Here is a 1153433-nt window from a genome sequence, read left to right as displayed (position 1 = left end):
AAAGAGAAAGAGAGAGAGAGAGAGAGAGAGAGGGAGGGAGGGAGGAAGGAAGAAAAGAAAAGAAAAAGTGTGGAGAACTCTCTAAGGCTGAAAAGAAATTGGAGGGAAATATTTCTAACTCCACATGATGAACGACTGTTCTCTTTATCACATCAAAAGACTTCACCAGTCAGTGTTGCTACTTTGTTTCCAACCTAGTTCCCCGGTAAAAGGAAGCTCAACTCAATCAGTTAACAAAACAAACTAAAACCCTAGATTGGGCACATCTCCCACTACACTACTCTATTCCATCTATATTATCCCATATAATAACTTGCAGTTTCTCCAGGCCGCGAGCTTCTCTCTCCCTGCGCTTCTCTGTTTCTCCCTGTAGCTCCCCCCTCCTGTTAATTTCTGTCGCTCCTCCCCTGGACTCTCAGCTCCTCCCACTTCCTCCTGCCCAATCATTGGCTCAAGCCTTTATTTGAAAAGTTATGGTGAGGAGAAGGTTCACAGGGCAACTCCTCATCTGCAGCCCCTCTGAGGAGTGGAATTAGCATCAAAATACAAGCCCAGGGCTATCCACAACAAATCAATAAAATGATCAACATCTCGTAACAAATTCCACACACAATAGAGAAACATGGTATGTCATTAACACAGAAGTGCAAGCAGAACATTTGCCTACAATATGGGCATAGGTTAAAACTTTCAAGAATATATACTACGATGAAGATCTAAAGACTCCAACCGCCTGGCAGTGGTGGCGCACACCTTTAATCTCAGCACTTGAGAGGCAGAGGCAGGTAGATTTCTGAGTTTGAGGCCAGCCTGGTCTACAGAGTGAGTTCCAGGACAGCCAAGGCTACACAGAGAAACTGTGTCTCAAAAAACCAAAACCAAAAAAAAAAACAAAAAAAAAAACCAAAAAACAAAAAACAAAACAAAACAAAACAAAAAAAAAAAAAAAAAAACCAAAAACCAAAAAACAAAACAAAAAAATCCAACCAACCAACCAACCAAACAAACAAACAAAAAAACCAAACCAAACCAAACCAGACCAAAAAGACTCCAACCATTTCCTACATGGTTGGTATGCTAAGGCTATCCTAAGACTCTTGTTAGACCCAGGCTTCCTTACTTTTGGAAATGAGCTTCTATATGATATAAAATATACATCCATTCACTTTGAGTATAATTTTTGCTGATATTGAAATATTGAAAGTTTTTTTCACTTTCGCTTTTAGAAATGGCTATCAGTAATTCTCATGATAGGCTATTTAATTTATTATAAGCTATTTAATTTATAATAGTCTACTTGATTTATGATGGGCTACTGCTGGGCAGTCATATATACTTGTGAATTCTTACACAATGAACAAAATATAACCTACAGATTGTTTCTTAATATAATAAATTTTCTATGACTAATAACATTAAAGTAACACAGTGTAGAGATACTTAATTAAACATTTATTGATCTCAAATGCTCGGCTTCTGTTTGAGTGGAAAGCTAATACTGTTCAGTGACTGAGCATGCTCACAGACTCGTGATAACAAACTGCCCCTGAAGAGTTAGTTACTGGTGAAAACTGGCCATGCATTAGCACGTCTTGGAGGACAACTGGCCAATGCCCATCAAAGTTGTAACTGTTAATGTTTCTCACCAGGAAATTCCACTGAAATGAATTTATCCTATGCATGTATTCACACAGGTGCTCAAGCATACCTTTATAAGAGAGTTCATCATCCCACTGTGAATTGCAAAAATAAGACAAACATTGATAACCCCTTAATAGGAAATGGGGTAAAGGGGACTGGAGAGATGGCTCAGCAGTTAAAAGCATTGACTGCTTTCCCGGAGTTCCTGAGTTCAGATCCTTTCTAGCTTTCAAGGGCAAGTCCTTCCTATAAAAATAAATAAAAATAAAAACAAAATTTAAAAATATGGTAGGCAAATAAGTATCATAAAACCGTAGTGCCCATATTAGAGACAGTGCGGAGATCAAAAGTGTGACTTAATGATTATAAAGGAGGAATTAACTAGTTAGGCGGTTCAGTAGTCAATATGTATGTGCTTTGTGTCATGGCTTTAAAAATTATGGAGCAAAACTACGAGTGAAGAGAAAGAAAGTATCAACAGTTTTAAGGACACAGTCCAAGATTTCAGCACCACATTTATTTATTTATTTATTTATTTATTTATTTAATCAAAGTGCATGTTAGGAAAGAGTTCCTGATGATATATGGTCCTGGCAGAGCAAGAGCAGGGGGTGTTGGTGATCTGGGTCAGAACCAGGAAGCTTATAAAATGCTTGGGACAAAAATGACATCATCAAGTCTGGAATTTAACTTCTGAGGGAAAAAAAATACCCCAAGCTCTCATCCACACTATTAGCAATGTTACTCTGGCGATAGCTATAGAACAACCTGCAGAATACATGGTTTTTTCCTTTTTAATTTTTTTACATTTATTTATTTATGGTGGTGTGTGCAATGCGCATGTGCACGTGTGTGCTCTGGGGATTGGATTTAGGTCATAGGCTTAGCAGAAGCCGTCTTTACCCACGGAGCAATGTCACCGGTCCAGTGCACGCTTTTTCAAGTCTACAGAGTATGTTCACCCAGACAGAATATACAATGAGCCGTACAGTAAATTTAAATATGTCAAAATCACACAGATGAACCTACTGGCATTTAATTCTACTTCCAAAGAGCGGAACATACACTCTTCCCAAACGGACATGGAAAATGAAAGAGGCTGCAACCCAGAGTCCTGAGACTAATCCGATTTTGTTTAAAAGAAGTCACAGGATACAAAGTCAAATCACGACGACGAGAGAGAGAGAGAGAGAGAGAGAGAGAGAGAGAGAGAGAGAGAGAGAGAGAGAGAGGAGAGAGAGAGAGAGAGAGAGAGAGAGAGAGAGAATTAAACCAGAAACCATGAACTGAAGAATGCCTGAGGCATGTACTATTTGGAAATTATGCAACAAACCTCTTAATAACTCACAAATTAAAGAGACAGTCTCTTAAAAAATTAAAATGCTATGATAAGAAAAATAACATAGTGGGTGGAGAGATAGCTCAGTGGTTAAGACACCAGGGCAACTCAACTGCAAGCCAAAAATAAAAATAAATAGAATACTACAAATTAGTGGGCATGGAAACAACAACAACAACAAAAAATGTAAATCAATTAAAAGCTAGCTTTTTCTTTTTTCGAAAAATAAAATTGTTTAAATTATGGTCAAACTAATCAAGAAAAATTCGCTCTTGTTAACAAAAGAATAAATGTTAATTAAGGAGACCAATAAGCTTTATAAGGATGATAACAGAAAACGTTTTATCCCACTGTTAGGTTCTGAACATGAAATGTGTGTGTGTGTGTGTGTGTGTGTTTCCTGCAAGAACGACCCGATAAGGCACCCACAACAGACACACGAAATGCTTCTTGGGGTTCACAGGACGACAGCGAGGGACTCTTTACAGGACGCGAGGCCAACAGCAGCTGCCTCACAGAAAGGTCCGCCCAGCACGGTTGATGGTCTGCCTCCCTCTTGAACATCCGAACCCAGCTTCCGTCTGCAGCAATTGTAACATATGCAACTGGTGAAGCTTGTAACTTCCGTTAGCGTCTGAGGCTTGTAAGTTTTGTTATCTGGTTGGACCTCCTGAGTCTCCCTCTGGGAGAGAAAGGTTCATTTGGGGAAAACAGTTACGCAACACCCCTACAGACTCAAATGTTGAAAGCGTGAACTCCATTTGTAGAGCTATTAAGGAAGGTGCTGGAATTTGGGGGAGGTGGAGCCTCGCTGGTGGAAACAGCTTTGGAGGCACCGCCTTGGGGGCCATATCATGCTCTGGGCCAGTTTGTCTGTCTGTGTTTAGCTGCTTTGAGGCTCTGCTCCACCATAGCCTTCTACCCAACTGAAAAGATCCCATAATCCCCGCGGACCAAAAACAGTGGAGACAGAGGGCTGAAAGCTTTGAAACTGTGAACCAAAATAAATCTTCCCTCCTTGCAAGTGTTCCTCACAGGTGATCGTCGCTGTGGTAAGTTAACACACGACACTATGCACAGATTTATGAACAGCTTTGTGCATTTGATAATGCAGAAGACATGGGAAAATGCCTTGAAAGATACCAGTGTGCACTGCTCCGTCAGTGGGAAGCAGACATCCCGAGAAACTGGAAAAAAAATTTAAATTCTGACTTAAAAATATCTCCATAAAAAGTTTCCAGTCCCAGATGGTTGTACTTGTGTTTCCTACTAAGCCTTTATGGAGAAAATAACGCCTGGTCTACATAGACTCCTCCAGAAAATAGAAGAGGAAGGCAGGCCTCCCAATTCACTCTGAAAGCCGGAGACGCAGTAAGAAAAGAAAAACAGACTGTTGTGAACACAGATGCAAATATCCCTTTGAAAATTAGCAGATTAGGGGCTGGAGGGATGGCTCAGCAGTTGCGAGCACCTGTTGATCTTGTAGAGGACGCGGGGGTTTTGTTCCCAGCACCCACACAAGGACGAGGACGGAGGACAGAGGACGCAATCATCTGAAACCCCAGCTCCAGGGCGTCTGACACTCTCTTCTAGCCTCTGAGGGCACCAGGCTCTCGTGGCGCACACAGACATACATGCAGGCAAAGCATTCATGGATTTAAAATGAAAATACTATTTTTAATTAGTAAACTTAATTTTAAAGGGTATTTTTAAAAAATAGTAATACAATAAGACCAAGTAAGATTTATGCCAAAGACCTGGTTGTAGTGGCTCATGCCTTTAATGTCAGTACCTGGGAGGCAGAGGCAGGTGAATGGCTAAGTTAGAAGCCAGCTAGGCCTACATAGGGAGACACTGTCTCAGGAAAAAACAAACAAACAAAAGATTTATGCCAGAAATGCAAATTGAGTCAACGTCAAGATTCAGAAATCAACCCATGTAATTCAGAATGCCAACAAACTAAAAAAATAACTCTTGATTATAAGGAAAAACATTTAATAAAATTTATTTCCCACTTATGATTTTTAAAAACCTCTCAAAAAAACAAGTAAACAAAACAGTAAAAGTAAAAAAAGCAAAATTTCCCACTTGATAAATGACAGCTTCTAAGATATTCTAAATCCACTCACAACATTGATGAGAGACTGAAGGATCCCTCCAGAGTTCAGTCTTAGCATACCCATTCAGTACTAGAGATACTCAAAGTGCAATCAGACCATGTGTGTATACCTGCGCGCGCGTGCATGTGTGTGTGTGTATGCACCCGTGTGTGTGTGTGTGTATGTGTGTATATATATGTGTGTGTTTGTATTTATGTGTTTGTGTGAATGTGTATGTTTATGTATGTATATTTGTATGTGCATATATTTATGTATGTATACATAAATACATATATGTGTGTATGTATGTGTGTATATGCATATGTGCATATATGTTTGTGAATATGTGTGTACATATGTATATGCTTATGTGTATGTATATATGTATATGTGTATGTGTGTGTATGTGCATGTTTGTATCTATGTGTATGTGTATGTATATGTGTGTATGTCTATGTATTTGTGTGTATATGTATGTGCATGTATATGTTTGTGTGTATGTGTGTATATATTTGTGTATATATGTATATATATGCATGTATGTATGTATGCATGTATGTATATATGTATATGTTTGTGTGTATGTGTGTATATATTTGTGTATATGTGTATATATATATGCATGTATGCATATATGTATATGTTTGTGTGCATGTATATGCATGTATGTGTGTATGTGTATATATTTGTGTATATGTGTGTATATATATGCATATATGTATGTATGTATGTATGTATGTATGTATATGTTTGTGTGCATGTATATGTGTATATGTGTGTGCCTCTGTCTCCAGGGTTCCAGTCATTCCTCTCTCACCTCTTCGCCTTCATTTCCTCCTCTTCACTGTGGCCCATTTTTCTCTTCTTGGGGCCATCACAGTTGGCCTACTGCTCTCTGGCCAGAGCTGTCCCACACTTCCCTTCTCCACCAAGGAGCTTCCCGAGCCACCTCAGCATTTACATCGGGAATACCAGTCCTTGCCCCTATGGAAGCCTCTCACTTCCGGCTTCAGCTCACCTTGACTGACAGAATGAGTGGAAGGCCCACTTTCCAGGGAAGAAGACGGAAGCCCATGCCTGCCACACTGGGTCACACAGTCCATCCAGGAACAAGCAACGTCAGCACTGGCACCCCACCGTGCTGCAGGTCTCTCAGGAGACTGGTACCTGCTGAGGTGAGCAGGGCTCTGGAGCCAGACAAGCCTGGGCCTGAGCTAGCACCTGCCACCTGTCACCTGTGTGATTGTGGGCAATGCTCTGGCTTTCTCTGAGTTCCTGTTTCCTGTGCTTTGCTGTAGATGAAGCTGTCTGCCTCACGGAGCTGGCGATGACAATCAAATGTACGAAGTCTGCAGCAATCTTGTACAAAGCGCTCATTTGATTTCTTTCTTGGTGAAGGCAAATTTGCTTGATGATTTTTGTGTCTTTCTTCGCTCATTTGGATTTGAAACAGTAAAGCCTGAGTGCTCATCAAAATCCCACACATGCGTGTAAACACACATGGAGATCTACGCTTGCAGTAGTTAAAACCATCCTGTCCCCTCTGCTGTCTCCTTCCTCCCCTCCTCATCCTCCTTGTCCTGTCCATAACCGCACGCCCCATTCCACACGTTCTCCTGTACAGAGAAACTAATTCTGTCACTGCAAGAGTCAAGGAACTTCCTTAATGAATACCCCTAATCACAATGGATAACTGATACCCAGCAGGGAACACACAGACAAACTAGAAAGAGACAGAATGAACTGTCTATGAAGCATGGACGGACACACACACACACACACACACACACACACACACACACACGACTCTGTCAGGTCAGTCTCCACACAGTCGGAACCACCCTGTGAGCAAACATTGCCAAGGCCTGAGCTCACAGCAAGGGCAGACACGTCCAGGCCGCCGCGGCAAGCCCTGTCCTTCTCTCTCCCACATCCCTTTCCACGCGTGCCCATCTGGGCTTGGTTCTGAGTGAGAGAGGCCACGGCCTGTACAAAGCCCAAGCATCCTGGACATTGTTTTGCAGGAGGCCGTGCACAGCCCCCAGGCTGGCAGGGGGGGAGTGGGCTAAGCCCATGTGGCAGCTGGCCTCGGCTTGTTGGACAGATGGTGAACAAAACCTACACACACAAAGGAAGTAAGCCACATAGCTCAATTCCCACAGGGAGCCCTGCCTCGATGCCCTCAGAGGCACATGGTATCCTGGAAGCAATGGTACTCGGAAGGGAGGGGGAAATTGCCATTTGTGGAAAAATCCAATTTCTTCATTTAAATGCCATAGCCAAATCTTCTCTCACCCCCACCTGTTTACAGATGTGGAAACTGGCTTACAGAAATGCTTAACACACTCAGGCTTTAAACCAGGTCTGTTTCCCAAACCCTACATGCTTGATCTAATTCATCAGACTATTTCTAGATGGTGAATGTTAACCTGGTGCCTTCCCGTATACACTGTAGAGTCAAAGAAAGGCAGAATGCAAAGAGTTTCCTACCCTGTGGCATCAAAAGCAGGGATGAGTGAAGCCAGATGCCAGACTTGACTAAAGTCAGTCACATCATAATAGAAAATGTTTTTAAAGATTTGTTTATGTTATGTATGTGAATACACTGTCACTGTCTTCAGACACACCAGAGGAGGGCATCAGATCCCATAACAGATGGTTGTGAGCCACCATGTGGTTGCTGGGAATTGAATTCGGGACCTCTGGGAGAGAAGTCGGTGCTCTTAACCACTGAGCCATCTCTCCAGCATCAAAATATTTTTTTATATGTTTAAAAAAATTTTTTTAAAAAGAGTTTTGACTGGGCACACTTGGGTTGAAGCACAGGTAACTTGCCAGGCCCACTGGATGAATTCGATAAACACCTTATGGTGGCCTACTCAATTTCCACGTGGCAGGATACATCAGCCTCCTTGTTTTATTTTTACAATTATTATTGCCAGTTCTAGGGCTACCTGTCACCAGGGTGGGGAGAAGATGGTGACTGATGTACCATGACTGTTCTAATGCGCACATATGCAGGCTTTAGGGGACTCTGAAGTCTGAGGCCCGTGTCTACAACAAAGAAGGGATGTAACTCACCAGAGAGAATGGAGGGACAGTTTCCTTCATCCCAGGTTTGAGTGACAGGAACTTGACAGACTCACTGAGACCTCAGGTAGGCCACGGCATCTTCATTTACAGACGAGGAAGTAGATCACAGGTCGTGGTGAAGTGATCGAGGGCCATCACGTGTCCTCTTTGTCCAGGACCAAGTCCCTCCTCTTTGGTAGCAATACTGAGCTGTTTTCTGGGCCACTCAGCCTGCTGTGGTTTAGGGGAAGCTGTGGAGCCCCGGGGTGGAAGACTGACCAAGCTGCCTCTCCCAGCTTTCGATTCCTGGATCACAGAGCTAGATAGGCTCAGAAGTATGTACGGTTTGACACAAGTCGGCCAAGGAAAAGGGGATTCTGGGACCAATCATATTGGGAAAAGGGAGAGACCCTCTTGCCCTTTTGCCTGAAATGGCAAAAAAGACAGAGGGGTAGTGGACTTCCAGAGGTCAGGCTTCTGGATGAATAACCTCAGGTACTAGGGCTGAGAGATCAATGTATCAGTTGCGTGTGGCACTTTTCAGCAATCCTGGTAAACTCATCAGCTCTCTTTTTCTACCATTTTTCCCTTATTTTCCTGAGGCTCCTTCTGTTCTTGGTATGGTGCTTGATCGTTAGGCCCAGGAAGGCCTTGCAGGGGCTGAGCACAGGTGTATACATAGGTAGCTTCCCACCGCCCTAACTTCCGGACGCTCTTCCATCCTTCCTCTCACAGGTTGTTTCTGCTGGAGCATTTTAAAATGAACCTAGACACATCACATCATTGATATATTGTTGATATATCGATGATTGTTAGTCATCTCTAACAAAGACTTTTTTAAAAAAGATATACTTATTTCATGTATGTGAGTACACTGTTGCTCACATCAGAAGAGGGCATCAGATCCCATTACAGATTGGTTGTGAGCCACCATGTGGTTGGTTGTTGGGAATTGAACTCTGGACCTCTGGGAGAGCAGTCAGTGCTCTTAACCTCTGAGCCATCTCTCCAGCTCCCTCCAGCTAAGACTTAAAAAAATAAATAAAATAAAATCAGTGAGATTGGCTTAACAACATCAGGAGACCTGCCAGTGTGGACAGGGGAGCTGCTGCTACATGGTCGCATCGAGGGGAATTGCTACAGAGGGTCTGTGCCTGGCGAGAGAGCAAGAAGCAGTCCCCTCCTGGGCTGTCTCACACACAGGGGTGGTCCGACCCCGAGGTGCCAGCCCTGGACACGAGGATATGAGCAGCGCTAAATGTATGCAGTAGGTTGTATATTCATATAATCGTAATAAAGAAGATAACACTTGGAGTTTGAAGGGAGAGGCAAAGGATTTCAGGGTGGGGGTGGCATAGATGCATCCCTCGTGTGAAGGTCTCAATAAAATAGAACGTAGATAATTAAAAATTAAGAACATTAGAAAATATCATATTGTACTCCCAGTTGTGGTGATCCAAGCCTTCTACTGTCTTTTCCATGTTCGTGATTCCCCATTTTTCTTACTAAAGTGTCTTTCTGCTGTTGGCTTTTCTTTCTTTTTTTTTTTTTAAAGATTTATTTATTTATTATGTCTAAGTACACCGTGGCTGTCTTCAGACACACCAGAAGAGGGGGAGTCAGATCTCATTATGGATGGTTGTGAGCCACCATGTGGTTGCTGGGATTTGAACTCAGGACCTTCAAAAGAGCAGTCAGTGCTCTTAACCACTGAGCCATCTCACCAGCTCACTGTTGGCTTTTTCTAAATCAGAATCCTTGGTCTTCTTGCACATGGCTTAGCTGTCTTTGGAGTCTCCCACAATCATCTGAATCTGCATCCACACCAGTTCTACATCGCACCCACCCATCCATAGACTGAAGGAACAGCCTCATTTCACCTGCAGATGCTCCAGCCCCTGGGACCTGAAGGGCGGTGTCCCCACACTGGTTCCTAATGCGCTCTCTCACACTTGTAAGATGGAGGGATGCCGGGGAGGCTCGGTTTCCATGAGGTTAAAGTACTTTTTTAGAGGACTGTTTCCCCAGGCTGCTGGTAATTTCTGTGGCCTCTCACCAAGAAGCGTGTGATGCCAGGGCAGTGTGCTTTCCCGGTGCTAAGACTGACCAAAGCTCAAGGCTTCGATCATGAGGATTTATCCATCACTGGATGACCTCACCTCTCACATCCTTGCTTCAGACCATGAATGACTGTGGTTCAGATCACGATAGTCGTAGGGCTTGGAAAAGTGGGGATCCAGGGAGCTCTGATTCATCCATTCATTAGCTATGATTATCTTATAAAGGTAAAAAAAAACATCAATTATTTGATTACTTTGGATTATAGTCTACGCAGTGAAGTCAGAATAAATATTTCTACTCTATTCTTTCATTTAGCTTTTCTTAGGACAATGACCTTTCAACATTAAATGAGAAAAGCAGAGTAAGTGTTCACTGTCATTTACAGCCTGTTAACACAGTGAGTAAAATGCTTCCTGGACAACCATGAGGTCCTAAGTTCAAGTCTTCAGCACTCATGTAAAATGTCATATTCATCGGTGCGCACCTGTAATCTCTGTGTAGGGGAGGCAGGCAGGGGGTCCCTGACCTTTTGACCAGACAATCCTGTTGAATCAGTGAACTCCCGGGTGTTTAGTGAAAGACCCTACCTCAAAAAATAAGGTGGAGTTCTTTATAAATTTTGGATAGTCCTCTGTCAGATGCAGGGTTGGTGAAGATCCTTTCCCAATCTTGAGGCTCTCAGAGACCGAACCACTATCTAGAGAACATACACGGGCTGGACCTAGGCCTCCCCGCACATATGTAGCAGATGTGTAGCTTGCTCTGCATGTGAGTCCCGAACAACTGGAGTGGGGGCTACCCCAAAAGCTGTTGTCTCTATGTGGGATGTGTTCTTCTAGCTGGGCTGCCTTGTCAGGCCTCGGTGGGAGAGGAAGGGCCTAGCCTCACAGAGACTTGATGAATCAGTGTAGGGGAATGCCCAGCTCTGAGAAGGGGAAAGGGGTGTGTGGGGGAAGGAGTGACTGGGAGGTGGGCAGTGAGAGGGGATGTAAAGTGAATAAGTAAAAGAGAAATAATAATAAAGAAAAAAGAGAAATAATAAGATAGAAACAGAGGAAGACACCTGTCACTGGCTTCTGGTCTCCATATACACACATATGCATCCATATACACACATATGCATCCATATACACACATATGCATCTATATACACACATATGCATCCATATACACACATGACTTATATACACTACACACAAAGCAAGCCAAAAATAAAGTGTTTGAAAACCATATGTTCCCAGATATTTTGATCATTATTGTTTTTGATGCAGAAGCCACTTTGTCTTTGGCTATCAGAAGTGTTGGTCTTCTAGCTGGGCTTCCAGTATGCCCCGTCTATTGACTCTGGTTTTCTGTGCTCTCTGGATGTGAGCTATCCCAGACTTATCTTGTACATAGAAGGTCCTGCCCTGGCCAGGGAATCAGCCATGCTTCGCAGGAGCCCTGGTTTCTGTGGCTGTAAATGGTGCTTGAGGGAGAGAAGTCCCTTAAAAAGCATGTGGTGCGGGCAGGAAAGGGATGAGAGGCTCCCCGGATTCCCCACTAAGAACTTGACTTGTGTAGGGGAGGCAGATGCTGCAAGACTAGACTATGCTCAAGAGTTTGGCCGCTGGCTGCCCCTGCCGGAAAGGATCGCAGAGAAGAGCCCAGAAAAACCAAACCCAGCTGTCTCCGCATCCTTCCTGCAGAGTTGGGGGCCAAGAGCTGACAGGTGTGAGGCGGGTGTTTTCCTCTGGTCACTGAACTGGGTGTGCGACAGTGCGCCGGGCTTCCTGACGGAGGGCCCAGCATTGATAATTGTTGTGTGTAACAGGGCAGGAGGAGGTGAATCCACTCAGCGCTTTGGCAGGGCTTTTCTTTAAAGTTCATGGTGACTCCAGAGGGAAGGTTCTATTTCTGTCTTTCGTGTACAGATAAGGAAAGTGTAGCTCAGACGCTGTCACTTGGCTCGGGTCAGCACACAGTCGGTGGAGTGGCCACAATTAGATGGGATGTCTCTTGAATGGCACAGGCTTTGTTCTTTGAAAGGTCATCAGCTCTCCGTCCAGGGAGGAAGGTATTTCTCCATTGTCTACACTCAGAGCAGGTCACCGAGATCACTAAATGCCACGCCAATGTCCTTTCTTCCTTTTTTTTTTTTTAATCACTACTGATTTCATCCCATAGAACAATACACTTCAGCTGCGATATGGCTTTTCCCAGCCTCCCTTAACAGTAGGCGGGGCTAAGGGTTGAACAGCAGCTGTTGGCTTCTGGGTAAGCTCCTTAGCAAGGGACAGACAGCTGCAAGGTACCCCATTGCCCTCTTGCCATTCCTAGCTTCCTGCCCAGCCTGTGATGCTGATGACCTGCCGGCCAGTGTCATCTTGGACCCAGCCTTGAAAAATGAAAGCTTGACACTAAAGATAAGGGAACAGAGGCATAGAAGGAGCCTGGGTCCCCGGGCGACTGCCGGAACTGCCGTGCCAGCTGCAATCACTTTTCCTTGGATTTCACTTATGAGAAAGAGAAACAGATCTGTCTTGTTTAAAGCACTTATTTGGGTACTTGGCTGCAGAAGCGAAGATAAGCATCAGAAGCAGAAGCAGAAGCAGGGCTGGAGACACTTCTCGGCAGACAGGTTGCTCCCTAGCTTGCAAGAAACTCTGGCTTGATCCCCAGCACCACATAAAGCAGGCATGGCGGGTGTTGCAGGCCTGGAATCCAAGAGCTTCGGAGGTGGATGGAGGAAGTTCAGAAATTCAAGGTCATCCTGGGCTACATAGAGAGTTTGAGGCTAGCCTGGGAAGTCTGTCTGGGGTGAGGGTGGGGGGAGAAAAGGAAAAACAAATCAGGAGCAGTAGAGAATCTAGAACTTCCAAGGTTTTTAGCCTTCCTGATAAAGCCTCCCCTTTCATGAAAAAATATTTTGTGGGGTCCTCTTTTGTCATCTTGGAATAAAATTACACACAGTATACCCGAATCCACACGCAGATGCCCCTTAACTTAAAATGGGGTTATATCCTGATAAACCCACCATACACAGAAAATTCCATAACTGGAAAATTCATTTAACGCATTCAGCGTTGATGACATCAGCACCGCCCTCCCCTCCCCCCAGCACAAGGCAGAGCAGTTTACTCTCAGGATGGGTGGCTGGCTGTGGGCTCGACTCCCTGCTGGTTCCAGCACTGCTGCAACACAACTATCACACCGCTTCCTGCCTAGCCTAGGAAAGAACCCAAAATGCAAAATCTGCAGTGCTGTTTCTAGTGAAAAGGTGTGGCTTTTACATCATTGTCAACAATTCCAAGTCTTATCAGGAGTGGTGGCACTACTAGGAGACTTGGGCTAGCACCTAGGAGACTGAGCCAAGAGGACCCCAGTTTGCAGATGTCATGGGCTACATAGTGACTTCGAGGTCAGCTAAACTACATACTAAATTCTAGACCAAACTGTGTTACACAGTAAGACCTTGTCTCAAAACTAACAACAAAATCATAGGCCATGATATTTTTAAGTCAAGGTACATTTGTAATACTATAATTGTACCTTATGGGAGAAATAGAAAAGAGTCATTTGTAGTAATGTAATTCCCAAAATTAACCTGTTAATAAGCCCCATCTGCCAAGGACCAGGTAGCTTCCTGGAATGCTGGGAGTTGTAGTTATTGGAAAGTAGCGAAGTAGGGTGTCTTAAAGGTTTGTCTTTATAAACTCTTGTAGCACATCTCAGGCCATTCAGCTGGGAAATTCCAGAGACTGGTCCTGATCAGAGTCCATCTCTTAGTCAGTACTTAATATTTAATAAGGCTTGCTTTGAATTTGGCCCAAAATGGTGGAATTGGTTTTTCTCCGAAGAATATCAGGATTAACAGTAATATGTACTACGGTATGTGAATGTTTGGGTACAGCTGGACCAGCCCGCAGAGCATAGCAGTCAGATGCCAAGACTTGGGAAAACTCACCCCATGCAGAGCTCATCAATTTCAGGAGTGAGTTGTTTTCCATTCAGATACAGAACTGGTATTGTTATAGGTTTTGTGACTTTCTGAAATGGTACATGTACTTCAGTAAACTTTCTGTCTAATAAGATGAACTGCAGTGATTTATGCTATAGATACATCTTTAGAAAACACATCTCGGATTAGAGATGAAATATCTGAAATATCTTCCGTTTATATAGAGAACAGAGAGTTTGTCCATCGAGGTGTATCCTGATGGGATACTGAGAACTCACGTTGGGTAAGAGGCAGGTCAGCACTGCCCTGTCCTTGATGGATGTCCCCGATGGATGGCAGCCCTCTGAAGTCACACATCTCTGAAGGCTGCAGAACAGGCTCATAAGAGGTGTGTCTCCTCCTCCTCGAAGCCTTGTGACCTGGATCCCTGCAGTGGCTCTAGGACCCATCATCTCTGCATTCCTATTTGTCAGGGGACGCTGCGAACTCGCTGCTGCTTGAACAGTGGTGTTTTGATCTGCTTAGCAATTTAAACCCCAGGTCTTGAAAAGATCTAGCACAGAATAAATACCATAATCATTAGCACGGTGTCTGTTTTATCCTGAGAAACAGACACTGCTAGCCACGTCCGCCAGTGCTAACCAATACACATTTTCCTCATAAGATCCATCCTTTAGATAATGTCAAATCAGAGTCCAGTGAGGATTTGCTGAGGGAAAATGCCTGGCTTTTGGCATATGTACACCAGCAACTGCTCAGCCTGAGACATGGTTTGGAACTGCAGGCTCATTGTGTAGTAACAGAGGCGGTTCTTAGTTCAGGGCCCCAGGATCACTGGCTTGAGTGGAAGCAGTATGCAAGGCAATGGTGCTGTTCCTGTTAGAGCTGACTGACCACCCTCTTCTTTTCCTTCCTTCCTTCCTTCCTTCCTTCCTTCCTTCCTTCCTTCCTTCCTTCCTTCTTTTTCAAGAAAGAGTTTTTCTGTGTAGCCGTGGCTATCCTGGAACTCACTTTGCAGACTAGGCTGGCCTTGAAACTCAGAGATCCACCTGCCTCTGCCTCCCGGGTGCTGGAGAATTCAAGGTGTGCCCAGCTCATCCTTACCTTTCAACATGGCCTGGGCTATGCAGAACTTTTGACAGGTGAACTTATTATACATTGTGGTTTTGTTCCCCTTGTCCATAGATGTCAAATAAATACATAATTAACTGACTTAAATGGTTTCTCATTGTTTTCATATATATATATATATAATTTTCCAATTAAGAAAAATGCTTTATTTACCCATTATTCCCTTTTCCAAAGTTGGTTGTATTTTGTTTCTCAAGACAAGACCAGCTGAGGTCAGAAGAAGTTCCTCTGAGCACAGCAAACTGTTTGGGTTTGAAGGCAGCTACATCGCGTGCTCTCCTCCACTTGGGCCATGAAGGATGCTCTAGTCTGACTCTCCCTCTGTGCATCAAGCCTTTGCATAGTGCTTACCAGGTTACATGCTCTGAGCAGTCCCTGCTCTCATCATCTAGCTTTACAGTCGGGAAAACAGAAAACAACCTCCTCAAGTTTCCAGAGTAGGTGGCAGACACTGGGTTTGAAGAAGACATGTTGGAACTGGGAGAACATGTGATCCAAGGCATCAATGGGTCACGGGTTGTTTGAATGACTTTGTCCCCTTCCATATTTCATGTGGGGGCACAGAGTGCACTGCCTCGTTGAGTATAGCAGTGTGTAGGCACCAGGGACCAGACTTCCTGTCCTTGGTATCTGTCCCATTTTCCAAGTATAGAACTTGAGCATATTGCAAATCTAGACTCTTCCTCAAGACCTGTCCAAAATGGCACGCTGGCTAGAGCTGGCTCTCTCCTGGGTATAGTGTGAGTGGAGTTCATGATCTTCCACCATATGCATCTCAAAGCTCTGGAGCAAAGTTCCAAATGCAGGTCAGCTCTGCGTGTAGACAGCCCCAATCAGCAGACATTTGCTGATCATAAAAAAAGGGATAAAATAATGGCGCCTTCTATGCTTCCCCGGGCTGTGACCACAGTCTCAGGGAGTGATGGATAAGGGAGAGACTGGGATGGCTACCGAAGGCCTGGGCTCTTCTCTTATGCCCTGCTTGCTTTCAACTGAAACCCCCAGGGAACAAACAGGAAATTGCACCAATAAACACAATATTAATTTAAGTCCTTGGTTTCCAGAGTGACTCCGTGTGGAATCCCATCCCAGAAAAAAAGGGAGATGCAGCAGGGACTTGTCTGAGTTGAATTAGATAAGACCTAAATTGCTTTTAAAGACACAGTGTCAATGTTTTGTAGACCCCTTTTCTGAGAGATGGGAAATCTGGGAATGCTTGGCTACTATTGCCAACACTACAGTCTCATTTTGGCTAAATTAGAGCATTCATTCATAAACTAATGAATATGTGACACAAGTCTGGATATATTCAACAGTGCTAATAGTGTAGGGTCTTGCTCATTGGTTCGCTGTGTGACTCAGGGTCTCACACTGCAGCGAAGGCCAACCTGAAACTCAGGATGCATCCCCTGGCCACCCTCAGACTTGTGGCAAACTTTTGTAAGTGTTGGGGTTCCAGGCATGAGCTGCCACACCAGCCTAATAGAATGATACTACTGGGTAAATGCCTCATGGTAAAAACTTTTATTCAAACTATATTTAATTGGCCTTTATTACAGAGGACTATAGGATAATCCTTTTTTTTCCTTTGTGTTTCAGTGACTATAACTTATCAGACTTCTGAGATTGATGCACGATGCTGTCCCCAGGTTCCACAGCCTCCTGGTACCTGATCCTGAGGGCAGGAAGAACCTACTAGAAGTCCAGATAGCAGCTCCAAACCCCACAGCAGGTGCTGCCACCCCCTAGAGGCCTTGAGAGTGAACGGTGCCTTTCTCTGGCCAGGTCCTGAAGCCTTTTCAGCTAGGAACAGGTGAGGCATTGGGATGAATGGCTTTCTCTGAATCATTTTTCATCAAATTAAAAAACCAAGATGGCCTGGTAACTATTTTCTTATTGCTTCAGGAATTACCAACTCCTAGAGAGGTCTAGAGGACAAAGCCCTTCCCACAAAAGCCTGACAACCTTACTTTGATTCTTGGAGCTCACAGTAGAGAGAGAGAGAACTGAAAGTCATCATCTGACTTCCACACGTGCGTGCGGTGACACACATGCTCTACACACATCATATGCATGTAGAGACACACATATAAAAAATAAATAGCTGGGGGCTGGAGAGATGGCTCAGCGGGTTAAGAGCACTGACTGCTCTTCCAAAGGGCATGAGTTCGAATCCCAGCATCCACATGGTGGCTCATAACCATCCATAAAGAGATCTGACACCTACAGTGTACTTACATATAATAAATAAATAAATATTTAAAAAAATTTTAAAAAATAAATAAATAAATAAATAGCTGGGCGGTGGTGATGCACGCCTGTAATCCCAGCACTCTGGGAGGCAGAGGCAGGCAGATTTCTGAGTTCGAGGCCAGCCTGGTCTACAGAGTGAGTTCCAGGACAGCCAGGGCTACACAGAGAAACCCTGTCTGGAAAAAACCAAATCCAACAAACAAACAAACAAATAAATAAATAAATAAATAAAATTAGAAATTAAAAATACCCTGTAATAACATGATACTTTTCCTATGGTATCTCTTCTCTCTAGAACATCAATGTAAGAATATGGACAAAATAAGATATAAGTGTGGGTTATTCTACACAAGAGCTAGCCTGTGCTCTAAAAATATCAATGTCTCAAAATTAAAGACTGAAAGCAATCTCAAAGAAGAGTAAAAAGATGTGATAGCTAGCTATATGGGATTGTGAACTGGTCCTTTCACAACAGGCACAGTTGAGAATGTGTTGAACATGATAGCTGTACTGCCTGATTCAGGTTTTCCTTAACTTGATCATTATTACATTGTGATTGTATAAAAGAATGTGCTGACCCCTCATTATCTTATTAAATCCACACAGTATTAGTAGCAATGCGATTTCTCTCATTGCTGGTTTTGTTAATTTGCCCCCCTCCTCAAGGTTGCTGCTGTCTTCTCCTCTTTCTCCCCCTATTTTCCCCCTGCCGCCCCCCCCCACCTGGCTTGCTGCTTACTATAAAGTTTTGACCCAGTAGACATTCAGGGCTTCTAATCACCAAACTGTGTGACAGGTGTGCTAAGGGGCCCAAGCTAGCTTGAATAAAAAGGCCCTACTGTGATTGCATTGGATCAGCTCCTGTCTGGTTTTTTTTGGGGGGGGGGGGTGTGGGGAAATCGCTAACTGGCACTACACGGATACAGAATTTAGCATTACAGTACATAGTAACAGACCAAACCTCAACAGCACGCTGTGTAGTTACTTTGACAAATGCTGTCATTTGGACCTTGAGTGACTCCTTGTGTTAAGGGTTTGTTTCCCAGCTTTAGTGCTATTGAGAGGTGCTGGAGCCTTTAAGAGATGAGGTGTCTGGGAAGAAAGGTCACTGAATATGTCTTTTTGTTGTTGTTGTTGTTGCTGAAATAAATCACTCTGACCTGGGTCAACTTGAAGCAGAAAGGGCTTATTTAGCCTACAGCACATGGGCCATCATGGAGGGAAGTCAGAGCAGGCACTGAAGCAGAGAGCACAGAGGGACGCTGTTTACCGGCTCACTTCCCCTTGCTTGTTCATCTAGCTCCTTATATTAGTTCAGGACTACTTGCTGGGGGGTGATCTGCCCAGAGAGGCCCGAGACTCCCCTCCATCCATTAGCAACCAAGAGAATGCCCGCAGACATGTCCACTGGCTAATCTAATGGAACCAGTTCCTCAACAGAGATTTCCTTCTTCTGGGTATGTCAAGTTGACAACCAAGATTAGCTATCGTTGGGTGTGTCCTTGTAGGGGGATGCTGGGATCCTGCCCTGTCCCCCACCTCCACTCATGATTGCAGCTGCTCTGAGGGGAGTGGCTTTCTTCTGTCTTGCCATTGGCCCAAAAGCCATGGAACCAATGAGTGCTCACTGAAGCCTCTAAAACCGTGAACCAAAAATGCATCTTGCTTGATATAAAGTGATTTTTCTCAGGTTACTGCAACACAAAGCTGAGTAATACAACAAACTGCCACCAACCTAGTGGCTTTAAGGAACCCAGACTTACGTTCCCATCGTCATGAAGGCCAGGGTCTGAGACGGGTCCCACTAGGCATTTCTTTGTGGAAACTCCAGCCTTCCCGCCCCTCCCGCCCCCCTTTTCCGCTCCCAGAATTTGCCTGAATTCTTTGGCTCACAACTTCCTTCATCTCAAAAGAACATGAGAGCTGGCTGAATCTTTCTCACAATATCTCTCTGGTCCTGGCTTTTCTCTTCCTAGTTTCAAAGACATTTGCGATTGAATTGGGCTTGAATAGCCCAGGATAGTCTCTTAGCTTAAGGTCTGCTGATTAGGACCCTTAATCCCTCCTTGCCATACGCACATGTCTGACGTTAGGATGTGGAACATCTTCAGAGACTCAGCTAACACAGACGTGTGTGCTGTGTGCATGCACACATACAGAGGAAATGTATCAAGATGGTAACAAATGAGTTAATAAATGAGTATAATTAAAACCTCCTGTAGGTTTGATTTTTTTTTTTTTTTTCAAGATGAAAAGTCTCATTTGGAAAAAGAAAACATCTCCCAATGACGGATATTTCAAGCAAGCACAAATATACAATTCATTACTTGAAATTCAAAAGTACTTAAAAGTGACCACCCCTCCCCCATCTTTACAACCCCACACTACTGGGAACTTTATAACCCTTTATTCCGTTGTCATGGCGACACATTTCACCGCAGAATACCCCCAGCTTTTCTCCTGGGCCACACTGCTTCCCCTGCTCATATGCTGGGTGGGTCCTGGGTCAGGCACCCAGATGTAAACAGGGAGAAAGCCCTCTTCTCCAGGAGACTGGTCAGTCAACCTGCCCAAGAAACATAGGGTGTGGTCATCGGATTGGGGAAGATGAAGAGTGGGAAAGAATGGCCTCCCAAAGTGCTACACACCAAGCTGTTTCTATGGGCAGTGTGGTAAATCGTTTAGGAGTTTAGAGCTTCGCCGAGCACAAACAAGTCAAGGACAAACTACTGGGGACCCAGAACCCTCAGCCCAGTAATAAGGGGAAAGCGTGGAAGCAGATCCTTCCTCAGTTGCCTCCGTCGCCTCCTGGCAGATGCAGTGCCACTGTGGAGAGTCCTGGAGATGGAGGACCAGGCGTCCAGTCCCTAGAAACTAAGTGGTGAGTGAATATCCTATTATTTAATATCTGAGTGAAGTCTGGGAGTAATTTGTTATACGGTGACAGAACAGAAAAATATTTTCCCCTGCCCCAGATGACTATCATCAGAATTTGTTTCCCATTCTCTTGGCTTTCATTTATCACGTTGACGGGCACCTGCCACCTGCTTGACTAGATGCTTGGTTGCGTTCTTCAGGTTTGATCTTTCAGCCCTGGCTTACTTTTCTGTTTACCGCTATGATTTACTTTTCTTATTCAAAATCAGGCTCCTGGACCGAGTCTGGCTGCTCTTGGAGTTCATTCATTTTCCCTCATGTGAATTTCTCCACTCTCCTGTTCTTGGACAGAGAGAGTGTTTTCAGTGCTTTGCTATGGCAACCAGGCTGCTCTGCGCATTCTTGTGTGACTCCTGGAACATCTGAGCTATGTTTTCTCTAGGGTCTGTGTCTAGGAGCAAAGCAGCCAGCTCATCCGCTATCAGCATCAACTGCGGAATGCATATTTCCCCGTGTTGTACAGCCTCACTTTAGACAACTGCAGCACCTAAGAATTTCTTTGTCCCTTATCCATTTGATATTGTCTGACTTACTAAAGTTTGCATTTTTGAAAGATTTAAAAATCACCTTTCATTGCAATTTAACTTGCTGTTTCCTAATTGCTAATGTGAACCCCCCATACACATTTATTATGGTATATTAGGTTTTATTCTCCTGTAAAATGCACACTTGTGACCCTTGTCCAGATTTTTTTATTGGGTCGCCTTTAACAGACTGATTCATAGGAGTTTTTATGTATTCTGATTCTGTCCCTTGACAGTTGTATACATTGCAAATATTTCCAGGCTTTGGATTAGATTTTCCTTTTTGGGAAGTATTTTGAGGAAAAGACGTTCTAAAATTTAATGTAGACTAATTTACCAGTCATTTCCTGTCTGGAGTGCACTTTAATATTGAGCACAGAAAAACCTTTTCCTCCACTAGTTTACAGAGACTTTTCTCCTATGGTTTCTTACAGTTGTAAAAGGTTAGCCTGTTACATTTAAGTCTAACACACCTGAAGGGGGATTCTAGGACATGAGGTGTGTATCAACTGGCGATGATTATTTAATTTGCTATCATTTCATGTGGATAACCACAGAGCCAGTACCATTTTGTTGGATGGTCCATCCAGTTTTATGCTATTTCTGACCCAATGAAGTTTCTTTTGTTTTCTTCTTCTTTTCTTTGTCAAGTGTTTTGTTATGGAGTCCAGGCTGGCTTCAATCTCTGAATCTCTTGCCCAGGCCTTCCAAGCGCTGGGACTGCAGGCGTTCACCACCACACCCATCTTCCAGTCAAGCCTGCTTTAAGCCTGTGAGTCTGTTCTTGGCTCTGCCTTCAGCACCATTGTTTTTTCTGTATCCCTGCATTCAAGCCATATGGTCTTTAATTATCCCAAACTTTGTTAACTACAGTGTCACCCTCTCCTCACCTCTGGACAAGCATCCAAGCTGTTTGGACCTTTTGTTCTACTGTGTAGTTTGGACTTTTCTGTGTGCCTGAGTGTGTGTGAAGGTCAGGTCAACCTCAGGGGTTCTTCCTCAAGAGACTTACACCCTGTTGAGACAGGGTCTCTCACTAGGGCTTAGTGATTACGCTAGGCCATCTCCCTAGTGCTGGGGAAATATTTTAAAACCAAGGAAAATTTCCCCTTTCTCTCTCTAATTTGCTAAGTGATTGTAAACAAACACCAGGTTTTGCTGAATGCTTTTCCATGAGGATCATGGTTTTCCTTCATTAAACTACTGGTATAGTAAATTTATACTAATAACTTATTTAACAATAAATGAACCTGGGATTCTTCCGATAATCCAATTTTTGTCATACTATTTTTTTTTTTTTTTTTTTTACAAAATACCATGACTAGGGCTGGTGAGATGGCTTACTGCTCAACTCTGCTGCACCTCGTTCCCAGGTCAAATTTTGGTTCCCAGCACCCATGCCAGACAGTACACAGCTGCCTCTAACTCCAGGTCCAGGGGATCCGATTCTCTCCTCTGACTTCTGCAAGTAGTTGCATATATGGGCACACGTGTATAACAAATCCTTTTTTTTTTAATGTCATGAGTTTGAGGCATGGTAGATTAGATTTGTAATCCTAGCATTCAGGAGACAGAAGCAGGTGGCTGTAAGTTTGAGTCTAGCCTGGCCTACACAAATAGTTCCAGGCCAGACTATAGAGGCCCTGTCTCAAAAGAAACCAAAAAGTCCTTTAAAAAGCCAGGAGTAGCCTTAGTTTGCTACGAGTCTATGAGTAAGATTGGCCTGCAGCTTTTGTCACTTTCATATCAAGGGATAACCAACCAGCAAGAAGAGAGTGCAGAGAAGGGCCTGTTTGCCACCCTCTGGGAAAGCGTGTAAATCTGGAGGGATCTGATCCTTGTGTGACTACACAACAGATGGCTAAAACCTTCAGGGGTACTTGTATTCGCAGACAGGTATTGATAGTCTTGGTGATCCTTATAATTTGCAATTTTATTAACATTTCTATGATTATACAATTAAGATGAGCTGCATTTTTGCTCAGTTTTTTCTTTATAACAGAAATCCAAAACCTAGTGACTGAAACAGGTTTTCTTTTTCTTTCTTTCTTTTTTTTTTTTTTTTTTTTGGTTTTTTTGGATTTGGTTTTTTCGAGACAGGGTTTCTCTGCATAGCCCTGGCGGCTGTCCTGGAACTCACTCTGTAGACCAGGCTGGCCTCGAACTCAGAAATCCGCCTGCCTCTGCCTCCTGGGATTACAGGCGTGCGCTACCACTGCCCAGCTAGGTTTTATTTTTCTTGTACAGCAGAGGTGGGTTGTCCAGAGGGTTGGTGGCTTCGCTATGCTCCTGGTACCCAGATTCCTTTCTTTTCCCTCAGTCCCATAGCATTGGCTTCCGGCTGCCTTGTCACTGGGGCTTAGCCTCACGCATGATGGTCTCATTCCGGGCAAGATGAAGGAAAGGGAGCAAGATGCAGACAGAGTTGAGACAGGCACATTGGTCTTTATCTGTTGTTAAAACTGTGGAGACGAGCACACTGTGTGTGTGTGTGTGTGTGTATGATATATATCATTCATTTGAAAAGTGCAAATGCATGAACTTGGACAGCTACTATCAAGTTCTCCAACTGCTCTAGCCAAGCAAGACTCAGTGATTAGCAGCTGAAAAGCAAGGATGAAACCCAGAGAGATAAACAGCAGCATGAAAAGAATCAGCTTCAAAGACTAACTACCTAAGATATGTCTGTCTGGTATGTCCGGGCCAGAGCGGTTGGGAAGGAACAGGATCCTAGATAGGGTCATTTAGGTGTGATGCCTCTGGAAAACTTCAATTCCTACTCTAGTGCTCAAAATCGGTACTGGAGCAAAGTAATCTACATCACAGAGATGGAGGCATCCCAGGGTCCAACAGCATGGAACTGTCAGGTTTGATCTAACTATTGCTGCCACCTAGTGGCTGTCTTCCTTTACTTCGGAGGCTGAAATCTACGTGCTAAGCATGGTACCTGCCATTCCTTGAGGCCAGGAAACCATCAAGAAGCTGGATATATATGTGTGTGTGTGTGTATGTATACTTACATTTATATATAATATATTACGTACATATGCAAATATGTTATATATTATATATAATATATACTAATATATATTACATTTGAGAAGGTTGAGGAATGTGTTCTAAAGGAACTAGACTTGAATTTCATGTATGCCTGATTCTTTCTGCTTGCCTCCCAAGCACCACTTGTGAACTAAGAATGTGGTCTGTATGTCAAACTGGGGCCACTTCAAAGGGGAAAAAAAGTGTGAGAATTGTACCTATGACCACAGGCCTCTCGTATCATGCAATGTACCAACCTAAGCTTCTGGCCTTAAAGGCCTTTGCAGTGGTCTAGGCTTCTGGCCTTAAAGGCCTTTGCAGTGGTCTAATGAAGGTACATCTGAAGACTCAGCACACAAGGAACACTCAAAAGCATAGACATACTTAAGATGAAAGATTATGTGGTTCTTCTGCACGTCTGGTGACAGTAACATACGGTTTAAGGGGTTGAGTCACTCAGGGATTTGCAACTTTTGGGCTCTGCAAATTTAGAGGCCTAGGTCTCCAAAGACAGCAGCATTTCTGCAAACATAAGTGCCTATTTGAACTATAAGATATATTTGCCACAATGGCTCTTTATGTCTCGAGGCGAGAAGAGACACCGGTTTAGTCAATGGAATTGACTGTCATCATTCGGTCAAAGATTGGAACATGTTTCCTAAAAACAGATTGGGATATGATGGTATCTCAAAGACTCACTTGTGGCTCTGGCCCACTTTCAATGGTAACTAGACAGGTATAGCAGACTCATGTTCTAAAGAGGGTACAATAACCAGATACCAGTCCTTTCAAAGATGGAGGTTTGGGTTTCACTCAGAGTGTTCTACAAATGCCAACTAGAACAAGTTGGTTGAATGTTGCTTATAACAAGTATATATTTAGTGATTTTTTTGTGTGTGTGTCAATATGGTGTTGATACATTCAAGCTTTTAGATTTCTCATAGATGTTTTTACTCTTTTTAGGTTCGTTTTGATGTGTATGCATGTTTGCTTATATGTATGTGTATACGCTACATGTATGTTGGTTGCCTATGAAGACCAGAACAAGGTGTTGAAATCCCTGCAATTGGAGTCACAGACTATTGTTGTTGTTGTTTTGAGACAGGGTTTCTCTGTGTAGTCCTGGCTGTCCTGGAACTCACTCTGTAGAGCAGGCTGACCTCGAATTCACAGAGATCCTCTGTCTCCCAGAGCTGGGACTAAAGGCATAGTCCTCTATAAGAGCAGTCAGGCGCTCCTAACTGCTGAGTCATCTCTCCAGGCTGACATTTTCATTTCTATTATGAGCTTATTTATAGAGGTATCTTGACATCCACAGGATGAGGCTCCACATCAATCCACATGACCTACCTGTGTTCTATGCCCCTACAGGACAACACACACCTGGTCACAAGGGGAGTTCGGTATCCACGGGATAAAGCTCTACCTTGGCCTACAAATCAGCACGGCCCACCTGCATCGCAGAAGTTTACATGGGTGCCAGTCTGGAAAACTCACATTAACTCATAAAAGCAAACCAACCAGTGCAGACAGGAACGGAGCTATTGTACCATGATTGTTATTTATCCCCTCCTCTTCTCCTTGGTTGTTGTGCACACCAAAAGAAATGTAATAATGTTTTAAGGAGAGAGAGAGAAACTGTAGGACATGTACAAACTCATGGCTACTACGACCCAAACTGGATGAAGAACGAATAACTAAAACCAGGAAGGAAACTTTAAAAAATTCCTAGAGAAAAATGAAAACACAACATTTCAAATCCATGGAAAAATTATGAAGGTGGTCTTAAGAGGACAGTTTACAGTTATTGGTGCCTTCAGTACCAATACTGAGGTAAAAGACATCACAAATGAATTTAATTAATGATACAACTTATAGCCTTGGGAAAATAAAAACAAACCAAATCCCAATTACTCTGTGGGAAAAAATAGTGCCATCAGGGAAGACATCAATGAAATAGAAACAATAACAGAAAGTACTAGGAATCAATGAAACAAAAATTTGGTTATTTAAACAGCTAAATGCAGATGTTAAACCCTCAGCCAGATTAACAGAAGAAAAAGGAATTAATTAGTTAAAAAAAAATTAACAGAGAAAAATGAAGCCTGCTGGTAGTGGCCCACTTGAGGCAGAGGTAGGTGAGTGAACCTCTGTGAGTTTAAGGCCAGCCTGGTCTACAAAGCGAGTTCCAGAACAGGTATGGCTCTACACAGGTATGGCTCTACACAGGTTTGGCTTCTGTCTCAAAAAAGCAAAATAAATAAGTAAATATAATAAACAGATGAAAAGGGACCCATTCCAAGAGATACAGATGAAATTTATAACATCATTAGGTCTGGGGCTGGAGAGATGGTACAGTGGTTAAGAGCACTGACTGCTCCTCTGAAGGCCCTGAGTTCAAATCCCAGCAACCACATGGTGGCTCACAACCATCCATAATGAGATTTGATGGCCTATTCTGGTACATCTGGGGACAACTATAGTGTACTTACATATAATAAATACATTTTAAAAAATCATAAAAACAAAACAAACAAACAAACAAAAGAACAAGGCACATGCAGGGCAGTGGTGGCGCACACCTTTAATCCTAGCACTTGGAAGGCAGAGGCAGCCGGATTTCTGAGTTCGAGGCCAGCCTGGTCTACAGAGTGAGTTCCTGGACATCCAGGACTGCACAGAGAAACCCTGTCTCGGGGGTGGTGGGCGGTGGGAAACATCATTAGGTCTTACCTTAAAAACTAATATCCCACTAAACTGGAAATTCTGTAAGAAATGGGTGGACTTATAGATATATATGGCCTATAAAAATAACATGAAGGTGAGCAATTATGGGTACATTAGTAATTTAAATGTCCAAACTAAAAAAAAGGCCCAGGTCTAGATGAATCCCTGGTGAATTTTATCAGACTTTCCAAGAACTAAAACCAGTGTTCCTCCAAAAATATTCCATAGGATAGAAAAGGAAGATACATCACCAAACTCCTTCATGATGCTCCTATTAGCTTGATACCCAACTCAGAAGTTTTGTTTCTGAAAAGAAAACTTCAGATCAAGTTCCCTGATGAACGCAGACACAAAGATTCTCAACAAACTACCTGCAAAGAGAATCAAGACTACATTTAAAAAGGTCATTCCCAACATCAAGCTGGTCTTAGTTCTTAAATAATATCAATAAATGTTATCAATAAATAATTATCAATAAATATTATACCTTTCACGTTAAAAGTCTCAAATATACTCAGAATATAAGGAACAGCCGGGCAGTGGTGGCGCATGCCTTGAATCCCAGCACTTTGGGAGGTAGAGGCAGGCAGACCTCTGAGGCCAGGCAAAAACAAAACAAAACAAAAAAATCAGTATAAAAAAAGCTGCAGTCAAACCTGTATTTTGTTAATATAATACAAAGGTGTCCATTTTCTGTACTCTTATTCAATCATAGATTCAAGGCATTCTAGAAGCCTTAAATTAAAGCTACAACCTAAGCAGACAAATAAAAGAAAAACAGGAAGGAAGTCCAAACACCTCTATTTGTAGATGGTATGATTCTATACACAAAAAGACTATAAAGAAACTACCAGAAAACTCTTAGAACTGTTGAGCACAGCAAAATGGCTGGATACAAAATTAACATAAAACCCAACAGCCTTCCCACACACCAGTAAGAAAGAAACTTGAGGCAATAAAAGGAAACAATTCTATTCAAAATAGTTTAAAAAGTACCTTGGGAAAAAAAATCTAACAAAGGTCAAGAAAAATCTGTATAATGGAAGTGCCTTAAGTTTTACGATTTGTACAAATGTGACAGTAAGGTATGGTAAATATTTGAGGGTTTCTACCCCACCTTAGATCATTTAGTTTCCAAATAAAGTTCATAAAACCTTTATATTTATAGTAAGACTAGAGCTGGTCAGATATCAACCCTCTCTGCCCTTTCGTCTACTTCTGTCAGGAATCCCGAGCTATGGCTTGCCCTGTTCCTTCTGGGCTGCTCAGATTCCAACTGGCCATGTGCTCATGGTCTACCTACTCCATGGTGACTTCTTCCTTCTCTCTTGGCTTCTCCTCAGACCCCCAAAAGCCTGAGGAACCAAAGCCCCACCTACCTCTATTCTGCCTAGCTACAGGCTGTGGCATCTTTATTCAACCAATAGTTTTAAATTAAGGAGCACGTTTTGCACAACAAAAGCTGGCGTGTGTGAGAATTCACTCACCTCGAGGCAACTAGACCTTGGGATATAGAATTACGCATTCAACATAGCAACAGACCAAACCTCACACTAAGGCTGAGAAAACATAAATCCAAATTCCTTGACATTTAGTAACACACACACACACACACACACACACACCCCTACCCCTTAACATGAGATATGAACTAAATCATACTGATCTCCAGGCCATCCAACAGGCTTTTTTTTTGGATTTCGTTTTTTCAAGACAGGGTTTCTCTGTGTAACCCTAGCTGTCCTGGAACTTACTCTGTAGACCAGGCTGGCCTCGAACTCAGAACTCCACCTACCTCTGCCTCCCAGAGTGCTGGGATTACAGGCGTGAACCACCACCACCCGGCTTCCAACAGGCTTCTTTCTGTGCCTCCAAGAATATGTAATTTTGGAAACTTAAAACATGACAACTGTAAGGTAGAACCAGGAGTACAATTCAGTTAAACAACTACTATTTAATATGTATGTGTGTAGAGGTCGAGTGTCATTGTCTGCACAGGAAACTCAAAGGATAACTGGAGGGAGTTGGTTTTCCTCCCACGGTGTGAATCCCACTCAGGCAGTCAGACTTGGTAGCAAGCACCTCCACCTGCTTAGCCACTTTGCCTGCCCACTAACATCCCCTACTATGTATGGATTCACCTGGTTATTTTACAAGCTTTTTGGTTTAAAAAATATTAACTTTCCTGAAATTTATTAGAACAAAAAAGTTATTGTAAAAATGTCACTACCTAGTTAAGGGTACATACATCAATTTAATAATCTAAACAGACTTTTAATTGAATATTTACATTTCAAATGCTAAAACCTTTCCCCGTTTCCCCTCTTCCCCCAAAACTACCCACCCCTCCCTCCACGTGACCCACTCCCACCTCCCCCTCCTTGATCTCCCTTTGTTGGGGCATCTATTGAACCTTCACAGGACCAAGGACCTCTCCTCCCACTGATGTCCGACAAGGCCTTCCTCTGCCACTTTTGGCTGGAACCATGTGTACCCCTTGGCTGATGGCTTAGTCCCTGAGAGTCCTGAGGTGTCTGGGTGGCCAACATTGCTGTTCGTCTCATGGGGCTGTAAACCCCTTCAACTCCTCCACTGGGGACCCCACACCCAGACCAATGGTTGGCTGCTAGCATCTACCTCTGTATGTGTAAGGCTCTAGCAGGGCCCTTCTGGAGACAGCCATATCAGGCTCCTTTCAGTATGCAGTTCTTGTTGTCCAAAATAGTGTTCGGATTTGGTGACTGTTTATAGGATGAATCCCCAGGTAGGGCAATCCCTGGGTGACTTTTCCTTCAGTCTCTGCTCCACACTTTGTACTTTGTCTCCATTATTGCTCCTGTGAGTATTTTGTTCCCTTTCTCAGAGGAACCAAAGCACCTCCACTTCAGTCCTCTTTCTTCTTGAATTTCCTGGTCTGTGAATTGTAACTTATTTTGAACTTTTGGGTTAACATCCACTTATCAGTGATGGCATACCATGTGTGTTCTTTCGTGATTGGGTTACCTCACTCAGGATGACACTTTCTAGTTCCATCCATTTGCCTAAGAATTCATGAATTTGTTGTTTTTAATAGCTGAGTAGTACTCCATTATGTAACTGTACCACGTTTTCTGTATCCATTCCTCTGTTGAGGGACATCTGGGTTCTTTCCAGCTTCTGGCTATTATAAATAAGGCTGGTATGAACATAGTGTGGAGTATGTGTCCTTATTGCATGCTGGAGAATCTTCTGGGTTATATGCCTAGGACTAAACAGACTCTTATTGTTCAATGCTGTACAAATTGAATTTGTTTTGACAGATTTAAGCACTGGGCTCAAAGATCAATAGATGTGTAAGATCACACACCAACAGATACAAGGTATGAAGGAACTACACTATCTGACCTTTTTATACCCTCAGATATTATCAGGTTTAAGAGGCAGAAAGTTTTTTGCATGAATGAGCAAATATGTAACCCAGAAGACAATGTAGCCTGTCCCCCACACAGCATACCACCAGTATGATTGTATCTTCACCATTACAAAATATTAAGATATATATTTTAAAAAACACATTTTCAAAAGCATATTTTAATTTTTTTGAATTTTAATTCAAGTACAAGTCAGCTAGTTAACATAAACAGAACATAAATGCACATAATTTGCAGCCATGTACAGAAATGCAACAATAGCAGCACTGCATGAATGGGCAAAACTCATCAGCTCTTTCAAAGCTGACTACACTGTGAGTGATGGGTCTAGTGTAATTCACATCCACTGGGGTACATTCAGAAAGTTTAGCATAACTGATCACAACTATCCTTTAGTTTCTAAAATGGATAGCATAAAAATTGAGGTGCAATTAAGGAGAAACAAAGTTATAGGGGAGAAGGTCCGTGAGGGGGCAGAGAGCACTCTTTATTTTATATAGTGAAATTCTGCCTTATTTACCCAGATGCATCGGTCTTCTTAGGAATGTTGAAAGTCTCGGTAAAGGAGGGTGACAGCTGTGCACCAGCCCCACAGGGGTCCCTGTCAGACTGGCAGTTTGGACAGAAGAGCACATGAACTGAGAAGTATGAAGGAAAGTCCTCAGAGAAAGGGGAGATTGATTTCTACCACTTAAGTTCTTCAAACTGAAATCATTATTTCACGGTGATTTTTAGAAGCCAAACATGTTTAAACTTTAGAAAACGAACATTTATTCTTCTAAACATCCCAAACTGTGCTCATCCTAACAAGGCTACTGCAAGCGGACATCCAGGTTTATGAGACAAAGGCTGTGTCACCTAACAATGCTGTCATGGTTTCAGAATTACAAGCTAGCTCAAGCCCCTCTGAAGAGTCAGCTGATTCTACACAGCTGTACCATGAGAACTGAGCAGAGTTCATGAGCGTGGAGGGCAGGTCTGTACTGCTGGCACTTAGTAGCAAAGGCAGGAGAATCAGGAGTCAAGGTCATCTTGGGCAACAAGAGCCCCTATCACCACAAAAACAAGCAAATAAAAGTTGAAGAAGAAACCCAAACTAACCCAACCCAATGCCAGGAGTTTGGTGGTAGCTTGTTCCCTGGAAACTTAAAGCACTGTATGGCAACCCACTGCAGGTGGCACTTCACCAACTGGGTTATCCAAATGTCAAGCATTTGAGGCACAGCAGTTGCGGCTGTGTGGAGCTATTGCTCCAGCCCGACCCTAAGTTCAATTTTCTGAGAAGACTGCAACAAAAGTATATAACAAAGTTCACCCTAGCTCTTTAAGACATTAAAAAAGATTATCTGATTAAAAACGAGTTTTTAAAACATCCAATGCTCTGAGTATGCACTTTTAAAAAACATTACAATTAAAATCTTCAAAGAAACACTTCATAGGCAAACTATATAGAACACATATATGGTTTTCTCTTTTTGGATTATCTCAGTCATAAAGTAAACTATGGTAGACAACACTCAGGGAAAAAAACGAAACAGACCTCCTCACTCTGTTCCAGCAGCTGCTTTACAAGTAAACACTAAGACTCCAAAGCCCCATCCCTGCAGATCACATGCTGACTTTAAAAGCTGAGTACAATGCACTAGAGGGTAATCCAAGTTTTACTTGTAAAATACAGACTACTACATGTTCATCCCGAAAGGACACTTATCGTGGATTTGCTACGACAACACAAGCTGTTCCTTGGCTGCTGGTTTTCATGATCTGAGATCTGTGTGACACAGGAGAACATGCCCTACATTCAACATAATTACGTGTTACGGACCTTCACAGAGCAAATGGCGCTGTATTAGGCAGTATCAATGGCACCTGAAGAGGCAAACACTATAGCCTGAGACCTTCTCTACAGATTTAACTTAAACCCCCAGGTAGGGATTTATTTTTTGGTATCTTCCATGTAATAGATGTCAAAGCTGCAATAATTCCAAAGGTAACAATCTAAACTTGCCTTTGGTCTCCAAATAAATCGGAATATTTTAAATTCCAATTAAGCACCTAAGAACATCCAGTTACTGATTACAAGGAAGTCAAGGTGAGAGAGAAACTTAAGAGGGAATTAACCTTCACTGGTGACAGCAGAGAAAGCTTTCAATGTCATGCAGCTTTTCCATAGTAGTGTGGCATTCCACAGCACTTCAAATACTGTAAGATCTCCAAAATATACCTAAAGTCCAGAAAAATACTATGAACACTGCTTCTGCCTAATACATAACAATATTAAGAAATTAACATGAATTCTCTCCTAATTCTTACCCCCTCAAAAGGCCACAAAGTGCATTCACAAAGTCACTCTGAAGAGAAAGCCATTGCACAAAATGTAAAGTTAAGGTACACTGACTGATGAGTACCACAGTAGAATTTAATTGTACAAGTTTTATATGCCAGTATAGCAACATCATAGGAAAATCTATAGTATTGCAGCAAACACCTTTCTAATGGCCATATATATTAAAGTATTTGAAGATGCTGCTGACTCAGAAGCAAAATTTAAAAACTGTATCTTTTTAAAACAATGAACTAAAACTAGCCTGACTCTATGAGAGCATGTAGGGAAATAAAGAATGTTTGTCCAATGTAGCGCACTTGTTTACAGGCTCTCTGCCAACTAAGATTCGCTGTATCTGATAGCTGAGGCTGTCTTTCTGTAATATTTATATTGTCCTAAAATATTAGTATCACTTCAAGGAGCCTATAAAGGTCAAAACAGAAAATTACCATTTCCTCTACCAACAAATAACTTATATAGATGTGGAAATAATTCAAAGGTTAAAATTCTTAATGTGAAAGCAAGTAGAAAAATTCAAGTTGTTAGTTTTCTACTTTAAAGTAAATAATATGTAGGTACAAGACTGTGATAATCACATTATGAATCAAAATTACATCCATTCCTGCACTGCATAATTGGAGAAGGTATGAGAATGCTCTCTCCATCACTGAGTCAGTATCCACTAGCTTATTTTATAGTCCCAACCATTAACTATGTGTGTTTGATATGTTAAAGTCCATATTATGATGAATATCTTTTAGCTGTGACCAAAACATTTTAATGTTGAAAATATGAAGTATTTAGATAACTATTTCACTAGTTGTCAAAATACAGTGATTACGGGTGTCAAATAACTTAAAACACTGTAACAGGCAGGCCCTCCTGGGAAACTGGTACCGAGGATCTACTTGTTATTTTACAGTATTGCAGGAGAAATTCAAGTTAGTCATCTGTAATTGTCACTACTATCTTTGGAAAATTACAGTACAGTATATACTTAGGAATGATTTTGTTTAAACAACCAAAAATGCTCATGGAATTAACACTATATTCCGAATGTCATAAACCAGTAACAAAACTGGAACTGGTGAACAAGAGTAGAGAAAATGGCAATTTCGAGAAAGGAATGCTTTTCAAAGCATTCTATAAGAGGCAGCCCAGGGTTTCTTCACTGAGAGTTAATGTGGTGTGGTACCTTACTTCCTAAAACCAAGCTTCCAGTCAGCCATAGCAGTTACATGTTTCCCCACTACTGTCTTCTGTCCACCATGCTGGCTTCAAGATTCCATGGTCCACTGTCATCTTTTGGTCTTCCTGCTCTGTAGCATGGCAGCCCCTGCTGCTATCCGTTGAGTAGGTAGACCACCAGTTCATAGGTGGCCATCATAATGGCTGTGTTTGGAATCTGTCTCACTAGATGAGTTGTTAGACCGCGGTAAAGAGACCCATAGCCTTCTTCTTGAACAATCAAAGACAATGTCTGAAAAAAAGATCTGTATTTTGTCCCTTCTTCACGTAGTCTTGTTCTTACAACTTCTGTTTAGGAAAAAAAAAAAAATCATTTTATTGCAACATCACTGCTTCCTTTTTACCCTCCTCCAACCAAGCACAGAACTGATCTGTCACTATAAACTCACGACAGTGATGCAATATAGACCTTACTGAAACCAGTCAAACTGTATAAACACCAAACTAATACAGTCATATACACTATGATATAAGGGTATAAATATAGCCCGATGAACAAATTATATTCATAAATATAGTAAAGATGAATACAGGATACATTAGAAGCAATTTTTTGGTGGGCATGATTAATGTGCCAATATAAAATAATATAAAATTGTTTGGTTCCTTGTAATTTAAAGACTTTAAATCTGGGATCCATTTCTGACATACCCTTGGGCAAATTAAAAATTTTAACATTTCTTCTTGTTTTCCATTTAAAAATGATGGCATAACTAGACTTAGAACTCTAAGAGCAGCATCTTCCTAAATGGCGCTGAGTCTTGTATGCCCCAAAGGGCAGGCATTCCTCTGGCCCAGGCGCTCTCACCGTGTGGATACGCTATGGTTGTGGCACAGGTTTTTGAGGTGGCAGCGGCGAGCATCATTCTCACAAAATCCGATGCTTCTTTCACAGACTCCTCATCAGGCTCCATCATAGAAGCAGCCTTACATTCCAGCAGTTTTTGCTTTATACTTTCATAAATAACAAAATGGATAACTGTCTCTGATATGCCGGCATAGGAGGCAGACATGCCCCTGTAAAATCCTCTCAGGCCGTCTGTCTGATACACTTTACGAACACATTCAAAAGCACCCATTTGCTTTTCCCCACGATTCCTGCAAGAAATAAAGGGAAAATATTACTGACATTAAGCACTGGAAGATTTGTGTCGGAGCTAAGAAGGTCCGTATTTTTAAATACGGCGCTCTTTTCTTCCCCCACCTTTAGGGAATTCCATGCCATGCTCAAGTGTTGACCCAAGGAAGACTCAGAAAGCATCAAACCCCAAACGCTTACACTGTGATGATTCCAGTTCTAAGGAGGCTAAATTTCCTTTGCACTTAGTGACATGAAACAACGAGGGTCAACATTGTCAGCACTGTGGTGTGTGTATCACAATCTCAACACTCTGGGAAGAAGAGACCAGTGGATCTTTTATGAGTTTGAGGCCAGCTTAGTCCACAAAGTGAGTTCCAGGCCAGCTAGAGCTACATACATAATAATTAAGACTGTCTCAAACTAACCTCGCCCCCAAAAGCCAAGGGAGGTGTTAAATTATGATACTGCACCTTAAAGGATCATAACTAGATTTCTTTCAATTTCACAGAAGTTCATCTGAAAAGTTACCAGATAAATATAAGACTACCTTGTAGCAGCCTGGTAAATAATGACTCAATTCTTACATTTACAAAGTGATTACTCAGTACCTTTCCAATTATAATCTCTTTTAGTGCCACTTAAGGGTACAGTAGAGCCAGGCAGTGGTGGCGCACGCCTTTAATCCCAGCACTTGGGAGGCAGAGGCAGGTGGATTTCTGAGTTCGAGGCCAGCCTGGTTTACTTTGGTAAAGGAGGTTTCAAGACAGCCTATAATGGACTGTGTCATGTGGTTATAAGTGATCATTTTATGCAGAAAGGGGGCAAGCAGGACAAAGAAAAATATAGATTATACAGTTGAAGAAAGAGCACCAGGAAATGTAATATCATTTGTTTTATTGTTTATTTTATTTATTTACATTTCAAATGTTATCCCCTTCCCCAGTTTTCCTCTGCAACCCTCCACCCCACCCCAATCCCCCCTGCTTCTATGAGGGTGCTCCCCACCCCCTTAACCACTACTGCCTCACTGTCCTAGCATTCCCCTACGCTGGGGCATCCAGCCTCCACAGGACCAAGGTCCTCTTCTCCCTTTGATGTCCAACAAGGCCATTCTCTGCTACATATGCAGCTGGAGCCATGGGTCCCTACATGTGTACTCTTTGGTTGGCGGTTTAGTCCCTGGGAGCTCTGGGAGTTCTGCTTGGTTCCTATTGGGTTGCAAACCCTTTCACCTCCTTCGGTCCTTCCCCTAACTTCTCCATTGGGGTCCCTATGCTCAGTCCAATGGTTGACTGCGAGCATCTGCATCTGTATTGGCTAGGCTCTGGCAGAGCCTCTCAAAGGACAATTAAACCAGGTGGAAGCAAGTTCTTTGTTCAAAGAGATTAAAAAGTTTAGTTGGGTGGTGGTGGTGGTGGTGGAGCACAAATGCCTTTAATTCTAGCACTCAGGAAGCAGAGGCAGGAAGACAGATCTCTGTGTCCAAGGCTAGCATGGCCCACAGAGTGAGCTCCAGCCAGGACTACACAGAGAAACCCTATCTCCAAAAAAAGGGTGGTGGTAGGGAAGGCTCAGTGGTTGTTCTTTCCAGCACATATGGTGGCTCATAACCATCTGTAACTGTAGCCCTGTGGGATCTGGTACCCTTTTCTGGTGTGCATATAGACAAAACACCCTTATAGATAAAATACATAAATAAATCTCTAAATTAAAAAAAGGTTGAGGAAAGGCCTGATTCAAAGTGGAATAAAAGGAGTGTTACCCTCGGGGTATGATCCTACCTAGCTAATCCAGACCTAGACCTAGAAACTATCAACAAGTCTTTTACCTGTGGTCTTGAATTCCATTGACAATGTGTATAATCAATCAATCAATCAATCAATCAATCAATCAATCAATCAATCAATCAATCATCAATCAAGTTCTTCTAGAGAACCCTGACTAATACAACCAGATAGGATCTCCAATTAAGAGGTATAATCTCCATTTTTTACGCTGAGGCCAACAGGAGCTGAGACGGAAGACCTCAACTGCACTGCTTCCTCTAGTCTGCTCTCAGTTGACAGAACATACTTGAAGTCTTGTACTTTAGATTCCCCGAGATTTACTCTTATTGGATCTTGATTAAAACAGGCTTTAAAAAAGAATCATCCATTGATCTATCCATTTAAGTTAAACCTCACTGACTCCTGGTGAATATTATAACACGAAGCAGCATATGCTCAACATAGCTTTGTTGAATGAATCAAGCTCCTCCCCCCCCCCCGCCCCCAGTAAAACTGAGGTCAGTGGTAACTAAAGAAGTCTACCATCACAGGAATGCTACCTCCCAGCTCAGGGCTTGTTGTATATAGGTCACTGGACTGAGCAATTGCCCTTTCTCTAGACCAGCTATGAGGTAATGTATTTAGCTGCTGGGAGGCTCTTACAAGTAGCCATACAGGTAATAATCACTACTTTGGCTTGGTTAACCTAGCATCCCCCAATAAAAAGCACATAAAACTCCAACATACATGCAGTTTTCTTATTTAGACTGTCTCATTATCAACCATTATATAGCTTTTGCTTTTGGTGGGAGATCCACATTTCAAATGAAACAGAAGCACCAACAAATACTCAACAGCTGGCCCTCAGTACTAGAAAGTGCTATGCAGAAGGCTGGGGAAGAAATTTCAACCACAGATTAACTCGCTGTGTACTCAATATGCAACAATACTGATTAGCTAGGCAAGATGAACCTACTGGTGTAATACTGGCAGATCTATTCAGGGGATGCCCATCTGCTTTCTGACTGGATCAGACAGAGGCTTGCTCCAGAGGAAAGGCTTCACATTTGGTTCTGAAAATTGGTCAAAGCCCATGACTAAGTGGGGAAGTGGTTGCTAGGTGGACATGACAGGCCTGTCAGATGGCCTTCTAAGTAGCAGTGCTCATGCATGGAAGGATGCTACTGCCAGCTTCTTTTTACAAAGGGGAGCTGTGACTATAGACTGTCAAAGGACAAAGAGTTAATAACTGTTGCACATTTAGCTATAAATGGGATGTCTGCATAACCCCTTCCAAGACTCAGCAAACACTGTTGGAAGATGGGGTGGGAAGAATGTGAGAGACAGAGAGATGACACAGAATACCAATTTCTAGTCATGACATGAGGATGGCACTTAACTTGTGGCAGTCGTGATAACCCACATGGAATCTCTGTAAGACTGCCAGTCAACACTGCTGAGGGAGGGGAAGGGGTTCACAGAATGCCATTCTCTCCTGAGGATTTAGGTGCAGTTAAAGGTTGATGGGGGACAGGATATCTTTAGCAGTGTAACTATTTTAAGGGGCCTACCCTCTCGTAAACAAACTCTTACCCATGGCTCCTGGAAATAACCCTAAAGAAACTCATAGTAGCATACATACAAAAGACAAAAGGAAAAATGGAGCTAGTATCACTGAGATGGAACAGGAGAATGTGTGTGTGTGTGTTAGAAATCCTGTCCATGTGTGGAAATGTAATGCCATCTCATTTTTGTATATAAAATCAGCAGCCAGAAAAGGATAAATGAGAAAAGACAACTTGGCCTTGAAGAATTACAAATACACATTTATACATAAAAAAAAATTAGCTAAATCCATGTTAGCTTATTTTTTTTAAGAATAAAATATTCTTAATTTTTTTTTTTTTTTTTTTTTAAATTTAAGGCTGGTGAGATGGCTCAGCAGTTAAGGACACTAGATGCTCCTGAGTTTGATTCCCAGAAACCACCACATGATAGCTCACAACCATTTATAAAGGGGTATGATGCCCTCTCCTGGCACACAGGTGTACATGCAGACAGAGTATACACCCATTTACAAAAAAAAAAAAAAAAAAAAAAAAAAGACTATCTTAGGCTAGGTGTGGCGACTCACCTGTAAGTGAGTAACACTTGGAAGGCTGAGGCAGTCAGATCAACATGCACATGAGGGCAGCCTGTGCTCCTCCTGGGCTACAGTAAGACCCTGCCTCAGAACCAAACCAAACCAACCAAGTAAGAACATACCTTGCATCAAGCTGTAAGCGAGTCTTTATAAGCCAAATGGGGTTGGTTGCAGTGATTGCAGTAAAACCTAAACAAATATATTTAAAATGATGTCAGTAGACAAGAAACATTCACATTAAGGATCTTTACATTATGTCAATCTATAGTAAAGAAAACGTCTATAAATGTTTAAACTATTAACTGATATAAGCGTTACACTTTTCATTTTATGTCCAGGTAACCATGAAAACCTGTTCACAATTCTGGCCTTCCTAGATGATTCCCTCAGGAGCAGACTCTGACCTCACCTCAAGTGTTCTCTTAACCTACATGCAAACAGGGTGTTCTTGACTCTATAATCCAAGTTCACAAACATGCATTCTAGAACAGTTGCCTGGGAGTGACTCTATCACCTGCTACACTACATTTAAAGGGAATCTTATATAAATGGCATTATACTAATATTTTGGTCTGTGGACCAGAAGTTTGGCCCAGCATTTTTTTTTTTAATAAATATTAACTCAGAGGTAAGATTTCTGTTAGGGTTAACACAGTGGGGCTACTTATTACCCAAATAAACGAAAACTCTTAAAAAGTTTGTCCAAAAAGTTACAAACCAGAATTTTTCTCCCTTCTACAGTGAAGAAAATCAGTAGGGAAGAAGTACCTCTCTGTCACTAACATTTACCTGCAGAGCAGCAGTGGCCACGGTGGGGTGGCTCAGTTTTAGGGTAGATTAGGATCTCTGGAGCAGTGTGCTTCTGGGACTAAGCAATATCTTTTAATTTTAGGAAAACAGCATAGAAAATGCTATCTTAATGACAAGAATTTATAAAGATGTTTCATCTATATAAAAGTATTTGTTTTGCTTTCCCAAATAATATCAGTAACACAAACTTCACAGAATTACATTTATTCAACTGGCCTTTAAATTCACTGAAAACTCACACAGAGAAATAAGGAATAATTATCAAATACTATCATGTCAATTAGGTCGCTTTAGAAAGAAATACTATACCCAGCACATTTAATATGAGAAAAATGCTGTGACATATTTAATCCTACTATAAAAGTTATGAGAGCCAATCATAAACTTTCTTTGGCTTTAAAGCTGCTACTCCATGAAGTGAAATGATCTAACTCAACTGTTCTTCCCTTCTGCAGTATTAGGTAATTTACTCAAACTTTACTTCTTCTATGCCCTGTTTTAACCCTGTAGAAGTAGCCACACCTCACACAAAGGGGTGTCCCAATCAAGTCTATTTAGCAAGATAAAGTTTGGCTTATTAACTTTTTAATATTTTGACTAGTATATAGTTTCTGCTTTTCTTTTTTTCCTTTTTCTTTTTTTTTTTTTTTTTGAGACAGGGATTCTCTGTGTAGTCCTGGCTGTCCTGGAACTCACTCTGTAGACCTGGCTGACCTTGAACTCAGAGATCAGCCAGCTTCTGCTTTTTCCAAGTGCTGGGATTAAAGGTGTGAGCCACCACTGCCCGGCAGTTTCTGCTTTTCTTATGTGCTTTTAATACTACATAAAGAGGAATGATACCATTAACTTTGGCATTAGCAGGTAACAACATAATGAATTTGAAATATGGACCAGACTGTCAAAAAATATCCTTTTTAGTAAGAAGTTCTTCTCATGAATTTATTAGTGGTGAAAGAAAAACATGACTGTCAGACTAGTTTAAATATTTGTCTTACATGCTTAGTCTGAGAATGAATGTGCACTGTTATTTTCTTCTTTTGAATCTCATTTTTTTCTAAATGAGAACGTTAAACTCAACAAATTAAAATTACACATTTTCAGGCATCAATACATGTCAAAACACCAACTAAATGACTCCTCGTTGTTGGGGACTCCTTGTTGTTGGGGACTAAAACCAGGGCTTTACAGCTGCTAACCAAGTAGTCTAATTACAAAGCCACACACTAACCCCAATTCTTATTTACTAAACAAGAACTGTATCACCAAAATATTTATATTAGCTAGGTGTCTATACAGTAAGAGTTTCTAATTGGAAAGGAGCAGCATAAATATACAACACTATTCATTATTCGTAATGATTTTAATTATCCCTAGGAAAAATAACCTGCCTTCTTATAAAACTTTAGTTTAAAAGGCATAAAATAAAATTTATTCTCGAGCTAAAAATAAAGCTATCAAATTAAAAACTTTCATTCAACTTACTTTTTGAAAAGATTTTCACCAATTTTACATTTAAAGTAAAACTTTTAGTTCAAATTTATGCCCTTAATCACTTTCCAAGTCGCAAAATCCCTCACTTTAAGACAGGAGCACTGCATATAAAAATATTTTAAATTATTCTCAGAGTACAAAATTTTTAATACTCAAATAGTAACTTCACTATTTCTCTATAAGTAAACATTGTCAGAAGGCAAACAACAGGTATTTCTTACTTAACTACAATTCACTTCCAGATACACTATGTCATAGGCCAACATTGAAATTTGGGCAGGGAGAATATTGACTTGTTGTCTTACTGTGAGCGCTGCTTACTCTGACTGCTCTGGTACTACCTGAGTATAGACAACTAGCTAATCAGCAAATTACTTCCTGGCTTGGATTAAGAATCTAGGCATTTTCTATAGGTTTTAGCTATTGGTCCTTAAAAATGAAAAAATAAAAAAGTAAAAAGCTAACTGGTTCACTATAACTTTCTTTTAAACAAACAAAGAAAAAAAGTTAAATAGCAAAACAGACATTATTAGGCTTATTAGACCTGGAAAAATATAACCTACTAACCCAAGAAATAAAACAAATGGAATGAAACATAATTATGTGGTAAGGAAGTTTGTGGCTAGCCACAACTAAACATGTTTTCTTGCTACATTTACGTCAAACACAAAGAGATGTTGGGCATGGTGATTCTGAGGTTTAGAAATTGCCTATCAGTTTTTTTAACTCTGCATTTTAGTTTTGTTACATTTTAATAAGAGACTAATGTCTTCAGAACACCCAATAAAACATTAAACAAACTGGAAAGTATAGTGAGTAATCTACTTATAGATTAAAAATGTGTATTGTTCCAGAATCAGTTAAAGCAAAGTGCCACTAGAGGCATTTAGTTAGTAGCATCAGTGTTTTACTGAGAAACTTTAGAAAACTTTAAGTGTAAATTTAAGTTGTACATCAAATAAAATTCTACTTGATAATGTGTTAATTAAAAACATAAACAAATCCCACCTATAGAAACTCACTGAGCATACTTAAATGAGTGTTATCTGCAGTACTGCATTTCAGTACTTATTTCAATTAAGCTCTGAAAGTACAAAGCATATACAACCTCCTAAAACTAAAAGCATTCAAACAATTTTAAAAATTAAAACTACACTAAAACAGCTAAGACCTTATTCACTATAGCCTGCTTTTCTTAGAAAGTATAGACACCAGTCTTAAAAAAAAAAGCAGTAACCAAGCATCGATGACGAGAGTGGAAGGCACTGTATTAGATGTCTAAAGGTTAGCTAAGCAAAGGTAAGACAACTACTATTATTTAATAGCTGTAGGACAGCATATTAAAACTACAAACTCTCCAACATATTAATTAAAATATTCTCTTGTCATTCTGTGGAGGTCACGGCTATTAAGGCCAAGCTGAAGACCTCAAGTTTACATGTTAACTGATAAGTAGACCATTCTTCCATTTAGAAGGATAACAAAGGGACCAGAGTTAAATCTTTATGAAACACTCAACAATGCACACATTGCAATCCATGTCCCACCTTCCACAACTACTATAAAATCCCAGAGTGTGTTTCTTATACTAGAGGCTGCAAGAGATGCTCAGTTCAGTACTCACGAGGTGTAAGTTAGTCCATATTTCTACAGGAAGTGACCTGCGGATGGGGAGCATGAGATGACACGATCTCACTCTTTTCTCGGGAGAAATGTACAGTAAATGCCTAAAATAGACACAGGCTTTTCTGTATCATAACAACAAGCAGCGACCTCATAGACACATGTGTACAAACTGAATCTCACTGAAGGATTTAATATTTACTGTGAGATTTTTTTTTTAATTTTTAAGTTAAGAGAATATCAGAATGTGTCTTGTGTTTATAATAAAAGTGCACAGAGTACTGACAATCCCGCCATCTTCAGCAGATTCAGAGTCCAAATACTTACCTAAAAGGCGATCAATTTTGTCTTAAAGAAAAAATGCTAACCTTGTCAAGGGAGAATCTAAAGAAAAAAAAAAACAAAAAAAAAAAACCCAAGAAGGGATTCTATGTCCCATTTCCTATCACTATTATCTACCATGAAAAGAGTTGCAAACACTTTTGTTTTTTAATAATCAGATTATCTAGTGATTAAAATAAGTAAACAAACAGAAACACACAGAGCCCCAACAGAATATTAAAGTCTGGAACTTTGCGTAACTAATAAAGTACACATTGCTAACAGTAGTACCTGTCACCTGTGACTCTAGCAGTAATACTGCACATCCATACTTATGGAATATTTTGGATTATTTTGTATTAATTCTTGTGTTCTACAAAACAGAAAACAGGAAAAATGTTCACAAGTAAGCATACAAAGCAGCTGTCCCACCATGCATCTGGCTGAATCCTGTAAGGGAGACTTTATATTTAAGGAGTAAAGAACACCTAACCTTGCATTTAAATCATGAAGTTTAAAAATCACAGAAAAAAATACCTTGAAAAAAATGCATTCTTAAAAACAAACCAACAAAAATAATATATTCTATAAGCAAATACTATTCACTAGATATACTGGCAACACTAAATGATTGTGGTTATTGATATACTAGAAATTTCACACTAACTATATGGATAAACAATAATAAACATAGAAACTCATCTCCTTTATACTTATGTTAATATAAAAACTACGTGTTTGTCAGGTAAACTTTTAAAAATTGGGAATTACTGTAAAGAAAGAAGAAATTAAATACAATTTTTTGGCATACCAATAGGTGCTATAATGTACTCGGAGGGGTTACTCAAGATTATTTCAACAAAACAAGACTCAAAACAGAAACCCTCAAGAGCTATAGTAAACAGTGTCAACAGTTGTATGTAAGGGGAAAGGTGGGTTAAGACATGGAAACAATCAGCACTGCTTGGATGAAATATCTTTATAATTGGAAAATGTGTCAGCAAAAAAACCCATATAGTCCATTTTAGTGTGGCTACTTATAATACTGCAAAAAAAAAAAAGAGAGAAGACTTTTTAACAACACTTTTAACTAAGTTTTAATATTTAAATTACATAAAATGAAACTGAAGAGAGAGACTGTGTGTGCTGACTGGTGTGGGAAAATTGCCAAGGCAATATGGCTGAGTCTTTTAATACATTTTTGCTACTAAGGTGACAAGGTTAGCATTTTTTTTTAAACAGTTAAAATCTTATTCATATGACTTATCTTTAAGTACTTTATACCTCTAAATCATTCTTCAATGTACAAAACAGGACCCTGAAGAAAACCCAGAACAATCTGGTGCATATTATTTTAAGAATAAATGGGGGAAAGCTACCTTAGTCAATCTGTACGGGACCATTCTGTTTCACCAGCCATGCAGCTACACATAAAAAACTGTAAAGCTAAATGTTAATACTAACAATCAGTGCAAAGAAATGCAGAGGGCATAGTTTTAAGGACAATGTAACTGTAAACAAATGAAAAAATATTTTCAAACGGCATAGTAAGTACACAGTGTAATACTGTCTGTATACGCCTGCTTATCAATTTACCAAAATTCAATTTGGAAAATAGTATTAATGAAGATGTTATTCATTTGAGGAAAGTATTAAAAAGTTTTACTAAATTTCTTTGCAATAAAAAAAACTGGTAATAAATTTTGTTGATATATACTAATAAAATAAGATGTTCTGGTAAGATACTTTGATCCTCTAACATTGCAATATTAAATCTATAATAAACACTGTCAAAATGTTAAAATGACTGTTTATCTGTTTATTTTTTACAATAACATCAACATTTCTTTTTAATTTTTTGGAGTTAGATATAAATAACCCCACTGCCCCCAAACCACAAATGCTGAAATCTAGAAATATATTATTGACCTAATGTAATGGTTTCGGGGTTTATAACAAATTGGCCCAACTTTTACCAATATCCAGTCAAATATGTAAGAGGAAAATGTCCATAATCAACATCTATAAATAGTATAATTAAAAAATTATAGTTTGTAACTGGGTAAATATTATTACACTAAGAACTAATTCTCAAAACTCAACCTATCCAGTCATTCCAAGGATAAGGTCATAAAAACTCCCAGGAATTACCTATCTTATTCAAGCTCTCTAAGCTGGCAAATCAAAGGATAGTATCTTGACTTTAAACACTGTCCCTTCCAGCTTCAAAATGTCAATCGGCCAACAATTGTAAAATATAGAGCCTTGAAAACAATTTGTAAAGTATATACTAGATTTATTATATGGCGAAAGTTATCAATATTTCACAAGTCAGTATTTCAAACATATACTTACTTGGTTAAATATATGGTTCAAATTAAACTACTCTAAATAGAAAATGGTCAGCAGTTTAAGGCATTCCTTAAGCACACAATGGGAAGTCAATTTATTGATCAACAGCTGATAAAAGCAGCTATTGTCTTATGAAATTACTGGACAATTTGGAAATATGAGGTAGATAAATAATTCTCAGAAAACTGGGAGACATTTCTATTAAGAACTAAAATTCAAGGCTTTGTCTAACAAGCAGGGCAGCAAATGACTCCAGAATCAGAATGCCAAATCAATCTTTACCACTCATCCTTAGAAGGGTGGCAGAGACCTGGGGATGTTCTGATTCAGAATCACATCATCATGACATTAAGTTCCTGGAAACATTTCTACACGAGCATGTACACATAAGGCAGATTGTAAGGAAGGATAAATGTATTCTAAATGGTACACCAACTACAATAACTGGGTCATAATAAACTTCACAAAACTGTAGCATCTGAGCATAGGACACAATGATTACGGTACCAAGTATTGGCGGCAGGTTCCAGACAGGGGCGGGAAGTCACTAAGGGAAACTGAGGAGAGCAGGTGGCAGCTCTAACTCCAGTGGAGGTATGGCTAGACTCTTAAAGCACGAATGCATCAAATATTAACCAATACACAGCAAAAATGAATGTATTATCTTCAGTTTGTCACTTAAACCCTTAAACACAAAGATTTAACTGATAACATTTTATGTATAGCAAATGTTTTATTCAAATGAACAAAAACCACTTTGCACACTTTAATTAAGAAGCATGCCTACCATCTTAATTTGATATGAAGTCATCATTAACTTTTTTTTTCCAGATTTAGAGGAGTTTTTACTATTAGATATTCATACCTGCCATTGCAGCTGAGATCATGTGTACTTGGGTAGAATCGGGATCAAAAACACCATTCAACTTTTCCTTGCAGTTTGAATAAGCAGCAAAGTATATTGCTCTAAAAATTTAAAGATTAGTTTATTAGTAAGATATAAATCTTCCTAATTTTAAAATAGAGAAGTAGTCTCAGTCGTAGTCAACATAACATCAGGTTTACCCATTTTTCACACAAAGCATGTTTAGTTCTTTAAAAAAAAGCAAAACTCAAAGGCACAGTTCCTTGCAACCATTCTCAGATCACCTAAGCTGTGCTTACTACTGACAGCCACTTAGCAACTACAAGAGGCAAAAAGAATTTGTGTACCACCCTGACAATGGGGGATTCTCTGCAGTGGAGCTATGTGGTTGTACTCCAGAATGCGAACTCAGAGTCAGCGTACTTAACCCAAGTTCGGTGAAGATAAGTTTAGAGGTGGAGCTGATCTAGTCAGTCTAATCTGGTAAATTTGAGATTATATATATTCTACTTTTTTTGAACTGGAGCCCCCACCCAAGCCCTTTATACTTCAGTAATCTTAAGACAAAACAATGTTAACAAATGTGATCAGGCCCATCAGGTCATGTTATGTTTGCAATGTTTGTAAGTACTTCATTAAATTTAGAGTTCTTTTAGCCTTTAAAGTACTAAATTATTGCTTGCTGAATCAAATATTACATTATCTCTCAACAATCCTGATTTATAAATCAGGAACAAAGTAGACCAATAACTGATAATGGAGCAATTTATTACTGCATCTGCCTGATGTATGATTATTTTACCTATATGTAAGTAAGTGCAGCAGGTGCACACAGTCATGGAAACCAAAAGAGAATATTACATGCTCTGGAGTTACTGATGGTTATGAAACTCCAAGAGGGTACTGGGAACAGAACCAGATTCTCTGCAAGAACATCAAATGCTCTTAACCATTATTAAACCATCATCTCTCTAGCTTCCATTACTATATATATATATATTTAAAAAATATGTGAAAGAAAAAAGGGGCCAGATTGCTTAAATCTGCAATCCCAGAAATCAGCAGGTGTGGTGGTTTGCATAGGTTTGGCCCCCAAAGACTCATGTGTTTGACTGCTTAGTGCACAGGGAATGACACTATTAGGTGTGCCCTTGTTGGGACTGGTGTTGTCTTGTTGAAGGAAGTGTGTCACTATGGGCTTTGAAATTTGATGCTCAGGCTCTGCCCAATGAAGAGAGCCTCTTTCTGGCTGCCTTTAGCTCAAGATATAAAACTTTCAGGTCCTTCTCCAGTATCATGTCTGCCAGGACACTGCCACGCTTCCCGCCATAATGATAATGGACTGAACCTCTGAAGCTGTAAGCCAGCCCCAGTTAAATGTTGGCTTTTATAAGAGTTGCCGTAGTCATGGTGTCTCTTCACAGCAATGGAAGCCCTAACTAAGACAACAGGCTACGGCATGAGCATCGTAGTTCAAGGGCAACCCAATCTACTAAGTGAAAACCTGTTTCAAAGCTTGCTTTCTTTCCATAGGTCCTGCATTTGGCTCTCAGCACCCACATCAGGAGGAGCACAACTCCAGCTCCAGGGAATTGAATGCCCTCTTCTGGCCTCCACAGGCACCTGTGCGCGTGTGCGCCCACACACACACACACACACACACACACACACACACACACACACACACACACAGATATATACAAGATATATTAAAACTTTCACAGATTACAGAGCTTCAAGACAAGTTATAGTATTTCCTATGATTCATTTATGCAAATAATGAATATGCACAATATTCATACTCAGGAAAGTTACTAGAACGAAGTACATTTAACTGTTTATAAATAGTGGCTATCTAGGAGGAAAAGAATGAATGTGTAGAAAATACAACTAGTGGGCTACAGAGACGGCTCAGCGGTTAAGAGCACCGACTGCTCGTCCAGAGGTCCTGAGTTCAAATCCCAGCAACCACATGGTGGCTCACAACCATCTGTAATGAGATCTGACACCCTCTTCTGGGATGTCTGAAGACAGCTACAGTGTACTTACATATAATAATAAATAAATCTTTAAAAAAAAATACAACTAGTAAGGCAATATATTTAAAGTGGAAAGTGAAACTTTATGCTACCTTTTCCACTCTTCATTTTTATGATATAAAATATGGATTTTCTTTTCTTTTTAAATGTTTAAGAGGATGCTCTTGCAGAAGATCTCAGTTGGGTTCCCAGTACTCATGCTGGGTGGCACACAACTACCTGTAACTTCAGTTCCACAGGATCTGATACCCTTCTGGACTCCATGGGAACCTGTATGCATGTACGCATACCAATTTGGGAGCATGTGCATATGCACACAGGCATGCGAGTATACACACAAAGACAGGATTTTTAAAACACAAAATCTTTAAATTTTCATTTATTATCACTATGTATGTGTGCTCCTGTGTGTATGTGGAGATCAGAGAACTTTAGGAGTGCATTCTTTACTTCCATTGTTGGTTCCAGTGTTGATGACTCAAGTCATCAAGCTTGCAGGTACGTAAGTCCCTTCCATAACATACTGACTGAGCCATCTCACTACCACCACCCATTCACCCAGCATTCCCCCCATATGTAGCTACCACTCACCCAGCATTCCCCCCATATGTAGCTACGCCCTGGTTTTGAATGCAAGACAATGGTGTCCAGCCTCTCAATTATAGGTGTAGGCAATCGAGCTCAACTCTGAATACTTTCTTAAAATGAAAGTGAAGCACAATAAGTAACAGTATATGAATGAAGTATGTAGTTTGAAGTACAGCACTAGGTATCCATGATCATCTGGAATATGAACTTTTTAAAAATGGTTATTTGTAGTCAGGTAAAATCTCTGTAATTCTAGTACTCAGGTATACTAGTCAGGAGGATGGTAAATTTGAGGTTGGAGACACTACCCAGTAAGATTGTCTCAAAACAAAAACAAAGACACCCCTCCACACACATACACCAAACCCTTTATTTTCTTTAAAGATATTTTGTTTTTTGAAATTTAAGAGTTACTAAAGTTAGAACTATTTTATTCCACACTTCATTTTCCAAGTATGAGCACCCACAGTTGAAAGCAAACACTACACTGTCTCTTTACAACATGAAACATGTCCTTTGTGTTCATAGTACAATGAACTTCTGTTAGCTCCAGAACCAAGGTTTTCTTTGGAGATTCCTTCTGATTAGCAACAGAAACTTAACTATCTATCTACCCATGAATACTGAAATGTATGTATGATTATATCCAAATACCTTGAAATAAAAACAGCCAGAATCTTACTTATTAGCCTTTCTATTTTTTTTTACCTGGAGGGAGCCACCCCCACTAAATTGGGGCCTAATCCTCTAAACAACGAGCGAGGGCCCTCTTTTTCCAAGATAACCCTGAAAAGAGAAAAGCACATTGTTAGAAAGAAATGTTCTTCTATCATCCTTTACTAATATCCTACAGCAAAGCTAATGTCTCATTTATAATGTATCTTTTGGGCCCATTTCATTACGTATAAAACCACCTTTGCAGGAGACGGGGACAGGACAAAGTTCTGAAGCATCAAGTGATGTGCTAATGACAAAGCTGTCATCATCTCTAGAATGGCCAGCAAGAAGGCTCAGGGGGTTGAGGGCACTTGCCATGCAGCCTAAGGAACTGAGTTGGATTCCTGAAACTCACCTAAAGGTGGAAGGAAAATGGATTCCACAGTTAGCCTGTTTTTCTACATGTACACTGTGACATCTATGTACCCATATAGTTATGCACAAAATTTTTAAAAATTATGGTTTTAACCAAGCATGCAGATTTCTGTCTGTAACTGTAACACCTGGAAGGCTGAGATCAGAGGACCATCCTAAGTCTGAGGCTAACCTGGACTTCAGAGTGAGTTTCAAATCAAGCTGGGCTTCAGTGAAACCCTATATCATAATAACAGAAAAAGTAAGTATATGGTGACACTAACTTGCTCTTTTTCTCTTCCCTCCCTCCTTTTGCTTTTACTTCATAAGAACTTCCAATATTGCCAGGCAGTGGTGGCACATGTCTTTAATCCCAGCACTTGGGAGGTAGATTTCTGAGTTCAAGGCCAGCCTGGTCTACAGAGTGAGTTCCAGCCAGAGCTATAAAGAGAAACCCTGTCTCAAAAAAAATCTCTAGATTTGTTTGTTTTTAAATACAGATTCTCGGTTTTGTTGTTGTCTTGAGACAAGGCTTCATTATGTCACACCGGCTGAGCTGAGTGCTGCAGATCAGATTCAGACTCATCTGTAGAAGGTAAAGCCTCCACCCCTGAACCACAGCCCAGTCCTTGAAGTCTTCCATCTTGGAAAAGACCTCAAGTTCTGCAGTATCATGTCAATCAACCGTTTCAGGGAGATGTTACTGAAAAATCTATCATCCTAATGCCCTAAGGATTACAAGAATGCTTGGTAAGTTTCAGTCAATATTGACTATATTGAGAACTTAATGTATAAACAGCTTATGACTACATAAAAAGATGGAAAACATACAACCCTTCACACTGAAAATTTTGCCGAATAGTTGTAAAAAAAACATGTTAAGACAAATAATTTAATAGATGACAATAGGCAAATATTGTAACAAGACATCTATCGCTAGAATGAAAAAGGGAGAGTCTAAAACATAAAAGGCTTTCTGAGATTAAGTAGTTAATGAAGTTACAGAGGTGAGAAGGGACAGAAATATTCTAATGTAGAAGCCAGATATGAGCATATGTCTACAATTCCACATGTGGGAGGCGGGGATAGTTCAGGGCGGTCTAATTAGACTGACTTTGAGCAATAAGCAAACAAACAAACAAAGCAAAGGCACAGGGGCAGACAGCTGCTTCCCCGAGTATCTATATACTCAAGAAAGGGCTCGTAAAAGCCGACCAATGAAATAGTTAATTAAAGGTATGAGCTGAGGGGCAAGACTTTTCTTTATGAAGTCCAAGGTGCTGAGGAAAAAAAAAAAAAACTTTTCACTGATCCCAATTTTACCGTTAGAAAACTAAATAGTACAGTGATATTGGGTTCCTTGGTGGTTAATTTATAAAGAGATTAAAGGAGAGAATGAAAAACTTAAGAAAATGGTGGTGCATGCCTTTAATCCCATTACTGGGTAGGCAGCAGGTGAATCTTTTGTGAGTTTGAAGCCATTCTGGTCTACATGGAATAGTACCAGGTCAGCCAGTGTTACATAATGAAACCTTGTCTCAAGACAACAATAAAAAAACCCACAGAAATTTATATTTAATAAAACAAATCCAGAGAGATAGTGAAAGTTCTTATGATGATGTAAGATTATTGAAAACTAGATGCCGGCCAGTGGTGGCGCACGCCTGTAATCCTAGCACTCTGGGAGGCAGAGGCAGGCGGATTTCTGAGTTCGAGGCCAGCCTGGTCTACAGAGTGAGTTCCAGGACAGCCAGGGCTACACAGAGAAACCCTGTCTCGAAAAAACCAAATCCCCCCCCCCAAAAACCCCCAAAAAACAAAAAAGAAAACCAGAACAAAATATATCTCAGGGGTCTAAGGGAGAATTTTAAGAAGACCTAATCAAGAGCAATATCAGGATTGTGATGCAAAGATATATTTTCTGGGATTGGAAGGATGGCTTAGTGGTTAAAAGCCACTGGCTGCTCTTCCTGAGTTCAATTCCCAACACCCACATGGTGGCTCACAATCATCAATAACTGTAGTTCCCGTGGACTCTGATGCCCTCTTCTGGTATGCACATATGTAGACAAAACATCCATACACATAAAATACAAAAATAAGAAAAAAAAAGTTAAATCGCCCACAGCAATCAGTACTCTGTAACTGTGACATTTTAATTGAATTTAGAATTGCTGAGTTTTATTCTGCCCCTCATGTTCTTGGGTAACCAAGTTGGACAAGTGTGATGCAATTGAGTAGCCAATGTAAACACCCTGGATGAGTTCATCTGCTCCTACAAAACAAACACTACTGAGCTAAATTCAAACAGATTTAAGCCATGTGAGCTGATAAGGCACACACAGGCACTGGGTTCTAATACAAAACTAAAGACATAGAAAATGATCTAAGTTTATTATTTTGTTTTTTGAGATAGTATTTCTGTGTAGCCCTGGCTGTCCTGGAACATGTTCTGTAGACCAGGGTAGCCTCACACTCAGAGATCTACCTACCTCCATCTTCCAAGTGCTGAGATTAAAGGCACGTGTCACCACAGCCCGTCTTGAAAGTGAATTATGTTTAGTAATATAAACATGCTAATTTTTTTCAAATCATCAGAAAATGACAACACACAGATATTTAAAAACTGGGATAACTGTTTCAAGCTGCAGCTGCTTAGGTTATATGTTCTATATTCTGTAAATGAAAATGGACTGCCAGCAATTAGATGCAGGTACTTGTGCACATATGCGAACATGAGGCACACACTAGTCCAACACTACCTTCATTTCACAAATAAACAAACAGCTATTTGGGCATGGTGGCACAGAGGCAGGCCTGTCTGAGATACTGAATTCTAGACCCGTGAGAACTACATAGTGAGACCTTGCCTGAAAACAAATCAAACAAAAATATTAATCAATTCAAAACAAAATGCCTATGATACCTTTAGAAAAGAAACTCACAGCCGGGTGGTGGCGGTGCACTCCTGTAATCCCAGCACTCTGGGAGGCAGAGGCAGGCAGATTTCTGGGTTCGAGGCCAGCCTGGTCTACAGAGTGAGTTCAGGACAGCCAGGGCTACATTTTGGAAATATCCCACTTTACACAATCTTTATAACTGTTCTACTCCTTTATGGCCTATCACCACTAATAAGTATGATTCATACTAACTTCTGACTTTTGAGTTTTCTAAAGAACCTTTTAAAATATGCAAGATAAAAACTAAGCATGTGAGAATCACTAAAATCACAGCATCAAAAACAAAATTTGTGAATTTTTGCTCTTACTTTAGACAGTGAAGGGGTCCAGGGGACACTACTCGGTTGACACTGGCTCCAGCCATGGTGTTCAGCTGAACTTCAGAAATATAAAGTGTCACAGAAGATGACTGCAGCCGTGTTTTGACAACTTCCAGTGGACATGTCAAAATAGCTCCCACTGTACCACCACATCTACAAAAACATAACAAAACCAAACCAAACCCAGTAAGTCCCGAATGCAGGCATTTAACCAGCCAGTGAGAATATACACACCTACCGAGTGCTCCAACCCAACCTTACTAAAATTTAAAATTTTGAAGACTAATTTTTTTGAAAGTTTCACTTACCTCACTGCAAATGAACACTTTCAGATACTAAAAAGAACTGAGGGAACTATGGGAAACACTCTGTCATGTTGTAACTGGTGGCCCATATATCAGAATAAAATATGGAAAAAAAATGAGCTTAGTCATTTACAGAGAAAGTATAATTAGGTAAAGAAAGATTTCCAAAGATGCTTTTACTAAGAATGACTGACAAAGTGAATTAAGGCTGTAAGAGGTGACTGGTGCTCCTTGCCCATGGTGACTCATTGCTCTGTTGGAATTTACAGTGTGTGAATTATATCCCATCCTTCAAATTTCTAATCCTTTAAAAATCTCTGAACTAAGTCTGAGCAACAGGACAGAGATAAATTACTTATGAATAACCATACTTATTTCTAATTTTAAGTACTCTAACACTCAAAGGACTGTACTTACAAAATATACAGTTTCATAGTTACTATCTGTTATGTGCATGTGTGTACTGCACAACAGGCAGAATTAGTGAAAAGCAACATAATTCATTTTATATAAAGGCTGGTCATCAAAATAACAAAATACTTTTGCAAAACATATTATTTAAACCAGTTAAGGAAAACAAAAAGAATTTAAGTAATAATCTGAGCAATTATTCTCTAAATACAAGTATAGGACCTTCACATATGTGCTCTCAGTTCTCACAAGGCTGAGGGAAAGCTGGGGAGATAACTCAGTGGTAAGAGCACTTGGTGCACAAGCACGAGGACAGAGTGAATCCCCAGCACCATGGGAAGGCAGACACAACCATATGCACGCCTATAACCGCCTATAACCCTAGAACGGACCAGCCTTGGCACAGAATAAGGCACTGTCTCAAAAACTGTAACGAACTGAAAACTCCAGTCAAACAGAAAAATAGAAACAATTTTTCCTTACAGCACTAAAAGCTACCCAGTGAGGTCCTGAGAGTAACAACTCATCAGAGATGTACTTATTGCAGTGAAACAGGAGCTAATAGACTCCAAGGTTAATACAGACAAAGGGCATTAGAAGAAGGAAGAAAGCAGCCCAGCACAGCAATATATTCTGTATCACTCAAATAAAATTTCAAGTAACAAAGCATTAAAAAGAAATTATTTCAGGATACGGAATGTCACCTACATGGAGTAGCTCTGGAATTGAGGCCTACCAATATGTGCCATTAAGAAAATTAAAACTGAAAAGTTGTATCATATTAAAATTTAAAACTTGCACTCTTTGAGAGAAACTGTTAAGAAAATGGACAGGCAGGCAGGGCTAGTTTGCAAATTGTATGCCTGACTAAGTGCTGCTGCTCAGAACTGACAGCCCTTTAATGAGATATGTGGCAGATGTTACAAATGATAGGGGTATTTACACAAGCACAGAAAGCTTTTAGTCACCTGCCATCTGGGATGTAATGGGATACACAGCTATTTATGGCTAAAATTAAAAGAACTGACACTCGGAACAACCATATTAGAAATCAGAATGACACAGGTAAACTGTAACCTCACTCCTAGGTTCTGACTGGACAGACAGACAGACATGCTGAAATGCCTGTTTATGAATGTTTATAGCAGCTTAACCTGTAGTGGCTAAAAACTGAAAAACCACAAAAATGTCTGACTTTATCAAGGACTGCTGAACTGTAGCACATATATAACTGAATACTATTCTGCAATAAAAAACAACCTAGGATGAATCTCAAACATTATGCTCCTTGAAAATGCCTGTCACACATGGATTTAATTATGAGACTTTTACTTTTATGATATTCTGGAAATGGCAAAACTAGAAGGGCAGAAATGAGATTTGTGGTCATCAAGGGAAAGTAATTTGGAAAGATTGCCTGCAAGAGCTCTGAGAGAATTCTTGGGATAAAACCTAATGAACTCTGAACTTAAGTGAGACAGGACAGCTGAGAACTGTATAGAGCAAAGGGATTAAAGGGAGTGGAGCAGGGTAAGCTGGGGTTAGCCGGCCAAAACCTGACCTAAATGGGGTTGATGATCTCCAGAGCCCATTCTTACTCAAGAGCTATGGCAGTCGACAGCTGCTAGAGGAAGCAGAATCAGAGTGATGTGGCTGTGGCCAACTGCCACACTCCAAGGGATGGCCCAATACCCATGCACACAAAGGCAGCCCTAACTAGAGTGTGTGTGTGTATGTGTGCATGAAATTAGGAGACTGTACTGAGAGGAATATGGGGGTATTGGAGGGAGGTTTATAAAAGTAGACATATTTCACTGCACATGTATGAAACTCTCAAGAACACAGATCTTTTAAAGGCTGTGCTGGTTAGTCTTTTGTCAATCTGATACTAGAGTTATGTAGTAAGACAGAACCTTTATGGGAAAAGGCCTTCAACAGCTTGGCCTCTGGGCATGTCTATAGAGGCATTTTCTTGATAATGACTGATTTGGGAGGGTCTAGCCCACTGTAGGTGGTGCCACCCCTGAGCAGATGGTTTTGGGTTGTTTAAGAAAGCAAAGTCAGCAGCCTCTAGAGAGTCAGCAATGTGAACAGTGTTCCACACCTCTGCTTGAGTTCACCCCTTTCCTCAGGTCTTGCCCTACCTGAGCTCCTCTCTGGCTTCCCTCAGTGATCTACTGTCATTAGGACATGTTGAGCCAAACAAACCCCTTCCCTTCCCAAGCTGCTTTTGGTCCTGTATCTACCATACATCAGAAAGCAAACTAGCACAAAATCCGAATATAAGCATTAGTAATATATCAAGTATTTCCACTATGCAAAAACATTTAATATGTTTATGTCCACAAGTAAAATACCCAGCAAGAATCTTAACAGAAGTAGCAGGTACCTGTGACAGAAATCTTACCTTCTAAAGGGATACAGCTGGGATAAGGTTTCCTGATAGTGCTATTTGTCAAGCACAAACTGAGCCCTAACTTCCCAGCACCCACGCATGCACCCACACACCCACGCTCCTGGGTAGGAGTTGAATCCCCTGATGAGTTCAAGTTTAAGAAAATGCACTGGATGCAGATGCACTATCACAATCTTTTCAAATGTAGAGAAGAAAGACTTTAACAGTCAGAGAGAACACAAAAAAGAAAACATCAGATTGTCAGACTGTCTCCTGAGTACCTAGCACTACCGGGTAAAAAGGTATTTTATTTTATTTTATTTTTTAGATTTATTTATTTTATTCATATACATACACTGTAGCTCTCTTCAGACATACCGGAAGAGGGCATCAGATCCCCATTACAGATAGTTGTGAGCCACCATGTGGTTGCTGGGATTTGAACTCAGGAACTCTGAAGAACAGTCAGAGCTCTTAACCACTGAGCCATCTCACCAGCCCCCACAGTATTTTGTTTTTATGGTATCATTACTGCACAAGAATAAAGCACTGTGCTACAATGCACTTCACTTTATATCTAAATGAACATAAACACAACTAAAGTATATTAAATCTGCAGTATTAGCTCATTTACAAATTTATGTGGATAGCATAATTATTCTAAGCTAAGCAAATAATTAATGGAAAGGCCTGGGAGCCATGGGGTACAGGCTTAACAGTTCTCTTGGGAGGCAGAAGCAGAATCAAAAGATCAAGGTTATCCTCAACTACACAGTTAAGTTCAAGCAAGTCTAAGCTAGCCCTATCTCAAAACAAAAACAAAACCCCAAATACTATGCAATACTATTTTAGCCTCACTCCACTTTTCCAATTTCATATCAACAAATATTTAAAAGGCAGTCTTTCAAACTTTTTAGAACACTAAAAAATAGCATAACCATGTTATTAAAAAATGATTGAGAAGAAGCAGGATCAGAATTCTACTCAAGGCCTGCCTAGGCCAGGGTGTGCCAAGACAAGCTAAGTCAACTTAGTGAGATCCTGTCTCAAGACAGAAAGAAGGCGGGAGCGTGAAGCTCTTGGTTTACTTTGGAGAATCAAGATGAGGAAATTTCTGAAATCAAAACTAGCTGAAAAGTCTCTAATTACCCATGCAGGAAGTTCCAGGTTAAAAATCACCAGGAAGGCGAAAAGGGTTCAAGGGTTTCTGACAAATATCAGAAAAACAAGTAAAAGACGAACCAGCCAGACAGGACCTTAGCTCTGGGGCAGCAGAAGCCAGCAGACCCCTGAGCCCAGTGGATCTAGTCTACAAAGCAAAGTCCAGGCTAGCCATGGGTACATAGCAGATTTTGTCTCAAGAGCAAAAGACACAAAGAACATGGCAAACCAGAAAGCAGAATGAGCTACCGTAAGTCACACTGGCTGTGGACAGGCCTCTCAGCAGTGCACTCAAGCACATTAGTGTAGGCCCTCAGGGTCTCCTGCCTCCTCAGAGTGCTTTTCTCCTCTGACCCAGTGGTGTGGCTCTGAGTCAGAGTGATTGTAGTGTGGCAGCCAATTAGTCTGCTAATGTGAATATTTTACTATTTAAAACTCATAATTCAAAGTTATTTCTGTAAATCACTCATTTGCTCCATGTTTTCTTCACTGGCAATTCCATGGTGAGAACAGCCAAGTTGAGACCAAAGAACATTAAAAAATCATTATAGCATCAAAAATCTCTAGATTATGAATCTTACTAAACTATAAAGGGCATAATACCTTTGGCATATCCAAAGTAACCTCAATTATTTCTTCTTAGTCAAAGTACCTGGATCAAAGTTTACAGGGAAGGGCTGGAACAACAGCTTCATGGTTATGAGCATGGGTTGCTCTTCCAGAGAATAAATACAGAAGTTCAAGTCCCAGTGTTCACATGGAGCCTTCCAATAGTATGCAACAGCAGCTCCAGAAGATCCAATGCTTTCCAACGGTACCCAAAGTGCATACAGAACACAGATATATGGGCAGGTAAAACATCACACACTCACTCTCTCTCTCTCTCTCTCTCTCTCTCTCTCTCTCTCTCTCTCTCTCTCTCTCACACACACACACACACACACACACACACCTACACACACACATAGGCACTTGTTGGATAGAGTGATACACATCTGTAAGTTAGCACTCTTGAGGTTAAGGCAAGGGGATCAAGAACTGCAGACCTGCATGATGAAACACTGCCACCCAGAAAGGGGAAGGAATGAAGAAAGGGAAGGGAAGAGAGGGAAAGAAAAAGAAAGGAAGGACCAGGAAGGAAAAGGAACCAGAAGAGTAAAACAGCCAAGATCACTTAGAGAAATTAAACAATCATACATTCTATGCATCAATCTACAGGCTATTTAAACCTTGATTGCTCAACACCTTTATAAGACAATTAGAACTCTGCTACTTTTCTGTTTGTCTAGTAAGTTTATCCACCTTTGAAGAGTTGTTCTATTTGCTTATGTACATAAAAGTTCTGGCATGCCAGTGGTCAGCTACTTTAGTACTTTTTACCAACCTCTTGAGTAAGAGGCACAGTTGAGCACACCAAGCTCAGTGTAACCAGGAGACTGTTTAAAAGCACAGAATATGAAAAACCTCTGCAAACAGACCTCATAAGAAAGCAGTGCCCACTGAGGGCTTCAAAGTGCTTTGCCACACAAGCTTACCGTGGTTCATAAGGACTAAGCAGGGCGTGAGGGGATGGGAAGGCAAAGGACGACTTCTCAATGACTAGCAAGCAGTACCAAGCAGATCAATCTCAATCATCCTGCTAAGAACTGCGAACCTGCCAGGGGCACAGACACCAGAACAGTCCCAGAGCCTCAAACTGCAGAGCCACTAAAACCAATTCCCGTGTCTATAAAAAACCTTTACTAAACAAACTGGGGTAGGGGCACAGGAACCTAAGAATATTCAAGATTTTGTTGAAGAAGGAAAGGGACCAACGTGCAAAAACTGATTCCAAGACTAACTGTCAGATGCTGCCTTCTGTCTGAGGCTCTGCGTGTGCCTGGGCCAGGACACTTGTTAGACAGGCAAAGAAATTCCTACATAGCTGGGCAGTGGTGGCGCACGCCTTTAATCCCAGCACTTGGGAGGCAGAGGCAGGCGGATTTCTGAGTTCGAGGTCAGCCTGGTCTAAAGAGCGAGTTCCAGGTCAGCCAGGACTACACAGAGAGACCTTGTCTTGAAACACCAAAACAAACAAACAAACAAACAAACAAAAAATAAATTTCTACAAGTTCCTGAGTAGGTCTACAATACTGAGCTGTGTGCATATTTTTAAAGGTGCTTAGGAAGCCATCATCCTTATCTTTACACAAACCTATTTTCTCAAACAAATGCAATTTATTTTGTAAAAGCAGAACGAACAGGCTGACCCGTTTTCTGTCTCCAAGTAATATACCATCTCATAAAATAAAATAAAATAAAATAAAATAAAATAAAATAAAATAAAATAAAATAAAATACCAATTCACAAAAAGGTTAACCAATCTTGGGGGAGTCATTTCTTAAAGCATATGGTTCATCTCAAAATTCTGTAAACCTCATTAAGGAATTCTTACCTCCAAATTTTTCTTCTGTAGCTATTTGTTAACCAATGTTAGACTGAGCATTATCTCCAAGACTTTTGTATTAAGTCAACAAATATTTTTTTCGAAATGGATAGGAGCATTTCCTAGGCAGTAATAAATTACCATAAAAAACTAGGTTTTTAAAAAGGGGGTAATTAAGGTATGTGTAGTTTCTGGTATGGTAAAAATTAATAGGGTATTCTTACTTTGAATGCTAGAACAAAATAAAGACTAATAACATCCAAAAATGTTGGTCAACTAATAAACATAGATATGTGAAAGGAAACAATCACATAGATCAAGATACAACTGTAGTGTATCAGACTGAGGACTAAAAAAATCCTCTGTGGAAACAAAATATGCAGAAGGAATATGATACATATTGAAAAAGTAAATTTCCTCCATAAAGTGTAACTCAATCTATTTGCTTCCCTTTGTATCAAATTTGAAAGCTGTCTTTTAGTTTTCTATTTCTTTCCCATTCCAATCACATTTCTAACTCCTTGTCCTATAAATCACTAAATCAGATCAGGTCCAATGGCTAAGGGCTCTAAACATAACTTACAGGACAGTAACACTAGAAAGCCCAGCATGTCTTCCTTTCTACAGTATACTTGCCTCATTGGATTTCAGAACACACTTTCTGATCCTTCTACCTTTTTTCCCCTTCTCTTTTTTGAAAGAGGATCTCATTATGTAGACCAGGCTGACCTGGAAATCTGCCTACCTCTGCCTCCTACCTGAGCGCTGGGATCAAAGGCAGACACTACTTGGCCCGAGCTGGCTCTTCTGCTCTGATAATTCTTCCTGTTCTAATCTTTTTAAATTTTGCTTAATTGTATTTTTAACTTATTCTCCTTATATTCCACTCACTGACCCCCTCCCAGGTGGCCCCCTCCCCTTCTCCTCTGAGCAGGTGGGGCCCCTGGGTATCATCCATCTGGCCCTTCCTCTCCTACTGAGGTCAGACAAGGCAGCCCAGCTAGATAACATATCCCACTTACAGGCAACAGCTTTTGGGATAGGCCCCGTTCTCTGTTCTAGGCTTTAATTGGAGATCTGAACTTAAAAGTCTTCACGTTTAGGCTGCAGCAAGTCCCTGAATGAACTATCTACCAGATCCTTTCATGAACATTTTTAAGTGAAACTGGCAGAAACCCAAAAAACTCTGCTTCTAGATAAGAATGAGACTACCAAGAGCTGTCTTTACACAGCCTACCTTTAGACCACCAGTACAAATGTCAGCAGTACAAATGTCTTCACACAGCCTACCTTTAGACCACCAGTACAAATGTCAGCAGTACAAATGTCTTCATACAGCCTACCTTTAGACCACCAGTACAAATGTCAACAGTTTGTGAAAGGCAAACAATGTCATACTATTTTTATAAACATGGTCCTAGAATTTAAAACTACCCCAAGGGTTCTTGGGAATTCTAGAGTCCTAGCCCCACCCCACTCCTACACTAATCCACTACAGGGAAATAGTTAAGAATACTGTTTTAATAGTTTAAGAATTCTCTTGGTTTTCCAATCCATTAGAATGAATTCCACAGGGGGTATGTCTCAAGGTAAGATCTCTCCCCCCGCCATTTATAGGTTCAAATCCTATTACCTAAGGTAACAGTAGCTGGGGAAGTGACTAGACATTGAGGGCGGAGCCTTATGTTTGGGATTAGTGTCAGAACAGAGTGTTGCTAGCTGGCCCTTCCTACCATCTGAGGACAGAGTGGAGATGCAGTCTGAGGAAGCAGACCCTCACCAGGCAGGCATGCAATCTGCCATTACCACCACCTGGACTCTAGAGCTAGAATAAATAAATGTTAACTTTTTAGATGCCACCTGATTTATGGTGTTTTGCTATAGCAGCCCAGAAGGTCTTATGGTTAATTATGATGCAGGATGGAACTGGAGACAAGGCTCAATGGTTAAGAATACTTACTGGGCAGATGGAGGTGGCCAAACTCCTTTAATCCCAGCACTGAGTGGGCAGAGGCAGGAGGATGTCTGAGCTCTAGGCTAGTTTTGTCTACATACTGAGTTCCAGGACAGCCACAGCTACATAGAAAGACCCTATCTTGAAGAAAAGAAGGAAGAAAGGGAAGAGGAAGAGGGAAAGGAAGGAGGAGGAAGAGGAGGAGGAGGAAAAGACAACAACAAGCGAAGAAAGCAGTACTTACTGGCCTTGCAGAGGTTCAGGGACCAGTTCCAGGATTGGCCTGCTTAGGCAACAAGCAGATTCTTGCAAACACGTGGTACACAAATCTATATACCCAAATACACACATATACAAATATATATATTTTTAATTCTAAGGTTTATTTTACTTGATGTACACAAAACTTTTGTATCATGTGTGCCTGTTGGATCTACTAGAACTGGGTTTTTGGATAGTTGAGAACATAACATTTGAAGTACAGTGAAAACTAAACCTTATTTATGTATTTTTTTGCAAGCTACTATGACTTGTCTCTGTAACTTAATTAACCCAACCAATGACCTTATAAATTCTGAATATTAACTCTGGCAAAAGCATAATGACATCAAAGGGTGCCTTAAAGAAAACATGAGTTTAGCACATTCAGACCCAAGGTCCACTGCTAGTCTATTTCAAATATTCCTATTTAACAGGACAGACTCAAATCTTTCTGGAATCCTAATGAGCCCACCTGAGTACACACTATTTTAGTTATCAAGAAAGGAACTCAAAGGCTCCCCCCCCCCCCCCCATTAAGAAAAACCCTTGCCTGCTGGGCAGTGATGGCACACACCTTTAATCCCAGCACTTGGGAGGCAAAGGCAGGCGGATTTCTGAGTTCCAGGCCAGCCTGGTCTACAAAGTAAGTTCCAGGACAGCCAGGACTATACAGAGAAACCCTGTCTAGAAAAAGAAAAAAAAAAAAAGGAAAGAAAACCCTTGCCTAAGAATAAATGCCACTATGAAAGGTTACTCTTGTTGAGCATAATCCAAAGAATACCTGTATGTGAGGAAGCCCAGGTATAGAGCCTACAAAGACACGCCTCTCCTGTAGTAAAGACAGGCCTACAAGGACACGCCTCTCCGGTAGTAAAGGGAATTTTACAACTCCTAGTGCATATAATCCTATCATAATAAACAAACCTAGCAATTATGAAGAGCACACTAAATTATCAAATAAGCAATTTTGATATGTAACTTAGACATGTTCAATTAACCTACCTTCCATCTCTGTATGTTCAGTACACACGACACCGCCAGAGTATTACATAGAACAGAATTTGTGTACTGTGTAAGACTTCAAGACTTCTACAATAACTTTTTCCTCATTTTATATAAATGAAAATGTTTGACCTTAGGGAATATATTTTGGCATCTGCATTTTTTTTCTATATTTTGATTAAATGACCTTTGCTATCACCTACAGCGGCTTCTATAGAGTGTATGTATCCATGCAACCACTATGTATGAATATGAGACTGAGAAGCACTGGGAAGGAGGGGGAATTCACAACACATGTATCTTGCCCATTTAACATTCTACTACTGTGCGCGTACTAGAACTAGACTTCTTGGGAAGTAGAAGAAATGAACTGATATTTTTGGATCCCATAATAATTCTCCATTCCAAGCTGGGAGGCGGTGGTGGTGTTCGCCTTTAATCCCAGCACTTGGGAAGCAGAGGCAGGGGGATTTCTGACTTTGAGACCAGCCTGGTCTACAGAGTGAGTTCCAGGACAGCCAAGGGCTACAGAGAGGAACCTTGTCTCGAAAAAAACCTCCATTCCAGCTCTCAACAGAAACAAAAAGCCTACATAGAATGGTCTAAATTCACAAGTATTTATAAACACAAAGTGATGTTCCTAGTATACATTCAGACTAACATTTATATCATACACAAGCATTTGCTTTAACAAGACTTGCAGATATATGAAGCCTGAACAAAAAATAACGGAGCCAAGGAAGGTCTCTAGAAGAGGCCAGGCCAACTCTGCTTTACGGGTGAAGTGATTATTGTTTTGTCTATTTCTTAACTCAAAATAAAATACTGACCTGCACTACCTATGATTTTCTAACTTTCAGATGTTTCCAGTCCTAATCACAAGCAGAAATCCAACTTCTACAAGGCAACAGCCTTACTTTCTCTTACTCCCCCGACACAGAGGGGGGGTGGGGGTGGGGAGGGAAGGAGGGAGGTGGGAAAAGGAGACAGATTAATAAAATGTTCTAAGGGCCTGAGGATGGAGTTCTGGGAAGGAGGACTTGAATAGCATGTGTAAAGGACATGTACAGCAAAAATTAAGTCAGCCCTTTACTGGCAGTAAACATTTCAGAAACACAAAAAGCAAACTGGTTCTCATAAAAATTAGTAGTTGTTTTAATGCCAGAATAATGGACGGTCAAAACTGAAACCTATGCCAACTATGTAAAGTACTGTCATTATTGGCAATAGAATCCCCACACCTCAACTCAAAGCAAACAACCATGCAAAGAATGTGTATGTATGTATTCCTTAAAGTGGTTGATCCAAAAATCAAACTACGGAACTTGAAAATACTACTTTATTCTGTTACATAAGTTAATTCACCATAGCTATTTTTTTTTTTGTGTGACAACTTTATAGACTTGCAGGTATCAGTCTTAACGCTGTTCAATTTCTCTAATTGGGCAGGAACATATCGAATGGAGGAACAAACTTGGCTCAGCAAAATGGCTGTAGCATTCAAGCTGGGAGATCAGCAAAACAGACTTCAGGCTCCATACTAATCCTGTACACATATATAACAAAATATTCACCTAATACACGACATCTTTCAACCCATCCCTACCCCTTCTCCAAAGCAGGTAGAGTTGGAGTGGGGAGCTGCCTTCCCCCCTCTTAAAAAAGAAAAAAAGAGAGATTTCAAAGTCACTGTCGCTTTTGCATCATCTCCCGCAAACCCGGGCAGGCCAGGGAAAGAAAAAATTTCCGAAGCTGGAAATAACCTCCGGGGACCACGGGCGAGCACTGCAACGCTTTCCCCGCCAGCTACGACGCTGGCTAGGAGCAAACGCGCGGCGGCGGTCGGGCCGGAAACAAGGTCGTCCGCGAACGTGGGCAACGTGAGGCCCAGTCGTGCGGGGCGGGGAGGCCGAGCCTGGTCCCATTTTGTCTCCAGGCCGAGCCTCCACCGCGAGGCCGAGGTCCGTGTGCCTCCGATGTCGCGCAGTTCACACAAGCTAGGCCGCGACTCACGGCCTGCCCCCGCCCAGGCCCGGCGTGGCCTTCGTAGGCCCGCAGCCTCCACCCCGCGCGCCCCACCGACCTACCCCCCGGCAAACAGATGCACCAGCGTGTCCCTCTGGCTCATTCTCTCTTCTGCATGTCCTTCGGGAGCAGAGGCGGGACGCGGACCCAGCGGGCCGCCACGGCCAGCGGCGAGGGCCAAGAAGGGGGACGCCGGGGAGTGGGCGGAGCCGCCGCTGCGGAAGGCCACCCGCGAACCCACTGCGTAGGATTCCTGCTCCAGCGAGCTCCGCCGGACTGCGCAGCGCGAGTCGTGAGGAGTCGGAGGTCCCTACATAAACAGAAGTTCCTATTGGGTTAGGACGCGTGACGTCAGGAGATTCGCACGCCTCTTTCACGTGATCGCCGAGGGGGCTCCTCAATGAAGGGCCGCGGGGCAGGACGGGAGTGCTTGCCCGAGTGCGGAGAGTCGGCTCGCACTCTCACCTGACCGGCTAATCAGAAGGCTGCCCGGCCCTTGCCTCTTACCTGTGCTGGCCGGCTGGGACAGTCTAGGATAAAACCCCAGCGGCCCAGGGCCACAGCAAATTTGTGGGTTTAGAACTGAGCCTTTCTGCTTCCCGGTGTTTGCCTTGGAAATCATTGAGATGCTTGGAAAACCTTGTGCGAAGATACTCGCGTGCACTCTTACAAACAGCACGGCATTAAACATGATCATTAAATATCAGTGTTAAAATGGGATCTGTGGGGTAAGCGGCGAGATAAATCGTTATTTTATTTTATTTTATTTTTGGTCAGGAAAGAGATGCAGAGTCTCACTGTGAGACCAACCCTGGATGCTCTGGAGTTTGCTCTCCCACTCACAGAGACCTGCATGCCTTACACTCCCAAGGGATGGAATTAAAGGCGGTCCATACTCTGGAACATTCCTGAGATGGAATGCTGACAGAGAATTCCTGACAGGAATAAGGTAGAGTCACATGAGGGAAAAATGTTCAGTAAAGGTCAAGTAGATTAAAACGTGAAGGTTTTACTACAGGAATAAACTAGCTACTTATTTTACTGATCACGTTTCTCATATGTATATGAGTGTATGTATATGATATATATGTATATGACTAGGGAAAGTGTTTTCTTTCTCTAGAAAATGGCCATTATTTCAAATTTTTGTTAACTGGTTATTTTTTTGCAAGATACAGATAAACTGTCAAAATAATATAATAGATACTAATATGCTAATCACGCAGAAGGAACAGGAATACGTTTCATTATTTCTTTCTCTCCACTCCCCCTCCCCCCATACAACTGCCCTTTCATTTGCAGAGCCCTCACCACCCTTTCCAGCCCAAATGAGATTTTCCAGAGCCACTTTCTTATGGGCACAACTTGACCAAAGTCTAACTGCTTTAGCTCACTCCGTGTTTGACCAGCACCTAAATTCCTACAAAATGTACAGATTGCAAATGTGCACGCCACAGTAGAGGACTGAATGTGTAAATTAGTTAAAACATTTCAGCAGTGCCGAGGAAGTGTCAGCGATAGTGTGTTCCTTATTGATTATTATTGTTGGGGGAGGGGCACGTGCAGTCAAAGTACTTGGCCCAGCCAGGGCTTACCCAACTCATTCTAGAGCTTTGACTCCAGCAGAGCCTGACTTCAGAGCTTTATTGTTGACATAAGAACCGTCTATTAGTGCAGAAAGGATAAAAAGGGGGGCAAAACTGCAAGAGCGGACCCAGAGTGACAACCCTAGCTAAAAGACAAAGATTCCAGCAAGACATCTAGCGGGTATTTTGCTTATAGGGCGGTTCTGTTGGGACACAGTTCCCAGGACATACTGTCCTTTAAAATGTGTGGTTTGGTGGGTTTTAGAATATTTTTCTGGTTGTGCAGCCCTCACCTACCTATTTCCGGAATGCTTCCTACCCACAATGCAACCACGAGTTTATTACGAGTTACTCCCATTCTCCCCTCCTCCCTGCAAACCACTGATCTATTTTCTATCCCTCTGGTTTTGCCAATGCCACGCAGTACTTATAAATAAATACATATTTTTAAAACTTATGTGTGGCCTTTGGTGTGAGGAATTTTTCACTAAAAGTGTCTTCGAAATCCACTGGAATTTTGCTGCAGGATTTTTGCTTGGCTGAATATGGTCGGTATTCAGAGAACGAATGAACGACTGCTCGTTTCTACCCCGAGGCTGTCACCAACGCAGCTGCTGTGAACAAGTTCTATGGGCATGTTTTTGTATAATAACAGTTATTCCTGGACCAGTGACAAGTCAGTGTTGCTGGTTTCCTTTTCTGTCCCCACTTGGGACGTAGACCCCGCACACGCTTCTAATTCAGGCGCGGTGCGCTGTGTCCGCTGCTGAAGTCTATGAGGACTCAGGCTTGAGCAAACCGTCAAGCCTGCTGGGTCCACGCACCGTCGTAACCTCCCTTAGCTCTCTGGATTGGACACCGCTTCAATGAAGTCTTTCCACGGACCCCTTTGCCCTTTCCACAAGCTTTCACAAGCTCTCCTGAAGGTTGGTATCAGGGCCAGGAGAATGCGACCAAGGGAAGCTTCCCACCAAATAGTTCATCCCTTCTCTTCCCAATTTCTACCAAGAGGGCTTCTGGGAGATACAATCTCTTAGTGACTAAAGGACCAAAGTGATCTTCCCTGTCAGGATGGTTGGTCACAATCAGATGAGTACCTCAAAAACAGAGGCCTCACCTTCCTGACTAACAATGGTTTCTAATTTCAATTGCTAAAGAGATGAAGAAAGTTCTTGGGGGTAGGGAGCCATAGAGCATAGCTAGACAGAGGCCATTGAAATGTTTTGGTCTCTGTTAATCTCTTATTTTTTCTTCTCTGTTTTTCTGTTTTTTTTTTTTTTTGTTTTTTGTTTTTTGTTGTAGGTTTAGAAATTCTTTTTTGGGGTGGTGGTGGTGGTGGTTTCCAGAGAGGGTTTCTCTGTGTAGCCTTGACTGTCCTGGAACTCACTCTGTAGACCAGGCTGACCTCAAACTCAGAAATCTGCCTGCCTCTGCCATCCAAGTGCTGGGATCAAAGGCGTGAGCCTCCACTGCCCCGAGGTTTAGAAATTCTTCAAAGCTTCAGCCCTTGGGTTGGCAACAACAGTTTTAAATGTTTGGTGGGGTTTTGTTGTATAAGGTTGTGCTGTTGTGGTAAAACACCATGACCAAAAGCAACTTAAGGAAGAAGGGGTTTATTTCAGCTCAGGGTTCCAGAGGAACAAGCGTGCATCACGTGCATCATGGTGAGAGGCCTAGTTGTTGCCTGAGGCGGAGCCTGGGGACCCAGATCCTCAGTGGGAGCCTTGGAAGCAAGCAGGCAGCCAGCTGGAGCTGGCCCAGGTCTCCTTATGTCAAGGCCTGGCCCAGTGTCCTTTCTCCAGTAAGGCTTTACCACCAGACACTCTCCTCACAGTGCCACCAACTGAGGACCAAAGTGGCAAAATGTCTGAAATTATGGGGGACATCCTCATTCAAACAACCACAGAGGTTAAGCAGGTGGTGTTTTATGTGCCTTTGCTTCACTTTTCTGTCCTCCTCTTCCCCCTCCTTCTCTTCTTCTTCTTCCTCTTCCTCCACTTCCCCCTCCCCCTCCTTCTCTTCCTCCTCTTCCTCCTCCTCTTCTCCCTCCTCCTCTTCCTCCTCCTCTTCTTCCTCCTCCTGCTCTTCTTCCTCCTCTTCCCCCTCCCCTTCTTCTTCCTCTTCCCCCTCCCCCTCCTCCTCTTCCTCCTTCTCTTCTTTCTCCTCCTCTTCCTCCTCCCCTCCCCCTCCTCCTTTTCCTCCTCCTCTCCCCCCTCCCCTCTCCCCCTCCTCCTCCTCCTCTTCCTCCTCCTCTTCTTCCTCTTCCTCTTCCCCCTCCCCTCTCCCCTCCTCCTCCTCTTCCTCCTCCTCTTCTTCCTCTTCCTCTTCCCCCTCCCCTATCCCCCTCCTCCCCCTCCTCCTCTTCCTCCTTCTCCTTTTCTTTCTCCTCTTCTTCCTCCTCCCCCTTCCCCTCTTTCTCCTCCTCCTCTTCTTCTTCTCTCCCCTCATGGGGTCTCATGCATCCTGTCTGGTCTTCAACTTACTACAGATCTGAGGGTGACCTTGAACTTCTGATCCTCCTGATTCCACCTCCCAAGTGCTGGGATCACAGGCCTCTGCCTCCATGTCTGCTTTCTATGTAGTCCTGTGGCTTGAGGTAGGGATGCCGATGGACCCCAGGGCTCCATGCATGCTGGGCGAGCACTCTACCAACTGAGGCACATCTCAGGCCCTCGCTTTGCTTTTAGCAGTAAGTTCAGATGCAGAAGGAAGGGTTGAAAGGAGAGAATTAGAATCTTCTTGTTAGTGTCTTTACTTTTCAGTGGAAACCCCTGTCAATAGCTTGGTGACTGTCCCATTGGATACAGTCCACGCTGTGCACGGTGACAATAATCTCAAAGTACTTCATATTTATACAGCACTTTGTATGGCCAGACCGTGATTGCGCTTTTAAGTTACAATTGACATGTAATAAACCATATGCACTAAGCAATATAGTTTGGTGATCTGTATATGCATACACCAGAAGCACCGCTGTAACAAAGATAATTGATATATCCACCAACTCCCACCCACCCCAAATCTCCTGCCTATTATAGGCTTTCCAGTTTTGTTTAACCCCTTTAAGCAACCACTATAGATTCATTTATATTTATCTAGAATTTGATCTAAATAAAGCCACAAAACCCATACCTAAATACATACATACCACAGATGCATCTATGTGTTGTCTTTTTTATGATGAGCATAATTACTCTTAGACTAATTTATATAGTAGCAGGAATCAATAGCTCATCTTTTGTCTTGTGGCAGCCATTTAAATTGCATGCAATATTCAGTTATTATGACTAGAATATTCTATTTGATTCTAATATAATATTAGAATAGAATATTATAGAGTCATTGTGAACCTTCATCTGCGCACATGTGTATAGACATATGCTTTTGTTCCTCTTATGTACTAGGCAGTCTTGCAAAGACTTAGGAAATATTTAAATTAATCCTCTTTACCAGCATTGTAAGGAAGTCCCCTTTCACAGACAGGAAGTTGAGATACGAAGAGTTTAATGGGACTTATCAAGCTGACCCAACTTCCAAGTGACGAGATGGACTGGAAATGGAAGAACTCTGGTTCCAAAGTCTGTTCCGCTCATCCTCTAGTCCACACTGATAGGTTCCTGACCCTGCTCTCTCCCAACACACTGAGAATATAGGCCCCATTGAGAATATAAGCTGGAGATTCTACAAAAACTTGAACAATTTTGGAAAGAGTCACCAGAAAAAAAGGTTCTGGAGAAGACAAAGTATGCACTTATATCTGAGCCCCAGATGGAAAATCCCAGGCCAGTAACTTCCTCGTGCATTTTAATCTCCCTGTGGGTGCCTTCCCATCAGCCACTCTGTGACACTTAAACTCAGTGATGTTTACTGACCTAGCTATGTACACTGGAGATAAGCATTCTGAGGGAGTACCGGAGGTAGATAAGATACTTGTTGCAAAGATGAATTTTTTTTCCTATAGTGAAACAACTGTTTCCTCAAGGGAAGTACTGTGTCTCAGAGTCCAAAAGCAGGTTCTCTGAAAAATCTCAACTTTTGCTAGGCAGTGGTGGTGCATGCCTTTAATCCCAGCACTTGGGAGGCAGAGGCAGGTGGATTTCTGAGTTCAAGGCCAGCCTGGTCTACAAAGTGAGTTCCAGGACAGCCAGGGTTACAGAGAAACCCTGTCTCAACCACCCCTCCCCCCAAAAAACAAACCAAAAAACAAAAACAAAAAAACAAAAAAACCCCAAAAAACCAAAAGCCTCAATTTTTTTTTTTTTTTTTGTAAATACATCTATTTTGGACATATTGTCTTCTCTCCACCAACTCTTCCCAGATCCTCTCTACCTCCCTATCTATCTTATTTACTGCTCTGAACAGACACCATGACCAAGGCAACTCTTATAAAGACAACATTTAATTGGGACTGGCTTACAGGTTTAGAGGTTTAGTCCATTATCATCAAGACAGGAACATGGCAGCGTCCAGGCAGGCACGGTGTAGGCAGAGCTGAGAATTTTACAACTTCACTTGAAGGCTGCTAGCAGAATGCTGACTTCTAGGCAGCTTTGGTGAGGGTCTTAAAGTCTACATCGACAGTGACACACCTACTCCAACAGGGCCACACCTTCTAATAGAGCCACTCCCTGGGCTGAGCATAGACAAACCATCACATTCCACTCCCTGGCCCCAGCAGGCTTGTTCAAACACATGAGTCCATCGGGCCATAGCTACCCATAGCATAATTCTCTGCTGGGCATATGTATTCCCAAATCCAAAGTGGTTTCTGCTTTATACTCACAATGTCGTGAGTATGGTGGACCAATGTGACATTTTGTGGAACAGACAGATGACACAGAACTGGAGACTTAATATATCCTTGAGATAAAACTGTAAAAGTATACTGTTGGCCCTGCCAACTAGAAGCAAATTACTTCTGGTGGTCCTGTGGACAGCTACAGAGAAAAAGGCATTTGTTAGATCTATACCTGCATATCATATACCAGAAGATGGGTTAATCTGCTCAAGTAAGGGTACGCATCTGGTACGGCAGCTGCAATCAGAGTCACTACTTGATTGCAATCTTTAGAGTTAATTGTCATTCTCCATCATGTCTTTTCTTGACTGGCCAGGTAGGAGAGTTAAAGGGAGATGCATTGGGAACCAAAGTCTCCGCATCTTTTAAGTCTTGACAGTGGCACTAATTTCAGCAGTTTATCCAGGGATGTAACATTTGTTTCTAATTCACTATTTTATCTAGTAGAGGTAACTTGAATGGCTTCCATTTGGCATTTCCAGCCCTCCTTCTACAGGTCAGGGAACTAGTGTGGAAACTGCCAAACTCTAATTATTTGCATTCTGATTATACATTCTGAACTGGACAATGAACCACAGGATGAGTTTAGGGATCAACACTGGACTCACTGTGAGTCAGATTTTAACCCAAAATCCATTAATCACCTGATCTCCATAAGCCCCTACTTGAAGTGAAGTCAATAGTGATCCTTAAGTCTCCAATAGATGCCAGGAAGTCTGAGTGTTGCCTTCCTCTCAGCGCATAGTTTCCCTTGTAAAGGCTTAAAGGCTTTAGTTCCCCCCCCCTTTTTTTTTAAAGAAGGTTTGGGAAAAGAGTAACAGTACAACTTTTAGGTATTTTTCAAGGTTCTTCTTCAGGGGGACCTGAATATATCTTCATTCAAAGGGTTCTGGGTCTGAAAACGGGCTCAAGTCTAGGAACTGGCCCACGGGCTGAGATTCCCTCATGCTATGAGCCAAATGTAGCCTTTCTTTCATTTGAGCATCTTTCTGCTTAAACAGATTGAACAAAAGCTTAGCATTCCTGGAATCACCATGACTGATTAGCCAGTACCAGAGGTTCCCATGAGTCATGCCACTGTAAAATTTACTTTGCCTGTGCTGACTACTATGTATTCGGCCATTAAGGACATTGTCTATGCTTCCGATTATGATAATCATGCTGACCTTGCCTTTGATGATTCTATGCTGCCATCTGGCCCCTGCTGCTCTGGGACCCAACTGAACCCATCTCACTTAATCCATCCAACTGAACAGCAGCGTCTCCAACCCTACAGAATTCTTCTAGTGTGCTCTCACCACTTTGAGTCTTAAAAATTTAGTGAGGAGCATGTCTTTTGGGCCTTTCCAATGTAGAAGATTAGGTTTTACACCGTGTAGCTATTCTAGCATTGGAATTTCCCTGAGCCTTAAAAGCCCCTCGTCAACACTAAGCCAAGGGATGTCAGGCATCTCCTGCTCCTTTCAGTAGGCCACTTTTTGGCAAAGGCTTCAGCCAAACCAATCAATCTTTTGACACCTTTTCTTAACTGTGCAAGCTTCCATATTAAACCTAGAATCTCCACTCAGAGGGCCCATGTCAACAAACTCAGCCTGATCCAGTTTTATGTTCCTTCCACTGTGATCCCCACACCCTTAAACCATGAATATCCCGGACTCTTCTGCTTGAATGAATCGCAGGACTCATTAAGCTCTTTTGTGTACAGACCTCCCCATAGACTAGACTTTCTATCTTCTAAGAACCTGAAGCTTGGTCATACATTTAGAGGCAACTTTTGAAGGGCCTGGAGGGACATCAGGATTGTCATGCCTGGCATCTCCTTCTGGGAAAGTCATTGGCTATTCGGCCAACAAGGAAGGATGAATTTCCTCAGGCAAAGGCAGAGAGGGCAATACTGTAGAGGGTTGGGGTACATCTTCTGCTACGGGAGGGGAGACTACTTTCTCAGGTGAGATAAACCCTTGAGAATTCTAAGGCAGTGGTACTCAACCTGTGGGTCTTGTCTCCCAAAGGAATCATAGATCAGATATCCTGCATATCAGATGTTTACACTAGGATTCCTAACAGTAGCAACTGTAATTTTATGGTTTCAGTCACTACAACCTGAGGGACTGTATTAATGGGCTGAAGCATTAGGCAGGCTGAGAACCGCTGGTCTAAGGCTTCAAAGTTCCAAGTTCCCACTTCCCCGACATCTCATCTCCAGATACAAGATTCCTTCCCTAGTCGGGCAGTGGTGGCGCACACCTGTAATCCCAGCACTTGGGAGGCAGAGGCAGGCGGATTTCTGAGTTTGACGCCAGCCTGGTCTACAGAGTGAGCTCCAGGACAGCCAGAGCTATTCAGAGAAACCCTGTCTTGTGTGTGTGTGTGGGGGGGGAGATTCCTTTCCTTATCATCAATGCCCTTACTTCAACCACTAACACACCACCCTGGGGCTGGAATTTTCATTATAATTCAGCCAATTTGCCAATGAGGATTTCTGTTTGATTTTCCACAATTTGAACTTTATGGCTACTGTAGAGAAGGTTCTCTTCCAAGGCATGCTTAGAAACATTTAGAGTGTTCATACTCATCTGGAGCCAGTCAATTGTATCACCGGGTTAATTTTCTTTTCTTGTTACTCTATCCTGAGATGCTAGAAGTTGGTTAATTTTATCAGGAATCTCATTCTTTTGTCAGTTTGTCCAGAGATGTGGAAGGCAACTAGAGAGCATCATTTTCTTTTCCACAAATTGTCTAAAATCATGCATAGTCGGGTGCAGTGGCACACACCTTCAATCCCAGCACTCTGGAGGCATAGGCAGGTGGATCTCAAGAGGCAGAGTTTGAGGCCAGACAGGCTACACAGAGATTTTAAAAAGTTGGGGCTCAATGGTTAAGGGCACTGACTGCTCTTCCGGAGGTTCTGAGTTCAATTCCCAGCAACCACATGCTGGCTCACAACCATCTGTAATGGAATCTGACTCCCTCTTCTGGTGTGTCTGAGGATAGCTACAGTGTACTCCTATACATAAAATAAATACATAAATAAATAAATCTTAAAGAAATTAGAAAAGTTTTATGTACAGAGTCACTAAATTTCTTGCCCCTCACAATAGGTAAGTCAGCTAAATTTATCTCAGTAATTTATCTTCGAATAGTTCATGCCATGGATTGTTGGTGTAGTCTGTGCTTCTGGGAGAGGCTTCAGGAACTGTAGATGTTGGCAACTTGGAAAGCCTGTTCCAAATACTTAGAACAATTCATGTGCTTCTCTAGAACCACTCCTGGCACAACAATTTGTATTAGCTAGGCCTCTCTAGAAGAACAGAATTGATCTATACATATTAAAAGTAGATTTATCTGAGCAGTATACAGGCTGTGGTCAGTCCGGCGGTGGCTGTTTCCTGAAGGAAAGGCTAAGTAAGAATCAGGTGGTTAGTCTGATCATGAGGAAGGGTGTCTCAGCTGGTCTTCAGTCTATGCTGAAATTCCAAAGAAGTAGGTTCTAATACCAGTGAAGGAATTCCTCAGCAGCAGGATAGATAAACTTGCCACCACCAGAGAGGGGAAAACAGGAAAAAGCCAAAAGCTTCCTTCTTTCATACTGTTTATATGGGCTACAACTAGAAGATACGGTTCAAATTTAGGGTGGGGCTTCTGACCTCAAATGACCCAGATTTAGGGTGGACCTTCTAGACTGAAGTGACCCAGATGTAGAGTGGGTTTTCCCACATCAAATGATCTGAACAAACAAACAAACAAACAAGAGCAAACCACCTCCCCACCCTCCGTGAGCGAGCGAGCTCAGCTGCTTTTGTTTTAGCTGATTCCACGTGTAACAAAGTGACATCTAGGATTAACCATTCCCTGTCCTCACCTTCTGAGTAATTTCAGTGTCCCTAAACAAACAAAATCAATGTAGTCAAACAGTCCGGAACAAACAGAGTGAGGAATGAGTTTGAATGGCATTTATAGAAAAAAAAAACTTAAAAAAAAATGACCACATGTGGGGCAAGTGGACCGTGCCACCAGACAGAAGAACTGGTAAGGTTGAGTGAGCCCAAACCCCAGAAAACTCAGAATGAGTACAGTAGGCATGGGGCCTGCTCCCTGCCAAAAACTTTTCTGGAACACGTAACCACGGGACTCCACTAAGAGGATTGTGACAGTCAGTCACATAGGGGGAAACACCTGAAGTCCTTCCCCATGCTGATAGAACATCACTACTGCCTCAAACGGAGCTAATGGGAAGCTTCTACCCAGCCGGGCAGCAGTGGTGGCACATGTTTTTAATCCCAGCGCTTGGGAGTTCGAGGCCAGTCTGATCTACAGAGTGAGTTCCAGGACAGCCAGGGATACACAGAGAAACCCTGTCTCAGAAAAACAAAAACAAAAACAAAAACAAACCCCATGGCCTAAGCTCTTGAATTTTTCAGACAGAGTCTTACTACATATATTAGGCTCATCTTGAACTTGCTATGTGCATCCTAGGCTGGCCCAAAACGAAAATCCTCCTTCCTTACCTTTCAGAGAGCTGGATTTGCAGACATGTACTAAGCTCATGAATGTGCTCAGCACCAATAAATTTTATGTTCCATAGTGGTTGATATATAAAGTTTTATGTTGTAGATTTTTCACCACAATAAAAGTATGTAGGCAGTTCACATGGTCATAAAGTAAATATATATTACTAGGAAAGTTACAAGGAAAAAACTTAGAGCCTCCTAACCTTCCTGGCTCTTTGTTTTCATCTCTGTGAGATGAAAGATTTTACCTTTATCTTTTAGTTGCATATCTCCTCTTCCTTTTCTTAAAAAAAAAAAAAGAAAAGAAAAGAAAAGAAAGGCAAATTCACAGAGACAGAGACATAATAGGAGCTCTTAGGAGAGAAAGGCTGCCGGAAGTTTAATCTTTAATGAGGACAAACCTGAGTTTGGGATAATGGGAAACTCTGAACATGGTGGTGGTTAGCAGTGCTGAGTTACACTGGGAAGGCCCCAGGTGGAAGCCAGGCTTGGTGGTGGGGGCCTGGGATCCCAGCTGCTCAACGCTCTAAATAATAAAGACTCAGGTTCAGTCGATAGATGCGCTTAGACAGACCTCAGAGCATCTGGTCCTTCCTGAGGCCAGCCATTCAGCAGCAGGGGAAGCTGGAATAGGAGATGCCTGGAACGGCAGAACAAAGGCAATTTCTCACATTCAGAGATTTTATGTAGCAGTTCTCAACCTATGGGTCGTGACCCCCTTGGGGTCACGCATCAGATATCCTGTATATCAGATATTTACATTACAATTCATAACAATAAGAAAATTTCAGTTATGAAATAGCAATAAAATAATTTTATGATCAGGGTCTCCGCAACATGAGGAACTATAATAAGGGGTCACAGCATCAGGAACATTGAGAGCCACTGCCTTAAAGGGTAGGAGTCTCTGAGCTTTGAGAGAGGAGTTACTAAGTTTAGAGAGGAAAGTCTCTGAGCTTAACAGATTAGCGAGGGTCATAGACATATACAGGTATCAGGATGTAATTTAGGAAGAAACTCCCTGTGGGGCTCTTACATGCTAGGCGCTCTGCAATCCATGGAAAGTACTGTATGGTGTGGCAAATGTCCTGTATCAGGAATAGCCTCAGTAATCTAATCAACATATATGTGTGCATGGTGGTGTGGTGTCCAGGTATGGTGACACTCACCTTTAATCTCAGCACTGGGGGGACAGAGGCAGAAAGATTTCTTTGAGTTTGAGACTAGCCTGGTCTACGTGGTGAGTTCCAGGCCAACTAGAGTTTGTCTCAATACATACATACACGCATGCATGCATACACACATACATATATATACATACATACGGACTGGAGAGATAGCTAAGTGTCTAAGAGCACTTGCTCATTCTTCCAGAGGACGTGAGTTTGGTTCTCACCACCTATATGAGTGAGAGCTCATATAGGTTATTCCAGATCCCAAGATCTGTCACCCTCTTCTGGTCTCCTCAGGCATTGCATGCTTGTAGTGCATGTAGTGTCCATGTAGTTGTCTGTCACTAAATCTGATGACCTAAGTTTGATCCCTGAATCTCAAATAGTGGAAGGAGAGAACTAAATCCTACAAGTCATCCTCTGACTTCCATACATACCTTGTGGAATGTGTGTGTGTGTGTGTGTGTGTGCATCCCTGTCTTAGTTAGGGTTTATATTGCTGTGATGAAACACCATAAACAAAAGCAAGTTGTTGGGTCGGGGAGGGTTTTTTCCTTGTACTTTCACATCATAGCCCATCATTGAAGGAAGTCAGGACAGGAACTCAAACAGGACAGGAACTTGGAGGCAGGAGCTGATGCAAAGGCCATGGCGGGATGTTGCTTGCTTGTTTGCTCCTTATAGCTTGGTCTGCCTGCTTTCTTATTGAAGCCAGGATCACCAGCCCTGGGGATAGCGCCACCCACAGTGGACTGGGTGCTCCCCTATCCAGCCCCACAGCAGGATCTATGTGGGCATTATCTCAGTTGACTTTCCTTCCATATGGCTCTAGCTTGTCTCATGTTGGCATAAAATTAACCAGGCCATCCCCCAATAATAAAGTAAAAGACAATAAAAGAGGGAGGTTAGGGAGATGCCTCCGTAGTTTAAGAGTGTTTACTATTCTATCAGAGAACTTAGTTTGGATTACAGAACCTACATTAGGAAGTTCACCAACACCTGCAAGTCTAGTGCCAAGGGCTCTGATGTCCACTTCTGACATTGACATTCTCAGGCCCCCATCCCCCCAATACACAAAGTAATAAAATAAATCTTTTTTAAAAATAAATGATTTTATAGGTTAGGGAACAGAGGGAGGTAAAGCCTGTCTTAGTTAGGGTTTCCATTGCTGTGAACAGACACCATGACCTTGGCAACTCTTTTTTTTTTTTTCCGAGACAGCATTTCTTTGTGTAGCCCTGGCTATCCTGGAACTCACTCTGTAGACCAGGCTGGCCTCAAACTCAGAAATCCGCCTGCCTCTGCCTCCCAGAGTGCTGGGATTACAGGCTTGTGTCACCCCCACCTGGCTGACCATGGCTACTCTTATAAAGGCAAACATTTAATTGGGATTGGCTTACAAGTTCAGAGTTCAGTCAATTATCATCAAGGCAGGAAGCATGGCAGCACCCAGGCAGGCATGGTACTGGAAGAGTTAAGAGTTGTACATCTTGATCAGAAGGCAGATAGAAGTTTGTCTTCCAGGCAGCTAGGAGGAGGGTCTCAAAGCCAACGCACACAGTAACACACTTCCTCCAACAAGGCCACACCTACTCCAAGAGGACCACACATCCTAATAATGCCACTCCCTGAGCTAAGCACATTCAAACCACTACAAAGCCAAGAGGCTGATGAGCATCTGTTTCTATTCTAGCTACCTCTTGATGAAGTTGGGCAGTTAATGCCAAACCCTCTCCTTTATCCTATGCCAGCTGGTCAGATGGACATCCTTGAGCCAGAGATTGGTATCTGTATTCATGCACCAGGAGGTTGTTAGCCACTTGTGTCCAAGCGGCATGCTGGCTAGAGGGATTAGAAAGGGGGCAGCGGGTTTTGAATAGGAGTTTGAGGTTTCCCAGAAGGCCACAGCAGCAAGTGGAGTCAGCCGAAGAGCGACTTTCTTAAGTGCCAGGGTTTTGCACCACATGCGTGTGGGCTTGGCGGAGATGGCACAGAGTGGAATTAATGTGCACATGTAATCCAGGCCATTTAGAAGGATAATTGAGCCAAGGAGTAGAAGGCTGGCCAAGGCAACAGGACAAAAGCCCTTTCACTTAACGTTTTTTTCGTTTCAATTTAGGTTCCGGTGCGACATTTTACATTTCAAATTTGTTTTAAAATTATGTTGGTTTTTTTTTTTTTTTACTCTCCCTTCAGTCACATCATATGGTTTTATCTATCTGTCAGTCTATCTATCTATCTATCTATCTATCTATCATCTATCTATCTATCATCTATCTATCTATTCACTTTTCATCCCTCCTCTCCTCCCAGCCCTACCCTCACACCTCCTCTCCCATCCCCCCTCTCTTTTCTCACCAGAGAAGGGGAGACACCCTTCATGGGTACCAATAGGCCCTAGCACTATTAATGATTCTCTGCTATGCTTACAGACAGGAGGAGAGCATAAGTGTCTCTTTTAGCCAATGAGAAACACAAACCAGATTCTTGTCTAAGGGCTTCCTTTTCTCCCTGTTGTTTCCCCATTCCCAGTCCCCTCTCAGCAGCATACTACCTCACCCCCTCCATTTCCGGTTATCGTTGATGTTGAGTGAACTCTCATCCAATCCCTTACATGCCTGTTTCTCCCACTTGTACTTTCAAAAACCTTTAGGAACTCTATCTTCATTTCTCATTTTGTGAATTTCTGTGACATAGTACCATGAGGCTTGTAGTAAGTTCTCTCTGCTCTCTGTGGCCGGGTCCCCTGTGGACCTTCCCACGGAAGAAGTGGAACGGCTGGGAACACCCATGGACTATCTTTAACAGTTTCTCATTGCTGGATTGTCTTTCAGTACCCAGAGCCAAAATTATGTTTAATATTTTCTTTCCCCTACAATACCTAGCCCAACACCAGCCTTGAGTCAGCAGCCATAGTCAAGGGTCATTGCGTAGAAGCCTGGCTTCTGGTTTGGCAGCAGTGAGAAACATGAACAGAGCCTTGGAAAACAAATCCTGGTGAGGAGTGTGAATGCAGCTGCATGTCACAGGAGGCTGCTTCCCTCTAGGGCTGGGTTTTATGAAATGGGTCCTCATCTTCTTTAGCTTTTAACTCAGGCTACCACCTCTTAGTAGGCTTAATAGTTGGGCAAATAGGTAGGTGGTGGAGAATTGTCTTGTACTTGGGGTTAATCTGAAAGACTGATGTCTTTTTACCTCAGCTAAAATGGAAAATCTCATACACGAGGCAAAGCTGGGTAGAGTCTTCAGCAAGCTCTTTCACCATTAAAAACCTCATGGTACAGTTCATACTACACTGACTTCAAATCTCCTCTCTCATCACCATTAATCCAAAACTCCTCAATTCAGCCTTGGGCAGGTTTTTGGACAAGGGTAGAAAACAGTCACTTTCTTCACTAAAATAGCACAAGAATGATCTGTAGGCTATTTATTAATACTCTTCTCCTTTGAAAGCTTTTGAGCTGGGTTGTCAGTCGTAATCTACATTCTTCTCAGCATCACTGTCTTCCCTCTTCCCAGTAGTCTGGTGCATTAAGCCCCACTTAAAGTCTTCAACTGTTTTTCCTTCTCCCAAGTCTGAAAGTTCACATTCCACCAAGAAGTGTGGTCAGGTCTGTCATAGCAATACCCCACTCCTTATACCAGCTTCTGTCTTAGTCAATGTCCTGTTGCTATAAAGAGACCATGGCAACTCTCATGAAGACATTTAATTGGGGCTGTGTCTTAGTCAGGGTTTTATTGCTACACTATGAGCCAAAAGCAAGTTGGAGAGGAAAGAATTTATTTGGCTTAGATTTCCATATCACAATCAGTCATTGGAGGAAGTCAGGACAGGAACTCAAGCAGGGCTGGAACCTGGAGGCAGGGCCATGGAAGTTGCCGCTTACTGACTTGCTTCCCCCTGGCTTGCTCAGCCTGCCTTCTTCTTCTTCTTTTTTTTTAATTATTGGATATTTTGTTTATTTAGATTTCAGATGTTATACCTTTTCCAGGTTTCCTCTCCTGAATCCCCCATCCCATCCTCCCTCCCCCTGCTTCTATGAGGGTGCTCCCCCACCCACCCACCCAACCATCCACTTCTGCCTCTCTGCCCTGGCATTATCCTACACTGGGGCATCGAGCCTTCACAGGACCAAGGGTCTCTCCTCCCACTGATGTCCGACAAGGCCATCCTCTGTTACATATGCGGCTGGAGCCATGGGTCCCTCCATGTATACTCTTTGGCTGGTGGTTTAGTCCTTGGGTGTCCTGGGGGTGGGGGTCTAGTTGGTTGATATTGTTGTTCTTCCTGTGGGATTGCAAACCCCTTCAACTCTTTCAGTCCTTTCTCTAACTCTTCTATTTCAGCCTGCCTTCTTATAGAACCCAGGATACCAGCCCAGGAATGGCACCCCCCACAATGGACTGGGCTCTCCCCCATTGATCACTAACTGAGAAAATGCCTTATAGCTGGATCTCATGAAGGCATTTCCTCAACTAAGGTTTCTCTGTGATGACTCTAGCTTGTGTCAGGTTGACATACAAAACTAGCCAGTACAGCCCTGCTTATAGTTCAGAATTATTATTGTCCATTATTTTCATGGTCTACTTCTAGATCAGCAGGAACAGAGACACTGGATCTGTCTTTAGCATCTGAAACCTCAAAGCCCACTCTCCAGTGACATACTTCTTCTAACAAGGTAGTGCCTACCATTAGTGCTAATCCCCATGAGCCTATGGGGGCCAGCTTTATTCAAACCACCACATATGCCATACTAACAGTAGTTAGAGATGTTTTGGCTAGGTTAAAATGAAATGAAATAGACTTCGTAGCAAAGAATATCACCAGGCTATTTCTGAAAGAAAATAATTTCGTTGTGGTTCAATCTCATTAGCAAAAGCTAGTAGGGCTATACAGAAGAAATAGACAAATTTAGAATTAGAGTCAAACACCAAGTAGACAGAAATAGGTGAGCATCTAATAGGTGAGCTTTGAACAACACTGTCAAGGAATGTAGCACCACTGCCAGGATCAATTGAGTCGATTAATTGGGTTCTGCTACAATCAATCACTTATCCCAAGATTTATAGACTACCTCTCAACAGCATGTTTTTTATTTGTTGTGTTGTTGTTCTTTTTAAATTTCCCTTTCATTTACTTTGCATGTAGGGCAGGGGGAGTACACGGCAGGCATATCGAGGTCAGCAGAATACTTGTAAGGCTCAGTTCTTTCTTTCCGTAATGTGAGTTCTGGGAATTGAACCGACAGTTGCCAGCTCTGTTGTCGATTTGAAGGCAGGCTCTCCTGTTACCCAGGATGCTTTTGAACTTTGTAGCTGAGGTTGGCCTTGAGCTGCTTCTCCCTCTATCCACCAAGTACTGAGACTACAGGTGTGTTCCAGCATACCCAGAAAACGTCACAGTCTTTACACATAGAACGTTTACCACGTGGAAAACATGGACCATACAGATTGTGTCAGAGCTACAGACCACATCTCAAGAAAAAAAAAAAGTAAGGGAACAGATTGTATTCCCTAGGCACAAAGAAATTAAAATGGGAAAATAGTCCTTTTAGCTGAACTGTACAATCGTTTGATTGTTTCAGGCTCTAGAGAGTCTATAGCCGACACAATTTGTTTCCTATAAATCGCCTGCATGACTCGACTTTGATGTGGACAGACTATATCAATGCATGAACTTCCCAGTACGGGCACGTAAGGGGTGGGTCTCTGAAGAAATCAGAAGGTATGAGTGTGAGAAAACCTGCAGAATCCACTCGGTTCAACGGCCGAAACAAAACTGTTGTACAAATATATGCAACTGAATTCATTTAGTTAATTTTTTATCATTAAACCTTTGAGTTGTACTTTCCCCCCTACTTATAAGGCAGAAGAATGAGTGGGAAGGAGAGAAGAAAGTTCAAGTTCCTGGCTCTGGCACTAGGCCTCTCACGTGGAGTGCGCGCTTGCCCCTCCTCCCTACCCTCCCACCCTCCCTGTAAACACAGGTTACTCCCGGTCACTGGCACCTCCCGTTCTGCTTGCTGTTACAGTTGTTTCACTCTTCAGCCTGCAGACTCTCCTCTGTAACAGCCCCAACCCCTCTGTGCCTTCACAGTTCTCCTCTGACCTCCAGACCCTGTTCCACTTAGAGCCTCTGTTCCTGGCATGCTCTGAGTGCCTGGATTCCTGCACATAGCAGGCAGCACGCTTCTCCAGGCCTGCAGCGTCTCGTATCTGTAGCCTCTTAGGTATTCGTCAACGTGGACGGTCAATGCATGTTTTCCATTTGCCCTTCTTGTGCTAGCCTCTACCTTAGCCCAGGTGGCACATTCAGGCAGCCATCTCTTGGATTCTAGTGGAAAACCAATGATGTGCTGGCCACCAGACAAGACACATTTCTGTGAAGAAAACAAGCAAAAGAATGCGTGGGTCGGGATGGGATGGCCTCTTGCAGATGTACCAGTTGTCCTGGGAACTGGGAATGAAATGGAAGCAATCATGTGAAGATACGGCTGGGGGTTGTAGCAGTTTAGTAGGACTGCCAAGACCAATTGCCAGACTAGGGGCTTCCACACAGAACTCCAATCCAAATGTTAAGTTTTTCTCTGAGGTCTCTCCCTGGCTTGCAGATGGCTGCCTTCTGACTCCGATGTCACGTAGTCGTTCCTAAGTGTGTCTGTGTCATGATCTCCTCTGATAAAGAAATAAATCAATTTGCATTAGATCCCACAAGAATAGCCTGATTTTTTACCCACACAACCTCTGTAAAGGCCCTTTCTGCAAAGAAAGTCACATTCCTGTAGGGATTGGAAGTTGGTACTTCAATATGTGAATTTTCTTCCTTCCTTCCTTCCTTCCTTCCTTCCTTCCTTCCTTCCTTCCTTCCTTCCTTCCTTCCTTCCTTTCTTTCTTTCTTTCTTTCTTCTCTTTCTTTTTTTCTCTCCTTCTTGTTAGGATGGAAGGTATAATTCATATTCAGAGGTCAAGTGCATTTTCTGAGCATGGAAAGCATAAAGGCCCTGAGAAAGTTTAAGAACAGAGGTGGATAGTGGGAGAAGAGGAATCAGGCTGCCAAGATGGACCAGCTCATGTAGGCATCTATCTGTAGGTCACTGCAAGGATTTTAAGTGATGTGGAAAACTGCCGGAGGCTTTACGTTGGGTGGTATGAGGACCTCACTTTCACTTTCCAAAAAATCATTCTGGTACCGTGGGAGTTGGATAGAAGGACAAGAAAGGGAATAGGAGATCCATCAGGAGATGTAGCCAGGGGCAGCTTGGACAGTGATCTCTGTTGGATGATGGGAGAGTCAGGAAGGAGAGGAGAGCGGATGGAAGAAGGAAAAAAATACATGGCATGTCTTATGCAAATATTGTTTAGCTCAAATTAACTCATCACCATAGAGATGCTAGGTTCATGACTCGGACAAGGACACTTTAGTAGGTATTGGATGGTTTGAGTAGACTAAACTTCCACTAATCAAGTCTATACAACCATAGGAATGTACTTACTGTACTGTGATGCGATACTTTGTATCGTTATGACTATCTCAGAAGGGAGCAGAGGGATGCCACCATCACTATAAAGATGAGAAGCTGTAGGGATCTAACCTGTGACAGTTCAGAGTTCTGTGCCATCTCCTGCCCCAGGCCTTACCACTTCAGGCTACAGGCCGTATTAAGATGGAATTGCTAAAAGGGACCATTTTTTGTATTAATGATACAATGTATTATTCATAATAGAATGTATTAGAGGCTTAAGAGGTGGCTCAGCAGTTAAAAGCACTGTCTGCTCTTCCAGAGGTCCTGAGTTCAGTTCCCAGCAACCGCATGGTCGCTCATGTATATTAAATCCCTACAGAGAGATTTGATGCCCTCTTCTGGCATGCAGATATACAAGCAGATATAGAGCACTCGTTACATTAAAAAACAAAAAACAAAAACAAAACAGAAAACCTCAGTGTATTAATTTGTTCTTGATGATAGATTAATCATTAATTCTTGCAGACTTCAAGTCTGGTCAGCACTAAGCAACCTTAATTTATGTCATTTTTCTGACTCCATTGATAGATGCGTCATCCATTGTACCATTGGCCTGCTTGGTTTATTTCGTTATTGAAAGTCCCTAACTTCTGTTTTCCATGTTGGATTCTATGTCACGATCCCTTTTCTATTCCACCTGAAGATCCCAACATCTCCAGGACTCTGCTTAGTCCTGTTCTTTGCCCTTCTGGTGAAAGCTGCAAATGTTATTATTATGTATATATTTTTATGATAAGGAGAGCAAAGTAATAAAAAAAAAAAAGAAAGAAAATGGAGGCCAGCCAAAGTGGGAGGAGCTAGGCAGCCCAGAAAACGATGAGAAACACAGGCAGAGTCAAGGTTTCCCCTCGAGACTCAGCAGTAGACAGCTCAGGAGGCCCACCTAACCTCTGGAGGTGGTTGGTTGTCGGGTGAGACTGTTTTTTTCTATCCCCAACTGGTTTTCTGCTGGCCAGCAGAAATGTAAGCACTGGACCAAACACAGGGAGTCTTTATTTCTCTTGACCCATGGCACAGGGAACCACAGTGCCAGAAACAGTTTTAAGAGGGAGTGAAGAGGACCGATGTGGGGAAGGAGTGGCCAATACTTCAGGCAGGTAGCCAGTGATTCAGGAAAGTGGTGCAGTCATCCCTAGAGGATCACTAACGCCACAGGATCTCCTTTGATGGATGAGAAAGAATATCTTTGTCTGAGAGACATGATACGTTTCCTGCCCTTAGCAAACGGGCAGCTTGAGAAGGAAGAGAAGTGTCCCACGCTCCCAGCTTAATGGTCTCTCTTCTCAGGGGTGCCTCAGTTACCCTTGAGAAAAGTGCTGGCCCAGTGTGGTTTTGCAACAGTTTAATATACACTCCAGGATATGGTGAGCTTGTCCACGTAAATAACTTGGGTATCTTGCCATGTTGAAAGATTTTTAGGCACCCTTTATTTCAAGAGACTACAAGGTAATGGCTTTGGTTCAAATGCACATGAGAATTTAGGTTTTAAAAGCACTTTAGCTGGGCAGTGGTGGCACACGCCTTAAATCCCAGCACTTGGGAGGCAGAGGCAGGTGGATTTCTGAGTTCGAGGCCGGTCTGGTCTACAGAGTAAGTTCCAGGACAGCTGGGGCTCTACAGAGAAACCCTGTCTCAAAAAACCAAAACCAACCAACCAACCAAACAAATAAATAAAAACAATTTATTTAATTTTATGTGTACAAGTGTTTGCCTGAGTGTATGGACGTGTACCTTGTACATGCTAATGGATGGTTGTAAACCACCAGATGGGTTCTGGGACTTGAATCCAAGTCATCTGCAAGAACAGCACATTTTCTTAACTGCTGCGTGTACCTTGTGCATGCTAATGGATGGTTGTAAACCACCAGATGGGTTCTGGGACTTGAATCCAAGTCATCTGCAAGAACAGCACATTTTCTTAACTGCTGAGCTATCTTTCTAGACCAAGCCGAATTTAGATATCTCACCTTCAAACTTATGGTATACACATATCACTTATTGGCTGCAGATATATTTTGAGGAAATTGTCTTTGGGTAATTTGATAGTTGTACATGTTATGTAGAATACACATAAACATAATAAGATGGCTATTGTGTCACTGGTGTATGCAATAAATGTTAGGGGCTCATCATCATCATCATCATATCATCATCATCATCATCATCATCATCATCATCATCATATCATCATCATCATCACCATCACCATGACCACCAGCATTTGCACAGTCCATTATTGGGAAGTTGTGTTTTTGTTTTGTTTTGTTTTGTTTTTGGTTTTTCAAGACAGGGTTTCTCTGTATAGCCCTGGCTGTCCTGGAACTCACTCTGTAGACCAGGCTGGCCTCAAACTCAGAAATCTGCCTGCCTCTGCCAAAGGTATGCGCCATCACTGCCTGGCTGCACAGTCCATTATTGGCTGAAATGCTTTTATGTGATGAATAACTGTACTTGGTTTCCCTACCTAACTCTTTTGAATCTAAATGGATGGATCAAAACTTCAAATATGGAAGTCAAATCAAGACAATTGGAGAGCAAGTCAAAGAATGCAAGAAAATATTTGCCAACTATTGCCATATAAAAACTATGTTGTGGTTTAGCTCTAGAATGACACACCCCCTTCCCTTCCCCTCCCCTCCCCCCTACACCATAAGCTCTTGTGTTTGAATTCTTGGTCACAGATATTCTGGTTTGAGGAGGTTGTTTGAGGAGGTTGTGGAGTCTTGCCGGAGGAAGTGTGTCCCTGTAGGCAGACCTTGAAGTTTTACAGCCCAGCTGGACTTCCTATGTGCTTCCTGACTATAGAGGAAACGGGACCAACTGCCCTCTGCTCCACTGCCTTCCCTTTCCACAAGGTTGGACTTTGAGCAGTAATTCATTAACCAAGTTAATGCCTCTTCCCTTAAGTTGTTTCCTGTCAGGAATTTGGCCCCAGCAACAAGACTGTTTATTAGACAAGATGTTTAAGTTTAGATACGAAGATTACCTTTAAAAGGCCCATATTGAAGGCTTGGGTCCTACTGATAGATTTTTTTTTTCAATTGTTGTTTTTTCTAAGACAGGGTTTTACTATGAATCCTTGGCTGGTTTGGAACTCACTTTGTGACCTAGACTGGTCTCGAACTCAGGATCCTCTTGCTTCAGAGTCTCCAGAGTTGGGACTACAGGCATGAGCCATCATACATGGCTTGGATCCATTTGAGAGTTTGACTTGTGATATCTCTAACCTAATCCATGTTGAGTCCACTGATGGGTTCGTGACTTGATAGCATTAGCAGAAGATCGTGTAACTAGTAAGTCGGGAAGTCGGAGGAAGTAGGTTATGGGGATGTGCCTTTGGGAGCTGAATCCTGTCCTGGCTCCATCTTTCTCCTCCCTTCCCATTTCCCCCTCTCTCACCCTCTTTCCTCTTTCTTCTCTCTTCCTCCCTCCCCACCCTTCCTCTTTCTTGTCTCCTTCTCTGTTTCCTGACTACCTTATAGTCAGTACCTTTCTCATCACATGCTCCTAACCTTATAACAATCTGCCAACTTCATGCCTAAAGTCATAGATCCAGGTGACTGTAGACCAAAACCTCTGAAATGGAGATCTATAATCAATTCTTCATCCTTTACACTGATTCTTACCAGCCATGAAACACTAATACAAAAGTATATGAAGAACTCTTTTGTTTTGTTTTTTTTGTTTTTTTGTTTTTTTGGTTTTTTTGGATTTTGGTTTTTTCGAGACAGGGTTTCTCTGTATAGCCCTGGCTGTCCTGGAACTCACTCTGTAGACCAGGCTGGCCTCAAACTCAGAAATCTGCCTGCCTCTGCCTCCCAGAGTGCTGGGATTACAGGCGTGCACCACCACCACCAGGCTGAAGAACTCTTAAAATCCAACTCAACAATAATAAAAATAATCTGTTCAACACATTCTAAAAACTGAGGGTAAGATGACACCAGAGAAGACAGACGAAAGTTAGGCACACAAACAGATATTCTAGAAAAGACTAAACTTGGCAGGCAGTATGAAGAACAGTATGAAGGCAGTTGCCAGTGGTCATGAATTAGAAAAGGGTAAACAGGCAGAACACAGGATTTGTGCCCACTCTATATGACAGAATAATGAGGGATATGTGACAGTATACACCATCAAAATCCCTAGACTGTAAAACCTCTCCAGTGAATGTCAATGTCAATTTTGAACATTTGGTCCATGACAATGTGTTGGCTTGTTTTAACAAATGTGCAGCTGTGATATAGGAAGTTGATACTGGGGTAGACTGAAGTATGTAGGTGATATGTGTGACCTTTGTGATTTTTATTGTCCTGTCTTAAAAACATCTATTAAAAATTAACCCACAAGAAAATAAAACTATAAAGCCAAGAATAATTATTTAAAATAAAATAAAATAAAAAAGCCAGGCGGTGGTGGCACACACCTTTAATCCCAGCACTTGGGAGGCAGAGGCAGGTGGATTTCTTAGTTTGAGGCCAGCCTGGCCTACAGAGTGAGTTCCAGGACAGCCAGGGCTACACAGAGACACCTTGTCTCGGAAAAAAACCAAATCCTCCCCCCCCAAAAAAAACTTAGTTAATTCTAGCAGGTGGGTAGATGAATAAATCCTGACTTATCCAGAAAGTGAAATTGTACTCAACAATAAAAGTAGAATGAAGAAAACCTAGGCACATTGGCGCAGGCCTATAATCCTCGCTCTTCAGGAAACTGAGGCAGAAACATTGACACTTCAAGGCTGGTCTGGGCCACCGTGAGTTCAAGGCCCGCTGGAGGAACTTAGGGAGACCCTATCTCAAAACACAAAGTGGGGAAAACTGGTGATGGTTGTAGCTCAGGGAGAGCAATTTCATTCAGTCCATACAATTTGGTATCCCAAAATTCACTGAAGGGCACCCTTGAAATGACTGTATTTTATTGCATATGATTTATATAAAATTTGGTTAAAATTATAAAATAAAAGTTTACAATAAAACTTGAGAGACTTTAAAAACAAATACATAATAGTGTGACATGGAGCCTCACTTACACATAGCCTAAAGCTATAAAAGAAAAAAAATGATATATTCAATTATAAAAATAAAGGTTTTTCTCTTGGTGGGGGGGGGGGTAACGTTTGCAATGTAGAAAAAGAACAAGCTAGGAAAAAAAGATCTGCAGCTTGGCTTCTTTGTTTCCTAAATAATCTGCTGGGGAGAAGGCACCAGAACAAAGCTATCTTGTGTTATGATCTAAGCCACTGATGTCAGTCACACCACGTGTCCGACCTCACTTGGGAAGTTTGCTGGGGTGTGGGGTATGCGGAAGCTGCTGCTGACTGAGGGTGGAGGGGAAACTGAGGACGGGGAGAAGAGGTGCTGGCTTTTTATAAGGGGATATAGCCCAAGTGCATGAGGAGGATTTGGGACTCGTGGCAACTGTGGAAACATGTCGCTTCTTGGCAGCTAGTGATGATGTATGTCCTAGGATGATGCTGTCCTTAGGTCCCCAGGTCCTTAGGTCCCTAGGTCCCTGACATCAGGCTGGTTGAGATTCCTGGTCGCTCATTTGGCTCAACTGGAGCCTGGGAGGGCAATAGGGCCCTTCAGTGCTGATGACGGAGAACAGGAATGGGAGCTGGGCTGGGCTAATCATGGACAATGTGGCTTCCTGGAGAAAGTGGTTGGCAGTCACAGAGTCTGTTTTATTTGCATAATCCCACACCAGGGACAGAAAGATGCAACCATATTCAACTTTGGCTTCTTTCTTCCATTTTGATGGGGTCTTATCTTGTAGCATAGGCTGGCCCCTAACTCATAATCCTTTTGCCTTAGCCTTTTCAATGGCTGGGATTGTGGGTATGTGCTAATCATGTCTGACTCTCACCTTTCCTTGCAGACTACTGTTGTATCTCCAGTGTAGCCACTGCCGCTGCTGTAGCCTGTGACGGCTGAGCACACAGGCCTGGGTTTAGGGTGTGTGCACGCATCAAGACCGAATAAGGAGACTCTGGAATGGGAGATCATTTTCAGTTCTTTTTTTTTCTCCTTCTGGGTCTTGATCAAGATGAAGAAAAACATCCTTTTCTTTTGAGTTGGATTCCCCAAATCAAATCGCAGAGAGGAAAGTCATGGAAAACTCCACTGTGCTGGGTGTCCTCTTCCCCTGCCTCAGCCTCACGTTTTCTAGAAACCTAGTTTCTGATTAACCAGAGCCTAGTCCCAGATTAGACTCGATGACTCGACAGATCACACATGTAGCCTGGGCTCCTTCCCTCGTGGCAACTCTTTCTGCTTTCTAAATAAAGATAGCTTAGCTTCTAGATCAAGGTCGATTGGTTAGAATAACATGCGGCCTGGTTGGATGCTGGGCCCTGTCCAGCGCTGATGTCCTAGTGTCCGGGCAACCTGTGGTCCTCAGCTCACTTGGCATTATGTTTCATCTCTGAGGGCAGACAGCCTGGTGGCCTTGATTCTGGTTTCTCTTAGGCGGAGTCCCTTATCTCTAAACCCAAAGATTCTCCTCTGGTTCTTGGGGCTGGGTTACTTTGCAGCTGCTTCCCTTTGTTGTGGGATATCCACCAGAAAAGACTACTCCAATGTGGATTTAAGCCAATGGAAAGACTTTATAAGCCAGTCAGTGATTACACTGGATGTTCAGGATTCCAAGTGTAGCCCTGAGCCTTTCTTTCTCAGGGTGAGATTTTAAGCACAAAAACTCCTGAGTTGACATACTTCAGCTAACAAGAATAGTTAGCTAGATGCAGAGCTGCAGAAACCAGTCGGCAAAGTTAGTACGTTCAGAGACTTTCCCAGGACTATGGACTTTGATGGATTAAGTCTTCACTTTAGTTCTGGCAGCTGGTGCTTTCTACATCCTGAGTTTTATAGCCTGAATGGTACTTCTTGATAGATTATTTCTCTGTGGGTGAAATGAGCCAACTCAAGACAGATTTTTATCTGAGGCAGGTTTATTGGGAAGCTGCTCTCAGGTGAGTTCACGGGACCCAAGGATAGAGGCCAGAGGAGTTGCCCTGGGAAGAGAGGGGTGGGGAGAGGGGAAAGAGAAAGAGAGAAAGAGCAAGAGCACAGAGAGAGAAGAAAAAGAAAAGAGAGAGACCAAAATGTCTGGATTATAAAGGGAGGAGTCTCTGGGGGGAAGGGCAGCCCAGGCCCTGGGCTGGAAAATTCAAGGTTGGAGGCAGGGTGTGCGATGTAGGGACTAAGGAATGCTGGGAGAACCTGGAGGCCAGGTTTGCTTTGATATGTAAAATGTGCACCTAGGACCCTTGTCCCAGAAAGCAAACACTTCAATCATGGAGTCAGTTGTGCTAAGATCTGGGGACCTACTTAGTCTGGGGCTCTGTTACACCTTCCTTGGAGCTAGCAATGGCTCTGCTCTACTGGAGCCATTGAAACTTGGAAGTCTTTCTTAACTTTCTTGGTAGTGCATTGTGACTAGCACCTGGTTAGGTGTTGGGGTGAGGCCTGCTCTGTTCTGTGCAGCAGACAGACTAGTAAGCAGGGTCTAAGGCGTCCTGCTGTGAAAAAGGAGATGAGTTGGGTGTGGAGGTAGGGGAGGAGTCACGGGATTGTTATTGGCATTTTAGGACAAAGCCTAGGACTAGCAATTTCAATATGCCGATTAAAGAAACAAGTTATAGCAGAGAAAGAAGAGCAAACAAAGGAGTCAGTGACTCCAAGTTCATATTCAGGGTTGTAACAAGAGGTTGAGGTTCAAAGAAAGAGCAAGAGGAATGCATACCTACATTGTCCTGGTCAAGGTGTGGCCCCATCCATCATTGATCCACCATGGTTGGGGCTCTAGTCTCTACACCGAGGTGGTGGCAACTTGTCAGAAGTGTGTGATATTTCTTCCTGGGAAGTAGGTACCAAGTCATGTGGTCTATTGTTTCAAGGGAGAGGCCTGTCTGTCATTAGAATAATCTTGGATCTTGCCAAGGTGGTTTTAGAAGGCAGAGGAAGTACCTCCTGAAGGAGATGAGAGAGATTCCTGAAGGAGGTGACGTTTCCGTTTCAGAGGCAGGCAGTCCCATAAAGCTGGTATCTCCGGTGAAGGAGTAGCTTATGTGGAAGCAGGGAGCAGAGTGAGGTGTGGACCCTCAGGCAGGAGAATCCCAGGGCAACACCTTCCTCTGGAGCAGCTCCCCGGGCTGATTGGTGAGCTCCGCTGCCCCCAGTACCCTGTATGGCCTCTCTGAGGCCAGTGTCTCACAGCAGCTTAGCTGGGTGCTTCGGTTTTCTCCGTGAAGTCACAGGCAAGGTGTACCTTGAGCCAGTCTTCTTGAAGGTTGACTCAGGCCAGAGAATCTGCTTCCAGACTGTTTTTCTCCACAGTTGTGGCAAGAGAGTAGGTAGGGTGTGTGTGCATGTGTGTGCGTGCGTGTGTGTGTGTGTGTGTGTGTGTGTGTGTGTGTGTGTGTATGTGTGTGTGTGTGAGAGAGAGAGAGAGAGAGAGAGAGAGAGAGAGGAGAGGGAAGGAGGAAAAAGAGAAAGAAAGAAAGAAAGAAAGAAAGAAAGAAAGAAAGAAAGAAAGAAAGAAAGAAAGAGTAACATGAAAGGAACCAATTTGACAGAAGGATAGGAAATTGTTTCTCACTGACTACATAAAACAACATAGAACATGCTGGAGACGAGCCTGAGAGATCTGGAGAAGCTATGTTGCCTGTAATGACCCTTAAAGGACCAGAACTCAAGGTATTAGGACTTTTAAACTTCTGTGTTTCCCAGCTCAGTAGTGCATTTCTATCCGTTTGAGTACTTTCTTTCTTTGTTTCTTTCTTTTCTTTCTCTCTCTCTTTCTTTCTCTTTCTTTCTTTCTTTCTTTCTTTCTTTCTTTCTTTCTTTCTTTCTTTCTTTCTTTCTTTCTTTCTTTCTTTCTTTCTTTCTTTCTTTCTTTCTCTCTCTCTCTCTTTTTCTTTTTTTTGTTTTTTTTGAGACAGGGTTTCTCTGTGTAGCCCTGGCTGTCCTGGAACTTACTCTGTAGACCAGGCTGGCCTCGAACTCAGAAATCCACCTGCCTCTGCCTCCCAAGGGCTGGGATTAAAGGTGTGCGCCACCACTGCCCGGCTTAAGTGCTTTCTTTCTTAACAAGATGCCTCTGTTTCTATCACTGTCCACATATCCTTGGCCTAATTTGTTATCTTGGCACATAGCTTATAAATCTCAGGGGTGCCCCTCTGGCCTCTGATTTGTACCTATAAAAATAGGACTGTCATAGTATGGTATCCATCTGTTGGAGTGAGTGAGACATACACAGACATAAGCACACAGGAGACCCACTATTAGTGCAGTACGGCATGAGACTACACATGTCTAGGAGACTGGGTCCCTCACAGCCTATGGCTAGGTTGGGTTCCATCACCTGTGGTGCTAGGTGTAACGGGACACATACATGGTTCCCAGGCACCCACGCCTCTTCTCTTACTGGAGTCCATTGGACTGGTCTCTTGGAAAGCTGCTCATTTTGGTGCTAGAGAGCTGGCTCAGCAGGTAAAACACTTGCTGGCAAGCCTGAAGAACTGAGTTCATTCCCTGGAACCCATATGGAGGAAGAGGAGACAGATTCTCACAAGTTATGCTCTGAGCTCTACACATGAGCAGTAGCACATGCATGCACACACACACACACACACTAAATAAGTGTATGAAATGAAAAAGAAATTTTAAAGTTAGTCATTCCCTCCTCTCCTTCCCAGTGAGTGAGGTCTCTGTCTTGGTCTCACACCCTTTGTTTTTTTGTTTATAGAAGTTCTTACATCCCATTTTTTCCCCTTGGGGGATTTGGAACCATTTCAGAACAAATGAATGACCAGCTAGCTGACAACTCAGTTAACAAGCTGTGACCACCTTTCCTTTTTAAGCCTAGGTTGAGCTAGGGGCTCTTGGATCATACAACCTCAAAACACTGAGATGGTTTTTATCAAGGGACAACAAACATTGCTCCCTTCTTCCGCTTGGAGAGGGAGCATCTGAGGTGTTGGGAAGGATGCCTGCTTAGACTGCTGACGAGCCCGGCTCCATCACTGGCCAAGGTCCTTTGCCTCTCTCGCTTTGGTTTCCTTATCTATAAGCTGGGTTATTCTGAAGATTAAACAAGGCAATCCATGCAGTGTCTGTTGTTTTTCTTACTGATTGCATTGGCTTTAACACTATCAGTATCATTTGGTTTCAAGGTCTAACTTAATATTTCTATTTCAAATCTCTTTCTTTGTGTTTATGTGTGTGTGGGGGTTGCTGTATGTGCACATGTGTGCGCATGCCTGTACATATGTGTGTATGTGTGTATGTATGTATGTATGTATGTATGTGTGTATGTATGTGTTTGTGTGGGGTATGATGCTGCATACTCTTCTTTAGCTCTCTCTGCTTTTTGAAGCAGGGTCTTTTATTGAATAGACCCTGTAGCTCATTTGGTTCAGCTAGATGGTTGACATCCACCTGCTTCCTTTCTCCTGACACAGCACTGGGGTGACAGACACTCACTGTAGTGCCTGGCTTTTTAAGTAGGTGCTGGGGATCTGAGCTCAGGTCCTCACACCATCTCCCTACCTCCTCTCTATTTGAAACCCATTCTGTTTGATAAAGAAATAGCCTGTTGCAGGGCTGTGGTGGCGCACGCCTGAAATCCCAGTACTCTGGGAGGCAGAGGCAGGCAGATTTCTGAGTTCGAGGCCAGCCTGGTCTACAGAGTGAGTTTCAGGACAGACAGGGCTATACAGAGAAGCCCTGTCTCGAAAAAACCCAAGTCAAAAACAAAAAACAAAACCAACCAACCAAACAAACAAAAACAGCAAAGAAATAGGCTGTTGAGCCAACACATCCCAACTTAGTATTTCTTAGCTATTACCTTGTGTTCCTGCCCTGCCTCTCTTCACAGTTAGATTTTCAATTCATTTGTCTTTTTAAACTAAAATGTCTCTAACAAAGTCCACTATGAACCAGGGCATACAGGAGTCAATAGTTATTTTTTTCATGGTGGTAGGTGTTAGAATTCTAAGCTCCACCCTGCAATTACCTGGCAACAGCCAAGTATTCCCCTCCTCACCGTTATCTGGCAAGAGCCAGGTAGGCCTGGCCTACTATAAAAGAGGGTGCTCGGCCCCTCCTCTCTGTTCCTCCTCTTATCTCTCTCCTACCTCTTTTACTCTTGGCTTCTCTCTTGCCCTTCTTGGGTTCTCTTCCCCTCCCCCCTCTCTCCACTGCTGGCCTCTGTTTCTCTACTCTCTCCCTCTCCCTGCCTTTCTCTCCCTCCACTACCCCCCTTAACTCCCATCCCATGCCCTGAATAAACTCTATTCTATACTGTGCCAGTGTGGTGTGTGTCAGGTCCCTCGGGGGAAGGGATGCCTTGGCATGGGCCCCGCTGAGGCACCCCCTCCCCTCGCCTGCCATATACCATATTCTCTAACCTCTTTCTTTTTCTATGATCACATCAGTAGACATTCCTGGGAAACTGGCCGGGAGTAGATTTCTTGTTCTGAGTTCAAAAAGTTCTTGGGGAAGCCAAAAAAGGGATGAGAAAAGCAAAATTGTCCATTAGAGTCAACCATACACTTCTCTGCATACAGTTTTGCATGTTATCTTACGTGCTTTGATTTTGCTGGGATTTCTAACTAACGGCTACAATTCTCATTGCAGCTAGCAAACAGCAGAAACCGATTACTAAACCGGATTGGATTTTTTTCCTCTAAGACAGTAGGAATGAATCTTATTTCTGTGAAAGAAAATAAGCTCCCGCCTTTTGAAATTCTGCTTAAAATATACCAGTCTAATAGTAATCTGAACGTATATTCAGTTCTTCCTACAAGACGGCAATGTTATTATTAAAAAAAAAAAAAACAACCCAACTAACCAACACCAAAATGGTAAAGTGTTCATTGCTTTGCCACAGTTGACAGTATGTTTATCACTGTGGAGACATTTTCTAATATGGGAAGAATGGTTTTGTTAAAGCACCAGCAATGTGGAATCCAGTGGCTGGGTTACAAGTGCTATTTTTAGGGACGTTGTGACCTGAATAAACGTGTTGACAGCTCCAGTGTCTAGTTACCAAATGTGAATAAAGCTAGTCCTCATTTAAAAACTGAATCACTATAAAGCTGACCTCCAAGGCTGGGCTGTCTGAGTCCTCGTTCCTTATATAGTATCTGGCAGTGCAAGCCCGGAAGGTGTCCATTCCATTCCACACTCCCTGTACTGTCAGAAGCCCTTGGAAGGATACTGTGGAAACATTCTGGTGTGGACCTTAGCTCTGGGTCACTTTGTGGCTAATTGATGAGACTTAGGAAGGGGTTATCCTCATGAACAATTCCTAGCCCTGAATTAAATTGTGCAAGGGTTCTGTTGATCACTTCCAAGAGTCAGTAGGTCCTAGGGTAAGAAACTTCACCTGGACTCAAGTTGACCCAAGGAACTTGGCGTCTTGGGAAGAGACTGGGGTTGGCCACTCATTGGGCAAAGAGCTGAGCAACCAATCAGTGATGGTGAGAAAGCTTTGATCCCTGAAGCCAGCTTGGAGCTAAGGGACCAGAAGGAATGATAAAGAAAGACGTAGTTAGAACAGATGTCTCTCCAGGAATGTGGCAGAGTCAGATAGATGGTGGCTTTTGAGGAGCGATATTGCAACTATAAGTGATAACCTTATCTATGATCTCTTTAGTTCTTCCTCTTGCTGCCCGAGGCTTAGTACAGTAGGTCCTAGGGTAAGAAACTTCACCTGGGCTCAAGTTGACCCAAGGATCTTAGGAATGCACAAAAGGACAGGAGCACATGCCAGTACCCAACTTATACCTCTTTTTTGAAACAAGAATCCAAAAAGTCAGAAGGCAATCTTACTGTCCCTTTCTTGGCCTGTAAGACCCTACTGTGAAGCCTCGGGCTCTCCCAGAGGGCTCTAAGGGTCTGTCTGGCATGCCCTGGAGACCACTCCATTTTGCAAGGGATGTGACTTGTGCAGTTTCCTTTCTTTTCAGGAAGTGCCTGGGGGTAAATTGAGGGTCTGTCGGTCTTGGACAATTGCAAAGATTTGTGCATGAATAATTTCAGTCAATGCCAGGTCCTGTTCGCTCTTCCCCATAGGAGGTCCAGCACAGGGCCTTGTCCTGAGAGAAGCCCCTTGCTGACTTGCCTAGGAAGTGGGAGAGATGTTACAGCTAGCTTTCCCACCTCCTTGTCAGGTGTATGCATCTGAGGTCAGAGCCTCAGTATGAGGCACAGACGTGGGCTTCAGTGTCAGCCACAGCGAGGTGTTCACACAGAACTTCTCTGAGGGCCACTAGATAATCTCACTGAGGAAGACGGAAAGGCTTACGTCACGGTCAGGTAGAACATGCGATGATGAAAGCTGTGGTTGTCAAAATCCAGAAAGATGCTAATGGACAGGAGGGGCTGTCCAGAATGCCACCTTTATCCAAGGCAAGGCTGCGGGAGCTACTGGACTTGGAGAAGTGGCATATAGTCTGCAGATAACTTAAAAAGTAATACAAGCTGGTTGTGGTGGCACACGCCTGTAATCCCAGCACTCTGGGAGGCAGAGGCAGGCGGATTTCTGAGTTCGAGGCCAGCCTGGTCTACAGAGTGAGTTCCAGGACAGCCAGGGCTATACAGAGAAACCTGGATTCTGAGGGTTCCCCCTAAAGGGGGAGCAGTCCATTCCCCTCTGTGTGTAAACTAGTTTGATCTGTTTTTTTTTGTTGTTGTTGTTTTGTATTTTTTTTGGAACTGGCAACAGAAAGTTTCAGCTTTATAAATACTCTTTTTGGGCCCCAGTACAGCAAACTCTTGGAGCATTTGACTGCCTATGAGGTGTGTGCTGATTTTCACCTAGGGACAGGGTTGGAGGCTGTGATTTCTAAGTTTTTTTTTTTTTTTTTTTTTTTTTTTTTTTTTGACTTTGGTGAGCCCTGTCATCACTAAGCAAATATGCACTGGCAGGTCACACAGACACCTTCTGTGGGCAACAGGACTCAGTCGAAAGTTGCTTGGCCCCCATCCAAGGCAAGTGTTTACAGAAGTTACGTAAAACACATAATTAGACATCCTTGGGCAAGCACCTGAACTAGAAGGGCAGGATTTTTTGTTTATTTGTTTATTTTTTCTTTCCTTTTGCTTTTGGTTTTTTGAGACAGGGAGTTTTTGTGGAGCCCTGACTGTCCTGGAACTCACTTTGTAGACCAGGCTGGCCTCAAACTAATGGAGTTTCACCTGCCTCTGCTTCTCTGAGTGCTGGAATAAAAGGTGAATGTTACTGTTGCCTGGCTGGAGGACAGCTTTTGAGTCAGATTCTAGACCATGAGAGAGGGAAATCTCTGAACCAGTGTCAAGTGTGTTTATCCTCTGCATTTGCTTAGTGGGTCTCACTAGGGTCTCACCCCTCCTAACACTGTGACCCTGTGCTATAGTTCCTCATGTTGTGGTGACTTCCAACCATTAACATTATTTTCACTGCTACTTCATAACTGTCATTCTGCTACTGTTATGAATCACACATATGTAAATATCTGTGTTTTCTGGTGGTCTTAGATGACCTTTGTGAAAGGGTCTTTTGGCCCCCAAAGAGGTCAAGACCGGGAGGGGACCTGGGTAAACAGTACTTCATAAGGCAACAGTTTGGAAATAAAGCTTTAAAAACCAGAAGACTGCTTGGCCAACAGAAAGTCTTTTTTCTTTTCTTTCATTTTTTCTTTTAAATCTTTAAGATTTATTTATTTATTATATGTAAGTACACTGTAGTGGTCTTCAGACACCAGAAGAGGGCATCAGATCTCATTATGGATGGTTGTGAGCCACCATGTGGTTGCTGGGATTTAAACTCAGGACCTCTGGAAGAGCAACCAGTGCTCTTAACTGCTGAGCCATCTCTCCAGCCCCAGAAAATCGTTATTAACCAGTCACTGACAAGTCTAGGTGTTTGGGATCCCAGTGTAGCCCTGAGCCTTTCTCATGATGAGCTTTTAAGCACAGAAACCATGTCCTGGGTTGGCATACTTTAGTTAGCAAGAACAGTTAGACAGGAGCTGAACTACAGATGCCAAAAAAACCAACCCAACCCAACCCAACCCAACCCAACCCAACCCAAACCAAACCAAACTAAACCAAACCAAACCAAACCAAACCAAACCAAAACAAAACAAAAAAACAAGGTTAGTACACTTAGAGTCCTCCCAGAACTATGGACTCTGATGGATTTGGTCTTTGTTTTAGTTCTGGCAGGTGGTGCTATTCTATGTTCTGAGTTTTACATCCTCAGTTTTACATCTCAGTTGTGCTGAGATCTGGAGGCTTACTAAGGTCTTGGGCTCTGTTACAGTTCAATTTTTTGATTTGTCCTATGTTTTAGTTAGGGCTTTACTGCTTTGAACAGACACCATGACCAGAGTTACTCTTATAAAGACAACATTTAATTGGGCCTGGCTTACAGGTTCAGAGGTTCAGTCCATTATCATCAAGGCAGGAACATGGCAGTGTCCAGGCAGGCATGGTACAGGAGGAACTGAGAGTTTTACATCTTTATCTGAAGGCTGCTAGCAGAATACTGATTTCCAGGCAGCTAGGGTGAGGGTCTTAAAAGCCCACACCCACAGTGACACACCTACTCCAACAAGGTCACACCTTTTAATAGTGCCACTCCCTGGGCAGAGCATATACAAACCATAACATCCTAAGTCAACTCTAGTCAGTAGTTGACAGGTTGGGTAAAAAGCTGGCACTCCACTCCCAGCAGGATGGTGGATTCTTAAGACTTAGGATCTTGGAGGCAGAGGCAGGAGGATTTCTGAGTTCGAGGCCAGCCTGGTCTGCAGAGTGAGTTCCAGGACAGCCAGGGCTACACAGAGAAACCCTGTCTCAAAAAAAAAAAAAAAAAAAAAAAAAAAAAAGACTTACGATCTTCGATCTTTTGTTTTGTCTTCTTTTGTTTTCCAGACAAGGTTTCTCTGTGTAGCCGTAGTTGTTCTAGAATTCCATCTGGAATTCCATCTAGAATTCCAACAGTCTGGCCTTGAACTCAGAGATCTGCCTGTCTCTGCCTCATGAGTGTGTGATTAAAGATGCAGGCCACCACAGCCCTGTTTAATTGCATTATTTCTTATTTAACTTTTATTTATTTATTTATCTATCTATCTATCTATCTATCTATCTATCTATCTATCTATGCTGTCTGTCATCTGTTTCTTGGAATGTACAAGTGTGTGTGTGCATGTGCATGAGTCTTGAGCACATCTGAGGGCAGCTTATGGGAGTGGGCTTCTTCCTTGATCACGTGGGTCCAGGAGGTTGAACTTGGCATTAGGCTTGATGAGGAAGGCCTTTGCCCACCGAGCCATCTCTGGTTCTTAATGTGAACCAGCCATGGCTGGTTCTTAATGTGAAGGATCACTTTGCTCCTCAGAGTCATGGAGGTCTATTGGGATCACACACTAATCCCCGAATCAGTCGATGGTCTAGAAGACAGAGATTGGTTTGTTTGGGCCACTGGTCTAACCTCGATGAGTTTCAAAACTTCCCTTTCTGTCACACAGACAGCTACTCAGAGTGTTTAAACACGGTTCTTATTTCTCTCTCTTCTCTTCCATGGCAAACCTTACACAGGTTAAGACATGTGGTATTATTCACAGTCTCTTAGGCCATGGGTTGTGAGCCTGCTGGAATCTTGTAAATAAATGCAGAGGTCATGAAAAATTTACCAGCAGAATGAGGTTTCTGAATGTTCAATGACCCAGGAATTTAAACTCAAATGTGAAACGCATCTGAGTGGTGTGTGGTCATCTGAGTGGTGTGTGGTCATCTGAGTGGTGTGTGGTCGTGCTTGTCTGGGCTGCATCCCACAGCTTCACTGATGCTTTGGTTTTGAACACATAAAATGTGCACTCTGTACTTGGAGTGCCATACTTCGCTGGCTAGTGTGTGCGCGAACACTCCCTGACACCCCTCTGCTCAGATCTCAGACAGTTGTATGAGCTGCACAGTTTTTACTGTATGTACAAATTTTTCTTTCCTTTGTAGAAACATAATGGTCTAATTTCCAAAAAGAAGGACTTTCAATATTTTCCCACTACTGTTCCTCAGCATGTATCAAATTGCTTCATCTTTGGATTGTGTTAGGTAAGAATGCTTGATTTTAAAAATTGCTGTTTGCATTGCTCCCTTGAGTTTAGATTTAGGACAGAATTTCCAGCAATTTCTGAAATGGAGTTTATCACACGTCCATCTCTTTTTACTATGCACATATGCAAAGAACATCTCAGCCTTTGTGATTGTAGAATCAAAATACAGATAACTGGATAAGTGGTAAGATCTTTATTTCTGGGAAGTTTGGGTGTGGTTTTTAAGGGTTCATTGGGCAAGCCTGAAACCTGCAGGGCATGCTTCCGGAAGGATGGAATGGGGATGGAAAGGAACGCCGTCCATAGGTGGGATTTCTTCTTTTCAGGGGAAGCTTCAGTTCTGGAATGAAGTCTTGGAATGGACTGAATCAGGCCCACCCAAGAGTACACAGGAAAATCCTCCTTACTTAAGGTTGTGAGCCTCAGTCACATCTAGAAGATATGTTCACAGCAATATCTAGATTAACGAGGGACTCTAAACAGGCCAGATGACCTTTGGAAATCCTGCATTGACCTCCCCAACTCCAGCCTCCCTACTGGGCCTCAGATCTGAATATCCAGCTGTCTGTCTAGCATAGTCGTTAGTCCCTCTGCCTGGCCATTCTCTCAACTTATGGTACCTCCTGTTCCTGTCCTACCTCTCTGACTTCTCAGTCACGTGGGTCATATGAAACACCCTCAGTCACGTCTGGTTCTCTGTCTTTCACTTGTGCACCTGCAAGCAAGTACTATCTTGATGACCCTGTGTCACCATCTCCACTGTCCCCTCTCGGCTCAGGCACCCCTGTCTAGTCTGGACACTTACCCAGCTCATGCAACCAGTCTCACACTCCTGTCTTACTCTCTTCCTAATTCCACACTCTCACCAAAGCGATCCTTTAAAAAGGGAAACCAGATCTACCTGATTCCTATTTACTTAAGCTCATCTGTAACTTCCCATGGCTCTGTGGGAACTATCTCTGGAGGCAGAGAGTGTAAGAGAAACAATCCTGTTTCATTATTCACTTGGAAAAAACTACCATCACTGCCACCACCACCACCACCACCACCACCACCACCACCATCATCACCACCACCACCATCATCACCACCACCACCATCATCACCACCATCACCACCACCATCATTACTACCATCCTACCACCACCATCACCACCACCACCATCACCACCACCACCACCATCACCACTATCACCGCCACCACCACCATCATCACCACCACCATCACCATTACCACCACCATCACCATTACCACCATCACCACCATTATCACTATCACCACCATCACCACCACCACCACCATCACCATTATCATCACCACCATTACCACCACCATCACCACCACCACCACCATCACCCCACCACCACCACCACCACCATCACCACACCACCACCACCACCACCATTACCACCACCCCACCACCATCACCATCACCCCACCACCACCATCACTACCACCACACCACCACCACTATCATCATCACCACCACCACCACCAATCTGATGTATAGTAATATGCTCTAAGCTAAACTGCCACTATTTTCAGAAGTTCTTCTGAGTTTGCTCACACAAGATCCACACAACTGGACCTGTTGATTATTTGCCTTCTATTGTGGAAGGAGGCAGCAGGGTAAGTCCTGTGCCCCTCACTTGAGTATCCAGCTACACCTCCTAACCAGGCATATGCAGTTCTGTCCTAACTGTATGTGCTCTTGGGGGAGAGGCTAGAGGATACTGGTAGAGAAGAATGAGGGGAGGAGGTTCTATCTCTGCAGCCACAGGGAAGCCCTCATCCCTGCTGGCCTTTCAGTGTGGCTACTTTAAGGTCACTCACGTACCTGTCCACACATCCATTGCTCTGTGTCTAGGCCTAATGAGCTCATTGGCTCTTCCAGGTGAACTGTGGTGGAACTGGGCCTTGGTCTGACACTGGGACTTGAGGAGGAGGAAGGGAAGACATTGTTTATACCTTCCCCAGGGAAGGAATTTAGCTACAGTGACAAAACCCTTAAATTGTAAGGACTAACTGGCATGCACTAACCAGGAGAGGCTTCCTAGAAATATCTAGAAGAGGCAGGAAGCAGAAGAGGCAAAGAATGGGAAGGCTTTTCTCATATGTGAGTCTCAGCACATATGGCTGAGAAATGGAGCTGTCAGGGCATGCGGCGTGGCTGCCCATTTCCTAAAGACAATGGAGAGAGCTGTAGTCTCACCTAAGCCTCCGAGCAAGGGGTTCTGCATTCTGGCATTCAAGATTCAACTCAGAGAAGTTTCCCTCCTCATCCAGAGGGTGGAAAATGACAGGCAGGGGAAGGGTTGGGAGGCTTTCTGGCTATTTCCGTCTTCACATCTGACATCCATTCTCTTTCCTGTTTGTTTCTGGGACCAGACCTAATGGGCTCCTCCTCCCCAGGTCCCTAGGCCTTGACGGTCAGGTTAGGTCCAGCCAATTGGAAAAAAAATAAGTTGTGAGGAGAGAAGAAAAGAGAGTATGTTTTCTAGGGCTCTCCTCTGCCACTGTGCTTTTTAAAGTGCGGTCTATTTGCATTACCCATGTGCTTGCTAAACATGGACATTCTGGGCTGGAAAGATGGTTTGGTGATGAAGAGTACACACCGCGCTTCCAGAGGACCTCGGGTGGCTTACAACCGCCTATAACTCCAGCTTAGCTCTGGGTGCATCTTATGCTTTGGGCCTCTGCCAGCATGGGTACTCAGGGGCACAAATACCCCCACCCTGTCTGTACACACAAATGCAATTTAAAATAATAGAAATTCCTGGCTGATCCTTGGTCTGCTGAGAGCAAATGACACACCCCTGCACATGCTCACCCAGGTTCACCCACAGGGTCACCCTTTAGCCCAGGCTGGCCTCCAGCTTGTGACACTCCCCCTGCCTCAGCCTCCTGAGTGCTGAAATGACAAGCACGCTACACTGCTTTTATGTCAATGTGACACAAACTAAAGTCATCTGAGGGGAAGGAGCCTCAGAAGACGTGTCTGTAAGACTGGGCTGTGGGCAAGCCTATAGGGCACTTTCTTGATCAGTGATTGATGTGGGAGGGCCCAGCCCATTGTGGGTGGTGCCATCCTTGGGCTGGAGGTCCTGGGTTCTATAAGAAAGCAGGCTGAGCAAGCAGAGGTAGGCCAGTAAGCAGCATCCTTCCATGGCCCCCAGGTCCCTGCCGTGTTTGAGCTCCTACCCTGACCTCTTTTGATGGTGAACAGTGAGTGATGGGAGTGTAACTTTCCTCCCCATGTTGCTTTGGTCGTGATATTTCATAGCAGCAATAGTGACCCTAACTACAAATCACGCGCCGTCTGTCCAGCGTCCGTGCACATTTTTAAAATGCTCTACATTGTGAAACCCATTCCCGGCAGAAAAGCCTTTCCCTATAGGAAAAGCTTTCCCTGGCATCTGCTAACCATTTCCGCTTTCCCTCTTTCTTGTCCAGAGGCAGAAAGGTCTTCTGAGCCTGCTGGCAAGTGGGCGTGCAGCTTGTAACTGCTTGCTAGTTGCTATGTCCCTGCTCTATGAGGGCTGTCTCCTGCTAGAAGCCCGTCTGCTGTACAGAGGGCTAAGCTGTCCGCCTTCTTGGAAACCAAAACATCCATGGCAACAGTGGTATGGTTGGAAGGACAGAGGGGCAGAGAATACACAGACAGCGGGATCCTACTGTGAACCAGCGGCTCACTCATCGGTGCTTGCAAGCCTTCGGTGGTTTACCGACAAGTGGCTCATGGAGACTCAGGCTACAGGTCTGACTTTGTCATAGGTAGACTGACTCTTCCACTTGGTCAAGGAGACCTTGTAAAGCCTGCTCCTGATGCCTCCTCACAGATTGCCTTTGCCCGTCAAGCCATGGGTGAGGTGATAGCTCAGAAGAAGTTCCGGATATAGGGGAACCAGTGTGTCACTTCCCAGCTGTGTGATATGGAAAAGTGGCACAGCCTTCCCAAGCCTTAGGATTCTCCTCTGTACATGTTGACACTGTTGCTTCCTGGGTTGTATTTTTGGGAGGATGGTACAGGAGTAGACATGTAGTGGTACCTAGAAGGACTTGCTCCAGAGTAGTAGTCTCATCCATCCGGGATGCTGTGCCTTTAAAAAGAGCCATTGTTGTATGGGGTTAGGGACATAGTTCAGCTGGCAGAATGCTCATCTTGTATTCAGGAACTCTGGGTTCAATAGCTCTGCATAAATTAAGTATGATGGCAGGTGCCTGTAATTTAGCACTTGGAAGCCAGAGGATGGAGGATATACAGTTAAAGGTCATTGTTAGCTACTTAGTATGTTCAAAGCTAGCCTGGAACACATGAGACCCTGCTTTAGTAAAATAGCAAATAGTTGTTGGAGGAGCATCATATCCCCAAGGCTCAGAGATCAAACTTGTCTGCCATGCATATGTCTTGCTTGTCTTTCAGTGTATGTTATGAGGGCTGGGGATGTAGTTTGGTGGTGGAGTGCTTGCAGAGCATTGAAAATAATAAAACTAAATATATTCCATGACATGAAACTAAAAACACCCACTTTGTCTACGAGTGCTCTTCTGCCTTCTCGTGTCCTGGTGACCAGAAGAAAGCAAGGCCTGAGACTCACTGGGGGAGAAGTGAACTGACCCATGCTAATGCCTGGACCCTTCTGCTTGGAACAGACTCCATCTTGACCCAGACTGACTCCTCTCAGACACTGAAGCGTCTGTTCCTTGCTCTTCTGAGCCACCAGTACTCTCTGAATTCCTCTAGGTAACATAGTTGTCACACGTGCTCCCTTTTCATGTGCACATGGTAATGGCTTGGGACTCCAGAGGAAGGAGTGATTCCAGGAGGAGCTCTCCTGGAGGGCTTGCCTGGTGTGATGGTGGGCAGCTGTGCCTCCTGGACTCCAGGTTGGTGGAGAGACAAGACAGAGTCAGATGATGTTCTCCTGGGGCTGAAGTGATTGGGAGAAGCTGCCAGCAAAGTCAGGTCAAGGTCAGAGATGCCGAGTATCCCACAAGTCTCAGGACAGTCTGACTCAATGAGGAATTGTCTCCCATGCCCTGCCTGACATTCAAGTAGGAGAAAAACTTGTTTGTAACTACCTACGTCTAAAACCTAATTCTATTTAATATGTAAACACAGAAGTATTTTTGCCAGATTTTAGTAAACATGGACTTTTCTAGCAGTGCAATCATTGTGTTAGTCAAAGAGGAATGTGCTTTGTTGGCTTTGGAATTCTGCCAGGTCACTGGCGGAACTCTGTTCCAGGTCTGGATACCCAGTTCACCTTTCCTTCATCTGTCTCCACATACAGCAGCTGCATTCATGCTTCTGTAATTCTCATTTCACAATATCAGAAGCAAAGACAAAGAGTTTGTGGTCATTATGATTTACAGTAAACACAGCAGAGGAAAACAAGGGGAGAGCGAAGGGATGCTGAGGACTCTGAGGACACGGGACCTTTGGAAGAGGCATCCAGGAGGGCTTTCTGGGAGGTGAAGGAAGGGAGGAAGGTGAGAGCTGAAAGCTGACAAAGAGCCCAGTCAAGGCTGGAGCCTGCGATACCCAGGGTGTTCCAGGAAATATCAGAATACGGTTATAACTGGAGTTTGTGTGGGTGAGTGCGGTGGGGACTGGGTATTGAGGTTTGGGACCTAACAAAAGCCTTGGGGCTACAGGAAGAATTTTTATTTCCTTCCTGCTTGGGATGTTTGGGAAATCACTGAAGAGCAGTACTTGTCATCATAGGAACATTTGTTCATTGATTGGGTGAGATAGTCTTTTTTAGAGAGTGACGTTATGTAGCTCCATGGTAAAGGCTTTTGCTACCAAGCCTGACAACTTGATTTCCTGGGACCTACATGGTAGAAGGAGAGAACCAATTTCTGAAGATCGACCTCTGACTTCTACACATATGTCCTGCAGAACATGTATCCTGCCACCTAATCAACAAATAAATGTAACAAAAATATATAAAGCTATAGAACTCAACTGGAAGGCATCCAGGATCAGTCTGAGACGCATTATGGTGCTAGAAGGGCCTGTTGAAAGGAGACGGTGTCTAACCTGAAAGAACCCTCAGTGATGAGATATGGATGTGGAGCAATCTGAGCAACCTTACCACAGCAAACACAGGAGAGAGAAGGAGGAGGATGTTGTAGAAAATTTTAATTCCAACCCAGGGTTTCTACCCCATCTTTCACCATTTAGTTCCTGGATAAAATTTTGACACACACAACCTTTATATTTACAATAAGCCTTAAACAGCAGATACCTACCCTCTATGCTATTAGCCTCTGCCTTCCTATTGATAACCCTAAATTATTACTTACCATGTTTCATCTGGCTGCTCTTAACTCCATTTGGCTAGCATTCTGGGCTACGTTTTCACGGCTCACCTAACCCATGGTGACTTCTTTCTCCTCCTTCACCTTCTTCTCTTCCTTGTGCTTCTCTTCTGACTCCAGGCCCTGGAAATCTAAACCCCATCTATGTCTCTTCTGCCCAGCTATTACCTGTTGGCATCTTTTACTTACAATCAGAAATAACTGGGGGCAAGGTCACTTAGGGCTACCTGAAAACTCCAGGTCTTGGGGGCCCAATATTAACATTAGAATACAAGCAACATCAGGCCAACCCACTATATTTCTCTCTTTTTTGCAATTAAAAAGGCTCTTTTTCTCACAGTAACAATGTACAGTAGGAACTATTTTGAAACAATTATGAAAATGATTAAGTATGAATTATATTTAAAACTCTAGTCCGTATTTTGTAACTTAAATGAGGTTCTTTACCATCTATCCTATCTCAACAAGTTTACAACCTGTACCTAAATCATCTTCTATTTTAACTTGAATATCATCCTAAAAACATCTTTTAGACCTAGACCATCTTTTAGACCTAGAACATCTTAAATCCTAAACAACTTAAGTTTCATTGTGAACCTATAACTATCTAGTCTTCAATCCTGTCAGAGATTTTAGAAGGAATAAATATTTGAGTATGTAGGAAGTATAGGAACACAGCTTCTAAAATTTAAATAGTTGATAGAGACAGCTGACTGTCCAGACAGCCCCCAACATTCTTTATAACACTGGAGCATTCAACTCCAGCCTTCTGGCCCAGAACATCTGACAGACCTTCACTTCAGATGACAGACTTCATCTGAAGTGAAGCAGGAATTATGAAGGATTAGCTTACCCTGTCTTGACAGAGCTTAGCAGTGGACCATCCTGTGTCTGTTTGTCCTTTTTGGACAGTGTTTTGTCTGCAGATAAAATTAGAACATTTCTTGCCCAGTGGCTAGCTTGTCACCATCAGAGCAACTCCACATGGAGGTGTCGATTCACACGGAGGTATTGATCCACATGGAGGTATTGATGATGATCATCTTCTTTGAAGTGGAATGGGGATACTGTCAGGAGCAGACATGGCTCTTAGTCAAAGATCTTTTAATAATGAACTAACCTTAAATGCCATAGTCTGTGGATCTCTGACTCTTTTGAAGACACCTATCTATGTATAGCATAACTGAATTGTTAAACATCAATTATTTTTAGCTATTTACTATTTGAATAACCTTGAAAACATTTTATTATAATTAACTAAATTAAAATCTAATATGACCATGAGTTTGACTATCTTACTACTAACTTGTATTACTTAATTATCCTAAACAGTTTGTAATAGCAGCTATTAAAAGAACTGGGATTAAACCTTGTATTCTTAAATCAATATATAAAGATTTATACCAATGAAAACCTTAAACCTTTATCAATATACAGAATTTTTTATCAATGTAACAAAATATTAACTTCAATATTACATCAAAATATAAAGATTTATGCAATGTAAGATTGTGGCTATAAAATAATTTTGTTTAAGAGTAGGTTTAATAATCTATATACATTTAATCTAATTTCTTATAGTATTACTATATCCTTTTTTCTTTTAAACCCACTTCTCTTTACCTAAGAAAGAAGATTAGAGAAGAGGAAATGAAAGATAGAAATCTCTGAGTCTAAGCTATTTAGTTTCTTCCCTGTCCAAAACCATAATTATTTGTAAATTATCCCTCAAAATGACAAGATATCTATAACTCATAAAAAGACCAAAAGCATCCACCCCAACTTTAAAGGACTGGGGAGATGAACTTCTTATATATACTTCCTGCTGAATTAGGACAAAGAATTATTGTTTGGGGCCCAACAGAAAATTGGAAATATGATTAACTAAAAATAAAGCTAGCTGGCATATTTTGTTGTCCTGCCTTTATGTGTTGAGAAAGTCAAGGAGGAACAGAAGGAGGAAAAGGAAGAAAGGGGAAGGGGAAGGAGGAGAAAGAAGAAAAACTGCATGGAGGCCATGTCTGGAAGTTTCCTGATGAGCACTCATTCTTCTCTGGACTCTTAAAGGCCTTCCCTCTACATAACAACTTTAAAATAGTCCAATAATTTCCTGAGTGATGGGACCATTAAAGACAACATGTACTGGCTGGTTTTGTGTGTCAACTTGACACAGGCTGGAGTTATCACAGAGGAAGGAGCTTCAGTTGGGGAAGTACCTCCAAGAGATCCAGCTGTGGGGCATTTTCTCAATTAGTGATCAAGGGGGAGGGCCCCTTGTGGGTGGTGCCATCTCTGGGCTGGTGTTCTTGGATTCTATAAGAGAGCAGGCTGAGCAAGTCAGGGGAAGCAAGCCAGTAAGTAACATCCTTCCATGGCCTCTGCATCAGCTCCTGCTTCCTGACCTGCTTGAGTTCCAGTCCTGACTTCCTGGGGTAATAAACAGCTGTGTGGAAGTATAAGCCTAATAAATCCTTTCCTCCCCAACTTGCTTCTTGGTCATGATGTTTGTACAGGAATAGAAACCCTGCATAAGAAAGCAGCATGCACGCGCATGCGCACGCACAAAGTGGAGGGCGGACACTCATCTGGGAGGCAGTCAAGTCGAGGACCTATGATAGTCCATGGGAGCGGAGGCTGGTTGGTCCAATTCAGAGGCTTTGTGCGAATGAAAGGTTGGGATGAAAAGAGTGCAATTGACCAGGGAAGAACTGTGACATCAAAGATGGGAGAAGTGGAGAGTAAAACCCACAGAGACACACATTAAAAAACAGATCTGCACCCCTCAAGCCCGCCATTTTGAAATGTACAATTTAGTAGATTTTTTTTTTGGGTCAAGTTTCACATCATCACCACCGATTTCAGAACATTCTCATCACCTTAAAAAGAGACCACACCCATTGCAACCCACTCCCTCTCCTCTCCTATCTGCTGACAACCAAATTTGCTTTCCATTTCTATGGCTTGCCTATTTGGGGTTTCTGGGTCCTACTTTATGTAGCCTTTTGTGCCAGAGTTTTATTTTTACCGAATTAGTGTTTTCCACTTCATTCTCTTTATAATATTTCACTGTATGGATATATAACATTTTGTTTGCTGTCCTCAATCCAAGGGTGTTTACGTTACTTCTGCTTTTTGACTATTATGAATAATGATGTTATGTCATATAACATTCATGCCCAATTTCTTGAATAAACAAATTATCAAATTCCTCAAGGGTGTATCTCTAAAAGAATAATGGTTGGGCCACATGGGTAGTCTTCATATAACCTTTAAAATTACTTATTTTTTAATTGAAAATAGACTTTTTCCATATACTATATTCAGACCATAGTTCCCCTCCCCCATCTCCTCCCAGTTCCTTCTCACCTTCCCACATATCCAACTCCGTGTTTTCCTTTTCTCTCTGTTTAGAAAACAGACAGGCTTACAGAACAACAAATAGACCTGAATGCACAGAACAAAGAAAGAATATTAAAAGCTGTGAGGGATAAAGACCAAATTACATAACGGCAGGCCCACTGGAATAACACCTGACCGCTCAGAGGAGGAGGCTCTAAAAGCCAGAAGGGCCTGGAGGGATGCTGAGTGATGTCTCTTTGGGGGTCTCAAGTTGGTTAATGCAGGAATATTCACATTACAGAAACTGAAGCACAGTTACACAGAGCTCCGCTTCTTGGAGTTCTAGTTGCTGACCTTAGCACACGGCCCACTGTTCGGCCGCCCACTGTTCATGAGACATTCCACTTTGTCCTCTATGCTCTGTACTCAATTTGTTGCCGAAAGAGATCACATCTGGACAGGTTCTTTTGAAGAGACCCATTCAGAGAAAGGTGACTGTGACGATCACGTGGAGCACCTTACGTTTATTCGTAAGCCCTCCTGAAGTGAGCAAGCACCTGGTTGTCCTGAGCTGTGCTGTTGAGCGATGCCAAGCTATGACTATTGGGTTTTTGGAGTAAAATCCTCAGAGGTCCCATTTCAAACACCCCCATTCTCATTGTACATTGTCGAAGGCTTACATTCAGATATGCACAAAGAAAAATCACTTTCACAGTTAACCCCTGGAAGCCTTTCACTGACACTACCAGCAAGTTAAAGTAAAAAAGACAAACCTATGAGTTTTGAATTTTATTTTACATGTCTGCCCTCTGGTGGTGTATTTGGAGAAATACAAGTAGATCCCTACTTGTCACATTCTGGAAAAAACAAAATAAAATAAAACAAAACAACAGCAACAAAACATTCACACACTCAGCCATCGACTGGGTCCAGGCTGGAAATGTAGAAAAAGGAAGATGGTGGTATGTAAGAAGGTATGTAAGAAGAATGGAGAATTGTGGGGATTTTCTGAAAATCTCATGTTCCAGATAACAGGAAGCTATGCACCGTAGAGCCAAAGACCACCTCTTGACTGTGCATCTAGAGCAGAGGTCACTGTCAGGTGCCCTGGACTGATATCTTCTATTTGACCATCACAGCATCCACCTGGTATTTCAAAAATAGTTATTAGCTATGGATACATGGAGGTGGTAGAATGTTGGCCCAGCAAGAACAAAGTTCTGGGTTCAGTCCTTAGTAAATAATAATAATAATAATAATAATAATAATAATAATAGAGGTTGATTGCATGTATGGAAACTATTCCAGCGTTTCTTGTAAACTTTGGAATATTTGGCAGCCTCAGGTTCTCACTCCTGTTTGGCAGAATCTGGTGATACTAACAAAAGCTATCTTTAGTTCTAAAAATGGCAAGTGACATTTAAGAACAAATTATCTTGATTTTCCCGGGAAAAGCAAGAATTATCTCCACGGAGACCCTAACAGACTTAGCTGGGCTTTATTACGCTTTAGTGACAACTTCTCCCCGTGTGAGCTCAAGCCCCAATGTCTCAAAACAAACCCAGATAACTCAGCGGTGAAGGCCAATTCGAGGCATGACTGTGTGCTCCTCGATTCGCACTCGGGAGGCTCAGGCAGGAAGACTGCGTGAGTCGTGAATTCAAGACCAGATCACACACCTTATTGATAAGAAAAACAATTCAGTAAGAAACTTGACACTGTTTTCTCCTTCTGGGACATCCTGGGACATCCTGGGACATCAAGTAGGTCTTCTGTGTGCAATCATCAGATATCTTGTAACAGCCTTTAAGCTGTCAGGCATGGAGGGAGGGAGTAACGTCCGGAGATGGGACTTAGAGAAAAGTCGTCCCTGATTTCATCTGTCTCTATCTCACCAGCCCCAGGCTGAATGTGATTGCCCTCCCCGAAGCCGTTACCATCCTCATCCTCATCTTCATCATCCTCTGAACAGTTCCCACGCTCTGTTCAGGATGTGTGTTATGGGATAGCTGGTGTGGCATCGCTAGCAGAAGTGGCCATTGTCAGCAAGTGTGATGAGTTTGGGGAGGATGATTGTCCCCCAGCACAATCCTGAACAGCAACAGCATAGTCCATGCTGGCTCCTGGTGCCCAGCACAGGTCTGTAGCCGAAGTGCTGTGCCGAGTTCTGAGGGCCCCACATGGGCCCCACATGCCCCTCATTCACCCAGAGCCTGAGCTCAGTGGCGGCTCCAGGCGCACCTCTTGAATCTAGGCAGCCCTAGGGCACAAGTCCTTCAGACTCTGCACCCCCTGTGGAGGTGGCTTCCTGCAGGGCAGGCTGGACCTGGGCAGGTGGGTGGTCGGACCTGCAGCTCAACTCACCTCATCCAGTCTTATTTGCTTCAAGCTTTTTATTTGTGTGCATGTGAAGGGTGTGTGTACATGTGTGTATATCATGTGTGCTTGCTTGCTTTTTTTTTTTTTTTTTGAGATAGGGTTTCTCTGTGTAGCCCTGGCTGTCCTGGAACTCACTCTATAGACCAGGCTGGCCTCGAACTCAGAAATCCCCCTGCCTGATGTGTGCTTGTTTATGCACATTCATCATGTAGAGGCCAGAAGTCCAACATGGGTATCTTCATCTATTTATGCTTTTTGTCCCGTCTATCTCTCTCCCTCTCCCTCTCTCTCCTTCTCTCTCTCTCTCTCTCTCTCTCTCTCTCTCTCTCTCTCTCTCTCTCTCTCTCTCTCTCTCTCTCTCTCTCTCTCTCTCTCTCTCTCTCTCCTTTTTCCTTTGTGTTTTTCCAAGCAGGATCTTACCACATACTTGGACAGACCCAGACTTGCAGGAATCTGCCTGCCTCTACCTTAAAGGTGGACATGACTGCATTCTAGCACTCTGTTCTCTCTGAAATTGATCTCTTCCTGAGTGTAATACCTCCATTCTGACCAGACCGGCTGCCTATTGAGCTCCAGGAATCTGTGTGTCTATCTGTCCACCCCTCCCTCCAGGAATCCGTGAGTCTGTCCACTCCTCCCAGAACTGGGATCTCATGTTACAGACACGCCTGACTCTTCGGTGTATACTGGAGATCTGACCTCAGCTGTTCACTCTTGTGTAGTGTTGCAAGCACTTGACCCACTGAGCCCCCATTATGTATTGTGTATTTCTTAAAAACACACACACTCCACACTCTATGGAATAATAAGCGGTCTTTCCTCCATTACTTGGTATTCTACCCCACCTGAGTCCCCCAGCCCTGTACCTTGGAAAGCAAACTACAATCTGATTTTACTTTTATGATTCTCTGGCTAACTAATTGATTCTTGTTATTTGTTTAGATGGGTTTTCTATGTTGTCAATTACATTATCTGAGAAAATTATCTTCTTTTCCTCTCCAGTCCTCATGCGTATTTCCTTTTCTTGGCTTGTGGCACCGAGGTCCCTGAATTAACAGTCCCAAGAAGTGGTAAGAGGAGAGCATTTTGTTTTAATCCTGATCAGAAAAAAAAATGCTTCAGTTTCATTATAAACCATAACGTTTGCTCTAGACCTCGATAGGCATATCTTATCAGGTTAAATAAATTCCCTTCCATTTCTAGTTTGCTGAGCACAGCAATTACGACTAAATTATGAATGAGTATTGAGTCAAATGATTCTTCTGTGTCTATTAAAATGATTATGTTTATCTTTCATTGCTTTATTACAGTGAGTTTTAAATATACACAAAAGCAGAGGCCCATTCATTTCCTGCTATTTTATTATCATCTCCCCTTTTCTGTTTTTTAATTTTTGTTGTTGGAAAATTTTAAAGAAATCCACACATCCTATCACTTCTCTTTTGTTCTGGTTTTGTTTTTTGAGACAGGCTTTCTCTGTGTAGCCCTGGCTATCCTAGATCTTGTTATTTAGAACAGGCTGGCCTAGAACTCAGAGACCCAATTGCCTCTGCCTCCTAGTGCTGGGATTAAAGGTGTGTGCCACCACTGCCTGACTAAACTCCCCTCTTAAAATTACAGAGTGAGTTCCAGGACAGCCAAGGCTACACAGAGAAACCCTGTCTCAAAAAATCCAAAAAAGGTGGGGAGAGTTTATCACTCTGCTTTTTATTCAGTATTCAGTCCAGGACCCCATCCCATGTAACAGAGCCACCCACAGTTAAGTTGTGACTTCCCATCTCAACCTAATCTAGTTAGCCCTTCGCAGGCATGCCCAGAGACTTGTCTCCTAGGTGATTCCAGATCTTGTAATTTTGATAAAATTGGCCCATCACAGGACTGGAGTAAAATGAATATACCTTTTACATTCTTAAAAGCTCCTCCTCTTTTCACAAATGCTACTTATTTGATGAAGAAATTGCTGTAGAATGTGTTACATATATATTTCTTCAACTTAGTCTGCCTCATTTTTTTTTAACTTGATCCAACCTTTGGACAATTATAATATACACTGTTCTATCCTCCAAAATTTCTGGCATCTAATAACCAGAACCAAAGCTTTAGCTTTTCCTTTTAGTAAATGTAAAGTATCTATGTGGAAGAACTCCTGCACAGGCTGCGCATTGTCCTTCCTGTCCCACCCTATGGGAGGCTGCACTGACCCTGCTCTGACCACTGTGTAGGCTGGAGCCTTATCCGGTTATGATCAGGCTACTGTGCAACTTTTGCGAGAGTTTTTGGCAGCTACGGATGATTACCATCAATGACTGTGGTTTTTATTAGAGGCTGAAGAATAGTGAGTTTCTAAGTCATTAGGTCTTCCTGAGTTTACTAGTCGTTTTACCATTATACAAAGAAGAAATTTTATCAGTCATTTGGCTAAACTGAAATCCAATCTGAAGAGAAGAGGCAGAATAAAGTCTTGCCTTCTTTCCTTTGGTGGGTCATTATAGAATGGGCTAGCATCCCACCAGCCTCCGATATACATCCAATTGTGACATTATAAGCCAATGGATTTTCCATATTTGTTGATTAAAAATATCATCCACCCATCCATCTATCCACCCATCCACCCATCCACCCACCCACCCACCCTACCACTTCATCCACCTACCCATTTACCCATCCACCCATCCATCCACCCACCCACCCATCTACCTATCCATCCACCCATCCACCCATCCACCCACCCACCCATCCATCCATCTATCCATTCATCCATCCATCCATCCATCCATCCATCCATCCATCTATCCATCCATCTATCCATCCACCCATCCACCCATCCACCCACCCACCCGCCCATCCATCCACCTGCCCACCCACCCACCCGCCCATCCACCCAACCAACCCACCCACCCATCCACCCACCCACCCACCTGCCCACCCACCCATCCACCCATCCACACATCCACCCGTCCATCCATCCATCCATCCACCCATCCACCCACCCACCCACCCATCTGTCCATATATCCATCCATCCATCCACCCACCCACCCATCCAGCCATCCATCCACCCACCCACCCATCATCCACCCATCATCCACCCATCCATCCATCCATCCATCCATCCATCCATCCATTCATCCATCCATCCATCCTTCTCTCCCTCACTTCTCTCATTTCATCTTTCATCTTCTCTTTTTCTTTTGGGGACAATGTCTCATGTAGCCCAGACTAGCTTCCTACCTCCATAGTTCCATTTCTCATTTGTCATGATTTTATATCTGACTTATACCTGCCTCATAATGTGTGCACTTATGTATGTACATGTGTGCCTGTTTAGTGTGCTTCTATCTATTTGAAAGCAGTATCATTTCTGATGCTTACATCATCTCCTTCTTTGGCCAGGAAAGCAGAGACCATTTTTAGCTCACACCAACACACAATGACTCACCGTTACAAGTCTCTCCTCTCCTCTCTTCTCTTCTCCTCTCCTCTCCTCTCCTCTCCTCTGCTCTCACTCTTTCCTCTGTTAGCTGTTGTAGAGAAGTCCTCACGAGTCCATAGGTGCAAGCTAATGGGAAAGAGGGAGCTAGAGCTAAAACCAGAGCTAGAGATAGAAGTGTAGATCTCTCTTTATATGTATATGTATATATGTGTATATGTGTATATGTATATGAATATATATGAATATGTATATGAATATGTATATGCTGTATATGTATGTGTATATGATGCATATGTATATGCATATATGTTCCATATATATATTCCACATATATTCCATTTATATCATATATAATATATGCATATTATATATGTATATGTATACATATATATAAAACACATTACTTTTTTGTACATCTCTTTCTTCTGTATTCACTTGAGCCTTATCTGACACTTTGTGAGTGTGACTGTCTTAACTTAGACTTTTATTGGTCTGAGAAGTGTCTCAGTGTATGCTGTGATGTGGTCAGACACTTGGTTTCTCCCAGGGTATTGTAGCAGTTTGAACTGCTAACAATCTGTATTGCAGACAGCAGGTTCCTGTTACAGAACCTTAGGGGTTTGGGGCTGCAATTCTCCTGTAAATGCTTGGCAGGGACCCTTTACAGAGTCTCCTTAATGACCACAGATGTCTCTAATATCTTTGGTTCTGCCAACCCATATGGCCAAGCAATGGGGCTTGGATCCTATAGTGCCATAGAGCTCTAATGTGTTTAGAGTCTCTCAAAGTTGTCAGTCATCTGAAAATGGGGAGTGGCAACGTTCCTCCCACATAGTACAGGCCACCACCAATGCCCAAAGCAAGTTGATCTCCATGAATTAAAGTGACCCTGTCAGTATGAGCATCAGGATGTCCAAGCCCTTCAGGTGACATTGTGACAGAAGAGTTAACAAACCCAAGTGTAAGGCTGCAAATGTGCTGCTGCTCAACCCATGTAATGGGCAGCATCTGGTCATCTCCAATGGGTCCAGACTGGTGACGGTGCCACAGGCTGCACTTGTCTCTTCTAGTGCAGGCACTGAGGCTGGCATCATAGCTGCAGTGGCTGCACCACCGGCACTGCCTCCATCTAGTTTGGATTGGTTCTGCTCATTGATTAAAGGGGGCTTATGTGTCTTTGGTGTTTGCTATCTCCGGTGGCCTGAGTGTCCCTTTGCCTGTGCATGCAGTTATTCTGGAAAATGACCCATAGCCCGCCCTACTTTAGTGAGGGTTGGGAGGAAGGCTGCATTCAGTGTTTGTGGTGTTCTTCATTGGGGGGAGGACGCTTTCTAGTGCAGACGGGCCCTGGTTGCAGAGCTAGAGGATTGTCTTTTTCACGGTAGTGGTAGGCTCCAGCACATTGCATATACTGGCCCATGATCATTTTTGATTATTTCTGTCAAGCGTAGGTTCCTGCTATTGCTGCTGGGGCTTCTCTTAACTCCTTGCTTAGCATAAACAGTGCAAGTCAGAGAATGTCTCATCCTTCCTGCCTTAGTCTGCTCAAACGCTAGCCACTCTCATCCAGCTTACATCTGCTTTTGTCCAGGATTCCAAATGAATTTTGTGCTCTTCTGTTAATCTCAGAAATTGGATGCTGTTTTTAATCTTTCATGCAGTCAATGCTGGTTTGGGTTTATCCACAGAGTTTCCAGTTTCTTTCCTCACCGTTTCTTCACTGTACAATCCTTTCCTTCTGGTATCTCTTTGTTTCTTCCTGAAGTGCAAACTCTGCTTTGGTGAGGAATTAGTCCCAGGGCCTTTATTTGGCTGACATCTTCACCAACATCCTTTCCACAACCTCTCCTTTTTGACGAGAACACACATACACTAAAGTGCACACCGTCAAGTGTTCTGCAGTGCGTGCTCCCAGCTGGCAGCTCCTCCACAACTCTGTCCTGCCGCCAGCCACCCTCGGGGACCACCTCCCACTTGTACCACCAAGAGTGGCCTTATGTGTTCTTCATTTTATATTTAAACTTATTGTCATTCCTTTTGAAGTCCTGGGGATCAAACCCATGGCACGTTAGACCAGCACCGTTCCACAGAACTAACCCCCAACCCTTGTTGTTAAGATTTTACAAATAAAATGGAGCCGTGCCTTATTCAGTGTTCTCCTTCTGGCTTTCTCCAGCTGCCGTGGAGCCTGTGAGATTCACTCACACGGTGTCTCGCAGTGGTTCAGTCTTTCCTTTATTCTTTGTCTCCCAAACATTCCATTGTTTCTTGGGTCACTTTTTTACTTACATCCTCTGGTGTGGGAGTTCTGCCTGTGGCCTGACTAGCCCAGACAGCACAGGAACTATGCTTTGTTGGGGACCAGCCTGGGTATCTGCTTCCATATACATCTGTCTTCATTACTCTGTGCTTCATATAAACTTTATATATATATGTATATATATATATACACATATATACACATACATATATTTCTATAAATATATGATAGCCACCTATTATATATTTACATATATACATATATGTATATATTTCTATAAATATATGATAGCCTACCTATTATACATTTACATATACATATATACACATACATTTATATATGCATATATATTCCTATAAATATGATAGCCTACCTATCATACATATATACATGCTGTATATGTACACAAATATACAAACACATATATACATATATACACATATACATACATATATGCATACATACATATGTATTTATATACATATATGATAGCCTATCTATCATATATATGTACATATGTATACATATATACTCATATATATATATTTCTATAAATCAACTGATCCTCTTGTCTTTGAAGGCTTCATGCTAGGTCTTTACTCTTATCTATGTTAATCCACTGTTTTTTTGGATTTCCTTTGTGGGGCCTTGATTGGAGTTTCAGCATGGAAGTAAGAAGACCCAGGAGGCCATTGAGCCAAGCAGCCTGTCTTGCCGTTCCAGAAATGTGATAGAGAATTACTTACCTTTAAGAAACCTTAGTTCCTTCACTGTAGAGCGTCTACTCTGTGAGGTCGGCCTTTTAAATCAGATATTACTATTTGGCAGCACATCTGACACACAGTAGGTGCTCCATATGTGTTTGTTTATCACACGAACAAATGAAGGTAGCAGTGCTTCTCTGTGGGGTTGTTGTGAGCTTTAAATAAAACATACGCTGGGTGCTCAGTACAGAGAAGATGCTGGGGGTTGTGAAAACCAAGGCAGATATCAAGCACTAAGGCCTGAATCAGAGCGCTCTGAAGCTTTCTATAGTTTCTAGGCTGAGCACGAAGGATCAACCAGCAATCCTGGGTCTGGGTGTCACACTAGGATTCATTCACATGAACTTTCTCTTGGCCCCCATTCCTTCCAGGGCTCCAGCCTGCCCAAGCTGCATTTGGACCTTCTATACCACACTCTCCAAGATGGTGGCTACCCGCTGTGCATGTTTCCTTCCACCAATTAAATTAGTTAAATGAGCGCCACTCAAAATCCAGCTGCGTAGTGGCAGTTGCCAGCCCCGAGGTGCCCAGTAGCCACACGCAGCTATCATATTCCACTGAACAGATCTAGGACGTTTCCAAGATGGCAGAAAGCTCTGCTGCAAAGGGTTGGCCCTCAGGGAAGCAGCAGAAAGCATCTGATAGGAAGTGGGGTCGCTAATGGGAAGGGCCAGTTGTAACTGTGAGCTAGCAGGTTCCTCAGTTTCACAAGCAGAGAGGAAGGACCAACAGTCAGATTGAGAGAATTTGGGGGCAGAGTGAGGAGCAGCAGTTGGGTTCTAGAACTCCACAGCTTACCAAGCAGGGGGGACAGCTACGTGACTTCCTCAACCCATTTCCCATCTGTAAAATGGGAGGAAAAGAATTTTCCCCACAAGGTGGCCATCAGAGGGAGGGTGGTTAAGTAGAATGTGTTTAGCAGAGGAACAGCTGCAATGAGGTGCACCAAGGGTGAGCTGTGCTGTTATTAAGGTTCTAACTTGAGGACTGCGGTGGTTGGAATAGGTATGGCTCCTATAGACTCGTGTATTTGAATGCTCGTCCATATGGAGTGGCACTATTAGTAGGCGTGGCCTTGTTGGAGGAAGTGTCTCACTGTGGGGGTGGACTTAAAGTCCCCTATGCTTGAATTACACCCAGCGTGGCACACAGTCCCCTTCAGTTGCCTGTGGATGAAGATGTAGAACTCCTTCTCCGGCACCATGTCTGCCTGGATGCTGCCATGCTTCCCGTGGTGATGATAACGGACTAAATCCCTGAAACTGTAAGCCAGCCCCAATGAAATGGTTTCCTTTGCCAGAGTTCCCATAGTCATGGGGGCTCTTCACAGCAATAAAATCATAACTAAGACAGGGGCTGATGGAATGATGATAGCATCTCTTTCTACAGTTTCTTAAGGAAGCCCCGCCCTCCCACCCCCATCCCCACTGTCTTCAGGCCACAGATCTCTATAGAGCTCTCTGACCAAACTCCCAAGACTGGACTCATTCCCTGTCAGTCCAAAGCTTACTTGCCTTGTATTCTATTCATAAGCTTGCATGATGACTTGAGACATGGAGTCACATGTTAGGTAGGAAGCAAACATGACCATGAGCCTCCCTTCTTCCTGAGTCTATGTCTGAAGCAGTTCCACAGGGAGGTTATTTACCATTACTGTGCTTTAAAAATATTTTTTAAAAAATATTATTTATTTAATATATATATGAGTGCTATGTCTTGACACACACAAGAAGAGGGCATTGTATTCCATTACAGATGGTTGTGAGCCACCATGTGGTTGCTGGGAATTGAACTCAGAACCTCTAGAAGAACAGTCAGTGCTCTGAATTGTTAAGTCATCTCTTCAGCCCCTTAAAAAGATTTATTTGTATTATTTTTAATTGAATGCATGTGTGTTCGTGTGTGTGTGGGGGGGTGGGGTGGGTGGGGGGATGGGTATAGCACACGTGTGTGGGTGTCCATGGAAGTCAGACTGGAGCTGTGTGCCCCTAGAGCTGGAATGACGGGTGAAGGCTCTCTAACAGGCCCAAACACTGAAAACAGGGTGCTCTGGGTCCTTCCCCCAAGGGGGAAGGATTGCAACTACCCAGGTTCCAACTATCAAAACACTAAGGTACTGACTGTCATCATGTCTAGTCAGGACTTACCAACTCATCCTGACATAGACTTCCCCTTTTCTTTTCCTTAAAAAGTCACTCCTATGAAAACACCTGTCTTTGATCCAGAGGCAGAGGCCCCCTCCCCCATCCCTTGTCCGTCATAAATCTCCTTTGTGATGGGAACCTGGTGTCTGGGTGTGTTCTGTACTGACTCTGAGGGCCCCCTCACAACAGGCATTTGTGAGTCACCTGACTTGGGTGTTGGGAGTCAAATTCTGATTATCTGAAGAGAAGTATATACTCCTAACTGCTGAACGATCTCCCCAGGTGTCCACCTCCTCTCACCCCACACCCCTCCTCCCCTCCCACTTCACTCCCCACTTTTTGATATAGTCTCACTATGTAGCCCTGGAACTCACTATCTGGCTTAGAACACTCTCTATAAACCAGACTGACCTTGAACTAACAGAGATCCTCCTGTCTCTGCCCCCTGAGTGCCTGGATTAAAGGCATGCTCATTTTTTTAAAAACACTTATCATAATTCTTATAGCTTCCACATTAAAAGACTAATGTGTATTAGGACTAAATTAGCCACTTTACAGAAATTGTCACGAGTCATGTATCTGTGGAAGAGGAAGTTAGGGTTTAGTCAGTAAGATGCAGAGTCTCCTCCCATCTTTGCAGAGGGCAAATGATGAAGACCTCTTCAGGATGGTCAGTCACTCCCATCTGTCTTTTTTGTCACCCTCTCTTCCCTTGAGGTAACCAGCTGGTCAGGTGTTAACATGCCCACTGGAATTGTGGGAAGGAGAACAGAGGCAGTCGTGATGAGGCTAGGCGCCACAGGAAGAGGGTGCTTAGTGCCTGGAGAGAGTAATAAACTGGAAAGCGAGCGGGGAGCAGGGCAGGCTTGGTGTGGGATTGACCGCGAAGGGTGCATCCTCTGAAGACTAGGTCCTAAAGGAGAGAGAAAAGCTTTATAGCCCAGGCAACCCAGAGTGGGAAACACTGGGGATGGACGATACAGGTCGTACTCAAGGCTGGCTTCTGCCACCCGCGTCAGCTCTTGGTGGGTTTCTGTCACGTAGAGATCTTGGTTTGCAGGAGTCAGAGGACAACTTGCCAGTTCCCTTCTACCGTGTTGGTCTCGGGGATCCAACTTAGGTTGCCAAACTTGGGCCCACCGGACTGTTGGGTCAAGCAGAGCTAGGGTCTCTGCACGTGATATGTATTTGCCTAAAAACAGCGAGTTGTATGTATGGGGGCCGCCATCCCACTTTTTGGATGTTAAAACCAACCAAAGGGTGGAGAAGTCAATTTCCACACAATAAACCACAGAGCTGGCATTTGAACCTAGGGCCTGCACAGGCTTTCCTGGAGCTTTTTTTTTTTTTTGAGGGAAACCATAATAATATCCTTTCTGTAACACACGGGACTTTCATCCAGTCTTTTGTAACTTCAAGAAGTTCCTGGAGGTTATTACTAGGTTAGGCATTTCTAGAGTGTTTCCGAACAGTGGGGATGAACTGGATACATTTACAAAGCTCTACCAGCAGGTGGCGAAACAAAACCAATAACTCGGGACACAGAGCCTGTCGCTTTCATGGAGGAAATGTTATTCACACCAGTGTGCTGGGCAGGTTGGGTATCTGGCTTTATTTTGTGTCTTCTGGGTTACTGAGTCCTCCAGCATCTTCCACGTGGGTGCTGTTTTAGGCTCGATATGGTCCTCAGGATGAAGTCCTTGCAGCCTGTCTTCCTATTGGCTGGCTTCTCAGGTACCCCAAAGCCCTTCTCTACCACATCTGTCTCTGTTGGCCCCTCTGCCTGGAGGACCCCTGCCAACCCCGGCCTGGTTAATTCCATCGTATCTTTGGGATCTCCGGGGTTACCCGCAGGGGGCCTACTTCTGGTCTAGGGTGGGAGAGATCCGTTTCTTGTGTGTCTTCCTCTCAGGGCACAGGTGACTCTGGGGGTCCCATTCTTCTTTGCTTGGCTGCCTTTCTTCTAGACAGTCATTTCCCTGAAATTGTATCTTGGCCATCTCAGTGTCACCCACCCCCCACACCCCCGTGACAGTTCAAAGCTAGAAGGCATGGGAGCACAAACAAACGGACAGGTAGTGTTTACAGTGAGACAGCCTGGGCTATGGGACTTGGGTCCAGAGGTTTTTGAAGATTTAGAGTCCAGAGTCTTTTGTAGACATAGGCAGGGGACCTCGTCCAGGAGAGTGGCTGTCTCTGCTCTCTAGGGTAGGGAGTTTGTGTTTTCTCTCCAATTGTTCCTTGCTTCCTCACAGCAGACTCATTGAAGCTCCTTAAATACCCCCAAGGAAGAATGCATGTTTCTTAAGACATTAAAAAGGAGAGAGAGTAATTTAAATAAGTGGAAAGAAAAAATGCATTTTAATTGCATTATTATACTAATTTATGTCTCATGTCTGCCTTGAAAAAAAATGCTTTCTCACAGTGTGGAAGCACATTAGGGTTGGAAGTTGAGATTGATTGATTCAGAAGGCCGCTGAGAGACAAGTGGGCTTTGTTTCCACGACTCTCTATGCGGGTGGCTAAACAGGCTGCATTCTCAAGGCCAAGGGTTTTCATGAGCTCCCAGACCACAGCTGCACTGTCTGTGCTGGTGAGCTGCTAGCAGAGAGTAGGTGCTCACTCAGGCAGGGCTGTCACACAGTAGGTGCTCAGGTGGGGTTGGCACACAGTAGGTGCTCAGGTAGGGCTGGCACATAGTAGGTGCTCAGGTCGAGCTTTCTCAGTTGACAGAAATGGACAATCAAAGGCAGGCTGGATGCGAGTCTGGGGAGAACTGAAGGTGGGTGGCTCTCTTCCTCATATAGGCCTGTGACAACTATTGATGGGGAGGAGGGGACAGAAAATGAAACCCTGGTAGGCTTCTTCTTGAAGCCTGGGCAGGGCATTCCCAGACACGTGGGTGGGGTTTTGCTTAGTCTTTGGAATCATCCTGTGAGGTAAGCTGGGTGTATAGATCTGTGAGTGGAGGGGCAGAGGCTTTAAGCAATCCTCTCAAGGCTTCAGTGTCTGAGAAGGGCCACTTCAGTGTGAAATCCATGCCTATCTGAATCCAGGCCACTAAATGGCAGCCCCCAACAATGACTATGAGAGTGAACGTCTGCTGTCTTATCGGGTGTGTTCTGGCCTAACAGTATGCTCTAGGCTGCATGGCTTATAAACAATAAATACTTAGGCTTAGGTAGTCCGGAGGCTGGAGGTGTCTCAAGTCTTCTCTGAGACGTAATCAAGAGCCTGGCTATTTTGGTGTCTGGTGAGAGCTTGCCTTCTGGTTAAGTAGATAGTACCATCTCACTGCATCCTCCCTCACATGCTAGAGCAAGAGGCTCGGTTGGGTCTGGACAGTAGGGTACTGATGGCACTCCTGAGAGACCTATCGTCACGACATCACCACCCCACTTTGCAAAGCCCCACTTGCTAACACTGTTACAGTGGTGGCTGGGTTACTCATCTAGGAGTCAAGGTAGCGGGCACAGACATTTAGCCCACAGCACCTACTTCATGCAGGTGCTAACCTAGGGCCTGTTCCACATGACTCCAGTATCTAGAGCTCGGCCGGCTATCACGCAAAGGGCAAGAGCACTGTTCACAGAATCCTCGAGACTCAACCAGTTCCCAGCAGCTCAGTTCTCATTACCTTTGTTTTAGTTTTAAGGACTAGCATATGGCTTTAGAAGGGCACAGCCTTGTAAATCACCGCAGCAGCTGCTGGTGTCCACTCCACACCCACTAGAATGACCACTGTGATGGGAAGGTCAGGTGGCAGCAAGCACTGGAAATGGTGGGAACCCTCACTCACTGTTAGTGGGGATGCCTCTTTAGAAGGCAGATAGCAGTTTGTCCAAAAGTGAAACATAGAGTTTTCAATGACTTTAGAAAGTCCAGTCCTAGGTGCTATACTAATAAAGATAAAAGCATGTGGCCCTTCCTCCAGAAGTCCAAATACAAATATTTAAAGCAGCATTCTTATTTAGTAGCCTCAAAGTAGAAACAACCCAAATGTCATCATAGGAACATCACGGCATCATCATGGTGATCTGGAAAATGTGTTTGTTAAGTGGGGACTATTGGAAACAGAAAAGAACGAAGCGCATTGATGCTACAATATAGGTGAATATTAGCTCAAGACACTATGCTAAGTGAAAGAAACCAGTCTTGGGATATCAAGATGGGGCGGTGAATAAAGCCACTTGGCCCCAAGCTTGATGGCTTGAATTTGATCTCTGCCACTCATATATTGTAAGGAGAGAACTGACTTCTGTAGTGGGTAAAGGTTATATGAAGTGCTACCCCACCAGGCTTCTTCACCAAGTCCCTCCTGTCCTGCTCAGGGTGACTCTCTCAGCTAGTTCTCACAGCATCCCCTGTGTTTCCTCTCCACCATAGACTCTGTAAACAGTGGGAATCCCACACTTCTGCCCAGCACCCACTAACCTCTCCAAAACACCAGAAGTATGTCTGAAGCCATCTGGATATCCGAGTCTCCCTCTCTGCTCTGCTCCTGTGACTCGCCCTCTCTCTCTCTGCCCCTTTCTTCCCTTCGTGCCTCCTCCTCTCTCCCCTCCAATCACTGGCCTCTAACTGCTTCTATGTGAATGGATAGGAAATATCCTGCAACAGACTTCTTAAGTGGTCTTCGAACCCCTATGTGCACCCTGTGGCATGCTCCTTAATAGATAAAAACATGTATAAAAATTAAAGATACCAGTCTCAAAAGCCCACAAAGTATTCACACTTACTGATATGCAGTGTCAAGAATAGGAAAATCTATAGAACTTTTAAACTGATCCTTGTTTTCCTAGGGTTGACAGAATTGGGGCAGAAGTTATGTCATAGGCCCAAGGTAATAAAAATAGCATAGTACCGTCCAAAACAAACCCATGGACCAGTGCGATAGAACAGAGGACCTGGAAGTAGACACACACAGCCACAACCATTAGATTTTCAACAAAGGTGTCAAGAACATCCATTGGAGAAAAGACAGCTTTTCCAGGTGCCAGGAAAACTGGATATCCACATGCAAAAGAATGAAATAAAAACCTGTTCAAAACGGGTCAAAGACTTTAATATAAGACACCAGGACCTTGGGGTCTAGAGAGATAGACCAGTGGTTGAGAGCATTTGGTGCTTTTGTAGAAGGCGCAAACTCAGTGTGCAGTACTCACATCGGGCAGCTCTCAACACCTGTAACTCTGGCTCCCGTGCAGTCAGCTCTCTTCCGGTCTCCATGGGCACTGCACTCTGCATGCACACACCCTCCTTCCACACATATGTATAATTAAAAAAAAATCCAAACTTTGAACCTCTGAAAGAAAACATTGGCGAATGTTTCAAATTATAGCCATAAGCAGAGACTTTCTGAAGAGGAACTAAATAGCTCAGGAAATAACCTCAACTATGCTAAAGAGGATTACAAAAATTAAAAGGCTTTTACATAGCAGAGGAAGCACTTGGCAGGGTGAGGAGACAGTCTGTAGAATGGGAGAAAATCTTTGCCAACTACACATCTGACAAAAGATCGATATCTAGAATCTATGTTTGTCCACATAGGCTCCTGGTCATCTCATGATACAAAATGCATTCATTTCAATTTCAAAACTCCCCATAGTCTTTAATGATTCCAATACTTACAAAAAAATGAAAAGTCCCCTTGAGATTCAGACAATTTCTTAACTGCAAGACCTTATACAACAAAATCCAAGGCATACATTTCCAACATATAACACATGACACAGGCTAATAATTTCCACTTTAAAAGTGAGGATCACGGGTATTTGGTAGTCCTGATGATCCAGCTCTGTTGTCTGTGGCCATAGATAGCCTCTCTCTTGGACTGGCTTCACTACCTCTCTGAAGCTTTACCGTGCAAGATGGGCCATGGTCCCAGCATTTTCATCATCCATGGGTCCCCCCACTTAGACTTTATCTTCCCAGATTTAGCAATAGCTTCTGAGGCACTGCTTGTAGGGAGTCTATCATTACCACACATTTCTGGGCCCCAGTTGCCTTCTGGAACCTTGAAATAAGCCTCTTCGACACCCTCACTGATGTATCTATCATGCTTTAAAAAATAAGCACCACATAGATGTATTGTGTAGCAGTTTTGTTAAGACTTAGAATTTTTTTCCAGATAGAGTTTCTCTGTGTAGCCCTGGCTGTCCTAGAACTCACCCTGTAGGCCAGGCTGGCCTTGAACTCAGAAATCCACCTGTCTCTGCCTCCCAAGTTCTGGTATTAAAAGTGTGTGCTACCACTGCCTGGCAAGACTTAGGATTTTCTAAAGGGAGGTGAAGCAGTCTATCCTGAGGGGAAACTCATTAAATTTAGGAGGTAAACAAGCCAAAAACTTAAGGAAGTTCCTAAAACTTACAAGATTCACCAAACCTCTCCTGTCTCGAGCTTATATAAATAGCAAGGGATGCTGAGAGATACTCTCTGACTAGCTGAAGTGCCTGGTCCGCTGTGTGTATCTGTTAGGCTGTAAATGGTAGACCAGCTGGAAGAGACTCTTTCCATCCTGTTGAGCTGCCTGTTCACACCTGACCACACAGTAAGCTTCTGAGTTCCAGGTTTTGTGAGCCACCACCCATGCTGGGGTAGGCTTTTGATGATGCAGGTATTTTTGAATAATTTCTGCTTTTGTCAGAAACCTATCACCAATATTCCTATAAGTAGCCTCATTTGTTCACCAAGTTAGACTTGGTGGTATCTGCTGGGGAGACTCCTGCCCCTGGCCTTAGGGGAACAGTTCTGGGTGGGACACAGTGTTGGACAAAGATCAAAGACTGATGGTTCCTGGCCTTACAATCTTACTATTTATGCTCTAATAAGTGCTGCTTTCCTTTCTTGTCACTATTTGTGCCTTAATAAGTGCTGGTTTTTGCTCTGTAGTTCTCTCTACTTTGTGCTAATAAGCAATGGTTTCCTTTCCCTCTGGCTCAAGGACCTCTGACTGGCTAGGCAGGAGGCTTAGAACTCACTCTTTGTGAACCAGAGAGAAAAGAAAGGAAAAGAATTAAAATCTTTCATATAGGCGATTTACACACATACACACACACACACACACACACACACACACACACACACACTGGTCAGGCCAGACCACCTGTCTCATCAACTCCACAAGTGTTCATGCATATTTACATACATATACATATACGTATACATATACGTATACACATACACATACACATACATATACATATACACATACATATACACATACATACATATATACATATACATACACACACACACACACTGGTCAGGCTGAACCACCTGTCTCATCAACTCCACAATTGTTCATGCATATTTACATACATATACATATACACATACACATACACATACACATATACATACACATACATATACATATACACATACATACATATATACATATACATACACACACACACACACACACACACACACACTGGTCAGGCCGGACCACCGGTCTCATCAACTCCACAAGTGTTCATGCATATTTGCATACACATACACATACACATACATACACACACACACACACACACACACACACACACACACACACACACATACACACTGGTCAGGCCAGACCACCTGTCTCATCAACTCCACAAGTGTTCATGCATATTTACATACATATACATACACATACACATACATACACACATACATACACATATACATACACACACACACACACACACATATATTTAGTTGGACAGAGCCCCGCAAGCCACACCCATACATTTGGTGAGTTTGTGAGGCAGAGTCCCAGATGCCACACTTTATTCCTTGTCTCTGGCCTTCTTATATCTTCTTAGGCAAAAGTTCTTTAGAAGTTACCTCATAGATAAAATGTTACACAAAGGGGGAGTTACAGAAAGATGTTAATATTAAGTTCAAGGCAGTGTTTCATACTCTAAGCTCATTATAAGTTCAGAGCACCAGTTTCACGTGTCCTTGCTTTATCACAGTGCACACCTGTGGCCTCATCCTTGGACCTGACCTAGAATGCATGCTTTTCCTTGATCACAAATTTGTCCCAAGCCTATTTCTCTTTTTAGTGTAATTGTGAAAGCTCACTGCATTCCTTATTATGCATCATTTTATTCACTATTCTATGAGGAGTGGGCAAATTTATTCTTGATTCTAACTTTATTATATCTTTCTGGCAAAACAACTAAAATCATCTTTTAAAACTTCTTAAAATTATTTTAATCAAATCAGGAATTCTATAAAATCACTTTAAGGAATTATGAAATCATTGACTTGTTTATACAGCATTACTACATGATGGTACATCTTCACTGATCTGAAGAAAATCTGCCCAACCCGGGAATCATTAGACTATGTAATAATTACAGAAGATGGCATATCAGCTGCAAGAAGCAATCCTGAGATGAAGTCTCTCAGAACCTTGCCTCTCAGAGCTTACCTGCTAGCCTTAGACTCTCTTAGATGGCTCCTTATAGATATCCTTACCTTAGTCTGTCATCAGGGGAGGAAAGGACTTATTTGGTTTACACTCCCACATCACTATTCATCGTCAAAGGAAGTCAGGACAGGAACTCTAACAGGGTAGGAACCTGAAGGCAGGAACTGATGCAGAGGCCATTGAAGGGTGGTGCTTATTGGCTTGCTCTCCGGGGCTCACACAGCCTGCTTTCTTATACAACCCAGGACCATCAGTCCAGCCCTACAGTGGGCTGGGTCCTTCAATCAATCACCACTTAAGAAAATGCCCGGGGCTGAAGAAACAGCTCAGCAGTTAAGAGCACTGACTGCTCTTCCAGAGGTCCTGAGTTCAAATCCCAGCAAGTACATGGTGGCTCACAACCATCCGTAATAAGATCTGATGCCCTCTTCTGGTGTGTCTGAAGATAGCTACAGTGTACTCACATATAATAAATAAATAAATAAATAAATAAATAAATAAATAAATAAACAAACAAATATATTTTAATCTTGTTTTTTTTAATTGGATTTTTTTTATTTACATTTCAAATGTTATCTCCTTTCCTGGTTCCCCTCTCCTCCTGTCCCCCTCCCCCTGCTTCTATAAGTGTGTTCTTCTACCCATCCACCCACTCCTGCTTCTCCACCCTTGATTCCCCTACACTGGGGCATCAAGCCTTCATAGGACCAAGGACCTCTCCTCCCATTGATGCCTGACAAGGTCATCCTCTACTACATGTACAGCTGGAGCCAACTCCTTGGTTAGTGACTTAGTCCCTGGGTGTTCTGGGGGGGGGGTCTGGTTGGTTGATATTGTTGTTCTTCCTATGGGGTTGCAACCCCCTTCAGCTCCTTCAGTCTTTTCTCTAGCTCCTCCATTGGGGACCCTGTGCTCACTCCAATAGTTGGCTGTGAGCATCCATCTCTGTATTTGTCAGGCTTTGGTGGAGCCTCTCAGGAGACGGCTATAACAGGCTCCTGTCAGCAAGCACTTCTTGGCATCCACAATAGTGTCTGGGTTTGGTGACTGTATATGTGATTAATCCCCAGGTGCGGCAGTCTCTGGATGGCCTTTCCTTCAGTCTCTGCTCTTCACGTTGTCTCCATATTTGCTCCTGTGAGTATTTTGAGCCCCCTTCTAAGAAGGAAGGATCTAAGATCCCCCTTCTTCATGAGCTTCATATGGTCTGTGAATTGTATCTTGGGTATTTGGAGCTTTTGGGCTAATATCCACTTATCAGTGAGTGCATACCATGTGTGTTCTTTTGTGATTGGGTTACCTCACTTAGGATGATATTTTCTAGTTCCATCAATTTTCTTAAGAATTTCATAAATTCATCATTTTAATAGCTGAGTAGTACTCCATTGTGTAAATGTACACATTCCTCTGTTGAAGGACATATGGCTTCTTTCCAGCTTCTGGCTATTATAAATAAGGCTGCTATGAACATAGTGGAACATGTGTCCTTGTTATGTGTTGGGGAATCTTTTGGGTATATGCACAGGAGAGGTATAGCTCGGTCCTCAGGTAATACTATGTACACTTTTCTGAGGAGCTGCCAGATAGATTTCCAGAGTGGTTATACCAGCTTGCAATCCCACCAACAATGGAGGAGTGTTCCTCTTTCTCCACATCCTCACCATCATCTGCTGTCACCTGAGTTTTTTTTTTTATCTTAGCCATTCTGACTGGTGTGAGGTGGAATCTCAGGGGCATTTTGATTTTCATTTCCCTGATGACTAAGGATGTTGAACAGTTCTTTAGATGCTTCTCTGCCATTTGATATTCCTCAGTTGAAAATTCTTTGTTTAGCTCTGTGCCCCATTTTTAATAGGGTTATTTGATTCTCTCTACATATAATAAATAAATCTTTAAAAATGCCTTACAGCTAGATCTTATGGAGGCATTTTCTCAATTAAAGTTCCCACCTCTCAGATAACTTTCACTTGTGTCAAGTTGACATAAAACGTCGATCACACAAGGTAAAGTGTGAAAAACATACTATTGAATTAAAGGAGCCAAAGGACAGACACTCAGTGCCCCCATTCCACTTCTACTGTGTCTAAAATAGGCAAAAATGACCCTTGGTGAGGAGTCAGGAATGTGAACACACTAGAGGAGTGATAGTGTCTAGAAGTGGGACTTGAGGTAGTCCCCTGCCATTTTGGAAATATTCTATAGAACTTCAGAGGAGGTTGTTACACAGTTGCACATAGTCCATCCAGGTCTACATAAATTAAATAAGCTCAGATCTTAAGAATTATATGCTGTTTATTTGTTGATTATAACTGGATACAAATGTAGACAACAACTAAGACCTGCTCTCCCTCCAGGAAGGCCATAAAGTGGCTAACTTTTGCTTCTGTTGCTTTCAGTTCCTTTGTATCTTTGCGGCTCTGGTGACACTCTCTTCTTATGTGAGTTCAGCTAAAGATGTGAAGGAATATTTTCAGCACTTTCCATCACTTATTGCCTTTCTCTTGTGGATGTGACAGGAATCTGCCACACCGTTGGAGTCTCTTCTGACATAAATCACATTTGCAGGCATGCCACAGGTATTTTGTCGGGTAGAACATGCATATTTTAGTTTCTTCCTATTTATTTTATGAAAATCACACATATTTATAGGGAATAGTGTGACAGTTTGATACATGGATACAATGTGTAATGGCCAAATGTCATTTCTATAACCCCTAACAATGATCATTAGGGTGTATTGGGAAACTTCAAACTCTTATAGTTCTTTATAAAACACATGATGGCTCACTGTAAGATAAGTCACCTCACTGATGTGTAGAACACAGAACTTATCCCTCCAGCCTAAACGTATTTTAATACTTGTCATCTGAGTTTCATCCACCCCTCCTCTGCCCCTCCTAGCCTCTAGTGATTACCACTCTGCTCTCTACTTCTGTGAAATCACCTTTAACTTCTCTACTTGAAGGGGAACATGTAATATTAGTCCTCCTGTGTCTGGCTTATTTTACACAATGCCTTCCAGGTCCATTTACGTTGTCATAAGTGGCAGTATTTTTCTGTTTTTTTTTTTTTTTTTTTTTTAAACTGAGAACACAGGAATTTCCCTGTCACTTTGACACACGTTTGTGCTCAAGGAGAGCTCCACAGTACATCCTTTGGTTAGAATAGTTTCCAAGTGATCTGAGGAAAGGAGCCTTATTGCCTCCGTGGAAATGGCCCTTGCAATGCTTATCATATTGGGTCGGCTGGAGGGGACATGTGCACAGTTCCCATAGGGCAAGGAGGTCCTGCGAGGAAGGATCTGACAGTCCTGTATTTACATGGGGGTGTTTCAGGTTTAAAAGTTGAGGTGTTTCAGACTTTTTCTATGGGCTGACACCATCTATTATGAGACCTTTCAGTGATAATGGGACACTTCTGGGGCATTTGGTATGGAGCCCCAGGCTTAAAAATGGGGTCAGAGGGACCAGGAATGAACAACTTCTGATGCAGGGTGTGGTTGGAATAAGAAGACCTTTATGGTGGTCTTCATTCCAAAACCATTGTACTTGGGGATAATGGCTGGGCATTCTTGTGTAACCCAAACAACCTTGGATGGAGAATCAAGCATGGCAGACACATGGCTTGTGTAGGGAGCTAGAACAAGGACAGCATTCCCTCTGCAGTAGACAAGAGCTCCTTGTGTGGGACCAATTGTGGAAAACAAGTCTACAGGAGGCAGTCTGTTCAGTGACAACTCAACGAGGTCTGCATTACGGGCAAGGCAGACTTTCCTATTCTTTCTCCCCTTGGATTTCTGATGTGGGACAGAACTCTTCAGTGTGAATAAGCTGCAGGGGTGAAACAGTGCAGAGTCTTGCTTGACTAAAAACAAACCCCGCTCTCACTGCTCTTTTCAATGATAAAAGATGAAAACTTGTTTAACCTTTTTAGTTCTTGCCAATAGGATTAGGCTGAATTTTTATTTCCAATTAAAAAGGAACCTGTGAGGTATCCCTGCAGGTAAAGATTCTCTCCACCAAGGCTGACAACCTGAATTCAGCCTCCAGAACCTACACCGGAACAGGAGAGAGCAGACTCCCACGACTGTGTCATGGCACATGTCAGTCCCTAGTCCCCTGCAGAATAATAATGTAAGAAGAAAAATTCAAATTAAAGGCAAACCTGTTTGCCCTTGGATCCTCCATTTTCCTCACTGGAGGCATGGTAGCCTTTCTATGACCATGTATAACAGACCAAGGGTCAAAACTTAAGACCCAGGCTCTATGAGGGCACCAGCCAATAGCATTCCTGCCTTGTCCTGCCTAATTTGATGTCTGGCTTTGGAAGGCAAATGCACTCTTATCTGGATAATCCTCTGTTAGTTGCATTTTCTGTTGTTTACAGTGGAGACTGTCCTTTAATGCTCCAGGGATGAGGCCTCAAGGTGGCAGGTACTGTACTGCTCAATACCAAGGGCTTGCAGCTACTGAAGTGATTAATTGGAAAAAAAAACTGAAAGGAATGTACTCATGTGGTAACCTCAGCTGGTGATGCGGATCATGTAGATTTAGGCATTATCTCATCCGTTCCCAGAGTAGCGTCATGACAGCCAGAAGCAAGCGCCATCAACCTTGATACCCTTGGAGGCAGAAGCCCGGAGATACTCAATGAGGAATTTTCTAATTATGTAAGTAATACATGAACTGGAACGGTCATCATCATGGCAAAGATAATCTCCTGGTGGTGGCGGCCCATAATCCTTTGTGTCACAAGCACTTGGGTGACAGCTGCTGAGATAGCTGTGTTTGTTAGACTATCCATCACCAACGGGGAACAAGTAAATATCTGTCCAAGAAGGGAGTTCACATGATGATGGGCATTCATACAGTCCTAAGTCTCTTCTATGGGATACGAGGGATTTCCCACTGGTTTTGAAGGTGCCTGCCTTTTAGGAGGATTCCTGATGCTGCAAAAGTAAATAAACAAAAGTTCAGAAATGAAACAAATAGAAAGGACTGTAAGTCCTAACCTCTGACCAGCTCCCAGTCTGCGTGTCCCCTCCCTCAGAATCTACAGAGGCCGCTCCTCGTCATGATCTCCATCCGCTATTCTCTCTCCAACTCTTTTCTTCTCTTCTGGATGCTGTGTCTACACATGCTAAAAGCTGTTCTTGCCAAACGCCCTTTGTCTTCTGTGTGGACAAATACAGTATCACCCTTCTGTTCTTATTCTTTAAAAAAAAATTGTTGGGGTCTGGGAGTCCCCCCACAAACCACACAAACACTGATCTCAGTCAGACAGGGATGGTTTATTGAATGTGACACACTAAGACTGATCAGTCAAGGGCCATTGCTCAGGTTTTGGGGCTGAGGCTATGATCCCAAACATCTTTGTCAGCTTATAAGGTTAAAACTGCAAAAATCACAGTGAGCTCATAGGCAGGTGCTGGAAGTGCTGCCCGGTGGTCAGCTCTGCCTCAAACCACTTTTCGACATAACAGTTCACATTGACCTTTAATTTAGTGGGTCCCATGTAAAGCTTTGTGGAATTTCTTAAGATTAACAAACCTCATACAGAACATAACAGGATATGTGGTCAGCCTGACCTTACTCTGAGTTAAGTTATTTTTTCTGAGTCAATGACTGACAGGCATATTATAGCAACAATATGAAATAGCTGGCAGGCATGAAACAAAATGGCTACAGCTATGCTGGGCAGGGGTGCAGACATCAACAAAAATACTTTTAAAGTACTTTATTATTGTTGTTGTTGTTGTGTATGCGCTTGCACACACATGCGCATGTGCCACGGAGAATATGTGGAGGTCAGAGGTCAATGCTGACTCTCCTTTCATCAAATGGAGCTGGGATCAAACAAACACAGGTTGTCAGGCTTGGCAGCAAGTGCCTGTCCTGCACAGCCATCTCCAGAGCCCTGATCTCATTATTTTTGCTTTCTCTGTGGTTACCACTTGGCAATGTCTTCCTGGCGCTGTTCCTGGCTCTCTGGATTGTTCTCTCCCAGCCCCTCTCCTCCATCACCTTCGGTCCCTTTGGTTGGCTTCCCAATGTGAATGTTGGGATTCTCCTACAGCCTTAAATCTTATTCCCACATCTCTTCATGCTCCCTGTACATAGTTTCATGGATGCTCTCTGTTTTAAATGCTGTCTTTTTGTGTTATTCTCTCTTTATGTATTTATGTTTTGTTTTTGCAGAACAGAGGCTAGAACCCAAGGCCTTGACCATGCTAGGCCAGTGCTCTGGCTCTGAGCTACATCTTCAGCTCTCTTAACTCTTGCATTTTGACAAAGAGTCTCACTAGGTTACCCAGGTTGGCTTTGAACAGTTCAGGCAGGCCTTGAATTTGCAATCTTTCGGCCTCACTCTCCTGAGTAGCTGGGACTGTAGGCCTACACCACCAGGCCTGGTTGTATTCGATATCTTTTAAATTTCTACTCCCAACTTAGATTTCTGAAGAACCCCAGAGTCGACTCTCCGTGCTTCTCAGTTAGTTGTCCACAGTGGCTATCTGCAGCCCCACCATGTTCAAACTGTTTTATCCCAATCTTCCCCCTCCTGTAAGCAGCCTCACTGTCTGCTACCTGCCTAGTTCAGGGAGCTCTTTCTAATACTTGTTCCTCCCTCTAACCACAAATCCCATACGCTCCCCACAACGACAAATCATACACCTTCCACACAAACCACAAATTGCACGAGCCTTGTCTTCTTGTTTCTCCCTAACCACTTCTCTTCCTTGTGCTGTGGTTTCAGCCCCTTCAAAGTTGACTGGACTGCTGCTTGACTGGACTGCTGTAATTACAGTGTATATATATATATATATATATATATATATATATATATATATATATATGCAAAGCTCTGGCTGTCCTGGAACTTGCTCTATAGACCATGCTGGCCTCGAACTCACAGATCTCTGCCTGCCTCTGCCTCCCGAGTGCTGGGATTAAAGGCATGCGCTGCCACCGTCCAGCTGATCACGGCATCTTAATTCAGTGTTTCTTTCTACTCCAGATTCTTTCATGTTGTTCCTCATATATAAACCTTCACAAATCCATACTGTTTCACAGGACTCTGAGGCTTTAAGCCCTATGAGTGGCTTTGTAATGCTTTAGAACAGATTGCCAACTTCCTTCTGGGTCGGTCCTGCCTCCAGGCTTAGACCCTTTGGTTTTTCTTTTTCTCCTGTGTCACTGTAGTGAGTCACTTTGGATTGCTCTCCTTCCATTCCAGGCCCACAGAAAGCTTAGCCCTGTCCCTGAGACTGGAACAGTTCTGCCTTGTTCTCCCTGGCTCCTTTCCCTGTGAGTGTTCTCGAAAATAATCACACCTGTAAAGCTGCCAATAGTCTTTGTCACTTTGCCCTGTTGGTCTCCATCGAGACACTTCTTTATCCTGTGTGTTGTCTTCCTGTCTCACTCTAGTGTGTGTGTTTGTTCACTGCTGGGCGTCTACTACAGTGAGACTGTTGAATCAATGATAATGGGTGAGGGCCAAACTTTGGTCTCAGTTGGCGGTGTCCTTCCTAACTGTGACTCTGGAGACTGCTATTTTTGGTTGCTCAGCACCTGCTCCTGTTATGTTGTCCAGAAACACAAATGGCACGTGGCAGGGGATGAATCCTGTCAGCCAGGCTGAGTTCTTTGTGGTCATGGCTGGAGCTGCTGTTCACTTGGTTGACTTGAGAGCGTCTCCAAGCCCCATGGGATGGACTCGGTAAAAGACCTTCTTTCCTCACTAGATATCAGGCTAAAAGGATAAGATCTCGTGGCCAGTGAGGCTCATAGTCTGAGAGAACAAAGAGAGGCAGAGATGCTGAGATGGCTTATATATGCTTGGCCCAGGGAGTGGCACTATTTGGAGGTGTGGCCTTGTTGGAGGAAGTGTGTCATTGTGGGTGTGGGCTTTAATACCCTAGTCCTAGCTGCCTGGAAGTCAGTATTTTGCTAGCAGTCTTCAGATGAAGATGTAGGACTCTCAGCTCCTCCTGTATGGTGACTGCCTGGTTGCTGCCATGTTCTCGCCTTGATGATAATGGACTGAACCTCTGAACCTGTAAACCAGTACCAATGAAATGTTGTCTTTTATAAGCATTGCCTTGGTCATGGTGTCTGTTCACAGCAGTAAAACCCTAACTAAGACAGATGCCAGGCGGAGAGAGTTGTAGATGGTGCCAATGCCCTTGGGTTCAGGTTCTTTGCCTTTCCTCGTTATGTCTGGCTATATTCCTTCCTTCGGGACTGGCTTTCTTGACTTATAGACAGACTAAGTAGTATACTGGAGCAAATCTCAGATTCACTCAGGGTCTCAGTTTTTTCCTTCTGTTAAATCAAGTTGATGTTTAACCAGATTGGCTTAAGGAGCTCCTGTAAGGTTTCTTAGTTAGGGTTTCTGTTGCTGCAGAGAGACTCCACGACCACAGCAACCTCCTACAAGGAAACCGTTTAACTGGGGCTGACTTGACATTCCACTGAAATGATAAGGGTGGGGGAGGAGGGAGCATGGTGGTAGCAGGAAGAGTACCTTCTGGGCCTGGCTTGAGTCTTGGACTCTCAAAGCCCACTCCACTTCCTTCAACAAGGCCACACCCACTCCAGCAAGGCCACACCTAATAGTGCCACTCCCTGTGAGCCTATGGAGGTCATTTCCACTTAAACTACCACATAAAGGGTTACAAGATATAGCTCATGGTAGCCCTCCCCCCTTTTTTTCTTTTTGATATCATCTTGGTATATAACCTATATTGGTCCCAAACTTGCAGTCTTCCTGCCTCTGCCTCCTATGTGCTGGGATTACATGTGTGCCACCACACCCATCTTGGGCTTTCCTTGAAATACCTATTGTGATTCCAAGAACTTGGCTCTCAGTATCCTTAATCCCCAGGAACCCACAGTTTCCCTCTAGGAAGAACTGGAACTCTGCATGAGCAGCCAAGCTGTGTAATTTAGGAGACCATTATTCTGGGTCTGAAGGCCACAGTCCCTATCATGGCCAGCTCACAGAGCATGCTCAAATGCTGGACTGGCCGCTCTCCAGTCACTCATTACCCCTGACATTTCTTGTCCTTGACACACGGGCCCACAGAAAATGTGACTACGGAAGAGCGAGCCTTTCTTGGATGAGTGTCAAAATCTTTCATTTTCATTATATTTTCTTTGAGCTGTTGGGAGACTTTCTTCTTCATTAGCAGTGTCACACAGGGAGCTTGTATGCCACAGGCTTTGATCTCAACCGGTTTAAAGGGAAACCTGCTGCTTTTGCTGAGCGGCCTTATTCCCAGATCCCCCGAGAATGGAACTGAATCACGAAATGCAAACAGTGTAACCAGGACTCTGTTGGTAGACGACTCTGTTGGTAACACCCTGTTCACTTCCATAAACATGGGGCTGCTGAAAGTCTGGGCTTCTCATGTCTTCTCCAAACTGTGTTCTTCATCTCTGACTGCCCTTCCCATCCATTTGAAACATCCGAAACCTGAAAAGAGCGTCAGAATGTAACACCCCCCCCCCCCCCCCCGCCCCGCTGTTCCGTGCACGAAGACCATTACTACCGTCTCATCCCTTTACTTTGTCCACTCCAGGCTCCGTGGGTTAAAACGCCTCCCGCCTCCCAGAAGTGGTGTTCGCTGAGCAACTTGTAGTCTCTGAGCTCCAGTTCCACATTCTCCCTGACCGGCTGCTTAGGTCCTAGCACCCCCTGGGACCTTAATTGCTGGCAACGGGACGGTCATCACAGCTCCGCACCGGATCCTCATGCAGTCTCAGTATTTTTGTTTCAGCCTCTGATCTTTTTGTTCTTTCTGGGCTCTGACCTTCAAGGTCATCTTGACTCCTTTCTTTAACTTGCTTTACAGAGCCAGGCAGTGCTCTGTCCGTGGTGATTTCATGCAATTTTATTACCAAGGTCCCGTGTAGACACCAGAGAGGCAGAAAATAAAGGTGCTCTCTGGGCCACGTGGACGGAGCAGCTCTGCCCCTACCCCAAGTCTGGGTAAGTGCTTCTCAAATGGCTCTTTTGTGTTTTCACTTCTCTGAAAAACAAAAAGCAACAAACAACAAACAAACTAACAAAAAAACCCAAACCACCTAGGTGTCTATTTCTATTGGATAAAATTCAACCATAGTGAAGAGTTTTCTGATACCATGTTTGGCTGAGAAAACCTGACATATGGTCAGCACGAATTGGGTAAGCTGTTAACTTACAGAATTTAAAAGATGGAATGTTAAAGGAAATCGGATATGAACTATCTCAGAGGGGTTTTAATCAATTACTTGTTAAAATTATTGACTATATGGAAAGTATGCTATAAATCTGTATGAAAAAATAAAGTAGTTTGGCTATATTGGGTTGATTCAGACTTTTACAGTGAGTGACTTTTGCTTGGTTGCCTAGGGTCCTTTGGAGGAGAGAGTCAACAGGTTAGAGATGAGGTGGGGCTTACTTTGCAATGGTTCACATGGTGATGGAGCATGAGAAGACTCCACTGGTCTTTCTGCACCCTGGAGAATCAGAGAAGCTGATTGGAGGCCAAAGGCCTGGGAATCTGCATAGTCACAGGTGGGGAAGCCTGGGTCTCGTATAGGAGAGGACAGGGAATTCTCCCTTCCTCCCTCTCCTTTGATCCGTGCAGCCTCTAGTGGGTTGGAGGATGTCCACCACATTGGTGAGGAGGGCCTTCTTCTGTTAGTCTGCTGATCCAGATGTTGCTCTGTTTTGGAAACATCCTCACAGACACAACTAGAAAACTATTATCTGGGGACCCTTTAACCTGGTCAAGCCGTGCTTGTGCGCATGTACACACACGCACACACACACACACACACACACACACACACACACACACACACACAGCTGTGAGCTGTTAGGAAACCAGGGATTACAGTTGAGGTTGTGTTATATTTCTGTTGTCGGCAGAGATTTATAGACCATGGGCTTTCCTATGGCCTTACTCGTAAGGACTTAATATATACTAGCTTGTGTCATCCTCATAGAGGTGGCGCTCCCAACTGCTGAGCCAGCTCCATAGGTAATAAGTAAAAATGATCTGTTTCTATGAGTGGATCATTGTCATTGTCATTGTCCTCTCCCTCCTCCTCCTTTCCTTCCCCCCCCCTCCCTTCTTCCTTCCCTCCTCTTTTTTCCCCAACTTCTTCTTCCTTGATAGGGATTCACTATGTCACCAGGATGGCCTTGAACTTGTAGTAATCTTTTTGCTTCAGTGGCCTGGGTGTTAGGATAAGGAGGGCGTCCCACCACAGCCAGCAGGTCTTCTCTTCTACCTCTGAAAACCTCCTCAGTTTCCTGTCTTCATTCATTCTCTAATGTCCTGTTGTTTCTCCTTTGACAAGTGAAGCTTTCATTTTTTCCTAATCTCCATTAATTATATCTTTTTTACTTCACTTTTAATTGTGTCTTCATTTAATGGCGCTTGGTTGTTTTCTTTCCTCTGTTCTTTCTGTTCCCCTGTCCCTTCTGCCGCATGCAGTCTGCATTCCATACCATCCGACACGGCCTTCATTTCTTTCTGTTTTGCATTTTGTCAATTTTGTCCATTTCTTCTCTTTTATTTTTTGCTGCAAACTCCTTGTGGTTTCAGGCATTTCTATATTTTATGGATTGTGGTTGAAGACACTGTTGTTTATTATTTATTGATGAAAAAATGTTATTTTCAGGCTGGAGAGATGGCACAGCAGTTAAGAGCACTGACTGCTTTTCGGGAGGTCCTGAGTTCAATTCCCAGCAACCACATGGTGGCTCACAACCATCTGTAATGAGGTCAGATGCCCTCTTCTGGTGTGTCTGAAGAGAGAGCATCCGTGTACTCACATATATAAAATAAATAAATCTTTAAATGCAAAACAACTTTATTTTCATGTGTCTGGGTGTTTTGCCTTCATATTCTCTGTGCATTACATGTCTGCCATGCCTGAGGAAACCAGAAGTGACTGAGTGCTGGATATCCTGGTCATGAAATTATAGAAGGTTGGGGGTCTCTGTAGGAGCTGGCGACTGGGCCCAGTGCTCTAGAAGAATCCAGTGCTCTTGATTGCAGAGTCATTTCTCCAGTTCTCTTATTTTTGATGCAAAAGTTTCTGGTGATGTGTTTATGTATAAATTTTTTTCTCACAAAAATAGTTTTTTGATAATTATGCTTCATTTATTGGCAAATTTCTTTAGATGTTTCCACTTTTTAACCATATACATATATGTATGTATGTATATGCATACATATATATGCTAGTGTACCTTTGTTTTGTTTTGTTTTTCAAGACAGGGTTTCTCTGTGCAGACCTGGCTGACCTGGAACTCACTCTGTAGACCAGGCTGGCCTCGAACTCAGAAATCTGCCTGCCTTTGCCTCCCAAGTGCTGGGATTAAAGGCATGTGCCACCACTGCCCGGTTCGCTAGTATACCTTTTAAAAGCCCACTTTCATTAACTTACTGACTTTTTCAGTTCTGTTTGTATCTTTTTGGTTGACTGTTTCACAATCCATATTGTTCTTGTTCACACACACACACCACACACACACACACACACACACACACACACACACACACACACGGCGGGTGGGGTTGTGGTGGAGAGAGACAGAGGGGGAGAATAAAGTCCACCCATGGCATTCTTTAAGAGAAGCCTTCTTCCCTTTCGTCCCTTGTTTCTTGGGAATCCACGGAGCTCCACCCTTGAGTTCTGGTCCCTGCTTCTTGTTGTAAAAAGGGTGGACTCTCCTGAGTGAGCTCTGACATTCAGGAGACTTTCACAATGTGTTCAGATCTGACAACACCCTCCTCTCACGGCTCTGTCTCCCCAGTCTTTTCTTCACAGGAAGTTTCTGTCTGATTTCTGCCATTTCTCCATTTCTAAGCACTTTTTGGAGGGTGGGGGTGGGGGTGGGGGTGGGGAAGAGGGCTGTAAATTGTATTTCATTCCTCGTTTCACTGAAAATGGAACGTGTGTATCTTTCCTTTCAGTTTTTTCTTTTCCTGTAATTTTTTTGAAGAAACTGGAGATATAAAGTGATATGTGTTGGCATATTTGTACCAGAAGCTCCTGAGTTAGCCCTAATGTTATTTAACTGTGTCTTTTCCTGAAAAACTAAAGAATGGAGACTCGAGTCCTCAGAAGACTCTTTCTTCCTTAACAGTGAAGGTTTACATTTCAAGGTCTGTGAGTCAGACAATCCCAGGGCTGCTGCATCCAACCTTGGCCATTCAGAGCATCGTAAGTGAGTTACTCTGGTCAGCACGGTGCCAAACTGCATGCTAAAGCTTTCCATTTTGACCAGTGCAATGGAAACCCCCTAACACCCTTAAAGACCCAACTGTGTGTAAAGACTAGTGACTACTCTGACTATATCATACTGTACTGTGCTTATTTCATTGAAATAGTGGAGGATGTTTGAGTTACACATACCGTTTCTCTCTTCTTGTAAGTAGATTTTTGTTAGGTGCTCTTCTTGTAGAGGGTTCTATGTTTGCCTATTAAGGCTCTTTTAATTTTGAGGAAGCTTAGAACTCAGCTAACAAAGATGGCTAGACTATAAAGAGTAAACAAGGGGTAGTGATGCACAGACCTTGAAATGTAAGCCTGCTCTGGTAGAGAATCTTGTTTCTTGGCTCCCAACAACACCCAGGTCAAGAAAGAATGTTGAATTTTTAATTGGCCAGAAGTTCATTTTGTATATTATATTACTGTAATTGTGGTGTTGTGACTGTGATTTCATATACACTATCATAAAAATCTCATAGTCTAGAAATATTGTGTAAAGTCTAAAGAGTTGCTTCGCCAACGCCTTCTGTTGCCTTGCAGAAAAAGGCGTCTGTCATCATCGCCCAGTTCAGGTGTCTGGGGGAGACACAGGTGCTTGCTATGCAGGTGGAGTATGTCGGAAAGGTTCTAAAGTTGTTAAGTGTAAGCTGCAAGATTCTAAGATTAATTGTGCTTCACTCTCCAGTGAGATTAGTGTATTATAAATCATAGAGGCATATCCCATCAATCTGGCGCCTGGATGCAGCGAACATGATAACCCCTAGATCAGCAGAAAACATCTTCCATCCATTACTGCATCTCCCCTGGAACAAACCATGTGCTCCTCAGAAAGAGCCAGGGCAAGGGACAGCATTTTAAAGAAATCTTTGAGACAACATGGCTTCTGTTCCAAGAGGGAAACCATTTCTATGGCTTCTTGTGAGCTTGAAACAAGAAGGTTCAGTGATGTGTTTTCTGGGTATTTGGTATCTACTTTTTTCCAAGATGAGTTCTTTTGGGGGGTATAAACAAAGAAAAAATTTACATGATCCTCACTTTCAATGAACCTACTGGTAAGAAAAGTATTAATTTTATTTTATAACAATAACAATTAATATTGTTAAAACATATTAATTTTAACAATAGCTATGGTTTATAGCATTTACTATAATCCCAGTAGAATATATTTATAGACTATTCATAGAACATACTTCACATAAGGAAGAGATGACTATTGACAGGGATGCTCTGGATGGTCCCTCAGAAGGCAAGCTGGTGCTGGGTCTCCTCTCGAGAGGGAGCATTACGGAGGTGAGAGGGGGTGTGGTCTGCAAGAGAGATGTGGGATGAAACAGGAAATGAATAAAGACAGAGGCTTGGGACAGCCACAAAGTGGGAGGGTATAGTGGGAGGGTGTCTCACGCAGATCACTCTGGTGATCAGAGTCAGGGTTGTCCGCCTTCTGTTAGAGTCATCTCACTGGGATGAGGGGTGGCTAGGTAGTGTGCACTGTTGGGGTCATCTCACTGGGATGAGGGGTGACTAGGTAGTGTGCACTGTTGGGGTCATCTCACTGGGATGAGGGGTGGCTAGGTAGGGTGCACTGTTGGGGTCATCTCACTGGGATGAGGGGTGGCTAGGTAGGGTGCACTGTTGGGGTCATCTCACTGGGATGAGGGGTGGCTAGGTAGGGTGCACTGTTGGGGTCATCTCACTGGGATGAGGGGTGGCTAGGTAGGGTGCACTGAGAAGCTCGATTGGTTAGATTGTGCCAGCTAGGTTGTGAGTGTACATACTGCTAGGGTCAGTATCTTTTGGTAAGGAAATGAAACAAACTTTCCTTCTCCTGCTCCTTTAAAAATTATACTTTGGGAGGGGGAATGGGATAGGGGATTTCTGAAGGGGAGACCTGGAAAGGGGAAAACATTTGAAATGTAAATAAAAAAAATCCCAGAATAAAAATTTACTTATTTATCTGGAGTGAGTATACGTGCTACGGCATGCATGGGGACCTGAGGGCAATGCTCAGGGATTGTTGACATCCAGATGTGTCCAGGTAGCAGGGATTTCTTTGTGTCTGTTTTATGTCCATATGTGAGCTCTACCTCCAATAGGTGGCCTTTGGTCATAGCTCTGTAAACAATGAATAGACTCAAGGAGACTCCTGTGGATATGTGGACCCCAGATGATGGTTACGTGTGGTCACCACTGACTGGACCTCATGTGACCCTCTCTTATCCCTCAACTAACTGCTGAAGCATGTTAGATGTTTATAGCAAAAATGCACCCACATGGATTGGGAGGATTTTACATATCAACAATAAGGACTTGGGGAAGAGGTGTGTCAGCTGACCTATCAGAACCTCTCATCCCATAGCAGGTAGCCAAGCAAGGATGAAGGGGTGGACTGGGAAGGGCAGTGGCTCAGTGGTCCTGAGTGGACCAGGTTGAGATGTTTGCACTGGTGTGCTGGCTGGATAGCTTTTGACAACTTGACACAAACTACAGACACTGGGAAAGAGAGAACTTTAATTGAGGATTTGCTTCCACTAGATTGTCTTTGGAGCACTTTCTTGATTACTAACTGTTGGAGGAGAACCTAGCCCACTGTGGGTGGTGCCAAGCCTAGGCAGGTGGTCCTGGGTTATAAATAAAGGTAGCTGAAGAAGCCAGGAGGCAAGAAAGCTAGTAAGCCACATCCCTCCCTCCCTGGTCTCTGCTTTAGTTCAGTTTCCATCTCTAGGTTCCTATCTTGCCTTCTCTGGATGATGGATTGTAACCTGAAGCCAAATTAACCCTTTATTAACCCTTTCTTCCTCCCAAGTTGCCTTTATTTGCTGCCTTTTTTTTTTTTAAGAGAAGCAAAATACAAAATACAGTCAGCCATTTTTCCTGTAGCTGTGACAACCACGCAAACAAGCCAACCTGAGGACGTAAGGGTAGATTCTGGCTCACACTTTGAAGATACAGTCCACTGTGGAGGGTAAGGGAAGGCAGCAGGAAGGTAAGGAGAGTGGTGACCTGTGTCCACAGTCTGGGAACAGAGACAGATGGATGCTGCTGGTTCACTACCTTTATTGCTCAGTCTGGGACCCTAACCCTTGGAACGGTGCCACCCACATTTATGGTGAATCTTCTCATCTCGGTTAACCCAATCTAGAAACCTGTCCTGACCTGCAGGACCTAGTAATTCGGGGTGTTGAGGAGAACCCAAGCCTGAAAGAGAAAACGGGCGGGAAACGGGGTGTCTTTGTCAAAGCCTCTTTAATGAACGGCAAAACACCTGGTTATGAACCCTCAGTGAGAGGAAGTAGGGAGGGGCTGAGGGGGATACTGGAAGCACAGAAAGAGAAAAGGTCATCAGGGTGGAAGTTGACTCTGGCTAGAGGCATCTGCAGCTTTCCTGGAATGCTGGTTCCGCCCAGACCATCCCAGGTGTTTGGCCTGGTTGAGAACCGGTTGATCAGTCTTGTGTGAAGAAGGTGGGGGGGAGGGTCCAGCTGTAAACCTCAAGGTCTGTGAACTTTCAAGGTGAGGGCTGTTGAAACTCCGGTTTTCTAGGGTTTGGTCTCCGACAGAAACCCCCTTACAAACATGCCCAGTTTGTCTCTTAGGTCATTCTAGATCCCGTGAAGCTGACACTATTAGCCAGCACAAAGCTGTTTTGCAGAGCTGTCCTCACTGTCCCTCTCCTGCTCCATTAGCCATTATGCCTTTAATCCTGTTGGCTGTCACTCCTGGAATGCCTCACCTCCTTCAAAGGCCCCAGTGACACTGTTCTGGGCAGTGCCTGTCATTGTATTTTGTGCTCCCATTTTGAGTAGGCTCAGCTTCTATCTTACCTGTGACAGCCCCCTTTTCTGCTCTAAGCCACATTTACCACCCTCTCCTGAATTCCTCTAATATCTAATGGGCGAAGTTGTCACAATTATCTACTATAAATTCACTAAGCCTAGTTAAATAGAACATGCTAAACAATTATTCATTGTTTATCTAAGATTCACATGTAATTAGCACCTTGCATTTTTATCTGGAAACTCTATAATTGGGCATTTAGGGGAATGGACCGTGCTGTCTGCAAGCAGCTCAGACCCATCTTTAGGGCTCCAGCCAGGCAGGAATAAGGAAAGAACATTACCAGAGTTTCGCTGTGGTTAGACTCTAGTGCTTTGCAATTATGACACCCAGCCAAGAGCTCTTTTAATTCAGCACACATGAAAAATTTGTGGTGCATTTCCATTGAATACTATAATCTTCAACTTCAGTGATGTGTGGGGATGGAGCTCATTATAGTCCCAAAGCTTAGGATGTCTGAAAGTCTTTATTAAGGCTCATCTGCCTATGAGGAGTTTGCCACCTGCTATTAATACTGTCATCATTATCCTTGTCTATAGCCCTGACTGGAACTGGCAGCTGAGGGCAGAGGGAAGAGGGCACAATAGTAGGAGTATGCCTGCTGGCTGTGCCATTTACTAGTTGTGTGGTCTTGGGAAGCCATGTACTCTGTCTGTGCTGCAGTTTTCTATCTGTGGATAACAATATCTACTTCAGAGAGGTTAGTAAGAAGGCTAATGAGTTATAATGCAACTTTTTTTTTTTTTTGGTTAGAAAAGTTGGCACAGGGCAAACCTTAGATAACATGATCAGAATTGAGACATGGTTTCTCTGTGTAGCCCTGGCTATCTGGGAACTCACTCTGTAGACCTGGCTGTCCTTGAACTCAGAGATCTGCCTCCCTGCTGCCTCCCTGCTGAGAGCTAAGATTAGCCTGTACCACCAGGCTAGTTTAATATTTTATTTTTTTATTAATTCTTTGAGAATTTTATACAGTATATTTTAATCATATTTACAGCCCCACTACTCCACAGCAACCCATCCATCTTCACCCTCCCCCTTCTCAACCTCATGTTTTCTTTCTCTTTTATCACCCAATGTGTCCATTCTGCGCTGCCCAAATATGCATAATTAATGCTTTCGATCTCACCATGGGAGTTCGGAGGAGGGAGTGGCCAAGTGGCCCTGGTGAATATTCTCCAGTGCTTCTGTCTGCATTCTGCATCTATCCCTCAGCTTCCCTGCACTGGCAAAGCAGAGGCTCCTTGAATACTTGTTGATGCAAGTATGGTTGACATTATCACCAGCCCAGAAAAAATATTACTGACCTTTTTAAGTTTCCCCAAGGCCATTGAGTTTCAAAATACTCCACTTCTAGATCATTTCACTATTAACAATATAATTGTCAAGTTTTAGGCAAATGCATTTCATTAAGTGGTTTGGAGTGCACACGATAGTTGTCCTCCAAAGACCTCACTTACCAATCCCATCTTAGTGGATGTCAGTACTTGAGCAAAAATCAATTACAGTTGGTGATGCATTCAAGGAGTGATCAACATTGCTTTAATCGCTTAGTACACATGATCTCTGAATCCCTCAGACCTCATCTAGTGAGGAAGAGATCTTTGATGGCTCATTGACTTAGTCAATTGTGGAGAAACAGAGGAGAAAAACACAGGTCCCATCCTTAGGAGGGACACAGTCATGCAGGAGGTGGTGATTAGAGGATGAACCCAAATTAGAGGGGCTTAGGAAGCCCTTAGGGAACAGACAAGGGCAGACCAGTAGTGTCACGGAAAGGGACACTGCACCAGAGAGGATATAACATTGTGTAGTCAGAGAGCTCAGTGTAAGGTTTTCAGTCAATTACTTTGATGTCATTACAAAGGTACAAAGGAAACTCTGAGATTTTACCAGATGGAGTCCTGTACTATCTATAGAAATGGTTGGCTCCTCGGCAGCCTTGTGTTCTCCTTGATAATAGGAGAAAATGCAGGTTCTGAGTGGTTGAGACTTGCCAGAAGGAGAAAGGTGCCTTTGCTCATCAAGTTTACTCTTCTGTTTTATGAACCTGGGAATTCAAGCACCGTGTCAGGCAATGCCCTTGGTGCTAAATGACCAAGTGATCACCTTGGTCCACAATAGAGACTTGAAGAGGAATGGAGTTGAGCTTTATAAGGATTGATACGAGAGGAAAGCTGACTTCTGGAAAGGGGAAGTAGGTCGCCATGTTGATTCAGACCATGGTGTCCCAGAGGTGTGCAGAAGGCTCCCTTGTGGAAAAGGTGGCTGTGGGTGGGCTGGTGCAGTCTATGTGAACACAAGGGAAGCCTTGGATATTAGGAGAGCTGTCTGGAGCCTCAGGGTCATCTACTGAGATGCCTCCACCTTTTAGACTTCTCAGTTGGTCATCCCCACATCTCTTGTTCCTAGAGGTGTATCCTGCCACTCTTTCAGTATGTCTGTTTTATTCATAATTTTCTAATTATAATTTAGAATTTTCAATCCATATTTTTTTTTCAGTATAAGTCTTCTGATCAAAAACAGATCTTGTCCAACATAATCAATTTGTAGAGGACTCTCATTGAAATATAAGCATCAAGGCTTTAATTTTCTCCCCTCTGCCCTGTCTCAAACTTTAATGTTCATAAGCTCACCAGGAGACCTTGCATATTCCGAAGCATGGAGAGCCAGCAGGGGATAGAGGGTCTGCCATTCTCACAAGCTAAAGCTGCAGGTGTACAGAGCATGCTCAGAGTAGTGAGGAATCTGCTTGGGAGTCCTGTGTAAACATGGCCCTTGTTCTATTCTGTAACTTACTTACAAAAGAGAGTTCTACTGTTTGGGATGTCACAGCTCATTTCTGTTCATTACTGAAAAATACTCAGTCTCAGATTTGTTTCTGTGTGGATTAGGCTGTTGCCCAGCCTCTTACATTGAGAAGTGGGTGCATGGTGTGGTTCTGAGATACACCCATACCTTCTTTCCCATGTGTGTCTCATAAGGGTTCTTGGGACAGGATGTGGGAGAGTTCAGGCTTCCTGCCTATCCTTCTGTACACACCCATGGGGAGTGTCACAGGCACCAATCTACTTCAGGCTGACTTCTTTGCTGACTGTTTCCACCAGATATGGTGTAGATCTGTGTGGCCATATTCATGGAGACTCCTTCACCTTTTTAGGGGCTTTTCAAATAGTAGCCCCTATGTCCCTTTGGTTCCTGGAGGTCATTTGTGTCTTCCTTTACAAGGCTAGCTAACCTTTCCCATGGCCCTGAGATTATCTGACCTGTTTTCAATGTACCAGTGTCTGGGAGCTGGATCATGGCTATGGAGAAGGCTTAGGGGATGGCCATTCTTAATTTCTTCATCCAGGAAGAAACTCTTCCATGAAGACGTGCAATTCTTGGAACCTTGCTCCAGAGTAATGAACATCTACTACAGCCTTCCAGAGGTGGGTGGGAAAGTGGCCGAGGCACCTCATGATGCTTTCTTCATCTGTCCTATGTCATTTTTGGATTCCAGTCTCTAGAATTCACCCTGCAGTTCAGCAGCTGGGGGGAGGGGTGGATCTAAAGAAGGAAAGAGTTTTTGACATCCTAGTGATTTCTAGATTGCCAATTGTTCCTTCTAGGCTCTGAGTGGTTGAGATTTGGTATTGTGCTTGTCACCTTGGTCTCCTGACTGGAAACCTTCAAATCTTTCTTTGCAGAGGCTACAAACCTCAGCATTAAAAATCAGAGAGAGCTACTTACATATTTGTGAAATGACACAATTAATATTTCACGGGGAAAGGATTAATAAAACATCAGGCAATTAGCTGATTCCCTTCAGCAATCTCATCTCATTAAAGGTGGTAGGAGGCAGCCAACTAACCTCCGGAGCAAGCTGCTGGTCGCACTCTGACTCACGAGAGACTGGTTTAGGAGATGTAACAGCCCCCATCTTGCCTCCTGTGAATGGTGAGATAAATGGGGCCAGCTCTCAGTGGGATTCATTTTTGCTATACCTTTATCTGCATCTCTAGCATTTCGTCTTCATTTACTTGCTTGCTATTCTGTTCATCTCACTGTCTTCTGAATGCTAGGTCCTGTGCTAGGTGGTTGGAACAGAGGTCTCAGTCTCCAAACCCCTGCTGGCTCCCATCAAGGAGAGCCTGTTCCCTGTTCACATCTGCTCAGGCGTCTACAGCCAGAAAACATGGATGGGTGCATTTTGCTCTCCGTAACTCCCTTCCAGCTGCCCTTCCCTGTGCCCTAAAGCAGCACTCATGGACCTTTTAGCTTCTCCACTCCTCAGGAGGAACAGCATGGAAAAAGGCAGGGAGGAGCCACTGAAACCATCTCAATGAGCCAAGAGCAATCATTTCAACTTAGTCTTTCTCATGCAGGCCTTTCTGTTTCTTCTTCTGCCATGTCTTCTCTATAGTATACTGGTTAGAGGAGGAAAACGGATCTTCCCTGGAGTCTCAGGTCTTATGGAAGTTAGCAGGTGGTCTTGGGCATGGAGGCTCCTCATCTCTCCAAGCCTTACCTTCTTGTCTTATGAATGAGAATAATAGAACTTATGGCGAGGGTGGCATTGGAAGAAGGACTTACAAAATGCTTTATGAGAGGGAAGTTGTGATTATGACAATTTGGGCCATGCTGTGTGTCTTAGTGAGGGTTTCTATTCCTGCATAAAACTTCATGATCAAGAAGCAAGTTTTTTTGGGGGGGGGAAGGGTTTATTCAGCTTACACTTCCACGTTGCTGTTCATCACCAAAGGAAGTCAGGACTGGCCCTAAATAGGTCAGGAAGCAGGAGCTGATACAGAGGCCATGGAAGGATGTTATTTACTGGCTTGCTTCCTCTGGCTTGCTCAGGTTTTTTCTTATAGAACTACCAGCCCAGGATGGTATAGAACACGACTACCAGCCCAGGATGGTATCACCCATGATGGGCTCTCCCCCCTTGATCACTAACTGAGAAAATGCCTTACAGCTGGATCTCATGGAGGCATTTCCTCACCTGAAGCTCCTTTCTCTGTGATAACTCCAGCCTGTGTCAAGTTGACACACAAAGCCAGCCAGTACACCGTGTGACACCAGAAGTGCTGGCCCACAGATGGCTTCTAGGGGACAGGTCTTTCCTGTCCATGCAGGCCACTAGCAGTTTTATTGTTACATTCTGTCATCTCTGAATGGTGGCTGTTCTTGTCTGGTGCCTCCAGTCTGATGGAAGGCTTTGGCTTGGTCTGGGATCAGCATGTTGACATGACCCTAAGAACCCCCCCCAAAATAAATCTCACAGCAAGTTGTGATTTCTATCAGACCACATTAGCTCCCATCCCTCTGAGAAGCCCACTTAGACATATGAGATGAAAGGACACTGGGCTGTGATGTCATTCCTGGCAGCTTGACAGTCTGCCTAGTGCCAGGTCACCTTTTCTGAGCCCCTCAGGAATAGAAGAAGAAAAGGGGGCCTCAGTGCCAACATCTTCAGAGTAACAGGTCAGGGGATGCATAGTCAGTTTTTGTTTGGTCAATCCAAACAGATAATCTGGACTATGTTCTCTGATACTCTAAAGGAAGTAGATTAGGAAAGAGTACGAACCTGGTTGATACTCACCAGTCTACCTCATGTCTGTGGATCACAGGAAGAGGGAGAACTGGAAGATTTTAAGAAGGTGGATTTGACTGGAATTGAATTGTGGTGGTCAAGCATGAAGATGGGATTTGGAAACCAATGAGTTGATATCACCTGACAGGTTTAATGGGAAATGGGATTCAGATAGATATTTCTTGTTACGGGGAAGAGAATCATAATGGATGCCCTTGGTGCCTTGTCAAATCTCCTTTGCATTCTGATGCCTCACTCCCAGCTACTGAATTTGCTGTGATCAGCCCCCACTTTTCTTACATACTATGGCATAGTCTTTGGCCAAATTGTCCTCAATCTGCCCTACTGAAAAGCAATGTCCTCTCCTACCCAAAGTCAATGTAACAATCACAGTCAGGACAATGTCCTGGGAAGATTAGTGCTCCTTGGAAATCACATTTAGTCCAGATCCTCGTTCTGTTTCCTCCTCTGCTTCATCCTGCTTCCCTCCCTTCCTTTAGAGCAGTGGGTCTCAACTTGTGGGTCATGACTCCCTTGACAGACCTCCATCTCTAAAACTATTTATATTATGATTCACAACAGTGGCAAAATCACAGTTATGAAATAGCAATGAAAATCGTTTTAGGGTTGGGCATCACCACGGCATGAGGAACTGTATTAAAGGGTCCCAGCATTAGGAAGTTTGAGGACCACTGCTTTAGGTACTTTTCTATACAAACATATGAAAAAGATCCTCTTGTTGGGCTGTGTTTTTAGGAAAACCCAACTGAGACAGTACAGAGTGTACAAAAGTATAGACATCTAGTGTAAGGAGGTAGGTGGGAAGCATATGTTAATATGGTTGCTGACCTTGGGAGGAGGCAGAGAGGGGGGAGGGGAGATGCCAGGGACACAAAGCTCCAGAGCTTAAGTCAGAGTGAGTTAGAGAACAGGTGACGATGGTGCCTCTGGTTGTTGGAAGGAATCTCAGTTTTTCCTCCTCTGGCTCTTTTTTATCCCCTTTTGTTCCCCCCTTTTATTGAAAATGGATTCTTTTCAAACACAATATATCCTGATTCTAGTTTCCCCTCCCTCTACTCCTCCAAGCTCCTCCCCACTTCTCCTCTCCTCTGGATCCACTCCCTTTCTGTCTCTCATTAGAAAGGAAGAGGCTTCTAAGTGATAACAACTAAATAGGACAAAATAAAATATAATTAGATGAAGCAAAAACTATTATATTGAAGTTGGACATGGCAACCCAATAGGAGGAAAAGAGTCCCAAGAACAGGCACAAAGTCACTCACTCTCACTCATTCTCACAGTCAGGAATTCCATAACACACACACACACACACACACACACACACACACACACACATACACACACACACACACACACACACAGGATCTGGTGCAGACCCATATAGACCCTGTGCTTGCAGTTTCAGTCTCTGTGAGCTCATATGTGCCTTGCTTACTTGATTCAGAGGGCCTTGTTATCCTGGTATCCTTTACCACCCCTGGCTTTTACAATCTCTCTGCCCCCTTTTCCACATGATTCCCTGAACTCTGAGAGGAAGGATTGGATGGAGACCTCCCATTTAGATTCACTGTCCACATAATGTCTGACTATGGGTCTCTGCATCTGTTCCTATCTGCTGCTGTAGGAAGCCTCTCTGATGAGGACTGGATAAGGCTATGAGTATAGCAGAATATCATTAGTAGTCATTTTATTGATACTGCTTTTTTTTTTTTTGACCAGTAGGATTTGATTTTACCCTAGGTCTCTGGGATATCTAGTCTCTGGCTCCTGGTTACTAAAGCAATGTTGGGTATGGGTTTCTTCTCATGGAGTGAGCTCAAGGTCAAATCAGACACTGACTGGCTATTCCAAAAAGTTCTGTGCCATCATTGCCCTGGCATATTTTGTAGGTAGGATGACTTGTAGATTGAGAGTGTTGTGGCTGGGTTGGTGTCCACATTTCCCTTTCAGTAGCCTGAAGAGTACCTTTCTGCACCAAAGACACAAGAATGTAGGGGTGAAGGCTCCATGAAGGCACCTGCTTAACTTCCCCATGCTCAGTGAGGTGTGTGGGTGTTGTCCTTGACAATGGAGCCTAAGTCAGTTTGCAAAGAGCAACCCTTTGTCTTAGCAACAGCTTAAGCTGTTTGGGAATTTCCATGGGACCCTCTTGGCCAACAACTCAAATGCATGCAACCCAGTTCTACTACTTGAAGCCTCACCTGGCGACAAGAGATGGATGGTTGAGATTCTATATCCTCCCTTAGTATCATCTTTATAGATATCAGGAAGTTTCCACTGCATTAGGTTTACACACCACCATCCAAATGTTCCCAAATTCTAGCCATCTTTCCCTACACTACTTCCTTCTACTCCATCCCCCAACCTGATCCCTCTCTGCTCCCACCCCACCTGTCCCCAGACTACCCATAAAATATAGTCTATTCCCCTTCCCAGGAAGATCCATGTATTCTTGCTTAGACCCTTCCTTTTTACCTAATCTCTCTGGGTCTACAGATTGTAGCTCATTTACTTAAGGAGTAATATCCACTTATAAGTGACTACATATTTGTCTTTCTGGGTCTGAGTTACCTCACTCAAGATAACTTTTCTAGCTTCATCCATTTGCCTGCAAATGTTATGATGCCATTGTTTTTTTTTAACAGCTGAGTAATACTCCATTGTGTAAATGTACTACATTTTCTTTATACATTCTTCTGTTGAGGAATGTCTAGATTGATTATAGTTTCTGGTTATTATGAATAAAGCCACAATGACCATGGTTGAGCATCTTATCTTGTGATAGGATGGAGCATCCTTTGGGTATATGCACAAAAGTGGTATATCTGCACCTTGAGGAAGATCAATTCCCATTTTTCTGAGGAACCACTACATTGATTTCCATAATGGCCATACAAGTGTGCACTTACACCAGCCGTGGAGGAGTGTTCCTTTGGCTCCACATCCTCACCAGCATGGGCTGCCAGATGCTTGTTTATGTGGTGGGTTATTTTACTGATTTTCATACATTGAACTATCACTGTATCTCTGGGATGAGGCCAACTTGATTGTGGTGGATAATCTTTTGGAGTGATCTTACAAGTATTTTATTGGCTATTTTTTGCATCTATTTTTATAAGAGAAATTGGTTTGTAATTTTTTGTTGTTGTTGTTGAGTCTTTATGTGGTTTGAATATCAGGGTAAGAGTGGCCTCATGAAATGAATTGGACAATGTTACTTCTCTTTCTCTTTTGTGGAATAATTTGAGGAACATTGGCATTAAAAGCCTGGTAGAATTCCACACTAAAACTGCCTGGCTCTGGTTTTGTTGTTGTTGTTGTTGGGAGAATTTTAACAATGCTTCTATTTCACTAGTCAGTATAGGTCTATTTAAATAGTTTATCTGATCCTGATTTCACTTTGGCAAGTGGTAGCTATTGAGAAAATTATCCACTTCTTTTAGATTTTCCACTTTGGTGGAGTACAGGCTTTTGAAGTATGTCCTTATGACTCCCTGAATATTTCTGGTATTTGTTATGTTCCTCTTTTTCTTCTAATTTTATTAACTTGAATATTCTCTGATTTCTCATTAGTTTGTATGCTAGTTTGTCAAACACAGTTTGTCTAACTAGTTGATTTTCTTAAAGGACCATTTCTTTGTTTCATTGATTCTTTATGTTATCTTTGCTTTTATTTTATTGATTTCAGCCCTCAGTTGATTTCTTGCTGTCTATTCCTTTTGGATGTGATTGTTTATTTATACATTTTGTTTTTTTTTGTTTTTTACTTTTATTTTGTTATTCTTTATATTCCTTGTGTGGCTTTGGCATGGTTCCCGAGGTCCCCAGGCATACTCTGGATTCTGCTGTCATATCTAAATTAGACATCTGCCGAGTCAACGCATATCACTGCTGAGCCTTTCCCGAATTTCTTTAAGGGATTTATTAATTTTATCTTTAAAAACCACTGTCATCTTCATATAGTTGGGTTTAAGGTATTTTTTCTTGTGCTTCATCTATGTTGAAATATTCGGGGCCTGCTGTGGTAGGAGAGCTGGGCTCCATTGGCGATATACTGCTTTGGCTGTTGTTGTGTTTTTATGCTGTTGTTGGTTATGTCTTTATGTTGTTGTCTGGGTTTGGAATGATTATAAGTCTAGGTGCTGGTTTCTGGGTTTGTCTTTGTTGAGTGGATGTTTTGTTCCTGGTGTTCCATTTCCTCCCTGGATTTTTTGGCAGGTGTGATGACTGTGTGTTGCCTGTTTTCCTGGCCTGCTCAGCTGCTGTGATCACACGGAATGCCTGCTGGTACTGGAGACTGGAATACTGGGGGAAGAAATGTTGGAGGTTTTTGTGGTCAACTGGAGATGGGGTCAGAGGGGGAAATGAGACCATAGCAGATTTCCTGCTACAAAGCTAGAGATGGAAACGGGAGGATTGGATCTCAGGAGCAGTAGGAGGACGGGTGTGGTTCCATCTTCAGCCTAATTGTTGCCCTGAGAGAAGTGGCTCTTGGGTTAGCACAGGGTGCTTGCTGGAGCTGGGGTTTGGGATACAGCAAGGAACGGGGGGAGGAATGCTAGAAAGGGAAATCTCTCATGAGAGATGAGAGATGTGTGTGTGTGTGTGTGTGTGTGTGTGTGTGTGTGTGTGTGTGCCAAGGTTGTTCTGCTGTAGAGCTGGGGATGAGACTGGGGATTGAACTGGGGGAACGGAGAAGCTGTTCAGGCAGTCTACTTGGTTTTCTGTCTTTCGTGGCCTGTGGCTTAGCTTGGGTGTGTCTTCTGGAGTTGGGGCCTAGTTTCTTGTTCTTCTATACTAGTGTGTTCCCAGTGAATGCCTGGCAGTGTTAGAGGCTGGGGATGAGCTGGGGGAAGGAGGGTTGGGAAAAAAGATCTTTGTGCAAGGTTGTGGGTGGAGTCAGTGGGGGAGAGGAGACAGTAGCAGGCTTCCTGCTCTGGAGTTAGGGATGAGACCTAGCTTGTGACAGCTGGATCTCAGGTCAGCAGGGCAAGTGTGGGGTCGCCTTCAGCCTATTGGTTATTTTGGGGGAGAGGCCTTGGGTTAGCAGGGGGTGCCTGTTGGGGTTGGGATCTGGAACAAAGCAATGGATGTGGAGAGAGAGATTAGGATGGTAAGATATGTGGGATTCTGTTGGCTTAGATTTTTCAAAACCTGCTTTAGTAAATCTAAGCCACCTCCCACAGGAGGTAGTGGAAAAGAAAGGTTAATAGGACAAAGGCGGACATGAACCCTTTTAGAAATAGTTCTTTGGAGTGATTCCAATATTCCTTGTCAGCAGTGCAGTCCTCAAGCAAAACATGAATCTGCAGTCCAGTCCACTCAGTGATCACCACTCACAAATCAGCATCAGGCAGTTTGATCCAGAAGAAAGCTCGAGGTTCTGTCTGAGTCTGTGGAAGCATCAAGAAGCCACTGGAATATCTTGAGGAGTTCTTTGGTTAGTTTTTCTATGAGGTCATGACAAGATCAGCGATGTGGGTCAAGGCGAATCAATGCCAGAGTTTCTTGCCACTGTCTGTGGGGCCACATTTATATTCTTTCTAAACATCATGTGCCCTCTCAAGTGTCTGCTTTAGCAAAATACCCTCTCATCTGTGTCTGCTTCAGCAAAACCTTTCATGTTTTTGCTTCTGCAAAATATTGTTTCATGTGTCTGCTTCAGCAAAACATTCTATAACCTGTCTGCCCCAGCAAAACATCATATGACATAACTGAGTTTCCAAAGAAACCAGAAATTTCCACTTCAGGATTCAAAGGAGCTGGGAGCAAGGTGGTGTGCGTGTGCGTGTGCGTGTGCGTGTGTGTGTGTGTGTGTGTGTGTGTTTGTTGTTAGGGAAGGCTGCCATGGGTTTTCTCCTGCAGAGCCCTTGTCTGTCTCTTGGGGGCAGTCACCTCTCATCCGTGCATCCTTCCAGGCTTGTGTCTGACATCTTGCTCCTGTATCTCAGTCCTTGAGTTTTATTCAAGAACTAAGTTGTGTTGTCGTCTGTGGAATACTCTATGTGCAGATTTAGTGTGTAAAAGGAATTGAGTGATGTTTGTTGATTAATTAATAGACTGATACTTAAAGTTTCTACAAAACACTGGCTATCAATCACAAGTCTTGGATGATCAGGGCCGTAGGCTTCAGTTAATAGCTCCGTGTTAACTATTTGGTTTCTGGGCAAATCACTTCTTTTTGTTTCCTTATTAACTCTATTGAGAGGTAATTTATATAAGGTTAGACACATATTTGAAGTATGAGTCAATGAGTTTTTTTTTTAATTATTGAAATCTGTAAAGCCATTGCCACAGTCAAGACAAAATCATTTTCACAACCTTCTTGATTGTTTGTATTTTAGCCTTTACACCCCTGGGCCATTTATCTATTTTTTTCAAATGTATTCTTTTTTTTTCAGTAAAACTCAAGTTAGAAGTTGCAGCTTTCATATTGGTTGTATTTTATATACAGTAGTACAGTATTTATTTTTTAATGTTTAGTTTCCACCCTGCATAGCAATTTTGAGATTCATTCACATTCTAAATATGTTAGCAGTCCATTCCTTTTTTTAATTTAAAATTTGACATATGTGTATATATTCATGTATAGCTGTAAGAAATAATACAATGAGAAAACTGTGCGTATAACATTTTGCAAAACAAGCACATTATTAAAGCCAAGATAATGACAATGATCGAGGGAACCTCAAAGAAGGAAACTGTCCATGGCCCTTTGATAGACAGATCCATTTTCCTCATACCTACCACCTCCTTAAAAACTAGACTACTTTAAGAAGGTTGCTGTATTCATTGGTATATGCTTACATCTGTGTCTGTGGGAGTACATTGGCGTGCATGTATGTGAAGGTTTGCACACCTATGCATGCATGCAGAGGCCAGAAGATTGACAGGTGTCCTTTTCTGCCACTCCCTGCTTCTCTCTTTGAGGCAAGGTGAACCTGAGTTAGCATGGATGCCAACAAATCTCAGCAGTCCCAGGTTACAGGTCACAGGCACTGGAAGGGACGTCTGATATGTTTGTTATGTGGGTGCTGGGATCTAAACTCTGGCCCCCATCTTTATGCAATAAGCTTCCCTAGTGCCTGAGCCATCTTTCTAAACCTAGCACATGCACCTTGAAGAGTTTTCCATAGGTAGCCTGCCTACTCACATGCATTACCAACATCTTCCACTAGAGGGGATGTTTGTTGTAATTAATGAATCCACATTGAAATCTCAAGTTTTATCACTAATCTCCCTCACATCAGAATCGCCTAGTGTTTTATGCTCTGTGAGTCTGGACAAATATGTAATGATATGCACCATGATTACAGTACCAGGCAGAGTAGTTTCACAGCCCCTCCCCCATCCTTAGTGCTCCTCCAGTTTCTCTTCATCTTCCTGCCCCTGACTTCCACAGGTCTTTTTTATTATCTCTCTGCTTTGTCTTTTCCAGAATGGTATCCCATGCGAGCAGTTGGGATGTCTGTCACATTTATTCATCTTCTCTGTTTTCTGCTTTGTTCATTACTTTTTGTGCCTTCCAGTTTTCATTAATTGGCAGCCTTGTGTGTGTGTGTTAAAGATCTGACTTTAAAAAAACAGCAACCTTGTTTTCCTGTGTAATGTGTTACTCGTCTGAAGTCTCTGTCATGTGAACACAGTGCGCGTATTCACAGAACCAGCTTGAGTCCTCTGAGTCCTGTGTCTAAAGCATGTAGTGTCTTCAGCAATAGAACTTACCTTCAGCTCTTGAGTAGAAAAACAACAGCAGCAGACTGTCCTGTTTTAGGAGGAATCTCTTGAACTACCCTGACCAACAGCTCTAAGGGATGCCTCTTATTTCTCTCTTCTTCCTCCCTCTTATTTATTGACCTCCCTTCTCCTCTCCAATTAAGGTCCTCATCTCCATTTCTCAGTTTCCCTTCATTTATTTGTGCCCCGTTCTGCTCTCTAGATTCCCCTTGTTATGCCCTCATTTCTTTCCCATGCCCACCATTACTTTCCTGCTTTTTGAGGTTACTCTAAGTTACATTTTCACATCTAAAGATTTGGAGCTAGGCTACACAGATAAGAGAGACCATGTAGTAGTTCTTGTCTTTCTGATTCTCTGTTACGCCACACAGTATACTATTGTCTAGTTCCTATTTACCTGCAAATTTCATGAATGTATTTCTTTTTTTTATATCTAAACAGTATTCCATTGAGTATATGTATCACATGACCCATTCTTCTGCTGAAGGACAGTATGGTTGTTTCAATTTTTGGTTGACTGTGAATAGAGTAGCAGGTATAGTGGAGTAGGTGTTTGAATCCTGTGGGCATATGCCAAGGAGTGGTATGGACGGGTTGTAGGACCGATTCAATTTTAGCTTTCTGAATTTTTTCCATACTGAGTTCTCCACATTCCACAGAGTGGCTGTACTGTTTTGCAGTCGCACCAACAATGATTGAGACTGTCTTCACCACCATCTTGCCAGCATCTGTTTGCAGTTGCTTGTCAATCTCTGCCGCTCTGACGGGGTAAGATGAAATTTCAGTTGTTTTAACTTGCATTTCTCTAATTGCTAAATCTGATAAATGCTTTTTGAAATATTTCTTAGCCAGTTTGTTCTCTCTATTGAGAACTCTCTGTTCAAACACAATTGCTTCCTTAGCTGTACAGAAGCGTTTTCATTTTATGAGGTCATACTTGTCAATTGTTGGCCTAAATTCCTTGGCAAGTGGAGTCTTATTCAGGAAGTTGGCTCCCACATCTATACTGCATAGGCTATTGCCTAGGGTTTCTTCTAGAAGTTTAGGTTTCACATCCAGGTCTTTGATCCACTCGGAGTGATTCCTATACAGGGTGGTAGACATGGGTCTAGTTTCATTCTTCTGTATTTTGACAATCAGCTCTCCCAGCACCATTTGTTGAAGATGCTGTCTTTTCTCTCTAGTGTATATTTTTGGCTTCTTTGTCAAATATCAGATGGCTGTAGTTACATGCATAATACTTTGCCTCTGTCTTAAATAAGATTAAAAAAGCGTTTTAGAGGCTACCGTAGGAGCTGTAGCACACATTCATCACTAATGTAACTCTCAAATGACTTTGTGCTGCTTCCTGAGTGGTATGTATAGTTTATAATGGTGGCAGACCCTGGTTCTCAGTCCTTCCATTTCTGCCACTTGTCTCACTTATACATAAACGTATGTATTCTATAGCTATATGGTTAGTCACTCCTCTACTGCTGTGACCAAGGCAACTTGTAGAAGGAATGTACATGTCCTTGTGGTTCCAGAGCGCTAAAGTCCATGATGGTGGAACAGAAGCAAGACACAGTAGCCCAGAGCTCACACAATGAACCACAAATCCCACCTTCAGAGACACACTTCCTTCAACCAGGACACACCTCATAAATCTTCATAAACAGCTCCTCTCTGGGTCTAAGTATTCAAATGCTCAAGACTTATGAGGGGTATCTCATTCAATTCTACACACACATACACCCACCCCCACCCCACCCCATATATATATGTACATGTATATGATGCATATATATGATGCATCTAGAAATATATAACAAAACATGTTGCTTTTCTCATTTTTTTTGCTAGTGTTATCCTTTATATCAATTAAGAATAACAAAATGAAGGGTTCTGCACTTACCTTTTCCTTCTGCAATACTTCATACAGACCAAAGATCCTAATCTACATAATTTCCTTTTTTTTCTGAAAAACTCCTAAAGTTTTTTTCAAGGAATACATCTTTCAGTTTTTCCTTATCTAAGTCAGTCTTTAGTTCTCCATTTCTTTTGAAAGATAATTTTGCAGGGCGTTTTATAAAATATCCCTCATGTTGCTTGCATAGTTTCTGGGCAAAAGTCAGCAATTTGTCTTAGTCGGGGTTTCTATTCCTGCACAAACATCATGACCAAGAAGCAAGTTGGGGAGGAAAGGGTTTATTGAGCTTACACTTCCATGTTGCAGTTCATCACTAAAGGAAGTCAGGACTGGAACTCAAGCAGGTCAGGAAGCAGGAGCTGATGCAGAGGCCATGGAGGGATGTTTCTTACTGACTTGCTTCCCCTGGCTTCCTCAGCCTGCTCTCTTATAGAACCCAGGGGCCCTCCACACTTGATCACTAATTGAGAAAATTCCCCACAACTGGATCTCATGGAGGCACTTCCCCAACTGAAGCTCCTTTCTCTGTGATAACTCCAGCCTGTATCAAGTTGACACACAAAACTAGCCCAAAGTTCCAAAGTCCTTCCAGAGTCCTCCCCAAAACATGGTCAGGTTGTCATAGGAATACCTCACTACACTGGCATTTCTAATCAGTGCCCACCAATAGGTCATGTTTTTTTCTATTTATTTATTCTTCTCTCACACAATACATCCGGGCTGCATCTTCCCCTCCCTCCACTCCTCCTAGTAGCCCTACTCCCACCTCCCTGCTCCCAACCACTCCTCTTCTGTTTCCCTTCAGAAAAGGGCATCCCGGGGATGTCAACTGGACACAGCATCACAAGATACAATAGAACGAGGCTCGCACCCTCATATTAAGGCTGGGCATGGCAATCCAGTAGGAAGAAAAGGGTCTAAAGATCAGGAAAAAAAAACAGAGACACCCCCACTCCCACTGTTAGGAGACCCACAAAATCCCTAAGCTAAGCAACCATAGCCTGTATGCCAAGGACCTAGTAGACACCCCTGCAGGCTCCGTGATTCCAACTTTAGCCTCTGTGAACTCCTCTGATCTCTGCGTAGTTGATCTGCAGTCCACGATCTTCTGGTGGCATGTGACAGTAGGATTTGCTGAAGGAGGTGGAGCAGGGGGATCACGAGGTCACATGTCCTTCTCTAGAGGTAAGTCGTCGATCCCTGCAGGGTCAATGACAGAGCTAAGCACAGCGTTCGTTCCTGGCTTTTCTGGTCCTTGGCATTCTCTCTGCTTCCTGGGTCGATGCCCTGACATCGCTTTTGGGGAAAAATTCAGTCATTATTATTTCAACTGCTTATTTTCTTCCTTTCTTCTCTCCCTGTTTTGAATGTTTCACCTTTTGTAGCTCTCAAATATTTTGTTCTTTTTTCTTCAGCCCCTCCCCGCTTTTCTGTTTTGGAGGTTTCTATAGAGATAGCCTCAAGTTCAGAGGGTCCTTCGGCAACTTTGTCCTACCCACTAATGAAGCCCACTAAGGCCGTTCTTCATTTGTGCCTGTGGTTCTGATCCCTAACCCCCTTCTCATGTTCTTCCTTAGAGCTTCCGGGTTTCTCTAACATTATCCGCAGCCCCTTTTGTCCGGGAGAGCCCTTAGCATATTGCAGGTTTTAGTTCCTGGAGTGCTAATTTCAATAGCCCAGCAGTAGTTACATCTGAGCCTGGATTTGATGTTTTCTCTGTCTCTTCTAGCTGCACTCGTAGCCCTTTTGCGTGCTTTTCTTGCTAGGCAGATATGGCGTTGTGGGGGAAAGGAACTCGGTCAGCAGACCTTTAGGAACACGCTAAGGTTAGCGGGTTAGAAGCATGCTGGACTGACTCTTCCGGTCAGGTGTTAGCATTTGAGTGAATCTGTTCTCTGGATCCTGACTTTCAGACGTGCTCCTCAGTGTCCCTCCGTCTTCAGTGGGATAGGATGACTAGAGTCACTTCTGGTTGAAAATTCTTCCTGGCCAGTTAGGCTTCAGTGAACACTAGCAAATTAGTCTCTGAAATAATTTCCCTCAAGGGCAAACCTTATCAAGAAAGATAGAACACTCTCACATTTAAAAGAGTTCGGCTTTCTTGTTCTCCAGATGGAAATAGGCTCGGGGTGAGGGGTGGGGAGGCAGGGGTGGAGGTTGGGAAGGTGGGGGTGGGGTGGGGTGGGGTGGGGGAGATTCCCTCTCTTCCCACACCTCACTGTGAGACCCTCGGACATCTCCGGAAGGGAAAACTGAGTCAAATGCAGCGCCATAAACTCTCTGGAGTTTATGGTCTCTTCACAGTCACCAACACTGAGCCTCCAGGAATTCATCACCCTTCCCCCACCCTCCCCCTCCTTCCCCTATGCTCCCCCCCCAAATTCCTTCCCCATGAGGCTTCTGCTCATGGCCGTCTGCTCCCTCAGCTATGGTCACCTCTATTTTGTGGCTATCAATTTTTCTCTTACCTGTAGGTCGTTAGGATGGGGTGGTAACTTACAAACCTCTGACATGCTGGCCCAGCCAATTGAATTCTCTCATCCACTCTTTAGCTTTAGGCAACCATCAGTCTGTTTTCTACCTCTGTAATTTTATTATTTCACACATGCTGTATTAATGCAGCCATTTGTGTAAAATTGAATAACCTTTTGGAAATGTCTCTTTTCTCTCAGCCTCTGTGCTTTTTGAAAGCCCTCTGGCTTGTTCCCCTGTGTCAGCAGTCCGTGCCTTTTTGCTGCTGGTCATCGTCCATCTTGTGGTTCGACCAAGCTAGCTCAGTCAGTCAACAGGGTCTAGAGGGAGGGAGTGAGGATTAAAGAAAAACAAAAAAGACAATTACACAACATTATAGTGTGACTCCAGCAAATGCTGGAGCAGGTTTAATTCCTCCCAGTCTGTTTTTATATCATTCTAGGTACATAAAAAGAATGTAGTCAGTCCTAAGGCATAAACAAAGTAGTCAAGGACCAAACAAGGCATAAACAAAGGTCCTGAGGTCACTGTTTGCAGGGACTTATCAAGATGATCAAGATACAATGAATATGTTCCTTGGTTGTAATTCCTTGAGCTTACTTCCTTGTTCTAGTCCAGTGTCATATATTCTCCCTAAATTCCTAGAAGCAGCCTCAACACAGGGGCTGTATCAGTTAAACTGTTTACCAGTGCTTGAATGGTACAAACGGAGGTGCTACACACAGGCTTTTGTGACCGGAGACTTCATTTCTCTGGGACAAGTGTCCAGGACTGCAGTTGCAGTTTTGGTTGGCAGCTGCGTCTTTTTCATTGTTCCTTAGTTTGGTGCTATCAGTTTACTTTCCACCAAGAAACATTTGATTGATCCTCTCCCGCTGTCTGCTTCACACTCTTGCAGCGTCACCGTTTTTACTAATTTAACCCCCCCCCCCCACACCCGGGCCTGGGGTGGCATCTATTATGGTTTTACTTTGTATTTCTGTAGTTACTAATGATTATGAACACCTTTTCAAATGCATATTTTATCTTTTTAAATAGCCACTTAGGTACTTTTATTTATTTTGCCCAATTCCTTTTTGGATAATTTTTACTGTTGCATTTGACTGTTCCTTATAAATTATATTTTCCTTAGCTGAATTTATGGTTTTCTGGTATTTTTTTTTCAGACTGCTGCATATCTTCTCAGTCATAGAAAATTGTAATTTTGATGAAGCCTAATTCATCAATAGTATCTGTCTGGATTATAATCTGTGCTGTTAAGTCTAGGAATGCTTTAAAAAGATCTTACAGTTTTATGATTTATATTTACTATCAAAATAATATTTTAAATTAACTTTTAAATAAAGTATGAGTTTGGGGTTTCAAGCCTTTGATTTGTTTTTGTCTGGGGATATCCACATTTACAGATACCATTTGTTTAAAAAAGTGTACATTATTTTCAAGAGAATTAAATCATTTATTGAGTACACACGATAACGGATGATTCACAGCTTCATTCCCATCTGCTCTTTTATCTGATACCATTATTCAGTTTTGATATTGTATAGGATGTGCCAACAATCATTTTATAACCAAATTGTGACCTTGCTTGGATGACCCTTTCAATGGTGAACAGAAACTGGCAGTTTAACAGCACCAAAGTTTTTGAAAACAATGGCTTTTCTACCCAAGCAACCATAAATAAATTCCAAATGGACCTTGGCACCACCCTGAAGGAATTCTCACTTCACACTATTAAGGAAGTTTACCAAGATGGCTTCAGAGTAGACTAACTTTATGCAGCACATTAAAAAAAAAGGACATATTTATTCAGCGTCATGATCAGATTATATTACATTTAGCAATCAACAGCATGGGTGAAAAAGGTCTACAGTGGAACCTTTTGTTGGAATGCTTTACCCTTTCCATAGAACAGAAACTAAAATCACAATTAGTCACAAATACAGTCCTGGAGTTTTTGCCCACACACATGAGTACTGTCTAAACCATGTTTTCTTGTAGCAGCTGGTCCCTGCCGCCACTGTGCTTGGCTGAGTTCACAAATCTGTTGTAACCTGTAGCTTCTCTGTCACTTTTCTGCCTCTCCTCTCCTGCTAAGCTTTGTTCTCTGGCTGTATGTAATTAGAACCTGCCACAGCTGCTGCTGCTGCTGCTGCTGCTGCTGGAGCCTCCACAGCCACCTTGGTTTTATAGTTTAGCAAAGTCTTGGCCTCCACCACCATAAGGGCCAGAGCTCCTGACTCCAAAGTTTCCTTTTCTCATCGGTCCAAAATTTGAAGGCCGATTGTTGTAGTTGCCAAAATCATTGTAGCTTCCATCGCCTCCAAAACTGCTTCCGTCATTGCTGAATCCATTATAGCCATCCCCACTGCCACCATATCCACCACCACCACGGCTGCCACCAAAGCCACCACGACCACTGAAGTTCCCTCCTCGACCAGAACTGTCATTGCCACCAAAACCACCTCCTCGACCACCAGCAATGTTTCTGGAACCACTGCGACTTCTCTGGCTGGGTGAAGCACTACCATCTCTTGCTTCAGCAGGGCCTTTCTTACCTCACAGTTGTGGCCATTCACAGTACAGTATTTCTGAATTGCAATCTTATCCACAGAGTCAGGGTCATCAGAGGTGACAAAAGCAAAGCCCCCCTTTTCCCACTGCCTCTGTCAGCGATAATTTCTATAACTTTCCATACTGCTCAAAATAATCTTGAAAGTGATTAAAGTCTTCTTTAATACCACTAACAAAAATCTTTTTCACAGTTAAGTGGGCACCTGGTCTCTGAGAATCTTCTCTTGACACAGCTCTCTTAGGTTCCACAGCTCTTCCATCCACCTTGTGTGGTCTTGCATTCACAGCAGCATCCACTTCCTCCACAGTGGCGCATGTGACAAAGCCAAAACCTCTGGATCTCTTGGTGTTTGGATCTCTCATTACCACTCAGTCGGTTAGTGCTCCTCATTGTGCTCCTTGGGAGACTCTGATGTAGACATGACGTCAGGGTGATGAGAGCCTTCATTGATGCTTCCTCGGCAGCGTCAAAGAGCAGAAAGGAATAAGATACTGAGCATGCCCAGTATGTTTCTGGTACATTGATTTGCTTTTGCATTTTCATAAAAATGACATATTTTCAGATACTTATTTTCCAAACTGTTCATTAGTGTACAGAGACACAGGGTTCATTATATGTCATGTCTAGTTTATGCTCTGTTCTTACTCATGCATCTGTCTCCTATCCCTTATCTCTCCCAAAGTATTTCTCTTCTGTTTTCATCACACACACACACACACACACACACACACACACACAACATGCATACACACATACATGCACATATGCATACACATGCGCACACCACACTCATGCATGTGTATACACACATAAATGTATGTGTACACACATATATATACAAACACACATGTACACACCACACATATGTGTGCATACACATATAAGCATATGTTCACACACATACATACACATGCATATACATACACATATGTACACAAATCTTCTATTGCTCCTTTCCCCTTTAGAATGCCCCCTTTTTAGCCCCACTTCTATTTTTATTATCTGTCTGTCTGTCTGTTATCTATCTAAATTGAAGTTAGATTCTGATTATGGAAGAAAGCATGATATTTATGTTTCTGATCTGGCTTATCTTGCTAACATGATAATCTCAAGTCTCATCCATTTGTGTGAATGTCACAATTGTATTCCTTTTGTGGGTGAACAAAATTCCATTGTGTGTCTGTGTTATCTTTTTCTTTGTCCACTCATCTTTAGATGGCCGTCTAGGCAGACTCCAGGTCTCAGTTATGTGACTAGTGAGGCATGAAGCATGGGTATGGAAGTTCTCTGTGGTCTGCGGACCCAGTGGGATAACTGGGTCTTATGGGAGTTCTGCATTTAGTTTTCAGTTTTTTGAGAACATCTTTTTCTTTGATGGCTACATGTTGATTTTACCAGCCACATTTGATGGTCCCTCTTTCTTCACATTCTCACCAGTAACTTTATCATTTATTTTCTTGATAACAGCCATTCTGACTGATTCTAACCAGAGTAAGATGGCTCAACAAGTAGTTCTCATTTCCGTTTCCATGATAGAGCTGAACACCTTCCCCAAATATTTTTGGTATTCTTTTTATTTTTTCAAGAACTTTCTATTCAACTCAGTAGCCTATTTATTGGATAGATAGCTTGCTTCTTTGGGGTTTATTTTTTGGAATTCTGTATTGATTCTAAATATCAATTCCCCATTAGATGAATAGCTGGCAATATTTTCTCCAGTTCTGTACGCTGTCTCTCCACTTTGCTGATTGTTTTGTTGGTTCCTGCAATCCCACTTGTCGGTTGTGGGATGCTGTGCTGGGCTATTGGAGTTCTTTTTTTGGAAAGCAACCCTCTCTCCTCAATACCTACATCCTGAGAAAATTTCCTCTAGCTATCTCAGGCCTTCTATTAGATCATCATGTTACATCAATTTGGGATTGATTTCTGTGTGGGGTGGGTGAGAGATATATAAACTAGTTTCATTCTTTTTCATGTGGGTATCCAGCTTTTCCAGCACTGTTGATGGAAGAGACTAGTTTTTCTCTGATGCCTCTTTTCTTTTTCAGTTAAAAAAAAAAGACTAGGTGTCTTAGCTGTATGGCTTTATTGGTGGGTCTTCTGTCTTGTTCCATTGGCCTATGTGTCTGTATCTCTGACAGTCCCACACATATTTTGTTAGTGTGGGTTGTATAATTTGTGATATTATGGTATCTCTAGCATAGTTTAGGACTGCTTTGGTTGTTTAGGGATTTTGGTGTCCCTTTTAATTTTAGAAGGTTTTTTTTTTTTTTTTTTTTTTGTCTTGTAAAGGATGCTGTTGAAATTTTGATGGTGATTGTATTCAATCTGTAGATAATTTCAGCATTTGGTAGTTTTTTATAATATTCTGTCAATGAATGAATCTGGGAGCTCTTTCTGTCTTCTGCTGTCTTCTTTCATTTGTTTCTTTGAACTCTTACGTAGCTGAGGATGATCTTGAACTCCTGATCTTCCTGCCTTTACCTCCCAAGTGTTGTGTTATAGGCATGTATCATCAGGTCCAAACCCAATATTACATCACAGCAAATATATGTACAAATAGTGTGTACATATGTGTGTACATATACATATGTATGCATGTGTGTGTACATATACATATGTATGCATGTGTATGTGTGTATATATTCATATGTATGCATGTGTATGTAGACTTGAGGTTGATGTTGTGTGTCTCTCTTGAGCACTTTCCACTTTTATTTGTATTACATCCCATGATTCATATATGTTGAACCATCCTTGTACCTACCCATGGTCTGGGGCAAACTAGATCTTTCCTTAAGATCTCAATGTGTTGTTGAATGTAATTTGAATACACTAAACCTTCTCTCACTGTCTACCAGACAGAAAATACAAAGCTCTAGCAAATATTGAAAAATAGTTCCTGCATCCTGGTCACTGATCCACTCATAATCATCTGTTATTCTTAAAATTAAATTGTAAAACCAACCATCTCCATTCACACTTGTAAAAGTGATAAAGGGAAGGAGCACAGAACACACACATATACTGGCTCTCATACATCCTGTGTAATATTTAGTAAGGCAGGAGGAAGCGTGTACAGCTCTTTCAGTCCCTGTGTCTATGATGGACAGATGTGACAGATATACTTGAGTCCTTCTCCTGCCTTATGTGTCTCACTTGCCCTTAGGAAACCTTGGCTGACATATTTTTTGGTAGGTTGACTGAACCTTCATTTCTGAAGGTCTTGATTCTTTAGTGTTTCTGCCTTGTGTGTGTTGGGGTGTGTGTGTGTGTGTTGGAAATGGGGATATGGGCATCTACTACAGCAGTACATTAATTAAAATGTTTCTTTTAAAATTACATTTATTTATTGGCTGTGTATGTATATGTATGCATGTGTCATAGTGCATGCGTGGAGGTCAGAGGATAAATTGTGGAACTCTATTCTCTCTTTCTACCATGTGGAGTTTGGGGTACAAAGTCAGGTCATCAGGATTGGTGCCTTGACCTGCTCAGCTGTTTTCCTGGGATTTTTGTTTCAAGGCCAGTTTATGGACCATGTTTATGAAGTCCAGTCTGACTCCATGTTTATGAAGTTCAAGTCACAGGCCTGAACCAGTCTTCCAAGTGCTGTCACTCCTGGAATCTGATACCATGCCTGCCTTCTATAATTTTTTTAATATTGAACATGGAAATACTAAGGGATGATCCAAGGAAATCATCTATGTTTTTGACATAATCCCACTCACTTCAACTGAGTGTCAGAAACCTGGCTTTCCTTGGTGAGTTGGGACTAATTATTCTGGGTCGTACAGTTTCATCTCCTTTGCTTGTTCATTTGAGGAAGCCAGCTGACCACTGCTATTTGTCTCAACCTTCAGCTCAGCAGAACCACATTAATCAATAATGAAGTATTTGTGTGTTCTCAGCAACCGAAATCTCCAGGCCCATAGAATTCAAAGTCCTAGAGACAGGATTTAAAAGTATATTCATTTATTTCAGATACAACAGTGAAAAGAGCCATTCTCACTTTCAATTTTGGATTCCCAAATCGATGCATTCCGGCACCATCGATTGATCAACATCACAAACGTTGTTTTGCACCTAGTGGCAGAAATGACCTTCCTTGGTATTGTCTCCCATCTGTTTCTGGAACAGAGTCCCCAGCAGTTCACCTCATGGTTCTTTTGTAGAGGGATAGGTCATGACATATCATGGGTATATACTTATTGCTGCTCTTGAAGTGAATAGCTTCTTGGTCAGAAATGATGTGTATTGGATATTATGATGATTGCAAGACATTTGCAATTCTGTTGAATTCTGTTGACAGCAGTTCAAGAAGAACTCAGAGAAGACAAACTCTCATCCAGGATATATTCCTGGTCTAGTGAGGACATGTTCTCTCTTCTTTTGTGATGAAGTGGATGCACTATAATGCATTTGCAGTGAGCAGTTAGCTAGGGAGACCCAGGGAATTGTGCTGGTCCAGGACTCATGGCTGTGTCCTACTGTGGGCAAGCCAGGCGCTTGGTGAAGGGGAGGCCATGTTTTTGAGGCTGTGTTTAACTGTGTCCTTGCCATGATACCCATCTTCTGCATGTCCTAAGATGGCTTGTATCCTGTGTATATCGTGAAGAACTTCTCAACAGAGGCCCTCCATTAGTGAGCATTATAGCTCACTGGGACATAGACATCTATCATCTTTTAGTGAGTGCCACCTGGAACATTGCCATCTGTCACTTCTGTGTCACTCGTAGAGGCGTAGTCTCACACCCTTCACAGAATTTAAATTTTTAAAAACTATTATTTCTAAAATTCTTTTTTTATGACATGGTCTCCTTTGCTGTGACTCTGGCCCTCAGTGTTACAGATGTTGAATGTTTCACTTTGTGCTGAAAACAAGTTTTCCTAGTTGTTTCCATTGTTAACGTCCCCACTTTCCTTGCTTGTTTGCATCACTTAGTTCCTGCCAACCTGTGTTCATGTTTCTTTATTTTCTCTCCTGTCATTCCCCGCCATCGGGCTCATTCAGTGAATTTTTAATGCTATACATTCACATGGTTTTTTCTGGTTCTAAAATTTCTCCATTTTAAGATTTTTTTAAATTTATTTATTTATTTATTTATTTATTTATTTATTTATTTATTTTACTATATCAGCTGGGAATGTCTGCACCTTTTTATTCTAAGAGGTCTGTGCCTCATGGGGAGTGTTTGTAAAAGCTCTTTATGCCCTTAACCCCTCCTCAGTCTGGATCATCTCAGAGTTTCCCTCTGTGGAATGTGTTTCCTCTGAGAATTGATCGCACTGTCCTGATCCTTTGAATATCAAGTACTTTTAAATTGAATTTTAGGCATTTCGAGCTTTCCATTATAAATCTTTTGGTCTCCTTATCTTCCATGGGGAACATTTATTTATTTTATTAGCAGGTAATCAGCCTCATTAGGTTCAAAGTTTTCTCTTGACATTTGCAAGAGGTGGTTGCAATGAAAACCTACCTTCTGAAGCCTTTGCTTTGGCCCTGTGTGCCAGCTTCTTGTGGGTAGCACTCCAGGATAGGACAATGGACAACATTTTAACCCAGGTCTCTCAGACTTTACGAAGCTGTTCTGCGCATGCTCCGCTGAAGCACACCCCTGGAAGGACGAGCACAGCCCATTCTCCGGCTCTCTCCTTGCTACGATCTCCACACTTTTTAGTGTCCAGGAATCATTCCCACAGGTTCTTCACTCAATTTTCCAGAAGTATTTTTAAGATCCTGGTATGGGCCACAGGATTGCTGTTGGATCTAAATCAAAGGACAAAAGAGTAAAAATCTAGGAAGCTCCTCTCTTGGGATGCATCGCTCCGTGTCTCTTCTCTCTGATCTACCTACCACTGCTTACCTTTTGAGTCTATGAGTAGTTTCTGTTTGTGTCTGAGTTCTCCACTGCAAGCGGGGGTGGGGGTAGGGTGGGGGTGGAGTGGGAAGTTGAGGTGGGTTATTCCATTTCCTCTGGCACTGGACTCTGCAGACAATGAGGTTTTCAGCGGTGTTTCTAGGTGTGCTGCCTGGGAAGCGGACAGCTTGCTCGTGTTTTTGTACCAGTGAGTAAGTCACACTGGTGATGGAGAAGCCTCACTAGGTGTAGGATGGGATAAGAGAGCGTCTACCTCAGTGAAGTGTGGCTGGGAGTTTATTCCTTTATCACTGATGAACAAACATCCATTTATTTTTTGAACATACTGTTGCTTTCTGTTTGCTGCCAAACACATTGGAAACAGATTTTTTTTTTTTTTTTTTTTTTGCCTAAAACATGATGTCTGCTGCTGGTATTTAAATGGCAGTTGGTGCTTGGAATTGCCAAGAGCTGTTGTAGGATTAGAGGAGTTTCTGTTGTAGTTGTTGTTGGGTTCCTGAATGAAAACTGGAACTCCTTAGGCAGCCAAATAATGGCCTTTCTTCCTTATGGGAACAAATAGAACCTATAATTTGAGTCAGACCTCTCTGTTTTCAGATCAGATAGGAGACCACTGTACCCAATTTTGGAACATTTGTTAGATCATTCTGTGGTAGGTGGGTAGGTGGGGAGACACACCCTTTCCTTTCTCTATTTAGAGAGACTTTATTAAGAAACCTTGTTTCATCTTTTTTTTTTAAAGATTTATTTATTTATTATATGTAAGTACACTGTAGCTGTCTTCAGACATACCAGAAGAGGGCATCAGGTCTCTTACGGATGGTTGTGAACACCATGTGGTTGCTGGGATTTGAACTCAGGACCTTTAGAAGAGCAGTCAGTGCTCTTAACCACTGAGACATCGCTCCATCCTCTTATTTCATCTTTTGATATGTGTAGTTTATATAGAAAGGATTTTTTTTAAAATTGCAGACTCAAATTTTGCTCTACAGCAATAATGAATTACAGAGACCCTTGTACCTTAGAGTCCCAGAGAAGGCAACAGGGTTGTAGCTGGAGCTTGTCTTGAACTCACAAGTTTTGCTCAGTAGACGTTATACAAAAGGTCACGGTATTCAGGCCCCTCTTTCTCCTGGCCCAGTTTCTGGGGACTCTGGGGACTGAGTTGTAGTTTGCAGGCAACTCCTTGGCTCCTGGCTTTGGTTCCTGGAGGAGAAATGTCATAGCTGAGGTCAAGGCTTCTTCGATCAGGGAATATTTTTGCAATTTAGGGAAATGGCTGGAGAGAATAAATGTTGTAGCAGGCTATTTCTTGCATCTTGTGTTTGACAGAATTAAAAGACATGTAAAGCCCTTTGGCCAGTCTTTGTTACTAAGGGTTTTAAAAATGTTCATTTTATTCTAATTAAAAATAACCAGAGTCGCATTTAGCCCAGGAAGAGAGGTGGCCTCCAGGCTGCTGGGTCCTGAAGTATTGGGCATATTCAACCTTTGCAAATATTGCATGCCCTTCTAGGGGGTTCCTCCTGGGCAACAATTTCTAGCAGTAATCACTATGGTGATCTCAGTTTAAAGAAGAATCATAATGAGTATTCAGAGGAGGAAGTTTAAGAAAAATTTGCATTTTGCCCACAAAGTAGCTTGCTACTTACAGACCTGTGACAGCACGGGTGGAGTCCGTCTGCACAATTTCATTTATAGATTACATTTCCACCTTCTCTTAAGGCCAGAGTGCCAGCCAACTGGGCCATGACCGGAAGGGTTTCTACAGTTGTCTAGATCAGAAGGAACCAGGGACTAGTATCTGAGTTAAAGTCAGATCAGCATGGGCCATGTGTGATTGTGTGAAAGGCAGCCTCAACAGGCAACGACGGAAGGAAGGTGTTCCAGGAATAAATGGCTTGGTTCTGGGTGGTCCTCAACTGGGGAACTCAAAGTTTACACTCATTAGTTTGGGTAGAGTGTGTTAGGGTGAGCATAGGGGACTGATATAGACAGAATGTCAGGTTGCAGTAAAGGTTTAGGACATAGTCACTGGAAGGGTCTCTTCAACACTTATTTCCGACATTTGTACACATTTTTATCGTTCTTTCTTTTTGCCATAGAAGTGACTATAGAATTCATCATAAAGAAACAGTCCTCAGTTTTTAAAATTCCACTTAACTGCTTTATTTTAAAATATTTTTTATTATACTATTAAATGTGTTAAAGGATACACAAAGCAGAAAACACAACTTCAAATGACATGGAAAAGAATTGGGGAAAAATGAAAATGTTCCAGGCCTTGGAGCCCCCAGGGCAGCTGCTTCCGGCATTTTAGTGAGTTGTCCCGAAATTTTGGTGAATGTCCTTGCAGTCTTTTCACACAAAGCAACAATTCCCCTTCCTGCCAGATTCTGTTTAGAGTCACTGGTTTTCAAATGTACCAGGAGGGCCTACCTGAAACTGTTGTCCTTGCATTGTTAATGTATCAGAGCAGCATGGGGCTCTGTCCTTGATTGCTGATGGGCTGGTGAAGGCCTGAGAGGCAAGCCTGAGGAAGATCAGAAAAGAACACATGACACCAGGTGAAAGGGAAGGCCCAGGGCACCAAAGAGACAAAGACCCCTGGCCATCTCAGGAGTTGCAGTTTGAGAAGTCATCAGGGAAGGTCGTACCTGGAAGGGAGTGTTTGAATGGATACTTGGGGTAGTGAGAGAACATATAGGCAACTGGAGGAATAGAAAATATCAAATGCAAACGTCCTGAGGAGAGAGAGTCAAAGAGGTCAGTGCATCTGGAGCAGGGCTTCAGAAGATGAGGTCAGCTGAGGTGGCTTTGACTTGTACTGTGGGCAGGAGGAGACAGCCAGAGGAGGCAAGTGATAGAGGCAGAATTTCTCTTCAAGTCTGGTTTGCTCATGGAACCACGTTGCTTGTCAGAGGGTTGAACAGTTGAATTAGAAAATGGTGCATTCTGACCAGTGTTTCACGAGGTGCTGGCAGCAGTATGGGGGGGGCATGGGGCTGGAGCAGGCACAGTCTTTGAAATCATGTTAAACTGGTAATCATTTACACTGCCTATATATGCTTTGAAGTTGACCTTGTGAGCTGTCTAGGTGAGCCACGATAGCTGGTTGAATGCTCCAGGTAAGCTGGCCACACCTTCTGTAGCAAGAAGCATATTCTGGAGGATTCGGAGGAGTCTCCAGTTATGTCTAAAGGTTATTGGATGTGCTCTGCAGTGGTCCAACATTATTTTGTCAATGTCTGTGGCGGGTTTCATCCTGGGCAGCATCTGATACCATTTAGACAAAAGACCTGGGAGAGCAAAGCCCAGAACGATCTAATTAAAGTGTGAAGCTCTGCTGCCCATGCTGGCGTAAGGAGACTGAGTTTTAAATCAATGTCATCACAGTCGCTCGGTGGGGGAAGCATGACTCTCCGAGCATCTTCTGCACTAAGAACTTATTATGATGATGGGTCTAAAAAATACACATGAGTTGTGCACATCCGAGGATAACAAGAACCCCAAACCATGACAAGTCCAATGAACTGTTTAATTGGAAAGGATTTTACCGGAGATGACTGCTGCTGCCCTGCTGCCTCTCTGGCTGTGATGGGAGGCCACAGAGTGTCGGTCATCACCAACATGCCCACAACCCAATGGCAGAATAGAAATGTAAATTGTGCTAGAATTAAAGAGGAAAGACTCAAGAAACAAAAACACTTAGATGAGTATGGCCTCCAGAGTCTTCCACGGCTAGCAGGCGCTGAGTGTCTGCTTTGACATCCGCCCTGTCCACTGGCAATCCGTGAAGGAGGCTGCTATGGTGGAGTCACAGGGATGGGTGTGAGGGTCCTGCCAATGCAGTGATGGACAGTGTCAGAGCAATGGGAGGCTAATCCCTCACTGGGGGCAAGGTCCTGCTAACCACGCCTTCTCCCTGTTGCTCCACTGACCATTGTCCTGTCAGGGACCTGGTAGAGGGGATACTCTGGAGGAGGGAGGGAGGGAGGAAGGGATAGATAGAGAGATAGATAGAGAGATAGATAGAGAGATAGATAGAGATAGATGTTCAGACAGAGAGGCAATACTAACATGGCTTCACTGGGTATAATGATGTCTGTTTTTAGTTTAATTTTTTCTGCCCCTAGTCTTTGCCCTTTCTTCCCTAACCCTCCTGTCCCAGCTACAAGAACCAAATTAAGGTCCCTTCCTCAATAAAATTAATGCTTTGGAAAGACTAATGTGGAAAACGGACTTGACAAGACAAAAGACACACAAGTACCAGCACTAGAAATGGCTAGAATTAGACTAGGGCATGGCTTTGGGATAGGCAAGATTAATTACTTAATATCAGTTAGTTAATTTTATTATCATAGAAGAATTAGAATAATTTTGCAGCAGCAAAGTCATCTACATATATCAAATATTGATATATACTCTGTTTTTTCCTATGATAGTGTAGAAGGTAAGATATGTTTATACTGTGCCTTCTCTTTGCCCTGTCTACAACAGTGTATCTTTTTTCAGCTGTTTAGTGCTCAGCGGGTGACTCACGCTTTGCTGATCCTTTCTTCACAGACATTTAATTTATTTCTACTATTTTGTTATTACAAACAAGTGCCATTGGTTGACATTTCTTCTTGATGAATTCTGAACTCCAAAAGGCGATGCTCATTCTGTTATTTATAACACAAAATATAGCCCTGGATGTGTGTGTGTGTGTGTGTGTGTGTGTGTGTGTGTGTGTGTAGTCAGCCATGATGAACATGGAAGGTGAGGTGACAAGGCATGGTAAGACCATCATCTGTTCCGCCACCCAACTCTGAAACCTACATCCTCAACTTCCGACTTCTGTCTTCATTAAGTAAATGTTCCATCTTCTGTTTGTACCATCTACCCCTCAGGAAAGACTGTTGGGCCTCCCGTTTCTGGCCACATCTCACATTCTGACCATGCCACCTGCTAAGAGACATGAATCTTAAAATCCTGGAAGACAGACAGTAGCTGTCTGCAGTGCCAAGTCATATAAGGGGCGTACATACTCAAAGGCTTCCAGTTAGTCACCTAGCCTGGGAATCAAGGCCTAAGAGTTGAGACTCAAACTCAGACAGCCTGAACTCAGCCTGTAGATGTCACGTGCCAGATGTCATGTACTATGTGATCCTGGGCAAGTGAATCTGTCTTTCCTTCTCTTAAATAGAGGTATTGATATTATTTCTTCTGTTTTAGTCCTTTTGAGCATCTATAACAAGAGTCAAGGTAGCTTAACAATAGAAATCTACTTTCACTGTTCTGGAGGTTGGGAAGCCTCCAGATTTAAGCAGATTTGCTAACTGGTGAAGGCCTGTCCTCTAGTGTGACACAGTATGGCAGGCCAGTTCTCCAGAGCCTTCTTTGGTGTTCTTCCTTCAGAGTCTCTGTCTCCTAATATTGTCCTCTTGGTGGGTGCTGGGGAGACAGCACAAAATTTAGACCATTACACTTCAGTGTTATTAAAAGCACCAATGAGTACACACACACACACACACACACACACACACACACGGGCGTTTAGAGAAGCTGTCACCTGTAGGCTGGGACACTGACTTTCCTCTCCCATGTTGCATTTGCTTTGTTTCCTGGGAGTGAACTCATAGTCCTGGTAAGTTTTTAATACAGACAGTAAAAAGCCATGGGCAGTAAATGCCTTCAGTCTCCAAGTTGAAGAAGGGACCCGTGCCAGGTGACAGCGCACACCATCCCTTTCTGTGTTCTCAGAATGACTCATGCTTAGCTCTGTCGGTGGAATTAAAACAGCTTCCAGAAATAGCTATGGGCATTCCTGGCTGGTTCTCCACGGTCTCTCATGTGGTACCCATCGTTTCAATGGAGAGGAGAGGGCTGCCTTAGAGAAATGGTGCGGGTAGATATGAGTGGCGTTTATGTGATGCCTTGTAGACTTTACTGAGATGAGCCATCTTAAGCTCTTGCTTAATTAAGACTCCTAGGCTTGCCCAGAGAAATTGAGCACTAGACTTAGGGTTGGATCTGTGTATCACTAGTAGTCCCATATTTCTCTCCCAGGCAAGCAATAAGAGCCTAGCTAGCTCTGCCCGCTTAAAGATGGCTGCCTGGGTGTGCTAATGAAGCCTCTCACTAGACGGCAGGGATGAACTCTACGGCCGACCCTGGGTATCCCAGTGACAATGACAGCAAAACCTTCACAGCCTACAGGACTTTCCTAAGTGTGGAAACTCATTGTACTTTCTTTTTTTTTTTTTTCTTATTTTTTTTAATGACGTTTATTTTGTATGTTTTTTAAAAAAAGATTTATTTACTATATGTAAGAATACTGTAGTTGTCTTCAGACACCCCAGAAGAGGGCATCAGATCTCATTATGGATGGTTGTGAGCCACCATGTGGTTTCTGGGATTTGAACTCAGGACCTTTGGAAGAACTGTCAGTGCTCTTACCCATTGAGTCATCTCTTCAGTCCTCATGGTCTTTTCAATACCGCTGAGGCAAATGCAATGCTCTCAGTTTTGTGCCACCAGGAAACTGTCACACTGGCAAAGCTGTGGGGCATTTGCAGAATGGTTAAAATCGTAAGCTCAGGGTTAGATCTGGCTTTGGATTATGACATTGACTTATTGGCTATATATCATTGGAGCAGCTACTCCACCTCCCCAAAGCTGATCCGTCTCATCAGCTAGATGGGTGATAATGGAACACACTTTGAAAGGTTTTTCTAAGTTTAAATGAGAAGATGAATGGAAAGCAATTAGTATAGCCCTGGTACCTGGGACATACCGCCCACTAAAAAAGCGCTTTGGCATTCAGGGTGACCCTAGGAGTGGCCATTACTGGTTCTATTTTTATTTTGAACATGAGAAAACTGAAACACTGAGAAACCAGGCAAGGTCATGTGGATGGTAAGTGGGAGAGGTGAATGGGCCTGGGGTCCAACAGATTTGGGAGGGACTGGAACATGGCACTGGGATATATGCCTTGTGTGAGTTGAGCCTTTTTCTATAATGAATTGGGAGTCAGATCCAAATAATGTATGATATAAAATTGTAGGATTAGAAGAGTACATTAAAAACAATGGAAATGAAATGATAACCTAAGACCTGACAGAGCAGCTCTTCATAGCACTGAGGCAGACTGTAGTGTGGAGCGCCCCTTCTGAATTTCCAGGCTCTGTGTTCTGGAACAAACAGTTGGATCAGCATATAGATAGTGGTAGAAATAAAGATAGCTTATTGAGGGAGTAACTTCTAAGGGCTGAAGGAGCACAGAGAGCTGGGACAGGCAGAAGATCAGGGGCCTTGGGTCAGATCATGGTCTCCCCTTTCCTGGCTCATTTGCATAGCACCCACATTCCCCCACATGTAGACATGGTGGACCTTTCTTCTGTATGCTCTGGCCCTTCCATGTAGCCTTTTGGTGTTGGTGTTGGTGTTGGTGTTGGGGTGGGTGTATCTATGAGATTAAACATTTTTCTCTTACTGGTTTCTTTCACTTGTTAATCTTGATACCTCTCTCTCCCTACGCTTTGTCCTCATAACTTCCCTCTGAAAGCTCTAGTCTCAGAAATATTTTGGAGAGCTTAAGAATGATGCTCAGACTCTTACACTTTGTCATGCTGGTGAAGGGCACAGTAATCCACCTGAAAGGGACCATAAAACTCCCTCACTATCTGATCCAATGGTTGGAGAGGAGGTGTTAGATCCTTTGTGGTAGGAGTTGGCTGGAATGTATGTGCTACAAGGATTTTACTTTTTTAAATGCCTCGTACTAGAAGGCATATGTTTTTAGAAGCGTAGATATAAAAGCTAAGAAAGAGTTAGAAAGATTATGCCAATCAATGGTCTCCCAGGGACAAGATTGCCCCAGGAGACTGATCCCTGTATAACTTGCTCCTGGATTGTTAAAAAACAACAACATCATCATCAACAAAACCACCACCACCACCAACACAACAACTACAGCAACATACTGCTAATGGCTCTGTATTGAGAATGTAGCAAACCATAAAAGAACAATTTTATGAAGGGAACAGTGGCAGGATAGATTACAAGGTGGGCAAGGTAAAGCTGTAGTAATGGAACAGATACTATAGCAACAGGGTCAAGAGAAAAGTAGTGAATGAAACCAAAACAATTGTAGTTATTGAAATGGGGCTTATCACTGTCTTTCAGGGGGTGTCCTTTGATGGGTTTCTGACTGAGGAGTTTTTAGAGCTTTTAGCAGCTCTGTCTTTAAGGTGTTCCCGAGGCTAGGCAGGCTGAGATAGGCAACGCTTTAGCTTTACCTTTACTCTCATCACGTTCTTTAAGTCTAAGTGTGGTAAGCTGTTATCCTCGCAAGCTGTCAGTCACGTCAAAAGCTCCTTGACAGGGCTCATCTGTCAGCGTTTATTTTGCTTTTACAGTTTAAATAAGTGTTCTAGAAAGCCACATGCTACAGATTTTATCTGGATGATGGAGTTACGGATGCGGAAGTGCTCCTAACCTTCAGGTGAGGACTGTCAATGTTATGTTTTGTTACTGGGCTATGCAGGGGGGCAGTTCCCAAGGCTGGAGGGGTAACAATAAGTTTGATGGCTTTGGGGAATTCTCATTAATAATTGATTGCTTCACAAGATAATTTAGTAAGGAGTCCTGGGCTATTGATGAAGGCACAGGATGAAACCCTGTTTTGGCTATTTGTCATCACTGTGGTGGGACTTTTATCAGGTAACCTTGGATAGCATCAGTCTTTGGAGCTGAAGGGCAGCTCCTTGTTCTTCGGGACCACAAAGAAAAGGATTTTGTTCCAGTGCTCTGGTTCCCATAGTTGTGACAAGCATGGCTCCTTTAGAATCTTCTTCTGCCTGGCATTTCTCTGGTGGGTGGGTTGCTAATCTCTCTGGAAAACGTACCCTCCCAGAGTTAAGGTTATTGGTTCAGCCCAGTCTCATCTCTGTAATTATTTTCCCCAGGACCTCTTGGCATTTTCTACTTAATTTGTGCTGTGTAGAGAGAATATCTGGTGTGTTGCATAGATGCATCACCTGTCAATTAAAAAAAGCCTATGGCCTATAGGAAAGGGTAGAATAGGAGGTGGGACATCCGGGAGGCAGACAGAATTCTGGGATAGAGCTGGGCATAGGGAAGATGTGACAAGACAGATGCATGGTTCTTGAGTATAGGCAATCAACCCACATGGCACAATGTAGGTTAAAATAAATGTGTTATTTTAAGTTATGATCTTGTCAGAGAAGAGCTTAGCTATATGGCCAAGATATTTGTAAAGACATTTTGAGTCTGAGTCTTACATCTGGAAGCACAGGACTAGGAAGAAGAACCAGACCAAAGTTCTATGATGCTGTTAGGAACCCCCAACACTAAATGTAAAAGTTACCTTGGTGTGTCTGCAGACCCACAGCCTCTTTCTCTAGTGTCCTCCCACTGTATGGAGAGGACTGACTGAGGAAATAAGTGCTCAGACATAATGTGACCTTAAGAAAAATGTTAACAACCATCAATCATGGTAAACTTCAGCTTGCGTGCACCATTATTAACTTTTACTTCTTGTGTCTCTTCATGACCTATGTGGACTTTTGTAAAATGCTGAACTTTTTAATATAGAAATAAGCTTTAAATATAAGAAAGGGAAATTTTGTTCTCATATTTTAATATTTCCATTTTGGAATAACCTTTGACTTTAGTGCAAAACTACCATCTTAAATCCTTTCTCATCTGAAAGTATTTTTAAATTTAATTATTATCAGATATGTATGCTATATAACTTTTATATGCTTTATTATCTTGATTAAAATATTTTAAATTATATATACGCATATATATATATTTTTTTTCATTGATGATGGAGGATGTATACATTACTGTGGCCTTCCATGGAGGCCATAAGAGAGCGTTGGATCCCCTACACCTCGACTTAGAGGGGATTCATAGTTTCCCAGCATGGGTGCTAAAAACTGAACCCCAGTTCTCTTCCAGAGCAGTACATGCCCTTAACTGCTGAGCCATCTCTCTAAAGCCTGTTTTGATTTTCTTGTCTTATTTTTTCTTTTCTTTTCTTTTTTCTTCTCCTCCCCCCCCCCCCAGACAGGGTTTCTCTGTGTAGCTCTAGCTGTCCTGGAACTCACTCTGTAGACCAGGCTGGCCTTGAACTCAGAAATCCACCTGCCTCTGCCTCCCAAGTGCTAGGATTAAAGGCATGTACCACCACCACCCAGTGTCTTATTTTTTTCTTAAAACCATTTAACAAAGATATATATTTCAAAGAAAACCATCAAAGATATGACTGAATGAAAGAATACATGGATATTGCATTTTAAATATCTATCAGTTATAAACATATGCAAAAACTTGTAAATAGTCTGGAGATATCCCTGTTTTTCTCTGACTAAGAAATTTAAATCCAATTTGGAAGAGATTTATGTTTTGTTATCACAGGTATTATAAACTGTCTTTGTTAAAGGACTGACCTCTCACTTAGACCTGCCAAGGGAAGAGAAAGCACAAGGCAATATACTGGTCTTTCATGGCCTTTACTTGGGGGTTACATTGTTAATGTGCAGACAAGGAGAAGGTAGACTGTTAGCTTACATCTGTGATCACTTTGACTCCATAAATAGCAAAATTCTCAGGACATATCATTCCTCATCTGAAGATCACTATTCATGAGGGCAGTGCCTTATCCTGTAGAGGGGCAACCCTGTCCTGGGAGCCAGTTGAGGGTTCCCCCTTCCATTCCTTGGGGCATTGACTATTCATTCACCTTTCACCAGGCCTCTGAGTCTTTACATACTACACTGGCCATGTCGGGTGTTTGGTGAGGCCAAGAGTCTAGTGTTTGCATTTGATACAGGTCGGAATCTCTGAGGCTTATTAGAGGGGGCCTTTGATGTATGGGCCCTGGTCGTGGTACCTATAAGAACAGATAAAACCATCTGGAATCTTTCTCTCCTTTTCTTTACCTCTTTCTGTCATCCTTCAGATCTGGGTTGTTGAGTATCACGTGCTCAGCAGCTGAGTCTGGGGAGTCTGATACCCCATCTGTTGCTTCTAAGCTCTTCTATGGACACCAGGGGATGACCGGCTAATGGGATTCTGGCTCTGAACAGTCAGATGAGAGATCAAGGTTGGCGAATTTCCTCAAAGCCTCAATTATTCTATTGAGACACTGGCCAAGGTTTTCCCTCTTTTCTGAGTAATCTTCCTGATCTTATTATAATTAGGAGGCTCCTTAGTGTAGTGTACCTTTTCAGTACTGCAACAAGACTCTCCACTACTCTGTTGCTGTGAAGAGATACCATGATCACAGCAGTTCTTATAAAAGAAAGCATTTATTGGAGCTCACTTATAGTTTTGGGGGTTTAGTCCATTATTAGCATGGCAGGAAGCATTGTAGCACAGTCAGGCATGGTGCTGGAGAAGGAGCTGAGAGTCCTACATCCACATACATCCACATGCCAAGGACCAGCCTTGGCAAGGAGCAGGGTTCTGAGAGAAGCCAAATCGTGGATCTAAGCTGATGACCTGTGTTCTGCTTGATCTACCTTTTCCAGTCTCCTTATCTCTATGCTCTGCATTCTCTCTGGAGATCTCTGTCTATGCTCTGCTTGCTTACTATTATGAGATCTCTCTGTTCATGTCCTGCTTGCTTGTGTCAGTTCTCCAAGCAGTTCTCTTTTTTTATCCTAAAAAAAATTCTCTGGATAGCTCATCTCCTGAGGACACAGGTCCAGGCTTTGATTTTCCATATCAATCCAGGCATTTTCTCCAGGTTTCCTTTTGATTATCTTATGAGTCAGCATCCTGAGACCCCAGCCCTTTGATTCTTTGGAAACAGCAAGCATGCATTTTTTCTTTAACATTGCAAAAGACTTCAGAGATCGGTTTGCCTTTGTTAAGCACAGATGATAAGCTAGTTGGCTGGGACCCAGTCCTGAAATTACCATTTTTACCACATCTGGGCCTAACCTTGCTGTGTCCCAGGCTAACCTTGAACTCAGGATCTGTCCTAGGCTGACCTTGAATTACAGATTCTGTCTGCCTTTGTATTTTTCTGACAAGCTGGCTCACAGTGATCTTTGCTCCCTTAGATTCAAGAAGCCCCTCATAATCCCTATTGCATCCTTATATTTGCATAGTTGGGAAACTACACATATTTTGAACTCATATATTTAGAGTTCTTTCCCACAGCCTTAAGGGCTGTCCTGAAGTTCATAGCATCTACTATTTTCCTGAGACATTAGCCGCATCTTCAGCTCCTGGACTCTGCTGTCTCTAATCCTCATGGAGTCATTAACATGTACAGGAAAGACATTGCTCTGAGGAATGTGAAATATGTACATTATTATACAAATAAGCCTTATACCCACAGCAGCCATTGATACTCTTGGAAGCTCACACCAGAGCCCTGTCCTTATGGGCAGGAGCCATGTCACTCTGTCCCTACCAGGGCTACACTGGGCTCAGCATCCAGATCCACAGGCAGCAGGGAAAGAGAAAGCCCCCGGGCCTGGTTCCACTTTTGAAACCTCGAAGTCCATGCCCAGCGATACACTTCAACAAAGCTATGGCACCTAATCCTTCTCAAGTTGTGCCACTCCCTGACAACTAAGCAGTCAAATATATGAGCCTACGAGGCCATTTCTACTGAAACCACCACAGAAAGCATCTTGGAATCCTTTCAGGTATGGTTTTAAACTACCTGTGGGCTGGGGAGATGGCTCAGTCAGTAAAGTGTTCATCTTACAAGCATGAGAACCTTAATCCAATACCCAGACCCACATTCAAAAAGCTGGATATGCAATCATACAAGAACACACATGGTATGCACTCACTGATAAGTCGATATTAGCCCAGAAGCTCGGAATACCCAAGATACAACTCACAGACCACATGAAGCTCAAGAAGAAGGAAGACCAAAGTATGGATACTCTGGTCTTTCTTAGAAGGGGGAGCAAAATACCCACAGGAGGTGATACAGAGACAAAGTGTGAATCAGAGACTGAAGGAAAGACCATCCAGACACTACCCCACCTGGGGATCTATCCCATATACAGTTACCAAACCCTGACACTATTGTAGATGCCAACAAGTGCTTGCTGACAGGAGCCTGATATAGCTGTCTCCTGAGAGGCTCTGACAGTGCATACAGAGGGGGACACTCTTAGCCAACCATTGAACTGAGCACAGGGACCCCAATGGAGGAGCTTGAGAAAGGACCCAAGGACCCAAGGAGCTGAAGGAACTCGCAGCCCCATAGGGGGAACAACAATATCAACTACCCAGGACCCTTAGAGCACCCAGGGACTAAACCACCAACTAAAGAGTACACATGGAGGGACCCATGGCTCCAACTACATATGCAGCAGAGGATGGCCTTGTCGAACATCAAAGGGAGGAGAGTCCCTTAGTTTTGAGAAGGCTAGATGTCACAGTATAGGGGAATGCCAGGACAGGGAAGCAGGAGTGGGTGGATTGGTGAACAGGGGGTAGGGGGATGGGTTAGGGTTTTTTTTTTTTTTTTTTTTTTTTTTTGGTCAGGGAAACCAGGAAAGGGGACAACATTTGAAATGTAAGTAAAGAATATATCTAATAAAAAAAAGAGCTGGGTATGATGACTTGTAATCCCAGAGCCAGGAAGGGTAACAGGCAGATCCCTGTCTTTCATGCCAGGCAAAGGCCAGCTCCAGGCCAGTGAGCAACCTTGTCTCAAAAAAACCAACTAACCAAACCAAAAAAGACACCTGAAGAACGACACCTAAGGTTGGCCCTCTGGTATTTACACACATGTGCTTCTGCACCTACATGCACCTATGCACATGCAAACACAGGAATATGCATAAATAGATACAAGGCAAAACTTCCATCATAGACTAACTAGATACCCATATGTTGAAGAATGAACTAGATCCCTGTATCTGATCCTACACAGAAAAATTGTGAAGGACTGGGAACACTGTTAGGGAGGAAAGATTTCAAGATATAGTCATAGGTGGGGACTTTCTGAATAGAATTCTAGATGTTCAGAAAACAATGTTAACAATAAGCAAATAGTACTCATTAATAGGATTCATTAAATTACAAGGCTTTGGTATAGCAGAGAAAACAATTAAGTAAAGAGACAGCTCACAGAATGGAAGACAAATATTTGCTTAGTTATGCATATAATAGGATTAATATCTAGAATATACAACGAACCAAAAGAAATTAAGCAAGAAGTCCAGAAATCCTATTAATAAATGGGTTCACAAATGATGATTTACACATGGCCAATAAACATGAAAAATGTTCAACTTCACTAGCCGTCAGTGAAATGCAATAAAATCTTACCCAAGTCAGAATGGTAGATATTTATTTATTTATCTATCTATTGAGACAGGGTTTCTCTGGCTTGGCTGTCCTGGAATTCACTCTGCACACCAGGCTGGCCTCTGCCTCTGCCTCCTGAGGGGTGGGGTTAAAGGCACATGTCAGAATGATAGTCTTTAAGGAAACACAGCAAGAAACACTGATGATCTGGACGAAAGGGCCTTCTGCACTACTGGTGAGGAATGTAAACCAACGCTACAGAAGTCAGTTTGGTTTCCCAAAAAGCCCACATAAGTCTCCCATATGCCAACTGCGGGTATTGCTGGAAGCCTCCTGGCCTGGGATGGGCTAAAGTGGGACTCAATGTCAAATGAAGGTCAAAAGACTGATGATCGCCTCCCCTTTAACTCTTTCAGACTATTTTGTGCTAATGGGACTTTCGGGGAGTGGGGGGCTAGAAAAGGGGAAATCATTTGAAATGTAAATAAAATATTATATCGAATAAAAAAAGAAAAAAACTTAACTCTTTATTACTTATGCTTAAATAAACACTAATATATGACGATTATTAGCACATGCTGTTTAGCAGTGGGAAAGCACTGGATTTTATGCTAGTATGCCTTTTTCTGGCCAGGCAGCCCATCACTGGCCAGGCTGATTAACTCTTAGTGAACCAGAGAGGAAGAAAGGAAAAGAATTAAGATGCTGTATACAGACAGATATGCACAGACATATATACATTCATACACCCACACTCTGGCTGCATCCGACTGTCTGTTTCAACCAATTCCACAAGTATTCACACATGCTTACATATGTTCACATATACCTACATACGAACATATAAACAAACAGACATGTAAGTATATATACATTTGGATGGATGGATGGATGGATGGATGGTTGGGGCAGAGCCCTCTAAAGTCACCAAAGCACACCATTTTTATTTCTTTTCTCTGGCTTTTTATATAGCTTCTTAGACAAAAGTTCTTTAGAAAATTACCCCATAGATACAATGTTACACAAAATGGGAGTTAGAGAAGAACATCAGTAACAAGTTCAAATCAGTGTTTCATTAACTATGCTCATTATAAGTTCAAAGCAGCAGTTTCACATGGCCTTGATTTATCATAGTGCACACCTGTGGCTTTATCCTTGGACCTAACTGTTTTTCCTTAAACACAAATTTGTCCCAAGTGTCTCTTTTTAGTGTGATTATGAAAGCTCATTGTATTTATTATGCAGTCTTTACTTACTATTATGAGGAGTGGGCACATTCTATTATTGATTCTAACTTTATTACGTCTTTCTAGAAAAACAAGTAAGCCCATCTCTTAAAACTTTCTTCCTAAAATTATTTGAATCAAATTAGAAATTCTACAAAATGATTAATTCATCTAAATAGCATGAACTCATGAAAGTTTGTCTTTTTGTTGATCTGTAGAAAATCTGCTCAATAATGGGCTAATACCTATTATATTAATTTAATAAAGACAGGAAAGGTATATCAGCTTCAAGAAGCCATCCTGAGAGGAAGTTTCTTTGGGACCACGCCTCAGAGCTCACCCATCTTAGTGCATGAAAAGGTGGGCCACCTCCAGGAAGGTGACCTGCTCTCCTTAGCCTTATCCAGGAATGCTCCTGACATTGAAGTTTCTTTTGTATTTAAATACAAAATAAAAAAAACAAATGTTGTACTTGGCCATTGACTGGCCAAAATCCTCTGACTTCAGAAGAGTTATCTGGATCAGCCCATCTGTACACTATCTACATCTTATGGTGAGCTCACCTGGAATTGTAGCCACATCTGCAAAATTTCCTCCACAGAAAATTTCCTGGTTTAGTGTGTGATCGAATAACCAGGAGATAAGAATCCAGGTGAAGGGTGTCTATAAAATTCTGCTTACCACAGCAAATAAATAGATGCGTTTGCTGTGGTTTGTTGTTTTCATTTTCTGCTTCCTTAAGAGGAGTGGATCGTGTGCTCAGGTGAGGCTGGGTGGAATCTTCATTGGTCCGATAAGGTTAGAGCCTAAGACTGGGCAATGGAAGGAAAAGGCAGAACTGGAAGTTTTAGAGAAAGAAGAAAGATAGATGAGATGGAGGATGGAAGAAGATGAAGAAGAAGATGAACCAGAACCCCTTGGCCTGAAGAAGCTGCACGTAGCTAGGGATTCCACAGCTGGACAATAGAGTAGTGAGGTGATACATTTGTCTAATCTAAGTGTACAGCTTGTAATTACATTATTGAGTTGTGTGTTCTTTGCACGGGCATTTTGGGGTTGGAGATTTACCACTATAATTTTGGCTGGTAGAAGTCTCTAGTGTTATCATTCATGGGGCTAAGGGGATCTGAGGGAGCCAGTAGCTGACTTTCTGCCGGCCAGCCACAGTAGGTGGATGGCCTGGGAAGTTTGAACAACAGCTGCAGACATTTCAGGAGAGACTGGTTCGGTCAGCTTAGCAAATGGAGACCAAGAGACCTAGCTTGGGAGTGGGGTTTTGACCAGAGTGGCTTGGCAGCAGACTGGCCCCGGGAACCAGGGCAAGATGGCCTCTTGGGGCTGGCCATGGGGTGGGCGAGGCCATCAATGCTGGCGATTAGCCAGATTTAGTGTGGTTCATTGTTTTTTAAAACTACATGCTACGTGTGTTTATGCAAAATATTGACATTTTACTTGAAATGATCCAATAAATAGACTGGAAAAGTAAGAATATATAACTCCTAAGAAAACAAATAAAATGTATAACACATAGGGATGTGGTTTAGAAAAAAAACAAAGGAAAATTAAAAACTAATTAACTCAAAAGAAAGCAAGAAAGGAGAAGTAGAGGAACATTAGTCAGAGAAGACAACAGAGGACACATAGAAGTGATGCAATGGTATATTGAAATAAAATGAATACATAATGAATATAACAACGGACGAATTCCCAACATCATCCATTCAAGCCTTAAAAGAGTACACAGTCCATTATTCCATGTAAATGAATTAGTAAGGTAATCTGTGGTAGAAGAAACAATAGTTATCACCCCTGCGGTAGGTGGGCGGGGCTTACTAAGCAAGGACATATAAACATTGCCTAGGGTGAGGGTCACAGTGTGCAACCTTCTTACTTGGGCTTGGGTATGTGTATGCAGATGTCAGGTGACACCAAATGGCATACTTATGGTTCATGCATTTAGTTGTATACATTTTATCTTGAAAGAAATGGTTTTCAGATTTGTAACTTTTTAGTTCATAACATTACATCCATCACAGTTTCTTTTAAATTAAAATCATCTATATATGGATTTCAATTATTTACTGATGATTAGAGGAAAAAACTAGATGGTTGAGGAATACACAGTTAAAGTGAACTCTTATTTTTTTTCTTGGATGTTTTATTTATTTACATTTCAAATTTTATCCCCCTTTCTAGTTTCTCCCCTTCCCAGAAACCCCCTCCCCCTGCTTCTATGAGGGTGTTCCTCCACCCACCCCACTCCCACCTCTCCACCTTCAATTCCCCTACACTGGAGCATCTATTGAATCTTCATAGGACCAAGCACTTCTCCTCCCATTGATGCCTGACAAGGCCATCCTCTGCTACATATGCAGCTGGAGCCATGTGTACTCCTTGGTTGATGGCTTAGTCCCTGGGAGCTCTGGGGCATCTCAAAGCTTCACAAAGCCACTTCTCTGTAAATAGGCAATTTACATTTTGTTTCAGTAACAAATATGTTTTGTTTCAGAAGATGAATGGTTAAAAATATTAACTGTAGTTACGATATACAATCTAAAATATTTATGGTGAAGTATATTGATGTCTACACTTATACCTAGAGGAGGCAAATTAGATGGTTCAGGAATACGCAGTTAAAGAGAAAATGTTATCACATGGAAATCTAGGTATTAAAAAAAGCAAAGAAAACCAATGATATGAAGTTGAAAATGCTGCTTTATATTCTTTAAAGCTAGTTAGCTTGTTAAAGTAAAGTGGGTAATAACATATTGGGATTTAAATATATTTTAATATTTTACATATATATATATATATAAAATAAAGAGCAATAGTATGTTGCAGTATGAAGCTAATTTAAAGCAGGATATGATAAATCTATATATTTTGGTTATCAGAGTAACTATAAACCAGAAACAGAGCTATAGCTAAAAGGACAGTAAAATACATAGAATTTAGAACCAACCAGATGAAGAGAAAAAAAAAGAATAAATAACAGAGAAGAAAAGTAGGAAATAAGAATTATATTAAATACAAATAGACTAAACATGCTATTTAAAAGACAGAGACTGTTATACTAAATAAGAAAGCAGTGCTAAGGGCTGGAGAGATGGCTCAGTGTTTAAGAGCACTGACTGCTCTTCCAGGGGTCCTGAGTTCAATTCCCAGCAACCACATGGTGGCTCACAACCATCTGCAATGGGATCTGATGCCCTCTACTGGTGTGTCTGAAGACAGCGACAGTGTACTCGTATATATTAAATGAATAAATAAATCTTTTAAAAAAAAGAAAGCAATGCTAAATCTTACGTTGTTTAAAAGATACACACCTGAAATACAGATAAAATCTAACAAAATGGTTGAGGAAGAGCAATATATATGAGAAAACACTTAACATTAGAAAACTGGCTTTGGCCATATTGAAAACCACCCGAGAAGCATCATTAGAGATAAGAGAGTGATATTTAGTGAGAGGCTGAGTTTTGGTTTAGTTATCTCTTTAAAGGATTCTGAGTTTCAAACAGGTTGGTGAACTATTTGTTTTGTTTTTGAGATCTGCTTTCTTTCTCTCTCCTTCTCTCTCTCTCTCTCTCTCTCTCTCTCTCTCTCTCTCTCACACACACACACACCTTCATATAGTTCATTCCTTTCATACCATTAATTTACTCCAAAGTACTTTTGCAAGGTTATTGCCTGTTAAAACTTCACAAAAATGATGAAAAATTACTTCATAAGAAATATCTATAATTTCACCCTTTTAAGAATACACCTAAAAAAAAAAAAGAATACACCTGCCTCCTTTTGTCCTGTCCCTCCACAGTCCTTAGTCCAGGACTGTGCATATGTAGCTTTTGTAGCTCAGACCGAAGGATGAACGCAGCTCTGTTTTCCGGCTGCCTCTCTATTAGTGAAACACAGGGCTTATGTTGCATTTAACTATGGCAAGTTTTCCCGACATTAGGACTTTGGTTGTCTTGTTTGCTCTTGACAGCTATCTGTCATAAGTAGATGCTCTGGACATTGAAGATTATCAGTACCTACCAGGTTACAGTTCAAATCTTTGACAGTCAAAGATGTCATTGCCAAGGAGTCCCTGAGAGTTAAAATGGTCCCCAGTTTAGATCCTTATTCATTAATGTTACATATTAATTGATGGCTCATATACTGCCAAAGTATTTCTTCTTACTGAATATCTGTGTTGTTTCCAAACTTTTGCTATCCTAAATTTTACTAAAGGAGACATTTTTTTTTTTTGTTGTTGTTGTTGCCTGTCACTTTAAGATTTTAGGCCCTTTATTTCCTTTAGGCTAAATGCCTGAAAGTGGGGTATGTTACCATGTCCAGTGCAGCTAGGACTTGCCCGATCTAAGGGGAGGGAAGAAGAGAGTGATGCTGAGGAGACAACACACACATACGCAGAGAAGCTGAGATCAGGTGGGCTGTGTGTACTCTGATAGAGTCACAACTACCCCAAAGAAACTGGAGCCCTCGGCACATTTATTATGTGCAGCATGAGGGTGGGGGTAGGGGTGGAGGGTAGGAGAGTTAGATAGTCTCCGTAGGAGGTCTGTATATGCAAGCACTCTCAGGTTATCCTGAAGAAGGAAGCCACACTTGCCGGTTAATCCATTGCTATATTCACACTCAGACCAGAGGAAGGCTTTGCCAAGTTTCCATGGGTCTGAGGCCTTAGTCCCTGACATGGTTGTGTCCATATCAGCAATAACATTTTCTCAGAACTTTAACTGCTCCTTACACATTCTAGAGTTTCCTCACTCCCCATAGTATGTGGATAAAGGGAGATTCTTTTTGAGCCTTTAAGGTGAACAGTGATTTACAGACTTGAAACTTGGGTTTCCTGTGTTCTCTTGGTTAAATTCATTCCCTGTTAGTTTAAATCATCTGAATCATGTAGGGAGTACCTGTGTCACTGAGAGAAGTGTTTGGCGACTTCTATAGTTTGGTTCTGGGTCAACAAATTAGTTATCTGAGCTATGTATTATGGTAATAACCCATAAATCATATCTATATTGTATAAATCAAACAACACTGACATATGATGGGAATGCAAGAATACTAATTTATGAAATACATTATGATAGACTGAGATACATAATAAAAAAAAAACAGTGGCACATCCATCAATGCTGCCACACTCAAGGAGATATTAGATGCCTAGGCTGGCAGAGATGACACCAGGAAGTAATTTGATGCCTACAGATTCTACATGGAAGGGAACTGGGAAAATGCTACTGATGGCTGTTAAGAGAATGCTAACGTAGGATTCACCTTTCAAGAAACTTTTCCAGTGTTCTCCAGTGTTGGCTTTCATTCTGTGACTTTTCTTCCTGACCACTAAAGTGTCCCGTAACGCAGGCTGTGGGGATTGTGTGTGGATCTGGAAGGGAGATCATTGCTCCCTGATTGCCTTCCCCTGTTCTTTCCTCCCCACCATTCCATAGCCATCCTCCAGTTCTCAACTTGCGTGTCCCTTCATCAGGGATGATGGCAGTCCTGGGACCCCGTTGGGTCAGGTCATCTCATCATGGGCTAGCCTTCATGGCTTACAGCACCACTCTCATTCATGGCTCATGTGGTTCACAGGGGAAAGCAGAGTGTCTCTTCTCTGCGTCTCCAGTATCCATTGCGTTCACCTGGTGCAGAATATTCATGCAGGAGTGTTTCTAAAATGAGGAGGACAAAGAATTCCACAGGTTGGGAGCCGAGGCTGAGAGTCTGCCCCTGGCAAGACTTGTTATATAACACGCCACAGTATTTACATACAGCCTGTGCAGGTCCCTACACACTTCCCTGACTCATCCTTAGATTGCTACAGGACCAGTGAAGCACAGCTTGCAGTTTCTAAACATACTCTGTTTTATAAGAACTCACTAAAGGTCACAACAGAAGGAGCATTTGGTAATTAGTTATAGGAGAATAAGTTGCATCTCCCTTGCCCCATCTCCAGGATGCTTGAGTTGCTTTGAAGGGCCTTTGAGTTAAAAATATATTTAGCTGAGGCAAAGAATTCCAGATGAGAGAAAGCTGTCTGGGCTGTGAGTTTTGCTCATTCAGGCTGCTATCCACACATGAATTTGGATTTATTCACCATATTATTCTGGGCTTCCCATGTTTGCCCAGGGGATGCTAGAAATACAGTCTGTAATCCTTTCCTAGGAAGAGATCCTGGGTTGCTAGGGTTCTGTCTGTCTACAACCAACTGTCTATAACCAGCTGGGATGTTAGCATTCTCTGCATTACAAAACAGCACTCACCTCTCACTAGCTACAGCCTTCAGACAGCCTCTGCTAGATCTTTTCTTTACCCCTTACCTACAGCTCAAGCAGTCAGTATCACTTTGTGGTTCCTATAACTATAACTGGGCTCATGTAGACAGTCAAGATGCACATTTAAGCAGCAAGGAGTCAGCTACTGCAGCTTCTAAACTTGACCCATCCAGCCCCTCATACCTCTCGGCCCAAGCTTAGCCTGGGGTTCATCTCTCCTTTCCTTCTCTTTCCATTCCCAGAATCTTGTTGATGGGCAGGCTGGAGAATTAGAAGAAAATGGGGGAAGCTCTTAGTGGGCTCCTCTAAACTGGTGAAATGGTCCCAACGACCTCTCATGACCTCTACTCCCAGCTCCTGCCTTCCACAGTCTCTTCCACAAGGTCCCTTGGCCGATGATAGGTAGCCCCTGTTCCTTTAAACTATGGCTGTCTCATTGGCTCTCATGGCTGCTCTGCTCAGCATACTGTCTTTAGAACTGGTACAACCCAGGAAACTACGGTCCCTCTACTGCAAAGTCCAGGCAACCCAAAAGAGGCCTACGGTCTTTCCTGGAGCAGCCTTGGGATGGACTGCTAACCTCCTGCAGCTCAGCAAACATCCAGCTGGAGAGGCCTGCACCCCTGCTTTCTGCCATGCCCCAGGGTGCCCCAAGGAGACCTTATTGACCCATGCTTGCAGCCACGCTCTCTGCTAAGTTCCTCTCTGAGGATGCCTCAGTAGCCTTCCTCACCTGGCTCAGGTTGCCCGTAAACACTCACCTCCCTTCACCCTGTCAGTATCCTCCTTTGATTTTCCCTGTATAAAGGAGTGTGGGATGGGGTTGATTCTGAGCCACTCAAGACATTCTCACTGTTTCCTTATGTCCAGCTCACCTATGGCATCAGAGAACACCCAGCGACAGAATGGGCTTGGGCTTCTCCTCTCTGCTCAGAGAAGAGAAAACACAAACAAACAAACAAACAAACAAAAAACAAAACAATAACAAAAAACAAACAGCAGTGCCAGGCGCCTGAAAATTCCAGCAGTTGGGGCCTGAGCGGGGGCCTTGAAGGTTTTTTTTTGTTTTGTTTTTTTTTGTTTTTTTGTAAAATATTGGATTATAAAAGTAATACACACTCTTAATAAAAAAGGAAGCACAAGTGGAATAAAGCTCTCTTCCCTCCAGCCTTCCGTCTTCCCGAGGGTGACCTCTCATGACCGTGTGCCCTGCATCCTTCCAGATCTTTTTTACGGACACATAAACACATTTTCAAACCACAAAAAGGCACATCCCCCACCTCCAATAGCATGCCATCTGTGTTGGCCTGAAGGTTTTTAAACGGTCATTTATCCAGTACTTGCTCTCTCCTATGGTTTGCTGTCACTCTGCTGCTTGTCACCGAGGGCAGGGTGATAGAGGAGGTTGTCCCTAGGTGGAGATGTGCAAGAGTGCCATTGGGAGGGCTCTAGTGGGCTGAGAACCGGCTGTGTCTTGCTGCCCAGCCAGAGTCCCTGACTCTGTGCATGTGGGGAAGGGTAGCAGATAAGGGGAGGCCGATTCTGAGTTACAATGAAGGTCTCTTCTAGAAAGTTCCAGGCCAGTAGTAGAACAGAGAAAGGAACAGACCTACTGAGTGGTGAAACCTCTCTGATGCGTGCAAAGAAACCTAAGTTCCTGCATGGCTGGAAAGCACGCTCTGGGAGGCTTCCCGGGGAACTCAGGAGGGATACTCCACCCGCTAGGAGCTGGTGGTCCAGCTGGGAAGAAAGTGAATGCTTATCTGGGAGTGGGATGTGTGTAGTGTCACACGGTTCCATCCGCCTGCTCCTTCTTCTAGGCTCGAGAGCTGGTGTTACTCTCAGGTTAAAAAGCTTCCTGCTCAGAGAAGAGAAAAAACAAACAAGCAAACAAAAAACAAGACAACAACAAAAAACAAACAGCGGCGCTGTCAACTTCAGGAGAAAGAAAGCTTTCAACTTCGCTCCCTCTCCCTCTCCTTCCCCCTTCCCCTACCCTCTTCCCCCCTCTCCTTCCTCCCTCCCCCTCTTCCCGCTTTCTCCTCCCCTCTCCCCTCCCCCATTTTTTTTTTTTAGAGAAAACCTAAGGAGAGAACATAGAGATCTGACTCTACCCACTTCTTCTATTTCTACAGTTCTATCTTCATCTCTGATGTCTTCAGAGATTTATGAATAGTCCCCACATATGGAACGACTAATGTGTGTCTCGGCTTAGCTGCGCCCTGGTCTCTGTCCGGATATAGTATCTTCTGTTCACCTGATCCCTGTTGTCCTCCTCTGGCTGTCTTTTCTGTCTTTTCTCTTTCTCTTATCCTAGCTGTCTTTTCTCTAGCTCTTATTGAAGATGTCCCCCTCTACCGTGCCTGTCTGGTGTTTACCTGGTTCTGACCCGAAGCGGTGCTTGGGTGGTTGGGGATTTCCTTCCAGAGTCCACCCTTATTCTTCCTTTTAGCTGATGAGGAGCTGAGCAGGCGAGCAGCAAGCACCTCATCTGGTGATACGGCGTCTCATCTCATCTTCTGCTGCAATGGTCATGCCTGACCCTTCTTCACAGGAAGGCACGAGAGGAGAGGAGACTCAGGTATCCTGGCTTGGCTCTCAGAGATGGAAGCAGAAAAATGTAGTGTCTTCCTACAAATTAAACTTTACATGTAATGACAAACCATTACATGCTCTGCTGAGGTAGAAAATGACATTTTTTTTTCTCTCGAAGCTCTGTTATGTTTGAAAGTTCTTTGAATAATAGTATATGTGTACATCCTAATCAGTTCCATGTATGGAGGAAATCTACTCAGAGACACAGTCTTTCCGGGCACGTATTTAATCTTGATGGCCTGTCATTCTGTGTGCAAACGTCACCCAGCTCAGTGTTCAGTTGCTACAAATGAGCTCCTAATTGTGTTCTGTGAATAAAAAACTATTAAAGAAATAAAGATTTGCCTCAGAAAGGGACTATATTTCTTATATATGGTGCCCTGGAGAGCCTGGGACTGTTTCCCGAAGCCATGCAACTTAGGCCTTGGGCTCACTGGGTGACTGACTGATGGGTGCGTTTGCCTTCCTCAGGAAGGCGCAGAAAAGTGACCCGCTGCCTGGACAGGACCCTCCCATCTGCTCCGCTGGCCCCACCACAAATTTGTGAAATTCGTCCTTTATGCATTGTCCTGATGGTCATGCCAACCAAAACAGTGAGAACGTATCAAGCAAATCACGGGGAGAGAGACCTGCATCCAGCCGTCTTAAGTTCCCAGAACCAGCTTCTATCTGCCTGCTACCTGCGTCCTTTGATGGATGATGTAAGAAAGGGGTGGATAAACCCCTCCATGGTATTTATTGTTGCTTGTTGGTAAGGATATTGTCCACTAAATCAGCAGACCCTATTAGAAGAGCCACATGAAAAACTGGAGCCTCGAATAGAAGAAGGGCATTGTTTCATGCCCAAAGCGCCGATGCGTGATGGTTGTGGACAGATTCAATTTTGTAATCGATGGTCTTCCTTGGGCTGCTAGGAAACTTGGAGGTATATTTGTAGCCCAGGTTTCTTTCTTGTACTGGTAACGACTTTGTGAATTCCAAATGTGTGTGTGCTGTGCCTAGGTCCACCTTTCCCATTCGTGTATGCTTCCTTCTGATTTTTGTTGAATCTCTGTTTATACTGAATCTTCTAGCTCTGTCCAGCAAATTCATAGAATTACTGGAATCCTGCAATAGACAAATTTGTTTGTTTGTTTAAATAGGTCTCATGCTGAAAAAAGGACTGGCCTTGAACTTGTAACAGTTCTGCATCTGTCATCCAAGCGCTGTGATTACACTATGCCTTGTCCAATGTACTTATTCTTTTCTACTTCTGTCCCATCAAACCTGTCCTATGTGCCTTTCTTCCTCCTGCCCTGACTGTAACCACTGTGGAGTTCCATTGCTTTTTTTTGTCATTATTTGGCAAAACCATCAATCTCCATTTACTTCTGCAGAGATCATCTTTGTGTGTGCGGTGTGTACGTGTTTTCTGTTTTCAATTGGTACATACTATTTATCTTACCATGTGATTATCCTTCACTTACTGCAACAAAAAGGGGGACAACTAAAAGACCAAAGGGCTTGCCTGATCGTACAGTAAATAGGGGAGCAGTATTTCAACCTAGCACCGACATCTGGAAGCCCCTTTATAATTATGCCACCTGACTAGATGGACCTGCTCTGTCATATTGTGTTGACTATCGGGTTATCTCAAGCAAATGCACATAAAAATAACCATAAGACTAGGGAATAGGGTCAGCTGACAAAGTGTGAGCATGAAGACCTGATCTCAAATATTGGCACCTTTGTGTAGCATGGCATGATGCCAAGCAGCTATACGCTCAGGAGGAGGATGCAGACCGGAGTCTCTCTGCGTCTTGGGATATATCCTGGTACCTTTATACCATAGCTGTAGCAAGCTATTATACACCTTGATTGCTGAACCTGGGAAAACATTTTCCTAGTTGTTTTTGAACAGCATTCTGGCTTTTTTTCCAGCTTAACACTAGATAGGGTTATTTTGGAAAAGGGAACCTCAGTTTAGAAAATATCTCTGTCACTTTGATCTGCAGGCAAGTCTGTGGAACTTTTCTTGATTAAAGATTGATGTAGAAGGGCCCAGTCCACTGTGGGTGGTTCTGGTAGTATAAAAAAGCAGGCCGAGCAAGCCATGTGAAGCAAACCAATAAGTGATGTTTCTCTAGGACATTTGACTCAGTTCCTGCTTTGAGTTCTGCCCTTTCCTTTGTGGTTGTCTTAGTCAGGGTTTCTATTCCTGAAGCAAGTTTGGGGAGGGGATGGTTTATTCAGTTTATACTTCACACTGCTATTCATCCCCAAAGGAGGTCAGGACAGGAACTCACAAGGCAGGAACGTGGAGGCAGGAGCTGATGCAGAGGCCATGGAGGGTGCTGCTTACTGGCTTGCTTCCCCGGGTTGCTCAGCTTTTCCTCCCCAATTTGCTTTGGTCCTGGTCTTTACCACAGCAATAGAAACTAAAGTAGGATAGAAATTAACACCAGGAATAAGATATTGCTGTGGCAGACTTGCTCATTATGGTAGTTTGAATAGGAATGGCTCCCCTAGACTCACATGTTTGAATGGTTGGTCCATAGGAAGTGGCGCTATTAGGAATGGCCTTCATGGAGTAGGTGTGGCCTTGTTGGAGAAAATGACTCACTGTGGAGGTAGAGTTTGAGGTCTTATTTATGCTCCAATTACACCCAGTGTGGTATACACTCTCTCCCTGCTGCTTGTGGATCAAGATGTAGAGCTCTTGGCCCCTCCAGCACCATGTCTGGATGCTGTGATGCTTCCCACCATGATGATAATGGGCTAAGACTCTGAAACTGTAAGCCACCCCCAGTTAAATGTTTTCCTTGATAAGAGTTGCCATGGTCATGGTGTCTCTTCACAGCAATAAAACCCAAAGTAAGACAACCATGTTACATATGGGAGGGGATTGTAGATGGAGCTTGGAACTCATAACACCCATGATGCAACTCACACATTGTAGGAAGCTTAACAAGAAGGAAGACCCAAGTGTGGATACTTCAAACCCACATAGATGGGTAACAAAATAATCATGGGAGACAGAAGGAAGACAGGACCTGGGTGCCAGAGGAGAGAGGGAGGGGAAAAGGGAAGCAGGATCAGGTATGAGAGACAGGAGAGAAGCCCAGAGGGCCAGGAGAATGAATGGAAATACACAGCAGCAGTGTGGACTGGGGAGCAGAGGGAACCTCTAGAAAGTCCTAGACACCAGGGGTGTGAGGGTCTCCCAGGACCCAATGGGGATGACCTTAGCAGAAATGCCCAATAGTGGGGAGATGGAACCTGAAGAGACAACCTTTAGTAAATACACATGGCCCCCAGTTGAGGCATGAGGCCAACCACCCATCTTCAAAATTTTTGACTCAGAATTGTTCCTGTCTAAAGGAAATTCAGGGATGAGAATGGAGCAGAGAATGAAGGAAAGACCATCCAGTGACCAGTCCAACTTGGCATCCATCCCATGGACAGACACCAAACCCTGACACTATCACTGAGGTCATATTGTCCTTATAGACAGGAGCCTAGCATGGCTGTCCTCTGAGAGGCTCTACCAGCAGATGACTCAGACAGATGCAGATACAGGGAACCACTGGACTGTGGTCAGGACCCCTATGGAAGAGTTAGGGGAAGGACTGAAGGAGCTGAAGGGGATTGCAACTCCATAGGAAGAACAACAATATCAACTATCCCAGACTCCCCAGAGCTCCCAGAGGCTAAGTGACCAACCAAAGACCTTACATGGGCTAGTCTGTGGCCCTGCATATATGTAGCAGAGGACTGCCTTGCTTGGACTCAGTAGGAGAGGATGTGTTTAATCCTGTAGAAACTTGATACCCTAGGAAAGGGGGAGGCTGGTAGAGTTAAGGTAGGAGTGCATGGGTGGGTGGGGAATCACCCTCTCAGAAGCAAAGGGAAAGGGGGATGGATGAAGAACTCAGGGAGGGAGGAATAGGAAGGGGGCAACATTTGGAATGTAAATAAATAAAATAATTTAATGTTGCTATTTTGTTTCCAACCCAATTCCCTGGTAAAAGAAATCTCAACTCAATCAGTTAACAAAACAAGTTACAAGCCTAGATTGGGTGGATCTCCCACTACACTACTCTATTTCCATCTATGTTATCCCATATAACTTGCGGTTTCTCCAGGCCACGAGCTTCTCTCTCTCTGCTGCCTCTCCGTTTTTCCCCCTTAGGTTCTCTCTCCTGTTTTTCCTGGTCGCTCCTCCCCTAGACTCTCAGCTCTTTCCCATTCCTCCTGCCCAATCATTGGTTCAAGCCTTTATTTGAAAAGTTAAGGTGGGGAGAAGGTTCACAAGGCAACTCCTCATCTGCAGCCCGGCTGAGGAGTGGAATTAGCATCAAAATACAAGCCTAGGGCTATCCACAACAATTTAATAAAAATATTACCTATAGAATAGGTGAAAAACAAAACAAAAATACCAAAACAAACAAACATATAAACAAACAACAACCCCCAAACACCAAGAAAAATCCATTGAGTGCTCAAAGCTTAATGAAGTGCTGTGGGATTCTGAGAGATAACACTACTGAAAGAGGTGCAGATGATGGGGGCGTGGCTTGTGCAGTTTCAGAGGGAGGCAAAGATCCACACAGAGTCCTTTGTGTAGTAGTTTGAATTAAGAATATGGGATTATGGTCATCTGGGGATGAAGAAGCAGTTGTGATGACCAGGAGACCAAACCCACTAAAATAAAACCTGCTTCAATTGAGATAGTTGAGCTGGGACTGAAAAATCAGCTGTGATGAAGAAGAGATCAGCATCATTGAGGGAAAATCTTCCTTAATATTTCCTCTGGGACAGTCCAAAGAAACTAGCCCTTTGTGTCCAGGGCTACATCTTATGCTGACTGCCAAATCTGGTCACCTAGGTGATACTGGTTTTGAAGGCATGAATGGATTACAGAGAACAGCTGAGGCTTGGGCAGGGCTGAAATTTCTGTGTGCTATGGATGGCCCAGCTGAAGAAGTGGAGCTGTCAAGGTCCTTTGGAGTCCACGGTATTGTGGGCAGGTCACAGAGGTCAAACAATGAGCATTTTATTCTGTTATATTTTGGTTTTGCTTTTATTTGATTATGACTATGCCTTGGTTTTTCCCTCTGGTGACTGAAACATATAACTCATTTTAATTTTACAGGAGCTCATAGTTGAGAGACTTTTGATATTTTAAAGAGACTAGACTTTTAGAGTGTTCAAATTATTTAGAGAGTGTGAGACTTTTAAAGTTATTTATGTTTTATATTATGATACTGATAATATGATCTCTCATGGATGAACAAGAAAGGAAGGATTAGGATTTAACAGTTGGCAATTGACCCTGACTACCTTGGAGAAATTGGATTACTTGTCCACAGTGGAGGTGTATGACTATGTCTAGAGTGTAGGAGGTCCTTTAGGATGTCTCTCGATATTACCATGTTCTGTGATTAAAGTCAATAGGAAACTACAATAATCCAGCCCAGGCATGATGATAAGGGACCCAGACCCTTCGGGGATGAAGGTGTGGCTCACTCCTCTAGGGAAAGAACCAAGACTTGCTGAGAGTCCAACAGAATGGATAATAGATAAAACTAGCAGCTAAGGTCACATGACCAGTGCAGAAAGAAGATTGTAATTGACAGTGTTTTGGTTCTGTTTTTAGATAGCATGTTTGTGCATATGTGAACACATATTAAGCTGGGATTTTCATTTTCTTTCCTTTATTGTCTTATTATGTAATATAAGCAATGAAAACACTATCAATGTTTAAGCATTGTAAATAGATATTAGTGTATTTAAGTTAAGGGACAGTAAAAGACTTAAGCATTTCTTAAGGGAGTTTACCATCTATTATAAAATACATAATGCATTTGTGGTTGTGCATGGGATAGTTATCATGTTAAGTAGAGTTATGACCTGGTTATTGATTTCATTTGGAAATTGGGCACAAGGAACTGTTACTGTGTATCAAGTTGACAGGGGTTGGACTTGAAACGGCTGATCTTAGTTGTCAACTTGACTACATCTGGAATCAACTAAAACTCAAGCTGCTAGACATTCCTGTGAGGGATTTTCTAAGACTGTGTGAAGCATGAAGACCAACCCTGAATCTGGGTCTCATCTTCTGGGGGCAGCTCACATGAAAGAATATGAAACAAGCAAACTTGTCTTTATCTCATTGCCTTCACTCTTGCTGGCAAGTTTGTCTCTCCATTGTTGTGGGCTGTATTAAACTCAGATTCTTCAAGATCCCAATATAGCCTAAAGATGAGCATCTCTCCAGGAGTCTTCCAGGAATCCTAGCAGACGGAGACTGCAGAGACATCCAGCCTTGTGGACTGAACAACTACTGAACTTCTCAGCCTTTCTGTTGTGAGATAACTACTGCTAAACTACCTGGATCACATCTTGTGTGTATATGTATATGTATGTGTATGTGTATATATCTATCTGTGTATATGTATATAAGTATATATGATAAATATGTAACAATATATATTCATTGATATATATAACCCAAATTATATATAGATTATTGATGTATGCCTAATATATGCATTGGATTATGTATGTGTGTGTGTATATATACATTTAAATATGTAACAATATATATTCGTTGATATATATAATCCAATTTATATACAGTATTATTGACATATATCTAACATATATATTGGAATATATATATATATGTGTGTGTGTGTGTGTAATGATATATATTCATTGAGTTCTATTCATTTAGAGAACCCCAATGAATACAAGCAGGCCTTCTTTCTGTGGTAATTGTCAGCTCAGACTCTTTCTTGTCAGATGAATTTACAGACTTTCAAGCTGGAGTCTTTGGTGAGTGGAGTCTTGTTTTCAGGTTGCAGAGTGGAGGTTGGGTCTCTTCAGTCACGGAATCAGTCTCTCACAACTGCGGCTGCTTCCTCTTCTTCCGCCTCGCCTTCATCGTCACCTAAGCTCATACAACACACTTCTGCATCCTGCTGCTCACCTTTGATCTCAGGCACTGTGAATCTGGGTCAATTCAGTGAGTAGTCACCGTTCCACACCTGGATGCTTTGTTGTCGTGAAGTTTCTTCCATCAAAACAACTTGCCCATTATTTCTTAAATTCAGTTTACTCGTGTTGTCAGGACAGAGGTGGAACGCAGTCAGATTTGCCAGTGTAACATAAATGGCCTGTAGCAAGATAGCAACAGAGTCTTGCTCCCTCGGAGATCTCATGAGCCTTTCTTTTTTTGTATACATTTTTATCTGCATTCTAGACTTCCAAGCATGTACCAGGATGGCCTAGTCAGCTCTTTCTACACCACTGTAGAGCAGCTTCCCTGCCTAAGGGCCCCAACATTCCTCCTCCAACCAGCTCTAGAGGCTGACCAACCACGTGATCAGGTAGTCATGGCGATCCTCCTCCAACCAGCTAGAGAGGTAGCAATCACGTGGTCAGGTAGTCTGCATGATGGCTTCACGTCTCATTATCAAACTTCAATCTTATTTACCAGAAAGGTAAACAAGAAATGTTGTGACTTAATATCATATAAGAAGCAACTTAACAGAGAAAGGAATTATTTGGCTCATACTTTGAGAGTCCATTCCATCAAGGCCATGAAGAGATGATGGAAAAAGTCACTCACGGTCATAGCACAGAGAAAACTTCTTTACATCTGAGTAGCTCAGAAGATGGGAGAGGAGGCAGGGGCAGGCTGTAAAGACTGTCAGGTCTTTCCCCTAGTGACTCCCATCCTCCAGTGATGTTCCACCTCCTAGAGGTTTTCTAACCTCCTCAAACATTATTACCGAGCCTAGGCCTTTGAATGTACGAACTCCACGGGGACACTTCATTGAAACCTTGATCTCTCTTTCGAGTTCCTCCCTCTTCTTTGTCCCAAAGCCCGTGTTTTATGATTCTGTGACCTCGATTCATGAGTCTGGCGGAGGTACCGTCCGTTATACTCATGCGTCAGGTTAACTCTGCTCTGGATTCCCATCTCTTGTGGCTTCAGAATCTCAGCAGCTGGGGAGAAACAGAATCTTCTGAATTGTCATTAATGTTGACCTTTCTAAATAATCCCATAGAGAAGCAAAGAGGATTTGTCTCTCAATTTCCAACCTGTAAACTTCAGTTGGAGAATTGCACTCAGAGAGCTTGTTCTTTATAAGCCTATTACAAAAATAATACAGCTACATAATTGCAGGGGGAAAATGAAATTTATTCTCTATCTGTGATGGCCTCGAGGGAAAATAGGAACACATAGAAAATTTGCTACTTAGGAAAAATAACCAGAACCTTCTTCAAATGCTATGTGATTTAGTCATCAGGGGCTTTGGGGGAAAATAAATCTATTTATCTTAAGCCCCTAAAGAAATCTCTTCACAGAGAGATTATTCTGGTGCAATTATTTCAAGGAATTATTTAAAGAACATCAGCTTTAACAACCATTAATCAGATTTCATTTGCTGCTACTTTGGTTTCTCTTTAGTTATGGGTAATTGTTTTAAGAGAGGGGATTGCCTGTTATAAAATATAGGGTTTTTATGTTATTAAAATATTTCAAAATTTCTATTGGCCTGAAGGCTGCTGGGGAGGACTGCGCTAGCTCCGGGAGGCAAGCCATTTTCAAATTGATTGGGCTTCACTGGGGCTGACAGAGCAGGATGCCAGCAGTCTGCACAGGCGACCTGGCACAAAGCAGAGAGAGTATCCATGTGTGACCCAGGTAGGAACCACAGAGCACTGCACTGGGTTTCTGGAGATAATGTGAGGTGACACGTTGGAGCAGCCTAAGGCTAGAGCCTTCTGGAGAGGGACAGTGCGCCTCTCACAACACCAATTCCAAGAATATTTCTATAATTTCCTGTCCAGGGCTCCGGGAGAAGCAAAATGAAAGAAAAAAAATCCTTATATCCTGAACAATTTTTTTTTTTGCAGCAGAAATTATGCTCTTATTTTTCCCCAAAGTCAGACATCAAGGCCAGCTACAGTGTAAGCAGAGGAATGAGCTGTGGCCTAGGAAGAGAGAAGACGCATGGTGTAGACAGAGATAGCCCATGGCCAGTGCGCTCTGCCAGGGTTGGGGCCTTGAACAAGTCACTCAAATGCTCCAAGTCTCTGCTCACTTGTACACAGGGGCGGGGGGGGGGGGGAGCATTTGCACCTGGTAGGTCAGAGATGACGGAGCAGCAAGAGAAGGCACAAGAAGGGGTCCAGCCCAGGGCGTGATCCCTCATCGGTCCTGAGTCCACGCCATTGCTGTTAATTTCTGTTCAATGGGCCCATAATCTCCATATCAGATTAACTGCCATCATGATGATTAAATGACTGAATTTAGGCCAAGGGTGCCAGGTACACAGAATGCTTCAAGTAGGTGTTATGGTTAGGAGCATAAATGTCCCAGCAACCATGTGCATTGAAGCTATGGCACCGTTGGAGGGTGAGGGGTAGGGGAAGGAAGTTACATCATTTAAGAAGCTCTGAAAGGGTATATTGAGACCTCAGCCCCCTTTTTTGTATACATGAGAGCCTTTTTTATTAGATATATTCTTTATTTACATTTCAAATGTCCCCTTTCCTTATTCCCCCCCCCCCCCCCGAAAATCCCCTAACCCATCTCCCCTTCCCCTGCTCACCAATCCACCATTCCCCGCTTCCCTGTCCTGGCATTCCCCTATCCTGGGGCATTGAGCCTTCTCAGGACCAAGGGCCACTCCTCCTTTTGATGTCCAACAAGGCCATCCTCTGCTGCATATGCATCTGGAGCCATGGGTCTCTCCATGTGTACTCTTTGGTTGGTGGTTTAGTTCCTGGGAGCTCCAGGGTACTGGGTGGTTCATATTGTTGTTCCTCCTATTGTGCTGCAGACCCCTTCAGCAGGAGCCTCTTCTTACACCAGGTTTTTCCACCACGATGCTGTGACTTGCCACAGGTTCAAAGTGGCAGGACAGGCAACTATGGGTAGAAAGCTCTCAAACCACGAGCCAGAATAAAATGCCATTCTTTTAAGTTGTTCATTTCAGATTTTCCTCCCTTTCCCCCCATAACTGACTAACACACTCTAGTAATCATTTGTGTTGATTTTTCACAACTTTGGAAAGATCTCAGACACCCCCCCCACCCCGCCCTTCTGTCTTCTGTCTGCTTTCCTCACTTCTGCCCTCCAGCCATGCTGGCCCCTTTCAGTTTCTCTAGCTCCAGGTCCAGCTTCCCTCATCCGTTCTTTGTATTTCTTCTTGATGACTCTTTCTCATCAACTTAGGTTTCAAATATAAAGCCATCTGTAGACAAGCTACTGAGGTAAAAGGACGCCTCAGGAGTGCTCCTTCCTGGCCACTGTCTAGACCAGAGGTTCTCAACTTGTGGGTTTTGATCACTTTGGGGTCAAACTCTTTCACTGGGGCTACCGAAGAGCATCAGCAAACACAGATATTACATATGGTTCATAACAGTAACAAAATTACAGTTATGAAGTAGTAATGAAAATAATTTTATGGTTGGGGATCACCCCAACATGAGCAATGTATTAAAGGATCCCAGCATTAGGAAGGTTGAGAACCACTGGTCTAGACTGTAATAGCACCCATACCATTAACTCATAATCTCTGACCTTCCATTTTATAGAAAGTTCTACAATAGCAGGAATCTCCCTTGTCCACCATGGAACACAGGGCAATGTCCAATACAAAAAAGTTGCTTACAAAGGACCTTCTCTACCTTTAACCAACATGTTGAGTCACTGTTGGGAGATTTCCCCAAGTGGATTTATTTTGAACTCAACATCTTGAACCCTTGAGAATGCTCAGTGTTGACTGAAAAAGGCCACCTAGCAAGTAGCATGGACATTACTAATAGCAGGGAGGCCATAGGACTGAGTGAAGGGGAATCTGATTGAGTTAGAAGGACTTGGAGAGGGGGGGATAAGTAGAAGAGGGAGCGATGTTTTCTTGGGGGTTGGGTGGGTAGTTCACTGGCAACAGAATCCTCCCAAGGCACTTGGCTACCCAGGAAGGGAGGCAGAAGACACCTGCTCGCTTCCTGGGGGAGGGAGAGAAGTTCAGTGTGCACTGTTATTCACAGCAGTGTGGAGAACGCTCAGTCTAGGCAGTCCCAGGACATCCCTGGGTTTCCAGGGTTTTGTTCTGCACATGGTGGGGGAGGGAATAAAAAAGACAGCTAGAGGACCAGGTGCAGCTGTGGAAAGGCAGTGTGTGAGATCCAGCAGAGACAGCCTGGAGGTGATTTGGGGCTAACACTGTGTGACTGAGGGGACACATGGAAGGTGAGCAGACATGGTCAAAACAGGGAACAGGGAGGTCAACGGGAGCTCTGTAGCTCATCAGCATGGGAAACTGGAAATGTGTCACTTCATACATGCATCCATCTGTCTGTCTGTAGAAATGTTGCTACTTCCTTTTACCTTTCTTTCTCCTTTACATCTTCCCCCCTTTCCTTTCTTCTACACATCACTAGGCTAAGAGCCTATCACCTATTGGTTGCTAGGTTACAGAAAGTACTGACTTCTTACTGACTTTAGTAGCATTGCAGAGGTAGGAGATGCAACTTGAGATGGAACATGAGACACCCTTCTGAAGATGCCTTTTCTTAGGTTAAAAACAAACCAGGACATTTATTCCTTAGTCATTTTAATTAGTAGGCAATGTAAGGAGTCTCACTGTGACTCATTCCCACATACACGTCCTATTGCCTTACTCTTTGTGCTTTAGCTCACATGTGTCCTATCACGTCTCTACTATAATTCTTTTGTGGGAAAACATTGCTCCCCTCTCTTCCTCTCTCTTCATGTGTGTGTGTGTGTGTTTAAAACTAGATTCTATATACAAAGTCATATGAGCTGTTCCATCAGACCTCTGTCTTTTTGAGTCTGGCTTATTTCACTTAACTTACAGTATTTGGCTTCATCTATTTTCTTGCAGACATCAAACTCACTCTTTTCACAGCTGAACAAGTATATCACTGTGTATATGTGCCACTGCTCATTTTAAATTTGTTTATTGAGACAGGGTCTCATGTAACCCCAAATTGTCTTTGAACTCACCATTTGGCCAAGGCTGACCCTGAACTCTTGATTGTCTCCTGTTCTAACATTACAGGTGAGTAGCATCAGAACCAGCCTGCCAGTCATCTGTTGATAGACATCTCGTCTGATTCCATTACCTTGGCTACTGCAAACAGTTCAACAAACACGTAGTGTGCACACTTAGTATCCTTCGTGATATGTGTACCTCCTAATATCTGGATCATATGAGGGTTCTAATTTTAGAGTTTGCCCCATACTGATTTCTATAGGAAACAAATCAGTTCACATTCCACCCGCCCCCCAACAGTGTATAAGGACTCTCTCCTCCAGTCTTTGACAGTGGCTGCTTCCTTGCCAATATCCACTTTGACTGGGGTGAGAGGGAGTCTCAATGCAGTTTTAATTTGCCTTTCCTGGAGCTGAACACTTGGCCAGACATTCCTTGCCTCTCCATGTTTCTTATTTGGAAGCCTCTTTATTCAATTCATTAACCCATTTATTGATTGTATGCTTTGTTTTAAGAATGTAGAAAGTTTGGGTTTCGTAATAGATTCTAAGCACTAACTAACCTCATGGCAGAGGAGGAAACCTTTCTCGTCCTGCTCTGCAGCTGTTTCTCTGAACCTCGGTTCCTTTGCTGTGCAGAAGCCCTCTCATTCCATATGATCCCATCAGTACTTCTTGGGGTTATTTCATGCACTATTGGAGTCTTCAGAAAGCTCATCCTTATGACAAACTCTGAGAGCCTTGCCTGTCTCGCTCGCTAAGAAACACAGGTCTTAACAGTGATATTTGCTTTTCCAGTCTTACATGGAAGTCTGACTTAATATGCATTTTTGTGGGGAGAAGATTGCATTCCCTCCCTCTATCCATCTCCCTCCCTCCCTCGGTCCCTCCCTCCCTCCTTCCCTCTATCACTCCATCCCTCCATCCCTCTCTCTGTCCCTCAATCCCTCTGTCTCTCTCCCTTCCTTTCTCCCTTCCTTCCCTCCCTCCTTCCCCCTCATCTCTCTTATGTTTTCCTCTCTTTATTTTCTATTCCCTCACCCCCTGCCTTATTTCGCCAGTTTCTTGTCACTACATTTTGATGATGTCTCCCTTCATTCCCATATTGTATGTTTCTCCAACTTAGTCTAAGGTTAGGTGGTTTGGGCCCTGTGAGTTTATTTCCAGGTCCTCTTTTTATTCCATTGGTTTGTGTATCTGTCTTGTGCATCTTTGTCACCGTGTTTCTGTGGTCTATTCGAGATCACTGCTGTGGTATCTCCAGCATTACCCTTTCTGCTTAGGATTATATTTGGCTCTTAGGGATCTTTGATGCTTCTGTGTGAATTTAGAGTTGTTTTTCTGCTTCTGTGAGGAGTGTCATTGGGATTTTGAAGATACTAAATCTATAGACTGGTTTTAGTAATATATTTTCACAATATTAATTTTGTTAATCCATGAGCATGAGAGGACCCTTCCAGAGTTTTGTTTAGTTTCTTCCTTTAGTGTTTTTAAGTTTTCACTGTACAGTTTGTGTGTGTGTGTGTGTGTGTGTGTTGCTTCGTTGGTCTGGTTTTTCTCTAGTTACTTAAAGTTTCTTTTTTAAAAGCCATTGTTAATACAATGTTTTCACTGACCTCTTTCTCAGCAAATTTATTATTAACATGTTGAAAAGCCACTGACTTTCATATATTGACTTTTGTATCATATATTTCTCTGGAGGTGCTTATCAGTCCTGAGACTTTTCTGGTGCACTCTTTAGGTTGTCTTAGTGTAGGACCATACTACCTGAAACAGGATAAAGGTCCTACTCTGTCTTCATCCCTTTATTTCCTTCTCTTGTTCCTGTACTAGTTAAGGCTTTGAATACTACATTGAAGAGAAGAGAAGACAAGAGAAGAGAAGAGAAGAGAAGAGAAGAGAAGAGAAGAGAAGAGAAGAGAAGAGAAGAGAAGAGAAAAGAGAGGAGACTAGGCACATTTTCTCATTTCAGAGTGTGGAGCAATGCTTTGGTTTCCTGTAGTCAGTATTATGTTGACTGTAGGTTTCTCATAGCTAGCCTTTGCAATGTTGATATATTCCAATGATTCTATTCCTGTGGATTGTGTCGAAGAATTGTTGAACTTTGTCAATGGCCTTTTCTTCACCCATTGAGATGAATATATGATTTCTGTCTTTACGTTTATTTATGTGCAAGTACAGCTGGAAATGTAATAGAAAAAATGGGAGACACAACAAATAGAAAAGAGGCAACGTCTTAGAGTGGCTCCTTCCTAAACTCTTCAAAAGTCTTTTAGATTAATTAATTTTATCGTGTTATGTATAAAAGTATTCTGTCTTCGTGTATGTAGAGATCAGAAGAGGGAGTTGGATCCCTTGGGTCTTGAGTTATAGATAGTTGTGAGCCACTATGTGGGCACCGACAAACAAATCCTCTGTGAAAGCAACAAGTGCCTTTCCATGGAGTCATCTTCTCAGCCTGTGTTTTTGTGTTCTTGGAAAGTGACTGCTGGCAGGTTGGAGGGGTTGGGAGTTGACAATTGCACCCTTGCCTTTCCTGTGGTTTATGCTGGTGTTGAACCTGTGCTGGCTATGTGTCCCATGTCTGGGAGAGCTGCCTTCACTTTCTTAAATTCCCTTCTTTGCACATAGGTGCTTCTGTTGGCCACATCTATCTTTGCAGTATGTGGGTGGCTGGTTTGTGTTATAATGCTCTCCTAAGACTCTCTCCAGCTCCGACTTGCTCAGGTGACTAATGCTCTGATTGGAGTACAGTGAGGTGGTTTCTCTAAAGTCTTATGGGAGGTGGGAGGCAACCACAACGGTGAAACCTATGCAGATGTGTCTGTCTGGATACTTTCAAAGTCTACCAGACATTGGTCAACCAGCCAGCAGCATGGGGTTGTGGATATTAAGTTTCAGAGTTTGGGGATTCAGCTGTGACCTTAGAGACATATGGTTACTTGGAGAGGTTGACTCACCCTCTGACCTCAGGCTGAGGGCCATCAGACTCCACAGTTATTCTAGTTGATAAGATCTACTACCTAGGGTGCTCTTTCCCTGTGCTCTTCACTGTGTAGAGCAAACCTCTTGCCGAGCACACTTTCATAGTATCCAGCTATGTAGCTCTCTATAACTGTGTCCCAGGGTGGTCTCCTACCCTGGTGCTGTGGCTTGAATCATGTCATGATTTGTGACAGTTCTCTGTTCTCAGCTCCCCTGGGCAGTTTGATTTTAAATAATAGATGGCTTTTTAATTCCATTGTATTTGTTAATTGTATACAGTACTGTATTACCATAAGGACATTTAATAGATGATTTTTTTTAAAGTGTTAGCACTCAAAGCTAAAAACTTCCCTTTTAGAACTGCCTTAGCAATATCCCAAAGGTTCAGATAAGCTAGGTTTTCATTGTCTTCTTGGAATTTTAAGGTTTCCTCCCTGCTTCTTCAGTGATACATAGTTCACTCAAGTGTATCTGTGCAGTCCCCAAGCATTTAGGCAGGTTCTGTGATTACTCTTGCTATTGATTTCTACTTTTATTCTAGTACAATCTGATAAGATAGAAGAATTTATTTTGATTCTTCTCTGTTTGCTAAGTCGTGTTTTCTGAATGCCTTAGTTTTGTTTCCTATAGCACTAACAAAACATTTTGACAAAAGGAGGCTAAGAAACAGATTATTTGACTCACAGTTCTAGGCTGTAGTTCCATCGGGGCAGGGATGTCAAGGTGTCAAGAACTTGAAGCAGCTGGTCACATCACATCCACACTAAGAGCAGGGAGCAAGAGTCAACCTGGTCATACCATTGTTCAGCTAGATTTCTGTATTTTGTACAATCCAGGATGCCGTGACAAGGGAATGGTATACTCACGGTGGGCAGGTCTTCCCACGAATCAAGCTAATCCCTCACAGACATGCCACAGGGCACCTCAGTCCAGACAATCCTTTACTGAGACTCCCCGAGTATCTGAAAATTGTATCACTTTGTTAATTCAAAACAACTGTCCCAATGGCCTTGAATTCAATGTAAAAATTGTTAAGTTTGACCACTGTTCCATGTGAACAATGATGCCTTTCCCAGGGTGACCTTCGCTGAGCCCTAAAAGTTATTACTGGACCTGTCATCATGTACATGACACCCTTGGAGGTAGAGGTTCATTCTCTGAGGCCCCTGTCTTTGCCACAGTGCCATGCTTAGGCAATGGAGTCCAGCCCAGAGCCAGGCAGCTGGGAAAAGCTTGTGGTCTGGACACATCTCCAAGAACAGTGGTTTGGCAAGAGAAATACAACCGGAGGAGGGTGTGGCTGCACAGAGGGTATGTCAGATACCTTGTATGGACATTTTCTGCTGAGTGTCCACACAGCTGACTGGGTCCTTGGAAGGCTTGTGGCTGCTGTCACGGCACACATACAGCTTGGAGGTCAATGCACTCCCAGGTAAGCAACTATGTGGCTAAAAGCTCTGACATTCATTAGGGGAGGTGCCCTTGCACAGCAGACAATGTGAACATCTATCAAGAGCAGCCCTGCAGACAAGGAATGATAAATGAATATAACCCACGTGACACGGTAGATAAGACAAAGGTGAGGGAGCCTGGAAGGGAGCACAGAGAGGGAGGAGCTTTTTCAGCACCTCAAATGCTCTTGTGTGATATTTACTCTTTTGTTGCTGTGACAGATACTGGAGAAAAAGAAAAAAAAACAGATTAAAGGAAGAAATTTATTTTGCCTTTCAGAGATTTCAGTTTATGGTCGGCTGTGTCCATTGCCCGTAAGTCTGTTGCAAGGCAGAAACATCACAGAAGGCAGGACAGACAAAAAACCACACGAATCCCAGTACCCAGGAAACAAAGATGAGTAAAAGGAAGGGGACAGGGCAAGATACACTCTTCGGTGACAGCTTGCAAGTGATTTACTTCATCCAGCTATGCCCCACTTTCCCACAGTTCAATCCCCTGTTTAAGGTGGTTCATATTTGGCGTCTATCAGTAGATTAAACCATTGATTCAATCTGAGCTTTTATGTGCCAGGCACCACTGGAAATATCCTCATGGATAAACTCAGAGGTACATTGTACTAATCTGCCAAGAATGAATCCAATCTGGTGACAGTCAGGACCATCGCTTCTTGAAGTCCACAAGCTGCTTCTGGAGTCTGAGTCTGCCAGGCTCTGTGCATGGCCCTTTCTGTTTTGTATCTTTGCACTGCCTTGCCTGATGTTGCTTGAGTGACAGAGTTTGAGTATAGCCAGTCCCCTAGGTCCTCAGGCCACATGCACAGATGGGATACACCATACATCCCATCAGAGATGTGGTATCCCATCCTGTTAAGTCCCTAACACCTCCATTCCTAACTTGTCAGAGATGGGCAGGTTGACAGCTACTCAAGCCTTGCAGGAAGAGGGTAGCAAGTGGTCTATTTCTAGAAGGAAAAAATCTATCTTTCTAGTGTGCTGCCTGGGAGGCCATTATGGTCTTCCAGAAGGGCTGAGGGTCTCCGAGTCCAAGGTGGGACAAGCTGGAACAGAAAGTGTGAGGGAAACCTGGTGATTAAACGATCCCCACATGGTGGATGGTGCTAGTATTTGCATCAACAGTGACATCAGAGATCAAACTCTCCAGGGATTGCATTCCTGATTTATAGTTTGCCACAAGGATTTCGCTGAGGCTGGTGGTAGATTATGTTTCTGGATCAACTTAATCACCTTCCTGGGGGAAACACTGTGCAGCTTATCCTTGCTAATGAGCATCATTTATTTACTAATCTATCTGCTCAAGTATGAAAAGGGAACAACTACCAAGGAGCGTTCATCATGCCAGAGGGGTCTTGAGATACACCGGTGTTGTGCTGCTGATTCACCACGGGCTCTCCTTGGCTCCGGTTACTGAGGCATTTCCGGTACTCCATAGATCTTAAGCTGGGAAGGTTCTTGGTTGCAGAACTGCTTGTGGAGGTCTCAGAGGGCTCCACAGCCGAGGACACAATCTCACAAGTCCTCTTTCCACACATGCCAGGGCATGCTTTGTCCTAACATTTTCAAACAAAGTACTTCAATCAACACAAAGCACATACATTAGAAGGCAAATTGGTATAGTTAGTAAAAGCAAAGGAAAATCAACAAAAAACAAACCAAAAAAAAAAAAAAAAAAAAACAGCATATGGGTTCTGAGGTCAGGACCTGGGTTTGAATCCTGGAAATAGGTGGCCCATTAGGTGGGTGATATTGGACATCATGGTACATGGGACAATGGTCCTTAAAAGATTTCCATGTCCCAGTCTCTGGAAACTTTGATATGCTATCTCACATGGTAGAAGGGACTCTGTAAACAGCATTAATTTAAGAACTTTGGAATGAGATTACATTGGATTATCTGTAACTGCCCACAGTTACATTGAACGGGTTACCTGAAAGGGAAGCTGGGAATGTATGGGAAGGCTGCAAAAAGAGATGGAGACCAAGACAACACCTGCTGATCAAGGTTTCAAAGTTTCCAGCCCCAAAGGCTGGAAGCTTCTCAGCAGAACCGGTTCAGTTGCTCCGCAGGTGGCTAGTGTTTCTCAGGAAACTGCAGATCCTTGAAGAACAATGGGCTTCACCTTGGTCTGAGCACTCCACCCTAGGTGGAGGGGATTATGGCTGACACAGGAGTTCCCACTCAGGCTGGGAGAGGAACTTCACTTTGGTCTATGTCAATTTCCTGCCAGGTGGCCTGGCACCTCAATAAGGCTCTCTACAATTATCTAGTAAAGGAAAGTAATCACAAAGGTCCACATAAGAGGAGGGAGATGCCACAGGATTCAAAGCTGGAGGAAAAGGCTGTGAGCCAATAGATAAGGACAGTATCTAGAAGCTGGAAAGGCAAGGCATTCTCCTCCAGAGGATTGGAGTACACAGGGCTCTGGTAAGACACTGATTGCAGCAAATGCATTAGTTTAGGCTTTTTGACAGTGGACACTATAAGTTCCAGGATTTGTGGTTTTAAGCCACTGGGTCACACTTAGTTTTTGTTAGAGCAACAGTAAGAATACAGTGCAGGAACTCATTTGTGTCTCAGCTCGAAGGAGTTCATTTACAGTGAAAGCAGAGAAGAGAGGGTAGGAGTTGCTTTCCTGGTGGTGAAGCTGTGGTGAATGTGAAACACAGCAGTAAGTTTGCAGTGACTCAGGGAGAGAAAAGAGGGAGGAAGAAGCAGAGAGAGGCTGTCAGTGCAGGCCCTGGACAGTACTTCTCATCTCTTATCTGGCAAAGCATCTGTGCTGATTAGCTATTTGTCAAGTTGACATAGTTAGTGTCATCTGGAAAGGGGGAAACTCAACTGAGAAGATGTCTCTATCAGAGAAGCTCACAAATAAGTCTTTAGGACACTTTCTCCATTAATGATTGATTTGAGAGGACCCAGCCCACTGTGGGTGGTGCTATCCTTAGGTTTTGTGATCAGAGGTTGTACCAGAAAGCAAGCCGCAGAGAGCAAGTATTCCTTTACATCAGAGGTTCTCAATTTGTGGGTTGTGATCCCTTTGGATGTCATCTATCAGAGAGCCTGCATATCAGATATTTACATTACGATTCATAATGTTAGTAAAATTACAGTTATGAAGTAGCAACGGAATATGGCTGGGGGTCACTACAACATGAGAAACTATTTTTTTTTTTTAATTAATTTTTTTTTATTATTCGATATAATTTATTTACATTTCAAATGATTTCCCCTTTTCTAGCCCCCCCACTCCCCGAAAGTCCCGCAAGCCCCCTTCTCTTCCCCTGTCCTCCCACCCACCCCTTCCCACTTCCCCGTTCTGGTTTTGCTGAATACTGTTTCACTGAGTCTTTCCAGAACCAGGGGCCACTCCTCCTTTCTTCTTGTACCTCATTTGATGTGTGGATTATGTTTTGGGTATTCCAGTTTTCTAGGTTAATATCCACTTATTAGTGAGTGCATACCATGATTCACCTTTTGAGTCTGGGTTACCTCACTTAGTATGATATTCTCTAGCTCCATCCATTTGCCTAAGAATTTCATGAATTCATTGTTTCTAATGGCTGAATAGTACTCCATTGTGTAGATATACCACATTTTTTGCATCCACTCTTCTGTTGAGGGATACCTGGGTTCTTTCCAGCATCTGGCAATTACAAATAGGGCTGCTATGAACATAGTAGAACATGTATCCTTATTACATGGTGGGGAGTCTTCTGGGTATATGCCCAGGAGTGGTATAGCAGGATCTTCTGGAAGTAAGGTGCCCAGTTTTCGGAGGAACCGCCAGACTGATTTCCAGAGTGGTTGTACCAATTTGCAACCCCACCAGCAGTGGAGGAGTGTTCCTCTTTCTCCACACCCTCTCCAACACCTGCTGTCTCCTGAATTTTTAATCTTAGCCATTCTGACTGGTGTAAGATGAAATCTTAGGGTTGTTTTGATTTGCATTTCCCTAATGACTAATGAAGTTGAGCATTTTTTAAGATGCTTCTCCGCCATCCGAAGTTCTTCAGGTGAGAATTCTTTGTTTAACTCTGTACCCCATTTTTTAATAGGGTTGTTTGGTTTTCTGGAGTCTAACTTCTTGAGTTCTTTATATATATTGGATATTAGCCCTCTATCTGATGTAGGATTGGTGAAGATCTTTTCCCAATTTGTTGGTTGCCGATTTGTCCTCTTGATGGTGTCCTTTGCCTTACAGAAACTTTGTAATTTTATGAGGTCCCATTTGTCAATTCTTGCTCTTAGAGCATACGCTATTGGTGTTCTGTTCAGAAACTTTCTCCCTGTACCGATGTCCTCAAGGGTCTTCCCCAGTTTTTTTTCTATTAGCTTCAGAGTGTCTGGCTTTATGTGGAGGTCCTTGATCCATTTGGATTTGAGCTTAGTACAAGGAGACAAGGATGGATCAATTCGCATTCTTCTGCATGCTGACCTCCAGTTGAACCAGCACCATTTGTTGAAAAGGCTATCTTTTTTCCATTGGATGTTTTCAGCCTCTTTGTCGAGGATCAAGTGGCCATAGGTGTGTGGGTTCATTTCTGGATCTTCAATCCTGTTCCATTGATCCTCCTGCCTGTCACTGTACCAATACCATGCAGTTTTTAACACTATTGCTCTGTAGTATTGCTTGAGGTCAGGGATACTGATTCCCCCCGATTTCCTTTTGTTGCTGAGAATAGTTTTAGCTATCCTGGGTTTTTTGTTGTTCCAGATGAATTTGATAATTGCTCTTTCTAGCTCTGTGAAGAATTGAGTTGGGATTTTGATGGGTATTGCATTGAATCTGTATAGTGCTTTAGGCAAAATGGCCATTTTAACTATATTGATTCTGCCGATCCATGAGCATGGGAGGTTTTCCCATTTTTTGAGGTCTTCTTCCATTTCCTTCTTCAGAGTCTTGAAGTTCTTGTCATACAGATCTTTCACATGTTTGGTAAGAGTCACCCCAAGATACTTTATACTGTTTGTGGCTATTGTGAAGGGGGTCATTTCCCTAATTTCTTTCTCAGCCTGCTTATCCTTTGAGTATAGGAAGGCCACTGATTTGCTTGAGTTGACTTTATAACCTGCCACTTTGCTGAAGTTGTTTATCAGCTGTAGGAGCTCTCTAGTGGAGTTCTTTGGGTCACTTAGGTAGACGATCATGTCGTCTGCAAATAATGATAGTTTGACTTCTTCCTTTCCAATTTGTATCCCTTTGACCTCCTTATGTTGTCGAATTGCCCGAGCTAGTACCTCAAGTACAATATTGAAAAGATAAGGAGAAAGGGGGCAGCCTTGTCTGGTCCCTGATTTCAGTGGGATTGCTTCAAGTTTCTCTCCATTTAGTTTGATGCTGGCTACCGGTTTGCTGTATATTGCTTTTACTATGTTTAGGTATGGGCCTTGAATTCCTGTTCTCTCCAAGACTTTAAGCATGAAGGGATGCTGAATTTTGTCAAATGCTTTTTCAGCATCCAATGAAATGACCATGTGGTTTTGTTCTTTGAGTTTGTTTATGTAGTGGATTGTATTGATGGATTTCCGTATATTGAACCAACCCTGCATTCCTGGGATAAAGCCTACTTGATCATGGTGGATGATCGTTTTGATGTGTTCTTGGATTCGGTTGGCAAGAATTTTATTGAGTATTTTTGCATCGATGTTCATAAGGGAAATTGGTCTGAAGTTCTCTTTCTTTGTTGGATCTTTGTGTGGCTTTGGTATCAGCGTAATTGTGGCTTCGTAGAAGGAATTGGGTAGTGTTCCTTCTGTTTCTATTTTGTGGAATAGTTTGAAGAGTATTGGTGTTAACTCTTCTTTGAAGGTCTGGTAGAATTCTGCACTGAAGCCATCTGGTCCTGTGCTTTTTTTGGTTGGAAGACTTTCTATGACTCCTTCTATTTCTTTAGGCATTATGGGACTGTTTAGATGGTCTAGTTGGTCCTGATTTAATTTTGGTATTTGGTATCTGTCAAGGAAATTGTCCATTTCCTCCAGATTCTCCAGTTGTGTTGAGTATAGGCTCTTGTAGTAGGATCTGATGATTTTTTGGATTTCCTCAGTTTCCGTTGTTATATCTCCCTTTTCATTTCTAAGTTTGTTAATTTGGATACTTTCTCTGTGCCCTTTGGTCATTCTGGCTAAGGGTTTATCTATCTTGTTGATTTTCTCAAAGAACCAGCTCCTGGTATTGTTGATTTTTTGTATGGTTCTCTTTGTTTCTACTTGATTGATTTCGGCCCTGAGTTTGATGATTTCCTGCCTTCTACTCCTCCTGGGCGAAATAGCTTCTTTTTGTTCCAGGGCTTTCAGGTGTGTCATTAAGCTGGTAATGTATGCTCTCTCCATTTTCTTTTTGGAGGCACTCAGGGCTATGAGTTTTCCTCTTAGCACTGCTTTCATTGTGTCCCATAGATTTGGGTATGTTGTGTTTTCATTTTCATTGTGTTCTAAAAAGTCTTTAATTTCTTTCTTTATTTCTTCCTTGACCAAGGTATCATTGAGTAGAGTATTGTTCAGTTTCCACGTGTATGTGGGCTTTCTGTTGTTTCTGTTGCTATTGAAGACCACTTTTACTCCATAGTGATCAGATAGGAGGCATGGGATTAGTTCGATCTTCTTATATTTGTTGAGGTCTGTCTTGTGACCAATTATATGGTCGATTTTGGAGAAGGTACCATGAGGTGCTGAGAAAAAGGTATATTCTTTTGTTTTAGGATAGAATGTTCTATATATATCTGTTAAATCTAATTGGTCCAAAGCTTCAATTAGTTTCATTGTGTCCCTGTTTAGTTTCTGTTTTCCTGATCGGTCCATTGAGGAAAGTGCAGTGTTGAAGTCACCCACAATTATTGTGTTAGGTGCAATGTGTGCTTTTAGTTTTAATAAAGTTTCTTTTACAAAAGAGGGTGCCCTTACATTTGGGGCATAGATGTTCAGGATTGTCAGTTCTTCTTTTTGTATTTTTCCTTTGACCAGCAAGAAGTGTCCCTCAGGGTCTCTTTTGATGACTTTGGGTTGAAAGTCAATTTTATCTGATATTAAAATGGCTACTCCAGCTTGTTTCCTGAGACCATTTGCTTGTAAAATTGTCTTCCAGCCTTTTACTCTAAGGTAGTGTTTGTCTTTGACCCTGAGGTGTGTTTCCTGTAAGCAGCAAAATGTAGGGTCCTGTTTACGTATCCATTCAGTTAGTCTGTGTCTTTTTATTGGGGCATTAAGTCCATTGATGTTAAGAGATATTAAGGAATAGTGATTGTTACTTCCTATCATTTTTGACGTTATTTTTTAAATTTGAATGCTTAACTTCTTTTGGGTTTGATGAAAGGTTACTATCTTGCTTTTTCCAGGGTGAAGTTTCCCTCCTTGTATTGGTGTTGTCCTCCTATTATCCTTTTTAGGGCCGGGTTTGTGGATAGATATTGGGTAAACTTGGTTTTGTCATGAAATATCTTAGTTTCTCCATCTATGGTGATTGAGAGTTTTGCTGGATATAGTAGTTTTGGTTGGCATTTGTGTTCTCTTAGAGTCTGCATGAGATCTGCCCAGGACCTTCTAGCCTTCATAGTCTCAGGTGAAAAGTCTGCTGTGATTCTGATAGGTCTTCCTTTATATGTTACTTGGCCTTTTTCTCTTACTGCCTTTAGTATTCTTTCTTTGTTTAGAACATTTGGTGTTTTGATTATTATGTGACGGGAAGTATTTCTGTTCTGGTCCAGTCTGTTTGGAGTTCTGTAGGCTTCTTGTATATTCATGGGCATCTCTCTCTTTAGGTTAGGGAAGTTTTCTTCCATAATTTTATTGAAGATATTTGCTGGCCCTTTAAGTTGTAAATCTTCACTCTCCTCTATGCCTATAATCCTTAGGTTTGGTCTTCTCATTGTGTCCTGGATTTCCTGGATATTTTGGGTTACAAGCTTTTTGCATTTTGCATTTTCTTTAACTGTTGAGTCCATGGTTTCTATGGGATCTTCAGCATCTGAGATTCTTTCTTCTATCTCTTGTATTCTGTTGTTGATATTTGTATCTCTGTCCCCTGATTTCTTCCCAAGGCTTTCTATCTCCAAAGTTGTCTCCCTTTGAGTTTTCTTAGTTGTTTCTACTTCTGATTTTAGATCCTGGATGGTTTTGCTTAGCTCCTTCACTTGCATGTTTGTGTTTTCCTGTAATTCTTTAAGAGATTTTTGTGTTTTCTCTTTCATGAGCTCAGCCTGTTGACCAAAGTTCTCCTGTATTTCTTTAAGAGATTTTTGTGTTTCGTCTTTCATGACCTCAGCCTGTTGAGCAAAGTTCTCCTGTATTTCTTTAAGTGTTTTTTGCATTTCCTCCTTGTTGGCTTTTGTATTCTCCTGGATTTCTTTCAATGATTTTTGTGTTTCCCTTGCAAGGGCTTCTAACTTTTGATCCATTGTCTCCTGAATTTCTTTATGTATGACCTTCATGTGTTCCTGTACCAGCATCATGACCAGTGATTTTAAATCCAAATCTTGTTTTACTGGTGTGATGGGGTATCCAGGACATGTTGGTAGAGGAGAATTGGGTTCAGATGTTGCCATATTGCCTTGATTTCTGTTAGTGACGTTCCTGCGTTTGCCTTTTGCCATCTAGATCTCACTGGTGTTAGTTTATCTTGTCAGTGCTGGACTCACCAGTGCAAGCTGCCCCTTCCCAGTTGGCCTCTGGTGCACAGCTTACCTCCTGCACTGCTTGTAGACAGTGTGCTGCTGCCCAGGCTGTTCAGATCCCAAAGCAGGCACCCGAAGGCTCCCGCTGGGGCCCGCTGGATTCACTGGAGCACACTGACTTCTCCCAGCTGGCCGCCCGGAAGCCCAGCTAGCCACTTGCAGGACTTGGAGATGTAATGCTGCCGCCCAGACTGATCTGGATCCGGAAGCGGAGAGAGTAGAGCTAAGGGCTTCTGCCTGAGGCCTTGCCCCAGATTGTGTCTGTGGAGCAGATGGAGCCCGTGTGCACTCCCAGGGAGTGCCGACGGTGTATGCTACTGTGACCTCCCCTGAGTTCCGCTCACTCCGCTGGGCAGCCGATCTGCCAACCGGGCTGTCGCACACAAGGTTAGCCTGGCCGCCCAGGCCCTGAGTCCAGGCAAAAGCCTGGGAGGCCAAGGTCCGAGCAAAGTTCCCCTACGGCTTTGACTGTTAATTGGGTTTGCCTGGTGACTAGGATGACGGGCGTGTGCGCCCGCGCTCCCTGAAAGCGCCGGGAGAGTCTGCTTTGCTAACAATCACCTGGGCGGGTTGACTCACAGATGGCCCACCAAGCCGCCCAGTTCTTGGGGTCAGTCCTGTGCCTTTTGGGGCCTGGACCCCCGCTTTGTTAGCCTTAGGCTATGCCTGTTACAGGTCTGCCCGCCTGAGCTCTCTGTCGTCCTGCAGGCAAAATGGCGGCGGCGCGCTCGCAGGCCTGGGCAAAAAACCTCCTGGTTGGGTTGGCACCCCGATGGCCCCCCCGACCCGCCCAGGGCCTGGGTGCAGGCCAACGCCCGTCGGGCTCAGACCACCGCGGTGTTGGCCTCGGATTATGTTTGTGTACCTCAGTCCGATTCCTGGAGTACGGAACCAAGATGGATCCTCCTCTCCTGACTGGTGGGAGGCCGAGTTCTGAAGTGGCCTCCGTGCAGGAAAGGCGCCGCACAACTGCAGCTGCTTGCAGCCCGGCTGGTCAGCGAAGGTCAGTGGTCGTGGGCGCAGGACCTAACTGGTCCCTGTGACGCCTTGGTTCCACTGCTGATGGCCCTTCAGCTGGAGCAGCCACTGCTGCCGCTGCTGCCGCCGCCGCCGCCGCCGCCGCCGATCTCTCATGAGAAACTATTAAAGGGTCACAGCATGAGGAAGGTTGAGAATTACAGATATATGGCCTCTGTTTCAGTTCTGCCTCCAGGTGCCTGCCTTCACTTCCTTCAATGATCAACTGTGACTGGGAAGTGTAAGCCAATGAAGTGATTTCCTCCCCAAGGTGATTTTGGTTATGGTGTTTATCACAGCAATAGAAAGCAAGATAGGACAGTTCCTACTCACTTTTAATAAATTTCCATCCAGTCTGGCTCGCTGCTTTTGTAAAAGACAGTAGAAATGGATCATTAGAAACAGGAAATAAAAACACTCCAAGTTTGCATTTCACAGTTTTGTGAGATGCAGTAGCCATGGCTGATCTGTGCAATCATGCTCCAACACACTCTCCTGAATTACCTCACCTTCACTAGGTAGATGATAGCTTGGTCACTGTTCCTGCTCCGGGCCCACACTATGAGCCTGTCAGTACCTGGAGGTAGGCTTGGGGAAGTCAGGGCATTGCAGAAGAAATAGGCAGAGCACAGCCTGACGTATGAATAGAGGTTGACCAAGAAGGAAAAAAGAGCAAAACCACATTTAAAGCATCAAGGCCAGGAATGTGTTGTGCCTCAAACGTGAATTTCCATGAAGGTCCGTGTGATGTTCTTGATAGCTCTAGATCCTGGATAAGGTAGAGAGTGAAATGATCTGAGGTGGTAATGATAAGGATGGTTTCCTTCAGCTCACAGCCAACTAGAAGAGTCTCCTACCCTTAGGATCTAGTGATACCTTCAAGCAGAACCTGCCAGAGCTGGCAGAGTCCAGGTCCCTTTTCTGGTTCCTTGGCCTGTGGGGGTTCCTTCCCATTCTCCCCAGTCATTCTTCCCTAAGGCCTCTATTGAGTTCTTCCTTGGATTTGAATGGTTTTGCTAGGGAGCTCCCAGGAGCACTTCCATAGGGGCTTCTCCTCACAGCTTTGCCCTGTTACATGGCCCTATGCACACACTTGGCAAAGAGCTTTTCATACTTGGTACTCAGGAACTCTCTGGTGGATGATGAAGGACACCCAAGCATGTCCTTTTGTGTATCCATCTGGTTAATGTTAATATTCCTGTAAAAGCTAAAGGCTAAATGAAGCTAATAACTTTTTTCCCTCTATGGTGCCTGGCACATAGTAAATTTTATATATATATATATATATATATATATATATATATATATGAAATGAACATACAAGCTATTGATTGAGATGACTGATGGGTGTTGGGTGAGATTGGTGGGGCCAGACTTAGAGGAAGAGTGTGTATTCCTTGGAAAGCCCTAAGAATGACAGACGACCCTCAGAGACACCTCCATCCTCAGTGCCTCCTGTCATGGTTGGTGGTGAAACTCAGTAATCACAGAAAATAAATGCCAGCAATGACAAGAAGCATCACTGAGGAGATATTTACATGACCCCCCCAGCCAAGAAACACACAGGTACCTTTCCTAAGATAACCAACTTAAACCTACCCATTGGCTTTATTTTAGGGATTTCCCCCCAACATTTTCTTTAAGCAACCACAGGAAGACACATTTGATAAAGCTGTGTTCCATGATGGGAAACCAACAGCAAAGGAAAAAGGAGACCTGTAATTACAAAAAGCTGGTAACTGTACCGGGGAGCCGCAGTGTGACCCATTTGCATCCAGCATCCAGAAGACCTCTTTTAGTATCGACTTGCTTGTGCGACACATGCAGAATGCAGAAGGGCGGGATCTTGCCTGTGTTAAGGATTTTGCTCTAAATTTATGAGCAGATGTGGTTCTTGTCCTCTCTGAGGCAGGTCACATCTGTGGTCCTGGCTTGGCAGGACCTGCGACTTCTTAGGGCCGAGTGGACAACTGTGGGCCTTGGGAGCAGATGCTAAGTTGGGGTCATGGTTGGCTGCTGTGCCTCTGTAAATGTAGGATGGAGGGCCACCTGGCCACCTTCTAACTAGTTTCTAAACCATTAATGGATTAAAACAGTGATTCCACCTGAGCCCTCATGATTTAATCATCTCTGGAAACACCCCGGCAGACACACCCAGGGGAAAGCTTTATTAAACCCTTAAGCTTTCCCCAAAGCAATCAAGTTGACAATTGAAATTAACTAGCACTCAAGCAGCACGCCCAGGAGCAAGCTACGTGCCCATGAGCAAGCTACCTGTTCTCTTGGGTTCCAGTCAACACGGCTGAAACTAGAAAGGGGCAGGGTCTGAGAAACTTCCCAAATTGTTTGCAGAGTGTGAAGAGTACTATGGGGTGACAGAATAAAGCAAAAGCTTTACTTCAGATAAAGATGAGATGTAGGCAGAATTTATTTGGTATTTATAATTATGACATAGTGCATATAAGAAAATGTCTTTTTTTGCAATTTTTATTAAAATACAATTACATATTTTCTTTGTTTTATTTCCTCCTGTGACTCCCCAACCTTCCACTTTTATTGAATTATTAACTTAGCTCTTTTTATTGAATTATTGTGACATATACAAGTATATTATATACATATGTATGAAAATATAAATACATCCTTCTGAATCTGTTTCTAATTCAAACATTTCGAAGCCTGCTGTTTAATGATGCTAAAGGCACACAACCTTTGTGTGTGACACATTCCCAGCCTTCCTTTACTCTGGCATCATGGGGGAGACTTTGTACTCAACCAAACAAGGTACCTTCCATGTCTCCTTTCCCCAGCCCCTGGCAATTGCATTTCTACTTTCTGGTACCTTGTCTGAGAGGAATCATCAATATTTGTGTTTCTGATTTGTGTTTGTGATTCAAGATTTATTTTTATTTAGTGTGTACAACGATTTTCCTGCATCTATATTTGGGTAAACTGAGTTACAGACAGTTGTGAGCCACCATGTGGGTGCTGGGAGTGGAACCTGGGTCCTCTGTAAGAGTGGTAAGTGCTTTAACAGCCCAGTCTCCTTTCTAGCCTCAGAGTTTGTCTTTTTGTCACTGGCTTGCATAATTTAGCATGAGGCCCTCAAGGTTCATTCAGATTGTAGTCTCTGTTAATGTTTCCTTCTGGCTTAAGGATGGACAGTGTTTTATACTCTGCATAAGCATAACTTGTTTACTCATTCATCTGTTTATGGACATGCAGAGCATTTCCATGGGCTGGTGTCTAGTTTGGGTTTTGATTGCTGTGAAGAGACACCATGACCACAGCAACTCTTCTAAAGGAAAGCCTTTATTGGGGCTGGCCTACAGTTCAGAGGTTTAGTCCATCATCATCATGGCAGGAAGTATGGCGGCACACAGACAGATGTGGTGCTGGAGAAGGAGTCAAGAGTTCTATGCCTGGATTATTAGGCAGCAGGAAGAGAGACACTGGGCCTGAGCATCTGAAACTTCAATGCCCACCCCCCAGTGACACACTCCCTGGCAACAAAGCCACACCTACTCCAACAAGGCCACACCTCCTAATAGTGCCACTCCTTCGTGACTAAGCATTCAAGTTATGAGCCTGTGGGGGCCATTTTTATTCAAACCCCTACAGATGGCTATTGTGAATAAGGATGCTGTGAGCATGGTGTGCATATCTCTCATGAAGACGCTGCTTCCAGCATTATTCTTAGAAACATGTGGAGAATTCCACTTCTGGGTCACATGGTGATTCTGTTTTTAAGGTTTTTTTGTTTGTTTGCCTGTTTGTTTTTTGAGATAGGGTTTCTCTTCATAGCCCTGGCTGTTCTGGAACATACTCTGTAGATCAGGCTGGCTTCAAATTCACAGAAATCCATCTGCCTTTCTCTCCCAAGTGATGGGATTAAAGATGTGCACTACCATGGCTGGCTGACTTTGATTTCTTTACATCTTTGTTTGTTTGCTTTTGAGATAGGCTCCCACTATGAAGCCCAGACTGGCTTTTAACTTCTGATTTTCCTGCCTTAGCCACTGAATGTTGGGATTACTGGCATATGCCACCATGCTCTGCTTATTTTTAAAAATATTCTTGCCAATGCTTATTGTTCTGTTTTACTTTTTATTTATTTTAATAGTTGTCAACCTAAAGGATGTAAAGCAGAAAGGGCTTTGTTTTCCTTTTCTTGATAAGTGGTGATTTTGGACATTTTTCTGTGCCTTTTGACCATTTGTATCAAGAATGTCTATTAAAATTCTTTGCCCATTTATTTTATTTATGCTAATGAAGAATGTTAACTGCCAATAGTTTTTTTTGGGGGGGTGATTTTTAAAAAGTACTTACTATTGTGAGCATGTATGTTGTGTCTGCTCATGTGTGTACTATGGTGTGCATGCAGAGGTCAGAGGAAAACTTTCTGAAGTTATTTCTCCACATTTAGGTGGGTTCTGGACTTGAACTCAAGTCCTTAGGCTTGCAGGCAAGCACTTTGTCAGCTGAGACATCTTGCTGGACCTCTTCAACCAGTTTGACAAGGTTTTCTCATTTAATTGTAGGAATTATTAGTATAGGACCCAAGCCCAAATTAATATGGTTTAGGAAACAAAGGCTATTTCTCCAAGAGTTCTAGAACAAATACATACATCCTGCTCATAGAGTCTCTCATTCAATCTTCATAGAAGTCTGTAAAGTTATTGTGATTACCTCCACTATCTTCCCTTTAGGGGCAAGAGACTGAGGCCACCAAAGTCTTTGACCAGAATCACAGGTTGGAACTGGCAGGGCAGGGACTTCATGACTGGGGGGTCAAAGTGGCTTGAGTCCAGAGTTACACTCTGAAATTCTCATGTCTGCTTTTGGTCTGCTCAGATCCAGGTCTCTCACTGTATAACACCATCCACGCCCTTTGCCACCGTCCTTGCCTTACCGTCTCCTGCCTCAAGATACATGGATGTCAGCCATGTTTATAAACCTTTCTTAGATGGGAGTCTGGATTCAGAGATGTCACTTTCAACAAATGCTTGCTAGGCACCTACCATGTCCCAAGAATTAAATGGGATTCTCAGGATTCCAGGACAAATAAGACCCTCATTGCTCATACCCAGTGGAGGGGGCAGATACAAAGCCCATCTGTTGTTAATTTAGTTTAGGCTTTCTGAGACTGGGTCTTGTATGTAGCTAGGTTTGGCCTGGTATCCTCTTGATAGTCCAAGTTGGTCTCAAAATCACAGTAATTCTGCTTGCCTCAGCTTTCTGAGTGCTGGGTGATAGGAATGAGCTACCGTGTCTAGTTCTTTTTAATTTTTATATGTCTACTTGACTGGGCCGTGGCACCCATTTGTTCAAGAATTATTCTACGTGGGCATAAAATGTGTTTGGATCAGAGAACTGAGTGGCTCAGATTACCCTCTACTCAGCAGAAGACCTGAAGGTAACAGGAAGATTCCATTGAGGGAGAGGCACTCCTCCTTCCTGGCTCCTCATAGCATGCACACTGGGTCTTCTTGTTTCTGGGGAGAAGCAGCTGCTCTATGTGGGTGTTCATTCTATCACCAGTGGGACTCCAACGCGTCTCAGTGCACTGGGCTTGTGATTATCAGCTGCAGACTTAGATGCTCTGTAATCACATCAACAAGCCCCAATAATGAATCTCTCTCTGCACAGGTATACTAAGGCTTCCTCTGCTGGCTCCTCTACACAGACTGTCTTTGTGACCCTAGCTTCCAGTCAATACAATTGTCCTTTACTTGACTACACAAGGTGGGGATTTTTCACTGAGGACAGGGACTCCAGCTCATTGGTTTTTCCAGCCCCAAGTACAGGTGTGCACTGTCATTGGGAAGAAGCATTCAAAACGAATCCACAGTTGGTCCCAGGGCTGGGGAGATAACTTGACTTCTGAAAGCCCAACTTCGTGTTCCTGTCCTTGATTAGGAAGCCCTTGTTTGGAGCTGAGACAGTAAATGAAACACAGTGACCGTTCTTCTAATAAAAAGGGAAATTTGCTTGACTCAGAGATAAGCATTTTCTTTTACAACATGGTTGGCATTATGTTTGAAGATGAATACATTAGACCTTTTACAATACAGGCTTGGTGTTGGGCTGATATCCGACTCTGCTAGCATTAATGGGATGAGTCTGGAGGCTTTAATCACAGCTTGTGGTTCAGTCTGATTGACAGTGTTTCCTTTTTTAAGGTCCCCATTTTTTTTTAACATGTGAAATGAATGAGTCCCTATTCATTTTGTTCCTATAATAGATGTCCTCATTGTGGAAGGAAGTGTCTACAAGCAGCCCATTAAACACAAAGCCCTGTTGCCGAGTCTGGCAGATGCTGGCATGCAGGGAAGCCTTGCCTGGAGGTGTGCAATGCCAGGGTATGTTGCCCAGATTGTGGGGCTGGGAAGCAGTTTGTTCATCATCTGGGGAGTCAGGCTTTGGCGTTGTTGTCTGTCTTCGACGGACTTTCTGGACTGTATGTTAGTTGGGCATCCTAGAGTCCTCATCTTCAAGTGAAAGAGGACTTGGAAGGAATAAGCTCAGGGTGTATCGCTCAGGCTGGCCTTGCTGGTAAAGCCAAGCAAGAGGGCCAGAGGTGGCTTGGACCACTGCCCTCATCCAGAGACTTCACTTTGTGCCACTTATTCCTTTTCTCCTTTCTTCTGTTTTGCCATGGACAGTTCTGATGGTTTGAATGGTTGGCCACAGGGAATGGCGAAATTAGGAGGTGTGGCCTTGTTGGAGGAAGTGCGTCACTGTGTAGGCGGGCTGTGAGGCCTTCTTTGCTCAGGATCCACCCAGTGTGGAAGACAGTCATCTCCTGGCTGCTGTTGGATCAAGATATAGAACTCTTGGCTCCTCTAGCACCATGTCTACTTGCACGTTATCATGCTTCCTGCCATGATGATAATGGGACCTCTGAAACTGTAAGCCATCACCTGAAATTTCTGGTTCCTTTGGAAACATAGTTATGTCATAGGATGTTTTACAGGGGCAGATACAGGTGAAAGGATGTTTTGTTTGAAGCAGATAAAAAGGTGTTAAAGCAGACACGAGGAAGAATGTTTTGCTGAAGCAGATACATGAAAGCATGTTCTGCTGAAGCACAGATGTGAGAGGACATGTGATGTTTAGAAAGAATATAAATATGACCCCACAGACAGTGGGAGGAGGCTCTGCCATTGGTTCGCCTTGCTCTGCGCCTCGCTAGTCTCTGCTGATGCTGCTCTTATACTGATTTAGCTTACATTACATTACTGAGTTTTGCTTGTCGTGACTTTGTAGAGTAACTCACCAAAGAAGTTCTTGTGATATGCCAGTGGTTTCTTGTTGCTTCTGTGTTCTTACTGATCAGCGGAGCCTTGCTGTTTCTTCTGGATCAAAGGGCTGCTGCTGATTTGTGTTTGGCTAGAGGACTGCGAAGATTGGAATAGCCTCAAAGAACTATTTTTAAACAGGTCCATAATCCCCCTTTCCTACTAACCTTTCTTTTCCACTACTTCTGGTGGGTGGTGTGTTAGAAGAGAGGGTGAAGCATCTAAGAATCCTTATTAAAGTAGGTTTTGAAAAATCTAAGACTACAAGCTCCAATTAAATGTTTGTTTTTATAAGAAGTACCTTGTTCATGGTGTCTCTTCCCAGCAGTCTAGAGTTCTGTTACCCCAGTTCTCATGGTGAATATGGGCCATTGTCAACAGTACTGATGTTTGCATATCACAGACCAAGCTTCTTGGAGAGTCTGGCCTTTTTCTCCAGTGTGTTGTCTTGGCTGTACAGGTCCAAGTATGAAGGGTGGCTGCATAACCACTCAGAGCTTCTGCTGAAAGCTGGTGGGTAGGTGGAGAGGGTGCTGCATGGCTGGCTGGTGATCCAGGAGATGTCTGATCCAGGTGATCCAGGAGCACTGAACAGAAGCTCAGATTCACAGCACAAATGCCAGTGCTCAGACTGCAGCACTGGAAGTCGCATCCACACAATGACAGCAGCCAAAAGGACTGTAGAGTGTTCAGGTGGGGAACTGTGACAAAAACAGCCATAAAGTCTTCAGGTGATTAAAGTAAAGTTTCATGTGCTTAGAGCTGGCACCACTTAGTTGGTCTGGCTCTATGCATCTTCTCAGACCTGCTTCTTTCTGAATAATCTGTCACAGAGAGGAAGCTATTGACACTCAAAAACATAATTTCTGCACAGATCTTTACAGAGAAAAGCAGAGCAATTTGTTGATCTCATGCAGAGGGGAAGGTGGGAAACTTGGAGCAACATTCACACATTCTTGTTTCAGAAGTCTTTACTTCATAATACCACATTGCTATTTGCAGACTGAACTGTTTTCATGGCGAAAACAGGAATAATGATCAAGAAAATGCACCCATAATGAATAAAGATGCTGAGATAGACAGTAGGCTGGAATCACTTGCTGCAGGGACCTCAGACTTAGAGCCCACCCTGCAGAGGTTCACAGCCCTCCACTGGATGTGGTGACTTACCAGGGGACTTGTGTACCCATCATCTCCTCATCAACAATATTCTGGGCCTGTGGGTAATTTCTCCTTCTGGTGTTCCGTCCACCCAGACACAGGAACACATTGATTTTGCTAGCTAGTTCCTGATACTGAGTAAAAGCTGTTTATACAAAAGTATCATTCACCATGCACAGCAGCCTCTCTATACCCAGAGATACACTGTGCCTATCCACCAGCCATGTAGACAGTCTAAGTTTGAGGTTATTTCTGTCATGCCACATCTTGTATCAACACATTCAGGGACATGCCCTCTCACTCTACAATCCTATTGTTTCGCATCTTATACCTTCCCTTCCCTTCCCTTCCCTTCCCTTCCCTTCCCTTCCCTTCCCTTCCCTTCCCTTCCCTTCCCTTCCCTTCCCCTCCCCTCCCTTCCCCTCCCCTCCCCTCCCCTCCTCCCCTCCCCCCTCCCCTCCTCCCCTCCCCCCTCCCCTCCCCTCCTCCCCTCTCCTCCTCCCCTCCCCTCCCCTCCCCCTCCCCTCCCCCCTCCCCTCCTCCCCTCCCCCTCCCCTCCCCTCCCCTCCCCTCCCCCCTCCCCTCCCCTTCCCTCTTGCCTGGAGTTTCAGGAGATCTCAGTCCATTGTGTGATGCTACAGCACAACAACATCACAGACCGAGCAGTTGATAAAGCAACTAAACGAGACTGGTGAGTTAAAGATTTGGGGCAGAGAGGCCAGCACCTGGAATTCGTGCCTTGTCATTCCACAGTAGAGGGAGCAAGGGTAAAGGACGGTAAGAGGCTAAGCTTTGGCTAACATTGACCTTAAGATGGCGCCCTCAAGCTCTCATCCCTTCTTCCAGGCCCCAGCAGTTAGAGGGGCCTAACTCAGTTGCAGTTATATCTCCACGTGGTTTGGAGGGGACAAATATCCAAACCACAGCTCAGGTGGAACTCAGCCTTTTTGAGCATCTTGCCTGTGCAGTTCTGTTTCTGGCCTCTAGGTGGAGGAAGAGCTTCTGCTCATGAGCAGCTCTCTTCTCGCTCTGATGGCTGTTTCCCTAGGTCCAGCTTTATTTGTTGATCTGTAGCTGTTGCCACAATCTGCAGCAGCTGACACCGTTATTTGCTGTTAGGAGTCATTTTCCTCTCACAGAAGCAGCATGGTCCACTGTTGTGTGACACTGTTCCTGGGCAGACATGGACGAATGTCCACTCACCCCAGGTAGGGAATGAGTGACAAACCAAAGTTAAAGATGGATACCATCAAAGTCCAACTTGGTGAATCAATGCCTTTTACTTAAAGTATGGGTGAGGGGGTTACTAACAGGAGCAGAAATGACCCGAAGACATCTGCATCACCAAAGCCCGCCCTGCCCCCGGCATAGCCATGAAAGCTGGAACCCTGGAACGGAGTGGACTGCACAGCCTGCAGGCAGCTCTACACGCTGGAGAGTCTCTTCAAGGCACTTCAGCTGGGTTGAGAGTATCTCTCAAGAGACTTTATTCCTTATCTGTGCTTGGGGAGAGAGAAGGTCAGTGTATCCTGTTGGTTTCAGGGACTTCCTCTGGAGGCTTAGTTGTTTCCTTCCTGAGCTTAAGTAGCTTCCCAGCAGGATGGAATGTGTCACTTCTGGTGTCTTAATTAGCTTTCTTCCAAGGTATCGCAGAGGGAGGAAGTTACTACATAACACCCACCTGGCAGAGGGTCTATGAAGGGCTCTGGTAGGTCTGAGCATGGCAAACATGGCACTAACAGATTTTGCTCTTTATCCTCCTCTCCTTGGCTAAAAACTGTTAGACTGCATTCCTAAAGTTAGGCCCCAAGGTCCACTGCCTTGTTTGACCACTGACTAATTTCTGAGACCAAACATGAAGGTCCAACAATCAAAATTCATTATTTGGCAGACTTGTCCAATCTGGTTTTACCAGCTCACCCTAGTACAGACTCCCCCCACCTTTTCCTCTTAAAAGCCCTGCAGGAGTAACTACTGTTGCTCCCTTGCTTGCTGCTGTTGCTGCTGCCTTTGCAACTCCTTCCCTCCCTCTGCCCGACTTGAGCAGGACTCTGCTATCCTTAGAGGGCTACACGGTCTATGCGGGGATACATTGCCTTATCTTGTGGCTGGCTGTGCAAAGTAGGGCCCCTAAACATTTCTAATCTTTGGCTGAAGTGTGTGCATCTTGTGTGCAGAGTCCAGTGGCAAGTCAGTATTGACCAAATGAGCAAGGCCAGGACTGGGCTTTGTTGACCATGAGAGAGACACTTAAAAATATTTTATTTATTCTTTGGGAATTCAGTCAGATTCACCACCACTGCTGGCCAAGTTCCTCCCAGTTCCTTTTCTACCTCCTTACCTCCAGACTTCCTGTCATAAAAACAAAACAAAACAACAACAATTAACCATCAGCTCCAATTTGTGCTGTGTCGATACTTCTGGGTGTGGAGGACGGTGGAACTACAAGGAGCCTTCCTTCTCCCCCAGAACTTATCCACTGTCCATCAATCCTCAGTAGGGGTGGGTTTGTGAGCCCCTTCCCGTGCCATATTATAGTGTTGATTGGCTTGATCTTGTGAAGACAGTGATAGGTGTTGACTTGAAGCATTAGATGTGGGTCTCAATTGCCACAGTAGTCTCTGCAGACTCGTTCTGCAGACCTTCCCCCTGAGTCCAGCACTGGGTTCAGAAAGGGCAACCCCTTCCCTCCCCAAGTGTGTGTGTGTGTGTGTGTGTGTGTGTGTGTGTAAGCTAGATGAATCCAGACACCAGGGTTTATGATCCTCCCAGTCAGCAAGTCAATAGCCATGAGATGGCGCCATAGTTCCAGCAAAATCCACAGAGCCCTTTGAGTGGACAGAATTGCCAGGAACTGGTAATTGAGCGCAGACTCCTCCCCCTGTCTGTGAGGCTGGTTCTCAGCTCAGAATGGGGGATTAACACCAGGCTGCAGCTAATGAGAATGAGGAAAATGTTTCAGAAAGCAAACTTGCAAGACCATGCCTTCCCTCTGCGGACTGAGAAGGGTCTCCCATGCTAGCCGGGACAGCTTCTTCCAGAAGGGGAGGAAGCTCGCAGGCGGAACTTCCCTTATAGATCTTGGGAGCCCATTTTTAGACCTAGAGTCCAGGGTGCTTTCTAGCCCCAGTGTAGCATCTTGGTGACTGCCACAAAGGCAGCTGGGGACAAAAGGAGGAAGGCTCCCCACCCATGGTCCCAGTTTTTCTTCCCCAGGATCCTGCCTTGTTAACCTCTGTACCACCCCCAACATGTCCTTGTCCTACCAATCTTTCAAGAACCAGTTCCCATCATGCCTTGCCCCCCCTCCCCCCCACTGTCTCTACATTCTGGAGAGCTGGAGGTTTCATTATGTAGCCTAGCCTAGACGTGTGACTCCCCTTTCCCCAACCTCACCTCTGGATTTCTGGGTCCACAGTAGGTACCACCAGGCCTAGCCTGGCCACCTCTGCTTGCCTGTTGCTTCTTGATTCCTCTCTGAGAAGTGATTCCCCTGGGGTTCAGTGCCACTTCTTAAGCTTATGTTGTTTCCTGCACATAGCGAGCACTCCAGGGATATTTATGGACGTTGGAAAGCACGGTGAAACATGTTTGCTCCATATTCAAAGGGCTGGGAGATGTTTAATAGTAAAGCATAAAAGAAGAGAGTATGTGAGCCATTACTCTTGCTCTCCCAAAGCTATAGATTATGACTTTAGATCATAATCTATAAACTAGCAGTGCGACTGTATTATTATTATTAGAAGTAGCATTAATAACAGCACATTTATCGAGTCCCTGATATGTAGTGTTCACTGGGTTATGCATTTTATATATGTTCTTCATTTAGTTTTTCCAACTAAACCCTTGGAAGTGCCTTTTGAATTTTCCATATGGGGGAAAATGAGGCTGAATAACTTGATTAAGTTTCTAACTTAGTCCTGGTCAAAGTCTGGGATTAGGTGAGAACTGGTTAAGATGTGGGATTAGGTTAGTACTGGTCAAGCTTTGAGGGGCTGGACAAGCCTACACAGCGTTCCTAGACCTCTTTCTGAAGGGATCAGGGTCCACAATGGCCCTTTGGGTCAGTCATACAGAGTTGAACCTACTCAGAATTAATTGTGGAAGGGCTCCAGAGCCCTGCTCTGTGATTGAAGGAACAGCTGCCTGGGGAAAGGCGAGAGGCCAGTATCCTGGGAAACTTGCCTGAAGTGATCTCTGCTATCTTTAGTAAGCAGCAGACAAGGCCTGGAACACAGTGCACTTGGCCAGCAGAGCTGGATCAAGGACAGTGGCTATACCTGTTTTGTATGAATTGTGGGGTGTGTGGTCACTTGGGTGATTTTCTTCCTATCACAGATCTCCCTCTCTGGTCTATTATGGTATTCCACATATCACTAGTAGTTTTGATTTTCCCAGAGTTTAAAGTGCTTTTGTGTCACAGCACATTCCGAGAGCTGTTAAGTCTGGTAAGAGAAAAGGACACAGGGGTAGGGGTGGGTGGGGGTGGGGATGTGGAAGAAGGGAGGGAGGGAGGGACGGAGGGAGAGAGAGAGAGAGAGAGAGAGAGAGAGAGAGAGAGAGAGAGAGAGAGAGAGAGAGAGAGAGAGAGAGCTCTGTATTTGGACAGTAAAGCAGTACTTCAGGACCCGGATAAACACCCTTCCTTCCTGGGCATCCTAGCTCCTGGAAGTTGATACTCTTGCAGAGTCCAAAATGCCACAGTCTGTTTAGCAAACACAGCAGGTGTTGCTGGCAATGATTGGAGAAAGGAAGTCAGTCTACAGTAACATGGTTAGTCAGCCAAAGATGCTGATAATGGAAATGTATTTTCTAGAGAAGCCAGACTCTAGTTTGACACCGAATGTTTCTTTGGTGAGAAAAGCAGTCTTAAAAAGTGCAGGTAGGACACTCCCAGGCAACTCTGATGGTCAAAATCTCTTCTGCAGAGAACGAGACCTTCTGTCCTATCATTAAAAATTAAGCTGAGGTTGCAAGGTCCTGGAAGAGTAAAGTGCTGATATCCCTCTTTGTTGGGAATAGCTTGATGTGGAAAAAAGGAAGGGCAAGGGAAATTGTGTGGACCCTGCATGCCTGAGAGCAAGCAGGTGTGAAGAGGCAGGCCAAGCATCAGTGGTGCCTTTGCCTTTGGATGATGGACGTCACAAGTGTACAAGTATATTATTATAAACTGGCCTCTTCACTCAGGCCTATAGTGTGTGCTGGTGACCCTGTAAGTATTTAGTAACTTCTTGAGTTGCTCTTTTAGGGTGGCTCAGATTTTGTCTTTGTGTGGCTTCAGAAAGGTTGCAGGGTTTCTTTCTTTCTTTCTTTCTTTCTTTCTTTCTTTCTTTCTTTCTTTCTTTCTTTCTTTCTTTCTTTCTTTCTTTCTTTCTTTCCTATATTCTTTGTTTACATTCCAAATGATTTCCCCTTTCCTGGTTCCCCCCTCCCCATAAGTCCCATAAGCCCTCTTCCCACCGCCCATTCCCCAATCACCCCCTCCCATTTCTCTGTCCTGGTAATCCCCTACAATGTTGGATCAAGCCTTTCCAGGACCAGGGCCCCCTCCTTCCTTCTTCTTGGGAATCATTTGATATGTTAATTGTGTCTTGAGTGTTCAGAGCTTCTGGGCTAATTAATATCCACTTATCAATGGGTTGTAGAGTTTCTTGAATTGAGCTACGATGGGCTGAACTATAGTCCTAGAAGATGACCAGGCTCTAATTACTTGAGGCCAAGATAACTTATACAGAAAAAGGACCTGTGTAGACATGCTTAAATTAGGATCTTGATATGGGAAGATTATCTTTTTTTTTTTTTTTTTTTTTTTTTTTTAATTCGCTAACTTGTTTAGCTAATATTTCTTTTTTTTTTTTTTATTTGATATAATTTATTTACATTTCAAATGATTTCCCCTTTTCTAGCCCCCCCCCACTCCCCGAAAGTCCCGTAAGCCCCCTTCTCTTCCCCTGTCCTCCCTCCCACCCCTTCCCAGTTCCCCGTTCTGGTTTTGCCAAATACTGTTTCACTGAGTCTTTCCAGAACCAGGGACCACTCCTGCTTTCTTCTTGTATCTCATTTGATGTGTGGATTATGTTTTGGGTATTCCAGTTTTCTAGGTTAATAACCACTTATTAGTGAGTGCATACCATGATTCACCTTTTGAGTCTGGGTTACCTCACTTAGTATGATGTTCTCTAGCTCCATCCATTTGCCTAAGAATTTCATGAATTCATTGTTTCTAATGGCTGAATAGTACTCCATTGTGTAGATATACCACATTTTTTGTATCCACTCTTCTGTTGAGGGATACCTGGGTTCTTTCCAGCATCTGGCAATTATAAATAGGGCTGCTATGAACATAGTAGAGCATGTATCCTTATTACATGGTGGGGAATCCTCTGGGTATATGCCCAGGAGTGGTATAGCAGGATCTTCTGGAAGTGAGGTGCCCAGTTTTCGGAGGAACCGCCAGACTGCTTTCCAGAGTGGTTGTACCAATTTGCAACCCCACCAGCAGTGGAGGAGTGTTCCTCTTTCTCCGCACCCTCTCCAACACCTGCTGTCTCCTGAATTTTTAATCTTAGCCATTCTGACTGGTGTAAGATGAAATCTTAGGGTTGTTTTGATTTGCATTTCCCTAATGACTAATGAAGTGGAGCATTTTTTAAGATGCTTCTCCGCCATCCGAAGTTGGGAAGATTATCTTGATTTATCCAAGGAATATAGCTGTTAAGTTTACAAAAGCAAAGAAATGATTGTCCCCCTAGAACCTCCAAAGAGAGTATGGCACCTCCAACATCTTGGTTTTAGCCAATGAAACTAGTTGTGACTTGTGACTTCTAGAATTTTAAGGAAATAAATATATGTTGTTATAAGTCAGTCTGCAACAATCTGTTATATCAGGAATAAGGAGCTAACACAGGGGTGAAAGTGAGACCTTGCATGCATGGGTTCTTGGCCCACAGAAGCTTGCAATTTAGAATATATTTTAGTCAAATTCTCTAGAAAGACAGACTGCACAGAAGCTAGATATATAGAGGAACAAGAAGAGCTTTGTTTATCAGGGGATTCAGACCATGAGGTTATGGTGGCAGGGGAGTTCCAGGACAGGCTGTCTGAGAGTTGGAGAACCTGGGAAGCAGGCCCAAGTCCAAAGCTGATGAGGTAATGTTTGGTCCTGGAGGTGAGGTGCAAAGTCCAGGAATGGATTCACCGAGTCTAAAGGCTAGAGAACCTTCTAGAGGGGTGTGGGCAATGAGAAGAAGAGAGGGAGGGTGAATCCTTCCTCTGTCTTTTTGCTCTGCCTGGGATCCTAGCAGAGCCTGTGGCACTGATCACAGTGAAGGCAGATCTTCTCAACTCAGCCCATAAACTCACATGTCAGTCTGCTGTGGGAATACTGAGAGTCACCTGAGAAAGCAAAGCCATGTGACATTTCCTTTTAATAGAGAAGGATGGGTTTCCTAGAATGACAAACATTTCATGCACTTTCTCATCTGAGGTGCCTAGCTCCAAGTTTTCAAATGTGAATCCATAACCAGAAGTAACTGCAGAATCCAGGAGAGAAAAAAGGGAGAAGTCTGTGTGTGTGTGTGTGTGTGTGTGTGTGTGTGTGTGTGTAACAGAGAGGGGAATAGCAGGGCGCGAGTGATTTGAAGGGAAGTAGGGAAAATGGGTGGCTCTAATTAGGAAGGGGATAGAGAGGTAAATACAGAAGGAGAAGGATAAAACAACAGCAAGGATATCATCAAAATCATTATTAACATAATATAAGGAATCACATTATTAACAATCTATCTGAGTTGGTGCATAAATATACATGTATAGTGTAAATAAAAAGTTATCATCTGGGATGACAGTACTTCCTTCCCCCAAGAACTATAGATCATCTAAAAAAAAAAAAAACCCCAAGTCAAGGCATGAGAAACCCTCTTTTGAGTTAATAGTCAGGTGTAGAAAAATTTTAATCCAACAACATGACTGCTTTGGCGAGGGATCATTCAAAGACCTGGGTCTGTGAGACTCTGCAGGAATGCAGATACACAGGAATGCAGATACACCATACACCTTTAATCTTTCTGGATGGAATACAGACACAACCTTAGTACAGACCTTTAAGCTAAAGTTAGTTAGTGATGTCTAATTGGGGAGCAGATGAAGTAATGGATCAGAGAAAGATTTGACAGAGTAAGTCAGAGATAGGATATGCCCAACTCTCACAAGAACAGCACAGAAATGAGAAGTTGTGTAAGAGAAGTGCAGGGAGAGGGGGTTGGGGACAAAGTCCGAGGGGCGTTGAGTCAGTTCAATTCAGTCAGTGATAGGAGTAGTGCGATAAGGTTGAGTTCAGTACCATTCAGTTTGTGCAGTAGAGGTATTTGAAGTCAGAGAATAAGGAGCCAGAAGATTAGAAAAAAAATTGCCAGAGTTACTTTGAGGCCAAGTAGAGCAATTCAGTGAGAAGCCAAGAGAAGCAAGATCGAATCAGTCAGCTTGGAGAGGCATTTGAGCCAGAACAGCTGAGTTGAACCAGCCAACCAGAGTTCAAAAAGAGCTAGAAAGAGTAAGTTTATTGAAGCATTAAGCCTCCAAGATGACAATTATATCTGGTGTATAAAAGTCACATTTATAGTTAGGGATGTCCAAGAAACTCCCCAAACATTATATTCTATTTCTATTGGCCTTGGTTGTCTCCCAGAGCTGCTGTGCACATTAGCATGTCTATTGGCACTGCCCTTGTTTGGGTCATGTTTGGTAGCCATGTGATAATTTATGGATGTGGTGTCAGACATTGGCAGGCAACACAATCTCATAGCTAATGATACCACACACTTTGAACACAGGATTCATAGGCCCTGAGCTGATTCTGACCTGAGAGCATCCTCCCTGAGAACTAGTTTCCATGGTACCAGAAGGGGACATACAAGTTTGCAAAGGGAAGAAAGCAAAATCACTAGTAAGATGACACCTATGAGCCACAACACAGACCAGCACAGCATGATAACTCTCACAGTACAGCAGTCGCATACATACTTTGATGGAAACCAACAGCTCTTTAATTGGACTCAACACTGGCCCAATAAGAAAAAAAATCATTCCTGGGACTGGAAACTGAGCCAACTACCCAGGGCTCCTGAAGTTATGAGTCTTGGAGGAGAACCTACAACTACAATTTTACTATACAAGCACAGTTTTTAATAATATTCTAAATATTTGTCCTCAGACCCACAGAGAAGATACCTGTCACTAGGGAAACTTCTCTTTGCAACAGATGGATACCATTATAGAATACCACAACTAATCAAAAGGCTAGATCCATCAAAATGATGGATCCCAGGCTTAAAAAATACTTTTATAACACAACTCCTCTACCAGAGGATCAGGATCACAGCAGAGAATGGGGCAGAAGGATTCAAAGAGTCAGAGGGACAGGGGTTTGCTATGAGATTGTGTTGCCTACCAATGTCTGAAGCCATATCCATAAATTCTTGCCAACATGGACACCTAAACATGACCCAGACAAGGGCAATGCCAATAGACATGTTAATGCACACAGCAGAAAGACTACAAAGCCTCAACCAGAAGTACAGAACCTACAGAAAATAGGAGAGCAGGGGAAAAAAATCTTCCCGATTTTTGGGGTGAGCACACCAATTGGTTATCTAATACTAAATAGCCCTAAAAAGATATACAAATAACATTATACAAAGTCCTAACAATTGCATTTTACAGATGGAGTTGAAGGGTCAGGGGATTATCTACATAGAAACTCTTTGTCTAGGGTATAGTATAAGTCAGAGGTTGGCTGTGGTCCACCTAGCTTCTTGCCATTAGGAGGATGTTTAGTGATGTGATCTAAGCCTCTGTTTTCATAATATCAATGGCTACACTTTGTCACTCCATTGCTGTTTTTAGCTCTCCTCCTCCCATAGGTAAGAGGACACAGAGCTGGGGATTAGGCACAGGAAGAGAAATGGAAAAGGGATTGCTCTTAAACAAGCTTGGCATGGGTTTTATTGACATTGGGCAAGCAGACTCTGGATTCTCAGTGATGTCATCTGCTATGTCATAAAGGATAATGGCATTTTCCAAGGACACCAATGATGTAGAAAGAACAAGTGTCTCATCTTCCCTGTGTATAGTTGGGCTCCCATGTGCAGAAGAAGAAAAGAACTCCAAATGCCTAGAGTCTGTAGGAGTGTGTTTTGAGCATGCATACACATATGATGGAGGGGGAATAGGATAGGCAGGGTAGTGTCTGTGCCCAAGTGAGCTGCCATATGTACCACGTCCTCTGCTATACTGGGCTAAGATTCCTGGGAACAGCAGAGGGGGACTGAGCAAAGGGGAATTAGAAGAAAAAGCAGGTCAAAGGTTGTGCTGTCTAAGATGTCACTACTGTGCTGAACTCCCCTGGAAACCTTTGGAATGATTCGGTTCAGGGATGGGATAGGGACCTCTACCTGGGGTATTGATAGCCTCTGCATCTACACATGCTCACACTTCAGAGGGGTTGCTATGGCTTGGATGTTGACTGTTGCTTTGTCTCCACAGCAACACTATCAGGAGGTTGTGGAAGCCTTAGGAGGGAGTATCTAGTGGGAGTTGGAGGTCACTGAGGGCATGCCCTTGAGGGAGTGAACAAGCCTGGTCCCTTCCTTTTCCCTTTCATTTGCTCTCTCTTGGCCTGAGCTTGCATTTTGGCACATGCTTCCAGAGGCTCAAGCAATGGACTCCCCACCCCCACCCCAAGGACTGGAAGCTCAAAAAATTGTGAGCCAAACAACCCCTTTTTATATTTCAAAGTTAATCTCAGTGACTTCACAATAGTAATCCAAAGACGACTAGTAGGGTGGCTGGCCATACTACCATGGGCATTTCAGATGCAGGGGTGAAGAGCCTGTTGGGGGTGCTGGGAGTTTGAGGGAAAGCAGCAGAGAGGCAAGGACTTCCTTGTGTTTTCTTATGGTTGGGTAGCTTAAGGAGAAAGTAGCTGTGAGATAAAAGCGTAAGACCCATCCTTTGACCAGGACATTTGTTTTCATTGCTGAAACCTCATTCATGATGTGTCCTCCACACATTGGTATGTTCTGAGTAGAGAAGCCTGGAACTGTTTAGACCTGTTCCAAGCTAATTGTAATATCAAAAGAGTGACATTGGCCCAGATCTCTTACATGTTGGAGGCCATACTAGAAGAAGCAGGGAGTCATGAATATAACATGAGTGTTTGTCCTTAAGAAGTATCATAGCTCAGTGAGGGAGCTGGCGTGTGCCAGCCAGGAGGTGGTAGAGTTTATTTCAGTTCAAGTTCTGAGCTATATGGTCTCGCATTACCATATCACCTCTACAAACCTACTCTATTAGCATCAAGACAGGAATAAGAGTAACTTCCCTACAGGAATGTCATCAGAATCAAAGAAGACAATGAATGTGAACAGACTCTTAGCCCTGGCATTTGTTTAAAATGAACAAGATGTTAGTGCTCCATGGTATCTGTGCACTTGCTGTAAGAGTGCTCCATGGTGTCTATGCGAATTTTCATGTGAGTGCTCCACGATGTCTGTGCACTTGCCATGTGAGTGCTCCACGATGTCTGTGCACTTGCTGTAAGAGTGCTCCATGGTGTCTATGCGAATTTTCATGTGAGTGCTCCACGGTATCTGTGCACTTGCCTTGTGAGTGCTCCACGATGTCTGTGTACTTGCCATGTGAGTGCTCCCTGGTGTCTGTGCACTTGCCATGAGTGCTCCACGGTATCTGTGCAATCACCACGTGAGTGCTCCATGGTGCCTGTATTTGCCGTGCTCCATACCAAAGGGAGGAGGCGTCCTAGAAAACCTCACTTCAGGAAGGCCTGGGGCTGCTATAAGGGGACAAGAAAAGATGAGAGAAAAGCAGTGTTCTGAGCAAGCATTACGGATGAGAAACAGTTCAGGTCCCTGGATCTTAGCATTGGTTCTTAGAAAGGGGTCCTACTCGAGTATGTGAGAGAAGGCACGATGCAGGTCGACAGATACATCCTGCATCTGGGCAACATTTGAAAGATGGCAGCACCCCTCAGTTTATTTTATAAATTTAGTTATTGATACTCGCTCTTAGCGTGAGATTCATTGTTGCCTCATTTTTGGAAATAATTTTTTCAGCACAGGCCATGTGATAGTGGCAATTCCCTCTTAGGTATTTGCCCTTCAGCGATAGTTATGTGAACACAGGTATGCCCAAAGGCTCGTTGCTGTAGTCTGAAGGAGTGGGAATCTGGAAACTATGTCACTGTTACCCTTCTCCGCCACACGCATGCCATGCTGTGGATTGTAATGACGGAAACGCAGCTCTATGGGTTTAGCTTTGGTAATAAGATATTTAGAGACACTAAGCCACAGGTTACTATCTGGCAAGCGCAGCTGACCTTTTGACCTGTGACATATGATGTCATCTACAAAGTTCACACTTGAGAACCATTTGAGTTGTAAAAACAAAGTCGTATATTAAAAATAAAAACTAGAATGTTTATTTATTGTGGGTATGAATGAATATGTGATATCTGTGTGTGTAGACTGGAGATGTGGTAGCCTGCTGTGTAACTGTCTTCCTTATTTCTTTGAGACAAGGTCTGTCACTGAATGTGGAGTTGGGCTGGCAGCCTGCTAGCCCCAGTCAGCTTCCTTTCTCTCCCTCTTACCCCCAGCACAGCAAGTGCTCTATGGTTTTGCCTGGGTCTGCACTCGTAGATCACCTTGGTCAAATACCCATGGGCTTCAGGCTGGATAAACCTGCTAGAGAATGATTTCAGTGGTGTACATGACGTCATAGGTATTTGTGTGTGTGAGCAGAGAGATGGCCCAAAGGCACCGCTGGGAACTGGATAGTGTTAAGCTGAGATATGACACAATGCACTTGCATGAAATGTTAATGTGAAGGTGAGAAGGAGTATCGTGTATTTTCTTCACAGGAAAAGGTCTCACTACAGTTTTAATATGTATTGATTCTAAATTCCAATTTTTGAAGTGAGAGTACTAATTTTATGAGAAGAGCGTGGTCACTGCATAAAAGCCTACATGGAATTATTCATATCTATTTTTCCTCGACTTATAGCTATTGATTTAAAATATAGCTTTTAGTCATGATTATTGAATATTGATTTTTCCATTTTCTTATGCTTTTAGATCAATCTCCCTATCCATACCAAAATCGATGTCTGGGTGACTAATATTAAAGTTTTTGTTTCTAGTCTTTGATCCCCCATAACTTTTTCTTTTTCCATAAATAATAATCAAATATGCTACTGCTTTTCACATTTTACTTTCCAGGTTGCTCTGCTGTTTAAATTTGGGATAACATCTCTGTTATGCTCATATCTCTGTATCTCAGCTGATGAGAGTCCATACTCAGACTATAGAGTGTCAATATACACTTCTCCCTTCTGCCTGCAGAGCCATGCACTAGGTGCCTCAGGGCCATGGGGGACTGGGTTCAGAAGCTGCATCTACTGTAATCTTCTTTCTTTCCATCTCCTCTGGTATCATCCTGAAGAAGCCTGCCTCCTAGGCGGCCAGGAAGCTAGAGTGGCCAGGCTCCCATGGACTCTCCAGGGAAGCAAGGCTTTAGAAGGGAAACAGGCCGAGAAAAAAAAATGTGGCAGGTTATGGGAATGTCGGCTTGAGGACAGGTAGGAGTTTGCCAGATCCCGGTAGAGGGGTGACCTGGGCAGGTTAGAGAGGGCACAGGTAGGGAGGGTGGATCTACAGGACTTCAAGCTGGAGAACACTCTTGGTTCCCTTGACAATGGTGACCGACTTGGATTTCAGAGTTTCTGTTCCTTTTTGCCTCAGTTTCCCCATGTATAAAATGCCAGTGTATATCCCATGGGATTATTGGGAGGATTTAGAGTGTTTATAACAGAAATTAGGTGAGGATGAGAGAGAGAGAGCAGAGAACAGAGGACAGAGGGAGGGAGAGAGGAAGAGAGAGAGTAATAGAAAAGAGAGAGGGAGATCTGTGGTTTTTGATTTGTGGGAGTCATTTTGTTACTTTATATGTTTTTAATTTTTTAGAATTCTTTTTCAGTTCACAGGGAGAAGAGCCCTTCACAGGCGCTACATGTAAACACAATTGTTTCACTTTAGAAACACTCTCTATAATCTTGTCTGGGTGAAAAGCTTTTTAGTAGTTGTTTTCTCCACTGGGTTTATCTGATGCAACAGAAGGCCACTTCCTCTTAGCCCAGGTTGGGAAACTGATGGTGGATGTCAGTGGGCTCTTGGCCTCGTGGGTCTTGTGGAAAAACCCCTGCTTACTGTGGAAGAAAGCTGGGCTTTATGATCAAAATTCTCCACAAAGTTTAATGTCCTGCTCCCGTGTTCTCTGAAGGCCTGGGAGGTGAGGGGTGAGGGAGCAATGGTGGGGTTAAGGCAGAGTGAGTGGGGCAAGGGGTGGTGAACTTTTGTCTATTAGCAGAGGAAATCTGGAAACTGGGGTCTGGGCAGGAGCTCAGATTTGGGGAACCTGCTGATTGTTAGGTGCCTCACAAGTTGGTTCAGCTGGCTCTGGAAGAACATGAGTGGCACAGGAAGCTGCCCAGGTCTGTGGTGAAGTGCTAAAGAAAAGGCTGGGAGCATCCCTAGGGGGATTTTTGGCAGAGCAGGGGATGTTGAAGGAACCAGAGGAGAATTAACAAGAGTTGGGTTTGCCTTTTGTTGGGAGCTAGGTGATTCGCAGACATTATCTCATTTGTTCTCAGTAATGACATTGTGAGTGAGCTAACCTCATCCCCGTTTGCATGAGGAGGCAGGGCCTCCGAGCAGTGAGGGAACAAAGAACATGTCCAAGGTGACACAGGTGCATGAGTGCACAGTGGCTCTGGGGACAGAGGCCGTGGAGAATAATGCTAATAAAAATGTTTTAGGTAATTCTCTGTGGGCGAATCTATTGTAACTTGGCCACCCTCCCTCCAACTCTGACATAAAAACCAAGGATTTAAAACCTGAGAGGGGCTTTTTATTTAGCTCAGACCCTCATCAAACAATGAGCCGGATTGGTTTAATTGTAGCAGAGGCGTAGATAATACGAGGACAGGGGCTTGCTGGGGTCTCGAGGGAGTCACTCCATGATTGAGGAGGAGAGAGGCCTCCTTGAGGTGACTTTGCTCCTGCAGGCTAATGCTCTTCAGGGCAGGATGCGAGCTTGCTGGTTCCCAAACTCTGGGGAAAACAGGACATCAGATGAGATGGGGATTCTTTCTTCTCCAACAGGGCAATGCTCACCGGCCCCACAACATGAACTCTAACCCCGGAAAGAAACAGTGCTTCGCCATGCTGATGTCTTCGCCAACAGGGAGACCCTCCAGCTGGGGACCCAAGCTCCCTGGTCTGTGTCTGTGAGAGCCATTTCTATGAGCACAGTCCTCAGTTTATTTATTATTTATTTATTTATTTATTGCATTGCTAGTGTGTGAGATACTTTTGTGCAGAGGGCCTTAGGAACAGCTTCTGCTTAGATAAGGAGAAGCAACACAACACAATGTTATTTCAGCCCTTGTCTGTGAGGCAGGAACCGGGTGGGACATTTTAAACAGGCTATCCCATCTGCCTGGATTTCCCGATAAGGGGTTAACAAGTTTGACGAGGGAGTGTTCGTTAGTCTTAGGGTCTGGAACCCTGTGTCCCCGTCCAAGGGAAATGGGTTCCCTCACTGCCTGTGGCCCATATGCAAAGCTCTGGCCATGTGGGCAAGGCTACTTCCTCAGCATTTGGCCATCACAGTCTTTTTTCTTCAATCTGTATGATTAGGTGAATTTAGGACCACTTATCAGGACCTGACTGTGCTAACGGCAAGAGACATAAACTAGGTAGACATAAAAAGATTGTATGTGCGTGCACGTTAAACCACATCGCCTTCTGGGGGGTGTTGCATATTCGCCTGTAAAACATGCTTCTGTGTTATACATAGCTCATACACATATTCCTTCTGTTTATGCATTTGTTGACAAGCGTTTTGTTGTTGTTGTTGTTCTAAGACCCTCAGTAAAGAGGCCCTTACTTTCCCCCTGCATCCTGAATAGGCCCTCCTTGTGGCTGGAGATTTATAGCTTGTCCTGGCTTTCAGCTCCAAGGGCCCTTTAAAGTTAATCCAGGCCTGCCACAGTCCTCCGATGCCCAGTTATAGGCTTTAAACCTTCAAGAACAGACCATGTGTATCCCACCCAACTCCCTGCTCGATGCCCGAGTTAGATTGGACGATGAATCTCTGGGATTTCAAGAGATTCAGGCTTAATGACCCAGCTCTGGCTCATGTCTATAAAAGTCAAGGAACCTTAGCTAAGCTAGTCAGCACAGCTGGCCCGGAGATCCACAGAGAAACGGGCTCAGCTTCAGGGAGAGAGCATGGGTGGAGGAGAGGTATGTCTCCTGTGGACAGCCCTAGAGAGCTAAGCCAGCTCCATAGTGAGGACCCAGCAGGCAGGCTCTGCACTGATACAGCTCTCCTTTTCCAAGGACAGAGCAGAGAGCTGCGGACTTTACCGAATAAAGTCAGACGTCATTTCCCTTTCCAGTGAAGGGACACCTCATCCCAGTGGGAAGAAGGGAACTAAACTTGTGTGAATACCTCAGTTTCCTGGGGAAGAATAGCCAGAGGTGGCACATGGGGAGCCACCACAAGTCAGGCTGATTTGAGGGGCACGTGTGAAGTCTTGACCCAGCCACTTGATTTTTCCTGACCGTCAAGTCAGAGAGTCCTTCCTCTTTGAGCTTCAGCTGCTGTTTCTTTCAGGTAAGGAGCAGGACCGCCTTCTTTATGGACTGTGATGAGGACTTAAGGGGCGTGGTTTTGGAGGGGATAGCAGGGGATGGGGACAGGGCCTAGTCTCTACCCATATACTAGGCGAGTGAGTAGAGGTGCAGAGATGTGGACATGTGACATCATCGTCATCAAGGCTGCAGAGCGGGAAGAGGGATCAGGCTCTCTTCACTTCTGCCTGTTGTTGAGTCTCAGTCTCATGAGCTGAGGTTTTCTCAGGGTTGGAGCTGTATTTTTCCCCTGTCCTGGGGATTGCCTTTGGCACATGGGGGGTGAAGGTGGAGTCACTTCTCCTAAAACACCAGAGGTAAGGTTTGCTGTTCATCCCCACACAGGCTCCTGGCTCCAAAGCAAGTTCAACAGTCTCCCAACTTGTGCAGAATTTGTTTCAATAGAAACCCTGCATTTCCCCTCAGGTAAACGGACTCGCATTTATTTAGCAGGTTGGTTAGGGCAGGGGTCAGGTGCTTCTCCCTGACTGTCCCCAGGCCCTGCTCATCTTCTACAGCTCTTCACCAACAGGACAAATGGCCTTGAAGGAGTTGAAAATGGGAACGTCTGAGTACTTCCTCTCCTAAGATAGGAAAGACCGTCTTTAGGAAGCTAAGAAGGGCTGTTTTGTTTATTTGATTGTTTGTTTAGCAAAAATAGCATTTCCCCTGTAACCCATTGTCAGATGTCTCTGGGTCATGCCCTGCCAACTTGCCTGGCTTTCCACAGTTCCTGAATTCAGGAAGAACTCCATGTCTGATATTAGACTTGGTCTGCCCTAGGTCAAGTTCAGGATGCTGGAGGAGGAAAGCCCTGCATCTGCACAGGCAGAGCGAGCTACCCCTGTCATGGCCCTTAGGTGGTGAAGAAGATCAGAGAGCGCAATGGAATGTCTCATGTGGGGCACGATTGGCACCAGCACTTTGTAAATATCACTTCCTTAATTCTCAAGATGACTGTGTAGGTATCATTAATTCATATTTACTGACTAGGAAACTTAAGGTCAGAGATGTGACCTTCATTTTTTTTTCACTTATAAGGCTTTCATTCATAAGACCCTCCTAAGATTTTTTCATTCATTCATTCATTCATTCATTCATTCATTCAACAAGTACTTACCGTCTCAGTGTGGGTCCCACTGAATGTGATATATGGAGGAGTTGTTCTATGAGGTACCTGGGAAGAGGTGAGAGAAACAGGAGGGGCAGAGGAAAGAGCTAAGCAAGGACAGGGTTCCAGGCCTTCATTGGGATCCCAGGACTTTTTATAGCAAAAATAACACTGTAGAGTTGCTGTATCTAGATGCAGAAGATGAGGCTCTTGTGTCCCTGTACTTACCAGTCCCTGGGTCCTGGTGGTGTAGTCTCCCAATGTATCTGAGTGAGGCGCTTTCTGTCAGCCAGATGATCCTCTAGAGAGGGCCATAGGTATGGGCAGACACCATCAATAGGGAGCTGGAGGTAAGTTAATAGATACCTCAGTTGGTCTATATTGAGGGACTTCTGTACTGTGGGAATTTCTAGGTCCCTCCAGTGTTTTAAATAATTACACAGAGACTTCTAATATAGTTTAAATCTTAGGCCTTTTGTCAGGCTGTCTCCCAGTTCCTGTTTAAATCTAACGTGACTTTTCTAGCTTACGACCCACCAATGGTTAGTTCCTTACCTCCTTGCTCTGCTCCAGGCCACGTCTGTTCCCTTCCATATCTGCTTTCAGTTCTGCTGCTTCTGCTTCTTCCCCTGCATCACTCTCTCTGCCTGGAAGTTCCGCCCTTGTACTTCCTGCCTCAGCTATTGGCTGTTAAATCTTTATTACAACCAATCAGCAGCCAGACAACACCTGATTCGTCTCTTAGATTGCCTTTAGGCAGGTGAACTTTTGCAAAATAGAAAACCTGGTGCTGGGGCTGGAGAGATAGCTCAGCCGTTAAGAGCACTGACTGCTTTTCCAGAGGTCTTGAGTTCAAATCCTAGCAATCACATGGTGGCTCACAACCATCCATCCGTAATGGGATCTTATGCCCTCTTCTGGTGCTGTCTGAAGACAGCTACAGTGTAGTCATAATAAATAAATAAATCTTTAAAACGAAAAGAAAACCTTGTGCTGAGCCATAGAATTGAAAACACCGGAATCCTGTCTGCACTTAGTTCATGTCCGGGACAGAATTAACGATTGAAAATACAGAGATACACCTTAGTGAAGTGAGGAAAGGCTGCTCCGACACTCCCAGGATTCAGGACATTCTACTGTGAAACTGGGAGAGTCCTGGGAAAACCGAAAAACTGGAAAACCGAAAGAGTTGTTTATTACTCCCTGACAATAATGGTTCGAATGGGCCGCCAACACAGCTTACCATACTGGTTAAGGTCTTTGTATTACTTTTCTCCTTGGTGTCATCAAATACCTGGACCTAAGGGAAGAAAGGTTTATTTTGGCTCATAGTGCAGGAAGTAGAGCCCACCATAGCTGAGAGGTACCTGGAGGCTGTGGTTCCACTACCTTGCTCATATCCGGGTGAACCAGGAGACAGAAAACACTGAATGTGGGCCCTCCCTTGTTCTCTTCTTATCTAGCTCAGAATCCCAGCCCATGGGATGATGTAGCCTACATTTAGTAGGCTTTCCCACCTTAGTTAGACCTCTCCGGGAAAGCCCTTAAAGACACGCCCAGAAGCATGTCTCCCAGGACACTGAAGACTAAACCCTGCAGTGCTGATGCATGGAATCTTGCCCGCAATGTGATGCAGTGGTCAGAGAGTCTGGTCCTGAGGTCCAGATCAGAGCTGGAAACGCCTATGAAAGGGACCATGGTTACCCCAGTCCTAAGGAGCCTCTGGGTGCCTGGAGATTCAGAGAAGGAATGCTCAAACCAGAATTCAGGGGGTGATGTGGCAGCTGGTGAGGATTCCAGTCAGCATTCAAATTAGGGAAATCACAGGTGTGAACGACAGAAGCGCCGTGAAGGAGAAGCGTGAGGTGTCCAAGTGTGGCCCTGGAGTCGTCTTCTGTGTTATGTCATTCACGCCAACAAACTGCCGAAACAGTTTTTGACTCAAAAGAGCTTTTCATCTCATAACTGCTGGGGTCACTACTGGGGAGCATTACAGCAGGGTGATTCCCACCCAGAGTCTCTACCATGGCTGCAGACAGCCTTAAGGCAGCAGGTGCTGTGACAAGGGCTGGAGGCCCCCACTTCTGCTTTGGCGCATGGAATGGCGGTGGGGCAAGTGTCTTCAGCTTCTGACTGTTGGAAGGTGGTCTGAATTATACCATGTGGCCCTTCCTACAGGTCTGTCCCCTACTGTGGCAACTGGCTTCGTGTAGTGTAAGTCACCCAAGAGAAGGCAAGGTAGATGCAGCAAAGCCTTCAAGACAGACCCTGGCACGTCACACTCTGATTTCCACTAGTCTTCATTAGAAGCAAGGCACTGATTCAGCCCCACACATTAGGGGAGGAGATCTGGGCTCACCTCTGATGGAAGGAATGCCAAATAATCCTTAGGTTCAGCAGGCTCCAAGGAGAGACTAGAGTCTGCTATCCTTTCTCTTGTACCTGGGGCTCTGCCTCTCACATTGTGGAAAATGATGTTTTCCCACACTGGTCCCTCAGGAATCACATAATAATGCTGACAGGGAGTCCACCGAGACCATGATGTCTATTATATGTGAGGAAGACAGCAAACAACTCTTAGAACAATGACAGGTGAAGAGTGGGATGCTTTCTGGCTGGCTCTAATTGTGGGACGATTGGGATGCTGGCTTGCAGGAGAGAGCTAGAGTCATCCGTGAAGGATACAGCTAGAAAGAGCCTGAGGATATGATATTAGAGGTTTCCCATCCCACATAGTTGAGCCAGCATCAGACCAATGGCCTGGCACGGTCATGTCTGTTTGTAGAAGGATTACCCTGGCATCATCAATAGAGACCTGGACTCAAGCAGGCTGACTGGAGGCAAGAATGCTGGCCCACAAACTGTATCATTGATAGAAAAGAAGTTAGTAAGAATTTTAAATGTCATCAGTGTGGTAGAATTTTACGTACTCCTGCTTGGGTGCTGGGAGGAGATTCCAGATAGGAAATATTTCCCAGGCTGCTCATCAGCTACTTGTTATAACACTGCGGCTGTTCCTGTAAAGCCCCAGTGGCCCTCATTTAGTCTGTGAATGTTTATGAACCACTTACATATGTCAGCAGTTAAGCCAAAGGAGTGAGTTCGTTACGGTAAAGTGTCGGGCAGCTTGGCAGGTTAGTAGGGAAGATATTTTTGGATAGGGAAAGATAACTACTTTCCTGCCCTATGCACAAAACTGTCTTCTTCCACGGCAATGAAATGGTCTTCTGGTTTTGTATCTTTTTATATTTCATCCTCTCAGCCCCTTACTGTGATGTTGTCTCTTGTGAACATGGAGAGCCTGGCCTTCTGAGGACAACTGCCAATCTATATATGGCCTCAACACAGTCCCTGGCTTATAACACCGGATAAAGCAGGGAGCTGCCAGCCTCAGGAAGAGCTCGTCTAGGTATTTCCTAAGTGGGATCCCTTTGAGTCCTACAATAGCTGCTCAAGTGAGCATGGCCCGACACTCACTCCACTGCTGGGAACACCAAGGCTTGACAGAGTCACAGGCTAGGCAGGGGCTGTCCATGCTGTGTTGCCGTACTTGATACTGCCAGAGAGTCTCTGGGAAGGAGTCTTGGACACAGAGTTGTGTCTGTGGGCTGTGTCACTGCGCTCTGTGGCAGGCAGTGAGGTCTGCTCGTGAACTAGCCACCTGGGAACATTTTGTTCTCTTTGAGTCTCCAGGCAGAGTCAGGATTTCCACCATTGTCACCTCCCCTTGGGAAATATCTGATAAGAAATAGGAAGGGAAAGATGGGACTTAACTAAACCAAAACCAAGGCAACACATTCCCCAGAAAACATAACAACAATGAAATCAGTGATACAGTATGTTAGACAGGAGGTTGTAGTAACCTGTCACATTTCTTTCCCCTCTGCATTGAGAAGAGGCTCGGAGGACATTCTTTTCTTTAATTAAAAAAAAAAAAACCAAAAATCTTTTTATTGATTCTTTGTGAGTTTCACATCATGCACCCCAGTCCCACTCATCTCCCTGTCCCTCATATCCACCCTTCACCTTTGTGACTTCTCCAGAAAATAGAACACACAGACACACAGACACACACACACACAGACACACACACACACAGACACACACACCACCACCACCATCACCACCACCACCAATAACAACAACAACAAAACAAAGCTAGGAAACATCTCATCGTGGAAGCTGTAGCATGTTACAGTGTATCCCACAGTCTATCCCTCTGTCCACACATCTTCACTTGCAAATGTTCATTGCAGTGAGACAGACACATCTAGTTCAAGGTCTCTGACTTCTGTGACACCATCGATATTGGATCCTCATAGGGACTCCTCCTGGTTATCCCGTTACTGAGCTGTGTCATGGTGATCCTCCAGGACTGTTGCTGCCCTGTGTCATGGTGATCCTACAGGACTGTTGTTGCCCTGTGTCATGCTGCCCTGTGTCATGCTGCCCTGTGTCATGGAGATCCTGCAGGACTGTTGCTGCCCTGTGTCATGGTGATCCTACAGGACTGTTGCTGCCCTGTGTCATGGTGATCCTACAGGACTGTTGCTGCCCTGTGTCATGCTGCCCTGTGTCATGGAGATCCTGCAGGACTGTTGCTTCCCTGTGTCATGGTGATCCTACAGGACTGTTGCTGCCCTGTGTCATGCTGCCCTGTGTCATGCTGCCCTGTGTCATGGAGATCCTGCAGGACTGTTGCTTCCCCGTGTCATGTCCTGTTGCTGTGCTGTGTCGTGGAGATCCTGCAGGACTGGCCTACTCACCCATGACAACCATTCACTGATGACATAGATTTTGGGGTGCACCAACTCAGAGCCCTGGATCTGGGCTGGGGGGCAGCTGAGCTGGTCAGAACACCATCTCTTCTTTACATCTACCACCAGGGTGAGCTCTCCAGCACTGCTCCAGCTAGGCCACCCACAGCAGCCATCAGAAGGAAACAGGGTCAATGCTTCTGGCTCTCATGCCCTTGGAACCAGCTCTCCCATCTACCTAAGGGTGTAGGGGATGGGAGAGGGCATCATTTCTCACCTACACCACCTCCCAGTAGATGAGTGGTAGAACCACCTCTTCCACACTCTCATCCTCAGGCTGACTCACCTGCATCCCTTCCACCAGAGCCAGCACCCCTGTGCTTCCCAGGTGAGGTACAGGGCCTGCTTTCCTGGGTGCTGCAGCTAGTGAGGAGGCAGAATCAGCTCACCCGCTGTCTTGACCCCAGGGTCAGCTCTCTCAACTGCCTCGGGTAGAGAAGAGTGAGGGGCTGGAGGACACCCCCACCCCTGCAGGTTCCCTCTTGGCAGAGAGGTCATCTCTCCCTTACTTTGGGGCAGGTTTATCTGAGTCCCAGCTCTGCTATGCTGTCTAGGTGCAGGGCTGGTTCTCCTAAGTGCTGCAGCTGGTAGGAGGCAGGGCTAGCTCTTCCAAGCTCATGGTCCTGTAGGCAGCTTTCCTGCTGCTGGAGGTGGTGACAGACATGGGGAGCCAGGTATCACCTCTACACTCATGTCACTCCACAGCAGACGAGGGGTGGGGTCATTTCTCCCACATTTACACCCTAGGGGCTGGTTCACCCATACCTCCTCCACTACAGCCACAGCTAGTGTCACTCTGCTGCCTGGACGAGGCTCAGGGCCCACTCACAGTGCTGTTGCCAGGGAAAGATGGGGCCAGCTCTCCAGAGTGCTGTAGCCAATGAAGGGCGAGGCCAGTTCTACACAGCCCCTGGATATCCACATGGTCTAGGTGGCTGCCATGACCAGGACATCTTCATGTTCTCCAATGGTAATATGAGCCATGGGCATCAACACTGACTCCTGATACTACACAGCCACAGACTCAGACATAGCCCTCAATGGCAGCTCAGGACCTCACCATGGCTCCAGATGGTGGGGCTGGCCACTCACAACAGGCTATTCCTCTCCACCCTTGAGTCTCCAGATCCATCTCTCTCCATACTGTTCAATCTGCCCCACTTCTCTTTCTCTCCTATCTGACCACTACATACTCACACATGGTGTAGGACCCAGCTACAGGCTGGCCACCCAGCCTCTGGGTGACCAGCCTCTGGGTGACAAAAGGTGTGCCATGAGCTGGAGGGCAGGTCTCTGGGTGACATGGTAGTCTGCAGGTCTCTGTCTTCTTCCTCCTGAGCTGTACTGCTTGGATTTGATTTGATCATTGAGTCCTAGCCATCAAACAGTGTTGGCTACCAAGCCAGACATCAACCTATGGTGAACAAAGGATTACCATGTGATCTGCTCCTGGCATGCAAGAACAACACCAACAAGATGTCTCTTTGCTCATTGATGGGGGTTGGAGGGAGAACATTCTTCAGTAGAATCTTGAGAAACTCTAGTCCCAATGATGTCATTAATTAAGAATGTGGCTTTCTGCCTATCTGCCTTTCTGACTGTTCTCCTGGGCATGGCAGGGTCACACACAATCTATTCCTTTGATAGTGGGTGTGCTGTGCAGCTGGTGTTGGGGCTGTGGAATTGTCTCATTTCTTTCCAGGAGATTCTAAGAGTCAGTGTGCGATGGATGGCCAGTGCTTTTTCCTTTGCTGTGTGGTTCCTTGCCAAGTCAAAGAACGTATGTTAGCCCGTCTTAGGATAGAGCAGAGATGGACATTCATCAAGAGAGATGTAGTGACACAGTTCTTATCATATAGTGTTGATTTTAGGTTGTTAATTCTCAGACCATAATCTACCAGGCCATGACTAATGGGTAAAGCCTCTTCTGCTGAAACAGCCCTGAGTTGGAACTGCCATGAGTCTCAATTGCAGGTGAACTAGAGGATAGAAATTGTAGCTCGGCTGCAACTAGACTCATGGCTCACCTCAAAGTCTCACAAGCTGAAGTAGATTGAAAACGGAAAATCAAAGAGGATCATAATGGCACTCAAAAGAAGCAAGAAGATTCACATTTTCAGAGCTTCTCCATCTGTCACAGTTTTCCTGCAGAATAGCGACAAAAACAATATGTGACAGATTTTCTTTTCCAGGGTAACCTTGACAATATCTGCCACCCCATATGCTCTTCTGCCATGTGACCTTGGCAAGCCTCCAGTAAGAGCTGGGACTCATTTCCACATCCTAGAATCTGGGTGGTCTGTGGCTTCTCTGACCAGTAGGGCAAGAAGGAATGCTGCCCAGTTCTTGAAGGGGTTGCTAGCTCTTGAAAAGCTTCACCATCCTGTCTACTGTTTTCTGGCCTTTATGTAGGGAATTCTGACTATTAGGAGTTTTCAGAGTTGACAGAAGGTCCAAGAGGAATGTTTAGGCTTTAGGATGAGACGCCATCACAGAACCGAATCCTCTATGGTGAAGGCAGGTGAAGATGAAGTAACAAGATGACTTCCTTTTAGTTCTAAAGATAGATAATCATGAGTGAAATGAATGGCTGTCTGAACTACTGTGGACAAACAAAATACAAGCAACCAGACAGCAGTTTATATCTATAACTGTGTGTATATCTCTATTTCCATGTATATATCTATATGTCACCTATACCCATCTGTCTGTCTGTCTGTCTATCTATCTATCTATCTATCTATCTATCTATCTATCTATCTATCTATCATCTATCAATCACCTATCTCTTTGCCTTTCTATCATCCACTATCCATATATCTACTATCTATCTATCTATCTATCTATCTATCTATCTATCTATCTATCTATCTATCATCTATCTATGATAACAACAACAAAACCCTGGGTGGTGGAGGATATGTTAATTTTCTCACAGCTGTTATAAACTACAAGAAACAACTCAAAGAGGAGGAGGTTAATCTTGGCTTATAGTTCCAGTTCATGATCACTTACCTCCACTGTTCTCTGGCTAGGATGAAGCGGATGATGATGGAGAACATGTGGAAGAGGTGCTCATCTCATGGAGTTTGGAAAGAAAAGAGAGGGAGAGAGGAACTGAGTAGGTAGTGCCATTCCCCACCCAGGTATGCCTTTTATAGCCTACTACTGTCGGTAGCCTCCACAGGCTAAGTTCTCTACCACTTCCTGGGAGAGCACCAGGAACTGAGGACCAGGCCTTCAACATCCAAGCCTGTGTAGGACCTTCTATACTTACTCACTCCAGCATGGGGTTAACAACACACAACAGTGTGGAGTCTTTCACAATCACTCCACAGAATCAACACAGAGCCCATGCAGGACCTCACACACTCTAACACTGAATAAACACCTTGAGCCTGTGAGGACCTAACTCACCCAGTGCAGCACAGAAAACTTGGCTTACCTTGTTATTTAAGGATGTGGAGATGGGTGTTCTGACAGGGAATGTTTTTCTTGGGGTCTTAGCAACAGGGAAGACTAGCATGCAGAGGTTCAGCCTAGCTTGGGGCTTTTCCACAACAAACTGTGGCCCGACACATTGGATGCTTTAGGTGAACCACGCAGGTGGCCTTAATGAGAAATAAAATATAGCTCAGGAGGCAGAAGGCCTTGTTCATGTTACCCCAAGCATCTGAGACACCTATCTTCCGACCAGTTCTGTCCTTTGCAGGGTCTGCTTTGATCCGTATTCATCAACAAGAAGAAGGAGAGCCACAAGTGCTGGAACAATAAAAGCATGTTTTGTTGTCTTCATTTCTTGGTAATGCTCTGTAAAAGCAAATGATAATTCTCAAAGGAATATTAAATAAAAAGCTATAAAGTAATCTCTGCCGCAGGCTGAGCATTTGCAGGGAGATTTGCTGTGTGATAGCTGTATTGTTAGAACCAAGTGAACTAAGGAGAGGAAGAGGCACAGGATTCATCTCTACTGCAGGAGTTCCCCAATCCATCCCACACATCCATTTCCTCCACTTTGAAGCCTTATGGGCACACTCACTATGTACTATGACAACAGTCTCACAGCATAGGATGGTTCATCTAACTTACTGGTTTTCAGCTGTAAGCTGGGATGCAAGCCGAGTAAACTTGGTAGAAACCATGCAGCACATTTTGAATATCTTTTACCAGGCTAGTTGTATCGGACACAATCCTCTCTGGAGATGCTGGGCAGTGGGAGGGGTTGCAGTTCCCTGTCAGCCATGCAGTCACGCAGTCACCAGGGCAAACAATGGCTCCCGTGTACTGTGTCGCCAGGAAGTCTGTTTGCATTTTGTATCTCATGTTTCCAATAAATTACATGCAACGTCTAGTTCTTTGTTAAACAATAGGCTTTGTGTTAGGCAATTTTTAATCCAAATGCAGGCTGTTTTGATGTAAGTGTTTTGAACCTGTTTAAAGGAAGCTCAGCAAGTTAGGATGTTTAGGGGATTCTGAGTCTTAAATGTATCCTTGGCTTATAGGTTCTTTAACTCGGGATGGATTTATTTGGATTATATACCACTGTACGTTGAGAAGAACCTGTCCAACCATTACACACTTAATATGCATATATGCATACATGTAACTTATATAATGACATACTCATTTTACTGAACGGGTTAAGTTCCCATCATTACTTTCAAACGCAACCTGTCAGATCTCTTCATCCCCCTCCTGATGTTACCCTCAAAGGATTCCCATAACTTTCAGTCTCTTGTCAGTTACAATGATCTCATTTTCAGGTGTCAAAACGAATCATCAAATTGAAATACAAAATGTAATAGTATATCACATCTCCCTTTGCTTTCCCATTAGGATGGCCCAGATATCTAGGGACCTCTAGTGAGACAGGAGGACATGGCGACTTCTTTCTCTTCCCTGCTGTCGCCCTGCCTTCCTGTACTAGTGGCTCCTGAGTGAACCTTACCGCCTTTTACTGATGGCTTCCTCACCTGTAATGGACACTATTTGGAGCAAGATTCAGTCTGAAAGACCGGAGCTCTCTAAGTCCTGTGACATCCACATGACACCAGAAGTGCACATCCTTACATCTCTTAAAGCAGCAGTGCCCAACTTTACCTCATCACTCCTTGGGCCAGCCGAGGGGGCACAATTTCCCAGGTGAGAATCAATCATGAGTCTCTAGACTATGAACCAGTCTCCCAGATGAAGTTGTCAATGTCGGAAAGGTTCTCCCCTTTGTAGAGGAATCAACAATTGGCGCAATCAATGCTATCACAAACCACACCCCAAACTCATAGCCGCGTGTGACTGTGTGGCGTCTTCTCATCATCACGGCTGCAGTCTAACCAGCACAACGCAGCCTTGCCAAAGCAGCTCGACTGTCACTGTGGGCCTTGCTGGTCTTGATTCCTTTATGGCTGGGCTCAGCTGCGATCTCTGCAGCTCCATCTGCTCCACTGCTTCTCAACCTTCCTAATGCTGTGACCCTTTAACACAGTTCCTCATGTCATGGCGGACCCCCCCCCCCCAACCATAGCATTATTTTCATGGCTACTTCATAACTGTAATTTTGCTACTGCTTTGACTTGTAGTGTAAATATCTGTTTTCTGACGGTCTTAGGTGACCCCTGTGAATCGCTATCCACAGGCTGAGAACCACGGATCTAGACCAAAGGTCAGAAATGACAGCTACCGCCAAGGAAGCAGTGCCTAAGAAATGATGGAAGTGTAAAGGAACAACCCTTACACTTCATACCAACCTTAGCCTCTGCTCGTACCACACAGAGTCTTGGCAAGTCCTATGATTGTGTCCAGGCTCAGGGATGCAGTGGTAGGTGAGTTCTGTTTGCCACCAGGCGACAGTAAGATACCAAGGGAAAGACGAGCCCTATGGAAATGGCTGAGGGCGTGAACATCAGAGAACTAGCTGACTACGATCCCGCCATCTTGGGGTAGGAGAGCTTTCCAAGCATCCCTTCTCTTTGGTCATTTTTTTTCCCCTCCCTGTCTTAACAAGGTACTCCTGCTCCTCATTGCAAAGGGAAGGAGGAGGCAGGATCAAGGTCGTGTTCAATGAACTGCTCCTGGGACTCTTCCTGAGTGTAACTGGCTGCTGGATTTCAACAGGTGCTATGTGCCAAGTCCAGAGATTTCTTTGAAAATGAGTGTCTACAAAGCATCTTCTTTCTGGGTTTTATTCAACCAGATGAAGAGCCCCAAACCAAAGGAAAAGTTCTGTAGGATTATATTAGAATTCCCATATTGTCTCTCTAACCTTTATATACAGTGCTGGATATTTTTCCATGCCAAGACATATGCCCTTCTCTCATTGTGATTTATGACCTCAGAGCATTTAAAGTTTAGGCTATGTCACTGTTTAACTAAGACCTTGGACGACATGCAGAGAAGTGTGTGCATGCATGTGTGTATATATGGTTTGTTCATTTAAACAACACCTGACACATGTCTTTATATACATATTCCTAAAAACAAGATTTCTGAAACAACAACACTCTTATGAAGATTGTAGTAATATTTTTTCATGGAAGGAAGCCCAACATAATGCTTTTATAGAACACTTCTTTACAGCTGCTGTTCCAAGAGGCATTGCTCTTTGTCACCTTTGCAAACTGGCAGCTCTGATGTAAAAATTGGAAGCCCCAGTGATAAATCTGATTTAGACTTGAGAGGATAAAACAAGGAAAAAAAAAGACAGCAGTTGCCCACTCCTTTCCTATCCTGTCTCTAAATTTTGCTGCGCGCACACTGATGGACAGTGAAAGATTGAAAGGCTGTTTCAAGGCCGCGGGAGAGCATGAGAGACTGAAGTGCATGCCCCGCATCCACAGCAGGTGGAGCCTCTCCCCTGAGCCCACCTAACACACAGAGTGTGGCTGTCGTGAGGACAGCCTTTCAATCAGCAGCCACTTAACGGAATGGGCAGACTTCAGGCTGTGATTATATCAAGGGCCCCTGAAAATGTCAGACACACCACGGAACAGAGCACCCATGTATGCACTGGTGGTAAATAGGCAAAGCGAAGCATCCACCTTTTTTCTATTTTTGCTGTTTGCTTTCCTATCATAAGTACTTAAAAAAATTCCAACACATATCTTTTCTGATTATTGAATAAATGTATTCTCTTTTGAGAATAGAAGGAAAGCAAAAAGATAGAGGAAGAGATTTGCTCTTAATCTCTCTCCCCGCAGGAGCTGAAGGAACAGATGCTTGTGTTTGGCTCTGACATTACACACATACAGCTGGCCCTCTGCACCCACAGGCTCTGCATCCAAAGACTCCACCAACTGTGGTTCCTGATTTAAATATTTCTGATCTAAAATATTAGATCAGAATGCACTGGTACTAAACCGGCATAATTTTTTTTTTTATTGTCCCGATTCCTTAAACAATACCTATCTATGTAGCATTAATAGAGTGTTAGGTATTGTATGTAATCTAGAGACGATTTAGAATAAACAAGAGGATGTAAGCAGGTCACGCACAGACACACACACAATTTATGTAAAGAACCTGAACACCTGCACATCCTGGTGTCAAGGAGGGTGGCCTGGGCCAGGGAGATGCATGGACCCAGAAACCAATCTCCTCATATATTCAGGGAGAACTGCATTGCTGTTGGGTCTGTGGTAACTGTGTACCACCCCCTGGCGGAAAAGTTTTGAATTGCAGTTAATCGGGTGATTAATCATTTGCATCCTCGAGGAATGAAAGGAGAAAAAAAGAGCTGCAATTTCTTCAGTTCTGCTGTTTCTTTTCATTTCAAGGAAGAAGTTTCTGGAAGCTTCACTGGGGAGCAGAGAGTATAGAAAAAACACAGACTTGGTACAGGAGGAGGACTGTCCAGAGGAGGACTCTCCAGAGGTACAGGGGAGGTTTAGGAAGAGGTTATTCAACAGAGCTTACTGTTTTTGTTGTGGGTTTTAGCAATTCCTCTAGGCCCTGCTCAACCTTGCATCTCCACCTGCCAGGAATGAGCCAGGATAAGGACTGCTTGGCTTCTCTCTCTCTCTCTCTCTCTCTCTCCTCTTCTACCTCCTCTCCCCCATGTGTTCTTGGCTGGTCTGTTCCTCTCTTCCTTCCTCTCCTCTCTCTTTCTGTCCTTCTCTGTCCCCCTCCTTTCTGCCTCTACCCCTTTGCCAGGTTCCCTTCCCTTCCTGCATTGGCCTTCTTCATTCTAGTTCTGTTGCATGGCTTCGTAGTTCAGGGGGATATCTTGGCTAGGCTCGCTAAAGTACTCCCTCCTGCCCGCATTATACCACGCTGTCTTATGAAACACAACAGTAGGTGTTCTTCATGTTTTCATTAACTGAAGCTGAGCTTGTGTGTGTGCTTGGAGAGAACAAGATAAAAGGAAAAAGAAACTCAAATAAGGAAACCAAGAAACCCTCTTTGTGCTTGAATTAGGGAGTGTTGTGTTTTATAAAACCATGGTGGTGTAATGCAGTGGGAGGGAGCACCTTAGTTGGGTGGTCAAGGTGTCACCCTGAACAATGAAGCCATGTAACAGATCTAATATAAAGAAGGTTTATTAGCCAGAAGGGAAGGGGACCTGGACGGGGGTATAGGCAGAGAAAGGAGGGAGACATGGAAGGACAGAAAGAGAAAGGGGAGAGAGAGAGAGAGAGAGAGAGAGAGAGAGAGAGAGAGAGAGAGAGAGAGAGAAGGCTGGCTAGGAACAAGGTGAGTGGTGGAGAATGGAGAGGAAAGGGGAGAGAGGGAGGGAGAGAGGGAAGGAGTAGTCTTATATGCCTGGCTCTTAACTGGTGGGCGGAGATGCAAGCTGTTGCTAAGTAACTGTTGGGTAGAGCCTAGAGGAAATGCTAACATTCCTTCATTTTGGTTTAATTAAAAATGAAGAACTAGAAAGGGGTGATGATGGGACAGGAGTGAGGTTGTCATGTTCTTTAATTACTCCCTGATGGCTTTGGGGTGATGGTTGTCTTCTGGGAACCTAAGAAAATTGGATGAGAATCCTGGCCAAGTCTCAGGAGAGCTGACTGTTTCATTGCTGTCTAGGGTTTGTGGAACCATCTATAGCTAGGTAAGTGCAGGCCCAGTAGAAGCATCTGTGAGGGTAGATTGGAGCATCTGTGGGTTGCTTCTCTGGAGCTATCCTGGATGTAGATTCTGTGTAAATGCCTGGGCTTGGCAAGATGGTGAAACACATACAAATATTAGAGGCAGCAAAAGTTATGTGGTGTCTTATTTTACTGCTGTGAACAGATACCATGACCAAAGCAACTCTTATAAGGAAAACATTTAATGGGGGTGGCTTACAAGTTCAAAGGTTCATTCAGTCCATAATCTTCAAGGCAGGAGCATGGCAGCATCCAGGCAGGCATAATGCAGGAGGAGCTGGGAGTTCTACATCTTCATCTGAAGGCTGCTAGCAGAATACTGGCTTCCAGGTAGCTAGGATGAGGGTCTTAAAGCTCACACCCACAGTGACACACCCGCTCCAACAACATCACACCTACTCCAACAGGGTCACATCTTCTAATAGTGCTACTCCCCGGGCTGAGTATATACAAACTATAACATGTGGGTTTGGAAGAAAACTTTTCCTTAAGTGTGCACGTGAAACTCTTAGGCCAATGGTCTTAGTGGTTATGCAAAGGGCAGTCCCCAAAGCAAGGAACTAGAGAGAAATCCTATCCTCTGGAATAGGCATCTGGTGGGCAACTTAGGCTATTGATCCACAGGGGTACTTATCTAGATGGAGGTTTATTTGACCCGTGAGAGGTAGATCCTAGTGTATTTCCTGGAGCTCTCAAGAATCAAGTTTATGAAAGAGATAAATTTGTTAACAGCATGAACAGTCTTTATAAAGAGCTCAGAGGAGACAAAAACCTTTCATGGGGTCAGAGGGGCTATTTGCCTGTATCCAGAAGGCTGAATGTATATATGCACTTAGCATAACAAGAAACATTTTTAAGTTTATATTTAAAAGACAATTAAAGAAAATTTAAAATCTTGAACTTCTGGACCATATAGATTTAGTATGAACAACACCTTAAGCCTATAGTTAAAAGACAACCAAAGGAAACTTCAGATCTTGAACTTGTGATTATGAAAGTGGATCATATGGTAGAATGTTTTGTTAGAGTTAGGCTAGTTTATCAGAATTCCATTGATTAATGTTAGAACTCTGAAATTTTGAAGTCTTAATATAACAGTGACATAGTGAAGGGAAGAAATTTGAAGAATTTTGTCTCAAATTATTTTTCAATCACCATCCAAGTTTTTTTTAATATGTCTTCCAACCTTTATATCTTACAATTACTGGCCTCAAACCTCCTTCCTAGACCCTCAAACATTTTCTTAGATCCTCACAATGTAAACTTTCATATTCTCAGATCTTGCAGAAAGTTTACATCTTTCCATACAATTATTTACCACGAGAGACAGGTGGTTGATAACTGGGAAGCAGTTCCTGAAAACCTGGATTTTATTTTTTAAGATAAGGGAATAGCAAAAGGTTACTTCTGAAACTTGTGCATCTTTTATCTTGAAGCCCGTGAGCAAGATAAACCTGTTTGCCTTTTTGATAAGAGATCTGGTGTCTTAACTTATTAATTAATTGACTAATGAGCTAATACAGCCATGCATTGCCTTGGGGTAGGGCACTTCTTGTCTGCTCTCTAGCTGTCAAGCTGCAGTTAACTTAGCAGTCGATGTAATCATAGACCTGAGAAGGATAAATCATAATCTAGATGTCATATATTAATTAAAATGGCAGAGGCCAGTCCATAGTCCACTACCTAAATAGTTCTTTCAGGTCCCTGTGGTCTCCATTGCAACTGTGGCAGAGGTGGTCTGGCCATTAAGCCTAGAAGATGAGAGGCTACCCCCTCCCCCAGAGGATAAACCTGGGAGAGATGATCTCATCTTTTCTTAGGCAATATAAACACTAAGTCTCCGGGCATCTTCTGTCCAAAGTTTAGACTGATCCCTAGTAGTGGGCAAGGAATCAGGGCAGTGTTGTCCAGTGATTGGCACACCACAATCCAGGTAGAGTTCTTTGTCACTGTGCCCTTATCTCCTTGGAGACCTTGGGGTGGTGGGTCATAGTAAATTTAAACATTTAATGTCAAATTGACCAGATCTGATAGGACTGAGAACTAACATCTATTAAATATATCTGAGTTAGAGAATATGTGTCTGTTTCTAGTTATCTGCTCTAGCTGTAACTAGCAAACATAAAACGGGAAGCTAAAGCTTAATATTGTAATTAACTGCATTGAATCTTAGCAGGACTTTAAACTATATCTCTAAACATATTAGAGGATGTGACTATGTATAGGGTTACTGATTATCAACTTGTATTTTTTAATTATAGCAGATTTATGAGACTGGAACTGTTATAGTGGCTTTTGAGACTGTTAGGTTTGAGCCTTAAAAATTATAATTTTTCAGTTGAAGCTCTTTTAGTATCAAAATACAAAACTTTTCACTATAAGCACAGTCCATAAACTTTTGAGAACCTTTGATATTTACATAGTGTATCTATAGCTTATAAAAACACAAGGCTACTTTATAACTTAATAACATTAATGAAAACATGGCTAACATTTCTTTAAAGCAGTGATCTTTAACCGTTTAAACATTATAAACTTCTAAAGTGATGGTTTTAAAATAAACAATCGATGGCGCCTTTCACCATACAGAAGCCACACCAGAACTCTGCCTCCCGCCAGTCAGATACGAGGCCTCCATATTGGTTCTCAGTCGCCAGAGAAATCAGACTGAGGTATGCAAATATAACCTGAGACCAACATCGCGGGGGGTCTAAGCCCGACGGGCGTTGGCCTGCACCCAGGCCCTGGGCGGGGGGGGGGGGGGGGGGGGGGCACCGGGGTGCAAACCCGGCCAGGTGGTCCCTCCCTCCCCCCCCCCCCCTGCCGGCGCACGCACACCACCGCCATTTTGCCTAAGGGAAGCCAGAGAGACCTAGCAGGCAAAGCCAAACCAGCTAACAGGCATAGCCCGAGGCGGACATAGCAGGGTCTCAGACGGTCAGGCCCTGGACTGCCCCCAGGCCCTGGGCTGCTCGGTGGGCCATCTGTGTGCTGACCCGGCCGGCCAGGAGGTTGTTAGCCCAGCACACTCTCCCAGCACTCTCAGGGAGTGCACACGCCACCATCCTAGCCACCTGACAGACCCAATTAACACTCACAGCTGAGGGGAACTTTGTTCCAACATTGGCCTGCCAGGCTTTTGCCTAGACTCAGGGCCTGAGCAGCTAGGCTAGCCTTGTGTGCACCAACCCGGTTGGGAGTTCTGCTGCCCAGCAGAGAGATCAGCACGCAGAAAAGGTCCCTGCAGCATACAGCCTCAGCACTCCCTGAAGGAGCAAACGGGCACCTTCTGGCTCACAGACACAATCTGGGGCAAAGAACACTAGGGCTGCAAGGGCACCCAAGAGGAGGAAAGCACATTAGCAATCTGCAACAGGGGAAACCCTGCCCTCCAGAGGTGCAGAAATAGCCCTAGAGCCTCTCAGGAGGCTGAAACACCAGCCAGAGACAAGACCAATTAGCTCCAGAGAACAAGATGGCAAAGGGCAAACGCAGGAATGCTACTAACAGAAATCTAGGCAATATGGCAGCATATGAACCAAACTCTCCAACATCAGCAAGTCCTGGTTATGCCAACACACCAGAGAAACAAGATTTGGATTTAAAATCACTGTTCATGATGCTGCTAGAAGAACACAAAAAGGACATGAATGAATCTCTTAAAGAAATACAGGGGAACATGAATAAGCTAGAAACCCGTATAATGGAAACACAAAAAACACTTAAAGAAATGCAGGAGAATAAGGCCCAAGAGATAGAAGCCAATAAAGAAGAAAGGCAAAAAAAAAAAAAAAAAAAAAAAAAAACTTAAAGAAATGCAGGAGAACTTGAGTCAACAGGCAGAAGTCATGAAAGAGGAAACACAAAAATCTCTTAAAGAATTACAGGAAAACACAGACAAAAAAAAATGATGGAACTGAGCAAAACCATCCTGGACCTAAAAACAGAAGTAGAAACAACTAAGAAATCACAAAGGAAGACAACTTTGGAGATAGAAAACCTTGAGAAGAAATCAGGGGCCATAGATGCAAATATAAACAACAGAATACAAGAGATAGAAGAAAGAATCTCAGATGCCGAAGATACCATAGAAACCATTGACTCAACTGTCAAAGAAAATGCAAAATGCAAAAAGCTTGTATCCCAGAACATCCAGGAAATCCAGGATACAATGAGAAGACCAAACCTAAGTATTATAGGTATAGATGAGAGTGAAGATTTACAACAGAAAGGGCCAGCAAATATCTTCAACAAAATTATGGAAGAAAACTTTCCTAACTTAAAGAGAGAGATGCCTATGAATATACAAGAAGCCTACAGAACTCCAAACAGACTGGACCTGAGCAGAAATACCTCCTGTCACATAATAATCAAAACCCCAAATGCACTAAACAAAGAAAGAATATTAAAGGCAGTAAGAGAGAAAGGCCAAGTAACATATAAAGGAAGACCTATCAGAATCACACCAGACTTCTCACCAGAGACCATGAAAGCTAGAAGATCCTGGGCAGATCTCATGCAGACTCTAAGAGAACACAAATGTCAGCCAAGACTACTATACCCAGCAAAACTCTCATTCACCATAGATGGAGAAACCAAGATATTCCATGACAAAACCAAATTTACACAATATCTTTCCACAAATCCAGCTCTGCAAAGAATAATAGGGGGAAAATTCCAATACAAGGAGGGAAACTACACCCTGGAAAAAGCAAGATAGTTACCTTCCTTCATCAAACCCAAAAGAAGATAACCACTCAAATATAAAAAGAACATCAAAAATGACAGGAAGTAATAATCACTATTCCCTAATATCTCTTAACATCAATGGTCTCAATTCCCCAATAAAAAGACATAGACTAACAGACTGGATAAGGAAACAGGACCCTACAATTTGCTGTATACAGGAGACACACCTCAGTGTCAAAGATAAAAACTACCTTAGAGTAAAAGGCTGGAAGACAATCTTACAAGCCAATGGTCACAGGAAACGAGCAGGAGTAGCCATTCTAATATCAGATAAAATTGACTTTCAACCTAAAGTCATCAAAAGAGACACAGAAGGACACTTCTTGCTGGTCAAAGGAAAAATTCACCAAGAAGAACTTTCAATTCTGAACATCTATGCGCCAAATGCAAAGGCACCCTCATTCATAAAAGAAACTTTACTAAAGCTCAAAGCACACATTGCACCTAACACAATAATTGTGGGGGACTTCAACACTCCACTTTCCTCAATAGACCGATCGGGAAAACAGAAACTAAGCAGAGACACAGTAAAACTAATTGAAGCTTTGGACCAATTGGATTTGACTGATATTTATAGAACATTTCACCCTAAAGCAAAAGAATATACCTTTTTCTCAGCACCTCATGGTACCTTCTCCAAAATCGACCATATAATTGGACACAAGGCAGACCTCAACAAATATAAGATGATCGAACTAATCCCATGCCTCCTATCAGATCACTATGGTGTAAGAGTGATTTTCAATAGCAACAAAAACAACAGAAAGCCCACATACACATGGAGGCTGAATAATACTCTACTCAATGACACCTTGACCAAAGAAGAAATAAAGAAAGAAATCAGAGACTTTTTAGAATTTAATGAAAATCAAGGCACAACATACCCAAATCTTTGGGACACAATGAAAGCAGTGCTAAGAGGTAAACTCATAGCCCTGAGTGCCTCCAAAAAGAAAATGGAGAGAGCATACACTAGCAGCTTAACGACACACCTGAAAGTCCTGGAACAAAAAGAAGCCAATTCACCCAGGAGGAGTAGAAGGCAGGAAATCATCAAACTCGGGGCTGAAATCAATCAATTGGAAACAAAGCGAACCGTACAAAGAATTAACGAATCCAGGAGCTGGTTCTTTGAGAAAATCAACAATATAGATAAACCCTTAGCCAGACTGACCAAAGGGCACAGAGAAAGTATCCAAATTAACAAACTTAGAAATGAAAAGGGAGATATAACAACGGAAACTGAGAAAATCCAAAAAATCATCAGATCCTACTACAAGAGCCTGTACTCAACACAACTGGAGAATCTGGAGGAAATGGACAATTTCCTTGACAGATACCAAATACCAAAATTAAATCAGGACCAAATAGATCATCTAAACAGTCCCATAATGCCTAAAGAAATAGAAGGAGTCATAGAAAGTCTTCCAACCAAAAAAAGCACAGGACCAGATGGTTTCAGTGCAGAATTCTATCAGACCTTCAAAGAAGAGTTAACACCAATACTCTTCAAACTATTCCACAAAATAGAAACAGAAGGAACACTACCCAATTCCTTCTATGAAGCCACAATTACGCTGATACCAAAGCCACACAAAGATCCAACAAAGAAAGAGAACTTCAGACCAATTTCCCTTATGAACATCGATGCAAAAATACTCAATAAAATTCTTGCCAACCGAATCCAAGAACACATCAAAATGATCATCCACCATGATCAAGTAGGCTTTATCCCGGGAATGCAGGGTTGGTTTAATATACGGAAATCCATCAATGCAATCCACTACATAAACAAACTCAAAGAACAAAACCACATGGTCATTTCATTGGATGCTGAAAAAGCATTTGACAAAATTCAGCATCCTTTCATGCTTAAAGTCTTGGAAAGAACAGGAATTCAAGGCCCATACCTAAACATAGTAAAAGCAATATACAGCAAACTGGTAGCCAGCATCAAACTAAATGGAGAGAAACTTGAAGCAATCCCACTAAAATCAGGGACTAGACAGGGCTGCCCCCTCTCTTCTTATCTTTTCAATATTGTACTTGAGGTACTAGCTCGGGCAATTCGACAACATAAGGAGGTCAAAGGGATACAAATTGGAAAGGAAGAAGTCAAACTATCATTATTTGCAGATGACATGATAGTCTACCTAAGTGACCCAAAAAACTCCACTAGAGAACTCCTACAGCGGATAAACAACTTCAGCAAAGTGGCAGGTTATAAAATCAACACAAGCAAATCAGTGGCCTTCCTATACTCAAAGGATAAGCAGGCTGAGAAAGAAATTAGGGAAATGACCCCCTTCACAATAGCCACAAACAGTATAAAGTATCTGGGGGTGACTCTTACCAAACATGTGAAAGATCTTTATGACAAGAACTTCAAGACTCTGAAGAAGGAAATGGAAGAAGACCTCAAAAAATGGGAAAACCTCCCATGCTCATGGATCGGCAGAATCAATATAGTTAAAATGGCCATTTTGCCAAAAGCACTATACAGATTCAATGCAATACCCATCAAAATCCCAACTCAATTCTTCACAGAGTTAGAAAAAGCAATTAACAAATTCATCTGGAATAACAAAAAAACCAGGATAGCTAAAACTATTCTCAGCAACAAAAGAAAATCTGGGGGAATCAGTATCCCTGACCTCAAGCAATACTACAGAGCAATAGTGTTAAAAACTGCATGGTATTGGTACAGTGACAGGCAGGCAGATCAATGGAACAGGATTGAAGATCCAGAAATGAACCCACACACCTATGGCCACTTGATCCTTGACAAAGGGGCTGAAAACATCCAATGGAAAAAAGATAGCCTTTTCAACAAATGGTGCTGGTTCAACTGGAGGTCAGCATGCAGAATGCAAATTGATCCATCTTTGTCTCCTTGTACTAAGTTCAAATCCAAATGGATCAAGGACCTCCACATAAAGCCAGACACTCTGAAGCTAATAGAAAAGAAACTGGGGAAGACCCTTGAGGACATTGGTACAGGGAGAAAATTTCTGAACAGAACACCAATAGCGTATGCTCTAAGATCAAGAATTGACAAATGGGACCTCATAAAATTACAAAGTTTCTGTACGACAAAGGACACCATCAAAAGGACAAATCAGCAACCAACAAATTGGGAAAAGATCTTCACCAATCCTACATCAGATAGAGGGCTAATATCCAATATATATAAAGAACTCAAGAAGTTAGACTCCAGAAAACCAAACAACCCTATTAAAAATGGGGTACAGAGTTAAACAGGGAATTCTCACCTGAAGAACTTCGGATGGCTGAGAAGCATCTTAAAAAATGCTCAACTTCATTAGTCATTAGGGAAATGCAAATCAAAACAACCCTGAGATTTCACCTTACACCAGTCAGAATGGCTAAGATTAAAAATTCAGGAGACAGCAGGTGTTGGAGAGGATGTGGAGAAAGAGGAACACTCCTCCACTGCTGGTGGGGTTGTAAATTGGTACAACCACTCTGGAAATCAGTCTGGCGGTTCCTCCGAAAACTGGGCACCTCACTTCCAGAAGATCCTGCTATACCACTCCTGGGCATATACCCAGAGGATTCCCCTCCATGTAATAAGGATACATGCTCTACTATGTTCATAGCAGCCCTATTTATAATTGCCAGATGCTGGAAAGAACCCAGGTATCCCTCAACAGAAGAGTGGATGCAAAAAATGTGGTATATCTACACAATGGAGTACTATTCAGCCATTAGAAACAATGAATTCATGAAATTCTTAGGCAAATGGATGGAGCTAGATAACATCATACTAAGTGAGGTAACCCAGACTCAAAAGGTGACTTATGGTATGCACTCACTAATAAGTGGATATTAACCTAGAAAACTGGAATACCCCAAACATAATCCATACATCAAATGAGGTACAAGAAGAAAGGAGGAGTGGCCCCTTGTTCTGGAAAGACTCAGTGAAGAAGTATAGGGCAAAACCAGAACGGGGAAGTGGGAAGGGGTGGGTGGGAGGACAGGGGGAGAGAAGGGGGCTTATGGGACTTTCGGGGAGTGGGGGGCTAGAAAAGGGGAAATCATTTGAAATGTAAATAAAAAATATATCGAATAAAAAAAAACAATAGCAACAACATACATACCAAAAAAAAAAAAAAAACAAAACAAACTACAGCCTTTGAAGGGTGAAAAAAAAGAATAATATTTCCCCCTGATTATTTTCAGTCTGTCTGTCATTCATATATAAGACTACTGCCACTTTGCTGAAAGTGTTTACTAACTCTAAAAGGTTTTGGCAGAGTCTTTTAGATCTCTAATATAGACATATCATTTGAAAATAGGAATATTTGGACTTCAAATTTGTATTCCTTTTATTTCCTCCTCCTGTCTTATTGCTTTATCTAAAACTTAAACAACTATATTAACTAGGAATAGAGAGAGTAAACAGTTTTAATTTCTTCAGGAGTTTAGTGACACTATCTTGAGCTTTTCTCCATTCATGATGTTGGCTATAGGTTTGTTATATATAACCTTTAAAATGTTAAGATAGATTCTCTTGCTTTAAAGGTAAGAAAAGTGTATATGTAAACTCACAGCAGTTGTGATAGCATCCCCAAGACCTATGCACACTCAGGCCAGACAAAATCTCAGCACAGATGAGGGAGGTGGTCATGAACTCCTATCATTAGCTGTTCAACTGTTGGTAACTGATAGCTGCTGTGAGAGGAGCTAGTTTTATTTTTTCATTTTATTTACATTTGATAAATTGAACATATTCCTGTGGAATATCACAAACACAAGAGTATAAAAGCAGCCAAAATTGAACTTGTTTTGGGGGTTTGTTTATTTGTTTGTTTACTGAGGTCACAATGTTGGGGGGTATGGAATAAGGGGTGGGTCTAGGAGGAGTTGGGAGAGGGTATAGATTTGATCAAAATATAATGCATGACATTATCAAAGAGACAATAAATATATTATTTAAAAGATAAAAAAATAAACAATCTTTTAAAGAGTCAAAACATAGAGCAATATCATAACAATTTACTGAGACAGGATAGAGATCATGTAAGAATCATTTTTTGAAATATGAAATAGAAACATTTTATGACAGCAACATTTCTGATAAAATTGTAGAAAGATATAGAGAAACATGTTAGAATTGAAGATTATCATGGAAAATTTTATATAGCTATAATAATGGTAGGCATAAAAGTATTCCTAAGTTAATTGAAAGTGGAATTATAAACATTTCCTGATAAACTTGAAGATTCACATGGAAAATATTTCTGATAAAATTGAAGAAATATATAGAAAAACATGTTAAAATTAAAGATTATCATGGAAGTTATACAGACAAAATGGTAGGCATAAAGATAATTCTAAGTTGATTGAAGGTGGAATTATAAACATTTTCAGATAAAATTGAAGATTTACATGGAAAATATTTCTGGTAATATTCAAGAAATATATAGACAAACATGTTAAAATTAACTATCTCATGGAAAATTTTACATATAAAATGGTAGATATAAAACTCTTTCTAAATTAATTGAAGGTGGAATTAAAAACATTTGTGATAAACACAAAGATTTACATTGAAAACATTTCTGATGAAATAGATGAAATATATATAAAGACATATTAAAATTGAAGGTTATCATGAAAAATAATGCAGATAAAATGGTAGACATAAAAAGACATTACTAAATTAATTATAAAGGGAATTATAAACATTTTCTGATAAAATTGAAGATTTACATGAGAAATATTTCTGCTAGTCTATGTCTTCTCATTGGGGAGTTGAGTCCATTGTTGTTAAGAGATATTAAGGAATAGTGATTGTTTCTTCCTGTTATTTTTGATGTTATTTTTATGTTTGTGTGGCTATCTTCTTTTGGGTTTGTTGGACGAAGATTACTTTCTTGCTTTTTCTAGGGTGTAGTTTCCTAGGGTGTAGGTTGGCATTTTCCATCTCTTATCCTTTGTAGGGCTGGATTATACAGATATTGTGTAAATTTGTTTTTATCATGGAATACCTTGATTTCTCCATCTATGATGATTGAGAGTTTTGCTGGGTATAGTAGCCTGGCATTTGTGTTCTCTTAGGGTCTGTATGAGGTCTGCCCAGGATCTTCTAGCTTTCATCATCTCTGGTGAGATGTCTGATTCTGACAGGTCTGCCTTTATAAGTTACTTGTCCTTTTTTCCTTACTGCTTTTAATATTCTTTCTTTATTTAGTAAATTTGGTGTTTTGATTATTATGTGCCGGGAGGACTTTCTGTTCTGGTCCAGTCTGTTTGGAGTTCTGAAGGCTTCTTGTATGTTCATGGGCATCTCTTTCTCTAGGTTAGGGAAGTTTTCTTCTATAATGTTGTTGAAGATATTTACTGGGCCTTTAAGATGTAAGTCTTCGCTCTTGTCTATACCTATAATCCTTAGGTTTGGTCTTCTCATTGTGTTCTGGAGTTCCTGGATGTTTTGAGTTATCAGCTTTATGCACTTGCATTTTCTTTGACTGTTGAGTTAATGTTTTCTATGGTATCTTCAGCCCCTGAGGTTCTTTCTTCTATCTCTTGTATTCTGTTGTTGATGCTTGCATCTATGGCTCCTGAATTCTTTCCAAGGCTTTCCATCTCCAGAGATGACTCACTTTGTGATTTCTTTATTGTTTCTATTCCACTTTTAGATCCTGGATAGTTTTGTTCAGTTCCTTCACTTGTTTGTCTTTTCCTGTAACTCTTCAAGGGATTTTTGTGTTTCTTCTTTGAGGGCTTCTGCCTGTTGACCCATGATCTCCTGTATTTCTTTAAGGGATTTTTGTGTTTCCTCTTTAAGGGTTTTTACTTGTTGACTGAAGTTCTCCTGTATTTTTTTTAAGGGAGTTATTTAAGTCTTTCTTGAAGCCCTCTATCAGCATCATGAGATACGATTTTAAATCTGACTCTTGCTTTTCTGGTGTGTTGGGGTATCTGGGACTTGCTGTAATGGGAGAACTGGGTTCTGATGTTGTCACATGGCCTTGGTTTCTGTTGGTATGGTTCTTGTGCTTGTCTTTTGCCATCTGGTTATCTCTGGTGCTAGTTGGAATTGTTGTCTCTGGCTGGAGTTTGTTCCTCCTGTGGGTCTGTAAACCTGTGTCCTTGCTCCTCTGAGCTCAGGAGTGAAAGCACTGTTGGGAGATCACTCTCTCTAGTCAGGCACACACAGAAGGCTGTGGAGTCTCCTGGCTCCCTGGTGCAAATGGCGGCAGGAAGACTTCTGTCCCAGCTGCTCCACTGATCATATGCCCTGTGTGCTCCTAGCTGGTCCCCTCCAGAGAGAAGGTGGAGATCTCACCTCTGTGCTCAGAAGTGTCTTTTAAAACTCTTATCTCAATTCAAAAGTATCTTTGGCAACTTGACTTCCTAGTCTGCTCAGGTCAGTCATTACTGCTCTTACACAAGATGGCGGTGAAGTCAGGACTTCCCACAACGGAGATGGCTGGCAGTCATGTGACTGCCCTTTACCACAGTGGTGAAGCTATGGCTTAGCCTTTTTCAGCCCTTCACAAAGACGGCGAGAAGCCATGTGTTGGTTATATCCCCAGAATTACATAAATCAAGTGAATAAAAATATAAAATATAAAATACAAAAATCCATACCAGGCATGTTGGGCTGCCTCCGGGAAAGGGTATAGATCATACCAACAAGATGGGCACCTGTGTGCCTGCATGCTCTGGGCAGAGATCCTCCTGGTGCCCTGCCTCAACCCAGCAGACACCCGGCAGCCAACCTAGAACTGGTATGGATCAGGGAATCTGACTGTTTAATTAAAACATTTGTTTGTCTATTTTTGTTTGTTTAAGAGCAGAATGGAAAGAAATCAGAGATAAAAGGTTTTTTTAAAATTTATTTTATTTTATTATTTTAGGAAGTAGAAGTGTAAGAGTAGGCAGAGCCAATTAAGTATAGAAGGTGTTTAAATCATTTACAGTGAGAATCTGGAAATGAGAAAATTTGGAGTGTGAGCAAGTATCTGCAGGCAGATGTCTCGCTAGAGGCAGGGAAGCCAGGAGGAGGGATTGGGGAGGGGTGTACACGGGCCCACATTGGCTAGCTGAGAGCAGGTTCCTTGTGGAGGAAATGGACCTCAGTAGAATCTGGAATCACAGAGAAATGACCCTTAATTCTCAGCGGTAGTTTGACTGAGACCAGGCAGGAAGAAGCGAGGCTTGGAGAAAGGAGAAATAGACAATCATTTTCCATTTCTCCCGATCGCTGATAGTATTCACAGAAATTTGATCGGAAAGGCAAATAAGTTTAGGACTGAGGGTTTTTGAGAGATATCCCAGGGCGGGGAATGAGAGGTTCATCCCTGTGGGTGAGAACTGGGGAAGTGGGAGTGTCACTGCAACCTGTAAGTGGAGTGTCACTGCAACCTGTAGCCGCGGGTCGTCCTCAGACCCAGGGAGGACAAACATGTGGATACAAACAGTTCATTAGGGTCACACACTCAATGGGGGCCAGAACTTCGCTAAGTGGGGGGTGGGGTGGGAGGGGGGCGCTCAGGGCCTGGTACCAGGACTTTTGGAAAAGCCAGAAGGCAGAGAACCGAGCTATGGAAAGGGGTTCTGTCCACAGGAAAAATTTGAGGTAAAGGAGAGCGGGAAGGGGCACAATAGCTCAGCAGGGCCGATGACACAGCAGGGCTGCAGCTTCAAGGGTGATGGAATCAGGCCAGGAGAAGCAGGCGGGATACATGGAAGCAGTAAGGGCTGTGGCTGAAATGCCCGTGTCAGAGTATCAGAGGAGTGCCAGACTTTGAAAGGACAGCTTCTCCGGAGATGTTAAAAAGACCAAAAGGGAACTTTAATTAATTGTTGGTGGTGGATGGGGTGATGAGCCATCTGTGAGCCGGAAAGCAGAGTTGTCTAGGATCCCGGCGCACAAGCACGAGGCACACGGAAGAGCCTGTGGAGTCTTTTGGTACCAAAGTGTTTTATAAAATGGTGGCAGTGTAATGCGGTGGGAGAGACTACCTCTGCGGGTCCATCAAGGTGTCCCACGGGACAATCAGGCCATGCGAAGACCTAACATAAAGAAGATTTATTGGCGGGAAGGCAAGAGGACCTGGAGAAGGAGGTAGAGGCAGAGAAAGGAGGGACAGAGAGAGAGAGAGAGAGAGAGAGAGAGAGAGAGAGAGAGAGAGAGAGAGAAGAATCTGGCTGGGAATTTGTGGGGAAAGGTGTGTGTGTGTGTGTGTGTGTGTATGGGGCAGGGGTGGTGGAGCTGGTGGTAATGGTCTTATTTCCTGGCTCCTGGCTTGTTCCTGGTGGGCGGAGATGTAAGCTGTTGCTAGGTAACTGTTGGGTGGAGCCTAGAGGAAATGCTAATGGGGAAGCACCGGGACCTGGCTTAGAGCCTGAGAGCAGAGCAACCCAGGAACTTGGAGATGGGGTTTATTTGCAGAAGTTAGGAACAAGGGCCTTGATATGGCATGATCCACTTCTCTTTGAAGCATACTCTAAAGGTTTCCATTTTAATTGCATCAGTTGTGAGCGGAGGCGCACTGCTCCGGCATTGCCTAGGCAACCTGCCCTTATGGAGGCCCACCCTGGGCAGAGGCCACAGAGAGGCCCGCTGAACCACAACAGGGATCTCTGACCCTGCCACGTTTGAGGGGCTCTCTAAATGTCAACATATTCCGTTATCCCCGCAGGCAGAGGTTTGTACTTTTAGCGGTTCTTTGTGTTTCGTATTTGTTGACACAGCCGTGGTACCTACCCTTGACTCCAGAGCTCAGGTATAGGTTCCTAGTTTGCCTGTATTCCTGAAGTGCTTGGGTTGCTCTGGGGCCCAAATGTTGGCTCTTTTAGGTCAAGAGGCTTCTGGGAGCTGTTCATGGTGGAGAGAGTGATGAGCCTCCCAAGATGTACTGGGAGAAACTACATAAGCCTTAACACATGATTAACAAGCAGAGTCAAGCTTGTGACAGGTAAGGTCCGACCTGGTCTCTGAGCCTGGAACCTGAATTTTTCTTTTGTTATTTTTTCTCCTTTTGTTTGTTTGTTTGTTTGTTTGTTTTGAGACACGGTTTTGCTATAAAGCCCTAGTTGGCCTAGAGCTCATTACGTGGCTCAGGCTGGTCTTGAACTCTTGGGATCCTCCTGCCTCAGACTCCTGAGTGCTGGGGTCACAGGTGTGAGCCACCGCGCCCAGTTCTAGAGCTTCTTCCCAGCCTTCCTGTGCAGAATCAGCATGCATCCACGTGCTTCCCTGGGGGCTGCCATTTTCCCAGAGTCCTGGAGGAAACTCAGGAATCTTCAGTGCTTCTTGACAGAGGCAGCTGCATGGTGACATGGTGACATGGTGACATTGCTACCCTCACGGGGCTTGTTCTCATGCCGTGTCCATGTGATCTTTGAGAATCTACTTCCTAGTGGGGTTTCCTGTCCTCTTTACAGAGTCATACCCAAGACCAAGCCAGTATAAGAACCGTGTCAAGGTCCTATAGGGAGTAGGAGAGAAAGGGACATGGCCAGGCAAACTTGACCTCGCTCCTTTTCCTAGGTGACAATCAAATGAGGTGCCCTTCTGGGGACCCCTCAAATGTACCAGACACTCTGCTTGCCACCCAGGCTGCTCCTCTAGATTTGGGAAAGAGGCACTTGCTTCTGTAGGTGAGGGCAACCCACTGGGCACTGAGGTGAGGTCTCCCACCACAGGGTGGTCTTACCTTTAAGCCCCCTTCAGCACTCTGGTTCCCAGAGAAGTTGACGCTTGCCTCTCTGTGAATCATAGTGTTTGTGTCTGCCCTCAGCTGACCTGGGGCTTGTCTTAATCTGGGAAATAAAAACTCTAGTCAATGGCATGAATATCTGACTCAGGACACTTCTTCACCTTCCTTGTTAAGAATGGACACAAAAATCTGTGATTGGAGAAACAACAACGTGGGAGAAGAAAGAGAGGAGAAGCCAGTCTGCAAAAATCAAAAACAGCACGCAGAAAGGGCCAGGACATGCAGGAAGGAAGGACCCCAGCATGCATGCAGGGTAGGGCTGGGCTAGAGAGGCTAATCTGGCCTCATTCACTAGTAAAAGTATACTTCCACATGGGGATCCTGACATTTGCACAGTACTTTAAATCTAGCACACTGCTCTGAGAAATTCAGTGTTCTAGCTGATATGCCTGACCTGTTGTGATAACAAGGAGGAACAGACAGCATTTTGCAGTTATCAGAACCTCTGCTGTAACTCCTAAGCCACAAATGAGCACTTGATTGTGGGGTTGGTGCGGACGCAGGACCAGGCACAGAGTACCCCACCTTCTGCCTGTCACCTTTCATTCTGGACCATCTATAAGCTTCCTGGTCTCAGCCTTGGGACAGGGCAGAGGCAAGTGGCAAGCTATACCTATCACAGGCTCAGGGTCAAGACTGGGCTGTCATTCACTATCTCTGTACCACTTCTGTAACCTCTCTGTGCTTCAGTTTCTTTACTGGTGAAACAGAGACAGTAGCGCCCACCTCGTAGGGCTGTGACCCCGAAAGGAGCCAACATCTGTAAGTTGCGTGGTACAGCGCCTAGAACACAGTTAATACCAGTCGCTACTTTTTTCTTCTGTGACTCATTTCCAGCTGTGCACTCACTGACTGGTCCTCATCAATCACAGGATCAACTCAACATCCTTTCCAGGGAGCCTTGCAGTGTGGCCATCAGAACCCTGGTGTCTCATTTACGTGTCTGACACGAGTCCTCCAACCCCTCTCCGGTGCACTCCACTCCCTCATAATCCCACTTTCCTTTCTCTGCTCCTCTAATTCTCTTATTTTTGTGACCCTAAGAATCTTCCTCTCTCATGAAGCTTGAACCAGCCCCCCCTCCCTTGCTCCCCAAAGCCCCACAAAGCATGAGCCTTGGTTTTTCCCCCACTATTTCCTGAACATCAGCCTATTGAGGGCTGGTGCTATTCTGGGTTAGTTTTTATTGAGTGAATTTGTTGTCTACTTTAGTGCTTAGAGAGAACCTTCCCATGTCTGACTTTATTAAGATAAAAGACTCCCTTTATTATGTTTCTTGGAAGGAAAAAAAAAATCAAAGGAATAAGCCTCCAAACAGCCACCGTTTTATCAAGAAAGCGTTATTTCTAAGCTAAATGATTTTTTTTTTTCATGAAGGAGAATTTAGAAGTTGTAGCTCCTGGTGAAGCCATGCAGATCCACAGCAGTTCAGCTCTGCTTTGAGCCCATTTTGACAATTTCTTCAACTCAGCATAAACAACTCCAGTGTCTGGGGTAGGGTTGGGCTTGGCATTAACACGTGCCCCTAGCACATCTCTCCAAATTGTATCTTCCCTTAGAGTTAATTATTTTCCCAGAACATCTACACAGCCCAGCTTCTGGGTGGTCACTAGCAAAGAAGCCAAACAGAGCACTTGGAAGCAAGGACTGGCAAGTCCTACTGCTCTGCCTTGACCACGCCAGCCTTCAGCTTTGAGGGCGAGCCACACCTCCCTTCTCCCTCAGTGGGTGCTAGGAGGATTCAGGAGCAGCGACTGCAGGTGTGGAGGCTGGCACATGTGTACAAGATCACGCCTGTGTATCTGTATGAGTACAGTTGCTCACATGATTCCCAGAATGTATTTCCTGTGGGGAAAAGGGGCCGGTGCTGGTAACTGCATTTCCAGGAATCAATGTGTCTCACAGAACAGGGATTTTCAGGGGCCACAGGGTTCTCACCAGTTGGAGGTTATGGCGCCTTTTGGCCTTGTGTTCCCCTGATGGGTCACTGGTGTCTCTCTTTTCTCCCAGATCAACCTTAGGTCCTTCTCATATTATTAGTTAGACTCACGCTGAGTGGAATCTGAGATTCATGCATTAGTTCATCTGGGAGAGGAACAGCTGTGTAAAATGATGGCTGCAGTCTAAATGATACCAACATTCTTCTATAAATCTCACTTCTCACCATCTCTTAAGACCCAGAGATACAGCGCGCAATCAACGAAGGCCAAACAACTCAGATCAAAGAGTCCTGCTGACGCCTGGCTTCCCCTCTAGTCTGCCTTCTGTCTTGCTTGTACAAGCTGCCCTCTCCTGAAGGCACCTTCCCTCACGTCCGGTTGCTACCCTGTCTTCAAAACCTACTCCTGGTCTTGAGGCTGCCAGAAGCCATATCCCATCACCTCAGTGCCCTGCCGCAGGCAGAATCTGACCAGAGCCTGAGCTACTGCACAAAGACTCTCTAGGTGACTGCAGAACTCATCTGGTGTTGAGACCGAGGTGAAGCCAGATCCGAGCATTGCTTTGTAGTTTGGCTGTTGTCTTGTGGGTTAGAAGCAACAAGGCTAGCTTTGCAGTGTTTCTGGGCCACCCCACAGAGCCAAGCTACATTCAGAACACTTTTTGTCACTGGTCTTCTAGAACACAGCAATATCTCCCAAGCTAGTATTCACAGCCCCCAGTTTCCGCTCTATCTACTCTTGCCTAATAGAAGTTTTTGAGCTGTTGGTTCTTGGCCCAAAACTACCTTTGTATGCCATCGGGTGACACCTATACGGGTGGCATTTTTTTCTTTTGCCAGGCAACATTTCTAAGGTCTTCTATAGGGGCAAAAACATTTAAAAAAGAGGGAAAGACCCTCTCTGTTTGTTCACTTTTGTGTGTGGCTCCAGGGTGGGAGACAATGGTGGGTGAGGATGTGGTTGCTCCTGTCTGTCCCTAGTCCTCTCCACACCCATGGAAGCCCCTAAGACGTCTGTACCGGCTTAAGCTGGGCAGTAAGTTGTCTCAGAAAGCTGGGTCCCAGTTCACAGCCAGAGTTGGGGGTCTGTTTCTGATAATCTCATTTACCCCCTGACCCTTGGGGTTGCCTGTGGAGTTGTCACTGTTTTCCTTATGTCGTCTGTCCACTACTGCCCATTTAACCAATTCTTCATGTTCAGTCCTTTGTTAGAATTAATTAACTGGGGTGGTGGTGGTGTGTATGTTGGGAGTGTGTATGTGTAGATACTGCTATCCTGACTCAGTTGATAGATGAATACTCACCTACTTCTGTTGGATTCTTTTTGGTTGTCCCCAAGCATTTGAATCACGCTTTAACTGCCTAAAGCACAACGTTCTGGAATTTTCCTTTTTCCATCTGGAAGTGTCAATCAATCAGTGCTCACCTCACTCCTGCCCACTCATGTCCACCCCGCTGCTGGTAAGGAAGACTGCTCTTCCTCCTTGAATCCCTGTCCAGATCAGGCAACTACAAACAGCCCTCCTGCCTTCCTCAGCCCCACAATACATTCTCCACAAAAGCAGAAGCAACACTTTAAAAACAAACAAACAACAAACAAACCGTGACTGTGGCGGAATGGTGCCTTACTTTACGTCTGTTCTCGTGGCTTCAGAGGGACTCATGTCCTGCATGTTCTTAGTCCCTACAGATGTTCTTTGCCTTGCTTTCAGACACCAGCCTCCCTGCTATGCCATTTTTCCAACATGCTAAGGTCCTTGCTGCTTCAAGGCCTTGACACCTGCTGCCCTTCTGTGAAGAATGCATTTCTCCTCTGCTCAGACCTGCCTGGCTCCTTCCTATTCTTGAGGAAGTAGCTTCAGGCTAAGGAGACATCCTGTCCAGAGCTCACACTTCCCAGGCCCTGTCTCTTTCTTTCTAGGGCTTCTAGTCATTTCCAATCAGCTGTGTGTCTGCAGGGTGGGTGTCGAACCTGTTTAATTCAGTGCCTTGTTGTGGAAGCCCAACCCACCACCAACACCCCTGGTCTCAGTATAGACATGCTAAGACAGAGGATGAAATTAGAATTTTTATTTTTGAACAAGCAAGAAAACCTAACTAGCAGCTGTTCTGCCACAGGGAGAGATGTTGTCAGGTGTGCTTGGCTACTGATCCCTTCCGGAGCCAGAGCCCTTCTTCTAAAGAAAGGTTGCCTGGATGGAAAGTGTACATACATGGAGAGGACCTCTCAACATGACGGTATGTGTTTTGTAAGTGTGTATTTAAAAACCTCTTGGTTATATTTAGGACCCTTACACTGTTCTAAAATAGGTACAATGTTTGTACCTCAGTCATGGCCCTCAGATGGGAATTTCTGTGGATCATAGCTGTAAGGACCAAAGAATGGGAGAGAGCGTTCCGCCTGTTCAGAAACTCAGCTTGGCTTTGGAAGACTCAGCTCTTGGTTTGGTAGCTTCTCAGAGATCTCAGATTCTTTAGTCCCTGCGGGCAAGTTCACAGGGCCTCTAGAAAGGTGGCGTTGGGATGTATGGATTCTTTAATTTCACTGTGGTCCTTGTCAGTGCCGTGAGTGGGCGTGATCACGATAATGTGATATTCACACTGTTAATTTCTTAAAGTTTAATTTCACTTTAGTTTTATCAGTGGTGGAATCCCTGCTGGCATGTCATTTAATTTGCTTGCCGTGCTAATGATGATTCTGAATCTTTTCAAAGAAACGATTATATGATAATACCAAATGTGATGGTGGGTCTGGCTCATCATTTGCAGGGCTGAGATAGTAACACAGCTCCCTGGGGCATCCAGTCGTGTAATGCGTACCAGGAATTCAGGGGCTTCTCCTTTGCTCCGGGTTACAGAGGAAGGAGAAGAGGGAGGCCTAGCTCTTCTTCTGGGCCAGAGGCAGACTTCAGACCAGGGGCAAAAGCTGTGGGAAAACATGGGCTTGATAATTCAGAAGAACATTCTCATGGTGTTGGCTGCTTAGTGAGACAGACTGCATGTTGAGGGAAAGCTCCTCACCGATTGCTGACTTGCTCGGACACCTGACAGTGAGTTAGGCCAGCACTTGAACAAACACCAAGGGGTCTCACTTTTAGACAGAACAACCATTTCCACCCAGGTGCAAGCCACTTGTCCCCATGCATAGCACCATGAATTCTGAACCTAGGATGGAACCTGCGCTTACACAGACCCACAGGCTTGCTGCTTTGTCTCTTAGTTTCATCATAATGAACCAATCACAGCAGGTTGTGCTGTCAGACATTTCCTTTTATTGGCTTTTTGGAGACTCCTTTTGGAAAACCCAGAGGTCCTGGAAACATCCATCTACAACCGCCCTGAAGAATGTGGTGAGAAAAATACATACATATACATATAGATATCTCTATGAGCAGTGGAGCTCCGAGGGCCGTTCCAAGGCTCAGAAGCGCTTCTGGAGGGCAGACTGGATATTCTTCAGCAGCCCCCACTTAGCTCGGTTCTTCCCACGCCCATCGGGTGTTACCACCTGCAACGAGAAGCAAAGTGTGCACTCACAGAGGGACAGCAGCTCCAAGAGCCCAGGACCATTCCACACACCATCTCGCTAGTGCCCCGTGACAACCCTGGGAAGCACGCATGGTCAGCCCCTGTCTAGTGATGAAGAGCTCCAGCCTCAGGGTACTAGAGAGCTTTTTACAGCAGTCCACAGCTGTCCTGTGCTGGCACTTCAACTCTACACATCAGGTTCTACCTCTCTTAAGGCAGCTCATACAACTGAATGTGGACAAGCATGGTAGACTAGACCCCAAATGGCCTTTAGCAGAGGACATCCCCCACCCCAGCCTCTGGAACGTTGTTCCTTTCCTGTCTTTCAAGTACTAAGTTTCATCTAATGAGTGGTTTCTTCACTAAACTTGGGGTAACCTGTTTAGGATATGGGGGAAATGACAATTTTTGTTTATTTGTTTTAAATCTCTGTAGTCTCAACACTGATTAAATAAAGAGAAGATTGTTAGAGATGTGTGTGAAGGATGAATTTGTAAGTTGTCCAGTTTTCCCCATTTTATAAAGGCAGGAATGCTTTGTTCAAACTTTGGTATGGTTGGTGATTCAGTGCTACCTGAGAAAGGCAAGGTGCTGGGCAGCAGGGCTAGGGAAGACCTTCTTGGCAACCATACAGACTCAAGTTCGTCATGCTTCTCTATGACTTACCTCCATTTCTCTGACATGGTATCATTACCACTTTCTAATACACATTTACTGAAGGGGCATTTAGGGATTAAAGTTGAGGTGGAAGATCCCACTACCCATACAAATTAGGACCCATGATAAATGAGTAGATGGGTAGACTGGGTTAGATTGATGAAGAGAAATGTTTATATGAAGCACAAAGTCTCTATGATAATGTTTCTAATCTTTTATATTTGTGTTGGGCAAAAACAGAGACGCTGCATAGATATAATCCTGATAAAGATGAAATGAAAAATGTTGGAGGCACACAGAGCTATAGGAGACAGAAAACAATGGTACTGTGAGTTATGGGGCTTGTAACTGCATTTTAAAAATACACATTTTACAGTGTTGTCTCAGACTTTTGTAAGGATCTTCAAAGCCAACGGATGTGCAATGTAATGGGGCAGAGGTGGCTGGGGAGTGGTAGTGAACAGCATCATCATCATCATCAGGCAAAACAGAGGACAGAAGAAGCAGAAAGACAGAACATAAATGCTACAGAAATTGAAATGACAGTTGGCACCTCCTTCTTGTCTCATACTGAAGTTGTGTGATGGGGCTGCCCAAGAAAAGGAGAGGAGAGAGAGGCTCCCCAACTCCTGGAAGCTAGATTTGACATATCAGTTCTAGATTCCAATAAAAACAATATGGAGAAGCAGTGATATACCCAATCCACTTAGGACCATAGATGCAATAATATAAAATCAAAATACAATAACTGAAATAGCTGTTAGAAGGGCATAGTAAAGCAATATGTGATGCTAACCAAGGGCTTCTTTCGTGAAGGGAAGCAGAATCCAGCATCAGAAAAAGGCAGCCATGGTGAGCTGGGAATGATACTTAGGAAAGGCCAGGTCCTGGATTTAATTCCTGGTACCATAATCAAACCAAACCAAACCAAACCAAACCAAACCAAACCAAACCAAACCAGACCAGACCAGACCAGACCAGACCAAACCAAACCACCCACCCACCCAACCAACCAACAAACCAACCAACCAATCAACCAAAACACATCATAATTTACTTAATTGATAAAGTATTAAATGAGAAAAATCATGTGATTATGCCAACTAACGCAAATAATATCATTCTCTATGCAAAAGCTCTTGGAAACCTGGAAGTCAGGAGAAGTTTCATTAGGTGAAGAGCTATAAACCTAAACACTGAGTGAAAAAAGCAACACAATGAGTGGAGAAAGTTTAGTGTCAGCAACTGACAAGTGTGTCTGCTTCTGCATTCTGTGTCTGACTCAAGGCTCTCGCTAAAGCGATTAGGAAAGAAAAAGAAATATAAACTCAAACTCTGTGAGGGAAGAGATAAAAGCACCATTACTTACAGATGATAAGATTAGATGCCTAGAAAAACAAGCTGAACCAACAGTCTTGGAATAACAGAATCCTTAAAGATTTGCTAGGATTCAGATTTATCTATAGAGAACAATAGCTTTTCTTCTGAACCAGCCATCTATTAGGAATATACTACAATATAAAACAAACATTCATAACATCAAAGGGTGTGCACTATTCACTTTTGTGTTTGTCCTAGATATATTTAAGGGTGCAACATATTTGGATACTCATATGTGTGATGAAACACTACAATAAGCAAATTGGTGTATCTCTTATTTCATATAATCCCTGGCTTACAATGTGATTATGGATCTAAAATAATAGCAAATTAATCACATATGACACAATATAGAGTGTAGTCTTCATGCTATTCATTAGATCACTAAACTATGTAGTTTACCCAGGAACACAAGGTTGAAGACACCAGAAAACCTTGCATAAAGCAGTTTGAATAAATGTTCAGATAATATGGCAAACATATCAATTAACTTCTCAGGGGCTTTCTAACCCAATTCTGATTGGATTAAAAATAAAATGACTAAGAAAATCACCACAAGGAGTTCCTTCCGTGTGTATATGAGTCAGTAAGCCTCCATGACTAGCTAGTTTTTGTTTTTCAAAAGAAACATGGCTAATGAAGATGCCTTGGCAGTTCATTAGGACAGCACAAAGCTGAGGCTAAATCCCAGTAAAAGCAGACGGGCACTGACTGAGAGTGGAGGCTGTTTCTTATCACCCCCAGTCTTTATCTTTGAACATCTTCACTTTGAGACAAAAACCTCAAGTCTTGTATGTTTTCAGTTCCTAGCTCCATAGCTCACAGCACTGTTAGCCCCCTTTACTGCCCCTGTGGCTCCCTGTACAGCTGACATTTTCATTTCATCATTATTAGGGTTCTATGCATATATTTTCTCAATCCCCCTGCCTCAGCAATCAGTGGTTTGCCACCATTTATACAGTATTATCTTTACCTTGAATATGGCCCTGTTTTTGCTCAAGCCATTTTTTTTTTGTCAAAGTAGAAAGCAGAATGCTGTGACATAATAGGGGATTCAGGAATGAACCCTAAATATATAGACAGTGAATATAAGGTCCAAATATCACCATGACTGTACATAGCACATTCCTAGTAGACAGCATTGGGTAAATGGGCTCAGTTGTGGCTGAGCAGATGTGTCTGTTCTTTGCATTGCATTTAAAGGTAGACTCTGAACTGATAAAACTCAAAAGGTGAGACTATAAATTTAATAAAAGAATATGTAGAAGATTATCTTTGTGATCTAAGTCAAGGCAAAGACTTTCTAAACAGAACCCCAAAAGGTCATATCATAAGGAAAAAACAGTTATGACTTTGATTATTTGAGAGTTTAAGATTCCTGCCATTTCATGGAGTATGATATGAGCAGAGGGTGATAAGAAAAATATCAGAGAAGCAGAAATGTTAGCAATGTCTAAAGCCATCATCTGGAATACATGGTGTCCTGTGAATCACCAAATCAGGAGAGTGTAGGGGTGGGAGTGGGGCAGGGCGGGGTGGGGTGGGGTAGGTAGGGAAGAGGGCAAAGGGTGTTGACAGGCCACTTATGGGGAGGAATCCTGGAAGAGTATAAGCATTTGAAATGAAATATAGAAAAATAAAGTGAGTTGATATAACTATCAGGTAATAAATCTTGATAAATGTAGGTTGAATTTAGGATATAAGGTCTCTCTTATGGGAATATTCATGGGTGTGGTCAAATTAAGTACACTCCTGTGACTCCTGTATATGCTTGACCCAGGGAGTGGCACTATTAGGAGGTGTGGTCTTGTTGGAGTAGGTGTGTCATTGTGGGTATGGGTTTTAAGACACTCATCCTAGATCCCTAGAAGCCAGTCTTCTGTTTGCACTTGGAACAAGATGTAGAACTCTCAGCTCCTCCTATACCTTGCTTGTGTGGATGCTGCCATGCTCCCTCCTTGATGATAATGGACCGAACCTCTGAACCTGTAAGCCAGCCCCAATTAAATGTTGTCCTTATAAGAGTTGTCTTGGTCATGGTGTCTGTTCACAGAAGTAAAACCCCAATTAAGACAATTGCCTAATTTATGACCCAGAAATTTCAGCCATAGTATATTTCTTATATGAATTAATTATGGTCCTCTAAAATTCATATGTTGTAGTCCTAATCTCAGATATGATTCTGCTATGTCAGGACCTTTAAAGAGGCAATGAAGTTAAAATGAGGCTGTTAGGGCAGCTGTAATCCAATAAACAGCCATTGTTAGAGGAGGAAATTTGAATGTAGATCTCAGAGATATGTGGGGAAAGATTACTCAGGAGCACAGTGCGGGAAAACTTTTAGCTAGAGTCATGGCTGTCTAATGAGCCCTGGTCTGTAGCAACTTGTTAGTGCAATTCTACCTGACTCATACAAAATCCAGAGAGACTTTTATACCTCCATTCCAGCCACAAGCTGTCACATGTCTACTGTAGCATTAATGGAGGTAACCTGGGTGTCCACACTGAGTAGACAGGTGACATGCAAGAAGCAAATGCATGCTATGAAGGATGGTATAGCAACAGAAATTCAGGGACAAAATACTCATAATGACATAAATCAGTGCTTCTTAGTCTGTGGGTTGTAATGTTCTTAGGGGTGGGGTGGAGTGGAATGACCTTTTCACAGGGGTCACCTGAGACTATCAGGGAACACAGATTCATGCTATCATTATGATTCATAATGGTAGCAAAGTTACAGTTAAGAAGTAGCAACAAAAATAATTTAATGGTTGTTGGGGGAAGGTCACTACAATAGAAGGAATTGTATTAATGGGTTGTAGCATTAGGAAGGTTGAGAATCACTAATGTAGATAGACCATTCAAACACAGTGTTTAGGGAGAAAGGAGACAAGGTGGGGGGCGATGAACACAATGCCGTGTGTGTATTAATGACTTATAGTAAGTGGCCATACATATTGTGTAAGAACACACAAAAGCAAAGAGATACAGATTAGACCTCCTTAGAATAGATGTCACCAAATGGAACATAGAAACAAGGCACAGTCCTTGCAAAGAACAGTGCAGATGGACTGGAGGTTTATTATTAATTAATAATAATAAACCTGTGTACATGAGGTTGAAAACCAAGCCAGGTCCAGTTTGAACCCAAGTTACACTTGTTCCCAGAGTTCTAGCTTCTCCAGCTACAGGGTAGGTAGGAAAGAACCAGGGGAATTACTTATAGGAATGTTTCAGAGTTCTTTGGAAAATGGTAGGCCCTAAGGACACAGAGAATATGAAGCCTGTGTGTGTCCCTTCATGGCCTGGAGCCACTGTGTATCAGTGGGTATCTAGGGAAGAGGTGGCAGTCCTGAGGGTGAAATAGTGTTGGTCACATAGTCTTCAATCGCAGCCCTTAAGAAGATGTGTGACAGCTGGGGTAGAGGAAAGTCGGGACTTAGAGGTGGAGAGGGAGCCCTGTTCAGTGTCCCAGATGCAGTTCGGGCTAAGGAGGGTGGCCTGCAGAGACCCAGGGTGACCAAGGACTGGTCTCATTGGCACATAGACATTATTGAGGGACTGACAGACTGAGAAGGACTTCGAGGATGCCTGGAGACAGGGATGGCTACATTCCCAGATGGGCTCCAAAGACCCAGGAAAGCATCAGTTACTGAGTATTACCAGGCTCACAGCTTTGACTCTAAATCTGATGTAATTCAGTAATCCATGTAGATTAGAGTGGTGGATCAATGGACCCTCACAGTTGTCCTTGTCTGAACCCTCAAATCTCCATGTTCTACCTTAGGGCAATTAAGTTAACTGTTTGGGAATAAATATATATAAAGAACTCAAGAAGTTAGACTCCAGAAAACCAAACAACCCTATTAAAAAATGGGGTACAGAGTTAAACAAAGAATTCTCACCTGAAGAACTTCGGATGGCTGAGAAGCATCTTAAAAAATGCTCAACTTCATTAGTCATTAGGGAAATGCAAATCAAAACAACCCTAAGATTTCATCTTACACCAGTCAGAATGGCTAAGATTAAAAATTCAGGAGACAGCAGGTGTTGGAGAGGGTGTGGAGAAAGAGGAACACTCCTCCACTGCTGGTGGGGTTGCAAATTGGTACAACCACTCTGGAAATCAGTCTGGCGGTTCCTCCGAAAACTGGGCACCTTACTTCCAGAAGACCCTGCTATACCACACCTGGGCATATACCCAGAAGACTCCCCACCATGTAATAAGGATACATGTTCTACTATGTTCATAGCAGCCCTATTTGTAATTGCCAGATGCTGGAAAGAACCCAGGTATCCCTCAACAGAAGAGTGGATGCAAAAAATGTGGTATATCTACACAATGGAGTACTATTCAGCCATTAGAAACAATGAATTCATGAAATTCTTAGGCAAATGGATGGAGCTAGAGCATATCATACTAAGTGAGGTAACCCAGACTCAAAAGGTGAATCATGGTATGCACTCACTAATAAGTGGATATTAACCTAGAAAACTGGAATACCCCAAACATAATCCATACATCAAATGAGGTACAAGAAGAAAGGAGGAGTGGCCCCTGGTTCTGGAAAGACTCAGTGAAACAGTATTCAGCAAAACCAGAACGGGGAAGTGGGAAGGGGTGGGTGGGAGGACAGGGGAAGAGAAGGGGGCTTGCGGGACTTTCGGGGAGTGGGGGGGGCTAGAAAAGGGGAAATCATTTGAAATGTAAATAAATTATATCGAATAATAAAAAAAAAAGAAAAGAAAAAAAATAAGGCTGCTATGAAAAAAAAAATGTTTGGGAATAGGAAAATTTCCTATCACCACAGATAGAGTAAGATCACAAAAGGCCCTTCAGGTGGGAGGGAGAGGCAGAAGGGGGCTTGAGGGAGGGCTGGCGGGAGGGAGACAGACGCAGCTGGAAGTTGATGTCTTGAAGATGGAAGAAAGGCACATGAGTTAGAAATGTGAGCGGCCAGCAAAAGGCAAGGGGTGGGTTCTACCTCAGAAAGCCCTCCACAGAAGGATCCAGATTGGGTGGCACTCTGATTTAAAATTTAGCCAACGAGAACCATTTTGTATTCCTGAGCTGTAGAAATGTAATGATTCGTATTCTTTAACCACCTATGTGTCACAGTAGACAAAGGAAACCCACACACAGAAGGACAGCTAGGCTAATCAGGGTGTAAAGTGTGCAGAGAAGACAGTGAGCAAAGAGGGAGTTAGGTAGCTAGGCATGGAATGTGGTCAGGGGGTATATTGAGGACCACAGGAAGATCAGGAGGAGAAATAAAGGCCAACAGACAAATTGTCTAACATATGCTTATCTGTCCTTTCAAAATAGACCGTTAGGCTCCTTGATGTTAGAGGCTTTGAGACAGAGTCCATGAGTCACAAGGAACCAGTAAGACAAAGAGTAACCCAGTGCCGTGGAACTTAGCAAGCTAGTGTTGTTGGGGTCGGACTCGGGAACATGAGCTCAAATCCAAAGCTCTTTTTGACAGATACACAATTTTGTCTCAGGAACAACAAGTGATCCTTCAAAGAAAGACTCGGTGCTTGGAGTCCTGTGCTGTGTGACTCCAGGGCTGAGCTCACTTCTCCGAGGCTTATTCACATTTGATTTTGGTCCAGGAGGCTAGGGTTCTGGCTTTGAAGACAGATCCAACCCCTGTGTTTTCTCCATATGAGCTTCCTCCTCAAGGAGACACCCAAGACTCCAGGATGATCATCGATAATGGATAACACAGATTTGACCTTCAAATGTGACCTTTAAAGTATTGGATAACTAATTTTTTTGTTGCATGTATTATGTACCAAGGAAATTTTCTTTCTTTCTTTCTTTCTTTTTTTTTTAATCAACAAGTCTTAGGCTATGCAAATCAAATATAAAAGGCTTCCTTTCACATCTTTTATAGAAGTACATAGGCTGGAAGCATGGTGGTTGGGATAAGACATGATGGTGCTACCTCGTAGCAGCATTCAAATGAAACCTTTCAGAGATACGCGTATCCCAGTGCCAAAGGAAAAAAAAATTCGATTTTATAGGAAAGAGCTAAAGCCATTACTTTTATGAAGCTTTATAAATGTCATTCAAACACATCATCTTATTTTCATTTGCTGGTGAAGCCTTTACTTATGCAAATCATGACAAATGTTAAGGAAGCCAGTGTTTCCTCAGGAATGCTAATAGAACCGCAAAGGAGGGAGGAAGAATTACTTCTGAAGGAAAAATCTATACTGTAGCTCTTCGAGTCAGATAAAAATGAAGCTTCCAGAAAACCTCATTAATTAGGGTTCTGCTCGTTTAGATATTGTGTGAAAAAGCAAAGAGAAGGGCATGCGTTTCCCTCTCTTTCATAGGGGGCAAATTAATCGCATAAAGACAGATTTAGGGGAAGGATATTCCTTGATGGACTGTATAAAACATTCTGCCTTCAGGCATCTTATGATACTTTGCGATTATTAATTTTATTTATCAATTTACTCCTTCAGTCCTTAATTTAGACATTTCCTCATATATTCATTTGTTTGGTTACATTTTTACTCATGTTCCCGTTCAATAACCGTTAAGAGGTTGCTGTGTGCAAACTGCTTCCGTAAGCACCACAGGAGAGAGAAAGATGAATTAGGCAAGAATTTTGTTTTCAAGGAGGTCATAGTGGGAGAGAGAATGAGAGGACCCAGGAGGGTAAGGTGGCGGACTGAAGACACGCCTGGATCTCTCTATCCCTCCCCAATCCTCACATCTAGAGATGACAGATGAGTCATTCAAAAAATTAACAACTACGGGGTGCCCTTCACAGGTAAGACCTTTCCGAGGGATTCTAAAAGCTGAGAAGGCAGATGGAATCAGATTAAAAGACACATCCATAGTCAAGAGCACAGAGTAGAAACCGTAGCCACAGGTGTGAGGCTTCGGGGCTCTGGAGTGAGAAGGTCCCCATGGCAACTGACTAACAACAGGCTGAGAGGCTGGCAGAGGAACAGCTGGCCAGCAGCTGGGCAGGCTCTCTCATAGTACTTCCTTGGCATGTGTCTGACCTCTGTGGGAGGGGACGGAAGCCTGGTGTCAGGAGGTGTTGGAATAGCGTCCCTATCTGATAGCATGACCCCACTGCCTTCCCATTCTCCATCACTGTTAGGAGGAGGAACCAGTCTCTTAACCCTATTCAATGGCCGTGAGCACCCAGACCACTCAGCATGGGTGGAGTCTACCCAAGAGTACACAAAAGCTGGGTTTAGTGGAGCAGAAACTAAGGGGCAACTCAAAACGAGGTGGTTCAGAGAGAAGCGGACAGGAGAGGAGGAGGAGAAGAGAGGGGAGGAGAGAGGAAGAGGGAGGGAGAGGACAAGAAGAGAGGAAGGGGAGGGAAAAGGAGAAGGGAGAGGAGGGGAGGAGATAGGAAGAAGGAAGAGGAGGGGCATGGGAGGGGAAGGGGAGGAGAAAGAAGAGGAGGGGAGGAGATGGGAAGAAGGAAGAAGAGAGGCATGGGGAGAAGGAGAGGAAAAAAGAGAAGAGGGGGAGTGGAGAGGGAAGGGTGGTAACTTTCTAGTTTCTGTGAATATCAGATTAGACAGATATGTCTCTTCTAGGTGTGTCTTAGAAGTCTTTTGAGGCTTCCTTCTCTTGGAGCCGTAAACCTCCCTTCTTCTAAACCCTAAATGAACAGTCCTGGCCTTTCTAGTTTTAAAGAACCTCTAAGACTTATTTGGATTGCAAAGAGAACCTTCACAGTTACATAGTATGATAGCTCTGGACGGTTCCAGTATTCTCAATGTCTTTCCCGACAATGGCATTCCCCAGCGTGTGACACTGGGAATTCAGAGAAGCAACAGCTCTCCACCACAAAAACTGATAGTTTTGTAACTTCATGGCCTGCTCAGTGTCTTTTTTTTTTTTTTTAACTACCAGAGAATCCAAAAGTAGTTTTAGTATAAATATGTCTTAAATATTGCATGGGTTGTTCCTGTACCACAAGTTTCAATTGTCCTCTGTGAGAAATGCTGTTTTAACTGGCTACCATGCCTCTTTGCTAGATTTTTATACCTCATCTTCGTAGGGAACATCGCTCCTTTGGAATTTTCCCACTGTAATTACTTCTTACTACTCTTCTTGTACAATGACTTCTAGTCCCTGACTGTGGCTGGCGGAGGGATTATGCTTGGTTATACTCTGAACTTCTGTATCCTAACACGAAGCCTAGAACCAGTAGTTTTGAGTTCAGCAGCACCTATGATCCTTGGGCCTGGCCTGAAAAGGCTGGTGGAGATGAGAGACGCCCTCACTGGCTGAAAGTTAACCAGCTTTCTGGGTTTAGAGGCAGAATTCTCTGTGGTCTCTGCTGATCTTCCTAGTTAAGCCAAATCCTGACTCTATGAAGGTGTTCCCATATGATGGGTCAAAGATGGGTCAGAGAGATGGCTCAGCTGGTAAAGGCTCCTGACAAGCCTGAGGCCCTTAGTTTAAGCCTCTAACATCTGTCCACACATTATGTGTGTATGTGTGTGGGTATGTGTACACATATGGGATTCTCCAATAGAACTTTAAAACTTAAGTCACAAGTCATAGAAAAGAAGTTTAACCTAAGAAGTCAATGTACACAGTACCTTGCAGATGTCACTCCACTGCCCCGGCCCATTGTCATTGATGGCTCTAACCTTAAACAAATACTCAGTGTTGGGGGTCAGGTTGTGCAGTTCCAGGTTCTGCTGCAGGATGTCACGAATTTGTCCACAGAGCTCTGTGCGCACGTTATTAGGAGGGGTGGTAATGAGCTCGTAGAATTCCATCTCAAAGGAGTCCACATCTTCTGTTGGGCATGTCCAGTAAACCTAGGAGAAGTGGGCGTATGAGCACCAATACCCACTGCCCTGTCCTTCCCATAGGGTTCGTGCTGCAGCCTGTCTATGGGCTTAGCCGAGCCCATCTTCTATAGCTGCTGAGAGCTTTGATTTAGACCATGAGGAAGGGTTGGTAAGCTCTGGTGAAGTTTTGTGTGACACATGGAATGGATTTCGGGGACAGGGGGATGATCTTCAGGTTCTGTTACTGTCACTCAACACGAAGGCACTGGCCATAGAGACCATCTACCAGATGCCTGTTGTGTTTTCGGTCTCACACCAGGCATTCCTACCTTTAAATCTGGTAATTCTCAGGAGCCTCTGGGAGCCTCCTACCTTACAGGCACAAGAAGGAGACCTTTGGTAAGTGCCAGTGGACTCAACAGAAGGTGGTAGAGTCACACAGTTGTCTTGGATACAAAGTTATTTCCTTCTCTACTCCTGAGGAAATATACAATAAGGGTTCACACTCAAATCAAAAGAGCTTTAAATCATAAGATATCAACTCCCAAGAAGAGATACAGTAACAAGTCTCAATTTGGCATAGAGACAGTGTGTGACAATAGTGTTTTTATATTATATTATTTATTTATTTATTTATTTGTTTGTTTAGTGTGTGTGTGTGTGTGTGTGTGTGCACATGCCAGGGAGTACACGTGGAGGTTGGAGGACAACGTGCTGGCATCTGTTCTTTCTTCCTACCATGTGGGTCCTTGGAATAGGACCCAGGTTGTTAGGTTTGGTGGGAAGTGCCACCATGTTGCTGGCCCTGAACTTAAAAAAAAAAAAAACAAACTTGTATTTCAAAAGCATGTTTCTACTGATCTTATTATATTTTTTGGTAAAGTCAAATGCCACAAGACACAGTTAATGTGTAATTTTATGAGTACTAAATTTTATAAATGAAATCACACAACTTAATAAAATTAACTCACATTCTTTCTGGTGATCAAAACAAGCACATTGATGCAGGGGAAGCGTGAGGGGAGAGAATAAACCTCTCCCTTCACCCACACATTGATTCCTGAGAGTCCTTCTGTTGTCGGGGGCGATGCAAACACACTCATGCATGTAACTGGGATTGCACGGCTCTGGTCTCGTCTCTAAACTTACAGTTCATATATCTCTTACCATCAAAAATCTGGTAAAGCATCACCTTTAAAATCTGCCCATAGAGGCTGGCAAGATGGCTCAGAGAGTGAAGGTGATTGCTGCTAAGCCTGGCAACCTGGAGTTTGATTCTACAGAGGAAGGAGAGAACTGATCTTCTCAAGTTGTCCTCTGACCTCCACATGTATGCTCTGGTATGTGCAGGTCTCTCTCCCTCTCTCCCTCCTCTCTCTCTCTCCTTCTCTCTTTCTCTCTCTCTCTCTCTCTCTCTCTCTCTCTCTCACACACACACACACACACACACACACACACACACACATACACACACACACACACACACACACACACAGAGAGAGAGAGAGAGAGAGAGAGAGAGAGAGAGAGAGAGAGAGAGAGAGGTAAAATGAATAAATGTAATGGAACTATAAAAAAAAAAAACTGTTCCCAAAAATAACTGACCCCTTCTATAGTTGAGCAGTCAGATTTGTCTGCTTTTATACTTAGATAAATGCTGCAACAAATATTTTGGGGCATAAATCCTCATCTGATTTTTTTCTTTTTTTTGGTGAGGACAGTTTCTTAAGAAATTATTTCTAAAATTCAAATTGAATCAAAAGATCTGTAGAGTTTTGGAATACATACTAATACTCTTCTAAGACCAACTTGAACACTTTCTACACTGAAGGCCTGAAGATTTGGGAGACAGGTCAACATAGACTTAATTATTTTTATTGCAGAGCACAATGAATCCTGGGAAAGGCCCATTTCATGACCCTAGAATACAAATTTTCTATATCATCATCATCATCATCATCATCATTTTACATTAGATCACTGTCAGGCCATAGGTGAGTTGGCAGTGACTTGCTTGGCTGTCTTGGTAGGTGTCCTTCTCTCAATTATCCAAGGATAACTCTTAGGCAGCACATGTGACTTCTCCAAGTCCAAGTATGGAGCAGACCCCACCTGCTCTTCTGCTTCAGAACAAGAGCTGTGGATTCCCTGAGAACCTGGAGATGGCACTGAGATGAGATACAGCGTCACTAGAGTTCACTGATGTCACCTATACCCCATCCCTCTGTGAAGGACAGGGAGGGACACTGTGCTGTATTCGATGGTCTCCAGGAGGGCGCTGTTCTACCTGGCACATTTCTTGTGCTATTAGTTTTCACCTCTGAAGCAAACATTACAATGCCTTGCAGAGGGAGAAGGTCAAACCTGGTCTCTGTCTGGTCTTCCCTTTCTTGTGCTTAGACCCTACCTGCTGAAGTGCAGTCTGCAGACCACAGCAATACCTGGCAGCTTCTGAGAGCCAGACTCTCAGGCCTGGAAATCCAGTGACACAGACTCTACCTTCTAATGAGTCTTCACGAGATGGTAGTATGTGGAAACCACTAATCTACATTTCAAGATGCCTACTGTCTTTGAGAGAAGGACAAAGATGAGCTGTGCGAGGCAGGCCACAGAGTAATTTGGGAGGTGTGTCCACACAGGAACCTCAAAAGAGGCAAGGAACTCTAGTTGCCCAGCAACCCTTTTCCCTCTTGGAATCTGAATAAGGCACTCCATAGGCAGATCAGCTCAGGCTCAGCTGGATTCCAGACGGTAAGGGAAGAGCATTTGTTCACTGTTGGGTTAGGAAGGCCAGTGGCCAGTGCAGTCACAGGTGACGGCAGGTGCGGAGACCTGTAAGACACTCTACTTTCCACATCAGCCCTAAGAAAGAGGATGGATCTCAGCAGAGAACTGGAATGTTGCAATGTTTCTGGGGATTAGCATCCCAATCTTTTCAAACCCCAGGGAGCATGGATCTAAGAGAAGTAGCAGTTTAAAGGAACACACAGCCTGCAGCCAGCGGAGACTGCCCCTCTAAGTCAGTCCTAGGCTCTACCCCCACTTCTATGACCTCCCAAGCCATTTTGAAATATTCTTTAGTTCCAACTTGATTCTTTCTTTTGGCTTCTTCTCCCTCTCTTCCTCCATCTCTCCCTCTTTCTCTCCCTCCCTCCCTCCCTCCTTTTCTTCTTCCCTCCTTCCTTCTGGTGTGGTGGGGGTACGTATGTATATGTGTGTGTGCAGCACACATGCGTGCATGCCCACTTGACTGTTTTTGCTAGTGTAAACACCAGGGGTTGATACTGTCTTCTACTGTCTTCTATCTCTTTCTCTTTTCTCTCTCATATTCTGCTATCTATCTATCTATCTATCTATCTATCTATCTATCTATCTATCTATCTATCTATCTATCTATAAATCTATTTATAAATCTATCTACTTATATATCTACCTATCTATCAATCTATCTATAAATCTATGTATGTATGTATGTATGTATGTATGTATCTGTCTGTCTACCTATCTATCTATAATCTATCTATAATCTATCTATCTATCTACCTACCTACCTATCCCTGAGACAAGGTCTGTCGTCTGGCTGGAGCTCACTGTTTCCACTAGACTAAGCAATCAGGAAGACTGGATCTCCCTGCCTTTGCCTCTCCAGCACTGGAAGCACAAACACACCCGAGGCCTTGACATGTGTGATAGGGATGCAAACTCAGTGCTTCATGCTTGCACAGCAAGCCCCTTGACCACTGAGTCTTCTTCCTAGGCCCATTTTTCTTTCTATAGAAAGGTTGCCTATCAAGTAAGGGTGGGATTTACACGCACTTATCATTATGATTTCAATACACTGACTTGATTACTAAACATTTCAGGACCTTACCCTACTGACTAGGCTGACTGCAGAGTCTAGGGGAGTATACTCGAGTGACCACATTCCAGAAGCTGAAGAGGTACGGATGACCTTCTTTGACCCCCTCTTTCATTCTGTGCCCCACACCCCTCCCTTTGACTTGCCTTGGCAGCTCTTGGGTACACCAGAGTCTGGTAGATGACAATTGGGCCTGGGGTCCTCACAGAGGTGTCGTTGAAGGAATACCAGTTGTGGAAGCTGTTGCTGCTCTGCGGAGGCTGGGTTTCCCCTGTGGCACTCCAGTAGGTGTAAAGGCCATCGGTCGTCTTGGCAGGCGCTGCAGACTGGGCTCTCCCATAGTTCTCCAGACCCATCTTGCCTTTGTCATTGGCAGTGTTGAAGGACATCAGGGAAGAGCTCCGCTGGTAGATCTGCTGGTTGCCGAAGCTGTGGGTGCTGAATGTGACCTTCCTGGCGATCATCATTTCGGAGTGCATAGGATACTGGGAAGGGAGCGAGTCCCCTGAGGAGCAAGCCTTTTTGGGTCCTGTGGGAAAGAGCTCGTGGATGGCACTGGAGAGTTCAGCGAAATCCAAGGGGATACAGTGTAGAGAGTGAAGGCGCAGCTGGGGGTCGGGCCTGAAGGTGTTCTGGATACCCTCCTCAATCTGGTCCACCAGGATCTTGGCAGACTGCAGGAAGGCCACCTGGCCCGTTTCCTTCAGGGCTTCCTTGGAGTAAGCAATCAGGCCGTCCATCTCGTTTACTTTCATGGTTGTAATGTACACATACTTCTCGATTTCTTTCTGCCGGGACACCTCCAGATTCTCGATCTGTTCCATGATGATCTTCTCTTTCTCCTGAAGGATGGCTCGCAGTTTGAGGAATCCATTCCGGACCTCCTTCCTCTTTGCTTCCTTGTCAGCTTTAAAGCTGCTCTTCAGAATGTTGAATTCCATCAGGTCGTTATCAATTTCATACCGGACTGAAAAAACAACCAAGTTGGTTACCGTGAATATTTTCATCTCCACAGATATCAAAGCCATATATCGAACTGGAGCACATCTCTGTGGACTCAAAGGAAATGAATGGAGAGAGAGGGAGGGGGAGGGGAGACACCTGGAGCTCGGCTGATGAGGGCTAGAACACGCTTTCGAAATAATTTCCCCTCTATTCTTCCTCTACATGTCCCTGGCATACAGAAATATCCCCTGGTCTATTTCTCTCTTGTAGCAGAGAAACAAATTTATGATGTCTGCTAAATGGTGCTTTATCAACCAAGCTTGATCTAGTGTTCTTCAGGCAATGATTAGGTAGACCACTCCTTATCAACATGGAGTATAAGTAGTAATAATTACACCCCACCCCCAGCCCAGCTTTTATAGTTAGAAGAGAGTCTCGTTACTGTTTAGCACTGGTGTTGGAGAGTCTGCGTGTGTGACCTACTAGCTGTCCTTTGCCGACCACTTTATTTAAGCACGGTTGTCTCATGCAGGAGGGGATAAGCATCTGTGCTGCATGCTCATTGAGGCTGGCATGGTACGTTCCTAAAGTACTCTGGCTAAGGTCATCTGGAAAGGAAGAATCTTAAGAGAGAAAATGACTGCCCAGGATTGGCTTGTAGGCAAGTCTGAAGGCATTTTCTTGATTGAGGATTGATATGCTAGCTCTCTGTGGATGGTGCTAGCTTTGGACACGTGGTCCTGGATGCTATAGAACAGCAGGCTGAGCTAGCTGTGAATGGGCAAGCCATGAGCAGCATTCCTCCACGACTTCAGTTTATGCTTCCTGGTTCCTGTCTTACATCCTTGTCACGATGCCCTTCAGTGATAGACTATGATATGCAAGTGTAAAATACAACCAACCCTTTCCTTCCCAAATGGTTTTTGATCATGGCGGTTTTATCACATCAATAGAAGCTTTAAGACAAAGGCCTATATGAAGTGGTCCTCTATAGGCAGAACCATTCCCTAAATGGGTTCCTGACATGTCTGCCCTGGTAAAGACACATTTTGATATTATGAGCCTTTTATGGAACTTTACAAAATATTATTGTACTTTGCTCCAATATAAAAAGAAGGGTTGGTTTTCTATAAATTGTATTATACAGCTAATATGAACAACCATGACAGAAGGTAAAAAAAAGCAGCTAGCCAGAATATTACTGCTATTTTGGAGTTTTCCTGTTGCTAAGTGTCCATTAGCAGCTCTTTAAATTTGTTGCCTACAAATTTGACAGAAAGTTCATGGTAAATAACTTCAATTGAGATGATTCTCAGTGTTAGATTAATTCTTGCCCCTGGAAACAGGAAGGTAGAATTAAAGATAACCGTCATGTTCAGCAAAAAGCCAACAATAACAATAAAAGCAACAAACAAACTCCCCACACAAAATCAGAACTTCAGGATGTGACTGGAGAAAACATATTTTTCCCTTTTGGAAAATGGGGCCAAAGCTCAGTAAAATTGTAACGGAAATTACAGGCTCTTCATGTGCTTATTATACTCTAGTTTTTTTTCCCACAGGTGAGAGAATGTTTCATAAGATAAACCCATCTAATCCTCACCAACTCAATGAGGGCGCTACCGCTATCCTTCCCATTTTATAGAGCAAAAAACTGAGTTACAGAGACACTAACTGGCCAGTGACAGCTGTCATGGATACCTTTGATGGCCATCTCAGGCTCCTCTAGTGTCTAGATTTCTCTACCCCTAACATATTCCCTACACCATCTTCTGGTCTTTTCTACAGTTGGGTGTTACTCTGAGGAGGAATGGGAAACGGATCAAGACCTGCTTTGAACTTGGCGATGGCGCTGAAGAGGGCCGCAGACCTCTCGGAGCAGGCGTCTATGAGGCTGACCGTGTCATGGCCATTGTGGAAAGCGATCTTGCAGAAAGCGCAGAGTAGCTGGTTGTCACTGCGGCAGTACTCGTTGATGCGGCTGGATGGATGGTGGATGCAAATCTTCTCGTCCTGGTCCTCGGCGCTGGTGTCCACGAAGACGTGGTCCTGCATGGCCACATCGGAGTGGAAGGCCTTGAGACAGTCGTTGCACAGGTTGAGGCGACAGGTGACACAGCGCTTGTAGGCAATGCGCCGGGTGCGGCACACTTGGCAGAGGATGGGTCCCGAGGAGCGGTCGAAGCGCCACTTGAGGTAGCCGTGCTGCTGCATGTAGCGTTTGGTGAGGCGGCCGCGCAGGTAGTTTTCGGGCAGGTGCATCTGGTGGCTGTAGGGCATGCAGTGCGAGCGGTTGCACATGGGGCAGATGAGGATGAAGAAGTTCTCAGTGACCTCGGCGTGTTTTTGCAGCTGGCGCAGGCACTTCTCGCACAGGCTGTGGTTGCAGGGCAGCATGAAGGAGTGCAGGCGCAGCCGGTTGCACATGGGGCAGGTGAGGTGGCTGACCAGGTGACTGCTGGCGGGCATAGTCTTGGGCTCATCCAGCTGAGTATCGCTGCTCCCCACGCGGAGGGCGGTCTTAGAGCTGAAAGAAAAAGCAAGCCCCAGCTTCAGAAACACACACAAGAGCTTTGGAAGGACCTGTCCAGAGACGTGGCACATAGGGAAGGTGATAAACGGTGGTTCCTGCGTGATATCTGTCTTGGCTTGCCTCTGCTCTCTTAGTAAACGAACTCAGGTAAGGCATTGGTACCTGCTGCTGGTACCCATGCCATAGCATTTTAAAAGATGATTAAGACTACATTTAATGCCTGCATGGACTGAGCAGAGAGCTCTCTGGATCCAGCTGGAGCCCTGAAGTGCTTTCCTGCTAATTTTCATTTTGAGAGAAAGACAGCAGAGAGGTTTGGTTTGGTCAGTTGGGCCTGGATGTTCCAATGCATATTCAGTAACACTCTAGAGCATCAGACAGGACCACGGTGGCTGTGATGTATCAGAGCAGAAGTAATACAGATTCAGGATGCTGGAGTTTGGATCTCATAAATGGCCCCCAATCCACCTTTCCTGGGGAATGTGGGTGATCGTGCCTGCTTTTTCTTTCTGGTAGCAGATTTGGGCTCTGTGTGCTCTAGATGCTTTCTAGTCAGGAGTAAGAGAACCAACAGATGGACTCTATTCTCACCAACACGAGCTCTAGTCGGTCAAGTACCTCACACTGGCATGAAGTGGGATGTGTTCCCACTTGTTGTAAATGAGTCAATCAATCCACTCTTGCCCAGTTACAGGCACGGTTCAGGCGGCTGTGCCTGGAAGGCAGTGACATTACCATTCCTGTTCTATGTGGGATGGGCCAGAGGAAGGTCGTGAACTGCCCTTCTAAGGCAGCAAAAGGGAATTTCTGTGCTGAACCTAGAACCCATGGGCTGGCTTCCAGATCAACAGCAATACGCAAGGGTCTGCCTCTGGGCAATTTATATATGTTGGGGCCTGGCACATTTAGAGCTGCCCGTTGAGAGAGCCTCACTCTCCTTTGTGCTCAGGTTCTCTGGCTGTAAATCAAACACCACAGCTCTTCCTTCCTGGGGTTTACAAAGTGTAAATGAAATAATCCATCATCAGTGTAAATATGGTGTCTGTAACCACCGCGCTATCTGCTGGCTAATGTCTGCAGCAGAGGAGGAAAACACAGGAGAGAACAGGAGTCAAGCCCGGGAAAGCCCGCGCATGCTTGTACTGTTGCGTTAAGGGTCTCTATTTGTTTACTGGCTGAGGTCGCCTTCACGGATTCAATGGCCAGAACTACAAATGATGAGACTATGCGTGTGTAATCCAAGGGCGTGGTATGAGAGGCTGCAGCCGGAGTCAAAGCGGTTTAGGAAGTAAGCGACTCGCTGTGGGAGTAGAGCTGTGAGCTGTGAGCTGATGCAGTCTGTGGCTCTTCCTGTCATCTCTCTGTTCACAGTAAGTACTGGGCTTGACTGTGTTCTCTCCTGACCTTGCCTTCCCCATTTCTTTTTGTCTCCTTCTTGGCTAAACAACCCATGCCTCAGAGCATTGAAAGTCAAAGGTGGAGGCAGAGGCAGGCGGATTTCCGAGTTTAAGGCCAGCCTGGTCTACAAAATGAGTCCCAGGAAAGCCAGGGCTATACAGAGAAACCTGTTTCAAAAAAAACAAAAACAAAAAAAAACAAAAAACAAAAACAAAAAACAAAAACAAAAACAAAAAAAAACAAAAAAACAAAAAACAAAAAAAACAAAAAAACCCAAAAAAACAAAAAAACAAAAACAAAAACAAAAACAAAAACAAAAAAAACCCAAAAAATACCAAAAATCAAAAACAAAAAAACAAACAAACCAAAAAACCCCCCAAAACCAAAAAAACCCAAACCAAACAAAAAACAAACAAACAAAAAACTCCAACAAAAACAAAAAAGGAAAAAAGAAAAGAAAAAAAGAAAGTCAAAGGTGCTTCCCAGCATATTGCCCTAGGGTGACCCTGAGATGGAGTCTCTGTACATCCCTAGGCGTCCAGAGAATTGGCTTATCCTTGAGGACTTGGATGCTGAGATCCAGGCTTACAGTCTCACTGTTTTCGGCCCTATTTCTTTTCTGTGTCCCAGCCTCTGGTTTACTCCCGAAGGTCACCTGAAGTCACAAGTACATGTGGTAGCTGGATGGACTTCTCTGATAAAACAGGTAAGACTTGGAACCAGTGTATAATACACGGAGGGAGCGGAAGAGATCAGAAAGAGGGGATGAGGGAGAAAGGAGCTCCTGTGTGGAGAGTGGGCAGGGCTAAAAGAGCTCTGTTAATGGCTCAAGGAACTGAAGAAGTTGTGAGAAAGGGGCTGAGGAAAAGAATGAAGCCAGGGAAGCTAGGTTAGACCAGAGTGAGCAGGATTGGGAGGGGTTCGGAGACCAGGAGAGGGGGTTTGGAAGGGAAGCACCAGTATGTTAGAGCTGACTCCCTGGCACTGAAGTCCAAACAGGGTGTCTGCCTGCCGCCGCAGATTTCCACGCCAAAGCAGCCACCAAGTCCCGCAGCTTTGCCATCCTGCCCTGGTGTCCCGCCTCTGTCCCCTGCATAGTCCACTCCCTGCTAGGTCCTGTCCTGCTCACATCTGCCTTCCAAGCCTCCACGTCCCATGTTGACGACTCCAGTTCTCCCTGTTAGAATCACGGATGGGGATGGAGTTCTTATCTGAAGCCCACGTTGTACCCCAAGATCAATGGTACAGAGAACAAATGGGAGCATTTAAAGGTCCCCAGGGGATTTCAGTGCACTTCTGAATTTGGGAGCCACTGATGCTTTCGACTCTAAAGCCCTGACTGTGATCTTCCCTCCCATCTGTCTCCAGCTGTCCCTGATACCACGCTAGCCCATGGGGTAGCCACTTTACTGAGTGACTGAGAACCCAACAGTCATGACTTTGGAGGGGAAAGAAAGGGTGGCTGTCAGCTCAGGTTGCTTCTGCAGGTTGCTATGGCCAAAAGCGGCTCCTAGAAGTTTGTACGCATCAGGTAAATGCTGCAGTTCCCACGAAGGAGATGAAGAACAGTTTATATTTTTCAGATCGTCTAACAGGCTATGGAGTGCATACCATATCATGGTCTCCATTTTGTATTTTTTTTTTTTTTAATTTAGGGCCATTGGCCTAGCTCTGGATTTAAGGCATGACTCTACCCCCTTCCTAGCTATGTGGTCCTGGGCAACTTAGTATCTCCCAGCCAAATATTTTCCTGGATTCAGTGGGCACAGGGTGAGGAGAGGAATGGATACGTGAACAGTGGTTGGCAAAGTTTCTCACTTGTTTGCAAGGTGAGAGCTCTAGGCATCAGCATGCTTTCACATAGGTAATGGAGCTTGGCTCTTTAACTGCTACAAAATTACCATTGTTGGGTTTTTCCCTGTGTAGAGTGCACTCTAGGAGGCGCTGGCCTACTAGCCTGCCCTAGGGTACCCACAGCTGGCACACATTCCCCAGTTATTTTGAGCCAACGTAGCCACATAACGGATGGCCAGCACTTACGAGGTGCGGATGCTTCGAAGGCGACCCTTTCTGAATGTGACGGTGATATTGCGGCAGCAGCGGCTCTCGTAGTAGTAGCACTTGAGGTTGGTGTTGGCGGTGCAGCAGCACTTGCAGTTGGGGTCATTGGCCCAGGAACAGCAGCACCAGTGGCAGTTGGGGTTCTCCGCACAGGTGCAGTGGCAGAACTGGCAGCTCCGCTCATCCTTGTAGGGGCAGGGGAAGCAGGTGCAGTTCCGCTCAGAGGTGAAGATGAACTTGCAGCACAGACAGGAGAAGAGCCGGGGACAGCACCTCTGCCAGGTGCAGCACGGGGAACAGACACACATAGCCGTCTCCATGGCTCTTAGATCCCCGGTACAAGGCCTCTAGGATTTTGACAACGTCCTCTACCAGATTCTTGAGGTCACTTCTCTCCCAAAGGGACCCTTGCCCACTCTCCTGAGGCTGGCACTTTGGGAGCTCTGGCAGGAAGTTGGCCAGTTTATGAGGCCCTCACAGATGATGTCCCTCCTTCTGAGCCAGCGTCACCTACTTCAGCCTGTGGGCTTTGCTTATGTCATAATCCCTTACTCCCACCATGTCTTAACATGCTCAATAGTAGGTCAGAGGAGGGCACCGGGGGTGGGGGTTAGCCGGGATGTGAATGCACGCTGGGTGTTGTCACGAGACCAAGGCCACAGGAGTGGTGGCACCACGGAGCCCTTGGAGGTGTTAGTTGCCATTGGTCACATTTCAAGTGCTCACATGGATTTTAGATGCTGTTTTTCCTTGATTGGTACCTGTCCTGCTGTTTGGGTAAGCTGACTTGAGGTTCTTTTCTTTTTTATCTTTATTGACTGAAAGACTCGTTTATGACTAATTAGAAATACAGATTGACATCATGTTCCTATTCCATCAGCAGAACTCTGACCGGCAAAGCACAATGCTTACTAATAATGGCGCCATCACAGTTAAAGGGACATCACTATTCGGACAAGGGACTGAGGGACAGAGACACAGGCTCACTCATGTCTGTCCTTCCAGAGGTCACGTGTTCATGAGGCTTAAGTCACCCACAGGTTTGGGACTCAGGCTTTGTTTCCCTCTCTTCTATATCCTTACCCTAGCCCTTCCCCCACCCCGCATTCATTTATCAAGAGGCGCAGAATCATTAGCTACTCTGCCAATGTGCACTCATGAGCCCTAGAAACAGAGCCCTATCTATCAGGAGAGTCTTGCTTTCCTCTTCATGCAACCTACAAAGATTAAAGGAGCAGAGGTTTCACGGCCATGCCATCCTAGAACAGGAGCACTGTCTCATTATATTTCCAAAAAACAGCAGAAGTGAGAGCTGAATTTGGCTGCAGGAGTTACGTGAATAATTTATTACCTCTTCCCGTGATTATCACCCTTGTAATAGGAAAGAACATCCACCGAGTGCTAACTGGGCCAGCCTCACATGGAGTTTAGCTCTCTACAATGGAAAATCCTGAATCCTAGGGTGTGCACTTTAGTTTTGGTAGACACTACTAAATTATCACTGCAAAGCACACTCCAGATCACACCAACACCAGGGATAGGTGTATGACACCGCCTCTTGTGTTTGCCAAACTCAATTGTGTTTATCAATAAGCCTCCTTACCCTTTGGAACACAAAGATCTGAGGTCCATTCACAGGCCATTTCAGTACTGATCTATAGAAGGCATCATTTCCTTTCTGTTCTTAAAAACATTAGAAAGGTGTAGTTAGTTCTCTTACCATCGGCGTGATCCAGTCAGCGCCTTTTGGTGAGTTCATTAAATTGAGCAAGTATTACCATTATCTAATTCCAAAACATCTGTCACCTCCAAAAGACATCATTGGAAGTCATTTCCTCCTATATTCGTCCAGCCCTCATCCAACAATCTTTAAGCATTTACATATCTATGCATTTATGATTTATGCATTTACTTATTTTATAAATGGAATAATGCAGTCTTTTTTGGTCTTGTTTAACTTAGCATGTTTTTAGGGTTAATGTTACACCAAATATGAGATTTCATTGTGTATATGTGCATGCGTGTATACATGTGCATATACACATGCAGGTATGTGGAAATGTGCTTGCCTGTATGTGCACATATGGACGTTAGAGATTGCTCTTAGCCATAGCCAGAGAAGCTTCTTTTTACGGAGGCTAATCCTTTTGCATAGATTCCATAACTGGTCAAAATGTTAAGAATATGCGACTCTGAGTAGTCAGTCACAAATAGGGCATCTATGTCAGCTTCCCCTAACTCAAGGCTCAGGAACATGAAGGAGAGTAGACACGAATGGGAAAAGCAGGGCGACAAGGGAGAGAGCTACACTACCTCTGGCATGAGAAGGCCATTGTACACAAGCACACACAAGAGTTGTGTTCACCTGCACAGATCAAACTAGTGCTACAAATTCTAGCATTGTGGGGGTACTGGTCCTGAGGTTCCACCTCAGCTGAGGAGCGGGGGCAGTTGTTGGCTGCCTAGTCATGAAGGGTCACATTTCATTGGAGTATGGCATGTACCCATACCACACACACACACACACACAATGTTTGTGGACAACACAAGTTGGACTTAATTGGTTATCAATTAAAAATAAGAAGAGTATATGTAGATGAAAGGGAGAAGCCATGGGGAGTCCTGGTGGTACCTGGAGGGAGATAGTGGGGGTAGATATGATGAAAATCCATTGTGTTGATACAGTATGAAACTTTTTAAAGACAAAAGATTAGAGCATCCCATGTGATCTGATCAGTTATAGAGACTATCACATGAAGGGGAGCTCCCTAATTATTTTTATGTGACCAAAATGAATTCATTAAAGCGAAACTGACAAAAATGCAATTGAGAAAAGGCAAACCAGAGCCCATCGAATGTAACAAAGCACAAACGGAAGCCGTGGATGAATTATTAACCAGATCGCAGGAATGCATTTTGGAAGTCGTACAACTTAGCTGTTGTCATTTTCTCTAATAGGATCTTCTTTCTCACCACTGTTCCAGTCACCCATATGTGTGCAGAACAGGCATTTGGCATAATAGGGTATTCATGTTAAAAATACTAAATACTATGGGGATTTATAGTTACTTTTTAAGTCTTGCTAAGTGGTCCAAGCTAACATAGAACTCACGACACTCCTCTAGCCTTAGCTTTCCAGTGGGTGGGATTACAGACATGTACCCCCTTACCTGATAGATAGTTGACTTCTTAATATATCAGTCTCAAAGCCATCACAGTGTTAGAAAACACCAGGAATGTGCCTGGTGTCTACAAAGGGTGTCAGATCCTTTGGAACTGGAGTTATGGATGGTTGTGAGCCACCATGTGGGTGCTGGGAATTGAACCCAAGTCCTTTTTTGTTTTTGTTTTTTTATGTATGTATGTATGTATGTATGTATGTATGTATGTATGTATGTATGTATGTATTTCTTATTCTCTTTACATCCTTATTGCTGGATTGCTGCCCCCTTTCTTTAGATCCCCCCATAAAACAGTTTCTCCTCTCATCTCCCTTCTCCTCTGGGGGTGGAGGGCCTTTGCAGGGCTAGGCATTTCCTCTCCCACTGAGACTAGTCAAGGCAGCCCAGTTAGGGGAACAGGATCCACAGGCAGACACCAGATTTAGGGACATCCTCTACTCCAGTTGTTGGGGATTCCTGTGAAGACTGAACTGCACATCTGCTACATGTGTGCGGAGGGGAGGGGTGTTAGATCTATCCTCTGTATGCCTTTTGTTTGGCGGTTCAGTTTCTGAGCCATCTCTCCTGCCTCCTCCTCCTTTTTAACTCATTATGCATCCTCCCTCTACCTTCTCTCTTACCATCCTATCTTCTAGTAATCATGGCCCCACATTTAGACTGATTTTTTTTTTTAATCATTTATATTTGAGGGAGACTATGAAGTATTGGTTTTTCCATGGTAAACTATTTCTCTTGACATGATATTCTTCTGTTACATTAATTATGCTGCAAATGATAGAATATAATTCCTTTAATGGTTAAATAATACTACATTGTGCATATATATATGTATATATATATGCCACATTTATGTATCCTATTGATGGACATCTAGGTTGATTTATATCTTAGCTCTAATGAATTGTTTAAAAATAAACACAGCACATGCTTTCTTTGATACGACTTTATATTATTTAAGTATACACCTAGCACAGCAGTTCTGAACCTGTGGGTCATGATCCCTTTGGTAGTTGCATATCAAATATCATACATATCAGATATTTACATTATGATTAATAACAGTAGCAAGATTATAGCTATGAAGTAGCAAAAAATTACTTTTTATGGCTGGGGGTCACCATAGCATTAAAGGATCACAGCATTAGGAGGTTGAGAACCACTAATATAGAAGAAAAATCATGAGACGTGTAATAGATTTATTTTTAGTTTTTTAAAGAACCTCCATGTTACTCACCTCATAACTTTTATTTAATTCTACAAATTGTTGATATTTTTTTCTCCATATTCTTCCTAGCAATTTGTCAGCTTTTTCTTTTAGGTAACAGTTGTTTTAATTGTGGTGAGGAGCAGCTCATTATGTTTTTTTATTTATGTTTCCCTGAGAGCTAATGATAATGAATATTTTTCATAAATTTATTGACCATTTGAATTTCTTCTCAATATGTGTATATGTGTGTGGTCATATCCTTTGTCCATTTTAAATTGGATTATCTGTCATTGCTACTGAGTTGTTTGCTTTCCTTAGATATCCTGGGTATTAATCTTTTGTTATTTGAATGCTTTGCAAAAAATTTATCAACTTGTAGATTTTCTCTACAATCTTGATTATCTCCCTTGTTGTGTGGAATCTTTGTTGTTTGATTTAATCCTCTTTGCATATTTTTGCATTAGTTTCTCATGCTTTGGAGGCCTTAGGCAAAACACAACCTAAGACCCCTGCACAGATCGCCTTACCTCCTCTCTTAAAGCATTTCCCCCAGGCTTTCTTTTAATTTCATGCATTGTATTTATGTATTTGATCCTATTGAGCGTAATTTCTTTTATAAGGTGAGGCAGAGGCGAAGCTTCAATCGTTTGCATTTGAATATCCAGTCTCCCATTCCAACACTACCAGTAATAGCACAAAACCAAAAGAAAACATGAGTCACTGTGGACAGAGATGGTTCAAATAAAACCAAGCACACAATGTCTGACTGAATTGCTAGAGGCGTGAGTGAGACCCTCGTCTACTGGTCCATGCTGCTATATTCTGTTCAGTGAATAGAGCAATGTAGAGACGATATATAATACACCACCATTCACTTCAAGAAAAGCCTGGACTCTTTGATTTATATTTTGTAGGATATGTAAAGTTAAACTAAGATTTATGAGAGTGCAGGGGCAAAATGGAAGGGACTATGTATCTTAGTTTATAAAAATGATTTTAAAGCTATTTAAATATATTTTTACATAATTATAAGCCACTGTAAACTACAAGGAACACATAGAAACAAATACATTTAACTACAAGTTGAGTTCTGTATAGGAGGAATTATTTCAAATCAAAAGGGATACTACGCGGCACAATCATTTGACTAGTTGCTCTGTGAATTTTACCCCTTAAACATACAACCAACACAAAACAAAAGTGGTTGGATATATGTAGAACAATAGTGTAAATGAGAACTTAAGCTGCTATTAATGAAGAAAAGACACACAAACAGGTGATGGATGAACTCAAGAAAACCTAGCTGTCTTAGTCAGGGTTTGCATTCCTGCACAAAACATCATGACCAAGAAGCAAGTTAGGGAGGAAAAGGTTTATTCAGTTTACACTTCAACATTACTGTTCATCACCAAAGGAAGTCATGACAGGAACTCACACAGGTTAGGAACCTGGAGGCAGGAGCTGACACAGAAGCCAAGGAGGAGTGCACCTTACTAGATTGTTTCCCCTGGCTTGCTCAGCCTGCTCTCTTATAGAACCCAAGACTACCAGCCCAGGGATGGCACCACCCACAAGGGGTCCTCCACACTTAACCACTAATTGAGAAAATGCCTTACAGCTGGATCTCATGGAGGCATTTCCTCAAGGGAAGCTCCTTTCTCTGTGATCACTTCAGCTTGTGTAAAGTTGATACACAAAACCAGCTAGTACACTAGCTATACTAAATTGTATTGGAAATATCAATAGTGACTCATGCTATTTTTTTTCTGAAAATAAACATTAGCCTCATTTTGTAAGCTAGCTCCAGTTGTGTCCTGTCATCTGAGCCTTTGCTTAGCCATTGTGATTAACAAATGAGCTGAGAACTTTCTCTTGACAAAATAGTATTGACTCTGGCCACAGAAAAGGCCCAAAGACCATGATGTACCCGATATGTTTGTTCACCAGACTGTGGTCCCAGCATACCACTCAGTGGAAATTGGGCTAAAATTTATGGAGGAATGGGTGGCTTCAGATCTGGGCAAGTTACAAATGAACACGGACTTATAACTTACATGACTTAAAAGATCCCCTCAGTGCCATTTTGGTAGAGCACACACAACAGGAGGAAGAGCAAGCTGGCATGGCAGGGGGCAAGTGACAGCTCAGAGGGAAGGAATGGGACCGAATGAATAGTAGTGACGCTGAGTTGTGATGCCCAGGAACCTGAGGAAGGACACTGGAGGACTCGGATCCTTCAGGGACCTGGAGTGCCAGCTACTCACAGCTCAGCTGAATATTTAGAGAAACTGCTATGAACATAATGGGGCATGTATCCTTATTACATGTGGGGAATCCTCTGGGTATATGCCCAGGAGTGGTATAGCAGGGTCTTCTGGAAGTGTTGTGCCCAGTTTTCTGAGGAACTGCCAGACTGATTTCGAGAGTGGTTGTACCAGCTTGCAATCCAACCAGCAGTGGAGGAGTGTTCCTCTTTCTCCACATCCTCACAACACTTGGTGTCTCCCGAGTTTTTAATCTTAGCCTTCTGACTGGTGTGAGGTGAAATCTCAGGGTTGTTTTGATTTAGATTTCCCTATTGACTAATGATGTTGAACATTTCTTAAGGTGCTTCTCAGCCATCCGAAGTTCTTCAGGTGAAAATTCTTTGTTTAGCCCTGTACCCCATTTTTAATAAGGTTATTTGGTTTTCTGGGGTCTAACTTCTTTTTTTTGGGGGGGGTCTAACTTCTTGAGTTCTTTGTACATATTGGATATTAGCCCTCTGTCAGATGTAGGGTTGGTGAAGATCTTTTCCCAATTTGTTGGTTGCCGTTTTGTCCTTTTGACGGTGTCCTTTGCCTTACAGAAACTTTGTAATTTTATGAGATCCCATTTGTCATTTCTTGATCTTAGAGCATAAGCCATTGGTGTTCTATTCAGGAACATTCTCCATGTGCCCATGTCCTCAAGGGTCTTCCCCAGTTTCTTTTCTATTAGTTTCAGTATGTCTGGTTTTATGTGGAGGTCCTTGATCCATTTGGAGTTGAGCTTAGTACAAGGAGATAAGAATGGATCAAGAGAAACTGCTTGCAGCAAGGAGGAAGAATCTCACTTAGAATTATGCCCCTATTTATGTACCATCCCTGATAAAAGCAGGCCAACCATAAAGGGGTTTCCCAGCTGCTGAGGAGCTCCTGTCAGATTGGCTGAGGTTTACATCTTTGATTATATTACAACTGGCCTCTTATTCCTGCTCTGTCCTGCTTATATCAGTTCCTAGGATGGTTTGAATGAGGAATGCCTCCTTCCCCTTCGCCCCAGGGCTCAGGTATGTGAATACTTGATTCCTTGTGGATCATACTGTGTGGGGAGGAACCTATAGGAAGTAGTCTTTCTGAAGGAAGCACATCACTGGGCGCAGGTCTTATGGGACTGGAATTTTGCCTCATATCTATCTAGTTCACCCTCTCTGCTTCGTGTTTGCAGCTGAGGGTGTGGTCTTTCACCTTTTGGCTCCTCTCAGCTGTTTCTACATTTCCTCTGCTACTATGGATTCATTCATTCATTCATTCATTCTCTCCCTCCCTCCCTCCCCTCTCTCCCAAGTCTCTCAATTATAATCCCAAATAAAGTTTCTTGCACAAGTTGCTTTTGGTCATGATATTTTATTATAGCCTAAGAAGTAACCATCATAGTCCCCAGTAAATCACTTTGTGCAAGTCTGCATCTCATCCTGTTCCTTGTGGAACCTGGTTTAGAGCCTTACTGCCCATCAGACCCAGCACCGTCATTTTCCCGGTGGGAACAGCTTCCAGAGGTCCTAGCACAGGACACGGCCTGCATTCACAGCTCTCTCTGGATGCCCACTAGGTATCTAGTTTATTCACCGTCCTCCCAGACCAGGTGTAGCTTATTCGAGGTCATTTTCATCATGAGCAATGTTGCCAGGTAACATTGCCGACTGCCCACCTTTATTAGTTTCCAGGGGAACGGAGCGGGATAGTTAACCCAAGGTCATTTTTCCACAGTGAAAGAGAATGTGCTCTGTTAACTATTTATTCACATTTTTTAGAAGCCATGAATTCATGCAGATAACTTCAGGTAAACAAAAATGCCAACCACCATTATTTACAGGATATGTGGAAACTCATTATTTTGAAACCTGGTAAATAAAGGGACTGAGTAGTTTATGCAGACGTTCTCCTGTACACTGTGCCTTAGGATAATGAATAATCTGCTAAAGGGGATGTAAAAAAAGGAACGATTCCAGTTAATAAAGGAAGGAGTACAGAATTAAGATATCATCCTGTTGCAGCTTCTAATGAAAAGATGAATCTAGGCCTTAATCATCTGCGACTGCTAATAGCACCAGAGGGAGACAACTTGACGTTCCGTACCTCCGATGGGAGCTCACAGCATGACTTGCAATATTCTTGCAGAAAATTTAAACCTAAATATGATCAGAATTCTAGTTCCTAATACCAACTGTCAGGGATCAAGGATTATTCTAAATGATAGTGTGATACAGTTTCCAACATCCAGGCTATGGGAGCTATGTGAGACAAATTAGCCAATTTCTTCAATGAAGACAATGACAGGGAGGAGAGAAAGAGAAGAGAAAATAGAAGGTAATGAAAAACAGATACATGGAGGGATGAGGATTTATAAATAAGAGCTAAAAGGTGAGGGACACCTGTCAATCAATTGCAATTACGATTCATGTTTACACTCTGATCTGAACAGTCTGTGAAAATAATGACTCAGCTGAGAACTTAGAATTAATTGAAGACTGTACAATACACAGGATTATTGATGTTTAACTCTCATATATAGGTTGAATATTCCTTTCTCAGGATGATTGGCATCAGAAGAGTTCTAGAATTTTTTAAAATTTTGGAATATTTATTTACACACATATACATATAATGTATATGTACAAATAATATATGTGTGTGTGTGTGTGTGTGTATGCCTGCAGGTGTGTGTGTGTGTGTATGTGTGTGTGTGTGTGTGTTTTCATGTATGCATCTTGGGTAGAAACCGAGCCTAAAACCCAAACTGACTTATTTTGTCTACACCTTCTGCACATAGCTTGATGGTAATTTCTTTCAGTATTTTGACATTTTGTGCACAAAACAAAGTTTTATGGTATATAAATTTCCACTTGTGTTGTCACATTGGTTTTGGAAACACTTTGAGTTATAGAGCAGGTCAGAGGTCTGAGGTTTGGATTAGGGATGTTTTTCCAGCCTCTTCTTCGTATTGTGGTTAACGTAAGGAAGTGTGCTTTCAACGTTTAGAGGTAGAGATAGATGAAATGGTAGAATGGTTTGTTTTTCTCCAATATAATCTACACTATGGGGAAATGGGCATAGAATTAAGTAGGATTAGCCATGCATTTATAAACACTGAAACTGGGAATTGGTTCATTGGCTCAGTATTCTGTTTTCTTTACTGTTACAACTTTGAACATTCTGTTGGAAATGACTAGAAGCACAGATGCATTTACATTTAAGTACAAAACTCTCAATCAAGAAAATCTATCCATAGCTATCACCTGCATCCTTTGGTTCTTAATATTTGTATTAGGTAAGGCTTCTATTGCTACGAGGAGACACTATGACCATGACAACTCTTCTAAAGGAAAATTTTAATTGGGGGCTTATTTAAAGTTGGAGGTTTGGTCCATTATCACCAAGGCAGGAAGCATGGTGACATGCAGGCAGACATGACGCTGGAGAGGGGCTGAGAATTCTACATCTAGATCTGCAGGCAGCAGGAAGGAAGAGTGAACCATTGGGCATAGATTAAGCTTCTGGAACTTCAAAGCCCACCCCAGTGACACAGTTTGTCAAACAAGGCCACACCTACTCTAACAAGGCCACATCTCCCAATAGTACCACTCACTGTGAGCCTATAGGGGCTGTTTTCATTCAAACCACCACACTATTGTAGATTTGTGAACAAAATGGACTTTACTCTAATGCATAAGGGGACAATGGACAATAGAGATTGGAAAGCTAAGAAAAGGTATGTCTTTATATGACTATTCTTGGGCTACTGGGTGGCTTAAATAGAAATATGTTCCTTGCAATGTTACATAAGTTAAAAGACATGAACTGATACATAGATCAGAGATCTCAGGCCAAGGTGGTGGCAGGCCCACAGTCTCTGAGGTTCCAGAGAAGTATTTGGTCCAAGCTCCTTGTTTTCTAATTTATTAATTTTTCAGAACATAGTCAAAAGAATGACCCACAGTGTGCAAGGCTCTCGCTTTAAAAAATATAAATGGGGTGAAGTCAGAATACAATTAAAAGAAGGACATATGGTAAACAATGCCTTGAGGACTGTGAGAGAGGCTCCAGGAGAAAAGGCAGAGGGCCATATTCACATTCAGGGTACATTCGCCAGACTGGGTTCTGACTATAGCTATGGTCTGACATCCAATAAGAACAGACACACTTTATACATTGAATGTGTTTGTCCCAGGAGGCCCAAAATTATGTCCAAGTGCAATCCAGGGAATAAAATACTCCTGAGATAAAAGACCATCTCTGCTTTTTCTCCTGGAGTTTCTCTCATAGTTCCCCAAGGAATTGTTCACCAAGGGTCACTATTTTGACCCTTTGTGTTCTTATATCATCATATCATATCATATCATATCATATCATATCATTATACGTTCTTCTAGTTTATTTCCCTCCCTTGCTGCTCATCCAAATGTTCTGTGCTCCCCATCCGGCTGGTTTTGATTTCCTTTTGAACAGTCCTCTCTGTTTTCATAGTGCATACATATCACCCTTTCTCTCTCCCTCCCCTGCCTCTCGCCACACTCTTAAAATCTCTTTCTCTTCTCTCAGGTTCTCTATACATTTACTTATACATTTTGTATATATTGGAAAACATATACTGTTTATTCTTCTGAGTTTAGATAGGTATGGTTCATTCAAAAATTAAAATATGTGTATGTGTGTGTATGCGTGCACATGCACATGTGTACACATGTGTGTTTGATGTGTGTATGTGAGTGGGAATGCACATGAAGGTCAGAGGACAACTTTGGAGCCTGTCCTCTCCTTCTTCCTTTATGTGGATTCCAGGAATCACATTAGGTTGCCAGGCGTTTGAGGTGTGGTGGTTCGAATACAGATGTCCTCCACAGGCTCAGGCCCATGAACACTTGCTCTCCGGTTGGTGTTACTGTTTGGGGAGGTTGTGGTACCTTTAGGAGATTAAGCCTTACTAGAAGAAGTATGTTGCTGTGGCTGGGCTTTGAGGGTTTATAGCTTTGCCTCACTTCCTGTTCGCTCTCCCTGTTCTGTATTTGGGGTTAAAACTGTGACCTCTCAGTTTCTGCTCTTGCTACCCGCTGCTTTGCCCCTCTTACCATTGGGGACTTTCCTTCTGGAGCCATAATCCAAAAATAACCCTTTTCTTCCTAAGTAGCTTTTGGTCATGATGTTTATTGTACTGAAGAAAAGTAATTAACACAGACAAAAATAACACATTAGAAGAGATTTATTTTATGTGTATACATGTTTTTCTTTGCATGTATGTAACTATACTATTTGCCTGCTGCCTGCAAAGGCCAGAACAGGGCATCAGGCCCCTGGAACTAGAGTTACAGAAAGATCTGAGCCACTGGTGGGTGCTAGGAACTGAACTTGGGTCCTCTGCAAGACTAGCAAATGCTCTTAGCTGCAGAACCACCTGTGTATCCTCCAAAATAATAAATTAAAAAGTTAAGAGGACATGGAATAACACCCCAAATGCACTTGAATGTTCACACGTGTATGCCCACACGAACAACATGCACACAATTAAAAACTAAAAGATAAAAGACAACTGATAAAATGTAAACAATAAATTATTGAGTAGACAGAAGAAAATAGTAAGAAAAATATATCAAAAGTTCTTATGGATAAGATGCTTGGAATTGAGATAGTTCTTTCTAGTTCATGGACCCATTACTTCAGATGCCACAATGGTAGCGATGTACCAGGGTGTGTGGAACAACCAAGTCGCCCAGCTCTGCTTTGAGAAGGTGGAATGTTTGCCACTGTAGATCTTGGCAGTTTCAGAACTATTTTGAGAAAGTCATTGACCACGGTGACTTCTACTTTCTATTACAGTCCATCCCCCGGCCTCAAACTTCTCATGTGACTCAAATCAATGGCTCCCCGAAGCCACGACTGTTTGTGTGGTTGTACCCATCTAGCCAATGCAAGGCACAGCGCTCATGGGCACCCTGAATCGTGGTCACCACTGTTCTCTGCTTCCCAGAGCAGTTTAGTTCCTAAGGCCTGGACCCTTGGCAAGATGGCTCCTGGCTTCCGTGCTTTGGGATTGCTAAGTTGAATTCCTCAACAATATGCTTGACAAACAAGTGAAGTCTTTGTTCAAAACCAAATCCCTGAAGCGACTTTATAGAGTGTAGGGACCATGGATTTTCCGGGCTCTTAGGACTGCTGGTCCACAGATTTTCTGTGTGGATGTTGCCAGCCTGTGCTGTGACTTCATCTCTGTTTCTCTCTGGGCTGCCTTTCATGCTCTGCTTTTGTGTCCGTATCTCCCCTATTTCTCTTATGGTTGCCAGAGTTACCCATCTTGTCTGCTTACAATATGATTTTTCCTCTGCGACTCTTCCCATCCACAGAGTCAAATAATAAATGTTGAATGAGTCTGTAAAATATCTGGGTTTCTGAGGTTATGTTTTGGGGATTCCATGAGGAGAAAGGAGATGCTAAGTGGAAGAATGCTTAGATATCTCTGCTCACACCCCACTCCATTACCTGGTTAATACAAGAAAATTCCTGTCTGTGGTTTGTAGAGAGAGGTTTATACACAGTGGTCTAGACACAGGGAATATGATGGTTTATTTTTATTGTCAACTTTTCTGGATTTGGGAATACCTAGGGAACATGCATCTAGGTATATCATTAGGAGTGTTTCTAGAAGGTTTAACTGAAAAAAGAAGAATCAGGTTGAATGTGGTAGCACCATCCCATGGGCTGAAGTTCTGAATTTAATAAAAAAGGGAAGAGGAGAAAGCCTGTCTCTGCTTCCTTATCATCCAGAGACATTCCTGGTTGTCAGGCTGTTCCTGTTGCCAAGTCTTCTCTGCTATGGTCTACTGTATGCCCTGGACTGTGAGCCAAACAAACCATTCTCCTTAAATTGCTGTTGTGTTATGTGTTTGCCCTCCATGATGAGAAAGTAACCAAATACTGAGGCTTATCATGGGATTAAAAATTGCCTTAAATAATTTTTCTTATTTAGTTAAATTTTCATGCACAAGGTTTCTTTATTTGCAAGTTTTTAATTCATTAAATCCATTAAAAAAAGGATTCCTATTACAGGTGATATTTTAAACCTTCTAAAGCTTAGCCATCAACCTCTAGTTGTAAGCTGTAGATCCTATCTCTCCTGGTGTCCCTGCGCAGACAGTCCAGCCTCATCAGGCAATGAGAATGATGACATCATTTCTAGTTCATTGAGCTAGATTTACCCTGACTTAAGGATCCTGCCTAGGAAACCAAATGATAAAGAAAGCTACCTATTGTCAAAGCCTTAGCTACACATGGCCACAGAATGCTAGAGGCTCTCAAAGATGAAGTAATTCTGACTTGTGTCTTAGCAGAATAAATTAAGTGTCGACTCCATCAAGGTTAGCCCAGCATAGCTGGGTGTAGAATCCAGGTGGCTCGTGTTCCAGGTGCTTGCCTATCCCAGGTGTCCTCGGAGCAAGATGAAGGCGTGTCTCTATACAGCTGTGGAAATGAAGGGTGAGAGCAAGTGAGATCTGAAGACATTACATGTGACATTTACCATCCCTGAGAATCAGTGTACAAGCTTCCCCACATTCAAGCAGCCGTTAAACTCTCTAATTGCTCATTTATTGGATGTTATAAAAATCAGTCCCCACAGATACAGACTGACAGGTAAATAGCTTGATGAGGATGTATTCAAAATGATAAACTAACACAATATGCCTTCTTTTAAGAGAATTACTCAAAGCATACTACTGCACCATGTGGCTTATAGCAGTATTTCTTTGTAGTCACTACTAACTGCAACACCCCAGTTTTGTTTTGTTTTTTTAAGATACTGTATCTTTTTGATCCATGATATATTGTACTTTAAGTAGAGTTGCCAGGTCCTTATGGGGGCGTCCAGAACAGAGCAATTTGGCAAAAATATCACCTGTGGGATTGGCACTGGATCTAGAGAATACTGCTCCTCTCCTAGAAGTGTTTTACCTTGAGCAAGACTGTAATCTCGTGTTCCTTCACTCCCCTTTCCCTCCCCTAGTAAAATGCGAGCAAGAAAGAGTTGTTATAGTGTGTCTCTCATTGTAGAGTTGTGGGAGTTAAATGGAATATAGCTATATAGCAATGTATCCGGTACCTGGCTTCTTGTAGGTGCTGCTTAAGAGTGAACTACACTAGTACAGAGAGCACTGGCTCGAAGTTCCAAGGTTGGACTAATGGAGCTGTACTGCAGGATGGGGGCACCTTGGTGTGGTTTTGGATTCTACTGTCTCAGTGTGGTTATTAAGTAGTTATGCAGCATTGCATGGGTCGCTTAATTTTTTAAAGTTGTTAGCTTCTCTGTGAAATAGGGAGCAGCTGATAAGAACATCTACTTTAGGGGCCACTTTTACATATAAATGAGTTGCCAGTGAATCCCCAAACAATGTCTTGCATTTGGCTAAATTAAGGATTATGATTTTCCAGAAACTGCCATTCAGATACAGGAGTAAGCGTGTGGTGAAGGAAGCAAATTATTTGACAGTCCCTGTGATCAAAGTGTGGATGGAGCTCATGTTTCCAGACAACAGCAGACCACTCGTTTAACATATTGTTGGATCTTGTGAGTGATTGGCACACTTGTGTGTAGCTGAGGAAGAAGTGAGGAGAGAAGGACACTCCCAAGGGAGAGACTGCACCCCCAGAACTTGAAAGGACATCAGTCACATGCTTCTGACTCCTGATAATGTAACAATAGCCCCTACCCATGCTTCTCCAGACCTCGCTGAGTTTCCCTGGGAGAGCTTTCTTTATCTGCCCAAAGAGACCCATTTCAGTTCAGCTCTGAGAGGCTCTCACTTGTGGGAAGCTCTTGAGATAATATGTGGTGATGCCCAAAGAAACAGTCTCTCAGACACTTGGAAATATTGCTTTCTTTTCTCTTTTTTCTTTTTCTTTTTTAGGTTTTTCGAGACAGGGTTTCTCTGTATAGCCCTGGCTGTCCTGGAACTCACTCTGTAGACCAGGCTGGCCTCAAACTCAGAAATCCACCTGCCTCTGCCTCCCAAGTGCTGGGATTAAAGGCGTGCACCACTTCCCAGCTGAAATATTGCTTTCTTATGAAACACTTTTAATTGATTTTTTTTTGACCAACCAATCTGGGGGATGTTAACACTCCCAGTCGGTGAACTATATTTTCCCCCATGATATACTCAATGTTTTATTTGCAATGAAAAGCTTTTTGAATCACACAGGGAAATTAGTAATTTCTTGTAGAATCAAGTAAACAACCTATTTGTTTTGCATTAGCCCCAGCTCAAGCTGCTCACAAAATCACAGGGTTCTCTTGTGCTAATTATATGAAAGGGAGCATCAGCCTTGTTATGCAGCCATATGTGTAGTAGTTCAGAGCTTGCTTGACAATAGCTGGTCAATGTTGCTAGTTTAAACTATCTCTGCCTTTGCGGGCTCTCAGGCCTGACTTTACCGAATAGAAGATGTTCCACACCAGACGTAGAGACTCTCTGCAGTGATCCAGTTTTCTCCAGGTAGCTGGGGTTGATCATTCACTGCTTGGCTGGTTGGGTCACTAGCATGCAGAGGTTTGTATGACCCTCTCTCAGACTTTCTCAGCTAGTAGGGCCTGGAAGTACAGAGACAGAAGTGCAAGCTTTTCACTGATTATTGAGGGTACTGATCATACCTAATATTGATAGAAGAAGGCAACTGGCCGTTATTTGATTCCAAGACCCATATATCATTGCAGTTGGGAAAGAAATACCATGCATTGGGTGTGTTTATAAGAGCATCCTTTGCTAGATACCAAACAGACTGGTTCATTAGTGAGTCTTCAGCACATCATTGTGTGATCTTATCTGTCTGGTAGCTTCTAGGGTTTGAGAATTATAAAACAAGTTGGGATTCCATGAGGACAAGCTATGTATTTCTTTGATGCTGCAGTGAGTTATTTGGTCAGAAGCAATAGAAGGAGAAGAGGCCAGTAAACAAGTCATTCTCTAAAGCCACAGGTGTTCATGGGCCACAATTAGCATAGACTAATTTATATTCAGTAGGAGTGTCAAGTTCAGTGAGGCAAATCATTGCTCCTCTATGATGGGGGGCGGGGAGGAGTGTCATGTAATCAGTCTGCTGGCCTGTGACTAGATGCTCTTCCAGGGATGGTCCCCAGTTGGCTCTCAGCGTTGATCTCTGCTGTGGACAGCTTCCACTGAACAGTAGTAGTATGCTACTACATACTGTACTATGCTTAGCATTATAGCATAGTGAAGGTTGGTCCCTTTTAGGTTCATGCACATCTTCCACCCTGTCATTATATTCAGAAACCATTTTACAATGGCCTCAGAAGCTCGAGGAAGAGGAGGATTGATATTGATCATTGTCTCCCTGGGGTAAACAATCACACAGGACACAGAGAGTGATAATCTGTGCCCACGCCAAGAGAACCATTCACGTAATTTCCCTCCGAATGTCCTGGTCAAAACTATTTTTCTTTTTAAAGTTCCTAGCCAAGAAATTGTCCAGTGACTATGAATCATTGTAGACCTGATTTTCTGGTAGTCTTACCTAGATAAATTAGACGGAAAATGTGCTGTTTAATCATTCTGCATACTACTATGGGGTCTCCCTTCATTCTGTCTTTTGCAGTACTCCTGGTTAGGGTTGGAACTGTGCAGCATTCCACTTTGGCATGTGCCAGTATGTTGCATAGTACCATCTGCAAATCACTCCCAGGAGTGAGACATTCAAAGACTATTGAAAATGGCTAGAGGTGAAGATGATGTAGGAGGGTCAGAGCTACCTGCTCACCCAACATGTGCATTGACCCTGAGATAGGACTTCTTTTTTGATAACCACTTCTCTATGATTGAGCTTCTCTCCATCCTTAGCCTCATGGTTTTGAAGATCAGATATGACTGAGTCTACAACAAATTGCTCATGCATGATGTGGCATGCTAGTTGGCATTTCATAGGGATTCAGTCTCTTCCACATTACACGCCAAAATTTTCTTAAACATCTTAACAGTTAACTATATAGAGTGCACATGGCCTTGTTCAAAATCCCAACATTTCATTCTTAGACCCTTTCTCAGGAGACTGTCAAAGGCTCTGTGTAGTGTCTCTAGTTTGCCTCATGTGCCTCAGAGACTATGGCATAGCAACTTTCATATTATTAAATTTGATATTTTGAAAGAGCCATATTTGCTTTCTTCTGCCAAAAGAAAATGGGGGTCATATGAGAAACTTGGTAGATCATTTAGAAGAGCAAATCAAATATAATCGGTATTGCCTCTGGATTTCCAAGGTCTTCCTAAGTCTGGGACCTCTTTCTTTGCTGCAGGCAATGCAAGGGGCAGACAAAACTTTCATTTTGATCCTTAGGCCCTTAGGTCCTCAGAAAATGCACAGATTTAGTTGGTTTCTGAGCCTCTGTGGTACTTATTTTCTATTTTCCAGAATACTCAACAGTAAGCATTTTTGATTTCTTTTTTTTAGCATATTTGGCTGGCAGGAATGGCATTTGCATAATGCATGGGTATCATGCTTTGCAGAATGTCCCAATAGTTGAGCCCCAGTCACTAGATTATGACAAGTGAAAGGGTTACCATTACTTTGAGTCAAGAGAGTGAAGGCATATTGCTGCCCTTAACATGAGAGCAAATGACTTCTGAAAGGAGCTGAGGTAGAGAGGGAAGAAGAAAGGAAGGCAGGCAGGAGGGAGGGAGGAATACTTACAGATTAACAACCATCTATCAAGTGCCAAAAGCAATGATTTTTTTCATTACAAGTGTCCTCATATTTCAACAATAAGTAGTTATACTTTATTTTTAAGACCTATTTATCTGTTTTGGTTGTAGGCAAGAAAAATGGATTAACTGTGTGGTGTGATAAAAATTTTTACTCCTTGCTCAACCATACATAGGACCTCTATGTCACAACCTCTTCCTCCAACGTTCTAGGGACATCAAAGAAGAGTGGGTGGAAAGACTGCAAGGACCAGAAGTCATAGAGGTCCTGGGAGAAGCAGAGTTTTCCATACATGAGAGGATCACTGCCCTCCAGAACTCAAAACAGTGGTGGTTGCCTGCACTCAATCCACATAAGATCAAGCCAACTGAAGCACCATTGTGGAGGGGTCAGAGCTCCATGAAAACCCACTCCTAGCTGTGGAGCCATTGATAGTTCATAGCTTCTAGAGGAAGGAGAGTCAATATTTTAGAGTATTTATCCTGGTATGTCAACCACGATCCAGTGTATGGCTCTACACCTGTCCATTTACTGACAGCACACACCTGACTCAATGGAGTATTATTTAAATACAAGAGACATGAAGTTGGGAAGGGGTTGAAGGGGGTAAATGCTGTCAAAATATAAAAATTCCCATAAAATGTGAAATTCTCAAAGAATTAATCAAATTATAACAGGGATCATCATTTCTGCATTTGTGTTATTCTTGAAATCCCCAATTTCTATTATTCTTGATGAGAGGAAATATTTATCTGGATTTGACTATTTTAGTAGAGAGAGGAGGCTCTAGGGGCTCCATCTGTTACTTATACCAGAATAATTCCCACTTTACAGTTCATGGACTTGGAGTGTGGATGTTCCTAGGTTCTGAGCATGTCTGTGCTGGTTATACATTAAAGAAATAGAGACTAACTACAACATGCATTTGTAGGTTCACTGGCCATATGGTGAGATATTTTCAAACCCAAATCATCACTGTCTCTCTGAGCTTAAGTATTAAGTGTGCAGTGCAGTGACCTCTATTTACAGCTAATATCTAATAGCCTTAAAGTTCTACATATCTTCTTCCAGGTGAAAAGAAGCCCTAATAAATAGCCACAGGTCTTTATGGGTAAGGTTTATGGAGAGGCTTACATTGTGGATGTATCCCAAGGAGCCTTAGGAACTGGCAAGGGGATCTGTCTCCCTACAAGGGCTCACCAGACTCCTTCCTGCCTATAACATGTACAGCTATACAGTTAATTCTTCGTGGGCTTGTAGCCTATTTTATCCATGTCTATTAGGCAGTACTAAAGTTTCCACAAAGCCAAAACATTCTGGTTACCATTTTGCCTCTGTGCTTCAGTGTTAACTAATCTTGCATGTCATGATTTACCACCACTTAGATTCTGTTATCCCTGGATCTCAGTATTTCCATTAAAACATAGAATCACTAAAATTGCAATAGTATTTCATATTATTCATTAAAATATTACTAAAATATGTTGAAAGTACTGTGATATTTTAAATTTTTCAATGATTTACTGCTATACTTGATTTTTATACATTGAGCCTGTATATTACAATCTTGTTGAATACATTTATTGATTATACAATTTAATTGCAGACTTCTTAGGATTTTGTACGCATGTCACCCGTGAATAAACATTTTACTTCTTACATTGTAAGTTTTGTAAATGTATACATTTATTTCTGTTTCCAGGGCTTCTAGTACTATGTTGAATTGAGGTGGTGGTAGTGAACATCTTTGCCAGACTTACTGGGTATTATTATAATTCTCTCCCATTCCTACTTTGAAAATTATCATAGATGTTACATTTTTGTCAAGAAAAATTCTTGGTCCCATTTAGATATTCAAATAATATGTTTTCATCTTCTTAATTTACCAGTGAGATCATTCATTCTTTGAATTTTCTTTGAAGGACTAAAAACAAATATAAATTACATATCTAATAGTCTTGTAGCTATTCAGATTTTGTTTTAAATCTTTTCTGGTTGTAATAGGCTGTGATTTCAGAGAAAATTATCTATGTTTTTCTGAATGCTTTTCATAATTTCTTATTTTTGAGTATTTATAAGATCTGTAAGGATAGTCCTGCTTTGATCCATAACACTGAAAGCATACTTACTTTTTTTATTCTGTTAGTAGAATATTAGAATATTTTCATTTCATTAATCTTTTCACAAAACAACTTGGAAGCCAGACATAGTGGCTCAGTCCTTCAATCCAAGTACTTGTGAAATAGAGGCAGGTTATCTTTGTGAATTTGAGACTAGCCTGATCTACACAGCAAGTTCTAGGCTAGCTAGTGCTACACAGTGAGACCTGGCTCAAAAAAAAGAGGCAACTTGGTTTTGGTGACTTTCTGTGTTGTGTTTTCTGTTTTATTGATTTCTATCCTTATTTTTATTGTATTCTTGCTTCTACTTCCCTTGTCGCCTAATTATTCTGCCTGCATTTGTTTTTTGATCTCTAATTTCTTAAGTTGCAAACCTAGACCACTCCTTTTGTAACTGTCTTCATTTCTATGCAAGTCTTTGAAGCAGGGAGTGTCCTGATCATTGCCAGTTTGGAGTTTTGCTCTTTCTCCATGCACAGACATGCTCACAGGTGAACCTGATCTACACAGTTCCTCAGTTAAGTGTTTCCTTCCATGTGATTTTGGGTTGTGTGAAACTGACAACACTGTAACACAGCCCAACATTGTTGAAGATTACAAATGTGAGCTTGAGACAAAGGCAGATTGTATTTTCCAGGTATGACGACAGTGATTTCTTTCATCTCACTCTCTTCTTCAACTGTGGTCAGAACTTCCTTCATCTAGTGGTAAGGATATTATCCTTTGTGTCTTCTTTGGGAAGATTTTAAGAATAACATTAGAGTTATGTTTACTTCAAATATTTGCTATCTTCATATCTAAAATCACTAGGTTGTTTTACTTTGGGGTGTGAACAATGCTAAGGGCATTTAGACAAATTCTTACTTCCTTTCCTGGCTTCTCTCTCTCACTAATTTTGTATTTTATATTTTTATTTAAAAATAAGAACCCATAAATTTCATTAACATTTTCCAAGTGCCTATCATATTTGTGGGCAAATGTTCTATGTGTGTTTAGATTTCATCAGCACTTTTCATTATTTTTATTAATTACCAGTTTTCTAATTCTATAGGGCCACTATTTTACCCTTGATTAGGTTAACTGATGTTATATATTAATTATTATGGTCTTTTATTTAATGGATCTGTTCATAACATTTAACTCCATTATTTAAATTTTAAAAATTAAAATATTTAATTCTATTATTTGTGGATTACCAATTTATTGTTTTTTTTCAGTTTTTATTTTCCTTGAATACTTTAAATTATTTTCTCTCCCTTTTAGGTTTCTATGTTACATGCTCAAATGTTTAGTAAAAGTTTAAAATTTTGAATGTGCCCTAGCTTGGTTCTAATTTATAATGTTATTGCCTTTTTAAAAAGATGGTTAACAGTTACAATGTATCTATTATTTCTGATTCAATAGTTAATTAAGGGAGATTTCCCTTCCCCCAAGTCCTAAAGGCTAGGCTTGTCTATATTTCTGTATATGTTACTTATTTATTGCTTTATTATACTGCAGCTTACAATGAGGTTTGTATTATAACAGCTTCTCAGGATTTATGTTTAAAAGATGGTAATTTTGTAAATGCACCATAGCAACCCAAAAAGACACAATTTTCTTGATATTGTTCCCATGTTTTGCTTCCTTGTTTTCTTTGCTTCCTTTGTCAAAGAGCTAAAAAGGTGCATTAAAGCCCTTTGTTACATTTTGCTTTTTGTCAGGGTTTCCTTGTGTTTCCTGTGATTTTACTTTACAAATGTTGACACTTTGCTACTTGATTCCTAATGGTGTGTGATTGTATTAGCTCTATGGCTTGCAGCAATCATCACTATCAAGTGAATGTTGCTACCTTCCATGAGATGCTTTTGACCCAGAATTCAGTTCTGTCTACTAACAACATCACAATCGCTGACTTTCTCCACCCAAACATCTGCCCCAGATTAGAACTTTTGTTTCAGGGAAGTAGAAGTGGGATGGTAGATTTTCCCATTTTCTGAGGTCTTCTTCGATTTCCTTCTTCAGAGACCTGAAGTTCTTGTCATATAGGTCTTTCACTTGTTTGGTTAGAGTCACCCCAAGATACTTTATGCTGTTTGTGGCTATTGTGAAAGGTGTCATTTCCCTAATTTATTTCTCAGTATTCTTATCCTTTGAGTATAGAAAGGCTACTGATTTGTTTGAATTGATTTTGTAACCAGACACTTTGCTGAAGTTGTTTATCAGCTGTAGGAGTTCTCTGGTAGAGTTTTTTTGGCCACTTAAGTATACTATCATAGCATCTGCAAATAGTGATAGTTTCTTTCTTTCCAATTTTTATCCCTTTGACCTCCTTATGTTGTCTAATTGCTCTATCTAGGACTTCAAGAACTCTATTGAAAAGATATGGAGAGAGGGGGCAGCCTTGTCTAGTCCCTGATTTTAGTGGAATTGCTTCAAGTTTCTCTCCATTTAGTTTGATGTTGGCTACCAATTTGCTGTATATTGCTTTAACTATGTTTAGATATGGGCCTTGAATTCCTGTCCTTTCCAAGACTTTTAGCATGAAAGGATGCTGAATTTTGTCAAATGCTTTTTCAGCATCTAATAAAATGATCATGTGTTTTTTTTCTTTGAGTTTGTTTATATAGTGGATAGCATTGATGGATTTCCGTATATTGAACCATCACTGCATCCCTGGGATGAAGCCTATGATCATGGTGGATGATCGTTTTGTTGTGTTCTTGGATTTGGGATTGGCAGGATTAATATAGTTAAAATGGCCATCTTGCCAAAAGCAATCTACAGATTCAATGCAATCCCCATCAAAATCCCAACTCAGTTCTTCATAGAGCTAGAAAGAGCAATTCATCTGGAATTCTCAAATTCATCTGGAATAACAAAAAACCCAAGATAGCTATAACTATTCTCAACAGTAAAAGAACTTCTGGGGGAATCAGTATCCCAGACCTCAAACATTACTACAGAGCAATAGTGATAAAAACTGCATGGTATTGGTACAATGTCAGGCAAGTGGATCAATGGAATAGGATTGAAGACCCAGAAATGAACCCACACACCTACGGTCACTTGATCTTCGACAAAGGAGCTGAAAGCATCCAGTGGAAGAAAGATAGCCTTTTCAACAAATGGTGCTGGTTCAACTGGAGGTCAGCATGCAGAAGAATGCGAATTGATCCATCCTTGTCTCCTTGTACTAAGCTCAACTCCAAGTGGATCAAGGACCTCCACATAAAACCTGACACACTGAAACTAATAGAAAAGAAACTGGGGAAGACCCTTGAGGACATGGGCACAGGGGAAAAGTTTCTGAACAGAACACCAATAGCTTATGCTCTAAGATCAAGAATTGACAAATGGGAACTCATAAAACTACAAAGTTTCTGTAAGGCAAAGGATACTGTCAAAAGGACAAAACGTCAACCAACAGATTGGGAAGGGATTTTCACCAACCCTAAATCTGACAGAGGACTAATATCTAATATATAAAAAGAACTCAAGAAGGTAGAACTGAGAGAACCAAATAATCCTATAAAGAAGTGGGGTACAGAGCTAAACAAAGAATTTTCACATGAAGAACTTTGGATGGCCGAGAAGCACCTTAAGAAATGTTCAACATCATTAATCATTAGGGAAATGCAAATCAAAACAACCCTGAGATTTCACCTCACACCAGTCAGAATGGCTAAAGTCAAAAAATCAGGAGACAGCAGGTGCTGGCGAGGATGTGGAGAAAGAGGAACACTCCTCCACTGCTAGTGGGATTGCAAGATGGTACAACCACTTTGGAAATCAGTCTGGCAGTTCCTCAGAAATCTGGGCATGACACTTCTGGAGGACCCTGCTATACCACTCCTGGGCATATACCCAGAGAATTCTCAGGCATGCAATAAGGACACATGCTCCACTATGCTCATAGCAGCCCTTTTTGTAGTAGCCAGAAGCTGGAAAGAACCCAGGTGTCCCTCAATGGAGGAATGGATACAAAAAATGTGGTATATTTACACAATGGAGTACTATTCAGCCATTAGAAACAATGAATTCATGAAATTCTTAGGCAAATGGATGGAGTTGGAGAACATCATTCTAAGTGAGGTAACCTAGTCTCAAAAGATCAATCATGGTATGCACTCACTGATAAGTGGATATTAGGCTAGAAACTTTGAATACCCAAGACATAATCCACATATTAAATGATGTCCAAGAAAAATGGAGGAGTGGGCCCTGGTTCTGGAAAGACTCAGTGCAGCAGTATAGGGGAATACCAGAACAGGGAAGTGGGAAGGGGTAGATGGGAGAACAGGGGGAGGGAAAAGGACTTATGGGACTTTCGGGGAGTGGGGAGCCAGAAAATGGGAAATCATTTGAAATGTAAATAAAGAATATATCAAATAAAAAAGTCAAGTGCCCCATTAAAAAAAAGAAGTGGGGTGGTAACTTATCTGCCCTAGGTCTTCCTGTAGTGTCTTTGTAGCGGAGGAAGAGTCTCCTGTTCCCTTGACTTCTCCACAGTCCGGTAGAGCCCAGTGTTTCTATCAATCCCAGGTGGAACCCTTGAGGTCTCATTCTCCCCTCCTCCTCTTCTTTCTCCTCTACCATCTCTTTCTCCTCCTCCCCTGTCTCCTCCTCTTTTTTATTCCTTCTTTTCTTCATCCACTTCCTTCTTCTTGGTACATTTTATAAGCTTTAAGAATGAATCCTTGAATAAGACACAAATCCAAAACCCCACTTTGCCCTGAATAAATAGGTTTATTATAATGCGTACAAAACCAGACGAAACAAATATATACAAAAAGAATATATGAATACATAGGCAAAGCTGGATAAAAGGAAACTTCTTGAGCACAGATTGCTAGTAATATACCTTAAGCATTTTATTAGTAACTTACACGTAATAAGGGGTTTCATTATGGCTCCTTCATACATCCAGATGATGCATTTTTATCACATTTATCCCCAATCCCCTTCTGTTCCTCCAATGCTCCCACTGAGCCTGATTCTTTTCTTACCTACTCCTCCTACTTTCATGTCTTCATTTCTTTGTTTATTTTGATGTCCCAATGAGTGTCATAAGAATTGTTCATAGGATCCTGTGTGGGGCATTATTTATCACAGCTTGGGCTCCTTAGCAGTAGCTACAGTGCTTAAGAAAATATCTTTCTCTCCCACTGACCATTAAGTACCTATAGATGCTCAGGGAGGGCTGGGGCTCATTATCTACAAACTCATGAGAGAGTCTTAAAGGTTCTTCTTGGGGCTGGAGGGCTAGTTCAGTGGTTAAGAGCACTGACTGTTCTTCTAGAGGTCTTGAGTTCAATTCCCAGCAACCACATGGTAGCTCACAATCATCTGTAATGGGATCTGATGCCTTCTTCTGGTGTGTCCGAAGACAGTGTAATTACATTAAATAAATAAAAATCTCTGACTGGGGCTGGGGTGAGAAGCTGTAATGAGATCTAATGCCCTCTTCTGGTGTGTCTGAAAACAGCTACAGTGTACTTCAATAAATAAAGCTTTTTAAAAAAAAGGGGGAGAGATGGAGAGATGGCTCAGCAGTTAAGAGCACTGACTGCTCTTCCAGAGGTCCTGAGTTCAATTCCCAGCAACCACATGGTGGCTCATAACCATCTGTAATGGGAATTGCCTTCTTTTGGTGTGTGTGAAGACACAGCACTCATACACACACACACACACACACACACACACATTTATAAAAGGTTCTTCTTCACACTTGCTTTTGTAACAGTCATGTTGGCAGGCCCAATCTTGCATGGCTCTTACATGGATAGTCTCAGTTGCTCTATGATCAAGCTGGTAACTGATGCTATGTTTGAAAGGCAGCATGCTACCTGCACCTCTCCTTCCACGGACTCTACCATTCTTTCTTCTCTATCTTCAGTGCCATTCTCCAGCATTGGAGGAGGTGATATAGTAGTCCATTGATGGTGGAATATTCAGCAGTTTTTCAGTCTCAGCACTGTGACCACTTGTGCATCTCTGCAGTTAGTACTGGCCACTGCTAGAAGAAAGTTCTCTGACCAAAAGCTGATAGTAGCGCTAATCTATGAGCATCCACAGAATTGTTTCAGCCACAGCATGTTGGGTACCTCCTGGTCACTTAGTCAAATAATAGCGTCATTGCTAGGACTGATGACTTGCCCAGCCTTAGGTAATTGTGGTTCTTTCTACTCCCCATGGAACAGGCCTCATATCTGATCAGAGAGCAGAACTCCCATTACTGACTTGGCGCTGTCGCCAGTGGTCCCTGCCTCCACAGCCATTCTATAGTGTAGGACTCATGGTCTACGTCTATGGAACCGCTTTAAAACAAAAATGGAAGACTGGATACTATGGGGCAAGGGTTAAGTGAAGAGATGGTGTGTGGATGTTGTGTAGAGGAGGAGGGGGAGGGGGAGATTAAGGAAAACTAAGGATGCATGAAAAATAAAGAAAACCAAAGATGGACAAGCTACTAAAAAAAAATAATAATAGAAAAGGGATTAAGAAATGGGTGGACAGAGTTGCTCCCAGAAACGATAGATTCTTAAATAAGTTTGCCTCTGGAGAAATCTGACTAACGCAGTTCACTCAGCCCCAGGTCTCAGGCGTGGCTCCATCTGAGGCTCACTTTGTATCTGCAAAGCAATTGTTCATCCCTTGCTCTTTGGCTGCCATCTTGGGCTGCATGTGATAACATGATAGTGGCAATATAGTGACATGGTCTTCCTTCAGGATCAAAGGCAGACATTTACATGGAATTCTCTCTCTGAGAGCTTTCACATGTGTCTGCATCTCACTGGTTCTGGTTTCCCTTATGTGACCATCCCTAGGCCAATCACTGTAGCCAGGACAATGACATAGACAGACCTTTACAAGTGGGCATTGGTTTATCTCAGCGTACATGGACCTCAGAGCAGTGGTGGGGAGGGGGGGCTGTGTGTGGCTCCAGAGGGCAAAGGGTTACAACACCACTACAATAGCAGCTGGATAGTGAGAGCCAAAAGCTTCAGACAGCATGCCTCTACCTGCCAAAGTATTTTTGAACTTCTAGATATGAAACCAGACTAAAAGAAATAATAGGATACCAGGACCCTGCCATTTCTGGAACATATTTCAGGGAGCAATGATATGTTAGTCACAGAAAAATCAAATTTTTCGTAATTCAAGTGCTACATCCATCTTTAGAGTCTTTATAATTATTTAGTAATACCTTTCCAGGGAAACCAACAGAGGAGAAACGGCGTCTCACTCAGTCTGGATACTGCTGGCAATTTTGAGGGATATTGTTTTGAAAACCTATTTATTATATGTGTTGAGAAACTACAAATTGCTTTCAACATTTTTTTTTCCCAGAGAAGTGTGAAGTGTTCTGAAGGCTGCCAGGAAAATGTCAAGTCGGCCGAGAGACAGAGAAAAGGCATTATTGTTTCATGGTGACTTCCATTCCGTCCGAATCTGATTGGCTAACCTGAGCAAAGAGAGGGCGAAAGGACAAAGTGCTGAGCGGGCTTCTTGCTAATGGTTTCTGTGGGGGAGATGCCACCTTCATCATTGTAATTCTGAGGGGAATACCCATAGCTTCAAAGATATCAGCATGCCTCTGCTTGCGTAGCAAAACTTAGAGTAGGAAAAGAGACCTCAGCACAAATTTCTTTGGGCATCTTTTATTCACAGAACTTGGGCCAACGAAGTGATTCTTCAAAAGATTTTCAAATTTCCAAGAAGGCAAATAAAATTATTAATCATAAAATATTCATCATGATTTTGGCCTATATATTTTGGGGCAGACATGTAACAGCGATGTTGTGCCAGGGCGGTGATCTGGTAGTGATGGATGCAGGGAGGCCTGGTACATACTATAGAACCAAGGCAGCAGAGGACTGGACAGAGGCAAGACGAAGCCCTTAAATACAGGAGTTCCAGGAAACCAGAGTCTCACCACCAGCTAGAGCAAGTATTTAGGCAGCCATTGAACAGAACCATAGTAAACACAGGGTGAAACTGGACTCGTGCTTTTAGGACAATTTATTCTTGGGATCTTAAGGGGTTAAATCATTTGTCTTTTATGTTTTTCTTTCAAATTAAATTCAAATAGCATAATACGTTTTGGAAGGCTGCATGCAGAAAAGTCAATGGTCATTCCCAAAGGTGCCAAGGTCTTCTAGGGGAGCTACTTGCAAACTTCATTGCAATGAAGTGATAATGAAACGAGAAGCCAAGGATTCTGGTATCTTAGCTGATTCAGAGCTGTGAGGTCCCCAGTTTAATTCCCCTCTCCCTCTTTCTCAGGTCCCGTGTGTGCTTGGATGGGAAGGTCAAGAATCATTCTATCTGGACGGTGTTTCTCTAAGCAAAGGCCTGGGTGACAGGCTAAAAGGGAGAACTGTTCCTGGCGTTCAAAATCCCTACCCTTCTGTTTTCGGTTCTTCCTCTTGGGATTACTGTCCCTCCACTCTGGAAGCACTAGCCAAGAAGTCTCCCAGAAAACACTGCTTCAGGCGCTACCCATACTTGGTTCAGCCTAGCTGCTTGGGGATCAGAGTGGATCTGGAACCTCTATAAAGGAGAGAGGGGAGACAAGAATGGGGACTGCAGAGGTGGCTTCAGAAGCTTTGGCATCCTCGCTACAGAAAAATTCAGCCCCCTTCCGTTATCATGACTACCTCAGGAGACTGTAGACTCAGGCCCGTCTGACATCACCTAAACTTTGCCGCTCAGGAGTAGAACATGGAGGTCAGGCAGGGGGCACGGCAAGGTGAAGGATGTGGTGGTCATGAATGCATTAAGGATGGGAGCCGGCAGAGTGATGACCGAAGCCTCTGGTGATGGGCTTAGGATCTTGGACTTATTACGAAAGCCATAGTAGAGAAATAACAACCTTAAAGGGGCTGTTGAGGGCTGTGGGGGCAGCGTAGGACCAGCAAGAGCCTGGTGGCAGCTGTGGTCAGCAGATCCGTCAGTCTTCTGAGCTTTTCACTGAGTATCCCCTTCGGTTTTTGCCACCGAGGAGGGTGTGCTGTTCGCTCTACTTGTCTTAGGGGCTTGTGGGCCAGTGACAGAAGGGGTGCAGACCTCAGGACCCTCTTTCAACAAAGTCACCTGGAGGAAGCTGAGAGTATAAAGCTAGTGAAGATATCGAAATCTCACAGTTCTCTGGCAAATCATGGCCAGATCAAAGAATTTTGCATTCAGTCACAAGCACTAGGGAGCGATCTAAGCCAAGAGCAATGAGTTTAGAAAGAAACGGTGTCTCCTTATTTGCTGGTCCATTTCATAAAAAAGCACAGAAGGTGCATGGACTTGAAATGAGGGGACCTGCTGTACAAACTATGAAGAAGATGGTTTCCATATAATAAGCTGTCTCCACCTCTCACTGTCCAATTGTCTTTAGCACTTTGGAGACAGGAAGCTAACAGTGCACTTGCCTTCTAAACCATGAGAAGGAAAATCAAGCTGGTAAGGGAACAGCGACCCATTTGTCCAGTTAGGGGAGGCGGGCCTTCAGAAACAAGTCACCCACGGATACTGTCTTTGTTCTAGATCTTTCTCTCTATGCTGCTGTGCTGTTGGATGACTGGCTTTCTATAGTTTGGTGGTTTTATCTCCACAAAATTGCACCATACTGTGCAGGAGAGCTTCTCTTTTTGCAAACAATGGGAAGTTCTGAGTTGTCTCTGAGTCTGTCCAGTTTCTGTTGGGAAGGGGAGCAGATGATCTGGAAACAGCCTGGTGACCACTCAGGAGTGGTCAGCCGATCAGTCGTACTTGCCTCCACACTGTGGGTGGTCATAGATGGATTTCAGAGGGAAGGACGCCAATGATGTCCTCTCTGGGGTTGATTACCTGCTCATCAGTAAGAAACCCACCTCTGAGGAGTGAGCTGGTGAGCAGCATGGCCTCTGCTTCAGTGTGTGTCTCTGGGCTCCTGCCCTGCCTGAGGTCCTTCCTTGGCATCCCTCAGTGATGGACTGCAACTTGATAGTCAAATTAACCCTTTCCTCTCCTAGTTGCTCTCCTATTCATGACATTTTATCACAGCAATAGAAAGTAAAGTGATTCACCAGAGCACGTAACAAGTGGCCCACGTGGAGGCAGTGCGAGAGGAATCAAAAGCCCAGGGCTGATGTCAGCCACGCTGACCCAGACCCACTGACTCCAGCTGCCCTGTGATGCACAACCCATTTTCCTTTGTGAAATCAATATGTTGCCTCATAGACTCAGAAATTTATATTAAACACCAATCAACCCATTTATGCTATATAGTATTGCTCACAGTGGCCTTAATGCTGGTTGAAGGCAAGATATTGAGTATGCAGCGGCGTTCAGCAGATTAATAGAAGTAAGAGAAAATGAAATATTTAGACATTTAGAAACATTCATTTCCTCCCCCTCTTCATCTGTCTCCCCTCTTTCCCACCTTCCACAGAATAACACGATTACTGAGTCATCTGCTCCATGGTGTCGCCAAAGCCTTGTGAAGATATATTGATACATGTGACAGATAGTGACGATAGAGGGGTGATCACACACACACACACACAGACACATGATCACAATTACTCTCACATACATACTCTCATACACTCACACACATGATCACATACATACTCACACATGATTACAACAAGCACACTCTCACACATTCTCTCTCATACTCACACACATACACTCACATTCAAATATCCACTCACACACACTCACACATACTCATATACTTACAGACACACATACTCTCATGCACGCACTCACACACATTCACACACATACACACATACACTCATATACACACATATACCGGCGCTCACACACAAGTACACACACACACAAACACATACACACACACACACAGAGTCTCGTGAGCATTTTCTATGGCTTGCCACTCTTTCTCCTATGATCTCAACAGACAGGCTTTTGGTTGCTTCTTGTTGAGCTATATGCTCTCTACTTGAAGTTAACTCAGGAAAGCACCATGTTTGCCTCATTCTCTTTCTGTCTTGATGGTGCCTTGAGTCACGCAGAGCAACTCCTTACCAGAGCCACAGCAGACACAGGAGAGGAGTTCCTCTTCGCCGACTCCTTTGGGCAGAGAGCCTTTGTGTCAGGGACCGATCATTAGAGAATTCTGAGGTAGCTGGATAGTTAAAGTCTGTTTGGTTCTGTGTTCAGGATGTTGGGGATATAAAACATGGCAACAAACAGCACATTTGAAGAAACAGGGTCATGTGTGTCCTGTGGTCAGAGGCATTTAAGAAGGCAACCAGAGGGTAGACCGTGTGTAGCCGGGGCTTGTCCTCCAGCAGTGCTCCTACCTGTCTTCCCCAATGGCTTGTCTTTGGGTGAAATGTCAAGATGAGAATTATTTTTTCAGGCATAAGGGCCTGTATTTATCTGATTGCATATTTCACCTTAGTGCTCATTGCTAGCCTTGCTGTGAGGCCCTGTTATTTATTTCATCCTAATTTTTACCTATAAGTCCTAAGCCTGCCCTGTAGAACTCATCCCCAGAAGCTCATTCTAGTATGTTTTATGTGCAGCCTCTCACTCCACCGTCCACATGTTTATTCAGATACGTCTCTCTTAAAAATATAGACTGTGGTGCGTGTTTTAATTTATACCAGTGTCTCTGTGCTACAGACCCCATTTTGTTGTTTATTTTCCTCGCTCAGTCTGTTTTATAGATTTATCCATGTTGCAGGACAGAAAATCCAATCCATTTTCACTCGAATCCACCCTCCTCCAGGACATCATTCCATTATGGGTAAATGCTGCAATTATTTTTCCAGACAGAAAGAATGCCGGGTTGTTTTCTTTCCCGGTTATCGCAGACAACGCAGTGGTGGACAACAGTCTTGCTGCTTTCTCGGTGTCCTTGGGTTATGTCAGAGTTTCTTCCAGGTAAATGTCAAAATTTGCCGGCTACTTCTGGCCACTCCTTCCTACCTCAGTGACTTCAGATGAGATAGCACTGCTTTTTCTCCCTTGAGACTGAACTAGATTCTAATTGATTAGTTTTGACTAATAAATGGATGTTTTATGATGGTATCAGCTTCTTTTGTGTTTCACTGAAAGGCAGGTGACCAGTAGCTGAGCTGTTGACACTGCAAGATAAAACATGGTGTTTTAAATTTCTCTTGTTGAGTTCTCTGATTAAAAGTGCAGCTGGGCATTTCTTCATATTTTGGATTTCTTTTGTGTGATTTTCCCCAAATTCATTTGTCTTCCCCCCCCACACATACTCTCTGCTCACTGATATTTAAGAGGAAATTAAGGAGAATTTCATTTGGAAACCACGATGGATTTGGTTGTATTGTTGACACATAGGTTATTTCTGGTTTGGGATAATGTGGAAGATTGATTTCTTATTTAAAGATCTAGCTTCACAATTTGCCATAGTAACTGACCAACGTAAAAGAAATGATTCATCTTCATAGGGAAGAAGAAACATTTGGCAATATTCAAAAGCACTTTTGAATGAAAACTCTCAGCAAGCTTGGAGCAAAATAGCATTTCCTCAGCCTGACAGAACATTTATTAAATCCAAAACAACAACAAACAAAGCCAGGTGTGGTGGCTTCTGCTGGCAATCCTAGTACTTGTGAAATCATGTTAGGAGGGGCACAAGATTGAGGTCAACCTGGACTATACAGTCAGCTCCAGAGAAGCCAGAATCTGAGGTGGGGGAGAAAAGAAGACATTCCCCCAAAAGAAAAACAAAGAAGAAAAGAGACAAGAAGAAAATAAAAGCTTACAGACAATCCCATATTCCATGGTGAAAGAATCGGTCACTTCTCTCAGCTTAAAAAGAGAGAGAAGATGCAATCACCGAGGCACTACTTTTCTCCCATCTTGCGCACATTCTTCCCTCCCTCTCTCTTTTATGCCTTCCCTGCCCTGCCCTCTATCTTCCTTTCTCCCTCCCTCCTATTCTCCGTGATAGGATTTTCCTATATAAGAAAGGGTAGCCTCGAGCAGCTGGTCTTCCTCCTCAGTACCACAGCTGATGGGATTAGAAGTGTCCACGAGCACACCCAGCTCCTCATCCACTTCCACTCACTGGTGCAATAAGGCAGGAAAAGGAAGTGAGATATCTAGACTCAGGAAAGATGTATTTATACATGCCATACTTATCTCTATAGAAAATGCTCATGGGTCTACAAAAAAGCTGTAAGAACCAGGAGATGATTCCCTTGGCTTGAGAACACAGGGTCAACAGCTAAAATGAACTAGCATTTCAGTAGCATCAGAAGCTTTACCACTGAAGTTAAAAAAAAAGCCATCTGAAGCTTTATCAAGAGTGTAAAGTTATTTATATGGAAATTAAGGAGTAGGGGAAAATAAAAATACACAATAAGCATATGCTTATATTTTTCAGCATATTGAAAATTATTGCTGGAGGAAATTGCAAAGGCTTAAGAAGTGGAACAATGTTGTGTTTAATGAGTAAATGGAGTCAACATTATTAAGATGTCAATTCTCTCATTATTAAGGTGTCAATTTTTTTTGAAATGTTTCCATATATCCAACGCAATCCTCATCAAAAGCCTAACATATTTTGTTTTGGTTAAAATTCAGAAGGTTTTTCCACAATTAGTGCAGAAATGTAAAGGCTATGGAATAAAAAACTGTTTTTTACAACGAACAAGAGCATCTGAGAACCTCAATACCTGATTGTCAGACTTCTGAGGAAGTAAAGGTAGATGTATAAATCAGCAGAATAAAGAATTCAAGAATAAACCTGTGCATGTCGACTGATTTCTCAAGGAAAGTGCTGCAATAGTTCAGTGTAGAAAGGTGGGGCCTTGCGATAAATGATGCTTGATTAGTTGGATCACAGGGGGCCGTTAGTTTTATCCCAAGATCATGGCGCTTACACAACATTAGCACTAAATGGATTATTTCTTCATAAAGGACGAGCCAGGATCTTTATATTCTTGGATTAGGTAAGTGATTCCCAGCCAAGACAAAAAAGCATAAACTTTATAAAGCAAAAATTTGTAATAAATTTTACTTAATGAAAGTCAAGACATTTTGTCCTTTGGAAGGCTCCTCTAAGAGAATGAATGCACAAACCTCTGACAAGGACAAGCAGGCTGTCAACTATATATTGGCGACATGAGTTACAACCAGCATTCTTAAACCTTTCCCAACTCAGTACTGAGAATCCAAATAGCCCAATTAAAACATGGGCAAACGATTTAATATGATTCCTTGACTGCTGATCAAAGGGGGAAGACAAGGTAAATAACCATGCTGAAAATGATTAACATCATTTTTTCCTAAAAGGAATTCTAGTGGCTTGCTGCTGCTGTGCTGGTATTGTTTAGGTGACCACATTCTTGAGATGTTGTAGGTGCAACTTCTCTGTCATATATAGAAGACACTATCTTGTCCTGGTTCTTATCATCTTTCTGTCCCCTCTATCCTGATGCTCCTTAGGTGTAGGGTGCGTGTTGCAAATGCTATCAATTAGGGCTAGAGATTAGGCCATAGTCAGCTGTTCTCTGCATTTTGACCAGTTGACAAGTTGATGATTTCTGCAATAGCTCTCTGATTAAAAAGAAAGACTTCCTTTTTTCCCCTGTGGGTAGAAGGAAAAGCATTTAGAATGAGTTTTCAGAAATTATATTGGTTTGTGAAAGTGTCAGTAGTAGGCTTTCTCTTCTAGTGTTGACATGACAAAGTACATGTGGGGATTCTCACAAGGCCCCACTCTACATAAAGAGCTACCAGCAATTAATGGTTGCTTAGAGAGGGATAATCAGTCTTCCCCAGAGATGAGACCCTGAACTGTCCAATTCAAACTGTACAGCCCTAAACATATGAACAAAAGCAGAAGGACTCAGTGATATATATATATATATATATGTATATATATGTGTGTGTGTATGTGTATATGTATATGTATATGTATATATATTGGTTTGTGAAAGTGGTTTGTGAGAGGAATCATATATATACATATAAAAATGCATGTATATATCCATATAAGATGCATGTGTACATATGTATACATATTAATAATAATTAAAAATTTGAGGGGGTAAACAAAACCCAGAAGGAGTTGGAGCAGAGAGAGGAAGAAATGATGGAAGTGCAGTATTCATGTATGAAATTCTGAAAAAATTCAATAAAAAGATGAATTAAAACTGAGATATGGCAGCAGCATTGCTAGGTTTTAAAGACTAACAATGTTGCTGTTACGGAGAAGGTGGTAAAATGATAGAACTTGAACTCATGAATTGGTGGTGGAAGATAGGATGACCAATATATTGCCTATTCTAATTCTATTTATCCTACAAAATGAAAAGTTTATTCCATAGGAAGATGTGCCCATGAAAGCTAATGTCTGTTTATTTAATACAGATAAAATCCGAAAATAACCCGCACGTTCACTAACAGGAGAATGGGTAAATAGACTATGATCTAGTCAGGTGTTAGGAGTAATAAGGAACCTAATAATGCAGCTGTAGATGGATATTAAAATTATCATGTTAAATGAAAGAAGCCAAAGCTGAAAGACAATAAATACAGTCTGCACTCTCATCTCAGAACATTCTAGAAAAAGCCAAACTATAGCAATGGATAAGGTGTGGTGTTAGATAAAAAATGAAGTTGAGGAGGGAACCAAAGGGAGCTGTCTGGGCCGATGAAAACATTCGATATCTTCCTTGTGGTGGTTAAAGTTTGCATACTATTTCCTCAGACTCATCAGTATATGTGTTTTCAAATGGGTAATTTTTTCATGGTGGCTAGACTTCCATAAACTCCATTTAAAATCATGCAGTGTTTGTTAATGTTGCTTTAAATGTTTTCCCATCTTTATATAGTGGGGGAGGTCTAAGAATGCTTGGAGAGACAAGAAGAGTGCTCCGGATGGTGGGCCAGAGCGTACCTGACTCAGGGGGGCGCACTTGCTGCTTGTGAAGGCTGGCTGGTCCATCTCTATGATCTATCAGGACTTTGTGATCCTTGCGCACGATGCTAGAAACTCTCATTTGTTTCTCATTTCAAGAACACCATATCCCAGAAATACAAGCAGACAGGCAATTACTATAGCATTCTTGGCAGGTGCTGCGGTGTAAGATGTGTGCAGACCAGCAGAGGGCTGGGGCTCTCCTGAGCCCCAACAACTTCACTTATTAAATTAGAGCGATAACAATAGCAACCTCCCAAGGTTGCTGTGAAGAATTAATGACATATCTGAAAGCATATTCTCTGACTGCACAAGGCATATGTTGCAAATGAAGCAGGCATTGGTGGCTTGTTTTTGATTCTCGCTCGGTCTTATCTTTACCAAATGGAGAGTGGCTTGTGTCTAAATAAACTCGTCACTAATTATAATAATAGCTTCCAGGTGCTGTGTAAACAGTATACAGTTTAATCCTTATAAACCTCTTGCAGGGCTCACACTGTCGGCCCCATGTTTCCCCAGGAGAGTAGCTGATGGTTCTCAAGGTTATAGAATGTATCAGAAGTCACCCAGCCCTGAGCACGGGCTTTAGAGGAAGTCATTTAAAAGGTAGGGCTAGATTCATTTTGTTTCTCCTTCGTTAGATGTGTGTTGGCTTGGCTATGCTTATCTTTTTATTACGGATTGTGGCTCCATGTTCCTGTGGGAGCTGACAGATGATGTAAAAGAGGGAAGTATTTAGGTGAGCAGTCCTGTGGGGGGCAGGGTGGCAGGGAGCCTGTGCTGTGATAGTCACCGGCCCCCCTCCTCCTCCTGTATCTCACCTCACTACCCACCCAACTTCATGTTCCCCTTCTCCTCCTTCTCCCCCTCCTCTTCCTCCTTCTCCTTTTCATTATAACCCAATGAATTCAATTTGCTTTGCCCAGCGGCTTCTGGGCTCAGAGCCTGACCGAAGTGTGTTAGACCTACCAGTAGTCACACCATTAAAGAAAACCAACTCTCCCCCTTCCAACAGCTAGACTATGCCAATGGATTCTTAGCTAGTGGAATTCTAGTGGGATTTCATGACTCCCACTCCAAGCTGGGGATTCGTCTGTCTTGAGCTTGCACGGGTCTTGTGTGTGCTGTCACAGCCTCTCTGAGTTAATATGTTCACCTGTCCTGTGCTGTCCAAAACAAAACAAAACAATACCCCCAAACCACAAAACCAAAACCAAAACCAAACAATAACAGAACCCCCCTGCCCCATTAAAAAAATATGCCCACCACTTCTGGCTTTGACGATCTTTCTTCTTCCTCTTCCTTTAAGAGCTTGGGTATATGTGCATATGGACATCCTACTTAAGTTTGAATATTTCAAAGTCTCTTGTCTATGTACATCCGGAAGCTGCAGATCTCTGTGCCATTTAATTGATCACCTATTCCTAAAAGAAGCTTCTCTGAAGAGAGTTGAGGGATGCACGGATCTCTGGGTATAGCGAGCAGCCTTTAGGTGTTTTCCGTACATCTAACAGACTAGCTCTCTCTTTCCGGAGTAGGCTCTCTGCTACAGGGCCTGTGCAGCCATAAGTTCTTGGTCCTGTTAATAGTGCAAGGTATGGGTTCCAGCTTAGGGTGAAGGCCTTAGATCCCATCAGAGTGTTATTGTTCACTCCTTTAGTATTTGTGCCACTACTGTGAAAGTAGGCATATTTTGCCAGGCCAGGAATTATTAGAGCTTGTAGGGTTCACATAGAGGTGAGAATGGTGACTATTTTTCTCCTCAAATACTGTGCATAGCACTTTCCAGCACTAGGAAAGCTAGCCAGTAAGACAGACGTTCCCAGGCATGTACCAGTTTGATTTTTTTTCCTTCATCTATGACGGACATACATAGTGTTTTCACCAATAGGGTCTTACTATCAAGTTCTCCAGGGTACCCAAAAAGCATTGGAAGTAGCCTATCTTGCTTTTGGGTCTATAGGACTCCATTTGCAAACAACTCAAAATCGTCCAATTCAAGAGAAACAAATGAACATAAATGGCATTTGTAACCACAAATACAATAATCAACCCAACAATAACCTCTGCAGAACATGTTAAAGTCAGGATGTCAAAAACACACAGTAAAGACATAATGCTAAAAGGTGTAGAGGAAAACGGACACCTTACCTACAAAGACCCCACATCAGACCCCGCTGGCACTTCAAGTCCTGCAGGACTGGGTGCATTCTCTCTCCCTGAGGCCAGACAAGGTGGCCAAGCTAGGGGACCGGTATCCACAGGCACAAAACAGATTCAGGGACAGCCCCTGAGGTACTTGTTGGGACTCTCACTTGACCAAGCTGCACATCTGTTGCATATATGCAGGGAGCCTAGGTCCAGCCTGTGCTTACTCTTTGACTGCTGATCCAATCTCTGGGAGCCCCTAAGGGTCCAGGTTAGTTGACTCTGTTGGTCTTCCTGTGGAGCCCCTGTACTCTTCGGGTCTCTCAATCTTTCCCCCAACTCTTCCATAAGACTCCTCGAGCCCCAACTAATGTTTGGCTGTGAGTCTCTGCATCTGTTTCTATTTGCGGCTGGGTAGAGCTTCTCAGAGGACAGTTATGCTAGGCTCCTCTCTGAAGACATAAAAGAGTTCCATCAATAGTGTCAGAGATTGATTTTTGCCAATGGGATGGGTCTCAATTTGGGCCAGTAATTAGTTTGCTATTGCCTCAGTCTCTGTTCCATCTTTGTCCCTGCAAATCTCATGGGCGGGAGACATTTTGAGTCAAAGGTTTTGTGACTAGGTTGCCATCCTTATCCTTCCACTGGGGGTCCTGACTGACTAGAGGAAGTGGCCACTTCAAGATCCATATTCCTTACTGCTAGGAGTTTTAGCTAGAGTCACTCCCATAGGCCTCTTTCCCCTGTGGTGCTTTGAATATGCTTGGCCCAGGGAGTGGCACTATTAGGAGGTGTGGCCTTGTTGGAGGAAGTGTGTCACTGTGGGGGGTTGGCTTTGAGACCCTCTCCTAGCTGCCTGAAAGCCAGTCTTCTCCTTTTTGCCTTTGGGTGAAGATGTAGAACTCTCAGTCCCTCCAGCACCATGTCTGCCTACACACTGCCATACTTCCTCCTATGATGATAATGGACTAAACCTCTGAAACTGTAATCCAGCCCCAATTAGATTAAATGTTTGCCTTTATCAGAGTTGCCTTGGTCATGGTGTCTCTTCACAACAATAGAAACCCTAACACTCCCTGATTCCCCTCCCAAATCTACCCCTGTCCCAGGTCTCTGGCATGACCCCCTCTGCTGATTTCTCTTCTCTGAACACCTAATCACCCACTTCCCATCTCCTCTCCCATCTAGTTCCCTCCCTCCCTCCTCCTCCTATTTTGAAGGTGTATCTTCCATTTCTTCCTTTGGAAAAAGGAAGTCTGTCGTTTCTTCTCCTTTACTGGTCCACACAGAGGCAGCTTCTGCTCCATCATCTCACCAGAAAGTCATCCATTTTCATGACTCTTATTTATTTGATGTTTAAAATTTAAGTCTCTGTAAATGTTTGTAAACTTTATCTTTTGGAAAAACTCTTTGTTACTTGATGTTCTGTAGTTTGTAGTTTCCCCTGATTTTTTGTAGGTTGTTGCTTCCATTTTAATTTTCAAGATTTTTTATTGGCGTGTGTTCATTGCATATAACAGTATGTTTCAGGATGCCATCCTAATATGGCATGTACTTGAATGTATTAACTCCTGTGTATCCTAGCATGTCTCTCCATCTCCACTTCTGCTAGCCAGGTTTCTGAGACAGTCCTTCTTGTACTTTTCATATAAAATCGTATGCATGTAATCTAATATGTACATATGAGATAAAACATGTAATATTTACTTTTTTGTTTTACTTATTTAGTATCTGTGGTTTTATACACTTAACTGAAAATGAATTATTTTGTTCTTCTTTGGGGCTGAATAAAACTTCATCACATATACACATTTTGTTGGTAGACACCTAGGTTGAATCTATAAATTGGTTACTGTTAACATGATGTGCAAATAGCCTTATATTGTGCTGATTTAGACTTTGGGGGTATTCTCCTAGGAGCAGTATAGCTAGAGTGTGTGGTAATTCTACTTTTCATTTTTCATGATACTTTACATTTATTCTCCAGAATTCATACACCCATACAAGGCATTTTGGTCATATATATCCTCACTTTAATTCTTCTGGGATTTCTCTCTCCACATCCACATTCCAGCTTCTTGCTCTCTTTATGACTCACTGAATCCAATTAGTGCATCTGATGTATACATGGGGATGGGAAAATTCACCAGAGTATGGTTCACCAACCCAGAATCACATTCCTAACAAAAACTGACTCTCTTTCCCTAACAGACAATGAACTGTCAGTAATAGCTCTCCAACTGTTTGAATATGCTTGATCCTGGGAGTGGCACTATGAAGGAGGTGTGGCCTTTTTGGAGTAGGTGTGGCCTTGTATGCCACTGTGGGGGTGGGCAATGAGACCCTCCTCCTAACCATATGGGAGCCAGTCTTCTAGTGACCTTCTGATGAAAATGTAGTACTCTCAGTTCCTCTTGCACCATGTCTGCCTGGATGCTGTCCTGTTCCCACTGCTTTGATGATAATGGACTGAACCACTGAACCTATAAGCCAGCTGCAATTTAAATGTTGTCCTTATAAGAGTTGCTTTGGTCACGGTGTCTATTCACAGCAGTGAAACCCTAACTAAGACATCAGCTAAGAGTGGGTTTTCATGTAAGCTTGGAGAGAGCCTTCATATGGGGCTGGGACCGTCCCAGGTTCTTTGCTTGAATTCACTGTCATGTTTTTAAGTGTTCTGAGTCAATCTTGACTTTCTTATGCAATAACTTGTCACCTACATCTTTTTTCTTCCTCTAGAGAAACAGTGTTTCTTTGGGTTGTATTGCCTAGCGTTGAGGTGTAGATAAAGTTTGCAGTCCCATGGCCACTGATGCTGGGATGTGGGGTCATATCCAGTATGGGGTGAGCTTCTTTTGAGAATGGCATCAGCGATTATCCGGGTTTGTGATCTGCTGTCTGACATTTGGGGATTTTTGTCCTATAGATGCCGTATCTGAAATTCAATCCTGTAAAACCTACAGGGGAGGAAATAAAAGGGGGCAGTATCTTGTTTTCAGAGTCTGCATCCTTAATGAGGCTTGGAACGACTTTCATAATCAGTCCTGCCCTCAGGGTTCAAATAAAAAAATGCTGAAGAAATAATCAAAGCTGAAGTTTGAGACCCAGTGAGTGAAGGCTCAGTCGGCAGCAGAATTGTTGGTGATGCTTGAGAAAAAGACACAAAGCCTTTGCTCGCTTCCTATAGAACAAGTAAAATCTCACTGAGGAGTTCACTCCCGGGAAAAGTGAGTGCCTAAGAAGCGACAGGGCTGTGCTACCCAGAGGAGTACTGGATCTTTAGTCTTCCATCGGTGCTCTGAGTCCAAGCTGTGTCCCAAGGGTAGCCTTGGGTCGCTCCGTGAGATCAGTTGGACTGGAGATGCAGCTTCCAGCTCTGGCCAGTTTCTTTATTTTTTTTTTATTTTTTTTTATTTGATATAATTTATTTACATTTCAAGTGATTTCCCCTTTTCTAGCCCCCCCCCCTCTCCGAAAGTCCCATAAGCCCCCTTCTCTTCCCCTGTCCTCCCTCCCACCCCTTTCCAGTTCCCCGTTCTGGTTTTTCTGGCCAGTTTCTAAAGTGTTAAAATATGGAACAGCTATTCTTGCCTTCAGCAACCTCATCTAAGAGGCAGGAGAGCTTCCTGGACAAGCTTTCTTCACTAAACTTTATACTTCCCACTTCTTATTCCCTTCCCATGCCAACGATTCTGTAATGCCACTGTTTACAGAGGGAATTAGGAGGTAATTTAGTCTTTCTGATAACGTGGTTGATCTGAATCTACTTCTTAGAATTGATATTCATAGAAAAGCCAGGCAAATTTTAAAGCTGCTATCACACTTATAGAATGTTTAATCAAATGTCTTTTGTACACGTCTCATCTAATGACACATATGCTTAAATATTTATATATAAAATTACTAAATAAGACACTTCTGGTCCTCTGTGATTTTTACACTTGAGGTATCACTTTTCTGTCCTATTTTCTTAAATATTTCCAAGATTTTTTTTTTAGTCAAATCAAGTAGATATGTCCTTAGGAATTGGTAGAGACATTTTTTAAAATGCTCAAAATAGACAAAGAAGAAAATTATAGAGATAAAAGGAATGATTCTAGGGATCTACCCAGACCACATTGAATATGAAGTATAGTAGGTGTGATTAAATTCCTGTAAGAGATGCACATTTAGGTAATTGTCAATGTGGGTGAGCAGTTACCTGCTAGGTAGGAAAAAGTAACACCCTCAGCCTTTAAATCCCAGAGCAGTGCCCTAGGGAACTGGGTTTCTCTACTCACCATTCTGCATTAATGTTGTAGAAATGTACGAGGTGTAGGAGCAAGAGAGAGCCTGGACCAGGATCCTGCTCCCCTCAACACCATGTGGAGAAGGGATGCCTCCAAATACCAGCAGTGCAGTTCTACCTTATGCGAACCACAAATAACACTGAATGTATTTCTATTTTTGTTTTTGCCACTTGGAATATCTTATAAGCCATCTGACTTTGGTTAAGTGAGACTCTGCAGTGTAGAATTTTAGGAATTCTGGCATTGTTTCTATATGCTAATGGTTGCTAATCAACATCCCCAACCCCACTTGACTATAGAATGCAGATTTGAAAGGTAACACTAACCCTTTCTGGGAAAATAATAAAAGTACAAATGGAAGTTGGCATTTTTTGGAGAGTGGATGGCTGAGATGGAAATGAGCAACAGAGGCTGTGAATATAAACTTCGAGATGAAAAGAATGAATTCTGAATATTGAAGAAAATGTAGAGTAGGGTGAGGACAGCTATGGAACTCTGCAGATGGAATCAGTGTTTGAGAAGATGCTGGTGAGATAGAAAGTGTGCAGAAGCTGGAGGAAGGACGAGGCTGGCTCAGGGATAAGAGAGGTGCTCAGCCTCACCCTGGGGCTCTCTCATTGTCATGTCTTATTTGGTTAGTGGAGTTTTTTGTTGTTGTCTGGAGATTTCTAAGGTTTTCCTTTTTTTTCTTCTCCCTTTGACATGTTGAATTTAGATTTGTGTTTATTGAGTCCTGTGCTCAGAGCAAGTTTTAATACAAAAGTTCAAGTCTTAAATCCTGGAAAGCATTCTATGTTCATCTCTTCAGACATCACTCCTCATTCCTTCCCACATCTCTTCCCTCTCTTCCTCTTATTTTTATCACTATAATTTTATAGTCATTTTCTGGGTTATTTCTTCCAAGTGAATTCCACTCTGTGTCCAGTGAAGAAAATGTTTACCCATTGAGCTTATTAATTTATCTATGTTATTTCTAGATAATATATATCTATATTATATTCTAAAATATCTATGTTATTTCATTTTTAATATTTCTATTTTGGTTTTCATAGTCTACAGTTATTTTGACTTCATTTGTTTTATTTCTCTCCTAACTTCTGTCTTTTTGGTTGATATTCTCTTTGAGGATCCTAGCCATATCTCTTTCAAATTTCTCTCAACTTGTTTTTAATTTTAGTTTGATCTGTGATTCACTCACGGTTGGTTATTTGTTGCCTTATTCTGTTTTCTGTCTTTCATTGTAACATGTTTCTCACATGTTGGCACACAGGCTCATTTTATGAGGGAGGAGCTGCCACCTTGCCCATCGCATGAATTTGAAAGCACAGTCACACATGCTGGAGTTAAGAAACATTTGACTTCATGTAAGAGGAAACCTAGCAAATAGCAAGCAAAAGACCCATAACGGCATGTCTTTATTTCAAAGTTCACTATATTTATTCATTTATGTGTGCATTTTGCATGTGGTATGTGTGTGTGTGTGTGTGTGTGTGTGTGTATGTGTGTGATAATATGCATGTGGTGGTCAGGTCCAACTTAAGTCAATTCTCTCCTTCTATGATGTGGGTCCTGGGGACTGAACTCAGATTTTTAGGCTTGGTAGCTCATTGGATAATGTTGAACTATCTCAATGGCCTAGTGTCTCTTTATTTAGAACCAAGAGGGCGATGTCCCAGAACTCATGGAGGAGTCAATGAAGAACATATACAATGTCAGCATCTGTCCTTTTCCTGTATAACTGCAAAGCTTGTCATGGCCTGGAAACATCCTAGGAAAGAAGAAAGACATAAGCAGAAAATGGAAACTCCCCCCAAATAATTCATCTCGCAGAATAAGATCTTGGGCAGGTAAGATGCTTCAGTTGCTGGAACTGCTTGCCATGCAAACTTGATGGCCCGAGCTTGATCCCCAGAACCAACATGAAGGTGGACAGAGAGGATGACTCCACTGATTTCCCTCTGACCTCTACTCATTCGCTATGGTGTGCACACCCCACTGCCAACAGCAATAAATAAAATGTAAAAGACATTCTTCCCTAGAGCTTTGAAAATGAGTCCCTCAACAAGTTTTTGACTATTCCCTATTTATGAAGTCAGAATAAAATTCACAGAAGTCCTGTGCTAACGGAGAGCTTGTCAGGACATGGGTTTCAACCTGCTTGCTAATCTGCATCTCTCTTTCACTCCACTTCCACAGACTCAGCCCTGTTGAGCTTGATCCTGCTACAACGGCCATTTTCCTATACACTTTATCTATACAGAAAGTATTAGTGGGAAGATGAGAGTGGTTGGGTGGGTGAAGGAGCATCCTCACAGAGGCAGGGAGAGGGAATATGGGATCGGGGCTTCTGAAGGGGAGATCTGCAAAGGGGAAAACATTTGAAATGTAAATAAAGAAAATATCCAATTAGAACAACAACAACAAAAAGAGAGTATCATTGCTCTGTGCTCAGATCAGAGTCAAATGGAATTTCAAATGATGGGGTTACAATGTGATCTTGATCGAAATTCCATTCCTGTTATAAATTACAGATGCAAATCAGGTAATGAGCTAACTCAAACAACCCAAGGAAATGAAGGGAGTTCCACGACTTGGAGAGTGTCTCCTGAGTGCTAAGAGGACCGCCATCTTTCTCAGCCTGCACAGCCATGGGAGGCACAGGTGGATCCCAGACCAAGATGCTGACAACACTCTCAGCCAGTTCCACATTCATCTCTGAGCAGGACCCCTGCACACTCAGGACACTAATGCTTGGTGGGCGATTGCCTTGGCAGATTTGGAAGTCCAGCTAGACCTGCCATATGCATTTCAAAATCAACCTCCAGAGCCAAAAAGTGTTTCTTAAGCTTTGCATCAGCCATGTATAGCAGCTGAGAAGCAAACCCATATTTAGCCTGGTTCATTGTTGCATTAGTGACTGAAATGTGGCTTAATACTTTAAAAGGGTGGGTATGGAATGGCCACACCTTGCTCCCATACAGCCTTTCTGATTGACAGGTGGAAGTATATAAACATCCACAGACATGCAATGGAGGGCAGGCAGTGGGGGCAGCCAGGGAAATCTTTCCTATTGCTCTCCCATGGGTGGCATATTTTTACAAAAATGTCATGATAGCAAGCACATCACACATCTAGCTGCAACCGCAATCACACTCATCATTAGCTTTCCTCAGTTGGCCAAGTCAAATTTGGAGTAGAAATGGTGGGGTTCAAAGCCTTCCTTCCTTCTTTCCTTCCTTCCTTCCTTCCTTCCTTCCTTCCTTCCTTCCTTCCTTCCTTCCTTCCTTCCTTCCTTCCTTCCTTTCCTTCCCTTTCCTTTTTTATTGGCTATTTTATTTATTTACATTTCAAATGTTGTACCCCTTCCTGGTTTCCCCTCCATAAAACCCCATCCCGTACTCCTCCCCTTTGCCTCTATGAGGGTGCTCCCCCACTTACCTCCCCACCTCCCTCCTCACTGCTCTAGCATCCTCTTACCCTGGAGTATCAAACCTCTCTACAGGACCAAGGGCCCCACTGCCCACTGATGCCAGATAAGGCCATTCTCTACTACATATGTAGCTGGAGCCATGAGTCCCTTCATGTGTATTCTCCAAGCCTTCTTTCAAAGCTGTCACATTTAGTCCATTTTCTACCCTCTAAAGGGAAAAAACAATTATGCTATTTATTCACTAGCGGTTTTTCCAAGGATTTAACTCAGTATCTTAAACAGTGTATTTTGCAATCTTTTCTTTTCTGCCATTTTTTTTCAAAGAGAAAATGTTGTATGCATTTGCTGAGAATGTTTTCCTTAAGGATATTAGAAGGTGGATTTGGATGCAGTTACTTTACCTGGCATGGCCTGGTTTTTTGTCTCCCCAGCTTTTGTTAACTACTGTTCAAGTCAAAAGTTAGGGGCTCTGACAGTTGCAGCTACCAGATTAGGTCCACCATCCCATGTGATGTCCACCATACAACATCATGTCCACCTTTCCATGTCATGTCCTCCATCTCACATCATGTCCTCAATCCCATGGCATGTTCGCCATCCCATGTCATGTCCTACATCCCATGTCATGTCCACATCCCACATCATGCCCACCACCCCATGTCATGTCTACCATCCCACATCCTGTCTACGTCCCATGTCATGTCCACCATTCCACGGCTTCTGGTCCAGTTTACACAGCTCTGCTGCTTCTGGATGCCCAGCCCCATCTCAGCCTCTGCCCACTTCCACCTTTATGTTCATGTCAGGCTGTCAGTGTGGTTTGGGTCGAATCAAAGACTACCTCAGACCCCAAGCCCCACTCTCAAGTACCACAGTTTTGGAGCATGCCTTATCTACCCCTCCCCACACCATGTGTGGCTCACATCCTTCAGTTATTTCTCTCCTTCAGCACCTGAAGCTCAGAGCCACAGAGGCACCGTTGTCTGCTGAAGTAACACATTGTCTCTCAGCCTCCACATGTCCCTTGTCCACTTGACGGAGCTATTATTGTGTGTAGCTTCTTAGTCGCTGCCAAATGGAGGAGGCTGTTGTGCTAATTGCCTGTAAATGATGAAGCTCACAGCAGATGTTGGCAAAAGTAAACCAACAGTTTACTTGGCTTTAAGGCTGTAAGTACCATGGTGTGTAGGAAGAGTCTTTAGGAACTAAATCACCAGCAGGGAGTGAGGTCTTAGTTATGTTACTTTAGGGAGACTGCTATAGCCTACAGTAAGGATGGGCAAAATGTGGCCGGTGGGTTTTACACAGCCTGATGCTTGTTCCTGTCTACCCAGCCATACTAGTGTGTGTGTGTGTGTGTGTGTGTGTGTGTGTATTTTCTATTGCTACCTTCTTGCTAAGCCTGGGAATTATACCAGCAATCCTGCGACCTATGGCCCAGAATGGTTCCCTCTGGTCCTTTGCAATGAAATCGATAAACCCCTTTCTCTAGTCTGTCGAGTAAAAGAAACTTAAGACTTCTTGCTAACACTAACCCCTGAGAGGTTAAGACAGCCTTCTCAGATTCTGTATGTCCCCCCAAGACCCCCTACCTCCACCCCTCCACACACTCCCGAAAATTATCTGTGTCTTACTCCTATATCCATATACCAGAAGTCTGTAACTGCCTTTAACTTGGATTGCATTACCAGCCAAGTTTAGGTGTGAATTCTTCCTGACAGGTATTGCAAAGATGAGGTGCTATGAGAATCCATAAAAGCATTTGTGATTTTTGAGGTGTGTGTGTGTGTGTGTGTGTGTGTGTATGAAGCTTTTTGGTTTTCATGATTTTGTGTTTTGCTTTTGTGTCTTCTTGTTAGAGTAAGGCTAATGTGAACTCATCACTGCCTGCCTTCACCCAGTTGGACCTGCTTAAATCTCTGGTGGTCTGGAGGCCAGGGAGGCCAGCAGAGCTCTGGATGCTACAATTACTCTTCTCCTAAGCCATGCGTAAAAGCTACCACACCAGAAGAGTGAGCAGAGCTTTCCAGGATGGTGGATTAACCCAGGCAGTAGGGTGCAGCAAGTGTTGGTTTGTTCACACTGAGTGGCCTCATTAGTGCTCCAGTTAACAGGTCTGCAGTTTCAAAGACATTCCCAAGAACTCACTTGCCTCTGCATCTCCCAGGTCATTCTCTATGATAATTCTGTGGCCCTTAGAGGACTGTGAAGAAAAATTACTTATGGTAAATACATATGCAGCTGTCCTATTAATCTCAAATGGCATTGATGGAAGATTAATTATCTGTGAGGATGACCTGTGTCTGACCTTGCTATTTATGAGGAAGCAGAGCCCAGATACTGTAAAGTTACGTGCTAATTTGTGGTTCTGTTTAATAGCAAATAACTCCTTCTTCCCTGGCTATTATTTTATTGCCTTGTAGACGCTTAACTAGGTTAACATCTGACCCAGAAAGCTCCTGTCTCACCCTGGCTTCTTATCAAATGTTATGTTTTTGAAATACCTTTTGTTAGTCGATATACAAATCCTGCTTCTCACATACTCATAAGACAAGCTCTGCTGTCTTGTACTCGGAGAAGAAATCATACCGACCATGTCATTTTAAGCCTCTTCTCCCTCAACTGTACTCACAGCTAAAGGTGCTTCTCAAAATGGGTTGGGAGTAAAGATCAATAAATGTATAACACAGGCTGGGGCACTCATCAGCAGAATCTCTCTCTCTCTCTCTCTCTCTCTCTCTCTCTCTCTCTCTCTCTCTTGCAATGCAGGCATTCTAAGATATTAGAACAGATAAAAACAATGGATCACATCATATTTAACATGTAGAAGAATGCAAGATATAGCATTAAGCTTAAGCTATATCTTATATAGCTTAAGGATGCTCAGGAAAGACTGGCATACTCACTACAAAAGTGTCTGAATTGACTCAGAATATTTGAATCAGAAACGAGAAGTATGACTTACAGGGCAAATGTGGCCCACACTCACTTTTTGTAAATAAAGTTTTATTAAAATATAACTAGACACATTATTTTGTCTGCACTCTACAGCTAGTTTTGTGTATCAATGATAGTGCCAAATAGTTATTGCAGAAGCCACAAAGCCCACAATACGTACTACCTGGATTTTCCCAAGGAAACAATTTCTGACTTCTGTTCCCATAAAGTGCTACTCCAGTGATTTTCATCAACTCTTGAGACATGACACAGTCTCTTGGTAACAGAGAGGGTGCTGTGACAAGGATGATGTCTTACATGAGACATCATGACTTAGACAACTCATAGAAGAAAGAATTTATTTCTTCTATGAGAAGAAGTTTATTTCTTCTATCAGAAGGTTAGCATCCGTGACCATTGTGGGGGCAGAGTAAGGTAGCAGACAGACAGACATGGCGCCCGCTGAAGCAGTTGAGAGCTCACATCCAGATATAGCTGCGAAGAAGGGGAGAGAGCAAACATTCTGGGAATGACCCAAGTGCTTTGAAACTTTGAAGTTGGCTCTCAGAACCATCTTCCCAGTAAGGTCACACTTTCCAGTCCTCCCCACATGGCCCTACCAGCTGGGGACCAAGTATTCAGACAAATGAACCTAGGGGCAAGTCTCCTTCAAATCACCACAGAAGGCTGATACCCCAAGCCGGAGTGGAGTGAGAGCGAGCGTCCCTCAAGATGTGCAGCAAGCATCAGGGAGGTTCCTAACAGCAAGCTCTGTGAGGACACCTGCTGGTAGGTCCTCCCTCCCTGTACCTCCTCACTTTCTACAGGAAAAAAAATCATGAAGGGAAATGTTGCAGAAGCCACCATCCCCTCAAGGGCGTGAAATGTTTACCTCCATCACATGCAGTGAGCTGAAAACAAGGGATGTTTACTTGAGGTTGTGAAAAACTCAATTTGCAACAGCGGTGGCAGGCACACACACAGTGGCAGACTGCTCTCTCCCCACTGACATTGCCAGGATTAAAAATAGCTGTTCTGTTTGTCCTTCAGCCTGGTATTGAACTGGAGCCTTCGAGTGCCGTTCTCCTTAGCTTCATGCTTAATGAAGCATAATTTGTATTAATAGCAGCTATTAAATCTAGAGTGCTTAATAGGAATTTAGAGTGGAGGCCCTGAGTTACTGAGATCCTCAAACATGGTCCCCAGAGAGCTGAGCTCAGGCTTGAACACCAGTGGCAATGAATCATGGGTCTGGGACAATGAACAAACGGTGCTTGGTTAGGAGGAAGAAGAGGGAAGGAGGGGCAGGGAGCCAGAGCTCAAAATGTAAGCATCTTGGGGTTCTCTCTGCTTGCAGGTCACAAGGTGGTCCCTCAGTCAGGTGATGACAACTTTAAAGAAAGGGCAGAGTTGAGTGCTGAAGAGGCCATTGACTTGGTTGTTTGTATCTAGGTTCAAATTCTGCTTCTAATCTGTGAGCTGGCTTCAGTCTCTGCATCTCTGAACTTCCGGTTTCTTGCTCAAAGACTCCTCAGTCTTGGAGCAGAAATGCCCCGGAAGGATGAAGACTGAGTGGGGGCCTGCCCTGTTCTGTTTGCCTTTTCTTGAGACCCTGTTCTATTTTGCATGGGCCATGAAGGATTTCAGCAAGAAATTATCTGAAGAAGCAAAAATCCCTTCTTTTACTCCTAATTGGCCTCTACTTCCTCAACCTGTCCATGTCTCCTGTCTCCCAACCATTAGTACATGTTGTGTTTGCTTTTTGACATGTTACAAATCCCCTCCTTCAAATCTCAGGTTCCAAGACATGCCCACCCTTGTGAGAGCCCTTTGAAGAAAGTGGGAGAAATGTGTCCCATCGCCTAGCAAGAGCTTTGGCTCCCAAGCAACTGAGTGATCAATCATCGTTGTCATTATCACTGTCATTTCATAATTAAGAGAGCAGTGTCCAACACAAGTTCTTCCTGCCTGTCTCTCTGAACATTACCGGCTGTTCTGCCTTGAGCAAATCATTTAGTCCATCTGGGTCTCAATATGTACTTCTGTAAACTAGGGTTGCCCTTGAAGGACTCTGATAGGTTGTTGAGATGGTAACTATGAAATGGAGCTCCCGGGCCCTATGCCCTAGCTGCTTATTAGAGCAGGAAACCTATGCAGAGGCGCTTCAGCCTATAGCCAGCCACACATCCCCAGAATTGCACATAGACACAGACATCCTTTACTGCACTGAGCTGTGGGTCTAATCTATATGGAACAGTCTCCTTCTAGACATGACACTTCAGCACTTGGATAGGGACAGACTGCCAAAGAATTAAAGTTTCAGAGCAGTTGTGGATTTGGGCAGGGTGCCTTTGGAAGGCAGCTTTTGAGGCAAGTTCAACTCCACTCGGTGAGCCAAGGAGAAAAACTGCTTTAACATTTGTGAAAGCTCCGAAGCAAGAGAATTAAGATCATCTTGAAGCAAGAGAATTGAGATCATCTTGAAGCAATATGGCCCATCCTTGTCAGGAGGCATGACCTGTCCCAGGACCCCAGATGGGGAACAGGCAGCATGGGATTCCTGTTCCAGTGACTGCTTATTTCTATAATCTTGGCTAAACTGTCCTTTCTGATCACAGAGGTGACATCCTCATTTTATAACTTATGAATTACTTATTGTATATTTTCCATTTAATAATTTCAGATTACAGCTGACCATGGGTAACTAACACTGTGGAGATTCCATAGTTATGGGAAGGATGTTTCTTTTTATAAGTTATATTATACTCATAGGTATATGAACATAAATATGTATATTACATTTTATTCATCATTCCTTATTTATTTATTTATTTATTTATTTATTTATGTCTTAGATTACATTAATATGCATGTGTGCTAGTGTGGGTAATGCACATGTGAGTGCAGATTTTACTGACGACTCCAGAAGACAGTTTTGGACTCCCTACAGCTGGAGTCACAGGAGGTTTAAGCTGGTTGATGTGGGTATTGGGGACAGAACTCGGGATTCTCTGCAAGGAGGCTTTTTAACTGTTGAGCCATCTCCCCAGCCCTGATCCTTTGATTTTTTTTCTTTTGGGTTGTTCTGAGCCTCGTTTTTTGGTTATGTGCATTTTTGTAGTTTGTTGAAATGTCATTTGTCTATAGTGCTCTTGGTTAATCCAGAAAAATCACCACTTGTCCCAAGGTTGAGGCATTTTCTTCTAGTAGTTTCAAGTCTTGGATTTATGTTTTGATCCTTGGTGAGTTGACTTTTGTAGAAGGCAGGGGACCAGGCTTCAGTTTAAGTCATCACCATGGAGATGTACACACACACACACACACACACACACACACACCACACACACACACACACACACACACACACACATAGAGCAATTGATCCATTTAGTACTGTTTGTATATACACGTGTTTAGTGTTAATCACTGGGATTGGATAACCCGTCAGACAACGTCTCCCCAGAGAAACCCGGTTGTCCTACTCCAAGCAGCCTTTGCCTGCAGCTCTTCACTTAGGGGTGGGGCTTGTGAAAACTTCCCCATCGACCTTGGGATGCCAAATGGTGCAGTCATTATGTAAGTTTTATTTAGACAACCATATGATTGGGGGTTCATGGTGTATTGTTTTGCCACTTCTAGAAGACACTGTCTCAAGTTGACATTCTGGTGCTCTGCCTCATTCCATCTTTCTGTTTCCTCTCCTCAGTGCTCCTTAGAAGTGGGAGTTGTGTTTAGATATGCCAGTTGGGCTAGGCACCCCAAGGTTATTTTTCCTTTGCATTTTGACCAGTTTGTGAATCTCTGAATTAGTCTCCATTTTATCCAAAAATAGCCTTCTTTAATGAGGCATAAGATTTAAATTTCTCTGTAGGTATAAGGATAAGTATTTAGAATACAGTTAGAAACTATTTTGATTTGGACAAATATCAGTAGTAGGCTCTCCTCTAGAATCTGTGACCTTTCCAGACATGAGCAGCTGGCTAGGTTTACAGTACCAAACATAATCTATCTTCCAGTCAGACAGCTATTAGTTATCTTCAAGATATAAGAACTACCACTGTACCACTGGGGATATCTTCCCAGGCTGGTCATTATTGTGGTTCACAGGTTTTACAACTGGGTAAGGCTTCCTCAGATATTTTGGTCACAGGACTATAAAAGGAGCTAATATATTTGGGGAGGGAAATGATATCAGACATAGTGACTCATAAGTATAAGCACGTTTCTCTTCACATGGGCCTCTGTCTGCGGTGTTGGTGCAGGTTTGCACCCTGTAGCATAAGAATTACGATGTAATTTATTTTGTGGCATTCTTATACAATTTTAAAAAAATGCTTGCCAGCTCTATTACTGCATGACCAACATAATTCAAACAATCCACAGGGAGAGAGGCATTTCTCTGTAGGTGTGGCTGGGCTCTGTGTCCCTCCCTTTTGCTTTTATGCCCAGGGGTTCTGGGACTATCGCACAGGCTAGCTTCTGCTCCACATTTCCGACCGGCTCTCCCCTGCCTCCAGGTACTGCGGGACACTCTGCAGAGCCCCCTCAGGCCTTTCACTTTCTGCAAGCATGTACGAGTCAGACGGGAAGATGTTGAGTGTCTCCCACAGCACTGCCATTAATGCCCACCACTGAGCCCACACAAAAGCTGCCACAAGCCTCTCCAGTGCTATGTGCACAGAGGGAAGTGACACAGAAAGAACTCACATGCGAAAAGATGGCTGTATGCAGCGGTCATGATTAAACATCGGGGGCACTGTGTTCTTGAAGGATGCTGGATAAGGACGTGGTTGAAGCCCCCAACAGGGCCTTGGAAACGTCCGGAGAAGGGAGGAAGTCCCGACATCCTCAGCTTCATGGGGAATACACTTTATCCTTGTTCACAGTGGGGTGAGGGAGAACAGATAGACAGAGTGACCCTGGCAGAGGGATGACAATGATCACTCTTGTTAGATGGGAACTGTGTGTCACATGCCCTGTGGCCTGTGATGTTTAACCTGAAGTAAAGTGCTTCAGTCCCATGTGCACGTTGCTTCTTTCAAGCTTGTGGAGGAAATTCTTTATCTAAGAGAAATATGTAAGCCAGCTCATTATTCTCTTTAGGCCTTAAATCCGTAAACTTATTTAATAATTTCATCCCGAGACCAGTGTAACATTCGAAGATGCAAAGCCCCATTTGTAGCCTTTGTTAATATAGCTCAGGGCAAGCCTTTCTCTCATTCCTGCTCCATAACGTGCCTTCCTTCATAAACACCAACTTTGACTGACACCCATTCATCCTGAAATTCTTTTCTCCAAAGTAAGTCAGGTTTTTTGGCTACACCCAGTAGAGGTAGGTCTCTAGACAGCTGGCAGTGTCTGCTAAAAGAAGCTGTGTGTGGGAAGAGAAGGCATGGATATCAGGTGTTGGGGGAGGGAGAAAAGGAGAGAGCAAGAGATAAGTGGAGGTGGGAGGGAGAGAAGGAGAGGGGGAGGGGGGTTGGAGGAAAATCATTAGCTGCTTGAGATTTTGAGGTTCTTACAGGTCATCTAAGTGAAAATGTCTGAGGGTGGACATTCTCCAGCTGCTCCCACAGTGTGGAATCTGCCAAAGAGGAGTATGAATTCCCTAAAGGAAAGAGTGTGCTGTGCAAGATCTGGGAGCAGGGCACAAAACGCTATCAATACACCACTCTGAAGGCACAGAAGAGGAGGGGCACGCTGGAGAGATGAGGAAGAGGTGCTTGGGCAGAGTGCTGGGAAGATCCCCTCCAGGTCTCTCTCTCTCTCTCTCTCTCTCTCTCTCTCTCTCTCTCTCCTTCCCTCCCTCCTCCTCCTCCTTCCCCCCTCTTTCTTTCTCCTGAATCTGAGCATGGTTTTACATCAGGATATGATCAGAGGGTTTTCAAGGAACACTTCCCAGTTCATGTGTCCCAAATGGTCCAAACATGCTTTAAGTTTTATACTTGAAGACAACTTTCCATGTTGGTATTATGTGATTATTATGCTGATAATTTAGAAAGAAAAATTACTTCTATTTCCTTTGATTTTTTTCCACTCCGAGTGACCTAAAGAGATGCAAAAGCACAGGGCTGAGTTCTAGATGCGTGCAGGCAGTCTGTGCAACAAAAATAGAACACGCTTAAATATAAAATCCAGATCTTACTGGTGATAACTGTGTCTCTATGACCTATAACCGAGAACTAGCTTAAGAATATACTTGTGTATTTACAATATCAACTCTTATTTGAGTTAATGTTGAATTCTATTTATAACGAAATATAACCATTATCTTGAGTAATTAATCAGACATCAATTGTATAACTCAATCCAAGAAAAGTTTCTTACCACTGTTTGCATCTACCGTCGGTTGCTGCCAAGGATTGTGTACCACTGGTTTTCTTAGGGATCCAGGCTGACGGAAATCTACCTTCTTGAGTCTTTGTCATCTGAACACTCCCCTTGGCTTCCCTTTTCAGGTAAAAGAGTGGGGTTGATTCTGTCATATCCCGGCTCTGAAGTCCCAAAATGCTTTGCCTCAGAAGAGACACATAGATACTGTTTGTAGGAGGAGTGAGTCAGCACGTTCTGACTGGTAGTCTGCAGTGGCCCATGCACGCACAGTGAGGAGCAAGCGCATCTAACCTGGAAGCCTGACACCGGGAGACGACAGAGCCTGTGACCAGGGCAGCAAGTTTGTTAGGACCAGCAGTTACGGACAAGCAGGCCATGGGTGGAGGGCATAAAGGCACTTCCTATATTCACAATATCTCGAGCCTGCTTCTGTTTCTCACCTGGCTCCCAGAGTCTGTGTCATTGATTCCACACCTTCTTACCTCTTACCCCGAAGACAATCCCGGGGCTGAAGGTTGGACAACAACGACTCACATTGAATGTGGTTGATCCACATTCTTGAACCAGGACTAGCTATGCAGTCATATCTAACTGCATGGGATTTGCATGTCTGTGTATGGAAAACACCAAATGCCTCTGTCCCACTACATATTATATGAATCTAGATTCCTAAAAACTAATTTAGCAGGTGGGAAAACATCAACAAATTAATGAGAAGATGCCTCACAATTCATATTAAGAAGTGTTACTAAAATGACTTCCTTAAAATTGTCTGAACACAGTGAAGTGGAGATGCACCTATATGATTTTTCCAATGTCTGGTTTTATCAGAAGCAATTTATTTTTTGAACTAGTTATTTGAGATATTATGTATTTTCCAATATCAGTGTAATTAAGAATAACTAGACTATTTCTATTGTTGTTTTTATATGAAAATAAGAAAAGCCATAGCCATAAAGAGCTACTTTGCATTTTTCATAAATCCCCATCTTGGAATAATTAAAATATGCCATAATATACTTTATACTTCTAGCCTTTCTTTCTCTACTAACTACACAAAGAGAAAACATGGTCACTCATAAAGGACTGAATATCAACAAAATTTATCATTTTTCTCATTAAATTTTATAATGAAATTATTAGGCTATAAATTGTTAAATTTCCTACTTTTGCTATATGATACAATTTTTATTTCTTTTGAATTAAAAGCATTCAACAAAAACTTTCATAATTTGGAATTAGTGATTTAGAGAAAATAAAGCTCATATATAAGATTTTCCTCCTTGGGATGGGGATAGTTCTCTCTCTCTCTCTCTCTCTCTCTCTCTCTCTCTCTCTCTCTCTCTCCAGATTGCATTTCACAGGCATGATAGAAAGAAATACTTTTTCCCCAACTTGAAAAAAAATTTCTTATTCATGGAAGAAGTTTTAATTTTATAATTTTCTTAGGTTCATATTATTTTGCCTTAGTATAATTTTAAAGTGTTGCCAGTTTTTGTAGCATATCAGTTACTCCCTTATTATGTTTAAAAATAAGATGAATAATTAAAGCACAGCTTAATCCCAGCAGCATCTAGTTCCTTGAGACTGAATAGATGCTGAAATTGGCAGGAATAATCACTTACGGTTTTTGAGAAGCACATGTGTGTCATTCCCTCTCCCTGTCATGTCTCAAGCAGACTTTTCAAAAGGCATCTTTGAGAAATCTTTGTTTAAAGTAGGGTTTCACATTTAGTTATATATTTTATATTGGAAATTAAGGAGAAACTTAACCTATAATCTACTCATCTCTCCATTTATAATCTCAGTTAAAAACTATAACTGCAGTTGTCCTATAGGATGTGTGTACACTGTAGAGCAGCTCTGAGTTCACAGGACTATTAAAATGTGAGGAAAATCTAAGTCTCTATAAGAAAACAAAGGTTTCACGAATCTATCTGTCTCTGGAGACAACCAGCTAATGTCTGCTGAGTAGCGGGAGGCGGTGGGAGCAAGGAAAGGCGGTGGAGCTCCAGAAAGCAGCACAGTGCCAGGTCACACCTGTCTGGTTTGTTACCCTCCACGCAGGCTGACTTCATGCTTCAGGCGTGATGCCTTTGTGGTTACAAAGCGGCTGTTGGTCATAAAACTTCATCCACGCTCCCCCTCAGGAACGGAAGAAGAAAGAGATGGCAAAAGCTACTTTTTATCTAGAGCTTTGCCCTCTAACTCAGGAATGCCTTTCCCCAAAGGCTTCCTCTTACTGGACAAAGCTGTGTTAAACAGACAACAACAAAGGTAGCTGTGGGGATCAAAAGCAGAGCATACGGCTAACAGGTAGTCAGCAGAATAAAGTTTATTATATAGTTAAACACACACACACACACACACACACACAAGTAAATAAGTAATATTTAAATTGATTTTACTTTGGTCACAGGACATGAAGAAATCAAATTCACACTTACCATGAAACTTTCCCCATGCTGGCTTGTGCTCATAGAATCAGAGTAGGCTGCGTGGGGTGGGGAAAGACCACCATTTTACTTAGCTATAAACTACAACACTGTCCATTATGGCAGGATAGGCCATGATGCAATAGTGGCATGGATGTTATGGGGGTAACCAACAGATCTTTTAAAAATGTGATACACTCAAAACCCACTCCACACTCGCCTGGTACTGTTAATCTGGCCAAGAGCCCATGCTTGGGGAGCTTACAAGCCCCAGGGATGAACCTACTACTACATTTTGCTAGACTGACATAGTATCAAATTGCCTTTTATATTTGTGTCTCTACCTATAGATAAGTAGATAAGATAAGTAGAGCTGTCAGACCTCATCAGATAAGTTTCTTTGTAGTGGACAGTGGTCAAGGCAGAAGCTCCCAACAGGCATAGTGTAAGGAATAAATGCCCGTGGACTGATCAGCCACATAGGGAATGTTGCTAGCATTCTCCATGACCAAGGCTCAGGGACAATAATGAAAGAGGAGGAAAATATATTGTTAAGCTAGAGGCTGCTGTGTGGTGTGGTGTGTGTGTGTGTGTGTGTGTGTGTGTGTGTGTGTGTGTGAAAACGTAACAATCTCATCTAGACATACAAGACTGTACTTATGAACTCACAGCAGTTGTGCTTGCCTGCATAAGGGCTCAGGCCAGTCAATATTCTAGAGTAGAACAGGAAAGGGGTCATGAGCCCTGATCCCTAACTGAGAACCTACACATAGCTGATGATTTCTGGGAAAGGAAGAGTCAACTTTTTTTTGAGGATATGGTCCCTGGTCAGTCAACTATGTTCCATTTGGCCCTATACCCAGGAGTATATGAGCAGCACAAATTCGACTTTTTGTTTTGTTAAAAAAAAATAAAGTCTGTATGAAGCTGAGCTTGGGGCTAGGGAGGTGGGGGGAAATCTGAGAGGAGTTCTGGGAAGGGGTGGGGTGGATGTGACCAAACATATTGTCTGAAATTCTGAAAGAATTGTTAAAATATTCCATTCAAATATTAAAGTAATTTTATTCCATTCAGATGTTAAAGTGATTTCTAGTTGATCTCCTATTCTGTTTTTTTTTCCCTATAAGGAAAATATGCTGGACTCTTCTCAGGCTCAATTTGATCATCTTCCATAGATATATGATTTTGTTTTTCATAAAATGAGAAGGACTCTTGGGTAATTTGGCAGGGGAAGGTAGGCAGGTGCAAACAGACTAATGCAAGGAAAGGTGCACCATATTACCCAGACTATAAATTGCTGCCTCTCTTTTGGGTCTTTTGGGTCTCGCTTGTGTGAAATCCACAGCCAAGAGACTCTCCTACAAGAGCCTCCATCTCTTGCTCACTGATGGTTCCCAGGCCACGTGCTGCATGGCTCCCAGGAAGCTTCTGAAGGCAGATCTGGGAGTGGTATTGGAGCTTTCGGGATGAAAGCTTGTGTGCTGGCATCTCCAAGAACCTGAGCAAGGTCACTGGTCCCCAGCATGCTAATTAAAAAGACAACAGTAGAAGGGGTAGACGGAGGTTTGTTGAATATTGGCACCATTAGGAAGAGGAACAAACTATGGGCCCCAGTGACCACTGTGACTTTGGGGTACTGACATGGAGTTTAAATAGAGGGCAAGAATACATATAATTTAGAGGTCCCGGCCAATGTGTGCCCCTCCCCCATCACGGATCCATCATCATCGTCTCAGGTCTCTTGTCCAGGGTTACCTTGGCTTCAAAAATCAAGGTTTTGGTTTCATTGGCTGTCAAAACCACATGAAATCTCCTCCTGAATGATATATTTTCCTCTCATTTACATGAGGGCTTCTTCCTTTTCTTTCCCCACAGTGTGACTTCCCAGGGAAATTTTAAATCTTTGGGGTTCATTGTATCACACCCTGATAGCAGGAGGGGAGGTTATCAATGTCTCCTAGACTATTTCTTCTCCTGCCAGGTTGGTTTTGGGAATGGATGGCCCCCTTCCACAGTCTAAAGTTCCCTTGTGTGCCACATAAATGGGAGCCTTGTAGTGACAAAAACTTGCAAGAAAGAGGAGGGAAGGAGTCTTGGTGACGATCCAGCTGTTACTGGATCACTGAACATCCACCCAGCTGATTTAAGTCTCTAACAGAGACCAGCTTCTTTTGTCAATAGCAAATGCTGCTTGTGTTTGACATTTCGAGGCATGGGGCCACACTTCTCTAGTCCATAGATTTGCTAAAGAAATATCACAATTATGCATGTTCCAGACTAATTCTGTTAAAGGCACAGCAGTCACAAAAACAGAAATGCAAACTGTCTATTGTACCTGCTCTGATGAGACATCAGGGCAGACTGAAGGACACTGTGACTCAGGACTAGCCAGTCTGAGAGTTGAATGCTATACTGGAAACAGAGGCTCATGGGCTGAGGGAGGCTCTAGATCCTTCTAGAAGCAAGTGGATTGCAGCATTTGCTTTCTTACCTTGGGTTAATAACATTATCATAAAGGTTGTGGAAATTCTTGTCGTCTCTGTATACAATTCTGTGTCCTGAACTACCTGCCTTTTATTTATCAACTAAAACTTGTAGCAATTTCTCAGTTGCCACAAGATTTATTGGCTGAGACTCTTGATTCATGTTCCATTGTCATAGTGGTCTCTCTTAATGGACCCATTCTTACCTGCCTAGTCTCCCTTGACTAGTCAATATTTTTATGTATTGATATTGTCTTTTATGTGTATACATTTTTAGAATATGTATAATTTCCTGTGTACTTAATCACTTATATGAACACTAGTGGGTTAGAAATCGTTCTATCACTTAATTTTTGCCTTCCTTTGTAACTATGCTTGCATAATTTTCCCATGTTGCGGTGTCTTATGTTGGCTTTCCTCGGACAGACTCTGAGATAGAAATAGGCATGGAGAGAGTTTATTGGTAATCTCGTCAGAATTGAACACTGGGAAGAACAGAGGGAATCAGGGCCAAATAGAGAGAAGCCAGCCGGACATTCCTAGGAGCCGGACGAATGAGTACCTGAGTCTTGAAAGAGGAGACAGCAGGGCATGTAGAACTGCCAATCTGTGCCCGTCTGGCATCTTCTCACTCCCCTCCACTGCAGACCCACTCCATGCACTCATCACCCATCTGCCCAGACGCCTTGACATAGCATTTCATGCTATGTCTTTCATTTACGAACACTTGAAAGTTTCTCTAGGGATTGTCAAGAAGGAATTGCTGGATTTCTGGAGTCATTGTCTTTGACTTTGCTCTCATCAGTAGTGCACGAGGGTCTCCAGGCCTCACCAGCATTGTCTCTACCCCCCTCTCTCTTTCTGGGTTGCCCCAATCTGACAGATCTGTGATGCTAAATTTGCCTGTGTAAAATTATCAATGATTTTGAGAAGATTTTATATACTTTCTAGTCTCTCAAGTTCCTTCTGTGAATAATGTAGTCATTTACTTGGTCAAGTGTTCTTTTGAGTTCTGACAATCATGGCGGTCTCTTTTCAGCTGGTGAACAATCTCTCGTAGATTTTGATAATGATATCTAAAGAATTTAAACGACACTTTTAGGTGTGTGGGTTCCTGTTTAGAACATGTAGGCTTTACTTAGTCATTCTTGCTGTCTGTCTGCCTCTCTGCTTCAGTCTTGCTCTCACACATGCATAGCTATTTGTATTCATTCTGAATGATCCCTTCATTTATATAATAATCATGCAGTTTTTAACTGTGGATTTTTTAGTGGCTAATTTTTAAACAAATCTTCTCTTTCTGTATCTCTCTCTCTCCCCCTCCTCCCCCTTCTCCTCCTCCTCCTCCTTCTTCTCCTTCTCCTCCTCTCTCTCTCTCTCTCTCTCTCTCTCTCTCTCTCTCTCTCTCTCTCTCTCTCCTATCATTCTTAAATGATGAAGCCTTAGAGTGTTTTCTGTCATTTCTGAGTTGCAATTTCTGTTTTACAGTCAATTGAGTTATTTTTTTAAACTTTTATTGGTTCTTTATTAATTTCACAGTATGCACCCCAGTCCCACTCATCTCCCACCCTTGGAACTACCCATTAACAGAGAAAAAAATTCTTGTTGTAGAAGCTATAGTGTCACAGTGTGTCTCACAGTATACCCTTTTGTCCACACTTCTTTGCTTGCAAATATTCATTTCAGTGACTTGTTGGTTTCGTGTGAAGCCCCTTGGCTTCTGCTACTTTGTTGAGACTGGAACCTCACTGGGATTCCCCTTGGATAGCCTGTGCTTCTCTGTGTCATGGAGATTCTGTAGTGTTGGATCTCTATAGGGCAGGCCCCTTCATGTACTCCAGTAGTTCATGGATGGGGTAGATGTTGGGGTGGACCAATTCAAGGCCTTAGATCCGGGCCTGAGAGGTATCTAAGCTTCTCAACCCACTGGCTCTCCTGCTTTCACGCCCTCAGGACTGACTCACCAGCAACCCCTGCTCTGCCAAGGCTAGCTCTACCCTGCTGCCCGTAGGAGGGACAGGACCAGCCCATGAGGGACCAGTGTTACAGCCCATGAGGGACATGGCTGGCTCTCCTACTCTCCTAACCCCAGGACCAGCTCTCTTCCCTGCCATAAATGTCGAGGGAAGAGGGCGTCACTGCCACCACATAGCAGATGAAAGGCAGGGCTGGCTGTCCCACACTCACACCCTCAGGACTAGTTTTTCACTGCACCCTACCACCATGATCAGTTCTATTGTGCTGCCCAGATGAGGGGCAGGGCCTGCTCTCTCAAATGCTGCAACAGGTGAGGGGCAAGACAAGCTCTCCTGCTCTCACGACTCCATTGGGGTCAACTTTCCTGCTCAACACCTTGGTGAGGGCAAAAGGGAGGGGATTTCTTCCTCACTGATGTCACTGCACAGCAGACATGGTGTGGGGCCAGCTCTCTCATGCTCACTGATTTGCCCTCCTGTCCCACCCCTCCCGCTCACCCAGGGTCAGCTCTTCTGTGCTGCCCAGGTGAGAAGTGGATCCAGTTCTTCACCCCCTGCCCCCAGACATTAGTAAGTCCTCGGGGGATGGGGGCACCAGGAACTTCTGTCTGGCCTTTAGTGGTAACGGACCCCTACTACTTCAGGCCTAGGGACCTAAATGTGACCCCTGATGCTAGTGTAGGCCAGGATCCCCTGTGGCATCACTAGCTACTCAAATTAAGCTGTTCTTCACTACTCTCAGGTCTCCAGTTCTGCCTCTCTTCATTGTGCCCACACCCTTCTCTTTCTCTTTCATCCCTCTACCAATTACTTGCTCCTCTTAGAGGCTGCTGAGGTCTCTGGCTGTCTGGGGCTGTCTCAGGAGTGGTGGTCTCAGGAGTTCTATGCCCTGTTTGTGCATTATGGAGCAGAGTGTGTGTGTGTGGGGGGGGGCGGTTCATCTCAGACATTGTCTGCCTGTCCCCTCCAGGCCTGCAAGGTCCCTGATTGGTGGTTATCTCAAGCTTGTTCCTTGCCTGGCCTGGCTGCCCAAGTGGCCCCATGCAAGTGTCGTCTGTCTCAGGCTCACCCTCACCCCCACCCCCGGTGGCCCTCATTCTCAGGCGGTGGGCATTAGTCTCCTGCTTGCTCCCAATCTTGAGAGCCATAGGGGCCTGCCCGAGCTGGACTGGTGGTCCTCTCAGGCTAGCTCTCTGTCTTTGGCCTCTGGTGCTGAACTGGTGGTTGACTCAGGCTTGATTTTTTTTTCTAGGGATGTTAGGTTGCTAATTATTCGGAGGTTCACAGGTCAGAACACTGAGTGTAGGCGCAGCCTCTCTCCTCTCTGCCACCTATTGATACACACGTGACACTGTGAGCCAGGCCTGCAATGCTTCTAGGGGCAGGTAGTCAGTTGAATCTATAAAGGAACTGAAGCGAGCTGCGGAGCTGGCTTTGCTGCATCCTGTCTCTTTCCACTCATCCATCCCTCATCCTATCCCCTCCCCCACAAGCCTTATTGCTCTGCTGCATTAATCAAAATAAGACTTAACAGAGTTGGACAAGATTATGGTTGTTCTGAAGGTCTTGATTTTACCCAAAACAGATGCAGTTTGAGAAATGTCTTTTCATACAAGAATGTAAATCCTGTAGCCACACAGTGTATGTCTAAATGGCATGGTTCTGAGTGGGTACATCCTTGGGCTGTCTCCTCATTCTATGTCTCTCACTCAGGAGGCAAACACCCCCAGGCTGGTCTGTTCTCTCTCCCCAGGGAGCATTTATGTCAAGAGAATACATTCCCGGCCATCTGTCCTCGGTTAAGACTTTCTGTATACGGAGCCAAATCCTCCAGAGGTCCTCATTGCAGAGGCCCAGATTGTATTCCCAGTGGGCTGATGGTGCAGGCTCAGCTTGCTCCCTCACCCCGGACAGCACACAGTTTGGAAACTGTTACCTCACATTTATTTTTCTTGCCAGAGGTGTCTCTTCTTTATCACACCCAGAGAGGCACACTTGGGAAGACTAGCTCCTTCCTCGGTCCAGACACAATATTTACTACACGAGCTGAGAAAATCTGGCAGCAAAAATTGGTCCACACATGCTGGACACACACACAGACCACCCATCTGTGAAATCCCTCACCAGAGGTCTTGCTACTGAGAATTCTGTTCCTGCTCCCCGTTGAACACATTTCCTGAGTGGGAGGCTTCTGTGAGGGGGAGAATCTGCTTCAAGTTGTGTTTGGGTCAAAATGTGTTAGAAGTAGGTTTTGATGGTTGCGTCCCAGCAGCTGTTGGGAAGGAGAGTGTGCACTGAGATCATTTTAGAACCAAAGTGTTCTCCTCCCAATTGACAGAGTGATGTATTTGTATAAAATGAAGCCTTACTTTATCATTTATTCACAAAAGGAAAACGCACAATGCAGTCTTTCCAGCATCTAAAGTCTTGTCAGAGGCAGCTCATGGCTGTACATCACCTGTATTGTAGATGAATAGCCACATTTTCCAGAAAGCAGCCTGTTTCTCTGTGATGAGCATCACTACCCATACCCCCATGTCTAGCTACGTCTTATGCATGCATGCATGAGCCAGGGACTGCAAAATTCTACGAGGCATGAATTGTGACAGGAGCTCCGGGCAGCTCCCAGGAAGCGGCAAGAGCTGTGCACATTAGTTTCACACCGGGCTTCAGGTCTTGCAGCCAGTTTCCGCAGGTGAGCAGAAACTCACCTTGAGTGACAAAATCCAAGCCCAGGTGGGAGGTTCCCGCACCTGCACCACACATTCCCTGTTGTGCCTGAGTGGCAGACTGCCCTGGAGGAAATACAGGAGCAGTGTGGAGCGAGCATCTCCAGGGAAGACGGAGAGGCAAAGAGCCTTTCTGATCATTGTGACCTAGCTTATGTAGGCGGCGGGAGGTCTCCAAAGGCGTAGACCCACGGGTATCTCAAGAATCCCTGAATATCTTGTATTCCTCCGCAGATGTTGCTCATGGCTCTAGACAGATGTTGCTCATGGCTTCAGATGTGCCTCCTTGTAGATCTCACGGAAAGTGTACTTATCTATGAGCCCATTTAATTTTCTCTCTCTCTTCCACTTGTCTGTGAATCCAGACACTCTATAAGGAACTGTGGGCATCTTGGGGCAATGGCTAGATAAGTGACCCAAGGTTACACACTTCTCTGAGTCCCCATGTCCCAATGTTCCCAGGGCAGTTTTAGGTCTCAGGATTTGGGGGTATGTGTCTACAAAGGTCCTGAGACCATTTTCTGGTGTCACCGTTCTGGGAGAGGAGACATGTCTGCCCTAGTTTCTAAGGCATCTCCTGCTGGCTCTTCGTCACTCCCTGGCTTACATTTTTAATGCGGTTTTTTTTTTTTTTTTTAATTTTTGAAACTGCTTATTTAACCAGGGGGTTAATTTGTATCTGGTGTGTTGGGGCGGGGGTTGTTTTAGACCGAGGGAAACAAGCCTTTGCCACCAGCTCTGGCACCTGCAGGTTTGGCTTTTGCAAAGGCAACATTTGATTCTCCAAAGCTGGCGTTTCTCAGTGCGGGCAGGAATTTGGCTTAGTGCAGCGGGCACGGGCTCAGAGCATGACGTCTGGGCATCGTCAGCTGTGTGGCCTTGAACAGGAGAGCTGATGCCTCTGGGTTCAGCTTTTTCATGTATGAAACAGGGATGAAATGGACTTTCTCCTGAAGTCATTGGAAGAATTAAATTGGAAAACATCGGTAAAGTCTTGGACCAAAATATACCTTTAGAAAATGTGAGAACATCACCCCTGGCCCCTTCCTCTCTTTCTGCAGTCTCCATTGAGAAGGTGAGAAGAGCACCTATCACTCAATGAATAAATGAGTTCACTTAGTGAGAGAATGAAGGAAGACATGAGTGGATGAGGTGTGACCCACACTACTTATTATTTTGGAGTGTTGAATGGACATGGTGAAATTTAGTTAGGGAATACCCAAAGGTCTGGACACCGTGGCAGACATTTGAAAGGCATCATCCCATTTAATCATCAAGAAGACGCCTTAAGTAAGGTTCCATTATCAACACTGTACAAAAGAAGCAAAGGGTCAGTGAGACTGTCAAGGTATAATGGTGCTGTAAGTAAGAAGTGCTTTTTCTAAGATACCTTGAAACAGAAGGGCACAGATGGGGTGTATGCACAAGTTATCAAGGTGAACCAATAAAGCTCCACTTATCAGATGAGGGCCCCTTTGTCTCTTTATTGACTCTGTGACACAAAAGAGAAAATATATAATCCAACGTGACCAATACGTTGGCCTGACATCAAGTGGAAAGAACACTGATGGTATGCACGGTGGTTAGGTACCAGAGTCTGCACCTTGGGGTAGGATGGTGGAGGTGGGTTTTGGTGGGATATCAGGCCAGGAAGGGAGGGTGATGAAACGGTTCTTCCAGGAGAAAAGCAAAAGCCCATCCTTTTTTACATCTATCTGAGAAGGAAGAGGAGAGGAGGCTAGCTAGCAGGAGACTGATGGAGGGCAGACGGGGCCTGGGAGGATGCTCACAAGGGGTTAGGAAAGCAAAAATGCCTCTTGTGACATGCATCAGTGTGCTTGTCATGGTCAGTGTCTTCTCTATGTCACCAGTGGTTCTGTTATGATTTCAATTGGTAATGTTCCCCATGGGCTTAGTATTTGAACGTTTGGAACCCCAGCTGCTTGCGCTATTTGGTTGATGTTCTGGGAATTTAGAGGACTGAACTGGAGGAAATGGGTCACTGTGTGGTGGGTCTTTGGATATTTCCTGTTTGGATCTCTTATTCATGAAGTATACATCTCTCCACCAGGGGCTTCTTATATATGTATGTATGTATGTATATATATATATATGACACACACATATATACGTGTATATATACATACATACATATAGATATACACACGTATATTACATACATATAGATATACACACGTATATATACGTACATATAGATGATATACACACATATATATACATACATATAGATACACACACATATATATATACATGTATATATACATACACATAGATATACACACACATATGTATATATATGTATGTATATATATACATACATATATATACATATGTGTGTGTGTGTGTGTGTGTGTGTGTGTGTTTTCAAGTCAGGGTTTCTCCATGTAGCCCTGGATGTCCTGGAATTAGCTCTGTATAGATCATTGTGGCCTTGAATTCAGAGATCCACCTGCTTCTGCCTCCTGAGTGCTTGAATTAAAGGCATGCACCACCACTGCCCAGCCATCAGACATTTTGTTAATGAACTAATACAACTTCTGAGGACATCAAATATGTATTTATTTTTGTTCTCTGTGTATGGGTGTTTTGCTTGCATGTATGCATGTGCACCACATGTACCCTTGGTCCCTGTGGTGGCTAGAAAAGGACATCAGATATCCTGGAATTGTTGTTATAAATGGTTGTAAGCATCTCCATGTAGAATAGAATCATCTAGAAGAGCAGCCAATGCTCTTAACACTGACCTATCTTGGCAGCTGTCCTTTTTGTTTGAATTTCCCTCCATTGCCCCTGATTCTCAACTGAAGGGTGGGGCTTAGCCTTGTGTTGTTTCAATAGAAACCAGGAGGTAGAGTCTGTAACAACAGCATCTAGAATCCCAGGGAAGTGCTCTGGGCCTCCACTGGCTTTGGATGGTGAGAGGGAGCCCAATTCTATGAGGTCCCATACCCAGGTCTCACTGAGTGGCCTCCATGTCGAAAGGCAGGTCAGCATGGGGGTGGGGAACTGGATCAAAAGAGGGGAAGGGCCGTGTACATCATCACTTTTCCCAGGAAGCATTCTGATTCCTCTGGGTCTCATGCTTTTCTCATGGTTACCAGGAGGAATAACCTACTTGAGGATTTATAGCTTCAGCAAATTGTAGGTACTCAATAGATGCCCTAGCTCACGCTGATCATCTTTCTAGCTGTCTCCATGGGCAATACTTCCAGGCTCGGTTCTCGTGTGTCCTAAAGGAAGCCTCATTAGGGTCACTGTCTTGTGTGACCACTGTCACAATCACCATGCTTCTTTCACCCATGTGGATCTAGGATCGAGCACCAGAGACGCTGACCAGACAAAGCAGCCTGCAGCCTCTCATCCCACTGCATTTCTGAACAATAAAAACTCTCAGAAGTCATCATTACTGTGAAATTCTAAAATCATATTTATTCAACCAATTCACAGAAGTGTCGTAACGACCACCAACATGAATCAGTTTGTAGGCATTTACAAGCCAAGGCTGAAAATAAATATCTGTCTGTTGAATAGGCATTTAACAAATTACTCAGAAACTCCAAGAATCGAAATTGTTAGAAATTTAAAATTTGGGATTCAGGCATGATAAGATCACAGCCATGGGAAGAAACTCAACTGATTCCCCAAAGGTTATTTCGCTCTTATGTCTTTATGTACACGTGTTCTCTCAGCATCCTTCACTCTGCATCAGTTAGAACCTAGTAGGGCAATGAGTCAGGGAGAGGGTACCAAGGAAAGAGGTGGGAGGGGAAGGTTTTTCTCTGGTCCCCTGTGCCTGGGCAACCTTATTGACCGACAACATATTGCACTGTTCTGAAGTTGGATTCATTTTTCTATGAATTCATAATTCCTTTCAGTAAGACATTTCATAGTTTGCATTGTATCAGACTCATATACACTCATAGTAGCATAGTTACCAAATAAATACATTTTGTAGACTAAGGGGATTCATTCTTGGAGGCAGTTCAAGAGGACCGGAAGTCTGCTGTGTGCCAAGAACACACAAACCCCAGGTTAAGCTTGGAAAGACATTCCAGCTGCACTGACCGTTAGGTCACCTCCCAGTCAGGTGCAGATGGATGGTGATTGCATACAATGAGACTGCTCTTTCTCTCTGCAGAGTGAACCCCAAAGAGGCTCCAGTCGAGGGAGCAGCCCGTCCTTCTCAGGCCTTTCCCATGCACTGAGGTTGAGGAGCTGGGAACAAACAGGTTTCTCACACAAGGCTTCAGAATGGTGACATCATCTCCAGAGATGGGAGGGAAGGGTCTGAGACTGGCTGAACCCAGAATCTTTATATTGAGTCCCAGCATCAATGACAGAAGATGATAGAGTGAACAATATTTAGCAAGTACTTAGGGAAAGGCAGAGACAATGGTAGGTTGGGCAGACTCTACTCTGTAGAAACAGCATTGTGAATGTTCTTCAGGTATGTTCTAAATGTGTGCAAGCAACTATGTGCGACACTGTCGCTGTTCACTGCCAGTGTCTGCCACTGTCTGACCACTGCACGGAGGATGAAAATTCACGAAGGCTTCTCTAAGCTAGGAGATCTGCGTGGTTGGCCTGCTTCTATATGGTTCAGTCAATGTGGAGTTTAGTGATATGCTGGGTCTTCATAAGGACAAGCTAGGTGCTTCACTTCCAAATGTTTATGACTCCTGCAGTGTTCCAGGCACTTCTTTCTGGGCTTTGAGAGCTAAAAGCAAATAAGAATAACCTAAGGCAACTGGAGAATTAATTTTGTTGTGACTAATGACCTCTCTGCTTTGTATCTTACTTCCATAGTATAGATAGGTATATATGCACATTCATACATAGTATCAGCGGCTCTTCACCTAGTTATGTCTTTTATTTTATACTTAATACTCCAATTCCCTAAACTAATGCCCTACCACATCATTTTGACTCCTTCTTACAGACATTACAGTGCACATGCAGTGACCTAACAAGGTCCACTCTAGTAACTACAGGTTTCCTTGGGAACAACTGGCTTCCATACAAGCTTTCTTCTTTCTATATTCCATCCATTTTTTCCAATCGCCTGCCATGCCTTTCTGGCTTAGGGCATCAACAGCTCTTTCTTGGAAGCAGATAAGGTTGGAAACCTGGTAGGTAGATCGCTCTGTCATCTGCTTCCAGGGGCTCTGTCTTGTAAAGCAACTGCAGTAACTGCCTCTGTGGTCACATGGTGTTATTTACCCATGATTCTCTGACACATGAGTACATTTACGTATAGAGCAGTACCCTGGCTTCCTGGTTGCTTCTGACGCTGTTGATCCTAATCACCTTCCAGTTTACTCTCCATCTCTACCATCATCTCACTTGATATCTCTTCCCCTCTTGGTCAAGTGACTCACCTAGGTGCCAAGTCTAACCTCCTTTGCCCAAAACTTTTCCTCCATTTCCAATCCTCTGGATTGTGTCTATAAAAGGGCCATCAGTGCTCCCTCCAGCGCTCCAGGCTCCTTTGCATCATGGAGAGTGGGTGGAGGTGAGAGCCAGAGCCCAGCCTCCCCTGATGACAAGGATGAATGCATTTCACGCATGCATGCATTTCACTCAGCAGTGTGAACCACAGATCCAGTTGAACCCTTACTCTTGGGCCCTCGAGGGATCCTTACAGAGTAGAGGCTACCTCCTTGTTCTTTTTCCACAGAGGGGCTAGAGTCTAGACCTAAAACCTGTGTGTTGATTCTCTGCCTTTGCAAATAGAAATAACCTCTTAGCTTCTTTTTTTTCTGACAGCTCATTCTGCGGAGGAAAAGAACCCTCAATATTTATATGTGTGTGTGCCCCACTTGTGCTCTGAAATGCTCAGTGTAAAGGGTACAGGTAACAGAGGTGCGCTTTCTCTCCCAGATAAAAGAAAGCAAACATTAAAGCCAACATGATTTTGTTCCTGTGATTAATATACACCGCCTGCATTCTGAAGCCTCTCGTGTCTGCTGCCCCTTGCCTCACTGGACTATAGGGGATTGAGCTTCATTTTGATGAATCTTTCCATAGTATATCTGATAAAAGGGATGGGTCAGTGGCAAAGAGCTGGGCTCATTAACAAATTAAAGCTCTACTTCCTCAGTCCTGTGACTCACAGGGTGGAAAAAGTGGGGCTCATCGTGGCCTAGCTGCTCTCGCTCCTGCTGTGGCGGGGAGGGATCCTTTTACTGGTCCTACCTAGAAAAGATTACTTTGGGGAAAAGAAAGTCCCTTCCTGTCAGCTTCCATGAGGAAGCACAAAATCTTGTCACCTGCCCTTCCCCCTCCCACTCTTCTTCCATTCCTAGTCACTTTGCAAAGGACAACTATAGACTTAAGACTGGACTTGAGGAGTGTTTCTCCCCTCAGGGCGTTTTAACTTTTCAAACCACACTCGTTCTCTGAGGCCAGGTGACCTCTGGGATTTTATTCAACATTTGCTGAGCCCATGCTGTGGACCAGGTGCAGTGCTGTGGGTACACTGGTGACATCCATAGAAAAGGACCAGCATCCTGGGACACATCAGTTACTCTTTTTGCCTTAGGGAGGTGGCTAGTGGAGGTGGGAAAGCTGGGGTCTGTACTGTTTGCGTCAAGTCATGTTTTTAGGCTACCCTGAGAAGGTAGACTGTGGTTCTTGGAGTGTGGCTCCACCATAGGTTTTGCCTGCCAATGGAGTACCAGTTCACACATTCTGTTTGGTGACTCCATCCTGTGTCTCATTCCTTGACGGTCTGGTCTCTTCAGGGATGATGTTCTGTAACTCACTTAGCCCCTCCCCCCACCTTGAGAGCCTTGACTGAACCTGTTCCCCAGCCTCAGAGCAAACTGTCTCCTTGTCCTACATGAACAAACCTGCCAAGGACAGTCTGGATTACTCTCCAACACTTTCTGTGTTGTCCTATCAGAGGCTTTTGTAATAAATGGCTGGTGTGTAAGGGAAACGCAGGGAATTGTCTTACGTCTTGGGGAAGAAGTCTCAGTGGGGACTTTACTCAGAGAGGTCAGGTGTAAAAGAAAAACCCCTCTATTTGCTTTCCTTGTGCTTCTCACAGGCATGTCCTATATTTTCTTTTCTGATCTCCCTCTCCCCATTTTCTTTTTTATAAAAAGGCAGATTCTAATTTCATGGAGATGTGTATTCTCAACATGGTCTCTGAGGTGGTCTCAGGCTCCCTTTGGAGAACTTAGTGGGCTCAGTGAAGAGGCTGTCAGGGGTGACATGTTTCTGAGCAGAAGGGGGCTGGGTTTATAGAAACCCACTATGATTGGTTTTCCTGGCTTATGTGTTATCTGTTCCTCTTCTATGCCCTGCCTGACCTCTGACCTTGACCTCAAGATCCTACTATGAGACTAGACTTAGGTCATAAGCACAATGACTGACAAAGCATAAGGAGTTCCAGATGAAGGTTTATGGCGCTTACACCATAGATCTTACGCCATAAATCAGGAAGGGAAAATGGTTGGAACCTGGTACCTACATGGACCATAGGAATGAGATTCCCACTGTAGATGAAGCCACAGCTTTGACTTTTTTTTCTATTTCTCTTTCACCTACTTTTAGCAACACGAGTTACAGTCCTTCCAAGAGAAGCAATCCATTACCCATCCAATTTAGTGTCTGGATGGTGAAGGCATTCTCCATTCTCACTACAAATGAACAGTGCTGCTGTAGTAACCTGGGGATGTCCTTGAAGAACCCTGCTCTCCAGGATGCATGCAGTGGGCAGAGCTGCCTCCTAGTGGTAGGGGCTCATTACTGCAGCTCCGCAGCTCTCATAAAACTGGCTTTGAAGGAAGCTGTTCAGTAACAGGAAGGGGACAGATGTCCTCCCTAGGGGCTGGGTGCCTTCAATACAACCCTCCTAGGCAGTGTCTCTCTGGAGAAAGGGCATGAGGGGAGGAATCATCTCACACCCAAGCAGAGGAGAGGGATTGGAAGAAAGTATTGCTTCAGGGCTGTGGACTATGGCCTCCGCGCTCTGCTTCTCTCTCCTTCACTGCAGTAGGAACCTGTTATTTTTCTCATTTGTTAGCAGCAGTCCCTCCAGATGTCAGCGAAGGCTGGCCTCACCCTCCACAGACAGAGACATCTCTGAAACCATGGCCTTCCCGAGCTTTGCTCGCCGAGCACAGCTTGCTGAAGCCTCTAGAGTTTGCCTCACTAGTTTCCAGGCTGCTGCTGCTACCGCTGCTATTCCTGCCCTGCAGATCACCCAGCCAGAGAACTGGATCTGTGAGGCTTAGTGACCAAACATCTGTGGAGGCCACAGAGCTCAATCCTTCATGTGTGAACCTTGCATCAGGCTGGCCAGACCCTGCATTGGCTGGAAGCCTCCTAAACCCACTTAAACTCACCATTCATAACCTTCCTGGTCTGTCTGCTTGCTGCTATTTGAGGACTACCTCTGTCTTAGTTTTACCAACTCTCAGCTATCAGGGGGCTGTAAGTCCCCTGAACCCACTTAAACCACCATTCATAACCTGCCCGGTCTGCCAGCCTGCTGCTCCTATTTGAGAACTACCTCTTTCTTAGCTTCACCAACTCTCAGCTATCAGCTATATTATTTCTCCATAAAGGGAATGGTTTTCCCCTAGACATAACCTAAGCCATAATAACTATGGAGCATTTAGGAGTACCCTGCTCCCTTCCCTGAAGATCTCTCTGTCCATGGAGGCCCATCAGCACCCCTAAGATCATCCCTACCATCTGACTTAAACTAGATGACCACATCTAAAACTTCTCCCCCTGACAGTCCTGTGTGTGCAATTCTTCGACACTACATGAGCAGGGAATTCTCACAGGCGGGGCTCCAGTTCATCCCCTCTCTCCTCTTCCTTGGCTTAGAATCAAGCACACTTGGCTGCCCGGTGAGGACTTGCTGCATTTGTGGAATATAGGTGCAAAAGAGACTCCTATCTACCGAGTGACTCACGCCATAGCTCTCTGGCATGCGCATGGAGGTAACCTCTCTCTCTCTTTGTTACCGTGGGACAAAGTCAAGCTTAGTTCCTAATTGGCAGCTCCCATAAAACCAACTCCCCCTCTCCGACCAGTGTCAGAAGGTGGCTGCTTCAGGATAACCGTAGAAAGTAAAGCAAATAAAGACAGGCATGTGAAGGTCCTGGAGTTGACTTCGAAACTTACACTGTCCATTTTCTTGGCCTTCCAGTTGGACAACAGAATGCGGTGACATGAAAATTAAACCCTGTCAAGGGCTCTGGCCTGTCAGCCTCTATAAATGTCTGGCACAGATAGAGAGGCCTGCAACATCACAACCTGCCCGATCACATTGCAGGAGGCTTCTGGGCTCCTCCAGAGGCCATATGGCGTTATGTGAACATCGCCCACTTTTCTAAAGAATTAGACTTATTCCCTCACTTTTTTTTTGTTGCAAAGCCTATCTGGTTAATTTAAATGGGGAGATGATTAAGAAAAAGCCCTCTTTTCTTTGCAGCTAATATTGAGTCATGGAAGCAAGGAGGCTGTTAATTTTGAAGTGTTGCCGGGCAGGGCTTTCTGCTGATTGTGTTGCTATTGATTCAAACAGCCACAAGTCTTTAGGATCATTTTTAGAGCAAAGACATGAACAGGGCTGAAATGAAAATCAGTCCCAGATAATGAACACTCCTGCTTAGAAATCATTACGGACTGAGCCCTGCTGGGAAGGTGCTAGGCTTGGGGAGTTAGCGCTCGCCTCGATAGAGCATGGAGTCCCTGGGCTCAGTGATTAGCTCGTTCTCTGGGTCCAGGCATCCAATCATTAGGAATATTTGTCTGATTTCCTCAATTCAAAAATAACAAACAGGGCTTTGTTTGTTCATTTGCTTGCTTCTTTTGCGTTTTCTCCAGTCTCCTGTGAACTTCTAAGAGAACATTAATGAAAGAGCCCAGTTTCCCAGCTGTTCAGTTCAAGGCAATGACCACTAGGGAGCTGTTGGGTGCTTACTTTGGAGAAATGGGGGAGGGTCTGGCTGCTTTCTCTGTATTGAGGGTGAGAGTTGGCCTCACATGGCTCTGCCTGCTGCCTAGCTTTCTCCATGTCTAGAAGGCTAAGTTTTGAGGAGAAAAATGAGAAATAAGGGAGTAAAAAGTTTATGACATGAAAATTCAATGAATTCGAAAAGCTTCCTTTTGCCCCTTTCAGTCTCAGAGATCAGTTTTATTTGAGAGTAGACGGGGAGACTAACTGGAATGCTCCTTTGCTTGGGTATTGTCTTGGGCTGCTGCCATGGCACGAGGCAGGGTTTAGAAGAGTGACATTGAGAACGAATGGTCTGCAAAATCCTAAGGCTGTCCTCTCTGGATATTTCCAGATAGTTTGCTGATCTCTGATGCACGGGAAGGAGGCGCTGTTTTTATTTTTAGAAGTGGTTTTCTCCATGGAGACTTGGTGGGTGTCCCTTGAGACAAACTCTCTTATTTGGTCTAAACTGTGAGTGGTTGGAATGAATTATTAATTCAATAAAGTTCTCACAAAAGGCTGTCACAATCACATTCCTTTGTACCTGTGTGACTTGAGGCCTTGGTCAGACTTACAGAATTTCCTTAAATCCATTTGAATTCACTCAGGATTCCCTGAGTTTTCTCAATGGGTTTGATGGTTTTCCTCCACTGGGGCAAACCACTGCCATCCTCCTACTTCTCCTCCTCCAAATCTTCTGAGTTACCTGAGACTGGCACCTCGCCTACTTTCAAGCTCTGAATAGCAGACCCAGGTTGTCCATTTGGCAAGAAAAGCAATGGACTAGTCTATGGCCACACCAGTCAGCTTATTCTCTTGGGGGCTGAGTCTGCCTTTTCTTGGCTGCTTACCTCTTTCTAGAAGTCACATAGTGTCCAGGTCATCTGGGAACTTTGGTTTTAATATGCCATACTCTGGACACCAGAAAAAGCCAGTGTGATTAGCACCTTGCATTCCTGGTCAGAGTAGCCTACGCCTTGACCTACCACTCACCTGGATACCTGCTGAAGCTTGTTATTCTATAATCACTCCCTCCTTGATCTTACCCAAGGTTAAGTGAGTGTTAGGAATACTGTTGTCCCAGTAGCATCACTAAGATGCCTCCCTTCAGAACTGGCATGCAGAACATCCTTGTGCTGTGACAAAGGAGGGGAAGGCTTTAGTTTGTGCCACCACCATTTCCCTGCAAATGAGTCCAGTCGCTAAATGTCTCCTGAACTGATACATCTCGGCTGCTGTACCCCAAAGCCTCCCAGCTTTCATCTGCCTCTCCTTTATATACACCCCCACCCCCCACCCCCGAACACAAAGGCTCTCTAATACTCCAAACAACTCGCTCAAGCAGGAATGAGGAATGCAGCCACAAGAGGTATCCCAGGAGGGCATGGGAACAGCCATCCACCAATCGGCGCTGAAAAGTTAGAGCAGAGAATAGTGCTCTGAAACTCTAGACTTACATATTTGCAATCAAAATCTCATTCAAAAAGGATTGGCTTTAAACATGCAAACTGTTCCCTTTACTGACATAATTTTGGGAGAATTCAGTAGCTCCTAAATGCTTGACTGAAGAATGTCTTATTATTTAAATAATAGGATTGTAAAGCTTAATCCTTCCTGTAGATTTTCGCCCTTGTAAATGTGTAGAAATGGCCTGACAGAAAAGGGGGATTTGATTGGGGTATTTCATAGGAGATGTATCTATTTCTTTTCAATGAATATAAAAAATTGTCAAGTTTCTTCCAAGAGACAAAAATGAGGGCACTGGTTGGATTGGTAAAAGTGTTCCTCTTCTTCCAGTGGCATCTGCAATTCCATCCTCCTGTCTCCTGTGTAATTTCCACGCCTGTTTGTGTCCCTTCTATAACTCTTGTGTCCTCTGTGAGTGTCTCATTCTGCTTCGTCACATTACTATTAATGCTGATAGCATGCTTAGCACATAGTAGGTGCTCAGAAATACATGTTAACATGAACCTAAGTAGAACCATGGAACAGGACCAGAGGGGTAGTTTATACCTTGGAATGACTCTGAGCCTCAGTTTCCCCATCACAAAAAAGTCCCTAATAACCAATTTCTCAAATATTTCACAGGGTTATCTGAAGGTTCAAGAAAGGGAATGTCTGCACAAAACACTCTGGGAAATGGAAAATCAATATAAGGTAGATCTCCCCAGTTGGAAGGCTGCAAAGACCTGGTGTGGATCCTAGATGCCTGGAGGGTGAGTGGAGGACTAGAGGACGTCGGTTATAATCACTCCCTGAATGCTCTGTTTAGATGACACTGGGAAGATTCAACATTCAGTTGAATCTGAATGTTATGTGATGAGAGACCAGTAGTGGACCTGGGCCAAGCCAATTCAGGATGGGCGTGGGCAGAGTGGGATGATGGGAATGACCTATACAGATTGAGAACAAAGAGGAGCTCAAGGTGCTTGAAACAAACATGTCCTCAAAGCCTCGTGGAACTCTTATAATGGCCTTAATTCTTGCCTGCTATTCTCTAGGCCTCAAAAGATTGTCCCCCAGTTACTATAGCAACAATTCTTCTCACAAAGTGCCCACGTTAGAATGGAGATGGAAAAGTCTTTCTTATTAAAATAAGAAGAAAGAACAAGAAATTAGGGTTTTGATATATTTGCCCTCTATTCAAAGCATCCCTCCTTTTATGAGAAGAAGAAAGAAGCAGCTGTTATTATTACACATATACTTTGAATCCCTAGCAGTTAAATTTCTCAACTAACATCTCAGACTGGTAGAGCCTATATTTGTTCCACTACATCTGAAATGATGTTATGTCCTAAAGAGAAAACAGTAACATAGGAGATAAGGGACCACAGGCTGGGTGGTGACAGCCTTGTCAAACTCTAGGCTATCCTTATATGGGAGAGTCCAGTCATACCAAAGCCAAAGCAGAGATTTATCGGCCATGAAGCCTTGCTGGGTCATCCCATCAATCCTTTCTTTGGCTCCTAGTGACATCCATGCCCAAGCTGTCACTTGAAGAGTGACTAAATGAAGTGCTTTCTGGGCCCTGTGGGTCTGCCTTGGTTATAGCCCTGGGTAGGGCAGCCACATGAGGCTGGAAAGCTGGCCAGCAAGTCCTATGATGAGGACACACTCTACTTATTGTCAAAGACCAACTAACTCTTGCTTTTGAACTTGTTATACAGCTTATTTTGTCTCAGAAGTAGTAAAAAGAAAAGGCTCTCCAAGCTCAGAAGTGTGTGTATGTGTGTGCATGTGTGCACTTACGGGTCTTTCCATGGAAACTCAATTCTGCCTCAACCAAGGCTTTCTTTTCAATTCTTAAGCCCTAAGATCTTAGGTATATGAGTGAGATTCTACTGCCTTCTCTGTATAAAGCAACTTGGAGACCCAGCATAGGGAAGACCTGCTGGTGTAGGTGGAGAAAGGCTAGTCAAGTACGTACACAGTGAGTTATGACCCAAGGAGTTTGACAACACTGAGTCTAGGGGTGGCAAGTGACACAAAGGGGAGCTCTTCCCCTGCAGAAAAGAGCAAGGTGATCAGAACTCTGCAGGTTGGGTGACAGGATTCTGGGTGAGCCCAGCACTGAAAGAAGTGAGGGCTACAGGACAATGTAACCACCCGGCAGTCCCCACGGATGGTGACACTGGGCTCTTGGAACTGCCCCGTGGTTGGGACATAGGCAGTGCCCAAAGCATAGAGGGCAGATTTGAGGAAGCTGAGGGCCTTCCCAGACCTGTCATAGAAACCAGAGGCGAGTGTGACAGGCTTGGGCATACATTGGGTTGGGTTTTACAAAAGGGACACATGGGCTGGTCATCAGACCCATGGACACTAGTAGGGGAGGGTGGAATCATCCCACTCCAGCTGGGCTTGCCTGGTGCCACTCTGCCCATGTCTGACTCTGCCCATCCCTTCCTCGTCTTCCTCTTCGCTGTCATCAGAGCCACTGCTGCTGGAGCTCACACCTTCCTCTTCTTCCTCTCCGTCAGTCTCATCTTCCCCATGTCCTGGTCCTTCATGTTTCTGGACACCAAGGAGAGAAAAGAAGTATGCATCAAGGACTCAGCAGAGGCCACCTGGGAGCTAAGAGCAGCAAACACTACAGAGTCTTAGGATTCATTTCACTTAGAGTTAAACCCCTCACCCTGACCAGAGATAGGATCTCTGTAAAAGAGGAAACTCAGAAAGTCAGATAAGAGTCTAAAATAGCAGTACACAGTCAAGGAAACATATTAGTGTCAATGATAGATGGGAATTTAAACGGGCATTTACTGAATTTTTCAGGACCTTCACATGGAAATTTCAGGTTCTTAACTATTTGCCTTCCTAGGGGCAGAATCATGCTTAATCTTGGACACATTTCCACATGGGAACATTGTGTCGCTGAAAATAGCAGCTCTTCTAAGCCAAAATGATGTCATTTGAAACTATTAGTTTGCAAAAGCCAATGTTTATGCCCTCACTTTCCCTACCTGCCCCCTTTTGCCATGATTTGTAGGTTCAAAACCACATCCCACACTTTCCAGTTCCACTCTCTTTTCTTCCAGCTTTGTAATGATTCCAGCAATTTCCCTTTTCTAGATTAACACTTTGAGGTAGAAAATCAGGTTGTGAGTGATATGTGGCCTTGTGAGGCTACACACCTCTTTAGATGGCCTTCTGTCCAATTCTGTTATCTCCAAACTGTGCCCTTTCTACAAGGCCTCCCTTACTCTAGCCTGATATAATGATTATCATTTCCTTAAATGGCCAGCCCCCAAGACTCTACCCACTGAAGCCTCAGCAAGAGGACAGCCAGAAGCAATGGAACCAGACAGCAAGGATCCTTCCTATTATTTGCCTATGACTTTTCCTGATTTTTCTTTAGGATTATATCTTCTAGACTGAGCACCCATGGGAAAAAGGGAGGATAGGCAGATATGTATAGATCAGGGCCCTTTCATGGTCATAGATGGTTTCTGGGGGCTATTGGACAACTGAAATCAAGTGAACTTCAGAGTTGTACTGCCTTGAGTTTGAATGCTGGCTGCATGTATCTGAACATGTTACCACTCCTCTCTCAGTTCCCACTTCACAGCGTGCTGGGATAGATAGGACATCTTGCACAGGGTCTGGTTTACAGGGAACTTATTAAATGGCGGGTGTTGTTGTATTTTTGTTTTAATTTATTCTGAGCCTATAAGTGAACTCCACAGGCCTTCTAATTTGTACTGTTAGCTAATCAAGACTTCAACATTGAATTCCTGAGTATCAGTCAGCTCTGAACTACAATGGAGTAGAGGTACAGATACTGAATGACTGCTGGCTATAAGAAAATCCTAGTTATGTTCCTGTGGTAAGAGTGATTCATACATCTAAATTAGAGAACATGGTTCACAGAGAAGTATGGTGGCTCACGTCAAGAGGACTAAGGAAGCACAGAGATGGGGGAATCACTGGGGATGAACTCAGTAGACTAGTCTGAGTCTGGATCCTGGATCTAGGCAGATGAAGAAGCAAGATGATGAGCAAGAGAATCACTCTGTTCAGAGCTCCCATCCCAGCGAGCATCCCACCTCCATAGGGTTGACTGTGATAGTCAGTGCAGAGTCATCCCAATCCATTTCAGCCTCCTTGGCAGCCTCTGTCTCTTGGATAAAATGCTGGTGGGCAATTCGGACTCGGTGCACACCCATGGCCACCACAAACACCAGCATGCACACGGAGATAATGATGACCACGGTGGCAATGCTTGGGACCACTAAAATCAGAAAGGAACCCAAACAACGTGACAATCAAAGACAATGCTCAGTCTTCTGAAACACAAAGCATCCATGTTCATAACTACAACCTTCCCTCCCAGTTTCCAACAGTAGGGGTCTGGGTCCTTAAGTCTGGGATATATTTTCATCACATGTGTATCAACTGTTGTACTCACTCTGCTATTGTAATTGTGGAGAGAAAGGGAGATAATCTTCATGAGCTTCTATATAGGTGCTTAGTAGGCATTCAATAAATGTAGATTCTCTTTTACCCATGGCTTTTCTCCTCAAATTATATGGAAGCCTCCAATAAAACCCAGGCACTATAAAGTCTAGTAGGAACACAAGTGCCACCAGATAGAGACATAATATGGCAAGCATTTAAACAAAACCATGGGCAGAGGACTTTGAATCTGGTGGACATGTGAGCGATTCATGGGAAGCTTCTGAGTTGGGCCTTAAATGACTAGCATAAAATAGTTGGAACTGGAAAATATCATCCTAAGTGAGGTAACCCAATCACAAAAGAATACACATGGAATGCAATCACTGATAAGTGGATATTAATTAGCCCAGAAGCTCTGAATACCCAAGACACAATTAGCATAAAAAATAACTCCCATGAAGAAGTAAGGAGAGGGCCCTGATCTGGGAAAGGCTTGATCCAGCATTGTAGGGGAGTACTAGGACAGAGAAAAAGGAGGGAGGTGATTGGAGAATGGGTGGAGAGAAGATGGCTTATGGGACATATGGGGAGGGGGGAACCTGGAAAGGGGAAATCATTTGGAATGTAAACAAAGAATATAGAAAATTAAAAATATAAAAGAAAAAATGACTAGCATAATTTTGTCCCAGCCCTTTGTACACTAGGGCTCATGTACTCATGTAGATTAGTCTATCTACAGACTCCCCAGGAGCAAGGATAAGGGGGAAATTTACCTACAGGCTGGAGTCGCTCTAGAAAGTAATGTCTAGAAACATAAAAATTTCTCTGTCATTACTGATGGTATGAAATTTTTTGCTTAGTTAACTGACTCCCTGTTGCAACCAAGAGTGTCCAGAGAGAGGGTTTGTAGCTTCTCTGGGGGCAGGAGTCCCTTCCTCTGAGCACCTTTGAATGCTGTAATATAATGGTCTGTTAAGTGGCTACTTATTGGCTTCAGTGTCTGAACTGCTTTGAGATATCCTACCTGAACTGCGCTGGATACTACTCCGGGTCTCAGGGTGATGGACAGACTGGAGGAAGGGTGGCTGCACAATAAGATGGTTGACATGTTCCTTGTCAGGGACTCTTACTTCATGGAGGACACTGACCTGGGAAGAGCAAGGAGGGGTGCGAGTAGGCATTTGTGACAAGTCTCTGAACGAATGAGGGAATGGGAAGGTGGGTCAGGCCGACCCTAATAATGGCAGGATACACTCACCTCTAAGTTGAACTCATTGCTGGTGTAACGTCCGTTGAGTTCTGAACACTTGATCCGGAACCTCCGAGTCTCAAGGGAAGTTGGGTGCCAGTTGCGGTAACGGAGGTGGTGCAGAACCTGCTCATAGCGGCTCATGGAGCCCACACCTGTGCCAAAAGACCATAACTACTGCCAGGAGGAGGAGGAGAAGGAGGAGGAGGAGGAGGAAGAGGAGGAGGAGGAGGAGGAGGAGGAGGAGCTGAAGGCACAGGGGACGGACTTGTGCTCTAGGGCTTCTGAATCCAAGGGTAAAAGTCAGAATGCTTATGGGTATAGAACGAGTAGAAGTGGACGTTCCAAAACTTGAACCAATCTAAACAATTTTCATATAGACTAGTCTATCTACAGATTCCCCAGGAGCAAGGATATGGGGGAGGGGATTTACCTACAGGCTGGAGTCACTCTAGAAAGTAAAGTCTAGAAACATAAAAATTTCCATTTGACCCCTAGGGTGCACAATGTACCCCGCCCCCAGCGGCCACCATACTCAGTAGCCCTTGGACAAGGCTGCTCTGACAGAGTGTCACTGAGTAGAGGAACCTCGTGAGGTCTTACCATAGATAGAGTAGCCGGCAGTCGAGTTGGTGGCATCAAGGTGTCGTTGGTGGAGCTCACTGTGGCTGAGCTCCAGGCATTCTTGTCTTGGATCCAGGTCCCCACCGATCACCAAAATGTCGCAGAAATCCAAGTTGTGTAGCATTTCTTCCAAGACTGCTGATTTGGGGGCTGTAGTAGAAAAGGACGCGGGACAAACACCAGCATAAACAGCTCTATCTGATCACAACATCTCCTCTGTTACTGCTCACAAAACCAGGTGGGCAGGTCGGGAGAAGGGATGCACAAGCTACCAGCCATGTCCGCTGCTCATCAGGGCATCTTCAAGAAGGTGGCATGGATGAGTGGGGAGAGAGCATGTGACTCAAACACACTCTGCCACTGAGAAGCCACGTACTACTCAGTTTCCTCATCTGCGGGGACGTTATAGGCCATAGCCGTAACTTGCACTTGGGGAGAACTAAGTGGCTCTTTCTGGACTTCTTAGCACTTCTCCCATGTGGATAGTGTATGTGTGTGTGTGTGTGTGTGTGTGTGTGTGCATGTGTGTGTACATAAGTGCCCATACACATGTACATATGTGCATGTACATGTGCAGATAGTGTGTGTGCGTGTGTGTGCATGCATGTATGTGCTTGCATGTGTGTGCATGTATGCATGTGTGTATGTGTGTGTACACATGTGTGTGCATGTACGTGTATAGACAGCGTGCATGAATGCACATGCATGTGTGTGTATGCACAGGGGTATGTGTGTGTGTGTGTGTGTGTGTGTGTGTCCAGCAGGCTCTGAGGTTCTCAACAGAAGCAACGCCTTTAGAGTCTGGCACAGGAACTGCCATGAGCAGGATCACAATGCTTTGCCCAAATAAAGATGGATTGTTCACTAACTGTCAGTGGAATCAACAAGATGTAAGCAAAAGAGAATTCATAATTGGTAAATTCATGGAAATTAATTACCATAGGCTAATTAATTCATAGGCTCATAGGCTCCCAGAGGGGCACACGAGTATGTTGGTCCATCTACTGGGCTTTGCCTGATTTTATGACTTCAAATTTCTCAAGCAAATATCAATGTTTTGGAATGTCAATTTGGTAGTCCTAAGTGAAAACCCCAGTTTAAGTCGAAGGTCATTGCTACTTGTGGAATGTGTGCTGTGTGCTAGTCACAGTGGAAACATAGCAGACACTAGTATTCGCCACACCCCATCACTGGGGAAACAGTTGATCCAGGAAGTGGGCGAGTTACTCAAAGTCACACAGAGAGTAATGGGAGACATAGGATAGAACTCCCTGTTCTGACCCTATAATGTGGAAATGTGTAACCTCCCAGGCCATGTCTTCACATTATTAGTAGTATCTATTAAAACAAACATGGTTAAAAAGACATTCAAAGGACAAGAAAATTATTTTAATTAAAAAAAATTCAGTGGTACCCGAATAGTTTTGCTCTCATTAACTACATACTATTAGAGTTTTTGTGTGCCAATTTTTTTTTTAACTATTAGCCAACCGTAATGGTTCTATGTGCTACTAAGAGTATATAAAAATGCAATAATCTACACTAATACTGAGGCCAACCATTAATGGCAGTGAATGTGTAATTTCAGATCTCTTCCAGGTATTTTCTAGCTTCCTGTTAGGTCTCTCTCCTGTTAGGAGAAGTTAGGTCATCTTCCTTATGATAGGGCTGGCAGGGCCACGCGAGGACGGCAGGAGCATGTCCTGGCTGTCATCGCATGCGTCTTTCCCGATGGCATTACCTTCCATCACTACCTTCCTGGATCTGCCGTGTTGAAGAGACTCCGAGTTAGGTGCTCAGAGGGTGATCATCCAGGGCTGAGCCCTCGAGCATCCCCTGCTCTGCATTATCAGGCAGGTGGTCACCCCTAAGAGCTAAAATCCACTGGAAGCTACTGGGCCAGCAACTTGTCAGCTATAGATTAGGAGATGACCTCAGCCTGGGCTCAGAGGTAGTGTTGAATGAAAACATACTTGCAAACCATCAATAACAAAGGGAGGAGGTGAGAAAGGAGATGGATATAAAAGAACTCAGTAGCGCAGAATCATGAAAGCATGCACACATAGGCATGTTGAGCGTGTACGTGCGTGCTCCTGCATAAATATGGCAAAGTGTGAGTATGTGTGCACATGTGCCAATGAGGGGGGCAGAAGATATCCCTAGGGTCTGTCACTGTGGCTTGGTAGCAAACACAGTTAGCCTCCTCAGTTAAGACTCTTTGTAAAAATGACTATTTCAACAGTAAATGTAGAAATTTAAAACTACTAATAATAGCTCTTGGGCACTGGGCTGTGTGCTCTGCATGCACCTCTCATAAATAGAAAGTAAAATGTGGACCCAGTTAACTGCTTTCTCCTGCATTGCCTGCGTGCGGGTGTCAGCTGCAGCAAAGCTCTCTGCTCCTGGACTGTGACCAGTAAAATCAGCAGGCTTTCCTTTTTCAGTCTGATTTTAGCCACAAATGAGGACAACAGAGGAGGGAAGGTCACATGACTTTATGCACCTTGGCATGTAACTTAGAAACCACCTTGGCTGGCCAGGTGTGAAATACCAACTATTTTTAGGTGCTCAGGAGGTCTGTCCCCTTGAGAACCTAATCACTAGGGACCAGTGTGGCTTAAGGTGGCAGGTAATTGGGATTATTATAGAAGAAGCTCTTTGGGGACTCGGGTCTACTAGTACCAGCACATCATTAGCAGTGGATTTGGATGGTGGGAGGAGGGGAGGAGAGCTGAAATTGTGCTTTGGGAAGAGGCTTCGAAGGATGGCTCTCAAGCCTTGCCCTGTAATGCCGAGTCCCTCTGAGTGGCAGAAGGAATCCTTCCCTCCCTTCCTGTCTGCAGATTCCCTCTCTGTTGGCTTTACTGCCCACAGCATATGCTCTCGCTTTCTGGGTAACTGTGCCTTTCTCCCCAGCAGAGAATAGAAACTAATCTTTCCCTCAGCAATGCTCCGAATAATGAAACTGGTGGGAATAACAACCCGGAAGTCCCCTCCTCCCCGCCCAGAGCTTAGTCACATTGGCACACGAGAGAGACCCAGCCTTCTGCTCCGTAAGTGGTAGCATAAAGCTGGATTCTATCCTTGGGATACCTTTAGCTTTCCTTCTAATGATGAGAAAAATACATGTCCACTACAAGGCAATTTTTGCAGTCACAAGAAAGGAAAAGGAAGCAGAAACAAATCATCTCTCTCCATGCTTCTCAGAGGACACTGCTGTCAGCATCAAGTGCCCTTTTCTTCTGTATCTCTCTTCCGTGGCCTCCCTCCATCACACGACACGGACACGACAAAGTCTGCATGTCACTCTATTTCAGTTACCCTATAGCAATGTCATCCTCCCTGCTTCCTGCCACCAACAGCGGTGTGCTACACTCGTCTGTCCCTCCTCCTGCTGATCATCCGAATGTTCCTAGCTTTGTTTTTTGCTATTATGTATCTTTCTGTCACACTGGTGAGCAGTGTGGTTGTCCTGAAGTATTTTATTTGTCTGTAAGGGGTTAATATCCACCCTTCCTATATGGCCCTGTACGTACCTGTGCCTGTGGCTCTCATGTCCCCGGAGGCCTCAGTCTTGGCAAAGGTGCTCACGATCTTGATGTCAGGGAAGAGAGTCACTCCTCTGGCACTTTCAAACTGGGCGGCAGGTCTCCAGAAACGCTCTGTTCCCTGAAGGGTGATCTGGGGCTCGATGGCCTGCAAGACCATGATGTAGGCGTCCACATCTGGGATGCTGATGCACACATCTTCGCCAAAGCACCTGGGAAGACATCTGCAGTCATGGCCCGGATCAGCCAATCATTTAAACCATCCATCCCAGAGCCACAAGTAAGGGACTGCCACCTCCAGTCCTTGCCAGGTGTCCCAACCGTTAGGAGTCTCTGAGGACATCAGCAGACCTTCCCATTTAAAGCCACATTACCATCCAACCACTAATAATGCAGACCTAAAAGATTGGTTCCTGAGAGGGATGGGACTTTTCTGTACTGGCAACAAGTAACCATTAAAGCTTTCATTATCTTTTAGCAAAGTAATCAATGACAGCATTAATTAGGAAGCAACTGCTTGCTTTTGTGCATTAGTATTTGGTAAGGGAATTGCTGTCTGGTTGGCTGTAGTCATCTTGCTAAATGAGACCCCAGGGCTGAATTCTCCTGCTGTGGCATACGTATGTGCTCTGTCTCTGTGGGGGCAGCACAGGAGTGCACCTCTGCTATGGGTGAGAGCAGAAGGCAGCTGCCACTCTACTTTCCCCTAGTGCATTGCCACCTGAAGGTCTGGGAGGCAGAAATGATATTATAAGAACCATGGCTGGGAAGTGGGATGAATGAGGACCCATGCATGCCCTGTTAGGCTGCTTCCAGCTGGGTGATTAACTTCTTATTTATACAATAGGGAGAACAATGCTTACCCTACACTAGTAATAGTTATAAAGACTCTAAAAAAATACCTGCTGTCCAGAGCCTGCATCATGATTTGAGTCCAAACTTTCTCACTAGACTCCCTGAAGCCTACATGTCATCAGTACTCTCTATTATTATTGAATCCAAAGACTTGGCAAAAAATAGTGAGTCTTGCCTGGACCAATTGTGTGCCCTAGGGACTGATGCTAGAGTCCCCGAAGAGGCCGCCATCATCATGCATGCTGTGGGAAGGTCCCCACGGAAGGAGGAAGGGTCCTTTGTGTAAGTCCCCTGTAGAGATGGAGTTTTCTTCTCTTCATGCTCTGGGAGATGCTGAGATCTGCCTGCCATGGCGGGTTCCCAGCCCAGCGTCACCTCTCCCTTGCCATCACCCTCCTGTTGTTGCCTTTGTCATGTCTACCATGTGGGTTCCTCTCTCCTTGTATTCTCCTTGCAGACCTGGAAGGCAGGTCTCAGAGATGGGCACTGGGCAGTCTCTTCCCTCTTCTTTGCTCTAATTTGGAGCTGACTCAGAGGTATCTATATCTAACCTTAGGCCTCTGGAGTGGGAATGATTTTCTATCACTCTATTGAGTATTGCTACCCAAAGGGGGGCATCTCTATCAGACCCAGAAATGTAGCAGCCAGCAGCTCATTCTCCCCACTGCTGTTCATTTTTCCTGACTTCTTCTATCCCAGGTGGTCATTGATTGATGGCTTTTATCCATTGAAGTCATTTCCACCTCCTGCGGGACCCTGGAGTTCCCTGCCTGGCAGTCATCTCAGGTAGCTGCCATGTCTGGGAAGTGACTCGTGAAGATTATGAACTATCCCAAACCTTCAGTCAATCTCATTTTATTAGTTGAACTCTGCTCCCCAGGGACAAGAACCATGCCTTGTCTTCTCTTGTCATCCTTATAATATTTAGGAATTCTACAAGTAAAGTTGGTTTACTTGATTGAATGTAATACATATTTGCTAAGCATCTACTATGTATCAGATACTACGCCTTTATGTCAGAACATATTAGATCTAGCTGCTGGAGGATTTATAGAAAACATGGCTTTCTAGGCACCAGATTAGATAAAACACAGAAATCTGGGTTTGAATGGGTGACCCAAGAGAGCATTTCCCTTAAAGCAAAAGCAGATGACTCCGAAGCATCCTCCAGTGGATAGCATTGCTGAGGAATGTCGAATGAGAGAAGCCCCACGTGCAAAAAACCACCGTTTTAAATGGACCACTGCTGCCTCCTCCTCCGCCACGGGGCCTAGGCTGAATGGCTTTCACTCACTGGACTTTGGAAGAGAGTCTGAGGCGCCGGACCCCTGCTGTTGGGAACTGTCTGGAGTTGATGTAGGACACTTTCTGGAGGGCTCGGTTGATGTTCCCAATGTCATCGCCTTCCATCACGAGGATGGACTGTGAAGGGTTGAAGTGATACTGGAAGATAGAAGGGGGTATCATGGGAAATATGGTCAATGGCAGGCATGGCCCGCTAAAAACTGTAAAACTCCACAAAGTGGCCACTAATGCCACCAAAATTGTTCCCAGAACTTCTGAAGAACTTCAGGACCTTTCCTAGGAGTTCTACCCCAGGGATAGACGTTCCTAGAGATATCAATCAGAACCACAGGATGGATTTCTGAAAACTCAGGTGCACTGTTCCTAGTAAGAAGTACTTTTGTTTTGATTTACAAACAAGTTCTCACTCTGTAGCCCTGGCTGGGTTAGAATTCACTACGTAGACCAGGCTAGCTTAAAATTCAGAGATTATTAGCCTGCCTGTGCTCTTGAGTTCTGGAATGAAAGAGGTGAGGCACCATGCCTTGTGATAGAGTTTTTGTGTTCATTTCAGTCTTTTATTATCACCACAATTGATAATCCCCTATATATAGGCACATGGATGTTTCTAGAGGTCAAATCTTGGCAAGGGAAATTTCTAGGTCAAATCATAGTATAAACTTTTTGTCCATGCTGGCAAATTTCTGATTAGCATGTGAACACACACACACACACATACACACACAAACTACCCACATATACCTTTCAGCAGAGTGCAAGTACATCTTCTCTAACTGCAGTCATCTGTATGCTGTCAACCTTTGAGACCTTAGCCAGACTGATAGGTCATAAATTTAATTCGTATTTCTCTTACTACGTAGGATGTTGAATATATGTTTTAATAGGTTCAAGAAAAAAATATCCATTTACTTTTCCCTGAAATGACTCAATGTCTTCATAGTGATACCCTTGTTCTGTCTGGGGATGGATGTGTCATTGTTGGTGACAGTGAACCATGCGGGTCACTTGCCTGGTGGTTCTAGTCAACTGAAATCTACAATCTAAGTGTTTTATTGTTGGCTGTTCTTTGAAGCACCTATCTTTCCTCATGTAGCTTCCACTGGGGTTGTGTGCTTCTTTTCTGGTTGTGCTTCTCAAATAGGAGATGATTTCCTGGCACACTGATGAGGGCTTTTATCACTGAACACAGGAACCCCTACCAATCCCTTCATCCCAGAAACTAGCCCCAATGGCCTGAGAAAGTCCATTTAGATGGATAAATGAATGGTCCCCTAAGCCTCCATTTTACTCAGCACCATCTCCCTCAGTCCATCCAGGACCCCCTTCTTACTTTTCACAGAGTGCATCATCACACTACCAAATCCTGCTTCACCATCCCCCTCCCCCTGTCCTGGGCACTATAGAAGTGATACTTCCTGCCTCCCTTGCGCCATGTGTTTCAAGGACACATGACCATACCCGACCAATGAGACATGAACAGAAGTGAGGTATCACCTTCTGAGCCAAGGCAGGGAAATACCCTATAGGGGTCTCTAGTCTTTCTTCTTCACTTTAGTGACGTTCAGCCTCTACACAGGGACTCCAGCTCCCCTCCCCTACTGAATTTAAGAGAAAAACTACTGAGTCTGTGGAGTTATTGCTGTAATAGGTCAGTGTGTCTGGAGGATAAAGTCAGCCTTTCCTAGCCATGCTTCTTCTCTGAGGCTATGGAGCATGTCTGAGGGACCACAACATTTGGGATTGTCACTTTAGAGCGAGTGCACATTACAATGTACAGCTTTAGATGGTTAGTTCCTCTTTCTGGACTTCATTTCCTCATTTAAAACATGAAGAAATGAATATCTGTCCCAAGTTTAATGAGGATGTATATACTATATATGAAACAATTGGGTCCAGAAGCATTTGAGATTTTTATATCTTTTGTTTTAGATTTTAAATATCTGTACATACATGTAATGAGATGTTGTAGGGCTAGAACTTAATTCTACACATGAAATTCGTTTAGGGTTCATGCAAACCTCATATACACAGTCTGAAAGTCTGAATATTATATATAACATGTTTTAGTGTGCCTGTGGTTTGACTGGGGCCTGTCAAAGGAGACTAAATGTAACTTTCCATTTGTGTTAGCTTATCAGTACTTATGAAGGTTTGTATTTCGGAACTTTAGATTAAGGATGTCTACCTGATATAAAGTTCCTATATTTACAATATGAGAACTTGGCTTATAATCTCCAATGCTGTAGTAAGCCCATCTTGATTGACTTGAAAGACTTGAGTCTTTGCTGGTGAGGCCACTGTGCCTCTGTTGTCTTCCCTATGGTCTAACTATTTCCTGTCCCTCACATCCCTGTGTAGGAGGATCTCTCTGAGCTGTAACCTCTGTCCATGAGCATAGCTCCCATGCTCCAGATTTAGGAGGTCCCAGGTTCATGTTTCACAGCCAGCCATTTGGTGTGTCTCAACCCACAGATACTTCTACTCAGGATGCTCAGATCTGAAGCTGCCACACACCAGTGGGTCACAATCACATTGGAGGCATTCTACAAGCCACCCATTCTAGATCTGGGAAGATTTAAGGTCATCCTTCTAAAAGCACTACTCAGAACTCTCGACTGCTCTTCAGTGTCCTTGATGCTTTTGCACAGGCTTGTGGTGGTGGTGGTGCTGGTGGTGCTGGTGCTGGTGCTGGTGCTGGTGCTAGTGCTGGTGCTGGTGCTGCTGCTGCTGCTGCTGCTGGTGGTGGTGGTGGTGGTGGTGGTGGTGGTGCTGGTGGTGCTGGTGCTGGTGCTGGTGCTGCTGCTGCTGCTGCTGCTACTGGTGGTGGTGGTGGTGGTGGTGGTGTGTGTGTGTGTATGTGTGTGAATCTCAAGGTCCTGGTTACTAGTTTTTCTCAGCTTCCCCACAGGGTCTAGGGCAGCAGTAGTATGAAGAAGACGGTGAGAGCTGCAGAGTAGGCTAAGGTTTGAGCCTGGCATGATGGGTGGATAGGAAGATCAGCAGGGTCCTCAGCCTTTCTGATGCTATGGCCCTTTAATACAGTTCCTTATGTTGTGATGACCCCCCAAACATAAAATTGTTTTTCTTGCTACTTCATAACTGTAATTTTGCTCCTGTTATGAATCATAATGTAAATATCTGTGTTTTCTGATAGTCTTAGGTGACCCTTCTGAAAGGGTCATTTGACCCCTGAAGGGGTCATGACCCACAGCTTGAGAACTACTGTTCTAGGAAGATGATCTGGTAGCATTTCTAGGAAATGAGCAGAGTGCACATCTTCACTGAATCCTCTTAGATTCAGTTGGATTTCCAGTCAACACCCTAGGCTGGACCCAGGAACATCCTTCTGACCAAAGGAATGAAGAAGGTACTAAGCCCAGCTGTCAATATAATTCCTGTAGGATCAATAAAAGCCTACATGGGTTGTCATATTTTTCTAGCTGCAGTATTCCACGCTCTGAGAATATGTCTGTGGTTATGTGCATCCAGAAATGTGCATGGTCCACAGGAAGACAAGCGGAGTAAAGAACTGGGACTAGACCTTGGGAGTGGAGACATTCCTTCAGCAAGTGATACCTCGCTTCTTTATAAGTCAGTCACACTGAAGGAGGCTGGTCACTGGCAAATCAAATGAGAGTCATTCAGAAATGATGTGTGGGAGACACACAGGGAGAGAAGGAAGTTAGTTTTAATAATGGTCAAGGCCATCTTTTAATCAGAGTTGCTAGTGTGGAGGAAAGGACATGGACTTAGTTTGGACAAGTCCCCAAGCCCCAGTCCCCTTGCTTTTGAAATGAGGTCATAATATTTAATTTGTTTTGAGGAGCAGAGATAATGAACATAAAGCAGCCCCCAGCGAGAGCTGTGTAAACCGTGTGTCTTATTAACTTCTCTCACAGACCTCGCACTCTCACAAGCCATGCCTTAGGGATGGGAAAGGATCATTTGTGGTGGCTGGGGTAAGAGCAGGTGGTTGCTGAGAAGCCTCCCCACAGACCCCTCTCATTTGTGTGACTCTTATCCTAGCACCTTGCCATTCCACAGGCTAGGACTACTCTGCAGAAATCACGTTGGTTCATAATTTATAATTCACAAATTGCTTGGCTGTTAAGTCTAGCATCTCTGCTTTATTTGCTCTGTCAAGCCTGGAACTCTGCAACAGTGGATCCCTCGGGATGGTTCAAAGCAGAGCACGCATTCTGCAGCAGGCAGTGAGTGGGAATGAGAAAGACAGGGATGGAGGTTGAATCTCCATTGTACTGGGTGGATAACAGCCCAAGGAAATAACACATGATGATCAGACCAGATTTTCCAGTATAAAGTGGTCTGCATGCTTCCTCCAATGATATGTGATTAACATGCATATATGTGTATGTCAGGCTAAACAATATCTGGAAAGTAAATACTGCCTAACAATGCCTTTTGTATTCCTTCTATGTTCCAATTCTGATCCAATGTCCAGTGTAGACACCTTAAACTCTACATACATGCATACATGCATACATGCATACATACCACAAGATTATTCCCTCTTGCTCGAACTTTCAATGGCTCTTAGTGACTGATAGGTAAGAAATACACCTCTAAATGTGTCTAGGAGTATTCATGGTGTGGTCTCCACTGAGCTCTTTGGTCCTACTTTTGTGCCACTGTTTGGGTGCCTACAACACTGGCCTTGAGGTTCCTGTGCCTTTTTGCAATGCTCCTTTGTTACTGTTCAGATTCCCAAATCTGCTTGGAATGGCTTGGCCTCTCTAATCCCCTTCTTTTCCCAGGTACAGCCTTACCTGTTCACACACATTCTCCTCTGGGGAGCCTTCCCTGGAGGCCATTCATGTTGAATTGGGAGCTCTGAAGTGGGACTGCCTTCAGATTCCAATTCTGGCTCAGCCCATCACTAACTTAAGGGTTTCTTGAGCATCCTTTATCCTTCAGTTCTCAGTACCTGGTTGAGACCCTCAAGGCACTTTTGTCAATGGAAAGAGGTCTTGAGAAGAATAACGGTCATAAAGCCTTTCGAGCAAGCAGTGCCTGCCTCTTGGAGGCTTTCAGGAGGTTCCAGTGCTCACTGTCAAGTAGCGGGTACCCAAGAAGGTTTATTCACCACTAGGGCCACTGAGTTATCTGAGGACAAGCTGATAATACCCACCTCTGGGGACCCGAGGAGTTATCCTTGTCTCCAGGACACTACTAGTATCCTTCCTATACCTGAACCATGATATGCTTGCTGAGGTGATCACGTTTTAATGAACATCATAGGTGCTCAGATCAGCAGGCCCTGCTTGGACACCCAGGGCCAGAATCTTCAAGCATCAGGCCCCTGTCAGGGGCAGGTTCTGTGGAAAGTGAGCCTCTGGCTAGGAAATGGCAGCCCCATGGTAGGATGGCAAGGTGGGGCCATAGCAGACTGGGTACAGATGGGCAGCAGGTGGCAGTCTTCTGATGTTGTCACCATCCCTTGGGAAATGGTCAAGGGGGAAACAACTATGGATTCCGGGGATCGGAGGAGCTGTCCTGGTCTCCAGGACACGGAGGATGGGACATCCTGGCTTGCAGAAAAGGTTTGGGATTCCTCTTCTCACACTGGGGCCTGGGATACTTCACTGGGGCCATAGATGGGACTGACCCTTCTCTTTCTTCAGAACTCATGGGCCCATGACCAGTGGGAGCTTCTTATAGCCCGATGAGGTCAGAAGGTCCCCCTGCCTGTGGGAGAGAAACTTGCTGGGGCCACAGTTAGCCCTCCCCTGCCTCCCAGGGAGATGCTTTCCTAAGGATACAGCTCCGATTTCCCAAATCACTTGTATATTTTTGTTTCACATAAGCAATAAAAATCACGAATCTTTTCATGTTCCTTCTGACTTCCAGATATTGCTTGGAGGGGAATTGGTTTCACTGTAACAATGTAAGACCTAGTGGCTGTCATATCTGTTTTCCAATTCTACCTCATGTCTGTCTTCCCTTTCTTTCCTCATTTGTGTTTTGGAGTCGTATTTTTTTTTGTTTACTTTTTATGTTTCTGAAATGTATTCTTGCATGCCGCTTTAGTGCCTTTAGGCAAATGAATAGCAAAGCAAGCAAACAATATACAGACAAATGAAGTTTCATACCTCCCTCCAGGCAGCCATAGAATGGCTTCAACTGTCTTCTCCAAAGCACCTGATCGAGATGTTTCAGGAGCTGGCATCAGAAGTCCACTCTGGAAGTTGTGGTCACTACCTGTTCCCTTGTTAAAGTGTGGGTATACCTAAACCGAAGCACCATTTCTGTGAGGCTTCTCTGGGAAGAACAACTTCCTGTCATACTTAGGTCTTGGGTAGCCTTCAACTCATAAATCAGTGGTTATAGATAGCACTGTGCCTTCCTTACCTTTATCCCTCGTCCAAGGCTTTCCAAGGAATTAATATCCAGCCCTTCTTTGCAGGCTTGCAAACAAGAAATCACCTTCTGGCTTTCCATTTTGCCAGGACGGATTGTGAGACTGGCAAGGCTGCCATGGAAAAATTGTGCAAATCGTGGTTTGGCCACTTCGCCTCCTGAAAGAACAAGAAATATTGTCATCTGCCTTGAGGACACTAGGTAGGAAGGACCAACACAAAGTACCATCTGCCCAGAGAGGCAAGATCACTCACACTGCCTGTGAGTTAAGTCTAAGGAATAAAAACAAGCCAGGGTGTGTGTGTGTGTGTGTGTGTGTGTGTGTGTGTGTGTGAGAGAGAGAGAGAGAGAGAGAGAGAGAGAGAGAGAGAGAGAGAGAGAGAGAGAGAGAGAGAGACTGCACGTGTGTGACTGTGCTTGTGTGTGTGTGTGTGCTGAGCGCTGTGGGAGCTTGGGTCTGCTGCCATGCCCATGTATGGTTCTAAAAGCCCATATTGCAGCCTCATTAGGAGCTGCTCCCACCTTCTCCTTGGTCTCCATGCCATGCTTCCCTTATAGCCCACCTCACCCCAGTTAGCCTTTCCTGGTATCTTTGCTAATTACAGCCTCCCACTCTCCATCTTTGGGAGGATTACATGGACAGATCTAGCCTGGTTCTTGCTTAATTTTGTATTCAGAAAGGAAACAGAATGTGGAGGGAAGACGGGCCAGGTTCCTATCTTGATAGTTCCTGGGAAAGGTTTTGAAAACTCGTTGAGCCCCCGCAGCTCACAGGACACCTTTGCGTCTCCGAGCTCTGGTAGGTTGTCTTACTCCGTACAGCCACTCCTGCTGCTTCTGTGGCTGATGTTGCCTGAGGCTTGAGAACAGACTATGCCTGCTTGTGAGTGGCTTTCCCAGCTCCCCAAAGGGCAGCTTTCCAGCAAGTGGCACTGTGGTACCCTTGCTGCCTTTTAGCGAGCTGGGGTGAGCCAACAAAGACCTCGGGACAGTGGATGCTCCTTGGGCACACAGTTCTTATATTTCTTAGTGTGTTCAGAAAGTCTTTGTAATTCCTTGAGACCCCATTTCTTTCTGATTTCCTACTGAAATTACTAAATGCTCCTTATTCCATGGCCCTTGCCAACTTACTGTGTGGCTCTGTCTACTGCCTAGATACGGGCTTGCCTGAGTTCATCCTGTTGCTCTTACACTTGTTCATCCCTACCCAGTCCTCCCCGTTCCCCAGATTAGCAAATTTCACCATTTTCAAGGTCTCTTAGGTTCCCTGTCAATGTTGTCCATTCCTCAAACTTTAATGAGTCCCTGCTTCCTATGCCGTGTCCCAGCCCCGAGTCCCACTGTGTCCCAGGCTTAGGGCTTGGATCACTGTTAGCTGGTTTTATCGCAGCCCCTTCCACCTGACGTTGCTGGTGAATTGCTTCCATGTCTGTGCTGTCTTCAGTAGCTTAAATGGCTATCATGTTAACCCTCTGCAAATCTTTTAAAAAGATAAACTGGTGCCTAGGAGTTGGTCCGATGCCCCTAGAGATGTTCATTTAATTGGTATGGGGAGTTTTAAAGGCTTGTTGGGTAAAGCAGATGGGAAGCCAAGGTTAAGAAGCACTGAGAGGCACAGAGACGTGAGCTTCCCCATGTTGGTCCTTCTGCATACCCCTTACGTGATCTCTCTCCTTGATGCTACCCGCAGGCTTGCTCTTTGCAAGCTGCTATAATTTATTAGTTTAAGCCTCTCCTTCCCGGATAGCAAGGATCACTCATGCATTATTCATTTTAATGAAGACAATACTGAGCAAGTTAGTATTAGGGGCTGAGGGTGCACCAGACACTGTACATAAGTTGACTCATTTATTCTTCTCAAGAACACTTGGCCCCTCGTGTCCTCTTGGCATGCTATACTCTGCCTGGCACACAGCAGACACTTTATAATTGCCCGTTGAATCGAAGGAGACGATGCGCTGAATCCCATCAGAGTCATCATGGGCACTGCGGCGCTCTCTCTCCCTCTTTCCTTCTTGCTAAGGCAACCCCGAGGCCTTGGGCATGGATGGACTACAGGGATCTAAACAAGTCTAAACAAATTTTATTATGCCATCACTGCTCCAGTGATGAATTCAGGGGTGGGTCTGGGGCCAAGTACCAAAAGGAAGCCAATCAGTACCTGGCATTCCAAAAGCTATAATTACGGTTCCAGAATATGCAAGAGACCAAATTTAGGCTACCATTGTGAGAGATGATGACTGGTGGCTCACTCATGAAAGCTTCTATTTTTTCCCTCTCAGAAGGTTTTCAATTAACTCTTGTTGTCTTTCTATAGAGAAGCCACAGCTGCATAAGCCATCTTGCCATTAGACTGGGATGATAAAGGACAATGTAAAATGTAGGGCAGAGCAAGAAGCACATGGGACCCAGATGGATCCCCACTGCTGTGCTTGGGGGATATCCTCTGCTTCAGGAACAATCTGTCTTTATGTGTTAAACCATCTTGCCCCATGGGTTGTTTCCTTGCCACATAAGGATTCCTTGCTTTGAATCTAAGACAAGTCTTTTGTTTAGAGCTGGGTTCCCAGGGAATTCCCAAATAACTGTGGCTTGGAGGGATGGCTTGAAATAGCCATGCCATGGGAGAACAATTTGGGATTTTCTGACCTTGATGATTCCTTGTTGAGAAAGTGCTCCTCTTTATCATTTATGTGTCCATGCCCTAGCAGTATGGCTTAGATGCTAAGTGCCCTCCCCCAAAGATGCTCCCATATTGAGGGGTTGGTCCCTTGTATTTAGACAGTGAGATTTAGAAAGAGATTGGGTCATGAGGGTTCTGATGAAACCACTGACTTAACCCACTGGGGGATTCAAAATATGAATAGACTGTTGGGAGTTGACAGAACTGTGGAGGGCGAGGCCTCGTAGGAAGATGCATGCCAGTCTTATCTGTTCCCTGGATGTTTGAGGAACAGTTCTGCCCCTTCACAGCCTTCTGCTAGGATGCTGTGCTTCACCATGGCCTGGAAACAACTGGGCAGGCTGGGCAGGGCCTGCAGGCTTTGAAGCATGGGCCAACATAAATCTGTCCCTATGTAAATATTTTTAATTTTTTTTTGAGTATTTGTCATAACAATAAAATGTCTGACTTTTAATCCTGTAACTGGATATCTGCATATCTTTTATTGGCCTATAGAAAAGAGGATGAAGGCATGAGCATGGATGATGGAGATGCTATCCAGGTGCTCATCTATTTCCTGACTATACTTGTCTCCACCTTTGAGCAGCAGAGTCAATGGGCATCACCGCCTAGAGGTAGCCTGTGTCCCAACACCACGAAAAGTCTCAACATACAGAATCTCCTTGAATCTTCAAGAACCCTCTGGGAGACTGGCACTCATATAGGCATCTGTGGTGGTCTGAAAGAAAATTCCCCTCACATGCTCTCAGGGAGTTACACTATGAGGTGTGGCCTTGTCAGAGTAGGTACAGCTTTGACAGAGTAAATGTGGCTTTGTTAGAAGAAAATTGTCACTGGGGGCAGGCTTTGAGGTCTCAGATACTCAAGCCAGGCCAGTGGCTCATTGTTCTCTTCCTGCTGCCTCTCCATCCAGATGGAGAACTCTCAGCTACCTCTCCAACACCGTGTCTGCCTATGTGCCACCATGCTTCCTGCCATGGTAATAGACTAAACCTCAGAACCATGAGCCAGTCCCTAGAGTTGCTGTAGTCATGTGTCTCTTCACAGCCATGAAAGAAACCCTAAAAAAGATAGCATCCATATTAATAAAACTTAGGCTTAAAGCTGTAACGTGTATGTTCCTACACTCCAAGTATATCATCTGTCATCTAGCCTTCCTTGTCATCTCTCTTAGAGTCTCTATCTCAAAGGCCAATGGTTATGACTAGCTTAGTTACCAAGGTATCATGTTCTGTATTTTCAACTTAAGAATCCAAGGTCTATCTATGATATACAATGTTTATGAGTCCAAAGTTTCTAGGAAATAGCTTTAGTTTGCAATGGGAAACATGCAGAAAATTTGAAATACATTTTACTGAGTACTAGATGTGATATAAGATATTAAAAATAATAGACACACTCAAAAGTTTCTCTTTTTAATATCGAAGATGTCCATATGGACCTCACGGCTCCTCTGTCAAAATTGAGAAGAAACATGGTCATGAATCATTTTAAGAGAAGAAAAAAACTCAAAACTTTGTTTCCAGACAAGATTTTGGATTCCTTAGACTAGATAAGCATTTCCAAAACATTTCCTGAATGTCTAGTCTTATGTTAGGTTTATACAATTGTATGTTTTAGGCTGAAATCTTTAGAATTTGTATTGAGTAGAAAGACTAAGTTAAATTAAAATATAGGAATTAGATGTTCTAAGATAATCAGGATTTTTAAGGCAGTATATGATTAATTTCTAAACAACTTGTCTACTAGGTCAGAGGGGAAAATTAGCTACCAATAGGTTCTTGAAATCCATCAGGTTCTTTCATAAGCTGTTTCATTAATCATTAAGGATGAGGCAATCTTCAAGATCTTGCACTCTGTTCCTTATATTCTTATTGGATATTTCTTCCATCTCGCATTCATTTATGCATGAATCTAGCCTTGACACAAGAATGAGCACAGATGAACTCTAAGCTGAGCAGCTATCCAAGTGTGGATTTCAGAGGCATCCACCCTTCAAAGGTCGAGGAAGACCTGACACTGGTCCACCTCTGAGAGGCATAGAGGAAGAGACTCCAGTTTCTTCCAGGTGAGGTAGGTTGGGGGAAATGGAGAGAATAATTTATAGAATGGGATCACATATAGCTGCTTTGGGGGTTGAGCCCCAGCAGGATATGTCCTATCTGTATTGTGCTAGGTAGACTGTCCATGGAGGGACACAGACAGACAACAAAAGAAGTACCACCAATATTGATGTTTGATGTATCTCTGTGGAAGGCAAAGAAATGCTAAGTCAGCTATCAGTCCTAAAGGACCATTAGTGACTGAGGACCAAAGAATGGAGAGGAGTATCATTTCAATGATTAACCCGCACGGAAAGGTGACCCATCCCCACATTACCCTACAGCTCTATATTCCCACTTCCAGAATCAACCAGCCATTACCCAAGGAAATGGGAAAATGCCAAATCTGGGAGGTTGAAGCTCTCTCCCTCACACGGAATGAAGCTTGAAATGAAACAAAGATGGACATGGAAAAAAATTTCATCTTTGTGAGTTGAGAGTGTGACCTGATGCATGGCAACTCTTTCTACAAGGGAAGTTTACAGACAGCGTTTGAGAACTTTTCCAAGGTCCCTGAACATCATCTAATTAGATGTGGCTGTAAAAGTCCAAGGAAGACTTACTGGAGGGGCTCAGGTTGAGACTGATATGGTGCTGGCAGTTCGTACCCAGTTATGCTGGCTTCTGAAGACACTAACTGGTTTCAGGAGCGATTCCCAGGGCTGGGATAAAAAATGCTAGGAAAGCCAGTTGTTTTGAAAGCCAGCCACACAGTTGGCCCCTCCAAATCTGTGGTTTTACTTCTACTGACTTAACCAGCCACAGACTAAAAACATCTAAGTAATACTTAACACAAACAAATCTTTTCTTTATCATTATTCTGTAAGCAGTAAGAATCATCACTGAGCATTTATACCACATTAGGTCTTACAGACAATCTAGAGTTAATTTGAAGTATATGGGGAGGTATTTGTCATTTTTATGCAAAATGCTCTACCACGTAAGGACATACATGATTGGATGCAGTCAGGTCTATTCTGAAACAGAGCATTTCGTTTACTGTGAACGAAGAGCTGACTGTCCACCACCCATTGTCCCAGCTCCTGTCTTCTGAGAGGTGGGGTCTATTTACTCTAAATTCAGCTGTGAGAGAAATTCGAGGTAGAAGACCTAAGTAAGGTGAAGGCACCAAGTCTCCATCTTATACAGAGGTATTCAGGAAGCTACTGCCTATCCCTCCATCTTTCCCTCTGCTGTTTAGTCTAAGAAATACATGGGGAAGAGAGGAGGCCGGGCTTTCTTTTGCTTGAGTCGAACACTGTTCTTTGCGAGGCTTGCGGGTGGGGATGCCCCTCAATGAACGCAATTTCACGGATGGTCAACTATCAATTTTGAGCAATGCAAATGGCCAGACTGTCTGAAATCTTGCTTTCTCTCTCTTCCCCCCCCTCATTTCTGTGATGGAGACACCCATGGAATGCAAAGACCAAGTGAAGTGTGTAATAGACCCTCACAAGCTGCAGCTTTCAAGCTATGTGCATCTAACCCTAAAGGGGGTTCACATAGCTATAAGTTGCAGGTGACTTGCAAAGAAAAATGATCTGTCATCAGGGCTGGCCATGACACATTCTCATCAAGCTTCCTTAACTCTTTTTTTTCTAAAAGGAAAAAAAAAAAAAGAAAAGAACGAAGTATACCGTTCTCTTGCATTCACAGCAAACGTTAAATGATACCGTAGAGAACAGAACACATGACTTAGGATTGACCCCAAAAGTCAGATCCCTGAAACTGAGGACCTAAATTGATGGAGTCACAAGGTTGCTCATGTGTCAGCCACAATATTGATTTCACTCTCAGACAAAGAAATTGAGAGTCTTGAGTGGCAGAAATGTCAGTGGCGGCAAGGGTGTAGGGTTCCCTTCCCCTCACTGGAGCCTAGCCTTTTCCTTTGACAGTCTGATACCCGAAGGCTCTGAAGTCATCTTTAGGTCTCAGTTGGACCTCATCAGAACTATGCCAACGGATTTGCCCCAGTTTCTAGCAGCCTCTAGAGACTTCTTGGATGGTTCTGGTAGTACTTCTCTATATTCAGGTCCAGGTGTTAGGCTGCCCCTGGCCAGATACAGAGTGGGGTGTGGATTATGCCCAGGCTACATGTTGTTGAGCTAGCTGTCTATAGCAGAGCCCACCTCAGGTGCTCAGCACAGTGCCTAGTGCATGCCAATAGCGAACACATGGGGGCTCGGAGTGGGGATTGTTGGTACTCTGTCTGGAATCCCCCCTTCCCCCACAGTTACCTGGCACCAGTCAGGTAAGTTCCTCCTCCTCACAGTTACCTGGCAACAGAAATGGGTGTGGTGAGGTATGAGGGAAGGGGGTGCCTCAGCAGGCCTATGCTGAGGCATTCCTTCCCCAGAGGAACCAGACACACGACAGAGTTTATTCAGGATATGTGGAATGAGGAGGGGAGTTAAGAGAGTAGTAGAGGCAGAGAAAGGCAGAGAGAAGGAGAGAGTAGAGAAGTAGAGGCCGCCATGACCACGTGGAGAGAGGGGGGAAGGGAATGGGGAGAGAGGTGAAGCAAGGGGGCAAGAGACAAGAGAGAGAGGGGCAAAAGAGCAAGAGAGGGAGGGGCCAAGAAGCCTCTTTTATAGTGGGCCAGGTCTATCTAGCTGTTGCCAGGTAACTGTGGGGGTGGAGTCCAGACAGTACCAACAGGGGTGGTTTGTGGGGTTTCCTAAATTTGACCTTGGCCTCCTTGTAGAAGGGGCATCTCTGAGAATGAAGTTACTTGCAGATTCCTTAGGGAAGGAACACTGCCTGGATAGAAAGCAGTTATACTAGTGTGTGCCCCCCACTCTCTCTCTTCAGAATTGGAGACCTGAGGGATGCGAATAACTTGAACACAGACTTTATTAACAGAAATTTGTATTAAATTAGACCTAGCTCATTAACTGGAGGGATGTAGTCCAATTGTCTGCACTGATTCTAGACTCTAGCAGGGGGAAAAAAAAGACCTGAAAATGTATAACGAATCTCAGGGCTGCGCATGGCTCCAGGTGCACAGAGGCTCATAAGCCATTGCTCACAGCCCTTGGGCTATGTCTGCCTTTTGATCCCTTGGAAGCCATTTTTTCTTTGTCTTCACTTCAAAGCTCCAAAGAGTGTCTTGTGTCTTTCTCCATTCAGCCTCCATTTTAAGGGGAAAAAAAATCTTCCTTGTTTCGCATTGTTTTGTTAAGTGGAGGATTGGACTCAGCAAGGATAGGGCCAGGATAGAACAGGAGAGTCTTCTGTATCCAAGATCAGTAGCCTCTTGAGGAATGCTGCTGATCAGGGCTGTATATTCTAGAAAGGTCAGGATTTCCTGCGCTGGAGGAGAACATCTCGGCAGAGACAGGGTTAATGGTTACAAAGAAGAGAGCCACAGGTGGGGACCCCTGTGCTGAAACACATCAAAGAGAATGGGGATCAGATACAGAGCAGGTGAGTGTGCCTCTACAGCTCTTCACCCATGCAGCCTCCTGATTAAAAAGATCACCTGCCCCCCCAGATGCCTAACTCACAAAAGGGAAGTCAGAGACAGTCTAGCACAGGATGGATGAGCTGTGGAATCTTCTAGCAACCTCAAGACTCTTTTAAGACACTGTCATGAATTGGCAGCCATCTGACTTACCTCCCTGCACAAGTAGCCAACAGGACCTGGATAGTCAGTGGACATAGATGTCCCGGGTGTGACTATCTGAATTTTCATAGTATTTTGACTTGACCTCAATTGACTCAAAGTTTTATTCTTACAAGTAAAAACCTAAGGAGAAGGAGTTAACTTAGTTTTTAAATGAACTACCGTGTTGTGGCCTGCTGTCCTTTGAATTTTTCATCCCTGGGTTCACAGGTTAGAAATTTGGTTCCCAGAGTGGCAATGCTGACAGGTATCTGGACATTTAAAATCTTAGATCTAGTAGGTCATCATTAAGACTGGCCTCTTCCAGTGCTTTGGATTGGAGTTTTACTGTGACACCTTTTCTGCTTGGATATTCTTTTACCCTTGTGATGCTATGCATTATAAGGTGACAACAGTCATGAAGCCCTGGCCAGAGCTAATGCCATGCTTTTTGGAATTTGTTAATGCAAATGGAAGGAAGACTCAAAGGCTTTCATTGCAATTATGTGAGGCTGTGTGTACTGGGCCTCACTGGCAATGTTTCTTAAGTGTAAATGAAGTCTCATTTTTTTTTAATTACTTTTAAAAATCCCAGTGAAAATGAAGTCCCACTGATTGCATGGCTTTCGAATTCACTAACAGGACACTGTAGGCTAATTGGGTCTGCAGAACACAGACCAGCGATGGTGCTGTTGCCAGCTCCCAGGAGAACCCGACACGCTGAGTCTATCCAGTCCTTTTCTACTCACTTTGTCCAAGCCCAACCAGAAATTTCACAAATGAGAACAAGCTCCCTAGCCAACCTCAGGAGAATCAGAAAAGCAAGCCCAAGGCAATTAGAGGTGCACATGCAGGCCTTTGTGCTATGTAGGTAAGCAGACAGTAGAGGACGAGAACCAGGGAGATAAGGCTGCTCCACAGGCCATTAATTTCACAGCACTGCATCTCATTGGAAGATCTTTTGATATGTCCTATGCAGATAGTAACGTGGATCCCAGAAGAGCGGAGGAGTTCATAGAAACCCAAATTCCTTAATGTGGCAGGAGAGTGTCCTGAGGCTTAATTCCAACTTCTGTCTTCATCCGCGCCTCTCTATCCTTCCTGGGCCACTGCAGTGTGAGGGGAGATCTGTGTGGTCTAACTCATTCTGTATTCTAAAGATGGAGATTTGGGGGAAACTGTATTACTGTGGTGTCATTTTTTGTAGGGAAAGTACTCAGCTATTCTCCATGTGCCCTGCCCCACAAATCTCACAAATGCTTGTCTATCCCTGCCTTCCAAAATTCTCCTGATAAACTGTTCTTCAGCCTTCTTTTTGCCTTATGCATGGGCCTTGGGAAGGCAGAGTCTGTGTTTTAGAGCTGGTCCTAGGGGAGGTGATGGAAGTGAGGGGATGGAGAGACCTTTAGGAGATTTGGGGCCACAGTGTTAGAGAAAGCATGGCTCTTGTAGATTTCCTACTGTCAGATTTAGATGAAAGAAATGAAAAGGAAGATGGAGGAAGGTGGGAAGATAAGTTAAGGTGACACATCCATTCACACAAAACATGCCAAGCACACGCATTCCTCATGGAACCTCAAGGGGCAGGCTTTCCTTGGTAACTTAGAGATGAGAAACTCAGGAGCACAAAGATGCTTCAGGCATCACCACGATACTTGGTTTCAAATCATATCAGATGCACAGGAACAAAACAGCATGAAATTGACATGGAACCAGACACATGGACAAAAGGGAAGAGGACATAGGACCCAGAGATAAAACCAGCCATCTATTCCAGCAAAGATGCCAAGAGAATGAATTGAGGAGAACCAACCTGGCCAACAAACAGTATTGGGGAAATAACACGTCTTCATGGAGTAAACACAACCTAGAGTCTACATTATTTATCATTCTGCATTTTTTAAAAAAATCAACCAAAATGAATCAAAGGCTCAAAACTCTGAAGCTTCTACAAGAAAACGTAACAGAAATATTCAAGATATTGGCACAGACAATGATTTCCTGAAGAAGAGTCTGCTAGCCCAGCAAACAAAAGCCGGAACTGACAAATGGGATTATATCATATTAAAAAGATTCTGTGCATCAAAGGGAAAAAAAGCCCTGAACAAATAAAAAAAAACAAACTAAACCAAATCAAGCCAAACTAAATCATCATCATCAACAACAACAAAATCCAACCAACCAACCACAAAACAAACAAATAAACAAACAAAAAATCCCTGACAGTGAATAGACAAGTTACATAAAAGAAAACCTTTGCTAGCTAGCCATCTGACAAGAGATCAATATCCAGAATACATAAAGAACTCAAAAGAACAAATAATTTAATCAAAAATTATCAAAATGATCTGAAGAGATACTACTCAAAAGAAACATTACAAATGACTGCTAAATGTATGAAAATTGCTCAGTAACAGTCTTCAGGAAAAAGCAAATTAAATTTTATAATTAGGACACACTACTCTGGTACATATATCTGGAGAAACTGACATCAGTGCACAAATGTGCAAACCTATGTTTATTTTAGTACCACTTACAATAATTAACATACGGAATTAATCTAGATGCCCACTAACAGATAAACTACATAGGAACATCCACCCTCCACACACACACACACACACACACACACACACACACACACAGAGAGAGAGAGAGAGAGAGAGAGAGAGAGAGAGAGAGAGAGAGAGAGAGAGAGAGAGAGAGAGAGAGAGAGAAGTATTATTTAGGACATTGAGAAGTGACATTATGCTATTCTCCGAAAAATGGAGAGAACTAGAGATTATGCTAAGACAAATGAGGCAGACAAAACTATCATATCTTCTCTCATGAGAGAAAACTACAAAAAAAATAGGTCAGAGAGAAAGATCCTGTGGGATAGAAGAATTAGGATTCTGTATAGATATAGCCAGCAAGGGGGGTGAGGCAAGGGGGATGTAACTCAAACTTAAGGTTTTTCTGACTCCTTTTGCTTCTTCTTGGAGACGTATACAGCCATTGACAAGATGAAGGAAGTTTTTGGGTTTTGCAATGGCTATAGAGAGTAACAAGTTTGCAAGACCTGCATTCGTACAGACCAACTTCTTAGTGGCTGCTGTACTTGGTCCCACACTGATACTAAAGCAGACAAGAGCTTGGTAAAGAGTACCAAGCCACAAGTACTAATTAACTGAGAATTAGAGCATGCTGTCACAGCGAGACACCAGCCTATTTCAAGTGATACAGGCATCATCTTAATTATTTACACAGTCAATTTTCATTTGGTGAAACTTTTCCCATCCCAGTTGGCAAGCATAGGACTGGGAAGCAGTAGCTATAACTGACTTGCCTAAGTAGAGGCTGGTTGCAGATTAGAGTGACAAGAAACCAGATGTGATCTCTTCGGGTAACCAGAATCATGGTAAAGTCTGTAGAACGATGTGTTCCCAGTGTGTCTTTTCCAAGAGGATTTCTCCAGGGTGTGCTCAGAACACCTATGTTGGTATCTGGCTGGGGTACTGAGTCACACCGAGGCTCCCACTTCACCACAGCTGTGTCCAACGGTTAATGATTTCAACCTCAAAGTGCCTTTCTGTCTTTGTTGGTTTCATGGGTTGCTGCCATAAGGCACAGCCTTCCCCTGGTAGTCTGGGAGAACCTATAATTCTGAAAAGACTCTCGTACCCAAGTCCTGTAACAATGTTAAACAGGGCTTAAGCCCTTGGGTGACACACATCACACATGACATGGGCAGTCCCAGTGCAGGGGCTAATTCTACTTTTGACTCGCCTGTGTCTGCTCCCTGCTTTTGTTCCCCATGGCCACAGTGTTTGCTGCATGTTCCTCTTTCCATATTTTGTCCCATGAAGCTTCCCTGAACCAGTTTGTATCCATCCCACAGGGACTTGTGAATCTCCCAAGTCACTCCTGGTTCCACTAACAAATTATTATACTATTGGTCTCTGACACTTGTATATTCTTCAGGCGGCTCAAGAACATAGTTTTAAAAGTTGTGTCTGCACTTCACATTTACATTAAAATTACTAAACAGACATTTAAAATCAGTAAACAATGGCATAACAACTATTTGCATAGTATTTAGATTGCATCATGGGCAATCAAGGAAATTTAAGTTATGCAGGAGTCTGTGCAGGAACAAGATCATCAGCTTGAGCAAGGCTTTGATGTCCATGCGAAATATGGGAACCAATTTCTTGTCAATACTAAGAGTTGGCTTCATTAAGCACACCTCTCCCCTCACTATCCTGTTGTGAGTGGCTAGAAGTTACAAATCTTGGAAGCCTTCTTAGATTCCATCAACACAAGGCTGGGTCTTACCTCAGAGTGTTACATATCTACTTGGGAGCACCCTCCTTACCGACTGGTCACCCTCACTGGGCTTTAAAACCCCCCAGTGCTTAGGGAAGAAGAAACAGACTCCATCTGAGCCGAGTGAGACACAGGCTATGCACATTGAAATCTCTGTTGCCTCTTTCCAAAATGGAAATGGGGTTGGACTGGGGCTTAGAAGAGAGGTGTGATTAAGGAAGAGTGGAAGAAACAGACTTCTTTATGGGTGATGCCAAGCAGGGGCCTCTGTCCTAAGAGGTGAGGGGCAGGGCTGAAGCAAGGCTTAGGACTGAGGGCTGAGCATACCCTGAGAGCAGCTGCTGTGACCTCCATGCCAGCAGATGTGCTTCCAGTAGCTCTGGTCATGCAGATGCCAGGGGCTTCAACACTTGAGTGATAATGAGACGCTTGGTTCCTAAGCAACCTTGAGACCATTTCAGTCAAAAATTCTGCGTTCCACCCTTCCTACATGCAGCCACAGATCGGAATCAGTTAAGATTCCAAAATAATAAATGGCCTTGGTAACTCAGAGGCAACCGTGAACTTGTCTAGGCTGATGTAAAAGAAAAATCCATTCTCAAGTCAGGTGCTCCATTACTACCTAGGGCTGGTGTCTTGATTAATGCTTACGCTTATAAGTGCTGTTTTTGTCAGTAAAGGGCTAGCAACTATTTTCTGGCTAGCTTTTATGTTACCTGTTTTTCTTTTTTTCTCTATCAATCTTTCCCACAGACAGCACACAGAGTCGAAAGAGGGTTACACTCGGGGTTACCTTGCCAACAGGCGCCGACGGTAAGTTGCATGGCTATGTGAGATGGATGAATGGGCCAGTCATTGGTCACCAGGTATGGTTCATAAGTTGCTCCATCCATGTACAGGGTGACCACAGGAAACTCCACATTGATGACATAGTAATGCCACTCTTTGTCACAAATCTAATGGGGAAGGGGGAAAGAACACACAGAGAGAAACAAGTTAAAATTAAGTCTACAATGCATCACCAAACAGCCCTTTAAAATCTCATTCTGAAAGAAGAGAAAGGTGTTTTGGGGCCAACATTTATTAGCCCAAAGACTCAAAGAACATAGTTTTGATATATATCACACATTGCGGTTATCAGACACAATGAGAAGAATCAGTCATTGGTTGAATACAGCTGTCTGTCAATGTTTACAGGACTGGCTCCAGGAACCAATCTGAGTTTAAAATCTGGCTGAGTTTAAAATCTGCAGATGCTTAAGTTTCTTCTATAAAATGGTGTTGCATTTACACATAACATATGCATATCCTCCTGTGTACTTTAAATCCACTCCAACTTACATATAATATCCAACGCAATGTAAATTCTTTAAATAATTGCTTAGCTGTATTGCTTGGGAACTAACAACAAGAAAAGGAAAAGGCTACTCATTCAATATGGGAGCAATTCCTCAGTTGGGTGGATTCGTGGATGCAGAATGGGAGGCAGAGACAGGCAACAAACGGAACCTTCTGGCCAGCACTGGGAACTGGCTACTCTTAAGTCTGTTCACAATTGGCCGTACTCAGGAGTTCTGTCTTTTTCTAGGATGGGAACCAGCATTAATAGACTGGTAGAATTTCAGGGGAGAGGGTGTTGTGATGGCTGATTTTGACTGTCATCCTCACTTGGTTGAAAAAACTAATGGGGAAACAATGAAGCACACTTCTGGTATGTCAAGGAGGCCATTTCTAGGGATCATTGCCATATGGCTTCGTATGACTCTAACCTAATGAACGAACTAATCCCTTAATGGATTTATTATATGGCCATATTTATTAAGGTGGTGAAAGCTTGGGTTTTTGGACCTAGTTGGAAGAAGAGGTTATTGGAGGATGTCCTTGGGACTGCATCTTGCTCCGGACATTTCCTTTGTTATTTCCTGACAACTAAGGATGCCTCTGCTTTGCCATTCCCTCTCTCTTATGCTGGGCCAACAGCTCTGAAACAAGGAGCAAAACCAGCTCTCTCATTTTCTTAGGTATTTGGTTACAGCAGTATAAAAGTAACTGAACCAGGAGGAGTCATAGTTCCTGACCCAAGAACACTGTACAATTTATAACAAAACCGTGGGAAGGGGCGCAGGAACCAGAAAAGGCAGCGGAGCTGGTGAACAGTGCTCCCCTCCCTCTGTGCAGGCCCCGGCTCTCTCCTTTGTGTTTAGCCTCCTCCGTTCCCTCTGCATCCCATGGGATCCTCTGAAGTGTGTCTCGTCTATATCATCCGCTCTCCGTCACCCCTGCCGCAGATGGCAGGGGAGGCTGATGAGTTCTACATGAAGGTGACCCCAAGGTGAGGGCATCAAAGCCCCCCTCCATCCTGCACTGGATTAAAAATGTGCTGTTTCTCATGAATAGCTAACACCAACAGGGATGCTAAATGATCTTTTTCCCTTTCATTTTGGAATAAGAAATTTCCCCTTAATGTTCTTTTTTATATTGTCCCATCTCATGTCTCAGAAAATTACTCCTTTTGAAGCCTGTTAGTCTGATAAAGCCTGAAGAATATTTTAAGGACTTTAGTAGGCAAGCAGTTCACTCCAATGTCTGGTTGAATTCAGTGAGAGTCCTCGACTCCCGTTTACACTGCACTTTATTGATGTCTTGGTCTTGACCCTATCTGGAGGTTAAGATTTTGGGTTGAGTCTGCAACTGGAGTGGGTCCTCCAAGGTTACAGGGGTGATACACAAGAGGACCTAAAGACATAGTCTAGGGATGCTGGGAGAGTATTGGACCAAGGGAGTATTTGAATGGAACAGTCCACCCAAGGGGTCTCAATGCATCCTTGTTCAGAGTTGGAGTCAAAGATAGTTAGACATCAAAAGCAACCTGGAAAACGGTTTACATCCTGGGAATAATCCAAGAGGTATCTGGAAGCTTCTGTCTAGGTCCAGGGAGATAGTGAAGCAGTCTTGAACACATGGAAAGTAAGCCATCAGGGATGGCCTTGCAGGTAGCCTATGGGTGCTCTCTGCCCTGGGTCCCTCACTTCCCTCACAGCCAGAGTCACCCTCCCTGTGCACTTGACAGGCTGATTCCCTGTGCTTCAGTCCATCCTGTCACACCCTGGGATTGCTGAAGTTGATGGAGCATGGTCCTCTGCTGTTAATTCCTCAACACTTAGCCTTTTCATAAGACAACAGGAAGAAGTTTTCAAGGGAAAGTCAGGACCATTTCACATCTTAAGAGCATCACTCCCCTTCCCAATATTGTAGTTTGTCCTAGCTGCATTTCCTAGTTTTGCTGAATGGTGCTTTGTTGATAGAAGGCTTTCATGACACCTCTCATGATACAATGAGCCTGTGTCCTGAGCTGAGCCTCCTAGTGGGGGGTGAAGGGGCTTTTCCACTCTCATTAGCATATCCAAGACTCCCAGCAGCCTTGAATATGCCTGAAATACGCTTTCAACCTTGAAGATAGGAACATTTCTATTACTGTGTTCATATAAAAACCCTGAGAGACAACAGCTGTAAAAGCCCTGTTTGGATCATACTGTTTTTACGATTTGAAAGTTCACATGTATCAGTTAGTGTTGGCATTGAAATAATAACTTCACAAACCCCACTGTAAGTGGCCATGTGATGTGGATATGGATATCCTATAACATACTTAACTATCCTCTCATTATCAGATTAGTTTTATAACAGCAATTACAAATGATGCTATAATCAATTTCTCGGGCATAAATATTTGTTTCCATTTCTGATTATATACTTTGGAAAGATTCCTGGAAGGGAACTTAAAGGCTCAAATATTATAGCTATTTTTAAGGTTCTTGATACATATTGTGATTTTTTCCAGCTAAAAATTGCAATTCTTTATTCTTTTACCCACGGAATGTGAGAAGGCTCCTGTATTATCCTATTGCCATATTAATTACCAAAAAAAGTTAAAATCCTAGACATTTGTGAAGGAACACATCTTGTCTCATTTTTGTAATGAGTTACCAAAGATGGGGCAATTTATGTATTTCCAAACCAAAATAGAGCCTACCACCTATGTGAAGAGCAGCCAGAGCTTACAGGAACAAGTAGAACTGGGCTCATGAGCTCTTCATTGGGCATCCAAACAGACTTTTAGTTCATACTAAGCTTATGGCTGTAGACTTGTCTCAATGAGCTATGTCAGCAGCTGAAGGAAATGCCTAATTAGAGTTTCATAAACGTGGATCTATGATCAGGAAGAGACCTGCATTGACCTTAGCTAGAACGGTAGGGACAAACTGTAATTGAAAAATGATCGAGCCAGGAGGCAGAAGAAATAGAAGTATTGCTACATAGGTCAACCAAGACAAGGAAACTAGGCAAAGTGACCTTTCCTTAGGGGAGAGATGAATTTTAATTCTTAACTCTCCCTCCCTCCCTCCCTCTCTCTCTCTCTCTCTCTCTCTCTCTCTCTCTCTCTCTCTCTCTGTGTGTGTGTGTGTGTGTGTGTGTGTGTGAATCACTGGTGCACCTAACTGGCTTGCCGACTGTCCCATGATGCCCCGCTGAACAGACAGATGGCCAAGGCATGACCTAGACAAAGCCACTTCCTTTTCAGAATACCTGCAGATGTGATTCTAAGTTGGGTGGCTGCAGTTGTTCTTTAGATGGCAAGTGGAAAAGAGGCCAGAGATCCAGAGACACATACATAGCAAGGGTGTGATGCTAGAAGATTGTCTTCAGAGCTCCCGACAATCTGATTCAAATACCACATCTAGGGCCAGGTTGGAAGTTCTGGCTTAGATGCTCCATTAAATGAGGTATATTTTTTTAATGCAGCTATTCAGTATGTGACACACTGATTTGCCAGCTTCTGTGTCAAATACTATGTCTGTTGAGGTTGTGAAAGAGTTTGTGCAACAGATTCTTTGCCTTCAGGGGTTTCAACCTAATGGGGAGGGAGAGGGGGAAGGAATGGGAGCTAGGGACCCATATATGAAAATATTCCAATATTATATGGATTTAAATAAGTGTTTTAACTCAGGTGAGGAGCACTTCAAGGTTCCAGAGAATGGAGAGATCTTTCCAGCTGGGAGAAAGAAGAATTCCCGGTGAATACCATAGCAATGTTAAGATTTCATTGGGCATAGAAGGTACAAATAAATTTCAAGCAAATGAAGCAGCAACCTCTTATTCCTTTAATCGGTCTCCTTTTCCTCCCACTGTTGGAGGCTCCAGTTTGGCAGCATATAGAGTCCAATTCATTGTGTCATTTCTATAGAGACTTGTGAAGAGCATAGCCTATTTTGTGAAAAACAACCTGAAAACCTAGCTGGTGCTTCCAGTTCAACTGAGGTATTGATAAAAAGGCTTCTAACATCCTGGAATTTACAGTCATCCTAGGTCTGTGAAAGGAGCCAGGTAAGCTCATGGTGTGTGTGTGTGTGTGTGTGTGTGTGTGTGCATCCTGGAATTTACAGTCATCCTAGGTCTGTGAAAGGAGCCAGGTAAGCTCATGGTGTGTGTGTGTGTGTGTGTGTGTGTGTGTGTGCATCCTGGAATTTACAGTCATCCTAGGTCTGTGAAAGGAGCCAGGTAAGCTCATGGTGTGTGTGTGTGTGTGTGTGTGTGTGTATGAGAGAGAGAGAGAGAGAGAGAGAGAGAGAGAGAGAGAGAGAGAGAGAGAGAGATTAGGGAGATGGAGGCATCAGACATAGATGCAGATTGGGGTAGGACAGAATGTTGAGAGAGGTGAGGAGTGTGAGCTGAGGCTGTAAGCATCCTATGGAACTGGAGGACTGAGAACCCATGTTGCCTTTATTCTGTAGGCAACAGGAAGTCTGGAGGTCTCTGGGTGGGGGAGGGGATGGCAGTCATAGCAACAATCGATGGATCTTGGGACATGTTTCCCATTTGTAAGTAGCTTTCCATATTCTTGCTTAGGCCACTCAGCTCCCTGCTAGAGCAGGAGGATCCATTCTGCTCCGGGGATCTTTTGAAAAGAAAGTGAGAATGAAAGAAACGACGTGGCTTCCTATCACAAGGTGCTTATAAAGTTATCAGGAGTTGGAGGTGACACTCGGCCACTGTGGGCTTCAATGCTTAGCTTCCTGTCCTTTCATTTCACACGTCGACATCACATTCCATCACACGAAAACCTTGAGCAGAGAGACTTGCCTGCTGGACAGTGGGCTCCCATGTCAGATTATCTCTGAACAGCTGCACCTGGAGATTCTACAGGCATCAAAGTCCCATGTGACCTGTCATCTAAGTCACCGCACCGCACCGCACCGCACCGCACCGCACTGCACCGCACCGCACAGCATCTGCCTTCGATGCTTACTTATCGTCTGGCTCTGATGCTTCTACCTTGTCCTCTCTCCCGGCCCACCCCGACTCCTACTCAGCACCTGCCATATTTGCTAGAGAGAGCAAAGAGGCAGAGAGAGGGCAGAAAGAGAACTGAGGAGGCAGACCTGGTCCAGACAGCAGGGTGGAGACACTAACAGTGGAGGGTTCTGTAGCAATGGGATGATAGAAATTTGGGTGATCAGAATAACCAGTTTGCCCTGGGGCTTGTGGGAGCTACAGAATGAGATGGACCAGGAAACAAGACAAAGGGGCAGAAGAGAATCCATGTGAGCTGAATCTGGGGTTCTGGGGTAAATGCTGGAGTAACACAGCTTTTATTTTTTATTATTATTTTCTATTATTATTATTATTATTTTAATTATTATTTTCTTTAATTATTCCTTAATTATTATTTCTGTTCTGAACATCAGGAAAAAATCTTCTCAATTCTTTACTGCAACACTGGTTGAGAGAGATTGAAGATAATAGTATTACTCATGGGGTTGTTTGAGTTCAGTGAAGGAACCTACAATGTTCAGCACATTTTACTAATCTTTCTGAAGGGATAATCACACTGTGTAAAATTACATGTCAATAAAAAGTTGATAGCCAATAAACTGAGACAGATTAGAAAGTGGGATATCCAGGAGAGAGAGAGAAAGAGAGAGGGGTGGGGTGGAGTGGGGATTCTGGGTAGGAGTCAGGCACAGGAGATTTGTCACCAAGGCATCGAGGAAGTTGGACATATGAAACTGAGGTGAAGTAACCAGCCACGAGACAGAACGGAGATGAGTATAAATGGGATAACGGAGTTATGGCTTATTTGGGGAACAAGAATAGATTAAGGCCCAAGCATAAATATATAAAAAACATCTCTGTGTCCTCTAGCTGGGACAGACCTAGAAGAAGATCAAACCGTGGAATCTTTCCTCATCCAAAATACACTGAGATGCTGGGTAAAATAAAATGGCAAAAGTAAAATAAAGATATCCAGGAAGAGAGCTCTTCAGACATCAAACACAAAGATATTAGAGACGGATGAGAATTGAAACTGATGAGTGCTGATGGCCCTCCCTCATCTGTAGGAATCTCAAAGACCCCTGAAGAGAACAACGGGCTTTCAGGTCCTTGGACCTTGGCAGAAAGAAGACTTGTGCTAGGATATGTGTATGAAGTTTGTACTGTGAAGGGGCAGCTTGAAGCCTGGATCCCAGGACAAATACTGCTGCTGACCTGGGGCTGAAGGGTGGAAGCCAGCCAGGTACTCTGTCTCCAGTGCCTGGGCATCAGGTCCAGGTGCAGACAGCTGACAAAGGACGGAAGCCCTGAGCTCAGAAACTAACTTAAAACACATCCGTTAAGTCCAAGTCCCTAGAGCCTTTAGAAAGACAGATCCAAATGCATGGACAGAGATGGAAGATAACACGACTGTGGCGCTGGAACCAAGAGGTGACTGTGGAGCATCTCCACCCTGCCACTCTTGTTGCTAATCCATTTAAGATATTCCCAGGGGCCACCTGCGCTTCTGCCAGTGTCCTTCCTGTGGAGATGACTGTGACAGGTCAGGTACCATCCACTGGGCCTTCTGTCGGAAAGCTGATTCAGGACCCCAGGAGCCCAGGAACAGGGATATAGCGGATGGCCTGTGTCCAAGAGACTTTCTGTGTTTGAAATTTGTTTGAGCAACATTTGGGCAAATCGCCAAAACAATCCTGAAACCTGCCCTTGCAACTTGGATTTGGATCTCATAAATAAGAATTGCTCCATATGCAGGATTTCAGCTACTCCACAGGGACCAAAAAGCACACTAGTCCTTTCTTAGACACTGGTTGGTGTGCCTAGGACCCTCACACCCTGGAACTGTGTCCCCCCCCCCCCCCGCTCTCTCTTCCCTCCCTTTCTCCAGAGTCAGAGTCAGCTGGTTCATTCACTTGTTCATTTGTTCTTTCATTCATTTATTCATTCATTGTTTTTAATCCAGTGCCTTCAGAGGATTCTAATTAGATCCCCCTCCCCCACCCCTGGATGATGCCCCCCTTGGCTCCCTTGTGTTGCCAGTTACCATTATTTTTTGTAGGCATTAAAGAGCCCAGTGCAATTAGTCACTCCATTAATTAAAAGATTTTCCCTCACCCACCTTGGGCTTGCCTATAAAGTCTTCAGAACCCCATGAAGGAAGGGTTAGTGGAGTTGGATAGGAGTCAAATGTCGGAGCCAGTGAAGCCCGGATTGGGCCTTCCCAGTGCTTGGGTTTAGTCTCCAGCTCAGGAGTCACAAGAACTCCATTTGTTATCACTCAGGAATGTATTCTTCTGTGACCCTTTAAGGCTTTGGTTTCCAACTGGGAGTCTATAAAATGCTGTCTTGCATGATGGCCTGCCATATACCCCACCTACTTCAGCTCAACAGGTTGGTTTCAGCAGGATCCCCAAAGCACGCCACTAGGCTCACGGGCAACAGCACTTCGTGGAAGAACGCTTGGAGGGTAGACTTCGCTGGGGCCACCAACCCTAGTCCCTACTTCCACAAACCAGAAGCTCCAGGACAGCGCGTGGCAGGCTGTGCTGGGCAGGCAGTTTGAGTAAGCCTGTGGGCGGCAAACTGCTGTGTTTGAGAACCTCCACTCAGGGATGGAGTGTAGGTAGGCTCATCTCTGTCAGGTGGACTACATTTAAAACCTTAAGTGCTGTGCCACTGAGCCTGTCTGTGTGGCTCTTTCTAAGAGAGGTTTAATTGAAGAGAGACCCAGTCTGGATGAGGGCAGGACCATCCCATGGTCCCAGGGTTCCAGGCTGAACTAAAGGGAAAGAGTGGAGCATTTGTCTCCCCCTGCTTCCTAACCACAGAGACCTTGTATCTCATGGGACGGCCTCTGCAGCTAGAGCAGCCAGCACACCTTCCTGCTGGGATGGGCTCAACTCTTGAACCCAGAGGTAAAAGAAAACCTCGCCTCCTTAAGTTGCTCTTGTCTGGATTTTTTTTTTTTTTCTTTTCCACAACAACGAAAAAGTAAGTAACATAATTTTAGAAGTTTACTTGTTTTCTTTCTTAGGCACTTGTAATACAAAATCCCAGATGATTGCTTCAAAAATCGTTCAATTTTTCCCAACACATGTTTATTGTATTTTCACTACCTCTCAACACGTCTTGGTCCTGGGAAGCGAATGAATGGCGTGTCATTGTCCCTTTCCCCATCACTAGAAGCTGGGGCTCACATGTTCTTCTCGCTGCTTTTCTGAAACTCTAGGACGACGACGATGACGATGACCCCCCCCCCCCCGACCCCCACCCCTCCACCGCCCCACCCCCCCACCCCCGTCCTTGGCGGGGTCACACTTTCTTCCTCTTTCAGACTTTGCTTCTAGCATGAGTCACTGACTGCCCCTGGGATGTCTCTTCATGAATTTCCAGAGCCAGGTGACATCTGTCAGGGCCCTGAGGCACAGATTCAGAGCCGCAGGGGGCCTGTATGCCTGCTGGAGCTTGTAAGCTTAAATATACCAAGCAAATTCCATATTTTACCTGGTCAGGAAGCATATGTTTTAAATTTGAGATTTAGGAAAGGGGTCTCTTTTCCATGGGTGTTCTTATACAGAGCAAGCAATAGCAAATGCACAAAGTCAAAGCAGCCTTTGCCTCCAAGCAGGATCAGGGTTCAGGGAGAGAGTCATATGAGGATCATGTAAAGAATAGTTTATGGAGTCTTCCACATACAAAAGGACCGAACAATTAACATTGACTAGTCCTGCTTGTCCACACAGAGGGTTGAGGAAGCCCCAGCAGACACGGGGGCTTCTGTACAACAGACCACATTCTCTGTAGGGCTTTACATGATTAGATACAGGCATGGTGGCTCTGTGAGACCCTGGCTAGGGAAGGAGGATGGCTTGGACCTTCTCCTAAATCTCTGATTATCTTGGAATCTGGCAGCTCTACATTCCTATCGAAATTCAGAGGCTATGAGCAAGTCTGCTTAGAAATGGGACTTAAAGTTTACTGAGTACCAGTTTCTGTGTGTCTGAAATGAGCGGAGCACTGTAGGGGGTGGGTGAAGTCATTAGTGTGTGTGTGTGTGTGTGTGTGTGTGTGTGTGAGCGCGAACGCACGTGCTGTTAGCTGTGCACAGCCTTGTTGAAGATCCTAATGCTTCAGACCCATGGGAGTGGCAAAGCCTCCCCTGGGTGGGGCTCAGAGAGATGGCTTAGGGCCCCAGGAGTCCAAGGCAGCCTCATGAAGAGGGAACTGCAAAGAAATGTGGGGTCAGAATTCATCTCTGTAGACACAGGGGGCACAGGAGAATCCTGCACAGGAGGAAAGATGGGAGCAGGGTGTTGGCAACATCTGTAATGCATCCCTTAGCATCTTAGGGACTTGACAGGGGAAGGAAAGGACCCGCAAAGGAGGTAAGGAAAATACTGTGGTATAAAAATGTTTCTTTCCTTTTGTTCCTTCCTAACCAGACAAACATCAGAGTTCTCACTAGTAACTTTCCTCTCCCCTAGAGAGGGCAGTGTTTGTGGAAACCTAGAAAAGAAAGGGTGGTGGAGACTGTTCAATTTCAGAGTACAACTTCAGCAGTTCTGCAGCCCAGAAGTGGGCAAGGACCTTCTCAGTGGGACACAATAGACCCATATTGTTATGACGGGGCAGACCCCAGAACTCCTCTCTCTTGTCTTCAGGACTGGGTTTTAAAAGATATTTCTTGGCAAAGAGAATAAGTCTATAAGAACCCCCTCACATTAAACAAGCGAGAAGCCTGCTTGTGTATTTGAAAACACAACAAAGCCTGAATTTTCATTTCACTACTCTATGTAGTGAAGTTGACTCTCCATTAATATAGTCTATCTGTTGTTAGGCTGAAATCCTTGCAAGTTAAAAATAAAAGGCAAAGTCTCAGTGGATATCTTTAGAGAAACATAATTGTAATTTTGTTGACATATCTTATATCTCAGTCGACTGGGGAAAAAATCCACTAAATAATTCAAATAATAAATCCCGTGCACAGAGAAAGTGGAGTGATCTAGAATTGAAACGTTTAAGTGTTTCTACTTTTAAAGACCTGTTGGCAGAGAGCATGTCCCACATGTTGGGGCTCACAGGGTAGCCCCTGGGGGGTCGCAGGGGTATGTGCTCGTCTGTGCCGGTAGCAGCAGGGTATAGAACACACACACCGAAAGCGCCTGGGTTTCTAGCACAGAGCACCCCTAAACTGGTCTTGCTCTGGTGGGGTTTGGGACTGTCAGCAGGCTACGCTGTGATCCTCACATCAACACTCCAGACAAGCAGACATGCTGCCGCAGCTGCATCACCAGCTCCCTTGTAACAGCATTTCCCTGGAGAGGTAGAACTACATTTCACAACCGGATTTCTAACAAGGCTTGCCAACAGGTTGCCTCTGTTTGACAATCCACAGCAAAGAAATTGGGTATTTACTCCAAAGGACAAATTAGGCCATTATCTTTGGGGGGAATCTGTAGGACTCTTTGGGGAACAGCTGTAGTTTAAAATCCAGGATAACGTTCAAAATCTTGAGCACAGGCTCCTTCCAATATTATGAATATTTACCAAGCAGAATTTTCACACCTGGGTTTTAAGCTCTAACGAGCTCTGAAAAACTGCTTAAAATCTAGCCATCTCTACCACCTCAACCAAAACAAAAGAACATGGCAAGTGGAACAAAGTACAGCAGGTCCAGACCCAACTTTCTGGCTTTGGGGAGGTGAGGTGGTCCATTCACTCCTGTGCTCTGCCTCCCGTGCACCACCTAGCACAGACTCCGCCAGTGCCCACTAGAGGCAAAGCACAGGCCAGTGCTAAGCGTCCATCTGGTTGTGGCTGTCAAGACGTGCAGAAGTAAATGCACCTCTGCTCCCACAGAAGTAAGAGGCTCACAGCCAAGCCACACTGTTCAGAAAGCAGATTTGTACGAACGTTGTGTACAAGACTGGGGAGCTGTCCAGTCCTCTCACTTTGTTGTCATGGTTTTGTGTGTGTGTGTGTGTGTGTGTTCCTCATGAGTCCCACAGGCAGGAGTTTGGGTAGAGAAGTTCAAGGGGATGAATTACATTCAAACCCAATCACTCACTATGACAGAAAAAGTAAACAAAATTTCTTACAGTAATAATAATAGTAACAACAACAACAACAATAATAATCTATATGCTTAAGAAATACTGTTTTGTGTACAAGGAGGACCCCGTGCTAAATGGCTATACTAAAAAAAGTCATCCATTAAATGGTTTAAAAACCATAATAATTTATACATTTACTCATTCACTCATTACTTTATAAAGTTAAATATTCTTGGAACCTCAATACAGAGAAAGATGAGGGGACCAGGGACTCCAGTGCCAACCTGATGATCATCTCTTAGGCTCCTCCTCTAGTGATCTGTGTAAGATTCTTGCAATTTAGGAGGACTTAGATGCTATGGCCTTTGGGGAAGCTCTGGGTCAGGAGATGAAGCCCCTGTTTTACTTAAGCGTTAAGGACTTAGCTCATTGTTTTTTTTTCCCCCTCCTACATCAAACCTCAGTCCAGGCAGGGGAGAGTCGTTTTTTGTGAGTTTGCTAGAGGACTGACACTGAGTTTGAATCCATATGCAGTGGCCATGGGAACCAGCAGTCTCCGAGGAATATCAGAGTGACTAGACCTGCTCCCGCAATAGACCCTGATTGCCCTGAACTCTCAGCCTGAGCCGTGGATGGAAGGCATTGCCTTAGTGCAAGCCGTCAGGTACCCGGGAGAGCCTGAGAGAGAACAGAAGCCTGGCTGAAGATAGGGAGGGATGGGTTGACTGGAGTTGGGTGCCCGGAATCAAAGTGTGAAAGAGAAAGCAGCAGCATCCATCATCCAATGTCGGGGTTGCTCCCTTCACCGGGGACCCAGAGTGAGAGCAGCAAGCGCGGTACTCCATTATTATAATGACTGCCTCCGAACCCATTCATTTAGATGTTATTTATGTATTTACATTCACTTCATTGCTCATCAGATTTAACATTAATTTGTGTTAATAATAGATCCTTAACAACCATCATTAACGGCCACAGAACTAATCGTTTTTCCATTAGTGAACAAGAATGCTTTATTAATTTTAAAGTGTTCCACAATACTACCCTCTTCTCTCCAGGAAGCACGAGTGAGTGTTACATGTGTTCTACAGTGCAAAACAAACAGAAACCAAAACAACAACAACAACACCCAAACAAGCAAAAAACCACCAAGAATGTTAAAAGTTCAATGATTCTATAAGAAGTAGCTTACTGGGAAGAGGTACTGCAGCCAGAGCCCAGCTCTCCTGAATTCTAATGCTGTTTCTTCTTGGCTGACTTTGCAAAGTGATATTATAAACATGGAAATCAAATGGAGACCAGCAACAGCACAACAGGAATTGCCAAAGGCATGGAGAACACGTTTATTCATTGTGATGATCCTTGTGGGGTCATGACTTGAGTAGTTTTAGGGTTGGCTTGAATGATTTTCTTTGACTCAGTGGCAGGATAATCCTATTGATTGGAAAGTGTCTCTCTCACACAGATACTCCGAGTGTATTTCTTCAGTGGTCATATATAGCTGTGTATATTGTATTTATCACTTGTTTCCTTGGTTGTTCAGTAACCAGCAAAGCTCCTGTTTGGACCAGCTTCTGTTCAGTTAGATGAAATGCCTGTATTAGTTCTTGTGGGTAACTAAGGAGACATTTTGGGTTCAGCATCCTCGATGCTGATTAATGACTCCAAATCTTTGTGCTCAGACTTGGGAACCCCTGGCATGAGCTTCCCCAGGAAGCACCTCAACTTCCAACCTTGCCTGGCCCTCAGGGAGAACTTTTGATCCTGTAGGATGTTTTGTCAATGAGAGACACTCACAGAAATATTAGACTCTATTATCCATTCCCACACCAAGGTTCACTCTGCCAGTGAGTTGAACTGCCTGGCATGAAGATCAACTTCTGCCATCTTCAACTCTTCTGCAAGAATCCAGTGGCATGACCAGAACCAGCTGGGTCTTTCTTGCTTGGGTTACAGTTCTCAGTCCAGAAAAGGAAAAAAAAAAAGCAAAGAAAAAAAAAAGCCCAACTCCAATATATCCTCCCCTGCCCTTGGCTGACCATCTAATTACCAGGTCCAATTAAAGTAATTGCACACCAGGGACCTTGAAGACATTAGGAAATTAAAGGCCACTTGCACGCTGAGTTCCAGAAAGGTATATTGCTTTTGCTGCCGTCAGTAGGTGAGTCTATGAGTTATACAGTTGAAAAAGCAAACATGGATATCAAGGAATCAGAAGAAGCCCCCAAGGATAGCAGGTGGTTAGAGCTCTGTATTAGGGTGAAGGGGGTGGTAGGTATTATCAGAACCAGATGTGCGGGCGTGTGCGTGTGTGCGTGCGTGCATGTGTGTGTGCGTGTGCGTGCGTGTGTGTGTGTGTGTGTGTGTGTGTGTGTGTGAGAGAGAGAAAGTATCCAAATTAACAAAATTAGAAATGAAAAGGGGGATATAACAACAGAAACTGAGGAAATTCAAAAAATCATCAGATCCTACTACAAAAGCCTATACTCAACACAACTGGAGAATCTGGAGGAAATGGGCTCTTATGGAGGAATAGGAGGAAGGATTGCAGGGGATAAGAAACTCCACAGAAAGACCAAGATAATCTACTAACCTGGATGATGATGTACTACTAACCTTGGGGCTCTGAGACTGAACCACCAACCGAAGAATGTACATAGGCTGGGCCTGGGTATCCCCCCACATATGTAGTAGATGTGCAGCTTGGTCTTCAGATGGGTCCCTAACAACTGGAGCAGGGGGCTCTCCCAAAAGCTCTTGCCTCTATGTGGAATCTATTCTTCTAGCTAGGCTGCCTTGTCTGGTCTCAGTGGGAGACAAAGTGCTTAGCCTCACAGACACTTGAAGTGCCATGATGGAGGATACCTGGGGGTCACCTGCTCAGAGGAGTAGGGAAGGGGGGATGAGGGAAGGATTATGGGGGATGACTGGGAGGGGACAGTGAGCAGGGTGTAGAGTGAATAAGTAAAAAAAAAAAGTACCCCTCAAAGAGCAGAGGTTTTAGAGAGAAGTTAAGAGCTCTGTGGCTAAAACAAGCTATTTCAAATCTCTGACCCTGAGTGCCCTGATGTGACATCTGAAGTGATTGTTCTTTACACATTGCTGTGATGGTTACAAGACCCGGGTTGGGGAGGTGAGCTTAACATTTGTCCCTTTGGTTTCCCTCTTCATTAGCTGATTATTACCCAGATCCTGATTTGACAGAGTAGGGGTTCTGCCAAGTATTCCTCTGACCCCATAGGACCCAGCTTGCTGTCTACGGTGAAGTAGGCACGGCTCACAATGTTAGAACAAGGGAGCAAATCTGTTCTGGCTGCATGACTAATGCTGCAGTTTTTAGAACAGCATGGCTGAGTTTGCAAACACCCCTGTGCTGCATGTAAATGATTCTCCCCCCCCCATCCTAAACAATAACACAGATTTAATTAAAAACACCTCTAAAACATGCTTTCAAAGTCTAGTCTCAATCCTCTGTTCTTTCTTTTCTAACTCTCAATTTAGTGACTTGCATGTGAATTTTTGCTGAAACCTCTGAATGGCAAATCAAATTTTCATCCCCAAGTGTCAGAGATAAAGCCATGTGGAGAGAACGGAATAATTAAAGGCCAAAGAGGTAAACCTGGGCTCTGAGTGCAGCGGGACAACAGGAGAATGGCAGAGCTGCTCAGGCTTTCTCTAGCTGATTAAATCAAAGGGCTTGGTTATAAATTAGAAACTTGCTTTCCTAAAATACTAATCTGCATCTAAGTTTTTCTTCTTCTTTTTCTTCTTCTCCTCCTCCTCCCCCTCCCCTCCCCCTCGTCCTCCTCCTCCTCGTCCTCCTCCTCCTCGTCCTCCTCCTCCTCCTGTTCCTCTTCTTCTCCTCCTCCTTCTCCTTCTTTTTTTTCTTTTAAGTCTATGGCCGATGATAATCAAACTGCCAGGGAATGTCCTTGGCAGAGATAGCTAAAGTTTGTTAGACTCTTTATGGGATATTTCTTATATAGTGGGATGGTCTGTATTTTGTGGGGAGAGGGATAGTTTAACTACAGACTCCCTAGCCTCCCCCATTTATTTTTACCCTATGTCCCTGTCAATTCATACAGCTCCTCAGCTATCCAGCATATACTTACAGGGTGTGTGAATGAAGCAGGTGTTACAATAAAGTCCCTTACTACTACTGAAAGGTAAATTAGGAAGACAGACAAGAGTCTTCCTCTCACAGAGAGACACTGCTGACTTACACAGAGAAACAGATCCAGAGTGAAAAGCGTTGCTGTCCATACGAATATTCACTCAACCACATTTCCTTGAGCAAACTGTCAAACAACCACGGTCCCCATTGCTGAGGTAAGTGGCTATTTGCCTGCCATGGTGGGGCCATTTTAGATTTAGCATTGTATTCTAGGTATTCTGCTTGAAATCCAGAATGCAGTGAGCACTCTCGAAGAGTGCTCTGTGACCCTCCGCAAGAGTGCTCCCTCTCAAGGATGGAACCAGTGACTTATATACCTCTTCACAGAGCACTACAGAACAGGTTTTTAATTCCACCAAATAGCGTTTTCTGAACTCTATTCATTTCTTGAATGTGGTCCATGTCTTTGAGTGATGCTTTCCCCTGGGTAGATGACTAAGCCGGACCTGCTGGATCCATTTGAGGTCCCGCCAAAGAGTTTCCCACATAGCTACATCAGCTTCTACTTCCTCAAACAATATTCAGTTTTCTGTTTGTTCTGCATCTCTGCCAGATACCTGTATTATCCATCTTAAATTTAGTTTTGGAAGTTATAATAGATGTAGGGTAGTTCATTATGGATTTTAAATTGACATTTTCCAGAGTTTAATAAAGTTGAACATCTTTTCATGTGTGTTCTGACTGTTTGGATAATATACCCTATAAAATTACTTGTTTGAGTCTTCGGGGGGCTGATGGTGGGGAGGTCTGTCTGCTTTTTAAGTGAGTGACTCAATATGGCTCTTCTGATCTCATTTTCTTAACATTTTTCTCTAAATTAACTCACTTAAACTGACAAAATAATTTTATACCATTTCATAGCTGTGAAATCATGTTGTAATGTGCAAGTTACACGTTTTCTTATACTCATTAAAATAAATGGGTAGCTATTAAACATTTTTTAAAGTCCATTCATGTATTTCTAATATCTCTCCCTTAATGTCATTGGTGATATATTAATATCTCCCAAATTAAGTTCCCTTGAAACATTTAAGTGCTCCTGACATGCTGGCTCTGACGGGCCCTTCTGTAAGCAAGCCCAAGGCAAGAGTGCCCTGAAGATTCATGAAACACATCTAGGAAAGTAGCAGTGTTCCCAACCAGGCCATGTGGCTGAGAAGATCACTGAGGCCAGGCAGTAGAGTGGACATAGAGCAGGAGGCAGGGGTGTCAGGGGAGAGGGACCTCCAGAGTCAAGGAGAAGGCAAATAGCATTTGACTTAGGTTGCAATATACAATCTTCGCCAAGATTTTAAGTGGCCAATTGTATTTTGCTCTTACAAATAAAAGGCTTTAAGCATATTAGGGACAAATGACTTGCAGGGGTTAAGACTGTGTAAAGTCACATTGAATGAGCATCTTTCCATGTCCTGCCTCTCCTTGGCTAAGCTTTGTGAGATGAAATGCAGAAATGGCCAGCCCAGTGTAATAAACGGTAATGAGGGTTCTTGCTGGCTTGGCCATTAACACGGATGCTCTCTGGCTCCACAGGAGCCAGTATAGGGCATCACAGCTGGGCAGAGTAGTCTGTGTGACCTTTGTGAGGTGTGTGGTCCCTCTCAGGTCAGGCAGCAGAATGGTGTGCCAATGCCCAGATGCAAGGCAGCTTGGTGAACAGACTGCTCATTACTGACAGGTGGGGAGTTACAATGATGGCTCAGAACATAGGTCTCATGGAGGTACCATATCTCAACCTGGACCTGGGCATCCTCCAGGAAAGCCCGGGAGCCCTGTCTGTGGCTCAGCCTCATTTTTATGAAGCAAAAGTGGAATGCCCTCCCTGTGGTCAACAGAGGAGTCCTCAGCATACTCCCTTTCCTGCATAGGCTCAGGGTCTTTAGACCCAGCCTTGTCTTAGTAGCAAGGGGTTCTTTCTCCTTAAGACTTGAAAGCCCCTTCCTGGCTGCATGCGGTGAGGGAAGTGTGGCGATGCAGAGATGGGTGTGGAGTGCATCACTGAGCATCCCGTCAGAGCACAGGTACAGCTGTTTCCAGTGTACAGCTGAGCAGTTGGCAGAAGCAGTGTGCTTGGGGGAAAGACTTAAACACTTGATATCTTTGGATTAAGCAAGGGCCAGAACCCATGTAAATCATAAAGAGACTCTCAAGGCAGAAACTCAGAGGCCATGGAGGTGAGAGTAACCAGTGACACCGGGTGGCTTCTGCCAGACTGGCAAGGATCTCTCTGCTGGGGACACGAGAAAGGGTCATCCCAGGTCCCTTAATGCAGGGGCCTCAAGTCAGAAAGCTACACTTGGTACCTTGTTATACAAACAGCACTATGTGGAAACTGAAGTTTAACAGGTTGAGAAACCCAGGCATGCAGCCCTCAGGCCATGAACCCTATAGTGTCAGAGCTAGGGTTTAAACCTATGAAATCAGGTTCTAGAATTTAAACATTTCACTGATTCAGGATGCCATTTATAACTAAGTTCATTGGATGGAATGACCTTGTTTCCCAGAATCCCTGAATGCTAGACTCCCCCAGGGATGATCGGATTCAGCCAGAATTCTCATCTGATCTGGGGCAAAACAAGGTTAAAAAAATAACAGTAACATTAAAACAGTGACCACCCATATTTAGTAACCATCTAGCATGAATTAAATGCTTTTTAAAAATTTGTATGCAGTGCTTATATAGCTTGGTTTGTAGGTGTGATGGTTTGAATATACTTGACCCAGGGAGTGGCACTATTAGAAGGTGTGGCCTTGTTGGAGTAGGCGTGTCACTGTGGGTGTGGGCTTAAGACCCTCACCCTAGCTACCTGGAAGTCAGTATTCTGCTAGCAGCCTTCAGGCAAAGATGTAGAACTCTAAGCTCAGGTTGATCCACTCCATTGCCTCTGAAACTTCTTGGGCCAGGTCTGCACAGTTCAAATTACTCTCAGCAACAAAGTCTTTCATATTCCTACTAGGATAGCCCATTAAGCCCCATTTAAAACAATCCACTGCTTTCCAAATACAAAGTCCCCAAATCCACATTCTTCCAAACAAAATCATGGTCGGGCCTATCACAGCAATATCCCAGTCCCTGGTACTGTCTTAGTTAATAGTGATGTGTTTGTGTGCCAAGTTAACAAGGGGTCAGTTGTACTGGCTGGTTTTGTGTGTCCACTTGACACAAGCTGGAGTTATCACAGAGAAAGAAGCCTTCCTTGAGGAAATGGCCCTATGAGATCTAGTTGTAAGGCATTTTCTCAATTAGTGATCAAGGATGGGAGGGACCATTGTGTGTGGTGCCATCCCTGGGTTGGGGTCCTGGGTTCTATAAGAAAGCAAGCTGAGCAAGCCAGGGGAAGCAAGCCCTTTAACAGCATTCCTCCATGGCTTCTGCATCTACTCCTGCCTCCAGGTTCCTACCCTGTGTGAGTTCCTGCCCTGACTTCCTTTGGTGATGAACAGCAATGTAGAAGTGTAAACTGAATAAACTCTTTCCTTCCCAACTTGCTTCCTGGTCATGATGTTTTGTGCAGGAATAGAAACTCTGACTAAGACAGTAGGTCAGGATGTAGGGATTGGAGTAGCTGTATAATATTCCTAATTTCCCACTATCAGAGAGTGGGACCAGAAACTTGCAGTCCAAGAGCTTTTCTGCTCAACATCTATATTCTTTTTATTTATTTTTACATTTATCATGGAGAGAGGGAACATGCCATGTGCATGTGTGGATGGACATCAGAGGACATTTGCAGACGTTGGTTCTTTCCTTCCACCATGTGGATCTTGGGGGACAAACTCAGGGTACCAGTCTTGGTGGCAAGTGACTTACACACACTGGGTCATGGTACTGACCACTGGTTGCTTTTACATATTTATTTCTGTCCTCAGAGGGCCTATTATTTTCTCTTAGAGTATTACATGAGCAAATGCCCTTCTTTCCAGGGGCCTTTGGATATGAAGCCTCAGTTGTCCCCTAGAAAGGGGACTTCAGGTCTCAGAATACTCTTAGCACACCTATTCTAATGTACATTTGCCCATTTCAGCATATCTGTAATTCACCTTTGCTGATACTTGGGTGTTTTCATTAAAACAAAAACAACTTTGTGCTTTGTTTGGGGAAAAATGATTCTTCTGTCATGTGTGTGTGTATGTATGCGTGTGCATGTGTGTGCACATGTCCATGTGGAAGGCAGAGGTCATTGTTAGGCATCTTCTTTATCTTACTGTTGTTTTTATATTTTGTTTGTTTGTCTTTGGGACAGGGTCTCTCCGCATTGCCTTGCAGGTTACTCTGTAGGTCAGGCTGGTCTTGAACTCACAGAACTCCACACACCTTTTTCTCCTGAGTACTGGCATCACAGGCAGGTACCACCACGCACAGCCTCACTCAGCCTGGAGCTAATGATTAAGCTAGCTGGACTGCAAACCCCAGTGACTCTCCTGTCTCTCCTTCCCCATGGCTGGGATACAGGTGAGTGTTACCAAGCCTGAATTTTTCTGTAGATGCTGGGGACAGAAGCTGGGTCTTCATATACACACACAGCCAATACTTAACTGCCTAAGCCATCCCCACAACTCCCCCAAGTAATTTTTAAAAAACATTTTGTCTTTATGCTTTTCTGTTGTAACTGTCTTCCACTGCTGACTTGAGCTCTTCCCAGTCTGGCTATCTCTATCTCTCAGAGACCCCAGACTTACTACCTCCCTGGCAAAAGTATAGTCTTGATTCACATATCAATTTTATATTTTCTAGCCCGTTCTAGTCAATCTTTCTAAGCCATAGTCAAAATGTAGACTCTGGATAATGGTGCCTGGCAGAGTAAGGCAGGACAGTGAGGTGAAGGTCAAGTGAGCCCTGCCTATGAATTTCATCCCCATGAATGTAGTAGTCACCCTGTACTGTGCTCTCCAGAGCCTGGAGAGGGTCAGTTACATCCTGTATCCTTAGAGTAGGACAGCTTGCAGTAGGTAATTCACGCTTGTCAGGTCCTACCCCAATGTGCAGTTCCTAGTGCAGATGGAGTGACCCTTGGCAGTTCATTTTCTGCCCTTCTCTCTGTTCTAGTTCCCATCATGGTGCTGTAATTCTTTTTCTCTCCTACTCAACTTTTAGCTTCAGGGCCAAGGTTTAGCTTCATTCATTGTCATAGGACAAAGGCCTTCACACAGTGGCCCTCAGTACACGCTGCTTCCTCCATCTAAGGCATTTCCTGCTGAAATAGAAAGATTTCAAACCACACAGTGTTTAAAGGGCTTCCATGTAACCATGCCGACAGCAACAACTGCCATTCTACCAGCTCCCTGGAAGTCCCTTCCTCGAACAGCAACCCAAATTTTGTCACTCTCTCCTCCACATACGATGTGCTTCTTTGCTACCCGCAGTCTTGGTTTCTCTAGTCTCAGCCTTATGTCTATATCCACACAACAGATCTGACCATTAAAACAACAACAACAAAAAACCCCCAAACTTATGTTTCCCAAATCTTTTGAAATCCAGATTCCCCCTTCGTTATATTTTCCCAACAATTCTTCTGTAGAAGAGCCCTGAGCATGTGAAAATCAGACTTTGAGAGTTTGGATTTTGTCGTGTGCACACTCATGTTCTTCTTAACTGTTCCTGAAGTGTTCTTCTGTTCCTCTTTCTTGTAGTTAGGCAAGGGGATCCAAGGGCACTCTGGTCGTAATTGCTAGCAAATCCAGAGCCAGCTATTTTCATTTGAATGGAAATTGTATTTTAAGACCACATCTATATACAGAGAAAAAGAATGTTGTTATTCTAGGGCCTGCCACACATTCCCTTCTCACTAGAGCAGTGCTTCCTATGCATAAGCTGCAGACCAACAGGCTCCATGAACTCAGCTCTAAGACTGCTTATGCCATTTGCAGTATCGTCTGTCATCCATCTTCCATCTATTACCCATCAATTATCTATCTATCTATCTATCTATCTATCTATCTATCTATCTATCTATCTGTCTGTCTGTCTGTCTGTCTATCTATCTATCTATCTATCTATCTACTATTATCCAGCCATCTTTCTATGTATACACACACATACACATACATGCATGCATGCACGTATACATACATGCCATATACATATATACACACATACATACCTACATAAATACATTCATGCATACACACATACATACACACATATACACACATACACATATACATGCACACATACATATATGTACATATACATATACATATAAACATAGTATACATGCACACATACTTCATGCTGGTAATAAACAGGCTCACAGAGATGAGATGATTCATCAAGGCTTCACTGTTGATATGGGACAGAAATGAAATGAGCCGATCTGAGAGGTTACAGAGCATGGGGGTCTTAATGACTATTTGTCCCTAAAATACAGTTTGTTTGTTTTTTAAAGTTGATGAGTGAGTGACTGAGCAAGTATGTGACTCAATGGGCAGTGCATAAATACAACATAGCATTTGGCTTCCACTAGTGTCTTTTGGATTCCCAGCACAATATATTTCTGTTTTTTGCTAGACATGAAAAAGAAATATTTTTAGAATTCTAGAATAAACCTGAAGGCATATTTTCACTGGTGGCTTATGAGACTCATTTTATTCATATGCTTACAGACAGAAAAGCACCATGGTTGGTTATCAGAAGATTCTCCAAGCAATTCAAGTCCCAAATCACATTTATGTTCCAACTGTGGGGTCACTTTTGGAGTCTAGATAACAGATATGTGTTTATCTTAGCTTTGTGTTCAAAAAGCTATAACTCCATTACCCCCCCCCCCCATATTTATGACAGTAATAAAACCTTTGACAAGGTGGCAGTTCATGGGAATCCTAGTAGCTTAAAAAAAAAAAAAAAAACAGGAAAGGACAGAGGCTTCTGGGAAGGTCTCAGTTTCCAGGACAACCTATAGGAGGACGTGGGCTGTTCAACAACCAGCAGTTCATGCAAAACCAAGGAGGCAGGGGCTGGGATCTCCTGTAGAAAGAGGCTGGTACATATGGGTGCATGAAGTTAAATACAGAGCTGCTTTTAGCGCTGTCCTCTGCCTTTCTCATTGGATACTGGAGTGAGGAGAGAAACAGAAGGGGAACTTCATCCTCACTAATGGAGAGGGACAGAGGTCAGATGTGGCTCTCTGACTTTAACTTACACTCGTCAGACGAAATCACTGGAGGAAAGCCTCCACTGGGCTGTCTCAGAAATCAGTGTGGAGAATAGGAATGGCCCCAACACCTGGATGCGACAGATGGGGACTCAAAGGAATTCCCGAATAAACACACAAAGCTGCTGAGGCTGTGTGGACACCCCCAGCCCTTCTACTTTCCCTTGTGAGTCAGTTTATGTCTAGGACCTCCATGCTTATAGACCTTATCACTGATTGATACCCATGACCTGCATATACTGTTGGAGTAAGCAGTCATTCTGTGTGTAGAGGGATAAATGATGCCTACTCTGCCCGTGTCAGTGCCCTAGCCCTTTTGGAGCATTTGCGCAGTCCACATCCAGACAATGCCAGTCTGTTGCCTGCAGCCCCAGAGCAGCACACTCGCCCTCTTGGGCACTCTCCATATCCCTCACTCATCCAATTAGTGTTCTTATCAAATGTGACCCTCAGGATTTTCTGTCTAGATGCTCTTGAATTCTGTTTAATGGTAACTAAGCAACTCTGTCAGGAAAGCCCATGTTTGACTTCTCCCTTCTGTGTAGTGGCCCACACCCACAGACAGTGACTTTCAACAGCCAGTCAGCACTTCTTTCTGTCTCTTTTAAGAAGTCTACAATCCTCTGAGCGTGGACGATTGTGCCTGCATAGTTCTTTCATCTTCTTGTGTCGAACCTCAAGCAGGCTTTCTTTAATATGAATCTTTATCCTACCACAGTGTATTTATGATTAACATTACAAAACTTCACAGAAAAATGTGTGAACCTTGGATCGTTATAGCTTATTTAACACCTCCATGGCTCCGTTCACTACACCTTTCTGCTTTGTATGCTGCACAGTTCTCTGCCAAAACCACTGCATTTACAGCTAAGTATTCAGAGAGGCTGAGAAGGAAGACTTGGCCTTCCACACAAAGCCATCATTTCCAGAACTTGTCCTTCCCTAGCGGGCAGTTCTGTTTGAATATCAGTTCCTTTTACTAGAAGGACTTTCCTGGCCATTCCTTTTGTCTTTTGCTATTCTAAATTTTCATAAAATATTGCTTGTTACTTTATATTGCTTTTGCGCTGATACATGACACATTTTTTCAAGATGTCCGCCTCATTTTTAGGATTCAACAGGTTGTAGACAACACGAGCAGGTTTGCTTCCTTTGTATCATTAAGCTTGAAACTTGCTGATCTCCTACAGCCTTTAAAATGATGCTTTAAACAAGTTTTAAAATGATTCGCACCTTCCCTGGCGTACCTCTTTCACACCACTTATGCACCCCACCCATTTCATTAAGATGTTGAATGCCCTGCCTAGCCTAAGTTTGCTTGTAGCTGATATCTTCCCATTCATATGTTCAATCCGTTGGCCACCACAAACTCTATTTCACAATATTATCCTGTATATTCATTTGCATTCCGTTGTTAATTAATCTATCTGATGATTTTATTTCACTGAACCCTGGGGTTGATGCTCTGGCTTCTGCCCTCGTTCTGTGAGACTGCCCACTTTACCTGAATGACCAGATTATCCCCTGGCACTTGGCACGCGATAAGGTTTGGCTCTCTGTTTTATTGAGGATTTTTTTGTTTGTTGTCTTTGTTTATCCTTAGCTCTAGGCTAGCCCTTTAAACCCTGAGACATGCTCATTCATCTCCAAGAGTTTCTCTTCTGGAATTCCATTGGACAATTCTAGATGTGTCCTCAGCCTTTCTTACTTAGAAGAATTCCAAAATGTTTCTCCTGATCGGTGCACAGTGGCTCTGATACCTGTGCTGCTGCTTTTCCTATTTCTTGCTGCCGTTGTTTCCCAGGCTCCTGTGGTTTCCCCTACAGACACAGTTCACAGGGTGGTTGACAATTTGAAGGATTCTAGGAGACCCAGTGTTCAGATTTTTAGTTCCTTTCCTGCCTCCCTATCATTTCTGGTATTTGCCCTTTCAGTCTCTAGCAACCCTGGCATTTCTCACTGTCTCAGCACTTCAGGCCAAGAGAGTATGGCCATCCGTCTTTCCTCCTCTCCTTTCTTTTTAAAAATTTGCAGTTCTTACTAATATATAACAGCTTTATTGATGTATGATTATACTTTCTCATATCCACTCATTGTAAGCATACAAGTCAAGGGTTTTTAATAATTCATTTTGTTGGGCAATCATGGAATCCAGTTTTAGAACATCGGCATCCTATAATAAAATTGGCTGGTTTTACCCTGAGCCCAAGCCCTAGGTAGAAAAGAACTGTATTCTGCATCTATAGACTTGCCTTTACGGACGTTTCCTGTGCACAAAGTCTTGAAGAATGCCTGCTTCATGTTTTAGTCCTTACAGTTCTTCATTTATAAATATAATAAATACCATTCAGAGTATAAATATATAAAAAACTGGATGTGTTTGGGACTCAGTGGAGGCTCTTTTCAGTGTCCCTTGGATGATATGTATGCAGTCAAACTGGACTTGTATGTCTCTTTGGGAACCACAGTGTGGATCAGGTTATGCCATGCAGATAAATTGGAGATTAATATACATGTACCAAACACATATTTAGATTAGAATCCGAGTTAAAGATTAGAGGGTCATCTATCACAGGCTAGTGAAGGAACTGAACCATTGAAAAAGTCAATGCAACAAGGTGCAGGAAAAGTTGAAATGGATCTTTGTAATCTCTCCCCGTAATGGACATAAAGTCAGTTCTCTATTGTTGTGGGACTCAGAGGTCCACCAGGGATGTGGCCCATGAATCCAGGATTGACGGATGAACCAGGAATGTGGCATTCCAGATAGCAGGGATGACTCGTTTCCACAACATGAGCTTCATTCATCCAGGCAAGGCAGACAGGTTCACAATAGAGTTGTCCAGTCTGCCTTTGCCATTGCCAATGGGATGTCAACAAACAATTTCTGTGGCTTTCTGCTTAAATCAACAAATAGAGAAATATGGTCAAGGTTTAGGTCTGCCAAGCTACATAAATCTCAACAAAATAAAAGCATAATGGTAAGCAACATGGAGCTTTACAGAATAATGGGCTTGGTCTAACCTTTTCATCAAATTACTTCCATTTCCAGACTTAGCACAGAACAAATAGTCAAGATTGGACTGTAAAAGTAACTGTGAGCTTAGACCTAAGACTTGGAGATCAAGAGTTTATGGAGTGGGATACAAGAGTGTTTTGGTAAATGCTAGTTTTCCTTTTATTTCTTAAATGTAATGTGTCCTTAAGCAATTATTTGCCTTTCTTGCCTCTAAGGCCACAAAGAGCTAAGGCAATCGTAAGGTTTGCTTGTCTTGTGATTCCCATTTCTGTTGCCTCAAGAAAGCTACCATCTTCTAAGAAGCCAAAGGATGCAGTTGCTGCTTCATAATGAGGCCTTGCTTCTTTCTAAATATGCACTGATTGTCAAGGTGATGGAGGAGGTTCATTATTTAGAGGCATAATTAAAGGGCACTTCCTTTAGCTAAACTAATGAGCAGTAAGTGCAGCAATATTTGCATGTTTAGACATTAAGGATGGAAACAGATGACTCGTAGGAGATTAGGAGGAAGCAGGGAAGGTAGAACAAATTAATCTCACCGCTGGGCCTCCAGGGTTATTGCTTTTCAAGACTTCCTCAAAGGAGAGGTCTTCTCTGGGAAGTTGGCTTTACTCTCTCCTCTTGTTTAGGGCACTCATTTCTCATTACTCTTACTATTCCCCAGAAGTCAGGTCATTGTGGTGGTTTGAATTTCCAATGGTGCAAATGTTTGAATCCTTCGTTCCTGGTTGGTGGGGCTGTTTGGGTAGGTTTAATATGTGTGGGCTAATTGGAGGAAGTATATCACTGGGGGTGGGCTTTGAAGTTTCAAAAGTCCCATTCCATTCCCACAGCAATTTCTTTGCTTCTTGCTTATGGTTCAAGATGTGTGGTAAGAAGTTCAAATATCCTTCTTTACAGAAGACATGATTCTATACATAAATGACTCTAAAGGCTCTACCAGAAAACTACTACAGCCAGTAAACATATTCAGCAAGGTAGCAGACTATAAAATTAATACACAAAGAGCAGGAACCTTTTTTTATAAATCAATGACAAACATACCAAGAAAGAAACTATCCTATTCATAATAGTCTAAAATATTCTTGAAATAAATCTTACGAAGGAAACAGAAGACTATAGTGAAAGCTTAAGACACTGAAGAAATAAATAGAAGTTACTAAAAGATAGGAAGACTTTCCATGCCCATGGATCTACCAGTAGAGTTAATATTGTGAAAAGGTCATTTAACCAAAATCAGTCCATACAGTCAATTCAATCCTCATCAAAATTCTATGAAATTATTCATAGACATTGGAAAAAACTATTTTTTAAAATCATGCGGAAACACACACACACACACACACACACACACACACACACATCAAAATATTCATAGCAGTCCTGAACAATAAAAGCACTAATGGAAGTATAGTGGTCCCTGATTTGAAGTAATATTACAGAGCTAAAGAAATAAAACCTTACAGTACTGGTATAAAAACAGATGCACTGATAAAGGTAATAGAATTGAGCATCCTTACATAACCCACATTCCTTTAGCAACTGATATTTGACAAAGTCCAAACATATTTATTGGAAAAGAGAGAGCAGCTTCCGTGAGGGGTGCTGGTAAGAATAGGTAGTTTCTAGATCCTTCTCTTTCAGTCTGCACAAAACTCAACTCTGAATGTACCAAAAACCTCAACATAAGATATGTTACTTTGAATCTAATAGAGGAGAAACAGGGGAAATGCTTCAACTTAGAGATGTAGGAAAGGGTTTTCTGAATAGGACACTGGTAACGTAGGCATTAAGACTAGCAATTGACAAATCCATGACCATCATTTGAGTGAAGAGGTAGCCTATGAAATGGATTTTTTTTTACTAGCTATATATCTGACAGAGGGTTAGTGTTGCAATTATACAAATAACTCAATAAATTAAATACCAAAAACCCCACTCCATTTAAAACTTATAACTAAACAGAGAGTTCTCAAAAGAAGAAAGAAACTGTCTAAGAAATATATTTTTTTAATGTTAAACATCCTTACCCATCGGGAAATGCAAATTAAGCTTTTTTGAGATTTCATTTTATTCTAGTAAGAATGGCTACAATTTAAAAAATATGACAACAGATACTGCTTTGAATGTAGGGAGAGGGGGGAACATTTACTCACTGTTAGTAGGAGTAAAAATTGGTACATCTACCACAGAAACCAGTGTGGGGGTTCCTCAAAAAGCTAGGATAGATCTGCTGTATGATCTATCATGTGCTCCCACTATACCACTCCTGAACATATCCCCAGCAAACTCTATATCTTACTGTGGAGATAGTTTCTCATCCACGCTCATAGTCTTTTACCCACAACGGCTTAAGAAAATGGAAAGAGCCTAGATGACTGTCAACTGATAAATGGATGAAAATGTGGTTCCTACATATTATTCAGCAGCAAAGAATAAAATGAATTCTGAAAATTTCAAGTAAATGATTGGAGCTAGAGATCATCAGTCTGCTGATGCAACCCTGGCTCAGGAAGAAATGTTTCACACCATCTCTCTTGTACAGATTCTGGCTTTGAATCCTTAGGTTTGAAGTCAGGAAACTAGCAATGGCCCATGGAGGGGAGATTTCAAGGGGAAGGTATAGGATTACTTTGATAAGGATAACAAAAGGCGACTAGTGGAATAGGAAGGGTTGAATGGGGAGGGGCAGGTAGGGCGGGGAAGTCTGGGAAATGATAACACTAAAGACTACAAAACATAAACGTTACCACATGGAATCTTACAACTGTAGAAGCTTCCAAAGATATAGAAAAGACATTAAATCGAATATCCTATAATGGAGAGACAGTCCCTTTCCCAAGCACCATAGGTTAATGAATGAAAAACTCAGTGCCAGGTATGGATTGTCTCTCTGTGTGTTGATTGGTCTCTGGGATTCCATAGACACCCCTCTCTCAATTACAGTCTGTCGCCGTTGCTCTTGCACATCTGATGTAAGATACTATTGGGGAAGATACCACACACTTGAGTCACAGGACACAAAGAGGTCAAGCTGGTACCACGATGGAAGCCTCATTGCTACTTAGCGTTCATAGTGCTAGAAGACGCTGTATACCGTACTGGGAGAAAAAAGGAGCCAATGGATTTACCCAGCTGTGGTCTCTCTAAGTTACAATAATGACTGGCCAGGCAAGGAATGCACACAGTGCAAACAGCGTCATGACTATTATTGGAGTGACCAATGACTTTCTGATTGCATTTAAGGCTTGTTCCACAACCTGGAACTCATGTTTCATCTAATTAATTGGACCAAAAACTTTTGGCTGGATAGCTTATAGACCCTAGGGGAAAACCTAAGTACTATTATTATGGTAATGAACCATAATAATATTAACCCCCCTCCAAGTTCTTATCTTTATAGGTTAGATTAGGAATCTCTTAGCCCTTGTCAGAGAATTTTCATTTTTTATAGCAAATTTCCATTCATGCAAAGACTATGCAAAAGCAACATGCTGAGATTCAGAGACTACCAAGTGTTCAGCTCTAAATAGGAACATCCTCCTCTCAAGACTTGGGCATTATGAAAGAAGGGCTGGGAAAAAATTATGATAGCCAGAGGTACTGAGCATTCCTAAGCAAACAGTATTCTCTCGCTATGACAAGGCCCTGTGCACATGAACTTAAAGTGTTTGTGAGTGCGTTCACATGACCTTCAGGGGACCGAGACAGCCTAGAGCTCTGCGTACGCAAGAGGAGCTTCTAGGAGCCATGGAAACATGGCGGCTGTTATGGGAAGGAATGTTAATTTTCTTCAGCATCTAAGCCCTGAGAGTCTGCCCATGCTCCAGTAGATAGCCTGACAGCCATATGTATACAGGGAACATTGATTCTACTCAGTTGGTTAAAAAAATAGATGAAGTTGGGGGGAAGAGTAGAAAAGCTAGGGGAGAACTTGAAGAGGAGGAAATGGTGGGGTAGGTCTGACCAAAATGTACTATATGAATGTATGAAATTTTTAAATACACACAGCAACAAAAGTTCCTGGGACCCCAAGAACTAGAGTGCACTACTCTCAAGGGCCTGCCCCCAGAGGCGGTGCATCATGCGTCCCTGAGTGTCCATAACAACCAATCACATCCTAAAACAGCAATGGTACCTTTTTCCTATTGGAGTCTGAACATTTTAAGATCATGTTTAAGGTTCTTCTGTTAGTCAGGTTAGAACTATGTAGGCTCCGAACTGTGTCTCAGTCTTCATCCCTAACCTGAGTGTTATGCCTACACCCCAAGATTTTGTACAGTTAAAAGGAAGTGCACAACATGAAGTAAGAGTCAAAGTAATCTTAGTTCCAAGGCTGCTTAATGGACAGGGACATGCTACTGATCATCGGACATACCTCTCCTGAGGAAGAGGATTATCATTAGAAGTGGTCATTTTACAATAAGATTCAACTTTGCTAAGTTCTTTCTTCCTTTTTTTTTTCTCTCTTTTTCTGAGAGAAAAATATCAGTTAAACTGACTAAAGCAAACATTTGGGTTCTATGCCAAGGCACCAGCTTCCATCTTTCCCACTGGCTCTGGTGCTTGAAAGAAACTGGAAAGACAGGAGCATGACTCAGCCAAGCTGTCTCTCCCAGGACCACCGGAGGCGCTGGCAGCTTAATTCATTATCTGAGAGGGTATTTCATTTACTGTGCGTCTTTAACTGTGTTGACACCGTTTCCTCACTTAACAATAAAACAATATTCTTTTTAATGCTGGTTTATCGCCTTCTTTTTACGCATTGTTTTTAAATATGTATTAAGGGCTCTCTGTGGAAAACATGCAGTCATTGCCTCTGGGCAGATGTACATGCTAAAACACAAATAACAATTCCACGGGAGAGAGAAGCTTTGCTGAGCAGGTGCTACTTGGGGAAAGGGGACCTGAGGAGGGTGTGGTCTATCACCCAGGAGGAGACTGTAGAACAGTTAGCAACTCTGAGTGGTAGAGGAAAAGAGTTGGCCAGCTCTAGACTCCAACAGGCAGAGAGAATGAGGCAGAGGGACTGCAACAGGGGAGAAGGCAGCGTTGCTACAGTGGAGTCTACACTCTACAGACTGACATATGCTTTTGCATGGGATCTTGAGTAGTGAGAGAAATCTGAGGAAGGAGGTTCGAAAGCAACTCTTCAAGCAAATGGCTCAAGTGAGATTGACTGATAGGGAGAAACTCTTGGTGAGGCGGTGATGTTGCCAGAAGACACAGAGAGAATCAACTCGAGCTTTTCCTTTGGGTAGGGACACAGATGCTATGCTATCCGGCATTACTGGTCAATGCTTCCCTAAGCCCTCCTGCTTGCTCTCTGCTTTGGTCTTCTGTAGTCCTCCCCTAGGCTTGGCACCTTCTCTCCACAGAAGTATCTTCCTAACCATAGCCATCTTTTATTTGCTAACTTGCCATATGTGACCTGACAGTTCATTGTGTACCATGAGACACTTCTAGTAGAGCCTGGATGCCACTCAGATGATGACTCGGGGTTGCAAGAAGATTCAGTGAGAAGAGTGAGTCAGAAAACGGGGATATCCAGTTAAATGAACATTGCTGTTGTCATTTTTGTGGACAATGGTGTCTTCTTCCTCTGGGCCCCCTGAGAAGGTACAAGGCACTTCTCATAATTACTTCCCACCTTTGGGCAGGCTGCTCTCTTCCTCCACGTAGTAGTAAAAAGGATCTGGGCAGTAACAGTGCCCTCCTTGCTAGGCTGCACTCACTGTGTCTAAGTAGGCTGAGCTTACCCCGGAGAAAGCATTGGCACAGCAGATTTAAAGGCACAGTGGTGTGTGCTATGAACTGCAGGGAGGCTGAAGTGGGTTTCTGTACATTGAGGAAGGCATCAGTGCTATCCAGAGAATATGTGTGAGCTGGTATTTTGTTTCTGTTAAAAAAGGAAGATACTCAAGAGAAGCAACTTGAAGGAGAAAGCATTTAAGTTCATGGTTTCTGGAGTATTCAGTGTAAGGCAGGTTGGGTCTATAGTTCTGGGCCTGAAGTGAGACAATATATTAATGGTGACAGTGTATGGCGAAAGCTAGTCACCTCATGGTGGCCAGGAAGCAGAAAGACAGAGAGGAAGGGTCCAGGTGTAAGTTGTATTCTCAGGGACGTACCCAATTGATCAACTCCTCCAACCAGGTCCCCCTCCCAAATTAGGTCCTGAGTTCAATGGATTATAGACTATTGAAATTAGAACCTTCAACAATGCGATTAGGACTCAAAAAAAAAAAGCTCATCAGCCAGAAGCCAGGCCTTTCACACATAAGCCTTTTAGGATAAGTTTTAGATTCAATCAGCACAGTAGAAGTTCATATCAGCTTGATCAGCTATAAGCTGAGGGAAGGTTCTGTCAAGAGAAAGAACATTTTCTGATTTGAGTTTAATTAACATTTCCAGACTCAAACACAGAGTATGCAATCTTTCTTTCAATGAAGGATTGAAATTTCTTTCCTTTTCTCCTTGCTGGTCCCTTAGGCAAAAGTATAACGTATCTCAGAGAAGAAGGAGAGCCCCACATCTGCCCCCTGCACAGTCTAATCCAGAGGCCAGTCAGAAACAAAGCTAGGTGGGAATCCAGGCATAAGAACTGAAGGTCATTGTCAGGTACCCTCCTCCTCCCTCTCTCCTAGGGCCTTTCTAGAAATGGAGGGTCTCAGGAAACCTGTGACTGAGGCACCTACACAGTGTGCAGAGGAGTCTCTAGGCCTGTTCTGAAAACATGGCTCAGGGTCACCTCGATGAGATGCAAGGGGAGGGGACACGTGGCTTGATTTATGATTCCAAGACCTCCCCAAGGCTCACAGTGATGTATTAGTTTCCTTTTGCTGCTATAACAAATCACCTCCAACTTTGTGGCTTGAAACAACATAGATTTATGATCTTACGGTTTTGGAGGTCAGAGGATGAAATAAGTTTCAGTGGACTAAAATCATGGTGTCAGCATGGCCAAATCCCTTCTGAGGGCTCTGGAGAAGAAAGTTTTCTACTTTGTAAAGGTTTGGAAACTCCTTGGCTTGTGGCCTCCCACACTCTAGTGCATCATGTTGGACCTCTCCTTCCATCTTTACATTGCCTGTTTCTCCTGTTGCCTCCCTCCCACTTAGACTCTACTCTACATTGGACCCATAAAAATAACCTGGAACTATCTCTCCATCCCACGATCATTAACTGCTCACAAATACAAACACTTTTTTCCCCCACACAGGGGGATGTAGGTACATGCTATACAGAAGACGAATTTGAGGGCTAGTTTTCTGTCTGCCACAAGTGGCTACCTCAAATACTCATATAAGGAGGCATGCCCAAGAAGAAAACTGAGGCAGCTGTGCAGCAGGGATCAAGGGCCCGATGAGAGGCCAATGAGGGGGGCGTGGCTTAGCAAAGAGTTGCAGGCCGCCATCTCACAAAGAGAACAAACAGGGCAAGCATGCCTCTTATCTTCTCAGCAAACAGACTGCCTAGTACCTGAGAGGAATGGTTATGACGTGAGGGTCTGGAGACCATTCTCTGCCAGCACTATGAAACCATGCAGCTACTTCTCTCACCAACCCCCTGACCCCCAGGACTAGAAGCTCTGCTGGAGATGGAAAGAAGCTGGGGGGGGTGGTTCTAAGAGGAGCAGGGGCTTGGCAATGTTCCTACATATTGAGAGGTAAACTCTCTAGGTTCTCTTTATATATGATAGCAATAGGCATTGTGTTTGGGACCCTCTGTGTATCCATTACTGACTCATAATAAGCACTCAGATTGGTTTCTTTGAAAAACCTGCTTTGGAGTCTACCTTTGTGAGAAAACAGAGGTCCCATTCAACCTTCCCTGTCTGTGGGACACTTGCTATCAGAAGAATGCAGGCATCACTGGAGACAGCTTACAGGTGGGGCTGCTGAGCGGGGCAGGGGTTTCACATCAGAAGAAACAGTGCCAGACTGTCCAGGAGTGAGTCTTTAATAGCAGAATCGGAGTGCTGACAATAGCCAATTATTCTGCTCATTAAGATGACTGGTCTGGACTGGACTGACCATTCTCTAATTAACTCCTTGGCACTGGCTGTAATAATGATTGAGCTAACCCATTTGACTCCCAATGTGGCTGAATGGGCAAATGCAAGGAAACTGCATCATTCCTATGCCCCTTCTCCAAGGATAAAGGATGCGATCTTTTTAAATCATCTTCTAGGAGCTTTCACATTTTATGTAAGAACAATGGACTTGAGAGGCAAAGGCCGTGGCTCAGACAAATGTGTGTAAATCTTTGTTGTGGGAAAATCTAGGCCTGTGACTGTCTCCTTTATGTCGAAAGAGGAAGACCATTGTCAATACTAGTGGCCAAGATGAAGGGAGTCTATGTTCCCCTACTCCTTCCCTCTAGGTAAAGCCTGGAAGTGTTGGTTTCCATGCATTAATTCCCTCTCTGGGGAGGTGAGCTCTGGAGCCGGGAGAGGGGGAAGCATTAAGAAGTGCACAAGCAGAGGCTGAGAAGATGGCCCACAGGGCATCTGTCATCCAAGCATGAGGACCTGGGTTTGGATTCCTGGAACCCATGTAAATACAGATATAGCAAAGAAAGCTTGAAAATCCAGTCACTCCTATGGCATGATGGGGGAAGAGACAGAAGAACGTCTGGAAGCTTGAGAGGCAGCTAGCATGGTATAGTGGCAGTCAGGGACTTTATCATATGTGCCATGGCGGTATGCACCCAAATTTACACACATACACTGAGATTTTCTTTTAGAAGAAGCACACAATAAACTTCATCTATGAAGAACTAAACTCTTTAGAGAGAGAGAGAGAGAGAGACAGAGAGAGAGAGACAGAGAAAGAGAGAGATTTTTTTAAAAACCAAAAGTGCCCTTTCAATGAACAGAATAACCTAGTCAGAAGATAAAGATACACTGCAAGATACTGTTTGGCCTAATGCTATACCTTTTTAAATGAGAACATATTGAAAAATTGAAAATTGGAATGGTTTACATGATTTTCTGCTTCCAGACAGTTGAAAATACAGTGCCAGGCCTAAATGTATGGCCTAGAGATCAATCTTTAGTTCACCCAGCTAGGTATCTGGCTTCACGTGGCTGGTCCTCGCTAATCCTTGCTGCTTCTCTCAGTAGCCCAGAATTACTAAAGTCTGGGACCCCTGCAGGGGAACACTGCCAGGGAACATTAACTGGCCATGAACCAGTGAGCTCCCTCAGAGTGAGCCACACCCTTCTTGCCTCTGCCCTGATGCACAGACAAGACAATGGCTAGCCAAATGACACCAATTTCTGCCTCTCGTGGGCTCTGTGCTCTTCATGGATACATTATTTTGCTCATATGAATCGGGACACCTGTTCTTTCTATCTCACTGAGTCTGTCACTCAAGCTATCACCTCCAATGGGAGTCTGTACTGGCTGGTCTTGTGTGTCAACTTGACACAGGCTGGAGTTACCACAGAGAAGGGAGCTTCAGGTGAGGAAATGCCTCCATGAGATCCAGCTGTAAGGCATTTTCTCAATCAGTGATCAAGGGGGGAGGGCCACTGGTGGGTGGTACCATCCCTGGGCTGGTGGTCCTGAGTTCTATAAGAAAGCAAACTGAGCAAGCCAAGGGGAAGCAAGCCAGTAAATAACATTCCTCCATGGCCTCTGCATCAGCTCCTACTTCCTGACCTGCTTGAGTTCCAGTCCTGACTTCCTTTAGTGATAAATAGCAATGTGGAAGTGAAAGCTCAATAAACCCTTTCCTCCCCAACTTGCTTCTTGGTCATGATGTTTGTGCAGGAACAGAAACCCTGACTAAGACAGAGTCCTAGGGAACACCATTCTAATACCAACAGTTCCAAAGGGAAGACAATCAGAATTCACAATACTGAATCAATCATATCCAAATAATATTAAAACCAAGAGGGACCATGGATTGATAAACCTTTCCCATATGTGCTGGGAGCTCTTGTCTGAGTTTGCACATGACTGACTGCTGGCTTGAGGGATTTGCATTAGTAGATCGTGAGCAAAAATCCTATTAAAATGACATTTCCCTTGCTGTTAGCATCACTTCAGTGAGATGCCCTGGGTTCTCAGAGGCATTTCCTGGGGCTGCTTCATTACACCTACAGGCAATTCATGCACCTTGGCAAAGGCCTTCTGGGGTATCGGTATAGGGAAATGGGGTGGAAACACATGATGCCTCTGGGGCATGGGCACCTCTGAAGAGCTATGTGGAAAACATTATACTCTAGCCTCAATGGTAATGAAGGACCAGTTGTTCAAATGCAACTATCTGGATTTGAGTCCTGGCATGGCTGTGGAGATGGGGACAGGATAGATTAGTCCCTGCCACTGGTTTTGTGTTTTGTTCTAGACAGAGTTACATTTGCTTGAATGTGATGTGATACAAGACTCTCTGAGTTTGCCCACCCATAACATCTGTGGCCTTGTATTGAGCAATGGATATAATGGATATTCTGATTATGACCTGTTTGCCTAGGAGGATGTCATGACATAAAAATCTATTTGGACTTAATTCCTGCCTGGTCTACTTTTTCTAAATTCTAACACTTGGGCCTTGTTCACTGTGTACTGTGTTGGATGCCCACCTCTGCATGTGCACCTTTCCATTTCTGTGTTTCTTCTGGATGCTTTCGTAGACTCGTATCCACAGGGCTACATCAGATAGCGCTGCCTGCTGTCCCTACCACGGGTGTGCCCTGCAATCTGCCCAAGCACTGCCTACATGAGACTATAAACTCTCCTTTTAACCCATGATCATGGAAACTTCTAGACAGCCAAGATTCTAGTTCTACACTGATCTGGGGATGAAGCACAGAGTTTAACTCACAGAATAAGCTACTTAGAGAAGAAATAAAAAAGGCCCAGCAGGCATTAGAATCGATAAGAGGCTTTGAGAATTTTTAAGGTAGGCCAGGAGTTTAGTTACATAGAACATATTAGATCTGTTTGAATCCTTTTTGGCAAAGGCCAGCTACAGACTCACTGGTGGTTAATCTAACTGGATCTTTGAGATAAGCTAAAAGGATAAGAGATAAACACTGTCTTTTAAGAACCAGAGAGTAAGGAAAACAATGGCAAAAATTTAGAATTTTTAATGCTCAGTGAAGTGAATAAAATTTTCAGTTCATCCCCAGACGTTTTGTTTTGTTTGTTTGCTTGTTTTTAGGTATCTTGATTTTTCTTCTCTCCATCCCTTTCTTTCTTCCCCTTCTCCCAGCCTCACTGTCTCTCCCTCCACATCTCTTCACTGTTGTGCAGACATTTTATGTGGACTATCTACATGCTTGGAGCTATGCCATATGCTGTACAGCTGGGGCTGAGAGAGGCCACACCCTGCTTCCAGGAGCTTGGCACTAAGGAGCACATGGGAGGGACAACTGTGTGATAGCCGTGCAGAAAGAGTCATGAAGAGTCTGACAAGGGGACAGATGGCCCTCCAGGAGTCGTGCCAGGGCAGTTCCTGGTCAAAAAGCTTCACAAGGTCTGTGTGCTTTGAGCATCAGGCAGTTTACGTGAGAGAAACTTCATGAAGGTTCTGACAGAGCAGGGAGGCGAGGAGAAAAATTGGTGGTTCTGTGGACTGGCCGGTACACAACCCTGGGTTGGCAAGGTGAGCACTGTGGAGAGTTCCTGTGTCCTCCTCACTACAGCCTCCTTCCTTCACCTTCCGACTGTCCCTACGAGCTGGGATGTCTCATAAGGAGGAGTCCTTCGACTTTCACAAGATCAGGACAGAAATGCTGCAGGCTGAATTCTGCCCTCCCAAAACTCACAGTATGAAATACTAAACCCAGGTATATTTAGAGATAGGACCTAGGGCAGGCAACAGAAATAAAATGAGGGAGTGAGACTTGGGATTTCACACAGCAGGATTGGTTCCTCATGAGAGAAGCAGACATGAGGGTACCATCTTTCTCTCTCTGGACAGGTGAAGGAAGTCTTCTGTATCCAGGAAAACAGATCTCATTAGGACGTGTATCAACAAGCACATTGAGCTTGCATTTCCTAACCTTACTGGCCATGTGAAAGTGACCATCTTTCCTGTAAGCCATGCAGCCCAGGGTGTTTTGTTCAGGTAGTCTGCACAAAGTTAGACACGGTCAGATATAGAGCTTAAGCCAAGCAAAGATCTGTCAGCTTCTAGGGCTCCATGACAGCTAACAATATTTTGCATGAGGGGTATAATTCTTTTTTTTCTTTCTTTTTTTATTTGATGTATTTTTTATTTACATTGCAAATGATTTCCCCTCTTCTAGCCCCCCCCTCCCCAAAAGTCCCATAAGCCCCCCTCCCTCCCCCTGATCTCCCACCTATCCCTTCCCACGTCACTGTTCTGGTTTTGCCCTATACTGCTTCACTGAGTCTTTCCAAAACAAGGAGCTACTCCTTCGTTCTTCTTGTACCTCATTTGATGTGTGGATTATGTTTTGGGTATTCCAGTTTTCTACGTTAATATCCACTTATTAGTGAGTGCATACCATGATTGATCTTTTGAGACTGGGTTACCTCACTTAGTATGATGTTCTCCAGCTCCATCCATTTGCCTAAGAATTTTATGAATTCATTGTTTCTAATGGCTGAATAGTACTCCATTGTGTATATATACCACATTTTTTGCATCCACTCTTCTGTTGAGGAATACCTAGGTTCTTTCCAGCTTCTGGCTATTATAAATAGGGCTGCTATAAACATAGTGGAGCATGTATCCTTATTACATGCTGGGGAATCCTCTGGGTATATGTCCAGGAGTGGTATAGAAGTGAGGTGCTCAGTTTTCTGAGGAACCGCCAGACTGATTTCTAGAGTGGTTGTACCAATTTGCAACCCCACCAGCAGTGGAGGAGTGTTCCTCTTTCTCCACATCCTCGCCAACACCTGCTGTCTCCTGAATTTTTAATCTTAGCCATTCTGACTGGTGTAAGGTGAAATCTCAGGGTTGTTTTGATTTGCATTTCCCTAATGACTAATGAAGTTGAGCATTTTTTAAGATGCTTCTCAGCCATCCGGAGTTTTTCAGGTGAAAATTCTTTGTTTAACTCTGTACCCCATTTTTTAATAGGGTTATTTGGTTTTCTGGACTCTAACTTCTTGAGTTCTTTGTATATATTGGATATTAGCTCTCTATCTGATGTAGGGTTGGTGAAGATCTTTTCCCAATTTGTTGGTTGCAGATTTGTCCTTTTGATGGTGTCCTTTGCTTTACAGAAACGTTGTAATTTTATGAGGCCCCATTTGTCAATTCTTGATCTTAGAGCATACACTATTGGTGATCTGTTCAGAAACTTTCCCCCTGGACCGATGTCCTCAAAGGTCTTCCCCAGTTTCTTTTCTATTAGCTTCAGAGTGTCTGGCTTTATGTGAAGATCCCTGATCCACTTGGAGTTGAGTTTAGTACAGGAGATATGAATGGATCAATTTGCATTCTTCTGCATGCTGACCTCCAGTTGAACCAGCACCATTTGTTGAAAAGGCTGTCTTTTTTCCATTGGATGTTTTCAGTCCCTTTGTCAAGGATCAAGTGGCCATAGGTGTGTGGGTTCATTTCTGGATCTTCAATCCTGTTCCATTGATCCACCTGCCTGTCACTGTACCAATACCATGCAGTTTTTAACATTATTGCTCTGTAGTATTGCTTGAGGTCAGGGATACTGATTTCCCCAGAATTTCTTTTGTTGTTGAGAATATTTTTAGCTATCCTGGGTTTTTTTGTTATTCCAGATGAATTTGATAATTGCTCTTTCTAATGAAGAATTCACTCTTTCTGTGAAGAATTGAGTTGGGATTTTGATGGGTATTGCCTTGAATTCGTATATTGCTTTTGGCAAAATGGCCATTTTAACTATATTAATCCTGCCGATCCATGAGCATGGGAGGTTTTTCCATTTTTTGAGGTCTTCTTCCATTTCCTTCTTCAGAGTCTTGAAGTTCCTGTCATACAAATCTTTCACATGTTTGGTAAGTGTCACCCCAAGTTACTTTATACTGTTTGTGGCTATTGTGAAGGGTGTCATTTCCCTAATTTCTTTCTCAGCCTGCTTATCCTTTGAGTATAGGAAGGCTATTGATTTGCTTGAGTTGATTTTATAACCTGCCACTTTGCTGAAGTTGTTTATCAGCTGTAGGAGTTCTCTAGTGGAGTGTAATTCTTATCTATGAATGAATAGAGTTTACCTTTTAAGTCAGCATGCTCACCAAAGGTGCAGCATGAGAGGAAGGACAGGTGTTGGCCATGGCTTGCTGTGGGCCATGGGCATGTCACTGGGACTGGAGTCTCTTGCCTGGAAGTCTCCATGGAAAGCCTGTGGCAGGTCTGGGAATGGCCTCATATATGCAGCCTGCCTAGGCCAGAGCAAACTCAGCAAAGCAAAGCAAAGCAAAACCAACCAAAGGAACATCCCTAGGACCAGCGCATGGCTCACTGACTCAGTTCCTCTTTAAATGCCTGGCTCTCAGAATTGCTACATTCACTATATATTTATACAACCAGGATTCCTTCCTTGTCTATTTTTAATTTCAAACCCTGCAACTTCATTTGCCTGTATCCTTGCTTCTCAATCCCATCTCAGAAAATGCCTCGGGGTATCTATAATTATCTCCACCAGTATGGCAATGTTCTTAATAAAGAACCCCTCACAATATGGAATTTATTTTAATTCACTTCAATTTGTATTATATATTTTAAAACATCCCATAAAAGCCATCTGGCACTTCAGGACATAGCTGGGAGGTTGCTGAGAAATCATATAAACAATGTCGACGTTTAACCATTCTTACATGCCCCAGAATTCCTAACACAAAGAAATGCAGATGAGCACATGTGCTGTCTTTTCAGCCGCCCAGGTTCCAGCACGGTAGCCTTTATTAAGACCAGGGCAGACAGTTGCCACTGGCTCCCCACTCTGTCTCCTGAGCACAATATCTTTGCATTTCTCACATTGTCCAGATTCCATCAGAGGAGATTCTCGGGCTTGAGATCTCTGGCTTTCACTGAGCATACATGTGAGCGTCTGTGAGGATGGAAGGGGAAGCCATCACTAACATTTCAGTATGAGTAAGTACTTGCTGAGGTTAGTCCTACTGGGAACTGAGGGGCAGGGGTATTTAAGAGAGGATGGGGGAAGAGGCAGAGTAATAAGGAGACAGAAAACACAGGATTATGAAACAGCCCCAGAAAAGGCAGGGTACCAATACACACAGTGGGTACACAAGAAAGAAAATAGGTCTGTAGATCACAGAAGCATAAAACAAGAGGTTGAGACCTAACTCATTGGGGACTATAAAATGAGCATTTTTAGGTGACATCTCATTCCTGCCTATTCGGCATTCTCTCCTTTGCTGAATTAAAAGTTTTTAAAAGAATAAAATCCTGCCCAGTTTCACCTATAAGGCCCTATCGGTCTTCCTTCCTCACTGTGCAGTGCTCTTCCCCATAAACAAGTATTTTCTGGTAGTCTCGGTGCTGTACCACCCTCAGGAACACACACTTCAAAGCTCTGGACTCAACCCAGACACAGCTTTGTCGTGGAGAAGTATGATGTACCCGCCCCTGTGATCAAGCCATGAGGCTCCAATGAGTCAGGTTTTCCACTTCAGAAAAGCAGACACTCTTAACAATGCTCTGGCATTGCTTTTTTTCAAAGTCCTCATGTCCCCGTTCTCAGTCGCCTGTCACCAAAAGCAAGTCATACTGTCACCCAAAGGAGGAGAGCATCAAAGGGGAGACATGATGCTCACTGACACAATCACCAAAGACATATCTATCAACAAAGGTCATCAGCTGCCTGGGAGCAGGGGGCAGGATAAACATCTTCCCGTGGGCTCAACAAAGAGCAAGCGTAGCAGATGCGGGTGCAATGGTCCACAGGTCCTCTGACCCTGTGGCATCTCAGCTAGCACGCGTGGCCCTTTTCCTTACTACTGGCTTTCAGGAGGCAATTTTTATCCTGAGATGCTGTCTGCCTTCCTGAAGTGACTTTTCTTTTCTAAAAATTTATTCATTTTATTTATACGAGTGCATTGTAGCTGTCACACTAGAAGACATCAGATCCCATTACAGATGGTTGTGAGCCTCCATGTGGTTGTTGGGAATTGAACTCACGACCTGTGGAGGAGCAGACAGTGCTTTCAACCACTGAATCATCTCTCCAGCTCCTTGAACTGACTTTTCTAAAACCAAGAAACTGAGCAGGTCTGGAGAGCCTACCCATCGCCACTACCCGGAGAGCAAACTGGTGGTCTTTGCAGAGTATGAGAAGGCATGCCCTGAGAGACTTACCTGGTCTAGCTTCCAGTGAAACTCTGCAGGGCGAAAGGTGTCTGCCTGGTCAAAGTCCTTCCGCAGGAGGAAGACGAGGCGGCAGTTGTGGACATACAGGGCATAGTGATGCCGGTTCATTTCTGAAAGGCAGACATGGGGTTGAAGGATGAGAGAATCTGTTTCCACCAAAGAGTCTCCATTATGTTGCTCGGCATAGTTCAGAAGACAAAGAAATGGTCTCTCTTATTTTTCTATCTTTAAGTGGTTATGATGAATTTTCTAGAACATATTTGGGGAAGATGCCGAAGTAGAATAAGCTTTGGTAGGCCCCATAGCAACACGACTTCTGAGATCTTGCCTTTAAACCCTGGGCCAACCTATATTCCATGAAAGCCTGGTGAAGGGTGATCATGGTGGCTAGCTTTGCTGTGTGTGCTTACAGGGCTCTTTGCCAACACCGGCTTCTCTGGGCTCTACAGCATGGCTGCTCTCTCCTGGAGTTCTGGGATTTGTTTTATTTTGTCAGTCTTGACACAGTGACCACAGAACACATCTCTTTTGTCTCCTTAATCTATGCTAAGAGGGGCTGCCTTGCTTTTAGCTGCTAGGAGGAGACAAATTGATTTTCCAGCATTAGACATAACTCTGTGGCTCTTCAAAGCGATGAATAATCACCCCCCTCCTCAGGCACAGCAATCAATCAATGGAACCTTTTCTTCCTCTGATATAAAGACTTTCTTACTTGCTTGGGAAATCTTATGACATGGTTTTAGCCATGACACGTAGAGCCACACGACACTACCAAGTGGCAAGAAAGGAGCTGTTCTTTACCAACATACAGAGGAATCACATTTTACATGGCTGTAGAACGCCTGAGAAATTTACAAGGAGGCATGTGTGCTATAAGTGGGTTAATGAGTATGTGGCCATGTATGGGGATAAGCATTAGAGTAGGGAGTGGAGTAGCTTAAGGTAACCTAAGACTGGAATACTCTGACTGATTCCTGTACATCTGCATTAACCTTGCTATGAGGCCAGCATTGGCCTCATCTCTAAAGATGAGCCTTGATTGGCCCTGACTAAATAGACTCCTGCCAATTTTTCCAACATAGGAATTGGTTCAAGATGCCTGTCCAGGGTCAACAGAGAGAACCATTCTCCCACCCACATGGCCTCTGCTGAGAACTGGCAGGGAGGACTTGGCCCAGGCCAATGGTTAGTAGTTTCCTAAGCAGTTCTGGGAGAGGCGCCAGCAGAACATGAACTTGAAGGATGTCTTCTTTCCTTTGGGGCAGTGCAGTATATAACCAGCAGTCTGTGGTAGCTGTACCTTTATCTGCCCATCTTAAACTGCCCTATGCACAGACACAGATCTGAGAAGATGCAGAGAAAAGGAACATGGATCTTGATTGTATTATACCTGTAGGATGACCATAAAGCCATCATAGATTTAGGAGTTTTTAGGTACAAGGAAGTTTATATTCTCTGCATTTGTTTGATTTTTTTAAGTTATCTGATACCATTTGATCTGAACTTCCCATCTCTGTAATGGATAGCATCTTAATTGCCACAATGAGGAAATGTGTGTAAAGCATCTGGCTGGAACAGATGCTCAGTGGCTGTCGGTTATTATAAAGGCCATTGCTGTGCCTGGGGACCACAGCATCGCAGACAGCCGGGTCAGATGCTATTTCCACCCAAGCACCAGCATCCTCCAGGACCAAAGGCAAAAATGGCAGGAGGGAGGATGGGCAGTTACTACATGTGCCAAGTGTGTGGGTGACCACTCTTAGCCTCTGGATTGGCAAAAACTCTTCTATACTGGTTATTACCTTGCTATGAGGTCAACATTGGCTTCATATCTAAAGATTGGCTCTGATTACATAGATTGATTGGCTCTGACTACATAGACTACTGCCAATTCTTTCAACACAGGAATTGGTTCAAAATGCCTGCCCAGGGTCAACAGAGAGGGCCATTATCCTGCCTGCATGGTCTCTTCTAAATACTTTTTGCCCCTTCATGATTGTATAAGTAATTTTCTGGATTTCTGTTAAGAGCTGTTAGGAAAAGGAAGGAAGAAAGACTTTATTAGCTTTCTTTGGAATCAACTAGGGTGAAGAGGTAGACCAAGAAGACTGGAAGAACAGACGTCCTCTGCTGGAGCATCCTTTAGCCTAGGACCTTTCCCTCTACCTCCCTGCTGAAGATTCCTGGATCAACACAGAAACACAAGGGGCATCTCCTGGTCAGCCAATGGGCATCAGGGAGTGGGGTTCCCTCCTGTTCTTACAGTTGCAATCCTTCTGAGCAGTTTTCTAGCCATTCCAGGGCCATGGGAACACCCTTGTTTTCCCATAGGCTGGAGAGCCATTGTAGTACTCACTACCAGGCTGATGCTCTGCTGGGGCTAGGCCAGGTTACCCCCTGCCCCATCTTAGAACTCCCAGCAGGAAATGTCAAGCACTATGTGTGTCCACTTATCATTCAGTCTCCAGCTGAATTCAAAGTGAGCAGGACAACTCAGCTGCAGGGACAGATGTGTGAGCGTGAAGGGATTATGGGGAGCTGGCTGGAGCTAGGGAGGAATTGTGGGTGGTAACAGGTAATAGCATCATTCACATAGAGAATGGGACCAGCAAAGAGAATAGAGACAAAGGCCAGCAAAGGCCCCAAGCATCCTTCGTGGCAGAGGCACTGCTCTGTGTGCACCTAACCCCGCGCTCACCCTTTGCTCCCAGTATACAGTTAATTGCATTTCACAACCTCTTTTCGACTGGGTGACAGCCCTGTGACCAAGTTCCGGCAAGTGGAAGGTACTGATTAGTGGTCTGCTGTCTTTGTCAATAAAACCCTCCACACTTAGCACTGGTTCTTTCTCTTTGATGCCTAAGTGAAGCCAGACCAAACAATGCAAGGAGTCTTGGCTCAGACTATCTGGACCAGGCAGAGCTTTTCCTTCCACACCCATCACTGGACAATGAATGAGGGGACCCATGAGACAGTGGCGGCTGCTGAGAGCTTTACTGGTGATAATGGTTATGGTGGCTTTCCTTTTCTCTTTCTTCTACAGTTAGCCTTTGCTGACTAATTGATTTTGCTCCCCAACTACTTATAGAGGACGTTATAATGGACCAGCATTAGTAAGTTTTGTCCAGTGCACCAAACAGAAAGTGGTGTGATGCCCACGAAGGCCAATTACATCATTTTCACCAAAATGTTCCTAATATTTATATTCTATGACTTAGTAATTCAACTTCCAGCCAGGGAACAATCAGAAATGTCTGAAAGTTACATTCTAAAGGCTCACAACAGCACTATTTTATTTGCCTTTAAAAGGAGACATTCTAAGTAGCCAACAAAAGAAGCCATTAACTAAAGTATGATAGATCCACACAGCAGAGCTTTAAACTGGAATGTAATTTAGATTCCAAAAGCTATTTCATCATCCAGGCATGGTGGTGCATGCTTGCATTCCGAGCACTTGGGATGTGGGGTCAGGAGGCTTAGAAGTTCATGGCCAGTGTAAGCCACGTGACATTTTGTCACACAGAATACTTTATCACATGGATACATGACCTGGGTATAGTTACTTGTGGCACAATAATCCCATGTGCATTATTAAAATAGATTGAAATGGGAAGACATTCTACTGATTTATAGAAATAAAAGTAACATTTAAATGAAGTGTACAGAACTTTACCAGATATCTCTCCAAGTGTTTGGATTTTAGGTGGATTGTATGTTTTGATACTTTCCTGTGCTTTTCCCATTTCTGCTGCAATGTGTGTCACTATTCCACTGGGAAGACTTTTTGATATTCGATAAAAATCCAAATCAGGCCTTCATTAAACCCTAATATTTTTGTATTTATATTACTTTCCATGCCAGGAGCTAAGTTAGACTGGACCTTTCCATTTTTGCTCTAAAAATCATTTTTAAACATATATTTATGATATGTGTGTTTATATATGTGTGTACATGTGCATATTAATGTCTGCATACATGTATGTGCACATGAACACAACCTTGTACTTGTCAGGGGATTGGTTCTCTCCTGTGATGTGGGTTCCAGACATCAAACAAACTTGAATTGTTACCCCTGGTGACAAGTGTTATTCTCCACTATACCATGTCTCCTGCCTTCTGTGTCAATCTTAAGCTAACTGTTCAGGTGTGGCTTCCTGTGAGGGCAGAGCTAAGGCACGGGCCATGCATGTCTGAGGCTCCGAGCCACTCTGAATGGAGGCATCATTGCAGACTGTAGATATGGCTTCCACTGAGGCACTGGGCTGTTCAGCTAGAATGAGGCCCTGGAATGTATACTGTATAAACTTTGCTAGTTTATTCTTATAAGCTGTAATGCCTGTATTCTAAGAGTCTGGCTCTAGAATAAGCAGGTCCTAGACACCACACTGTTCTAGGTAGTGGTGCTGTCCTTACCCATGACTCTAACCCTTCTGTTTCAGATGCCCTTGTGTAGGCAGAAACACCACCTGGCTTCTCTGTAAAGCACTCCTGGGAGAGCGCTTGACACAGATTCAGGAAACAATCCTATCTGTGGCTGCTAAGTCTTGATCAGCTGCCTCAAATTTGCATCACTCTAAGCTGTGGCCTCAGAGTGCCACTGACTCTAAAGCCAGGATGTCCAGTGCAACCAGTAGGTATTGCTGGGACCAGGCCATTAAGCCAAGCACCAAGCTCAGTGTCACCTCAAGTAGATCCACGACATCCTCCCTGCTGGAAGGTCCAGAGAAAAGTTATTGCTAATGCTGCCTACTTCTACACTGACTTATCTTGTGAGTTGGCAAAAGCCAGACAACCCTGGCTTAGTGTCTTTCTAGAAGAAAACACATTAATATAGTCTACAAGGACCAACTGGGATGGAAAATATGGAGGACCTTGTAGTGGCATAAAATATTTATAGCAATGATAGTGCTAGTGATGCCACCTCAACTGATGATCTGTATCTTATTTAAATAATTTCGTATATTATTTCATGATTACTTCCTCCACTTTGCATATGGGGAAACTGAGGCTCATGGAGCTTAATCACTCCTCAAGGGTCACACTTAAGTAGCCATCTATTGAGTTGAGGACTCAGGCTGTCTGACAGCAGGTGCTGAGCTGTGCTGTATCCTTTGCACTGCCTTACAGTTAGAAACACTGGCTTGTTTGAGTATTTTAACAAAAGTTACATTTGAAATGGGAGACTGGAATCACAATTAAAGGCAGAGTTGCAAATCTTGCAAAAGCTCTCAAGACACACACACGTGTGTGTGTGTGTGTGTGTGTGTGTGTGTGTGTGTGTGTGCAGTGATAAATGCATAGGGTGTGATTTAGTAGTACACAAACTGACCTTTATGTTCCGGTGCTTGTTGGTTGTGTAACTACTTGAGACAAGATGAGTGACCTCTCAGTGGATGTTTCTACAATAGTGTACTCATAAAATTCCTTGTAAAGGTTCAGAAAAGGTATAGCTGATACCAACAATGTATTCTTTGTGCCCAGCACTATTCTGAGTGGTTTATGTATGTTTAAATTACTTAATCAGCAAAACAACTCTGAGGAAGAGAATACTATAACAAGGTCACTCATCTGTATGTGATGGGATGTGGTCAATCCCCAAAGATACCTGTGCAGGCCTGGTGTGAGAGAAATGTGCAGTACCTGTTAGTTTCCACTCACCCTTTGCAAAATACTGTTCCAAGTTGACAAGAGACTTTTACTTAACGAGGGCTTTTGAAAATAATTATGTGATGTCTTAGGGTTCTATTGCCATGGAAAGATGCCAGGGCCCTGGCAGCTCTTATAAAGGAAACCATTGAATCAGGGCAGGCGTACACTTCCAGACTCACCAGTTTTATCTGAGTTACAGAGAATTGTTTCCTTCTCTGCTCTCACGCCGGGGCTGGGGCCATGTCTCATCCACATGGTGATGGTGAACTGGTCCGTCAGGTTCTTGGGCACAATCCCATCAGGGATCTTGGCACCCTGCCTGCCGTCAAACTTGAAGATCATCTCACTGCTGTCCACCAGCAGGCCTGCTGTCCAGTTGGTAGCTGCGCTAGGGGATGGCAAGAGGTCAATGATGCCAGAGGAGGCTCCTGCAAGGGGACGAGATGGAAGCACAGTGGTTATTCCTCGAGGTTGGTGGTGTGCTTGCCTCCTGACTTCTGTGTCTGTGTCGGGGTGGAGTTAGGGTGCTTACTGAGGTCTGTGCCCTCTCCTGACCTAGGTGGTTCAGGAACGAATCCTATATCATCCGAGCCTCTGACTTGATCCTGGTCTGTTTAGATCTGCATCAATGTGCGGATAAAAGCCATGCATATGTCCAGGCAGGTAAATCAACTACCATACAAGGAAAAGGAGTGAGAGGAGCCTTGGGAGAACCATTGGGGCTTTTAGTAACTCTGTTTCCTGCAGGCAGCCAGGACTTTGTTTGGATGAATGGATTCATTCCTGCACCCATCAATTAACTAACCTGCCCGTCATTTACGGATCATCAACCCTTTCTGACCTTTGACCCTTTCTGAGTTCTGGCCACATGAAGATGAATCAGATACTCATTGCCATGAAGAATCTGTGAGACAACATAGTATGATCAGGATTAAGACTGAGGAAAATTCTAGGTTCTCATCTAGAGAGAAGGTGTGTAAGCCACTTTGTATACACTACATTTTTCCATAACCATTTGCTGAAGCCAAATGGTATAGTGCTTGAGAATGATAAAGCATCACTTGAATTTGACACCTGGTAGTTTGACTCAGCAGCTCTGTGTCTGGAAACACATCGGTCTCTCTGACTGTATCCCCTTCCTTGGTGTATGTCGAGATGGAATGAGATCATGCATTCAAGCTTACAGCTTCACGCTTAACACATGTTGAGTGCTCGCTTGGTGTGAACTATAATTTTATCATCATGATTATTGTAGTATTTTTGCTATCACTATCATTCTAGGCTAGAACAGGAAAGCTTATCTCCAAGCATCAAGGCTATACCTATAAGAGCAGATTGGCGTTTTGAGACAATCATAGGGCAGTTTTGTGGAGGGTAGGCTAAGGGGAGGGGGACAGCTGGCTTGTCAGGAAAGACTGGACTGTTCTTCTGGGAGGGACCTCGTTCATTCTATTGAGCAGTATCCTCTCCATGAGGCTGGGGGCTTCCTGCTAGGCTCAGGTCTAAAGGATTGGGGAATGCAAGCTTTGCCAGGGCTGTGCATGGGGCTGTCTTCAGGCAACACACTTGCCAGTCATGTAAACGTCGTGATGGTGGTACAGAGGAGACCGCGGATGCATGGTGGTGAATGTGCACTGTCTGATGTTCACTGGGTCGTTGGCCTTTAGCTGTCTGCAGAGCAGAAAGTCACCTCACCTAGGGTTTGGATTTCAAGGTCAGCTGTTACAAAAAGTATCCTTCAGTGAAAACTCCTCAGGAAGGTGTTACATATTGGAAACCAATATACTTCCTTATAGTGTTCATCCTTGCCAGACTTCCCTTTGGCTTTGGAAAGGACCATCAGGCACATGTTCATGGGCTTGGAGTGAAAGACTATAATATATGGGGAAATATGATTCCTCTGAGCACAAATGCTGTGCTTAGCACTGCATTAAGTTCGTCCTGAAGGGGCCTCCAGAAGGTCCTTCCTTCTGGTGGGGGATACAGGCTTTCCATTCACGAATCCCTGTGGGAGGTGTGGGTAGAACTGATGGCATGAGTCACATGGGAATTTTCTAGGGATGTTACCTGTTCTGCACTTGACACATAAAAGGAACTCAGTTCCTATTTACAAATGTCCTTACTCTTTTCCAGTGTCCCCAAAATGCTTTGGTAGAGGCTGGTCGATGACTCAATCAGTAAAGTGCCTGCCTCACAAACATAAAGTTAGGGTTTCCAGAACACACACACACACACACACACACACACACACACACACACACACACACATCTTTGTGCTCATGTATACACATAAGTATATATACCACACATACATTACCACAACACACATATAATGTATCATACATATAGCAGAATAATGGGACAGTGTAAGAAATGGAGGAAAGAAGGAAGATAGCAGGTGGGCTCTGGTGATTCTCAGTGCTCAGGTGATCAGCCTGCCTCTTGTCCATGCTTCACAGTTCTTATCATAGCCAGTTATGCCCCTCCCCGCATAAACAGATAATCTAAAAGACAGAGTTCACACTACCATTTTACCCTCCTTGGGCTGCAGTCTCCATATATATTGGTTAAAAAAAAAGACATCAGTTAGGGTGGTAGCAGAGAGAGATTGGTGGATTTTTAGGGAAGGAGAGATTCGTGGGATATCGAAAAGTTCATTTTTTCCATCATTCACAGAGTCATATCACAACAGCTTCTTTTACTGATAATGGCATTAGATCTGGGATTTGTGCAGCATGAAGACAACCAGTGACTGAGACATACATTGTTGGTTATTGAAACCTACGGTATCTGCAAAGATACAGGCTGATCATTTAGAACCCCTGAGAAGTCAATATGGTTTATTCAGGAGCAGTGCAGAGGGACACATATGGTGTCTTATGCCATCAAAGGAGCAGCCACGGTGGCACACACGAGACCCAGAAAGAGGCTTGGCTGGGCTGGGAATTATCATACAAGGTTCCCTCTATTGGTTAAGAGTCTTACCGTACCTGGAGAATTCACACTTAATAATTTAGACGAGTGGAGAAGTTAAGTGAAAGGTTTCCCCCAAACAGATTTGGAGAGAAGCACAGAGCAAAGACTACTGTGGTGTAGTGGTGGAGGCATGAAAGGTGTTTGGGAAGCAAGCTGGTTGGAACAGGGGTGTCCTGGAGACAGAGCTGGAATCCACAGAACTTTATCCTTTTTATATTTCTACTTTCTTATATCCCAAGGATTTTTCTATGGGACGCTGAGTAGATACCAGACCAGAATTACTGAGCTACCTTACATGTTCCTTGGTTATATGTTTGGGTGGTGATTACCACTAAGATTCTTGTTGACAGGTAAGAGACCCCAGGCTAAGGGAACCCAGGCTTATCACCAGCTCTTGAGTGGGTTTGTCGCTGGAGCTTTCTGGGTCCAAAGCTGAGGATCCTTATTGAGCCCCACTCAGTGAACTGAAGCAAAATTCTATAGCTTTTTGCATATTGGAAAATGTGGAAACTGAAGACCAGGGGAGGAAATGACGAGATCGGGGTTGTACCACCATGACACTAATAAGCGACAGGTACAGCTGTGACATACAGATGACCCAATGACCAGTCAGCTAAGATGACCATCCCAGTCGTATGGGATACATGATCTCTATACATGTGTCTGCTCCCAGAGAGGCACACTAGAGCCACCAAAACAGAGCTCCAGTGTCTTCTGTGGAGGGAAATGGTAGTCCCTCTTCCCTGTCCTGCAGATGTTGCTGTTGGAGAACATGATACATTTAACCAGATGGTACAGACGTTTAGGGACTTAACAGAAAGAATGTATTTCTCGTTATACTTAAACAATCTGAGGAAGATTCACTTCCACCCAAAGTTCTTTCATCTCTTCCTCCCAAAGGACCCCATGGGAAAGCTGTAAGAAAATAAGGCATGCCACTTGTAGATATGGTATGGTAGCATTTGCACATCCAAGTATGCGTACACTGCTTCTTTGGAGTCCTCTGTGACAGTCCCTGAGGCCACTAGATGCTAAGAATTCCTGTTCTTCTGGTACATTGCAGCTGTTGCCTCCCAGTGTTAGGTACTCCAAACTAGCAACAACATCTGATTTCAAGTCCCTGGGTTCTATCGGGGTGAAGAAGCTGTCCCAAGCAGCAAGCAGAGGCAGGACAGAATGAGAGAACTTTACAGGCACACGATAATGTAGAAGGTCAAATGCTACATGGAGGAGTGGTCACTTAGGATCCTGCTGTGCATGGCTCAGGTATGGCTAGGCAGTGTCCCCTAGCATTCCAAAGTGGAGCTGTGGCAGAAGTGATGTGCATGGAGCCTCCAGAGTCAGGTGGCACAGGAGGGGTGGAGATCAGTGGGAGAATCTCCAGAGAGGAACCGCCTCGTCTAAAATCATCTATGATCAAGGCTCATTCTTCAGGATTCACAGGGAGACACATGGTGAGCAATGAGCAGACGCAAGGAATGATTCTATATTATCTCAATAAATGTGCATGCAGTGTCCAAGCTGTGCCAAGCATTGACATGATAGGACAATTTTTAATCACATGAAAATAGCCCCACTTTTAGGGACCCAGTAAGCCTTTTAATTCTCCCAAGGGAACAATTAAAGGGGCAGAACAATTCTGCATAGAGATTCTTGCCAGAATCCAGAAAGGCCCTCTTCAAGTGCCCGGTGGATTACAGGGCCTGGGTGCTGGTATGCATGACATATGTCTCTCTGACCCATGATATCAACTTGACATGCTCTGACCAGAGAAACAGGAATGCAAGTGACATGTGTCATATTAGGAAAGAAAACAGATAGTTCACATTTCACCATGAATCTCTTTCACCTTTCCTCGGATGAATGATGTTCTAGATAGAGGCTAGTCTATTAGTTGGGGTCTTTTCCAATCCAACAAGGACACATGGTAGGAATGACAAACCTTGGTTGTTTTAAGCTAATGAGATCGGGAGGTCATTTGTTACCGCAGTATGACCTGCCTGACCTTCCTTCCTGATGATTCCTAGAAGCAACGATGTAGGCAACTATGGTTTCCATTTTTCCATCTATATGCTTGAGATCTGAAGGGCTTGAAAACAAAAACTTAGATTTCTAGGTAAAACAAACTGGGATTTGGTTGACAGACCCCTAAGATGGGGCCAGAGACACCTACTTAGTTTCTGACAAACCATCTTGGGAAACACCACTAGAGACATATACCCAGAGGATTCCCCAGCATGTAATAAGGATATATGCTCCACTATGTTCACAGCAGCCCTATTTACAATAGCCAGAAGCTGGAAAGAGCCCAGGTATCCCTTAGCAGAAGAATGGATGCAAAAAATGTGGTATATATACACAATGGAGTACTATTCAGCCATTAGAAACAATAAATTCATGAAATTCTTAGGCAAATGGATGGAGCTGGAGAATATCATACTAAGTGAGGTAACCCAGTCTCAAAAGATCAATCATGGTATGCACTCACTAATAAGTGGATATTAGCCTGGAAAACTGGAATACCCAAAACATAATCCACACATCAAATGAGGTACAAGAAGAACGGAGGAGTGGCCCCTAGTTCTGGAAAGACTCAGTGTAGCAGTATAAGGCAAAACCAGGACAGGGAAGTGTGAAGGGGTGGGTGGGAGGACAGGGGGAGGGAAGAGGGCTTATGGGACTTTCCGGGAGTGGGGGGCCAGTAAAGGGGAAATCATTTGAAATGTAAATAAAATATATCGAATAAAAAAATTATCTTCTTAGGGAAAAAAAAAAGAAAGGAAGGCAGTGGTATGGTAGTTGCATAAGTAGCCCTCCCACAAATTAGGAGAGAGAGAGAGAGAGAGAGAGAGAGAGAGAGAGAGAGAGAGAGAGAGAGAGAGTCACTGCTCACGCCATCATGGTAAGAGAGTGTGTTCAACAGATGTCCTGTCAGATTAGTAAATTAATCTGATCCCAAAACTATTGAAGTGAAGCTCTATGGAGTAAAGCTTTGAGAAGTCTAAGGCTCCTACTGTCACCCGGGGAACACGACCCATGATGATATCCCCGATTCGTGGGACTGTGAGGGCGTTCAGAGCCTCTGATAGTAATTCTTTGGACAAGCTCTGCTAAGCTGAAAGCTATCAGAAAACCTTAGATTCTCATACTTCAAAATGCTGCATTGCAACTCCTTTTTAAACCTATGTCTATCTTCCTAGGAAACCAAATTATTAGGTGATTTTATGTTATGGATGCTTCTATATCATTTTAAGAATTTCACAGCACTTACGCAAACAAAAACATTTGTTGAAATAATTAATGCATGAATGAATGTACCAGCTCATCAGTATACAAATCTGGAGAAGAACCTAGCTTGGGCTATCCACTCTGCTCTGGCTTGGAAAGAACTTGATTTTAATAGCATACCCATACACCGTGGCCTTTCCTTCAGCAGGACCTGTCCGGGAAACTCTTGCAAACAAAACAGCTGCCCTTGGCATTGTGTTCAGGAAGCAGTGGCTAGCTGCCAGGAACCCTATGATTCCCCAGGAACAGCCTGGCCTCTGTGTTACAAAGGCCATGTGCACCACAGAGTACTTTTCTATTTCATATAATATGTACTGACACAGGGTCAAGGAAGGGAACCTTTTCTTGGGCTGTCGTTAATGTCAAATTTGATTTGGCTGAGAGGTCTCCCCGAGGGCTTCTTGAATTTTATTCTCAATACACTGCTGTGACTTTTCACATCTGGAAAGCCTGGTCCTGAGACAAGATTGTTCCCTGAATTCCTGAAGCTGGAAAAGGTAACGGGCAGTTGGCCATCCCCTCTGAGAAGCCAGGCTTCATGTGGAGTCTGGAAGACAGATCAGCTTACGTTGTATCTGGTACACAATCTGGAGGAGATATAGGTCCAGAGGACTCCACTATATTGTTCCAAGGCAGAAAGGAAGCATCTCCATGCTCAAATCTAGGCAAGCAAAATGTCTGTCCAGCAGTGTTTCTCCAGGTCCATGTCCTGTGCTGCCACATCTGCTTAGGTGCCTTCTGGCACCAGCACACACCAGCAACTGCCCTCTTTCCCCTTAAGTAGGATTCACTCCCTTTAGTATTTGAGAAGCCAGTCTGGCTGGGCTGCTGTCCGACCACACTAACACAGGATACAGCTGAGCACCAGCTCCCACAGAAGCAACAAGAGCTTTGACCTAACTGAGCAAGGGAACAGATGACCTAGTGATGAAGGGGAGATGCTTGGGAGAGAAAAGCAAAGTCTTGGGGATGAGAAGAGCTCAAAATAAACAAGTTACAATTCACAGACCACAGGAAGCTCCAGAAAAGGAGGAAGTAGGTGTGGTTCTACTGAGAAAGGGAACAAAATACTCACAGGAGCAATAAAGGAGACAAAGTGTGGAGCAGAGACTAAAGTAAAGGCCATCCAGAGACTGCCCTACATGGGGATATAAACAGTCACCAAACCCCGACACTATTATGGAAAACAAGAAGTGCATACCAAAGGGGGCCTGATATGGTTGTCTCTGGAGGGGCCCTGCCAGAGCCTTGCACATACAGAGGCAGATGCCAGCAGCCAACCATTGGACTGGGCATGGGGTCCCCAATGGAGGAGTTGGAGGGTGGTTTGGAGGAGCTGAAGGGGTTTACAGCCCCATGGGAAGAACAATGATATTGGCCACCCAGATGCCCCAGGACTCCCAGGGACTAAGCCATCAATCAAGGGGTACACATGGTTCCAGTCAAAAGTATGGCAGAGGAATGCCTTGTTGGGCATCAGTGGGAGGGGAGGTCCATGGTCAGGTGAAGGCTCAATAGATGCCCCAACAAAGGGAAATCAAGGGCGGGGAGAGGTTAGAGTGGGTGGGGTGAGGGACATATACTTGGAGGCAGGGGGTGGGGGGAGGGGTTGGGGGCTTTCGGGGGAGGGGGGAACAGGGAAAGGTTTTAGCATTTGAAAGGTAAATGAAGATTATATTCATTAAAAATAAAAAAAGAAAAGAAAGGGACAAAAGGACGAGCATGAAGTGAGCCATGGAGGTGGACCTGTAGGTTAAGGCAGAGTGAGAGGAGGCTGGAAGGTGGTGTTGCCCAGGGGACTGCCAGGGATGTCCCCTAAACGTACCCTTGCTCCTGGGTCTCTGGTTGAGGGTGTGCTCCAGTCATCACGTTAGACACTGGTGCTGATACTTTAGCGATCCTTCTCTCTTCCTTCCAACAGCTTACCACTCATTAAATCTTGCTGATTTCTGCCTCTAACTGTCCTAAATTCATCCCCGCAGCCACTCCCCTGGTTCAGAACTCATTATCTGTTGCTTAGACTATGGTAATAACATCCTAATTGCTCTCCCTGTTTCCCTTTAAAATTAATAAAGATTTGTAGGATGAAAAAATGTGTGAATATGGAGTTTAAAGTGTCACAGAAGCTCTCTGGTTGGGAGAGGCAGCAAGAAACCTGCCTACCATCTACTGAAGACACAGACGTCTGTCAACAGGAGCCATGATGCCCACAAGCGTCTGACAGTACCACACAGCCTATGTGTAGACCCAGCCTCTACCTTTTCTTAGATGCCTGGAGGCCTGACTTCTGATGTTCCAGTTTTTGCTTCTGCCCTGTTTTACAATACTCTACCCCAGTCTAATCATAAACACGACTTCTGACATGAGACCTGACTCATCTGTCCACCTTGGTTACTGGGCAGGGATTCTATAAGAGTGGTAGGCAGTGTTACTGGGTAGGTGGCTAGAGAGAAGCAGGCTTGTCTCATTCAAAGGGCAGCTCCCAGAAGCAGATAAGGCACACCTGGGGAAGCTGTCGTCCCCAGCTGAGTTAGCCTGCGAGGCTGGCAGTCCAGATGGAGTGAGCTGTTAGCACACCACATGCAATTTGGCTTTTGCTATTTCTTCTCTTAAAACACTCTTTGCGCCTTCTCTGTCTCCTATCTCTCTCCAGCAACATTGAAAATCAAGTCACAGCATGTGCCCTTGGGCCCTCTGATCTTTAGCAAGCAGATCCATCATTTCCTTCTAACCCAGAGTTCGGGGAAATGACTTTAACCATGTGGGGTTGAGTGCTCTGACACTCCAGGTACAGGGAGAATGAAAAGGAATACTCATTCCAAGTAAGATGTCACCTTAGATGGCTTCTGTGTACCAAGCAGAGGAAAGGACAGGATTTGAGCAGTCTATGAGCATTGTAAATCCCTATATATCCTCTTTTGAAATAGATGTTCATAATACCATTTCACCCCAATCTACTGAATTGTCCCAGAAGGACAGGCACCCCAGATCTTCCCAGCAAGCCTGGTGCTATGATGAAAGGATATGCTGATTAATAGGGGCTCATTTTGGTTCTAAATTTTTCACTTGGTTCTTTGGTTTTTGTTTGCTTGTTTTTTTTTGTTTTGTTTTGTTTTGTTTTGTTTTGTTTTCGAGACAGGGTTTCTCTGTGTAGCCCTGGCTGTCCTGGAACATCACTCTGTAGACCAGAGTGTAGGCTGGCCTCGAACTCAGAAATACGCCTGCCTCTGCCTCCCGAGTGTTGGGATTAAAGGTGTGCACCACCACCACCACCCGGCTTACTTGGTTCTTTAAGTGAGAAAAATGAAAAAAAAAAATATCCCAAAGATGATATAGGAGGCCCTTATGAAGTAACACAACTAAACTCTATGCTGAGGACCCTCACTTTCCTCTAGAAGAGGCATGGTTACCTCCAAATGCAGCCCACTGTGGAAAGAAGTCTTTTCCCCTGCTCCCACAGTGAGTCCCTGGATATTCCCGTAGAGGACCAAGAAGCACTGCATGCCCACTGGAGATGAAGAGGTCCACCAACGCAGTAGCAGCCAGCTACTAGAGCGTGTGGACTGGCCCCACCGCACAGGACACTCAGCCTCTCCTTCACGGGCTCACTGGAGAGCTACACATCTGTTCTAGAAGCCAGGTTGGCCTTGATGAATTCTCAACCAATGAGCCTACATTTCTGATAAATCTGTTTTCAGAGTCAATCGCTGATCATTCCTGTCTGTGTAAACGTCTACGATGGTCACACTTTTGAGTCTCTGAGTTTCCATCTTTAAAGCTGGGTGGATATGTTTTCTTTTTAGTATACATGCGAACACTAAGTGGGGCCATCCATGAGGAGTGTCACAGGATGCACACAGTGGGTATTCAATAAAGGCCAATGCCTAGCCATCCTCCATGGTAGCCTGTCATCGGCTCCATTTCCTACTAGTAATTCCTGGCCTTTCTCCTGTCTCGCAGCCCACCCTCCCTCTCTATTAGTAATTCCTTCCCTGTCCCCCTTTTGCCTCCACATATGAATATCTTCATTCGCCCACCTCCATCCTATCTGAAGCTGCTCTGCTATGGGCAGCTGTGCTCAGCTTCACAGGCCTGTGCCCTGAGCAGTTGTTAGGTTGCTGGCCCTTGGTTTAGTGCTTTGCTGTTCCTAGAGTCATTCTTAACCATTTCATTTGCACCGGGCCTTGGAAATTATGTGGTTTCTTGGTGGAGATGGGTCAAACCCTTTTGCAGGTTGTCTGACACCATTTTTCCTAATGGTTCTGGGAAAGACCTTGAATGCCACTTGGCTCTGTGCTGGAAACTTTTACCTGACATGTCCTATTCCATCCCTGTCTTGCCAGCGAGGAATGGAAGCTCTGTCACACTACCTGCCTAAGGCCACACAACTGACAAACAGACTCTGAACTGGTTGTGTCTGAGGCCAAAGAGCTGAGTTTTCTCACCCTTCTGCCCCAGGCAAATATCCATTCAGGAGGACGGTGGCAGGTGGGGAAGGCCGGCCTTTTTGCTATAATTAGATAAACATCATTTGCATGTATCACTTGCAAGCTATTAATTGGACGGAGTCTCAAAGGAAAAGCTTACCACATAATTTCTGAAGGGATTTCTCCGAATAGGTCTCTCGGTCGCAGCCCTTGCCGATGTAATTAGTCTGCAGCTCTGCAGTGACCTGGAGGGAGGACACAGCTCCATCGCACGTCTCCAGGTCGATGCTGGGGAACAAAGGCATGCTCCCCGAGCCAGGCTGGTACTCAATCCTTTTGGTCCAATCTGAATAAACAAGAAGATTAAATCATTCACACTCAGCCCCGCTAGACCACTTGTTTGGAAATGGTGAGTTCGTCCCAATAAATCATTTGTTTCAACAAATAGATTAGTGAAACAGTTTGAGGATAGTGGGAATTTTACATTTGCAGGATTAAAGCTCAGCTCCCAACTCGCCTTAAGGAAATATCAGGTGACACAGAAGGCTGGACGCAGCTGCGTTGAGCCACAGAAGATTATACAGACCACAAATACATAGACGCCTTGGTCATCTACCTGAGTCTCAGTTTACTACATGTAGGGAAAAGAGAGTGAGCCACAGAACCGGAAAACATCAGCAAGACACAGAAAAAGTAGAAAGGAAAAGGTTTTCATATTTCATATGAGTATTACAATGACTAAATCACTTGACCTTGAAAGATGCCTGGAACACTTGGGAGCCTGTGCGAGCCTGAGCCTGTGCCTGTGCGACGCTGAAACATAGTGCTAGCTGAGGCTAGACCAGTGAGTAGGACCAGTGGTGTGCACGGGCTGATGCTAGTGCTCTCCTTTCTCTTGTAAGCGCACCACCAGAGACATTTTAGAGAGCTGTGTCTTTCCCCATCTCCGGCCCCCAATTTATCTTGTAAGATGATATACTTGTATACTTCAAAACAAAAGGAAGCCTGGTCCTCCCTCCACAGTACACTCGAGGTTACACAGGAGAACGCAGGGATGCTCAAACATTCAAAACTGTGACTCGAGAATGGCTGATCATTCTGTCACTGCTTTTTGGTGGAAAAATAATTGCGAGGTGATAAAAGCATTGAAGAAAAGCAAAAAAAAAAAAAATGCAATCAAAATGGCAGCACAGAAGAACAGAGCAATCAAGGGGAACAAACGTGGGGTTCGAGCCAGAATTGATTGATACATAATGGTGGCCATCAAACTTCTGGGCCACTCACTTAAGACTCCCAAAGACTGATAATTCGTGGTCCCTGAAAACAGGCACAGTTCCACACACACACTGTGAGGATACACCTGAGAGGTTGTGCAACCACTCCCAAGCACACTTCAAAGCAGAAAGGGATGTGGAGTCGGTGAAGGAAGCACACTGTGGGTGCGCTGAGCTGACAAGTCCCAAGTGTTTTGTCACATGGAGCCTCATTAGATGCTCCAACTAGAAATGGAGACCTATGAAATGCCTGACCTCACCTGTGAGGGCATCAGGAATTCCTGTATTTTGTCACTGTGGGACATTGGCATTCATCAAAGAGATACATGGAGAAAGGCAGCCTTAGGGACTGGCCAGGTGGCTGCCTTTACTGAGCAGCTATTTGGTTTGGTGTTTCTAGGTGCCACACCCTGCCGTGAGCACCATGGATGCAGCAGTGAGGAGGTCAGGAGAGAAAGAGAGAAGGAGGTAGGTGATGAGCAAAGCCGTGCTGACCAATTGGAGGGAGGGAGGCAAGGCAAGGCACCTCTCGATTGACAGTTCTTGTATGAACTTAAGGCCGAGAACTGATGTGCTCTGCTTGGCATAGGGGCAGCAAAGATCTTGGTTTGGCTGTAAGGTCACAAGCAGGCTCTAAGGGCTTCCAAGCTGAAGGCACCTCATCAGTATAGCTGGGACATTAATATAGGTCTTACAGTGCTGGGATAAGGGTCAAGTGTGGCAATAGATTCCTGCATATAATGCAGTTCCGACTGAGGTTTCCTGGTGAGGGCGGGGCAATCCCTGCTTGTAATAGATCCCAAGCATGTTCTAGATAACCGAACAACATGGGTTTAGCTCAGAGCTTCCACATTAGTTGGTGGCTTTTGTCAGGGATTGTTAAAAGCATGCCTGGACCAAAGGCTGTCTATCATGGTTGTGAGGTTTGACACCATGGAGCAGACAATGGGAGGGTGTTCTGGTGACTCCATCCAAACCCACAAAGGACAAAGGAAAAGGACAGTCTCCAGGAGCTGAGACTAAACCAACCTATCTCATCCACTGAGCCCCTCTGCAGTCCATGGCCCAATAGCTCCAGTTCAATCCTAAGAACAAACCATAGAACAAAGGAAAGGAAGGCTTTTTGTCAGAATATTGTCTGAGAGCCACAGTATCCTAAGAAGCCATCCACAACTCAAGAGTCATGCGTCCCAGATACAAAATGTTTTATGTCACTGTGTTTGATCATGCAGTTTCTTCTACATGGCCCCTCCTCCCCCCTTGCCATATCCTTCATGCCTCCTTCTGAGACTTCTTTTCTAGGTAGATGACTCTCATGTCTCCATGGTGCTCGACACATTAGTATGCAGCGTTAGGCCCAAGTTTGGGAGATGACTGAATCTCCATCAGGCAGCAGGTGCCTGGTCCACAGTAGGTTCTTATTAGCTACAGAGAAAAGTGCTCCAAGTCACCTCACACAGCACAAACTATCCACCTGTGGCTAGTTCCCCGCCTTAGCTGTGAAATCCTTACACTCGGGGGTTTTGATGTTTAGTTTTGAATCTTCCACAGCTAGCACTTAGCTTCTACACTGTCCTAGTGTTGGAAATATGTGCCAGGAGGATCGGGAGAAGGCTGGAGACCTCACTGCTGCAATGGGAACCCACCCTGAGTCCCAGACAGAATCTTCTGGTTACCCCTCATCTTCAGCTCAGAACCATCCCTCCACACAGAAGCACAGGATGCATTTGCCTCTCTGATTTTGGCAAGGCATTTAGTCCATTGCCGACAATGGAAGAGTCTGTTTCCCTTTTAACAAGATACAGGAAAGGAGATGGCCTGCTTTCTTCCTTCCCTCCTGGGACCCTCATAGTGAGCTGCAAATGGTTTTGTGAAGGGGCTTTTTGGTGTGATCCCAGTGGCATGGCTTGAGGGCCCTCCAGTATAAGAATCCTCCATTACATAGCCTCTGCTCACAGACTGATTCCATTTCCCCTGTGGGCTCCATGGCCATCTTTCCCATCTATATATCTGCTTGGTTATTTCTGATGAGAAATAGCACAGAAAAAAAGAGCAAATAGAGCAGAAACTAAATTGTGATATACAAGGCCAGTGTAGCAGCTCTGTCCTCTGGTCACCCATTTACCTGGGAGGGCTGGACTCTCTCTCTCCCTAGCCATCATGGAAGTCAGGTACAAAAGGGCTTTTAAAGCGGCCAACTGCCAGTCGCTCTAGTGACCTCACAGGGCTTCTTTCTGAGGGTTACGAGGAGCAGGCAAAATTGCCACTATCCAATAAAAGAAATCGATGAAGCTTTCAGAGTACAACATCCTTTAGAGACTAGAAAGCTTTACACAAACATCTCTAAACTCTTACAAAAGGGAGGCTGAGGAGGGCTCTTGAGAGAGCTAAAGCAAGTCATCACATCCAGCCCACACATCTCTGTTCCTCTTTGTTTTCTGAAAGGCGAGAGAGAATAGGGTTTAAGAGTCTGGCCCCTCAGTCCAGCCCTCCTGGTATCAGTCCCAGCCCTGCTGCCTGCTATGGAACATCCTGGAGGAACATCACCCTTCCAGAGTCCAGGACTCCATGAATTTGTAACAGCTACGCAGAATTGTGGGAGAAAGAATCAAAAACAGGGTTACATCACTATAATGTTCAAAAGATACACAGCTGTTAAGTTACGCGTTTTAAAGGATGTGTCAGGAAGACACTATTGGTCAGTTCATCCACCAAGCACTTTTACAACTGACTTTTTATTTAATCCTCATTGGGACCCAGTGAGGGTATGTTACTGCCCTAATTGCAGAAATGAGGAAGTGACAGCTGGAAATTGGTGTAACACACACCTCTTTTGCAGAAGTTTCTCACGGAGCCTGAGAATTCACAACTGAAGACAACTGCCAATTTTTTTTTTTAACAGATTCACTTTTAAAGACCTACTTGCACTGGTTTCTTAAAGGGATAACCCCATTATGAAAAAGAGTGGAGAAGTGTGCTTGGCTTCTTCCTTACCTCAAGGCAGTTAGTAAATTCTTGGCCTCTGGACCAATGACAAGCAAGCGACACATGTGATGGTAGGTAGCAAAGGTGACAGGGCCCCATTCTTGGGCTTTGCACATACCCATGGTCAAAAACAAATCTGTGAAAAAGGCAGCTGTTCTCAAATCCCCAGGCTCAGTGGGGAGATTTTACAAGAGAATTGTATGGCCCTGGGGAAGTCACACCAATTTTCATGGTGGCTTCATGAGGCCTGGGGGATACCGTTTCGATCTAGAAGAGTGGAGAGATTTGGGTTTGAACCTCAACTGCTCCAAACCCAGACATCTGACCTTAGCAGAGTCACTGTCATCTCCTCTGAAATGATTTCATCTGATCCTGAGGTGATCAGGAGCCTCCAAAAAGACAATGCAATCTAAGGTCCCAGCCCAAGGACCTTCCCATGATGCCTCTGTAAGAACATCTCACTTCTGGGCCCACAAGCTTCCCAAACTGTCCAGCTTACGAAAAACAAACAAACAAATACCTAGAAACAAAACAGAAAGCCTTGTCAATCTGTAAAAGGTCTGAGCAATTCTGTTGCTGCCCTGCACACTGAGCCATTGTGTAGTATACTCAATAAGCTAATGTAATAATAACAACATAAATTAAATATACTTAGTAAACTAGATGAATCATCTAAGTTATCATTAAAAACAAAGGGGAGTAAATACGTTATTGATTGACATAATATCTCTATGAATTATGAGTGAAGTGCGATGTTTGATTGATATGTACTTTGGGTATTAAGAAGTGATCAAGTCAAGATGATTAAAGTATCCAGCACTTAAAAAAAAAAGTCTAGATGCTGGTTATAAACTGACTCAATTTTTTTTCTTAAGTGAACAGAAAGACACTGACTGCCTGCTGTTTTAATAACAAGGCCTAAATTACCCTGCCAGTTTTCCTAAGGATGCTAAGGGTGGAATCGTATTGAGATTTAAACTCCTTTCTGTGGATTGAGGATTTGGAAACATGATGATTTTATTAAAAATCCTACTAATTTTAGGGATCTCACGTTTTCTTATTGGGAGACTAGTAAACACCTAGAAATTTCACATTAAATGCCTAGAGTTGAAAAGAAGCAAGACAGAGGTTTCCAGAAAGCACAAGTTTTGTGGCTTTTATGACATTCAAGTCATTTCATTGTCCTACTCTGGCCTCTGGGACTGTCACAGGAGGATGGAAGGGACAGATGTGGACTTTGCCTAGACAATCTCCTTTCTTTCCCTTGCTGTGCATGCCTGGGTACCTCTAGCTCCTTCCTGCCTCAGCTCTCAGGAGCTGAAGGAACATCCTGTCTCCTAGGAAGTTGCTGGATTCCCATAAGCTGGGTGACTGGATGCTGGGATACTGGGGGAGGGGGTGGAGAATAAGAAAGGAGTTCAATGAACAGGTTTGAACAGGATTCACTCAGTGCTTTCTCTAAGCTATGGTAACTGGGATTTGGGTGCCAAAGGTCTAACCCTGCTACTAAAAGAAGCTACCGTGGCACATTGGCTAAGCAGTAGCCATCTTGTGCAAACTGGGACACTGGGCAAAGAAGGAGTAGGCTGCAGAGGTCAAGTGGAAGTCAGGGCGAACTGTGTAAGAGATTCAGATTTATTTTCAGGGTCAAGGAAGAGCCATATATATGTGTTTAGAACGGACATGAAATACCCAGAGTAGGTTTAGATACTCACTGAGGGCTAGGCCGGGCCTGGAGTCACTTTCAGAAGAGCAGAGTCCTCTTTCCAGCTAACCCACGATCAATCAGTGCATGCTCCGATAGGAGCCTACAAAAGGGTAGGGACCTCCATTCAGCACAGTTCAGTTTCTGCGTGTCATCTCTGCATCTAGACAGACAGGCGCTTGACTTTGGCTCTGCCACCTGGAGTTCTTGGATGTGAGGTCTCCCTGGGTTCCCCCAACTTTGATTTCCTTCGCTGTACTATGGGGGCCACTCAAATGCAGCTTCTCTGGGAGTGCTCCAAAGCCCAGATGCAGAGGCTGTTGCTGTTACAACCACTCATGTATGCTCCTTTCTTGCCATCAGTCCACATGATAGGAACTTATTAAGCCCCTACTATGTACCAGACAGGACCTGGGGGATGGCAGGCAGAGTCCTTACCTCTTACTTTTAGGAAAGCCACAGTCATACACCAGCTTAAGGCTGACAGGAACAATGAGGTACTTTGTAGCACTGAGGACACTCGAAGGCTTTCTGGAGAGAGTGACTAGAGTGTTGGTTTTAATACAGGTTTATGTTGCGGTTCTCACAGGTTCCCCAGAGACATGATCAAGCCTACAGGAGCAGCAGTGCCACTCAAGAGGCAGAGGATGGCAGAAACCATGGTCGAGATGCTCTATTGTGTCTTCCACAGAAAGGACTAGTAAAGGACACTAGTAATGCAGGCTAGCCTAGGCCAGTTTGGGAATTTCAGAGACCTCTAGGGCACCAGAGCTGTGCTTAGGGGTATGGTAGCCATGTCTGGGTGACTGGGGCAGTCAGACAGTGGGAAATAGCGTGAGAGACAGCTGTAGGAGGTTTACAGGGGGCTATACGGATTGGTTGGTTCCCATTTTATAAGGTAAACGAAGCTCTAGATATCAATGCTTCCACAGTCAGAAAATATTGAGTTTATACCACACCATGGAATCCTCACAGAGCCATGGGATAGAGGCCAACTCCAGCATGGTTCCCCTAAGGCTGTGTAAGTGATGTGACATGGGTAGAAAAGATGTGATGCTCACCCAATCTCCTCTTGAACAACCTAGCATCCTGGCATGACTCAGAGAGTCTGGACAAGGTCGAGCTACTGGTGCCTGCTATGAGCACGGCGGTAGATGGCCAGGACCATGAGAGAGTTCTTTGGTATATACAGAACAGTATTCCAAGGCCTGAGTGGAAAGAGTGAGTTCTCAGAATCCTGTCCCTTCGTGGCTTCTCAGGATGAGCCCCTCCCGCAGCATCCGGGCTCCATTTTGGGCAGGGGCAGAGGATGGTAGATGGTATGGTACAGACTGAGAGGCTGGACCCCGAGTGCAGATGCTGCCTCCCCTGCTCCTAGCTGCTGCATCACTGGCAGGCTATGACACAGGCTTTCTTCAAAATGGAGGGTTGAGTAGGGGTGGAGGTAGAAGTAGAGTCGGGTGGGGGATTATGGCTGTATCTCATGAGGCTTTTGTGTACTGGGATAGTACCAGTCAGAAGCCCAACAGAGCTCAGGAACTATGCACTGTCTTTATTGGGCTTCAGAAGGCTGGCTTCTTCCCATGCATGCATGGGAATCCGAGTGTAGACTCTGCTGTCCTTGAAACCAGCCCTCTAGAGAGGTGAGGAGAGCTGTCCTCAGGCTTCTCTCCTACTGGAGAGGGAGAGGAAGCCAGGTTGGATGGAGATTATATGACTTCCGGGAATCCTACAGTCAGAGGCTGACCTACCTGTTGTACTGGATTCACCTGAGCCCTACACTTCCAAAAGCATTCTCTGCCTTTCTGACTTGCCGTTCTCTTCCCACCTTGTCAGCCATGGTCCAGGATCTTCCTCTATTGGAGGGAGGCAAGAGGTGGAGTCACTGAAGAGTTGAGGGTGTGACGGGGCATGCAGTCTGAGTGACGTACTCCTCAGAAGGGTCCCTGACTAATTGGTTGGTTAGCTGTCACTGTCTTTAAATTTCCAATGATTGAAAAACACCAGGTTCCTGGTTTCCATTGGCACCAGAAGCCACAAATGGCATGACTGGTTCTCTTTGCCAGTTTTCACTGGTCATGCCCTTTAACCTTTCTAAGCCTCAGTTTCTTCATCTGTAGAATGTGAGCAATAACTGTCCCAAAGAGAGGCACCACTGCATTAACTCCTAGGACCAGGGCTTGGAAGCCAGCTCTGATGTGATCCCAAGCCCTGCTTATTGACTCCTGGGGACAAGTCATTTCCTTCTCTCTATGTGAATTTACTCACGCAAACACCTAGTTCAGAGTCAATTATAGTGTTTATATGAGATAATAAATGCCAACCACTTAGCCCTGCGTCTGATATGCATAGGCACATACATTCCAAGTGTCTGAGCGTTAAATTATTTGCCTTTCTCTTTTTCCAATTAAAAACAATTACACACAGGAACCATTTAAAAAGAAACACAACACAAACTCTGTGAACTCAATTACAAGTGTAAGGACTCCCCTCTCTTTTTTTATGACTGACCCCTCTGCCATTTGCTGTATTTTATTTTAGCAACAGCATTTTTACTACCTTTTAATTCCTACTAAAAGAGATAATTAACTACGAAGAGCAGAGGAGGGGGGGCGGTATGGATCTCTGGACCCAGATCTTTGGTTAAGCCTCAGACTACACTCTTGCTGCTCTCTCTGTCTGGGGTCCTGGCCCTTCTCCTACTCTCAGGTGCTAGGGGCCTCTGGAATGGAGGTTTCTCTGGTCTGCCTTGGTGGGGAGTCTACCCCTCCTTCCATTTAGTCCTGGCTCCTGAGAAACAGTTATTAACCTATTTGTTTATGTCCCAGTCAGATCAGTATGTCACACACTGAGGAAACAATAATTACCTATAAGGTAAGTGTGTACAATTACCTATAAGGTCATGTGTACAATTCAGAACACACACACACACACACACACACACACACACACACACACAAAAGAATTCTGCAATTCTTGCTGCCCGACAGCAGCAATTTGTTACTATCCTTATGGTTTGCCACACCTTGCCCATCTCTCATCCCCTGACACCTGGTCAGCTGCTAAATGATAGGCTGCCAGGCCTTAAGGTGGGACGGACTCAAGATACCCTATACTGTGTTGGGGGGATGGGGTGAGGTGGGTGCAGGCACTGAAATTATTATAAATGACTTTAATGCCATATTCTTCACCATATTTAGTTTCCTTTATTTATTTTCAATAAATGCCAGATGAAGTAACTCACAATTTGTCTTGCCATGACATTTTTTCTAGTTTCCAGGGAGCAGAGGGGACTTCCTCCTGTCCCTGATTAATGCTGTGACTACTGGTTCCCCCATCCCATCCCGTAGAGCTCAGAGTCACAGCTAGCAGCAGGCGCTCTCAGCTCAGCTCATCTCGGTAGCACTGGGAAGCTTCAGGCATCTCTTTGCTCAACAGCCAGGCTTTTCTTAAACCCAAATCCCTGGCTTATCACTGTTAACCAGGAGAACTTGTGCCTCCAGCACAGGACGTGCTGAGATGGCTTGTCTGGAAAACCAGAGTGTTCTCCATTTCTACTTCACCCTGTGTAGTGTGAGGGCAAAGGCTTGTTCCAGAGCAGGTTCCCCCTTGCTTGGTATCCCGACCTGACCTCTCAACTTGTTTCCTACAGGTCTACCAAGTCTAGAGAGACAATGAAGGCATGGGTACCCAGCCGTATTTTCACAGAGCCATTTCATGTTTATTCAGTCTAATAACAGTGAAATTCTGGGTGTGCACCTTGGCTATCCCTTTCACTTTGTAAAGAAACTTGTTTTTCTTTTGCTTTCATGACATGCTGGTCTATGGCTGAGTGTGAGAAACCTCAGCCCTTCCCGGAAGATAACCTGAGAAGCTCTGCTTTACATAGTACCTATCAAAACCAGTTCCTAAAACCTACTTCTAATGCCTTAGGCTCCAGCTTTTGAGGATTGCAACACTTACGCTGTATATCCAGAGCGCTTCTAGAGCCTACTAAACCTGTACCACGGTTTAGATGGCTCCCAAGGCCAGTGTGTCGTCACTCCAGTCTGATGGCCATTATACTTCTCTCCTGAACCAATTACTGTGAGAACCTCTTGTCTTCTCTATGTTCCTCTGTCCTATATACTGGACACCATTATCCAACCACAACTCTTTCAACTTCTCTTCTGAGATGTCCCTGTTCCAGACTTTGCTTTCTCTTCAGAGTTTACACACCGCAAAAGGCCCATCATCAGTCTTCTTGGATTTCTGTCTATAGACTGCATGGGATGGTGGTTGGCTTTAGGATCACCCCCAAAACAAACAAACAAATGAATGAACAAACAAACAAATGGAAACTTGTAATGACTTCCTTTCCTGACCTCAGAAGATTGCATAAATAGACTTGGAAAACCCAAGCCTAGATAATATTGGGCAAGAAATTCCCTCATATCTATGAACCTTGGCCACAGGGGTTGTGGCAAGGAAAGCCCACACCTTGTGACTGAACATGTGCTAAGGGTTCTCCATAGTCTAGACACTGGCATAGTGGAATGAGACATATCAAGGGACCTCATAAGTTGTCCTCCCTTTCTTTTGGGACACAGGTTATACTCTCATAAGTGCCACAGATGCAGGACAGGGTTCTTATGATGTTCCAGAATATGCTTTCGTGCTTCAGTAGGGCTACACATCCCTGTTCCCTATTGAGTTGCAGTTAAGGGGCTTGACTGGTTTTAACTAGTAAATAGTTATAGTAAATAGTTATAGTAAATAGTAAATAGTGCATAGTTCTGCAGGAAAAATTTTAGCAGGCTATGAATGTTATGGAAAACCCCCAGAGCTCAGTATTCCTGTGTAGAATGCAGGTGGAGAGAGACAGTCAGCTGCTGACGAGGGCATTGCTGCTCCACTGTTGCTTTCAGATTTGGTCAAGATGGAGAATGGAAAAGGAAGGACTCCATGAGTTGGAGCCAGAAATATCACCGAATAATGCACAGAACCTCACCCAGAATTCAGAGCCAGGGCCCCTTCATGAGCTTTCCTCCCCTGAGTAGGTAACTTTACAACCTTCATCCATAAGGTTGCATGAGTGCCACATAAAATTGATGGACAATTGTAGTTTCCTTCCTTCCCTTTTTTTGAATAAACCTTCTTACAGGTGATCCTGCTCCTCGACTTTGTGCTATATATTGTGTCTGAGTATAGCAAATACCACGTTCTTTTCGGATCATAGGTCTCTAAACACAAGTTCTCTCTAGACCTTCTGGGCACTTTTGAAGATCCTAGGGAAGTTTGAGAAACTTTTGAAGATCCTAGGGAAGACATAGATGTATTTTATAGTCACAGAGAAGAGGTCACTTGTGATGAAGAGGGGTCTGTGGAGATTGGATTATTGCCTGTGGCTTTGGGTTTGGTTTGTGGCCTGAGCAGTGGAACGTGGGTGGATGTGACAGAAGACAGCTATGGGTAGAAGCTCTGTGAGGCAATGTGTGTTTCTATTCACTCTTGCTGGTTTCTGTATCTGCCCCCCCCCACAAAAAAAAACCCATATGCACCAGATAGGCTACTGAACGTGATGTTTCTAGAATAAGAAGATGGAACAGAAAGTCTCCTGGAGTCTTTACCAAGTTTGAAGACAAGGCTAAATATCCTGGCCCCAGAAGGCACTACTTGAACTGGCTGACAGCGGTGTGGAGAGAATGCTAGGAGGGGTGTCAGTGGACTTTGGTGGAGGAAAGGTCAAGATCCTAACCCTAGTGGAGATGGATCCAGGACAAGCTGGCGAAAAGTTCTCATTGTTCTGTTAGGAAGACAGTCTGGGGAGTCTGGATGAATAGAAATGAAGATGATATTGTAGGGTAGCTGTGAATATCTAGTAGCAGAACACTGTGTGCATCTTCTATTCTGAAGGGTGGACTTGGCTTGCTTTTAGCTTATCTTATGGCTGCTCTACTATAGGCTGAGGAAAGAAGGCTGGAGCTACAGACCATGCCTCTTCTGAAGTTGCCTCCCAAAACTCCAAGGCTCAAAAGAGACAGCTTGAGTCCCCTTGGAAGTTCTCTTGAGTTTTCCTCATGCCATGCCTCACATCTTGATTTACACTTAATCATAAATACAAGTAAATGCTGACATGGAGTCAGCATGGGCCATGTAGCATCTTCCATCCTTGCACTGCTTCGTGCGTTTATCATGCGACTTTCTAAGTATTCACTTATCTTTGCAAAGAGAATGCGGGGTGGGTAGGATGTCAGTGGATTTTGGTGGAGCGGGAAGGTCAAGATCCTAACCCTAGGGGATATGGTTCCAGGTCAAGCTGGCTAAAGATTCTTGTCTGTTAAGAAGTCAATCTGGGAGTCTGAATCAGTATTGTGTGTGTGTGTTCATGTGGGTGTGGGTGAATGGAGACATCAGGGGTCAACCTCAAGTATCATTCCTCAAGCACTAACCTCCCCCCCCCCCCCGTGTGTGTGTGTGTGTGTGTGTGTGTGTGTGTGTGTGTGTGTGTTTGGACAGAGTCTCACATTGTCGTAGCATTTAAACAAGTTGGCCAGGGAGCCCCAGGGCTCCACTGGTCTCAGTTTTCCTAGCACTGGGATTATAAATGAGTTCCACTACGTGACAGCACTTCACATGGGTTCTAGGGGTTGAACTTAGGTCCTCACACTTGCATGGCAAGCAGTTGACCCACTGAACCATCTCCCCAGTCCCTTGTGATTGCCCATTTTCTGCAACTGTTGTCTACATCCAATCAAAAGTCCCAGAAGAGCATGGGCTGTGTCTATTTTGTTATCTTCCAAATCTCCAAAACCGGACCAATTTCTAGAACACAGTAGGTTCTCACTAAGTGTTTCAGAAATGAATGATAGGGACACTGCACATCAGACAAGGTGCCAGTGCCTGCGGGAACTCCCTGGCCTGCTTGCAGCAGTCAGTCTTTCCTCACTGTATGCTTGCGGTAGAATCCCTCACTCATTCCAGTCCTTCTGGATTGAAGATGATGCCAGTCTGCTTGACTGGCTTTGTTTGTATTCGGTGTGCGGTCTCTCTGGGATCTACACATCTATGCCCAGACCTTAGGCAGGTTCTGCAGTGGCCATCCTGGCTTAGGTACCCGAGATACTGTGTCCCAGTCCCAGCAGCCACTGGCCTTCCACATGTTGCACAAGGGAACCTTTCTGTCTTGCACAGATCTGTCATGCTGGGATAAGTGTTTCAGTTCTCCAAGAGTGTACTCTTGTGAATGTGGGTACCACCTTGTTTGAGCAGATGACAGCTCTTTCTTTCCTTTCTCTCTGGTTCCACATCCTTTTGAGGGAAAGAGCAGCAGCAGCCAACACAGAAGAGACCCATATGCTGTTCAGAAACCAGGGCCTTGAGCTTCTACCCTCTCCTCATCCTTTGTCTAGGCCATTCACCTCCACCTGCATGCTTCTTCAACAGAACAGGCTCAGTTCTGAAGAGATGCTGGCAGTTCAGAGCAGCCCTGATGAAAAATACTTCTCCCAAAGGGGAAATCATTAACTCAGCCAACCAGGGTACTTTCTTGTGGATTTATAGAAATGCTTCTCTCTCATGCCCAATAAACATGAGCATTTTCAGGCAATTTTCTTATCTTGGGAAAAATGTATTATTGGTGTAAGATGGAGCATCTGTTCTTAGAGAATATTTACTTTTATGTCTCTGAATAGCATTTACAATGGAAGAGTATGGTTTTTCATGCATGCATTTTCGGGCCTTTTGAAAAAATGGCGTCTGTATGTTTTGTCACTTTCTAACCTTGTAAATCTCATTAGTTTCTCCATTGCACACAACTTCAAAACTTAACTTTACATAAAAGGAGTTTGACTCTAAGTGGCCCAAGAGCATGAAACTTAACATTTCACTGGACCACATTCTCAAGTTAGAATCAAATTATCCTGTCTTTGAAAAATAGGTCCCAAGCCCCAGTCTACAGAATACATGGAGACCCCAGTGTGCACATGTATGGTGCTGGAAGAGACAACTGCTGGGGGATGCAGCTTCTCACCGCTGGGGGCAGTGCTGAGCCACCAGAAAAGGTCAGGAAGGTGCTTGGGAACTCGGGCTTCAAAGCCTTCAGACTTTGGGCTAGTCCATACAACTCCTGAGAAAGTGAGAATTTAAAGACTGTAGAACAATGTTCATGAGTACTCATGAATGCTTCGAAAAAACAAACTAGAACCATGCCAAAGCCTGACTACCACCAGCCTATACGCTTGGCCAAATACATTTGCTTATTCCTCTGTTAAGGAGCCTTATGCATCTGGTGAGGTTTTATGATATGGGAGACATGCACGCCATGAAGTGAGAAAGAACATAAGGTGTCATGGCCGAATAAAAGGAGAAAGCATAAGGATGGGAATGCTGCATTATTAAACTATGGGTATTTATCATTATTATTATTATCACTAGCATTATCATTTTCATTATTATTTTATCTGTGTGAAAATGTTTATCATTGTGTGATAGTGTGTATATGTGAGGGTATACAGTGTTTTTTGTGTGTTTGTATGTGTGTGTGTATGTCTGCGTGTGTGTGTGTGTGTGTGTGTGTGTGTGTGTGTGTGTGAAAGAGGACTCAGGTATGCTCATCCGTGTGGTGGTGAGAGGACAACCTGATGTCCGTCTTTGCTTTCACCTTGCCTGAGGTTTGGCTGCTCTGTCCTCCAGGTTAGCTGGCATGCAAGCTCTCAGGGACCCCTTCATGTCCACCTTGCATCTCCTGAAGGGGCACTGGGACTACAGACTGAGCCCTACCACATCCCAGCTTATGGGTTCTGGAGAGTCAGACCTCTGACCGCACTCTTGCATAGCACATCCTTTAATTACTGAGCCATCTCCCCTGCCCAACTGTGGGAAAAGTTTGAGTTGGTTATTACTCTATCATTCTTTAATCTTTAAAAAATGATCAGTAGCATTAAATGTTATGGTGGCCCAAATTCCACTTTCCTTAAGGTTTCCCCCAGAATGCAGAGCATATAACATTCACCTGAGAAACATCACTCTCCTCTGCTCAGGGGTGTCTGCCCCCTCTTCGTCACTAGATCCTCCTGGGATATGTGACTGCCACTGATGTTTCTCACACAGAGCTCTTTGGGATTTGATATTGTGGGCCTTATACTCAGTTTGGATAACTAAAGTATCCAAACTGTAGGAGCTGAAGTCCAAAAGCCTTATAGGCTGTCGTGTAACAGCAGACTGTCTGCATTTTTTGCTTCTGGCTTGTAGCCCAGAAGAAAGGCTGGTTTGCCCAAGAGGCTCCTGGCAGGTGGAGAATCCTGCTGTCATTAATAAAGCATCCCAGTAGGGACACAAGACTTCTCCTCACAGCCCCAGACCTACCTATGAGAACTTGGTTACTATGACCCAGGGATTCAGGGTCTCAGGCCAGAGACAAACCCTGGCACTGGGGACCCAGAGTCATCATGATCAAAGCCATTATGACATCTGTCCTTTGGCAGAGGCCTTGGCTCTACAACAAGACAAATGAAGCTTGTTTTAAACTGTGCCTAATGCAAGGTCATAGCGGCATCTTCCTAAGAGATTGTTTTCTTAAGGGACTAGGTTAAGGCTAGAGGAAAAAAGCCAGGACTCACAGGATTCAATCAGTTACCACGAGAGTGAGTCATTACAAGGCAGTTCAGCTTCCATGTCTTCCTCACCCACAGGCTCCTTACAGGCTCCTGTTTCCCTCTGCTCTCCCTACTGTGTTGTCATACAGCATAAGGCTTTCAGCAGATGCCAACCTGATGCTGGCACCTTGCTCTTGTACTTCCCTACTCTAGAAGTGGGTATAAAAATAATACGTTTTCCTTTATGATTTATCCAGCCTCAGATATTTGTATAGCTACACAATGTGGTCTAAGAAAAGCAGTGAGAGGGGACCTCCTTGCTGAGGAGAACTTTGTTATCATATTTGCTGTCTCATAGAATCTTTCTGAAAGAGCTCTACTCTTATTAACTGTCCACCTCAGAAGCCCCTCATTAATGAAAACTCATAGGCAGTAACTTTTTACAAAAACCTTCAACCATACTGTGGATGTCTGGCCCATTCTATCATAAAGCAAGATAAAATTCTTGCCAACCGAATCCAAGAACACATAAAAAACGATCATCCAACATGATCAAGTAGGCTTTATTCCAGGGATGCAGGGTTGGTTCAATAAACGGAAATCTATCAATGCAATCCAGTACATAAACAAACTCGAAGAAAAAAACCGCATGGTCATTTCATTGGATGCTGAAAAAGCATTTGACAAAATTCGGCATCCTTTCATGCTTAAAGTCTTGGAAAGAACAGGAATTCAAGGCCCATACCTAAACATAGTAAAAGCAATATACAGCAAACTGGTAGCCAGCATCAAACTAAATGGAGAGAAACTTGAAGCAATCCCACTAAAATCAGGGACTAGACAAGGCTGCCCCCTTTCTCCTTATCTTTTCAATATTGTACTTGAGGTACTAGCTCGGGCAATTAGACAACATAAGGAGGTCAAAGGGATACAAATTGGAAAGGAAGAAGTCAAACTATCACTATTTGCAGATGACATAATAGTCTACCTAAGTGACCCAAAAAAACTCCACTAGAGAACTCCTATAGCTGATAAACAACTTCAGCAAAGTGGCAGGTTATAAAATCAACTCAAGCAAATCAATAGCCTTCCTATACTCAAAGGATAAGCAGACTGAGAAAGAAATTAGGGAAATGACCCCCTTCACAATAGCCACAAACAGTATAAAGTACCTTGGGGTGACTCTTACCAAACATGTGAAAGATCTGTATGACAAGAACTTCAAGACTTTGAGAGTTTTCTAATTGATCTAGGACCACAGCTGACCCTCTGCATGGTAAGGTAACATCAGAGCCCCGAAGGTCACATCACCCATCAATGCAAATTCAGGGTTTCTCTCCTCCTACCAAGAGCCCATGTGGTAGATATTAGGGCTTCTTCTACTTCCTTCAGATGAAGACAGCACAGGAAGAAGGGGCTGGCCTGCCTGATGCTTGGGCCATGTTCATCAGAAACTGAGTCTGGCTGGTTTACAGACAAGATGGCAGCAAAGCTGGCTGGCCTATCTACAACTTGATCACAGAGAGCAAGGAGGGAACAAAGGTCCTTTGCTGGGTCTCTCATGAATGCCATCAGAGCATATGCTATCCGTCTGGGGAAGACATTGATAGGAGGCTCATTTCACCTTGACACACTTAAGACTGAGATGTCCAAGGTAGCACAGCCCCAAGCTAGACCACGAGGCTGGCCAGACTCCCCAGAGACATTAGTGGCTTCTGTTCATTTCAGGCATTGCTTTCAGTTACTAAGTACTAGCTTAGTCATTCCTCTATGCACAGTTCTTCCATGTGACAGCCTCCTGGTAAGGGCTGATAACAACCTCATTTTGTAAATACCACATTTGAAAGTTCAGAGTGACTAATAGGCTAGTCCAGTGATCTGGAGTCAAGGTATGGTAGGCCCTGAACTTGAACTCAGGTTTTTCTGATCTAAGAGGGAGAACTCTGTTCCTGCCAACTTGCTATGGAGTAACATCCTGCGGACTATAGCTATATGAAAGAACTTACAAGCTTTGTTGGTGGAAACCACAGTCTGCTGACTATGTGGCTCAGCCAGTTTCACTAATGGATAAGGCAGAGCACACAGATTCTAACAATGGATCTGATACCAGTCATGGTTTCTCCTCTTAGTATCTCACATTTGTGTCCTTGTCTAAGCCTTTCCCTGTGTGGTTCCCAAATGATCACTCAAGGAGGCGGATGGATATCTGCGCCTATAACCCTGAATGAGGGCAGATCCCAGTGGTGGCCTTGTAGGGATGAGTGACACTTCCCGTCTCCCACCATCCGGAGGCCATGGCCTTTCCTCAGAGCTGCCTTGTGCAGTGATGCCATGGGATGGCTTTGAGCGCCCAGTCTTCATTGGCACAGTTCTGCTGCAGTGCCTCAAAGATAACGGTGCGCTGCGTTCCCTTTGAAGCATCGCAGATGACCAGGCTGGGTAGCCTAGTATCCAAGATGGCGCTGGCCTGGATATCATGAACCCTGTGGAAAATCTTAACCTCAGTGTCCTCATCTATAAAACATGTAAGCATCTTTTAGGATGTGTTAAAGAGTACCGGGCCCTTAGGAGTCACTTGGCAAATGGTGATTACTCAGATGGCAGTAGCGATTGTTATTGTCTTGAATACTGTGTGGATGGTGGCCATCCATTCCTCCCCCTCATGGCTGAGATTATTGGTCCATTTCTTCCAAACATGAGGGACAGGTGGAGCATGTTACTTTGATCCAGAAGGTCTTTAAGCACATTAGGATGCCACTGAGTAGGTAAACCAGCATCCCTTACAGAGCCATTTATTGCACCTTAATGATCGGCTATGTCAGAGATGTCAAAACAGGTCGTTATTCATAGCGGAGTGCCCCATGAGGCCTGCAGCCAGAGCAAGCTGCTCGCCTGGCAGCTCTCAGCCAAGGCAAAGCTCAGGGTCACCCTCCAGCAGCCAGCCGTGCTCAGGCCTCTGCTATTTATTTGGGACAAAATTGCCCATTGTGGTTTTAAAAATCAGAGCAAAAGGAACTCAAACGAGCTTCTGTTTGCTAAGCCTGCTCTGTGGTTCTGGGCAAGGCCCTCCATAGGTGCCTTCTGTTTCATCCTGCAGAGTTCACACTGAAGGCAGCCAAGACCAGATGGGAGATCAGAATAGTGACAGCTAAGCTGAGATTGTGCCCCCCTCTCTGGGACATTGTCGTTTTCCCACTGCCTCCCTTGGTTCTAGTCTTCAGCACCAATATGTGGGATATGCTGATCAATCCACAGTCTTGGCGTATTCTATAGGGTGTGTTCATCTGTAGGGCATCCCTTATTTGCTCAATTTTAATCATAGCATTCTTTTCACAATGATTTAAATATTGCAAAGAATTTCCACACAGCAATCTTTTTGGTCATAACAATCCGATAAAAAAATAGTTTGGCCAAGAATTATGATTCATAATTTATTGTTCAGGAGACCAAATCTAGGGCAGAGAAATGGCTGAATCAAATCCTGTGGCCAGATGGGAGTGAGGCTAATCTTTGAGTCCAGTCTGCATTCCATGCCCAGCTCAGTAATCAATAGCTTGTGCTTGACCCCTTGCCCCTCCACCTTCCAGGGCTCCGGGGCTTTTCCATGTGGGGGTGAGGGTGCATTGTGTGAGAAAGAGAGGAACAGGGATGGTATTAGAGGCAGATTGTGGAAAGACTGAAGGTCAGACAGAGATGAGTAGAGAGAAGGTTATGGGCTCAAAGAGGAGAGGGAAAAGACAGAGGAAGTCAGAGGGCAGAGGGGACAGAAACTGGGCCTAGAAGATATAGGAACTGATGCCCTGGAGAGGAGCTTCAAATAAGCTAGGTACCACCCTGATGAATGGAAAGGAAGGTAGGGGATTTTCATGCTGCATTTTCTTTGAAGGGAAGGTGACATCTTGACCCATCATAGGGGGTCATACTAAGGAATAGCATCTTTGTATTTGAAGCTTACTATCCAAGTTCTAGGTTCATTCTGTGTCCTCTGGCCTGTGAGACAATCAGAGGCAACTTTTGGTTTAGGGAGACAGTAGCTGAGAGACAGGCAGTCTATAAGCATAGGTTTGTTTCTTAATGAGCTGCTAGACCGACCGGCTGCAGGGAGAAAAAGTGAGTTGGGTGCCGCAGAGGGGAGCCGGATCACTACAATGGGCACATCTTGGGTGGTCCAGTGGGTATCATCCACTGGATTCTAGCTACCTTCCCACACAAGCCTCACCATTTTATAGAGTAACTGGGAGGCTAACATGCTATCCAAGGATGGTGGTGTCATGTCTGTCTTCTGAGTTTTTTAAGCAACCTTTGTAAAGTTGATAATGTCCCTCCTTGGGAATTCCCAACCTCTTTCCCTAGCCTCCTTCACACTTCCTGAATTTCACTATGCTTTCGAATTGGTAAGTAGAGATTTGAGTTCCATCCTTGCAATTAAACAGCTGTGGAGTTGGAAATACATCCCTTAGTCTCTCTTTAGCCCATTTTCCTATATGTAAAACAAAATAAAATTGCTTACATCACAGGGTTGTTCCTGTCTTCTGTGTGATGACACTTCAACTGGCTTATTTATTATATTTTGCCTTTGTACAAAGATGTCCCTCTGGTTTCTTGGTCTATGTAGGCTGAGCTACCTAATATATTAAGCCACTTCTTCCTGTGGTGACAATGGACAATAAGAGCTTCATGGAGGGGTCAGGAAACTTTATTCCCCCCTCAACTCCCCATGGGCTAGAAAGTGAATATTTAGATTTTGAGAGGCAGCCACTGTTTCAGGGCATCCATGTGGAATCTGTAAGGAATGGGGCTATGTCCCAGGAAACCTTTTGGCACCCAGATTTGAATTTCTGTGCTATAAAAATCTTATTCTTTTGATTTTTTGGTTAAAAAATATAAAAAATTTTAGCTCATGGTTCTACAAAAAAACAAACAAACAAAAAACCCAACCAAGTGATTCCCTAGAATTACCTATGGGCTACAGTTTTTGGGACCCTAGATTAATCCATTATTACTGAAGGAGGTATTTGCATTTTGAGAGGGGATTATTCCTTTCAAAAGAGTAAGTACTGTTTAACTTCTTGAGTTCTTTGTATATATTGGATATAAGCCCTCTGTCAGATATAGGGTTGGTGAAGATCTTTTCCCAATTTGTTGGTTGCTGTTTTGTCCTTTTGACAGTGTCCTTTGCCTTACAGAAATATTATAATTTTATGAGGTTCCATTTGTCAATTCTTGATCTTAGAGTGTAAGCTATTGGTATTATGTTCAGGAAATTTTCCCCTGTGCCCATGTGCTCAATGTTCTTCCCCAGTTTCTTTTCTATTAGTTTCAGTATGTCTGGTTTTATGTGGAGGTCCTTGATCCATTTGGAGTTAAGCTTAGCACAAGGAGATAAGAATGGATCAATTTGCATTCTTCTGCATGCTGACCTCCAGTTGAACCAGCACCATTTGTTGAAAAGGCTATCTTTTTTTCCACTGGATGGTTTTAGCTCATTTGTCCAGAAATCCAAATAACCCTATTAAAAAATAGGATACAGAGCTAAACAAAGAATTTTCACCTGAAGAATTTTGAATGGCTGAGAAGCACCTTAAGTAATGTTCAACATTATTAGTCATTAGGGAAATGCAAATCAAAACAACCCTGAGATTTCACGATACACCAGTCAGAATGGCTAAGGTTAAAAACTCAGGAGACAGCAGGTGTTGGCAGGGATGTGGAGAACGAGGAATACTCCCCCACTGCTGGTGGGATTGCAAGCTGGTACAACCACTCTGGAAATCAGTCTGGCGGTTCCTCAGAAAACTGGGTATGACACTTTTGGAGAACCCTGCTATACCACTCCTGGACATATACCCAGAGGATTCCCCAGCATGCAATAAGGACACATGCTCCACTATGTTCATAGCAGCCTTATTCATAATAGCAAGAAGCTGGAAAGAACCCACATGTCCCTCAATGGAGGAATGGATACAGAAAATGTGGTATATTTACACAATGGAATACTACTCAGCAATTAAAAATAATGAATTCATGAAATTCTTAGGCAAATGGTTGGAACTGTAAAATATCATCCAAATGTGGTAACCCATTCGCAAAAGGACACACATGGAATGCAGACACTGATAAGTGGATATTAGCCCAGAAGCTTTGAATATCCAAGACACAACTCACATATCAAATCATTCCCAGGAAGAAGGAAGGAGAGGGCCCTGGTCCTGGAAAGGCTTGATGCAGCAATGAGGGTAATACCAGGACAGAGAAGTGGGAGGGGGTGATTGGGGAATGGATGGAGGGAAGAGGACTTATGGGGTGGGAAGCATTTGTAATGTAAACAAAGAATATAGAAAAAAGAGTCAGTACTGTACTGGGGGCATTTCAGACATCCAGTGTACAGTGAAGGAAAAACTGCGAGCATTCCTTTATGCCATGTTCCTGCCACAGCCCAGTGTATCAGCCCATAACATCACCACTCACTTTAACAGATGGAGCTCCATCTCCTCAGCCCCGAAAGACTCAGATCCAGACACCACACTGGGCCTATCACTCACAATTTTGAATCAGTTTACTTCAGGAAATAAAACTTCAGCAAGCTCTTCATTATTAATCTGAGTTCTAGGAGGGACAGAGATGAAGCCAGCTGGTCCCTTGCTGGGATTTATTCTCTCATGTTTGGGCCTGTGAGGGAAGCTCTAGCAACAGACATATGACAGGAGGTATATCCTTGACAAGGCTTCAGACCATTCCTCCTGGGTATCCATGATAAGATCATTGACATAAGAAAGTCTCTGGGGCTTCTCCTTGACCTCAGAATGACAATGAAGTCTTTCTTCCATGATCTCTACCTCTTTGGTCAGTCTAGTCTTCCTCTGAGCCTGGACACACTGTGGCCCCTCTCACTTTCTGAACAGCTGGTAGGATCTGTAACAACCTTCTCTTCTCTGCTCAAAGCCATGTACTGATCTAGATTTGAGCCAGGCATGGATTCCCCAGAGCCCCTCCCTGTCTGTTTCCAATTCAGCATCTCATTTACACTTGTACAGGTCCCTACCTATGTCCTTCACCATCAGTGTGCCATTGTTCCGGAGGCTCGGAGTTCTGCTTGGTCATATCTAGATTAAGTCTTCATAGGTCCTGCCTATATAATGAGGCAACTGTGTGGTGGCCAGGGATATATTACTCTAAGAACATCTCCTTCATCATTTTATATCTATCTATCTATCTATCTATCTATCTATCTATCTATCTATCTATCTATCTATCTATCCATCCATCCATCCATCCATCCATCCATCCATCCATCCATCCATCTATCTATCTATCTATCTATCTATCTATCTATCTATCTATGTGAATAGATACCCAGCAAAAGACCAATCGTCAACACTATCCACCTGTGGTACTCAGACCTACTCCAGCCTTACTAAGTCTGTACCTGCATTTTTATCCAGGCCCCTGCATGATGTGAGGGGACATTCAGGTTTACAAAGTACCCCCTTCCCAAATGTCATACGTTCTTCCTTTGAAAGCCAGCCTGCTGAAACAGTGGAACATCTGAGGTGATTTGATGCACCAGCAGAGTCCTCCAAACCCTAGGGCACACAGGGGCTGTATTCAACTGCATGGCTTTATTTTGCTTCCTTTTATTTGAATAGGATCCATCATCGTGAAGGTTTGAAGAAAAGGTGTTGTTTGTGTCCATGGAGAAACTTGCAGTCTAGCCAGGTGAACTGCTGAGTGGGGCATGCCTAATATCCTGGAGTCCTCTGTTCAGGGATGGAGGAGTCTCTTGGGGATTGGAAAGCTGACTCTGCAATCTGGGAAGCCTAGATCCATTTGTAAGGTTGTCTGGTTAACTACAAGCGCAGGGGACAAATAGTGGCGGTCACCATGAAGGCTCATCTACAATGCTGTCTTTTGTAGAGTATCATCTTGCCTGTAGGGAAAGTGAAGTAGTAGGGTTTGGAGCGCACCTGGCAGGACCAGTAGAAATTATATAACGTGGCATGTGGTTGTTATGGAGGACAATGCTGTCAGGCTGAGAACCAAGAAGCAGAATGAACCATTTTCTTTATGGGCAAGGACAGCATTTCTATAAACAACAAAGGGAAACCAAATACACAAAACCTCCAGACTGACAACTGAACAAGAAATGAGCCTCTAAGGACATATTGGTGCCCAGGTGAGGGGGTCCATTAGGTCCCATGGCTCAGCTCCGTCCCTGTTAGGGCGCACTGCTATTCCTGCCACCGGGCCCCTGACAGCCTCCACTCTACCCTGTGGATTCTCTCTCTCTCATGAGTGGGTATTTGTTGAGACCTGCACAGCTTAGGCATTGGTCTAACTGGGGCAAATGAAGAAATGACAGATTACAAAAAGCCGAGAGTGGGTGGGTCATGCACTCTGATGGAGACACACTAGCAGCAGCTGCCACCAGAGACTTGGTGTGTTTATTTTAATCATCTGTATTCAGAAGGTGGGTTTATTGCATGCAGCTGAGCAAAGGGGCAAGTTTAGCTATTCTCTGTGGGGAAGGGGCTGTCTCTAGGGCAGCAGGTTTAGGCTGTTAATGTCAAGGAAGAGGGAAGTACTATTAACATGTCCTATAAACACAGCCAACATCTGCACAGGGAGCAGGGCAGGAGGAGGTTCTTCCTTTTCCTTGATCCTGACCTGGGGGGAAGGCTCTGTGGTTCTTGTGGGTCTGAGATATTGGGCTCCTTGCTATGGCCATGCTCATGGTAACAATATATATTGACTCAGGATTAATCTGCTCCCCACAGGTGTGGATCCTGCTTCATGTGCTCTGACAAAGTTCTAGCCAACAACAGAGGGAAGGGACACACCAAGATGACTGCGGTCCATACATCTTGCAGGAGAGGCAGGGTACCACCAGCCTGCCTCTGTCCTGTGTGTGCATCTCTTTGCTGCTTCACAATATAGTCCTTCATTCCACAACTGGATGTGCCTCTAAGGACATCAGTTTTCCAGCTGTTGGGTTAAACAAAGAGGCAGTTTATGCTTCTTCCCTGTACAGACATAAGAGGGAATATTCTAGCCAGTAAAGCCTGCTGACCCTCAAAGTGTGACCCCCATAGTGTGACCCCCCATAGTGCCCCTTTCACTTGTCCATGTTACTGTCCCAGAGTCACTCTCAAGAGCAAGAAGGGTAAGGATGAGCAGGCCTGGGCTCCTATTTTGCATACAAATCCCTTCCCTCCTCTTCTTGCTGCCAGCAGGATCCCTAGTAAGTCCCCCTCTCCACACTGGGAGCTGACCCTAGAGTCTTTTGTCTATGTGTAAGTGATAGAAAATTCAATGTGAGAAGCGGTATGAAGTACAGTTCTGCCCTCAAAGAGCCCATGTGCTTTCTGAGAAGTCAAGAGCGACCCACAGAAAAGGGACAGGGGCTGGGAAACCATAGTCCCAGGAGAACACACCTTGGCTGGAGTGTGAAATAAAGCTGGCAGCAGAGCCTGTGTCACATACACAGGTAAGGCCAGGGACAGAGCAAGGCAGGGTGTGTGTGGGCAGTTATTGTGACAGAAGTCAGGAGACCACTCTGGGCTGTCACTGGAGTCTGGAAGCAGATTCTTGTGCGTTCAGGGAGGCTCCACCTATGAGAGGTCCCCTTGCTCATCTGTGCCAACTCCCTGGGAAATGCTGGCTGCAGGGAAGGCTCCGTGGGGGTGCAGATTGGGAGTGCTCCCGGGGACGCAGGGCTCCAGAACATGATGGATTGCTTGTTCACTGTGCTGCAATCCCCTCCTGCCTGAGGAGAAATGGCTTAGAACAGGTACAAGGACTCTAACTGCCAAGCTGTGTTTGCTGCCTTGAGCTGCTGGTAGGAAGTGAGCTGGGGAGGGGTCCATGCTCTCCTCCAGGACCACAGGGAATCTCACTGGGCACATGCATGGGACTCCAGGTAGGGTCGGAGGAATGGCCGCTCACGGAGGCTCCTCACTCTGACTTCAGGGTCTCAGCAGTTTCTGAAAGCGAGGCTACTCTTCTTCCTTCTCTGGCCTCTTATTCCTTCAGCCATGCTCCAGGTAAAGGCTAACCTCGCTAACCATTACTATGAGGTGGTATGCTGTGTCTACAGGCAACAATGAAATCCACAGGACATAGGTCACTCTAAGCTGACCTACAAAAGCTGGAATAATGGACCAGGCAAGAAACACATCTGGAGCCATTTGTGTTCAGTTTTTTTCTTGGAGAAAGATGTTCATGTAGATGATAGCCTGTAGTACTGACCAATAGTAGAAGAGAAAATGGGGTGGGAGGGCATTAGGTGAGAGGCGTTTACACATCTGGGACCAAGATGATAGGTGGGTGAGAGACGTGTTCTCTGGAGCTCATGTGTGTGTGTGTGTATGTGTGTGTGTATGCAGGTGTGACAAGTGACAGAAAGGTACTGTAACCACTCCTGCACACAACACATAGCCTAGAGAGCCCAGCTATAATCTGAAAGGCTACTGGGGTAGTGGGAGTGAGAGGGATTTGCTAGAATTTGTAGTAGGTAAACTGGAGGGAGAGGCTCTTAATATTTAAACCAACGCAGTATCTGCCACCACAAGGCACCAACTTAGTCAAGGAGCCTCGAGGAAGCAGCTGATTCTAATACTACACACATGTAAATCACTGCCTGACATGATGAACTGATTCAGGGAACTGATTCTTTCCTCTTTTCTTTGTTCTAGGAAGGATTTTTTTTTTTAAGCTGAGGTCTCCCTGCCCATTCATTAGTCCTCTCAACACTGTGAGGGTCTACATCACGCCTGAGCCTCTGACGGGGCTGGAGACAGCACAGCAGCAGACTCCACCCTGCCTGCCCGAGATCACTTACACATTGTCAGCAGCATCGCACGCTGCAGGGCAGGTGCCTGGTACACCCTCCACGCACAAAATTAAGCATAATGACAAGCTTTATTTTTTCAACATACACTTAATGCTAAATTTGCAGAGATTTAACAAGTACAAAACTCTATAAATAATGTTTAAATATAGGCGTGAGCACTTATTCCAAAGTCTGTAGGTGCCTCATTTGTCAAAGTCAAAAAGTACTGGGATTTTTTTTTTTTAAGATACAACCTCATGTTTTGCTTTTCCCACCTAAAACTCCATTGTGATTATGCTCTGTGCTTACAAAGTATCTTTTTTTTTAAACTCCCCCCCCCCACACACACACCGGGCTTTCTTTTTAAAGATTAGTCCTTCCCTGATGATCTTCACAAGTTAAAATAAAACAGTGACTTCTTACTCAGGTATTCATCCATCCATCCATTCATTCATTCATTCATTCATTTCTTAAGCATCTTCTCTGAGGCTCAGGCACTGTACTAAGCCTGAGAAGTGCGTTAGTAAACCAGGCAGAATCCTGCCTTCCATATCCTAGAACTCAGGCTCCTGAAGTTACAAACCCAGTTTCCTATTGAAGCCTGGCTTGCTATGAGTTCTTCTTCTTTCTTTCCTTTCTTCATGCCTGGATTATTGCAGGAGGACAGGTGGATTATTCGTTTTTTGAGACACAGTTTCTTTTGCTCTATAACCCAGGCTGGCCTCAAATTCCGAATCCCTCTTCTTCATCTTCTAGGGTGATGATATTACAGGAATGTGCCTGTATGCCTGGCTAGCACATCCCTCTTTCTCTATTGCTTGATTCTAAGCAGACTGATCCAAAGCACTGTATTTGGCTTTTACACATGCACGTGCACACACATACAAACACACATGTACACATATCTCCCACTTGTGACTCTCATCATTTCATCTTCTCTCTACTTTGTTCAAGTCCACACAATACCAGCTCTCTCAGAGATGAGTGCCTAGGCTCCCAACTCTCTACGCTAAGTTTATGGGAACTCAGGCTGTGCTGTGGAAGCTCACTGTAAGCTGCCTTCTCAGAAGAGCAAGTCCAGGCAGTGTCTCAGCCACAGGTGTCTATGCATTATGACTGCCCATTCTAGCTATGGTGGGTTACACTAAGACTAAGTGGCTTGTTGTGGGAAATATTAAATAAAAGAGCAGCATGCATCCCGCGCTAGCTACCACCAGCAACCAGCGGACCACATGGCTCCAGCTGGGTGATTTCAACTTGGTCATCTCTCTGGGGTGGAGCTCCTGAGTCCCTCGGCAGATCACTGCCACCAACCCCACACAATGACTGTCCACCTCACTGTCAGCCATCACAATACCCATTTACTGGGTAGAATCAAAACTCTTAAAGCTTATAATTCACCAATCAGATTTATGTATCAATAAATTCTCAATTTACAAGTTGCCAATACAATAATTTCAGCACCAATTGTTAATGATCAAAGATTTATCCCAATTATTCTAACCTTATGATATCATAACTACCTGTGGCTGGTTAAAGTCATGCTGGTTCACGTCTACCTCCACCTTGGCCTTCCCTTCCCCCTACCCCCCATGCTCTCTATCCCTGCAACTCTTAGCTCCACCTCCCTTTTCCCTGTCCAATCACAGGTCTCCTGCTGACAGGGAAAATCCTGCAACAGTGGCTGACAGGACAGCATGGTTTGGCGTCAGCTGCTTGATAGATGAGTGAGTGACTAATAGAGAGAGGGTGAACAGTGGAGCCAGAGGCTTAAAGGCACATCATTAAGAAGCCATCAAGCAGAAGCCACAAGAAGAGTGGCCTTGCAAAGCACCATGGATTATGAGGAACTGAGATTGAGTAATAGCATCCTCAACACATGCAGAAGAAACAGAGCAAGTATGCACCAAACCTGAGGCACAGAGATAAAACTAACATCCCTCCTCAGTCACCAGACCCAATGATGATACTTAGGGTTATCGATATTACTCTAAAGGCCACTCCGTTCTCTGTAAGAGCCATCTATGCAGCTGCTGTGGCCTTCCCAACTCCCGCCTCAGTCAGTCACCTAGGGGATGACTGGAATATGCTTCTGTCTTTGCTTCCTGAAAGATCTAAAGTGACACAAAACGGAGCTCCACTGAGGGCCACTGTTTCTCTTCCCTGCACGGGACTTCCAGAAACCCCCTCATCCAGAGGCTCCGTCCTTCTCTCCCACCCCTGGATGGTATGCACGAGGACCAGCAGACAATCCCTGTGTACTGAGCAGAGATGCGGAACTTGACACACATCAGTCAGGCTCAGCACTCTCGGGTAAGGTCAACAGACCAATAGCTCCCAAGCTCTGAAATGTGATGAAATTTGAACAAGGGAGAACTGTGGTTAGAGTTGAGCTATCTCTGACATTCTTAACTGTAAAATGCAGATTATATCATGGAAGAGTTGTGAGAATATGCAACTATACTTTAAAACTCCCCTTAGACAAGTGCTGTGAGATTTGTGGGCACACCTAGTACCCTCTACGCCCCAGGTCAAGTTGCCTTCACATAGCAAGACTAATAAAAATCAGGCTCACCTTGCCAGCCGGGCTTGCACACTGGTTTCACGTCCACCTGCACCAGGGTGTCCTGAGCGGCGGGTTTCTGTCCACAGTCATAAGCAGTTACCAGGATCTCGTACTGGTGTTGCTTGTCATAGCTCAGCTTCTCGGTGTTTCTGATGTTGCCTGAAGAACAGAAATGCACACATCCATTTCTGATCATGAAGAGTAGGCTGCACTTATTCCAGTTCTCTTTCCCTTCCCATCAGCCTTCAGAAAGAATGAAATGATGGCCCTCACCTCTTTGTGAAAACAAGGCAAACGGGTACATAGCTGTCACCCATAATCCTCTTGTGCTTTGGTGGTAGGTTTCAGGGGACCACTGGGTGGGGCCATCACTTTGTGCAATGGGGCTGCTAGAGAATTCCAGGCAACATCTGTAGTCCAACTGGCCTGTGCTTCCAAGTAGTGAGTTGCCAGAAAACTACCCTGAAAGTGCACACATGTGCCTCTGATGCGAGGCAGAACACTCATCTACCATGAAGTTTCTGGGAAAGAGATGGAATCCAGACAACATCCTGGCACGTCATTTTAGCATCTGGGCTTGTCGCCAGGAATGCTTCCTGCTTCTTCTCACATTATTTTGCTACCAAATAGGAAGTAAAATCAATAAGAAAATGTGTGACCTCCCTTCTGAAAGCTGCACAGAATAACAGATTCCTCGCCCTGAAGAAAGAGACATTTTTCTTCTCCAAGAGACACCAAACAATGTATTCTGAGTCGTTCATGGGTGTTTGCTCTGAGGAATTTAATATTATGATCAGAAATAAATATTTGGTCATTAATGAGCAAAACTTAAACTGGCTGGGGTTTTGTTTGTTTTGTTTTCTTTTTGTTTTTTGATGGAATGTTATTTTGTTCCAAGGTGGGAAGTGTGAATAAAGGCCAAACTCAATACTTTTAAGTGTTTAGCACTAGACATTAAGATCTTCAATTTCTGGGAAACATTTCCTCCCTATAATCATTCTCTCTCTCTCTCTCTCTCTCTCTCTCTCTCTCTCTCTCTCTCTCTCTCTCTCTCTCTCCCCTTTGATTTTGGCATTGACAGCAAATACGAGCTCGGATGTTATTTTTTCCTACCCCAAAGTAAAATTATGAAAACAGAAACAAGAAAACAAATCAACAAACACAGAACGCTTGCATCTGACATCTATTTTATATTTCCCTAGCACTTTATTTCAACACTTAAATATTAACCATCCAGATTGGGGCAATATGCTGCTACAACAACAACAACAACAACAACAACAGCAACAACAACAACAACAGCATCTTATAAAACCCAAGTTTGCTCTGAAGACTGGGGAGGCTGATTCAGCAATCACATCTCCCAGCACATTCTGGTGGGGAGGTGGGGTCTGGTCAGTGTCATAGAGAATACAAAGATACCCAAGACACTGGAGCAGAAATACACTTTTGATGTGTGTCCTTAGCTATTTTTGAAAGCACAACAGCATCTATTGATTCAAGACCATATTTTCTGAGTAAAAGTGGGGTTGCTACCCTTCTGTATTTCTGTCTGAAGTGTAGAAATCCTCGTACTTTCTTTCACACGTTGGTTTGGTTTTACTCTGAAGGCTTGCATAGCTCTGGAATAGCTCCTGGGATTGGTAGCACTACCTATCTAGGGTAGTGATTCTCAACCTGTTGGTCCTGACCCTTTTGGGGGTGGAATGATCCTTTCATAGGGGTCACCCAAGACCAATGGAAAAACATAGATATTTATACAATGATTCATCATAATCACAAATATATAGTAATGAAGCAGCAACAAAAATAATCTTTTGATTGGGAGTCACCACAAACTGAGGAGCTGTACTAAGAGGTCGAAGCATCAGGAAGGCCGAGAACCACCATCCTGTGGACTCTACGAAGTAGTGTGTGGCTGTCCTCATCACAGGGAGGGACCCTAAAAAGTAGAAGTCCCTTAAATTCATCACAAGAAATGTTTCTGCAGCACCAGATTGAATTCTGAACAGAAGTGTTTCTCTTTCTTCAGCATGAAATGACTCGAGAAAGGCCCGCCTCTTAAAGAGGAAGGCTCAGGGTTGACAATTGGTGCAGTATTAAGCTGACAGAGCACTATTGATTGTAGCAGAAAAATAAACACACAAAGGCAATCTTTAGCTCAATTTGTTGCAGCTCTGCTTCCGGAACAAGTCTTAATGAAACTGTCTGGGAGACTAACTCACTTTCTCCACCACCACCAACTCCATGCTTGTGTAAATGACTTTCAAAGCAAAGAACTTGAAACATTAGGTCACAAATGAGGGTATAATAATGTGGCCCATTGTTGCATGGGAGAGGGTTGTTTGGGGAGAAGACACACATTTTAAAATGCTTTGAAAGCTCAGAGAGGGGAGGGAAAAAAAACCCATCTGTGTGTCTGTTGCAAATGTATCTTTTACTCCAACTCTGAGTGAGTTTCTACCTCCTGGCTGCTTACCAGAACTGGGCCACAGTAATCTTAGGTGAGCTGTGGTTCTGGGTTTATCAAAGTCTAAGTGAACTTGGAGGTTAACCCTTAATGGCCAATTAGAATTTACCTTGCATATTAAGTTATTATTGCTTTCTGTTTTTAAAAAATTAAATGTAAGAGAGAAGGGTGAAGTCAGCACACCGCTCTTCATCCCTGTGGGTGGCATTTCAGTGTGGCCACCCTTCTGGAAATGTGCCTGGTGACCTATGGCAGTTACTGTGAAATTGCCCAGACCTTTTCAGAATCAATCCCTCATGTAAAACTTGGTTCTGGGGAAAATGGCAAAGGACAACAAACTGCAGACATGCGCGATGCTGTTTCTGTAGATGTTACATCCTAGCAAGTTCCTTGTTGCATCAATTCACTCAGATGTTTAATTCCAAGTTTATTGATAAGCCTTTGAGACAAGGCTGAACTAAGTTGCCAAGGACTCTCAACAATGTTCCTCCCAGCCAGGCAAGCATTGGTGGGCCTCCCTCACATTTATAAGGTACAACTGGCAAACCCTGTATGTTCGGGGTATTGTGCTGTCAGCCTTTCAGTCACTGTGACCTATGTCTGATAGGAACAAATCAAAGAGGAAAAGATATACGTGGAGTCATGGTTTCAGGGGTGTTAGTCTGTGGTCAGTTGACTGCATGACTTTCAGGCCCCGAGATGAGGCAGAATGTCAAGAATATTGGGTGGGCCAAGTCGCTTGGTTCACAGTGGGCCAGAAAGCAGAGAAAGCCAGGAAAGGGGCTGTGGACAAGATATACCCTACAAAGAAGGGCATACAGTGACCTACTTCTTTCAACCAGCACCCCTCACCTCAGTTCCCACACCCTCCTAACAAGGCCATCAGAAGGTTCATCTACCGATGAAGTCCAAGTCTTCCTGATCCAATCATCTCTCAGTGTTTGGGTTCACTACCTGAAGACCAAGTCTTAACAGAGGAACCTTTTGGTTACCCGTTTATATCATGTTTATAGTGTGACAGTTTGATAGAACAGAACTCCTTGAAATGATTACCAGAGTCAATACTTTAATATTTGATATATTTACACCTCACATAATTCTATGCACATGTGTGAGAATACTTGAGATCTACACTCATCAACATTCAAATTGTAATACATATAATCCATAGCAACAATGGTTGACATGCTGTCATTAGGTCCCCAGTACTGATTCCCCATATAACTGAATGCTTGGACACTCTTGACTGAAGTCTTCCAATTAATCCAAAACCAAATCCCTAGTAAATACAGTTATACTCTCTATTACTATGAATTCAACATTTTCCCAGCTTCACATATCCACGAGGTCATGTGATACTTGTCCTCTTTCATTTACTTCACTGAATGTGATGCCTGTATGTTGCACACGAGCCACATTCCATCTTCTAAGATTGTATAATTTCACAATGTACCTCTCTCTCTCTCTCTCTCTCTCTCTCTCTCTCTGTGTGTGTGTGTGTGTGTGTGTGTGTGTGTGTGTGTGTGTGTGAAAATCTCTTTCATTTTCTTTTCTATTCATCTGTTTACAGATACCTTAGGGTTCCATGTCTTGGCTATTGCAAATTTTGTTGCAATAAATTATGGGTGTGCATTCTCGCTCATAGAACTGTTCAAGAAAGCCACTTTATTTCCCAGGACTGGGAGTGTTAAGATTATATAGTAATTCTATTTTTAACTTTTGTTTTCTCTAACAGATGGCTGTATAAATGTATATCCCAACCAACAATATATAAGGGCTTTTTTCCTCAATCACCTTATAACATTTAGGCTATGAATCTCTTGACTTTTTGATAAAGGCAGTATGACAGTTGAGGGTTGACATCTCATTGAGGGTTTTAATTAGTGTTTCATTTATGGTTGGTGACACTGAATATCTTTTCTCATGCCTGGTGGCCCTTTTATGTTTTCTTTGGGAGAAAGTCTATTCAGGTGATTGACGGTTATTTTCCTAATGAGTTTGATGAATCCTGTGTATGTTATACATAACTGCATATGATCTGCATATGCAGAACTGTGTATGTTCTGCATAACTCATTACTGCACATACAGCTTTTGAATATTCCCTTTATTCTATAGGCTGCTGTCCTGCTTTGCTGATTCCTTTATTACTGCAAAAAGATTTTCAGTTAATTTTTTTTCTTGCCCTGTTGCCTATCCTCTTGGTTTGCTAAGAAGTTTGTGTTTTATCATTAAAAAGAATTGATATTTTTTTCAATTATATGTTCTGCATCTATCCAAATGTTCATATAGTTTTTTGGTCTTTGATTTGGTAAATATGGTATGTTATATCATTTCATTTGTGTATGGTAAATCTTCCTTATATCCCAAAGATACATTTCACTTGATCGTGGTGTATAATTTTTTTAATATGTTATTGAATTTAGTGCATGCTATGCTTTGAATGTGGAATGTTCCCAATAGGTCCATGTATTTCATCACTTATTCCCTAACTGATGGTTGGATTTGGAAAGATTACAGAATATTTAGGAGGTGGGGCTTCACTGGAGGAGGTGTGTCACTGGGGGTGAGCCTTAAGGTTTTATAGCTCGTCATCATTCCCTGTTAACCCTCTGCTTCCTGAGTGGGGATACAACGTGAGCAGCCAGCTTCCCGTCTCTGCCACCATGCCTTACATGCCTGCAGGTTCTCCTTGCCAGGATGTACTGCAGTCCTGTGGTGCTTTGAATAAGAGGTTCCTTACCTATAGGCTCATAGATTTGAGTGGTTGGTCATTAGGGAGTGGCACTACATGACAGGGATTCAGAGGTGTGGCCTTGTGGGAGGAAGTGCATCCTTGTGGGTGGACTTTGCCACCAAGCAGATGGAGGTTTCAAATGCTCAAGTCAGGCCCTGTGTCTCTTTCTTCCTGGTCTGGATGTAGAACTCTCAGCTCCTTCTCCAGCACCATGTCTGCCTGTGTGCCACTATGCTTCCCACCATGATGATAATGGACTAAGCCTCTGAAACTGTAAGGCAGCCCCAGTTAAATGTTTTCCTTTATAGGAGTTGTGGTCATGATGTCTCTTCACAGCGACAGAGCATTGAATAAGACAAGTCCCTGGGAAGAATAAACCAAAATACATTATTTCTCCCTTCAATTGCTTATATCAAGGTATCTTCATCACAGAAGTAAGAAAGTAACTAAGATACAGTTTTATATTGGGAAATTGGGGACTTGCTATGTAGCATAAAAGATGAACTTGACCATGTAGTTCTTAGGCCTTTGGGAGTGGTTTGTGGGAGGAATTTGGAACACTTTGGAATTTTGGGTTATAAAATACCTTGAATACTGTAGAAAGAACTTAATGAGACACTCTGGTGGTAGGGGGGTTAAAAACAATACTGGAAGAAACATAGATAAGTAGAGGCCTGGCTTATAAGGTTTCAGAAGGGAACATAGACTTGTATTAGGAGTTGAGCTAGGGTCAATTTGTATTATATTTTGTCCAAAAATCTGGTTTCCTTCTGCTGCTTCATGAGAACTTGTGTAAAGTTGAACTTAAAGATAATTTGTTTGGCAGAGGAAAGGTATGTGAGTAAGCTTAGAGTTCCAGACAAGGAGAGAGGCAACAAGGCAGCTGTAATTAGCTGCCAAGGAGATGAGCACTGTCAAAGCAGTATACCCAGGTGCCTGGCCTTCTCCAACAAGATGGACTCTGCTTGAACTGTAAGCCAGAATAAACCCTTTCCACCACAAGTCACTTCTGTCAGAACATGTTATCACAACAGGAAAAGTAAGTAAGGTGGCATGCTAGTATTTTGTTGAGGCGAGGATTACTTTAGCTTCTAAGTTCCTTGTGGATACTGGTGCACTTTTTTTTTTAATGTAGTATTCTTATCTGGTTTTGGTACAGAGGTAACGTCAGCCTTTAAAATAAGTTGGGAAGTACTTTCTCGTCTTTAATTTTTAAAGGAGAGTTTGAGAAGAACTGGTTCTAGGTAGTCTTTAAACATTTAGTAGATGGCTAGGAAGCTATTGAGTCCTGGGTGGAACTGGATAGAAGAGCACGTTTTGAAATGACTGATTCAGTCTCCTTGCTCATTTTACTTACCTAGCCTTGGTAGACTATATGATCCTAAGAAGGAATTTGTTTCTTAGTCAGTTGGTGGGGCAGAGTCATGTTTAGCGCTGTCTTACTTTCCTTTGTATTTTTACAGTATCTGCTTTCTCATTTCCTTTTCATCCCTCTGCTGTAGCTAAAGGTTTGCCAGGTCTATCTTTGCAGAATATCCGCCACTGATTTATTTTCTATTGTTTGCTTGGGTTTTTTTCCCACTTATTCTGTACTGATCATGGTTAGCCAACCTTCCTGCTAATTTTTTACTGTCTTTGTTCTTTTTGTATTTCCATAAGGTTCAACAGCAAGTTGTTTTAAGTTTTCTGTCTTTTTGAAAAACCTGACTCTTACTATTACAAATTGCCTTCATAGAACTGTTTTTTCAACAGTTTAAGTTTAGATGTGTTACCTGTCAACTCTCCTCTATCTCCAGATAGTCTTCCACTCCCCTTTTGGTAATCTTTTGCCCATTGGTTGGTCAGGCAAGTGTTATGTAATCTCTACCTTTTTGTAAATATTTCATCTTTTGTTCTCCTGATATTATTCTCTAGTTTCATACAGCTGTGGCTAATGTAATTTTATTCTTAAACTTAAAGCTGGCTGTGTGCTCCAATATTATCTATCCTGAATCTGTCTCCTGTGTGCTTTGTATTCTGCCACTGTTGAGAAATGGTCTGTGTACGTTGAGCTTTAAAGTATAATTTAAGTGCAATGTTTTCTTATTGATTTTCTATCCAGATGATCTGTCCATTTCTAAAGGTGGGTATTAAAGACTCCTGCTATTATTGTATTGTTGGTTGTTTCTTCTTTCCAATCTGTGAGTATTTGCTTTGTATATTTAGATGCTTTAATGCTATAAGCATGTGGTTTTTTTTTTACAGTTGTGTTAGCCTATTGATAAATCAATCCTGATCATTAGATATTGACCCTCTTCTTCTCATTTTGATTATTGATTTTAGTCCATTTTTACTTAAATAATTATCAGTACATCAGGACTTACTATTGTTATTTTAAATTATTTTCCAGATCCTGATTCTATTCACTGTTTCTCTTTACTATCTTTGTGACTTGATAATTTTCTATAGTAGTATACTTTTATAGTTTTCCATTTTATGCACCTACAAGAATTTACTTTGGGGTTGCTAAGAGGTTTACATGAAATGTCTTACAGTTATGCTGGTCTTTTAAAAACTGACAACTTCAATAAAAGCTCCGTAATTTCTATCTTCCAGTGTGTATTTTGCATGCCACAGTTACCCTGCTTTTGTATTCATACATATATTATCTTAGTTAAACTTGGTCTTAATACTTTTGCCTTTAATATATGTTTGTAAGTAGTTTATCTACCATTACATTAGTATCAGAATACTGTAAATTTGGTGTGTAGTTATTAGTGCCAATGACTTTCATATGTTTTGATATTATTAAATATCATCATATTCTTTCAGCTCAAGGGATGATTTATCAGTTCTTGTAAGATAGGTCTAGGGTAGTGGACTATTTTTACTTTTTTTGTTCATCTTGTAAAGTCATTATCTTTCTCAGTTTTGAAGGATGGACTTGCCAGGTAAAGTAATCTTTGCTGGCAGAGTTTTTTGTTATTGTTGTTTTTATTGCTTTCAATATAATGCATTATTTTCTCCTGGTCAGTGATTTTTTTAAAAAATACTTTAACTTATTTTGTTTTATTTTTATCTCTGTGTATTTTGCCCACATCTGTGTCTATATATCACATGCATATTACATAGAGGCCAGAAGAGGGCACTGGAACTGAAATTTTATGTGGGAGGTGAGAATGCCTCTTGTGTCCTTCATTTGCTCCCCGAGCACTGGAGGCAAACTTAGTCACTTTTTCTAGATTTGGGGGAATGGCTTCAGAAATGAAAATACCTTCCCTTTGTAGGTTGAGGCGAAACACTGTAGCATCATACTTAGTGTCAAACATGTGGTTCCAGGTATGAAAGAAGAACATGATTTCTTGGATCAGAAGTTTGGGGTTTACAGCATCATCAATATGTAGGTAGCCCTTGGTATTACAATGGATACTGTGTCAGAGGGGCATCTTGGTATCCTCATGGTAACTGTGCCAAGTAGCTGACATAGCAGATGCTGAACATCTAACTGGCAACAGGGATGCACATGATGGCACCAGTTGGGGTAAGGCCAACTGGGTGTGGGTATATGGGCAGGGTACTGTATATGCACACAGCCTCAGGTATAAGGCTGGTAATGTGCAGTACCCTATTGTAACATTTTGTTCATGGGAGCCAGCAACGGAGATTAGGCCAATTGTCTGTATATGCATACCAGTAGGGCTCAAGCTGTCAGTATGAATGCAGGCTGTTGCTGGAACTAGCTATGCATGCAAGCATGGCAGTGGTGCAAACAGTGAGATAATGCAGCTGGGGCTGGTTGTGTACATTTGTGTAGCTCCAAGCGTTGACTGTGACCACACTGAGCTAATGGGCATCAGTGGCAGCTAGAGGCATCAGAGCTTACAGTGTGCATATGTATGTCTGTGAGGGCCAGCTGTAGGAGTGAATGTGATTGTGGTGGTGGGGGGTGGTGATGGGAGGTAAGAGCTGGAAGGTGCACACACACAGCTACATGAGGTAGCCGCAGGCACATGTTCAGTCGAGAGACCTGGTAATAGGAGGAGTTGAGGCTCGCTGCTCACTGGCTCATGAATAAAGGTAAATAATCCTGAATGATCCACATGACTAATCACAAGCACATATTGTATAGCCAGCCGAGGCTGGCACTGGCTACATAGGTCATTTGCATATGATACACTGGCTGTGCTGGTGTCTGATTGGGTGCCCCTAGGTGAGCTGGGTTATCTCTTGAGGAGAGGAAGAAGAGGAGTAGTGGCTCAAACACCCAGAGACTAGAAGAGTGAAAAGCTATGTGTTCCGTAGTAGTAAAAAAGGATAATCTATGTCTGCTGTGCTATTGTTGGCTTCCTATGTGGTTGATGGTGTTTGTCCACCAGGCTAGATACTGCAGGGCATCATAATACTGAAAGCTACAGGGGCCATGCAGTAGTGACTAAGAGGGAGGTAGGGGTGTGCATTGAAGGCCTCGGGTGTTCCCTGCAGAGCAGGCCTCTGGAGACCATGGTGGTTTCTACCACATGCCTGGCACTGAGAGCCCCTGGCCACTGAATTTTTTTCCTAGCTATTGCCTGACATCTTGGCTTTGTTGGCCTCCCCAGTGATCAGGGTGGGATGTTGCTGAAGGAAGTCACCTGGGAACAGTTTTGAAAGATTGGGGAAGGTGGTTGTTTAGCACACTGTACTTTTCTCTGTGAGAGAAGTTTGTGAGCAAAGGAACTTCTTCTCTGGGTTGGGCCCCACCAGTCTGTGGGGGGATGATGTAGGAAAACGAAACTGATGCCCTTACCCATATTTTTGTGCAGTTATTCTCAATATGTTTTCATTGTCTTGTAATTTCTTACCTCGATCTCAAACTGTCCTAGATATCTGTTTGAGTTTATGCATGGCTGTGTACTTGTTTTTTTTTGTTGAAGGAACAAACTGGGACCACTTTTTCTATCTCCTTGATGATATTAGCCTACATCATGTTTATGAACCTAAACTCCAATCTGCTCCGTTCAATTATCATTGAGGAAGAGATTTGTAGTGGTAAACCCCAAGTGCCAACAGTATTGGGAAGTTCTTCCTGCCTTAGGGTTCAGTTTCCCTACTTTCCTAATGAAAACAAGGATCCAGGTTTTGTTTATCTAAGAGAGGCTGGCCGAGAGCCAGTAGATGGAGTCTGTATAGCACCTAGCCAAGATCTACAACTTTTCAAGATGGTAGTAAAATCCTCACTTTATCGTTCCATGCTCATTGTCTTAGCGTGGCTAAACCCCACGCTCCGGTCACAGGAAGAAATATCTAATGACTCTAGATAACAGCTTTACTCAACACTGCTTATCTGGTGAATACACCAAATACAGCCCCATCACAGCTTCAGAACCCCACAGTGACTTTGGGTTGATGCTGCCAAAGCTTGTCAAGGAAGGAGGTCAAGGTTCCACAGGGAAAGGAGGCTGGGTCTGTGGGTATAGGCAGCCATTCTGACTCTACCTAACGCTTTCCAACCTTCCTTCTTCTGTGTCTCTTTCTTTCTCCCCCAAAAGAGAAGAGCCTGGCAAGTAGAAGACCTGGGAGCATCTATTTAGCTGTGGGATGAAGAATGTGGAGAACATGTGGCCAAGGAAGGTACCTACCCTTCAGTCACACTCTCTAGGATTTGCTCACATGCAAAAAAAACTTCAAGGAGCTGAGAAGGTCGCCACGGAAGTAATGGATAAGGGCCTGCTGGGAAGCTCATTAGACTGGGAGCTGCCCAGGTCCTGTCTTCATTACTTGGATAGCTGCTTTTGTAAACGTCTCTGCTGGGGACCCACACTCTCTAGGAGAGCCAACTCTCCCCATCATCTTTACATTGTAAAACGAAGTTGGAGGCAGAGGCCTGGCAAAGGCCCATTACTCACTTTTAATGAGACAGCCAGGGAAATAAATTGGCATATGTTAGTGGAATGGCTCATCAAGGTGAGTAATTATCTCCATGACTGGGGCAGTTTACCCTCAAATGGAAGAATTTGCATCTTATCTTTCCCTGAGAGCTCTTGAGAACAAGGACCAGGAGGACAAGTGGAGCTTGACCACCAATCACACATGTCTCCGCTCAGGTGTCTTGCTATTTACCATGCAACTTGTCATGGCCCAAATTCCCAAGTGTGTGTGTGTGTGTAGGCTTGGCTTAGAAGAGAAGCTGTGAGGGTCTGGGTGTTTCTACAAAGAGAACTCATGTTCACTTCAATATTCCCATCTTCTCTTTCCTGTGCACAGATCTCCTGACCTGAGATCTGTGTTAAACTTAACACACACTGCTAAACCTAACACAATTAGAAATACTGCTGTCCAGACAGGTAACTTTCAGTCCCCTGCCCTTTAACCTTTTGTCTTAATAGTCAGACAGATCATATGGGAAGCTATTTGAAGGTGGGAGTGAAGAACCAGGTTCCCTCCCTCTACAGATCCTGCTATTGTTCTGAGGATGCAGAAGATTATATCACAAAGCAAGCTTCCTTTTGAACTCACCACTGTAAAACAGTCCTGAAGACTTAGGAGCATGTGACTATTTTGTTTCCCCTGTAGATGTTGGCTAGAAAGATTATCAAATCTAATTTACAGCATGTATTGTACATGGTTTTAGTCTTCATTTTCCCTTAATATTCTCTCTCCCTCCCTCTCTCTTTCCCCTCCCCTTTCTTCCCTCTACCCACTCCCTCCTCCCTCCCTCCCTCCCTCTCTCCCCTTCTCCTTCCCCTCTCTCCTTTGCTGTTTGGTAATCTTCATGAGGGTGAGTTTGTATCTCTCTTGAGTTCTTCTATATTAGCTCCACTCTTACCCACTGCTAAACCTAACACTTGGTTTCAGAATGCTTCAGAGCTTGCAACTTTGGCATCCTTCTGTGCTACTCAAATGTTACCTGAAACACAGTGGGGATAATATACAGGCAGCCACACGGCTCATACTAACAGTGGGCAATGTACTCACTCAGCAAGCAGTATTGCTTCATTGCAATCAAGTTGTAGGCCAAGTGGACTAAGGTGGTTGGACCACTGGCCATGTGTACACTATAATAAGACTCATATGAATGGTGATAAGAAATACCCAAAAGGTTTTATGGGATCATTTTCAGTTCAATTCAAACTGGGAGGAAGGCCCTGGTACAGTTGAAGTTCTCAAAGGGAAAGCTGAAAAGAGTTTTAAAGATATCTTTACAAAGTTCTGGTTGGAAGGTGGTTTAAAATTTCCAGTTGTGTTAGTATCTAATTGCTGGGAGCAGAAAGCAAGTTGTTGTGGTGGTGACTGGGGGGCTTAGAACCAAGAGTATTGAAAAGCATCCAGATGTGGCCAAGGTGAAGATGAGGCACACACCTAGTAATAAATAATCATTCCAGGGCACTGTCTTTGTTTTGTATTCAAGTATGGTTCTCCAGACCATATTCATTGATGTTCCTAAGTTTTCTGGAAGTAATTTAGACATAAAAATGTTTTAATTATATACGAGCCATCAACTCAAGTGCAGAATTGGGTCATGGTGTCTAGATAGGTAAGGGGTCTCTAGAGAGGTACCATTTGGGGCCCTTCTTGCTCTTGAGAGCAGGGACAGTGAATTTGTTTCCTTGACAGTGTTGGGATCTTTTCAGGACACTTACCATTTCTGTCAATGGCAAACGGCACATCCGTTGTGACAATTTCATAGTTGCAGATCTGGCTGTATTGGGGGGAGCAGTCCTCATCAATGGCTTCTACCTGCAGGATGCTGTCATAGATCTTGCCCTCTGTGACGATGGCCTTGTAGGCTGGCTCTTTGAAGGTGGGCGCGAACTCATTGACATCCTTCACCTGGATGTGGACCACAGCCCTAGAGCACCAAGCAGAAAGAACACACAGTAAAGAAGGAATCACACCATGTATTCTGGGTGATTCCATGAATCCAGCCCGAGGACCACGTGAGTGAAGAGGCCTCAAGACGCTCAGGGCAGCAGTTACCTGAGTGCTCTGTTTCCCCTCCCTAGTGTACCAACCAGAGCAACCTGCTCTTGCCTTGATGCTGAACAAATCTTCCTTATTTTCCATCCTTCCCTGTTGCTCATCTCAGGCAACACATTCCCTTTCCATCTTCTCCTTTTTTTCCTATTCTCTATCGACTCCTTCCTCCACTCAGGAAGAAGTCAACTGTGTTATGCTCTGAGCTAAACTCCATAAGGTAGAGAGCGGTAGAAATCAGCTTGTATAAATTCTCTGGGAACAATCACCAACACCTTGGCCACATCTGGATCTTTTTCCAATATGACCAGTTATAACATGAGTACCCCTCCCCCCCAATCACCACCACCACAGCCCACTTCCTGCTCCTAGGCAAAGGGATGCTAAGAGAACTGGGAGTTTTAAACCATCTTCCAAGCATACTGCCTGGTGTGAGCTGTAGGTGGACATACTTAAAGAACAGTATGCAAACTGTGAGTGGATGGTCCAGGGCAGAAGTGGGAGATAGAGTGCTCACTTGTGTGACTTCTTCCAGGCTGCTTCCCGAGGCCCTGAACCACAGTCATAGGCCTGGATGATGAATGTGTACTCCTTCTGCAGCTCACAGTCGATGGGACTCTTGGCGCGGAGCCGGCCCTCTCCAGATGTCTTATTGAGCACCACAGCCTCAAAGGGCAGCTCCTGTCCGTGGATCTTGAATGCACAGATTTCCCCTGTGGAAGGAGAGAGCAGTGAGGGTGAGCGAGCGCTGGGAGTCTCTGGGCTGAAGATAGTGCCTTTATAGATCCAGATCCACAAGCCCCAGATTTCTACCTAATTTCCTCCGTACACTCACCATGCTCAACTAGACTTGGCCTCTGGAGATCAGGCCTACATGAGCATTTCCTAGAGAGAAAAATGGAAGTGTCTCACACATTCAGATGCCATTCAGTAGTTGCTTGTGTAGTCTTTATAAGGGTGGTGACTTTCCCCAGTTTCTTTAGTCTTCTTGGTAGACTTCCCCTTGTCTTTTGCCCAGTCTGGCATTAAGAAACTTGCTAACAATCAAAAGACAAAGGACTGTTGACGGAAAGACTCAAAGGCCAAAGCTCTGCCTAGTTCATTGTCTTGTGACTTTAAAGTCTGTTGCATGGGCTGGTCACACTGGCATGACTAGAAGATGGGTAGAATCAGAGACCCAGGTCCTGCTGGAGCCTTCATTCATCCTAAGCATGAACATTGGTTTTGTTTCCAACACCCTGGTTTATAAAGAGCACATTGCTTCAGCCAACCCCCCCTCATTGTATCTTTCTGCCCACTCCCCACTCACAGTGGGGGCAGGCAATTTTCTCTTTTGAAACAGTGGGAGTGAGTCTCTGCAAGTTCAAGATTCCCCATGGAGCTTCTTCTTAAAGAGCAGAACATGTTGTGAAATTAATGCATTTTGCCCCTTCTGCTGGGTTAATGTTTATTATGACTGTTTCTCTGCATTAAAATTATAAGGCCACAAGAATCTTCTTTTTTCCCCTCTACTCGTGAATATTTATTTCTTGAACTCTGACTGTAAAGTAAGTCCTATAGTAAATGTTTTGAAATGTGCTGGAATTTTGAGACACATCTTTTTGTGGTTTGGAAAGCACTTATAGACTTCAGGTAATGATGCTCAGCTGTCCAGAGGTCGCTTATAGGACAGGGGGGGGGTATGTTAGCACTCTGAGATAGCCTGAAAAGCCTATCTGTAGGCTACTGAAATATGGAGCCAAGATATCTGGGTTCAAATTCCAAGTGTGCTATAGACGAAGTAAGAGGTTTAAATTAAGTGACAGTCCTTTTCTGGATTTTAAGTGTGTCATCGCTAAGGTGGTCCAGGGGATAAAGGTAAGGAGAGGGGCATCTATCTGAGATGCCTCACCCTTATTCTGACATTGCTTCAGTTATACTCCCTGGACCAAGGAGAGGTATGTGACTTCCAAGGAGAATTTGTTCTCAGGGTGACAGAGGCACTTACTTGTTTTTCCCTAGCCCAGACCCTGTCCAGCTGTTGATAGGAGTTGACAATTGGAGGCAAAGGAATAATGGGATTGATTGCATGCCTGCTTTGGGCAATGATCTTTGTTTCCAGGCAATCTTATTTGACCTTCATAGCAAATATACAAGGCTGTTCTATACAAGCTTATACAAATCACTGTTGTTCTTTTGTTGTTGAGACTGGGACCTACTGTTTAGTCTGGATCTTGCAATCCTCCAATCTTGGCCTCTTAAATCTTAAATACTAAGATTACAGGCCTTCATGACTAAAACTTATACAGATTAGAAAAAGGAGGAGGAGAAGGAGGAGGGAGAAGAAGAGGAGGAGGAGCAGAAGAAGGAGGAAGAGGAGGAGAAGATCATGAACTAATTTGCTCAATGACATTGAAGTAAACTTGGGCATTAAACTCAGGTATGGCTGACTTATAAGCCCACATATGTTCTAATCTACCACTGCATCCCCAAAGAGTCCCAAGACATCTAAAGAGTCCTCCAGGGATGCCTCTATGATTCATATTCAGACTCTAATTCAAGTGTGGCTGAGCTGAGTCCCTCACTTTCCATATAGGAAGCATGCCCCAATCTCTTAAAACAACGTTTTCTAAGATGTTCAATCAATACCAATCTTACCCGTGGGCTTTCACTTTTCTTATTATTTCTTTTATCTTCAATTTCATTATGAACAGTCTACTTTCACTACCTCCCTTGCATGTTGTTTCTCAAATATAGACATACTATAATGAATAAAATGGGTCATGGGCTAAGTGTTAACAGAACCCCAGGCTCCTTTTTGCTGCCACTACCCAGGGTTTTTGCTGGACATCTAAGCATTGTCCATTCTGACAAGGGTAGCTCTGTAACTTTTAGGGCAGAAAAATAGGTTTTAGCTGATCCTTGAGTTTAATTCCTGCTCTGAATTAGCTTGTGTGCCCTGTGATTTTATCCCTAGATCAGTACCTCTGTGACAATGTTACCAGAGCATTCAAACTAGTTCTGGAGGGTTCTCTGGAATGCCCAACCACCACCATCGCCATGATTATAAGGCTAATCAGACTATTTCATTCTGAAGAGCCAAGTTAAAACTAAAATAGATGAGGGTAATTTTCTGCTGGAAATGTTTGAGCACAACCAAAGTAGTTCACAAGACTCAGCAGTCCTTAAGAAGCAAGGGGGTGGGGTAGGGGAAGGGCACAGCGGAGACCCAGGGGAGACAAGAGAAGTAAACTTTTGGGTCACATATTTCCATCTGGCCTAGCTCACTGTAATTCAGTGGAACTGGCATTTTAGAGAGACAACTATTATGGTTTGAATAGGAAGTGACACGCAAAGACTTATTCCTTTTAAGTTGAATTCCATATGCAGCCAAGGTCAGAGGTGTGGCCTTGGAAAATGGTTGAATCATGAAGGCACTAACCTGGTGGCTGGACTAATAATCCATTGATGAATTCCTATCTGAACGGCTATAAGAAGCCCGAGTCCAGCTGCACAAAGTGGGGCAGTGGAAGCCTACTTGTGAAGGATGGAGCTTTCCCTGTCTCCCCTTTTCATCTTGTTCTCCTTACTGGCTGCTACGAGGTGGCAGCTTTGTTCTTCCATGTGACCCCACCATCACTCTCAGCCTTACCTCAGACCCAAGGCAATAGGAACAAAGGTTCACACTGCCCCACCTCAGGTCCAGGGCAACAGGACTAAGGGTCCATAGGTTAAGACCCCTGAATCTGTAAACCATAACAACCACTTCTCTTTCCAGGCCTTTTTCCAGGTGTCTCAGGTGTCTTGTCTTTTCAGGTATTCTTTCCAAAGTGACAGAAAGCTGATGACCACATCAAATAAGCCCCGAGTCTGCACTACACCAGAAACACAAGGATGGATGATTGGGTGCCTTAAAACATAAGGCACTGGTGTCTTCAGGCATCCCTTAGGTTGTAGAGAAGACTGATTATAAACAGGACCAGCGCAGGGACCACTTAGTGTTCACTAACTCAGACTGAAACAGAATTTGGTCCCCCCTTGAACATAACTTAGAACTCACATCACACTAATTATCGTGCATATTGAATATTGTGTTCCTGTTGCTCAAACATTTTCTTGCTAGATAATCCATCCATTCATGCAGGAAATATTTATTAGGGGTCAAGTGCTGGGCATCAGCGATGAGCAGGACCAGCCCCATCTGTGGTCCAAACACTGCTACTTGCTTTCCAGAGAGATAAGTAGTCAGAGAGCCCTTACAGGAGCAACAGGGAGGGCTAAACACACACTGAAGAAGAGATACAGGGTTCAGATATGGAGGGACATGTGCTTGCTGAAGGATATAAAGGCTTCTTCAGAGACTGAAGGAGGAGAAAAGGGAGACACCCAGGCCACCAGAATGACACCTTGGTTCAGGCAGAAAGGACAATAAACCTTGGGGAGGGCTAGGGTAAGTCCAACACTTCACTGTCCAGCATGGCGGGAATAGAAACTGCTAGAGTAGGACGAGCTTCTCGCGTGTGTGATGTGAGAGTCACACAGGGCACTGTGGTCAGAAAGGCACTGGATGATCTACAGTTAAATAGTTTGTGTTTAAAACTAGCTCTGCTGTGGCCAGGGAGAAGGCTCTAGGGATAAGGGCTCTGCTGTTCTAAGGACCTGAGTTTGAATCCCTCGCAAAGCACCATGGATTATGAGGAATTAAGACTGAGTAATAGCATCCTTAATATATGCAGAAGAAACATAGAAAGTGTGCACCAAACCTGAGACACAGAGATAAAACTAACATGGGATGCAGTTTTGGAGTAAAGACGCTGAAACTAGCTCTCAGATTCAGTACCCCATACACTGGGTCACCTTGGTCTAGAGTTTGTTGCTAAATGTTTTCTGTAGGAGGATGATGCACTTAAAAGAAAAATCAAATCAGACTGAATAGTTTCCAGATTTTCTTTCTTTTTTTTTTTTTTTTAAAAAAAACCATTGGCCTCAAAATCATACTTTTTTTTTTTTTTTTTTTTTTTTTTTTTGGTCGGGGAGCTGGCATGGCAGAACCCGTGTGTGTGAGACATGCAGGTTAATGTGTGCATTGGGTTGTCAGCCACCTGAGTGGGGGCCTGATGTCACTGAGCCCCTAGGTGCCATTCCTTACCCAGTGTGGCAGGAGGTGGATGAACCCAGCTTTGTGTCAAACTCCCTCGAAGGCCTGAGCAGAAGGAACAGTTATAGTGCCTGGGTGGGATGCGGACTCCCACCCGTCAGGCTGTTGTCTGTAGCACACAATTACCTTCTCTTTAGCAACAACACACTCCCCAGACTCAGCAGAAACGTGTAGAGCTCTCTCTTAAGCTCTGTTAGAAGTTTCTGAAGAAAATGTCTTTAAATTCATTTTGTCTTTTTAAAAGATATATTTTATGTGTGTGACTTTTTGACTACACGGATGTATGCTGGATGCCTACAGAGGTCAGAAGAGAGTATCTGATCCTCTGAAACTGGAATTAAGGATGATTGTGAGCCATTGGGGAAGCACTGGGAATCAAACTTGGTCCTGTACCAGAACGAGTGCTCTAAACTGCTGAGTCACCTCTCCAGCCCTTTAAATACGTTTTCAAATAATTGGTTTTCAAAGAATATTTCTGAAAGCACAACGCTTACACTTGAACAGTGGATTGAGTTGGTTCCATTGTTCAGATGGAGGAAACCTAGTCTGGCAGAGGTCAAAGGGCTCATCAGAGTTCATGCTGACAATAAGGAACAAAAGGTAAGCAATCTTGAGAAGCTATCAGCTTAAGAATGGTACTCCTCACTCTGGCTTGAGGATCCTCCTGTCCAGGACACCACACGGGCATAATGACCATCTTATTAACACTAAGATGGTATCTGACTCTTCAGCAATGGAAAGTAAAGATGTGGGAGGCTGAGCCGTAGCTACATTTTCACCACAGGATCCTCATAGTTCAAAGAAACTTAAATCGTTCACTATCACTAGAGAATGACTTTAGTTCCTCAGTCAACAGTATCAGTTTTATTGAATTTGGTAGTCTAAACTCCCGGAGTTTATATTTTCTCCCTGTGACTGTTGTTTGGAGACAGGGTCTCATTATATTGTTCAGGCTAAGCTCATACTTTGTGATTCTCCTGCCTCAGCCTTCTGAGGGCTGGCATAGTAAGCACATACCACCACATTCAGGTGCCTTTGCGGCTTTTAGTGTCCCGTGTGAAAGGTGGAAGTGCAGTTCACCATCCTGGCGGCTTAGATGTGGTGTCTGGGACAGTGTAGTTGAGAGCTAAGCAGGGACTTTACGGAGTGTCATTTTTCACAGAATGATGGACAGGCATGCTGGGTCCATCCATGCTTGCATGTGTGCTCCTGACAATGGCTTCTGAAAAAAAGAGATATGGAAATGTTTGTTGCCAGTGTTAAAATCTGAGCTTCTGGCTTTTGAGGACTTGTGTCTGCTGTCTTTAAACAGCCTTGGGCAGTGATAATGAATGGGACCTTTTGATACCTGGTTATGAAAGGTTTCCAATTTTAAAAGATCTAGTTTAACAGGATACAAGAGATCTAGTAAATGACCACGGCAGAGTGCCACATGGTTATATATAATAAGAATTCAAGGTATAAGACAGATTGATGGCTTTTTATTGTAATAGTGTGCACTGGGCCGAGAGAGTGGGTTTCTCTAAATTCTTTTTAGAAATCCAATTCTCAAAATGATCACATTAGAAGAGAATGCCTTTGGGAACCAATTGTTCTAGTTGTGTCTTCAGCTCTTGCATAATATTCTGGGAGAAATCTCTGTAAACGGATCGCTGGCTTTGCCCTTAGGGCTAGGATTAGTGCCTTTATAGATAAGCTCTAGGGAGAGCCCCTGCCTCTTCTGCTGTGGAAATGCACAGTGAGAAGGGGCCCCTTAGGAAGAAAAAGTCCCTCAGCAGAAAGTGAGTCTTCCGACATTTTGATCTTAAGACTTCCTCCATAGCAGTGGGAAATAAATTTCTGCTATTTTACAAATTCCAGTCTATGGTATTTTGTTGTAACACTCTGCCAAGTATCAAGACACATTGTAAGATGAGTGTATCTATTTAATTTCACTTTCTGCATTTGTCTGTTAAGAAGCACCTAGAGGACTTCAGATAAATGCAAGAATGTCTGCAATTATCAGAAAAGACTATTAAAGTACTTTTCCCTTTTCTTACTGCATAATTCCTTTATTATTATTATTAGTTATTATTATGATGATGATGATGATATTTTCTTCACATATTCTAGCCTAAATAACCTAACAATACACACGTAAGGCAGAACCAGATTTGAGGTTCTAGATACTTCTATTAAGCTAGATATCAGAGAGATTGCAAAAATGTTGGCAATGCTCTCTACTATAAATTTGCTTTGGAAATATATTTATCAAATCATGTTACTTATGCCAACACACAATGAGTTTATTATTGCTATTTTAAATAAATGACTACGCATATGAAAGTGTCTCTAATTTTGTTTCTAATTGAATAAATACTGATGGATGACCTACATAAAGAAAAATGCTTCAGGGCCCCGATTAGTGCTTGCGAACATAAAGAAATCATGAGAACAAAAATTCTTGAGAACTGCTACTCTTGCCTTTTCCCAGATGCAGCTGTCCACAGTTCCCAGGGCCATATCCTGTTCCTGGGATGCAACCATGACCCCAAGCCCTGCAGAGAACTCACAGACTCAGTTTGCTGAGTCTCACCAGTGGGTCACTGACGAAGTGTCCAAGCAGGATTTTATCTCTGTGCGGTAGAGTGGGGTGATGAAGGAACATCGTTTTTGCTTCCCGTGGATCTAGGGCCAAACAGACTAGGTTGGAATCTTAGCTCTGTGGCCGGCTGTCTTTGTGGTCTTGCACGAGTCACTTCCTCTCTGCCTGCTTATTCATACTAATGTGAGGCTCTATTAATATTGGTTACCTCATAGGCTTGTTGGGTTAAGTGGTTCAATATATGCAAAGCATTTCCTGTCTGGACTGGAGTGTCACTGAATTGCTGTCTGTGACCTCTGTCATTATATTAAACACAGTAAACAGTATTTTGGCCATATCCCTCTTTCTGCTTGAGAACCAAAGAGAGGGAATGGGCAGATCATTTAGCCATCAGAGATAATTCTAGTTCATGCCATTCATGTCATCAAATAACCTGTCAAGTTAAAACATCTTGAGCCAACTGGCTGCAGTTCATACATTTCTTCCTCTTGTCCCCCAGAATGTCACTGGCCAATGATAGTACCTTAGAATTCACATAATATCAGTATGGTGTCATTGAGGAGCTCAGAGTGGGAAATAGAATGGGTGAGTTAAACTAGTTTTACTCCAGAGTGACTAGGTGGGGTTTGGGATAAAGCCTTTGGGATAAAGTTATAGGCATTGAATGTTAGCATGAGTAGACCACTCCTATGTTTGCAAGAGCCATTTCATCCTAACAGCTTACTGTCCCCTTGAGAAACTCTGCCATACCACAATCATGAAAGCGGTCTACTTAAGGTGAACATCTATCCATGTCCATACTTCTGATAAAGAAAAAGACTGGTCTTGGGAACCACTCCTCCAAGATCGGGAGGTCCCTCTAGAACTTGACAGCTTGATGTTAGCTATATACCCTGGTCTTGCTAGTACCCACATAGCACTTAGATAGCAATGAGCACATAGTCCAAAAATTGAGTACAGGCTTTTCAGTGTACAGCACACCTCTACACAAAGTCATTTGCAGTCACTGTAAGTATAATACAACAGGAAAGGACACATGCTAATTACATCCTGGGGTAATCATGCTCAGAATATCAAACTAGAGCTGAACTTAGAAATAAATTTATACTCAAACAAATTGACTTTAAGCCCTCCTACTTCAGATTAAAAATTTATAATCACCCAGGAGTAAAAAATTAAGGGGAAAGGTGTTGGGGATTGTCACTGTAGGGCTCCCTCTGAGATCTGGGAGTGAGGAGCTATTTAGACAGACCAGGCTCTGAGTCTTTTCTATGCTCTCCCTAGCTGTATGACCTTGAGTATTTCCTAGGTTCCTTTTCATTTCAGACAGGGGAGTACCAGCCATGGTTAACCCCGAAGGTACTACGAGGTTATAATGCCATACTCTGTGCAAGTGGGGAAGTATGAAGGTCACTCAGTTTTTTTTTTTATTATAATCATAGTAAATCCTGCTTTCTGGCCTGCAAGCACTTAGATGCTATATTGTCACCTTGCTTCAATTCCCAATAGAACCCAGAGTGGGTGGCTGTCTGTCACTGCTTATAGCTTTCTTTCTGCTTAAGACTAAGCAAAGCAAGAGCACATTCTTTAATCTGAGAAGCCACTTTCCTAAAGTCTATGCTGAAACCAACCCCACCCACAACCTCCACTCTCTCTTTTTTTTCTCCTTTTGGAAGCCTCACATAGCACAGCTATCTATTTCTGAGAAACTGAAGACAAGGCATTTTTTCCCTCCTTGGCAGTGTCTGTTGAATAAATAAATGATGCAACAGCTTATATATATGCTGGAGATGTGGAAAGGTCCCAGAGTCCCGACAGCCATTATTGGGTCAAGCAAAACCTGAGCAGGGGCTGTGTGGTCATTCGGTGACTGCCTCGTGACCAGTGCATCTGCTCTGGAAGGGCTTCCAGAATGAAAGCATACTGTACATAGTCTTAAAGAAACCATTCCTGGGTAAAAGGGAATACAGTAAGACACAAACGAATGGCAGGATTTTTAGAGATCATGACTGCTCACATCTACTGGGTGTTTAGTGTCGGTCAGGGGCACGGGGACATGGTGGGAGCAGCCTGCATTTCTCTACAATGACATGCCTGGCTGGAGAAGGGACACTTGGAAGACATAGAAGTCAGCCCTGTGTCTGCAGACAGAGGAGGTAGGTAGGCAAACGATCCCTGCAGTGCCCACTGCTAAAGCTCTGACTTCTGAAATGATCTCCCTCTCCCTCTCCCTCTCCCCTCTTCCTCTCCCTCTCCCCTCTCCCCTTTCCCCTCTTCCTCTCCCTCTCCCCTCTCCCCTCTCCCCTCTCCCTCTCCCCTCTCCCCTCTCCTCCTCCCTCTCCCCTCTCCCTCTCCCTCTCCCCTCTCCCCTTTCCCCTCTCCCTCCCCCTCTCCCCTCTCCCCTCTCCCTTCTCCCTCCCCTTTCCCCCTCCCTCCCCTTTCCCTCTCCCTCTCCCTCTCCCTCTCCCTCTCCCTCTCCCTCTCCCTCTCCTCCCTCTCCCTCTCCCTCTCCCTCTCCCTCTCCCTCTCCCTCTCCCTCTCCCTCTCCCTCTCCCTCTCCCTCTCCCTCTCCCTCTCCCTCTCCCTTTCTCTCTCTCTCTCTCTCTCTCTCTCTCTCTCTCTCTCTCTGGATATAAATGAAGATGAGTCCCTCTCTTCTCAAATACTTCCAGACTTGGTTACCTTGTGTCATGGTACCATCTCAGAGGGTGCTGTGGCTGCAGCAAAGAAGTTTTAGCCCGAACAGCTTTGCACACAAGACCCTGCCCTATGAGCATGGGCCTGTCTCTATACTATGTTTCAGGGCTTCCATTCCAAGGCAATGCTAAGCCAAGTAAGCCTGGACTTGAACTCTGGCTATCTACTTGTCATCTTTAGTCCTTCATTACCCAGTCTGGGTAATGGAAATAAAATTGCCATCCTCCTGTCCAAACCCACATTATCATTACAATTCTTGTTGGGTTTAAACTGGGAACTAATGAGTGATCCTTCCTCAGGTGACCATGTGCTCTTTCCATGTCACAGATGTACTGCTTCAAGCAGCTTCCCTGGGATCCCGAGGGTCGACCAGTCGAGTCAGGTGCCACGGAACACACACAACAGAAGAAACAATCAAAGCACGCGGAATGGGATAGTGACTGCATTTGTAATGGCTACCTTTTTAACATCTGCCAAAAGATTTTAAAATCCAATGACCTCAAAAAAGTGTCGTCTCTGGGCCCAGCTATGAAATTGGGAAAAGTATTGTTTTCACGGTCATGATGGAATGGGATCTTGTTGAGTTGGTTGGGGAGTCTTGCTATAAAAAAAAAAAAAAAAGGATTCCATTTGTTCATAGCACATGGTTCAACAGTGAAGCCAGATGTAAGCAGAGGCTGTGGTCCAAAGTCTGTCCATTACAATTCTCACTTGCCATCCTAGAAGCTGTGGATGGTGGAAAGGTTACATGCAAATATAAAGGTTCTTAATTATCTCTGGATTATCTTCCTACACTTTTGAGTAGTGTCTTCCTCCCACAGGGAGGGAATTGTAGCAGTTGCAGAGGCTCCCAGAAGCCTAGGACTCTGATCTTGCCTTTCTTTTTTAAAATTCTATATATTCTTTATTTACATTTCAAATGATTTCCCCTTTCCTTGATCCCCCTACCCACAAGTCGCAAGTCCCATAAGCCTTCTTCCCTCCCACTGTTCCCCCATCCAACCCTTCCTACTTCCCTGTTCTAGTATTCCCCTACACTGCTGCACTGAGCCTTTCCAGAACCAGGGGTCACTCCTTCCTTCTTCTTGGACATCATTTGATGTGTGGATTGTGTCTGGGGTATTCCAAGCTTCTAGGCTAATATTTGCTTATCAGTGAGTGCATACCATGAGTGTCCTTTTGAGACTGGGTTACCTCACTTAGGATGATGTTCTCCAGCTCCATACATTTGTCTAAGAATTTCATGAATTCATTGTTTCTAGTGGCTGAATAGTACTCCATTGCCTTTCATGGACTGAAAATTGGGCTTTTGAAACAGAAGCTAAACATAAAACCAGATCACTAGAGGTGTTTGGGGCTAAGGAACGCTGGGAAACTTCAAGATACCAGGATCCACAATTACAGAGGAAGACAGAGCATAGGCAGAGCCTCTTCAAAAATGTGCTTAGAAGACAAATCACTAAGATTGTTTTAATTTTTAATTTTAGTTTATGAGCATGGGTATTTTTCCAGCATGTAGGCTGCACACCATACATATGCAATGCCAAGGAAATCCAGAAGGGAGCATCATATCCACTGACTTAGAGTGACAGATAGTTGTGAGCTGTCATGTGGGTGCCTGGAATAGAACACAGGTCTCTGGAAGAATGGCCAGTGTGCTTAACCCTAAGCCATTTCTCCAGCCCCAAGAAGCCAAGTCATTAACATCTCCTCCTACTGCTTTTTAAATTTCCTGGTCTGCAGTATCTTAGGATCTCAGAAATGTAGTGGGTAATAATTTCCAACAGTACCATCCCACCAGGCCTCTGCACCACTCCTTCCAAGTATCCAGTAAAGCATGACTCTTAAAATTGAGTAGTTAACCAATCATATTTATATATATGAAATTAGTATTTCTAACCTCTTAGCACACCAGAAACACATCGGACGCCATCTGGGTCTGTGCATCTCCTCCTCTGTTTGCTCTCTTGTGCACCTCCTAAGTTTCCTTTCTCTCTGCCCCTCCTTCTCTTAGCTCCTCCTCCTCTCTCCCCTCCAATCACTGGCCTCTTGTTGCCTCAATGTGTATGGATAGGAAATATCTTGCATCAAGAAATACTCAGGAAGACATATTGTTCAAAAGATACTCATTGAATACTCTATGTCTAGCCTCTTAGGTGTGGAGTTCATTTCCCCATACATGGCTCATGACACTTAGCATGTGCCTAGTCTGACTAAGGAACTAGAGTTTATATTTTATTCAATTGTCTTTTAAGTCTAAAATTAAGAACAGATACTTTACTTGTGCAAAATTTTAAATAAGTGATTTTTTTAAAAACAGATTATACAAAATCAAAATGCCAATCAAGAAGTTCTGATTAAGATTTAGAGTTCAAATTTAGGGTATGTTATAAGGATAAAGACTTAGAATAAATACTACCCAGGCAGATGTTACATTTCTGTAATTCCAAAACCAAGGAAGTTGAGGCAGGTAGATCACCTGTTGAAGGGTAGCCTGGATTACAGAGAGAGACACTATCTTAATGAAATTAGGTAAGTTAAAATGAAATGTTGATAAAACAATAGCAAATTTTATGTGTTCTATAATGTTTTACTCAAATAAATTCACCAGTATCTTAGCCATTTTTTCTATTACTATAAGGAAACACCATGACCAAAGTAATGCATAAAATAAAGCATTAAATTTGGCTTACCTCACAGGCCTTTCTTTTGAAACCTCAAATCCCACCCCCAGTGACCCATTTTCTCCAATAAGACCACACTGCTTAATTCTTCCCAAAGATTTCGGCAATGGAGGACCAAGTATTCAAACATCTGAACCTATAATGGTCATTATCATTCAAACCACCATAACCTACTTTTTCTTTTTCGTTTTTTCTTTTCTGTGATATAGTTACTAGAAAATGTACAAGTCTGTGTGTGACTCGGGTCAGGATTCAGTTGGACAGCTCTAAGATATATAATTAATAGCTCATATCATCAAAGGCCAATATTTTTATAGAAATTGATTAAATTCAGAGAGGATGCGTTCTACAATAACTATAAAATTATTGTTTTATGTTGATTATTCATTTCCTGGCATTATTCATAGCATTTAGGATAACGCTGCCTCTTAGAATAATGGTCCATTTGACCTTCTTCAGAGGGAAAATCAGACTGAACTGCAGTTCCCAAAGTGCTCATTGTCAGGCCTTGAATTAGCACTGCCTCTTTATGGATGTTTTCATAGAACTGCTATAGGATAAAATAATATTTTAAAACTATTTAAAAAATTAAAGTAACAGCTTATTGGTTACTTGTAACCACTGGGTGTCTGTTGAGAGATGGCTTTTACTATACTCACATCTAAGGTGCAAGTGTTGCAGCCAGAGTAACTAGTTTACGATTCACACAGGGTCATCAGAGCTGAAACTAAAGCTCTTTCTAGATAAGTTATAAAACCAATAAATTTAATGGTATTGCAGTAGAATTGGTTTACCACTAAAATAAGTATTTTTGCAGGCCAAGTCATACTCTGACAACTAGAATAACAGGTTTATGATAAATTGCATGTCATATGTATTGCATTGTTTACTGATAGAAGGCCAGAAGCTAATAAGGGATCTGGGGAATTTTGTGTGACATGGATGAATAAACTAACATATGGACCATTTCCCTATAATATCATAAACCTGCAAAAGTGGTCTAATAGTGGGAAAGACTGAGCCTTGCATGTAGTATCTGCTCTGCTATTTTTTCTCTTGACTACAATGGGTTTATTTACCTTGAGTTGAGACTATTTGCATTAATTCCTATAGATTTATCCTTCCTTCTCATTTATATCAAGAAACTTCTATTCAAGTCTTTAAAAGAAGACAGCAAAAATGTGTTTTCCACTATAAAGTGAAAGCATTAAAGTCCCTGTTCTGATGTGACCCTTTGCTCCAAGGAAGCCCTTATCAGACCAGGAGCAGGAAAGCAATGCTGAGAGGAAACCGGTTGTCTGTCTGGTGTGGCAAATGTGATGCCAGGGGTGGGGGGTGCGGTCCTAAGGAAAAAGCTTGGAAGGAAGACCCATGTGGCTGATACTGGCACTTGGACATTTAGCAGATGGGAAGCAGGCACCAGGCCCTGAAAAGTGGGTTGGTTGAACTGACTGTGCCAGGCAGAAGACAATTGTCACTTTGAACTTAGCTGAGTTTGTGGATTGCTTTTAAAAATATCAACAATTTTGAAGAATGGGATGATCCACAATATATTCCACATCACATTTAAAATATAGACATATAAAATATAGAAGCTCTCATTTTATATAGAAATATAAAATATAGAAATATAAAAATAGAGCCTTTTCTTAAAGACAGAGAGAACAGAGATCAGCCTTGGGTTTCTAGAGGTATTTGAATCCTTTAGCTACTATACTAAATACATTCTTGTGAGAATGCTCAAAACTATGAATCAACAGTGGACAACATTAAAAGGAGAAACAGATAGCCACACACTCATAACTGGAGGACTTTGGTACCACAGTTCATTAAATTAATAGAACAAATCCAAACATACCATTAAAGCCACCCTTAGTTATGCTGTCCTGCCTAATATGTAATAAAAGAGCCCTACAGTCAAGTGCAGACAGCACAATCATTTCAACCTCACATGACAGAGACCATATGTTGAGTCATAAAATGAATCCTACAGTGTACAAGGATGAAAATGCATGAAATATATTCTCTGAGAACAAAGGAAATAAACCAACCACCAACATTTAACTGTCAGTAATCTAGAAAAACTCCAGATATTTGGAAATTATGCAATATACAGCTTAATGCCCGGATCAAAGAAAAAATGAAAGAGAAATTAGAAAGTAAATAAGTCCAAATGCAATACAAGCATCATATATCAAAACTCGTAATAAAGTATGGATGACGGGTATATGGGGGGGGGGCTGGGAGGGGGTTGGGGGAAGGGAAGGGCTGGAGAGAAAGAGTGCCTTCTGCTTTTACAGAGGACTTGAGTTCAGCTTCCAGCACATGCGTGGCAGCTCATAACTGCCTGCAACTCCAATTCTAGGGGCTTCAATACAGCTCTTTTGATGTCAGTGGGCTCATGCACATACCTGGAGCATATATGTAAACTCGGGAACATTCACATATATACATAAATAAACAAATATTTTTAAATAAAAAAATTGAACAAGCTAAGATAAAGAAGCTAGAAAAGGAGCAAATTAGACCCAATTAAGTAGACTTAAGATAATAGCATTGGATATAAGCTACATACAAAAATGCAATGCTCTCGAAGCCTGAGCTAGGCACTGGCTCACATCCCCAACCATCTTTTACCTTTTATTTTGAGACAGTTTTTGCTAAATTGCTCAGGCTGGCCTTGAAATCATTCTGTATCTCAATTCCGTAACCTTCAATTTCAATTTCTCCACCTCAGTCTTAGAAGTAGCTGGGACAGCATGCCTACACTGCCTTTCAATTCCCTCGATGGATTCATTGATAAATTCTATCATGTATTCAAAGAGGAAGTAACAGCAATCATATATAGTTTGTTTTTATAAAACAAACCAGAAAGAATAAGGATTTCCCTCCCCAAATCTAACTCTCTCTCTGTCTCTGTCTGTCTCTCTGTCTCTCTCTGACTCTGTCTCTGTCTCTCTCTGTCTCTCTCTCTCTCTCTCTCTCTCTCACACACACACACACACACACACACACACACACACACACACACACACAAACCAAAATACCAAAGCCTGACACAGGAACCAAAAACCAATAAAATTACAGACTTTATCTATCAGGAGCATAGATACATTAACAATATACTACCAAATTCCATCCAACTCTATATAAAAGATCACATATAAATAGTATTTATTTCAGGATAGCAAAATTTGGTTACCGCACTTCACTATGTTAACAACACTAAGGAGAGTGATCAACACTGTTTTAATACATGCAGAAAAGACTGCCAAAATTCAACATCCATATGTAGTAAAATCTGCCAGTTAGCTAGTCATAAAATGTGACCTACTCAGATTGGTAATGGGCACATAAGGGAAACATAGTCTCATTTTAACAGTGTCTTTAAGTTCTTCCACGGTGGGGACCAAGACAGGCTGCAGGCTGCCCATGCTCCTAGATCAATGGCTTTTGGGTATTGGAGATGAGGCACTGTGCCCAGAGGGCCGCAGAACCCCGTGAGTGAGTGCCAAGCACACTTTCTTCATAGAGAACCACAGAAGTGAAGAAATGTGTGCCAGACAGACATCTCAGGGTTTAAGAGCATTTACTGCTCTTGCAGAAGACAGGGGTTCGGTTTCCATCACCTACACATCAACTCAGAAGGTGACTGTAATTTCAATACAAATGTATCAGATGCCCTCTTCTGGCCTCTGCAAAGTTCTGTATACATGTGGTGTAATATTCTCACTTGGGCTCAGCTACACACGCCAAAATAAAAGAATATATATTTTAAAGTGTTCCCAATGTTCAGTAAACTTCATCAGTCAAAATTTGAATTTCTATTTCTCTGGCTTTAGAGTCCACAAAGGCCTTCTTAGCCACATGGTAATGATTACGACAGTAATCTAAGGCCAGAAGCAAGTCTCTAAGCTTGGCTTTTTCCTCACACTTTCTCCTCCCACAGACCCAGAGGCAAAAAATAATGTTTGCTGCTATTCACCAGGGAAGAGGCAGACCTGGGCTCAAGGTGCTTCTGCAGCCGCAGCCAGAATCACGCCTCTCTGTCTAAGCACCGCACCATCTATCAACAGAGACATTCAAGTCACGATGGCATTTTGCTACTAAAAGTGAGCCCAATTTGCTCATTTTCATTATTTAGAGGCAGTTAATTAACAAACCCAGCAGATATTTGTTTCACTACCCCATGCCACTCCTTACTGCTCACCGACTGGCTTGCACACTATTGCTATTTTATGGCCTGGTGGGTTTCTTAAGACCACGTTTCCCATTATTTTAATTCTGAGCAAGGCATTCAAGCCTGTAAGGCTTCAGAGGCTGGGGGAGGGGCACATCCGTGTTGCTGTTGACTTAGAGAAGACCAGACTCCTTTGGCAGGGGTTGGACTCTTTCCCTTCCACAGGGAAAGGCTCCCCTTCCCCTCTGTATATGTGAACCGGCTTGGCTACAACCTTGAAGGAAGTCTGAGTCCTAAGCCCATGCTGTCACTTCATTGTTTCTTAATAATGGACTTAGAACTAAGAACCATGCAAAATTTTCAGTTTATAAAGTAGCCCTTAGTAGGAAGTATTGCAGCTTCAATTACTGTTGTATTGGATGTAGGAAAACTGTCCTGTTTTGATGGGAGCCACTTTGGGAAGAAAGAGGCAGGCCCTGCTCTGGATTGGTTAGCTGAAGATTGAGTGCCATAGAGGCCATTGACACGAAGTGGATAGGATTCTATCCATCCATCTATCTACTTATTTATTTTGAGAAAGAGTCTATGTAGTCCTGGTTGCCCTGGAACTCAATATGAGTCAGGCTGGCCTCAGACTCACAGAGATCCACCTGCTTCTGCCTCCCAAGTACCTGACTTAAAGGCAGGCAGTACTTGGCCAGGCTAAAATGGGTAAGATATGGAAATTAAGAAAAACAAACAAAAATCACTGACAGTCAAGCCAGCTTTGGCACTTTATCAGCAAACAGCAAACTGTGCAAGTCCAAGGCTTGCAAAAATTATAAGAGGTCAAATAGTTGTTAAAGCCATCAACAGCCTTTGTTGCCAAAAAGAATGAGCCATTGTCTTAGTTAGGGTTTTACTGCTATAAACAGACACCATGGCCAAGTCACGTCTTAAAAGGGGAACATTTAATTGGGGGCTGGCTTACAGGTTCAGAGTTTCAGTCCATTATCATCAAGGTTGGAGCATGGTAGCATCTAGGTAGACACAAGCACAGCTGAGAGTTCTACATCTCCATTTGAAGGCTGCGAGTGGAAGACTAACTTCCAGGTAGATAGGGTGAGGGTCTTAAGCCCACACCCACAGTGACACACCTACTCCAACAAGGCCATATCTCCTAATAGTGCCTCTCCCTGGGCCAAGCATATGCAAGCCATCACAGCCATCCTATCTTCTCTTGGTCATGTAACAGAAAATCCATTTTATATCGGTAGAACTCCTGTGAAAGATTCAGCCCTCAGTGTAAGAAAGCTCTCCTCCCAAGAGCCTGCTCAGGCTTCTCAGGCTGAGATGAGACCTGCTATAGGAAACTCCCTAAAAGCCAAGTTATAAAACAGACTCCAGGCTTCTGCAAATCTGCTGCCCATGAGATTTCCGAAAGCTCCTGACACCCACCCAGACCCTGGGGGTTGTAAAACAGGTGGTCTGACTTAGACTCCCTCCCTGCACTTTAGAAAAGCAGTTATATCCAGAAGAGTAGTTTCTGGGTCTGGCAAATGCTCTCCTCATCCTGACTCTCAGCTGTAAAATCTCAGGTCCAGACAGCAAGCTCTCCTGTGCACCGAGCTGTTGTGTTTCCAGGTTCTACTTCTCCAACAGTAAAAGTCTGCTCTCCCTGTCCGAGGCCAAACATTTCCGTCCTTCTGTTTCCTCCATTCGTTTGTCTCGAACAGTCACCTCTTTGGCTCTTCCCAGCCCCGCCCTTCCTTCTCCTTTCCTGCATTGCCTATCGCTATCTTTTCCTTAGCATTCTCTGCAGCTAGAGTCTACACTTACTCATCTCCCTGACTTCCCTGCACAGCTTAAGGAGAGACCTAACTTAATTCCAAATGCTCCAGTCTAAGTGTCAAAGAAACTGCATCTCAATGTAGTCAGAGGGAGCTTGGCATCATCGCTAAGATGGGCGTTTATGGAAGCAGAATGCCTTGGCTTCAGTCAGTCATTACTAACTGTGACCTTGGCCAAAGGAACTCCACTGCAGCCTCCATCTCTTCCCTCGGAAGATGGAAGCATACCGAGTGTGCCAATACCGAGCTACTATGAAGGCTAAAAAGCCTAATGTGTTTTGCAAAATTCTGGGGAGGAAAATTAGCAGTGTTGGTCATTGAGGATGTCAGTGAAAACAACTTCCGGGGGGCCTTGAAACTGACTTTCTTCTGGTTTGACGTCTCGAGGCCAAAGGTCCTAAGGGGTCACCATTCTATGTCAGAAATATCCTAGCCACCGAATCCTCACTAGATCCCCACCTCCTTGCTTATCTCCGCCAGCTGTCAGTCATCACGGCTGTCAGTAATCACCCTTTAATCAGATTCGTTTCAAGGCCTGTGTGATCATCGTCCAGGCCTTAGTTTGCTCTTAGAGTTTTGCCCAGAGACTAGTGTCTCCTGACTGTCAGATTTTAGGGCCTGCTCAAGCATAACACCATCCCTGAGCTCTGGCTGGCTGGTTTGATTCTTTCACACCAGTAATACTGAGGAACACATGGCTCCCAAGTCCCTCCCAGACCCATTGCAGGTCATTGTGCCTGCTGTGATCTGGTCCCCTCTCTGGCAACAGCTTGGCAGTTGAGCTAACCGTCAGCCCATTTGAAAGATGGGATGGCGAGCTCTGAATACACTAAGAGCCTTCCTCTGTCCTGGCTCTGAGACTTGCAGAGCTCTGACTGCACCTTGGTGTGGTAGAGTCCCTGAAACCCATCAACAGCTGCGGGTACAAGAGCCTTCATATTTCTATGCTCCGACAGGTCCCATGTTCTGTATGCTGTACTGAAGTTCTCAAGTGTTTAGGTGAGGAACCCCAAAGGGGCAGAGGTATATTTAAAATGTTTAATTTAAGTCAAGGCAAGTGCCTGGAAAATCCATATTTTGAGCTGCAAAAGAAAGAGAAATGGCAGTCTGATCAATACTACAGAGGTATATGGACTCTTTTACTGCTCCATCAATGGCTGAAAGTAATAAGTCAGCATCTCAGGGGACAGTCTCAAACTCTAAAACAAAAATGCAGAGGTCGGCTGTCTGCTGGGCATCATTTCTGCTTTCTTCCACCCAGCTGAGTGGAACTTGAAGCTCTCTGCACACAGAGGCCAGGAGACCTCTAGCCCCGTCCAGTCACAGCCGGAACTGCTGGACTGATAACGAGGGCTTAGGTGGCTGGCTAATTCTTCATCTCCCTGTCAGCAATGCAGTCCGCACAGCACCCACCGAAGGCATGCAGATTAAAATGTTAAATCAAACTCTGAAGAGAAATTTGGAAATCAATTTCAGATTCCTGCAGAAAAGGCAAGGGAGGATAATGAAGACCGAACGCCTTACACCGTCAGCTGCTTCAGTTTTTTAATTTGAGAGCAAAACACAATGATTGTTTTCCAAAAAAAAAAAAAAAATGTGGCTGGCGCAGGGATGAAATGGCTGTGAGCTGTGCGCCCGGATTCTGCCAGGTCAGGGGCATGCTCCTGCGGCAAGTCAGCCTATCAGTCCACCGACACACTGACTCCCAATCTCTCTCTTATTTCTTTTTCTTGTGCCTTTAAAAAAAAAAACCCTGGCAATAGAATGCCAATACAAATGTAAATAAACTGGCAGTGTCCAAGTTTACAGGAAATAACTGAAAAGAGCCATAAATTATGGGGTTATTGTGGCTGGGAGCTAATGCCATCTAAACAGGAACCCGCTGCTGTAGAACCAAACTCCTGACTTGACTGTGCCCTGCACTGAACGTGGATGTTTGTATTAGAGGTACCTTGGTCGTACTCTAATTTGCATATTGTGACAAACAAAGGCCTGGCGATAATGGCTGGGAGGCTTCGTGTCCTAGCTGCACCAATGCAAGACAAATCAATAGCCTTGTGATTCATCTTGCTGTTGCAAACACTTCTTGGCCACCTCTTACTTTCCACGCATAATGGCTGCACCCAGTTCACTTTTTATGCACCTAGAAGTGAGAGTTAGAATTCTTCCTTCCTTAAAGGAAGTCTTTATAGATGATCCAGAGCCCCAGCAGGGATGGTCCCATGACTATACCTCCCCTACTGAGATCCAAACTCCCACATAACCCAGAAAAATAAAACCAATGGTCGTTTTACTTTTTTATTCCTTCTGAAAAGCCTATGATTTTATCGATCGGGAGGTCTGCATTGCATGTTTCTGCACATTTCTATCAGCAGTAGCTCTTCAGCCTACTCCTGCTAGGAAAATGTATCTGGCTCAAAACTTCCAGGATGAGCCTAGAATGCAGGCACATACACCATTTGTGGGGTTTTCTCATAGCCAACCACACCATGCTCAGGATGTTAGGAATAATTACCCAGTGCCTGCATGTACTGAACTCAGCAGAGGCGGCAAAAGATGTATGTTTCTACCCCTCTCCTCCAAGATCACACCTCCTAAGGAAGAAGAGCTGGATTCCCAGATTGCCCCAACTGAGACGAATAGCTGAACTTGTTTCGTTTTCTTTCTCTTTAGGGATGAGAATTGCACCTACCCTGCTCCCCAGGCCACGGAGGCTATGCAAATATATTTGAATGCTGAATTATATATATATATATATATATGAATGCTGAATGCTTAGAGTTTGTACAAAGAACAGCCTGTATGGTGTTTTTCCTTTGACCTCACTTCTTCTAGGAGAGAGACTATTTGAGGGTTACTGCTGTGGTTTGAGTGTTTAAACCAAATCCCCAGTTGCTTCTGTTGAAGACAGTACCTATAGGAGGTGAGTAGGTTATGAAGACAGAGCTCTCCTAGAGGGAAGTAGAGGGAATTCATTTTCCCAGGAAAAGAGGCTCAGGGGGGTCGTTCATCTCTTACACAGTATGAGGACACAGAAAAGGCCTTTCCCAGGGTACGACCAAGCTAGTAACTGGATCTTAGACTTTCCAAATTATGAACTGGGAGAAAGGTACAGTGCTTGTTCCTCATAAGCCACCACTATTTATCCATTTTATGTTTTAACACCTACCTTAACAGACACGGATGATTACCTCATTAATGTAAGTCCCCAGAGAAATGAGATAGAGCACAGCCAGAAGACAAAAAGTGGGTGCAGCCCAAAGGAATACTCATCAACTGCCTGGAAAAGGAAGCAGCTTCCTTGATAAATCACGCTGATTGAAATACAACTCAATCAGAAGCAGACTGTAGATCATTCCTCTCCCCTGAGTGATCGGCTGCTCCAGCATTAACTGTCCATGTATCCGGGGAAACGGAGAGTAGCTATGCTCTCACGAACCATTTAGCAGTCCTGGGCCCTGCTCTGTTCAGGACTTTCACTAGGCGTGGAGGAGTCCATGGGGAGTAAGGGCAAACAGACCTAGCCTTCAGGAGCTGACCTGACAGAAAAGAGAAGTGAGTCTGAGTTAGAAAGTGTGATTTTAGATTATACTAAATGTGAGTGATATACATATATGTACACACACACACACACATACACGTAAGCACACACACACACACACACACGCACACATATATACATATATATGCAATGGATATGTGTATATATATATATACATACACACACACAAGGGATATGTATATATATATATAAACACATGATTTGTATATCTATCTATATATACACACACATGCATATATACATATATATGTATATACTATATATATACACATATATACAATGTGTATATATGTATATATTCAATGTATATGTATGTACATAAGTATATGTGCATATACATATATACACACATATGCATGAGTGTATATATATATATAAGTGGTCCTGACTTAAGAACTATGGGATAATCCATTCCCATTATACCAAGCCACTTAGGCTCTGCTATTATTTTTTATGATAGTATTTAGCAGACTCATACAGACTTCAGTCTGTATGAATTCATCCTGCTTTCCAGCTGGTAACGCCACAGCTATACTTACTCTTCAGTGTATGTATGTTAGGCTGATCAGGGTTCCATGGAAGAAGCAAAGAGGGAGGAGCCCTTGGAGAAAGGCATGGTTCAGACACAGCGTGAGCTTTGAGCTCTCTGTCCCATGGTGGCTTCCACAGGACTGCACAGCGTGGGGTATGCTTGTTAAGACAATGGGAGTTATTATTCTGGTTGTGAAGCACAGCCCAAGAGGCACGGGGAGGGTCCTGGTTTGTGAAAGGTGCTTGGATAGGCTCCATGACTTAGACCAGATTTTCTCAACAGGAAATGGAACTCATTTTTGTCTGTGTTCCAAGGAATTTCGGAAAAAAATTAAAAAAGAAGAAAAGTGGTATAAAGTTTACTAATAAGCAGGCTATCAATAAGCCGGTTATTACTGTGTTATTGTGTTATTGTAGACTGTAGACTGGATGGAGTAGAGAACTCTGATAATCATTCTAATTTGACATCTCAGTCTTGATCACATGTGGATACATTGTTTCCTTTCCTCTGGGAATACCAGGCCTTCTGATCTCCTTCACTGGGGCCCACAGCAGGGCTGATAATGGAGGCTCTCCTGACTGCCCCAAGCACACATTAACAACTGCCTTTACCAACGTACTGATTGCTCCCAAAGCCCACCACTGTTCAAGAGGGTCAGTCAACAGTTTCAAGAATGCCTGCTTTTTCTTTTTTCTTTTTTAAATTAGTTTTTGACTGGGCATATATTTATTGTATATACTGTACTACTGTATATACTATATACACATTCATAAAGATGGTTTCATACAAATGTATAATGCACTTTAGCCATGTACCCTGTACTGACTTAGCTTCCCTTCTCTTCTCCTTGCCTATCAGTCCTCTTTGTTCCTCTAGATAATTTTGTATCTACTTTCATGTTGTGTGTGTGTGCTGTGATTGTGTGTTGTGTGTATATGTATGTATGTTGGGTATGTATGTGTGTTGTACATATATACGTATATATGTTTGTTGTGTGTGTATGTGTGTGTTATGTGTATGTTGTGTGTATACATGTGTATGTTGTATGTGTTATATGTGGTGTGTATATGTGTATATGTATTGCAGGTGTGGGTATTGTTTATATATGTGTATGTGTATGTGTGTGTTGTGTATATGTGTATATGATGTTTGTGTATATATGTATGTATGTATGTATGTATGTATATATGTATGTACTCTAAGATGCTAAAATAATAAAAAAGCTGTGATATCCTGTGTCTGACTTTCTTTGCTTAGGGTTGATGATCTCTACTTGCATTCATTTTCCTGCTAATGATATAGTTGTGTACTTCTTTATGGCAAAATAGAATTTTTGAAAATACTCTTATTAATTTCTTTGAGAATCTCCTACATCTTCCTCCTAACTCCATCTAGATTCAACCCCCAATATTCCCCCTTTTCAATATCATCAGGCCATGTTATTTTTATTGGATGTGTTTGGACTTTCACCTGTATCAATGTCTGTGTGCCACATACATGCCTGGTACTTGTGGAGGCCAGAAGGGATTATGGGATCCCTTGACATTGAAGTTGGAGACAGTTATGAGACACCATGTAGGTGCTGAGAGTTGAGATCAGTCCTCTGGAAGAGCAGCCAGTGTTCTTAACCATTCTGCCATCTCTCCAGCTCCTTTATTTACTTTTATCTATCCATTGACTCCCGTTTGTGGTACCCATGTACTCCTAAGCATGGGGCCTTCCACTAGAGTATGGCTGACCTACCAAGAGCAACATACTTAAAGAAAACTGAGGCCCTAACTGTCTATAGCTCTTCAGTTAATCGTGGGTCTCACTAATTCCTTTCTCACTCCATGCCAGAGTGGTGACTGGCTCACTCTTGTGCAGGCAACCACAGCTGCTATGAATTTATGAGTATAATGGTCTCATGATGTCCAGAAGACAGTTTAGCCCAGTTCTCTCTGCCTTATGGTTCTTACAATCTTTCTATCAACTCTTTTGTGATAGTCCCTGAGCCTTGGAGTAAAACGTTATCATTTTTGTTTGAGCATTTGACACTTACTCTCTACACTTAGCCAATTATGAGTTTCCATGTTAAACACTGTACTGGCTCGTTTTGTGTCAACTTGACACAGGCTGGAGTTACCACAGAGAAAGGAGCTTCAGTTGAGGAAATGCCACCATGAGATCCAGCTGTAAGGCATTTTCACAATTAGTGATCAAGGGGGGGATGGACCCTTGTGGGTGGTACCATCCCTGGGCTGGTATTCTTGGGTTCTATAAGAGAGGAAGGCTGAGCAAGTCACTGGAAGCAAGCCAGTAAGAAACATCCCTTCATGGCCTCTGCATCAGCTTCTGCTTCCTGACCTGCTTGAGTTCCAGGCCTGACTTCCTTTAGTGATGAACATCAATATGGAAGGTGTAAGCTGAATAAACCCTTTCCTCCCCAACTTCCTTCTTGATCATTATGTTTTGTGCAGGAATACACATCCATTGTTTCTCTAATAGGCTCTGACATTTATAATAACCTATGGGTATAGAGATAGAAATTGAGGAAGATAATTGATACAATATCCATTTAGTAGACTACTAATAGTAGGTTCACCTTGAAGTCTGTGATTTCCCCAATCATGGGTTCCAATATAGAGCCAAACACATGTTTCTTTCAATGAAGTGGCCTTAAATCCAATCAGAAACCATCTGGTTATCCCTACAACTATGGCACTACTGCAGCCATGGGCATACCTTACCATGCCTTTCATCTTTGCAAACCTATTCACAGTTAGGTAAAACTTTTGACGACCTTCCTTCCCAGCAGTCTGCTAGTACCTTGTAGTACTACGCAACCTAGACAATGGCAAGAAGTTTTTTTGGTCAGTACCAACTTTATCTCCTCCATATCAAGTCACCAAACATGTGCCACAGTGAAACATTATTCAGACATGAGGAAAAACAAAATAAAAAGGTTTTCATGCATAAAAGTCTTCCCCTGTGGTACCTGAAATTTCACCAAGAAAGCCCATTTGGGCTCACACTGACTGATAACTCTTATTTTTATTTTTGTTTCATTTCCCACTTTCGTCTTTTTGCTCCCTTTATAAGAAACACAAACAGAAACAAATCATAACCTTTTGGCAGAGCCAATTGATAGTGACTTCCAGGCATATTTATTCTCAATTTCCTTCTAGTAACCTTTTTTTGTTAGACATCAGAGAGCATAGCTTATGCTTGATTCTGTACCTGGATCTGTATTTCACATTATAAGAGCATTTTCTTATCTTATTTAAGACTTCCTTCTAGCACTATTGTGAAAGATATATAATATCTCATTTGATGGATATGACAGTTGTACATAACCTATATCCAAATGGTTGAAATGCAGGCTGTTTCCAACTTTATACAGCTATACATAACACTGAGATATTTTTAAACTATCTGACAAATGGGTGATGAAATCCTAAAAATGGATATGCTGGGCATGAATACTCTAAAGTTTGTATTGTGTTTTTGAAAAGACACTGCTTCCCTTTCCCGCCTTCCCAGCAGATGTATTGTCAACCACACCATTTTAAGACAAAAGACAGATACTCAGGACACTAGCAGCAGCATCCAGTTCTGGATGAAGCCAGCAGCCACAGCAGGCAAGATGCAGTGTTCAGGGTTGGTCAACCCAGAGAAGATAAATTAAGACCTAAGAAAGTATCAGCCATTGAGCTGCTCTTAGGAGTCACTGTCCAGGCACCCTGGTGACTGTGGCCTCCACTGAGGTTATCTCCTCCTATGCCACTCTGGAATCACACTCTGCTCAGTATTGCTGGAATTCATTTCCTTGGCTATGGCCCAGGCTTGGTACCGAGACTCTCTGTAGGGAACCCAGGGCTCATGCTTGCTACCCAGATGGTTTTGACTGCTGCGGGTAATAAGCACCCAGCAGCAAATGCCTGAGAAAACAGCCTTACTCGCTTCTCCTTTCCCTAGGATGGGGGTGGGGTGGGGTGGGGTTTGTTGGAATTGTCAATTAGCATGGAATGTGTGTCCCCAAGTGGCTGCTAAACTAGTACTAACAGTCAGTATTATTGATGGATGACACTGACCCACAAGCAGAGTTTACTAGAGAGTTGGTAGACATGGGGGTGTGATTTAAGTCACTCTTATCCCTAGGGGAAGGGAAGAAAGGGGGAAGGGAGAGATAAAGACAAGTATGTTTGAGGGTCTCTTCTAGATCGAGCAACTCCACATACTTCCTGGTGACAGTAGACACTGGTGACACTGTAGAGAGCTAGTTATTCTCATTACTTTTAGAGAACGAACTGGCACACTGGAAGGCTATGAGACTTATCAAAGGCTTTGCAGCCAGGAGTTCTGATCCCTACACAGGTTCCTTCTGGGATTTAGTCTTTAAAGAAGTCCTTCCTGTCAGATCCCCACTGCCTACCTGACACTTTCCCCTTAGCTAATTTCAGATGCATAATCCTAGTGACTGTGAGAAAGGTCATGGGTCTCTGGAAAATGGGTATGATACCCCAACAGTGAAGAAACACAGGCTACTATAGCTTGGTTCCTCCCTTCCCTTCCCTACACTAACTAGCAGCAGGGAGCTTCTGGTCTTTAGGAGGGCTCTGTTAATTCAGGAAGGTGGTGGACTCTTGTCACTTATAAACCATGTTGATAAAGTACCAGGAACATAGTAGACATGTGTGGTCTGGCCTTTCTCCAGCAGGATCAGATGAGATGGCGTTGCAGTTTACTGAGCATCTACTATATTGTTATCCAGTGAAGGTATGGAATGTGAAAGATAATCTGGGAATCCCAGTCTCTCTCTCACACACCTGCAAGGTAGAGACACAGACAGACAGAGACAGAGAGATAGAGACAGAGAGACAGAGAGAGACAGAAACAGAGAGACAGCAAGAGACAGAGACAGGAGAGAGAGGGGGAGATAGAGGGGGAAGGGAGGGGGAGAGGAAAGGGGAGGAGACGAAGGAGTAGAGGGGGAGGGGAAGGGAAAAAGGGAGGGAATGAAGGAGGGGAGGGGGAGGGGAAGAGGGAAGGGGAGGGGAAGAGGGAGAGAGAGAATCTACTATATGGTCGTCCAGTGCTTCCTGGTATTTGTAACTTGCTAAGAGTTACAAATGAATGACTAGATCATAGAAGAGTCTGGACTCAAAGGCCTACAAAGGAGTTTAGTTTTCAAGTGAAGGCTTGGCAGAGTGCCCTGGGCTTTCTGGAGGGACACACTGAGACAGCAGCAGAGAGAAGGCCAGGCTAGCAGGCAGAGGGAGATGGTATTTTGGATAAAAGTTTTCCCTTTCTAATGAGGCCTGGGTAGCTATGGCATGATTTTCATAGGTGTCAATGTCCCTTCTGGAGGTCTTCAGGGTATGGTATGATGTCAGGGTCTGGTGAGTTCATTACTGCCAGTTACAGTATTGCTGAGATAGTGGATAAGCCTCATTGCTAGCCTGTTGCCCCCGACTTTCTGTTTGGTAATTAAACTGTATAAGAGACAGCAATGTAACTGTGCTCTCGGCAAAGAGATGAATCAGGCAAAAGTCGTTTAAAGCGGCATAAAAGGCGAATAACAAATCCAAAATCAAAACTGGCGAGATAAAAATAAAGCTCAAAATTAACGTTGAGCACGGCGGGAGAGGCGGATAAAGTCTGACCCGGGCATAATGATCGAAGTGCGACCAAGAAGGTGTGGAAGGCCTGCAAGTCAGGAGAGCACAATTAAAAAATGGGAAACTGAGGGGGCAGAATGAGCGCCAGAGGAACACAGCCTGCAAACTCTAAAGCTGGGAGAGACAGTCACCAAAACAACACAGAAAAATGACAGAGCTCATGCGGCCACGAGGCGAATGCTTGAGGCTGAGTTCCAGGAGCAAACCGCACGGCCTTGCCAGCAGAGTCGCTCATCACTGTGCACAGACTTCCCGCTCTGTCTTCCCAAGGCAAGAGATCCCAAGAATGTGTGGCAATCCCCAGGGGCCAGACAACTGGGCATTTATGCTTCACCTTGTTGGTAAAGCTCTTTCCTTTAGTGGGTGCCCCTCCCCCACCCTAGCTCTGTTCGTGTAAAAAAAATCTGCCTCACGTCTCAGGTGGAAAGTGAGCCAGACCATCTGGTCTCTCTCAGCTCCTTAGCGACACGTCGTGAGCAATAGGGAAAAGTGCTGGGCCATGTGCATGTAGTCTGCGCGTGTCCAAGAATTAAGATTCAAAGCTGTCATCCTAGATGAGGAAGCGACAGGAAAGCCTGAGGGTTCTCTCTGTCTGGGAGTCTGCAGTATGCATGGAGGCTTAGAAGTTGCCTGCATGGCTACAGGAAATGACTGAGGCAAGAGACACACCCATCTTTCTTGTCTCCATCCTTACCAAGGTGGCAAAGAAGGCCTGGCGACCAGCAGTAAGCCGGAAACAGGAGCTGTAAATACGCGTACGGAGCGCCCATCATGCTCAGAAAGAGTGGACACACAGCTATGGAAAACCGATCATTTCACATATGCAAGAGAACAGAATTATTTAGACTTTCTACTTATTATGTCAATTTTGACACATTTAACTCATGGAGAATTTTTCCTGTCACTCGTCCTTCAAATTTATGGTCAGAAGTTATTTGCACCACATCTTATTATCACATAACAACTAATATCCACCTTCCTCATTCTTATTATATAGAATATAGGGATTGGATTAGGGTATATTGTTCACCACCTTTGTGCTTTTATAAGCATAGGTTTAGTAACAGAATCCTAGAGAGTAAAAACTAATAAAATAGCAAAGAAACATATAATAGAGACCCATTAGGGCAGAAAAATTAAAATGCCTGTGCGTGTTAGCTAGCACTGGGAGAGGACGGCAATGCCCTGCGTGACCTGTTAGCAGTCAGTTCTGTCTGGGTTTTTGGTGAAGGGCCATTGGCAGTATAGGGAATTTGGAAGGGTATGAGAGGCAGAAAGTCCTAGAAGCTATCTGAGTTCAGGGACAAATGACACAGTAGAGCTGAGGAGAAGGGACTGGAGCCCAACTAAATGAACATGGTTCCCTGGTCTATCACGAAGGGCTGTGAAGAATTCTGGAAGGCTCGTTTGGCACTACTGTGCTGGCAGAGGGGACCTTCTGCCTTGCACTGATTCCTTTCCCTCCTGTGGACTGGAGAAGAAGCTGTTGTGCCTTCCCGATTTATAGCTAACAGGGCCTTATGCAGAATGTGTATGTAGGTCTGCATGATTGCTCCTCGAGCCAGCAGGACTGATGGTCAGTGCCCCTTATATTTAGAAGACTATTTCCCTCAAGGGCAGTGTTCTGGATGGTTAGCCCCACATCTGGAAGCAAGGAACAATAGGAAGGGAGATCTGTGCTGGATTTTGGTCTCTACTTCTGTTTGATATGATTTGTAGAATTAGAAGGGGGTGATGGGGGATTGACTCAGAATGGCCCTGTCTTGAGCATGCAATGATGCAGAAATCTGATCACTTTTAGTTTGGAATGGTAAATTCTGAGTGTGTTTCTGGAGATCACTCAGAGATATGCATGGGGAAGCAGTCATCTTTCCCTAATGTCTGAGTATGGATTATCTCAAGAATAAGGAACACCAGAGCTCAGAGCTTCAGTGCGGTCATTCTTCCATTTGCCACATTGGAAGGTCACTGTGACCATTTTTACGAGGTATCTGCTCCTCGGAGTGGGCATTATACAAATTCGCTGCTCTTTTAATTACTGCATCCACTTGGGAAATGCTGAGTTAAAATTAAGTTTCTTAATGGCAAGATTTTAACATGCTGAATGATATTGTACATTTCCAAGAGAACCCATGTTTACATTCTGAGAGCAACCTTCCTGGGCCATCATTGTGAGGCAGAAGGTGGCCAAATAGCCATCTCTACTAGACATTGACAAAAGTCTTGAGTTCTGAGGGTCACATGTAACTCAGCCCCCTCCCCTCACTTCCCTCTAGATCATAGCATCACTATGCAGGGGAATTGTAATGTGTTACCATTAGTTATATTAAATCTCCTGAATACATGAAGGTGGTAAACTGTGCAGGCAAAAGTTTCTCCAGTCTTCTCCATATAGTTCTTCATGGTTTTTTGTTTGTTTGTTTTTGTTTTTGTTGTTGTTTTTTTGGTTTTTTTTTTTTTTGCCCAGAAGTTTGTTCTTATACATTTTTAACAAGCACAAATAATTTGCACTAAGATGTAATGGCTATAGGATGCTTGCTGAGCTGCCTATACTCAGAGGCACATCTTTTAATCAATGGGGTTTTTTTCTTTAAAAAAATGTGCAATGCTGATGTGGTGGGCACAGGGGATGGAGGCAAAAAGTCAGAAAGCAAGCCTGTCTGTAAGGTCAAGGTGCATCAGGAAGCTTCTCTCTTGGGCCCTCTACCACGAAAGCAAATGATGTACCAAGCACTTTGGGGCCAGACACAGGAGAATACAGGAGGGGGTCTATATATAAGATGACACCTCACTGGGAATCTGAGGGAGAATTTTCCAGAAACACACGAACAGGAACTAAGTCTTGAATCAAGACAGCATGCTCTGCTGAGGAGGGCTTTGAGAGACCAACAAGGTGAAAACAGAGGATGGCTTTGGGGATAACAGCAGCAGGGAGCTGTAGGCGCCAAGCAGAGGTGCTCTGTGCATCTGGATGGGGAGCTGGAGGCTGGAGGAGATGTGCCACTGAGGACAAACACAAGTGCGGGCAAGCGGGGAAAGCTCCAGTTAGCTAAGACTCTGCTCTGCCCTTTAGCTCTGGGACTGGTCAGGGCTGGGGCGAGCCTCCTTCATCTTCATCAAGAGCGGTAAGAGTGGTCTTGTTCTTCCATGGCCCCCTACTTAAAAGCCCTGTTGTTCTACAGGAGTTACTTTCATGGTCCCTCTGGTATTCAGGCTTACCATGAAACTTTGTAATAGGACAAAAATTCTGTCCTGGGAGAGAAGTCTCTGATCAAATATTTCTGAGCATTGTTGAACTATAACTGATTTGTTAGAGATAGTCTGGAATTAATGAATGTGTAGCCCTAGGCTAATTCTATAATCTCTCTGAGTTGTGACTGTTCAACTGACTTTAGGGATTTAATTTAATTTCCCTCTTGGGCTCTCTTCAGAAAGATTGCATGGGGTGATGAGTGTTTGAGCCTAAACTGATAACTCCATGTGGCCAGACACAAGTGGCCACCCAGGAAACCAGGAAACGATGGGCTCATTTGCAGAGAACTCCAGATGCATACATTTACATTCAGAAAGGAAGCCATTTTGGAGGTGGTTTTTAATTTGTGATTGATTTTCCAGAGCTGCTATAGCAAACTACCACAGTCTAAGTGTTTTAAACAATAGAAATGTCTTGTGTTTCTGAAGGCTTGAAGATAAGAGGTAAAGATATTGGCAAGGTTGACTCCTCAGAGCCTTGGTAAAAAGCATTCTATGCCTTTCTTGAAACTTCTTGTGGTTTCTCATGATTTCTGTGTCTCTGCTGTCATTTTCCAATGATCCCTTTCCTGAGTGCAACCATTTTCATAATTCCCTATTTTATAAGGACACCCATTGTGCTGGATTAGAAGCATAGTAAGTGCTTGGATGAGTTCGTCTTGACAAATTACACTTGCAATGAGACTGTTACTCTAGAGGCCATTTTCAGAGATACTTAAAGTTAGGACTTTGGTACCTGGGTTCTAGGAGTCACAGGGGAAAGATGACACAGTTCTTAGGAGAACATGAGACACTCTGAACGCAGAACCTTCAGTGGTTTGTAGTCTGCATCATGCCAGTGGTAAGGACAGCTTTGAGGGTGGTAGACATGTGGCAGAGTCCTAATTTCTGTTACAGGGGTCCTATTGATACTGAAGATTGACAAACCCTGGGAAAACCAGTTGGTGTATAAAAATGTCTGATGAGTGGCTAGTTCTTAGCACAGGACTAACTAGTCTCTATTGTAGCTCACTACTGGTTCTCCCCATCTTGTGTTCCAGCTGAGTTAAGTATTCCCTCTGCTCCTTGGCAGGCTTTTATGCCCCAGCCTTGGAAACCATGTCGTCCAGGCCCAGGCATAACCATTAAACTTAGAATCGACTACTTGCAGCTCCAAATCCCTTGATTGTGAAGCCCCTCCAGACCCCTGCTTCTGAAGGTGCCTGTCATAACTCCCAGAGGTCACCCTCAGGGCCCTTGGAGGGCATCTAACCTCTCACCTGACTCTTGTTCAGTTTTAGTGGTGTCTGTGCCAGGGGAACCGCCTGTGAAATATGTCGCCTCTGAGAAGTGAGAAAATTCCTGCAGAAGGTGTTTGCCACAATGACAGCAAAAAGGTGTTGTTTTCGCTTAGCAGGTGTTTAAATTTTTATGAGACACAAACTTCATGGAAACCACAGGCCTTCAGATGGATGTTTGATAGACAGAGTCACCATACTTTCCCATAATATCTCTGGAGGTGGGTGTAGTATGTTTTGTTTGGCTAGGTCAGAGATTCTTGGATTCTGATGGAAGAAGTGTGCTCCTGGGTCCAGCATGGACACGGCTAAAAGCTGGGCTCCTGAAATAGCTGTTTAGTACCTAGAAGACAATCCAACCTTGAAATGTGTATTTGCTCTTACAGGCAGAATGGCTGTCTGTTTTGCAGCTGGGTGTATTTCTCACGTAAGATAAAATCTGGACCACCTGCCTGAAGGCATGCTGGGTAAATAAAGTTCTCTCTGGTCAATGGAATTACATTAAGGTTTCTTTCTCCCCACCTCAAACATGACACCATAACCATGTCCTAAAACTATCAAAGTAGTATCAGTCAGGTTGTAAGCTTTCCACAGTAATTATCCCTGTCCTTTTCATATGTATTCATGAGTTTCTGCCAGACAGGTATAACACAGAGTTGGGGGAAGGGTATAGACTGAATATAAAGCCATCACGGACCTTTGCCCTGGTGGTGCAGGCAGAGCACAAGCTTTTGATCTTGGACTACACTCCAAGTCCAGGATTACTGGTCTTCAGAAGACTAAGCTCCCGAGGAATCCTCCCCGTTGGCTGCACATAACATAATACTGTGAACACGTGACTTCCACACTCCACGAAAGCAACTTATCCACTCCCAGAACATTTACGTACTTTCTTTCACATTTTGTTACCCATGAAGTACAGGTATATAACATAGAATGAACTTCAGAAATGACTGCCAGAGGGCCTATTGTCTACCCTGTGTAGGGCTACTCATAGGGCCATGTGTGTACCTTTGCCAACCTAGTGTTCCATCAGCCATAGTGTTCTTGGCGGGTAATTCAGGACCAGGGAGCAGTAAGGGAAGTGGTTGAGTGAAAGATGCAAGCTGAGGGGAGAGGGCTATGACCACAGCAACATTTAGCTTCTATTAGGGTACTATTTACCTTCAAGAGATGTGGCCAAACAGGAAATGGCAGTATATGCTGGCAAATCGTCAGAGGTGTTTTGTGTGTTTGTTTTCTGTAGATGTGAAATCTCCTACATTCTAAATGTTGAAAACAAGTACAACTTAAGCTATGAAAACAAAGTGAAAGCAAGTTGGACACGTCACGTGCTCTTGTTCCACGTGAGAGCTCAGAGGACAGTAAGCACATGGCCTAGGAAGGACTCAGTCCACACACCCTGGGACGAGTCCCATAATTAGCTGACGCCACTCCCAGATTCCCAGGCAGGACAGAAAGCTGGTGTTCCTCAGTTGCTTGTTATGCACTGTAAGGAACAAAGTTCATCACGACCGGTAACATGAAATTCTCTCCTGTTCTTGAGTCTTGGTTTAAGGTGGCTGGGCACCCAAGACAATTAGATGGTAAGCTTTAACAAGTGAAATGCCCAAGATCTAGTCCACAAAGTGACAAATTATTCTTCATGGGAACAAAAGGTCCTAGATGTGGCTTGGTCACAGTACATCCTCTCTGTAGCCAAAAATTCATTTATTTAAAAACAACCTCTGAACCTCTGCTTGAAGTGCACACTGTGGCACAGAAGAAACAGCAAGCTCTACCATGAGAGTCCACTACCACAGAGAAGAGTAAATAGTAAGTTAAAATGCTGCAATTATACACAGCAAGGGAGACCAGCTAACAAGGACACGGCAGGGAGCTTCCTTGTCTTATTTTTCCAGCTGCTTTGGTTTTAGAGCTGACCCAAACACTGCAAGAAAACCGACGATGATATCGTATGTTTAAAAAAAAATCTGAAATTTCTACATCAAACGAACTAGCAGACTGTGGGTGCCCTGAGAGAAAGGGGTTTATCATAAAGGTAATTCTGTTATAGTGTCTGCCTACTTGTCCAGCCTAAATAAATACCCATAGTCTTGCCATACCAATGCCTTGCAGGCCCAAGTCCCAACTGGTTTGTTCACATGATAGTTCCTCTTAGTCTTTGTCTGGCTGCAAGTTGGAGACCCAGAACATAGGGCAGGTGCAGAAGAGGCTTGGGTGGAGATAAACTCCAGGGTATGGGAAGAGTCAGGGGTATAGGTGTTACAGTAGGCCCTAGATGAGCATGAGGAGATGGTTTCAGATCCCTGAATGGCAATCAGTCCCTGCTTGACTCTAGTGGGCTGTACCAACTGTAATCTGTGGCGAAGAAGCTACTTACTGCCGAGCGTGTGGAGCAGGCAAAGAAAGGTGAGGAAGACTCTGAGGGGCAAAGAGAGTCCAGGCACAGCTACTAGTCCTTTAGCATCTAGTCATGTCTCTCATTTGGTGGGGCTCTTTGGGCCAACACCACCACCTAGGCCAATGTAATCGCCCTTCCTCTGTGCTCCTAGAGCTTAGGGACTGGTTCATGTCCTGGGCTTACTGAAGGTGTATTGAGTACATGTGTGGATATATGGTTGTAGCTGGTTATTCCAAGGGGTTGGTTCCAGGGCTCTCAGAAGGTACCAAAACATACAGGTACCTAAGTTCTTTATCAAATAGTGGGATAGTTTGCTCGTTATATTTTTTTGGTCAACTTGATACAAGTTAAAATCATCTGGGAAAATAGTATCTTAGTTGAGAAAATGCCTCCATCAAATTGGCCTGTAGGCAAGTCTACGGGAGGCACTTTCTTGGTTAATGATTGATGTGGGAGAAGCCAAGATGAGAAAACCACAGGGAACAAGCCAGCAAGTAGTACTCTGTGTTGGCCTCTGCTTCAGTTCCTGCCTCCAGCTTCCTGCCTTGAGTTCCTTCCCTGACTTTCCTCAATGGTGGTCCTTGATTGGGATGTCAAAATCAAATAACCCTTTCTTCTTCAAGTTACTTTTGGTCATGCTGAAAGCAGACATCTTCAAACATCTCTACTTTAAATCATTCTATGATTCCTTATACTACCTAATACCATGTTAAAAAAAACTATAAACACTTAAGTCATATTATTTAAGAGATAATAAGATACAGAGGCTCGCTTTGTCTTCTTATATTACCAGTTGCTCCTCAGATTTAAGTAACGAGCTTCATACAGTAATTGTAGTCTAAGTTTCTGGTTTAGCTTTTGTGTTCTGAAGGGCAGGTTAGTTTCCCTCTTCTTCCCTGGTGATGATGATACGGGTCCTGAGCAAGGATGTTGTTGTTCCAGGTATGTTTGCTGGGCTTCACTCTGCTCCAGCCTCTGGGAGAACACTGACAAGGAACAATGAGGTAGCTACCACTGTCTAGCACTGCAAAGGCAACAGCCAAGGCTTAGAGGGTACTCAATGCTACACAAATAGAGAGAGAGGAAAAATCAAGCCTGGAACCAGAACTTTAGGTAGCTGGTGCATTTAAAATTGCTATCCTAAGGCTGTTTGATAAGGCTTCAAGTAACATTTTATATCTACCTATAATGGTATAAAACACAAACATATATGGATATGTATAGAAACATACATAGCTTAAGCAAAGTTATGCCACTTGGGAAGACAATGCTCCCTACAAAAGTCAGCATGCAAACAAACTAAACAAATAAACAACCCCACACCCCTGAATCTCCACAAACCCAGTACCAGGCATCAGAAACTTCCATTCAAGTTATTGATCAAGGTAGTCCAAGTGCCTCCCAAAATAACATAGATGATGGCTGTTGCCCTTGGTTGCCTCGCAGAGGTTGAAGGTAAGGTCCTAGTGCTAAAGACACTGTACACCTAGGACACAGGACTCAGAAGACTTGAGCTGGATCTAACCCATAGCCTCCTTCCCAAAGTCTAGCCTCCTTATTACCAGAAAGTACTATGCAAACTGCTAGGAGAGGGAGGCCATCACAGCCCCACTCAGCTGTGATGGTTGTGAATGACAAAAACCAGCATGGTCAGATATCCCTGAGGAGTAACTGGTACTAATATCTTGGTGGTAACCAATGGCTGTCTAATAGGTCTGTTCAGCAGGAGGGAAATACTGCCTGGTACAAGAGACCTAGTCAATGCTTGAGGATGGTGTGCTCATGGATCACAGAAAAGGGTACACTATGATCACTTTACTTTCTACCAACATAATTCCTAAAATACGTCCTTAAACTCGCAAAGTATAACACTCATCCCTCATCAGAGAAGCTTCTCTTTACAGCAAATGAGACCGTCACAGAAAACCACAACTGGTCACTGATCAACAGATTGTCGGGAGCCCAGCCTCAAGAGATACGTCTTCACTTAAGGCTCAGGGAACATCAAGGGAGAGGGAGTGGAATAATTGTAAGAGCCAGAGGACCAAGGAGTCTGCTGTGGGGTGGTATTTTCTAGAAATGGCTGCCTAAACAAGTCCTGAACAGTGACAGTATTAGTAGATGTGCTAAAATAGAAGGGGAAACATTTATGGAGCCCTGCCTACAAAGAACTACAGGTAACCAATTAATGAAAAGAGATTGAAAATTAGCATTTCTCAGGAATGAGTCCCCTAACAGGTTATTTAACACAAAGTGGTCAATTCTGAAATCATATCCACACAAATAATGAAAATAAGATCAGTAGGTTGTGTTTATTTGTCTGTCTGTCTATCTATCTATCTATCTATCTATCTATTATATGTTAATGAAAATTGGATCAGTAGGTTGTATCTATCTATCATACATTCATCTATCATTTATATATTAATGAAAATGGGATCAGTAGGTTATATCTATCTATCTATCAATCATATACTCATCTATCATTTATATATTAATGAAAATGGGACCAATAGGTTCTATCTATCTTTCTATCATACACTCATCTATCATTTATATATTAATGAAAATGAGATCAGTAGGTTGATCTATCTATCTATCTATCTATCTATCTATCTATCTATTCTATCACTCATTTGTCTGTCAATCAAAATTGGATCAATAGGTTATATCTATCTATCTATCTATCTATCTATCTATCTATCTATCTATCTATCTATCATATATCTAACAATAATAACCAAATAAAAAAACCATCAACTGTGGGAGGGTACCTGGAAAGGGTTTGACCAAAGGGGCATGGGAAGGTTTGGAACTGGAGAAGGCAATATGATATAAAATGCTATAATTATATCTTACCTTAATATATATTAAATTAAAATAAATGCTACAGAGCCCATGACCTTCACATTCCCACATACAACAAACAACACAAACACATGACATACACTTAGGAAGAGAGTAGAAATAAGGTAGTTTCCAAGTTTATGATTCTAAAGTTCCAGATACATTTCCTGTAGCAGACCTTTTCTTCTTTAGGATGTCCCACAACTCTGCCTAGGCACCAGTGCACCTGTGTGCCATCCATCCCTAGAATGCGTAGATGAAAACATGTGTGTGTGTGTATGTGTGTGTGTGTTCACAGGAGGAGAGATCTCAGCACCCAGCTCTTAATCACAAGGTCTACAGTAGTATGTTTCAGCGTGTCGATGAGTCCATCTGCAGGGGATGCCTGGACTCCCACCTGGTGCCACCTCTACCCTGGTACATGGAGACAGCAGCAGGGCGTGAGAACAGGCTCTTCACGGGCAGGCTGCAGCCCACATCTCCAGTGGTCAGCCTCATTGCCTTCTCTACTGAAACCAGTCATGAGCTAACACAGGAAGAGAGGAGACAGGATTCAGTCTACCTTAAAAGAACACTTTAGAACTACCTTAAAAAAACACTCTAGGTCTATGAGCATCCTTTTCAGGCTCAGCACCGAGGGCATCTCATTTCAGACATTTTGTATTTACTGCCTGGTCCCCGAGTCTGAACAGAAAACATTCAAATATTAAAGAGAAGTCAAATATCACCAAGGAACCCCTGAGGAATTCTGGGAGGGGAGAGTGGCCATTCCCAGCTGAGAGGATCTGCTGCTTGCTGTTGGTGGCGCAGAAGTGTCTGAAATTGTGCAAATGGTAGAGAGGAGTTTAGACACATGGAGGTTAAGTCCCATGCTGGCAACACCCAGAGGGATGGAGGAGAATGGGGAGTCATAGGCGAGAACTGTCTGCAAACAGGGCTCTTCCTCTGCTCCTTAGCATTTCTGCCTAAACCTGCCCTGCGGAGGGCATAGCCTATTGCCTGTGCTTTCTAAGTGTTTTGGTTCCAAATTACATATTTTTTCTTTATAAATGTTTGATCCCTTCCTTCTAAAGTGTTCTTTTAAGGAAGACTGAATCCTGTCTCCTCTCTTCCTGTGTTAGCTCATGACTGGTTTCAGTAGAGAAGGCAATGAGGCTGACCACTGGAGATGTGGGCTGCAGCCTGCCTGTGAAGAGCCTGTTCTCACGCCCTGCTGCTGTCTCCATGTACCAGGGTGGCACTTTTAGCACAGACCTGCGCTAGTGGTTTCTTGGAAGAGAGAGAAAGATTGGAGACACTGTGACCATTTATCCTGAGAATCATCATGAAGGGTTGAGAGTGTGTGTGTGTGTGTGTGTGTGTGTGTGTGTGTGTTGTGTATTGTATGTCTGTGTGCATATCTATGCCTCTCTCACATTGGCGGACTTCAGAGCAGGTTGTCATAGAGGTGTGGTGGAATATATTTGAAAACCCTCCTGTAAGTACATGGGGATTTTCAGCACTCAGAGAACAGGATGGTTCTATGACTGGGTTTCTCTGTGTAGCCCTGGCTGATTTAAAACTAACATCATAAACCAGGCTGGTCTTCAATGCAGAGATTTGCTTGCCTCTGCCTCCTGAGTGCTGGGATGAAAGGTGTGTGCCATCACAGCCAGTCACAAAGTTCATGTTTTCTAACACGTCATCCTGAGATAATTTGTGGAGGCTGATGAACTTTTAGGGGGTGCAGTCTATTACTCTGTCCCCATCATATGGCATATTTTCTGCTTCCTGACTGGCTTCCACAACATGACTAGGGGGTCTCATTCTCCTTTTAGCAGGGTCTGAGCTACCCAACCACAGGTCTCCCCTGGTACAATAGACTGAGATCCCCTAAAATCTTGAGCCAAACAAATCCTTCTTCCTTTAAGTTGCTTCTGTCAGATGCTCTATCATAGCCATGAGAACAGTAGCTAATGTGCAAGAGCACTACCATTCCTCCCTTCTGGACTATCTTACCTTTGCCTAGCTAATGAAGACACATGCAGGGGAGGCTTCTAGGTCAGGAAGCACAGCCTCCTCCTGACAACCACACTGAGGAAGTGTTCTGAATCTGGACCCCAAGCTGGGGGACCACATATTCCTAGAGTTATCCTCTCTCCAGCCCCAAGCTATGGGCTTGCATCTTGTGTTCAAAGTTTCACAGGCCATGGGAAATCATTACAAATCATAAGCATAAAGACAGTTTTGTTTCAAATATGAAACTTTCTGTCTTCATCTGTCTTGAAAGCACCAGGGTTTAAGCAGAGCGCCCCATGCTGCGGGTCCTCCATGAAGGTGTGTATGGGGGGCAATGGAAGAAGGGCCAGGGGGTGGATCCAGCAGGGCTGTTCTCACACCGCCTTTACTGTAGGCTTGATGTGAGCTCTCCACCTTCCACAGAGCCTTGCTGTAAGAAGGATTGTGGCAGCCCCACTGTCCTACTTGGCTATGCAACACATATCATATACCGTATATACCATAAATACCAGATTATATTTACAAAGATAAAGGGTTTTGTAAATAGAACTGCTTTCTTGTTGATTAACTTCTATAATTGCCTAAGCTACTTCCCATTTTGCTGGTACTAAGGAGTTTTGACTTTGGCACCTGGAGAGTGAAGGAATGCTATCTTACACACTAAACTATTTCTTTCAACACAAGATATGGGGGTGGGGGAAGCTCAAAATGTCTCCTTGGAGATTTAGAATCAGGCTTTGGAACAGGTATAGGGAAGTAGGCTACAGAGACACTCACCAGTGATGCACGTATGAAGCTGATCGCATGCAAGGTATGGGGAATGCTTCTGGGGATTGGCTGTAAGTTGTCCCTTTTGGTGAGAAGATCTGAGGACCAGCTGAGCTCAGTTCCAGTCAGCCAAGTGTCAGGACCAGACTGAAGCCCGGTTAGGGTTTGTGTTGCCCTACTCACGTCATTTTTCTAGATTAGCTCTTTGAGTGACCTAGTGACCCACTTGGTCTGCTGCTCTCCAGCTTTTCTGTCCTCTTTACCAGAGTACCTCTTCAACACCCAAGGCTGGTTGTTTTACACAGAAGCTTGGATAACTTCCCATCACCCTCAGCATAAAGTCCCAAATAACTTTGCTCTTCAGGGTGTTTTTGCTCAACATCCCACTTCTGCCCTGACTTGAGAGATAGTGAGTCTTGGAGAAATGCCAATGAGGGACAGAAAGTGACTCTCAGGTCCCTCTGTCTGTCAGGCATTTCCACTCTCAGGTGCTACAGAACCAAGTCTCTGCTACTCCACAGGTGCAGGAAGGATCAGACATGTTGATCCCTTTATATATATATATATATATATATATATATATATATATATATATATATATATATATATAAACTTCATTGGAGGATCATTTACATATTCCAGTATTCATCCATTGCTCACCCTTTTTAGTAAGTTCATAGAGTTGTGCAGTTGTTATAATCCAGCTTCAGAACAATGCCTTCATGCCCAAAGTCCCCCTGTGCACATTTCTAGTCGCATCCCACCCCAGGCAACCACCGGGGACAGATAGGCTTTCTGGTTCTGTAGATTTGTTATTTCTAGATATTTCAAATGGATGGATTTTATTCAATATCTACTCTCTTGTGATGAACTCATTTTATGTGGCTTAAAGTTTTTGTGATTCATTCATCTTGGGCTGTGCATAAGTAACTCGTCCCATTTTAATGCTAAATAATAGTCTGTGGCATGCTACACACTACTTCATTTATCCACCCACCAGCTGAGCTGTTTCCACTTTTAGGTTATCATAGCATCAGAAGTATCAATATAATATTCATGGGTAAGTTGGTATAAAGGCATTTGATTCTCAGATCTCATAATTATCCAGGAATGGAATTTTAGGCAACTTTGTCACTGCTTAAGAATAAGTAAAGTGGCTTTGCTGCCCCCATTCTCAAAACTACATGATGCATAAACGCTATGACTTCTTCATATCCTTGCTGACACTACTTCCCATCAGCTGTTTTCCACTACTGTATCCATTCTGGGATCCTGAAGTGGTTAGACTGACTGTTGCTCGAAGTTGGATATTCTAATGATTGGTGATGTTGATAATCATGTCAAATTCTCACTGGAAATTTGAGAACCTCGATTCAGAAGAATGTCCATTCAAATTGTTGGCTCTTCTTCAATTTGGGTTGTTTATCCTTTTACTATTGAGTTAAAAGGACTCTTTATGTAATTTGCATTCAAATTCTTCATCACATGTGTGAAAGAAAAACCTGTGGCTTATTTTTTATGTTCTTCATTATCCTCATACTGTTGAAAACAAACATTGCATTTATTCGGCATGTATATTGAACAAGAATCACTTTATCACAGCGTAGGGGCTTATTTGAAGGTTAACTCTGTCCTATTATCTATATTCTTACCTTTGCACTAGAATACCACTGTTCTGATCACTGTAGACTGATGGCAAGTTTTACAATCATGAAGTCTAAGTCTTCCCCTTTGTCCTTTCTTTTCAAAAATGGTTTTAGCTATTCTGGATCCTCCTCATGTTCAAAGTCATCTTGTAAATTTCTGCAAAAACACCTGCTGGGATTTTGCTAGGAATTGCATTGACTCTGGAGATGATTTTGTGAAGAGCCGTCATTATAATAACATCAAGTCTTCTAATCTATAAACCATGACTGTTTCTCCATTGACTTTGATTCTCCTTCTCTTTTCTAAACCATGCTTTTTATGGTTTTCAATGTACGAGTCTTATGCTTCTTTTGCTAAATTTGTTCCTAGATATTTAAGTATTTTATGCCATTTGAATGTAATTATTTTCTTAACTTCACTCTAAGATTGTTCGTTGCTAACAAAAACATCATATAGTTGACTTTTAAGTATTATCTTGATTCTGCAACTTGGCTCAATTTGCTGAATAGTTTTGGTAGAAGTGCATTAGTTCTGAGGATTTGTATTATTTGTCATTTTTAGCTTCTGCTATCAACTTCACACAAACATGGAGGGGAGCCTTAATTAAGACTTTTGATTGCTGCTATAAGGTTGGCATTGTCTTAGGTGTTAATTGATGCAGAAGGGCCCAGCCCAGTGTGGGTACTACAGTCAGTCCTTAGACATGTGGGCCAGGAGCAATCCAGGAAGCGGAGTTCCTTCACAGTTTCTGTCTCAGTCTCTGCTCCAGGTTTTTACCTTGAGTTCCTGTAAAGGTCTTTGAGTGTAAGAGATGGAAGATGACTATAAGCAAATGGTGCTTTCCAGACACAACAGTGCAGTTGTAGCACACATGAATTTAGAGCATTTGTGGCAGTGTGTGCACAAGCCTGGTCAAGCTTAAGTCGTCCCCCCCCCAAAAAAAAATCCCAGCAAAGGGGCTGGGAGGCGAGTGCAAAGTCCTACCCTTAGCTGAGGTATTATTGGTAACTGATAGCTGCCACAGGAGGGAAAGTTAGCTTTCTTTTCTTTATGGGTAAGGTCCATTATATATATGATGATCAAAATATAATGTGTGAAATTCTGAGAGTTAATATGTATTAAAAGGTAAATAACAGATTTAAAAACATATGAGCATGAATATCTATACCCTGCACCATCTTCTGAAGAAACTTTTTTCTTTCTTTCTTTCTTTCTTTCTTTCTTTCTTTCTTTCTTTCTTTCTTTCTTTCTTTCTTTCTTTCTTTCTTTCTTTCTTATTTTGGTCATTAATTATGATGTTAGCTACAGAATTGCTAGTCTTTCTAATCTTGTTCATTATTATAACATAGCATATTATTCTGATTACTGCATGTGAATTCAAATTTTGGCTCTTAGGATAAATCCAGCTGAGTCATTGTACATGACCTTTTAAGATGTGGCATAAGCAGAATGGTGGTGTTGATGGTGGTGTATGTTTTTAATTCCAGCACTCAGGAGGTAGTAGAGACAGGCAGATCTTTAAGATTGAGGCCGGCCTGATCTACAGGGAAAGTTCCAGGACAGCTAGAGCTGCACAGAGAAACCCTGTCTCAAAAACACAAAACAATGATAACATAAGTTTTGTCATAACTTGTTATAAAAGCTACATATATATGTATGTATGCATGTTTCAAAGTATTTGTTTCATTATTTACTTATGTATATGTGTGAGCCTGTGTGTGTGAGAGAGGAAGGGTGCTGTTGGTGGGAAGAGCACCTATGTATGTTTGTGTGTGTATGAACATGTGTGGGTACTCTTAGAGGTCAGAAGATGGTGTCAGATCCCCAGGACCTATGTTTACAGAAGGCTGTGAGTCAACTGGCCTGGGTACTAGAAACAAAGACATGTCCTCAGGAGGAACAGCCATCACTCTCAGCTCCAGAATCATCTCTCTGGTCCTAGCATCTTTTTTTTTCCCCCCATTTTATGGATAACTTCCGTATTCAAATTCATGACAGATACTGGCCCATGGATTGAGATCTGGACAATAAGATATGAGGATCCATTGGAATCTGGACAATGCTTGCCTCACAAAAGGAATTGTGGAGTTTCCTTCTTCACATCCTAAGATAGTCTATGAAAGAATGATATATTTTTTCTTCTTTAAGTATGTGATTGGATTTACTAATCAAATCCTATGTATTGGAGGTTTTCTGTGGGTATATTTTACGTTACTAATTTGTTCACTAGAGTCTATTTGGGTTTTCTATTTCTTTTGAATTACCAGTTCAAAGCATCTGTGTCTTCCTAAAAGTTCCACTTCATCAACACTGATTTGTTGGCAGAGACCCGCTCGCTCATCAATTACTTGCCCTTTATGTGTATTTGCTGTCCGTCAGATTCCAGAGTCATGAAGTGTTCGTTTCTCATGAGTTCTTCTGGCTGTGTTTTCCTTTTTCAGTTGGAGGGTGGGGGCGGTTGTTGATCTCTTTACTCCACTACCACAGACAGGATGCCATTTTTCTTAGGCTTTGATACCACATCACTGCTTTTTAGTGGGGAAGACTGTGTGAAGGACTCCTTCAGCCATCTTCTCCTTTGGCCTGTCTCATCCTCCAATACCTCACCCCTTTCCCTAGGAGCTGTGACACCAGCCAGGTTTATTTTTGTACTCTGCTCATCCCTGAGTAGATTTTTCTGTTTAACTGTTAATGTCCTCATCTATTTGCACCTCATGCTTATACTGACCTGCCCACCGGGATGCCAAAGCCAGGAAGGCAGAGGCTATCCTCGGCCTTATAGCACATAGTATGTGGTCCTTACCTCCTGGTGAATGAGTAACCAAAGGAATAAGGAAACAAAAGCAAGAAGGAAGGATTGCAACAGGAGACAAATCCTCACAAGCTAATTTCCAACACACATTTTGAAAATCCCCAACATATTCCCCTGGTAGGCTGACAGGGAGGCAATCAGGAGAAAGGAGGATGTGGAATCAGCACACACAGGAGCTGAGGGCAGCTAGCATACACAGCCATATCTCCCTTAGAGTTAGGTTCTGGCCAAGAAGATATAATTAGAGATGAAACACTGCTTCTTCTCTCATAACTCAGCAACATAAAGATATTGTCCTCCTTTAAAGGCAAGACTAGTGTCTGAGGCTAAGCACTATAGCAGTGCTTACCCACCTGACCAGAGGAGGAACCAGCCTTCCTTTCAAACACCTCAATAGATTTGAGACTCTTCTGTGTTTCTGCTGTTCTGGGAAGCTTACATGGGAGTAATTATGCTGTTAGATTATTATAAACAATTAACACTGTAGATGGCTTATTGTGAATTAGGAAGAGAATCAAAAGCCCCATTTCCTCCTCTTTTTCTTTTCTTAATGTGAATACACATAATGTTTAGCATCAGTGAAGCCTTGGCTAGCTATCAAAATTATTTTTTTTGTGCTGACTCAATTAAAATGTGGGGCAGATGAGCTAGTTAGGCATAGAAATGATCTCATTATATGACATACACTGCTGAAGCTTAAGCCTGCGCAGAAGCTCTTCAAATGTTTTTCTTCACTCACCCATACAAGCTTTTTTTTTTTCCTGTTTTGATTTGTCAATCAAAATGCAGAGAGATAAGGAAGCTTAACTGCTGTCTCTGTAAACCCAGAGACTAACGAGAAAACCAGAGCTAGCTTCTTCATGCCACCACAAATGGCAGCAAATCAAGTCCCATCTCTTGCTTTAGACCGTAATTCTCTGGGCAGAGATGGTGGGTGGGCATGAGGCGATTACAGATTCACAGAGGACAGCTTTGGATAGTAGACACATCACTTTTGGTGTGGATGCTTGGATGTCAGAAGAGAACTGGACACTAAGTCTGCTTAGAAGAGTGTGGGACAATGGCCTCCATCTTGCCCTTCGTCCCCATACATTGGTGTGTATCATACAGGAATCCTGCTGCTCTCAGGCCTCCACTGTATCCTCATCTATACAACAACCAGCTGAACCAAATTAGCCTTTTCCTCCCAGGACACACAATATCATCAGCATTCATTAAAAATCACCCTGGCTGTTATCCCACCCTAGATGACCAATATCTAACTATGGGAGTCCGGGTTTGCAATGGTGGTAGGGACTACAGAGAAGAGACATTTGTAGACACTCCCTGGTGATGATAATGAACTGCCAAGGTAGAGAACAAAAGTAATATGATATCTAGAAAAATCTCCTGGGTCCCTTCCAGCTCTGTACAGAGATTCAAAGAAGCAAGACATGACCCACAAAGAAAGGGTCATGGTTATACATCACACTTCCATGGCTGAAAGGCATCTGGTGAATTTTGCTTTGATAATGCCTTGTGAATTTCATATTCATCAAGAGGCTGATCTTTAAATACTAAGATCACAGAAAGGCAGGTATTTGAGGCAATTTTTTTTTTCAAGAAAAAAATTCTAGATGAGTAATTCTTCCAAAAAGAACACTTCATGTTTTTTCTTTTTCTTAATATTACCATCTATTTAGACACACCCAGGGCTCTAACTGCTCCCTAAATCCATGCAGCTTCCAGATAGTTCCAAAGAGAGACGCAGGAAGTTGGTTACACCCCCAGATATTCATAGACCCCAGAGCCAAGTTTCACAAATTCCAGGCAAAGAAGACCCATCAGTTGGCCACCTCTGACACAGAGAGCAGGCAAAGTCCCAGCCTGCCCAGCAGGCACACTCTGCCAGCTGTCAGCTCTGACGGGGGATCAAAGATGGCTTAACCCGGATGTGACATGAACAGCCTCCCTCAGCATCAGCCTGGCACACGCCTTAACAAGGGGAGACACTCTTGCCGGGGCACTTCACACTTAACCCCTTGCTGTTGGTTAATGGGCTGTCAGAATTCATTCAGGACTGCCTTTCTGCCATGGAACCTGGAGATACATTCTTTTCTCCTACGTATTAAGTTGTTGAAGCTGATCAGCTTAGCTCCGGGTTTACCAGCTTAAATGGAGAAGTCTGAGCCTCCAAAGTAACCCTGGTAACCCTTGGCTATGCTAAAAAACGACAGAGTCCAGTTATGTCTCAAATCACAGTCCTCCGTACTCTGCATGAGACAACCAGGGTCTCCAGTGTCCGAGTTGCTAACTCCCATTCTCTGGGTACCATGCTGAGGAAGTGCGGTAGAGTCAGCTAGGGTCTCACACCTGCAAGCAGTACCCAGCCCCAGCATAGTGATCCTCTCTGCTTTCTCCTAGCATAAGGACCATGTTGGGTTAATGAGTCAAGTGGTTTTCTGTTGCTGTTGTTTGTTTGTTTTCACTATATAGTTCTGGCTGTCCTGGAATGCACTATATAGACCAGGCTGGTCTTGAACTCACAGAGATCCACTTGCCTCTGCCTCCTTGAATCAAAGGTGTGCCCCACTATACCTGACTTATTGAGTGAGTCAAGTGTTAAAGGAGCAACTCTTATCTAAGTCTCACTGATGAGTTGACATATTCCTGGGACACCCAGCACAGGCTAAGGCAGAGGAGACTACCTAGAGGAGAGTCTGAGCAGAAGCATGGGAGAGGCATACAGTAGGCCCTCTGGGAGCCCCAAAGCAGGGGAGGGCAGGGTGACTTAGCTGTGCAATAGCCCTGAAACTGAGGCTTCTTCCTGCTCCATGTAGTGTTTCAAACTTTAATTTGTGGGGGAGGGGGGATATAGGTGAAGTGGTATCATTTAACATGCCTCTGGGGAAGGGTGACCTGGAGTTCTCAGGTTTGCTGGAGGTAGCATAGTGGAAGGCCTGCTCTAAGATATGGCCCCAGGAGACTGCAGCACCAGATCCTACCATCCTTGAGGCCCTTCGGAGTCTTATTGAGATTGTGCTTCCCACATGTGTAAGATGCCACTTTCACACTCACACTGGTGTGAGCAGCCAGTCTCTATGCCTGCTCCTCACCTGGTCACCCCGGGAGGTTGACACACCTACTCAACCTCTCAGAAGAGCCAGTTCAGCTTTCCACCAGCGGCTGGACTTTTGGGAAAATGTCCTGAGGAGACAAGAAGAGACTAGAACATTCCAGACTGTGGGAACCTCCCCCAAGGGACCTCTGTGCTTCTGGTATGGAGGAATAGCAGACACGGAGCATCTTCCTTCAGGAAAACAAAAAACAAAACCAAAAAAAAAAAAAAAAAAAAAAAACGCTTTCTGAGAAATGCTAATCTCTTCTTTACATACAACTGAATAACAGCAATGCTTCCGAATGTGAAATATCTTGACTCACACAGTAGTTTATCTGGGCTTCCGAAAACTCAGTGGGAGGCAGATAGTTCCTCCCAGATAACCAGTTCTAGAGTTCATCTGTGGAGCCAGGCATCTTCCTGCTTCAGACCCTAATCACAATGACCAGATCAGATGGAGGGAAGATGCTGGAAGCGTCCCTCATCTTTCAGGTATCTGCCAACTAGCAGGAGGCCAGACAGGTCAGATAGATAGGCCATAAGGAAGACTTCTTAGACACTCAGGCTCAGAAAGACAGCTGTTTACCCGGAGGCCACAGTGACAGTGATGGTAATGTAGGAAAAGAACCAAGTGAAATCTCCCAGTTCTCTCTCACATGGAGCTTAGAGTGGTATCACACCCTTTATTCCCATCAAACTCAGGTCAAGCCCACCCCTTGGCTCTCCTTCTGTGCTAAATCCTTAGACATGCCTGCAGCCATCCCACAGGCAGGGCTCCTTGAAGGGCCTTGGGAGATATCTAAGGAAGGGGTCAGGGAAGACTGTGGGACTGGAAGAGATTCACTCAACGAAAGAGCTGCCCAGAGTTCTAGAGAACTTATCAAGGTATGCCCGAAGCTAGAGTATAAACATGGTAGTATGACACGGAAATTCACATGGCTGTCACAAAGGTACAGAAATGATCAGGACTCCTGACTTACATGTCATGGATATCAAGTTAATTTACAAGTTATCACAAAGACTTGATAACAGTTTAAGGTGATGGATATGCTAATTATTCCAAGTTGACCACGTGTACACATGAATTAAATATCATATTACACCTCATAAATATGCAAAAATGGACATCAATGAATAGCAGCTGGCTATATTCATGGGTTCTGTGAATTTGGATGAGGTAGGGGAGAATCATTCTTCTTAGTACCAGTAATTCACTTATTGGGTTCTTTTGATAATCTGAAATAAATTTTTTATGTCAAAGCTTAAAAAGAAGTGTCTAAGACATCTTTAAACACAAAAGATAGAGAACCTTACAAAGCTAGATACATAAAAAGAAGGCTCATTCATTCAATAGCGGGGCTCCTGGTCCATGCAACTGTGGATGACAGGGTCACACTGAGACAGATGCTGTCAAGGAAACAAGTTCTGGGGGTCTTATACAGAGCTGCCTGGCTTGACCTCTGGCAACAAGAGTTCCCAGAAAAAAATCTGCACCTTCAACCAAACCTTCAGCAGGACCAATCAGTAAATAGAACTGTGGGGAGGTTGGAATATTGCAGGTCCAGAGCCCAATTACAATTTAACTTGGGCTGTCTTTAGCCCCATAAATAGCCATCCCTTGCCCCCCTCTGTGTCAGCCCTATGCCAGCCCTAACATCCTATGAAAAACACACAAAAACCTTTTGGAATATATTAACTTAACAAAGCCCCAGTTTCCACTGACCAAAAGCCTAAAACTGTCACCAGATATCAACTGAGGCCTATAGCTGAGTTTCTCTGCTTTGCTCTGCCAAGCTAACATCTCTACTAATGGATTTGAAAAGTACCTTCATTATGACTTTCTTTGTTGTTACAAAACAGACAAACACACAAACAAACAACTTTATCAAACTGTTAGCCTATTGGAACATGGAATTTGGGGTAACCTGCATTCTCAGGCACAGTCACTCGTATTTAGCTCCAGAGAAAATCCTTGCTTATCCCCATTAATGTGACAATTGTGATTATGCATCAATACCTCCATCCCTTCTCTCTCTTCGGAAGTCCAAACCTTGTGCCCAGATACTTTCCAAATGCCAGGAGACATTGCAAAACAAGCCAGCAGGTTCCTGAGTGCGTTGATACATGAATGGCAAGCCAGCTTCTTAGGCTAAACATTTTCTGCTTGGCTTAGCTTTCAGCCCTGCGCTCACTTGACTCTTGTTCAGCATTTCTACAGGCTGATGGTGATGGGGATGCTGTTTGTTACTCGGGATCATAGTACAGTGGTTCTTGACTGATCCTGGGCAGAGACAGAGCAGTCCATAGTGTTTACATCACTATTCTCTGGGCATTATATCTGGGAACAACAGAGTGATACATATTTGGCCTAGAGTAAATATTAACATTGTGTATTATTGTCTTACTGGGCAGCATGAGTCAGCTTTAGAGCTGCTGGGATGGGGATGGGCGGAAATATTCCAGGTTATAGTGACCTCACCCTGCTTCTCCTGCAAACAGAATAGGACAGAGACTGCTTCTTGGAACTAGAGAGCTTGGTTGATGTTGCTAGGAGTTGGGTAGAAAGATGAATTCCCTTGCTCTGAAGGAGATAACTTGTTCCAATTAGGTGAAAAGTCCAATAATAGATAGCATCTTAGATAGTTGCTCTGAGTGAGCACTGGGCAATGCTGACCTGGGCACCAGTGAATAGAACTGCTGTGCTTCTCAGAGAATCTTAGCACTTTAATGAATAGGTAGGGATCCTTGTTAATTAGCACATCCATTGTTGAAATGCAGAGGAGGCTGCTCACCCCAGCAGCTTCCCCTAAGTACACTAGCTGTGTCCTAGTTTACAAGGCAGTTGTCCCCAGAACTCTTCTTGTTTATTAATTGCTACTAGTGTAAGGGTGAGGAGATTCTTAATAGAAACCACAGGAGATTAAATCCACCTGAAGATGGAGGGAAAGACTGAGGGGTTTCAGAACAAAGCTTCAAGGGCAACACACCTTAGCTGGGAAGGAGTCGATCAAACTACCCAGCATGTTTCTGGGTCTCATCACAGGCCTTTTCCAACCAATGATGTGGATTCATCTGGAACCCTGGGACCTCAGTTTGGCTTTGATTGATTATGAATGGTAGGGGTTATCTTGGAGTTGAAAGCCACCATTTGATGAGAACTAAGAAATGGACTATCTCCTTCAACTGTAGCAGCACTGTTGCGGCACTGCTCCTGCAGGCAGAAGCACTCTCCCTATTCCTGGGACAGGATAACTAAGCTGGAGGAAGATTAACTCAGTCCTCTCAGTCCACCTGGTTAGTTCGAACCAGGTCTGCCTCACCTTTCTGTCCAGGCGTACCAGGCATATACACTTAAGATGGTGGCTCTCTTCCAACTCATCTCTCCTCTCCAATGGCTAATCCATCGAGACTGGTCATTCAGGATTTTTTTCTTGCTTCTAACTTCTAGAACTGAGCTCACACCCTAGCATCTTTGCATTTGCTGTTTGCGTCTTTATGCCTGTTATACGACTACATTGAAGGAGGATTCCATGCCCCTCAGAAGTCAAGAGACATCAGGACTCTATAGTCTTGAGGTCAAATCGAGATAACCACTTGAATTTTATAAAGTTTTATTTAAGCACAGATACTCAGTTTAACGGTATCTACTGTTGTACTTGTGTTATGCCGTCTTACCTAAATAGTTATGGTAGAGACCCCCATGCCCACAATATTTAAAGTATTTATCATGGGGGGTTGTGGTTAGGAGACTGTTTTGTTTCCCCTCTGTAAGGGGGATCTGACTCTGATTTATTATTTACTATTGATTAGGGCCTAGGTATTTTCTACACTGTTAAAGTTAATGATGAGTGTGCAGTCTGACAAAGAGATGCTGTTAGGAAAGAATCTTAAAGCTACAGTTTTATCACCCTGGAAAAATCACCCAGCTCTGTATCAACCTTAGCTCTCTGTTGTCAGTGGTCCTTTTATTTCAGACTATTAAACATCACCACACTCATATTCCCTCTTGAATGTTTTTGCCATCCTAGTGACTATCTCATTAAAAAGTTGAATCCAATGGTGATATATGTAAGTTTTACCATATGTTCTCTCCCATACATGCATATTCTCTCTCTCTCTCTCTCTCTCTCTCTCTCTCTCTCTTTCTCTCTCTCTCTCTTTGAGATTTTGAGAATTTTATTTTGACAAGCTCCTCCTACTATACTTAATTACTCTTCAATACTTGGCTCCTTTGTTACCTTCTGTGGCACCCCTCCCCACAACAACCCCATGACAGACCTTCATCATGTCCTGCTTCCTGGCCTCAATCTGTCCCTGAGCATTCTGAAAATCCTTCCCCATCACTTAGACTGAGTCTTTGAGTGAAGCAAGTCAAATCCCTGGTCTAAGATGCCTGGTGAAGGCTGAGAGGGTGTATCTGTGTTCTTAAACTGGTTTTGCCTAAGTGACAATCTTGTAGCTGTTATTACCTTCAGAAATTAGTATGGATTTCAGGTCGGCGCATTCTTGGCATCATTAAAGAGACTTAGCTTTCTGGAATGAGCTCCTTTAGCCTTTCAGAGTTATCTTTCTTGCTGCCCATATCCACTCTCACCGGCCACCAGGGAAAGAAACAGACTCCCATTTGTTGTCACAGACAGCTTATTTTTCTTGGGGACTGCAGGGTGTCTTTTATATTCAAAAGAGGTCATTAGCTCTCAGCCTCTACCTGACTCCAGGCTCTTCTCTCTGAACTCCAGACAAAGTATGAGAGACTGTCACCCAAGTGATGCCTTTAGTCAATGCGAGCTAGCAACAATATGAGACACAGGAAAGTCAGAGAAGGTCTTGGCAAAAAATGTCATGTTGTCAGACAATGCTTTTCCTGTTTAGAAGTCAACTGTGAAGGCAAACGGAGAGAAAAACAGGTATATGCTTGCTACTCCCACCTATTCTTTCCAGATCCCTGTTAGAGAAGAAAAAAACGGTAAGAGAACTAAGCTGCACCTGGTTTGGGTATTGTCTTGTAATTTGATACACACACCTGCAAGTTCACATGTCAGAGCGACTGCTTCTAAGATGAGTTAAGATTTCTGATCTAGGCATTCCTGGTTTGGTTTTGAGAAGGAGAGTTGCGTGTCCATGGGAAGACAGGTTAAAAAAAAGAATAGAAAAAAAAGGAAAGAAAACCAAATAAACATCAACAAAGAACTAACCAAGAAAGACTGGACTTACATCGAGCAGATCCTCATGTTACATGTGATATAAGTTAGCATATAATAGAAAGGTTTTGCATTGTATCTTCCTGTAACAAAGGAATTGAAACCATCCAATTCTAAGAATGATTTTAAGCCAATCCTTTGAGTGAAGACAAAAAGCATGAACAAAGAGCAGGCTGAGATTCCTGGCACTAACACCACAACCATTCTGGAGGGCAGACTGGTATTGATGCAGGGGAGGGCACAAGACCCCTGCCCTGGGCACAGACAAAGGAAGGAGAATGCAAGCCACTGAAGGAAATCTTTGCTAACTGATCCTGGATTAGAGCAAGAGAAAGCTCCTTTAGGATGTTTAGTAATCTGGGCTGGAGCCCTAATACAAGGAGAAATGAAACCATGGCATTAGGCTCTTCTACAATCCCAGGACTAGGCCAAACCACCTGCTTTCTATCTTAAGTGTTTCAAGTCAAAACAGTAGAGCTGCACCTCCATTGAAAACACAGCCCTTTTGAGAGTGGGAGAAGAATATTTCTAAAGGTTAGAGATCTATAAGTTGACGAGAGTTGGTCATTTTCTGAACCTAGGAGAGATGCTTCCCTCTTCCTTTAGTTTGGAGTGACAGGCCATGTTCATTCATCAGCACATCCTTCTAACAAAAGTTGCAGGAAGCTGCAGAAGTTCTTAGCTTTCCAGGCTAAGAGGATTAATTGTTCAAACTTGGCTCTTGTGTTTGAAATGCAAGTCTCTTTCTTGGACAAGAACACAGATCGGCTTTCACACATAACACATTGGAGAAGTTCTTCTTCTTGTCTTTTCTGTACGAAAGGAAGCTCAAGAGCCTGTACTTTACATGTAGAGTCCATCTACTTGTATTTGGTAAACATTTATGAGAGGGAAATGGTGGGAAAGGTAGCCCATTAGCAACCCCTTGAGAGTGTGATGAAAGAATTGTGCAGGGATCAAGGGAGTGTGTTTTCTGTGATTGCTCTTTCTGTTGCCCCTAGAAGGGAAAGAATCCACTGAGGTGTTTGCTACATACAGCTCCAGCCATGCTTAGCCTAGAGGAAATGGTGTAGGCTGTTCTTTAACGATGAATCAGATGTTTGCCTCTCAAAACCCAGCAGAGTCATGGGAAGTTAATATATCCACAGCAGGTGGCTCCTCATCGCTGGCTCTCTGGCTCAGGCGTCCAGGAAAATGACAGGAGCTCCCCTCGATGCAGTTTTGAAGCATCACTTTCTAAATGGCTATGACACAAAAACCACAGTGGGCCTCAAGTTCCCGAATCCCTGGAAAAACCTGCTCAGGGATTTCAACTCTTAGTATCCAAGTTACTAGAAATGACTTAATCTCTCTTGTTTAAGAATGAAAAGTTCAAGCACCTTTTCGTTATTGTTGATTCTGAGCCAGTAGGCGATATTGTTCAAGGTTTCAGACACCGGTATTTTGGGGAAGAACCATCAAGAAAAAAACAATTCTTTTAGAAATGTGTATGATTCTTCCGAGAGAAGAGAATCCAAGCTCCTACTCTGAAAATAAGATAAAAATTTCAGTTGAGTTGTGAAATACCTCCTGGGAGAGAAATGTTGTGAAAAATAAAAGAAAGATATTCTTCTAGCATTCAGTATTTATTTGTCTATTAGAAGAAAAGGAATATGCAGTGAGCTCGGGTGTCAGTTGAGAGACAACACCATGAGGTTAGGGGTGTGGGTTCTTCAGTGGGATCTCAATATTAAACACTCTTCTAGAGCCTGGAATGCCTGCCCAATGCTATGCACATTTCACTCCAGGTCCGTACCCCTAACTCTCACAGCCAACTTCAAAGTCATTGTCACTTCACTCTATCGGCAAATATCCTGAGGTACTCAGAGGTAAAGCTACTGGCTGAGTAGCTGGCAGTGCAGAGATACGCAAAAGAAGCTTTTGAGTCTAATTTGGGATAAACGAGGGCTGATTATGTCTCTGTTCAGAGTGCCTGCATATCAGAATCTAACGTCTAGACCTGCTTCCTTAGTTATCCCAATTCAACCCCACACCTTGACCTCTTCTGTTCTTGTTAGTTATGCTGGGAAGAGGTATAGCCCCAAAGATCTGAATGAGTAAAACTAGGACTTGGGGCCACCAGAGGACAGGATAGGAGTGTAGATTCATGGAGGGGGATATTAGGGAGCAGAAATTGGACTGAAGGTCGTTGAGGCTCTGAAAACATGGCTTACCCAAAGTACACTATATTTAACACCAAGATATATATTATATTTTATTTACTGATTATGTGTGCGTGTTTTTTAGGGGGAGGGTGGTACATCAGTTGGATCTCTTCTTCAAACATGAAATATAGGGACTGAGCGTAGGTTCTCAGGCTTGGCAGTCAGCCCCTTTGCTCATCCTGTCATCTCAGTCATCTTCTCATGTTCTGTAGCCCCCCTCCCTGCTGCCCCTTAAATGAAATGGTGTCCAAATAAAGAGTTCGGGCCATTTTATATGCGATGACTATATGAATTTGGCTAATTTGAAATTCTGAGTTTGAGTCAATGGTATGATGGTCGATCTTTATAATTTTACAGCCATTTCACCTGGCGTGCAATAGATGCCTCTGAACTGCTGCGAGTCATCTGCATGTCTGCATGCTTGGGGGATGAGAGATGGCATGAGAGGAGATGGCAGGGACTGAAGCTCATATCTGCCATCTCTCGTATCCTGTGTATTGATTTGGAAAAAGACTTCTGAATCTTTCTCTCTTTTCTTTGGATGAAGGCTGGCGTAGGAAGCCATGCATGGTTTCAGAAAGCTAAGGTGATGGGCTATTATGTCTAAGAGCACCATATTGAACGGGCAAACACACATAATTGAGTTACCTTCAGAATGATGGCTCACACTGAAAGCTCTTGGGTTTCTCTAAATGAGGAACAGCTGCGACTTTACGGTGCCACCCTGCAAACATACATTCCCATTTCCAGGCCCATTTTGAAGAAACTGAAGTTTGGAACAGGTTGAAAGCAGTCAGCAAGTCTGTCCTTCCCATTCCCACTCTTGAGTCTGGAAAACTCTGAAGAGGGATGAGTGACAGCCACACCTGCTGCATTTTTGAACAGATGCAGAGCCTGGTGCTCCACAGCCCGTAACACACAGGGCCGCCAGGGACACAGCCTGTTACAGGGCCTGTATCCACTAACTACAGATTCTTTCTTTTTATGGATCACCACGTTACTTGTGGGGAGTAAACCAGTAACAAAGCAGACCTTCCCCTTAGGCAAGACAAATGGGGAAAACCAAAGGCAAAAAGGCAAATGAAGATCTGATGCCATCCAGAACTGAGTCCGCCACATGGTTGGAATTGATTTCTCAGTCTTAACATGCCCCCAAAGCAGATGGCACAGTCAGATGCACCCAGACGGCTTGTATGGCGTATGGTTCATTCCAAATAGCCTGCCTACTTGGAAATGGCAAAGTTCCCTAGGGATGCCAGTATGGAAGGGCCCAACCCCTCACCCAATACCAAAATACAGCATGTGTTCACTCTTCCAATCCTCTGAGCTCTGTGCTATATGCATCAGAAATAAGAGTTCAAATATAGCTAAATATTCATGGAATGATCAGGTTGGTAAAAACATAAGAACTGGCTGTTAATTAACATGGAGTCCATGAGAGGAGGGGCAAGGCAAGGAACATTTCACTGCTAAGTGTGTTAGCAGAGGAGATCACCCAGAGAAGGTAGATCTCCTTTTGAATGGCTAGAGATGAATTAATCAGAGAGCAGGGTTATTTGGCTCCCAAGAGAATGGGAGCATCATACCAAAGGCCCAGAGACACTTGTAGAAAATATACTGGGTGTGGTTGGTGGATGATATCACTGTTGAGGAAATATCCATGTGCTCTTCCTCTGCTCCTCCAGAAATCTGTTGGAATGACATTTAACTTTGGACTGGGACGGTAACTTGTTTGGTCCATTTCTATGTGACGTCAGCAGCCTTTAATATGAGCTTGTGTGTTTAGTTTTTACCTTCCTACTTCACAGTGAGGACAGCACGTCTTGGAAATCTCTGTCTGCATCTAATAGCAAAGAGATGTGTCCAGATCAAACATAGATCAGCCCAAATCTCCAAAAGTCAAAAGCTAACAGAGCCATATCCTTGTAGTTACACATTAACGACCAGTGGTCTGGTTTTGTTACACAGTTGTAGTGGAAATCTAGGCCAATAAGGAGAAAGGAGGCCAGAGGAGAAGAAACAGCTACAGCAAAGAACCAGCAAAGAAAGAAGAGACTCTGAGTCATGAGGTCCTGGCTTCCCTTTGATTCTTTCTTGACCACTCCTGACTAGCACTGCACACTGGTTTTTTAACACTTAGTAACTGCTTGGCAGACAGACACGCAGAAATATAAGGGGAGAGGTGTGCAAGCAACAAAGACTATCTCAATCCCTGGGTTGAGTAGACAACACAGCCAAAATTTCAGCTAGGACTCCAGCCTAGATATGTGTTCAGGTTTATAGCATAGTCTTACAAATGTACCCAGTTTCATCAATACTTTGATGGACGTGAGTGATGAGTCAGGATTCATATCTTAAGTGTGTTTAGTTTAAAATCCACAGATTCAAGAAAAAGAAAATAAGCCCCCCCCCCCCCCCCCCCCGCAGTAGCTAATAATGTACATAATGAAAGCCATAATGAAAGGTATGGAAAAATATTTACTCTGTGAACAGTTATTTAACACTCTATGTTTAATACATTGGCAGATCTTCTATTTACAATGATCTTTCATAACTCAGGATATACATGCAATTATATTTTAGGCATATTATCACCACAATCGATCCACTGCCTAATAGCCAATCTCGTGGCTTTGCCTTGAGATGAACTTTCCTGGGGCAATGTACAGAGCTACTCCCAGGGTCTCTAGATTTGCAAATCTGAAAGGTTCTCAGTGCCACTGAGGATACTTGTAGGGAATATGCAAAATAAAACAGCAGCAGCAGTGTCTACTGGCAAAGGAAGTTGGAGGTAATTTGCATCCTAATCTCTCAAGGATCTATGGAGAAGCCTATGTGGAGAATGAAGCCAAAGAGAGACTCTGAGAAAGACAGCCAGGGTTAGTGGGGCTGAGGGAGCAGGGGCAGGGGGATGGTGGTATAGGGATGAGTGCACACATTACAGGAAGATGATATTATAGTAAAACTGTGATGGATGCCACAGTGATGAATGCTTCCCTGTGTACTCTTTGAAAATGGTGACTTTTACCTTCCTGTCATCTCCAGGGCTGCAGACAACAGCTAAAGCAACCCCATGTAAGTTACAAGTCCTCCTAATAAAAGGAGATATAGTATCCTTGAGGTTCTCTTGTGATAGTGTTGGACCTCTGAGAAACAGCTGGATGGCCTGCCTATAATGTGTGGAATCCCAGACCACTCAAAAGGCTCACAAGTATGTTTGGACCTCAGTTCCAGCAGAGCCACAGATGACAGCCATCTAGACTTATAACAGAAAATAGCTCTGAGTGACTTGAGGTTCTGGGGCCAGTAGCTTTATCCTTTACATATTACTGGTAAGGAACCCTATTCTCATTTGCTTTCTTCTGTTGTGATAAACACCATGCCCCAAAGCCAAGGATTTATTTCAGTTTACAGTCCATCTGATGAAGGGAAGTCAGGGCAGGAACCTGGAGGCAGGAACTAATACAGAGCACACAGAGTAAGGATGGTTACTGGTTTGATCCCCATAGCTTGCTAAACCTGCTTTCTTCTACAACCCAGGACCACCTGCCCAGGGGTGTAGTACCACCCAGTATGCCCGGGCCTCCTGCATAACTAATCAAGAAATAATTCACAGACATGACTACAGGCCAAAAAGATGGAGACATTTTCTTAGTTGAATTTCCCACTTCTTGTATGACCCTAGCTTGTGTCAAATTGACAGACAAAATCCAACCAACCAACCAACCAACCAACCAAACAAACAAACAAACAAACACAAAAGGCAACTAACTGGTACAGACCCTGGCAATTAGGATGGGGACACTTAGCCCTGTTGTACCCCTTCTAATACCCACTGAACCTATAAACAGTAGCTGCTGCGCCTCGCTAGGTTTAGGGCCCGTTCTTCCACAGCAAAAGACAGCCGCAAAAAGGACACAGTGGGGACAGTGTCCCAAGTATATTCCTGCACACTAGGGAGTGAATAGATAATAACTCCTCTGCTCTGCACAAGGGAGACGGGCTTCTACCTTCCAGTCCTCAGGCAGAAAGAAAAGCAATTTTTTGTTGTACAGGACGTAGAATGGCGCTCATCCATTTAGAACAGTGCTTCTCAACTGAGAAGATTTTGTCCCCCAAGGAAAATTTGGCAATGTCTGAAGACGCCTGGAACATCACACACTGGGGAGGCTGTGCTCCTGTTGTGTAGAGGGTAACAATCCAGGGTGCTGACCTGCACAGGGCTGCCAGTAACAGGGAATTATCCAGTTCACAATGTCAGTCATATTGAGGTGGAAAATTTCTGCTTAAGAAGACTGCAACTAGTGCCTGCTAGATACTTTGCTAAGAGTGTCCCATTTCACAATGGAGAGATACCTAGGCCGGGAAAGCAAAACTATGACATGACAGGGTGTGACTGAAGACTCCTGCTGGTCTTTCAGGGAATAACAGAGTAGCATTGGCAGGCTGTCTAGCTCAGAGCACCCAGCCCCCACATCCCCCTTTCTGAACCTGCCTTCTCCAGCAGACTCCCTTTAAAGTGGCATCATTAGCCACCTGTTCCTAGACTCGCTCTGGAGATCTACTTCTTTTGCAAAACATATATATTCATTAAAGACAGCGAATGTTAGGATTGCGTGTCTGTTGCAGGTGGCCAGGAAACTCACTGTGGTGAAAACATCTAATTTCTGCATAACACTCATTTGTGTCTTTGTCAAAGAGCTAATGGAGGTGGGAAGAGGGTGCTGTGACAGTTGACTCCTTTATTCCAGTATCTATTGAACAGGATGCACCTGGTTCTGTGCTGGAGACTGGCAGTTGGAGTCGAAGGAAACAATGTCCTCCAAACTGCTAGGGTGTTTTCAAAAGTGGCTGGATGAGACTCTCCTTTAGCGAGATTTACACTGTTTACCTTCTGCAGTGAGGAGAGAGCGCCTGAAAGGCCCCTTCACTTTACAGGGAGGGCAGAGATTTCCAGCCTGATTTATGGGCCTGCTCATGCGACACCATAAGAAGTTATTTTGCATGATACACCCTCCGTGAGGCAGGCAGCGTGGTGCCCAGCTGCAACTGAGGATAGAGGAGCTACACACATTCCCAGCAGACTTCTGGAGGAAGGGTGTCCCACAGTGTTGAAAATTATAACAGAACAAGGTAGAACAAGGGGAAATAGATGGCCAAGACTGCCAGTGTTTCTCCAAAGAGAACATGGCGTGTCATCAGGTAGTATAGGAGAGCAAAAAGGGGCATGAAAGACAATATGGAAGAGACAGCGGAGAAACTTGAAAGATACTGCTCCAGCAGGGGTCAAGGGCAACGCCCACAGGCATCTTTTAGACAGGTGTCCTGACAGGATGTGTGGAAGATAACTCCATCTTTAAGGGTCCCACCCCCAACTCTGTAATCCAGTCCTTTTAAAAAACATAATTTTGTATAGGATCTTTGGGAATTTCACATCATGCACCCCAATTGCAGACATTTCCCAGTCCTCCCATATCTGCCCCTTGTAATCTCCTCCCCAAAAGGAAATGAAAAATAAATATTAAAAGAAAAGAAAGCAATACAAAAGAAAAAAGAAAGAAAAACGAAACCAAACCAAACCAAGCAAAAACAACAACAACAAAAAACAAACCGAACCAAACAACCAAACCAAAAAACCAAAACAACCGAACAACCAATTAAACAAACAAAAAGTCATCTCGCCAACCCCTTAGGGTAACAACCTGTTCCTCAATCAACCACAGCCTTCTGTGCAAGCACCATTCTGCTCTTCTGTCTGTGTGGCCTCTTCATCACGGACTTGTTCATTGTAGTGGCATTAGACGCTGTGGTGTGCCACACAGTATACCTTATTGCACAAACAGCCCTACTTATTCATTGCAATGAGTCACTGGTCTGGTTCCAGGTCTCAGGCTTTTGCTATATCATGGATACAGGATCCTTACCAAGACTCCTTGGATTCTTTCTGTATCCCAGAGACATGGATCCTGCAGCCTTGGTTCTATGAGGCCTACCCCTTCATCTGCTCCAATAGCTCATAGATGGAGTAGTTGTTAGGGTGCACCACTAAAATCCCTGGAACTGGGCCAGGGAAGCAGTGGAGTTGGTCAGCCTGGCCTCTGCCAAGTCCCTTGTGTACTGGCAGAGAAGAGGCAGGGCTAGGTCTCCCGATAGGGGTCTGGGTGGAACCAGTTCAGTGCAGCCCTCCAACATAACATGGCTTCAGGCTGTAGTACAGACTACAGCCATCTCATTGCCTATGATAGACCCATGATGCAATAGGACCGGGGATCCAGACATAGCCCTTGGTGGTAGCACAGGCCTACATCAGCATGGCTCTCCGTGGCAGCACAGGCCTCTCACATCAGGCGTTCTTCATTGCTGGAATGTTCCCAGCTCCTCTCTTCAGAGCGTACAGTCCGTTCCACTCCTCCTTTCCTCCCATCTCTCTAGCACAAACTTCCTCACTTCTGCACTGCCCTCCCATACGCCTGTCTTAATCATGTGAAAGCTCTGAGGAAAATGGCCATTGAGAGCCTTCCTCAAAACACCTAGTTATTACTTCAGAATTCTCAGTCATCAAAATCAAGGAAACTCTAACGAACTGTCACAGCGCAGAGGAGCCTGAGGAGACACCATGGCCACACAAAATGTAAGGTCCTGCATGGGTTTCAGAAGCAAGGGAAGGATGTTAATTGGCAATTAGGGAAATCTGAGTGGAGACCAACCTTAGAAAATTATAACTTAAAATTACTGGTTTACCAGTTACAGCAAATATTTCCTAGTGATATTAAGTATATATAACAGGATAAATGGAATAGAGTTTTTTTTTTTGAAAATCCTAAAATCTAACTTACATTATTTAAAAAACAAAGATTTTTAAACAACAAAAGACAATGAACTGTCCACATCTTCTTCAGAGAGTTGTTAACGTGGTTTATAGCCATCTCTGAATTTAGGAGAATTCACATTTCTTGAGACAAAGCTTCTCTGTGTAAACTTAACTGTCTTGGAACTCAGTTTATAGACAAGGCTGGCCTCGAATTAAGAGATCCATCTACCTCTGCCTCCCGAGTGCTGGGATTAAAGGTGTGCACTATCATTGCCTGGTGAATTTACATATTTTCCACCAAATGTGCCAAACACAGAGAGAAAACACTGAGAAGTGTTTTCTTTTTTCAATTCTCTTAAAAGAGGTTCTCTGACCCTCTTTTGCAAGCCTGGGCAGTGTATATTTTCACCATGTTTTATATCCAAAAGAGCAAATTACGTGTAAGATGCACATTAAAACTTCTGAAAGAAAACCACACTTCACAAACTAGCCTCAGCTGAGGAAAAAAAAATGCGTGTTTCGGGAGACATCTACCGAGCAAGAGCAAGGTTAAACAAAAACCTTGTAGAAGGAGAAGGAGTGGACTCCAAAATCCTCTCTCTGATCCTGACACTCATTTCAAAAGGAGCTTTTTGGACTCTCACAGAAATTCTGCAGTCTGTCATGTCCCCATCACCAGGATAAGAAACTGGGGTTCAGAGGGATATTTGATCCTTCCCTAATTCATAACTTAGTTCATGGTGGAACAGTGTCTAAACCCAAGTCAAAACTCTAAACCTAGGCTCCTCCACATTGTATCACTGATGCTCAGGCCGAAGAGTCGAAGTTTTAGACACAAGGAAGCCAGGACAAAACTGATATCTGAAGGACTGCAGCTTTGCCACTGGAGTGGCTTTGGTTAACCACGTGATGCACGTTGTTTTTACAGGGGCCGAATATCTGAGTGAGGCAGCTCTGTGTGCATCCCAGGAGCCACAGGGAAGATGTTATGAAACTAAGGACCATAACCTCTAAGCTCCACTTTCTAGGTCTCATGACTCTGGGAAAGCACAGTGCCTGATGGGATGCTGAAACCCCATGGTTCCAGCCTCAGGGGTCTTACTCACTATGGCTAGTTTATGGGCTGGAAGTTGGTTTCACATTTCTCAGGTGAAATCAGATTTAGAGAATTACTGAGATGGTCAGTCCCTTCTCACTTTAAATTTCCAAGAACAACTAATTAGCGAATTAAATCCCTGTAATTACTGTTCACAGATCCCACTGTAATTGCAATGGGCCTCTTCTGGCCTCCTTATTACATTTCCTTGAAGAAAGAGGATGAGTGTATTTGTATTTGTGTGTGTGTGTGTGTGTGTGTGTGTGTGTGTGTTAGTGTCTGTATGTGTGTGCATCCTCGCCTAAGGGCTTCTTGTGATTTCAGACAAGCACAAGTAGACCACATGAGACAAGCATCTCTGTGACTCATCTCTCCACCCATTGTGGTACAAATGAGGTCCAAACCATGATGAAACCTGGACTCTCCACCTTAAAGGCGAAGGAGCAGATGGTGTGGCTGTTGGTCACACCCGTTGATGAGGGTTTGCGTGTGTTAGGATGAGGGGTTGTTGCTCTGTTGAGAGGAGACACTGTATATCATACCACACATCCTCCTTTTCTCCTAATAGAGTAGTATATGTGGGTTTGTGTCTGTTGGTCAGAGACTTTATCTCTGCCCGCTACCTAATTAGAGAAAAGCACACACATTCCACTGCACTGTCTGTTTGGAGGAACAGATAAAATTCAGTATACATTAGATTAAGGAAGCAACTAGGCTAGCCCATAGTGGGACAGGGAGGCATCTGCATGTATATGCTGAGTGCTTTGTGTCCTGAAGGAAGGATGGCGTGCATGTCCCTTTCAGTTCCCCTTGATGTGTGCCCCAGGTGTCATGCAGCAGCAGTACTTAGACCAAAGCACCAAAGTGGCTAGCCCTGGCACAGTTACCCAACTTGGGGTGCTTATAAATGGGATTCTGAGAAGGTAGCACTCACTAGGTGGAGACACACGGGATCCTTTTACTTAATTGTTCAAATAAGAGGGAGTATACAGAGAAGCAAGAGGCAAGCTAAGATGCTCCTATCCCCCAGAGGCCTGAAGTCAATGACCTTTAGCATTGGCTGAGCTTATTAGTAATACGTGTTCCCAGACTTTTGGGCTCCATCTCAGAACTTCCGAATGAAAAGCTCTGGAGGGAAAGCCAGGATACCTGCATTTTCAAGAATCTGGAGTCAAGAGTTCAGGCTTTGAAGTTAGACTGCCCCATGGTCTGGCTGGGCAAAGTGGGAATATCATGTTAGTAGTGCCCACCTGGATTAGTTAGCCTTGTGTTTCTGCAATAAAATAACTCAGAAAAGAGAAGTTCAATATGATAATTCACTTATAAGGGAAAAAGAAACAATAGCTCACAATTCTGAAAGCTCTAGTCCAAGATCACTAGGACTCATGACTTTGGGCCTCTGCTGGGAGGCTCCAGAGGGTAAGAGCTATGAGTGCACGGTACAGCAAACTGCTCACCTCATGGCCAGGAAGACAATAACTAAATATAAATAAAGAAGGATCACCTGCTGAGGTCCCATAGTACCCTTCAAGTATATCCTTCTATGGCCTGAAGACCTTCCACAAGGGTTGCAACCCAGGTTGCAAAAATTCCCATTATACCTATAGTGCCACCCTGAGAACAAATATATTGAAACATTGGTCTTTGAGGGCTACCCATCCAAACCCTATATAGCATCAATCTGTGCAGAAGTTAGCCAATGCAGAATGTTAAACCTGTTTTTATTAACAACCCCCCCCCAACCTGCTCTAGGCTCAGTTACTATCAGATCTTTTAAAAATGGCAATGACAATCAAATGTCTACTCCTGTAGCCTTAGGCTACAGAACATCTGGTGGAAGTGTTTAGTCGTGGGTCCATCCCAAGGCTCAGGAAATCAGACCAACAGTCACTAAGTTCTCATCTTGGGGAGGCCAGTTCTCACTCAAACCTGGGTGTTTACCCATGAGCTGTGACACGCAATAGCTTTCTTTTATGACAATGCTGAATCTTACCAACCTAGGGTTGAATTCTGTCACCCTGACTGAAACCCTAATCCTTTAGTACCTGTAAGTGTGACTGTGTTTGGATATACAGACCTTGCAGTTCATCCAACAGAGATGAGTACCCCTAATCCAGTATAATGGGTATCATTATAAAATGGGTAAATCTGAACACAAAGATTTGTTCAACTGGGCATGGTGGCACATGTCTGTAACGCTAACATCTGGGTAGGAGAAGCAGGAGGACCAGAAATTCAAGATTATCTTTTGCTTTATAACAAATCTGAGGCAACCAGGGTCACATGAACCTCATCTTATGAAATCCAACCAACCAACTAAACAAGCACAATCACAACAAAATCCAAAGGCCATGCTCAAAGAGAAGACACTGTAAAAACACAGGAAAAAAAGCATCTGTCTTAGTCAGGGTTTCTATTCCTGCACAAACATCATGACCAAGAAGCAAGCTGGGGAGGAAAGGGTTTATTGAGCTTACACTTCCATGTTGCAGTTTATCACTAAAGGAAGTCAGGACTGGAACTCAAGCAGGTCAGAAAGCAGGAGCTGATGCAGAGGCCATGGAGGGATGTTTCTTACTGGCTTGCTTCTCCTGGCTTGCTCAGCCTGCTCTCTTATAGAACCCAAGAGCACCAACCCAAAGGTGGTACCACCCACAAGGGGCCCTCCCTACTTGATTACCAATTGAGAAAATGCCCCACAGCTGGATTTCATGGAGGCACTTCCCCAACTGAAGTTCCTTTCTTTGTGATAACTCCAGCCTGTGTCAAGTTGACACAGCCAGTACAGCATCTATAACCCAAAGAAACCATGCAAGCTCCTAGACCCTTTCCCTCTCAGTTCTCAGAAGGAGCCTGTGCTGATGAACCTCCATGTTGGATTTCTAGATTCCAGAACAGCAAGACAGCAAGACAATACATTTCTCTTAGTCGCCTAGTTGTTGTTTGTCTCAGTAGCCCTGGGAAATGAAATAAACAATGATCTACAGCCACCTACCAGCTCTAGGGCTGTGAAAAAGTCTGGCATTTCCAACTTCCAACTTTCAAATGTCCTGAAATCTGTGTCCAGGGCATGGCCTGCTGTACTCCAGCAGGGACAGTGGCCCTCCTGGACCAGCAACAGTGCTACTAATGGGAAAAGGGCACTGCACACTTTCCCTTGGCCTTTCATTCTTCCAGGAGGAAGGGAATAAGGAAACAGCCCCCCCTGTTCATGCCTGCTGTGCTAAGTGGCACAGGATGGCTCTGTAGCACTCAGCAGACCCAGAACTTGCTGCCCACCAAGTAGAGAAAAATCAAAGCCTTCGGTGGTCATTTCTTTGCAACACGATTCACACATAGAGCAGCAGAAAATGGTTCTGAAAAAAAAAAAAGAGACAGAAGTGCTTCTCATCTAGGGTTTCAGCCTTAATACAATAAAGCCCTGGCAAGTCTATGCTGTCCTGACAAGCTCGTGGAAGTTAGGCTACTGTGTGCTTGGCACAGAGTCAGTACCAAGCCCCACTCCCGTTAGTGGAGGAGGCTGTGACTGACATGACTGCAGGATCTTTGTGCTTAGCAGTGGGGAAATCAGTCATGCCACACCTCAGGGGGTGGGCACTAGAGGCCAGGTACCAGCTGAAATGGAAAACCAGAAACAGTGAGTTTTAAGCCCCTCAGATGGTTCTCAGAACTCCTCACAATCCCTCTGACCTCTCTCTCAATACTCCCTATTGGGCTTCAACAATACAGGACAATTGGTTCATTCTACCTCAGTTCAAATCCTGTTGCTGTCACATACCTGCTTGGTGACCTTCTTTTCCACTTCTGGATAATGAAGAGATAAACATAAACTCTTTGAGGCCATTAAAGGGATTATATTCAATAAGCCTCAAGTGTTTCATGGTGCCTAACACTGCTCAACTACAGCATTCAGTCGCAACTAGGATCAACCATTATCAGTTCACCCATAAATAACCCGATTTACCAGTATTTAGTCCAAAATAACTGCCAATTGACAACAGAGTTAGCAATCATCAACAGAGCAGAAATTGGCTCTCTCAATTTAGTTCCCCAATTTCAAAACCCCAGTCAACAGATTGTCAAAGATTAAATGACAGTTTCCTGGGGTCCAGTTTAAGCCAGTCTGGAACCTGGTTCTGTGATGAGAGAATTACAGTTGTAGAGTTCAAAGGACTCTGTGGGGGATGCCTACCCCTCCTCAACCACACAGACACAGTCCGGTTCCGTATTCTGTCAGTTCATCTCCATCCCCCTTGTCTTGGAAACACTGAATTCCTTAAGCTTCTGGTACTCAAATTATAGGTGTGTGACTCAATTTACATCAATACTGTGAGAACCGCAGCCATCTGAAAAGAGTGTTTGAAGTCATTTCCTTCTTCCTTCTTATTAAAAGTAAAGGCAAATGGACGAGCAATGTGGAATCTTAGGCTCTGGATCAGTGTCCCCCTGCCTTTATCTCTGAGACACTGGCTGGTCCATTACAGATGAGGCTTCCATGCAGAATCTCATGGTGGATTTAGGGTGTAGGGGACCTAAGAATGTGTGTGTGTGTGCACGTATGCCCAACTTCCCTGTGACTCATGTATAAAAATAAAAGGTTTGTCAGGTTACCTATGTCTTCTGAGTAGGTGCACATGGCTGTCTTTCCTCAGCAACCTTCTCCCCTACCCAGAGCCTGTAGTAACAGAGTAGAAAGCAACTGAGCCAAAGCTTGTATCTCCCTAACGTCGGCCATCCTAATAGTCCATAATCATTAAGCAATAAGCAGCCATGTCCCTTTACGCCATTTCCTAAGCCCAAATGGGAGCTCACAGGTGGCCAGAGACAAAGCAAGTTTCCTGTTTTATGCTTGGATAGACATCAAGATAAGGGGGACCCTTCCATGGCATTTTCTCAAGGGCAGAGCTCTGACCTCTGAAGCCCCACCAGGACTTCCTTCAATAGAAGGACCACCTTCAACATCTGGCTGAGGTCAGGAGCTACTCCTTCTTTTGGAAGGCACCTTAGCCGGGGCTCTACTAACTATGCCCTGGACTTTGCTGCTGCCCTGAAGACTCAGGCTCTAAATCCACTTGCCCAAAAGAAAACCATGAACGGCACATTCCTGAGGCTCTGGCTCCATAAAGCTTACCATCCAGGGTTAGCTTTCAGGGGAGCTGGCTTGGATTTTAAGCGTGCTTACTAGTTGATTTTCCAATGACTTCTGTTGGCACTCAGCCTAAACTCCAAGGCCCACCTGACCTTCTGACTCCCTTTTCTCCTTACTGGATAGCTCTGCCATCTTTCAGGTCTCCTAAGAGTAGTTGTGCTGAGAGGCTGGAGGGGCTGGGAACTCTGGTTTTACACTTGTCACCTGTGAAGCTGTTCTGATCCCTCTGATTCATTCAGTGATGATTCATTCAGTGTCCCATTCATTCAGACACTTAGCAGATCATACAGAGATTCTTTTTAGTGAACTTCTCTCTGTGGCACTGGGGGCTTCCATGGTAGAAGCCCTCTTCTTCTCTCTGTGCCTCCCTATTACCAAGGCTAGCCTGAGACCTTGTGCAAAACAGGCTTGTTTGCATGCGGTGGTGATTTTAATACGCTTGGCCCATAGGGAGAGGCACTATAAAGAAGTGTGGCCTTCTCGGAGGAAGTGTGTCACTGTCGGGGTGGGCTTTGGAGGTGAGAGACAGACTTCTTCCTGGCTGCCTTTCAATCAAGATGCAGAACACTCAGCTCCTTCTCCATCACTTGTCTGCAGGGACACCGCTATGCTTCCCCGCCATGATGATAATGGACTAAACCTCTGAAGAAACTGTAAGCCAGCCCCAAGTAAATGTTGTACCTTAAGAGTTGCCTTGGTCATGGTGTCTCTTCATAGCAATGGAAACTAAGACACATGCTTACTGTATAAATATTACAGTTGCCATAAGAGTTGAGATATAAGAACACAGACCAGAACTTTCAGCTAGGAAGCCACCCAGCCTGTTCTTGCATGTTAGTACCTCACAGCTATTTCCACTTATTCTAGCCATATCTGTGGAATGAGCTATTGCTTAGTGGTGTGAGCAGGTGACTGCCTCTGCTCATTCCAGAAATTCTTTTTCTAATAAATGACAAGCAATGACTTCATGATTATATTTCTCTCTTTTTGGTAACATTGGTATGTTTTCCCTAATGTATACCTATTTTTTATTACTATTACTAGTTTTGAGGTTAGATTTTACTATATAGCCCAGGATAACCTTGAACTCATGATCCCGTGGCTTTGCTTTCTAAGTAGTGGGATTACAGGCATGTGCCACAGAACTTGGCATTTTTGGATGAAATACATTTCTTCAGGATGGGACAGCCTGCCAGGAATGAGGGCACTGTCACTCTGTAGATGACTAAAGACTGAGAATAAGCTGTTGTATTGGAGGTTCAAGAAGAGCCCAGATAAACTCAGAAAGATTGCCTCTGCCTTGTGTGGCTCTTTCCGTGCAACTGTGCCTGCATGTCACTGATTGAAGTGGAACATCACTCAGACAGAAAAATCCACGTGCATTTTTCATCTCTCCAGGTTTTCTTCCAATCAGCTTAGGATAGCCTCATCATCGGGCTGAGTGTGGAGCTCCAGTGTCTCTCTTAGGCTAGTGTGTTAGCCCTAACACCTGTCTGCAGTCTGGCCTAATTAGCTAACCCACTATAACTATGGTTATAAACCCGGATTCATTTTGTCTTCAATGCAATAGCCATCATAATGAAATTTCAAAATAATGCATTAAAATATTACTGCATATCTCCTCTCTAAGCCATATTGTCAATTGCTATGATGGGACTGATGGTGACTGAGGATGATACATCTTGGGTGATGCGGGTCCCACATAGCTACATAACATTCCTCCAGGACATGAATGCCGGGATGGGGGAATCAAGTGAGAAGAACTAGAAGGGTACTGAGAGTAAGACTGTAGACAGTCCAGGGCACTGAGTTCCCAGCAGAACTTCCAGGGGAATTTAACAGTATGCTGAAATACTTGAACTTTATTTTCTAGAGAGCAGGAGCCATAATTACACAGACTATATGTCCAATCTGGACGAAGTCTCAAGGATAATGTTTCACTCACCCATCTTAAAGATTGACCTACTGAGGGCCAGAGATAGAAAGGGGCCTGCTAAAAGTCACACGAGTAGCAAATTAAAGTTCTAATACAGTCTAATGGTGGAAATGGATTAGTCTGTAGGAGCATGCACTGGGTGGAGGATGCTGACAAGTTAGGCATAGAGTCCACGTGCTTACAGTGAACAAGGCAGAGACATCTGAGAAGAAACTCCCACAGGAGAGGCAGGTGGAAAGTAATGGCCCAGCACCTCTGGCTTTCTCTGTGTCCTACTCATAACCAGGTTGCTTTAGGCTGTATGGGCCTCTTTAGTCATGTTAACAACCGAGTAAGAAAAGAACCATGAATGCTGTTGAGGAGGAGATCAAGGTTTTAGAGAAGTCTGTTAACCTCCCTAAGTATACATGAGCTTGACGTTGAATGAAGGGCAGTAAGAACCTCAAACACAACCTCTTCATGCTTAACTGAACTCCCGAAGTCTGAAACTGTTGCTAAAGTCAGGAACGAAAGCAGAGTGATGTCTTTCACCTGTACATAGCTAGTTTATTTTTTTCCCTGCCTGTCTGTGCCTGTCTCTGGAGGAAGGGCAAAGTGACCTCTCTATAGATTTTTCTCACCATAAAAGGCAATTAAGTCCCCCTGGGAGCTGTTTAGATCAGAAAATCCAGCTTGTTCTCTGGGAAAGGCATGCGGGTCAACAGGGTAATGGTGGCATCTGAACTCCTTCACTGACTCTGTAGTATCCATGACCACAACACTTCTTGTCCACTCATCACAGACAAGTATTCATCTAAGCACAAACACGAGCCTTGCGTGTGGAAGCATACAGATTTTGAACATGGCATTTCTCCATGTTGCATCTGCAAAATGCAATCAGGAAGAAGCCTCACTGAATAGACAGCACATCTTCCCGTTCCATGCATGGCTGGGTTTCAAACTGCTAATGAGCTTTTCCTCTAGGACAGGGATTTGCATCCTTTGTCCCCATCCTTCTCCCTGACTTTGCACTGACTCTGATTCCTCCTGCAGCAGCAGCACACAGCGCAGCATCCCCGGTTGTTTTCTATCCTATCTCTGCTCTACCTTCTGCTGATTGTCCTCCACAGGTCCCTCTCACCCCCTTGACTCAGTGTTAAGGCATCTCAGGTGATAATCTTCCAGATAGGGATCCTGTCCCTGCTTTCAAGGCCCTGCACAGTTCTGGTTCTCTCTTCTTTTCTTTATCATTATTCTGTCTTTTATTCTCTGTTTATTTTGCTTCCTAACTGGGGCAGAAATAGAATTGACTCACATCTACATAACCAGAGCATATTAGACGATATTGAAGGTACTCCTGAAGAATAAAGGAACAAATAAAATAACAAGTTGGTGAATTCCAACGAGCACTGTGGCAGTGCTTTAGAGGGAAGAAACACTGTGAGATTTGGCCCTCAATGCTTCCTCCTAAGTCAGGGGGCCAGGCCAATAGCTAGAACCAAATTCTTTCTACAGAACCTGGATTTTTAGAGCTACATAATTAAAAAAAATTAAATGGATTTATTATTATTATTATTATTATTATTATTAGTGGAGGGCAAACTGGGACTTTTGATACTAGATAAACACTCTACTGAGTGACACTCTCAGCCCTATTGGCCTTTGTTTATGATACCAAACCTGCAAATCTGTACTGGCCTGCAGAAGTCTTCATACTGAGAACTCACTCTTGGTTGTGGCCCTGAAAACAGAGCCAGAGATGAGAAGTTGGTCCAGGTGATTTACTTGTGGGCTGCTTTAAGGAAAAGGGCAGAGAGAAGAGCAAGGAAAAGAAGATAAACCCACCTAGCGATGCAGAACTGGCTGCTTATTTTTGTGGCTGAGCTGCAGTTCAATCCCGCAAAGCATGGTTTAGAAAAGCATACAAAGTGCACATCAGAAGTGTCCATCTAAAAGACCAGTGATTGTTAACCACTTGTACTTTCCCATCCTGAGTTAGTTAAGTCTGGTCCATAGGAACAGCCCTCCCCAGGTCATGTGGAAATACATTAGTGTGAAGAGAGAGAACTCATGGCAGTGAACCTGCTGTTGTGAGCACTAGCCTGCCATCAGGTGGACTCACTGGTCGCCAGGAGTTTCAGGACTACTGAAAACATCCAGCTTAGGTTAACTGCCAGCCATGCAATTCCCTGGGAAGAATCCAGTAAGAGGGGCAGCCCCTTTGGGCTCCTTCCTCCCAGAAGAAACTGAGCGTGCTTCTCTGTCATCTGTCCTTCCTGTAGTAGCCAGCATCACTGGATCCTAGAAGGGCTCCTTTAGCCTTAAACAGGTACTGGCTTTGGATTCTGCTGGTGCTCAGAGACATCATGGCTTTTAAGGGCTACTCATGTCCCAGCAGGGTAAGTAGGGATAGACTCTAGATTGCCTTGGGCTCTTTGGTGACCTTAAATTATTCACTCATTGTTTTGTGGCGGGCATTGCTGTGTAAGCAGCATTCCTCGGTATCCATTAGAAATGAGGAACATTTATATTTTAGTGGCATCCAGCCTCAGGTTCCCCATGACTGTTTTTTTTTTTGAGGTTGATCCACGAATACAGGAAGCGAAAGGAGTCCATCAATCAGAGCGTGAATCTCCACTCCTGTAAATGTGATCTACAGTGCCATACAAAGTCAGAGGAAATATTTATTTTTTTGAAGTTGAGCTGAATTTCCTTTCTTCAGTCACTAAGGGCTGGGAATGCTCTGTGACTACTTAGAGCAGCAGCTGCCAACCTGTGAGTAACAACACCTTTGGGGTGGCGGGGAGTCAAAAGATTCTTTCACAGAGGTCACCTAAGACCGTCAGAAAACACAGATATTTACATTATGATTTACAATAGTAGCAAAATGATAGTTACAAAGAATCAATGAAAATAATTTTATAGTTGGAGTCACTACACCATGAGGAACCGTATTAAAGGGTCACTGCCAAAAGAGGAAAGCTGGGAACCACTGTCCTAGAGTCCAACCAGAAGCAGATATTGTGAGGCTGTTATAACCAAGGGCAGGCACCAGATCCCAGAATCAAGAAGGATACCATAAAGTATTTTGATGTGTGTTAAGGACAAGAGAGGAAGCCATAAGGACCCACTGATAATGCACATGGGGAAACCAAGACCCTCAGAAGTCATGCATGAAATCAATGGTATATCTAGAGCTAGAACTTAGGTCTAGATTCAGCTAGTGGTCTTGAAAATTCTGTATTATCTTTCCCGGGAATCACTCGGCAGAATATCAGTGAATTTATTGAGTGCATTCTACATGTGAGGCATTGTTTGAAGACTTTTTGATACCGTGACTCATTACATGCTCACAGAGATCCTGTGAGAAAGGACTTCTCTTATTTGCATTTTATATGTAAGGAAACTGAACATGGGAGAGGTTAGGTAATGAGCGTAAGGCCATTCAGCAACAGAAGCAGATTTGACTCTAGATTAGCTCAAGTCCACTGGCTTTCACCTTGTGTTAATATGCTTCTCATAAGAATTCTCTATCTCCTGTGTTTCCAGGAAGACTCCAATCACAGATAGTATTAAAAATTGTCCCGCAGGGAAATGTATTCCATCCTATCCACATTTAGCTCTCCTAGGGTTTCTAGCTTCAGGAGAACTGAAGAAAAGGAGGAAGGAGAACTATGAGAAAGTAATGAGTTCATGATTCCAAAGACTCCCAGCAATTCTAACAACCCAGTAGGGAGAGACTGAAGGAGAGGGTTGGTGAACAGAGAGTCTGAGGGTGAAGAGTGACTCGGACCTGGCTGAAAGGGAATGGTCTGAGTGCTATTGTTGGATGCCTTCCTGAGAGCTGTGGGTAGATGTATTTACTTACTTTCCATAAGCCAGGGTATATTCATCTACTATGGTTGGTCTGGAAACTTACTAGTTCAGGCTCATGAAGCTAACTTGTTGCTTTCTAATGAATTTGTAGCAAGAGCAAGGTCAAGGACACTGAAGGAAGGCAGCACAGACACCCACAGCAACTGCTAAGACATCCTTTCATTCCCTTGAGTCTGAGATGACTTAAGAGTGTGGGGTTAAAGGACAACTGGCCTGGAATGTGGGAATCCAAGTCTTCCTCCTGACAGCTCAGCCTTTAATGAGTACAACTGTTAAGTTTCTAAGTGTAGCTTCATTAATCAATGTGCTAGTGGCTAAGGGCAAGTGAAGCATTCTTGGAAATGATCATCTTACACAAAATTCTTCAGACCCCAGTGCTCCAAAGAAGAAGCAACAAAGGCAACAAGTCCATTGAGTGTGTGGCACTCCTGGCCTTTAGTTCCCACCAAGCACCAGAGGACAGAATTTCCTATTGTGTTCACCTCAGTGATTAGGAAACTTAGTTATAGAGATAAAGTGGTTTGCCCATGCTCACACAACTGTCGGTAGATCCAGGATTTGAACTCGAATTGTCTGTCACATGGTCTGACTCCAAAGCCCACATTCTCTGGAGTATACCAAGTAGCGAATCAGAGTTGTTCCATGATTACCTATTTTGAGGTTTGAAGAGAAGTATAAAGAAGACTAGCTAGAAAGCCTCAGGTGACCTACATTCTCATATTGAGTCTACTAGAACATCGAGTCTATCTAGGTACAAGAAGGCTTGGACTCCCCAAAAGGCATGAGAATGCTTCACAAACTACATATTGCTGGGGCAACAGGAAAGGCTTTGAGTACAGAATAATGTATATTATGTGGAAAGCCATATGTGGATCCATTACTGTAGTGTGGGGCTGAGCATGAGATACTGATTGGACACAGTAAGCTTGGCTTTACCACTAATGTTTCTCTTTTCTCCACAGGAATCAATTCTGGCTCATCCTCCCTCTCCCTATCCTCCTCCCCAAGTCTGTATATGTATGGTTAGCTCACTCCTATTTTCCTTCTTTTCTACACTATGTAGTATTTCCTTAACAATACCAATCTGTGTGCAAGAGCTACATACATGATCACTTTAAAAAGTTGGGTTATTTTTCTCATGCTGTGGGTAATCTGATTTAATCATGTTTTTAAAAGTTATTCTTCAGGGCAAATGGTTTTTTATTAATCTTAGCAATGATGGATAAAAGGTCAGGTATAAAATATTTCACATCTAGGAAATTGACCTTTAACTTTTAAAAGAGATGTCTAGTGCAGGCACAGTTATAGAGGTCAGTTTGAGAAAATGTCACCCCAAATTGCACAGGTCATGGAGAGCTCTCTCTGAAAGCACAGGGACAGGGAAAAAGCTGCAGGCTCTAGTCAGCTTTGAGCTTTTCCCCTTGGGTCCCACATCATCAGTGGAATGCCATGACGTTCAGGACCACAGCTAGCACCATGTCAAATCCTCCTTCATGAAGAGGACAACTGAGGGGGAAAAGATGGTGACCTAGGAAATCAAGATGTAAGGGTAAGGACATCTACAGGCAAGAATTATTAGCTGAGTTTTGATCCATAGAACCCACATAGTGTAGGGAGAGAACCCACTCTTTCAAGTTGTTCTCTGACTTGACTTGTACATATGTTAGTATACAAGTATACACACATTAATATATTAATGTTAATATATCATATTAATTATAATATTTTTATATTTAGAACATTATAATACTAAGTATGATATAATTATATAATATAATAATATATATATATATATTATTAATATATATTAATTGTAGTGATCCTCCCTCCCTGGAGAAGCCTATCTCTCAAATTCTTGAGTATTTGGAAGGAATCCACCATAGCCTTACATTTCATATCCTCTATATCTTAGCATGACAGTATCCACATTCCTTAACTACTTTGAGCCCAGGAGGAGCTACAACAATGAAAAGATACCTACAGGAAATTCCCAGTACTGTCACGGTTACCTTTTCCTTGGTGTCATGGACATATAAGATAATACAGTGCTTTGGAGGACTGTGATAATTAGCAGACCAGTCACCTCAAAGAGCTTCAGATAAGCATGCATGAACTCTGAAAAATTTCAACTTTTTATCTTGCCAAGCTTCCTCCCAAAGTACACCCTGCAGGAGCCATTTATAGGTGATCAGTTACTAATTCATGAAATGATTCAGACAGTGACAGAATTTATCCTGTCAATAGAAAAGTCCTGTTTGGGGAGCCTTAGGAAGCCAGGAAGTATTCAGGGCTCGAAAGAATAAAAGTCATTTTGCAGGAGCAGCATGTGAATGTGAGGACTGTTTGAATGTGATGCTTGCAGGATGAGGTCTGACACAGTGTTGGCCACACTGCTTTGAGATAACACTTCTTGACTTTACTACTCCATTGTAGGGGAGAAGAGCAAAGAGGAGGTGTATTTTTGGCCCCTGAGAATCTCTGATGTGGGTAAAATATTTGGAGAAGGGGGGTGCCCATGAGTAACCTTCTTCTTGAGGGCATATGCAGTGTGATTAGCTGCTGTGAGTTCTTGATGCTGGGCCTTTCCTACTGTGACAATCATTCTTCTTCACCTGTGAGCCAAAATCAGACCGTCCTCCCTTCAGTTGCTTCTTCTCAGGTATTTATATCTCAGCAGTGAAATAGCTAGCTGTCTCATTGTAGCCTGTGATGAGATAGTTTTGTTCTCCATTTACACACTACACTGGCCTCAGACAATTCCACTCTATACTCCTGCCTGACCCATCTCAACATGTTTCTTGTGTGGGGACCATTCTTAGTTCCATATGCTCTTATAACCAAAGTAAATCTTCCCTAATATTGACACATGCCAATCCTTTTTAATTTATCCCATGTATTAGTGGTGGCTTCCTCAGTCATAAGAATTTTTTGATATTCTCAGAAGAGTCCCTAAGCCTATATTCCTGTGGATCCTTTCATTGTAGTTTCACTTGTAGTCGCTATGATGTGTTCTCAGGGCAGATAGCTCTCTACCTCATCCCTTACTTGTTTCAATAAATCTGTTTAAAATTCATAAGATGAGGAGTCCACACAAAGTCTAGACTACCTCTTCACATTGATTTGGAAATAATAGAAATATATAAATATACATGTACATCCAGGCCAAGTGGGTATTCTCTGTGGTCAAGCTAAGCACCATTATTTTTACAAAAACTTGGTTTTCTTCCTGTGGAGAGAGCAAGGATATAAATTACAGAAAAGAGAAACCGGCAGGTGATCAGCTTCCACAATCCTACAAAGTTTACCAGCTGTGTTTGTCTACTTCTGATGCCATATTCTTCCACTGCATATCATTTTCTATCTATCTTAGCTTCCCCAAGTGGAAACATTGTGGGATGTATGCATTATTATATTATCCACTCAAAAGTGTGTAACAACATGTCTACATGTTAAGTATAATTATTTTCATTATTATAGATGTAGGAGGGTATGATATTGATTAGTCTAGTGTTTTCTTATAACTGGCTAAATTCTTTTCTTTTAAAAAGAACTTATACTACTATGGTCATGTTTGTATTGAAGTGCGTGTATTGAAAAGCATGATGTTTCTTGAAGAACTGAGCTCCATCTTACTATTTTTAATGATTACTAAAATTTTTCTGTAGATCTAATGTGTGCAACAATACTTTGGAATGGAAGACTTGGAAGTACTAAGTCTTAGCCCTACCATGACACAGCATTTGAAGAGCTATGACAGACACTTAATCCAGGTACCTGCCACAGATCTGTTCATCAGCTTTTTGAGGGACAATATCTAAGCAACTGATACCAGGAGAGGTCTGCTTATGTGCACTGCCCCTGAGCATTGTACAAGGAGGGTGTGAGTTGGAAAATGGAACAACCATTTTGGGAAGAAAAAGGATGGGGTTTGTCTAAGAACAGGAACCAGCAAGAAAACAGATCTTTGGTTAGTGCTAATAAGGTATTAATTCAACTCACCCTAAGCTGTGCTACCATCAAACCTCATATTATACAAGAGAACATTCTTTGCTTATTGTTTCTAGATCACTTGGGCGTTTTGTTATTGGCTACTGAAAGTATCTTTTTAAAACACTTTCATACAACGGTCATATTCTTTCCCCTTCTTCAAGTCCACCAAGGAAACTACACCTTAACTACACACACACACACACACACACACACACACACACACACACACACACACACACACAGTATAACCACCACCACCACCACCACCACCCAAAACAAAATGGGAGGAAACCCTAAAACCTGGAATCCATTTTGTGTTGGCCAGCTGTTCCTGAGCATACACCCTTCTTTGTGGTTGATATACTCAATGCCACTCTGTTGAACAATCTGATTTTCCCTCTCCCAGAAGCTACCAATTGTAAATAGCTTCTTGATTGGAGGAGGGGGTGGTGGGACTTTGTGCCTAAATCCCCTTCTCTGTGCTAAGATTTTTTTTCTGGTTTGAACTAGTGCAGAAGACTGTAAGAGCCAGAACTGACGGATGACTCCAAGGAAACAACATCTTCCAGACACAGAGCTGATGCACACATGAAGTCACGGCGACTTGACAGCATGTATGAGATATATGCTGAAAAAGTATCAGCAAGAACCCCGAAAGCCACTGCTGGCAAAGTCTGCTCAGGTAATAGAACCCTCCCATGCTGGATTTTTCTCTTTAGTGCCCAGTAGTCAATGTTCTTATTTTCTCAAGCACAGCATCCACCCTGTGGTGCTGTTAACCAATGCAATACATAAGGAAAAGAATTACAAATATTTATGGCTGTAATAACTTCCCACCCCCCAAAAGGGGGTATGGATCACATCATCAGAGAAAATCAACCCAGCATGTGGTATGCTTTTTATTTCTCCCTTAGATTTTAATTCAGATAATGTACATGTCTTTCTGGGGGTGAGACTCTTCTGCTTGGGGAAACAGGATTTTGTGTGGCAGGGATGCTAGACTGCAGATGGGCTTCTTTTTTTCTCCGTTCTTTCCCTCTTGTAATTGATACATTTTGTAACTCATAAATCCCATGGAGGCTTTACAACTGGTACTCGGGGATTCCAGGAGTGACAGTGTTCTGATGCATGTGTGCATCTGAGATACACGGTGCTTCCCCGTGCACATGCTGTCTGTTTTACAACCTGCATTTTGGGAAATCTTTTTGTTCATATACTCTTAAGGTTCAACAACAAACGATAACAAAAGGGCTCTTTCTGAAAGATGCACACAGTTCGGTGCCATCTGTCCTAGGAATTTCCCCGAATCCCACTTCCCTCAGGTTAGTTTGAGGCTCCTCCTCTGTATCAGAATCCCCTGAGATAATTCTTCACTTGGCAACTGTCACATTTGGCTGTGTTCTTGTCTGTCTTTTCCACTGGACCCTGAGGTCCTTTAGACAGACACAACATATCTATTTATATTCCCTGGCCTCTTGTGGGGAGTTTGCCACAGAGGTAGTTAAATATTTTTTCAGTACCCCTAGATGGTAGACGGGAAAGTGACTTCTCAGCTTCGTGTTCAGATCTGGAAGTTGTCTCTGGGTTATGACTCTCCATGAGTGAGAGTGTCTAACTTACACCAGCAAGTCATGAGTCCCCAGGAAAGCCCCTTTCCCTTTCCAACGTTACAGCTCTGACTCTCCCCGCCCCAACTGGAGCAAAGTTAGGACTAATGCTTTTCCCCTCAGAATGCTCCTTACCCTAAGGGTTTCCCTTTCCTCTACAGAATATAGTGATGAAGCCATAGAGGGAAGAGAAGGAATATAGAATTTGGGGGATATTTTCCACTATACCCACATCATCGAATGCTAATGGCCATAGTTAATCTTGCTGAGGGAAAAATGGGACATTTCAGAGGTGGCTGAGACAAAGGTGGTGCTCTCCTGGGGATTAAGACCATTGTTGGTAGAGTTAGTTGGTTATGAAGGGGGATCCTGGTGGCCCTTTCTTCTATCTCTATTACGCACGGGTAGTGTCATTTGCTGTATTATCACAGGAAGTAAGAATTTGCCAGCTACAGATCTCTTCCCACTTGAACTTCCAGCCTCTCAAACCTTGAGTCTCACTAGCCTCTGCTGTTTGTAACTTTCTCTGTCTCTAGCTGTGATGGTTTGTATATGTTCGGCCCAGGGAATGGCACTATTAGAAGGTGTGGCCCCACTGAAATAGGCATGGCCTTGTTGGAGTAGGTGTGTCACTGTGGGTGTGGGCTTTAAGACCCTCATGCTAGCTGCCTGAAAGTCAGTCTTCCACTAGCAGCCTTCAGATGAAGATGTAGAACTCTCAACTCCTCCTGTACCATGCCTACCTGGATGTTGCCATGCTCCCACCTTTATGATAATGGTCTGAACCTCTGAACCTGTAAGCCAGCCCCAAATATATGTTGTCCTTTATAAGACTTGCCTTGATCATGGTGTCTTTTCACAGCAGTAAAACCCTAAGACACTAGCATTCTTCTGTAGTAGCAAGAAATAGACTAGGACCAGGCCAGATTCTATACCTGAACTTGAGAAGGCTGAGCCTTACAGCCTTCTATCTCTTGGAATCCAGGGAAGCCAGTCACAATGAAGATACTTTGAGCAACAATCTATATTGGTCATTAAAATAGAAATTTGAGAAAAATGTATGTGTCATAATTCTTCCAATAGGTAACAATCCTAACCCCCTGGCAGGTTCTGTTGCATTGAGTATCTGAGGACTGCTGGTTCTCAGTGTGGTGTCTGCTCCTAAGCTCCTTGTATTCCTGCCCAAATCATCACTGATAACATGTACAGCAAACATATATGGAGTGTTGGTATGATGGTTTGAATTAAAATGGCCCCCATAGGCTCGTAGTGAGTGGGACCATTAGGAAGCATGGCTTTGTTGGAGGAAGTGTGTCACTAGGGGATGGGCTTTGATGTCTCAGAAACTCAAGCCAGGTCTAGTGGTTCATAGTCTCTTCCTGTTGCCTGTGAATCCTGATGCAGAATTTCCAGCTACCTCTTCCAGCACTATGTCTGCCTGCATACCACCATGCTTCCCACCATGATGATAATGGGTGAAACTATAAACCAGCTTCAATGAAATGTTTTTCTTTATAAGAGTTGCCATGGTCATGGTGTCTCTTCACAGCAGTAAAACGCTAAGACAGTTGGCTTGAAGGCAGTACATATGACCTTCTTCCAGTGCCCTCAAGATGGTTGAAGGAGAGGGCAATGGTTTGAGCAGGAACTAACTACTAAGGTACAAGAAGCAGGTAGGGAAGACTGTAGACAGGTTGGCCACGAGAAGGAGGAACAGAGACGTGTGGGGCTGAGAGACATAGAGTGGCCAGGTAGGAGTCACACAGGAGGCAGACAGAAAGGCCTAGACATAAACCTAGACTTATAATTGAGGTAAGAAAGTTCTAGGACTGAGCCCAGTTCCAGAAACAAGCTGTGCTCCACCCTCATGGACCTGTATGTCAAGAGAACCCGCCCTTTTCCCATAGCAACTCTCCAGTGGTCACCTAAAAACACTCTTGACCTTTGCCCTTTGTAACCAAACCCACTGATACCAGTTCCATACCCCCGAAAGACCGAGTAGGTTCCATTGTTCCTACTATAGCCTTTGTATGCTACTATTGGACTGAGTGCTATCCCTTGGTAACCCGTAAAACTATTTAGAGCCTATTTTCTGTCACACCAGCAGTGATGTAGGCTTTTAGGGTCCTGTCTCCCTGTTTCTGCTTTGCCCACTTCTGCCACCCCACCTTCCATTCCAGAAGCTGTTTGTGGCTGTTCTTGTATCATCCCCCAGGATGCTCACTCCTCACTTAACATGGCTTAGGGCTCTGGCCATGAATGCACTTGGAATGGAATTCTGTATAACCAAGAGAATACACAAATGCTTCCCCTATCAGATACACACTGTTTTCATTGCAAACAAAGAGGAAGACAGGCATTACCCAGTGAGGTCTGCTCAGTGGCATCAGCTCCCAGTGGTGACACTAGCCAAAAGTTGTGTGTTCAATGGCACTAGGGGCAATGTGTGCCCTGGAGCATGTGACATCTGTAACTGCTAGTCACCAAGTCAATTACAAATCTTGTCACTTTCTCATGTGCTTTGTCAACCCCAGCACTAGTGTTTTTCCCATTTCAAGTAAAGGTGACTGGCTGTTACTGTCATGTTTGTGCCCAGGATGGTGGCTCCTTCTGGTTTCCGTGTCTACCAACTGTAACTATGATAACTATCAATGGGGATAAACCCTTACTTCTCCGATGCCCAGAGTGAGGCATCTCCAGGTAGACAGTTGTCCTGACAACACTGTTCCTCTGGGTGCAGTTGTCAGAGTCTTGTGCTGGTGTGCAACACGCAGGATTACTGGAAGGCCCTTGAGCACGGGAGCTGTCAGAGTCACTGAGATGAAGGAAGGAGCCACGCATCAATGCCCGCAGCCAGACTCGAGCATACTTCAGGCTCTACAATGACACTTTCAGACGTGAATGCATCTCACAGTGGGACAAGGACATTTGTTTAGGACACTAGAACACAATGTTCAAAGAGTGCCGGGACTACACTCGCAATAAATAGAAAAGCCACAAAGCAGCAGGGATGGGTTTGGAGCGTAAGTCTTTTCTCAGAGGTGGCTGGGTTGCCACTTTTCCGAGGCATCAGTAGAATGTTTGCCCAGGGCAAGCTTCAAAAGAGCAAGGCAATCATTATTTGAAATAGACAGACAGAAACTCCTAGAAGGGTTCGCACCTTTGCTTATGATTAGAGTGATCTATAACCATACTAAGGCAGGAGCTCTGAACCTCCCTCCTCTTAAGGTTTTATTCCCCGAACAAAATTTTATTGTGGTACTTCCAGCAGATACTGTGGCTGGCTCCAGCATTCATTTCCCCCCTCCTTTCCCAGATCTGCAGCAAGCTCACCTCTAACCCCACTGGGGCAGCCTGACCACTTGGGAAGCAGACTAGTGTCTGGCATTCCACTGGCCACTGCCACGTAGACAAACTAAAGATAAAAACACACGCCAGGTAGCATCAGAGGCACCCAAGCTAAAGTAGTATTGATGGCTGCCTTGTAATCTCACGGGACCTACCTTCTTGTCTCAGGGGTTCCCATGCCGTGAGTGAGAGAGCTCAGGGGAAAGGGGAGAAGGGTCTTGAATGCCACTATATGGCTCCTTGCCAGACTCCAGGCATCTTGCAGTAGTAATTCTTAATTCACAGTAAATTGGAAGTACTTTTAAACTTGTAAAAATCCTAATTGATCTAAGACTATTATCATCCTTATTTCACTGATGAAGAAACAGGTTTGAATACAAATGAACTCATTCAACATCAATAAAGTTAGTAAACACTATAAAATCCAAGAATAATTTGACCCGAAGTGCAAACTCTTCATTGCTCTGATATATAGGATCTTAGAATAATATTTAGAAATCTCACAGTTTACCTTCATGGGAGGAAAGAAAGCTATATCAAGGTAATCCTGTCCTCTGCCAACTTAGAAAATAGATTACTTTGCAGGGTGGATTGCATTTAAAAATTAATTTTGTATCTTTCACTTTTTATTTAGCTCCCTCCTAAGTGCTACATGTAAGCTTATGGGCAGAGTAGGCACTATATGTGTACTTATTAAATAAGACACCTACAGTTCCCCAGTGGACATGGCTCTAAAATAACCCTTCAGGTCTCTGGATCACTTCCTGTACCGGAAATGCTAGCACATGGAGATATTCATGTCAGTCATTCTACTTACATTGTTTTCCAAATCGATGAATAAAGATTAGATCTTAGGCAAATGGGTAGAACTGGAAAATATCATCTTAAGTGAGGTAACCTAATCACAAAAGAACACACATGATATGCAGTCACTGATAAGCCCAGAAGCTTGGAATACCCAAGGCACAATTCACATATCAAATTATGCCCAAGAAGAAGGAAGAACAAAGAATGGGGGAACAAAATGCCCACAGAAGGAGATACAGAGACAAAGTGTGGAGCAGAGTCTGAAAGACCATCCAGAGACCACCTCACCTACTGATCCATCCCATATACATTTTTGAAACCCAGACACTACTATTGATATCCACAAGTACTTGCTAACTGGAGCTGTATATAGCTGTCACCTAGGAGACTCTGCTACTGCATGACAAATACAGAGGGGGACACTCTCAGCCAGTCATTGAACTGAGTTCAATGGGGTCCCCAATGGGGGAACTAGAGAAAGGACCCAAGGAGCTGGAGGGGTTTGCAGCACCATAGGAGGAACAACAATATGAGCCACCCAGTACTCCCAGAGCTCCCAGGGACAAAATAATCAAGCAGATACTACACGTGGTGTTACCCATGGCTCTAAATGCATAGGCAGCAGAGAATGGTCTTGTTCGACCTGGTCCTGAAAAGGCTTCATGCAGCAATGTAGGGGAATACCAGGACAGGGAAATGGGAGGGGGTTGATTAGGGGAACGGGGTGGGGGGGTGGAGGTGGGGGGGAGATGGCTTATGGGATTTTTGGAGGGGGGACCAGGAAAGGGGTAATCATTTGAAATGTAAATAACGAATATACCTAATAAAAAAATAAGTTTGACTTAAAAAAAAAAAGGATTAGATCAGGTCATTTGATCAAGGCTTCTGATGATCTCTCAGGAATATACATCCCATTCAGGTTCTTCTAGAACTGGTCTGCCAGGCACCATGCGCTACCTTCTGCATGAATCAGCCCCCAATACCACTTCTCTTTAAACACCCAGGTTTCTGAGCATCTGCTGCCATCACTGAGCCTAACCTTGCCACTTGTCTCTCCACAGCCCAGAAACCCATCTCACCCTTCATCTCGTTCCTCTTTGACCCTTCACTGGGTTGCATGACCCCTTGGCTACTCCCTGGATCATGTGATTGCCTCTGGCTAAGACATCCTGGGACTGCCTTGGAATTGACTTATTGCAGGTAGATCAGAGCATGTGAAGTCGGGATGCAGGGCTCTTTCGCATCTTTGCAGATCAGTGAATGCTCTGGACCTCACTGCTCCCACTGAAGACGGGAAGGGTCTTAGTTTCTCCAGCATGTGGGTTCTATATGGTCACCAGGGTCATAGTGAATGAGATGCTCACTTCTGAACAGCATGATTGATTACCACACGGCTTGCACATCAGCAGGGGGAGGTCCTGACTTTCATGTAGTAAGCAACTTATTCAAGATCTTATTGTAGAAAAAAAGAGATGTGGTCTCTTAAAGGTTCCAATTCAAGTTTCAGAAGTAGAAGGCTCTATATGCCTTTGGTAATTAAAAAGGAGGGCGTGGTTGGGTTTTTAATAGGATCCCCAACACTGGTTCCTTTCTTTAACCATAAACCCTTGCGTCAGTGAAAACATCAAGTTTTACAGGATTTAAAGGAGAAGAGGACTTTCCAAGATTTACCATGCACATGATATCTACTAGGGTCCCATTGGTCTTGACATATACAGGCAGATAGATTTTTCTGGTTTGCATATTAAAAGCGCCAAGGCCAGCCAGGCTGCTGGTGATCCCTATCTTAGTTGGTCACTGGCAGGTCTGATTCAGGAATTAGTAACCAGATAGCACCGGGCTGAAGTGCCTTTTGTCAGGTGGCAGGCTCACTGTGTAGACTGGATCATTTGGAAGCAGGAAGACCTAGTTGGGAGGCTGCCAACCCAAATCTATGGCCTCAAATGCTGTCCTGACATCTTGTCTTTGTTCCTAAGGTTACAGTATTAAACCAAGGTTTGCAGCCACTTGAGGTGACTTATTAAAAGGGTTCTCTGAGAAGATCCCCTGACTATGTATCACCAGTGGCTCCTTTTTGGGGGATTATTTTCTTTTTTATTCTCTAACAGTTTTATGCATGTATATAATGAGTATTAGTCTCTCTCATCTCCATTTTCCACCTCTCTTTCTCCTGCTGAATGACATACACGTTCAATAAACAGTGCAAGAAGAGAGGGCCATTTAGACTTGTGTAATCCAGTATTCTTAGCATTTCTTTGCCATAATTCATAGAGATTTTTGTTGTTTGTATACGTGTTTGCTTTGAGGGCTAGTTTTATTAAAAGGGATCCTTGTTTATAAAGAGGTACAATAATTAGGGAAATCACTGAAACATTCAAAAGGAAAAAGAACACTGCTAATAATTTACTGCAATATGAGTCTGGCTAACATCAAGATTTTACTCTCTTGAGTTCCTGAACGTCTTCACTGTGAGACAATTTCCCCATCAACTCCCCCAATTGACTGTCTCCTCGGCATTATTTTGTGGCAGGTGTTTCACGATCACAAGGAGTTTGAAACTCAAAGTATAATGATAGGGATATGATGTGTCTCTTTAAAAGCTGAGTGGGGTAACAATTTAGCAACGCCTCCACTGAGTGAAATGAAATATTAACTTCACAGACACATGACAGATTACACTACCATCCATCTCTAAGGCGATTACAGCCTCTGATCACACATCAGTGCCACCCCCTGGGAAATGTGTGACACCCCTTTCCCACTAATAGTCAGTCACCCCTTGCTTAGGTATTTGTGGAGTACTTGATTGCATCCCTCTACAGCTCTGAAAGATCTGAGACACATCCCACCAAAATTTTCACACCATTAAAATTACATACAATTGAGAGGCAGCCTGGTGACAGGCACACCAAAAGACAGCAAACAAGGAAGACGTGGGGCCCAAAGAAAGGGCTTCATGGAAAAGAAGAATAATTTTCAAAAGAGTAAGGGGTTGTTTAGCAAGAGCTTTTCTGTGTTTGCGGTATGGTAGGCCTCTGTCTGGCATATGTTACTGGAGTTAGACTTGATCTCAATTCTATGCTGAGGCTCAAGTGAGTTCAAGCCACTGCCGTTGATAGAACTGACACCTCAGTTTTTCTCTAGGATTTGATGATCTCAGATATAAGATTCCTTTCCCTGCCCTGACCTCATGTGTCGTATTAGCTTCCTTTAGGCCACTGCTCACACCCAAAAGGCAATCATATGTTCACTTGCCCGTCTGCCAGCTGGGTGTGAAGAAAGAAGATGGGTTTCCTTTATCACTATATTTTGCCTCCCAGCACTGAGCACAGCCAGGCTGAGCTGGTGCTCAGTAAGTGTCCAATCTATTGAACAAAAGAATAGAATATGTATAAAATCTTCAGTTTCTTCCAGAACCAGAGCCAGGTGAAGGCATCCACCTTGAAAAATCTTTCTTGAAACTGCTCATAACAGCTGGGGTGTGACTGCTGAAATATGCCAGTCCTAGCTTGGGATATTTTTTCAAAAGTAGTATCTAGAAGCCCCATGGAAGGAAACTTGCTACAAGAATTCCCATTCTCAGGAAATGATCACTTAGTGAATCTACCCCAGGACCTTTGAACCTTCTAATCAACCTTTAATAATCAGAAATCCATTTCCTAAGGGAAGGGCCAGAGCCAGGGAACAACAGAAGGGCTTTCACTTGACACATGCAGAAGACAAAACGAGCCGCACTGCTGAGAGGATAATAGCACCTACATGAACAAATAAACATTTTCATAATTTGTCTACTAATTAAAATAGCAAATACAATCAAATTCAATTAACAAGGATTGGTCTGTGGGGCTTTAAATCAGAGGAGCCTGGTTGATTGCTCGGGAGTCATTAATTAGGCCAGGCGTGATTCCTCCCAAGCAAACCCTCTTGGCATTCACCTTGCTCAATTACAGGCTTCATGGCTGCCTGGGAGAGCACAGGTGCTGTGGGGAGCTGGACTTCCAGACTCAGGAGTGAAGACTTCCCAGGATTCTGCAGGTGCTTTATTTCTTTCACGTAGGTCACAGATGGCTGCCAAGCCTCTTCATGAAATCTGTGTGGAAGTTGAGTTCAACCACAGGCTCTCTCACATATATTGTTGTGTGCTTCATTCATTCCAAACATTGTCAGGTTTATTCTGTGGGACCCGTTCTAGTTTCCGTCAGGGAGATGGACATTGATAATGCCCTGGGGCTAAGCAGGCACAGCCCCAACAACTGGACGTGCTGTAAGAACAGAGCTGGGTTAGGAGGAGCCATGGCCAATGGAAGTACGCCATGATGGTCATGACCCACTGAGTTCTGAGAGACCCTGCCTTCAATCAAAGAGCAGACATTTAGATCCACGAGCAAAAGACTGAGGATTGGGTCTCACTTTGTGTTTTCAGATTGAATTATTTAAGGAAAAATTAAAAAAAAAACAATCGGATGATGTTGCAGGCTATCCCTGTGTGCCTGGGGAGGGACTACATGGCAAGAGTTACACAAGAAGCTTCTCTGGGTCAGACAGAAGGCTCAGTGAGTAATAAACATAATGCCTTGATTCTGAGGATAACTTGGCATCTTCCCCATGCCAGTTGCCTTGGATTCAAACCAAGACTCCAGGAGCAACTACATCCTGAAAAGGGAACAGCAGTGGAGGAGGTTGTGTGTGTGTGTGTGTGTGTGTGTGTGTGAGTGCAGTGGGTCTCATGGATGCTGAAGAGTGTGTGGCTTTGAATTAAATTCCAGAACCTTCACTTCTACACACTCGCTTAGGAGCTTGGCTTTTTCAGCACTGAGTTCTTTTCTCTAATGGAAGATGAAGTAAGGACAAAATGCCTCACAGAGTTGTTGCAGTGGTTCTCTGAGAGGGTGTGGGAGAATGTCCAGAGCCTGTGTGTGCCCTTTGAGTGGCGGCATTTATTGTCCCAGCAGCTCAAAGCATTCTTTAAACTCACCTTAAACCTTGCCGCACTAGGCGCTCTATTCACTTGGCCCTGCGGCCACCTGACAATTGGGATTGGAATGGGCAAAGGGTAAGGGGCGACCCCTTGCCATCCATTCTACATCGATCTGCCCTCGATATTCTCAGACTGAGAGAGGTCACCCTTTGAAAGGCGAGGGGACCAATGGCAGGGAGAATGGCCAGGGCCCGCCTGTGATTTGGAGATCAGAGCTCTGTACTGTGGGTTGCAAAGCCATTATGTTGTCTAGACTTTTTTTTTTTAACCAATGACACACTTCACATTGTGACTGTTGAAATAGCTTCCGAGTGCCCGGGACAGATGCACTTGAAAGCTGTAAAAGCTGCGCTGTCAGTCTCCCAATCTCTCACTCCTGCAATCATCACTCCCTTTGCTACAACTTTATAACCCATTTGTGCTTCTTCCAAAGCACAGGCCACACTGCCACCTCCTCAGGCGTCCTAGCCTCTCCTCTGCTCTCAGCTTTTCAGTTGTAATTTGTCATATAATTCCAAATAACACTGCTTGCTGCATTGACTTGCCATCTCATCTGGGGGAATTTTTAGGAGGCTCCTCCCTGAGAAAGAATGGAGTCTTCATCTTTTGGCCTCTCGGGCACTGAGCTGCATGGAAGGTAGACTTTGGAGTCAGAAAGCATAGCACCCAACCAGATGTGGTTGTGGATGGCTACAATCCCAGCACTTGGGAGGTGGAGGCAGGAGGACACTGAGTTCTAGATTCACGTGGATTACATAGCAAGATCCTGTCTCCAAAGCCATCAATCCAAACCACAACAAAACAAAAACATGGGTCCCATGTCCACCACTCCTTGCCATGCTACCCAGGCCTTCCCAGTATTTCTGAGCCTCAGTTTCCTTATTTGTAGAAGGAACCAGCAACCACCCACACACACACCCACACACTCGTAGGGTCAGCTCAGGAGATCTGGTATGTCTGGTGTCTGGTATGCATAGCAACTTGAGGAAGAATTCTAAAATCATCTGGTGCCCTTGTTCCCTGGCTCTTCTGCTGGGGCTCAAGTTCTGGGCATCTGATTCATTCATTCCGGCAAATGCACCACCTAGAACCTCCAAGGCCCAGGATTTGATTCACCAAATGTACTTATCTACCTTTTCCTCCCCAAGAATCCTTTCATTGTTTCTTTAAGGTATCTTCTTTATGTTAAAAAAAAATAAACTAATAAATACCCCACTAACACAAACTAGAAATTGCCCAGGATTAGGGTGGAGACCTTTAGAAGCGAGCTAACCAATAATCCAATTGCTGAAAATGTCAACTCATAAAAGGTTCGCTCTTGATTTTCAAAACAAATGCAAATTGCCTGCCTCTTTTTCCTGTGTAGTCTCTGCCAGGCTTTAAAAGCAAGGCAAACCAAACCGTGTTTCTCCTCAACCCCGTTTCTTTTCCTTTGGCCCCAATTAATTTACCACACCATCCTGCTTTTAAGAGTTCACTTAGCTACTGATTTCAGCACGCCAGCTTCTCCCACCTCCTGATAATGTTCACAACAAGATGGAAAGAGAGACCCTGAGGTGGCCAGCTTGCATACATATTCTTTATATTATTTTTAAGAGGGCTTAAATGGTTCTTGCATGCTCCCAGTGTAGAGTGATTGCTTCAAAGGACCTCACATTTCGAACTCCACAGAAAGTTATAAACGGATGGTGATTGCCAGGGTGTCAGCATAGTTTGCTGCATCCCCTCGGGGGAGAACACTATTGAAAGAAAAATCAAAAGAAGAAAAGGTTCAACCTCATACACTCCGTAGTGATGGAAGGGGAGGTCAAAGGTTAAGGCTGACAAGTGAATTGCTAAGTGGCTGCTGCCCAAGCCAGTGTCATCAGGAAAGTCACAGGGAAAGGTTTATGTCCTATAGCAGAGATCTGCTTTGCAAAGCAATGCCCACCTGGTGATATGAAACCAATTATCTGTTAGCAAATACCACAGGGCAAACAGCTACCAAGAGGAGACTCCAGCTTTACATCCTAATGAAACTTCTGGCTCTCCAATCAAAAAGAAAGAAAAATCAATGTCTGTATGGCTTCCAGGCATTTGGAGTAGACATCATCTATACGCTTCCCGGGAAAGGCGGGAAGTGCTGGGAATCTGGATGAACCTGGGGCTGCAGAGCTGGGCTTGATTGGATTACCTCTAATGGAGTGACTCTAATGAGAATTAACACTCTGAGAACACACACAGTGGAGGAACTGGTGCAGTCTTCATAACCATAGACACAACTGAAGATAAGACACTGTGCTCCTGGCTGCTTCCAAAACAATGTTGACTCCTGGCTCCTGGGCACAGGGCAGCAGTGGGAATCTTGGCCACACTAACTAACTCTGGCTGGGTTGAATCTATCCGCTACCCCTTTACCTCCTCGGCAGGATTAAAGTCGCTAAAATACAGTAAATCCCATTGGGTTACAAGAAGTGTTCCATGAATTATCCACACATGGAACCTTTTGAATAGTGCCTTAGACATTGTTAAGTATTGGTCATTTTTTACCTTGCAGTCTTTGCTGCTATTAAATTAACTTACATAGCGTTCCATCATATAGGTATGCAAAGAACATTGAGGCTGTGTAAATTTGGTTGGGTTAGCTTGGGTTCAACAGCTTCTCACTACTTTAATTTTTTACATTTTTTAAAAAAAATTTTGGTGTGTTGGGGGAGGGGATATTCAGGCATGCACATGGTATGGCATGCATGTAGAAGACACTCTTAGCTATCAGTCCCATCTTGCCTTCCACCTTGGGTGGCACAGAAATCTCTTGTTTCCCACTGTGTATACCAGGTTACCTGGCAAGCTTTAGGCCACTGTCCTGTCTCTGTCTCCTATTTCATCTTAAAATGACCAGGCTCACAGGTATATATCCGCCCCCTGGGCTTCACATGGGTTCTGGGGATCAAATGCAGGGCCTCATACCTACATGACCTGTGCTTTGTTTATACCCACTGAACTCTCTCTCCAAATTCTTCTCACTACTTTAAAACAGAGACTCTGCTGGCTCCTGGCCATGCCCACTGGCCTGGTTCCTCCCTCTGCACTAGCCACACTAGCCTTCCTCTCATCTCTGGCTGTCCATGCTTTGCTCCCAATCCTTCACAGGACCTCTTTATAGGCTATTCCTTTAGCCTGGGAGGCTCCTGGAGGGTATAGTCAATATCTGATTTCTGTTATTCTTGAGTCCAACGTAGGTTCATAGTAGGCACACACAGTTAGTATTCATTGAATTCACTGAAATAAATGAGTTAAAGTTTAAGAATATCACTATAAACAGTAAAGTGAATAATAAGAGTTAATTTTATTTGGTTCTAGGTCAACAGCCATGTTTTAAATCACTTTTCTTACATCAGCATATTAAGCTAGGAAAGGCAAGGCCTGCTGGTCCTAGCGTAGGTCTAAGGGGTGGGGGAGGAGGAGGACAACAGGAGGAATAAGTGGAGAAAAGAGACCTGCTAGCAGATGACGGAAATCAGAACATGAAGCGCTTGATGGAGGAGATGAGAGGAAAACCTCAGCAGCCAGGATGGCATTCCGAGCGTATCTGCAGACATTTGCAGTGGCCTTAGAGAGGAGCCCAGCATGAGGGCTGAAGGACCAGCAGGAATCATCTGCAGGAAATGCCTGGAAGGTTTCAGAAAAGGGAAGCAACAGAGCCAGAATGTGGGACAAGGGAACAAAGAAAAGGAGGGAGAGAGGAGACACGGCTGGGGGTTGGTGGTGCTCTGCTCGCTGGTGGTCTCAGAGAGGAAAGCTATGTGCAGCTCCCAGGTATTCCTGAGTCTAATTGTGATGTGGTCCGGCAGAGGGTAGGGAGAATAGATAGGAGATTGTTCCTGTTCCCACAGAGGGAGTGGATGCTCAATGCCGAGCTCCTAAGGCAGGATAGCAAAGGGAGGAAGAAGGCTGGAACCCCTGGAGCACACCTGCCCTGGGGTGACAGAAGGATGACAGGACAGACACCCCAGCAAGGTGATCAAGCATCAGAGGTGGCCATGATAAATGTCAGTCTTACAAACCCCTGCCTTTTGCCTTTGTATGAGTGAGAGGTGTCCCGGGAAATAGAACAGAGCCCAGTGACGAAGCCAGACACAAGCAGTATGAACACCAGACGCCCTGGCATACTTACCAGAAAGGGCTAAGGAAAGACTTCATCATCGGTCTGGGAGGACATTGAGGGGGGTGTGCATGGTCCTTTTAGCTGTAAACTAAAACTTAAAACAACTCCCTGATCACTGAGGGACCCTAATATGTCCAAGTTCTAAGTCTCCCAGCCCATGTCCTGGACACCACCTGTGACTTGTTTTGGCACCATCAGCCTTCCGTGATATCATGTGCCATTAATAAGACTACCTACCGTCCATGGCTCGTGCCTCCCTAGGACACCTGGTTCCTTTTGCTATTCAGACACCAACATTCAGACTCTTGCTTGTCTTCTCTAACTTCAGAAAGACCCTGGGACAATGCTCCTGCACGATCTCAGTCCTACCGGACTGATGCAGCTTGGTCCTGCCTTGCCTTGATGCAGGCTGAGCTTAGCAACCTGAGGTTCTGCTTACTTTTTGACCCATGCACTTCTCCTGTCTTGGGCAGCCTAGGACTCTAGCCTGCAGATAACGATGTGCATACACCCCTCTCCAAACAATGCAAAGTGTTAACAATCTAGGAACCCCACCTGCTTTGAGTTTCACGTACACCCTACTAGGGACAAAAAGGTAAGATTCTTCTCTCCTTAATGACATCAAACGTAGATTCTACTCAGTCAAACTTTGCTTATGTCTGGGTATGAATGTAGGGAGGCCATCTAGCCTGGTTTGGGGTGCACACATAATAGGTAACACAGTATTTCCAAGTGGACTTTGGGAAAGAATCCTCTATTATTCCCTTGCATAATTGGGTATGTATGCATATTTCTACTTGACTGGGCTTTCAGAGAGATGCCTTCCCTAGAAGACAGCTAAGCCATGTCTCCACATACCATGCTTCCAGTATCATGGTCTTCTCTGTATCTCCTTATCAAGACTAATTCAGATGATTGGCTATTTGATAATGTACTTAATGTCTGATTCTCCTGCCTGACTAATTCTGAGAGAATTGGAGACTAATGAAATGCAGCCAAGCACATGCATTATGCTCAGTAAACACCTGTTGAATAAATGAATGAACAAATAAATGATGGATGAGGCTATGGCTCAAAGATCACACAGCTAGCAAAACGCTGAATCAGCATTTCAGCGTTCAAATTATCTGCTCTGTAGAGGCTTCAGGGCAGACACATCAGGAGGAAACAATTCTTAAAGGAAAATGAGCGTGCCCTGGAATCTACAGCAGAGCTTCTCTCAGGAGGAAGAAGGGCAGGAAAGGCCATGAAGGTATTAGCAGGGAGGGGGGAGTAGGGGGGGCAGGATAGGGAAAGCCGAGAAGGTATTCTAATATGTCAACGAATCTGGGTTTGTTGAAAATATTGGGAGGCTTAGCATAGGACAGGAATGCCAATGCTTCTAAAATGTTAAACATTGTTTAATAATTTGGCATTGTATGATGAGCCATTTCTGTCAGCATGGAGCATCCAGCCCTCCAGCTGGCTGAGAAAAGAGCAGGGCTGGTATTGAAAAAAAAATCACCAGCTCTCCTGGGCAGGCTAACTAATCTGATTTTAATGTCTACCATGATGCTTTGGAATTGGGTTTATTCACTTCAAATGCGAGTACTAGAATTGGCTTAGTAGTCTCTCCCATAGGACGCACATCCTTCACAAGCAGGGCATGCAGATTTCTCAGGAGGGAAAATCAAGCCCAGGGAACATTGCAGAGGATGTGGACTGGCCAGAAACACTGAGGGCAACCCACCTACTGTGTGCTGAAACCAGGGGAATCTCTCTTGTTCTGAATGCTACTTTTTGAACTCATATCCTTCTCTGTGATTCCCATCTGCCCTGTGATTTATCCCACTTGCCCCAGTCCCAGTATCTGGAGTAGACCTGGCATGGCCACCTAAGACTCTCTCTCGCCCTAAGTCTGCACTATTGTGTCTGCCTTCTGAACTGACATCAGTACTATACCACTGTTCTAGAATTACAGAGTTTTGGTAAGCTTATGTTGGCACCAAGATTCAATTCTAAGTTGTTCTAAAAGGCCCAAGATAGAGTCAGCAGACTCCATGTTTAGCAAATGTGGGCAGAGCTTACCTTGTGGGGGAGAAGGGAGTTGATTTCGCCTTTTCCTTCCAAGAAGAGCTCACACCAAGACTCTCTTCTGTTCTTATTGTGAAGGCTCTATCTGTAGAGTGCTGGGGCTTGCTCATCAAATTGTAGAGGATGGCTTTGTCATGTGTGTGCTAGCTAGCTTCTCATAACTGTGACTAATACCCCAGGGAAATAATTCTAAAGGAGGAAAGATTTGTTTTGGCTCATGGTCTCAATAGTTTCTATCCAAGGTCTCTTAGGTTGATGGCTTTTGTCTGAGGCCAGGCAGAACACCATGACATTAGTGTATAGCATCTTTGGTGGCTAGGATGTAGTGAATGACCAACCTTTTAAAGCCAGACCCCACTTCTGAAGAGTTTCCCTTACTACCACTAATGACATAAATTATGAAACTATCAGTGATCAATCTATTGATTAGGTCAGAGGCCTCAGGATCAGATAGTTTCAGCATTCACCAGCTGAGTACCAAGTCTTCAGGGCATTAGACTTTATCAAATCCACATTGCATGTAAACATTAACATATACAGAGTAGCTGTGAATCAATGTACTATTGCTTTATTTGTTTATATCCTAGAAGCCTCCAAATAGAAACACCCTTAGATCACATGAATGATAAAAGAAACAATATTAATAAACTAGGGTCTGGATACCCTAGGGGAGTTAGTTTCAACAAAGAAATGGATGAATGCTGAGAAGTGATAAAGCAAAGGAAGTTATCAGCCTATCAGAGGCATTGGATAGGTCCTCGCTGCAGACAACTGCTTTAGTGTGGAAGCCATAGCCCCAGGAACATGCTTAAACACGCTGTCTCCAAAGTCCATCAGAGTGTTGAACATTATTATATACCATGTACTTTATGTCAAATCCTGAAAGGAATACCTGGACTAGAGATTAATAGATGGGGTTGTTTTGGTCTGTATAGAACAGAGAGGCAAGATATTACAGTGCAGAGAGGCACTTTCTATACTGCTCCACAAGGAGACAGAACACAAGAGTTGTGAGACCTCAGAAGGAAAAGCCAGGAAGGCAGAAGGTGGGGGTAGCTCTAGATCTGTAAGATTTGCAGCAGGGAGCTAGTTAGCAAGGATCTGGGAAGAGTCCTAGGGGCCGTAGGCTATGAGGTACTCAGTTGTTCCCATAGAAACAACAGACATGAACAAAAAATGAAGAAATAAAAATTAAAAAAGAAAACCACAAGGAAACCCAAACATGTCCTGGATCACCAGAGACCTGATAGGGATAAAACAGAATGCCCTGAATACACAGAAAACCACTTCAGTGAGTGAGATGTGAACTGACTGGAGCCGCTACAGGGTGAGGTGCTGAGAACAGCACCTCCGAGCAGTGATGGGGTCTGTGTCTGAAACAGAGAGTGCCCCTGGCCAAACAAGATCTGTATGAAACAGCAGGACCAAGAGATAGGGACAGAAGCTGGTGCGGGGACCCCAGATGACAGACACTATTCTGTTCTCACTCATTTTCTCCATATCTCAGATCCTGTGAATCAGGTTCACAGTTACATCCATTTACAGCAGGAGAAGCCATGACTCAAGTTCAGACTGTGCACACAGGCACAAAGCAATACCAGAGTTGTGTTGCCATAGAACCCTTTCCCTGTGGACATGTTTCTGTCCTTCCAGGATCATGCCAGAGGGTGTGAGAAGAGTTCCATTCTCCAGTGAGAGGGGATAGAGAGGCTGTGTTCTAAATGGCAGCAGGTAGGAGAGCCATGCTTCATGGTATTTGATTAATAGGTTTGAAAGCTGCTGCTGAGAGCTGTGTGAGTTACAGAGACACCACACCCATCTTATACAATACCAGCATCCTAGAAGCCCAGTTCACAGGATGAAAGCTATGATTATGTGGGGCAAGGGCAATTTGAAGGACATTAGACCTTAAGGGATGTGTCAGGTCTGGAGACTTATGGACAGAAAGAGAACTCTATGTGGGCTTGAGGCACACATTGGAGCCATGCCTGATGGAATGGCCAGAAATACACGGTCTGTCTTTACTCAGAGAAAAACGATGAGCATCTCAAATACCATTCCTTTTCCCATTATAAACGTAGCCTACGATGACTGAAGAAAAAAATCCTTCAAGATGGAGAAGCTTTTGACAAAATGAAAATGTTATCCATCTATTTCTTGGGTTTATTTTTTCCAGACATTGTTCTATGTAGTTTTTTTTAAATAAAGAACATTGTGATTGGATTGTATATAAAAATCTCAAGCCTTGACTTGCTTTACTGAACAAAATATTTGTTTTTGTGACATATTTCACAAGAATCTGAGTTTCCATGGCTGCCTAGTACTCTCTGAAGGGCTCTCAAGTTCTTCTTTGGCCCTGCGAACGTGCCAAGCTATGCTGAAAAATGTGGTCCATGGCTCTCTGGGAAAAAAGGTGACTTCCCTAAGGTCTCCTTGGGTTCCTTTCAGTTCCCAAGAGTTGCTACAGCCTAGACTTTGCTAGCTGAGCATGCTCTTCCTTCCTCCAGTCTGAATGCCTTCCTAGAGATGATGTTGAACAGACGACAGACAGCACATGGATTCTAGAAGGAAGGGACATGAAATACCTACCCTTGACACACTATAAATACAGCAAACAAAGAGTCACAGAAGGCACAAGTGGAAATAGAGTTCAGAGGTACCCACTTTAGTCTTCTGGAAATAATAAGAAATGCAGTTTCTCTGTTTAAAATTACATTCATTTATTTGTATTTTGCTATACCACAAGTCTAAGGACGCAGGTTTTCAGAGCTCCAACATCATCAAAGGGCTCCATTTGGAACTAGAACTGACATTTAGATTAGCTATGATGAGAAAGAAACATGAGGGCTTTCCAATTAGCCTCAGTTATCAGACAATGCAAAGCAATGCAGCTCCTTGTAGTTTATGCTGCTGTTCCAACTTCTCACTGTGATGGTCTTAGCTGAGGGCCTCGCTCACACACACACACACACACACACACACACACACACACACACACACACACACACACCGCTTTCTGGGCATGATTGCTTCACTGAATCTGACTACACTAGGGATGTGGCTTTCTGGTTGTCATTTCAGAGAAAATGAGGAGGAGGTTTGGAGAAAGAAGTGCCATGCTTAAAGTCATAGAGAGAAGGTGTCAATGCTGCAGACTTCTCTAGTCCCTAGACTCCATATCTGTAAAGTGTCCCAGCCTCAGGCTTCATCCTAGGAACAAAATGGCTCCACTGAAGTCCTGAGTACGAGACTTCCTTATTCAGGCTTCCTTACCTTGGGTGTTTAAGTCAGAAAGTGAATTCATTCCCAGATATAGAGGTAGTGCTATACACATACAGCCAAGGTTAACTTAGATCTCTAGTGGGGGTTCTCTTTGCAGGGTCAAAGATTTTGGACATGTTTTATAGTCAGTTCTACAAACTATCACTATCTGCTTTGACCCAATGACCTTCAGCTGGGAATGTCTTAAATTTTGTCGGCAAAACAATAACAACCAAAACCAAAAATATAGTGTTTGTAAACTATAAAGACCTTAGCCTTTGGAGGGTATTTTTGTAATCACACTCAGAAAAGGCCTGGAAGGATTATTTAAGTATTATGCTTTCTTTAAAACATAAAATGTCTAAAGATCACCAGATTTGGCAGGGACAGAGATGAGCCTTCACCTTGACCTTGAGTTGGGTTCCAGCCAGTCAAGTCCTAGTGCACCATCTACTGGGCAATCCACCCTCCCCTGGGGCACCCAGAGATGCTTCAGGGTGAGACTTGCATTTGATTTTCTTTGCTCGCCAACTCTAGAAACTGGGCGTGAGTGGCAGAAAATAATCAGGTAAGAAATACAAGCTGACTACTGGGGCTGGAGAGATGGCTCAGTGGTTACCAGGACTTGTTCTTGCAGAGCATGGAGTTCAATTCTCAGAACCCACACATAGCAGTTCACAACTATGTCCACCTCCAGCTCCAGGGGATCCAAAACCCTCTGTGACATTGTCATGGTGTACATACATACATGCAGGCAGACATCCATACACTTAAAATAAAAATAAACAGAATTTCTAAAAAAAGAAATAGCTACATGAAATAAGTAGTCAGCTGATAGGTGCTTGTGTGCTTTTTTCCTCTAACAATGGTTAAAGCTTAAACTGTGTACCTGAAATTGCAACTCAATCAAAGGATGCTTCAGGTTTGCATTCTCCCTACAATCTTCCTTGCCCTTCTCTACCTCTGCCTGTCTTCTCTAGTAGAACTGTTTTCTCTTTGCTCTCTACGCTTGCCTTCCTCCCCAGATGCAGAGTTGAGAATGGTAAGTACATGTTTTCTTTACCCCCAACCACTCCGACATCTAGATCAATGCTTTGTACCTGGCAAGTATTCAATAAACTTGTGTTAAACACAGCAACCATCTTAGGCAACACGTTTGACTTGTTTTTCAGCCAAGGTTTACTGGCCTTTGAGAGTAAATGCTTTGAAGACCATATTTTTCAAAGAGCGCCTATGCAAACCCAGAATTAATAAGCATCTAAATTACAAATCTCACCATGTAGAACAAATTGGATTTCTTTTCATTAATAGCAAGGAAGCAGAAAACAAGCCCAATCCCAAGGGAGGCAAGGGAACACAGTTATTCACCATTTTCTCTTATTCTTTTTTTATTCCATCTATAAACCCATTTTTATTCAATTATGTAGCTCATAAATATGGCCCCTGCATGTCAGCACAGTAAACAGGCGGTCTCCAACTCTACAACCCATCTTACAGCACACCCAGCTTTGCAATGAGAGAATCACAGTTCTGGTTCTGGGATTGTTTTTAAAGGAAAAAAAAAAATAAAACAATGAAAACTAGCAAACCCAGCCAAGCTTTAAATGATCACAACAGTCCAGATACAAAGGTTCAGGGACACTGGCTTTTTAATCAAGCAAATGTTAACATTGTTTTCCATAATAGCATAGAAACTGAATTATTGATGGCAACGTCCAACATATGCACAGAATGCTTTTATATTTGCCTTCTTAAAAGCATATTTAGTTTACATAAAGGCTTGAAAATTTTATACCAACCCAAGTACCATAATAACAATGATTCTTTCTCGTAAATACTCAGTATTTGAGGAAATCTCATCTTTGCCTTAAAGGTTTTCTTACGCATTCCCATTTGCTGACAGATGGCTGGGCAGCAGCGGAGGGATGGAAATTGCTACACACTCCTAACCTTCAGGAAAAGCCCTTCTTTCCTTGCCTGTAGAGGAGAAGCGTATAGTCTGGCAAGCTGTCTGTAAATCTATAAGCCTCTTGTATCTATTGCAGAGACTTTTAGTGTGGTCCAGGAACCCCTGGGATGTGCTACCCTTCATGGGGAAAGATTCATGAAGTCAAAATAATTTTTTGTAATTTGATGAAGATGCTATTCTTCTCTGTCTTCAGAATGTACAGCAATGTTCTCCAAACCTCACGAGGAGCACTACTATAACAGAGCAAATAAAAACACAGAAGTGAGACTCCTGCTGTCTTCCATTAAGCCAGGCATTAAAGAGATGCGCAGTCGTGTAAACCAGCGCAATTATTCCCATAGGACTTGCCTCAGTTTACAAAATATAGTTATTTTTCATGTCATTTATGCTAAATGTAAAGAGTTTGCCATTGATTTTAAAAACACAAATTGTGCAAACAGTTTGAGACTATCAGCCTTAATTTCTGAAAGGGTTGAGTGTTGACAGTTGTAGAGCCATGGTGGCGAATTCTTTCTGTCAACTGGAGGAGGGAATGGGATCCTAGATTTCTGTGTGTGTCTAGGAGGTTGTTTCTGGCTGAGGTGATCATCTGAAGCAGCATGTTCCATCCGGTAGATAGGGTTCTCTCCATGTGAGTGAACACTATCCACTCAGTAAGAGAATGAACAGGTAGACAGAGGAGAGGGGCAACTGGCCTTCCTTCCTGCTTGAGCTGGGTCACCAGCCTTCTCTTGTCCATGAATTGAGAATTGGACCATCAGCATCACTGGTACTTTGGCTAACAGATTTTGATTGATGTAAAGAGGGGAGCAGGCATAATACATTACACATATACATCACATACATATACACATACAAACATATATGTACACATGTACATATATATGTTTTACTGGTTATCTCTGAAGAAATTTGCTGAGTTCTAACTTATCATAAATAGATTATTTGGGGTCCTTGATGATAATTTTTAAAGTTTAAAGAGAACCAAAAAAATCTAGAAGTAAGAGAACTTCTGTTAAAAATAAGAATTAAGCTCTGTGAAGTCTTTGTTGAAGAGTATTGATGAATATCAAAGATCTGGCACAGTGTAGATAACTACTGATTAAATACTATTTTTCTGGGAATCAAGTCTTGGGTTCCTAAAACTATGGATGAATAACTTGGGTTATTTATTAAATTGAAGATGTGGCTACTCTATCCCCAGAAATAGCTTAAGTACCAAACTTTATATGGGTTTGAGTTAGAATGGAGAAAGAGCCTACATTCTGGCAATGATTTTAACTGAGAAGACAAGAGCTATAGATAGTGCTGTCAACAAAAAGAAGCCATTACAGATTATGTATGATTTGGAAGTAGTTTTCTTTTTCTTCAAAGCGCCTAAAGTAACCCATCACTACTTGTGGCATTTCCTCAGGGACTCAATAAACATGTTACTATTATAAGAGAAGAGAAACTCAGAGATCCAGCATGCAAGTTAGCCAAGGCCACACCACACATGAGGCCTATCCATGCATCCTGAATTGGAGGAAGACTAGCTAGTGTGCTAGGGACCACATTATTGTTAGTCTAGGGCAATGATTGTCAGGAGGACTGAGATGTCCCTGCAAATCAGCTTCCCAATAGTTTCCAGCAGAATCATTGAATATGCAGAGCAAAGGAGGGTGCAGGTCAGTTGGTAAATAAGCAAAGATTGAGGACCAGAGGAAAAACACAGCAAGAGAAGATAACCACGAAGGGGGTGAGGAGGGGGCAACGCCTGTGCCTAACATTAGCTGAGGCTTCATTATCCTTGGCCAGCAAGGATTGCTATTCATGAAAAACCCAACATTACTGATAGATTTAAACATGAATTCTCACTGAATATGTATGTAGACACACACTTACATGCATGTTATGATTAGGGATAGTGGCCCAGTAAATTGAAGAGAATGCATTATAGAATGTAGGTCCAATCCTAAGCTAATCTTTAAAACATTTTCTGAGGAAGGACTCCTACAGGGCTGGTAAAGAAAGATGGATATAAATGAAGGGCGTCTATGCCTTCAACTCAAGCAGGAATCTGATGACCAAGGACTATGTATTCCCTTCCTGCCAAGAGAGGACTGCTTTCAAGTCAAACAGTCTACACATTACAACGATTGAAAATTGTGCCATGGAACAATCTGGAAGGGCTTCCTCCTGCTGGAGGGAGCTCTTGACACCTTTGTGGAGAAACATTAGCACTTTGCTGAGAGATGAGGGGGAAAAAGGTCATCCCAGTCTATGGAGAAACCAAGTGGCATTGAGGTACTTAAGCCACAGTGCAGGGCACTGGCGATAAGGGTCCAGTCTGTCCCAGGCACTCAGTGCGCATCCTGCGGGTTTACTGGAGACTTTTGAGCATCTCTTGGTCATTCAGTAGCTGAGGACATTTCCATTTAAACCAGCTCCAGATCTCAGATGCCCAGTAGAGCTGGGGATGCGGGCCGAGCAGCCTCCCTTCCTTGCCCTCAAATCCTTCTTATACTTCTTTGCAGCTCCATGCTGCCTCTCCATCCTGCCTCTTCACTCTGACCCTGCAGCTGATCTCCACACACCACCATACATTCTGGTTTTGTGTGTGTGTGTGTGTGTGTGTGTGGTCACCACTCCCAGCTGATTCCAATCTGCTGCAGCACTGAGCATGGGATTTCTCAGGAAGTGCTTTATCCTCTGTGGGCCAAATAAGGATTTTGTGAATGAACAAACAACTGAATGAATCTCTCAGTGTGAGCCTGGGCGAGTTCTCTCCCAGTCCCCGGGGTGTCAGCTTCTGGGTCTATGAAATCTGGCCACGCCATGTCCCCCTACAGTGAGGGAGGAACACTTCTAGCCAGACCTTTTGGTGCCTCCCACTGAGCACAGCCTGTCCCTGGCACAAACCCTCATCACCCCGCCAGACACACTGCAAGCAGCTTCTCCCTGCTGACATCTGTAGCTCCTTTGTGCCCTGGGTGTTTGTTATCACAGAGTTTACTGCAGCCCCATACATCTATGCTATCTTCTCCTCCACACACTGTAAGCCTCTTGCACGGTCACAAGCCAATGTAAATAATGGCCATTTTTATCATTCATTGTTCTTTCCTTCCCTCCAAAGGACATTTCATTCCACACGTTTTTAAAAACTTTAAGTAGATTAGTTCTTTAAATATATACAATAGTTCAGTTATGCTCTTATATGTTATTTTTAGCAGGATTATGCTCCACCCATTTTACGGATGAGGGAACTGAGGCTTAGAAATATAAGATGACATAACTAAGGGTAGACAGCAGGTATTCACCAAGGATAGGCATTGTGTGCAGCTCTGTCTAAATCAGAATCAGACTGGCTCCCCTCACCCCATTGTTTGTTTACATTATTCTACTTAGGAGAACCAGACCTAGCACTCAGTAAAAACTTCAGTAAATGTGAATGAATATAATGAATGAATGAGCAAGTGAGTGAATGTCAGGTAATCTCACTATACTGAAACTCAGAACCCCTGTGCCCTGTTCTATGAGCTCAATAATGTAATAAATCCATAAAGAATCTCACAGCTGCCTTGAGCCCATCTCCCTCCCCATCTGCTAACTGGTGACAGTTTGGTGGGAGGAGCAAACCAGGAGATGTAGGAAACAATGGCCTATTAGCTAGGAATTTCTAATTTTTAAAATGGAAGTTCAAGGAGAAAGTAAAACTACCTTTTCATGGGAAATATTTATTAATTTATTAATTGGACTGTGAAGTCTAATTTTCTATGTGCCCTTTTACAGAAGAAAAGAGGGGCGGGAACCTTACTGAGCACTCCTGTGTTGATCCCTTTGCAAGCTCACTTGGAGAGTCAAACATGTTTTGCTGGCAAATGCCTCCTGGCGTAACAAACATGCATATACCAATGGTTATTAATACTGCCTAGAGTTTGGAATCAGAGGTGGCCATCTTTCCCAAAGTCCTAGCGCTTGTTTCCAGGCACTGACTTCAGTTTCTACCACCTCCACTGTCTGTGGGTTGTCTGTAGAGGATCAGTCTTTGGTGTTGCAAGAACACCTGAAGGCCGGAGGCTGGTTGAGTAACCACTACCCTGGACTAAAACCCTTGGCAAAGGGACAAACCGAACTGTGTCCAAATGCTTCTTAATTAGCGGAAAATTCCTAAGGTAATTACTCTAAGTAATACCCAGGGAGCTCTGCAGAAGGTGTGATGGAGGGTCCAAATTTCACCTGTTCACACACATGCACATGAAAGAGAGGCTCCCAATGGACAGTGCTTACCTGGCTGCCAGCTAGCTGCCTGTCCATCTGTCCATCTTGCAGAGCTCAGCAACACTGTCTTGAGTGTACGTCTGTCTATCCCTTCTCTGACTCAGTCCCAGTTTGCTCTTGGTTGTCTGCCTGAGCCTTGGTCATAAATCTGTAAATAAACTTGTTAGACCTTTTCTGTCTCCCTAACTGGGAGGCTACAAGGAACAAATAGAAAGGCACATATGACATGTAGCCTTTTGCTAGGATTAGAAGTAATTTAAAAAATGTTCTCAAGGGAGAGAAGGTCAGAGCCAGAAACCATAAAGAAGAGTTGGTGGTTTTCCTTTATTAAAGGTCACCCACAATATAAAGAATCAAGATTTCTATAGAAAACAAATGAAAAGGCAAATGAATTAAAAGTATTTGCATTATTGTGGCTGACCTAAGGACTGGTGTAATTTATATATAAAAATGCTTATGAAGATCAGGAAGAAAATTAAAGTAGGGCAGAAGGTGAATTAGGAATCTATGAAAAACTTACAAAGGGGCTGAACATCTTTGAAAAGAAGCCCAGTCTTGGTGCAATTGAAGACATACAAGTTGCATGACAGTAGTATATCATTTTCCATTTGGGCAAGGTGATGAAGTGCAGTATAGATAGAAGTGTGAAGGAATTATGAAACCATCATTGAGTTCAACTTCCTGGAGAGCAACTTACCAACATCTGTTGGTGTTTTAATTCCATGTCCTGTCTCTATGAGCATTGCAGTAGTACAGTTTTGTTAAAGGAGTCAACAGAGTAGGTTTTTAAGATTTTCATCACAGATAAATAATGATTTCAGACATCTTTGCAATAGAAAGCATAAGATGAAGGATGCATTGTCTCAGATATGAAGATAATAAGAGAATTGCAGATTGATGATGGGGGGAAAGGCAGGAGAAGAGCATCCATAATCCACAAAGTCAAGCCCACAGCCCGCTCAGTGGCTGGCAGTGAGGCGGGATGCGGAGGGCTGTTCGGTAAATAAGAGTTGGGGCAGCTGTGGACTTCTCTGGAAAAAAGAATAAATCTGGATCTTTATATCACCCTTTAAACCAAAATAAATTTCAGACAGACCAAAGATTTATGTGTAAATAACACCAGCACATAAATATTGAACAAGAATGAGTGAATATTTTAAAAATAATTTTGAGGTAAGAACTGCAGGAGCCATTTTGTTAAAGGAAAATCTATGCTATGCACACTCAAAGATAAATTTTAAAACTCAGAGAAATAACTTATGTCATAGATAGAAGAAGGCTCAAATCCCTATACACAAACTGATTTCAAAGCTATATGTAAAATTCCATATCTTAACCAAAAGACTGACAAAGCAATACATAACTTCCTGAAGAAGTAGAAATTGCTAATAAAGATGAAGGTGTGACAGCATCTTCACCCTGGATTATATAATAAAATGAGGGGAAAAAATAGGCATCATTTTTTTTTGAGAAAATTGGGAAAACAATGTAGGAAAGTAGGTGCTGCTAAAGAATTGGTGATGAGTAAGGCAGTTATTGAGAGTTAATATTTGTATTTCCCCTAAATTCATATGCTGTTGGCCTAAATTCAATGTGATGCTAGCCATTTAGGGTGTGTGCCTTAGGAGGTGGGAGGCCACAGGGATAGAGAACTTGTGAATGCAGTTTGTGCTCATACAGAGGAGTCCCTAGGGAGCTCTCCTAACTTCTGAACCTGGTTGGCCTAGAACTCAGGTTCTGGCCCATCTAGTCTTCACGACTAAGGGAATAAGTTCTGCTGTTCATGAGTTACTCCATGATGGTACTTACCACAGCCATCGTAGGGGACTAAGACAGAAGAAGGAGTCAGGGGAAGAGAGAGAACACCACTGCTCACCAGAGGTGACAAAGGGCTTGGCGTGTTTATTCAATGATAGGGTAGAAGATGAAAACCAAGACCTCAGACTCATGGAGTTCTTATATGCTTATTGGCTAAAAAGAATGATGCCCATTAGCTACTTGCACCATAAAAGACATGAGAGGGAATAATAAAAATACTTTACATAAGTGAGGAAATATAGCTGTTCTGGTGCTGGGTGGGGGTTGATATGCGAACCCCAGTTAGGATCCTAAGTGGTAGTTGTTTTTGCTATTGACAGTTCCCATCTCAAGCCTCCCTGGCCCCATTCCAGAAATAGGTCTTAACTCAAGCCTCCGTATCTTTGCATCTGTTGTTTGTTCTCCCTCTTGGGTCAATTACACCAGTGACTGTCTCTACTACACACACAGTTTTCTGCTTCAGTAGCATCTCAGAATGGTCCTCTTCCTGAAGGACTAGCTGCTAGCTATGTCCTGCCATGTTCTTACCCCATGGGTTGTATGAGAAGACAAGGCTCCTGAATGAGCTCACAGTGACTCTGGGAAATCTTCCTGACATACTCTGGGACAGCTATCATCCTTTTGAGCAATACTCATAAAGGTGAAGACCTGTTTCCAAGCCCTCTCAGGTCCATCCACACAAAACTCTAACTCTTTAAGTAAGGAATCAGTGGGCAGAGAGATCTTGTATCTTGTACCCACCTGGATACTGATGGAGTTGGAACAAACTGCACAGATTTGAGAAATAGAATCATGTAATATTTCATCTACAGCTAGTGAGTTGGGTGTGTGATAAGACAAACCATTGTGCCCATGTCCTCGTGTCCACAACTACTACAGAGCCACTAGAATGACTCATAATAACATCTGTCGTTCTCTCTCTCTGTCAGAGTATGAGACACCACACATTTGTCCACTCCTTCCTAGGGATTACATGTAACCTGTATTGGCCCAATGGAAGGAAAACAGAGGCAACTTGTCATTTTTGGGCAGAAGTCCTAAGTTCTACAGAGTAATATGTCATTTTCACATGATTTTCATAATGTTGCAGCACATAGTAATTGTAGTACGAGGTTCTGAATGAAGAAAACTTGGATGAAAAATTAGTTTGGGCATATAATGCAACAGAAACATGCCTCCATTATTTAAATCTTTCAAGATTACTAACTTAGACAGCTATGACTCTCAATTTTTACTTACACTATGCATTTATACTATTAAGTTAGATATCTCCCCATGTCACCAACTGAGGTACAGAGTGGATAAGTTACTTCACAGTCACAGAAAGTAAACAAACAAGAACTCATGTCTCACTTTCCCTTTACACACACTTTGTCCAAGAAGGTCCTTTGTGCTCCCAGACAGAAAGTTCTCTCAAGTGAGCATCAAGTAGTCATAATGCAAACGGTAGTAGAATCCAGGATATAGTTGATTCTGACCAACCACCAAGAGGCCCAGTCCCATTGTCAGATGACTAAACATTCAAGTAGGTGCCCAAAATTTATGGCAGTAATCTCTTCAGCAACTACTATTTGAAAGTTTCTTGCTAGAACTTCAAGTACTATATTGAATAAATATGGAGAGAGAGGGCAGCCTTGTCTAGTTCCTGATTTTAGTGGGATTGCTTCAAGTTTTTCTCCATTTAGTTTGATGTTGGCTACTGGTTTGCTGTATATTGCTTTTACTATTTTTAGGTATGTGCCTTAGATTCCTGTTCTTTCCAAGTCTTTTAACATGAAAAGATGCTGAATTTTTTGTCAAATGATTTTTCAGCATCTAATGAAATGACCATGTGTTTTTTATTCTTTGAGTTTATGTAGTGGATTACATTGATGGATTTCCGTATATGAACCATCCCTGTATCCCTGGGATGAAGCCTACTTGATCGTAGTGAATGATCATTTTGATGTGTTCTTGGATTCGGTTGGTAAGAATTTTATTGAGTATTTTAGCATCAATATTCCTAAGGGAAATTGGTCTGAAGTTCTCTTTTTTTGTTGGACCTTTGTGTGGTTTTGGTATCAGTGTCCTTGAAGTTATAGCTAGAGAAATTAGACAATAAAAGGAGGTCAAAGGGATACAAATTGGAAAGGAAGAAGTCAGATTATCACTATTTGCAGATGATATGATAGTATACTTAAGCGACCCAAAAAGTTCCACCAGAGAACTCCTACAGCTGATAAACAACTTCAGCAAAGTGGCCGGATATAAAATTAACTCAAACAAATCAGTAGCCTTTCTATACTCAAAGAATAAACAGGCTGAGAAAGAAATTAGGGAAATGACACCCTTCACAATAGTCACAAACAATATAAAGTATCTTGGTGTGACTCTAACCAAACAAGTGAAAGATCTGTATGACAAGAACTTCAAGTCTCTGAAGAAAGAAATCGGAGAGGCCTCAGAAGATGGAAAAATCTTCCATGCTCGTGGATTGGCATGATTAATATAGCAAAAATGGCCATCTTGCCAAAAGCAATCTACAGATTCAATGCAATCCCCATCAAAGTCCCAACTCAATTCTTCATAGAGTTAGAAAGAGCAACTCTCAAATTCATCTGGAAAAACAAAAAACCCAGGATAGCTAAAACTATTCTCAATAGTAAAGGAACTTCTGGGAAGAAAAGAATGCAAATTGATCCCGGACCTCAAGCAGTACTACAGAGCAATAGTGTTAAAAACTGCATGATATTGCTACAGTGACAGGCGGGTAGATCAATGGAATAGAATTGAAGACCCAGAAATGAACCCATACACTTGATCTTTGGCAAGGGAGCTAAAACCATCCAGTGAAGAAAAGATAGCCTTTTCAACAAATGGTGCTGGTTCAACTGGTGGCTAGCATGTAAAAGAATGCAAATTGACCCATTCTTATCTCCTTGTACTAAGCTCAAGTCCAAGTGGATCAAGGACCTCCACATAAAACCAGACATACTGAAACTAATAAATAAGAAACTGGGGAAGAACTTTGAGCATATGGACACGGGAAATTTTCCTGAACAACACACCAATAGCTTATGCTCTAAGATCGAGAATTGACAAGTGGGACCTCGAAATTACAAAGTTTCTTAAATGCAAAGGACACTGTCAATAGGACAAAACAGCAACCAACAAATTGGGAAAAGATCTTTATAAACCCTACATCTGACAGAGGGCTAATATCCAGTATATACAAAGAACTCAAGAAGTTAGACTCCAGAAAGCCAAATAATCCTATTAGAAATGGGGTACAGAGCTAAATAAAGAATTTTCACCTGAGGAATATTGAGTGGCTGAAAAGCACCTAAGGAAATGTTAAGCATCCTTAGTCAGTAGGGAAATGCAAATCAAAACAACCCTGAGATTTCAACTCATACCAGTCAGAATGGCTAAGGTCAAAAACTTAGGAGACAACAGGTGTTGGCGAGGATGTGGAGAAAAAGGAACACTCCTCTACTGCTGGAGGGGTTGCAAGCTGGTACAACTGCTCTGGAAATCAGTCTGGTGGTTCCTCAGAAAACTGGGCATGATACTACCAGAGGACCCATTATACCACTCCTGGGCATATACCCAGAGGATTCCCCAGCATGCAGCAAGGACACATACTCCACTATGTTCATAGCAGCCCTATTTATAATAGCCACAAGCTGGAAAGAAGCCAGATGTTCCTCAACGTAGGAATGGATACAGAAAATGTGGTATATTTACACTATGGAATACTACTACTCAGCTATTAAAAACAATGAACTCATGATATTCAATCAAATGGGTGGAACTGGAAAATATTATCCTAAGTGAGGTAACCTAATCACAAAAGAACACACATGGTATGCACTCACTGGTAAATGGATATTAGCCCAGAATCTTGGAATACCCCAGACACAATTCATATATCAAATGATGCCCAAGAAGAAGGAAGAACAAAGTATGGATACTCTGGTCCTTCTTAGAAGGGGGAACAAAATACCCCCAGAAGGAGATACAAAGATAAAGTGTGGAGCGTGTGGAGCAGAATCTGAGAGAAAGAGACTACCCCATGTAGTGATCTATCCCAAATACAGTTACAAAACCCAGGCACTATTATTGATGCCCATAATTACTTGTTGACTGGAGCCAGATATAGCTGTCATGTGGGAGACTCTGGTAGTGCATGACAAATACAGAGGGGGACACTCTCAGCCAGCCATTGAAATGAGCACAGGGACCCCAATGGGGGAGCTAGAGAAAGGACCCAAGGAGCTGAAGGGGTTTGCAGTGCCATAGGAGGAACAATGATATGAGCCACCCAGTACTCCCAGTACTCCCAGGGCTCCAGATGCATAGGCAGCAGAGGATGGCCTTGTTGGACATCAAAGGGAGGAGAGGCCCCTGGTCCTGGAAAGGCTCAATGCAGCAATGTAGGGGAATACCAGGAGAGGGAAGTGGGAGAGGGTTGATTGGGAAACAAGGGAGGGGAGATAGCTTATGGGATTTTTTGGAATCCAAGAAAGGGGAAATCATTTGAAATGTAAATAAAGAATATATCTAATAAAAATAAAAAAAAAGAATGTTTCTTGCATGGAAAGTACCCTTGTTATCTTGTTCCATTCTCCAGCCGCCCTATGTGGGGGCTGGGGAGCGTGTGGGAGATATCATTCTTCCCACCCTCATTTGGTAATGAAATCCAAGGTGAGCGATTGTAGGAAACTTGTTTAATGTCACTTATCTGATAAAGGTTGGAACACGGATTTACAATTGACTGATTCGATGTCCTGCATGATTCCTTTCTGTGTGTGGTAATTACAACCAGTATTGGAAATGCTGGAGTAGCCAGAGATGGATCTGTAGGTTTGGGAGATCAGTATCAGTTTGTTCATTTGCAGAGGAGCTGGTGAATGGTCAGCAGTTTATAAACTGAGCCTCTTGGTGATATAGGAGTTAGGGAAGCCTTGAATGTGTATTCTTCGATGTGGGCCCATATCAAGGACCCTAGACTCAGACCCCACCAAGAAATGGCAGCAAAGCCTCTGGGCACATGGTGAGGTTCAGAGAGATAGCAAAGCTTTCTGGGAAATTGAGTGTGAATTGAAAGTGTGTGCAGAGGATTTCCATTGTAGCTTTTTTCCTTGAGAATATTTATAGCCTGAAGTCTGCTCCCCTACAGAGACTGCTCTACTAAGATTTGATAAACCTGACTGACAAACTCCACAATACACCATAAACCCTGTCCTTTTTTTTTCAGGTGTATGTAATAACCCACTTCTCTGTTCTACTATACATAATAAACATTCTGAGCTTCTGGAGTGTTTCCATTTCTCCATCAGCGAGCCGCGTCCACCTAATCCCAATGTTTTCTGTCTGTCTGTATCTGTGTGCATGTCTTTTTTCTATTTCCTTGGTGCCACAGTTAGGTTCGTTAGTGGAGTCATGCTAAACATAGCACAAGGTATTCAAAGTGGATAGTATTTTTCTACTTAAGTTTTGTTTCAGTGGGGCAGACACAATTGAAGAAAATAAATATCATTGTTGATTAGACAAGCCAAGAAAGCCTAATTGTGGTGGAGATGTGTGTGTGTGGAGCAGAAGAAGACAACGACACTCAGGGCCATGTATAGTGGGTCAATCTTGGGGAGCAATGACGAAAGACCAGACATTTGAGTGTCATGAGCAAGGAAATCAATGTGCTGGCAGAAACCTTGCGAGGCAGATCCCAAAGAGGCCATAGGTGGGTCTAGCAAGCTGTGAAGAGAATTGTTTCTAACCCTGAAGACATTGGAGGTTCTTTGAATTAAACAGGAGAGAAAGATGATCTACATCTTTATAAATATGCTTTATAAAGATCCTTCAGGGGCTGGAAAGGTAGCAAGGGAGAGCTTGCTACTATTCCAGGAAATCTGAGGTTCAATTTCCAGCACCCATGCTGGGTAGCTCCCAAGCACTTTGCAACTTCAGATCTAAGAGTCTGGTACCTTCTGACTTCTATAGGCACACACACACACACACACACACACACACACACACACACACACTTAAAAATATCTTAAAATGAAAGATCCTTCAGCTTTGAATGGGAAAAGCACTAAGGGGGGTCAAAGTTGGAGCAGAGACACCTCTGAGGAGACTCATGACATTTGCAAATGTAGCTCAGTGGTGCAGTGTTTGTCTAGAAGGCATGGGCCCCTGAGTGCTGCCTAAGCAAATAAATATGAAAAATCAAAAACAGGACCATGCTGTGAAGATGAATGGGGGAGTCAATGTGAATTGTAATCCAAAGTTGCAACCGTGGTGTGGATGGGCTGGGTGGATCACATTTGCTTCTGAAATGGGGTGGTGGGCACTTGGCATGTTATATGGGAAAGATGGGGGATATCCATTTGAGGAGGAAGAAGGAAACCAGCTCTGCTGTTGACATTGGACTTACGGTGCTTGTGAGGCAGTGCCACAGAGGTAACGAGAAGGCAGGGGAGATCGTGGGAGTCCTGGCCTCGAGGTGATGGAAGGCACTCACATATGTATACAGTCAGAGAATAATTTTAAAGGAATGTGAAACCAATGGATAAAAAGTCCAGTATGTGTCTCTCTGGTAGAAGAGGTAAAAGGTAACAGAGGCAGGAGCTCCAAGAATCCTGTAGCACCAAGGTATCTGAGAGAGAGAGAAACCTGTTTTCAAAGGAAATGGCAGAGCATGGCTGAATGCTACGAGAGGTCCCACAGGAAGAGGACAGAGATGTATTTACGTGACTTATCTTCATTTCATTCAGCGGTCCCCTTGGCAAAAGTAATTTCAGATACATGATCAGGGAGGAAGGACAAACGGGATGAAGTGAGATGGTCTGACAGGAGATGGAACCAAGAGTAAAGGAGACTCATTGAAGATTATTAATAGGTTACATATCAGGAAGGCCTGGGGCAGCCTGGGTTCTTTCTACACAAATCCACATTTCTCTGCAGCTTCATGAGGTTGTTATTAATATTGTTGATATTAGCTTCCTTTTGAAGACAACAAAGCTAAGAGATGGGTGTTGATGCGGAAGCTTTGTAGAGACTCTGGGTGTATAGTCTGCAGGTGCACTGAAAGTGTGGATTGGCTGCATTTTTAAATATTAGGTAGTTGAGTCTCTTTACAGGTGGTTGGCAATGATGTCATGGAGAGGGGCCTAAAATTGAGGGTATCCTTGCAAATCAGGTGAAGCAATATCCATGAGGGCTCAGACATTCCTTCCAGGGGAAGGATGGAAGTTAAGAACAGTGTCTCTACAGAGCTGCTGCTGCAGGATAAACTACAGAATGGGGCTTTCAGGGGTCAATAGTAAGGTCTGAGGTCAGAGGAGGAAGTGTGGATCAGTGTGTTTGTTACACATCGGGTTATGGGGTCCATATTTCAGGATAATTTCTTAAAAGCCACTTTATTTGTAAGTTGCTTTATAAAAGCACTAGGAAACTAATACAGACATGTTAAATTGGAAAGATCTATTAGCCATTCAAGTAAATCTGCTAGAGCTCAGAAGAGAGAGCAGGAAGGGAGAAAAAAGAAAGGTCTGTTTGAGTTATGTACCATCTTCCCCACATTGCCGACACCACGCTTAAAAAAATAGAACCTGCACATTCACGTGCTTTTCTTATAATTTTCAAAGTATTTCTGAATTCCCCTAACTACAGAAACCTCAAAAGCAACACAGAATAGCCTGCTCTAAAGTCACAATTACTGCTTCCTTACAGAGGAGAAAGTCAAGCAACATTTAACTTAAAAAATAAAAATATAAATAAATAAGTAAATAAATAAATCCTTTTCCTGAATTCTAATTGTTGAGAGAAAATTCAAAGCATTACAGAAATGCCTGGCCTAGAAGGTTCTAACCACCTGTGGCACTCCAGAATTCCCCTGTCACCCACTGAACTAGCAGATCTTTTCCAGGGAAGTTCATACAAATTCGTTATCCAATATCACATGGCCATTGTATGTATCTAAGAATATATAGTATATACACATATACATATGAGAAAGAAAGGAGGAATATATGAGAGGGTTTGAAAGGAGGAAAAGGGAAAGAATGGAAATATAGTATGAGCTCAGAACATAAAAGAAATAACTAATTATTAAAAAAGTAAAAAGTAGGATTAATTTTAAAGGGATGAACTGTGACATTTCAAAAGTAGTCATGGCAGATTTGGCAAATCCTTAAGTTAGTTCAATTTAATTTTTTTTTATGAAAAAGATGTCCTTGTTTTATTTTATGTGTCTGAGCCAATTCTCCAGCCCCTGTTCCATATTTCAACATGAAGAAAAACTCTGGAGGATTTCCCTAGAAAGCCCTTGCGTCTCAGTCATCTGTTGGCTGCACCAACACACATTTTCATTCCTTCTCTCTTCTTTTGGTCTCTCTATCTCTGTCTCCCTGAAAGTGTTTTTTCCACTAGCTCTCACTTCTTCCCCAATCCACACAAGGATCATCCTGTCCATGTAGCCTGACTTGATCTTCCACACTAAGGGATCCCATGGATGCTGCCTGTAGACCCCTCCTCCAGAGCTGCCCCCAGCAGATGGGAAGCATCTTGAAAATGGCTTTGCCCTGTTTCTCATCTTTAGAGGGTCCTGTTTACCTGACCAGCACATCCCCACTCCAGAGCTGAGTATGGTGCATGATTCATGGGAGCTGTTCCCTAACTGACAGCAAAACTCCATTGTATCGGAAACTAGCCTCAAATGCTTCATGAAAATAGGCATTCCAGGGCAATTTCGGAATCTATCATTTAAAAAATTCAAAGAGATAATGAAGACCTTTGCTGATGCCTACTAGCAAAATTAGAGCACTAAAGAGACTTTCAATCGTGATTTCTCCACCTTCTACATTAAGTCTATTTTAAAAGCCTTAAAAATAGCTGTTTAGCATCCACTAGCCTGGTCAAAGAGACTTCTGAGACTATTTTACATGCCTCACAAGCCCCGTTTCTAATAGAGAAACACATTTTCTCCTGACTCAAAATGAAAAATTGCCACCATTTTACATGTTTGAGGATCTTGATACAATCTTGTTTGGGGTTTTTAAACCCTGTCTGATAGTTAAGAAACATGTCTATGAAACTGTTGACAGGGTTCTATTTTCTAACCTATATTTTACTTCATCATCAAACTGGCAGGGATATAATTTTGGAAAGCCAGAAGTGGCTCAGCTCCATGCCCTCTTGCGTGTGTCTCTCTGAGTGTGGGCAAGCATTTACTTCTTTATTCCTTCATTCAGCAAATGTTAACTGAGCCATGGTATAGCAGCCACTATCTCTTAAAGAGAAAAGTGTGTAAATGTTTGTTAAAGTGACTTTGAAGGCAAGGAAGAACCGTAGGCGGTTTCAAAGCAGGGGAAGAGGCCACTAGCATTGTGTTATAGACAGAATTATAAAGTTGTGTATGGCCATTTCAATAGCTTCAGTTTCTCCTCAGTTACCAATGGATATGATACAGGTACCTGACAAACTATAAATACATTTCTAAAAATACATCTGGGTGGAAGGCCAATAAACAAATAAACAATAGCAAAAAATAAATACAAAACAATCTATAAACCATGAGAGGAGGCTCTGAACCGGGATGCATGGGTTTGAACCCTAGAACTCTTCAGATGTGAGGCCTTAGACAAGTCACTGCAATGGGTTGCATTCCTATTTCCTCATCTGTGCAATGGGACCAATCACACAGCATATCCAATGAGGCTCTGGACTGTGAGGAATTAGCAAAGGGGGCTGAGAGATGGCTGAATCTGTAAAGTGCTTTCTGCACAAGTATGGGGGGCCTGAGTTTTATCCCCAGCACCCACAGAAACAAAGCATATGCCTGTACCCAGTGCCAGGGAGGTAGAGACATAAGATCCCTGAGAACTTTCTGGACAGCTGGCCTAGCCTACTCTGTGATTCCTATGGTCACAGGGAAAGATTTTGTCTCCAAAAACAAGGTAGACAGCTCCTGAAAGCTGACATTAGTAGTTGACCTAAGCTTTCCACATGTGTGTGTGCATACAAACATATACAATCACATACTGAACACACACACACACACACACACAAACTAGCAGAAAATATTTTGAACCATGTATCAAGGCATGAGGTCAGGCAAGCTCTATGAGGCTACCAAATTCTGAGGGGCCTTAGAAATCCAAGGGAAACCTCAGCAGCAGCCAGTGGCAACCCCAAAGGCCTTTATCATTCACTGTGAGCCAGGCAGCAGTAGAGCAGCAGCTGGCCCAGGTGGTGAGGACCAAGAGGTACCATAACAACTGGATATACAGAGTCAGTTCACTAGGGATGCTTGTGGCCAGATCTACGGGCTGCTCTGGACCAGTTGGATTTTCCACAGTTAGATTAATTCATTAACATCCAAGCCTGCTTCACAGTCATTTTTTATATAAATCCCTTGGAAGGTGTTAATGGAACCATCCACAGCAAAGATCATAGCATCATAAGAGATAATTAGTCTGTGGTGTTGGTGGGAGGCAGGGGATCCTGACTGGGGCATGGTGAGCAGAGGACTCAAAACAACTAATCTGCATTTTCTCAAGCCAATTCACAGAAAACCAGGCTTGGCTCTCATGCCTAAAACTCTCTTAAGATACCTGGGGAGCCGGAGATCTTGGCCAGGCTTGCACACTGTCAGAACTGTGTGGAAGGCTCTAGAAGAATCACCACACAATGTTCATGGTTGCAATGGGAATCTATGACTATGGAGAAGATCCTGGGGGCACTGGTGACATCAATTGTCACCCCTTACTACAGAGGGTCTCTGGAGAGTACAGAGGCATCTGAGAAGGTAGCTGCTGGCACATCAATCTATGTCAGCCTGTGCCCAAGAGTAGATGTGCTTCCTTCTCTACCTCCTCATTCTTGTTCCCTTCATTCTTTCTTCCATCTGCCTTTTCCTACCCTCTTCAACTTTTCTAATTATAATTATGTTTGCATGCCACATACTATTAAACATTCAAAGATGACTACGGAGATTCAGCTATAAGGCGATCCACTCCTACCCACTTCTTGCCTCCTGAGCACTACTCTATCATGGATGCTTTCATGTTGCATTTTTATTATTTACTCCCTACAACATTTAAGCTAAGGAATCACTTAAAGAATTGTACCTCTTCCCAAACTGGAAGCCCACAGATGTTCATTCCAAGGAACATCCGTTCATTATTTCTTTCTACTCTAACCCTTGGAAGCCTGCAGATATTCATTCCCAGAAGCCCTCGTTCACTACTGTCTTCTGCTCTAACCCTTCCTCAGCTGGCCTCTGTGGATGGGGTCAGTCTCTTTCTGTCTCTTCCCCAGCCTGATTCCTCACATGCCAGACTGTCATTTGTATCTATCTGCCCATCACAGGATGTCTCCAGTCCTGGCAACTCCCGTCCATGCTTTGGAGCAGCAGCAGCTGTCGTCTTAAGTCTTACGATGCTTGTCTCCCACTCAGTCTAGAGCACAACTAGTTGCCCTCCTAAGTCCCTGCATCTGGTCCACTTCCCAGAGTCTCTCTCATGTAGAGTTGCACAGGCTCTTCTCGAGTAAATAAGCTGTACAGGAGAACAGATCATGCTCCAGCCTCAGCTGTGCCTCCTGAACTCCTTCCCTGCTTCTCTGACATAGAAGTTCACTTCTTAGGAACCCTCTGTCGCTGTCCAGGCTGCTTGTGAGTATGACATCCTAACACCCCAGGATCAATGAAGTAGAGGTGAGCAGAGGCTGATGCACCTTCCGTCCCAGCAGACAGCTATAAGGCCCATCTCCACATGTGCATGCATGATTAACTTAAGACTAAGAAACAAATCACGGAGCCACATTTCTAAGGATCACAAGCCAAATGCGGCTCACGGTTACCATACTGGATGTTACAGAAAACATTCTCGACCTAAGAGAATGTGTTCCCCAACAGATTTGTTCTACACAGCTCCTTCGATGTTTCCAGGAAAGCTGGCCCCACTTGCCCACAGAAGCTGCCAGCTGGAGAGCATACTGTGACACAGGCTTATCCACCCTCCTCTGCTTTATTCTCTTGGAATCTTCTGCAATAAACCCATACACAGACTTTCTCTCGGGCTAGCATTCTTGGGACCAGGTGAACACTGGGAGTGTGGCAGGGATCCTGAACAGCAGCCTCCAGCTGAGTCCATCCAGTCTCTCCAGCCGTCAAGAGCAGGCTAGGCTATGCATCCTCCGGCCCAGCAAACGCAGGCTGTTGGCAGATGGGGCTTTCTATGGAGACGTGAAACCTGAAGATTATGGAGAACAAAGCCCCTGGAAATCATAGAGGTTTGCATTGACTTTGAGAGAGGATTAGTGGTCCTGGAGCTTTTCTCGCCACCAGAAATAGGCATGGAAGTAGGGCGCATCCTGACGGAGAGGCGCTTATGCTGTGAAACCCACAAAGGCAGCACAGTCCACACTTGAGAGCTCCAGCCCCACCATCCCTGCAGCTTGCGGATAGTACAATTTTCTTACATTTCATTTAGAACTCCACCAGTATCGCATGTGTGGGACCGCTCTACAAATAGGCTTATATTACCTGCACGATTAGTTAGGGGTGATGGTGTTTTGATGTCTTTTCGATTCAGTCCAATCTGACAGGCAATTATGGGGGACGGGAACCTAACAGTGTGCTTTTGAGTCCAGCGATAAATTAGAAGCCCAATTTAATCGTTCATTAAAAAAAAATAACATCCACTGAGTTTTTGGTATGCCATTGCTTCATCTTTATCTCTGGAGTAAAAGTTTACTTCCAATAATAAGTACCCTGATGCTTTCTTTTAAACACAAAATGACACTCCCCCACCTCTACCCCCCCACACACACACAAGCTGCTCTTTTGGATGACAGTTTTATTTGATCAGTAATTGCACCGGTTCCTGGCAAAAGCACACAGTAGCTGCTCAAGGTGAAGTCTAGCAGCTTCCAATTTTTAATTAGCCCATATCTCCCTTACAGTTGGCTCTTCTAACGAGAATTAGAGCAAAGGAACTCTCAGAAGAAAAGGCAACTCATGCAGAAAATGTCAATATCAATTTCCTAAACAAGTCATAGCTAAAATGCCACCCATCCAATCCCCAGCCCGAAGCTTTAGAGGGAGAGGCGATCGGAGGAATGGATTGGGCAGGGAATATTATCAATTCATGGGAAAGCTAAAGTGAAATGTGGGGGAGCATTCAATAAGTAGGAAATGACTTTAAACCAAAGCTTGATACTCTCGGGCCCAGGAGGAAAGGCATCTCTTTGGGGACTCATGTAGCATTGCCTAGAATTGAACAACCCGTCTTAGCATATAGGAGCTGCAGCTAGAAGCTTGGGGAAAAGTTCATTTGAGAACCAGTGGCAAGAAGGCCAGGCTCTGAGGTGGCCTCTGCCATCATCTGATTGGCCTCATCCCTATCCGATAGCCTCTCCAGAACTCCATAGTCTTCCCTCAGAAGGTACTGTGACGTAATCAACCCAGACTCTCTGGACTCCTTCAGAGGCTGGGCCAGGTTCAAGGCTGAACATGAAGCACCTGTTCTGTGTGTATATGACTAAACACTAACATAATTGTGTCCATGTACCTAAGTGTACATATGTGTGTAAAACATAAAAAAAAAAAAAAAAAAAACACAGAGGCTGGGTCCCAGAAATATCAGGGTGCATGCAAATCACCAAAATTTCAGTAGGTGTATGTCTAGAAGAGACACTTAGAAGGACACATATGTTTCACCTGAACTGTAGATATGATTTCACTCTGGTAATAGGAAAGCGGTGCTTGCTGAGTATGCCTTTAGAATCTCCCATATTACAAAATACTTTCCTTTTAGGAAGCAGACAAAATGGTAAGCTTGTGTTTGCAGTAGAAAAGAAACACTGGACCTTGAGCTTTCAGGTTGAACCTCATATCCTGCTCAACTGAAGAGTTCCTGCAGGAACCACTAGGAGCAAGAACATCCTGGTTTTAATAGAGAAAGCCACTAAGGTGTGTGTGTGTGTGTGTGTGTGTGTGTGTTCATGCGTAGGGGATGATAATCAGTTTCCCTCTCTAAACGAGAATTTAAAAGGCTATTTTGCAGGGGTTGGTGTGACCTTGATCAGTTTGGCCACTGGGACAAATGTGGCAAAAGACCTAAGAAATAAGAAGCTTCTTTTCTTTGGTATTGGAATGCTAACTGCCATTGATCTGCCTGCCTGTCACTGTACCAATACCATGCAGTTTTTAACACTATTGCTCTGTAGTATTGCTTGAGGTCAGAGATACTGATACCCCCAGAATTTATTTTATTGTTGAGAATAGCTTTAGCTATCCTGGGTTTTTTGGTACAGGATTGAAGATCCAGAAATGAACCCATACACCTATGGCCACTTGATCCTCGACAAAGGGTCGGAAAACATCCAATGGAAAAAAGATAGCCTTTTCAACAAATGGTGCTGGTTCAACTGGAGGTCAGCATGCAGAAGAATGCTAATTGATCCATCCTTGTCTCCTTGTACTAAGCTCAACTCCAAATGGATCAAGGACCTCCACATAAAGCCAGACACTCTGAAGATAATAGAAAAGAAACTGGGGAAGACCCTTGAGGACATCAGTACAGGGGGAAAGTTCCTGAACAGAATACCAATAGCTTATGCTCTAAGATCAAGAGTTGACCAATGGGACCTCATAAAATTACAAAGTTTCTGTAAGGCAAAGGACACCATCAAAAGGGCAAATCGGCAACCAACAAATTGGGAAAAGATCTTCACCAACCCTACATCAGATAGAGGGCTAATATCCAATATATATAAAGAACTCAAGAAGTTATACTCCAGAAAACCAAATAACCCTATTAAAAAATGGAGTACAGAGTTAAACAAAGAATTTTCACCTGAAGAACTTCGGATGGCGGAGAAGCATCTTTAAAAATGCTCAACTTCATTAGTCATTAGGGACATGCAAATCAAAACAACCCTGAGATTTCACCTTACCCCAGTCAGAATGGCTAAGATTAAAAATTCAGGAGACAGCAGATGTTGGTGAGGATGTGGAGAAAGAGGACCACTCCTCCACTGCTGGTGGGGTTGCAAATTGGTACAACCACTCTGGAAATCAGTCTGGCAGTTCCTCTGAAAACTGGGCACCTCACTTCCAGAAGATCCTGCTATACCACTCGTGGGTATATACCCAGAAGATGCCCCAGCATGTAATAAGAATACATGTTCCACTATGTTCATAGCAGCACTATTCATAATTGCCAGAAGCTGGAAAGAACCCAGGTATCCCTCAACAGAAGAGTGGATGCAAAAAATGTGGTATATATACACAATGGAGTACTATTCAGCCATTAGAAAGAATGAATTCATGAAATTTTTAGGCAAATGGATGGAGCTGGAGAACATCATACTAAGTGAGGTAACCCAGTCTCAAAAGATGAATCATGGTATGCACTCACTAATAAGTGGATATTAACCTAGAAAACTGGAATACCAAAAACATAATCCACACATCAAATGAGGTACAAGAAGAACGGCGGAGTGACCCCTTGTTCTGGAAAGACTCAGTGAAGCAGTATAGGGCAAAACCAGAACAGGGAAGTGGGAAGGGTTGGGTGGGAAAACAGGGGGAGGGAAGGGGGCTGGTGGGACTTTCAGGGAGTGAGGGTCTAGAAAAGGGGAAATCATTTGAAATGTAAATAAAAAATATATCAAATAAAATAAACAAACAACCAAAAAAATCCAAAACAAAACAAAAAAGAAAAGAATGCTAACTGCCCAACTCCTGTAAGCAATGCCCCATTCCTAATAAGACGGCCATTTTAACTAGTATGGCAGCTCGTGCCCACAGGTTTTGAGAGAAGCTGGCAACAACCCCAAGCCTGGCCTTTCGCAGGCTATATGTCTGTTTGTTTAGGCACCTCTCACTGTCCGTTTGCAGTGTTTCTGTCACTGATCAGAGGACTTCCTCTAGGACTCTGCTCTCAAAGTCCTCATGAGTCTAATCAGCCATGAGCAGTGAGGGTCAGCAATCGAGCTTTTAGAATAATGGATCTTAAAATATAGGCCCCTTCTCAGTGTGTCCCAGACGTTCTTGAGGACAATGGGCTTTGGCCCATGACAGCCTAGAACACATCTCTCAGATTTAGGTCGCTGGACATGTTTTAAGCTTGTGGATCAAGAGATAGAAGAAAAATAACAGTACCTATACAGCTCTGTCCCTTGTCCCCTACAAGTCTGGTAGTCGCCAGCTACCCAGCATTAAGCTCTTTGAGGTTGTCACATGATCATAGTGAGGGGTTCTCTCTGATTTTGTTTATTTTCTTTTATGAATGTTCCTCAAAACCTCCATGCTCATTGAAATTGAGAACAGGTACCCCCTACCGACATTCCCCCCACCCCCCACCCCCCCCACCCCCCACCCCCCACAACACTATTGAGGATGAAAAGACTCTTAGCATACTGTACTTCTGGAGTGGGATCTTCAGTCTAAAATCACCATGCCACTGTTCCTCAGGTTGTTTGCCACATTCACACACACAAATGCACATCCAGACTTTGAGTCTTGAACAAACAAACAAAGAACCTTGAGACCCTGGCTATTGTACTGCCCTGACATCCAGGACAGACATCGCCAAGAATATCCACGACCTCGTCTTTCTTACTGATCCTGGATCCTTCTCTGGACTATACCTTGGACATCACAATTTGTAAGCATTGACTTTTGGCTGTATATTATTTACCAGCCTAAATCGAGGTCCATTTACCAAAGGTCTCTTTTACCATGGCTCAGAGTACCCTTGGATATAAGTGTCTGCTGGCACAAATTCCTAGATTCCCTTAAACTGTCCTGCCTCTCCTACCCCAGTGCCACTGTCTTTGTACTCTGTGCAGACCAGTCTGTCCTCACCATGTCACATCACAGCACACTGGAGAAAGTTCCAGTTCCAAACTTCAAACCTCTAAGCACAATCCCAGTGTCCACTGGGCTCCCTCAGAACCTGTCCAAGAGGGATTCATTCATAATGCTCACAGAGCCTGAACATCCTCTTTTTCTTCCCAGTTACTTTTCTCTCTTGTCTAACTCTTAAAAATTCCCTTCCAGCCAGCGATCACCTCATCTTGCCTACCTTCTGGATAGCCTCTACTCTTTCCTCTCAGTAATTGTGAACCTTTTTTCATGCAAATAAATCCAGCAAGACTCTCTTCCTCTCCATTTTCCTCCTTCCTCATTACCATGATTCTGTACAAAAAAAAAAAAAAAAACCTGGATCCAAAGTGACAGAGTCAGCACCCTGTCTGTGGGGGGCAGGGAACCAGGAGAGAACATGGGTATTGAAATGGTAATATTTATTTCCTTTTGCATGCACATCTTTATGTAGGATCCAGGGACTTCTGAATGTAACCTACTTTGAACATTTATTCTTCCTTGCCTAAAACTGCTGCTTATTTAAGAGGACATGAATATTTCAGTTAGAACTGCTGTTATCTGGCCTGGCCCCTGGGCTGGCTGTAGGCTCAGTGTACACAAAGGAAGGTGTGGGAGGTTGTCCTGGCTCAGGAGTGAAGGGACCAAAGAGTGGATCTAGTCAGTCATCACATGGCTTCCAGGCCTTAGCCCACTATGCTTCTGAGGAGGCCTTCTCTTCTCTGGGACAGACCAAGAAGGCACTGATGGGTCTACATCTCTAGGTGGGCATGAGGAAGAAGCCACTAATGTTGTCTCATCTACTATCTCAAGGGTGTTTTGGAGAAGCACAGAGTGGAACTCCTGACCCTGTTAAGGTTTCCATTTTTTTTTTAATCTGCCAGTAACTCTACAGAGTAGGTAACTGCAGTAAGAGTTTGTCAGATGCCAGGAGCCCTGAAACATGTGTGGCAGGTCATTGCCTGTGAGAAACTTGTTCCATGCAATGCGGCAGGTGTCACCTGTTTTTCTTGTTTTCTTCCTGTGGGGTGGGTGCACAGACACACACTTGAGTCTTTGCAGTGATCCGGAAGCCAGGGCCCCCTGACGTGGTGATATGGCAGAGCACTTTAAAGATTACCAAAGGACAACCACCTGCACATCCCACTGCAGACAGCTCTGCGCTGATGCTCACCTTCTGGCTTATGTCCAGACTCCTAGGATCTCAGCTTAGGGTATTTTCCTTAGTGAGCCAAAGCCTGTGGCCTCTCCAGTCCAGGAGCCCAAGTTCAATTTCCAGCAAGGCCCTGGGTACTTGACAATGACCCAGCCACGCCCAGATCTCCAAGCCCTGCTGCTGAGCCGTAGTGCCCTCTGTAGTCATTCAGTGGGTGAGACCATTGCTCACAGCTCTGAGCTGTCCAAGGGCTCTCTCATCAGAAATGTGAATGGAGGGATGAGGGAGTCCCATAGACAAGCAGCCCTGAGCACATCCCCATGAGAATGAGCCTTATTATGCACAGTGCCAAGGGAAACAAACCCAGAACAAATGTGCCTGCTGTGTGATGTTACTTATATGGAGGTTTATAGCAGGCAAAGTTCATTCATGGTGAGAGACATCAGAAAGATGGCCTGCTGGGGTTCTGGGGCTAGGCAGCATAGACTGTTAAGGAGGAAGACTCTTGGAGGGGCTGGGCATCTTTTATAATTTCATACAGCAGCCATATCCTTCTGTGCTTGCACAAAGATACCTCCTACCATACCCGTACATTTTGTGTGCTTACTATGTATAAATTACACATCAGTTTTCAACATCGAGAACTAAAATCCTTCAGGACTTTGGCAAAAGATGTCACTATGTGTGCACAGAGATACATCACTTCATTCTAGTCTGCTCAGTTCACTCCAGGCAACAGACAGCACCAGAACAGTCCAAATCCCCTTTTTGTGGGGCTATGAGGACGCAAATGAAGAAGTACAGTGGATCTCTTTGCATGGTTCGTGGTCTGTTATAGACACAGCACTCAAGCTAGACTGAGGGAAGAGGCAGGTATAGGAGACCTGGAGACAAGCATGCTGAGTCCTGAATATTAACAGCCACTGGTCTAGTATGTAAGTGAGAAAGGGCTTTTTAAGGCAAATGAGCAGACAGAGAGTAGTAGTGGGGAGTGGCTCAGAGCTGCTGACACTCTGCTGAACACAGGAAGAGCAGTACTTGCATCCTGTCTGGCCAGAATGAAGGCAGGGAATAGATAGAGAGGACGGAGAACACCCCATAATACCATGAACATCAGCCCGGACGGCCCAGCATTTTTCATTATTCAGACACCAATTGTCCAGGGATCTATGATTTACCCTAATCCAATTTAATGCCATTAGCTTTGAATACCAAGTAATGAGTGAGCTTAGGAATGGGTCCTCTCAGACGGCTCTGCTACTGCCTGCAGCCTTTCTCCAAGGCTTGCAGAGCTTGCCGTGAGACCTGCCTTCGACTCAATGTCTGGTCTTTATGTCAAATGTCTCCCAGCAGTGAGGGCCTGGGCTGCCTGGCTAAGATGTAGGTTAATCCTTCCCCTGAAAGCACAGCTGTCATGACCAACAAAGAATAATTACTTGTCTACATGGATTGTATATTTCCTCTTTCAATAAAGCCTCGTGGAACATGGATATTCCTTCATTTCCATTTCTATTAATTGCAGTGTCTTAGAGGTTGAATAATAAGACCGTGCAATCAATAGTAATGATGGAACTACCCAGAGCAAACAATATCTCCTCCCCTGTCTCTCCCTCGGCATCTATCTGCTTTATTAAGCAGCAAAGTATATACATTTTTTTCTAAAAGTGTACCGGCAGGGGAAACAAATCTACAAATAATTATTTAAAAAAATTAATCACTAATATAATTCAATTATGCAGCATGCAATGCAGAAAAGTTCTCTTAATTACAACAGAATCAAGTAGAACATTCTTCAGCCTTAACCTTGTTATTTTTCAAGGTGAGCTATTACTATCTACATTCTAGGATGGTTTTCAATAGCCTCTCTTTGCAGAGGTTGTCTGAAGACCCACTCACAAGGGATGCGTTTGGCCGGATGTACCTGGAGATCATTGAAGGATATATAGGTAAGGAGGAGGGTGTGTGAAAAGGGAAGCATGGGCTACATACATATGCCTCCCCAGAGACAAGCCAGTGTGGCCTTGTCTGAGCTTTTGATCATCAAACTGCCCCCATCGCCTCTACATATCAGGTCTCTGGGAATGGACTCACAGTGTCTACAAAACCACAGGTGTCCATGATGACATTGCCATGTCCTCTCGGCTCAAGTCCAGTTTTGCCTAAAGCTACAGAGATTCTTCCTGTGTATGTTGATGGTTTCTTCCCTCCAGGGCTTGGAGATCTCTGCTTCTCTGGGCTCTCCTTCCTGGGCCATAAGAGCTTGTGAGAAGCATCTCTGAAGTGCTCACCCTCAGAAACCATATCCTGGTTTCTGAACCAGGAACATGTCAATACCCTGCCTTGTTCATCCTTGTTCATCTTTTTTTGGGGGGTAGGTGGGTGGGTAGGTACCAACTTCAGCAGTTTGGGAGAGACTGAGAAGATTGTTAAAGTGTGGAAACAGAAACTTCGGCACAAACTGGGACTCTCTGGGCATAGCAGGAATGCGGTCTTCATGAATATGCCTCAGAAGGTCTCCAGTGGCGTGGATCCTACCTAGTCTCTCTTGCTCTGTTGCTTGACTGACTTTTCTCCCCTTCCTCGCTCATGCACTCCAGCCTACCTGGGATTGTCCTGGGGTCCTCTCCCAGATAAGCTAGTGACGCCCCAGGGTAGCAGACCTAGACAGTGTTTTGCTACATGGGCTTGCCTTTTCTTCTTTGTTTGAACCCCAAGTCCTAAGCAGGGCTGTGAAGGATGTTATGTATAAGGTAAGCAAGGAGGGTATGGGAATACAATCAGCAGTGGGAGATGATGAGACTTCAGCCCTTGATACTGGGCAGGCCAGGGGAACACATGTGTATTTTCATTTACCTGAATGGGTATGGGGGTTCTTAGACACAATGGGTATGATCCTGCTTACACGATACACATAAGTTATTGTCGCGGAGAGGCAATTGTTCTGAGTATATCCTTGTTTCTGGTTTAAGTTCTGACACATTTGTCTGGGCTGACCTTGTCCTCTGCTATGTGTTGCCTTCAGCTGCTCTGATTCTGATTTTGAGATATTTATTTTTGGCCTCGAAAGTATTCCTTCCCTTTTTTGTATCTGCCAGGACTACTGTTCTCAGACCCAGAGACCCCCTAGCACAACTTATGGTACTTCTGGGACTACTAGTATGGCAAATCTCATGCCAGGACCTGGGAAACTACATGTTGGATGCATCTTTCCTGTCTCCCAATGTCATGGACATTTGGGCCTTCACAACATCTGCTCCTAGCATCTGAAATTCTGCTCCTAGTATCTGAAGGCACTGGCTAATACTTGACAGGAATTAACAGATTCAATTGCCACAAAGAATTATGGTCAAGATTAGCTGGATGAAAAGGGAAGGGGTACTTTGAGTCAGGTCCTGGGGACCTGTCTGAGTCTCTCAGATGGCAAAGGCTCCAGTGTCTATTCTTTTCTCAGAGTTCTGCCTAAGGTCTCAGGAGAGGCATCTTCAGGGCTTCTTTTGCTCTGAAGATTCCTATGGGGGATGGGGAGAGGGGGAACATCATGCTGATTTCTATGGCTTTTCTTCCATGAGCATACAGTTCATTCAAACCCTAATGAGGGCTTAGAGGTGGGGCCAACAGGCCTTGACCCCTGTGTATCCACGCCAAGTACTTCACGGTAGACATATCTCAGACTGTGAGGTGGTGGCTGGGCTCATGTCTTAGAGCTGGAAAATGGCAAGCTACAACCTTTGCTCAGCATGTGTTCCTTGAGGGTGCTGCTGATGAGGTCAACTGTCAAACACTCTCCGAGGTTTGTGAACTGAACTCCTTTGGGAGATAAACTAAATGTTCAGAGCCGTGTGTTAACACCGTGGACTGATGAACTAAAAAAAATGCCTTCCGGTGCTTCTCAGTGATTCAATGTGTTGACAGCTTTCTAGTGCTCTCACCCTCATTACGAGGAGTTGACAGAGTAGTTGAAGTTTCCCGAGGGAGTAAGTGTCTATGTGGTTGGTTGAAGATGCTCTCACTGGTATTCAGGAGAGGACGACGATTAGATCCCCCTACTCATTAAGGATCCATCTCACACCAAGCCCTGAGCTCTGATTTGGCAATCCATTTAATCTCATGGGACATGCATAGGTGTCAGCTCTCCTTATTATCCCTATTCATATGTGGCAATAAACATTACGAGTTCCATCTAAGTCACAAATATAGGAAGCTTTGGCCTCCTCAGCTATAACCCTGTTGTGAGAATTAATTGAATTTAACATGAAAAAGTATCCTGAGGCATGATGGATGATCAATATAATCAAAAAATGAAAACGAGAATATTTCCCAGGCCACAGAAACTGTCAGATGGTGGGTCTGATTGCAAAGGTAAAGTTATTTTTTAGGAAGGTCCCTCCAGCACACGAATATGCTTCCCTCATCAAAATGGAGCAAAGACTAAAACTAAGACCATCAGTCCCAGCCTTCATCAAACACTTCATTGTATTTCCATCCTGAGGTCAACACAATGAAATACAAAATACTGAATGCTAACATCATAAGCAGTCATTCCAATCATTATCATTTTACTCACTGCCTAGTGCATTCCACACATAGTCCTCTTTGTATGAAATAGAGTTCCTCCAGCCCCATGAGGTTATTAATGGTGGCCCCTCTATATGGCATGCACAAATTCAGGATGCTATGACTCCATATTTTGTAGCAGGATGAAGCCAATGGTTCAGGACTAGGTAGCTTGCTCAAAGTTGCTCAGCTAATCCTGAGGAGCTGGGATTTGAATCTAGATTTAGCTTTTACAAAATCGTTCATATTTTCCTCCAAAAGACACCCCACAGCCCTCTAGGACTCTGCATATGAGCCATAAAACTAGTAAAGATTGTCCTTTCTCTAGCTTAAGCATCTCCACCTGCATCCCGCCCATCTGGCAGATTGTAGAACTGCAGGAAGCTGATGGCATTCCTGTTGTGAAGTATCCCTGGTAGCTGCTCTAAATACTTCTATTATTGCGACTAAGGAAAAGAAGGAGGAGCTTAGTGTATGTAGAATTGGCATTTCTTTGTACTGGAAGCTGCGATAGTTGATTTAAGTAAACATCTTTTGTTCTCAGCTGAGAGCCTATGTGCATTTGAATTGTCTATATTACATAGACACAGCTTGAATTTCATAGCTCTCCTTTTTTAAAAGGAGTAAAGCCTCCGCAGGTAGCTTCATGTGTTAAGGATTGTTTAAAATCCTCCAAAATCAGTACAAGAAACTAAATTACAAAGGTGAAAGTATAAGAAGCAAGACCTTAGGGAGATAACAAGGTCATGAAGGTGGAGTCCTCATAAACTGGATTAGTGCTCTCATTCAAGGAGACCCACGGGCACTCTTGGTTCATTTTCCTCTTCTACCATATGAGGACACAGGGCAGTTCCCAACGATAAGGCAGCCCCAACTGTGAGGAAGAACTTTCATCAGAGACCAAACTGATCTTCTTTTAATCTTGGACTCCCCAAGCCCCCAAAACTATGAGACACAAACTCCTGTGGTTCATAAAGTACTCATCTGTGCTTTTTGTTGTTGTTGTTTGACAGCCCAAACAGATCTTTCAGAAACGTAAGAACACGACAACGGAGAAAGGTGGACTAACAAACAAATTGCTTCTTGTTATTTTTCTGCTTGGGAACCACCTCACACTCAAGCTTCTGCCCTGGTTTATCTGAGACCTTGATGAGCAGAGGTGACCTCTGAGAGATGCAGGAAGATGACCATGGAATGTGTGTCCCTCTAAATGGATGTGACTGGGGGCAATGAGGCACTGAGCCATCAGTTGTTTGGTGAGCCAGTGCAAATGGTTCTGGTCCCCAGGAATGAAGTCCCCAGAGATGTTGCAAAGAATTGCCCAGCTTGACCATATGATTCCTCTTAAACTATTACTTTCTTGCCAGAGTACGCAATGGTAATGAATTCTCTCTGGATGAGGATGAAAGGTCAAAGCACAAATACTTCCAGTCTGTAGAGAGGAATGATGCTGGGGACAGACCAGGGAGTCACAACTCTACCTGGGCATATAGCCTACAGTGTCCACAACTCCTTTCTCAGTAACCGGATGACAACGTGTATCCTTTTGAAAGAAGAGGTAAGCTCAGACTTTCCTGAGGACTGTCATGATAGCAGTCGGAAATATTGAATGTCCCTTGTAATTGCTATATCCTGGACCAGAAATTCCAGGCGCTGACCCTGGGATGCACCCCGTGGATCTATTTGTCTCTATCCTGTATCTCCTTTCCACACTCTTTTTTTTAAATTATTTATTTTATTATTTATATGAGTACACTGTAGCTGTCATCAGGCATACCTGAAGAGCGCATCAGATTCTATTACAGAGGGCTGTGAGCTACCATGTGGTTGCTTGAAATTGAATTCAGGACCTCTTGAAGAGCAGTCAGTGCTCTTAACTTCTGAGCTATCTCTCTAGCCTCCCTTTCTCCACTCTTGTATGCACACAGTTAGTCCTAATGGGAGGAGATATATGTGTTCTTTATTGGTCTAACATAGGAACCATTTCTGCGGAGACACGGGGCTCAACAGCAGGTCCTATGTGGTTTTTGTAGTTTGTTTTCAGCTCATGCACTGTGCCCTTGTGGTCACATTTCAGGCACCTCTCCAACAAGGACTTGCCCACATTCTGTTGCAAAGGTGGCTAACACTATAGATCACAACCAGTTTTCATTCAGATGCATCCTTCCCAGGGCCACAGGGCCCAGGGCATCTTATAGGTAGAGCCCAGGACCTGGTACAAGGTGTACTGGAGCTGTGACATGTCCTGTGGTCCCTACGTGTCAATCTCCTCAAGTGTGTCCACAACTTCTGTGTAAGGCAAGTAAACAAAGTGTTCTTCAAGGAAAAGTCCTTTGGTAATGGCGACCATCAAATCTTTATTTACCAGGGTTCTTGTGAGCACTAGTCTGTATTTTTTCTAATTCTCTTGGCATGTTTATCCATGAAAGTGGGCTCGATGACATATGTTGGCCAAGAAGCATGTACATGCTCCTGTAAGTGGTGAATCAAGTAACATTCCTACAGGTTCTCTCTGCTTGTTTTCTTTCTTTCCAGCTTGATTGCTTCAGAACTCCGCTGGTATTCATAAAGCTCTAGGAATATGCAATTGTAATCACCACTGTACAGACAAGGATGCTGAGAGTCCTAAAGGGGAAATAGCTTTTAGAGGACCATGTCTAGTGAGAACTGGGGCTGGGGTTTGAATCCAGGAGCAAGTGTTTTCTCTTAACAATATTTCAAGCTCTGAAGAGAGGAGAGCCCTGGCCTGGGAAGTGCTTGCCACTCAAACATGAAGACTTGCATTAGGAATCCCAGAACCTATGAATTGCTGGCTACATAGCATTTTCCCACAATGCTAGCATCTCTTCAGCAGGTGGAGAAGCAGAGAAGAAATCCCTGGAAGTTATCCTCCTCCATGAAGCTGTAAACAAGATATTCTGTCTCAACCAAGGTGGACAGTGAAGGACACACAAGGTTGTCATCTGAACACAATACCAAGTCCTCACATGCCTGTGCCTACAGTCACATGTATGCAACAAACACACTCACAATTACAAAAAAACAAACAAACCAACAGACTACAGTCCCAATTCCTCATATTGCTTGGGGTGATTCTCCATTGGCTGAAGAACTGGGTTCAAGCACTCAGAATTTGAGTCAGCAATAATGAAATCTTTCCTCCCAGAAAGGGCCACTGCTTAATTTCCTCCTGGTCTGTCACCACACCACAGGCTTCGGCCAATCTGCCCCGAATCAGTGTTGACCATTATAGTTCCGTTAATTAATACCAAGTTTAATCTTCTTTGATTACAATCATTGATTGTCGAGGGTCCCTTACCTTCTCTGCCAGCGGGTGTGTATCTGAGTCCCAAAACACTCAGGCACCATAGTGCCAAGAGAAAGGTGAAATAAAACATTAAGCCTGGTTTATGGTCAATTTAATTAATGCAAATGTTCAGCTCTGTTCATTTGGCCCAATAATGCTTTCCAATAAAGTGATTGGGGACAAACACTTCCTGACTGTTTACTTTCCGTGTCCTCTTAAAACATCCATTTCTGTGGAAACTAAGCAAGGAATTGCCAAAAGGACATGAGTAAGTTCTATGCTATCTCTTGTAAAATCCCACCTCTTGACTGAAAACCTGAGTCTTCTCAAGGCAGAGGAGTAAACATGTGGGTTGACAGGACTGAGGTTGGAGAGAGAGGGGTGTGTGTATGTGTGTGTGTGTGTGAGGGGGGTGCAGAAAGAGACACAAAGAGAGACAAAACAATGAGACAGAATGAGAGAAACAGAGACAAACTAATAGTCACAGAAGGACAGAGAGAGTTAGGCAGAGTAACAGACATGGAAAGGGACAAGCAGAAGAGAAGAAACACCATGGGACAACTAATAAGATTTCTCTGATCACCTAACCAACGATCAAATTATTATCGAAGAGCAACTTTTGGGATCCACATTCACAGGCAGGGTCAGAATGACCCTGCACAGGCTATCTTGTTCTGTCTCTGCCCACACCATCTAAGGTAGGTGGTGCACACCATGACTTGTAGACTGCATCTGTAGGAGAACAAGACTGAGAACCAAGAGGGCTACCTAACACCACACATTTCATACCTGGGACATCGTCATATGCTTCTAAGCTCACTACCACCATGTGCTGGCTGCGACCTGTACAAGGGCACCTGTACAAATTCACACAATGTCTAGATTACGAGATGTTTCTCCTAATCATAACAACACCTTTATCTGTACAGCCATATGCCTATGTGCAGAGTCTTCCCCAAAACGTAGCATCCTCTAATGTATTCTAAAGTACATGAGGTTTTTAGCACAAACTCGGGCCTACTAATCAGGAATGTCATAGCACTCCCAGCACTGTAAAATGTGTATCTCTTTATGTTTCCGAGCACTTCCTGATCCAGTACTGACTTTCAGTCTGTGTTCCCAGTACACACCATTAGGTAGGCACCACTAAATGACTGACAGATAAAAGGAATCTATGTACACATACTGAAATGTTTAACTACATGTTTTGGGGTCAGTTCTTGTGAGAAGAGCCTCCCTCAGAATCACCTCTACACTTAGGAGGCTCTTCTTTCTAGAGAGGTAGCCACCACTGGATCATAAGCAATGGGTGTTCTCATCACAATACTCAGAGCTGGGCATTAAATGTCATTTCCCTTGCTTTGATCTGCATCCAGTTCATTCTCCATCTATGTTTTCATGACAAATAAAGCTTTGTGACAGATTCTAATCGATGTCAGTGTGGGAATAATTACATTTCACAGTCATGGTCAGGGTCCAGGCTGGCAACATCTCCTCCATATGCAGACTTTGAGGAGTCCCTGAAACCGTTCTCCCCACTGTCCTCTCTTTCCAGTCTTGGAACTTCAGAGTCACTGCTCAAGTATCCCACCCCCAAATCTCAGAGCAATGAGAAGCTGAGGGCCCAGAAATGCAGTGAAGCCCTTCTGTTGAGAAAACTAGAAGGCACAGTGTGTTCAGAAGTCTCCTGGCCTGAGGCACAGTGAAGCCACTATTACAGCATTCATTGACCTAGTGCTGCTACTCAGCTTTATACATTTGTTGGTAGAATAATCTTCTCACAGGCCAAGATTTTCCTACCTTGTATATTAGGAAAACCCAAGTACTTAAAATAGAGCTTTGGGTATTGGCACATATATGTTAAATATGGCAGATGTAGCTTCTCCATATGGTAGTCTGTCTTGGGCAACCTATGAATTATATCAAATAACAAAACAAAGCAAATACAAAACAAAACCAAAAGAAAAGAAAAAAAGAAAAACCCCAAACACTGTGGTTTTAGACAGCATTCCCCTAGCAGGTAGATGTATTCTGTCTGATGAAGGATATAGTCATCCTTCTTCATCTTCTTTCCTTCCTACTTTAGCTTGCATCTCTCTCAGATCTACAAGGTTCCACTTTTCTTCCTTTCCATTGTTCCTTCAGTTCCACAGATTCTCATGTTGCCCCCAAATCCAGATGTACACCAGACTAAAGAATGTGATGTATGGACAGAGATTTGTAGATCAAGACAGAGGTGTTCCACACCAGACACTCGGTACAGATAGCTGGGTGGGCCACAGAGTTGCTTGTATCTGCACTTGATTCTTTTGCTGTATTTTCCTTATCTTCCTTAAGAACAATCTGAGGCTACAAGTAGAAGATGGATGGCCACACAGGTATCAGCAGGTTAAAAAAAATGGGACACTCAAACCTGAGAGCACTGGAGAGCCATGATTCATTCTTCAACTTGGATTCCCAGGTACCGTGATCTCCTGACCTTGCATTTCTAGTAAAAAAAAATATTACAAACGAGCCTCAGTTGTCCTGGTCTTTTCTGTTTGCACCCAGAGCAGGCATTGCTAATGGATCATGATCTTGTTTTCCATGGAGTCCATTTCAAATCTAGCATTTTTTCCACAGTGTTCCAGAAATAACAACAACAACCAGAGTGGACCCATGAAATGTTATAGATTGCTTTACACTTTTCATGCAAATAAAGACAAAAACATCCACAGCCAGGCAAAAAGACCAGTTGATCTATGAATTGACTCTTGATTTAAGCTTGTTGTAAAGAATAATAACTAGTTAAGATAAATAAGATCCTATCTTCTAACTATTTGTCTGTCTCTAATTTGTCTACACCTTCATACCTGGCCCAAAGAAAATGAACAGAACCAAACACACCAGTGGAAATCCAGGAACAACCTACTTAAAATCAAAGTGGAAATGTAGGAAGAGCCATCTAAACAGGATCCCAAGCACGCAACCCTGAATTGCTCTCTGGTTCCTAGATTTAGAATTGTCCTTCAGGCATTCGCACATGTGACAGTTTAACAAGACATTCTTTATAATTAACATTGGAAGAGCCTAGCTTCATTATATAATAATGTCAGAATCTCTCTCTTCTAAGATTGAGTTCAACCTTCTGTCAAGTTTCTCATTGTGGTTTTGTGTCTCCTGCTGTGGGGTTTGCCTTACTTCGTTTTCTTCTTTGCTGTTAAACTCCTTGTTGCTTTCATCCATGTGATTAAGTACTTACATGCTGACACTCAAGGGACAGCATCTTCTCCACATCCACTTCCCCAAGCAGATTGATTACTGGACTAAGTGGTCCCAGGACACCAGCATGGAGAAAACTAGACAATGGATAGAGCACTCTCTACCCTCCAGTCTCTGCTTCTGGGGTTGAGCTATTTGGAGTAGCAGGTCTAGTACCAGGACACTTTAGAAGCACATCTTCATGTATCACCAAGAGTCTCCCAATGGCTGGCTGAACTAGGCATTGCAGAATTGATCTTTTCATTACCTATGACTACCTAGCGAACGGTCTCGAGCCTGTGAATCTCCATTTCCCAGTGCACAATGCATTAGGATTTTTCAGTTTGGATCACAGCAAGGATAGTCAGACTGTTGATAATACCTCTACTTGCCCAATTTTCCAAACTCCATCCCTGAATATCCTTTTGATATGTAATGTTCATGCTGAGTTACAAACTTCCTTCTCAGTAGTTCTAGTGCTAGTGGGAAGAATGATAAAAACCAGCCCTTACCTAAGAAAACTGAAAGCACTGAAGCTTCTATTTTTCTTCCAGACGGAACTGGCTTTTATGTCATAGCAGCAGCAGCAGAATTATTTTTTGAGAGTCAGTACCAATAGAAAGTACATTCAATTGCACTTAATCATATTCAATGGGGATGAGGCACCAGAGTGGTTACTTTTTTATTTTATTTTATTTTTTTGGCAAAGGCATGTTTTGTTGAAGACCAGCCCCATTAGGTTCTGATGGCCCCTACACAGCAGGGGTTTAGAACTCTAATCTCAGGGCACCTACAGAGTTCCCATTCTCCATCTTTCTCTTCTTTGCTAAGGTTTGTCCATGTATTCTCTCTCCTCTGATTGGTGCCAAAGCCTTAAGCAATGAGCCTGGCCCTAGGACTCCTCTCCAGTCTCCCCCAGCCCTGCATGCACGGCCAGAAGAGAGCATCCACAATTGGTACCTGATTTTTGTTTCTGCAGCAAACTTGCCAACCCTAAGGGCACTGTGCCATATATATGCTTGAGAACCTGGGTGCTTTCAGCTGGATCATGTGGGACAATTACTGGCTCAACCTTATGCCCAATGAATCCAGAACATGCAATCTAACCTCTACAACTTTCTCTAAATAATGACATAGTAATAATACCTCCTCATAGGGTTATCATGCAGGTTGAATAAACTGAGGTATATAGTGCACTCCAATGGCCAGTACACACTCAATGCTGCTTGCATGCCAGGGTTGAGAGGAAGGTACTGATACAAGATTGTGAGCTCCCATAGCAAGCGTCAGTAGAAACATCTGCAGGCACAGCATTGAGTCAACACACAAAGAACTCATGTGCTCTCCTCTTCTCCTAACTTACCAACCACCTGTCAATTATAATAATTTGGTAAGAGCCATCATTTCTCAGCTGTTCCTCCACCCAAAATGATCAGAGAGTTTATCTCTGCCTCTGACTCCAGGATGATCTGTTTTAGAGTGAGGTAGGTAAGAATAAGTATAGTTTGGCAACTTGGCACCTTGCTTGGCTTGAGATATACACAACTCTTTTTCACAGCAATTCATTTTACACCCTGGATCCCTGCCTGCATCAAGTAGCATATACACTTCCTCCAAACAAAGCAATTGAGTCGTTCTGGCATATAGCTCCCAGCAGTCCTTAGTAACTCCCATCTCATGGTCAAACACATCCTGGAACATTTCTGGAAGATAGGGAAAGTAGATCAATCCAGCCTAGACTTATTTGGGGGTATATGTACTATAAGGTAATCAGTGTCTGCCAAATAAACTTTTAGGATAAATCCCCTATTTATCATCCTATACTTATGCATGATTGGATATACATATGATTAAAGTCAGATTCATCATGGGGAAAGGATATGAACACCAAACTAAGGCTTATATAACCCAAGCCTGTTAATCAAACTAAATGTTAACAATACCCTGACCCCAGTAATCAACTCCTTCTCCACCTGGGCCCACAAAAGGAATCCTTGGGCAACAACCAGGGGATTTTGAGTAAATTTCACTCAGAACCTACAACCTTCTTGCAATGTATCTGAACTGTATACTTGATTGCCTTCTGAACATACTCTTTTTTTTCCTGCATTGCTGCCTGAGTGTACTTCTTTGATGCTTCCAACAAGATGTCAAGGACTTGGGAAGTACCACAGACATAGACTACCAGGGACAGTGAGTTAAGGTTGCCTCTCCCTGATAGACAATGGGAGGCAATGGGAGCCACCAGCAGCAGCAGCCAGGGTTTCCTTTGGTAGCAGTCATTCTTTTCGATACCGCTGTAGATGCTGAGGCAGAAAATATGAGGAGTCATTGATCCCGGAGAAATACGAGGTTAAGTATCTTGAGGCCCCTGGTTAACGTTTTTGGCAACTTGATCATTACATAGCTTGTTTTATGTCGCTGTATGTATTTATGATGTGTGCCTTTGTCTGAAGATGTCACTTCAATAACACGGAGCTTGCAGGAAACAGCACTATGTGACTCATGACTGCATGAAGTTAATGTGACACGTATTTTGTCCATCAGGCAAATCACAGCCATTCTGTGCCTAGAAACAATGGGCAGCATCCCAGCACTATGTTTGTGGGAAGGCACGCCCACTTTAAACAGCAAAATCCCTAATAAAAAGCACAAAAGTGCAAAATTGTGGCTCCAATTCAGCAGCAACAAAGATGTCTGTTTACCACAGAACTCCTGCAAGGCAGCATCTTCTTTGATTGCAGCTGGAAACCATTGGGTGACTGCTCTGCACATGGCCATGGATGTATGTGAAAGAATCCCAAGTGTTAATACAGGTTGCAAAGTTTTAGCAAGCAATAAAACTGGAGAACAAAGTCCACAAGGAATGTCACTGGCCATGATTTTGCAATATGGCCAGAACACAGTAGGACACTCATAGTAAACATCGATAGGGCAACAGCTTCAAATGTTAGTTGCGTGTCAGAATTAGACTTCAGGCTTTCTCTCAGGGATGTGATCTTCTCCATGGAGTTATCTACATGTTGTTAACATTAATGTCCTGTTTTAATAAGGAACGAGATTTGTAGGGCAGAATACTTAGATTGAGCTGGTGCTAACTCACTGAGGAAGGGTAACTTTAATTTCTTGAGGTCAAGGAAAAGAAGAGGAAGATCATATGCAATGCTTCATTTGTTTGGTTAGGTAATATGCTTTGGTAAAAGCAAGAACTGGCACTGTACCATATATCTGTCTTAGTAAATCTGGTTAGCTGTGGATAATCACCAGATGAAGCTGCCTCCGCTCTCATACCCAAGTCCTAGAGTTCTACCTTGGATTCTGCAAGCTGACTGTGTATGCAACCACTGAGATATATGTAAATGACTTGGGAACCTCTCCATTCCAGCTGGCTGCCCATGACCCACAAGGGCCAATTCTATCAATCAACTCACCCCTTCTCTTCACCCACAGCTTCTCATACATGCTCTGATAGTACATAGTGGCCATCATATATGGTCATCATGTATTTCCTACTCTGAGCCAAGTTAATCATATGTGCCCACTGGACCCACACGTACTCTTCTTGCTGGGTAATATTTGTAGGTCTTAATAGATGGCTCAGTTGATAAAGAGATTATTATGCAAGCATAAAGACCTAAGCCTGGGTCCCCATCACTCATGTAAAAAGCCAAGCATGATGGTGCATGCTGGTAATTGTGCCACTGGCACTGGGAGAGGGGGAAGAGACAGGAGAATCCCTGAAGCTTGATAGATAGCTACTTTTGCCAAATTGCCAAGCTCCAAACTCTGAGATATTCTATCTAAAAGGAAGAAAAGGTCAGATTGGTGAGGAATCTCAACCCAACTTGATCTTTGGTCTCCATGCACTCACACATATATGTGTGTGTATCTTCATCCATACACACATGCATAAAAACAAAAATATAAACACAGATATACCATACCCAAGAAGCTGCTTGTTTGTTTTTGATAAGAAATACTCAAACAGTTTTTACTGTGATCACCATTATGTAAATGAAGACCTGAGCCTCTGGAATGTGAAGACAATGAGAGAACAAGTCTCACTGACTTCAAAAGCTGTGTTTTTGATAGCACAACTTTCTCATCTTGGAATGATGACCAGCATTGGTGTGACACTCAGCATCAATGACACCTCTAAAAACAAGTTGGTACTGATGATAAGTTACAATAATACATGGAGATTGAAATAAAATTGTAAAACACCCATCATGTAAATAAATACAGTCCTACAGTATAGAAATCCCACCTGAGATACTACCCATTTAGTGAGAAGGGTAGGTGCATGCTTGGCTCAGTGTCTCCTCTGCATAAAGAGTCATGATGTGTATGCATATCATGATTTTACTAGTAACAGAATAGGTGCTGCAAACAGGTTTATGAAAATAAAGGTAATTATTTAAGAAGACCCTTCCTAATTACTTCTTGTCATCAGAGAGTTTCACAGTTTCTGGGAATCATTTGGCAAGTGTCAGAATGATGGAAATTTCCAACATATTGTTAAAACCCAAAGGAGTCTAGTTCCAAAGATATTAAGACAGAAGTTTCCACAAAAGACATTAAAAGAAGGCGAGGGTGAAATAATGAAGGAGGAAGAAATAAAGGAATTTAATTGAAAGTAGGAAATCCATCCTCATTTCACCTTTAAGCAGATGCACATCTCAACGACCAATGGGAAAAGACAAACCTGTTGGAAACATGACTTCTCATTCTCATGGTGACACATTTATAGCCTTCCCAGGATTTGACTAAAGAGAGCTTCAAGAAGAAAAAGGAAGAGACAAATGACTTGGAAATGACCTCATCTGTAATCTGCAGCTATGTGGAGGAGATAATGTCTTCCCAAAGCTGCACATGGATTAGCTGTCAAATGAAAAACCTATGTCTAAATATTTGACCTGCACACAAAGTATTAAAGTAATTTCAGCTACATATGTCTATGGGAAAGTCAATTGCCCATCTGGAATTAGCAAACTGGTAAGATGAAAGTTTTCTCAAAGGGCCTTTTCTTAATCGTCAGTTCTGTTTAAATAACCAGGAGGCCAAGGAACTAGAAAGAATGTATGCAAGAGAAAATTAAAGTCACTATAAACACCATGGGGAGAGCACAGTCAATAAACAATGAATAACATAGATGAGAGAAATTTGCATTCAGAAAAAGAAGTGGAAACACTGACCATTGGCACATACATGCATACTGTTAGTGAGCCTATAAAAAGACAAATGGAAAGGAAAGTGAAGAACCTTGAATATGCTCCTATCTGTGGCCCTGCTGGCCAGAGCTGCCCTCCTAAAGCAAATTCTGAATTCTGGCTCAGAAGTCTTTATTGGCCAGGAGCAATCCTTGTGCCCAAAACATCATCATAGCACCTCAAATATACTTATATTCATCACTACTATTAATTTTGCTTGACAGATCATGAATATATACATCTGTGAGATAGAATGTTATGTTATTTTTGAATCAGTTTTTATTTATTATCAATTAATGTGTGCATGTATGTGTGTGGGAGTGTATCCCAGTGGGATACAGGAATTTGAACTCAGGTTGTCAAGTGTTATAAGGAAGTCCTTTTGCTTACTGAGCCATTTCACCCTCACCAACTAACAATGTGATATTCTGAAAGAGCTATGTAATATAGCATGGCTAAAACAAGCTAATAAATATATACCATACCATAAGCTCTATCTGCTATAGTCACCCTGCTGTGTGACAGACCTGAAAGCCTACTACTCATCGCATCCATCGAACTTCCGGACTCTTTGATCAAAAAGTTGCACTTTCCTCCTTCTGCCCCATCCTTCAGTGTGGGATGATAATTGTTTTCCACGTCTTTGAGTTCATCTTGACGAACTTCTACATGTAAGTGAGATCATTTGCTATTTTTCTGGCTTATTTCTCTTAGCCGGAATGATCTCCAGATTTATCCATTTTGTCACAAGTGATGGGTTTTCCTCATTTTGAAGAGGCAGAACAATGTTCTGCTCTCTCTATAGAGCACATTTCCCTCTCTGTTCCTCCACTGACACACACTTAAATGGTTCCTATTCTTGGCCATGGTAAAAAAAAAAAAAAGGTAGAATGAGGTAAAAAATCCACACACTGAAAACCATACTGTGTGTGTGTGTGTGTGTGTGTGTGTGTATCCCACAAATAAATAGAAAAGTGCTCCACATTCATGAACTAGAATAACTGCTATCCGGAAAATGATATCCGGAAAATGTCTATAATATATAAATTGATCTACAAATTCAGCTCATCATCTGTCAAAATTTCATTGTTAAATTTTGAAAAAATGGAAGAAAGCAATCCATAAATTCATAGCCACTGAGCAGACAAAACAATCCTGAGCAAAAAAATAAGGCTAGAGGCATCACATCCCACTTCCAAAGTACATCATAAAACAATTCTGCCAAAACAATATGATGCTGGCCTAAAAACAGCAACTGGTAGAATAAGACAGAAAACCTAGGAATAACACCCACACATTTCCCATCAATTGGTTTTTAACCGATTGTGCCAAGAATAAACAATGCAGGAAGGACAATTGTTATTAAGTGGTATTGAAAAAAAAAACAGATATTCCACCACATATAAGAAGTAACTCAAGATGAATTTAACCTTAAATATAAGATGTGAAGCTACAAAACAACTAGAAGAACTGGCAGGAAAACCATCTTCATACAGTTCATACAGCATCAGTCTGGGCAATGATTTTTGTTTTTTTAAATACAGCCTTGAATAAACCGGCAACAGAAGCAAAATTATGCAAAGAAGATTATATCAAACTAAAAGCAACCTGAAAGCAAATGACTCAGTCACCAAAGAGAAAAGACAATCCATAGAATGCGAGAAAATGTTTGCGATCCATTTGTCAAAATAAGGAACTGGTAGCCAAAATAAATAATGAACTCAATAGCAAGATAAAAATCTGAATTAGTGAATCTGAACAAACATATCGTAAAATGTCTCAAGAATGGTCAATGGGAACATGAAAAATTTCTCAGTATCACTGGGCACTGGGAAGTCCACATTAAAATTGGGGTTTACTGTTGTTCCGCAACCATTAGAAATTTCTGAGCGAAAGAATGAATGATGAGTCGGGGAGGGAATGTAAAGGGAGGCAGTCTGTCTTCTCCCTGCTCTTTGCCTCTCTCCTTCATCTTTCTATGATGTGCATCTTGTGTGTGTGTGTATTAATTAGCAGGATCATTTGGAAAACCAGTATGAAGGCACCTCAAAAACTGGAAGCTACAGCTATCCCATTTTGCAACTGTCCCACATCCGGGTTTCTATCCAAAGGAAATGAAAGCAGGATGCCAAAAGGATACGTGGACTCTCGTGTTCATCACGGCATTTTTAATATTTATGTCTACATCAGCCAAGGTGTAGAAATAGCCTCCATGCCCAGCAGCAAGAGAACTGTTAATTAAATTATGACATATCTGTATGTCAGAACAGTTTGCAGCCATTTAAAAACACATCTTAAGACATCTTAATCACATGAGAATTCTTTAATAGTGCAAAAACTTCTGAATACAAAATGTGATCCCTTAGCAAATGCATACATACTTACACACACACACACACACACACTGAGAAAGAGAGACAGAGAGACAGAGAGACAGAGAGACAGAGTAGGGGAAGCAGAATATTAACTGTACACATTGTGGGATTCTTCTCTATAAACAGCTGAGCAAACATAAATTTCCAATACAAGAAGATACACAGTTCTCAGTGAGCTTGACTCTAAACACAAGACCCTGTTCTTTTTTTTTATTAGATATATTCTTTATTTACATTTCGAGTGATTTTTCCCTTTCCTGGATCCCCCCCTCCCTGAAAGTCCCATAAGCCCTCTTCCCTCCCCCTGTTCCCCAATCTACCCGTTCCCACTTCCCTGTCCTGGTATTCCCCTACACTACTGCACTGAGCCTTTCCAGGACCAGGGGCCACTCCTTCCTTCTTCTTGGGCATCATTTGATATGTGAATTGTGTCTTGGGTATTCCAAGCTTCTAGGCTAATATCTGTTTATCAGTGAGTGCATACCATGAGTGTTCTTTTGAGACGCACTTACCTCACTTAGGATGATGTTCTCCAGTTCCATCCATTCAAGACTCTGCTCTTATGCTGGTGACTGTTGCTGTTGGCTATGGGTTGTCAATTGGACAACAATCTTCCATTTCTCACATAAACACTTTCCTTATTAAATCATTTTAATCTTTTAAGTGATCCTCTGAGACTTTTCCATGTACAGTATGGTCTATGGGCTCCTTACAGAGCAAACAATTATGTCAGATCTTTCATCAGAAGGCAGCGTATTTGCTTTAAAAGATTGAAGCTGATCCTCTCTACTCTTTTAAAGTGTCAATTGTTATTTGTTCTTACTTTATGTGTATGCGTGTTAGGGGAATGGTGGTCACTCACTTGTGTGTAGTGTATATGGAAGCCTGGAGGTGCAGCTATTGGTGCTTGTATCCTTCCTGGTTCATGTCCTGGGAACAGAACTCAGGTCCTCTGTAAGGAGAGTATATGCTTTTAACCACTCCACCATCTTTCTCACCCCATCGCTCTCTCTCACCCTCATTCTCTCCACCATCATCTTTCTCACCCCATTTCCCTCTCTCTCTCTCTCTCTCTCTCTCTCTCTCTCTCTCTCTCTCTCTCTCTCTCTCCCCCTCTTCAACTGTTCAGTGAACACTGACCTTAGTTTCATGAATAAATCATTTTATTCATGAATAAATTAGCTTACTGCTAAAATGTTGGTCTAGTGTCCACTATCCATCTTTCTGAAGCACATCCCTTGCTCTAAAAGCTTCCTTGTTGTCAGGTTTGTCTCCTCTGCTGGATTTGGGAATGTGTGTTCATCAAGCAACACACAGCATGCATTTAGGCATAGAGCAAACATGTGCCCAGGATGCCTTGGCTTAGAAAGATACTCACTTCTCTAATCCAATCTCAAACCACGCAACAAAAACTCAGTGCATTATAAAGCTCAGCAGTGGTCCTGATGGTATTTTCAGTTAATGACATTTATTTGGTTGTGTTTGTATTTGATTGAATCAAATAGAAGTCTCAGTCAAAACCGCCAAAACCAGAGACATCCCAGCTCAAAAAAAGAAATATGCTAGATGCTTTGAGAAATACCCCCTCCATAGACTGTCTAGTTTATGCTCTGTGATATAAAGATGGAATGACAGAGAATGTAAATGACAACCAGAAATGAGTTTTAGAGATTGTGAAGAAAAAAATGATCCCTTTTGAGGTTTATTTTGTACCAAGCATAGTACAAATTTTCTTATTTTACCTCATTAAATCTGCACATACAACCCAAGGAGGCTGATGTAAGGAGAGAGATATGAGGTACCACACACATATCCACATGCTATAAGCATGAATAATTAACACTGAGGTATCACATATGCATCTATATGCTACAACAATGTACACTGAACACTGATTGTACCATTCTATAACATGTACAACCAACACTGAGGCACCACAACATATCCACATGATATAATATATACACTCAACACTGAGGTACCACACACACACATCCACATGCTATAACATGTACACTGAACACTGCGGTACTACACACACATCCACGTGGTATAACATGTACAATCAGCACTGAGGTACCACACAAGCATCCATGTGCTACAACAATGTAGAGTCAACAGCAAACTACCATAAATGCATTTACATGCTACAACAGTGTACAGTCAACACAAAACATATTTTGGAAATTGGTTTGATCACCTTGTTGGGAAATAGCATTCAGTGAGGTGGCTTTTAGAATCGATGTGGCTAAAAATGCAGGTCAGCGCCCTTCTTCAGAAAAGGGAGGGCTTTTGACAGGAGCAGCCCCCGTCTCCAGCAAAGAAGTGAGGAAAGAGACAAGGCTGCTGTGTTTTGAAGGGCAGGGCTCTCCCATCTTCAGATGCCTTTCCAAGAGGACCCAGAAATAGCTTTGTTTCTTCAAATTAGGTAAACATAATGCTCAGATACAAAAAAAAGTGGGGAATGGGATAATTATGTTGGCAGAGACATAGAATATACACAAAGAAATCAGTTTTCCAGAATTAGGCTTTAACATTCTAAAGCGTCCAACATGTTCTGGGTTATAGAGAGAAAACATTTTCTTTTCTTAAAGCTCATATTAAGAGTTTTAAAAGCATCAATTTGAACCTTGTTTATCGGGCCAGGGTTGTAGCTTTGCTGATTGGCAGTATGCTTGTTGAGAATTCAGTCTCTAGCACAGGCTGGTCCGTTTGGAGTGTGCCTGCCATCATAGTACTTTGGAGGTCAAAGCAAGAGAATGTGGCGTTCAAGATCATGTTGCTATACAGTAGCTCATGGCCATTCTGGGGCATGTGAGCTCGTACTTAAAAAATGGTATGTGACTAGTTTCTAAGGCGCAGAGACATGTGATCAATAGGGTCTAAACAGGTGTGTTTTTAAAGGGGTAATGTGCTCTGTTTTGCCACATTCATATAGAGGACATGGGGGCCACATGTGATACATCTGAAGGGTCTTCACAGGTACCTAACCATTAGTTGTCTGAGTTTTCCAGATATTTTGAACCATAGCATTGAAATAACATGAATAACAGTTTTCTTTTCACCAAATGTACAAATGCACATGAAGAAAAATTATCTATCAAACCTCCTCACATTTATTGGAAATAAGCCTTTTCTTCTTGCAGGAAATGAACAATATTAATAATTTGACTATTTATTTTGATTTTCTAAGATCTGTCTCACTTTCCAGATTTTTCATGTATTTTCAAGGAAAGGTGGGTGTCTGGGAAGTTAACAGATATTTTGTAAAGCTGCTTCCTTGGCTATTTATGATGTCTAGAAAAGGATAGGGAGAAGCATGCTCTCATTAAGTGACATAGGACCCACAATTGTTTCCCCAAGGAAAGTTCCAGAAGACAGAACCCATTTCTCCAATCCTTCTGCAGTCACGCAACTGTCTACAGCCAAAGCTTTGCACTCAGAGTTTTGAGCAGGGCCAAGACAATCAACTCCATCACCAAGGGTGCTATCCAGTTAAAGAATTAAAACATTGGTCTGAAGTCAGAAACAGCAGCAGACAAATTTGAAGCTGTCAAATCAGAAAGGTGCTTTATTTCTTTGGGAGATAAAACACCAACTAAAACCTGACTTTTTTGGTGGATCCTCATGTCCTAGTATCCTGAACTTTCACATTCTTGTGATTAGAAGAGATAAAGGCAAGTCTCTTCAAGACCTAGTTCAGCTGAAGTTAAGGAGTCATGCCAGTGATGCAGGTCCCTTTCTGGCTATGTCCTCAACTCAATATACTCTTGGGTGTGGCCTTAGCACGGCCTGGATGATGGAGAGATCTTGGAGTTCCTGCACATATTCTCCTGCCTACATTGAACTGCTTTGTTTTTGTTTTTTGTCAATTGAGTTATGAAAGAACAATTATACAATTTTGATTATGTAACATTGTAAACAAATGTAGATGCTGACAATATAAATTAGGAAACATTCCATTCCTCTGGCCCCCAAGGCACAATTCAGACCTTGGGGCTGACAACAAGGAGCATAGGGGTGGGGACAGCTGTGTACTTCACCCTGAAGGCCACAAAAGAGCCAGCAGTGACCAGCCACGCCTCATAGACTGACCTTGACCACCCATCCTATTTAAGTCTAGCTAACTCTCTCTTTGTGGCAAAACTTTGAAATCTAGAAATATCTCCTAATCCTTTGCCTTGGCCATGGTTGGGACTCTGACTGTCTTGTGCTACCTTACTGGCTTTATTTCCTTGGTTTCTACAGAAATACTCAGCCATATAGGTCCAGCCATCACTGACTTTTATAAAATGGTGTGCACCAAGATGCAGTTGCCCTATGGACCTTTAAGTCTCTGAGCTTCTTTCCTCAAAGAAGAGAATTAAAACAAGGTCTGTGTTTACCTTGGAACAACACTGCTCTCCTTCCATGTTCTTTGGTTTTCACATCTTTTTAAAGATTTAATTATTTATTTTATGTGTGAGCGCTCTATCTGCATGTACACCTGCACACCAGAAGATGGTATCAGATCCCATGATAGATGGCTACGATCCACTGTGTGGTTTCTGGGAATTGAACTCAGGACCACTGGAAGAGCAGTCAGTGCTCTTAACCCCTGAGCCATCTCTCCAGCCCTCCCCACACATTTCTTGATTACTCGAAGAACTTGTGAAGGTATGAGGCTTTATATATTTCTTTTGCTTATTTGCTTGTTTGTTTCTTTAGGGCAACGCCCTGCATAGTGCACTTATTACTAATTACTTATTACTAAGGCTAATCTAAAACTGCTCATTCTCCTACTCCTACCCCCTAGCTTGAGGCTCAAGGAGAGGCTCGTGCTGCAGGCTTGAGAAGCACATTTTAAGTCAAAACAGACTCCGTATTAGATTGGGACTTCAACAACGGTGGAGTTGTAAAACTCATTGCAGAATTTGAACTTTTGCCTTGAGTTCCACTGTACCACATGCTCCCCCTCCTGCGCCTGATCAATTAGTCCTGAGATCTGCAGCTATCTCACTCCTGCTATGTGGTTACAAGGTCTCATTCCTTCCATCATAGCCCCTCTCAGTTTGTGTTCAGACTTTCCTCTATAAATAAACCCCATGTGCTGTTACTTTGCATTCTTCAGTGTTTCTCCATAAGTCTTAGAAAGATTCGCTGAAACGTTACAGATCTCTATGCTCTAGCCCGTCTCCCACTTAAGCCTCATGTCCTGCCTATTCTGTCTTCTCTCACACTGCTGCCAAGACCACTCCGTGTCCCTCAGCTGTGCTATGGCTGCTATGCCCAGGTTTGAGATGTGCTGTTAGACATTCACCAACCACCCTGCAGCTCCCCTCTCTGAAGTGGGCGGTCCTCCTTCCACATTCCAGCTTGGCTCAGACTTCACACCCTCAATACTCTGCCCATTTTGTTCCTGTCTGTTTCCCTACTTGTGGCCTTCACTGAGAGAATCCTACGTAGCAAAAATCATGTCTGTCCTGTGGCATGCATAATGCCCCACTGACAAAGAAAGCATGAGGCTTGCCTGGAGAGGGTACCTAGTACATATCAGAGGAAGGAAGATAGAAAGAAGGAAGGGAGGAAGGGAGGGGTGGAGGGAAGAAGGGAGGAAGGGAGAGGGAGGGAGGCAATCCCGTGGACTCCCTATACATTTTCTTTTTCCCTCCACTCGCAAGGAACCAACTGTCAACAACCAGATTAAAGACCAATCTTCATGAAACACTTTCAGTTCTCTCTGCCAAAGACTAAAGGAAAGTAAATTAGTTCTTCAGATTCTTATAGTTCTTCAGAACATATACACTTAGTGCTGAGGCAGATACCAAGATATGGAACCAGATGCTGAATACATCATAGAGACCAAAGCAATTTTTTAATGGAGCAGGACATTCATTATTATTTAAAAACTTCTTTTTCCTTACAAATAACAAACCCAATGCTCACCCTGCTCTAGAAGAGATGCCAGGTTTGGTTGTGAGAAGAACAGGATCCCTTTCTGGATTGTGTTCTCTCCTTCCTGCCTGCCACAGTACTGAATGTGTAATCCTAGACTTGGAGCCAGAGATGTGACTGTGACCCTCACAGAAGGGACCACGCATTCTCAAGTCCCTACGTGTCCCCAGCCAGCATATGCTTGGCACAAATGTCACCACCTGACACATGTACACAGAGACCCAGCAGCAGAGGGTGTGGGAGGGGGGCTGTCTTAGAATTCATTCAAGTAGGAAATCCTTTCTAATTCCAGACTGTCATTCGGGATTTTTTAAAGGTCACACAAAAAGCAATATCCTTTTCTACATAGAGAGCTCTGCATTAAGGTCTGCCTGAAACTACATCTCACATCCGCGAAGACTCTATTATTAAAATAGCTTTTAATTTTCCTGTTTGCCTCTGAAGTTTGAGAAAGAATGATTAATTAAAGAGAATGCTTTGCTTTCTCTCCCCCCTTGAGTGGGTTTTCACATTCGGCCTAATTAGCCTCGGCCACCGACCCATCTAGTTGAGGCCCCATGCAGTTCCATGCTCTCAGCCTGGAGAAGGTCTGGCTGATCCTCCAGGCCCAAGACACTTGCAGGAATGGTGTCTCTGGCACTCTGGGGAAGCCCATCACGACTAGCATTACATTCAATGATTATGTAAATTTGACTTCTACAAAGTAATTGAAATAGATTGTTCTCATTTTTCCCTATGAAAACTTCATGAAACATTAGTCTCAAACCCCAAAGGAGACGTAGCCAAACAGTTGTGACACGCAGCTGTAACCAGCATGAAAATGTTCTCTAACTTACTCTGAAATAGTACAGACACTTATTTGACCAGGATGGCAGGGGCAGATTCTCTGGGAAGACCTGCAGGAGTATGAAATCCTGGAAGGCAAGACCAGATCTGGTTTCCCTGCCTTGGGAACCATCTCAGGATGGAATGGGTACAGGTGAAATTGTGCTGAATGAATGCATGATCCCCAAAGACACACTTATGGGAACCAGGCGTCCAGATGCTGAATAATTTCTGCCTTCCCAGTACATTGTTAGTCTGGCTTGGCACCAATTGTTCCCACATTTCCAATAAAAAAATGAAGTAAGTTCTTCTTGTGGGGCACTTCCTATTTCTTAAAGCGGTTTCAGTCTTGCCTAGCGTTCAAGCTTGAACTGATTGTCCTTGGGAATCCTCCCTATCAGCCACAGGCCACAAACCATGATAGAAACCTTCTCTTTGTGTCTTCCCCAGCGGACGCTGTGCCTGGAGAGCATCCTTCTTTGCTGAGTTACACTCGTGGGTTTACAGAGTCCTCTCTGACATCCTTCCCTCCCAACACTACCTACTTCTTTTTTCTGGGACCCATGGGTTATAGTAGTTTTCACAAATAGTGTGATATACAAAGGAAGGGGTTGGCATGCATCCAAGGAAAGGAACTAGCTTTCTTCTCTGCCAGTCTGTCACTATCAGAGCTCCCCAAGCCTCAGTTTTCTCATCAGTAGAATGGAGGCAATGATGCACTAATGTGGAAAGACCAAGTTAGCAGAAATGTATAAAGTCCCTTCATTTGTGCCTAGAGTATTATCAGAGGTCCAAATGGAAGCAATTTGCTGTGAAATGCCCTGGCTCCAGTCACGTCTGCTTATTAGACTGCAAGACATAGCTCAGTTTCCTCTAGTGAGCTGAAGCCCCCCAAAAAACATGATGCCAGGTGAGTCTTCAGCAGTGCATGGGCTCAGATCATGCTTCGTTAGACTACTTAGTGTCACAGCTGTGCATTCTCAGTCACCATTCCCGTGTGAGCCCGGGACAATTGTTCCAGTCAGAACATCTGTTGGTGTTCATTTATCTTCATCTGGGTTCAGATTTTCAACTGGATTGGTCTGAACAGGCACAGCATCTTCATCCTACTTGTTAAGAGTCATGGCATATGGAACCAAGATCTGTCTATAGGTATCTCAGGGAGGGTGAGAGGCAATGGGAAAGAGGTTGCTGTGTTCCTTTCTTGGGAATCAGAGCATTGGATTTGACACCAGACAAAAGGAGGGGGCAGAGGTTAAGCCCGGGATACCATTTTATAGTGAGAACCAAGCCTCACTACTCAGGGCCCTTTGAGAAAGAGTCATTCATCAGAATACATGATACCTTCTGATTCCCACAAGCTGCACATGGTTAGGTCTGCTGGGAGGGTGCCACCCAGAAGGAGAAGACAACCAGGTCAACTGAAGACAACTTGGGGCAACTGAGGAGGAGGCTCAAGATTATCCTAAGTTGCCTGTGGACAGCAGATATCCACAGGGGTCCAGGACTCATTTAGTAGACTTGCTGTTGGCAAACTCACTTTGAGTCTGTCAGGTGATAGGCACCTGGGAAGACATATACCTGCACCCTGGAGAGGGATACTGAAATCGTGCAGCCGGTATCATAGGTCATAGGACGGGAACACAGAGATCTAGACCTGTTGGCAATACCTGGACCTACTATCATGGTCACACGCTTATCTATAAATTGCTCTCTCAGAGGCTTGAAGGTAGCAGGTCTTAGTCACAATGCTTAGTATCACTACCAGAAGTCTCATTCCTCGTTCCCGGCCCAGCATAGGTCAGGTGACTCTGCAGGTATTTCCTGGGGCCTCCTTTGAACAGCTATGGAGGACATGCCACCATGTTCTCTGATGGGACATTTGTTGAAGCCAGTGGGGCACAGGAACCCTTCCAGGGTGCTGGAGATCCTTTTCGCCTTCATTTCTTGCTACCCTGAGATGAAGGCTTTCTCTGGGGAAGCCATGATGTGTGAAGGTGTCCAATGAAATGGCAGAAAGAGTGTTGACACCGAGGACACCTTTACTCACCACAGCCTTTCTTCCTTGGAGGACAAACAGCACCCCTTAAATCATTTCGGGGTGAGGCACAGAATCGCAGCAAAGGAAATTAATCACCTTGTTTTGTTTTAAATTTTAGATTCAGGTGTCCTGTGTTCCTGTGCTTGTGCCATTGTGTATGTATGTATGTATGTATGTATGTATGTATGTATGTATTTACTTATTTATTTATTTTATGAGAAATCATGTAATTCAGGAGTCCTGTATTCCTGTGCCTGTGCTTGTACCATTTTGCATTATTTATTTATTTACTTATTTATTTATGGGAAATCATGTAATTCAGAATAGCCTGGAACTCACTCTGTAGCTAAGAATGATGTTAAACTCCCGACTGCCAAGTACTGGGATTACTAGCATGTATGCCACACCTGACTATCTATGCTTGTTTTTAGAATTAAAAAAAAAAACTATCCCAATATGCCAGTTCAACACCCCCCCCCCACACACACACACATTGGGCTTCAAATAATTTTTTTTTTTTTAATGAAAATACATTCTTGTTTACTATAAGGAATCCAAACCCTTCTGAAGGTCACTGTGTTGATGTGGTGCAGGTGAGATCAACTGTCATACTGGCCTGGGGCATGCCACAATGCATACATATGCACGATGTAAGACTTTTCAATCCTATAACTAGAAAAGTCTTGAGGAAACCTGGACAACATGGCAATCCCAACAAGAACCACAACCTAATTGCTCCTAGTGGTTGTCTGAGTTTTCCACAAGACCACATAGGGATTGCAGGGTAATGAATTGGAGCCTTTTAGGATCTGCATTACTGACAGCTATTTAAGCCAAAACCTCATGGGTCCATGGTAAGGCCCTTCACTGGAAATCAGCAGCCATATCTCAGGAGTAACGTCAAACAGGAAGCTTCCAAAGGCTATCAAGGTAAATGTGTTCTTCACGCTGGGTTTGATTTTTGTTTTTGGTGTTTGTTTGTTTGTTTATGAGGCAGCCACAAATTGTGGCAACCCAGAATCTTATTGATGCTTTCAGACTTGATTCAGAATCCCCACAGTAGCTGACAATAGTGGTTACTATTCCTCTCTTTTAGGAACTTCCATAGTACATGCTAAGTCCATCTAAACTCACAGCCCATAACATTTTGTCTGGTTCTATCATCGCCAAGAGGCAGGCAAGGAGACTGTAGTGTACAAGTGGCCCTAAGAAGCTGCTAAGGAGCTCAAGACTCCCTTCTGAAATTTCTCCAGACTCATCTCTTGTCTTGTACCTACCCAAACATGCCCCTTCAACCCTCTTACAATCTCTTGGGTTGTTTTGTTTGTGATTTTCCACTTTTGTTGAGAGTGATAAAATCACCATAGCCGTTAAGGGTAGCACTGCCCACATACTAGGTACCTTGCTGGGCACTGTCCAGCCCTATTTCCTGAACTCCTAGCCTGAGGGGTTGGTATCACGTATAGTGTATGGATGGGAAACTTCTGCTTAAAAAGATAAATCGTCAAAGCAAGCAGACAGCCAACTACCCACTGATCCTACACAATAGCAAACCTACCTGCTTCTAATTTCTTTACCTGGGTCCAAAACACAGGAAACAAGAAGATCTCGAAATGTTTCAATGGGTGCCTCCCCATGAAACCTCCCCCAGTGGCAGTGTCCACTGAGAACTACCATTATTTATCAGGAATATATTCTGTGATTGAAGGGGCAGGGGATGCATTCAATTAACATTTCATGTAGAGTCAAAATTCATGACTCTCTTGGGGGAAGATAATAAAACGTCACTTTAATCATAATTAAAAAATGATCCCCAGCTTCCATTTGATATGCATCTAAATCTATTTTAGTGTTATTATTGTGGAAAAAGATTCTCCATCAGTGTCCTCACTGGCTCATAAATAAACTAAAGTAAAAGCAAAATAAATTTTAAGTTGCAAGTATCAACGTAAATGCATTTTTACAAGTTGTCTTATTTACAGTCACAGATTCACAGTTTATTGAGTGTAAGCTTTAAGAAAAAAAAACGTTGCATGTATTTGTACTGCATAATAAGCAGACTTTGAAGATATAAGAAAATCAGCAACATGTGTGCCCCAATCTCATTACTGGCCACTTGAATTAGAGAGGTAGCCAGTCAAAGGCATCTCTTTAGGTCGCAGAAGAACAACACATAGAAGCTGAGGTCCTGGCTAGTGTCACCAGAGATTCAGGAAGTCAGGATTAGCGACATCTTTCCTAAGGAGAAGAGGACACTATCATGGTGGCCTGCCCTGTCTCTAGGAAAGAGAAGATGGTCTCACTGAGACTGCATACTCTCAAATCACACATCTGCATCATTATTGTTTTCTTTGTGGAAGCCCCTTAATGAATTTACAGTCCATACCTCTGATCATTTATCCCTTCTTCTAGTTATTTCAGTAAACTCACTGTTATCATCCCACAATCTATTTTGGTCATTTCTAGGTTAAGAATCGAGCACTTCTTTCTTCAACCCACCAACCTCTAAGCTTTGTACATCCACCATTTGTCATACTTATTCAGATTTGGGAAGCTTTTTCTTTAAGCGATGGCATCTCCTTCAAGCCTTGTGCTTCATGAGTACTAGGCTTAGTTTCCTTTGTGTCTAGATATTTGTCATGCCTATCATAGTACTGGGCACTGGGGCAGGTGGCTAAACATGTCCACTATCGTGATAGAGAACTGTATTAAATTTATTTTACCCTGGATCTTGGGCTCTTTGACTTTTAAAATATAGACCTTCATCTCATTATTCTTTCAGCAAGCATTCATTGGATACATACCAAGTCTTCCATCAAGCCTTACATACCAAGTCTTCCACTGAGATTAAAACTCAAGTGTAGAGCGGGTGAGATGGCTCAGTAGGTAAGAGTGCCTACCATGTAGCCTGAAACCTGAGTTTCATCCCTGAAACCCACATGGTAGAAGGAGAGAACAGGTTCACACAAGTTGTCCTTTGAACTCCCCTTGCGCATGCATACATACAAACACCACACACACACACACACACACACACACACACACACATGAACAATGAAAATGGTTCTGAATGGTTTTTGTCAACTTGACATAAACTAGAGTCATCTGGGAAGAGGAAACACAACCAGGAATTATCTCCATTAGCTTGCCTGTGGGGGCAATTTCTTAATTGGTAAAGAAGAGCCTTGACTACCATGGGTGGTGCCACCCAGGTCAGGTGGTGCTTGGTTGTATAAGTAAGCAAGTTTAGAAAGGCCTAGGGAGCAAGCCAGTAAGCAGCACTTCTCTGTGGTCTCTGCTTCAGGTCCTGCCTCCAGTTTCCTGTGCTGAGTTCCTGCCTTGTCTTTCCATCATTCCATAGATAAAGAACTGTAATCTCTAAGCTGAAACCTTTCCTCCACTAAGTGGATTTTGGTCTGTGTTTTATCTTAGCAATAGAGAAGCCAAGTAGGAAAAACAACAACAAAAGCGACTGTAGATGAGTGAAGATAGACAACTGCCAGCCCTGGACCATGGTGTATGGTGTTGCCGTGTGCACATGAAACAATGAACAGAAGAGAACAACCCGACACAGGCTTTCAGAGTATCTTCGGAGATTCAAGGACATTCTGGGGAAGGAGACATGGGCTAGGTATGAGGCTTCTCTACTCCTGGCTTCCTACAATGGCACCTGCATATCAGCAGAGCTGAAGACTCCGAGAAATCCAGAGCAAGAGACTCTGGCATTTACAAATTATGACATTCCAATATTTACTCGACCATAGAACTTTAGAAATATGAGATAAAATTAACATTCTGTAGGAGCAAGTATCTCAGAGAACAAATTGCAATAAACATCAAACTAGAATTGCAAACCTAGTAAAATATAAACACCGGCACAGGAAGTCACCTGGTTGGGGAGGGGTATGATGAAGCACATGCTTGAGGGAAGATTTGGGGCACTCTCTTACTTTTAAATTTGTATCAATAGATTTTTACTAGGGGGCTAGTGTGTGCCAAGTGATGATCTCAGCACTGGACTGAGTGTAGAGTCTTAGTCTACTCTGTATGTGTGTGTGTACAGGAATGGGGAAGAGAAGAATGAAAAAGAAGGAGGGGAGGAATGAATATGACATGGGTCTCCTCCTTTCTTACACACACGCATGGGTGTCCTCCTTTCTTACACAAACACAAACACACACACACACACACACACACACACACACACACACACAATAGTGTGCATATAAACTGCCTAAGGCAAGATTTTTTCCATCCATAAATATCACAGTCAGCAAGTTAGGTGTGGAATGGGGGACTGATAATAGCATCTCAGAAGGGAGTGTGGCAGATCCCACACAATACCGTACCTCTGTGAGTCTAGCTGTATAGTAATATAATCCCTTTCTTATTAACTACATCATAAAATCATCTTCTCTCCAGGTCACTTTCTCTTCTACTCATTTCGTCCCCTGACACATCAGTTAAGCATGTAGACCCACACTGACAGATCTTGAGGTAAGCGTGTTAACAAGGCCACTAGCATGTTGCTATCTAATCCTGGCTGACCTTGTTCCCTTTTAGCCATCACTGAGCTCCTGGGCAAGTTTGCAGGCACCTTTCCCCTCACCTAGTACTTTGACACTTCTTATTAGATCTATCACTTGACAGGACAAGAACCATGAACTAGGAAGAAGATATTTGGATCTTGGTTGAACAGGGAAGGCCAGATATATAAATCTTTTGCTGAGCTTGGCAAAAGTCCTAACGCTGGCATGGCCGCTCTGTAAACTTGTCTTCTAACTGATGAACTGCAAATAGATAAACTTGAGTCGTGTATATCTCCAGCATGAACATGCTTATGAATTACCAAGTAATTACATAGTAGCTCTGAACCGGAGATCTTGCTCTGTAGCTAACTCCACTTGGTGCTGAATCTGCTGGTTCATGGACCATATTTCAATAGTCTCTAAAGTTTTTGTTCTGTGTCTGCAGTATCCAGTCTTATCACCCCTAGTAAAGGCACCTGCAAATGTACATAAAAGAAATTACCTGTGTGACTCAGTATTCAAAACTGAGATTTTGCTATATGCTGTCAGCCCAGGGCCAATGAGGTATCTATCTACTCAACACACTTTTGAAATTACACATGCAACTGTAAGCATGCCAGATGCTCTTCCTCTTTTCCATTCTGTGTCCCATAAACACTGCCTTCATCAACTGACTGTGGACAATAGGGACCGCTACTCAGACACCCCGGGCTACCAAAACCTCTTCATGAACCATTTGTGAGGAGGCACATCACTAGCTTGCCATTTCCATCAGTAACTTTATGGTTTAGACTGGAATACTGATTCTCAAATGAGTCCTTGGAAATAAGAGATCAGACCTTACCTTGGGAAGAGACGACGTGTGAATATTTCTATCCCTGTCCATAACTGAGAAGCTTTAATATATCTTCTCCCTGAGCTGTAGACTACACATTGTACCCTACCATGATTTGAGGAGGCGCAGATGAGACTCTGGGTCTCCATGTCCCCCAGAATATGACTAGAATAACTGGACTGTAACTATCACGCACTTGTGGGTTTCAGGGATCAAACGTGCCGGGAGCAGCTGCAGTTTTGCAAGACTGAGAGATAAACTATGAATAAAGCAGAAGGGACAAGAGTGGGTATTGATAAAAAAGAATGCCATGGAAAGTGCAGGAAGCATGGCAGTGTGGTGGGTTTAGATCTGTGATTCCAATGAGGGATAGCATGGGTTGGTTCAGGCCCTTTACCCAGGGCAGAGGTGCAACTTTGCAATGATCCTGGGGGGAAAGAGGTGCTTAAAGAATGAATGCTCTCCCTCCACAGGCTGTGGAGCAGTGAAGACTCTGTCAGGCCCCATCGCTTCTGTGAATGCCAGACATAAGCACCTTGGGGAATGGGAGCTATGTCCTCCCATAATGTTCAGAGTCCCATGAGGTCCTGCTGCCTGTTAACAGCACCTGAGGGATGGTGATGGCTGAATGTCGAAATCTTCAAGGTTCATAAAAATGCCATTGTTCGCAACCAAGTGGAGTCAGCTGGGGTGGGAGCTGTATATCTATTTTATGGTAGACAAAGGTAACTTCCATGGGCTTCAGATGGCGAAACACAGGATGGACACTCAGCATGCATCAGGCCAAGCCTCTAAAATGATCCTTTAATTAAAAAATACTCTTAGAAATTGGCACATGGGAAGTGTAGGGATACATTTTCTAATACTAGACTTCAAATGTACTTTATATTTCCACTTATGTAATTCACAGATTTGGTGGAAAGTATTAAAAAGGTACTTAAAAATGAGAAGTGTGGTGTACCCCAGAGGGAGAATACTGCTTAGCAAGCACCATTCTCTGGGATTGAGGTCCAGAGTCTCTCTCTCTCTCTCTTTCTCTCTCTCTCTCTCTCTCTCTCTCTCTCTCTCTCTCTCTCTCTCTCACGCACACACACACACACACACACACACAATTATGTCTATTGTTTGTGTATCTCCCCTTTCTTTGGTAGGGAAATCTCACTAATCTCACTAACACCTAGAATAAATGAGGTTCTAGCTCTCTCATTTTCTGTATTCACAACATATTGTCCAGATCCTCTGTAGCACACAGAATGACTCTTAAATAATACAAGTGTTTCTTTCTTCCCAATAAGGACTGGTAACTCTATTTGTTTTGTTCACTGATCATCCCAGTTTCTATCACACTCCTTACATACAAGAGCCCAACCAAACTCTGTTAAGTTAGTCACTAAATTACTCTTGATCTAATCATTTGTACTAGACTAGTCTGGGGAAGTAGAATTGGGCAAGAAGCCTTGAAACATCTCTAGGACATGGGATTCGAGCTAGACATAGGATCAGTTTCCTCCTTAGTGAGCTCATATTATGCCTTCCTATCCAGAAGACAAAGGTAAAGTCCATTCTCCTTTCTGTGTCCCATGTCCTCTATCAGAACACTTCTCCACAGTACTTTATCACTGAACACAGAGACATCTTTAGAATATTCATGACCGAAGCATTCCCAGTATTTACTGACAACTGACCAAAGACTTGGAAGCAATAGACTGAAGATCTGGAAATGCTTTGTCATCCTGACTGTATGCGATGGAGATCAGCAGTTACAGTTGGACAAAATGGATAAGCACATAAAGAGATGACACACTTAGCATCGCTACTTGGCCTCTTCGCCTTCCCCTCCTTCTCATTCTCTTTATAATTATTAACTTATTTCAAGTGTTTGGATGAGAATTCATAGAGCCATAACCACTAGTCATAATTTCTAAATAGATTTAACCTATTGTTTTTCATATCGTATCACTTTGTCAATAATTATAATGTGTAGACTTCTAAAAACATCAGTACATTAAAACCTAATAAAACCTGGCATATACCATTTCTCACATTACCAGCTGGTTAGATGATGGTTAATGTTATCTGGAAGGAGGAAGGTTCTTTCACTGAAAGTATGCAGTCACTCAAACCTTGGGTCTCCTCTCCACTGACAAAGGGCCCTTTGGTCTCTGCTCCACTCTCTGAAAGCTTTGTTGTTCCTTTCTTGCCTACTTCTAGGCTTCATGCTGCCAATTTAAAGAGCAAAGTCAATTATCACCTAGTATTTGCAAACTTCCTGCCTCTTGGCCTGCAGAAAGCATGTCATCTCACTGGTAGTCTGAGTGTGTATATACGTAAAAATGTTATCTACCTCTGAGTAAATGTCTTTGTGTAATTATTGTATTATAGGCATTTTAAGTGGAGAAGATGAGGCTCATGAAGAGTATGCATCTTCATCAAATGGCAAATTACACTGTTAGGTGGGCATTCAAATCTTCTCCCTCTGTTCCTAAGCTTTCTTGTCTCTCCCTATTATAACATAGCCTGTTATACATATTTTCTTTATTCATGAAAATCTGCTCAATAAATACTATTACTGTGAAAGTGGCCAGTGCTGGGGCTGGGGCTTAGAAAATGCCAAGGCCAGAGGGAAGTAGGTGAACAGAGAAAATGTCTGTGCCAGGATACGTAGAAAGTGCATCTTACCATCCTATCATCCAGAACGAGATCTCACAAATCTTATAAGACACAATATTCCCCTTCAACATATATACAGATAACACCAAACACACACACACACACACACACACACACACACACACATTTGTTTCATGCCATCTAGCATCAGCCAACCTCTACGATGTGTGTTAGCAAAAACTCAGATTACTGAGGCCTTTGTGTAACCAAGAAGGGGCAGGATTTGCCAGGATGGAGGAAAGTTAGAGAGCACAATTGAGGCAAGTATAGAAACATCTGCCCTGTGTCACTTTTGGATTTTCCTCTCAAATAATGCCTTCAATTCGCTTGGACAATCTAACTTTCTTTCAGACTCAAACCCATTGTATTTTATACCATAAATACTGAATTAAAACTCTGGAATTCAAATCCTTTCTTGCCTTAATCGGTCTATTATTTCAATGCATCACAAATGACTTTGTAGCTAAACTGAAGGCTCTGAGTCATCCTTGAAATTCTCCTTTGAAAATTGACATTTTTTAAAATCACTCTCTAAACTCAAATTAAAATGGTTTTGACATGACGTTTGCGATGCTTTTCTGCTTAACAGTAAATACTCCTTATGTATTGAGCAGGCTTAGTCAGTCTAATTCAGAAAAGATGTCACAATGAACAGGCCGCAATAGATGTTTTAAGATTTGGGCAAAACTTTTATCTAACATTTTTCTTTTGATGTCTTGAGTCACAAATGGTAAATCCCATCTGTAAAATGAAGAGAAACTACTGATCACCAGCCACAAAACGAGGTACAAGAAAAACGGGTAAGTTTGGACTTATTTCTTTTTCCTTGTAGAATGTATTAAACATAGTCCTATTTGGGCAGTATGGATATTTCTCTGCTCTGTTCAGGAAACATTCCTAAAATAGAACACAGAGAACTTTACCTAGCTGAAAACCATGCATAATTCAGCATAGAGAGCAAACTGCAATCCCTTTCCACTGTTTGGGTAAATGGCTTGGGCTCAGAAAACAGAAAATTTCCCGAGTGCTGAAAAGTCAGATTATATTTCTAGTTGATACCAGGTCCTGTCACAACTGGAGGCTCTGGAAATCTGCCCTGTGGTCCCAAAGGGTCAGAAGCAGCATCTTCAGTCCCCATCTCTGAGACAGGGTGCAAGGAAGATGCTGGAGTTCATACTTGAGAAACCATGTCCAACTCTGCACACACAGGTGCAGAGGGAGCCTGTCCATTTGAATTCTGCATACTTCATGCAAACAGGTGCTGCTTCCCTTCCTCTGTGATTTGGAAATATTAACTTACCTTGTGTAAATATCTGATTAAAGTTACAGAAATGGTTTCGAGAAGTCGGAGCTTACAGTTGAAGATCATAACTTCACATCCCTGGATAGCATAACTGCAGAAGCCTGAGTGGGTTGCTCAGTCTCTTTGTGCCTCAGTTTGTTTTTAAAAAACAAAGATAAAAAGAGTTTCTCATAAGACTGCTCTTTCATGCTGTGATAGAACAATAGAACCCTCCTGCATTGAAGAAAGAAAGAAAGAAAAGTAAAAAGAAAAAGAAAGAACATTGGGAAAATATGTAAAACAATGATCTTCAGCAAATGAATAACAACCAACCCAGAGCAAATGAGGGAGGCTCCTGCCTTGTCAGTACTTTCAGGTATCAGCTTAAGCAAAGAGAAGAGAGGGCAACTAGGAGGGGATGGAGTCATTTGGAGATCTCCAGAAGGTTTTTCCCAAGTCTGGGTCCTCATCAGAAAATGCACATAACTTCACTCTTAGCACTAGAGGGAAAAAATCCCCACTAGAAATGAACGAGGAGAAAAACTCCTGAAGTATGCATAGTAGAAACATTCCATCAGCCAGGAAGAGAAACGTCGTGATAAATGAGGTAGGGAGTATTGTCTTGGAAGTAAGGGTAGAGTATGCTTAGAAAGTGTTCATCGGGTTCACTGCATAACAATGTTAAAAAGCAAGATTGGTGTCAAATAACTTCAAGAAATTCCAGAAAAACGCCTGCAAATGTTTAAGAGAACAGCAATACAGAAACAATATGAAATCCATAATGTCTAGAATCCAATAAGAGTTACCTGGTGTCTCAAGGACACAGGAAAACTCAATGTACATCGAAAGGAAAAACAGCCAACAGAGACAGACTCTAACATATTGTCAGAAGTGATGAGCAGATAGAAATAGGAGAGACATGATAATTAAAGCAGTCTTGTAAGCAGATTCCACATGTTGAAAAGGGGAAGCATAAGAAGATGAGGCAAAGTATAGAAAGTCACCTCCTAACACACACACATACACACACACACACACACACACACACACACACACACACTTCCTAAAATTGAACATGTACAAGGTCTGAGTGAGGACTCTACCAGGTGGATGAATACCTGATTAAGCAATGTAAGCAAAGGAGAAATAAAACAGCAATAAAAATATACCAAATAATATACCGAGTAGAAAAACATTGAAAATGAATAAATGAAACATTCATGGTTCAAGACAACACTGTGCTGTCTAACATGCAAGCAAGCTAAGAACCAGAAAATAGAAATAGGAAACTGTTTAAAGTAAAAGTGGCTGAAATTTAACAAATTCAACAAAATCCATAGGCCTGGAAGATGCTCAGCTCTGCCAGCTAAATGGCACTGGTGCTTGGTGCTATAGGCTAGGCTGACAATGAGGATTTTCACCCCAGGAGAGAGTAAAGGTACGCCATATGTGGACCTGTCAATCACAATACAAGGTGACCTAGTGCTGCACAGACTCACAGGTAGGTCCCCAGAGTCTCACAGCACTGAGCACAACATAGACTCTCATTTAACAGATAACATTGCTACCTCTAAGCATGCCTTTTCATTTCTCCCCAGATAGATCAATTTATCTGTGTTTCTATCTAAGCCAGTGGCTCATAACCTTTCCAATGCTGTGACCCTTTGCATGTTGTGCTGACCCCATCCATAAAATCATTTTGGTTGCTACTTCATAACTCTATTGCTAGTTATGAATCATAATGTAAATATCTCTGTTTTCTCTTGGTCTTCTTTGAGGAAGTCCTGATACCCAAGTATTGAACTACTGATCTAACCTATACTGTACCTTTGACTTTCTTTTGATTGGAGAGCTCAGTACTGACCTGGAAAATCTCCGTGAAAGGGAGGGTAAGAAAGGCTTGGTTCCAGACCTGTTTGTGCATTCTATCTGGCCCTCAGAACCTACTCACTGGCAATTCTGCTGTTAGGCCCACATTAATCAACCCATGACACCCAACTGTGAAAATCAAGTATGTACTCAAATCATGATAGATGCGATGAACATATTTTAAACCTACTATGTGCAGGAAGCCTGTCTACCATAGCTAGCACTCATAACCATCTTGAAAGCTAAATATTATTGTCCCTACTTTGCATTTGAAGAAACAGAGGCTTAGGGAGGTTGAGTCACAGCTAGTTCATAACTAAGTAGAAAAGTGTCACACTGATGACAGCAACCTCTTGAGAGGCAGGGGTCTCATGAGCTCCAGGAAAGAGGAAGGTTCTGGGTGTGGTGGCCAGACCTGGGTGGCTTCCTACAGGAAGTGAAGCAGCTACTGGGTGAAAGACAAGCAGAGAGGAGGAATGAGACAACATGCAGGGGGAGAAAGAAGAACCCAACACAAAACAAAACGCAAAAGGGAACCATAAAGTGTGTGAGAATACCCACATATGGGGACTGAAAGTGTAGTGAACCCAGTATAGAGCCTAGCATTGACGGCGTTTAGGTCCTGAGATATATAGGGGGTAGTAAAATGGCATGCCTATGTCACTTTACAATCTCTAGAATAAGCCAAACAAAACTCTGATGGCTGACACTAATGAGGGATTTTAGATCATCCAAACACCACGACAACAGAGCCATCTGCATGAGCCATCCAGTTTCTATGACTTGTCTGTTGGCTGCTATTAGTAATTTCACAGACATTTTATGGAGAAGGAAACTTAGGCTCAGCGAAATTAAGTGCTATAACTTGCTCACATTTACAAGGCTGATAACAGGTAATTTGAGTTTAGATGCAGACTGAATGTCCACGGACTGTCTCCATTAGCCTGGTAGCTAGTAGAGTCTTCCCAATGGTACAGCAGCTGCTACCTCACATGATATTTCTCTGGGAAGGGCTTTTCCTTAGTGACTATGAAAGCATTTAGGAAGACATGAATCATTATCAAATGGAAATATTAGAAATGGCCTTTAGCCAAGGAAATTGGATTTGAGACTGTGACCCTTTCTTAGCCAATGCCTCACAAGCCTGAACCTCAGCATACAGCTAGAAGGACCCACATGTTATAGAGTAAGGTCCTGGAGGAGGCATCTGCTACCTTTTATGTTGTGGTCAGAGAGAAAAATCCTTAGGTTTTACAGCCCATGTGATCTGTATTATGACTACTTTGCCTCTGTGGTGTCTATGTAGCCCTAAGAAACAAGTGTCTGAATGAGTGGGGCTGTGTCCAAGTGGGGGCTCATTAGCCAATCAACCTGGTTTTTATTGTCAGACAACAGCTTCTCTTTCTCTATTCTAGTGTCAAACTCTTCCAATCTAGAAAAGGATCTGTCTGTGGAAAGAGAAAACACATTTCTAACGAAATGGAAACCTGCATCCCCAGATGTGGACCATGCTGAGATGAGTATCATGGCTTATAAAGAAAGCAGAAAAGCACCAGACTGTTTAAGACAGTCTGTCCACAGGAACCTCCTATTAGATGGATTTTTTAGAGTAGAAGGAAGTGTCAACTAACGTCAGATATTTTTATTCTTGACTGCATGGATGACCATGATTTGACAGACAGGATAAATATAGGTAAATTAGCAAGTGTCCCTGTCCTCAATGAACCCATAACTCATGGAGAGGTAAGAGATAAAGAGACAGTCACTCTGTTACAGTGTATTGGGATAGAGACAGCCATGGGGCACAGTGTGGGCCTCAAGGGGAGAAACCTTTCACAGACTGGAGGCAAGAGCTTGGGAGCAGCTTCTACTGAGACCTGAAGGCTTGGGGCATGCAGAGGAAACTGAGGAAAGTTAATGTGCAAAGACTGAGGAGAGGAAGAAGATCATGGAATTAATTAGCAATGCTAATAAGGAACCAGTGTCTTGGGCCTGAGAGGAGACTGTAGAATTCTGTAGGACAAGACTACCATAGGCATATGTACCTTGAGGGAGCTTGCCTAGACCTTTATCAACAGTGTGCACCAAAACCTTTTAAACCATGGGGAATTACAATTGGATTTCTGCCAGAAACACAGACCGTTTTTTCTAGGTGTTCATATGAAAGAATGGGTAGATTGTTGGGAGCAGGGAGTCTCCAGCAAAGAGCTGCTGGGTCTGAAGATGGCTGTTGTAAGAACACTTACAGGGGTTGTATTGATACTGTCAAAAAGAGTGACGGGACATCAGTAACGAGGGGAGTTAAAGAAGATGCCGAGTGCCTGGTTCAATGGCTGCCTAGAAGTATCACCAATCAGTCTAGGACTAAGTGCAGAAGGTCACATGTGGAAGAAAGGCAGGGGACCTTTTGATTCTGACAGTAGTTGCCTCCTGAGTATGTGGGTACATGGGGCTAAGTACAGAAAGTTTCACAGTGGGGGAGGGGGTTGGAACTTAAGGCTGAGGGAAGAACAATCAAAGCCCACTGAAAGAGCAAGACTGTACAAGATCTTATGAGTTCAGAAGGCAAGAAAGCAGAAGACCCAGAGGGGTCCTAGAGAGACATGAGCAGAGCAGGAAAGTCAGAAGGGCAAAGGAAGGTGACAGTGGGGTAGGAAGGAAAGACATAGCATTCTTTGTCAAGGATGGCCCATAGATTATTCTGCTATGTTTCCAATAGCCCCGTAGCTAGATCTGATTATTCTAATTTCACAGGAAAGAGAATTGGGATAATTGGGGTCAAGTAACCATCATTTTCTTCCCATAGCAATATTACAGTCCTCAATAAAATTAATATCTAACACATATTTAGTATGTATTATGCTCTAGGCACTGTTCTAAACATTTCCAATATATTCATTCTGTCAATGCTAAAAGTAATCCAATATTATTCAGCGCCGATGATCGTGTGCCACTAGTCTCATCTCTCAAATGAGGAAACCAAGTAGAAAATAACCTGGTGAAGGTCACACAGACAGAAGGCAGCAGAGATGGAATTTGCACATTCAAAGCCTGTCTTCCAAACATGGACTGTGAACGAGTACACTAAAAGCTCAAATTTTTCTGAAGCCTTCCCCGCAACTAAGGTTAATCCAAAGTCTATTGTATAGCAGGTATTATGTTAGATGTTGTATCCCAAAAGTGAGCTAACACATCATAGTTCTTACATCAGCGGATTTCAGTTCAGTAGGGTTGCAATGGACAAAGATGAACGAGGAAGAAACAAAGGAGGGAAATGGCAGATAATGGAGGGGAGTGGTTCTGGGTACTAGTCTAGGGAAAGGCAGGCATTTATTAAGAGTCCCTGTGCAAAGTCCTTTTCCAAACCTGAGATGAACTAAAATGTGTGAACTAGTTCAATGGCTCAATCATTGAATATTTCAGACTTGCCTTGACCTGAATTTAACTCCTCTCATGTGTTTTCCAGGGAAAGGTATTTTTGATGGTTAAATTGTTGCTTTTAGAAGTCCCTTAAAGCTCCTTTTCAATCTCCTCTTGTGGTGAAGACAAATTTAGGTATTTGAAGCTCAAGGGCCATGCTGGTTAGATTTTGTCAAGTTGACACTGACTAGGGTCATCTGGGAAAAGGAAACCTAACTCAGGAACTGCCTCCATCCAATTATAAGCAAGTCTGTGAAGCATCATTTTCTTTGAATGACTAATATAAGAGGGACCAGATCATTGTGGGTACTGCCATCTCTGGCCAGGTGGTCCTGAATTGTATGAGAAAGCAGATTGGCTGAACCACAGAGATTAAGATGGTCTCAGCTTCAGGTCCTGCCTCCAAGTTCTAGCCTCGGGTTCCTGGTTCTGCCTCCATTCATGATAGACTACAAGCTATAAGAGGAAGCAACCCTTTCCACCCCAAGTTGTTTTCGATGTTTATCACAGCAACAAAACTGACTTAGGAAAGAGGGTTGTGATAGTTAGAACTGGAATGGCTCCAGTGATGATGGAAAGGTATTGATAACTCTGAATCCAGGAAGCTGCAAACCTACAAGTCTTTTAGGAAGAAGGGCATGAGATATGAGTATTCATCCTCCAAAATACAAGACATCTATAGATTCTTAATAATAGCCCTTCAACATCCAGGTAATAACTATGCCAAGGTCTTAACCTTGATTCTTATCATGGCTGAAAAAGTCTAAGTTGAGAGCAGGGAGAATCTACAAATAGTTCTCTGTAGAGAAATAGTTGACTTAATTTTTAATGGGAAAATTACTGCCTTCCTTTACAAGCAAGTTAAGGACATCTCATTACCTAACAGAACTGCCAGGATGAGTTTCTTCCAACTGCTAATAAAGTCTTCTAAGAACCCAGCAGTATTTTGCCCCTATAGGGATACAAGACCCCAGGGAGGCCATAACCAGTGTGGGTTCTTCAGCAAGGTCTCCCTCTATACATCTAGGTTAGCAACACCTGTAGGGGTTCTATGACTTCCAAAGGTGACTTTTGAAGAAGCTGTGCCTATTTGCACTGTAATAAAAAAAATACCACTTGTTCAGAGGCTTATAAACAGAGGAAATTTATTTTTTACAGCTTTACCTAAACATCATTAAAGCAATATACAGCAAACCGGTAGCCAGCATCAAACTAAATGGAGAGAAACTTGAAGCAATCCCACTAAAATCAGGGACTGGAGAGGGCTTCCCCCTTTCTCCTTATCTTTTCAATATTGTACTTGAGGTACTAGCTCGAGCAATTAGACAACATAAGGAGGTCAAAGGGATACAAATTGGAAAGGAAGAAGTCAAACTATCATTATTTGCAGATGACATGATAGTCTACCTAAGGGACCCAAAAAAACTCCACTAGAGAACTCCTACAGCTGATAAACAAGTTCAGCAAAGTGGCAGGTTATAAAATCAACTCAAGCAAATCAGTGGACTTCCTATATTCTAAGGATAAGCAGACTGAGAAAGAAATTAGGGAAATGACCCCCTTCACAATAGCCACAAACAGTATAAAGTACCTTGGGGTGACTCTTACCAAACATGTGAAAGATCTGTATGACAAGAACTTCAAGACTCTGAAGAAGGAAATGGAAAATGGGAAAACCTCCCATGCTCATGGATTGGTAGAATCAATATAGTTAAAATGGCCATTTTGCCAAAAGCACTATACAGATTCAATGCAATACCCATCAAAATCCCAACTCAATTCTTCACAGAGTTAGAAAGAGCAATTCTCAAATTCATCTGGAATAACAAAAAACCCAGGATAGCTAAAACTATTCTCAGCAACAAAAGAAATTCTGGGGGAATCAGTATCCCTGACCTCAAGCAATACTGCAGAGCAATAGTGTTAAAAACTGCATGGTATTAGTACAGTGACAGGCAGGAGGATCAATGGAACAGGATTGAAGATCTAAAGTTACAAAAGCCTAATATCAAATGCAGATAGAATTGCGGGATGCTGACGTCTTGCTGCAACCTCATGTGGTACAAGGGGACAAAGGTCTCCTTGAGATCTTCTAGAAATAAGGCTATAAATGCTATCCATTATCTAGTTACCTCCCAAAGGTAAACATCACCTCCAAATGTCATCACATTAGAGATTTGATTTCCATATAGGAATAGTGGTAGGGAACATTCAGACCACCACAAGCTGTCTTTGGCTTACTTCAAGCACTGGGCCGGCTCCATTCATTATTGAGGGATTAAGTGCCTACTTTGTTGATTTATCTCTTTGCTCATGGGCCTGACTCTACCGCCATGTAAAAATCCCCCCTTAAATACATCAGCCTCCTGTACCAAATGTCAATATGTAACATTCCTTATATCAGAAACCAATGCCCAAACCACTTTTGTCCTATTCCTGGAGTCCTCTGTCCCATTAGTACTCAATTTATGCATCCACCCATCTATCCAGACACCCACCTACCTATCCAAGTCGTCCACTGACTGCATGTATTTCATCACACCTCACCATGGGGGCAAGGGGAAAATAAGACAATCTTCTCACAGACTGTTAGAGAAGATGCACAAAAAAAGCAGTGATTTCAACATAGAATTATAGATTCTATAATGGCTGTATATCAAAGCTAGAAAATAGATTCGGCTCCTGCCTCACATTCTGCTCAGAGTGACATTTATGACATATTGTGTGGGTGAGAAGAATTAGCCAGCTGAAGGGTCTGTCTGTTCTCCACAGGGCAGGAAAGAACACTTCCTTGTTAGCACTTTACATTTCAGAGAGCAAGAGTGTTATTTCCCTGTGTGAGGAATATCTTGACAGGGAAGAGCCTGGGAAACTGAGTTGGAAGCCCTAGGGAATTTGTGGAGAAGCTGAGTGGGTGCTGCGCTCCAGGCGGTCGGAATGAGCAGCCCCTCTTCCTTTGCTCTCCATCTTCTGCCTGGGTGTTTTCTTCTTTCTTTGCCTCAGTGGCTTTTGTAACCTCAAAGAACAAAGCATCCTTTTTGGCTTTGTTTTGTCAAGTGAAAGGTAACAACAGAAATGTAGCTCACGGGCCTATGAGAAAAAGAGTAAAAAGGATGGGAGAATGAGAAGAAGTTTAAAAAGGGAGGAGAGAAAGTTCCAGAAACTGGTTCTGGCTGTTTTCTGACATGTGAAGCTAAAGCATCTTAGACTCCCCAGAAACATCAGCTTCTGAGGTATGGGATTGGAGCAAAGACACCTGGAAACTGGTGCCATTACTGGTTGAAAATGCTTTGATGGCAGAGCCCGGGCGTGGATGAACACTGGTGGGAAACATCTGGCAGTGGGACTAGATGCTGTTGCTGGACTCACGTGGATAGACATCATGAGCTTCATACTGTTCATGAACACATTCTCCACTCGTGGGGAGAAAGACATGGGCAGATGGCTTTCACCTGAGGCTCTCTCAATCTTGTGATCCAGAACATGAACCAATGCTCACGGCTCTGCTCTGCCCAATCATCAGCCATGTAGTACAGTAGCTCGGAATCCTCCCTTTGACTTCTGGGAGGACCAAAGAGAAGCTGCATTTGTTTCCCCCATGCATATTTTCAATTTAATCTACCAACATTGAATAATGAATTTTGTAGATATATTAAATATTTATGTTATAATGAATATCCACATATCAATCTCTATCACATATCTACTTCTCTGTCTAACTTCTGATCTACCTTACTTTCAATTAAGCTTATTTTATAACTGTGTACACAGTCACATGAAATTGTAAGAAGCAGCACAGAAACATTTTATGTATTCTTTGCTCAGTTTACCCCAATGATAATAGCTTACAAAGATATGTTATTACATGCTGGAAATTTGTACCAAAACAATCATGGTACAGTGTGTTTTCATCACTGCAGAATCCACATCACACTTCTGCCGTCACCGACCTTCCTCCAGTCCCCTTTCTCTTTAACCCATACCAACAAGTAAAGCTCTTCTCTATTTCTAGAATCTGTGTACTTTAAGACCATCATATAAATGGATTCTTGCAGCCTCTTTGGACTGTCTTTTTTTAATTTCTCATGATTCTGTGGCCATCCATCCAAGTAGTTGTACATTTTCCACAGCTCATTCTCAATGTTTGCATCACCCAAAAACAAATAAGCCAAAGAAAACTCTAGCAATTTTAGTAGAAAGAAATACACTATTTAGACTTTTTTTCTTTTTTTCAAAAAGTCAATTCATGGAGGTTTTAACCCTTAGCAATTACTGGCCAAAAACATCTTGAAATGTTTCCAGTGGGAGGTTTTTTTTTTTTTTTTATATGTATGAATTTGGAATGAGAATAAAAATGTCAGTGGCCATATTCATCTTGCATGAAATATTTGAACTTTATGCTGCACTAAAACAATAAATTGTCTCTGTAATCAGACATGGGCAATTAAACAAGCAAGAGAAACAAATCTTGTAGCTTGAGTTGAATGGAAGCATTGCGACAGCAGTAATGTAATCACCGCCTGGGAGTCAGAGGAGGAATGCGTGCCCAGGAGACGTGTCTGGGTGATGTTTCTTTATATAATGGAGAAAAGAAGTGTAATTTAATTTGCAAGCAGAGATCTTTAGATATCAATTAGAAGTTTACTCCAAAGAGGCTAAACACTAACCAGAGATTTATGGAATTCTCCACAAGAGGATGGAAATTGAGTATTACTAGTGTTCAAATTCTGTACTCCGTATCTCCTCAAGAAAGATGCCCAGTTCGCTGGTGGAAATGATGGAGGAGAATGGCTATCTGGTTATTGCCTGGAAAAGCCAATTAGCCATAAAAGAAGAGCCTTTCTCTGTATGGTTGACAAGGGTCCTTAAACAAAGGATCAGTGAATGGTAGGTAGAGAAGGCTGCAACTCTTGTTTCTGCTGCAAGCCTTGATTTTATGGCAAGGGAGAGCAAATTGAGGCAAGCTAAAGTAGCTGTGCGAGGATTGACTAGGACTGGCACCTATCAGAACAAGAAGCTTCCCATCCATGAGGGTAGGAGAAGCTGCTTCTATAGCTGCTACTTCCTTGAGGTCAGGCACAGATCACCTGACATTCCATACTGTAGGCATAATATTATTGTGCACCATGTAAAGACTATCTTTGGATCTTTCAAATGCTGGTTTCTGTGTCCCCATAGCTGGTTGCAAAACATTGCACCCCAATTATTTCCTGATAAATACAGAAGCTGATAAGCCAATGACTGAGCAGGGAAGAGAATAGGGCTGGACTTCCTCCCAGCCAGGAGAGGCAAGCGGGGTGACCAGTATGGAGAGAGTGGAGATTCACAATGAGAAGAGTCCAGGAGAAGTCAGGAGAAACATCCGGAGCCCTTAGAGCTAGATTAGTATGAAAATGCAAATATCACTGAGATTTTGACTGGGAGGCAGCCAGATTAGTTTATAGAATTAAAATAGAGTAATAGTGCTCAGTTGTTGTGCCCTTAAAGCTTGTTAAATAAATATAGTAGTCTAGTCTCAATTATTGGGAACAAGCTGGGTAAAGAGGAAAACTGCAAACCCTCCATGGACTTGCTTTTTTAGGGATCGGCATCCTTTGTGGCTCCACATTGGCTTTCATATATTTCTCAGAATGCAGACCTATGGAAGTCTTCAGGAAATTAAAATGTGATAATCTGTAGTCCTATAAATATAAGAAATGCTGGCCTAATTAAAGTTACTGCTGGACTGCTTGGATCCTAAAAATGAAACTGTTTGAGGTGCATCTTTAAGATCTTGAGATTATTACAAGCAAGTATATAATGGTTATAATGCTTAAGGCTATATAACAAGAAATTTTATAACTAATTTGAACAGAGGTATCATTTTCACTTGAAGTCCTGTCTGAAGTTTTTCAGATGCGTTGTCTGTGAAACCCATTGTGTACATGGGCACAAGAATACCAGCCTGATACTGGTAGGGTTTCTGATTATATTTCATGGTGATGCTTCACTGCCTGTACTGTCCCAAACAATGCCTTCGTTGTAATATATACCCAATAACCATTGGCTAGATTACTAAAGAATGCTTCTTGAGTTTCAAGAATGGTATTAAACTTTAATTGTACATTTTTGTGTAACTCCTAACATGATCCCAAGAATTAGCTCCAGTCAGACCTCCTTCTACAGATGTAAACAATAGAAGATTCCAATGGTTGAATAATTTCCCCAAGAGAAGGGGCAGGCTAGACTGTGCCTATTGTAATTATGATCTCAAAGCTCACACTATTAACTCTGTTACTATATTGCTTCCAGAAAGGGTTGAATAATATCCAAATCCAAATCCCATACAAAGACATATAAGTGTGTTCTCTGATGGTCAGGGAATCACTCGCATTTCTGGAGCCTTCATACCTGCAGAATATGGACAAGATTCACCTGGATTACTGGACCTGACCTCCATTTAGTTGTGTGACTCCTTTGAGAAAGTCAACCCTATAGTTCTTAGACTAGAGTAGCTGCCAGCTCAGGGTTGCACAGAGGGAGCAGAGAAGATGAAGCCTTCCCAAGCAACCACGTAATGACTTTGCTTTCCAGTAGAAAATTAAAAGCATTTGTTTTTAACACATTAGCCGGAGGTCTAGGCAGGACGCTAATACAATATCTTTGCATTCCTAGTGTATCTGTGTGAGACTTCTCCCCAGCACTGAAGCAGGAGATAGCAAACCACTGAGGAAAATGAAGGTTGACATAAAAATTGAGGTGCATTCAATCCATCTCTTGAACAGTGTAGAGCCAGTACTCAGCATGAAAGAGCTTCTTCAGCTTTGTCCAAAGGCTGCAATGGACTGGCCTAGACTCTAGGAAGAAGCTGATTGACAGGGGTTCTTTCTCTACCAAGACTCAGTCAAGTATAGGCTGTCCTGAGTAAGAGTAGTCACAAATAGTGTTAAAACATCTTTACAGTTGAAATGCATTGAGCAATGGCTGTTATTAGGGATCATGCTGTAAACACATTCTTAATAGTGGAATTTTCCTTTGGCCAATAGATTTCCCCCCTGAATTCTATCTGAGCCAACAATAAAGACATTGTTAGTCTTAGGTGGGATGCCAGATTTGACAGAGGATCATATGTGTGAATAAAGACATTTCTTTACTGATATTACCTCTACTCAGCAAAGGACCCTAGTTACTGAATTGAGAGTAGAGTTTGATTTTCAACTCTGCCACTTACTTTCTAAGAATGTCTTCTTGGGGTATATTTTTATTTTTCTGGACTCAAAGTCCCTACCACAATGGGGATAAAATGGGAGTATTCATTTCTTTGGATTAAGGGAAAGACTGAAAGGAGGAGTTTCAAGTGTAATAGTGTTTTCTAGAAGTTGAGGAGAGTTGGGGGGGCATGTTGGTCAACAGTTACTAAGTTATGGTTGTATAGGAGAAATTAATTCTGGTGTCCCAACACACAATAGAATGAGTATAGATAAGAGCCGTATTCTGTATATTTCAAAAATAAAAAAAAAATTAAAAAAAAAACTATAAGGAAGGATTTTTAATACCCCCTCGCAAATGTGAGAAAGGTTTACAAAGGTAACTCTGTTAATCATGGTTAGAACATGATATAAGTATTATGTACCAAAACATCAGATGGTACCTATGAAATACATACAAACACCTTGTATTGGTTAAAAATGAAATAACTGACTCTGAAAAGGTGGAGTAGTCGAATGGCATTTAGGTGCAAGGCCTGGCATACAAGGGTCAATTGTCATCATTTTTACTCCTAGTCTGCATTTCTCTGTCCAAAATCATTTCAGCCAGCTGTGCTCGAGAATTCAGATATTTTTGGAATTTAGAGAGGTGACATGGTGTGTGCAATTTACATTAGAGAGCACCACATGCCGAGCTGAGGGTGATGCCGCCTCATCAAAAATGTTATTTGTGTGGCTAAACCTAGGGGAGGCTTATATTAATCAACATAAATAATCTTCCAACTAAATAAGTCTGGAAATAAAACTTATGAAATCTCTTTACTAATGACTTTCTTGAGTTTAGGCCAGTAGGCTGTTGAACTGTCAGGTACTCTCCTGACAGGCTTCAGTGTCTATACTGGGGAAGATGTCTTCCCATTGGGGTTTTTTGAGCTTTGCTTCTGACTAATCCTGGGGACTTGGTTGAACAGCAGAAAGATTATACCTAGACCTTACCCATGAACCTTCTGGCAATAATGTAGAATTCACAGAAGCCCAGGTCTCTGCTGTTAGAATTTGACTATTATACTGAACTTGCTGTCCACTGTTGAAGGTCCAGTGCCTTCCCAGGTCTACTCGCTAGCTTCTGATATTCCATGGCTACCAGACATAAGTAGTGATGGATCTTTAACAACTATATGGTCCTCATAGATTTGAAAATAACCCAAGTATGCAAGAGGTAGAGGCAAAAAGATCATAAGTTTGACGCCAGTCTGGGCTATATAAGTTTTTGTCTTAAGACAAATACAAATGCTTTGTGACCTAGAACCATTGTTTGACCAAAGCCCTTTCTCAGGAAAATAATGAGTCAATCTGGAAATATAGCACTGACTGTGGAAACCAACAGGGAAGTTTCTAAGAAACATGCTGTTTCTAGGACATGAGCTGTCCTTGTAGATGGTCTATTTTGAAATGAAGACAGAAATACCAGAATTTCAATATGAGTAAAAATACAATCATGTTGAACTATCCAAGTTTACTTATAGCCTTGATCTTAGAAATACAATAGTCTTGTAATTTAGTGAGGAGAAAACTCACTTTTGGGCATACCTATGCTAATGTGTATACTCACTGGTTTCTGTACGTCTTATCAGTTAGAGCATGTTTAGGTAGTTCATGACAGTCTCACTGTATTGAATTAACTCTGCAGTACCAGCAACTTCAAGCTTCTTGGCTGCAGTGCTAGGACCCCAATCATCTGAGTCTTCAGAATCTACAGCTCAACCAGCTTTCCGGTGCATACCAGCCTCTCACCATAGACCCCAGCCATGTTCAGCATAGCAGTCCACACACACTGTAGGTATCCCTAGAATCCAGGAAGACAATGACAAGTCCTATTCAGCCTGCTGCCTCCCAGGATTCTTTAAGTTTGAAAGACTTTGCCTTTTATCCATGTTTAGTTCTTAGCCTCAGATGTAGTCTGAGGAGAATCTGATGAGAATGAGATATCAAGAAAAATGATTCTCATTTTAAGTTTTCTATCTCTTTGAGTATCCTGCAGTCCATCCTTAGAAACACTCAAATAGTATAATTAATTTATGTTTTATGTAATAGGAGACATCATATGGCAGTGGTTTTCAACCATCCTAATGTTGTGAAATGTTAATACAATTTCTCATGTTGTATTGACCCCCAACCATTAAAATATTTTGTTATTACTTCATAACTGTCATTTTGTTATTGCTAGGAATCATAATGTAAATATCTGATATAAATATGATCTTGGGGTTATAATATTGATCTTAGAGCATTTGAATACATTTGACTGAAATGAATAGAGATGCTCTTGACTAATAGGTCTCCAAATATTAAACAAGAGTATAATGCTAATAATACACATGGGAGAGGCACCTGCTTTGCTGATGTCAAGGCAGAGGTGGCAGTTTTCGAACCTAAAAGACATATAGATAGATCAATTTGTGTTACAAGGCGGAGTGGTCTGTAAACTAACCAAAGTGGGGAGCTCAGGTGGGAAGATTGACCAAATTCCACTAATGGTTCTGATCATTTCCACAACTCTCTTCTATTTTGGGACCAGAACCCCTGGCCCCTACTAACTTTAGAGACCTTTGGCTCAACACAGTACAATGCTGAAGTCATAGTAGAGGTCCGCACACTAGAAGACATTTACAAAATGCTAGACAACATCCTCCAGGGGATGGTGTGGGCAGAGAACCTTGCAGGCTTTGACAAGTCCAGTGCCTGTTTTCATCAAGGCATTATTTTGCTGACCACAGAGAATGGAAGAGAAGCACTGTAGGCTGTGACATCATACCCAGAGCAGGATGCAATGGTTTGAAGCCAAGCTCCTTTAAAACCATTTACCATTGGTTTTACCAGAACCATAAAACCATTCACAGGCTATTTACCCTTTCTTCTTCCATTTCCCTGTCTGTAATATAGAGAAAGAAGCAATTCCCATTCACTGTGAAGCTGGGCCTGCTACCTAGTGTTGCATGGCCAGAAGAAGGTCAACCAAAAAGCTTGGGAGGAACAGGAATTCCAAGAGCATGCCTGATGGGTCATTTGCCTTTCTAAATTGGCTATTCTGGAGGGCTATTTAGGAACCTACAGCACCTTCTACAAGGCTAGGTGGCATACCACAGCTGCACCAGGGTTCAACCATCCCTCCGTATTTACTCATCTCCACGACACCAAAGCAGAAGAGCAGCAAAGCATGAAATATTAAAAATTACATCAAGAAAAAGAACTCTGGAAATAAGATCAGTCCCAGATAAAATACTGCCATGTTTCCTTAAGAAGCTTTGAATCCTTTGAATTAAGGAAGTGTAGCTCGAAAGGTTACCTGCAGGGAGTCTAGAGCTTTTAAAGCCTTGGGCTTTAATTAAAACTCACCCTTGTGCAACTAATGTGTGAGCCCCTAGGTCCCCTGCATGCTCTGGGGGAAAGCAAGGTCAGAAAAGGCCTTTAATGAGAAACTCCCAAATCCTCAGCTGCAGCTGCGCATGCGGATTCTCACTGCCTTTCTTCTCTATTCCTTAGGAAAGTCCACACACCCTTCTCTGCAGATGTGGATGTCTTGGGTACTTCCTGGAACTTGTGACCTGTGTTCCTGATGGCCAGAGCATGCTGGAGCTATGTGCTAACCAAATCAAATTGAATTCGCAGTTATTAAAAACAAAGTCTTGGGAAAAAGCAGTTCTATGAGGTCCCTACAATGACCTTGACTGTCACTCTACCACTGTCAGTTGGGGGCATACCCATCATGTAGGTAGAGATCCCCCCACTCTAGGACCTCTGTTCCCACTACTGTTCACCAAGATGGTAGGTGGACTGCGCCCTTTAATCCTGGCAATCTGTCTGGGAAGACTACTTCTGTTATCTTCCTGCCAGGCATCCCATAGATCTTGCTATCAGAAGCACCCTGAGTCATCATTTCCCTTAATAGGTGTTAGTCCCAAAACTATCTCTTCTCCTAGTTTTATTGCTCAGTAGGTAGTTTATAAAGGTGTCCCCACATTGAAAGGGGTTTTGTAAGAACATTCCCCCAAATTAAATTGGTTCACTTTTCTGTGATCTACTCTCTTTCAATATTTTGCACAGGGTGTTAATTTGGGAAAATCAAGAGATTTGGGGGGTTATTTTGTTTGTTTGATTGCTTGGTTTTTCTACGTTAATTCAAAATCCTCTTTAAAGACTAGTATATCTAGCTATACGGTAGCATTCTAACGACAGCATAACCAATAGGCTTTTGTTTTCAATGAAAGGCTTCCTAGAGTTCTAACAGCCCTTTTGATTGACTACCTCACCCTTATTTCCTGATTGGACCAGGGATGATCTTTCCAACTTAACATGGATAAATTTAGGAATAAAAGTGCCTAGATTACAATGGTAACACCACTCAAAAGTATGACAACTTAGGGCATAGGTGAGTTGCATCTGCCCTACCTAGACTGAACAGTGACAGACAACACAGGAGCAAACAGGGACTAAAGCTGGAACCACTCAGCTAATAGGGCGTGGCTATTTCCAACAAGACTGGACAGTTCTGCTGACGGCAGTGGAACTTCAAAATTGCAATGCTTCAGAAATGACAGCTGTCACATTTCTCATCAAGGCTTATTTGCTTTTGCTTTTACTTCCCAAACTCCATCTCCTTGATTGCAAAATGGCTACAGAGCCAGGCCAACTACTGGCCAGGATGTGCCAGTCATTTTGCGTCATCTGCTGAGTCATCAGATGAAAGTTGGTAGAGGATCCTACCTATTCAAGTCCACTTGAGTTGCTAATGTGCCTCTCAGCAGAGGAAGATTGGTTTGAAGTCTTCCTTCCTGCTGGGAAGAACTTCTCAGATCCAAACTCATCATATTCAAGCTCTGCTATGCACTTGACATTTCTTAAGTAGTTTCATTTTTTTGCCTAACAAGAATTCTCTGGCTTTCTCAGGCAAACACACCCCTTTCTGCTCTAGAAGCTGCTGACTAGGGGGAAAAGAGGAGGGAAGGGATATAAGAAGACATGTGTCAACGAGCTACCCATCTAAGACTACAACCCTCTGTCAAAATGCCAACCCATCTTAATTCCTTCAGGTTTTAAAGATGTACCCGGAACTTTAGAATGGCATTGTAAGTCGAGGACCACTTGACTTAATGCATTTCCTTATTCTCCATTTCTGTGATGTACATCGTCATTAACAAATGGTTCCTTTTATAGCAACTGGTGAAAAATAACCAGTCTTGCCTGGATCTCAAAAGACACACACACAGAAGAGGGTACCACTATGGGTTGAATGAAGATGAATCTAACTAGGAGATCCAGTTCTTCGGGCAGGTGACAGCTTAAGGAGAGTCATCCAGGAGCATAGTGGCTTATTCTCCATGACCATAGCCCAGTAGAAGACTGAAGTAGGAACCCGTGCTTTTAAAAATAACCTTTGCTTTAAGGAGGAAAGAATTAAACAGGCAGATGTAAAGACGCTCAGCGGGATCCAGCTCCAGAGTGAAGTTGGCAGACCCCAGCTTGCACAACATCCTTCCTTCTCATGAGAGTGAGCCAGTTGAGGAATGAAGTCCTGCCCCAACCATTAACAAGCTCTGTGACCTTGGGTATAAAGTTTCTCTGGAGAATGATTTCTGCACCTATAAAACATTCAGAATGATATTACCTCCTGTGTGGATTTTGTAAGAATTCTAAGAGAGGGCCTATAAGGCATCTGCTATGGAGGCAAGAGTATACAAACCCCTAGATGTGTCACATTCTCTGTGGGACTTTATTGCACCACATTGCTACTTGGTTTCTAGCATTTCCTGTCTGTTTCCTGGGTTTTGCTGTCTTTCCATTTCATTTCCCTTGCCACCGACATTGAATATCTGCATGGAACTTAAACTTTGCAGTATGCGTTTGCACCCTCATTTGGCTTGATGGAAAAAGGCAAACCAGCCTTTCCTCTGCCTAACCCCCCCATCCTGGGAATAGGATTTTCAGAAATGGAGTCAGCAACTAACGTGTTATCTGATATAATTTATTTATTGTTTTTGAGACAGGGTTTCATTCTGTTGACATGGCTGACCTAGAACTCACTATGGAGACCAGCATAATCCTGAAATCTCAGAGATCTGCATGCCTCCACTTCCCAAGTTCTAGAATTAAATGTGTGTACTATCATACTTGGCTTGGTTTTCTGATTTAAAACCAAAACCAAAACAAAACAGTGACAGCCAAGAGGTACACTGGTTGGAATATGTCCAGGGGTGCAGCAGAGCCAAGATTACCCAGTAGTGGAGAAGTGTCTAGATCACCAGCAGAAAGCAGATGGAGTGGATGAAGCTGAGGAATTTGGGTGTCCTCCTGAGAGATGCCTAAGAAATGCCTCCTGGCAATTCTTTTATCCCCCTTAACTTCCCTAAAGACCACAGAACCTCCAGTGCCCTCCAGGAAATCCCTTTCTGTGTTAAATACTAAATGTTTTCATTCTCCTAATAAAACCCAGATGGATACACCTGCCTAATGCTAGATGCAGGGGGAGGGGGGAGCACTGCTTAAGCATCTCATACTATTTAACAGATTTTGTTCTTAGAGCAATGCAGCTTGAAATAGCACAATTTCTCTGACACAAAAGATAACGAAACAGGCACACAGAGGTTGAGTTTCTTGTATCTTCTACTGACAATCTCAGTTTATTGTTTGTGATCTGTCTAGCATTGTATAGAATGGGCAAGGACTCTCAAGTTTTCCCTAGAGCATCAAAATAGCCATGAGCCAAGGGAAGATTCCTATCTCTGTCAATTCTAGAGATGAGTCACACTTTTCTCCCAAACCTTGGTGTTGAGAAACCTAGCATTGAAAGAAATAACAACAACAACAACAATGCTAATTTAAAGGGTGTATGACCAAGGACAAGTCCGGTGCCCCTGTTCTATCGCCCTTCACATTTTACTAAAGAAGCTTCATTATTCCAAAGAATGAACCTGTCATGGTTTGTGGAGCCCAGGGAATTCAATTCTGTTATATATGGAAGAGAAAGGAGAAGTGGGAGGAACTGAAGAAACAGGAGAAGAATATAGAGCTAATGGGTGGTAGTAAGGAAAGAGACAAAGCACAAGATGAAACAGAGAGCCACAGCCTTCTGATCTTCAAACCTGCTAGCCTCGTGAGGGAGACCAGGTGGCACTGGATCCTTGGGTCAAGTTCTCTGTGGTCTCCTGAGCTAAGTACAGCTACTGAAATATTCATCTTCTTTCCCTGGTTTTATATCATAGTACACAATACATAAGTATTAGTTATTTTGGTTCCTTGATAAAAATTTGATACCTTCTGATTAGCATACACATAATAAAGTCTAATTTTGTTATGTTGTAGGAAGACTTAAAAAATATATGGGGCCTGCCTGTGCTTTTGCAGAGTGTAAGAAAAACAGATAAGAGTTCAGACAGTCAAGAAAGATTGCTTTCATTAAATTACAAAGTTATTGGATTTCTTCCCCCGTTCTGCCTCTCTCTCTTCTCAAAGCTGTCTGCCATGTGAGTAATCACTTGGGTGGGGATTTCCCCTGGATCTCTGGAAGGGATCCTTGAAGACACTATTTAAATAATTAGGAGGTCCTTTAGCAAAGGTCAGTGAGCAGTGAGGGTGTGTTACAGAGAAGTCAGGGGAGCTGACTAGTGTCACCAGGAGGCTGTGCACAGTAACACAAGCTCTGGCTTCAGTCTCTGTTACATCTTGAAGCTGAAGAACACTGATCACTGGTCTCTCCCTCTCTCTCTCTCCCTGCTAGGCACCTTTAAAAATCTCTTCCAAATGGATGAATTCTGCCTCCTCCTCCCCTTCTTCAATCATCAATGGATGAGGAAACTGAGGCCTGATAAGAGAGCTAATATGGATGCAAGGGGATGCCTTACATCCTTGGCTTCTTATTTTAGATTAGAACGATACACCAACTAAACTTCTCAGATCGCTGAATCCTGAAGTAAGTTGACATTGAAGCTCAGGGTACATCTTCAACTTCCTGTGAGGCCTGCACGCTGCCTTGGCTCGCCTTCCCTTCTGATACATCCTATCCAGCTTCGAATCCTCTGACTCCTCTGTTGCTTGTAAGAAGACATGCAGACTGGTGTATCCAACAAGGCTAGATTTAAGCCTCTACTCTCATCCTGCTGAAACAACTCTGGTGAAGAAAAGCGGATCCCACCCCACTCTCAAACACATCGAAGAATCCTGCATTCTGCATCATCAAGCCAGACCTAGGATAGGTACAGGAAGGTAGAACCAGGCCTCTCCCTTAGAGAGCAAAGAATAGAAAGAATATTGGCCAAGCTATGTTTCCTCAGCATGGCACCTCTGACCACATCCTGAAGTGGCTCTAGCCTCGAGTCTCTGGACAGGAGCTGCTCATTTTATCATAGGAAGACCGGATAGACAGAGCTACTCCCCAGGTTCCTAAGGACTGGCTTTCTCCATCAGTGAAATCAACATGGGTTGATGAGTTATAGACTCTGTCTACCTTTTTGTTGGCACTCTCCAGGACCTGTGGAATTTTCCTCTTCCCAATACCTGCTGAGCTCAATACTCTGGAAGAGTCTTTCCCCATCCATTCCCCAGTGTTATTTTTTTGTGCTCATTTTTCTTACCACGGGGCCCAAATTTTGTGGATAGAAAGGACATTATTTATAGTACCACAGCTACATCAAAGGGGAAGATAACCTAAGGTACTCATAGCTGCTCCAGTCCCATTTCATGTAGTGTACTGCATTTGATTACAAGTGACACTTTGAGGGAAGATCTTCAAAACTAGGCTACACTGATGTTAACATGGTCTAGGAAAAAACAAAGGACTTGGCAAAGGATTAAGAAAGGTTAGTGGGAGAAATGACAGTCCCTGTCACACAAGGAGCTACAATAAAGAAATACTAAGGGTTATAATAAGGAAGAAGAATGGGAGATAAAAAGAGAGGATATTTGTTTAACACAGAGACAGATATCCTTGTTAGATCTTCTTTTTATGATAGTAAAGACCCTGTATATTTAAGAATCAAGTCAGGGGTGGGATATGGATGCATTTGAGATTTCAGAGAATCTTTGAGATCACACAGTTCACTTAAATATTAATGCCCAATAGGGCAGTAAGTAAATAAGATGTTTCAAACACCCTCTGAAATCCTGACAGTCACTAAAAGGAATGAGTTAGAGTTGTGGGCGCTATTACAGGACCAAGTTTACAGCTTGATATAAATCCAAAAAAGCAAGCTACATGTAGATATTTCCATAGAATACTAAATGGAAAACAATACAGATATCCTTTGGATGGTATGTGCACATATGAATACAAATGTACAAACATATGTAAGTACAAAAATAATGTTAAATATAGAGGACAATATCGGACCTGGGAATAGTAGCTAAAGTGGTGTTCATTTAATTTGCAAGGTTTCTTTTCTTTCCTGTTTTAACAAGGAGCTATGTCCACATATTACAACTGAGATTCAAAATGAAACAAGTGCTGATAGCTATGAGACTATTTGAGGCTTAATTACTTGATAATTAGTCCATTTCTTCACCAATATCCATCAAACAGAGGAGACTTTGGGTTCTTTCCCTCACAGAGCTACAACAGAGGATTGGTGACCACAGCAGAGTATTCACAAAGCTGTGTGAGTCCCAGAGCCTGAGGACCAGTGCCTGGTGGGTCTTCTGGTAATAAAGGAGCAATTCAGGGTTAGGAGACAATATGTGGCCAGGCATGTAGGAATAGAAATATGGTTTACTTGAGGACACCAAGTTTGCTTTAGCTGATGGGAGAGGCGGCATGGATAATATGAGATGAAGCAATAGGCGTGGTCAGGATGCAGACAATGGATGATCTTGTACAGACTTTAGCCTAAAGGACACAAAGAAGTGTGAGTACTTGAGATTTTCTATGTGATCTGAGGCCAGCTAAAGCAGTTTCCCAAGCTGAGAGGCTCTGAGTGTCCTCAGAACACAGCTCGGAAACTCCCGACTACCATATGCACAGGCTTAATTTTAAAGAAGTGCAGCAGAATCAACTTATAATTATCTGTCTCCAGATAAATTGCCTTGTGGATTACCAATGGCAAATGAAGAATGTTAATCCCAAACTGACTTTCCATTCTTGCCCAGGACACCGATGGCTGTCTCTCCGCCATCAGTCACCTTTCCCATAGGTCTACAAACTCATTTTAACACTGGACTGAGCCAAGCCAAATCTGGGAGGTAATTTTCTGCTAAAAATGATTAGCATAATGCATCAGAAAGCCAAGTGCGAATGACTACTTAGTCAGAGGAATGATTGCAGCATGCATCGTGAATAGCTGCACTTTTGGGGCAGCACAGCCTCCACAGAGTGTAACTGTGTTAAAATGTGCCCCTTATCAGATCTGTAATGTTGGCACATTATTAGTTGCTAGGCACCTGATCCTTCATGCGGTGTCTGATAGGATCGATGCAGGGGACATTGATGCAGGTTTAGCATCAAAAGCCATCAGGCATCGTGGGGCTGGAGAATCAAACACTGTCCAAACCACACTTGCAAAAAACCCTTAAATCTTATTTAAAATATGAGCTCTGGGTCCTCGGAAGCATCAAGACATCCTTTTCCATGCCCCTCTCTTCCACATGCTCAAACGTATTCGCTGATGGCTAAAGTTTACTTCAAAAAGTTGGAGAAGAAATGATAAGTGGGGTGAAGGGCAGGTCATATCGATTAGCTCAAGGAAATGAAATGCGCCCTCTAAAATTTCAGCCTGTAGATAAACATATGAACCACATACATTTCTGTACATCTGGGCATGTATGAACTACCAAGCCCACGCTAGGTGTTCTGAAACCTCTCTTTATGCTTCTTGCTCTTGGCTATTTAAAAACTGATAACTTAATCTTGTCAAACATTTAGCCTAGAATGAATTGTATATAATAGGATGAAAAGGTATTTTGTTTGTTTGTTTGTTTGTTTAAATAATTGTGATGGTTGTCAATATCACTACATCTAGAATAAACTAAAACCCAAGCAGCTGGGCAGTCTTATTGGGGATTTTCTTATTAGGATAATTCGATGTGGGAAGATCCTAAACCTGGATCATTTGAGGTCTGAATATGCATCTTAAATATGGGCCACATCTTCTGGTGACAGCCCACATAAAAGGACATGAAAGAAGGAAGTATTTTGCTTTTTTCTTGCTTGCCATTTTTCTTCTGGCAAGTTCATTATCCTGCTGCTGAGGCTTTTCTTTCCTGGTAGTAAAACCTACTTCTTCAGGATTCCAATGTAGAAGGAGCAGCAGATGAGACAGCCAGACTTATAACTGAACAAGTACAAGACAGTCAGTATTAGATTAGCTGGACCACAGCATGCAAGCCTGCACACACACACACACACACACACACACACACACACACACACACATATATATACACACACACACACACATATATACATACACACACATATGTACATGTAATTCATTCTATCATTTCTGTTCTTTCAGAGCAGTGTTTCTCAACCTATGGGTCATGACCTCTTTGGGAGTCACATATCAGATATCCTGCATATCAGACCTTTACATTATGATTCAGTTATGAAATAACAATGAAATGATTTTATAGCTGGAGATTACCACATCATATGGAGCTATATTAAATGGTCACAGCATTGCTCTAAAGAATCCCAATTAATAAAATAACCTAACAGAAAGATCTTAAATTATGAAAAGGAAACTGAGGCCAAGACAAGGAGTAACCCACAAACACCCTGCTCAGGGTCAGAGCTGGAATCAGCCTGACTTTCCCAATTGCACCTCACTGACTCCCCACAGAGGTCTGATTCCATCTGTTTAGGGAACAGGATCACTCCATTTAAAGTCTACAGAACATTAAATAAAAATCATGTTCCCATTAATGCAGCAAGTGGATTCTCTGGATACTATTGATGTAGTTCTCAGGATAGGAAAAGGGAAAATGCTATTATGAGTTAGGATCTCAAACTGTCCTAGGAAGCCAAATGGTCTTTTAGATTCTGTCACCACCTAATCCCTGTCCCCAAATCCCACTTTAATAACTGTAAGTAGGACTCTAGGAAGACCTCCTCTTTCAAGTCCATTGCATAGATGAAGACCACAAGACATCCAGAGAGAAGTATTTTTTCCCATCAATGGCACCTAGGCAACTTAGAGTTCTAGGATTCTCCACAATGGATTTAGCAACAGAAACAAAGTGGTTTGATGTTTCCTGCAGCCCCTGTGGGCTCAGCTCAGGCAAATGTATTATTCCTCTGAAGATTACAGGAGAAAAACTGAAAAGTGCTTTCAGATTCCAGGCATCTGCATCTGTACCCTATAAGGGGCACCTCTTCCCTCCAGGGTGTGAAGTATATTGGTTGGCTGGCTCACTGCTACCAAACACCTGCCTAAAAGTGTGTAGCGCTTCCAAATGCGTCTTGGGAACCAGATGTGCAATGACTAATACATCTGTCACATATTGAATGAAGCATCTTTGAAGAGCCAGAGCTTCATAAATGCTCCAACTGTTCATGGAACCTAAGATGTGGTGGATTAGAAGGCATATGCTAAGGGTTTACAAAGGGCCAGGCCCTAGCTTCTTACTACCAGTTAGGACATACTTCATTTGTGAGAAGGAAAGAGTGACAACAACTGCGCTTAGATAGTGGGCAGATATAGTGATGCACATGAGTGTTAGTGATGTGGCAGGTATGTAATATAGAATAGATCTTGGAAGAGACAAGGAAGGTTCTGCCTTGTTCACTATTACATCCCAGCACTTAGAGCACGAGGCCAGCGTGCAATAGCACTGAGAAGGGAATGGATGTCTGAATACCTATATGGCTTTTGCTTTATAACCCTATCTGTGCTTATAAAAAGCCCTTAAAATCTATACTGGTAAAATTCAATTAATTAAAGATCTACCATAAACATAAGATTAGCACTACATTCAAAGTTGAATTGATGACAAGCCTTCTGCATCCTGATTTGAGTTCACACCTTTTCATTCCACCAGCCTCCTAACCACTGGCTTACAGAGAGAACAGTGCATACATGGGGTGGGTACTCACTCCCTAAGCAAGAAGGCACCCTGTCCTGGGTACCAAGCTGCAAGCTCTGACATTATTGTAGACATCTGGCTTCTAACAGATTCAACCAGAAACAGGTTGTGTAGTCTCACTTCACACCCATGGAAGCTTACACAAAGCCAAAGGAATGACCTCTACTACCTATAGCATGAAAGCCTAACCCTCAAATAACTTAATTCTAGAATTGAGAGGAAAGGGCTCTTATCAACACACTAGAAATGAAAAATCTACCAATGGCCAAGGCTTGGAGGAAGCCATCCTGATGACCTAAAAGTGCTAGGGATTAGAGTCTGTTCATTCCTGTCTTCTTCCAACCCAGAAGTGAAAATTCAATGTCCACCCAAATAGTTACCATTTTAACTTTCAAGGTAAATCTGACTCAAGCAGTTCAACTGCTGTTCTACAGAACTAGATCAGTATCAATCCCTTGCTCTGGCTGCCGACCACCACAACATGACTGCTCTTTGGTTCTGTAGAGTTGGAATCCCCAGCTTTCAAACATCCAAGAACAATGTAGGTATGGAAATAATATAGGCACAGCAGCTTTTTCCATTAAAAAAATATGGCCTTGACCAGAAAGTCTTATGACAATGGCAAAGAAGCAAAGCACAACCAGGAGCTGCACTCTCTACATGCTGTCCCTTTGCAGAAAGTGGCATGACCAGAGCATGCTGGGGAGTGCTGTTTACAGCCACAGGTCTGTTTTCTTCCCTAAGTCCTCCCTGTGTTCTTAGCTGTTACAGCATTCTGTAAGCATTGACTCATTGCATTTTTCCAAGTTCCCCCTGAGATGCACTGGGAAACTGCACAAGTTACTGCGGGACCTTGTTTATATAGAATTGTGTTCAAAGTCAGGAAAGAATATAAATACACCAGAAGGTGAAACAGGAAAAAGATGAGAAGAGGATTACAGGGGGAAAAACACAAATCAGCATCATGCTGAAAATTTACGTTTTTAGCACAAATACAAATGAGCACTGGAGAACCAAGGCTATGTGAAGCAGAAAGGCAAAAATGTCAAAGCGTCAAGTGCATTGTGGGAATGCCCATGTGCACAAGGGTCCAAAGCCTTATCTCTATTTGTGGGAAGAACATCAGTAAAGTAGAACAGAGCTAGAGTAAACAAAACCTCACCTAATACAGAACAAAAAGACCATGGTAACGGTTAGATGAAAAGACTCCCTTGTATTCCTACGAGGGAAGGAAACTGGTAAAGAAAACCTTGCCCAGGGTTCAGAAAGCTTCATTGTGGGGTCTCAGGTTAGTGCAAACTATCCCAGAGACAGTGAATTGTTTTTATTGAAAGGAAAATCCAGGGGATCTAGCTCAGTGACAGAGTGCTGGACTGTTATGTACAAGGTCCTCTGCCTAATCCTCTTTATGAGAGAGAGGGGTGGGGTGGAGAGGCAGGCAAAGAAATTAAATTGGAGCTGCATTTCCTGTCCTACATCAAAACAGATTTCTGTAGGTTAGAGAACTAATTTTTAACATAAGCCTCAGATAAATTACAGCAGCATCTGGATTCTTTTGAAATGAAAAAGGCTTCTTTCACTTAGAGTAAAAATAATAGGGAAAATGGGAAAAAAACAAGTTTTGAAAGAAAACATAAATGGATTTAAGCAATATGGCTCAAATTTTATATCCCACACAACCTAAGAAAAAAATTAAAAGCCCAAGGGCCAGGAAGACAGTTCCGCAGGTACAGATGCTTGCTACCAAGGCAAAAGACCTGAGTTCAAAACCCAAGGACGCACAACAGCTCCCACAAGTTGTCTGCAGCTCCCACATTGACGCAGTGGCACATGTCCACAGGCGACAACGAACAAGCAATTGTGGCAACAATTAAAAGCACAAAACGGAACAATTAAGTTGTCAAAATATGAAAGGGCAAAACCTGGCAGGGTTATTATTAAAATGAGAAAGTTTGAGATAGACCTTTTTTCTATTTTAATAGAGAAGAATAATCACTTTGATAGTATAAACATGGGAGATAGGAAGCCTGCCAAAGAATGTATACCTGTTTTTGCTACGTTCACACTCCCCACGAAGCAACAAGATAGGAATTAAAATGTGGTTGCAATTGTGTTTAGTAAATTGGCAAAGCAGGGAGAAAAAGCAATTACTTTCTTGAGTGGTGAGGATCCAATTGGTTCTGGACAGCCAACCCCACAGTGGAAATAAGAATGAACACGAACAGTGCCTGTGTTGGTCCAGTCATCCCTAGGCGTTCCCAGGCACGCATTCTATGCAACCGTCAGTGAGTGCCTCAAGATGGATACGGGGTGTGCACCAAGCTCAGAAGGTTCCTTCCACTCTGCTCTTTGTAGAACATGATGATTTTAAAAATTACCAACCACATCTATCCACGGGTGTGCTGAACCTCTGACTCTATTAGAAATGTTCAAAATGTCAACTCAGGTTTTTAAACAACTTTCCCAGGAAGACATGGTGAGGGTGATGATGATGATGATGATGATGATCTGCTTTTAAAGATATTGAAAGACAGAAAAAGGACAGTAAGCACAGTCCAAGATGAACTTCAGAGAAATGTCTCTCCCGGCTCTGAAATTGTATCTTTAAGACTGAAAATGTGTTAGAAGGGGAAGGGTGAGTTATCCGTACCGCCTTTCTCTCACACACTGAAGAACTGGCATTTAGAGGGCCAATTTTCCCACAGGGGCTCACAGGGTGGTTCTGGAACACCCTTTCACATGAGGCAAGCGAGCCTTGTAAGGAGGGACAGTTGCTGTTACTGCTTTCTTTGTAGCTCTGAAGTTTACCAGGTTCAAACACGAGCATCCTAGAAGATGGAAATGGGACGAAGGAAGAGCACTTCTCATGGGAATCTGAAAGGAAGCCAGGTTCCTAAGTGGGCATGGGGTGGGCACAGGATAAGGGAACCACTGTCTCATCATCCTCTTGAGCCTGGTAGGCCAAGGCTGAGAATAGGAATCCTGGCACAGGCAGGGTCTAAGCACCGTGTCCTAGATCCCATGTGGGCCGGTCAACCACCGGGGGTGTTGTAGACTTCTGAACGATCACTAACTGTGAGCAGTGCCCACAGATCACAAATCAGCAGATCTTCCCCCGGCCCCTTACTCTAACCAGGCACCTTTAGGCACCACGAAAGCCCAGGAAGAGAAACTTTCTAGATTGCGAACACGGTCCCAGCCTCTTTCCTCTGCTGCAGACGCGCTTCACAGCACATTTATCAGTTGCTTCATTATTTAAAAGTGGAAGCCCCAGAGAGCTGGCTCTGGGAGCCTCGTCTGGACTAAAGAGCCCTGTCTGCTTTGCACACGTCGGGTGTCTTCACATCTGATGAGAGAAGAAGGTCATGACGCAGGCCAGGCCCACCTCCAGCAGGTCTAACTCATTTCCCATGGGCTGAGGCTGACTCCTTCACAGTCTCCTTAAAATCATGCTGCTAACTCCCTGCCCTGCCACTCCTTAGCCCTTTCTGCCTTATTCTGGCCTCTGCCCCAGAGCCAGGAGACTATAGCTCAGGGGTTCTGCAGGGCTAGCCTCCTCCACTGGAGAAGATGCCCAGCGCCTGCCTGCAGAGGCAAGGATAAGCCAGCTCAGCAGCTCCACCTTTGACTGTCTCACTCCCCTGACGCCATTACCCGATAATATATCCCCACCCCTGCTTCAGCGAACAGACTAATTTGGAGCTGTTTGCCGCTCTGCACCTCAGCGGCAGACTTTCCACAGGCATAAATTTGTTACTAATAAAAGCAAAACCTCTGAAGTTACAAACTGTATCTTTTTTTAAAAAATTTTTGTTTTAATAAGAGTGGATTCACGGTTACATCTATGATAAAATCATTACTCCTATGCCGTCTGCTCTATTTCCTCTATATATGAGCGAAGATGGAGCTCCCAGCTCCAGGAATGCAAGGCATGCTCCTGTGTGATTTATAGCTCTGTGAGCCTGGTGGTTTGCATGAATCAGGCTGCCCCCTGGGGCCGGAACCTACTCTAACTAACCTATGGCCTCTACCTCTGGGCATGGTAGCCAGCATAGTAGGTATCCAGTCATCTTGGGTTAATAGAAGGCAGTGCTCCCTGGGAGGCAGGCTCACTGGGAACCCAGACTCGTTATTGTGAGCATCTAAGGAAGACGGCTATGTAGATGTAGCATATGGTGCTCAGGTAAGGATGCTCAGGTGGGATGCTACCCCATGTAACAACGGGTGCTCATTCTCCCATTGGCCTTACTGCTATCAGTAGCTGACCTCCAGCCTCAGTTTCAAAATGACCACAAGGACCTCTTCCCACAGCTCCCCACACAACACACAACATGGTGATTTCCCTTCACTTCTTGTTTCCAGCTAATACATACATGTGTTTGGCCTTTTTTTTTAAAAGGCATTTGTTGTGCATGTGTGTATATGTTCCCATGGATGCACATGGAACGTGTGTATGCCGCCGTGTGTGTGTGTGTGTGTGTGTGTGTGTGTGTGATTGTCCTCATTCACTACCTACCTTATGCATTGAGGCAGGATCTCTTAATGGAACCCAGAGCTCACTGATTCAGCTGGGCTGGCTTGTTTCCACCAGGGATGCCCAGTCTATGCCTTCCAAGATGCCACCTGACATTCATGTGTTTGGGGATCCAAATTTTGGTCCCAATAATTTCAAGGCAAGAGCAATCTCCTCAGCTATTTAGCTTTCTTGTCTACACTGAGGGAGATATATAGCCTATTGTTTCTGTTGAATATGTCCTCCATCCAGCATGGAGATAAAGTGTTTGAATTGAATTCATAGAGTGATTACACAGGTAAATATAAAATTAAGATGTAAAATAAGAAAACAACAGGACTCTATGAGTATGATATCCTAGCAAACCTTGTCAGACACTGTATGATAACAGACACGTTAACCTCTCTGACCATTCAGTTCCCCAATTTTAAGATTCAAATAATACATTCACTTCCTCATAAATTAAAGCTCCACAATTAATATATAATGCCTGTCATATTTCCACATGTTCCCCATCCAAACTTCTGCCTACATCCCCTCTCCTGACTCTTCCATTCCCTTCAGATTTTAAAGTTCCTAAGAATCACTAGCAGGTCAATCATGTTTTGAAGACCCTTCATTTATTGTCACTTATGAATGCCAGTCCTCTCCCATTGTCTTCAGATAGCCAAAAGGGGAATGCTTGGCTTGATTATAGCACTGCTGTGGCAGATTGCCCATGAGGCAATAATAGAATTAGGCGTAAGCAACTGCAAGAACCATAGAGGGCTGGTGTTGTCCTTCAGGTGGGTGTTTGCTCAGTGCTTTCCCAGGAAGGGACATCAGCATATCTCTGGGATGACAAACTAAGCACCACACATTCCATGTTTTACTGCCACTTCTAAGTTCTGTCATTGATAGGAAAGGACGGCTTTAAAACCATCAGCCACATGAGCACAAGCATTCACATATACACACAAATGATTCTAACAATTCATTGAGAAGTTACTATGGGAAGTTACTATGAGAAGTTACTAAGGGCATGGAGCACAGTATATACGCATATGCAAATGATCCTAACAGGGACTCTACTGAGAAATTATTATGTGGTAGCCATGAAATATTTTACATGAGTTCTTTAGTGACTTCTGCCTCCAAGTCTGTACGGTATCATAATCAACTCCCCCTCCAGCTTTAAGATGAAGGGACAAGGCACACGAAGGGTAGAAGAACTTTGTGCAAAATGGAGCAAAGGAACAGGTATCACCTCATCCTAGACAATCAAGATAATATCAGCTAACCCCTGTGTACTGGCTGGTTTTGTGTGTCAACTTGACACAGGTTGGAGTTATCACAGAGAAAAGAGCTTCAGTTGGGGAAGTGCCTCCATGAGATCCAACTGTGGGGCATTTTGTCAATTAGTGATCAAGGGGGGAGGGTCCCTTGTGGGTGGTACCATCTCTGGGCTGGTGCTCTTGGATTCTATAAGAGAGCAGGCTGAGCAAGCCAGGGGAAGCAAGCCAGTAAGGACCATCTCTCCATGGCCTCTGCATCAGCTCCTGCTTCCAACCCTGCTTGAGTTAAGGTCCTGACTTCCTTTTGTGATGAACAGCAATGCAGAAGTGTAAGCTGAATAAACCCTTTCCTCCCCAATTTGCTTCTTGGTCATGATGTTTGTGCAGGAATAGAAACCCTGACTAAGACACCCTGCATGTGCCTTCTATAAGACTACACACATCATTATTTCTATATCCCAGAAAGAGAATTTAGATATTTTGAAAAGATCAGAGAGAGAAAATGGTAGCGCATCAATCGAAAATTGAACCCTTCTGACAGCCCACCTTGTAACCCAAAGGATGACTTTCCTTGAAAAACAGAAATCAAAAGGAAATGGGGTGGTTCAAGAGATTACTTGTAAGATAGTAGTGCATCATTGGGTGGTCTTAGCTGCCTCCTGCTAATATCTCAAGAGACATCCTTCTCTTTGCCGTTGTCCCACCCGGTACCTCCATCTGCCAACAGTATACAGTACAAATGTGTGGTTTGTTTTCTTCCCATTCCCCAGGACCTACATTAAGTAAAACCTCTGCAGTCTGGCCTTCTTCTTCCTCTTTCCCCTCCATCTTTATGCATAACACCATTCATTACCAGCCTGGAATCTCTCCAAGACAAGCACTGCCAGGAGAAGCCATTGTCTTGTCAGAAAAGTCCATTAAGGCTGTCAGGCTCCCTAACAAATCAATCAGGCACCAGGAGGCCTTTCAAAATGATATCATTTGCCATTCAGGCGGAAACAAATAACTATCCCAGGTGAGCAGAAGCAGCACGGGCCAGGAGCCAAATTGCATGGTGGTCTCAGGAAAGGAGGTAGCGATTGCCACCAATGAATGGCACCCTGTGCCTCTTTCTCCTATCTTAAAAATACAAACCCTGCCAGAACCTTACAAATACAGAGGCAGATGCTAGCAGCCAACCATTGGACTGGGCTGGGGTCCCCACTTGAGGATCTGGAGGGTGGTCCAGAGGAGCTGAAGGGGTTTACAGCCCCATGGGAAGAACAATGATTGTGGCCACGCAGACACCTCAGGACTCCCAGGGACTAAACTATCAACCAAGGGGTACAAATGGTTTCAGCCAAAAATGTGTCAGAGGAATGCCTTGTTGGGCACCAGTGGGAGGAGAGGTCCTTGGTCAGGTAAAGGCTCAATAGATGCCCCAACAAAGGGAAATCGAGGGGGGAGGTGGGAATGGGTTGGGTAGAGGGGCATATATGTGGAGGCAGGGGGTGGGAGGAGGGGTTGGGAGTCTTTGGGGAGGGAGGAAATCAGGAAAGGTTTTACCATTAGCAATGTAAATGAAGACAATATTCAATTAAAAAAATACAAAAACAGACCTCACACCTTCTCTTGGTTTTTCTCTCTCTTCAGCAAATACCCTACTCTTTGATCTCCACAGTCTTGATCCTTAGAAATAACTGCTCCCAAAGCTTCACCCCCTACCCTACATCTCCTATTTTCTGTGGAACTAATTCCAGTCATACTTTTGTTCACTGTTCCCCTGAAAGTACTTTTTAAAGCCATAATTGAGAACCAGGATGCTAAATCTAATGGTCCTTTACCCGGTCATTATCTACATATCAGCAGCTTTGGACCAATCCTTATCTTTTTCAAGGGTCCCCTAACTGTTGTAAAAACAAATTCATAATGATTAATACAATGGAATTTTATTTCTCAACTTGAAGGACACTGCTCCTTGTGGTCACTGCGGGGTCAGGGCCTCATATCAGGCCACCCTAAGATTCCCCTTAGGTCAGGGGGTCCTCCACTACTCAAAGAGTACAGGAAATTCTATGGCTAGTCTGGACTCAGCTATATTACATTTCCTCCACTGCACTGTCTAGAACTCAGTCATATCCACCCCCAGTTAGTGCCCAGGATAGAGAGGGCCAGGGATGATGCTCTACTCCCTAGTTTTGGGTGATCCTTCTTCTCTTTCCATTGCTTCCAAATACCTGGCTCTCTGGATTTCAGGACACAGCAGCCATTGTTTCTTGGGTTTCATCACTTCTCCCATCTCTTCCCTTGGACAGATAAACGTCTATGGCTTTAGAGACTAGCTGCACATCAACAATCCTAAACTGACTTCCCAGGAAGATCTCCCCACCCATTGGCATTCCCAACTGCTCATTTTACTTTTCTACTATGGTACTAGGGATGCAGAAATCACAGCAGAAGGGGCATCCTGAGGTGAAAGGGTCTTCATCCTTCATGAGCCTGTTATCCTTCTAACTCCCTTTAAACCAGGCAGCAGCTCCCTCAGTTATTTAGGGCTAACACCATGGAGTAGTTGTAGACATGAGCCAGACTATAGGAGACTATTGTTCACTCTGCCTGGAACCACTCTCCTGTTGACCTAAGCCGCAGTCGCTCTATATTGCTGAAGAAGTTTCTCAGTGGCCTCTCTGATGCCACCCTGGTCTCTGACAATTTGTTCTTATCATAATAGACAGAGACCTCTGATCAGAATACGGGGGGGGGGGGGGGGAGGGGGGGCCGCTTGCCCCTCCTCTGTTCTGCCTCTGCAGCTACCTCTCTCCAGAGCAAAGCGAAGCTTTCTCTATGTCCATGACTCTCCTCCCTGCCCCACACAGCTATGACACCCAGCTGCTTCCAAAGTACCAGGCTTTTTACTGGCAGTCCCCCTCCTGGGGACATTCCACTCAGCAGACATAGGTACACCCCTTCACCATCTGCATGTCACATCCCTGCATGCCATGTCTACCCAGACTCTCCCACGCTCCCCTCCTCATGCTATCTTCCAGGATTTTTCCCTGTTTCACTTTTTCTTGAATCAACTCCACCATTCACTTGTTGGCTGTGTCTATGATTTCCTGTCTGTGCCTCACTCTTAGTTAGCCCTGTGGAGAGTAAGCATCACAAGGCTAGAGAACACTGCTTGGCCCACTGAGATAAACTGAGTTTAGAGAGGAAAGTTTATCATGCAGTAAATATATAAATAAATATCTTACAATCGATGATCAGTAACCGTACCATCAAAGCTTAAGTTGCCGGAGTTACTGTGCAGTGGCTAACCTATGCCAACCCAAGTTCTCAGGTTTTCATTTAAGCTTCTCACCATTTTCCCCAGCTCCCCACTGAGAATTTCTTCCAGGCAGCTGATCTCTGTCTTTGCCTTTCCCTAACTTGAACTCTTGTGTCATCCCACAAAGCTTACATCCCAAGCAAACTGGCAGTAGTTCGTTCCCTTCCACACCCCTTTTCTCGTTTTCCCTCACTTGAATGCAGAGCTCAATCATCTTCCAAAGACTATTTAAAAACCCGTTTTGCACTAAATCCTCTTCCGAGGTCCCCACATAGATTAAGATGACACCACAGTGCTCCTGTGAGTCTCTGGCTCGTTTGCTCCCCGAGTGAACCTTGCTGAGGGCAAGGGTGCACATCTCAAGCCATAAGCTCAGGCGTTTTGCTCTGGGTCCTTGCTTCTTATTGGGCAGTTGGAACCAGTGGTTACAGGTATGAGAATAAAACACTATCAGAACAAGTGGTTTCCAAGTGTTATCAAAGTCCTATCAAGGTACATATTAGTGACATGTCATCTCCGATGGGAAGGAAGAAGGCGAAAGGCTTAGCAGAAGACAGAATGAGGCCTAAAGAGAGTTAGGTACTAAAAGGAAGAGGGAAGTGGGGAGCACAGTCACCCTAAGACTAGAGAGTCCATGGCTGCAATCCTGACCCGTAAGAACCGGAGGCAGGATCACTGGGCCTTTTAGGCCAGCCTGGCAGCCTGGTAAGTTCCAGGTCACCCTAGGCTATAGAAGACACTCTAAGCACCAATAAAGCTAGGAACTTAATACTATTTAGCAAACCCAATTGAGTCATTGAGAAATGTTCTTTTAAAATCGAAATTAAATTAAAATTTTAATTCAAATTATACAATGCCTTCATAAGACTGAAAGAAACCACGACTTCTTAGAACTAGGGGGGAATAAGTGTGAAATCTCTATGAAATTGGGATAAGAAATACTTCCAGATGCTTTTATATGCACGATGTACCCTCTTTTACCACACATATGTTGACAATATTTAAGGTATTGTTCTTTCATAGTCTGAGTGAGAAATTTGGAAACAGTATATGGCTAGGCAAGGACAGGCAAATGACTCCCTTCTCAACTCAGGGGATCTCCCTCCTTCCCTCCTTCTCTCCTTCCCTCCCTCCCTCTGTTAAGACTTTCTACTACATTTTGAGGCCATAACCCAGAAGCTGAGGACAGGGGCCTTCTAATGGTTCAGCAGTTCTCTAAGTTCTCTGAAACCTATGGAAAAAATTCCCATGCTTTTTTTCGGAGCACTAAGTTCTGTACTTTTCATTAGATTTCAAAGAGACTGTGATTTTAAAAACATCTATAAACCACTGCACCATACCACAAGCTGAGGCTATTTGGAGAGATCAAAGGAAACCTGGCTTTCATGGAGTCTCCTCTGAAACAAAGCGCCTCTATGGCCTAGACTGGGGCCTCCTAGGAGACACCTGGATCTGAGCTACCAGCTGCTTCCATCCTAGCATAAATAGTACCTGCCAGCCAGAAGCTGAACTCTATTTCTGCACACTGTTTGGGTTCAGTGCCACTAAATTTAAAAGACCTTTGCAATTTCTAACACCCACTGTCTGACTTGGATTAAATGTCATTAAAGTCTAATTAAGTGATTGCTAGAGGCAAGATATACGGAGTCTACGGTCTCAGGTGTGCTTATTTAGCTTGCTTATCCCAGTTGTTCCTATAGTTTGGGGGACTATCAGATTCACATGGGTGCTTATGTGCAGACAAGCTCTCCAGTCTGCAGCCGCCGAGCCCTGAGGGAGAGATGCACTGAATCGAGGGCTTGGAGAACTGGGATGGGATGAAGAGGGAAGAAAAGATTTCCAGTGTGCCCAAGTCATTCTATGTGTCAAGCACCACCTGGGCAGGGGCCTGGATGCTACCAAATTTGATAAGCACTCTAGCTGACTCTCATCAGCAGACAAGACTCTTCGAGCATATTAGCTTTGCACCAGAAATACCTTCATTTTAAAGCAATTCTGACTTCCAGGTCCACTTGAGACCTACTTGGCTGAATTGTCTAGGGAAAATACCCAAGACTAGGCTTTTCGGAAAGCTCATCTTGTGGTTCTGATATTCAGACAAGGAAATCTATTAGTTATAACATAAAAGGGTGGTTTGACAGAGGAAAGTTGGGCTGTTATGAAGCCCATTCTCCTTTCTGACTCAGGACTACACTAAATTCCCTCACCCACCTAAGCAGATCGTACTCAATCTTCCCAAGGGACAAGAACACATCTAGGGCTATTTTCTGCCCATATGGGAAGTGAGAGGATAGAAACACAGAGTGTCCCATAGCAATTCCACCCTTAATTGTGAGAGTATGATTTTCTTCATCTTGGCTCTGCAGTCCTATGGGGACTTAACAGAAAGGGAGGGAGCTGGAACTTGGATGAAATATGAGTGTGTAGTTGCTGAACCATAGGTTCTGATAACTTGACGAATACAACCAATAACTAGGGTCAGATTTGCACCCTCACTTGGCCTCCACTGCTCAATCATGAAGTCGTTATCCCAAAGGCCTGTGTCTCCAAGTCTTCATTTCTGCAGTACATATAAAATCTATCTCAGTATAACAAGATGAATAAACTATGTCTCAGAGGCTAAATTTAGCCAATGTAGTTAGAGCTTGCAACCTAAAATAGTACTTATATTTTAACTGTTTACATTAGGGTTTTACCTTGTAGCTGTAATACTCCCAGTGTTACCCCCTGATCTAGGGAACAACAACAACAAAACATACTTAATCGTGAATCCTTTTTGATGACCCCTGGTTTAAGGTGTTAAATAAACTATGAGATATCTCTGGCACACTCTACCTGTAACAGTGGCATTTCTATGTCTGCCCTTGCTCTCGAATAATCCCATGGAGATGTTTTATTAATGAATGCCTAGGCCTAAAGCTAGGCTGGTTTCCAACTAGCTTGTAACTCAATTATCCCATTTATACTATCCTATGCCATGTGGCTGGTTACCTCTCCTCTGTTTCATATCTAATCCAATTTCCTCCAAGGCTGGATGATGAATCTCTTACATGTCTTCCTTTCCCAGAGTTCCTCCTATATGGGATATAGGCCATAGACATTTTATTTCAACCAATCAGAAGATCAGAGGTGCCTTAGGCAATCAAGGAAGGACAGAGGCACATCTTTACATGGTGTACAACACCCTTACTCAGACGACTACCTGCTCTCATCTTCATACAGTATATGAAAACAGAGAACATCCTCCCTGCCCTGCCCCTGTCCCTGCCCCCCAGTGAGAAGTCAACAACAATGCTGGGATGTTATCTGCATATCTGGAAACTGAATTCATCAGATAACTAGAGTCCCTGGGAAAAGACTCAAGCTCTATTTGAGACAACAGACCCTGAATTTCAGCCTAGTGAAATACAAAAAGAAGACACAGTCTCCTATCAGTTGAAACTATAAGACAACGAATAGGAATTATGTTAAACCACTAGATCTGCGGTCCTTTGTTACCCAAGTAAAAACCGAGTCACATAGATGTTCTGATATCTAAGAGCTGACCATTCTCACCAGGGAGAGGTACTGAGTCCTGCTGTCTCACTTCTGCAGTCCTTCTTCCTCAGCTTTCAAGTTCCTCGCCATCTGTAAAGTTACTGCTGCCTACCCGAAACCCTCAGTGAGTTTGAATCACTGAAACACTGGGGCCTTGGTAGTCCTGAAGGATTAGACTGCTGTCAGGGACCCCTTGTGCCAGGTGTAGAGAGTACTGAAGTGAACAAATCAAGTTGAGTCTCCTGCATTCACCCTGATTCGTGGAAAAGAACTGTAGGAATTGCCAGTGTACCCATGGAGGTATGTGTGAAACTATGGGAGTCAGGTATGTGTCTATTGTGTTCCTGGTGCTCATGGGGTAATACTCTGTGCATCACTGGCCACACAAAGAAGATAAAGCCTGCTAAAAGCCCCCAAGGCTGTTCCTCTGGCCTGCTGCATATATATCAAGGTGCATACAAGTGCCATTTTCCTCCTACCCAGGCTCTGAGTGGCTCTCAATAAAGAAATGGTCACATCCTTTGATTCACACATATCTGCATTCTACTTCCTGGATCCCAAAGCCTTGCAGATTTGGTCTGCCGATCTATAGGTTTTTAAAAACATACCCTTTTCTCTCTTCAAGCAGATTCCACCTTGATCCTTTCATTGACTTTGACAAAACAGCAATACATTTTCACTACAATAGATATCTGTTCTTCTTAATTCCAAAATCCTGGGCAAGGTTATAAAAGAAACAAATGAAACAATTAAAAGGTTTAACCTGTTGCTAAATGTTGTGGGTTTATCTTACGTGCCCAAGGGTATATTGGTGAATGTTCACCAAGAAGGAAATTTTTGTAGCAAGGCTGACTCTAAGAACTCTAAGCCAAATTTAAGCTCCTGTGGTCTGTTCCACATGTTCTTGTCTACATGACTATTACACACATGTCACTACCATAGCTCTTTTCATAATAATTGACCTTCTCCAACAGTCTCAACTGGAAAAGCCCATTGAGATTGGCTTGACTAATTTACAATGGGCAATTATCTATAATTAAAGTCATGTTATGTGAGGATATAGAGCTTATCTATCTTTATTTGTCTATCTATTGATGATCAATTATCTCTTGCCTTCTGTGATAGTTTGAATGAGAATAACCTCTATAGCTTCATACATTTGATTATTTGGTTCCCAACTTTTAGAACTCTTGGAGAAATGGCCTTGTTGGAGGATGTACTCTGAAGTTTCAAAATACTTATTCATTCCTAGTGTGCCTTTCTTTGACTCCTACTTGCAGGTTGTGATGTTATTTCTCAGTTTTTCCTTCCACCAGGACTTTGTTCCACTATCATAGACCATCACCTTCTGAACTGCAAGCCCACTTAAGTGCTGTCTTTCATAAATTGCTTCAATTGTGGTGTTTGTTACAGCAATAAAAACATTGACTGATACACCCTTAAAATGCTCTCTCTGTTACTTTTGTTGAAATGCAAGTACCAACTATATAGTACTTAAGACCATCTATTTCAAGCTCTTTGAGTGAAATTCATACACACACTTTTGGACCAAGACTTCACTATTTCAAAACTTTTGACTATTTGAGCCAGAGTTTTATTTGAGATGGATGCTTGTCTACATGGTACAAGGCATTGGGAAGCATCCTTGGTCTTCACTCAATAGGTACCATAGAAAACTCCCATTACAACATCAAAGAAATGTCTCTGGACATTGTTAGGTCACCTTTAAGGGGAAAAAAATCACCCCTGGTTGAAAAAAGTGATCCAAACAAGGAATGATGCCAATCTTTCAGAAATCTAGCTGCAAACACATCTACCATAAGACTATACTAAGGCATGTAAGCCCTGCTTGCTTGTTTTCTAAGCCTAGGTTTCCTTATCTTTAAAGTAAGTAAGCTGCTGCCTTTACAAATTCATATGGCTGATGATTATAAATGAAATTATATGTGCCAGTCCTTTGGGATCGTGCCAGACACACAGAAGGTTGGCAGTAGCTATTATTTTTATTGTTTTTATGAGATGTAATAGCCTGATACCAAGGTCCAGTCTATCTGTATCTAGCAAGCTCTGTCTCCACTCTGTAGTCTGCTGTAAATACCACTGAACAATCATTTCGTAGTGGGGACAGCTAGCTTGTCAGTGGTGAGCTGAGGCGTTGGCCTTTTCACATTTGAGGGATAGAGGACTGCTCTCAAGCCAGGCTGGGCCATGTTTGCCCAGATAGAAAAATAAACCACGGGCTATTTGTTTGTTTTCGTGATGTCTTTAAACTTCTTTATCTCCAGCTGCAGGATTCTGCAAAGTAAAATTCAATTAGTATTTATCATCCTTTTCCTTGCTGAGTAAGTCAACTCTTTTTATTTCAGAAAGACATAAAAATGTGGAAGAACCAGGCGTCTCTAAGGATTTCAAGGTTTTGAGGTGAAAAGGCATGGGTGTGAGAGAAAGAGAGTGGTCATGGTTTCCAAAAACAAAGTGACCGTGTTGCTCTTGTAATCGCACCTTGTTAGATGATTATTAGCAGGAACTTCACGTCTGGGGTTGTAGAAGTTGGCTTTTCTGTTGCTGTGGTAAGCACCATGATCAAAAGAAACTTGATAAGAAAAGGGTTTATTTGGCCTACATCTCCTGATCAGAGTCCATCATCAAAGGCAGCCAGGGCAGGAGCTCAAGGTAGAAAACTGGAATCAGAAACTGAAGAAGAGACCATGGAGGAATGGCTTCTTCTGGATATAGCATATTCAGCATAATTTCTTTTGCCACCCAGGACCACTTGCTCAGGGATGGCACCATCTATAGTGGGCTACACTAATCATTAACAAGAGACTGTCCCATAGGCTTGCATATAAGCCAATCCGACGAAGGCATTTTCTCAGTTGAAGTTCTCTCTTCCAGGATGACTCTAGCTCTTGTCAAGTTGACAAAAGAATGTAATCAGCACAAGGCACAGGACTGGCTTTTCTCTACACACGGGTATTTAGAGGCTCCAAGGTTCAGTGCAGCACAACACAGGAGGGAGGGATGGGGCTGCTGAGCCTAACCACTCCTTTTATAGCCCCACTCTCAGTGTTGTAAGCTGGCTACAACTCCAAAATACTCAAAGTTACATATGCATATCATAGCCAGGACTGTTTATCTCAAATTTACTCTGCTGACCACAAGGGTCAAAGAAGCATGGGCCTAAGACTTCCTGTGTTTATTCCTTCCTCCTTTCCCCTTTTTATCCAGCCCATTCTAGAAACCTTGGTCTGCTCAGGCAAGGCTATGCTAGATAAGTGTCCTAGCCTTTAGCCCATCCCCAGGGTCTGCCAGGAAGTGACATTCTTGTTGTAGTCCTATACCTGACCACAGCCTCTTAGACTATTTGGCCTTCATTCATATGATCCTCTAGCCCTCATTTTCATTCCTCTTCCATAAGATTGGAGAAGGTCCTGCAATATCTGGTAATGAACAGCATGGATAGGACTCATTCCAGAACCTAATTTACCAGCTCTGTAGATGATACTAGAGACAGCACAGCTGACCCATGTTAATTTTTTGACAACACAAACAATTTCTTGAAGAAACCCACATAAAATTAACCATAAGTAGAAAAGTGGCCACGTAGAGAGCTGCCCATAGAGTCCAATCTGGTTCTGGAATAGCTTCATCATGGCATCTACCACTGAAGAATGGGTCTTGCTTGCTGTGTGATATAAGTTCCTGACCATTTATTATCACTGCAGTTAGCCTGAAGTATACAGCCAATAATTTCATACAAATGAGTAAATGTGAGATAGAGGAAACCTACTGTTTGGAGTGTGCAAACTTCCAAATATACCCAGCTTATAGTGTCTTAGTAGCTTAAATCACAGAACACAGACTGGTGGCCCAGGGACAACTTCATTATGCAGTGTAGTGTTATGCATACATGGTCTACATGGTACATTACAGGTATGATTACATTATTCTTTCTTCAAAATATTTGGAAGCATTTCTGAATTTGTGACTTTGGAAAATGATCAGAAGTAGCAGTCTTGGTTTTACCTATCTGCATGAAAAACATTATAAACTTAATTTTTCTACTAAGTACTGAAAATTGGAGATAAACAAAATAACACATGGAGACTCTAAATTTGGAGAAGAGAAACTCTGTTATTTAGGAAACATTCTTGGAGCCTAAAAATAATGTAGTGCCGAGGTCTCTGGGTTTTCTTCTTGGCTCATATATTGTGAGTGAAGAAGTCAGCAATATAGAAACATCAATTAGTTTAGGAACAAGATAAGAAGAGAAAAGTTGCTCTCCCAAGATGAAGGACTTAGAATGAGCAGTGCCTCAAGAGGGAAAGTTTTCTGACAACAGCCAGTTTACTCAGGTCAAATAAGGAGAGGCAACATTTATCCTCCATGGTTGGCAATGAAGGCCCTGCTATGGGCAATGAAAACTACACAGAGGACTTGGATATCCACTCTCTCCAGGCAGGAATGACGAGCTCTAACTTCCTCTAGATTGTTAGGTTGATATCAGGAAAGGCTCAGTGAGAAATTGAGGCTGTTAACATTGCCCAGCTAGTAGAGCTACATCCACTACAGAATGACAGAGACCATATAAAAAAGTCAACTTCTAGGCATGGCGGAGATGCTGTCTTTCTGTCTGAGGTAGTTGGGAGAGCTGGCTCTGCCGCTCACTGACTGCAGTACTTGGAAGAGTGGACCCTGTACCTCCCATGGGCAGTATAGTAGAGCTGAACCTGATGGGGAAGGGGCACTTGAGACAGCACTGAGGATGTGAGATCAGGAGAGCTGGCCCAACCCCTCAATGACTGTAGCACTCAGAGCTAGTTTCACACCTCATCTGGTCAGCATAGTAGAGATGGCTCTCATGGTGTGGGTGTGTTGGCCCAGAGGACAGGAAAGCAGGAGAGCTGGTCCTGTATCTTGACAGTTGCAGCACTGAGTGAGCTAATAGGGCAGAGCTGGCATAGCTTGCCCTGGTGGTACAGGTGCGGGCCAGCTGGCAGGCTGATTAGTTCAGCTACCTTCCAGGCTAAGATCCAGATCTTTGTCTTGACCCAACCCAACATATGTCTCAGCTATGGACTTCTGGGGCATGAGAAAGGGCTGATCTTGCAGACCAAAGCTGTAGTTTCTCCCTGACACATAGCGACAACTATATTCAAGAGGAGTCCAAGTGAGGACCCCATAAGCTAGAGACTTTGAACTAGAATAATGACTCATTGTAATGAACATTTTCAAATAAAGATATATAGACCAAAGGATATACTATGGGACACACTGCAACACACTCCAGCTTCCTTGAAGAGATATTTTTTGCTTTGTTTGTTTTGTTTATAATTTATTATTTTTGTTTTTGATTTTCTTTTTTAGGGCCTGGCTTTCAAGGGCAAAGTGCAGATATTAAGAGACAAGGAGATGAGTGGGATTGTCATGCATGATGTAAAAACACAAAGAATCAATAAAAAGTTTTTTTTTTTTAAAAAAAAAAGAAAACTTCTATCACACTTAGCAGTAATGAAGGAAGGGTCACCCACCTCCACATATGTATCAGTCTATCTTCATGTTAATGAAGGCTAAGTAGAAAACTTAGAAGTCTTAGTTGTCAGTAAAGTGCTGGCAAACCCACCCTTTCAACTGACTAAGCAACTTTTTAATAAAAGCTGATTAAAACAGAAGACGTAAATAAGACCCACAGTTTCACAACATAATCTAAAAATTCTGATAAAAATGACTCATTTTTTTTCAAGAAAAAGAAACATTTCATGCCGAATTAAGAAAAGACACTCATAGATGGGAGAGTAAGGTTACACAAAGCCTATAGTTATTTAACCTCTATAGATTGAATACTTATACCCCCTCTCTAAATTCATACATTGAAATTGATTCTCAAAAGAAATGTTATTTGAGGGCGAGTCTTTGACAGAAAATTAGATCAACTGAACAAAGGCCCAAGAACAAACAGAAAGGAATTCTGAGAATCTCTGTTCAAGACAGACACCTAAGAAAGTCCTTGTGTGTGTCCTGCCTTATGAAGCCGGGCTCTGGAGGATGGATGGGAGGACCTACCTGAACCACAGAGCACAAAGTGAGTTGTAGGCAGCCTTGGCCCCTCGCATGCAAGGGAGGACGGATGGCTAGTAAAGAGAATAGAGTTCTAGCAGACACCAGACACTTGTCCTGCATAGTTTCAGAATCACTATAAGTCACTGGAAAGATGAGTCCACCGCCTGAATAATTCCTTCCCCACCCCATCAGCCCAGAGAACTCTGGTTTTCAAGGGCCCAGAAAGAAGCATCTGTTTCCTATGTTGATTCTCTCTTACTTGCCTTAAAAAGCTTTTGTGTTTTCATTTATATTCTATTTTTACATGTATCTAACTTGGTTTACAGTTTTTAATTACTACACATTCTATTTTTCATCTGTTAAATTTCCCCATTTTCCTTTTAATATTTTTAGGACAATTTTGATTTTAACTTACATTTTCAAAACTTTGATATCTTTCATCTACTTTTGTGAGTTTTTATTACTAGGAAATTTTTTACTCTTTCTAAATAACTCTCACTCTTTCTTATCTATTTTTCTACTCTTCATCATTCAGGGTCCTTTTGTCTGATCTTGCTCCCCCCAACTCATATTTCTCCAATCTTTACCCATTTTACTTTATCTCATCACTATTTCTATACTTACCATAAGTGATTTTGTCTTCATACCACACTCCATGCTATTTTTACACTTTCTTTTCTGTAGTCATTGGCAGTGCATTAGTGGGTTTTAATCAATTTTTAGTGTATTTCTATTTCCGTATCTTGTTCTGTTTGGTACTGTTACTGTCACAACAGTTTGCTTTCTCTTCTCTACATAACCCCAGATTGGGTCCCTGAGAGTAGGGCAGTTAGTTCACTAAGAAGATCCTGAAATAAAACTAAAAGAGATACCCCAGAAATAAAAAGGCAAGGAATACTATCAGATTCATTCTTTGATGCCAGAATTATTCTGATATAAAAATCTGATGAGGATACAATGAAAAACTATAGACAATACCTGCCATGAACATGCATTGTACCTATAAAAAGTATTAATAAAACATATGCAAATAGTCCAAGAACACATGATCAAAACACAATGCATATGTGTATAAAATTCTCAAAGGAAACACATATACACACACATACACACACACAAACACATACACACACACACACACAGAGTCTTATCTTCCTTTATCAGATGAACAGTTATATAAACCATGGTATATCTTACAACGGAACAGTACTACATGATAGAAAGACTGAACCAATAGACTTAAATTCCAGAGAAAGATGCAGAGTTAAAAATCCAATTCTAAATGGTTGTTTATTACATGATTTCATTTATGTAACATTTGAAATGATTAAGTCACAAAATAAGAATAGGAGTGGGGAGTTGTGGGTAGGAAGGGAGCAGGGTAGCTGTTTTGAGGTAACATACATTTGTTCTATATCTTGGTTGCAGTCCAGGTCAATGTCCTTGTTATGATACCTTAATGTGGTTTTACAAGATGGAAGCAACAAGGAAAGTAGGCAGAGAACACACAGGATCTTTATATGCCATCATACATGTATAGTAGATTCATGACAATCTACTATTATCTCAAAATACCCTAATTAAAAAAAGAACTCTTCTTTGCAAATATTTATTCCTTGCTGCAAGGCAACAATCTGTTCTGTTGAGCTGTTTCCTCTTTGGTCACCACAAGTCCCTCCATCTTAGTTCTCCCTTAGCTGGGCTTCTATCTTTATTAGACACTTAAGTCACGGCAGAACTGTTTGAGAAATTTCAGTAGCTCTGGAGGCATTGCCTGTGAGTCAGCTTTGTCCCCTGCAAAGTGAACTTCAGTAGCATGGATGGTCCTTTCCTGAATTCCACATCCATCTTTTCCCCCTCCCCCTATGCTATTGAAAACTGATTTGGGCCTTGGACAAGGAAGTGGGCTCAGATATTTTGGTCATTCTGACAAGCCCTTGGAAACAACTGTCAAGGGAGTGATCACAGTACTTTGCTTATTGCTTTGCTTGTTCCTCATTGTAGAGCTCACCCTTAATACTTGCATGTAATTAAAATGGTATAAAAGTGTATTGGAAAAAAATGCACCTGCCTCAGTCTCAGAATGGTTGGGGTCATGCTAAAAACAACAACAAGAAACTGGGATGTAAGCCACTGGTTCGTTGCAATTAGAATCAATCAATCAATATTTACAGAAAATATTTAATCTAGAGGTTGTGCTAGGACTTACAGACAAACAAGCCTGATCTGGTAGGAAGAACAGACAGTTAAACAGATTGGATGGGAAAGTATAGCAGAACCTGAGGCTAAGGCCAAGAATAAACACATCGGAGACAATAATATAAGGTATCTTGGTCTGTTTAAATTTTATGGTAAGTCAAGTTTGTCTTTCTGACATTCACCAAATACTCACTGAGCACCAACTAGGACACTCCTGCTTAAGACCAGGGAGAAGGAAGGCTTGTGAACAGACAGTTATGGCTTCATGTGCAAGTGCTGAGGCAGAGGTGAGCACTTCAGGAAGTAAGGACCATGAGGATCTTACCTGGAGAGAAGAGACCACTTCACATGACATCAGTGCAGATTAGAAGCAAGGTCCTAGGTAGGATGGAAGTGGGAATCTGATACAGGGCAGATTTTCTCCTGAGGTGGCTCAGGAGCCTGTTTGTTAATCAAATTTTGGTATTTCTTTCACAGATGTGAGAGAAGGAGACGATTTAGGTGTTATGGAAACTGTGGGGGCAGGACCATCTGAGCGTGAGAGCAAAGAGAAGACTTTGGAAATGTGCAAGGGTGGAGTGGGAAGGTACATATGAACACCCAAGAAAGGATTGGGCAAGGGCAAGTTCACTAGCCCAGGATATTGCAAGCTTGAATGTATCTACACTACGCCTACATCAAACCTGGGAGGTGCATTAGCCACCTTGGGATGGAAGATGGACTTTGTGTTTACATACAAAGAACAGAACTACAAGGGGCTAGCATGGAGAAGCTCCCTATGGGAATATGAGATGGGGAGGAGATTGCTAGAAGAGAAGTACCTGTGTATCCTGACTGCCCAGAAAGACTTGTGATTAAGGGGGGAGGGGGGAGGTCAGCGTGTCTCAGTGCTCTCTACATGGGATGATCAAATGGAAGATGAGCATCAGGGTGTGCCAGCAGTTGAGTGGTTAGAACTCTCCTCAAGTATCAGTCAGCCCACCACATGAGGGGCTTGCATGAGGTCTCATCTCTAAGAGTCAGATCGGTCCAGGCAGCCATGTGGCAGATTCACAGCAACCAGGGACAGCTAAGAAGAGACCTGGGTGACCTCAGAAGTGCAGGTTCCATGGGGTGCTGTGACTTATAGCTAACTCCTTTAGGGACTTCAGGAAAGACATGAGATAAAAGATGGATTGTCTGTGGTGTATTGAGGTGTAAGGAGCGATATCGACGGCCCAGTAGGTCTAGAAGAACAAGTTTGGCATGTTCCAGATGTTTCTTTCTCCTCTCTTCCTTGCCCCAATAATACCATTCACAAGTAGATTGAACCCCTGCCCCACAAGCATTCATCTTATCATTACAAAAAGAGAGAATATTGTGTTTTCATGAAGTTCATGGCCACCCAAGCCAAGTGCTGCCAAGGATGTCATTTACCATGGCACTCTGCAGGAACTTAGATAAATAATAATAACTTTTAAAGTTTGTAGAGCATATTGAACTTGGCTTAATAGGCCCTCTCTTCAAAACTCTGAAAAGGTGGCTCATAAAAAAGTAATTAGTTTATATAGACTGTCAAGGTTCATGGGGGACAGCTGGCCTTTGATGCCTCATCTGTGATTACAGGCAGCTACAAGATAATAAAATCGAGCCCTGAACTCACGCCAAAGTATTCAGTGATCTCACCCTCAGTTCCCTGCCAGGCAGAATGAACTATAAATGTCTGCTTGTACTCCTGTCCTTTGATGTGGGTCTCAAACAAGTCTGAGATACTTGGATCCTCTGTCCACAAGCCCCAAACTCCTACCAAAGTAAAACCACTGACCTTACAAAAGCCTATTCATAATTAATAACTGTGGTGAGCTCCAATGCCAGGCCTACTCAATATGTCCACTGCAGAAGGCTGTGGCATGGATTCTAGCAGATATCTGAATTGGTATTAACTTTGTAAACAGGGCTATTAAGTGGTCCGATTATTGACAGTCAGAACTGATTTTCAGTCATTGATGTTTCTGTAATGATCACCTGCTACAGCCTTTAAAGAGAATTTCCTTCATGCTTTCAAACTCCTGGTTCATGCTCCTCCATGCTGTTTACTTAGCTGAGCCTCTATAAACTCAGATGTTTCTGCAGCCCACATGATGCTGCATATATCGCCATGCTAATATATGGTTTTCATTGGCTTCTTCTGTTTCTCAAGAGATGAGCCTGAGAAATCTCAGAAGACAGAGCAAAGAGATCAAAATTGCTAATGGGCACTGTATGTTTCCCTTTAATACCACCTAGAATGGTTGACTGAGGACTTCTGTCTCCTAAAGGGTGGAAAAATAACCCATCTTTGTTTAGGTTCACAGACCTATGGATTAAGATTGGCTAAATCAAAACATGAGGATCTCAAAACCTTGGGCTCCAGGTCTGAATCTATACTGGATCTGCCTTCTGGGATTCTAGAACAGAGGACATTGTAATTGGCATGCAGAAAGATTATAAATACTAGTCGCCTGGTGGTGGGTTGTGGTAGAACAATGTTCATGAGTCTAATGTCCATCTCCATGTGGTCCAATTGGACACTGACACTAGTAGTGGACACAAGACTTGTCTTAGCTAGGAAGACAGGAACTAGGCTGCCAGAGGTGTGAGCTGAGATCTGTGTGTACACGTGTATACTCGCACTGGCTGATTTTGTGTGTCAACTTGATACAAGTTAGTCTTCAGAAAGGAAGAGCCTCAGGTTGAGAAATTACCTCCATGAGATCCAGATATAGGGAATTTTCTCAATTAGTGATTAATGTGGGAGGGTCCAGCCCATTGCGGTGGTCCTGGGTACTATAAGAAAACAGGCTGAGTAGGCCATGGGGAACAAGCCAGTAGGCAGCACCCTTCCATGTCCTCTGCATCAGTTCCTGCCTTCAGGTTCCTGGCCTGCGTGAGCTCCTGTCCTGACTTGATTAACAGCAATGTGGACATATAAGTTGAATAAACCCTTTCCTCCCCAAATTTCTTCTTCGTCATGGTGTTCCATCACAGCAATAGAAACCCTAACTAAGACAGTCCTTTTGCCTCTCATGAGCCTACTAAAAGAATACATAGAGACCTGTATCCTCCTAGCTGTGGCCACCCTACACGAGCCTCTCAGAGCCACTGGATTCCTATGGACCCTTAAACACATCCAGCGAGGATCAGCTGCACCCGGCTCAGATTGGCAGAGATGCCCAGTTAACAGACAGAGTAATGGGCAAAGATGAATGGCTGCTGTCGTGTGGCTCCTAAGTTTTGGTGCGGCTGCAATATAGCAGTACTTAACTGAGACATCTGGGCTAGAATTACAACTTCATTACCGCTGTGTCCTGGGCAAACTGTATAATCCTGTTTAACCTCGGTCTACCCTATAAAATAGAGATAATAATGGTGCCTATTTTAGAGGATCGCTGTAAAACTTAAATGGTGCAGACTTTGTAAACACAGTGTATGCTCTAGAGCAACAATAAGCCTTGGCCAAGTTTTTTCAGTGTTGTTGTGTGCATGTTGGTCTCTGTATGAGGATACAGGACCAAGGGGACATATAGGAGCTGCCTCTCTCTTCACTTGCTAAGCTGTGTGCTGTGGAGTGAGACAGTGTCATTTGTAAAAAGGAACACCTGTCTCCAATTTGCATGGTCACCACGTGAGCTGGCAGCACTCCTGCTTTTTATTTCACTGTTCACATTTCCTCTTGTTTTCCTATAACACGGTCATTGATGCAGGGTCGCAGAAAACACGGACTTCCCACGTTCGATGGCTTCTCTCCACCTGTCTCCTAGTGGGATGCTCAGGAAACGTATTCTCAAATACCACATCACTCTTACCAGGGTTTCCAAGTGCGGTTCACCTCTTCCTTCCCAATTTTAGCTGATAATCCCACATCCCAGGACACTTATGGGTCCCAGGCCAAATAGGGTAGGTGGTCTTCCTGAACACCTCCTCAACCTACTGAGGAGAATGGGCACTAGCACCCACTGATTACATGTCTATTATATGAACAGTATGCAAGATGCGGAGGCAGGAAGATTCTCAATTGATTCTCAATTCAAAGCCAGCTAGGACTACATAGTGAAATCCTGTTTCAAAAAGCCGAGAGCACCAGGGTAAGCTTCTTCGTGGGTAGTGTTCCAGCTCCTCAATCCTTCCCTTGCTTTCTCCTTAAGTCAGACGCAGATCCCTCTAATACATCTGATTTGTTTGAAGTCTACACCCTCTTATTTCCCTGGCTGATTTGTTCCACTGCATCCTGGTTTTGAATTACCGGCACTCACCCAGGAAAGCCCCCTTAATTTCCCTGACGCTTGCCCCCCCCATGGAGATGACACATTTAGTTACAAAGTTAATGTCACCACACTGTCTTGAGCCAGAGCTCCCATAGAGATGATGTGAGTGGGTCCCAGGGTTTGGCATAGAACAGGAGTGGAAGGCAGGAATGGGCCATCCAAATGGAGTTCATAGAGGCTAAGCTGCCACACTGAAAATGTATGAATTGCCTTCCCAAGAAGAATAAGATGGCAGAACACATAAGGTTATATAGTGACAGAGGTTACATAGACAGGCAGCATCAGGCGCCCTGGGATAAACTGATGGGGAAAGAAAAGAGGGAAATGAGAAAGGGTTTGGGAGGATTTATTCCAGAAACAGTCGGGGCAAAATCCTCAAACACTCACACTACAGAAGGTGTAGAATGCTTCCCTTCTCTCTGACCAGCATCTCTTCCACAGTGGGTACCATCCACAGTCTTCATAGGATAAATACACTTTGCCCCCACTCAGGCCAAGGCTGCAAGTACTAGGATTTGTGAATGGGCCTGGCACTGGGATGGAAACGTGCCTCCTGTTGACAGTCATCAGCAGGTAACAAAGAGAAACTAGAATTATCGAGATGAACAGCTGGGGAGAGTACAGTATGTTTTGTAGAGATATCCAGGAAGAGTCCCCAAACATACCCATCCCTGTCAAAGCTGGAAGCTGCCAAGCCAGAAATTCAAAGAAAAGTACTGCCAAATCTGTACTTAATCTCACACTGATGGCACACAGGGGCTTGCCCTCCCTTCCTGATTGGTAGGAGCCCCAAGCTCTCACAGAACCAGGCTCATGGCTATGACCACTGTAAGGGCTTTGCTGGTACTGTAGGACCACAGATGGATTTTACATTGTCATCTTCCTAAAGATCACAAGTTCCACCATGGTCAGGTCTTGCATCTTACAGTCAGCTGTTCCCACTACCCCTCAATTGTTTAGGTTTTAAAGCAACTTTTATATTTCTCCTGTATAAATCTGGAAGTCTTTGATCAGAGTTATTGCACAGAGGCTGAAAACCTGGTCGTAGGGAAAGAGAGCTGGGGATCTGAGGACTTGGGCATAGTACTCCCCCTCCAGGTGCAGGAGGATGTGAGCCCTCCTCTCCCCATCTTCCCTGTCAAAGTATGCAGCCACAACCCATCTCTGAAGAAGGTATCTATTTCATTCACTCTTTATGAATTAAAAGCCCAAAATGAGACCCGTTAGGTCTATTTAAGAAAATAATTTCTTTTTTTTCACCAATGAGAATGGAGCAGCTAGAGAGAGGACCCAGGAGCTGAAGAGGTTAGCAGCTCTGTAGGAGGAACAATAATATGTAGCAACCAGTACCCCAGAGCTCCCAGGGACTAAACCACCAACCAAAGAGTACACATGGAGGGTTCCATGACTCCAGCTACATATGTAGCAGACATCAATGAGAGGAGAGGCCCCTGGCCTTGTGAAGGCTCGATTCCCAAGAATAGGGGAACACAAGTCAGGAAATTGGGGGCTATGAGCAGGGGGAGGGGGAATGGGATATGGGAGTTTTGGGGGAGGGTAACGAGGAAAGGGGTTAACATTTGAAATGTAAATAAAGCAAATATCTAATAAAAATTTAAAAAAGAAAGAAAATCATTTCATATGGTTGACAGTAGAAGAATTCTTTTCTTTATTAAAAAAAGGAAAATTATTTAAAACAACTTACTCAGCTCAAAATAGGGGGATGACTAAATAAATGTTTGTATGATACACATTTTCCTGTCGTATTCTAGATTTCGTTTCTGTGAGGTCTGAAGAGGTAGTCCCAACTGTGGACTAGAGAGAGATCTGAACCCAGTTCTAGGCAGTGAAAGATAAAATGTAACATGTGGCTGAAGCCAATTACTCCAGACAGAGCCTTATTTTTCATTAATTATTGATGTATACATAGATTTATGCTGCCAGTACTAAAGGTTGGAGAGTCACAGGGTAATACAGATGCAAGATGACTTGGGCCCTGAAGCCATTTCTCAACACACCAGATGAGGGCGCCCCCTCGAGATAAAGTTTATCTACTGTGTCTCTGAGTCCTGTCCCGATCTCTTGAGTGACTTGCAATGCTTCTGTAAACCACCAAAACATATTTGCTTATATCTTTCTATAAGTTGGCTTAAAAAAAAATAACAATGATTGTTTAAAACAAAAATGTCAGAAATGAGAAGCAGTAATACTTACCCTCATAGAAACTGGCCTAACTAAAATACAACAGAACACTATTAAAACTTAAGTTCGGTGTTGTTGTCTATGGAAGGTTCAGTGATAGATCCTGTTTCTGCTTTACCAAGAGAGATTATCAGGTACGAGAGGATTTGAACCTCCTAAACTACATGTTTTCTTTTTGGATGATCTTTTAACAAGCAAACAAGTTAAAAGGGAAGAACACAGCATGAGATTGACATTTAGCAAGCCTGAGTTGGATGGCATACAGATCATCTAAAGCCAGTAATAGCCTCCTACAATGGACAGCTGACAGAGTGGAGTTAGAACTTGAGACCTGAGGCCTGAGAGCCTAGACTTGGGGAGATGAACCTGAAAAGTTCATAAGACTTCCTAAAGTCCCTTTTCCTTACTTGCAAAACAGAACCATAAACACTGGTGGGTCTCCCTCTTCACAAACTGGTGAAAACTGAATTACAGTCAACTGGATGACAGGCACATGTATGTGTATATGTTCATTTACAGTAAAAGGGTACATGGTTTGCAATCCTTTAAAAATGTAGCTTGCAATAGATTATTCAGAAGGAATAAATTATGGGGGAGAATGTACGAATAGTCACTCCTAGTTAGCTGATATTTATTTATAGAGCCGTACATAGTCTTCAAACTATAATTTGGCTTGTCATCCCACACTGCCATGATGCTAAGGAATTGAGACAACAGTCTGATTGGGCGACTATATTGAGCCTTAGAAGAGACTCGAGACTTGTTCTTCCCCTTTCCTTTATCATCAACATCACAGATTATAATTGCACCATTGTAATCAACCGAAGAGGAAGCAAGCACTTGTGGCTTATTGACGATTAGAAGAATCACAATTCCTCTGATGATCCTCATCATAACCATGGTTATGACTAACACAACTATGATTTATCGGACACGTTCTGACTGCCAGACATGGCTCTGGGCAGTTTTCATTAATATCTAATTATGTCCATATATTAATCCCAGGAGTAGGTGCTATGAATGCCTCCATTATGAATGCTCCCTTGGATGAGTTTAGCAACAACTCTGAGATTATAAAGTTAGCAAGTGCAGACAGCCTAAATGCAAAACAATGTGTGTGTCTCACAAGGGACATAAGCCAGCAAAAATAGACAAATGCAGCTGATTTCCCTCTTTGGTGGAATTTAAAGAATGCTGATATCAGATGTAGAGGATATAATAGTGGTCACCAGAGGCTGGCGGGGCTGAGGCTATGTTGGCCAGAGGATGCACAGTTGCAGTACAACTGAAAGAATACATTTAAGAGATCTACTGTCGAGCAAGGGGGCTAGAGTTTGTGATAACATATTACTCTTGGAGAAGGTAGGCTGGGTGTGATATCCTATCACTAAAAGATGACAACTCTTTCTTTCCTTTCTGTTCCTGTAATAAAATACTCTGACAAAAGCAATTGGAAGGAGAGAGAGTTCGTTTTGGCTCACAGTCCTAGGTTAGCAGTCCATCCTGCAGTGAACTCACGGTGGAAGGAGCTTATGACAGCTGTCCATATGACATCCATAGTCAGGAGGTGGAGAGCACACACTACATGTGAGCTGTTCAGCTCCCTCCCTCATTTTTATCCGGTTCAAGGTTTAGCCCATGAAACCATGCCGATCACATTGACCTTCCTGCGTCAATTAACTCGGTCATGAAATGCTCTCTTGGGCATGTCCAGAGGCCCATCTCCCAGGTGATTTTACTTTTTGCCAATTTGACCAGCACTAACCATCACACCATGTGAGGTAATGTATTAGCCACTGAGATAAATTGAAGTAGTCCACAATATATTGATATGACTTTAAACATAATATTTTACACATTATAAAGTATACAATGATGTTCATCTATCTAAAAAAATTAATAGAAATAATGAATGCATATGACCTTCACCTTCCCTGTTTACTTAAGATATCATGGCCAACCAATCCCTGGAAGGCTTCTGCCATTAGGCTTCCTACTGACTATGTGGAAGCCAGGTCCCTGGACAGGAAGGTAGGAAGGCGGTCACTGAAACTAAATAAGAAGAAAAATGGAGTTACCCATGAAAGAAAGAGCATTCCTTGACACACCCAGCATGGTAACCAGCTAATCAAACCAGGTCAAATCATATTCTAGACAACTGTCTAGGCAGCCTCCAGAGACTCACCCAGGCCGAGAAGCCAGCCAATTATGCCCGATCATCCTCTGCAGCCCTGTCCTTACAAGAGACAAATCCAGACTGGCCCAATGTAGACAAATGAGTAGTACTTCTATTATCTCTGAAAGGCAATCTAATTCCCTTCAAATTTAAAAGTCTCCCCAGTTTCCTAACAGGCCTCAGTGGGGCACATGTAGAAATTAATAAGTTCACGGTGTGCCCAGGCGGCTTTCATTATCATTTTTTTGTGTCGTGCAACGGACGGGATTTCCATTATTACTTGAGGATTTTTCCATGTCTGATTCTTTAAGAAGGTCAAGTCTACAGAGCTCAGACTCTGAGTTGAGAAGTAAGCTGAGCAAGTCTAATGGAGCTGGCTGACGACTCGTTTTGCTGGTCAAATACAACAAGGATTTGGAGCAAAATGATAGGGACATGGAGCTCAGAGAGGTCCTACAGAAGACAGGGTCCTGTCGCTCCCACAATTTCACCTATCCTAAAATTCTGGGCTACTTGCTTAACTCCAATGCCAATTAGGTAGTTCTTGTATAAAACGAGCATGGAGAAGAGGCTGGAGAAGGAAACACAATTGCATTAAACACGGACCATATCTGGAGCATGTGGCATGGACATTCTTTACATTTGATCCAAAGAACAACGCTGGAAAGCTGAGCTCATTCACAGATAAAGTCATTAAGGTTAATACAATCCGCTACCCTGCCAGGCTGTCACCAACTCCTCATCAGAGTGAGCAACATGGGGGCCAGAGGAGGAGGAGGGTGCAGATGGCTTGAGTAGGATGACAAAGTCAGACAGCTCTTGGAAGAACAATCTAACCTGTTTCAGGAGCATGCAAAGGTTTGACCAGTTCATCGTGCTGTTGAAAACACAGAGCCAGTAGACCCAGAAAGGCAGGTGTGTTGCAACAAAGTAGAAATCGATACATAGCCAATAGGGGAAAGGTAAACTCTAGAACATTCATTGAGGTACTTATAGTGTTAATGTTATTTAACTAACACTCAATTCTAATGTTAAATGCAAGAGGTGATAACAATTTTTAATAAGGAATAGACACGTGACTGAAGGAGGCATTATGAAATGCTGAGTCCCTGAGGTGGGGGGAAGGTGCAGCTTTGTGCTTTTTGATTTACATGTTACAGTACTTTCCATGTTTCCACTACAGCCAATGCTTTTCCTTTTACTTAAATGAACACTGCTGCTTACAAGAGCATATAATTCTAAATCATTTTTCAACTGATATTTTTTTTTGTGGAAGAATTTTTTTCCTAAAAAATCCTAATAGGTAAGTGAAGATAAGAGAAAGAAATTTGAACAAAAATGATTTAAAGGGAATGGTCTTTCACAGAGTGTAGCTCTGGTCACCTGATCGACAGGAAGTAAAGATGCAGGCAGAAGGCCGGGGAAAGTGAACCCCGGTGCAGGAGTGGTGGATAACAGGAACCAAAGCTCTGGCTGACGTGGAGGTGATGAAGCAGGCAGATATAAATTTTTCAATTTTATGAGCATGATAGGGATCTGAAATAAATCTTCAGTATTTTCTTTTTAAGATAAATGTTTTAAAAATAAATGCCCGTAGCATAGACGGATGGCTAGTGTCTGTGTCCTGTCTTACAGCTGGCCATAAATAATACTGAGAAAAATAGCTTTGACCATAGTAAAAAAGCACCTTTATTTTTTACTCTTAAGAGCTTGGCAGATTATATTTTGATGCATTAAACCAGATTTCTTTTTAAGGCAGCTGCAAAAATAACAGGTGGAGTATAGAAATTGTCTCTGGTTGGAAATAGCTACTCGGGGCTTGGCTGAGGGCAAATCTCAGTTTCAGAACACGCCTCAACAACTGTGAGCACATCTGATAAAATCCAAATTCAAGTTTAAGGGACTTGATGGGGCTTCAACTTAAGAAATGCTTTATGTGAGTCTCCAGGTGAATTTTTAAAATGTCTGTAAGCCCCTCCACAACTGAGAAAGCAAAGTAAAACTGCTATGAATATAAACTCTCAAAGATCAGATTTGCTTGAATTTAAATGTCTTTTTTACTGTGGTCTCTCTGTTGAGAGTGGATCACTTTGCTGTCGACTTTAGGTCCCTGCTCACAACTGGACACAAATGGTGTTCCATTAGGGGCGGGCATGGTGAACAGTAAGACAGACTGCTCATCCTGGGAATCCTTAGCCTCCCAGCACTGGAGTGACTAAAGCACACCCAGTTACATCTTGGGGGGTTGCCAGCAATTTACACTGTTATGCCTGAAAGACAGGTCAACCCCACAGACAGCAATGGAAAAGACTAAGCCCCGCCCAGTGGAAAGGCCTCTGTGCATAAACTGTGAGAGAAGGCGTGGGTGCTGGGGTTCACACATAAATAGAAGAGGGAGCCAATTGGGGATTAGGATACAGATCTGTGATTCCAGCACCCAGACATCTATGGCCAGAAATCACAGGTTTGAGGACAACCTGGGATCTACACTGACTCAGGCCAGCCCAGATAAATGCTGCTCCTTAGGTCAGAAGGAAGCGAAGGAGGGAGAGGCAGGAGAGGGAAGGAGAGAAAGAAGGAGAGAGGGAGGGATGGAGAGCAGAAAGAACCAGAGGAAACTGTGACTCAGCTCTCTGTATGTGAGATCTGATTCACAGAGTTTAACCAGATTTTTGCATTTTTATAATAAATCTACCAGTTTCTAAATGTTGTATCTATGCCAAATCAAACAGTTCCATGACCCAAACTGCTGTTATTTCTTTCAAAAACCTTATTTCTGGACACTGTTAAAGGCATTAGTTAACCCCATGACCATATTAGGCATGCCCAGAAGAAATGGGAGGTAGATTGTTTCTAGGCTATCGGAGAAAGGTAGGGGTGGAATCTCATCCTTTGTAGAAAAAAAAAATGGCCCGAGAGTTACACTTCAACATTTCATTTGGCTAGAGGACTTTGGAAGATGTCTGAGGATTCCCCAACCTTAAACATTACAGAAGTCACAGTTAGGTGCCCTTGGTAGTCCCCATCCTACATAAAGATACAGCCTTCCAAGAGTCTTCCCCCCTCTCTGTCAGAATGGGTATGGGCTTAACTTCACATAACACTGAGTTTAACCCAGCCCATCACTCCCAACTTCATAATGCTCTGTAATGAATAAAAGGCCTTCAGAAAGCATCTCTCTTAAAAGTGCAAAAGAGTCATTTTTTTTCTGCCCAAGTAGCTCATAATGTAGCAGACAAACTGTCAGAAAAAATAGACTTCATCATGGAGAAAACCCCTGCCTGGCACCCATCGATCATAAAGCAATCTTCTAGAGGTCTTGAAAACCTTCATTAAATTTCCTGTCTTTCTCTTGACAGTTATAAAATGTTAACAGTGCTCCTCGTGATTCAGGCATCTTCAGACATGCTTCGTCTAAGGCCTCCTACCCAAGGCTTTGCCCTTTCCCTTGTCTTTACACAAATCCACAGAAGTAGGTGATTGTACAGTATCCTACACACACCCTTTCTGGAGGCTGACCTTTGCAGGACATCAGGGTGAGAGCAGTAATAGCCTTGAAGACACAAGAAATCTCTCTAGCCAAAAAGCACAAAAGGCAAACTCACCCTGACTTCAAAGTCCTCCTCTGAAATCCACACTCATGTTGAAGATCATGGGCACAGTGCCATCCTACCTTCAGCAACTGTTTTTGATACTTTTTATTTTCCTTTTCTTCCCAATCTACCAAGATACAAGTCCCCATGTGGTATATAGCTAGTGGGGACAGTGATTTGCCCATCTTGTCATGTCTAGGGGCCACCTCTCTAGGAGCAAAATTCTTCCAAGGCATTTCACCAGCCCAACTCCGCCAACGCCAGGGACCACCTCAGCAACTTATCACCTCTTAGAAGAACAAAAATGGGCATGTAGCACAATTCTTCAATCCTAGTGCTTAGAAGACAGAGACAGAGAGAGGCTGATCTCTGTGAGGTCGGGACCAGCCTCGTCTACATAGCATGTTCCAAGGTATTCAGAGATATAGAGAGACTCTGTCTCAAATAAAACCAAAACAGCAAAAGTAATCACTCAAAAAAAACAACAACAACAACAACAAAAAACGAACATGGGTCTCCATGGGAAGCAATGTGAAGGAGAAGAACCATAAGGAGATAAAGAGTCCACACTTTCAGTGAGAAGACACACAGCATGAAAACCACAGCCATCTGCACATAGGGCAGCAACAGTAGCTTTTAGGTCCTAGCACAGCTTTATGCAGGTTTGGCATCAGGTCTCCAAAGTGAGTTCTGCCTGAGCATACTAAGATAGCAGTCATCTTACCCGCAAAAGGCACGGGGGCGTCTTTATCCAGGGCTACCAGTGGAGGGTCCAAGATGACTGTGTCATTGTTCTCAGTTATGACTCCATGATACGATGTCTCGATCCATGGCTTGTGTTTATTGACTAAAGAGCAACACACACAAAAAAAGATGATGATGTTAATAACTGATACAAAACAGAACTATCAATGTTTCATATGGTCTTTGCCACACCATAGACCTAACAACCTAGGTCATAAAACATAGCCCACTTGTTATGTAGAAAAGATTCAGAGATGTGTATCTACAGCCTAATAGCACACCCATGACCCACATAAGGTAAGCATCAATTTAGACAAATTTTATTAAGAGTTAAATTTTCTAAAAACACCTATTAATAGATGTTTCTACGTTAAAATTTATTATCATTCAAGAAACCACCATATTATGCTTTGTGCTATAAATTCTGACCTCAACTTAACAGGGTCCATCTGTAGATGTCATTAGTAGATTAACACAATGCATATATAAAAGATATATGTATGCATCCCCATATATATGTCAATATTCAACAAACACTGGATATTTCTGATAATGCAAAGGCTATTCAAATTATCTGTTATATATCAATTAAAATTTCTCTTAATATTTGAATAAATTGACCAATTCAAATCATGCATTGTGTAATTAACAACTGCATATGTAAATGTATATCTAAAGTTCTACACGTTTAATGTCAGTGTATCCAAAAATTATGCTGGCATGATGACCTTCAATGCCTCAACATTTGTCCTTATTTAGACATAAGACCTTTACAGAGGTGATCTATTTTTAAATGGGCTACTTGAGTAGATCCTCGATCACAATGACTGGGGTTCCTATTAAAAGGGGAAATTTTCACCTAGAGACAGCCAAGCATGCAAGAAACACACTATGAAACATTGGAGCTGGGAAAATAACTCATCTGGTAAAGTGCTTGCTGCATACATTAAGACCTGTTTGTTCCTCAGATCAGATCTTAGGCAAAATGGAGACTAATGCTTCTATCTCAGAACTAGGGAGGCAGAGACAGGTGGATTCCTGGGACTTGCTGGATACCCCAGCTTTTAACTAAGTACCTGGTCCTAATGAAGGACCCTGTACAATAATAATACAAGATGGACAGAAGCCGAGGAATGGCATTCAAGCTTGACAACTGATTTCCTCTTACAGGACACATGTACCAGAACATCTCTCTCTCTCTCTCTCTCTCTCTCTCTCTCTCTCTCTCTCTCTCTCTCTCTCTCTCTCTCTCTGTGTGTGTGTGTGTGTGTGTGTGTGTCTGTCTGTCTCTCCCCCTCTCTCTCCCTCATACACACACTAACTAGAGTTGTGCTTCTACTGGCTACTAGATACTATGCAGAATGATTTGAGTTTCTACCTAATAATTTCCCAGAGTGCAGCTCAAGAATGGTCTTGCAATATCTTTATTGTAGATGTCAGGCCTTCAAAAGTGAGACACAGTACATTTCCATTTTTCTGAAGGTAGTCAGTTTATGGTACTAGATAGGACACACACCAAGCAACTGTAATACAGTAACAAGGACTAACAATAGCTAGAAGCTTGAGATAAGATGTTACAAGACTTTGTATGTTCACACATAGACATCTGTGGTGAATATCCAACTTCTACCCTTGAGCCATTCATCTCCTTGGATTGTACTGTCTAATTTTCGATTTGTCCCTGTGCCATTTGGATATCTACAAGGCCATTGCAGCTCATCTCCCAAGAAAACATCCTTCCCTCTCCAGTCAACACTCTATGTATGCATCAACAGTGATCCTTCCACTGTGAAGTTCTGGGTCTTTCTCTTAAATCCTCATATACCTGAAAAATTAAGCAGGCAAAGCAGGCACCTTAAAAAAGCAAAATATCATGCCAACCTAATGTGGCCAACCATCACACTTTGCTACACAGATTCCAAGTTGTGGTCAAATATCTTCTCCACAGCAATCTGCGAAATAGGTGTGCTCATTGTAAAAATGGTAAAGAAAAGGTTTCTATGAAGAGTGCCTTTCTCAAGATGACTACATGTTTCACAGTGGGAAAAAAAATTAGCATGCTACCATATACCAAAGATATTCACAAACACAAAACATACATTTATTATTTCACACATGCAACAGACACTCGTTGCAGAATGCTGTCCTCAGAGCTTGACAGTCATATGCATCTAAATGAAAGCAGGTGTGGTGATACACAGGAACTCCACATGTTGGGCCTACAGAGGTTCCCTCACAGGAGGCATGACATTAGATTCTCACCAAAGATTCCTCTTCCCTCATAGAACACCACATGGCAACATGGAATCCAACCCTAGCTGCATATGGTCTCTAAAGGTACTAGCGTGGAGAGTAGAAAACTAAATGAAGGGATAATCCACTTATACAGCCATGAGGAAGTCTTCATCCATGCTGAGTGAGAGTTTTTGGTGACATGACTGTTTGGGGGTCACACATTACTGGAAGTACCCCCTTGCTTGTATACTCAATACATTCATCAGCTCACCGGGCTAGCGACAGTTGGGATCACTACCTTGGCCCGTCATTGCTGCCCCACTAGGTGACTACATGTTTGTTCACAGCTCTCCCAGAAAAGTTCCTGGAATCCGACATTATTGTAATGGATTATATCAACTTTTCAGTAGCCACGGAAAGTCAAGAGCTCAGAGAATTGAGATTAATTCTGCTGCCCTTTCCCTCTCCCAATCCATCATCCATCAAAAGTTCATTTAAGAGCTGTCTCAGGATTGGTGAGGGACCACACCTAAATCACCATCTTTCCATCTTTCTATTGCTCACCCATTCCCCAGCAGCCACAATCCGAGTGAGTGGCTGGCAGTCTGCTGGGGCACGGATATGTACCAGGCTAGTCTCAAATCTGAGCCCCCGAGATCCATTTCTGCTGATTGAATCCTTCTCAGAGCGGAGAGCAGCTCTGCCCATTTCAGGTATGCACGGGGCAGCAGCCTCATCCATTTTTATATTCCGTCGTTCAGACCTGCACTTCATTAGGGACTCCGTAAGAATTACAGCCATTCGGGCTGTCCCCATACTCCTTTGCTCTTTTATTAGCCATCAACACAAATGCAATGTAAATAATTTGCAGCTGTTGGGAGAAACAATTAATCTCTTTTTTCCTTAATTAAACCTAGCGGCCTATTCATTAGAAATGTGTAACGAGCAGACACCAGGGGCTCACCCTAGAGTTTCTGATCCACTGTGCCACGCAGCTCAGTAGGTAGGTTGTGGGTTTCAGCTCGGGCTCAGGCATTTCTGGGTGGTATTAGGGGAGTCAAGAAGCCTCTCAGAGTTTCAAAGCCTTCAACTACAATATTCCGATGATGGTGTCCCGCACAGGACATCCTGTCACCTAAATATCCTGAGCGAGACTCAGGACCTCTGTCTTTTCATTATTCAGATTCATTGTGGCTTCTGGGCAGTGATAGCTTCTGGATGGAAGGGGGTTTTTAGACTAACTTGAAAACAGAGGTTGCTCCCTCATCAGTGGAGGCTGATTTCCTTCTTACCGACAGGTCTGCGTCCTCTTATTCCTGTCACAGCTGCTATTATTCAGATAGATACTTTATCATAGATATTTCATGCATACGGGTTGACTAATCTTGTTTTTACTTATTTATTCATTCATTCATTCATTCGTTCGTTCATTCATTCATTCATTCAGTGTATCTACATGTGTGGGTGTGCACGTGCCATAGTCCATGTGTGCAGGTCAGAGCACAACAGAGAGTTCTCTCCGTCCACTGCCTGAGTTGTTAGGTTCAAACTCAGGTTCTCATGCTTGGCAGCAAGGATCTTTTCCCCCTGAGCCATCTCACCAGCTGGGGCTCATTAATCCTTACAACAATTATAGTGGTGAGAATTTGTATCTCATTTCACAGGAGAGGAACTGAGACTCAAAAGGGCTTAACTGTCCCATTTGGAAAATAAAAATGCAAACCTGCAGGGAGTTGTCTGACTTCTCACTCACATTCTGCTTTCCTCAGACCTTTTTATTTTTTTCAAGTTCGAGTGACGTTTTCATCTTAATATATAAACAAAAATAATGTCTATGTTTTGCCTATAGACCAAATCGTCAGGGTTTCAAACCAATGAGAGTGTCATGGTTTGAATGAAATTGCTCCCTATAGGTTCATGTTTTGAATTGTTCTCCAGCTGGGAGAACTGTTTCAGAAGGACTAGGAGGTGTGGCCTTGTTAGAGGAGGTGTGTCACTGGGGACAGGCTTTGAGACTTTTAAAGGACTCATGCTACCACAAGTACCACAAGTATGTTTCTGTTTCTACACTCCCTGTTCTCTCTCTCTCTCTCTCTCTCTCTCTCTCTCTCTCTCTCTATCTCTCTCTCTCTCTCTCTCTCTCTCTGCTTCCTACCTACTAAGATATAAACTCACAGATGTTACTGCCACTATCCCTTTGTTTCACCATCTAACCCTTTGAAACTGTAAGCCCAAATTTAATATTTTCTTGCAAGTTGTCTTGGTCATGGGGCTTTATCACTGAGGTAATAAAGTAACTAAGACACTGAGATAAGGCAAGTACTGCAAATGCATTACTTTTTCTTGGTAGTTCAGAGGTCATTCCAAGAACAACATCTCTTCAGTGAAAAGCAAACGGATCCCTTCTTCCCTTATTATGTGGATCATGCTTCATTTAACTTTGCATCATATCGGAAGCAGCCTCCTTCGTAGATATTACTTGTTCTATGAACTTAATGACTGCCTTAGGTTTCTCCTGAGAAATGAATAGGGACTTCTCCACTATTCAGTTGTGTATAAGATTTTAAATAATTACACCCTTATCTATTCCCTGTTTAGAAAACAGAGATGCTTATTTCTCAAGTCATTTATAAAAATTTCAAGGAAGAGTTTAGGTAAATGTAATACAATTATCATTCAAACACCAATAAGGTGCCCAGTACATTTTCTGCTTCCACATACCTGAAGATTGGCCTCACCCAATGAGACATCCGGCCTGAATTTACACACACACACACACACACACACACACACACACACACACACATACACACACACCATAAAATATACAGAAAATATTCTGAGCATTGAGGTACAATGGAGAAAGTATTTTTAAAAATTGGAAAAATTTAACATCTATGTATAAATATCTATTAAAGAATAATTAAATAGGTTCCTCAATCTTCTAAAGAATGTTTATAAATTCCTAAAGTTAACTTCTTGCTTAATAGTAAAGACTGGATGCCTTTTCCATATAAACAGGGACAATTCAAGGAAGTCTACTCTTCACCTACAGTGACATTTTATGGGCAGGGCAAATGATTGCAATAAATAAAAGAATCAGTTTGCAACGGAAAAAGTAAAATTGTCTTTTTACACACAAAAAAATATTGTCTCCAGTTTAAAACCTCTATGTGCTCAAACATTTCAATGAGATCTAAGAAGTGCATTCCATAAAGTTCTAAGAAACACAGTCAATAAAACAACACAATAAAAGTACCATTTGCGGGTACTGACTATGGGCAAGTGAAATTTTAAATAAAAGTTACTGTTATAATAGTATCAAAACCACAAAACACTTAGGAATAACTCTCACAAAGCACATGTGAGGTCTCTGTGTTCTGAAATTCAGGCGTCTGCTGAATGAATTTAGAGACCTGAATGTAGAGAAAGTATTCATGAATTGGGAGTCTCAATAGAAACATGATTAAATATCTTCAAAATTGACCTATAGAGCCAAAGAAACTCTACAGATAGATACCATCTCTGGACTTGGGAGAGGAAACAAGGGATAAAGAGTTTAAATGTCTTTAGGAAGTACAAGCAGGAATCTTTATTATCAAAATTTAGAATCCACATGTTAATCAAATAAAAGACACATTGCCAAAATAATTTTGAAGAGAACAAAGTTGGGATATTTATACTATTTGATAGTAAGATTTATTGAAATGCTGCAGAATTGAGATAGTGCAGGCACTGATAAAAAAGGTGGGCATGTAGTGCATTGGAAAGATCTAAGTCCAGTAATAAACACATCTCAGTGGTGAATACATGGCCCAAAATGGATTCATTGAGGAATGGATAGACTTTTCATTAAATGCTCTTGAGGGGGAAAAAGATATTCATACACCTTAAAACAAACTCAATCTTACTACCCTGCATCCATAACAATTGTCTCTAAACAGAGCTTACATAGCTCTATGTGTATAAACTAAAATTATAAAATTGTTATAAGAAAGTATAAAAAACGCTCTAGTGTCCTTGGGCTAGATTACTATAAGGGACATGAAACATACCAGATAAAATACAATATTGATAAATAAAATATGAAAAAATGATAAACTTCTTTTAAAATAAATCATTTCTCAGAAAAATAATTTTGAGCAGCCACAGACTGGCAGAAATTATTTAGAGAACATATCACATTAAAGGCTTGTATCCAAAATATATAAACAATATTGAGAATTCTCAAAGATGAAGATAAACATCCTAATAAAAATGACCGACAACTAAACAGAGCTGTCAACAAATAAATATATAACGATAAATCATGAACATGGAGAGATACCCAGCCTCGATGGATATCAGAGACATTTACATTAAAGGTGCAGCAGGCTCCCAGCACGCTGCTGCTCAGGTAGTTCCAGTGAAGGAGGCAGTACCTCATTCAGATGGAACACTGGGATTCTCATTGTTGCTACTAAACATGGAAAATGATATGAAATGACACAAACAGTTTACTTAGGACTCTGTTTGCGTTTATAAAACTACCCAGAAATTCTAATCCCATAAGATTTACTCTTGAGAATTTCAAACATAAACTACACAGAAGACCTCTATGTGATCATAAAGCTTTTATTCAGGATAGTGTCAAACTGAAAGCCAATGGGTGTGTCCAGATAATGGGCACTCACACAGCAATATAAATAGATCAGATAGTGATACCTGGGAGGAAGCGGGTCAACTGCCAAGCCACTCGCTGGTGAATGAGGTCAAACAGGAAGGCTGCACACTATGTAGTGTCATCCTCTAAATTTCTAGAAGTGCAAATGTGTAAGGACAGATGGAGCAGGAGCTTACTGGGATGAGAGTTGCTTTCTATTTTGATTGTGACGGTTACAGCATTTACATGGTCATTTTTCAAAATGCATGGAGCAACCGTTAAAAGTTAAAAGTTGAATCTTTCTATGTATAAACCTAGCCTCACTATGTGGAGCAAGAACACATGTCTTATCCTCAAAGGACTGCCAGCCTAAGAGAGAATGCGTGATAACTACAGCGTAAAACGGGACAAGCAAGAAAAAACAGACTCGAGCTAAAGAAAAAGACTGAAGCACTGAACCAGACACAGTAAGACAGCATTTATTCCAGGATGAGGGCTCGGATGGACAGATACGAACCCGTGGTCACACGGAGATGCTGGTGACAGTCAGCGGGTCTCAAGAAAAATCCCAAAGTAAAACAAACAATGAAATGAATCAACAACAGTAACAGGAAAAATATCATGTATGCAGGAAATGGACATACGAGAAAGGGAATGGATCCTGGGGGCTGGAGGGATATCGGAGGGGTTATAATAATCAGAATCCGTATTATATAGGTATGAAATTATCTGAAACTGACAGACAACAGAGAAAGGAAAGAGAGAGGACAGAAAGAATGAGGGACAGAAACAAAGGCTAACTGAGAGAAGGAGGAAGGGAGGGAGGGAGAGAGGGAGGGAAGAAGTGGGGGAAGGAGAGGGAGAGGGAGAGCAAGAAGGGGAGAGAGAGGGAGGAAGGGAGGGAGGGGGAAAGGAGAGAGAGAGAGAGAGAGAGAGAGAGAGAGAGAGAGAGAGAGAGAGAGAGAGAGAGAGAGAACATAAACCAAGTAGAGACAAATAAGGGAGAGGATATCAGGCAAGGGAGCTATGGGAAAAACAGCTAGAATGCTACAGAGAGATGTTATGTTTGGCCAGAGAACAGAAGGATCCAGGTTAACCATTAGGCTGAACTGCCAGGAAGCATCCATATAACTTCAAGATCATTTGCAGACAGAAATCATTCATAAGCTACTTCCAAACTCTGGCACCCTGGGAGACCAATGAACTACCTCCTATCTTGGAAAAAGAATTAGGTATGAACACTTGTAGCCTGAATGGTATTACTCATTCATTCCCCGTTTGGAATGTCGGAACTCAATATGCCAAAGCCAGTCCATTCATGCTTGGCCTGGTTTAGATGTAACATCACAACTGACCTTGTATCACTTCCCATGGGGTAGTGTTCCTGTTTGCTGCACACACAGATTTTGGAGGGTGACCCATCACACCCTGTCCCTTTAGGTCTGCTTCTTGCCTGTCCTGTCACTTCTCTATGTTTCAGAATCTGCAAAATACCTGCGTCCTTGCAATTGGAGGAGGGGGCGCCAATGCAACGCTTGTGCTCCATTTACAGAGAAATTAGGTCTCACCACCCCACCGATGCTTCTTTAACTAACTGGAGCACGGAGCATTTCTCACGGGAGCACGCTGCATGCTTCTCTTTGCTTCTGCCCCTGAAAAAGCATGTGAAGGCTCCCAAAAGCAGCAGCGCATTGTAACTGGGGGGTGGGGTTACCTTTTGACTCTTTCTCTTTTCAATGTCAAGTTCATCTGTCTGGAAACTGTTAGCTCTCAGAACTCTAATACTGGTTCCTGTGTAAAGCTGAGCAAAAGCTTTCAAAGGGTTAACCATACTCTGTCTAATAGGGTGTCCTCATTGCCAACTGGTCTGTTGCATCCCATGTCCTAGTTCACTTCCTGGTCAGCTCTTCAGATAGCTGTTTAAGGCAGGGTGGCCATCACATTCATGAGGAAATGGATAGTTGTGAAAGGCTGGGCTGATTGTATCATGGAAAATTGTGAGGCTCGGAAACTATAATTTGTTTGGGGATGGGCATATGACACTGATGTTTCCAAAGAGTTGGAGCTGACATGCATACAATGATCACACAAGGTTTGGGAAAAATTGAGACCTCATTTAAATCAGGGAAGCCAACCTTTTAGAGGATATAAGATGAGGGTGTGGTTCTGGAGAGGAAGGCTGCATCCATCCCAACTGTAGAGCCACAAAAGCCAACCATCTTCTCTGCTTCCTAGCCCTGTGCCCCAGCTCCCTCTTCAATGCACATCAGCCAGATGTGAATGAATGAAGACTATCAGTTCTTTTTTAAAAATCACTATTTTCTTCTTTAAATGGTTTTGGGTGGGTGTCTATTCTTGCAATGATTCCTTATTATAATAAATATTGTCACATTTTAAAAAATATTTATTTGCCTGCTTTAGAGTATGGAAGGGGTTACTGTCTAGAAAAGATTTTCTAGATTTTCAGTCCTGGGCTCCTTCACCAGCTTCCCTCAGAAATGGTATAGCCATCCACTGCTACTCATATGTGTTCATTTCTCCCTCTCCTCGAATCCGTGTCTCTCATTCTGTCTGTCCATTCTTCCAGATTAAGTCAGGCTCTAAATCTCCCGTAGTCCTTTGTACTTCCATATCACTGTATACTGCCTATCTCATGCTTAATGCATATTCATTGGCCCCTTCCTATCATTCTTCTCCATGAACCATGCTAAGCCTTGAGGGTAAGCAGAATCTTGAATCTGAGGATGTCTGTGGCTCCTGACAGTTCCAAGGATATTCTAAATCACTAGTCAATGAAGCAGGCACTCCTTTACCTTCTAGGTACCTCCAAGATGGCACATGGGCGATGTCTGATTACAATGAGTAGGTATCCAACGTCACCCAGATACAAAGAGGGCATGTGTTGCAAGCCGTAAGGTAAACCTATCAATTAATGAGAGGCAATGTGCTCTGGTGGAAGTACCAATTAAAGTGTTTTAAATACAAACTCCATGTGCATAGCTCACACATGCTAAAATCCACAAGAAAGGAGGCTTATTTACAGTGCTTTAAATATGTTGGAAGTATTGTGGAAAGGATGGCTAAGTCATTAATCCTTAGCTGTTTGGTAGGGGGCTTTTGCTGAAGATGGAGCTTCTCTTTCCCTTCTGCTCTCTCTCCCCACCCTTTCTCTCTTTTCATCAACTTATCCACTATTTGTGTTTCCCTCCCCTCTATTCCTTTCTATCCACAAATAATTGTATAGCATATTGAGTATTTCCAAAGTTGTTAATTGAATGCTAGTGTCTTAGCTAGGGTTTTATTCCTGTGACCAAACAACACGACCAAGGCAACTCTTACAACGGACAACATTTAATTGGGCTGACTTACAGGTACAGAGGTTCAGTACATAATTATCAAGGCAGGAAGCATGGCAGTGTCCAGGCAGAAGAGGGGCTAGAGGACTTAAGACTAGCTTCCAGGCAGCTAGGTGGAGGGTCTCCAAGCCCACCCCTACAATGACACACTTCCTCCAACAAGTTCACACCTACTCCAACAAGGTCCCACCTCCTAATAGAGTCCCTGAGCCAAGCATATTCAAGCCACCACAGATAGTAACATCAAGATGAGTTATATATCACTATGCTATATAAATAGTGGATCAGAAGAAAGGTAGAAATGCATACATTGTAAAGCTATATATACTGTTATAACTGTGAGTTTTGAGCCTGTCTCTATACAAGGCATTTGGACAATTAACCAAAGTTCACCCTGGATTGACCACAAGCTAGATTGGAAGGAGTGCTGAAATGAGTAGGTTCAATGAAATTCTGATCAAAATCCCTATACCACTTTTCTCAGAAATAAGCAAAACTATCCTAAAGGTTATATGGAACCACAAAAGACTCTAGAAATCCAAAGCCAATGTGACCAGAAGCAACAAGAACAAGTCTGGAGGGATTACCTTACCAGATTCCGATCTATAGCATGCAGCCACAATAATAAAAGCATGTATCATAGAAACAGAATATAAGATAAGGAACAAAATAGAAGATACAACTATGAGTGCATATAACTACAGACATCTGCTATCTGACCAAGAGGCCAAAAATATGTGCTAGAGAAAGAAAAAACGCCCAAATAAACAAACCTTAGTATTTTTAACAAATAGTGCAGGGAAAACTGCATGTCCACATGCACAGTGGAATTAGACTCATATCTGTCAGTCTGCACAAAACTAAAAACCTCCAGATGGATCTAAGACCTCAAAGTAAACTCCAAAATGCTGAGAGTGCCAGAAGAAATCACATGCAGGGCCCTGTAAGAGATGGGGCTAGGACGGAACTTTCTGAAAATGACCCCATTTGCTCTGGAAGTAAGGTCAGCCATCGAAAAAAAATGATCTCATAAAATTATAAAATTTCTGTCTAGCAAAGGGAAAGTTAATTGAGGGAGTTGCTCAGAGTGAAACAGAGTCTTTTCTAGTTTCAAATTTCTAGTGTTCCATACCAGCAGAATGTCTTCACCAAATCTTTCAACCCTCTTCTTTACACAAAGTAGGTAACCACAACCCTGCAGGCTTGTTAGGAGCACAAGAGCCAAAGCTGGCTCAAAGGGACATCACGCCTCACAGGTCTCTAAAATGGCTCAAATCCACAGCCTGTGATCAAGGCAGAGACAAGGCTTAGGGTGCCCCCAATATAAACACTCTGTAATTGATAAGTCTTTGCTTGAATAAAGAACCTCTTCCCTGTGGGCCCTGGGAAAGCAGAGTCCCTGAAGAAGTCCAGGAGCTGTTCTGGCAAAGATGGGGTAGAATAGGGATGGGGGAGGGTGCACTGTTTTATGTCTCTCTTCAGTTGCAGGAACCAGCTCATTTTTCCACAGGAAACGTCTTACCTTCTGAACAACATTATTGGACTAAAGTGTGCACTAAATTGTTATATCTGTAATTCCCCAAGATTGTTATTACTTCAATATCTCATACTTCACTGCATTTTAAACATTTGAACTCCTAAAACCAGACAGTAACTTACTTTCAAATTTATGCTCCTGAAGATAATTGTCTAAACCTCTTCTGTAATTGCCAGAAGCAGACCAGAACAATCATATAATTAATCAGAAGCTGCTGCTACCGAAGACCTACTGTGTGCTAGGAGTCACAGCACCACCTAAATCACTTTGTGTGAGGACAGCATTAATTTTATTTCGTGGACAAGGGTACAGAGATCTGGAAAGTTTAAGGGATGCAAACATTCATGGTTCCTTAATGGAAGGTATCAGATTTCCAGCCCAGCTTCTTCCTCCTAGCTATAGTTAAGCATACCAGCAGGAATTTGTTTCTATTGCCTGTGGGTCAAGCTTTGGATCAAGTGATTAATAGGATGTAAAAAGATAACATCGCCAGACCAAAGCCGCCCAAATGGCAGTTAGGACCACCCAGGGAAGAAGAAAATTGTTTATGTCTAAATCTGCATATAAACATATATTCTGGCACTGTGCAATTTATATAATATTATAGAGAAAGAAGGGAGGAGGAGAACAAGTGTATGCTGATTCCAGGAATTGATTCGTGCCTTGAACAGTTTCAGGGGTTAGCAAAATAGAAGGCTGACAACTAATGCCCCAGTCCTAAGACAGACTTCCATCTTTTCTGGGAAAGGTCAGACATTGCTATGGAAATGCATGCCATTAAAGTTAATCTCTACTAAAATTAACTAAGTGCCTATGTTAACAGTTGTAGATCTAAACAATTGCATGTTAGCCCTCTATCGTAGTGCTAAAATAACTAGCCACTATAGCTCAGCCAAGACGAGTCTGTAAGATGATAGCTTCCACGCGAGGCAGAGACTTGGATGGGAATGTGGATGCTTCTTAACCTTAGTTAAAGACACAATATTTTTGTTTCTCTACTGGCAAACTAATAAATAAAACCTGTGTGGCTCATGCCATCAACTTTGTTCTAGAAAATAGCAAATAGGCATGATACATTTTTATTGTGCATTCCATCCCATGCCCTTAGATCCTGAGATGTTCACGAAGATGGATGGCAATTATCTGGTTTACAGTATATTCACTGCAAGGTGCTGCCCGGCCTCTCCAGTGCTTCAGAAAGAAAACACTGGCAGGCCAATTTCACTTCTTATTTATGGGAGCTGTTATCTGCATTTCTTCAGCTCTGGCTTCGAAGAGAAGGAATATCAGAGCTAGAGAGAATGGTAAAAAAAAAATGCTCCCCCCAATATATTATGATATTAAAGATGAAAGCCAAATACACTAGGTCGCTCTCATGTTTAGTTCTGAGGACAGCACAGCTGATAAGAACGTTCCGGAATACTTGTGTTCCTGCCTGCTCAGTTTAGCCCTGCTTAGGCAGCAACTGAGCCAGGGACTCTGATCCTCCCCCAAGATGCATCATGAGACTGAGTTAGATCCCTCCCATGTCCTTCCACGACCTCCGGTTATCTCCAGCATCACATGGATTTCGTTGCATATAAATCCTCCTTTGTGTCTCTCCTGCATCAGATGGTAAGGAAGATGTTGCATCATTTCTGCCCCAAACCTAGAACAACAGTTCTCAAAACATGCTCATGCGTACCTGGGAGGGGTCCCTGAGACCCTTTCTGGAGGTCACAAGATCTACATAATTTTCATAAAAACACTGCAATGCTATCTGCTTCCTTTGCTTTAATTCTCTCTGAGGGAATATTCCCAGGGAGTGTGATACTGTCGCAGATGGACTGCAGACTCTGATATGAAAAACCAGCTGTCTTCTATTGAGCCAGACAATACTGACATTTGCAAAACTGTAAAACAATGGTGCTCTCCACTCTTTAAAATTTTTGATATGGTAATTTTCAATAAAAATATGTTATTTTGCCTATACTATGGTTCATTGTGTTTATTTAAAAATGAAGTAGTAAATATATATGTTTAATATGATAAGCTTTAATAACTAAAGTAGTTTGGCTCTCGTGAGTATTTTGTTACCCTTCTCAGAAGAACTGAAGCACCCACACTTTGGTCTTCCTTCTTCTTGAGCTTCATGTAGAGCAGAGACTGAAGGAAAGGCCATCCAGAGACTGCCCCACCTGGGAATCCATCCCATATACTGTCACTAAACCCAGACACTATTGTGAATGCCAAGAAATGCTTGCTGAAAGGAGCCTGATATGGTTGTCTCCTAAGAGGCCCTGCCAGAGCCTTACAAATACAGAGGCGGATGCTTACAATCAACCATTGCACTGAGCACAGGGTCTCCAATGGAGGAGTTACAGAAAGGACTGAAGGAGCTGAAGGGGTTTGTAACCCCATAGGAAGAATTTCCCATAGGGGAATTGAGGGCTGGGAAGTGGGGTGGGTGGAAGAACACCCTCATAGAAACAGGGGGAGGGAGGACTGGATAGGGGGTTTCACGGAGGGGGAAAAACCAGGAAAGGGGATAATATTTGAAATGTAAATAAAGAATATATCCAATAAAAAACTTGAAAAATAATGACTAAATTAGTAAATATAACTGCTTAAAACTGTAACAAAACAAAATCTTCTAGGGGTTATTAATATTATTTAGGATTCTCAAATGGTTCAAAGACAAGAAAGGTTGCTATAGAGCCTAGTAGAGGATTTGAAAGGAGTGAAAACACCTCAGGAAGGAAGGAAGAAAGAGTAAGAAGAAAGAGCAGGGGACAAAGAGGAAAGAAACAGAGAAAGAGGGGGAAGGGATGTGAAGTCACCAGGGCAAGGTTCCCATTGTCAACTCTTGAATTCAACTCACTGGGGGGGAGCAGATCCATGCGGTGACAGGAGCCATGACCAGTCTGACCAGAGCAAAGGCAACTGGTTGAGCAAAGGGCTTTGCCTGCAGCTTCTTAGACAGCATGCAGGTAGAGCTGCCGACTCTTGGGGAAAAACTGGAGGTCCTTTCCTTTTGGATGAACTGGAATGTGTGCAGGAGAGAGAGAGAGAGAGAGAGAGAGAGAGAGAGAGAGAGAGAGAGAGAGAGAGAGAGAGAGAGAGAGAGAGAGAGATCTTTTGAAATCATAGCTCCTAGATCTCTCTGGTTTCCCACCTCCTGGAAACCCCCTATCCTGTCCTCCCTCCCCCTGCTTCTATGAGGGTGTTCCTCCACCCACCCCACTCCCACCCCCACTTCCCCACCCTTGATTCTCCCACACCAGGGCATCTATCCAGCCTTCATAGGGCCAAGGACCTCTCCTCCCATTGATGCCTGACAAGGCTGTCCTCTGCTACATGTGCAGCTGGAGCCATGTGCAATTTTGGTTGATGGCTTAGTCCCTGGGAGCTCTGGGAGATCTGGTTGGTTGATATTGTTCTTCTTCCTATGGGGCTGCAGACCCCTTCAGCTCCTACAGTCCTTTCTCTAACTCCTCCATAGGGGACCCTAAGCTCAGTGCAATGGTTGGCTTCGAGTATCTGCCTCTGTATTTGCAAGGCCCTGGCAGGGCCTCTCAGGAGACATCTATATCAGGCTCCTGTCAGAAAGCCTTTTTTAGCATCAACAATAGTTTTGGAGGTTGGGGACTGTTCTGGTATGAATCCCCAGGTGGGGACAGTCTCTGGATGGCCTTTCCTTCAGTCTCTTCTCTGCACTTTGTTCCCATATATGCTCCCCGTGAGTAGTTTTCCCCTTTCTAAGAAGGACCAAAGCACCCACACTTTGGTTTTCCTTCTTCTTGAGGAAAAAAAATCTATCAAGAACTCTAAATTCTGAACATCTCTGTTCTAAATACAAAGTAACAGCTCCTAGATCTCATAAACCTAGTTGTAGAAACAGCCACACAACGTTGTAGGAATAGTACTCATAAAGTAATCCCTACCAAGGATGCCAAAGGTTAAGAGCATCATGATGAATTTCTGAAGTGAATTTGCCTCCTGCATTTTCAGAGGGCTTGACAGGCAATGACCATGTGTTAAAAGAGAAATCATGGTGGTAGCAATCTTAAAGGCACTGAAAGCATTCATTTTTTCACAGAAGTAAATAGAAAAGGTATTTTTGAGACTCTCAAGCCCTAAGATATTCTTCCCCAAATTGATGTGTGGGACCTCTGTTCTCACTGATATTGATTATGTCATCTGTCAGAGGGGTGATGCTCCAGGAATGTGCAAGGAAAGATCACCAATGAATGACAAACTTGAGCTGCTGATGCTAATTATCTAGACAAACATCATCTTCAGTGATCCTTCTCAAATGAATAAAACTGGCCTAACTCAGATTTCTGGTTTGAAAAACGTTTAAGGGCAACTATTGGTTGAATAATTTTAGATTGCATACGCATTAATACCTCTGGAAATAAGTAGACTAAGAGTCAGGAAAAGTACAGATGGTAGATGAACAGAGTAACTGAAGGAACCTGGTAGATGGTGGACATAGTGCTAGAATGGGCCTAGCAAGGAAAGAGGAGAACTCCATAACATTTCAAGGTTCCAGGAGGAAGTCTAACTCCTAAGTCCCCAAGCAATACACTCATTAGAAATTTGGGCTCTGAACAGAAAATGCATATTGTCTGCCAGAGAGCTCATGAAATGTATGAGCAATAACTTGCTCTGGAATTGGAATAAACGAAAGGATTCTTATGAATATGGAAAGATACGTGGAATTATATACCACAGAGCTTCAGAATGGTGCCTTGCCATTGATGGCATGCCATTTGGTGTGTTGTATAGTAATGAAAAAGAAGATATTTATAAAAATGGTTACATGTTAAGTCTTAGAAGGTTTTCTCAAGCCATTTAAAAAAAAATAAGAACTGAAGTTCTCAGCAGTGCCACCTCTTCAGGGAGCATTCAAGGGACACAATCTGTTCCCCACTGTGTCTTCTACAAAGGATGAGGGTGACATTTCCTGGATGCCCAACTGGCATTTTGTGGAGTTAGGAGGGTCCTTCCAACTCTGTTCAGCTCCACAAAACCAGTATGAGATTAGGCATGCAAAGGTTTTTATGGGAGAAAAAAACATGTAAAAAGAAACTCAAAGCCAGAGCCACAGCAACCTAAGAGGAAACTAAGTTTGCTAGGACCCTTAAGAAGCATGCTTCAAGAGTGAGTCTGCCTGAGCATGCTCAATACCTCATCACAGCCATTGGGTGGGAACACAAAGGAAGGATGGTCAAGGTATTTATGCCACTACCTAGAACTTTACCCTGCCTTTATGTATTCTGACAAAAATGGAGTCTGTAAGATACCTCCTCAGGCTACAAAAACCTTAACTTTAAAAACTATAGCAAAATATTATTCATTCATTTGATAAATACTCATCAAAAACTTGTGATATGTAATACCCTGTTCCAGGCATAAAACAGAAAAAAAAAAGTGTATTCCCAGAACTGTCTAAGGAAATTTGATTATAATTCACTTAGACTAAATTATAATTGAAACATCTTAAAACAAGTGGAGAGAAAAATATTTCCCTCTCATACCCATTGCAGACAGGAGTTATCAATCCTGCCGAGCTTAGATATGACCCTAGACCCTTCCTGAAGAGGATGCTTCTGGCAGCCTCTACAAATCAATAGTAGCACTTAGCACAAAGCTCATTTGATATCGTTGTCTTAGGAGCTGTGGATAGTGGGGGTTGGGTCTGGACTGTGAAGACAATTACATACTCAACTGAAGTTGTCTATGCTTTGAAAAACTGTCTCCAAGAAGTCTGTAAATACACCTGCTTTAGGGAATGAATAAAGTGTAATTAAGACTATAAACTTAGCTTCCTGCTCTTTCTTCTTGGTTCCAGCTATTTCAGACATTTTTTGAGACACTCTGATCTCAGTTATAAGTGTTTTAAAACTATAATCCCTTGACTTTCAGAATGTCACATGGCCATAAGGTTATTGACTGGGGGAAGCCAGCAGAGAATGAACGCTTGGTGAGACTACAACAAACTGGGTTGAGTCAGGCTTTCATAATAACCATTCAGATGCTATCAATAGGCTTTTCTAGTACACCAATCAAGTAGGATAGTTGGACACAGTCAGGGATCTCACAGTTGCTAAGGAGAAGAGGAAACCCAGGATGTCCAGCCAGCTTTATCATCTGACCTATTCAATTTTCTTTTAAAGACAATGCCCAGGATATATATAATTTATAAATACTACTCAGATATTCAAGAAACCTCTCCCTTCCCACTGCCATTTGGGAAAAGGAACAAAATTGTATGTCTTCCCCAGCTTTACTCCTTTCCTCATAGGCACCGTCTCAGAAAATGTTCCCACTGTAGCTGGACAAATCAACGCTTTAAAAAGCACTTTGGTCTGCTGTTTCCTGGCCATCTATGCATCCACAATCATCAGCAAGCTCTGACAGCTCTAGACCAACACAGTAGAATGCAGAACTTCCCTTTCTCTCATACACCAGCACCACTGTTTCCCATATTCTCTACAAGAGCCCCAGTTTGCCTCCATCTCTCCACTCTCAGTACCTATCATCCTTTCCACACAGCTTCTAGGGTGAGCATTTCTAAAAGGGAGTCTGACCAGGAATAGTCTCCAAACTGCCCACCACACAGTCCACTTCAAACTTCTTCCAGACTCACTGCCAACTTCCCATCAATTTCTTGCCCACTACAGCCTAACCACACTGGTTTCCTCTTCAGCCTGCAGATTTTCTATACTCAACTATCTCAGTCAGGGTTTCTATTCCTGCACAAATATCATGACCAAGAAGCAAGTTGGAGAGGAAAGGGTTCATTGAGCTTACACTTCCACGTTGCAGTTCATCACTAAAGAAGTCAGGACTGGAACCCAAGTAGGTCAGGAAGCAAGAGCTGATGCAGAGGTCATGGAGGGATGTTTCTTACTGGCTTGCTTGAGTTCCAGTCCTGACTTCCTTTAGTGATGAACTGCAATATGGAAGTGTAAGTTCAATAAACCCTTTCCTCCCCAACTTGCTTCTTGGTCATGATGTTTGTGCAGGAATAGAAACCCTGACTAAGACAAATTGGTACCAGCGTAGTGGGGTATTCCTGTGACAACCTGACCATGTTTTGGGGAGGACTGTGGAAGGACTTTGGAACTTTGAGCTAGAAAAGCTGTGGAAAGTTCTGTAGGAGCTTGGAAGACAATGTTACAAACAGTGCAGAAGATGGAGGCCTGGCTTGCAAAATTTCAGAGGGAAGATTAAAGACTCTTACAGTGGCCATGTTTTGATTGTGAAGATTCTGTGGTTTTGGTTAGCTGGGGCTGAAGAATCAGCTGTAAGTAACAAGATACCAGAACCACTAAAGCAAACCTTTGTGTTACTGGGACTATTGATGCTGGTTAGCTGGAGCTAAGAAATTAGCGGTGATTAAGAAGAGACCAGCATCACTGAGATGAAATCTTCTGGGAAGTGTTTTCTGAGAGCACAGAGAGTGTGTTCCAGAGATAGCCACAGTTGTATTTTGAGCTGTGGCTAGACTTGGTACTGTGTAAGAGTCACCCAGATGGTACTGGTTTTGAAGGCATGAAGGGGTCATGAAGAGCAGCTGAGGCTCTTGGCACAGTGAGAGGCCACGGAAGGCCATTGGTGAAGGTGCAGCCTCAGTTGCAATTAATGGCCCAGGACTTGAATGGGTCATGCATAGGAGCAGAGGCTTGTCACCATGAAGAATGCCTATGAGAGGCTATTGGTGAAGCCTAATTACAGTAGAAGTCAACAGTGTTTTGGAGATGCCAGTACCATATGATGACCACCAAGAACAGCCCCAGCAGTGGAATACAGGCAGCTGGAGCCTAGAAGACAAGCTGTGTGCTACAAAGGGTAGGACTGAAGGAGTGACCAAAGCCCTTGGAGGAGCCCAGAAGATCGTGAGTTGGATCCCAGACATTCGACATTTGGAGTTTGAGTTTTGCTTTTGGTTGTGACTGTGCCCTGATATGTTTCCCTCTTGAAGGAAGAAAGTATTTTAGTGGAGCCCACAGTTAAAAGACTTTGAACTTTTAAAAGACTTTGAATTTTAAAGATAGTGGATATTTTAAGGTGATTCAACTTTTAATATGTAAAGACTGTGGGACTTTTAAAGTAATTTAGATCTTGGGGATGAATAAGAAAGTAAGGGTTGAGGCTTAATAGTGATGTGTTTGTGTGTCAAGTTGACAAGGGGTCAATTGTACTGGCTAGTTTTGTGTGTCAACTTGACACAGGCTGGAGTTATCACAGAGAAAGGAGCTTCAGTTGGGGAAGTGCCTCCATGAGATCCAGCTGTGGGGCATTTTCTCAATTAGTGATCAAGTGGTGAGGGCCCCTTGTGGGTGGTTCCACCTTTGGGCTGGTGCTCTTGGGTTTTATAAGAGAGCAGGCTGAGCAAGCCAGGGGAAGCAAGCCAGTAAGAAACATCCCTCTATGGCCTCTGCATCAGCTCCTGCTTCCTGACCTGCTTGAGTTCCAGTCCTGACTTCCTTTAGTGATGAACTGCAACATGGAAGTGTAAGCTCAATAAACCCTTTCCTCCCCAACTTGCTTCTTGGTCATGATGTTTGTGCAGGAATAGAAACCCTGACTAAGACATCAACCCTACACTGAAACAACCAGTATCAGCTCTTTTTCTTATGCTTTCCCTAGTCACATGACCAGCTCCTTGAATCAGTACCCTTGACTCAGACTCCTGCTCCTGAAGACCCCACCCAAAGCATCGCCCTGCTGCTCACACAAGCTGTCCTAACCCACCTGGATTCTTTTTATTATAATATCAACACAGGAAATTATTGGTTATCAGCCTTGACTTTTCTATTGTTTCTCTTGGCCCTCAGGAATGTAAGTCTTGGAAATACGAGTCTTGTCTCTACTCTCCATCACTATTTATCCCGGAGCCCAGATAGTACCTGGGCCATGGGAGGCACCAATCAATGTACACTAAGCAAGAGAAAGAAGTAGCATCCATCACCACTGTCAGTGTGGTCAGAAATTTCTCTGCGAGACTAGCTCTCTTTGTAGAGTCCTTTTTCTGGCCAGCCAAATCTTCTGGAAACCCCTTCCTTCCTCAGCACCCACAGCTGGCCATCACAGGCCTCTGTTACCTACACCCCGGGTTCACCAAGGCATCTCTGTGGCTTATTTCAGATGCTCTCTACACTCAGGCTTTCATTTTATGTCCTAAAAGAATTTGAGAAGTCCAGCAATCTTTTATCCTCTAAAAGAAAGAGACTCAAGAAGGGAAGGGATTAAGGGAACCATTTTCAGAATAGTCTTTTTGATTCAACTATCCTTGAGTTCCTTTCTCACACACTCCTCCCAGACTTACATGGGCACACTTGGTGCAGTCAAACCTTACAGCCAACCCAAGCTACCACTTACCCAGGCTGGTAGGGAGAAGTTTACTAGGCCTGCCCTAAGATAAGTGGGGCAGCCCTGTTTCATGTCACCACTAGGCAGAATGCTAAAGCTCCCAGGCAGCGCTCTTGCCAAGATTCCTCCACAGAAAGGTAGCCCTAGCCCAAGTGGTTGTCTGTTCCTTTAGCTGTCTGGCGACCTCGTGTATGTTCTGTGCCAGTGGGAACACTTGTCCTTCCATCCCTCTATCTTTATAAAGCAGCACCTGCCCCAAGACAGGACAGGGCCAGAAGCAAGATAAGAAGAATAGTAAAGGGGATGTGTATCCTGACACTCTCCTTCAATAGTGGAAGCTGAGACCTTGAGCTCTCTTGTACTGATGTTTAACAAGGCCCACACTGTGCCCTTGCCTATCAGTCTTCATGGCCAAAATTCTTTGACATACCATATGAACCAGAAAGCCATCTCAAGCCCTTCTGTTTATAGTCTTCCCTCTTGGGTATGTCAGGCTTCTTTTTAGAATGCTGGGGCAATTTAGTCCAGGTATTGATAGATAGGGACTCCGAGGTCTGTTTCAGGGCTTTTCCATAGAACGCTGTTTAAATATCCCTTAGATTGCAAAGCATTCGGGTCTTGGATATAATGATTATCCCAAACTCCTCTGAGCGTAGAGTAGATAAAGATGGGATCTCCTGCAGCATAAAGGGAGGTGGAGGACACCTGCAAAGCAAAGCTTTGTGAACTGTGCTGGCTAACTTACACCAACTCCACACAGGCGAGACATTTGACAAGAGGGAACCCTAATTAAGAAAAATGCCTCCATATGACTGGGCTGTGTGCGAGCCTGTAGGGCATTTTCTTAAATATGATTGATGTGAGAGGAGCCATCCCATTGTGGGTGGCGCCATCTCTGGGCTGGTGGTCCTGGGTTATATAAGAAAACAGGCTGAGCTAGCCATGTGAAGCAAGCCAACAAGCAGCAAGCCATGGTTTTTGTATGAGCTTTTGCCTCCAGGTTACTATCCTGTCCTGGACCTTCAAGGATGGACTACAACATGGAAGTGTAAGCCAAATAATCCCTTCCCTCTCCAGCTTGCTTTTTGGTGATGGTGTTTCATTGTAGCAATAGTAACTCTAAGACATGAATTCTCATCCTGAGATATGTGATCAGAGGAGCCATTACCACCATCACTCTGGACATAACTTTCAACCTACATGCCAGAAATAACAGGGTCAGTGGGATTCACACATTAACGTGCCCAGACACACTAAGGTCCACCATGATATTTTTAGTCAACAAATATTATTTAGTGAATATGTATATATGCCAGAATTTTAGATGCATAGCGTTAACAATTACATTCATAATTATACTAATTGCACTAAGTAATTATACTAATACTTTTAATCAGGTTAAGTGCTCAGAAAGAGGACATGATTTTATAAGGACATATGTCAAGGGGCAGAAACCTAATTGAGTGTGTTAGTGAGGACCATTTTTTTTTAAGTGACAGATGTGAAGCTGGGAGTATAATTCAGAGACAAAACATATCCTTAGAATATGACACCCAGGTTAACCTCCAGTATTGAAAACAATTAATAAATTTACAGAGAAGCTAAGTTATGACAGGTGGGTCATTCTGTGCTGAGGCTAGCGGGGGGGGGGGCAGGGGGGGTGGGGATAACTAAATGAAGCAGGTGCAGTCCATTTGAAAAACCTGATAGACCCTTCAATGTGGGATGAGGGAAACAAGATGGCTTCTACTTAGAAAAGCTCCCAAGGGCATTAGGCCAGGATTCGAAATGCCACAGAATTTAAGACTACTCGAATTAATAAGTTGACTAATTATAATGTATTATTATTAATGTCTGTCAGTTATTAATGTTCCATGTATAATTTTGTAGGAAATTCAGAAGAATGGAGGTCAATGATAAATTCACCCTTGCAGGACTTCAGGAGCAGAGCTAGGACCTGGCTGGATGTTGCATGATAATTTAAATAGGAAGAAGCAAAACAGACTCAAAGCCAGGAAATCCACCTAGCCCTGCCCCTCCCTTGTTTTCTCATGTGTTCACTCAATGCTCATGTTGTCTATGGTTTGACCCTCATTAAAATGTCTCTATCCTAAGTCAGCTTTCCAACCCCTTGCCAAGGTTCACCCTTCTTCATTGCCCCTTGAACATGAGTTGGAAGCACAGATCCCCTGGAGCTATTTATATTTGCAAGTGACATGACTAAGAGAAACATTTTTTTCTACCTGGTCCTACGAGGCCAAGTATTACAAGTAGCTAAGTAATGTCCAAGAATTTATTAAACACTAGATATGTTTCTTCCCTTATGTCAGCCATTAATAGAAGCTCGTAGAAGAAGCAGGCCTCTGACTGTGCAGACCTAATGTCAGTAATATCCTCATGAAGGAAGCTATTTTCACTAAGAATGAGATGCAACGGGTACCACGTAAATTGAGCCGATTTTGTTTTTGTTTTTGTTTTGGGTTTGGGGTTTTGTTTATTTTGTAAGAATGAATGCTTTCTGTGGTATGAGCACATGTCCTGTGTGCTGGAACATTTTGTGTCTGGCATGTTGGGCTCCAAGGGACTCTTAGTGTGCAGTAGATTTAGAGTTTGAGGCCAGCCTGGTCTATAGAGTGAGTTCCAGGACAGCCAGGGCTACACAGAGAAACCCTGTCTCGAAAAAAACCAAAAAACCAAAAAAACAAACAAAAAAAAAAGAAGTGTTCCTGAGATCAGCATCTCTGAAAAAGAAAGAGAAAAGCAGGAATATCAAAAGAAGGTTTGTGCCTCGGCCCAGTGACAGTCCTCATTGAACTCCAGGCTGCTCTGGAGCCTGGCACTTCCCCCGCTAGCCTGCAATGGGTGAGCCAGTATCAACTCACATTCTTGGGATGCTTTATCAGGACCTCAGGAAGGTGTGTTACTATGGGTCCTTTCTGAAGCTGAGGCAATGCCTGAAGAGAAGGAATGCCATTTCTACATACATATCTGACATCTGACCTGGGAGGCACATGCCAGGACCCATCTACACTTTGAAAACTCGAAAAGCATCAATATGTACATAGCGTATCTTTTTTACTGATAAGAAACTAAGAGTTGGTGTGAGTTTCTTTTGACTGGAAACCTAGGCCACATTGAGTTCTGATTTTACAATATCTGCTTTCCTCACTGTCTAGTGCTTACTCCAAGTAGGTGGGTAGAAACTCCCCCTCTGCTCCTACCACCATCCAGCAAAGACTAATCACCCAATGGACCATCTATGGCACTTTTTTAACTGAGGAAAAAACAGAGCTTGAGGTAAATACAGTACCCACATACCTTCTTTTGGGGTGGAAGAGTGACATCTCAACTCAGGTTACATTTGAAAAGCAGGGGATAATATCAGTATTAGAAACTTGTAAGTATAGTTGCCTATCTGAGCAAACAAAAATCCAGAGTACCCAATAAGGTTTGTTTTCTGATAAAAAAAAATGGACATATCTGCTATGAATGTGCCCGCACCATGGTTAGCACATGATTCTATGAATAGAGCCATGGCTGCTTATCCAGCATCTGAAGCATCCACCACTCTTTGTAGCCATATTCATGATAAGGACGAAGGTCCCATCCCTGGCTATGGGTTTTTCAATGATGCACTAGTTTTCTCAGGTCAAACTTTCTCCTACTTTGTTTGCTGGGGTCTATCTACCGGTATCCAGAATTCTCACTGGACAGTTATAGCCAAGGCTTGGAGTGTTGGTCTCTTTTTAAAGTGTTTATCACTCTGGTTGGCTGCACGAACCTGGGAGAGTAGGGTCTAAAAGGAGGGTGGACTAAAGTCTCATGCAATAGGCAACTTTATTCAGAGCATCAGACAATTTAAACTCAGAGCGTTAAGAGTCACATGAGTAAGCACATAAGGACATAAGAACATGAGTAAGCATATAAGAACAAGCCACACATGGCAGAACATGGTTTTCCGCAGAGGCGTGTGAAATAAACTCACTATCTGCGACACATGGGAGGAGCACAAAAACACATTCTGAGAACAAATCTGTGGTATGGATGATCAGAGATTGCAAGAGTCTTGTCTTGTTTACTTGGAGTTTCTCACACGGGCTCAGAAAGCTCCTTATACACCTTCCTTCATGGACAGTGTTCAGACAGCAGAGGAGACACTGGAGCTATGCCTACTCCCAAGGGGAAACTAAAGCACAATTGAATATAAGTGAGATGAAGGAAAATGGAGAAAACAGATTTTTATTCATGAGGCTAAGGGTTCAAAGAGAAGATAAGGTCAGTGGGATACTGAGAAGTCTTTTGGGAGTCTCTATTTCCCCAGGAGTTAAGTATTTCTCAAAAGACTCCTGAGCTTTGTCTGCCTTAGAGAATGAGTCTCTGGATTCACACCTATGATAACCTCCAGTTCCCTGGCAGCTGCTGTACCCATGGGCTGTTTGTGACCTAAACATCTGCTCCCATTTCATCCAGAACAGACCAAGGATAGCAAAGGACCCAGCTTTCCCTACAGTTTCCTCATCACAAAGTTAGCCTAGGGTTTGGTGTTAGCAGCCACGTGATAAGGAAGACAGGTATACATAATCAAAATGGAGCTATGTGACTGGAAAGCCTTCCATCTCTTCCAACCTTCCAGAAGAGGCATTCTCCTTTATTACTTGGAGATTCATAAAAATGCATAAGTGAACGCAGCCGTTTAAATAGTTTTCTTTTAGGAGTTTGGCACTAAATACATTAAATGAATTCCCTCAGCCCTTGGACAAGAGGCCATTAGACATGGACTATTACTTGCATTATCATTACATTAGAGGGTCATTATGAAAAATAAAAGTTCTAATCAGGATGAACATTTATATAGTGCATGATAGGGAACATGCCAGGCTGGGCTGTCTCAAACATCCAAACTAACCACAGTGAGTAATGACTTTGGATTAAAAAAAAAAGAAGTATCAAAAAAATAAAAGGTTGAACACAAAGATTCGCTTGAACAAATCCCACTCAAAGTCACTAGTAATTAATGCCTTGGGAAAAAAAGGAGGTCCACCCCACCTCCCTAGCTAAATGAGAGAGTTCTCTCGGCTCTCTCTGCATGGTGACTAGTGATAACACTCACTCTATTTACCATCCCCTTCAACCTCCTGATGAAATAAGAAAGTCCTATAAGCCTTGTAAGTTCTAGGTAGCCCTGTAGCCCAGGGGTCCTACACAGATGACCCTGAGGTTGATGTCAATCACAGGAGCAATGTGGTAGACCCTTCCTCCTGCCCACAGACTCAACATGTAGGCTATAAATAGTCAGGTCAGGAATTCATTCCTAGGAATAGGGGCTCCTCAGAGGGAGGGCTGATGTTGTGCTAGAAGCAACGTAAAAGATGGGCAAGGGCATGTTAGACTATCTCTGACGCTTAAGCCCCAAGGACCCTCCTATCCTTCTGGGGTGTTTTCTGACTCCAAGGATGAGTTCTTCAGGAGGCCCAACAGGTGTCTTTAGATCCTATATGAACAAATGAAAATACCCTTGTCCTGGAAATACCCTTGTCCCATTTCCTTGCTTCCATGTATTTGATGGTGACGTCTATCATACAAGGCAAGTATCCACTTACCCACTCCATTCATCTGTTCATTTGTCTGTCTGTCCATGCAGCCATCCAGCCATCTACCAGCCACTCAATTCACTCAACACACTGAAAGCCAACACATTCTTTTCAGAGTCATCCTGTTGTCTATTTCCAACACCTAAAGCAGATGCCTGGTGTCAAGTATGCACTCACTAAATGTTTGGAGGTAAATATAGAGATGCTTGGGGACTTGTTCTATAAACAAATATCCAAGGTGTCTGTTCACTGAAGGAGATCCAGGGTACTGACAGATGATGTTTGCATGGTAACCAGTATCAAGCTCTGGAGTGACACAGATATTGCAAGTGAACAGAAATGTCCCCTTCTCCACCAGAGCACAGAAATTCTAATTGCCAACATCACTACTCTCTTGGATTGAGATAAATTTTCTTTGCATTGCCAGCAAAACATTTACTGGATTTTGCCACAGTTTTAATGCAACACAATGTCTTTCAATAGCCTGTATTCAAACTGCCTACCTGCTTTATTTAAGGACTTGAGCAGCCTCCGAGGAGGAAAGGGTTCCCTATTTGCCTGAACATCACTGCCCACCCTACCTAACATGTTCAGCAGAATGCCTGGGTGTCCCTGGACTCTCTCGCTGCCTGTACCATCCATTATTCAGCCCTCTGGTGTTCCAACAAGGGCCCAACAATGCTCTGCTGAGCCCTCGCCATTCCTATTATGTTCTTTCCCTAATAAGAACAACCTCTGGTGCACACATTTCTAACTTCAAATTCCTTCTCCCTCATTGTGTGTGTTCAGCAACTTTAGGGCATCCTAGCTACTGTAAGTTATTATATGCTTAGTTAAACTTATTAAATTCTACTTGCCTCCAGTTTTGTTGGTTTCACTTCTGTAATGGAGTCTGGGCCCCTTCACACACATTGTTTACAATAGGCTTTGTAAACCAGCAAGGATCGCAGAGCATGAAACCTCAGCGGAGGGTTACAAGTGGGACTGAGGCATTCTGGTGAAAAATGTGCTCAGTATTTGTGTTGTAGCTCCAAGCACTCACGGTCCCATGTTCGAGGCTATCCAACTGATTTCCAGAAATAAATCTGGAGTATTTTTTAATACCAGGGTTTCGAGAAGGCTGGTCAGTATCACATGTGGACAATGGTTTTCTCTGGCCAGAGAGTTCTGGAATGCTGTCTGTCTCAGAGGGGTGAGAGGTCAGGAAGTGTATCCTCCTGCCTCTAAGAATGTTATTCCTTGAACTCAGGAAATGCTCCAGAAGCGGCTTAGAAGTGGCTCTGGAATGTTACCCAGAGCTTGGAAAACTGCAGAAGCCTTGGAAGAACATGAAACGAGGCTGTCAGTGTGTTCGGCTAGTGTTTGCCTAGTGTTTGCCACTAGGACCTCCAGGCTCAAGGCCAGGGAAGCTCTGCACTTGCCCTATGAGAATGAGCTTGTAGACAGAAAGTGATTACACCGTTCCCACCACAGGCCTGGCTCTGCTGAGTCAGCTGAGAGAGATTTCATCATCTAACTAGTCCTCTGGGATCCTACATGGCTTACTGAAGCCATCTGGAGCTTCTCTCTTCAGAATTCATGGGCCTTTCAGCCAATGCTGTGCAGGGACCATGTGTGGCATCCAGGGAGCCTGATGCATATCCTTCATTCCTCCTAGAAACTGGGTGTAGAAATCATTTTATTTGTGTATACACAGAGATATTAGACTTTGTGGTTGATGTTCCCATGGTTCTTCTTATGGCCCCCAGAAAGGAATTTGACACCAAGGCTGGATTGTTTCCCCCTCCTCAGCTACCTGCTGATGGCTATCAGTAGCTGCTGAATAGATATTTGCCAAGGTGGCACCATCTATAACATGCTATGCTAGAAGCAGCATTGAGAGGGTTTAGCAAAGTCCCAAATTATCTGATCTGAAAGCAATCACATTGTGAGAACACTGTAACTCAGCCACTGCAAAATAGTAAAATTGCCAAGGAATGGGTGAGGGGCATCAGAGGCGCAGACGTCAGGGTCCTGTTTTATCCTCCTGGGTGGGAAGTATCATAGCATTTCATTCATAGATGCTGTGAAATGACTTCAAAATTAACAAGAATCAAAGCTTGAAAGAGAGGCAAGTTATTGTAGGCTGAAGGAAAAGACCCAGAGACAGGCCATACAGCCTGACGATTGCTCAGAAATGGTCTTGAGCATTGGTTCTCAACCTGTGGGTTGCCATCCTGGGGGTGGAATGTGTGTCAAACAACAGGGGTTGCCTAAGACCATCAGAAAACACAGATATTTGCATTATGATTCATAATGGTAGCAAAATTACAGTTATGAAGTAGCAGAGAAAATAATTTTAGGTCTGGGGAAACACCACAACCTATTAAAGGGTCACAGCATTAGGAAGGTTCACTGGTCTACAGTGACCGGGACCCAGTATGACTAACTTTCTGCAGTGTTTTAGGCTGGGTCTGGCCAATCTGACCTGCACTCTCTGAGCATTTTCTATAAAGGGTGTTTTGAGTACTTGCCATAATAAACAGAATGAATGTCTCTTTGTGAGGCAGACTGACTCTCACATTGGCCTTAGCTTAGCGGCCTCACATTAACAGCAGTCCTACTCATCTCCACCCTTCAGAATTTTACCTGTTATCAGAAAAACTGATGGAAGTCAGTTCTCAGCAACTCTTGTTGACATAAACTCAGTCTCCTAATCTTTGGTTTGACAGAGTCTGTTGCCTTTCATGTGATTTGGGAGCTTGCTAGTATGTCTCTCTCACAGACTTAGCCAGAGAGAAGATCTTGAAAGCGTGTGTTAATTTTATCTGGCTGGAGCACTGGGGTGCACACTCAGCTCCAAGAGCTGTCTATTAAGCTGTCAGTCATGATATCATTTGCCTTTTGCAGTGTTTAGTATCTACCAAGCAGAAGCTGACAGATAGCACAAAGGCCCTTTGTGAGGTAGACAACATACAACATGCTAATTAGCATGGCACCCCCTGGATGCCCTCCCCTATTAGGAAAGCTGTGATCATAACATGTCTTTCCATTCTTTTCTTTCCAAAGCTTCAGTTAAGACTGCTTCTCTACTGGATGATCCTACCTTTCTGCGCAAATGATCATATTCCTGACCAGACTCCGTACTGCATGCTAATGGACCCAGAACCACTCCCCAAGACTGACAGAACAGGGTGATAACTAAATTCCTATGTCAACGTGACTGGACTAAAGGAATGCTCAGATAGCTGGCAAACAGTCATTACTGAGTGTGTATGTGAGGGTGTTTCCACAGCTATTGAATCATAAGGCTGAAGAAAGAAGAATCAAACTCTCAACCTCACACACAGGCATCATTCAACCCACTGAGGGCCTCTCAGAACAAAATGGCGGAGAGGCAAATTCCTTCTTCCAGCTGGAGATGTGATAGCCATCGTCATCTGCCTCCAGACACTGGCACTTCTTAAGAGAAGTGGGACTCAGTCTAGGGTAGACATCATCATGTGAACAGACAGGCATGTGTCCACTCCTCATGCCTGAGAGTTACTGTGGTTCACACCATCAGCCACCCTGGTCTCAGACCGTTGGCCTAGGCTGGTTTACACTGCTAGCTTTTCCGTGTTCCACAGCTTCATGAAGATAACCACTGGTTTATAAGATGTCACCCTTAGCTCTCCATGGTGGTATGTATGGTCCACTGGGACAAAACATTGATGACTGTGATTTACCATGAAGTATATACATATGTACAAATGAACAGGACATGCGGATATCCTGTTGGTTCTTTCTCAGGAGAACACTGACTAACACAAGAAGGGTAAGATGGAGCAAGCAAGAGCTGAGGGGCTCTGGGAAACACTCTCCAAGATTCAGCTTGCAGAAGGACTCCATCAGGCATAAACAAGGGACTTTTAACCACCACAGTAAGAGCGAAGAAAGAGCGGTTCCACACGAGTTGGGTCAACCTGGCAGAAATACCTATGTTCACACACATGGTGATTACATACATTCATTGCAGTGATTACAGTCATTACAGCAGCAGCTGCTGCTTCAGGTTTGCATTTTGCAGGACTGCTGTACTGGATTCTTTACACACACATCGTTACCATAGCAGCTCAGCATCCCGCTGTGGTGAGGCACTGTCCCTTCTATCAGGCAGATAAGAAAACAGGGTTCAATGCTCACCGAGAGCAGACTTGGTATGTTGTTTAATCTCAGTCACCCAACTGGTATAGACTTACCTAGGAGGCAACTAGCTTGTGTGTCTCTGAGACACATCTCAGGTGGGAAGAACTGAAGAGAGAAGTCCAGAAAATATCCACTCTGGACATGAGCAGGAAAATCTCATGGAGTGGGATCCAAGACCCAACAAAAAGGAATGAGGAGAAATGAGATGCACCAGAAGTTATTTCTTTCTGCTTCCTGAACTGCAGACAGCATGTGATCCCCTGCCTCCCACCCTCAGCCTGGTACCTCTCTTAGCAAGATGGATATGCATCTTTGTAGATCTTGAGGCAAGTAAGCCCTTCCATTGGTAGCTAGCTTTGATTGAACATGTTGTCAGAATCACCAGAGAAGCAACTAATAGAGTTGGTGTATAGTAGAGATGCTGTCCCAAACAGGTTCATTCTCTGCTGCTTAAATGTGCAGAATGTAAAGTTGTCTACGCGACTCCAATACCCTGTCATGTGAGCCTTCACTGCTAACTTCCCACCAGGTAGGAAGAATGGGTGCAATTATCCCATTTTACCCCCTTGGGTAGCTGGAAGAGTTCTGTATTCCTCTAGGTCTCACCCCAGGCTCAGAATCCTTTAACAAGTGGGCCTTTTGCACTCAGGTGCCTCTTCCATAGAACATTCCAGTCTCAGAAAGTATGGTGATTTGAATAGGTACAGGCCCCGTAGACTCATGTGTTTGAACGCTTGAACCATAAGAAATTATTAGGAGGTGTGGCTTTGTTGGAGTGGGTGTGGCCTTGTTGGTTCCAGGAAGTGTGTCACTATTGGGGCGGGCTTTGAGGTCTCCTATGTTCAGGCTCTGCCCAGTGTTGAGTCCAGTCGATTCCTGGCTGCATTAGCATCAAGATGTAGAACTCTTGGCTCCTCTAGCACCAAGTCTGCGTACACACTGCCATGCGTCCTGCCATGATGATAATGGACCAAGCCTCTGAAACTATAAACCAGCCCGGATCAAATGTTTTCGTGTATAATAGTGCCTTGGTCATGGTGTCTCTTCACAGCAATGAAACCCTAAGACAGGCAGTTGCTTCCATCTTGATATTAACAAGAAACTTTGAGCCCTGCCCTCTGGTCACACTAAAGAAGCAATGGAAGCCAAGTTAGGGTATACAGACACCTCAGATCCAGGATACACAAGTCCTTACCCTACTTAGCTCTTTATGTAAATGACAAACAACAAAATTAACCTAACAAATGAACAATGGAGGCCTGGGAAAGAAGGCAAGTGTCCAAACTGCCAGGCTATGAGAGCTTTGTCTCATTTTATCCTAAAGGAGTATTCTCTTTCATTTTCTCTCCCTTCTTTCTCTCCCTCTGTTTCACCCTCATTCCCTCTCCCTCCAATCCGGGGAAGACAAAGTTAGGAAACTACTCAAGACAAGATTATCTGTAGAGTCAACACAGCTCGTTGAGGCAATGGAACTCCTTAGGCAAGAAGCAAAGGCCCTTGGTTACCATGAGCCCTGCAGTAAACAGATGCTGGCTGGCTTCTCCTTTTCTGGTGGTGAGAACAGAGCAACAACTATGAACACCAGGTCACCAGCCAAGTAGAGACATGCTGTGTGTTCTGTGCTGTGTGCTGCCTACTCAATGGGTCTGGGAAGGGCCAGAAGCTGAGGCTCTGGAGGACAAAGCTGCTGGAGCTGACTGGTTCTACTTCTGGGACTGTACAAGCCTGCTATCCATCAATCAACTCAGGAGGTTAGTAGAGGACTCTGTCAGTGGCTGATCCCTGGGCTGGTCTGGCCAGTGTTCTCTTATGATTTGCTATTTTTACCATGGTTCCCTTAGACAAGCTGGCATCCCAAAAAATTCAACTGAAGTGACTTGAGGCAGATATAGCTGTAGCCACACCCCTCTCTAATAGCCCATACTAAGCATGTCGATCTATTTGTCAGTCACCTTCCCTTCCTCAGAGTCACCTCTGCATGGTCCCTAGGACTATTCAATTCTGCTGGTGACAAGGTAACTGTGGGCACAGAAAATATATCTGCTACCAAGGCAAAAGGAAGAGCCCTCTGCTCTAGATTTAGGAGAATGTGACACCCTGGTGAGACAGCAGTGAGCTGAAAATAAATAGGAATAGAGATTTCCTTTCAGGCTGTCTCAAGACGCAACTGAGGCAGGGTAGAAACTCTAACTATGGCCATCAAGGCCTACTTCACCCAAAACTCTTTGAGGCTCAAAGCCAGCAGGTACATCCACTCTGACTGAGTCTTAAGGTATTCTCTGTGTGGAGCATCGGGTCCCTGGTCACAGGAATGCACAGGAAGAGCAAGTTATTGATATACTGTATGACCACTATTGTGATACAAACCTGGACATTTCTATGAGCTCCTGCCTCAATGGAGGCAACAGAGGAAGCTGTGAATGAGTCAGGAAAGGGTCAATTGTCAGTCAGAGGGGCCAGGGATGCAACTGAGAACAGGGCAGGAAGCTAACACTGATCTTCCAGATGGCAGGTGATTTATTAAGAGGAGTACGTTTTGGAACAAAAACGGTCTAAGTTCAAATTCTGACAAAGCTATCTAGCAGGCAGCTTAGCAGAAGAATAGACCAAAACAATGAGCTACTTTTCTGAGTTCTCTGATGTGGCAATGTAAGCGTTAGATATTAGAGGTAATTAAGGTAAATAATGAAAGGCCCTAAATGGTGTAGAAAGGTTCTCTAAGGGTGGGATCTGGACTTTCAGCAGCAGCAGCAGCAGCAGCAGCAGCAGCAGCAAAAGCATCAGCAACTTTTGGAAACTTGGCAGACTAGCAGATTTCTGGCTCTACCTCCAACTTATTGGACCCAAACACTTGAGGATAGTCCTGCGATGCATTTTAACAAGCACCCTCGGCCATATCGATATACATGTCACCGAGAACCTCAGTAAATGAGAGCAGACATTCAGCAAATGCCAGCACCCCACCACCCAGCCAGAGATGGAGGGTGACCTTCTGTGCTGGGTTTCAGATAGAGCTGAAATAAGTACATGGCCAGTAGCCAGACCAGTCATGTCATAACCATGATCATTTAGGACAGGTCACTGGCAAAGGAGGAGACCATGATGCCACTGACTTAAACACGTGCCAAGAGCATGTCCATTTCAATATAGCCCAATAACAATTTGAGTGGTTACTGTTACACAGAGTGATGAGCTTGCTCTAAAAGCAAGTGCTATCTACACATGGACAGAATCAGAGCTAGTTAAATATGGGCTGCTACATCTATTTCTTTAGGACTGCTGTCCTCCAGGGCAGTGATTTTCAACCCTAGCTGCACATTAGAACTACCTAGGGAGCTTTGAAAACCACAGACACCCAGGTTGCCCCCTAGACAAATCACATAACTATGCACGCAGAGGCAATAAGACATAGGCATCAGTAGCCACTAATACTCCCTATGCGACTCTAATGTGCAGTCTGGGGCTTTGAGCCATGGAATCAGGAGCACTGGCCTGCCATGCTGGGAGCCTCAAGCAGCCAGAACAGAGTCCAGCCACTCATGGTCTCCATCTCCATCCCCCTGGCTTCAGGCCTAGGCTTTCTCATTGCACAGGTAGAAAAGCTGCTCAAACAGGAAGTCACTCGTATTCCACAAAACTCTTAGAAAAAGAAAGGGCAAATATTTTGACTCCAGTACTGTGGAATGAAAAAATAGCATCACTTCTTGTGATCCAAAGAGGTACTGAGCAGCTTGCCTGGATTGGAGGGTATTCAGGGACTGAGTTAAGGCTTGGTTCCCTGGCTGAGGGCCTCTACAATGCAAGCCCCTTTCTACTTCCCTGACTTTCTGCCCTTCTGAGTGCAATGTTTCCATATGCCACACACTGAGCTTCTATTGGGCAGTCAGCACTCGTCACCAATAGGTCATCTTCAGTCACCGTATAGCCATAAAGTAAGAATGCTACACTTCCAGTTGAACCAGCACCATTTGTTGAAAAGGCTATCTTTTTTCCATTGGATGTTTTCAGCCTCTTTGTCGAGGATCAAGTGGCCATAGGTGTGTGGGTTCATTTCTGGATCTTCAATCCTGTTCCATTGATCCTCCTGCCTGTCACTGTACCAATACCATGCAGTTTTTAACACTATTGCTCTGTAGTATTGCTTGAGGTCAGGGATACTGATTCCCCCAGATTTTCTTTTGTTGCTGAGAATAGTTTTAGCTATCCTGGGTTTTTTGTTGTTCCAGATGAATTTGATAATTGCTCTTTCTAACTCTGTGAAGAATTGAGTTGGGATTTTGATGGGTATTGCATTGAATCTGTATAGTGCTTTAGGCAAAATGGCCATTTTAACTATATTGATTCTACCGATCCATGAGCATGGGAGGTTTTCCCATTTTTTGAGGTCTTCTTCCATTTCCTTCTTCAGAGTCTTGAAGTTCTTGCCATACAGATCTTTCGCATGTTTGGTAAGAGTCACCCCAAGATACTTTATACTGTTTGTGGCTATTGTGAAGGGGGTCATTTCCCTAATTTCTTTCTCAGCCTGTTTATCCTTTGAGTATAGGAAGGCCACTGATTTGCTTGAGTTGATTTTGTAACCTGCCACTTTGCTGAAGTTGTTTATCAGCTGTAGGAGCTCTCTAGTGGAGTTCTTTGGGTCACTTAGGTAGACGATCATGTCATCTGCAAATAATGATAGTTTGACTTCCTCCTTTCCAATTTGTATCCCTTTGACCTCCTTATGTTGTCGAATTGCCCGAGCTAGTACCTCAAGTACAATATTGAAAAGATAAGGAGAAAGGGGGCAGCCTTGTCTGGTCCCTGATTTCAGTGGGATTGCTTCAAGTTTCTCTCCGTTTAGTTTGATGCTGGCTACCGGTTTGCTGTATATTGCTTTTACTATGTTTAGGTATGGGCCTTGAATTCCTGTTCTCTCCAAGACTTTAAGCATGAAAGGATGCTGAATTTTGTCAAATGCTTTTTCAGCATCCAATGAAATGACCATGTGGTTTTGTTCTTTGAGTTTGTTTATGTAGTGGATTGTATTGATGGAGAAGAATGCGAATTGATCCATCCTTGTCTCCTTGTACTAAGCTCAAATCCAAATGGATCAAGGACCTCCACATAAAGCCAGACACTCTGAAGCTAATAGAAAAGAAACTGGGGAAGACCCTTGAGGACATCGGTACAGGGAGAAAGTTTCTGAACAGAACACCAATAGCGTATGCTCTAAGAGCAAGAATTGACAAATGGGACCTCATAAGGTTACAGAGTTTCTGTAAGGCAAAGGACACCATCAAGAGGACAGATCGGCAACCAACAAATTGGGAAAAGATCTTCACCAATCCTTCATCAGATAGAGGGCTAATATCCAATATATATAAAGAACTCAAGAAGTTAGACTCCAGAAAACCGAACAACCCTATTAAAAAATGGGGTACAGAGTTAAACAAAGAATTCTCACCTGAAGAACTTCGGATGGCGGAGAAGCATCTTAAAAAATGCTCCACTTCATTAGTCATTAGGGAAATGCAAATCAAAACAACCCTAAGATTTCATCTTACACCAGTCAGAATGGCTAAGATTAAAAATTCAGGAGACAGCAGGTGTTGGAGAGGGTGCGGAGAAAGAGGAACACTCCTCCACTGCTGGTGGGGTTGCAAATTGGTACAACCACTCTGGAAAGCAGTCTGGCGGTTCCTCCGAAAACTGGGCACCTCACTTCCAGAAGATCCTGCTATACCACTCCTGGGCATATACCCAGAGGATTCCCCACCATGTAATAAGGATACATGCTCTACTATGTTCATAGCAGCCCTATTTATAATTGCCAGATGCTGGAAAGAACCCAGGTATCCCTCAACAGAAGAGTGGATACAAAAAATGTGGTATATCTACACAATGGAGTACTATTCAGCCATTAGAAACAATGAATTCATGAAATTCTTAGGCAAATGGATGGAGCTAGAGAACATCATACTAAGTGAGGTAACCCAGACTCAAAAGGTGAATCATGGTATGCACTCACTAATAAGTGGTTATTAACCTAGAAAACTGGAATACCCAAAACATAATCCACACATCAAATGAGATACAAGAAGAAAGCAGGAGTGGTCCCTGGTTCTGGAAAGACTCAGTGAAACAGTATTTGGCAAAACCAGAACGGGGAACTGGGAAGGGGTGGGAGGGAGGACAGGGGAAGAGAAGGGGGCTTACGGGACTTTCGGGGAGTGGGGGGGGGCTAGAAAAGGGGAAATCATTTGAAATGTAAATAAATTATATCAAATAAAAAAAAAAAAGAAAAAAAAAAAAAGAAAAAAAAAAAAAAAAAAAAAAAAAAAAAAAAAGAATATAGAAATTAATAAAAAAATAAAAAAAAAAAAAAAAAAAAAAAAAAAAAAAGAATGCTACACTTTACCAATGTGCATGGTAAAGAATGCATGGGTGCAGGAAAAAACCCATTTCCATATATCTCAATTGTAACTGATCCAGGAAGCAGTGGACCCACCCGCGTCTTTTCGTTCTAAGTACAGTGCTCTGTCTGTGATACCTCAGTGCCATTGCTGGAGAGAAAGCATGGGAAACACAGCCTCTCACTATTGACCCATCACAATAAAGTAAATGGAAGCCAGAAAGAGGCTTATCATTTTGGACTTTCTCAAACCTTTTCTCTAAGGTCTGACCCAGCCAGGAGCAGAAGAAGTTCTTAAAAGCCATGTTGACTATAGTCACAGTGAGAACAGCCCAGAAGTGGGAAATGGTTCAAAGAAAGTCCACCAGAGGAAGGCTTGACACTTTCACAACCAACTCACTTCTAAAACATGGAGTGGCAATGTTTCCCAATTTTTGGTGAATTTGCCTTTAGGTTGGAGGTTCCCAATGAAGAGTTCGTACCTACTCAGCGTTACTCAGCCTTGATCTCCACACTCCTCCCTTGCAGTGCTACCAAATGGTGCCTACAATGTATCCCCCCAGGTGGAATCTGACCCAGGACCAAGGTGTATCTCTGATCTTTGGCTTGATACATGGATAACGCACAGAAAAAAAAAAGTTCACAGGGAAAAGTCTTAGAAAGACAATAAAGATGACTTCCTTTTTGGACTTGTCCCTATTTCTGGTTGAAAGATACACTGTTCTCCTTTTAAGCACGTGGATCAAGAGAAATCTGCAGGCTGAGGTCTGGAGTAGTTACAAATATCCTATCTGCAGCCTAAGGTATACCAGGCCACTAGACCTTGTCTCTGTGGAAATATGCTAGCTCTCTGAAATTTATGCAATGGTAAATAATTTAAAGGGAGGAGTTTTGGGACTCTGTAATTGTTAGTCTTGATTGTCAATCCAATGAGGACTGAGCAATGGGTAGGGAGAATACAGACACACCTCTGTATATGTCTGCAAGAATTCATGCAGAGATAACCAGCATGCGGTCATGTGGAGCGATGGATGAAGACCTGCCGCAGTGCAGTAGACTGGGGGGGGGGGGGAGGGGGTCCTGGATGAAACAAAGCAGAAGAAGGGAGTCAGTCAGGGCAGGCTGAAGTTTCCTGCTAGTTGTTTCCTGGCCGCCATCCAACGACATGCTCTGTTTTACTGTTCTCCTTGATGTTCTTTCTGGCTTACCATAGCCTAAAGCCAATTGTACCATTTGATTATGGACTGAAACTTCTAACAGCACAGGAGGGAATAATTCCTCTCCCCTCTGATTTGTTTATCTGTGATTTTGTCACTTCAGTGGAAGTCTGAGCAACACAGTGCTGTGGTGTGAATGTGAAATGTCCCCATAGGTGCTTATGTTTAAATAAGGTAGTCCCTAATGTCAAGAATCTATAGTCAGTAGGGGCTCATGGCTCAAACCTATAGTTCATCATTCAGAAGGCTATTTAACAAGTTTCGGGTCACCTGGGGGTGACATAGTGCCAGCCTGTCTCAAAAACAAAACAAAACAAAATAAAAAGCAAACAACCAGCCATATGAACAAAAAAACAAACAAACAAAAAAACCCCAAACTAACAAAAGTTAAGATTACAGTCTAGAAAAAAAGCATATCCAACCCAGAGATATGGCATGTTGGGGCTAAACTGGGAAGGAGAAAAAGAAAACAAACTATTATTCCAGAAAGTAGTCTGTGATCTTCAAAGTCCTCACGAAGATGTCATCTTTGAGCTATATCCTCAGAGGGATGCTCTAAAAGGATGCAGGTTGGGAGGCTAAGGCTGATGAGAACAAATATCTGGAACTCAATGTCTATAACAGTCCTCAGCTCCTTTCCTATAGCTGTGTATCACTGTGCTCTTAAATGTTTCTGAGGCTGGGACACAAGGGAGATCTCTCTTTGCCCCTGATTACAGAGATATCTCTCATCAATAGATTTCTGTTCATAATAAATCATCTTATTGTCATTACCAGGCCCAGTCATGGCATGTGGTCATTAGTGAAGATAAATAAATAGTTCAACATGTAATATAATCTAGGGACAGCAGGCTATGTTTATGGCAAATGTAAGCAATTTCAAATAGTCTTACACTTCAGCCATTTCATTTATAAACTGACTCAAGCTATTTCTTTAATGATCTGTCATATTTTCTGCCACCCATAACTCACATTCTATTTCTGAAATTAAATCCAGTTATCCCTGTTTAATCCATCCACAGCACTCTTCCTTAAAACCCAGGATAGCTGGCATTCACTCTCCTGCCAAGGGAGTGTCTTCTTTTCCACTTGGTTCTTACAACTCTCCATGGAGGCTGAGCAACACATTGTTTACCAAAGAAGGATCCAATTCTATAAGAGGACAGTTGATTTTTCCTAAGTCTAATAGACAATAAATGAATCTAATGAAGATTCTAACTCCTGGATCTTTGATTTCAAACCTGAATTCTTTATTATTCATCTTTAAGACTTGCCTTATGTGTGTGAGAATTTTGCTTATTTATATGTAAGTGCACCACACACAGGCAGCGTGCTAGCAGTGGCTAGAAGACAGCATAGGCTCCTCAGAAATAAGACTTATAAAAGTCATAAACAGGCACGTGGGTGCTGGGAACTGAACTCAGGTTCTCTGGGAGAGCAACTAGTGCTCTTGGTCACAAAATCATCTCTCCAGCACCTCTCCAGCTGACCTTCAGCTCCTAACAGCACTATCCTTCAAACTTCTGCTTGGACAAAAGTCAAGGATCCAAACCAAATAACAGTCACAATGAATAGAATTCAGTGGTGCATGTCATCTTACTTAGCCTATACATGGTTGATAAACATCGCCCCCTACACCCACACATACACTTGACAGTGATGAAGTTCAGAGAGCTTAAGTCACACAGCTGTAGAGTTACATTCGCATAATTCCAAAACTTGTCCCCTTAGCAGTTTCATCTTAGTGCTGACTTACAAAAACAGCAAGGATCATGAGAGAATGTTCTTATTGTCGATTGCTTCCAAGGTTACACTGAGGCAGGGTGACTTGGGGTAATAGGTACACATCATCTCTAGCTATACCTATAACTGCATTTATAGAAATAGCTATCTATTCTGTATATGCTTTTAATTATTAGAGCTCTGTACATTCTTTTAATTATTGGAGAACTGCCATCTATCCAAATCCTTTCAGGACAGAGGGTTGATAGACCTAATCGGATTCACTCTATTTAATAAGTACTGAAGGAACTGTTCTTAAAGAATGAAAATGGACCACCTTCTGCCTTCCTGGAACTAAAACCCATTAAGTTCAAAATAAATAGTGACTAACTCACATATGTACAATAAAATATGACCAAATCCCAATTCTCATTTCCTCCCTTCAAAGCTGCCTGGATCCCACCAATATGTACCCCCTCCAATGTCATGTCTTCTGATTTTGTTTTAAATAACTCACTAAGTGCAGTTAGTGCTGCTGTATATGTGCAGGAGTGTAGTGCCATCACTGGAGTTTGGAAAGACTACCAGTTGCCACACCCTCAAAGAAGAATGATTCTCCCTCCACCAGCCGCTACCCACTGCCGTAGCTCCTCCCGAGACCTTGTGTGGGCCTTGGATGGGTAAGCACAGCTGCTATGACTGTGTGCAATATCCATGTCCAGAGCACAGAATTTCATAGTACTTCTCTCTATGCTCTGGGTCTTTAATTCTTTCTCCCCATCTCCAAGCTGTTCCCTGAGCCTTATGAAGGGGTGTTAGGAATAGAGATGACCTTACTCTAAGCACTCACAGTTGCTTACTTTCAGCACGCTGAACAACAACAAGTCTGTATTAACCATTACCCACTCACTGAAAGAAGCCTCTCTAATCAAGACTGGAATCAGCATAAATATTTAGATAAAAGTATACATAGATAGAAGGTAGTATGACAATTTGACTATTTAAAAATATATATCAGTATGTTTTGCCATAGGGCCCATGACTTCTCTCAACATGATTTTAAAATTCTCTCCTGTGGAATAGACCTCAAATCAAATGGAGAGAACAGCATGTATACCATCTTCTAGCAGTATGAAAGAGAGCAGTAGGGAGAGAGTTTCACGGTCAGTTCAAGGTGGATTTCTTTATGTCCTGCAAAGTATATGGTGTCCTCTTGATGAGTCTCACCATCTCGTTATGGTGGCCCATCAAGAGCAATGGAAATAACCTGCATGTTTGGTTGCCTCTTGGGTCTCTGTGACAATCAATCATAAGAAGGTAAGCCAAGCCTTGCTTGAAGTCATTTTTGCTCACGAAGTGAACCACATCCCGGGGCAAAGGAGTCATATGTTCCTCATTCTTAAGTGATCTTATATTCACTTGGCAACCTTCTTTTTACAAAACAACTTAGAAACGTATTCATCAACTATTATGGGAGAGGTCACTGCATTCATTTTGATGAATATGGTGTTCCCTGATGGATTAGGAGGATGACAGACAGCTCATGCATCTCTGGAACTGACAGATGCTCTCCATCCTTCCCTCTTCCTCCAGCCCAGATCCACACTGATGAACAGTACTGCCTGCAGGATTGCTTTATGGCTTCTATTGTATTGAAAAAACCTACAACAGTGAGGCTACTTAGCAAATGTCAAGCTCTTTTCCCATAATGGCCAAATGATAACTCCCTATGTCCTAAGAGACTCGATTAAAAACCCAAGATTTTTTCAGCTTTGGCACAGGATACATTTCTATGGAAACATTATTTACGGGATATGGCTCTGTGTCATTTACATGGGCCCATGGGTCCCACACATGGCTAATCTTTTGAAGGAACCAGTTGAGGAGGGCAGAATGTGGAGACAAGTCCTGACTTAGAAAGAACAGCTCTGTGATGCCAGCTAAAGAACAAACTCAGCCAAGCAAGAGATAGACAGACTTGGGCAGACAGAGCTGTGCAATCACAGCAGAAAGATCTCCCCTGTGTTCAGAAGGGAATCATTCAGTTGAGTTCAAGGCATAAATGCATAATAAGGAAGCAAGGGTATAAAACCATCTTCAGTGCTCACCTTATATTATAATTGATACTGAATAAGTGGGAATTCAGAAGAGGTAAAGTCATAGGCTAGAGCCCCCAATGTTACAGATCTGGGACTCCAAACCAGATGAGATTAGCTCCAACAGCATGTCAGTTGCTCTATATCTCTAACAAAGACCCAATGATTAGGAGTAGGAAGTATGAGATACCTCATGTAAGCTCTGCCACCTAAATTGTAGTCAGGCATGTTATAATGCCCACCCAGTGGGCTGAAGCTATTCTATTAAAGGCTGACACCGCTTTCCCACTTCTGGAGAGACCATGTCAGTTTTTCTGCCCTTTATGGAGTACCTTGGATGGTGTGTCTTAGTGATGCTCTCTGAGTTGTCCCAGCACAGTCTAATATAGTTGGCCTCCTATACTATGACCTATAAATACTTTTAGACGCGGCAATTGAGGGAAGACACTGGCTAACCCATACCTACCCTTTTCTTGGAATCAGCCTTCATACACTAGGAGAGACACTCGGACTTTCTTAACTTATAGCCTTTCGTATGTTTCTACCCTTAGTCATTGGTTTTGCAAGTGCCAGCTATCCCTCAGTCTCTCTGGAGACATCTTTGGTATAAACCAAGATAGTCTGGATATATGTCAGATCTACATCTGTAATTTCACTGAAGAATCTGACTGTCGTGTTATTTCAAAGACAGCAAAACCAAGGCAACATCTTTGTCCAAGGAGCACACATTTTAAAGAATGCTGTCATCCCCAAACACATCAAAACCACATTTCCCCTTAGTAGCTCAGATAGAGGAGGTCCCATTAGTGGACTAATGGATAAGTTTAAGCATCTCCATAAGGACAGGTCTGTAATTACTAGGGGCAATCAGTGGCTAACCATCACTATTAGTTGAGTGGCTTCAGTAATGTGATGCTTTGGATGCCCTTGGTTTTTAACAATGCTTTTGTCAACTTGAGAGAAAGAAATCAACTTTGAGAAATATAAAAATGTTTTCAAAAATAAATCCTGTTCCTGGGACATCTGTTCCATGCTACCCTTTCAGGTTGACTCATTTAACTCTTGTGAGACCAATAAAATGTTCTTACAATGTTTAAGGTTCTAGCAAAAGCCAACCAAACAAAAACTCCCACAGGGCCAAAATCAGAACCTGGGTCGGAGACACACTAGCCATCTCTCCATGTCTAGTAAACAGCAGAGACCAGGCCTTAGGTCATCAATCCCACTGTCCATGTGCCTTTCCTATCCCAGCTCTTCCTTGCTGCAAATTGTACAGTGCAGAAGAATAATCTGGTCTTCTTTTCCTTCCCATAATGCTTGTTTACTAAATATTTTTAGAAATATTTATGCATTTAAAGTGAGGTTACATGCATTAGCTTGGAAAAATTCAAAGGACATTACATCTGACCTACTTATCAGTCACCTTCAAAACCAGAAACAAAGGGAATTAATTATTTAAGTGCCATCGGTGAAGACATTGAAATCGAAATCAAAGGAAGACATTTCCTCCTCCTGGAAAGTGAGGAGTCTTTGACATCCCTACTCTGTTGTGAAACTTCAAACCAATAAGATGAGTTATGTGAGCCCGCCATGCAGAATAGCGATATGTATCATAATTGCAGCTCTCCGTGTGAGCTATCTATCAGGAACCTTAATGTAATTGCCAGACTGAATCCTAATTCATCTCTGAGAGAAGCTTATTACTTTGGGGTGTTGTATCACCTGCTTTTAAATCACACACAAGTATGGCTGCAATGATCTATTTAGTCTTCAATGTTTTAAATGGCCCGCGCTTGTGTCTCCATTAATTCTCCATCTGCTGCCAGTTTAGACAAGATACTGGTCAATTGTAGGGCAGTTTTAGAGCCCTGGATGGTAGCTTGCTCTCCCACCTTGACCTCCTTCCTTTCACTTCCTTCTCAGCTACAGAATGAGATTCCTGAAACAAGCCAATGTTGTCTGCACAACATTTTGCTTGGAGGCCATGGGGCAGCTTCCTGTCACTCATTCCTTCAAGGTTCCTGAAGACTTTACAAGGTGAGCCACGCAATGGATGTATTACAGTATGAGTGTGGAGGGCCATCAACACTGGCAGCCTCAGCACCACTCTGAAAGCCCAATATTGCCATTCCTAGAACGCACAGGAGGAGACATAGTGCAACATTTCCAAGCTCACATGACTAGAGCTTTCCTGGCTTTCTTTAACTGTTAAGACCTGCACTCTGTCCCCCCTTTTCTGGTCTCCATCCTTTCCCAAGTCAGAAAAGCCAAGTCAGAAATGATCACACTGACATACGGGAACTTTATCTTCCGAGTGTCAGCAGCCTAGCTCAGCATCTCTCCAAGCGAGGCGCCTCACCATTGCCATTCAGTATGCTGTAGGCAGACTTCACATTTACTGTACATTAGGCAGTTTAGTTTACCAGAAGAACACTGTGTCCCCTTGATAAATGGGGTCCTGGTTGCATTTACATGAGAGGGGGACTGGAGAGCAGGCTTCCTGAGCATGATAAGGGGTTCAGCAATGCATCACGCCCAGTGTCGGCAGCAAGAAGAAGTCAGCACTGATAAATGAGCCTCTGATGGGAAAGGCTCCTGGAGCCCCGAGCTTTAACAAACCAGGCCCAGCTGATCTAGTGCCTGATTAGGGGGATCAAGAATACACACTCGTTGAAAATCTAGCCCTTCATACAGTCATCCATCTACCAGCAATTGCCTAAGCATCTTGTTTGTTTGAGAGATTGCCAGATGTTATAAGGATGAAAAGGAGACAAGGCCTTTCCCTTAACCCACCACCTAATAAAGATTAACAGTAATTATTGTTCACTTAACTACTCTAGCCTATGTTGGCCATTTGGCATGCATGGTCTCAATGAGTCCTGTCCACTTCTGTGAGGGGAAGGCACTCTTCCCACTTAAAGAATAACCAACCTAAGGCCAAATATCCCAAGGTCATCATAGGTTCACAGGCCCAAAGTCCTTATGGGTATTTTTTCTCGAAACCTACAGACAATTGACGCTACTGTGGCATATCATGCATTGGCTGTACTTCATGCTTTGTTTATTTTCATGTTAAAATAGGGCTGCAGTAGCCTTCCCATTAGCTTCTCAAAAGTCTATAACTAGCTCAAAATAAATTAAAAAAATATAAATTATACAAATGTGTTAAATATCAAAATTGAGTCAGTTCTGTCTAACTGCAGGGGCACTAATATGGCTGTGGAGTGTACGGATACTTAGAATGATAGGTTTGGGCTAGATAATCTCTGTTCCCCAAGCTTTTAAAACATCAGCCTCCTAACTGCAGGAACAATATTTACTCTTCCTCGTGGAGATGAGAATTCACTAAAAGCCATGAGTCCATCTGTGAGGCTTGATCAGGTGACTCTCAAAGGATTCAGCCCCAGTTCCTCAAACCCTTCCCATGCCAAGGTTTCTAAGCTGGATACTATCCTTTTGCCCACATAGACCATAATTTTCCCTTCTGTATCCAGATTTGGAGTCACACGGACTACAAAAAGAAGCTCTGGCAATGGACTACTCAGGCGAGGCTTAGCAATAGAGAATACGGTAGGCATAAAAGAAGAAAGGAGAAAACTCAGTTTCCTCCCTTAATCAATAATAAGGCTGTTTTCTCAGCACCAAAAGGAAGGGCTGGATACACATCTGCCCTGTGACCCCACCCAGTGCAGTCTCTTTCCAGGGTCTCTGATGACACTCTTGCCTAGGTCCTACTACATACAAACCCAGAGTACTATTACATTCTTATAGCCTATAATATCCTGCTCATACATTCATAAACAACCCCTTTAGAAGCCTTTTCTTAAATGACCTAAGGCCAGGGTGCAGTGTGACACCATTCAGAGCAGGAACCATAGTTACTGCGTTGCCTCATTACTCGTAAAACTAGTAGAAGCTGAATAGGTATCAGTGGGTGGTGATTCCTTGATTGGCTATCTCTTTGCTTGTTCATACCTTGGCCTTATGGCACATCTATTTCAATTTATTATCATACACCTATATATTTACAAATGGAGACGTCTTAATTGGGAGAGCTTAATGTTGCTTAACCTATTTGGGGCACATAGATTTCTTAGGAAATCTGATGATTATACAGATGAATGTTTTCATCCACATTTGCATAAATTTCCAGGCAGTTAGGAAGCCACAGGTTAAGAGCTCCTGTGATGAAGCTATTATTTATTAAAGCAAAGAATCCTATCACGTCGTGAATCTTTGCTCCACAATTGCAGCACACAGTTATTCCTAGAGGACTTGCCCTTATAGTAGTAATTATCATTAAAATGAGACAGTGCTAGAGTTTGGCCACCAGTGTCTATTGTTGGAACTTTTGTTTCATGATATCTTCCCTTAACCATTTATATATTATAATTAAGCCCATGTGTTATATAACAGAAAAATAATCACAGGAACACATACTTGTTCTGTTTCCAGGACTGTTCTAATTTCTTAGCACATAGCAACCCATTTAATGCCCATAGCAACACCACAAGTTCATTTGATTCTCATTCTACCTTCAGGTCTTTAGGTCCTGGAGACTATCCTGGTTCCATCCATAAGGAGGCAGGACATCATGTTCTGACTGTGCTGTTCAACTCAGGAAGGGCCTAGGGGGTGTGACTACTGACAAACCTCTCATCCTGGCCCCTACAACACATTTTTCTTAGCACATCTCTGGCTTGGCCATTGATGGCATGCCTGCTACATGTCTAAATAGCGATGAGCTTACAACACCTTTCCTTCTGTTTAACACATGACCAAGAATATTTACCACTGCATACTAATGATATCAGCTAAACTAAAATATTTTGAGACTTCATCCAGATTTTGGCCTGAGTTAATCGTACCCTCAGTGTTTTGTATTCTACATCATCACATCCTCATCAGTACCATTGTCTTCCAGGTTTAGAGGCTAGGTGGTAGAGAAGGCTTATTCTTCAAAGTTCAGAGTCTGGAGCTGTGAACTTGTCTGTGATGGTTAACCTTGATTGTCAATGTCATCAGACTTAGATGTACCTAAATTAAAGAAGTATACTGTAGGAAGATTAGCAGAGAACTAAGGGGAGATGACTCCCAGTCTGAATGTGGATAAACCCCACCCCATATACTGGGAGTTGGATAAAATTAGGCATAAAAAAAGTAAGCCTCTCTCTAGCACAGGTCTTCATACACAGCATTCATATTCTCTGCATATCTCAGTCTCTCTTTGCCTCTCTCTGTCTCTCTCTCTCCTACCATGAAAAAAAAATCAATTTGCTCCTTTGTGTCTTCTCCATATGATGAAAAAAAGCCTCTAAAATTTTGGGCTACAACAAATCTTCCCTCTCTTACGTTTTGTTTCTTAAAAGTATTTGTTTGCAATGATGACAAAACTAAACAATGTCTGTAGGCTTAGAGTTTTCAAAAGCTACTTTAAAAAGCATCCGTAAATACTTTAACCTCTGTTCTAGCCCACCACCCACCAGAGGCAGGGCAGAGGAGGATATGGACCCATTTAGAAATAGTTCTTTGGGGCGATTAGAATCTCTGTTGTTAGGATAGCAGCAGTTAACACAAATAAGCAATTTGATCCAGAAGAAACTTTGAGGCTCTGCCAATTGGCTTGAGTCCACAGAAGTGGCAAGAAGCCACTACAATACCAACAGAAGTTCTTTGGTGCATTTTGCTCTCTAGAAAGTCATGACAAATGATAATCAGCAAGCAAAGAGGGCAAGATGAACCAATACCACAGTGTCCTCAGTTAAGACCAGTGTCAGTGAAGCCCAATGAAGACTAGCAAAGAGCAGCAAGGTGAACCAATACCATATAGCATCACCTATTGAATCTTGGGTTATATTTATACCCTCTCCAAACACCACATGTTGCCTCAAGCATGCACTCTAGCAAAACACCACATATTCTTTTCCATAGAAGCTTCCAGAAACGCACAATACATCTGATCTCAGCAAAAACACCCTCTCATAAGACAGTTTCCAGAAAAACATCACATGATACAACTGAGTCTCCAAACAAACCAGAAATTTCCACTTCAAATGTCCTTATAGATACTGGTTGCTACTTCCAAAACCACTCCTTGCCTTCCTTATTTGAGAGCCGAGGCTCTTTACATTGCTTCCACTCACACTTCCCACTCCCAGACAGCTGTAAACAAGTACAGATATGGCTTCCAGGCCTCCTCCATCTCCCCTAGGGCACCTTAGTTTTGTGTAGTCTTAGGTTTGGATTCATACAGGTTCATTAATGGTCTAAATCCTCAGCAGCTAGGATTGTAGACGTGCACTACTGGCTCTGCTCTTTCAATGTTGTTGGATGAAACAACCACAGGAATTTTTGATATGTCTATAACCATGGTGCCCCAGCTTCTTGACTGTCTCTACCAGTCTCTCTTCCCACTTTGGATATTTCTGTGGTCATACATCATCATTATCAACCAATGGGAAAGCCCATTTTTCTTTTCCAACCATTCAGTGGCAATGATTTCCTTCTGCCCTCTCTCCTTTTATTCAATCCTTTGGCCTCAGAGGGATCTCCAGCACCCTGGGCCCCTTTGATCTGCTCTCTCTTGCAAGCTCTCATTGTCATCTTTTGTTAGTTTCGCACAGGATTGAAAAACCTTTCCCTAGAATCTTTCTTCTCGTTCCCTGTTCTCTCACCTTCCCTCTCTGCAGTCATGAAACCAAGCTATGAGGACATAGTGCTGGGGCCCACGTACATGAGCATGGAGAACAGAAAGCCGAGGGCAATGGCTGTGCTTGAAATGCACAGTGAACTGAATCTCATGGGTCCTCCTGACCCCCAGGCACCTCAGATCACATGTGCCTACTTCACACTTCCTCTCTCTTCTCAATCCTCACGTCTTCCTCTCAGCTGGTAATGCTTCCTGCCCCACTCTGCAGAAAGAAAGCAGATGAAAGTAAAGACCTGACATCTCAACCTCCAGGTCTTCTATCTCACCTTCCCTTCTTGCTCCTGAGGCCTTGATTGAGACTGTGGGTACATCCCTTTTGTTCCCTCACAGACTTTTCCCCTATACACCTGATTTTGCTCCCTACATCCATGCCTCAAATTTGATCTGAGCTAAGACATACATTTGAATGTGGGCTTATAAAGAGCCATGAATTCACTTGAGCCACTATGTCTCACTAACTCTGAAAGGACGTTTTGTATACAGGCCAGTAATTGTTTCCAAATGCCATGCTCAGGTAGCCACCACAAAGTACTATGTACTTTGTAACTTAAATGATGTAAGTATTGGGGTTTTTTGTTTTTTGTTTGCTTTGTTTTGTTTTGTTTTATGTTTGTTTTATTTTTTTGTTTTTTGGGTTTATTTCCTTAGAGTTCCTGAGGCTAGAAATCAAAGATCAAGGCTTTTCTTGCTGTGTTCTGAATGCATCATACCTTGTTGCATATGGGAGATAGAAGTGAGAAGAAGAGATAAAAGGGAGAAGGGAGACAGGAAGAGAAAAGTTGGAGGGATCAAGAGGGATTATTTTACCCTGTAAGGTCTTTAAGCCTATCACATTAGGACTCTCCCCATATAGAGTTAATTAACTAAGTCATTAACTATTTCATAAAAGCCCTGCCTCAAAAATATAATCATCCTCAAGATTAAGAGTTCTGATTTGTTTGGGTTGCATATGACCTTCCAAAAATTACCAGGAAATATATTTAACAGAATTAAAAGATCAGGACCTCAGGAGGGGCTGAGCTATGAACGCCGTCTTTGCAGACAGGATGGGGGCTTTGGACAGGCCTGGAGGGAAGTACCTAGAGCCTTTCATGTTTCTGCCCTTCATTCCTGAGAAGACACAGCATCCAGTCTCACCCAAAGTTGCAGCAATAAGGTGCCATTTTAGGAGCAGAGGGATCAGCTCTGGCCAGACATCAAATGTACCAGTCCTTGATAATGGCCTCTCCAAATGCAAACACGTGAGCAGTACATTCTTGTTGTTTGCAATGGTACAGAGACTCAAGAGCTCTGTTATAGTCGCACGAGCAGAACAACACACAGGTGAATTAACTGAGTTTCCGAAGCTCCACAGCAAAGCCAGCCAATCGTGACTCTGCACTCTGCAGCCCAGGAGACTGCAGTTTTCTGCACTAAAATGGCTTTTAAAAAATATTTAAAGGCTGAAAAGGGGAAAGAGGAGCAAAAAGAAGAGGAAGAATCTATGCTCCTGGATGTGAGCCCAGAGTTTCTCCACCCTCAGACAGACATTCTTCCCATGTGACCACCCTGGCACGCCCTCTCCCTGCACCATTAATACCAGGTTTCCAGCCCATTAAGGGAGCTAATACGGCACTTAGAAAGCGCTCTGGAGGTTTGTGCAGTGGAATTCTCTAAGAATCCATTTCTTGGGAGTAAAGACATTCTTTATTATCTAATAAAATAGTTATATTGTGCATCAGGAGTCCATGATTCAGCTAGCGTGATTCCATTAGCGGTTACAGCCAACCTGTGCCGCTCTTCTAGAGTGTACCAAATGATCTTACCCTCACATACATCCGCTGCATTTTGCTGCCTTTACAGCTAAGCAGGCCACCCAGACTTGCCTCCTCAGCAATGCCAAGCCCACACAGCTAATAGATACATACTGTTAAGGATAGACTGACTGACAAGCTAGGAGCAAAGAACATGAGGACTTTAAGAACCTCCCACTGCAAACGGTGTGAGAATCCTAGTGGCCTGCAGAAGCTCCATTGCATGTTCATGTATGCTTCCTAAGGAACATGCAAAGCAAGCCAGTTGGAGAAAGAACCAGAGAATGGCTTCACCCTGCTCCTGGTTGGATCTCATAATCAAGTCCCACCCCCACAAGTGGCACTTCCTGACTCCTCCTCTTACTCAAGGCTTGGCTTTCTCAAAAGGGAAAGTACTAGCTGGCCAGACTTCTCTGGCCTTATCATGGAGAATGGACGTCAGAAGACCGGATGTCTACACAGCTAGTCTGTTCTTTATGTGGACATTCCCAGTGACAAGTGACACTCTTCCACTCAGGCCACCAAACAGTGGAACAGTGTCTTAGACTCTCCTGTTTTCTTTCTCTGATTCAAAGACAAGTTTTCTTGTTTCACTCTCTTTTTTAAACGAATGTGAAGGGTGAAAGGGGCAGAGGACTGGAGCCAGGAGTGAGGAAACTGAATCACAGGACCTCAGGGGAATCTTACTCCTGGGACCTCGAGGCCAAGCTTAAGTTGTTCTTAAAGTCCTCATGTTCTTAGATCCACTCCCACCCAGAAGCCAGTGTCATTGGCAGAGTTCCAGTGAAGGTTCCCAGAGAAGCAATCGCCAGGTATTGGAGAACATTGGCAGAGAGAGAGAGAGAGAGAGAGAGAGAGAGAGAGAGAGAGAGAGAGAGAGAGGAGATGGATGGTGATGGTTTCCATTGCCAAGAAGGAGGAGAATGATGGTACAAATACTGTCAAACTACTTGTCTTTCATGGTCATTGTTCATCTATGTTCGTTCCTTGCTGTCATGATAAATATCTGAAAAGAAGTAACCAAAGAGATGAAAGGTATTTTGGTTCACAGTTTGAGGATGTAATTCATTATAGTGGGGAAGATCTGGCAGAAGAGCATGAAGCAAATGTTCACATTGTAACCAGCCAGGAACTAGAGATCAGACAGGAAGAGGGAACAGGCTATCAACCTTCAAGGCCAATCCCAAGCGATTTATTTCTTCTAGCATGACTCCACTTCCTAAAAGTTCTACAACATTCCAAAAACAGTGCCAACAATTGAAACCCAAGTGTTCAAACACCAAACCTTATGGTGACATTTTACATTCAAACTGCAACATTATTCAACAGATGGTACACATATTGTACATTGGGCGTCATAAAGAGAAATGGTACAACCATTACATCCTATCTCTATAGACACATGTGTTTCAGATACGGAGGCCTGAATGGAATTGGCATCCAATGGCTCTTCAAAGGAAAGAACTCTTAAACACACAAGTTCAAGCATGCAATGGTTGACTCTTATTTTGAAATTCATCACTCTCCTGTGACAACACAAATGTGTCAAGAAGTTTAGAGTAGGAGATACAGTTTCCAGAACTAGCTTCAAAAAAATCCTATTTGTTGAGAGCCTATAGGCCTGTGACCCAGAAAAAAAGCAAACGCAAAGTAGAAAAGATGCTAGTCAGTGAGGGACATGGCAGACCTGGGCAGGAGGAGAGCATGGGGCAGCTGCTGTGAGGACAGACTTAGGGGAGTATCCTCAATGAAGGAGAAATGCATGCAAAGTGCACATTCCGGGGACCACGAGTGAGATATAAGGAGTCTTAAGTTCAGCCACATTGATGGAAACTCCAGAGGCAGGTGAGGGTACCAGAAGAAAGCAATGGAGAGAGGATGTCTGAAGCTTTCTTGGCAAGCCATGGAATCTGCACCCAGTTGTGAAGACAAGCAGGAAGATGGGCTACTACCAACTGTCTTAAGTCTTTTCAGAGGCTATGCATAAATTACAGCTCCTTAGAGCACACCAACTCATGTTCACCAGCAACCACTTCTCCCATGGCTTCCTTGATTATGAATAATGTTCTATGCTCTGTGCCTAGAAAATAGGCACAAAAATAGAAATAGGTCATACTGGGTCATACAGAACTGCATCATTGACTTTACTCTGAAAATGAATCCCATTGATCAACCAGAGAGTCCTGCATAAACCAAGTCCATTGTTTTGCAAAGTTTCCCTCCACTGCCTGATATTTTGGTTGGCTAGATGGGAATGATCTCATGGGTTTAATGCCAATGTAGCAGAAGTGCTTACTTTGAAAGTCTGGGACATCTGATGAAATCCAGAATGATGCTACTGAAGTCCTACTCCATTGGTAGACAGGAGAGAAGTACGTTCCTAAGAGAGCACACAGAAGTCATGACCCTGAGATAGGAACCCAGGAGAGGGTAATTTATGAAGCCTTAGCTGGGACATTTGGAAGTGACTGTTATATAGAAGCCAAAGAAAAGACGCATGAGCCACTAGGGTCAGCATCCTCCCATGGAGGCGCTCTAAGCTTCCCCAGAGTTTATAGGATCTTCCTTCACAGACCTATGGGATACACAATCAAGACTGCTGCCAGATGTTCTGATTTCCCAACACCTGGCACAGTGGTATGTTAATAAACTGGCATGGGGGAGCTACAGGGGGCAGAGACCTCAATTTGTAATGTTTGTTGCTTTCCCTAGTGTAAAAATGACCAATTTCAAGCTCAGCAATTGAGTTTTTAAAAATGTCAGAATATTTAACAATTGGTTCCTGGAAGCTGGCAGGAGCTGCTCCCACAGAATATGGAGGAGGCAGCCAGCCATCAGAAGGATGGCTTTGGCTTCTTAGAGCCTCTCCAGGAAATTACTACAAACAGATTACCAGCCATTTTCTGTAATAAGCATTCACACTTCAGTTTGGTTAAATGAAAATCAGCTGCAAAGGGATTTCTATGGTGTGTTTTTCTCATGCTCCCTGTCTCTAATGACATGTTTGCAAAGCAGAAAGACACTTTCAAATCTGCTTTCACTGTGTGGACAGACAGGATTTGCCAGGAACACTAAAGGGCAGACCTGCCTGTCTGCCTTTCCTGCCGCTAGGATGGTCACTTGCTTGGGCAGGCAGCATTCCACATGTGCACACGCCTAAGCATTTCCACTGGAATATGCGCATACACACGGTGCCAGAGACAAGAAGGATTCACCCTAAGTGGGCACACTGAATTCATAACGCACAGTATGGCTGTCTGCAAGAACACCAGTGGCTCGCCGAAGCTTCCCAATGAAGAAGTGCTCCCGTGGATTACAAGCCTCTTTATTTCTGAAGGATTATAAGTGCATAAGCTATTCTTAGAAATTTGGGGGGAAAAGTAATTATTTGGAGTAAAATGAAAAACAGGTTTAATATTAGTGCCTTTTGTCTGCAACTTCACTTCATCTGGGATTTCCAAAGGAAAAGAAGCTCTGAAAATATTATATTCCTGAAATCTCCTAGAAGACAAGAATCTCCTCTCTCTCCTCTCTCTCTCTCTCTCTCTCTCTCTCTCTCTCTCTCTCTCATTCTCTCTCCCCCCCCCCCCCCGTCTCAAAAAACATCAATAAAAAAAACATTCCATAAGAATGAACCTGGCTCTTGTTTTTTTTTTTTAATACAAGGGCTGAATGACCTTTTTAAACTGAAGATCCTTGCTTTGGTGGAATGGGAAAGTCCTCTTAATTCCTTCACTGGGACTTCTAGTTGGGTCAAAGGAGTGAAGCCTGGCATCCTGCCCTTGGTCTACTCTTTCTTTTTTCTTTCTTTATTTTTAAATTTTCTATATTCTAGATTTACATTCCAAATGATATTCCCTCCCCCCCCCAATAATTTCCCTAAGCCCTCTTCCCTCCGCCCATTCTCATATCAATCCCCACCTACTTCTCTGTCCTGGTACTCCCCTACAATGCTGGAACAAGCCTTTTCAGGATCCAGGACCTCTCCTTCCTTCTTCTTGGGAGTCATTTGATATGTGAATTGTGTCTTGGGTGTTCAGAGTTTCTGAGCTAATATCCATTTATCAGTGACTGTATTCCATGTGTGTTCTTTTGTGACTGGGTTACCTCACTTAGGATGATATTTTCCAGATCCAACCATTTGCCTAAGAATTTCATGAATTCATCATTTTTAATTTCTGAGTAGTATTCCACTGTTTAAATATACCACATTTTCTGTATCCATTCCTTTATTGAGGGACATCTGGGTTCTTTCCAGCTTCTGGCAATTATAAATAAGGCTGCTATGAACAGAGTGGAGCATGTGTCCTTATTGCATGCTGGGGAAATGGTCTACTCTTTTACAGTGTGTGAAGGTTAGAGCACATGCCTCTCTGTTGGTGTGCAGTCATCTCTGTGGTTTCGGATGGTTCTGTCCACTCTGTATACCTCGGCTTCCACATGTGGAGAGTGAGTCCCTTGCCCAGGCACTTTAAGCCTAAGATGAGATGGTGAATGGGAGCCAAGGGCTCAGTAGACTCCAGGTAGAGCATGGCACTTCAATGTGCCAGTTCTCACTGACACTCTAGCTACTCCAAGCACATTCACCTTCTCTTCTCAATTAGACTTTTTCTGCATGAAGTGATGTGCCTCATTTTTTTTCCCTCTTGTAGGCTATGGGGACATGTGACATAAAGAGAGAAAGCAAGGTTCTATAGCTGATGTGCTGTTGAACCAGGAGAAAAAGGTGCCTTGAAGAAGAGGAGGAGCTGGACCTCTCATAAAGACCATCTTTCGGAGGGCTGCATCCTCTGAGCAAATGACACCTCCCTGACCTGATGGGCCCAGCCTAGAGCTTCAGCAGGGATTTGTAGTCTGAGGCAGTCCATCCTGAATGATCTCCCCAGGAAAGTTGCCCTGGAGGCTCATTTTCCCACTGCAGTGCTAACCTCTCTGACTTGGATGACAAAGACAGGGATTAGAGCTCTTCAGCATGGATAGAGGAGATAACAATGAAACAACACCTCATATGGAGAGGATTGGACAAGAATGGACAGGTGGGGCAGGAAATGGGACTGTATTCATGGACACAGGAGGAAACTTCAAAGCATAAAAAGATGTCACCTAGGGTCTCTGGGACACAGCTGACCTTCTCTATCTCTGAGAGTATGATTGTCCCTTCACTGAATAAAAACCACTTCAAAACAGCAAGCCTGCAATGCGGGAAGCATGGTGTGATTCCAGCTAAGAAAGTGCAGAGCATCTCCCTCCCTGGAAAATTAGAGAAAGGGGCTGTCTTAGTCAGGGTTTCTGTAGACGTGATGAAACGCCATGACCAAAAAACAAGTTGGGGAGGGAAGTGTGCATTCAGCTTATACCTCGAGAACAGCATTGGAGGAAGTCAGCTCAGGAACTCACGCAGCACTGGAACCTGGATGCAGGCGCTGATGTGGCGGCCATGGAGGGTCAGCTGGCTTTCTTGTAGAACTCAGAACTACCATCCTAGGGGTGGCACGACCCATCATTAGCTGTGCCATCCCCCATGGATCACTCATTGAGAAAATGCCTTACAGCTGGAACTCATGGAGGCATTTTGTCAAATGAGACCCCTTCCTCCAGGATGACTCTAACTTGTGTCATGTTGACACACAAAACTATCCAGTACAAGGAGTCAAGGAGCCCCAAATACCTCTTGGAGTACAGCACACAATAAATACTAGAATAGAAAATTGAACAGTGGCTCTGAAAATCAACTACCATTTTTTGTTTCGTTTTGTTGTTATTATTGTTGTTGCTGCTGTTTTCTTTTCTAGGAATCAATTTCAAGTCTAAGGTTATGGACTAAGGTTATAACGGAAACAGAAAAAGAAGACAATATTTCAAATTTCCAGATGTTTAGCATCTGGCTAGCTCAATCCCAGAGAGACCAGCCATGACTGGAAGTTAGAACACTAAGACCTCACTCACAGCTTGACCAATAAGACCTTGAGGAGTCTGAGATTTCCCTGATCTGGACCATGGATTATGATAATAAGGATCCTACTATTTTCAGCAACCATCTACTATCCAAGGGAATTGTTTCAAAAACTTCTTACAGTATTTTGTTTTTTCTCTAAGAATATAGTACAAATAAAAAAGATTTTGAATGAGAAACAAAGTGCCAAGTCTTGACCTCAGAATTAAAGCTCTATTCCAACTGTAGAAGCATTGAAATTAATTTCTTAATCCAATACAATGATGTGCCATGGTGCTAATGTTTATATTTTCCTCTTTACATTTGTCAAAATACTACTGAACAAATAACTCCTAGCTTCCCCTACTGAAGAGGTCCATTCCAGATCCTGGAAATTTCCTTGTTAAGGATCATGGATAGCTTTCTAAGGATAGCTCTAGTTGTTTTGTTTTGTTTTACCATACAACAAAAAACTTTATTCACATTTTAATAGAGGTTCAGCTATTACTGAAAATTTTAATATACAATTAAGTCAATAAGCCTAAGAATGTCTTGACCCACCAAAATGAACTAGCGCCTCAAAGTTTAAAAATTGAGAATTTCAACATAACTCCTAAATATCTATCTATCTGTCTGTCTATCTATCTATCTATCTATCTATCTATCTATCTATCTATCTATCTATCTATCTAATCTATGAGAGGGTATTGCATGTAGCTGAAGCTTGCCTTAAACTTTGAACTTCTGATCCTCCTGTCTTTACCTCTCAAGTGCTCCAATTAAAGGCCATGGCCAGTTTTCTACAGTGATGGGCATCCATCCCAAGGCTTCATGTACACTAGGGGTCTTACTTACTGTTGTATTGCTATGAAGAGATCTCATGATACAGGCAACTCTTATAAAAGAAAATATTTTATGGGTGTCTCGCTTACAATTTTAGACAGTTGAGCAGGCACACCTGGTGCTGGGGCAATTGCTGAGAGCTTTACATCCTGATTCAGAGAGGGGAGAGGAGAGGAGAGGGAGACAGAGCTCTTTGTATCCTGATTCATAGAGAGAGATTTACATTCTCATCCAAGACAGTGGCAGAGAGAGACAGGCACAGAGAGAAGAGGGAAGGGGCTGGGTGTGGGCTTTTGAAACATGAAAGCCCATTTCCAGTGACACACCTTCTCCAAAACAGCCACAACTACTCGAAGATGGCCACACTTCCTGATCCTTCTCAATCAGTTCCACTGCCTGGTGACTAAGCACTCAGATAGATGAGCCCATGGGCACCATTTTCATTCAAATGACCGTACCATGAAAGTACTTTACCTACTGAACTGCAAGCCTAGCCCCATGACTCTGAATATTAAGCTAAAAATATTGCCTCTTTATGGATTCTAGAGTGCATAAAGATTGAATTGAATTTGCCAGGTCTTTAAAGAAATATTTGATTAAATCTTGGAATAGGGCTGCTGAGATGACTCATTGGGAAAAAGCTAATGCCACTAAACCTGAAAACTGTGTTTGATTCCTGGTACCCATATGGTAGAAGGAGAAAAAACAGACTCCTGTAAATTTTCCTCTGACTTCCTCTGATTCACATTCACACACACACACACACATACACACACACACACAAAATAAATATGATTTAAAATTTAAGAACTGATATAAATTGAACAGAAATAATTTTGAAAATCAGGGACCTGGGGAAACTGCTAAGGACTCTCATGACATCTCTGGGAGGAATGAGGGATCCGTGGTTTAACTTCAAATGAATGCAAGAGAATCTTAGCACATTCCTTTCTCCTCACTACTGGGCAAAACATGGTCACAAAGAAGCAAGACTTCCGTTTGCTCACTAGGCTGTCACCTGCAAAGCTGAACCAGGAACATGGTTCCCCAGAAAGATCACACCAGAGGCCTGTCTTCTAGCCCTGGCCACAGGCTCATCCTTTGATCTCACTGATGTGCTGACATATAGTTCTTCTGTTGAGAACAGTATATTTCTTCTGTAACCCAGGTACCTTCTCCAGTTTCCTAAATATTTTCCTTCTATAGCTCTGGAGAGTGTCCATCCAGGGCCTTAACACCATAGAAACTGTGGGGAATTCCCTAAAGACAAAAGAACCTTGAAAAAACCAGAGGATGTTTATGTAGCATTCACAGGCCTCACCCCTCCCCCTCATTGTCATCCAGAGCCACCATAGGAAAGGAGATTCTGGATTGCCTTCTACACAGTGTTCTCTAGCACTCTTTCTGGTCGCAGCAGATCAAGGACTCTAAGCACTGTCCAACAAAAGGCTTCACACAGGTACAATTCCTTCCCAGTAAGCTATGGAAACCCTGAAAAATGACTGTGTAGAGTCTCCTGACCCAGCCAGCAGGTTATTCTGATACTCCACAGCAACAGTTAGATTTCTGGAGAGCAGAGAGCTCTACCCTGAGGGCAGTAGGCTCAGAGTAGAGGAGCAGTGGTTGAGGTGATGAGAGCCAGGAAGTCACTGCTATGTCCAATATGCTCTGACTAATAAAAAACGCAATGCCAGTAACAAGTCCCTAAGCCACAATTCAAAGTTGCTAGGCATCGACCATTTGAGTTCCACACATATTGGTCTCTGTGTCTAAACATGAGTTCTACTATATCACAGGCACTTGTCTCAAACAAGATCCTTGAACCTTCAGGCTCATATTTCCCACACCTTTATAATAGGATCATGGTGCCTAACTTGAGAGCTGCTCCCAAGTTGAGAGGGAAATGAAACCTGGCACTCAGCAAAGGTGCAGCAAAACCTGTGTTCTTCTTTGGCAGAAGAGGAAGGAAGCTATTCTGCCTTTCCTCTTTGGCTGCCCTCTTGGGATTCAACTTCTACAGTGGCTATGTATAAAGAAGAAATATATTGGTTGCATTTAGATGCATGCTTCTTATTAAAAGAAATGGAAATGTTAGCTACAGGGAGAGAATTAGGTAGCTAGGAGAGGGAAAGGACATCGAAAGAAGGCTGAAGTAGGGAAGTAGACTCTACCCCCACCCCACCCCTAGGACCCATTGGATTGCTAAGGATCTTTCTCTCTATGGCTAGGGTAGGTAAAATGAAAGACATTTCTAAGTACATAGTTTCATATTGCACAGTAGTAAATGCTGAGATTCCCAGACTCCAAAGAGCATGCATATTTGATGGCAAGCACTCCAAGTTCTCACTGAATTTTGGAAATGGCCAGTGTTAGCTTCTGAGTTGGATGATAAGGTAGTTCTGCCGACATTTGCATAATTATTAAAAGAGTAAACATTAAAATTTCAGAAGAGGATGTTGCCTGAAAACATAATTACTATGTTTTCTGTGAATAGATGAGGAATGTGTTTCATTTGGAACACAACAAGCCATCTTACTTGCAGGGCCATGTCTTTCCTGTTCCAGCAAAGACATGGCAATAGTAGAAGCTGCCCAGCTATGCCTCATGTGTTGTCCACTTGCTTCCTCAGAGAAGCCTTGGCTTTACTGAGCTGTGAAGTGGATGCCTAGGCCCTTGCAGTCTTGTGAAAATTGAAAGATTAAGAAAAACAAAATAACAATTACCTGTCAGAAAAAAATGAGTCCATTTCTTTTGGAGCAACAGAGTGAGTGGCTTGCAAAAAATGATGCATCATGCCTCCTACTGTTGAGCTTCAGGTAGAGAGCTGAGAAACCAAACCATGCTATACATAGGGACTCCTTTGACTCCACAGGCACAAGGCACCATTGGTTAATGAGAGAAGCAAGATTCTTCCTTCAGCTGGCACTCTGAGGTTATTATGGCTGTACTAAAAAGATTTCTGCCACTCCTGAGAAATTAATATACAGATGTTGAAGCCAGAGAAGGTCCTATGCTGAAATGATCAGGTAAGTTCCGAATTCAGCTAGGTATAATATGGCAAAAAAAAAAAAAAATCCCCTGAGAAGTCACCCTATTAAGACTCTTTCCAAGAGCTGTTTATGGGCATCCCAGAGCAGCAGGGACACCAGGCTCTACTCTTATAATGGGGAAAAGTTAAGAACATAGAGAGAGGAGAGTAGACTCAGGCAGAGAGATGCCTTGCATTGGAACAGGGGAGGGAAGAATGTGAGAGGTATATGGAGCGCCAAGGATCCCAAGGAGTCCAAGTGATAGGCTATCCATGGTGGAGAAATCAGGGGGACTAGGGAAGGACAAAGGAACTTGTCAAGAAGATACCATTACAATAGACCATGCTACTGGGGAAGCCTCCTGGGGGTCCTCTGCACAGATTCTAACACAGAGAGTTAAGATTATTCTTAACTGCATTTTTTGGTGTATCCCAATATCAAGCCAAAGAACTCCCATAGTTCTTATGAACCTTTTATAAAGAAGCTTTAAAATTGGAGCCCCAAACATATGTGAGTGTAAGACAGAAGTGGTTGACATGTCATTTACTGAAGAATCACTGATAAGGCAAGTTTTCACTCCTTCTGATTAATGCTAGTGCTGAAGAAATGCTCGCCACACTTGAAGAGGCAGAAGTAGAACACAGATGCAATTACAGCTTTGTTAGATACTATAAGATAAAATTAACATGCTTTGATGATTTTAATTATGGTTTTCACAACAGAATTCTAAAGACTTATCAACAAATTTTGCCATCTTATTTTTATGAAGATTTATTTTATAAGTGAATTTCTGTATAAATTATGCTCAAAGGATTGGAATCCGTGCTCTGTCCAGCCAGGAACAGTGGTTCAAGGAGACATAACTGACCCTGTCACCACCTTTCATGACATCCTGGAAAGATGTCTTCATGAATGCTACTATCTAGAATTCCAGGCAGAAATGGGCATTGAGAACTGCAAGTGACACTTGCCCCTAGAGTCTTGGGAGAAACACTGGAAGCTGGGAGAACAAAGACCTAACCCATCTTTCTAACTCTACTCTGATTTGGGTCAGGAAACTCATGCCCGAGAAAAACGAGCAGGAAATATCTCATCTCCAAGGTCAAAAACAGACTCAGATACAAGGCTGGACCCACTAGTCAGTAAGAAACACTTACTGACAGACTGTTCAATCTAGTGTGTCACTTCCTCGGAGAATATCCCATGGCAATTTCCTAAAATTATTCACGGGGACAGCAAATGTTGAGAAAGACACAGGCCACACAGGAGAGTCTTTCTCTAGGACAAAACAGGCCCTTCATCATTAGCTACTTAGAGAGTCTGTGTATCTGGGAAGTGCATTGTTTAGACTACAGTGTTGACTATGGAAGGATAGTGATAGAGCTATACATACCCCAATGCCTGCCATGTGCTAGGATGCTTGGAAACAACGGGCTGGCCACCATCAGTCTATGCCACAGACTTTACAGCACTTTGTAGGTAAAACCAGGCCTCCATCACACCAGGTCATGCAGACCAACAAAGGAGTGATTCCCATACAGAATTAAGGGATTCAGGATCCACCATACCTTGGCTACCTGAACCTCACTTCTTTTCAAAGGAGGCCCCATGTACTACACAGTAGCTCATTATTCCTTGGTATCCCTCTCTCAGAGGCCTCTCTCTAGATATCAGAGATACCAGGGAACTACAGAAGGCAGGCCCTGAACATGGGGTAAGATGCCAAGTGTTTCAGATTTTAGCCTTTGGGTCTAGGAAAGCATAGTCCTACCTACCTTCCAATCCTGGACAGATCTGGGAACAGACTGGATGCACAGTAAATACTTACCTAATGAACGATTCTAAGGAAGACTCCTAGTATAGATACTTAGGGCCCAGGAGTGAGCAGCCAAATGCTTCCTAAAGATTTGAGAAGATGCAAAGCTAAGCAGCTGGGTTCATGCAACTCTTGTTGCAGGAGGGTCTGCAGCCCAGTGGAGGGGAATACAGAGCATTTTATTACTGTAAGAACCACAGTAAACCTGCCAAGATGCATGTCTTCTGATGGTCTTTCAATGACTGGGGTAGGAGTGTTGGGACAGCATAGGATATGATGTCACCATTCCAGACACCGTGTTTACTCCTGGTACAGGAATCTGGATAAAGGCTCTGAAGTCCCACCAGCAGCTGCTATAAATATAATAATTGTTTGGCATGTTATACCTTGTCAGGAACTTTAGTAATTGAGGTAAGAAAGAGAAAGTAGTATCTAAAGATGTTACATCTTCAGAGGGCTCATTGACAGACATAAACCTCTGGATATACTTGGTTCCAACCTCATTTTTCTTTCTTAATTTCTACTTGTGACTACTAATTGAAATGTAGAAACACCACAAGACTTGAGCACCACACTTCTTTCCAAGATATTTGGACCACTACCTTGAGACAAAGTTTCTTCTATACTATCACTAGGTTATGGGTTTCCTACTCCCTCCCCACTTTTGGCTCTCAGCAACAGTGCCTTCCTATCTCATTTGATTAGGGATTTTTCTCCTTTCAAAAGAGCTATTTGTCTTGGTTGAACTCTATAAACACTTGCAATGAACTGGTGTTGGGATGCTTGGCCTAACTGTAAAGCCAGCCTCAAGCTGTCCATCATCTCATTGGTCCATGAAACTGGGGCAAAGAAGGCAAGAAAGGGAGGAGTCCCTCTGGCTCAGTGGGCAGTAGAGAACGAATCCTGGAACTTTTGTTTGGAAGATAGAATTGCAACTTGCAGTGTGGACAGCTCTTGATTGAAGTAAACAGTGACACCTTCTCCGAGAAGTGTGGGTGGTACATATCAGGGACTCCTCTCCCTTCCCCAGACCCCAGTCTTATGCTGGGGTATCAGCACAGGGTGGGGAGATTTCAGGTCACCCTTGAGAAGGTGCCATTTGACTCCTTATGATGATGAAGTTCATCAGGCAAAGAGACATCCTCCCTAACCACATGGCAGTGACTTGCACAGGTTGACAACAGTTGTTTAAAACTCTATAGTTCCTACCATGTTGGCTAAATTCACCAGTGTTTAATGTGAGCAAGTATCCCCTTGTTCTCTGATAAGAACAAGGGAAGATAAAGTTCTAATCAGCTTGTGAACTTCCTCCACCTTCTCCATCAATCACGCTACACTCTCTAGAGATCAGAATGGCACACTGTTTCAATTACTCTTCGGTGCTATTCTCTACTTTTGTGCTACACATGTATCGTCCAACAAGTCCAGAGAAACCTTAGTCCTTCAGAAACTCACTGGGGACGGATATATCATAAATTCCCTATAAATGTTTGTCACATTGGGTATGATCACCCAAGATTACATGAGAAACAAAAGAAAATTAAATATTAAATGTCATCCTATGAAATCTACTTTAGAAAAAAACACTGCCGCTCTATGTATGACTGAGCATGTGAAACAGTTTAAACAAACTTCAAATATTGTGACTAGATTCTGAGAGCTCAGCTGGAATGCAGTCTTCCAATGGATGCTAAGACCCACAAATGACTATCTCACATGTCCATGAACCCAATGGAAAGATTCATAGGCCATCTCCAAATGAAGCCACAGGAAGTCTTTGATGGCAGGATTAGGGGCACTGTAGTGAATGAGGGATGCTGAGGGAAAACTGGACAGCAGCTACCCTGCTCCTCCAGAAGCCTACTGTGAGGTGCTGTGGCCTCTTCTCCCCACACCCCAGAACAGCTCTGCATCATTCATTCTATTCTGCAGTAGAGGATGTGAAAGTGGACTCTTCATCATTTTGCTACTGTAATAAATTCCCAAGAGATCATAATCTAATGGAGAGAAAAGACTTGTTTGGGCTCCCCATTTTGGAAGCTCTGCTGTGTGATGGGCCACACCTATTGTTCTTAGGTTTCTTGGTGGGAGCTGTGGAAGGGCGTCATAGTGGGAGCACTGAGAAGACATAAATAGCTTATTCTATAGTGGAGAACATGGGAAGAGAGGGAGAGAAAAAAGGACAAAGCCGGGGCCCCACCACCCTTTACCTCAGTTACTGAAATATCTCTCTGTAGGCTTCCGCTCTTAAGGATTTCATCTTGTCTAGATAACACCAGGAACTACTGATTAAGCCTCTAACACTGGAAACTTGAATAGCAGCTATCCTGAAGGCAATACAGAAATTAGTAATCTTTGGGTTACCTGGAGTACAGACGCATCTCTCCTCAGCACCTCTCCATTATATTACCTCTAGTTTCTGGAACCCCACACACTAAGAAACTACAAGTATTTCTCAGACAGCTTGGGCATTGTCAAGCAGAGCACAAGAGGCTAGCCTTAAAGAGGCTGGTACAGCAAGAAAGCTGACTGTCATCTTTTATAGAGCAAGTGGTTGTTCTGCAGGTGAGGAACTCCCGTGATCTTACTTTTGCAAACTTTTATAATAAAATTCAATATTAATCTCCATATTTGATAGATTAAGAAACTGAGCATGTAAAAAGCTTGGTAAATTGCCTATTGCAAAATATACTTAAGACTTAGGATACTCAATTCCAACCTATGTGGATCCAATTCCCCTTCAACTATGACTACTTGACCTTTTCAAATGACATTCTAATTCTACAATAAGAGTTTTCTTTCCAAGTCACTTCCACTGTGACCGGGATGATGCTGAGAGATATCTGTTCCCAACCTCTTAATATCAACATGTTCAATGATCTGAAATAACAAAGGCATTCACATATAGGACATAAAACAACATTGACCTTCAGTTGAATGTTTGTTTTTAAATTATCCAATCAAGAAATCACCTCCTTCTTGTGAGAAGTCTTGCTAGGTAATGCTCATTAAGACATTTAAAGTTTCCACATGAAATCAGAGGCACAGTTTTCTGTAACATATCTCTTCAATCTGCCCCTTCCTCTGTGTTTCTGAAGGCCTAAAATGGCCTGTTCAGTCACTATGGAGAGATGTGGCCATTATAGTGAGCTTTGAATAGTTGAAATGATTTTTAGAACAATATAATCCATGACCCCAAATCAAAGACAGCTGCTCTTTCTATTTGGGGATTTCAATTCTACCCACAGGCCTCCTTAGAGGGTGTCTTAGTCAGGGTTTCTATTCCTGCACAAACATCATGACCAAGAAACAAGTTAGGGAGGAAAAGGTTTATTCAGCTTAGACTTTCCACATTGATGTTGATCACCAAAGGAAGTCAGGACTGGAACTCAAGCAGGCCAGGAAGCAGGAGCTGATACATAGGCCATGGAGGAATGTTATTTACTGACCATCTTCCCCTGGCTTGCTCAGGCTGCTCTCTTATAGAACCCAAGACTACCAGCCCAGGGATGGCACCACCCACAAGGGGCCCTCCCACCTTGAACACTAATTGAGAAAATGCCCCACAACTAGATCTCATGAGGGCATTTCCTCAACTAAAGCACCTTTCTCTGTGATAACTCCAGCTGGTGTCAAGTTGACATACAAAACCAGCCAGTACAAAGTGCAAATTCCTAAATCAGTCCCCTCCATGGAGGCAGCAAGAAGAGAAGACTGGCCCACTGTGGATAGTTGTTTACTGGAAGCCTATTTGCTGGCCAGCAACTTCTATATGGTATGTGCCATCTGGTTTGGAGTGAAAATCTGGGCAAATGGTCTTTTTCAGTAGTTGACTTAAGTAGCCACTGGAGAGCTACTGGCCCTAGCTAAGAAATGCTTTACATCCCACCCAGGGCTGGGATACTCTGTTCAAGCATCCACATGTGCTCCTTGTTCAGCATCCTCTGTGTCTCAGCTGAGCTACCGGATTAATTCCAGCCAATGAACTGTGAGCATTTTCACTTGTAGCCTAGCAGAGCTAAAGTCGCATGTTTCTTTCTTATCAGTGTGACCCCTTCTTTGTCATGTGCAGAAGATGGCATGCTTATAAGAAGGAATCAGCTTCCACCTCTGAGCCATACACTCAAACGAGCTGCTGCAGAAATGACTGAGCTACAGAAAGCTTTGCCAGAGTTCGCTTCTACTTTTGCTTTGGGAGGGGTGGTTGCTATGCAGTGCTACTTGGTCTGCTCTGACTAATACACAGGGAGAGGAGAAAGAAGGGAGATTCTGACACACAAAGAATATATGGTACCTTGATATTATCCAATATAGAAAAGGGTCAGATCAGACTTATGGCTGCTAGGGTGTGACAGTTTCTGAAGTATCATGGGATTCATATAAAACTCCCAGTGTGAGTGTACACTGGTGCATTAGAGCAGCTTAGCACATGTAGTGATATCCAATATTAACACAAGTATTGTTTGCCTGGTAACTAATTGATAAAATAGCAAGTCAGGGTAAGCCTTTGGTCAGCATAAGGACACATAGCCCACTGGCATGGAAAGGAGTCAAAGAGGGAAGGAAGGAACAAGGACTCAAAATAACTGAGTGAGTGGGTACTGCATAGGAGAAATGTGACCTCATGTGATTCTTATAAAAATCCTAGTAACAGTATGGTTAAAAGAGAATAAGGACCAGTCCTGGATATCATTTGTGAAGCAGCATTTGACCTGAGGGGACCAGCCAGTCTTTTCTCCAGAAGCTCCCTGCAACCTTCCTTTCCTTTATCTGTCCACCAGGGTCTGCAGTCACACATCCTGACCATGAAGGGTATCATAAAAGTCTCCTGTTTAGGATCATAACAGGGCATGAGAGAGTAGAAGGGTGACCATGCATTCATAAAGAGCACCATTGGATGTCACCTCAGATTTTGGGGTATGCTATCACCACACAGCAGCGCCCCCCCATTATGTTTCCACTACAATAGAACTCCAAGCTTCACCCCCCACCCCACTACATGGGTTCAACATTTCCTTCTACCACAGACAAGGCTCTGTGTCTCCACATTTACCCTCTCTCCTTAGTGAGCTGTGTGGTAAGGTGTCTAATCAGAGGTACATTTAGGAGAGAAAAAGAAAATGAAACCTTTCAATGACTTCAATTCTATATTTTTCTTATTTAAGGTCGTGCTCTGGATGAAAGTTAAGATGTAACACTGCAGCCAGAGGCACAGGTGGTAACTGTGGTACCTTGGTACAGTGCAAGCTAGCCTAAGAGGCTCAGGATGGAGAACACTATACATCACAGGGCAGAACAGGGACAGAAGAAATACAGGAGAAGTTCTCATGGGAGTCACAAAAAGTGTGTGCTCACAGAAAAGGGCAGGCTCAGTAATACACATCCTTTGGGACGGGCTTTCCAAATTAACTCACAAAAAGTACATCATGAGGCTGAAAGAAGAAAGGAAAGGGTGAATGGAGATAAGAACGAGTAAATAAGGGAGGGGACAAAGGATGGTGATGAGGGACCCACTTGTGTCTAGAGGTAGAGACAGGAAAAACACTGTCTTATCGCAAAGTAGAGCAGAGGCAGCATGGTCCATAAGCCAGCACTACACCCTGTAAAGATGCTTTTGCAAGTTCTGATCATCCTTTGGCAGAGAAACAAGGTCGGTCACAAGGGCAGTGTGCTACAACTCCAGAACCATGTTCTGGCAGGGTAACCCAGAAGCTGAGAGACAGAAACTAACACAGTCTCCTAAGTCTGCCTCTGCCTCTTATGGTATGCCAGCTCTAGCTGAGCCCACAGCAAGAACTCTGAGGAGAGGAATTCTGCAGCAGACATCACCCCTTTAAAAATGGAGACCTAGGTGTGATCCATGTCAGGGCCTGGGGATGGCAGCAGTGGTTTGGGGCATGTAGTGACTTGACTGGTGGATCTTCAAAGATTTGTCCATATCCATGTTCCTGGGATTATGATCTCATTTAGAAAGGAATCTTTTTAGATGCATAATATAAATATCTAGAAATGAATTCACCTGTTATTATCCAGATGGACCCTAAATCTAATAGCAGTGTCCTTACAGGGGATACATTAGCCAGAGATGTTAACGGTAAAGGAAAGTGCCATATTAAGATAGAGACAGAGACTGGAGTAGCATGACCACAAGACAAGGAATGCCTGGACATATCAGTTAATTCAGAACAACAGCTTGTCCCTCAGAGCTACCATACTCATCTTGTCCATGGTAATTTGCTATATAGTAACCCTAAAATTTACTGTTGTTAGACTCTTAGAGGAATTCTGTAAGAGCCACCAACCATTCTTTGCCAGTTGGTTTATCTTAAAATCAATTCCAGGAGAAAAAGTTACAACTGGGTAAGACTGTCTGGCCACATGTGGACCAGCACATTCAAGTGTCCGTCTTTGGCTTGTGACATTAGCATCCCCATCGCCAGGCTCCATGTCCCACCATGTAACGCTCATCAGCTCAGTTAGCTCTGCGTAATCTCACCATTAACTGTGTGGCCTGTGGTTTCCTCCTGGACTTATCATGGGTCTCCTCTTCCAGTTGATGACAGCCCAGCAACTTTTTACTCTTACATCTGCTGCTTAAGAGGCACTCAAATCAGTAATATGTGCATATAAAATAAGGCTAGTTATCAATACTAGGCATACAAAGTCTAAAGCTCAGTAATTCAGAGCCCATAGAGGGGAAAAACATATTTGGCATCCAGATGAGAGGAAGATGAGGGATTTCATGTGTATTATAAAATTGTGAACTATATTTAGGGAGAATTACATGTTTTGAGTATTTAGTAATTGCTTCTTGTCAGGGGAATAAATAAAGTCTGTAGCAAAAAAAAAGTTTTACTGCCTTCAAAATAGTAAATATTCAGTGTCTATACATTTCCAAGCAAACATATTTTGATTAAGTCATTAATGTCACTTTATTGCTCTTTCTCCCTCTCCCTCAGTCTTGCTGAAGGATTTAACGTCAAACAATTCAACAGTGACAGCTGGTGAGAAATCAGCTTTGAGATTTCTCATTAAAAGTAATGCTGTGTTAGTAGCCAAATACTTGGAAATGTGAAATGTTAAAATTTAATGGTGTGGAAAGGCTTACTCTAACTTTGCAGATTGTACCATCTCCTCAGATGTTGTAAGAAAATAACAACTGAATGGTGGCAAGCCTGGCAGAGTGGTAAAACTGACAAGATCCTGTACAAGCAGGTAGCCAGGCATCCCCAGAAGTGGGTGTGGACCTGAGCTGGTCTACATAATGTGTTCTGCTCAGCAACACTTCCAACACCTCCCAGCTAGCTCCACATTCATACGTAATAAAGCCTCTCCTGGGTCGCTGTTTCCTTCCTTGACACTCTCACCATTATTGGCCAGTATGCTCAACACACAAATGTATTCAGCTTATATAATCTCCCCAATGCTGTTTTCACGAGTAGTTTCGCCAATGTCTTATATCACTGCATTGTGCTAAGCATTTAGGAAATTCATTTCTCTGAGAGGAATACCAGAAAATAAAGGAAAAATATGAGGTCTCACATGCAGTGTGATAAAAGCTGCCTGTTTTGCATTTGGGGGAAATAATTGCATTCTTTATCTCCTGATCTTAAATCACTTCGTGAAAAACCTCAACCACCTGTGACGATAAAAATGTACAACTCTACAAATTATTCCATGGATCCCATCTGTAGGTTTTAACACCAGCTTCCCCCCACCCACCAGCCCTATAATTGCACTGTAGTCAAGGACAGGCAAGAAAAGGGAAGTGTGTGTAGGTTCCCTGGCTCTCTCTCTGCCTGTGTAGTTTATAAGTTTGAAAGCACAAGGAGTGGTTAAGGTTTAACACACAACTACGTATGCATCTAAATAATTTATATGGTGTTACATAAATACCTATCCTACTATGCCTTATCTGAGCATTGCCTGTGTGTGTGTGTGCACGCGCGCACACAACACGTGTGCATTCATGTGTGTGAATACAGGTATGCACGTCACACACATGTGTGAAGTTCAACAGACAACCTTGTGTATTCGTCCTCACTTTCTATGTTGTTTGAGATTCCCTGTGTTTGTTTTGCTACTGAAAATAAGACAGGAAAACTAGTTAATGGTTTCCCTGTTTCTACCTCCCATCTCCCCACTGAACTACTGAGATTACAATCGTGCTTATGTGTCTGCCTTCCACATAGGTTTTGTAGACTCAAACTCAAGTATGTGTAAGAAGCAAGTGAAGCTCTTAGTGAATGGGTATCGTTTGACATGACCCACCCAGGCCCACGGGTCCAAATCTAGATCTATGGATAACTGGTAAAGCCTTTTCCCAAAGGCATCGGGCTCAGAATTGGAAAACTCTTCTTCCTCTGGTCCAAGTATGTGTGAGAAGGGTTGATGAATATGCACAAACAAGAGCAATTACAGCTTCCTTTTCCTTGGTGTTTACAGGCTGAGACTGATCATCAACAGATGCTTCCTACCAAGACTAGTTAATGGTTAATCCCACTCCCTGTGCTGTGCATGATAAATATCCAGAGGGAGGTGCCAAGTTGTTAGATTCTTGGCATGGTTCTATCAGAGTGGTCCAACTCACTTGACCTCAGCTTTTATGAATGTATATATGTGTATCTGTTCTTCATTTACTCAACGCTGCCCCAGTTAGGATCCTGACCCAAGATGTAAGAGTCATGACAGATGTTCATACCTATGAAGATAGTGCTTTTCCTCACTGAGCCACCTTCCCAGATCCCTGTCCCCTCAACTTGAATGTAAGGTATTCAAGGATGAATACAGTTGAAAACTATTAGCTTCATGGGTGTTAAGGTTGACCATAAGGCTGCTGCTGCTGCTGCTGCTGCTGCTGCTGCTGCTGCTGATCAATATGATGAGGAGGAGGAGGAGGAATGAGAAGAGGAGGAGGAAGAGAAGAAAGGTGACCCAAAGAGAAGAGCAGCCCTAAGCTAAAGCTGTGGATGCTTCAGTAAAGAATAAAAAGCCCACATCAGGAGGCCGCCCCATTCCTCCAGTCCAAAGTTGGGCAGAGAGATGCAGGAACTGGAACTACTGAGTTAGAGACAGCCCTAGTGCCTCAACCCCATTATTCTTTGAGAAAACCATCTAAATCCTCTAGGGTTTATTATCATCACTTATAAAAAGTAATGATGAATTGATATTATTTTAGGAAATATATGTAAAGTCAGCACATTTAAGAACTCAGAAAGTATCCGCTTGCTTGAAGCAGTAATCTCATGATGTTGTACCTAATGTTGGAGTTGGAGGAGCCTGAGAGCCCAGTGAGTCCTTGATTTCTCCCCAGATGAGAAACTGAGGCTCAGTGAGAAGAGCTGCCCTGTACCTATCTACCAGGAACTAGCCTACTCAGACTTAAAGGCCCTGCATCGACCGGAATTCTACTCTGATTATGGGACCTCCACCCTTCCAGAACCTTTCTCATTGGATGCTGCTTTTAAATAGAACCTCAAGGCTGAGAGCATTCAGAAAACAACTTTCTTTCCTTTTCTTCTCCCAGCAGAGCCTCCTGGACCACACTGAGAATTCACGTCCAGACTTGATGTGAAAGAGAACAAGACCAAGTCTGAAACAAGTGCCCAGGGCTTTGGCTAGGCTTCTTCAGTGGCCTGAATCTAGCTTTGCGTCTTTTCAAAGAAGATTTTGAAGGCCCTCTGTCAGCACCGATGTCCATAGCCAGAGAATGCTTCTAGCTGTACAGTCTTTACTCATTACCTTGAAAGTTTCCCCTAAACAACTATGACAAGAGGTAGCCACAGCAGTGGAGTTCAGCCAGACAACTAAGGTGCAGAGTATCAGGAAATTTCTGCCCGAGCCTCTTCCCACACTCCTACTCCAGTGACACAGAGCCTACCATCAGAACTTCATCTTTTCCAGCCATGGCGTTTGTCCTAATAGGACACAGTATCACGAGAGCCATCTCAGCAGAACAGACTTTACCAGATAGTGTTGACTTGCACAAGGCAGAAAAAAGGCTAGAAGTATTCGTTATGTTCTGAGCTGTTTGGGGATCTGGAGACCTCATGAACCACTGGACACTAAAGAGAAAATTAGATTTCAGGAGTAAAAGTCATGGTGGATGATGAATCAGAGAGCTAGAGTCTGGGCTTTGCAGTTCTATGGCGAAGTCAGATTACTTTCTGAAAATCTTTTGTCTGAGAAAGGCACTTCTGTCTTCCAAGAGGCTGACTAAATCATCCAGTGTCCTTAGATTTCCTCTCCTAGGAATTTTGCTTTATCTCCAAGGAGAGCAACTCAATACAACTGTACAACCATTAGACACAAGAGCCTACTGCAAACAACCCACTTACCAACAGGGTAGGGGCCGGCTTGCCACTCAATTACATCCAAGTCCTGAGGCTCATTTACCGGTTTTGGAATGGCTGTCACTGTCCTTGGAAGATATATTGCACTAAAAAGACACAGATGTTTGTCACCAATCACTAACACAGTTCAAACGCCTGGACATTCGTTTCTAATCATCCATTCTCCCTGCCCCCCTCTCTTTCTCTCTCATTTTGTGCAGAAATTTAGTGCACTGACCAGCACTCATGGACAGAAGAAAGACTAGAATTTCCACACAACCTGAGAGCTGGAGGTGTTTGTACCCGACATGGAGTAGCATTACTTCACTGACCAGTTCTGATGCTGATGATAGCCAAGGTGGAGGAAGCCTGTTTCTCATCCTCTATTAGGTGACTTGAGAAGTAGAAGAATAACTATAGCTAATGGAAGCATCCAGTTTTCCACTGACAACTCCATATTCTCTTATGCTAAACATCCACTGACAATGTCTAAGCCATATATATATATATATATATATATATATATATATATATATATATGGCTATGAAATGTTTAACTTTGGATGTTTGGCATAAGAGCAGCGAGGAATATGGCCAAACTAACTCAAGTATCAAAACAGGCACATGGCACTAACAGCTTCACATGTACCTCCCCACATGTGCAGAACACAGGGAGATATTTCAGAATGAAAACCCACATTCCACATTTGCTTAACCCACCACCTTGCTAATTGTCTGTCCATTGCAAATGTGCTGAACTCCTAGATACCCTTAATATACTGGTTTTGTTCTGGTATTCAGAGGACAACCAAATGAGTCAATAAGAGACTGAGACAGTTTGCTTGTAAATATCTATCAGTAGGGTTAAAGATACTAGTGTCCTCTCATGATGGAGTCAATAAAATTGGCTTAAGGTTTTATCGGCTATATAAGCTATAACACTGTCACGTCAAGACCTTAAATGGACAGTGCGATTTCTGCTGCTTATGGCAAAGACTGGGAGGTCCTAGGTGTCACCGGACAGTAGTTGTATGGCAGAGTCACTCAGAAAAGTTATTTTTCTACAGATGACACCTGCCACAAAGGGAATTAAGACAGTGTATTCTGCGATTTTAGAAATATTTAGAAACAGTATAAGTCAGGGGCGTTGACACCCAGGAAAGCCTTTGTCTACTTTTTTTTCCTCAGTATTTATCTGCCATGCTGGATGAAATCACACAGTACACAACTCTCTAGCTGCTTAATTTAGCCACTTATGATGTTGCAATTTTAAGTTAAAAAGAGTTTTGGATGCCGAACATTTCATTTGCTAATTTTCTTTTCTATTCTCCCTCACAGAGGCTTTCCAAACTGTTTGAAACAAAAATTCATTTTCTTCAATACACAGAATTGATGCTAATTAAAATGCCTGTGAGAGTTTAAAGGAATCTGCCAGCCCAGGGAAAATAGAAGGTCAATTTTATTTTTCAAAGGTCATGGAGAGAAATTAAAATACCCTTAATTCAAGTCATAGATTCTGTCGTTTGAAGATACTCCACAGCCCCGCTAGGAAAATGAGAGAAAAAAAACATATTCTCTGAAGGCAAGCAGATAGGTTTGAAGTGTGGTGCTTCCTCCTCCCCAGTTTGTTCCCTTAGGCAAGGACAGTCACCCAACACCCCACAACACAGTCTCTGAAAGAAGGGGCTGTCATGGGAGGTCCTGACTGCCAAGCTCACCCAGAACATGCCTCTGCTAAACCCTGGCATGGGCTTGGGTTTGGTGTTACTCCTCAACTAGGAATATTGGTGGACAAAACTGGAAGTGCAGATCTATCAATGAGTGGAAATCTTTGTTTCTCATTGTTTTCAGAAGCTACATCCTCGGAAACCAAAGATTTTTCTACTTTGGATTCCACAACATACGGCTCCAGCAATTTCACCCCATATCATATTCTCAAGTTCTTGACCAGCCTGGATACACCCAGTATCTTCTATTTTCTACTCCTGGTTATTCTTGTTTATTTCATTTGAAGGAGCAGGTCTCTTTATTGGCTTATCCTTAAAACAGAATTGGTTTTATTCGATAGATGGGACATAACCACCACATTCATTTTATCATACAGTGAAAGAAACACATGACTCTAAATGAGCCATGCCCACCTGTGCCACTGGAATCACCCTATGCACTGCTTGTTGGAAGATGCTTCTCCCTTGAGAGCGGGAGTGGAAGGGTACCATGGTTCCCTCCCGCCCTGTTAACATAATAAGATCTATGGATAGCAGAGGGCACTGAGGCAGACCCATCTTCCTCAGCCAGCCCCGTCACCAGCGGCAGAGAGAGTCAATGGTAAAGAGTAAAAGATTCAAGACTCAGGTGGATCCTATGAGCCTGGCTTCGCTGTTTAATGACAGAGAAGCAGAAAAAAGCAAAGGGTCAGGAGAGAATAAAAGGGGAGCCTGAGTGGAACAGCAGCACAGATCCTTCGACTGTGGTGAGCACAGAGTCGAGCTCTGTCGGCTGACCTACCTGGTGCCACAACGTACTACGTCAACTCTTGTTGACTCAACTTTGAACAGACTCCGGCATTTATTTGTTGATTTTTGTTCATTTAGGCTCAATCAGTATGACCCAGGAAATCCAACTTGGGAGAGATGAAAGGGCATCGGCTCAGCCTTTACTTGAGGGGCTGGGAAGCCAGAGGGATACACAATTGACTCTAAAGCCTCCCTCTCAAACTCTCTCCCTCCCCTCCCCTCTCTCTCTCTCTCATTCTCCTTCTCTGTCTCATTCTCTTTTCCTCCTTCTCCTCAGTCCCATTATTTCAACCTCTTGACCTATAGCTCCCATTTTAAATTTTTAGGTTATAAAAGACATTAGCCTTACTAGAGTCCAGATAGCCTACAGATATTGCAGGAAAGTATGGGGGTCTGCTTGCCTTTAGAAGAGTCAGGCAGTGTCCTGCCAGCTTCCATTCCTAGCTAGGGTATTCAGAAAGATCCTGTGCTGGCCACAGTATCTACTGTCCAAGAAGTCCCTTATTTCCAGTCCAGGATAAGGTCTGGCATCCTAGCTAGAAGGGCTCTGATGGGGATCAACGGCTCCCTGCAGTATTGCTTTGGTGTGTGAGGGGGAGGAGGGTACACATACATAAACTTTCCCCACCCACAAACCACATACTATCGGATAGTTTTTTAGCTTGTGTGTTGCCACAGGAATCAGCCTAGGAAGCTGGCATTATATGCAAAGGCCCTCTGGCTCCCAGGACACTGCTGTCTGGGAAACAATTTCTGCTGACAGTGCTGCAGATCCTGTTATCCTGAGCACACAGTATTACTCTCAGTTGCAATTCCAGGCAAGACTATGCTTCCCTCTATGGCCACTGTTGGGAAAAAAGGAATGGGAGTTAGAAAGGGCATATATATAAATGGCAACTGAGCACTGGCTTCTACCACGACTGGGGCAGTGCTGTCTGCCATGCCCAGAATAAAATGTGTATGTCCTTTCCCTCTACTTCCCTGTCTCCCTTTCTTACTATAATAAAATATCTGATTTATGATCTATGAAGAAGAGAGGTTCATTTTTGTTCTTGCTCTAAAGGTTCTAGCACCAGCATCTGCATATCTTGTTGTGATAATCCCTGCCAAATCAGCTGAGTAGAAATTGAAAATCAAGGGGGGAAGCAGAAGATGCAAAGAATGAAAGGGGGCCAAGCTCCTGACTCCAGAAAAAGGCCTAAAACCTCTGACACTCACAAGGAAGGACCCTGCCTCGTAACCCTGACACCTCCTGAATCTTGGAAGATAGCTTTGTGGTCAGACCTGAGGGTGTTACCAATACAATAACTAGAGAGAAAGCCCAGATTAACTGTCTGGAAAGTTCTCTGTGTGATTTTTAAGGCATAGTTGGTCTTAGAATAAGTTTTTGTTTATTCATCAAATATTTACTGTGCACTGTGCTCTGGGCATTGGCTAGGGCCAGGGAATCTTAAGATGAATGAGAGAATTAAGCACAACCTTTGGAAATTGCAATATTTTGTAATAAAGGTAATAAAGATGAACACAAGAGACCATTGTCCCCATTCATAATAAAATTTTAAAGCACAACATAACTTGAAGGCACATCATCAATAGATTTCCTAATCGGACATTGTTGCTTTTGCGTTGGTTTCTGAGACTTTGTGTGTGGCCGCGTAGGTCTGTGGAGAGCCTGGGGTGGTACATGGCCCATGCTCTGAGCATTTCAGCATCAAACTGTCAAGAAATAACTTTCCTTACCTGATTGATTCCATAGAGAAACCCAGCAAGTCACCATAAACATTCTTAATACATCTTCAAACTGTAAACAGATTTGGAATATGGAATGTTCTCAGATTCTCAGGCTGTCTCACACTGAACAGGCTTGCATCCAAGTTTTCTAGGAAATCCTTCTTCTATCAAAATCTAGAAGCTAGCCAGTGGATTAAAAATATGTAATACTGTCACTAGTGCAGCCTCTTAGAAGGCAGTGGTGAGATGAGTGTACTTAGAGGGTGGGCTGCCAGGAAGACATCTGGTTTTTTCCTCTGAATTCTCACCAGGGTTGAAGAGAGTTCAGCTCCTCTCACCAACCTGATCTCATGCTCTTCAACCTGGTACCACAGAAACTAGTCCAGGCTTCCTGTTCAGCCACCCTGCACTATTGCCACCCTGGCGCAAGCATAGGTGGATGACACATTTCTACCTGCTTGGCATCTCCTTGTTGTTTGTGTCTAATCTCAAGACAACTTGACAGAGGTCAAGGTCACTGCCTCCTATTTAAAGTGGGGACTGGCTCTAAGAAGTTCAAACTTTGCTCCAGGGGGCACAGCTGGTGACCAAGTTTTTTATATGGCCCATTTCCTCACAGTGTAAAAAGCCTTACTATTATGATTTAAGTCTGAAATATCCCCCCCATAGTCTCCTGTATTGAATAGGTGGATACCAAAGAACAGCAGTATTTGAGGGAGTTTCTGGAGAATTCAAGACCTTAGCCCTACCTAGGATCTTTGTCACCAAGGAAACAGCTAGGATGGTATTCTAGTTTCATTGTGTTGCTGTGATAAAACAACATGTCCAAAAGCAACTTAGGAGAAGAAAATATTTATTTGGCTTCTACTTCATGACAGTATTGCATCACTGAGGAAAGTCGGGGAAGAAGTGACACAAAGTAGGAACCTGAAGCAGAAACCATAGAGAAATGGTCTTTGCTATCCCAGTCTCTAGCTAGCTCACTCACAGGTTTATACTTAGCTAATTTCTTACATGCTCCATGTCAATCTATCTAGGTAGGGATGGTGTTGCCCACAGAGGGTTGGGTCTTCCTGTGTCAATTAATAATCAAGGAAAATCCCCATAACCATGTTCATGTATAGTGATGATTCTGAAATTTTGGTTTCTCTAAGAAATACAGAAATGTGATTGATAAGTGTGTTGTAAATTGGGACTGTTTCAAATCATACATAGCAGCTATGATTTTCCTCATGCTCTAGCAGAGGTTTCGTTTTGTCAGCTGCAGATAGTTTCTGCAAATCTGTTATGTTTGGAATTCTCTGAATTTTCCAGAGGATCTATAAATGCTAGGGCCCTGAGAGGCAAGGTAAGTGGTTGTTGGTGTTCAGAGGGATTGGTTGTGGTTTGTTAGTTATAGTGCTCAAAGAAGAAACAAAATGAAAGAAATGAGATTTGGGCAGGATCTCAGGATCTCTCTCTCTCTCTCTCTCTCTCTCTCTCTCTCTCTCTCTCTCTCATTCTTTTCTCTATCCTTTCTCTCTCATCTTTCCTTCTTTCTCTATTATCTAGTGGTAGGAGGTGAAACAAGGGGAACAAAAGATAGTAAAAAGAAAACCCATAAAGTAGCAGGGACCCGCCACACTCAAGGGGCAATCTAATCAAGGCAATTTCTCAGTAGAGGTTTTCCTATAAGATGACTCTAGGCTGTGCCAAGTCGACAAATAATGCTAACTAACGTGGGGTAGAGAGTATATCCTGCCTGCCCTGTATTATTCTCTGCTTCCTGGCAACCATGAGGTACATGCTTTAGCCACCATATAGAGACAGATAATGCAGTCTCTTATAGGGCTCAATGTGATTGATCAGTGTGACTGTGAAGTGACACCTCCAAAGCTGTCAGTCTTGAAAAAAATCCTTTATCCTTTAAATTGTTTCCTCAAGTAGTTGGAGGGAAAACAATCTAACATTTGCATTCCTGAGAATTTTTCCTTTGGCTCATCACATCGATGCCTTCCACAATTAGGCTCAGGCTCCCTCTTCTAATCTAACATTTGAAGGGTGTCAATATTGGACCATAAAGCTGTTTCATCTCAATGACACCAGCTTCATACACCTCTTCTCTTATTTCTTGCCCTAATTATGTCTAGCAACTTCTAGGTCTCAATGTCCTGATGTCCTGGTGATCATTTGCATTGTTATGCACAGAGCGCCCCCTCCTCTAGAAGGCCTTTTCTGACTGGTAAGGCTACTTTCTCCCATAAGGATGACCCATTATTATTTTCTGTGAGTTAGTGTTTTGTCAACAAGATGATTTAAGTTTCCAGAGCACAGGTGTCAAGACTTCTTCTTGATTCTACTTGACACCTGCTAGAGTTTGTCAATCCATTGATAAGGTCTTTATCTCATTGATTTTGGATCGAACAGACTAACCATATAACGAGGCTGGAAAACAGGGCTTCATTTGATGCCCTCTCAAAAATACAGGCTGCAGTTCTCCTTCAATATGATGGGTGATTAGAGCCTAAGAAACTAATCAGTTCTCTTCTCCACTGTGTAGATAGAGGGATGGTCCTAGAACAGCACCCTGCTGGAGAAGACAGAGTCTGGGCACAGACATAAAAGACTATACGGAGGAAACCAACGCTGACCATAAATGAGCTATAGCACCCAAGGAGAATTTGAACCCCTAGACAAAAAAAGGAAAGCAGAAGCTAATCCTGAAAAAAGAGCAAAACAAATTTGATTTCTGTAAGTCTATCCGGGCAGACATAGGAAACTAAGCCCAGATCAGAATCCCATGAGATCTAAGCAGATGGAACAGGAGGTTAAGAAAGAAGAGAAGAGATAAGAGCTCAGTGGGTTTGGATGATATGAGCTGTGGCTGTTTCCAGCATGAAAAGCCAGTGGTTCTCAGCCTTCCTAATGCTAAAGCCCTTTGATACAACATTTCCTCATGCTATGGCAACCCCAAGCCATAAATTATTTGGTTGCTATTTCATAACTGTGATTTTGATACTGTTATGAATATCTGATATGGAGAATATTTGACTGTGACACACTCCCTACCCCCAACCCCTGGCCAGGAGACACGACCCAAAGGCTAAGAACTTTTGCAAGCAAACACACTGATTTTCAGGAAGCTTAGACAAACAAGAAAGAGCAAGAAAGTAAGAGAATGGGACAGGCTGATGAAATCTTATGTGCAGATATCAACTCAGTATTCCACTGCTATAAAGATCCCTCACATGGGCCCAAGGTGAGACTGGGGACGTGCTGGCTTCCACCATATCCATGTGCAGACTAAGTCACCTTAGGTCTCGGAGATCATCTGGGAATGTCAAAAAGCCTGTGATAAGGGAATTCACAGGATCAAGAGGAGGGACAAATATGGGACTGACAGCTGCCACAAAGAGCAGACTTTCTTTGTATTTTGCAGTTACAGTTCTGTGAAGGTTAGCTCCTATGACCTTAAATGATATTGTAACATGGTGGCCATGACTGTGGAAGGGCGTAGGAGACTGTGGCTCAGTTGAATTCTATATTGAAAATAAAAGACTTGCAGAAAAAAAAATAAGTCTCTGCTAACAAGTTATGGTGTGTCCAGGTGTCACATAAAAGTCAACCTTGATTTATGTGCTCTGTCCAAGAATAAAGGAGACTCTGGATTACAAACTGTGTCTGGAACTCATTGACTGGCCATTATCAGAACAAATCCCATTCCCAGATAATGGACATCTGTTAAATCTTCCACTGTTAATAGAAAATGTTGCCTATGGGACAGAAGGTTTTATGACAATACCATCTCTTCTCTTTAAAAAAGGTGTCCTAAATCTTATTTTACATTTTAAAGATCATGTTTGCATCTTTATTTCTTATGAGGGAGGATAATGGGCCTCCAAAGACACCAGTGTGTTAGAGAGGTCATGGCATAATAAGGGGCATTCTCCTGCTCTAAGGCTTTTGTCCAGCAATAGAAATAGGTGCTCCAAACTCCTCGTTGTCCTCATCCCTGGCCCTGCACAACAGGACCTATGGGGATAGACATCCTGTCTCCATTAAACTGGCTCCATTGTAATTTACATTAAAATCATACTAACCTCTTAACTTATCCTGGACTTTCCACATGCTTGCATCTCCCATTGCTTTGTTACACACTGCTTCCTCTGCCCCAAACTCCTTCCCAGGTCACAGATTTCTTTATTTGGGGATGGCAAACCCATCTCCTCTTAGAATCCATCAGTGGTATGCTTTTGATATTTTGATGTAAGAATGTGATTATCTCTAGAGAAATTCACTGAAAAGTAAAAACTATACCTTTATATGCCAAATGTTCATTTACCCTTGTGTGTGTGTGCGTGCGTGCGTGCGTGTGTGTGTGTGTGTGTGTGTGTGTGTGTGTGTGTGTATGTGTGTGTGTGTGCCAGAGTTTTCTTCTTAGGTGCCATCCATCTTGATTTTTGAGGCAATGTCTCTTATTGTCTTGGAGGTCACAGAAAAGGGTAAGCTTCAAGCTGCTGGCCAGGGACTCCCAAGGACCTAGCTGCCTACTTTCTTAGCATTGGAATTACTGTTACGTTCAACTTCTCATGGGTTCTTAGGGCCAAATTTGGTTCTTCCTGCTTGCACAGTAAGCAAATGCCATCTGAACTATCTCCCCAGGACCCTTAGGTAGAACCTTAAATTCACAAATTCAATGTGAAACCTACATAGTCTTTTTAATCAGCCAGTGCACCTTATCTTGTATTGATAAGTTCTGCCCTAGTCTATTTCATTATCTAATGAAGAAAGCTAAGGCAGGGCCATACTTTTGCTCCTACTTGATACTTAAATTCTGTAAAATCTGAATAGACACATGGCACAGCCAGTCTTTGTACACCTAAGATGCTACTATTTAATCTAGACCCTGCCCAGCTGCAACTTCATCCTGTTTTAGACATCAGCTGTCACTCTCCTCCTTCTCATTTAAGAACTTCAAATTACCTTTTCAGGTAGGTTATGTCCTGAGTTCAAATTCAGGCTCTTCCATTGGGCAGCTGAGTAACCTCTGGCAACAGATTTAACTTCTTCAAACTTAAATTCTCTTATTTGTAAAGATCCAGATAACCCCAGTGACAGTCTAGGGGTGGAGGTGGGGGAAGGCTATTTCAAGAGTGAAGCAATGAATTAGAAGCTCTTAGGGGTGTGTGTGTCATATTTAACACACTTGAATGTGGTCCCAGGTTAGCTGTGGAATGACAGAATAAGAGTGGCATCTTGTGATCAAGGCAGCAGTAGAAACATTAATTTTGAAGCATTTAAAAAGCATGACTCCAAGAATACACAACCATTAAATTTCAGGGGCACCAAAGGAAACTGTAGCAAACACCTTAAAGAGATGGTTTACAGGCACCTAGAGAACAACCTAGTAAGCCCTAGGATCCCAATGAACTTAACACTGAGAGATATATGAGATGAGTTTTAACAACTTCATTGGCCTGAAGGCCAGAGGTATGCATTGATGATTAGTTACAGTAGCAATGAGAATTCATATTTCATTCCAATGCGTAGGCTACAATTCATGTGGATAACATGCATTGGATGGTTCAGGCAATAAAAACCAAAGCACTCCGGGTGGACGCTGTCACTATAAAGGTGAAGAGAGACACAGAAGGCTGAAATGGTTTTTCTGTGAGTACCATGGAAAGTCTAAGATGTAGACTTGACTTGATGAATTCTGGCTGCAAAGCCTGTGACCTATGTACAGCCGCATGCACTGAGATCACTCTACTATGCCTGTCTCATCACTAACATTGCTGATTAACATGGTCACTGAACTGACACAAAATATCCACATTCTTTTCAAGATAGAAATTAAGAGGTTACACACTTATCCTTTGGCATTATCACAGCTGAGAGGACCTCTTTTCTGTTTGTATCACCAGAATATATCCAAATGTCCATAAGATAATAATGGGTTGTGATATTCCTATAAATTAGGTGGATAAGAAACCTCAAGGTAAATTTGTTAAAAAAAACAAAAACAAAAACAAAAACAAAAAACAAACTTTACACTTGTCAGTAATGAGCCAAATCTCCATCTGGAGATTATTCATCTGCGTTGTCTCAAGTGATCCGTACTTTAGTTGATGCTGGGCAACAAAGTTGACTCTGTGCTTGCATGAAGAGCCAAAACACCATTCCCAAACACACTATTCCATCACACATGCTATCCTAGTCCAAAGGTCTACAAAGCTACACCTCCCCAGAAGTCTTTAGGGTTCAAGTTTCAGTCTTTTGGCATACCTTGGCTGCATGTATTTCCTGGGGCTTGTACAATACCCTGGGGGCAGCCATGGAGACAGAGACATGAGAAGCAGCAGAGCCACTGATAGAACTGGTGGATAAAAAAAGACATGGAATCTCACCAATAAATTCCAGCACCATGCTATAGATAGGAAGTTGTATCTGCTCTCTGGATATATCAAGTTGCCTACAGATAAACTGGAGTTTCAAGAGAAGTATCTACTATCTAATGGGCCCCTCTCTGCTCTACCAATCCCATGAGAGTAGAATTGAGAGCAGAACATTCAAAGCAATAGCCCTTGTGTGGCTAAAAAAAATCAGTTTATATCCACAGATTCATGCACACATGACCAAAGAAAGGAAGAACTTAAGCATGGCCAGTGAGTATCTCTGAGAGGCAGTGAGGCTTCCCAGTTGAAAGAACTCCTTGTTGTAAAGAGAACAAAACAGTCCAACTTACCATCTTTCAGCCCAACAAAGCAGTAGCAATGATATCCATATGTTTGTTGATGTCTCTTCTAAGGCAGAGGATAAGTCTCTACAGAGACCCTGGGTGAATAATGCATACATCTTCAAACAAAATCAACCCTCAACTGTACCGGTGAAGAGAAGCCGCAAGAATCCAAAGTAAGTATCTGACAAGCCAAGGAAAGTTCTACTTCTCTTTGAAAATGTTGCAGTGGCAAACAGGAGATGCAGTTGTGAATGTTGGGAACAAAATTCATGGATCATATGCACTCCATTTATTTCTATAGACACAAGCTTGCACGCAGGTGCGCGCATCCACACTTACACATACACCCACACGAGTTGGCTGAGTTCCAATTCAAAGTAAGTGAGATTTCTCAGGGGGAGCTGCATTCCCTGCCAGTGAGAAACAGGAGTAAAAAAAATGCCTGTTGCTGATGCTGAAAAGTAGTTTCAGGCAGATTCTCAGAAAAATATCTTTACTTTCCCCCTCAAGCTCTGAGAACATGTGGTCTTAGGATTTGCTCAAATTCAGCAGTAGGCAGTATCCTATACCAGTGTGTCTTGTACTATACATTACACCTGAAGACTTGGTTTTCAGCACACATAGGCACTAAAAGAAATACATGTTATATACACATGTATCACATGCTTATTATATGTATAAATGTAAATAGACATATACTACTACAAGAAATTGTATTTTTGTCAGGCAGCTGCAACACATATGAATCCATATATTTCCATACATACCTCTGTATCTCACCTTAGTAAAAAACCTGCAGGATAAATGATTTATCAGAACTCAAAGAGCTAGTTAGGCGCTCTGCCAGAAAACAACCCAATCTCTCCATACCCTTCCTAGTACTTTGTCTACTTGCTGATGCTGATAAATATGTACTCATTTAGAATGGGCACACCCTCAATTTTGTTCCCAAGTACCCGCCTCTCTTTCAAGAGATATTGACATTGTAAACATGTGCTACTGCATCCCAGGAGGGCAGGTGAGGGAAGAGCATGTGTTAAATTTGCCATAAGTCAGACAAAGAGAAAGCTGGTATCCTGGTTCACTCGGATGTGACCTGTCATTCATCTGGAATTGAATAGTGTCATGAAGTATCTATATTTCCAATATCAAGAGAACTTATTACCCTTCTATCCTACAAGGCTGCTGGAAGCAGTGAAGAATGACTCCCACTCATATCTAGTTTATATGTCACACAAAAATATAAGTATGAGTTCATCTTTGATACCTATTGAATAGAGGCAGAAGATCAGAGTGAATTACTTAAAAAAGGAAAGATAGAGGAAATGATATATCTTTTTTTGCTAAGCTTAGGGTACATGGTTATAATTATAATATTCTCTTTCTCTTTATTGTCCATGACTGTGTCCAGTCCACAAATACCTCATGGGCAGTGTCACTACAAGAACCATGTTATATTCCTGGGCTAAAAGAGACAACAAGCCAGTGGACAAAAGTCCTTCACGAAGAACACAAACTCCATATGCACCACTCAGGACAAGCAGCAGGTTCAGTGTGTATACTCATGAATAAAGGTGCCAGGGTAATGGAAGACCAGAGGTACAAAGAACAGGTAATGGTTTGCAGAGGAAAAAATGCATACAGAAAACATCTGGATATTTATAAACGGCCAGAAGTTACTGCCTGGGAAAGCCTAGCTTTCGGCTAACATTTCATGATCTGAGCATCCTTGAATTTACATTAATTCATCCAGCTATCTTGCCACTGGTTTGAAACAAATTCATCATGTAGTACCATCGTTCCCTGTCTATGTCAAATGCGGAGTACAAACTGGCACCCACATTAGATTGCTCTGAACTGTAGTTACAAACTTGAGAAGGGGTCATGAAATGTTGAAATCCTTAAGAAAATCAAATGAACATGTGCCAATGCCATGACTAAGGAGTCCAAGAAACTTCAATGCTTCTAAAAAATATCCTTCTCCAACAGCCAGTGGTCAAAAGATCTACCATGAGGAAATTAACAATTCAGCTAAGACATAACAGATTTTAACATGCCCAGAGATAGGCAATACTTATTCTAGCAGAGGAAATAGAAAGATATCATTGGAGCAGAAGTGGGGTATATGCATAGCTAGTCATTGAGACTACATGTACCTTTAGGTATGTGTTTGCAACTGAAACAAAAATGAATATATAAATATACATCCAAGCTATGAGGCTACTATAGCAAGGGACTATGCCAAATGACTCCACACAGATGTCTTAGGGAAGTCAGAAGGGGTGAAAGGATGTCTAGGTATAGTCTAGAAGGGGAAATAGGAAGGAGATGAGCATTTTCATCAAAACAGGGGCAGCAGAATGTGCTGCCTACAAGATGCATAGAAATAAAGATGAAGCAAAGACTGAGGAACAGCCAACCAATGACTGACTCAACTTGATCTACCCATCCCCTGACATTATTAATGATACTCTGCCATGTTTGCAGACAGGAGCCTAACATAACTGTCTTCTGAGAGGTTTCATCCAGCAGCAGATGGAAACAGATGCAGAGACGCACAGCCAAACATCGGACAGAGTTCAGGGAGTCTGGTGGAAAGGTGGGGGATAGAACTGAATGCTCTAGAGGGGTCAAGGAAGATCTACAGAGTCAACTAACCAGAGCCCAGGGAGACTCACAGAAGCTGAACCACCAACCAAGAGCATTCAGGGGCTGGACCTAGGCTCCATATATATTTGGAACAGATGTGCAGCTTGGTCTGCACATGGCTCCCTAACAACTGAAGCAGAGTCTGTCTCTGACTCTGTTGCCCACTGATACCCATTGAATCCCTTTCTTTAGTTGGACTGCCTGGTTGGGCTGCAGTTGGAGAGGATGTGCCTAGTCCTGCTGGGACTAAATGTCCCCGGGGGTGGGGGTGGGGTGGGAGTGGGGCAGAGGGGAGGGGAGTGGGGGGTGGTACTCAAGGGAGCTTCCTCTTCTCTGAAGAGATTAGCAGGGAAGGGATTTGTAAAGGTGAGACTCAGAGGAGAGGAGGGAGGGGGCTGTGATAGAGGTATAAAGTGAATAAAAAGTAAATTTTCAAAAAATAAAAAGAATAAGATAGTGTGGCCAACCAGTGTCTGGGGTCTCTACACAGAAACCCAGAAATTTCCTCTCCCTATTCCCTACTAAATAAAATAAATGGCTTTGCCTCATGTCACAGTTTGCATTTTGAATCTGATTCATGGAGAAAGCATTGGCAGGTAATCTCTATCCATTTCAAGTGTTTAACTTTTCAGGCAGAATACTAATGCAAACATGCAAAAGAGGAGAACCATCAACCTTGGCACCAAGAAATCAATCTTTCAACACAAGGAATAAATGAAACTTCCCAACACTTTCAATACTTTTGTATTCTCTGTCTTTCCCTCATTATTCACTGTTAGTGGCTTCTTGACAGGTGAGATGGATTTGCCCCAAGGAGGGTAAAAAACTAAATTGACAAATTCTGCTATGATACAAAGTTTTTACCCATTGTTTTCTTGCCTTCCCTAACATTTTTACTTTTTCTCCCATCCTATCACCAAGAAGCATCTTCCCTTTCCTTGGGGGCCCACTTTCCAGAATGTAAGTGTGTGTGTGTGTGTGTGTGTGTGTGTGTGTAAGAGAGAGACAGAGAGAGAGAGACAGAGAGAGAGAGAGGGAGAGTACAAGATGTGGGTTTGAGGCTCTGGGGAGGTCTGTAAGCTGCCTATACCATCTTTAGACCTCCCCTAAAAATTTCTCAAAGTATAAAATATTCTCATAGTCCCTGAGTAAAGTGTGTGCCTTGGGAAACTTATCTCATGATACAGATCTCTTGGTTTTTCACAGAGATGAAGAAATGGAAACTTAGAGACAGTTATGTGTCCCACAATTCTTAAATGGCAGAAGTGTGTCTGACATTGCCATCTCCCTATTCTTGCAGTACTCGGTGTCCTTGTCTTGTTACTGTGGCAAACCTCAGGTGCTGCCCAGGCTGGGACAGTTTACAGAGCTGGTGAAAGAAGTAACTGACAGGCGCCTGGGACTGGGGCTTCTCAATAAAAGGAGAACAGTAGGCACAGGCACAGATGAAGCCTTGGAAGCCCATGAATCCTATGATTGCTTTAGTCATAGTGAAAGAAGATGCCTGGGCCAGGGAAGTAGCTAGAATGATCCTACTAGGATCTTGAACAGATGAAGCTAAGACTCACTGTGACCCAAAAGAACAGCTGGGAACGAAGAACAATTTTCCAACATTCATTCGACCTTCCCCAAGAGCCTTCTATGTATCAGCCACCCCTACTAAAGTCTGGAGGTTCTGAGAAATAGATACTATTTATGTAATTTCTAGGTTTCCTGAAAGACCATTGAACCAGATAAGTATGGTTTAGTGAGTTACATGGGCAATATGAAAAGTCTACCTACTATCAGAGTCTAGAGCAGTGATTATTAACGTGTGGGTTGTGATCAACCCTTTCATAGGAGTCAATTAAGGCCATTGGGAAACACACATATTAACATTATGATTTATAACAGTAGAATTACAGGTACGAAGAAACAAGGAGAATAATTTTATAGTTGGGGGATTACCATACCATGAGGAACTGTATTAAAGGGTCACAGAATTAAGAAGCTCGAGAGCCACTACTCTAGGAGAACAGCTATAACTAGCCCTGAAGAGAAAGGAGTGGAAAGACAGTTTTCCACATGCCAATATCCTCTCTCAACCATGAGGTGGCAAGAGCATGAGATTGGAGTGTGCAGTCAGAACCATTCCAGCTGTACAACATGAGTTTACATGACTTGTGTCATTCTCTCTGCAAACTGAGACCCATCACATGGGAAAGAACCAATCCCTGACACTATTAATGATATTCTGTTATGCTTGCAGACAGGAACCAAGCATAACTGTCTTTTGAGAGGCTCCACCCAGCAGTCAATAAGAGATAGAGACTCACAGGCAAACATTAGCTGTGGCTTGGGAATCTTGTGGAAGAATTTGGAGAAGATTTGAGGGATTCAACAAGGACAAGGACTCCATAGGAAGACCAAAAGAGTCAACTAACTTGGACCCTTGGGAGCTCACAGAGACTTTGTCACCAACCAAAGAGCAAGCACAGGCTGGACCTAAGACCCTGCACATGTGTCACATAAGCAGCTTGTTCTTCCTAAGGGTCCCCCAACAACTGGAGCAGGGGCTGTCCATGAGTCGGTAGATCCTGCTCCCCCAAAGGGAGTGCTTTGTCTGGCCTCAGTGAGAGAGGTTGTGCCTAATCCCACAGCAACTTGATGTGCTGGGCAGATGTGGGAGTATTAGTAGAAAGTAACACCCAGAGGCTCCCCCTCCTCTTTTGAGGGGAGAACATGGAATGGGGTGAGGACTTGCATGAGGGATACTGGAAGGAGAGGGGGTGACATTGGGATGTAAAGTGAATAAATAAATTAATTTAACAAGAATGGAAAGAAAAAAAAAAGAAAGGAAGAGACAGCCATTGGCAGGCAAATGCTAGGAAAGAGAAGGCCAAGAATGGAGTAGAGACCAGGAATCACAGATTCAGCTGTGAATGTTTATAAGAATTTCGGGTTAACCATGAAGCTTTCTTAGGAATCATCTGCAGTTGGTCAGGATGCATTATTTTGCCCAAGTGTCCCTCTAATACGATCTATAAGTCCTATATGCTATGAATGGAGTGTCTTATAGTACTGAATTATGGACATAATGCCTAAAAGCTCAAAGTCAATGTATGTTAATACACCCTGAAAAAAATTTTAAAAGTAACATAGACTAGGCCATCTTTTAGATAATTAGTCCACCTCTTAAAGTATTAACTCTAATGTGACTACTGTTAATTAGCAAATTGGACAGGGCACTTATACAGTACTGCCCTTTCTTATCTCTTGGCCAGAAGGTCCCTGAACTGGTGTGTGTGTCGGGGGGTGTAAAATGAGGTATGAAATGGCAAGATGACATCAGTCTCAGCTAAATGTCGATGAGTTGCTGCTTCACCAGGCACTATGCTGGATATTGTTATAGGCGTGTGTGTTGCTATTTGAGTCTCAGTAACACTGGGTATTGACAGCCTGGTTCAGAGATGAAGAAATTTGCCAATGGTCATGGAGCTCATCATAACAAGCAGAACCAGAATTCAAACCTTCTCACAGAAGCAAAACAAAACAAAATGGAAAAAAACCTCACAGTCTTTAGCATAGCATTCTCACGGTGTCCTGTTTGTGGATGCATGCTCATCTCTCAATGTTCCTTTAAAATGATTATGAAAACTCTGGCTTTGGCCAACATGCCTACTGTATTTATCAGATGTTTGGATTTTTTCCCCCTTCCAAATCTTATTCCTTCCAACGTATAATCTAAAGAGAAAAGGATCAAGTTCAAAACCAGTTCAATAAAAACCATCCCAGAAATAAATGATTGCATTTATTACCACGACTCTGTTAATACTATTGATTTTCCCCTGCTCCATTTCCCCTTCCTTTGCTCTCTTTACAGACCACTAGCAGAGAGAGAGCTCACCATTAACCCCACAGACAGTGCTAATAGATCACCAAGCTGTCACTCTCGCCCTCCTTTGTGTGTGAGCATAATAATTGCAGGCCAGGACACAACTTTTTGCCCATCAGTCACTGGGGCCTCCTATTGGAGACAACGCACTCATTACAGGAAGCTCCAGAGACTGGCTGCTGTCGGCTTTGCAATCCCCGATTAAAAAGGCACTTTAATTTTGTCATGATTCCAGTAATATATCACACGTTGGCTAAAATATGGTTCAATTCTGCCCCAAATCACAGTGTCTACACACTGCATTGGATGATTCCAAGTTCTACTTTCCTATCTAATGCCTAAGTGACTGGCAATCGCCATCAGAGACAAGTCAGTGTCTCCAGGCTTACAACCTCCATCACATACAAGGTTGAAGAGTAGACTGATAAATTGGTGGGCAATTGATGATGCAAGGATCTCTCAGCATTGGTATGAAGGAAGAGAGGGGTAGGGTGTCTGTAGAGATAGAGGATGTAGCTCTAGGGTGGAGCTAGAGGATAGAGGGAACTCTCAGGTGCCACCAGCACCCGTGGTGACTTGTGCTGCCCTAAACACCTCCTCCCCTGCATCTTTGTTACCTAAAAAAAAGTAAGTCTCTCAATATACCACCTTCGCCACCAATCTTAGCAACCACACAGTTGATTCCCTTCTTTGCCATTCCAACCTCTTCCCCTGAAATGGAGCAATAATTGTTAATAATCACATTCAAGTCCAGTCTGGGTCTGAATCCAAGAGAACAGATATTTCAATGCAGCGAAGAAACAAGCCTGTTCCAGGTGCTCTCAGCTCCTGGAAGGTGACCATTTGTAGCTGAATGAAAAACTATGAAGGGAAATAACCAGATGGATGATTCCTGGGGAAATCGTCTAGGTTTGGGCAGTTTCAAACCTCAGTCTTAAGGACGTTTCCCCTACCCACTAAATGAAAAGGAAGTAACCAATATTTCCCATGCAAACATGATGGGCTTTGTGGGGTGCTTCATCAGGGAAAGGCATTAGGAGTACCCTTTATACTAAGGATGGTACCTATTACATCCCTTCTGCCTGCAAATTCATGTGTGGCATCCATAGAAGCCAAGTGCACAAACAACAGAAAGCCCATCAGCACTCTAGGTTCTCTAAAAGCCTTGACTTCCATGAAAAATTGGAAAGACACTAGACAGAGACCCATTTTGGTAAAAAACCAAACACAATGGTGTAGAAGACATGGTGGTGGGGGGGTGAGGGGCACTGGTGGCCATAATAGCTAAGAACTATAGAGAAAGCTAACAGAGCCAAATCTGGGAACCCAAATGCAGCTACAGATGCTTAGAAGAGGTCCCACTCACAACTAGGCTATCCCAGATATCACTCATTGGTTAAAATGCAATCACCTAAATTTGCTTCTAATAGCAGCTGTGTGCATTGCATTTCATTGAGAGAATTGGGCCTTTCCCCTCACATCTTAGAGGCACGTAAATTTAGAGTTGAACAATGTACTGCAACCATTAAGCTGCAGGGGGTGGGGGACACAGTAGAGAAGGTGGGTAACCAGCAGTCAAAAAGCATGATTCCTGGCTGGGCCTGGGGGGTGCACATGGAGCAGCCTTGAGTGTGACGTCATATCTGGATTGTGAGCAACTACACATAGAAACTGTGGTGTTTATACCCACCGTGACCCTTCCAGGTGTCCTGAATCCAGTTAGGGAGATCAAAAGAGCTATAAAATACAGAAAATAATTCACGCCACCTAATAAACCATTCAGCAACCCACACTTGAGAGCGAATTCACAACTTTAGGGTACTCAGCATGGCTCAGACTGGTCAGGGAAACCATCAAAGGAAGTTGGGCCTTAAGGAGAAAAGAAATCACTTCCAGTGTGAGGCTGAACACAGGCGCTATAGCTCAGCTACACATAGGCAAGAGTTTTACCCTGCTGGGTCCACCTAACTATCCCTGGTACCTGGAAAAGTGCCCAGTACACTGGTTTTGGATGGGCATTTATTAAATGAATATACACAGTAAGTAAGCAACAGGCCTTGGGGTTATAAAGATAATAACAATTGTTAGCTGAAATAGCTTTGAGTCCAGTGGGAAGGACAAAAGAGGAGCAGATGATTATCAACTAATGCGGTGAAAGCAGCTGTCATGAAGCTAGGCCCAGGACGTGCATGGCCAGCAGGCCTGGGAACATCCACCCAGTTTGTCACATCATCTATTGAGACTTAGACACTCCTTCCTAGTCAAACCACATGAGTCCAGGCAAAAATGGAGCCGAGGTGGGGGAGAGGGGGTACACGTGTAGCACTCATTCAATTTGAAGGGAATTATCTATAAGCTTGCTGTTGCCGCACAGATCAGGAAACAGTAGCACTGTAATTTCAGTTAAACACATTATGCTGTATTCAGACGCCAAAGTACAACACAGTCATTAACACCCTGTGCCAGAATGCTTATTGACACAGAACTGTGTCTCCAGTATATAGTTACTTGAAATGTAAGATTTAAAACAAATGCATGCAGTATAATTCATTTTACTAAAGAAAAAATCTTTATGCAAAGTAGGAAAAGATGTACTCACAGAAATATTTTATTACAATTAATACAAATAATAATTTTTAAATAATAAAATTACTAGTTTCCTTTTTCTTCTTTCTTTCCCTCTTACCTGTTCTTATCCAAAATGAACAGACATTACTGTAATGAGAAAAAAGCTATCTTAATCACAGTATATTTTTCCCTCTGCCCCTCATTAGCTAAACTATGAAGTATGTGGAGAGCAAAAGGCATTAAGGGCTGTCTGTCCCAGGCAGATCTGCTGCCAGACCCTGATTCCATGCTATTCCCAGCCCTGGGCCATTTGCAGAGTCAGCATTAGCCAACCCCTGAATGACCTACTCCAGGAAGGCTAGGCCTCTAGTGCTCATGTGATCTAGATATGACCTCGCACCCTCTCTCCTTGAACACATCCTCGTGTGACTCCAAGCTTGAGCGGCCTCATTATAAAGCAGAAGGTTTTATAATAAGTCCCTGTGTTTATTGTTATTTATTGATGATCTCAGAAAGGAGTGTGCAGGAACGAATTCCCCAGCTTCCTTGGGTAATTTAACAGCACAGACATTACTCCGGGAGGGCAATGAAAACATGCTGGGAGCCAATACAACAAAAAACTGTGTGCCAAAAAAGGACCAGAAGCCTCCTCGTCTTTCTCCCTAACATTGTGCTATGTCTGAACCACCTGGATGAGAGTCTTCAAGGTGCCGCTTGCTGACAGGGATGAGGGTCATCTATAGAGTGGGAGGATGTCACTGACATCCGTAGGCTCAAAAGACCTGTCGCTCACATCTCAGACAGGCCCTTGCCACTAAGTGCAATGCTCGCTCTCCCCGATTCTATCTCTACGTCTCCCCACTCCTTTCCTCTCTTTCCCTACCTCGGCTCTCATTTTTTCTGTCTTATCAAGGTGAGTATGTGATAAGGCTTAGGGTTTCTCAAACCCACCCAGGAAATAGAGAGGAAAGCTCTTAAATAGTCTGACAATGAGCAGAGTGTGAGTGGAAACCGACTCATTTGTTTACTCGTGGGACGTGGGTAAAGAAACCACGGTGTACATCCACAAAGCTGCATTACTCAGCCTCAGATGAGAAAGCTGGCTATATGTAACATATGGATGAACCCTGGGAATCTATGCTAAGTGAAATGAGCCAGTCATAGAGCAAATACCACACGAGCCCATTTACATGGTGTGTTTTCAACCACCCAATTACAAAACACAGAAGGAAAGTGTCTGCCAGGAGCCGGGGAAAGAAAGAAATGGGACATTCCCAATCGACACGTACAGAGTTTCAGGAATGCGGGATGATTAACAAGAGCTGTGCTTGCAACCTGGTGCCTACAGTTAGCAATACTGCGCTGCACACATAACAGCTTGTCAATAAGGAAGATCTCCCATTCAACGTTCTCACTACCAGTTCTAAAGGAAGATGAACCCAGAGCCAAAGGAAACTGAACGGCGAGATGGGTTGGCATCCGTAAGGATGTGGATATGGATGAGGATAACGTGGTCTCTCCCTACCCCACTGACACTGGTGATCTCAGACCAGCATCTGCGGGTTGGGGAGCACACAACAGCCACAGCTAAGCGTCAGAAGCAGCTTCTACCCTCTCGCAACCCCTCTGGCTTGCACATGTAAGACCTGCTGACCCATGGTGATGCCTTTAACCCCAGATTCCTGGTGATCTAAGGAAACTGGCACCTCCTGAGCACAGGAGGTCTAAGAAGCTGCCATGAAGATGGATGGGACCTGCTGGGCCTGGGAAGTAACAAAAGAGGAGTGGTTCTGGTTTGATACAAGAGTTTTAAGGTTGAAAGAAATAATCAATAATACAAACTAGAAAAATCTACCCACCCAGAATATTTGGAAGTTCAAATCATATCTCTCAATAAAACATAAGTGAAAGAGAGATTTCTGAAACAAATAGGTACCACTGGGGTCAGGTTTTATGGAAATATATACAGAGAAACCCACAGGACAAACATGCATTTAGACGACAGTGCAGAACATTAACAGGAAAAAAAACAAATATTGGTAAGTTTAAATCCCCATTTTCTTAACAAGAAAAATAACAAGATGGGGGGGGGGTGGAGACAAAGCTTAATATCTAATTTTCAATTTAAAAATGTAATTTGGAAAGAGTAAAAACAACCAATAAAAGGTTCTTAGAAAAAACAAATCAAACTGATGAACATTTGGTGACGCTGATGAGAGTGGAGAGACAAAGAGTTACTATCAGGGAGTATTAATGAAGACATGTTCTAGGCATGGCTGGAACCTTCAGAGACGAGGCCATGGCCTCATCTTCAGAATCTTGAGAATGAAGGGAATAGACAATCCATGAGGCCACGGTAGGCATCAGGAAGCAATTTGGGAGAGCACTTCAGGTTAGAGGATCATCAGAGAGTAGGCCCCGACTCAAGAAACCAGTGTGGCCAGGCAAGGACACTGTGAATGCTAGGAAGGGAGTCTTTAAGGGTCGAGTGGGTCGAGACCATAGATCACAATGTCCTCAAGTTCAGGATGAACAACCTGAACCTGAATTTCAGGAGGAACTGAACTGACGTCCCATCTCAGCAACTAACTAGCATCATGACCTTACACAAAGTGTCAATCTCCCTGAGCCCCTATGTCGTGCCTCTCTTAGAAAGCTTTCCTACACATTAAGAGAGATTGGTATTAATCATATGCTCCAATGCAGCACGACTAAACATTGTAATTTTTATGTGTTTATCATTATAGTCGAATCTACTAACTTGGGCAAGAAGGCAGGACCATACCTCTGTGAACAGGTCAACTGTCAGTCACTCATCCCTCCATCCACTCAGGATCATTTCCTAAGCATCCCTATGAGCTAAGACAACTACCGTTCCACTAGGCTAGCCAGGTGCTTCCCAAAAGGAAGGAGAACCATTGCTCAATGTTCAGCTCACTGAACTCCCTTTTCCCTGCTGCCCCTCCCCTTGTGTGTGTGTGTGTGTGCATACACACACACACACATGCACACTCACACAAAGTGGGCCCTTGGTCCTTTCCCCATTCCACATGGCAGATAACTCCATAAGGAACTGTGTCAGACACGAAAGTGCTTAAAATATAAGACAAAAAATATCCCCAAGTAACAACTATGGGAACTCTTCTCAAATAAGCACTCTACCTAAGAAAATTCAAGAGTCAAAGGCTAAGCTGGAAAACAATACAAAATGACTGAATTGGAAGTTAATTCTAACTTTAACCACAGTTTTCCTGACAAGAGCCCTGGTGGTAGAATAGCCAGTGAACAGAAGTAGAAGAAACAAGCTTAGCTGACCAGCCACCAAGCAGAGGCCCAAGAAGGTGGGTTTTCCTAAGCAGAAGGAGAAACCACACTTCATCAGCCCAGCAGACAAAGAGCCTGCTTCCCACCAGGGCAGAGTAAGTGGCCAGAGCTCAGAGCTTTCTGGGAGAGATTGCCAGCCACAAGGATCATAAATCACAGAAATGGAAAACAAGAGAGAAAAATAAAACCCTTGGCTTCCTGCAAACTGCCAGCCACTTTCTTTTGGTTGTAAATAACCACAGTTAAACCAGGCACCCTTTGCACTTCTGGATAGGAACGGGAGTGAAACACCTGATGGGAGGATTTTAAATGTTTTCTCCCCCAAATCGACCTCACCATCCAGAGCTTAAGTCTTCTGGCTTGAAGAGAGCCTGGAACACGTGCCTCATACAATTCCTCTGCTCGTGTCCATGATCGGGTTTAGAAAAGGCTGTATTGGGGCTTCCCCTGCATGGTATCCTGAATGAACACACAATTGGGCCTGTAAGCAAAAGTGGGCAGCCTTTAGTTGTGGGCCCAGATACCCTCAGTGACAGTTCTTAGTCTTATCCCCCTGTAAGCCTCCAACAGTCATCTGGAGAATACATGACTGAGCCCAGATTAGAGCCTACATTGTAGGTCTGGATCCAAAACTTAGGATGCACAACAAGCATCGCACCTGACTCAAGAAATACATTAGGGTTGTGAATGTGTTTGTAGAATGGAGGTAATTCCTGCCTCTCCTTCCATTTTTTTTTTTTTTTTTTTTTTTTTTTTTTTTTGCTATTCTTTCTCTGTAACTTTAAATATTCACCATACTACAGTGCATTCTGGTTGCTAAGACTTGGTTCTGCTTGGTAACATTGAGGAACTCAGGACCAAAGGAGTTAAAAATAGAGAAGAGGCAGGGGGTTTCGAGAGTGCTGTCTTCTAACCTAGAGCTACATACACTTTTGTGTACACCCAAGAGGAACTGCAAACCAAGATCAAAGAAATCATGACAGTCTGAGGAGCCAAGAGTTTCGGTGTAATTTGGAAAGAGCAAAGTAAAAAGAGAAATTGAGTCCTCCGGGTAGAGTAAGATAGAAATGGAATCTGAACCCCCTTGCCAGCAGCCCGGGCCTTGGTGACAATATACTTCGGATCATTAGCAACAACCGCAGCAGTAAATATTCCAGGAAGAACGTTAGTCTTCTCCATTCCAGGGGTAATTAGATTAAATACTATTTAACTCCCTTTTCAATAAGCCACAATGCCAAACTTATCTTCAAATAAACTGGTGGCTTCAGAGAATTATCAGTGACAGCTCATTAAAACTGGTTTTTGAAGATTTTGATTCATCATAGATCTTAGTATCTTAGGCTAACAAGCAAAGTATAAATATATTAATATAATTTTTAAATCCCATTTCTAAATATAGTCCTTCCTTTCATTTGCATTATTGAAGTAAAATGATAGATTTTTATATGAAATTGAGTCTGCATCTATACAAGCCAACTACTAACACCTCTACACTTTACTTTCTACAGAATATGCCACACATTGCATGAATTTAATATGGCTAATTTGAGTTTTATTTGTATTAGTTTTTGCATATAGTTAATATTTTTCCTTTTTACTAAATCCTAACCATCATACCTTCTGATGCTCACACTTAGCTTAATAGTTTAACATAATGAAGAATCATCAGGCTATGACCAATTAAACCCAACAGTAACTATTCCTGAGAACGGCCTTCCTTTAAAAGAGAGAATCTATACATCCCTCAGGCATGACCAAAACTCAAAATGAGATGTCACTTGTAGCATATAAACTGTTGCCCATTAGTTCACTAATGCAAACACTGCAATTAACTTCTAGAATCTTTCCCAGACTGAGGCCTGTAGGGTGAAACTCTAAACTTGGCAGTGCAGGGTCAAACTGGAGACAAATCTACAATGTTCAGAGATTCTGTCCAATTACTGCCCAACAAGGCTGGAATTATACTTTCTAAACTAGGCATAGTTTAGAAACATATACTTTCTAAACTATTCCCATACACCCTTGACACTTCTTGCCAATATGCTAATCTGACTGATATATAAAAATAAATCATAGTGTTTAATTTATATTGATATAAGGGAGAGTAGAATGAACACATTGGCATGCCTTTACTGTGAATGGCCTGACTGCATGCTGATCTCCTACTGGACGGGTACCATTTTCTCATTTATTTCTTGTGATAATTTGCATGTCATCTACCTATGGAGGAACGTTCTCATGTTCTTTTACTTTCTTCTTCACCATCATCACCACCATAACCATCATCACCACTAGTGATGTCATTCTTGGCTATTTTTATGTAAATTTCCTAGAGATGTTTTAAAATGCTTCTATGGGTAAGACCCACCCATCCTCTTTGTTTCTTTTTATGATTTCATTCATTATTGTACCTGATACTCTTCTAGAACTTCTTTTTATAGGAAACATGATGAATGTGTCAAGACTTTCCTCCTCTTTCCAAACATTCACCTAATTGCTTCCGTAATCCTTTCCTTCTGATTTGAAGTGTAAAGTTTAACATGTATTAGAGGTGAATTTTCACAGACTTTGGCCTGTTTCTTCATTCTTCTATTACACTGAACTGCTCTCTTCTAGCTCTGCACCAATACAAAGCCTATTTAGGTTCTGTGTGCTTACAAAGAGCTTTGCAACTTAGTAAGGATGGTTTGTATCCATCCTTTGTCTTGTTTTCACAGATATTCTCAAGGGTTTAATTTTCTGGATCAGAGGTCTGCAAAGTATGACTCAAGGGGCTGAAGAAAATATTTTAGACTTTTGTTAAATGTATTCATGGTCGCTATTCACAGAAAGTCAGCTCCGGATAGTCAGTAACCAAATGAGTCTGCATACTGATAAACGTTATTGACAATATAGGCGATACCCAGACTGCTGAGCTTTGAGTCTGATGAATCCTGGCCTGAGTTTTGGAAAACTTTCATCCAAAGAAACACTATTTGGGATGAACGTTTGCCATTTCTTAGATTTTAATGGGGAATCCTGTGAGAGCTACTATTGTTACATGTTGAACCCTACTATCTAAGAATGTGTTCTTTCTGCTTACTGGCAACTGTATTTGTTTCTCAATGAGATTTTGAATTTCTCTTCTAAAGTCTCCAACACATTTCTTGTTGAATTTAGTGTGAAGTATCTTACCTGTTTCTGAGTTTGTTTCCTTTGACTTTTGTTCCGGCCTCCCAGAAATTACTGTTCAATACACTGGTTTCACACATGGCTTATGGCAAAGTCTACAGCCTTTTTGGGAGTGGATGCGGAGGTCCTGTGATCTGTGTGCCCCCTGGACTTGCAATGCCACATTTGTAAAGGTTTGTATGCCTTTGGGAAGAAAGTCTAGATGTTTTCTCAGAAGTTCAAGGTCACTATCTATTCACCTTCTTCAAATATGAGCTCGTGGACTATGGTGGGTAAAGGTAGAGGCTTTTTGGCTTTGAACTAAACCAGTGTGTAGGTAGTAAGGAAAAACTAAGTACAGGATTAGGGAGAGTGAGGCTGGGCTCTCTCTCTCTCTCTCTCTCTCTCTCTCTCTCTCTCTCTCTCTCTCTCTCTCTCTCTCTCTCTCCTCTCTCTCTCTGAACAATTGTATAGGTATAAGGAGGACTTGCCACTGCGTAACATGTGAGCATTGCTGACTGAGGCCTGAGATGTCTTTGAAAGCCTAGGTCACCTGACTTTTCTAGCCTAGGTGTCTTCTCATCTTTCCCCCCACAGAACCTTGCTCTGCCAGCTTACTTGAGGTGTGGTAAGACTGACCACGACCCTTGCCAGGACTTTCCTGCACTGGTATTGGTTGTGTAGTCCTATCATCATGAAAATGAAGAGCATGAGACAAAGTAAAAGAACACATTTTGGGGTTCAAATACACATTTGAGTCCTACCTTGCTAAAGTTGTACTGTGAGGCAAGATTTGAATTTCTCTGGCCTCAGCTTTCTTATAGCAAGCAGGCAATAGGAATATCTTCTTATAGGGCTGTGAGACTGAAAGAAATGATAGCAGGTGCATAAAGCTACCCAGGACATGGTTCCTGTCATTCAGAAATGGGATGCTCATGGCCACAATTTACTTAATGTACAACCTACTGCCACTGGCAAGATGTCTGTTCTTACAAGGCCCATGGAGGTTGCATCCTGCCCTACGAACGAGCAGGGACTTATTCCTGTGAGGTTACATCTGAGAAGTCTAATTTGGGAGAAGGCTATTTTGGACTTGCCATTCAACTGGTATTGTGATGCCATTCTGTACCCAGGACCCTCAATGTGGTTAAGATAAAGTGGGCGACTTGGTCCATCCGTATGTCCCAAGCCATCCGGCAATGTACCAGATTGGTTTGTTGTAAGTGAACAGAAGACGATGGCATCAAGTTCAAAATGAGAGTGAATTTGGGATCATTCTGAGATCCATAGCTGGATCTTGGACCCAATTTAAACTTGAGGTTTTCTTCTGAAAGAAGACGACCCTCTCATTCAGCCTTTTCAGGCCCTTGGTTTTTCTATTTGCAAGATATGGATTTTAAAAAAGAGAAACATAAAGGAAGTTATCAAACCCCTAAATGGGAGAAGAAACTTCCTCCCAAGACCATATGGGAGATGTTCTGTTATAATTAAAGAGCACAGAGTGGGTAAGTCATGCACTTGAAGTAGTAAAAATAAAAACCTGGACCAGGCGGCACGATAGAACTTCCTGGAGAGATGAGGCTAATGTCTTCCCTAGCCTTGAATAATTTTTATACAAGAATCCTCTGGTGCACTTCAAAACAAAGTTTATAAATTCCCCAAAGTGGATTATATGTTATAATTGTATAAAAAAGCATTCTGTAGAAACAATTGTGGATTGAAGTTTGAGTCTCTACCATTGGTGGAACTACTGGGAGGTTCTGGAATAATTAGGACACAGGACCTAGCTGGAAGGTATAAGTCACTAGAGGAAAGTCTTGGCGGTAACATTTTGACCCAGGCCCTATTCTTCCTTTCCCTCTTTCCCCTGTCTATCACAAAACAAGCTGATTTTCTCAAGCATATGTTTTCTTCCACAATGATCTTTCTGATTGACCCTGGCTCAGGAACAACAGAGACAGTCTGTGGACTAAAATTTTAAGTCAAAATAAATCCTTTATTCAGTTGTTTATGGTGGATATTTGTCACAACACCGAGACGTCTTATTGATAGAGCATGGTAATATTTGACTTCATACCTGATAATCATCGCATGAAGAGTTGGTCAGCCCTGGACACCACATTAGAAATTAAACACCAGATATCCATAAATCTACTTCCAAATTCAAGACCCTGGCTAATACACATTCAAGAATCAGAGTGTCAATTCATCTCAGTGAGAATTAGAGATGAGGAGAAAAACATATTACTGCAATTTCGAACCCAATGTCTCATGGTTTCTCTGAGTCAATCTAGATGGAAGGAATAAGACAAGAATATGGGCTCAGCGTGTGCCACATAAATGGGAGTCTTCAGACATTCTTCTGTATGCTTTTCTCTAGGCCAGAGACCTTCAAAAATCAAAGAATCTTTGCAATGACTCTGATTAGCTTCTCGGTTCTACTTACAGATAGAGTCCAAAGCCCAAAGAGATAGAGTCGATTGTTAGGTTATTGAAGTTTGTAAGTGGCAGACCTCAAATTCAAAAGCAGTAGCCAAAGGCTAGGCTAGGCTGACTCAATCAAAGTGCCTTCTGTGTAAGCAAAAGGACCTGAATTTGGATCTATGGCACCTTTGTAAGAGCCATATGTGCCATTTTTCCCCACCCCATCTGCTTAAACATCTAAAACTCATGCAGGAGTGGAAGTCCTTCAAATCCACTTGTCGAGTGTCTGTGGGTATCTGTAACCCTAATGTTGGGGATGTAGAGACAGGTGGATCCGTAGAGCTCATCAGCCACCTAATATAGTCATATGAATCAGCTCCAATTTTAGTGAGAGGTTCCAGCTCAAAGACTAAAATAGAGTGGTTGAGATACTACTCTTCGGTCTATGTGCACTAACTCCACACTCATTACACACATACAACAACACATACACACAGAGAGAGAAACAGAACCAGAGAAACAGAGACAGACACACAGAGAAACGAAGACAGACATAGAAAAGAAGGCAGAGAGAGGTACACACACACACATACACACCAGAGACAGAGAGGCAAATAGACACACACACACAGAGAGAGAGAGAGGGGGGGGGAATGAGCATGCACAATGGTTACAGGTCCTTTCTCACAAATGTCAGGTCATCCTTTAGCTGGCTACAATATGCCCCAGGAAGGCTGGAAGATACCCAGGACAAATTCTGCCTCCATCAGAATTGAATTTGGTTCCAGTCTACACCAGTGTCTTTGAAGCAAACCCCAAGGGCTATCTGGATTAACATGTTTGCCGTTGCTCTTGGCTTGTGGGTCCTAGAATAACAGAGATATGTTCGTACAGCCAGTGCAGAACCAGAATAGAATCAACAGAATTTCATACAAATACTATGAAGACTGTGCCAATGCAACTCCTGCCAAAATAGTAGCACTCCATGCCAACCAAAGAAACAGTACCTAAATGCACACTGCTATGATTTAATCATTTTCAGCAGGGCAGTAATGCAGTGAGGAGACATGCTCTCTCAACACCTGCATTAATAGAAGGCAGTGAGGCAAAGATGTGGCATCAAAATAATGGAAATTGTCATGTTTTTCTCTGAAACAGCCCTTCCTCAAATAACCACTCACAGGGGAGCTTTTATGGTCAGAGGGAGGGGAGGCAGCATCTGCCATCTAGTTCTTAAGTATCACACACACACACACACACACACACACACACATTTATATCCCAACATCGCCTCTGTACCATGTGTGCTCTGGCAAACCTCTGGCAAACCCATCAGCTTTTTTTCTAAAGCCACTTTTTCTCTCAAATGAAAACACTTGACACTATTCCAACACTGCCATCTTCTTCATCTTACTATACAGTTCTAGACGGTCTGGTACTCATTCTGTAGACAAGGCTGGCCTCAAACTCAGAGATCAGCCTGCCTCTGTGTCTTGAGTGCTGGGATTAAAGGTGTGCGCCATTATGCCCAACATGCTCCTAGACTTTCTTCCAAAGTGAATGAGATCACTCATAGAGCACACTGAGCACAGATAAGTGCTCAGTGGGAGCACTCCTTCCACTGATCTGACACAGCCCCAGCAACAGGAACCTGCAGAGGTGAAAGAACCTGTCTGGGAATTGTTGGGAGCAGAGAAGAGTATATGCTGTCCCCTCATTAGAATGGAGTAACTAAGTAAGAAGGTTATAGCTCAGAAAAGTCTAGCAATAACTATTATTTCTAAAGGGAGATAAGGAACCAAAAGCTATTCAGTCCTGACCATGTGCTGCTCTGTAGAGCTTAGCACATATCTCATCAGAATGGCTTACATCGTGGCAAAGAGAAGCTGGGGCCAGTGGCATCTCTGAGGGAGTTAGACTCCTTCCTTGTGTATTATCCCCTCTAAAGTCACAAAGACTGAGAGATGCTGAGGTCAAACCTCATCTCCCTCAGGATTGATGAAATCCACCTCAGCCAGCTGAAGCATTAGAAGATCTGGAAGGAACTGTGCTCACGGATGGTCTAAAAGGCATTATGTTTGCTCTGTTAGGAGCCTTAATACAGGCCCCAAGGTACCAAAGCTGTCCAATGGCCCATGTCCTAAAGGACACCAGCCCCTCCTACTTGTGTCTCTTCCTCTCCAACAGAAACCTCTCTGCATACAAAGGTTGGCTTCATCCTAATCCTCTTCCTTTCTAGACTTTGTCTTGAGGAACACAGCCCAGGAATCTGTCACACTGAGAAGCTGACACAAAGCTTCCTGGTTTCTTTTACAAGGTCATTTGCTTCTGGGATCCCTTTTTTCTTTCGTTCTTTTATTAAAGTTATTTATTTATTTTATGTATATGGATACAACATCGTTGTCTTCAAACATACCAGAAGAGGGCATCAGATCCTATTACAGATGGTTGTGAGCCACTATGTGGTTGCTGGGAGTTGAACTCAGGACCTCTGGAAAAGAGCAGTCAGTACTCTTAATCTCTGCGCCATCTCTCTAGCCACTGGCCTCTTCTTTCTTTATGGTAGTAAAGGTTTTAGCAACCTACAGAAGAATTTTGGGTGTCAGAGTGAGATTGAGGAGGATGCTATTGTAGAAGCTATGGAGGATCACATCTATAGCTCACATGTGGTGCTGTGCATACACACAGACACACAGACACACAGACACACACACACCCATACACCCATACACACACAACACACACACACACACATGTTGCCACTAGGGACTCCACTGGCACTGTGAAGACAGGATGGGACTCTTCCAAAATACTTTTGTTTTCACATCTGCCTGTCTATAACAAAAAAGTTGAAAGACAAGAATCTTAGGATAAAAGTATAAATCTTATAGCACAGCTTTTTAGCTGAAAGGCCACTGACAAATTATTCAATTGTGCAAACCTTCATTTCCTCATTCTGATGCCGGGGGGATATCTGCTTATCTATGTGTAAAGATGAGTATTCTGTGAACCACAGATTCGACATGGGTAGACAACTGCAAGAACCAGAGAACCATTTGTGCCTTCATCTCTCCACGATCGTTGAGGAGACCACATAGCGCTATGGATTCAGATGGATGGGAAAAAGTAGCCAGTGGAGGTCTAAAGTTCTCCATTGTATTACCTATGGGGTCAGGTGTGGACTAGCAACATCATCTGTTAAACAAAGCAAAGCAAATGCTGTCTTTCACCATTTCTCCCTATCCCCAGCTCCCTTTGCAGTATAAAAACATTCTCCGGCATTTTGAAGTTTCCAACATAATAGCTTTATAGGAATAAACTTTCTAGCCAAGTGGAGAACAGTTTTTGCCCTCAGGCTACTATTAAAAACATTGCACCAGTCTACAAACCCTCCCAGCCATTTATCTTGGACAGTTACAAGCATGGTGATGCTGAGACAGGAAGAGACTGGCTCTTTTCATGGGTAATAAAAAAATGAATAGTTTACTTCAAGCAAGAAAACTCATGGCATTGTCTTCAAACTCAGTGTCCTGGGGTGCACTGGCCTGAGCCCCTGCCATGGTACTAGCTAACTTTACTCTGACTTCCCTGTGCCCTGGGACTTTCTCTATAGGCTGTCTTCTCTCATTGAGTCCCTTATTCTAGTAAAACCCCAACTTTGTTTCATTCCTTCTATGAAATTAATTTCTTTCTGATTTTTTAAAGTCCATCAAGTATAACTGAGTAAAATCTAAAAATGTATTCCCCAAGAATTTCACATACCTCCAGATTTTCAGTGACTATCCAGTATCTCAACCTAATCCAGCAAAAGTTTCTTTCTGAAAAGTTTATTTCATCTATCTCATATCTGATCCCTACCTTCTCCATTTTAATCTTGTGTTTTCATCCTTATTTTCATGGCATATCAAATATGTAGATGTCCATCTCATAGGGTTTTTTGTTCAAAAGAGAGCCTTATATTCACATCTAAATTCAGATATTTCCTAATGCATTAATTATTACTATACCTTTCATTTGTTTCTACTTTACTCAAATTTCTTTTTTTTCTAACTTCTGTTGACTGCTTTATGTGTTTTAATTTTTTTTTTACTGCTTATGAGGCACTTAAGATTATGGATTTGTTTCTCACACACCTTTGGTTACATTCCATATGTTCTGCTATATAACTCTGCTCTATTAATAGCTTGTACTTCTGACTTTAATTTTCATTTGTATCCAAAACTCATTTGCAGAAGCTTTATTTTTCCAAGTTATTAGGTTTTATCTAGCATGTATTTAGTGTTAAGCCAGGATCTTCCAAAAGTGTGGAATACAGTCTACACCACTGCTAAGAAAGAATTTGAAACCTAGTGAAGCTGAAGGGCCAGCCTGAAACTTCAGAAACAATTAGCAACAAGTCAGAAATAATGGAATAATCAAAACTTTCCTACAAGCAAACACATCACACAGAATCGTTCTGCAGCAAAGGGCACTTCCCAGCTGCTGGTGGCTTCTTATTGTTTGGAAGGGTTTTAGCAGTAGAGGCCAGGAGTGGAACAGAACAGCCAGGCTGTCCTTCTGTCGGGCTGAGATGCTCTAACCCAGAATGCCATGCTCTTGGTTCACACTCATTCCCACACATGACACAATAGGCCAGAGGTCACTGTCACACCCTGGAGACCAGGTCCAGATCTTTAGGCTCTGCAGGGTTCCATACAATAAAGCTTGGGTGTGAAGACTGCACCTAAATATCATCGCCAAGAGTAGAAAGAGGGAAATCAACTGGTCACACTAGTCTACCGGTGACCAACACTCCATCATCTTGTCATACTATCTTGTCGGATGTTGAAGAAATTATACGGTCCCCCCAGGAACAGAAACTGAGGCACAGAAAGATGAAACTTCCCAGGTCAGAGTTCATGATACAGGTGGACTCTCTTAAAAACAGGAGATAGGATTATATTAGCATGTATAGTGAAAATTTAGACATTACTTGTCTAAATAAGGAAGTTATTCAAATACCAAGAGACCCACGAGTTCTCTTGGGGTTCTTAACCACTGTTTACACACTCAACACTGCAACGATCTAACTCCCACCCTTCATTTATGCTCCCTGTTCTCTAAGATCAAGGATGATTATATTTGCCTATCAATGACTGAGAGGTTCTAAGTAGTGGGGTCCACCATCCTGGATCATCTGGTGTGTGTGTGTGTGGGGGGCTGCCTCCTGCAGAAGTGCCAGTGTGCCAGGAGAGACAAGAGCAGGGACCCCATCTCCCACAGCATTCTTCAGCAGATTTCAGGAGGGTCCCAATTTTAGTTGGGACACTCAGCTTTATTATATATAAGGACCACAGATGACAGCCATGCTAACTGCACTCAGGTCTTCGAGACTAACAGAAATCACATACGTGTTTGTGCACCTCTTAGAATTGCCTCAGGCACCTCAAAATATCATTTATATCTATCATCACTTCAGAATTTAGATAAATAGATTTTGTTATGTGATGTACTGATAAACAAGTACATGTATATCACAAAATTGCAATTTTTAATACTTTTATAATCCAATATAGTTTCCTTTAGAATACAAAGTATTATATTTTAACTATTAAAAAGCATTACTCAGAAGGATTTCATAGACTTTGTCAGACTTCTGCAGATTATCCTGGTACAAAAACATGTTAAGAACTTTGCATAGAGACAAGGAAATAGGTTCAGAGAGGAGAAAATGTTTGCACACAGTAGAGTTAGGATAAGAACCTCTGTTTATCAACGTGAGTGGCATAGTATATGCTAAGAAGAAGGGGGAAGATGCAGAGTGAATGGTGAGCTCAGAGCTCATCACACAGTGATGTTCAGCTAGGGTGGGCAAGGGAAGGTGAAACGCTGACCTATGCAATCTGCAGCCCTGCCAGCTCAGCCAGAGAGGCTCAGCCCAGCAATTACAGATATTTATTATTTGTTTTCCTGAGGTCTGCTCACATGGAACCAGGTAATAGATTAAGTGATCCCCAGCTGCTTCATGAGAAGATTGGAGAGGAGTGTGCTGATTTGGCTTTAGACTTAAAACCCGCATTATGCACCCATCTTCTTCATAATTGTATCAGATCAGTTTCTAGAAACAATGTGCACGTGAGTATAGCATCTCACAATGATGGGCATGGCTGCCTGTAGGACAGGAACCCCCAACATCATAGCGTGATCTTTTTCTTTTGCTAGCTGAGATCAACAGAGTAGAAACAGAAGGCAGCTTCGCGGAGGAGGAGGTGCACACATACTTAGGGAAGACTGACATGATGCATTTTAAAAGGTAGACAATATCCAGGGCACCTCCCCAGGTTCATTGAGCTCTTACCTAAAATTCTCTCTCAGTATTCCTTCATACTGCCACCAAGAATCATAAGAACAGTAATAATTAGGTATCAAGCCAGATCATTTTAAAACAGCTGGCAGAGGGGACTGCTCAGTTGTACAGGCAGCCTTATTAAACACGGGATGATGGATGCAGAAGGAAGTAAACCCAGGTGTCTGTGGCACCTGAGAAGCCCAGTGATTAGCTAGACATGTAGAAGTCCATGAGTCCAGGAACAGAAGAGGTCCAAGTAGACAGCACAACACATGTAGGGCACGATGGCCAGAAAGAATGTGGCCCATGCAGACCACAAAGAATTTTTGATCATTCTGCTGCAGAGTGCAAACATGTCATGGCCTAGGGAAAGGTCACCCTAGGACACCTAGGGTTTCTCAGGATGCAAGAAGTTCCCTTGGTTCTTATTAGAGCTGAGCAGGGTATTCTGGGTTGCGGGGAGACTTGGGAAGAATACCTTTAGAAGGAATCCCGCCCAGAAAGAATGGTGCAGGGGGATTTCCTATCTCCAGCTGAAGGTCATGTTCACAAGGCTTGGGAAGAAGCAAGATTGGTAGGTGCAGTAGAATCCAGAACAGTCCTTAGCCACGAGCATTCCCAGCACACACTGAGGATCTCTCCTACCTGAAAGCCAGGGACAGCAAGGCAAGTGGGTAGACCATAGCTCCTCCATGATAGGCAGTCACTTCCCACAAAATCCTTTTATGAAGCAAGTCCATTCACATGGTGTGGAGCTGTGCAAGTGCATGGCTGGTGTGGAGAGCCGTGGACTGATTACATTCTTCCCTCTGACTTTCAGCCCTTCTCCTTTGAGTCTTTACTTTCCCTATTGGTTGGAAGATTAATCTTGATCCAAAAAAGCTACCTCAAGGCAATAATCATAGAGACTCAACAAAGTAAAAATAGAACTACTGTAAGATCTAGATACACTAGTCCTGGGGAGACGCACAGGGGGCTCTATTTCAGCGTACTATGGAGAGACTTGCACATCCACGTGTTGCTGCACCACTCAGAACCATCGGCCTAGATGTCTACGAACATCTACAGAGGATGGATGGATAAGAAAATGTGGTATGTGGAGCTCTATTCAGCTGTAAAGAAGAAAATTATGCCATATTCAGGAAAATAGATGGGACAAGAGATCAGCCTTTTTGGCCAAGTAAGGCAAACTCAGTAAAGTAAACATTGTGTTTTCTCTTATTTGTGGCCTTGAGATTCAGAAGCACATACACTATGAATGTGAAAGGAGGAGTATTTGGGAAAAGGACGTGGGGAAGTGGGAAAGGGCAGCAAGAGGATGAGAGTGAATATGACCAAGGTAATAATGTAGCTGTCCAAAAGTGTCATAATGAAACCCTTAATTAGAATAATGGATATTTAGTGATATAAAAGGGAGAAAGATGGCCACATGCTGTCGGAGTCTTCCCACTTCCAGCAGGCTTGAAGAGCTGTTTATAAACGTGTTACTAGCAGTTCATGGGTAGAACTCATCATTTTTATTTTATAGATGAAGAAACTGAGGCCCAGATATGTTATATCAATTATTCACTGCCACAGAGTTGGTTAGGGAAAGAGTTGCACCATGCCTCCACTTCCTCCCAGAATCTGAGATAGGATGGAATTCTCAACACAGTCACTAGGCCTCTCCCAGATGAACATTTTATACTTCTACAGCCCCATTTTGTTGCTTAAAATTCTTCCTTTAAACAACTGCATTTGTAAAATAAATGAGCCACTTTCAGTATAATACGGGTAAGTGAAGAGTTAAGGATGGTGGGATGTAGGAAGGGATGCAGAAGAGAAGGATGTGATGCCAAGGATGAGAACCTTGAGCATCTCAGAATGGCAAACTTCTTCATTGACCAGACCTCAGTGTTACTCTTGAAAACCAGGGAGGAACCACACCTACCTTGTTATCCACAAGAGTTGGACAAGATGAGTGTGTATGGACTTTTGACACGTAGGCCTAGGGAGAAACCCAGGTAATGTCTGTGCTCCTCCTAGCACACTCTCCACTGAACCCTCATTGGTTCACTGCTCATGAACACCTTTATATCTGCCCTGCCTGCTAAAAATCAGCTGTAGACAAGCTTGCTACACTGAGCCCAAAGTTATGGAGGGACTCTTGCATTTAAGGCATGCTTCAGGCCCCGGAGGACAGCAGTGAACAGAGAAGCCCTGTCTTCATAGACTGAAACCCTTGGGAGTAAGTCCCCATGGGCTGCTTCAAGTCCTTTGTGTGTATTTGTTCCCTCAGTTCTCTCCCCTTAAATCCTTTGAGACAGGAGGTAATATTATAGCTAAGGAAACAGAGGCATACCCATGTTTGATGTATGGCCCAAGTTGTTTGGGCAGGAAGAAGCAGACCTAGGGTTTGAACCAGGAAGTCTGACACCAGAACCCACATTCTCCGTCCTATCCTTTACACGATGTCTTCCCTGCTGATAACATGTCAAGCCATTTCCCCTGGCTCTGTACACTGTGTCTTAGCTTCTTCTATGCTGTATTCTTACAGCTCACTACCTGGTCTGGCTTTCATCCCAACTCTAAAAACAACAGCCTCCCCGTGGCTTGCTGGCCTTCATCTGGGAACTGCACAGATGTCACCTAGTCTCTCCTTCCTCCGCTGGATCCCACACCCTCTCCCACAGGTCTCGGTAGCTGACTTCCAAACAGCAAGGCCCTCATAGTCATTGCTGCACACACTTCTGTGTCTCTCCCTGTTCTCCCAACCCACAAACTCTGCTCTCCAAAACAATAAATAAGTCTAAACTTTGAGATGTAGATGCTGTTGCTCTGAAAGGCAACACATTTACATCAGTGCTTCCCAAAGTCAGCTCCTGCTGAGCCTCCCTAGGTGAAGCTGTCACCCTGAGGATTCTGTTTCAGACTGCATATCCCTCTTCAGTTCTTAAATGTCTAAACACAACACACTGACACACTTTGAATGAAATCCTAGATATCATACTAACTGGCAAAAGCTCAGTACCCAAGTCACGAGGCTAGACAGTATTATTCCCTTAAGCCTCTCTGACTTCTGTAATTCTAACATTCTCCTATCTGGAATTTGGGACCATATCTCATTTCCTCAGTCAAATCAACCCCTATGCTGGCATGGTAAGCTGAATACATTTCCCTCCACTATGGGCAGGGCCAATAGATAGCACATGGTTCAGTGGTTGAGAAACTGAAAAACAGAAGGAACCATTTTTATTGTTAGATAAAGAATTCTGGGATACTAATGAGATAAGCCTTTTCACCATCTTCAGCTCACTAAGGAGGCTTTTCAGAGGGCAAGCTTCTGAAAAAGAAAATCTCACCACATATGATTCTTGGTCATTTTTCAGAAACAAAGCATTCATTCCTTGTTACCACAGATCTTCTGTCCCCACCTAAATCTCCATTGCGCTAGTAACATTAACCTAGTTTACAGGAAAGTATGGCTGTGAAATAAGGTCAAATCCTGGTAATTAGTTGTGATCCATATTTTGTATCTGATAATTGGTACATAGCCATGGTGATAATTGGCCTCTACATTTTAGTGAGGAGACATATTTTAGGAAAGCAAGGTACTCTTCGTGTGCTCCGATCTTGTCTCTGCTTTGTTAAAAGGTTGTTCAAGTGAGAAGTACAACCTAGGAGAAAAATGAACGCATTTGCTCTGGAGGATGCAATTAAAACAGAATGTAAATATGACTAATGAGGTGACTAGCTTTTTTGGGAAATATTGTGCAGGAAAATCAATCGCTGGCTTGTAATATTTCCACGATAAGAAATTCAGTTTGGTGGCATTAGTGACCAAAGGGATCTGGAAGGGAGGAAGTTATTACTATTAAAGAAGGCTGGGGAGGGTAAGGCCCATGAAAAGAACCTATTTTTTCCAGTCTGACTTTTCTCAGGTATAAAACATTCACTGTGACAAATACGCCCAGCATAGGCTGGCATATGTATGCTGCTTCCAGTGATTCCTTTTAATATGGAACCCCTAGAATGGCATTAAGTCAAGAATCAAGAGTGCTGGACCCATTATCACAGCCCCTCCATCTGTAACAGAGTGTCTTTGGATCACCCATTTCTCAGATTCTTCTTTTGCAAATCTGGATCATGTCCCCTGGCCCAAGGAGTAAGGATCATGGGAGCCAATGCATGCCAAGTTCCTGATGCAGAGAAGAATGAACCTGTGTGTCCTGGAGAAACTGTATCTGAAGCTGGAGTATAGCAGCAAAGAACTCCCTCATTAAAGAAAGAGACACTCGCATTTAATGCAGGTCTCCAGCAAGGGAGATCTAGTTGTCAGGGACTTAGCATCAACCTGACTTCCAAAGTCAAGCCATGGGCTTCTTTCTAGACATGAGTGTCGCATATGCACTATCTATAAAACATTGTACTAAGCAATTGCTAAGGGTCTCCTGGGAACCCAGGATTACTTAAGGCAACAAAAGACTTACATTTTGGTGACTGCTTTAATACTAATTAGCCTGAATTTCTTCAAATATGACCTACTATCAACTGTGTCAGGCATAAGTGCACATGTGGAGATGTTATAATTACACAGCATTAAGCAGTCCATAACTGTGTTCCAAAAGGTCCTGTGATCAGGTGCAAACTTCTCTGCTCTCTTGGTTTCTATCTGGAAGCTGTTGGCCATTCTTTCAACACAGCCATGGGCATTTATGCAAGTGATGTGTTCCTTGAGTCAAGCTTCCCATCCAGGTCAAGAATATGGAGCAGTCATCTTCTCAGAAAGACTGGAAAGTCCAGTGAAGGTGACAGATGAAAGCCCAACAAGCCCAGCCCAGAGGAGTGCAGAGAGGTGCACCTGCAGCTGGAATGTAGAGTCATCGCCCTCAGAGAAGGGACCAGATGGAGCCATAGGAAAGGCTTCCCTACTGGAGACAGAGCTTGATCTGAGCCTTGGTTTCCAAACAACTCATCCAGAAGCAGTCAGCAGCTATTGGTTGGGTACCTACTATAAACTAGACAACAATGGATGGTACCATGCAGCATCTGAAATGAGACAGCCACAAAGTGGCTTGCTCTGCCACTAACACCAATCAATACCCTCCAGGGCATAACTTGTCCCATGTAGTCTAGTCTTCTCAATGAACAAATCATATCTCTCCAAAGTTCACCAAGATGAGAGCCTTTCTCCCCAGTCACCTTATGCTCAGAGCACTCAGCATTCCTGTGCTTAGCCTCTTTGCTAATTTCTTACCACTTCCTCTAAGCATACTACTACCGGTAGGCCAAGACTAATAACACTCGAATTTCTCTCTCTCTCTCTCTCTCTCTCTCTCTCTCTCTCTCTCTCTCTCTCTCTCTCACACACACACACACACACACACACACACACACACACACACACACAGGTCCGATGATCCTTTGAGCTGGGCTCCACTTCATCTTTTGTGCCTTATTGTATCAAGGACAGCTCCAGACACTGGGCAGACTGAGAAACAAACTGGGTTCTGATAATGAGATGCTTCCTCTTGCTTCCTGGAGGGAAGCTAAGCATTGTAGGTTTTGTTTGGTTCAAGGAGGTGAAAAAAGAAAAGAAAGGCTAAGCCCCACTTCCACACCAGGCCATGCTCAATGCTTGAACTCGATGTTTGCTCTTTATCCCAACACAATCCTGCACATAGGCACTGCTATGCATTCTTGCACATGCAAAAACAAAGTCTTAAGGAGGCAGCTTCAAGGCCGCAATCTCAGTCTGTAAACGGAAACATAGAGCTTTCAACAAAGTGACGAGATTCTGAAATCTCAGCGCTTCTCCCCTACCATGTTTTATTCTAAGAACACATGTCCTCTTCCACCTCCAATGACATACTTAAATGCTGCAATCTGGAAAGATAAACGGAGCTATTTGCTGTGTGGTGGTGGCTCAAAATTAGGTGACAACCCAGAGCTCCCTCAAGGGAAAGGCAGACCCCTCAGAGCCTGGGCTTAAACAAACAAGATAAGCTGCATAGGAAAATGGCCTCTGGACTGCCATCCATCTCTGGGAAGGCTTAGCTAGGATGCAGCAGGTGATGAAATGGAATAAAATTCTAAGGGAGGAAAAAAGATGAAAATGGAAGTTTTACACATCGCTGAGCTGCCTTCCTATCTAGAGGGAAAACCCAACATTAATAAAGAGGAAAACCTTCTACAAAAATCAAAGCCCATTTTTTCTGTCAGGCTCAGAAACAATACATAAACCTACAGGCATATCCCAGGTGAGTTCCAGAAATAGCCACAGTTCTGAGAAGTTGTATGGTAATAAAATTTGGGGTGAACTTGGCACTAGGACACAAATGAGAGGGAGCTGCTTCTGTGGCTGAAGAAACTTATGACAGCAGCTTTAGGGGTTTCTCCTGAATGACTTTGCCCCCTACTTCCAGTCCCAAATCAAGTTACACCAGATAGACAATTACTTAGTCAACCAATATCACAATTGACAAGAGTGCTTAATTTAGGAGCTAAAAAATGTGCCCAATTTCACACACACACAAACACACACACACACACATGGACACACACACACACACACACACACACACGGACACATTCACGCACCCATGCACAGACACACACACATTCCTCACTCTTGTACAGTGGCATTTCCTGCTGATAGACTCAAGTGCATCCTATATATTACTTAATATATGAGAACACTGTCCTATTTCCTTGGAGAGATGGTGAGCTAGTGAGCAGGTGACCTGGTGGCATATCTGGTGACTGTGAACAAATATTTATGCAGCTAGGTAGATCTAGTTTGAGAAACTATCCCCACATTTTGCTGGTTCTTTGTCCTTAAGTAAATCCTCTCTCATTATCACTAGTTGGCGAGTATCTCTTAACAGGAAGATAAGGTGTCTATTATTTAGGGTTAAGATTGATTAAATACCCAGATATGACATCATGGAACTGTCATCCTAGTTACTCAGGCTTGGGTAGAAGGTTGACTTGAACTGCAGAATTTAAGCCCACCCATGAAAACACAGTGAAACCCTGACATGAATAAATGACAACCTGAAGTGCTGGCATTAGAAATTAATTAGGAAGGCATTTCTTGACTGCCTCATGCTCAGTCTCCCATCATCTGGTCTACCCTTCAAGACTCAGCCCAATATCAATGCCTCCAGGAAGCCCTCCCAGACCCCATGCAGCAACTCTACCTCCATGAGCTCCCTGTGACTGTTGGTCGCCATTTTCCCCTAGGCTCCCATTACTTACTCACCCTGTGCTTCTGGGTATCTGGGATACCTGAGGACTAACAGTGGAGTCCGCTTTTGTTAGATCTGAGGCTGACTCACAGAAGGTAGCCTAAAAATATGAACCTATAATTGAAGCATGTCAACTCTCAAAGGAATGTCGATGACAAAAGGCTCCTGTGTGTGCTAAGCCTCCAAGCAGCTTCTGTGTGCCAAAACCTTTCCATGACCAGTCTTATTCTAATGGAAATGGGTTGATCTATGCCTTTCCACAGTTGAGGAAAGGAAAAGTAGGAGCTTCCTCAGAGCCCCATGGCTCAGAGTGGCAGAAATGGAAGCAGACCTCAGGAGAGAAGGTAAATGTGGAAAGAGAACAAGAGAGCTGAGGAGGAGAAAAGTCAGTCACTGGAGATGAAGCTCACCACCTCTGTGGTGCATTTCTTTTGTAAGCTATCCTTGGGCACACTTTCCCCACATCTCTTGTCTTCACACTCACCACCATACTGAGATGAGTGACCCTAGGCACTCTCTCAGGCCTTTTGCTTGTCATGCTCAGCAAAAGCTTAGCGAGACAATAGAAATGCCCTTGACCACTGCCCTTCCCCAGCTGACCAGTGAGTGTGTACTCAGACACAAGCCAGTAATCCCAGAGAACCAGAATCAGAACTAGATTGCTTCAGTCTAATAAAATTTACAGTGTATACAAATTCAATTACATCATCCAGTATGGCCATGGTGGCTGGAGAAGCAAGGTCCACTTACACACATCCATCACCAGGGTACAGAGACCTAGGGGCGTGAAATTACCTCCCACCCAGCGTTGTAGCTGCTGACTTGAAGGAATAGCCTTGAAGCCAGCAAATGCTTGAATCTAGATCCTGTCTTTCCAGCACTCAGAATAAGAGGAAGTCTGAGTGGCATACACCAGGGTCCTTGACTGTCAGCCCCACCATGACAGTAGGCTCTGTGTGCCTTGCAGATCTTTGATTGGCTTGAATTTCTTAAGGTCAACCTGCTTCTACCTCATATAGGAGCAAGAAAAGTATCCTGCTTAAGATTCTCAGAATTCTCATGTATAGAGGTCAGGTTACATGCCGAAGACCACACATTTCATACATTTGGTATTCAAATAAATTGAGTTCCAGAGTTCAACAAAGCAATGAATCTTCTCACAAGAAGCAACTCGGCAAAGAAAGTTTGCTTAAAAGAAATACATTTCAAAGATGAAGTGCCAAAAGGCTAACACACCTCAAGAACCATTTCTAAACCTACTCGCCACTGGCTATGAATAAATATATGTTAAAAGCAAATGGTCTTTATGTTCCTTCCTACAATAGATGCTTAGGATCTGGGAAGTTTGGTAAGATAGGACTAAAAGAATAAAACTAAAACAAATGCAAGTATAGGGGAGGATCTGTTGATAACTTAATACAGAAATACCTGAAAAAAATACCAGCCTTCTCTATGGGCTCAGCCAGACAGATATGGAGAGTTCAACAGACTGTGACACTCCGGTCCATTGATACTGTCGGAACTCTAAACTCTCAAAGCTTCTGATTCCATGAAGGCACTAGTTCTTAACTAGCAGCAACATCCTCTGGGAATTTGGTAAACATGTACATTCTTGAGCTCTGTCTCAGATTTCCAGCATGAGCAACCTGGGGCTGAGACTTTGTAGTGCATGCCTCCCAAGTCCTCGATGGGTGGAGGAAAATTGTGATGCAGTTTAATCTCCAGCATTCAAGACCAACAATCCTTGAGTTGATGTCACATTCCAGACAAATGGCATCAGCCACCCTGATAGAAACTAAGTGACCCATGTATGTACATATGTTTCTTCATATGTGTCTTCATAGGTAAAGGTACATGGATGACAGGAATCATGATTCTGTGATCCTCACAATCAGTGGAGAGGCGGGAGTAAGACCAAAAAAGGAGCCATATGCATGGGGCTATACCCTCTCATGGTACTGGCAGCCCGCAGTAGGCCCTCGTCTCCTCCTGTTCTCCTGCTACTCAGCAGATCCCTACAGGCTGCAGGCAGCAGAGGAAGAATGAGAGAGCTGTTCAGAAGATGCACAACAGCCTTGCTGAGGATGGATTGGGAACAAACTGGAGGCAGGATGGGTTTCGACTATGATTTTAATGGGCTCCATAAAAGTCTGTGATATTTCATCCGAGTCCGATTGTCTCACATTCATCAGGAAAAGTCCTGAAGGTCTGCAAACTTGAGCAAATTGCACATGGCACAAGATTGATGGCTTCTCCCGACAGCTTCTCCCTGATGCAATTTGCTATTTAAACCCCAGTTCTACCAAAGACCTTGAAGCTGTTCACACCACCATCCAGGCCTGGCCTCTGAATAGACATTGAAGACTGTTTCCTGTTCGGTGGAGCTGAAGGGGACCCTGAAGACAGGCAAGAAGAAGACAGGTCTTAGCACGCTAGCCTCGATAGGAAGTTAGAGGCTGTATTGAATCTGGGGCAGCCTGCAAAGGCATGTGCTTTGTTGTGGCTACTCAAGCACAGTGTCTCTTTCTTTGCTTTAGTTATTGCTAAAGCTCTGCATCCCGGGTCACCCACACATAGCCATTAAAACTTCAGCATGACACCAAGAATAGGAAGATGGTATCTGCTCGGCAGGAGACCAAGGGCTGGGCCTTGTGGACTTAATCTTTCTTTTGTCATATTCATGTGTTTAATATTCTACCATTGCCCTCCACATCCTCCTCTGTCTTCCCTTTTCTTGTCCCCTGAGCCTGGCCCCATTTTTCTACAGTCACAGCTCCTTCAGGATAGCTTCTTGCTCAACCAGAGTTCTTCTACCCCTTTCTATGGCAGCATTAATATGCTAACAGCTTCTACCTAGGCAACCCTGAATGCTTTGCCATACCTTATTGGTGGCCTTTAATCTTGCCCACATTTTTGAACTACATAGAATTGCTACATGTATTGGTCAAACAGGGGCAAGTTCATGTGTCAACCTAGAAAACAAGTGTCACCCTTAAATACCCTCTAATTGCCTGCTGTGAGCAGTCCCTATTTCTTCCAGGCTTGGAGAGATTCTACCCTCCATACAGGTTCCAGAACAGGGTTGCCGACAGCATAGCAGAATGCTACACAATGATGATGATCAGTTGAGAATGTTCTGTTTGTCAAGCCCTATGGTTGGCTCACCTACACTCTAAGGTAGGGGATGTTAATGCACATTGAAGTAGGGAAGCTGGCACCTAATCCAAAGAGTTCCTTTAATTTGACTCAACCAAGACAAGGGGGCAAGTGAGCTGAATGGAAGTAGTCTGCGGAAGGCCTGTGCTGGTGCAGACCAGAATGTGGAAGATGGCGAAGAGGTCTGGAGAAAAACAATGGGAAGTTTCTAGCTGAAGTAAAGGGTATTTAAAGGCTTGTATCTGGGTCATTTGGAAGGGGCCACTGGAATCATCAACGTCATGAGATTTATGTTGTGCCTTCCCACAATCCTATAAAGTTCCTGATTAGCTATTAGAAACCTAGTAAGCTTCTCATGAAGAACTGGAGTCCACACCTGGCTCGCCTCTCTGCATATCAATGGCTGCCTTCCAAAAAATGGCCACGCTGAGAAGAAGAAATAAAGATAGTATGGACAAAATGTGTAGACTCTAATAAGCATTTAATAAATGGCTGCTTCTGTTCCCCTAGTCTAGAAATAATATTTTCTAATCTGCAGACTATAATTGGCAGTTTAAGAAGGAAGGTTAAAACTGTTTATCACACATTGATTTTCTGCACCTGGGATTAGAAATCTCACCTTAAAAGATGGTTTTCTTGATTTTACTGTTAAGTTCCAGCATTCCCTTGGCAACAGCCTTCAGGAAGACGAGGGACTCAGTCAAAGGCCATCCTAAGGGGAGGAGAGTCGAAGGTGATTTATTCCTCCTTGGAGCTGGTCATCTGCAGGGTGTATGGCTAGCATGGTCTCAGTGGAGACAATTTGCTGGCTTCAGAGAGACTTCACTCACAGTCTCCATGCTTCCATGTCCTCCTGACTGGTACTTAAGGTCCAGGGAGTGCCAACTTCTTGGGCCTCCTTAGGAGACAGGATCTGATGGGCAAAGGACTAGCATAAGAACTAGCCCTAGAGCCAAACAGAATTGTTGGGCTGATCATTTGAGGAGGGAAGAGGAAGGAGTTGGGGATAAAAGGTGTGTATCTAGGAAATCTACAATCCTGGACAAGACAAAAGAGCATGCCTCTGCTAGGTCCTCCCTCAGCCTCTGCTAGCTCCTCCCTCAGCCTCTGCTGGCTCCTCCCTCGGCCTCTGCTGGGTCCTCCCTCAGCCTGCTGAGCTCTTTACCACTGGATTGCACCCAGAAGAAATGCTCTGCTTCCTCACTAGTTGACAGGCAGAAGAACAGAGACAAAGGTAAGGAAGGAATGTTGTGGTAGATTCACAGCCAGCTCAATAACTACATAAACCCAGGTAATCCATTTATCCCCAACCCCCACCCCACCCCCTTTTTATCTCTGATTCCTCATTTGTAAAATGGGAATCTGAAGCATACCTATCCAATATGGCTGTTCTGGAGACTAAATTCATATATATGTCAGTAAAACATAAGGAATCCTGTCTGGTCCCTGGTGAGCACTGTCTTGGGCTATCTGCCTCTGTTAGCAAGGTCGTCATCTCTGAGAGCCATCCATGGGGCCAGGAACAGAGGAAACTCTTTATTCTCACAGTAGTTCATCACGGATATTGGCGTAGTGGTTGAAGCACCATTGCAGATCCCTCACTCATTTATTCATTTTTTATTCAATGTGAATATGTTGCATATTCCAAAATATAAAGTAGTGTATTTATTTAATAATCGTGCAACTTAAAAGTTCTTTATCTCAATATCTAAGGCAAAACCTGATCTTTATCAGGTTTCCATCTAAATAATGATGCCATACAATATAAGGGTTTCCTCCCTTTTGGTTACAATACTAAGCCATATTCCTTTCTCCTCTCTTCTGTCTGTCTCCACGGGAACAATATCCTGATCATTTTTATACATCATATTTAAATTTTTACAGCCATGAAATTATTATTTTATTGTGTCATTATTTTAGGTAACGTAACAATCATTTTACATTCACGGTGGTGACACATAGCTTTCTTTTCTAATTAATTTACATCAGTGTGAGTTAAAAGCAAATGCTAAGTAATGTTGTTGGCTTCATCAAGACAGAAAAATGTCAGAGTCCCTGGGGAATAATATGGAGAAAGCTGAAAAAACTATCACAAAAGCAATGTACACTCTGAACATCTGGATAAATGCCATTCCTCTGGGTAGCAGCTGCAACAACAGAAGGAAAAGCCAGGTTGGAGTGAGGAAGGGATGGAGGGAGGGAGAGAGAGAGAGAGAGAGAGAGAGAGAGAGAGAGAGAGAGAGAGAGAGAGAAAGAGAGAAAGAGAGAAAGAGAGAGAGAGAAGAAAAAACAGCGCTGGCCTTGGAGCAGGGTACACTGGCACGCAATAGAGCAGATGCAAGATGTCATTTTGGAAAGACTTCTGCTGACAGGGCAGCTAGACAGCCTGAGACTGCAATAAGCCACATTCTTGAGGGACTCAGACAAAATCTCACAGGCCCATGTGCTGAAACCTCAGAAGCAGAATACTGTGAGATTGTGGAAATGAAATTTTAAATCAGATCTGCACACTACTTGGTGAGCTGAAAACCTGATGAGAACCAATGTCTATCCCTGCATCCTCACACAGACACCAAGCAGCTCACGGGATGCAGGAAAAGCTGCTCCGAGGGGACAGCATCTGCACATGGAACCCCGAAGACATTCACAGACTGAGGACCAGATCCGAGATTCTACCTGCGAAGCACTACCCAGAGACCAAAAGAGCAGCAATAGTGTGGTCATCTAGAGGAAGTTCCAGAAGGAACCTGATGTCCATCACAGAGGAACATCCAGAGATGAGAGTATTCAGGGAGCAAGGGAAGTAACCCAGAGCCCACAGACAAAAGCCAACAAGCAATTAGCCCATCTTGATAGCCCATCTCCCCACCCAGCTCTCTCTCCTTACATCTGCACCATCTTTGTTTAATGTCAATGTAATTTTAGGAGGCTAGCTTGGCCCTTCACAGTTCTTGGCTTATGTTGCTTTTATTTTATTTCTCTCTCCCTCTTTACTTTCCATTTACTTTTTTTCTCAGACAGAGAAAATAGTCTGCCCTGATTTTCAGGATCTTTTCGGGAGTGTTTGACATTATATAGTGACATTTTGTTCTCTTTTCAGTCTACATTTAGACAAAATGCCCTCATCTTCTCCTCTATAATTTCTCCCAAAATTTCTCTTTTAAGATCCCTCTCCTCCATATTATAAATATAAATATTTTAATTGTTTTTGTATTATTATATAATAGCAATAACTAATTTTTACTGTATTCTTTCCTTTTTCTTCCTTTCTTTTCCTTCCACTAATACCTATAAGAACTGATATATTGGGACACACAATACTGGAATTGTTCCTTTACTTTCTAAAATGATTAGTGCTTAGCATTTGAGTAGTACTCTGTTTCATAGTGGGTCTACACCTGAATAGTTACCATTGTGACAGACAGTATTCTACTTACAGGGAAGACTGAGACTAAAACGAGGTGCTCAGAACAGTAGGCTAAGAGAGGAAAATGGCATATCATCTTGATTATGATAGTCCCTCCTGAACATAACAAGCACAACTGAAAGGTGATGTATTTTAATTCAACCAATTTCAACCAATGAAATAACAAGCCTAATGAACAAGTTCTAATGCAAAATCACAATAGCAAAAAAAAAAAAAAAAAAAGCTATAATGACATATTTCCTACAAAATCTACCAATATCGGAGTAATGGTACCCATGAGAGTGACTCAGATGATGCTATTTAAAAAAAAAAAGGATTTAAAAGACTGGAAACAAATGTGTTCAATATGTGGAGGGGATGTGAATGAACTCCTGAATATATGGTAAGGGGACAAAAATAAACAATGGAATTAGATGAAGACACCACCGCATGATATAGGTATGGAATTGAATACAGAGATCAAAGTATGGAAGAAAAATGAAACTGAAATGTGACATAAATAGAAAAGTTTAGTATGTTCAAATAAAACTTTAGTGGAAAGTCTTACTGATTTAATGGATCACAGGGAAGACAGAAGAGAAGAATTTAAAGTTAAGATATAAGAATTGGTACATTCAGTCAAAGACAACAATACATTAAAAATATAACACACCAATAGAATATACACAATTTGTGGTATTCCATGAATAGACCAAAGCTTGTGGGCACAAAGGAGAACTTTATGCCAAAAGAAGAGAAAATATTTTTCGCTGCAATCATCACAGAAAACTCCCCAAATCTAGGAAAAGAGAAGCACAAACAAATACAACAGGCATATAGAACATCAAATAGTCAGGATCAGAAAAAAAATAAATCCCCATGTTATAATGTAAGTGCTTAAAACACGTAACAAAGAAGTTTTGTCAAGAACTTGGAGAAACAGTAAATCACATATTAAGGCAACTGCATCAGTATAACAGCTGATATTTCAACAAAAACCCAAAAGCTCAAAAGGCATGGAATTATTGCATTTAAAGTTCAGGAAGATCACATCTGCTCTCCCACACTAGTACTGCCAACAATAACTGGGTATACCCTGCTAACCCCCAACTACTATACCATTAATACCACTTGTCACAGTTGATGGAGAAAGAAAAATAGCCACGATAGATTCAGTCTAAAGAAGATTGAGATCACTAATCTAGCTCTACAGGGGATACTGGAAGGAATTCTTTGAACTGAAGAGAAGAGAAAACATATCTAAGAAGGTACAGAGGAAAAATAAAGAATAATATAGCAGTAGATAAACAAATGAGGGTTATAAAATGTCAAGCACTACAAAAACAACCAAATGGCAGGAATCAATATGCATCTCTCAACAATGATTTTGAATAGTCATGATCTCAACTTCCCCGAGAAAAGGCACAGACTAGCACATTGAATTAAAAATGAATTCACCCATCCTCCAAGAAACACACTTCACCCTTAAAGGTAGTTTATAAAGTCCTGAAAGGAAGTAGAGAGGTGTTATAAGCATACAAAACTAGGGCCCAAGTATCTATAATCTAACGCCTGACAGAATAGATTTCAAATCAAAACTAGTTAAAAGAAGTAAAGAGGATCACTCATGCTTTTATATTTCTATGGGGTATAAACCTCAGAAAACTACTCCATGAGAGAGTGAAATTCTTAAAGGTCCTAGGTGGAGTGGACTAAGTCTGAGACAAAGGTGGGAAGAGGAATGCTGAGCGTGCAAAGGTTTGAACCAGGAGGGTGGTAGGGAGAGAACGGAGTGGAAGACAGGGCCAAACAAAACTCTTGAGTGGAAAGGCCTTCAGAGGATCTGATCATTGATAAGCTAATCAACATGAGATAAAACAAAATGAGTTTAAGCAGAGATACCCTAAACTCCTCAAACAATATCAGAAATTGTCACTGTTGTTGGTTATCAACAAGAACTAGACAGTAAAATTCTGTTGTTGAAGATGCAGAGAAATGCACATAGAGAAATCAAGCTGAAATTGTTCTGGAAAATTCCTCCTGTTGGCTATTCCTCACAACACCAGAGGCTCTATGTAGGATATGGCAGAAGAATTGTCATTAACGACTTTACTCAGATATAGACCTTATGCACATTAATACCACCTGGTTAGGTCAGATACACCCATTGATGCAACAATGGGAAGTCTGTTATAGGGGCTACCAACCACTTTCTGATTAGATTTGATGACCATTCCACAGGAGTGAATTCAGGTCCAGTAGTGTAAATCAGCAACCCTATAGTTCCAGAGATCATAAGACCTACTGGGTAAGCTAGGGTTTTTATTTGTTTGGTTGGTTGGCGGATGGTTATCTGGTTGACTGGTTGGTTTGGTTTGGTTTTGGATTTTGGTTTTCTAAGGATACACGATGTATCCCTTAAAGTGCCTTCTAAATGACTGTTTATGGCTGTAGCACAGACCTACTCTCATCTTTGGCTAGAGAAGTGTCATTTTAAATTGGGCAGCAATGACTACAAAGATTCATACTGAAATGTTAAGAATGAACAACTGTGAGTGCCCCAACACAAATAAGACATCTACATTACCCACTCAGCACTAAGGGAGAGCTGGAGAATAGGAGAGTGAGTATGTGCAATTATGACTTCTGGGATTCCAGAGCTGTTACAGTTTTGAGCTCATAGTAGCTCTGATCGATCACCTTCAGAAGATCTGCACGAGATCAGAACACCACCACCATGTCGTGGAAGATAAAGGGGCTCCTGGAACACTTACCATCGCTGAGGTTTTTAATGTAGCTAATGTTGCTGGAAGAAGGAAAGATATATCTTCACTTGTAATGCCATTGGTCGAGTGTTGATCCTCCCGTAAGTAAACCCTCATCTATGTGTCTATGGGAAGCTCAGTGGGTCACAGAAACAGACATGGAAGTTGAAAAGGGTGGTCCAGAAAAAGAGGATCACCAAGAGACAAAAGAGGACAATGGGCTGGGTGAGTATTCTGGAATATTATACACAGTTATGAAATACACAGTATTCTGTATTATACACAGTTATGAAAGTATTGTAATGCGACCTGTTACTTCATGTAATTAATATATACTTAAAGAAGACCCTCCCCAGAAAGAAATGTTAACTAAAAAGCTGAGAATCATTGTTCTTATCTCTCTTCCCATTTGTCAAGTTTTGCTTTGTAATATGTTTTGGTTGTTATAATTAGAGAAACCTTTGCCCAAACCAAAGCACTGAAGTACTTTCTTAGGTTTAATTCTAGTCATTTAGTATCAGTGGTTTTACATTTGACTCAATTATCTGCTTTGAGTTGGCTCTTACATATAGATATCTGGTCTACCCAGCACTATTGGATGGTGGGGGAGAAACTATTCCTTATTTAGCCAAAGTACATTCTTGCTGAGTTTATTCAAATGAGTTAGATTATATGCGTACAATAATGAATATTTTTCTATTCTATACTATTGCTCTACGTGTCAATGTTTCTGGGAGAACCATACAGTTCTTGTTACCATGGCTCTATGGTATGTTTTAAAACTAACTCTTGTGGACTCCAGCTTTGTTTAATTTGCCCCTGACTGTTTTGACTATTTAAATTTTAAAGTGCTTTGAATGTTATATAACAGCTAGAAAAAGGGAGCTAGGCTTATCTATCAATACATAAAGCTAAGGCTCACAGATAAATGAATAAGAAAGTTGTAGAGCAGTGTATACTTTGTGACAGTTCTAGAAAACTTCAACTTTATTCAAAATAGTAGTCACTGATAATGTTCATTACTGACCATGTCTATCTATAAAGATATACAAAATTAACTCAGAAAGCTGGTGCTTTTCGGGGAACATCAAAAGAGATGAGACTGATGATCAAAAGGGACATAAACATCCTAAAGGCTTTGATTCTTTTCAAAAATTATTTTAAAAGGAAAAAAGTGACTTCAAGGAAATAGGACACAATGTTAGTGATCTAGATCAAAACAATGTGGATGTTTACTAAATTCTCTTGCCTTTCGATTTACTTTGTAGGCCTCCCAACATAAAATGATATTCAGATGTTGAAAAATCACCCACAGGCACTATGGAATCTTCATTAAGGAACAAATCATCCATCCATGTTACAACATGCTAAGTCTTGACAACATCTTGCTAAGTAGACAGAGGCCAACCCCAAAAGTCCACTTATTATATGACTTCACTGATATGAAATGTCTGAAACAGACAAATCCATGGGCATGAATGTTGTTGTAGATGAGAGACTGTGGAAAGAAGAGTTGCTAATGGGGGTGGAATCCTTTGAGTTTTCAGAAGCATACTTCATCAAATAAATTTAATAATACTAGATGGTCATGTGTAGAGAGTTTCATCAGCAAACACGCTTTTAAACTGTGCTGATGTTCACACAACTCCTTTGTTTTAGAAACAACAACTAATCTAAATGACAGAATTACATAGCATACGGATTCTATCTCAAAAGAGTTGATGTACATTAATTATGTATTAAATTAAATAGAGACATAAAGCTGAGGTGTAGAAGGAGCATGGGAGAAGGGTCATTACTTACTAGAGCTGTTCTGTCCCCTCTCCTATAGAAGCAAAAGTGTGTCTCATCTACTTAGCATAAGCTATGGAAGGGGAGGTAGCAGGTACAGTGGAGATTCACTGGCTTTGGGCAGGTCTTTGTCTGGGTATTGAGAGGAGTAATGACACTGTTGACTTTAATGCAGATATGTATCAAAGATTCACTGGAATTGGTCAAACCCAGAAACTGGGACATGATATTTCAGGCAGAAAGAAAGAACAGTGAGTACAAAGCTGGAAAGCAAAAAAAATGAGAAGACGCCAGGGATTGCAAGGTTTCTGTGCACTCTGTAAGTGCTGGAGTCGGATGAGCTGGGAAAGACAGTGAGGGGCAGGCTCTCCATAATAAATCTGCTGCTGAGACCCAGCTCCTGTCCCTTCTGCACCATAGACCGCTTTCTATAGGATACAAAGAAAAGACATTTTGCCAGTGACTGTTTTCTGAAAGGTTGTTCCTAAAGCAAGACTGAATTTTCCTATTGCCCCAATTTGCTAGATCTAGAAAGATTCTGCCCTTCTGATCCCTCTGCTTCCTAAAAACTTAAAGCCCAACCATGGAAACCAAATTATCAGAACTACAGTGGAGTCAGGTATCTTAGCCATTAGCCGCTATGGCATCGCCAAGTGACCTTCATAGAGTCTTACATAGCCTTGGAAAGTGAATCAGAATAGACAAGCTTCAAGTCTGCTAATTAAAGACAAGATTGCAGACTGTATCTCCAGATGATAAAAATGAGTAGCTATGGGTACCCACTGCTCTCCTGATTTAGCATGATGAATGGAAGGGGTAGCACACTGTACAGAGAACTCACAGACACTCTGGCAGGAGATATCTCAGATCTTTATTACCATGCCTCTCCACTCCATTCGGGCACCTTATTCAGAGGGTGCTTATTTCCTTCATCTATCACTGCTGTCTGCAACACGAGCATGATGTCAAAGCTCCATTTTCTTTCCTCATCCTCCCATCATGCCAGACATGACTGATTCACTACTGGGTCTGCCTAACAGCCAGATGCACACACTCTGCCTTGTAATAGTGAAAAATACTCTTCTCACCTCCAAGAGGGCTCTCGCTTGTTCTGCATTATCAACAGCCTCCAAGCCAAGGTTTTATTCTTTTTCTTTTGCCTCTGGGTTCAAGCTAAGTAAGAAGTAAGGCACATTTCTAAAGAAGTGTTCCATTTTCTTTAATCTCCTCAAACTGCTTAGCTACACGAACTTTCTATTCACCAGTGGGAAAAGTCACCAGTGCTGAACAAAATACTTGGGCCTCTGGTGGAATCAGGATGAAGTAAGTTTAGGCTGCCTGTCAGGAAACGTCAGCAGGTGAACATGTGGACCACTCATCATTGACCTTCCCCCTTTACCTCCCAGGCACAGAAATAGAACATAAGGATGATACAGAGGGAAGGAGGAATCTAATTCTGACTACAAGTACACCTTGTAAACATAACACAGAGAGAGAGAAAGGGAGGGAGGGAGGGAAAGACAGACGTAGGGAGGGAGGAAGAAAGGGAGGGAGGGAGAAAGAGAGGGAGGAAGGGAGAGAGAGAGAGAGAGAGAGAGAGAGAGAGAGAGAGAGAGAGAGATCACTGCACCACTGGGTTGTTTCTCCAATCTCAAGCTGACTATATTTTAGCCTAGGGGATGTGTACTTAGGTTGCAATATTTCCTCATTTACATATGAACACCCTAGGAGTACTGAGAGGAACTTTAGTGATGTGCTTCTATAATAAATGGCAGAGACAAGTTAGAATATAGATGAAGCAGCAACATCTGTGTCAGGGATATTGCCTCTGCCATATGCAAAGAATCATTATTTAAGACACAAAGCTGAGAATAAAGAACTAGGTGTGTAATCTAAGCTGGGAGGAAGAAGGGAGGGAAGAAGGGAGGAAGGAAGGAAGGTAGAGAGGGAGAAAAGAAAGAAAGGGAAGGAGAAATAAAAGAAAGGAGGGGAGGGAGGGAGAAAATAAAGGGAGAGAGGGAGGGAGAAAATAAAGGGAGAGAGGGAGGGAGAAAATAAAGGGAGAGAGGGAGGGAGGGAGGGAAGGAGGGAGGGAGGGAGGGAGGAAGAAAAGAAACAGGAGGGAGGGAGAAAGGGAGGGAGAAAGGGAGGGAGGGAGGGAGGGAGAAAGGGAGGGAGACAAGAAAGAAAGGGAGGAAGAGAAAAGAAAGGGAAGGAGAGAGGGAGAAAAGAGAAAGGGAGAGAGAAAAAGGAAGGAAGGGAAGGAGAAAGAAAAGAAAGGGAAGAAGGGAGGGAGGAAGGAAGGAAGGAAGGAAGGAAGGAAGGAAGGAAGGAAGGAAGGAAGGAAGGAAGGAAGGAAGGAAGGAAGGAAGATTACAAATCAAGAATAACTGAAACAAGAGGAAGGCAGTGAACAAGAACTATCAGCACGCGGTATCTAGGGATGTGTGGCCCAGACTCTCAGGATCACTGAAATTAAGTAAAGATAAATTCATTGGGCTGTATTAGTTTGTTATCCCTTAAAAATAAGTCCAGTGGTGTGAAATTTTCAATAAAATGTCACTTTAATAGGACATTGGTTTTGTATAATTTAAGCTGATCCAATTTTCCTAGCTCTAACCAATGTAGAAAACAGAGAGAGAGGAGGGGGAGGGGGGGAGAGAATAAAAAACCACAGTAGTGGTAAACTATCACCTCTAGTGTCTAGAAATGCATTTTTTAATAAAAGGAAAGAAGAGTCCATGAAGAGATGTGTAATTCCAGGGTCGAGTCATAAGATGACCACAGTGAGCCTGGAATATCTTACCATGGGAAAAAAAAAGGATGTCAAAACAATCCTAGGATTATGTCTCAGAGAACACAGGCTCCAGCCTACACACACACACACACACACACACATCTAATAATTAAAGACCAGCTGATTTGGAGATTAATAATGCTGTTGATAGAGATGGACTGAAACACATCCAATATTGTTAAATTCATAAATTCAGAAAGAAACAAACAAATAATTAGAAAAAAGTTAGCCACCCTGAGGAAGGAAGATGAAAAAACTAATTCTCGTTTCGAAAGCCGAAAGGCATATAGATCATGAAAGGAAGTTTATCTTAATCAAAGTCTTTCAAGTAATAAATGAGAAAAATTAAAAGATTGGACTATCACTGTTCCCATGAAGTAAGGAATTGAACAATAATTTTCAGTGACTACCAATGTCACAAAAATAAAGGTAATTGGACATTCTATACCACCTAATGGGAATATGTCATCTTGTGTATGAGTTCCCCCCCCCCCCCGAGTGAAATTCATGCCAGAATCCAGCAAGATTGGAGCCACGGTCAATCTCTAAAGCCACAGAAGACACATGTTCAGGTAAAACCACACACATACGGGGCACTGCAGACCATGGCAAGGCCAAATGCAAATAAACGATGAGTTACAATAGGAAAAACACATGTTGAGCAGAAGAAACTTAATATTAAAATATTCCTATGAGCCAGTTATAATTTATGGATTTTGCTTGGATCCTAGTTCAAAGAAACTGTATACACTTTTATGAGCCATCTTGGACGAACTGTAGAGTGTCTGTTTCTGCGAGTCTAAGGCATCATCACCTTCTAGGTCTGATGAAGAGCATCGTGGGTGGGCAGGTATTTAACTGAAGAGGGTCTTCCTTGTCTTTTTAGAGATCCATGCTGACATGTTTATGGGAGCAATATGATGCCAGAAGTTGCTTCCAAACAGTTCAGTGGCAGACCCTAGAGTGACAGTCAAAACTGTCGAGCACGAGTAATAGGTACTCAGAAGTTTTACAGAGTTCTGCTTCTGCTCACACATGTTTGAACATTTCCACTCTTTAAACAAAAGTATTTTCCAGGCATTTGGAGAAAACTTTGAGTTTTTAAAAGGTGAAAATAGCAATTAAGGATGTTACAAGGTACTCAGCTTGCTCATTTCCAGCAAGCATGCTAGAAGACTGCAGAGACTGTACTGATCCAGTTCATACCGGAATACAGCCATGGGAATAACATAAGAGGAGACACAGAAGTGTTGTTGGAATTTTCCCTATCCAATTTTATCAGTATAGAGAGGGTCTGTGATTGGACAGGGAAATAGGGGGCGGAGCTAGAAGTTGTGGGGAGAAAGCTTGCAGGCGCGTGATGGGGGAGGAGAGAGAACCAAGGTGTTAGACTAACTCTGAGGCCATTTCAAAAGATTAGAAATATTGGGATAAGGCTTTTATTGTATCGACATTTTGTTATTGTGTCTATAATATACATAAATCTAATTGACTGACTAATCAAGCTTTAAGAGTTATGTTTCTACCCAGTAATTGATGGTGAGCTGACAGACCTTAGGTAGGTGGGACATTGCTTGGTAGCGAGAAGAATTCATGGTCCCGTGCCGGAGAGATGGCTAACAGAGGGATGGCAGAGTGAAATGGTCCAGCAGAGACCCTATGGCCCCACCAGGCCGGAGAGTTTGAGGGCTTAGAGACCAGCAGCTCAAGGGAGTTGGCGGCAGCGGCAGGAGTGCGAAAGTGTGGCCAGAACCCATGGAGAGTTGGCGAGTCAGTCATTTTTAATATTTCCTGCACCACAGGTCTATACTCAGAATGCAGTGATTATCTCAGAGCTGTAGGTACTGTTTGATTTTCTCTTCTTCATCCTTACTTGATCTTATACCTTCTTTATAACCAGAATCACATGTGTTTTAGCCAAATATTGTGGTTTACGGCTGCTAGCATACACATAAGGATCAGACAAACCCTGACCCTCTCAAATAGCTATAGCCTAAAATGTAATCAGAATTTAACCACAACATGCTACCTGTTGGCACCTTTCCAGTGGATGATGGAAGACCTACTTTATATCTGCTGTTCAAGCTCCTATAAAAATATACCTAGCATCCTGACTTGTGTGATCTGAACACTGGGTGTGACCATCCATAGGATGCTATCTATCAGTTGAGCTTGCAGTCACTCAGGACAACTAGGGAAAAGAGTAAAATCTTTAAACAAAAATCTAAAGGTTTCCAAAAGATTAAATTTTGCCTGGCTTTGGGGCCTTCTACTTCCACATCCACATGGCGAAATAGCCTTCCCAAAATAGCAACTAGAAAATAGTGAAAAGCAATGCCAGCTTATCCTTCAGGGCAAACTTTTGACAAGGCCACAGGACTCTTCTGAGCCTGGGCTTAGCTGTCTCAGAGCTAGTCCTAATTAAAGTCAGCATGCATCACTCCACCGATTTGGGGGTGGGCTGCAATTGTTTCAGTTAATGGGATGGAAACAGTTCAAAAAACGAAACAGAATGTAAGGAGAATCTATGGAATTGATGAAGCTTTGGAAGGTAAGTGCTCCACCACTCACTCACCCAAACCCATCTATCACCAGACTGGTGTTGCATCCCAGGCTGAGCAATGAGAAACTAGGATGGGTGGGCCAATGACTGTGACTGGGAGTGTGAGCCTCCCAGAAGTAAAAGGTGCTGAGAAAGAACTTATGACTGATTACAAGTGTGGATAGCTCGTGGGTGGAGAGAAGAGACTCCCTGATGATCTCACGCTGGTGTCCAAAGCTAGATTTTATAAACTGAGATGTGTTAGCTAGAGGGGGGCTTATGTCACCCCAGAACTAAGGCAGGGAGCAGGAGAAATACAGAATGAAGAGAAGGGCTTTTCTGAAGTGGTACTTTCTAAAAATAACAACAACAATGGAACTGGACTACAGGGCAGGAACTGAGAGCAATGGTTTAGTGGAAGGGAGAGTGTAGAAATTACAGGTCTTAAAGGTCATTTTAAAACATTTGGCCATAAGCCAATGATATGTTTTAAGGAGATGGTCAACAAAACTAATATCATGGAACACTTACACAATCACATAAATTTTAAGATTTGCATACAGTCTCTTATTCAGTCTATATAACCACATTATAAGGCCACCATTGTCACTACCCTAGATGGAGAGATGGAGGCAGGGCAAAGTTAATTACTATAAACAAGTGCCCTCCATTAGTAAGATTAAGAGTGCGGAGTTGTGCTCTAATATTTTATGGTGGTCTGCTACCTTTCTGTGATCATGTCAGCTGCCACGTTGAAAATGGTTGGCAGCGATGGGGTAGGACAGGATGGAAGGGAGACCATCCAGCAGACGGACCTGAGTCATCTGTTTCCCAGTGCTCCCTGTGCCTTATGCAGTTATGACAGCATGAAAAGAAAAGGCATTCCAGGCCAATGGTAAGGACAAGAGAGTTAGTGATTCCCTTGGCAAAGTGGGGAACTGCTAGTCATCTTATAGTCTTGAGACCAGTTGAAAATCTTAAAGATGCAGAGATTCAGTTAGAGTTCTCAAGCTGATTAGGCTACTGAGAAAGCAACCTACCCAGTCAGACTTTAAAATTCCAAAAGGCAAACATTTACTTTGGGAAAGCTTTACTATGTTCAGGAAATGACATTCTTAGAATGCCAGTCATCATTAAGACACCTAAAGGGAGGCTTCCAGAAAGTGCTATACTGGCTAGCATAGTCTCTTAGGGTTAGTACAGTCATAGGAGAGCCAGAGCTGTCATGAATGAATCACCAAAACTCCAGGAAGATTTTGGATGTGAATGTACTTCTTACCCAGAACGAGATAACAATTCTAAATTTTATTATGTGCCAGGTATTCCCTCTGCCCAAAATTTTGTAAGTAACATACATTTCTTCTACACTGTGTTGTTGGCTTTATGATCTCTATGAGTGAAAAGTGCATTTGGATTAGGTCTTTTGGACTCTGTTTCTACCTAACACTATGGAAGGAGGCGATCAGAGAAAAGGGCGTAATCAGAATAAAAAACACAAACAGGCAATTTTCCTGCTCTCCCTAGCTCCTCACTTTACTTGACTTTAGTGGCTGGAATTCCAGGCTCAGGAGATGCTGTGACAGAGGAGGCAGGCTAGGTTCCCTTTGTCTGTGCCCTGCTCTGAAGGAGTTAAAGGATATCCATATGGAATGCTTGTGGCAGAATGACATCAGCTCCAAGGAAATGACCTAATGGAAAGAGTTTTTCAAACTGTGATTGCATATTAGCACTCAAGATTCCTATACCTGGTGGGGTTCCTACTCTCTCCTTCAATGGCGGGAGGATGATTCCTTGTTCTATATCAATGACTGGAGTATAAGAAGTCCCATGAGATGCCCCACCATAGCACAGTTGAGCATACAATCTACTAAAAACGTGTCTTTTTTTCTTTCCACAGTGCAAGTGACTTCAATTTGAATATTCATGCAGTTGCCCCAGACTATGTCCAAGGAAATTAATATTAATTTCTATTCACTGAAGCGATATAGGTAAAATGGACTGGGGATTGTCAGTTTTATCTCCACGCACTAGCACTGAACTTTCTATCAGAGCCTAGAAATGTTTCAAACGTAGAGTACTATACATATCTGACCACATTTACAAAGTGAAAATTTGTTCAAAAGTAATTAAAAATATTCATGGGTAAGGAAATGAAAGTTGCACCTTTCAAACTATTAAATGAAATATTTTCTCCATAGAATTTGATAAAGCTAATTACTTCAATCTCTCCCTGTCTATAAATACTAAAGCTCAATAGATCTATAGGGAATAAACTATAATCCTTATCCTCTTAAAATACAAGAGTAACAGATCATGTCTATATTAGTTAAGGTTCTTTATAGGAACAAAATAGATAGAATATATACGTGAATATATATATATATATACATATATGAATATATATGTGTGTATATATGGTATTTATTAGAATGGTTTACAGTTTATAGTCCTGTTAGTTCAACAATGGCTGTCTACCAACAGAAAGTCCAAGAACCCAATAGTTTTTCAGTCCACAAAGCTGAACATCTCAGCTGTTCTTCAGTATACACTAAATCCCAAAGAAGTAGGCTTTACAATGCCAATGAAGAAGTGAATTTTCCAGTGACAGCAAGAACAAGCAGGCAAAGAGCAAAAGATTCCACTTTCATGTCATTTATATAGCCTGACACCAGAAGCTGTAGCCCAGATTAAAGGTGGATCTTCCCATCTCAAAATACACAGATTAAAGGTGAGTTTTCCCACTTCAGATGATTCAATTAAGAAAAAATGTTCTTGAAGAGACTCTTTAACGCATTTTCACTAAAATTGGCTGCCCACTCTCCCATATCTCTTTAATAAAGTACTTGAAGTTCTAGCTAGAGCGATAAGAAAATAAAAGGAGATAAAGGGGATAGAAATTAGAAAGGAAGAAATGAAAATACAGCTATTCACAGATGGTATGATAGTATACATAAGTGACCCCAAAAATTCTACCAGAGAACTCCTATAGCTGATAAACAACTTCAGCAAAGTGGCTGGATACACAACTCAAATCAGTAGTCCTCCTCTAGACAAGTGATTAATGGGCTAAGAAAGAAGTTAGGAAAATAGTGCCCTTCCCAATAGCCACAAATAATCTAAAATGTCTCGGTGTAATGGGAATCAAACAAGTGAAAGACCTGTATGACAAACTTCTACTCTCTGTAGAAAAACACTGAGGAAGATAACAGAAGATGGAAAGATACCCCAGGCTCGGGGATTGGTAGTAATCACAGTGAAAATGGCCATATTACAAAAAGCCATCTACAGATTCCATGCAATTCCCATCAAAAGTTCAACAAATACATATTCACAGATCTTAAAAAAGAAATTCTCAACTTCATACACAAAAACAAAAAATACAAATAGCTAAAACTATGCTGAACAATAAAAACTTCTGGAGGTATCACTATCCCAGACTTCAAACTGTACTACAGAGTAATAGTAATAAAAACTCTGTGGTGTTTGTATAGAAACAGACCAGGTGGATCAATGGAATTGAATCAAAGACCCAGAAATATACTCTCACACCTATGCACACTTAGTTTCTAACAAAGAAGTCAAAACCACACCAAGGAAAATGAAAAGCATCTTCAACAAATGGGGTTGGTCTAACTGGATGTCGCATGCAGAAGAATGCAAATAGATCCATATTTATCACCCTGCACAAAACTCAAGTCCAAATGGATTAAAGACCTCAACATAAAACTAGATACACTAAATCTAATACTACAGAAAGTGAGGAACAGCCTTGAACTCATTGGTATAGGAGAAAACTTCCTGAACAGAACACTAGTGGCTCTGGTCAAGAATTAATAAATGAAACTTCATAAAACTGAAAAGCTTCTGTAAGTCAAAGGACACCATCATTAAGACAAAACTACAGCCTACAGATTGGGAAAAGATTTTCACTATCCCTACAGCTGTCAAGTGGTAATATCCAAAATATATAAAGAACTCAAGAAGTTAGATACCAACAATCCAAATAACCCAGTTAAAAATGGAGTAGAGAGCAAAACATTGAATTCTCAAAAGAGGAATTGAAAATGGCGGAGAAGCACCTAAAGAAATGTTCAGCATCCTTAGTTATCAGGAAAATGCAAATCAAAATGACTCTGAGATCCCACTTCACACCCATCAAAATGGCTAAGATCAAAACCACAAAGAATGGCACACACTAGCTCAAGGTTGTGGATCAAAAAGAACCCCCCTCTGCTGCTGGTGTGAGTGTGAAGCACTCTGGAAATTAATTTGGTAGTTTCTCAGAATGGAAATAGTTCTACCTCAAGACCCAGCTATACTATTCCTATATATACATAAAAGATGCTCCACCATCCCACAAGGACACGTGCTCAACTATATTCATAACAGTTTTATTCATAATAGCTAGAAACCGGAAACAACCTAGAAGAATGTATACTGAAAATGTGGTACAGCTACACATTGGAAAACTAGTCGGCCATTAAAAGCAAAGTCATCATGGATTTTGCAGTCAAATGGATGGAACTAGTAAATATCATCATGAGTAAAGTAATCCACGTCCCAAAGGACATGCATAGTATGTACTCACTTTTAAGTGGATATTAGTCATAAAATAAAGATAACCATAGCTATTATCAACATACCCAAAGAAAACCAAATAATAAGAAAGTCATAAAGGAGGATGGTTGAATCTTTCTAAGAGGGGGAAACAAAATAGATATTGGAGGTTGATGAAAGGAGGGAACTGGATGGAAGAAGGGATAGGGAGGGGAATGGGGTGGACCAGGGAGATCATATGTAAGGAAAGCAGGAGAAAGAAAAGGAAGATCGGCAATGAAGGGGGGATTTCTGTAGGATGTTCCAGCGACCTAGGAAGGAGGGTCTATGGGGGCCACTCTAGCAGAGACTCCTATCAGTAGGGGATATGGATCCTGAAGTGACCATTTCCTGTAGCCAAGCAAGACTCCCACTGGAGGGATAAGGACAGTAACCCACCCACAAAACATTGGACTCAAAATGTGTCCTGTGAACAAGATGTGCAGGGACAAAGATAAAGCAGAGACTGAGGGAATGGCCAACCAATGACCGTACCAATCTGAGACCCATCCCACAGGCAAGAACCAATCCCTGACACAATGACACTCTGTTATGCTTGCAAACAGGAACTGTTCTATGAGGGGCTCCATCCAGAAGCCAATGTTAAGAAATGCAGAGACTTACACTCAGACATTAGATGGAGCTTGGGGAGTCTTACAGAATAGTTGGGGGAAGGATTTAAGGACCGAAAGACGACAAGGACTACACAGGAAGACCAACAGAGTCAACTAGTCTAAACTCTTGGAAGTTCCCAGAGACTGAATGACCGACCAAATAGTGAGCACCAGCTAGACATAGGCCTACTGCATATATGTAGCAGATGAGTAACTTGGTCTTCATGCAAGACCTCCAACAACTATTTCTGAGCTTGTTGCCTGTCTGCCTGTGAATACTGTGCCCCTTAAATGATCTGGTCTCAGTGGGAAAGGATGCGCCTAGTTCTGCAGCAACTTGACATGTTGGGGTGGGGATGGGTGTGTTGTTGGTAGAGTACAGGATTGGATTAGTAGGGAGTGACACCCCAAGGGGAACTTCCCCCTCTCAAAAGAGAAGAGGAAGGTAGAATGTGGGAAGACTTGAGTGAGGGGGTACTGAGAGGAGAGAAAGGGTTGATATTGGGTTATAAAGTAAATAAATTAAAAAGAAAATCATTGGTATATGTAACTGCTTGGGTATTAGTTAATTTCAGATACAGTCTGATACAAGTTAGTACAGATACAAGTACAGATACAAGTACAGTACAGATACAAGTTAGAAATCAGTAATAGTAATTAGAGTCTCCCTTGAAAAACTACAGGTTTTTTCCCTGCTGGACTTGAACATACACACAAAGATCATTTTGCATATATGTAACAGTTTCAGCTATGTCCCATGGGAATCCCAATGGATGCCTACCTTTCTTCTTTTTCCAGCCCATCAATTTGTGTTTTAAATTGATGTCTGCTGGTTCAAAAGTGGTTCTTGTTCTAAGAGAAGGTATTGATAGCAGAATTGATGTTTATTTCTGTTCCCAAGTATGATTATCAGAAATGTTGCATATGCATTTAAAATGTTAATATCCATTTGAGGAATTGTTTACCTCTTTTGGAGCTGTTGGACAGTGAAGTCCAATAGACTCCCCCCAAATATTATAGGTGATTATCAATGCTGTTGGTTACCTCCAGACCTTCATGATAACACTCTAGTGATGAAGATAACCATATTTGAATCATAAAACATGTATCAAGCTGATACCAGTCTGAAGTTTCATCCTCATATGCTATTAAATGTGTTGTGCACACTATACCAGAAGAGTAACCATCAATTGTACCCATCTGTGAACTCTGCAAGCTATAATAATCACTGGTCTGGTAAAACATGCCCACTGGTACTGTGACATGAATAGCATGGAAGTAACCAACCACTTTCTGAATGGATGTAGGATATTCTTTACAAGAAGAAACTTGAATAACTTGGCATCACTGTTAGGGTCCTAACCTTGTGGCTATGCAGGTAATAGACAATATAGAAGTACTTACTACTATTATTCTTCTAAATGCACATGGTAATAACCAGCTCCTAAGGACCAGCTCCAAAGTTTAGTACTTCCCTCAACAACTCTCTGAGAAGCTTGTTACTACAGTAAATGGTGAATAACAGAGACACACAATTAGTTCAGATTGAGAGAATATGAGACTACAGTTTATTCAACTCTAAATCTACATTGCATATCCTCTTCCAAAGGTTTGCATGAGGCAGGAAGATTATAAGAGTCAGAGACAGTAGGTAACCACAATGAAATAGAATAGAGTTTTTCAGACACAGCACAGCAGGTCCACATATCAACTCACAGTGATTATGATACTGTAGTGGTTTGACTATGTTTGGTTCAGGGAGTGGCCCAATTCGGAGGTGTGGCCTTGTTGGAGGAAGTGTGTCACTGTGGGCATAGACTTTAAGACCCTTGTCCTAGCTTCCTGAGAACCAGTCTTCTCCTAGCATCCTTCAGATGAAGATATAGAATCTCACCATGTCTGCCTGGATGCTGCCATGTTTCTGCCTTGATGGTAATGGACTGTACCTCTGAACCTGTGAGCTAGCCCCAATTGAATGTTGTCCTTATAAGAGTTGCCTTGGTTATGGTGTCTGTTCACGGCAATGAAACCCTAACTAAGACAGATACCACAAGACCTGTGGGAGCTCAAGACTGAAAACCTCCAAGCATGGAGAAAGGAGGTGGGCATAAAGTCACATCTCTAGAAGAGGAGTTATTGGCAAATGATTGGGGCAGAAAGAGGGTGGAGGAGAGGGAGAGGGAGAGACAGAGAGAGACAGAGAGACAGAGAGACACAGAGAGAGAGATTTTCTTAAGGCTGTGGTCCCTAGTTAGGCTGGCCACTTCAGTGGACACCCTAGAGTATATGGGCAGTACAAATTGTACTAAATATTTCTTTCAATGAGAACACAAAGTTAGGTGGGTAGAAAAGGGGAGATTGAACTTTGAGGAGTTTGGGGTGACTATGACAAAATACATTGTATAAAATTCTCAAAGAATTCATTTTAAAATATGCTAATAACCTCTAGATGGAAGAGTTACTAAGCACCAATGAAATGGGTGGAAATAAAACACCATCAAATGTGAGTTAGAGCGCAAGAGGAGGGTACCTTCTAACTTGAGGTGAGTTCCTGGCAGGTGTAATCATCTGTGGCTTATTGTGAATCTCTTGTCTTCGGGGTGGAGGAACTACTTTCTTCCTGATCCTCAGAACCTGCCACAGAATCAAGTCCCTTCTGCCTATACAAGGGCTTGAGTCTCACTGCTGCTCTCCTCAGATGTCCCAGAGCATATTTTATATGTTTTTATATACTATCTATATACACAATTTTATATACTGTGTTTATATACTATCTATGGTGTGCTGATCCCATTCCTTTTATAATATTGAAACAACTCTCTGAAGTAGGTGTCATATCCCTATTTTTAAAATAAGGAAACAGAAATTACAAAAGCCAAAAGGCTCACCCTGACTTATGGGCTGGCAATGGGTACAGTCAGATTCAAGATGGCCCATTTTATTCCAATGTCCTTTCTCTGCTCCAGGGGCCAGGCTGGTGCCTTTCACTTTGCTCTCACATTAACTCATTTCTCACAAACAAGCCTAGAGGCATATTTTTTACTCTCAATTGCCATTGTATAAGTAGAAACTTGAGGAGCAGGGCGAAACCAAATTATTTGTCCCAGGTCACACTGGAGTTGTGTGGCCAGTAGTTACTTGACATCCTCCCCCATGCTTGATGTGCAGCTGGCAAGAAGTGCAAGCACATCTCTGGGCCGTATCTGGACCACCTAAAGAATGTACTGACGGGAACTAGAGAACCAGTCATTGTTGGGATGGGGGAGGGGAGTTCAAGATATCCCTCCCACTTTTTCTTGTGCTCAGTCTAGATGCAGAATATTATGTCACAGTATCCCAAGAACTACTGAGGGATAAGGCTAGTATGGAGTTTGCAAATCTGGGGTTATATGATGGTCATGATGTTCAAAGGTAAAGAACTTGCTGAAGATCATGCAGTCAATTATCCAGAGGCTAAAGGAACAGACACTGGAGTCAGACTGTCTTATTAGAGTCCTAGCTTTGTCTCTTAATAACACTGTGATTTTGAACAGATTAGTGCAAACATAGTTCAAATATCTTCAGACTTGGAGGTATCTCACGTGAGCTTCTAGCCACCTGATATCCCAAATTGAAGCTTCATGGACCCACCAACTCTAGCAGTGAGGACCCAGCAAACACAGAACTCTTAAGTACGTGTTCTCTCCATTGTGCCAAGTTCAAGACATTTGTGCTGTCTAGGGTTGTCAAGAATGCTAAGAATAAGAAAAGTACATATATTTTTCCATATTCAAACCTATGGAGATGGGAGAAGAGAGTCCGATGTGTCTCTCAACAGAGAAGGAAGTGTCATCTAAATCTACTCACTTCCTGTGAGTGACAGAGTGAAGCATCATGATCCTAGCGGGCCACCCTTACCTCAAGTGCCTCCTTGGACACATTAATCTCCTATATTTGAGAGCAAAAGTTCAGGTAGTGAGGCTTGGTATTCCTGAGCCCTGTCCACAGAGTCACTAGGGATCAGGCAACCTAAGGATGCCATAGCTTTGTTCTCACCACTACCAGAGAACTGTACTTTGCTCCTACTTCACAAACAAGCAATGAAGACAGAACAAGGCTGTTTCCTCTTCAGGCTATGTGCAAGTGCAGCTTCATTTGACCATGACCCTCAGAATAAAGGACTGACCCATATTGGCTTCTTGTGAATGTTGCTGCCTGCCTTTTAACTGAATTTGTTTAAGGCCCTTACAAAACTCAAAACACGTACTGATGTCCTTGGCTGAAGGTCACCCTAGCCTTCTGATTTGGCACCCTCTGGACTGCCCAGCAAGGATAGCAAGAAGCAGCAGTGTGGAAGTTAGATCATCGCCATCACAGGGTCAAGGTAAGAAGAAAGAGGAGGTGTCCATTTGTCTGTTTCCTCAGCCTAATTTATGCTTGCAAATTCTCAAAGCTTAATAATGTATCCCACCGAGGGGAATTTAAAATAGAAGATGCAATTTATCTGCCATTTCTGGTAGTTAGTAAAAACCATTGTTTGGCTTGCACCTTTTAATTAATAATGCCAAAAGTGCACTAAAAGAATTTTGAATTCAATTAAATTATCCCCAATAAAGCAAAGAGACTGTTTTTCTTTCTCAGAAAAATCACTGAATTTCAGGGCATCTGAGTAGCCCTGAGTTCTACCTACCCTTAAAATGGTAACATTTCCTCTCTAGTAAATATATAAATGCTTCAAATTCAAAGAGTTCCTCAGCCCTTGGAGCGATCTGTCTTCCATTTTCTACCGAGTGGTTTATAGTAGGTCTTTTAGACTAATTAAAGACCAAGGAAAAGGAACCACCTTCTATCCCATCTCCATTTCTTTCTTGTCAGTTTATTGATGATGCAGTTCATCATTTATCAAGTTTAGAAGGTCAATACCAAGGAAAGAGGGGTGAATGATGACCTGGGATTAGTCATCTTAGGGAACATTCTAGTTCATTCAAGAGGCATAATTGCAGGAATATTATCCCACTCTCCATGTTCTCATTTGTATTAGATATGATATTACTCAACTCAAAAGGCAGCTGTAAAACCTGACCTGACGTGATCTGAAGCGCCCAGCATAGTGACTGGCACACAGCTAGTCCTTTAGGCAGGAAATGACAGTTTCTTCTCCATAGTCTTATGGAAAGCCTCCATTCTGCCAGTCTTGCCAACTCTAGCAGATAACAATTCTTGGTACTGCCCGATGCTGTGATGTACGGTGTGTTTTATTACTGAACAAAGAACAGAGGATGTAACGCCAAGAAGAAATGCTACAAGAACCAGCTGAAATCACGGTCTCTCTGGAATAGATCCAGCTTTTTATAACTCAGTGTCGGGTAACGTCTTGCTTTCTGGCAGTTCTACTATCTGGTGATGGCTCTGACTTAGGTCTTTACAGAGCTTGTGATGGGCCAACTTCTTGATGCAGAGGATCTGTAAAATGGAAAATGGAAATAAATTGTCTATCCTAAAGGGATCTGAGGGAAAAAATAAAGCTACAAATACAAATGATGAAAACATACCTAATCCCTAAATCCTTGAGGAAAATTTACTTGAAAAATTAGAGATGCCTTTACTAGACATCAGCTCATTCCCAAGTGCTTGTGTTCTGTTTTCCTTAGTTTCTGATGCTCTGATAAAACACCATGAGCAAAAGTAGATTGGTGGGGAAAGAGTTTATTTCAGCTTCCAGTTGTAATGCATTATGAAGGGAAGTAGGGAAGCCAGGGCAGGAACACAAGGAAGCAACCTAGAAGAGGAACTGACACAAAGATCAGGATAGAATGCTGCTTACAGGCCTGCCCTCGTGGCTTGTTCAGCCTGATTTAGTGTATCCCCCAGGGTATACTGCCTGCCCAGGGTGGCAGCCCTCTTGTGGGGCTCGGGCCTTCCACATAAGTCATTAATCAATAAAATATTCCACAGGCTTGCCTACAAGGAGTCTGAAGTCATTTTCTGAACTGAGGTTCTTGTTCCCAGATGTCTCTTGCTTACATCAAGTTGACAAAAAACAAAACAAAACAAAACAAACACTAGATGGGATAGCTTCTAATCATGTTACATTTATATATATTCCTAAGCCCATAACCTCAACCCAATTTCTAATCCACTAAATCAAATAGTTATGGGAGGACTCTTCCCATAACTATTTGATAACTGTGCTTTCTAGAAAATCACTTCAAATTTTAAACACTAAAGTTAAAACTCACATAAGGAACTCAGCCCCTAAACACATGGGCCTTATGCCCCTGTGAGTAGCACTGTTTCTTCCCCAAAAACCTTTTATAGATTTACATTTAAATGTTAATTTAAGAATATAGTCGTACCATATGTATTCCAGACTTTTAGTCACAAAAGTCATTACTTTTGCTACCATTAAGATTTTTTTAAGTAAGTAAAAACATGAAGGATAAAACTGGCTTTCCCTGAAATAACTTCTACTTATTCCAGATCATCCCGAATTTTATTCTATTCATCTTGATAGACATTTAGAAGGATACGTTGGATTCTCCAAATAAGGATGCCCTAGACCCTATAAAGTTTGGTAGGGAAATGAAGAAATGGGCAGCATTCATTGTAAGATGGAATTCATCAATGTGACTGGAGGATTATCTGCACTAGGTTATGTAGGATTCCAGAACAAGCTCTTGGTATGTATGCAGGCATCACCAGCCCCTCTGTGGGGTAACCATTTCCTCCACCACACTGCCTGACATCGAAGCCCCAAAGTCTTCCCCAGTATGTTAATGCCATTGGTCTGCCTCACATAGGCAGATCAAGGGTTCACACTTCCCTGTCCAGTATATTTTGACATCTGCTAACTACATGACGATGGATGTGCAACAGCCATGGTGATAGAGAACCAAGGCTGTTTATAGGGAGCATCAAAGGGCCACAATAGCTCTCCTACATCCTCTTCTCTGAACTCCATGTTAATAGGAAATGCCTTGCCTGCTTCTTCTGGTGTGCTGCCTCTGTAATAATGACTACTAGAAGATGAACAAATGGAAGCTACCCAGGGACCACCATTCTAGCCCTGGGGTATAGAGAGCTTTTAAAGCTCTTAGTTCACATGACACAGAACTATATACATCCTTTCTTCACAGCCAGTAATGATTCCATTCTTGCAATTTTATTGCCCATACTTCTATACACACACAAACCTGCCTCACATTTCTATTTCTGTCTTCAGTTTTGAGACATGATATCTCCATCTAATGAGGATCTATGCAGTCCCTGTGTAGAATCCTTGTTTTTAGCATAACAGCCCCCTCTCCCTCTTTCCATGCCCCACATTCTCCATGCAAAATCTCTTAGGTCAATGCTACACTGAATCACAAAGGAGTCACACTAGGATTTGGATTCTCTGTAAAGGTAAAGATAGCCACACTTGGGCATGAAATGTGTGGGGCAAGTGGACTATGCCACCAGACAGAAGAAATGGTAAGGTTGAGTGAGCCAAAACCTTGTGAAACTCAGAACTGAGAATGGTAAAAGTGAGGCCAACTCCTTGCCTAACTCTACCTATTCTATAACATGCAACCACGGCACCCCACTGAGAGGACCATGACAATCAGTCCTGTAGGGAAAACATCTGAAGTCCTTCCTCATGCTAATAGAGCACCACTAGCACCTCAGTCTGAGCCAATGGGAAGCATCTACCCCTGGACCCCTCCTTATTCCTCAATGTCTATAAAGTCCCTATCCACATGGAATTAAGTGCACAAGTTAGTTCACCAAGAATCATCTGAAAGTGCTGTTTACTGAACTGTAACACTTTGGGGAAGAGTTTTCTCCCCTGAAGCATTCATCACTGGACCTTGGGTCTACCTGGAAGGCTGGGCTCATACACGTGCTGTTCCTGCTGTCCCTGCCACCCCTGCTTCCCCTGCCAATGCTACCATTGCTGCTACTCACCACCACCCTCTACTGCCCCTGCCACTGGCATTGGTGCTCCATGGTAGCAGGTGAGACCTGGGATCCCTGTTCTGGATTCCCTTCGAGAGCTGTAACACTTTGGTCCTTTCAGGCTGGACCAGAGACCTGCAGAATCCGATAGTCCATGTTCCATATAGGACAGAAATGAAGAGAGGTTGTCACATAGGATGAGATGCTGCAACCATATTCCCCTTTATGAGCCTTTATTCTGCTGTAAAACATGAGTCAGCTCCTAGGTCTCAGACATCCCTGCCTATGAGAAGAGTTAGCAGTACAGGAGAGAGAGAGCCTGCCAACATCTTTTGATTGCCACACTCAGCACACAAGCCTGAAGTACCATCTAGCAGTGGTGTCTAAGGCCCTGATCTGTCAGAACTTCTGTAGTGTGGGGACAGCTACCTCCCCTATAATCCCTTCCCTATGATCTATCCAAGCAGAAGCAAGTAATAGGTCAATTTCTCAAGCCCGACAGCACCCTATGACAGGAGAAGATTCAGAGAAAAGATGGCCCTTTCTATAAAGGCAAATAGTTTTGTCCATTTAGGTTTTTCCACTCCCTGAGTCTTGGGACACATTTAGCACACATACACCCCACACAGCACAAAAAGGGTTTGGTTTGGTGATATATTTGCCAGAACTTCCCCATACTATTTATTTTACCTACTGAAATAATGTTCCTGTCTGAGAAGGATATTGGGTATGGTTGGTTTTCGTGCTCTGAGCATTTTCCCCTCTTAACAAAACACTTCCCTATAAATCTATGTCTACAGTCTGACTTCAGAAAACAAGTTAATAGTTCCCAATTCCGATATTGTCCATAGCAATATATCTACATGCCAAGAATACTGAAGTGTGGAGGTTTGAATTCATCAAACAGAACTCATCAATACCTTGAGAGTGAGGTTGGAGTTTTACTTTGTCTACTCCCATCCTCAGAGAAATAAAACAGGGGTGAAAAGCAGATCACAGAGAGCAAATGGGCCCAACATCATTCCCATCTCTAGGATTTGATAGAGAAATGACTTGGTGACTAAGAGCACTGGCTCCTTTTCCAGAAGAACAGGGTTCCATTCCCAGCACCCAGATGGAGGCTCACAAATGTAACTCCAATTCTCAGGGATTAAACTCACTCTTCTGCATTCCATAAGCATTGCAGGTATGTGGTACACATACATACAGGAAGTACAAAATCACACACAACCACACACATAGTATCTGGCAGGCACAGGGTTCTTAGAGGGAGCAACATCCTAGACAGTGTTTAAATCCATATACAAGATCTATCAGTTCCCATAGCATCCAACTCAGAGCCAGTAACCGTTTCCTTCCATGGCTCCCAGGAAAAGCTCTATCCTATCCCATCTGCAGGATGAACTATGTCTTTTCCCCACATGAATCCATCCAAGACACCTATGGAATATCAAGTGACAGATATGACTACAAACTTTGGAGTGAGAATACCAAGCACACCAAAAACTTCTTTTAAATCTTGAGATCTTCCCAGCCAGGAACTACCTCACATCTGTTTTCTCATGAGAGACACATTAACTTCCTCCACCTGTATTGGCTAGTGTGAGGACAGAGGTTATTGTTGTTCTAGTTGCTGTGGTGTTGGTGTTTTTGTCATTTTGACACAGGAATTTAAGAAGAGAAAAACTCTACTGAGAAAGAGCCCCTATCAAATTGACCTATAGACAAACCAGTGAGGCATTTTCTCAATCAATGGTTGATGTGAGAGGGCCCAGTTCACTATGTGAATTTGGTCCCTGCTGGGCAGGAGGACCTGGGGTATAAAAGAAAGCAGGATGAACAAGCCAAGGGGAGCAAGCCAGTAAGCAGCACTCTTCCAAGTCTCTGCTACAGTTCCTGCCCCTAGGTTCCTGATTTAGTTTCCTCTGACAATGGACTGTATTTAATCGGCAAATAAAACCCTTTTCTCCCCAAGTTGTTTCTGATCATGGTACTTTTTTACAGTAATAGAAAGCAAACTAAAACATCTATCATGGTATGAATAAGAGCATCCCTGGGGAGGGAGCAGAATGCTACAAGCAACCAGCTGTCCACTGACAATAACAAACACCATGCATGGCTGTGCTGATTTAGCTGCACTTCTTCATCTCTTTCATTGCTTCAGATCAAGAAACTGAGGGGAACATGCATGGCTGAAGGTCACAGAGCAAAACTGAATCCAAACTCACTGCCTTCACCCCTCTGCCTTGCAACAATTACTCACGAGCCAGAACCACTGTGAGTTCACTGCCTGGACTCACACTGTTAGTGTGAGTCAGCATGTCCTAGAGATACATTCTGCTGAGCAAATTTCCAATTTCTAACATACACAAGGCAGTAAACAGAAACAAATGCACTTAAAGATACAAGATTGAAGTGACTTACATATTTTCTATTTGCAAACAAAAACCCCAAAGAAAAGCATTGAGAAACATAGTCAGGTTTCCAAATAAGTTGACACTGGACAAGCTAGTCTAGTTTCAATGACCCATTCTAAATGTTGGAAACTGTCCTTTTCTATCTCTAAAATGCCTAGTCTGGTTCAAATAATTGTATACATGTTCAATGTTTAGCCTAACATATCAAATCCTTGTTACTGGGTAGACTTATTAAATGAAACTTGTAGCAACTAATAAGTAATGTAAGTAAAAGTCAAACATACACAGTGAACTTATCTCACAGTATCTTAATGTTGAAGAGAATCAAGAAGATTAAAATTACTATGCCTACCATATACATAACAAAACTGAGAGTCAAAATGCCTGATTTGAGCTAAGGTTTGCATCTGCATAACCCATAGCGTCTGTCTCCTCACCAGTCAAGATCCCAAAAGACTTAAACTAACTTCTGGGTTCCAATAGGCTGTCATAGGAGTTACTCAGATCCAGTCTGAAGCATGAGATACAGGGAACCTGCTGGAGATGAACCTTCTCAAGGACAACCTGAGTCTATATCCTTGTCTATGGTTGAACAGATCTAATATCCTCTTATTATCCAGGGAAGAAAACCTTGCTTCACACATCCAAAGACACCCATCTGGTACTGGGGTCCTAATTGTGACTCAGTTGAGGAGCCTTGAAGGAAGATGGCACATCGCCCAGGCTGCCCATGTGTATGAGGACAGGTAGACATCTCCATAGATATAGGGTAGACAGTTCCTTCACACTGAAACAGTCCATCCTAGGGTAAGCTCCTTAAGACTCAGGAAGTAAAATGAATTTACAGGGCTCAAGAAGAAACAACTCACAAGTCTCAGGATGTTCCTGAAACTTAGGATTCACAAAGTCCCTCTAAGGTTTTATAAACAGTAGGGAGAGGAGACTCCCTACTAAGATGGCTATCTTAGCTCTCTGGCATACAGCTTTTGTGAGTTAACACCCATATTTGGGTGGACTTTTTTATGATGCATCTGATTTTGAGTCATCCATGCTCCTGAAACTAACCCTTCATCCATACTATTGTTAAGTAACTACTGGTTCATTGAGAACTTGAGGGAAATAATTTCTTTGGTCTGTGATCAGTGCCAATATGAAGTGAATAGACATTTGATCACATCCTCTTAGGAAAAGTCAAAGACAAGTGTGACACTCCTGTTGTGGCTCACTTTCACTGTGGAACATTCCTACTTCAATGATACATTGTAGCATCCTATTAGTAGTAGCAAAGTAACCAGCATATAAGGAGATCTACGGGTCAGAAAGTTTGGTAAGGTCTTTCCATATGCATGCTGTTGTTCAATCCTCAAAATTTTGTGAAATAACTCATTGTTGGCCCCTGTTTTGCAAATGAGAAGACTGAAGTCAAGACTAGCAACATGCTAAGATTTGAACATATGCCCAAAATTTCGTGGGTTCACATTTGAATTTCCAAATTTCCATGTTAATATTTTTGAATAGGAGCATTAGGAGGCAATTTTGATTAGATCAAGTCTTCCAGATAGAGTGTCCAGGATGACTTTAGAAGAGACAAGGCAGCTGAGTGCCTAGGTATGCTATGGTTCTCCACATGATGCCCTCTACATGATGCCCACAACATTAGGATGCATCAAGAAATTCCTCATTGGATATTGTTGCTGGCTTCAGGGAAATTTCACACTCCAGAAACACGTACCAAGCAAACTACTATTCTTTCTAAAGTACCCAATTTGTAGCACTCAGTTATAACAACAAAATAAAGCTAAAATGTTGCATAGCTACAGAGCTAGTGTGGTTATCAGAGTGAAAATGGCCCTTGTAGGGTTGTATCTTTGAATGCTCAGTGCCCTGTTGGTGGAATTCTTTGGGAAGGATTAGGAGGTGTGACCTTGTTGGAGAAGGTATGTCACTAGGTGAGCCTTGAGGTTTTAAGAGCCCATGCCATTTCCAGTTTGTCAACACATCTCCTGTAGATGAGAAACTCTGAGCTGCTGATCCAGTGGCATTCCTTCCCATATGACGCGATCCTCCCTGTGGTGACGCTTATGGACTCTGACCCTTCGATAATGTCGCCCCAATAAACTCTTTCTTGTATATAGTTTGCCTTAGCCATGGTGTTTTTTTCAAGGCTATAGAAAAGTAATTAAGACAGCTGGGATTCAAAACCAAGCAGTCTGGCTTTAGATGAATAACTAACCTTTGAGGAATGCCGCCTTCCTCAAAGCAGCTGTGTCTCCACTTCCCACAAAATCCCTTGGGTTGTAGGTAGGAAGAAGGGTGGCACTGACACCTAAGAGAGGGTCTAGAATCCCAGATCTGGTGTCTAGCAAGGCCACATTCAGGATCAATGCTTTCAGCTGAAGGAACTACGCTCCTTTGGGACAAGCCTTCTGCTAATCAGCACCACACTGAGGTAAGCAGGGTAGGGTGGAGGCAGAAACAAAGCATCTAGGGAGAGCCTCCTGGTAAACAAGGAGTCTGCATGGTGCTCCCGTGGCTCTAGCACTGAGGTTCCTGGTGCTAGCCAGAGCTCTTCTTTAATCAGTAGAGTCAGTCACAGCACCCATTGCTAGCCATTGGGCTCCTCATCCCTGGTCTTGCCAAAGGATGGGTGAAGAAGCTCCACCCTTGGCATGTTTTGTCTGTTTTATAAATGGAGAGGGGATTCAGAAGGACCATTCCATCTAAGGCCAAATATCAATTTATGGACTCAGAAAATCTGCTTGGTGGGCACTGCACCATTGAACTTCAGTGAGTGGCAGCATCAAGAATCCAGGGCTCAGGTCCACTTAGGATACATGTCTCGCAGCGATGAGGAGACTACTCTATGTAGTCTCCTTTTCTTTATGATTTCCCCCACCTATCCACCTACCACCTTCCTCACATTGAAGAATCAATGAAGGAACACTGAGAGTTTTGCCTGTGGGTGGGGCTCAAGCATGGGGAAGACTCCTTTACATTCAATTCTTGCTGAGGGTCTGGCTCTAGGCTTTCCTGAACAGAGCCATAACCTCCTTCCATGGGTTCAGATATCACATTAAGCAAAACACTATGAAGGAGCCTGCCAGTCCTGGCAGCATCTCTCTCACTTTCCAGAAGAGGCCAGATACGCTTAGTCTATACACACTTCAACCAGGGCTTCACATAGCAGCACTACAAGGCCTTCTGATATTAGTTACTCCTATACCTATGGAGCCTCAGCCTACTGGCCTCATGACCAAGACAAAGCTTAACAGAGGAGCCTAGCCTGGCTCATTATGCAGTCTCACCAGCCACCATTCAGCATCTTCTGGCCAAAGTTTCAGCCTGGCCTAGCACTTGCCAGAGCTGTCATGCAGTTTGGACTGCTCTACGCCAGCTCCTCTCTGCTGCATTCGCCAATCCATTTGATACCTTAGATGGTTTGGTTCCACCTCAAGATTAGGCTCTTGACACATTATGCAGGCCAGTTACATACATCATACATTATCTCAACTGGCACCTGCTCGCGACACTACGCTGAAACTTTTCCTGCTATGACCAAAGGACAAATTGATGTCTGTAAACATTTAGAACTCTATAAAATACCTAAACCTCACAAGAAAATCACAATCAACTATGCTCTTGGTTTAGCCTACATTGAATCACTTGGTTTGGTTTTTAAATCTCACTTAAAAGTGACTTTGAGCCCTTTCTGCTACAAGATCTCAAGTTACCACGCCATCCAGGAAAAATATCCCTTAGTTACATACAACAGCATCTCTGGAGCAGATCCTTTCCCTTTGCATGCATGTATGTCACTACAGAGCCTGGACTGGAGCTGGCAGCATAGAGAGTGTGAAAGGTGGGAACTCAGATGTCAAGTAGGACAGCCTTGTGTACAAAGGAGGAATTGTCCTCTTGGGACTGTCATCTGCACAGAGATAGTTTGAACCTTCTGAGACCTGTGCTTTTCCCCCTTGGCCTAGCAAGCTGCCAGACTCTATCGAGAGACAACTATAGAGTGAGAGCCACGAGCATCAGGGGCTCCAACATCCCCATGGGTTTTTTCTCTCTTTCAGAGCTCTTTAGAGCTCCCTAGCTATTCACTGACTGCTAACTATTACTCATGTGTCAGCACATCCTGACATGTGTCATGTTCTTCCAACATGGGAAGAGTTGTAGTGGACTTCAATGCACCCAGCACACTACTGCACAGCCTATAGAATCCTGTGCTCACTCTGGTCTGCAGTGATCTCACTCCAAGAATGAGTGTGCAAGACAGCATTACCCTCCCCTTGACATTCTATCACTCCACACTCTAATCAACAAAAATGTTAACATGAGAAAGCCATCCAAGATAACTGTCATCTGGATGTATGATCCACAGATCATACATAAGTTAACAGGCATAGTGGGTGAGAGTAAAAGTTCTAGACTTAGATAAAAGAGGCCCCCTCAAGTCACCCCAAAGTAGGTATGTAAATCCACTTAGTGAAACTCAGGCACAAAATAAAATCCAGCCCTAACTTACAGACACACTCCTCCCCACACATCCTACCAGGGACCACACTATAGCATCAGGTACACATGCACAGGTATCCCCATATGAGGGAGATTCTCACAAAACAGAACTGCCAGCTCTCTGATAGCTAAGTATAGTGTCCTGCTCACTTCTCTATCTATATATCTATACTATCTATATCATCTTTATCTATCTAGAGAGATAGACAGACAGACAGAGAGAGAGAGAGAGAGAGAGAGAGAGAGAGAGAGAGAGAGAGAGAGAGATTCAGACAAGCCCAGCCTATGTTGACTCAGTGGTTCTAGACTGCTTTTGCCCTCTCATCAGAAGATATCTGTCATTAGAATCTACTTCTATAGCATTCTATGCTAGGGCCAAGGCTTTTAGTAAGCTCCAGATGCCATCAGCTCACAGGAGCATGAGTGAACCCCAAGGGGCAATAACTCAGTGCTCAAGAGTGTGCAATAGCATCATGGCACTCAGGAGGTTGGGATGGTCCACAGAGCTAACAGGGAGGCTTGCCTCAAGGGTGGAAACCTAGAGAAACCATGGCTACAAAGTTACAGGCATCACCAGGGAGAAGCACTGAGCCTCATATCATAAAAGTTAGCACCTCACAGGGGAGTAGTTTTTTTCTCTGATTTGTATCTAAATATTAGGCAAAATGAGTGCTGGGTGGAGAAGGGCACATGTGGGCATTTAAGTCATTTATAGTTTACATTTTTACAGCACAGCAGAGATCAGCATCAGCTTTCCAAGTGCAATTAGTAGACAGCGCAGTCTGCCAAGCTGCTGTGTAAATTGTGCCTATTAAAAGAATCTACGCCATGCAATGATTGATCAACACCAAGGATTTATTCACTGAGTGAACAGCGGTTTTTACTTTTGCCATTACCCAGGGTGATCCATAACAATTTAGATAATGTACTCAGACAGACGCATTCACAAACTGGTGTCAATGTCCTGCCTGAAGGGTGGCCAGGCTGAAGAAGGGAAGACGAGTTATTGCTGCTGGTCAGGGCAGGGAGCCTGGAGCTCATTGGGTCTTGGGTCTGCCATCCTGAAGAAGAACCGAAGAGAAGAAGGCATGGGGTAGAGCTGCAGCCTGCCTCCCCAGCAGCACACTGAGCCCATCTGCAGCATGTTCCCCTCAGTGTCCTCATCTGTCAATGGAAACGACCCAGCTGTCACAGGGGTGGAAGGAGAGCACTTTGTAAGTTAAACTGAGAGCATGATAATGGACCTAGAGAGACGCCACTGTTCATAATGCACACGTGGGCTCTCCCTAGCATGCACATCTGCACGTGTACACATACCCGCAGAAAACACTATCTAGTATTAGCAGCAAGTCTCTTCCCTTTGGTATGGGGTGTTCTAACAGAGTCTTTTGTTTTACTCTTCTTTCTCTTGACTGGCACCAGATGGCATTTAACACTTTTTTTTTTTCAGTCCTGGTGACAGGTACCGATGTTCCCCCTCTGCATTGCCAGTATAGACTTTGTGCCTCCCTGATGGCAGGCCTCAGGAGGGCACTGTAGATACTTCCTATAGAATGCCAGCTCAGTGAAAGCAGGGATGAACCTTGCATACTCTACGGGGCTCAAGTGTCCAACCAGACACCAGGTGTTCCCTCTTCCTATCTGTTTCCTGGGGGCTTCCACTGGAGGCTCCTCCCAGGGTGACATGCTACATAGAAAAGCCACTTTCTTCCCTAAACTACTGGCCCAACCATCATCATCTCTAATTACTGTCATCTCCACCACATATGTGCTCCTTTAAGGTAAGACCTCGGTCACTGTGACACTTGACTTTATCCATGGACAGAGGCTTGCTCCCTCCAAGTGTCCCTGCTTTAATGCCACTCTGTACGACCCCTCCTCCATTCCCACTGCTGCCACCAATCCTTCCACCTCTGCCTCTGCCTAAGACCAGTCTCCATCTGACCCTCCCCAGCACGTCTCTAGGACACGAATTCAAACATGGCTTTTCTTCACTTTACAGTCATCAAAGGCTCAACCAATACTCTAGGCCCAGAGAGCTTTTCCTGAGAATATGTCAGGCAACTATTTCTGTAAGAGACCTGACTAAGACATTTGCATACTCTAGGTTCTCCAGAGAAACCAATTCAACAACATGAGTGTGAGTGTGTGTTGGGGGGAGGGGATGTCTGTGAAGAGACAATTGAGAGGACCAAAATATTTGAAGAATTGGCTATGTGATTTGGAGGAACCCCAAGAAGAGTTGACTTTGCCAACTCAATTTCAAAAGCACATAGGATCAGGAGCCCTTCTTGTTTAGTAGAGGACATCTTTCAAAAAATAAAAACATCTCAAAGTCACAGGAACCAACAGCTTTATGCTGGCTATCAATTTGGATATTAACATATCTTAAAAGATGCCTTGCGGAAGTATCTGGAATAATATTTAGCCAAATATCTAAGCATAATGCACATTGACACATTGAGCTGACCATCACACCATCTACCTACTGTAGTAACAGGGATGAGGCCTAACAAAGTCGCAGGACTCATCTTCATGTTGTATCTGATATGGACTCATCTGAGTGGCTCCATGCAGAGGATCCAAAACTTCAGAGCAGGGAAGACCTCAGGATGATGTTATTAGAGACTACCTTGAAACAATGGAAAGATAGCCCCAAAGAAGGCCATTCCCATATAGATGGAACTGCCTAGAAAGAAAGACATGTTATATCAAAATCTAGTAAATACTTCAAATAATAATAGCATTAAGGAATATGGAAGTTGAGTTTCCCCTGTAATATGACATTTATCAATGAGGACAGATAGTCCTCACCTTGAAATGGTTCCAATTTATGAATTTTGATTTTGGAATGGCAAGAAAGCAATAATAGCTCAGTAGCCACTATACCTCTAATTTTAAAGTTTGATTGTTTCCCAAGCTAGCAATATGTGGAGTGATGCTCACTTGCAGTGCGAGGGGGAGATGAGCCATGACTGCAGCTGCCCTGCAGTCAATAAGGCAGGCACACAATACTCTGCAGGGTTATGTTGCCAACATGTGGTGTTTAGCAGGTTAGGTTCACTCAGTGCATCTTCAAGTTAGGCTATTTTCCATTGGTGAGGAGGGACCTAACCCCATGGTAAGGTGAGGAACAGCTGATTATTACTGAGATTAAGTATCTACTATCAGCCATTGTGCTTTACATGGGACTCATGGGAGATGGAGGGAGTGGGAAGGTTGAGGGCCCCATACAGTACAAGTCTAGAGGGATGAAGATGGGGTGGGGTAGCTAGACATGCCCCGGAAGTTACATCCCCATGGTTGGCATACAATTACTAACTTATTGCCTTATACAAAGAGATCTGACACAAAGAATAAAGAAGGAGACAACTCTCTATGGCTTTCCCAACCTGGGTGGCCACTGGTTGCCCACAGCCTGCATCATCCTTAATAGATATGAAACACCAGTCACTACGGATGTACCAGATCAGGGTCATACAACAGAATGTAGGAGCATATCCTGGAAACTGGAACAACCCACAGGCTACCCTCTTCCTTCTACCCATCACCCTCCTACCTTCCTCTTCAGAGAAGCATTAGTGCATGGTACATCTCTGCATCTTCAGCTCAACCAGGGAGACAGTGTCTCGCACTGGGCCCCAGAGAACAGGCTATATGCTGAGCTCAAGTACATCACAGCTTCTATTCCAGGTTTTGTAGCATAGACAGACCTCTACATAAGGAGGGGCTTCCATCAGGACAGACAGCTATAAATGTTGCTGTCCCCAGAGTTAGGCTAAATGTGTCCCCTCAGACCTGAGCACTGGCTTAGAGAAGCATCCCATTGCAGCTGCAAGGGGGAAGCCATCTCTGATAAGGAGACCAAGCAGAATCATTCTACAGCTTTAACACATCTTCTAGACATCACACGCAAGTGGAGCCAACTGCCCAGCTGCTACCTCCAGTGTAAGAATGATGACATGGTGACTTCTTTTCTGAAAAACTGTAGAGAAAAGGGATACCCTAAAGTAATACTTTATAATTTTAGATCCATTCCCCCAGCCACAAAGAACATACCACTCTACTGCTTCCATCCTTAAAATAAACAGAAAGAGCAAAAATAGAGCAGACTGGGGCTGGTCTGCACAGCTACCAAGACGTCATCTCCATTCCTGTTGGAGTTATTTAGGAAAAGCTATCTCTGGCACAAGCCATGTGCTCACAACTACCCCAGAACAAGGCACTCAACCAGCCTCAGGACAGTGGTCTATGTCTCTTAAAACAAGAATGAAAAGCCAATCAGACCTGCAGCCTACCCCTGCTTATAAGGAAAGTTGAAACAACCAAGCCCACCACTCCATGCCTCCTTCACACGGGTTGCATCTGAAGTGCTGGAAGGCATCAGTGCACCCTGGCATGGAGGGTTTGATAAGCACGCCCCTTGCATGCATGGTATGTTTAGACTCTCTGAGCTCTTCTGCCAGCTCACCTCTACGCAGACCTGATAAGTTGACAAGTGAGAGTAAGCTCAGGATTCTTCTTTTTTTTATGGATTTGGTTTTTTTGAGACAGGGTTTCTCTGTATAGCCCTGGCTGTCCTGGAACTCACTCTGTAGACCAGGCTGGCATTGAACTCAGAAACCCACTCTGCCTCCCAGAGTGCTAGGATTACAGGCATGCGCCACCACCTCCAAGCTTTTTTTTTTTTTTTTTTTTTTTTTTTTAAGCTCAGGATTCTTAAGGTGCTCTGCAGACCAGACAGGAGGGAGAACTGAAACCATGGGACTAGTGCCCCTGGAAGGTTAGAGACAGGTGTGTCATGTGTGTGTGCATGTGTATGGATGTATGGATGTGTGCATACACGCCTTCGTGCCTTAGCATGCATGTGGAGGTCAGAAGACAAGCTTGGGTGTTTTGCAGCTTTTGCAGCTTATCAGAGACAGTCTTCTACTGTTGTTCACTGATATGTACAGCAGGCTAACCGGCCTGCAAACTACACAACATGCTCTGCTCTGTCTCCCATCTTAATTCAGGAGTACTGAGATTTCTGGTGTGCACTACTGAATCTGACTTTACATAGGTTCTGGGGATTTGAACTGAGGTCTTTATATCTTGCAGAAAAACTTTACCCACCCAGCCATCTCCCAATCCCCCTTTCTCTCTCTCTCTCTCTCTCTCTCTCTCTCTCTCTCTCTCTCTCTCTCTCTCTCTCTCTCTGTCTCTCTCTTTCTCTCTCTCCGTCTCTCTGTCTCTCTATCTCTGTCTCTCTGTCTCTGTCTTTGTCTCTCTCTCTCTCTCTCTCTCTCTCTCTCTCTCTCTCTCTCTCTCTCTCGTGTGTGTGTGTGTGTGTGTGTGTGTGTGTATGTATGTGTGTGTGACTGTGTCCTGTCCTATTCAGCATTTCTCAGCCCTTTCTACCACAGCACACATAGAACTCTATGACCTCTCTACAGGAGGCTATCGCAGTTTGAGGGCCCCTTGGTAAGACTCAGACTATCCCTGGGGATGAGATAGCAAACCAGCACAAACTTTATCAGCTAAGAATGCATGAAACTTCTGAACTCTTAACAGGATTACAGAGAAGGCACACAAAGGTACAGGGTCAGGACATAAGCCAGGCATACAGCTAAAAGGGAACATCTATGAAAAAAAAAAAAAAACCCTTACTATAATCTATTCCCATACTCTATGTCCACCCATCGCTCCCCGCTGAGAAATCTGGCTGTTTCCTATTAGACTGGATATAGCCAGTCAGTGGGGCTTGAGCCAGTTTGAAAGGCTGCCAGCTTTCTTGGGTTGGCATATGGAAAGATTTCAAAGCCAACCTTGCCCTCCTCATTTCTTGCCAACTTCCTTCGCTCCAATAATTTCATGCCCTGAAGCTCTTAGAAACTCCAATTTCTCCTCCCATCCAAACCTCTGCACCAGCTATTTCCTGTCTAGCAGCCAGATCTGCCTCTATGCCTGAATAGAAGCCCTAGTCTTTGGTGTAGCGCCTGCAGTTTTAACCTGGCTGACCCCCTTGGGCTAAGGACCCTGGGCACCGGGCATGTGCTTTTCCTAGCTCTGTATCCAGAAGGCCCTGACCTGGGGCAGAGACAGGACAGTGCTACTGAGCAGGCTTTAATTAGAGAGCTCAAAGTCGGTAACTGGCCAGAAGGACAACTGGGCAGCGAGGTGGCCAGTAGCACGCTTTTGCCAGGACTCCTTCAGGCCAGGAGTCCCCCCTCCATCCCTGACCCGAGCAGTCACCACCATGTCATACCAGCATCTGACTGAAGCACACAGGTATGACCAACAGACCCTGAGCTCTACCACAAGCCTCAGTTTTGAGCAATTTACAGGCCCAGGGCAGTGTCTACAGCTCCTAGTTTCCCCCCATGCACACACACCCATTCATTCCATTGTGCTTCCCAGCTAGGCTGACAGAAACTCTACCGTGCCTGACCCTGCTCTGGTCTGAACCTCCTATCTCTGTCTTCTCTTATGCCTCCTGTCCAGTCTGTTGGGAACTGTGCTGAATTCACCTCCACTGCACACCTAGAATGTGGCTTTGGTTCTCCCATGGCCCACACAGAGGCCATGCTGCTGAGCATCACCTACTGTCAGGTGATTGCCTCTACTTCCTCTTCCTTCCCCCTGCTTTCCCATCTTCTTCCTGTCTGGATATCACAATATAAGGCCAGCTCTTCCTGAACAGCAAGCTTTGAGGATCCTAAAGAAGCATCTACGGTAGATGGAGTAAGACACCTTTTCTGCACAGAGAGCAGTATGTTCCTTGAACAGAGTCATAAAGACACTGTCTTTCTCCGGGGCAAAGTTCAGACAAATTTCCTAACAGCCTCTTATACGATTGGGGTTTTCTAAGTTCATGGATTCTTGGCGGCTGTAAACAGTACTCATGAGACATGAGCAAAAGGAATGGATGCGGACAGGGGGCCCAAGCTGGCTGCTGTGCTTTGAGAAAGAAAGCATCTCCAGGGAGCAGCCCAGTGACCAGGGGCCCTTGAGAATATGCAACAAGCTAATTCATTCTGAGCCCAATGTTATCATAATAGCCTAAGACCCTGCATGACCTGCCCAACCACACACCCTCAAGACTGCCTTTGTCCAGATCTGCTCTGCATCCCTCACTCGGACCCAGCCTACAGTCTCCTCGTTGTTCTCAGACACTTGAGCCATTGCCCACCTGCAATCCTGTGACCTTGACACTACTTATCCACACCATTGTACCCAACACACCCTTAGCCTTCTCCTAAATATCACCGCTGTGAGACTGTCCATAGTCCCCAAGGAATGTCACACCCTCTACCATCCTGTCTTCCCATAGTACCATCTCCCTAACCACTAGACTCCCACTTGTTCTCCACCTATGAAGATTTCCCCTACAGCCTGTCCTTCTGGGGAAGCAGCTCCAGCCCTGTGTGACATGAGGGACGGATGGGTCAGCACAGGATGAGGTCTCATCTGTGCAGTGTGAGCATAGCGCCAGGGTCACACCAGCAGCCTTCCTTTCAAAAGGAGCCAGATCCCGTGGTGGCTGGCACCAGCTGGTCGAAGTGTCAGTCTCGCATGGAACCTGCAGAGCTTAGAGAAGAAAGCATGGCAGCTCCACCAGCCAATTAGAAGAAGGCATCCCAGGCACACAGGGAACCATGCTCCACCTGTTGTTCAGGTTGGCGGCCCCTGGAAGAGTTGCATGCCTATTCCACTGGTTCAGTTTCCACAGCACCCTGTACTCTTCATTTTGAGTTCGGAAGCTCTGTCAGGCTCTCTCTGCTACTTATGTTCAGCATATTTTTAGTATTTTGCAATGAGATTTTCTTTAATTAAAACGTGAGACCTAAACACTGTGTTGTCTGTAAGTACCATGCATTATATATGGGCTTCAAAAGCCTTGGAAAAGATATTTCAGTATTTGGCACGGCACACCACATTTCCACGTCACCCACAAGTCTCCATGTCTCCATGCACTGCTCTCTGTTCCCACCTTCCCTTGGAAACAACCTTCAGATTCCCCTGGGAGCCAAAGCAAAAGCAAAGGGATACAGCATGGCTCAGAGGATGCCTTTTCCCACCCAGCGTCATGCTCTACCTGAGGATCTGCCCCAGCTCCAGAGCAGTAGAACCTTCTTATCTTTCATGTCGCCCAGTGAGCGAGCTTCGTCAAATTTCAACAGGACTGACTTTTCAGGGTGTCTATTTAATTCCTGGCATGAACACATGACATGATAAATATCTGCTGAAAGCAGGGGACCCAGCTTTCCTGCTCTGCTCTGGGGATCTTCCACACTGTCCCCTCCTGGGTGACAGCCCTGAGGAAGTTCTTGTCCTTCTATTTGTCCTTAGCTTATTCATCTGCTGGCAGAGCTCATGGCCTGGCTCCATCCCTGTAGACAGGCCCCCTCTCCTGCTGCCTGAACTAGGCCAGCACAGTTCCCCACTCTCCCTTCCCAAAGCCACGACATCCACCTCTTGTCTCCAAGCCTATTGCACCTCATGCTGAGTTTCCAGAGGAAATGCACAGCTGTTCTGATGGAATCCCAGACTACTCCACTTCTTCCAGTGCCTTTCCTCCTCCACTTCTCACTGGGTTGATTCAACTCTCCTCCCCTCAGCCACTCAGCTAAGCTATCAGAGGATCCACAGAGCTTTTTCGAGCTCTCTAAACACCCACTGTGGAGGCTGCAAAAGCCAATAGCTCGCCTTCCTTCCACGAGGCCCCACTGCAGCTGGTTGCCCGGAACACAAACCTGCCTTCCAGTCTATGATGGTTGCTGGATTCTAGGAGTAGCTGGAGGGGCTGGCCACTCCCTTCAGTTTTTCTCTCAAAGCTGATAGGCTATCTGCAGTCCCTAGACCCTGGAGGAGAGCAAGGGCACTGGCTGGGTCTTCGATAAAGGAGTCAAATGTTAGGGGTCTTGTGCCTTTGCTACAGAGCTCTGAACATCTCATCCTTGGAAATGAGCATGTGTTTTTTCACTGCCTTCCATTGCCTGACCTGATGAACATGGGGCCATCCTGCGTCTCTTTCCTGCATTCCCTCCCCTCACTTACACACAGACCCTCTGTGTGAACTGCTCACTTCTCTTTGGCTCTTTGCTTTGTCATACTTTCTCTTGGTTTGCCTTTGGCAAGGGCCTTATGAGCATCTTTTCTGGGTGGCTAATACTAACTACATGGTAGAGGAGAAAGCAGGAACCAGCCACACTGTCAAACTATAGGCAGACCTCCTGACATGCCACTTGTAACGAATCTGACGGAAAATTTGCAGTGCTTGTCACTATGCAAACAAAATGTCTCCTATTATCCAGCTAAGGTTAATAATGCCTCAGCTCAGGGCTGGAGGAGCCCTTGGCAGGAAGGATCCTTGAGGAGTATCTACAGAAGCAGCCTGTATGCAGAGCAACAGCCTGTCCCGGACTGCTGAGTGGCCTGCAGAGGTCACACCGGCCCTTGCAGCTTGTGCCCACTAGAAACACTTCAAGTATCAGGCTACCTGGGACATGGAACAAAAGCACTGACAACAGAGACTATGAAGAGCTTTTCACTTTTCAACTCATCATGGAAATGGCAAAGTGTTCCAGGTTGGATGATGACAGTAATAAAGTCAGTGTCACTTTGACAAATTTCAAACTAAGCACAGACACCAATGCAGGAGGCCTGGCAAGCCAGAGCCCACGCTCAGGAAGACTTTGAGAGTGATAGATTTTATCTTCTGCAATCCCGCTGGTGCTCTCTGGTACCCAGTGCCCAAAGTATCACAATCCAAACCCTATCCAAAATAGTAGGATTTTCAAAGAAGCATCTTCCCCAAGAAACCTAGGGAAATAATCAAGAAAGAAAAGAATTCCAACCAGGAGGAAGCAGGACATCCTCCTCATTCCAGACATGTGCCTTTCACAGAGGGAAGCAACCCTAAGACTTTTGGGAAGATCAATGAACTCACCACTGTAGCCATGCCTGAAGCCGGCTTTTCCCCTAGACTCTTCAGAGTGGGAGTAGGGACTTTTTCCACATTATTTTTGGACAGAGTCTACATGACAAAACAAAACAACACAAAACACAAACAAAACCCCAAACAGCAACAACAAAAACAAAACAAAACACAAAACACACAAAAAAACAGACAACAACAACAAAAAACAACCTTGTCCACCTCTCCTAAGAGACAGAAGGTGAAACTGGTATATGTAAATGACTCAAAAAATTGTCCCTGAATTCCTACTGCTGCTAAACACTTTCAGTAAGATAAATGGATGGACACATAATTAACTCACAGAAATCATTAGACTTCCTATAGACAAACAACAAAACAATAAGCAATATCGGGGAATAACCAAGCAAGTGAAAGACTTGTGAGATAAAAAACATTAAGACACTGAAGAAAAAAAAACTGAAGAAGATACCAGAAGATGAAAAGATCTGCCATGCTCATGGATCAGTAGGATTAATATAATAAAAAAGCAATCTACAGATTCAATACAATCATCATCAACATTCCAATACAATTCTTCACAGATCTGGGTGCAAACAGAAATTGGAAGACCCTTGTCCCAGGTTGCCCCTGGATTCATGTGTCCTGAGGGTTCCAGGTGGGTTCCTCTGAGCAGCAAGGGTGGTCCTACCTGTGCTCACGGCCTGTCCCCACTCCTGGGAGGCTAGCTATCTCCCTCTGCCACCTGGGTATGGAGCCCTGTGGCAGAAGATGGTCTCCAGACAGAGACAGAAAGTGGAAGGCTCTCCTTGTTTGTTTGTTTGTTTGTTTGTTTGTTTAATAAAGAAGCCAGACATACACACTGGAGAAAAGACACTATCTTCAACAATTGGTGCTGGTCAAACTGGATGACTTCATGTAGAAGAATGCAAATAGAACAATACTTGTCATCCTGAACACATTTCAACTCCAAGTGGTTCAAAGATATCAATATATCAATATAAGATCAGATACATGGAACCTAATAGAAGAGAAGGTGGGTTGTAGCCTTGAACTCATTAGCACAGGAAAAAAGACTTTCTGAATAGAACACTGATAGCAATTGTAATCAACAATCAGTGGGGCTACATGAACTAAAAAGCTTCTGCATGGAAAAGGACATATTTGGACGAAGCATCAGCCTACAGAATAGGAAAATACTTCTACCAGCTACACATCTGATAGTGGAATAATATCTAATATATACATATTAGATAACAAGAAAACAACCAAAACTTATTATAGATATAAACAGAATCCTCAAAAGAGGAAACTCAAATGGCTGATAAACATATAAAGAAATATCCAACATCCTTAGTTATCAGGGAAATGAAAATCAAAACTAATTTGAGATCATCTTATACCTATCAAAATGGCCAAGACAATAAAATAAATGACAGCTCATACTGGCAAGGATGTGGAGTAAAGACAACACTTATTTTGCTGGTGGAACTACAAACTTGTACAGTAACTATGGAATTTGGTGTGGCAGTTCTTCAGGAAGATGGGAATTGATTTTTCTCAAGATTCTGCTCTACCTCTCTTGGACATACACCCAAAGGATGCTCAGTTCTTTCAGGATGTTTATTGCTGTCTATTCTTTTTGATTTATTTATTGGATATTTTCTTTATTTACATTTAAAATGTTATCCCCTTTTCCCGGTTTACCCCCTCCTGAAAACCCATTATTACTGCTTCTGTGAGGATGTTCCTCCACCCACCTTACTCCCACCTCCCCACCCTCAATTCCTCTACACTGAGGCATCTACCAAGCCTCCAGAGTACCAAGGACCTCTCTTCCCATTGATGCCTGACAAGGCAATCTGCTGCTACATATGCAGCCGGAGCCATGTGTATTCCTTGGTTAATGGCTTAGTCCTTTGGAACTCAGGGGGTGTGGTTGGTGGATATTGTTGTTCTTCCTGTGGGGTTGCCAGCTCTTTAAGTCCTCTCTCTAACTCCTCCATTGGGGACCCTGCTCTCATTCCAATGGTTGGCTGTGAGCATCCGCCTCTGTATTTGTAAGGCTCTGCCAGGGCTTCTCAGGAGACAGCCATGTCAGGCTCCTTTCAGCAAGCATTTCTTGGCATCCACAATATTGTCAGGGTTTGGTGACTGTCAGTATATGGAATGAATTCCAGAGTGGGACAGTCTCTGTCTGGCCTTCCCTTCAGTCTCTGCTCGACACTTTATCTCCATATTTGCTCCTGTGAGTATTTTGTTCTGCTTCTCAGAAGAACTGAAGCATCCACACATTGGTCTTCCTTCTTCTTGAGCTTCATGTGGTCTGTGAATTGGATATTCAGAGCTTTGGGGCTAATAGCCACTTATCAGTGAGTGTATACCATGTGTGTTCTTTTGTGGTTGGGTTACCTCACTCAGGATGATATTTTCTAGTTCCATCCATTTACCTAAGAATTTTATGAATTCACTGTTTCTAATCACTAAATAGTATTCCATTTTATAAATACACCAAATTTTCTGTAATCCATTCCTCTGATGAAGGACATCTGGGTTCTTTCAAGCTGGCTGTTATAAATAAGGCTGCTATGAACACAGTGGAGCATGTGATCTTATTACATGTTGGAGCATCTTCTGGGAATATGAACAGGAGTGGTATAGCTGGGTCCTCAATTAGTACTATGTCCAATTTTCTGAGGAGCCACCAAACTGATTTCCAGAGTGGTTGTACCAGCTTGCAATTCCACCAGCAGAGGAGGAGTGTTCCTTTTTCTCCACATCCTCTTCAGCATCTGCTGTCACCTGAATTTTTGATTTTAGCCATTCTGATTGGTATGAGGTGGAATCTCAGGGTTGTTTTGATTTGCATTTCCCTGATAGCTAAGTATGTTGAACATTTCTTTAGGTGCTTCACCATTCAATATTCATCAGTTGAAAATTCTTCATTTATCTCTGTACCCCAGTTTTAATAGGGTTATTTGAGTCTCTGGAGTCTAGCTTCTTGAGTTCTTTGTATATATTGGACATTAGCCCTATATCAGATGTATGATTGGTAAAGATCTTTTCCCAATCTGTTGGTTGCTGTTTTGTCCTATTGATAGTGTCCTTTGCCTTACAGAAGCTTTGTAATTTTAGGAGGTCCCATTTGTCAATTCTTGATTTTAGAGAAGAAGCCATCGGTGTTCTGTTCAGGAAAATTTCCCCTGTGCCCATGTGTTCCACGGCTCTTCCACACTTTCTCCTCTACAAGTTTCAATGTATCTGGTTTTATGTGGAGGTCCTTGATCCACTTTGACTTGAGCTTTGTACAGGGACAGGGGACAACCTAATTGTTCCTCAACAGACAAATGGATAGACAAAATGTGGTAGATTTACACAATGAAATATCACTCAGCCACTAAGTAAAAAATAAAATCATGAAATTAGTGAATAGATGGAACTAGAAAAAAGTGTCCTGAGAAAACTAAGGTTCATACAAATAAATAAAGTATATATTTGATTATATGTGAATATTGGTTGTTAAGTCAGTGATACCCCAGCTACAATCCATAGAGCCACAGAGATTAAGTATTGAGTAAGGGACGAAGGGATACTGGTCGATATCACTAGAATAGGGAAACTGAATACTTATGGATGGATAGGGGCCTGGAATAGAGAATCAAGTGGAGAGGACAGAGGTGGGAAATATGGGGAGAGAGAGCTAAAATTAAGGGCCATTTGAAGGGTAGTATAGGAATCTAACACAGTAGAAACATTGTGTGGTATACACACACACATATTCATATTCATATATATATATATATATATATATATATATATATATATATATATATGAAGTAATTGATAATGAAATAACCAAAAAATGGAGGAGACAGAAACACAGGTGGACAGGACTTCTCTTGTCACCAAAGAAAGCTTCCATCACTGGAATTTGGTTGCATCTAATTGAGTTGATGGCCAAAGAGTTCCATAGAAACCCCCAAACAACCCAGGCTGCTGCCAAGGCTATAGGTTGTGCTCTATAAATGAACAGCAAGTCCTCATTGCTGAAGACAACACCAGCACAACTCATTGAAGATGGAGGTATTGAGCTGGTGCCTACATATGGCTTTCACCCTTACATGCTCATGTACTTAGTACAGGAAGGTACTCTGCACACTACCAAAGGATAAACATAAACACCATCCTATAGCCACAGACCCTTTGATCTGCAATGGTGTTGGCCTGCAAAAGCTGCAAGTGCAGTGGTGGCACAAAGCTTGTAGGACTAATATCTGATTTGATGAAAATCCCATTATATAAGATGAAACCCATACCCAACACTGCTTGGGTGACAGAAAAAAAAAGACTAGATAGCCCAGGGACCTAGAGTAAAACAAGATACTATTGTTCTAAAATATAAAATAATATAGCAATAAAATGACTCCTAGTGACATTCTACCATGTTCATAGCTCAGTGCCTTACTCAGCTATCATCAGAGAAGTGTCCTCCTATAGCAGATGAGAACAAATACAGAGATCCACAGCTAGGTATCCTACGGAGAGTGGGAGACCTTGGAATATTCAGCCCTAAATAAAGTGTTTCAATCAAGTCGCTCCCCTCAGGGCTTAGGGCTCAGGGTTTCCCTGTGGAAGATGAGGTGGGTAAGACTCAGAGAGGATGAAAAACACCAAGAAAAGAAAAAAAGCCCTCTAAATAAACAGGGTCAATGCATATGTGAACTCTAACATGCACAGGGCCTGCATGGGTCTGCATAAGGTGGGGTCTTACAGGTGAAAAGAAAAGTGGACATGTGCCCCCATCCCTAACCAAGAAGCCATCTCCAGTTGGTAGTCAATTGCAAATGAAAAATAGTTTTCTCCATGGAAGTCTCACTGAGGAAACAAACTGCTCTTAAGGGTAGGCTGCATGCCCAGTCAAGAGGAAAGGAACTCAGCAGCAACATTGGCTGTTCCTTGTCTCATAAGGTTGTGTCTGGAGGTTTTGTTTGTTGCGTTGGTTGGTTGGGTGGCTGGCTGATTGGGTGGTTGGGTGGTTGGTTGATTTGTTGTTGGGTTGAGTTTGTTTAATTTATTTTTATTTTACTTTATTTATTATATTTTTCTCTTTTTGACTTTACAGGTCATTTGAGTATATATTATAACTTCCAAGTTAGTGTTTTTATGGATTCCTGAGAATGTAAATGAGTAGGTCTCTGCATCTATATCTGTTTCTTTTGCCTTTTCTTGAGTTCGTTTGTTTCTGTCTGTTTTATCCTATTCTAATGTGTTAATGTTTATTTTATCTTATTATATTTTCTTATCCCTTAGAAGCCTGTTTCTTTTCAATGAGAGACAGAAAAGGGGTGGGTCTGGATGGAGGGTAAGCAGGGAAGACCTGGGAGATGTAGCAGAAGGGGAAGCCTTAATCAGGATATATTGTGTGTAAGGGGAGCTATTTTTTATAAAGGGAGGGGGGTACATAATTTCTGGTCCAGTTTGCTTCCAATTGCTGTGATAAATGACTAAAGCAACTGGGGCGGGGGGAAGAACTTGTTCCATCTCACACTCCCACATGACAGACTATCCACATGAAGTCAGAGTTAGAACTCAAGCAGAAGTCATAGAGGAAAGCTGTTGGCTGCCACACACTCCGGCTTGCTTCTGGCGGGTTATACTCAGCTAGTTTTTGTTGTTGGTGGTGGTGGTGATGGTTTTTTGGTATTTGTTTGTTTGTTTTATATGGCCCAGAAGCATATAAACCTGCCTGAACAATAGTGTCACCCATAGTGGGCTGTCCTGTCCTACATGAATTTTTCAAGACAATCCTCTACAGACACATGCGCAAGCCAATCTGATGTAAGTAATTCCCCAGTGGGACTTTCTTCTCACGCTACTCTAGGCTGTGTCAAACTGAAGCTAACTAGGACATCTTCAAAGGACACACAGTTACTTTCACTCACTCAACAAAAATGTAAAGGCCTAATGAGTTAACTAATTGGAAAGACGGAAGTGCACTGAAGAGACCACTTTTATGTGATTGGTGATCATAGTAGGACCCTTAGAGACCTGGTACTGCTGTGACAGGAATTCAAACCCAGGGTGAGAAGGAGGGTATGTGTCAAGAAAGACTTTCTTAGGACAGATGAATGGTCGATCCAAATCAAGCCTCAAGAGACAGTTCTGGGCTGGGTAACAGCAGGCAAAAACCCATTGCTGAGATAATTATTTCATTACCAGTGAACAGGAACAATGGAACACTTTCTTAGGAGGGCTTTATTCGGATTCTGTATCTTGTTCTGTACCTGGGAAGTAAAATGAATGAAAAGCCTTCCAATCTGATTGGATAATCAAGCAGAGAAACACTTACAAGGACTTTTGCAGTAAGGATGTTTATAAAAGCAATAGCCCACAATAACTGGAACAGAAAAATAATGACACGATATGTCAATAGGCTCTTACTACTGAAAACCATTGCAAAAAATACTGTAAACACGTTTACTGATGTGGAAAAAAAGCACATTTCCAAAAGAAATAAGCAAGTCTTGAAGAATACATATAGGATGATTCCGTGCTGAGCACAAAATAGGAATTCAATAAATATTAGCTGAATGAACGGCAAGTGAAGTCGTCTAGGCAAATAAATACCAAACAAAATGTCCACATTCATTATTCTTGGGTGATAGGTTTATTGGTGATTTGAAATTCTTTTCTGAATCTGCCTATCTGAGCTATCTGGTATTTTTTTTGATAATGCACATGAATTATTTGCATAATAAAAGGGGATAAATTTTTTAGAATCTATCCAAAGCAAGCAATGACTTAGCAAGGTCAATTTTAAAGATCAACACTTGTAATTAGAAAAATGGGACTTTGGAAGAAAGCAGAAAATAATGTGGCCATGTGGGTGCAAGGGATAAAGAATATTTGTCCTGTAAGCACTGAGGCTAGATAGACCTGCCCTCGATGTCACAGAAAAATAAATGCCTAATACCAGTCCATCCCACATTTATTACTTATTTGGCTATCTGTAACACAACACATTAGTTAAATATTAGCAAAGGGAAACATTTACATTGAGGCAAAAATTAAGCCAATAAGGCTTACGATCGTATGATGCCAAAATTTTTAACTGAATAAAGATCCTTGTGTGCCAAACATCTAAATATCTGGGAAAAAATCTGCAAAAACAAATGTCATTTGGATCAATTTCTGGGGTGACTGGTTGCACTGTCCATGTTCCTCTGATGGTTTAGCATAATAGCAACCGTGGCTTCCAATCAAGCCACTGGCTGGACACAAGCACAGCCAGCTCGAAGACTGCCATCACTAAAAGCATGTGCTGGGCAAACAACACAACTGAATCTCTGATGTCCTTTCACAGCCAAATTGTAATCCTCTGATTGTTCATGTCATTAAGAGAATTCTGTTAACTTTGAAACTCTGGAAATCCTGGTGGAGAAAAGCACTGGCTCTGATCCATCAAATCTGAAGAGAACAGACAGCAGGTGCTGTGGAGAGCTGGCCAAGTGGTGTTAACTATGTCCAGGGGACCTCTATAGATTCTGAGAACAGCTGCTGTATCCTACATGCACCCCCATGTCTTTATGAACAAAGTGGCTCCCACCTTTCTGAGATGCCTTGTGAACCAGGATGCAGCCTTCCTACTCACAGAAAGTATACACAAGAGGGTAAAGGGGTCAGTAAGGCAGACTACAGGAGCAGGAGGTGGCTGGGGAAAAGAAAAGGAAAATATCAGAAGAGAGAGTTCAACGGTAGATTATTTGTCTTGCATGCACTAGGCCCTCGGTTTAATCCCCAGCAAAACACACACACACACAGAGAAAGAGGGGGGGGGGAAGAGAGGAAAGACTGCACTGCCCTAGCTCATGAAGAATTTGCACAGTTCTCAGATGTTTCCTTGAAAAAAGCATTTGATAATTGTGTGACACACTCAAGGAACTGAGTAAGGAAAAGGCCATCACTCACATAACCACACTCCCAACTCTACTCCTCTAGTACTGGAATCAACCGTGTGCAGGAGGTTAAACGTGAGTGAATCAGATCCTTCAAGCTGGGTCTACCTCTTACTAGGCTTATCAATGCATCTGGCACAATCTCAGATGTGGTGCTCACTTAGTAACTATTAGCAATGAACTCAACTGAGTGGCGAAATTATAAACAAGCAGAATTGTAGTCCCACAGACTAGCTTCACAATCAGCACATGCCAGGACCATCACATATGACCCATGTTACCATTAGGAAACCCTTATGCTTCCTAGAAGGTATAAAAAGTCACATAGCTGTCTCCCCACTCCACACAGGGAAGGGCCGTTGGAACTTAAAGGAAGCAGGCACCTGTCGGGAGCTACCAAACCTACTGCAGTCTCACATATGTACACGGAAGTAACAAGTATCACAAGGACCCTTCATAGGAACACGGGAGTGGAGGCCTACTGCGTGGAGTGCCCCGTGAGCCTCTCCTTTCCCTTTGCATGTCCACTCTGTATAGCTATAAACTCCAGCATCAAACTAGTCTTGTTCCTTCCTCTTGGAAAATCTTAAATAAGCCAACAAGTTAAATTCTTATTTCATGGGACTCAGCTGTGCTTCTGTAATTAGATCACCATAAACTCAAAATGAAAGAGAGATGGGCTGGGGAAAGGGAAGGGAGCTGGCCCTTCCCTTCGGATCACAGCCCAGTCAGCAGTCCTCGCTGGCACCCTTTAGACTTGTGCTCACCACACCAGTGACCAATACCCTGCATTTCCTGCTCCTGCACCCATTTGCACAGGGCCTCCACCCCACCCAAGCAGGGCGTGGCTTAAGCTTACACTATTATTCAGTCTGCTGCTTCCTGAGCACGCTCACTATTTCTGAGTCCTATTGCTTCAGCAAGCCCAAGAGCATGGCAAGCATGTATGTAAGACAGATGACCTCGACTGTATGAGTCTCCTTTTCATACTACAATGATACAGGGGGAAACTGGAGGACCAAATAAGATTAGATGTGTATGAATAATTATACCAGCACCATGCTGTACCATAGCAGAGCCTAAAACAGAAAGAGAAAGTAACTTTGATATTGTCTTGATTACAAATTTTGATATTTTGTTCAGCATGATGTTGATGGATATAATGATGTTCTAAAGATTGCATTAAACATTATTTATCTTGATTTCCATGATTTATTGTTGTCTTCTCAATTTTTTTTTTTAGCAGCTGGGTGCCTCACTCACTTCATTCGGTCTCTACAGAATTACTGTCTGTTGAGTTCTAATAATATATCAGATGCTACAGTTAGAAATTACACGTGATCCTTGTGATACTCTTGCCGATGGTGAGAAATGGTCTTCTTTTACAAATAGAGAATGGGGACTCAAACAGAAAATGGGATAGGCAAGGATCCCGACAGATGTTAAGAGGTAGTAGGGATAGAGTAAGGAGACAGTGTAGAGGAGCAGGGACTAGGTCAGTTCATGGATCCTCTTTAGGGAAAAAGACCTGTGAATGCATGAAGAGGCACGATGCAGGCAGCCTTAGACGGGAGGACAGCTCAATGGTGCCTGCAGCGGCTCTGAGGGATTTGGAGGGGCTTTGAAGACGACAGCTTCCTTCCCCATTCACATATGGGCAGAGGAAAGTGTCCTTCCCAGAGGTGGCTCATCCAAGTGGTGTTTTAAAAATCAGGCTTTACATTTTTCATTAGATTATCTAACATGTGTGGGAGGAAAATTATTGTAAAACCTGTGACCAAAAGTGGTTTTGTTGCAATTTAATTTCTCATAAAGGATAAAAACAGAGTATTTCACACTTGCACACAAAATGTCTAATTTGAATTAAAGCCATGGGTCAGCATCTTCATCTGTCGTGAATATCACATTCTCATTAATTCCCAGGAATCCATGGAAACCCCACTGAGAAACCACAGAGCTTCACCATGGATTGAACTGAGAGCTGTTGGGTTTTTTTTTTCATCTTTTTCAAAGAATGTGTATGTTATTTTGAATAGCAACACATCAACTCTGGCTCACAAATGATGATTCTGCTAATATTAGCAGCATTATGAATGACTTGCAATGTTGTTAACTCTTGGGCTACATCAAATATGCAATGTTGATCAGAATAAGCTTTCAACAGTGGAAATTGTTGGGTATCAACATTCTGCTATGTGTGGGCTGGCACCTTTTCACAGCTCTGTTGACTGTCTCATTTGTGTGGTGGCATTCCATTTACAGTTGACGATGACATTAGCCAAAGTCCAGGAGGCACATCCCAGACCAATCCCTGATGCTCCTCTCCCTTCAATCCACACAAACTCTCCCTTCATCAGAACACTGCCAGCACCTGTCAGTATCACACCATCCAACAACTGTTGTCCTACTCATTAAAAACTGAGAAGTTTTGTCTCCCCCAGTAGAACTAGCTGTTCAACAGCACGAGATCTGTTTTACTTGCTCCCACTCATCTAAGAAATGAACACAAATTAGGCTGGCAGGTAAATGATTTACTGGTGCCAAATGGAGACAAAGAAAGGCTCTGTGTGTAAGTTCTAATGCACAAAGGATCGGAGAAGACTTGCGTCCAGGTAGGACTATTTGGACAGTCTATGAAAGTGTATCCAGAGGATGACTCAACAGCAAAGTAGCGAGAAGCCAAGATTAACTCTGGGGCTACATCTTGAGAGCAAGAGCAAGCAAAAATGGGGAGAGACCAAGAGCAGGGAACACTCAGCATCCTTCTGAAGAGTCTATAGCAACTTGATGGACAACCTTCAATCTATTATGCAGCTAAGCACTGAGAGCATGCCTAACACTGACAGTGATAACCAATGCACCTTGTGACTTTCTTCTCCCAGAGATGAATACTTCCCCCATCTCTAAGACAACATCAGTAATGCCCCATTCCTTTATCACTGGGTTCCCAGGGCTTTCCTTAACCTCCTTGTTTCCTCCCTGTGTTGGTGTCCAGTGCTACCCACAGTCTCTCTCATCTACCACAGGCCATGAAGAAAGCAATGCCCTGCCCCACATGTAACTGCACTTGTTTTTGATGAGTAAGATTAAGTTCCAACTGATTGTTCACAGCATCGCTGACTACAGACAGAGAGGATGTACCTTGAGGTATGGTTGTTGTTGTCACCCTTGTTTCACTTTGGGGATGTCAGTGCTCCATCCAGGACTTCATGCTTGCCAGGCAAACACTCAACCTCAGAAACAACCTTTATCTCACTAGGAATTTTTATACTTCCCTCAGGAGCCAGTGATTACCAAGCAAAGCAGTTCACCAGGCTGTTATAACTGTCCAGGAACAATGAGCAAATGACTACAACAATTCTGTACATTGGAGTTCTTTCCCATATTGACTAGAGGGTTAGAAAACAGATCTTGCTGGCTGAAAAACCCCATTTCTGGTTCCCACAACTTCCCCCTACTCTTCGCTTTCTGACTCAGAATCCCACACTGTTGGAGGATCAGTACAGAACATGAGCAGCAAGGGAAGAACTCCCAGAGAGCACCATCACCCAAACCTCCCAAATATCCCCCCAGGCTCATCCTCCCCCCCATCCCTGACAGTGGCCAGTTGGCAATTGCTAAAATTACCAGAAGCATTGGCTTCTTCCTCATATCATGCCACCAAGGTCTGCATCCTCTGGAGTGATCTCCAGATGGCATTAGTCATCAATGGAAACCGAAATCAGATCAAAAATATGTTTACATTAAGGAAGTCACCTTCAAAATCACCTCTCTCTCTCTCTCTCTCTCTCTCTCTCTCCCTCCCTCCCTTCCTCCTCCTCCCCCTCTCCCTGTCCATCCTCCCTCCCTCCTTCCCTCTCATTTTAATTTTGTGAATAAACAAGAATAATTCATATCTATGACTATATTTTCACTGAATTAGGATCCTTTCTCACTCCATCTAAGAGGGAATGGTGAGCATTTTCTGCTATGTTGTCTTTTGACTAGCATGTTACAAAACTTTGCTTGACATTTGAAAAGTCAAGAAAATCTGATCAACAATCAAAAGCAAAAACCACAGAAATAGACCCACAGATCACTTGGTTATTGAAGTTGCCGGATAAAAACTCAAATAACTCAAATAATTGTGATTGGCACGTGATGGAAAATAAAGACGGAGGGAGACTACAGAAAACAGACACTGGAACTTATAAAAAAATGTTTCAGAACAAAGTTTTTTTTTTTTGAAGCAGTGTCTTATAGCCCAGGTTTGCCACAAATTTCTTATGCAGTTTGAACTCCCCGTCCACTGCTTCTACCTTCCCACACACTGGCATTGTGACACCGTGTTAGACCAAAACAAAGCATCTGCGACTAAAAGATGCACCACATCAAGTTAAGAATTAAGATGGATTATTTAACAGGAAACCAGACATAGCAGGAGAGAAGGAATCTATCTATAAAATCCATACAGGAATAAGGGCAAAAAGAAAGGTTGAAAGAGCAAAGATCACAGAAAACTGTGCATATGTGTGCATAGAGCCTGTGAGCTCACTGAGTTCTGTCTGAACTCTAAACAGGCCCCTGATCAGTGTGAAAGCTAGACAGCCAGAGTTGTGGAGCAGTTCTTCCTGGCTTATGGCCAAAGTAAGAGACAGTCCAAACTAGAACACTGGATAAAGAAGAAGATAAGGAAGACCAAGAAGACTAACTAGAACAAGTGCCAGCTAGTCCCAGAGGCCACGTGACAATAGCTCAACTCTGAGAGATGTTTCTCCAAGTCATTTTCTGATAATGACCAAGAAGGGACAGCCTACAGACCTCAGGAGGAATATTCCCCTGGGGCCTGCACTTTCTATGAAGTCCCCTGCCTGACCCTCTCTCTATTTGGATACCAATTGTTTTGTGGATCAAGATGGAGAAAATAAAATTTTAATATTGATTATCTGAATTTCGATTGTACACTGGCTAGGATTTCTCCTATGTACTACTAGTTCATAGTGAATATTTAGTGGATTTATATAGTGTACTAGACACCCAACTTAGTTTGTTGCCTCATTCATTACAGCATCCCATGAGAAGCATTAGCTAAGTATTTCCCTTGAGCCACCAGCTAACAAGGGTCTCTGACAAGCCTCAACTGAGCCAAAACAGCAACACCAAGATTCAGACCCCTCATAAACAAAGACAGCTCTGCTGCTGGCCACCAGAAGCGCAGAGGTGATAGGCCTGCTGCTGCAAGGCTCAAGGAGATAATTGTGCTTATCGTGGAGTTGGGCAGCTGTCAAAGCCTTCCACTAATTTACATGACAACAGAAATCTCTGGAAAAGGAGGAGGAAGAGGAAAGGGAAGAAAGGCTGGAGGAAAGAAGGAAGAGCAGAGAGGAGAGAAAGAAGAAGCAGGAAGAGAGGGAGGGAGGAAGGGAAGTGAGGAGGAAGGAAAGAAGGGAGTGAGAGATGGGGGCGGGAGGAGGGAAGACAGGTGAAGCTGGAATCTGGAATCAAATATCCCACATATTTAAATCACATAGAGAGGGAAACAGCAACATTTACTTTTGCTAAACTCTTTGTGTAGTAGACAGAAGTTAAAAGAGTGATATAAGTGTTTTCCTCTAATTAATGACTCTCCTTGTAGAGTCTCGGATCTTATTGGGGTGTCCAATGCTATCTTAACCAATTACCATCATCTGCCAAGTCTGAGGCCCTGAAGCTAGCTTCACCATCTCCAGACAAGCAGAAACTCACACGGGGCCCATCTGAAGCACAGCCACAGCTTAACAAAGCTGGGGCATCCGAGTGCAGGAGACTTCTTTCCATCTCCAGGTTCTCCAAGAGTCGGAAACTTCAGATTCCTCAGCTCATCACCCAGAGGCTGCCCACGTAGCTGATGCCTAGAGACAATGTCTGTCCCCAGACTGGACAGGCCAGGCAGACAGCCAGACATATGAGGTTATTGAAGGATTCAGGGAACAGACAGACAGAGACAGACACACACACACATACACACATGCATTCACACTCATACACTGGCATACACACATACAGACAAATACACATGTATGCATGCATTCATACATATTATAACATCTGAACAGGAGTGGGAAGCCAGGCTTGATGTTCTCACCATCAGAAGTCATCTCATTTTAAAGTTAACATCAAGGTTTCTAAAAACCTATTGACATTTTGTGTAACCCTTGAATGTGACACGAATAGAAGAATATCAGCAGAGCAAACAATGCTGTCAGCTTCTAAATACATTCAAAGTTAGGCCAGAGCAGGTACCAGGACCCTTGTGAGGAGGACCATGCTGCTCCTAAAGTTGAAAGGGAGATCTTCAATGGCCTGTCCTGGACTTAATTTGGCCCTTACTGGGCTCTGGCCTTGTAGGTTATACCCAATGCTAAACTGAGCACTTAACAGACCTCAGCCCCAGAAGAAGCCATACGCTTTCCTCATTAAAGTTAAAAATCTTTGTTCATCCAAAGATGATTTGAAGAAAAGGTAATAAGCCACTACATGGAAGAATAAGTGAGAGATGGTCAAAGAGTTAGTAGAGTGCGTGCGTGCGTGCATGTGCGCATGCGTGAAAGAAAAATATAAACCACACACTAGAAAGCTAGCAATAGGTATGACCAGGCATTTACACAAGAAAATATGCCAACAACAGCATATGAATAAATGCCAGGCCACTGTAGCAACTAGGAAGGCAAAAAGCCACCACCCTGAGGCTTCATGAAAAATTCACTCAATTGAAAAAAAAAAAAAAAAAACCACAGAGTCTGGCAATCCTCAGTATTTGGGAGAATGCAGTTTACAAGGGATACTTTCCCCACTGCTAGGTAGAGGATAAAATGATACAAATGCTTGAAGAAACAGTGACACTATCTGATAAGTATCTGCTATCGCCACTGTGAAGGCCCATCAACAGCAGAACAGTCAAGTGCAGTGTGGTCATTTTACACAATGGAGTGTTACACAGTTGCACACAGTAACATCTTAACACTGTCCAGAAACATATCCAGGAGATAATAACTAATAAGACAATTCCTATAAAGTTTAATTCAACGAAAAATAAGCAGTCTGAGGGGGGAGGTAGGGTACTATATGTGCTGAGAGCTTTTTGTAAATGAGGGGATTCCATAATTATAACCTTGCTAACCAGTCATAGCCATGATACACAGGACGCAGAGGTCCATGTGGATAGAAGAGAGCTTCCCCCTAGTACTCCTAGCTGGAGTTTGTGTGTCCACACGGATTTCTTTATTAAATAACAAAGGGTTAAGGATAGTAGCTTATCATGCAAAGAACAGTTATGGAGCAGTTAGTTCATCTAAGTTTTAACAAAATGTCTAAAATACAGGTACAACGATGCCATCTATACCAAGTTCACATCTACTATCTGCATGGCTTCAGACTGAGACTATAGTTAGCAACTCTCCATCCCACTCCAGATTTAAACACAGCAGATGGATGTGCAGCCCTCCCAAGCCTGCAGCCACTTTCCATAGCCAGGACTCTGGCCATAAAAGCAACCAATATGTTAAAATCAAACTCCTCCCCGGCTCTCCGGTAGTCACACTGGACAAAGCACCAGAGCCCGAGTTGTGTTCTGCACATAGAGGCTGGGCTGGGACTTCCAAGGATGCAGACAAGTTAGAGAAGAAAAAATGTAGGAATCCCAGGCAAAAGGAGAAGGGAAGGGTGGGCTGAGGAAACGGGTGTGAGGCCACCATATGGTTCTTGCTCAAGAGGGAGCCCTGGGCACTCCCTGCCATGCGGGGCTCCCTGTCTGCCCACACTGGCTCATGAAAGAAAGAGAAGATGAGGACAAACAACAGCGTATTTAAGTTGACGTGAGGGAAATATGCTACGCCATGAGGTGTGGAGGCTGGAAATGGAAACCAATTTCCCAAAGAAATATCTCTCCTCATGGATGACGGGGTCATTTGAGGTCCCTGAGGAAAAATTGGATGTTGGGAGCTCAGGAGGAAATGTGATTCCTCTGGTGCCTCCCTGAATGTTCCCAGAAGACAGGCTCTGCCTAAGAGATGAAGCCAGAGCAAAGCAGAAGGCGTGGCCAAAATCAGCATCCTCCAGGCCTGCCCTGGCTCCCAAGGCTTGTGTGTAAGTGGGTGCTACAGCTCAGAATAATCATCCTGCAAATTACAGAGAGAAAAAGGCATCATACCAGGGACGCATGGCTCTTGCTTTTTGCTTCAGAATGGAAGTGCTTTGAGCCTTAGATCTGAGTCTAAATTTTAAGAGGAGCACTGGGATTTTAAAGAGGGTAAAGAAGTGGGCGAAATAGAAGGGGGAGGTGTTCCATTTTATCTTAATATTTATTTATCTACTCATTTATTGATTTATTTGTTGTAAGTGTGTTTGCTGTGGAAGGGAGAGCATGTGTAAAGGACACCACACAGAAGTCAGAAGGCAACCTGTCGGTTCTCTCCTTATACCACGTGCATCCCAGGAAACAATCCCTCTGTACTCGCTGAGCCATCTTGCTAGCCCTCCCTTGTCTTCCCAGTAGATGCTATTGATTTCTCCATGAGGCTGGCCAGTTCAAGAGGCTGATGTAAGAAGCAGGGACTATAAAACAGGAAGGAAGAATACACCTTGGGTCAAATGTCTGTAAGCCTTGAGCAAGAGCAGAGGCTGGGCAGAAGCAAGCAAAGATGAAGGGAAGCATTCTTCTGGCATCCGAGATGCACATAAGAGAAGAATGATATATGCATCAATACCTCACACCAGTTGTCTACATTTGGGTGAAGAAAAAACAGATTGCCCTCTGTGATGGCCAAAGGCTCCAGCGTGAGCACTGGGCCAGAAATTAGATCAGACAAAGGTGTCAAGACTCAGTGTCCTCATCTGCCATATGGGTGTCACACCTACCAAGATTGGAAGAGAAGCAAACAATGGAACACTCTAAGAATAAGGAAAGCTGTTGGCAGGCACAGAGCCAACTCAAAGAAGTGGAAGCATGCAGGTGACCTGCCTTTACTTATGGATAAATCCATATCCATCTAGGAAGGCACAGTGACCCAAGAGTGAGCTTTGCTCTCTACTCACAAATATGGCGGCTATAGAGAGCACCTGAAGCACAGGGGCACTGTCCCTAAGCCAGTGTGAAGATCCCATCACAGGTGCCCTGCAGGTTAACAAGTCAGAGGAGCACTGCAGCAAGCACACAGATGGACTGGGCTGGTCCTAATTTCACAAGTTCACTGTGCCATTCGAAATTCTCCTTGGGGAGCACCCATCACTGCACGGTCATGTACTTTCTCTGATATCTCTCAACTCCCCTGGGTAAGCCTAACTTTTTAGTTCCATTATACAGATGAGGAAACAGAGGTGCGAACTGGCCCAAAGCAACATAACTAGTTCATGCTAAATTAAGATTCCGTAGGTGACTGTTCACAAGGCCTACAACTATGTCCATTAATTAAAATAACGGTCAAGAAATGCAAGCACGGCTTACGAGTTTCTCTTTGATACCACAGACTCACGCCTATAGGAAGAAGAACAGCAGAGACCAGAGACGCTGCCAGTGCAGCAGGAGAACACCAGCTCGAGTGAGCTTTGCACAGCAGACTTGACCTTCCTGCTGGGGTGCCTGAGCCACCATTCCTCAAACCTATCATCTCTCAGGAGAGAAGGGCAGAAGACCGTCCACGAGAAGGATCCACTCTTTATCCTCAGAAGAGTCAGATATGATTCCATTTCACCTCTCAACCTTACAGCTCACTGCCCCTCAAAGCTCCGATTCCTAGCTTCTCACAGGGCTCATTGTCACACAGACCTCCATGCTGTGAGCCTCTTCAAAACTCTCCTCTCTACACTGTCCTCTTGTCGAAAACTCTTGCTCCAAGTTGCATTCTCCCCATGACCAGTGAACGCATCCTCGGGCCTCTGATAACAGGGATGCTGAATTCCTGTGGGAAACCCTCTTGTTATCACCACGTACAGGGGACCACATCCCCAGCCTAGGTGTCACGTAAAGCCATCTCAGCTCACCAACAAACCTACATGGAGATGGTCATGTTTCTGTAATGTCAATAAATAACAGGCAGGATGCCACTCCGAGCCTCCATGACATTCACTGCACACATTTATGAATTGTTTCGGCCAGTGTTGAATTTCTATCATTTGCACCTGGTACGATCTAATCTAACTTTCTCCCAAGACCTAAGGGAACATAACACAGTGCACACTCGGTAAATATTCAATTAAATCCAGCAACTCTGTGGCCTCCAAAATGCAGCTTGACACCAGCGGATATCCCTGCTCAGTCCCAACTGCTCATCACTCCGCTTCCTCAGGAGCTACTGTGAGGAGACACTTATTGTCTTCTAGCTTTCCCAAGAGCACTTCTGATTAAAGCAATATTAAACAGTAATAACTGTCTGATCGTTTTATGGCAATGCCCATGATCACATAAATAAGCATTTTATATCCAATTAACATTTTATATTTATTCAACCCTAAAACAATCTAGCATTTTTATTAATCAAATAAAATAGCATTTAATAGATACGGTTGTTTTAGTCTCTGAAATTAGCTGCATATAAAGTAGCACTACATCCAATTATGCAATATATCGCCCCAAAAGAACAATGGGTGCTCAGTAGGTTTTCCATCAACTCATTGCCCATATTTACCTAAATGACTTAAAGCTAACTGCTTCCAAAACTCTACCATTTACATAATACATTTGTCCTTTCTGCTATGACTATGCGCCACCTGTACTATTCTTTTCTTAAAATGTTTGTTTAAACAGACCTGTTTTGCTCATTTAAATCATTTTATTTTAAAGGGAAACTTTGCATCACGAGTATCATGTGGTAGCTATACTTTAAAGCATATTAAAAATTAATATTTGATTATTAACCTATAAGCAGTTTACCTTATACAGCTATAAAGCCAATTCTGTATACCAGTGGTTATCAACCTGCAGGTCACTACTCCTTTAGGGGTCTCATATCAGACAGATATCCTGCATATCAGATATTATGAGTCACAACAGTAGCATCGTTACAGTTAGGAAGTAGCAATGAAGATAATTTTATGGTTAGGGGTCACCACAACATAAGGAACTGTCTTAAAGGGTTGTAGCATTGGGAAGGTTGAGAACCATTGCTGAATACAAACAATAAAAGCCAAAATATGTTGGGGGGGGGAAACCATGTGAGTTTGGCATTGTTTTTTTTACCTTACCTGTGTCATACACATCTTCCATTTGAGCCCTAGCATCCCCAGCTAGGGCTTCCACCGTGGGTCTGTCTGTACTGAGTCTCGCTGCCTCATTACACAATGACTATCAATATACCAATAATTTGTCAGTAAAAGTAAAGTCTTTTCCATGTTGGGTGGCCCCATTGACCTGGCAAGACGATTGCGTTTTGAGCAAGAGATGCATTTTCCAAGAGAGGCAGACGACTTAAAGCAGATAATGTTAGGACTCCAGGGTAAGTGGGGGTGGGGTGACTTACAGGAGCATCTGAAACTGCAAGCTGGTTTGCATATTTGCTTCGACAGCTGCTTTTTCTTTTATCAGCACTGGCCTCAATATCCCATGGAGTCCTCCAGCCCACATTTGCATGCAGGGGCTCACAACAGGTAGCTGACCTTCTTCATAGTTCTTATCTGCTTTACCTTCTGGACCAAACTTATTGGTATTCGGGTTCAATTTTTAAGACTAGCACAGCTCCTTGGTGAACATTTAGATGACATTGTTAATGGGGAATAAAAAAAGATTTCCAATTATAACAATGGAAAACATAGTAATGTTAAATACACTAAACATTGTAATGTTAAATGTACTAAATATAGTGACGTTAAAACAGCAATACAGTAGTTACCGAAGTTGACTTGAGCTGTCGAATGTATGGGAGGAACACGGGGCTTCTCACGAGGTGGGCACTGGGTGCCCTTTCCAGTCTCAGGTCAGGGGTAAGCATAGCTCCTATGAGTCTTCAGCTTTAAAGTCATGTAGTTTATTAAGGAAATAAAATGGAAGGACCAGATTGTTTCCAATTTTCTGTACCAAGTGACACTTCTAAAACCCTCCCATCACACCTCTTGAAGCAGCTAATTCAATTTCCCAGGGATTACACTGTTGCTGGCAAGGGACTTTCAGACAGGAGGCAACGTGCCATGGAGTGACAGGACAGGAGGCAGAGGCCTGCAGCGCCATTCTGAAGGGAGGTGTAGCAAGCAGAGGAAGGAGGAGGGAGTACGTGATGTGCCAGCATGCGGGAGCTCAGTGTCACACGCCCCTTTTAGAGATAAAGAATAGGAGAGTGCCCAAGTCTACATGGACAGGCGTGAGACCTCGCTTGAGGTAAGGATGAATGAAGGCTTATAGCATCCCCAGAGGTAAGGGGAATAAGAGAAGATAAGGAACTATCACACGGAGGAAATGTGAACCAAGTTCTATATGGACCAGCGCGTTCTCCATCAATGAGAGAAGAGAATCACACCAGAGTGAGGGTCAGGGGTCAGGAAGGCAGGAGGACCAGACCACGCCTGTCCAAAAGCATCAGAGAGGAGTGAGCAAAGAAGAAAACAAGATTTGGCCCGAGATGGGTACCCCACTCCTGTCATGTAAGAGGAGGGCCCTGGGATATACAAAAGTACCTGTGAGGCTCACCACTGACCTGAGGCCAAGGTGGTCAGAGGAGGATGCTCTGATAGGCATTACAACATCAGCAGCCGGACCACAGTGAATCACGGCTCCACCTAGACCACGCCTCACCTGTGACACCTCAGTTGGCTCTCAGCCTATCTCAAGAGCTATTAAACATAAATCAGGGAGGCAGGCAGGAGGAATTGCTCTGGCATAGAGAACTTCCCCCATCCCTGATGAGGACACAGTTCACTCTCTCACTTTCGCATCAAAGCCCAAACTCCAACAGCATTTCCACATAAATGCTTCCAAATTCAGGTAGGCCTGTAGCAGACCCTCTAATACCCAAGTGGTAGCAAGCTCTCGGATGTCCCCTGACAACATTGTCTGCTAGAACATCTTTCCACCCTTCATTCCCTACCACAGTGTTGCCCTGCCTCTCTAGGAAGCCAGCCAGAGTCTAACTCCACAGACCAGTTAGGCACCTTTCCCAGTGAATGCATGGCCTATAGCTGTCTGTTCTCTTAAATCTCCCCATCTCACTCCCCCTGGGTCTCACCAGAGCAGCTGCACATACAGAACTAAGAAACTGAGGAAAATACTCTTTAATTAAATATTTCCTTGCTTATAAAATACTCAGTTGCCAAGCAGTAAATGGTATGACTACTTCCATAGACACTGCAGAATGTGCGGTCAGGGGTCATCATATTTGAGGTCCTCTTTATATTTGCCCTCTATATATATGCTGCTTGAAAACTCCATCCAGTTGAACATTGGCTGTCTATATAAAACTAGCATGTTTTTTCTTGTATCCTTTTGTTTGTTTGCAAAAACAAAAATATAAAGGGAGTGTCTAGATGCGCCCAATAAGGCACAGGAAGAGTTTGAAACTGCGGTTGGCAAGGCCCTGGGGGCTCTTCTATTAACTCCGTCCCTCCTTAGGCAAAACCCTAGTTCTGGAAGGCAGCATTCCCATTAAAGTGTCACTTAAATACTGCCACTTTATCATACTAACTCTACTAGCAAAGTGGAGACCAACCTAGCATTGGGCTTTCAATGCTAAATAAAGATCCTGACCATTCTGTGTCTCACTTTTCACTGTAGTTGGAGGGGCAGTGGAAGCACACAGGAGAGATGAACTTCCTAGAAGGAAATCTAAATCATCCTACCAACACTGGGGTTCTGGTAGCTCAGAGTCTGTACTCCTTAGAAGGTTGGTGACTTCTGCTGCCATCAGCGATGATGCAAAAGACCCCATGTGTCAGCCACTCTGCAGGTCTCAGCAGGACAATCAAGGTCAGAGGAGACAGGAGGCCTGAAGATGCTGGCCAACTCAGGTGAAGGGCAGCCCTGACAACTACAATTGCCCTATTTTCTTTGTATTAGAAAAAAATATTTAAGAAAAACTTTGACTCTTTAATTAAATATCTCCTTGCGCAGAAAATATAAGTAACAAGCAGTGGCATCATGCCGTGGCTTCTGAAAGAGACTCTGATGGTGCGAGACGTGGATTGCTGAGAACAGTGCAGCCAACACTAGGTGACTATATTTGCTCCCCAGGTTTTAGCCTTGTGGGTATGATGGTTTATATTTTTAACATTTTCCTGCCCATCTTTAATATTCTTTGCTTGTGGTAAGTCTCCATGGTTTCATCTAACAGATGTGTATGTGGGGGTGGGGTGGGGGGGTGTATGGACATACAGAAATCACTTTCTACCTCCTTCCAAAGGACACTGTCACCAGCAGTTTGCAAAAGCCCAGAACCAGGCGCAATCATCTCTCATTATCTTTCCAAACTATACAAGCTAAAAGGGAGAAGCTCAACTTTTGGGGTTTGAATTAATTGGATTTTCAAAAATACCTGACTTTGCAGCAGACAGCAAAACTACATTACTAGGGGTGATTTTCTTCTTAGGATTAAGATACCAATGGAAATATTTTAAATGGCATCAAGCTACATAATGCATATGTATAATCACACATAAGTCAGTGCCTAAGAAAAGCTGCGGGGCACAACCAAGAGGTTTATTTCCTGTAGACACCCAGCCTTCAGTGGTGATGCCAACTCCCAAGGCTTCTTTCAAACTTTCAAATATGATGCATTAATACTACCCCCACAGCCAGGCCCTGGGTATATAGTGGAGCCTCTCACAAGCCCTGGTGTTGGAACAAAGGTAACTCACAAGAGACCCACTACCCTTACACTACAGAAAAACACACTTAGCCACCAGCTTTGAGCCGAGTAATAACCAAGCAGTTTAGAAAGCATGATGTCAAGAAAAGCATATGAAGGTTGACAAAAAAAACCACCAAGATCACCAGAGAAAAGTTAATATGGGCTCTGAGCAGTATACTGTCCTTTAAAGAGCTAGAAAAGAGGAAAAAAGCATACCAGGTATTAGTACTAGGAATACTAATAAGATGAGGTGCAAGGTTGAACAAGCAACACCCCCCCCCATAGTAGCATGCTGATCTGGTGATTGAAAGAATGGGGAGTTGAGGCTGCCTAGAAGACTGAAGACACTCCAAAATCAGAAGGTTAAATCTGTCACTTGTATTGGGCAAGGGGCTCCAGAATTCAAGGGTTAAAGTAGAAATTAGTAACAAAACCAAGCACAACGCCTCCCACCAAACAAGGTATGCAGGAAAGGATAGCAGTTATTATTACTAATTATGACAATGATTTACAACAAAAGCTCTTTGTGTGCACATAATAATTTACTTGAAACTTGTCAATACATTCTGGAACTTGCTCTGTAAAATTACAGTTCTTTTCTCAGAAACCCAGACAAGTCCTACAAACACGATCCATCTTTCATCTATAGTGTTACAGGAAGAAAAGAAACAGCAATCTGCCTTCAAGGGAAGGAAGGGAAAGCTGTCTGGAAATGAGAGACACACTAAGGAGCTTGGATGGGTTTCGAGTGCTGAAGAACACCAGCCGCAGCTCCATCCTGAACACTGGCCCAACACAGCTTAAATCTAAGCTATCCAACCCAGTGGTCAGACACTGTGTGTGGCTGTTTCAGCTTAAGCTATTAAATGGAATGGAATTTTCTGTTTGCACATGCCACAGTGAAGTATGAATGCTACTGTAACTGCCACACTGTTGGCATCTCTGTCATTCCAGCACACTAAGCTACTCAGCTGATTCACCCCAGAAAAGCTCCTGAAGCCAGCACTGAGATCCTCAGCTAAGCCTGGAACAGACCTGTCCCTTTGGTTAGCATTCATTGGTACCTGCAACTCTTTATGTCTGCTGCCTTCCCAAACACACCCAGTAACTTCCTCAGGTCCCTCCTCCCATGATGAATATTTTCATGAATGCTATTGTTTCTGATATAATAAGCCACTGCTTGGCTGATTAGAAAGAAGGGTCGATGTATGGGCTGACATCAATAAGCTTTGCCAATGGACCCATGAAGAGAATCAAGAGGGGACAGAAATTAAATGTAAGGAAGAAAGTTCATTTGGAGAGGTTGAATCAAATTACAGATGATTAAGTAGGAGAATCACTTGATGTATGCATTTTAGAAGCATTTGATGGCTTGATTTAATTTCATGTTATGAAAAATGTACAAAGTTAATAGCATAGTACTGACTGGGGAAGTCCCCATTCAGAATGCAGAACACATTACAAATGTCAAAGCATCAGACACAATACCTAAGAAGTCGAATTTTAATTATGTTAAAAAATTATATATCTAATCATTACACAGATGACTCCTATACAGTAGCATAGTGAAAGTGACATTTTGATTCACTAGAAAATTTAAATCATATGGTATTTTAAGATTCATTTTTAAGTAAAACACTCAATATGGACAATTTCATAGAGTCCAATGATATCTGAGAAACATAAAATATATACCTTATCCCCAAAATTCATACTATCATGGCACAGGAGACTCATAGCAATTGGTTAAATGAGATTGCTTCCAGGAGGACTTGGAATGAATGCATAAGCCCAGTCACAATGCTGAGCTACAGGCAACACCCACAGGGACCCTTCAGGTACATCATTTCTCCAAATGAAACTCACAGCTTAACATTTCTTTCCTAATTAGGATTTCAAGATATGTAGATTATTTTCCATCAAATAAAAAAGGTCCTCCCCATAGTTTTGTATCTTTTATTTATTCTCTGGGAATTCCACACACACAAATGTTGCATTTTCATGAAATCCACCCCATTTCCTTCCTTCCAACCCCTCGCAGTCACCATGTCCCTCCTCCCAACCTCATTTACCCTTTAACTAACTGACTCCAAAATGTGCTGCTTTCAAGGACATGGGTTTGGGTTAGCCATGGGAGCATGGAAGAGTTCATTGGAAGCCACACCCTTGATGAAAATTGCTACTTTCCCTCCTCTAGAAACCATCGACTGAGGCCCTCTCCCACCTCCTGGTATTTTGACTGGCTTGGTCTTACACAGACCTTGTGTATGGCAACCTCAGCTACGATGACTCATGTGTTCAATGGCCCTGTCTCATCCGGAAAATACCATTTCATGCTAGTCTTGTGCAACTTCTGGCTGTTACAATCTTTCTGCTCTTTTTCCTGCAATGGTCCCTGAACCTTAACAGTGTGATAAAGATGTCCCAGTTAGAGCTGATCATTCCATAGCTTCTTATTTTCTCTGTTTTTGCCAGTTGTGAGTTTCTGTATTAATCACCATCCCTGGGCTTCTCTGATGAGGACTGAGAGCTTCACTAATCTATGAGTATAAAGATAAGAAGAAAACGGTTTTATATTTTGTCCATTGAGAAAAATAATAGTAGCAGATTCTCCCCTATGGTCTATGAGATTGAGATACATATCCCCACAGGTTCTCATCTCAGTTAATAGTAGTAGGCATGAGACCCATTTTGTGTAATGGATATCAAAGACTCTCAGAAAGCAGTTTATTCCATATCATTCATGCCATTATTGCTCCAACAGTCCTATCTTGTCAGAAAACTCATTATTGTAGCTCATTAGGTTCAAAGAAATGTGAAAGTGTTTATGGCTTTTCCCCCCCAATAGCCTACATGGGAACTTCCAACATCAGGAAAACTATTTAGTAGGAAGTTTCTGGGCTAGTACCAGCTTAAGTTGTATATGTCCTGTGATTCAAGTATGTTGTGACTCTAACATCATTTTCATTAAGATATTGTCAGTAAGCAAGAGCAATTCCAATAGCTTGTACTGTTTTGGGGACCCCATGTGTAAAGGTAATGTTTATTCACCTGAGTCAAATGTTGTCTCGGAGGCTTTTGCTTGCTAACCTAGGCCTACTCCTGGAAGCTTTTAGCCTCCGTGCAATCTAATCTAGGTCTAGAATGTTTTTAGTCTCTGAGATTACTGCTGAAAAAGCTTACCCCTACTTAGTTCTTTCTTATCTCTGGCTGACTAATTCAACTCAACTATTCTGACTCAAACACCTCTCCAAGCTGACTGATTCAGTCTGGCTTCTCCTGGAGTCTGACTGAATTGCTCCGATGGGCCTCAAACTAAATCTGTCAATCTCGTATAATCTTCTAGCTCCTTATTCTCTGGATCCTTCTGTAGTCACCTGTGTCTAGCTTGTTCTCTATTGAACCATTCTCTGTAAACTTTTCCTGGTAAAACTGTCTTCTTTCTCTTCTGCACTTCCCCTTAAGTAGCTTCTCTTTCCTCTCTCTTCTCATGAGAGTTAGGCATATTCTATCCTGTCAAATCTTACTCTGATTCATCTCTTTGTCTGCCACTCAATTTAACATAACTTTCAAACATGGGTGCCTCTTTCTAAAAATTAACTTTTCCTTCATTGTTTGAGATTAAAGGTGTATACTAAGTGTCATCTGTATTCCAGCCAGAGGGATTAAAAGTGTGTGCTGAGGCTAAGCCATGTCAAAACTAGAAATAGGTTATTTCAGTAAATAACACAATCTTGAGGTTCACAGTGTGATCAAATATCTTGCAACACCCATGCCCAATAACTCTAAAGGTAGTAACCCACACCTGATTTGTTTGATAACTTATGGCATCTCAGACAGACATTAGCAGACAGAATAGTAACCCTTCAATATTGAATAACTACTTTCAAACTTTCTACATATGTTTATAGTAGGTTTTAATGTAGCTTTTTTCAATGGCCATTAGGAGTAGTTACCCCTCCCTGCACCCATTCCTCTGCTTTCCTCTTTATTCATTCTCTCCACTTAACCACACCCTCCCCTATGACACTCTCCTCCCCCTCTTTGTGATGCCTATATTCTACAATCCCACTCCCTTAAAATCCCCCATGAACCTTTTCTGGTTTCCTGTTTAAATTGGAGGCTTCTGCAAGTCCTCCAATTTAAACAATCAAGTCCAAAGATTTAAAGTTAGGATCTCCCAATGAGAGGGAATGCAGCATGCAACCCGGTGTGCCTATAAACTGATATCCACATGAACAATTGTTTATTAAAGGTATGAGAAAAATACATCAAGTTTACAGCAAAAACTATGCATAAACGAAAGAAAAACCAACCGCAAGACTTTCCAGTAAAGGAAGGAAAATACTAAGTCTCGGGCTAATTTGGGGTAAGAGTGAATCACTGAGGAATTCATTTGCTGGTTTGGATCTAACATTGATGGTTGCTTTGGAGTGTTGCTCATTAAGAAGCCCTAAGTCAAAGACAGAGAGACAAGTGCACACACGTGGACACACACACACACACACACACACACACAAAATTTAAACAAATAGCTACCAGTCTAAACATTAGCCCACTTATTTTAATATTCCCATGTCATGCCTAGAGCCTGTTTATTTTTACTGAGTCTGAAATGAGATTTTTCTCAAATATCTATGCTATATGAGCTGGCTGCCACAAAAGCTGGTTTCTGCCTTAAGGTGAATTTTCAACCAGTGATTTTTAGCAGTGATTCAGTGAAACTTTAGCTAGAGCTGTCCTCAAACAGGTGGCTTCTGATCCCCAACTCTGGGGTGGATGGTACCCTTGCTCTGGTGTAAGGTTAGAGTAAGGTGTAAGGTGCCAGATCTGTGAACCCTGGTCATTTTCAGATCCTATTAAATAAAGACATGTTTCTAAGTGTTGTCAAAATACCTGATACCCCAACCATCAACAACATTGTCAGTAGAATGGAAGACACCTTGGCAGCATTTTAACCAAAGATATCATAGTTACTTGGAAATCCATGATCACATTGTAACTAAAAACAAAATTAGGTTCCATTATCCAACCTGTCCAAAGCTAACAAATATTAATATTGATAATATCTGGAAATATAAAAAGTCAACCAAAACCAAAGTGACAAGTTGTATACATTATTCTTTATACAAATGTTTGGGACCAGATGTGTCCTGTCCTACATTCAGGTTCTTTTGGATGAAGGGTATTTTCTTATACATACTAAGGAATCTTGAGTAGAAATCCCAGGTTTAAACATGAATTTTGTTTAGGTTTTACACATGCTTTATGCACATAGCATGACGCCAAATTCATATAATATTTTAAACCTAATTTTGTCCATAAAACAAAGTCATATGGCTTAAACTTTTTCTACTTACAGTGTCACATTATAGTTCAAAAAGTTTTAAATTTGGATACACTTGGGATTAGGTGTTAAATATGTTCAAGCTGTGGTATGTCTTAATTTGTTGATGAATACTTCATTCAGTTAGGAAATTCTGCCCACAGTGAATTTGGCTTCTTCTGGTTAGCAAATGAATCTTACTGGCTGAATTGACAAGTTCTCCATCTCACGGGGCTCTCTTCTGTGCTTTGCCAAGAAAGAGGGGGCAGCGCAAAGATGGCCGCAGCCCTCCAACCTGAGGGCTCAGGTCCAACCAGTTGCACATGAGTTTGAGGTTAGCAGGGGACTGAGGGGCAGGATGGGACAGTCTGAAAGCAGAATTGCCTTAGGTATCTGTGACTTTAGTGTGAGCCTAAAAAACTCTCAGGGCAAAAGTCAATGTGTGTGACTCAGAACAGCAAAGATTCTCTCCAAAAGGCAACCATCTTGTTCCACAGGGCAGCCAAACAAAAGGCTTTAGGCAGCTAATTGAAATTGATTTAGCAAATGCAAGGACACAGTTAGGAATCCTGAACCCTTTTTGTTCCTTTGATTTAGCCTGCCTAACCTCTCTTATCATTTAATTCTAATTAGATAGAACCAGAAAATTGAACTAGAAGGAAGAGTCATTGACATTTAATTAATGGCTGGTTTTTCCATTTGGTGAAGAAGAAAGTCAGCGTAATGGGGGCTTGGCACAGTCATCCTGGCATGCCGACTGATAAAAGCTACACAGAGCCTGTTTCCAAAGGGCACCTTTGCACCCAGTAGACATTGCTCTTTTATCTGACTCACTCTAGCCCCTATAAGGAGGCATAAACTCAGGGCCAATGGTTCCACCTGGCTCCCCACAGCCTAAAACAGAGCTCAGAATGCAGTAATATGCAAAAAGGTTGTGTTAAATATCAATCTCACATAGAGGGCAATTTGGGAATGGGGGCTGCATTACTTCCCAAGTGCATGGCTAAATCTTTTCAAAAAGTCAGTTGAGAGAATGACATTTTCCCAAAAAAGGTGAGAGAAAAGAGATGACACCTTTGAGACACATCAGTGAAACCCACCTATGTGCAGATGACCCATCAATAGAGATAGCTTTGCTTTGCCTAGTCCGACCTACACATAAATCCCCAACCACAGGGAATTCTCTATCCCACACCCCAAAATACCACACACCATTTATTCTAGCCAAGAAGATGAGAATTCCAAGGGGGAACTGAGAAGGTGTACCCCATTTCCACAATACATTATGGAAGCCAGTGTGACATTTCTAATCAATCACTAACCTAAAGCAGGCCTGAATCCCAAGTCTGTATGTCCTGTGATGCCTGGAAAGGCTCTGTTCATAGTGGGTATACAATGTACTCACTAGTGCAACATGTATCTACTAAGTGTGTACTGGACTGGGCAGTGGCAAGGGTTGGGGCTGCGTGTGGATTAAATGAACTTCAAAATGAACTTAGGAGGATGCATAAATCAATATACACAGGAATATATATATATATATATATATATATATATATATATATGAACAGAAAGAGGGGCAGACGTTGGTGTACAGGGGAGGGAGGTCCTCTTACATGATATCCTCAAGTAAAGGCTTTCCAGATGAGCTTACAGCTAAGTAGAGACCCATACAGAGGAGGTATGGAGGCAGTGGAGGAAGCTAGAGGAGGGATGATGGGAAGTGGAACTAAAGATGGGTCAGTCCTGCAGAGGGCTGGTGCTCACTGGGGGGACCACAGGCTTGACTCACGGCTCCCTGGGAAGGTGTTGGATCTCTGAGAGGTGTGTGCATAGGGAGACAGGTTGAGACAGGGAGACTGTCTGGAGGCCAGTGCAGTCATTGAGGTGGCCTGAGCAGTTAGCCAACGATACAAATGGAAAAGTGGAGAGATGCCAGGCAGTGGTGGCGCACGCCTGTTATCCCAGCACTTAGGAAGCAAAGGCAGGCGGATTTCTGAGTTCGAGGCCAGCCAGGTCTACAGAGTGAGTTCCAGGACAGCCAGGGCTATACAGAGAAACCCTGTCTCAAAAAACCAAAAAAGAAAGAAAGAAAGAAAGAAAGAAAGAAAGAAAGAAAGAAAGAAAGAAAGAAAGAAAGAAAGAAAGAAAGAAAGAAAGAAAGAAAGAAAGAAAGAAAATTGGAGAGGCTCCAGATGCAGACAGAAGTAGAATTCATGGGATTTCCTTGGGTATGACGTAGAATAAGAAAAACTAAATGATTATAAAATGCTCTGAACAATTAGATTCATGCTGATGCTGATAGCTTAGTTTTGGAACAAAAATGTGGGCTGACAGGGGTGGTGGTGGTAGTAATAATGTATAGAAAGACCTCATGATTGTTTAATAACAAAAAACTCTCATCCAAGCAAGAAGGCACTAGGGTTTTGCCTAGGAGTCTACTCTTCAGAAAAACAAACAAAAAAAGGACCAAAGTTATTTTGAGTTCCATGAACAAGGAAATATACAAATAGAAGACAATAGATTTGTCTCAAATTTGCCCTGGGCAATTTCCATATTTCCATGGACAGGTGACAGAGCTTCAGGGCTCTGGTTTTGGAAGATTTGGGGTGTTCACAGAGAGGCAGGGTCACCGCAGAAACTCCTCAGAACCTGGGTTTTTCATAGCCTATCAGAGGTCTCTAGTACAGTGGCCTCAGATGGCAGAGGGTCAGGTGTTCAGGGTTACCTAGATCAGACATTCCCTGCATGGGGACATGAGCAAGGGAAACCACTGGGAATGACACTTTCCAATTTTTATTACATTTATAACTACGTACATATTTTTTTTATTTTGGGGTAACATTTTTAACTAAAAAATAATTATATCATTTTCCTTTTCCTCCGTTCAGCCCCCCTTCTACCACCCCCAACTCTTTCCATGTACCACCTCCCACTTACATTAATAGTGTTTCCTTTAGTTATTATTGTTGTGCGTGTATGTATGTATATGAATGCATCGCTGTATAAATACTACCAGCTGAGTCTGGTTTTGCTGTCCAGGACTGACCTGATTTATACTGGTTGTTACAACTTTTTAATCAAGTCTCTACATGCATATTGTTGGAAGAAGCAAATGGTTCTACAGAGTTTGTTGTAAATATTAAAAAATGAAAAATCGCCCAGTCACTCTTGAGTCTCCTCTCCGTTCCATTTTCCACTTCTCAGATGCAAGAGGAGCAACTATTTTAGCTAGCAGATTCCTTCCTGGCCTCCATTTCACTAAATGACATCTTCTGCAGCAGTATTCACCACTGGGCATTGTCTATTCTCTGCTGGCAAAGACCGGGGATTTAATTCCTGTTCTCTGTCCTCCCATTATGATTTGACTCTTCAATGCTAAATGCTCATAGATTTAAGGCTTGGACATCAGCCTGTGGCCAGGCTAGTAAGTGGTGAAATCTTTAAGGGGAAGATCTTCAGTCACAGAAAGTTAGGTCATGGGGATACTCCCCGCCCCACTTCTGCTTCTTGGCCATCATGAGGTGATAAAGATACCCTGACACATGTTCCACAGCAGAATGTCCTGCCTTGTCACAGGCCCATAGTAGACCCTGACTGTGTGCTCTCTGGAAGTCTGAGCTCAAAACACCGCTCTTCTTTTTAAGTGATCTCAGGTATTCTGTCACGGTAACAGGAAGCTGACTAGCACACATACACGCTCATGTGCCCACACATGCACACACCCCATCCCCCACCTCCCAGGAAAGAGCAAAGTCAACACTCAGTGAATGTCACTGGGACAAAAGGACATCAGTCAGAGCTGTGCCCAGAGATGGCACGGTTATTCTTTATCTGATAACATTTTTCTGTGTTTAAAACTTAATACTCATCTCATTTCATCTTCTCTGCTTCCTGGATACGCCCTGTGCACCCAGTATAAGGAAGCCAGGCCCAAAGCTCCCCCAAATGCTTCCACTTGCTCTTCCAACTGCCTCTGCCCCGGAGCATCCCCTCAGGGAGTTCTTCCTGAGGATGGAGCTACAATCCCCATGGCAACATTTCAAAAACAAGACCTCCCCTGAGAGAAAAGTTTCATCAGCAGCCAAAACCGAGGAAAACACAGCGCTCAGCACTAGGAGACACTTGGTTTTATTGGATTAAAACAAAGAAAAAAATATTTTTTTGAACTCTAGCAGTGATAAAAACCAGGATTCCTTGCTTTCTTTTTTTCCTCTCCAGCTCCTGGTTCAACTAAGACAAAATGTCCCTTCTGTTCCCCTGTCTCTGCTGCAAGAGGCCTTCTCTGATGTCCTCTGATGTCTGTACTTGACACAGAATTCCTCGGAAGCAGATGCTGCTATTTGGGGGCTTCTTAGAGCTAACCCCACTCCTACTGCCAAAATGAGAAATATCAATTCCTCCCCTGTCACCATGTGCCATGGAAACCGGCCAGCGAGGGAACTATTAAGAACACAGTGAGCAGAGAAGATGAAGAAATAACCTCAATTCCAAGAGTTATATTTATCTCAGCAGGTAAAGATGACAAAACAATGTGGTTGACCTCCAGCCTGGCCCGGGTGAGAGGCAAGCTCGGTCTGTTCTGTGCCAGCCAGCAGCTCTGTGCTGTGCCCAGGCCACTGGACGGGCATCCCCCCACTACCCTGGGCCTCCAGGCTACATGGGCTTGGCGAAGAGCCAGAGTCAGGCAAGGGAAGGACTTTCAAAGCGCGTGGTCCAGAAAGGTGCTGGCGAGCAATCAGTTGTTCTGATGCCAAAATGCTCATCTAAGAGCTTCCTGGAAGATTCGAGGGTGAGGATAAAAAGGCAGAAGTATAAAATCTACACAACCCCTGAACACCAGAGGAAAGACCAGGCCAGAGGACCAGGAGTCAAGGTCACCCTTAGGTAAAAATCAAGTTTTTTACCTGGGCCACGTGACATCTTGCCTCAGAAAAAAAAAAAAAAAAAAAAAAAACATCTGACCCTAACCCTGTTGTGGCTAATGCTAACACTTTATTCAAGTCAATATGACAGTCTAGAGAAGAAGAAAAAATAGAGAGCAGAGTGACAATAAAAGGGAAGTTTGTGGAACCACAATCCAAGGGACCCAGTTAAAAGAGATCCCCTGAAGCCTCTTCCTTCTTCCTGCCTCCCCTCCCCTCTTATTCTCTCTTAAGCCCCACTCACACTGGCAGTCAGCTTGCCTGTGAGGACAACCACTGAAACCCACTGCAACTGACTGGCTGCTGAATGCCCCAACAGAAGGCCAGGAGCCACCTTGCTGGGGCAGGAAAGGGAGGCAGATGACAGGGCAGAGCTTCATTATTGAAGGTCTTCTAAAGAACATAATGGATACTTGCTTCTAGGAAGTATGATTGGCAGGAAGAGTTAAAGGTCTTTAGTTTACCATCGCGTATGCACATGTGTGCACATATGTACACATGATAGTACACAGGCATCCACAGAAAGCCTTCCCTTGGAATGGTTAGCACCTGTGTAACAGAGTTAAGGAAGAAGAGACTGGGCAACGTGAAACAAGTCAGCCCCAGCCATTGTGCCAGAGATGAGGTGAGCGAGACGTGTCACTAGTGCTCATTCTTCTGAGGTAGCCATCCCTTGCTGGGTACAAGTGTTAGCTACTTTTACAATACTGTCACCAAAACCTGACAGAACAGCGTAGAGGAGAGGATTGTCCTGGTTCATTGTTTGAAGGTGCATTCCATCATGGCGGCATTATGAGGGGTGGCGAGAGACCCTGGTGTCCCATGAGGAACATCAGGAACAGAGGTAGTTGGTTGCTACCTGGTCATAACCAGGAAGTAGAGAGAAGATTAAAAGAGGAGCCAACTGGTAAGTCCATGCCTCCACAACCATGGAACTGTACTTGCCAGCTAAACCTTGTGTCCAAAAGGTCTCACAACTTGGCCAAAGCAGCACCATGGGCTGGGGGGCTGGGGGGCTGGGGGGGCATCAGATGTCTCTCAGACACATCAGACCATAACAGTATACTCTGTGCCTGGCAAGGATGGTAGGCCCTTTAACCTTAGGCAGACTCCATTTGATTCCGACAAAATGGCCCTGGGCCAAATGTTTAAGTCCCCCATTTACCCAAGTTTCTCTCACTGTGTATTCAGGAGAATAGTTGCTAGTTTCTGTATCATTTCAGGATTCTGTGAGACCCCCCTATGGACAGCACCTGGCCCAGTGCCTTGCACACAGCAGCCGTTTCCTTAAGTGGCAGATGTAAGTCTCACCTCAATATTTAGTCATGGCAAATCTAAGTGGCTCCACCCATTGTGGAAGAGTTTCACTGCTGGCTGCATTCGCCAGGGGACTAAGACACCATATTGTGACTGTGACATGAGGATGCCCCTGCCCTCCTCTGCTCTCCCAGTGCAGCAGATCAGTGAGGGTCGCTGTAGCAAAGCAACCCTTTTGATGTGTAAGACTTGACTCGATTCTGTGGCATTGATAATTAGTATCTGTAAAGGACATGGTATCTTAATTCGTTGACTTTTCCAGACTCTTGACTTGAACTCTCTATGAAAAGGCCATACTAATGTTACTGCAAGTCTCCATATCTTGGTCTAGGACCCTTCCCAGGGACTTAAAGGAATGTCATGGAGTAAGGAGTCAGAGGCCCTCCACAGAACTCAAGGATTCTGTGAGAACTCATGAAGGCTTGTGGTCATGGGAGCTCTCAGACTGAGGCAGCTATTGAGTTGGCTGTAACCATGACTCAGCAGCTTCTGAAGAATCTCCATGCAGAACATGAGGACATCTCTGCAGAAAGGCCACAGGAAGGCACTTGTCCATTCACTGAACGGGCACTCGAGAGTCCTACCTTGTCAACTTGATCTCCATGGTGGGCCACACATGACTGATTCCAGCTTCTAGTCTTCATGAAGTTGATTTTCAAATCCCTAAATGTCTGCCTTTTGTCCAACATGTATCCAAGGGTTAAGACTGGGATTTATTTTCCTTCTCAGTTCAGATTAAGTTGATTAACTTCACAGTTCTATTCCATGTTTGCCATTAGCGTCAGGTACAATATCCACACATTTACTGTAACTACATATTCTACCCTGCACTAAGGAGACAGTGGGCCCCTGAGAGATGTTCTCTGCCCTGAGAACACAGACAAAATCAAAGCTCGCAGTCCCTGATTCCCTGTCCTGGGCCTGAGGGACGAGACTCAGCCAGTCCCTGCTAGAGGCTCCCTTTGCTGAAGGTACTGTTTGGCTACCACTCACAGGCTGTACCTATTCAAGTCACTTCTCATCAGGATTCCAGGAAGCTACAGGCCTCTCACAGCAACAGTCATGGTGACACATGCCTAGCTCCATAAACGAGCTGTGAGGTATTTCAGAATGCATTTCTCTACTTGGAGCCTCAGATGCCTGTCTGCCAAGGGGCAGGCAATGGATGCTTTGTGACAACATAAGCTAAAGCACATGTGTATGCTGCCCAGAGTGAGGTAGCATCCCTAGATTCTCTCTGCTGTGAGCTCTGTACTTTCTACCACACTGCTCCCAGATGCCAGGCCCCAGAGCTTGACACTCTAAAAGGGACATCCATAGATGGCTCAGGAGTGAAGAGTAGGCAGATCTTCCTGGAGAACCCAAGTTCAAGTCCCAGAACCCCTATCAGCTTTTTTTTTTTAATTCGATATATTTTTTTATTTACATTTCAAATGATTTCCCCTCTTCTGGCTTCCCACTCCCCGAAAGTCCCATAAGCCCTCTTCCCTCCCCCTGTTCCCCCATCCACCCCTTCCCACTTCCCTGTTCTAGTATTGCCCTACACTGCTACACTTAGTCTTTCAATAACAAGGGGCCACTCCTCCGTTCTTCTTGGACATCATTTGATGTGTGGATTATGTTTTGGGTATTCCAATTTGCTAGGCTAATATCCACTTATTAGTGAGTGCATACCATGATTGATCTTTTGAGACTGGGTTACCTCACTTAGTATGATGTTCTCCAGCTCCATCCATTTGTCTAAGAATTTCATGAATTCATTGTTTCAAATAGCTGAATAGTACTCCATTGTGTATATATACCACATTTTTGTATCCATTCCTCCGTTGAGGGATACCTGGGTTCTTTCCAGCTTCTGGCTATTATAAATAGGGCTGCTATGAACATAGTGGAGCACATATCCTTATTACATGCTGGGGAATCCTCTGGGTATATGCCCAGGAGTGGTATAGCAGGATCCTCCGGAAGTGATGTGCCCAGTTTTCTGAGGAACCACCAGATTGATTTCCAGAGTGGTTGTACCAATTTGCAACCCCAGCAGCGGTAGAGGAGTGTTCCTCTTTCTCCACATCCTCGCCAACACCTGCTGTCTCCTGAGTTTTTAATCTTAGCCATTCTGACTGGTGTAAGGTGAAATCTCAGGGTTGTTTTGATTTGCATTTCCCTAATGACTAATGATGTTGAGCATTTTTTAAGATATTTCTCAGCCATCCAACCCTATCAGCTTTAAACTACCTGTAACTCCAGCTTCAGGTGATATGATACCTTCTGGCCTATGACATGCATGTATGCACAGGCACACACATATGCACAAACACCACCACCACATAGATAGATAGATAGATAGATAGATAGATAGATAGATAGATAGATAGATAGATAGATAGATAGATAGATCCTTTTTACTAAAAAGAACATCCTAGGCATCTGCATGCACAGGGCTAGAGGCCCCTTAGGCCTGACTGTCCAGGATAAATTATAACACAAGATATTCAGCTTTTTAGCAGGAAACCAGACATTGATTTTGCATCTAATTTGGAAACAGAAGATGCTACTGTACTTGTTTTCTTGTGGCTATTATCCCCATGAGAGCTCATTTCCACTTCTTAACAGGGATTTACTTAGACTGAGGAATTGGTTAAAAACCTTCTGATCCAATTTCAATTCTCTTGGTTTGGCACAAGCTTTAAGCACTGTAAATCTGACTGGGCTCTCTGAGGAAGGGTGTTGCCCTTTCATGACACCTCTTCTCTCTTTTGCAGAGCTTTGGCAAGTACCCAAGTAACCATGGTGGTCCAAATTCCCTGGAGTAGTGTCGAGTGGCAGCTTTCCAACCTCACCCTGGTGTAGACAGAGTTGCAGACAGAGGGTGTCCGTCCTAGAAGAAGGTATGGCTATGTTTTAGTTGAGCACAAGCAAGAGATTTTAGATTTCCACCCATAGTTCCTAATCCCTAGATCTTAAAGCCTGTCACTTCATCCTGCCATTGTCCAGATCTTTCCAGAAGGTTTTCATGAAAGTTACTTCCTCTAGACCTAACAACACCCTAACCTTGAATAACCTTGCAAAGTCCTCAAGTTGGGTCAGAAAACAAAGACTAGGTAAGATATTATAAACAACCCAGGAGCTGCCATTATGTGTCCCATGAGTCCACACGTTCTACCCCAAAACCACTCACCTTGGCCTGGACCTCTTCCATCATATCTCAGCCACCATTACTTTTCAGGTTGGGCAATCCCAGCTTCCCAGAGTACCATTCTTGCTCACGCAGGAGGGTCCAGGACCCCACCTTCTAGCAGTTCTCTGCTCTCCATCCAACACTGGGTAGCAAACCAGCTGCAAGCTCCTCCTTCCTCCTGGGAATAAGTCTTTTTTTTTTCCTTCACCTGCCTTTCATCCTTTCCTTTAAAATTAGGCAGATCCACTTTTAAAGCCGTACTCTGAGATGAGCCCTCTTGGCCTCCGCTAAGTTCCTAGGTTCTCTCAACTAACCTGAGTTGGCCACTAAGGCAGCTGTAGCTGAGTCCCAGTCCTTGGAAAGAGCAGGCACCTGGCTTGCTTCTCAGCCACTAATCCCCTTATCACCCAGCTAGTTACAGGGGAATGTTCTTTGGGAATGAAGAGCAATGTTGGCTAGCATGTGGCCCATCACCACTGGCAGGACACACGCTGGGCTAGAGCCTTGGAATCAAGGGGTGCTTGGCTTCTAGATCTTGCCCTATCCATCCCCTCGGAAGCCTTCAGAGTGCAGCTCATAGCAAGCAACGAAAATGAGTCAGTTTCCCTATTCACTAGCCCTGCTGAGGAACCTAGCCATCTCACACCTCACTCATAAAACTCTGCAGGAATCATGCTTTGTTCTGTTTTCTTTTTTCTAGGTAGAGCAAAAAGAGCAATTAATTTCTAACTACACAGAGAGGTGTGCAGAAAAAGAAAAATCCTACCAGGCCCTAAGGAAAAGTACTGGACGGCCAATTCAGATACTTTTCATTCATCAAGTCACCCGCCTAAAAACTACCAAAACCCACTTGTAGGGTCTGTGGTCCCCACACTCCAGCATTCTCCACTAGCAAGCCAATAGCCATGGGCAGTACTATAGAATAGTCACTGCAAATGACTATTATTTGCTAAGTGTTAGCTTGCTTAGATGGTCTTGTAGAATCTAATAAGTGTTTCACTATCTCGGATACCTTCATATTGCCAATGAGAAAAAGAAAAACATGAAGAAGCAGGGTAGTGTCGTGATAGCTGATTCTGCGACCCTAACCTCTCTTCTCTACTAGACTCAGGATGTACAGACGACTCAAACGCTCAAGAGAGATGCTCATAACACTATCATTATTCTCTAAAAGCAGCAGCCTCTGCCTGCAACCTGGGGGAGGGGCAGAGGAGCCCAGGGCTGCTAGGAGGATAGAAAGAAAAGCAAATGAAGACACACCAAATCCCAACCCCCCAGGCTCCCTCAAACCTTTCCTTCCAAGGAAGCTCTGCAGACCTGGAGTCTTTCTCACCCTCCTTAGCACTTGCAGTTAGAGATGTAGAGACCATTAGCAGCTACATTTTGGAATGAAACAAGATTGCTGATGTAATTTGGCAGGCTTTGGGAAGAATATATGTCTCTTGTCTCACTTTGTTGCCTGCTGATCCAGAAAAGCTGGTCTCATCTAGCCGTGTGTAGTTGTGGCTTGGACCCAGTCTGATTTATAGTCATGCATGGGCTCAGAATCCAGGTCATCTGATTGCCCATCCAGAAAGCTCTACTGTGCTTAATGAACCCCTGTACACCTGGATATGAATTCCTGTCTTGACAGTTCTCCCAACCTGTGAAGCCTTGCTCAAGCCAAATCTCTACCAGTCTGGAGGCACTGTTGCCCATCCCTTACCCACTGCTCCCTGTACCCATAACCCTGAGCCTAGGGCCTAACACAGAAGGGCACTCAATAAGTGGCTGTTGAATAAATTTTGTTGAATATACCAGAAATGATACAACAGCCTCAGGCTCAGATAGATATTTCATTATCTGGTGAGGAATTAAAAGATGCCAATTCATCTTTAAAATAATTGACTGCTCTTTTACGAGGCTTCTCATCTCATTTCTCTCTAGCCCTGCAGAGCATCGAAGCTCTTAAATATCCCTCACAATCAGAGGTAGTATTCATTCTACAAGTATTTCACTTAATGGTACCAAAACACGCCCCCCATCATCGGTGGTCAGTCCTTTTCTCTGTCACCAGGAATGACGACTAATAGCTATTCTGTCTTGGAAAAAGCAGATGAATGCAAAGAAGAAAGCCCAGTAGTTCTGAAACCCTGAACTTTCCTTTGATTGATTTCCTGAAGGCAAAAGCTGGCCATTAAATGAAGTGTTGCCTATCCAACTCTTTCAAAGGCCATCAGCCCTCCATAACACTAGGCAATGCATTGACATGGGGCAAAGGGCAGATGCACAATGGGTCTCATCTCTGGAAATGGAATCTCATAATTGCATTAAGAGCTATTTCTAAAGGGTGCATCCTCATCTGGCCACTGGCCCGTCATCACTTGAGACCTCAGCTAGGTCATGGTTGCCCTTAGAAACAACAGCATCAGCGCCTAGTCAGCTCTTTCCAAGTGGGATTGAAAGTAGCAGCCTCAGGTAGAAATTCTGCAGGAGCCTACCAAGACTGGGGAGTCCTTCATGGCCAAAGCAAGTGGACTCAAGTGACAAGCTGAAATGGTACTGAGCCCTAGGAGAGAGAAGCCCTCAAGGAAGAGCCAAGCCTGTGAAGGTTTGAAGATAATCCCATGAAATCTTTACAAGCCTCCATGAGTTTACTATGGGTCAGTTTCTGTCACCAAAGCATAGGCCTTTTGTGATTTATATTTTAGCACTAGACTGTGGGCTCTTCCTCCATCTAGGACATGATGGTAGATGCTGTGACAGTTACAAAATTGAATCATTATCATATTGAATAGCATTTATTGGCAGCATATGGGGGGTGCTCTAAATCACCCCAGTTCACACACTGTAGGAGCCTTGGGTGGGAGGCATTTTATTCTACAGTGAATTTCACCCATCTTCTCAGAATTGGGAAATAATATTATGTCTCCGGGGTTATTGCACTTTAGAGTCTCTGAAGAGCTCTCAGAATGCCGATGCCCAGGTCATTCTACAGGGCAAACCAGAGCTTCTTAGGGAGGATACTAGCATTACCTTTTAAGTCTTCCAGGTCATTTTCACAATGATTCGTTACTGGTTCAAGTCCCTCCACTTGTAAAAAGGGGAACAGAGAGACTGGAACCCAGAGGATTTGATCCCAACACTATCCTTTCTCTCACTCTCCTGGATGGTCTCTGCATTCAGGTTGCTCTCAGGAAGCAATAAGGGTGGAAGGGGCAATCTACAGTGCCACTGAGTCTGTGCTTTTGGCTCCATGGGATAAAGAGTTCAGAGGAGGGGACACCCCTGAAGAGGGGCTAGTGGTGGTTCCTTTAAGAAATTCTCATTTAAAAGAGGACCAGATGCACCTCTAGGAGTGTTGGGGATTATTGCAGTGAACACTCTGCACTCACAAAGCAAGAGCTTGGGAGAGCAAACGAGGCCCAGAGGTTAGAGCTTAGAGGACTGCCAAGGCAGAGGTACAGAGAGAAAGACCTGGAAAGCAGCCAGGAGGCCTGAGCTGGAGACGGAAGGGATGATGGTTCACAGGGTTGATAACAGAAAGCCTGGGAAGGTAGCATCTTGCAGTGCTGTTGTCTATTTGAGGAAGAGTCATGTACACATAGACCAAGGAAGGCCCTCTGGCATGCTACATAAAGGGAAGAACTGAGAAAACAGAGGTACTGAGGAAGAAAACCAAATAGAAGAAAGAGGCAGCCCTCCCAGGAATTAAAGCCTGATCTAGCATGAGCAGTGAGACTTGGAGTAAGAGGGATAACGGAAGGAACAAGGTAGCGGGGATGACAGTGGACAGCCTTGGCTCTGAGGAGCAGCCCTGACGAGTTAGGTGGTGATGTTAGGTCTGTCGTGCAACTTCTCATTGCTTAGTATTCAGTTCAAGGCTTGCTTGGAGTCTCGGATGAAGTAATGATGCACATGAAGATAGAGGAATAAAAAGACATTATCTGGAATGTCCTACACAGCTCATGGAGTTACCAATATGTTCATTTTCATTCCCGAGCCCTTATACTTGAAGTCTATGCAACCATATGAGGAAAAGGTGTTAATAACGATGCCTTTTATGGCTCAAAGTTATGAACAAATAAAAAGGCTTTATGTCTTTTGCAGTTGCTGGAGAACAGACTTACCAACATGAATATAAATGAAAATGTCAATAATTTTATTTCAGCTTCTTAAAGTATATTTAATTTCTTTTTATTTCCCACCCATTATTTTATGAAGCAATATATTCTACATATTAAGTTTCTGGAATACTTCAAGATCCAAACCAACCAGAACACAAAGTCGTTGTCTTACTCCATTTGTGCCACTACAACAGAACACCATGCACTGGATCGTTTCTAAAGAAGAGAGATTAATGTTTCAGATCTGGAGACTGGGGAATCCACAGTGGGGCAATGGCTCTTGATCTGCTGGGGGACCTTTGCAGCTTCCTTCCAGGAAAGAAGACAGAAAGGCACTCAAAGGGAACAGACACTGCAGTGCGCCATGACGGAAAAGCAGAGGGGAGCAAACCCATTCCCACAAGCCCTCTGAAGAGCAGCATCAATTCATTATAACAGAGAGAAGCATCTCCCATTCAGCACCATCCCCCATGACTGTCACACTAAGATTTCTTTCCAACAATTGGGTGAGGAGACACTTTTGATATGAAAAGAGTTACTCTGTGACTTCATCTTACAGAACAGTGGAAATAAATTAGCTAGCTATCAAGGTTGTCAGAAGACAGTGGCCGTTAGACTTATAACATTTAATGCCAAGGATCCCTCATCAATTACATCTCAAAACTTAGGGACTCGTGAGAAGGACTGAAGAAGAAATCTGAGGACATCCTTGGCTGCCTAAACAAACCCACTGGCTGGTATTATTCTACTATTGCAGGGGAGCCCCATCTTTGGAACTGTAGAGTTCTCGTTAATTCTGGTTTCTAGATTTACTCTGCAGCTTTGATTACTGAATTTGCAAGGTCCCACAAGACATGAGGAACACACAACATCTAAATGGAGAGTCTCATTCAGGAGTCTGAACCAATTTAAGCCAAATGTCCAATGACTATTTTTCGTGTGTCACATAAAAAATATGCTTACTGCTACCCACACATATCACACATGTATTCTATATACACACTTATGCCTATCCACAAAACAAAGCAAAATGACTTCCTACTTTCAGGAAGATTATATTAATTGCCAAGGACCACACAGTATGCATCCTATGTTGCCAAAGACCTTATTTATTTCTCCCCAACATCCTGTCTTCACTCTGCACTTCCAAACATGTAAGACTATGTCATCTCTGTGCCATCATGTATGGCTGTCTTTCCTACGGTAGAACTGGCAGGACCATTTGCTGCACTGGCCTCCTGGCAAACTGGTGGTTTTTGTCTACACAGCATCATTAGTGTAGATGTGTAAAAACCATGGAACGGTTTCATCTTTTAAAATAACTGTTTGCTGTGACTTCCAAACACCCAACACGCACTTGGAATATTTTACTTCTAGGAAACTGGAAGTTGTAATTTTCAGAAAACAAAATAAATTGGCAACCATGTGTAATAACAAAGCAGCTTTGCTAGAGAACAGGAGGAAGAGAAGAAGGAAACAAACCACAGAGAAAAGAGTGAGGCTCCCAGAATATATGGGTGTTGTCCTTGAAAACCACAAGCTGAAGGCCCACAGCTTCTTCCCAAAAGACAAACATGCAGACAGCCTCACATGCTCCTCAGCCTGGGTATGGCTGAGGAGCAGCTGGAAGATGGTAGTACTCAGTACTCAGGCAACTTCACACTGATCTTAATCCACAGAAGGGAATCTGGAAGCACAATTAATTGGTGTGTGTGTGTGTGTGTGTGTGTGTGTGTGTGTGTGTGAGTGAGGTGGGCATTTTAAATGTTATATTTTGAGAATTTCATACATGACTATACAATATTTAAAAGGTATGAGTTTTTAAAAATAAGGTCACTGTGGCCAGGGAAGAAAGCACAAAATGGGAAGAGCTCCCCATTCATCCATGGGTGGCCTGATCTCAAGATCAAGCCTTCATCTGTCATCCCTGTAGCTTTCATGTGGACCCTGATGTCTGCCATTATCTAGGTAGCTGTTCAAGAACATCAGTCTGGAGCCAGCCCCATGAGGCCCCGGGCCAGGGATGGCAGTCAATTTATCTAGCATACCTTAGCAAGCTGCAGGCGTCCTCTGACCTCAATACCTTTACTCACATCTGCATTCCTAGGCAGTTTCCTCTTCTGATATCTCTTTTAATTTCCCAGTGAGGATCATCTAGAACCCTTGCATCATAGTATCCAGTGCTGATGGGGAGCAGACAGACAGAGGAACATAACCTCAGTGCACGAATCATCAAACCATGTTAGACACATTGACAGTGAAGCTGGTTTTAAAGAAGAGGAGTTGGTAAGGGAGGCATAGGCTTGGTGAGTGGCAAGTGCAGGGGTGGGGGGTGCCTCAGAAAGTTTCTGTATCACACAGATGTCAGGAGGACTCCAGAGCCCTCTGAGGGTCACAAACAGCCACATAAGATGCTGGAAATGTACATGACAGTGAGAACAGAAAGAAGCAATGACCCTGTGTAATACCTAGCACTCAAATGCACTTGGTCATCCTTGAAGTCTGTACCCAGACAGGTTCTGTCCCCTGCCCTCTGAAAAAACACAGTGGTTCTTTAGATAGCACATGACAGATGTGGCTGTCCTACCTCAGTTCCACATAAGTCACATTTACTCACAGCTATCTCCCTCTGCCTCCCAGATGAGAAACCCTAAGACCATGACCCTGAGGCCCAAGACGCAGAGATACCATCCCCATCCCCACCCCACCCCCAGCACACATAGAAGAAGAAATAACCAAGAGTAGAGACAAACTGCCATCTAGCTCTGGACCCATGGCTCTCTCAAACGCACAATACAAGTGAGATTGCCTTGTATACGGGAAGAGAAGTTGGCCCTGACAGGCTTCTTGTCAAGAAATCAATCAATGCTAGTCTTTTACCTGTGACCAAGCCTGAGAAGTGATAGAACCTTTGATTAATTCTTTTAAACAGCCTTTGAAACAGAATTGTGGGAAAGCGTTTTCTTTCCCAAGTGACACTGTAAACGTTCTGGGGAGCATGAGAAGGTGGCATGAAAATCAAAGGCACATTAAAGAAATCACTGAAAAAAAAAAAAAGCTCCCAATGTACAAAATATCAGCCACAGTGATTTTGTCTGAAGCCTGCTATCAAAACGAATGGGGGCTGGGAGAGACATCAGATGGCATTTATCAACGTGTTGTTTTGAAGGATGAAGCAGGTCTTTCTCCATTTAAGAGAAGTGAGGCAACCAACTGGCATGAGCCTGCAGTGTGGGATGTGGATGAAACCGAAACTCCTGGAAACAGCACCTCACATCACCAGAGAAATGACTCTCCCCTTTGTTTAAACAGAAGTTAAAGGAGAAAAGCTAAATAAAATCATCACAAAAACCATTTGAGGGCCAGGGAGATGACTCTGTAGGTAAAAATGCTTGCTGCAAAGCCTGGGGACCTAGTTTGGAGCCTGGAACCTATATTTTTTTAAAAACTCAATGTCTGCTGGGCAGTATTGGTGCATGCTTTTAATCCCAGCACTTGGGAAGCAGAGGCAGGCAGATCTCTGAGTTCAAGACCAGTCTGCTGTACAGAGTGAGTTCCAGGACAGCCATGGCTGTCCTGTCTTGGGGGCTGGGGGAAGAACCTGAATGTGCTTCCTGAATGGATCTATAATCCCAGGATTCCAAAGGCAAGATGGGAGGCAGAGATGAGAAATCTGCTCTGAAGATGGCAAGCCAGCTCGAATGGAGTATGTAGCCAAAGAAGCAGAAGGAAGTGAGACCCTGCCTCCGCAAGGTGGGAGGGCAGGCAGCTCCGAGAAACAGGAGTGTGATCTCTAGACGCATGGCAGGACACACATGCACCAGCACCTGCATACACAACATAGATATGTACATCTGACACACACGCATCACACAAAAGAATATTTTTGAAGCACATTGATCTTGAGGAGGTCTTACATAGGTCATCAGAGTTGGCTTGAGTCCATCCATCCAACAGCCATGTCATGTCCCGAAGTCAGCAAGGCACAGCCCTCCCCACATACGCTGGCCTTTACATGCCTCTCAGCCCCTCCCCCTTCTTCCTTGGATTCTCCCTGAATTTTGGATTCAGGAAAATCCAAAATTTTCCTGGGAGGCTGATATCGATGACCTACCCATTGACAGCTGGCCGCTGGGAGTTATTTATAATAATACTTGGACCTTTGAGTTTCTGCACTAACCTCTGCTTAGTGCAAAAAGAGGCTTCTCTCACTAAAGTGGAGAACAGTAAATTATAGAATAGATACATAAATATTTAGAATACAGTTGGACAGCAGGATCATTCAGCAAAACAATAACAGGAAGCTCTGCTGCCTCCCCTACACACACACACACACACACACACACACACACACGTACCAAGACCTACATCCTCCCTAGTCAGGTGTTTTTGACCAGGTTTCCAATGTGCCCAGTAACTATGGTTACCTAAACAAGGCCTGTACAAGACAAAGCCTGCCAAAATTCCAGCTCGGGTAGGGATGGGTCCTCAAGGCGCTAGCCCTGTCTGCAGAGATATTGGCAGTTGAAGGCTGCTGAAGGAGGGAGAGTTACTGTCCTTTGAGGATGTGGCTGCAGGTAGATTGTCCACGCCCCGGCAGATGGCCATATGCATACCCACATGCACACTGGGAGTACTAATTGGACTCACTGGAATATTAATAACAAGAACAAATAAAAACACTGAAGCTGTGAGGGAGATGAAGTATAAGGCATTGAAGAGAGTCGAAGGGAAATAGTGTGTAGATGGATATGACTGATATATATTGTTTGGAACTTTCAAAGAACAAAAAATGGTGTCAAAATGGCTTTGGGTTACGCAGTCCCTAGAAGACACAGGATTAGCCCCCAGGAGCACATAGGATCTCATGCCTTCCAAGTCCAGGACATGTGGACTTTTGTCCACCTCCCCAGCCTCCCCCTGAACTGAGGTAGTGGTTGGCTCCCCACGGGATACTGAGGCACAATGGCAGGATCATCCTTCATCTAGCTTCCTCCATCTCGGTCCAGCTCACACCTCGCTCAGACCAAGCTCGCTGCAGTCAGGCCTCCTCTGCCTGTGAGGTGGACGGCGAATGCGTTGGTGCCAAGCTCCAGCCTGCTCTCACCTCTGACCCTCATGAGTGAAGACTTTGAACATCTTCACTGATACCTGCATTGCTGATACCCGCATTGCTGATGGCCGTTCCCACTGACCCGCTGCACTGGCAGGGCACTTCCTGGACAGACAGACCCCTGGAACAGCAGTGAGCTTGCAAGTACCAGTGCCAGCCTGACCCTGTGGTATCGCATGTTTCACAGCACTGTAGCAGGATTAGTTTGACTTATGTTAGAACATAAATATGTATTACATTTCTTAAAATGACCTATTTGATAAACGGACTTGCTGAGCATTTTTGAGGGTATGTCTGGGGCACCATAAAAACTATATTAAGAGAATCAGGGTACTATGAATCAAGAAAATAGGGGGAGCTCTGCCCTCAAGTGAGGTAAGCATAGGAGATGTGGCTTACGGACGTCCCCCCCGGGATGTCATCTAAGCCCACCCCACCGGCAGCACTACCGTATCTGTTCACTTGTTCACTCTAACATATGCTAAGCACCTGCTGTGTGCCAAGTACTGTGTCCAGGGAGTTCAGGGGCAAGTTCCTACCAGAGTACTTGGACAAGTAACTGGACAAAAAGTTCCCTGAAAATCCTAATGAGTTACACTGACTGAGACAGTGTACAGAAACATGGCCATGCTCCCTCTGCATGGCCACAGCACCGAATGCACAACTGCCAATGGACAAACATCTTTACCTCAGAAATCCCAGTGTTAAGACAATGCATAATAACTCCAGGCAAGAGTCTCAGAGAACAAACACTACAGAAAGACCAGTGCAAAGACGATTCTTTCCCCGAGTAACCCCAAATATGTCTGGGATACAGAGCACATCTTATGTGAGATATCTTCACTTTTCCCTGCCCACGGCCACTCCCCCTCCTTGTATCACTAAGGCCACGAGGAATCGTGGAGGGAAGGCTGCAGTGGGACAGAAAGACCAGATCTTTTCATTATGGAGTACTATAATTAGGAAGTGGAATCCAACCAGAACGATCAAACCAAAGACCAAAAAAAGAAAAACCTACATCTGCTCTTCTGAGGGAAATGGAGAAGGGGTCTGGGAGTATCTGAGGTAGAGCTTGGGCTGCAGAACTGTTGCGTGGAACACAACTGAAGAAGCCTCTGTGAGCCTCTCTCTGACTCCCAGCAGATATGTGTCTGGCAAGGAGGCAGTCGCAAGCCCCTCCCCCCACCCCCATAAATCTTAGAAAAGAGAAATTGTGAATTGTTAGATTAAATGATTAATATGCATCAACAATGATACGCCCATGCTTCACCATAAGAGGAGACCGCTGGTAACAAAAGACTCGGGTCAGTTTACACACAGCTACCATTCAACACAGCTATTTCATTCCCAAGAATCTTCCTGAGCAAATGAACCACATGCCTACTAAAGCCTTGTACACTGGTATTTACAGCATCTTTAATTTGGGGTAATAACAAAACAACAAAACCTAGCAGCAACCCAAGTGTCCATCAACCAATAACATACATCTGTACAGTAGAATACTATTCACCACTTAAAATGAGCAGTGTGTCTAGGTATTAATAGATGGATCTCAAAATTATTATTCCAAGTAAAAAAAGCTGGACCAAAAGAAGCATATGCTGTATATTTGTGTGTGTGTGTGTGTGTGTGTTTCTCCCCAGGGAGCATCATCTAATCCATAATGAGAGACAGCAGATCAATGTTTGTCTGTGTGGTAGGCAGCAACATGAAGAAGAGAGCAAAGAAGAATCACAGGAAAAGATGTGGGAATTTGGAAGGTGATGAATTCATTCGTTGTCTTTGTTGTGATTATGGCTTTCGGGGTGTGTATGATGTCAAAAGTGCGAATGCTGTACACTTTAAATAAATGCTGTTTGCTGTGATCTCGCTGCACCTGTTAGGAAAATGGTAGCGGGGAATGTTCTGGAAGGCTGTATACAGGAATATAAATTGATGGATTCCTCTTGGAAAGCAGTTTGGCTTTTCTTTGATGCTACTTTTAAATCTGTATCCTAGAGACACAAAATGAGATACAACAGTTTCACTCCTGATCATTTACAATGGTGGGGGAAAAAAGCCAGGAACCACTAATGTATTTGATGAAAAAAAAAACCTGTCCCAATAAATCATGGTTCTCACATATTGAAATATTATACAGCCGTTAAAGGCCATGCTTATGAGAAGCTTTTAATAACCTGGGAGAATACTTATGTGATGGTGCCAAGTGGAAAGCACCAAGATATAAATTGTATATGTGGTGTGAATTGAATTATGTAAAATTATGCACAGAAAAAATTCTCTGAAATATCTTTAGGATTATTTCTGAGTGATATAGGGTATGGGTGATTTTTTTTAAATCTCTTAATGCAAATTTTAAAATGTCCCTATTTAAAATGTATTTCCTTAATTTTCTACAATAAGATTGTATTTTTAAAATTGTGAAATAAATAAGCTATCTTCAAGGAACTCTAATTTTTCTTGTTCTTGAAAAAGCATGCTCTTACCAGGCAACGAACCAGATTGCATTTCTGTAATCCTCATCTGTGAAAATGTAGGCATGATATCTCCACAAGCTGCCAGTCTGAAATTTGAACCCCCATTTCTTATTTTACTTTTAAAGCACCTAGAGCCTCAACTGATTGACAGCTAACATTATCAGCTCACTGTTTCGTACGTTTCGTTTAAATGTGCTTCTTTCCACATTTCAGGGCAAGGCCTTGATGGCAAAGGATGGTCTTTCCTTCGCTTCCACACGGCTCCCATGCCAACCTGCCTTGGGTTCCAGGAAAGACATCAGAGTGCACACACTCAACAACGACAGCAATTCTATAGAGTATACTTTTGGTATACCTATCCTGCACCTCTATTTTACCAAGGCTTTAACAACACAACCGCTCAGTTTATGTGGATGAGTGACTGAGTTGGTGGTTCTTGAAGAAGATGATGAACTCAAAGCTCAGGCACACTGTACCCGATCCCAGGACTCTCCCTGACTTCTTTGTTTGCAAACCCTGGGGCTCTGCTGTCACGCCATAGCTTGAAAGCTTCCTTCATGTGCTCCCCATTTTTTGATTTCTGGGGTCCAGGCAAAGATTGGTAAATTTCTATTCAATGATTTCTAGGAAAAAAAAAAAACTAAAAAAAATTATCAGAGAAATGGCCGTGACTCTTGTTCCGCATTCTCTACTGTAACATATATCCAAGGGGAATTTTCAGTTTTTCAAGACTTGCCATTCTGTTAAAGGTGAGTCTTAGTTTGGGTTACTATGGCTATGATAAAACACCATGACCAAAAGCCAGTTGGGGAGGAAAGGATTTATTTGGTTTACATTTCCACATCCATAGGCTATCACTGGAGGAATTCTGGACAGGAACTCAAACAGAGTGAGTACCTAGAAACAGAAACTGGTACAGAGACCACGTTTGCTGGCTTGCACCCCTCCCCATGGCTTGTTCACCCTGCTTTCTTATAGAACTCAGTACCACCAGGCTAAGTATGACCACCCCTGAACAAAGGGCTGCCCCCCACCCACCAATCACTAATTAAGAAAATGCTCTACAGACTTGCCTACAGCCCAAGCATTTTTTCAACTGGTGTTCCCTCCTCTTAGATGACTCTAGTCTGTGTCAAGTTGACATAAAATTAGCAAGCACAAGGTGTGACCCTTGAAATAATCTTTTGTCTTCTGAGAGTCTTTGCAGTAGTCCTAAGGAATTGACACCCCGTGGCTATCCTGCTCTAGGAGCTGAAGGGAGCTTTCTTCTCCCACCATCCCCCATTGCATAGCTAAACCACACTGTAACTTCTATCATGGCCACCAGCCTCACTTTGTTCATCAGCAAACTTCTAAGATGACTAAATGTTCTTAATAGCTATTTGATTGACACACAGAAGGAAAGGACAGCAAATGCTAAGAGTTAGCAGGTGGGAGTGACTGGCTGGGGCTACAAACTACTGGTGGGATCATTTTTTTCTTTTTTAGTATGTCTTTGTCCTCCATCTTTGGTGAATAAATATAGTTCTCAGTGCCAAGTGAAGGAGGATCAGATCACTTGGCAAGGCAGGAAACTACTATAACCCTAGGGCTGAAGGGACAGAAGACATAGCAAGATAAGCAGGGATACCAGTGCCTTAAAGGTAAGGGCCATACAACTTGTCAAGAACATTAGATTTCCTTTTTACATAAAACAGTCAACAGAGGCAGAATGTGGAAGTAGAATCAGATGGTGCAATGCTTCATAGTGTATCCACTCTCCCAATATATCAGACATGCTTTGCCTAAGGTTGTTGTCTAAGCCCAAGGAGAAACACCAGCCTGCTGAAAGGCACAGCAGGCTTCCAGGTGTGTGACTGTGTCTCGCTGGGTTCCTCAATGGTCTCTTTCCCCACTGCTCAATGCCTGACATCAGGGATGTCAAGGCCAGCCATACTCTCATGTACATCATGTCATCCTGAACAGAAATCAAACTCACTACTTCACCCATTGACGCCCTCCCACACTCTCCAATGGATTTCAGTCCTTTATATATAAATGCATGCTATGCCACAAGACAAATGTTATCACTGAAAGAAAGGGAGGGAAAATACCAGATATAGAAAGCCCAGGCAAGGAAGAAAATGAAGTCCACCCAACTCATCCTATGCTTCCCAGAGAGAGGTGTAACGTGTGCATCATGTAGATGATAGGCCTTACAAAAATGGCCAGGGACACCCCTGGTCCTCACTGGCAGTTTTCCACCTTCGGGGGACATCACTACAGGTCAAGTATTCTCATGGTCATAACCCTGTGATTGGGCAACCATTCATACAAACTACAAGTTAAGATAAAGTGATGCTTTGTTCTGACCATTCGCAAGTTAGAGTTGGCCCTGGACACCCCTGTTAAAGGAAAGTAAGTAGAACCCTCTCAAGGTGGTTTAGAGACTGAGTGACTGGGAATGTGGCTGCCCAGCAATATGTACTGGCCCAGCTCCTGTAACTCAAGAATGTAGAGCACAACATTAGAGAGTCCCTCTCCTCCTCAGAACCTAAAATTGAAGTTTTGATAAGAAAGCTGGTCTCAACTCTAGACAATATGCCAGAAATCTTCTGCTAGCTTTGGGCCCTTAAGTAACATCACTTCCTATCTCTGGAACCCTCTCTAACTTCATAACCCCTCAGAACTCCACATGTTCCAAGGTATCTCACGGAACTGTTTCATCCATCCACGTCTTTGTCTATCCATGCAGTTGACAGGTCAGATGCTCGGGTTCCGTCACGAATGAGGATATGAGCCCTGCTCCCTCGGAGCTTGCTGTCTGGTGGGGCAATCAAGCTTTTCAAATTGAAAAAGAGAAAAAAGAAAACAAAACAGAAAAGAAAAGCATAAAGACTGTATGAACTCTTCCTGAGGCATATTCAAGTTAAAGTTGGATCAAAATTGAGGGAGAATGAAAAGCTTCATTTTAAAAGATATTGAGGATGTGAGGGTTCGGAGACTTCTCCTCTCAGTGATTGGGATCTAGAATGGAGTGGGATACAGGGCAACGAACTCAGGCTCCTACACAGGGAGGAAGTGAGGCCTCTTAGAAGCAAGGAACACCTGCTTCTGTCTCAAGCTCAAAGTGTCAGGTATAGCAGAACCAACGCTGGAGAGAAGGGCAGTCCTGGAGTGTCCCGCCCAGAGGGGACATCCCCTGTAGTCATCACCCCCACCAGCCTCAGCTCCTGCACAGAATTATCATTTAATACTTTAATCTGTTACCTTGTTCGCTTCTCTATCATAACTCAGATCATCTTGAGGACAAAGAGCTATTGTTCAAATAGACAACCTTCACTGAAGCGTAAACTGCAAGCAGTCTGCTAAACCCACAAGGAGGGAGAAAGGGGGATTAAGAGACAGACACAGCCTTGGTGAGGTTAAGTTCAGGAAATGATATCCTAGCCTGAATAGCTCCTGAGGCAAAAAGCTTTTACCAACAAAAAATAAATTACGTATTTATTTAATTAAGACCTTCAGCGTTTCAAGGAATCCTATTACTGGTGAATGACAATCAGCATTGGACTCAGGGTCTTTGTCATGCAAATGTTGCATTTATACATCGGCTTTAACCTGTCAGCCATTCACACTATTCTTTGGAGAGCTTTCTTTCTGTTTGCTTCATGGTTATTGCTTTGAACCTGGCAATGGAATAAAAGAGTCTGTTCCGAGTGGGACAACCCTTTAGTAGACCTTCTGTGCTGCCATTTCAAAAGCTATACTTCAACTGTAAACCAGAGCAAAATCTCCTTCAGAGAATAGGATGAGAAGAACAATGCTTGCCCCATTCTCCCTGACACCCTGGGCCAGCAGGTGTCGCTAACAAGACAATCATCAGGCAGAGCCACTTCAAAGGGATGGAGGCCTCTCTGCCAAACCCAGTCCTCATTTCTAAGACACTCAAATTGTGTGGGAGGGGAACATAAAAAAGACACGTGTTTTGCTCTTACTAGGAACAGAATAGAGCCAGGAATACGATTAATGCATACACACACACACACACACACACACACACACACACACAAAACAAAATCTATGAACTCCCTCATCTCATGAGAGGCTGCATTCTACAGCAAGGCAGAAAGCAAAGGCTCTGAAGTCAGTGACCAGGGCTCAAGTACTAGAGCCATTACTTATGAATTACCTAAACATTCCTAGCTGTTTCCTCAACTGTATCAAGATATGCACTTCACAGAGTTCAAATGGGGTTGACATGAGTTGGTACATGTAAGTATCCAGAACATACTTGTCTACGGTACAATGCTTTCTGTGTTAGTTGCAGGGCAGGTTGTATGTAACTTAACAAAGAAGAGTAACTGTCTTCAGACTCATATACCCTAACATCATGCATTAGTCCTTGGGTTTCTCTTACCACAGCCTTCCCAGAATTCTTTTGTTGTTGTTGTTGTTTTGTTTTATTTTGCTTTGTTTTGTTTTCAAGACAGGGTTTCTCCATGTAGCCCTGGCTGTCCTGGAACTCACTCTGTAAACCAGGCTGGCCTCAAACTCAGAAATCTGCCTGCCTCTGCCTCCCAAGTGCTGGGATTAAAGATGAGCGCCACCACTGCCTGACTACAGAATTCTTTTTATGGGTACTTATTCCCTCATAGGGAATATTCCAGATTTACTTTCCAGTAAGTGTGTCTCTGTCTACCTATCCTTTCTAGAGGCATAACGGTCATTCCAGATTAGACCAAGGAATGTCAAGCCATTCATTTGGGACAGTCACACTTGAAGTGCCGCAAAGGTCCTTGCTCTAGCAGCATTAGGAGTGAGATCCAGACAAGTCCACAAGAAAACCTGCAGATTCTGTTTTGTGTGCTGGAGCCCTGAGCTTCCAGGCAAGAGGAGGTGCTGTCCTCCATTTCCCTGCATCCAGGGAGGCCAGCCATGTATGGAGGCCCTCACAGGATCTGGTTAGTTTTCTCAGTAAGGTCCAGCCCTTGAGATATCTATCCCAGTCATCTGAAGAAACATCCAGAGGATCTCAACCTCCAGTCAGGTTCACAGGCATCACAGAGCAGAGGCAAACTATCATCACCAACCCACTTCTCAGGGCCTGAGAATGTAAGAAAGGCATTGCTGATAGACTGTTGGTTATCAACAGATAACCATGGCATCAGCCTCCTGGAGGCTAACCTCTATAACCTTGAACTTACCTTATAGCAACCTCTTGGGCTGAGATTTATTGTACCCATTTTCTGAGAAGAGAGCCTGAGTCTGGAGCAGTCCTGCAACAGCTTCCAGGGACCGTGATCAAGATCCAGAGACAGTTCCTACACCATGCATCAGTCACCCAGAATTAAGAGAACATTTCTGATAATCAGATGTTATACTCAGTTCCAGCAATTCCTTATTTTCACATATTTTATGTGCTGATAACACTCATCTCTGAAAATAAAGTCATTTGTCTGTCAAAAAGAAAATGCTAAATCCCTGTGAGCTGGCCATGATACTACGCTAAGCTGATGGGCTAATTCACATCAAGCTGTGCCTCTGACAATGGATCAGTGTATCTAGTCTTTCAGAGAAAGGGCAGGATTTTTATCGGCGAGGATTTTGGTGCCTTGTCTGGAATATTTGAACGGCCATAGCAATTCAGACCTGTGAGCGCTGGAGGCTCTGGGGAGAGGAAGGATTTCAGTTTCGTGGGCTGCTCCAAACTGGCCAGGGAAATTCGGGTGATAAAGCTAACTGCTTCACAAATTTACTTATAGGTGATCTGAGAAAATACTGAAAATAGACACTCAAGAAATCTGGCTGTGATCAGGGGTGCCAGATGTTCCCCCAGACACTTGGATCACATGGGCTGCAGGCATCAGACCTGGCTCAACTCTTTTCACAGCCAGAGGGAGTCTTCATAGCACAGACATGGCTCAAGGACCTGGGCTCAACGCTGTCCTCAAGAAGCCTTCCAAAGCCTGGGTATAGAGAAATTCTTTCTCCTCCCTCCGAGCCCCGTGTCCATCAGCTGCAGATCACTGCATGGTGCATTTGTTCCAGCAAAGTCTTCCAGGCCCAGATGGTATGAAGGCGGGTTCTAAGTCCTGCACATGAGCACTGAGAGTTCCCAGAAGTCATATACAGCTCTCCAAATGTCCCACGAAGCCTCAGAGCTGCCAAGCAAGTCTGGCCGAATGTCTGAAGGCACTGGATGTTCCAGTCTCCAAAGATTTGCCTCAGGGGATTCAGAGAAGTACTAAAAGGACACTTGCTGTAAATGGCTTCCTTGCCCAGTCTCTCTCTGTCTGGGTTCCCTCAAAAGTAGGCCCCGAGTCTAGGCCCCAGTACAGCTTTTGAGGGGCAATCTAAGGGAGGATGGAAAGGGGAGTGCAAGAGTAAGACAGGAATAGAAGGAATCCAGTTACCACCACAGGTACCTGGAATGCTGGGTCCCTCAGATGTCTGCCACCTGCACGCAAAGGCAGTGAGGGCATGGGGAGGGGCATAAGGATTTGCCAACGCTTGGCAGCCACTGACTGAAACAGGTCCTGGGAGTATAAATTTCCTAAAACCTGTGATCTGCTGTGGCTGCAAGTTTAGGATCCTAGCGGCCAGAGAAAAGCCACAAGCACAAGGCTCTCTTTGGATTTAGGCTGCAGACACAAACAAAGGAGATGTGGCCAGGCACCGACAGGAGCTGTTACAACCATCCACTGTAGAGATGTGGAGAGACCTTGCTTTCTCCATGCGTGTGCATGTTACACCACAGAGACATAGCTCTCTCCATACACGTGTCTTATATCGATCTGCCTTTGGCATCCAGCCACCTGTACCACATTGAGCCTGACGAAAACCCATTCCACAGAGAAGTCAAGACAAACATAGGGCACATCCCGAAGCTCACGTCCTCTGCAAGGGGGAGGCTCCAGTTTCCAAGCCACTGCTAGCAAGTTCTCCCTAGGGCAACACCATCTACTCTCCTAGCTCAGCGGACTGGGTGGTGATAGGGCCAGCTGTTCTTCCTCCTCAGCTGGCTATAGGTAAAATATTCAGCCATTTCCAATCAGTCTTATGGTCACCTTGTGGTATAGGAAGGTCTAGAAACACTCCAGAGTTATATGAAAAATAGAAAGTCCCAGTACTTTATAAAGTGATCAGTCCAGGACTGCCTGAATGGGATCCTGACCTCAGCCACTGCCCAATACTGCCATATTGTAAGCCTAGGGTCCATTTTGAGCATCTTCTACTTGGAAGTGGCCTGCATAGATGCGGAAATGCCAACACGATGCTAAAATAACACATCCTAACCATCTGTCTTACTCCTCCAAATTGTCATTTGATGTGCTTTTGTCTGGCTGTCAGGACTTTCATAACCCCTTTTGCTGCCGTGTATGTGTGTGTGTGTGTGTGTGTGTGTGTGTGTGTGTGTGGTGAAGTTTACCTATCTCAGGAGCATTTCAGAAGGTAAATACTTCAGAAAATTACAGAAATTCTCTCTTTCTAAATATACTTCCAGACTTCAAGAGGGAACCAATGTGGCAGATTTGGGTTGAGAGTGCAGCCTCAGAAAGAAGTATCTAGTAAGTCAAGTCAGAAGGGTGGGTGTGAGAACCCCTCCCGTCAAGCTTTTCTCCTTATTCCACACAGACACGGCCTGTGTGGGAGCTTCCAGGAAAGCCATCTTTAAATTCACAGCTCATCATCTATCATAATTGAAAATATGGTGGTGCATAAGAAATGATGTTGACTTTGGAATCAGAATGTCAACCAGGTCTTTTCATTTCAAAAATACACACATCCCTCAGTGGCCTGAAGTTACTATTAGGCTAAAATTTTTATAAACTCAACTCCAAGTCAAATATTACAGAGGTACCAAATGTCACCAAACCACTTAGTAAGAGGATGTGGTATTCCCATTAAATCAAACCATTAAATTGCATTTCATCTCTAAGTTGCTGAATATTTGGCAAAATAGTCTCATCCTTAACAACACTTCAATCTAATAAGGAAGGGAGAAGGAAGTTTTAACCCCAGCACTCTGTAGACTGAGGTAGGCAGATCTCTGTGAGTTGCTAGCCAAGTTAACCTAGTGTGACGTTGTGTCAAAAACAAACAAACAAAATCAGGGGAAGTAGGAATAAATCCATTCCTAGGGATTTAAAAACAAATAAAAATAAAAATCTTCCTTCCTCTACGTTTTTAATGGAAGCTTTTCATCAATAGGACGTTTCATCTCTGGAATATAAGTGCTGTTCATATGTCCATCCTGTTGTTTGAATCTACCATCTTATATTTTTGCCCTGACACACTGTTGGGCGCCTCTTTCCCAGTGGATGGCAACCACTAAAAATGTATTCCAGCCAGGTTTACAGCTCCTCATCTACATTTGGTTGCAGACTTAGTCCGAATCATTTTAAATTTTTAGTTTTATATCCAACCCAAAGGAGTCACCCACTCCAAAGGAGTAAGGCACGCAGGGGCCCACTACCCCCTCTTACCACTTCTTTGAATCAAGAACAGAAGGAGAGAAGCAGGTGTCACCATATTAAACCACCCCTCCCAAAATGTCCTCTGGTCTAAATGATGTTCTAATGCACGCTTGATAGACTCCACCACCAAGATGCCCCTGTGTGGCTTAGAGGCATGAAGAATCGTTGGCACGAACAGCCCATGTAAATCTGCATTACCGATAAGGCAACTACAAGCGGCTATACTAATGGAAGCTTCCAAATTTCCCATTTTTCACCTCTTTTGTAACTTTGGGGAAAGGACGAGCCTCACAACGATATCACAGAGGCTCCTGAGCTCTGTGAACTTCTGGGTTTACCAACTCCTTCCACGAGGGAACATTCATAGACCTGGTCTCATAAGGATCTTAACTGAGTGAGCCCAGCTGCTCTGACTCAGTACAGCGTGAGTCTGAACCAGACTGAAGGAGAGAGGTGCACAACACCTGGTAAAGGTGACCTATTCCACTTGCCCACCAGCCAGTAGAATTTTCCTCTTTCCCCATGACAGTTCCCGGAAAGGATATATTGTGTCTTTGAATGTGCCTGAACATCTCCACCTGAGTTTTACTGTTCTCTTTTGGACAGCGGCCACACTGGAGCAGGTCAGCTAGATGTTCTCTGTGTAGCTCTAACAGACCCAGCGTCTTCTGTCCTAAGAACGGAGGCACGTGTCTTGTCTTGTTCAGAGTGTTAGCAGAAACATTTCATCAGCTGTACAAGTCACACTACCACCTTCCTGCTCGTGATGTCATTAGCACCTAGATACTAGAAACCTGGATGTGTCTGTGGCTATTGAATTCACAGTGGCTCACATGAAATCACTGTCGAGTTTACAACAAACGTCTACTTCATTTCTTCCTTTAGTACAGGTAGGCCTTCAGGACAGGTTGGAATACATACTGCTCCAGCTTTTCCCTTGTAGTTCCTGTGTATCTCAACTTAGGCATCATATGGCTTGTTAAATTATATACATACTTTCTTTAAATGTAAATTTCATTTCAGTATAATAAGTGTCACTACAAAATCTGGAGAGAGAAAGAGAGAGAGAGAGAGAGAGAGAGAGAGAGAGAGAGAGAGAGAGAGATTCTCTTGTTTCTAAGATCCTTTCTGCCTTCTTCCTGTTACACACTCTAAAACTAGTAAAGCCTGCTTGAGCCATGCCTCCAGCCTTGGAATCCCAAGAGCAATGTTACTCCCACTTGAACCAGAGTTGGGGGACGAGAGATACCCTAGATTAGTCTGGAGCTAACTCACACGAGGAGGGTTACCCAGAGAACAACTCTTACCCATAGGACAAAGGGCAAAATCATGGCTACCAGGAATCTACCCTCCACTGCAAGCCACATATCATAGCCCACACCTCTAGCTCCTGTCCTGTCTATTACCAGCCTCAGAAGACTTGGGCTTTGGTTTGATTGAAAGAAGTAGTATTTCCCTGTGCATAAAATCATGTATTAATGCCCACACTTAAACCAGCATTTCCTTAGATCCCAAAGTAAATGTTCTGGCCTCAGAGAGAGTCCCATTTGTGCATTTCTGCAGATAATATAGACACAACCCAGAAAGCTCAGCCACTGTTCCCCGATGCCCTAGCTGCGGGCTTAGAAATTCACAGGCCTCATTGCAAGCGGCCATCCCACTTTAATTGACAACAAAGCTTTTCCAATTAAGAACCTCATCTTTGCTTCTTTGTACACGTGCATCCAATATTACAAATTGCAAATCGTTTCTAACGATCTGTTTGGAAAGCAGGTGTGATTTATCCACTTAGGATTTGTACAGTCTGGGGATTATTAGGAGGCTGATGAGAACAAGGAGGCCTAAAGGGACGATGCAGGAGAACCTCAGCTCTGCAGAGGTGATAGTCACAGCTCAGTTCTCACCAGGGCATGACAATGTTCTTCAGTAGTTGTACTGGCTGGTTTTGTGTCAACTTGACATAGGCTGGAGTTATTATCACAGAGAAAGGAGCTTCAGTTGGGGAAGTGCCTCCATGAGATCCAGCTGTGGGGCATTTTCTCAATTAGTGATCAAGGGGAGGGGCCCTTGTGGGTGATGCCATCCCTGGGCTGGTAGTCTTGGGTTCTATAAGAGAGCAGATTGAGCAAGCCAGGGGAAGCAAGCCAGTAAGAAACATGCCTCCATGGCCTCTGCATCAGCTCCTGCTTCCTGGCCTGCTTGAGTTCCAGTCCTGACTTCCTTCAGTGATGAACAGCAATGTGGAAGTATAAGCTGAATAAACCCTTTCCTCCCCAACTTGCCTCTTGGTCATGATGTTTGTTCAGGAATAGAAAACCCTGACTAAGACAGTGAGCCCAGGAGTTTAATTGGGGTTGCTTCCAGGAGCACGTGCAATCCCAAGGTGCAGCCTATGGTATACTTCAGGAACAAAATGGTGGCACCTGGGTTTCCTAAAAGTTACAGGAAATTCTAGAAAAAGTTATACCTCCAAAGAAAGGTTGTTAGCTACTCCCTGGCTTCCATTCCCCTCCTAAGAATATCCATGGGGGCCTCCATTAAACTTCTGGAAGATTGGAATTGAGAGAAGGCAAGAAATTGTTCAAAGGGAGAAAGGATAGAAGTGTGATTTTAAAAGAAAAATAACACCTTTCCTCACTGTTTCTAATTAAAATATCATTGAAATGTCTTAAATACAACTCTAAAATCAGTAATCAAGAAATGGCCATCCCAAGATTGAGGCCAATGCTGAAATAATGCAAAAATAACTGGATTTCTTTTGGGAAAAGGGACAAAATGAACAATAGAAAGGAAGCCAGGGATGGCCCCAGGCTCTGGTTGTAGCCTTCCTTTACTTTGCTTCTGAATGACCTTCAGAGAACCCACATTCCCGCAAACAAAACTACCAGAAACAAAACATAGCTAGAAGTCTGAAAATGTCGTGTGCTGCAGATGCAGCCTTCACCCCTTCTCTAGCAGCCTGTTCCTTTCCTGAGAAGAACCCTGGCTTTCGGCTCTTGCCTCTAAATCCTTATTCACCATCTCTCCACTATAGCAAGGGAATCTAGAGAGAGAGCGATGGAAGTAAAACCCTGGGGCCTCGTGGACTTCATCTTTCCTTCCATTGAGGTTGAAAGGACCAAAGTCAGTGATTTTCTAACTTCAGACTCACGGAAAAGAATCCTCCACACTCCGAAATTACTCCATCCCCCTTTAATTTCGTGTCTAGTCGTGAGTGATTCATCCTTTTAGGTTAGCCATTCCCTTAGCAGACTTGGCACCACCACTTCCCAGGCAGACTGTTAGATGGGACTTACTGCATCCCAAAGAGGCAGCATTTCAGAGTGTAGTCTAGGCACATCGCTAAACAAGTGCTGTTTAGGCCTGAGGACTTGAAGGGACAAAAAGAGTTGGAAAGGGAACTGATATCAAACCCATGTACACTCAAGCTGGGGAAATACTCAGTCTCTCTGCGCATGCTCACAACCTCCTAGGCCCCAAGGGACCCTCCATTCCCTTCCTATCCCCATGAGTGTAACTGTCCTCAGAAGCCTCGGCAATGACAGAAAGGCTTCCAAACACTGCAAGTCCTGTGAAAGATGGGGCAATCCTATAGGCAAGCTAACGCTTGAGACCCAGTTGCATTCAGTATGCCTGCCCTGAGGAACAGGTAACTGAGCTAGCTCATTGGGGGAGCTTGATGGGCGGTGGCCCCTCCCTTTCATTCTAGCAGATGAAGGAATAGAAATCTTGTCCCTTCCCAGAGCTGACTGAAGCAGAAACCTAGAGCAGGAAGTTTAAGCCTCAGCCCCACCTTCATCTGCTCCTGGCCTCTTCTCCACTGAACTTCCAATGGTTTGTGAGTCTGTCCCTTAAATCCAGATGGTCGAGTACAGGGAATGGAAGGAAATCAGCAACCTGACCCTCTGGATGTTCACAGAAGGCCCCAGGCTCTACCTGCACCCATCTAACAGACCCCATCCCTCACCAAACCTAGAGTTGATGGGGTGTACCTTACTCAGCAAATCAGAAGGTTTTTTTTGCAACATTTGGCCTAAGAATGAGGCAGAAGTGTCGAGCTTCAGATATAGGGTGCTAAGTGGTTCCTGGCAGCAAGAGTGAAAAACGTGAATACCTACCCATGTTCTCAAGCTATGGAAGTCCAGAGAAACTGCTGCTCAAAGGAATCATAAATAACACATCCTAAGGCGGGGACTTCAATATTTTTGAAGGGTTTCCTTTCTCCTCCCTTCCAACTTTGATATATGTAGTTACTTAACAAAGGTCTGGGGAGGGTTAATTGAATTAATATATGTAAAGTGCTTTAAGTTTGAGGAGAATGCACAATATAAATGGAAGTGTCACTAAAAAGGTTAATCTAATTTACATCTAACACTTTCAGTTCATGGTGTTAATGAACTATATCCTTTTAGAGAGTGATTAATTTATAGAAATGTGATTATTTTTCCTAATGCTATATATGGGTCAGCTTCTCCTATTACTATATCTAACTTTATAGGAAAACTCAACATTTTATAAATTAAGATAATAAATCAAATGCTCCTGTAATGGCTATAGTTCATTAATTACAAGGAGACATGCATTAGATTAACATTTATCTGTTTTAATTAATTTGCTGCAATGCAGCTATCCATGAAAACTGGAAAAATGCTTGAGATAATATTAACAGTTTTGGCTGGTATTTTGCTGAAAATTCTGGGCTTGGCACAGCTCTATTTAATGTATGACCATGGGGAGCATCAACATTGTGGCACACGCATCAGAGAACTGGAGAGGGACTCCTAGCTAAATTCAAACTTCAGAGAATATAATTAACTGAGTCTACAAGACAAGATGAAGGGAGAAAGATCTAAAGCTTTGTTTGGGGGTTTAGAGTCCCAAAGTCTCAAAACAAATTTCTTAAATATGATCACTTAATTTCTTTAGCTACTTTATCCTTCCAAAGGACATACAGAGCTTTCTATCTGGATACCTGGAACTTTTGAGGTAGAGGAAATGGTCACCTTGGATATCCTTCCTACCTACAGAAAACCAGATGCCCAGAGGCTCTGAGCCCAGAGACCCTCCCAGCTCCTTGTTGAATCCAGACCATGAGAACTGAAAACCATAGCCTTTCCCTGGCACCCTGCAGTTTTTCTACTTGGAGTTAAGTGAAGGCTGCACATGTATATAACCACATAATAAATCATACATCCATCATGGAGAGTGGTGGAAGATACAGAAGTGATGTGCATTTATTTTAAATTGGCAATTTTCACATGACGATTCAATGCCACAACTCCAAAGAAGTAAGTCATAATTTTAGCTGATTAAACATTCTCAGACACAGCGAGAACAGTGCCTGCAGACCCAACGTCCAATTTAAGGTGGCATCGTCAAGGTCTGACTCTTTCACACATTTTAGTGTATGGCTAATTTCCTGATCCATTTGGGAATTTTAGACCCCTACAAAACAGAAGCCATGAGTTGATGGGAAAAAGGCCAGGCCAAACTCAGGAAGTAGCTCCGAGGTGCATGGCTGAGTCTTGGAGGACTTTCAGGTGCTCTGAGAGGCACACTCTTGAATACAGTGCTTAGCAACAGTCTCAAAGGGATGAGCAGCACATTTATTTCCCTTTAGAGACCGACTGCCACACTCTTCTATGGAAACAGGAAGATGGCATGCACTTTGAAAGGAGCAGGTTAGATGCAGGAAAGTACAGTCCCCCACCGGAGAGCAGATCCTCGGGAGAAGCAGGGGGTGCAATGGGACACCATCCACCTTAGAAACTCTGGGGTGCTTTAAAGAAAAGTACAGGTCCTTCTTAAAGACAGTTGCTGCAGACCCTTGGCAAGGCGTGGTCCAGGAGCCAGCTAGCTGTCTTTTCTGCTTGAGATGAGACCCAGTAGGCTAGGGAGAGGCATCAGGGAAAGGAGACAAATCAGGCTCACTCCAAGTCAAGAAAGAGGGCTAAGAGTGAGACCTTCCATTAAAGCTGACTCCTGCAGCAGTTCTGAAAGATTCGCAGAACCTCTAGGTCCCACAGAGCCTCTCTGACCTCCCTCGGGGCCCCTCCTTCACGCTCACATCGAATCACTCTGCTAAGTCAGGCTGCCCGAGCAGGGGATCCATGCTGGCCATACGGTTCTGGTTTGGGAATTTCAGTCCTGCCACCTCTGTGAGTCCTTGGAAAGTTCAAATCCTTCTTGGATTTTCTGATCTCTGCTCCTAGAGTTCGTATGAGGGTCAAATTGTGAAAAGTGCTTGAAGATAGCATCAGAAAAGTAGCATGCTCTCGATAAGCATGCACTATTCTGTCGGCTCTGGAGCCTGGATGCAGGCAGTGGAGCCACTGTTGTGTGAGCCTGCTCTTTGCGGTTGTCAGTCCACAGACCAAGGCTATTCCTAGCACTCTGCATTTACCATCCTGGACCCACCCCTATCTACCTAACTAGTCTCCACTTACCCATCAAGACTCCTCTCATCTTCTCCATAAAGCTTCCCCAACATGTAACCTTGACAATTTCCTCCTCCCTTACAGGTCTTTGGGGCTCCAAGAACAATCCACCTCTTGCTTTAGAGTTTGTGTTATTGCCTTGATTTGTCTCAGGAAAATGGAGGCCAGACACCGTGCTTGCTTTCAGTTTGATCAGGCTAAATAACAGAGCCCACGGCGTATTTGGGTAATTCTAACTCCCATCACAGGCATGTTTCTGACCTCCTATCTGTGTCTTCCCCACAGTTCCGTCCTCTGCTCTGTAGAGTGCCAGTGGCTTCAGTTCAATAGTTCCCAAGGTCTCCCAGTGTGGTCTTTCCTGTAAACCTAATTTTCTGATGGAACCATTTCCACAGGGTCCAATTAGTGCTGGGCTAAGTAATAAAGAAGAATGTGATAATGAGTCTCAAGCTGTCTTTTGGTCATCGTAGTTTGGGTCACCCTCATCCCTGTAAGTACGAATCATCTCAGACGCTGGGCGTGCCACTGATGGAAAGGACCACTTATCCGCTGTCCAGGACTGCGAGCTGGGAGGCAAGTAACAACCCTGCAGACCATCTGCTTTCATGAGCCAAATCACGCCACAGGAGTTACTCCTCCAGGAACCAGAACCTCCCACATCTCTGGTGCTTGCACACGGAGATACACTTGCTTATTTCTATGTGTATAACACGTCCCCAAGCCTTACTCTTAGCTCCCTCTGCGTTGAGTTTCAGGCTGGCCATTAAAAGGTAGTTTCAAAGGCATTCGTAGAGCAGTAAAGGAGGCAGGAGGCTTTGCAACTTACATTAGCTATGTGTATGTGCATGTGTGTTTGTATTATGTATATGTGGTATTTGCTCATACATGCACAGTCCTCATACAAAGAGAAACTGAAAGACAGGGACACAGAGAGAATAGAGTTTTAGCTGATTGGACAAAGCTATTCAATTTCAAAGAAGTCAGACAAGGGGGGGGTGGTTTACCAAGTCTTGGATACTAGTAAAACCAGACATTTGAGGATTGATAATCAAAGTTATGGTATGTTCAGTGTTCTTCACACCACAATCTGAAATGGAAGCCTTCTGAATACTGTTATGACAACTACCTTGCAAGACGGGGCTCTGTATCCCAGCTTTATAGATATGGAAATCAAGGCTCAAAGGATTAATTCATTTTTGCCTAATCTCATCTAATGAGGGAGTAATGGGGCCAAGATTCAAGTTTCTCTGGCAGCTACACTCAAATTTTACTTCTCAGGACAGGGGAGAAATCTAAAATGTCTATGACAAAAAAACGATCCCATCCCAGAGTGCATGCAGGTGCGTACACTAGGCCAAACACTATTGGCTGCTCATGGCACAACTCAAGACCAGTGCAAGCAGTACAGAGAAGCCCTGAACACCTACAGAGCAGTCTGGGATCAGGCAAGGAAACAGCAACACACCTGAGGCAGAGGTTTGGCTTTCTGTGAGGGGCCATCCCAGAGTGCTCCTAGAGAAGAGTTTGGCCATGTGTGACTACACGGGTAATAATGAGAACAAAGCTGAGGAAAACCTAACCATAAGGCCGGAGGTAACTAGGGACCACTGAAGGTCAGAGTACACTCTAGTTCAATGCTTAGAAATGTTTGGGGCCTTGTGCTTCAGCTGGAGCGGCAACTTTATGGACCGTTGAAGAGCCCAAGATGACTGAGGACAATTCCCTGCAGGAGTACACAGTGCCCTTAAGGACAGGCGATGCAATGTGTAATACTGTGCAGTATTCAAAGGTGGTTTCCAGTCTGTGCATGAAAGAATAGTGCTGCTTTTTTGAGCAAGAACACTGGTTCCCATAGGTACAAGCAAGTGCTGAGTCCCACCTCACACACAGGCCTGCTGACACACACACTCACCAGGAGAGCCTGTAGTAACTGATGGTCTATAGCCAAGGGCTGTGTTGAATGATCTCTATACCTGGAGTCCGGCCTAGAAAGAGAATGTGTACTGAGCCCTTGGGGTTGGGAGTCCACTAGCATTATATTAAATTTACCACAAACCTTCAGGTGACTGGAATTCATTATCTTTCTTTGACACATTGTGCCTTTCCCTAGAATAGTTCCCAAGCATGGTTCATAGTACATATGTATATAACCTGGGCATATTAAGAAATCCAAGAAGGGCTTGTTTTTTTATGTGTATCCTAGGCATAGGAGTGCAAAGAAGCAGTTTTAACTGCCCAACTACTTTAGTATGTCTTCTTCTGGGACACGGTTGCACTGGAAGCTCAACATTAGGTGGAAAACCCCAGCAGTGACGGTCAGGAGTTAGCATCTAGGTCTCCTGCAGCAAGAAGTAAGACATAACAAAGGCAGAACACAGATGCTCCATCTCCCAGGAGTTTGAGACCAGGAGAGCGCTTGAAAACAGTTGTCCAGAGGGTGTGTACAACTCAGAAGGCCTGTGCCACTCAGCTAGGCAGCTCCAGACACACTCCAAGTTGTTTTCTTTCCCACCCGTGAACTCAGATGTGCACTGAGAAAGACGGCTAGCTATCCCTCTGTTCGGTCTCTCTCACGGGCCCTCCTGAGTCTTATCCTTTTTGATGATGGGAATAGAAATGATAGAGGCCTTAAAAATGGCGCTATCAGAAGCAGTGTGTGTCATGGACAAAACTTAGTTTTATTGTTTCTCCCAAATACTCCTCAGGGATTATATGATTTAGAAATGTAAACTTCAAGTGCATTAAAATAAAGAAAGTCTGCCCTGTAAATGTTAAATAAACTGTTATAATAAATGTGTCTGTTGTGACCAAACAGTACTTGTTTATTTATAAATAAATAAATAAATAAATAAGTAAATAGATAAATAAATGGTAAATTGTGCTCTTTGCAGCCCCCTTGTGGTTTGAAGGAGAAAGACAAGGAGAATCCAGAGTAGCTCTGGTTCTCAAGGCCAAAAAACTTTTATAGTAGAATAACGTGAAATGGATGTATTCTAAGGGAAGAAAATTACGGATTTAGATCATCTTATATATAATTATTCACATAATCTAGATCTGTGGAAGCCTGCATTTGTTGTTGATTTCTGTTCTCTCCCTCTCCTCTCATTTCCCATTCTCAGCAAACTCAGCAACATGTTATACACGGAGTTCTCTTCCCAAATTACTCCTTCCTTAATTCTTACTCACCGTGAGCTTCCTACCTGCAACAATGTGATAAACGACCTCGGAAGAATGAACTCTGCCTGCCTAGCCAAGTGTTCATCTGGAAGGAGGACAGACCGACCGTCTGGGCACTCGGGTTTTATCCTTATTTTCACCAGAACAACAGCATATCACATTGGTCTCTTCATACAGACAACCTTTTACCATAACACTTAAAAAAAACATTTCCATAATGAATTTTTCTGTCTTCTCAAAAAAGAAAAAAAAATAAATTCCTTGTTAAGGAATAAGGAGAGGTGAATGTTTGGACACTCCTGCATAAAATCTTTTCCAGATTTTGTCACCAGAAATTAATAGATTAAAAAGAATAGGAATATCTCTCTTCCCAAATATATCACTTGCAAATGACAGGCAGCTCTCGGAGCCCAGACAACACAAATGGAATGGCTTGCTTCCGCAACTCCCCAGAGAGATCCAGGCTGCTGTGCGTTCCATCCCAGCTAGGCTAGCAAGCCTCTAAATCAAGCTGTCTCTACTTGCAAATCTTTCCCCAACAAGGACAAAAACTCTGTCTTCAAAATATCGCCAGACAGAATTGCAAGGACCACATATCCCCTGTTCACCTGGCAATAACCAAAAGCACGCCCTCCTCGTCAACAGCGCAAGAGAATCAACAAGTTACCATTTAAGCCAAGCGCTCCATCGTGCAATCAGCTCCAGCCTCCCTGAGCCCACCATCACACACCCCATTTGACTCCTGCGATGCTTCCCAGCCTTCCACTACCGCGTGACCTTCTGTTTCAGACCCGCCCTCCAGATGCGGACTCCCCAACCTGCGCTTCATCCCAGCGCTTCCAGACAGCTGTCAAAGTCTGGGGCATGCCGGCTTCTAGGTTCCCCTGATAACGCCAGCGTTCCGGAGAATCTTGAAGGATTAGAGAGGTCAAGATCAATTAGAAAAACCAGAGAGGAGCTCTGGGCTTGGAGAATCGGACCTCCGGAGAAAAGCCGAGTATGAGCCGCAGGAGCAACCATCATATCCCGCGCTTCTTCCGGACTCTGCCCATCTTGAGGGCATGCGTTCTCTGGGGAGCCAGAGCCCGCGATGCGGAGCCTGCGGAGCTCCGGGATGCGGGCAAGGCTTTCAGGAGCTTACAAGTTCCCACACCATTCTCAAGCTGGAGTGCTAGTCCAGCTCGTCTAGCTCCTTTGCAGACGCCCCTGGCTCTTGTCCCCAAGGCAGGAGCAGACAGACACCTGCTTCACCTACCCCCCAAACCCCGGCTACAGCGCCCTTGTCCTGCCTTGCTCAAAGCATCCCTGAGCCAAAACTGCGATGCTTCCACCCCAGTACACAGGGTCCCCAAAGTTCTCTGTACTCCACAGACCTCCCCTTCTCCTTGGCGCCAGGACCCCGCCCAGAGGTTGAGCTGGAGAACCTCTTGGGTCCACAGCTAAGGGCGCTGACTTCGAGGACCGTGCGCGCAGAAGCCAAAGCTGCTACAAGGGTGGGTGTTGCACGCCTAAGTCTGGGGTCCGAACCCTCGAGCCCGCCCTGCCTCCTTCCTGGAGAGAAACAAACTTCCCCAGCACCCACCTTTCGCCGCGAGGAGGCGGCGCCGCCGGCTGTCCCCACCGTCTCCGCTGCCGCCGCCGCTCCCTACGCCCAGCACCAGCAGGAGCGGCACCAAGCACAGCCTCCCCGGCAGCATCCTCACCGCCTGCGCCGCCACCGAGCTGCCGCCGCCGCCGCCGCCGCCTACCGCCCGCGCCGGTCTCGCCTGCCGGTGTCCGCTGGTGTCCGCCGGTGCCTGCCGCGCCGCCTCGCTGTCGCTGCCGGGTGCGCTTCTGGAGCCGCCGCCGCCGCCGCCCTCACCACCGCCTCCGCTGCCCTTCGCCGCGTCGCTCGCTCGCCGGCAACAGCAGCACTCACTGGCGCGGACCCGGAGCGGCTCCGGCGCTCACCCCGGGACGGCCCGTGACGTCACGGAGGGAGGGAGGCGGCTCGTGCATATTCATGAGACGCGGACACTGGTGCGGGGTTGCGCGCTCCCCCGCCTCGCAGCTCCGGCCCCCCAACTTTCCTCAGCCATCCCCTATGCTGCTCGCTCGCGTGATCCGACTGGGTCAGGCGCTGGCTCCTTCAGGGAAGCCTTAGGGCCTGTGGTCCCCCATGCGGCTCTCCAAATGGCATCCGCAAGGCACTGCGAGCGCCACAACCAAGTGATCACCCACCGGCCCGAGGACCTTCGGTAGAGATACAGACCGCCCTATGGTGATGCGCCCTTTGAACCTACATCCCTGCAGAGGGGCCAGGATGGTGTGTCTGTGGGCCCTGCCCTTGGCTGTGGTCTAGGGATGGACGCTCTATGCCGCCTGGTCTGGGGAGGGCGCCAGGCGCTTGCTAGAGCTGCAAAACGCCAATGCCTCTAGGAGTTGTAGGGCAGAGATCGCTTAAGACCTGCGTAGCAATGCCCGGGCTCTGCGCCATCTCTAGAAGCAAGGGACAGCCACGGCTGGAGTCAGAGGGATTAGCTAAAGTCAGAAAAGGCAACCTTCAAGTATGCAGTGGGAAACCATTCAAACTTCCCCCTCAGAAGTTTCAACCTTTACATTGGCACTACCTAGGGAAAGAGCATGTCATTTGGTGTCATGCCTTCTAAAATCTCAAGCCAGGGAATACTGTCCCTGGAGGTGAGGTTCATATCCTTCTCCACAGTCTCAACCACACTCAGGCTTCCAAAGGATCGAGAAGGTTCCTAGCAAAATCAACTAACGGCTCCGAATAAATCACTGGCTGTATTTCCACAGATAGGCTATTTTCTCACGATCCAAGGGTCATATGTAGTTGAGAAATGAGGTAAACAGAAAAACACAGAAACAAAGAAAATTATCCCTTCGTTCATCATTCATTCAAGATATTTCCTGAGCACTAAAGGATTGTAGATGCCGGGTTAGGCAACGAAGGACACAAGGTGTTTTGTCCCTCTGGGAATAGCCAAAGGGGGTGAAAGCAGGGGGTTAAGGTCCCCAGGTTATGGTCCTGCACATTCTTTATGTTGCTCGATGCAAGCCTGTACAAATCAATTATCCAAATGTGTATATTGCAACACGGACTGAACAGCATCTCATAATTAATAAGTGTAGTTCGGAGTACTCAACCAAGCCATAAAATACATTAAGAGCCTTCTGCTGCCCAGCCTCCCTGTGTGGTCCTGGCAGTACACTGGGAGCCCTGTGGTGGTGAAAACAGACTAAAACTTTTGAGACACCAAGAAGTGCTTGTGAAAAGCTGCAAATCCTGGTGGCTGCAGGGGGCTCAGCCCAGACTGTGCTCTTTGCCCGCAGGGTCCTCTTTAGTCCAGGAAGCAACACCTGTATTCCTATTGTTCTTGTTTCTGGAGGACATGGGGGCTTAGCAAGGTAAGGGCTACCAAGAACCAAGCCAACATCAAGACCTCACCCTTCTCAGGTTTTAAGTCATAACCCAGAAAGAATAGCCTGCAGTGGTGGGTGCTGACCATGCAAAGTCAGAGAAGCCAGGGAATGAGAGAAATGTTAAATGGACTCATTTTCTTTCCTTGTGCTCCACCCCATTCGGTAGATATTTACTCCCCTTGTTTACTCAAATAAGAACCTCCTTACAGAATGAACACCGCCATCCCTGGAGGTCCTTAAGCTAACTGTTGTTAAAATCAACTGGTCCCAAATATTTGACATGAAGTTTCAAATTCAGACCAAATAATGAGAAGCAAAAAATAGAATTAATTGTAAAACATCCCCCTCAAGCAGGAAATGACCAGGAAAGAACATCACAGAGAACCACAGTGGGGTTAGGGCGCTTACCAACAGGTGCAGCTTGGCTATCATCCATCTCTTCTCCTTGAGAAGGAAGAGGAGAGCATTTGCTAGACCAAGCTCTGCAGAAGCCTCTGTCTAGTCATGCCTCTCTGGGGCTGGGCCCTCTAATGGTGTTCTCCCACTCCAGCTCTCAGCTTGGCTGCGTAGTTTGCTCTGACCTGGACAGTAGCATTCTTGATTGCATTTTTCTTTCTTGGACTCCTGCCTGTCACAAGAAGAAACTCCCAGGCTAAACCTGCAGGAGAGTTAGACACCTTGGTGTACATTGATACGGCATAGTTGAGCTGTCCCAGACAGCTAATGCTACTTTAACCTGGTCAGTACAAATGACCCACACGTTGACCACAGCCACATGAGCAAGCTCAGGCAAGCTCAGCCAAGCTGGGCACACGTCAGAACTGTCCAGCTGACAATTAAAAAATATAAATGGTTGTTCCATTAAGTCACCGTGTTTGGGAGTAATTGATTAGGCAATACTATATCCACTGCATAAGGTCATTACAAGAAGTGAAAAATGAATATGAGACACTCAATACGCTGCACATGGTCAATGTTTAATAAATGCAAAAATGTTTCCATCTTCACCTACTTTCCAAGGCTCTGAAATGCCTGTCAAACCATGATTTGGCTTGCTTGGGCCAGGGAAAGACAAAATGACCTGGGATAAAGTAAATGAAAGTAAGAAAGTGTATCTTAAAAATACTCAGATCACAAGAACTTCCAGGCGTGCTGTTTGTACATACAGTGCACCACTAAGCTGCACACTCTCCTGGGTCACTCCAGATACAAGGATCATACCAAGCAACCCAGCAACCAACGGGTCCCATCCCCTCATGCTGGACTGGGCAATGAGGGTCCTATATTTCCCGGCTCCTTTAATTTTTGCAGCAGCAGTTGCTATTTCCTACTTTATTGCGATCTGATTTCTACCTCCCAAAGTTTGAATAACGTATCAACATTCGCATAATTGAGCAGAATATCAATTCACATCTGCCTAATTCCACATTCTATCTTTTGCCCATATGTGATGGATTCAGGGAGAGGCACAGGGGAAATATAAGCAATGAAAAAAATTGGATCAGATCAGAAAAGGTAGCTCTGGGGTTTGACTTTTTAAACCACTCTCTTCCATCACCTCTGAGTAATGACCGTGTAAGTAGCCAATTATCACCAAAATGGTGATCCACAGCTCTGAATTTGTTGGGGCACACTCTTTATCCTTGATTTACTCTTGTTTGTTTAAAGGTCTCGCTCAAAATTTCATGAGCTAGAGGCCTTAGCTGCTATAAACCTCTAATCCAGGGGCCCACCTGCAAAGCAATAGCAAATCTCCAGCAATTCATCTGGGTCAATAGTTTTAACAAATAAGTATCTCCCCTGCTCCAGAAAATAGAATCTCATAGGAGCAGATCTCACATGAACACAGCCGTTCTTGTTCATTTTCACCAGGGTCATTAGTGTTTTGCCCAATTAAGCCCCAAAACATAGCCCCTGAATAATTTAAGCTGAATAAATGAAGAAAATAAAGAAATTATACCTACTTATGGAAACTTATTTTTAAAAAGAAAAATTGAATAGAAATTTTCCACATGACCCATGTTAATTCAACTAAAAGTACTTGAGTTTGAAGAACTGGCTGGTATTGTGTCAAGTTGACCCAAGCTAAAGTCATCATCAGAGAGGAAGGACCCACCATTGAGGAAATGCCTCCATAGGATCCAGTTTAATTAAGGCATTTTCTCAATTAGTGATCAATCAGAGAGGGCCCAGCCCATTTGTGGGCGGTGCAATCCTTTGGCTGGTGGTCCTGGGTTCCATAAGAAAGCAGGCTGAGCAAGCCAGGGGAAGCAAACCAGTAAGCAGCGCCCCTCCATGGGCTCTGCATTACTTCTTGACTCTAGGTTCCTGCCTTGCTTGAGTTCCTGTCCCGAGGTGATGTGTAATCTTAATAAACCCTTTCCTCCCCAATTTGCTTGTCTTTTTTTTTTTTTTTTTTTTTTTTTTTTTTTTTGGTTATGGTGTGTTTTGTTGAAGCCATGTGACTTTGTTGCATAAGTCAGGTGGAAAACTACTGGTGCTCAAAAAACTAGAATTGTAAATGTTTCCCCAAGACCATCTCTGCAGGTAAAAGAGTCTCTATGGCCCAAAAGCATCTAAATTTATCACTGAATCTTCTGCATTGCTCTGAAAAAAAAACTGATACAAAGACAGATGCTGCTGATACAATAGGAATTTGGTTCGTTGATTGGTTGGTTGGTTGTTGGTTGGTTGGTTGGTTGTTGGTTGGTTGGTTGTTGGTGGGTTGGTTGTTGGTGGGTTGGTTGTTGGTGGGTTGTTGGTTGGTTGGTTGGTTGGCTGGTGGTGGGTTATTGGTTGGTTGGTTGGTTGGTTGGTTGGTTGATTGGTGGTGGGTTGTTAGTTGGTTGGTTGTAGGTTGGTTGGTTGGCTGGTTGGATGGTTGATTGGTGGTTGGTGGTGGGTTGTTGTTTGGTTGGTTGTTGGTTAGTTGGTTGGTTGGTTGGTTGGTTGATTGGTGGTGGGTTGTTGGTTGGCTGTTGGTTGGTTGGTTGGTTGGTTGGTTGGTTGGTTGGTTAGTGGTAGGTTGTTGGTTGGTTGGTTGGTTGGTTGTTGGTTGGTTGGTAGTGGTTTGTTGGTTGGGTTGTTGATTATTGGTGGGTTGTTGTTTGGTTGGTTGTTGGTTAATTGGCTGGTTGATTGGTGGTAGGTTGGTGGTTGGTGGTTGTTTGGTTGGTTGGTTGGTTGGTTAGTGGTAGGTTGTTGTTGGTTGGTTGGTTGGTTGTTGGTTGCTTGGTTGGCTTGTGCAAGGGATGGTAGTTGCTAAGTAAAGAGGAGATGGAGTCCTAAATGAGTGTATATTATTGACATGGGCATACCATGTCCAGGACCTAATACCTCAGGCCCATGGGACTGGCAAAGCCTCCTTTCCCACCACTGGGCAAAAAGAGGCTCAGATGGAGGGTAAAGCCTTCCCCTATAGTTTGAGTCAAGTGTTAGCAGTGTGTGAACAATCTAGCAGCTGCAGCTTCTTCCTCCAGATGTAAATAGCCTGAGACTGCAGCCTACAGACACCTGCTACAGGGACTAGCTAACTTCTCCCCTGTGCTCAACATAGCATACTGAGTTTCTAAGTTGTTGAATCACTCGATCAGAGTGCACATGGCCCACCTGACCCCAGCTTTTCGGTATTTCTGTGTGTCGGTCTTTTCTTTATCTCAGTCACCCAGTCAGGTCAAGTCCCACCATTCAGCCTTGGTGCCCTGATCAGAAAAAGTAGAAAGAAAAGGGAAAAAAACCTATGTTATTCATTACAGTGAGACATTAATACTGTCCTATGTTCTTCTTGGAGATACAAACACACATACACATGTCCTGGGGTAGTTTCTGAGAAAACAGCCATAATGTTCAGTGACATTTCTTTCACTGTGAGACAGAATCTTTGTATTCTTTCTTTGAATCTGAGCACTGACTTCAGCATCAGTGACATTATGTGACTTCTCAGTGCCAATCAGAATAGCTTCTGCCTAGTTTGCTAGGATGTTTATGTATGAGGTCTAGCTTCTCACATGAAAGTCCTGAGATCCCTATATGGGAGCACTGAAGGCTGTGTGGAGGGTTTCATTAAGTAAGATCGATGGTCTGAGCTAAGTTGGACATTTGAATCATCCTAGAAGTCCTAGATAATCAACTTGCTAGCTGTGAAATCAGCCCATGCCCAGGATCCACCTCTACTTGAGACATTTATCTTCCCAAATGTAGCCTTGGTACTGTGCAATAAAATCAAGTTGTTTCTACTAGGTCTTGAGTCAACTCCTGGCCACAGAACTCAGCACAACCGAATGGTTGTATATGCTGTTTTAGTCAGGCTTTTATTGCTATGAAGAGACATGATAACAGAGGCAACTCTTATAAGGGACAACATCTTATTGGGTCTGGCTGACAATTTCAGAGGTTCAGTTCATTATCATCTGTTGGGAACCAGAGAGCTTGGCTCAACGCCCCCAGCTAAGCTGTTTGCACAGGTTTCTTGAGAGCAAAAAACATCCCATGGCTTAGCTTGATTCCTGCCTTCCTGCCCGGTGTGGTACGGACTTCCCAGGTGCTTGACCTATGACTATAATTTTTCCTGTTCCCTTCCCTGGCCTCTAGTATATATATTGCTGATCTCTCAGTAAGGCTTGGGCATTCTCCTTGCAGAATGACCCGTGTCTGTGTTTTTTGTTAATCCCCCAGGCCTACGCCCGATACTCGGTAACCTGGCAGCAGGGTGCTGTCAATCATCATGGCAGAAAGCATGGCAGTGTCCAAGCAGACATGGTGCTGGAGAAGGAGCTAAGAGTTCTTCATCTTGATCCAAAGGCACCCAGAAGGAGACGCCCATCTCTTTCACACTGGACAGAGTTTGAGCACCAGTAGCCCCCACATCCCACCCCTACAATGGCACATTTCCTCCAACAAGCCCTCACCTATTCTAACAAAGGCACACCTTCTAATAGTGTCACTATTAGGAGGCCAAGCATTCAAATACATGAGTCTATGGGGGCCAAACTTATTCAGATCACTACAAATGCTGTTAAGGTTTAGGGTGGTTTAATAAAAATCAAGAACAACATATTTATTCTCAGTTTTCCTTACAATAAGGACTAGTAGGAAGGAAATATGTTGGTAATTAAAGTGTAAGTATCCATCCCCCTTGAGTAGCTCAAATTTTGAGACTTGCAGAGTAAAACAATAGGGTTGGTTTATAAAGATGGATCCAGAGGAGCTTAGTAACATGCTTCTAAACTCAGAAAGGTTGGGTCTGTAGCCACAGTTCAACTGTGGTTTTCCTCTAGGTATCTCCTAAGAAAACTCCTTAGCATTTGTACTTCACTTTCCTTTGGAGACCAAGGAAGCCTGGTTGCTTTCAGAGCTAAATGAAAAACCAACCAGCTAAATTCTCTTTCTGCCCTATGCGAGGGGCACAGTAAATCCAACCATCGATAGTTACGGTGGGCACTCAGTGTCACACAGGTTACAGATAGCTTATACTGATTCTTAGTTTATCATATGGTGTTTCTATACAGGTAAAATGTAGATGGGTGTGGACACAGATGGCTCCACACTAGCCCCAGCAGCACCAACCTTGCCAGTGTTGTCAAGGAAGCACCAACCTATACTACCTGTCAGAGCACTTTGGGTGTGCTGAGATTACCTAAATCTAGCCTAGCCTAAATTCCAGGGTTCTGCTCCATTAAGGGATACTAAAGGAACCCATCCTTTATGGAGTAGACACAGTATACTCTACCTCATCGAAGCCAGCAAAAGACTGAAAAAGAGATTTCTTATTTCCACTTAGACATCTAAGAAAAGTAAAAGCTTAAAGGTATCAAACGACCTGCACCAGGAGATTAAGGAGCCTTCTTGTAGGCAGTCAATGAAATCCTGAGCAAATGTGTATTTTTGACATGACGACTGTCATGTCAAGCACCCATGCTTCAGATCCATGGCAATCAATGGCGAGACCTTCCCCAGACCAGGCTCAGGGAAATGGACAGGCCTTCCCTTGGTCAGAATACAAATGGCAATAATGTGTGCAGAAAGCATCAGCCACAGCTTCCTCCACCAGGATGACTGCAGCCTGGGACTGATACCTTACTAAGATTAGCTAACCTGCATCCTCATTGAGGCGTATATATAAAGTCATCTCCTTCATTAATATCTAATAAATCTGTTTCTCGGCTGCTGGTACTTCCCCATCAGAGCTTACAACGTACACAGGCATGTGCCTGTCATTTATTCCCACTGTGGACAGTGCCAAAGTCCTGTGGCTTGTGACACTTTCTGTAAATGAAGGAGCTGAGATTCGTAGTGAGACATGTCCGGCTTTAATGTGTGCCTAACCAAGTGTGTCAATGCTTCCTCCATCCCCACAGCTGTGGCTCTAAGGCTTGGAGAGACATGAGGTAGCTCTGCGGCCTTGACAAGTTTTGCAGGACAATGACTATCAGGTCCCTTGCATTCCCATGTGGGAGTTCTATCTCTCCCTTGTTTCTGTCATCATGGGCTGTCTTTCCTTGGGGACATTCATTCCTTCTTATTTTCTTCCTTTACCCCCAAGGGCTTGGAATGAGTCTCCTGTCACAAGTTACCTTCCTCTCACACGGGATTTTCATATAACCAGCAGCAGCTCCACCATCAAAATCTAGCTCTTTTTTTACTGCCAAGACACTCCTCCAGCCTCCAAAACCCTGTTTACACTTATAAGCAGAAAACCCAAGTTTTGTGTCTGAAACTCAGGACTTTGGACAGGCTGACCTCCATGTCTATTGATAACCCAACACTGACCCTATACAATACTGCCTCCATTACAAGCGTTCTCCACCCACCCAAACTGCTGTCTTCAGTGTTTACCAGTAAAGACCAGACCAATCCTGCTGCTACACATTTGCTCACATTTCATCATCTGCTGCTGTGGCTTAGACTGTGAAACTACCAATTTGTATATTGAAGTCATAATCCTCAGTACTTCAGAAGGTGTCTTTAAAAACAGGGTCTTATAAGCAGTGGGCAACTGAATGAGGCCCCTGGGTTAAAACCTGATCCAGTTTGGCTGGACTCTTATTTTATGGTTGTGAGCCTAGCCTTTAAGGGCTGAGCCATCTCTCCAGCCCAGCCGGACTCTTATAAGAAATGCTATACTCACACAGAACAGAGGGAAGACCACGGGAAGACAGAAAAGTCTCTACGTTCAAACTAGCGAGGTCTCAGAAGAAGCCAAGCCTGTAGATATGTTGACCTCAGGACCGGAATGGTGGCAAATGCACTTCAGTCTAATGCTTTGCTACCACAGTCCAGCAAAGGAATTCATCCACTACATCATCTCACCCTTTGCTCCCCACAAAGTCCACTCAGCTCTGATGCCAATCAAAACCTCTGCTCCTCCCCATCACTCCTCACACCTGTCTGGAGACCATCCAGGCTCTCTCTAAGCATCCTCTCTTTGGAACATTTGAGCTAACCACTCCTTGTCAGTCCTTGTGGTATAATTTACTCATGGTTGTTACTTTCTTCATTAGTTTCTAGTAGTATCCTATCAGAAATCACACTGGAGGAAAGGCGTGACCTACATACCAGAGCTCAGGAACGAGAAACCATTCCATGAATGAATGAGTGAAAAAAAAATGTTTTGCCTTTACTTTGTTTTTCTCTATTATTCATTTATTTTTACTAGATTCCTAACAGTCTGTTGCAAATCCACTAAAGTGGACATTGTTCTTACAAATGCCTAGAATTTCTATTTCCATGCGGTTTGAGTGTGACGGTGACAGATTCTTTTGTGGGGGCTGGGAAGCAGGGAGAAGGCAGGGTTTTTGAAGAGTAGCCAATGCAAGTGAGCTGTGCTTTCATTTTCTCCTTAGAGAAATTGAAGCAGAAATGTTGCATTACTGGTTTGAGGTCACGGTCTGGGCTAGACTCTAGTTCTCTTGAGTCTTGGTAGAAAGCAAAGTCATAAATATACAAACACTGATGCTTAAGATGCCTGGGGCTGACTGTGCTGGGAGTCAGGACTTGCTTTCTACTCATAAGGGAGTAAGACCGCAAACATATATTTTCTTCCCTAGCTCGGAGAAAGAGACTGCCTGTGCTTGCTCTCCAGGCCCTGACTGAAGATGACGAGCTGGCCTGCAAGAGTGCTCCGAGGAAACCATTTCACCTAAGTAATTTTAAATTTTTATGTCTTTCAATTTCTCAGTATTTAAGAATTTCTTTTCCAGGTCGGCATGGTTATGAGTAGTGAATCATGTGTCCAAAGGGGAAGGATGTATTATATCACCTTCCCACGACGTTCTGTAACATCTGGGACTGTTGAAAGCAGTGTGGAGTGGATGGGACATGATGAATGGTGGGCAGTTGCCAGTGGAGGAATTGAAGAAGGTTGTAAACCTGATGGCATCGCCCAAATGGCGATGTGCGGCTCGGTTCCCGCTCTCATCCAGGAGTAGCTTAACACCGGAATCTAACGTCGCTGACAAAGAGACTTTATTTTTTTCCTTTCTGATTTAGAGTTGGAGAATGGATGCTCTTAAATAAGGCTACTAAAGTCCAACCTAAAAGCAATTCCTTCAAATGGATCTGAAGATTTAATCCTGCAGCTGCCTAGACAGAATGGTTGTGGGGTGGGGCATGCTCAAAAGGTCCCTACACAAACAAAGTTGAAGAATGTTGAGGAGTTACAAAATATATTTCATATACATGAACATGAATGTTTGTACTCTCCAAGCAAAGATTTAGTCTTCTTTTAAATCTTTCAGAGAAACTGATTAGATACTTATAACATCAAAGTGCTTGAATAGGTCCACAATTAATAAGTTATCTAATAGTGAATTTTTTTGTTAAAGAGTAATTGTGATATAGATTTTACAGATACCCAGTACTAATTTACAGCCTCTGGGCTGTATAGAAGGAAACATCAAGATGAACTAAGTTACTGAAGATAATGTGTTAAGGGATCAGAACAAAATCTAAAATATTCTAAAAGTAAGAGTCAAGATAATGCGTGCTTTGAGTAAGGTGTATATACAACAGCAGCAAAATACTAGACAAAACATAGTGTGGAAACTCGAACAAAGGGGCCATAATAAAGTGTTCTGACTTCCACAGATTGTTCAAAAACATAAACACAGATCACCTGTCAGCATTGTTCATGAAAGTGTTCTTATCAAGATTGTGAGACTGGGACAGTGGAAGGCTCAGTGGGTAAAGGCACTTGCTGCCAAGCCTGCTGACACAAACTTGATACCCAGCACTCAGACGGTAGAAAAAGAAAATAGGATCTCTGGCCTCCCCAGGTGCACCGTAGCGTGTGTATCACAGCATGTGAGCCAACCCCCGGCCCCTGCCACAATAAATAAAAAACAAGCAAATAAATAAATGTAAGTTTTAAAATTGAGGGTGATGAATTAAGAAGATAAAGAACAAATTGCTCAGCTTGCAAAACTTACCAAGAAAAGGGTCATAGAAGGAGACATCATCTAGCCAATAGATCGGTGGTTCTCAATCTTCCTAGTGTATGACCCTTTAATGCAGTTCCTCATCTTGTGGTGACCCCCCCCCCAACCAAAACATTATTTTGGCCATAACTGTAATTTTACTGCTGTTGTGAACCATAATAGAATTATCTGTATTTTCTGATAGTCTTAGGTGACCCTGTAAAAGGGTTGTTTGGGGGTTGCGACACACAGGTTGAGAACTATTTACTAGCTGAGATAATGCATGGAGGAGCAGGCGAGATGGCTCAGAGGGTAAGAGTGATTGTTGCTCTTGCCTAGAGCATTTCCTTCCTGTTCCCATATCAGAAGCTCACAGCCCACCTGTAACTCCAGCTCCAAGGGACCCAACACCCTCTTGTGGCCATCATAGGCATCTGCTCATGCACATGCATTTGTACACATAAATAAAAATTATAAAATATCTTTGTAAAATCACACAGAGAGAAGACATATTAGAGAAAACTATGTTGAAGTGATACACTCAAATGCACTATTATTAAATAGAAAATAATTAAGCTCATGTGTTAATTATAGTGATTAGAAGCATATTTTAATGCTGCTTTAAGCTGTTTATGAGTGATACATTTATAACCTAAAGTGCGCAGAAAAGTTAAAATTTATAATATGTTAGAGTACAAATTTACATGTGTATTTAATATGTATCATGTACATTTATGGTACATATATAAGCACGCACACACACACAAATATATATATATTCTACACACATTTTAAGTGCTACATTTAATTACTAGATATATAATTTAAGGCAAAAATTTATTAAAAATGATAATCACTATATAAAGATAAAATGTTCAATTTATTGGTAAGACAAAATAGTTCTATGCTTTCCACATATTTAATAACACAATCCCAAAAATGTATAAAAATACATTATCAAAAATCCAATTGAAAAGCTATAATAAGCATCACTGTACAGTTTTTGCAATCTGTGGGTCAAACCAATACCCGTTAGTAAGGCCAGAGGGAATCTGAACACCATTCTTATAACTTTTCCCTAGCGAACTTAGATATAGCAATTAGCTGTAGAGGAGATACGACTCCATGACCAAATACCAGCTGAAGGTTTGCAAAGCAAGTCCCAAGAAAGACCAACGAATCATATGTCCTGTTGATAGTATTTTAATACCATTTTACCGAAGCACAATTAAAAAAACAAACTTCTTTTAAATTATTAGCACATTTTGGAATGGGGGAAGGGACACTTATGAGTGGTTAATAATTCACAGGGAAACTAAAAACAAAACCAAGCACATTCAGAGCTGGAGAGTGGTGCAAACAGAATCCAGCAGGCCTTACAGAGGTAGTGGGGGATAGTAACCTGCCTGCATCTCAGAAGGGAGAAGGGCTGCCGTTTCCCAGAGTGGGAAAATGAATAATAGTAGTTAAGATCGTGTGATGTTACTGAACGGTGGGCAGAGAGATGTGGCCTAACAGAGAGCCCATAAGTAGACATACATAGAATCCCAATGTATACTTAGATGTCAAGGGAGAGACATAAACTACACATTCAGCAGTAAGCCAAAGAAACCAGATGGGAGGGAGGCTTAAGTGTAAATCTTACAAGAAACTTTAGAAGAACATCTTAATAGTAAAGATAGGGTATAATTTCTTAAACAAACAGCAAAATACATGGATTATTGAGAAGAATATTGGTATATTCAGGACACTGAGATTAAGAGTTAGTTCTTTTTGACACTAAAAATAAAATGAAATGTGACACCACTGGGTGAAAATTAGCATCTGCAACTGTGACTGAGAATTTGGTCTGAGAATATATGAGGAATTCTAGGAATCCATAAGGAAGAAAAATAACAACTAGGAACATAAGAAAATTTGACTTTTAGTATTAAGATCTAAATTGCAAATAGACAACAAAAATGGGTGTTAAGTATCACGGGTCATTAGGGAAATGAAAATTCAAAACGTGAACACATCATTTCACACTTGCCAAATTGGAAAAGCTATAAAGGTTTAATAACAGTGTACGCCGGTGAGAATGAGGAATGCTGGGAATACCCAGGCACAGTTGTTAAGAATGTCCTGGTACCACATTTAGGGAATATCACACAAATGCTCCTAACACCAATTGAACACTAGCAAATTAATGCTAGTCACAGGACGGCTGTGACAAAGAGCCAGACACTGGCTGGTCAACAGTGCTAGACAAACTCTGCCACAATTCCAGAGGCTGAGAATTCTCAGTCCAGGGGGTGGTTGGACCACGCTCTTTGGAGCCTTTAGGGATGACCTGGCTTCTTCCCATCCTCGTAGCCCCAGATGTCTGTTGGCTTGTGTGGCATTCTTACCAGTCCCTTTACCTTTATAAACTAGTTCTCTCATCTAATGGGTTTAAACATTACCAACTTATGAGAGCACCAATCATACTGATGGGTGTAAGGAGCCCATCACACACCACTGACCTTACCCACGTTAAACTACTTATACAGTGATGGCCTCTAAATAAGGTCGCATTCAGGGGTGCTACTTTGAGAGAAGACAAAACCGTGCCCATGACATCAAGTTTTGACATGTTTTATTAAAAAACCATGCAACATTTGTTGAACATTTTCCATAGTAGTCAGGAAAAACACAAATGCCTTCAAGAGAAGACATGTTTGATTGTGACAGTTTCACTCAAAAGAATATTATACAAATTAAGCCAAGTACAGTTTCTCATATCAAATGGGAAAAATCAAAGTCAACGTGATAAGGTACAAGTTTTCAGCAGTACGAGAGGCAGAGATATACAAAGCAGACAGAATAGAACAGTTTGAACCATTTGACTGAGTGGAGGCAAAAACAAGGTTTCTGTAAAGGCCAGAATGAAGTGAAATCTGGTAATGGGAGGGACTGCCAGTCTATGCACCTTTTACTTCACCAGTTCACAACCTAAAGTCTGATTCTACACTAAAATAACAGCTTTACAAAGACACCGGATGAGGCTACGTTCCCTCGCAGACGCCAGTTCTGTTCCATCCTTATCCTAGGCAGATAAACAAACAGATCCCAGGAACACTAATCTGTAAAGAGTCCTTCAAAGTTCACAAATGAGTGTGAACACGTGTGTGCTTGTATGTGTGTGCATGTGTGTGTGTTGTGTGTGTCTTTATCAATGTTTCTTGGGTATGCTAAAAAAAAAGTTGTGGAGGGAGGAGTGAAGGACTTAGGTTGGAAAACTGACAGGGAGGGGAAAGGGGAACATGGTCAGGTATTGGGGGACACGGGGGACAGGACTAAAGCCTTGAGGGCCAGCAGAAAGAATTGAAACAGACAACCTTGGAAGATAGAAGGTGGTGGTGTGGGGAACCCTCCAGAATGTACCAGAGACCTGGGAGGTGGGAGACTGACTCTCAGGACTCAGAAGGGGGGACATTAGATGAAATGCCCTACAGTGGGGAGAGGGAGCTTCTAGTAGAAAGACAAAGACAGGGCATCAAGGAAAGGGATGGGGTTGCCATCCCACAGTCAAAAACTCTGACCCAGAACTGTTCCTGTTTGAAAGAACTGCAGAAACAAAAATGGAGAAGAGCCTGAGGAAAAGGAGGTCTAGCGGCAGTCCCAAATAGGGATCCAGCTCAGGGGGAGGCCCCAAGGCCTGACATTGTTTCTGATGCTACGGTGTGCTTACAGACAGGTGCCTACCATGACTGCCCTCTGAAAGACCCAACAAGCAGATGAGTCAGATGCAGATATTAACACCCAACCGATGGACAGAAGTTGGTGACCCCTGCGATTGAATTAGGGAAAAGCTGGAAGAAGCTGAGGAGAAGGGCAACTCTATAGGAAGACCATCAGTCTCAATTAACCTGAACCCTGAGATCTCTCAAAACACTGAGCCACCAAGCAAGCAGCATAATCAGCTGATATGAGGCCCCCAACACATACACTGCAGAGGACTGCCAGCTTTGGACTCAGAGAAGATGCACCTAACCCTTGAGAGACATGGGTCCTAGGGAGTGGGGAGATCTGGTGGGATGGGGTGGGGACATCCTCTTGGAGACTGGGTTGGAGGAGAGGTGTGGGATGTTGAAGTGTCGAAACGTGGACCAGGAGGGGGATAATGACTGGACTGTCAATAAAGATTAAAGAATAAATCGAATTTATTTCTGTCGGGTGGCAGAAACAAATGTGTTCACCAAGGAATAAAACCTCACATGGGCCTTAAAGACACGACTCAGGTGCTATTTGAGGTTAAATAAGCAGCATGGATTTAAAAACTAACTTCACAGAGCTGACTAGCAACGAGCAGGAACAACAAATCACAAATCCACCAGATGCTAGAATCTGGAGAGGTGAAATTTAAACAGTTAATACACACACACATACACACACACACACACAAAGGAATAAGAGTTTGAAAAATAAGAAAAACAAACATGAGGTCACTAATGAACAACCAGAAATAACACTGAAAAAATGAACACCCCGGATGGAAACAGTTCAGTTGGTAAAGCTATGTCTTACAAGCCTGATGCCCTGAGTTCAAATCCCCTGAACCCATATCCCAAACCAAGTATGCTGACTCAGGCTTGGAACAAGTTAGCAATGGCAAGGCAGGAGGCAGAGATAGGGACACACACACACACACACACACACACACACACACACACACACCTTTACACTACCCAAAAAAGAACTTTAGAATTAAAAATATTTGTTGAAATAAAAAGCCCCAAATAGACAAATTAATTAACAAATCTTATATAGTTGAGAAAAACAGTGCTTTCCATTAAAAAAAAAAAGCCCAAATAAATATCCACAATTTAGGCCAAGATGATGGGAGTAAAAAGATATGTAAGAGAGTCAGAGTACATGGATGAGGAAGGAAGAATCCTGAATTAGTGGAACATGAGATAGAAATAGCAGTACATACAATATAAAAACAGAACATTTCTAAGAATGTTCCAGAAATGTTGGGACTCATAGATTCAAGCTCTACCATAATTTCAACAAGGAAGTTAATATAGACACTGATTATCATGGAAGCCAAAGAGAATAATTAATAATATAGATATAGCATACATGAGAGACAATCAATAACCTCTGGGTTGGATATATACAGTGCCCAGGGTGAGTTTCTATCTTTCTTAGGGCTCAGATGAAAACAACAATAAAGCAAAACTTGCTTCAACAGCTGGTGTAGTGCTGTTGGGACCTGCTGGAATCTTCCCTCCAGGATATAAGGAAAGGCTACAGTCAGAGCGTTATGAAGTCTTAGAACTCAGAAGGTTCTAAGGGAAACTACTGGCTGATAGTGAAGCCAACAGTTGGAATGACTGTTCCCTGTGGCTCAAGGCCAACACAGGGGCTGAAAATTGGATGGAGTTGCTATTACCTGCTAAAATTTGTTAGGAGTCCACTGAAGTCACTGTAAAGAGAGATATCGAAGATGTGACAACCAAGGAAGTAGAGCCTTAAAGTAACATTCCAGTTGTAAATACAGAAAGAAAGAAAGAAAGAAAGAAAGAAAGAAAGAAAGAAAGAAAGAAAGAAAGAAAGAAAGAAAGAAAGAAAGAAAGAAAGAAAAGAAAAGAAAAGAAAAGAAAAGAAAAAAGAAAAACAAGAAAATTAATAAAGTCTTTCCCCCAGCAAAGCAACAAAGTGACAGACAATCTGGAGAACAGAAAGCCAGAACAGAGAAAGGAGTTAGCATCTAGAACATATAAACAGCAGAAAAAATAAACACCAATTATCTGATCAATATGCAGGCAAATAAATTGAACAAATAGTTCTCAAAATAAGAGAAACAACTAACATAGGAAGAAAAGTTTCCCACCCATCACCATCAGAGAAATACAAATTGAAACTTAGGTTTCATCTCAGTCAGACTGGTTAGCATCATGCCAACAAATGGCAAATGCTACTGAAGATGTGGGTGAAAGTAATGACAGATACTGTTATGCCAAACCAGCACACCAAAGAGATATTTGTCTACCTGTGTTTACTGCAGCACTGTCCACCATAGCCACGGTGCACAATCAGCCTAGTTGTCCATCAGTGAGTGAATGGATAAGGAAAACATGGTTTATATACATAATGACATTTTCAGTTGTACAGAAAATGAACATATACTGGAAAAGGCACAGAGGTAGAAGATTATCACACTGAGAAAACCACTCTGTCTCAAAGGCAAGTATCATGTGATCTTTCATATGTATGATCTATGTTGTACATACATGTGTAATGACATGTTGTCAGATAACCTGAAAGGAGAAATAAAATTGTGTATGGGAAAGTAATGTGACTAATGGGAGTTAGCAGGTGTGATGGGGGTGGGGACCAGGAAGTGGAAGGAATTTGTTCTTATATGTTCATGAAGGTGGCTTTATGACAAGAGAACAAGAAAATACGATATATGCACATGATAGAGTCTTATTCAGCTGTCAGTATAAATGAAATTATGTCAAATGGAAGGAGCTGGAGATCATTATGCTAAATGCAATAAAGCAGGCTCAGAAAGACAAATATTGCAAGTTCTCTCATCTGCTGAATCTAGATTTTAATATAAAAGGAGACATGAGATAGAAGAAGGGCACTGGAGGAGGAGAAGGGGGACTAGACAGAGAGAGAAGCAAAGACAGGCAAAGGCTGACGGGCACAGATGAGCCTCGCCTTGCTCGCTCACAGAGCGATGTGTGTGAAAACACCGTAACCAAACACCACTATCTCTCTGTTAATTCTAGCAGGATGATAAATGATAATAAACTTTTTTATTAAAACATACAATTTAGGATCTGGAGAGATGACTCAAAGCCTAAACGCTCATATTCAGAAGAGCTGAGTTCAGTTTCCAGCACTCGGGCTCACAACTTGTAATTGCATGTCCAGGGGATCGAATGCCCTCCTCTGGTCTCTATGTAAAATTGCACTCATGTGTATACAAATTCACATGCAGACACATATAAAATGTAAAACAAACAAACTAAAACCTGAATTACAAAATTCAGCAACACACACACATACATACTATATTTCTATATTGAATAGAATTAATACACTATATATTAATCAATTCAGTTATTAATAAACTAGTGCTTAGAAAGTATAGCCTAACTTGTATGGTAGAAAATATTTCTTAATTTATATTTAATGGTAAGAATTCAACATAAAAAGTCAAAAAAGAATACTATGATAACACTGTGAACGTGTGTAAAATGAAAGGCATAATGAAGATTACAAGAGAAATCAGTGATAAAAAGGGAACAAAAGATTAATAATACTGAAGACAGTGCTTTGAAAATATTGAATTAGGCAAAACTCTGCCACAATTAATCTATAAAAAGGGTATAAAATACACATTAGCCCTCCTAGGAATGAAAAAGAAGTGCAAAACCAAGTGTGCTGAAGATAATTAAAAGATAATAAGCGGATTTTATGAATAATGTATGCTAATAAAATTTTAAACTCTGATGAAACAAATAAATCCTAAGAAAACTGAAGATCATCATCAAATGTTGAAATTATTTAACATATTTGGCAAGCCTGGAGATCGCTCTGGTGTAAAGGAGGCTGAAGACAAGGGGAAAGCCCAGCAGCCATTTCCTTGGTCCCTGCATCCGTGAAGACGACAGCACGCTGCTAAGTCTGTGACAGTTGGAGCACGAGGGACATGGCATCCCAGGATGTAGTCAGGTTCCCGAGCTATAGTGATGAGCAGCGCCTGAGCATGGCATTAGGGACACACTTAGAGACACATTTTTAAGGGCGACAATCAGCACACCTACAACTGACTCTCAAGAAAGGATGTAGTCATGTCTGTGTTTGCATGTGTGTAAGGGACAGAAAAAAGAGAGAGGGGAAAATAAAACAGTGTCTTGCAAGCAGGAGAAGTAAAACAGCAGGTGTGGAAAAGCCACGCATGGAAGGAGGAGTCTATCAAAGCACCCTGGAATCTCGTCACTTTCAGAACTGAGAAGTATAATTGCGATTTAAGTAAAATTTATCAATATAAAAACATATTCCGTGAAAGTGCAATAAACATTATTAAGAATGTTCTAACAATATAGGAATCAATCCAAGGGTTTTAATATTCTAGCTCAGATGGAGAAAATTAGATGCTGTATTGAACTTCCAGGGAGCTGATCATTTCAGTTTGATATAAAAATGTCTGAAGAACAGAAAAAAAAAACAAGAATAATTCCAAATTAATTTTGAATTTTCAAAGTCTGGATGACCTAATTTGACAAGGACAGTAGAGCAGTAGTCAAACAGCAGGGCCAGCCCACTCATGGGCATGGCTGAAACGCACCATGCTCCTCACCCCAAAAGTGTGATGAAGTTCACTGAAGGGAGTGTTGAAAATTAGAGCTTGCTTCAGAAATGCAAAGTTCATTTAATTTTAAGAAATAGAGTAATATAATTCATGGTATTAACATGTTTAAAGAAATAAATGGAATGCTAATTTAAAAGATGCAGGAAGGTGTTTTAAAATCCAATATATATTCATGATTTTTAACATTTCAAGAAACTATGGACGTCTCCTGACCCTTAAATGATAACTAGATGTTATCATGATAACTAGATGCTACCATATAGGTATGTATACATACCCTTATGTATGTCTTTGGCATAGATCCATGGCAAACTTTCTGATTATTAATCTTTTGTTAAGTATCATTTTGAATTGTAAAGTGCTCTAGGTTGTTCTTGTGTGACCTAGACTAAGAAGAAGATGCCCTTCTTTCATTTGGGCTCAGCCTCATTCTGGAGGGCTTGATTAATAAGCACGACCCAGAAAAAAGAGAAAAGCGAAAGGCATAAGGCTAGAAAGAAGTGGAAGCGAGAAAGGATTGCTTGCAGATGCTATGATGCACACACATAAAGAAAGTATCTGAAGACGGGGAGTTAGAACCAGGAAGAGCCCGAGGAAGGCTGGTTATGCACCAAGCCACAGGCGATTATAAACCAGAATAATTTTAAGTTTAAGCATTGAAAATATGAAATAAATAGGAATATATAAATGAGATGTCCCTAGAAGACATTATAAAACACTATCAAAAGATATTTAAAACAGCTACAATAGCTGTAAGAGTATTTGTCATAAAGATGTAATTTCTCCAAAGCATACATGTAAATTCAGTGGGATTCCAATAAGAATCAACAATGTCTTATTGTTTTGTAGACCTATATAAGCTGGTCTAAAATGTGCTCACAGCTTTAAGAGAAGAAAGAAAAAACCCAAGATATTCTCGTGGTAATGTTCTAAGCATGTTTTTAACAACTTATATAAAGCTATGTTTGGTGGCCCAGGCTTGTGAGGGAGGGTGACAGCAAGTTCAAGGACGCCTGGGCTGCAGAGTGAGGGCACAGTCAGCCTACATAGCTTACTGAGGCACTGTCGTGAATAAAATAAAAAACGAAAAAGGGCAGAAGAAGATTTAGCTTGGTGGTAATGATAATTTGTAAATAAGGAAAGGAGGGTTTTTTTTTTTTAAGAAGAACTAGCTATAAATGGAAAATATCAATAGCTGTAACTGCATTATATTTAAAATATATGTGTTTATCTAGTAGCATAAAAAAGAGTTAAAAAGGAAGTCACCTGAGAAAAAGTTGTGTGTAACATAGGTAAGTGACTAAGGTCAGGTTTCTCAGATGATTGTAGACACAACTTATAATGAGAAGGACCATCAGAATGCCTATAATCAAGTTCGATTATATCAGAATTTATTTATGGGAATGGAAAGGGCTACCATTCTTTGACAATTTTCTGTGTAGTAAAATTTAAGGTGCATGTCCAGTGACCTATCAGTACCACTCCTAGAAAACCTCTTATGCCTATGGGTCAAAAGCTACGCAGAACAGTGCTTATAGAGGTATTACTAGTAATTGTTAAATGAGAAATGTTTCCCAAATGTCAATTACAGGAGGAGTAAATCAGCTGGGACATCTTCACTCAGCAGGATGCTATAAAGCGAAGAAAATCAACCAGGGCCACGTTTTACCAACATACATAACACTGAGCAAGAGAAGGCTAACACAACCAGAGCAGTATCATACTGCTTATGTGAATTGTAATATAGGCAATGGTAAGTTATATTATAAATGCACACATGTGCATGAAATCTACAAAACAAACCATAGAAATAATTACGGCAAAAATCAAGATAAAATTCACCTGCAGAGCTTAAGTACCCTGAATGCAAGAGCTAACATTTTTCTTCTTTATCTCCAGTTGTCTAAGTTAGGGTTTTCATTGCTGTGAAGAGACACCATGACAAAGGCAAACATTTAAATGGGACTGGCTTACAGTTCTGAGGTTTAGTCTATTATCATCATGGTGAGAAGCATGTCAGGATGCAGCAGACATGATGCTGGAGAGGTAGCTGAGAGTTCTACATCTCAATCCACTGGCAAAAGAATAAGACAATGTGCCATGAGGTTGGGCTTGAGCTTATGAAACCTCAAAGCCTCCCCCAGTGACACACGTCCTCGTCCTCCTCCAACAGTGCCACGCCTACTCCAACATGACCACACCTCCTCATGGTGCCTACCACTCCCTACCACCACAGCATCTGAGAGACTTTTTATCTGGCTGTTATTTTAGTGAAAGCTTGATTGTTCGCTCTTCTCCAAGCCACAGTTCTCTCCATTCCTGGATGCAGGTCTCCAGACAGGACAGTCATAAACTCCCCCAGCTTGTGAACTCTGTCATTTGTGCTGTGGAGAGCACTTACTATCAGACACACTCTTGCAGGCAATGCCATATTTAGTTAATAACCATCCTTTTAAAATACAGCATTCAAGTATCTTTCCCACTCTCTTGTCACTTTCCCACATCTAACAGATCCTGTCCCCGTGTGTCCACAGCTGTGATCTGTCATTGTTCCCTAGTTTTGGAAGAGACTTCCAAACTAGACAGTCCACCTCAAAGCACTGACAACCTCCAGATGATATTTAAAGGCCATCATGGCAGAGCATAGGCTGGGCAGGCAAGAGAGACAGTGACGAAGAGACATGAAAGAATAAGGTTTGTTTTTACAGATGCCACATCTCTTGTAAAAATGCATTACTTTGTTAACAAGGACCTTCAGTCTGCTAGCTAAGCCATCGCATAGGAGGCTGGTGTGACATGGCTTGCCTCCTTTGGAAAGGAAGGAAAGATCAGCCAAAGATCCCAACTCTCCTCACCTTTATTTACTATTACATGATACTTAACTACTTCTGGAACACAACATACCTACTGTCTTATGCGCTCTCTATCTCCATGCCTACTAGTCTGTGTATAGCAAAGACTGGAAAATTGTGGTAAGTTTCTTTAATGACCATTGGATACCAAGCATCCTGAAGATAGGGAAGGAAATTATTATCCATGCAAGCTGACCATCGTCGTCTGTCAAGATACTATATCTTGGAAGGAGAATTGAGACTAAAGAGGGGTGACCCCCCATCTCCCTATTAAGGACTATAAATAGTGGTGTCCTCTGGTTGGAGCAATGCAGCCCAGGTGTCCCTGGTGTATAGGGCTGTCCACTACTTTGAGTTCATTTCCCCAGAGTTATCCAGGAGTTTGAAGTAAAGTCTTGGTTAAATATTCATGGGTGGTGACAGCTGCTATCCACAGGGACATTAGCAAAGAGCTCTAAACCATCATGATTTAGGGGAAGGCCATCACTTAATGTCACTGTGGTGCTGGCTGTGATGACCTGTCAAGGGTTTCCAAGAGCATAATACACAGAGAAGACAAAAATAAAGGCTCCCAAGACCAGCCATCCCTCCCCTACCCAAGTATCTCCTCGCACAGCCAGCTCCACAGGCCAGGGTACATGGTTCTCTTAGGTACTGATGAAGCCAGTACCCAAGGAAACAGGATGATGGGTTGGGGTGTCTCTGCTTCTCCCCATGAGTCCATATTTTTTCTAGGACTCAGTAGAAAGAGACACTGCAGAAGTTGCACGGTGAATGATCACAAACATGACAGGTGGGCAGATCAAAACCTTTCTTCCAAATATATCTCGAAGGGTAATCGAGACAACTGTGGGGTAGCTCTGCTGGGCACAGATGTGGAGACACTGGTAAAAATCTGCCCAAAACTCCATCTCTCAGGGCCTCATTTGTCACTCTTGGGTCAGGGAGCAAGCGTGGGCATGTGCCTGATTTAGTCTCCGCTTGTCACTTGCCCAAGTCTAACAGATCCTGCCGTGTGTTTCCACAGCTGTGATCTCTTGTTGTCCCCCAGTTCTGGAAGAGACTTACAACCTAGACAGGCCTCCCCAAAGCACAGCCAGCCAGATGATATTTTAGAGGCAACAACTTCCCATCCATTCAAAGACCCCAGAACCTCTTGCTTGGTAGCTCAGACTAGCTCTGAGAAAGAGTGTTTATTACTCCAGAATTGAGGGGATGACGCACCCAGACTCAGACTCCACATATCAGCAGGGTGTGGGAAGGAGGCACAGCTTTGTCTAACAGTTTTAATTAAGTAGAACAAGCATTAACCAGAGTCCCTGATAAGCAGCTCTGACAATACCATCAAGAACCGTCAGACTCCATGTGTAGGCATATATTGCCATGATAGCAAAACACAGGTCTGCCAAACACGGCGTCTCAGCTGCGCATCCTATAACTCCTTCTCCTGCCAGGTTAGCTTTCAACCCACCAAAGACCCCAGCACTGTGCCTCTATCACTGATTTACTCACTGAAAGCAGTCTCCATGTTGCTGTCATTGTGACACAAAGCAGGAGCTTTGGGAAAACAATCTTATAAAACCTGAAATGTATAAAGCACTGTCCAGGTTTGAAGCTTGCAATTCTGCTTTAACTCCGGCCTCCTTTCCAGGGAGAGTATTTACGTGGACAAGATGGGCGTGGCTGCCAGGGAAGTGAGGACAGAGGGAATGGAAAAGCATAGAGTACGTCTCTCAGGTCATCAGGTGACCAGATGCAGTCTGCACCAAGACCCTGCCCTTCAGATCACGTTTACCCCTGTGAGATTGAGATGCCCCAGCCAAAAGGAGAACTTGGGATCCACTATCTGCCCAAAGATTAAAGCAGACCGGGTGCTCTCACAAAAAAAGCAGTGGATTGAGACAAGTACAGAATGTTCACTTCTGATAAACATAAAATGGGAATGCCACGAAGAAGGCGTGGAAATGGTTTTCTGCAAAGAAACTAAATTTGGGAGTTCTGACCAATGGAACGTGACCAAATATCTATCACGGAATGGAGCACAGACGTACATCCTGTAAAACCTGACAACCCAGGGAAAAAAATGGGAATTATGGCCAAGCTACAGTCTGTAGGCTGGGCAGGAAACTCAGAATTAAACAAGCCAGATGCTGACCATGCTTGAGGAAGTATTTTATTTGGCCATTTGCACACTAGCACATGGTGGCAGGAAGTCTGAAATCTATTCTGTGCTTCTGTCCTTCTAGCATGCTGTGATCTGCAAGCTGATGGTCACTGCCATTTGTCCAGTGCCCATAGCCTGGCCCGGCAGAGTTCTCTGTGCCTTGCCAGCCTGGCCAAGGCCATCAGGAAGCACTTTGCCAAGCTCCCTGTTCACCACCCTCCCAACTGTGGAACTGTGGCCTGGCCTTGTATTCAGGGCCATCCCTGTGCCATTTGGCAGCTTGGAAACACATTTAAGAACACAGATCAGTACTGTGGGCAGCTGGCCTCTTCATCTACCTAACAAAGAAAAGACAGCAGGTTCCTCCGGGGGGGTGGGGGGATGGTAAGATGACATATGCAGGAAGTCTTTCCTCTTCTTGGAGGGCTCCTGCTTTTCCAAGGAAATTCAAAATTAAGGAGAATTTATTACACGTATTACAAGTGTTTTCTATGGAAAGCAATAGGCAAGTGATTAATTGTCTACTGGGAATGCAGTCTTACAAGCTGATATGCACAGAAGCACCCTCCCTAATAGACAGACAGACAACACACACACACACACACACACACTTTTTTTTCCCTGGAATATACAAGTGTTATAAAAACTGGTTTGGTTCACTAATCCCATCTCTTCACAGAACCACCATATGCAAAGTGCTTTTGGTAGAAACAATGATGCCATTGTGTTAATTTACTTTTGTAAGTTAATGCTTGGGGTATGTGGAGGCAGAGACTGGCTTATACAGAATCCCCTGGAAATGGCTGGTGTATCCCTCAGAAAGCTGGCAGCAGATCATGGGTCCCCGGCTGCCCGATGACTCTCAGTCACAGGCAGCAAGTACTGTTGGAGCTCCTTGCTGGGTCCCGTGCTTGAGTTGTTCACAGTCACCATCACTTCCCAGGACCTGGGTCAGCCGGCAGCAGCTGGCTCTAGAAAGAGAAGAGGAAGAATTTGCTGTGGGCAAGGACTCCCAAACTTCAGCACAGGTTTGAGTTTGGGTGGGTTCAGCCCTTCGGGTTTGACAGCTATTTATTATTCCATAGGGTGTGGCTCAGGGGTGGCCTGCTGTAGGTGCTGCCACCAGATGTGAAATGGACTTTCCTGAATGCTCCACATCCATGATTATCTGAAGGATACCTGAGATGGCCCCGTCACAGGGGACCCTCTCACAGTCCCATACCTCCCGGAGGGTATGTAGGCAGTTAACCATTGCTAGGTACATATCCATCTCTTGTGTACTGTGCGGAAACATCACCTGCCAGTAAAAAGCTGGTGGCCAGTAAGCTAAGGCAGGATTAGAAAGTGGGACATCCAGCAAAAAAGAAAGAGCAGAACTTTGGGAGAGAGTCATGCAAGAGGTGAGGAATTCCCCACCCAGACCCAGAGGAAGTCAAACATAAAAAACTGAGGAGAGGTAACTAGCCACGAGGCAGACATAGAACACTATGAATGGCTTAATGTAAGTTACAAACAAGTAAGTCTGAAACAGGCCTAGCTTATGGCCTAGCCATTTACTAAAATTAGTCTCCAAGTTGTTATTTGGGAACTGGAGTACAGGTGGAAAACCCATGGTTACAGCTAGGAGAGAGGCATTTTCTTCAATGGTGCAACTCAAATAAACTGCCAATACTTTTATTGCATACTCTTCACCTACACTCAGGTAAGCAACCCTAATTAAATTCATTGTTCCATCAAGCTAGACTTGAGCCAAATTGTTTCTTGAGTCTGTCGTTGATACCCAATGAATAGACTTTTATGAATCTACCAAGTAAACCTGACCGAGCAAGTTACAGTGAACTGGGAGTGAGGGAGGGAAGTTCAAATGCCCAGAGGAAGAGGAAGACTGAGACATAGTTTTCAGTCTTGAAACTGAATGGTCTAGATGGACAGTAGACTTGTAATCTGGGGGAAAGGAGCTAAAACAACAATGACTACGCAGAGGGAGGTTTGGAACCCTGGAATTCATCATCATTCCTTCCCAGAGGTAATTTGCTCCATAGAGGTAGAGGAGAGACACCAAAGTTGCCAACCCCTCCCCTTTGCTGTCACAATGGGCAAATTCTTTCGTGATCTAGAGCTGAGGCTCTAGAGTGGATATGTGTAGGATTGAATTCTGACTCTTAACACACAGTAAGCCTCAGCACTTCCTCAGCTACAAAGGAGGATGCTAGTAATAACATCTCCCCGGCGGGGATGTGTGCAGAGCCAAGGAGATCGTTTAAGCACAGCTGGGTCTATACGAAGCCCTTGGCACACATTACTATCAATTCACTCATTTCTTCAACAAATACACTTTGTCTGCTTATTAAGTCTGAGCCAACCCCAGTGGTCTGTGCTGCACAGAAGTAAACCCGAGGGAATCTTTGCCTGTAGGAGCAGACACCCAGAGGGTGGAAGGAATGATGACAAATGGTGGTTCTAACACAGGGGGAGGTACTATGAGAGGAAGCCAGGAGCTGCTTGCTAGACCAAAGAGGAAAGTTATCGCCCATGTTAGTTAGGCAAAGTTTTGGGAGAGTTTGCTTCCTAGTTTCCCTTGAAAAGGCAGGGAGACGGGTCAGGGTAGAAAACTAACTCAGTAAAGACCAAGATGATAGACAGAAGAAAAGCTCAGAGAGCCAACACAGGCAACACTGTAAATGTGTTAATACCCAAGGCGATTTGGAAAGGAAGGCCTATAAGCTCACGGTTGTTGGCATGGTAGTGGGACAGGTGGCAGAGCTGGGCAGAGCCTGGAGCTTCACAGATAGTACCACAAGGCTTGGCCTCTCTTTGGGAGTAAAGAAGATTCTGGATGCACACAGCCAGGCCCTGCAGTTTGGATAAGTTGCTGTGGTACCCTGGAAGGTAGAAAGACAAAATACCTAGGAATTCCTGGCAGGAGCCCCTGTCAGGAGTAAAGGGGGATTCCTGATGGCAGTGAAGTGCAGTAATTAGGAGACAAACTTGACAGAAATCACAAGTTAGTCGTGTATCAACAACGGAGGGAGAAACCCAGGTCTCTAGCTTGGGATGCTGAATAAAGTTGTCTTGGTCTCTGAAGCAGGTCAAACAGAGAGGAAGCAGGTTGAGGAATGGAGTCAGGAGAGCTTACATCAAGTTTTAAACCAAGCTAGCCTAGTTAAAAAAAAAAACCCAAGGACAGGATTTTAGAGAGAAGAGGCAGGTAACAAGGCTGAAGAGGCAGGTTGGGCAGACAGCTCCCCAGCACTAAGGTCTGAAGCTGGCTCCTCTTTGGTTCACCCTCTACCATCTTGCCCAGGTCCCAGATGTGGCTGCCTGCCTGACTTCCCAGTCCTTGCAGATGTTCCTGCTACCATGACAACAGCATCTTCTCTAGCCCTCTTACCTTTCCTCTGCTTCAAAGGCATTTTGTTCCTCATTGCTCCTACAGTCTGACCTTTCTAAGATGCTACATAAACTGGGTTACTTCCATGCTTAATAAATTTCAATGGCTCCCTATTGCCTTCAGGATTCAAGTAAATCTTCTCTGTGTAGTGGTTTAATAACTTTCTACTCACATAGTCGCTACATTTTTTTTCCCAAAGAACTGAACAGAAACGGGAAGAAGAGCAGTCAGCTACCTGATATTTGGAAATGGGCAGAGCGGCCTCAGAATTCCTCAACACCCCACTGTTCCTCCATGTCCACTGTCCTGGGTGATAACTTAGACCCATATATAGCCAAGCACCAGAGTATCTTAGAATTCAGAAACAGGAAGGTTTCCAGACACCCGACACTATGTGATTCCTTGTCTTGGGAAGACCTTTAGTGTATGGCTCTGCTTCTTTCTTTAATTTTCTCATTATCCTACCTACTGGCACTCCTCAGAGAGGTGCTGAGGAACTAGGGGCCTCTGGTGCCATCTTCTCTCCATTTACAAAGTCCTCCCTCATCCCTCTAGTCCTCTGATTCTGGTGTCCTTTCAGTTTTGGAAAGTTACTATTTATTATTTAGGTAATAAATACTAAATTTATTTAAATGGAACCTATTATTTAGGTTTCATCTTAAAATGTTCACCATCACTTTCTAGAGACCTTCTACAATTTGTCTAGATGAACTGGCCATGGGTCTTCTGCATTGTCACTCCTGGGCTTTCTTTCCTCTGTCACCTCCCATCCGCTCTCTTTTACTCTCCTCCTCTAATCAACAAGTTCTCTAGGACCTCATTCATGTGCAGATCATTGTTAATAGCAGAGTAACCCAGGAATAGATAGTGGATACACTACTCCACTACTCCGTATGGAATATACTGCTATCCCTGAAATCCCACAACTAACCTTGCCTCTCTGATCATGCATATGGCGGACCCCATAACTGCTTAACTCTTGCCACCTCCAAGAGTTAATAATCCTTGCAGTAGCATGGATCTTGTGAGTAGGAAGATTCATTAACACATCAGGGAGGAGTCACTGTAGGAAAGTTGTTTGCCGTAGTGTGTCAGGAATGGGATTATAAACTGGAGCAAGTGGATTTGGGGGAGTAACACTATTTAATTGTTGCATCTTGCTGTCCCCATTATTCTAAGAAGGCAGGGGTGGAAAATGAATATAAAACACTTCAGTCATTTCCCAAAGGAAAATATCTTAATTTTCACTGGAGATAGTGTCTAAACACTGAATATAAAAGAAGGTAAATCAATTGTGTGGTTATTTTTGACTGAGCGAAATGGTCTCAGAATCTCTCAGCCGAAGAGCTCTTGTAAACCAATAGGTGATACCCTGGCCCCACAACGCCCAATAAATCAGAGAGTCCTTCCTGATATTTTAAAATTAGAAGGATCCTGTAGACCATATAATCCACAGCTTCATTTCAAATATCAAAGAGTGAATGTTTCAACACATAAGTCTATGTGTGCTATATCCAATGAAGTGTAGGTCTCAGGGAGTAAGAAACTGGAAAATACTGAAAGGCCAAGGTGTTGAAAATAATACCCCTAGGAGTGTGGAGCATGAGGTCTCCCACCAAGCTCAGAGTCTATATAAGAAGCAGATCTTTTAAATGGATCCAAACCTGCCTCCAAACCAGGTAGACTCAGCCTCATAGAAAAGGAAGTATGTGGATAGTCAGGGAAGGGTAGCCCAGTCTCCTGAATGAAAGGAACTGTACTTGCTAAAGTGTTAAAAGAACAGAACAAACGGAAACCTTTGGAAACAGCAAATGATCCCAAAAAGCTCTATGACAGATTTGAGCAGAGGATGGAGAAGATGAGGGAGAAGGGAGCAGAGGCCAAATATGTTGTATAGCAGCAATGCTGAGGAGCTTAGATCTTTTCCTGCAGTCCATGGGGAGAAATTGAAGAAAAGCGATATGGTTAGACAATGCATCCATCACCAGCTGCAGGATGGAAGGAAGACAGGACCTGGAAGCCAGTGGGAAGCTACAGGCTGGCAATAGATGGGCTGTAGAGGGGACAAAGTGATGAGAAATCAAATGACACAGAAAGACTTGAGCATGGCTGAGTGCCCCCCCACCCCCGCTGTAACAGGCAAAGAGATACCTTGTTGATGGTTTGTTCTTACATCAGTCAGGGGCATGGCAGTTCCTTGTTCATTCTACCTTGATGCCTGGTTGCTTAGTGGCCAAAGCTATCTTATGCCTAGAACTCATAAAAACCAAATCAAATCCAGGAAGTGCAATGCAGGAGGAGGAAGACAGGCAGAGATTTGAGGACTGCCATGCCACCCACAGACCTGCCCTCCACTGCGCAGCACAGGTGGGCCATAGACACCCACTCACCCCATGCCACATAGCACAGATGGAAGATGTCACCCAGGAGCCCGCCAGCCACATGGCCTGCCTACAGTGAGAGGCATCACAGTATGGTAGTATATGATGGTCAGACGGGAAAGAAAGAGAAATGAAGCAGCTTGATCATTATGAAGGAAAATGGAACTGGAGACTTGAGGATAGAGAAAAGTAGCGTGTTGTAAGTAGCCAGCCACACCATGTGAGGTCATGATGAGGTCCCAGTCCTTGCTGCTACTGCAGGCCATATCTGAGACAATGGTTGTGTGGCAGCAGGGGTCAATATTGGTGTCTATGGGTCGTATCACCATTAGAGAGTATAGAGATGTCCCTGGTCAGGGCAGTTGCTGGGAACACATGGATGTCCAGGGGATGTGCATACTGGTCCTACCCCTCCCTGAATACATTACTCCGGAGAGTTGGCCTCATCTCTTACCAGTGGCAGCACTCAGGAGAGCAGGCCCTGCACCTTGCCTGGACAATGCCATGGAGTTGGCAAAGGCGTGGGTGAGCCAGTCCCAAGGGTGAGAGTGCAGGAGAGCTGGATCAGCCTCTCATAAGCTGTGGCACTTAGGAGAGTGGGGCTAGTAGCTTGGTTGGCTCTAGAGGTGTGGGTGTAAGTGAACAGGCCCCAAGGGCATGAGAGCAGGGGAGCTGACTCTGCCTCCTGTTGACAGCAACATTGGGTAGCCTAGCAGTGCTGGATAGGTAGAGATGGGGAGATGAGCTGGACTGGGGTGCATGATGTGAAACTCATAAAGAATTAATTTAAAAAATTAAAAAAAAAAAGAAACACTGAATGCTGACCTGGAAATACTTGGGTATGAAGTGGTCTGAGTGGTTAAGAACATATAGGAGACACGGGTTGATGTACTATTCTGGTTTGGGTGACTATATAACTGGATGAGATTATTCACTAAGTGGGAAACACTTGAGTCCTGTGTGAGACAAGGACAGGGGGGAGAACTGTCATTTAATGAGTACTTACTGTGTTCCAGGCATTAGCAACCTGTTACCTCCTCACTCAACCAGTACTTCAACTATATCCATTCGAAATATTATACCCAATCTACAAATAAGATATTGCTCAAATAGATGTATGTTTAAGTGGCTGAGCCTAACTACCTCAGACATGGGGCTGGATAGAAATTAACAAACACAATTGAGTTTGGAATATAACTAGACATAGAAATTGGATAGTAGCTAAAATCTAGATTTCAGGAGAGAAATTCGCCCTGCTATCTCAGAAGTCAAGGGAAGAAAAGGGTTCAAGAAAAAGGGACTGGGTGATTGCAACACAAACTCAGATAAGGGATTAAGGCAAGAACTGAGATAGGCTCTAGGATTTGGGAGCGTGGATGTTACTGATCTCAATCATAGTGACTCGGTAAAGTGAACACGGAGATTATCTGGGGTGAGCTCTAAAAACTGGAGGTGAAGGCAGTGAATATATGCTTTCCCCAAAAGCTATACTCTAAAGAGGCGTGGAGAAGAAACAGGGTGTGAAGAGAAACACAGGGTCAAGGACAGGACCAACTTTTTAAGGTCTAGATGTTGAAGTTATAAGAAATCAAGACTGGCTCTTAAGTAGAGCTGTTGGACCCTGAGAGACACAAAGGTAAATGTACAAGTCAGTACATGCAGAAAACTTGGATTCAAATGCAGATAATCTGGTGGAGGTCCTAGAGGGAAACTGAGGCAAGTTTCTCAGTGAAGGAGCTTTAAAGCTTAAAAAGCAAAGATTTAAAGCAAAGAGAGATACTGGGATGCCGAGAAAAGCTGAAAGATGAGAAATCGTTGTCCAGGTCTGGACCTTACTTGAGATCTGTGGTAATAAAACTAAAATAAGAACTAGTGTTGTTCTCTAACCTTGCAGAGTCCCATAGATGCAGGAATACCATTTGTGGACAGGTAGCTTTAGCCAACAGAAAATATTGAGGTTTATCCAGGGAAGCACCGTGAAAGGTAAGGGAAACAAGGGTAAATAAAAGAATAAAACAGTGATGGACAGAAACTGGAAAGCCCATGAATGCAAGATGGCTACACTAAAGGTAGGGAAAAAAGAAATTTGTAAAAACTGCATCCAGTCTAGAGATTGTTGCCCTAAACATTAGGACTCTGGGGTTACAGAGATGGACTGATGACAGTCAGTAGGCATTTCTGTAGGTGATGGTGACTAAGGTGAGGTTGGAGAAGGTGTCAGTGTGGAGGAGAGGTCGGTCATGAAGGAAGATGCGTCATCCACAAATGCTGGTGTGAGTAAAAAAATGATGGCAAATGCAGTGATCCATGGACTCAAATATTTGATGACTAATAGCTGGAAAAGAGTGAGTACTAGTCAGCATATACTCTCAACAGACAGGGTCAAGGGCGTGTTACCCCACAACTTGCAATTTGACAAACTGGGATAGAGGTTAACTAGGAAGAAGAAAGGATCATCAGGAAATAGCAGCATGACATGAGGAGGTGCCTATTTCAAGTATAGACTCTGAGGGGGAAAGGCAGCATTCACGTGACGGGGCTGGGGTCTCCTCAAAAGCAAGAGGTTGGAGGAATAATTCAACTACATTTTGGCGAGCTCAGGAGAGCTAGGCAGGGGCTTGGTCAGTGGACAGCTGTACAGAGCTGTGTGGGTAAACCTTTGGACAAAGCCCACAGGTCTGGTGAAGCCTGGTGAGATCAACTATGGAGTCCTCAGGCATCCGTGGGGGTGGGGGGGCGTCCTGAGCTTAGCATGCCTGAAGGGTATCCAGGACAATAATATCTTGAACAAGGAAGGAGCTACAGCTCTAGAAGAGAAGACAGGGTCAAGATGGAGAGGAAGGGCTGAGACCAAGTAGCCTACCCAGGGCAATTACAGATGTTGGAATATATGAGCTCACTCAATGGTAGGCACCGTGTAAGAAAAGTGTGTCATGTAGAAGCCCTATCCGGTCACATCAACACCAAGAGGTGAGAGATAAGAGAAGAGCTAAACAGAAAGGAAGAGTATCCAGAGGAGATGAAAGCCAAAAGCACAGGACTGTGCTGAGGACAAGGTCCTTGGCAAAGGCTGCAGAGAGGTTACTTAAGGTAAGCACTGAAAATTTTCCATTAGATTTAGCATAGTGAGCCACTGGTGCTCTTGATACTGCAGATCCAAGCAGGAGGCCAGGCTGTTATAGGCTAGAGAGGGAGAGAGAAGGGGGTGGGCGTGAGAGAGACAACTTCATATATCCTCTTAGCTAGATAACCCTGAGAAGCCTGTATGGCCACTCCAAACCCCTGTTACCCAACCCAGAAATAGGAATATTAACACTAGTTCATTGGATTGTTGTGTTTAAGTAAAATTAAGCAAAACACAGCATTTTGTGAGTAGGAAGCCTGCCACAAATAATCATGCCAAACAGGACATAGTGATTGCTATTGCTTGCCTATGAAGAACTTGGAAAATAAGATTGTGATAGGAATGGGCTATAGAGTTGGTAGATTGATTTGTGTGTGTGCACATGGGTTTCACATAGAATAGATTCACTGGAACGGCTGCAGCCTTAGAGATTGAAAATCTAGCTGTAAGAAGTGGAGACTACTGACCCTTGTTGAAATGAACCTTTGACCCTGGATGCATCCACTCATATTATAAGGAATAGAACTGACTTGAAAATTTTTCAAATGCATTTGGAAAAAGTCACAAGGGTTCCCAGAAAGTGTGGCTGTTGAAAATCCTCAAGCACCGCCATCCACGGCTTCAATAGGCCTTATCGCTCCAGCTGTAATATGCTTTCTGGAAGGAAATGATGTTGATTATACAGTCAGGCTATGATTTTCTGATTTGTGCAACAATATCTCGCTGGAAGGAAGATAGATGGTCATGCATTGAATTCCTAATCCAGTGCCTAATTCTGTCTCAGGTACAGTAAATCTTGATGTGTTACCTGAAGGGAAAGCTTCGATTTCTGGAAAATGAATATTATAGAGTTTTCTATGACCCAAAGAGACTTGTGCAGCAGGCGCGGGCTGTGCTCTGTGGGTTTTTGCCAGCTACATTAAGATGCTGTAGCTGGAAAATAGCACACAGGCAACCTGACTGACCGTCACCTGTGCCCAAGGGCTTCTCAGCTTCAGCAAACGCAAAGTCTAACAGTTAGAATTAGCAGCTACTCCTCAAAGATAAAGAGCAGAAAGGCTAACTTTGAATGTCAGCATCTTGGGGATTTCCAGGCTTACTAGCCTGAGAAGAGAAGACGGGACAAGGAAGGAGAAGCTGCAGAAGGGTCAGCAGGAAACAGATTTGTATAAATTCTTCAAGCTTGACTCAGTTTACCACCCACTGGAAGCTCTTTCTGCTTTTTCTGAGCTCAGTGGACAAGAAGAATAGGACACAAAGGAGTCAGAGAAAAGTGCCCTCTGTTCTTTTGCCCTGGCTCCTGGAGGCTCTGTGTTCTGTCCCTCCCTGGTACTTAACTACTGAACTGTGTTTGTGAATGGCTCTAGACCAGTGATTTTCAGCCTTCCTAAGGCTGAGAACTTTTAATAGCATTCTTCATGTTGTGATGATCCCAGCCATAAAATTATTTCATTGCTATTTCACAATTGTGATCTTGATACTGCTATGAATTGTAATGTAAATATCTGATACACAGAATTTTGGATATGAGACCACAAAGGGGTCACAATCTATAAGTTGAGAAACACTGTTCTAGAATGTCTCCATAGGAAAAGGGTGATGGCTTCAGTATGGATCTGTGGTTCTCTATTTCCAAAGACTTAAGGAAAAGCCAGTTGTTTCTGTCAATCCTTGGGGAAATGGTCAACAAAATAAGGGAAGTCTTAGTCACTGGTGTGTGCCTGCCAGTGATAAGGACCTAGAAGGATGCTTTGAAACCTAGTGATGGGATGGTTTTGATATTGGACTCAACTTATTCCCCATAGTTTACTGTGCTCCATATCCAAGTCTTTACCCATGCCTCCAAGAAGTCCCTGCAGATAACAAAGTTGAATTAGTATAAAGAGACACAAAATGCTAAATTACTTTCCTACCAGAAGTGACATGCTGAGAGTTTTTTTTTTAATGTCATTAGTAGAATTTTGAGCTAGTGGTGGACTTTGAGCAACAGGATGGGGAATGACCAAATGTGGACTAAAGTAGCTCAGACATAGAATGGTAGGGAACCTAAGGCCATGTTCTGGAGAGGTCTAAGTGCCAGACTCACAACTTTGTATGTATTGTAGTACGCAACGGAGACCACTGATTGCTCTGTAGCAGAAGAAGACTGACAAGGAAAAAAAAAAAAACCTGTTCCAAGGCATGATTGCATCAGTTTGTGGTAAAAATGATAATGTTCTTTAATGTCTATTGTTTGAATAGTGAGCATTGTTAGGGCTAATCATTGTTTCTTAGAGAATGTTATTAATATGTGTGCATCTATTTCATAGATAATATAAACAAGGTCGTCTGGGTATATTTTCCATTGCAAATAGCCCATTTAGCTGAGAAATCATAATTGAGTCCCTGCTGAATCTATCACAATGCTCTGGGTTCTGTGAAACTGACATACACAGCATCTGAGTTCTACCTCCAGCTGAAAACTTTAGGATGCAGAAAGATGAGATAAGTATAATTCGGTATCACAGACATCCAACTTACTCAAGACTCTTATAGTCTGAAGTAGCAAAAACCAATTCAAGTTACCTAAGATGAGATATGAATGGAAGCCACAGAAGTGTTCGCTAATGTTATGGTCCTAACTCAAGAGGACACTAGGAATGACTGGGACCAGCTGATCTCTCCAAGGGCAAGATCTGGTGATGGCACAGCCTGCTTGCCTCTGTGAGTCAGTGTTTTCTACTACATGTACATGTACTCCTCAATGCGTGGGGTCTAGCCACACCTCCAAAGGCCCCTTGCAATCAATGTCACCCAGTCAAAAGAAGGGTTCCCAAGATAGAAATTGGACAGCTAACTATCTTAATCCAGTCAGGGTGAGAAGCGCAGTGGAGATGGCTCATGTGGAATAAACAGCTGAGTTCTGCTGGTGTCTATGGAGTGGCAGTCACTCCAAACAGGGAGAACATGTGAACACACCCCATCTAGGTTACCATCTTTGCCAACATGGTCTCAGAAGCTTCAAGGACCCTATAGTTTAAAGATAAAGAGTCATTCAAAGTTGATGAATTCATGGAAGCCTTCCTGAAGAAACAAGCTTTAGTAGGTACCATCCAGGGTAACAGAGTTAAGAATCTGAAACACATGGGGGTGACTCTTAAAAGAAAGCTTCTTGTGATAAAGAGAGAGGAGAGAGGACTCAAAGACTGCATTTAACTCTTCAGCTTTCTTTCATGAAGGACTCAACAGTTCACACATGGGCTGGTAATTTCTGAAAAGAGATAAAAATCTAAAGGATTGAAACAAGAACATGACCTCATCAGGTATTAGACAGGTGATAGGTGTTAGACATCTGAAGGAGTGAGGAAAAGAAAAACTTAAGGCCACAATAGATTTTTCAGAGATAGCCACACCTGGCCTACCCAGCTGGGAGGATAGTCTCAAGGGCAGAGACTATTCCAGAGGGTGAGGATTCCAACCCCGATCTCCTTGGGAGTAGGTCCTAAGCCATCAAGTCCCTTCCCAATAGCAGACAGGAAGTTGGGACATTATCTGCAGCATCTGCAACTTCTCACTCCAGAAGGGTCATGCATTCGCAAGTATGAAAACACCTTGGAGATCATTGGATACAGGAACCTACAGGAGATTTTGGATAGCCTTCAAGCCAAAGATGAGATTCTGGACTTTATTCTCATAGCTGCCTTGGAATTAGGACTTCTGAGCTCCCTCTGTTGAGTACTCTTCCACAGTGCCTAAAGGAGCAAGCTAGGATGTGGAAGGTTCTAAGAGGTAGAGATAGTTTAAATTTTAAGAGGATCCTATGAAAACTGTAGGAAGATTCATAGAAAGTGTCAACAACAGGAAGAACAACAGGAAACTATAACAATGAACCAGATGATGGACGGACCAGAACAGCAAAGTGGAAAGAAAGAAGCTGAAATGATACGGTGTGCTATGAGAGAAGGGAGGAGACAAAGTGGCCCTTACAATGCATGGAATGTATATTTGTTAAATAACAGTACTCCTCATAGGTTCGTATATTTGCACACTTGATACTTGGTGGGTGGAAATCTTGGGGAAGGATGAGGAGGTGTGGCTTCATTAGAAGAAGTGAACCATTGGCAGTGGGTTTCAAGGTTTCAAAAGCCCACACCATTGACTGTTAGTTCTCTCTGCCTCATGCTTGTGGGTGAGATCTAAATTCTCAGCTACTGTTCCGTTCCATGCATGCATGCCTGCTGCCGTGCACCTCCCCATAATGGTCATGGACTCACATTTTGAAACTGTAAACTCCCAATTAAATCTTTTCTCCTATAAGCGGCCTTGGTCATGGTGTCTTATCACCGCACCAGAAAAGTAACTAAGCCAGAATGTAAGATATGGGTGAAGCCTGCTCTGGAAACAATACTTAACAGTTTAAGGTTAGGTCTGTAATTTGGGATATCTTTGAACTTCTTAGGTTTAACTGTGTTTATGCAAAACTGGAGTGTAGAGATGTGCTCTGGGTTACCCAGGCATTAAAGTCAATAAGCCCATCAAATGAGCTTAAGTAAAATGGGACACATTGTGGAGAATTTCATTAAACCCCAAAGCAGAATGAAAGGAAAGATCCCCAGGAAGAAACACCTTCTATCACAACCTTTCTGCTTCCAGGTCTTTGGTGGTCTTCCATAGTCTGAATCATCAGTTCCAACTATACACTCTAAGTTCCCTTTGTGTATGTATCTCTGTCTCTCTATTTTCTCTCTCAAACTACCTTAGTTTTGTGTGTATGTACATATGTATGTAGTTCAGGTACATATATGTATAGTCACATGCACATGTATGGACATGCATGTGAATAGGGCCCAGAGTTGGGCCTCTCAGGTATACATTCTAGTTTCTTAAATGCTGACCACCTTGGTCCTTACTACTACTATTACTAGTCTTTATTTTGAAGTATGTTCTCTCATTGACTTGGCCCTCATCCAGTATTTTAGGCTGATTATCCAATCACCTCCATCAACATACTGATCCCACATTCCAGTTCTCATACTACATCTGTTACTACATCTGTACATCACACATTTGGCCCTTTTGATGTGGGTTCTGAGCCTTCAACTTATGTCTTCCTGGTTTTGCAGCAAATACTTTACTGATTAAGCTCTCTTCCCAGCCCCCAATCTTCTCCTTTTACATTGTTTTAATCTCACTTTACTTTTGTGTCTAAGTGACAAACCATAGCTGCCCTATTTGACCTTCAACCTTCTAGTATTTTTCCAGTCCACTGGCCTCCCGATACTGACCAGCAATGCTGAATTATAATTCTAAATTCCTTAAGAGAGAGGCTCTGTTTGGCCCACGTTGGGCAAGATGCTCATTAAGAGCTCGGTTCTACTGTGGCTAGAGATGTACAAACCAAGGACAAGGAAAGTGCCAGAGAGTTTAAAAGTGATTGCTCAGGTATATAATCCAGCATTAGGTGGGGGCACAGGTTGTTAAGACAGGATCATTGCAGTGAGTTTGAGGCTATCCTGATCTCCACAGTGATTTAGAAGCCAGTCTAGAACTCAGAGTGAGACCCATTCAGAAAACAAACAAGCAAGCAAACAAAAAAACCTCAGTGATTGTAGTTTATTGTATGGATCCTGAGAGTGAGAGGAGCACTTTGAGAAAAGAAGATAAAATACTCAATACTTGAAAATGTCATAGGCATCTATAAATACCAGCAGAGTCAAGCTGTAGAATAAGAAAGCCTGACGAAGCTGATGCATTCAAGAGCAATCTCAAAAATCATCTCCTTACACTAGTAATAATCAACCAGAAATTTAAAAAGATACAATTCACAGTAGTCAAAATTTTATAAAATATGTAGGAATTTTTAAACTTCCATGGAAACGACCTTAAAGTTCTAATAAATATAAGTACAGGTATAAATGATATTCTGAATAAGAGATTTGTGCCACAGTCCCAGATGGCACAACTAAGAACTACATTAACAGAGCACCTTTCACACGTTTATTGGCCATTTGTATTCCATCCTTTGAGAACAGCCTGCTCATTTCATTAGCCTGTTCATTGACTAGGCTGTTTGATTTCTTGATATTTCATTTATTTTGCATTCTTTAAATATTCTAGATATTAATCTTCTGTCAGATGTGTAATTAAGAAAGATTTTCCTCTCATTCTGTAGGCTGTCTCGTCCCTCAATTAGACATGAAAGTAGAAGCAAAGTTGTCTAAGGGAACAGGAGAGGGGTTGGGCTGGAACATGGTTCATAAAATATGGTCCAAGTCTGTCTTATGCTTGTCTGAAAATGTCTTCATGAAACCCAGGGCCATGTGTAATAAATGTGTGCCAATAATATATAAAAATATCAACTATTTCCAAATAAGTCTATAAATTCGGTACAACTCTGAGCAATTGTCTATACAGAGCTTAAAGGGGCATGATAAATATGTCATACAGTTTATACGGGAGCAGAAGAATGGAAAGAATTCCCTGTGAGGTGCTCAAGCTTCCGCATGCAGTCTGTGGAATCAGCTGGGAAACTGCCCTTCCTTCCTCAGTGGACCTGGACATTCCCTACAACCCAATCCAAATGTTCAGACTTTTTTAATATGGAAATTGAAACAGTGATTCTAAATTATAAGTGGAAATGTGAAGGATCTGGCAAAGCAAAACCAGTGTGGAAAAAAATAAGAACATGGAAGCATGCACCTACAAAATCTACGCTATCAAAATCTACGACGACGAGAGTAAAGTAATTGGGATGCTATGCTTTCTTTTAGCATATAGATTAATTGGATAGGAAATACAAACTATGTCCATTGCATATTGATATTTTACCAAGATCTCACACTAATTCCTTAGGAAAAATATTTTGAAAAGAACATTGAAATTTCTACAGAATGGAAATTAACATTAAAATTTACCTCAAATTTCTTTACCAAAAAAAATCATTGAGGTAATACACTTAAAGGTAGAAGCTAATATCATAAACTTCCTTAGATGAGGAAAAATATACCTTTGTGACCATGAGTATGGTCCTACTTAGTTTCAGCTGTCAGCTTGACCCAGCCTTAGCAGGGGTTCTCAACCCTCCCAATGCTGCCCCCCTTGAATACAGTTCCTCATGTTGTGGTGACCCCCAACCATAAATTTATCTTGTTACGTCATAACTGTAATTTGCTACTGTTAGGAATCAGAATGGAAGTATCTTATATACAGGATATCTGATATTTAACTCCCGGAGTTGAGAACCATCTGCCTAGAGTGATCTGATGGAATCTCAGTTGAGGGATTTCTCAGATAGCATTGGTCTGTGGCCATGTCTATGAGGGACTGCTTTCCTTAATGGTTGATGTGGAATGGATGAACCCACTGAGGGCTGCACCATCCTTAGGTGGGAAGACCTTTCCTCCATAAGAAAGCTAGCTAAGCATGAGCTGGCGAGCAAAACAGAGCAGGGCCTTGTTCCTTCTTGATTTCTATATTTGAATTTCTGCTCTGACTTCTTTAATGATGGATTGTCACCTGGAAGTTTAAGCCAAATAACTTCTTTCCTCCTCATGTTGCTTTCATTTTGAATGTTTTATCACGGCAACAGAGGCCAAGTCAGAGCAGGTGGGTGAGTCTCTTAATCAAAATGCAAACGTAATTAACTATAATTTTCATTTTGAAAACCTTGGTATACCCACAAAATTAAAAAAAAATCTACTAACTAAAATGAAATGAAAAAGCAAGACAGACTGAAAAAACACTCATTATTTGTCTGGCAAAAGCTTCATACCCTACAGGTTGAAAGGGAAGAGAATACTGAATGTGGTAAGTCAACCACAGAAGAATAATCCAGGAAAAAAAAATCAATTAAGTATCTAAAAAATATCACTTGAAAAGAAACTAGCCGATAAGGTACTCAATATCATTAGTCATTGAGGAAATGTAAATTAAAACACAACAAAGTGCTTTACTCAGTCACTAGAACAGCTTCTATCTGAAATACTAGTGGTACTCAGAGTCAGAGAGAGGGCCAGGCACCAGGACTCCAAGACATCAAGGTAAAGGGTAACCACTGCAATGATTTTGAAATGTGTTGACCATTTTTATGAAGTCAAATGTGAACTCATCCTAAGGAGCAGAGATCTTCTTCTTGGATATCTTAAAACATAAATAAAAACCATGTCCACAGAAGACTTTTACTATGGTATAGATAATGAGCTTTCACGGAACATGAGAAATTATGAGTAGTTCAAATGTCCTTTATAAGAAAATGACAAATATTTACTTTGCAATAAGATGGATCGAATATTAATACCTGGAACAACAGTGATCGATCTTAAACTTAGAAAATAGCAACTACCTGGCTCCATTTATATGAAGTGGTCAACCAGGTAAAACCAATCTATGGAAGTTGTAAATAGGAAATGACTATGTTGGGGGCCTGAGGGGGGCAGAGTTGACATAAAGCCACAAGGAAAAACTAAAGAGAGGCTGATAAAAGTATTTTAGACTTTAAGGTTGTCTCAGGTAATTACAGGTTTTTATACTTTGATATAAATCATGGAGGTATACCTTGAAATATAAACACAAAGAGATGCTAAACATTCGGCTGAATGAACTTGAAACTATAACTTTTGATGTATGCATGTCATACCTCAATGGCTTCTATAGAAGAAATAAAAAATCTATAGTTAAATTAAAACAACCCAGAGAAGAAAAATAAACTGGATAAACCCACTTTATCAGATAATAAAATATACTATAAAGCCAAAGTAATAAAAAAAAAAAAAAGCACTCAGGTATCAGCCTACAAACAGAATACAGATCAATAGCACACAACAGAGAGCCAAGGTAGGCCTATTACCATATTTCTTATGTGATAACAGCAGCACAAATCAAAGGTAATATGGTTTAATAACAGTACTGTAGAAGCTAGAACAGAAGAAAAAAGCTGGATCCTTACCTAATATAGTACTGTATTCCAAACAGATGCAAGATCTGAAGGCATTAAATAACCATCTGCAAGGGTCAGAATTCAATGCAGAAGAATGTACTGCAGCACAATTATAGAAAAACACCTTAACTAGTACTTCAACAGCACCAGCCACCATTGGTACACTCAACTACATCGAAATTATGAATTTTTCAGTTCAGTGAGACATACGGAAGGAGCATTTGTAGGTGACAGAATGAAGAAATGCATTTGTGACATTTGACATCGACAGAGAATACATTTCTTGGGGGTTACGTGAAAGTCCACTAAGTAGAGAGACAACCCAAATTAAAATTTTCAAAGGTTATGGCTTAACAGTTTAGAAAGGGAAATTCAAAGGGGCTATGAAGCATTACAAAGAGACATTCAGCCAGTTTAGTAATCAAAATGTTAATTAAATAACAATTTGATTAGAGTTTATTAGGCTGATAAAACTGGAAAACTAGATAATGCCAAGAACGGGGGGGGGGGGGGGGGAAGGTTGGGGCATTGCAATTTCCTTGTGCTACTGTGTAGCCATTCCAGAAACTAGTCTGATGGTAGTCCATCAAATTAGGTACAAAGACATCTGAAGCCCCACTGGGTATAAACCCCGAGAAATTTCCCTGAGGTCCAAGGGACACAAGTATGAAGATATGGAACTGTTCCAGGTGTCAAAGGTTGAAGAGTGTCTTTGTAAACTGTGGTGGATGCTCACAGTAGCATATGTGTATGGCTCAAGTATCTACCAGTCAGCAGTTAGCAGCCCCAATGTCTGCCAGGGTCAATCTGCCAGGAAGACAGAACCCAGGAAACTAAGAAGGGGGAACTTGTGAAGCAACACTACATGGGTAAATTTAAAATACAAGAGGCAGATGATGACCTGCCATTTGTATTTGCAAGAGGGCACATGATGGAGGGAGAAGAGAGGGGAACTGGGGAGTAGAGAAAAGGAAGGAAATGGAATAAGAGAGAGACAGGGGGGCAAGGACTGTGGTGATGGCTGTGATGACCCCCAAGGCACTTGCTGATTGGGAGGACAAATAGGCTTTTTGCCAGCTAGGCATAAAAACCAGTTGTTAAAATTTCCTCTTGGGAAACAGCATGGATGGGTGTAAGTGAGGTGTCCTGAGGGAAGAAGGTGGGCTGGAAAGTCGGTCGGTTGCTGCTTTGGGCAGTGCCAGCCGGGAAGAGCAAAAGAGCTGAGCAGATTGCCCAAGGTCACGGTGTACAAGAGAAAGTACCAGAATTCAGGCTCAGTATCAGTCTCCTCCCAAGGCCAAGCCAATCTTCTCAGCTGGGGGCTACCATGGCGTCCCCACTGGACCTCCTAGCCCACCCTAACCTCATCCTATCGACTATTCACAGTCCCTGGAAGAGACTGCTTACAGTGCGGGTCTAAACCTGACACTGCACAGCTCAAAACCTTTCACACAGCTAATCTGGTCCTCTTACATCCGGAACAGAATCCAAGATGCTCATGTGCCCTGCAAGCTCTGGATTCAGCTCTCAGCTCCATTCACCTTCCATCTGGCTCTTTCAGCTCAGCCAAGCCGGAACACGTCGCTCTCCATTAAACAGCTCCAGCACACTCCAGCCCTGGGGCCTCCCCATTGCCCCCTCCCCTCTTCTCGATTCCCCTGCATCACTTTGCCTGGTCCAAGCACAAGCACACGGAGAACAACCTTCCTCGGAACAGCCTCTGATGACCACCATATCTAAAGTACCCCATCTTTAGCTATAGTCAGTATTCAATGCTGCACCTTGTTTTGGTTTTGCTACTAAGTCTATGTTGTATTTTGCTTGTTTCTTAGGTTTCTTCTCCCTGTTACGGGGGAGGCCGACACCACTCTGACCTGCAGACTGCACAAAGCCTCATTCAGTAGATACAGATGAGTATTTGGGTTTCTGACCCCTAAATCTAGGTCCCTTTCCATGACACTACTCTTGGCTTCCAAATTCAGTGAATTGACTATTCATGGCCAATAGGGCCAGCAGTGAACATCACTTTAACTGACAGCCAGCAGGTCTGTGAACCAGAGACTAATGGGTAACCTTGAGCCAGGTTGTAGTAAGAAAGGGAACTGAGGCTCTGAGATCTCAACATAAGACTCTGAGCTTTCTGTCTTGCAAAAGATGAAAACCAACGGGCCAATCTGGCCCCCTGTCCCAGACCAGCCATATTCTCTGAGCCTATTCTCATGAGCCACAGGGATGAAAGAGACTTCACAGAGGGCCTTCAAAATCCCTTTCCCAAGTCTACTGGGCAACACAATAAGAATGTGTCCTTCCTGTGAGTGTAAATTTCTGTGCTGCAATTTTATCCCATCTCCTCCCAGTAATGTACTAGCTAATCGAGAAATAAATAAAGGGATAAAGTGCTATGGAAATACCACACATTTACCCGAATCAAACAGAAGATTTTTATCCTGGATGGTAATGGCGCCTCTCTTCCTAATCCCAGGTGGCTCACCGAATCTGGCTCTTGGGGGCTGAGTCTGGCAATCAGCCTCTGTAAAAATGCCACTTTCCTTAGTCTCTCCTAAAAGAGCTATTGAAGAGAATCATTAGGAGGAGTGCTTCCTCAGTGGGGAGGAGAACAAATCATTCCTCAAACAACATAATGTTCTTCTTCTTCTAAAAAGCACATCTCGACCCATTTCCACTCCCACGAAATGTGACATCTGGAGACCCCAGGAACTCTAGCTGGGCCATAAAACTACTCTGGCCTCCAAAGGAAGGCTGGGCAGTTCCTAGCCTATGCCTATTGAAGTGCTGTGTGCACAAACATGGCTTCCCCACTTGGAGCTACGCCTCAGCTCTTCAGGCTCTGCGCATATGGTGTCACCAGCTGCAGGAGGGGCCTACGAAGCATTCATTCAGGGTAGTGGGCACGTGTTGCTTCTGCTGCTGTAGCTCACGCTTCTGGGGTGCTCATTTAGCTGACTGCTAATTCAGGCTGGCCTCTGCTAAGCATGGTTGGTTTGACTCTGTTGCGTGCATCTGTCATATGCCACACACTATTAACACTGTTAGAGATGTAAAGGATGGTGGAGAATCACATAGACTCTCTACATTCCGGGCTCCGAAACGATCCCTTTGGCTTCTTCCTATTGGCTGATGTCACAGGGCCTACCCAAAGGTAGAGTGTGACAGTTGTACAATACAGCAGGCTACCCCACTGGTTCAGAAGGTCCTGTAATCTGAACTAACCAGGCAGATCTCAGCTCCCTTCTTTAAACTGAAGCTCTTTCCGTTATTTCAGTCAGAGTAACACTCGAAGTTTTGATCCTTCTCTTCCACTCTGGACACCTCAGCATGCATCCACACTTTCCTGTAGTTTACTATTGACTGTACATCTACCCATAGAAACAAACGGAACTTAAAGATGCTGTACCTGTATTTACCATTTCTGCTTTTACTTCCTATAATGAAAGTCTACACATTTCAAACCTACACATCATCATTAGTCACAGATAGTTTATATATGTGTGTGTATATATATATATATATATATATATATATATATATATATATGCCAATATCCATTTGCATTTGCTCTCAAAGTGATCAGTGATTCTAGTGGTTTAGCTCACACTTACAAAAAGCATGTCAGTACAAATTGCATTCAGAGTCTTCAGTTTGTTTTTTTTTTCCTATTAACCACACAATATTCCCAGGATAAAGAAAAACACACTCTGCAGTGTGTTATGTTGCCAACATGTATTGGGTGCATATTTCCTCATCTGTCTCCCACGTGTTTGCTGGGACACGACCCTGCGGTAAATTGAGAAGCATCTATGTCTGCATCAGTGCTTTATTAATTTTCATTGCTCTGCCTCCGAGTTCACACTTGCCTCTTTGTTTTGTTCATTCATAGAATTTGTTTTTGTATCTTTTTCATCCAAATTTTCTATTTTGTTCCTCTTTTTATGGTCTGTTTTTCCAAAGACCTTTTTTGTCTGTTTGTTTATTGAAAGCGTGCTTTTATTTACAACATCAAGCCTGGTAAGGATAATTTCTCCACCTTTCCTGTATGCATATGCAAATAAGTAAATCATTTCTTTATTGACCTCAGTTTTCTGTCTTCTCCTGCCACTGATTTGTTCCCCACTCTGGGGAATTTTGAGTAGTTCCTGGATATTTGATGCACACACTCTGGAGTTGTTGTTGTTAGTCTCCTCTGAATTATGTACATGTTTCTTTGAGCAAGTGACTTCTTTAGAGTGGAACTGAAAACTCTTTTCTCTTATCTCTTAGGTAGCTCAATCTCATCATTTATGAGTTTGTTTTGGGCTGAGCTGACTTAAGTCCCACACCAGTCTATTTCTTTAGGTTTCAGCACCCATTCCCTCCCTTCTTCCTTCCCTCTCTCTTTCTCTCCTTCCCTTCCTCCTTCCCTCCCTCTCTTCCTTCCAACTACAGAGGGTTTCCATGCTTTTGGGTGAATGAGTTGTGTCACTGTATCATTTTTACATGTTTGCTATGGAGGCTGAGTCTGTAGCAACTTACTCGTCCTATTCCCATATCTTTACCCTTCTATTCTTCCTCACTCTTTCTTTCATCTCTTTGTTTTTATTCAGGATAATTTTCACCCACCTAAAATATTCCTTCAGTAGCTTCCATAGCATACACTTTCATACAGTGGTTATTTCTATTGGAGAAGGGTTTTTTAATTTTTATTGATATTTTTTTAATTTACATTTCAAATGATTTCCCCCTTCTGGCCCCCCCACTCCCCAAAAGTCACATAAGCCCCCTTCCCTCCCCCTGTTCTCCCACCCACCCCTTCCAACTTCCCTGGTTTTGCCTTATATTGCTACACTGAGTCTTTCAAGAACCAGGGGCCACTCCTCCTTTCTTCTTGTACCTCATTTGATGTGTGGATTATGTTTTGGGTATTCCAGTTTTCCAGGCTAATATCCACTTATTAGTGAGTGCATACCATGATAGATCTTTTGAGACTGGGTTACCTCATGTAGTATGATGTTCTCCAGCTCCATCCATTTGCCTAAGAATTTCATGAATTCATTGTTTCTAATGGCTGAATAGTACTCCATTGTGTATATATACGACATTTTTTGCATCCATTCTTCTGTTGAGGAATACTTGGGTTCTTTCCAGCTTCTGGCTATTATAAATAGGGCTGCTATGAACATAGTGGAGCATATATCCTTGTTACATGGTGGGGAATCCTCTGGGTATATGCCCAGGAGTGGTATAACAGGATCTTTCAGAAGTGAGGTTCCCAGTTTTCTGAGGAACTGCCAGGCTGATTTCCAGAGTGGTTGTACCAATTTGCAACCCCACCAGCAGTGGAGGAGTGTTCCTCTTTCTCCACATCCTCGCTAACAACTGCTGTCTCCTCAGTTTTTTATCTTAACCATTCTGATTGGTGTAAGGTGAAATCTCAGGGTTGTTTTGATTTGCATTTCCCTGATGACTAATGAAGTTGAGCATTTTTTAAGATGTTTCTCTGCTATCCGAATTTCTTCAGGTGAAAATTCTTTGTTTAACTCTGTACCCCATTTTTAATAGGGTTATTTGGTTTTCTGGGGTCTAACTTCTTGAGTTCTTTGTATATATTGGATATTATCCCTCTATCTGATGTAGGGTTGGTGAAGATCTTTTCCCAATTTGTTGGTTGCTGATTTGCCCTTTTGATGGTGTCCTTTGCCTTTCAGAAACTTTGTCATTTTATGAGGTCCCATTTGTCAATTCTTGATCTTAGAGCATATGCTATTGGTGATCTGTTCAGAAACTTTCCCCCTGTACCCATGTCCTCAAGGGTCTTCCCCAGTTTCTTTTCTATTAGCTTCAGAGTGTCTGGCTTTATGTAGAGGTCCTTGATCCATTTGGATTTGAGCTTAGTACAAGGAGACAAGGATGGATCAATTCGCATTCTTCTGAGTGCTGAACTCCAGTTGAACCAGCACCATTTGTTGAAAAGGCTATCTTTTTTTCCATTGGATATTTTCAGCCCCTTTGTCGAGGATCAAGTGGCCATAGGTGTGTGGGTTCATTTCTGGATCTTCAATCCTGTTCCATTGATCTGCCTGCCTGTCACTGTACCAATACCATGCAGTTTTTAACACTATTGCTCTGTAGTATTGCTTGAGGTCAGGGATACTGATTCCCCCAGAATTTCTTTTGTTATTGAGAATAGTTTTAGCTATCCTGGGTTTTTTGTTATTCCAGATGAATTTGAGAATTGCTCTTTCTAATTCTATGAAGAATTGAGTTGGGATTTTGATGCATATTGCATTGAATCTGTATATTGCTTTTGGCAAAATGGCCATTTTAACTATATTAATCCTGCCGATCCATGAGCATGGGAGGTTTTCCCATTTTTTGAGGTCTTCTTCCATTTCCTTCTTCAGAGTCTTGAAGTTCTTGTCATACAGATCTTTCACATGTTTTGTAAGAGTCACCCCAAGGTACTTTATACTGTTTGTGGCTATTGTGAAGGGGGTCATTTCCCTAATTTCTTTCTCATCCTGCTTATCCTTTGAGTATAGGAAGGCTACTGATTTGCTTGAGTTGATTTTATAACCTGCCACTTTGCTGAAGTTGTTTATCAGCTGTAGGAGTTCTCTAGTGGAGTTTTTTGGGTCACTTAGGTAGACTATCATATCATCTGCAAATAATGATAGTTTGACTTCTTCCTTTCCAATTTGTATCCCTTTGACCTCCTTATGTTGTCGAATTGCCCGAGCTAGTACCTCAAGTACAATATTGAAAAGATAAGGAGAAAGGGGACAGCCCTGTCTAGTCCCTGATTTTAGTGGGATTGCTTCAAGTTTCTCTCCATTTAGTTTGATGCAACAAAAACAACAGAAAGCCCACATACACATGGAGGCTGAACAATATTCTACTCAGTGACACCTTGGCCAAAGAAGAAATAAAGAAAGAAATCAGAGACTTTTTAGAATTTAATGAAAATGAAAGCACAACATACCCAAATCTTTGGGACACAATGAAAGCAGTGCTAAGAGGAAAACTCATAGCCCTGAGTGCCTCCAAAAAGAAAATGGACAGCAGTTAGCAGCTTAACGACACACCTGAAATCCCTGGAACAAAAAGAAGCCAATTCACCCAGGAGGAGTAGAAGACAGGAAATCATCAAACTCAGGGCTGAAATCAGTCAAGTGGAAACAAAGAGAACAATACAAAGAATCAACCAATCCAGAAGCTGGTTCTTTGAGAAAATCAACAAGATAGATAAACCCTTAGCCAGACTGACCAAAGGGCACAGAGAAAGTATCCAAATTAACAAAATTAGAAATGAAAAGGGGGATATAACAACAGAAACTGAGGAAAATCAAAAAAAAAAAAAAATCAGATCCTACTACAAAAGCTTATACTCAACCCAACTGGAGAATCTGGAGGAAATGGACAATTTCCTAAACAGATACCAAATACCAAAATTAAATCAGGACCAAATAGATCATCCAAACAGTCCCATAACCCCTAAAGAAATAGAAGGGGTCATAGAAAGCCTTCCAACCAAAAAAAAAAAAAAAAAAAAAATCACAGGACCAGATGGCTTCAGTGCAGAATTCTATCAGACCTTCAAAGAAGACCTAACACCAATTCTCTTCAAACTATCCCACCAAATAGAAACAGAAGGAACACTACCCAATTCCTTCTACGAAGCCACAATTACGCTGATACCAAAACCACACAAAGATCCAACAAAGAAGAAGTTATTTTTATGGGAGCTTATCTTAAAATTACTACTTCTATCATTGTGTGTGTGTGTGTGTGTGTGTGTGTGTGTGTGTGTGTGTGTGTGTGTGTGATTGTATGTGTGCATGTGTTTGTGTATGAGTGTGGGCATCTTTGTAGCACAGGAAATATGAAGGTCATTGGAGAACCTCAAGTGTCACCGTGGTCCTCACTGTCCTCCTTGCTTGAATGGGGTTGCTGTGGTTTCTCTGGTGTACACACCAGGCCAGGCTTGCATCCTTCTCCCATCTCTGCCTCTGAGTCCCCTGCAGGAGCGCTGAGATTTCAGACCCTTACCCTATGTGTCCAGCTTTTATGTGCATTTTGGGAAATCCAGTCGAGGTCCTTACTCTTGGGTGGCAAGTTCTTTGATCCACTGAGCCATCTCCACAGCCTTTCATCCTTATTTTTGAAAATTATTTTGCAGACTATACTTCTAGATTCACATTTATCATCTTTCATCATCTGAAGACACCATTTTTCATTAACAGTTACGTCGAAAAGGAAGTTCTTGATGGAGTTGTTTTCATACAGATAGCATCTCCCCCCGCCCAAACTCTCTCAGACACTTAGAAGATATTTCCCTTTGTCTTGCATTTCTAATATCTTGTTACAAGGTATCTGGGTGTTGTTTTCTGTGTGAGTCTTACTTAGGTTCTGCAGAATTTCTTCCATGTGTTGCTTGGTACATTTAAAACTGCTCAGCCACTTGAACATCCGATAATCGCCTTTCCGTGTTTCTCTTCTCATGGTGAAGCCAGGTTAGACCTCTTCACTGTGTCTGCTAGGTTAGACCTCTTCATTGTGTCTGCTAGGTTAGACCTCTTCATTGTGTCTGCTAGGCTAGACCTCTTCACTGTGTCTGCTAGGTTAGACCTCTTCATTGTGTCTGCTAGGTTAGACCTCTTCATTGTGTCTGCTAGGCTAGACCTCTTCATTGTGTCTGCTAGGCTAGACCTCTTCATTGTGTCTGCTAGGTTAGACCTCTTCATTGTGTCTGCTAGGCTAGGCCTCTTCATTGTGTCTGCTGAGTCTTTCTTACTGATGTGTGTGAGCAGGCAGGTTTCATTCTTTCTCCGTGCTATGTTTTACTCTCAGTCTGTTCCCCTGACATCTATGTTACTGGTTTCTTTGCTTCTTGTCTGATCTAACCAAATGGTGTAACTAACTATTGACTTCCAAATTACCATATTATTAGTTTCAGAATTCTCACATGAGACATTTTAAATGTCCTTTGCTGCAATTACTCCCTTCCCTTATATTTTGCTAAGCATACCAGTCATTTTTAAAATTTACAATAACCTGATACCCTACAGGTATTTTATATCACAAACTTGCTAATCTTGGTCATTAATCACTTCCTTTCAATCTTTTTTATTCTCACTAAATTTGGTCATGTATCAGATACTATGTATGAATAATTGAACTAATAATTTCTACCACCAAATCATGTCCATATTTTTCTCAAGATGATTTTCTCTTATTACTACCAGAAATTTAGGAGGGGCCCAGGTTAACTAAACCCAGACCAAAATTGCAATAGCTCCTAGCTGGACTTGTTATGTGTGTATGATAGGCTGCCTCCAGTTTAACTCTTTTCTTAAACTGTACACTTTTAGCCTTAACCAAGAGCCTTACACATTCAGCAGCCTTTCTGGTATCTTGCGGTCTGAACTTAAATTGTTGTCCTCTACACCTATCCTTAAAAGAGTTCATTCACCTTCCCAGGCTTAGTTAAATCTCTCAAGTTGGTAAATACCCACAAGAGAAAAAAGGGCCAGACATTAGGCGTTCATTTAGCCTGACTCACTAACTTTCAATGTATGTGGGTTCAGCTATATCTTCTGTTCTAATTTTTAATTTATTTCCAGTCTAGGCTGGCAAAAGTAGTTATCTAAAGTTCTCTATTCTTACAACTTGAGATTTTTGAGAATATAAATCTAGAGGTCTGGGCAACCGTATCACCAGCCTGAGGGAGAAGCCGCCCAAGAATGATGCTCCCTATTTGTTATACTGCAAAATGATGGAGGTTAGGCACAAAGCAGACATGTAATGTCTGATCTAAGTGTTGAGTTAATATATTTATGGATGGATAAGTGAGGATCAATCCAGCTTCTGTCCTCAGTGACTTCACAGCGAGATAGAAGGTATGAGATATGGGAGGAATATATATACAAAGCAAATGGGAGGCATGGAACATCATGAGTTGTGTAGGGCGTACCAGGAATATATCATGAAAGAGTGAGAGGGAAGCTGGGTTACTGGTATGCTTGGCTTCCTTATTTGTCCCATTGTCTCTCTCTCTTCCTCCAAGAAAGAATTTTATGCTGCACTGAGAGAATAGTTGAGGTGTGGGTAAGAAGACCCACATCTTTGAGTTGTTAAATCCTAACCAGATTCTGTCTAAACATTCCCATTGATGCTCACCAATAAGTGCTTATTCCTCCTGGGTATCCAGAGGCAGGCAAGCCAAGGGCAGCAGGTTTTATTTGGTACCTGAACCAGGAAAACTGGCATCACTAAAGGACTTCAAAAGGTCAAACAAACATAACAAACCAACAAACTAACCAACCTGCAAATTGCCAAATTGCTACTACTCACTCCAGTGTTTCTAAATTAGCAACTGTGTGGGGAGGGAACCCTGCCAATTGACAGTAGAAGGAACAACCTTCCAGATGTTCATGACATACAAAGAAGTTTGAGAACCACAACTGTCCGTTGTAAATTTTCCAGTGTTTCTCTCTACTTTAGCTTCCTGAATTTAGAATCTAGGGTTCTATGTTAACATAGAACAGTATTTGAAATTAAAAAGAAAAGAAAAGAAAAACAATCAGCTAGAGGTCATAGGATGGGGTGGGGTAAGTGCAGGAGTAGGGAATACGTAGTGCAATTGTTCCTAGCAGAAAGGAGGCTTAGGAAAGTGTAGGGTACTCAAGGAACACACTTTCTTCAATTCTTCCCTAATGCCTGAAATTGGAAGAATAAAACGCTAGATTATATTTGTCATTGGACCAAGTAATCAATTTTATATTCCTGTTTCCTAGATTAAATTTTAATACAAATAAAATGTCCAACCACACACAAAAGCCAGTAAAATTAGAACAAGAAGTCACCGTTTCTGCTGCTGACGCTGCTGATGTTTGACTGCAGCATCAGTCCCTGACTCAGAGCACCACAGAAGAGGAATCTGGAAGATGCGTATCCCCCTCTGAGGGGCAAGGCAACAGCAAGGCGTGTGTGTGTGTGTGTGTGTGTGTGTGTGTGTGTTTGATGCATATGTGTACATGTATGTGTATATGTACATATATATCTATCTATATCTATATCTATATCTATATCTATCTATCTATCTATATATATATATATATATATATATATAACTTTTTGTTGATTCTTTGTGAGTTTCACATCATGCACCCCAGTCCCACTCATCTCCCCATCCCCTAGTATCTGCCCTCTGCCCTTGAAATTCCCCCTCCTATAAAAAAGATTCACAAACAAAAAAATATTGACAGTAGAAAAACATCTCCTTATAGAAGCTTTTGTGTGTCACAGTGTGTCCCACAATATACCCCTCTGTCCACAAATCTTCACTTACAAATGTTCATTACAATGAGTCTGATTCAAGGTCTCTGGCTTCTGTGATGTCATCAGTATTGGATCTTCATTGGAACTCCTCCTCGTTATCCTGTTGTTGCCCTGTATCATGGAGATCCTGCAGCTTTGCAGCAGCAAGGCTCGCCCTTTCACACACCCCAACAGTTCACAAATAGTGTAGATTTTGAGGAAGACTAACTCCAAGCCTGGGCCTGGGTGGCAGCTGAGCTGGTCAGCCCACAGGCTTTCCCTTATCTGCACTATGGGGTAAGCCCGCCAGCAATGCTCTGGCTAGGCTACCAGTGAAGCCACCAGTGCTCTCATCTCCTTGGCCTAGTTCACTCACTCATGTCTCCAGAGCCAGCTCCACTGTGCTGCCCACTTAAGGTGTGGGGCCTACTCTCCTGAGAACTGTAGTTAGTGAGGGTATGGGCCAGCTCTCCTGCTGCCACACCCTTGGGGTTGCCTCACCTCTGCCTTCAACATCAGGGCCAGCTCCCTAGTTGACTAGGCAAGGTTCAGGGCCAGCTCTCCCACTCTCAAGACTCTATGGCTATCTCTCCTGACTGCCACAGGTGGTGAAGGGTGAGGGCATCACCTCTGTGCCAACACAAGCCACTTCACAGCAGAGCCATACACTCTCATGCTCTCGCCCTCGGGCTGGTTCACCCACACCCGAGACACTAGGGCCAGCTCGACTGTGCTGTCCATGTGAGGTACAGGGCCTGCTCTCCTGAATGCTGCCACTGTCGCTGAGCAGGGATAGCCATCCTGTTCCCACAACCCCAGGATCATTTCCCCCACCCTCCAAAGGCAGTGAGGGCAAGGCGGGGAGAGGGCATCACTTCTATGCCCAAGCCTCTCACAGGAGACAAGTTGTGGGATCAGCTCTCTCTAGCTCATGCCCTCAGGGCCTGATCACTTGGTCCTCTGCCACCAGTGCCAGTTCCACTGTGCTGCCCAGGTAAGGCATAAAGACCACTGTCCTGAGTACTATTTCTGGTGAGAGGTGGACCCAGCTTTCCAGAGCACTGCAGGATAAGGCATCCTTTAAAGTTCTTGTCTGTCCTGCTCCAGGGTCCAGGGCAGACCAGGCCCCGCCATTCTCTCTGCCCCATCTCCCATGTCACTGTACCCTTCACTCATACCTACAGTGGGACTTGATCAAGCTGAGTACCTCAGACTGAGTGTGTCACTGTCTCCTGGGGCCTGCGCAGCAGTTCAGTGGAGCCTTAGAGTGGGATTAGGGGCTTCATATGATTCTGTTTCAGTGTCCCTATCTGGAGACAGGTTTCTTGATCTTAACTTGTACTTTTATCACCTGCTTCACACAAGTGCCAAGCTCTTGTATGAACTTGGGTCAGATTTTATTTATATTCAGAAAATGGAGGGTGGATTTCTGCTCTGTGTGAAGTTTAGATACAGTGGGACTCAGTTTAGTATTCTAACATATCCATGAGCCCTGGACCTAACCTTGGGTATAGACTCATCCAGAGAAAAATGTCAGGGCTTTTCTCCAACCAGATATGGCATGCCTTCAAGGCTGTTCCTCTAATGTTCTCTTATTTCTTCATCAAGCTCTATAACTTCTACATGTCACCGAAGCTCCCATTTGGGAGTCAGATTGATGATGATGATGAAGATTGGACCTTAGGGATTCAGTGTTCCCAATCTGTTCCAGATTTATCCCCTCGTCCCAGTTGTCTAGTGTCAAAAAGGAGACGAAGGTCTTGTGATGGTTAATAAAATATAGTATAAAAATATATCGAGAGCTGTCCTTTTTTCCCTACTGCTGTCATAGAGACCATAACCAAGGGTAATTTGAGGAGAAAAGTGTTTATTTGACTTACATATTCCAGGCCACAGTCCATTGAGAAGCCAAGGCAGGAGCTCAAGGCAGGGACCTGAAATCTGGAGCTGATACAGAAGCCATGGGAGAATGCAGCTTACTGGCTTGCTCCTGAACATCCAAAATAAGTTAATTCTCTTTTTACTACAAGAGGGAAGAACGGGGACACAGTCACAGTCAAGCCAAAGCAAAACCAAAATTAAACAGTGTAAAAGTTTAGTACTTGCTCTCTGAGACATACTCATGATGCTCTGGGCTCTAAAAGGCCAAGACAGTGCTATTTCTCCACGCTTGCTATTCATGGTATATGTAGGTCAACTCATCATCTCATCGTCTTATTGAGAAGGGTCAGCTCCATTCTAGAGCTGCTGCTCTCATTAGTGGTCATCCCCTCTCCAAACTCTTAGAACCTCCACAGGCTGCACCTTCACCAGTAGCCTCTCAGCCGCTCTTCAGGAACTCCTACCTTGTCACATGGTGGCAGGCTTCAGCCTCAGCCTCTCTCCACGGCCTCATTAATCCTGGGGTTACCACTGCAGCTGAAGCTACACTATACTTTCACCAATATCCCTATCTAGCCTTTCCCATGGTTCCAAGCCTCAGCTGCTCTCCATGAAGCCTTCAAAGTCAGTCCTGTGTGGAAGACTCTTACACATTACCAAACCCTGCTATTTAGGCAAGGCACAGCTTTTGCACCCTCTGACCAAAGATTCTGTGGGAAAACCCAAAGGAAACGCTTTCCAGAGGATTCTACCTCAGGGATACTGGTCTCTTAATCACAGCCGATTCTTTAGCCTCAGCTAACTAGCTCAATTGTCCCAATAAAGCGAAGGTTTCACTTTAGTGGTTCTAGCCTCTTGTTAATCACAGTTCTCCAGCTCCAGATGACCAGAACCACATATTCCTAACTGAAAATATCATACAAACAACCACAATAGAGTTTTGACTTCTATCAGACTTCATAAGCCAAGTCCTCAAGCTGCAATGCTCCCAGCATTATCTTCCATGCTCTCACAACATCTTGTTAATTTCTGCACACCTTTTCAGACCAAAGCTCCAAATTCCTTCACAATCTTCTCATAACACCATGGTCTGGTCTATCATAGCAATACCCAACTCCTGGCCCAATTTCTATCTTAACTTGTCATGGTTTGAATATGCTTGGTCCAGAGTGTGGCGCTATTTAGATGTGTGGCCCTGTTGGAGTAGGTGTGTCACTGTGGGCATGGACTTTAAGACTCTCATCCTAGCTGCCTGGAATTAAGTATTCTGCTAGCAGCCTTCAGATGAAGATGTAGAACTCTCAGATCCTTCTGTACCATGCCTGCCTGGATGATGTCATGTTCCTACCTTGGTGATAATGTACTGAACCTCTGAACCTGTAAGCCAGCCCCATCTAAATGTTGTTTTTATAAGAGTTGCATTGGTCATGGGTATCAGTTCATAGCAGTAAAACCCTAACTAAGACACTTGTTTTCTGTTGCTGATATAAAATGGTTGCCAAAATCAGCTAGAAAGTAAGAGATTTATTTCTTCTTATAATTCTCAAGTCACATGTATCACTGAGGAAAGTCAGATAAGGAGTTCAAACAGGAACCTGCAGGCAGGAGCTGGAGAGACCGAAGACCACTTACTCGCTTGCTCCTCTTGGTTTGTTCAGTTGGCTTTCATATACACCCAAGAACCACAAGCTCAGAGGTGGTACTACCCACAGTTAAATGGCTTCTTCCACATCAATCCTCAATCAAGAAAATGCTACACAGTGTTGCCCACAAACCAATCTAATGAGGAAATTTTCTCAGCTAAGGTTTCCTCTTCTTAGATAACTCAAGGTTATGTCAAGTTGACAAAAACAAACAAACAAGCAAAACCCAAATTCTTAACTAGGACAAGGACTAGAAACTCAATTACTATTTATTACTGGCTTTAATTCTCAACTTGGCACAGAATAATGTTGCCTAGGAGGATAATCTGGATTGAGGGACTGTTTAGATTAGACTGGTCTGTAGGAATGTTTGTGGACAATTGTCTTATTAATTAATGTGGTAAGACCCAGGCTATGATGTCTATAAAGAAATGTTAGCTAAACCTGAGTAAGAGAGTAAGACAGAGAGTAAAGTATAGCACAAGCTCGCAAGTAGAATCATTCCATTATTTCTGCTCCAGGCTTCTGTTTGATTTCTTTCCCTGACTTCCTTCATGGTAGGCTGTGACCTGGAAGTATAAGTTAAATAAAGTCTTTCCTCCCTAAGTTGCTTTTGGTCAGAGTGTTCTATCATATCAACAAAAAACAAACAAGCTAGAACAACTACTTTAGCAAGCATTTTTATTCTGTTCTTTTTGCTAGGTATTGTCTTAAGCACTTTATAAATAGTATCACATTTGATTTTTATAAAATGACAAAGCACAAATACTGTTATTATTCCCTGATAATGTTCTGTTTTATATATGAGGAAATAAAAGCAGAGAAACTATGAGACTTGCCCAAAACAATGCTAGTGAAGGGCTCAGCAGAATCCATGTCTTTCTTCTGAGCCCTGTGGGAACTACACCCAAACAGTGTTCTACCTTCCATCTCACAAGCTCTTTCTCCAGTGTCTTCACTCACTCTGTCTTTCATATACAACTTCTATCTATGCGTTGTCTTGGCCAAGTACTAGTTGGGTTCTGATCTTAGATTGCACATCACTTTCTGAGCTTAGCCTTCCTTATACCATCCAATCAGAAGTCACTTCCATCTGCATCTCTAAATCATCATCATTTTTTAATTACTTCATATGGAAAGTAACCATTGTCTAAGTACATAGTCACAGCATTTATCAAATAATACAAATGTAAACAATTCTAAGGTACCTTTTATAATCACTAAACTGGAAGGACTAAGCAAATATGGGAGCAAGAGTTGATGAAGCGAAATCAGCTATTCTTAGTACAAAGATTCATCAACTGTTAAATCCAGAACTGATCAGTCACTGGCTGATCAGCTAGTAGGGCACCTTTCTCCATTCTGCTCAAGGTTTCTTTACCCTCCTTTCTAAGAGTATCTCTCTACAGTAGACTCTAACATCTCTTATCCCTTTGAGGTAAACATACAAAGTCATTTGGTTTATCCTGAGCAGGCAGGCAGAGAAGCATGCCAACTTACACACATGCATCTAGTGCATCAGGGTTAAATATGCATTGGAAAGAAAGGAGTCATCCATTTATGTATATATATATGCCTGTGTACATACATGTGCTTATGTGTATACGTGTACATGTATGTATATATGTGTTTGCATGCATATGTGTTCGTGTGTATATATGTGCTTCTGTGTATACATGCTTATATGTACACAAGTACAAGGATATATATGTGTGCAAGGTACTTGAATATATATACGTACTTGTGGTATATATACATGTCCTATGTGTGTATATGAACTTGCATGCATAAAAGTGCAAGTATATGTGATTATGTCTATAAATTTGCTTGCATGTATATGTATGCCTATGCATATACATATGCTATTTATTTAACTATATCCATGAGGATTGATGCCTGGCCCCCATATGGACACCAGAATCTGCTGCAAGCTCTGTTGATTAGGGAATATAGACAAGAAAGATTTATATGTGTTCAATACATAAGTGATTTTCTTTTCCAAATATTTTCAATCCATAGCTTGTTAAGAATATGAGCTAAGTAATGCATTTATAGACTATATATGCATATACACATACACATACATATAATTTATATATAGAGAGAACTACCTGTTGTTTCATTGGCCTCTGCTTGATATTCCTACACAGCTGCATTATTCACAATTTAAGACAATCCCTATTACTTTGTAGGCTGTAGTGCAATTTTCTACATTCTGCTCAAGGTCTCTTTACCTTCCTTTCTAAGAATGACTCCAAAATCTTTTACCACTTAACCTTGGCATCACTGGCTAAGTTGGCACCATGGCCAGGGTCTTATTACTTCAAATATCTGACAATGTGTTTGAAACCACTTAACTCAGAGAAAATTGGAGATCACCCTCAGCTCCTTTGCTCAACGTAGAGGTTGCATCTTGGTACACATGTGCACCTGGGTTCTCTATAGTTCATTCCTAGGTTTAGGACATGAACTACACACTACACAAGTGGCTTTCAACCTTTTGGTTATGACCTCACAGGGGTTGTATATCAGATATTAACATTACAATTCATAACAGCAAAATTGAAGTTATAAATTAGCAACAAAAATAACTTTATGATTGGGAGGGGGTCACCACAACACAAGGAACTGTACTAAAGGACTGAAGCATTAGGAGGGGTGAGAAATACATAACTAAGCTAAGAGAGCCTTCCTTGAAGGCATCCTGGCCCCAGGACTGCTGTCAGTCACACCATCGAAGTGGGTTCTCTGCCCAGAATGCACCACAGAGTTCATTACTCAAAGACTCCCTGTGGCAACCCATTTTGCAAAGTGAGCAAGCTGTTTGTAGAGTGAATAATTACTCTCTTGTTTGAGTTTCACTCCTAAGGATTGTTAACAGCACATTGTAAATATCATTCATGCTAATATTGGGGGATTTCAATCTTTCCTTTTGAGAATGAAACATTACTCATGAGGCCCTGGTATATACACTTGAAAAAATGTACCTGATTAGCAAATGTTTTCCATTTATACGCCAACTCTGGGTTGCCTTTAATTTGGCTTTACAAACTTAGATGACCTCTGTCTTAGTTAGGGTTTTACTGCTGTGAACAGACACCATGATCAAGGCAACTCTTATAAAGTCAACATTTAATTGGGGCTGGCTTACAGGTTCAGAGGTTCAGTCCATTATCATCAAAGTGGGAGCATAGCAGTGACCAGGCAGGCATGGTGCACAAGCAGAGTGTTCCACATCTTCATCTAAAGGCTGCTAAGAGAAGACTGGTTCTCATATGGTTAGGAGAAGGGTCTCATTGTCCACCCCCACAGTGGCACACTTCTTCCAACAAGGCTACATCTACTCCAACAAGGCCACAGTTCCTAATAGTGCAAGTCCTTGGGCTAAACATATTCAAACTACTACAACCTCCTAGAACTGGACTGCAGGATTTATGGTTTGCATGAAAACTGTTAAGTACTAGGGGATGAATGCTGGTGTGTAGAGGTCATGAAGCAAGAAGGGAGCCATGAAATATGGAGGAAGTCTTGAGAGGAGGAATATTAAAACTCATGCAATATGAAAATATGATGGGGGAGCATACTCAAACTGGAAATGCTTAAATTTTGATGGAGGTGTGAGTCAAGCAAACCTAGGAATAGCGAACAGCCATGTAGAAATACACTATACCATAGGGTAATTGAGACTCAGTGAAGCAGTATAGAGCAAAATCAGAACAGGAAAGTGGGAAGGGTTGGGTGGGAAAACAGGGGGAGGGAAAGGGACTGATGGGACTTTCGGGGAGTGGGGGTCCAGAAAAGGGGAAATCATTTGAAATGTAAATAAATATATCAAGAAATTAAAAAAAGAAATATTTAATTAATTTTTTAAGAGTTTGAATGAAAGTGTTCTGCACAAATGAATAATACTAGTTCTAGAATCCATATTTCCTTAAATAAAATTCTTAATGCCAGTTATGGGCCAATCAATACTAATGGTTGGCCAAGGAGCCTAAGAAACTCTCAAAACATGCATGCAATTCTCAGTCACCCACTAGAACTAGATAGTACAGATAGTAGAACCCTATCACTAAAGATACCACACATTTGGGAGGCACCGGTAAGATGAATCAAACTGGAACTTAACTGGAAACTTCCACCTTACTGGCTAAAGTCTGTACTGCCAGAAGGTGCTAAGGCAGCTTGCAAAGGGTCAGCAGTCTCGACCACCCATAGTTCCTGAATTCTACCATATTGACCTGTAACCCAAAATGCTCCTACTGCTATAACAGTGGCACAATTGTTGACAGTAATCACCTATTTCCTTATTGGATTTTCAGACTGTTCCTTGGGAAATTATACTTGCCTAGTTCTGTAAACCTGGCGAGTATAGATAAATATACCTGGCAAAATTCTGTGGCTTAGGGTACAGGTACTGGAGCAAAATTTACTATTGAGAATAAGCTAAATCCATATGTAACCAAACTGCCTATTAAATACTTATATTTGTATAGTCTAGCAACGATGTTCACCTTTCTTTTGTGGGCAGTAGTTAATACTAAGATGAGTGATTGGCCAGAATGTTGAGAATAAATGACTATTGAGTACTCCGCCTTAAATAAGATATCACTATTACTCTCTTCATGACCCAGGGAAAATCATGACAAGACAGAAAGATTGCAAGGGCTGGAGGATGGGATGAATCCTATGAGACACTGTATTCTGGATGTGGTATGGGCAATGTAGCCATGAACACACAGCAGTCATGGCTACCTGGACAAAAACCAAGCCCTAAAAAGTCAGAGGGGGTCTATTTGGGAAGAAGTCTATGGGGTAGGAAGGGGGATAAGAGAGAATTTGTTCATAAAGCAAGTATATACAAAGTATAAAAAATTAAATAGCAAAACCCTTTTTAAAAAGAGAACAAATGGATGCTCAAGCAAGCAATATAAGCACTGCTTATTTTATAAAACTGGAATTGTATTAAGTACAATTCTCTGAACTTTACTTACCTATATTCTAATTCATTATCTGAATTGTTTGTCGTCTGCTAAGATATACCTAACTCATTCTTTGTAGATTTTTAAGATGAGATTTTTTCTTCACACATGTTCAAACGAAGTGAGAGAAGTATGATTTTAGCTTAGCTTCAACATTATCAATATTTACATTTTGCAAATCTTAGCTTGTGGACCCTTCCTGCTGTAAACCGATTAATGTTCATCCCACCCTCATCCTCCCTCCTGAAGTCTGCGTCCTCGCCCTCTGTGAATATATTGTGTTATGTGGCAAAAGCACTTTGCAGGGGCTCAGCTTTAAATACCTTGAGATGGAAAAATGGCGTGGGATTATGCAGATATGCCCAATATAATTACATGGATACTAAAACTGGAAAACTTCTCCTGAGTGCACTCAGAGAAGATGTAACTATGGATAAATTACCCAGACAATGAACCCTGCTGGCACTGTAGAAGAGGGCTGTGAGACAGGGCCCTGGAGTCTGAAAAAAAAAAAAGAAAAAAAAAAATAGATCATTAAAGACTTCCTCAGAGACGAGTGCAGTCCTGGGAAACTCATGTCAGATTTCTAAGTCACAGAACTACAAGATGATAAATGTGTAGGTTTTTTAGACCATCGAAAACAATTCTCTCTCTCTCTCTCTCTCTCTCTCTCTCTCTCTCTCTCTCTCTCTCTCTCTCTCTCTCTCTGTGTGTGTGTGTGTGTGTCTGTGTCTGTGTCTGTGTCTGTCTGTCTGTCTTATGCAGATACCAAAGTATTTTAAAACCAACTTCAGCTATGGCATCATTTTATCCATAAATATTTTACCACATACCTTAACTAATTCCCCTCAACACTTTCATTCATTCATTCATTCATTCACTCACTCACTCATCTATTCACACATTCATATATGTGAGAATGCCATTTTGGGAGCCAGAGTGGATGTCAAGTGTCTTCTATGATTGTTCTCCACGTTGGTTTTTGAGGCACAGTCTCTCATTGAACCTAGACTTCCTCTATTGCTAAACTAGCTACCCAGCAAGACCCACGCATCCTTCTGTCTCTGCCCCTTGCCTCTAGAGCAGATGTTATCGGCATGTATGATGCCAACATGTATATGGCATGGTGATGCTTGTCTTCTATGTGTGGGCTAAGGATCAGAACTCAGGTCTCTATGCTTGCATAGCAAGCGATTTGCTACTGAGACATCCCTACCCCTCCCTGGGCCTGCTGCCTTCTTCAGGTGTACATTAGCAAACTAAAACTAAATACAAAATGGCCATTTGAACTGAGGGGCAGCATGGTGGTTTGTAGAGTAGTGGTTTATGGAACTAGATGGGTTTTCCCAGAAGCAATCATGTGCCCACGATGCAGGTTAGGGTGAGGACAGGGGAAGAAAGGACTCAGATGTGGAGAGATGCTGAACTCACACACTTCATTTCAGTGCTAAGGACCACTTGGAATCCCAGCCACCTATCATCCCTGTTTGAGTTCCTTCCCCCACACCTCTTTTCCTCTCCCTATTGGCCAGTCAGTGAGCGGTAGTTTAAATGTGATTTAAAACTGTGACCCAGACAAGGCATTTGGATTTTTTCTAGAGTTAGAAATTGTGCAGTTCATGTGATCAAGTATTGCTAATGTCACAGACTAGTGAGTGACTGTAAAGAAAGCAAAATCTTCCATTTCATCATGGGCTGCTTGCCAACAGAGTGAATTATCACAAGGGCAAGCCAAGTGCAGAAACACTTCTTTAGAGGGAGGGGGAATGGGGAGAATTATTTATGCTGTGGATGAAAAAAACCCTAGAAAAGGGGGGAGGATCACACCATAGAGGTGGGGAGAAATTACTTCACCTTCAGTGTGAAATTAGTTTACCTTCGCTAAGATTCCGATCCCATAAAAGCTATAAATACAGCACCCTGATTATTTAGGAGAAAAACGCTAATTTTCAAGTTTGTGCTATTTCTAGAGATTCCAATCTGCTATGCAGGAAGTGTGAGCATGCTGATAATTAAGGAACACCGTGTTGGGTGGTGATAACATGCTGCCTTTGGATCCTAGCTCGTGGTACCTTGTAAATATGTCAGGAGCACACGTTAGCAGCTCTCCGATTTCAATACAGTTCAGCGATGTTTAACTCTACATTGCAAGCCTGGTGTCCGCGTTCCTTGTCATAAAGCAGATAATGCAAATTCGAGATAATTATTACAAGGGAATAGCGAAAAGCTACAGGCTGAAATAATTTACAAATCACTTCTTCCCATGCTTTCTGTCACCCTGCCTGTATCAATCTCACAGTCCATAGCCATGAGGCAGGGGACACTGACTGAATTTCTCAATGGCCTCTGAAGCACCAGGAGTTCACAATTATCCTCACTGGTCAGGTCAACCAGAGCCTCGACAATTTCTCCATCCATAGCATCCAAGCCCCAGTTTAATGAATGGCCAGATTGCCCATCTTTGTGCTGATCTCCTCAGTTTGGGTCACCTTTGTTAATTCCTCCAACTACAGTTTCTGCTTCAGGCCTTGCTAATCTCTGGAAATTATGGCCTTGTTTAAAAACATCATGGAGGATCCCCGTGTTCCAGTTAGTATGGACTGCCCTTAGAAATCTATATTCTCTCTCTCTCTCTCTCTCTCTCTCTCTCTCTCTCTCTCTCTCTCTCTCTCTCTCTCTCTCTGTCATACACACACACACACACACACACACACACACACCCCTACCTCTGATATACCTCCCCCATGGGTAGGTGTACCTCCCACCACATGCCCTTATCATCAGTACCTAACCATGTAGGACTCCCATGTAGCCCAGCCTGTCCCAGCCGCATGCTTTCGGTCACACCTACCTCACCTATTGCCTTCACATGAGAGCCACACTCAGCCTTAAATGCCCCTCCCAGGACTCAGTCTGTACCACAGAGTTTCAGCTTCCTTCAGGCCTGACAGCTGGGTGACTCTGATGACAGAGTCTCATCCATCCTCTCATCCCCAGGGCAGAACAGCACATGGAAGGATGCTGGGGTTCACCTTGTATGTTTTCAAGAATCTTGGAAGGTAGGATTGCCAAATGGTTTGGGGTCCTGGATGTAGAACTTGAATCTGGATGTAGCTTTAACTCTGCCACTGGAATAAGCTCAGACTATATGGAGACACTGCACTGCCTTCGAATCCTAAAATTACTGTATTAAAGGAAGTGAAGACGAGATCTGAGCATTTATTTAAATGTCATAAAATGAGTCAGTTCCTGAACTACATGCTAATCTATAGCCAATGTGCATTCTTCTGTATTATAGAATTAACCTACTGGCCACCCCAAAGTGACATCTTCTGGTTTAGGTCACAGTTCAGAGGCGTCAGTGCTCTGTCGCTTGGCCCTTTATTTTTGGACCCAGGATGTGACAAATCTTGATGATGGAGGAAGCTGCTTACTTTACAACAGGCAGGAAGTGTGTGTGTGTGTGTGTGTGTGTGTGTGTGTGTAGAGGGGTATACAGCAGGAAACGGACAGGACTCACTCCTAGAGGAAAACCTCTAAAAGTATCAATTTTAATGCGTGGAGATAAATCTTGCTTTCTTTACTCAAAAATACACTTTCAGATTTGTCAGTGTTGGCACATTTAAGATCTGGCTCATTTCTCTATCGGGTCTAATGTGCTCATCACTGTTGCATTTTCCTGGAGGAATACTTAATAAACACACAGGGCCTTTGTTGTTCTTTAAAATTCTCTGCGCATCAAATTCTCCACCGCTGCTCTCCAACTGGAAATGCTTTAACATCTTTCTTCCTTCTGACATATTTATGGCTTTAGCTTGCCCCGCCCCCTTCGTGTGCAAATGCTCTCTGTGACTTTATGCTAAAGAGATCTTTAGCATCAAGCTTGGTTTTTTTCATTATTTATAACAAGTGTACTAATTATTGTTGTCTGGGCTTTATAAGTGATTTTAAATTTATGAATGCTGATATATTTAGATCTAATTATCGCTGAGTAGCTTTCTGTTTATTTGCTGTTTTCTTCTTTCAATTCCCTTCTTTGCATTCCCTGCCCCCCACCCCCTTCCTCCTGAGCCGCTTTGGAAGTTATAGACTATTTTTATGCTAACTGTGTTAATTTTTACTTTGTTAAATAAATAAAAGGTGCAATCCATACACAATACAAGTTGCTAAAGTATGCACATCGATGTTCTTTAATGTGTAAGTGGAGCTGTGTAACTACCTACTGGTCAGTTTCAGAACAGTAGATCATCCTGAAACCCACACCTACATGCACCTGCCCTTCATTCGTGTTTTACCCTTCCACCCTAGCTTTGGGAAACCTACAGCATTTTCTATTCCTCTGAGCTTGTTTACCCTGGACATTTCCTATAAATAGACACATAATAGATGCGTCTTTATGACTGCTACGCTCACTGAGTATAATATTTTTGAGCTTCCTTGATACCATAGTGTGTAGCAGGACACCATTCCATTTTTTTTTTTTTTATTATTCGATATAATTTATTTACATTTCAAATGATTTCCCCTTTTCTAGCCCCCCCACTCCCCGAAAGTCCCGCAAGCCCCCTTCTCTTCCCCTGTCCTCCCACCCACCCCTTCCCACTTCCCCGTTCTGGTTTTGCTGAATACTGTTTCACTGAGTCTTTCCAGAACCAGGGGCCACTCCTCCTTTCTTCTTGTACCTCATTTGATGTGTGGATTATGTTTTGGGTATTCCAGTTTTCTAGGTTAATATCCACTTATTAGTGAGTGCATACCATGATTCACCTTTTGAGTCTGGGTTACCTCACTTAGTATGATATTCTCTAGCTCCATCCATTTGCCTAAGAATTTCATGAATTCATTGTTTCTAATGGCTGAATAGTACTCCATTGTGTAGATATACCACATTTTTTGCATCCACTCTTCTGTTGAGGGATACCTGGGTTCTTTCCAGCATCTGGCAATTACAAATAGGGCTGCTATGAACATAGTAGAACATGTATCCTTATTACATGGTGGGGAGTCTTCTGGGTATATGCCCAGGAGTGGTATAGCAGGATCTTCTGGAAGTAAGGTGCCCAGTTTTCGGAGGAACCGCCAGACTGATTTCCAGAGTGGTTGTACCAATTTGCAACCCCACCAGCAGTGGAGGAGTGTTCCTCTTTCTCCACACCCTCTCCAACACCTGCTGTCTCCTGAATTTTTAATCTTAGCCATTCTGACTGGTGTAAGATGAAATCTTAGGGTTGTTTTGATTTGCATTTCCCTAATGACTAATGAAGTTGAGCATTTTTTAAGATGCTTCTCCGCCATCCGAAGTTCTTCAGGTGAGAATTCTTTGTTTAACTCTGTACCCCATTTTTTAATAGGGTTGTTTGGTTTTCTGGAGTCTAACTTCTTGAGTTCTTTATATATATTGGATATTAGCCCTCTATCTGATGTAGGATTGGTGAAGATCTTTTCCCAATTTGTTGGTTGCCGATTTGTCCTCTTGATGGTGTCCTTTGCCTTACAGAAACTTTGTAATTTTATGAGGTCCCATTTGTCAATTCTTGCTCTTAGAGCATACGCTATTGGTGTTCTGTTCAGAAACTTTCTCCCTGTACCGATGTCCTCAAGGGTCTTCCCCAGTTTTTTTTCTATTAGCTTCAGAGTGTCTGGCTTTATGTGGAGGTCCTTGATCCATTTGGATTTGAGCTTAGTACAAGGAGACAAGGATGGATCAATTCGCATTCTTCTGCATGCTGACCTCCAGTTGAACCAGCACCATTTGTTGAAAAGGCTATCTTTTTTCCATTGGATGTTTTCAGCCTCTTTGTCGAGGATCAAGTGGCCATAGGTGTGTGGGTTCATTTCTGGATCTTCAATCCTGTTCCATTGATCCTCCTGTCTGTCACTGTACCAATACCATGCAGTTTTTAACACTATTGCTCTGTAGTATTGCTTGAGGTCAGGGATACTGATTCCCCCAGATTTCCTTTTGTTGCTGAGAATAGTTTTAGCTATCCTGGGTTTTTTGTTGTTCCAGATGAATTTGATAATTGCTCTTTCTAGCTCTGTGAAGAATTGAGTTGGGATTTTGATGGGTATTGCATTGAATCTGTATAGTGCTTTAGGCAAAATGGCCATTTTAACTATATTGATTCTGCCGATCCATGAGCATGGGAGGTTTTCCCATTTTTTGAGGTCTTCTTCCATTTCCTTCTTCAGAGTCTTGAAGTTCTTGTCATACAGATCTTTCACATGTTTGGTAAGAGTCACCCCAAGATACTTTATACTGTTTGTGGCTATTGTGAAGGGGGTCATTTCCCTAATTTCTTTCTCAGCCTGCTTATCCTTTGAGTATAGGAAGGCCACTGATTTGCTTGAGTTGACTTTATAACCTGCCACTTTGCTGAAGTTGTTTATCAGCTGTAGGAGCTCTCTAGTGGAGTTCTTTGGGTCACTTAGGTAGACGATCATGTCGTCTGCAAATAATGATAGTTTGACTTCTTCCTTTCCAATTTGTATCCCTTTGACCTCCTTATGTTGTCGAATTGCCCGAGCTAGTACCTCAAGTACAATATTGAAAAGATAAGGAGAAAGGGGGCAGCCTTGTCTGGTCCCTGATTTCAGTGGGATTGCTTCAAGTTTCTCTCCATTTAGTTTGATGCTGGCTACCGGTTTGCTGTATATTGCTTTTACTATGTTTAGGTATGGGCCTTGAATTCCTGTTCTCTCCAAGACTTTAAGCATGAAGGGATGCTGAATTTTGTCAAATGCTTTTTCAGCATCCAATGAAATGACCATGTGGTTTTGTTCTTTGAGTTTGTTTATGTAGTGGATTGTATTGATGGATTTCCGTATATTGAACCAACCCTGCATTCCTGGGATAAAGCCTACTTGATCATGGTGGATGATCGTTTTGATGTGTTCTTGGATTCGGTTGGCAAGAATTTTATTGAGTATTTTTGCATCGATGTTCATAAGGGAAATTGGTCTGAAGTTCTCTTTCTTTGTTGGATCTTTGTGTGGCTTTGGTATCAGCGTAATTGTGGCTTCGTAGAAGGAATTGGGTAGTGTTCCTTCTGTTTCTATTTTGTGGAATAGTTTGAAGAGTATTGGTGTTAACTCTTCTTTGAAGGTCTGGTAGAATTCTGCACTGAAGCCATCTGGTCCTGTGCTTTTTTTGGTTGGAAGACTTTCTATGACTCCTTCTATTTCTTTAGGCATTATGGGACTGTTTAGATGGTCTAGTTGGTCCTGATTTAATTTTGGTATTTGGTATCTGTCAAGGAAATTGTCCATTTCCTCCAGATTCTCCAGTTGTGTTGAGTATAGGCTCTTGTAGTAGGATCTGATGATTTTTTGGATTTCCTCAGTTTCCGTTGTTATATCTCCCTTTTCATTTCTAAGTTTGTTAATTTGGATACTTTCTCTGTGCCCTTTGGTCATTCTGGCTAAGGGTTTATCTATCTTGTTGATTTTCTCAAAGAACCAGCTCCTGGTATTGTTGATTTTTTGTATGGTTCTCTTTGTTTCTACTTGATTGATTTCGGCCCTGAGTTTGATGATTTCCTGCCTTCTACTCCTCCTGGGCGAAATAGCTTCTTTTTGTTCCAGGGCTTTCAGGTGTGTCATTAAGCTGGTAATGTATGCTCTCTCCATTTTCTTTTTGGAGGCACTCAGGGCTATGAGTTTTCCTCTTAGCACTGCTTTCATTGTGTCCCATAGATTTGGGTATGTTGTGTTTTCATTTTCATTGTGTTCTAAAAAGTCTTTAATTTCTTTCTTTATTTCTTCCTTGACCAAGGTATCATTGAGTAGAGTATTGTTCAGTTTCCACGTGTATGTGGGCTTTCTGTTGTTTCTGTTGCTATTGAAGACCACTTTTACTCCATAGTGATCAGATAGGAGGCATGGGATTAGTTCGATCTTCTTATATTTGTTGAGGTCTGTCTTGTGACCAATTATATGGTCGATTTTGGAGAAGGTACCATGAGGTGCTGAAAAAAAGGTATATTCTTTTGTTTTAGGATAGAATGTTCTATATATATCTGTTAAATCTAATTGGTCCAAAGCTTCAATTAGTTTCATTGTGTCCCTGTTTAGTTTCTGTTTTCCTGATCGGTCCATTGAGGAAAGTGCAGTGTTGAAGTCACCCACAATTATTGTGTTAGGTGCAATGTGTGTTTTTAGTTTTAATAAAGTTTCTTTTACAAAAGAGGGTGCCCTTACATTTGGGGCATAGATGTTCAGGATTGTCAGTTCTTCTTTTTGTATTTTTCCTTTGACCAGCAAGAAGTGTCCCTCAGGGTCTCTTTTGATGACTTTGGGTTGAAAGTCAATTTTATCTGATATTAAAATGGCTACTCCAGCTTGTTTCCTGAGACCATTTGCTTGTATAATTGTATTCCAGCCTTTTACTCTAAGGTAGTGTTTGTCTTTGACCCTGAGGTGTGTTTCCTGTAAGCAGCAAAATGTAGGGTCCTGTTTACGTATCCATTCAGTTAGTCTGTGTCTTTTTATTGGGGCATTAAGTCCATTGATGTTAAGAGATATTAAGGAATAGTGATTGTTACTTCCTATCATTTTTGACGTTATTTTTTAAATTTGAATGCTTAACTTCTTTTGGGTTTGATGAAAGGTTACTATCTTGCTTTTTCCAGGGTGAAGTTTCCCTCCTTGTATTGGTGTTGTCCTCCTATTATCCTTTTTAGGGCCGGGTTTGTGGATAGATATTGGGTAAACTTGGTTTTGTCATGAAATATCTTAGTTTCTCCATCTATGGTGATTGAGAGTTTTGCTGGATACAGTAGTTTTGGTTGGCATTTGTGTTCTCTTAGAGTCTGCATGAGATCTGCCCAGGACCTTCTAGCCTTCATAGTCTCAGGTGAAAAGTCTGCTGTGATTCTGATAGGTCTTCCTTTATATGTTACTTGGCCTTTTTCTCTTACTGCCTTTAGTATTCTTTCTTTGTTTAGAACATTTGGTGTTTTGATTATTATGTGACGGGAAGTATTTCTGTTCTGGTCCAGTCTGTTTGGAGTTCTGTAGGCTTCTTGTATATTCATGGGCATCTCTCTCTTTAGGTTAGGGAAGTTTTCTTCCATAATTTTATTGAAGATATTTGCTGGCCCTTTAAGTTGTAAATCTTCGCTCTCCTCTATGCCTATAATCCTTAGGTTTGGTCTTCTCATTGTGTCCTGGATTTCCTGGATATTTTGGGTTTCAAGCTTTTTGCATTTTGCATTTTCTTTAACTGTTGAGTCCATGGTTTCTATGGAATCTTCAGCATCTGAGATTCTTTCTTCTATCTCTTGTATTCTGTTGTTGATATTTGTATCTCTGTCCCCTGATTTCTTCCCAAGGCTTTCTATCTCCAAAGTTGTCTCCCTTTGAGTTTTCTTAGTTGTTTCTACTTCTGATTTTAGATCCTGGATGGTTTTGCTTAGCTCCTTCACTTGCATGTTTGTGTTTTCCTGTAATTCTTTAAGAGATTTTTGTGTTTTCTCTTTCATGAGCTCAGCCTGTTGACCAAAGTTCTCCTGTATTTCTTTAAGAGATTTTTGTGTTTCGTCTTTCATGACCTCAGCCTGTTGAGCAAAGTTCTCCTGTATTTCTTTAAGTGTTTTTTGCATTTCCTCCTTGTTGGCTTTTGTATTCTCCTGGATTTCTTTCAATGATTTTTGTGTTTCCCTTGCAAGGGCTTCTACCTTTTGATCCATTGTCTCCTGAATTTCTTTATGTATGACCTTCATGTGTTCCTGTACCAGCATCATGACCAGTGATTTTAAATCCAAATCTTGTTTTACTGGTGTGATGGGGTATCCAGGACATGTTGGTAGAGGAGAATTGGGTTCAGATGTTGCCATATTGCCTTGATTTCTGTTAGTGACGTTCCTGCGTTTGCCTTTTGCCATCTAGATCTCACTGGTGTTAGTTTATCTTGTCAGTGCTGGACTCACCAGTGCAAGCTGCCCCTTCCCAGTTGGCCTCTGGTGCACAGCTTACCTCCTGCACTGCTTGTAGACAGTGTGCTGCTGCCCAGGCTGTTCAGATCCCAAAGCAGGCACCCGAAGGCTCCCGCTGGGGCCCGCTGGATTCACTGGAGCACACTGACTTCTCCCAGCTGGCCGCCCGGAAGCCCAGCTAGCCACTTGCAGGACTTGGAGATGTAATGCTGCCGCCCAGACTGATCTGGATCCGGAAGCGGAGAGAGTAGAGCTAAGGGCTTCTGCCTGAGGCCTTGCCCCAGATTGTGTCTGTGGAGCAGATGGAGCCCGTGTGCACTCCCAGGGAGTGCCGACGGTGTATGCTACTGTGACCTCCCCTGAGTTCCGCTCACTCCGCTGGGCAGCCGATCTGCCAACCGGGCTATCGCACACAAGGTTAGCCTGGCCGCCCAGTCCCTGAGTCCAGGCAAAAGCCTGGGAGGCCAAGGTCCGAGCAAAGTTCCCCTACGGCTTTGACTGTTAATTGGGTTTGCCAGGTGACTAGGATGGCGGGCGTGTGCGCCCGCGCTCCCTGAAAGCGCCGGGAGAGTCTGCTTTGCTAACAATCACCTGGGCGGGTTGACTCACAGATGGCCCACCAAGCCGCCCAGTTCTTGGGGTCAGTCCTGTGCCTTTTGGGGCCTGGACCCCCGCTTTGTTAGCCTTAGGCTATGCCTGTTACAGGTCTGCCCGCCTGAGCTCTCTGTCGTCCTGCAGGCAAAATGGCGGCGGCGGGCTCGCAGGCCTGGGCAAAAAACCTCCTGGTTGGGTTGGCACCCCGATGGCCCCCCGACCCGCCCAGGGCCTGGGTGCAGGCCAACGCCCGTCGGGCTCAGACCACCGCGGTGTTGGCCTCGGATTATGTTTGTGTACCTCAGTCTGTCCGATTCCTGGAGTACGGAACCAAGATGGATCCTCCTCTCCTGACTGGTGGGAGGCCGAGTTCTGAAGTGGCCTCCGTGCAGGAAAGGCGCCGCACAACTGCAGCTGCTTGCTGTCCGGCTGGTCAGCGAAGGTCAGTGGTCGTGGGCGCAGGGCCTAACTGGTCCCTGTGACGCCTTGGTTCCACTGCTGATGGCCCTTCAGCTGGAGCAGCCACTGCTGCCGCTGCTGCCGCCGCCGCCGCCACCATTCCATTTTTATTGACAAATAATATTCTGTGTGAACAGAACACATCCTATTTATGCGGACATCCACTGTGATCAAGCTGTTGTTGCTGCATATGGCTGTGGTGTTGTAATGCTTTACATTTCTATATAAGTTTTTGCATGGGTCCATACTTGTATATTTAGGGGTAAATGCCCAGGGGCAGACTATATGACAGTTCTGTACTTATTTTCTTTAGAATGTGCTGGATATTTCTAAAGTATCCAAGGTACTGTGAATTCTCACCAGCATCTGTCACTGCCTGTCTTTTTTATTGTAGCTATTCTAGGGGTGGGGTGTGAAGTAGTATTTCACTGTGGTTTTGATTTGCTGTTCTTGACAGCTTATCTGGTCAAAATTCCTTTCATACCTTTTTGGATATTTTGAGTGTCTTCATAGTGAAAATACTGACTGAAAGATTTGCCAGGTTTTCTTTTTTTTAAATAGTATGCTTTATTTATGCTTTGAGGACACTAACTCACCCACAAAACTTTCAACCTAAAATACATTCTGTTTACAAGAAATGCAGGGATGAGGGATGGAGCAGAGACTGAGAGAATGGCCAGCCAATAACAGGCCCAACTTGAGACTCATCCCATAGGCAAGCACCAGCCCCTGACACTATTAATGAGCATACGACCCACTGAGTCTGACTAATGACACCCATGTGCACATAGGTGAGGTCATCCAGTGTGGTGCTGACAATCTAACAGCAGCCATACAATACCTTTCCAAGATACTGTCAACTTCCAATAGCTGCTCAGCTGGAGGTGGTGTCTTGGGAGCCCTGTTTCCACCCAGGCTGGAATTCTGATAGGTTTAACTCCTCAGTCTTTCTTGTGTAGGTAAGCCCAGCTGCTGGGCGCTCATGTGTGCAATGGCCATGCCCTGTCTAGAACACAGCACCACCCAGAAGTCCTTTCACCCTCTGGCTCTTATATTCTCTCCACCCTCTCTTTCACCATGACCTCTGGGCCTTGGGTAGGAAGAGACTGATAAAGATGTCCCATCTGTGGCTGAGCACTCAGTCATTTATTTCCAATACTTTGACTGGTTATCAGTCCCTACATTAACCACCACTCAATGCAAGAAAAGAAGCTTCTCTGGTTTAAAGCAGCAGACATCTATGGGCATAGGTGTAAATATTTGTAAGGCAGTTTAACAACATCACCATTAGCAAAACACCGAGAGTAGATTCTCCATTCCCACCCAAGAAGTATGATCTCCCATGCCACAGATTTTGACCAGCCTTATAGTGTTGGGCAGGAAATTCTAGTGGAGCAGGCCTTGGATTCTATCAGAAAGTGGTCTGTTTCTCCACAACGGCCATGCCACTATTGCAGGGGTCAGTAGCACATCTTTCTTGGCAGATTAACCCATAGGGTCTAGCATTGGATAAGATCTCTAATGTCTCTCCTGCCCCTCAATGTCCTACATATCTCCTTTACCATTCTGAAAGGTAACTAGTAATGAAAGAGTTCCATAGTCAATTCAAAATTGATTTTTCTATCTTGCAACCAGAACTTATTGTGGCTTCAGCAGTTCACTATTTATTTATAGTGAACACTCAAGAACAATGACCAAGCCTATGCTGGTGGTGGTGCCCCATACCTCTGTGTTTATAATGAACCTGGTACCCATTGTTGACAGTGCACCCAGAAGTGAAGTTTCCTAAGCCAATTTCTTTTCCTTTCCTATCTAATAAGAAGCCTGAGGCTCAAAGAGATTATTAAGAAACCTTTTTTAGTGAAGATAAGTATGGTGGCTCGTACTTGCAATGCAAGCACTGAGCAACTAAGGTGGAATGGTTGCTATGGGTTTGATGCCAACCTTGAATACAGTGAGTACCAGATTAATTAAAGCTACAGAGCAGATCTTTGTCTCAGGCAATGAAGAAGAGGAAGAAAGAGGAGAAAATGGAGGAGGAGGAGAAAGAAGAGGAAGAGAAGGAAAGGAAGAAGAAGAAGAAGAAGAAGAAGAAGAAGAAGAAGAAGAAGAAGAAGAAGAAGAAGAAGAAGAAGAAGAAGAAGAAGAAGAAGAAGAAGAAGAAGAAGAAGAAGAAGAAGAAGAAGAAGAAGAAGAAGAAGAAGAAGAAGAAGAAGAAGAAGAAGAAGAAGAAGAAGAAGAAGAAGAAGCTCTCCTTGCTCAAATCCATCCTATGATAAGCCGTGAGAGTGGGATTTAAACTTCTTTTGCTAACTGTGAAACCCAGGCTCTTGCCATGTGCTTAGCTGCTTTGAAAGAAGCAGACAGCTGGTGACCTTCTCCATGCTGGCCCCAGGGTCCTAGACAGAGACAAAACCCCACAGCCATAGGAACAGCAGGCTTCCCTGAAGGATAGTTGCGAAATATTCTTTCTTCTGACTGAATTAAGTGTCTGAGAACCAGTGTGATGTATCCAGAGACTGCACTCTGTTCCAGGCAGAATGATACAGCTCAAATCTCAGCTCTGCTTCCTACTCCAGGACCTTGGGGGTGGAAAAGTGCATCTCTAAGTCCATATTCTTACCAGGGAGCTAAGGGCAGCAGTATTTATCTTGTTCAGTCATGGGAAGGGTTTTTGCAATCTGATATAGAGCAGGTACTCTAACGAGGTACTTGTTTTCTTTCTATAAATTTAGTTGATTTTGCACAAGGACAGAAATACTCTTTGTCACTTCCTGTAAGTCTAAGGCATAGTACAATAATAGTTTTTTACACAGTCAATGCTATGTGATACATTTCCATACTGATTGGTGGTTTGGGAATTGATAAGGTGGGGGCAGCAAAGAAAAGTCAAGGTCCCCATTCCACATCCCAGGAGAAACATTTTGTTGATAACCTGGACAAGCCTAGAGCCCCTGGGAGGCAATAACTCTGCAATTGTCTTGAGGGGGGAAAAGAGTAAACCAGAAACTCCATGTTTTTCTGAATAATGCATCTGAGTTGCAACATATGGATAGTGTTTGAACACCAAAGACTCCTCAGTATAAGGCTTTGCCCTCCATTGGACAAATATTTCCTATGACATCAAAATGGTGGTAAAAGAAACACAATTACATTTCATTAAGAAATCTGTGGCCACCTTGCCTTATTCCAGCACCTAGAGCTGGACCTCATTTCCCGCTTACCTGGAATTGCATGCAGCAGTGAGTCTGGTCAGTAAATGGAAATGAATCACCATAGAGCGACTTTGGAAGGAAACCACGGTGATGAAGACAGTTAATCTGTATTCCTGAACAGCTGGGTATAAAAACTCTATGAATCTGTTCACCTACCTCAGCACTGAACAGAATAAACCAGAAATAAATACATGGCTTGAGCCATGGTTGGTTATTGGGCAATTGTTCACAGCATTTAGCATACTATATCATAAGTTAGCAGGGCCTTGTGGCATCACAACACAATTTGAGTTTCTCTCTAGGCTGACAGGAAGGACAGAGGGAGAAGAATCTTAATCAGGGTTTCTATTCCTGCACAAAACATCATGAACAAGAAGCAAGTTGGGGAGCAAAGACTTTATTTAGCTTACACTTCCACATTGCTGTTTATCACCAAAGGAAGTCAGGATAGGAACTCACACATGGCAGGAACTTGGAGACAGGAGCTGATGCAGAGGCCATGAAGGGATGCTGCTTACTGGATTGCTTTCCCTGGTTTGCTCAGCTTTCTTTCTTATAGAACCCAGGACTACCAGCCCAGGGATGACACCACCCACAATGGACCTTCCTAGCTTAATCACTAATTGAGAAACTGCCTTACAGCTGGATCTCATGGAGGCATTTCCTCAAGGGAGGCTCCTTTCTCTGTGAAACTCCAGCTTTGTCAAGCTGGCACCACAAGACCAGCCAGTACAAAAAGAACCAAAGTTGGATTTATAGTACAGGCTGTAGGTATGAGGTCAGTGATCTCTACTGGCTGGTTTTGTGTCAACTTGACACAAGCTGAAGTTAACACAGAGAAAGGAGCTTCGGTTGAGGAAATGCCTCCATGAGATCCAGCTGTAAGGCATTTTCTCAATTAGTTACCAAGTGGGGAGGGCCCCTTGTGGGTGGTACCATCTCTGAGCTGTCTTAGGTTCTACAAGAAAGCAAGCTGAGTAAGCCAGTAAGTAACATCCCTCCATTGCCTCTGCATCAGCTCCTGCTTCCTGACCTGCTTGAGTTCCAGTCTTGATCTCCTTTGGTGATGAACAACAATGTAGAAGTGTAAGCTGAATAAACCCTTTCCTTCCCAATTTACTTCTTGGTCATGATGTTTGTGCAGGAACAGAAACCCTGACTAAGATTTAATCATCAAGAAGTTATACCATGGTCTTAGAGAGATAGATGATTGTGATTTGGGGGGAAGCCCTAGAAAATGCAGTTCTGGGAACTAAGAACATGACTCAGAGGGTGAGAACACTTATTGTGCAAAGTATGAGGTCAAGTCCTCAGGGCCCATGATTAAAAAAAAAATAGCCCAGGAGGGTTGGGGATTTAGCTCAGTGGTAGAGTGCTTGCCTAGCAAGTGCAAGGCCCTGGGTTCGGTCCTCAGCTCTGTTAAAAAAAAAAATAGCCCAATATGGGCTATAACACCAGTGTTTCAGAAAGCTAAGACAGGCAGATACCTGGAACTTACTGGCAGGTCAGCATAACTCACACGTCGAGTTCCAGGTTCAATGAGAGATCCCATTTCAAGAGAATTGTGCAGAAAGTCATAGAGCAGAGCATCTGAAGTGCTCCTCTGGTACACACACACACACACACACACAAGAAATCATGGGACTGTGCATGATCACATTTGGGGCAATTTTGAAGGAAGATCTGATATGCTGGAAAGGGCACAGGAGAAAGACACATCATGACTTGAGGTTCTATTGAGAACAACTGAGGAAGATATCAGAAGCAAATATGTCAGATTGGAAGTCTAGATTTGTGTCTGTTCCTGTTAAATCTGAGCTGTCCATTAGTTAGTCATCACAGGGATCTTCGAGAAAGATATCTGGGCTTCCCAGGGGTAAATTTGGGGTAGAGGGAAAGAGACGCATCAATGTGTATGTTTCAGGAGATGGCGAGAGTCTACATTGGCTGTCTCAGGGGGAGTGTGACAGAGAAGACAGCTGAGCCCTTGTCTCTTTGGCATCCTGAGTGCTGGCTGGTGAGGAACGGCCAGCTGTGGAGACAGAACGGGTGCCATATGAGCAGGAGAAACGTCTGGAAAGTGCAGAGTCCCCAGAGCTCAGATGGGTTTCCCTGGCATGTTTAGCACCCTGGGTATAAGCGAGGAATACACAGTTTTAAATAGCTGGGCATTCTCCAGACAAGTACACAAGCAGGGCTGGATTTATCTCCTCCTGCTGCGACTGCAAACTGGTGACTTGAAACAACAGAAACGAATTCTTCCAGTTCTGGGGCCAAAAGTCTGAAATGAAGGCGTTAGCAGCATTGGTTTCCTCCAGTGGTATATTAGTTAGGGTTTCCATTGCTCTAAACAAACACCATGACCAAGGCAACTCTTATAAAGGACAGCATTTAATTGGGACTGGCTGTCAGGTCCAGAAGTTCAGTCCATTATCATATGGCAGGAAGCATGGCTGCATCTAGGCAGACACAATGCTGGAGAAGGAGCTAAGAGTTCTACATCTTGATCTGAAGGAAGTCAGGAGATGACTGACCTCCAGGTAGCAAGGAGGAAGTTCTAAAAGCCCACCCACATAGTGACACACCTACTTCAACAAGGCCACACCTCCTAATAGTGCCACTCTCTGGGCCAAGCATACTCAAACCACCACAAGTGGGCTTCTAAAACAATCTGTTCTGTGCCTCGCTTCTAGTTTCTGGGCTCTCTTCAGCTCATAGGATCCTCACACCATTCTCTGTCTTATCTTTGCATCATGGTTGGTGTTTGTTGCTTTGTTTGGTTTTTGATTTATTTTCTCTGCACATTTCTGGGTCTATAACCCCTTCTCTTCTCCTTTGAGCTTGGGGACTCTTCCTCACCTGTAAGTCCATGTGCCTGCACCATGAGCTTGAGTGTCTCTACCAAAATTCCCTTTTCCAAACAAAGCTATGCTTCCTGGTTGAATTTTCTTTGGCAAAAGAGTAGACTATTCAGTTTACTATGAAGAGAGGCAAGTGCGATAAATAGAGCCACAATAAATCTCTAGAGCTGGATATGTGGGGTTCCAAGATGAATGAGGGGAAAAGAAGAAAAGAGAAGTAAATGAAAGACAATAGTTCAGAAAATATGAAATCAATCCAAAGGTCTTTCCCATCTCAAATGATGGTGCCTGTATTGACTATCTCTATTCCAAATAACAATGAAAATATCATTAAGCAATCATTAAAGTGGCAATGCCCACCTCCACAGGTGATTTTATTCTGCATTAATTACACTTTAGTAAAGCTGCCTTAAGGATCAACAAAGACTTTAAGCCTGGGAAGAAATAGATGTTCTGTCCAATGCCAACCCATAGCCATGATGAGAAACATCTGAAATGGTGATAAGCACACACAAGTAATGAGCAGGGTAGAAAGGATAGGTTATGAGGTAGACTGGATAGTGAAAGACTGGGATCTCTTATATTATAACAAAAGCAAAGTGCACAAAAATGCTCTTACACAACCAACTTCAGTGCATCGCCCACAACATGAGATGTTTAAGCTGAGAGCTCCCCGAAATAAGGCAGGTTGACAAATCTACTCTTATTCAGAAATTCTAGAGCCTTTAATCCCAGTACTTGGGAGGCAGAAGTAGGGGGAGCTCTGTGAGTTCAAAGCCTGTCAGTGCTATGTTGTGAGAGCCTGGCTTAAGGGGCAGAGGGGATTTCTAGTGCACAGCTGAGAACGTAGATCATCCACTACACACATAGCATATGTGAGGCCCAATTTGATTCCGAATACAGCTTCCCCAAAATACTGACAAACCCTGGCATTCTTCTTTATGAAACATATAAGCTTAATACATAAACGAATGGGAGACTTCAGCACTAATTAACAAACTTAATGCCTTCATATACATAGATCATATCAACAAAGAGAAGATTACACATTGTTATGTACATCCTTTGGCAGTGTATTAGGGCACAGAAAAAAATGAAATTTCTCCCAGAACAAATAGAAAGCACACAGTAAGATGAGAAAATGACAAGAAAGTATTTGTCTATAAAAGATAAACAAACAAAAATTTCACTTCACATTTTTGAAAGCTTATCTTCCAATAATCTTTAAATTGAAGAAGGAGTAAAGTTTGGAATTTTAGCTAAAAATAAAAGTTGAGGGGGCTGCATATTAAAACCCCCAAGAATTGCCTGAATAGGATGCTTTGTAGAATACGTATAACCTTATTATAGACATTCTTAAATAACAAATCATCCAACCCAAGATCATGAAAAATTCCAGAATAAAAATGTACATAAAGAAATAGTAACAGTAATAACAGAATTATTCAAACAGAAAAACCCTTTGCTTATACATAAAAGAACATTCATTTTCGTAATTTGGAACAATGTAAAGCCCATGTTTTGACAAGAAAAAAACCATCAAACTTCAACAGGAATGAAAAAAAGATAAAATTAAAATTAATAAGGTTTAAAATTTTTGTGTTAATTATTTTTATAGACTCCATATTTTATTCCCCACCCCACCAACCCTGTCCACTCTCTGACTATTCCACATCCCATACCTCCTCCCCTCCCTCTGGCTCCACGTGGATGTCCCTACCCCACAACCCACCTGAGCTCTAAACTCCCTGGGGTCTCCAGTCTCTTGAAGGTTAGGTGCATCGTCTCTGGATGAACACAGACCCAGCAGTCCTCTATTGTATGTGTGCTCCCTAGCCTCACTAACCCCACATCAGATAGAGGGCTAATATCCAAAATTTATAAGGAACTCAAGAAGCTAATCACCAAAAAGCAAACAACCCAACCAAAAACTGGGGTACAGAACTAAACCGAGATTTCACAACTGAGGAATCTCGAATGGCAGAGAAGCACCCCCAAAAAAAACTTCAAAGTCCTTAGTGACCAGAGAAATGCAAATCAAAATGACCCTGAGATTTCACCTTACACCAACCAGAATGGCTAAGATCAAAACCTCAGGTGACAACACATGTTGGAGAGGATGTAGAGAAAGAGGAACACTCCTCCATTGCTGATGGGATTGTAAACTGGTACAACCGCTCTGGAAATCAATCTGAAGGTTCCTCAGAAAGTTGGAATTAGATCTACCTGAAGACAAAGCTATACCACTCTTGGGAATATACCCAAAAAATGCCCCACCATGCCATAGTGTTCTACTATGTTCATAGAGGCTGTTTTTTTGTGATAGCCAGAAGCTGGAAACAACCTAGATGTCCCACGACAGAAGAACGGATACGGAAAATTTGATTCATTTACACAGTGGAATACTACTCAGCTATTATGAACTAGAACATCCTGAGTTTTGCAGGCAAATGGATGGAACTAGAAAATATCCTGAGTGAGGTAACTCAGACCCAAAAGGACATGTGTGGTATGTACTCACTAATAAAAATTTTAAGACAACACACTATAGCGATTATTTTCTTTCTTTCTTTCTTTCTTTCTTTCTTTCTTTCTTTCTTTCTTTCTTTCTTTCTTCCTTCCTTCCTTCCTTCCTTCCTTCCTTCCTTCCTTCCTTCCCTTCTTTCTTTCTTTCTTTCTTTTTTTTGTTTTTTTGGATTTTGTTTTTTCAAGACAGGGTTTCTCTGTATATCTCTGGCTGTCCTGGAACTCACCCTGTAGACCAGGCTGGCACCGAACTCAGAAATCCGCCCGCCTCTGCCTCCCAGAGTGCTGGGATTACTGGTGTGCATCTCCACTGCCCAGTGTGATTATTTTCAAAATCCAGATGCAATGGGTAGCTTTTTCAGAAAATATTAAATGTTAAAATAGACTCGAAAGAAGTAGAAAACTGAAGCAGCCTGAGACTCAGACGAAAAGCTAAGTCATTTTTAGCTGATCTTTGGAGGTGATTCTTGGTCTCTTTGAAACGTGTCCTGAGGTCTTTGGAAGAGTCAGCTCCAAACTGCACTCAGCTTTGTACCTGAATATGGATGCCAGATTTATCAGACAAAAATATAGGACATTGAGTTAAATTTGAATTTCAGATAAGAAAGAAATAACTTTAGTACAAATAGTCTCGTGCAATATTTAAAGCAAACGATACCAAAAGAGCTTCATTGTTTAATCTGAAATTCTAATTTAACTGTAGATGCTGTGTTTTATTGACAATCTAGGCTTGCAGCTGCTTACTTAACTCTTTTTTTTTCAAAATTATTATCTGACTAATTTTCAAGTGATGGAAGGTCTAATTTTCTTATTTTTTTTATTTTTATTTGATATATTCTTTATTTACATTTCAAATGATTCCCCTTTCCTGGTTACCCCACTCCCTGAAAATCCAATAAGCCCTCTTCCCTCCCCCTGTTCCCCAATCAACCCCTTTCCGCTTCCCTGTCCTGGTATTCCCCTATACTACTGCACTGAGCCTTTCAATGACCAGGGTCCTCTTCTTCCTTCTTCTTGGGCATCATTTGATATGTTGTACTGGCTGGTTTTGTGTGTCAACTTGACACAGGCTGGAGTTATCACAGAGAAAGGACCTTCAGTTGGGGAAGTGCCTCCATGAGATCCAGCTGTGGGATATTTTCTCAACTAGTGATCAACTGGGGAGGGTCCCTTGTGAGTGGTACCACGTTTGGGCTAGTATTCTTGGGTTCTATAAGAGAGCAGGATGAACAAGCCAGGGGAAGCAAGCCAGTAAGGAACATCCCTCCATGGCCTCTGCATCAGCTCCTGCTTCCTAACCTGCTTGAGTTCCAGTCCTGACTTCCTTTTGTGATGAACAGCAATGCAGAAGTGTAAGCTGAATAAACCCTTCCCTCCCCAACTTGCTTCTTGGCCATGATGTTTGTGCAGGAATAGAAACCCTGACTAAGACATATGTGAATTGTTTCTTGGATATTCTGAGCTTCTTGACTAATATCCACTTATCAGTGACTGCATTCCATGTGTGCTCTTTTGTTATTGGGTCACCTCACTCAAGGCGACATTCTCCAGTTCCACCCACTTGCCTAAGAATTTCATGACTTCATTATTTTTAATAGCTGTGTAGTATTCCATGGTGTAGATACACCACATTTTCTGTATCCGTTCCTCCATTGAGGGACATCTGGGTTCTTTCCAGATTCTGGCTGAGCCTCTGTTTGTCTCAGCTCTTAACAGGTAAAGGTGATGGTAATGATGACTACCTACCTCACATAGATAGTAGGAAAATTAAATGATTCCCTGAGACAATGTATCATCACATAGGCATGCTATAATTTCTCCCTTCTCTCCTTTAGCCACTGCTCCTGCAACAATTATGTAACAGATACTTCCTAAGGACCTGGCCCTGGGCTAGATACTGGAGCAGACACATAATAACATTGGAAGTATTTCTCCTTCTTCCCACCCACCCTGTCCATCCAAGACCACAGACCCATGAAGCCATATTAGCTGCAACTGTACCTGGTCACTTATCACCCAAGGCAGAATATTCTTCCTTCGTTACACATAGGACTCTCAGTAGCACCACTGCAACACCCAGAGACTGGACGGTCTTAAACCCATGGTTGCCTGTTCCACATCTATGGATTCAACAGGCTGTGGTGTTCCTGACCTTTTCCACTTTGAGCACCATTTTGGCAGGGCATGCCATGGAGGTAAGGAGTCCACGGGAGCACCTGTCATGACACGGAGGGAGGACGTTAGCAGGTAATTACTGTCATAGTTGAGTCCTGGGCATTTTTCTGATATGGCTTTTCCCTAGGACTATTTGTTACACTTGTCATTTTCTGGTGAGAAACTATAACTAAGGGAATAACCTGGGTCCAGACTCTGCTCTGGGCTTTCCTAGCAAGCAGCCTGCCCTCTGGTTTCAGCACATCCCTTCAGAGCCAGGTCTCAGAAAACCACAGGCACACGGCTGGCTGCTCCTGGCTCAGGCCCGGGCCTGCTGCTTCCCCTGAAGCCCCCCTTTGCTTCTCAATCTGACCTTCAGTTGTACAGACGCATGCCTGGCTCACTTGAGTCTGCTCCACTTCTTCAGGGAGGACCCCAGCCATCTAGGGTTGTGGGGGTCCTCCTGGGTCAGCTGTAGACCATCTCTGGGTTGTGCTTTCCTTTGCCGGGCTGCTCTGAGGAAGCTGCCACTCCTCACCTCAGACTTCTTTTCTATTCAGCCCATCCCCCTCCGGGTCCATTCACAACTCTTTTCCTCACAGGACTGCCCAGACCAAGCCCTGCATCCAACCCTATCAAACTCCATCTCCAGGACTAATGGAGCGTTGGCTCTGCATTAAGGAGTCTATCCTTGGGTAGCTAGAAGCAAGGCTTTGTCTCCCCTTAAAAGAGAAGTGTCATCTGTGGCATTCCTACTGAACTTGGGCAACAGGCCAAATGACTTTCCACGTCATTGTTTCCTTTAATTTGCTAATAATATAGCAAAGTCCGTGTCAGAAACTTCATTTCACAAACCCAAAAGCACAGGTTTGGAGAATATGAGTGTCATCCCCAAGGTTATACGTTTAAGTAAAAGAAATAAGATTTAAATACAGTTTCTTCCAATCTAATCCAGACTCTTCAGCAATATTCCACAGTTTTGGATTTCATCTTGTGGAAAATCTGCCTTCATACATGTGTGTGTGTGTGTGTGTGTGTGTGTGTGTGTGTGTGTGTGTGTGTGTGTGTTGGGACCTTTAGTGTAACCTAAGACTCCTTCATTCTTCCAGTTTCTCTCCCAGGTCTTCATGGTGTCTTCTTGCTCTGAGTTGAGGTGGTCATTTTTGTGTTGTCTCTTCAGCCCATTTTCAATTGGGTCCAAAGGATAGCTCAGGGTGAGCAGGGTGCCCCGATGCTCTTGTTTCTGTTGTGGTAGAGTTCAAAATAAGAGTCAGAGAGTCTTACCTTTTCTGGACACACAGGCACTTGTGGATGTGGGTGGCAAGCAGCTACCCTGGCTTTCCCTCATCCTCTCCCTCTGTGTGGGCATCCACAAGCCAGCAATGTCTTACCTGCATGCCTGCCCACTCCAGAGCCTGTCCCTCTCCTCCTTCCATCTTCTATCTCTTTGCATGAAAATCCTGGAAATTTCAGAGTGGTAGGGCTCTTAGCCAGGTGCATTTATCACTTGGCATGTTCAGAGAGCACATGGGGTGAACTGGAGAAGAGAATCACAGCACATGGTGTGAACTGGAGAACAGAGTCACAGCACTTGTGTGAACTGGAGAACAGAGTCATGGTGCTTGGTGCAAACTGGAGTGTCACAGCACATGGTGTGAACTGGAAAGTGTTTCAGAACACATGGTATGAATTGGAGAAGAATGTCACGACACATGGTATGAGCTGGAGTATATCACAGCACATGGTGTGAACTGGAGAAGAGTGTCACGGCACATTTAAACTGGAGTTTCACATATTTACTTGCTAGACAAAAAGGAAATAGATGTGAGAACTGAATCATCACACAGTCCATTCAAAACCTGAACTCACATATTTAAATCGATCTTACATAACTCTAACAACTTTTATTATACTGTTTTTATTTTTACCAAAATTTAGTTGGTTAAATTTATTAGTTTCATTTGTTAAATTGTGATTAACAAATTTTGAGCTGTTTAGGCTTTTTTTGTTTAATTTAAGCCTATGAGAATTTCAATTTTATTTTACATTTCTACACATTTAAGAAACAGATCTATACACCTAGTTAAGAGAGAATAGATGACACCCTAATCTCATTAAAAAAATAAAAAAGCATAAGAGATATGTATTAATGCAGACCATCTAATGGCATCAGAGAGTAACCAGTGTCCCATAATCAAGGGGCCAGAATCTTTAAGGAGGGAAAATCATTTGTAATGAACCCTGATCTGCAACCTTTGCCTTGATTTGGTTGTGCATTCCTAACACAGAAAATATAAAATGATGACCCAGAGCTCACAGAAGCCTTCCTTGGTTGGACAGACAAAAACTGGAACTCAAGCTAACAACAACAACAACAACAACAAAAATCAGAAATTGAAACCCAAGATGTTGAATAAAAGGAATGTGTGGAGAGGAGTAGAGAAGGGGGGAGAGGAAGAGAGAGGGAGGGGAGAGAGGGGGAGGGAGGAGAGGGGAAAGGGAGAGAGGGGGAGGGAAGAGAGGGGGAAGGGAGAGAGGGGGAGGACAAGCACTCATGCACGGGTTTACCCTTTGAATCATTTCATGATGCCCAAGCTGTATGACTGCACGAAGTGCAGAGACGCTTCCCAGTTAGGAACATAGCCTAACAGAATGTTACAGCCTCATGATAGTCAGTAACACAAAAGTTAAAATGGTACCAGCCATTTGTAAGGCCCTGATAGAAAGCTATGTCCCCAAAAGGTGTATGACTTCAGGGACAGGAAAATGAGAAACAGAAACGTTTCACTGATCAAGGTAGTTTCCCTATACTCTATCTACTTGCAAAGATTCACTCCCTTTCTGGTTCTGACCTTGGGAGACTGTAGGAACGTGAAATGGCTCACCTATAGCCTGCTGAGCTATCTAAGGTAAGACTGAGGCTTTATATGTTACCCCTGCCCTTCTGTCCCATGGAGATCCACCCCTAACTCTGTGAAATTCAGCCCTGCATTTCTGCTATATATAACAGGGTGGAAGTAACTGATGGCTTGTATCCTGTGGACATAACCCAAAGCCAGTCCAGCAGTGTGAGCACAAGTCATTTCTGAAGCCATACTCCACATGCTATCAGGGAGAGGAGAGCATCGTGAAAGAACACTCTGGCGTGGGCATGCTCATTTTCCATCTAGAATGAGACCCCCCACCATGCAGCTGGATGAGGAAGAAACTGGCCTTAGCCGCTGTTTTTCCATTGACTGGATCTAGTTGTGTCTCTGGTTCTTTCCTGTGCTGGTTTGAATCAAAATGGCCCCCCTAGGCCCAGAGGGAGTGGCACTATTAGGAGGTGTGGCCTTGTTGAGGCGGGTGTGGCCTTGTGGAGGAAGTGCGTCACTGGGGGGGGGTGGGCTTTGAGGTTTCAGAAGCTCAAGGTAGGCCTAGTGGCTCACTGTCTCTTCTTGCTTCCTGCCAGATGTAGATTCATAGCTTTTTCTCAGTACCATGTCTGCCTATGTGCCACCATGCTTCCCATCATGATGATAATGAACTAAACCTCTGAACTATAAGCCAGCACCAATTAAATGTTTTCCTTCATAAGAGTTGCTGTGGCCATGGTATCTCTTCACAGCAATAAAACCCTAAGACATTTCCTACAGGCATCCCCAACCCTAAGTCAATGATGAACAAAATATTCTTTTGAACTTGATACTGTTTATGGTTTTCATTAAAGACCTAAGCCAAAATAGAAGAGGAGGGGGGAGACAATAATGATTCAATCTCATCTTAACCTTTTAAATGCATTAAATGGAAGTTATCAGACATGCCAGGATAGAAGATCAAATTACTGAAACCCATAATAAAAGTTGCATTATTATAAGTGCAAGAGATTCTAATTCAAAATACCTACAATGATTATATTCTAGAAAACAGATACAATGGAATTATAGCAAAAAACAATGTAATCTCAAAAAAAAATCAAATATGGGTAAAATGAACGAAGTGGGGGAGGGGCTTTAACTAAAGAGGATGGATGGAAGTAAATACAGAAGGACAGGAAGAGACAGATGGAAGAGGAAGGGAGGGAGGAAAGACAATATTGAGGATGTTTGGTAAGGATCTTCAAGGGTCTTATTATTTTATATATACCTAAAATTATATACAACACACACAAGCACCAACAGGTACATATGTGATTATATATATATATATATATATATATATATATATATATATATGCACACGTGTGTATGTATATGTATACACACATATACATACATGTACACACAAACACATATAAACATATACATATAATATATACATACATATGTGCATTTATGTGTGTTATGCCTCTTGGGCTGACAATGCTCCCAGCAAGAGCCATAGTTTACTTAACAGAAACACAGTAACAAACATGGGAAATATTCTTTCAAGTTGTTGGTCAGGGTAGCTTAAATTGACTCCTCAAATAACATAGGCCATTGTTGTTGCCCTTGGTTCCCTTTATGTACACTTCAGACAGAGCACTCAGGGATTCTTGCTGGAGCTGGACCTGAAAGCCTTCTATGATATTTAACTTTCATAGCACCATAAAGTACTATATAAGCTACCAAGGGCAATACATAATCAATAGTCCTATCTAGCTGTGAAACCTATGAATTACAGCAATGACCAGCAAGTCAAGATAGCTCTAAAGTTCCACTAGCAGCCCTCACCTCTTGCTTACCAATAGTAACCAATAGCCATCTAATTAAATGTATGGTCCATTCCTTCAGAGGGGAAACTACCTGGGGCTAGTGAGGTCATGAGTCTTAGAAGAAAACCGAAAGCCACCACTAGAGCAGCGTACTTCCTACCTGTATTCTAAAATGTATCTGTATAAACACAGTTGAGTAGAACTCAACTTTCTTTCACCTCTCATAAAAGAAGCTTCTTTTTATAGCAATCGGAGGCCGTTACAAAAAACACAACTAGTTATAACAGAGACAAATGGATCCTGGGGAGCCCAGCCCCAACAGGTACACATATAGCACAACTCCTGCATCTGAGGCTTGAGGAGCATTGAAGAAGAGGAGTTGGAAAAATTGTAAGAGCCAGAAGACCAGCAAGTCACCTGTGAGATAATGCCTCTGGAAATGACATCTACGATGGATGCCTCAATAGTACAGCTACATAAATAGACATAAACAAAATAGCTATATTGATGCTGAAGGAAGAAATCTCCCAGGGTCCCTCTCCAGACAATAACTACAGGCTTGAAATCGTATGTGCCAGGGTGGGTGGTGGTGGCACATTCCTTTAATCCCAGCACTTGGGAGGCAGAGGCAGGCAGATTTCTGAGTTCGAGGCCAGCCTGGACTACAGAGTGAGTTCCAGGATAGCCAGAGCTATCCAGAGAAACCCTGTCTCGGAAAAACAAACAAAAAAGAAGGAAAGAAAGGAAGGAAGGAAGGAAGGTAGGAAGGAAGGAAGGAAACAAAGAAACAAAGAAAGAAATCGTATGTGCCAAAGAAAGAAAGAAAGAAAGAAAGAAAGAAAGAAAGAAAGAAAGAAAGAAAGAAAGAAAGAAAGAAAGAAAGAAAGAAAGAAAGAAAGAAAGAAAGAAAGAAATTGTATGTGCCAAAGAAAGGAAGAAAGAAAGAAATCGTATGTGCCAAAGAATGAAAGAAAGAAAGAAAGAAAGAAAGAAAGAAAGAAAGAAAGAAAGAAAGAAAGAAAGAAATCGTATGTGCCAAGCCACAATAATGGATTTATTATCTACAATTCAGTAGATTGTATTTATATATTTTTGCACACATATGGGGTGCATACACACATATATACATCTGTGTGTGTATATATGTGTGTGTATAGATATATAGATATAGAGATAGAGATAGAGATAGAGATTCAAAGAAAAAGAGGCCAAATTTGAGAAGGAAGGAGCCATGGAGGTAAAAAGGAGAAGGAAGTGATCTAATTATATTTTAATTTTTAATAAAAAATAAAATATTTTCAAATATCAAATAGAAATCCTGTGCCATTAATCTTTCAGAAACTTGATCTAGAAATTCAGATGATCTTATATGAGTGTGTGTGTGTGTGTGTGTGTGTGTGTGTGTGTGTGTGTCTGTGTGTCTGTGTGTCTGTGTTTCTGTGTGTCTGTGTTATGCTCATGGATATATCTGGTACATTTCCATGTGCATGCACAGAGGGTAGAGGAAGACCTCAGGTGTCTTGCAGTATTATTCTCCACATTATTTTCTTGAGAGAGAGAGTGTCTCTCACTGAACTGGTGCTAGGCTGATGGCCAGCAAGCCCTAACCATACCCCTTCCTCATCACTCACCTAATGCCAAGGTTTGAGGCACCCCAGTTACACTTGTCTTCTTTATGTAAGCTCTGGGGATTTGAACTCAGGTCCTCATGTTTGTGCAGCAAGCTCTTTTACCCTCATCATCTTCCTTAGCCTGTTAGAATGCTTCTGCTTTTACCAACCACCAATCTCTGCCACTTCCAAATTGAGATCAACACCATATCTACCCTGTACCTACACACTCTCTGCAGTGAATATGACCATGTCTTTTCTGTTTATAAAGTCATTCCACGAATCCCTATTTTCTTCAGGATAAACTCCTGTGTTCTTCCCATGCACGATTGTTTTCCCTTCCAGTATCCATGATTGCCCCTTCAGCACTCACACCTTTGCATGCTCCTTCCCTACAACTATTGCAAATGAACTTCAGTTACTCAGATACACCACCCCATCTCTACCTCCTTAAACTTGAATATATATTTCCCTTTTAGCGATACTGTCATTTTTTTTTTCATTGGGAACACCTCTATCTACAGTCCAAAAACTTGCCTTTCAGGGAAATCTCTCATCCCTCAGGATCTTGTTAGCTCCTCCAAAACATCAAGCTCTCTCAGAGCATTTATGATGCTCCTCCCTGACCAGGAACTTGACGAAGGCAGAGAGAGACAATACTCTGAAAGTATGAACAACTTATATATCACAGAAAAGGCCCAGGACTGATAGCCCAGCAGTGAAACTGTAGTTAAGGTACTGGGAATAGAAATGGCATTTTGAAAAGAAGATTCTGCCCACCTTGGAAATATACTCTGCCTGGTGCTAAGGTTTGTCCCCAATTGCGTGTGTCTCTGGGCTATAAAGTCAGTTCCACAGATTCTGGTAATTACTGCTCTCTGGAAAGCTCCCTGCCACACCAGTCCAGAGTCAACAGACCAGGGTCAACAACAATCCATTTCTAGACTCTCGGAGGGCAAGTGTGTGAAGACCAGACTTCCAAGGGCTCTTTGGAAAACAGACAGCAAATGGCACAGCTGTATCTGTGTGTCTGTGCATTCCAAATATTCTAGGAATGACTACATTCTTCCCCCAAAATGATCTTCTTTTTGACACCTATGTAGTTAGGAGTGCTGTGCTTCACAGAGGGCTGGATGAGGAAGGTTTGGAAAGACCATGCAAACAGTGAGAGAAACTGTGGCATGGGGCAGGTGCTATCCAGGCTACAGGAGGGCAGCATCCTACCACAAGAGCCTGAGGTGATCCCCACAGCCTGGCTCTCAGTGCTGTACTGCCAAGGCCCTCATTGTATATCCTCAGAGCACAGGAGCTTCAGATGTTTTCACTGCCAGTCAAGCTAACTGTGTAAATGACCTTGGGGTCCACTTCTCCATCTTCAGTGGCTCTCAGGAAGTGCCATCTCCATTTCAGAGACAAGATGAGGTTGAGTTGCTTCTCAAGTAACTCCTGAAGCCCACTCTAGCCAATGTGCCTACAAACAGGTACACCCAGTTCTAAATCCTCAGCTTCTAAACTCTAACCTGCAAGGTGCAATCTCTGCAAAGATGGAGGAGAGAAACTACTTACACTCCAGGGAACTGCAATTGAAAAGCTCCATCCCCAAGACAGGTCTCTTCTCTTCTTGCTCTGGTCACATCTGTGCAGGGCAATGCCCACATGTGAAAGGCACAGGGCTCACCCAAGACTGTTAAACCAAACATTTTTGTGGCTGAAATCTCATTGTAAGGAACACAGCTCCCCTGGTCCTCTGATCACACTTGATGACACAAGATAAAGTGGAGAAGAAATCTCTGTAATGAAGATGCAGAGTTTCCTGCTGCAGCCATTGGGAATGGGAGACCTGCCACAGCCCAGCTCACAACATACAACAGCCTGGTTCAATTCAAGGTAGAGTCGTTATTAGCTTGTGACCCAACTGCAGAGCCAGGTGACTGTGAAATAATGTTTCAGTTAAAAAACAGAAAGAGAGAAGAAAAGTCTTCAGAATAGATTGCTGATAAAAGGTTTACACTCAGTTTAACAAATTTTATAGTAATGATATTTTAAAAATATGTTTCTCGTGAATGGCTCTGCCACACAGAATACAAATGAAGAAGGTGCAGTTGGCACAATTGAAATTGCAAACAGATTACCTCTGTCCTGGGCCCGATGGTGTCAGCACATAACCAAGCCTTGCCAAGTCCATAGGCACTAATATGCCCCTGCATGACTGGCCCCTGCTGATACTATAAATCCCCACAGACTGCTTCTACCTAGCCAAGCTGCCGGAAAGTTCCATATGGTTTTAGCCACCATGGCAGCAGACTGGAGTCTTTGAAACACTCCCTCAAGAAAACAAAATTCAAAAAACGCCAGGGCGCCATGGGAGCAAAAGAAACTGAGGAAACGACAGAGCTCCCTGACCAGCCTACAAATGTCTGGCATGAGATAAATCTAAACCATGAGAGAGGATCATAGGCTTTGTACAGAGGGAACAGAGATGCCAGTCTAACTCAGAAAATAATGTGATTCCTATGCATGGCAGATGTCCCAAATCAGCTTTTCAGTTAGAACTCTGCAGTCAGTAGTAAGCACTAGTTTTGGTGGCTTCCTCAGCCGCTGACTCACAAAGGGGAGTTGCTTTTTTCTGTTATAACTCAATGTTGCCACCAAAGCTCCATCCCACAAATGGTTAGTGGAGGAGACAGGAATGTAAAATCAGGGTGACATCCTGGCAAGTGGAGAGATGTCATTGGTTACAGCCACTAGAGTGAGAGAAGACTTGGGTTTGGGCAATATTGTGGCCAGAACGTCTTTGCTTTCTCCAGATTTTTCCAAGACTTGGTGTCCTGGGAGACCCCTCAGTCCCAGGCACCACCTAGCACCAGGCACACTGTTGAGAGACAGGAGTGGGGCTGGAGAGATGGCTCAGTGGTTAAGAGCACTGATTGCTCTTCCAGAGGTCCTGAGTTCAATTCCCAGCAACCACATGGTGGCTCACAACCATCGGTAATGAGATCTGACATAATGAAACACTAGGGTGTCTGAAGACAGCTATAGTGGAGGGGGGGGGACAGACAGATAGACAGACAGACAGGAGTGTGCAGTTTCATCAGATTCCCTGAATGAATCCACAGGCATAAGGCAATGCACAACCCACGGGAGGCACAGGAATCCCTACCGAAACTGCACTAGTGGGGAATTTGGTCACTTACAGAAATCATCAAAGACACAGAACTAAGTGTCTGCAGGGGACACATGGATTTCTTGGCCGGTCGCTGTGGGCCACAAGGACACAGCTATGCAAACAGGAGAGGCTGGAAGAGGACACCTTCACACACCAGTTCTTCCAAGTTCTTGTAGGAACTATACATGGAGAAGAGAATAGTGTCTCCTCTCTGAGTGTGGACTGGGCTTGCTTAAGTTCAGTGAAGTCTATGTGTCCACAGTAAGTCCTTGATTAGGAACCCTTCTTGATCACGATTCTGTTATTGCTGACTATCTCTACAGAGCAGGCTTGGCCATTCTACTGAGCTAATCTTTTTGACTTAACTTCTACTTCGATCACTCTTGCTTTACACCCAGCCCTTGTTTCCCTTAGGGTTTTGTCTTAACGAGACTCCTGCAGTCTTTGTGTGTCCCCATTACACAGATGAGATTTCACAGCTAAGGTGGAATGACAGGATTTAGGCAGACACAAAGGGGATTCCTCTAATGAGACCAAGTGCAACCTTACATGGCCAGAGACCAGGATGTAAACTCTTTGGTAATAATATTAAATTACCTTAATAAATGGAGAAAGTGTTCCCCCTTTTAGTGAAAAGAGATTCTTTTCTCATACAATATAACCTAATTATAGTTCCCCTCCCTCTACTCCCTGCAGTTCATCTCCACCTCCACTCCCCTCCAGATCCACTCCCTCTGTCTTTCTCATTATAAAAGAACATGCTTCTAAGAGATAACAAGCATAACAAAATAAAATATAATAAGATGAAATAAAAGCTATCATATCAAAGTTGGACATGGCAACTCAACAGGAGAAAAAGAGTCCCATGAGCAGGCACAAGAGTCAGAGGCCCACTCGCTCTCATGGTCAGGAGTCCCATAAACATTCTAAGCTAATGCTATAACACACATGCAGAGGGCCTGGCGCAGACCAATGTCAGCCCTGTACTTGGTGCTTCAGTCTCTGTGCACTCTTATGTGCCTCGCTTAGTTCATTCAGAGCTCTTTGGTCTCCTGGTGCCCTCCATCCTCTCTGACTCTCACAGTCTTTCTGCCTCCTCTTCCTGGGATGCTCTGAGCTCTGAGAGGAGGTATTTGATGGAGACCTCCAATGTAGACTTTCTCCCTGAATAATATCTGGCTGTGGGTCTCTGCACCTGTTCTCATCTGCTGCCGGAGGAAGCCTCTCTGATGGTGACTGGATAAGGCACTGATCTATGAGTAGAGGATATCATTAAGAATTATTTTATTGATTTTTTAAGACAAGTAGTGCACCCTAGTACTACCACTGGAAGCCTCAGCAGGCTACAAGAGATGGCCAGTTGAAACTCCATATTACTCATTATTAGAATTCTCATTAGGATCATCATCATGAATTCCAGGATGTTTCAAGGTCTGTAAATAGCTGTGTTGGAATTTTGGTAGAGATTGCATTCAATCTGTAAATGGCTTTTGGTTGGATGGACATTTTTACTCAGTTAATTCTACCAATACATAAGCATGGGAGATGTTTATGTCTTCTGACATCTTCTTCAAGTTCATTCTTCTAACACTTGAAGTTTTTATCATACAAGTCTTTCACTTGCTTGGTAAGAATTACCCCAAGATATTTTATATTATTTTGGGGATATTGTGAAAGGTCTTATTTTTCTGGATTTCTTTCTCGGTCCATTTGTCATTTGCATAAAATCAGAAGGGCTTCTGATTTTATTTTTATTGTTAATATTTTATCCAACCACTTTGCTGAAAATGTTTATCAGCTGTAGCTGTTCCCTGGTGAGATTTTTAGGGCAACTTATGTATACTATCATATTATCTAAAAATAACAATATTTCGACTTCTTCCTTTACAATTTGTATCCCCTTGATCTCCTCTGGTTGTTTTATTACTCCAGCTAAAACTTCATGTGTGATATTAAATAAATATGGAAAAAGTGGAACTTCATGGGTGATATTCAATAAATATGGAAAGAGTAGATAACCTTTTCTTGTTCCTTAGTTTAGTGGAGTTGCTTTGATTTCTCTCAACATTTAAGTTAATGCTTATTATGAAGTGTTTATACACTGCCTTTATTATGTTTAGGTATATCCCTTGTGTTCTAGAGAGATAGGGACATAGAAGAATGTTGGATTTTGTCAAAGGCTTTTTCTGCATCTAATGAGATAATCATGTGCTTTTCTTTTCTTTCAGTTTTTTTAATGTGGTAGATTTTATTTACTGATTTTAATATACTGAACTATGCCTACATCTCTGGCCTTCTTGATCTATGCCTTCTTGATCGTGGTGGATGTTTCTTTTTTATGTGTCTTTGGATTTGGTTTGAAAGTGTTTTAATGAGTTTTTTTAAATCTATGTTCAAAAGGAAAATTGGTCTGTAACTTTCTTTGTTGAGTCTTTATGTGATTTGGATATCAGGGTAACTGTGACCTCATATAATGTAGTGGTCAATGTTCCTTCTGTTTATATTTTCTGGAATAATGCGAAGAGTATTGCTGTTAACCCTTCTTAGAAACCCTGGTAGAATTCTGTGCATAAAGCATCTAGCCCTGGGCATTTTTTTTTTATTTTTTATTTATTTATTTATTTATTTATTTATTTATTTATTTATTTATTTATTTATTTATTTTGCTTAGGAAAATTTTAATGACAGCTTTTATTTCACTATGGGTTATAGGTATATTTTAAATTTTATCTGATCTTGATTTAACTTTGGTATGTATTTTAAAACTATCCATTTCTTTTAGATTTTCCACTTAGAGTACAGGTTTTTAATATATGTCTTTATGATTCTCTGCATTTCCTCTGTGTCTGTTTTTATGTCCCCCTTTTTGTTTTTGATTTTGTTAAGTTAGATAGTCTTTCTCGGCCTTTTAGATGGTTTGGTTAAGGGTTTGTCTGACCTGTTGATTTTATCAAAGAATCAACCTTTTGTTTCATTGACTCTTTACGTTGTTCTCTTTGTTTCTATTTTATTGATCTCAGCCCTCACTCCTCTTGGATATGATTATTTCTTTTCTTCTAGAGCTTTCAGGCATTCTATTAAGTTGCAAGTATAATATCTCTCCAATTCTTTATGTAGGCACTTAGCGCTAGCAACTTTCTTCTTAGCACTACTTTCATTGTGTCCCATAAGCTTGGGTATGCTGTGTATTTATTTTCATTGAATTCTTGAAAGTCTGATTTCTTTCTTTATTTCTGACTTGAAACATTTTTTCATTGAGTAGAGACTTGTTCAGTTTCCAATGTTTTTTGTTTTTGTTTTTGTTTTTTTGTTTTGGTTTGGTTTGGTTTTGGCTTTTTTGTTTTGGTTTTGTTTTATTTTGGGGTTTTTTTTTTTGTTGTTGTTGCTGTTTTTTGTTGTTCTTTTGTTTTTTTGTTTTTTCGAGACAGGGTTTCTCTGTGTAGCCCTGGCTGCCCTGGAACTCACTCTGTAGACCAGGCTGGCCTCAAACTCAGAAATGCCTCTGCCTGCCAGAGTGCTGGGATTGCAGGCGTGCGCCACCACCGCCCGGCGTTTCCAATGTTTTTAAGCTTTCTGTTGTTTCTGCTGTGGTGGTGCCCAGCTTTAATCTCTGGCAGTCTGATAGTATGCAGAAAGTTGTTTTAAGTTTTTTTGTATCATTACATTTACGTTGAAATTTTCTTTGTGACTGAGTATGTGATCAATTTTGGAGAAAGTTCTGAGAGATGTTGAGAAGAAGGCATATTTGTTTGCATTTGGGTGAAATAGTCTGTAATTATATGCTAGGCCCATTTGGTTTATAGCATCTATTAGCTCTAGTATTTCTCTGCTTGATTTTTGTCTGGATAATCAGTCCATTTATGAGAGAGTGGTGCTGAAGTCTCCAATTGCCATTGTGTGATGGTTAATATGTGATTGAAAGGGTAGTAGTGTTTCTTTTACAAAAGAGGGTGACCTTATGTTTGGGACATAGATGTTAAGAATTGAAATATCGTTTTGGTGGATCTTTCCTTTGATGGGTATGTAGAGTCCTTACCATCTCCTTTGATTAGTTTTGGCTTGAAGTTTATTTTGTTACATATGAAAGTGGATATAGTAGCTTGCTTTTTAAGTCCATTTGCTTGGACTTTTTAAGTCCATCTTTTTCCATCCCTTACCTTGAGGTAACATCTATTCTCAGTGTTGAGTTGTATTTCTTGAATGCAACAGTAGGGTGGATCATCTTTTCACATCTGTTTTGTGCCTTTTTATTGGGGAATTGAGACCATTATTATTGAGAGATTATCAATGATCAATGATTGTCAATTCCTGTTATTTTGTTGTTGTTGGTGGTGGTGGTGGTGTGTGAGTGTTCATTTCTTTTGATTTTGATGGTGTGAGATTATTTATGCCCTGTGTTATTATGTCTGTAGTTAACTTCCTTATGTTGGAGTTTTCTTTCTTTTTCTTTTTCTTTTCCTTTTCTTTTTTTTTTTTTTTTGAGTTTTCTTTCTAGTATCTTCTGTAGGTCTGGATTTGTAGATAGATTTGTTTAAATTTGACTTTATCATGGAATATCTTATTTTCTCCATTTATGATGGTTGGAAGTTTTGCTGGTTCTCCTAGTCTGGGCTGGCATCTGTGGTCTCTTAGAGTCTGCAGCACATCTGTCTAGGCCCTTCTGGATTTTAGAGTCTCCACTAAGAAGTCATGTGTAATTCTAAGAGGTATGCCTCTAAATATTACTTGGTATTTTCCCCCTCGCAGATTTTAATATTCTCTCTTTGTTCTGTATATTTATAGTATTTTGATTATTATATGGCAAGGGGACTTTCTTTTCCGGTCCAATACATTTGGTGGCCTGTATGTTTCTTGTACCTTGATAGGTATCTCCTTCTTTAGGTTAGAGAATTTTTCTTCTATGATTTTGTTGAAAACATTTTCTGGTCTCCTGAACTGGTATTCTTCTTCCTTTACTCCTATTAATCTAGGTTTGCTCTTCCATAATGTACCAAACTTATGGATGTTTCTTTCATCACAGGATAATTTTAGATTTAGCATCTTTAAGCAATGTATTCATCTCTTCTATCATATCTAAGCCTAAGATTCTCTCTTCCATCTCTTATATTCTGTTGGTGAAACTTTCTTCTGTAGTTCCTATTCTAATTCCTTTTTTTCCCCATTATTTCTTTATTTCTTATATTTCCATCTTCAGGTCTTGGATTGTTTTATTCATTTCCTTCAACTGTTTGCTGGTGTTTTCTTGGCTTTCTTTAAGGGATTTTTCTCTCTCATACTGTGTTTTGCTAGATCTCTAAATGGATTTATAAATCTCTTTAAGGACCTCTATCACATCCATAAACTTGGTTTACAGGTTTTTGTTTGTTTGTTTTCTTGTTTTGTTTTCTTATTGCACTCCAGCTATGTTGGAATATTCAGGGCCTGCCTGCTGTGGTACGATAGCTGGGCTCTGTCGGAGACATATTGTCTGGCTGTTATTGTGTTTTTATGCCGGTGTGTGGGAATCTGAGTGTGGGATAATTATTTGGGTCTAGGGGTTGAATTCTGGATTTGTCTTTGTTGAGTGGTGAATTGGCTAGACTTCTGTCAATCTGACACAAAATATAGTGGCTTGAGAGGTGGGAACCTCAGTTAAGAAAATGCCTCCATATGATCAGGCTGTGACCAGCCTGTAGAGCATTTTCTTAATTAGTGATTGGTGTGGGAGGGCCAAGCTCATCGTGGATGATGCCATCCCTGGGCTTGTGGGCCTGAATTCTATAAGAAAGCAGGCTGAGCAAGCCATATGGAGCAAGCCAGTAAGCAGCACTCTTCCACGGCCTCTGCATCAGCTCCTGCCTCCAGGTTCCTTCCCTAGAGTCCCTGCTTCCTTCAGTTGATAGACTCCAATGTGGAGGTGTAAGTCCAATATATCCTCTCCTCCACAATTGGCTTTTGGTCATGGAGTTTTGTTGAAGCAATAGAAACCCTAACTAAGGCAGGTTAGTTTTGTTCCTTAGTTTCTGTTTCCACTCTGGAGGCTAGATATCTGGGATGAATTGATGGAAGGAAGGTTGGAGGAGAAGATCTTTGTGATCCATTGGCAATGGGGGTCAGAGAGGAAAGGGAGAGCACAGCAGGTTTCCAGCTACAGAGCTTCAGATGAGACTGAGGGGACTAGATCTCAAGAGCAGTAGGAGAGATGTGGATCTGCCTTGAGCCCACTTGTTGCTCTGGGAAGAGCCGCCCTTGGAGTAACAAAAGATGCCTTCTGTAGCTGATCACTCAGACAAAGCAACAAGCTGTAGGGAGGGCAAGAAGCGGATGGTCTGTGGCAGCAGTTCTCAACTTGTGGGCCACCACCCCTTTGGTTGTGGAATGACTCTTTCACGGAGGTCACCTAAGACCATCAGAAAGCACAGATATTTACGTCATTATTCATAACAGCAAAATTAGTTACAAAGTAATGACAAAAACAATTTTATGGTTGGGGGGTCACCACAGTGTGAGAAACTGTATTAAGGGGTCACAGCATTAGGAAGCCCTGGTCTGTGGGATGCACAGGAGCTGTGAGCAAGGCTGCGGGAAGATGGCAACTGCTCTGTTGCAGCAGAAGGAACAAGCTGAGCTGGGGATGAACTCTCAGGGAACAGGTCCACAGGCAGCCTACCTAAAGAGAAGAGTTTGAAATAACACCAGCCCTTACATTGTTATTGTTTAAGGAACAAATATTATAAATTGTCATTACTGTTCGAGACTTAGGCACATGGTAACTCATCTCCCACTCTCCCTGACCTCGAAGACTCTGGCAGACCCAAGAGACGAGACCAGAGGATATTTCAGTCAGATCTCACAGAAATCCAATAACCCTAAAGCTCAAAAGCTCCTGAGTGAGAAAGGCCTAGAAGGAACTGTCCTTCACTGCTCTCCCTCAACCTGAGACCGCAAACCCTGGGAAACTGGTCTGAGGGAGTTAAGGTTACATACCTTTCCACATTCCAGAAGTAGCTATCTCTGCCCAGAAGAGGTCTTTGGAACTACTGTGCAAGGTCATGTGCTGAACCAAAGCGCCCCCTGGAGGAACAACGGGGAACCAGAGCCCAGCTCTGCTCCATTTACCAAGCATCCCTAAAGAGGTAAGAGGAGCACATCTGTCTTTGCACAGATATATCTACCCAGCAATCCCTACATCACAGGGCCTGCCCAGCTGGAGCATCCCTCTGGAACACAAAGAGGCACCTATGGTTTGGCTGGCTGTGTGTGAGCAGTTATCAGTGTTCCTTCTCCATTTCCCTGTGGCCTTCTGAGTGTTAGTGACCCACTGAGCTTAGGAAGACTAAGCCAGCAGGTGCACACAAGTAGAAGGCTGTGCTCCTCAGAGACAGCAGGCATGTGAGGAGGGATGGGAGGACTGTCCTGGTTCCAAATGCTGCTCCCCACTTGTCTAACTAGACTAACCTGCCAAACCTAAGGTGCTTTCAAGAGATGGAGTCCTGCAGGGAGGTTCTGTCCTCCCCATTGCCAAGCACGCCTCTCTTTGGTACCAAAGTGTGGGTGGGTGGCTCAGCTGTTACCTACAGAAGCCCCTGAAATGATTAGAACAATATATTCAGGAGTATCGTACCAAGTCCCCCCACTGAACCCTGGGTCAAAAATTCATCTAGATCGTATTTCCCATCTCAGATTTCAAGTCATAGAGTCAAGTATATCTCAGCTGAGGAAGCTGTACTACAAACACCACATGGCAGTACAAAAATATCTATCTACACAGTACGCCTCTCACCCAAAATACCCGAACCTAAATCCAGCGGAGCCCCCCATTGTTGATTCCCAGAGCAGAAATCAAAGCTTAAAGCCAGATCTCCCTTCCTTTCACAAATTAAACCCAAAGAAATCAATGCTTGCCCTAAAGATTACAGTCCCACAGAGGGGGCCCAGCTCCTCTGAGGAGGTGTGTCTTGTTGGAACAGCTGTTCTCCTGTCTCTATGTTATCTACCCCAAGTGGGTGTGTCTCCTGAAGCAGGAGGAGGTCATATTTATCCTGTCCCGAGGAGATATCATGGCCCTGCTTGGTAAAATCTGAAAGTCAGGATGTTCAAGAATATCCCAGCCCCAGCCCCAAACCCACCAAATTTAGCACAGCAACAGTATATTCTTGGATCCCATGTTTCTATGGCATATAACAGACGCCTGGTGACATCTGGGGCAAGGAGACAGAGAAAACAGATGTGAGACACAGAAGGAAAACATTCCACATGTCAGGCTCACCAGAGTCACCAGTAGTCAAACTAACTGGTATCTTCATAGGTGTAATTCCAGGCCGGCCGTCCTACTTGATGTTCCATCTTACTCAAGCCCAACTTCCATTTGTTAAACCTTTGAATCCACACATCTCTTTTGAGCCTTCTGCAACATGGGGGTTATTTCCTGTTACCAGTGTCCCCTACCCTTCCCCTCAGGATCAAGACATGTCCACACCACCTATGTGGGGGATCGTCTTTTTTCACGGGCCCACTATCCTCCATTACCATCCACATGCACAGATACATCCTGGCCACCCAGATACCTCCAGATACATCCAGGCCACTCAGCTTTCTGTTCAGGCTTTGACTGTCTGGACAATTTCCTTCTCTCCCTTTCTTGCCTTGTCTAGAGAAACTCAAGGAAGTTCAGCATCTGCTCTTGTTCTGCAGAGCGCCGCCTCTATACCACAGGCTTCCTCTCAGAACCTCATCGTGTTGGGGTCCAAGAATAGCCACACAAACCACTCAGACACCAATCTCAGTCAAGTATCAATGGTGTATTGAACACGTGCTCCAAGACTGATTAATCAGGGACGTGGCCAAGAGTCGGGATCCAAAACCAGGACCATTATGCGGTCCTCAGAGCCAGCTTTTATATGGGGAAAACAATGGAACAGGTACATCTGCAACATTTACAACATATAGGCCATCTAGACAAAGCAGTACTGCCTGACCTTTAAGCTGATAGGCTGGGTCTAAGCAAAGAGGCTAGGGGATCACCAAAGTCCATGAGGCTCTGTGACAAAGTATAACAATATGTTGTTTTTGTCAGGGCAAGGAACAATAGGTCAAGTTTAGGTCATTAGGTATAAAATGAAGGTTGAGGGAATATGGCAGTGCTATTGTCAAGTTTTAATATTTCACAGTCCCAGGTCCCACTGCCCCAGCCTCATTTCTTGCTGTAGCCAGGCTGCCTTCTGGCTTCTGTTTACCTCTTGGTGCCTCTGTGCCTTCTGCCAGGCTGAGCGGTAAGGTCCTACTGTGCGCTGCGACTGGTCCTTTTCTGCCATGTAGGACTAGCATGGATACCTTGGTGTTCTCTCTTATCATCTTCTGCTCAGACCCAGAGGTTTGTGGTCCTAGTCTTCAACTGCATCTGTCCAGTCTGCTCCCAAACAAGAGACAAAGTCAAGTTAGAAACCAAACACACCATTATCCACAGGATCCCGCCTACCTATGTTGCTCCAAGAAGAGGACATCTCCAGAATGCACCTTGTCCACTATCATTTATCAACAAGTGTCCATGGATGTCCTACTGTGTGCTCAGAGCTGTCCTAGATGCTGTGACACTGTGGCAAACAAGACAAGTTCCTGCCATCTTGAGGTTCGTGTGTAGGAATAGATCCATTCAACATCTAGCCTATACCTCACTCAATCACGATATTGCTGTCATCACCCCACTTTCCTTCCTGCCAACACTCTATGACACACTTCAGCACGTGCACCACGAAAGCAAAAGTGCACTACAGTTCCCGCTCACAGCCTTCATTCCTCAGAGTTTGCCTTAACGTGTCTATTGCTTACTTTTCTGAGTCCATAATAGTGGTGAGGAAGGCAAGATATTACAACACAAGCAGGAAACTTGGGTGATCATGTTTCTATCCACACACCAGAAGCTGAGCAAGAACAAGAGGACAAGACTCTACACCCGCCCCCCATGACGTACTTCCTGCAGCAAGGCTGTACCTCATAAAGGTTTCATCAGTTTCCCAAATCACTTCACCACCAGCTGGGAGCCAAATGACCAGATACACACAAGCCTGTGGGGGACATTTCCCTTCCAGACCACAACCCTGTGCTTGAACTGTTCTCGTTCCAATCAAACCTTCCCTCCTCTAATCTGTGGAAACTCACTTTGACCTATACACAAAGGCAACCCAACAGGGAAGCACAGGTCTGCTGTCACTTCTATTGCCAATTCCTTCTTCTACTGAGAGCTTTTAAGTCCCATGAGCCATAGCATGGCACTAATGTCATATGATTTTTTTTCAGGCAGTTCAAACCAAGAAAGTAAAATATTATTTTTCAAACCAGAATTACCATGTCTCTTTGAAGGCTGATGAACTAAAATCTACTATTTCTCTGAGGAAAACTCCAGGCTTAGGCTCTTGAACAGACCATAGTACAGAGGCTCTATGCAAAGAACACCCCAGAATCAGTTTGAGAGTGTAAAGGAAAAGAAACTTTTAGGAGGCCATGAGGAAAGTGTAGGATACAGGAGGCAAGCATCATTTTGGGTCCTAAAAATGCTATAACACCAGATTAAGAAAGTAGGTCTGAGACAGGTGAACCTGTACCATTGATCAATGCCTAAACCTAATAATTTAGAACCCCAAAGCCCAGCCTCTACTTCTCAGTTCTACACTGAACACATGTTTCTGCCAAGGTCTCAGGTACCTCACTAGCTTTGGTCTGTAGCTCCAACAGCCACTCTGTCTGAGTTTCTGAACACACATCAGTCAATACTATGGAAGAGGCCACTGGCAGTGACAAGAGCCCTTTAAATCTCAGGGAGCAGATATGTTGATTTTCACTGATTCTACATTTATGTCACAGGACTTCTGGAGGAAAGACATGCCTTGCCCAGGATTTCTTTGTTTGGGGCATTGTGAGTGGGAAGGCCTAGGCCCTTCTGTAGTCATCTTGATTTTCAAACTTCATCATCACTTTTACTTCTAGGAGAAATATGAACTTCATATAGACTCAGAAGAGTTTGGTTCTGGTTTCCCCAGTCAGAAACTATGTGATCTAATGCTATAAAATGTCCTTCTCTCAGCCCCAGTGCCCTCATCTATAAAATGAGAAGATGAGGTTACAAAGAATTCATGCTGCAAAATGTGTATGTTTCTCAGAAAGCAAAGAGAACCACTGAGGGTTGAGTATGGATTCCCCACAGTGTTCTGGAGAGCAAAACTGTTCATTCACACTATTCAGAAGATGGGCTTGGAGGAGCAGCTCACTCTAAAACATGAACAGCTGGCAACAGATAAAGGATTTGAATCCAGGACCATTGTATTAAACACGGTAGTGTGTGTGTGTGTGTGTGTGTGTGTGTGTGTGTGTGTGTGTGTATTTCATTTCATTTGTGATCTAGCACTGTACAGAGAATGGAGTGGAGAGAAACAGATATTACCATGGGATGAGCCAAGAGTCAGGCATTGATGGGTAGCCTTAGGGAGAAAGCAATAACTATTCTTTCATTTTTTGATGGTTCAATTGTTGTTAGTAATGGCAATATTTAGCACGCACTAAGTGCTGGGCCCTGGACAAGGTGCTGGGTACACAAATATTAATTTCCCCTGGGAAGGGAAGAGGACACATACTAATTATTTCGAGAGGCAAAGATTTATTACAAAAAAGAAAAGAAAAGAAAAACTACTCATAAAACCAATGAGAAGGCCCGGAAACAGTTCTGGCCATTCGATGTAGGCTTTCTTGGAAGGAGAACATAGAGAAAATGGGGGCATCTAACGGTCTACCTTGATACCACCCTTGAGATAGTGACTTAATCTTTTCTTTCACCTTCAAAGTCTCCCGCCCTGGATGCTAATTTAAAGAACGTGAACTGGAGCTTTGAACCAAACTTGTATCCCTGCAGCCCTTGTTTAAAGAAGGCAGAGATGATGCCACCTTCTGCCAGCAAATGAATCTCAGGAGTTACAGCCTCCGTGATATGGGACAAGCTTCGAAAGTCAGGAACGCTATCAAGTCTTGACCCCAAGAGCACAGCACTCTAGTTCCAAATGGAAGAGTCAGGATTGTTGCCTGAATGTGGTGTGAGCTGTCTTGAAATGGGCTAGGAGACCTTCAGATGATGGAAAATTAAAAGGAGGCTGCCTCCTATAGAACAGAGGTTTCGGGATTCAGAAGGAATCAACCACCGAATATCTTTGAAGGCAGATAGGTATAGGACTGGATGAGCATTAGTTTAGAGACTCCATTATGGACATTTGAAAAAGATAGAGGAGAAAAAAAGACCAGTGGGACGAAATCGCCATCATTCAAGGGCCAGACATTGAGAATTTGGTTGAGCAGTGGCCATGAAGACAAAGATGAAGAAAACAAGTTTGGAATGCAATGCAGACGTTAAAGATGGACGCTTTGTGGGATGTGTGGAAGTGAGCCACCATGCTTCCAGCTTGCCTGATGAGTGGATGCGGAGACACTTGCTAAAATGGACACTTGAAAGGAAGAATATGTGTGGGGGTAAAGGATGTGGAAATGGCTACATTTGATTCCTCCCAAGTCTAATATGCCCATGTATGAAGAGTTAGGCCATTGATTGTGTGCATTTGCACCCTACCAGAGACAAGGCCTGTGTTCAGTATCAGGAGATAGAGAGTGTGTCTCTGAGGGCTCCAATTTCATTTAGCCTCTAAATGTCTGGTTCCAGAGGAGCCTAACAACGGAAATCTATTGGGAATGCTCAAATCTCACTTGAAGTGAATGTTTCAGCTCTCCCATGTCCCCAAGCAAAAATTTCCCTGGAGACTCTCAGAAGCACACGGGAAATTGATGTTTATTTGCCTTTTCTCTACGTCCCAACATTGAGGGGAAAAAAAATCACAAAAGTTGTGAAGAATCTCTTCTCTGTTCTTTGAGTATAGTGAAGTTTCCCAGTGACAGAGCTCAAACAAGAATGTGTTTAAACCAGGGCTTTGGAGAATTTTTAAGCCAGGTGAAACCAGGCTGCGGTTTGGTCCAGCCAGAATATACTGCAGGGCTGAGACGGAAGCTCACTGATACACAGTGAGGGGTAATAATCTACCAGGAACAGGTGCGGGGACAGGGTACCATTGTTTCACATGCTTGTGCTAGCTAGGATTTGTACTTTCAATCTTCCCCAGTTACAAACTTGGAGAGATGGCCACCCAAGGATTCCTCACAGAAACATCCATGCAGGTCAGTGATGTCGGAGATCCTAAGCAGTTCCTGCAGCTCCAACCAGACTTGCCTACCAAGTACTAGTCCAAGATCAGTGTAAAGTGTTTACCTGGACCTAAATGATACAAAGCCCTGAGTCCTATTCCCAAGTATTGTGGAAGACAAGGAAGAAGGGAGGGAGAGAAGGAAGGAAGGAGGGGGGAGGGAGGGAGAAAGGGGGAGAGGGGAGGGAAGGAAAAACTAAGATTTTCCTGATTTCATATTTACCATAAGCTGCAGACTCTCTTTCTCAGTTGATTTTCTTCTTGTAAGTTCATACCTATATACTTTTTGACTTTTCTCTAGTCATTCAACTAGTCCCCAACTACTTTTCTGCTTTTGTATCCTTCCTTCTTCTCTACGTGTTCTCTCTCTCTCACTCTCCCCCTTTCTCCCTCTGTCTCCCCCACCTCTTCTCTCTCTCTCTCTCCCTCCCTCCCTTTCTCCCTCTCTCCCTTCTCCCCTCTCTCTTTCTCCCTCTCTCCCTCCCTTTCTCCCTCTCTCCCTCCCTTTCTCCCTTCCTCCCTTTCTCCCTTCCTCCCTCCCTTTCTCCCTTCCTCCCTCCCTTTCTCCCTTCCACCCTCCCTCCTTCCCTCCTTTCTTTTCTTCCTTCCTTTTTTCCTTTTGGTTAACATCTTGTATGTGTAGTCATACCTGCTAGCTGTGTGTTTGTGTTAGCAACAGCCATGTCGTGTCCAGAAAACAGGTATTCACAGCATTGTTCCTCCTCCTCCTCCTCTTCCTTCTCCTCTTCCTCCTCCTCTTCCTCCTCCTCTTCCTCCTCCTTCTCTGACCTTTACAGTCTCTTCTCTCCCTCTTCCACCATGTTCCCTGGTCCTCAGAGGGGCTGCTTGAGTTCTGGATTTGTTCTATGATATTTCTTTGTTTCTGTTATAGGATGCATACCATCACTATGATTAGGATTTTGGGTTGATATTGGTTGTTAGTTTGTCTGGGTGGTACTGGGGATTGAACCTAGGACCTCCTGCACATGGAACAATCACTCTCCTGTTGAACTATAGCCCCAGTACTAGTTGGATGGTCTGCCCTGCTCTACTGGAACAGAGACTCTTTTCAGGATTGAATATTTAGGTGTGTCAGGTTCCCATGTCTCACATTCAAGTGGTCCATCCTAAGCCCTCAGTGGTTGAATGGATAGCCAACATTCACTCTACAGTGTTTTATGAGGAACGTGACCAATTTTGAGTTTTTTTAAAAAATTCAAATGAGACTAAGGAGACATTTGCATTATTTCATATTCAAAACCTACTGTTGACACATTTAATCTTGCTAAACTCACCAAGTGTGGCGGCTTTCTCCTGCCAGCAGGGTTGCATAATCTTCCAGGCACACATTTGAAGCAGGATGCTAACCTTCGTGCATGGCAGCTATGGAGCCGGTAATTGCAAGGGGGTGTCTCTGAAGGGCTGGAGGAGACAGGCCATCTGCTACAGCATCAGGGACAGCCAGGGGCGAGGACGCAGGGACTCCTGTAATGGCTCATCTGCCAATTTGCTCTCCCCACACCAGCTGAGTAGGCTCCTGGCTTGGCAGTCAGGAGCTACGGCTTGAATAGAAAGGTCACTAACATAGTGACCATACAACCCTGTGCTGAAATGGTAGATGTAGGCTTTCATATAAGAAGGAAAACAGAAGACAGTGGTGCATAAAATATTCACAGGGCAGGCAGTCATGTGTCCATCTTTTGTGGTTGGCTGAACCTTGCATATCTCCTAAGTCACACTGCACATAGAGTCACCTCTGTGTTCTCCCACACATTGACTTCAACACAGTAGTGCCTCCCTCCTCTTAAATGCCTGGTGACTGATTTTTTTGCTATTCAATATGGTTTCTGGCCACTGAATTCAGATCCTCTAGAAGAGAAGCAACTATTCTGAATTCTCAGCAGTCTTTCCAGCCCCAGTTTTAATGAGGGGTAATGATCTGCAGTCTGCTTCCAGATGTCTAATGTAGGACAAAATTTGGGAAGGATCTGATGAGGACATGAGTCCAGTGGACATCCCAGCAGAAGCTTGGCCAGACACTGAGATGCACAGTCCTGCCTGGGTTTTCTAAGAAGTAGTAATGTCCTTTAGCAGCTTCCGAGGCTGCTAGCTTCCTGATCCAAGACCAGTGGCAACCAGCAAAGAATTACCCTGCCTTAGCCACCACACAGGAACTGATACATCAATCCCAGACAGAGGTTGACTTCTCTGCTCCTATCTCCACGGCTGGTAAGGCTGTCCTCTGAGACATGTTCACCCAGTCTATAGGTTGACCAGAAGGCCAAAAGGAGGTGGCTATACCAAATAGCCTCATCTCTTTGTTATATAAGGACCAGAAGTAAAAACCAAGAATGAGAAAATACCTATCAAATACCCTGCTTACTGTAATTGCTGTCACTGCAAAGGAAACAAAAACAAAATAAAACAACCAGTAATCAAAGACTGTGAATGTCCCGCCCCACCTTACATCTGCTCTTGGACCTCTGTCTGTCTCCAGGGCGTTTTTCTCTCCAAGAAGGTGCAGTGCTTCCCCAGATGTTTGCATCTGCACAGCAAGCCCTTTTCCAATGTGAAAGGACAGAACAAACACAGTGCTTCCCCTTTCTCCAAGGGCGCCAGGAGCCAGGAGCTAAGTTTAGAGATTACTTCCGCCTCTCCTGTCTTCCTTTTCTCTTTTATGTATGGTCAGTAATCCTCTTCAAATCTTTGTCTTTCCTTCCCTAATTCACAGGTAAGCTATTTCTAATCCATTTGTGGGAAAGAGAATGAATAACAGAATTTAAATATTTGGTGTGGACAATACTGCTTGATGTAGATCATGTGTATTCAGGGAGTGAGGCTAGCTGATTAAGAGCGAATTCTGATGGGTACCTAGACAAACAAACTCCATCCTCGAGGGGAGTACGAGGCTGACAGTTCACACAATGTGATATGAGGGGCTTCCAGAGGCCTGACCTATGTGTTATAAGCTTTCCCCCTCTCCTCTGACACCTGGAACAGCACAGTTGGTTTCATTTTTTACCTTTTCTTACCTAGGGAACTTGAAGTCTCTCAACAAATGTACAAAGAAGAAGGCAAAATTTTCACATTCTAGTTGATTTCAAAGATAGTTGTTTTGATAAACCACATAACAAGTTCCCTTCCTGGGGGCAGATACGACAGAGATGGAGATACCATTCCTGCATCAAACATCTGCTAGCACCAAGCCAAAGAACATTATCTTGGCAGTGGTTGTTGTTTATCAACTTGACACAAGATAGAGTTATCTGAGAAGTAGAATCTTAATTGGGGAAATGTCTTCATAAGATTGACCTGCCAACAAGTCTGGAGGCCATTTTCTTGATTAATGACTGATATAGGAGGGGAAAGCCCACTGTGTTTAGTGCTACCCCTGGGTAGATGGTCTTGGGTGTATAAGAAAGCAGTCTGAGCAAGCCATGAGGAGCAATCTAAAAAGCAACATTCATCTGTGACCTCTGCTTCACTTGCTGACTCTGGAATCCTACCTTGAATTTCTAGACTGGCTTTCTTTAGTGATAGATAGTGCCCTGAGGATTGTAAGGTGAAATAAATCCTTTTCTAACTGCTTTCTGGTCATGCTGTTTCATCACAGCAGTAAAAAAGTAACTAGGGCGGACACTGTCTTTTCTTTTAGTGGCCGTGATGATAGCCAGCCCTTCCTCTTACCACCCACTACCTTATCCTGCTGCCGCCAGCATCTCACTCCATTGCTCAGAATGCCATTCCTGCCACCACTGATGGGGCCAGTTACTCACTCCATCTTACTTTCTCTGTCCAAAAATTCCTTTTTCCCATTCCTGCAACATTTCTGTCCAGAGAAAGCATCAAAACAGTAGTTCTCAACCTTTCCTAATGCTGTGACCCTTTAATACAGTTTCTCATGCCGTGGTGACACTCCCCACCACCACCATAAATTATTCCATTGCTACTTCATAACTATAATTTCACTACTATTATAAATTATAATGTAAATATCTTTTTTTTGATATGCAGGATATCTGATTCTCAACCATCAACGGGGTTAAAATCCACAGGTTGAGAACTACGTCTTCAAAAGTATTCCTGCCCATCAGCCTGTCTCCCATCGTGCACCAGACTTTGAGAGTCTCTCTTCACCTACATTATGGGAAATTTAGCCACTCCTATCTGCTCTACCCCAAGGTAGCTGACATAGGAGCAGGGTGACCATCTAACAGGCATTGAAATTGTTTGGTGGTACACACCTAATTTTAACTTTGTTGTCTGGAGGATACTGGGGAGGGAAGTTGGGAAAGAGGGATAGGATTTTCTCCCTTCTCTCCTCGCCCCTCCAGACATTCTCTCCTAGTGACAGGAGCCTCTTTCCACTTAGAGGAGTCCAGCACATGGTTTCTTGTTTTCTTCCCCTCATCTGGGCCACTTCACCTCACATCATATCACCTGGATGATTTGCCATAGGCTCCTAAAAGGCTTCTCTCTTGGCCTGAAGCCAGTTCTCTACAGAAGAGAGCATGAAATCCACTGTAGAGCACAATATCCCAGTTGCTCAAGTCCGTCCTTGATAGCCTGCCTCTGCTTACAAGACCTTGTTAGGATTTTACTTTGTTTCCTTCTTTTGTTGCATACCATTCCTGACCCCAAGCTTCAGTCATTGTCCTTGGATTGTTTTTATTTTAGAACTTGCCAAGTTCATCTCACCTCGGGGTCTCTGTGTTTCCAAGTTCTCCCACCTGATCTGCAGTCATGACTCCTTCTTGACATTAAGTCTTAGTTTAGATGTTTCTCTAGGGAAGCCTTCTTGGGATTTTTTTTTTTGGCTTGTTCTGCTGTATTATTATCAGGAGAGATGTTACCTCAAAATATGGTCTTAAGTGTTTGTTGCCTGTCTGCTCACCCACAATATATGGCCACACCATAGAGCATTGACTCCTGCTGCATCTCAGAGTCCAGTGTTCACTCATGTTCAATGGATGAACAACTGTGCTTTATGTCTGATAGTCCTGAGTTTGAAACTTACCATGTGATTTATACTCCTTATTACTACCACACACCCATTTCTCTCTCTCCTTAGAAAGAAAAGCACAATAATATGTCATGAATAGTGTTGAAGGATTAAGTAATTTGATTGCTGAACAGAAGACATGATAAGTGTTCAACAAGTGTCACCTCTCCTTTTCCACTTGCTCCATTGCAGGATGTGGAACTGTTCTTTGCAAACCTGGTTCTCATTAAAAAGTTTTTCCCATGCAAATCAAAACAACCCTGATATTTCACCTCACACCAGTCAGAATGGCTAAGGTCAAAAACTCAGGAGACAGCAGGTGTTGGCGAGGATGTGGAGAAAGAGGAACACTCCTCCACTGCTGGTGGGGCTGTAAGATGGTACAACCACTTTGGAAATCAGTCTGGCGGTTCCTCAGAAAACTGGACATGATACTTCCGGAGGACCCTGCTATACCTCTCCTGGACATATACCCAAAGGATTCCCCGGCATGCAATAAAGACACATGCTCCATTATGTTCATAGCAGCCTTATTTATAATAGCCAGAAGCTGGAAAGAACCCAGATGCCCCTCAAAGGAGGAATGGATACAGAAAATGTGGTATATTTACACAATGGAATACTACTCAGCAATTAGAAACAATGAATTCACAAAATTTTTAGGCAAATGGTTTGATCTGGAAAATATCATCCTAAGTGAGGTAACCCAGTCACAAAAGAATACACATGGAATGCAATCTCTGATAAGTGGATATTAATTAGCCCACAAGCCCTGAATACCCAAGGCACAAATCGCATAACAAATGACTCCCATGAAGAAGTATGGAGAAGGTCCTGATCCTGGAAAGGACTGATCTAGCATTGGAGGGGAATATAAGACAGAGAAAAAAAGGAGGGAGGTGATTGGAGAATGGATGGAGAGAAGAAGGTTTATGGGACATATGGGGAGGGGGGATCAGGGGAAGGGGAAATAATTTGGAATGTAAACAAAGAATATAGAAAATAAAAATATTTAAAAAAAAGTTTTTCCCAGATAAATTGAGACAGAAACTGTGGTGATTTGAATATGCTTAGCCCAGGGAGTGGAACTATTAGGAGGTGTGGCCTTGTTGGAGTGGGTGTGGCCTTATTAGAGGAAGTATGTCACTGTGGGGGTGGGCTTTGAGACAGCTTCTTCCTAGGTGCTTGTAGCAAGGCTTCTCTTGTTTGCATTCTGAACAAGATGTAGAACTCTCAGCTCCGCCAGCAACATGCTTCCTTCCATGATGATAATGGACTGAACCTCTGAACCTATAAGCCAGCCACAATTAAATGTTGTCCCTATAAGAGTTGTCTTTGTCATGGTGTCTGTTCACAGCAACAAAATCCTAGCTAAGACAGGAAGCAAATCCAGTTTGTGGAGTGGCAAGTCTGTAGAGGACTGAATTTAGTCCTTCTAAGCATATCCACCTGGAATCTAGAATGTGGCTTATTATCAGAGAGAGAGAGAGAGAGAGAGAGAGAGAGAGAGAGAGAGAATACTTCAGGGCACAGTGAATGTGAATTAAGGATCAAGGAGAGTCTTCTGAGATTTGTCAGCTCATATTAATCCTAGTGCTAGTGCTCAGGAGGAGGAGGTGACAGGAGGATCAGAAGTTCAAGGCCAGCCAGGACTACAGTGTTCTAGGCTACAAGAGACCCTGGAGAAGGAGGGAAGGAAAGAGAGAGGGAGAGAGAGAAAGGAAGAAGAGAGATAAGAAATACCATTGGATTGGGATGGACCTGACTATAATGAGTGTCTTTATGAGAGATAAAGTAGGACTTGAGAGATTGTTCAGTGGTTAAAAGCAATGGTTGGTCTTCCAAAAGATCTGTGTTTAAGTTCCTGTACTCACATGGGAGTTCACAACTACTTAAAACTCCAGTTTGGGATATCTGAATGCCTTTTCTGGAGCCCCCAGGCAACAGGCTGCACATGGTGTACAGAAATGTATACAGGCAAAATGTCCATATACATTAAAAAATAAATGCGGATGGAGTGGAAAGAGAAAGAGGAGAAAGAATGGAACGAGTATGGATTGATAGATGATAGATAGATAGATAGATAGATAGATGGATAGACAGATATACAGACATGCCTATAATCCCATTACTTGGGAAGCTAATGCAGAAATACTGCAGTGAGTTTGTTTTGTGACTAGCCAGGGCTATGCAGCAAGACCCTGCCTCATTTAAAAAGCAAAATCAAAGGAAAAGAATACACATGGAATGCAAACATTGATAGTTAGATATTAATTAGCCCTGAAGCTCTCTGAATACTGAAAATACAATTAGCATATCAAATGATTCCCATGAAGAAGGAAGAAGAGGGCCCTAATCCTGGAAAGGCTTGATCCAGCATTGTAGGGAAGTACCAGGACAGAGAAAAGGAAGGGGGAAAGATAGGAGAATGGATGGAGAGAAGAGGACTTATGGGACATATGGGGGGGGGGAGACTGGGAAAGAGGAAAGCTTTTGGATTGTAAACAAAGAATATAGAAAATAAAAATATATATTAAAAGAAAAAAAGAAAAAGAGGCGATGAAGACCCAAAGAAGCTGATGCTCTGGTGGAGGTGTGTCTAAACCCCAGAGAACACCAACAGTGGCCACTAACCACCAGAAGCTCGGCCATACTGTGCCCTTTGGTTAGGAAGCAAAGGGAGACAAATGCTCATACACAGATGCCTTTTTCCTTTGTACTCCAGTCCAGGACCCTAGTCTCAGAGAAGGACCCATACTCAGGATAAACCTTTCTTTGTTAAACCTCTGCAAAAGGCTCACAGATATAACAGCAGCATGTCTTCTGGGTGATTCTATATCCAACTGAAATGAGAATGAACACCAGCCACTGCAATGCTCTTGGCATGCCAGAATACAGTTGAAGCTCACTTCCCCGGAGCCCTCCCAGTGCAGATATCTTCTGTTCTCTGCTGTTCCTATACTAGTCTGGTGATAAGCTTAAAAACATGCATTCCTCCAGATGACAGACCTCTTCTTCCCTGATCTTGGGTCCTGTGTGGTAGTGTAATTTGCTTCTTGGAAGCTCACAAGTTCAATAAGACCCAGACCTATAAGACCCATATTTGAAGATTTTTTCATTTATGGAAACTAAGTCTCAGATCCCTTAGGTTAATCCCCTCTCCCCATAGGGCTGAAATCCTAGAGCCCTTGCTGTAGCAGTCTCCCTAAAAGCCTAGGTAGCTCCCCCTCCCCTCCTGGGCTTGCCCCCTGTAGTAGGAAAAGGAGGGGCAAGTGTCTGGTCTGAAAGGTAGGGGGAAAGCACTTCCCCTGGCTTTAAGTGTCTCCTCCATCTGTGTCTCTGGAGCAGCAGTCTCCAGATTGCAATACACACCATCCATGGACCAGGCTCTCTGCCTGGCCACGGAGGTGGTGAGCAGGTGCAAAGGAAGAGTCGTTACTGACTCAGACCATTTCTGTTCTCATGAGATGCAGCATACATAGTGACCATTCTACCCTTCCTTCTATCAGTGGAAGACCTGGAGCGGACTCCATAGAGACCACCTCGGCCAAGAGCTGGGCCAGTACAGAGGAGAGCATCTCTGCTTCCTAAGACATGGCAACCACTCTGGGTATCAAGAGTTAAGACACTTGGGTCATGGAGAAATCACTCTGTCTTGCATCCACACTGACCTGGTCACAGACACTTCTGGGGGAATCTTTGTCTACATCTTAAAACACAACTGACATGGCTCCTCAGCTAAGACAATGTCCTCTGTTCATGTGTAAATAAACCTGTTGCTTTTGTGGACTTTCTGGATATCTCATTAAGACCCCTTTGCCCTTTGTTGGATCTTTGTCTATAAACTGTGTGAGACTGTGTGGGGATGGGAGGGTGAGGGATAGGGAGGGGTGTGTGCATGCATACACTCGTACCTGCGTTCTCATGTGCATTTGTATACACTAAGATAAATAAGAAAAATGAAATTTCACTGAGCTACAAAGTTTGACTTATAATTTTGGCTCAAAATTTTAATTCCAAAGTGAAATTTAAGCATCTCTGTGTTCTGATGTATTCCGCGGCTCCTCCGTTCCCAGGACAACTTGGTCTCAACTAATTGGTTGTTGATTATAATAAAATACTATTCTACCACACAATCTAGTTTACTATAGGTTTATATACAAAATTTTATATACAAAATTCACTACACTACAAGTCATGATTAATTACTGCAGACATATTTGTTGAAAGTCTACTACATAGTTTACGGTAGGTAATATGCTGGGGTCTAGAGGGAAGGGGAGCACTAACATAAAGATGAACAAGACAATTTCTGTTCTCATACAATCTCCTAAAAGCAGTAAAATGTAGAGGCATTACTATAATTCAAGACTGAATATAAAGGCAATGAGATAAATTATAGGGTGCTTGTAGGGAGAATAAAGGCATTTAAAAGAAGACTAGAGTATAGTGGAGAAGACAGACAACCCAATCGCCTACCTAGAAAACCCAGGATGGTGTACCAAAGAGCCATTAAAACCAAAGAGTAAGTTTAGTGAGGTGATTGAGCATCATGCACAAGGCAGCCAGAAGGCTTTCTCCATGCCAGCAACAGCCAATTACCAAATGTCCTGGGAGGAAACGCTTCACTCATGTCTGCAACCAAAACCATAATAAACCTAACAACAAATGTTACAAGAAATATTCAAGACCCGTTCAGAGAAAGCCATAAAACTGTATCAAAGGATATAAAAAAAGATAGTGAATAAATGAAAAGATGCCTCCTATTGTTATACTGAAAGATGCAACATTACCGAGAAAGACAACTCTCTGAATTCATTTACTCTTCAGTATATCCCAGTCAAAAGTCTAATAGACTTATTTTTGGATTTCATAGTGAATTCCAGCCTTGTTCTGGACAAGAAAACATATAATAAGAACCAAGAGAATGGGTTAAGATTTTAGCAGGTATTGTTACATAGTCTGAAGTTAAAAATCTTAACCAATATGATATTCATGCAAAACTAGATAAAAATTAAGAAGAATCATATATTCCAGAAATGGCCTCTATGTGCTACATCCCTGTTCAGCTACATGGCCTTAGACCTGATTAGGAAAACAGGAAAAGACAGACAGATGGACATAGAGACAGAAAACTGGAATGGAGAGGTCTGGGCTCTAGGCTGCTGAAGTCCCTGCACCCCGAAGCTTAGAGTGTTAATTATATAGAGTTGACCAGGGAGCTGGGTTACTGTCAGGTTATTACATACAGTTAAACAAGGAGAGAGGGTGTATAATATACAGCTGGACCAAGGAGACAGGGTTTGTTAATCTCTATTGGAGCAGTCTGTGTACAGAAGCAGTCTTCAATTTGTAAATTCCTGGGGGGTTGGGGAAGCTACGGTGGACATCTGCTACACACATTGCCAACAGTCACATTTAGACCCATCAGAAACACACACACACACACACACACACACACACACACCAATTTAATATGTGCTTGGAGAAAGAATCCACAGCCCTGAAAAGGGCCTTGACCTTGAACATTCTTCTTTTCCTTGAGAAAAGTACAAAGCAGAGCAAAAAGCCTCCTTCCTTTAGAAGCAGAGAAAACTGGATTTTAATCCCATCTTTATTAACAATGGCTCTGTATGTTATTTTAAAGAGTGAGGGGGACACAATCCCTCTCTACCTCTTGGGACTGTGATGACAAACAAAACCATCTGTATCTAACCCAGCTCGTGAGTTATAATTTCTTGGGATGCTAGGCACAAAAACCCTCAGGCTTAAAATAAACAAATGTTTGTGTCCTGGGGGCCAGAGTCACCATTGCAAAACCTCGCCTACAGGTTCTTACGAGCTGCTCCACGAGGATGCTACAGTGGGAGAGGATGGGGGGGGGGATGGAGACATCCGGGTCTTTCTTCCTGGATTCATTCCCACAGTGGTGTCTCTGTGAGGAACAGGGGCAGTGGCTGATTTCCCCTATGAACCTAGTTCTGGAGACGCAGATCCTTTAGCCTGGATGGGCCCTGTATGGTTTCCAATGCCGGCTATGCTTCTTAGTGCCTCTGTAATCTGCCTGTCGATTCTCTGTATTAAATTTCATTATTTGAAAGATCTAGAGTCAGTTCCATCCTCCTGACTGATGGGCAGCCTCCCATGGAAAATATTAAATACTCAAACACTCACGCTGTGCACCTTTCTGATCATCCCTGGGCACCAAACCTTGTGATGCGGACTTGTGATCATTTCTCTTTTTTCCCCAACTCAATCAATCTCATGAGGTAGGATATAATTTCCCAGGCATTACAGGTTATAGTAGGTTGTAGAAATTGAAGCTTACATCCAAAGATGAGGCCTTTCTCTGATAAGAGTTCTTAGTAGGACCCACGTAGCTGGTTCTGGAAAGAGAGGGAGAGGGAAAGGAAGAGGCAGGGAGAGGGGGGAAGACCAAGACTAAAGGTAGCCCCAAACCCCTGTACCCACATTTCGGTAGGCTGTGTCATGGCACAAACCCCAGTGTTGGCAAGTATATTACCCCTGGGGCCTCCAGTGTCGTTAAACCATCTTCTGTCATCTCATCTGGCTGGTGACCCCTGTGCTGGCCTCTGAGTGACAAAAGACAGTGACAACCAGCCCTCAGCCATCTGTCCTGTGTCGTGTCTGCAGAATGTCAGAATGTCTCTGTGGTGGCTTTAATGAGGAGCACTGGAGCTGGCCACCCAGCCATGTCTAGTCCTGGAATCTTTTCCTCAGCAACCTAGGACTTTGCTGAAGTATGGGGTAGCGGGGCTTTTTCCCATCATCATCTTGCCTTTGATTATTTTGCTGAGAAAATATGAGGTGTTACCCAGATGACAGAAAAGCCTGAAAATTGTTCCTCTCTTCCTAATGCATCTCTAAAACATTACTTTGCCAGCACTCCCACAACATAAGCCTATTTTCTTAACATCCTTGCAAGCTAACTGTTATCAAAACCCCATAAAGGTTCATGTTAGCAGGCCTTCTGTCTTATCCTGACTGCCTCCTCCAAGGCTGGGAAAGATGGTTACTTTGCCTTGTGTATTCTTCACACACATCTCTCTTCTGTAGCACATCTTGGGATCTGAAGCTCAACACCCCCTACACACACACACACACACACACACACACACACACATGGGATCTTAGGTATGGTGTTGCATTCATATAATCCCAGAACTTTAGAGGCTGAGATGGGTGATTTGAAGGGGCAGCCTGGGCAACATACTCAGTTTGAGATCAACTTGGCTATGGAGGGAGACTTTTCTTCACAATAAAGAGGCCATGCAACGGAAAGTCTACCTTGGGCTCAGAACAGACACTGCCCTCAGTTCCGATTAGTCCAAAGTGAGTGACTCGGGCTATGGCTTAGTCCCAGGCTTCTTCTGTACAGCAGAGCTGTCTACAGCTCCTCCCAGGAGGCTCTGGCAGAGACAGATTCAGCCTGTGCATCGTTTCCCTTCTTGAGTCCTACTCACTTTTAAAAGCAATTAAGCGGAGTAATTTGAACAATGTAACCAATTACTTTAAACTAATATAACTTCTCACCATGTCAGGGGATCTGCTTTGTAAAGGAGGCATTTGCCATGAGATGTGGGAACCGTTCGCTGCCTTTCAGTCAGCCGCCACCCCGTCAACAGTGACCCTGTGCCGGCTGTGGGCGAGCGGAAGAGACTGACTGAACTCCTACGCTTAGAACTTTCAATGCAATCTTTACAAACATGACTCACGTACGTAGCCATACCTGCATTCTGAGCTGCTCCCCGCTCCTGTTTGTCAGGCATGATGTTAGGCTCCCAGTAGCAGTGTGTATGTTTAGTGAAGGGTGTGGGAAGCCGACCAGGGCATAGCCCACCTAACGGCAAGGCCCCTTAAAAGCCCAGGAATACGGCTTTAGACAGACAGACATGCAGCGGAAATTATTTTAAAAGATTGCCCTACTCTCCTGCCCCGCCAGGCCTCAGCACCATGTCCTGGTGGGGTCCTGCTCCACGTGACCCCAGATCCTCCGCAGTCCTGCCAGCCCGGCAGTCAGAACAGAGGTCCCAGGATGCCGGTTCGGTTCGCGCGTATTCATCTCGCTTCCACCCAGCACGCACTCATACCAACTACCCGGTAAAGCACTACTCTTAATCTTAAATAGTTAACCAATTGTATTTATGTATATGAAACTCACAATTACAAGATGCCAATTTACAGTGATAAAAGTCTTATTCCAATTTCTAACCTTTAGATAATACGTCAGATTCCATCTTGGTCTGGCTCTCTTCCGTGTTCCTCCATCTGTTCTCTGACATCCAAACCCTAGCTCCACCTCCTCTTTCCTGCCCAATCACAGGCTTCTCACTGCCTCAATGTAATAGGAAAGGGAATATCCTGCAACACAGAGAGACAGACAGACAGACAGACAGACACTTACTCATGGTAACTGCAGAACGATTCTCAGCCTAGCCTGGCTCCGTGGTTTTGTCCCTCTCACAGGCAGAGAGGACAGAAAACTCAGTCCGAAGCCTAGGCTTGATAAATAACAGAAACAAGCGTGAATCAAGGGCGTTTACCTGTTTGTTGGGACTCTGCTTGCAAATAACAAAAAGTGGTGGAGGTTACACGGGCAATGAGAATGTAAGAATATGTCCTGAATGGCAATGGGTGAGGCTACAAATGTAGCCAGAGACGGGAAAGTGTAAACTAGGGGCGGGGCAATGGCAGGAATTAGCAGGGAGTCAGCTCTGTTTCTCCAGCTCTCTTCTCCAAGTCTCTCAGTCCAGGGGAGATGTGGATTTTCATTAAACTAGTTACATGTGCTGCTGCCTCAACTGGCTTTGGATTAAATGGCTGAGATCAGATGTACAAAGAGCCCCAAAGACTCTCAACACGTATACATCCACGGAAGCGATAAGCTACGGGGCTTCCTCCAGTTTTTTTTTTTTTTTATGGCTGGGGAAATGGTCACTCAGCAGCAGTGTGAGGCCCATGGGCCTCTCAAGGCAGATTACACATTCATATCACAAAAAAAGGTGTTGTAGTGAGCTGAGCAAGCTCCTACTGTGTTTCTTAACATGATCAGCACGCCATGAGCAAAGGCGTGGGAGATGTGGGGCCACTGCTGAGTATGGGCAGGGTCAGGAGACATGCTGTCCGCTGGGGCTTTAGTCACTTACTAGGAGCAGACTGTCTATGGACACACATAGTGTGAGCTGGCACAGTAGTGACAGCCACAGCAGTCGAAGGGTAACCTGCACCACTGAGTTCTCACTTATCCAGCCGGAGGTGGGGCATGGAAGGACCGGAAGGGGCTGATGGTCTTGCAGAGTGGATCAGGACAGAACAAACCAATGCTTTCTGCCCTCAGGCTAGCGTGACCTCAAACATACATACTCTGAACATATATGGGAAAGAGTTAGCAGTACAGGCTGTTTGAGCTTAGGGCTTCCTCTATGAGAATAGAAGGCTTTTGGGAAAGCAGCAAAGGCTGCCGGGGCCACATACAGAACCTTTAAATATTTTATTACAGAAAAAGTAAACCATGCCTTAAAGTTGGTGGAATTATGACCCTCTTCAAAGAGACAGCACCCAGCCCCAACAATCAGCAGCTCATAGCTAGATCTGCCCTGCCCTTACTCCAACTACTTCCCCTTCTTTATTACAGAGAACTAAATGCTTGATTTCATAGTATGTATTAAACATTTCAACATTAATTTCAAAAATATTAAGCTTATAAAATATATCCATAATTCCACTATTACACATAAACCTTTATAAAGCTTCAACATTATCAAATATCTAAATCATGGGGTTTTTTTTAAATCAATTGTCTCACAGATTCTATACTATTTTTATGTTTTATTTATTTGATTCATGACCAAAACAAGATCCATACATTATACCTGATGATGTTTCCAAATTATCTGTTACTCTATGTATGGTTCATTCATTCGTCCTTTTCATTTTCCATTTCTGAAATATTTAATGAACAGGAGACATTTCCCCCTAGAATTGGCTATAGTCTGGATTTGCTAATTGTATCTATCTGGTGGAATTTAAATAAGACAAGTTTACCCATATCTACTATTAGATTTGCCAGTTTGCTAGTTAAAGATAGGGCACATGTTTTTTTCTTGCTATTTTCAAAATGATAATTGAGTGATGAGTGCTTCAGATGTCTAGCCTTAGGAAGCAATCCCAACTCAGTGTACTTGCTCCTTACAATTCTACACCATGAACCAGTCCAACCTAGTTATTCTATTGTGTGGTGTCTGATGGGACTAGACCACTCTTGGTGTCTTTGTCACTTCTTTGTCTCCCATTCAGCTAAAATAGCATGGGGCTTGTGGGGTTCATGTCCACACTTGTACAACACTGCACTTCCTCATAGCATGGTGGCCTCCTGGGAGTGAGGAATATGCAGACACCACAGGTCTCAGTCTCAGAAGACACACAGTGTCACTGCCACCATACTCTTGATGGACATGGGGACCTGACACTGTTTGGATTTAAGGAAGAGAGACAGACACCACCTCTCTGGAGGAGTGGCAAAAACTTCCAACCATTCCTACATCTAGGCCCTTTCAAGGCCCATTAGCTAGGACTGGTGTTGTCTTTACTTTCTTTAGGGTTATTATAAATATGCATATACATATACACATAACACATAATCATATATGACTCATGTGCATATGTGTATGCATATAATTATGTTCATATGTGTATATGGCTATGTGCATGTGCGTGTAGCACTCTGAGAGGCCACAAGAGATCATCAGATCCCCTGATGCTTGAGTTACAGACAGTTGTAAGCTGCTAGATGAAGGCTCTTAGGAATCAACCTCAGCTCCTCTACAAGAGCAGTATACACTCTTAACCACTGGGCCATCTCTCTTTACCAATATTTGATGTTTTAATCCATGGTAACTATTTCCTTTGTAGGTACTGAAATTGATTCCCATTTGGACAAGTGGGAGATTGGTTATTTAAATTTTTTTACAAGTCTTCTTAACACTGTTGTACTGATTCACTGTTTCCTCGATTTCTGTGTGACAGTATGTTTCTGGCTCCTCTAATAGATTCTCTGCCCCTGACACAGAGCTAGCTATTTCCCCCCAAGGAGACATGATTCCTTTAATGTGAAATAGTACCTGGAGACTATAATCTGAGTACCAGATATACTCACTGCTATTTGGTTAGCCATTTCTTCTAGATGTTCTCTAAGGAGAAGACTAATAAAGATGGTTTCTCTCCTATTTGATTTATTATGACATTGGCACCACCCGCTTCATGGCTTCAAGAGCATCAGATATTTTTCCATGTTTAGAATAATATATGAGCTCGGTTTAGTGGTACTAGACTGTCGTCCCAGACATTTAGGCGCCTGACGCAAAAAGATTGCACATTCAATGCTTGCCTGGTTGACAAAGCTAGTTCAAGTGTAAGCAGGGTTGATTTTTGCCTCAAAAATCAAAAGGTGTTAAAAGACTGGATATATGCATCCTTGGTAAAGCACTTGCCTTGCAATACAAGGGTCAATCCCTAGTGCAGAAAGGAAGGGTGATGCTGAGGCTGGGCGGTGCCTCTGTGCCACACTGTCCATCAGAGATGGTCTGGAGACTGCTGCATGCTGACACTGCATCTGCAGTCTACAAAACCATTCCCCTTAAAACAATTTTAACATAGCCTGAAAAATCTGGCTTCTTACAGACATATCCAACCTGAGGCCCAAAGGCTATATGATAATGCATATGGCCAAAGAGAGCCATATAAACGACCCACACAAAAATGTAAACTGAAGACTATTTAAAGCATTATGAAAACACATTATTTTTGTGTAAACTCCATACCTGACAATATTGTGCTACAGTGTCCAACGGTTGGACATGCCCAGGAGGGTTTGCACAAGCTGTATCATCATCTGCGGCATGTATTTCCATTTTTTTTTCACTTTCTAGAACTCAGTTCCACCTATCCTTTCTGCATGTTAGTTTCCAGTTGCCTTGTACCAATCAAGGGAGTCCTAAATTGTCCCATAGAAGAAATCCAGAAGTAGACAATGGTTGTGATGAAAGGGAAGTTCTTTCTTTGGTTAATATGATGTTTAAGTGTGAACTGTGTAGCTAAAGAGGGTCACCTAGCAATGATGATGTTTTCTTTCACCCTCGCCATTGATTGGCTGTCAGTTTCATCTTTTGCTAGGTGATTCTCCTTACCCTGCCTCTATCAATGCGACCATTCCATGTACCTCCCATTACTAAAACTATGAGATGTTTCGCTCTGTGTGATATTCTATTGCATAAATAAACATATTTTGTCTGCTCCAGGCATTGTAGTCACTTCTTTTGGACATGTGCCTAGAAGTGAAATTACTGAATCATATGGAAAACATATGTTCCTTGAAACGCTATCATAGTGTTTTCCGTAACATCTGGACCTTTTCATAATCCAGCAACCACAGGACTTCTGACTTCTCTGCATCTTTACTAGCACTGTTTACAGTCTGGCTTTAGAAACAGTTGTCTTTTACTATTATGATAAGCATCCTCATGGTGTGAATTATTTAATTCCTTTCCATCTTTGATAATCTACTCCCTGGCCGGGGAAATGAACCAGGAGGTCAGACCTTACATATCAGCTGGTGAAGTACTGGGGGCCCAAAAGTGGGCTCCCAGTGAACACGGAATTGATGGCATCATTCATTAAATGATAAAAAAAAATGTGAATGAATGAGCAAATGATTCAAAGTGAATCTCTCTCTTCACCAAAAAACAAGTAAAAATAATACACTCGGAAACTCAACTCATATGGAATGAGTGAGAACCTAGTCAGGTGAGTTGTAGGGTAGACAATTTGCTCAGGAAACTCAAGTAGGAAGCATGGGTGGTAGGGTATCTCCCTGGCAATCCTCACAGGACACTTGAGCAAAGCATCCTGTATTAATTGCTTTCTGTTACTGTGATAAAACATGAACCAAAAACTGATTCAGGGAGTATTTAATATCCTATCACTAAAGGAAGCTTAAAAAAATAAAATAAAATAAAATAAAATAAAATAAAATAAAATAAAATAAAATAAAATAAAATAACTAAAGAAGAGACCACAGAGAAATGCTGCTTCCTGCCTTGCATCTTCTGACTTGTTTCCTCTAGGTTGCTTAGCTAGCTTTTTTATACAGCTCAGGCCCACCTGCCTGGGGCTGAGCCCACCTACATCAATGAACAATTAAGAAAATGTTTCACAGATACAGCCACAGGCCACCACGAAGGGGGCAATTCCACAACTGAGGTTCCCTCCTTCCAAGTGCACCAAGATGTCACCTGAAGCTAATTATGATACACCCTGAATCTCTTCCACATCCTTTTCCCCATCAGCACCCTTTCTCTCCACCCAGAACCATCCCTGATGGTTTTTTAGAACCTCAGTCTTCTGAAATTATACATTATAATCAGAAGGCTAATAATAGCCATACTTGAGCTTACATCAGCAACACAAGTTGTCATGGACGCTGGGGTAGGAAATCCCTACAGAGACTGCATGCTCACAGGCACTAGCAGAAGAGAATCTCCTCGGAGGCCCAAAGCACAGCACACATACCTGGAAGCAGTAAGGGTAGGAGGCTAGAAAATAAATATAAATAAAATATTTATTAGGATAGGAGGCTAGAAAAGAGCACAGTGCTACTGCTTCCACTGGGAAGAACCTGGAATTCTCATTCAGAGACGTTTTACTGGTACCAAAACTCATCAAAACATCCAAAAGTTTTGCTTCACTGGAATGTAAAGGCAATCAGATATTTATCAGAAGCTCACCCAAGCCGATTTGGTCTAGACACCAGGCTGGAAATCTCCACAGAAGTTTCTCCCTTCTAAAGCTTGCTAAAGAACAGTGTGAGCTTGGTTGTATGGATATTTGAAGGCTGGGGCATTCCTGTTTCTCTGTCTCCTGCGCTCTGCTCCAGAAATGCTAGTGTCCCTTCTTGGCAACCCATTTCTTATTCTATCTCTTCTGAGCCTTTATACAATATTATCCTTCCTGTTTTCCCTGAACACAGGTGGCCCATTGTGATAAAACAAACAAACAAAAACAAACAAACAAAAAACAAACAAACAAAAAACCCATCCACTATCAACCGAGGGAGTCTCCAGAGTCATGCACACACCTCATTCCTTCTGATGATTAAAAAAGATGAGCCTTTAAACCCCAGGATCTCAAATATCCAGGATTTACTCCTCCAGAAGGTTCCTTGCTATAGCTAGATGGCTTCCTTGGGGCGTGCCACCAAATGCTTTGAAGTGAGATGCTGATGATGATGCTAAGTGTTCTAGAAATCAGAGGGAATAGCAGTGAAAAGGAATGACCACACAAGTCCGCATACAGCAACATACGCGAGTCTCTTTCCTTTTGTAGTACTGGGGATTGAACCCATAGCTTCATAGGTGCTAGGCAAGCACTTTGCCACAAAGCTACATCTCCCAGCTCTACATGCCTGAATTTCAAAAACATTTATGTTGATCCATGGATGTCAGGTATAAACAATTCCATCCACTGATTCTTAGATATACATATATGTGTATGTATGTATATGTATATGATGTATCTGCATATGTATACATATGATATATATGTATACATATATATGTATATATATGTAATTACAATTCTTATATAAGATATAATATAATACATAATATAGGATATAAGATATAATATAATAATACATAATTAGAATCAGTGGATTCTACATCCACTGATTCCTATATATACATATATGTGTATGTATGTATATGTATATGATGTATCTGCATATGTATACATATGATGTATATGCATACATATATATGTATATATGTAATTACAATTCTTATATGAGATATAATATAATGCATAATATAGGATATAATATAAGATATAATAATACATAATTAGAATCAGTGGATTGTCAATTACACATATACATAAATGAACATATATTATTTACAAGAAAGTGTAGGGATAGACTCTAGACCAGTTGTTGGAGCTGTAGGAAGGTGGAAAAGGCCATACAAAACTTGGAGAACTTGGTAATAGTCTGCATATTAGTTACATTGCTGTTTGTAACTGTATACATTTTCCATTTATCCAGCTTTACTCTTGAAAGGTGTGAATTTCATTCTATTAAATTTTCTGCTTTGTTGAATTAATAAAAGTAATACTGGTGCATTAAATTTTAACTTGTTTTGTTTAAAACTTGCTTTGAAAGTGGATTCTGCATTCATTATAAAATATATAGATATTTTTTATTCATAGATATTTGTAGCTATTTTTATTCTAATTTTAGGTTACTACATCATTCCCCAAAGATGAGAATCAGAGCATTTTCTCAACCAGTCTTGGCCTCTGTGTGCCTCTCTCCTCATCAGTCAGCCTTGCATAGGAAAGTGAACCTATCCCAAACTCTGCTTTGTAGGCAGAGACAGCCAAGGCCAAGGTCAGAGAGTGACCTCGAGAAACATAAACCTTAATAGGTACAGAGGAAATCCATGCTGTGAATGAACAGTGGACTTCAGAACCGTGTGATCTTTCTATTGAGATTTGAGGAACATATTGTGTATGAACCACCATGTCCAAAGCCAGCCCTCCACAAATAGAAACTGGCTCAGTGCTTTACCCACATGCCTTTGCACCAATTTCATTTTCTCTCAACAAGCTCCACTTGGCTTTTTGGTAGTGTCAGGTGCTATTCGTTGACAATGAATTAACTTTATCCTAGTAATCTCTTTACCTGCAGATGTTAACAGGGAGAGGGAGACTCGTACCCTGTCTGCTGGTGCCCGGGGCTCCTATGCGACAGTCTGCTTATTCTTCTGTGAGAATCTTCATCCCTCTTGTGTAGAGTTCAGGAAATAACTCCATTACTACAATTTGTTTTGCTTATTCAATGCATATTTCCCAAAAAATCTAAGATATGTCAAAGCTCTCTCGTGTGCAAGGGATGGAACGATGAGGAGGAGGAGGAGGAGGAGGAGGAGGAGGAAGGTTGGGGGGAGGAAACTTCATGCCCCTTTTTTTTCATTCTAGCCCAATGTGACCTATATAAATGAAAAACTATTTCACACTATCAGCCACTCTGCTAAAAGAAGAGTTAAAGGCTGTGGGCCATCTCATTTTTCAGTCTAGAGGTTCTTCTATATTAGACAGAGAATAAACCTAAATATATAGAGGGGAAAATCCCTAGGAGACTTTCCAAGCTGGAGCAATGGTATGAAACCAAAGAATAATTCAAACATATTAAAGGAATAAATGGGAGGTTCTTCATATCTCCAGACATTAAAAACATGAAGCAAATTTAACTGTGTCCAGAAGAAAGCAAACAAATAGAACTCAAAGTAACAGCATATGAGGGGTAAAGTTAAACCTACAAAAGTACCTGAAGCTCTGATAGTAAAAAAGGTGACAGCCTTGTTAAATGTATCCCTAGAAAGTGGGAGACACTTGGGCTTAAATTTCAGAGAAGGTTTCTCACATTGTTTCCTGGGCTACTTCAATTTGAGGTGAGTCGATATTCCCAGAGAGCTATAAAAAGGTTCCTAACTGTCCTCAATAGAAGTCTAATTAAAATTAGAATGTTAATCCACCCCGTAGCCCTGTGCTCCCATTGTGATCTGGGAAGAGGAGGGTGGTCCTCAAAGGCCTCTGGACCTAGGAGAGGACGTGTGGGCACCCAATGGAGTGATCAATGCATTTCCAAAACGGAGCACAGATCTGGGGAGTAGAGCCCTTCATTCTGCACAGGAGTCATGGAAGGTCCTTGCAGGAGGTCACCTCAGGTTAATTTCTTATGATGAGCAAGAACCAAACAGTCAAGGGCCAGAAAAATGCTTAGACTATAATTAGTGGTTTTCAGGCTCATATTGTGATCTCTGACAGTGTGTAGCAGCCTCTCAGGGCTTCTTGGGAACAGGACAATGTGACTGAAGTTTCAGATGCCTCTTGAACCTAAGAAATAAACTCCAATCTGTTTTACATCTTACAAGTTCACTGTTGACTTTACATCAAACATAATGGTTCTCAATGTGTGTCATAAATGATCACACCAATACCCATATCCCACAGCTTGAGACCCCACAGTAAAAACACAAACTCAGTTTCCTAATGGAGAGTGCTCCCAAGAGACCCAGATTCAATCATGCCTCCCCATGGCTGCCATTTTACACAGAGGTGATTGCTTGACTAAGATCCAAGAGACTAAGTCCATTTCTATTTCCAACAGAAGCCCTTTGGTCATAGAGGTGATGTAAGAATACAAGGTAGCCCAGGTGCTACACCAGGACATGGTTTTCTGAGACCTCATTCAGTGCTCTGAATGTAGTGTTTCCGCACCAAAGACCACACTCGCCCCTGAGATACATACCTGTCACCAGGGATACACCTCAGAAGCCTTCCCTACCCATTCCTTACTCCACACTCCTGAGAACTGGTGTTGTAGCTCCCCAGTTATGGAAATCCTGCTTCCACATTTAGTTTTCTTTTGGCTCACCAGAAAAAATCAGACTCTGCGGAGCCTAATCATTTCCCATTTAATTTGAATGATCTTCTTTGATTCAGAGGTATAATTAGCCTTAATAGCATACTAAATATAAAGACACATTACTCGAAGCCAGGACACCCCAGCGAAGGATCGGCAGGAGGGCCTTCACATCTACTGTATTCTCTGGTAGGTACCAACAAAGCACTCAGTGAATCACCATGGAGGAAGATGGTCTGTTGATGGGGGGGCGGGGGGGAAGGTTGTTAGAAAAGGAATCTCACAGGTGAAAGTGAGAGGTTATTTCAGTGCAAGAAATATATGAGAAATGGAGTCATTGCCCAGGATTCTAAGAGGTTGGCTATTTGGTCAGAGACAGAGTTGTCCAGTGGCTTATCACCAATATTCGCTTTCTGTTCTTATGGGGAGGTCTTCTGAAACAGTGTGATGCACATTTGGTTGACCCCTCAGTCTTCAGTGGACACTCTGAGCAGCCACTTTGATTCTCCAGAAGGTGTTTGGCTTGTTGTAGCTGATGTTGTCTTTCAGAATTACAATGCATATAACCCTCCAGAGGACCATTCTGAAGATGAAGTGAGGTAGCTTCCATCGAAACACCCAGCCCCATGCAGGTGCGACAGCAGTATGAATCCGAGACATGGTCAACACCATTCTGAGCATTTGCAAGGGATTCTTTGCAGAGTGAATAGATATGGTTTCTAAACAGCTTATTAATGACTACCTAGAAAGCAGAATCCTCTCCCTCCATCTGCTCGCTGCTGCAAAGGCAGACAGGCATGCTTGTGCCAGGATCTCAGCAAAGTAAGGCTTTAACCTGGCCCTTGGCAACATCAGCCACATGCTCCAGCGAAGTCAGAAACAGGTCAGTAAGTTTCGTGCAGGGGTCCTCGATGGCTCTTCCAAATCGCTGGCTTCTCAATTACAAAGGAAATGAGCCTGAAAAGATGTCTATAGCTTAATCGTTAAAGGTACTTTTGCTGAAAACCAAAATCTATAGGTCCCCAACCCTTAACTAGAAAGTGATGGTTAAGCACTTACAATACTGAGGCTCCGTCTCTACTATGTGGACGCAGATTCACTGCCCAGTATGTGCCAAGTGGGGCTCCTAGAGGCCTTGTTTGGTGTAATGGTATTGCTCATTCTTGGGAGCAAATACTTAAGCCTGGAACACTCTGAGTGGGAGGGAGGTTAAGAGTGAATTATGTAACATTGCTAGATAAATCCAGCATCTCAGGGAACACACTTTAAGACCTTGGTTCTCACCCTTCCTAATGCTGTGACCCTTTAATACAGTTCCTCATGCTGTGGTGACCACCCACCAACCATAAAATTATTTTAGTTGCTACATCCTAACTGTCATTTTGATACTGTGAAGATAATAGAAAGATCTGTGTTTTCCTATGGACTTAGAGGATCTCTGTGAAAAGGTTGTTTGACCTCCAATGGGGTTGTGACCCACAGGTTGAGAACCACTGCTTTAAGATGCTTGCAAGAGTTTGCATCTGGTATATTTAATAAATTAATGAGTAAGGATACAGGTGTTGCCTAAAGTATTTCTGCCAAGACAGAGACGGTGTGTGGGGGCCTTAAGGAGTTGGGCCGTATATAACTGGTTGAATCACAGAACACAAAAGCCCTCTGTCCCAATAACCTGCCCTCTGTCTGCTTCTATGAGATCCCTCTTGCCCAGCCTCCCTAGAGGGGAAAGAAAAGCCTTCAATCTGAGTTAGACCCATGAGTTAGACCCAGCGATACATGCTTCTTGACCTATCTCCTAGTCTTAAGGTATACCTTGTCAGGAGGTATTACAGCCTCCTGTGACATCTCTTTATCAGACCAATTCAGTGCGTTCAGAGTGGATGTTAGAAACAGGAAGCTTGGGAGTGAGGCTGGTGTCTCTGTGTTTATCATTGCCAGCTGAGAGGTCCATCTTCCTCACCGGGCTCTGCACATCCCCTGCTGGCTTCTTGCTATTTATGGGCCAGTTGCTTTCCTATCCTCCAGGGAGGGCCCTGCGGGGAACCTGCTGATGGCTTAGCTCGTGACTACCCCCCTAGGTGAAGCATCCCTGCTTTTCTGGCCACCTCACAGCTCTCTGTGTGTTTTAAACAGATCTTTCACGTATCAGAAACGTTCCTTTGTCCAGTGAAGCACGCCGTTCTGCCTCTACTGAGCTAGGGCTTAGGGCAGAACACCACCGGCCATGTGCTTCCCAAGATGGACACATCCAGGACAGGACCTTTGTGATGACCTTGCTGGCAAGTGATGGAGTTAGCACAGAGTCATGTCGTGTGTCACACAATACAGAAGAAAGTATACACAAGCCACCTGCTACGTGAGACCACATACAGAGTGCAGTGTAAATGTGTGGGTTTGAGAATAGCCTGCATCCATCTCTCTGTGTACCATTTGTTGTGTGCACAATCTGGCAAAGGTTCTTTGACCTTCTGTATCTTTTTTTCCTCAATGCTGTGGCTAATATATGACAAAAACAAAAACAACTTAATCATCTATTTCTACATAATGTTTAAGGGTACGGTCCATCACAGGAAGACAGGATAACAGAAACACCGGGCAGCTGGTCCCGTTACTTCTACAGTAGCCAGGATCAATGAATGCTCAGCTCACTGCCTTCTTTTTCTTCAGCACAGGACCCTGGTTCACACCTTGCCTGTACCCCAATCTTCTTGTCAGCAAAACAGTGATATGAGTTAAACTGATTAAATTGGTTAGCTACATGTAAGCACTTGAGATAGCATTGGACATCAGGCACTTAAAATAGCCCCTGTCATTTGTTTTCCAGAGGGATTGCCTGGAGGCTCTCTAGGGTGTCCCCAACTTGGAATTCAGTCTAGGATAGTGGTGTTAAGTGCCAAGTCTTAAAAGAACCAAGTTCAAAAGGGCAAGTGCCACCCTGTAGAGGTTGAGCCTTAAAGGATGACCTTGTAGGTACACCAGGACCAAAGAGATTAGCTTGATATTCATTTCTCCACAGAAGTTGAGAAATGAATATCAAGCAATTCCCTAGCCCAGGTCCACCCAAAGCAGGGGTGTTTCCGCCAGCCGTGATATGTGCTTCTTGACCTATCTCTAGCAATAATACCAACAGACACCCAATCCTAATCTATATGGTTGCCTCCTTCTCAAAGCACATTCTTTGACACTTTTTATCCTTCCCACTGCTTCCCTGAATCCTTTCTTCCACACTAATTGTAAGCATCCGGCATGTGGAGCACCAGCATTTATTTCCTGTTAGAAGTGAAAACATTACCAAGAGAGACACTCGTGTTCTTCCTTTTGGTTGTCAGACCATTGGAAAAAAATGGTCCTCAACAAGTCAAAGCTTCCCCAGGAACCTCCTGATGGAAGGCAAAAAGGCTAGATCCCAGGTAATGACAATGACAGATAGGACAACATCCTGACCAGAACTACTTAGTTATGCAAAACTCTACCCCTCTATTTAAACCTAAACCTCATGTCAAGACCCCAAAGATAGACAGACTTATTGGTATCTCTTCCCAGTGTGGCCGCACCCAATCAATCTCTATCCTCTGCTCATTGCTATAACGCCTTTTGTTCACTGGTATCTATCTCAGTGACCAAGACTGACTTGTTAGAGCTGCCAGGGCTCTGGTTCTGACCTAACAATGGCAGTAGCATTGTCTGCACTATTGTTACTGTCTCCCCTCTACTTCTGAACTCAGCATCAGAGTGTTCTCTGAAACACACATGTCAGATTGGGTGGCTCTCTCACATGCATCGCACCCCTGACACAAAGTGGCTATGTTCTCCATCAGTCAGTCCACACCCTCTCCCCAGTGCCCCACCACACTGCTGTACAGCCTTTGACGAGAGATTCAACAGTGGCTTGGTGTGAGTGGCTTGGCAGCCATTGTCACTGCGGTCTAGGAGGTCCTAGTCCTTACCTAGGTCTCTCCAGGCTATCTCTGACTGTGTTCCTGGGTTAATGCTGACTTGCTGTTACTCAATCGCTGGCAACTCCTGCATTTCATTCTTGGCATGTGGCTGTTGTTAGCCTTTATTTATTAATGTGATTAGTGTCTGTCATGAGCTCCCCCTGGTACACCCGAATCTCTAAAAGCTCAGACCATGCCTGTCCTGTTTATCATTGTAACCACATTGCTGAGCTCAGCTCAATAAATAAGTAGTGCTTGAGTGAATAAAATTAAATATCATCTCTGAAATCAGAGGCAGACGGCAGAGGAAGTCCCTGGGTCTCTAGGCAGCACAGCAATAACTGCCCCAAAGTTCCCCTGAGTAGGTGGGGCTGGACCGAGGAAAGGACAAATTTTAAAGGAGACTATTGGTTTTGTCACATAAAGTGGTCCAGGAGATCTACCCAGAGATTCTAAACTGATAACAGGGCACAGTGCCGTGCCCCCTAATTCTATCACTCTGTATTTCTGAGGCAGAGGGATCATGAGTTTAAGGCCAGCCTAGCTTACATTGTTAGTTTGGGTCAGACTAGTAAGGCCCTGTTGAGAGAGAGAGAGCGAACAAACGGAGGGTTCAAAGGGGTAGTTGCCACCTTCAGACATGCTTTTCAACTGAGGCTCGGCTGTGTGTACATGAGCATCTAAGTTTGAATTCCCAGCATCCATGTAAAAAGCCAGTCATAGCCGCATGTGCCTGTAACCCCAGCATCGTAAGGCAGAAACTGACAGATCCGGGGAGCTTGCTGGTCAGCCAGTCTGGCTGAAACAATAGGCTTCCAGGTCAGCGAGATGCCTTGTTAATAAAGCAGCAAAAGGTAGAGGAAGACACCTGATGTTCTCTTCTGTCTTCTGATCCACTGACACAGGTGCACACACCCAGAGGCATGCGCGCCACACACACACACACACACACACACACATACACACATACCATATAAACATACAAACACCAAAAGCTGATGACAAAGGCTGGCTTTGGCGTCATCCTTTATCACACTGTAGCTTTGGACATAATTCTCACAGCCAGCCTCTTATCAGTAAACATAATAGACAAGGTCCCCTGTCTCAGCCACTCCCAAGACTTTGAGAAAATTGCTTAGCCCCCCATATCTGTTTCTTCACCTATAATAGAGTACAGTTTTTAGTCTAATTGTGCGTCTTAACACAAAGACTTTGTGTGAAGAACACACAAAGTTCTTCAGAGGGTATCTAACCAAAAATAAGTTCATGATGCTGTAAGGGGCTTCAAATTGAATAGCGCCTGTCAATAAAACACAACAACAACAACAACAACAAAGGCGGTTTTGAACACATAAGGGATACACAACAAAAGCTAGCTCTCTCCCTTTCTGCTTTCTAATCAACATGAAACCTGGTTATGCTGCTGAGCAGGCAACATTCAAACTGTCGTCAGTCGAGGTCACTTTCACTAGAGGACAAATAAGAATTTCGTGGGATTTAGTTGGTTTATTATATTTTATTTGTCCGGGTTTGCTGGTTCTTATTGTAACTGAGAAATCTTTTCCCAAGGCCAACTCGAAATGTTGGCACACGGAGAAGATCCTCAAAATCCACATGTTCAAAACAGCCATTATCACGACTCTATTTTCTAGTCTACCGTGCTACTCCTGGATCTGTCTCCGTTAGCACATCCATGCATGTTAATACTTCTATGTGCCCAGTCATCTCACTAGGAGACAGGACTCCTCCCTGATGCTCCCCAACCTCCCTTCATCCCAGGCCCATCTCTTTGAACATAGGACCCATGCCACTGTCCCAGGAGAGACCTTCAGAGCTAACCCTGATGTCTACCGTAGCCTCCATGCTCAGCATCATGTGAGAGCCAGCGTGATCTTTCCAAATCATGCCTGATTCCCTGCTGTCCTCCTTACAACTCAGGATGCAAACCAAATTCTTTCCCTGGTAAATACCTTCCCTGGGCCTCCTTTGTCTCTCCGGTGTGTGATTTGCATCTTTTGTCCCCAAAATGGATTATTTCTAGCTCCCCATCTAAGCCATGGATGTCTCATCCATACAGTGAAGCTTACGGCACTTCCTGGACAAGAATAACCTTGTCCTTTACCCTTTGTGGTAATCATGCAAGAAGACCTGCGGTGCGCCACACATCCAGTTCCTTGAGCCCGTTCCCTATTGAAGAGAGTTGGCTTTACAGCAAATGGGCAATTGCAGGAGTGACTGTGTGACTTCCAATGCTGGATTGAGCAGAGCATGTCTGTCTTATGTGGCTCACTCCAGATGAACCAGCTTCTGTATTATGAGAACTCTCCAGCAGCTCTCTACATAAGCACCCTCTTCCCCACAAAGGAACAGAGGCCTCCTGCCAACAGCCACATGAGTGAGCCAGCTTGGAAGCTGTCTCCCAGCATTGCCAAGGCTTTCAGATGACTACAACCTTATACACGGCCTGAAGCCAAAACCACCTTACAAAGAGGCTGCTGGGTTCCTGATATGCAGACACTGAGTTTGGAGACAATTTGTTGCACTGTTTCTCCTTGACACTAGCTGCCAGACTCTTATGTGCTCTTCAGATTCTGCTGGGCCAAAACTCAAGGAAGCTGGTTCCCAGATGGTTAGGCAGGAACGTTTGTGATCAGAGCTTCTTCCAACAGCAGCACCACCACTAACAAGGCGTTCTCTTCCCTTGCCTCTTCTCTTCCCTGCTAGACTTAGGATGCTACCGAGCCCCATCCAGGCCTTGTCTCTATTCCCCTTCATGTTCCAGCTTGTATCAGTCCTACATCTGCCTCATGAACACATGAAGGAAGAGGAAGGTAACTGAGGGTGTCAGGAATGGACTGGGAGTGTATTATTCCTGTCCCAAGGTTTACCCCAAGCTCAGTGTTTCCTCTAGAACTTGATGGTTCTTCACTTGGGAAAATCCTCTTTATTGATCGGGAAATCACTTCCAATCCTACTTTACCTTCCCAAGCTCGCCCCCACCTGGTGACCCAGCCCTGTCCTGGGGAGCTTGTTGGCCTTCTTCCTTGGAAGAGATCACCTCTTTGCCATTCATGCATGTAGAGAGCCTTATTGAGGTGCCATGCCACCTGGCAGGAACTTGATAAAGACCAATGTGAAGTTCCTCTCCCAGCCTTTGATTGGGAACTCCTGTGTCAGCCATAATCCCCTCCACCTAGGGTGGAATGCTCAGACCAAGGTGAAGCCCATTGTTCTTCAAGGACCTGCAGTTTCCTGAGAAACACTAACCACCTGTGGAGCAACTGAACGGTTCTGCTGAGAAGCTTCCAGACTTTTTCCCCCTGCCTATATATATTGGGAATTCTTCATTAAACTTTGAGACCTTGACTAACAGGTGTTATCTTGGTCTCCATCTCTTTTTGCCGCTTTCCCATACATCGCCAGCTTCCCTTCCAAGTAACCCGGTCAATGCAACTGCGGGCAGTTACACATGAATAGACCAGAGAGGGCATTTCACAGAAACCCAAATCCCTTATCTTCTCTGTTAAGCTCTGAAAGGATCCTTCTGCTAAATCTTCTAAAACTACAAGTGATTGGAGGGCCAGCCTGTCATCAGGTGTGGAGGTCAAGAGTGACCTATGGACCTCAGAGCAGAATCAGATGCTGGCTGTTCCTGCTCCACTGCCTCCTGTGGGCGCAGAGGCTGCAGAGAGAGGCAGCTGCCCAGCTTCAATGAAGGATTCTTAGCTAGCACAACACTCTGTGGGACCCTCCAAAGTAGGTACTTTAGAGGAGAATGGATACAAAACCCTTCCTTCCTTCTCTCCTTCCTTCTTTCCTTCTTGTCTCTCTTCTTTCCTATCCTTTTCTCTTTCTCTCTTCCTCTGTCTCTGTCTCTGACTCTCTTTCTCTCTCTGCCTGTCTGTCTCTCTCTGATGGTACATAGTAATTGTATATCTTTACAAGATACAATGTAATGTTTCATTACATAAATACAAATGCATGATTATCATCAGATCAGGGTAATTGGCAGATCTATTACCTCAGACATTTACCATTTCTTTCCATTGTAAATAATCAAAATATTCTTTACTACTGATTTTGAAATCTGCAATAGGTTGTTTCAAACACAGTTATTGTGATGAAACTGTGTGGTAAAACATCACAAGTTAGTCCCCTACCTAACTGATCCTGTGGAGAAATTATGTGGTCCCTACCTGCATTCCCACTGCCTGAATCTCTATAGCAGCATCCTTGATAAGTCTCTTGGGTTTTTTCCCTTTCCCTTCTAATAATCATCCCCACACATTGTCTCCAACCTGCAGTGATCTGGGACTAGAGACATGCATTTATTTAAATATCTCTTGACTATAGAAATAAATAATAAACAAGAGTTCTTGGTTTTACCCATGTTGCCTGCCAGTGGGGACAGAAAATAGTAAGGACAAATTAACAGGCAGGGAAAACAATACTACGGAAAAATTTAAGAATAGAAAAGGAAAAGCAACAGGGAGGGATGTTTTATTTAGACTGTGAGCAGGAAATAGAACATCTGAGCAGACACCCAAAGGGAGAAAAGAAAACTGAGATGGCCCTGACATCAATATTCCAGACAGAGGAAATGGTACACAAAGCATAAAGTCTTGTTAGGCATGAAGAGCACAGCAGCCGGAGTGGTTGGAGCAGAACGGGAGTGAGTACTGTGAGCTGAGAGTAATGGGATCATTAGGACATTGCAAGCCAGTGAAAGGCCTTCAAAATATCTTTGAGTACCGGTGACATATATCAGGGAATTCTAAACAACACACACACACACACACACACACACACACACACACACACACACACAGCTGACTCTTTCAGAATTGTTCTGGCACTTCATAGAGAAGAGGGGAATAATTGAGAGAAGGTGAGACCGTGAGAGAGAAAAGCACTCTACCCCATAAGAGAAATCTTTGTTCTTTGATATGCGTCCATGATTGATGACTGATAACACACGCTCCAAGGAACCCTTCCTGAATAAACCTACCACAGGCGAAATGGTTTATATGTTGTACATGTGAGACAGTATGATGCCACAAGTATTCCTAGTAAACATAGGTTTGCTGTTTTATCAAGACTGCAAGAAGTTTTCTTCACAAATTCATAAGCAATTTGGTGGGTTAAACAATTCAGGTTTTCTTGGCGTTCTAAAGGGAAAGTCATAAAATCAAGATGTTAGCAGAGCGACATTCTGTCTGGACTCTAAAAAGTAACCAGTCCCTGTGGTTATTCTAGGCTCTAGAGTCCCCCTGTATTGCTTAGTTTGTGGTTCTTCCATCTCAAGGCCAGGAGCTTGGCAACTTCTTTCTAAATTCTTACTTCTTGCATCTCACATCATTTTCCTGATGCTCCTATTTCTGTCTCCCAGCCCATATGCAAGATGGTCTTGTGTCACTCCTTAACTGAGCTACAATGACCCTTTTGCAGATGCAAGCTAATTTATTAAATAGTCTAAAAATGAAGAGATAGACATTTTCAGGGGGTCATTGTTAGCACTTCCATACAGCTTGATTCAAGTGTTCTATTTGCACAGGCAACCCGTCAATCATGATTATTTTTGTACAGAAGAGTGAGTTTGTCTTCCAGGGTCACTTTTCTTTTGGAGCCTACCATCACAGGGCTCTTTGTGAATCTTCTGATCAGCTACTCTCTCACTCAAACGCCTTTGGAGAACATAGAATCCAACCACAGTTGAACAGTACTTCTCTCCTAATGAGGGATAAACTTGACATCTTTCGGACTGCTTCTAGCTGAACCCTTTCACATCTCTAGGAGAAGACATCCAATCATTCCCTTGAGAGGCAAATGGTCTATGTCTTTCTGATATCCAGCCTCGTGGCTGCGGCACATGCTCCATGCAGCATCTGGTGGACTAAAGTGAGCTGAGATGCAGCCCGGCAGCATCACTTTCCCATCATCTGCTCTGCTCCTCTGATAATGTTATCATCTTCTATATGCTTCATGGTTCTGAGCAAGAAATGTTTCCCATCAGACTGGGCGGCAGGGGAAGGGTCCTGAGTGCGAGGGATTTGGGTTGTATGCGATCATAAAGCTCAAGCTCTCCCCCGTGATGCTGAAAGTGAGAAGCCTGGGCCATTTGGAGAGTGTGATTTGGATCCATAAATACTTGTTGCATAGAACAAGAGCCTGCCAGGTCTCGCAGACACAGAAGGGACTCCAAATGCACTAAAGGAATGAGCTTTTGCGGCTAAAGTCACATTAAATATTTATGCCCAAGAAACTGTAGCATTTTCACCCACAGAGGAATAAGCTAGGAGCCACTCAAGAATGGCTGTCACAGGAGGAAAACACCAGCAAAAGCAACCAAGTGGCACAGTTGGCGGCCACGGTTGTGTGTTGGTAATGAAGTAGTTGAAAGAATTATTTGTGTATTCTACAAATACTAATGGAGCGCCTGCTACATGCCCAAACACTGTTCTGGGCACTAGGGAACTGGAACAGGACAAAATAGCCAAAGTTCGGCCACTGCAGAGCTTGTTTTTTGTACTCAAAAGGTAGAGTCAGGCAGTAGAGATTGCAGCCATTTCTTGATTGCTAAGTATAAGAAGGATCTATGTGTGATGAGTTATTTTTGTCATCCAGAGTTGTCATCTAGAGACTTTTATTTCTATTCTTGCTTTATGAAGGGAGAGAGAATACAGCATAGTCAGTTAACCCACTGAAGTTGGCAAAGTTTCTTCTGCCTGGGCAAGCTGAGATTTTGGGCCAATCAGACCTGGGCTATGAGCTGTACATTGAATTGCTTCTTGCAGTTGTTCCTCTTTGTGTTAGAGGTAAGGAGTTTGAAAACAGTCTTCACAAGCAGAGAAAGGCAAACTTTGTGGCCCCTCTGGGATTGAGGATTGAGAAGCAAGTCAAGAATGCGAGGGATCAGAAATTATACTAGGAAACCCCACCCAAGACTGACGTGCCTGGAGACCTACCATTAAAAAATACTGTGTTTTGGACAGACAAATATTTCTATGGTCTGTATTCAGCATCCTTGAAGTGAAAAAAGCTGAACTCTTTTAGAAGCCAGGATGGAGCCGATCATTTTGAATATGATACCTAATATCATTTGAATGTGTCCTCTAAAATTCAGGTTTAGACATCGAATTCCTAACCTACTCATATGGCACCTGAGGATGAGGCAAAGCCCTAGTGAGTGGACAGGACAGCTGCCAGCAGAGTGGGCCGGTTATCTCAAAAGTAAGCAATTATAAATACAAGCCCGACCACTCGTGTTGTGACTTCACACATTTATCTTCCACCATGCAGAATGAGCCTATTGTGCCATGGGTGCCACTTATAACAGAAAAATATGTTGACTCAAGAAATTACACTCAAGGGGCTGGAGAGATTGATGACTCGGCCATCAGGAGTACCAGCTGCTCTTCTAGAAGACCTGGGTTCAATTCCTACCACCCATGTTAGCCAACAACCTTCTTTAACTCCAGTACCAGGAGATCTGACACCCTCTTCTGGACTCTTCAGGTACCAGGAGTACCCTTGGTATACAGACAGCCATGCAGGCTAAACACACATAAAAAAATAATAACATTTTTTAAATCAGCCTCTAAGAATTCGTTTTTAGAAAACAGCCAGATGGGAATAAGAAGTCTGTTGTGATCTTCTTTATGATGGCAAAGTTTAAACACAGGAAGAAAAAAGTAATCTGAATTAACTAATAGTAATCTAATCAAATAAATCAGACAACCCATTTAACAAAATCCATGTAATACTTTGATAAGTGTCACACTTAAGCATAGAGTATATAAGGTGACAATAAATAAAGTTTTGAAATGAATAGAGTTCTATATGTGTGTTTACATGTGATTTGTGTAATTAAAATCAAAACAAACAAACAAAAACCCCTGAAGATGGAGAGAGGTGGAGAGGAGACAAGAGAGAAGGCTCAGCAGTCAGGTGTGCTTGCTCCTCTGCTGTGGACCAAGATTCGGGTTTCAGTACCCACATAGCAGTCCCAGGGGATCCGTTCCCTCTTATGACCTCCACAGGCTCCCATATGCACGTGATATACACTTAGGCAAACATGCGTGCATATTAAACACCCAACCCTAATGGGTATATGCCAAAGTGCTAGTTATAGTTGTCTACTCGGAGTAATCTTAAAGGGATTTCACCTTTATGCTGGTGATAGTTTATGATTATACATTTTTCTATACAGCATGCATACTGTTCTTTCAGCCATAGGAAACCTATTAAATACAAATAATTAGGAACACAGACTATTTTAGCATTTCTTCTCATGGAGTATGCTGTCCATTCAGGTGTTATGGTCTCAGAATAGATTTTTTAAAGTGATCTTGTTCCAGTGATTAAATTGAGAACACATAACAACAACAAAAAAATGAGCAGTTGGGAAAAATTGATTTGTGGAATGACTTTTTCCCCCTTCTGGAAACGTTTTGAGTTCTGAGTTATCAATCAAATTATGTGCAACCTTTAAAGTAGTGAAATCACTGGACCGTCTTAAAACTGCATGAGATGGATGCAGCTGAGCCCTGGCCTACGGAGACTGTCTAACTGGCTGACTTAACTGCAAACCAGCTAATCAGAGGAACCTTCAGATCTACAGGAAGGGCTGTCTTTTGGTCCAGCGCCTTCTCCAGCAAGCAGAATCATAATGCACGGAAGTCAGGAATTTGCTCTATTCCCTTAAGGTCAGATGCATAGTGGCTTATACAAGTTTTCATACTCTGGAGCACTGGGAAATGCAGGGATGACTAGAAATTTTGCAAGGAAAGTCAAGTGAACACATTAATGCATATGCCTCGCCACCCATGGTCTCGGTGCAAAGGAAGAAATGCAGGAGTCCTTGACAGCTTAATGTCAAAGGAAACCCACACGTGTCTCTTGATGTCATGCTTTTATGTCATATTTGCTGCTTATGTATCTCAGCAAGGCCACCATCTTTTTCAATTTCTTCTCACACATTTGTTTCCTGGTTGCTTTGTTGAGATTTCTTTCCTTCTGAGCAAAAGTACACCATCAAGGACAGAAGCCACTATATACAATTTTATGCATATCACAGATTTATAAAAACGGGGGGGGGGGCTTAAGTTTAAAAAACATTTAAGTATGTTCTTTCCACTGTCTCTGGTATAAAGGATGTGTCTCCAAAGCAGAGGGAAGAAAGGATGGAGCTAAAATAGCAGACGGCAGGTGTGGAATCTCTTTTAAATGGGGATCGGAAGTGGAAACCCCACCCTGGGCAGATGAGAGAAAGGGAAAGTAAACTGAAGATGCAGATAAGAGTCTGCTCTGAACTCTGTCTCTAGGCTCTGAGACTTGCAGATAAGCTGAGGAGAAAGGACAGACAGAAGGCCCTTTGTTTTGCTGCCTGGGCAGCAGCAAACACACAAGGTCACCCTAGATTCCTTGTGACCACTGGATAAAAGGTCCCAAATGAGCCCTGGAGACTGCACTCTGCTGCTAAGGACACAGAAGGAACGTGATGCTGCCAAGTGAGACTTTACTTTCTGGCCACTGAGCCTTACCAGAATCATGGCTGTACTCTCCCAGGCTCCCATGCCTTCCCTGGGCCCTGAAAGCCACGCCCACTCCTCTGTCTTCTGGTTCACCTGTCCTTTGCTCAGGCTGAGTCTGGTCTGAGATTGGTAAACAGAACTGAGAAGCTGCTACCCAGCCCTGGGAGTTCCCTCTGTGAGTGTCTTTATGAGCAGAGTTCACACTGGCTCCTCTCCTGCTGTCCTAGGAGCTCTGAAACCACTTGGGAGGTGTTTAATTCACCTAAGGTGGCTATGAGGTAGCTGTCTCATATTAAAGTACAGTAATGACCCTCTGGAAAAAGAAGCAGAAACATCACACTCCAGAACATATAGAGCCTCTGGTTTCCCCCCAAAAGAATAAAAATCAAACATCCCACTTACCATCCCTCCTCCACTGCCCCAGAATCGATTTTGCTCCCCAAACATTTATGCCTTATGCAATGTAATACAAGCACCAGACTCAAACAAAGTCCAGAGAGAACCAAGTCATGCTTTGTCTCAAAACCTGTTACCGGGAGAGAGGGCTGTTCTGTCAGGGACAGGGACAGGAAAGGGATTTATACCATTTTCCCTCCAGCCACTGACACTACTTAAGATTCACAGCTATTGAATGTGTGCATTTCGTCCACACATCTAGTCCTCCGGCCCACTAGCACCAAGCAGGCACTCCCTATGGGCCAAAAATTCTGCTCGGTCTTAGAAAGCAGCAGAAGATGCATACACTTCCAACAATAGTTCAGAATACAGAGCAGGTGAATGGTGGTGGCACCTCCCCCAATACTGCATATCCGATATGTCTTCATGCCCAGAATCTGGACTGTCACCTTGTATGAGAAAAAGGCAGGATTAAGTCAAGGGAAGAGAAGCTCACACTAGGCAGTCTAGGAGGGCCCTAAATGTAGTTGCCTGCAGACTGTTAAGGGATGGAGAGGAGACAGCAGGGAAAAGGAGAAGACAGTTTGACCATGCAGCAGAGGCTGAAGTGAGGCGAGCACAGGACACGGAACTTCAGAATCCACCAAAAGCTAGGAGGGACAAGGACAAGCCTCTGGAGAAAGGGTGGCCCTGCTGCAACCTGCAGCATTGCAAGAGGACAGAACTGCATTGTTACACCATCAGGATTGTGGTAATTACGGTAGCAGATTGTGGTAATTATGGTAGTATCACTGAACTCCTATACAGCTTAATAAAGGTAGTGTCACACTGACATTTAAGGGGTCCTTGGGGATGACATCAGGGATCTTCTCAGGAAGAGTCTGAGATTCTGAAAGCAAACATGGAGTTTAGTTCTGGCCATGACGGGTCAGATTAATCTTCCATGTTATACTGTACTCTGGAGGAAGATGATCTCTGCTCTTGCCCAGAAACAGGATCCCTCCAGTGTGGCTGCTGACTAAACAATCTCAGTCTCAAAAAAAAAAAAAAAAAAAAGCCCATACCCTCTTCAGACTAAGCAGCCTCTCTCTTTATGCTATAGAGGCTCAGGTGGCAGGAGCCAGTGCTCATTAATGGATGTATGGTCTTCAGTGTGATTCCAGATGAATCGCCCATGAGGCTGTCCCATTGTGAGACTTCCTGCCTCTGGGGGCAGGGCATCTGGGCAAGCTCAGGTGCTGGGTGAAGATCTGACCTGAAGGGTTTTGGTCTTCTACTTGGATCTAGTTGAGCATGATGCTAGGCTACCTATTTTGACTTGATAGCTATGCACTAAGGCGTGTCAGAGTTCTGTCAGTATAACAAATACTGCAAACAATTTAGAGAGAAAAAAAGGTTTGCTTTGGATCTTGGCTTCAGAAGTGTCAGACCTGCTGGCCCTCTTGGTTTTGGTCTGTGTCTACACATAATGTCATCTGTATGTGGTAAGACAAATCACTCACCTCAGGACAGGCGCTTTGAAAATGGGGAAAGAGGAAGAGGCCAGGGTCCTTCGACACATTCCCACTGATCCACAGATCTCTCACTAGCACCTACTTCTTAAGTTTTCTGCATCTCTCACTTATGCTCGGTGAGGACCAAGCCTTAACCACACTGGGACAGGTGTCTAAACTATATAGTATTCCACTCAGCCAGTATGAGATTCCGTACTGGGAGAGTGGACTCACCATTACTGTTCATCCCAAGACAATGCTTGGAAGGTACACATCACAGGACCAAGACCAGGAAAAGCTACTGCAGAAGCCAAACACAATGTTGGCCCCCAAAGCTGTTTAAAGTGAAGCATCTATAGTGGACACCAGCACTCCATGAAAATATTGAAAACCACAGAATGGGTCACTCAATGCAGAACAAAGCATGGGAAAGGGCCAGAGGGAGAGAGACAGAAGCAGGGGGCCCTTGAGGATAGCTCCTGGTCAGCTCTGAGTGCAGGGAGGAGTCTTCAGTGCAGAGATATTGGACTAACATTTCTCCCTAGCATTTACCCTATGTTTTCTGGAACTCACCTGTAATGTTTAAATAATTAAACCTATCCTACTTAATACTCACCATAGTGTGTGTGATGTGTGTGAAGCTGTCCGGCTCGGTGTGCCTCATTACAAACCAGCCAGCATGCCAGAGAGAATCTACACTTGGGATTTTGATTTGGGGGCACACTTTGGCACTGTTTGCCCTGTGGGCCATGGCACTTTAATATGCATGGTGCGTGTCCTCTGGCTGGCAGTCCCCCAGCCTCTCTTTGTACCTCATTTCAGCTGCTGCAGAGATTTCTGCTCAGCTTTGAGGTGTCCCCTGGGACTCCCAAGGATTTCACAGAGGGCACGTGGCCCATACTTTAAGACAGTTCTTCCCATACAGACACTCTAAGCTTTGAGAAAATCAAACCAACTGCTTTTATGTTTTGCAATAACAGATAAGCACAGGGAAACTTGGTTTCATTTATATAAATTCTGGTTCAATTTCTGTCTGAGCATCAGAGGCCCCCTGTGGAATAGAGGAATCTCCTCCTCCAGGGGAGGGCTTTATCCAAGGCTGCTAGAGTCACCATAGCTAGCTTGGGGAACTAGGCTGCTCCTCCAAGGACCCATGTTCATAACCACAGGAAGGAAAGGGTGGAAAGGGAGAATAGACCGCCAGCTTGCAGCCAGGGGTGCCCATGAGGAGGCGAGACAGCAGGAGTGCGAGGTGGGTCAGGTGGGCTGTTCAGAGCTGAAGCTGTGAGGACGGAGTGCCTGACAGAAGAAATATCTAATAAAAAGGCATGAGTCTCTCTCCATATATACTCTCTCTCTCTCTCTCTCTCTCTCTCTCTCTCTCTCTCTCTCTCTCACACACACACACACACACACACACACACACACACACATACACACACACACACACACACATACACACACACACACACACAGGAGACTTGCAGTTTATTTAACATTACTCAAGTTTTGTGTAGGATCAGATGATCTTTACTATTTCTTTTTTTTTGCCTCCCAAACTTTTACCTAGAAAATATTAATCTTAAAGGAAAATAAACAATTCAGCATGGGAACACTCACTTACACCTGAGAAATGTGTTATCATTTAATTTCAATGTATCATTCTCTTTTCCATCCTTTCTTTCCTTCCCTCCCTCGGGTTTGACTACATGATTTGAAAGAAGCGTGCAGAACCCAGGTCATTTCTCTAGCAAATGTGAAGCTATTATCTTAAAGTTGTGTAAACTTCATTTTGTTACCAAAAGCAAACAGTTCACCAAGATTCCATATCTAGCTGTGTGCTATGTTCCTCTCTCCACAGAGTATTGTCTGATTCTGCACAATACAATTTGGAACAACACTGAATCTCTGTCGACACATGGACTAGTAAGTAGTAGATGCTCTACCAAGTAGAATATTTTCAAATATCAAATTGACAATTATTTAGGGGTGCAGTGGTGCAGGGAAGTTTAGTGTGTGCCCCTCCTCTGAGAGGTATAAGAGCAGAAGTCTGGAGCTGTGAGGAGGTATAGCCTGGGCGGGTGGTGTCTCCCGTGTGTGACGCTGTAACAACAGACAAGTACAGGAACAGCCTGGAAGATGCACACTCCTGACCCAGACTGAAGAGCAGAGATGTGAGAGCTGACAGAGAAGGCAAAGCACAAACAGCACTGGGCAGCAGCATCCCTGAGGCTCCCAACAGGCTGCACACCTGGGACACCTACCCTGGATCTGGGAATGAAAGTCCAGGGGGCATTTCTACTCTTCTAGATGCCCGAGTATATCCCTTCATTAAAAGGGGGCAGACAAGGCTAGTCTTCTGTTACTATATTAAAGTGTGTGACAAGAAACTGGATAACTTGAAAAGACAAGAGGTCTGCTTGGCTCTTGATTCTGGTCAAGGGCAGAAAGCTGTCTCTAGTGATGTCCTCCTTGCTGACAGAATCCAGTGTTGACTTCTTACTAGCGTGAGACAGTTTCTGGGTACCACCTGAGCTAGGGAAGGTCTGAGCTAAGGCCTGAGCTAGGCCTTCCTTTTCCCTCCACAAGGAAACTGAAGAAGGAATCCCCTTCTAAACCCAAGGGACCTTAAGCTCTTCTGTTCTAGGAGTCAAACTGGAGCAAAATGCCTTAGGAAGGCCAGTTGAGAGTATATACTGCAGCTCAGGAGGCCAGGAAAAGCAACACCCCCTGAAAACCCAAGCTTTGAACACCTATCCCATCCCAACAGAAACTCCACCCTAGAACCCAAGCCCCCACCTCCCTGCTCTGAGAGTCTCGCTAGCCTGGGCCTCTGCTGCTCTCCCGCCTACCATACTGCCTGCTCTGAGTGGGCACTGCAATAGTCACATCACTGAACTTAACAGATCACTCTCCTTATCGATTGACTTCACATCATAAATTTCAAATAACCTTGGTTCAAAAACATCTGGAAAAAATGTGTCTGTATTGCACATGTACAGTTTTTCCTTAACATTATTCCCCGACCATTCATGCATAAGGACAGTTATGAGCCTAGGGTTCACATTGCATTAGGATTATAAACAATGGAGAAATGGCTCAAAGTACGCTAGGGTGCACTGTGGGGCAAAGGCAATAGCACTTTACACAAAGAACTTGCATATCTATGGATCTGGTGTCCTGGACCTATCCCCACTCAGATACCAAGGGACTGGCTCTACTACGTACTTACACAGCAGAAACTTGTTTGCTAGAAGTCAACAACCAGGGTAGCAGTGGGCTTTGTTTCTCCTGAGAACTCTCTTGGGCTCATGGATGGCTTTCTTCTTACGTAACCTCACATGGCCTTCTCTCTGTGCACGCAGGACTCTGATGTCCCTTCCTCTGCTTGGAAGGACACTGGTCATAACAGTCATAACATGGCCTCACTCAGCATTGTTTCCAAACATAGGTACCTGGAAGCTAAGGCTTCGGTGTTTGAATTTGGTGAAATCCTAAGTTATAGTCATGACCTCAGGTTTTTCCTGACCACCCCTTTTCCACGTTGCCCTGGCACTTGGTTATTGCCAGAAAGGAAGCAAAGAAGGACTTAGGTCTCAGAATATGCATGCCAGCTCGTACCCACCACCCCGCCACTCATGAAATAGAAAGAGTAGCCAGACCAGGGAACCATCTGAGTCCTCCCTCCAGGGCGTCACTGGGCCAGGTTTTGTTTCTCTCTTCCATTTAATTAAGGAAAGAGGCACATGAGTGCTTTCTCAAGTTAAATGGCTCCTCTTACTTAGCACCATCCAGCAAATGACTTCTTAAATTGAAGACCAGAAAGCACTCAATTTTCTGGATATTTACTGTCACCTCGACAACAACACAGCTGCCACTGAGCATGTGATTCCCCAGACTCCTGCTGAGATGGGAGGTGAGGCCTGTCTCACAGCACTGAGCCCTCCAAATGAAAGTAACAGCTGCCTGCCACTCTCTGGGGTTGGCAAGACTGTGGCCATTTGTTTAGGCACTCTATGCTAGGGTAGCCTGACTCTCCACACCGCACAATGCACAGCCAAGGAAGGCTGGCAAACAGCATCCGATCCTCAGGTGAGGAAAATCATCTTCTAATGAAAAACCTCATCCAGAAGCATGGCGGTGCTTTGGTCTCCTGTCCATCTACTGAATAGAGGTAAAATGTTTCCTCACAGGAAATGTGCCAGTGTGGGACTACAAAACCTGGGAGTCCATATTTCTTCTCAGCAAGAGGGTTGGGTAGAAAAGAAAAGCTAGGTTTACAAGTTCTTCCGTGTGTCTGCATGGGGAACCCATGCTTTGTTCCTGGGTGTCTGCTTGGCTGCCTCAGAGAGAAACAACTGCTGGTATCTCTGCTGGAAGAGGCACGCCCTCGTGCGACCTCCCTTACAGGGTGGCCCAACTGTCCGCTCCCTCCACTCTGAAGCTTGGAGCTTTTTCTCCAGCAGCTGAGACTGATTAGAAAGCCCAGAATTCTAGGCTGCAACCACAGGTCCAGGAGGAGAGAGACAATACATTGCAGATACTCTGCATAGCAGTCTCCTTCAGCTTCCCTCACATGACTGTCCATGGCCGAGAAGACAGATGCCAGTTGCACACCTACCCCAGGTACCATACTTACTCCCATTGAGATTCTCACCAGGGAGGATACTCCGACATTTGCAGGGCTGTGGCACTGGCTATATCCTATTCCTTTTGTCTAAATGCCCCCTCTTTCCTCCCTTATACCATTGTGGATAGGACAGCTCTTGCCTGGAGAGCCCACTCTTCCAGGAATGCCATGGAAGCTCTTTAAAATAAGAACTATGCATCATGCATTGACTCCTCTCGAGTCATCCAGTCCTTCTACCTACACACCAGTTTTCTATCCTTGTCCCCAGACCTGACCCCACACAGTTCCTCAAGGCTTCCCCGCCCCCAACTTCCACTCTACCTTCCATCCCTCTGATGGAATCCTTGGTTCTACATAAACCGAGTGGGGGCAGTTTCCATTTCCTGGAGGGACAATGCTCTCCCCATTTGCAACTTTGGCCTCAATGCTTTGTCTCCCTGGTGATTCTCACTCAGTGCAAGCATTGACCCAGCTACTACCTGTCTGTCAGAATTCTGCTTAGATGTCATCTCACCCAGGAAGATTCCTAGATACCTCCAGACAGACTGGGCTGCCCTCTTGGGGGTTCCCAGCTCTCTCATGCTTTCTCTACCAGAGCCCTTGTCATATAGTTCTGGTATCATCTGTTTGCTCATCTGCTCTGTGAATTCCTCGAAGGCAGGATCTCTGTGCCCCTAGGCCTGACTCAGAGAGACCAAGACAAATGTGACCTGACAGTGGTTAACATATGAATCACCTGCCACCCACCTGCCCTTCCAGCTGTCTCATGACTATTATGCCTGTTCATTATTCCCATAGGATTTGTTTGAAGACTGTACCCTGCTATTTCTGGCCCAGGGCCCGAGGTTATGACCCTGGTTTTTCTCAGTCTGTTTCAAAGATATCGATTTTATTTGGTTCCAAGGTTATTGGGCATATGACATTTCTGTAAGAGGCTGAATAAACCCAGCGCTCCTTTCCCCACCCCCAGGAGGCATATGTTCATGGCTGCCCATGTCTGCAGCATTCACTAATAGGCTGGTTCTAAAGAACTCTTGCAATCTACTACTGACAAGAATTCATCTGCTTATTTGGCTCAATCTTAACCTCCAAGCTCCTGTCTTTCTCTTATCTTACCTCAGGTAGATGCCAGAGGGAGCGAGGCATGGGTGTACAGTAAGAATGAAACCAAAAAGCAAGGTGTCTACTACAATTAAGACAAGAGAAAAATTTCCTAATTTACTACAATACAAGAAGTCTCAAAAAATCTGGGGGGTGGGGGCAGGGAGAACCAAACAAACCGAACTCTAAAAGGAGTAATGTAAGATAAACTCAAACTCTGGGAGTCACTTAGAAGAAACTGGTTCTTGAACATTTAAGATGGTTGTCACTGACATTTGATAAATGCAAAGTGACAATTATAATGTCATTTTTTTAAAAAAAACTATGGCGCTGGCAGGGATCACAGCTCTTGATTCCACATCTTGCTGCAGAGGGTGTGAGGACAGATGTTTGTATACCTCAGGCATCAGAAATTGGCATGCTCGGGCAAGATAGCAGATCAGCAATATGGGTCTAAGCGGGAGACACCAATACAAGTCCCTTTTCTAGGAATCTAGCCTACATACACACACACACTCTCTCTCTCACACACACACACACACACACACACACACACACACACACAAAGCATCTGTCAGCACGGCACAGCAAAAGCATGTAAGGTTTATGTGTCCATCAGGAGCAATGGGGCTAAGAAAACTGGAACTTATGCATGTTTCAGTGTTCTGAAGGGAGTGTTCACTGCAGCAAAATCAATGAAGAAACTGGTCTTGTTCACTGCAGGTTCTCCGGGGTGCGTTTATGTATGTGTGCATGTACATATCTCAATCTGTGCTTATAGATACACATGCACAGACAGGGGAAGGGGCTTCCTTTCCACATCCTGCTTCAGTTTCCTGTTTACAGATATCTGTCATGGGCTACTTGCTCAATCCGAGGGCTCACTCCCTTGGCTGAGGCTCCCTCCTCTAGGCAAGGAGTCTTTGTCGCTTTGTCATCCACTGGTCATGAAGATGTTTGATGGGACAGGCAGACCACGTGGTACCAAGGTTGGCTGTCTTGGCCCAAATGACAAGCGTGGCTTCAGCAGTGCTGTCAACTTGCTGGTTGACGAATCCCTTCCTCTTTCACAGCCTCCTTCAGGGACTGCCTGGGTGGCTCTCCCTGTCAACTGTAACTGACTCTGTGCAATAATTCACCTCTGCCTGAGGTTTCTCTTAAGTGGACATGTCCCTGAATCTACACTCATTTGCCTGTTTCCCAGAAGACCCTTCGTGATGTTCATGAGTGTCACAAATGCCAGAGAACCTAGATCTGAAGATTGCTCATCATTATGAGCAGTCTCTTTCCATTTCGCAGCCCCAACTCTTATGGCCTCAGATTCATTCAGTGTCTCAAATGTCTCCTTCCACCACAGTCCCAGTCCCTTCTTTCTGCTCTACCAGCTCACAGTCTATTACTAGCTCTTTCTTTCTCCTGCTAAAGCTACCCTGGTCATTGTTACCAGACATGTTATTCCTAAGGCCTCAAGCTAACTAAATAAAACCTCCTCATAAATTTTCTCTGTGGTTCCCATAGGCCCTTGAAACTAATATGAGCCGACTTATATCTTTACAGGCACCCTGCAATAGGACTTCCCACCATCTTTGCAGCACAAACATGCATTCATGCATATGTGTGCACACTCACACACACACACATACACACACGTGCATGCATGTACCCCATCTCATCTCTGCAACAGCACTTATTGAAGCCTTCTTGGTACTGGATTCAGGAATGAACAGAAAGGACCAACTCTCCTCTCTGAATGTGCAAAAAGTTGCAATGCAAAATAAGCATCAAAGAGGCAAACACAGGTTAGTATCAGATTTGGCAAATGCTATGATAATAGGCCTATATCACACAGGAGAAATGAGGGGAAGCCAGAAGGAGATGCTCCTTCCATGTGCAATAGGGAGGTCCTCGCAGCAATGGTGCCCGTGAGCTGACCACATGGGGAGCACCAACAATATCAAGTGTCTCAAATGCCACTGCTTTGTGGTCACCCACCATTTATTTGGCCTGGAACCCTCCCTCTTTCTTCTCCTCCCTAATCCCCACTAATCTCTCAAGACTCCAAGCTCTCTGCCAGCAAGTCTTTTTAAAGCCCAGTTTGGACTGGGCACCTGTCCACCACTTCCCTGTCTGCCACTCTGCATCCCTTCTATCTTTCTTCCTCCTGTTCTGCACAATTTTCTATCCACCTTGCATTTGCCTGCACTAATGGAAGATGGTCCAGGACCAAGGAGGGTTCTGTAAAGCCCAGAGCCCCAGCTGGACGATTCCACCCCACCCACTGTAAAAGATGGAGAGACTAACAAAATGAAACAAACAAACAAACAAGCTTAGGTGTGTATCCAGGCTGCCTCCACCAGCTCATTTTAATGGCTAAAAGGAAAACCTTACTTGATGAACTTTGAACCTGAAGATGCTTGAAAGGTAAATTTCTTTTGGAACATAGAAACACAGCCCCACATTTCTCCACTGGATTTGAAAAAAGAATCAAAGTCCTTCTTTTATGTCAATCTAAGAGACTCTTGAGGCTTTCTCCTTGTCTCAAGGTAGATGCTCCCCACAAAGACCTTAAGGACTGGTGGAGATACCTCACCGCAGCATGGCAAGTACGTGTCATTAGGGCCAGAGCTCTGTCTGTTGCTGGAGACAGACTCTTAGGCAACTATGCACAAATTCACCTTATCAAAACTTTCCCACAACCCAATATGAGCAGCATCTTGCTACAAATAAGCACTGAGCTTAGATTTGGGTGAGATCAGGAAGGCTTCAGTGCACCTGAAGTCCCTGTTGTGTCACCATCCATTTGAGTACAAATTCTAGGAGCCCTTTTCAAGTGATCTGATACCAGAAGAATTTGATGGGTTCACAAAACTGTGAAACCCAGCCTAGCATGTGCACACAGAGCTGAGCTGACTCTGCAGCTGATTCAGGTCTGCTGGGACTCTGGTGTCCATCCTCAACTCTACCAGGGTCTGTATCACCCCGGCTTTCACTAGGGCTCTTTATAGAAGTCAACCTCAGAACCTCAAGAATCTATCTAACTAGCCCACCAACCCCACAGGTCTCATCCCCAAGAGACAGTAACAGAAACTCACTCTGATTGGCTAGATTGGGTCATATGGTCATGTAAGAAACTCCAGAGAGTGCTTAAGCTCTTCCAGAAGACCCAGGATTCAATTGCCAGCACCCACATAGTGGCTAGAAAACTGTCTGTAACTCCAGTTTCAGGAGTTCAGACACCTTTACACAGAGACATACATGTAGACAAAACCACCAGTCAATGCACATAAAATAAAAATAAGTAAATCATTAGAGAGAGAGAGAGAGAGAGAAAGAGAGAGAGAGAAGAAAGGAAGGAAGAAAAGGAAGGAAAGAAGGAAGGAAGGAAGGAAGGAAGGAAGGAAGGAAGGAAGGAAGGAAGGAAGGAAGGAAGGAAGAAAGGAAGGCACCTGCATCTATATCTCCGGTAAAAATACTTACATTTCCTCAATAGTGTGCTAAATGGTGTCCAAATAATCCTTCCGTCCATATTTATAGCCTTTTATTTATCCTACAGCCCACACTCCAACATGGGAAGGCTGAGGCTCCTCAAGCTCACCCTATGGCTTTAGAATATGAATCTGCTCTTCAAATAAAATCATGTCAATATGACTTTACAAAAGGGAACTGGGAACTAGATCCCAGAAGCCAACACCGGACAATACTCTGGGAAAGTGGTTGTACCTTCCTGGGCCTCAGTTTTCATACTCTAGGATTCAGGAAATTGGCTTCACCTAGGCAATTTCTAGAATTTCTAAAAATACTTCAACATTAATATAAGCTGAAATTTTTTTAATTTTATTTTTATTTTATTATTATTATTGTTATTATTATTATTTGTTTTTTGAGACAGGGTTTCTCTGTGTAGCCCTGGCTGTCCTGGAACTCACTCTGTAGACCAGGCTGGCCTCAAACTCAGAAATCCACCTGCCTCTGCCTCCCAAGTGCTGGGATTAAAGGCATGCGCCACTACTGCCCGGCAAGCTGAAACTTTTTAAAAGAGAAGTTAGTTAATCAGATCTGATACTCTATCAGAGGACGTTGATGTTTCAAGGATGAGGTAGTAATATGTCAGGAGGATAAACTGGAGCCTCATCCATTACTTCCCATAGAGCCAGAGCCAGCCTGTGATTGGCTGAAAAGTGAGTGTATGACTCCCTCCTCTTCTGTTATCCATGGTACCCCATGGATCTGTCTCGACATAACGTCTCTGGTCCTACACTGATGTTTCTCAGTTGGGAATGATTTTGTTTCTGTAAGATGTTTGAAAATGTCTGAGGACACTTTTGATCAACATGATTCAGTAACAAAAAGTAGATGCTGTTGATATCAAGCATCTTGACATGTGAAAGGCAGGGAAGCCAGCAGATGTCCCAACGGGCACTGGAGAGGCCTACTGCCGAATGATCAGGTTCAGATGTCAATAGTGTTAAGGGAAAGAAACCCGGTGCAAGAGGGACAGTTATGCTCACCTGGGCCTTTGTTCTGCAGAGCTGGGGATCAGGGCATTGATTCAGAATCATGAGCAAGAAATGTCACTGTGGCTGCAGTATAGGAAAATGGCTTGAATAAGGAAAGAAGATCAGGGTAGTCTGGGTGAGACCAAGCTGTCTTTGTATGACCTGTATATTCATGCAGGGTTCCACATGTAAGACCACTTGCTCTTGGTTTAATGCTTTCCTATCACTGCCTTGGAATTCTTAATACTCAGTGAACCAGGGCCACGCATTTTTTCCTTTCCCCTGGATCTCTCAAATTATGCAGCTACCAGGGATTTGAATCAAGGCAGTAACAATAAGAACACGGTGCCTGTCCCTTTCTCAGAAAAGCATGGCCCAGTCTTCCAGGTCTCCAGAGCCCCAGGCATCAATATGCAGGAATAGTCCTGGGCATGTAGGAAGTTGATTGGTGCAGGTCTGGTACAATCAATGATGGACTGAGTAGAAGGTCTAGAGGCCAGAGAAAGCCAAGGCCTTCCTCTAGCCAGATGCTCCCAACCAACCAGGGTTGATTCTTGCCAACCTGGCATTCTTTGGGAGAGAAAAGCAAGCAAGCAATGAGAGAGCATTTGAAAACACATTGTTCCCAAGAGCCATAGGCTAAATGTTGGACAGCTTCCTAGAGGCAGGCTGGAGGCCAGGACGCAGCAGGGCATCCAAGGGTAGTTATTCTGAGTGTATAGCCCATAGCCAAAAGCAGAAGTGTCCACTCACCCCACCACTTTTAGCCTTGTGACTCTCAGAGTACATTGAACCCTCTGAGTTCATTTCTACCAAAAAGAAACCTCATAGCACCACCAACAAGATGCCGAGCTGGGTGAGTCCAATGGCAGCAGATACTTGTCAAATTCTTAGCTCGGTGCTACTGAAGCTTCCTACACCTCGGTCCACTCAAATGCACGTCATAGGGACAGGTCACAGTGTGTCTGAAGAATGAAAGCAGACAGTTCACAGAGCAAAGCTCCCAGGTGTTTGTGCAGCTTACCATTGGCTGGGTTCCCCAACTGAGAACTGTTTTTCCCTGAGACTGGTCACCTTGATGAAGTTGCTGCCATTAAGAGATGTCAAAGGCAGCATGGGCTCTGTTCACAGGGAGAATTTCTTCCCCAGCCAAAGGCTCAGAAAGATCCTGCTTCTTCTCATCTATATCTTCCATAACAATTCTTATGTTTCCTCAGTAGTCTCCTAAATGATGCCCAAAGTAACCTTCGGTCCATGTTTATAGCCTTTTCTTTATCCAGCAGCCCATACTCTGAACTCTGGGGGTTGGAGTATGTCGTGGCTTTCATGGAATTGCAGTGTGTTGAGCGACATTTTCTTTATATGATGGAAGGTGGAGGCACGGGTTTCCTGGAGGCTTCTGTCCCTGGCAGAAAATGACCCAGGAGTCATGAGCTCTGTCTTCCCCCCTCACCCACACAGGGACCAGCTTGGACCACTGGCCGTTCTCATACTTTAGGATGTGGATCATCTTGAATCCATGTGAGACTGTGTGCTAAATAGTGTGAAATAGCAAACTGCCCTCTGGCAGCTGCTGAGGTCATTTAATAGAGAAAGCATTCTTCCGAACATTTTCAATTTTTTTTTTAAAACCAGGAAACTAGGTAAGGATCTGAATCACCAGAAATAAAGTGACAGAGATGGAAGGAGCTGCCTCAGAGCCTGCTTTGCTGTTTTACTAAAGGTTCCACCCTCCCCTCTGAGAATGGACTGGATGTGTACTGGTGATGTCATCACTGACGTAATCTCCACAGCTGCCATTTTGAGAATTCACTATGTGACAAGCACTAAGTCACATCAGACCTGCCCTGGTTAGCCAGTCACGACATCACAGGCTTGTGATCCAAGCACTTGGAAGACTGAGGGAGGAAGGTTGTCACAAATGGTGGACCTTATTTCACAGAGAAAGAGGACTGAATAGATGGCTCAGTGGGTAAAGTACTTGCCAGGTAGGCAGGAGTGTGAGAGTTGGGTTTCCCAGTAGCTGTTATTCTAGCATTGGGGAGGCAGGGTTGGAGGTCCCTGGAGCTAGCTGCCTGGCTAGACTGGCTGAATCAGTGAGCTCAATGTTCAATAAGACTTTGCTTCAGCAAATACAGTGAAACATCAAGGAAGAGAACCTCTAGCCCCCACATGCATGCATGCATACATATATGCATATATACCCTGTTCGTGTATGTGTGCACATAAACATGTGAATACTCATAAGTACATGCTACACACATGCACACATGCAAACAAACAAACAAAAAACCCTGCCCTGGTTGTAGGTGATTCTTCTAATAACTCCATAGTAGGGTGAAGCAGAAAGGTCATGGGTTATAGGACAGCCTGACTAAGAGGGATGCCCTGTCCTTACTGCCTGTGAGAGCAAGGAAGGTCCCTGAGGCCGCTGAGGATGAGCCCCTGTGCTCATAAATGCAAATAGCTGATGGTTCTTCTCTCCCTCACTCCAAAGGTATGCTGGGGACCAGCTCTCCTGGCTTGGGAGAGTTGACTGTACATCTCCTACTCTTTCAGTATTGAATGGCACCAAGTTGGTAGGTTGAAATTAGTTAGCCACAATGAAAAATGCATAATCTGTAGAAATGGACAAAGCACAAGTCAAGGCTTGCTCTTGAAGAATCAGTTGTTCAAAATCTTCTAGCACACCGTTGTTCACCTCAGCCATGGGGAGTCTAAGGGAAACAGCACCTTTACGGCTCTTTACGCAATGTGTGGAGTGGAAGTGAACCAGAGCTGGTACCTGCCTTTCTGATTCACACTTTTATCTAAGAAGACCACTGTCAGAGAGACTGCATCGCTTGTCCTTGGCCAGCTACACTGGCGAGGCTGTCAGGTTCCATCTAGCATCGCCTCTCTCCACAGTCGTCTATGCTGGTCTCCCAGACAGAGCTACAGGAGAGTGCAGAGAGGATGGGAAAGGTGTTGACCAACTTGGTGACCCCTGGATGGAGAGGCAGGTGGGACAACCAGAGAAGCTTTGAGTGGATCAAAGAGTGGTGGGATTCAGGGAAGCCCAGAAGCCCCTGCAGCAGAGGCAGGGGAATGGAATGGGTGGCTTCAGCCATGCAAGTGTTTGCACCCAAGCTCAGCCAAATGCCACCTTCCACCCCACCCTCACCTTTACAGGTCTCTTGTATTGCTAAACTCCTGGGTTCTAAACCCAGTCTGTTCCTTTGCACTTGCATTACTCTACATTTAGCCATACTAACCTCCTCAAAGCTGTCCTTCTTGGAGTCCCTCAAACAGCTCTAATTATTCCAAACTGCTCCTCCATGTCCCATAATGTGTCATTTGGTTAGAATATGTTTATGAATTAAATAAAATATGACCCAATTATATTGAATGGAAAGTAGTAAAGCTTTTAAAATAAAGTCATCATTTTTATTAGTCATAGCAGCGCCATTATAGAACATCACTGCCATGCTGCTCAGCTCTGCTTGTGAGGCAGGTGCCACCCTGCCCATGGGACAATAAAGAAAACAAGACTCAGTGGCCAGGCTACAGCACCTCCCACAGAGGTTAATGCGGTGGGACTCGGAGCCATGCCTGTCTGACACCAAGGTTCCTATTTCTTACCCCGAGCCACCTCCTCGCCTTCTTCAGACTGTTTCACAACACATTTGCTCCCTGACAACAGTTCTGGCTGCTTTCTTCCAGGACTCCTGCAAAGAACCCAGAACACATGTCTCACCAAGCCTTGCTCTGTCAAATCGATTTTGCGACTACAAAGTCACTCCCAGTCTGTGGCACCGCAGAGCGGAGCTGATGGTACCTGTAGCTATGCTCTGCTTCAGTGGAAAGGTAGTCTCTTTGAATCCTGCTGAAGCTGGCCTCCTGGTGCTGCCAGCCCCAAGCGGCTTGCCTTGGTAGTTTGCCTGAAATGGCTGCTGAGACATATGAGGAGAGGAGAACAGAGCAGCCCGCCAAGGCCAGGTGTCTCAGGCTTGTTTGTGCAGTCAGACAAGCAGTCAGACGACGAACTCTGAGAAATAATGAACAGATGCCCATAGGCTGCTCTGGTCACCAGGCAGCTGGGTCCAGTGAAAAGCCCACGTGTCGGGAATTGGGAGGTGGGATCTCCTCTGGAGTACTAATGCTGGACATCTGACCTTGAGCAAAGCGCTCACTCAGGGACCTGGCACTGCCCAGCTGCCACACGGGACTAGCGAGAAGTGCTACATTTGCTTCCTACAGAGGCACTGCTCCTGTGATATGGGGACGCTTGTGACTCAGTTCCTCCAAAAGGCATCTCTAGATCATTCAAAAACAATAAGGCTCCGGGCTCTGGAGGTCTAGGGAGTTTACTCACATATACTGGTTCTAAGCATAATACTTTAAAAAATAATAGAACACAAAGGTGGGTGGGGTAGGGAAGGGAGTGGCTCTGGGAGGAGTTAGCAAGGGCTAAATATGATCAAAATATGCTGCAGAAAATGTTCAAAGAACTAATTTAAGAAGAAAAGTGAGCAGAATATATGATTGTTGTAGAAAACACACAAAAGAAAAAACATAAAAAGTATTCATAGTCCATTCATAAATACATATTTTCAACATTTATTTTCATATACTAGGAATTAGATATGTAGGAATTAGCATAGTTTTATATATTTTCTTTTCAAATGATTTAGAAGAATTTCTAAATTTTTATTCTACAGCTATTCCATTGTCTTCAGAAGCCCATCTGTTTGACCCTCCCTCTACCGTTAAACATTTAAAACTCCTGGTATTTGGAGTTATGATATTGTGAAATACATTGTGTGGACATCTTTGCTCATGAAACTTTTCCTTTTCTAGGAATGATGAAATCATCTGTTCAGAGGGCAGCAGCACGCTAAGGCACTTATGGCGTACACACATGTCGCAGTAATGCGCCTGTCCATCAGCCGTGCAGGGCTCGCCAGTCTCCTGCCGCCTTTCCATCATCTAATTGTCCTTACCCTTAAAAGACTTGCTATTCTGATTCAGTTAAAAAATCTCGCTGCTACTTCATTCAGCTTTTAAAATTACTTGTCGGGTATTCTACTCATTTTCACAGTAGGTTTAATTCTGCTTCACAGATTGGCTTATTTACTTTCTACTGTATAAGCCTGTGTCTTCTCTCTAATGTCTTCTGAGTTCACAGAGTTGAACCATACCAAAATTCCTCCTCTGGCCCATGCTCCAATGTTCCAGTACATCCCCACTACTTTCCCACTCGTATCTCCCTGCCTTATTTTTCCTTGGTTATCTTGGAATCTAAAAGGCTATCACGATGGTTCTTGGGGAGCAGGGCCTGCAGCCAGGGTGTGGTATTATGATAGCTTACTCATTTTCCTTGCCATGGGAGGCTGGGAGAGAAGAAACTCCTGATAAACTCTGACTTTGGGGCCTTTCCCCATGGAAGAAAAGATTCCCTAACTTCCCTAAGTTGGCGAACCTTAAACCACAGCAAGAAGTCCAATTTGTTGTCCCTGTCTAAAAGAACTGCAGGTACAAAAATGGAGAAAAGACTGAGGGAAAGGAGGTGGGCCCAGTTTGGGATCCATCTTAAGGAGCAGCTCCAAGGCCTGACAACATTATTGATGGTATGGTGTGCTTACACACAGTTTCCTAGCTTGGCTGTCCTCCAAGAGGCCCAACAAGTACCTGACTGAAACATATGTAGATATTTACACCCAACCAATGGACTGAAGTCGAGAAACCCTGTGATTAAATTAGAGAAAGTCTGGAAGAAGCTGAGGAGGAGGGCGACCCCATAGGAAGACCAGCGGTCTCAACTAACCTGGACCCCTGAGTTATCTCAGACACTGAGCCAGCAACCAGGCAGTATACACTAGCTGGTCTACCTCCCCAGAGTTGGCACCATCTTCAGAGGACTGGCTCTTCCACATCGATTATCAATCAAGAAAACACCTCACAGACTTTCCCAAGAACTTTTTATTTATACAAAAATAAAAAATAAAAAACCAATGTTCAATTTGGAGTTCTCAGACAGCAGTAACAAGTAATAAGATATCTCCTTCCCCTGTTTCCCAAAAGCTGATGCCAATGTATGATCCAGTTTCTAGTGGGTGTCATCTTCTCAGCCTCTATGGGTCTTCCCCTTGCTTGGACTATGAGGTTCCCAAAAGGCAGATTCCTCCCCATGGCTGTTACCAATATCAGCAGAACTAAAGGAGACAAGGAACAGAAGGCCCCCAGAGGGGGCCTCTTTTTGTAATCTAATCTCATTATCTGTACTGCTGGAGTTTGGGCTCCTTCCCAGCTCTGCCTGAGAGTCATTAAGAGTGAAAGAACTCTTGGTAACCTGGATTCTGCAATACACACAAAGCTTTGTGCAATAAAAGGCTCTCCCTGTAGTCTTGATGCACCCTACTAGAATATTCTAGAATTAATAAATAATCCTTACAGACCATGAAATTGACTCTTTCCCACACTGTTTCCAAAATCTATTTCTGCTTTTGTAGGTTTCGACTAAGAATTCACATGTAAAACATAACCCCATTGCCAGTTTTTGTTAGAAAAAACGGCCCAAGTAAGTAAACTTATTAGTCACACTTAAGGATTTGTGACTCTTCAATTGGAGGCTGAAGAAAGCATTTCTCATCTCTGACTTCTTAAACTGCATCCTACAAAGCTGAGGTTCAGTAGAACATGCCTCAGAACACCACGGCATGCAGCCCTGCTTCCATCTTTATGCATTTGAGAAAAATGGATTTTGTAAATTCCTAAACCAATGACATTTCTATCCTAGTCCTGGTACACAATCTGGTGCTGAGCCTGTGAGACAAGATATAAGCAAACAGACACGACTGTGTTCTAATAAAACTTTATTAAATGTTGGGACACAGTTGGCTTATGAGCCATGATTGATGATGGCCTTTGTTGTAGCTCATCTTAGCATAGGAAGGAAGAAGTTCTAGGCTCTGAGTATAAGGAAATACTAAAAAGGCCAAGTCACAACATCCTTTCAGATGGTGCCTTACTCTTAAATGAGAAGGCTTCACTTTTAGATGTCAATTTAACTGATGGACAAACAGTCCTGTACCTTCCCAGTTAGAGGATAAATTAGCATATCCTCCATGCCTGTGCTGCTGGGATACAATCCTGGGATGTTGTCTTAGTTAAGGGTTTCCATTGCTGTGAACAGACAACATGACCAAGGTAAGTCTTACAAAGGACAACATTTAATTGCGGCCGACTTACAGGTTCAATCCATTATTATCAAGGAGGGAACATGGCGGCTTCCCAGCTTTAAGGAGGAGCTGGAAGTTCTATACCTTCATCCAAAGGAAGCCAGGAACAGACTGTCTTCCCCAAGGCTAGGAGTGATACACTTCCTCTAACAAAGCCACACCTACTCCAACAAGACCACACCTCCTGCTAGTGCCACTCACTCCTTGGGCCACACCTATTCAAACCACTACAGACATCTACAATAAAGGTCCCAAAAGAAGCAATATGAGTACGTGTGTGAAATCTCAGTATTATTAAAGAAGTGGGCTTATTGAGATGAACTAGGAGGGTTAAACAGGGAGCAGCGGCTACAGACCTAGAGGAGGAGTTTGGGACCTAATGTCTATATGCCTTCATTGTGGTGCTCCTCTCCCTGACCCAACTGGAGCAGAATGCACAGGGAATGTGAAGCCTGTGAGCAATTTGTGTTGAGTCACACAGCTGTATCGCCTTCCAGGCTAACAAAACAAGCAGCCATTCTCTTCAGACCTCAATGTATAAAGCAGGGTGAGAGGAATACAACAAATTCCTATCACTTAGAATCAAAGACAGCGTCATCAGTGGGAGGGGTAGGCAGTTGAGGAAGGGGATAACTGCAGACAAATCTAATCTAGAGAATCTCTTGAAGGACACAAAGGACCTACGCTTCCAGCTATGAACCCCAAGTGCCTGCCCCACTGCTGGACAGCTATTTTTCCTTAGAGACTCTTCAACAAACCCCATCTGATCATTGGCTTACCCACACAACCCAGAGTAGACCTTATCATGCTGGCATGCCCTGGATTTCCTTGAATGTTCCTGGTTTCCTTTCCCTGTGCTTACCATGTAGTATGATTTATAACTCAGAAATGCAGAACACTGATGTATTTGTGAGAATAACCATGGTAACTTAAGAGCTGTTGAATTTTGGAAGCCATTCTACAGAGAGGCAGCTGCCTGGGAGGTTCAAATGGGAAGATGCAGAAATATTGAACTTTCCGGGTCATCTCAGGAATCAAGAGACATTCTGGTAACTGTGGCACAAGACTTCTGAAATAAGATGCAACTGAAAAGACCTTTGTATGGCTAGACAGTGGGATTTGGGCAGAACCCCAAAAGTACCCATGATAATTGTCTAAACTATAAATCAAGTGTTTGAGCCAGCAGCAACTGGGTGCCAAGAATTTCACAAAGAAACACAGACAAGAAAACAAAAGAAAGAAAGAGAAAGAAAAAAGAAATCTAAATCAAGTCAAAGAGGCCTTCCCACATTCCTTCATTGGGCATTTATAGCAGTCATATACAAAAAGCCCTCTTAGGAGTGTGGGGGTTGGGAACTCACCTTGAGTTTATGATCTGCCTAAGCCATCAAGTGATCTAGGAAAATCACCTAATGAAAATGTATCCAACAATATACCAAAATAAAAACAAGATTACTATTAAGTTGTGTTTTATAAAAAATGGGACTGAATAGGAAAAGGAAATCTTTAAAAGAAATAGAAGAATGATATTTGTCAAAGTCCAGGAAAGTTTTATGGCAACTTTCCCACATTTCTCAGCCAGAGACCTTCAGAGAGTCCCTCCAAGGATACAATCACTAGACAAGAACCTTCTCTCTCAACCATGGTCAGCGCCACTAATCAGCCATGGAATTCTTTTCTGCTGATCCCAGTGGTGCACTGCCCCAAAAAGGCACAGCTAATTGACCAAAACATGATACACAGAGCAAAAATTGCCATCCCTGGAATGAAAAAGGCACAGCCAGTCGATCATCCAAGGACTCGTGCAAAGGTTAAGAAGACAACCCAGATAAGAATCCAAGTCCCTGCTACCTATCCTGGGTGTTTGCTTGGCCCTGAAACAGGGGGATCAGGCTCCCCAGTGTGTGTCAAAACACACACTGTTGGAAACCCTAGCTTCCTCCAAGCAAATCTAATTTCTGACCACTAGAACTCCTCATCAGAAACCCATCCCCATGGCAGTCTTTAGGATAAATGAATGAGCTCGCCGCAAGGATGATAAATCTCTTCCAAAAAAATGAGTTGGAGAGAGGAGTGAGATGCAAAAGAAAAGGGTCTTATCTTCTGAAGAGACAGGGTCATGGAATGCAAAGAAACAGCAGCACAGCCCTGTGGCCGTTGTGCAAACAGAGCTAGAAATATCTACAGGAGCTGGAGGGTACAGCCAATCTCCAACAGCTGCGCATTGCACACAGTGGCTCAGGCTGGCCCTTTCCTCAGAAGGGACCCTGTTAAAGGGCCCACCCCAGCCACCTCCTGGCTCACTAGGAGTATGCTATTCTTCTTTTGACCTTTCCATACATGGAGATAAAAAGAAAATCAACAAGGATAGATCTGCCTAAGTTTGTAGCTTCTCTTTTGTTGTACTAAAACTTCTAGGTTGGATTCTAACTGTCCCCCTAAAGCTCCCATGTTAAAGGCTTGATCTCTAATTCAATAACACCGATAGGGAGAGCCTTTGGGAGGCATTTGATCATTGGGGTTTGGGTGTCATAAATAAGACAACTCAGTATTTGTAACTGGATAGACCACTTGGAGGTGGTAGAAACTTTAAGAACCAGGACGTAGTTGGAGGAAGTGGGTCACTGGAGGGTGTCCTTGAAGGGTAGATATTTTCCCTAGGCCTATCCTGTATCTCCTAGGCCCTGGGAATCATGAGGTGTGCAGCTTTGCTCTACCACAGATTTCCCACCATGGTGTTCTGCCTTGCCACATGTTCACAACCATAAGATCCAGGAACCGTGAACTAAAATGTCTGAATCCATTAACCTGTTACTCAGGTGTTACATCTAAAGAATGCTGACTAACAATTTGAGCGTGCACAAGACTCTAACTGAAGGGGAGGAATTTCTTTCTAAATATCTCAAGTTTTATGTGCAAGGTGAAGTGAAGGCAAACTGTGGAGCCCTGCACAAGGACACCTTAATGGTAGACATGACTGCCAGTGACTCCTGTGATAAATGTTAAACCCTTTTCTTTCTTCAGGGAAAAAGTCCAATACTACTCTTGACCTGGTCATCTCCACTTCATATCTTATCCTAGGGACCTTCCATAATACACTCTCTCCCTAGAGACCTCTACCCTTTCCAAGACACTGGACTGCTATGGTCACATACTTTGCTCACAGCCTACCTTCTCCTTCTAACTAGAAGGTCCCTAGAAGCACAGACTCAGTCTGGTTTAGTTCCTGAGCCAATGATTGTTTGCTCAAGTGGCTTTACTCTTGGGTCACACCCTCACATGTCTGTAGTCCTCTGTCCAAAGTTTCACTGACTATTGATAACTTACTGCATTCCAAGCCAGGATACGTTCTAGATACATCAGAATAAAACACCTGCCTCGTGATTTCTCACACATGAAGAATTGTGCGGGTCTGGGTCATTGGCACCAAGGCCTTCTTTAATGACATTGTTGGAATGTCAAATGCAAACACATTCCTTTGCGTCTGAGAAGAATTTTCTTAATTAAGATAATATTAAGCCACTGACCATGGTGTTTTTCATCCAGTCTTTCATTACCCATGCACACACACACACACACACACATACCTGCCTTGACAGAAAGGTAGCTTGAAGAGGCTGCAGCTAAACTGGAAGTTTCATTCTGCTATGCCCCTGCATGACATCTTTGGACTTGTTAACAAATAATGGTAAACCAGATGCCAAGTACCAAAAAGAGTCTTGTTACTTGACAAGCCTTGTTGGCATGTTGGGGTTATACCAGACCTCCATCTTCAAAACCTTCCCATGGAATCTCCATAGTGACTCTGTCCAAATTGTTTTACCAATGGAAAGTGTGCTGATCACTGTTCTTCTTCAAGTCACTTCAAAGCTATTAGTCTAAACTAGATCAGCTTTCTACTGCAGAAAGGATATGCTCTCCTGGCTTCCTTCAGATAAAGGTTTGAAATGAAGAAACAAAGGATGCAATGTCCCTCAACTCAGATGCGGTGGTTTGAATAATAACAGCCCTCATAGACCCATTTGTTTGAATACTTGGTCCACAGGGAGTAGCACTATTAAGAGGTATGGCCTTGTTGAAGTAGGTGTAGCTTTGTTGGAGGAAGTGCATCACTAGGAGGTAGGCTTTGAGGTCTCAGAAGCTCAAAACTGGGCCTAATGACTCACAGCTTCTCTTCTGCGATGTAGAAGTTTCAGCTCTTTCTCCGGCACTATGCCTGCCTGTCCAGGGCCCTGTTTCCAACCATGATGATAATGAACTAAATCTCTGAACTCCACACCAGCCCCAATTAAATGTTTCCCTTTATAAGACTCGACATGGTCACAATGCCTGTTCTCAGCAATAAGATCCTAAGACACTAAAGAAATCTAGGGCTAAGCCACTGAGAGGATCGGGTTTGGCTAGACCACAGGTGCACAAGCATCATCTACCCACTGCGAACAGGACTCAAAGAGTTCGCTGCTGACACTGCCATGAAGATGAAGCTGTGGCAGCTGAGGTGTGTGTGTGTAGGCAGGAAGTCGGGCATCAAACCAGAAATGATGCCTGGGCCAAGGCTGGATTGTGGAAAGGCAGAGAAGACAGCTGCCTTTGAGAGTGGAGATGAGGGTAGAGTGGAGAGCCCTGCATATCAAATGCCTGTATTTCTAGCCTATACCAGAGCCTAAAAAATCTCCCTTGTGCCTCCCTCTGGGATAAGGTTATGTCCTTCTTCAGACATACTGGCACACCCCAAAGAAAGCACTATAATCGGATAAACCAATGGTGTGTTGATCACAGAAGAGTAAATTAGGAAGATTTTTCTTTTTAAATCCGGGATCCATACCATACAAAACCAATGGCATCAAAATCCTCAGGCATGAGCAATTTTTAACTTCCTAAACGTTTCCAACATGAAGTGAAAACACCCACACCTTGGCAAGGATCTTCTCAGTGTGAGAACAATGGAATGACACAGGACCAGGGCTGGGTGGAGAAATCAGCTAGGGACAGGTAACACAAAGATGGGGCAACATCTCTTCAAGATCATCTTCACAACAGATCCATGAGGGTCCCTGTCTTCTGGAACCGGACTGAAGGTCACAGGGGAAAGTGCAGAGAGTGAATGAGCATTGAGAGACATTCTTCCAAAGTACACTCCATCACCCTGAGTCTCTGACAAAGGATAAGAGCACAGTGACCATCCCTTTAAAAAAGTAGGTGGCCTAGGCCTTCCTTATAGGCATTTGTTGTCAAATTGAGACAGCTCCTTCTCCTCCAGAGTTTACTGTGTTCCCATCATGAACAGGAGTCAAATTTTGTCAAACACTACTTCCATAGCTATTGATACTGTTGTATGATTTTTCTTCTTTGACCTGTTGACCTAAGTTATTACATTAGCTAATTTTTAAATTTTAAGTTAGCTTTGCATCCCTAGGACAAATCTCACTAGTTGTGATGTGCAGTTTTGCTTATATCTTGTGGAATTGAAAATGCTAATGTGTTCTTGAGGACTTCTGAACTTTTTGAACTTTTCATGTGTTTATGAAAGGCATTTGTGGGTCCTCAGTCTTCTACCCCTGCGTGGTGTACGGCTGTGGAACCCAGAATTCTGGAATAAAGAAATCCTCATGCTATTGCATCGAGACCATTTCTCTCGAGTGATTTGGGTGTCGCCTTCCGAGGCATGGGGTGCTGGGGCACCCTTGGTTTTGGGGGGTCTTACATTTTTTTGGTGCATGGGCCAGGAAGTGCGATTTCCCTTCACATGCGAGCACCAACTCAGAGGTTAAGGGGATCCCCTCTGGAATGTGTGTGTGCCGGCTGGTGTCTGTGTCCTGAATGTCTGTACTGATCTGTTTTCTGTACCTGAGGAGACACACGTTTTCGGTGGACAGCTGTCCTCTCGGGTTCATGAGAACCGGAGGATCATTATAAGCACATATGCTCTGTACCACAAGCTGCGACCTGGGAAGACGTTCCGGGTATTTTGAAGAAACTCCAGAGACCCTGGAAGATTCTCGTCTGAATTTCGGAGAGGACATGGTAGTTCTACTGAATTGGAGAACTTATACTCCCTCCCGGCCATCTGGTTTTCTGATCTGGTTCTGTCCGTCTCAGTGGAGGCGAATACTTGTCAGTTTTGTGTGTCTCTGTCTACAGTTTGACCACTAGACAGGTGCCATGATTTGTTTTCTGTCTGTCTCACTGTGTGTCAAAGTCTGATTCTATATGCCTTTCTGAAATTTTCGGTTTTGCTTGCAAGCTTCTGGTGTGGTGCGTTCGACTGGCAGCTCCTAGAGTTGAGACCGTGAGGGTCTGGAGGAAGCTTTACACCCAGGCGAGAGCTGAATAAGGCTCTCCTCCATCTGTAACCAGCAAGTCAGTAATGGTGGAAGCCATGCTTTACTGAAATCTGTTTTATCTGATCCCTGCTATGTGTGCAGGGATGCCTGGTGTCTGAAACTGGGCCTCTCTAGGGGAAAATTGTGTGATTTTGCTTGCTTTGTCTTTTTGAATCTAGAGGCCTGATGGTGGCAGGGTCAGGCTATCTATGCGGTGTTATTTTGTATCGTGTTTTGTGTTCTTGGACTTAGACAGACATATTATTTTGACTTTGACTGAAAAGCAACTCAGTGGCGCCAAAATCAGGTCACATGACTCAAGCGAGCCAACTTAGAACAAAAGGAGAGACAAAATACTTGGGCTCTGATGCCCCCTGAAAAGGAAAGCAAGTCTTAACAAGACGCTCAATGTGGCAGGTGCAAGAATTTTGGGTTTAAGTTGGTACAAATGGCTTATTTCTTTTATTTTAACTTGTTTAAAGTGTTAAGATTGACGTGATGTTAAACTTTGTGGTTGTATTGTTCCTATGGGAGAGAGGTCAAAATAAGGGAGACCTCCAGAAGACTAGATTCTAAAATATCAAATGAAAAATCTGTCTTTGTGATACTAAAATCTTGTTTTGAGATTTACATTACAGAAAATGCCACTCCCCTTCATATCTCAACATCCACGTTCAGATTGAAGAAACAGTTTTTCTAGAGAATATAGAAATGGTCAGATTTAAAATGAGGAGAAAATAAAATTAATTTCATTTGATGAAAATCTTTATAATTGTTAAGTTCACGGCATAAGTTTTTATTTGATACAGGTTTTATTTTGATACAAAATCAAGGTTTTCATTGGTATAAATACTAAATTTAAAAGTACAGGATTTACACCCAGTTCTTTGTTGTTATTATTACCAATTTAAGATGTTTACACCTATGAGTTTAGGGCTAAATAGAAATATAAGGCTCTGAGTTTATTGTTAGGGTGTTTTCTAGGTTTTAATCAAAAATAGCTGAAGATAGTTTAATAGACAACAGTCCACATTACTTTACATAGATAGATGGTTTTCAAAAATCCATGGTATATGATGTTTATGTCTTAAAAGCTATGTTAAGCTTTCTCTATATTTTCAGTTAATATTGGTCACTCTTAGATTTCTGATGGGGTTGAAGACTGTTAGTCTCACAGACAGCCCAAGCTGTTTAATCTTGAGAAAGATGATAAAAATTTAAATAAATGATTTTCAGGTAACATAAAATTTAAAGCCAGGACATGAGTCAATTCTTTTTTTTTTAATATTTTTATTTTCTATATTCTTTGTTCACATTCCAAATGATTTCCCCTTTCCCGGATCCCCCCTCCCCATTTGTCCCATAAACCTTCTTCTCTCTATCCCTTCTCCAATCACTGTTAATTCTTAAGTGTTAATTCTGACAGTCTTTTAAGATAATACAGATTAAAAGGGTTCTGTTTAATTGACAGGAATGATAAACTAGGTGTTATATTTATCTTGTAGTTTATAATTTATAATTATGCTCAATTGATATTTGGAGAGGACCACAGAATGGAGCAAGAGAGGACCTGAGACTACCTATCCTGATACCATGGTAGCTCTCTCACTAAGGGTATATTTCCCAAGAGACTAATTAATCTCTTTGAGACTGCTTTATTTGTAATACAGGAAGCCAAAAAGATTACCCCCTCAGACAAAAGGTAAGAGGCATCTGACAGACCAACACCAGACTCCGTTGGCAGGTCTCGAGGGTATGGCAGCCCAAGAATTTGACCAAGGTATGTAAGGTTAAGCAGGGACCAGATGAGTCACCTGCAGCGTTTCTAGAGCAGCTCATAGAGACATTCTGCCAATATACATGCTATGAATCCAGGGGCTCGGAATATAAAGGTACTATGACAATGGCTCTTATAGACAGGGCTAGTAGAGGTATCAGGAAAAAGCTTCAGAGGCTAGAGAGATTTGGTGCAGGTTGCTGAGAAGGTCTGTAGAAGGATTTAGTAGTGTAGGTTATTGAGAAAGTCTGTAGAGAGATTTAGTAGTTTGCTGAGACAGGGAGAGAAAGGAGGAGAAGAAATGGAGAAAAAGAAAGAAAATGACAGAGAAGGAAGGAAGCTACAGAGAATCCTGCTATAATAGTTAGAAAAAGCAGAAAAGGGAGACAGAAAAGGACCAGTGTGCATACTATAAGGAAAGAGGCCACTGAGCCAGAGTGTGCCCTAAGAAATAGAAGCTGGGAGCAGGAATTCCCAGGTCTTGGAAAAAGTGCCCCCAAATGGCAAACCCAAGTGTTAGCCCTGGGTGAAGACAGCTACTAGGGGAGATGGGTTTTCTGACCATCTCCCCCTACCTAGGATAATTGTGGAAGTGAAAGAGAAACCCACTCAGTTCTTGGTGGACACAGGGGCTCAACACTCGGTCTGCCAAGCCAATGGTGCTGTTTCCAAGAAAAGATCTTGGATCCAAGAAGCCCCTGGCACCAAAATGTATTCATGGACTACCAGAAGAACAGTGGACCTAGGGATGGGATGGGTAGCCCATTCATTTAGGGTCACCCTAGACTGTTCCTATTCTCTGTTGGAGTAAGACATACTCTCCAAAATGGAGAGGGGGCAGATATGCTTGCTGCCCAACGGGCTGCAGCTAACTGGCCCAAAAAGAGAGACTGACCCCTGCTGAAAGTCGCTACAAACCAGAGCAGTTTTCTCCATGATGGAAGCAGGTGCTGCTATGGTGGACGGCACAAATGTCATCTGGGTAGAAGAATCTTTACCCCCTGGCATGTCAATGCAGAAAGTGGAGCTTGTTGCCCTCACCAAGACCTTGAAACTTGGAACCAGCAAGAAAATCAACATCCACACGGATAACAGGTATGCCTTTGCCACAGCCCATGTCCACAGGGATATATGCCAAGAGGACTCCTCACATCAGAGGAAACCAACAGGAAATCTTGGACCTCCTAGATGTCCTAATGAAGTCAACCACTGTGAGTATTCACTGCCCAGGACGTGCAAAGGGAAAAGACTCAATGGGCAATAGCCAGGCAGAGCAAGTAGCTCCAGGAATGGATATGCAGGAACCTATACTGATTATGGGTCTGTAAGAGACACCCATTGAGAAATGGGACAAAATTAAGGAACAACCTCACTTAAAAAGGACTGAGATTGCTAACCACCCTACCAACTATTACCAAGAGAGGGTGCACAAAGAAGGGAGAACTATACTCCCCATAAAGTAAGCCAAAGACTCACTAGGCCAAATGCACAGATGGACTCATTTAGGGGATTAAAAAACAAACAAACAAACAAACAAAAACATTTGTCCTGGCAGTTAAGGGACCAAAGGTATATATTTATGACTCAGGTTTTAGGCTAGAGAGATAATAGAACAGTGTAAGATATGCCAGCAAGTAAATGCTTATGCAGTAAAGAGTAAACATGGCAAAAGACCTAGAAGAGAACAGCCTAGAATATATTAAGAGATTTTATAAAAGCTAAGGCAGGAGAATATGGTTATAAAATATCTTCCAGCCTTTATACATACTTTCCTCTAGATGGGTTGAAGCAGGAAACAGCTGCCAAGGATAGAAGACATTTTCCCCGAGTTTCAGAGTGTCCAAGGTAATTGGATAAGATAATGGTTCTATTTTTGTTTCTAAGGTAAGTCAGAAATTGACAGAGATATTGGGGACTAATTGGAAACATTATTGGATGTACTGTCCCCAGGGCTCAAGGCAGGTAGAGAGAATAAACAAAACCCTATGAGAGACTTAACTAAATTGACCTTGGAGACTGGTTCAGGCTGGGTGGTGCCTCTCCCCTTGTTTCTGAAGAGCCCCTACCATTTTAACCTGACCCCCTAGAGATCTTCTTTGAACCCCAACTCCTTTGGTGTTCACTGGGCCCTCCCAGGAGGTGTCCCATAATATGAAATTTGCCTTAAAAGCTCCAGGCATGCCAGAGACTCCTCACTGCTTCCAGATAGATGACTGGATCTGTATAATAAGGCTTCAGGAACTGTTTCTGGAACCCTGATGAAAGAAACCCTCACCAAAATGACCACAGAGACTGGTGTTAATGATTAGATAGCTCTCCTACCCTTTGTGCTTCAGGCTTTTGTTCTCTAGGCTCAAGGCCCTCAAGTGGGTGAGGCAGCAAGTGTGGAAGCAGCTCCAGGAGGCCTACTCAAGAGAAAGAGACTGGCAAGTCCCACATCACTTCCAATTTGGAGATTCGGTCTACGTTAGACACCATTGGGAAGAAAATCTTGACCACCCTGCTTTCTGCTTTGATGAGCCCCCTTGTAATTTTACTCCTTTTGCTAACAGTTGGAACCTGTGTGATTAACTGGTTACTAGCTTTTATTAGGGAAACGTATAAGTGCTGTGCAGATTCTTATGCTACGCCAACAATATCAGAGATTAGGGCAGGACAATCCAGAATATATAGTCAGAGATTTAGTTCTATAGTTCTAAGATTAGAACTATTAACAAGAGAAGGAGTGGGGAATTAGAGACACCCCCCCCAACCCCAACTAAATTTTTTTAGACCTCTAAACAACTAGCCCAGCACAGAGTAACTTGTTTTTCTGTTTTCAGCTTGAGAAAGATAGTCCACCCTGTTCTAATTCCAATGTTTAACTATACAGTGCCCCAAGGACGTTTGCTCCAGATAATCTCTAACCTTCCTTACTTCCTCATTCTGTACTTCCCCATTCCATGCATGTTTTGTCCTCCACCCCTTGCCTTGTGAATTGTGTCCTCCAACCCTTGTCTTGTGATTTTTTCCCCCTTTAAATACCCCTGACTTCAGTTGCACGGGGTCCTCAGTCCTCTACCCCTGCGTGGTGTATGGCTGAGGAACCCAGAATTCTGGAATAAAGAAATCCTCATGCTATTGTATTGAAAAAAAAAAAAAAAGAAAAGCATTTGTTCTCTATTTTTCTGTCTTTGTCTGAGTTTAGCATATTGCTGATCCAATTTGATCTGAGAAAGCAAGTGAGGAATTATTATAGCTTCCTTCTTAACTGTTTGGTGTAATTCATCCAATGTACTGGTAACCCATCTGGGCTTGGCCATTTCTATTTAAATTATTAATTATTGACTTCACTATTTGAACAGATGCAGGTTTTCCTGGTCTTATTGTCATGTCCTTCTTGTAAACATACTGACAGAACCTATGTTTTGAGAGATTGTTACACTTCTAAGTTTCACAGTTACACATCTGTGTGTGAGCATATACTTGTGCGTAGTATCTCTCTATTTCTTTTCAACACCCAGGGGATGTGTAGTTATATGCTCTCTTTCATTTTTGATGTTCATAATTTAATTAGTCTGTCTAGAAACTTACTGACGTTGTTGGTTCACTCATAAAGTCAACATTTAGTTTATTGATTTCATTTTCTGTTTTCAATGTAATTGGTTTCTGATCTAGGTTTTATTATTTCTTCTATTTACTTTGGGTTTCATTTGCAAGTCTTCTTCTCCTCCCTCTCCTCCTCCTCTTCCTCTTCCTTCTTTGGACAGAAGCCCAGGTTTTGAGGGTTAGGTCTCCTTAGGCCTCTCTTCTTCACTAACAATCACCTTCCCTGCCATCAGTTTTACTCCAAGTGCTGCTTCCACTTCAGCTCAGACATTTTGATAGTTTTTTGTTTGTTTGTTTGTTTTTATTGCATACACCTTGCCTGTACATTTCTTTCAAGAGTCTTCTCTATTTCCTCTGTTTTGTTGGGTGTAGTTAAACTCCTTGGGTTAGAATTTTCCTTCTGGTATCTTGTATAGGGGTGGATTTGTGGATAGATATTATTTAAATTTGATTTTGTTATGGAATATTGTGTCTTCTCCCTCTAAAGTGATTAAATTTTTGCAGAGTATAATAACCTAGATTCTTAGAGACTGCAAGACATCTGCTCAGACCTTTCTAGCTTATAGTCTGTTTAAAAGATAGGTGTTACTCTGGGTCTACATCTATTTGTTACTTAGACTTTTCCTTTTAGCTTTTCATATTCTTTCTTTGTTCTGTACATTTAGTGTTTTGATTTTTATGTGGCTGGAGGATTTTCTAATCTATTGAGTATTCTGTAAGTTTCTTGTACATAGGCCTCTCTTTAGGTCTGGGACACTTTCTTCTATGGTTTTGTAGAAAATATTTTCTGGACCTTTGAGCTGGTAATCTTCTATTCTTTTTATTCTTACGTTTGGTCTTTTATAGTGTCTCAGATTTCCTGGGTGTTTTGTGTCAGGAACCTTTTAGATTTAACATTTTCTTTGCCCAATGTCTCAACACCTGAGATTCTCTCTTCTATCCCTTATATTCTGTTGTTATATTCTGTATTTCCCATTCCCTTATCTAGCTTTTTCATTTCCAGGTTTCCCTCAGTTTCAGGGTGTTTTTTCCCCCATTTCTTCTATTTCCATTTTCAGATCTTGAACAGTTTCATTCATTTCCATTACCTGTTTGATTATATTTCCCTGCATTTCTTTAAGGGGTTTATTTATTTCCCCTTTTAAGGCCTCCATAAGATTGGACTTCAGGTCGCTTTCTTGTTCTTTAGCTGTGTTAGACTATCCAGGGCTTGCTGTAGTAGGATAGCTGGGCTCTGCTGGTGCCATATTGTCCTGACTGTTGTTGACGGTGTTCTTATGCTGGCTTCTACCCATCTTGGTTTTGTGGTTATTATATGTTTAGGTGCTAATTTCTGAGTTTATCTTTGTTGGATGGGTAGGGGTTGATATATATTTTTGCTGTTTTTCCCCTTGGTCTCTGTTTCCTTTGGGCTTCTGTACTGAAAGGTCTGAGGCTTCTGGTTGCCAGCAAGTCTTTGGGTCCAGTAGAGCATCTCTACTGGGCTTTCTGTGACCTGCATTGTTTCTGGGGTTGCCTTTGGGGTCCCTAGTACCAACATGACCTGGGGTCTCTTTTATAATTCTTTAACTCTATGTCTCAAATATTTTAATGTTCTTTTGTTAAGCACATATATGCTAAAAACTGTTGTGTCTTCCAGAGAATTGAATCCCTTTATCATTAGTCATATTTCATTTTATACACAACAGGCAGTGTTATTCAAGTCTGCCCTTCCTGAAAGCAGCTACTCTGGCTTTCTTCTCATTCGTATTAGCATGGGATAGTCCTTTATAACCTTTCTCTCCCTTTTGGTTGATTATTTTGTCTTTATATTTTAAATATCTCTTCATAGAGTTTCAGTCTTATTTTTAGATCCACTCAGATAATGTTTTAATTTATTTCCTGCAATCTGAATGCATATGCACAGGTGGTACGCGTTCCATGGTGTGTGTGTGGAGGAAGGAAGAGTCGGTTCTCTTCTTCTAACTCTTGGATTTCAGAGGTCAAACTCAGGTCTTTAGGTGTGGCATTCGGCACTTTATCAAGTGATCCGTCTCACTGACCTGAGAATGGCTCCCAATTGATGTGTTTAGATCACTGGCATTCAAAGTAGATTATTGGTTGAATCAATATCATCTACCATATTCACTGCTGTTTTTATTCACTTTACTCCCACCTTTGTAGTTTAAATTAAGCACTTTATATACTTCCTTTTATAAGTTGTAAAATTCCATTTTTTACGTTTTATTCTTTTTAATAGTTACAATGTACACATTTACAACCAGTCTGTGTCTGCTTTCTCTTTTTTGCTTTTTGTTTGGTTTTGGTTTTGTTGTTGCTGTTGTTGTTGCTGCTTGTTGTTTCTTTCCTTTCTTATTTTGAAAAGCAAGAAATGTAGGTTGTCCTCAAATTCTCCATCTTCTTGTCTCAGCCTCCTGGATACTGGGATCATAATTCTCCCTTCTTTTCCTCCCCATTCTTCTTTCCTCCCCTTTTCCTTCTCCTCCTTCTCTGTTTATCCCAACTCCTTCTCCTCTTCCCCTCCTCTCCCTCCTCCTCTCCCTCCTCCTCTCCCTCCTCCTCTCCCTCCTCCTTTCCCTCCTTTCTCTCTATTTTCATGCAGGGAACTAGGTCCAGGTCTGTTGCTTGTCAAGCAGGCACTCCTCACTTGCCTGTGCATCCTGCCCTAGGAGAAGCTTCCTGACATTGGTCTTGGCAATGATTTATTGGATATGACACAAAAGGGATAGCAACAAAAGCAAAAATAGACAAGCGGATCTATGTTAAAAGAGTTCTGCACAGTAATCTACCAAGTAAAATGGTCACCTTCAAAATTCTCATTCTTTGTGCATAGATACATATATTAAAACTCATCAATTCATATGCATTAACTGCAATTTTCTATCGAAAGAATACAGTTTTAAAAGAACACCATTAGGACAAAAGTAGGAAATTTGTAGAAGACCTTTCAATGTGCTGCTTTAAAGAGAAAACATAGGAACTTACAACAGAAACTTGAATATATGTAGCAAAAGAAAGAATATTGGAGAAAAATAATAAGACTATAATGAAACATTTGAGTTACTGAATTTGCAACTCGTCTGATAGATAACAATTTTTCGAAAATAACAGCAATGGCATTTTTAATTATCCATACATATATAAACAAACATACGCTTATATATAAGTGAAATGAACGCCAGTAATGGCAGGCACAAGAGGTAAGGGAAAGAGATAGGACAATCGCGCTGTGTAAGTTATTTCTAATATACAGGAAGAAGTCCAGAGTTAGCTGAAGTGGGCTGAGGGACCTATGAGATAGTTCCAGGGTTACAGGTGCTTGCTGCCAAGCCTGACGGCCTGGGTTCTTCCCTGCAATGCACATGATGAAAGGGGGAGCTAGCTTCTGAAAAACTACCGCCTAAGAGCACTCCTCCGAGAACTGTTCCCCCCCACACACAGGGAAAATACAATGGTTTTTATTTGTAACTTTTTATATTAAAATTTAAAATATCTTTAATTAAAGTAAATGATAAGGATTTTGCCAGAGAAATGATAATTTAGGATTACTAACAGACCCATCTCCCAAGAAATGCTAAAGGAAGCTCTTTAAGATCAAACAAAGAAATTAAATAGGACACAAAAGCATAAAAAAAAAACCCACTCATGATGCTACTTGCATAGGCAAAGTACCTCAAAAATCTACTGGTAGTACACAAATCACTTTTAATTTACATATAAACGTCAAAAGACACATTTACTAAGAATAAGAATTACAAAAATCTGTTAATGGAGACACTATAAAAAGACATGAGTTGTGGCATAAATAGCAAACTTTGAGGGGAGCAGAAGTAGAGTTTTTACATGACTGAAATTTAGCTGTTGATAGTTTATATCATTATAATTACTCTAATTCTGAGCTGTTTTATGTAACCCTCATAGTAACCATAAAGAAAATATTTATGTAAAAATAAAAGACAATGTCCTTCCTTATCAATAATTAGTTTAATGTAAATGAATTAAATACCTCAGTAAAAAGACATATAGAAAAAGACCCAATGGAAAAAGCTAGAGTTAAACGTTTGCTGTCTATGAGAAACTAACTTACATATAAGAATACACATAGTGTATGTCTTTAATTCCAGCAGCTGGGAGGCAGAGGCAGGCAGATCTCTAGGTTTGAGGCCAGCCTGGTTTGCAGAGTAAGTTCTAGGACAGTCATGGCTGTTTCTCTGTGTACAGAGAAACCCTGTCTCAAGATAGATTGATAGATAGATAGATAGATAGATAGATAGATAGATAGATAGATAGATAGAAAAAAAGAACACACACAGGCTGAACATGAAAGGATAGACGATTATATCTAGTAAAAATGATAAGGAAAAGTGAGACCTTTGGCTCTGCTTCACTGGGCAATACAGATTCTGAGTGAGAAACTTACATAGGAGACCATGACAGCATAATATAACAATTAAGCGTCACTAAGGTACAGTAATTACAAACAGTATGTGCCCTGTGGAATGCCTAAATATACAAAGCAAATCTGAACAGCTCTATACATTTACACACACACACACACACACACACAGAGAGAGAGAGAGAGAGAGAGAGAGAGAGAGAGAGAGAGAGAGAGAGTAGCTGACTTCAATAATCTCATTTCAGTGCCAGAACATTTTGGCAAAAAGCCAAATGGGAAACAGCACACTTACAAAGCACTGCAGACCAAATGGGCCTCACAGACATGCAGAACATTAGACCCAAAGCCACACATTAAATATCCTCTCAGGCACACATGGCATTCCCCAGGGCAGAGCACACCATAGATGACAAAACGAATCCTAGCTACTTTAAGATCCCTGAATTTTCACTAAATGCCTTTTTCCAGCCATAATGAAATAAAAAACACAGATTGACAACAGGAGGAAAATCAGAAAGTTCACACGCGCAAACTAAATAGCACACTGTTAACAGATGGGACCAAAAAAAGATATCAAAAGGGGAACTGTACTGGGTACATGGACACAAATGAGATAGAAGCACAATCTACCAAAACCTACAGAGTTCAGAAAGCACAGCCAGGGAGTTCATGGTAGCAAATTCCCATCACAAAGGAGGAAAGGTCTCACTCAATGAACTTGATACCCAGAGGAACTGAAAAGAAGAAAACACAAAGATCAGAGGGAGGAAATCAAGATTGCGGCAGAAATAAATGAGAAAAATACAGAAGACAATAGAAAAAATATCAATGGAACAAAACAGGGCTTTGATTTTTGAGGTTGTTTTCATTTCAAAGATAAATGAAACCAACAAATCTTTTGCTAGAGTCAACTAAAAAAAAAAAGAGAGAGAACACTCAAATAAATAAAATCAGGATGAAAGAGGAGGCATTTCAGCTGAGGCCAAATACATAAACAAGATCATAAATACTGCTACAACCGCATACCAACCAATTGGATAATGTTGAAATGAACAAATGCCTAGACATATACAACCAGCCCAAACCGAATCGAACAGAAATCAACACTCTGAACAGACCAAAGATGAGGCGGAAAATTCCCTCCATCTGTGTTTGCCCAGGGAAGTCTCCATTTGTCGTTCACTTTTGAAAAATTATCTCACAGTCTACAGTTCTAGGCTGGCATCATTTCCCCTCGGTGCTAAACAATCCCTTCTTTTTATCTGGGTGTTTTCTTTTTGTCTTTCACACAGCTCAGGAGGAAACATGCTGTCTTAGAAATAAACATGATGAAGTGGTTAATAAAGCTCAGCATATCCATGATCTTAACTGATATAATTAATTGGGGAAGAGGTGGGGGCTAAGGACTTCCAAAGTGTAATATTTTAATAGATCTGTAAATAGTAGATTATGTTAATTTTAGCCATGTCCTGTACATTAGTTCATACACCTGTCCCCAAATTTGTTTCCTGTAACCACAGGCCCTGCTCCCCTTGGCACTAGTAAGCACCATTCTATCCTTTCTGTCATTACCTCGGGTCTCGAGGCTTGAGGGGCTGTCTTAGAGCCTCTCTTACCCTGTTTTCTATGTCTCAAATTTATTGTCGTCTGTCTTCTTTAAAGGTTTCACTCACCTTTGAAATTCTTACAATTTGAAACATATACCTCGATGCAGGTGAATAGCAGTTTCTTTCAACCTAATTTCCAGGTTTCCTGGATCTATGGAGTGGAATCTGATCTGAATTTGCAGAAAGTCTCAGCCATGATTGTATCCATATTTCTTCATCCCTTCCTCACTTTATTGTTCTTCTGGTGTTTTTGTTTTGTATGTATGCATATGTGCATGTGTGTATGTATGTGTGCATATATATGTATGTATAATATGTGCATGTATATATACACACACATTTCTCAGCTATATGTAGGCTGCTAATAAGCCTCAAGTACATCCCAAAGTCAGCTGCAGTGTTTTGCCACTAGCATTTCTATTGTTGTGTTATATCCGGCATTTTTTTTCTGCAGTGTGTTGCTCCTTAATTTTTTTGTCAACTTGACACAAACTTAGAGTCATTCAGGTACAAGGGACCTCTATTGAAGATTTGACTTGCCTGTGGACAAGTCTGCGTGGGGAGGGGGGCATTTTTATGATAAATGATTGATGTGGGAAGGACTCATCAATATAGGTGGTGACACCCCTAGTCAGGTGGTCCTGAATTATAGAAGAAATCAAACTGAGAAGTGACCCAGTGAGCAGCACTCCTCCATGGTCTCTGCTTCAGTTCCTGCCCCCAGTTTCCTGCGTTGGCTTTGCTCAAAGATGGACTGTAACCTGTAAGCCAGCTTCCTTCCCATGTAGTTTTTGGTCCCTCATGGTATTTATCAGAGTGACAGAAAAGCTAACTGGGATAGAAGTTAGTACCAGCGGTGTGGGGTATTGCTGTGACAGGACATGACTGTGCTGTTTTTCTCTTGAGGGAGGATTGTGGAAACACTTTACTCACTGGTCTCACAAAGTCTCTGAGTGCTGTGCACTTACTGGGCTGTTCTGTAGGAGCTTGGAAGGCAAGACTGTGGCGGGAAATGCAGGTAATGGAGGTCCAACTTATAAACTTTCAGAGGAAGTTTGAGCATCTCTTGACGATTCTATCAGAGCAATTTGTGGGATGTTTTGCATTAAGATTCTATAGTTTCTGCTCATCTGGGGTGGGAGGAACAGCTGTAGATCAGCAGTGATGAAGTGAAACCTTTGCTTTACTGGGATAGTCTAAGCTGATTAGATAGGCAAGAAAAAAGTCATCTGTGGTTAATAAGAGATGACCATAATTTGCATGAAATCAACTGGGAAGTATTTCCTCAGGCTCATCATATAGAAGCTGTGACCCAGAAAGGGCCAAGGCTCCCCATCAAGCTGATAGTTTGGAAAAAATGTATAGAAGTCCACCAAAGGTATTGGTTTTAAGAGAGTCATCTAAGGAGTCATGGGAAAGGACTGAGGTTGGGCATCTGTGGCAGGTTAGGGTCTCACGGAAGAGAAGTGTGGTCATTGTTGAAGGTCCAGCTTCAAGTTCCAGTGGAGACCTCAGCTTATCTGAAATTCCAAGACCATGGAATGACCACTGAGGACAACAGCAGGTGTGGCTTGAATCTGGTCTGAGCCTAGGTGACAAGCTGCAAGGCTATGAATAGTAGAGCCAGAGAAATGGAGCTGCCAAGTGCTTCGGAACCCAGGAAATCTTAAGTGAGTCCCAGACATTGGACACGGGACTGCAGGATGTGACTTCCACTGTTAAATTTTGGTTTTGCTGATTGTAACTATACCCTGATTTTTCCCTTTTGGAATAAGAATATATTCAGCTTATTTTAGATTTTACAGGAAACTAAGGTTAAGAGTTAGGATTTTTTTTTTTTAAAGAAAACAGACGTTTAAGTCATTAAAACTTTAAAGGATTAAGGGACTTTGAAAGTTATACTGTTTTACTTTATGATAATAAAATGAGACCTTGAGAGTTAACAAAAAAATAAAAGATTATAGTTTAATTGTGGTGTGTTTGCAGTTCAAATTGACAAGGGGTTAGCTGCTATTTAGTATTTTGTAAACTTGACACAAACGGGTCATCTGTGAAGAGGGAAGCTCATTCAAGGGTCGCCTCCTTCATACTGTCTTATGAACAAGACTATAACCATTTTCTTGACTCTTGGATAATGCAGGAGGGCCCAGCCCACTCTGGATGGTGCCAACCCTAGGCAGATGGTCCAAGATCACATAAGCAAGCAAGCTAAGCAAGTTCTGAGGAACAAGCGTATCTTCACGGCCTCTGCTTCAGGCCCTGCCTCTCCGTTCCTGCTGGACGTCCTGACTTGTCTTGCCTCGAAGATGGCTTGTAACTTGTGAGTTAAATAAGCCCTTCCTCCTCAAGTGTCCTTTGGTCACAGGGTTTATCACAGTGACAAGATGACTAATGAGGACACTCAGAGAGGGTTACATCTCTGTATTTGTGTGACAGCATGCTCTCTCTCTCTCTCTCTCTCTCTCTCTCTCTCTCTCTCTCTCTCTCTCTCTCGATTATGGGAGGTTTTATCTCCCACATGTCTGTGGCAGTATGTTATCTCTAGCATGCCTACTCCAGTGTGTTGTGTCTGGCAGACCTGTTGCACCATTTCATCTTCCCTTCTGCTGCACTGTGATATATCTGGCAAGTGCAGGCAGGGGGTTCTAGCATTTCTCTCGCAGTATGTTTTATCTCTAGCATTTCTCTTGCAATGTTGTTTTAGCATTTCTTTCTTTGATTCTTTTTTTTTAATCCATCTCTCTAATTGCATTGCCCATTAGTTCTTGTACGCTGCCTACTTTATCTATTAATGACCCTAATTATTAATTATAGTTTACATTTCTGTCTGACATTCTAACATCCCCCTTATACATGCATCTGCTGTCAATCTTCCTGTCTTCACACTGCCTTTCTCTTTTCCACTGGTCCTGACTTACTGACTGCTGAAGTAAGTTGCAAAATAGATTAGTCTGATAGTTTAAAACTGGTCTTTCGGGGAACTGGCTCACTAGACGATCGAGTTACTTGTCTTTCATTTTCCCATTCCCTTTGATAGAACAGTATAGCTTTAGTGGTCCAGAATTAAATCCAGTCTTTTCCTTCTGCTACATGGCCGGCTAAAGTGTGATGGCTTGAATGAGAAACATCCTCCCTAGGTTCATGTGTTTGAATAGTTGGTCCTCCGCTGTTAGAGCTGTTTTGAGAGATTATAGAAACTTTAAAAGGTGGATCCTTGGTGGGAGATGAATGTCACATGGGAATGAAATGTGAGCACCCACCTCTTGCTCTCTCTGAGGTGACATGCCTTTCCAGCCGTTGGGTACTGTAGAGCTCTCTTTCCTCCCTCTGCTGCTTTAGATCGTGGTATTTTACCACAGTAGCAGAAGAGCAGCTAACATAGCTGAGGAGAGCTGAAGTCAGCTATTTCCCATTCTCCCTGCCAGTTTGGTTTTGATAAAATTCCCCACAGCTAGAAGCGATTAAGATATACAAAGAGGGAGAAGAATCAGATAAATAAAAATGGGTTGAAAAGGGAAACATTTCCATTTGGGTTCTTTTGTTAAGAACAGAGTCAGGCTGCAAACAAAATGGCTTCTTCTCTGCCATGCCAATAAAAACCTGGGGAGCTTCTTCTGTGGCTCTCACTGCGGGAGCATGGTAGAGATCTCCAGGAACCAAAACTCATGAATGTCGAGGGCTCTCCTGTGCCTCAAATCTCGTTGGAGCTTTCTTCTCTCACGTTCACTCATGTTGAGCCTCCAGTGTCCTGCCACTGATGCCCACCTCTGCTCACCCAGATCCTGATATCTCTAGAGATCTCTAAACATGGGGTTCTGTTTTAGTAAGCTGGGCTTCTGTGACCACTTGCTTCTTGTCTTAGTCAGGGTTTCTATTCCTGCACAAACATCATGTCCAAGAAGCAAGTTGGGGAAGAAGGGGTTTATTCAGCTTACACTTCCACGCTGCTGTTCATCACCAAAGAAAGTCAGGACTGGAACTCAAGCAGGTCAGGAAGCAGGAGCTGATGCAGAGGCCATGGAGGGATGTTTCTTACTGGCTTGCTCAGCCTGCTCTCTTATAGAACCCAAGACTACCAAACCAGGGATGGCACCAGCCACAAGGGGACCTCCCACCTTGATCACCAATTAAGAAAATACCCCACAGCTGGATCGCATGGAGGTACTAAATGTCCATCCCTAACTGAAGCTCCTTTCTCTGTTATAACTCCAGCCTGTGTCAAGTTGACACACAAACCAGCCAGTGCCCTGTGTTCCCATGATGGGTCCTGGCGCCTGCTATCACACACCTAAGAAAAGCTGTTGGTTTTCATGTTCTCAGCTCTTTACTTGCTAGAATAAGGTGCTGGTGATTTCCACACTTTTGGCATGTTGGACTGAAACCCTGAAGTCACGGAGATTCTAGCTTAAAAGAACCCTCACCTCTCATTCCTTAGAAACACATGACAAGGGAAGACTGTAAATGGAGACTGTAGGTGACAGCTGTCCAGGGAACAGGACAAGTCTGATGGGACCACAGCTCAGGCCTCTCTTTTGTGGGTAACCTTGATGAAATGTGAGGATCTAGATTTTAGGCCCTTTTCATTCAAATATAAAGCTCAACGTAGTGCCGGATGGTGCAGGGCAAGGACCTGCCTTAGGTAAGCTGCGCTTTAATTTCCTCTCTGAAGGCCGAGTCTCACTTGTTCAATCAACTTCGTTTTCTGTCACTCAGACAGGCAGCGATGAAATAGTGCTCAGAAAAATTACATTCCCAGCAATTTCGGAGTGTGCTTGGCTCATGAAG

The 1153433-nt window shown here is 43.2% G+C and overlaps 3 protein-coding genes, 1 non-coding gene and 1 pseudogene across 4 annotated transcripts; all 5 read right to left on the bottom strand.

Moving 5' to 3' along the window:
• Window positions 1–30331: 30331 nt before the first annotated feature.
• On the bottom strand, window positions 30332–65417 carry Slc25a36 (solute carrier family 25 member 36). The gene is made up of 7 exons (XM_052187585.1): window positions 65180–65417; window positions 53166–53330; window positions 49535–49612; window positions 46200–46300; window positions 38860–38926; window positions 34556–34845; window positions 30332–34035 (listed from the first exon to the last, which is right to left on the bottom strand). The coding sequence occupies exons 1-7, from the start codon at window positions 65218–65220 to the stop codon at window positions 33842–33844; spliced, it is 936 nt and encodes a 311-aa protein (XP_052043545.1). The 5' UTR covers window positions 65221–65417; the 3' UTR covers window positions 30332–33841.
• A 102405-nt stretch (window positions 65418–167822) lies between these two features.
• LOC127689647 (heterogeneous nuclear ribonucleoprotein A1-like 3) lies at window positions 167823–169747 on the bottom strand (annotated as a pseudogene).
• Window positions 169748–285841: 116094 nt separating this feature from the next.
• Trim42 (tripartite motif containing 42) lies at window positions 285842–307891 on the bottom strand. Its single transcript, XM_052189556.1, has 5 exons — window positions 307551–307891; window positions 303409–304106; window positions 300781–301601; window positions 296578–296802; window positions 285842–285928 (listed from the first exon to the last, which is right to left on the bottom strand). The coding sequence occupies exons 1-5, from the start codon at window positions 307889–307891 to the stop codon at window positions 285842–285844; spliced, it is 2172 nt and encodes a 723-aa protein (XP_052045516.1).
• A 63362-nt stretch (window positions 307892–371253) lies between these two features.
• Window positions 371254–371386, bottom strand: LOC127690371 (small nucleolar RNA SNORA17). The gene has a single exon (XR_007979089.1). It is a non-coding gene; the product is annotated as a small nucleolar RNA SNORA17 (small nucleolar RNA).
• A 4780-nt stretch (window positions 371387–376166) lies between these two features.
• Clstn2 (calsyntenin 2) lies at window positions 376167–969311 on the bottom strand. Its single transcript, XM_052187584.1, has 18 exons — window positions 968997–969311; window positions 738423–738545; window positions 517214–517409; window positions 516363–516571; window positions 503568–503717; window positions 474786–474971; window positions 464114–464362; window positions 458274–458395; window positions 416056–416218; window positions 402557–402723; window positions 396177–396325; window positions 394016–394239; window positions 390459–390629; window positions 389865–390010; window positions 389631–389754; window positions 388255–388439; window positions 386574–386722; window positions 376167–377467 (listed from the first exon to the last, which is right to left on the bottom strand). Exons 1-18 carry the CDS (start codon window positions 969109–969111, stop codon window positions 377407–377409), a joined length of 2889 nt encoding a protein of 962 aa, XP_052043544.1. The 5' UTR covers window positions 969112–969311; the 3' UTR covers window positions 376167–377406.
• Window positions 969312–1153433: the final 184122 nt, after the last annotated feature.

Source organism: Apodemus sylvaticus, chromosome 7 (assembly GCF_947179515.1).
Source record: "Apodemus sylvaticus chromosome 7, mApoSyl1.1, whole genome shotgun sequence".
Taxonomy (NCBI): Eukaryota; Metazoa; Chordata; class Mammalia; order Rodentia; family Muridae; genus Apodemus; species Apodemus sylvaticus.
This window is presented reverse-complemented; position numbering and strand designations above follow the sequence as displayed.

Excerpts from the sequence above, each read along its gene's own strand:
- Slc25a36 (XM_052187585.1), bottom strand. The coding sequence starts at position 65,220 with ATGAGCCAGAGGGACACGCTGGTGCATCTGTTTGCCGGGGG. Across the intron at positions 49,613-53,165 it reads GGACCCCTTCACTGTCTAAA|GGTTATCTTGGAAAAAGAGG; the intron begins GTAAGAGCAAAA and ends TTCTCTTTTCAG. Across the intron at positions 38,927-46,199 it reads GATCTCAGCTGCAATGGCAG|GTTTTACTGCAATCACTGCA; the intron begins GTATGAATATCT and ends ATATTTGTTTAG.
- Clstn2 (XM_052187584.1), bottom strand. The coding sequence starts at position 969,111 with ATGCTGCCGGGGAGGCTGTGCTTGGTGCCGCTCCTGCTGGTGCTGGGC. Across the intron at positions 738,546-968,996 it reads CCGCCTCCTCGCGGCGAAAG|TCAATAAACACAAGCCATGG; the intron begins GTGGGTGCTGGG and ends GTTGCTCTTTAG. Across the intron at positions 458,396-464,113 it reads CTGTAACTCAGATAAAACTG|AAATGAACCGGCATCACTAT; the intron begins GTGAGTCTGGAA and ends TCTGCCTTTCAG.
- Trim42 (XM_052189556.1), bottom strand. The coding sequence starts at position 307,891 with ATGGAGACGGCTATGTGTGTCTGTTCCCCGTGCTGCACCTGGCAGAGG. Across the intron at positions 301,602-303,408 it reads CATCGCCAAGTTCAAAGCAG|TCCGGTATGAAATTGATAAC; the intron begins GTCTTGATCCGT and ends TTGTTTTTTCAG. Across the intron at positions 285,929-296,577 it reads AGTGGAGTGACATCTGCAAG|GTGGTAACACCCGATGGGCG; the intron begins GTACTGTGTACA and ends TTCTCGTTGCAG.